This window comes from Zootoca vivipara, chromosome 6, assembly GCF_963506605.1.
Source record: "Zootoca vivipara chromosome 6, rZooViv1.1, whole genome shotgun sequence".
In the NCBI taxonomy this organism is placed as follows: Eukaryota; Metazoa; Chordata; class Lepidosauria; order Squamata; family Lacertidae; genus Zootoca; species Zootoca vivipara.
In genome coordinates, this window is record NC_083281.1 from 64,036,979 (window position 1) to 65,190,411 (window position 1,153,433).

Here is a 1,153,433-nt window from a genome sequence, read left to right on the forward strand (position 1 = left end):
AACTGGGTTGATGAATGCAAATACAGTACTAGAAATAAAAATTGTATCTGTATAGGAATGTGGCTTTTATTGTGAGGTGCATTCAGGAATTGTTACTGGTTTTTGTATTCAAATACCTCCAGTTGGGAGGGGTGCCCCTGCCCTGATCCCCATTCTGAGTGGGAAAATCTGTAGGGGGTGTTATTTGTGCACCTGGCAGAATGTACTTAGAAGAAGCTTCCTCATGATGGGAACCCCTGCGTCTCCACTGCTTTCTCCATGAGATATTTGAGCACATTAATCATAATGCCTGAATCAGTCTTCTGTCTGTGAAGCACCTGCAAAATCAATGCAGAAATTCATATACATGAAGTTCCATTCAGCCAAGGAGCTGAGAAAGGAGGTACACTGAATTATTCCATTGCTGACTTTGGCTCAATAGCACATTGGGAGCATAGCTGGGTGCTGCTGCTGCACCCAGCCATTGATGATCCAGAGAGGTGCTTGCATGCTTGATCCAAAGCAGGTCACTGGGCCACTACTCCCATTGGCCATGCTGTCAGAGATGGAGTCCAACACCTTCTGATGGAGTGGGATGTAGTCCTCAGTGTACAAGCTGCTTCCAATGGGATTTTAATGTAATAGCATACTGAATTGTGGCAAGGGGAGATTTACACAGACACTTCTGTAAAACTACCCTTCACTTTCACTAGACTTGAATGTCAGGATGTCTCTAAGACATAAATGCCAGGAATAATCTGATCGATGCCCTACCTCATTAAGGGAACCAGCTCAATTAACTTGGCAGTCACTTCTTCAGATGAATTTAACATTTGGACATCTGATATGCACATTATTGGGCCATGGAGGGATATCAGGTGTGGTGGGGCAGTCCTAAATTTTCTAACAAATCAAGCCCCCTTGGGAGAAGTGTGTATTGCAACAAATCCAGCTGGAGGGGGATTATCTACTAAGCAAATATATGCTAATGTTTGCATATTTTCAGCTTTCTTTGACATATATTTGGAATGGCCTTAGTATATAAAGCTGGAAAGAAAGTACGGTTCAATATGACATGGAAGAAATAAAATAAAATTGTGAAGATTCTTGAAAACCTACTGAATAATACAAAACACAATTCTGCTTTCTTGGACTTGCCTGGCAGGCAGAGCAGAATGTGTGTCCCTAAGAACAGATGGGCCTCTTCTCAGAAATAAGACTTCCTTCCAAGTAACAGCAAACATTCTGTACTGTAGGCTTCCAGGAGGCATCTGTCACCATTGGAAGCAGGATTCTGGGCTAGATGGACCTTTGGTTGGATCCAGCAGTGCTGTCCCATCCAGCAGGATGCCAAAAGAACTTCTCAAAATGGTTTGAAGAATGATAGTAGCTCAGCGGTAGAGCAGCTGCTCTCCATTTAGAAGGTCCTGGGGTATCTCCAGGCAAGGATGAGAGAGACCTCCCACCTGAAACCCTGGAGAACAACTTCCACTCAGTGCAGACAATACTGAGCTAGATGGATCAATAACTGAGGCAGCTGCTACTGTGCTACTATGGTGATGCAACAAAATGGCAGCACAGTTGAATGGGAGAGATTGAATGTCATGTTGAGGCAATTATTCTGTCAAGACAAGTATTTTGGTTTGTGAGATGGTGTGATTCCCCCATCTCCTTCCCACTGTCCCAGGGTTTCTTCCAGCCCCCTCCCCAACCAATTTCAGAAAAGACACAAGGAGGAAGAAGAGAGGAGAAAGCCCTCTTGCACAAACACAAGTCCCTGCACAAAGGCTTCTACTGATCGGACTCATTATTTAAATCACACAGTGCGATACATGTACTCCTTGGAGAGGAAGGGTGGCACATAAATTCAATTATTAATTCATTAATAGGGGCAGATTGAGGAGTGAGCAATCCTAATTTCATGTTGACACTGATAGGGTAATGGAACCTAGCTTTGTTCCTCTGGCTTCCTAAGGAGGTAAATAGTATATACAGGATTGTAGCCAACTTTTACTCAGAGTAGACCCAGTGGGTTGTAACCAATGATAGTCGTACTCTCAGTATAAAGCTAAATATCAGTGATACTAGCTCCACCTGTTAGCATTACAAATCTTATAAAGGAATACAGCCAATTTTTGAGAAAAGGGTGTAAATGACTATGCTTCTCAACGAAATTTACTGTACTCTTCCTGGCCACTACCCTTGAAAATATTAAGTCATTGTAGCATGACGAAATCCTAATCTATCATGCTTTGAAGAATGCAACAATTTTTCATCTTGGATGTTTTCCTCAAGTATTCATCGATGTCATGGTGGCATAAAAAAAATGGGTGTATAGAAATTTTGGTTGGTGGATGATAAGAATATTTTCAAAGTCTACAACTTGGACTAGGATACCTAGAAGATAACCTTCCTTAGTACAGACCATATTGTTCTTTAAGACCTGCTGGTCATTCCAGAAGTGGGCCTTCTCTGTTTTAGCACTCACCCTCTGGATTGCCGTTCCTTGTGTAACTTGTGAGGTAGACATAGTAATGCTATTTAAATGCCTCTTAAATCAATGGATTTTTACTCTTCATTTCCCGCCCCCTTTCTTCTACACTGCTCAGTTTTATTTCTTGTATGCATGCAGTTGTGCTTTCTTCTCTTTTTCATTTATTGAATGTGGTGTTTTTCTTTTTTTTGATGTATTTTTATGTAAACCTCTTAGAGGTTTTTAAACAGCACAAAATCTAGTAAAGGAATAACTTTGCAACATGTTAACTCTTTGGAACCACCGCAATCATCATGGTTTTGCATTATTTTTATTTTTGCTGCATTCGGCAATCTGCAATCTCATCAAGGCTTTGTCATATTCAAGGTGACATATATTGAAATGCATGTGATATTTGTACACTTTTGAGCACTACAAATACAATGATTCCATGTCACCAAGAGCAAAATAAGCAGGTGGTCAATATTGAATTTCACAAGTCATCAACTGGCCCAGTAACTATCAGATACTAAGACCACTGGACATAACATTACATCACATATTGAAATCAAATTCACACATATCCAAAGCAGAGCCAGAGACTTAAGTTAAGCATGTGCATTGATACCAGTGGACTCTGAGTGTGCCTTCACCAACCTAATGCCCTCCAGATATTTTGGACTACCACTCTCTGTGCTGCCTTCTACGATGGCCAAATTGCTTAGGGCTGCTGACAGTTTTAGTTCAAAACATCTGGTGGGCACCAGGTTGAGAAAGGCTGGCTTAGTTGGATAAACCCCACAGAATACTCTGACCAGCTCCTCCGTTCAAGACCCATAGAATTTAACAGGGTTTTCAATGAGAACATGCTTTGAGCATCATTGCTTCTCAATTTAAAGGCTTCTGGTTCTCCAAACTTCACACCCCACAACATTTAAAATATTAATGGCAGTTCTTTGGCATGTTGTTCCCTGTTTGGAACTGAAGCTATTGCTCTTTAGCTGACAGTCTGGAGCCAACATGATTAACAATCAGGAACAGACATCATGGCTCATACCAGTCTGTTGTTTGTTTCAGAGCTTTGAGAGCACATGCTCAAATGCAAGACTCTTTGTTGGAGGATAATGGAAGTTGGGTGCAATCAATATAACATTTCTGTTATTACAAATGAAATCTCTCCCCCAGTTTCTTGAAAGCTTTCATCCTCTTTGAAAGAACCTTACATTTTTCAACCTCATTCTTGCAGCACTTCATAATTTCTTCAAAGCTTTGGTCAGTGTGGGGTTGAGCTTAGCATCTCCTTGCAAGCATCTCCATCTACCTGTGCTTCCCAAATTGAAAAATCCCCATGGAAAAAGTAAGCCTATGCTCTTTGCCTCTGAGCTTTGATGAAAGCACGGGAAGACACGGAAATCAAGCACCTGAGATTGGTGGGCTTGTGCATTTTGTGTTCAAGGGAAGTTCTACCATTTATCTTTTAAGTCTCCCCACACTAATTCCTTTAAAGGAAATTGACTTAATTTATTTATTTTTAAATAAATGTCATGTGTACAGAAGACACTCTCCCCAGCCCCCTATGATTACAGGGAAGCCTAGCTGAGGTTCTCACAGTTTTTTCAAGAATTATGGATACCAAGGAATGCTACAGAGTATATACAAGGGAGATATGATTTGCAGATTGAAAGAAACAACATTCACAAACATATATTGATCACCTGGAGAATACGGCAAGCACAACACAAAACATGCACCCTACACGAGATTTTTTTACAAGGAATGGGTGAATTCCAATTTCAGTTTCTCATTTTTCCAACCATGAATTCAGTTTACCACATTTTTAGATCAGTTTGCATTTTTAAAAATAAATAAATAACCCTCATGAAAAGTTTAGTGCAGATTCCTCGTAATATACACATTTTTGTGTGCACTTTTGCCTAATGTATACGTTTATGCACAGCAATTCTCCAAAGATCTGTGTATGTTATTTTCATTAATGCATACATTCTTATGTACACCTAACAAAAATGCATGCATTTTTGTACATATTGCTTGGCTGGATAATTTAGAGCTGCAAAATTTGGAGAAATGTACACTTTGAAGGATGGTTGTCTTTTGGTTTGCATATTGTTTTGGAAAGTGAAACTTCAGTAAGTTTGCCTTTAAATGTGAATTGAATCAAATTTCTCCCTCAACTTGAGGTTTCACCAAATTCGTTCTCTCTACTTTGATAATTTTGGACGTGATGTTGTTTCTTCTGAATGCAGTTGGCATGGGTGGGCATTGCCATGGATCCACCCTCTTTGCAGCAGGCACCCCTGCCTCTTACCTGGAAAGGGTGGGGTGGCTGTGCAGGATGGAAGAGGAGGGCAGTTGTGCTACTGGGGCTGAGAGGGTGCACCAATTGGCTTTCCTGTTATTGGCAGGATGTCTTTGCGGAATCATCCCACCATACCCATGAAAATTTCACCCCAACATTTTCTGCCAGTTTGAAGTGGCAGTTCCAAACCTCACACCCCACAACATGCAATTTCTTTTCTCATTAACTGATGGAGAATAATCAAAAGGTTTTATCGCAACATCTCTCTCTCTATATATAATAAAAAAGGAAGAATGTCATCACGCAGCCCCCATTGGAGAATATGTAGTGCTGCATCACCGTCTTGGATTCATATGAAGTCAGAGTACAGGATCTATCGCAAGACTCTTCATCTTCACGCTCACTCTCTCAAACACTTTTTTTTCTGCAACAGACTAACATAGCTACCCACCTGAAAGTCAACTTTCCAAGATAACTAAACAAGTGACACCTGCAACAAAATGTTGCTGTGCAGTGATCCTGTTCAGATTTCCAGCAAATCAGCAATCACCTTTTACAGCACACTCCTCCACTCCTCACCCCCACCCAGTGTTCCACCTCACCACCAAACAAGCACTGAGTATGCCCAGCCCTCTTTTTTTTATGTAGTCAATCTTATTTATACCAAGAACATGAACGTCCTGGGGCAGCAACGCTGAAGAGAAGTACAGCCAGTGGATGATGAGCCACTAGGAGGCTTCACCCTCTGCCTTCCAGGAAGAAGGTTGTGACAAGCGTAGAACAACCCAGTCTTGTTCAGAAACCAAAGAGGAAGCAACTGCAGGCAGCTTGCTTCACCATTCCCTGGATTTGTTTCCCCCCTCCTCCCTCTCAGTCCCTTTTCCTTTTGTGCCATGTCTTCAAAGCCCGATGCCAAGCATCGTCTTATTTATTATCACAGTACACTGCTCTGGGGACCCTTTTTAACTGAAGAGCAGAGTAAGAACCATTCAAACAAATTTAAACAAACTAAGCAGGATTTTCCCTTTCTCCCCCTCCCTGCCCCAGCCCCCCCTTTCCGTCTTTGGAAAATGGAAGCCACAAGTACATGCAAATGCACTCACCGTTCTTTCCAATAATGAACATGAAAAGCTCTTAAATATTACAGAATCTCCCCGCCCTCCTCCCCTCATTTCAGGTTTATGCCTCTTTTCTGTATGTGCACGGTGGCGACATTAATGGACCTTCGCAAGATTGGAAAGCTTATCTATTTGCTCAGCTCCCTTAATGCTCATTGTTTGTCCGCTGCTGCCCACATAATGTTTACTTATAGAATACCCTAATTAAACTGATGTAAGAGCGTGTGGGAGAGTGCTGTTAAAGTTAATGGGCCAGTGCTTTAAAACTCAAGGCGCTTTTAGGGTCATACATATAGTATATTGAAATGTGTTTTAAGTTCACCGGGTGTGTGTTTACAAGCATGTTGGTGTTAGGCATGTTTTGAGCAAGAAATCTATTGACTAAGAAACCTGTAACAGGGTGCCAGGCATACTTTATGGATGTATTTTTTTAAAAAACCCCACAAAAAACCTGGAATCCACTTGTATAAAATTGTCTTTGATAATCCTGCTTTAATTCCACAGGCAATTGCCTGTAATTCTAGCTATCCATAGCTCCCCCAAAGTGATAGTGCCGTAATTAAGCACCATTAAAATTTAATGCCTGGGCTTTAACTGCTGCTTTCCTGAATTGCTACCTCATAACCCTAATGATGTGGGAGGGCGTGACACTAAATAAACTATTATTAAGTCCCTGATGTGGAAACTAACTCACCAACTATCTCTATCATTCTGTTGTTCAGGAATAATTGCTGAGAAAGTTATACTGTGACGTCGTGTGGAGCACTGGAATGGTTCTTTGGTTCACATACTGAGGTCAGGTGGTTCCTGCAGAAGAGAAAGGGGAAAACTGGGACGTGGCAGCCCCAGATTGTGGTGAGGTGGTAGCACTCACCCCTTGCCGCCAGATTCAGCTTGCATTGGGGTGCATTTCAAAACCAAACCAAATCCACACAGCAATAAGCTTGCTTAGCATCAACATCAGCATGTGGCCACTTTGGACAGCTTGCTAGGACTCTTGGTGCAGAACCCAGCACTGACACCAGGCCCTCCACCTTTCCCAGTGCTCCAGTCTGCTTTGCTCACCAGCATGAAGCTGACTGATGGCATGCAGTTCCCATTTGCCTTAATGGACCTCCACTGCTGCAGAGCTTCTTCTGAAAAGGCAAAGCATTTTGGGCATAATGGTTCAAGTCACAAAGCTAACCTTGGGCCAGTCACCGTCTCTCAGTCTAACCTACTTCACAGGGTTGTTGTGAAGATTAAATGGGGGAGGAGAACCCCATTTTGAGCTCCATAGCGGGAAAAGGTGGTATATAAATGTAATTGTTGTTTAGTCGTTTAGTCGTGTCCGACTCTTTGTGACCCCATGGACCATAGCATGCCAGGCACTCCTGTCTTCCACTGCCTCCTGCAGTTTGGTCAGACTCATGTTCGTAGCTTCAAGAACACTGTCCAGCCATCTCGTCCTCTGTTGTCCCCTTCTCCTTGTGCCCTCCATCTTTCACAACATCAGGGTCTTTATAAATATAATAAATTAAATTAAATACTTTTTTTGTAAAGGGGGGGCAGGTTTTTTCCCCTCTTTAATATTCATTGCTCAGTCAAATACCTCAATATATCTTTGGCCATTCCTTTCCCACCCCCAGTATGTCTTCTGAGGCTTGTTTTATTTTTGATTTGCCATTAAGATCTTTGTTCTAAAGGGAAACCACCTGCTTAAACTTGCTCAATTCATCTCCACCAAGAAAAAAATATATAAATCAATATGAAGAATAGGACTCTGTGGCTGCCTAGCTGATGTAGCTTCTTAGCATATGCTAACGTGCGTGTCACTGTTGCTTAAACAGTCACTCTGTGTTGAACATTTTCACCAAACGCACACTAGACATCCTTGCAATGACTAACACTGTGTACAAATCAAGACATGCTCAACAGATGAAGACAGAACTTGAATTTTGGAGTGCTGTTATGGGCCCAAGTCAAATGTGTTACTGATATGGAACAAGGCTAGATTGAAGTAAAATAAAAAAATTCCTTCAGTAGCACCTTAAAGACCAACTAAGTTTTTATTTTGGTATGAGCTTTCGTGTGCATGCACACTTCTTCAGAAAGCTGTAACCAAGGCTAGATTGGAATAAGTAAAAAGATGTGCCAACGAGTTGCTCATGGAGTAAGGAATAATGATTTTGCTGCTATAGCCCATCATTCCTTACTCCATGAGCAACTCATTTTTATTTATATAAAGAGAAAGAGAGGTAATTATCATTCATTAAATTTATAATCTCTTATTCAGCTGGAAGCTTCCCATAGACAGACAGACAGACAGACAGACAGACAGACAGACAGACAGACAGACAGACAGACAGACAAACAGATATCTAGTAGCCTCATACATTACCATAGCTGCCAAGTTATCCCTTTTTTTAAGGGAAATTCCATTATGCTGAATAGGCTTCCTCGCGAGAAAAGGGAAAACTTGGCAGCTATGTACATTACGTTGCTCCAGAATTCTAAGAATTTCCCCAAAAAGTTTGGTTACAATATCTTCAGAGGTGTCCAAATGCATAACAAATCCCCCCCCCCAATATATAGTAGATACTGTAAGAAAAACACTGGGGCCTAATTTGATTAGTAGAATGTCTGGCATCTGGTGGGCGGGTTTTTTGTGTTGTGCTCTAGAATTGCCCCCTCCCTTCAGGTGTTCAGTTAAATTCAGCCTCTTTATTGCCTCATGATGTTGTTTTAATTTCTCCCAGATAGTATACTATTGTGTTACAATTTTATTTATTGTTGAAGCTTTGTTTCACATATATGTAGGCACTGAAAAAAACTCTGCTGAAGAATGGTGGAATATTTTAAACTTGGTGAGTGAGGGGGACATTCTCAGTCTGACGGAAGGATTAAAAAATAAATAAATCACCTCATCCTCCACAACAGATACAGCTCTCAAATATTCTCTCTGCTTATTCATATTAGGCAGGTGCTTTCTTTGTACTGTTTTTCATGACTGTTAAAACTTCTAAGAGGAGTCCTCTTGTGGCTCAGCAATTGGTTGAGCAGCAGGAAGCAGAGAGTAGGAATAAATGGACAGCTCTATGAATGGAAAGATGTAGAAACTATGTCCCCCAGGGATCAGTACTGTGACCTCTGCTTTTTAACCTGGCGTTAGCATTGAGGTGATCAAGCTTGCTGATGATACTAAACTGTTCAGGGTTATTAAAACAAAAAGGGATCACGAAGAACTCCAAAAGGACCTCTCCAAATGGAGTAAATGGGAAGAAAATTGGCAAATGTGAAGAAGTCTAACGTGATATATGTTTGGGATTTAAAAAAAATCATTAATTTCACATAAATTCTCACATAAATTTGAATTGATGGTGACTGACGAGGAGTGAGCCTTATGCTTCTAGTGGATAACTTGATGAAGATGCTGTCCCAGTGTGTGGCAGCTGTGAAAAACATGAATTTCATTCGAGGTATCATTAGGAAAGGAATTGAAAATAAAGCTGCCAATATTGCAATGCTGTTGTACAAATCGATGCTGCAACTGCATTTAGAGTATTGTGTACAAAAATTCCTTCAGTACGGTAGCACCTTAAAGACCAACTAAGTTTTTATTTTGGTATGAGCTTTCGTGTGCATGCACACTTCTTCAGATACACTGAAACAGAAGTAACCAGACTCTTATGTATATTCAGAGGGTGGGTGGTGGGTGGGAATGGGTGATGGGCTGATAGGAGTGGTGAACCTGTTGATGACTGTTAACGACTGTTAATGGCTGCAATTGGTCTTGCAGGAAGAAGCAAGGGCTGAGGTGCTAAGGAAAGCTTGATCATGATCAAGGAAAGCTTGATCATGTATAATGAGATAAGAATCCTATGTCTCTGTTCATACCAGAGTCATAGGATTCTTATCTAATTATACACAATCAAGCTTTCCTTAGCACCTCACCCCTTGCTTCTTCCTGCAAGACCAATTGCAGTCATTAACAGCTCATACCAAAATAAAAACTTAGTTGGTCTTTAAGGTGCTACTGAAGGAATTTTTTTTATTTTGTTTCGACTCAGACCAACACGGCTACCTACCTGTAACTAGTATTGTGTACAGTTTTGGATGCATCTTCTCTATTTAACTTACTAGCCCAAAGTAGGAAGCCCATCATGAAAACTCTCTCATTTCCTCTGTGCTTATTTGTCAAACAACAAACTTGAAAGCCTTATTATTATATGCAAAAGCAAGGAGGGTCTGTCTATAAAATGATTTCATGACTCCTTTTCTGAAAAAATCTTGGAACTGGCTACCCCTTTTCTAATGACTCATTTCTATTATAAAACTAAACCAACAGCCTAAAGATACTATATAACCCACCTCAGAAAATCAGATTAAACAATTAAATACGCAATCAGCAGCTTTACTAAAAGCATATTATTTTGGGTTTTTTTTTATGTTTTCAGATTGATATCACACCAGTGAATGTGAGATGTCAAATGAAAGTTGAAGCTAAGGCGGTGAGAAAATGGGTTTCCCCAGTTTCATAGCCATAGCCAGTTTATTTATGTATCACATTTTTCACAAACACATCTGTGCTTGAAGTGGTTCACATAAAAAAGTCTAAATACAGCAGTGCAATAATTACATGGTTCTAGTTACAGGTACCGGTAGGTAGCTGTGTTGGTCTGCCGTAGTCAAAACAAAATAAAAAAAATCCTTGCAATAGCACCTTAGAGACCAAACTTAGTTGGTCTCTAAGGTGCTACTGGAAGGAATTTTTTAAATAATTACATAGTGAAGTATAATATCACTGCAATATTACACCAGAAAAATAACTCAGTTCATTTGAGATGAAGATTCAATTGGAGAAAGTGGATAGAGAAAATTATTTTCCCCTCTCCCATAATCTATGGGTGGATCTACACACAGGAACAAAACATGCTATTAATAGGTCATAAATTCAATCGTTATAAGGAAAGGGGGGGAAAGCTATGTAAAATCGCATAGAAAAGTTTTGTGCTCTACAGTGCCATCTGGTGTTGCATGTTCATAATGCATTCAAAACACTGTTTATTTGACTAATGTAGCAGAGTCCTAGGACTCTTGAACATCCAATGAAGTGGAATGTTAGAAGATTCAGGACAGATAAAAGAAAGCACTTACTCATGCAGTGCATAGTTAAACAATGGAACTTGCTCCCAGAGGAGGCTCTTCCTAGGTCATTAACACAGGCCACAATTTAAGTGAGCACAAAACTGATCAATAGAATCCATCCAGTCCAGCATGCTGCTTCCCATAGTGGCCAATCAGAAGCTTCCAGGAAATCTGCAAACAGGGCATGAAGGCAATAGCCACCTCCCATCGGGGTTCCCTAGCAACTGCTATTTAGGGAAATACTGCCTCCATATATATGGCGTGGTGCAACATTAATGCTTGTGCCATTGCAGCAAGTAGCTCCCCAACACATATTTAGCCAAGGCCAGGGTGAGTGAAATTTTGGGGGCCTTCAGATATTTACTGATGAATACCAGTGAATATTTTACCACTTATTATGGTGCCATGAACCCATCATAACCACTTTGACACTCCACTGCTGATGTTAATTCTATCCAAAGAAACTTTGGGAAGGGGGGGGGATGTGTCTCACCCATTGATGGATTATCCCAAGAGGTAGAGGTGGTTTCCAACGCTGCTTAGCAAGCTCTGGATTCCACATTACACAGGAGAACATACAGCTGTCGTGTATCTCATTTCCCCCAAATTCACTGTAGCATTCAGAGGGGACTGCCTTTGGGACTAGCACAGAATGAATATTACCTTATGCAAAGTGAAACACAGCTATCCTTCAAAATTCACAAGGCTCCAAAGTTGTGATGCACTTCTCCAAACCCCCCAAAATGTGCATGTTACAGGAAATTATATATTAGTTAAAATAAAAATCACTTTTACAGAAGAGAGAGAAACTTCCTGGGACTTATCCTAAGGTAATGTTGGGGGGGGGGCAATTAAATTTCATTGCCGGGCCTGTTTCTGGTGATGCTGTGTGCTTCTTGCCAGAGAATATCTCTGAAATACAGACTGGGCTTATGGCACAGGGTCCATTGCACTTCTGATTTCAAGAGACGATGGAAACATCCCACTCGCACACAGCATAAATCTGGTAGGCTGAAATGGTTCCCAAAGGAAATCCTTTGCACAGCCTTTTTTTAAAAAAACTGTTCCTCAAATGAAAATGCTTGGCTCTGTTCCTTGCTGATTGACCTCCCAAGGGCAATTATGCATTATGGAAGGCGCTTTTTATCACATTTGTAACAGGCAAGCACTTTGCAATCCTTATCTCATTTAAGAACACAATAATGTTGTGGGCTAGGTCAACAACATTAACATTTATTATTATTTTTGTTGTTATTAGTATTAGTGTAACCTGGGATGTGGGTGGCGCTGTGGTCTAAACCACTGAGCCTCTTGGGCTTGCCAATCAGAAGGTCGGCGGTTCAAATCCCCGTGGCAGGGTGAGCTCCCGTTGCTTGGTCCCAGCTCCGGCCAACCTAGCAGTTCGAAAGCACACCCCAAAATGCAAGTAGATAAATAGGTACCACTCCAGCAGGAAGGTAAACAGTGTTTCCGTGCGCTGCTCTGGTTTCGCCAGAAGCGGCTTAGTCACATGCTGGCCACATGACCCGGAAGCTGTACGCCGGCTCCCTCGGCCAGTAAAGCCAGATGAGCACTGCAACCCCAGAGTCGTTTGTGACTGGACTTAACTGTCAGGGTGTCCTTTACCTTCACCTTTTTTAGTATTAGTATGAGTATGAGTATTAGTGCTGGGACTACAGTGCTAAAGAGAAGCAAACTCAGGCCTCTGTGAAGGCCTTCTATATTTTACGAGTGTGTTTATGATAATATAACTCTGGGTGGGGAGCCTGTGGTTGAGGAATGGACCACATATTCAGTCACCCGTCTGTTCCATCCTGTGTACCATTCTGTGCTATTGTGGACGAATCTACAATGCTGATACACTCTTAACTTTTTCCTTCCTCAGCTGCTGTAAGAACTCTCATTACAATCACCAGACCCAGCAACACCTGTTCTGAGGTCATTTGGGACCTTACCTTTAGAAGGGTTTCTTCTCAAATGAAGCCTGCCTATGCAGAGTGTGAGTCCTCTGGAGTGATATGCATGAATCCAACGAGCACGTTGCTAAATCAGTGGACAAAGGTGAAGTGGCTGATGTAAATATTATGCAAATGTGAGCAGCACACCACACAAAAGGTTAATTTCCAAAGTCACTGTGTGCAATGTGCGCAGGAAAGGGACATTCATTTCCAGCCACACGTGGCATTGAGAAGTGGAAGATATTTGGATCAAGAAATGGATCAAGGAGGTAAACAAGGTGAAAGCTTTGCTTCCAATTGAGGTAGGTTTGCATTTACTTGTTTGTCCCAGTTTTTGTGTGTTTGTTTGCATTTTATTTTTAAAGCCGTGTAAGTTAGAGAGAGAGAGAGAATATTGAACACAGGTATATCTGGAAACCAAGACAATGGGACAGGAAATGTGATGGAGGGAAGCCAATTTTATATATATATAGGGAAAAAAATACCCTATTTGAAGAGATTAATTAGGTGGTTTATCTGCAGGCAAGCATCTAATGCACTTTTGTGGAGCAAAGCTTATGGTCACATCTCTGGAGATAAAAATAATTCTGGGGCTATATATACTCTTAATACAAGCAAGTTTTGACAAGGAAGTTTGGAGATTATGGGTACTGTCAGACATTTTTGGAACAATAGTATTGTTTATGAAAATAATTATGGAAACTGGGGAACAATTGCCTCCCCCCTCTTATACTTGTTTAGCTTGTCCTTACCTCAAAAGTATATGCAGCAATTTCCATGTTTATCCTAACAACAACCTCGTGAGGTAAATTTACTCTAACAGGTGGTGATGAGTATAATGCCATCCTTGTGGCCAAGCAGAAACTTAATTATTTATGAGGATGTTTGAAGAACCAACAGCTCATAATAACATGTGGTGGTAAACACCAAATAACAATATCAGTTCATTAAAACACCAAAAACTCCTTTCTAGGAGCTGGGTTTTGTAGGGACATGTTGTACTTTGAACAAAGATGGTGTAGGAATCAATAGAGGATTGTGCAAGAAGTATGTGTTTGTGCCAGAAGATTTGACTAGGTAGAATGATGTCTTTACCCTCCAACTCTGCTGATCCAAAATGGCAGCATTGGTGTGAGACTGACAGTGGCATCAAATCAGGAGAGTTCATAGGGGCTGCCCTGGCTATTCCTCTGCACTTCTTTGAGCCTTCATTTCCCTCCTCCACCTCACCTACCCATGCTGTGGTGATAGCCCAGCAGTTATCTTGCTGTTGTCATGCTGTAGTTCACAGCTCCATCTGTCAGCAGCTAAGCAAACTGCTGCACGATGACAGTCTTACTTTTTATTACCGTATATATTAAGATATAAGGGTCAGTTTCAGCTTATTCTTTTCTGGAGCAACTTTAGAGCTCTGTGTTCTGCAGAGCAGTGCTCCCCAACCTTTTTATCGCCGCGGACCAGTCAATGTTTGATAATTTTACTGCGGCCCGCTGGGGGGGGGCGTTGATTGCTTATATTTTATTTAGATTGTTTTGATTTAATAATTTTAATTTAATTGTATTTAATGTTCCTCGGGTGACCCGGTACCAATTGATCCATGGACCGGTACTGGTCCGTGGCCCGGGGGTTGAAGACCACTGCTGCAGAGCATAGCTTGAACCCTTGCTTCCAGGCTGAACCTTGTCCCTTCTTGCCTTGTCTTTCAGCCTGGTTGGGTTTTGCCTTTCCACACTACAGAGCATAGCACCCCCATTCCTTCTACTCTAACATAAAATGGGTAAGTAGTAGACACCCATTGTCTGAGTTTCTAAGGAAGACAATGACCACATTTAATGAGTATGTTAAAGCCTGTTTTGGATGTTGGTGCATAACTGTGAGAGTGGGGAAAGGTAGAATTAGAAGCAGTGCTCAAAACCAGTAGAACACCAGGCCAGAACAAAATGTATCTATCCCTCTGTGCTCAGCTATTGTTCCTTTCCATGTACTAAATAAAGCACTGTAACAGCATCTCTTTCTGGAGCACAGGGAGCACAGAGGAAGAAGCCAAGAGCTCACCAGGGTAGCTAAGACATTCCCTTCTTTCCTTGCTGAAATAGTCTCCTGGCTGTGGGAGGCTTGTTATGTCTGTGTTTCTCAGTGAAGGAATTTTAGACATCCCAGTTTACACGTGGGTCCTTGAACCACTTTGAAGTCAGTAGCATAGCAGTTGGGGGTTGTCCAATCTATCAGTCTTGGTTTCTCTCAATTTATCATTTTTCAAATCATGAGTTCAGTTCTCCATATTGCCACATCATTGTAAAAATTGCTTCTTTTAAAGTCACCACAAGAAAGTTATCAAAATTTTAGTGTGCTTTTCTCCTAATCATATTTTTTTGCTTGCCATACACTTTATACAAGTAATTTATCCTAATAGAATGCATTTTTGTTTTTCATTACAATACATACTTTTATGCACACTTTTCTCTAACATATGCCTTTCCATACAGAGATTATGAGGGAAGTGGACTGCAAAATTTGGCGAAGTGTGAACGTCAAATTATAGCTGGGTTTCAGTCCACATCTTGTTTCAGGAAGTGGGAATTGTGTAGATCTATAGGGTGTGTGCTTTTGTGTATGTGTGCTTTATATGGAGTCAGATAGTCGGTCCATTATTATTGTATTATTGTATCCTCAGTATTATTGACATTGAATGGCAGTAAACTCTCTGGGATTTCAGAGAGTGATTTCCCCCAGCCCTGCCTGGAGATGCGAGGCATTGAATTTGGGACCTTCTGTGTGCAAAGTATGTGCTCTTCCTCTGAGCTACATGGGACTTACTTTCAGTGGCAGTTGTGTGTAACAAAGAAATCAGACTTTGAAATGTCTTCTAACGCAGATCTCCAGTTTAATAATAGTCTGTTTGTTTATACTCAGTGGGTCTATTGAGTATGGCTTAGTTGGACAACACCCAGAGTCCCTACATTAGAGCATAAGAAGAGCCCTGCTGTGTCAGGTCAATGGCCCACCTACTCCAGCATCCTGTTCTCACAGTGGCCACCCAGATGTCCATGGGAAGCCTGCAATCAGGACCTGAGCACAAGAGCACTTATCCCTCCTGTGGCTTCCAGAAACTGGAATTCAGAGGTATTACTGCCTCCAACCATGGAGGCAAAGCTATCATGGCTAAGTAAAATAAAAAAATTCCTTCAGTAGCACCTTAAAGACCAACTAAGTTTTTATTTTGGTATGAGCTTTCGTGTGCATGCACACTTCTTCAGATACAGTGAAATGGAAGTTTCCAGGCACTTATGTAGAGAAGGGGTGGGGAGGGGTGGGGATGGGGAGGGGGGATCACTCAGAAGGGTGGTGGAAATGGGTGATTGACTGACTGATAGCTGTTGATGACCGCAAACGACTGCAAAAGGTTTTGCATGAAAAAGCAAGGGTTGAGATGGCTGAAGATCGCTTATCATGTATAATGAGATAAGAACCCGATATCTCTGTTCAAACCAGGTCCCTCCATGGTTTTGAGCTTGGTGATAAGTTGCAATTCAGCAACTTCTCTTTCCAGTCTATTTCTGAAATTCTTTTGTAGTAAGACAGCTACTTTGAGATCTTGTATAGAATGTCCTGGGAGATTGAAGTGTTCTCCTACTGGTTTTTCTGTCTTCTGGTTCCTGATGTCAGATTTATGTCCATTTATCCTTTGGCGTAGGGTTTGGCCTGTTTGTCCAATATAGGGAGCTGAAGGGCACTGTTGGCATTTGATGGCATACACAATGTTAGAGGATGAGCAATTAAATAGTCCTGAGATGGTATGTTGGATGTTGTTGGGGCCAGTAATGGTGTTGTCTGGGTGTATGTGGCAGCAAAGTTGGCATCTGGGTTTATTGCAGGCTCTGGTACCAGTGTCCATGTTAAGTCTGGTGGTTGTATTATTGTGGGTGAGGAGTTGTTTAAGATTGGGTGGCTGTCTGTAGGCAATGAAAGGTCTTCCTCCCAGAGCTTGAGAAAGGGAGCGGTCATTGTCCAGGAGAGGCTGTAGATCTCTGATGATGCGTTGTACTGTTTTAGCTTGGGAGCTGTATGTGATGACTAGTGGTGTTCTGTTATTTTCTTTTTTGGGTCTGTCTTGCAGCAGGTTCTCTCTAGGTATCTGTCTGGCTCTGTTGATCTGTTGTTTAACTTCATCAGGTGGATATTTTAGTTCTAAAAAGGTTTGCTGTAGATCTCTTAGGTGAGATTCTCTGTCTGTAGAGTTGGAACAGATGCGGTTGTAACGTAAGGCCTGGCTGTATACGATGGATTGTTTGGTATGTTTGGGATGGTAGCTAGAAGCATGTAGATATGTTTGTCGGTCAGTTGGTAAGTAGTCATGGCTAAGTAGTCATTGATAGCCTCATCCTCTATGAATTGATAGTGTTATTCTCTTGAGCCATCTTCAAGTGGGTGAACTTCCCCATGTAACAAAAATTTGCTTCCTTATTTCATTGTGACACCCCCCATTTATCATAAATCACCTCATATAGACCAGGCTCACTTGTCTGCTGATCGACAGCAAAGGAGTGACCTTTGAGCATCTAAGTTCAGGAGAAAGTGGACTTTTTGCTGCTAAAGCACTTTAGCAGCCATGGCTTCCCCCAAAGAGTTCTGGGAGCTGTAGTTTGTTAGGAGTGTTGAAAGTTGTTAGGAGGCTCCGATTCCCCTCATAGAGCTACATTTTCTAGGGTGGTTTAACAATTGAGCCCTCTTCCCAGAGAACTCTAGGAACTGTAGTCTTGTGAGGGGAATGGGAGTCTCTTAACAATTCTCTGCACCCTTAACAATTGTAGCTTGTAGGATTCTTTGGGGGGAAGCCATGCTTGTTTAGAGTAGTATAATACTGCTTTAAATGTATAGTGCAGATGGGGCATAAATCTGGAATGGGGGGAAATGCATGCTGCCATTTTGATGACATTGACATTATGTGAATGCTGCAGATGAACTGGCATGAATGAGAAGCACCAACCCCACAATAAACACTCATCTAGTGGCACCCTTTGCTTCCCTTTCCTAGTAAATAGAATATTGCACTTTATGCAATACAGCTTCGTGGATATTTCATGTTTTCCTGGGGATTGCAGAGATATTTATAATGCAGCTGTTTTTAGGAGTGCACACAGAGAAATCCTGCAAGTCTTATTGAAAGCCTTTTATTGCCTATTTATTACCTATTTATTATGTTGTTCTTCCTCCAAGGAGCTAAGAGTGGCACATGAGGTTCTATCCCCCTAGGCATAGTGAAGACATAGTAGCTAGAAGATTGTAATCTGATCAAGTAGATCAGAATTTATTTTTTCTCACATCAATACCACATAGGACTTTTTGCATTCTCCATGCCCCACAGCAGTCAATTTGTGATCAGAAACCACAACACTTCCTCTCAGAGTTCCACATGGGGCCATGACCCCCCCCCAAATGTTGATGGATGCCCCCATCCCCCAATGTAGAAGGTTCTGGCCCAGACAAACCAATGATTTGATACAAGGTGGCTTTAAAAGACCAGCATTAGCCCCCAGAATACCTGGGAGGCTGGAGAAGAAGACTAACCATTTCACTTTCCTCTTTCAACACATGCCATTGTTCTAACTGTTTTATATGATGCAATGCTTTTTGCAAACATACAGCACATTATTTAGTTATTTCAGGTATTTATATACTGCTTCATATTCTGAATTTGTGGTGTACCTAAAATGTGTAAAACGCCTAAGGAATGAGAACAATTGAAATCTACCCCAGAAACAGAAGCTGCCCTACAAACTGCTGTTGAAATAGGAAAGTCTTTCCCAAGTGCCTGAAGTTCAGCAGGAGAAGGTCTATCACAACTCAGCAGACATAAAGAGAGCTCTGTCTTCCAACATCTCACTCCCTGTGTCACCTCAGGCAGATTCCTTACTTTGCCCAATGGCAGGATCGGCCCTGAGTGTCACCAGCAGAGTTTTCCTTTAAAATCAAATAGCAGATCTGGATAGGTAGTTTCTGTTTTGACTGTGACTGGGGTAGGGTAGGAGACTTGAACTCTCCCTCCTCACCCCACTGGTCTGAAGACCACTCACACTTTCCTTTGGGTGTTTTCTGACCCACACATCAGATGCCTTCATGCAATTAAGCTCATGTGTAGTTTGGCCCAGAGATCCCAATGGTGCCCATATAGGTTGAAGTACTCAGCAGTCTCTTCTCATGGTCTCCCCTCTACTCGTGGATTTGAAAGCATCAGTCTTTGTTCTTGCTTTTCTTCCTGTAGCTTGTTGTCTGCACTGCTTTTGTCTCATTCTGATCCATCATATGGGGGCTGCCTTATTGTGTCTTTGATCAGTATCATAATGTTCTCTTTCCTTCTGCTCGTCTAATGCATCCTATTTGGCGATCTCACTTCTCCATAGCCTCCACAGGCCCAAGTCTGGACTGTAATTGTTTTGATATTATTTTAAAAATCTAAGCAGCTCACCAAAGAGTGAGCTGTAAATCTCCTGGTATGTTTTGTAGCACAAAGGACGATACTAACTCCACTAAGAAAATGGTGCAAAAAAGGAAAGCCAGGCTGATCTCGGACAGACATAGGAAATTGGTTGCAGACAGCAGGATGATTAGTACCTTCCCCACTTTTGGAAGCAGAGTAAAACATTTTGGAACTGCAGTTCTTGGGGACTCCAGTTCTTGGGAGGCCAAAGTGTCATGCACTTTGTACTCTGCTTTCCTTTTGTTGGTAAGCAAAGAATTTTTTTTGTTCCAACAGACCTTTGGCCACTAAATGGCTGTTGTGACAAGCTCTTCTGAGTGTGGGTGTTGCGCTTGTGTGCACACACACTTTTAAATTGCTTTAAGTGTTCTCAGTGCTGTTTTAATAGGATTGCTTATTTAACTGGGTTTCAAAAATATTTATATTTATGATGTGTTTTTAGTTGGATCTGTTTTAGTTTATGCTGTGAGCTGCCTTGACTCCTACAATGGGAGAAATGCAGGTTATGAATAAAATAGATTAATAACAACAAGTCACATTCCTGACCTTTTTGCTATACCCCTAAGTCCAGCTTTGAAATGCCTGCTAAAAACACTTCTATTTCACCATGCCTATGCAGGCAATTAAGAACATAACTGTCTCCTATAGTTAACTGGTTTGATTTCAACTTTTTAATATGTTTTTTATTGTGAGCATTTAAGTACTACAGTATTGTTGTAAACTGTTCTGTGTTTTTTTTAAAAAATTATTGAAGAATATTTTTTAACAATACAAATTACCAATAACATAGCCAATTACAATTATCCCCTTTCCCCCTCCCATGCCTCCCTCTCCCACCCTCTAAGGACTTCCCTCAGCCCCCCCCCTCTGATTTGTTTGTACATATTGTTTTCTGCATGTTATAAAATTGTACATATCATTACCTTAACTATCATATGTTCAACTAATAAATTGTGGGTGTTTATTTAAAACCTGCCAAGGAGTCCAAATCCTTTTGTTGTCTTTTTAAATAGTTTGTAAAAAGTTCCCATTCTTCTTTGAAGTCACGGTTGTCCTTCTCACTTAGTTTGTTTCTCATCTTTGCCAACTTCGCATAACTGATCAGTTTTTCTTGCCATTGTTCTTTCGTTGAGATTTTCTTATTTTTCCATCTTTGTGCTAACAAGACTCTTGCCGCTGTTGTAGCATACATAAATAAGTTCTTTATTTTCCTTGGCAGGTCTTGTCCTAGAATCCCTAACAAAAATGCTTCTGGTTGTTGTTGTTTTTTGTTTGTTTTTTAAATGTCATTTTAAACACCTTTTTCAATTCATTATATATCATCTCCTTTTTTTTACTTCTCTACATTCCAACCACATATGATATAAAGTACCTTCTTTTTCTTTACATTTCCAACATATGTTTGACCTGGTTTTATACAATTTATACATTTTTGCATGTTCTGTGTTTTTTTAAATGAAATAGCAGTGTGTGTGTGTGTGTGTGTGTGTGTGTGTGTGTGTGTGTGTGTATTCTTATAAATAAATAAATCCACAACCCCTTTTCATGCCCCCTTATCATGTTAGACCTAGGGACTGGGTAAAGGAAATCCTCTATCAGCAATGCTCTACTGTGACCTTTGATGGGGAAAATCTTGCCTTCCTAAGTGAGGAGTGAGGGAAAGAATTGCTGATACTGAAGGAGGAAGTTGGACAAACAATTTCAGGAAAGAGTTAATGGCATGGCAGAGTTTATTTGTCGGACTTTCTCTGATCCCATCATTGCTGGGGGAATTGGCTTCTCATTGGGCCAGTGAGCTCAGCTGCAAGCATTTGGCTCAGGGTACTGTACCTCAACATTTTAATGCTTGAGGTCCCAGCTCACAGCAGAGCTAATTTGGAAAACTGTCCTTTTAGAACTCAGCCAGCTCTCCTAGACCTCTGGCAATTTCCTGGGAAAGAAGAGATTTGCTGCTGAAGTTCTCCCCTTCAGTAGAGACCTACTGGTCTGGCTCTCTGTGAGCAGTGAGAGGGGTTTCCAGAAGCAAAGGAGAAGAAAGGTCTGGCACATACAGCTGTGCCCCACAACAGATTGGAGTGGTTATGGGGGATCAGGAGAAGCTACAGCCCCCAGCATCACCCTCAAAGTAGTGGCCGCACTCTGCTTAATGGTAGCTGTGCTTCTGGACACCTTGAAGCTGTGGATTTACTTTCTAAACATAAAAATCCCTCCCTCCCAACTGACCACTTCATATTTAAAATTGTAAGTACAAATGCCCATTCACCTGACTTTGTTCCCAACCTGGAAATATCTACCCCTCCCAAAATTTTGGAAGGTTTCCTCCCCCATGACCCCTGCCCCAAAGTTGTAACAGTTGTGGAGGGAGTGTGATATATTGGATCAGCCATCCTTTTTAAAAAAACAAAACAAAAAAAACTGCCATACAAAATACACATGGGCAACTCCTTGTAGCATGGGAAAAAAATATAAATTATTCTGTGGATTACTCAATGGTTTCTTGTACAACACAACTATAGCAAATATTCCCCAGGGAGGAATTAAGTTGTCTTGCCTGTCATTCCAGCGTAATTGAATTTCCTTCTTTGGTCTAGCTCTAAGTTACGTCTCATCATCCTCTGAAGGAAGATTGTTTCTCCCATTGGAGTTATAGGAAACTAAGCAAGTAGTTGTAACTTTCTTTAAAAAATGATGTGTGCATATATGAAACTTGTTTTAAAGCTGCTGTAAATTGTATGGTGATGAAGCTTGCTTTAGAGAACCTTGGTTAGTGTCTCACTGTATTTTGCACAGAGCAGTATACGAATGTAGGGCCAACTGATTCACTGACCAGTCCCTAAACAAGCCTCACACACAGGACTGGCCCTAACATTAGGTGAAGTGAAGTGACTGTCTCAGGTGCCAATTGCTAGCACTTCTGTCACATTGTCTAACCTTCCTTTTACACTTCAGTATCTGTTGAATTGGGAACACTGCCATTTGTGACCAATATATTGCTCTAAATTTCATTCACACCAGTGGACATGGTGTGACACAACAATGAACACGATTGGACAATGTTTCTGCTACCGTTACTGCACCTATGTGCTTCTGCTTCCCATGGTTTGCCCATGAGAAGAGCGGGGAAGAAGTGTATGCTAGTATAGCACCCAAATTTCATCACTTTACTGCCACAATTTTCTGCATTTAAGGGGGCTGCAAATGGATTTTTTTCTGGAATCAAATAACACAGAAATGAGTGCTAAGCATGCGCTATATTCCATTAGTTTTCTGGAAGTGGCTTTTATGCGATGTGAAAGCTGAAATCTAATGCATAAATTCACAGGGAAACATCAGGGAAATGGACTAAACTGTCATTGAATGTAGCCTACGATTCAACTTCTAGGTCAAGCTGTGACTGTTTAAGTCACCTTATGCAGTGTCTGTAAGATAGCTGATCAACTTCTGAGTCCCTTGTAGGCCAACAGGCCACATGACCACATCATACACAGAATCATGATGAAGATAACAAAGAAAGAAGCACTTATGTTTCGAGCTAGGCACAAAGCCAAGAATTTAGGAATGTCCTTCAAAAACAAAAGCAATAAAGAGCAAAACTCAAATGTTCAATGAAGTTTTCTTTCCCCATGAATAATCAGTGGTGGAAGGGCAAACACCAACAGATGATCTGATAGTTCTCTGCTTCCCAAATCTTAGCATATCTTGACATTGGTGAAAAGGATGGAGCTGACCCAGGAGTTTAGGTGATGTTGTCTAGCATCCATCCATTCCTGAAGGATTATTTTAATGGCTAAGGTTAATGGTGTTTCTAATAGGTTTTATCCACAAATAAATGCTTGCCTTGGTGAAATCTGCATACTTGGCTGATTTGAAATTATTAATGGCATGCCTTAGACTAGCTACTCAGAGAGAAATGTCAATAACGTGCGCTCAAAATAACTGACGTGAGGCGTTTCACAGCGGGTTTTTTTTGACTTGGACACTTGCTTCTGACACATATAACCATTTATTGATCTGAATGGGGCCAGTTTTGATGTGCATGGTTTTTTTTTATTTCCTTTTTTTATTTCCTTTTTTTCAAACAAGAAAAATGAAACAAATAAAATAAAAATACTTCTGTGTCTATGTGGGTCTGCAAACTCAGCCTCTTATAAACCCAAAAACACTTCTCAAAATACAAAGTATGCATTTTATTATTTAGTAGTATATTGCATATTTCAAATGAGCATATTCTCTCAAAATACTTATTTTAAAAGTGTGTTTTGATGCCTGTGGACTGCCAGACTGCCTTGGAACATTCAAAGCAATCAGATGTATGGAGAATAGCTAAGTTCCGATCTGAACAGAAGCCAGAAGCAGGCGCTGAAATGTGTCTTTCAATTTCTGTTTTCTTCCCTGACAAAGAGGCTCCCATTCCCTTTCAGGCCCAGTGGAAGCTGTCCCTTTGGGGCACATGTGGCCCTGGCCGCCCCATCAATCCCAATATGACATCAGCCAGCTTCCACCTACCTGCCTTCTTACTTACAACTAGTCCAGGGCATGGAACTGTCAGCCAGCTTCCTCCTTCTCCTCAGTCTCAGTGTTGCCTTGGGTTGCCATATGTCTGGGATTTCCCAGACATATCCAGTTTTGAGGTGCCAGCACCCCCTCTGGGCATTTTCCCCCCATTTTGGATTAAATGTCCCGGTTTGGGTGGTTTTTTTTTTTTTTTGCATGCTGAGAAGGCGCCGTGCCCCAGAACAGGAAGCAGGCATTGGGTGGCCTGGAGCAGCCTGTTGGGGGTCGTGCTAGGCCTGCTGTTGTTCCTGGCCACCACCAGGCCTTGTATGCCCTTCCTGGGGCTGCAATAGGCCCCATGCCAGTTGCCTGGCCTTGGTCACCTCCCTGGGGCCATCATGAGCAGGAGCTTGAAAACAGGCAAAGGGAAGAGAGGGGGGGAAGAAGGGGGAAGCAGGTGGGCGAGGAAGGAGTTAGCAGCAGGGAGGGGGCAAATGTGGGATATACAGAATGGCGGGGGGGGGGGGTGTCCTGAAGGTGGTAATTTCTGTGGTTTTGATCCCTGGAATTCCTGCCCTTGTAGAACTCAGCAGTTAGGAGGGGAATAGGAACAAAACTAGAATTAGTTTGGCGTTTGACTTCTCCCCCAGGAGGCACTGATGGCCACCAACTTGAAAGGCTTTAAAAGAGGATTAGAAAACTTCATGGAGGACAAGGCTACCAGTGGCTGCTAGCCACAATGGCTATGTTCTGCCTCCACTGTCAGCGGAATCATGCCTCTGAATACCAGTTGCTGGGAATCGCTGGAGGGCAGAATGCTGCTGAGCTCACGTTCTGCTTGATGGTTTCCCACAGGCTTGATCAGCCACTGTCAGAACAGAATGCTGGACTAGATGGGCCATTGGCATGATTTGTCAGGCTCATCTAATGAACTTACCAAAATTCTCTTTTGTTTCCCTGAAAATAACTTGTAAGTTTCCTCCAAGCAAGAGCATCTGCTCTCATGATACACCAACTTCTGCAACAATGTTGAGATATGTTGACCAAATAGTAAAATGTTGCCATTTTACTTTGGATTGAAATAATTCAGACATCTCCTTTGCGCACAGAAGGTCCCAGGTTCATTCCTTGATGTCTCCAGGTAGTTTTGGGAATGGGTGTTAGAAACTGAGATATGAAAGCTAGGAGGTAAATGGCACCTTAAACCTTGGTTGTGGGCGCAACAACGGAATGTCAAAGTGCACATTTTTTATAACAAGAATACAAAGCTAAAAATGAATGAATTGCAGCTAAAGTATTATGTTCATTTTTCACATGGTCTAGTCCTTCCCCTGCCCACCCCCCTAATATTCTTAAAAGGGTCTCTTCTCCAGTCTTCAGAGAGTAGCTGGAGATGGGGAGGCAGAAAAAGGTCCTCCTTTCCTTCCATTCTGCAGTTTTACTCTGAAATCTTAGGTGCAGTATTGTGCCCAAAACTCAGAAACTACTCGCGCTAATGAAATGCCCTGTCGCAAAATGCGCCTAGAACAATTGGAGTTTCAAATACTGTTGGGATGTTCCATGTCTGAAATCCTGTAGAGCCTTTGCTGGTAAATATAGACAGTACTGAGCTAGATGGAAGCTATTCAGTATAAGGTTGCCTCCTATTTCCCCTTTTCTGGATTTTCCACCTGGGCACAGTTTCCAGATTTGCCTCAAAGTGTAACTTGAGGCAATGGACCGTGATTGCAATCCTAAGCATGATCTTAGGATAATAAGTCCTTTTTGAGGAAAAATCAATCTTTTTGGTAACCATTTTCTCTTTCAAAGTTTATTATTTCCCTTGATATTATGCCCATTAATTTCCCAAACACTTTACAGTCATGAAAATTGGCTATGGCAACTCTTCTCTTTCTCTTTTGATGTATATTTTTATTAAATTGTTTTCCCCCCTGTTAAAGTCCCCAGGAATTTTATGGAATTAGAAAACCCTGAAATGAGAGGCAAAATACTTAATTTGCTCCACACGTAATTCATAATTTCTAGGTATTTGGGGAATCTGATTGCTGTGGAAAGCATAATTAATCAGAAGAGCCTCTGAGGATAAAGTGTTGTGTCATTAAATTAAGTTTCCTTGAGGTATCCTGCCCTATGAGTGACATGTGGAAGCAATTTCCAGTCCCTGGAAAGGGTCAGTAGAATCAGCCTCTGGCATCTCCTTAGTGAAGGCTTCGTTTATCATCAACAGCTTTGAAGTAACAGATATACTGCTGAAGGCCAAGATCAGATAGCTCAGGAAATCATTGGACTCCATTTCTGAATGTTGTTGGGTCTGCTTGCATAGACAATATTCTCACCAGCATAGCCTTATGTTCTATCTGATTTTATCCCAAAACCTTATAATGCAGCAAAATGGAATTGAAGTTGCAATGAAGCTGACAACATTGTGCATGCCTTTGTTGATATTGTTATAAGCCACCCCAATCTCCACAGCCACGCTGAGATTCCAGAGGTTACCCAGGGTTTGTGTTTCCTATGGAATGAGGCAAATGGAGTCTGTGGTATCTTTCTGATATATGGTTTATTTACACTTATATACAACCTGAGCCTCCTGTGGAAGGGTTCAAAGCATGACACTCAAAATGGGTTCTGTCTCTTTCCTGGCTGCAACGTTGGATCCAAAACTGGAGGCAGCCCCCATGGTGCTCTTATCCCCACTTTCTCCAGCTTGCAAACTGCTTGTAAAACACAACTGTTTTTCCAAAGGCCAGCTGGAGAGGCCTGGAGGGTGACATTTGTCACCTGACCTGAGGTTCCCCACTCCTGACAAGTAGTGTTGTGGCAAATTCAGAAGATAAGGGTCCCTTCATGGTAATCACAGCAGTGGACCCTCACAGTAATGCCCCGCTAACAATACACTACTTTCTAAGATTATACAACAATATTACAATTATACAATAATATTTATTATTAGGGATGCATCTCTATGATCACTGCAGATCTGCTAAATCTACATTCTGTGCATGTACATCGGCAAATGATTTGGAGTACTCCAATATCATATTTCAGAATGACTTAAAGTTGTATTTTTCCTTGGATTTCCATTGCACGTAATAGAACTTGTACTCCATTCTCTTGAAACTGAAGCACACTGAACTGCTTTCAGTGTTCCTAAATGTCTAGCTTTGGAGCATTGAGAAGAACCCGTCAGTTTTCTTCCTGGCCGCCTTCTCCGGAGGGACCCCTGGAACTAATCCTCAGTTCCTAATTCTGATTCTAATTCACCTCCTTTCTCTCAGAGTGTATTTGAATTGCTTGTATTATGTGGAATTATTTTTAACAGTGTTTTTACTGTGAAAACACTTCAATATTATTTTATGGGAAGTAATTCACAAATGGGAGCAAATAAATAATAAACAAACACCACTGAATTATCAATTGCAGTTACACTGACTGGACATTCCTGAAGTCCAAACGCTTGCAGCTATTCTGGTCTTGCACATCAGCTGCTCTTGCCAACTACACCCAGGTGCACCTCTGCCTCTTCTGTTAATAAAATGGTTGTGTTTATGATGCCCATGACAGAGTGTGGGCCCATATTAAAAGGAAAGGGTTATTAGATGTGCTGCACCTGTCAGAGTCAGGCTGCGGGCAGCTGTTGACTGGAAATGGTGAGGTCACAACCAGAGAACAAAGGAAGGCTTGTATTGAATGGGAAACCTTTATAGCTCTTCCTGCTGAAGAGAGCCAGTTGCCAGCTTGGTGGGTGGAGTCACCCCAGGACCTAGCAATGCTTAGCTTGTTGCTTAGGTAGACTCTGCATTTTGTGTGCTCATCGCACTGCCACATAGGGCAGCTGTGGGTTCTTGGCTCCTGCACCAGAAGCTCCTGAGAACATATTGTAGGGGAGGGATGTGAGAGTCCACACCTGAGGGCAGAACATGGTGCTTTGCACCTCTCTGGGCCCCTCCCTTTGGCACTCTCACCAGCTCTTACTGTCCCTGCTTTGTGCTTTGCCTGCCTGGAAAGTGTCCTTGACCTCTGACCATGCCTCATCCTTCCCATGATGGAGAGAAGTGTGTGCAGAAACAGGCTTAGTGTAAAGAAAATTACATTCATTGTTCCACCCACTTTGTCTCTGGCCCCACCCACCATTGGCACATGGCTCCCTGAGAGGTTGCCCCGATGAGAATGCTGAAAAGGGTTGCTTGCCCCTAGTGAGTATATTTGAGGTTGCTTGCCCCTAGTGTATATCATCTGATTGGAAGGGCATATATTTATTGCTGGAGCTTGCCTACCTATGGCTATGACACAGCCAATATGCGGTTGGTTCAATGTAGTGGCAGAGGCAGTGATCCTGAGCATGTTTATGAGGGAGCAAGTCAACTTTTTACACTCTGAGACTTGCTTCTGAGTAAAGATGCCTCAGGGTTGCAGTGTATATGATTCGAAAACTCATGACACAGGAGGGGGGGAGAAATTGGATTTGGCTGGATTTTAATGAGATTTTAATTATTTTAAACCAAAGCCCAATTATCCTTCGAAATTTGCACTTCTCTGACTTCTATAATGCAGTTTTGAGGCAAAAGCAATGAATACATTAGGGAGAAAGCACATATAAAATACATACAACTGTGAAAACAACATACAAAAGTGCATTGTATTAGGGGAAATTGCTTGCAGAAATGTGTATATTCAAATAAATTCACACTAAAATGCTAACAAACTTTCATGATACTTAAAAAAATGCTGCAGAAATGTGAAGAATTAAATTTAAGATAGGAAAAAAATGAGAAGCTGGAATTGACAGATTCATCCACCCCATGTCTCAACTAAAGCAGCAGTCCTAACCCTGCCTACCTGCGCTTAGGCCTAATTGCATTAAATACAGCATATTTCGAAATAAACTTGGTTATGATTGTGGCAGGGTGGTCTCAAGCCGGTTGGGCGCCCTGGCGCTGAGGCGCGGAGATCACTCCGGCGCCCCTGCCCTCGCAGCACGGCTTTGCCGTGCAGCGCCCCCCCCCCCCCCCGCCCGGCGCCCTGGCGCCCCCGCCACCGGCACCACACCTAGAGCTGGACCTGGATTGTGGCATGAAATAGCATATTGGATGGGCAGGGGAGGTAAGGGGAAAGGGTTGAACCTCACCCACTGTCATGGCCACAATTCAATGGGTGGGTGGGGGGCTTTGTGAAAATTAAAACTTTTACAAGAATGCTTAAATCATGGATCATCAATGCCTTGTCAATACCGCTTCCACTCTAGAGCGGGAGCAAATTGCCATATTCCCAATCACCCAAAAAGAGCCAAGTTCATTTAGCCCTTGGGAGGAGCTAGGGGGTGGTCATTATTGGCTTCAGACCGATGCCCACCCAAGATGGATCAATTTATCAGTCAGTTCCTCTCCAAACTCTTCCTCCTCTTCTTTATGGCACCCTTCCTTCCTCTCTTTTAGAGTGTGAGCTGTGCTAGACCTGTAAAAAGGTCTGAGTAGGAGTTTTGGGGGAGCCCCTAATTGACTCAGGATAAATTTCTGTTAAATTCCTGAGGCATTGTGGGTAGGCATACTCTTTGGTTGCCTTATGCTGCATTGCTTTGTGGGCGATTGGGGGTGCTCTGTGGCCTGGGCATGTGTGCCAGGGAAAACACTGAACTGGTGGGGCCATGGTGTGCTTGTTTGATTCACAGCCCATGCCCCCGTTAACAAGGAGGAAGAGGTCATTTCAATTCTTGTTGCTGGAACACAGGTGGCTCCTGATGATATGTCCAGGAGCAGGGAGAGAGAGGATTGCTCCTCCTATCAGGAACTGCCCTCCTCATACTATTTGGATTCAGTTGATTGGTTCAGTCTAGTTATTTGTTTATGTGGAGCCTCCTTATTCCTGTCACTGTATTTCAATAAATGCAACCTTCCCCCCCACCTTTTTAAATTGAGTCTTGAATCTTCTTACGGGTGTGATGGCAATTCCCTCCTCATTAGTGGGCATGTTGGATACTTCACATTTTTTTTCCTGCCTCATCCCTGTCCTGCAATATGGTGGTGAGAAGAGTCTACCTCTCAGGCTTGTTGTTGGCATGATGGAGGCAATGCATGCAGAGTGCAGTGAGCACTGCATCATGCAATATTTAAACACTGCATGTGGTTTTTTTCCTGCAAGGAAAAAAAAGTTTCTGCTTTCGAAGGACATGGACTTTTGCGAACTTTGCCCCGGATGACTGCTCAGTGAGTTTCAAAGCCAAAGCCCCACTGTAACCTGAGCAGTTAATAAAATCTATTGCCCCATGATGGATTTTTTCGTCAAGTAGAATTGATCTGTCCTCCTTGTGATTTGCGAGATGGAGGGGGAAACAGCAAATGCAATCAGGATTTCTGGTGCCCCTGAAAGAGCACTGTTCTGTCAGTCTTTTAAAGCCTGGGAGTAACTGAAGGCTGTGGTGGTCATTCCTTTGATTTATTGAAAATAAAACACTCTTGATTAACATTTTAATAAAGAAGGTCTTTCTTTTGGCACGCAGGGTCTGAGGAGCTATTCTCCCCTACCGTGCTAATCTATTCCTTCTCCGGTGAAGGGAAGAATTACCCCTTTCCAGAAATCCATAAAAGAAGAAGTGATTTCTTAAGCTGTTACTTGTACACACCGAAGTGAGAGCTTTCTTGGGGTGCTGTCTCTCTCTCTCTCTCTCTCTCTCTCTCTCTCTCTCTCTCTCTCTCTGTGTGTGTGTGTGTGTGTGTGTGTGTGTGTTTGCTTGCGAGGGGTGCGCTCCCGATATGTGTTATGCAAAAATGAGGATGATTTGTGAAGAAATCATCCTTGTAAAGCTATTGGTTCTGGTCATCAGCCTTTATCCAATGCTTTGGTGATGCTGCTGCTGATCTATTTGGGAAGTTGGCTGGCTCTCAAGGCAGTCTCTCTCCCTCTCCCTCTCCTCTCTCTCTCCTCAAAGGCTGTTCCACAGTGAAAATATGCTCAGTGCAGTTGAGTGCATGAATGAAAAAGCCTCCAGTATCTTCTAGGCTAGCAAAATGCAGCACAAGGCTCAACTTACCCTGGCTTTCCTCCTGTCCCAGGTAAGGAATCTGATGCTTTGATCTGGTCCTAGGGGTTATGTGTTTGTGTGTATCTATCTGTGTTTCTTTCTGGGATTTTTTTTTGGGGGGGAATGTTTTGCATTTCGCTGTCTAGAAGTGTCTTGATTTCTCAACGATCGCATGCCGGCTTGAAAAACACATAGATACGCACGATGAAGTGTGGATGTGAGAAGCAATTCTCCGATGTGAAAAATGCCTCTGTGTGCTTTCCAGTGACAGGAAATTAGCGACATAATACGTGTGTGTGCATGCAAATTGTATCTCCTTCACATGAAAGAGAGTACGGATTGCTGGTTCTGTGGTGCCAGCAACAAGATATTCTATCACCTTCAATGCTTGAATGCTTCAACTTTGATTTATTTATTTTTTTGCTTCTCCTTCCTATGCCAGGACAAGATTATTACATTCCTTACCCCCATCTGTTAAAAAGAAAAGAGGAAGGGGGGAAAACATGATAAAGATTTTTTAAAAAAAATAAAAATAAAAATGTGGAAGAATAAGGGCTTTCCCCTACCTCTCCTTCTCTGCCCTACCGCTTTGGTGGATTTGTAAAATCGAGTATTAATGAGCAGCTCGGCAGCCTTACCTCCCGCCCTCTTCTCAACTGTAACAGATCCCACCACCCCCCTTGCAGAAAGGCAGCAAAAAAAAGCACATAGACACCCAGCCTTTAAAAAGCCAAGAGGCTGTGGAGCCCTGCTGTTGCTGTCAGTCAACAGCGGAGGAACTAGCTGCTCTCCAACTTCTGCACTCCTCCCTTGCCTTCCCCTCTGTGAATATGATACGGATTTCATTTTGGGAAGCAGCGTGTGATGTTTAAGGCTCCTTTGTTGTCATTCGGTGTGATGCTCCTCCATCCCCTTGTTCATCCCCCTCTCCTCTCGCTTGTCTTAGGGAGCTTAATCTCTCATTCAGCTACAAGTCTCTGTCTCTTGGATCCCTGGGATGGTACTCCATGGTGACAAAAAGTTAATTCCCTATTGGCTTGGAGACTTGACTCGTTTTTGCTTTTAACCCTTGAGGGTGCACGGGAGACCAATGCCTCGGGCGAGAGCAACTTAACGTGCACGACGTCTTCCACATGAGAGGAAGGTCTGTAGCTCGCTGGTAGAGCATCTACTCTGCAGGAAGAAGGTCCCAGGTCCAATCCTCAATGCTCTTGAACCTCTAGATAGGTCTGGGAAGGACTCCTGCCTGGAACCCTGGGGAACTGCTGCCAGCCAATGTAGAAAATGCTGAGCTATGATTTGACTTCCTAAGGCAACTTCTTAAGTTCCTTAAATCTGGCTGCCTTCTACTAGGTCACAATGTTTGTCTGTCCAGGCCACTGCTGTCTGCTCTGACTGGCAGCAGCTCTCCAGGGTCTCAGGCAGAGGTCAGTCTTAGCAACTGCTACCTAGCCATTTTAGCTGGAGTTGCCAGGGATGGGATTTAGAACTTTCTGCATGCGGAACATGTTCTCCAGCGCTGAGCTATATGGCCCCTCAGCACTTCGACAGCCCTCTCTATTTATGGCATATAAGTTGCAAGTATTTCTCTCTCCTCTTACTGTAATTTTTTTCTATCGCATCTGGAAAAATGGGACCTCCATGTGTATTTTAGAGACAAAACTGTGAAGATACTAGTACAGTACAGAAACAAGTAATAAGTCACTGTTTCCCTCTGTTCAGGAAGGCAACCGCAGCAGGGTAGTGTCACATGCGTGCTCATAACTTAGAGCGGGGGCACTACAAATTGTGTCATTGGGCTTGGTGATTACTTGGGTAGTGATTTAAGGACAAGACCTGCCATTTATTGAGTTAACTCATTCTTTGAAAGTTTTCTAGCATGTAGCAAGCTGGGATCTTGGCCAATGCTGCCGTAACTCCCACTACCAGTAGCTCCACCAAAAATGTTAGCTTTACTACAGGGTCCCCATGTTGTTTGAATCTGGCTCCTAGTTGTGTACACTGGTGTTAGAGCAGCAAGAGTTATGGCTCTCTTGTCTCCTAATACAGCTTGATTAAGGCTGCAGTATCATACGCTGGATGGCTTTGAGATCTTCAGTGTCAAATGAGAATCAACTATGGTTGACCACGTGAAAGCCATGGAGAGGCGGTTCACTAACTGAAATGTATTGAAGTGGTCTTGAAGCAGCAAAATCTAGGGAGCTGTGGCATGGGTGCAATTTACATGGCAACCGGATGTGCTGAGGTCATTTGAAATATGTGCAAGTGCTGTATGGAGGAAAGGGAACTGTGTGCATGTAATAAAAAATGGATGGGACAGGATGTGAAGAGAAAACCAAAACAACTGGTCAGTGGTTTAACTGGTTGCAACTAGCAAATATATACATACACTTTGGAGTGTGAGAGGGTTGTGGTATTTGTGATGTTGCTACTGGTGACAAAATAAGGTGTCAGATGTGCCTTTCCCCCAGTGTGTGACTTGGCTTACTTGCTTGAGTTATCTGCTTTGCAGTCCTCTTGTGCGATGCACCTTGCTGTCTCTCCTGCCCTTTGTTGTAGCAGCACACTATGATTTGGAAGATTTTCCCTTTAAGGTTTCTGTAGTTGGGCACACAGAGATAGACTTCCTGAGGTCAAGGAGAAAGAAAAGATGAAATGTAAAAGGAGAAGAGGAAGGAGGAAGGTGGAGAAAAGGAAAAGAGCAAAGGCTGGTAGAAAAGAGGATGATGAGTTAAATGTTGTGACTCAAATCCAAATGATTGTGTCCTCCTTGCAAGGAATCATATATATATATATATATATATATATATATATATATATATATATATATATATACACACACATATATATATTCCAAAACCTGCTCCTCTGTCAAGCTATTCAGATGCCCTTGGACAAATGACTATGTCTCAGCTTAACAGACTTTACAGGGATGTTGTGAGTTGCAAATGCAAGCCTGAGCTCTTTAGAATAAGGGCATTCAAGACACACATGTATAACACTGCTTTTTTGGGGGGGGTGACAACAATCTTGCAGGAGCTGACCTGTTTCCAGTCACATGCTGGTCTGTTCAAATGTTAGTTTTCTGCTCTAACAAGTCTTCTTTTATCAGCATGGCTGGAATGTGTGAAAGTCAGTCTCCTTCTCCTCCTCACCTGTATTTCATGACTCATACAAAAGATGGCCCACATTCTATCATGTCTAAAATGTCCTTTGTTAAAGATCAGATGGTATCAGTTGATAGGGCTTGTCCTCAGAAGCTGCTTCAGTGCCAAAACTCATTGTCAAAATACACAGAGCAAAGCAAATGAAGAAAAGATTAACTCTGGGTTTGTACAAAGTGCTCCACCCTGGTGACAAAGTTGAAATGGAAAGGAGCAAGGTATGCAAACTGGAACAGGTAATTCACTCTTCTTCTTCTTCTTTGGGAAAGCAATGACTCTCTGATTGAAATACCACACCTTTGTGGTGGAAATATTGGGAGAAAGAGGCATTGATGAGAAGCCCTGCGACAGCTGGTGAGATGATGAGGAAAAGGCTGCTGTTAAAGGGGCTACTCAGATGGATTGCTTGACTTGGATAGCTTCCGTGCAGCAGCAGAACTAAATGGTACAAAATGAGAGAAGTTACCTGCATGCCATCTGGCAAGGCTCATAGGCACAGTGATATTTTTCTCTTCCTCAGCAGCAGCTACAACTCATTATTCCTTGATATCCGGCAAGTGGAAATGGGCAACATTGATCTTGATCAACTGATTTATAAGCGATGCAAATCTGTTGCTGTAGTGCCTTCCAGGGAAGAGTATAATTCAGGTTTGAGTTAACGATCTAAGTTTGGATCACAGTGATTAGGGAGAGAAAGTACCTTCTGAGCAGTGTGTTGTGGGCCCATCAACAATCTAAACATGCATAAATTACTCAATAGGTGAAAATGTTTTTTTTTTTTAAAAAAAGGGGGGGGACAAAGATCATGCACTCCCAACAGAACTTTGTGAGACAATCCTCTGCTGTTCTGGGGGACAGTTGGGGCTCAGATGTGTTCAAGAGTCTTCTTACATATCATAGGAATAATAGCAAACTGGGTGTGAGGAACTGAGCTGTAATTCCTCTTTCTGTGCTTTTGGAATAGTGTCAGGAGCAGGGGAGTTATGGCCACATCTGGAATGTGTACATCTTTCCAGAAGAAAGATGCAGAATTCCTCCTACATACATTTCCACTGATGCATTGAAAGAAAAAGTGCATCTTGGTTACCCACAAGTTGGCCATAGTACATCAACACACGACCAGATCAGTGATGGGGATAGGGTGTGGAACTCCAGCCCCCATCAGTCTCAGCCAGCATGGCCACATTGTGAGGGACGATGGGCTTGTAACCTAGCAACATCTGGAAGGACATTGGTTCTCCACTCCTGCCCTAAAGCAATTTCCCTATGTTACATAAATGAGCCCATAGCTGTGCCTTGGGCCTATTATAACAAAGGGTTGGGTGTGGGTGTTAAGCACTCCATGAAGCTCATATGTCCCTTTGGTATTTACTATGGATTGCACACCCTAACAGGGGTCCTGTCTTTCTGGTGTACAGAGGAGGACTCTCAACTGCAGGCAGCGTTCTGTGCGTGCTGGAGCCACTCCAGCCTCTTCTGTGACTTCATGAATCATGCAAAATGGTGTAGTTTTGATACAGATGGTGCCTGTACACTTTTCTTCAGTGGGTGTACAGAAATCCCTGCCATCTTCCCAGTACCAATGGAACAGAAAAGTATCACAATGGAGAGCATTCAAAAGCCAATATCAAGTGGTAGGCTAGATGGTTATGGCTGGCCACTTATAGAACTAGACAGATCAGTCTAATTCATTTCCACATGCCTTTAATGCTAAATTGACTGTGCCCCATTTTCTGTGAATTCTTTTAAACTGCTGAAAGATTCACATTTAAAATGCATGTGTTTGTAAGCACTTTCTTTGCAATACATTTTGTCCCTGAAATATACTTTTCTCTCTTTTTTTGCACCCAAACTGCATTTCACATAACTGGTAGTGCATGTGTACATTGATACCAGTACTTACATTCTGCTCTGTATAGAAGCTTGTGAAGTCTGGGATCTGTGCATTTGTTTTAGAATTTGAGACCAAATGAACTTTGCGCTTATCCACTCTTACCTTTGCACCTCTCTTTTCAGGCATGGTCTGCACTTAAGATTTGTGTCTTAGCACACACACACACACACACCCTTTTTTTTTTGCACCAAAGCTTTCCCCATGAAAACACACTCTTCAAAGCTCAATCAGAGCAAATGACAATCCACTGAGAACTTGATGTTTGCTCTGGTTAAATGCTAAGGAGCAGGGGCCAAAAAAATCCCACTTGGACATGGAGCTTTTAAGCATGGAGCTAGCTGTGCGTGGGAAGAGTGGAATGAAAGGTCCTACATGCATCTCTGCTGGTTCCTAAAAGGGGGGAGAAAGATATATAGACTGTCGAGGCTGTCTAGAATTGACACTGGAAGGGGGTGTCCAGGTCCTACTCATTATAGAAGTTCACCTTATGATTAATCTAGCCATTGGCTTCATGCTTTATAGCAGGCATCCCCAAATTCAGCCCTCCAGATGTTTTGGGACTACAATTCCCATTATCCCTAGCCACTGGTCCTGTTAGCTAGGGATGATGAGAGTTGTAGTCCCAAAACATCTGGAGGGCCGAGTTTGGGGATGCCTGCTTTATAGCATTTTTTTCCCCACATGATGATGTTGGGCCATGGGGTGTTCATTTGCTAAGATGGGCTAGAAATAATGGGCATAATTGTTTAGCTAATGTGTGCCTTAAAGAGGTCTATGGGAATCCAGCACACAAATGGAAACAATAATTTGAGCTGTAATTGCAAACGGAAAAGTCTCATAAGCATGATCTACTCAGAAAGCTTGTTTTTTAAGTACATAGTGAATTATAGAAAACACAGAAACCACCAACTTTTTCATATTTCTCCAGAAGAGGGCTCCCTGCACAGCATGAAAACCAGTGATAAGATTCAAATGGAGGGATGGGTCACAGCTGTAAAAGAGGGAAAGATGTTTTGCAGGGGGGGAAATCACATTCTATACAGAAGTCGTGTCAAAATAACTTTAAGAATTGAATTTTGAGTTTCTCACTCAACTTGATCTCTTGTTCATACCGATCTAGTGCAGTACTTGATCATTAATTGTTTTCAATGAGATGGGTTTTCCTGTGGTGGGGTGGAAATGAATAATTGATACAGAAATGCCCTTTAATTTTCTTTTTTTCTAAGGAATGAAAACAAGAACCTTGGCAAATGACCCTTATGACTATGGACTCTGTGTGTAGTTGTGGCTTTTCATTTCCGATGTGAAAGCAAAAAATAAACATTGTCCTTTGCTATTGTGGAGAAGCATCTTGGACAGGCAGCAGATTTGAAAGGTTGTTGCTGGATCTGGAGGAAAGAAAAGTCAGATGGGTGCACAAGATGATACACTGTTAAGTCAGTTGTGCATAGGATGCCACAAAAATAATTTAGATGTGCAGTACAATGCTTAAACTTTACACTTTGCCCCAGTGGAAACAGCAGCAGAGAAGGTCGGGCGAAAGCTGCCAACTCATAATAAAGCTGTTTGGTCCAAATCCTGGCCTAACAGAAAGCTATATGCACATCCAACACAGACCAAAAGAAAAAACACAAAAAACACCCTGTTGTGGGGAGCCTGCAGCCAAATGGACTTGTTCCATCAGTTGAAAATAAGCAACATATGAGTGGGAAAGAGTCCTGACAGCTTTGGAAGCTGCCAAGGAGGAACAGGGTGGGTTAATGGTTCAGAACACACACTGTATGCCTTGTGTAGAGTTGAGCCTGGTACGGGTGGTCTCCAGTATTCCAGAATTCATAGAGGGAACTTGGTGCTATGTTTAATAAATGAAGGATTCATAGGACAACAGGGGGAAATACAAATTAAAAAACCATTTCATTCAGCTGGCAATTTCGCATTAATTGCCTCTGCTTCTGTTAATTTCAGGGTTGAGCAATAGCTGCAGTGCAAGCCATATATACAATCTGAGCATAGGTTGGAGGGGGTTCCAGCATTAACACCCCAACAGATCTTGCTTCTCCATTAGTTTCCAAAGGTGGAGGGTCCCAAAGTCCAGCACAAAGCAAACAGTCTTTGTGTCTCTATATTCCAACTCATGCATACATGTAACTCTGGATATTGTTCTTCTTCAGACCAGCCTGATGTGAAGATAAGGAAAGGCCCACCCATTTGTCCACCCATTTGTTTCTATGGGAGCCTCTTTGGACTTGTAAATCACAATCCTTAACTAGCCAGCCAAAGCCATTACCTTGACAAAGGAAGTGTCTTGGGAAGCTTTCCCTTATGCATTCTACATAGGATTGCAGGTTCGGGAAGGGGAGCCAGGGTTCCGCCCAGATGTCCCCCCCCCAACTCATTATCAGTATGGTGTGAATGTGGCCTCAGTCAAAGCTGGGTTTTGACAGCCAGCCTTCCCTATTTGCTGCTTTGTGGGATTGACATATTTTAACATTATTTTATTAAAACTTTTTTGAGTGCAATACCAACACTGCAATGCAGTCATCATCCTGCCATTCTTGAATGTGCGCCCTCTGAACTCCTGAACTGCAGTCATTTTGCTGCTGCTTTAGGAGACTTTCGATTCTCATTCTCCCAGTATAATGACAAACTTCTGAAATGCAATTGTCTCATTTTCTCTCTCTCCCAGTGCCTGTAACTTCTTCCCAGGGGAGAGTGAAGCTGTGGAAAACAGCTTTGCCAAGCCCCTTTGAAGCTCTGGATGCTTTGGCCTTGAGGCATCTAGGCAGGCAGGTTTGCAGCTTCTAAGTGCTTACTCACTCCTACCTTGTAAGGCTTATTTTACTAATTTCCCTAGAGATGGGCCCTGTTCTTTCTTTCTTTTCCCTTGGAGGCCCAGGACAGTCAGAAAACCATAGAATTAGCATCCCTTAGAATTGAGGTAAATACAAATAATACTTAAGAGTCATGGAAGTTGAAGGCATCCTGCTCTGAAGATGATAAAAGAGTTAGCATGCCTAGTCTAAACTTGAAGTATAATAAACACAATAGGATTTGGATGGAAATCTAGCATTCTTGAAAAATTGGAATTGTTTCCTTGGATGAGATGACCCCTGCTCCTATTGAATAAGTGGAGTCCTTATGTTCTTATCCATACCCTTGGAAATCAATATCCCTATATCTGTGTCATGGGGTGGCTGCATTTAAATTTTGCTAGCATTAATAAACATATCTGCATTTCTTCCAAATTTTGCACCTACTCCAGGCTCTGCAGAATCACCTCCTCCTCCTCCTCCTGATTTCCTACCCACCTTTCACCATGAGGTCCCAGGGTGGCTTACAACAATGGAAAAATACAATATGAAAAACAATTAAATCTTACCTGTAATCCTATGCATGCCTTATTTACATCCCATTTGGATTACAGTGACACACTCTACATGACTACCTTTGGAAAGTGCTCAGAGACTTCAGTGGGTCCAAGACACAATGGCCAAGTTGCTGGTTACTTTGGGGGGGGGGCAGGAACTCCTTGTCACAGTAGCTCTGCTGGTTAATCCTGTCCTCCCTAAAAGAGGGCACGTGTTGCGGTGAGACCTGGAGACTGACCTCCTGTGTTGTGGATGGGTATGCTGTGAGCCACCTTGGGTCCTGTACTGTGAGAAATGTGGGATATATATGTATATAAAGCAAATAAGCTAATAAATGGGGACACAGCTGGTGCTGTGGGTTAAACCACAGAGCCTAGGGCTTGCTGATCAGAAGGTCGGCGGTTCGAATCTCCGCGACAGGGTGAGCTCCCGTTGCACGGTCCCAGCTCCTGCCAACCTAGCAGTTCAAAAGCATGTCAAAATGCAAGTAGATAAATAGGTACCGCTACAGCAGGAAGGTAAACGGCGTTTCCGCATGCTGCTCTGGTTCGCCAGAAGCGGCTTTGTCATGCTGGCCACATGACCTGGAAGCTGTATGCCGGCTCTCTCTGCCAATAATGCAAGATGAGCGCCGCAATCCCAGAGTCGGTCACGACTGGACCTAATGGTCAGGGTTACCTTTACATTTACCTTTAAGCTAATAAATAGCCAGTCCTTGTCCAGACATACAGAACGAGTGACCACCCAGAAGGTGCTGGGTTCTCATCAACTCCAGCTGCCATGGAGTTGTGGTACTGGAAGTGAGGTGAGCAGACCTGTTGAGTCAGCAAGTAGAAACCTCGCAGCTCAGCCAGAGGCCCAGCTCTCACTGGCCTCTGCTGACTGGCAGCACCTCTCCAGGCTATCATCTTTCCCAGCCCTACATGAACTGAATGCCTATGAGTGTGTGTACTTTGCTGCCAGAGACACAATTGGAACAATTTGGCGTTGTTCCTATTGTAGGCAACGTATCATTTTCTCTCTTGAAATTGGGCTGCAAGTGGGCTTTGGAAAGGGAGAAGAAAAGAGAAAGCTGTGGATAAAAAGTCAGGCTGAGCTGAAAGTGCGATCACAATGTGAATGGGAAATGGTTGTCAAGCCTGGCATTTATATCCCTGAGGTACTTGACAGCTGGATATGGTGTTTAGGCCAGGTGGTATTTCTGTCTCTGTAAAGCACGGACCATAATTGATGAACTGATTTGAACTGGCTGGTGATGCTTTGAACTCCATAAATTGTGCCTTGTGCATAGGAAGCACCTCATTAACCTACAGCGGACACGGCTGGTGTCCTGAATACCAACTTTCTCTTGGTTCCTGTGGTTGGCGAGTGTTACTAGACTTCAGCAAAGAGACAAAGGGAGTTGGTGGAAATAGGTCACCTATCGTGCAAACTAGGCTCTTACGAGCATTGGATTATGACAGGCTGTGCTTTTCTTCAAATGCTCTTTTATATATATAAAAGGGGGACAAGGGTTTACTTGCTTGCAAACTGAAGTCTGTAGACTGCTCAGTCAATTCTTTTTTCATGAAAGAGGAAAATGTTGAAGGAATTTGATATCTTCCTCTTCATCCATTCTAATGGATTGATGGAGGAACCTCTAGCCATCCAGGTGTCAATGAACTACAAGTCCCATCATCCCTGACCACTGGCTATCCTGGTGAGGGCTGATAGAGCCCAACCACCTCTGGAGGGCCACCTCTGTTTTATTGCAATAGTTTTCAGCCTATTCAGACCCATCTTTTAACCCAAACATGAAGTTGGGAACTGCCATCATTTACCAATTGAACCCTGGACTATATCAGAAAGTGGGATTTGACAAACAGTGTCCCCTTCTGTCTACCTTCCCTCCCTATTAGTGTTCCACTGCCATTAGGTGAGAGATGTAATTTTTTTCCAGGCCACCTTCCACCAAACAGCCCCAAACTCTCTTGTGTCTTCTTGACAACACCTCTTGGTGCCCTTGGCTTTGACTCTTGGTTGTAGGTTGAATATATTCACAGAAACCACAAAGATTTGATGAATTAAGATTAAGTGTTTACTAACAGGTTGTTCTTGGGGAGGGGGAGATTTTAACATGTGAATGGTTACATTTACACAAAACATTCCCCCAAATAAGCAAAGTGTATGGAACATAATAGAGCATAAACTCACCTGGCTATACCTTAGCTAAATGGGTTCTCAACTGCTGAAGTCTTACATAGAATCTTGTTACAGGTAGGTAGCTGTGTTGGTCTGCCGTAGTCAAAACAAAATAAAAAAAATCCTTCCAGTAGCACTTTAGAGACCAACTAAGTTTATCATTGGTATGAGCTTTCGTGTGCATGCACCCGAAAGGTATCTGAAGAAGTGTGCATGCACACGAAAGCTCATATCAATGACAAACTTAGTTGGTCTCTAAGGTGCTACTGGAAAGAATTTTTTTTATTTTGTATAGAATGTTGTGTTAATGCTGCTCACCTTATGCCCTCTAGCACTGTGTGTGTTCATTTGTATTCTGAGACCCACCTTGATCTGCCTTTCACTATATATACCCTTAGGCTAAGTGGTCTCTCAAAACTCCATCTACAAACATTTCAGAACATCAAAAGAAAATACACTTGTCCTGATCCTACAGCAGAAATGATTGACTTGCAACAAACTGCCCTAATTTGTAACACAACACTTTCCAGTTTGTTTATGAGACAGGCAGGGTTCAATAACAGGAAGCAAATTAACCCCTTAAAGGCCAAACAAACTATATATTGGACTTTTAAGTTCTGTTTAAGCGGTCTAATTCCTTCACAATGACCACATTCTTTTCTTTTCATTTTTTTAAAAACCATATAATGAGAGTAATGCTCCTATTAAAACACACCATGGTCCGGTGGTAGGTCCCAATCCACCAGTTGGAGGCCAGCATAATAATGCATCTCTTGGGTCTTAGTGTGTATTAAACAGCTGGAAAACTGAGCTACAGGAGACCCTTCCCCTGAATGGTCATTTATTCAACTTTCTCAAGCAACCCATTCAGACAGTTACTTGGCCTTTCCATGCTGCAATAGCCTTTATACCATTCTTTCTTTATACCATACAGATAATGCGATTATCTGTCCCTACACACTTGTATTCGCACATGCAGAAACTCCAATAGAGGCTAGCTTTCAATATGTTGGCCTCTCTTCAACTCAAACCCATGTCCTGCTCCCAGAAAACATTTTATTGTCATGGTCAGGGAGGAAAGTGGGAAGAGAAACAAATATTCCTTGTATCAATTGCTGACACCTTTTGTTGGAACTAGGTAGTCAGCTTGTAACACGTTTGCTATAACATTTTGTAAGGAAAGAATATTGATTCTCATACAATGTTAAAAAGATATTCTTTGAAATATTACTCTGTGTTTGTATACGCCTGCATCTTTAGCTGTGCACAGCTAAGAAACTGCGACCCGAGAACACAGTGAAAGCTCCCTCTCATCACAATAAAACGTAGCAGAAATATGTCACTGATGTGAATGTACAACTGGGGGTGCTTCATGAGGAACTACCAGTAGTTCCTTGAAGAAATCCCATGCATCTGTTCTCTTGGACTAATGTGCAGTGAAAAACTGGATGTCTACTCAGAAGGAAAAACCACTGAGGTTAATGAGACTTGCTCCTGGGAAAATGTGTGCAGCATTGCAGCCTTAACCACCTATTGCTGCTGCTGTTTCACTTCCAAAGTATTCAGGCAGTTTTTGGCTCAAAAATAAATTAAATTTGTTTTGATCCGGGTATTTTATTTTAAGAGGAAATACATTTCAAGAATGCATATTTAATTACAAATTATTTTTGTAGATATTTTTAAAATTTAAAAATGCCGATTAATGTCGAAATGAGCCAAACTGAACTTATGAACTAACAATGAACACATGAGAAACTGATGTGATTTGTAAATAGACTTATTCACTCCTACCTAAACATCACTCTGTTGCAGGGGTATTTTGTGGTGGATTCTTCTTCACTGGAGGTTTTTAAACACAGGTTGCAAGTCAGGTATTCTTTAGCTGTCATTCCTGCATTACAGGGGCTTGGACTAGATGGCCCTTGGTGTTCCCTTCAGACTCTACAATTCTATGATGTTCTTGTTTTGGAATTCTTTTTACCCAAAGGAAGTATTTTAGTCTGGTTTTCAGCCAATCCAAATTATTATCTGGATTCTGGAAGTTAATCAATGACAAATTGTCACTACTGGGTTAACAGCCAGCTGTTTTTAAAATAAACAACATGCCATGGGAAACTGCTACTGACATCATTTCCCAGCTTAACAATAACACTAATAATAAGAGGCTGTGGCAGTAGCAACAGGAAGATGTGGCAGATTAGATTTTCTTTTGCGATAATGCTGACTGTCGCCTCTTAGAATTTCCTAAGAGGAAGTGGGAGCTTGCAATGTACTTCAGATATTTGGGCATCATGTTAAGCAGCTGTCCCACATTCACTCCTGTGTGATGAACTGAACATCTGCTTCAACCACCCCTCTCTCATGGTAGTCTGCTGCAGTGCTGAAGTCAACACAGGGAGAGAGGAAGCTGCCTTATAATGAGACAGGCCATTGGTCTATCTAGATCAGTACAGTCTGTTGGTGTTCATGGAACCTGAGTGCAACCACAATCTCCCCACCACCTCATGGGCGTACCCAGGATCAAAACTAGGGGGAGGGCAAGGGGAGGGGCCAAGGCACGGAAGGGGAGGGTCCACAAAGTGGGCGGGAACGGTGAACTCACGCTCCACCGGGCTGTGCCCCTCCCTAGAAGCAGGGCTGGTGGGCGGAGGCGGAGCCCAGCCCAGCGGAGCGCGAGTTCAGCGTTTCCGCCCGCCGCGCTCTTTGGTTCCCCGCCGCGCTCGGCCTTGCCAGAGGGCGCGACGGGGAGCTGGAGGGAGGGCGCAGCGCGGCGGGCGGGAACGGCGAACTCACGCTCCGCCGGGCTGTGCCCCTCCCTAGAAGCAGGGCTGGTGGGCGGAGGCGGAGCCCAGCCCAGCGGAGCGCGAGTTCGGCGTTCCCGCCCGCCGCGCCGCACTCCCTGGTTCTCCACCACGCTTGGCCTTGCCTGAGGGCGCGCCGGGGAGCTGGAGGGAGGGTGCGGCGCGGCGCGGCGGGAATGGCGAACTCGCGCTCCGCCAGGCTGTGCTCCACCTCTGCCCACCAGCCCTGCTTCTAGAGTAGGGCAGCTGCCCTAACTTGCCCCGTGGTGGGTACGCCCTTGCACCACCTCATGAGTCTGTTATACTGAGGCATACTGTCTCTGATTGGAAGGTCAGCAGTTCAAATCCACTCGATGGTGGTGAGCTCCTGTTGCCCTGTCCCAGCTTCTGCCAACCTAGGACACCAATGCAAAAGCACACCAATGCAAGGTAAACAGCATTTCTGAGCGCTCTGGCACTTGTCACAGTGTTCCGTTGCACCAGAAGGGGTTTAGTCTGGAAAAGCTGTCTGCAGACAAACGCCAGCTCCCTTGGCCTGAAAGTGGAAATGAGCCCCACACCCCATAGTCAAACTCCACTGCACCTAACCATCCAGGGGTCCTTTACCTTTACCTTTGTGAGAAGAAATCTTAGGTTCATGATAGGGTTTTTAGGTGGGGGGAAGGCGGTCATTCTGGATGATGCCGTGAGTTGCTTTAAATTCTTTCTCTCTTTTTTTTTGGGGGGGGGCTCCTGAGCCAAGGGCGGATTAGAATCTAATGGAAGAAGTTGCCAAACTGATCAAACAAGTTTCTTTGTAACTGTAGCTGGTCACTTAAGTGCCCTCATCAGCATCCCAAAAATTGAGCTAGGTTGCAGAAGCTACAGCTATGTGATGGTGTGATGGTGCCCTCCAGGTGGGCCTATCCTCCACCCCACCCCACCCCCACCTAGCTGCTAGGTAGAAGAACAATAGCCAGAGCGGGTGTGAGAGAGGTCAACTGGAAACAGGCTGGAAGTTGTAGAAACAGAGGCATGCTTGTTCTGTGCCAGATCCAAAGCTATAACTAATGAAGAAACAAGATCTGTTGGTGTTAATGCTGTGAGCCCTTCCATCTTATGCTTAGGTTGTATATATGTGCAAATAAAACCCTGTATCCTAATGGCACCACAGTCTCCACTAATCTTCCTTCCAAGGAAACAGAACCTGGGAAAGTTCAAAGACACCTCTGGAGTCTCTCAACACTCTGAGATTGAGGTGGTGTGTAACAATATAGAGAGTGGCTGTTTGTTAAGATTAAAGATTTCGAATTTTAGAATTTTCTTTGTCTTAATCACTGCACGGGCACCCGGGGTTTTATTGACTTGACCCTTCTTTCTTGTCCATATCTGTTGCATTATGGCTGAGGTGTTCTTGTGCTGCTAAACTCTTAAACCCTGGCTCCAATCACGGCTGGACCTTGCATTTAGCTTTTCTGTATCTCAGTAATATTTGCGCCATGGAGAGTTTTTTAAGATGCTGAAAAGCCAGCCGTATCAACGCAGTGATATATGGTGCTGGTTTCTTGCTGATGTAGCTGCTGAACTTAGTATCCCTTCTCATGTGCTGACAGAGGAGTCTGAGCAAGTAGATAAAAATTGAATATATTGAAAAGTGCAAAACAAATTGAAGAATGAAAGTTTTTAAAAAATCAGTTTGGTCTACTTTTTGTTGTTGACTCGATGCTTAGAGGCAGAAAAATATCATCTTGCAGTAGCTGATGTATGAAGAAGAACGTTTAACCCTCTGAGTTCTAAATAAAGGCATGAGCTCACGTCTTATAGTGTTATGATATCTTTCTTTAAGGGAAAGGCTTTTAGATTCCATGAAACTTCCCTGAGGTGACTGGAGCATCCAGGATAAGCACATGGGGCCTCTCCAGACTGGGTTTTCTGGTTGTAGTAGCAGTAGTTTTTACCAGGTGAATTCTGCTACATTCTCTGCAAGTGTTTGCATAGGAACTAGCCCAGTGTACGAAGGTAGAATTTATGTTCTTTACTTCACCCCTGTGAGCTTCTGGCTCCACCCAGCACTGATATGCAGCTCCTAGAAGGTTGTCCAGAATGGAATGTGGCCCTTGGGCTGAAGAGGGATGGGATAGCTCAGTTGGTAGAGCACGAGGCTCTTAACCTCAGGGTTGCAGGTTTGAGCCCTACATTTGATAAAAGATCCCTGCATTGCAGAGGGTTGGACTAAATGACCCCCATGGTCCTTTCTGGCTATGCAATTCTATGATTCTATGAAGGTTCTCAGTGCTTATTTTAAAACTAAAAACATCATGCAGAATTGTATTCTTAAAGTCAACAAAGGTTGCCTGCAGAATCACAATCACATACTATATTTTTCTATGCCTGGTCAGCAGAGATGTAATCAGTCTTCATATGAACACTCATGCCAATACAGTACTACTTTAGCATTTAGAATTGAGGGATTGATCCTTGTTGTATCTGTAGGGAAATAAGTAGGCCTTCAAAAATAAATAAAAAATAAGCAAGGTAAGAATATATCTCTCCTGGTTCACTGTAGGACTGAAGATGGAAGATGGAAGCCAAGGGAGATCAGTAAGAGACTGATGAGAATTATTTTGCACTGCAGCTGTCTGCTTGCCAGACTTCTGAAGCTGCTTGTCCATCTGTTGGCAGTTTTCTGTGGTGCCCTCTCACCTAACCAGCTGCAGAGTTGAGGTTCATTGGGAGGCTGCCGCATAGCCACTCTGTGAAGCAGCCAGCATTTGTCTCAGACTTTGCTGCAGATGCTGTCACTTAAATGGGTAATGGTAATAATAGTGTAATCATTTGTAGGAGCAAATAAAAGATAAGTCTGTCACAGTTTTTGGAGAGTGGGGGAAGAAGAGGAAGGAGGTGGTATCATGTTTTGATGGTGGACAGATGTTGGGGTTGTCTATAGCTACATTCTATTCAGAGCAGATTCCACATGAGCCACATCCAATACTGTCAATGGGTCTACTCTGAGTAGATCTGCCATTAGCTCACAACTATTGTAATCCAGGGGAAGCTGACTGTCAGTGATACCTACAGGAGACACAGCAGGTGAGGACCATGTTTTGTAGGCAGGTATAGTATCAATCCCATTTTGGGGGGATATTGCCTATGTGCAAGATGGAGCTGATGGAGTACAACAAGAGGGATTAACCATCCCTGTAAACATAAGAACCCAACAAGAGCCTGCTGGATCAGGCCAATGGTCCATCTAGTCCAACATCCTGGCCACACAGTGGCCAGCCAAATGCCTGTGGGAAACCGACAAGTAGGACCTGAGGACTTACCTCCTGTAGTTTCCAGAAGAGCAACCAGATCATGACATTGCCAGTCAAATTTGGTTACATGGCAGCAATATCATGGAAGGTAATCTCAAAGCCTCCTTTCCATCAACCTTTTGCACTAAATTGGAATGGAAGGAACACTTCCCTATTGCCAGGGCAACTATCTTGCCATCCTGCTCTAATGGTGATATTGCCCACTAGTCAAGGCGTGTTGATGACAGGGTGAAGACAATGGGAACACTCTTCCCTTGAATCAATCCTTGAAGACGAATCCCTTGTTGTACCAAATGCAATGGATTCCACTTTGATTCTGGGCACAATTGAAAATGCTGGTGATGACTGTGGTTTAACACTTGAGTATTTATTTATTCATTCATTTTCTTGGATCCGTATTCTATCCGTCTTCCACCATGGAACCCAAAGTGACACAGATGTGATTCCCAGGCAGGTTGGTCATCAGGCACTGATCAGAGCCAGACATGCTTAAGCTTCAGCAAGGTGGTGATCTCATTTGCCTTCAGACCATATCCTGGAATATCTGAAGGACCGCCTTTTCCCATATAAGTTTAATGACCTGCACATGGGTGGTACCGTGGTCTAAACCACGGAGCCTCTTGGGATTGCTGATCGGAAGGTCGGCAGTTCAAATTAGCTTGGCGGCGGTGAGCTCCCAATGCTCTGTCCCAGCTTCTGCCAACCTAGCAGTTTGAAAGCACACCAGTGCAAGTAGATAAATAGATACCGCTGTGGCAGGAAGATAAACAGCATTTCTGTGTGCTCTGGCACTCATCACAGTGTTCCGTTGCACCAGAAGCGGTTTAGTCACATGACCTGGAAAGCTGTTTGTGGACAAACGCTGGCTCCCTTGGCCTGAAGCAAGATGAGCGCTGCATGCCATAGTCGACTTTGATTTGAATTAACTGTCCAGGGGTCATTTACCTTTACCTTACCTGGCTGCATGTTGACATCATCTTTGGAGGTATTCCTAGATGTGTGTGAATGTTCCGTGAAATATTTTGTGTTGGGACAAGGAAGAAGACCTTCTTGATGGTTGCACTTCATCTTTGAAACTCCCTTTCAGTGGAATCTGGTTTACAACCCTTCTTTAATGACTTCTCGTAAGCTGGCAAAAATACCTCTACCCTTAATTTTTAAGAAGACATTTTGATTTTAACGGGTTCTTTTAAAGGGCTCTCTGGTTTTAACTGTCTGTGGATTTTGAATATTTTTATTGCTGCTGCGCTGTGCTAGGTCTTGTTATTATTTTAGTGTTTAATAATGTTCTAAACTGTTAACTTGTGCTTTGTTAGCTATCTTGAGATATGCTGGGGAAAAGGTGGGGCATAAAAGTTTTAAATATATAAGAATAATAGAGTACAAAGAGCTATGTTTAGAATCAGGGAAACTACTCCACAGATGAATGGATCAGTGCATGTCAATTTCACATGTGACCATTTTAAAATCTATTATCGATTTCACGTGTGCTCATTAGCAAGTCTATTCCATCCTGTCTCCCCCCCATTAATTTGTGATTTTGTTTGAAGTAAACATCAAGATCCATGTTTGAGCGCACATTTAATCACAAAATACTTTATGCATTTCTAAATATATTTAGTTGCATTCAAGTAAGTTTGACTTGGAGTAGACCTATTGGAATTAAATTATTTCCATTCACTGCAATGATTTGACTTTTAGCATGTCCGATGTTAGAGAGAACCTTTTATCCTAAAATAGTTTTACACCTTTTGCTACATCTTTTGAGCCAAGACATGTGTCGCAAACTTCAGAGAAGTGTGACATCTGAAGGACTGAACCATGGATTAGACCGAAAGGTGTAAATTTGGTTGGCTCACTTAAAAAATAAAAAATAAAATAAAAAGGTGCATAGAATGAAATTCTCCTCCATCCTTATACCAGGTAAATCAAATTGAAACTCATTGCATGGGCTTCCAGTGTGCATAAAAATACCCTGAACTACTTAGACAAACTGAACAGCAAAATGCCTTGTTTGTTGAAACTTCATGGCCTTTCTTTTCCTTCCTCGGGCTTGTGAGCTGTGTCCAACACAGGCTGCCTTAAATAAGCTATTACCATCAAATCCTGTGACTTATGAACAATTAATTTACTGTTGCAGCATCACCACGGGTTTCTGCATTATTTACTTGTGACTTGCATGATTCATCTAGCGCTGCTGGAGTTTAAGTGCCAGTAAAGGAGCGAGGACACAGATGAGTTCAAATATATTCAATCCCTTGTAATATTGCCAAGAAATATTGAAATATTGTTTAGCTACACTAATTGTCAGTTGGTCAGCATGTAGGGTTGAACAACAGAGCAGCCATTTCATAGAATCATAAGGGTTGGAAGGGTCTCTTTTGGGAACTGTAGTGATGAAATCCTAAGAATTATGTTAGGGAATCCCCTACTTACCCTTCTTGGAACAAGGTTGATTGGTTTCACTGTAGAAATGGAATTATGCTAGAGTAGTTTAAGACTTTGATGCAGATATGCCCAGTGGTGTATTTTTTTGATTTTGACATTGTTTGCAGTTTGATCATCCATCTAGGGATGACCAAATTCATCAATGCCAGTTTCTCACTTTTACTTTCCTAAGCTCAGTTCACCCCTTTTCTTCAGCATTTCACAACATGCATGCTTGTATGCATTCCTTCTAATATATGCATTTTTTTGCAAGCATTGTCCCCTAATTGTTATGCATTATATGTGTCTCTGTGGGTGGGTGTGTAGTTTGTGCACATGTACCCCTACCACAGGATTATTATTTTTTGTACACCATTTTTTGTTTGTTTGTGGGGTTGGCATTGCAAAATTTTGAGTTGTGTATTGGTCTGGGAATTGGGAATTAGGTAATTTCCCATTACAAGGCAAATTGAATGGATTTCTCCCCTGCTCTTACATCCCTCTCCTGCATAATACAAGAAAAATCAGCTGCTACAAGACCGTTTCTGCATCTTGCCAATTTTTCAACTGACATAGTTGTGTTTAAGCATTTATATTCCTCTTAGAACCTAAAAATAATGAAAGTACATTAAGTTCTTTCCTTTTGACTCAGTGTCTTTCTATGCAGGGCGTTCCCCTCTAGCCTACAGAAATCATGAGTAAGCTGACCATGTACCAGAGCCAAATAGAGTTGCAATGAAACTTAGCTCCCTTTAGAATTGCTGTACTTCTTGGTTTACTGTTAGATCTTTTATTCTCATCCCCTCTTGACAGCCCCCTTTAAAAACTCCCGAGAGGCCCAGGGTCAGAATGTTCATTTGAGGCCCTCCTCCTTCTCGCTGCACCCAGGGTCAATAGCAATCCAGCCCCAAACTAAAAGTGGGGGGACCCTAAAAACTCACAAAATCCCTTTTAAGAATATATATATATATATATTCTATAGATTTTATGTCCCTAAAATGCAAATATAGCAATTATATTGGGTTCACTAGAAATATATAAAGTAGTGTATCCAGAAAAATCTATCTTGTTGGGGCCCAAGATCAGAGATTCTGCTGGGGCGCATTGTGATTTGCATGTGTTGCTGAACTACATTTGTGCATGTTGTGTGTTCGTGTGCATGTGCACAAGCTTAGAAGTCACATTTCATGACATTTACACTCCTTGCACAGAGTAACATAACATCCTCAGACCTGGGGATTTGACAGCAAAATGCAGAGGTGTGGTGTAATGAAAGCTCCATATCAGAGCCATCAGAAAACCTAACAAGTTTCAGTTTTTATTTGGAATGATGCACACACGCACACACACACACACCAAGGGGGAAACAGATACACAAAGCATACCAGCTCTTGTTAAACGTATCCTATTATGCTGCTGCATGTTTTCTGGCATAATCACCCATATCACCACATTGGCACGTGGCTTCTCAGTGAAGGTGTCCCACATTCTAGAAGGATTTTGAACATCCTGGGAACATTGGTTCAACACTCTATGGCAGGAGTGGCTAACCCGTGGTCCTCCACATGTTGCTCCACTCTGACTCCAAAGTCTCCAACTGCCCTGAAAATGCCAGGACCATCACGAAAATCCGTAACCTATCATGGCTTCTCACTTTCTCATGCAGAGTCCTGAATTCCCATCTTTGTTGAGGCACACTAACAGGAAATAACTTCACATTGGGGGGGAGCGAAGGGAAGGAAGAGTTGCTGGCTGAGACCTCCTCCTCTGCTACTCCCTTGGCTGCTGCTCCTGGGAGTTGGAGAAGGCGGGGTGAGGGGAAGAGGGAAGAGTTATGCCAGGTCTAAGGGAGGGAGCCACGCAGGCCGACTGGCCAGCTGGCTGATGGAGTAGTAGCAGCAGTGGGAAGAGGAGAAGGAGGAAGGGGTGAGGCAATGGCGCCACTTCTGTCACCACCAGTAGTTCCGCCATGGGACATTGTGACTCTCTGGCCTGGTGGGCCCCCAGCCACACCAAATAAAAACAAGAAGGAGAAAGTGGAACGAGGTCAGGCCTAAAGAGAAGGCTGCAGCTGGAGGAGACCCTGGGCAGGAGCAGGCTGTGGGGGGTGGGGAAGGTGGGGGTGCAAACAGGTCTGTGGAGGGCTAAAGTTTGAGGGGGGTGGGCAAGGAGATTATGGGAATTTGGAGTGAGCGCTGGAGCTAGCTGGACTTCAGGGTGGTTGTCTATCATGAAAAACTTTGATAAAAATATTAACATGAATGCCACCTACTCTGGCAGTGATACTAATGTAGAATAGAATGGCCCTATTTCATCTGAAGAATGTTGGAGGCTGTGTGACTCCCAACAACCTGAACCTGCATGGTTAATGGTCAAAGATTATGGGAGTTGTAGTTCAGCAAGATCTGGAAGGTCACAGGCACCAGGGGAAGAATGTGTTTTCTCCTTCGCAACTGGATGCTATCTTCAGTGAGGAGATATACCTGTAGAACAGCTTCAATTGACCCACCTGTTATAGTAGACCTTGAGGCTTGGGGGAGACCAGTCATATCTTGGCATACGCTAGCTGGATACATTTCTCTAACACCGGCAAAGTCAAGCAAACAAACCACTTGTAGTTTCAAAGCAGTCCCTGCAGTCATGTTGAATCCATTTTAAATGCATACTGTTAATGGACATATCTTAAAAAAAAAAGTTTCAAAATACACATTACTTCAATGCATGTTGAATATGTTTTTGTGAGCTGTGAACTATGTCACAATATGTAGAGAAGTGTGAAATCTGATGGATCACTACAGTCCGAACCAAGCACCTGGGAGTCGGGTCAAATCAGAATGGCAAAGATCATATTCTCGAAGCATCTCTAATCTTTATGCAGACCCCACACCTTCCATTGCTATTACATGCTTGCTTGAAGGTTCATCCTTGCTGGCTGTGTGCTGCATTCCTTTCCTTTAGAACGACCTGTCTGCTTTGTTTTAAAAGCCAAGACAATGTTTTGTTTTCTGGGTTAGGAGGGAAGGAGAAAATAGCAACAGCACGTTTGCCCTACAGGATGCTGGCACTTTGAGATAGACCTCAGCAGCCTCAGTGTGTGAAATGGCTGGTGGTGCACAGCTCTTTAGAGTTCATATATATGCATTTTATAACTCTACAAACTAGAGGCAAAATCCCTCTATTCACCCACTCAGATGTAAGTTCTCAAGGCCCTCGGGAGGCAGCTGAATCTTAAAGAAGAACAACTCCTAACAACTTGCATTAAACATTTGAATATGCATCCCCAAAATGAAAAAGCATACAGACAAAAATGAAGAACAGAAATGAGATGGTTATTCACCAGTGGCAGCTAACAAAACAAGCACAGGGTCTATTATTGCTCAATCCTGCTGAAGATTTTCCAGAGGCATCTGGTTGACCGTATACTTCTGCTTATGGTCTGTACTTCATGAGGTTTTGGTACAGTGGAGGCTGTTCTAAATCAGGGGTAGGCAACCTAAAGCCCGGGGGCCGGATGCGGCCCAATCGACTTCTCAATCCGGCCCCCAGACGGTCTGGGAATCAGCATGTTTTTACATGAGTAGAATGTGTCCTTTAATTTAAAATGCATCTTTGGGTTATTTGTGGGGCCTGCCTGGTGTTTTTACATGAGTAGAATGTGTGCATCCTCTGGGGAATAGGAATTCATTCCTTTCCCCCTTCAAAATATAGTCCAGCCCCCCACATGGTCTGAGGGACAGTAGACCGGTCCGCGGCTGAAAAAGGCTGCTGACCCCTGTTCTAAATGGTCAAATGGGACACTGCCCAACTTCAGTTGACTCCAACTGTCATTGGCTCTGGCGTCACCTACTGTTTGTTTCCCTATCTTTCCTACCAGTCCCAATGGGCACTAACAGCCACAGCATTGGTATGATCCAGTAAGGTAAGAATTCCTCCATGCTGAAGTGGATTAAGTTCTACTTCGGCTTGAACTGGGTGAAGAGCTTGGTTCTAATCCAAAGTGGTTCAGGAGGCAGCCTCTAGAAAACTTGTCTGTACCTTCCTACTTTTGGATTTCACACCACCACAGTTGTTTTATTGGGATATTATTTTCAGTAAGATATACATTTCCTAGAGAACTGTAGTGCAAAATTCAGAGAAATGCAAACTTTGAAGGATGGCTGTGTTTCTGTTTGTGTATTGTGCCAATTGGGTAGACCTGTGATCTGAATCTTGTTTCTCCCACCTCCACAGTGGCGTGCCCCAGTTTGGTTCACATTGATTATATTCTGTCTCCCTGTTCTAAAAGACAAAATGCAGCCTAATGATGAAGAAAGGTGGAGTTTCATCCCACATAGTTTACTCTTGCTATAGCAGTCTTGGTTTTGAACATTTTGATCCCAACCATTGCACTGTATAAACACACTTTCTTCAAAACAGAACGATCTGCTTCCATGTGGTGCCGGCTGCTTTGAAACACCAAGCGTTTTGTTGCTTTCTTCTTTCCCTTACCTCCAAGACTCAAGCAAACAAACAATATTATTATTACTTTTCCAGAGGGGTTGCTTGGTGCAGCACAGGATATTTTGAGACTGGGTGTGTAAGGTTTAGGGAATGTACTAGGACGTCTGTTTCTCATAACTTGGCAGTGAAACCTCCCAAAGCATGCCAGCTCAATGATGTTCTGAATGTCTGTTCTAAGGGTGGTGGCTTGCAATGTTCAGATATATAAGCTAAAAATAGGATGCATTGGAACCTGGAATAAAATAATGCTTTATTTTTATTTTATTTTAGTGAGAGGATGTGTGCTTTAAAAGAGTGAGCCTCTAGGCACCAAGAAGTGTGTGGTGGGGAGGTCACTTAAATCCTTGATATGATTTGATTAGATGGAACCTAACCCCAGAGTCGGTCACGACTGGACCTAATAGTCAGGGGTCCCTTTACCTTTACCTTTAATCCATATAAAATGAGTAGTAGTAGTAGTAGTAGTAGTAGTAGTAGTAGTTTTTGAGTTTTACAGAGAGGTAGTGTACAGCTGTAGCTAAGAAAATGAGCCGGGAACTAGCAAGAGCTAGTTAAAATCTTTCCTCCTGTTATTTTATGGTGGGATGGGGGAGGCACATATAAGTGGTTGGTGGGACCAGAAGCAAAGTGGGTGAGGCAATGGAGAATAATGTAAAAAAAATATTTAAAAAAAACGTAAGAAGAGCTTGTTGAATCAGGCCAATGGCCCATCTGGTACAGCATCCTGTTCTCACAGTGGTCAACCAGAGGCCTGTGGGAACTCCCCAAAATAACTGGAGCAAAAGAGCACTCTCCCCACCTGCATCTTCCAGCAACTGGTAATCAGAAGCATTTACTGCCTCCAACTATTAAGGCACATAGTGATCATGGCTAGTAGCCTTTAATAGACCACCAATTTGTCCAATCCTTGTTTGTCCAATACTATGGAGAAGTACTTTCTTTTCTCTCTCCTGAATGGATGACTCCTCCCTTTGGACGGTAGGCAACAGCCACGCAGAAGCCAAAAGTGTCTGTATCTCTTCACATCTCTCCATCCTGGCTAGAAAAAAGCAGTCCATGAGCTGAAGATTCCCCACTGCAGGCTTAATGAAAAACATCCACAAAGTCACAGATTCACTCCGTGGTGCTTCTGGAATTGGAGTGAGGGATGAACCCTGTCTGTGGTGGCAGAAAGCGGCTCCTTGGGAGGAAATAGTTCAAGATTAAATGGACAAATAGCCTGGCTTAGGCTGCAATCCTGACACTACTTACCTGGAGATAAACCCTCTTGGATTCAATAGAACTTATATTAGAGTAGACATTGTTTATGAGAGAGTCAGTGTCATGTAATGACCAGAATTTTGGACAAGGACCTGGGATAGTGGGATTTAAATTCCTGCTTGGCCATGATCTTACTGGGCCTGTCATTGTCTTTCAGCCCAACCTACCTCACAGGGTTGTTGCTGCATTGTACACAACCTTGATCTCTTTGGAGAAAAGGTGTAATATAAATGTAAAAGTAACTTTTTTTAAAAAAAATTGATTGCAATGTTAGCAAGTCAATAGTAAGGCAGGTTTAATGGAAGGTACATACCTGACTGGTAAGGCAAAAGCTCTATATGCAGAGATCCCATGTTCAGCTGCTGGCATCTCCAGAACTCTGGGAATAGGTTCCACCTGATAATCTGGATAGCTGCTGCCAGCCAGAGTAGACACTACTAGCTAGATCAGGAATAGTAAACCTGCTACTCCAGCTCCAATCATCTCTGTGCTGGCTAGGGCTGATGGGAGTTGGAGTCCAACGACATCTAGAGGAAAATAAGCTGCATATGTCCATAGCCTAGTGCAGAAGTATAAATGGGTATCTTTGTAAAGATCCAATCATACAAATCACCTGAATTATGAAGGGGAGGAAAGTCAATCCCCATGTGCTTTATTATTATTTTTTACAGCGTTCATTTTTCTTAATGCCAAGGTTTATTTCCACTCTCTCCTAGCCTCCTGTACAAGGTGCGTCACTGCTGTCTCGAGACAGCAAAGATATATCTCCAGTGTGTTTGGGGAATAGCAGTTAGCGGAATGTCATCACCTGTAAGGGAATCTTTAATATTAACATTTTGTTCTTGCTCAATAAACGGGGAATGTATTGATGACTGGCACATTAACAAATGTAAAATAAAGTGGGAGTAGATGGTATTCAAATCCTTTCCTTGTGCTTGATTTACTTCAGATTACAGCTCTTAAACCCCAGGTTCATTATTCTGAGAAGGTACTGGAAATGGTGTCTGTGCAAGAGAAAATGCAAAAGGAAATTAATTGATTTCAGAATGTATTTTTCTGACAATGGGGTAAGAGGCAGCAATTGGACCTGAACATTAAGGATTCCAAATTTATGGCTTTTGCAGTGGTCTCCGAGTAGTTTTCTGCCACCTCTTGTTTCCGCTCCCCCTTTCGTTGATGCATTTGTCGAAGAAGAAGAAGAAGAAGAAAGAAGAAGAAGAAGAAGAAGAAGAAGAAGAAGAAGAAGAAGAAGAAGAAGAAGAAGAGCAGGGGGGCGGGCTGCAGAGACCTGAATCATGTGCTGCTCTACCCCAATAGTTACACTGTGAGCTAGCATAGGCCCATTTTGCACATAATGCTCATCCAGGGGTGGGCCCACTTCAGTCTGGCAGCCCATTTACCTCAAACCCAAACTGCCCCCAATTGTCCTACCTAGAGGCAGGTAAAGGCACGACTGTCATAATGCTGAAGACGGTTTTTAATTTTTTTAAATTAAAGCCACTTGCAAATCATTTGCAATGGTGAGCCCCTTTCAAGTTGTTATAGATCATCATCATTTCTTACCCTTTCTTCACCCTAACACAATATTAAAAACAGTTAAAAACAATCCCATGGGAGCAGAGGGATCTGGACCACTAGCCGGATTCAGTTCTGCCCCCCCCCCAATGGTAAGCCAAGCCATGAATGCATGAGAGTGTGGGCTTCCAGAGAGAAGAGTTCTGCTCCTGTGTTGCAGAATGAAACCATAGTTTAGCTAAGCATGTCATCCAGGTCAGGAACTCTAAATCAAGTTTACAGCAGATGCATTTTTGTAGGAGATTGCAGGGTTGTTGTTGTGTTGTTGTTTTTTAAAAAAGTTTATAACAATCACTATCTCATGTGGAAATGTGGTGAACTGAACTTAAAGGTTGGGAAAAACATAGGACAGGCTGAGTTTTGTCCTTTTCTGGAAGCATCACAACTAGCAGCAGCAAGAATGGAGCTTAGCTTCCCACCCTGCACTCCAAAATCTACTTTAATGACCCTAAATATGTTGGGCAAATCCACTCCATAGATTTAGAGCATATCTGACCCACCTTTAAAACACACGATTTTCCCCAAAGAATAATAGAGCCTCTTGTTTTTTTTAAGGGTGCTGGGAATTATAACTCTGTGAAAGAGAAATGATAGTTCCTAGGATTCTTTGAGGGGTGTCATGTGATTTTAATGTGGCTTGGATGTGTTTTAAATATACGTCTGCTCCCCACAGGATGTGATGATGCCTTAGTTGTACAATATACTGGTCAGAGGACACTTGCAAAGCTCACCTTGCTTACATATCTTTCTGGAACCTTTCCTGGGAGATGAGACTGAGGCTCTCTACTCATAGTACTCTATAATGATACCCCTTTATAGTGACACACCTTGCAAATTGTATTAGGTATTTTCCCTGACTTAAGACTGTAAGTACTTAATATAGCTCCAAAAAGCTCTGGGTTTATTTTTTTTTTAAAAAAAAAGCAAAGTGACACCTCTTAATTTAAACCTAATTTTAATTCCTGTAATACCACTTGTAATAATGTCTAAAGTCCTCAATATTAATTTGACTGGAAAAAATCCAGAAGGACTTTCAATTTTTTCTCATTAAAAACCATTATAGATGTCTTAATTAAGCACTGTTATTAATGGTAATATTACTCAATTTAAACCTACACACTTTAAGATGCCATTACCTCCAGCATGATTAGTCAGATGAGCATCGCCACGCAAGGGTGCACACCACAGTTGTGAATGCCTCCAGATCCTCAGTTGTCCTAAATCGATGTAGGTCATTCGGGAAGCCCTTCCAGACATCATAATGTTAAGTCAGTTGAGGATGAAGTTGCCATTCTTGCTATTTATTACTAGGGCTGCTGGTTGACTCTTTGCTAAAAGCTGTGTGTGTTGCTCAGTGATATACAGTACTCAGTGCAGTGACATATTACTATTATCTCAGGTGTTGAGATCCACAGAGGAGACCCTCTTGGTAGTTCCACTGCTCTCAGGAGCTCAGGGTGTGTGGCTTGCATAGGTGCTGGCTCCCTGGGGCCCCGGGTGCCTGAGCACCCACAAATTTCCCCAGGGGCATGGAGCTCCCACAGTCCTGGGCATCCACGGTTGCAGGGCCAAGCTGGCACTCCTGGTGGCCTGGGAAAAGGCCTGTGATAGTTGCCCTCCTCACAGAGATGCAACTGGCGCCTTCACTCTACAGTTTTCACCATATGCTGGAAGACAATCCTCTTGACCTTGGTCTTTGACACATGAGGGGTGGGTGTGTTTGTAGGAGCCACCCTGTTATTTTGATTTTTTTTACAAGTGTTTTTCTATACAGTGGTACCTCGTACAGTGGTACAAACGACTCGGCAACCGAATTTTTCGACTTACGAGTGGGGCAAATGGTCACACGCTTACAAATTTCTCAACATCCGAACGGAAACCGCGGCAGTTTTAGATAGGGTTTTTTTGACTTATGAATTTTTAGATGGGGTTTGCTTCGACTTATGAATTTTTCCGTTTCCAATGCATTCCTATGGGAAATCGTGTTTCCAATAGCGCTTTTTGACTTACGAATTTTTTGACCTACGAAGATGCCTTCGGAATGGATTAAATTCGTAAGTCGAGGCACCACTGTAGTATTTTAAATTGTTGTGATGCACCCTGGGTGAAGGGTGGTTAAACAACAGCAGCAGCAGCAGCAGCAACAACAACAACATTATTTATTTGCCTCTTTTCCCATGAGAAGTGACTCACACTTTTTACGACTTACAATATAGGAGGAGGAGGAGGAGGAGGAGGAGGAGGAGGAGTTTGGATTTGATATCCCACCTTTCCCTCCCCTTAAGGAGTCTCAAAGTGGCTAACAATCTCCTTTCCCTTCCTCCACCACAACAAACACTCTGTGAGGTGAGTGAGGATGAGAGACTTCAGAGAAGTGTGACTAGCCCAAGGTCACCCAGCAGCTGCAAGAGAACCTGGTTCACCAGATTACGAGTCCACTGCTCTTAACCACTACACCAGTGTTTCTCAACCAGTGTGCCTCCAGATGTTTTGGGACTACAACTCCCATCATTCCTGACCACTGGTCTTGCTAGCTAGGGATGATGGGAGTTGTAGTCCCAAAACATCTGGAGGCACACTGGTTGAGAAACACTGCACTACACCACGCTGGCTCCCAAGAAGCACTGAAACCAAACAAATGAATAAGAGTAAAACAATAGCCTACAATGCCTCTAAAAATATGGTCCCACCTGCACTATGCATTCAAAGCAGTATCATACCACTTTAAAAATTCATAACTTTCCCCAAAGAATCCTGAGAAGACTAGTTTAAAAAATGAAAATACAGGAGGGGGAACCCCCACACATGTTCCTGCACCTTAACTTTGGTCTTTCCTGTTCAGCGCTGTTTACACTTAGTATAGGTCTTTACAGGCAAAAGCTTTGCGTTGCTGCTGCATCAGCTGCTGTGCGATGCTCAGCAGCTTTAATTGGGCAGCTCAAGTGGCTTAAAATGAGTGGTTTATGACTTGCCATCGGGGTATACGGCTTCATTTTAAATAGCAAATGCTTCAGTGTTTTGAAATGATTAGGGGAAAGCCAATGGCCTAAGTGGGACTGAATGAAACCCAGCGAGGTATTTTGATACATTTTATCATCCTTTCCATTGAAATTCAAGGCAGTGATTCCATGAGAATGAAAGATGAGATGTCTTTATAGCAGTCTTTGTACATGCTGACTAGGAGGAAAAGGATACCAGAGCAACAATAAATGATTACAGTACCCCCCTTTTTGGGGGGGGGGTGTAGGTAGTGAACAGTCATGACTCTACCTACGTTAAAATGTACAGGTGTGCGGGAAGCTGTTTTCCAAGGGGAAAAGTCAGATGGGTGTCTAACAATTGGCATATCAGCTAGCAAGGAGTTCTCGGATTGTTACAGACATTTTCCTACGTTTGCTGATGTGCATAATAGCATGTTCTGGAGGGTCCCAGAGTTTGAAAAGTAAAAGGCACTTAATAGCTTTTGCTTTAATAAATCATTGATTTAAAAGAGGCATCATCCTGCTATTAGAATGCAATTTTGGAGGGAGGAAAAACTTCTTTAAAAATGAGCATAATGTTGTGTATCATTGTGGAACATCTGGCTGCCATTTCTGGCAACAGCTGTTTAGTACCTGAGATCTAAACTAAACAAGATTTTATCTGTTGATGGTGGTGTTAATTTTCCTGAAAGTATTATGTTCTTACTGAAATATGACAGTCAGTATGTCTCTTTACATGAAGGGTTTCAAATAAACAGATTGATATCAGCGCCACAGTGAAATGGACACCATCAGAAGGTGATGAACTCTCCTTCATTGGAGGTTTTTAAGGAAAGGTTGGATGGCCATCTATCAGGGATGCTTTAGCAAAGATTTCTGCATTTCAGGGGGTTGGACTTGAAGTCCCTTCCAACCCTATGCTTCTATGATGAGACATCTACTAATTTATTAACAGTGTCTAAACAAAAGAATACGAATAGCAAACCTCAAGGATCAAGAAGGCTCTCTTCAGAATCCCAGACCCAACTGCACTATCCCATGCATGTCTATTCAGATTTAATTCAATGGGTTTTTATCCCAGCTTAGCAGATCATGGGTGGCAAGCAACTGTGGCCCTTCAGTCCTCTCCCTCTGGTCCTCAGAACTCTCTCCAGACCCACACACTCACTGACCCTGCTTTTTACAAACGTTTTTGCTTGGCTGGTATCTGTCCTTGAAATTTCTCAATCTCTCTTGCTACCCTGGATGTTGGTTAGAGAGGACTGTGTGTAAAAACTAGCCTACTGTACAATGGTAGAATTTACACATTTGTTGCTCCACTCCTTTTTGCCTCCACCACTGGCCTGAGGCCCTGGAAGACTGCCCACAGTGGAATGTGGCACTCAGGCTGGAAAAGGTTCCCTGTCTCTGGAGTATAGTATTGCAGCCTGAATTAATTTGGCACTGGCTTAGAACCCCTCCCCCCCTACTCCAAATAAAATAATTTCATCTGATTTGCAATTGATTTGATTCACACCTGTGTCCCCTTCCTGAAAATCAGTGTGTGGATCACACCACAATGTTTTTTAAAATATATATATATATTATTTTTATTATTTTTTAAATACAAGCGGCACATTATGTTCCAAAGGTGCACTCTATGTTTTATTGCTCTATTAAAGTTCAAGTGAGATATAAATAACTTCTAGGAAAAAGCTGAACAACTGAGTTAAGACCATATTTGTTTATTGAACTTGCAAAGGATTTGGATATATTTTCCGACTGAATTAAAGAACTAAATGGCATGAGATGATATGAGGCTGATCCAGTCCTTGTGTGATGGGAAGAAACCATGTGAGGGAAAGGCCTTGTGCCAGGTCTGGGACTGGTGTTAAACTGATGTGGGCATGGCCTGGTGCAATATAGGATATTTTGTGTGTGTTCCCTTCCTGCACCAACTGTGATTCAGCCCCATCATTATGGTTCTGCCTTCATGGCTGCATTCAGACAGCACTTTATTCCACTTTCCTGACATTTCTTTACAGGATAATCTCCACATTTTATGTGATATTTCACATGGCTTAAAATCCAGTTCTGGGAATCTGGTGGAATCTAGTAGAAGTTTAGCACTCATTTCAAGGCTAATTGCTTGCATCAAGCAATCAATCAATCAAATCAACTGGAGCACAGGATGAAATTTGGGGTGGTATCCCAACATACAGATCTTTCCTGCCATTTTCATGGGTAAATCATGAAGGAACAGAAGTGTGCATGTAAAGCAGTGGTTCCCTGATGGAGTGGTACCACCCCCTGGGGAACAGTGGGACTTCCAGGGCAGGGGGTAGTGCACTAAGAGTCAAGGGAATGGCTGGGGGGCGGGGCAGCACTGGAGGTATAAATGACTGTCAGATTTTGAAAATCTAGCACCACTGGATCAAGTTCACTAATTTTGTTGAGTTATTTAATTAAACTAAATAGTTTTAATTGGATTTTGAATAAATGTGCAATTAATTGCTACTGTCTTGAATTTTATTGCGTTACTATCTTGGTGTGTCTTGCAAACCACCGTTCTGAATGATGCTTTTTAATAGCATTGGGTAGGGGGCACTGGGGATGAGTTTACAGAACCAAGGGAGCCGTGGCATAGAAAAGTTTGGGAACCACTTGCATAAAGGGTGGTGGTGTGTGTGATCACATCTCCTGATGTCCAATGGTGTAAATGCAATTCAGTGTGACATGACTAGATTTTGATTTTAAAAGCCGCAGATCCCAAACACAACAGGTAATGCACAACACAACAGGTGTAACAGGAAGATTAGCATATAGGGCAGAAGCATTTTAAGCAGGAAAAATAACACAATCATCCCCACACCTGAATGCTCTTAAAATCTTCACCAGTGGTGATGGAATGTTTCGCAGGGGTCTTCCACTGCTAAATCTGACATGGTCTTATTATCCTATGCCCCCTCACCTGACAGATCTTGAACATTTATTTTTCTATTGAATTTCCAAGTTTCCTTCCTCCCAAAAGAAGTGCAGAATTTCTCTGGTGGTAGGGAGGGCTGGTCCACTAGGGCAAATGGGTCACTGTCCCTTAACCTGCCCTCAGCCACCCCTCAACTGCTTTCCTATTTATTCACTCCAGGGGGTGGAAGCACTGCCTGTTAGCTTCATCCCCCTTGGTCTCAAGTGTTGCCCTCATATAACTCACCACAAAAGAGGATGTGGACAATACTAGAATAGTATTGCCTGCCTGGCATTGGGTCTCTGGCTCCACCTACTGTTGAACTCCTTAATTTCTGCCCCATCAGTCTCAAAGGGCACAACACACCATTGACTGGGAGTAAATATTTTGAGAGAAGTCCCTTTTGTTGCTGCAACAAAATCTCTGATCTGGAACTTCTGCAGAATAGAAATGAATGCTCCTTGCCACAAGAATGAGTTTCAGAGCTTTACTGGAAACACTCATAAAATAGTTACAAATGAACATTACAAAATTACTCTTTAACAAACACATTGCAGTCTCATCTTCATTTTAGTCCTTTATTCAGCCCAATAACTTTCCTCTTTCTGATCCCAGAGGGAGAGATACTGTGCAAACATCTTGCTTGATCACCATTGTGGAGCTCAGCTTCTACTGCTGTTGCTCCTGGCTCCATCAAGATGCTGAATTCTCAAATTTCATCTCATGCTGAGAAAGATATGTTCAGGTTTCCAAAGATGAGTCATCAATTAGCCTTAAGCACTCTCCTTGTCACATTTTCTAGAGACAAACCTCTTGTGCCCAATGCAAACTGCTCTGCAAAGCATTTTAAATACAATGCATTCAAACAGAACATTTTATGCATATTAAACTTACATCATTAAAACCTTTCTGTCACCCATTCTGCATGAGAATGTAGGAAAAGTCTGCTGGATCAGGCCAATAGCTCAACTGGTCCAGCATCCTGTTCTCACAGTGGCTGGTGAAAAGCCTACAAGCAGGACCTACAAGCAATACTCTCCCCACTTGTGATTCCCAGCAACCCATGCTTCCGCCACACCCTCCAAGTTCCCCAATTTTCCAGGGACAGTCCTGGAATTATGATTTGATCCTGGAATGTCCCTCTTTCCCCTGCCAGCACCAGTGCCACCAAGCTTGGGGAGGCGATGAGCTGGCACTTCTCTGGGGCAAGGGCAGAGGCAACAGCGGTGGCTTTGAGGAGACATCCTGTTGCCTTTCCATGGCCACCGCTGCCAGCCTCCTCCCTTGGGCAGCTCATAGCAGCTGCTGGAGAGCAGGTGTGGAAGAGGAAAGGCTGCTGGCTCTGAGTGCTAGGCAAGGGACATGGCTGCCCTGGGCAGGAAGAAAGGAGGAACAGAGCTCAAGGAGTCTTGATTTTTTTTCAATGCTTTGTGTGTCTGTGTCTAATCTTTCCCCTTTCTAAAATTTATTTGTTGGTGTGTATTTTCATTTTGTGAATCTACTAAAGAATAAAATAAAATAAAATCAGGGTTTTCTCAGGATGGTGGTGGGGTGTGTCCCATTGGTGTAGAGTTGGTGGCCCTCACTCTTCTTCTGATAGGAAGTGCTATGCAGGGGACACAAAAATGGGGGGGGGGGTTGAGGAGGGTCCATTGCAGGGGAGTGAGAAATGTCCCTATTTTCTTCTGAGGAATGTTGCAGGGTGTGGCTTCCTCTTACTGCCAAAGGAGAGCATAGCTACCGTGGCTAGTAGCCGTATCATTTTCTCTGCCACACGGCTTAATTCAAATGGTCTCTTTTGCATTCAGTCTGTGTTAGGGCAGCAGCCCTTTTGCAAGCGCTAAGCAATGTCTGACTTGGAAGATGGATTAAGGTTTACCTTGCTTGACGCACAAATCAAGTTCCTTTTGTATTGCTATAAGTGGTGCTGTGGAAAGGCAGGCTGTGAACTGTGACTCTGTCTTGTTTCAGCTTTGGGACAGGGTGAGAAGAGGCTGGCTTTGAAAGCCTGTGCCCGAAGAAGCCAATTTGGGGGTGTAGGATCCTTTCCTTTTGATGTTTCCTCTCCACAATGATTAAAAAGTCTCCCTCCTGGCTTTCTAATCCAAGCACACCATGCATCTAAATATATTTGTCACAGTGAAAGGAGATCCATGGCTCCACAGATGCTGTTTCTGATTTATCTCAGGCATGCTTAACGAGAAACGCTCCTTTTACTCTCTCTCTCCCAGTTTGAATTACTGTGAAATGACATGTATATATATATATATATATATATATACATAGAGAGAGAGAGACGTGTGACTGTGTGTGTACACAAAAGCCCCAGCACTCTACCCATACATTGATTTAAATGTTTTGCGCTACATACTTTGAAGTGACAATATTTCATGTGGGTGACGGATGATGGAAGGAATATGTTCAGAGAGGAAAAATGAGCAACATTAATTTCACATTTAATGCACTTAATGTTTGTTTTATATTAAGAAAGTGGAGGACAAGAATGGCATATTGGCCCTTGGACCTGATTAGTTATAAATGGAGGTTGCATTTCACTTCTGTGTGTAACGTTGGGTTTCCCCCAGCATGTATCAGCACCTTGTTTCTCTGTTACAGTGTGGTAGAGTGGTTAGAGTGTGGGAATTAGGACCTTGACAACCAGGGTTCAAATCCTCACTTGGCTATGAAGCTCACTGGGTCACATTGGGCCAGCCACTGCCTCTCAGCCTAATCTGCCTTACAGGATTTATTGTGGGGATTAGAGGGGGGGGGGAGAACCATGCATATCACCTTGAGCTCCTTTGAGACTGCCAGCCCCACCCAGAGAATTTGCTGCACCCCAACTTCCCTTTCCAAGAAGGCTCAGTTGGTTTTGTCCAGAGGTGGAGCTGGTGGAGCCACCTGTCCTAAGTGAGAACTAGTCGGGGGAGGAGGAGACCTGGTTTTATAGGCTTGCATCTCCTCCAAATGGTGCGGTCCTTTCTTTGTAGTGTCTCCCATCTCAATGCAATATGGGCTTTGTTAGTCACCTCTTTAGAGAATGAGTAGGAATTTTGAGGGGAGCCCCTAAATGTTCTCAGGACCAGAGGCAGATTTAGGGGTGCACAACTAGTTTGGTCACACTGGGCACAGAGCCTCAGGGGCACTGCAACTATGATGTAGAATGGAAGGTGGGGGTGCCAAATTTGGTGTTTCACAGGGCGCTACTGAAATTTGAGACCCCAAGGTCCGCCACTGTCAGGACTCTCCTTTTGTACCTACTTCATACTGCTGGGAGTCTTGTTTTAGGAGTGTCATAATTTGGTTTGGTTTAATTGCCTGTTAGTCTGGTTGGGAAAGACAGGTTAAGAGGGGTGAGATAGCCATTATTGGGTTAATGATATGCTTGGTCACTCTACGCTTTGCAGGAGCCATGTAGGGTGCTTTCTGTTCTTGGCATGCATGCTTGTGGTGGGATGCTGAGCCTGCAGGGCCACGGTGTATCTTATAAATCAGGTGTTTAGAGCAAGGAGGAAGGATCCCTTCCAGTCCCTTTCTCTGAGGCCATGCCTGCAAATGTGCTCAGCTGTAGGGAGGAACTTTTTCCCTCATAACTTAGGGAACTCCCCTACTCCAGCAGCGATACAATTGCATTTTACCGGGGGGGGGGGGATTCCAAGGGTTCCACGTATTTGCAAAAGCATGTATACTCAAACTGCCCCCGTGCAAGTATGGCTAGCCTTCTGGAGCTTGTGTGCTGAGCAGGCCTTGCCCACCAAGCAAGACTGAGTGCTTACCATAAAAGCTCTTTTTGTGCCTGGAAAACCCAGCAGGAAAAGGGCTTTTAAGCTCTCCTGCCTTGCTTGCTGAATCTCCACCAGCCGACCTTCAACCAGTTATGATTGAAATCACGCAAGTTGAATGTGTGTAAGATGTGATCATATTGTATATTCCTATTTAATTAACCTGGTGGTTGTTGTTGTTTTACATATACTCAGAGTTGTGTTTTACATTAATATAATCTTTGTCCAAAGTTTGTGTCCTATATCGTCTTTTGGGGTGCGGTGGTCAAAAGGTGGGGTATAAATGCAATTGATCCATAAGTCAGGAAGTGAACTTATTTGTAATGCTATTTGTTAATATTTTGCTTGGAACAAGCTAGAAATTAAATTAAAATAAATCCATTTAAGAAAATGGCACACCGTCCCACCATCCTCACTGGCCTCACCAGCCCTCACCTGCTTGCCTTCCCACTTTCAGTAAGTCCAGAGGGTGGCGCTGTCTGTTAGTCTCCTCCTCCCCCTTCTTCTTTGTATTGCCCTTGTAGAACTCAGCAGGGAGGAGGATGGGGGCTAATCCAGAATCAGCTGGCTCTGCCTGCCATTGGCTCTGGTGCCACCTGCAGTTGGTCTCCCTGCCTTCCCCCCTACCAGTTTCGATGGACACCATCTGCCACTGGCACATATCAATACAGATCCAGAGGATTTCTTTCCCCCAGCCGTAGCAATCAGTGTCTGAAACTGATGAAGACATCCCTTTTTTAGCCTCATACATTTCATGAGAAGAGAACAAGCTGAAAGCGGTGATTTAGCCTCACCTGCAGTAATTCTCCTTCACCTTTATTTTCCATCTGTGGCAAGTAAAATTAGGTCTGCTGAGTGACCACAAATTTACTATCTTGCATGGGCAGATCCATTCACCCCCGGTGGCAAGCATTCAGTCAGTCTGATAGATGGCCAATTTTGTGGTAGCAAGATCAAAAAGCCAAATGTGCAAGGGCATTGCTTGTTTTGGCACCTTAACAAGTGCTTAACAAATGGATGCCAGGAGGCGACTGAGATTAAATTGTAAAATCAGCAGTTAGTCAAAAGGTAGGAGGAAGCACATTTTCTCTCTTGAAAGGTAAGTGAGGAAAGTCAGCATATGGATTTTTTTTTAGAGGGTCGGAAAAATGTTTTAAGTGCAAGAGATGAAGGATTGGTGTACAGGTACATGAAATGGTGTGCATTGCAGAGGGGGAGAGCACAGTTGCACAAAGACTCTGCCTTCAGGCTTTCTATGGGCATCTGGCTGGCCACTGTGAGAAGAAACTGGTGGAATAGATCAGTGGCTACTGGCCATTATGGCTGTGCTCTGCCTCCATTGCTGGAGGCAGAAAGCCTCTGAATACCAGTTGCTGATAAATTACAAATGGGGAAACGCTGTTGCACTCAGGTTCTGCATTGCATTTACATTCGCCATCACCTGTTTGTTTTATCATCACAAAGGGTCAATGCAGAAACTATTGGGAGCTCTGAATGTGCACAGCTTTCAAAGATGCTGTGCTTATTAAATCATTTTTGGGAGACAGGCATGCCTTGTAAAAAAAAAAGAAAGAAAAAAAGTGTATGTATTTATTCATGAGAAGGTTGTTCCATCCCAGCCCGTGCTAGACGACACCTTTTAAATGTTTTATTAGTGGCAGATTAATTTTCAACACAGAGCACTGAGAGGAACCAGTCAGGATGTGTTTAATGCGAGCCGAACAAGTGTATGAAAATGCGTGAAACTTGCTAAAGGATTATGCAATGAATAATTTAAAGGCTAAATATGAGACAAGTAAAGGAAAAAGCTCAACAAAGAGAATCCCTCACCAAATAAGCCATTGGAGATGGACAGAAATGCAAAAAGGGAAAGGGGAAAAAAGGAAAAGGAAAAAAAAAAGAATAAAATAAAAAGAAACCCAAGTCTTCAAGTGTAATGTGAGGAAGCAGTGGTGGCAGGGGAGTTGCCAAGTGGCAATGGTAAAAATAAAGATTGCATCATTTATTATCTTTCACCCAATAATACAAATAAAAGTTAAAGGAGAGTGGAAATTCATCCCATATAAACAGTGCTGCTTTGTAATGAAAGATTGGGCTGTGTCTAAGACACAACTTGGAAACATTTCACCTTCCGAATGCCTTTGAATGACAAGTCCTATCAACTCTGGCCATTGGCCTTGCTGACTGGGACTGATGGGAGTTAGAGCCCAACAACATTTGGATGGCTGTGTGTTCCCCATACCCCCCCCCTCTCTCTCTCTCTCTCTCTGTGTGTGTGTGTGTGTGTGTGTGTGTGTGCACGCATACAGATATGTGTACCTTGGGTGCCTTCTCTCCTTTTTTTTTTTTGGCTTAGGGCCGTGTATATTGCCTTTTCTGTGTGAGTGCTTCCCCTCCTCCTTTAATTTATGTGCTCATTAATTCTGGGACTGCATCTTATAGAGATGTAGGGAAGAGTTAGAGTATGCGGTAATTCTGAGCTGGGGACCTGACATTCTCTGCTCTTGATTTAATTAGAGGGACAATAAGATGGAATTAATTAATTGTTTCCCTCCCATTCCTCGTATCTTCCAGGCCCCGTAAGGCACTCTCTACCGAAATGCTTTGATCTTGAAAGAGTTTGAAGTCTTTGAAGGACTTGATTTGAGCAAGGGCTCACCAGTGTCCAGCCCCAGATGCTGCTTGGGAGGCTCCGATTGGGCAATCCCAGGGAAAGAGGAGTGCTAATTAAAGAGGGCTGTCTGAGCATGTGCACTGCATGCCATTCCCTCACAACTGAATCTGAACAGTGCCTGCCCCCACCACAAAAGGGAACAGCAAAGGCTGGTCCGTTGGGGCAAATGGGGCACTGCCTCGCCAATCTCAAACTGCCCTCAGCCAGCCCCTACCACTTTCTTATTTACCACCTGTCCAAGGGACAGCACTGGCTCCCAATTTCCTCCTTCAATCTCCTTCTTCTGAGGTCTCAGTTTTGACTTTTGTAGCAGCTCTGCTTATCACTGACTCTGGCTTCACTCACTGTCTCCTAGCTCCCCGCCTCACCAGTCCAAATGACCACCAGCCATTACTGGTTTGGGGCTTCTAGGCAAATGTGAATGCTATCTCCTCTATTTTTATAATCCTGTAATTTAATGACCAAGGTGGGACTATAAATTTAAGTCCAGCCTCTACAAGCTATTTTTTGCATCAATCCTGACTGCAATGTATGCGGTTTCCGTGTGAACCAACAGACCCACTACCTTACAGAACTATTGTAAGGAACAAGAAAATGTATGCAAAGAACTCTTAGCACAAGGTCACTTCACTACATGCTTATATCACTTTGCTTTTTTTAAAAAAAGTTCTATTGAAAAGTCACCAACATTTTATTGCAAATTTCTTAGTGCAAATATACACAGTTGTATGTGATTTTTGCCCAGCACACACACATTTTGTCAAATAAATTTCCCATAATATAATGCATTTCAGTCCACACCTTACTCTGGTATTTTTATACTCATGACTTTGCTGGAGACACACACTGCAAAATTCAGAAAAATGCACATTTTTGAGCAATATTTGCATTGGGCTTATGCAATATTTCAAAAAGCATGGCATTTATAAGTTCACCTTCAAATGAGAACTGAATAAAATCTTCCCCCATCCCTAGTTGTGAGGCAACACTCCCTAGCCACACCCACTGCAGCCACCATCTGTATGCAAAAGATCTCTACTCACATAGAGTTCTTCTATGCAAGGGGAAAATCTGTCTCATTCAAGGTCTCCCACCCACCTCATGTGCAGGTTCTATAATGCATGTAAACCACCACCCTTTCCCAAATTAGCCATACGTGTAGATCAGGGGTCGGCAAACTAAGGTCCGCTGGCCAAATCAGGCCCAATTGTCTTCAGGATCTGGCCCGCAGACTGTCCATGGATTGCCATGGGGACTCTGTTAGTTTGGGCTGCACCATTCCCCCCCCCCCGCACCATTCCATTTCCCCCCTCTACCTCACACACACCGCAGCGGCACCTCCTCCCTCCCTCCTCTTGGCTTCTCCCTGCCCTGCCTAAAGGAGGAAGGGGACTGGGCTAAGCTGGCTGAGTGCCATTTTAAGCAGCCCCTCTCTGGAGCCAAACCTTTCATGCCCCTCATTCCCGCCCCTGTTGCCGCCCTGGTGCTCCTGTGGACCAGAGTAGAGCGGACAAGCTCGCTCTGACTACCCACAAGAAGCAGCAGCGGTGGCGGTGGCGGCAGCCCCTGGGAAGGTAAGCGGAGTGGCTGGGGCTGGGGGGGGGGACTACTTGCCCCCCTCACCTCTTCTTCCAGCTCCCCCCCCCGTGCTGTTTCTCCGGCCCGCCACAAGGTCTGAGGGACAGTGGACCGGCTTGTGGCTAAAAAAAATTGCCGCCCCCTGGTGCAGATGAAGAAAAAGCACTTGTGCTGTGGGTGATGGTGGGGTTGTGGTTGCCACATGCATTGACAGCCAGGACAATGCATTTTTGGGACAAGCACAAGACTGCTCACCCATCACTGATAAAGGTGAAGATGAGGCATGCTCATGCAGTGCAATCAAATGGATGATGTGCATTGGCATCTCATTTCCCACAAGATGATGCAAACTGTTTGGGATGTCATTCATTAGTATGTTGAGGATTGGCAGGTTGTTTATCATAGCACACTTCACTCCAAAGTGCACTTTAGCTGTTTTTCCAGCAGCTCTGGATTTATTCAGAGTGTGAACTTGCTGATGGAGAGCAAAAAGAGAGGAGAGTGAGTATGAGATGGCAGGGAGAAAAGTATGGGATCTCAGTGATGATAGATAATATTCCATTAGTTGCCTCTAATGGGAGCTGGTGAAGGTTTTAAAGGAACCCGCCAAATTAGAGCAGCTGCTGGTAAACTTTCAAGTACATTTTAGACAGAGGGAGAGAAAGCTGTTATTTTGTTTGTGGGTGCATATTGTACAAATAATTAATTTGCTGGTGTTCAAAATAGAGTGTGTGTTTTGCAGGGGGTACACAATTTCAAAGTTTTTATCTCAAGTAGGGGTGGGATAGAAATTCTTTGCATTTTAATGAGAAACTACTTAATTTGCCCTTCTTGAACTAATAGGTGAACTGAAACACAGTGCTCTTTCAAAATTTGCATTTGTCTGAATTTTGTGATGTAGCTTTCCAACCATGCAATGTGTAGAAAAATGCACATATTGGGTGAAAGTTCATAAAGATGCATCTATTTGTGAAAATAGTGTAGAGCGATACATTATGTATGGGCAAATGGTTTTGTTTTGTTTTTTAAAGAGTGTATATTAGTCCAAACTAAATGCAAAAAAATGTGTTTATGAGAAGAAAAAATGCCCTAAAATGCTGGAAAATTGTCCTGGGTGCAGATAGCTTTGGAAGCTCAAATCAGAAAATGAGAGAAGCCAAACTGAGAGAAAGCAAAATTGATGGACTTGCCCATCCTTAAGCTCAAGCTAAATTTGGTATAGATAAAGAAATAGGGTGATGAGAAATCTGCTCCATTGTTGAGCCTCAAGATTGTTGAGCCTCCAGGCTGGGGCCAGAAAACAATCCTTTTCAGATGTGCTGGCTGTGTATAAAGGCTAGGTGAGAGTGAGGTGGGTGGGGATGAGTGTGCTAAGCCAGGCTCCCGCCACATCACTATTTCCATCACTCTCCATGAAGTGGAGTCTGAAGAGGTTACCTCCTCTGCTTGTAGAGGCTCCTCACATAACTTAGCATCCCAATAATGACATCATCAATGTCTTTGCAACAAGCAATTTTTATTGGATATTTCTGAGCTAAGATCTAGAGATCTTAAGTCTTGTAGCTTTGTATGGTGAGTGAGCAAGGACCTCTCTGCTTGCAGCAGCACCCAAAGTTACTTTGAACCATAGGCAATGTAGTGTTTGTTGCTTGCAGCATCCCTAGGAACTGCTACCAGTATGTTCAGAAATATCTAGGGCCTTCTTCTCTTTTGTGGTATGCCTGCAAAGAACAGAGCCCTTCCAGATGTTTCCACCTCTCATCTGCCCACATTCTTCAGTAATTGACAATGAGGTGGGCTAACTCAAATGTAGTCCTACTCTAATGGTTGTGTATTCTGACTCTCATCAACATGGATCCATTTCTGTTTGGGATGGGTCCTCATCTAGCCTGCCCATTCTATCTAAAATCCAGTGCCCAGTATCTCTCCATACCCAATCCATATGCATACACATTTTGAGCGAACTCTAGCGAAGGATCACATACTTTAGAGTTAATAGCAGTGACCTTTGGAGTAGCTGCTTAAGGCTGAAGATTAATTAGGGATGAAACTGAATTTTGAGCCATTAGAGCAGGCATGTCAAACCTGCGGCCCTCCAGATGTTTTGGACTACAATTCCCATCTTCCCCAACCAGTGGTCCTGCTAGCTAGGGATCATGGGAGTTGTAGGCCAAAACATCTGGAGGGCCGCAGGTTTGACATGCCTGCATTAGAGAAACTTTGCTTAGAATGAAATCATCTTGTGGGGGTGGGGTGGGGAAAACGAGAATAGAGGTATTTGAGCTAAAAGAAATGAGATTTTCAGGTAATTTAGCTGTGGTGGGTTTAATTTCAGCTCTTGCTCCCCATACCTTGAAAGACGGATGGTTTGTGGTGATCTTGGTGCTTTAGGCATGGATGGAAGATATTTGTTTTGTGTTGCAGCCCATTTAAAATGACACCGTCAGGGCCCTGAAGCCATAAAACCTGACCATCCCTGACAGAAGAGCCCTACCTAGACACACTTGCCCAGTAAAGTCCTAAGGATAAATGTGTCCTTTCCATCTCTCTCTCCTCCCTAGTAAGTTTCATCTGTAAATTAACTAAAGTGAAAGGAAAGGTACTTAACTTTGTGAACTTGATGGGCAAAAACCTGAGAGACCATTTATACTAACACTGGCCTGTAGATAGATGGAAGGATAATACTTGGTGCAACTGAGGGGACAGAGATAAAGAAAGACAAAGAGATTCTTGTTTTCTGCAAGGTGAGATTTTCCAGATGAGTGACCTGCTGTCAGGATACATTAATTTTTGCTGCAAAAATACATTGACAGCAGCATCTCTTTTGCAGTGGTGGGAATTAAAGTTGACATGGTACACCTCTCTCTGATTGGGCAAGTTTAGTATTTGTTGTACAGTGGTACCTCTAGTTAAGAACTTAATTCATTCCGGAGGTCCATTCTTAACCTCAAACTGTTCTTAACCTGAAGCACCACTTTAGCTAATGGGGCCTCCTGCTGCAGCTGCGCCGCCAGAGCACAATTTATGTTCTCATCCTGAAGCAAAGTTCTTAACCCGAGGTACTATTTCTGGGTTAGCGGAGTTTGTAACCTGAAGCGTTTGTAACCTGAAGCATTTGTAACCCGAGGTACCACTGTACCTGTACTTTGTGGTTCTAGGTATAGTGGTAATTGGTCGTTTTTATCCATGTCTTGTTGGCTCTTCATAGCAAAGGGGTAACAGGACAAGTCTCTTCTCTTTCTGTCCTCCTTTAAGTACAGCTCCATTTAGGCTATCTTCCAGTGAAGTGGTGGACCTGTACTTGAACTTCAGACCAGAGGTGGAGACTCAAACAATGGAGTGTTCCTCCATAGAAAAATAGAAAACGAGCCTAGAGAACTCACATGTCAGGAAGAAGGCAAGGCTAGAATACTGATCCCTGACATCTAGTTTATGTAACTATTTGTATGGTGGAGCATCCAAGTGCATAAGGCCAATAACCCATCTAGCCCAGCATCCTCTTCTCTCCAAGGTCATCCAGATTTCTTTAGCAATCCCCCCAAAAAGGAGCTAAGTGCAGCAGTGTTCTCCCCACTTGTGATTCCTAGCAACTGGCATTCTTTTGCCTGTGCTGAATCTTCCAACATTCAGCTTCATTTGAAGTCCAAGGGTTCTAGAGTTACAGGGGCAGGAAGAAAACCTTTATCTATGCATTTTCTCCTCAGGAAGCCCAACCCATAGTCTGGAGTGGTACAGGGTGGTCACAGTTTTACCAACTGAGTTAGGGCTAGACCCATCTCAACTTTTAATCTTGTGAACCACCCTAAGATCTTCGCATGAAGGGTGGTATATAAATTTAATAAATAATGACAATGATTTCCAATGTGATTGTATTGGGCTCCAATGCATTTACTGCTCTTCAGTTCCTCATTGGTGACTTGCTCATAAAAGGAATGGATTTTCTTTAACAACTCTCATGAGCCACCTTTTGGCAACAACTCAAGGCATTGCAGTAGTAGATGACAGTGAGTACTGAGCAACTCCAGACGTGCCTCCATCCCCCTGCCCCCATGGAAGCAAATTCAGAGGATTGCCCCTAAACTGAATTTTTTTTTGGGGGGGGGTGTTTTGCCAGAAGCTGAAAGTGCTTTGATAAAATTGCCAGATTCTTTTCTGGGCAAATTTTGCACTCATCCTTTTATTCACCAAGGCTCTCCTAAACCAGAGGTGGGGAACTCTGTACAGATTTAATATGGTCCTCCATGCCTCTCAATGTGACCCTGTGATTCTCCTGGGCATCTCCCATCTCCAGGCCACACCTCTCAGAGGCCCAGCTTGGCACTTTCTTTGAGTCCTTTTGCCTAGGTGGAATGTGTCCATGAACTGTGACAATGTCTCTTTCTTGCTGGCTGGAAGATAGAGATGGGTGTGTGGAAATCCCTGATTTTTGCATGGCTGGTAAGATTCCCATCCATTGGTTTATCCACTTTTGACTACACACCACTCAGCATATGTGTCCACCCAGGTTTCTCATGAGGGAAAGTTTCCCTCAAGGTGACAACTCTTTCCCACCCCCACCCTTATTATATCAATGTATAACATGAAAATAAATCCCAATACATAGAAGACATATTTTGTTCGGTTGGTTTGGTTATACAATACCAACAGCAGTACTACATTTTCTGTCATTATTCTCATTTCCATAATATGTAAGGAGTATGTGAAGAACAATGCATTGTTTCATTTCAAGTCTCTCCAGGAAAGTTCTTGTGAAGTTGCTGCTGAGGTCCTAGTTTCATGAGTCCCCGACCACAGAATGAACCCACGCTCTGCAAAATCATCTCCCATGTTTGTTTCTCTTATTGCTTGCACTTGCTTTGCCCATCTTTCCATTACAGCATATTGCCATCTTGAAATTTCTGTTCTTGAAATGTTCTTCTATCTTCATTTTTTTCCAGTTCCTTGCTGTTACCTGTCTGGATTCAGCTTACAGCACTGTTAACACCTCTTTATATGGTGTACCTGAATTTTGGTCATCAAACATTTTCGATATATTTCTATCACTCTGCTTTGGTACAGATATCCAGTGATGTTTTCCTCTCCCTGTTCTTAAAAAAATAAAATAAAACCACTGTTTTCAGAGAGCCCATAAAAAACACATTCATCTGGGCAGTCCTCACAGTAATTCAGCTAATATTGCTTTGGTTTTCACCTGCTTACTTCTTCCCTTTTCCCCTCCAGTGGACTATCTTGCAGTCCTCACTATATTTTGTGTGTGTTCGCCAGACAAGGCAGGTGTAATGCTCTCTATTCCTTATCGACATAACAAGGAGTGTGACTTTGCTGTTTCTGCACTTGACTTGGCAGCCGAACCAGGTTTTTTGAAACTCGAGGGGCAATGATGGTCTCGGTGAACTCTCTCACCCCAATCCCTGGTGTGTCTTACGGCTGCATACTATTTCATCATTTACTTTTATTGTGCCTTCCAGTAAAACACAAACATGAAGCATATGCCTGTATGTGCTTGTTTTATACAAGCAAGGATGCCCTGAGCCTTAGAGCAAATGCCCCCAGCCTTAGAGCAAATGATAGAACAGGCAAACCTAAGACAGCTCACGGGAAGCTGCCTTATACCAACTGAGATTGCTGGTCCAACTATTGCAGTATTGTCAACACTGACTGGCAGCAGCAGATCTCCGGGGTTTCAGATAGGAGACATTCCCAGCCCTTCTTGAATGTTCTGGGTATTGAACCTAGGATTTTGCATGTAAAGCAGATGGTCTATGGCTGACCTATGACCCATTATAGGAGATAAGACTTCTTTTGCAATAAAATGGATTTTACTTCTGCTTATTCTAGGGATGCAGGAAGAATCTGTCCGGTCTGCCTTTTGCAGTGGAGTGCCCAGATTCAACATTCCTGTAATTGCTTGTGGACCAGAACATAAGTTTCAGTTAGGATCATAGGAAGAGCCTTATGGAAAGTCAAGAAGTCAAGCCATTGGCTTATTTAACTTAGTATTGTGGACACTGAGTGACAGTGACTCTCTAGGGCTCCAGGCAGGGATCTCTTCTAGCCCTAACGAGTTGCCAGTGTTTGAACTATGGTGTTCCCCCCCCAGCCTGAACTTGCTGTAACTCAGTTTCAGCACCTCTCAGGTGGGCACCATGAACAAGGGAGATGTTCATTGTGAGTTCCTGCACCTATTTTTCTAGAAAAATAGTTCTGGTTTGAACCTCCATTTTTTGCATGAAAAGTATGCATTCTGGGAAACAAAATGATCAGAGACATCCCCAACAAGAATCAGAATCAGAAACGGAATAAAACCACCACCGGGCCCCTTTGTTCAAGCTGTGTTTGTTTCTGACAAAATGCCACTGCCTGCAGCTCACCTAAGTGAACAGTATAATGATACATACAATTCTCTAGGTATTCATCCTATGATTAGTCGGTGTGTGTGAGGCACTTGCATGGCACTTAAGCAACCAACAGCTCTCTGCAAACACAACTCGATTGCCACCCCCTCCCCCGCCACTGAAAGGTTATCCCTGACATTACATCAGGCTGAGCAAGATGTTTGGGGCACGTTCGATCAGATGATTAATAGATACATGTGCCTGCATGCACTATGATTTATTGCAATGCCCCTGTTGCTTTGGCTCAGAGTTGCTTACTGCCAATGCAAGAGTGCACAGCTATTTAAAAAATGACACTCTTCTGTACCTCTGGATCCAGTGCCATAAGCATCTAATAGCCCAGGATTCCATGAAGTGAGCCTTTGCTCATGAGAAAAGGTGGAGGGATTGCAAGACTTAACCATTCATCTGCCAAGTTGGAAGGAACTTACGATTCCATCTATAGTCCAACCTCCTGCAATGCAGGAATCACTTGTACACACATTTGACAGTGTTATCATAAGTTGATCATTATACAGAGCAGGGACGAGCTCCTTGTTTAAGCAATTGGTCCACAAATGAGATGAATTTGTCAACACTCAGAACCAAGTCATGTCCACACCAGTCATATAAAGCACGAGACTTTCCCCAAAGAACCTTGGGAACTGCAGTTTAAGGGTACTGTGAATTGAAGCTCTGTGGAGAGGAAGCTGCTGTTTCCAGGATTCCTTAGGTGAAGCCACATTCTTTTTTCCTTTTTTTAAAAAAATGTTATTGGTTTTTAAACAAATACAAATACAAGAACCATTAAACAATTACCCAGCAGTACATCTAGTTGTATTTGCTCTATCCATTGACTTTGGACATAAACTTACACATTCGGTGTTCAAACATATTACTTAACGTAACATCTCCACTGAGAATATTGAGCTGTTGGTATAACAAGGTCTTAATCTGGGTCGTTAACACAGTTAAAGAGGGGTCCACATTCCTTGGAAGGTATCTCTATTCGTTATTCCTTTAATTGCCCTCCTGTGTCTGGTGAGATACTCATACATTGTTGTATCCTAGATACAGTCATACCTCGGGAATGAGTACGTGGCGGGTTGTGTACTTTCAGGTTGTGTACTCGGCAGACCTGGAAGTGTTTACTTCCGGGTTCTGCCGTGCGTGCATGTGCAGAAGCATTCTGTGCACTTCACGCATGCGCAGAAGCGCTCTATCGGCACTTTGTGCACGTGCGCTATCGCTGCTCGGGTTGAGTACTTTTCGGGGTGCGAATGGCACCCCGGAACAGATTGGGTACTCAAACCGAGGTACCACTGTATTATTTTCCCATATGTATTTCAGTCTGGTTCTTCTATTGTTGAGCTATTGCTAATCATGCTGTGGTCAGTAAGAAGCCTACTAGTTCTATGTGGTGCAGGGTGGAGCCCAAGTCTATGTCCAAAAATAGAAGGGCTAAGGCAGGATTTGGAGAAAGGAGTTGGCTTCTAATAGTGGATATAATGAGGAATACTCTGTTCCAAATGTTTTTGACATTGGGGCATTCCTGCCAAACATGAATAAATGAAAGTTTCCCACAACGCTTCCAGCATAAAAGGGGCAGAGAGGGATTCAATTTTGCCAACCTGACTGGGGCCCAGTGCCAGCAGAGGATGACCTTGAGGAAGGCCTCCTGTAAGGGAGAAGACCACCCTCCCGTTTGTGATGTCCAATTGGGTGACCTAATTCTAATTCTAATTCGCATATAATTCGATTTGAAGCCACCTTCTTTAAAAGCGTGTTGAATGTGGTTTAAATGCATAGTGCGGATGTGATGGGAGTATATTCTTAAAGGAAAAATGAAACTTCTGAAGAAAGTTTTACACTGTCAGATGCGCTTGCATTTGACAGCACACAATTTCTGACATTTAAGCATAATGTTGGGAGAAGTGGGTGAGCAGGGGGGCTCTAGAGCCCAACAGAGAGAAGCACACAGTGCTGACTCGCTCTCCCTTACCAAAAGGGTTTAAATGGCATTTTGTGATATGGGGAATTAAAAGCAGAGAGCCATCTGACAGGAAAGCTTAACTCTTAGGGAAAACTTATGCTGTAGTTTGTTTATAAAGCCATAATAATAAAGATAACTGATCCCCGAGGAAAGGGATAAAATTGGATTATATTCCGCAGTGCCTGCTGTGCCTGGCTGCCCCACAATAGAAATTCTATACTTATCTGTGGGTGATGCACTTTCCCCCCATTTTTTTTAACACGATGCTTGCAAAACAACAATTATATACATTAACTGTAGTCGGTGCAAGGCGAGAAGTTATATGAAATGCACAAATATAATCCTCTTAGACAACCTAATCAAGCATTAAGGCTGTTGCATTTGTGTTTAGAACAAAGCCCATTTGATTGATTGTTTTCCTGACTTGGAGAAGATTTTTTAAAAATACATGTTTCATATTTCTTTTGCTGAAAGCAAGCCACTTGCTGGCACATTCTTTGAGTTCATTGCCTAATTATGAACCCCATTGATTGCATGCTCTCAGACACCCACAGCCTAACCCCAGTCGACAGCCTTGATAGGAAGAATCTGTGGGTGTGTCATTGACAATCAAGTCTCAGGGCTTTCCCTCCTGCTGCTTTCCACAAGTCTCTGGTAATAGCATCGATTTCATGTGTTTAAAAAGTCCCCCTGCCCACCCCCACATCTCCATCTCTCTCTCTCTCTCTCTCTCTCTCTCTCTCTCTCTCTCTCTCTCACACACACACACACACACACACACACACACACACACACACACACACACAAAATTGACCTGACTCACTCTTCATTTCATTGGGGGGTTGCTCTCATGTTGTGAGTGGGCCAGTTCTTATTAATGTTAATGAGACCTAGTGTGTAAATTCAATTAGCACTAATGAGAGTTACTCCTATAAACTTTGCATGGATCAATGGGGTGCTCAGGGCAGGCTCCAGCATAACATTACCTATTGAGTTCTTTAAAAAAAAATCCAAAAAATCTCTGTGGTATAATTAAGTACCTGCATTGGAATATATGAATCCAGTTTTTGAAATGCATCAAACTCTTATTTTTCTCCCACCTGAATTTATATGAATGTGGTGGTGGGTGACCATGCATCGAAGAAGAAGAAGAAGAAGAAGAAGAAGAAGAAGAAGAAGAAGAAGAAGAAGAAGAAGAAGAAGTTTGGATTTGATATCCTGCTTTATCACTACCCGAAGGAGTCTCAAAGCAGCTAACATTCTCCTTTCCCTTCCTCCCCCACAACAAACACTCTGTGAGGTGGGTGGGGCTGAGAGACTTCAAAGAAGTGTGACTAGCTCAAGGTCACCCAGCAGCTGCATGTGGAAGAGTGGAGACGCGAACTGGGTTCCCCAGATTGTGAATCTACCACTCTTAACCACTACATCACACCGAGATGTATGGAAAGCTCCTTTAAGAAAATTGACTGGTTAGTAGCCTAGTTCTCGTGGAAAAGATAAACTTGAATCTGGTCCAATGACAGCTGCCTATTGTCCTATGATTCTAGTGGGTTGATCTGTGGCTTTAGTATGGGCTCTGGCCACACTAGAAACCCAATTTTCAAAGCTGGTTAGAAGAGAAATGTGGAACCTCAGGCTTGGGAGCTGAATATCAGGACTCTTTATGGGGCCTTCAGGACTTGCCATAGCCACATCCCCTCCCCAGCCACACCCCTTCTCCTCAGTCTCCTCCTCAGGCCCTAAACAGTTCAAATCATAATTGTTCAATCTAGAGTTTAACTTGTTTTTTTTAAGGGTTCTAGCTCTCTTCAGGTGTGTGGTTGACAAAAATGATACATGTTACCTCCAGTTATATCCTACTGTGCCAGACAAGTGGACCTTTCCACACAGCCATACTAAGATTAGTGCAGGTAACCAGAGGTCAATCAGTTTCCCATGCAGAGCCAACACCCAACCATTTAAATGGGAGAATCCGATGGAATCGAGAGAGGAGATAACAGAATTCTTCCCTTCACTTGGAAGGCCCAAAGGGAACAGGTTATTGTTTTATTAATCAAAAAGCGATTCAACATTCATAGCCCATCTTCTCTTGCCATTTCAATCAATGTTCTTTATCTCTGTGAAAGAAACTCAAAGAATGAATCTTGCTTGAAATAGTATCTTTTGTAACTGACATATCTTGAAACACTTTACCTGAAAAGATAGTGGAATAGAATAGTTTCACTGGGATGAAACAACAAGGTTTCGGGAGCCGGGATGTATGTGTGACTTGATTCTATCATCTATCATTGTTGTAAAGTTCAGGGGGAGATGAGGGACTCTAGAGCAAGGGCAGCAATCATGGAAGCCAGGGTCATCGAATGAAGCTGCTTCAACTCATCTATGGCCTTTGGCCATGCTGTCTGGGGGAAAGAGCACCGTATTGGCTATCATGTTCCATCCTATAATATGGTAGTATTTCCCTTGAGCACTCATTTTTAATTATTTCTTACACTCATATTCAGCCTTTTCTTCCAATGAACTCAAAGTGGTGTACATCGGTCTACTCTCCCCATTTAATCTTCATGGCAACCCTGTGAGGTCGGTTAGGCTGAGAGGCAAGGACTATCCAAGGTCACCTACACTGAGTTTTATGGCTGAGTCAAATCCTGGTCTCCCAGGTCCTAGTCCCAAACCCTAAGCATTACTCCATGCTGGCTCTCATATTGACAATCGTCTTAATGAGTGCTTTTATTATTTTTAGAAAAAAAGGTGCCAGTACTCACCATGAAGTTGTTACAGTAAGTGCCACACTTTTAAAATGTGTGTGTGTGTGTGTGTGTGTGTGTGTGTGTGTGTGTGTGTAGGTACTGCATAGCCAGGGGCGAACGGTGCCACTTGGCTGCCCAGGGTGCCACCCCCTGGGGGCAGGGTGTCGCTTCGCAGCGCCGCGTGCGTCATGATGCACGACGTGTGCGCCAGGACGAACTGCGCATGTCCGGGTTGCACAGTCCGTCCGGGTTGGCGCTGCGGTGCTGCTGCTCTCCTTGGCCGGTGTGCTCTGAAGCAGAGCGTGCTACGGAGCGGTTTGCCGCTGCCACTTCTTCCTGCTCGTGTGGAGGAGGCATGGGGTGGGCCAGGGGCGCTGCCCCCATGCTGCCCCCGCCAGACTGGAGCTAGGGGCAACCTGCCCCCTACGCCCCTCCCTTGCTACGCGCCTGTGTGTACCCTTGAGTACCCCCAGGAAAACACACACACCGATCTTTACACTTCCCCCAAGCTGCCATCCACCAACTACATACCCTGTGGGCCTTTCACAGGGAAATGCATATGTAGTGAGATTATTATTTCATTCATCTAAGGAGGCAGCTCAACTTCACATCCCCTCCCCCTCCCAAAAAATGTTCAGTATGGCTGTCTTGGTATTGTCAGTGTCTAATAAGCTTTGGAACCTGACTACCTCACTAAGGGGGGAGGGAACCTGTAATCCAGTCCCCATCCCATTTCCCCAATTAACTCACACAACACTACTTTCCAGGTGCATTTCACACCACAATGATCTGTCATAGAACAGTGTGGCTCGACAGTGTAACAGAGACAGTCTCAATGGACTGCCCATTGCATCCAGAAATGAATAGGCTTACATTTCTTTCTGTTAATCATTTTCAAAGCAGGCCCATGCGAATGTGTGGACCTAAATTGGGTATGTCCATTGAGTGCAGTAGGTCTACTCTGAGGAAGACACATGTTGGAAGCAACCCACCACCTTTCCAGAGTTCAATTTTTCTACTGCTAGCTCCACAAGGAGAGTAGACATGGGAAAGTGAAACTGGTGGTCATTCAGATGTTGTTGGACTCCGGCTCCCAAAAGTTCCCAGCCATCATGGTCAATAGTCGGGAATTGTAGTCCAACAAGGTCTAGAAGGCCACATTTTTCTTATCCCTAAATCACACCTTCTTCTGTAACTATGCCTGTATTTATGAAACAGTGTATTCTGTTTTCCTGATATTTCTGTTAATTTCTGCATTACAGTTGCACTTTCACGCACAATGAAAAATCCACTTCCATAAATACTGTGGAATATAGCACAAGTTTCATACTTCTGTGTCATTTGCAAACATTTTTTTTCTGGAAGCAAATAACACAGAAATGAGCTCTAAACTTGCACTATATTCCATTATATTTCCAGAAGTGAAAGCTAAAACAAGAGCCTCAATTGCAGACAGTCCCAAGGGCCAAATCGAGAAGCCCAGAAAGCCATGTTTAATACCCACTCCCAGGGCAGTTTTCCCCTGCCTGATTTTGTCCTATTTCAGCATTCTGCTAAATGCACAGACTGTGTATTTAATTTAACGAAAATGATTTCTTCGCATAAGGTCCCAGTGTGGGTTAGAACAGTATAGTAAGGAGATATTAACAGTGCTTAAAACAATGTACAATGGAGTATTAACTACTGAAATCAGTTAAATCCATTTACATCAGATGAACTGGATGAGTCTTAAGAACATAAAAAACCTGCTGGATTAGACCAATAGCCAATCTAGTCCAGCAGCCTGTTCCCACAAAGACCAGTCAGATCCCTGTGGGAAACCTGCAAGCAGGATTTGACCAGAAGAGCACTCTCCTCTCCTGTGGTTTCCAGCAACTGGGGCATTGTTCCTGTTGCTGGTACTGCTTATCCACTTTCCACCACTGCTGCTGCTCTGAATAGAGGAAGGCCTCCCCACTGCACTGGAGTTTAAATTCCCTGTGGACATGCCCCCTGTGGCACTGATTGGTTGGCGAGCCCTGCCGCTTGAGAGCCCCCCCCCCAGTGTCGACAGCACAGGGATGCAATGGCGGGGAGCATCCCAGTCTCCAACCCTTGGCCGGATCATGCAGGGCCCAGGGCCCACCACCACTGTTGCTCTGTATAAAGGTAAAGGGACCCCTGACCATTAGGTCCAGTCGTGACCGACTCTGGGGTTGCGCGCTCATCTCGCATTATTGGCCGAGGGAGCCGGCGTATAGCTTCCAGGTCATGTGGCCAGCATGACAAAGCTGCTTCTGGCAAACCAGAGCAGCACATGGAAACGCCGTTTACCTTCCCGCTGTAGCGGTTCCTATTTATCTACTTGCATTTTGACGTGCTTTCGAACTGCTAGGTTGGCAGGAGCTGGGACCAAGCAACGGGAGCTCACCCCGTCACAGGGATTCGAACCGCCGACCTTCTGATCAGCAAGCCCTAGGCTCAGTGGTTTAACCACAGCGCCACCTGGGTCCCTCTGTATAGCTGACCCCAAAACTTCCAGCACCAAGATGCAGCAGAGTGCCCGATCCACCCCAGCCTGCTCTCAGCCAGCCCCTGTCTTTCCGCCTACTTACTTGAATCAATTCCAGGGGGTAGTAGCATTGCCTGACAGCTTCCTCCTCTCCTCTTCCTCCTCCTTAGTCTCGCATTGCCTTTGTAGAACTCAACAAGGAGGAGGACAGGGACAGCATGAGAAGTTATTGGCTACGCCTATCATTGCCTCTGGAACTACTTACTGTTGGGGTTCCAAATTCCTGCCCCATCAGTCCCTCCTCCCTTTTAAATTCTGAAAGGGCAGCACTTTGTCTTCCTGGACCCCTCTGTGTCTTGCTTCCATGCAACTTTCTCCCCCATTTTCCAGGAGACCCTCAGAGGTGTAACAATAACAAGGTGACACCACGGATGACATTCTGCCAAGAAGGCTCCTTGTGTGATAAAAATAAAACGAAACCTTTAAGGCAGCATTCCAAGAGCAGCTGGTCTCAGGAGACCTCCACAGTAGGTCCTTGGAAATTAAAATGGTCCATTAGAGCTTCGATTCTCTACCTGAGATGAAATCATGGCATTTACTTAATGTACAATTAAGGCAGCACTGTTTTGGAGAGGAGAGCCTCCTTGTTTTCAAGGTAATAGTATCTCATTCCATTCTAAGGCAGAGAGAATGCCCCCCCCCCCAGCTATCATAGCCAATGCAAAAGGTTGTGGCGTGTTTTTGACTTCAGAGTATGTGTGGGGCCCGCAAGGTGTCCCCCACTTCAGAAATGTGCCCACAGGCCCAAAAGTGTTGGCAACTTCCATTCTGTAGGTTCATTCTGCCTTGTGTTCTGCTCCTGATGAGCTCTAGTTCGAAAATTAAAATTTGTAAGATGGATAATGCAAGTGGAACATATTGGGGCTGGCCCTACCATTAGGCAGAGTGAGCCCCCCAATGGCGGATGGAGGTGGGATGTGGAGTGAACCCCAGAGTCAGAATAATAAAATTGTAGATCTGGAAGGGACCATGAGGGTCATCTCACCCAACCCCTGCAATGCAATAAAGTTTTTGTCGAGTATGGGGCTCAAACCATTGATCCTAAGATTAAGAGTCAGGTGCTCTACCCACTGTGTGTTGTGTGAAGAAGCACTTTTCCTTTGTCTCTCCTGAATGTGGTTAGTTGACTTGTATTGGTTTCCTCAATATTCTATGGATTTTGCATTTGTTGATATTATGATTTATAATTGTGTCAAATGTTCATATTTATGTTTTATTGCATGTGTTGTGAGCCATCTTGGGCACAAGCTTGTGGGAAAGTGACATACCAATAAACAACTGGTGATGTAATGTCATTTAGACTCAATGGAGGAAGAACTTGGCCTTTGGCTGACAAGTGAAAAAATAGAAATAAACAAACACTGTTGCCATGTTCTTGGCTCATCGCTAGCCTTTGGTGACAAGGCTAATGAAGTGCCCAACATTTCATCAAATTTTGAGTAACACATTTTAATAACCTACTACCTGAATGAACGTGCTTCCCCCGATTTCCCCAAGAAGCAAGAGTAGCCATGGCAACCTCTGCAATTAATTTTCTCCTGCAGGGCACCCTTGAAATCTAGAATCAAAGAGCAGAGATGCCCACCGCAAATGGTAGGAGAGAGTGACAGGGGTGGTGTTGCAGCATTGTGCAGGTGGGGGAGGGAACTGCAATAGGGAAAATCTCGATGATCAGTTGCAAAAGAGAGAGAGATGGACAGAAAGATTTGAATGAATGAATAGATTTGAAGGTTCTCTTATTCAAAAAGAAAGAAAAAGAAACAGCAAGCGACCTTCATTCATTCCTCTCCAGGGATCAAATGAAGCGGCTACAATCTTAAAGCTCCTTTTGCTCTTCTGAATGTGGACTCAGGAGAATGGAACACTTGATCATTGTGCTTTGATATAATCTGTCCTATGTGCTGGCACTCTCTAAAGCTCTTTCGTTATCATGTATGCCCTACAAAAGAGGGTTATGAGCACCAAGTGTCAAGAAATTAAAAAGAGGGAGTAGATCTGAGTGGATGCTTCAAAAGAAAATCCCAAGCAAAACTGCCTGGCAAATGGAAGACAGGAAATGCACAGTAACTCAAATGTTTATCATCAAGAAAACACACACATATGAGTATTTTTCCCCCTTTCAGGTTACTTGTACAGCTCTATGAGTCTTAAGAGAGAAGGTATAAACCTATATTTCCTTTTTAAAAGTAACCTTTTGTTTTGTTTTACAATGTTGTATAAAGTCGCGTAAATGTACAAGTGGGGAACTTCAGGGCTTTGATTCCTTTAGACTATATGGGTTTATTTACACATATATACAACCTGATCATAGGATGGAAGGTCTCACTGCATTAGCACTCCAATAGATTTTGTTGAATGTTGTGTTGCTTGTCTTTTGTTCTCATACATTTTACATTGCTATTTTACACTTTTCTAATTGAACAAAGATTGCAAGCAGATTTTCTTTGTATGATGCTTCACCAGTGCATAGGAGAACATCAACAAAACATTGCCAAAATAATAACAGCTGCTGGAGACCACAGGAAGTTGGGTCTTGTTCAGGGTTTTCTACAGGCATTTGGGTGGACACTGTGAGAACAGGATGCTGGACTAGATGGGCCACTGGTACGATCCAGTAGGCTCTTCTTTTGTTTTTATGATTGAGACAAAATCATACCATTCATATGATGTCATCAGGTTAACTTATTTGATTGCAATGTTTTATCAACATGGATGTCAACAGCAGGAAGGAAGGAGAAATAGACAAAATAAATGAAGGAGCAGGAGCCTTAAATTTTGGAGCTATGAAATCATATTTTGGAACAATTCTAAAACCCACAATTAGGGCAATATCTTTATTAGGCCAACGCACATTTTGCAAAAAAATTCTTTGTGAACTTTTGAGATTTTTAGAAAGCTAGGAGACCAGAATCAAACCAGAATTCAGTAAGAGTGGAAAGCTGGGCAGAGCAAATCACATAACTATAATGCAAATTGAACTCTCGAATCCCTAATCAAACCAACACATCTGCTCTCTTTGTCTCTTGTGCCTTTCCTATCTGGAAACCACCCAAGCCAATGCTGCTGTATGCTTTCTCACCAAGCTATAGTAAGCCAGCACTCATTTTCGTCTCCGTCTCTCTCTCTCTCTTTCTCTCTCTGCTCCACTCATATGGTGGTATTAGACTTTTGAAGGATTAAGTGGATGGACAAACAAGAAACCCCAAGATGTTTATTTGTGGGGAGATTAGCAAGTACAAAAGACTTCCACTCAGCCACCATCATTTTCAAGGGGAAAAGCCCACCAACCAAGCATGGCATAAAAACTGCTTTTCCTTAGGTCTTCTTAATGGAGTCGCTTTATTTTAGAATGGGGTGGGGAGCGAAGTGATGTCACTTTGGTATGCTTGCAGTAGCCCAGCACTTAGTCATGGTCTGCAGACCCAAAAGGCAAAATTCATTTTAAAACAATACTTGTCTGAGCAGCGAACACAGAGGCTGCTTGGCTCATGGAACTGTACACTGCGCTCTGACTAAAGTGTTTAACATCACCTGCAAAATCCAGCAGCTTCAGCCTGAAATCCATGTTTCCATAGAAGAAAGACCCAATGCATTCAGTGGAGCTTACTCCCAGGAAAGTGTGTGACGTAGCGAAGTCCTAATGCATAGCTTTTGCTGTATAACACTATCTTTTCATTTGTGGATCCATTTGTCTGTCGACCTGGGAAAATGGAATTGATTATCACAAGATGTGGTGATGGTTTTAAAAGTAGGATTATACAAAGCCATGGAGTTGCATTCAGTGTTAGTCCTACCCAGAAGAAACCCATTGACATTAATGGGCATGACTAACTTGGGTCCATTAATTTCAGCGGGTTTGCTCTGCATGGGACTAGCATTGAGTGCAACACATGGAAGGTAGGACTATCAATAGCTACTAGTCATGATGTCTATAAACTGCCTCCAGTCTCAGAGGCAGTATACTTGGCAGAAATCAGTTGCTGGTAATTATGAGTGGGAAGAATGCCCTTCTACTCGGTCTCTGCTTGTTGGTTTCCCATAGGCATCCAACTGGCTGCTTTAAGAATACAATGCTGGACTAGATGGGTCTTTACTCAGGGTTCTTCCAATGTTCTGTTATTGAATCAGGAGAAACTGTTTCAAATTAGAGCTACCACATATCTATCAACTTTCCCAACAACTGAGCAATAATATTCTATGTCACTGTCATGACTAGCAGCCATTGATAGACTCTTCCTCCATGCATTTGTCTAATCTCCTTTTAAAGCCATCAGAGCTACTGTCCATCAGCACGTCTTCCTCCTAATCTGATCCCAAGAATGCCAATCATTCCAGACTGACTGCAAGGGACTTCTGTGGATTTTAAAATAATATCCCAAGCACAGAAGCCTGGCAAGCAGAGGGCAACAAATGCACAGCACCTCAACTGTGTTTCATCAAGAAAGAAAGAAACAGCTCTATGGGACCTAATAGAGAAAGTGTCTATCTGTATATTTTAAACAGGGATGCTCGCTAGTTATGTGAAAGCAGGGTTGGGGAACCTTAGGGGCAGGGCTCAAATGAGGCCCCACAAGCCTCTTCATCTGGCCCCTGTGAGTCTGCCCAGGTCTCACTTACAAGCCCTACCTTAAAACCTCCTTGAGTGTTTCTGCCTGGCTGGAATATATCCATGAGCTCTGATAATGCCTCTTGTTCATCTGGATAGGAGAAAGAAAGGGGTGTGTGGATGTGTGTAGAAGCTAGCCTACTGCTTCTGGCCCTGCCCACCACTGGAATGTGGCCCATGGAAGGCTGCCCAGAAGGCAATGTGGCCCTCCAGCTGGAAAACTGTTTTCCCTGGTCTATTGCCTCTGTACGGAATGCCAGAGGTCCATCAACAATGATATCTTAGACTCTAGGCTTCTAGTAAACTAACTGCTACAAAGTATATCAGAAGATAATGTGTGTAAAGCCTCTGAAATGATTCCCCTCCCCAAACATATATATTCTTTTCTCCTTTTTTGTGCTGCTTATGATTGTTTTACTGGCATAATGCTTCATCTTTGCAATATCAATTTGCTGCAATCCCTTTCTCAGTAATCACGTATATCAGAGCGGTACTTTAAGCATCCGGCTGAAGTAGAGATCCCTACATCTGTGTTTTCAGTTTATTACCCCAAAAAATCTTGTAAAATGCAAGATCTGTCTCACTTAATTAGATGTCACTGGCATCCTCTCTTGAAAATGTGCATTGAATGGGTTCTGAATATTAAAATACTGTGGTAGTGATGGGGCAGGCTGGTAGCAGCAGAGAGGCAGTCCATGAGCTTGACAGGTGAAGCAGGGATAGACACTCAGAACATCCGTGTCTAAGTAGGTCTGACAGGGACTGTCGGGAAAGTCTCTTTCTCTGCTGCAGAAGTAAGAATCCATCTGAGGAAAGAAGATAATGCCTTTAATTAGATAATTTTAAAGCTAGATTGTCAGCTAAGTAATTTGAAACTTTAAGCATGAACCCAAAGAACAGATCATGGTTCTTCTCATAAAGCACTCCAGGATAAAATGTAGACATTGAAAGATGGGGACACACACACACACACACACACACACCTCAAAAAGCAACATTAATAGGTCTAGTTTTAAAAAGGTGTGTCTACTATAGTCTGTAGCTTTTTTGTGGGTTAGTCACGCCACATGTTGTGAGATTTTGACAAGGAATTTGATTTTCTAAATGGTAAGATTTTGCTGCACCCAAATATCAAAGGGGAAAGCCGGACCTAGTCAGATCTTGGCAAGGTTTAGCCTCCAGGGCTTAACTCTGACTCACAGGTGCTCTCTTCAGACATTTATTTGAACATATATACGGGTGGAATCACAGACAAACTACATTCCGAGATATATAGTAGATTTGTTTTAAAATACACATTTAGTACAGATCAATGCAGAATTGGGACAGAATGGTCTAAGAAATGAACTGATTTGAAACTGACATGGACTGGTGGTGGTAGTAGTAGTAACAACAACAACAACAACAACAACAACCACACACACACACACACACACCTGCCTATCTGGTTGGGTTTCCCCAGCCACTCTGGGCAGCTTCCATCAGTAGACTGATCCATCAATTTCTATTCCTTTCTACTGCGGTGGGGTCTAACGTCTTTCCAAATTAGGTGCCACCTTGAAAACCTCTTTTACTGCTTGCCCCTCAAGCTCATCATAGTCAATAGGCTCCTCCCTACAATCCAAGAGTAATAAGGCCCCATATTTGGAGAATGATAGAGTATGAGCTTCCTTTTGTGCAGCTATATACAGGTCACCATTGAGGGTGTGCATTAACCTTTTTTCCCCAACAGTTCTCCTTCTTTTCCATCATCTACTTTCGGTATCATTAGACCTCAACTTTCAAGACATTTCTTTAGAAGAAAAATCCATTTGGTGAAATACAGGTTGAAAAAACACACTTGACTTCTTTGTCACTTACACAGAGAAATCTGGATTTTTCCGACACAAAGACTTGCTCATGTGAATCCATTTTAAAACATTTCCTGCCCCTCCCCTTTAAACAAATATATTCAGCCCTAAATGAGGTACCTTTCAGAATCTAATGTTTGCAATATAATGTAAGAAAAGTATTCCAAAAGAATAGTTTAGAGGGGGAATTACATGGCCTGCAAAAATAAGTGCTCTTAATGTGTTTCCCAGGTTACTCTTTTATCAAGTGCCTAGACAGATTTTTCACTGCTAAAACATGCTGCTTATTTTTTTAGCAGTCCTGGCTGATAAGTGCATCAAGGAAATTGGTGATTAAGCTACAGTATCTGTTTAAGGTGCTTTTAGAGCCATTTCTAGCCCTGAAGCGCAATTTCTAAATCAGTACTTCTAAGATTGTAGGTGCATTGGTAGATACTATATAGGAAAAATAACACACACTTTTCTCCGATGAACCTGCAAAGAATGATTATTATATGCATTTCATATGAACATAAGAAGAACCCTATGGCATCTGACTAGAGGTCTACCTAGTCCAACATGCTTCTTCCGTCCAGCTTTCTGCAGCACCTCCTTGAGAACCAGCAACAGGGCATGATGGCAACCACCAGAGATGGTTGCTTGACCTTGCCGCCAGCAACTGGTACCTGGAGGTTCAATTTAACTGTCACTCCCTCTTAATACTGGACTCGGGCAGAATGTGGCAACAAATTTGTAGCCCACTCACAAATAAGAGAGAGGTATGTCGTGGGGACTGTGGGTTAAACCACAGAGCCTAGGGCTTGCCATTCAGAAGATTGGTCCAAGCTCCTGCCAACCTAGCAGCTTGAAAGCATGTCAAAGTGCAAGTAGATAAATAGGTACCACTCTGGCAAGAAGGTAAATGGCATTTTCGTGAGCTGCTCTGGTTTGCCAGAAGCGGCTTTGTCATGCTGGCCACATGACCTGGAAGATGTACACTGGCTCCCTCGGTCAATAAAGCGAGATGAGCGGCGCAACCCCAGAGTCATCCATGACTGGACCTAATGGTCAGGGGTCCCTTTAACTTTACTTTATGTCTACCTATTTACTTGGTGCAATATGGATGACAGGCTTTAAAAAAGCAATCAGCCTGTGAGCAACTTGCTTTTCCAACATTGCAAGTTGGAGGCTGGTGCTGAGGCTTCTCTAGTTTCTAGTTCTTACAAGGGCAGGGCTGTTAAAACCTGGGTCCTGGTATGATGATGGGTAGTTGGAGTCCAGGGCTCAGAAAATGGTTGCTTCTGGGAAGGTGTGTGTGTAGCTACAAGCAAGCTGACAATCGTTGGAGGGGAGGGGCATATTTATCTGAATGTCTACAAAAAGATCTTCTGTTACCTTGTTTGCTTATTTTAAAAAGTACTCTTTTGTTTTTTTAAAAAGGTACTTGACTTGCGTTGCTGAACACAAACAAAAAATATGCTTCTTTCTCTTCAGAAATACAAATCTAATTAAGTGTCCATTTGCATTTCAAAGGGGATTGCAACTAATGAAAGAGTACTCTGCCAAGTAGGCATCTGTCTTAAGAAGCAAGAGATGAAAACTTATTACCAGTTGATGTAAAATATCTCTCATCTGTGTATTTCTCCACTGAGTTGCTTTGTGTGGTTTGAAAAGAACATAGGAAGCTGCCTTATTTATTTATTGCATTTATGCTTCACCTTTTTCTCCCATGAACTCAAAAGTGGTGTACATTGTTTTCCCCCTCCTCATTTAATCTCCACAACAACCCTGTGAGGTAAGTTAGGCCGAGAGGCAGTGTCTGGCCCAAGGTCACCCAGTGAGCTTCATGGCTGAGTGGGGATTTGAACCCTGGTCTCTGAGCTCCTAGTCCAACACCCTAACCACTTCAACACACTGGCCTTATCCTGAGGCCATTAGTCCATCCAGCTCAAGACTGTTGACATGGACTCATAGCGACTGCCCAAGATTTCAAACGAGATATTCCCAGCCCTACCTGGAGATATTAGGGATTGAACCTGTGACCTTCTGTATGTAACACACATGTTCCACTACTGACCCAAGTCCCTAACCCCAGTATACATGTTCAGTAAGCTCACAGGGCTTATATTCCAGGCCTGAGGCAAAAATCATGTATGGTCAGAATATATTGGGTACGATGCCGGGTGGGATTGCCAAAGACTCCCCCCCCCGACCTGCCCCCATTTTATTTTGTTTACATTATTTTGCCGAGCACATAAAGCTGAATGTGCATAAGTTAAATGTGTGTAAGTTGCGGGCTTATTGTTTACCATGTTTGATTGTCTTGCTCACATCAACTGATATGCAAGAGCCAATGTGGTATAAAGGAAAGGATTTGAGACCAAGCGAGTGCTCAACAGTGAAGATCCCTGAGGGATGTTGGGCCAATCACTATCTCTCAGTCTAATCAACCTCACAAGTTTGTTGTGAGTATAAAATAAGATCGCCCATCTTAGAAGAAGGAGCACTTACATGATAAATAATATTCTAATTTCTAACTTTGATGTTAGTGCTCATTTGTCTATATTAATATGTGTGGTACTTTGCTGTTGCCGGGAGGCAACAGCATTCAGCATGCTAATTGAAATCCAAATTAAAATATCTAGCACACAACTACCTGGTTTATTGGAGAGTAGGGTTCCCCACTCCTTCAAAATTTATTAATGTTGTGATCCTATACTATACATATTTACCTGAACCATACAGATGGAAATCAGTAGGACTTACTTCTGAGTAGACATGCATGGGATTCCATTGTTAGGTATCACTAGCAAAATGCTCAGGATGAGAAAGGCCTTGTGCACTGCTGTTGTCTTGGTGAGGACAAATAGCAATGGCATGGTGGCAGGACAAGATGATACAGCTCGAGTCAGGCACCATAACCTGAAAAACCAGGACAGCTGCTGGTGTCCTCATGCCTCTACAGGGTCCACAGGTGCTGATGTTTGGTCTAGGCCAGGAGTGATGAACATGTGGTCCTCCAGATGTTGCTGGAGTACAACTCCCTGACCATTAACACACTGGCTGGGTTTGCTGGGAAATGTAGTTCAGCAACACCTGGAGGGCCAATGATTCCTCACTCCTAGCCTCTAGGGCAGGCATAGGCAACCTTGGCTCTCCAGATGTTTTGGAACTACAACTCCCATGATCCCTGACCACTGGCCTTGTTAGCTAAGGATCATGGGAGTTATAGTTCCAAAACATTTGGAGAGCCCATGCCTGCTCTAGGCTCACCTAGCCTCCAATCTCTCCAGGGCCTCGTCTTACTATGGCAACTTGGGATCTACCATTTTAAATTGCCCACAATGCACTGGGACACAAAGCCAGCTGCTTTAGATCACGTTGTTGACCAGTGCTGCCAGGAGGATATATATAGAGAGATATATATCCATCATATCATCTATCTATCTATCTATCTATCTATCTATCTATCTATCTATCTATCGAATCCCACATACACTTAACCAAAAAGCTTTTGCATGGCTGCAAATGTATAATGAACTACGATTATGACAAATTTCCTGTAAATACTTTGTCATAAGTCAGGTGTGTGTGCTTGCATGTGTGTTTGGCAAATGTGTCTATTTGTGAAATCTGTTCCACTCAATTATAAAGCCCATTCCAGCTGTCTCATCTTGGCTCTCCATTTTGCTGATTAACCCAACTACTTGAATAAATTTAACAAATAGGGTTGTTCTTAACTACAAAATCAGGAGGTTTCTTGCTCCCATCCCCCTTGCCGCCTTCACGTAATGTCACCTGAATGAATGCTAACTGTAACGTGAGCTATAACAGGAGATAAAGGAGCAACATAATGTACAATTTCCGACCACATAATGGTAATTCTGAATAACACATGCTCCAGGAAGAAAAGTAATTCAAGCTATATTATAACAAATGCCATATTTCAAAATGGAAACTATCCATCACGGGCTAGAAGGAAGTGTTAGTGTACTACAATAAGTCTAAGGAATGTACTTAGAAATTCTTGTAAGGAGTCCATTAAAAATAAATTGATTGACTTAATTTTGGGACAAATTGTAATAAATTGTAAGTGACAGTTACATATGATTCTCTCTCTCCTCTTTCTTTCTTTCAGTGCAAAGGAATCATAATTACAGACAGTCAATGGGCAGAATGCAATATAATAAGAAGTAGCTGCTGTCCATAACATTTTTTTCATTCTTTTTAAAAAGAGAGCTGTCAAATGTGAAAAACCCACAAAACTTTAAATTAGATATTTGGATATTTATTTTTACCTCAGTTGATTTACAGCTCCCCTCCTTTACAAATTTTACTTTTGAAAATCAAAGCATATAAAGTGGCAGTAAATAATAAAAGGAAGGACTCATTTACACCTGTTGTTCATGCTGGCATCAGAAAATTGGAAATCTGCTAGGCAAGTTATTAAACTCTCTCTCTCTCTCCATGGATAATTCATTTCTACATGTATATTTCATGCTTTCAAATGAAGACTTACTAAAAGGTGGAGTAACTTTTCTCTCAGTGTGGCTTTTATTAACAAGGAAGGACACAAAGCAGGTGGTATCTATCAAACTAATTTTAAACTGGGGAGGTGAATTTCAATGGGAGCATTCTGTGTTTGGTGGCTTTGCGATCCTCTGTGTCTGAATGTCTTTGCGAACAGGTTGTGGAACTTATGCATCCTGCTGTAGATTTTCAGGTGGACATGACTGTGCAAGGATACATCTTCCATTGATTCAAGTGGTGGAACCCAAACCCATATGCCCCAGTGAACCACAGAGTGGGCATTAATCAAGTTGATTTGGAAGATCTGTGTCTGAATAACTGCCTAGCCATGAAGCCCATTGAGTTATCATGGGAAAATAACTCTAGGTGGTATCCAATGCTAGTTCTACCTAGAGCTGACCTATTGAAGTTAATGGATGTGGCTAGCTTAGGTTAATTAATTTCAGCGGGACTGCTCTGAGTAGGACTTAGTTGAATGCAATCCCATCTCCTAGCCTGCCCTACTTCATAGTCTTGTCATAATGCCAAGCAAGTACCATCAGAGTTGTGACTTAATACAAAGTGGATGGCAGCTCAGCTTTTATCAGATTTCTTTTGGTTATTAAAAGGGAACATCATCTTTATGGTAGGAAGTCTCTGCTAGAAACCTGGTAAGCCCACCAGCCTCCCATCTGCTCCCCATACTGGGAATATCTCATCCTTTGAAAGAGCCTCCAGATCTGCACCCACAATTTTCTTCTTCTTCTTCTTCTTCTTCTTCTTCTTCTTCTTCTTCTTCTTCTTCTTCTTCTTCTTCTTCTTCTTCTTCTTCTTTTCTCTCTCTCTCTCTCTCTCTCTCTCTCTCTCTCTCTCTCTCTCTCTCTCTCCAATTTTGAACCATTTCCAAGCTGAGATGTTCAACATTGGGAACTTGGGACTCACACCTGTGTCTTTTGGATATACATCACCATTTTCGAAGTGCGTGGATAAAGCACTCCAGAATCATCGCCGTCATATCAATCTTGACTTCATCCAGTCTAACCTGTCATTCAGTGCTGTGTCTACATTGCCGGAGTCTTGTAACTATAGCACCCAAGATAAGAGTTCCAGAAAATGGTGCACTAACTGCTGACGGAGATGGCTTGTAGGATGCATAGAGATCGGTTGCAAAAGGAGTTACATGCATTTCCCCTGGAGATGGAGCTAACAGCATCCAGTTCTAAGGGCATGAGACTTCTATGCAAGTTAGACCCAGTCCCTCTTATCTTGAATAAAGTGCCGGGAGATAATGGACATAGCAGTCTTTCCCCACCACCACACACACACCACACATCTTCCGGTGAAAATTTAGCAGAGCAAATTCTTCTCTCTCTCTCTCTCTCTCTCTCTCTCTCTCTCTCTTTCAGAACCTCTAGCACTGTGCTTAACCAGAGCTTTGCAATTTGCTTCATTATTATGTATGAGGAAGCAAATGGGCTCTCTGGCGTGTCAAACCTTCCTTTTCGAAATATCCCATTCAATTATCGCCTATTGTAGGCCCCTTTTTTACTTATGGAATCATTCAGAACAGAAGTAGATAGAAGGGCTGTAGATTAACTGATGCAATTTTATAAATAGCCTCTTCAGTGGGTGCTGAATTGCGGCTCTCCATCTCTGCATTGGTTTGGTCCCATTTGCTCTCGTGTTTGATAGACAGATAAGAGAACAATGATAGCATAAATAAATCAGTCATATTAAGCAGATCAAAGAGGCCATTAAAACCCCTGTTTGGAGGGCACCTCAAGACTGGCAAATGGGGGGTATCTTGCTGAAGCCCAATCCAAACAAAAGTTGATCTAGGGACTGCATCACATGATGAACTATTTTGCCATGTGGATCAGCTGCTACAGGGGTAGTCAATATAGTAGTCTCCAGATACTGGACAACTCCCACCCTTAAAACATAAAAAGAGCCTGCTGAATTAGGCCAAAGGCCCATCTAGTCCAGCATCTTGTTCTCACAGTAGACAACCAGGTGCCTTTGGGAAAACCCACAAGCAGGACCTGAACACAAGAGTGCTGTCCTCTCCTGCCATTTCCAGCGACTGATATTCAGAAGCATACTGATCATTGTCCATACTGATTGAGGCCAATAGGAGATGCAATCCAGCAGCATCTGGAGGCCACTGTGCTGGCTTGACTACCCACCAGATACTATCAACTCACCTGTATCTTACTGGTGGTTTGTAGTAGTGTGAAGAACACCGCAGGGGCTGCATCCACACCTTACATTTATAGCACTATTGTACCACTTTAACAGTGATGGCTTCCCCCAAAGAATCCTGGGAACTGTAGTTTGAAAGGATTCCCAGTGTGATTTAACTATTTCTCTTCCCAGGAAACTCTGGGATTTGCATCTCTTTGAGTGAAGCAGATGTCTCTGAACAACTTCCTGCACCCTTAACTAACTACTGTTCCCAGGATGCTTTGGGAAAAGTCATGGTTGTTTAAAGTGGTCTAATGCTGCTTTAAATGTATTGTGTTCATGTGGCCACAATGAAAAATCAAATTTGTGGTGTTTCTATATCAGGCATCCTCAAACTTCGGCTCTCCAGATGTTTTGGACTACAATTCCCATCTTCCCCGGCCACTGGTCCTCTTAGCTAGGGATCATGGGAGTTGTAGGCCAAAACATCTGGAGGGCCGCAGTTTGGGGATGCCTGTTCTATATACTAGTCATTACAGATTGGATTGACTACCACCATAGCAGTATTGAGAATTTCAGACAGGGGACATTCCAAGACCTACCTGGAGGTTCTGAGAATTGAACATGGGACCTTCTGGATGCAAATATGATGCTCTTCCACTGAGCTAAATGGGTTTCATAAGTATTTGTCAGCTCCCTAGAAAAAGTAACATTCAATGTGAAGATCAAACCCCATTTAAAATAGTTTTTACTTCTGCTGCCAAATCACATGTGTGAAATTAATAGATTTCTTTCCCTCACATTTTTCTGGGTTGTAAAGTTGTTCTGTGATTTTAGAACACTGCAAACTAGACTTTTTTCCCTTTCCCTTTAGCTGTACTCTCCAGATGCACATAGCAAAGGTCACTTGGCACACATAACTGGCAGTGAGAGGCATGCTAATCTTGACTGTCTTTTTAGAAAGCCACCACAACACATAGCTTATCCCCTAGAGTGCTGTCTTGAAAGTGATATTTGTTTGTATAAGATTTTCAGAGAAGAGTAAATGGAGATTCGTCAAGGTGTTACATGGATTAATGTTAATGCTGAACTTTCTGTTCTGACTCTATTAGCATGTGAAAATATAACAATGCCAGCTTTCGAGAGCTGTTTCACACAATCATTTGAGCCTAGCAGAGTTGGGCTTGAAGCTGATGGGGTCAAGAGGCATAATAAATGATGTACAGACCTGAATTTCAGGCTCCTCAATTACACAGAGGGACCCAGGTGGCGCTGTGGGCTAAACCACTGAGCCTAGGGCTTGCTGACCAGAAGGTCGGCGGTTCGAATCCCTGTGACGGGGTGAGCTCCCGTTGCTTGGTCCCAGCTCCTGCCAACCTAGCAGTTCGAAAGCACATCAAAGTGCAAGTAGATAAATAGGAACCGCTACAGCGGGAAGGTAAACGGCGTTTCCATGTGCTGCTCTGGTTTGCCAGAAGCGGCTTTGTCATGCTGGCCACATGACCTGGAAGCTATACGCCGGCTCCCTCGGCCAATAATGCGAGATGAGCGCGCAACCCCAGAGTCGGTCACGACTGGACCTAATGGTCAGGGGTCCCTTTACCTTTACCTTTTACAATTACACAGATAGTGATATGCCCTTACTATGTTGGTGAGACTAGTGGGTGTAATCTTGGTCCCCCATATGAGGCACACTTATGTAATGATCATATTTGGAAACCAGTTGCAACACTAATCTGTTGGTATTTGAGTGGAAGCACTAGGGCTGAATCCTGCACTGCAGGTCCTGTGGCACAATGGACTTCCATAAACTCAGTGGAGCTTACTCTTTTGTCCCTTCCAGCCCCCCATCACACCCTCAAAATCAGCTCTGGGTGGTTAGGGGATCCTCTAGATCATATCTGGTGGTCATGCAGGAAGGGGATGAGATGAAATGGAAGTTTCATTGTGCCAGTAAAACTATGCACATAGAGCACTGGATACAACCGTAATTTTACAAAGTAAGTTATTATGCTTTAGGAGTCCACAGAGTACTGGTAAACTGTTTTGTTACATTTGCATTCCCAGGAGAATTTCAGCTCAGCCCATGTGGTTTCCAAGCACTTACCACTTGTCGTAATCCATGGGGCTAGCCCAAACCGGGGGGGGGGGGTCACTGTTTCCAAGGAGACAAAAAGGCAAAACAAGTTTGATTTCAGCACCATGGAGAGGGACTTGTTGGGTGGGTGTCAGCTAAGGCAGAACATGAAAGTTGTCTCAGCAGTGCTTCCCAAAATGCTACATCTGGCCAATTAAGGGACTAGTGCCTTCTTCTGCAGCCATTGGCTTCTTCTAGGTTTCAAATGGTAGGGTTATTTCTACAGAGCTCTCTTGATCCTCCAATGAGTCTATGGGCCAGTTATGAGAATCTAGTGGCAGCAGAGTCTCCTTGGGTCTCAAGGGAGGAGATATGGGCTTCAATGGTCTGGACTGTGAAACTGCAGAGTGGCAAACGAAGCCTATCAGTAACAACAGGCTCATTCCTCCTCCTTATTAGCATTCATAGAACCACAACAAAGCTTGATGCCAAGTGGCAATCGGGATTGAGTGCATAAACAGGGCAATTGTGCAAACAGCTGGCCAGCTGTGCATCTGCAATTATCCAAAATGCGCACCATGCAATTGCTGCAGTAATAAGGCCTTCGCTTGCATTCCTCCAGCTTAAAAATATCCCCCTCCCATTATATACATCAGGGTGACATTTCAGAGAATAATGGATGTAATGGGCCGAAGCAGAGTTGTAGGGGGGCTTGCGTTAGTTTGAGATGCTATAGATGGTTCTGTATCCTGTGTGGATAATGACTAAGATTGTTAGTCTTCTTGGAGTGATTCATATGGTGTTCTGGTGGCACAATCCTCAGGCAGGAGTAAATTTCAAAGTTTGCTTCTGGCATGTTTAAGTTGAAGTAGAGGGGATCCAGGAACTACAGATAGAATTCAACAGGAATCTTAGTGCTTGGTCCACATACTGCTGAATCAGAGCAAACGACAGTCAGGTTTTCCACTGATTGCTCTTTGCTCTGATTCAGTGGTAAAGCACTGGTTTTCCCAGGGAAAGCGCTGGGACAAAATAAAAATAAAAAATGCTTGTACACAGTCCTAGAAAGCTCAGACCTGTGCATAGAAAGTGCAGAGAAAAGGTAAGCGTAGATGAGCTCTACGTGCTGTACATGTTTTAAGCTGGTTACTATTTTCCCAGGAAAAGAAAACTATGTTCTTTATTTTTACATTTAAACCCCACCTTTCATTCAAGGAGCTCACCCTTCCCATCGTAAACCCAGAACAACCCACTGATGTGGGATAGGCTGAGTTTGAAGCAACTGGGGCTAGGTCACCCAGTGACTTTTTGGGAAGCAGGGAAAGTGCAGAAACCCCCTAGGCTGCAGGCCCATAGGTGCCCTGCCTGCCCCACCACCTCCACCAGCGGCTGAGAAGCAATGCCTCTGTTAGCACCAATTTTGGGCAAGATTGCATCCATTTTGGGTGAGATCTCACCTGACATCAGTGCGATTTTGCCCCAAATCAGCACTGATGGTGGTGCTGCTTCTCTGCCAGCTGTGGATGTGGCAGGCAGTGGTGGAGCAAGCCAATTGGATGCTTAGGGTGTCGCGCATGCCCTGCACCCAGGGCCAGGGCCAGCTGCTCATGGGGACGGGCCCAGCTGGGTCAGGACACTCCGCGGGGCCTCTGTGGAGTCTGCCTGCCTCCTCCCACTCAGCCACCCTATAGCCTATAGGTGGTGGGCAAATTGTTTGGCAGACGCGTGGCTCGGGCGAGCTGCAGGCCCTGCAGTGAGTGCTGTCCGCATTTTGTCACCACCCTCAGTGGTGACACCTGGGGTGACCCACCCCCACCGAACCCCCTTCCTACATCCCTGGTGGCAGGTGGATGGTGGTGGCAGAGTAGATGGTGGCAGGAGCAGGTAGGTGGGAGTTGGAGCTGTGGCAGGGCAAAGTGGGACCTCAAGCAGCGAAACGGGATGTGCCACCCTGCCCTTAGCAAACTGCAGTTCCCAGAAATCTTTGGGAGAATCCACATCTGTTTAAAGAGGCAAAAGAGTGCTTTAAATGTATGATGTAAATGTGACTAAAGTTTCCATATGCACCCCAGCACCACACACACACACACACACACACACACACACACACACACACACCATATGGTGTCACAGAAGCAGATACTTGTTTTAGTTTAGTGGACTTGACATATATCCACTTCTGTAGTTGCTGGTTCGTCTTTCCGTCTGCCTTTCTTGGTTAGATGGAGAGGTCGTGTTTGGAAGCAGCCATCTTCCTTGGCTTCCAATTGGCCCTTCACACTTAGAAAGAAAAATCGCTTGATAAGGAACTCTTGAGAAAATAAAGTATTGGACTTGTGGCAGGAAGATACGAGTCTAAAATAGGATGAAGTGAGGCAAACAAAGAGGACAAATGCTTGCTATCTGAAAAGATTAGATAATTCCTTAGCAGATTGCTTTGGAGCCTGTCAGGCTGCTGAGCTGTGGGATGTCTCTTACCTGAACTGAAGCTGAGCAGAGCTGAGGTTCTGAAGGGCTCGTACGGAAGTGGAGTCAATTGTTTTAGAAAGTCATTATCTTCTGTTCATAAGGAGGACATTGCTAATGCTTATGGGGTTCCTTGTCTTGGCTCTGTAGCTGACCTTGCTCCACCCTTTTGATGCTCTTTTCTTTTTTAAGAAAGTAAGGAAGTGATGGCAGCTATGGGTGGATGAAAAAAAAAAACCCCAGCTTAGTCCGCATCATAATGCAAACCCATCTAGGCAGCATTCATACGACACTCTATTCCATTTCCCTGACATTACCCTAACTGTTACTTTCCATGTTATAGTCGAATTTTCACATAACATGGAAAGTCACTTCTGGAAACCCAGTGGAAGTGAAGTGCTCATTTGCGTGTTAATTGCTTCTGAGAAAACCCCGTTTGCAACTCCATTAACTCAGAAAACTTGTAAAGCGACAAAATTTGGGGTGGCACACCAGCATGCAGTTCTTTCCTGCTGTTTTCATGGGTGGGGGAATAATGGGGGAACAAAATAGCACATGTGTAAAAAGGGTGAGGGAGTAGTGATCCAATGATATTTGCCCACTTGTGTGAGTGAGATTGTGGGAAACATGCTGGTAAAAAAAAAATACTGTTTTGCAATATGAAGAAATAATTTACAGATGTGTGAGTGCATATGCATGCATGATCAGGGACTCTGATGAAGCAGGGTTAAACCCCCCCCCCCCGCCCCCAGTGCGTAGAGGGATGTACTTGCACTCAAGCAAATTATTGTTATTTATTCATTTATATACTGCTCCATGCCAAAATAGGCTTCTAAGTGGTTTACAAAACAAAAACAGCAGTTTGACAAACATTAAAATATAAACATCAGTACAGTGTTAGCTTGAGTTACAAACACCTCAGGTTACAAACACTTCAGGTTACAAACTCCGCTAACCGGGAAGAGTTACCTCGAGTTGAGAACATTGCCCCAGGATGAGAACACAAATCGTGTGCCAGCGGTGCAGCGGCAGCAAGAGGCCCCATTAGCGAAAGCACTCCTCTAGTTAACCTCTTCCATCCTGTGGAGGCGAGCATCCTTTGCAGCAGGTGATACCAGCAACAAGCCAAGGTTAGCCAGGATAAGTGGGTTGCTAGACAACACGGAAGGCTGGGTGGGAGCTATCAAACACACACACCCTTTGCAGTTCCTGTTCTTGTCATCCATGTTAGGGTCAGACAACAGTGAAATATTCAGCGGCAGAGTGGCTGGGGAAAGCTCTGTCACATCATGACTAAGTAAGTCCATAAACTATCCCAACCGGCCCCCTTCTGCAATGAGACTTCTCTCTTTGAATAATTCATTGCAAATGTCCCATTGCATTAATGCGGTCCTGGAGCAGGGATGTGGAATTTTTTGTAAGGCTTATGCAAAAGAGTTGCTTGGGCATGAGCTTGCATTTCAGTGAAGTGGGGCCTTTGGATTTTTTGCCTGCCTTGTAAAGGTTGGGGAAGGGCAGGGGGAGAGAAATCTGTAAACATGGCGGGAGCACAACTTGAGAAAACAACCACCAAATACCCACTAAAGACCTTATCAGTTAGGCTGCAACAGCAGCAAAGAGAGACATACAAGGAACAGCATCCACTTCTTCAGGGTTTATCAGTGTGGCACAGGTGGTGTTTCAAAGTGACAGCAGGTACCTACTAGTACTGCTATATCCCGCAGCCGCCACCATCCACTCCTCCAAACCCCAGTGGGATGTTCAATTTTAAAGTAATTTCAAACACCATCCAGAAAGTTAATAGAATTCCATCCCAGCTCCCTTTTTAAAGGGAAAAAAATTAGTCTGTTTTGGTACTTTTTTGTCAGAGCCCATAGAGTCCCTTAACAAATCCAGTTCACTTTTGAAAGGCCCTTTACAAGCACAATGGCAGAATTATCACACCGCTGCCAAAAGCATTTGCTCTTGGTTAATTCTAATATCTCTGCATACATATGCTTAGGCTGAATGAAGGGACCTTCCCTAGTTAAATCCCACCATCTGCTTTGCTCCCTGCACTCTCGCTTTCATTTGCTTGCCTTCTGCAGCAGAGTGGGAGCCGTCACAGTTGCACAAAACTGAGACCTCGTGCACACCTTACATTCAAAGCAGTATTGTACCACTTTGACTGCCATAGCTTCTCACAAAGAATCTCGGAAACTGTAGTGGGTTAAGGGTGCTGAAAGTCAGTAGGAGACCCCTGTTCCAGTCACAGAGCTACATTTCCCCTGAGTGATTTAGCAAGCAGTCCCTCTTTCCAGGAAGCTCTGGTCTGTGAGGGAACAGGGGCTTGCCAACAACTCTCAGCACCCTTAACAAACTACAGTTTTCAGGATTCTTTGGGGTAAAGCCATAACTGTTCAAAGTGCTTTAAATGTGAGATGCAGATGTGATGTAATGAGAGGGGTATTCATAGGATCAGAGCACCTGTGAGGTTCTAGGTTGGAACATGAGCATGTAGAATCGTAGCAGATGGGTATTTTGAGGACTGAAAACTTTTTACGCCACCTGGAAAGTTCTTGCTTATTCATATCCTGAACCGAGCCATTCCTCTGTCACATTGTAAGTTGGTGTGAGGGATATCCGATAGGTTTGCATGCCTAAAATTCTTCCACATCTTGTGATTGTAAAGGGTGGTCGGGTAGTGATTCTGATTAGGGGCTGAATCTGTAAGCCACCTTCTGGCAAGCATCAGTGCTGGGCTGTAGGACCAGTGGACCATCTGTCTCAGACATCTTGACACTGACCTGCAGCAGCTGTCCAAGATTTCAGACAGGGAACTTTTTCCCAATCCCTACTTGGAGACCCCAGGGATCAAACCTGGGGCCTTCGGCATGAAAAGCAGCTGCTATGGCACAAGACCTTCTCTCCAGGATCCTGTAAATTAGGGGTGGCTAACCCACAGCCAGTGGGCCACATCCCACCTCCATCAGTAATTGTAGCCCCCCAAGATCACCCAAAATTTCTCATTTAAAAACCATCGTATATTTCCAGATTTCTTCAAAGGTCTCTTGCTGTGATGCCAAATGAGTTGTTTTGTCATCCCCCCTCCCCCGCTCCTCCAAATTTATCTCATGTATATGAAAATATTACTTTCATTCTCCATTTGTCACCATCAAATAGTTCAAAGTGAGGGTAAAGCCTGTGGTCTCCTTGCCTGGTTGTTGTGAGACGGTACTGAACTGCAAGTTTAGTCTCTTGAAACAGTGACATTCCACTAATTCAATATTAAAGAGAAGTGCTTTTCTTTCTTTCTTTTTAAAGAAAGGTTCTATTGCACATCTCTCTGCAATAAGCTTCTCCCTCCACAAGGAAATTAATATAATGTAACCATTTTGAAATGCCATATAATAAAAATGAACATGGGTTATCACAACCTGAAAGAAGTGATTAAAAGATCCTGCTTCACTTTCCGTTGTTACGGTGAAAGGGAAGAAGTTCTTTCATAACACAATCTGAGTAATTATCCCCGTAATTCTGGGAGAAATAGAACAAGGCGGGTGATGTAATCTTGTGAAGACGCAAGTGACCTGTTTTGGTTTCTTTGGCAGCAAGTGACCGTTCTTCCCATACCTTTTTTTCTTTTTCTTTTTTGGTTACCGGATTCAGTTGACTTAAGAAACGACCTCTGTTTCACTTAGGCCCAAAGCGATTTCCTAACATTTTATCTTTGTATATTGCTTGACTGGGGGAAACTGAACTGGATTGCCAGAGGTCCCAATGTAATATTAATTTATTAATGAAATGCAAATGAGGTCATGCTAAAAAAGACATAGACAGATGGTTTCTTCTCTTTCCTTTGCCGTCAAGTCAGGAAATGTGATCGGAAGGCAGGATGTGAAATGGCCTTTAAGTGGCGGCAGGCTTGGAACTAGCTTAAGGGGTGTCAAAATTGTCATAGGCATTTGGACACTGGCAAAATTAATGACTGATGAAGAGTGGCATGCAAATTATGAGTGAATGGCACCTGCCTCCATTGTCGAACATGCAGTTATTTATCTGCATCTCCCCGGACACACCTGGCATGCCAAGTGACGTGAATGAGAGTCCGTTGACCAGATTGTGTTGTATCTAACATAGTTTTATTCAAAGCAAAGATGTACTGTAGCTGCAGAGTAGATTCTTCCTTTTCATGTTTTGTTCTTCCTGCTCACACTTCCCTCATCTTCCTGCTTGACACTTTGGGCCATGCAACCTGACCTGTAGAGATCAGGTTCAATCTGAGTCAGCCATTGCCCAGAACCTTCTGAATATGCCCAATTTGGCTCAGGCTTCAACCAAATATGCTGTACAGCCTTAACTAAAACAACAATGAAGGGCCAAAGCTCAGTGGTAGAGCATCTGAGTTGCAAGCAGAAGGTCCCAGATTCATTCCCCAGCATCTCCAGATAGGAGATGCCTGAAATTCTGGAGAGCCACTGCTAGTTCACATAGACAGTACTGAGCTAAATGGACCGATGGTATGACTCAGTATAAAGCAGCTTGCTATGATCCTATGAACTGCAGATAGAATTACCAAATCAGAGATAGGGCAGAAGGGCACAGTGCAAGTGGTCAGCAAAAGTCAAAGCAAGCAAATGATGGAAGCAGCCAATGTCCATGCCTCCTGAATAACAGAAGGGGTAGAGCATTCCAAATAGTAGGTGCTACCACAGAGAAGGCCCTGTGTCCATGCTTTTACAAGAGCAAGTGATGACCACCAACTTGGATAGCTTTAAACAAGGATTAGACAGTTTAAAGGAAGAAAAGGCTACCAATGGCTACAAGCCAAGGCGGTTATACCTCTGAAAACTATTGATTCACAGGTGGAGAGAGTGCTGTTGCTCTTGGGTCATGCTCGTGGGTTTCCATACAGAATTGGTTGGCCACTGTGAGAACAGGATGGTGGACTAGATCAGTGGATCCCAAAGTGGTGGTGGGATTACCTAGAGGATTCTAAGAGGCAAGGAGTCAGCAGGGGGTGTGTGTGTGTGAAAATGAAAATGACTTCCAAATTTTGACCAAGTTCATAAGTTTTGCTGAATGAATTAAACTAAATAGTTTTAGTTGTATTTTGAATAACTGTGCAATTAATTGTTGCTGTTCTGAATTTTATTGTGTTGTTATCTTCCTTAGTGGATTGTGTAAACTGCTATTCCGAATAATGCTTTTTATGGGAATGGGGCACAGGGGATGTGTTTATGGGACCAAGGGGATCGTGGCCTGAAAAGGTTTGGGAACTGTTGGACTAGATTTTTCTTTGGCTCCATCCAGCAGGGCTAATCTTATGTATGTTCTCACAGAAGGAGTGCAAGGATATCGTAAGACTCCAGCCCTCTCCTCAGAAGGAAACTGGGGGATAGGGTTGTGTGGCAATGTCCCTCCTTCCCATGTAATCAAGACTCGTGACACAGTGATTGCGATTTAATTGGGTGGTTAAGGCCACAACTTTATTAATTAAGCATGTTGAGCGGAATTGGCTTAGGCGTTGGAACCTAACGGACTATATCCGACTCCAACCCGTGTGTTGGAGTCCTTGAGAAGTTAACCACCAGAAAGGAGCCCCGCGATGTAGATCTACTAGAGCTCCTCCTGTGGCCACCGAAGGGGCGTGTCCTACGGCCCAGGCAACTCCAGGCTCAGGACCAAGCGACGCCCCCGGAATCCTTTAACGGAATTACTTCTCCAATTTTGGGCAGCTGGTGACATAATCAGCCCCTCCTCCATCTATTGTTATGCAAATTTCATAACAACCTAACCGCCACTCAAGGCCCCCCAGCTCCGGCGAACAAGGAAGTAAAGAGGGCTGCTTCCCGCCTGCGGGGAGCTTTAAACTTGGCGGCTCCGCCCCGACCACTCTCATTGGCCGGTCGGGGATGACGCAGGCGGGAAGCCACCATCGCGTAGGGGCTGAACTCGCAGCCCCTACGCGGTGGTGCAGTCGGTCGGCCCACAACCCCACCTCCGTCGCAGGCGCGGAAGTGGCTATGCTATGAAACCATCTGGTGGGAACCTACCCTCCCTCCCTTCCCAGTGGGATTCCTCTGCGCTTGGTCCTTTGTTGTTTCTTCTTCTTCTTCTTTCATTTTGTAAAATGGTTTGGAAAGAATGCTTCTGTCAATACACCAGTCTCCCTTTCTGATTAAATCTCACCTCCTTTACTCAAACAAGAAGTTCTTCATTTCCTGCCTGTGCCCGGAGAATTAGTATCTGAAGGCATAAGGCTTTTACCAGTAGATCACTGTCTCTAGGCTAGTAGCAATCAATACAAACTGCATTGTTCACACACACACACACACACACACCAATAGGGGTCCACATCAGCAGGGTGACTTGTGTCTGCTTAACTTGAGCCCCTGGACCTGGGTTTTTCTAGATGGTATTTCTCTTTTAAACAAGAAGGTTTCCCAGTCTGCTAAACAGAACAGTCAACAATCCATTACATTGGACTGTGCAGGTCACCATAAAGCAAAGTGCTTCTTTGCAGAGAAATTAGCTGCACGGTTGCACACCTTTTGGCTATGCATACCATCCTAGCCAGCATGTATGAACCACTGAACTGATGTGTCCGGAAGCTTGTTTTTGTTCAGATAGATAACCAGCTAAAGGGGCAGTCAGCAATTCTTTGGGACTTATGGGATAAAACAGGATGGGGAATATATTTATTTATTTTTCACTGAGCCAGCATCTGCTTGTTTCGGCTTGGGAACACATAGGCTCCAGAATTCCACAGAATGAACAGAAAGAAAGCTAATTCTTCAGCTGTATACTGAGGGAGTGAAGGTATATTTGTAACTGACTTCATTGTGTGTCCCTTGCCAACTCTTTAATACATGAAGTGGCCATTATATGGACTGAAATCATTGATTCATCCACCTCAGTATTGCCTACACTGACTGCCAATCACTGTCAGTCGGAATAGATAATACTGTACTAGCCTAGGTGAACAATTGCTTCCCATGTTTCTTATGTCACTCAGCCTCAGATACCTGTCTGCTATATGGGAATAGTAGCAGTGACCTACCTTAAAGAGTTGTATGTAAAGACTGAATAGGTAAGTGGTGAAGTTTTCAATGTTAAGATGTTAAGTGGTAGTAAGTTGATCAACAGGATGAGACAAGTCATACAAAGGAAAGAAAGGGAGATGGGGCTTATCAATTCCACCTTTTACAACTCCTAAATGAGAAACATCTCAGCAGTCCATTCTTCGTTGCACGTTCTGTCCAAACATGTTCTGTGAATAGGTGTTTGTGTGCTCTGATTCTCCGTATTGATCTGCCTTGTGTACTTGGTTCCTTCCTCACTTTGTATTTAATGGCTGTGATTTTTCAAAAGCTGTTCCCCCACCCCCACCTCATTTCTGTTGGGGCCTGCAAGAAAGAAGGTTGTCTTATTTCTATAGGGCAAAATTCTAAAATCCACAATGCCCTTGTTGTCAAACTTGAGTTGAGCTTTGCCACAGAGCAATTCAGAAGCTGTTGTTGTGCCTATAGCTCATATGCATTGTTTTGGCAGTGATCGTGTGCAGTGCTGCTTTGTTAAGTGGCTTTCCTACCAGAAACCTGCTTACAAAGCAGCTACTGCACCCTGCAGGGTTGATGCTTCCACTCAATAGCTGTTGAGCAGAGGCATTGATCCTGTGAGGTCAGTCAGGTAGGACAATCAGCCAGCCAGCATTGGGCTCCTACCTTCTCCTGGGAAGATGCAGCCAAGCCAAAGCTCAGGTAGCACTTAGTCATTTCATGGGTTTCTCCACCTGCCCATCTATCTTTCCTGCCTGTCTGATGTGTCACTCCCTGACAGACCCAGATTGCTCTTGACCTTACACTGTGAACCATGTCTCAACCCAACTTTGAATTCCTCCAAATAGTCCTGTTTTGGCTCAGTGTACAACCCTAGCATTCAGAAGTATATTATCACCAGCAGTGGAAATATAACTGTCCCTCATGCCTTGTAGCCACTGGCAGACTTAACCTCTTTGAATTTGTCCAATCCACTTTTAAAACCATCCAAGTTGATAATCAGATAATTATGACAACCCAAATACAGGCATCATGCTATTCTTGCACAGATAATATAAGCACCTCATGATGTGTGGTACATCCCTTTGTGAGTCTTACCCTGGATGAATCGCTTTGAGAACTGCATTCTCTATTTCTTCCCAATTGGCATTGCCTAGTGTTTTCCTATGTGCTTCTTTTCAAGGGCAATAAAAACAATAGATAAACCTCCTCCTAAATCTTCCCTCTCTGCTTTATTCTTCTTCTCCTTTCCAAATAGCTGCCTTTAAGTAAGAGATATTAGTATTATCACTGGCTCTGAGTAGGGATGGCTCCAGTTACAACATGAACATTGTTTAAAAACAGCTTTCTCCCCTTTCTAAATTGGAGAGGTTCTCTTTTAATTCCAAGCACCAAGAGACAAATCAAGAGGTTTGGCAATGCTAGGGAACTAACACCGCTAATTTGAGAGTCAGATATATACATTTTAGCTGCCAAGAGTATGCAATACAGGCGTCTCATTACATTTTATTTCCTTCACATCGACTTGTAGAGCAGTTAGTCTTCTTCCAGCAATTTCACCTCTGGGTTCGTGCAGCGAGAAAGGGGCAGAAGGCAACCAGCATGCGTCTACTCTGTCTCTTCTCTTCATTGTCATTCCGTCTCCGTAACAGGGACGTGGGGGTATTTGCAGTTCTCCCTTTTGTTAGCTTTCCATTCAAATTTTGTCAATCAAAGTGAACACATGGTGGTCATTTAGAAGTCACAAGGAAGCTCAGCAATGGAAAGAAATGGCAATCAAGAAGCAAACTTCAGGGTTGGATCCTGCATTTTACTTACACCTTATACCTCTGCTGCAAGGATGGGAGAGGAATGTGATTCAGTTCACATTTAAAGGCAAATCTACCTAATTTTCACTTTTGGGAGCAATGTGAGAACTGGAACAGTGCAAATGCTACCAAATTCACGCTTCTGCCATTTTTGCAGTGCAGTTCTCCAGGCAAGTAAGGTGTACAAAAAAGCATATACTAGCTAGGGCAATATGCACAGACAGACATATGGAGAAAAGCAGGGCTGTCTTAAGGGTATCCAGTGCCGTGGTGCAAAATCCCTCTGGCGCCCACCCCCGCTTGCTAGGCACCATTGGAACGGCGGCTAGCAAGCCTGCTGTTGGAGGGGGCGTGGTGGGAACAGTGCACCGAAAGGAGCCCTTTCGGGCACTGCTCCCGCCACGTCCCCTCGCTTGGGCAGGCTTGCTAGGTGCCGTTGGAACAGTGGCTGTTGCAAGGAGACGTGGCAGGAACAGCACACCAAAAGGAGTCCTTTTGGGCACTGCTCCCGCTGCCCCCCTTGCCTGGGCGGGCTTGCTAGGCACTGTTGGAACGGCGGCTAGCAAGCCTGCTGTTGTGAGGGGACATGGCAGGAACAGCACACCGAAAGGAGCCATTTTGGGCGCTGCTCCCGCCGCCCCCCTCGCCTGGGCGGGCTTGCTAGGCGCCGTTGGACCGGCAGTTAGCAAGCCTGTTATTGCGAGGGGACGTGGCGGGAACAGCGCACCGAAAGGAGCCCTTTCAGGCACTGCTCCTGCCGCCCCGAACATGAGCAGCGCGCGGGGCTGCTGGGCGCCCCAGCCCAGTGCCCCTGATGGGGAGGCGCCCTGGCCCGCCGCATCACTAAGCCAAATGGAAAGGACGGCCCTGGAGAAGAGAAGAATAGGATGTGGGACACTGTGTAAAGCAGGCTTCCTCAAACTCGGCCCTTCAGAGGTTTTTGGTCTACAACTCCCATGATCCCTAGCTAGCAGGACCAGTGGTCAGGGATGATGGGAATTGTAGCCTCAAAACATCTGGAGGGCCGAGTTTGAGGAAGCCTGGTCTAAATCTACCCCCTTCATTAATGTACTTAAAAATACCTGAATATATGTCAATATATATTAGGCTTTTTGACATCTATTGGACTTGATACTTTTAGCTGCATTATTGATGCATTATATTGTATCATCTGTTGTGCCAATTTTATGTTATGTAGAAATTATGCCCCCCCCCTTTATTTTCTTCTGCTTCTTTGGTCTTTATTAATGGGGAAAGAATGATTAAAATGCATATATTAGTGAAAATAACATGCAAAATGCATTACGTCAGAGGAAACTGCTTTGCAAACATATATATTGGGCAACAAAAATGTGTATATTGGGAGAAATTCAGATGCATTTTCATGAGGACCTTTTTTTAAAAAAAGCAACAACACAAATTGATGTAAAAATGTGAAGAACAAAACTTAAAACTAGAAAAATGAGAAACTAAGAAAACAAGAAACTAAACTATACTGATAGACATTCCAAGCTCTCCCAAGGAGACAGCAAGGGAAAGCTGTCTCCCAAGGAGACAGCAAGGGAAAGCAAAAGTTAGTCTGAAGTCTCTCACTGCAAACTCTCACTTTTCAATGCATTCACCAGTAAAATACCTATTTTATATGCATCTTTTATGTAACATTTTGTGAGCACTCCCCTCCCCCCACTGAAAAAGCACTGCAAAATCCAGAGATGAGCATAATCTGACTGGGAACTGCATGTTGATCTGTAAGAAAGGCCATGTGTGTTGGGATGAGAAAAAAGGACCAAATAATTTCTTCCAGTACTTCTATCTGTCAATTTCAATTTCTCTCGGTTTCCATTCCCCCCCCCCCCCCAGTCTTCAGTTCACCACAGCTCTGCACCAGCTTTGGCTTTTTAAAAAAATCCTCATGAAAATTCATCAGTATTTTTCATTCACACATCCCCTAGTATGCATATTTTTGTGTGCAACATCGTATGGAAATCACATACAGTGGAACCTCGGTTTATGAACACCTCGGTTTACAAATTTTCGGTTTACGAATGCCGCGGACCCATCTGGAATGGATTGATTCACTTTCCATTACTTTCATTGGGAAAGTTCGCTTCAGTTTATGAACGCTTCAGTTTATGAACAGACGTTCGGAACCAATTACACCCATGCTTCGGGTTAAGTACGCTTCAGGTTGAGTACTCCACAGACCCGTCTGGAATGGATTAATCCACTTTCCATTACTTTCAATGGGAAAGTTTGCTTCAGTTTATGAACGCTTCAGTTTATGAACAGACTTCCGGAACCAATTGTGTTCATAAACCGAGGTACCACTGTACTTTATCTTTTTTCCTCCTGTAGTACAACAATATTGTTTAAATTCAGTGGTCTGATTCACACACAACACTAAATTGTGGTTTATTAAAGGATGGTTTATTAAACCTTGATTTAGAATTATGCATGACTGCAGAACCAGCAGCTTAACTGTGGTTTGGTTAATGCCAGCAAGCCACAATCCAAAACCATGGTTTGTTGTTGGCTTATGAACTTTATTTTGTTTTGTCTGAGGCTTGGTGTTACGTGTGAACTGCACACCCATCCTTAACCATGGTCTGTTTTGCCAGCCCAGATGCTCACCAACATGTGTTAAGATGAGTTAGAAAATAACTCAAACTTCGGAGGAATCAATCATGAAGGGATGATACATGGTTGACTAATGGTTTCTTAAACAAAGCATGGGTTAGCATTTTGTGCAAACCAGGCCAATGCCTGTGCTTGCATAGTATAAATTACAGAGTACAGAGAACTCTGATTGTTTGTGGAGGGGAGGGGCTACTAGCAATAGGATGGCTTTAATCATTTTCAAATACTGCTTTGGAAGCAATCAGCTGCCTTTTCAGTAAGGAGTGGGAATAGCAAAAATCCTGACTCTTCTTTTTTCCACTACTCTTCAGTCAACAGACAATGAAAGATGGTGCCTATTGCACAGGGTCTGTTTAGCCAGAGGCTTTGCTGTTTCTTTTCAAGCAGCAGAGGACAGGAATCCTAACCTGCGGAGCTGCAGGAGGTAGGGGCAGTGGAAAAAAGGGGGAATGAATTTTGAGATACAATACTTTGACCGCTCTGTTGCTTGCACTTAAGTATGCCGAATCCTGCTGGTTTGCAACTGTTACAAGGACTGCACAGCTTCTCACCATGTACTCTTTATTTTGTGGAGCTGTGCCTGGGGCTTTCTATGAGCTGAAGCTGGCTTAAAACATGCGGATTTTTTCTTTGCCTGAGAAGAAAGAGTAGGTCTGGTAATGAGGAAGTTCTACAGGTATTCTGTGTCTCTCTATTTCCACTGACTGACTGATTTGAGGCACGGGTCTAGCTCACATATAATGTGCATTTACTGTGTGTATGTGTAAAGGAAACTTCCAGACTGTCACAATTTAAAGGAAGAATTCAAGGACAGAGCAGCAAATTCAGCTTGCACAATTAGAGTTGATTAGGTGGTCTTGTGCAACAAACCCACAGTGCGGGACTTTGGGTTCCAACTCTGCCCTGAGCGGCACTCTTGGAGTTTTCAAGTTGATGACATTTTGGTGCTGCTGTGATTTCTATTGTACTGAGTTAGTTTGCTGCTGGTGACTTTCAGTTGTATTCATTTTTGTTTTTATGATCTTGCTTTGGATACACTTGTGTCATGAAACTCTTATCTAAACAGATGTGTTTTGAATAGATGCTTAAAGTCAAATGCAGTTGCCTGAGAACATACCCTCACATCCCATTTTTGTGTGTGAGAAAGCATGGTGGCCATTTTGGGCACAGCGATCTTGCCCCCCCCCCACTTTTGTGGTGCCCCAAATAACACACATTTTGTGTGCCATGCTCTCATGCAAGAGCATGGCCCCAAGAAAGCGTGACTTTTGTGGCTGTGGTCTTGCATGGGTCACATGCAAGGAAGACATGTGTCCCAATTTTCCGCACATCCCAGTTGGAGGGTATGTGAGAGTAAGTGTTCCAGAGTATCCCAGATGGCCAGTGCAACAACAGAGAAGGCCCTGCTTCTGTGATGATACAATATGAGGATGGTCATGGTACATCTGGCGGGGCCTCTTCTGAATACCATAGGGATTGACTGAGTCTATGAAGGTGTTTCTCCAGTCCTGGTCCCAAGCTGTTCAGGGCTTTATATGTCAACAAAAGTTTGAACACAACCTCAAATTTGAACTCTCCTTCCTCTTCTTAACCCACCAAAACTTATCAGACCTGTGTTGCCCCACTGTAAACCCAAAGAGTATTATGCAATATGCTCTCCTCCTCGTTTCCTAGGTGGGCACAATCTCTGGAGATTAGGTTATTTAACTGCACTGGCTCAGCAGGAACAGGTCTGCTTTGTGGATTCTTAACTGAGCAGAAGGTCTCTGTTTCTGAGCCTGCCCTGCCTGCAAGCTCATGTAAGTACCTTGATTTTGAGGAGAGGGTTTCTCCCAAACTCTACTTCATGTCACAGTTTTGCTTTGCTGTGTGCTGGGTAAAGTCAAGAGGAAGCATGTGAACCCTAGTTCATAGGAGTTATTTGCAATATGAGGAAGAAGGAAGGCCATAGTTCAGTGGTGGAACATCTGCCTTGCATGCAGGAAGTCCCAAGGTCCAGTTCCCTGACATCTTCGGGTAGGGCTGTGAAAGACAATGGCATGAAACCCTGGAGAGCTGCTACCAGTCAGTGCAGACAGTACTAAACTAGATGGACCAAAGAGTCTGACTCACATGCTAAAACCCAAAGAGTATGAGCTATGTTGCTACATAACTGGAAATGGGTATTTTGCAACTGGTCACCTTGGCTGCAGCTAGTGCTCTAGTTCTTCGGGTGCATGTTGAAGAGCTATTGGTCCCTTTGGGTTGCCTAGTAACGGAATGAGATGTTTCCAGCTTCAAAATCTGATATTTTATTTTTTAAAAATTATTTGGGGAAAAGAGAGTTTTTCAACCTAAGGTGATTCAGTAATAGATCTCCTGCACTGCAAGCAGGGATGAGGGAATTAGAACACAATATATTCCAATTAGGAATCCTATTTATACCCTGATTTTTCCCTCTTCCTCCAAGGAATTTTGAGTGGAACAACTGATGCAGGTGGAACAATTGATGTGACGCTTGTCTCTATAAAGTTGGAGAAAATCCAGTGCACAAAGCAAGAGGTTTCTGTATCCTCAGCCTTTACACAAATGCGTATCAAACATTCACCCACCCACCCATCCAAGCAAAATGCATTATCACAGTTCTCACACAAATTCCAGCCATGGTAAAGCATGAAAGGAGTGGGGAGAGCAGGACCAGTGAAGGGTATGGCCTGGGGAGACACTTGAGAGCAAAATAGAAAAGCCCGGAGGACCACGTTTGTCCTCTGAGTCTGAGGACATTAGTGTCTAAATGGAAGTCCCCAAGCTTTTCAACAATTAGTGGGGGGGGGGGCTCAATGTGATAGGGTCCACATGGGGGAGGGGGCAATTTAGCAACATTCCTCAACTTTCATCTTTGTTCTTGTGTTTTCCCATATCCAGACTCTGCATTCAGCTATTGCATCACTGTCTATTCCCATTTTGACTTTCCTGTGTCTAGAAGTTGATGAACTGGCAACAACAGCCTTCTTTTGAATTTCTTCACTGTGTGCAAATGCCTAGGAGTGTTGACAATGCTTAAATCCACAAGTCTCTAAACGCAATCCGTCTCCAAATCCAGCCACTCATTATGCTATTGTTTTGCCGAGGTAGCGGCTGGCTGGCTTGAAGCCGTGTGCTGTAAACAAGCTTTATTCATATCAGTCGTATGTCTGTGACACGCAACAAGCCATTTGCTTATGAGCCCAAGACCCCCCAAACAGAGCAAAATTAGCAGCATTGTCTGTGCTGATGGGCAGCATCTTCTCATATTTCCCAAGACTTAAATGGCAACGCAGAACCATAATTAGTGAATGCAAAAAAATTACTCTAAATCAGGCAGATTGGTTGATTGTTTAGATCTCATTTAGATGCCAGTCTGGGGTGCGGAAGGGTTGCCAGTGTGGCAATGGACTGCTGAGCTTGGTTTGGGAACCAAACCAAGTAATTGTCCTTTTACACTCCACAACACAATATACTATTCTCCAGACAATATATTTCCATTCTGCAAGCTGAATTATCATCTGATACATGGATCTGGGAGACAATGTATTCTAGATTTAGAGTGTTTACCTGGGATCAGGGAGACCCAGGTTCAAATCCATATTAATCCATGAAGCTCATTGGATGACCTTGGAATATTGCCTCAGTTTTCCTGATTATCATACTAGCACTTCTCTGCTGTTTTCTAACACAACGTTCCTTTCACACTGCAGTACCTGTAGTGTTTTGGAATTGTTGGCTTTTTGACAGATAAACCAGCATATTGTGCTAAATTTCATTCACACCAGTGGGTGTGGTGTTACACAACAAAGAATGTCACTGAATAACATTGCTACTCTGTGAAAAGAGATTGGTTGCTAAATCTATGGGTTTTAATATTTGGCTAAAAGGGAAAAATAATATATACAGTAAAAGAAAGAGAATTCCCTGGATGCCTGCATCCATGTTTCTGGCAAGTACTCTTTGGTGAGAGAGCCCCAGCAGAAATTTAAAATGAAAAACCATGCAGCAAAGGAAAGCATGGAAATATAGGCTGTTAGACCTTTTTTTTTTTTAAAAAAATATTTTTATTAATTTTCCAATTAAAACCAATTATATCACATTCAATATTTCAAATTATACACATATATATATCAATCAAACCGAATGTTATGCCAAATCATCTGAATAATTTATTTTTGGGTTCCCATGCTTCAAGAAATTGGGAATTCCTCGCAACTGTCCACTGCCGTCTTATTTCTAAAGTTCAAATCGTCCTCCAAGCTCATAATATTCCAAATCTTCCCCTTACAGTCACATAGGTGTTTTCCACTTTCATCCGATTGTTCCAGCTGCTGAGATAAATATCAAACGAAGTTTCACAGATGTTCTTTCTCCTGTGTGAGTTAATCAGTCCAGCCTCCCCATAAATCTTCTTAGTGGAGCTCCCTGTTGCGACGAAGTAGCAGCGCCATCTTGAAAGGCTCAAATCACTTTCATTTTCTCTCATAGCCATGAAGATTTACGATTTATTTATCTTTATAGAATTTACAGCTTTTTCAGGCAGGAGACCCAAACATCCAACCATGAACTCTTGGTAAATTAATGGATCTCCTTGCCCTATAGCTGAACTTAGCTTCAGGTCGCTGCTCCAATTTAAAGTGCGTCACAGCTCATAAATCCTCCGAACGCGTCCAGAGCTCCTTCCGTCTGACTAGGGGGGGGCTTTTCTCATCGGCAACTTCACATCTTTAAGAAATATGCTCAGTAACAACAGCTATGAAGTTCAACTCACACAGTCTTTTGCTTCTCTTTCACTCCAAACAAGCCAGGACATCGCGTCCGGGAAGGTACGAGGCAACAATATGAAGAAAAAATAAAAACTTGCTTCCCTTATCGCTCCGTCCCCATCAATCCTTCTTCCAGATGCCGTACATTCTTTAACTCCTCTCACTCAGCAGCTTAAAATTCTCAGCAGTAAACAGCGCTTCTTCCCCTCCTTCTGAAGTATGTCCATAGATTTAAGCCTAATTATCTTCTTTAACCATGGAAATCCCCGCCATGCAGATTAGCGTCCGGGAGTCCTGGCCGTCGTAAGTGCTCAGCCCAAGCTCCCCCCACTCCAAAAACAGTCGGAGTGGGTCTGGGGGCATCGCGGGCCAGCGGCCCCTCTCCGTAACCCCCGGAGAGGGTAGGGGGTTGCCATTTACTCCCCTAGCAACCGCCAAATTCCTTACGAAGGTCAGAGAGATGGAAAACAGGTCCGCCATTCCTGCAGGCGGAAACCGGAACCTTTAAAATATCCCATTCTAAGTTTCTTCCAAAGCTCCCCTTAGCATAGAAAAAGACCATACATTTGGCAAGTTAAAAATGGTTTACTTACGAACCCTTCAAATGTTCGATTCACATGCTTTCCCACACAGCAGCAAGAAAAGTTGAGCAGTTTAACTTAGTCTCACAATGGTAAATGTTTCTAAATTATTTGTATAGAAACATGATGATGATAAATTATTCATACCCCGCCCATCTGGCTGGGTTTCCCGAGCCACTCTGGGTGGCTTCCAACAAAGATTAGAAATACATTAAAATGTCACACATTAAAAACTTCCCTAAAGGCTTCCGGTTGACCACGCCATCTTGCTCAGACGGGGGTCCGCTCAGCGGAACGGACCTCGGCGCTTCAGAGGTGGAGGGAATCGTTCCAGCGAAGCGAAACCTCCTTAAAAGCCCCAAATCGAGCTTTTTGGGGACGGATTTTGCCTGGCGGCGCCAAAAGCGGGCTCTCTCCTCCCCGGATCGGCTTTGTTTAAGCCCCCGAGAGCGAGGAGGTGAACCGCGGCGGACAGGCTGACACTGCTGCTCTGAGAGCGCGAAGCTGCGAGTCTGGGAAGTGGAGGTGGCCAATTCTTCCAAGAACATTCAGCAAATGAATAGACTGTGAGTAATTTGGATTCTTTGGAATGTAAATTAAGGCAACAATTTGGACCTGGGAGAGAGGGGAAAAGAGGAAGCCACCCCCCCCCCTACGGTAACATAAGAGACAGTAAACAGAAACCCAAAGCCGTAAACAGAAGATTTTAACTTAAAAGGATTCCTCAAAGGCATCAAAGAGAATCTCCCCTAAATGCAGGGTAAAAGGGGAGAGAGACTGTGGTTGTGAATGCCCTGCAGAAAGAGGTTAAGACTAAGAAAGACCTTTCTTTTCCTCGGGAGCCGGCAGCCCAGACAACCCAGTGAGCTGATCAGGATTTATAGTTAAATTTTATTTCTATCTTTATCTCTGGACTTTTTGGAAATTCTTTTTTGGTCTATATGCTTTTGAAATGTGAGTTCGAAATTTATTTTTAAGAATGCAGCCAGCTTGTTAAAATGGAGTCGAGAAAATAGACTGCGATCATATTCCACCCCATGTGACAAGTTTTGACCTTGACAGGACTGAACTATGTCAACAAAAAGGTACCCGCCTGAGTTCCAGCGGACTGTTTTGACCTTAATGTGGGAAGCAAGAATAGAACTATGTCAAGAGGAGACACAACGGCAAGAGTTACAGCAACAATTCCAGATGGTGATGGCAGAATATGATTTCTTAGAAGATGAAGCTTTTGAAACTGAAGAAGACGAATGTGAGAATGACAATGATGGTGATTGTGATTTGGAAGGAAAAGATGAAGATGAGGACTGTGATGATTTAACACAAAATGAAGCTCACCATGAAAAAAATGATGATTTTACTCTACAAAAAGTTGGATGGAGTGCCTCCCCTTCGAGGGGGGCACGATTGGATTTACTGGAACTCCAGAATGACCACAGGGAAGAAGGAAGAATTAAGCAGAGAAGAGAAGAAGCTCAGGGGTCTTGTATGGAGGCCTGGATGGCAAAAGACTGTAAACAGGGGGTGGGGTGAAGGGAAAGTGAAGTTGTGATTGTAAGGATGGGTTAATAGGATTATAACTGGACTGCTGACTATGGAACTTGCTGGATTGGTGGGGTGGAGCCGGTACTCGGGGGGTGTAAGGTTAGTTTGGGAATAGTTATAGGTTTAAAAAGTGAATTGATTCTGGAAAAAGGTGAAAATATGGAGGCCTATAGAGGGGGTAAAAATTAGGCACGGGAAGAAAAAATGGGAGTTTGATTTTTCAGTGATTGGACATTAGGCGAAAATGATAATAGTTAGTTTAAAAGTGGTATAAGATATAAAGGTGTATGTTATAAAATATGAACTATGAAACTGTTGAAGATGATAAATAAGGGAGGAAAACCGGGGAAGGGGGGAGGGTGGGGAAGCCCACAAAATATGGTTTAACAATTATGAATTTAACAATTATGATGAATTTTTTTGTTTGTTTTTGTCTTTTTTCCTTTTTGTCTTTTTTTTCTTCTCTTTTTTCTCTTTTTCTCTTTTTGTATTTTTTTTTTTTTGGTATGACAATAGATGGTTGGATGGATGAACTCCTGCGTACTGCCCTGGTTCACTGGAGCTCCCTGGTGGCAGGGGGGGGGCTTCGGGGGCAGGGGAGGGGGAGGAGGACAGAAACCCAATCATAAAATGGACCACTTCTGACTGTTCACCTGCGTGGGATACTTCTGTGGCAGGGGAGGACCCATGGAGGGGGGTGGGAAGAAGGTGGAAAAGGTGTTTATGTATGCACCATCTTTTGTAATTTGTAAAATCAATAAAAATTATGTTTAAAAAAAAAAACTTCCCTAAAAATGGCTTGCTAAAGTCATACAGTCTAAGTTTGGAGCATCCTTACTGGAAGGGTTCACATGATGCAAGTGAGAGAACAAAGAGTTTAGTAACCCTTCCTCTCAAAATGAGGGGGTGTGACCTAGCTAAGCCTGGCATGACAGCTTATTCTATGGTCTTAACCCCGCCATGCGTTAGTTAGAGTTAAACTTGTTGGTTATATGAGGCTGCCATATCCCACAAAACAATTCTGGACCCAAATCTCCACACCCAGCTTCCAGGATTCAGGGGGCGGGGGCGAGCATGATTGTCAAAAGTGATATCTAGTGCTCATATGAGTACATTTGGCCTAGGTGAAAGAATGTCCACTTGTGAAGGTGTATAGTTCAGCTGTGGTGCACACAGATATACAGACTGTGCACGTGTTGATTGCTACATTTGAATAATTGTATGAGAGCTCAGTTCAACTTCATGTATCAAAGATTGTACAATCATTTAATACAGTATGCGAATACCCAAATGCCTGAACAGAGTGGACTGTGATGTTGACTCTGATCATGCCACTTGCCTGCCGGTCTAAATGCAGACCAGAAAGGGGTGTGGAATAACTAACCTCCAGTACAAAAGTAATATTTACTTTAACTGCCCTACCACTTTTGCCATGCCCACCACCTGAAGGTGACCCACAGCAGACTGCCTAGAAGGGAAAGTGGGTCTTGGTTTGAAAATGCTGCTGTTCCCCAGTTTAAAAGAAAAAAAGCATGTGAGTCATCATAATTTAGAGGACAGTGTTTTATCTCTGTGCTTTGATTACCTTCTTGGTTGACTTTGTGCCGGATCATATAGAATGATTACTCTTACTTTTTTTTAAAAAAAGAAATGGATTAAATACAATGTTGCTTATACATTGTGGCTTGCACAAATTCAGGTCCCTCAATTGTTATTTTCAAGGTTAAACAGCTTTCACAGCAACAATGGAATCGCTTTTGCATACTTGAGGGTGACGGAAGGAAATTCCTCATGTTGTGTCAGCGAGCCAGCTTTGCCAGCAATGAGCTTCTTCTCACTCCTTCAGGGCAATCCCAGATCACTGACACCAATTGCAGAACTGAAAATAGCAACCTTTGAAATACTACTGCAGGGGAATGAATTGCAAACAGCTCATATTTTATTGTACAGTGGAACCTCGGTTTATGAACACCTCGGTTTATGAATTTTCAGTTTATGAACACCGTGGACCCATCTGGAACGGATTAATTCATTTTCCATTACTTTCAATGGGAAAGTTCGCTTCAGTTTATGAACGCTTCAGTTTATGAACAGACTTCCGGAACCAATTACACCCATGCTTCGGGTTAAGTAAGTACGCTTCAGGTTGAGTACTCCGCGGACCCGTCTGGAACGGATTAATCCACTTTCCATTACTTTCAATGGGAAAGTTCGCTTCAGTTTATGAACGCTTCAGTTTAAGTACTCTGCGGACCGTCTGGAACGAATTAATCCACTTTCCATTACTTTCAATGGAAAAGTTCGCTTCAGTTTATGAACGCTTCAGTTTATGAACAGACTTCCGGAACCAATTGTGTTCATAAACCGAGGTACCACTGTATTTGTAGATTATTCCTCAACTTTGATGTACAATTTTGCAAGTGCGATTTATCCCTTTTAAATAAGACAATACATTTGCACATCTGGCTCTTTTCACCATTCCTTAAACCAGGGATGGGGAACCCATGGCCCTCCAGATCCAGATGTTTGAACTCCAGCTCCCATTAGCTCCAGCCAGCATGGCTTATGGTCAGGGATGATGGGTGCTGAAGCCAACAACTTCTGAGTGGATGTGGATGTTGAATAGTTTGTTTAAATGTTAGGGTTCATTATTGTTCCACTTTAAAAGCCAGGGTGCATATCCTGACCTAGTTTTTACAGCTGTGTAGCAGTGTGCTGAGAAGTCACTGTAATTAGCTGTGTCAGCAATTGTGAATGGTATATAACATGGGTAGGCAAACTAAGGCCCAGGGGCTGGATCCAGTCCAATCGCCTTCTAAATCCAGCTCACGGACAGTCTGGGAACCAGCATGTTTTTACATGAGTAGAATGTGTCCTTTTATTTAAAGTGCATCTCTGAGTTATTTGTGGAGCATAATAATTCATTCTCCCCCCCTTCAAAATATAGTCTGGCCCCCCACAAGGTCTGAGGGACAGTGGACTGGTCCGCAGCTGAAAAAGTTTGCTGACCCCTGGTATATAATGTGTTGTACGTTCCTTACTCTGCCCCCTGGTAGATGGATGGGAGACGATTATAGACACTATGTAATATATATGTTAGAGGAGTTTTGTTATTAAACCATGGAAAGATATTTTTGCGTCTCTTCAGTGTTTCCATCTGTGTGGTCTACTCTGCATGCACTCTGTGGCATGTTTCAAATGCCTAATACGTATTGGAAATTCCCCATTCCCAGCTGTAAGGCAGCTTCTGCTCGGGGAATATTGGACCTAATCCCTTCCAAAATCAGGACCCCCCAACCCTATTCCTCAAAAGGGGTTAACACACACAATTCCTGGATATAAACTAAATCTGCAGCCTCAAGCTAATGGTGCTGTCAACTTCAACATTTCTACCTGTAGCCATTTTGGCTAAATCCCTTGCTCAACTTACAGGGGAGTGAATCCAGTTCCCATCTCTTCCAAAAACAGTTGGATCTGCACTGCTAAAGTTAATATCAATGAGTCAACAATTCCAAATACCTCCTGGTGTGTTGGACTCCAGCTCCCATCACCCCAAGCCTTCATGGCCAATAGTCAGGGATGATGGGAGCTGGAGCTCAACAATATCTGTAGGCCCATATGTTACAGACCCCTGCAGTAGAGATTGAGCAGATATGCCTTCTAAACTCACTACTGTACAACATTGAAAATGAATGCAGAACATATCTTTACAGTAGTGCTTTCCTGAACATTTCAAATTAAGGAACTATCGCCCCTATTCCTAAAACTGGAAGTTCATCTTCATCTGCTTTGTGGCCTTCTACTTCTGTGAAAGTTTCCAGGAAGGCTTGTGTGGTCCTGTAGCTTGAGAATTGGTGTCTTCAGGCTGCAGATTCTGAAGTCTGGGGTTCCCTTTCCCAAGTTTGTAACTTCCTTCAGAATGAGCCTGTCTGACATCATGAGGCATTTGATGGAAACTCAAGTTCCCTTGCTTTCAGTTTATGAGCCATTATATTCCAATGCACTGGCAGCTTTTTAGCAACCTATTGTTTCAATTCCCTATTTAGTATGCATAATGCAACCACACACCTGATGTCCTCAGCAGGCTATGGCAACACCAGTGGAGAAAGGAACAGGGTAAATCACTCAGAATAAGTGACTAATTAATCATAATCTTGATTCTAATAACATACTGTCTCCGTCGGCAGATTTGTTTGTCTTCAATCTCACAGTCTGAGAAATTCTAGTAGCCAGCCAGCCCCCCATGGTTTGCAAATTGACTTTATGGAAGGGAAAGTGAGAGGAAAAGTTTCTGTCTTGTTAGGAAACTTGATTATGGAGGTAATTGCTATGGTTTTCTAAGCAAGACTCAGATTAAGGGAGAAAGGGCATGATAACTGGCCATGTTTCCGACTCCAAAAAAATGTTCTTGCCTCTTGGTGAATAATGAGAGCTTGTGTTTTCCATCCAGCAAATCATTCCCCCTCTTGTGACTCAGTCTCTATTATGACCTCAGGCTTAAATGATGAAAGACTTATAAATTCAGGTACCTCCTCGGATGAAATAAGGATGTGAAATGCAAGATAGGTGTGAGATGCAGAACAATGCAACTGAAAAATTGTTTTGAAATTACTTTAGACACATTATCAGATTTAAGTACATAAGGCAAGCCCTGCTGGATCAGGCCAATGACCCATCTGGTCCAGCATTCTGTTCTCACAGTGGCCAACCAGATGCTTGTTGGAAACCCTCAAGTGAAACATGACACAAGAGCACTCCTCTCCTGCGGCTCCCAGCAACTGGTATTCAGAAGCATTACTGCCTGCAACCATGGGGGAAGAGTGCAGCCACCATGGCTAGTAGCCATTTATATCCTCCTTGTCCATGAATTTATGCAATCCTTCTTCAAAGCCATTTAAGTTGATGGCCATCTCAGCATCCTGAGGGAGTGGGTTTCATAGTTTAACTATGCACCGTGTTAAAAAGTACTTTCTTTTATCTGTCCTGAATCTTCCCAAATTGTCTTTATCTCCATCTCTATTCAGTTAGAGAAGACTGCTTTGTAGGTGGTGGTGGGCAGATCCTGTAAAAAAAAATGCATTCCAGAAACTAGGGGTGCATTTTGACTTTGCTTAGCCTCTCACACAAGCTTATGCTTTACTGCATTGGGGAAATATGTTCTCTCCCTCTCTGCTTTCAAACACAAGCCCATTAGCTAGTCTACCAGGGAGTAAAAATAAGTTAAGTGAATGGCACTCACAGTTAAAGTCATAACTTTACAATTAGCATCCCACTTTTGCAGGGAAAGAACTACAGAGCACTCTGGCAAAATACACTTTTTGCAGGCTGTGCTTAAGGGAGCTGTTCCGGGAGGTAGGTGGGAGGGGTGAAAATGACTAACACAGCCATTTCAGAAAACCTTATGTACAGTAAGTAATAATTAGTTCTCCATATTATTAACCAGAAGGAGCACTTAAAGTTTTTTGACATACCTAATCTCTGTGCCTGGGGAGCAGTGTGGAACATTTGCATTAAATTATTCCCTTGTTTCCCAAGCCCTGCTTGCCCCTTTCATATGAGACTTTTGCTGCCAGAATTCTTGAGTCTGGCACCAGCCTGCATATCTTACTGCTAATATAGCTGTCTCCTGCCAGGCACATCAATGTAGGGTGCATTATAGTACTGCATGACAATAAGGAGAGGAGGAGGAGAACGAGGCCATATGGATCTGGCACCGCTTCCTTCAAATTAATGGAGTGACATCAAAGGGCAAAGTGGCTGATGCGTTCCAGGCATGGGCTCTGCCAGGGCACTTGGAGGAAGACAAGGGCAGGAAGGTACAGTCTTGAGGAGGAGGAAGAGCAGCGACAAGGATAATGGAGATATTTCCTCCCCTTGCCGCTCATGGTACAGAGTGTATAGCAGCTTAGTTCACAGGGTTTTAGGCTGCCTGGTATGATTGCACTGATGCAACCATTGGTCTAGGATACTATTGGGTGGATTTTCCAATAACTGACTATGTTTTATCCTTGGTTGAGAGAGTGGGGGGGGGAATGGGAGAGGGAAAGAGAAGCTTTGCAAAGCTCCTCCATCTTCTTCAAATCAGTAATGGCTGGACTTGTAAATGAAACAAGCTCCATACAGGAAGACATAAGAGGAAAATAAAAGATGAGGAATCTCCTTTGGAGAAACATGGTTGGAGGCAAGGAGAACACAAGGATTTCCATTTGAGCCTAGGCAGAAGAAATTTTTCTTCTTGTGCACTCCTGCATGGAAAAGCAGAGAGCCTGCTGGATCAGGCCAAAGGCCCACCTAGTTCTGCATCCTGCTCTCTCTGTGGCCAACCATGGAAAGCCCACAAGCAGGGCCTGAATGCAATAGCACCCTGCTCAGCAACTGCTTTTCAGAGGATGCCGTCTCAACAGTAGAGGTAAGACTTAGCCATCATGGCCAATAACAATTATAAAATTATAATTATGAGGCATTATTATTATTATTAAATTTGTTTGATGCTGAACACAGGGTGGCGTTTAGGTGACTTACAATAAGTTTTAAAGACATGCACAGTTATTAAAAAATGAACACAGGAGAGTAGGAAACTGCCTTATACTGAGTCAGGCCATTGGCCCCCCTTAATTAGTATTGCATACACAGCACAGCAGTGCCTCTCTGGGGTTTCAGGCAGGGTCTCTCTAAGCCCTACCTGGACATGCCAGAGATTGAACTTGGGACCACCTGCATGCAAAGCAGGTGCTCTACCACTGAGCTATGGCCTAAATTTAACAAATCAATCCACAAGTCAACACCAGATTCCACAGGGTGGGGAACAGGATTTTTTTTCAGCACCCAAGGGTGACAAAGTCTTCACACACCTAGATCATATCCCATCAAATGCCCAGGAGAAGATGAAAGGCTTGACACAAAAAATATGTCAGTTTCAGAAACAGGCAGCAAACATTTTTATTTCTAGTTTAAGATTTATAAATCCACCTTACTATGTTGCAGTTTTTGTCACAATTAGAATTTATTTTTATTTTTATTTTTACAAATAAAAAACTTTTTTAAAAAAAGCCACCATTCATGTGAGGTGGGATTTTAAAGGCCCCTGAATTGACATCTGAGCTAGGCTTGAGAGAACTTTGCCAGTAAGTAAACCTAGTTTTGAATTGACTGTCCAAGTTGAGACACCTTTTCCTCCTGGACTAGACACATCTAACAGATTACACAGCCTGGAAGCAAACTCCTGGCTCAAAGTGTTTAGCTATGGATAAGTCGTGAGCTTGCAAACTAAACACATCCTTACCCTTGACTGTCCATAATAAGTGTGTTTCTTCTATGCAAAGGATATGTAAACCAAATAACCTTTTAAGCAAAAGCCAGTTCAGCTCAGGCTTATGATTCATTCTATGGCACTTCACCTCTGAAATCATACAATGCATTAATATTCAACCCCCAAAGCTTCCTGTACTCGATCCTTTAAGCTCATTAATCCTCCTGCCCTCTTCTAACTTTCAACAAAGAGCAGCACAGAGAATCCATATACATATATGCCCATGGGGGTAGAAATGTATAAACCTTTTCCTTCATGTATGAAATTAAATCCCATAATGAAAGCCATAGTGTAATCAGCAATGTATGCTTATTAGTGCTGTGCACCCAGTCCAGACAAATTCCAGATCCAAACTGAATTGGGCCAATTATCCAGTGTGGGTTGAGGCAGCCCCAGATTGCCCTGGGTCTGACAGGGTCTATCTGTGGGTGTCAAAGGGTGGGGGAGTGGTCAGGCAGTGAGCAGGGTAGGGTAGGAAACAGTGGAGGCAGAGTCTTGCTTCTATCATATGCTTTCCTCACTCTTCTTATTACCAACTGCACGTTTAATTAGAGTTTAAAATGCTATTTTCAACTTAGGGGCTGTGGAAAGTAATCAATTAGTCGCAGGCCCTGGATCGGGCCTTGGGTTGGGCCCAGATTGGTCCGGGTCAGATCAGGACCCAATCAAGCTCACCAAATCATGTTTGCCACCTTAAAAAGCCAATCACATGTAAGGTTTTCCCTTACGAGCTCCCCAAAAGCAAGGTTCCTGTTTGTTATGTAATGCAACCAAGTGGAACACAGCTTAGTGGTAGAGCATCTGCTTCGTATGTAGAAGTCTCTGTTAGTCAGTGCAGACAATACTAAGCTAGATGGAGCAATAGTCCCACCCAGTATAAGTGCAGGCTTTTAAAAATTGCAGTCAAGAAAGCTCACAGGTTTTATAAGAGAATTCTTCTCTCTATTGGTCTAAGCAAAGCCACTTCCTCAGGTGCCTGCAGTTCCTACCCTGCCCCTCCATCCAATACATCATCATCATCATCACTGGAGCATGGGGTTATTGGCCTTAGCTTAAACAGGGAGTTCAGAGGTGTGCAGAGTGGATTTTAGAGAGATGGCAAAGTCTGATGTGCAGTTCCAGACATCCTCCTACAATCCTTTGCAGATGTTCTGCCAGGGCTAATGTCCCATGTGCATTATGAGATCTGTGGCATTGTGAGGGCACCCCAGACAGAACAATTGTAATGGGGCTCATAAACATAAATTGCCTGAGATTGTTCAATGCCAACTTGCTTGGAGCAAGTTGCTGAAGATGTACTGTAATTGTCAATTAAAAGCATTTAATTTCGGTAAAAAGCTACTTTAATAAAAGAGCATTGTCTCATTCCAGATAATTATAGCTTGCATCCAAACTGCGTAGAGGGAGGGCAGAGAATATTTGACCAGATGCAACTTATGAGAAGTGACACAAAATAGACGCAAAGTACTAAATCGTAGATTCAATTTTTGTTGATTACTAGTTCATATATAATTATGGACTCCAGTGGCAATTTGCTGCTTGTTGTTGGCCTAACATTAATCATTCTCCTTTTCTGGATCAATTGTGAAAAGTGTTTTTATGAATGGTTATTTGAGGATTATTTAATAATTTAATCTATTAAAATGGGTACAAGTGTTTCTATTTCCCCCATAATTTAACAAATGAAGGCTGCAATCCTTAAAAAAAGAAGAAGAGAGGCTGCTACCCTAGCCATGTCTACCCAGAAGCAAGTCCAAAGCATGCTGATCCTTTCTTCTTATATCTCAGTGGACCCATTTTGACTCTAAACCTCATCACTAGAGATTGCTGTTTGGAGGTGAACATGTGTTTAGGATGATACCTGGTGATAGCCATGAACCTGCAACCCAGAAGGCCAAGTGCCTATGACAAATTCTAATGCTAGCAGAGGGTTTCTGCCTTGGCCATATATTTTAATAAAATGAGCAAAACATTTCTTAGGGTGGATGGAAGCAGACTTCTTCTTCTTCTTCTTCTTCTTCTTCTTCTTCTTCTTCTTCTTCTTCTTCTTCTTCTTCTTCTTCTTCTTCTTCTCCCGCTCCCGCTCCCTCTCCCTCTCCCTCTCCCTCTCCCTCTCCCTCTCCCTCTCCCCCCTTTTCCTCTTTATCCGTATATGTGGGATATGACATTCCCCCCTGCAAACTAATTCTGGGGAGAAATGTGATTTAGGTTCCAGATAAAATGCGCATATAAATTTATTATTGATCACATACATGGATGAAGCACAGGGTCCATCCCCACCCCTGCATCACAATTGTGACACAAGCTGTAAATGAAGTACCAGGATACACTAACTACAGATCAAGTTCACTATGCGAAGTTTGGGCCAAACTAGCTTGCTGACTTTCAAAAGCCATCAATATGCCTAGCTTCAACAGATTTGTCCAATGCCTTAAAAAAAAACAAAAAAAAAAACATCGCTTGAAGAGCTGAACAGTGCTTTCAACAGCTGTGTAATTGTGCCTCTTGTCAAGTCCAACCAGTTCATTCAGAAGCGAAGTCTTTAAAAGCCAAGGATGCACCATTTAGATCGTACCCTTAAAGCACAACCTGCCAGCACAGATCTGTGCGAGATGAATGGTGCCAGGCTGACTCCTGGATGTTTCCATTGTGCCGTCCCCCAACAAGATGTGGATATGGACAGAGGGGGTGGGGGTGGAAAGTACAGATGGAGTATAAATCTCTAATCGATAACTTTCTTCCTGGAGAGGGTTTTGCATTTTGGTTTGTGGTGCCCATCATTTTAGTCTGCTATAATGCCAGACTAAAATGATACTACCTCATAGAGTGCCATTCACCAAAAAACGGCAGCTATTACAGAATTGCTGTTTTTTAAAGAGGTGGAAATACAGAAGAGCACGAACCAATGCATCAAATCAGGAAGAAAATTGTAGGCTATTTTCAGTTTCAGGGCTCCATCCCTCAATTTGCAGTGTCATCAGCTTGGCCTTACTTATGGTGTTTAGAGTTACAGTAGGAAGGGGAGAGAAAGAGCAGCAGGAAACCTGGCTGAAAAAGCCAGAGAGATCATTAGTTCAATTGGGAGGGGGAAAGCACAGAAAATGAACTGTGGCAGAGAACGGTGGGGTGCCCAACGACACACAACTTCTGAAGCCTGCAGAAAGTAGGATATGGTGAGACATTTTCCTAACCCTGCTAACTAAGAGGTTAGAATTATGGAAAATAGGAAGTTGCTTTTATTCTGAGTCAAGCTCTTTGGTCTTTCTAGCTCAGCTCTGTCTACACTGACAGGCAGCAGCAGCTATCCAGTGTTTTCTTCCCCTACCTGGAGATGATGGGGCTTGAACTTCTGCATGTCAAGCAGATGCTCAGCCCTTGAGCTATGTCCCTTCTGGTATGGAAGAGAGAGAAAGGGAAAGAGAAAATTTTGCTTGCTTATAGTCATCTCCATCCTTCTTCCAGTGGATAACGGTGAAACAGAGAGTGCAACTGGAGCCTACTGGAGGTCACAAGAACATAAGGAGAGCCCCGCTGGATCAGACCAAAGGCCCATTGAGTCAGGGATCCTGTTCCCAAAGTGGTCAACCAGTCGCCCATGGAAAGCCCACAAATAGGTCCATCTGCTCTCCAAAGCAACTGAAAATCTGAGACACACTGCCTTCAATACTGGAGGCAAACATAGCCATCAAATCTTGTAGCCACTTATCCCCCATAAATCCTCTTTTGAAGCCATTCAAATTGGTTGCTATCACCACATCTTGCAGGAATGAATTCCATAGCTTAGCTCTACACCGTTATTGTGCTCGATCTGAGATCGAGGTCCCAGAACATTCTGTTCTGTTACTGTTACTGGCAAAATGTTTGTGTATGACAGAAGGGGGGGGCATTGCTTTATTCCCAATGACAAAAAGTGAATGATGGAGGCTCTGTGCTCTGCTTCGTGGTTTTCCCTTGGAAAACATGTGCTTTCCTTTCTGAACCTTTGCTCTTCATTTACTTGTTGATCCTCTCTGAATATTAGTTTCTTCTTCTCCCTCCCTCAGTGTTTTAGTGCTGTGCTACCTCAGGGTTATTGGGTTGACTGTTTATTTCATGGTCCCTCCTTAGAAGATGAGACTGATTTCAATTATTCAGTCTGGAGAAATTTTCTCCCTGACATAGTTTTCCCTTGGCACTTGTAAGCAAAGCATAGACATGAAAAGGAAGAACTTAGCCGACATTGATTCTATCAGTATTCTATGTGGTTTGCATTTCAGCTATTGAGACCTGACTAATATTCTAATGGATATAATAATTTCCAGCTCTTTTGGAGAGTGTTTTGCCTCTCTGCAGAAATGGCAGCATGCACAAGTTGTGCATCATTTCCTGATCTACCCTTTGCTTGTTACATGCGGCACTGTTTCTGGAGGAAGGTTGTTTTCTCCAGCTCTGGAAGCTAGGACCTGAATCAATGAATTCAAGTTACAAGAAAGTAGATTCAAGTTACAAGAAAGTAGATTCAGGAATAACTTTCTGACAGCAAGAGGTGGTGGACTCTCCTTCCTTGGAGGTTTCTAAGCAGAAGTTGGCTGGTCATCTGTCATGTATGATAAAGCTGAGGCTCCTTCATTGAAGAGGGCTGGTCTAGATGGCCTTCAGGGTCTATGATTCTATGATTCATTTGCCATAATCTCACTGTCTGCTGTGGTGAAATTACATAACTTGTGTAATTTATGCAATTAGTTGCCTAAATTGCATCATTAATTAATTATGTATGTTACATTATTATTATTATGTTAGTCTACCCCATTCAGTTCGGCGCAAAGGAAACATAATGCAAATAAGGTAAAAACACACACAAAACACCTCATAGTGAATTACACCTGCAAACCAAAAACAAGGGTTAATACCAATTATATTCCACTAGATTGATTTCCATTTCAGGCATGGGACAAATAAGTGAACATAGGCAATTTCTGAACAGAACAGTTTCCCCTAGTGTAATGCATTTCTGTATGTTGTTTTAACAAATACATAATTTGCATGCACACTTTGCTCCTAATAAATGCAATTTTTGTACATGTTGCTTGGGTGGAGAGTCACATTGCAAAATTCAGAGAAGGGTAAATTTTGAAGGATGCCTTTGAAATTTCAGAATTGTTTCAGAAAGCGCAGATTAGGTAGGTTCACCTACAAATGCAAAATTAATTGAATCTCTTCCCTGACCCAAGTGAAGAATGAAAGGGCCAAACAGTGTTCAAAGAGCAAGCCACCTCTCCCACCTGTTGTTCTTTGTACCGCCATTCATTCTCTGCTCCTTCCCCTTACATGTTATTCTCATTGCTTCTTTGTTTCCCTCCACTACACCACTCTTTGCTTCTGGTTGAGGCCAGATTTTTTTGGGAAAGAACAGTTTGTAGAAGTTTTGCCAGCATCTGCAAATCAGGACTGCTAAGTTGGTGTGGTTTAGATAGCATTTTGCATAAGATAGCATTTGGTGCAAGCTTTACTGATAGCTCTCATTAGCTCTCCGGGGGTTGCACACATGGTTTTTGAAACCAGTCATCACATTATTAATTTGCATAAAACTGACCATCTTCTGCTGCTGTTCTCCTTCACATATTTGGGGTGGGAAACTTGGAACAATGTGCTTTCAAATTTCTGCAACAGAAATGTGTGAACCACTGGGAAGCTATAATTTTTTTCTTTAAGCTCTATGTCTGTCTGCCGTCTTCCCCCTCTATTACCACCAAGAGTTAAGCTATACCCGATGAAATTATAGCTTTTTGTCTTGAAAAGCACCCCCCTTACAACATAGCTACCAGATCTGTGATTTAGCATTTCATTAACCAAAAATAAAATAATAATAATAGTCCTTTCTGGACAGCAAAAGAGGGCTGGATTATTGCAATTTACAGCTTTGTCTTTAAATCTTTACAAGGTAAGTCCTCAGCAGGAGAGGCAGGTTTTTATTTTATTTTGTATTCACCTGACCTGCCAGCTATTTTTTTTAAAGCCCGCCCCTGTTCATTTCCAAGAAGCCATACTGCCAAACTCCAAAGAAGAAAACTTTGCAACAGCCTCATGTTTCATAATGTCCAAAGTAGGTATTCACCATGGCTAGATAATAAATGCCTTGAGGAAGCTCTGGTGCAGCTGCCTATTAAAAGTTTCTTCTTAGACAATAGGAATGTCAAGGGCAGCTCCTACAAAGGCATAGCTGCCAAGTTTTCCCTTTTCTCGCGAGGAAGCCTATTCAGCATAAGGGAAAATCCCTGTAAAAAAGGGATAACTTGGCAGCTATGTACAAAGGTGGGGTGGTGGAGAATAAGGTGAAGGCTGGGCAGGGCAGGGCAGGGCAGAAGCAAACCATCACAGGGGCATGATTGCCTTATTTGAGGAGAAGGGCTGTACCTCAGTGATCTTGACAGAGCCACAACTTTACATATGAAAGGTCCTGGGTTCAATCCCCATCCACAGGTGAGGCTGTGAAATGCTCATTTGTGAAACATGAAGAGTGCTTCCAGTCTTTGTTGATACTATGGAGCTAGATGGATGGTGCTATAAATGGCACCTCTGTTCCTATGCTTAGAATGGTAAAGAAGCTCAGTCTGAAAGCTTTTGTAGCAATTTGGCAATATAGGTGATCCAACTTCTTGGTGTTAAGAGATACTCTTGCTGGTCATACTCATTTCTTTGCAGTTTTCTCCATCAGCAAAAAGCTGATAGATTCCCTGTCTTGTATATCTCCGATTCAAGGACCATCTGCAGATGACAAAATCCACTATGTGACTCCACTATTTGCCCATTAATATTTGGCAAAGAAAAATAATAATAATTCTCATCTTGTTTTGGTTTTAAGTGGCAGTGAATAAGCTGTCACCTCTTGATTAAGATTTGTTGGCAATCAGTATGAGACCTACTGGTCTTCAGTGAAACTCTGGAAAGGAATCTAAGTCATAGGACCCAGGGCATGGGATGAAGGCACATGAGTCCTTGGCAAAGCTAAGCAGGTCTGAATCAGTGCCTGGGATTCCCCATCTGAGAACCCTGTTCTTGCTGCTTTGAGTTCCATCATGGAAGAAACAATGAATACATGAAACCAGTGGCTACCTAGATTTAGAAACACTGCCCCTGAGAAATTCACTAGTCCCATAAAACTGTTCTTATCTTCCTTTGAAACACACACCCATGTGCAGGACCTCCAAATTCTGTTTGAAATTTGCTTTAAGGGATAATGACTCGTTTGTCTGGATGTGTCAGTGTGTGTAGACAATGGTACAGAGATCAAATTTGCATTTGTTGCCCCAAATTTGCCTGTGACCCTGCTCCCCCCCCCGGCAAGTGGCATCCCCATGGGTTGTCCTAAGAATGTGACCCCGGACTGAAAAAGTCCCCCACACTTGCATTACAGGCTGAGTTGCCTTATCAGAAACTTGTCAGAAACTTGCATATTCTCCGAGTCTTCTGTCCCCTGTCACAATAGCCACGAGGACAAAAGAACTCGTGTCTGAGCAGCTTGTGGGCACTTATAGTGGCCTTGGCTGCCATTCATTTTAAACCCTTTATTTCATGAGGTGCGCCTGCTGTGTTCATCATAATAGGCTAATGCTTTCCTGGTTTTAATTTCGGTCAGTCCCTTGGTCTAATTGAGGTCCTTTGCACTTTCTTTGATTGTAATAATGCAAAGCTTTGCTTAAGCTCAGTTATTCCGGTGATGCCTTGCGACTCAAATTGTGCTCTGCAAGCGTGGCGCGCGTGACTGTGGGGAAGAGACAAAAGCGGAATCTTTCCCAAACCCAAGACACATGTTTTTGAATGATAAGCCATGTCCGTACTTTTGTTTCTGAATCAAATGGTATATTTTGCAGAGAAAGAAAGAAAGAAAAAGGGATTTGCAACAACTGAAAACTCTAAGACCTTCATCCTGGGGGAGTGATTGCAGTGAGCACAATTAACTCTGGATAAAGGGTGGCTTTGTACGGCGCATCTCAGATGTGAATATTTTTTCCCCATAATTGAAATTGGAACAGGGGGACTTTTTACAGCCCTTGATGGGAAGGCAGAGCAGTAAGAACAAGACACTATTGTTTCAATTTATTGTACCCTACAAGTGACTTTTTGACTTTGGTGTATGCAAAAGTCATGAAAATCTACCCCCCCCAACTGTATGAAATTCCACTGCTCCCTTAAATGATTCTGCCTTAAAGTGGCTTAAGGCTGCATGAATAGAATCATCGTTTTTGTGTGACAAGAAATAATGATGCCACTTTGTGCTATGCTAGTCACTCCTCATCTGGAATACTCTGGTCAGTTTGGGGCACTGCACTTTAAGAATGATATAGACCAGATATTAGGACCTTCTGGCCCTCCAGGTGTTGTCTGACTCCATCATCAGCCCCACCTAGCACAGCCAGTGTTCAGGAACACTGAAAGCTGTCCAGTAACATCTGGATGCATCCCCTCACATGGTGCCTTCCAGATGTTTTAGACTCCAACTCACATCAATCCTGATCATTTTACATGTTGGCTGAGGCTGATGGGAATTGGAATCTGAAACACCTGGCCCTCACTGCCATCAGTCTCGTCCAGTATCTCCAATTCTTAAGGGTGATGGGATATTTAGCTCTGAAACATCAGGAAGTTCCCACTGCAATGTAGAGGGGAAATCCCTGGGGAGGAAAAGACACAGGCGACTGTGGGGAGGCAGGGACTGATCCATGGGGGAAGACATACCTGGGATGAGTTCCTGTACATATTGGGTCTGGGGTTTGGTCAGCAGCTTTCCCCAGCCCTACCTGGAGATTCTGGGGATTGGACCTGAGACGACCTGCATGCTCTACGGTCCTCCCCCCAGCATCAAGAGGATGGATTGAATTCAGAGCCATTTGGCCACAAACACCTTCTGTAGCCTAGGCACTGACTTCAATCCCTGGTGTTTGAGGTTCCGTTTCAATCTGTGGCCTTTTTTTAAATTGAGGTTAGGAATTCAACATAGTGCTAGCAATTAAAAGTAGCTTCCTGCTTCAGGAAGTGGGAAGCACTGAGGGAGCAAATGTGTGTTTTAAATAATTCGAAATTGCAGAGTGTGGCACAAAACCAACCCCCTTCCACTTTCAAATGGAAGCTTTTTGTTAAAGGGAGGCAGAAAGGAGGCCTTTAAAAAAAACAACACCAAATTATTTCATGCCCAGCCACCACAGCTCCCCTCCTCAAACAATTTCTAGGCTGAGCACAGTTGGAGGGACAAAAATGAAAAGAGTGCTTCAGTAATTTTAAATTGCTATGTGTGATTTTTTTTTAAAAAAAAGTCTTGAAATTACTGGATGTCAGTATGTTTCTCACACATTGCTATTTGTTCTTGTTTACAAGTGAAGATGAGTAGATTTTCTCTGTGGTACAGTTTTGAATGTGTCAAATCTACCTACATTGGCCAGGAAATTTCTCACTTCTGCACAATAAAAAATAATGGCTGCGCTTGCACTACCCCTTGTTTAGTCGTTTAGTTGTGTCCGACTCTTCGTGACCCCATGGGGCAGAGCACGCCAGATAAGCCTGTCTTCCACTGACTCCCACAGTTTGGTCAGACTCATGTTGGTAGCTTCAAGAACACTGTCCAACCATCTCGTCCTCTGTCGTCCAACCATCTCGCCCCCTGTAGTCTACATAACACCAAAGCTTGTCTTACAGGAGTTGGTCCCACCATCACCATGTAAAGACTCTTCCCTTCCCCGATCCCCCCAGAAACCGCAAAGGAACCTGAATTGTTGTATTAGAGAGACAAAAATGTAAGAAGAGCCTGCTGGATCAAGTCAATGAGCCATCTAGCCCGGCATCCTGGTTCTCTCAGGTGCTAACCAGATGCTCATGGGAAACCCACAAGAGCACTCTCCCCTCCTGTAGTTCCCAGCACATGGTTTACAGAACCATTTCTGTCTCTGACCATGGAAGAAGAACATGATTAGCATGGCTAGTAGCCATTGATAGCCTTTAGCTATTGATAGCCATGTTTTTAACATCTTCCTTTTAAAGCCATGCAAGTTGGTGGCCATATTTTCCTCCTGTAGGACAAAGTTCCATAGTTGCATGAAGAAATGCTTTTATTTTTTATCTGGCCTGAATCTACCAACATTCATCTTCAATGGATGTCCATGAGTCCTAGTGTTAGGAGAGAGATAGACAAACTTTTCTCCATCTACTTTCTCCATGCCATGAATAATTTTATAAGCTTCAGTCATGTCACCTCTTTCTTGCTTCTTCTCTAAACTAAAAAGTTCCAAATCTGCAACCTTTCCTCATAGGGGAGTCACTCCACCCCCTTGATCATTTTTGGTTGCCTTTTTCTTAATCTCATTCAGGTGTTTCTCATTCATCGTATGTGAACACTGAGCTTGTTAGATTCAAGCTTTATCTGACCAACGCAGGGGTGACAAACCTGTGGTCCTCTGTATGTTGTTGAACTCCAACCCCCATAAGCAACAGCCAGTATGGCCAATGGTCAAGGATGATGGGCGCTGTCATTCAGCCACATCTGGAAGCCCACAGCTTCTTCTCGCATGCCTTAGGTTAGTGATATTGTAGACTACCCTTCAATTTAGGGTTTGAACAGGGATGAGGAATTGGAGGCTCTCCAGATGTCTCTGGACTTCAGCTCCCATCATCCCTGACCACTGGCCATACTGTCTGGGCCTGAGGGGAGTTGCAGTTCACACATTTTTACATTTCCTTAATGCCATCCTGAGTTATACAGGTGTAACAGGTACCACAGAACAGTAAGACAAGTGGAATAAAAAGCTGGAAAAGAGTCATGGGTTGTTGGTTTCCCCTAACAGATATATATTAGGTGACACTTTTAAGTGGTGGCTTTTTCTTCCTTGAGAAGTAGTTTATTTGGCAGTATATGCCTTTGTGGAGAGAAAGAAAAAAGAATAACAATTTTTGTCCCTAGCAAATATATATTTATAGAAGGTAGCATAATTCCAGCAGAATGTATGCTAAGAGTTTACGGATCATTAGGGATCCTTTTGTGGCTTTGGGAGCATTTCAACAAACATATAATGAATGGCTGGATGGTGGGAGGCACCAGCTGAGGACTCCTTAGGAAAGAAGATTCAGAGCCAGGGGATTGGTGGTGGGATGACAATGAGTGATCAGAGGGAGAAGACTGGGAGAAGGAAGTGTCAGAAGCAGAAGAGGTGACAGGATTTAGTGATCAGGATTTAGTGATGAGGAAAAACTGAGGGTTGGGGAGGAGTGGGGCCAGGTGGCAGAAAGGCTGACTATGGAAGAAGACCATGGAAGAAGTCTTCCTCTCCTACTTGCAACTGGCTCACCTCCCCCCTGTCTCCTACAACACATAGTGAAATGAAACGGGCAGAGCAGAGGGGGGCTGTGTGCACACACAGCCTGAGACTGCATGTGCAAGACCCTGGAGAGGAGGAGTTGCAGTGGGCACTGGGAAGAGTTGCTGAGGCCATGAGGCCGGAGCTGTGGATTATTTCCTTGAATAAAGAGCTAACTTCACTCCAGCCCTGACACATAAGGTATTTTGGAAGGTAAAATGCTTTTATTTTTGGGAGGCGTTTCCAAAAATACAAGATGGACCAGTATCTGTCGATGATCAAGTATGTCTACTTTCCTCTTATTTGTTTGGGAAATCATATACTATCCACACATTTCCTTATACATGTGGTTATTTGTCTCACTGTGTATATAGAATTCTATGAACACTTACATGGAAGTATGCACCATTGGACCTGATCAAACTTTTTTATAAAAAAAAATTAAGATGTTTGCGGCACACGGTCTGGGACACAGCGGGGTTCACTTTTAAGAGGTTCCTTTTGGAGGTCCTTCTATGTTGGCAGACCCTGATGTGCTCTAAGTTATGCTGGGTTCTGGTGCTATAATTTTATTTCCCACATTGTTCCAGAGTGATACTACATTAGCAGGATAGGGAGATAGCATCTAAACCTAGTCTCCTGGTACTGCTCAATGTATCAGACCAATTTTTAATTGGGGGGGATAGTCATAGGTGGGCCCTGTAAGGATGTGGGGACCTGGCAGTGCCCATGGATGTGACCTGAACAGGGCCGTCTCAAGCATGTCGGGCACCCTGGTGCCATGGTGCGGAGATCACTCCGGTGCCCCCGCCCCGCTTCTTGATGTGGCAGGTGGGCGGGCGCAGCGCAGCTCCGCCACGCTGCACACCCCCTGCCAGCCCGGCACCCTGGTTCCCCACGCCACCCAGCCTACCCCTAGAGCCGGGCCTGGACCTGAACATACATCCATACTATAAGCTGGCATCTAAGAGAGAAGATACCAGAGAAACCAGTAAGTTTAAATCTAGCTTGATTTCAGATTAAACATCTGAATCACCAAAACAATTTGTAGAAATTTTTATCTAATCCTTCCCCCTCCCCCCCCAAGCCGGTACATAGAAATTCCATGTAGATATATAGTTTTGCCAAACTACTGATGTGTGGAAAAGCCAAAGCCGATTTTCTGATATGGTGGGGATTCTTGTTGCTCCAGGAGGAGGGGGAGTTTTCATTGAAAGCACTGCTAAAAATGAGTTTATCCCACTACACGTTAATAGTGCTTTTAATGCAATCTGTTCCCCTATGAGCTGGAGAAAGATGCACCCCCCTCCCAATCTTCCAGCTATGTCAATCATTCACTGGTCTTTATCCCTGAGTAAAGCAATCGAGGATAATCAGAACTCCCCCCCCTCCATTAGAATGTTGACTCTTACAGAGCAAGATTTCAATTTTCCACATGCAAAAACTTTCTTGGGGACTCTTAATGCATTTGAGGTCAACAGTAGCCCCTTTGTACATAAAAATATTGTGTTTTGCTTCTTCTTCTTACTCCCCCCCTTTTTTAAAAAGAAAAGGCAAGTAATTACAACAGAGGGCTATGGACCAAGGTCTTGGTTGCATATTTGTGAACTAATTAATTTATGACAGGTATTGTTCTCTTCCCCCCCCTTTTTTTGGTTTGCCTATTAAGTGTTTATCTTTAATGGTTTGCTTCTACTTCTAATGGGTTTTGCTCCTGCAAAAAGGTCATTCCTGATGCAATGTTATAGTTGCCACTAGGAGGTAGTAAGCATTAGAGCTTTTGCTTTATTATAATGTACACACAAAATGTTCAGCTGTTGTGCTGAATGACTTCCCACGTTCTTTCTGAAGAACAGCTGGGGCGAAGGGATGAGGATGATGGTGATGATGCTTAATGGTATGCAAATATTAATAAAAACAAATTTAATTTAATGTTTAAAAATGAGGAAGAGCTGTAGCTCTGTGGCAGAGCATCTGTTTTGCTTGCCGAAAGGTCCCAGGTTGAATCCCTGACCTCTCCAGGTAGGGTTGGGAGAGATCCCAGCCTGAAACCCTGGAAAGCAACTGCCAGCCATAGAATCATAGAATTATAGAGTTGGAAGGCTACTCCGAAAGTCATTCTAGTCCAATCCCTGAAATGCAGTTTTAGCAGTATAAGGTGGCTTCCTTTGCTCCAAAGGACCTAGGTGTTGTGAGTTACTCCAGTATATTTGCAGTGATTTAGCCAGAAAATTGGGTGACAGAAAGAAGCACACACACAAACACCAGTCTTAGTGAGTTATTGCCTAGAATAATGCCTGCATACTCTTCTATGTAGCACAAATTAAAGAGGTCTGGAAGCTGGGAGTATCAGCCTTAGAGAATCCACATGGGACGTAGATTCCCAAAGTTTCTCCAGTGGTTACAGTCCTGCTCTGCCCACAACAAAGAGGAGAATAGAGAATTTTTGGGTATCTTCATGTAAAGGGCTGCATTTCATAACAACAACAACAACAACAACAACAACAACAACAACAACAACTATGGGTGAAGAGTGCAGGGCTAAGCCTAAGCCATGTTCCTTGCATTGCAAAAGGCACTGACCTGATCTTCAGCCTTAGTGACAGCAGCCAAGAATAGGGCATCCTAGTACCGTAGCCCTCTAACTTGAAAGGATGTGTAGTCCAAACTTGTTTGAAGGATGTGTAGTCCAAATCTGGTTTAGAGAGAAGGAATGATGGGGGGGGGTTGAAGTTGTGTACCAATAGTTCACTTCTGCAAAGGAGATCAGTGCACATCCCACTATGGAGATATGGACTAAATTTCTATTTAATTTTCAGGTATCATTTCCAAATTTCCTCCTATACATATAAATTTGCATATGCAAATTTTATGAAAATATACCTGTTTTGATGCATTCCCCTTTTTTTGCTGAAGTGTAAAGAGTTAAAACATGTTAAAGGCTGTAAAATTGAGTCTTAGTTGAGTCTATACTAGCTACTTTGTGAAATTTTTTGTAGATGGGAAACGATGCTTTGGTGTTGGGAAATGTACTTTCTGGGTTCCCTACAAGACTGCAATTATAGGAAAGGGGATAAAAAAACTGTTAATGTCCCTTTGTGCCATAAAATCCAAAGAGAGTAGTTAGATAGGCCTCATAAAAAAATGTGTGTGCGTGTGCGCGTGTATTGTAAATGTGAGATGCATAATAAATGGTTGGATAAATTCCACTTTCTCTCTTCCAGTTAGGCAGGGTAATATTAAACAATTAAAATCCTTCAGATGTCCATTAGTACTTTAGTCTATTTTTTGTCATTTCAAATAAGTTTTTAATGGTAATAGATGCCTACAGTATTCTCTTCATTCTGCATAGATTTCCAGAAAGGTAATACCGGTAATTTTCATCTAAACGTTTTGTGATGGAGCGCAAATTAACTTCTGAGCCAACACAGTTATTTTCAAAGATTGTTGGGTATGATTTTTTAAATTCCTCTGCAGATTTTGAAAGACCTGCTGGTATGATCTAAAGTTAGTAATATCTCTCTAATACAGTGGCTTTGATTTCAGTGAGATACCTTGGATATATGTGGTTTCAGGGTTATTTTATCAAGTCTTGAATGCATGGTATAAACCAGGCATCCCCAAACTGCAGCCCTCCAGATGTTTTGGCCTACAACTCCCACAATCCCTAGCTAAGAGGACCAGTGGTCAGGGATGATGGGAATTGTAGTCCAAAACATCTGGAGGGCCGAAGTTTGGGGATGCCTGGTATAAACTAATGGTATGCCACTGGATGTTAATACTTGCAGAACAGTGCACAGAAGAATGTTATTTCTGTTGCTGAAATGTGATGAATGTTTCTCAGGAAGTATACCTGGTCATCGTCTTCTGCTGCTGTGCTATGTTATTCCAACTGCATTGTTTTGGGTGTGCATTTCACATTGACTTTTTGTTTTATGTACACTGCTGTGATATTTGTGTGAGCAGTTTATTTTAAATGATGCTAAATAAAATAAATAATACATATGTGTTCCCATTTCATGCATAGGAAACAGGAGCTACTAACTGGCTATGTAGTCTTACGACTACAAAACCAATGATGCAGCCAGCTAAATAGGCAAAGAAAAGCATTGAAGGGCCTCCAAATGAAATTCCCTGTAGCAAAGGCACTGTCAGTTGACATAGATCTACACAAAATCCAAAATGGCAGGACAAACATCCCGCAAATCTGTCATAATGGGTCTTGAGTTCCAGATGGAGCTCTTTGGGGAATTTTACACATGTAGTGCAGACACCTGCTTAAAAGTGTGATCCTCACAATGTGCTTCTTATAACTGACTTAAGTTTTAGATGGCTCCTCAAGCATATCTGTCTGCAGCTAAATCACCTTCTTAATGGTCCACTGTCAGGTTTTCCTGTCTTTGACTATCCTATGTGTGATAAAACAAGATTATAATAAACACATCATTTCTTTTATGAGTCCTTTTTCTTATAAAATTTTCCCTGGCGCTATATGGCTCGTCTAAAGAGATTGTCATGTTCCAATTCCAGTTAATGGAAGCCTATTGCTGCCATACCTTTTTAGTGGGAAGAGCTTGGAATTCATATGAGCCAATAAAGTTCCCATAATTTGCATTTTCATAACCCACCTTTCAGTGTTCCAAGTGTGACTTTCACTCTTAGGACAGAGCCTGGCTGTAAAAAGGAAAGGAAAGGCCCTTTAAAGGGATATTTGTCATCTCAGAAGGATCTTGCTGCCAAATCTTAATAGCATTTCTCACAAAAATGACTTCAATTCACTATCTGATGTGGAGGCAACACCGTAGAGGTTATGAAGAGAAGTTTCTTGAATGATCACTGTGTTGTTGGGTGTCTTCTTCTCTTCTCTCTCTCTCTCTCTCTCTCTCTCTCTCTCTCTCTCTCTCTCTCTCTCTCTCTCTCTCTCTCTCTCTCTGGCTTTTAAAAAGGAATTGCAGAAGAGGATTAAATTCTGTGCACACAAATCCAACAGCCCACCACAACTCAATGCACACACAGCATTGCAAGGAACTGTTGACTGGTAAAATATGATCACTGCAGCTTTCGTAGGCTGGCATGGCCAGACCTTTAATGCTTTATCACTCAACAGCTGTCCATCAAAACTGGCATAAAAAATGTGGGCAGGTGGAACAGCAGTTGCAGCAAGGCAGATCTATGACTTCTGAGCACGTCCCTCTGGGGTTGCCAGTCATGTGGGGAGGAGGGACGAATCCATCTATTTCCATGACAGGGAAGGATGTGTGAGTGTGATGAAACTGCAAGGTAAAACTCACATTCATTGTCAAGTTTTGCATCTGGACTTGACCACCACTTGAATGTGGCCCCAGAAGGCTGCTGAGATGATGTCAGGGACTGGCAGAGCTCTGAGGAGTGGGTGGAAGAGGTACGAGGGCCAGAGGTGGATTCATGGGAAGTGGGTAGAAATTTATGGGGTTTCGTGACTCTGGCGAGGCAGGAGCCAGAACTGGGGGACAGGGAGGGGTCTGAGCAATTGGAGAAGGGGAAGGAAGGACACGGCATGGCAGAAGTGGAGGGGGAGACGGTGCCTGAAGGGAGAGAGCTGGCAGAATCCCCCCATCCTCTCCCACACTGTCCCCCAGGACCAGAAGAACCTTGAAGAGGAAGGCACAGCAACAACTTCCGTGTTAGAGAAGTCACAAGTTGCTTGCACTCTCACTGTCAGACAAAGGTACTTAAATTTGTGTGTGGGAATAGTTCAACCATTATTCCAGCAGTCTACCTCAGAGTGCAAGCCCAGGGAGGGGCACCAGCTACCAAGCCACCAGAAGCGTGTGTGTGCATGCTTGGTGCACCTCAGAAAGTCAATGCTTTGTCAGTAAAGAATTAAAACTGCTGGCCATTTGCCCTCTTTGTGTGCTCAGGACAGACAGCAATGTAGCCCTCAGGTTTAAACAGGCTCCCCAACCATGGAGAAGACAATGTTTGTCTACAGTGGAGGCTGTTCCATTTTGGTGAATGGGGCACTGCCCAACCAAGCTCCAGTTCACCCTCAGCAAGTCCCCACAGGCCTACCTTCTTACTTACAACCAATCGGGGGTTGAGCACTGTTGGTCAGCTTCCTCCTTCTGAATGTTGCCTTTGGAAAACTCAACAGGAAGGAGGATGGGGACAAAGCTAGAATTAGTTTGCACTGCCTATCATTGGCTTCCTGGCTCCACCTACTTTTGGCCTTTCTGCTTTCTGCATCATGAGTCCTTATGGGGAACAAGACACTGCTGGTTGGTTAGCTGGGCCAATGACCTATCTCAGCATAGGGCATTTCCTACATTCCTGGCATTGAGGACAGAAAGTTACATAACTTTCTCCACTGACTGTGGCTGTGCTCAGGTGTTCGGGTTTTTTGAACAGTTTCTTCGTACAATGATCCCTGTGTTGCATTAATAATCCCAGCCAAAACTTCCTGCTGGCAGATGGCTGGGTGCACCACTGGAGCCCCGCTTAAGATTATTTTGAGGGCTGAACTGGTGCTTAAGTTATGGACGGCCATCTAATTGCCACCCGGATGTGCTGAGACACTTTCAGCTTTCGAAATGAAATTAGCAGTCTGGAGCTTATGGCTTTATGATCTAATGCCCCTGAAGGTGATAAATAATGGAGAAGAGTTACAGTGGAACAAGTTGAGAAAATGATTTCTAAACCTGAAATTGCCCAATCTATTTTGATGACATTGAGACCAGCTAGTTGGAAATTAATTTTATGTTCTGTGCAGCAGCTTGTTTCAGAGGCTATCTCCCTGCTGTTAAGAAACTCTCTGTAATGCCTCTGGAGGCGAAAAGAAAGGAATAAGGAAAGGAAAGAGAGGAGGAGAAATGAGTCTCTATACTGATTTTTTGATGGACAGTAATTGCTAGCTTTTTCCAGCAGGAGTCTGTCCCTACTTAATACTTGCAGGATCAGAAGAAGTTCAACAAGTGCAGCATGTTTTGTCAACATGATTTTCCTGTGATAGAAGGAAGTCTCGCTTCCTGAATTTTTGCCACCATTAGATCAACAGTTGCTAGTTATGGTGAGTTATTTCTTCACTTAAAAGCTTAAGAAGAGCTGGTGCAGCAATAAAATGGTTAGCACATTTGCAAATATAAGCAGGGTCTGGCATGGATTCAAATTGGATGGGGAACTGTGTTGAGACCCCTGCATTGCAGAGGTTGGACTAAATGACCCTTTGGGTCCATAAGTTTATGATTCTATGAAGTCCAGCATCCTATTCTCACAGTAGCCAGCCATCTGCCTGTGGGAAACCTGCAAACAAGATTTGAGCACTCCTGTATTTTCCTAGCAACTGATATTCAGAAGCATTACTGCCACCAACCATGGAAGCAGAGCATAGCCATTGATAGCCTTGTCCTCCATGTATTTCATCAATCCTCTTTTAAAGTCATCCATATTGGTGACCTTTATTGCCTCCTATGGGGGTGAGTTCCATCATTTACTTGTGTGCTGTGTGAAGAAGTACTTTTTAATATCTGTCCTGGATCTAGCATTCAGCTTCATTGGATGTCCATGAGTTCTAGTGTTATGGGAGAGGGAGAAAGCACATCTCTATTGCAAGACGTAGTGATGGTCTCCAACTTGGATGAATTTAGAAGAGGCTCAGACTGGGTGCTAGCCAGTGTTGGAGGCACAAGACTTTTCCTTTGATTGATAAACTGTTTGCAGCGGGGGGGGGGGTGTTGTTGTTAACACATTCAACTGTACTTTGCATTCTGAGTTAATGAAATGCATGTTGTAGGTTAAACAGAGTATGTGTCCTCACCCCCTTCAATGTTTTCATAGTAGGTTGTTTTCTGAGTTTGTATTTATTCTTTTCTGGGGACTGTGAATTTTTCAAAGCAAAGACTTTTAGCAGACAAGACAGCCATTTAATTTTAATAAAGGAATTTTTCACGGTGTATGTGGGTAAGGAACGCGGAAGCAGGCCTGTGCTTTTAAAAGATAATTAATTGAAAACCTTCTGTGTGCAGGTGGATTTTGCACCTTGCCAAACATCTAGGAGAGAAGAACTTGATGGAAATTGTGCGGCTAGAATGATCTCGTTTTGCAAGAGGGGTGGGCCAGCATCTTGTAATTATTCCCAGGAGAAAGCAGGGCACTTTGGGTCACGAAGATGATCTCACACATATCCCTTGCAGGATAATTTCTGAAGCCATTCAGGGTACTCATTTTTTAGTTTGATCTCCACAGTAAGCCAATAACACCTATCTGTTTCTTTGCTGAGAGGTTTGGATAAGAGGTTTTCACTGCAGCTCTCTCCAGATGCTTTCGTTTTCTGTCCCTTTACCATCTCCAGCTCAAGATTCCATTGATAAGAAATACTGAGAAAAGCAATCTTGATGCGACTGGATGTATATGAATGTAAGAACATCGGAAGAGCTCTGCTGAATTTTGGCTTCTCTGTCCCTCTCAAACTTAAGTCCAGTGCTCCATATTTCCACATCAGCTTATGATTTATTTATTTTAAAAAATATTCCCATGAAGATTCATCAGCATTGTAGTTGAATTTCTCCAAATGTACACATTTTTGTATGCAGTTTTGAATATACAAAAAAAATCCTCAAATTATAATGCACAACCTAATGTTCTTTTATATGCCTGTTGTCTTTGTCCATGGAGTTTTCTTGGCAGGGATACTGGAGTGGCTTGCCAGTTCCTTCTCCAGGTGGATCACGTTTAGTCAAAACTCTCCACTATGACCTGTCCATCTTGGGTGGCCCTGCATGGCATAGCTCATAGCTTCTCTGAGTTATTCAAGCCCCTTCGCCACGACAAGGCATTGATCCATGAAGGGGATCAATTTAAAATATTTAAAATTTTAAAATATTTAAATATTTAAATATTTAAAATATTTAAAATTTTAAAAGATGATGCTGTTAAGGTGCTACACCCAATATGCCAGCAAGTTTGGAAAACTCAGCAATGGCCAGAGGATTGGAGAAGATCAGTCTACATCCCAATTCCAAAGAAGGGCAGTGCCAAAGAATGCTCCAACTACCGCACAATTGCGCTCATTTCACACGCTAGCAAGGTTATGCTTAAAATTCTACAAGGCAGGCTTAGGCAGTATGTGGACCGAGAACTCCCAGAAGTGCAAGCTGGATTTCGAAAGGGCAGAGGAACCAGAGACCAAATAGCAAACATGCGCTGGATTATGGAGAAAGCTAGAGAGTTCCAGAAAAACGTCTACTTCTGCTTCATTGACTATGCAAAAGCCTTTGACTGTGTCGACCACAGCAAACTATGGCAAGTTCTTAAAGAAATGGGAGTGCCTGATCACCTCATCTGTCTCCTGAGAAATCTCTATGTGGGACAAGAAGCTACAGTTAGAACTGGATATGGAACAACTGAGTGGTTCAAAATTGGGAAAGGAGTACGACAAGGTTGTATATTGTCTCCCTGCTTATTTAACTTATATGCAGAATTCATCATGCGAAAGGCTGGACTAGATGAATCCCAAGCCGGAATTAAGATTGCCGGAAGAAATATCAACAACCTCAGATATGCAGATGACACAACCTTGATGGCAGAAAGCGAGGAGGAATTAAAGAACCTTTTAATGAGGGTGAAAGAGGAGAGCGCAAAATATGGTCTGAAGCTCAACATCAAAAAAACCAAGATCATGGCCACTGGTCCCATCACCTCCTGGCAAATAGAAGGGGAAGAAATGGAGGCAGTGAGAGATTTTACCTTCTTGGGCTCCTTGATCACTGCAGATGGTGACAGCAGTCACGAAATTAAAAGACGCCTGCTTCTTGGGAGAAAAGCAATGACAAACCTAGACAGCATCTTAAAAAGCAGAGACATCACCTTGCCGACAAAGGTCCGTATAGTTAAAGCTATGGTTTTCCCAGTAGTGATGTATGGAAGTGAGAGTTGGACCATAAAGAAGGCTGATCGCCGAAGAATTGATGCTTTTGAATTATGGTGCTGGAGGAGACTCTTGAGAGTCCCATGGACTGCAAGAAGATCAAACCTATCCATTCTTAAGGAAATCAGCCCTGAGTGCTCCCTGGAAGGACAGATCGTGAAGCTGAGGCTCCAATACTTTGGCCACCTCATGAGAAGAGAAGAATCCTTGGAAAAGACCCTGATGTTGGGAAAGATTGAGGGCACTAGGAGAAGGGGACGTCAGAGGACGAGATGGTTGGACAGTGTTCTCGAAGCTACCAACATGAGTTTGACCAAACTGCGGGAGGCAGTGGAAGACAGGAGTGCCTGGCGTGCTATGGTCCATGGGGTCACGAAGAGTCGGACACGACTAAACGACTAAACAACAACAATGTTCTTTACCTTAGGATTGGGGGGGGGGGGGTTTAGGGGGCTTGCAAACTGCATAGCAAAACTCTGGGAAAAGTGAATTTGAGTGATTACAATGTTTCAGTTGGTGCATTATTTCAGAAATTGGATATATTGTAAGTACACCTTTACATGTGAACTGAATCAGATTTCTTCATTCACACCCAGAGAATAAGCTGAGCTACAAACTACTGCTGTCTGAGCACTGTAGAGTAGACCATGGCTTGTTCTTTCTGTCCCACTCCTGGCTCCTTCCAATCTTCTAGTTTATCACTTGAACAAAAGGGCAAAGTTGTTGCACACCATTTAGGATGAGGAATATATCCATCTGCTCTGCCTGAGCTCTGCCAACTTGTCTTGGCATCAAGCTCTCAGGCTACCGGCTCTTCTTTTACATCCCTACTTAGCTAGTCTCATTTCATTTTCAGCGAGAGTTGTTGTTGATGCTGCTGTGCAATGATACATTTTAGTGAGAGGAATGTTGTTCAAATGCCAGGTGTGTTAAAAAGCACCCACAACAACAACCAAATAAGTCATTGGGTTGTATGCAGTAGTGGCAAATTCAGAAGTTCAGGGCTCCTTCATGACAGTCACTCTGTCTCAAAACCATGGTCCCTCGCAGCCACACACCCTTCTAAGGTTACACTACCTTTTAAGATTACACTATAAACATATAATTATACAATAATAATAATAATAATAATTTGTGGTGCATTGCAAAGATCAATGCAGACCTCCATGAGCTGCCTTTCAACTAGATATATCTATTTTCTGTGAATGTAGACAGGTAAATGATTTAGTGTGCTCCAATATGTTCTTTCGGTGTAACTTAAGATCAGTTTTCCTTGAAGTTCTATTGTATGTAACAGAACTTGCAAACCAATCTCTTGAAACTGAAGCACCTTGTGTTTTCAGTGTTAATGCTTAGCTTTCCAGCATGCAGAATGACTCCTCCTCGGTGCTCTTCCTCACCTGTATTACTCACCTCCTTGCACATTGATTGGCTCCAAAAAGCACATAGAAAAATACTTTTCAGTTGCTTAAAGGCTCCACTTTCAAGCTGATTGGGTGGCTCTAAGGTGCTGACACCTCTGGGCCAATAATGAGTAACCTGTGACGCTCCAGCAGTCATTGTCCCAGACAGCATGGTCAGTAGTCATGGTCAGTTAGTCACCCGAGCTCTATGTTTCCTGATGGTTTTTCAGAGCCATGTGCATGCTCCACTGATCCTTTCAAAATATTGGGCAGTATGTGTTTGGGTTGTTTTGTCTCTAGTTTTCCATCATCGCAAGCTTGTTCTTTATTTAAGATTACCCAGGAAAATAGCCTTATGACATTTCAGCTGCACTCAGAGGAATCACTTTGGAAGTGGACTTTGACAAATTCCTTTCTTTTTACCTTTCTCCCCCCTTTCCTTGGCCAAGCGCTCATACAGTGACAAGGCAGATCAGTGATCTCATACAAACACTGACAGAAACTGTACTTAACTTTCACCTTCAGACTCACCTTCCAGCATGCTGCAAACATTTCATTTCAAGTCTTCCTCCAGGTAAACATCTTTTGAATGATAGCCCAAACTGGGCAAATTGTGGCTTATGCCGAAGATGGGAAGTAGTGTTTCTCCCGCCTCCTGCAGGCTATGTTTTTGTCTTGCTCCGAAAGACTGAACAATGAAGCTGTGTCCAGCTGAAAACTTTGTTGTCTGCAGGGCTGGAGTAGTTGTTCTCCACAGTACCCCATAGAATAGAGGCTCAGTGGTGTTTAGTGTTTTTGCTGTGATGCATTATTCAAGAGTACCACTGTGTTGGAAATGTTCCTATCCTTCCTATGCTGTGCAGTGCAATATATTTGGGGAAGCAATGTCTCCATGCCAGACTGCATCATTTTAAATGTGTGTGTGTTTATTAATTTTTTTTTAATTATTAATTTTTGAGAATGCAACTGCAAAAATAAAAATAAAAATCAATAGGATGTACAAATCAAATCAAAGGGACACCATGTAACCAAGACTGCGACTGAGTGAAGTACAGACATTGTTTACATCATCTTATTCATCCTTTGCATGCAGGTGGTCCCAGGGTTGACTCATGGGAGCTCCAGTTAAAACGATCTCAGGTAGCCATGTTGGATAAAAATAAATAAATCAAACATAATAATAATAATAATTTATTTTTATACCCCGCCCATCTGGCTGGGTTTCCCCAGCCACTCTGGGCGGCTTCCAACAGAAGAATAAAATAATCGATTAAAGATTAAAAGCCTCCCTAAACAGGGCTGCCTTCATATGTCTTCTAAAAATCTGGTAGCTGTTTTTCTATTTGACATCTGATGGGAGGGCATTCCACAGGGTGGGCGCCAACTGACTAGCAGTGGCTCTCAAGCAGACAGAGTTTCAGACAAGAATCTTTCTTGCTCCTGCCAGGGACTGAACCTGGGACCTCTTGCAGGCAAAATATGTCCTCTACCATTGAGCATCATTAAACTCCTTGTTCCCCGTATGCAACATTGGTGGCTGCTTGTGGGGAAGGAAATTGTAAGCTCAATGGTGTCATGGTTGGTAGGTAGCAGACCATAATGTCCCTGATAATGGCTACTTTGGGCCTTAATTAACAGATTTGCACCATGTACAATTAGTCCCATGGACTCCGCATTGCCTTTCTAAAAGTTTTCTTCCCCCCAGTGCCCACAGATGTTAACATTTCAAAGACATTTAACAGCTTGCTTCTCAGAGACTGCTTCTGCACACACTGAACTTTCATGTCCTGGGAGATTACTGGCACTCAAACACTGAAATCAATGGGCAACCCAATAGGAGACACACACACACACAGACACACACACACACCAAAGATGAGTGTCCTAAACTACCTGTTTGATGTGCTTTGTTAACTGCATTAGCTTGATTGCATGGGAAATGTATTTATGTCACTTCCTCTTACAGTTTGCATGAAAGCTCAGCAGTACACCCTCAAGGCAAGAACTAGCAAACTTAAAGGGAATTTTTTAAAAGTAACTAGCAAACTTAAAGGGAAGGTGTGATGTAAGGGAGCATTTTTTAATCTCGTGGAAAGTTGAATCCAGACCTGCTATCATTTGCAGAAGCCAGCATGAGCAGTGAACAAGCAGATATGAAAAGTCATTTTCCCCTTTGTTTTCTCAGGTGCTGCTGCATGTGTTCACGGAAGATTTAGAATGCATCCCTGGATTCCAACAAAAGGTTTTTCATATTGAACACCCGTCTGCATTCATGGCGGACCAGCCGATTCTGAATTGTAAGGAAGCTTATTTTCATATGTCATTTCTGCACACGCACACAAATTGTATTAACCACAGCCTGTGTGTTCCTATCATTTTTGGAATATATCAGAAAATTCATTGTCCTTGTGACAGGCTCCCCTCTGTGGTTTCTACAGGAGTGTGATTACTTCTATTTATTTTATTATTATTATTATGAAAGCCGGAGAGGCTTTTTCTAAACACATATTAATGCAGACTTTTCTTTGTATTATGGCTCTGTGTTGAGTAGTTCCTGTCCATTAATTAATGGTTGGCTTGAATATTGATGTGGACACTGGGAATAATCACTGTACCTTTTCTCCTGAATTATTTGGTTCTTGGATTAATTTGTTGGTTTTGTGCTGATAACGAGAGACTATAATAGAGAACCTTGAGTTGCAAATGAGTGTGTGTCTTGCAACTTGTCCACAAGATGTTCCTTTTATGTGTTGAACCTCAGAATGTGCTACTCAAACCTTTCCAGACATTTTATTATCCTCTGCATCTGAACCTCTGGTGACCAACTGCTACTGCCAGTTGGGAGTATGAATGAACTGCATGGCCAAATTCCATTTCCAGTAGACAGGTGTTGCATTAAAGTGCTGGCACTGATGGGAAGAGGCTTTGTGTGCTTGGCAAAGCAGATAGCACAAGGCTAAATGGTCCATGAAGTCTTAACTGTGCTTTCTGCACTTGAGTTGTTTGATCAAGGTACTAAGGGGGAACTGGAGAACATGTAGTGGTGTTACCATTCATGTTTCTGGAGGTTTCATGACCGATGGATGAAGTGTTCCATCCACAAATGTCTTGGATTTGAGCCAAAGTTGTCCAAATATAGTGTTGATGGTATTTCTCATAGAGGAACTGCAGAGAGCCTCAACTGCATAGGACTCTTGATACGTGGTTTAGAAGAGGTTTTTTCACTTTTCTCTGTGGTGACAAAAGTTAATGGTTCCTGATGCCTGGGTGGAGTGGATGAAAGCCAGGAAGCTGAGCTTGAACGCTGAGAAGATGGAGATGCTGTGGGTTGGTGGTTCCCATGTGCAGAAGATGGGCCAGTTGCCTGTGCTAGATAGGATTGCACTCTCTCTGAAAGAACAGATTCAGAGTTTGTGGGTGCTCCTGCACCAATATTGGTGGCTCAGGTAGCCTCAGTGAACTAGGGATGACTTTTACCAGCTACAGCTGCTATACCAGCTATGGCCATTTTTGGACAGAGATAGTCTGGGCACCATGATTCATGTTAAGTTAAAGGCTCAATCACTGCAATGCACGCTGTGTGGGGCTACCCTTGAGCTGCCCAGAGTGACTGGGGAAACCCAGCTGGACGGGCAGGGTATAAAAAAGTTGTTGTTGTTGTTGTTGTTGTTGTTGTTGTTGTTGTTGTTGTTGTGGTACAGAGGCTCCTGGTGGTACAAAATGCCTCAGCTAGATTTTTTTATGGGAACAGACTATCACCAGCATGGAACTCCAGTGTGAAAAGCTTGCACTGGATGCCTATACCTGACCAGGCCAGGTTCAAGGTTCTTATATCAATTAACAAATCCCTTCATAACTTGGGTCCAGGAAACCTCAGGGACTGCCTGTTCTATTATATCCCTGCTTGGTCACGAGGGTTTTTGAGGAAGACCCTGTTAGTGGTCCCCCATGGCTGGGTTGCATGGCTTGTATCCACAGAGGGTCCATGTGTTCAGTATTGTGCCACTTGAAATCAGAAAGGCCCTTTCTGTGTTGAACTTTTGGCACTTACTGATCACCTCTTTATCCTTCAACTCTCTTTTAATTGAATTCTGTTTTTATTGTTTTAATTCATTTTTAACTATTTTTAGAATTGCTTTTTTAGTCTCTCTCCTGTGCAGTGCTTAGAGACAACTATGATTAAGTGGCATACAAATCACTGTAATAAACAAATAGATGCCTGATGACTACCGTTCTCAAGGTGAAGCAAACCTTGTGCATTCATAGCAGTTTGCTGGGGAATGACCTGACTTGTTCTCTGCCTGTTTTCCATATGTGCCATCCTTGGACATGTTTCCCAGTTAGTGTGACATAGACATATCTCAGCTATGCATGCTCTCAGTGATACTGGATCTGCGTATTGTAGGGGATCTTGAATTCCCAAATAATTCTCCCTGTAAAAGATTAAAGTGAGTCAAAAATGCTCTCAGTGATTTGCAGAGTCCACTTCCTTTGAGCAAAAGGGAGCTTTAGCTGTCTAGTTGTCATTACTATTGCACATCTTGTTTTGATGTTCAAGAGGCTCTTGTGGATATTCAATCCTTCTAGGTTGTGTGTGTAAAAGGATTCTGCCTGTGTTTTACTGTGCTTGTTTCAAGGATAGTGCACATGTTGTTCCAGAAGAACATGATCGAACATCATATCCCCCAGGATCCTTTCTTTCTAAGGGCACATATGCTTGATTTTTGGACATCATTCATTCAAAAGGGCTGTGGCTCGGTGACATAGCACATGTTTTGTATAGAGAACCCAGATATAATCCCTGGCATCTCCATGTAGGGACCGGGATGACTCCTGTCTAAAAACTCTGGAGAACAGGTGCTGATTGTCAGTATAGTCAGTAATGAGCCAGATGAACAAATGGTCTGACTTGGTATAAGGCAGTTCCTTGTGTTCTAATACCCTACCCCACCCCATGCTCAATAGGCTCTAGGGCTTAATATGACTTACCAAGAATAATTTTGGTCAGGCAAATCTTAATGCCAAGCTAATAAATGTACACTCCACCATATTTAATACTACTCGAAGGCAAGTGCTGATAAATTCACTGGAATGTTTCAAAAAATGATGTAGACCCCATAGTTCTGCCAAGCTTTTGAAATTATGGAAACAAGACAAGGATATGCTACAGTGTGAGTTTCCATCATACACTGAAGATGTACCTTTTTACCATGATTTTTGACAGTTAAGGTTTTCTTGTAGAACTTCCTCTTCTCTTTTGGTTAATATATATCATGTTGTTTCTGCTTGGGATTTTTTTTTAAATGATCATTCTATATCTACACTATTTTACTTCTCCTGCTCCTCCTTGTCCTCTTCCTGCCTTCCCTTCTTTAATTGTATGGTTGTTTTGCTGTAACCAGTCCTGGAAGCTTATAGTGAAGGGTGGGAAAGCACTATGATACCACTTTAAAAAGTTATGACTTCTCCCCAAAGAATTCTGGGGTCAGTAGTATGTTAAGAGTGCTGAGAGTTGTTAGGAGTTCCCTGTTCCCCTCCCAGAGCTCCAGTTCCCAAGATGGTTTAACAACCAAGCCCTCTTCACTGAGAACTTTGGGAATTAAAACTCTTCAAGGAGAATATCCTAATAGGTTTCAGCACCCTTTATAAACTACAGCTCGCATAATTATTGGAAGGATGCCATGGCTGATTAGAATGTATGTGCTTTAAATGTGTCTTAAGTCAGTGGTATGGAACCTCCAGATCCAAGGTTGGTGTGTCTTTCATAGCAAGTGTCTCAGAGTCCCTACCAGGAGCAACATCTTCCCTTTCATCCCAACATCTACTGGGCTCAGCTATGGCCACCCATTCCTCTCCCAATTAGGAGAGGCATGTGTGCAGCTGGAAGGTTGGGAAAATAACAGGTCAATTATATTAGCCTCTCCTCAAAATCTTTGAAGCTCTGGGAATTTGATCCACATATTTTCAGTGCAGGAAGATAGCAGGAGTCCTACTTGAGGGGATTACTTAGCAGAATGAGATAAGAGATAAGGGCAAGTGGGTATAATCAAACCCCAAGATGGATCAGTGCGGAAGAATTGCCCCTAAACTGGAGGCTTTCCAGCCGACTCATCAATATTTTTTATTGCCTGTTTGACTAGGCTGAGCACTTTTTTTAATGTTGCCATTACTCAAGAACAATGTAATTTAGTCGTTGCATCTGCATGTGCAGCCCACCATGAGTATGTAAATTAATAGAGCAAATATGCAAAGCAAGTCTAACGGTGATTGCTTTTGTAGTCTTCAATAAACAGAGTACTTTTAATTCTCAGCTGAAGATTGAAAAGAACAGTCATATTTTGTTGTAGGGGAACATCTATCTCCCCCTCCCCATGCTCTGCAAATCTCCTTGATATTTTTAATTTAAACAGAAACATGCCACATATACCATTGCCACTGTTTCCGTCAGTAATTAAGAACAGGGTTTTTTTTTTACTTCCTTCTTATGTATTTACTACTTAGTTGTAAATGCCCTTGTGTTCATTATTCGTGAAAGTTACGAGGGGAAATAAAGAGTCTCTCTCTCTCTCTCTCTCTCTCTCTCTCTCTCTCTCTCTCTCTCTCTCTCTCTCTCTCTCTTATTTGCATGCAGGCTGAAGCAATAAAAAAAGTTTGCTCCCGACATTCAATAACCTTTTAAAATGCCTTGTAGTGAGATACAAAACAAAGTGCAATAAATAAAGTTTGAAACAGGGTGAGGAGATGAATCTTTTGCCTATTAATCTATGAAGGAGAAGGCATCACGAGAATGTAGGGAGAGCCTACTGGATCAAGCCAGTGTCCCATCTAGTCCAGCATTTTGTTCTCACAATGGCTGTCCAGATACCTCTGGGAAACCTACAAGCAGGACCTGAGCACAAAAGTGCTGCTGGATTTTCCAGCAGTTGGTATTCAGAAGCATTCAGAAGCATTCAGAAGGAAGTATCTTTTCCTGCTGGATACTAGGATTGGAACAAGCACCAGACCCTGGTGGGAAAAGAGGCTTTTCCAAGACTCAGTTATGCCTTCCCCTGCTCTGCCTCAAGACTTCCTGATCGTTTGGTTTACAGAATTTATATGTTGCCCTGCCTCTGGGAATGATATCTTCTTGCTTATACATACACGTCAATGCTGCTTTAGTCTCTAACAATGACTTCAGAAGCAGCTCATCTTTGTATTATGAGCAGGACTGTTATAATAACAATGATAACAATCTTTAAAATATTTTTAACAGAATGAATGCTTGCATCCTGATCCTTTCCATGATTCCTCAAAAGTGGAATCCTTTCCATGATTCCTCTCCCTTTCTTTCTTCCTCCTCCATTCAAAAATAATAGGAGGAGAATATAAGATAAAGAAACTGGGATAAAGTCTCCCTGCATTCTCTCCAGGAGGAGTGGAGGAAGTGAAAAGTACAGACACACTTTTGCCAACCAGAACTCTCAAGTGGAGGGGTGGAAAATTTAGATTTTGGAAATAATTTACATATATTTAGCCTATTTTCACCCCTCCCTTTCTTTAATTCCTTTATTTCGGTTTTGAAGTTTGTAAATTTGCTCCCCATTTTATTTTTATTCAATTGGAACGGATTTAAATAAAGCAATGGATTTAAGTATTATATCTTGGAACGTGAATGGTTTAAATAATAAATTGAAAAGAAACAAAATAGAACATATAATAAAAAAAGGCAACTGGGATGTTGCATGTTTCCAGGAATCTCATGTATCACAAAATCATGAAAGGGTATTGATAAACAAGAGAATGGGAAATGAATTGATATCATCAAACAAAAAGAAGAAGAAGGGAGTAATAATTTACGTTAAACAAAAAATTAAGGCAGAAAAGTTATTTCAGGACGAAGAGGGGAGAATGGTTGGGGTGCGTCTGTACTTACCAAAAGGAAATGTATGTATTGTAAATATCTATGCACCTAATGGATGCAAAAAGGAATTCTTTAGGAAATTGGGAGAGAAAATGGGGGACTGTATAACAGATGAAGAAATAGTACTCTTAGGAGACTTTAATGGGGTTATGCAAGGGGAGGTGGACAGAACAGGGGGGAGGAGGGGGAACGGGGGAAGATTGCCAGAGGTTTTTCGAAATTTGGTACAGAATTACAATCTAGAAGATGTATGGAGAAAAGAAAATCCAAATGAGAAAAAGTTTACTTATTATTCTGGGGCAAAAAAATCAGCCTCTAGGATTGACATGATATGGCTCTCACTGAAATTGGTACAGATGATGGGGAAAACCGAAATCCTGACCAAATCAATCACAGACCACAATCCAACAATGGTGAAAATCAAAGGGAAAGATATAAAAAACAGTAGGTGGAGAATGGATGAAAGGATATTAAATGATGAAGATTTTATAAAGAAAGTCAATAAATTATTAAAGGAATTTTATGAGAAAAATATATCGGAGGAAGTAGAGCTAAAGACAACTTGGGATGCGGGTAAAGCCTTCATAAGGGGATTATATATACAGCAAAAAAGCAGAGTAAAAAAAGAAAGGGAACATAATATGGAAAAATTACAAAGGGAAATTAAGGAAAAGGAAAGGGAATTGGCGGATAATCCAAAAAATGAGAATTTGAAAATGAGAGTGAAGGTATTACAAAAGGAATTGTCTACATTGGTTGGACAAGAAATTGAGAATAAAATAAGATGGCTTAAACAAAAAACATTTGAATGGGGAGATAAAGTAGGAAAATTATTAGCATGGAAATTAAGGGAAAATCAAAAAGAGAGATTAATTACGGAAATAAGATATAGAGGGAAAAAATTGAGAAGACAAGAGGAAATACAGAAATGCTTCAATCATTTTTATAAGAATTTATATGAGGAAAAGAAAATAGACAAGGGGAAATTAGAGGAATATTTTTCAAAAAGGAGGAAAGATAAAATAACAGAAGAAGAGAGAGAAATGTTAAATAAATCAGTGTCAAAGCAAGAGATATATGAGGCCATAAATAAATTAAAAGTGGGGAAGTCACCCGGAACAGATGGCTTGTCGAGCCGACATTATAAAGTGTTCAGAGAAGAATTAGGAGAAATTTTACAAAAAGTGATGAATGACATTTTAGAGAAGGGAACCATACCTAAGTCATGGCAAGAAGGTTATATAGTATTAATCCCGAAAGGAGAGCAAGAGGAAAGACAGGTAGGGGATTTTAGGCCAATTTCGTTACTTAATGTTGATTATAAAATATTTACGGATATTTTAGCGGCTAGATTGAAAAAAAATATTAATTAGGATTATAGGGCAAGACCAACAAGGATTCCTACCGGGAAGAAAATTGGCAAAAAATGTGAGAGTGGTACTGGATCTATTGGAATATCTGGATTGGTTTCCGGGGAAAAAGGCAGCCTTTGTCTTTCTAGATATAGAAAAAGCCTTTGATTCTTTATCTTGGAAATTTATGAAAAGATCATTAAAAGAAATTGGAATCGAAGATAAATTTATGAGAGGAATTAATTCAATATATGATAACCAAACGGCTAAATTGATTTTGAATGGAGAGGTATTAGAGGATTTTGCAATAAGGAGGGGAACAAGACAGGGCTGCCCTTTATCCCCGTTGTTATTCATATTGTCAATAGAATTTTTATTGGTGGATATCAAAAATGAGGAGGAAATTGAAGGAATTAGTGTGAAAGATAAAAATTTGAAGACAAAAGCTTTCGCGGATGATATGATTGTAATGTTAGAAAAACCAGAGATTTCAATCAAAAAATTAGAGGAGATATTAAATCTTTTTGAAGAAATATCAGGATTAAAGATTAATGAAAAAAAGACAAAAATGATGCTGAAAAATATGGGACAATTGGACAAGAGCAAATTACAACAAATTTCAAATTGGGAAATTGTGAATAAATTTAAATATTTGGGTATTACAATTAGCACAGATAATATAGATTTATATGAGAATAATTATGGAAAATTATGGAGGGAGATAAAGAAAGATTTGGCGAGATGGAGGGGTTTAAATCTCTCCTTCTCAGGTAGGATAGCAACAATAAAGATGGCAATTCTACCAAAAATTCTATTTTTATTCCAAATGTTACCTATATTAGGGGAAAAGAAGATTTTTGAAGAATGGAGGAGAGATTTAAGTAAGTTTATATGGTTGGATAAGAAACCAAGGATTCAGTACAAACTACTCACGGATGTTAAAGATAGAGGGGGGTGGGGGGTCCCAGATTTGAGACTTTATTACGCATTGTCGTGTATGTGCTGGCTCAAAGATTGGCTAATATTAGAAGATGAAGAGTTATTAGAGGTGGAAGGATTTAGAAATGTTGGGGGTTGGCATACATATTTATTAGAAACAGAGAAAGGGAAAAATAAACAATTTAGTAATCATGTGATTAAAAAATCAGTATTCAAGATTTGGAAAGAATTTAAAAATTTAATGGAACCCAAGATACCGTGGTGGGCCTCACCTTTCGAGATGACAGCCCTAGGGAGAAGGTGGAAAAAAGGAAGATGGTTGACGTACCAAGAGATTTTGGTGAGTGAAGAGGGACAATGGAAACTAAAACCATACGAAGAGATAAAGCAATACTGCAACAGTTGGTTGCAGTACATGCAGATTCAAAGTCTTTTTCAGGAACATAAAAAAATAGGATTCACAATTGGAAAGTCAAAATTACAAGAATTATTAATAGAAAATAAGGAGAAGCCATTATCAAAAATATATAATTTTTTGTTAGAATGGGAGCTAAAAGATGAGGTAGTTAAAGAGGTAATGACGAAGTGGGCACAAGGTTTAGGGAGGCCGATCTATGCGGCACAATGGGAGAGCATATGGAAAGTTTCAATGCGATTCACAGCTAGTACGAATATAAAAGAAAATATATTAAAACTCGTCTATAGATGGCATTTGACCCCCAGTAAATTAGCCAAAATTTATAGGAATGATTTAGATAATTGCTGGAAATGTGGTGAAAAAGGAGAAAATTTTTTCCATTGTTGGTGGGCCTGTGGAAAAATGCGTAAATGGTGGGACGAAATCTATGAAGAAATGAAAAAAATGTTGAGGTTGACTTTTAGAAAAAAAACCAGAGCATTTATTATTGAGCATTATCCCAGATAATATTCCTGAGAATAAGAGAAATATATTCTTATATGCGAGTGTAGCAGCAAGATTAGTGATTGCTCGGAAATGGAGGAAAGAAGATCTACCCACAATCCAAGAATGGCAATTAAAGCTAATTGAATTCATGAACCTAGAGAGAATGACAGCAGCAATTCGAAATACCTCTAAACAGAAATCTAAATTGGAATGGGGAGTGGTAGAGGAATATTTTAAAAGAATTGGTGTTAAAACAGAGTTGATGATCTGTTTAAATTAGATTGTCATGAGGAAAATTAGAATTTGGAAAACAATAATATGATAAAATAAAATTAATCAAAGTTGAGACAGTTATAACAAATGAAAGTAACACAATTTTAAAATATATTCAGAAGGTAAGCGGTGGGAAATGACTCGGAAGGTAATTCTTTTATCCTTCCTTTTTTCTTTTTCCTGTTTATTCTTTTTTTTTTTTTGATTAGGAATATGTGTATATAGTATTATATGATTCATATTCAATATTATGGCTTTATGATTTTAAATTGTTATGTTTTATGAAACCTAATAAAGATGCTTTTTACAACCAAAAAAAAAAAAGTGTGGGAAATTTGGAACATGTGTGCCCTCAACCTCTGGTTCTGAGTGTGAAAAATTGTCTTCTTGGTTTGAGTTGATTTGAGTAAGTGTGTGTGTGTCTGTTATTATGCAAACACAGACACAATAAATGACTCAGGTCAACTTGAAACAAGAACACCATTTTCTACTGAAGTTTCTGAACATGTTTCATCTGCCACCCCCCAAAAGCAAAGAAAATATGCCTGAGAGCTCAAGAGAATTTCAGATGACAAGTAAAAATGGAACACAGCAGGCAAACTCAGGGTAGCAGCAGTAGAAACATTTCTGTCGGTGCACCTAATTTCTCATTGTTGCTTTCCTCTCTCATTTTTTTTTTTAAACTTTAGCTTTTAACTAACCTACGAAAAGATAGCTAAAATGTTCTGCCCCACCCCCCCAGCTTCCAGTGTTTCTAAGGAAATCAGCATGACTTCATCTTAGATCTTCTTGGGTCCCAGAGACACTGGAAAATGTTTCATCGCTATAATCTTTGAAGCCATCCTCTAGATAGTTAGCCACCGCTGACATATTTATCTGGCAAATGACACCTTTCTTCATCTAGTTTACTGCAGAATTATGGTGTTTGCATCCTGCTCACCTTATTCATAAAAATATATATATACCACCAACTTGTGTGAAGTAACAAGACAGTATACAACAGTATATACTACAGACACGCACGAGTCTTAAGGTCAGCAGAAGGGACATTCTTGGAAGTTCCACCTCTCTCAGAAGTTCAGAGGGGAAAGGAATTCTCCATGGCAGCCCCTAAGTTGTGGATTTCCACCCACACAAGATGCTGCTCATTGTTCATATTAAAGGGTTTCAAAAGGTAATTAACCCTGTTCTCTCACTAGGTACCACCTATGGGAAATTTCCATTGACTCCATCATCATGCTGCTCCTGGCTGCATGCAGCTCTTTAGCTTCAGTAACCACCCAGGCCGGCAGATTTCTAGCAGTGGCAGTCATTGCTGAATGCAGGGATGATAGAACATCACCAAGCAACCCTGCTACATGCATAAAAGTAATCATGTTGCATTAATCATGTTTTTTTTTTCTTTTTAACATACATGAGTTGTGGCTTTTCCAGGGGGAGGGTCCTTTTTTTAAAATGACAATAAATGAAATGGCATACATGAAAAATGAAGGCAATTAACAAAAAGCATTGGGGATGGCGTGCCATGAATGCAAAGCCAGGAAGAGCATTGCCAATGATTTAAATGTCAAAACAAAGGCAGTTGTGACCCTCACTTGAAAAGCTTTAATTTGGATGTTAATTAATGGCTGACCTCTTCTGTCACTTACGTGATGGATTGCATTTTCTGGGTGTGCAATCCTTCAGATCGGGGTGGGTGGTTGTCTGTCCATCGGCAGGTTCTTGCGTCTGCTGGATTTTAATGAAGAATTTCCTTCCCAACCCCATTCATTTCGCCCTGGTGCTGTTAGCTTAATTTACTTCCACTGTGTGGGATTTATTAACTGATTAATCACGGTGCTTTAAGGTGTCTCTGCTGTGTTCTTTGATGAAAGTTGCACTTTTGTTGAGCCTAACAGCAGGGTTCTCTGAAGAGCATCCAATACTAGAGCAACTCATCGTAGGGGGTGCAGATTGTGTAAATTCACAACACAACACGCCAATATACCAAAGCATATTCCCTAATGCTTTCCTATTAGTGCATGAAAAACATGCATAAGAGAAAGGCATAACTCATTCCTTCTCCAACGGTACCTCCCAGACCACATCGGAAGTCCTGCCACTTCTGGTAGAAACCTAACGCAACATGACGTCATGATGTCACAACATCACATTACACATTACATCACAGGCACCATCAGGCACCCATAACCTGGGACCAAAGTCAGCATCCCTGGTGCCAAGTGTCCTGTAAAAAGGCACAACCTGGATTTTTTTGCACGAGGTCATGTTTTGGTTACTGGGTGAGATTGTGGTACTCACCTGGGGACAGCCATTCCATTAGACTGATTCTGTGTGAGATGTAGGAAACAGGGCTTATTTTATCAGCTTTGCTGGAAGCCTAGCTTCATCAGGGACCTTCTGTCCCTGAACTGTGCCAACTGATCATTATAGGGACAACTATGGAGTTTTGATTTTCCTCTTCCCTCCCTGCCCCGTTCCCTTGGTTTGTTTGTTTGTTTGGACTGTAAGCCTGTTGGTACAGACTGTCTTGCTTTGATTGTATGTAAATCACTATAGGAGTCAACAGTTGGTCTTTATTAATTTATACACCGCTTATATGCCAATATATCAATTTATACACACTTATATATGTGGTTTACAACTAGCAAATCAATACATAATGAAAATACAGAATAATAATTCCATTGGGAACTAAAACATCCCAAATTAAAATATACAATGAAACGAGCCATGAAAAGAAAGGCAATTACAACAGCTTTAAAAACAGTTAAAACAATAAAGTCAGAAGTTGTGTTCTGGGGAATGTATGCCTAAGCAAGTGTGTTATCAGGAGATGTCAGAATGCCAACACTGATAGGACTTCAGGTAATATTTCAGAGAGTGTGGATTATGTTGGCCCACACTGTATTGTGAACCAAGCTGAATTTCTTTCGCATCCCTGCCCTTGTGTGTATTTTGTGCACTTTAAACCACCCCTCATTAAAGGACGTAAAAGACGTGTGCGTAGGGGGGTATGTATTTGAAACCTCATTGCATATACTGGTAGGAGGGTGTTGTGCTTGCAAACATCTTCACAGCATGTCTTTCTGAGCCCATCACTGCATTGCACAATTTGTGATGCTTCTTCTTCTTCTTTTTACACATGATCAAAGCTTGCAAAGAGCACAGTTGAGAGCTGCCAGGTGGCCAAAACAGTTGCCTCTTTCCAGCCATCCGTGTCAGCTTTTTAATAGGGCCTGAGGGGGGAAATGGATTCTGAAAGAGCCTTTGATCTTTATGCATATACTTTTAATTTTAACTTTTAAAAGACATTTCAGATCAGAGCAAGGCTATTATGCTGAACGGTGTGTGAGGGAATTAATTGGTGGCTGAACTACAGTGCCAGGGCCGAGTCCAAGTGGGAGCCAGGCGGAGACGCTAATATTTGCATTTCATTATTTCTACTGCCAGGATTAAAAAAAAGAAAATCCACAGAATGAGCTCCACCTATGCTAGAGTGCCCACATATGCAAGAGAGTCTTGGGTGTCTGTTTGCCATGCGTGTTTTCCATGTGGCAAACCACTTTTGAAAATGCATTTATTAACATTAGTAACAACCCAAAAGTGCAGTAACGGAGCATTACATCACACCATATACAGTGGTACCTCGGTTTATGAACACAATTAGTTCCGGAAGTCTGTTCATAAACTGAAGCGTTCATAAACTGAAGCGAACTTTCCCATTGAAAGTAATGGAAAGTGGATTAATCGTTCCAGATGGGTCCGTGGCATCCGAAAATTTGTAAACCGAGGTGTTCATAAACTGAGGTTCCACTGTACAAAGCAAACAAACTAAAGTAAGAGAAAGAAATGGTGACACACCAATACAAATCAATACATCCATATTTCACAACATAGGCACTGACTCCTAGGGGCTGAGGCAGTTTCAGTCCCCCGAATATGTTTTTGAGGGGGCTGGGCCCCTTCAATAATCAGAAGATGTCGCTATAAATTGTTGTGGTGATTCAGAGATTTAATATGAAATCAAGCTGGATTTGAGTTTGTTGATGTAGCAACAGTAAAAGTAAAAATACAGAAACAACGACGACTAGATATAAAATCAGTTAAAATCCTGGGCAATTATTATTATTATTTTAATTTGGAAAATGTCTAAAACGCGGCTCTCTGGGCAACCCAGTCAACCCATAATTGCTTTTGTTTCTGATGTTTTTTATCTGTTTCATATTTGTTCTCTTTTGCAGGCTATCCTGAAAATCTAGATTAATAATAATAATAATAATAATAATAATAATAATAAAGAGTTTGTTGGTGTCTCTGGTAACTTCTCTCTCTTACATCTTGAATGTTGACAAGTTGGATTTTTAAAAGGCAAAAAAAAAAATTAGGATTGGAGCTGTCAGAGAAGCACAAGGAAAACTGTGTTTTAATGCTCGGGAACTTGGCAAAGTTTTTTATATTATGGATTTTTATATTATGGATGTATGTTCAGTATTATTTTATTAATACCATTGCCTAATACAAATTTGTCATGGCCTTTGGCTAGAACAATAAACTTATGAACTTGAAGGTTTTCCATTGCAGGCTACTGAAATCCTAGCTGCAGCTAACGTCCATGTGTCAAACCACATTTGATATTGGGGGAAGTTACACCAGAGGCAGATTTAAGGGAGTGCAACCGCTTTGCCTGCACTGGGCAAAGAGGGAGCCCAAGGGGGCACTGCAATCATTACTTAGAACAGAAAGTGAGAGGTGGGGGCGGGCAACAGATTTTGGCATTCTACTAGGGGCTGCTTAAATTTTAAACCCCAAAGTCTGCCACTGGTTGCAGCAGCACTTTGATAAAGCTAGGAAAGTTTGATAGCTTTCCAGCCATTTTCTACTCTTACTGTCTTCTACATGAAAATGGCTTTTGTTGAATTGCAGTGTCTGTCTGTCTGATGGATAGTGAAGTTCCAGGCTGCAGATTAGTATGAGAAATGCGGAGATACAATTATGCTAGAAATGAATTTATAAACATATAATTTGTGTTGCTTGTTTGCCCCCCTCTTATTTGCTATCTTTGAACCTATTGCTATGGTTCCCAAGATGAGAGGTACTGCCACCTGGGAGGCAATGGAATTACCTAGGGGATGATAAGAGGCAGGGGACTGGCAGGGGGTGCTAGAGATGTAAATGATCAGACTTTGAAAAACTGGTTTCACTGAACCAAGATCATCAGTTTTGCTGGCCTTCTTATATACAACCTGTTGAGAGTTTCCTCCTCCTTAATCTCAGCATTGCCAATGTAGAACTTTGCAAAGAGGATGGGGCAAAGCTAGAAATAAGTGGTTTTGCCTGTCCTTGACTCTGGTTCCATCTACTGTTGACCTCCTCTGCCTTCCATCCTACTAGTCAAGGTTGACTTGAACTGGCCCAACTCCGTTTGAGATTCAGCAGAATAAGATGCACAGCCCTAGTGTATATGTAGGTACTTGTACACGTTGCTTATCACGGTGCACATCTTATAGGATACAGTGAATAATGCTTCTAACCATGTCTGATTGGTGATTGGTGAACCTCAGTGCCTTTTTTTTTTGAGGGGGAGGAGCAAATTATACCACTGTGAGCCCAAGAACTTTAGACCAGAGATCCTGGACAGGAGTAGGGGTGGTAATACAAACTGCAAAGTTTCACTTCTTGACAACTTTTGGCATAAAATTGTTTTGTCAAGCATCATTTATTCAAGGAACATTCATGGAAATAGTGGATGCAAAGAATTTTTACAGCATCCGTTGCTACCAAATGAGAGAGTGCTAGCATAAATAAAAAGGAAAGGTTTTTCATTTCCTCATCAGGTTTCATAATTGTTCAGAGGTTGGGGGAATCAAAATATAAAGCAAGTGTGTCAGCATCATCTGTTACTGTTTTCGTTTTTTTAAAGCCAAACACGCCTTTCCAGTGTAACTTGCACATAAATAAAGGTGATGTGATGAAGACAACATGCTCCATTAACCTCTTGGTTGTGAATGGAGGTGATTGAACTGCGGCAACTGAGCTCGATTTGAGATTAGATCTGTTCCTGGAGCCATGCCAGGGACCAGCCTAGTTTACAAATCACACTTTTTTGAAATATGTCTCAGCTTTGGTTTGGTGATGCCAGACAGCTGTTCATCTAATAGCCTAAATCAATGGCCAACTGCTCACAATTAGGAGGTATGTCAGTTGCTCAGTACAGTGAGAAAACCTTACATTAATTATGTTTTCAGAAGAAACTCTTGGTGAAAGAAGGAGCAAAGCCAAACTCTTTCCCCCACCTTTTATTTCCTATGCCCAGTTGGCACTTCCAATATTAATCAAAATTTCAGTTAGATAATATTTTCAGATATAACTCAAATTGACTAGCACTGTTAGGTTAAAAAAAACTTTTTTAAAATGACCTTATCAGTATCCTCTTTCTCGTTTATCAGGTAACAAGGATGCTTTTTGATGCCCCTTTGAAGGACAAGACTAGGGTGTCTCACCATTCATGATAGTGTCCTGATCACAAGAACTAGCCATTTTATTCTGCAGTGGTTAAGCCATATTTTGAATACTGTGTTGAGTTCTTGATACCACATTTTAAGGAGGACATTGGCAAACTGTTACATGTCCATAGGAGAGCATCTAGGATGATGTGGGTCTGGAAACGGAGTCCTGTGGGGAATCCTAGAGAGAGATGGTTATTTTTAGCTTGGAGAAGAGAAGGGAAGACAAGATAGCTGCCTCTGAATATCTGAAGGGTTGTCATGCAGTGGATAGTTGATTGTCACTGATAGCCTTATCTCCAATGGATTGGTCCAATCTTTCAAAGTCATCCAAGTTTTTGGCTAACATCACACTTCTGAAAGCAAAACTATGCCCCATTTAAATAAGTCATTTCTTTCGTAAGCCCTGGATCTTTCAACACTGCAGCTATGCAAAGGCCCTCTTTTTGGCATGGTATATATAAATGTATGGGGTTGTGTACATTGCTAGTCCCACTCAAAGTTGACCTGTTAGAGTGTGGCAGACATAGTTTCATTAATTTCAAGGGTCTACTCTGAGATTAAATTGGTTGGAGATACCCCATTATATGGCACAAATTTAGACTCTTCAGAAGCTCAGCTGTGAATGCATAAGAAATGCATAGATCTACAGCCATCTCCTCTGGAGATCCTTTTACCCATAAGAAATAAAGACAACAGTCGAGTGAGCAGTCATGGGGTACTTGATATATGCACGTGCTATATCATGGAATGCAATACAATAGGTTTGTGGGGGTTTTTAATGCTCCTTTTAATGTATGCATGCATTTGTTTATTGTCAGTCACTTTGAGTTCCTGTGGCAAAGAAAGCAACTAGTTAATATAGAATACTAATAAAATACACAAGCTAGAACCTTGCTGGATCATGCCAAAGGCTCATTCTGTTTCCAAAGTGGTTAGTCAGATGCCTCTGGGAAGCCTGCAAGCAGGACTTGAGTGCAAGAGCACTCTCCCCACTTGTGATTTCCAGGAACTGGTATTCCACTCTGACAGTGGAAGTATAACATAGCCACAGTAGCGGGTAGCATGCTGAGGCTGCAGTGCTCACCTACCCCCAACCAACCACATTGGGAAGTTGAGGGGTGAGATGGTGGATAGGTCTGTGTGGGGCAAATGCACCAGCAGGAGCACAAATTAGCTCTGCAAGTCCATCTGAACTGCTGCCTTGTCTAATGCTAAGAGTATAGCACTCCTTTCTGGACACCCAGAGGATCAGGCTCTTAAGAACTGTCAAAACATAAGAGGCCATTCAAGTTGAATTATTCTCTCTCTCTCTCTCTCTCTCTCTCTCTCTCTCTCACACACACACACACACACACACACACAGCAAGCAAGAGCAAGAGAGAGCAGTAAGATAAAGTTGTAAACAAATGGCTTTTATATGGACATAATTTTTATATCTTTATACCTGCCATAAAAACACAATTTGAATGAGACATTTCCTGAATGACAAGAAGATGGGGTTTATAAAAAAAGCTCAAAAGGTGGATATTTATTGTTCAATTAAAAGTTAAAGGTCACAATCCAGTCCAGAGTTAACTGTGCTTAAACCTATTGATTTCAATGGGCTGAAGTGCCCTGTCATAAATCTAGGTTGAATTCTGCCCAAATTGCATGCATTTCAAAACTTTCATCATCAGAAAGAGGTGCAATCTATAGTATATGCATATACAGTGGTACCTCGGGTTACAAACACTTTGGGTTACAGACTCTGCTAACCCGGAAGTACAGTAGTACCTCAGGTTAAGAACTTTACCTCAGGATGAGAACAGAAATTGTGCAGTGGCAGCGGGAGGCCCCATTAGCTAAAGTGGTACCTGGGGTTAAGAACAGTTTCAGGTTAAGAACGGACCTCCAGAACAAATTAAGTTTGTAACCAGAAGTACCACTGTATACTTATAGAGAACATCAGTTACTATGAGATACAGAGGGGTCAAAATTAGGGCTGTGCACTGTAATTAAATGATAGAGTCTTTTCCTGGTTGCATGGATATTGTGGGGCCTCAAAACATTAAACCAATGAGCAGTGGTGCTCCCCCTCCAAACAACAACAAAATAAAGTAAAAAGAATATTGAATGCTAAGGGCATATAAGATAAGAAGAATCTTTTTCAATGAGTTATTTTTCAATCATCTCCCACTGGAACTGGCAGGAAGAGAAAAACCCCCACATACTTTTATGTTCTCTGGAAATCCCAAGAGACTAAATTATAGCATGACAAATAAACAAGTTGCTGAATTCTGTTAGAGGGGAAAGAAGTTTTGTAAAACAACAGGCATTTGAATAAACTATGTATGCATTTCCTGTTAATGGCAGCAGCAGGTGAGACACCTAAGCAATGGTAAATTATTAGAAAGCTCTGTGGAGTTTTAGAAGATTAATTGTCTCCTTCTAGGACCAGCAGCAATGAAAAATTAGTGCTCATTGTGAGAAACAATGGCTAACGTAGCCATTGTCACAACCTGGGCTAACAGGCTAGCATTATGCTCTGGTCCAAAGCATGCCATTACTGCCATGTTGGCAAACATGGTCATTGTTAGATGTGACATGAAACACAACATTGGGTTGGATCCAGAGCAAATCCATTGAATTTATGTCTCACTGAAATCAACTGGACAAGTTAGTCATAGCTTGCTTCAGTGGAAGGCTGTAGAAAGAGGAGTCTCCTAAGGATAAGCATTGAGACTTGTGCTGAATACTATTGCTTTGTTGCCTCATAGCAGATATGGTAGCAGACATATGGTGCCTCTGGGGAGCCAGACTCATAGGACAATATCTGTGAAGGTCCATGCTCAGGCTCTTCAAGCTCTGGACCACAAGATTACTGTAGACTACAATTCTCTATCTGGAGGCACAGCAAAGAAACCCTATATTTGGCCAACTCTTCCTCCTCTGACTCTGAACATAACGCTATGCAGGATGCTTCCACCTGATTTTCCCAAATCCACTTACTGAGTTTTATAGCTGAGTATGGAATTGAACTAGAATCAAACACAGACATTAGGGCCATCGTACCAGAATATTTGTGCTTATTTTTGTAGGACACTATTGCCTACCTCACTTGGAAACTTGCTCACATGCAGAGACTCTTGAAATGTTAATGGTCTAATAATGCCAAACACTTGGTTTGGAGAAAAGAAGCAATCTCCTTTTGTCTAATCTTCTTTAAAGCCATACAAATTAGGGGCCAACACTGGCTATCATGAGAGTGAGCTCCAAAATTTCACTATGCACTCTGTCAGATTGCAAAAAAAAAAAGCCTTTCCATCTGTTGTCTGACACTGTAAGCAGAACCAGGGACACTGGCCCCTCTTCCCCCATATTTATAACTCCCTCCTTGCATTTTCCCGCCGCAACTCAGCTTTTCTTAATTGTTCTAGCCTTTTCTCCACCCTTTGTTCCTGTGCTGAGAGTGGGGGAGGGGAAAGAGCCGAATCAGGGCTGTATTGCAGACACAGCCCCTGCTCCTTCTCTGTCAGCACCTGAGGCTACCTCAAGTGTCTCCTTTTCACCTTCACTCTCTGCTGATGATTCCTCCCTCTCCCACCAGTCTGAACCTGGTTCAGTGTCCCCTTCCCCCTCAGGTGCGTCCTGGATCATTGGCTGCCACCACTTTTGAGTGCCCAGCCAGTCCCTGACACACTTCATGAATAAATTCTTTCTCTTTATCTGACCTGAATCTCCCAACGTTCTGCTTCATTGGAGGTCCACAGGTTCTGGTGTTGTGAGAGATGGAGAAAAACATTTCTTTATCCACCTTCTCCATGCTGCACATAATTTTATAAACATTAGGATTGCCCTGTAGTTCTCACAATTTTCAAGATGCAAGAGAAATACAGAACATAGGAAGCTGCCTTAGACTGAGTCAGACCGTTGGTCCATTTATATCAATATTTTCTACATTGACTGGCTGCAGATCTCCAGAATATCCCATCTCTACCTGCAGGGGCGTAGGAAGGGAGGACGATAGGGGCACTCCACCCCAGGCAGCTTGATCCCGAGGGCGCCCCCAGAATGTGCACCCCACCCCTACGGGCAGCGGTCCCCGCCCCCAGAACCACGGCCCCAGAGTGGCCCTTACGAGTGGCGCACCATGGCCCCAGAATGTGTGCCAAGCCCCTATGGGCAGCACACCATGCCCTCAGAATGTGTGCCAGCCCCACCCCCGCCTGCTCTCCGCCCCTGGTGCCGGAGCATGAAGCTCCACCACTGCCTACCTGGAGATGTCAGGGATTGCACATAGGTCCTCCTTCATGCCGGGCAGATACTCTCTCGCCAAGATATGGCTCTTCCTCAGATGCATCACTTTGCCCCCCAACATGCATTGCAATACCTTTAGGATGGTAATAATATTCCAGGTTGTTAAGAGCTAGCAATATGCATAAAATTGTCAGGTGACCTATAGATATATTCTCATTATTACTTACTCAGCAGAGAAATTAGAGGTATGCCTTACTCAAGTTGGTGTAATGGTATTTATTATCTCTCGCTGCTCTAGAAATGATTCCTTGCAGCTTAATTGCTCTCCTGCTCTCCACCTCCTCATTATTTATATTTCGTGGGGGAGGGAGAGGGGAAGAGATTAAATATAAGGAGTGAACGAAAAGGTTTTTTTTCCCCTTGCTTTATAAGATAAATAAAAATCAATTTCTGTATTTTTTTTTATAAAAAAACATGGTAAATGTGTCAGGGTGAAAAATGACCTCAGGAGGTACTAGGATTATCTTAATAGGATAGACAATTAAAATGATTCCTATGCACCGATCTAGGCAGATGTCATGGCTCAAAACCTTTGTGATTAATTCTAATCTTAATGCCATTTCTCAGCATTTGTTATTCATATGGAACATGTGAGCTTTTTTGTGTGACTCCCCCCGCCCCAAGAATGTGCCCTAGACTGATACTCCACAAAATTACTCACCACCAAGCTAAAGATCATCCAATGAAGCTGAATGCTGAAAGCTTCCAGACCGACAATACATAGTTACTGTGGAACTTGCTCCTACAGGAGGCAGTGCTCGTCGTCAATTTGAATGACTTTTAAATAGTTTTAAAGTCTGAAGCTTGTCTCTCCCAGGCAGTAAAGTTTTCCCCTGCAGCTGTAAGTATATGTAGCATGTATATATACAGCATTTCCACACACACACGGCATTTCCATGCGCTCTGGCTCCTGTCACAGTCCTCCATGCACCAGAAGTGTTTTAGTCATGCTGGCCACATGACCCAGAAAGCTGTCTGTGGACAAATGCCAGCTCCCTCAGCCTGGAAAGCATGATGAGTGCTGCATCCCATAGTCGCCTTTGACTGGACTTAACCATCCAGGAGTCCTTTTCCTTTTTCCTTTTATATGTAGCACTGGAGGTGAGCAAGGAACCAATTATTAACAGGTCATCCTAGCTGAATGAGGGGAACTTGTCAGAAACTGCTGGATCTAGCACTGACAAAGCACAACTTTGTGTACAGTGCCCCATGCAGACATCCAGTGTATGTGCAACTTGGAACATCTTCCTAGACAATAAAGTGTTCTGGATATACAGTAGAGTGTCTCTGCAACAGAGAGTTCTGCATCTTAGGTGCCACCACTGAGAAGGTCCTGTCTGACACATCGGGACTCTCTCTAAATATTGTGGGCAGTTTCATATGGCTGGAGGTGGCCTTTTAGATTCCCAAGCTCCATATATAGTGTTGGCTGTTTTTAAAACTTTTGTTTTTTAAGGGACCACTCGGCTCCCTGAAGACGCCAAAAATAAAAATAACAAAAATCACAAGATAGCACATGGGGACTACTTCTCCACCCATCTAGGCTGGCCATAGCTTCTCCCCAAATACAATCCAAACTTCATGTTCAGGCTGAGACTTTGCCTGGACAATGGTAGCCTTTATTTACTCTGAGCTTGGTTCAAACTCCCAGTTCTGAACTCTGTCTTGACTTGTGGTTCCCACTCAATGGCTGACATTTTCTACGCACTGACACTTTGGCCAATAAGAAACATCCATCCTTCACACTTATGAGGATTGAGCTTGGTTATTCCACACTTTTCCTGCTGACAAATGTAGGTAGCATTTGAACTGGCAATTGCAAGAAAGCTTAGAATTTCCATCTGATTCCAGCTCAGTGGGAACTTGGGGAATTGTTGGGACTAGTTTGGGATGCTTATCAGGCACTAGGAAGACAGATGTTCTGGTTTACAGACTTCATGTTTTGATTTTTAAAAGCTGGGTTTCTACAGATAAAAATAGGTTTTGCTTTGTTTTCCTGGCTGTCATCACCGTGCTTTTCAATCTCATTGCTTTTATTACCTGGTTTTATTATTGCCATATAACCCTTATTTTGCATTGTGTCTTTAATGGATCCCCTGCTTTTTGTGAGAGTTCCAAAACTAATAAAAGTTCAAATTAAACTTTGTGGGAACAGTGTTGGCATCAAGGGATCTATTCCTTGATATTCCCTCAAATGATTCTTCAGTACTCTTAAAATATCAATTAAAACATGATTTAAAAATTTACTATAATACAAGATTGTTGCAGTACATCCAAAGGAGGCAGTCAAATCTCCAGAGCATTTATCCACCTCCAAAGGCCTTGACAAAAAGGTGTTTCTTGACCCATTAATGAAAGCATACAGTGATGGGGCCAGTTGCACCTCAGATTGGAGAGAACACCATAAGCTGGGGAGCACCAGGGAATATGCCTTCTCATGCACCACTTCTCCAAGATGAGAACCTCAGAGGGCATTGGCACCATCAATAAGGTCTCCATCACTCTTTTCTTTCCAGGCTTAATGGAGGGAGAGGAGGGGATTATATGTGTTTTCCTCACTTAAAGGATAACCTGTGAATCAGCCATAAGATACATTTATGAGCTGTCCAGGTGCTGTCAGCAGGTTGCCTGAATGGCTACAGAAACTGGACTATTTCAGAAGCAAGAGAGAGAGAGAGAGCGCAAAATTAACTGCTGGGCTCCTTAATGTTGGCCAATTACAATGATATGCGCGGTCTTAACTCGAATAAATATCCTGTGGTTACAACGCACCAAATCCTGTTAATAACGCGGTGACCTTTTAAAAAGAGAGTGAGCACGTTGTGTTATATTACTCTATTAATGGTGTAATTGCTGGAAGTTGTTCTTGGCCAGTCAACCCATTCTGGCACGCTGAAGCAGCTAACAAGAAATGATTTTCTTCTTCTTAGTCTTTCAGTTTTAGCATGGCACAGGGGTGCTCAAAATCCATGTGGCAGCATTGGTGGGGAATCTAACAGCATCTGGAGGGCTACAGGTTCCCCATTCCTGGTATGTAGGGCATTGAAAGTGCAGGATGTTAAAGATTTAATCCCTGACACCTGCAGATAAAAGGATCTTCAGTTTGGAGGCCGGGAAAGAACTCTGCACAAGACTTTGGAGGGCTACTACCATTTGGGAGTGGACTCGATGGATCAATGGTTCTTGTTTTTGTGTAACACACAGCCTTATTTATTCAGCCTTCTGACCTATAAAAGAGAAAGGAAGTCTTGTGCTGCGTTCTTCCTCCCTTTAATAACTGCTGGTCTACTGTAGGAGAAACAGTGTGATTCAGATTTTCCTGGGTTCTTGGGAGCAGTTGGCTGCGTTCAAAGAATCTCTGACTATTGGTCAGCCACACCCTTGCCCTGGTACTGCTGATTACCTTCTAGCGTGATTTTTAGATTTCAGCTGACAGATGCTCAGTTATTTGTCCTTTTCATTCCTTCACTGTGATCTGCTGACTACAGTCTTGTAGGATTTCCCTCTGGAGAAGAGAGAAAGTATGTTTGTGGCCACTTCCTTTCGTGTGTGGGTGGATGCTTATGATTAAAACTTCCCTGGGCAATGATCCAAGTCTTCTTGCAGTGGAAAAACGGACCTATCCACATCCCTTGGTCAGTGTGGTTTCTCTCCAAGTAAAGATGCAAGATCTCCTTTGAAGGAATCACCTGGGTGATAGCTGGGTGTTTAGTTCAGCTCTAGATATGGGACATTGTTGATTGTCTCTGCTGCAGTTTTGAAATGCGAACAAGAGTTACTTGTGGTATTTAATATGTGCATATTTTTGGTCCCTCTTTTTATTTTTTATTTTTAACCAGGACAGCTTGACTTGTTTTCCTTTGACAAGCTACATACAGATGCTTCAATAAATTAGAATTTGGCATGGGTGACACATGGCATGCTTAGCTGGTGCTGCTCATTTTCCTGTTATAATCAAAGAACTACCCTCTATCCTTTTGCTTGCAAATTGAGTAGCAGAACACAGACCCTCTTTCATCTTAGCTTCAAGTTTACAACAGTTTTCTAAGCTGCATGTCAAAGTGTTTCCCTTTATTATTATGAATTATCTTAGACATGTGACGGCTGTACTACCAGGCCTTATTGTAACTCTAAAAGTTAACTAGTTCAAGGTCAGCAAAACAGAAGTCAAGAATTTCAGCAAGTCCCTTTTCCTTTGTAATGTGTGGCTTTATTTTAAAATATATATAGGGCAGAACTGCTGACATTGGAAGTCAAGGCATGGGGTATAAAATCAAAGTCTTCCAGAACGTTCTTATCCATCTTTCTTATTTTATTTTTTTCAAGACAGTGTGATTGTTATGCATCTGGTTGAAGCTAATGCTAAAATGATTAGAGTACCATGACATTTCAAAACACAGAGAGAGAAACAATGTAAGTTGTATTTTTATGTAGGTGTTTTTTAAACCCACAGTCTAGCATTTTTCTGCCTATGTCACTACTGGTGATTTTTGAATTTTCTTTTCTGTTCAAGTATTTCTTTACTGTAGAGCAGGGGTGGCCAACTTCCAAGAGACAGAGTTCAAAACTGGCAGTGATCTACCCCCTTTTGGGGGATTCAGGTCAAAGTTGATGAGCTCTTTTTAGGAAGGAGGAAGACCCATTTGGGGGGGGGGTTCAGGTTGAAGTTGTTGAGCTTTTTTAGGGGAGAAGCCATGTTTTTTAGGGGTCCATGAAAAAAATGTTGAGCTTTTTTTTTGGGGGGGAAGTGATCTACCACTGATCTACCACAGACATCCAGTGATCTACCAGTAGATTACAATCTACTTGTTGGACATGCCTGCTGTATAGAATATAGTTGTTCTGAACGTTATTCCACCCATTTTATATGGCCTAGTGATATCATGCATGATCAGGTGCACCAAACTCTAGGGTGTTTGTAGAAAGGGGGCTAGCCCCCCTCAATGTTGAAGGAGCCCTGCATGCACCGTGTGTGCAAGATGTCATACGTTGGGCATCACACAGCTTCAGTGGCTGTCTCCTCCAAAAGTCATGACAATGTGCGCTGGGCCCCCTCAATTTTGGGGGCAACCTGGTGCCCCTTATGCATGATAAAATGCAGATTGTTTTATGCAGGATTAAGAGTACAACAACCATGACACAATGCACCAAGAACTATGGCAGCAGCAAGATATCACTAATGTAGAGTTTATGGTTGTGTGGACATGGCTTCCTAAATATCTGAAGCAGATCTCTTAAATAAAAAGGTATGAGAAGTGCGAGTGAGCCCCCTTATCCATCTATGGCTTCACCTTACGCTTTTCCAGCTGCTGTTTGTGCACTCAAAGATGCATCCATATGTGTTTAAATGGAGAAAAGAGATTTGTATGTTCAGTATTATATTGGTAAATTACATTGGTAAATTACCATTGGCAAATGGTAAATCTACCTCTGTTTGAGTGAACTAAAGCTTACTCATAGAGTCATTCTCCATTTTTTTTATGCATTTACATAAAGTACTTTTGCATGGTGTAGGTGTTGAGTAACAGTTGGGTGGTTTCTTAGTCTAATTATGTTCCATTAGCCTTGTCAATGTACGGTATAACACTAAACCATGGTTTGGCAGTGTAAGAACAGGCTGCAGTGAGTCTTGGGCTTACACACTCTCCTCTCTAATGGATTTGGCTTATTTTAAGTAGGCCAATAATGTCTTGATCACAATTTGTCATGACAGAAAACATACTGACTCACAGCTAACAGCAAAAGGAAAAAGAGTGGAGGTGGCAATATGAGACTTTCTGTGACTCATGTAAGGTAAAGGTAAAGGGACCCCTGACCAGTCATGGACACCTCTGGGGTTGTGGTGCTCATCTCGCTTTACTGGCCGAGGAGCCGGTGTACAGCTTCTGGGTCATGTGGCCAGCATGACTAAGCTGCTTCTGGCGAAACCAGAGCAGCGCACAGAAATGCCGTTTACCTTCCTGCTGGAGCGGTACCTATTTATCTACTTGCACTTTGACGTGCTTTCGAATTGCTAGGTGGACAGGAGCTGGGACTGAGCAATGGGAGCTGACCCCATTGCGGGGATTCAAACCGCCGACTTTCTGATCGGCAAGCCCTAGGTTCAGTGGTTTATACCACAGCACCACCCGCGCCCCCCGTGGCTCATGTACATCACACTAAATTGTGATTTAGCATGATGTATGAACTTGGTCAACAAAGGTCCATATAGTTAAAGCTATAGTTTTCACAGTAATGATGTATGGAAGTGAGAGCTGGACCATAAAGAAGGCTGATCGCCGAAGAATGGATGCTTTTGAATTATGGTGCTGGAGGAGACTCTTGAGAATCCCATGGACTGCAAGAAGATCAAACCTATCCATTCTTAAGGAAATCAGCCCTGAGTGCTCACTGGAAGGACAGATCCTGAAGTTGAGGCTCCAATACTTTAGCCACCTCATTAGAAGAGATTACTCCCTGGAAAAGACCCTGATGTTGGGAAAGATTGAGGGCACTAGGAGAAGGGGACGACAGAGGACGAGATGGTTGGACATTGTTCTAGAAGCCACCAACATGAGTCTGACCAAACTGCAGGAGGCAGTGGAAGACAGGAGTGCCTGGCATGCTATGGTCCATGGGGTCACGAAGAGTCGGACACGACTAAACGACTAAACAACAACAACAATGAACTTGGCCATTGACTTAGCAATAGGCCAGATGAAAATTTAATGCTCATGCCCCCCCATGATGTCAGTTAGAAAAAGTAGTTCCTTTAATCATAGCTAAATGCGGAAAAGATAGACTAAACAATGCCACTCTGATTATTTATTCCAAACATCTCATTTACAGGAAGCTCCCCGCTCCTCATTTGGCTTGACTAATCTAAGGCATAGCAGAGGAGAGTAATAAAACAAGCACTTGCAAACACTTGCTAATTAACTTTGACACAGCATGCTTGTGAAATGCCCTTATATAACAATTGCAAGCTGTTTAACTGAGGTTAAAACATGCCGCTGGACAAATTTGAGCTTAAAGTTGCCTCTATACACAGTGGATATTGACCCGTGTGTGTGTGTGTTTGGTGTGTTTGCAGAGTCTTTTACGGAAATCCTCAAAACAACACAAGGAAACCACTCACATATATAAACATCTTCTAAAAAGTTGGTCTCAGGCAGAAGGTGTAATGCTGGCTGGAACCTCCCTATAATAACTTGTAATTCCAAAACTAAAATATAAATTAGACATCAGACTAGAGGTGGGTGTCAATTTCATTTTCTCATTTTTTCCCATTTTGAGTTCCATTGGCCAAATCTCCATGTCAGGGTTTTTTTGAGTGTTTATTTCTCCTCAAAGGTACATTTTGAAACATTTTCCATTACTTGTTTTCTCCCTTTTCTACTGAATTTTGGTGCAATTTTTGTAAAATTAGAGTTTATGTTGAGTTAATTTTTCTGATAGAATGCATGTATAAAAACCTCTATATATGCCAATTTGATGTTCAGTTACACACACACACACACACACACACACACACACTCTGCTGCCAGCCATCATAGACTGGGCTAATCCCCACTTCTGCTTGTCCAAGCTGTTTTCTAGTCATAGATCTGAGCGTTAAATTGGAACAAACAGCAATCCATGGAATAACTGAATTACTCTTTTCTCCGATTAAACTCTAAAGAGTGGTTTTCCCAGGGGGAAAGCAGCAGGATAGGAGGAAGTTGGGCAATGTGAGAAACAGCCCAGGCATGGGGAATGTATGGCACTTCAGATATTCTTAAACTACAACTCCCATCATCCCATTGGGCATGCTGGTTAGGGCTGATGGGTATTATAGTTCAGCAACATCTGGTGAGCCACTTCCTTTTAGTCTGATTCAGAAGAGCTGTTCTATATTCTTTATGGCATGAAACAGTTTCATATATGGCCTGCTTGAGTCATCTGTAATTCAATGCTGTTTGTATTGCCTTCATCAGTAATGAAACTTCTGCAGATGGAATAGAGCTAAGCAATTATGTTGGCAAGACACCCACCAACAAAGGTTCCATCTGCCTCTTGTTTTCATGGAGATTTTGTCTGCTCAGTATCAAATTGGAGGTTTCAAACAGAAATTGGATGACCATCTGTCATGTATGACCCAGTTGAGATTCCTGCATTGCAGGGGGTTGGACTAGATAACCCTCAGGGTCCTTTCCAACTCTACAATTATATGCTTCTATGATAATTAGAATAATCAAAAAATGCCAGCTTGAGGTGAATAAAAAAGTCTCAGCATCAAACTGATATGAACAGCTAAGACTCTTCCAGTTGGTCCATTGACATGGTGGGAGGCACCAGCTGGGGAACCCCCAAAGAAACCCCCGAGGGAAGAAAGCTCAAAGCCAGGGGCATAGGTGCCACCTCCTTGGGGCCCTGGGTGCCTGAGCACCCACAGAATTCCCCATGAAGGGTCCAGGCACCCACAAATTTCAGTGCAAGAGCCATGGCCCTGGGCACCCACAGTCGCAGGGCTAAGCTGGCACTCCTGGCCATGGGATTGGTGGTGGAATGATGATGCATGGTCAAAGGGAGAAGATGTGTCAAAAGCTGAAGAGGCAACAGGATTTAGTGAGCAGGAAGAGGCTGTGTCAGTGTCAGAGCCCAGACTCAGAGGCAGGAAAGGAGGTGGGCCAGAAAACAGAGTTGAGACAAGATGCTGAAGAAGCCAGGGAGTCTCCCCCTCCTGCTGCTACCAGCACCCCTCCACCAGGTCTCCCAGAACATGCAGATAAGTGAAAAGGGTGGAACAATGAGAGACAAGATGACGGTGCCTTAGGCTGCTGGAGAAGGAACCACGGGTTCCTCACAACTGCTTGCCTCACTCCAATCCCCCAGTGGCCTTCACAATCTAATATTGGAATTGCTTCATTTATGGCCCCATCTGCACTATACATTTAAAGGTTCCCTTAAAGAATCTGGGGACTTTCTGTATTTGTGGATATATATTTTGCCCTCCTTGATACACTTCCTTGTTTTATTCTCGTGGTGTACCCATCCTTACCTTTTCTTCTTTTCTTCTTTTTTATATTATGCAGATATATCTTCTGCCTGTTTATATACGGTTCAAAGCAGATCTGTATGTTCTAAATTGTCTTCGAGCTTGTGAAGCAATTATAAATGTTTCTATAGAAGACATTTCTTTCAATTTGATATGAAAGCAATACGTTTTCACAAAGCTACAAGTAAAAGCTATTGTGTAATTATTTCCTGACAAACATAGCAGTAAACACACAAAAAACCCAAAGGAGAGGGAGGAATCACTACCAGAAGGCCCCCCCTTTAAATTTATTGAATGCCACAAAACAAATACTGAGAAATGTGCCTTTCAAATTCCTGAACAACTCCTCCTAAACAAACATTTGATACCTTGGGAAGATTCATGCATGAAAAGGAAGGTAAGTTTGTGGCAGATAAAACCAACTCAAGATATTTTACCATCTGAAGCAGAGAACAAGTTAATACCTCTTTCTCTCATCCCCATTTCATGTACCTCTAGGTGGTATCATATTTCAGCACTGGCAGTGGGACAGTATCTTCCACCATATTTGAGTGTGTCAGGTGTGTTGTGGTGACTGGCATTTTCAATATTTTCCATAAAAGTCATAGCTCATATATATTGAGATATCCAAGAATTTTACACCAGTTAAACGTGAGCAGGCACCAGGGCTGCATTTGTTCCATCAGACAGTGAGCATGTAACCAGGCAGAATGGCGAGAAAGTGGCGACAAGGAAATGAAGATCGGAGACAGGCATTCTCCATTGCTTGCACTGTGCCCCATAACTTTTCTATATAATACAGGCAGTCATTTTTTTCTATACGGAGGATGTGTGCAAAAGTTTGTGTGAGTGCCAAACTCTTAACACTGGATGGAACTGAACAATCCATGGCTGGAACTGAATAATTCTGGAACTGTAGTCCTCTAAAAACATACAACGAGCTCTTCTGGATCAGACCAAAGGTCCATCTAGTGTAGTATCTTTATTCCCACCATGGCAACTAAATGCCTGTGAAAAGAATCTAATTGAAGGGCAGGGTTAGCAATGGTTGCTAGCTATGGTGGCTGTGTTCTACCTCTACTGTTTGAGGAAGTATTACTCTGAATACCAATTGATGCAAATCACAAGTTGGAAATAGCACGTTTTCACTCAGGTCATGCTTATGGGCTTTCCATAAGTTTCTGCTTAGAAACAGCAATGCTTGTAGGTTTCCCACAAGAATCTGTTTGGCCACTGTGAGAAAACGATGCTGGACTAGATAGGCTTTTGGCCTAATCTAGCAGGACTCTTCTTATGTTCTTAGTTCACAAACAGGGCTTGAAGAAATCATCGTGTTGCCCTCTCCCTACCCCCACCCCAACACATCTGAGGCTATTAGGATGGTATTTATTCATTGATTTATTCATCCATGATTACCGGTATTAAAAATAAAGCAAGACACCATTGCGATGTTCTTGTCATTTTTTAAAAAATAATAATCCAGAAATTAACTTGGGCATGTACATGATCTCCACATCACAGATCACTCCACACAGCCATTTCAGCACCCAACCCTTTTCAATATCTGACGTTTGATCCTCAGAAAATTAAGTAAAGCTATGAGAGCAAAATAATGAGCTCAATGAGGGGTACTTGACTACATTGACCAGGTAAAATCTATCAATGGATTTTCCTGAACTTCAAGCCTTCCCACCCGTTCTGAAACACTGCACTATTCTGGGAGGTATAGATTTTCTTTAGAAATCCTTGTACTTCCATGTAGAAAAAAAACTGTGTTGTGTTTTGAAGAGGAGGAAAGAAGCTATCTAGGATGAGACATCAACTTTTGTGTTAATATCCCTGGGTGTATTGTGTGAACAGAAGCTCATTAGGACTGTGCAAATATACCTCCTTTGTTGGATTTTTTCTTCCAGTGATGCAGGGGGGCAGGAAGAGAAATTCATCAACTTGTATTGGGCTGTAGGAGTGGGCAACAATCATTAGATTTTTGGACCAGTGAGGAATTAGTAAACTGACTATTATAAGCTACTCCAAGGAACCCTTTTCCTCCACGACCACCCTTTTAAATGCTTTTTTAAATAAAAAAAATTAAGGTAAAGGCTACCTTAAGTAGCTAGGACATATGAGTCCCACTGTGATTATTTAAAATGGAAATACTGGGACAAATGAAGAAGTAGTAATTATCAAAATACAAGAAAAGAGATGCAATAGGTTATGTAATAAATCAGGCATGAATTTATTGTGATTTAATTAAATCTAATTGGTATAGCAGTGGAAGTACCAATTATAACTGGCTGTTGTTTAATTGGTGTGTAAATCTTGAGTGTGCTAATTGTTGACTGTCATACTTAACAATGGCTTTGTCAGCTGCCCGAGGGAATGGGATATGGACTTCATATATTTCTCTCTCTCTCTCTCTTTCTCTCTCTCTCTCTCTCTCTCTCTCTCTCTCTCTCTCTCTCTTTGGTATATTGCCAAACTAAAATGGGGTTCAGAAATCTGCCTGGGAATGAAACTCAGTGGTGACAAACTCTTGTTAGCAGGTATATCATATAAGTGGTGGGGTGTGTGTGTGTATCTGCCCACACACATTGATCTAGGAAATACCTCCTGGCTTGCCATGTAGCAGCTAGAGATTGGGTGGAGAACTTGACTCATTTTGCACTTAAAGGAGAACCCTCCTAACTGTCTCCTTCCAAAACAATAGGTAAAGGTTAAGGTACCCCTGACCGTAAGGTCCAGTCGTGGACGACTCTGGGGTTGCGGCACTCATCTCGCGTTATTGGCCGAGAGAGCCGGCTTACAGCTTCCAGGTCATGTAGCCAGCATAACTAAGCTGCTTCTGGTGAACCAGAGCAGTGCACGGAAACGCCGTTTACCTTCCCACTGTATTGGTACCTATTTATCTACTTGCACTTGACCTGCTTTTGAACTTCTAGGTGGGCAGGAGCAGGGACCGAGCAACAGGAGCTCACCCCGTCATGGGGATTCGAACTGCCAACCTTCTGATCAGCAAACTCTAGGCTCTGTGGTTTAGACCACAGCGCCACCCACGTCCCTTCTGAAACAATAGGTAGAAGAACCAAAATTCAGACATCCTTCGAAATCCACACTTCTCCATATTTTGTAGTGCAGTTATCCAGCCAAGCAACATGTACAAAAAAGCATATGCAAGGATAAAGTGTGAATAACAATGGATATATGAGTTAAAATAGCACACAAAAATGCATTGCATTAGGAGAAATTGCTTTGCAAAAATGTGTAGGCCAAAGTACATACAAGGCTGTGTATATTAGTAGAAAAATCACACTAAAGATTGGACTAAACTGAGGATATTGGAAGAGTATGTGTGTGTGGAGTGGACCCCAGCAAGACATACCGTATTTCTCCCCCCTTTTCTGTCGCTGCTGCCACCTTTTCCACTACCCAGGCACATTGCCTCCATAGGAACATGGGGGCAGCCATCTTGTTCTCCATGGGTCTGAGAGAGTTGAAAGGGGCAAGTTCACTCCAAAGCTCAGAGTGAACCAGAATCTTCACTGCCCTGAACTGTGAGTAAATATTTGCCAGTTATCAGGAGCCACAGGTTGCAGGAAAAGCAACAGTTAAGTTAAGAATGGAAGAAAACGAGAAGTGAAAAGAACACGAACAAATGGATAACAAAGTTAATGTGCTCTTTAAAAATGAGACTTGAACAGAAAGAAACAAAACTAATGCACACATTATGGTAGCTATAAATAAATGGGCTCAATAGCTAGTTCTCTTCTTTTTGCCCCCTTCCCTGCACATGCTTTTCTCTTCCAAACCTGGAATTGAGCCATAGGTTGGCAGCTAGAGGGAGGGGCAGGGGGCTGAAGGGATCACAGTGAGCCCTCAGGCAGCCACTCGCTGATGTCTGTGATTAAGTGGTGTTTATAGTATTGAGATTCAGAGTATATTATCTTATTGTGGCTTTTGATAGCAAGGAAATCCAGGGTGTTTCGGGTTGCATTAATATCAAACATTTAAAGTGCTATGATGCCATTTTTAAAAGTCATGTGCCTGTTGTTATGCCACTCACAGAGCTATATTTGCCAGAATGGTCTAACAGCCCATCCCTGTCCACAGGGAACTCTGGGAATCATACCTCTCCTAACAACTCTCAGCACACTTAACAAACTACAGCCTTCGTTTTTTGGGGGGGGAGAAAGCCATGACTGCTTAAAATGGTATCATAGTGCTTTAAATGTATGGTGTGAACCACATAGCTTCTGCTCCTGAGTCCTTCACAAGTGTCCGTGGGTTGTTTACACTCCACTGTTTTGTACAAGTGAGCTGTCCAGGCTGTCTTTGCACATTCAGGAAGCAGTTGCATGCTATGCTGGGGGGCTGTTTTAACATACTTTCCATCTCGTACCTGTATCTTGTTGCATTTATAAAATCATGGTTGCCATTGGCACCAGGACTATGATGACCTGCAGATGACTGCCATGGGCACCACAGCACAGTGGCAGAGCCTATTATTTTCCTGCCAATGGTCTTGGGTTCAAACCCTTCAGCTCATAAGAAGCTGAATCAAACCATTTCTCCATCTGGTATTGTCCACAGTGAGTGGCAGCTGCTCTCCAGGGTTTCTGGTTGCAGCCGCACCTCAAGATGCTGGGGAATGAACTTGAGGCCGTCTGCATGCAAAGCAGATGCTCTACCATCAGGTTCAGCATGTTCGGTTATAGGGAACCAGTGATGGGAAAGAACTATGTACGATATCATGGAGAAGACAGGCAGTACTGGACAAAATGGACAAATAGTTCTGGTTTAAGGTCTTAGAATTAAACTTCCCTGGGCCTGGGATTAAGCACATGACCTGGGGCAAGAGAAGTAGTTTGTGGGCTTTTCAGTTGAGCTGCAGGTTTTCCCCCAAAGGAAAATGATATACACCCATCAAGCCACATTAATCCTTCTATATACAATTGGGGCCCGCAACAAAATTTAGGGATGTATCCTTACCTCCTAACTATTCTGTTTGAGCAATGAACTCAGCAATGAACTGTTCTGTTTGAGCGATGAACTCAGCAGCATGGAGTCAAGGCAAGGCTTCTGACACCCTGGACAGCTTCAGGCAGGGTTCAGGCTAGAGAATCATATACCGTAAGAGCCCAGATGTTGTTACAGTAGCAGTCATCCTCCAACTGAGTCTCACATAGGAACTGCAGCTGCATCTTGGCTGCTAGCTCTGTCTTCTGTGACAAGAGCCACAGTCCAAAACTTTTACACTTGTCTGTGAGTATATTTATTTTTTTATTTTTTAAATTAAGCATAAAGATCTTGTAGTGCTGGTGGATCACAGCTGTGCTGGAGGCACTGCTAAAATAAAAAAAAAAGAGCCACCAAGCCACCAATCTTTATTCATTTAGTGCTGATGAAAAATCCCCTTGAAAGCAAAACAATTTTTAACAGGATCATTATCATATGAAATATTGCTCTTGTTCTGCAATGTGTGTGTTTCCATTTATTTATTTTGAAATGGATTGCTTGAGACATATTCTGTCTTTCATTTCCAGCTGCCTTTTCAGGGTCTTTTTGACCAAGCCTATCTGATGTCCTTTGCAACGCTCACACCACTTCATTATATTTATGCACTGACACTTTGCAAATGTCTGCCCACAAGATTCAATTCCAAGTATCCAAATTAAACGCAGCTTGGAGGAAATATTAGCAAGATGGCTCTTTCTCCCCACCCCTTCTATATTTTATTGCCCTATATTTTAACCAGCACAGATAAGATGAAAAGGTATATTTTATTCAATGTGTAGTCACACATTTCCCCCTATCTTTTTGTTTTATCTACAAATGCTGAAATTAAATACATCAGAAATGTGTGCTTGCTTTTGCTGTGCCGGTATTCAGATCACCCCCCCCCCCTTTACCTTAAAAATATATTTTAAAATATCTGATTAAAGGCCTTTGATAAACATGATTGTGCAAGATTCATTAATAGCAAAGCCATGCTGCCACAGATGTTTTCATCTCCATCTCCCACTGAGATCTTATGATACCAAGGGTTTCATTCTGGAATGATTTCTTGTGGCACTTTTTAACAGCTTAATTGTAGCTTTGTGTTCACCATATTTATTTTAAAGACTCACAATTGTGGATGTTGATATCGTAAGTTTGCCTTTTTGATGGTGGTACTATCTACTGGGAGGCACAATGCACAGCAGAAATGCTTGATTAAACTGCTCGGTCATAGCTGCATCAGCACAACCGGATGCCTTCATCTGCCCCAGCTGCAACAAAACATCTCTTCCATATCGGTCTCTACAGCCACAGCTGTAACTCTCCAATGGTTTAACTTCACCCCCAAAGGTGCACTCTTCCATTGTCTCCCAAGGCAGACAGATGCCAACCTCTCATTTAGATGTTCTACGCCATAGGTGCCAACTCCCTGGGACCCTGGGTGCCCGAGCACTCACAAAATTCTCCATGAAGGGGCTGGGCATGCACAGATTTTGGTGCCAGGGCCATGCACGCTGCCTGGCACCCACGGCCCTGGGCACCCATGGTCACTGGCACTGCTGTTCCACTCTATGTGAGTGTAAAGATATGGGAGGGTGAGAGTGGAGCTGTGCTTGCTAATTGCCAGTAGTGGCTGCTAGCTCGGATGGCTATGCTCTATCTCTACAGTCAGAAGCAGTAGTGCTGGGGAGGCCAGTTGTGAGGGGAAATAGCAGTTTCTGGTACTTATGTAAGTAGTGTACTAAAAGGCATAGGAGAAAACACCAATATGAGATAGTTGCACTTTTTCTCTTCTCCTGAGCCACAAGAGAGGATGTAAATGCATGGCCATGCTTCCCCTTTAATAAATAACAATGGGCACCATTTCTTTGCTCCCCAAATATTATTTCCAACAAAGGTCAAGAAGGGTTGTGTGTGTTGTGCTTTTCATGCTCATGAATCGAAATTTGCAGAAATGACTTTCAATCATTTCCAAATGGATTTCAGAAGGAGGGGGAATAGATGGGTTCTCTGCAGTGACGCAAATGGGAAAAAAACAACCCAACAACTTAGACGATTTCCAATCTATCGTAAATCTTGCATCTGTTTGCATGCGTTACATGCTGCCTCTGGGAGTTCTTTGGCAGAACGTTATCCATTTCTGTGAGTGGATGTGAGAGAAGGGTCACCATCACCTGGCCTTGAAGATACCTTTGTACTATTTTAATAGCTTCACAGCATAGGACGCATGGTGCTGGGTGATGCTTTGCACACTGAACTTACAATAAGTATTGGAACACTTACAATAAGTATTGGGTCAGAAGCAGGGATGTAAGAAGGCAGTGATTTCCAATGTGATCTGTATTTGGCATAATCGGTGCTGTTTAAATTGTACTGCAGTTTGGTTTATTGTGTGCAAGTTACATAAGTTGTGCAACTGTGTAATTGTCAGGGCTCCTAGTGGCTTCACGCGAGTAAAAGGCTTCAAACTCCGTTTTTGGTTTTTACAGAGTTTCATTATATACATATGTACAAGTCAAAGCTGAAAAGTCCATGACCGTTCAGTCCAAGTCAGAATCCAGAAGTGGCGTGCGTCAGGACTGCCTCCAACATAGGAACTTTGGAGCCCTCAGTTTCTGCCTCTGCTCCTGGGGTGAAGGGGCAGGAACGTTCCCTTTGCCCGCTGAGCTGCTTAGCTGTTGAGCAGGATCCCTGGTCTCTGACACCTCCCCTTCCACAGCGCTCAGGTCCAACACTTCAGACCTTCCCCGGTGAAACTGTGAGCTGTCAGCATCCCCAGACCCTCTCTCCGCTTCGGGAGCCTCAACAGCACCTTCGGAATGGCCAGCCTCCTGGAGACCTGGCACTGCTCTGCTGGGCTCCCCGCTGACCCCTAGTAGTCCCCTGACAGTAATATACATAACTGACATCCACTTCATTGTAAAGGGAACGTGAAACCAATGTTAAAAAGTGGGGGAACTCATTCATTACATATCTATTCCCAATGGGAACATGGGAACATAGGAAGCTGCCTTATTTTGAATTAGACAATTGGCCCATCCAGCTCAGTATTTTCTGCACTGACTGTCAGCAGCTCGCTGGGATTTCAGGTAGAGGGCATACCTAACTTTACCTGGGGATGCCAGAAACTGAAGCTGGGGCTATCTGCATGGAAAACAGAAGCTCTGCTGCTGAGCTATGCCCCCCCCCCTTTGTTCAAAGAAAGGCCATTTGTTAGTTACATTCTAAGCAGGTGCACCAAATTCTCCATCACAAAAAAGGACACTGTTAAGAAGGGTCCTAAATCACTAGTTGCTGGAGTCACTAGGGATTCACTTCTTCCACAGTGTAGTCCCTAAATGGACCTGTTACATTTCTTCTATGGTTCTATCACTGCCAGGTTATTCTATGAGAAAAAGTCAAGAGATGCTGCATTTATGGGGTGCTGCTATGTTGATGGCATGTCCTGCCTGGCCAGGCCTATTGCACAGTAGCCATTGATTGACTTAGCCTCCATGAATTTATCCAAAATTCTTTTTAAAGCCATCCAAGTTTGTGGCCTATATAAGGCAGTGAAAGCATGATGGACCAGAGTTTCAATATGCAGTTTGGTTTGACCATTTTGCAATGAAGTATCTCTCCCCCTTCTCTCCCCCTCCTCTGCTAGTCTTCCAGAATCCCTTTGCCCTTTGCATTCATTCCTTAACCAGTGTTTAATTCATTACTGTCATTAGGGTAGAGAATAATACGCTTAGTATCTCAGCACAGGCAATGACAAGTCCTTGCCTCCTCTTCCTTCCCCTCCCATACAATGTAGCAACACAGAAACTCTTTGCCGCAATTTCACTTTATCTTAATGCACAGTATCTGGCTACTGCTGCTGCATGAGATATCCTTCTGTATAGCTTTTCAGTGATGAATAGGGGATTATGGTACAACATGCCAGTCGACACTCTATTTCATTCTGAGTTTGAAAAACTGTGCCTCCTCTCTTGGAATCTCTAAAAAGAGAGAGAACAAGAAAGCTGGAAACAAAGAGAATAACCTATTCAGCTATGTATGGTCTACAGGTAATTTTGAGATAAATGGCTGAGTCAGCTTAGCTTCTAGCTAAGCAGCTCCAGATATTTGCAGTGCTGGTGTCCACTCTTTTTCTCTCTCCTTGTACCTCAATGCAAATTCTAGTTGCCCCTTGTTCAGCAATTGCTGATGGGCGCACAAGTGTAGGAAGCTAAGAAGCAATAGCTGCTTTTTCTCAGATTAAACACTGAAATGACATGTTGCCTCCTTCCCTGCTCAGCTGCATATTTTTGCATTCATCCAGTGAGATACTTCTATCCTACTCTTCACCAAAAGTGGTCACATGACAGCCTGAAACAAAAGAAAGCACCAAGGCCATGCAAAATGTAAGAAGACAGGACATTAAAATTAATTCTTATAAAACAGCAATAAGGGAGCAATCCTAATCCAAGATCTGTCAAGATGAGCTGGGCTAGGATCTAGAGCAGGCACCCCCAAACTTCGGCCCTCCAGATGTTTTGGACTACAATTCCCGTCATCCCTGACCACTGGTCCTGTTAGCTAGGGATCATGGGAGTTGTAAGCCAAAACATCTGGAGGGCCGCAGTTTGGGGATGCCTGATCTAGAGGAACTCTGGCTGAGCCAAGAGGTTCCAGTCACAGTTGGGAAATGTTGATGTCTTAGCAGGAGGACCCAGCATGCTGAGCAGAGCCCAGTGGATCTTAAAACAGCATAAACCCTGAAAATTGGGTGTGACAGCTGTGTGACTTGGCCAGGACCAGAGAGAGGGGACTAGGCAAGGTGATACAATGTAAGCCAGCAAAAAGGATGGTGTGACTCAAACACTATATTAAAAACTTGCTTTCCTTCTGCTAGGCTGAGGCCAACTCAGCCAGCAGTAGCCCCACTTTTGAATGGAGTTTGGCTCTAAGAACACAAGAAGACCCATCTAGTCCAGCATCCTGTTCTCACAGTGGCCAACCAGATGCCTGTGGGAAACCTACAAGCAGGACTTGAGTGCAAGAACCCTCTCCCCTCCGGCAGTTTCCAGCACATAGTCACAAGCTGTTTGTTTGCAGACTGAAAAGAACAACAACAACAACAACAACAACAACAACAACAACAACAACAACAACAACAACAACAACAGTAAATACTACTCATATTACCTGGATTGATTTCCATTTGAGACATGGGAGAAATCAGTGGATCTTTGCAGTTTTCATTCTTGTTTCCAATGAGATACTCTGAAATCACTAGGCCCTGGTTAATTCACCTCTTTATATCTTGCCCCTTTCTTCCTCATGTGGGCAAAAAAATCCTGTAAAAACCCAGGGCAGATGACCTTTTTTGTCTTTGTTCTGATGCAGAAATTAGACTTGTCAGCCATGGATTTAGGGGATTAGCTGGCTGAGTTGCCACATGTTAAAAGGCAACAATTTCACCAGTGCCTTCTATTAAAACTTTGGCACAGTATAGCAGATTCAATGAAGTGTCTGCTTAGAAAGAAAAAGACTGAAGAATGGATTTGTTGCCTGGAGGAAGAAAAGAAAGAAAGAAAGCAGAGTAGGGCAGTCTGGTTTGCTAGTGCTTGCTTGAAATTTTCCTCTTGGTGTTTAATTAGAATCACAAGTTATTTGCTTTCCTTTATAAAATTCCAAGTAAATATGTTTTTCAAGCTAGTGCACAAAGGATCAAATTCATTATAGAAAATAAATCCTTCAAAACCAGAGGAAAGCTTCACCATGACTATGGGGATGACGTTGTAAGAAAAGCTGAAAGGACAGGGCAGGTTCTGCTGAATGAACAAAAGTTAAGGAAGATCTGAAAACTTCAAAATGCTTAAGAGAAAGAAGAATAGGAACAGCTGCCCACTCTATCCATTGTCCCTGTAAGACAAGAAACAAATGGCTGGATCCAATGTTTGTCATACTCAGAGTAGATCCACTGAAATTAATGGGCATGCATAACTCAAACCCATTAATTTCAATATGTCTACTTCAGACATATTGAGGAATCCAAAGGTGCAGTGCAAGCCAATGTGCATTTACTCTGAAATAAGTCCAACTCTACTGAATGGGCTTACTCTGAGGGAAGTGTTTATAGCCTTTGATAAATGGGCTACTGAATGGGCTTACTCTCAGGGAAGTGTTTGTAGCCTTAGATACTTGATTAAGAGGCTCATTATAATGGGGAGATGTTGTAATGAGGTTGGGGTAAAAAATAATAATTAGGGTTTAGAGTTTGATCCCTCTCTCCAGCCATGTGACTGTGGTATTAAAAAAAAGAGGCTGCTAAAGAGGTCAGGCAGAGTGAACAATCTTAGCTTGGCAGATTCCCTTTCATTGGGTCAAAGGGAATTTGTGTAACTAAAAAGCTGACAAAGTACAGGTGATGTGTTGCCACAGAAACTAAAGAGCTGCACAGCCTTCTAGAAGAGAACATTTATCTCTCTTCTCATCACTAGCAAGATATGATGCTATCAAGGTGTCAGGGGATGAAAGAGAATAATAGTCTTGAAATGGGTCTGAAGTAGGCACAAATATTTGGCTGTTTCTCTATTATGAATCCAATGCCATGGCATTGTGGATTTCCCTGGAAACCTAATGGAGCATCTGCTGGAGTGTTAATGCTGTGAACCTTCCATCTCATGAACACCATGTGTGTAAATGAAACTGCATTTCACAGAAATGCCTTTAGTCACCAGTTACCTTCAGTTGGGTTTCCTTTGAATGAAGGTATGTGCCAGGACTCCTGAACCACTTGGAAATTAGGGTTTGCATAACACTGGTGTTAGAAGTGGGATTGTGGTACCTGGAAGAGAAATTGTAAACCGAGGTTGCTTGAGCTAGAATAAGGGGAGAAACAACAACACTTCAGGAGCAAAATGAAGCTGCCATCCCAGCAGCAGAAGGAGGCCACACAACAGAACTCAGCAACTTATTGAGGGCCTCATGGCTATTTTGGACATGCAGCTGAAGCAGAATCTGGATTCCTCACAGCTGCCAGGAGATAAGGTGGATACAGAAGCCCAGTTCCAGGGCTCCCAGTCAAAACTGTCAAGGACCATCCATACAACAGATGATTGGATGACTAGCTTAGACTTGATAAATTATTTAAGTCTGTAGCTAAATCCCAAATAACTTTGGTCAGCTTCATACTGGTCAATGGCATAGCTGCCAAGTTTTCCCTTTTCTCGTGAGGAAGCCTATTCAGCATAAGAGAAAATCCCTTTAAAAAAGGGGTAACTTGGCAGCTATGGTCAATGGAGGTAAAAATGAAAGGCTGAACAAAGATTGGTGGAGACTGGAAAGAAGACTACCCTGGGAGGGAGTGGCCCAGCAGTCTGTAGTGTTGGGTAAGGAATCCCCAGTTATAGACTCTTCTACTCCATACATTCCCCATAAGGGTCTTTAGAGCAGCAGGCAGGTCCCTCCAGCTGGAATAGTCTAGAACAGGCACCCCCAAACTGCGGCCCTCCAGATGTTTTGGCCTACAACTCCCATGATCCCTAGCTAACAGGACCAGTGGTCAGGGATGATGGGAATTGTAGGCCAAAATATCTCACTCTTATGATGGCAAGAGAGTTTTGGAAATTAGAAATAATCTCCCAAATAAATGGTAGGGGGTATACAAGAGAGAAGAATTCTGGCAGCTAGCCTTCCCAGCCAGCTGTGATAGTTTTGCCGAAATTACCATCCAGATTTAGTAAACATATTACACCTGCAGTTTGGAGTACTACAGTCCCAGCTAACCAGAACGTGGTTTGGGAGTCACCAACTAAATTTTACTCAGAGTAGTTCTATTGAAATTAATGGACCTAGGTGAGTCATATTCATTTTAATGGGTCTACTTAGGGTAGGACTGCCATGCAACTCACATAGGTGGAGGGAAACCTGCAAAGCCATTAAATTTAATCTGAATCTCATTATGATACATTCTGAAATGATACAAGTTGTCTTGAGGTGTTGTGTAATCTTGTTCTTTGTAGGCTAAATCAATGGACCAGCATCTCTTGCCAATGTTGCTGTTATAGAATAGCCAATTTCTGAGAACCAGGAGATTTCCCACATGGGGCCACATGGTCCAGCTGTCATCCTTCTGTGAGCTTATGTTGACTGATGGAAGGATATTGTAGAAGCAAAATGCAGAAGGGTCTGTTCTGATCTTAGATATTGGAAACTGCCTATCCTATACAGTGGTACCTCAAGTTACAAACGCCTCAGGTTACAAACGCTTCAGGTTACAAACTCCGCTAACCTGGAAGAGTTACCTCGAGTTGAGAACTTTGCCCCAGGTTGAGAACGGAAATCGTGTGCTAGTGGCGCAGCGGCACCAAGAGGCCCCATTAGTGAAACCACACCTCTAGTTAAGGACAGTTTCAGGTTAAGAACGGACCTCCGGAACGAATTAAATTCGTAACTAGAGGTACCACTGTACCCAAGTGCCCTGCATCCTATTCATCAACCTAATTTCATGCAGGTATAGAAGAGCATGCTTAGCTGCTTTTGAAATGGGTGGAGGTAGTCAGAGGTAGTTTATCAAATGGCAAGGGAATGCAAAGATTCACACTGGGCATATGCAAAGCTATTCTGGCAAATATTGACACTCTAGATCAAGGTCATAAATGTTGCTTGAATATATTTAAACATAATGCAATACAGAAAAATGGATTGTGAGTTATCTGTTCAGTGAAGCATGTGGTGATAGTGGTGTCAGCGAATGACATCCAAGATAGTGGGGTTCATTTTTTCTTCTCTTGCTTTGTTCTGTCTTTTAAATATAATTTCCAATTTCTACATAGTTGAAAGACTGCATAGGTTTTGTCATGATATATGGCATTATTCTTAATCAAATTTAGTTGTGGGTTTTTTGGTTGGGTTTGTGTGTATGTGTTTCATTAATCACCTACAGACATAGTCACTGAGTTCTGTCAAAACAACTGTGCGATTGTAGCTATTTTGGTGGAGAATCTTGCTAGCTAATTGTGAGATCACATGAGGGAGGGAGAATGTCAAGTTAGACCAAAATACTTCAGTTCTAAAACTTAGAATTTATTTGTGGAATTTATATCCTGCCTTTCAAACTTCAAGGCTTACAACAACAAAACAACAACTCCCAGTAAACAGTAAGATTAAAAAATAAAAAATAAAAATCTGTCATACATGACTAACAGATAAACAATTAAGGCTGCAATCCTGCACCCAGTTTCTTTGGAGTATGCCTTACAGATCTCCAATGATATTTCAAAGTAGACTTGCATAGGACTGCACTGTAAGGCTGTGATCCTTTGTATCTTACATCCACTCCACTTAACTATGGGGTGGGGTTGCGGTCGGCCACGTGGCCACCCACTCTCCTCCAGGGGGCGGGGACATTGTTTGCATTGACGGGGCTCCCCCTACCGGTGGTTCACCCTTACCAGACTTCCTGAACATTGGGCAGGAGTCAGATATAGTCTGGTCTATCCAATGCCTAAGCCAATTACTGCTCACATTCTGTAACCAATAAAGTTGTGCCCAAAATTTGCCCAATAACATTAACCATATATTCTGTGTCCTTGTGTCTTTACTCATCCTCGAGGGGGTGGGTGCGGGGTCTCGACACGCGAATGGGAGTATGTCCAGTTGAGGTCTGTGGCATTTAGTTCAGAGTTAAAATAAATAAGATTGCACTGTTGTTGTTAAAAAACAACAACAGCAGCTAAATGGCATTTAAAAGGATCAGAACTACTACTAAAATATATATATACTTGAGTGACCAAAAGATAAGATGGTGCCAGAAGAACATTTCTTAGGAGAGACTTCCACCGTTTGGACAGCAAACTCCAGTATCCAAAATCAGGGGGCATTATAACCAAGGAAGCTGCTCGATACAGAGTCTCGCCATTGGTCCATATCACTCAAAATTATCTTCCTGAGTTTTCCTAGCTTGGTGCCCTCCAAATGCTGTTGGGCTCCAGCTCTCATCATCATTGACCATTGACCAATCTCCCTTGGGCTGTTGGGAGCTGGGATTCAAAACATTGGAAGGCACTAGGTTGGGGGACTACCACTTAGCTGTGTCTCTAGGGTGTCACATAGTGTTGGATCTTTCATAATGCTGCGATTCCTTTGTAACAGAGGAATTGAACCTGGAGTTCTTAGTGTAAAGCTACTTTGAAATGGAAATGCAATTTCTTTAAGTGATGTTTAAAGTATGTTTCCTTGTTTTAATCTATACACAACAATATGACCTTGATGTGTCTTATATTTATTTGAATATCTTTAATGTATTTATCTTTTTACGGACATATTTATAATCTCCATGTGCATAAAAGCATAGTAAGGTGTGTACATAACATACAAATGATATATATATTTTAAAGATAAGTAAAAGCTGCAGTAAAAGCATAATTTAGAACATCAATCAAATGTCAGTAAGCACTGGTTGGTTAGAAAGAAAAATCGCATTGCCCAAGCAGGCACATATCTATTGCTTGTGTATGTGGGTGGGTGCAACTAAGACTGGAAGACAGTGTTGGAAGTATGGATTAAACAATAGACCCCCAAACCTTGGGGTTGAGGCTTTTTAAATCCTTTGGTCCCTCCCCTCTTGCAAGATCCTGCGGGGTGATTCTCATCCTGCAGCATCTCACAAGAGCACAGCAGGGTGATGTAATCCTGTCTCCCCCACCGCTCTGGCAGCTCCTGTGCTGCAAGGCAAAGTTGCCACACTACAAGGCATGCTTGGAGTGGGACCCATAGCTGCCAAGTTTTCCCTTTTCTTGCGAGGAAGCCTATTCAGCATAAGGGAAAATCCCTTTTAAAAAGGGATAACTTGGCAGCTATGGTGGGACCTCCAAAGGTCTGTCTAAACAATATGGTTTTCAGATGATGTTTAAAGGAAGGCAGGGGCAATTCCTACCAAACCTCTAATAGTAGGGAATTCCACAGGGCAGGGCCTGCCATTCTGAAAATTCGGTCCCTGGTGGAGTTCAACCAAACTTCAGGGACGAGGGGAAATGCCAAAAGTGCCAGATCAGAGGATCTCAGTGATTGAGGTGGAACATAAGGGATTAGACAGACCTTTGGGTACTTTGGGTCCAGGTTGTTTCAGGCTTTGTGAATTAACACAAGTACCTTGAACATTGTTGAACATCTTTCCATGGTGAGCTGTGCATTGGCATCCAAAGTTTTTCAGAACCCCCTGAATGCTTAATCAGTTCAACTTCAGCTTTTAAAAAAGAAGAACAAGCTCTGAATGTTTGCTTCCTTGAGGACAATTGTGCTACAAAACCACCACAACTAAATATCATGGGAAATGTATCTCTGTCCTTGTCAGCACATATGTTATGTTCGTAATCACCACTGGGAAAATTTCCAGAGATAACAAATTGACTGGTTGCCAAAATGACATGAGCACCAGCTGTTATCCCATATATATATCACAAAATATTTATCTGATCCTCAAGAAAGTCAGATTATATTGACCAACAATGGATATTTCACTTTCCATGGGGAAAGGTCCTCAAATACTGGGAGGCTCATGGAGAGACATTGTTTCTTCTAGAGAACCCACTAATGATGTCAATTGCTCATACTCCAGTTTAGTCTGAAGGGCAAGAATAGCCAGTATAGTTGTTGCTGGGCTACTACTCCCATCGGGCCCCAACCACCATGGCCAATGGTCAAGGATAAGGGCGTTGTAGTCCTACAACATCTACAGGGTAACCACATTGCCTATCCCAGCTCTAATCTATTCAGTACACTGTCCTACTTTTAAGCTGTGTTTCTTATTACTTTTGCAAATGATGGAAACATTCCAGTATTGGCAGCATTCTCTGCCATGGGTTCCCAGATATTGTCTCACATCACAACAAAGAACAAGTTCCAGTTGTCTGCATGTTAGACCAGATAACGGTAAACACATGTTCTGACTGAAAAGGCAGGGCTCAGGAAGAACTCCAGGGGTATGTTACACTATCTTCCCTTCCCCAGGATCAATCCCTGGCATAACCAGGTAGGAGAACTGGGAGAGTCACTGCCATTCAGTGTAGACAATACTGAGGCAGATGGACCAATGGTTTGTCTCAGAATAAGGCAGCCTTGTACGTTCCTATGGGATACGAGAAGAGAAATTCTTGGAACATATTATACTGAGTCAGATAACTGCTCCATCTGCTTCAGTATTGTCTAAACCCAGGTTGCCAATGTTAAGAAGTTATTGGGCACTAACTCCCATATCCAAAACCATAGACCATTCTGGCAGGAGTTGATGGGATGTGGAGCCTAATAACTTTTGGAGGGCAGCAGGTTGCTTATTCTTCTCTAGATGTTGGTTAATTCTCTCAGCACTGACCACTAGCAGCTTTACAGAATTGCAAAGATTGTTTCCTAACCATTCCTATAGATGCCAGAGAATGAGGCTGAGACTTTTTGTGTGCCACATAGTAAGCTAGAGTTTACCCCCCTACAATTTGTTTGCTGTCTTGAGTACCAAGCTTCTTATTTAGGGATGCCTCAGTTTGATTTTCAGACTAAGTATTGCTGATCAGCATGGGAAATTAATGATACTGAACTCTCCCCATGATTGATTCTATCCAAGCTACTTTTCTTCAGATAAAATAAATTATTGATTTATGATTATACCATTTCTCAGGTAAGCTGGCTGAGGGGGGCGGACGACGACGACGATGAGTTGTGCAAACTAAATGAGGAATTAAGAATGATTTTAGAATGTGCATAACAATGGACTGTTGAAAGCAAGTGAGTACCTACTAGATATCATCCACATTCCAAAATACATTCAGTATACTAAAGATCCCTTTGAAGGTTTCTGGGCTCAGGCTGGCTTTGAGTTTCAGGACTTACAATACTCCAAGGTGAGGTGAGTTTTACAAGCCCCATCACTTCCTCCCTGGCTCATATTTTAGAACTCTTGGCCTGCCTACTACCTGCAATTATAGGAGCCCCTGGGAAAAACTACATTCCCCATGGGCTGTGCAGGACTTTATTTCTGGTACTCTACATGTACGTTAGGGATGCGGGTGGCACTGTGGTCTAAACCACAGAGCCTAGGGCTTGCCAATCAAAAGGTTAAGGTTTGAATCCCCATGACGGGGTGAGCTCCCATTGCTCGGTCCCTGCTCCTGCCAACCTAGCAGTTTGAAAGCATGTCAAAGTGCAAGTAGATAAATAGGTACCGCTCTGGGGGGAGGTAAAAGGCATTTCCGTGCACTGCTCTGTTCACCAGAAGCGGCTTAGTCATGCTGGCCACATGACCTAGAAAGCTGTCTGCGGACAAAACTCCAGCTCCCTCGGCCAGTAATGCAAGATGAGCGCTGCAACCCCAGAGTCATCCGTGACTGGACTTAACAGTCAGGGGTCTCTTTACCTTTTTACCTGTATGTTGGAAAGGGAAGAGAGGCAGAGATCAAATCTCCCCTCTTCTCTGTAACTGCAGTTGGATCAGAGCTACCGCTGCTGCCCCAGCTGGGTAAGTCTTGATTAAAGGGAAGGAGGCTAAGATCTGGGGGTCTGGGTGGGAAAGAGAAGTTGGGAGACTTCTGAAGTCAAATTGGTTTAAGAAAACAGGAGTGCTTAGGCATTCCCTTGAACACTCAGTATGGACAAGGCAGGGTCACAACCCCAACATCCCCATATTTGTCACTCCCCCTTCAGACCTTCTGTGTATTGTACAGAGAAGATCAGGATGTGAGAAGGTACTACACATGCAAGAATATTGGGTTTGGGCTTGTGTGTGCATGTGTGCCCCTGCCCTGCCTAAATTTATGAGTGTTCATATGTTTCACCAAGTCCCCGTTCTGATGAAAGCATCTAGATATTGTCCAAATAGGGGGCTGCAGGTGGTTAGTTGTCTAAACTACTGAGCCTCTTGGGCTTGCTGATTGTAAGGTCAGCAGTTTGAATCCATGTGACAGGGTGAGTTCCTGTTGCTTTGCCTCAGCTCCTGCCAACCTAGCAGTTCAAAAGCATACCAGAGCAAGTAGATAAATAGGTACTGCTGCAGTGGGAAGGTAAACAGTGTTTCCATGAGCTCTGGCACTCATCACAGTGTTCTGTTGTCCCAGAAGGAGTTTAGTCATGCTGGCCACATGACCCGGAAAAGCTGTCTGCAGACAAATGGCAGCTCCCTTGGGCTGAAAGCGGAGATTATACAGAATCATCAATCTGTATAATTTTCCACAGTTGCTTGCAAAAAAAAAAGGATATCAGAAACATTGCATGAAATTTTCTTAAATATCAAGAACATAAAGCAGAAAGAAGCAAACCACAGTATAAATAAAGGATCAAGACTTTCTGTATTCCTCTCTTCTTTTTGCAAAGGCTCACAGTATTTGCTAGCAGAACTATTTCTTTAAAAGAGTGTCATTCACTTGCAAATCATTTGAGAGCACATTGAAATTATGCTGTGTTTGAAGAAGAATTTGTAAACTTACAAGAAGCCTGTTAAAACTTTCTCCATCAAATGGTCTGGAAGTCTGTTGCAAATATATTCTCCATGGTCAATTAGAAAGCTAATGTCGGTGCCATATCCCCCCTCCCCTCCAGCATTGTATTGATTTCTTTTTAAAAACAAAGAAACCCCTGTCCATTTGCTGAAACATTGAATTATGTTTTGTTTGGCTTCCAAGTCCAATTCCTGCAGGGTTTTTTTTTGGGGGGGGGGATCAACACCAGGTGCTGGGTTTATACTCTGGGGAGAAAAGTCAGATACAGATTAAATGTTTGGTATTGGTTATATCTCATTTTCTCTGAGATGCCTGTCTGTTCACAGTTCAGAGATTTTCTTGGAGATAAATCCTCTGGGACAGAATAGGTATTATTTGTATGCAGTTCAATAGTATATGAGATTGTATTTCTTTCTTCTGGGAGGGGGATCTTCTTTGAGGGAACATGGAACCTTGATAGCATTTACTCAAGCAAGAACTGAACAGCCCAGTGTGTGTGTGGATTTGACTCATTTGCTGAATCCATTTTGGAGGACAAGATCAAGCTATCTGTTTTTGATAGAAGAAATCTTGTTTCCCTCCTTCAGTGAGAAGTGTTATATTATTATCATTCCTCAAACTTTGGGGATAGTTGGGGGAGGTGTATCTCCATGCTCTGTATTCAGGATTGCACCCTCTTCAGTTATTCTCAGAGAAGACCCATATCTATTAACTTCAGTAGGGTTTCTTTGGGTAGGACAACCTCAGTGATTTGAGGTGCATAACCCTCCACCTACCCTCGTGAACATTGACAAATAACATTGATGAAGAGTCTTGTGGGATTTATTCCCAGTAAGTAGGTATAGCAGTGGTGGGGAACCTCAGGATCTGGTCCTCCAAGCCTCGTTATCTGGCCCTCAGAACTGTCTCCAGACCACACCCCTCACTGGACCCTCTGAAGTGTTTTTTTTTTTTTTGGGCCTGGCTGGAGTTTTCCCTTGAACTCCAGTATTTTTCTTGTTTGTCTGGATGAAAATGAGTGTGTGTTGAAATGAGCCTACTGTAAAAACAAAAAAAGCTAACATTTATATCCAGAAATCTACTGTTGCCCCACACACCATTGTCGTTCCCCCCCCCCCCGAAAGTTGTCCAGATGGGTATGCACCTCTCGGTCTGAAAAGGGTTCCCCCTCCCTGGGGTGGATGATTGCAACCTGAGTGTAGCAATGCATGAGGAATGGACAGTATTTCACAGGCTTGTTTTGCTGTTCTCGAGAAGATTAAATTTTCCAAGGTATCGGGATTTCAGCTCTTAAAAACAACAACAATGCAGATAATGAGATTTTTCACCCTTGCATGCTGCACGCAGATGTCGAAGTGAAAGAAGAAATCAATTTTGCTTGCATGTGAGCATACTCAAGAGGATGGTAATTCAATTTTAACTATGGAATACTCTTTGATTTATTAGCATTTTTGATTATTCCATAAGTTTCACAGATCTTGCAGCCTGTTGTCGTGCACAGACTGAACAACACTCACAGCACCTTTATGGAGAACTCAAGGAGCTGTCAACAATACCCAGACAGCTCATGTGGAGGTAAAATAATGAACTGGCCCAATAGTGCACTTAGGTTCAGTCAACGATAAAGCATGAACCCTCATTGAGTGAAGGGAGGTGGGTAGATGCCCTCATTTTGCATGATCCAGAATGGCCAATCATTTGACCTGATTGAGATGAAGACCCCAAGGTCCAATGAAGACTCTGAAGTCATGAATTCTGGAGGCCTTATAAGGGGGCAGGTGACTTCAGTGCCACCCATGCAGCATTCCAGTAGCAGTGATGGCTGGCCCACTGGCAGCAGAGGCCCGGAGAGACCTGTGACTGTCATGTGAAAGCACCTTCATCTGTGGAACCAGCAGGCAAGACCAAGCTCCCTCTCAGACCCTGGGAATATCAACATCAGAAGGGGCAAGTGTAGCTACCCAGTGATGGAGCTGGTGCCTCAAGCCCTAAAAGACTAGACTCCCCAGGAGTAAAGGGTACCTAAGAAGCAAATGATTCTTTAGAACCAAGGAACCTGGATGGGTGAGCTAACCAGTGGCAGCTGGGGCTGGACAGTGTCTACTAAATAAGTTCTCAAAGTTTGCTGGGCAAAATATGAGAATGCAAAGCAAAGCTACAAGAGCTAATGGAAGGGTGGAGAAGTGTATAAAAATTAATTCTGCCTTGGAGACCTGTCATATCATCACTATTTTTTGGCCACCAACTATCTTAATTTCCCTTAGTGAGTCCCACAAAGGAACTATAGTGCTCTCCCTTATGACTGGGCACTTAGGAATTATTCCCTGACCCTGCACTAATGGGTCCTATGTTAACAATCTTCACCCAATGCAGACTTCTATCAGTGCTAGACAACTTTAATACACTTTAGGCAAGCCCCCCCCCCCAATTTCGTATGATAATTTGGAAGCCTGTGAGTCCATTTTAAACAAATGATGCTTGAATACACCAGACATGCTGGAGAAATGTGTAATTTGGCGAAAAGATCCTTGGTGGGGATGCTTGCTTTGAAAAGCACACTTGAAGTTCTGTCATACCTGCTAGTGATTTCTATTAGTGGGAGATTAAAAAAAAACAGTAATAGAAAACCCCACAATAAATAGCAGGCTCTTATTTAAAGGGATGTCAAAAAAGATTTGTTCAGTTGTGTGTCACAAATGTATAGGGTAAATAATCTTGCAGTAAAGCATCTGCCAACAGCTGCATTTAATCCCCCCCCCTTTTCTGGAAAAAAGCCTGCTTTGCTAAGCAAATAAGAAATGCTACTTTCAGTTCTTCCTAATTAAGCTTAAGAGCATGCCGGCTCTCAGCCTGACAGCATCTCAGCTAACATTTTTTAATAGCTCACTCTCTCAATGCATTCCCAATTCACAGCAATCTGTAGTAAAATATGTTCATTCCATGACTTCATAAATTGGTTTAAAGTATAGGAGCTCCATGGAGTAGCTGAGTTTCATTGCTATGTCCCTGGTCATACTGCCTTGTTAACTGCAAGATGGGGAGGAGATCAGGGACAGAACACATGCTTTGCACAGGAAAACACACACGTGCACACACCCAACTGGTGGGCTTGTCTGTCTGTGTGTCTGTCTGTGTGTTAGCCTGTCTGTCATTGGGTGCATTCAAATATGGGGCATATTGCATTAACTATTCTGATTATAATGTGAGCACTTCCACCCCATTTTCTACTGTTCTTTCCATGTTGCAGCCCTGTTGTGTTCTGAAACAGCAGCTTTTTGATCAATACAATAATTTTAAACCAGGATGAGAAATCTTTCCCCAGGCTCAGCTTTGGCATTCCTATCCTTGGAGTGTGGGATCAACTCACCTATCATGCATAAATCTCTTATGCTCATGCTGCTTGCAGCAGCCAGATAGCCATTGGCTGCCCATTGGAAGACCAAATCACCTCCTTCTCAGGAGGAGTGGCTAGAGAAAGGATGGGACATTGCATTGTCAGAACACCTGACATATTAATGGTTCATCAAAAATAGATCCTATTTACTTGATATGGTATTGTTGTTGTAATTGTTATTATTATTTTATTTATACCCCACCCATCTGGCTTGGTTTCCTCAGCCACTCTGGGCGGCTTCCAGCAAAATATATATTAAAAAATTATAAAATGTCAAACATAAAAAACTTCCCAATACAGTGGTACCTCGGGTTACAAACTTAATTCATTCTGGAGGTCCATTCTTAACCTGAAACTGTTCTTAACCTGAGACGCACTTTCACTAATGGGGGCTCCTGCTGCCGCCGTGTCACTACCATCATGCGATTTCTGTTCTCATCCTGGGGCAAAGTTCGCAACCCAAGGTACTACTTCCGGGTTACTGGAGTTTGTAACCCGAAGTGTTTGTAACCTGAAGTGTTTGTAACCCGAGGTACCACTGTACAGGGCTGCCTTCAGGTGTATTCTAAAAATGGCATAGTTCTTTATCTCCTTGATATCTGATGGGAGGGTGTTCCACAGGGAAGCCCTCTGGTCCTGGAAGCAAAATGTATGGGTTCAAAATTTTGGATGTAGAAATCCCAGGACCTTTAAGGTACCTTTCTTTGAAATGCTGCAATTTCCACACAGAACAACAAGAGCTGAGTAGTCTCGATGTGTGAATGAGATGGTGGTGCTGGGAGCAGTGGTAAGGATTTGCATTAAAATGTGAAGCTGAAGCAAACATGTTTCTCCCCCTTCCCTGCAAACCCATTCAGCTTAAAGTTGTATATATGGCACAAACAGTGGATGCTGTTAGGATGTTTGCTCTGTGAGTTACTGCATTGTATTTTTTCATTTGATTATTTGCAAGCTTCCTGAAGGCTCGTTGAAGTCAGATTGGGAGAGTAAGAAAGGAAAGGGAAATAAGTAAATGCTGTTGTAAACCAGGAGTTATCTACCTTTGTAGGTAAAAGCACAACAGCAATATTTTCAGAACTGAGTGCAAACAGAGTGGCGGTGGGGCTTGTAGCATTTTAGGTGGTAAAATCGAATGCTGTGCGATTGTACTTAGTTTAAATGCGTTTGTTATTTACTTGCCTTCCCAAATGTAAAATTATCAGAATTTAAATCAGCTAATAAATATTTCAGCACAAAACACAGACATTAAAATTACCATTCATTAGTGGTCAGTGCCTTTTTCTTTTTACAAAGGGATCACAAAGCTAGAAAGTAATACTAAAATGTGTACTAAACTATCAATCCAGGAGAGTATAAAATTAATTTTGTCCCATCCTCCTTTTTAAAAGCTCACCATAAAAATCTTTATGCACCCAGCTGTCTACAAAACATGATCAAAATGATAAATTTGATTAATTTTGTGTGTGTGTGTCTGTGTGTCTGTGTGTCTGTGTGTCTGTGTGTCTGTGTGCGTGTGTGTTTTCAACATGGCATGATAACAGGCAAATGTTGGTGATGACAACCTAGAGAAATTGTGAGTCTTTCAGAGACGGTGAAGAAACAATCCAGTTCATTTGCATGAATCCAAATCCATCTCTGAGAGCATTTCTGAAGCAATAGTAACTTTCAGTATACTAATTGTGCAGGTATTTTGCCATTACTTTCCAAAATACACTCACTTATGTCAATTTTATGGTAAAGACATTGTTCATGGAGATCTTTCTGTGTTGTTGTCCAGGGCCGTCTTAAACGCCCCTGCCGCTGTGGTGCACCGGATCTCTCCGGCGCCCTCCCGCCCCGTTTCCCAGCGCAGTGGGCGGGTGGGCGCAGCGGCGGGCGGGCGGGCAGGCACAGTGCGATCTCTTTGGCGCCCTCCCGCCCCGTTTCCCAGAGCGGTGGGCGGGTGGGCGCCGCGCGCAGCGCGGCTCCCACAGGCGCAGCTGCGCGGCGGACCGGCGGATCGGCCGGCCAGCGGGCGGGCGCAGCTCGCGGCGCCATGGTGCCCTGCGCCACCAGGGGTCTACCTAGAGCCGGGCCTGTTGTTGTCCTTGACTCTTAAGTTTTGATGCAATAAACAAGAATTGCAGAAACCAAGCCAAAAAAGACTTTATATCCAAAATGAAAGGGCAACCTCCATAGACTGTTAGGCTGCAGTTTTCATAATCCCTGACCATTAGCCATGATGGCTTGGGTTGATGGGAACTGGCAACATCTAGAGGTACATGAGACCATATTGTCTGTGAATCCTGTGAGACCAGCTCCCTGCTTTGCTGGCCTATTTCCACCTGGCTTGGGAGGGTGGGGTCCTTACTGATTCTAGGTACAGAAGCTGCTTCTGAAGGCACCACCTTCACCTTTGTCATACCTTCTGGATCCAATGAAAGTGGATTATGTGAGCGCTTATGGTTGCAAAGGGGCATATACTTGGAGGCTAAAAAGGTTATTAATGGTCTGAAAAGTTGTTCGATGGTCTGCCCTTACTGCCCTTTCTACATTTGAATTCATATTGCTCAATTCTTAGTTTCATTTAGTACTTGAGTTAATCTTGATGGGAGTATCAGATCAGAATTGTTTTGAAATCTTTGACTCCCCCAATAGTTTTCATCCAGATAAAAGCACTTCTTTCAGAACGGAACGTGTGATGACCCCACCCTTTCTTTTCAAAATTTACAGAGGTCAGTTAAGCTTGACCTGGAATGAGAGGGCTGTGGAGTTGCATTATCGTCTTGAGGCTCAAATTACATTGTCATCTTGATTTATGAATGCAATTTGTCTATGCTTATGGAGGTTGTATGCTTAAACCTTTGAACATTTAATTGATGAAGATACATTGAATCACCAGTATTCTTTTTTTTATGCAGCTGCTCCCATGGTTACAACTGGGTGATTTCTTAAAGCCACTATCTATAATGTACTTTATGCCTGCTGTATATTCTCCCTCTAGACCTGTCATAGGCAAACTCAGCCCTCCAGATGTTTGGGACTACAGCTCCCATCATCCCTAGCTAACAGGACCAGTGGTCAGGGGCGATGGGAATTGTAGTCCCAAAACATCTGAGGGGCTGAGTTTGCCTATGCTCTAGAGACCATAACAGGCATTATTATTTGGCATGTGAGGTGTGTGTGTGGGGTGTGTGTGTGAAAATTCATGCAGGTGAGATGAGGAACCTTGGCTGCTTCTAGGGCTGGCAGAATATGTCACTCCTCTTCCTCCTCTTGCTTTCTGTCCCTCTTCCTGCTTACTTTAAAAGGATTTTGCTGACGCCAGCATGACAAGAGCACCATTGATCTCTCTGGGTTACTCTGAGGATGGTTTTTTTTTGGGGGGGGGTCCTTCCTCAGAATGAGGCATTCTGGGTGAGGTGGCCCAGGAGAGTGCCTAGACCATTGCTGCTTTTCCACAGTGCCTAGAAATTATCCTTAAAATTTAGTTGAGAGTTGAAAGACACACCTTAAAGTTTAATTTCAGAAGAGGGTTTCTAGCCACCATGGAAAAGTGGTGGTGGCCTAGGTACTCTTTTGGACCACCTCAAATAGAATGCCTTGCAAGGTATAAGCTTGAGGTGGGTGCTCTGTGGAGTCCCAAAGGAGCTGGGTGTGTACCGCCAACATCAGCAACATGATGGCACCATCACAGCTTGGGTAAAACTCAGTCCCAGAGCAGATATTTTGCATGTAGAAGGCCCCATCTTTAGTTCCATCAACTTCAGGTAAAGTTGTCAAAGAGAGCTATTGCCAGTAAGTGGAGACAAACCAGAGTGGATGGACCAATGAGCTGACTGTATAAAACAGCTTGGGAAGGTCCATAGTTTTGTTGTAGAATATTTTCTTTTACATGTGACAGGTCCCAGTGCACTTTTTTGTGGCTGCTCCCATTTTGTGGCTGCTCCCAATTTCCTCCCAGGAGAATATAGACTGACTCATTATTTGTTATGCTTCCTCTGACAGAAAGCTTTTGAAAACTAAGGGGCCGATGATGCTAATCACTGGGTTGCTGGCAGGGCAAACTGTTTTTAATTGCTGGTTTAAAATGCATTATCATTATTGTTTTTAACTAGTTTGCCATATTACTCTGTCTTCTAAAAATGTTGTTTTCTAAATGTTTTACACCATCTTGAATCCCCAAATGGGAGAAACGTGGGATACAAATATAATAATAATAATAATAATAATAATAATAATAATAATAATAATAATACCAAGGGTGGGGGGACACTCATCTGAATCTCTGGAGAGGGTTGGTGTATGGAGGGGCAATACTCAACTTGCATGTCCATCCTAGACTAGGTGGACCAGTGCTCTGATAAGGCAGCTTCCTCTTTCCTGAGACAGTCCTGCAAGGCTGTCCCTCAAAAGCCTGCTTTGTTCATTTGGTCTTTATTATTTTGCACGCTGCAGCCGGCTTTGAACTCTGTGGCTCTCGTGGAAGGAACGTGCTGCAGAAATTCCACTGCTCCACTGCTTTTGACAAATAAACGCCTTGAGAATTCCAAGGACTGCAGACGGCCACAGAAAAGAGAGAGGCGCACACACATTCAGGCATACACACATTCACACACTGGGAGCTTTGCCCATTTTTCATTTCCAGCCAGGCAACTCTTGTGTAAAAGACAATGACATATGGGGTGGCATGGCACAGTGTCTGAGAAAATTACATTTTCTCTGAAGGGGGAGGGGGGTTGCATAGGAAGAAGCCAGCACTTTTCTGCAACTCGCGGTTGCTTCTCACAATATGGCTACCTTGGGAGGAAGAGAGACAGGCTGCTGGAAACTGCTTAGGTTGGGACGGCTGCTCACAAGGATTGTGCTGACATTACCAAGGTTAATGAACAGGGACATGGGGAGGAGTGGGAGTGCTGGTCCCTCCTCTCCCCTACCGTGTTCAGTGCTATGCCTACATGCCTGTACAAGCAGCTGTAGGCTCCATGTAGAGTTTTTGTATGTTTTTCAGGAGTTGGACTGAACATAGACTGTTGGGACCAGCAAGTGTAATCCTTCTTTGTATAGTCTATGACAAGGAGCATAGGAAGTGGCTTTATACCAAGCTAGACCAATGGTCCATCCAGACATTATCTGCATTGGCTGACAGTGACTCTCTAGGACTTCTGGCAGGAGATGCCACAAATTGAACCTGAGATCTTCTGTGTACTGAGCTATGACCTAACCCATATTTTACCAACACAGGATTCTCCCTATGTAGATAATACTGAGTTAAATGGATCAATGGACTGACTTGGTATAACTTGGCATTGTTTACACCAGGGGTGGGGAACCTGTAGCCCTCTAGATGTTGTTAGACTACAATTCCCATCACCCCTGACCATTAGCTTTGCTGGGTGGGACTCATGGGAGCTGGTGTAAAGCAGCATCTGGTTTCCCAGTTCCCCATCTCTGCCCTAGCTATGCACAATGCCCACTTGTGTCCTTTCCCAGAATCCTTCTAAGAACAATCACTGAAGGGCTGGGGCTCATCTCACCTGCCTCCCTATTGCAATTCACGCATTGCTTCACTCTTTCTACTGGATCAAGTTCTGAAATGCTCCACATCCCTCGTCTTGTTTTTCAAAATGTGTGTACTGTATTACAAAAAACAACGACAACAACAAAACAAACCAGAATGCATACAGACAGGTGAATATTAGGAGAAATTCATACTAAATACTGATGAATGTCCATGAAGACTTTAGTAAACAAATGTGGAAATGTGGAAAACTGGGTTAAGATAGGTAAAAAGAGAAATGGAGAGAAACAGAAATTGACAAATTTGCCCATCCCTAGTCTTTTCAGCACTACAGAAGCTGTTTTGTTTGTTTGTTTTTTGTTTGTTTTTGTTTGTTTGTTTTTGTTTTGTTTTTGTTTAACCATGCCTGCCTGCAATGCTTGATGGTAACATGGAGACAAACTGTGTGAAAGAAACTTATCTGCATTGCAATAAAACCTTGGAAACTAAGTTCAACATTTGGACAATTTGGCTTGGCAATCAGCCACATAGAAACAACTGCTCCATGAAGGTTATTCCGTTCATTCATATGTGCTGGCCATATTGCTGGTAGGAGCACTTCGTGTCATATATATATATATATATATATATATATATATATATATATTCTGTATTTACAGTATTGTAGGGGTGTGATGAAGACCATCCCCACTGGAAATTTCACTAGAATTTTTCAAAACTTAGTTCACTTCCTTCAGAGCTAGAGGAACCCCACAGACTGAACTTCTCCATAGGTGGCAACTCTAGTGAATAAAGAAGAAGTCATGGATTCAGCTACAAGGCACACATTTGTCTTTCTTTTCCTTTAAATGTGTGCTAGCTTGAGTGGATTGTAGAGTAGAGGCCTTTAATTTGCAAGCTCTCCAGCATAAATCTTGTTTTACATAACACTCCCATCCAGACCTTGCCAAATTGACATGGCCCTTCCAAAATAATTCACCATGTAATTAAGTTTAACATAAAGTTTATTTTGTACGACGACGCCTTCTAGCCCAAAAACACTTAACTGAATTAAATGGTACAAAACCAGCTTTTGATGAATGGAAAGAAGTGGTGCTCTGGAGGCACTGAAATGGTGAAGAAATTAAAGCATTCAGTGTTGCAGGTGGGAGAGAGTAATCAAATTGAGAGTAATCAACAAAATACGGGGACTGTGGAAATAGGGGAGGGTGAGTGAAATATTGGCTCAAGGGGAAAGGATGTAGATTGGAATCTTCTTCCAGTTGCAAAACAGAGGACACCTAGGGCACACTCACACCTTACATTGAAAGTGCTATGATACCACTTTAAAGAGGAATTATGGAAGGTGTAGTTTGTTCAAAGTGCTGAGAGTTGCTAGGAGACCCCTATTCCCCTTACAGAGCTACCTCCCAGAGTTCCCAATGAAGGGGATTGATTGTCAAACCTTTTTGGAAACTGAAGCTCGGGGGGGGGGGTTAGGGAATCCCCTAACAACTCTCAGCACCCTGAACAAACTACAGCTTCCAGAAATCTTTGGAGGAAGCTATGACAGCTAAGTTTAAAGTGGTATTATAATGAATGGTGTGAATGTGACCCTAATGTGTTTTTACACATTCGGTGAATATGTGGGTGGTTTGAATTGGTGCCTGCTGTCTTTGCTTCTGACCTCCATCTATTCATGTGAAGGTCTGAAAAGTATCTACACATGTAGCATACATTCTCTGTGTGCTCCTGAGTCACGAGAATCAGGGGCCTGATTGCACAAAACACCTTGATTGTTCACCACCTCAAGCTCCTTGGAGAAAAAATAGGTGGTCAATAAATGCAAGCAACAACAGCAACACAACAAGAAGAAAGACAAGGAATTTGAAGGCTGTCAGGTGGCATTCCTTAGGTTTCTAGACCTTATATGCAGGTCATGCCCAGTGCAAAGATGCATGGAAAATGTAGTTGGTCATGACTTCTGGGACCTTAGAAACTGAAAGGCTGGAAATAGAAAGTGTCTGGGAGGACACTTTATTGGCAATGGGCCAGTAAAGTAGGAAAAATCCAGTTCCCAAGCTGCCCAAGACTATCCCAGGCATTGGGCAATCCTATCAGCTGTTCACAGTGAGTGCACAGTTTGATATACAATGAAATCTTTGTCTCACGAGCTCACTAATTTTGCATGCATGGAAGCATGAAAATAAGCTACGGTGTGTGTGTGTGTGAGAGAGAGAGAGAGAGGGGGGGGGGAACACTGAGTCATAGTGGCTCATGATTTAGGACACTTCCTGGAGAAAGCTCTCTCTCTCATTCTCCATTGCCTCCCTGAAGGCAGCATCTAAATGACTTTGTCAAGAAACATTAGAGGAGTTTCACTGAATGGATTCTGCATAGACGATGTCTATACCTATTCTCAGCAGTGTTCCCTGGAACCTTCCCAATGGTTACTAAGAGCATAAACCATTTTCTATTTTTTAGTCTTGCAAAATTTCAAATGCTTGCATGAATAAGCTCACCAGTAAACTGTTGTCAAACTCACCAAGATCCATTCATACGTCAGTAAATATAATAAATAAATATTAGAGAAGAACAGGGGACAGGCTTACATGTTCTTCAGATTTGACCTTCCTTCATTGAGCTTTGGGGAAAGGAATTAAATCAGAGTTTCTCTCTAGTCACTGTCCAACTATGTTTGTCTTCATGATCTAATTGCTCTCTTTTTCTGCTATTGATTGCTCTTGCCTAATTGCTTTTGAACACCTTTTAAGTAAAAGGTGTGAACGGATGCAATAGTTGTAACTTGGCCAACAAACTGCTCAAGATTGCTTGGAGGCTTTTTATGCAGAGCAAGCAATCAGAAGACTTCGCAACCTGATTTTCCAGGGCAAGAAAGATCCTTGTGTCTGTCAATGATATTTCAGATATTAATAATGCACGGCTGAAAGTGACTGGATGCATAAAAAACTTACTCCTTTAGGAATGAAACATTGTCCAGACCCATTAGATACCATTCAAAAAATTTACTTGCAGATCTTTCTTCAAAACAGAACAAAAACATCCAAAATAATTCCATGCAATATCTTGTACTGTTCAGCACAGGCTCGGCATCTTAGAAATAAAATATAATTCCAATACACAGGCATAACCATTTCACTGTGAATTAAATAATTATACTTAACAAATGACACACAACAGCTAGCAAGAATGTGTGACTAAAACATTCTGCACTTCCTATGGGCAGACTCAGGTTGGTCATGGTGTTGGCCAAGAACCACCTGAATTTTGCAGTAACAAAAGAATGGGAAAACCACTGCTATTTGTCTCTGATTCCCATCAGTTCCTGCCAACATGGTCAGTGTTCAGGGATGATGGAGACTGGAGGTCAGTGGTATCTGGAGAGCCACAGATTCCCCATCCTTGTAAATGTAATCAACAAATGCATTCAATATTACCTACCTTGTTGCCATCTGTCTGTCTCGAGAGACAATGGAGTGTTCCTCCAGGGGTACTGATTTTTCCTCAGGGTTTTTTCCTGAAGCCTTTCTCATGAATGAGTGTAGCCACAAGACAGCATTGGTTTAGAATGAAAGTTTTGCTTCTACTAGATGGGCTGCCTTCTCAGGTTAACAAGTCCCATCTGTCCCTCATTTCCCTCTACATGCAGTAACTGTCTTCTTGACTGTTGCATCCACTTGCCTAGGAGCAAGCTGGGCTGCATTCTCAGCAAACATGCATCAGACTGTGCTGGTAGATGATGCTCTGTGAAGTTATCTCTTTGATGTAAGTGGTCCTTCCCTATGACACTGATGACTGAAATTTGTTGTCATGTCACAGACTGCAGTGTAGTAAAAGGCCACTTGTTCAATTTACCTGGCACTTCGAAATAATTTTATCACAAGCTCAAAAGTAATTCTTATTTCTTATGCCTTATAGCTATTCCCCCTTTTTTCTCTCAGATCATATTTCTACCTGTTTCTTCCTCTCAAAGCAAGTTCGGCTGAGTGTCAGAAGTTAAAAAGTAAAGGGTATTGTCATTTACAGTGCATTAACTAGTTGTGACAAGTGAAATAGCTTCAGGGTTGGACAGAGTTGGAACAAGGCGGGGGAGAGACAAACTTACTCTTTGGAACAAGGTGGGGAACAAAGGCAGGGGAAACATTGCCATTCACACTCTCCCACCATATTATGAAAATAAGAATAATGACACAAATGGGAACATTGTATACCACCAAACCAAATATTGCTTTTATGTATTGTAATTATTTACATGCTATTGCTGTATTTGGAAAGTTGGTGCTTTAAATGTATCTCTAACCTGGAGACATTTCTTCAAAATAAACCAGATAACCATTTTCATACAGGAGAAGAGAAGATTGCAGTAAGGAGGTGTCATTACCAATGACCCAAGGGCTTTGTAGGATGCAGGAAAGGACTCTGGTGAGAATAAGGTTGGGCTGCTTCCTCAGGGGAAGGACTCTCTGTACCTTTTGTAGGCTCTGACAGCCATTCCACTGGCTCAAAATGTGAGTTTATTGCAGTATTGCTATCTCCCCTGCCACACCTGAGATCTGCCAAAAGGCTTCAGTTGGTTCTACCTCCCTGCTGAGACAACATCTTCCTGTAAATGCCCTAGGTTGGGACACCTTCAACTAGCTACTAGCAGGACCCATTGGAACTGTCCAAGTTCCTTTTCTTATCGCTTTATTCTTTGTCCTGATTTCCTTCACCAAACTACCTGCTTCCCCTGCAAGTCTCAAGCTCTCCACACAACTGGACAGAGCCACCATTAACCTGCTGGTTGGTAGTGTCTCCACATGTGCATTCACTGTGCCAAATTTGGTGTTCCTTCACTACCTAACAGTTCTGATGGGCCTAACAAAACCCACTATAGTTTTGAGGATCATATACACAATTCCTTCAACTGTTCTTCATCAGGCTGGGTTTCCAGACCCTTGATCATCTTAATTGCCCTCCTCTGCACATGTTACAGCTTGTCCATACTCTTCTTAAATTGTGGTGCACAGAACTGGACACAGGACTCCAGGTGCTGTCTGACTAAGGCAGTAAAGGTAAAGGGACCCCTGACCATTAGGTCCAGTCGTGACCAACTCTGGGGTTGCGGCGCTCATCTCGCATTATTGGCTGAGGGAGCCAGCGTACAGCTTCCAGGTCATGTGGCCAGCATGACAAAGCCGCTTCTGGCGAACCAGAGCAACACATGGAAACGCCATTTACCTTCCCGCTGTAGCAGTACCTATTTATCTACTTGCACTTTGACGTGTTTTCGAACTGCTAGGTTGGCAGGAGCAGGGACCGAGCAACGGGAGCTCACCCCGTTGCGGGGATTCGAACCGCCGACCTTCTAATCGGCAAGACCTAGGCTCTGTGGTATGCTAATTTGTCAATAGGAATTCATATTAGGTTGGGTTGAATAAAATAAGCCATACCATATATGTGCATGAACCTAGCACAGGAGTCTGCTTTAAAACACCTTGTGATTCTGTACAGAAGTGTGATTACAGTTTCTTCTGGAGTGGCATAAAAATAATATAGAGTGCATGTCCATGTGTATGCAAATAAATTGTAACCCAACTTCCTTTTTGCATAGCTCTTATTCTGTTTAACGTGTGTTTGCAGTAATTTGCAAAAAACAAAAAGGTTTTGTGTAGGTATTACTTTATTCCCTTCCAGATATTTACAGCACAAAAGATATTTGTTTTCCTATTGATATAAAGTGCATCTACCATGGGTAAGTGCTTTTTGGAGACCATTTCCCAGCATTGTATAATAGTGTGACACCCCCCCCACTCATATATATATATATATATATATATATATATATATATATATATATATATATATACACACCAGGAAAGCTTTTTCCATTCTCCAACCAGCAGTGTTGTTCTTTGACCAAGCCAGGAAAAACAATACTCACATTCCAAACTATGCTCCTTACAGGGTGTGGAACTGGGATTGGTCTCCCTAAGTAGAAGGAACATTTATTAGCTGAACGAAACAAAAGATTAGGGCAAACAAATAGCTATTTCTTCTTTCTACATTGCAAGCAATTTTATAAGAATCAAAGACTGCTTCTTGCTTTTTTTTGTTCCCATCCAATTTAACCAGTGAAAGCGAAAGACTTATTATACAAAATGGGGGGAAAGAGATACAGTGGTACCTCGGTTTAAGTACACAATTGGTTCCGGAAGTCTGTACTTAACCTGAAGCGAACTTTCCCATTGAAAGTAATGGAAAGTGGTTTCATCCGTTCCAGACGGTCCGCGAAGTACTTAAACTGAAAGTACTCAAACCGAAGCGTACCTAAGCCGAGGTATGACTGTATTTGAAACAGTACAAAATTGGGATGGTGAATCCTTCTCTGCATGAGGGCCGGATTCCCTTCTAGGGGCCACATGCTGATGGAAGGTGGAGCCACAGGCAAAAGTGGGTGGAACCATGAATGTTTATTTTTCCTTGGGACAATAGACTTGTTTCTACAGACAAGCAGACATCACTCTCTATCCTCCCTGCAGCCAAGCAAGAAGTGTTATCAGAGTCCAAGGACACATCTGAATATTTTTTAGGTGCTCATAATTCTTTGTAATTGTTTTAATGTGTTTTGGTTTTAATTGTTTTTACTATATGGGGAGGAAAGGGAGGATAGAAATATAATTGTTGTTCCAGGCAGCAAAAAAACACTCAAGGGGATGGGAAGGTGGGCCAAATGAACATCCAAAAGACCTCTTGTCTTTTGTAATGCCCTAGTTGCCTTTAGGTTCCCATCTACTGCTACCAGTGGCTAGTTCAAATGGCCTTGTTTATTTCTGCAACTGCCTGGAGGTGTAATGCTTGTGGGATTTGCACTGGCTACCAAAGTGCTGGTACTAACCTCTAAGTCCCTAAAAAGCTCAATACCAGGTTACTTGAGAGACCACCTTATTCCTTATGCACCCAACAGATTTCTGAGGTCTGTAAGGGTTTCTCCTGTAATTTCAAAAGATCTCAGAATCCTGCTCTGTAGTAACTTGGAGCAGGGATTTTAGTGTGGCTGCCCCTAATTCTGTTGAAAAAAGACAGGTGCCCCCTATCTGTCTTTAAGCAGAGGCTTGACAGGCATATGTCAAGAATGCTTTGATGGTGTTTCCTGCTTGGCAGGGGGTTGAACTGGATGGCCCTTGTGGTCTCTTCCAACTCTATGATTCTATGATTCTACCTGCACTACCCAGAAACAACTGGAGTTGTTTTTGTTCTGATAGGCTTTTCCAGCTGGATAAATGGGTAAATCATAGAATTGTAGAGTTTGAAGGTACCTCTAGGGTCATCTAGTCCAACCCTTTGCAATGCAGGAATTCTCCTCACAACCATCCCTGGGTGGACTCAAGCCACCAACCTTTTGGTTAACAACTGGGTGCTAGGACTTGGCGGTATATATCAATATATCGCCCAGGACTGGTATGAGGGGCAGACCACGATGACAGTTTCACTCAGCGGTATATCGCTGGTGAAACCGCTGCCTTCTGAGTCCTTCTGCTATCAGCACCAAGGGATAAACAAGATGCAGCTAGGTGCTGGAGGCAGAGGGACTCAGTGGCGGTTTCACCAGCGATATACCACTGAGTGAAACCACCATCGTCTGCCCAATAAAGCTTGTTTCTCCCCCTGCCTCTTTAAACTGCTTGGCTGAGGAGTCTGCCATTGCCCTCGCCTCAGCCAAGCAGTTTTACAGAGATCCTGACCCACCACCAGCTTGCACAAGCCAACAGCACAGTAAGGGCTCCATTAAGGTGCTCCCCCTCTGCAGCTGAGAGAGGCCTGATCCGGCTCCTGCTTGCACACCAGCAGGATCAGGATGGGGCTGCTCAGATGGGGAGGGGCGGGATCATTCGTCTTCCCTGGCAGGGGGTTGGCTTCCATTCCCCCTCAAGGGAGAAGCTTAAAGGATCCCCCACTTCACCTCTGGTTTGCCAAGGCAGCTGCAGCTGAGACAGGCCCATGCACTTGCGTCTGCCACAGGAGCCTTGGCATGTGGTTCGGCTTAGCCAGGCAGTGTAAGGGCTCTCTGACGCTGCTGCACCTGTGGCATCAGTCAGCCCTGCCTTGTGGACTTCACCCTGGGAGGGTGGGCTGCATCTTTGCTCCTGGGTGAACAACCAGCCCAGGAAGAAAGAGGCAGAGCGCCTGCACAGATGAAGGCGTTGTCTGATCTGTGCTGCCAGCACATGACTGGCAGGGACACTGGGGCTGGCTCTGCTGGGGGGAAGCCCTCCTGTCCCCCAGCAGAGCTTTGCCAAAGAGCCCCAGCCTTCCTGTTTCTCATGTGAGTGGCAGGGACACCGGGGCTCACTCAGCTGGGGGCAGGCAGGAGCCTTTCTGCCACACAGTTGAGCAGCAGCTGGCTAGGGCCAGCTGCATTGACCCCAGCCTCTGAGACACTGAGGTGAAAATGCCTCAACTCCGGCAGTGAGAGCTGAGACAGTTTGACACTATGCCTTGCCAGCAGGTGCCAATGCAGTTTGTTCCAACATTGTGGTTTATCGCCATGTTTTGTCGGTGATAAATTGTGATGTTGAAAACCCAACATCACCCAGCCCTACTGGATGCACTGACCCATTGTGCCACAGGAGGTCTTTAATAACAACAATAATAACCAACCATTGACCCTAAGGTCTCAGGGTGAGTTACAAAATTGAAACACAATATTAAAAACAACAACAATTTGAAACAACTTTCAATCACAAAAATAAGGTGGGTCCTAAACATCTACACCTCAAGTGTCAAAAGCCAGGGTATAGAGGTGTGTCTTCAGCATTTGCCAGAAGGTGTACCATGAAGGTATCCGATGCACCTGTGTGATGAGTCCCGCAATTTAGGGGCCACCACAGAGAATGCCCTTCTTCTGAGCCACTGCTCCCAAGCCCTTGGGTGTGAAGGAACTACCAAGAAGTCACTCTCTGCCAATCTCAGCATCTGAGAGGGTATGCAGAGAAGGAGGTAGTCTTTCCATGAATATCCACTTGTTAGAGTTTTGGTCTTGTTTTAAGTGTCACCCTTGCAGGCTTTGTGGGAGAAATTTCCCTCAGTGGTTCAAGATGGAGGCTCACACCAAATTCCTAATTGGTCAGACTTTATTCAGTAATGAACTACAGGACAGAGTCCACAGGAGATTTCTATTATGACACCCTCTATACAGGAGAAAGATAGGGGAAAACATATCTGCCATCCCATTTCTTCACCATCTCTTCATCCAGCCACAATCCTCGAAATGCAACTTGCTCAACTCATTTTCACTGCAGCTATCAGATCCCTCCTTGTGAAGTTGTTTTTCACCCTTAACAGTCAGCATTAGGTTCCCCATTAACTGGTTCTTGGCTGTTTTGTGACCAGGCCATAGCTGCCAAGTCTCCCATTTTTTGCAGGAAACCCCTGGATTTTAATTCATTTCCCACTGTTATCCCGAATAGAAAAAAATCCCGGAAATCCCCCAATTTCCTACCTGCCAGGGAGGCTCCTTCTGCGCATGTCTGGACATGCACAGAACCAATTTCGGGTGCTGCTCTGCCCATGTCTGGGCCCCGGAAATCAGCCAGCGCTGGCACCAAAAGTTGTCCAGACATGCGTAGAAGTGACTTCCGGTGCCGCGTCACTGCTGATCCCGGATTTTTCAACAGGAGACTTGGCAGCTATGCATCTTATGTATCGACTCTGGCCTCACTGATAATTTGGTTTCACAGAAATTCTGTGTCGGTTTCAAACTGAGTACTGTATTTTTCTGTGTATTGGACACCCCCATGTATAGGATGCCCCCTATTTTAGGGACCCCAAATTAAGAAAATGTGGGGAAATTGCCCTGACTTGTTGAATTTTTTAGGGGAAGGATTGCCCAGAGGCTAACAGCCCCATGCGTCTAACAGGCCGCCTATCAGCTGTTCCCTCGGCGGCAATCACTGAGCTTTTGTGTGGGGGCAGAGTTGAGCTTTTTTTTGGGGGGGGGAAGAGTAGTGAAGCTTTTTTTTCAATTACTTTTAGCACTTTTCACCTTTCCCGCAGAGCCTCCAGTCCGTACATGGGAAAGGCACAGGGGGGGGGAGAGATACCTTTGATCGCCATGGCCAACTGGAGAAGCAGCGCCTTTTCCGTGGGGCATTCTCAGTCTGCTTGCCTCCTGCCACTCTGCCCACCCTACAGGCAAAGGCTGCATGGGGGGGTGCATGTGTGACCTGTTTTTTCTGCGTGGCATCTTATGTGCAACGTTACACAGGAGGAGCGCAAGGCTTGATGTTTTGCTGATGTTAAAGGTGCAGAGGGGGGTATTACTTCAATTGCCATGGTCTTCCTGTGTAACACTGCACAGCCCGCGCACAAATGGAGCAGCGCAAAGACACTGCAAGGCAAAAACGGACTGCCTACAGCCTCCTTCCCCACTGCAGGGTGGGCAGAGTGGGAGGGGAGGCAAGCAATCTATGGAGCCAGGAGCTGCGACTGCTAGAGCAAGTTCTGTATTTATTTATATATTTAATTTCTATATTCCATGGATAAGACGACCAATGTTTTTAGACCTAAAAAATTGGGTAAAAAAACCTCATCCTATAGAGGAAAAAATACGGTAAGTGTGCTTGCAACCATGGGCAAAAGTAGATGGGGAGAAAGAAAGATGCAGTGCAACTCCCCCCCCCCAAAAAAAATCTCCTGCCATCCTTAGCCAAATGCAAATTTTTATATAAAACTATTGGTTGTCGCCTGCACATATTGGTTAGTGTCCTGAAGGGGATTGAACATTTGTTGGAGAATCTGATGTAGGGCTTAATCGTGAAGGCAATGTGTGGGGGGGGGGAGGCAAAGTCTGGTTGATTAAATGGGAACTGAAACAGGCCCATTATCTGTTTATAGCTTTCTTTGAAAGGTGAGTCAGTCTCCAAGGCCCCAATTTTCCAAAGCTAATAAGCAGCTTTTCTCTACTAAAAAAAAAAGTGACTAGAAATGGTACTTTTTATGTTCCTCACTGTTCTCTTCTGTGTTTGGCAGCAACTTGCTCTGATCAATGCTCTTAAAACTTTAAGCATCAGCACTAAAAATAAGAAGAGGTTCCTGGGGTTGGAGGCAGGGAAAGAAAGGTGGACAATAGTGCTTACCAGATTGTTTATGAGGGTTTGGTACCTGCTCCCCCCGCCCCGCTTCATTTTCAAGATCTGGATGACATTTTACACTTTCCTACAGCAATATCTTTTATGTGATAATTGCTGTAGGCAGAACATAATGTACTGCTAAACTTTTCTCTGTTTAAAAAATCTTATTTCTCTCTGCAGTGCAGAGTTCTTTCTGCTGTTTGTTTGTCAAAGCACATGCCAAGGCTCAAAGACATGGGAAAGGTGGAGTGTTTGCTTCGAGCTCTCGAAATTGTGCTTGAGTGCAGGGGGTGGAAGTGGGCTTGCAGGGATCAATTTAAAATAACTTGATCCGTGGCTTTTAAAAAGCCATAGGCCAAAGAGGGGAAGCTTGGCTCTGCATCCTCGATCAGTATAAAGAAGAAGAGGGCCGTCTGCACGGAGACTGGACTCAAAGCTTTTACTTACGCAATAAAAGTTTATTTTATTTCCTATTCTCCTTCCTAATGGCTGCTATTACCCTGAAACTATCCGGCTGTTTTGTAGTCAATAAAAAAGGCCAGAGAAGAGTCTTTCTCTTCCTGAAAATGGTGTAAAAACTAAAGCGCTTGCGAAGACACTTCCTGAAATGGAATGCCCAGGTGTCCTCTCCCTGGGGAAACCGTTGCAACCCATTAATGCACATGCATTAGCGAAGAGGCAGAAAGGCAAGCATGGCCACATTATGAATGTACAATTTGTTGGGACATTTCTCTCTTGGGAGCTTGTGGGAAGGGGTTGGTGACCCATCACTTCCTTTCAGTTTCTCATCTCTTCTAACTATATGACTGGCTCCTTCCTTGTCCTGCCAGCAACAGGCTTGTTCCAAAAGGTTTTTGGGAACTGGCTGCTTTTAATGTGCTGTTTGTATTGTATTGTATTGTATCAGCAGTGGAGCTAGCCGCTCGGGCACCTGGAGCGATGCACATGCCATGCCCCTGGGTGCGGGGCAAGCTGCCACGGGGGCAGGGCGATTGGCGTGGCAGTGATCCGCCCTGGGGGGGGGGATTTTTTCACCCCTTCCTGGGTTCACACCTAGGGTGTGCCGCCCCCACCTCCCCCCTTCCTATGCCCCTGATTGTAATTATATATTTAAATTTATTTATTTTTATTTTGTGTGTGTGTGTGTGTGTGTGTAATTCTTTTAAAGTTTTATTGTTTTTAATGGATTTCCCCCCCACCCTATTCTTTTAGCTGTTCCTATTCCCCCCACTCCTGTAAGTCACTTTGAGTTCTGTCAGGTGGGGTATTAATAAATATATATTAATAATCATTTGCTCACAATATTGACTAATATTTGTATTTTGCATGCAAATTTCCCTTAAAATGGTATATGTTGTTTTCACTGTGACAACAGAAAGTATCAAATTCAAAAAGTTCTGAATGCAGTCAGGAAAGTATGCCTCTGAGCACACTTAACGGGTACTCTTGAGTCTTCCATTGCAGCCACAGTCTGTAGTTTAGATCATATGCCACCATGTGATTGACAGGTGGGCAGCCCCTAACCTTCTGGCTGAATCTATTTTCTCCATCCCTGATTTTAGAAGTACAAACACATTTATCTCCTATTTTTTAGTGTGGGATCTGTGGGCAAACATTCCTAAGTGCAGTTATTTTTAGGTTTTAGTATGTAAATGTTCACATTACCAAAGTTTGTTTTCTTTTTCATGCTGGCAATTCCCCTGATGTAGAAAATAATAATAATAATAATTTATTATTTATACCCCGCCCATCTGGCCGGGTTCCCCCAGCCACTCTGGGCAGCTTCCAACAAAACAGAAATTCTAAAATACAGAAATCCATCAAACATTAAAATACAGAAATCCATCAAACATTAAAAGCTTCCCTAAACAGGGCTGCCTTGAGATGCCTTCTAAAGGTCTGGTAATTGTTGTTCTCTTTGACCTCTGGTGGGAGGGCATTCCACAGGGTGGGTGCCACTACCGAGTAGGCCCTCTGCCTGGTTCCCTGTAACTTGGCTTCTCGTAGTGAGGGAACCGCCAGAAGGCCCTCGGAGCTGGACCTCAGTGTCCGGGCAGAACAATGGGGGTGGAGACGCTCCTTCAGGTATACCGGACCGAGGCCGTTTAGGGCTTTAAAGGTCAACACCAACACTTTGAATTGTGCTCGGAAACGTACATAAGTCTGACATAAGTGCAGTGGATTGCTTAGGATCTGGTCTAGAGCCATGGGGACATAGGAACCATAGCTGCCAAGTTTTCCTTTTTCTCACAAGGAAGCCTATTCAGCATAGGGAATTTCCCTTTAAAAAAGGGAGAACTTGACAGCTACTGTACGATAGGAACACTTAAGGGCATTCAGGTTGAAAACCTGAGTGTAAAAGAACAGCTATTTAAGGAATTCCTATTTTCTAGCTCATGAATGTTTGAAACCACATGCTGGCATTTGCTGGAGCCAAAGCCATTCTGTGCACACTAGCTTTGTCTTATAAGCCATCAGGGCTATGCCATCTCTCTAGGCCATCCTTTTCCAACCTCATGCCCTCCAGATGTTGGTAACAACAACTCCCATCACCCCTGACCATTGGTCATGCAGGATGGGGTTTATGGGAATTGTAGTCCAAAATGTCTAGAAGGCATGAGATTGGGAAAAGTCAGTTTAATGCCTTGGAGCAACCTTTCCAACCCAGTGCCCTCCATATGTTTTGGACTACAATTCCCTTCATCCTTGAGAATTGTCAGTGTTGGCCCAGGGCTGAAAGGAGTTGCAGTCCAAAAACACCTGGAGGCTACTAGGTTTGGGGAAGGCTGCCCTAGGCAATAAAACTTTTCCAGGTAGTGGCCACAGACCATTGGTGGAACACATGTCTGGCATGCAGAATGTCCCCAACTCAAACCCTATAGCATCTCTTGTTTAAAAAAGACTAGGTAGCAGAGAGGAATGTGAGAAGGCAGTGATTTCTGTCCCGTCACAGGCTCATTTCCATTCTGCTGCAGTTTTGCTTAAATCTATGTTATTCATTTTGCTATCTGCTATGCCCAAAATATACTTAATTAATGATGTCAATAATATCAATGCATTTCAATAGAAGAATGACATCAAAACAATGAAGAAAATAACAAATATGTAACACTTCTGGACTAAAAGAAGCAGCTTGCATCTTTTCCATCCATGACCTCAGATGTGCATGTGACTCAGTGGAATTCCCACTCCTGTTTCCCTTTGTGATAAAATTCTCCAATTCCATCAGACACTGGGTTGGACAGACAAATATACATACCTGGTACCTGATAGTTTATCTCCTGAGTTTGCTGATTCTTTATGCTACCCTTAGTTAGGTTTTGGTGACAAATGTGGCAACATGTTGTGTTGTTCACCTTTCTATATAATCTGAGATTGAAATCAGCGAGAGACATTTGTTCCTTTCAGTTGCCATTAATTAGCAGGATTTATGGGGCTGCTTCAGGAACTCCCCCCCCCCTTCTCCTCTTCTGGCTTATCCCTAACATTGTTGATAGAATTATATATGGGGAGAAGACTGTTGCCATCCATTTCCCCCAAGTGCCTGCTAATTAACACAGTGAAACAATATTGCTGTGAGCTCTAATGTCCTTGGTTTTATTGCCTCAGTGGTCTGATATGCAAATCATCAGAATTTCAAAATAGCAAATGTGCAAGGGGGGAAATAAATAAAACCCATATTACAGCTCTATGGCATGCTTTTGTCTGCAGCCATTTCTCTCAAAGACCCCTTCCTTCCAAATAAATATTTGGGAAGGCTCTGGTGGGATATGCTTGAAAAAAGATGCAGAGAGCTTGGAAATGTATGCAAATAGGCTTGGAGCCATTGTTTCCAGGTCAACCACAGTTGTCAGGTCACAGGAAGTAATGTTTCCACTTTATGCTGCACCAGTTGGAGCTCTACTAGAGTAATATGTTCAGTTACATAGCTTTCTAGTCTCCAACACTTTCCCTTTGGACTGCTCCACACCTTAGAGGAAGGCCTTGAGCAGTTTCTTCTAAGAGATCTTGGTGATGAAATGTCTGTCAAAGTGTTTTGATGCACACACCCAGAGGAAAAGCCCAGGGGATTCATACATCTTCAAACCTTGGCAATCCTCATACTTAGCTGGAATCAGTCACTCACAGCTATTCCTTTTCATTCAGGCTCAGATTCTGTCTCTGGCCCAAGTTGCACATACCCCAACCCCAAACCATGGCTTGCCATGAACGAGCAAAGGTGTGGGCTCCCACAGTGAAGATTATGGCCACTGTATTCCTTCTCTAGTAATCTCTAGTTTAGGAGTTAGATTCCTAAGAGTTTTCCACTTGGTTAATAATAATAATAATATAATTTGCAAGTCTGCCAGGGATAAGATGTGTGTAGGGCCCAGCTTTGTAAAAATAATAATCAAACCTGTAGCCACTCCCACCTTACTTTGATGGGAGTCGGTGTAATGATGCTGGTTGCTTTCTCATGAGTAAGATGCTCCAAACTTTGTGCCTGGTTTTTACAAAGTTTTATTATATACATATGTACAAGACAGAGCATCAAAATCCATGATTGTCCTAGTCCGATTCAGAATCCAGAAGCACCCCCCATCAGGACTTTCACCAACAGAACACCCTTGGCACCTTGAATGTCCTCCTCTGCTCCCTCCTCTTCCCCCCCCTTCACTGTTGGGGTGATGGGGGTGGTGGAGCGCCCTCTCCACCAGAGCTGCTCAGCTGAGGGGCTGGTGCTGTCTCCTCTGGAGCCTCCCCCTCTTGAGTGCTGTGGTCTGACTTCTCCAGCCTTCCCTATGGAAACCTAGCACTCTCAGCATCCCCAAGGGTCTGCACCACTGTCTGAGCCCCAGTACCACCCTCCGAAGGATCCTGCGAGACACTAGCATCCTGGGCTCCACTCCATCGAAGAGCCCTTGTCCCGACTTCCTGGACTCTCCGCTGACCCCTGGTGGTCCCCTGACATCCGGACTATGTTCTGAAGTTGAAGAAACCTACATTCACGTTTTTTAAAAAATAATAAAACCACAAAGAGCTTCCAACTAGTCCCCCTTTAAATTATTCCATTGAAAACCATGTCAGAATCTAAGTGAAGAGACTTGTCAGCTTTAGCTGGTCGTAACTAGAGCAGGCTGTCACTTGGTCACTGATAACCAAAATACATGCTCTGAATCATGTTTAGACAGACATACATTGTCTTAATTGATGTGTTTCACAGCCTGTGACAAGGAATAGCTGTGATTGCCAGTTTATCTGACAAACAACTTGTGGGAAGATCTCTTTTGCTGCAATTTCTCTCACTTTCAAAGAGTGTTAACTGTTCAGCAAGCATGGGAATTTTTTTTTTGGGGGGGGGGGGTTACAAGCTCTTTTTGATCATACCAGTGGACCTCCACTTGTCAAAAAGGGACTCTATCAAAACATCAGATGTGCCGAGTTTTCCCACCAAAATTGGGGGTGGGGTTTTGCACTTGCATGATGTCACACATGTGCCACCGCCCCCAACTCAACCAGGCCAACTCGACCCGCCACCCCCACTGCCAACCACCTTACCTTTTGTTCATTGCCATGAGGCTGAGGCCACCTTTGGCGAGACCACCCCTTCCCTCCATGAGGATCATTGAGATCACCAGGGTACCTTCCCGGTGGTGATCCTGAAAGGGATGTGCCAATGTGAAGAAGCTTTGCCATGGCACATCCATGGAATTTTGTGGATGGCCTGTCCCCTCTTTGAAAATATGGGGGGCTATCCCCCAGATGGCAACCACTGCAGAACACAGTGCAGTTAGCTGTTGCACCTATGTAAAGGAGCAGCTCCCCAACATCCTCCCTTACCAACAGATTCTTCCTATGCAGTGAGAGAGATGAAGTAACTTCCTCCTTGCATGGTTGTGCCTCAACCCGTTCCCCCATCTTTCTTTGCTATGGATGAACATTAGTCACCTAACAGGAATGGGAATGAATTTTACTCGCATTTGAGACAAGCTTAGTGAATCAAGTTACTTTCCTCCTTCTTCATAGCAATCACCATAGTTTTTTTTTTTTTTTTTCAATCATGATGCCCTACATTTCATAGCAACGGTTTTAGCAGGAGCTGAGGGCATTGAGCTGGGTTGACAGCAGGGATGAGTGGAAGTGGACTCCCTGCACCCCTTAAGTAAAGGTAAAGCGACCCCTGACCATTAGGTTCAGTCATGACCGACTCTGGGGTTGCGCGCTCATCTCGCATTATTGGCCGAGGGAGCCGGCGTACAGCTTCCAGGTCATATGGCCAGCATGACTAAACTGCTTCTGGCGAACCAGAGCAGTGCACGGAAATGTCGTTTACCTTCCCGCTTGGAGCGGTACCTATTTATCTACTTGCACATTGACGTGCTTTTGAACTGCTAGGTTGGCAGGAGCTGGGACCAAGCAACAGGAGCTCACCCCATCGTGGGGATTCGAACCGCCGACCTTCTGTGGTTTAACCCACAGCATCACCCGCGTCCCCACACCCCTTAAAGGGAACCCTATAAAGGATTTTGGGGTTGTCTGGCCCTGCTTGGGGGTTGGCATGTCAGCCCCAAAGGTATGGCTGTAATGCTATAATATCAGTCCACACCATGGTGGGCCTGAGCTTGGATTCCCCCATGGAGGATGATGGCAGGGAGTTGGAGAAAATTTGGTTCATCTCAGATTTTAATGTGAATCTAACAAATCTGCACTTCCTGAAGCAACATGTGAACCAAAACACAGCTGTAGAATGGGGAGATCATGCCATCAGTGTCAACAAAACTGAGCAAGATGGACCAATGGTCTGATTGGTTATACTGTAAATCAGTTTCCTAGGTTCCTATGACCCGACAAATTTCTGTGTCTCTGACAGCTCTTGAAAGCACAGAAGCAAGCTCAGGTTGTTGTTTTTTTAAAGAAAGAAGAAGACAGGAATGACATGATGTGAGAAGATGGTGGTGGTGGTGTCTCTTTGCCGGCAGACACCATGATAGTGAAATGTTTTAAGGGATATACAAATGTCCTGTCAACACAAATGATATTTGTGGATTAAATCCATGGGATTGGGGGATTGCTCTAACCTGGTGCAGTGAAGCAATGGGGGGAAATGGGAAGGAAAGGGCTTCTCTCTCTCTCTCTCTCTCTCTCTCTCTCACACACACACACACACACACACACACAATTTCTGCATACATCATGCAGAGATGCCTACAAGCACAAAATGCAGTTGTCATAATTTTACTTGAAATAACTGAGAAAGACATTTGATGGATTCTCCAAAACTGTGGAACAGGGTAAACCAATATGATGCCTTCTAGATATTTGTGTACAGGCATGGTCCTCACAATAAATGGTTTTGTTGTTGTAGATATTGTTGGACTACAACGCCCATCATTGAAGGCCTTTGGGTTAAAAACCAGTAAATGAATAGACCATATCATGCCATCATCCCTGACTCTTGGTCATGGTCATGGTGTCTGGGGCTGATGGGATTTGGAGTCTCACAGCCATTGGAGGACACCATGTTGCCTAGCCCTACTGTAGAGACTATTAAAAAAACAACCCATAAAATATCTAATTAATGTGTACAATTATTTTCCTGTTCTATTAAGGTGTCCACAGCATTATCCTAACCATGTCTACTGAGCAGTAATATTTACTGACTTCAGTGGTGCTTGCTCCCAGAACAGGGAAGAGTTCAAGTCTTTTTAAATAGCTGACAATGTTGTCAACAGGAAATCCTGCAAATAATACAAATGATGGTTTCCCACATCCCTATAATAATTCATGCACTTCCAAGCACAAAAGAATCAAGAAAACACACACGCAAATGCAGCACAAAATGAAAGGAACATTAATTTGCAAGAGCAAAAGTTCCCCTTCGTATATTGCCTTTTGGAATCTCTGAATAGAACATTAATTGGCTTCATGGAAGTGGTATGGGACCCAGAGAACTTGACTTGACTTAGCATGAGGCATGTAGTTTCTGCTCTTCAGAAGGCAGCACAAAGCACAAGAGCCTCGGCGGGTAGGAGAAATCAATTTTCAGCAATTGCACAGATTTCCAGCTTTGTGCTTTAATTCTCTCTCTCTCTCTCTCTCTCTCTCTCTCTCTCTCTCTCTCTCTCTCTCTCTCTCTCTCTCTCTCTCTCTCTCTTTCCCCCTCTGTGATAAAAAAACAACAACAACCCCGGTGTTGGGCAGGTTCCCCCCCCCATGTTCCAGATTATCTTTCTTCAGTATCACAGAGCTGAAAAGTTGTACAGAGTTAGAAAAATCTGGAAATACGTCCCATTCCCAAACTCCGAATGAGAATTTATTTAGGGCATCAATCCTCAGTTTCCACTCTATGGCTGCTTCTGTTTTGGATTGGTTGTTTCCAGCAGAGTGGAAGAGTACTGAAACACTGGTTTGAGCAATACGGTCGATCCACTTCTGCTGTTGACTCCAGCATCATTGTTCAGAGAGTTTACAAAATCTTCACTTGTACCAGGAATCTTACTTCACATAAAAGAATCCAACCCATGAGATAGTCCATGCAAATGCTAGGAGTGTTGAAAGTGTTTCAGGGCTTTTTTGGGTGGGGAACCATACTAAACATCAATGAACCAATGCAAGGGAGACTCTATATGAATTCGCTGCTAAAAGCTTTTGTCATATATCAAACTTTAGCAGCAGCCAGGTGCAACAGGGAGTTACGAACCAGCTACGGTAATGCATGCAATCGCCTCTGTTCCTACTTGAAATAGCTATGTTTTATGAAGCAGCAGTGGCCTTGATGTAGCTTTAGTTAAATTGGCAGATTATACTAATGCTGCTCTGACAGCATTTGTCTTCATGCTCTTCAGCAGCACAATGACTGTTACAAAGCCTTAATTCCAGAAATAAACATGCTTTGCATCATACATAATCTTGCAGCTTTCATGTCTGGTGATGAATTTTATTTTGGGACTCTTTTCCTTTTCCCACTTCAAGGATGTGGCAAGCTTAGTGCATAGGGTGCTCCTTAGGAGTCCAGCTAAGATACTGTGAATGGATTTGCAGGGGTATAAGCTGTTTAACCTCATTGCACCATTTTCTCACCTGGCCATTATTGAATTTTGCTTCTCAGGTGGAGTCCATGGAAAGCCTGAGATTACTGCAGCCACCTATCCTTATCTTTTGCTCTTACACTTTTTCTTTCCTTGTTTCTCTGCAGTTAAAAAAGGTCAACTTAAAGGAGGAAAATTCTTCCTTTACTTCCACCCTTTCCTGTGCATGCAACAACAAAAAAGCAACCATATCCCAAGTATAAGAATTTCACTCAAATTTTCTTTCACCTATGACAATTACCAGTTGTGATTTCTTTCTTGTTAATTTCTTTTTTTTCTTGTTAAAGAAAAGAAAAACAAGAATTTTTTTGGCACATCACTGATATTTTACCAATGCACAAGAGTCCATTTGCACATTAGTAAACACACACGCACGCACACACACACACACACAGAGCATCTTGATGAAATCATATGTGAAATCAAGATTGTGGTGTTTGTGTGTGTGGTGCATTTTATTGATGGAGAAGATGCAAATGAATGGAAGCTACTGAAAGCAGCAGCAAACTGTAAAGGCCAAAATTCCAGCATTCACACTGGAAATTCTGATGAATAACATAGAGTTCAGAAGCAGCAGGTCATGCACCGAAGGAAATCTTTTCATCCTTACACCATGCACGATTTCCTTCTGTTTCATCCTCAGATTTACTCCATGGGTGGTGGTGAACCAGAGGAGTTCCTTGTTCTGTGCAGGATTCTCTGCTCTCTCTTTTCTCCTGAAAGCTCCTCTGAGTTGCTTAGAGCTCAAAAAGAATTGTGAGGTAGAACAGGATTGTTCCCATTTTACAGGTTCAAAAGGGAGCCTGAAGGCTAGTGACCTGCCTGTACTAAGACGTCTCTTCCTTCCTGCTAAGCAATGGCGAGGACAGTGGATTCCCACATCATCAAACAGGGGAACTTGTAACCAAGGCTGTCGACAAAGCAAAAATGTTGTATTGTGAATATTTCGAAACACAACTGTTAAAAAGAGAAAAAAGAAAACATTGACAGACATTCATAAATAATTGAAAGCAAACTGATGCCTCTTAAATAGAAAAGAAAAGCCTCATGAACAAACAGTCAGCTTGTTATTGGAAGAAAACCGTAAAACCAAATTAACTAACTGAATGGTTATAAATTATTCACCCAGGCCTGCTGTTTACTAACAAATGTATTTAGGATGACTTGTTCAAGTAACTGTGGAAACTATCAGAACATTGCTTAGGTTTCTGGAATATCAGCACTACAAATTGGGGGTGGGGAAACTAATTCTATTAAGGAAGGGTTTGTTTCAGAAAAAAAAGTGTCACTTGGCAAATCCAATTCAACAAGAAATAAAGTGGTAGCTTTAATGAAAAGTGTTCATTAAAGCACGATGTTTGGTGCAACATTGAGTTTTGCATAATTATTTTCTTCTAAGCTTTTGGTAAAGCTGTAAGATGTACAGGAGAAGTAACATTTGAAAAAAAGTCTCTGATTCCCTGAGGTGCCCTTGGGGAATGTGATGTGCTTTTAGTATGCAAGGAGCAAACATGGGAAGGCAAAGGCTTTTATGTTCTACATAATGCCAGTATCAAGTTGACTAAACAGTATTTCACACTATGAAACACAGAAGTTGCAGGGCTTTGGTGTGTGTATATGTGAGGTTCAATGAGAGAGAGTGAGAGAGAGTTTGGTAGTTTGGTATCCTTTGGATTTGTTTAAATCCTACCTTGTTTATTAACCCATCCATACTCAGGCAGCAAATAGTTAAAACTATGGAACTCGCTTCCATAGGAGGCAGTGATGGTGGCGAACTTGGATGGTTATAAAAGAGGATTGGACAAATTCATGAAGGAGAAGGTTATCAATGGCTACTTGCCACAATGGCTATGTTCTGCTTCCACAACTGGAAACAATAGTTCTTCTAAATACTAGTTGCTAGAAACCACATAAGGTTTCCGCCTTCTCTTCTTCTCAGGTCCCACTTGTGGGTTTCCTACAGAAATCTGATTGTTTTCTTTGAGAAGAGGATGTCAGACTAGAAGGGCCACTGGCCTGATCCAAGCAGCTCTTCTTACCTGCTTTAGCCCTTTTAAGTGATTGGGTCTCATGTGATTTCGAATCTAGCAGCATCTGCAAAGCTACAGGTTTGCCTCTCATGCTGTATACATACAACTATATGTATGTGTATGTAGACTCTGTATGTGTAACAGAGACATCTACTTTTTGCAGTGTTCCTGACTGTGCACAGGTGCTCATGCAATGGCCACATGCCAATGTTCTATCCACAAGCCCTATCCAGACATTATGCTCACATTCAATGCATGCATGCAAGTAGGGAGATGGTGAATTGTGTTGTGATTGCATACTCTGCTTCCAGATCTCTGTGTTGCTTTGTGAGGTCTGCACCTAAAAAAGGACCATAGCTCAGTAGTAGAGCATCTGTTTTGCATGTGAAAGGTCTTGGATTAAATCTATGGCATCTCCAGGTAGGGTGGGGAGAGACCCAAATTGGAAATTAGAAAGCCACTGCCAGTGAGTATAGACAATACCAAACTACATGGACCAGTGGTCCGACTCCTGTATGTAAAACACATAAAGAGGAGCCATCCCCAGGAATGACATCTGCAGCTCCATGTTGGGTGTACAGAGGTTGGGTGGAAGAATACCATGTCTGGTCTCAACTCCCCTCTTCTGCATGATGTGGAACTAGCAAATGGCTCAATCATAGCACCCACACCTACCCCTAATTCAGCCCTTATAATGAGGTTCAAAAATAGAGGTCTTGATTGCTGGTTATCAAGATGTGTTTTCATTTTAAATAGTTGTAAGATACATTCTTGTTCAAAGGAGAGTCACGCAGCCTGTATTAATATTGCATGGCTATTGCTCTATAGGCAATGTGCTAATGAGGCTAGGCCAGCAGGATGCCATTTCTGGTTTATTTAAACACAAATTGGAATTGGCCATAAGGCATTTATGCAAAATTATAGATTGCTTGTTGCCTTTTTTCCCCCTCTAGGAGAATTTTTTTGGCAATTAAGTTGAACCGTTGTTAGGTAACTGGAAAACTAATCTTAGGAGGATGTCAGAGAACATTTTGCCGATGGGCATGTACAACGTTTTGGGATACACAATGGAGGAAGCTCCCTAGCTGGGACTGAGTGGAGTTGGGCTATCTTTCATCTGCCTCTGACAAATTAACAAAAGTGCTGTGTCAGGTTTGTTCACTTGAGGGTTTTTTTCACCCAACTTTCCCAAAGCAAATTGGAAAGCGCATCCTGAGCATTTCAGTGAGACTGATTGTCAGACTCTTTGGGGCCTATAAAAGGGGGAAAGGACACATTGTGTGTAGGGGTGTACTTAGGGTTTTGGCAGGTTGCCCCCTTGCCAAGGGTGCAGGCCCAACGGGGCGCAAAAATCATACCTTTCCACTCCATCTCAGAGTGGCTAGCAGAGAAGGCAGTGAATGGAGGGAGGGAGGAAGTCAGGTGAACCAATTGAGGAGGAAGAGGGGAGAGGAGGCAGGGGAGGCAGAGCATACCTGACCCCAATGGCCATGGAAGAAGCCACTGGTGAAGCACAAAAGGTGACAAAAAGCAACCTACAGTGGTACCTCTACTTACGAATTTAATGCGTTCCGAACACACATTTGTAAGTCGAAAAAAATTGTAAGTCGAATCCCATAGGAATGCATTGGGAGAAAAAATTCGTAAGTCGAAGCAACCCTATCTAAAAATTCGTAAGTAGAAAAAATTCTATCTAAACCACATCCAAGATGGCGGACGGAGCTCCATTTGTAAGTAGAAAAATTCGTAAGTAGAGTTATTTGTAAGTAGAGGTACCACTGTATTTGAGTTTCTGGTACATGGTCTCTCCCAGCTTTGGAAGCACTGATACATCCCCTTGCCAAGGGCACAAGGGATGGCAGGTGGGGTGGCACCAACACAACTCCTTACCAAAGGTGCAAGGGCAGGGCCGTCTTAAGCATGCCCGGCGCCCTGGCACCGTGGTGTGACGGATACCTCCGACGCCCCCTCCCCCTCCCTGTTTCCCGGCGGGTGGGCGGCACTGCCCGCCCCCTGTTGCGATGCCCCTGCGTACGGCAGAGGCGGCCCCAGGCCCGTGCGCCTCCAGAGAGCGGCCTGAAGCCACTGAACAGCTGAGAGGCGCGCCTGGGGCCGCCTCAGCCGCGCCTCTCAGCGGGCACAGCAGCGCCCCTGGTGGCCTGGCACCGTGGCACCCCGCACCACCGGACCCGGGCCTAGAGACGGCCCTGCGCAAGGGAGCCTTGATATGGCTATGACCATGTGAAATTAAGGATGCAATCCTAATCCCAGTTAATTGGGATGCATTGGGGCTTGCTTCTGAGTAAATCTGCATAGCATTCCACCGTGCCTTATGGAATTTTCTGGCAGGAGATGCAGATTTGGCTTGGATGCCTTTGAAAAAGATGCTGTGATGCCTGTGTGGAACGTTCAGAGGCAGTAGGTCTTCAAGTGCCTGTTGCTGAGGAACCATGGGAGAGGACTATTGCCTGCCAGAGACATGTGGCAGAGGCATGTGGTTGGACACTGTGTGTTGTTTTTGTCTCATACAACAGGGCTCTTAGAAAAGGTTTGTCAGCAACCCTTAGTTGCAATACCGTAGCTAAATTGGACCCTGCACGGTCAGAGGCCATATACTCTTGAAAACCAGATGCTGTAGACAAACAAACAAATTCTTTGTTGTGTGCTGTTTTTCCATGTTTGTCAAATTATACAAGCAAAGAAACTAGCCGCTGCAACTGCATCCCACCATGATCTTGCTTCATAAAGCTGTTGGAGAAAGCCTAACAGCACACCCAAATTACTTTTTAAAACCTCAGAATAGCCACTGTCAGTTATTTTTAACAAAAGGTTAAAATGTTCCCGTGGATAATTGATGCTTCACCATTGTGTAGAATAATAAACAGTTAGTGTGTGTATGCACACACTGAATTGGAGTTCTTAATTGAAGCAAGGATGTAAAAAAAACCACAGATGCGGTACATGACACATTGAGAGTGGATGTTTACATGGCCGTTGTCATGGAGCAAGAACCTTTCTGGTAAATTCAGCTCTTTGTAGACTGAGCAGCAATGATTTCCCCCACCCCCAGGAACAGGAATGAAGTCTGCACTTCACTCCCTTGGATTGTTTTAGGGGTTCTTTGGTTCTTTTTGAGCGTGATCCACCTGCCATTAGCTGAAGAGTGAAAAGCACCTGATTTTTCACAAGAGGTTTGCTGCAACCAAGCTTTGAGGTCTCCAAATCTTTGTGCAAAGCCTGAGCAGCATCAGTGTTGCTACCATGTTGTTGGTGCAACACTTGGGTCCTGGGTTTTGCTTCCTGATGTGGCTTTACTTGGCTTTGGCTTCGTGACAGCACATTGCCATCATTTTGCATTGGTTATGTGATGATTCCTGAAGCCTACACAGAGATGGGATACATGGATGTGTGGTGGATCCTACCACAATTCTCATATCTTCTGTATTGTAAGTAGATGTGTTTGTGTCTGGCCCCAAGTAGGAAAGGCAAATGATGCCCCGATAAATAGGTCAAACATTTTTTTCTTGTCTGCATTCCCTCCCCCCTGCCCAAAAAAAAGTTCTAAAGTGCAGGGTAGAAGGCTGTTTGTTGCCTGTAAATTGGGACATATACTTGGGGGGGGGGGATTTCAGCCCAGTCCTACTGTTGCTACAACATGGACATCACTCTTCCAAAGAGCTCACATGGTGCATCTGTTGATGGGACATCTCCCTTTCTGATACAAATGCTCTGACCCTATTTTAGCATCTCTGCAATTCCCAAGAAAACTAAACATCTCCCAGGCTCTACCTTGACTTAGGAAATGCTGACCCATCACAGAGGCCAAAGCTTTCACTCTGCCCATTCCCCAGCTCAGTAAATCTGCCTTCTAGCTTCATAACACACACACACACACACACACACACACACACACACACACACACACTGCCACCAGGGGCAAATCTGCTATAAAACTATTGCAGTTTAGGTTTCAGGGTGCCTAAACCTGGAGGGGCCCCAAAATCTACTTTAGTTCACATTGCTTAAACATTTTTGGTCTAATAGACCCAATTAGAGTCACACAACTCAAACTGATTAATTTTTGTTATAAATATTTCAACAATCTCAGAGTTTGAGTCAGTAGCACAGGTGCTGTAAAGGTTGTTGTAAACAACCCCATTGAAGGAGCCTCCATAACAGTTCAAGCTTCAGGGCCCCCAAAATGTAGGTTCGCCATTGCCCACAACAGTTCAAGCTTCAGTTCCCAAAAATGTAGGTTCGCCATTGCCCACACCCCACCCATCACTCACCCAACAATCTTGTGATTTCTCTCAAAGTTACTCCTTGTTTATCTGCCATGTTAAGTTGTGCTCCATATGATGGGTAGGAGGAAAGGTCATTGTGAAACTGTGTCTTGAATAAATCCCAGCCTAAAAGGTTGACAGAGTTGCTTTGAGGACGCAGATATGCATCAATTAAACATCCCTTCTCAAAAAGAAACTGCTTGCAAGTCCTTATTTACTGTGTGGATGTCACTATCATATCTTTAGCTAGTAGCAAAGTGTAACCTGGATGGAGCAAGGCAACAGTATGTAGCAACACCATCACTAATGCTGTAAGAGACTAGTGCTTTAGGGAAACAAGAGAAGCTGGTGAAGGGCGGAGGAGTAGGAAGGGGGAGAGTTCATTCTTTATGTGATTCATTCTTTATAATAGGTTTATAACCATGAGCAATGACAAGCCAAGTCGGACTGATTAGTATCTTATCTCTGTAAGCTTCCTTAGCATGATAATCATTAAGATTTTTCTAATGCAGAAGAATAAGAAGCTATTAGTCAAGCAGTTGTCTCTGATAAGGGGGGCTAAATCTTGTTCCTCAATGAGGTCAGAGGAGCAGCTTTGAAGGACTGGTCATGAAATGTGGGCTCTAGCTTCAGTGGGCGCCTGAGCTAAGTTTCCCCATTGGGCCTCTTTCACCTAGAAGAGGCAAAGAGTGCAGAGTGAAAACTCTGGTCTCCCTGGATGCTTTATGATGCCACTGGGACATTTGCCAATGGGGGGAGGGGGGGGCTTCGCCTTGTCAGTCACTGAACTGTAGCATTTCCAGTCAGTCCCATTTGAAACCCTAAAGAGCCTCTGCCAATCAAAGGAGACAATACTAAGCTAGAGGAACCAATGGTCTTACTTGGTATAAGACACCTTTCTATGTTGCTATGAGTATCCTCCATTGAGTAAGGGTTGTAGGTCAGTGGCAGAGGATCAGCGTTGTGTGCAGAAATTGCCTGATTCAATTCCCGGCATCTCCATATAGGGCTGGTAAATACTGAAACCCTGGAGAGCCACTGCCAGTCCATGTAGACAACACTGAGCTGGATGGACCAATGGTTTGACCCAGTAGAAGGCACTTCCTATGCTGTTCCTTTTACTACTGCATTCTGGAGGCATCTCTGTGCTCACATGTAGTCTGATTTTAACTTCTAGTGGCTCTGTTCATTCTAGATGAGCCATTGAGAAGCCCTGACTGAGCACGGGATCAGGTGGGCTTTATATCTCATGGGTGCCATTGCCAACATACCCATAAAGAAGACTCAGTAAACAAAGCTTGGTTGGGGGAAATGTTCTTAAAATATAACAAACTGAAGGATCTGCAAACAATAAATCAACATGTTTACCCAATCAAAATATAGTGTAGACAAGGATGTCCTTTGGTAGGAAAAATCAACTTCCTCCCTTTCAACTGGGCATGTTTACAGGCACATCCTATGGTCCCATTGTAAAGGATTGGAAGGAATTCTTCCTCCTTTCTATAAGAACCTTGAGAATGTGAACTCGAAGAGTGAATATGGTGATTGTTGGGAAGGAAACACTACCTGGCAATCATGTGTTGGGTATAGGATGGGGGGGGAGAGTCAATTTCTTTTTGATGGTTCTGACTGGTGAGGTTCCCTTGCCCCCTGGTGGCTCATTTTCTGGATAAGCAGAAGTGGTTCTTTGTGTGAGGTGTATCAAAGGCAAATTTTGATGTGAATAGAAGCCATGTTGGGAATGGCTGTGAAAAGCAAGACAACATGGCAAAGTTTTAATGAAATTGTTCTCAGCAGCTGCACTTGTCTGAGCCTAAGATGGGAGTCAATGTTAAAAGATAAGTTATGTCACTTTGGCTTAGCTCTGATGGAATCAAATGTAGTTTGCTGCAATGCATGGAACACCCCCTCCTGAAAAAGCTAACAGCTCTGTTTTGATGAGCATTCTCAAGAAAGTCCTGGGGTTCAGCAGGTTTTAAATCAGTCAGTTACTGGCCATTTTTTAGTTGATTAAGGGTGGGTGTGGATCTCTCTCACACCTTCAAGACCAGTGGATCCCAATGTGTGGGACATCAAGAATGAAGAAAGCTGATTCTCATGGCAGATAATTCACAAATCATACCAAAATAGTTCACACACACATCAATTAAAATGAAAGAACATGTGCAATTTCTTGAAACAAATATTTTCTAAAGTCAGACACATTTCAACTAACAAGTCTTCTTCAGTGGTAGAACAATAATAAAGGTAAAGGTAAAGGGACCCCTGACCATTAGGTCCAGTCGTGACCGACTCTGGGGTTGCACGCTCATCTCGCATTATTGGCCGAGGGAGCTGGCGTATAGCTTCCAGGTCATGTGGTCAGCATGACAAAGCCGCTTCTGGTGAACCAGAGCAGCACATGGAAATGCCGTTTACCTTCCTGCTGTAGCGGTTCCTATTTATCTACTTGCATTTTGACGTGCTTTCGAACTGCTAGGTTGGCAGGAGCTGGGACCAAGCAACGGGAGCTCACCCCGTCACAGGGATTTGAACCGCTGACCTTCTGATGAGCAAACCCTAGGCTCAGTAATTTAACCCACAGCGCCACCTCCAATATGAGCATATTTTCAGAAAAAAATTATTTTTTTATGATATGCTGCAACAATTTTTTTTTGAAATGGACATTAATGTGTATTCAATTTTGTCAATGTCATTACATATAGAGAGGATTTATTTATTTATCGTACCACCCTTCATCCGAAGATCTCAGGGCAGTTCACAGCATATAAATACAAAAATAAAATATAATAACAAAATAAAAGCACAAGTTGTTACATCATAAAAACAAAAACAAAACAAAAAAGCCCCTAACTATGCTATTTTTCAATAAAATTTATCATTTTAAAGTTGTTTTATGTATGTAATAGATTCATATTTAACTCATAAGCTACCTTTTCTTTTTCTTTTGTATCCATCCATCCATCCACGCCCAAAAAAGATATTGTAGAACTAGCAAAGGTTCAGAAAAGATGTTCCAAGGAGTTGCAGCAACTCCCCTAAGGGAAAAAGTTGGGATTCGGGAGTATGTAATTTTTGTCCCAACTTTTAGTGTGAACGTAAGTTGAGGAGATAGCAACAGAAGTTAGAGTGCTGCTGTTACCCACAAATTTTTCATTGTATATTTCCTTGGGTGCTCTCTGCTGTATTTTGGATCTACTAGTGCAGGGGTAGGGAACCTAAGGCCCGTGGGCCGGATGCGGCCGAATCGCCTTCTCAATCCGGCCCGCGGACGGTCCAGGAATCAGTGTGTTTTTTACATGAGTAGAATGTGTCATTTTATTTAAAATGCATCTCTGGGTTATTTGTGGGGCATAGGAATTCGTTCATTTTCTTTTTTCAAAATATAGTCTGGCCCACAACAAGGTCTGAGGGATGGTGGACCGGTCCAGGGCTGAAAAAGGTTGCTGATCCCTGTACTAGTGGTTACCATGGCCACCATATGCTAACTATTTCAGAATATATGGATTTTTAAGAGGATTCCTATCTGTTCTGCTCTAAAATGTGAATGTTTAACTGTATTGGAGGGGTTGTGTTTAATTTGTGATATTTTAGGAAGCTTAGAGATTTTCTTTGAAATACGAAGTGGTGTAAAAATTGCCTAAATAAATCAATTACCAGTGACTGCTATGTGGAGTGTTGACACCATCAGCAAGAATAAGACTTTTAAAAGAGAGAGACGGAGAGGAACAAACTAAGGAGAAGCCTGTCAATAGCTACTAGTCATTCTGGCCATGCTCTACTTCCACAGTTGAAAGCAGTGGTTGCTTCTAACTACCATAGAATCATGGAATTGTAGAGCTGGAAGCCACCATCTGGTCTACCCCCTGAAATTCAAGAATCATTCACCCAACTTGGGCCTCGAACCCACGACCCTGGGATTAAGAGTCTCATGCTCTGCCAGCTAAACTATCCAGCCTGGAGTTGTTGGAAACCACAGGAGTGGAGAGTGTTCTTGTGTTCAGGTTCTGCCTGAGGGTTTCCCACAGGCATCTGGTTGGCCACTGTGAGAGCTGGGTGCTGGACTAAAGGGGCCACTGGCTTGATCCAGCAGGCTCTTTTTATATTCTTATTTCCATTGTTCCATCAGTACAACCTTCTGAAACCTATAACATTTTGCCTACTGTAACAATCCTCCACTCCATTTTGGGTGCCCCCGCCGAACTAAAAGTTCAGAGCTATTGTACCCGAAACAAAATAATAATAATAATAATAATAATAATAATAATAATAATAATAATAATTTATACCCCGCCCAGAAAAGATGTTCCAAGGAGTTGCAGCAACTCCCCTAAGGGAAAAAGTTGGGATTCGGGAGTATGTAATTTTTGTCCCAACTTTTAGTGTGAACGTAAGTTGAGGAGATAGCAACAGAAGTTAGAGTGCTGCTGTTACCCACAAATTTTTCATTGTATATTTCCTTGGGTGCTCTCTGCTGTATTTTGGATCTACTAGTGCAGGGGTAGGGAACCTAAGGCCCGTGGGCCGGATGCGGCCGAATCGCCTTCTCAATCCGGCCCGCGGACGGTCCAGGAATCAGTGTGTTTTTTACATGAGTAGAATGTGTCATTTTATTTAAAATGCATCTCTGGGTTATTTGTGGGGCATAGGAATTCGTTCATTTTCTTTTTTCAAAATATAGTCTGGCCCACAACAAGGTCTGAGGGATGGTGGACCGGTCCAGGGCTGAAAAAGGTTGCTGATCCCTGTACTAGTGGTTACCATGGCCACCATATGCTAACTATTTCAGAATATATGGATTTTTAAGAGGATTCCTATCTGTTCTGCTCTAAAATGTGAATGTTTAACTGTATTGGAGGGGTTGTGTTTAATTTGTGATATTTTAGGAAGCTTAGAGATTTTCTTTGAAATACGAAGTGGTGTAAAAATTGCCTAAATAAATCAATTACCAGTGACTGCTATGTGGAGTGTTGACACCATCAGCAAGAATAAGACTTTTAAAAGAGAGAGACGGAGAGGAACAAACTAAGGAGAAGCCTGTCAATAGCTACTAGTCATTCTGGCCATGCTCTACTTCCACAGTTGAAAGCAGTGGTTGCTTCTAACTACCATAGAATCATGGAATTGTAGAGCTGGAAGCCACCATCTGGTCTACCCCCTGAAATTCAAGAATCATTCACCCAACTTGGGCCTCGAACCCACGACCCTGGGATTAAGAGTCTCATGCTCTGCCAGCTAAACTATCCAGCCTGGAGTTGTTGGAAACCACAGGAGTGGAGAGTGTTCTTGTGTTCAGGTTCTGCCTGAGGGTTTCCCACAGGCATCTGGTTGGCCACTGTGAGAGCTGGGTGCTGGACTAAAGGGGCCACTGGCTTGATCCAGCAGGCTCTTTTTATATTCTTATTTCCATTGTTCCATCAGTACAACCTTCTGAAACCTATAACATTTTGCCTACTGTAACAATCCTCCACTCCATTTTGGGTGCCCCCGCCGAACTAAAAGTTCAGAGCTATTGTACCCGAAACAAAATAATAATAATAATAATAATAATAATAATAATAATAATAATAATTTATACCCCGCCCATCTGGCTGGGTTTCCCCAGCCACTCTGGGCGGCTTCCAACAGAAAAATGAAATAAAATAATCTATTAAACATTAAAAGCCTCCCTAAACAGGGCTGCCTTCATATGTATCTGGTAAAAATCTGGTAGCTGTTTTTCTCTTTGACATCTGATGGGAGGGTGTTCCACAGGGCGGGCGCCACCACCGAGAAGGCCCTCTGCTGGTTCCCTGCAACTTGGCTTCTCGCGATGAGGGAACCGCCAGAAGGCCCTTGGTACTGGACCTCAGTGTCCGGGCAGAACAATGGGGGTGGAGACACTCCTTCAGGTATACTGGACCGAGGCCATTTAGGGCTTTAAAGGTCAGCACCAACACTTTGAACTGTGCTCGGAAACATACTGGGAGCCAATGTAGATCTTTCAAGACCGGTGTTATGTGGTAGAGCTGGGTATCATCTGCATACTGATGAACACCCAGCCCAAATCCCCTGATGATCTCTCCCAGAGGCTGCTTGCAGATGTTAAAAAGCATGGGGGAGAGGACAGAGCCCTGAGGCACCCCACAAGTGAGAGCCCATGGGTCCGAACACTCATCCCCCACACTTTCTGAACACGGCCCAGGAGGAAGGAGTGGAACCACTGTATGACAGTGCCCCCAGCTCCCAACCCCTCTAGACGGTCCAGAAGGATGTTATGGTTGATGGTGTCAAAAGCCGCTGAGAGATCCAGCAGAACTAGGAAACAACTCTCACCTTTGTCCCGGACTCCCTAGCCCGCCAGAGATCATCAACCAGTGTGACCAAGGCAGTTTCAGTCCCATGATGAGGCCTGAATCCCGACTGGAAGGGATCCAAATGGTCCACTTCTTCCAGGCGGAAGGGACACATAAGAAAGTTGGGGAGAATGGGGCCAAATTAAAAGGGAGGAACGCTTATGATCAGAACCAGATAAATGTATCATTCCTTTGTATTTACTAAGACTTTATTTATTTATGTGCTTCCCCCAATTCAGTACAGTTTAAGTTTCTGCAGAGCTGTGGAAATGCAGGTTTATCTACTCAGGGCTTCTGTTGTCACAGGTCTTTAAATATCTTTATCCCCCCCCCCTCCTGTTTTGAAAGAGAAGGAAAATATTGCAGACCAGGCTCCGATTATTACTCACTTTCATTTTGCTTTGCTACATAAACGATGAATCATGTACTATCGCCAAAACAAGCAAGCACTTTGGAAATAATGCTCTGGTATCGCTTACGCCGCAGGTGGTGAGAGACAAAGGCTTTCATTTTTGGTGATGCTTCTTAAGATAAATCTCTTACCCTTTGGAATAAATAGTGTTCCCATTCATTTTGTGCAATTTTTAAAGAATGCTTCCCACCAAGTGCCAGCTAATGTTTCTCTGGCTGGTTTGAGTAGTAATGGCAGAGTCAGGCATAAGGAGTTCTTCAGGGAGAGCGAGGAGAAATTATTTCACCCACATGATGCCATTGTGAAGCATCACTAATAGCAGCACTCGCAATTGCACATGAATGGGTTAGTCAATTTCATCTTCTCTCGAGTTCTTCTTTTTCAATCTTAATTTCAGATCACCACACCAGTGTGCATCAAAATTACTCAGCATTTTAATGTGCATTTCTATAAATATATACATTTTGTGTGCAATTTTGTCAAATGTACACATTTTACAAGCCATTTCCCCATATATAATGCATTTTGCATATTATTTTTGCAAACGTTTGCAGTTCTGTGCATATTTTTGCCTAACAAGACTCCTTACTGAACACTTTAAAAAATTGAATTTTTTTACCACAACTTCTGTAGAAGTGTCAATTTTGAAGGTTAGTTGCACTGCAGTTCACTGTTGATGCAGAATGTGTGAATTAGGTATTGTATTAAAATGCAAATTGAACCAACATCCCCGCCATACCTCATGCCAATGTACATGGTGATGATCCATGGTTGTATCACTGGTTGCACAAAGAAACACCGGCAAGAATGATGATTTACCAGGGATGGATGCAAGAAAACAGATGATCTCCTTTGCCTCTAAGGACTTTGAGTACTACTTTAGTTTCATTTTTGGATGAGGTCTATACGGTTAAGTTCAAAGCTTCAAGGAAAAATAAGTTTTGTAGAGGGGTGTGAAAAATATTGAAAGCCCCCTTCCCAATTTACATAACGGGACACGGGGCCATATAATTGGTCTTGCATCCAACATCATGTGCCTACCCATTTTCATACTCCAATATCTGTGCGTTAAGCATTGATGTTTGACGACGGAGAGCCTACAAATAACACATAGAATCATAGAGTTGGAAGAGACCACAAGGGTCATCCAGTCCAACCCCCTGCCAAGCAGGAAACACCATCAAAACATTCCTGGCATATGCCTGTCAAGCCTCTGCTTAAAGACCTCCAAAGAAGGAGACTCCACCACACTCCTTGGTAGCAAATTCCACTGCCGAACAGCTCTTATTGTCAGGAAGTTCTTCCTAATGTTTAGGTGGAATCTTCTTTCTTGTAGTTTGAATCCATTGCTCCGTGTCCGCTTCTCTGGAGCAGCAGAAAACAACCTTTCTCCCTCCTCTATATGGCATCCTTTTATATATTTGAACATGGCTATCATATCACCCCTTAACCTTCTCTTCTCCAGGCTAAACATACCCAGCACCCTAAGACGTTCCTCATAAGGCATCGTTTCTAGGCCTTTGACCATTTTGGTTGCCCTCTTCTGGACATGTTCCAGCTTGTCTGTATCCTTCTTGAACTGTGGTGCCCAGAACTGGACACAGTACTCCAGGTGAGGTCTGACCAGAGCAGAATACAGTGGTACTATTACTTCCCTTGATCTAGATGCTATACTCCTATTGATGCAGCCCAGAATTGCATTGGCTTTTTTAGCTGCTGCATCACACTGTTGACTCATGTCAAGTTTGTGGTCTACCAAGACTCCTAGATCCCTTTCACATGTACTGCTCTCAAGCCAGGTGTCTCTCATCCTGTATTTGTGCCTTTCATTTTTTATTTTATTTTTGCCCAAGTGTAGTACTTTACATTTCTCCTTGTTAAAATTCATCTGGTTTGTTTTGGCCCAGTTGTCTAATCTGTTAAGGTCATTTTGAAGTCCTCTGGGGTATTGGCCACCCCTCCCAATTTTGTGTCATCTGCAAACTTGCTCAGGATGCCCTCAAGCCCATCATCCAAGTCATTGATAAAGATGTTGAATAAGACTGGGCCCAAGACAGAACCCTGTGGCACCCCACTAGTCACTACTCTCCAGGATAAGGAGGAGCCATTGATTGGAGCACATGATGGAGCACATGATCTGGAACCCTGCACAATCAGGGTTTCATGTTTTATGGAGAAACATGGTATAGGTCCCCCTAACAGCTTGGGACCAGTTTACTTCTGAGATCACCTTACCCCCATCTTTGCCTACTTGACTGCTTCAACTGTTTTACTCTGCAGAGCTGACACTCACTGAACATTATATGTAAATAACCATATGAGGTATGGCTCAACTGTTTGTGAACACAGATTACACACTCATTGAATGTAATGTGCAAATTACTCAAGGGTTGAGTAATTGAATGATGCACATTAATTAGCTCTCTAATATGGTGACCTTGACAGTGACTTAAACCACATACCAAAGTTTATGGGTGTAAATTAACCCAGTTGATTTTTGTTCTCAGAAAGCTTGGGAAGCATATTAAAAGCTACACAAAGTGACAGTTTTCTGCAGTGTTGTTTGCAGGTATTGCCCAGGTATGCCTGTCCTTACATTTTGGTGATAGGCTGCAGGTGCTAGACTGAGAGGTTCTGGTTCCTTCTGCTGATCTAGTTTTAAATTTCTTTTAAGAGAAGGTAGATGTAAAATATATAAATAATGAAAAAGAAGCAGATGAGATGATGGGCTCCAGTTTGTTTGCTATGAACCAGTTGCTTCTGCTTTTGCAACACATCCAGCACAATTGGAAGTAAGATTTCCAAAATAAAGTGGAATTGATACCCATAAATTTGGAATAGATGAAGCTGCCTTATACTGAGTTCTAGGCCCATTCTAGGCCAAGGGTGCTGGCTGCTGGAGTCTTGGACACTGTGAAGGCCTCTCTTTTTTTGAAGGGGCCAGAGCCCCTCAATGTTCAGAGGACCCCCCCACATGACATCAGGACATTGCACAGAGTTGCACATGGGCCCCCTCATTCCTCCAGAGAAGGTGGCACCTCTGATATCGGCCGATATAGTTCACAATGCCAGGCAGCTGCCATGAGATTGATGGGATGTAGAGGCCTTCCCAGCATTAGGGGAGAGGCTGGGGATTTAAGCTAGTGCTTCTGCCTACAAACCATGTTTTTCTACTGCTGAGCTACACCCCTTCCCCAAGTTTGCTGTGCATCACAGCCTTAATCCTTAGGGAGTTGAATCAAAGAGCAAATATCCACTGCTACAAACACAAATCAGTGTTAAAGTGTTCTAACTGTCAGGGGCATAGAGTCTTTGAGAATGTTAAGGTTTTATTTTTGCTTGCTTGAATATTCATTAGAAGCTCTAAAGAAGACTCAGGGTGGTGGAACCAAAACTTTGCAGTATGTCAGACAAAGTTTCTGACCACCACTTCCTTAGCTCATGGCTGACAGTAGCCCATATTTCAAGTCCTTTCCATGAATTGCTGAACAGTGATAAGAAAACAAACTTCAATGTTTGTGTATCAGCTCTCTGGACCCGGAGAATTGACCTGTATTTGATTTCAACATATCTGTATGTTGTTGTTGCTGCTGCTGTCATGTTTTGTTTTGTTTTTTAATGATTATTTGGGTCAGACGTGGGAAGACTTAGAATTCCCTTTTCTTTTGAGTTTTTCAGCTCCATGGGAGAGCTGTGATTAAATCTGTAGTACACATAAGGTCAACTGGCAGACAAAAACACATATTACACACACATTACACACACATTACACACACACACACACACACACACACACACACACACACACACACACTAGAATACAGATATACAAAGTTTCTTGAAGGACCTAACACCAAATATAATGCCAACAGACTGGTAAAGGAGCAACAGGATGAATGAAATATAGCTTGTTTTTCATTGGAAGATGCTTGGCACAGACTCTGTTCTCCACATGCTGAGTTTTGGAGCCTATTCTGAGCCATACGGCATATTAAACATAATAAAGATGTTCACTTGGCAGAGGCAGCATGACTAGGGGTATCAGAAGAGCCATACAGAAGATATCAATAAATAAATAACTTTGTCTGCACAGAAATAAAAGTTTGAGCATATATACATCAGAGTGTTTTATGGAAGTGAAAAATGAGTGGGTGAAGTGATGTGATGGGTGTTGAGATGGTTGAGCGATTTTGTTTTTGGAGACTGTGGTTTTCGTGCTTCATAGTTGTTTTACTTAGTGCATTATTTTAGAGGCATTTATAAAATTGTATTACTTAAACTGTATTACTTAAAATGTGGAATTATCATGATGAGTAGTAGTTGTAGGGGGGGAGCATTGAAGGCAGCCCTGTTTAGGGAAGCTTTTAATGTTTAATAGATTATTGTATTTTAATATCCTTCTGGAAGCCACCCAGAGTGGCTGGGGAAACCCGGCCAGATGGGCGGGGTATAAATAATAAGTTGTTGTTGTTGCTGTTTGGTTCTGAAAACTGTGCATTATATCCCTTACATTATTTCCTTTTCATTGGGATTTATAATCTCACTTAGAGGTTTTGGTGTTGAAATAGAAATATAACATGGTATATACATGAACTAAACAGATAGATTCATCTGGATATGACTGGTAGGTTTTTTTAAATATGTATTTTCATTGGGGATAATGATGGGAATTGGTAAGAGGATGTATTAATTATATTTAATTTTCCAAAGACCCATGTATGTGGGTTAACAGCAAAGGGGAAATGGCTAGGTGCCTGGATTCAAAACGTAGGGCTAGCACACAGATAGCCCCAGTAGCAGAGTTTTGAGTCCCATCATTAGGCAGATTCATGAAACGTATAAATAGGCTATTGAACCTTATTTATTCCATTCAGCTGTGTGAAGCAGCTGACCCCCTTTTACCTCTTATTCAATTAATGCAAAGTAATTTTAAAATATTATACTTACAGTTTCTAGGTCTCAGGCATGCATTTTCCTTATGCAACAGCAATGAAATAATACAAGTAAAATTTTCTGGTTGTTAACTTAAGCAAAGTAGCTTCAGATATGCATAGCTGCCAAGTTTTCCCTTTTCTCGCGAGGAAGCCTATTCAGCATAAGGGAATTTCCCTTTTAAAAAGGGAGAACTTGGAACTTGGTGAAGCTGGGAGCTTATGTTTAGGCATGTCCAACTCCTTGGCTTGCACCGAAGAGAGAGACGGAAGGAGAGAGGAAAGAACAGGAAACAGTCTTTACTTATTCTATTTAAGGAGAAGAGGAGGTGTGATGTTACTGAGCCTATTCTAGCAATTAAAACTCTGTGATCCTTAACCCCTTCAAATACTATGCACAGTGTAATTGTTAAGATTCATAAAGTCAGCAGTTGACATAAGTGAGCATGGCCATACCTGTTGATACTGCTATTAAAAGTCCATTTAGCTGTGCTTTTTTTTCTTTAAAAATGTTTGGGTAATATCCTTTTCCTCCTCAGATTGAAATGCTGTTCCCCCAATGAGGCCAAACTTAGATTCACAAAATGTTTAGGGGTATCTGTATCCCTGCCCGCCCCCCCCCCAGAAAAAAACACTGCTGTTTAGCACCAAAAATGGGGAAGGGTCAAAGCTCAGTGGCAGATCATCTGCTTTACATGCAGCAGAACCCAGGTAGGGTTGAGAGCTTCCTCCATCTGAAATCCTTTAGGGTTGCTGCCCATCAGTATAAACAATACTGGGCTAGATAGATCAGTTGTCTGATCAATAAGGCACTTTCCTTTGTTCCCAAGACTTTCTTAAATATTCTATTGTGGTAGATGAGCTCCCATTGACCAAACCCAGCTATTTCCACCACTAAAGGATAAGGAAGAAGCTTGCTATTGTTTCCACTAATTGTGTTCTTAGTGTTCTCATCAGTACTGTGATGGGGCCCAAGCCCTCCTTTATATTCCTTTGAACTCTGCTGTGTTTCCACCCCCAAATTCCCTGGTAGGTCATCAGCAACATGATTTTTTCTGATGTTCTCAGTATAAGGTCTTTCTCGCAGGGGACTAGAATGCTGCAACAGCAGCAGCTCTCTGGCATGAGTGAGGCCCAAGAACTCTCCAGTACTAGTGTAGGATGTGGACCCAGCATTGGGCCAGGAGGCCAAATATTTATCTCTGGTGGCAGAACTGAGAAGTCCCCCCCCCCGGGAAGCTGTGCCTTGCTGCCTCTGCACCACCCTGAATGGTGAATTGGTCCTCTGCACTGTGAGTGTATATATACGTATATAATGGGTGTCCATTTATATTTTTTATTTGCATTATTGATTTTTTTCCAGAATAATATCAGTTCAGTAAAAAAGACACTGAATTACAAGGTGTGGAGAAATAGCAAATCCTACTTTATCTAATCAATATCTCCTCATCTCCCTGAATAGCGAATTTTCCTCACGGGCATTACATTTCCGGCATGCCATTGTTAAGGCTTGTCAAATTACAAAAAAAAAAGAAAAGAATTAATTGCATTGTCTTACTTAAATGTGTGTATTGTTGCTATTTTGACATTTAAATAATTGCTGGTGATACAGATCCAATCGCTAATGGGAGAGGATATTGATGGCTGTTTGAAAGCCTCATTGAAAGCCTTCCTTCTAGGCAAAAACAGAAAGGGGAGCAAAAGACCAGTTCTTATTCTTCCAGAAAAGTACCTGTGCATAACACTCCAATTCCATGACTGCTTCATAACTTCTATGCTGCTGCCAGCCTTTCAATCTGTCAAGGGGCATATGAATGGCATCCCCAAACTTTACAGCTGAATTCCTCCACAGAACCAGTGCATGTAGGGGTCTCTCTCTGTCACTCTCTCTGGCTAATATGGTACACTCCCAAAGTTTTTGGATTACATCTCCCACCATCCCTAACAATTCCTGTTGGGGCTGATGGAAGTTGGAGTTCCCGTGATCTAGAGGGGCACCAGGTTGAGGAATGGCTGGTTTTGCAGGAAGCGGGTCTTTTTATTTTATTTCAATAAATGCCCTGAGCTCATAACTTCTGCATTAAAAAGATATATGGTGCATTTGCATCTAATGAAAGAGAGAGCTTCAAAGATCAGCAGCCTATTAGAGATGGATCTCAATTCCATAAATATGAAAAGCTTTCCATAAGAAAAAGCCCATGCTGAACATAATTACAGTGGTCTACACAATAACAATTATGGCACTGTTGAAGTGTGGAAATTCATATATTCAGGGAGGCGCTTTGATAGTCAAACCAATCATCCTACAGTAATTTCCATCAAACAAACAGAATTGGTTCTTAATATGAAACAAAATTATTACCCAGCACTGTGTTGTTAGCCTTAAGGATTTTAGATGCCCAGGCCAAGCCCGGGATGATTACTATATCATTATTAACTGAAAACATTTTGTTCTTGCCTGCTGTTTCTCACATTATAAACCTGGGGTAACTGCTCCCAAAGTAGATGCTTATATTTCAAGTTTGTTTAACTCTGATTTTGATTATATTTTGTTGAATAAATTTCACTCTGGACACATGCTAGAAAAGAGTTCACTTCTTTGGACTTCACTATGTGAAAGATACCTAGTATTTTTGTCCTAGAGTGTCAAGAGGGCTCATTTGGGAATCTTGTAAACCATTAGGGTGACCACTTATGCATCACTCAAAGAGAGGACAAACAAGGGCATAAATATGCATACATTTTGCATATGCTAATAGATGCAACTTGAGAAAAAATATTATAATTTAAATATAAATACTGAGCTTACTCATTCTACCATTTAGGTGCCAACTGTTGATGGGTAATTTCAAGGCCCCTACACTCAATTCTTAGGATCCTTTATCTTTAAACTGGACTTGCATTCAACCACCCTTCAAATATAGGACTTTTTCAGATAGCAGATTGTCCTCTGTAAAGTCTGAAAAGTACCCACCCTATAAGATTGCCCTCTCTCCAACAGGATTTTGTAGTCCTGGAAAAAGGTATAGAACCAATCATCCTGCAAAGAAAAGTGACTGACATCTGGGTTGTTGTTTTTTCATTCAGGGAAATAAAGATGGCTGTAGGTGCTGGTGAGCATGAGGATAGAAGTTTATCAAATGATGTGTATAATGTGGCATATATAACAATGCAGGAATTGATATTGTTTAGCAAAATGAGTGCTGTTGGGGAACTTGCTTCTCACTGAAATTAAGGAGCAAGGTGGGAGTTAGAAGAAATCTGTGTGGATAAACTTGAGATTGAGATTTTCAGAAAATTCTATCCTTTTGTGCAGAGTTCTTTGGATCCTGAAAAAAAAGTCCACAGTCACTTTGACTCCCACAGCCACCCTGCATGAATTATTGGGAAGCTGTTAAGACCTAGCTACCCCAATGCTCAGAACTTAAGCCCTCACTGCCATGGTCCTTTTGACAGATACTCATAAACTTTGTAAATTTATATTGGATTTCAGTGCCAAAAGTTCCATCAATTCCCCCCCCCCCCATTCTGCTCACTGACACCAGGTACGATAAACAACCAAGTATTATACCGGTATACCCATTAGGTCACTGCAGTGCACTAAAGAGTCTCTCCTTCAAGTTCCAAAGAGCTTGTAACCTGGAGCAGGGCTTTTAAATGTGGCTGCTGCTTTTCTGTGAAATAGCTGTCCTATTGAGATAGCTGTGCTTCCCAGAAACAAATGAAGACATTTTGTTTCTTACAAGCTTTCACTGAAAACAGGTCTCTGCCAGGGTGATATTGTGCAGGGGTCTTGCTTGAGAGTTCCCACAGGCCACTGTGAGAACGGAATGTTGGACTGAATGAGCCTTTTCCAGATCCAGCAGGCTCTCCTTATATTCTTATGTTCCTCTTGCTTTAAATTTATCTGCTTCTATTATTTGTGTAGTTTTGAACTGTTTATTTACTGATTTATTGCATTCTGTACATAGCCTTGAGATATGTGTGGAAGGAATAATAATAATAATAATAATAATAATAATATATTTAATGGATACTTATGCTCTTGTTTCTATCTCTTTCCCCCCCTTTTGCCTCTCTCTAGTGGTATTTGATGATTGTCAAGGAAACCACAAATTGAACTTTGAAGTTTCAAACCCAGGCTTCAAGGTGGAACCAAATGGGGTTTTAGTTGCACTGAGAAATTTATCGGACACTGGCAGAGCCTTATTCATTCATGCCCGGTCAGCTCAGGCTGAAGATACAGCAGAAGTATTGCTTGTCAACAGAAAAGAGAAACAAGGTTCTTTAAAGGTAAGACTCAAACAAATGTAGATCAAAGGTTTTCCTGCCGCTAGGGCAGATTCCTTGAGACTAGCAGTTAGATGGGGATGTCCTTTAGCCATTTTAACAGAGGATAACCCTGATGTTATTTCCCAAAGACTATTAATAATATTTTATGCTCTGCATTGGGAAAGAACATTTGAAAGGGAAACCGTATGGTTCATATTGCGTCCAAGCACTATGAACTCAGAAGTGTTACAAGAGCAGCTGACCCTTGAAAATCAAATAATTGATTTTGGCGTCTGCCCTGTAATGTGTTGAATGTTTCACTGATTTGAGAGGCTGGGTGTTTGCTTGTTTATTTGTTTGTTACTAATTGTGTTTTTATATGTTGTAACCCATCCTGCAAAAAACAACAATAATTGCTAGATCACATGCATTTTTCTGAACTACGTAGTCATGAATCTTGTCAAAGGCATCAATCCAGGTCCACTCTCCACACTTAACTACTCCAAAGTGGTCTGACTGAATGCACTGAGATTGCCCCAGCGGGTACATGTCATTTGGGAATATTCCATGCTTGTGTTGCTTCCAATTTATCCCTTTCAGGACAGACAAAAGGAACTACTTCAAAGAGTATATAGTCAAGCCATGCCATTTGCTTCCTTGAGATGCTGTGATAGTCATTGACCTAGATGGCTTGTAAAGAAGAAAAAGAAAAAGAATTAGACAATCCCTGGCTACTACCGTAGTCAGGATGGCTATAGAAGCCTTGTTGCTTGTTGCTGGGGAACAAGAGTAGAGAAGGGTCATTGTCATCATGTCCTGCTGCTCTTCCCTGAGGCAGTTGGTTGTCCATGTCAGGAAACAGGGTTCTGGAATTGATCAGCCTTTGGTCTGATCCAGCCAGGCTCTTACGTCCTTTCATATTCAACTCCTTTCATTTTTTTTATTTTTTTTGCAATTTCAATCTAAATCCAGCCTTGACATACAATGAAGGAGGTGGCAGAGAATCGAGGTCCTTTTGCAAACTGATCGAAATGTTTACAGCACATGCAACCACATAACAAAGGAATATCTAAGATAGCCTTCATTTCTGCACCATGACATTTAGCAAAGAGGCAGTCATGACAATGACTTACAAGACAATTACGCCAGGTACCCTTTTTTACAGACCTATAATTTTGGACGACAAAGAAGCCATAATGAGGAGGTTATAAAGAATGACTGATCCATTGTCTCTCTCCACTATTTAGCTCATCAGGCAGGCGGTAGTTTCATCACATTTCCTGCAGACTTGGTAGTTTGACGTAAATCTTCCATTTAAGAGAAATGTTGGCTTGGAAGAGAAGGCTAAGCCAACTTTTCAAACTCTTTTCTCTGCCCAATGTGTTTTGATCTCAACTTTGATCTGTAGAGTGTCTCATGCAGACTGTGTGGGCAGATACTGTACGTGTTTTCTCTTTTGTTATGTGTGAACCTCCGTTGAGGCTATACAGGGGTTGGAATGAAGGGATTGCTCTTTCCAGTGCATGGCAATTTCACATGTTCTGTTTCCCACATTAATAAGAACTTAAGAAGTGCCGTGTTTGATCAGGCCAATGGCCCATCTAGCCCAGCATCCTGTTCTTACAGTGACCCAACAGATGATTTGGGGAAACCCACAAGCAGCACCCGAGTCCAAGGCCACTCTTATCTCCTGCGGTTTCTATTAACTGGTATACGAAAGCCTACTGCCTCTGGCCATGTGATATGCAGTGGTATATCTCCATGGAGATGGAATGGAAATGGGATGGAAAACAGAGAGCCCAACAGTAGGTGAAGCTACAGACAATGAGAGATAGTGCCAAATAATTATAGTTTTGTCATCATCCTCCTCCCTGCTGAAAACTGAGATGGAGGAGGAGGAGGAAGCTTACAGGCAGTGCCACCTCCAGGAATGAATGTAAGAAAGAAGGCAGGCAGGTGAGGACTGGTTTAAGGCAAACTGAGGTTCGTGAGGCAGTGCCCCATTTACTCTAATGGCCCAGTTTTATGTGTCTATCTGGAAAATTGTATTTAAGTACATATAAAGCCATTGCCATAATATTGTTTTCACTTATCTGCATAGAATAGTTTTCCATTTGACACCTAAGGCCCTCTTATCTATTAAGGTATAGTGGGTGGGCTCAAGGAACAGGGTGTTTTCAGATGTGGTGCCAATGCACTCAAAAGTTCTCCTCAGAGAGGCCAAATGGCCCATTTCCTGACTTAAAAAAGGGGGCCTTTGAGTGAGGCCAAACCAATGTAGGGGTTTGTAGTTGGGGTTGTTGTTGTTGTTGTTGTTGTTGTTGTTGTTGTTGTTGTTGTTTTTGGAGGAGGGTTGTTTGTTTGTTTTTGTTTTGCTGCTACTGAGTTTGCTGCTAAGTTTGCTATCGGCTCTAACTGCTGATTTCTTATTGCTACTGTTTTTATTATTGCTGATATTGTCACCATTGCTATTGTTGGTGCTTTTATTGTACTGCAAGCATTATGATTAATTTAGCTTTCTATGATTCACTGATTTGAGTTTTCTAGTGGAAGATAAATGATGTCTAGGCATCAGGCCAAAATGTTTCTCTATAACCAGGCCCTTGCACTGATTAAACAATCCATGGTCTTTTAAATGTGTTGGGGGGGGGGTTGTCCGTTTGTTTTTTGATATCTATTTTGTGTTCCCATTTTGTATTTTTATGCCCTGTGATCTTTTGATAAAGGGTGGTATACTAATTTAACAGCATATCACCCTGGATCACTTTACTGGGGTACCCCACTTCCTTTGAGGGGCTTAGGGCTAGGGATCCAACCCACTGCCTTATCCACCTACAAGTTGTGACAATTGCTCAGAAGGTAGACATAACCCGCAGACAGGGCCAATTTGGCTGGAGGAAAAATTCCTGCCAAGTCCCAAATACCATGACTGAGTATTTCCATAGCAAGGGCTAAGCATGACCTGCCCGCTCACCTTCGGAGAAGGTTGAATAAACTGTGGAGGGTGGGAGGTTTGGAGATCCAGCTCCAACTGAGCTATAGGGTTCAGACATAGCCTCTTTGAATGTCCAGGGAGCACACCACACTGGAGGCAGTGGCGGGGGGAGGTTTCCCCTCCAGTCCTCTCTTCAGGCCATGCAAAGGAATTAGCTGGTGCCAGGGCAAGCCACAGTAACCACACGGCCAGAGGAGGAGGAAATTACATCCTCTGCTGGGTGCAAAAGTCCTCCCCAGCCTGACACTAAGCTGTGCCACGCTGCAGCCACCACTCCACATGAAAGATAAGCAGTATTTGTTGAGCTTTGCTATCATCATGTGTGCAGTGTGCACTTTTTTCTTTCTTTGCTTTAAACATTTATCCAGCACCTTGCAGCCTCCCCAGTTGCCCACTCTTCCTGATTTTTTTTTTTGGGGGGGGGAGTTCATTGAGAGGCATTATCTCATTATGTTCTCCAGCTGGCTTAATTTGAAGCACAGGAACTTAGCAAGGCTGCAGTGTGCAGACCACTAATGCGATGGGGGGGGGGATGCTCAAAAACACCACCTCAAAAGTAAGGAAAATATGGCAGAAACCCTGCACCCTACCCATGAGAATTTCACCCAAATGTTATCTCCCATGTGATCATTTTCAAATGCAATTCATTTTCTCATTAACTGATGGAGATTGGTTTGTGGGGGCATGACAGTAAAAAAATCCCTAATTTTAAGACAGATGTCTCCAGTTGCTGGCACTCTAGCTTCTACATCCACATAGTGTTTTCTCTCTAGGCTAAAAGCTTTGCCAGACACACATTCTCGATATGGTCTGTTCCCAGCCTCTCAAACTTCAATCCGGTGTGATTTTACAAGAAGCTTGGCTGCTTTTATTTATGCTTTGTAGCCAGAACATGTCAGCCGGCAAACAGCGGCACATCTCCATCTGTGGGCAAGATGAATCTTGGCTAAGAATAGCTCTGCTTGGAACCTTAGCTTGTTAGTAAAATTGTGTAGGGTTAAGAATAGGCATATGCTGGTTTGCTGCTTAGTGTTTCAATCAGCAGATGTCGTGGAACCTCATTTAACAAGAGCGTAAGTACACTTTAAAATCTTTCCCCACTGACTATGACTCTTGCTCCTGTTTGGAATCCTGTAGCTGACACCTGTGAAATCCTGTTGTTAAATTGCCCTATTTGCAGGAAACCTGACATATCTGGGAATGACTGATGGCTCAATGGTCTCTTAATACGTGGGCTGCCATCTGGGGGAAACTTTGCTCTGGAGAACAACACATCAAATGGTCCTGAGACTAGAAACATTGTCACACTACCCCCACCCCCTTCCCTTATCTACCGCTCTCCCCCTTTTCCTCCCCAATGTCTCAACAATTGAAACTGATCTGTAAAAATGCTATGAGAGACACTGCCCATGTCTTTGTAAACTGAGAAAACCTTTAATAAAAATAAATTTAAAAAAAATGGTCCTGAGACACATGGTGCAGGTTTTTTTGGCTGGAGCTAAGTGGACTTGATCCTGGCAATTGTTTGCATAGCAGATTATTTGAAAGCCATGGACACAATTGGGTGCAGAGTTAAGCACATGAGCAGTGCAATTCCATCTTTAAATTGGCAGTGTGTGAATCCACTACAGATCAACCACTACTGATGCAATGTGCTTTACGTGGGTCTTGTATCTGATCTTTATCAGGAACAGTTATATTGCCATGGTAAATATAATGCTTGACTCTTGAGCATCTTGGCAGACTGTAAAAGTGGTGTGCAGTAGCCAGACCATTCACAGGAGTAGATGGCTGTCATCAAGATGCCCCCTCTGCTGAGAGATCTTCACAGGTTGCCAATTAATGCCCAGCCAGTTTGTAGGTTCTTGTGTTAATTCGCAAGGCCCTAAACAACTGACCCCAAAGAACCTCAAGGGCCACCTAGTTCCTTATGCTCCACCTAGATCACTGAGATCCTCTGATGGAGCACTTCTGCTGGTTTTCCATGCCCTTAAGGTTTGGCTGGCCTTTCCTAGGGATTGAGCTTTTAATGCACCTGGCCCAGCCCTGTGTAACTCCCTTCCAGTAGGTATCATCCCTGTTTTACCCCAACAGCAACCATGCTTGGGAGAGAGAGTTCATAACTGATCTAACTATAGGAATGAAGTAGGGCTTGTCCCTCCTTGTAGGGGATTGTCATTCCATCAGGACAGAGGAGAGAAGGGAAGCAGGACTGTCCCATCTGAGTGACCACCTGCCTTGGTCTCTCCTGAACCAACTCCTAGAGGCCACTTTAATGAACTGGTGCCAGATCTTGCTCCCCCCCCTTCTTCTTCCCTCTCCCTCACTTTTTCCTTGTGTGCCGTTTCTTGTACGATTGTAAGCCTGAGGCCAGGAACTGTTTTCCTGCTGATCTTTACAAGCCTTTTAGGCTAAAAAGTGGGGCAAATCCTGTTTAAATATATACATGAAACCAATTCAGATCCAGGTCTTACAAATCACAGCCCAAACAACAACCGCAAACTTCTAACCAATACATCACACTCTCATGATTTCCACTCTGCGTACAACAAATGTAAACTTTGCAATAATCAAACCATAATAAATCAAACCTCAGCACACAATTTGCTATTATTCCATTTAGCTTTCGTGCTTTTGTATAATGTTTTCCCTTATGAAGCAGTCCAAATGCAGAGCTCTGTAATTTATTGGGGCAGTGGAGACATAGCACCCTAGCATGGGGTTTTTCTCATCAGCATAGCTTCGCCATATTTGGATCTCACTGAGCTCCACTTTGAAAGCTCCACTTTGTTCTGAGTCACAACCTTGGGTGAATAAATCATCACCTCTAAGCAAGGAGGGAAATATGTTTAATCAACAATTAGGCTTATGCAACTAGAGAGCTACCTCAGTTGCATCTATAAAGCTTAAATATATCCCTCTGTCAATATACAATTGAGGCAAAGTTGCTTAGTGTTTTTTGAACAGTGAGACAATACAGCAGGGATACGGAACTCTTTCCAACTTGAGGGCCAAATTCCTTTCTGGACAACCTTTCAGTGCCTGCATGCTAGGGATGAATGGAGCAATAGATATAATTTTTACCTGTGTATAGTAGACTGGTCAGGTGGCAACACATTGGATGGGATTAATCATTGACATTAATGAACTTAAATACCACAATACTCCTCTCTGACCTCCATCTAGGTAAGCAAGAGTTGTTATCAAAGCTCAGTCATTTTCCAGCCAGGCAAATGTGAAAGGTGGGGTTGGTGAGGGGTGTGGCCGGTGTGGGGCTGGGGCCTGAAGGGAGTACTAAGGGCTCAGCTGAAGCAAACAAAAATTTGGGTTTTCTTTGAATTGACAATTGTTCCGATTTAGCACAAAAGAGCAGGTTTTCCCTGAGAAAGGAGAAGGGCAAGGGGGAAATTCTCAGACCCATGCTTTCTAGGCATGGGACAAGTGACATTACTGACAAGTCCACAGTGTCCTTAGGAACACAGGAAGCTGCTTTATACTGAGACAATCCATTGATTGGTCCATCCAGTGCAGCATTGTTGACGCAAACTGTGCCACGGCTCACTGATAGGGCATCTGCCTTGTGTACAGCAGGTCCCTGGTTCAATCCTCAGGTGGGAATGGAAGATAACCCTCTTTGATATGCTGTAAAGCATCTGCCAGTCAGTATGGGCAGCATTGAGCTAGGTCAGCCATAGGCAAACTCCGGCCCTCCAGATGTTTGGGACTACAATTCCCATCATCCTTGACCACTGGTCCTGTTATCTAGGAATGATAGGAATTGTAGTCCCAAACATCTGGAGGGCTGGAGTTTGCCTATGCCTGAGCGAGATGAACCGATGGTCTGATTCAGTAGGAAGAAGCTCCTAATATTCCCATTACTGGCAGCACCTCTACTGTCCTTGATCTGCAGCCCTAATCTGGAGATGCTGGGGACTGCATGAAAAGCAGCCACTTTTCCCTGGGCATGCACTTGGCAACCCCATAACTGTTGCATTTCCACATTCATAATGATACCACTTGTGGGTTGCTTGGCTCAACTTATTTGCATCTTTTGCCCAACAGGGCTGTATTTATAGGAGCATGGTTTTTTGATTGACTAGTCCCTCATACGTTCCTGTAATCTGTTGGTGAAGGACATGCTTTCTGCTAGTTCTACGTAAGTGCTCCTTGTCAAGGGGTCAAGATTAATAGCTCCTTTCTTCTCCATTCTGAGTGCTTTGAGAAAAGACTTAATTACAACACTTACACCAACTCATAATCATCCTGAAATGTGTTTTTCAATTAATAAACCAATCTTCAAATGCAGTGAACACACTGTGTGATGAATAATACTTGATAACAACAAACTGAGCTACCGGTAGAATATATATATTCTATAGAGATATCTATATATATTTGTACATTTTACAGGACAATGAAATGAGAATAGCTTGATTCTCCATGAAGACTGGTCAATAAGAGTGAATGGAGCAGTGATCCACCAACCTCAGTCTGCCCCCAGCTAGCATGCCTGCCTTTTTACTTACAAATAGTCAGAGGGTGGCTCTGCCTATTATTGTCTCTGGCTCCACCTACTATTGATCTCCCTGCCTTCTGCCCTACCAGTCCCAGTGGGCACCAGCCACCACTGTTGACTTTTGATGTGACCCTCCCACTCTATTTCAACTAGCACCTCTGCTTTCTAAGGCAGCTTTGTGCTTCAAATCAGCAACCACACTCTAGCACACCTATCCTAACCTGGCACCCTCCCAAGGTAATTTGACACCAATTCCCATCACCCCTGACCATGGGTCATGATGACTGGGGTTGATGGGAATTCCAGTTATGCAGTATAGAATCATACCATAGGATCATTTCATGGAATCCCACCTGGAGAACACCTGGCTGAGAGAGCTGTTCTAACAAACAGTTTTGTCATCCTTTGATACCTACAAGCAGGAGCCATTGGGAACTGCTGAAAGGCCAACAGGGAAAACACAAGAGGAAAAGCTCTTCCTAATGCCTTAGTTTTCTTTATGTGGGGGTGATTTTGGTGTGTGTAGATGTGTGTGCATGTTTGTGCACATGCTTTCAAAAGAGCCACATACCCAGGAGAACTTTTTATCATCTTTAATAAGTATGATCAAGACACATGTGGGTGGAATTATGCTGTCCATTTTTGGATAATTATAGATTCTGATAGATTACACTTCTGGGGGAGGCTTGCATCAGGGGTAGGGAATCTGTGGCCTCAATCCAGATCAGGCATCCCCAAACTTTGGCCCTCCAGATGTTTTGGACTACAATTCCCATCTTCCCCGACCACTGGTCCTGTTAGCTAGGGATCATGGGAGTTGTAGGCCAAAACATCTGGAGGGCTGCAGTTTGGGGATGCCTGCTCCAGATGTTGTCAGCCAGCTCCTCTCAGGTATGGGTAATAATGCATTTTTGTAGGGAAGAGACAGCAGTAGTTGATGCAAAATACAAAATGCTGCCAATATGAGATTTTTCAAAACCTATTTAAAACAACAACAACCTCTGACCAGCCAAGTTTTAAAATATTGGAGAACCAAACTTGGCTGTTTAGATGGTCGCCTACATAATTTGGTTCCAGCGTTTGCAAAACAGCAACTAATGAAGTCCCAGCACTCTCTTGATTCTCAGGTCATGACACAACTAGGCACCAATCAGTCATGCATTGTATGACAAGCCCTATTAAATATTCAGCTGTTCTCCGTGGTGATTAGGAACCATTGTTTAAAATGCTTCTGCTGCAATGAAGTAAAGCATCCAAGCTCAGTTTGATTGGTGATGCAAACACACAATCCTTTTTAAGCACCTTGGAGAACTGTATTATGCTAGGATTGCATGATGTCAATCCAAAAGAAGGCAAAATACACCTCAGACAAGATCCGTGAATTTATGAGAGAGAGAGAGAGAGAGAGAGAGAGAGAGAGAGAGAGAGAGAGAGAGAGAGAGAGAGAGAGAGAGAGTTTTTGCCAAGTTATTTCCTTCAGCAAATGCAAGCACAGAATCCAAGGCTTATTCCCAATGAACCATAATGTTTAGTAGGAGAAAATATCTGATTTGTTATATTTCTATGCTGCTTTTCATTCAAAGTGGCTTACAAACAATAGGAATAGCATGATAGAGCATCACAGAACATCAAAACTATATGACATATCATATAGAATAATTAACAAATCATCAGTGAAGCAATTATAATCTATAAAACAGTTGACAAAGCAACAACTAAAAAACATCACAATTAAAAGCAAATGTCATGTTATATGGTTAACAAATCAATACATCATTTATAATCTATAAAACAATATTAACAACATTTACAAAATAGCAGCCAAAAATAAACTAAGCGACTACGGAGGAGGTGGAAATGAGGGCAATTCAAAATTTCTGCCAAGGCTATTGTTGGCAGCACATTCTAGAATTGTTGGGTCCATTCACTGAACTGTAGAGGAAAAATCATGTTTATCATCTATTTATTTTATGAAATCAGAATCTATAGAAGTGGCTGAACTCTCAAACAGGCTGTGACAGGGTCAAGATTGCTGCACAAGACCTGTAGTCTAGGTCAGTGTAGATGGTGAGATGGTTCACTAAGCAAAACTGCTAGCTGCCTTGGGGAAGAGCCCTGTAGCTCAGTGGTATAGCATCTGGTTTGCATGCAGAAGGTCTTAGGTTCAACCTCCTACATCTCCTGGTATGGTTTGAAAAAACACCTATCTGAAACCCTGGAGAGCCACTACCAGTTAATGTAGTGCTGAGCTAGATGGACCAATGGTCTGACTCAATTGAAGGCAACTTCCTCCTTTTTTATATATGTGGCAGTAGAACACAGGGAGGAACCCTCTCAACCATTGCCTTTCCTAATCAGATGGTGGTATAGGTGGGGAGGGGTATAAAAAGCAGAACTGTGCAAGCAGACAGTTGTCATTTGAATGGTTGCCTCTGCTGATGTCAGTGACCTGAATCTAGTTCCCAGAATGGTTTAACAACTCATCCCTCTTTCCAATGAACTTTGAGAAGCTGGGGCTTAAAAAGAAGAAGAAGCAAAAAACACTCACTCGAGCTTTCTTCCTTACCTGCTATTCAACTTGTTTGGTCAGGTTTTAGTTTCTGGATCACAGCTGTGTTCAGCTATAACCCCCAAGGCATAACCACAGTGATGCGGGAAGCTCTGAGCCACTCAGGAGCCCCTGGGCGGGGGAATCTGAGAGGTCTCCAACTGCTTTATGCCATATCAAGCTGCCACAGGGGGTGGGATAGGATCTGACAGCTATGTTCCACATAAAGCGATATGCAGCATGGAGGAAGAATGGGGGTGGGGGGGTGGGGAGAGAACATTTCCGAGGTGAATCAGCAACTGTATTTGTTTCTCATTTGTAGAAAAGTTGCAGAAAATAGCTCTCAGACATGTGCCAGGACTTTCTTGAGGTCAAATCTAGCTGGGAGCTTCATGGGGGTGAATAGGAAAGAAAGTTCAGAGTAATATAAGCGGTGTAAACAGTGTGTGCAGCCATCCAAGAAGGTTTGCTAGAGTAATTGACATGACCTAAGGTGACTTCCTCTCTGTCTCTTTTTCTTTCATCTACAACATAATGTGACAGTACTTTTTTCTCCACCAACAATATTTATCTCTGTGTGTGCATGTTGCGGCTGTGTGCATCTGGGGTAGTTAACAATGTGCCCTTCAGATGTTATGAGCCCTAGCCAGCATGGCCTATGGTAATAAGAACATAAGAAGTGTGTGCTAGATTGTGACTAGTGGCCATTGGTAGCTTTCTCCCCCATGAATTTATCAAGTCTTCTTTTAAAGCCACCCAAGTTGGTGGCCATCAGTGCATCATGTGGGAGTGAGTTCCATGGTTTAACCGTGTGGTCTGTGGTGATAGAAATTGTAGTTTGGTTGGCACCGAGTTGGCTGCTATTACTATTTATTAAATTTGTATACCACCCATCATCCCCAGATCTCAGGGTAGTCCGCAACATAAAAATACAAGATAAAACCACAAAATACATAATAAAAAACAAAAACAAACCAATAATCCCTCCCCTCCCCTCCCACAAACACATTTAAAAGGGTATTGGATATTAATCAGCCAAAGGCCTGGTTTAAGATACTGGGGGCATGCTATGAGGTTGGAATCAATGTGGCTAATGGCTTTCTAGCTACCTCCACATGTGACTGCTCTTGTATGTTTGTGGAAAATGTGCTGTGTGGAGTCCAGATTAACTGCCTGCTGAGACTGGTGATGTGCAAACTCCCCTTAGATGAATTTGAAAATGGCTCAAGAGCTACATTAATTTTTGGAGAGCTATCAGAAGAAGGAAAAACAATTCATTCATCTCCTTCGAGTTCAAAAAAAGATATGTAATAAGGACTGATGTCAGAAGTCACCACCCTCTGGCACAGGCATAGGCAAACTCGGCCCTCCAGATGTTTTGGGACTACAACCTCCATCATCCCTAGCTAACAGGACCAGTGGTCATGGATGATGGGAATTGTAGTCTCAAAATCTGGAGGGCCAAGTTTGCCTATGCCTGCTCTGGCATACACATATTCTAGTGCCTGGGCAACTGTTCCCCGGGTTGGTACCCTACGGATAAGGTGCAGCAGCATGGGAGGCCACACTCCTCCACCAACTTATATACCCTCCCCCTACAGGTTGTGTTCATGCAACTGGAAATTTCTCTGCGGAAGTAATCACTGCTCTTCCCACTTCAAAGCTCCTCCCGGTTCTAGGAGACACCAGGGCAGGGGATGGAGGGCATTCTCCCAATCCTGCCCTGATGAGCCTTTTTCCTCCTCCTCCTCTGTTGTGTTCTGTGCCCCCTTCCATCCCTGATAGCTCCAACCCCTCCTCTTGCCCTGGCTCCTGCCTCTGACGTGGCACAGAACCCCCCCCCAAAAAAAAGCACTGCCTCCCTCTCCCAAGTCTGTCTGCAGCCTCCCTTGCCTGCAGCACACTCTGACATGGGGCCTACTGTTGTTGTTGTTTAGTCGTTTAGTCGTGTCCGACTCTTCGTGACCCCATGGACCATAGCACGCCAGGCACTCCTGTCTCCACTGCCTCCCGCAGTTTGGTCAAACTCATGTTCGTAGCTCCGAGAACACTGTCCAAACCATCTCGTCCTCTGTCGCCCCCTTCTCCTTGTGCCCTCCATCTTTCCAACATCAAGGTCTTTTCCAAGGATTCTTCTCTTCTCATGAGGTGGCCAAAGTATTGGAGCCTCAGCTTCACGATCTGTCCTTCCAGTGAGCACTCAGGGCTGATTTCCTTAAGAATGGATAGGTTTGATCTTCTTGCAGTCCATGGGACTCTCAAGAGTCTCCTCCAGCACCATAATTCAAAAGCATCAATTCTTCGGCGATCAGCCTTCTTTATGGTCCAGATCTCACTTCCATACATCACTACTGGGAAAAACCATAGCTTTAACTATATGGACCTTTGTAGGCAAGGTGATGTCTCTGCTTTTTAAGATGCTGTCTAGGTTTGTCATTGCTTTTCTCCCAAGAAGCAGGCGTCTTTTAATTTCATGACTGCTGTCACCATCTGCAGTGATCAAGGAGCCCAAGAAAGTAAAATCTCTCACTGCCTCCATTTCTTCCCCTTCTATTTGCCAGGAGGTGATGGGACCAGTGGTCATGATCTTGGTTTTTTTGATGTTGAGCTTCAGACCATATTTTGCGCTCTCCTCTTTCACCCTCATTAAAAGGTTCTTTAATTCCTTCTCGCTTTCTGCCATCAAGGTTGTGTCATCTGCATATCTGAGGTTGTTGATATTTCTTCCGGCAATCTTAATTCCGGTTTGGGATTCATCTAGTCCAGCCTTTCGCATGATGAATTCTGCATATAAGTTAAATAAGCAGGGAGACAATATACAACCTTGTCGTACTCCTTTCCCAATTTTGAACCAATCAGTTGTTCCATATCCAGTTCTAACTGTAGCTTCTTGTCCCACATAGAGATTTCTCAGGAGGCAGATGAAGTGATCAGGCACTCCCATTTCTTTAAGAACTTGCCATAGTTTGCTGTGGTCGACACAGTCAAAGGCTTTTGCATAGTCAATGAAGCAGAAGTAGACGTTTTTCTGGAACTCTCTAGCTTTCTCCATAATCCAGCGCATGTTTGCTATTTGGTCTCTGGTTCCTCTGCCCCTTCGAAATCCAGCTTGCACTTATGGGAGTTCTCGGTCCACATACTGCCTAAGCCTGTCTTGAAGAATTTTAAGCATAACCTTGCTAGCGTGTGAAATGAGCACAATTGTGCGGTAGTTGGAGCATTCTTTGGCACTGGCCCTCTTTGGAATTGGGATGTAGACTGATCTTCTCCAATCCTCTGGCCATTGCTGAGTTTTCCAAACTCGCTGGCATATTGGGTGTAGCACCTTAACAGCATCATCTTTTAAAATGGCCTACTACCAATCACTAAAGCCTCCTTGACATGCTGCTGGTCCTCCATGCTGATGTTATCTGCTTATCTGTCTTCATCCAGCGATCAAGCAATGACAGGGGGAGCAGCAGCTGCCCTTGCTCTCCTCGACCTTGACCCTCTTGGGTGTGGATTGGGTCCAGTGAGGAAAGCAACTGGATAGGCAGCAGCAACAGTGGCAAAGGGGAGGAGGAGGAGACTTTATTCAAGGAGGGAGATCCACTGGAAGCACTGCTAAATAAAAAAAGATGAAACAACAACCCTGGAACTTGCACTGTGCATGATGTTCTTATACTATATTAGATGGTTTATTATTTCATCTATTGCTTTTTCTGAATTAGTGCTTACACAGAGCTAGACAAGTGACTGAAAGGAAGGATTTGTAAGACCCACTGGTCTCTGGGGCCTTAGAAATCCTCTTTTGGACAGAGGGTCTTTGTTTAGCTCCACAGAAACACTAATTAGTGTCCAATATTATGACTAAAAATGGATTTAATCATGTGCAGGAACTCATTTGTTTTTATTCCAGACTGCAAAAGAGCTTTTGGGACTGCCATGTTTCAGTGGTTGTTTTGTCTTGCCATGTTCAAGACAGATATTTTGCTTAATATCATCTGGCCTTTCTGGTTACAACTGCAGCAAAGAGGAAAGTGAAAAAAGAACAGTAATAGGCAGCTCAGGAAGATCACATAGGGAAAATGTCACCTGTTCCTAGGCACCATTTAGTTGCTTTTACAAAGAGTTATTTAAAACAAAGCTATGGTTTTCCCAGTAGTGATGTATGGAAGTGAGAGCTAGACTATAAAGAAGGCTGATCACCGAAGAATTGATGCTTTTGAATTATGGTGCTGGAGGAAACTCTTGAGAGTCCCATGGACTGCAAGAAGATCAAGCCTATCCATACTGAAGGAAATCAGCCCCGAGTGCTCACTAGAAGGACAGATCCTGAAGTTGAGGCTCCAATACCACCTCATTGGCCACCTCATGAGAAGAGAAGACTTCCTGGAAAAGACCCTGATGCTGGGAAAGATTGAGGGCACAAGGAGAAGGGGATGACAGAGGATGAGATGGTTGGACAGTGTTCTTGAAGCTATGAACATGAGTTTGACCAAACTGCGAGAGGCAGTGGAAGACAGGAGTGCCTGGCGTGCTCTGGTCTATGGGGTCACGAAGAGTCGGACATGACTGAATGACTAAACAACAATTTAAAACAACATACAGTGGATATTAATTAGGATTGGCAAATCTGTTAATTCTGGATCCTCTCTGTTTCTTATTTTTCAAATCTTCAATTCTTCAAATTTCTACATCAGTTTGTGATGTTTTTCACTTTAAGTCCTCGTGAAAATTTATCAGCATATTTCCTCTAATATACCATTCAATAATTAATTTAACTTACTAGATTTTTATTTCGTTCTTCTTCTTTTTTTACAAAAAGTAACTCCAAATGACTTATAACAATACCTGTGTTATTTGTCTAATATACACATTTTCTCAAAGCATTTTCCCCTAATATAATTCATTTTTTTCCCTTTTCACTAATGTGTATGTGTGTGTGTGCGTGCGTGCGTGCGTGCGTGCATCACATTAGTTGGATGGAAGAATGCATTGCAAAATTCAGAGAAGTGCATATTTTGAAGGCTGGCTCTGTTTCCAATTATGTATTAGTTCAGAAAGTGTGAGTTGTGTGAGTTCAGCTTTAAATGCAGAGGGAATGGAATTTATCCCCCATCCCTCAGATGCATGGTATAAGGAATGCTGAGAAAGAACCTGGTGAATTTGACTAAACTCAATGAAAGACTGTTAACATTGGCTTGCACGTTCCTAGCAGTTGCAAGTTAGACTTCTAAAGTTTTGCTGTCAATGTTAAATCATCAAGAAAGATTACTCCAGGTAACTCTTCCACAGCTCCCATCAATAATGCCTGGTCGAGCTCCGTCCTTTAGAGACTTAAAATTTACAGTGAGCCTAACATGCTTTTGTGGCCACATAATTATTTTTATTATGCTCTGTGGCGGTGTTGGCTGCCAAAAGAGGTTGTCCTAAAATCCCAATGTGACAAAAATCAATTTTCAAATGCAAATTAGGGTGCCATAGGTGACATTTTTCATACCCAATAAATTGCTTGTCTGTGGCTTTGAACTAATGGCCACATAAACAAGAGAGATTGGTGGTGAGGCGTTGCATTATAATATCTACCTATGTGACTTGTGCTACACCAAACTACAAAGGACCTGAGAAAAACTCACGAGGGTTGCTGTATTCTTTCCTACATTCCCCCTCTAAATTTAGCCTGCATGTGAATTGAATCATCTCTCCTGTCTGTCCAGAACAGCCTAACACAACCTTGGCTAGATGCTGTTGGACTGTAACCATCATCATCCTCAGCCATCATGGCCAATGGTCAAGGACAATGGCAGCAGTAGTCCAACAAAATCCCCCAGGGTTGGAGAAAAACTCAGGTTGAATGCAGCCTTCCATGCTTTGATATATGTTCCTCTTAGCCATACCCAGTGCTTTTTTTCTTTAAAAAAAATGTTTAGGGGTACTCTCATTTTCTTACTTATATTGAAATATTTCCCCTCAATGAGGCCAAACTTAGATTCACAAAATGTGTAGGGATATGCGTAGCCTTGCGTTCCCCCCAGGGGAAAAAAGCACTGGCCACACCCATCCTCGGAAGACCACACCCTTCACTGGTCTGGATTCATACCCCCCCCTGGAGTGTTTTTGCCTGGCTGGAATGTGCCCTTGTACTCTGGTAATGCTCCTTGCTTCCCTGGAATGATGAGCACAGAAGTGTGTGTGTGGGAACCAGCCTACTGTACAAAGGCAAATCTGCACATTTATCACTCCACACGTCATTAGAATTCAAATACTATGATCCAACTCCCTGCTATGTTCGCTTGTGTTTCGTCCAGAAGCTGCAGGTAACACAGAATCCAGTAGCCTGGCTCTTGATGGAGCATCCCATGGAACCTCTGCTTAATGACCTGAACTGGGTGCACACAGCCAACTTCCATGTCTCATTGTCAAATCTGACCCTCCTAACCTCCCACACCTTGCACGTCTTTGCTTTAACTCTGATAATGCCTCCTGCTTGTCTGAATGAAGGATAGAGAGGTGTGTGTAGGAACCAGCCCACTGTACATAAGTAAAATTCACGTTAATTCCTCCATCTACATTTGCCTCTGGCCCTGCCCATGACTGGCATGTGCCCCTAGATGGCTGCCCTGAAGGAACTGCAGCCCCAGGGTCTGAAAAAAAGGTTCCCCCACCTTTGCTACAGAGCCTTGCTTACCCCTGATCCTCAATCTTTCTTTCCCTGTTAACTGTCGTACTCTCAGTGACACCCTCTGTCTGGCACAGTTTTTTGCTTCTTTGTTCAATGCTGCTCTCCGTGCCTCTCGCTGGAAAGCTGTCTTCAAAGAAAAAAAGAAACTTGTCTTTGTTACATTCCAGGAGATTTCACTGAGAGAAGCCTGAAAAGGTACGTCGTGACAAAATATCTTTTGAAGCCCCCTTGAGGATGGCTGATGTGATGAGCCAGCTTGGTCTGAGTAACTTTGGATTCAAATGTGTAATATAGAGAACAGAAGTGGCAGTATGAAGGAGGGCTTGGTGATGGTGTTTCTTTGGAATCCAATATTGTCGGAGGCCTGCCTCGGATATAAAGATCTAAATGCCTTTGAAACTCAAAAGGAGGTAAAAAAAAAGGAAGGGAAAGAAGAGTGCCTGAAATTTTAAAACAGAATCTCTTTTATTACATTCATCTGTTAGGAGATGAACCAGAAATACTGGATGCTGCAAAGTAACTTTAGTCTTTACTGTATTCATTATCTGCCCACGAGTGACAGGACTACTTCTCCTTCTCTCTGCCACCATGCACACTCCTGGTTTAAACCTCTTTCTAATTAAGAGGCCATAATAAGCACAAAGGGATAACTCTTGATTAGTTATCACAGCTGTGTTTCCCTGAATTGCAAACACAACAGCTTGGATACTAGGCTACAGGGGAAACGTCTGCTTTTGTGGAGCCGCAACAACATAACTCATCTTCTTGTGGGTGAAACACACTCTACAGCATGTGCACCAAAAGAACCGAGTCCAATCTGGGAGGGGTGCTACTTCTACCTATGATTTTGTCTTAAAACAAGAGCAGGAAGAGCAAAACAGAAGCAAAATTCTAAATAAGCTCATTTAAATAAAGAGGGAGAAAGATGGATGTTCAGGTATTGTTGGAACAAAGGAAGCTGCCTTATGCTGAGTCAGACCTATGCTTCATCTAGTGTAGTATTACCTACACTGACTTGCAGCAACTCTCCAGGATTTCAGAGAAGTTTGTCTCCCAACCCTACCTGGAGGTACTGGAGATTGAACCTGGTCTGCAAGGCAGATGCTTCACCGCTGATATATGGGGCTTCCCCCTGTAGATATCCATCCTGGGCTATTTACTTCTCTGAGTGGCAACTGAGTTTTACTAGTCGCTGCTTTGAAATGGGGATTGGGAGGAGTGAGGCCAATTTCCCTTTCAGCTATTTGGGGAATTCCATCCAAGGCTCCCTCCATTCTGCAATGTAAAGCAGATGTAGAGGTGGAGAAGGACATAGAAAAGGTACATAAAAAAAAAGTGCTGTTCCACCATCTATTGCTTACATACTCCCTTCTTGACCTATCCAATCATTTCTTACTTGGAGAAGGGAAAAGGTACTAGAGATTGAGCACACCAGAGCAAGAATAGTTTCTCATTGGTCAACAAACCAACAATGACTGACCGAGCTAGTAATTGATGAATGAGAACTTTTTTTTGGGGGGGGGGATGCCAGTTGTGGCTACATCAACAGACATGACTTTCATCTCTGAGCAGCAGCCTGCCGTTGAGCCATGCAGAGCTTCCTACAAGCACATGTTTCCATCTGAGCAAGTTTGAGACAGGAATCATTACTGTTTGCCAGCCAGGAATAGAAACTGGAGCAGAGCCAGTGAAAGGTGTGACCTGAGAAGGAGGAAGTGTGGCCTGGGGAGTGTCTGGACTCTGGAGGGCCAAATTTACTCTCTAGGTCTGAGGTTTACAATCTCAGGAGCAATATGAAGAAGGTGGCTGCTATGAGTTGAGAGCAGTCACTACAACAAATATTTTTATGGGCAAATGGTTCCAGGCAATGTCAGGTGAATCAAGTGATACATATAATGTTCTAGTGTACACATGCCCTATACGGTGGAGAGAGCACCACTGTTAAAAAAAGGAAGGAAGGAAGGATTTAATTCAAAGACTGCAACTCGCATCTTCCCTGCTGGTTGGGACTGATGAGAGCTATAGTCCAAAACAGCTAACAATCACTTATTATGATCAACAGACCTGGAAGAATAGCAAAAAGAAAATCATATAAAGCAACATAATCTTAAGTACAGAGGAAAATACAAAAGAAAATGTATATAGTATGCATATACACAAGATAGCAAATGGTCTAAGTTGCCCCCTCCAGTTTTGCATGGTTAATTATCCCCTTGTTCTCACTGTCACTGATAAAATTTGGCCACTACTGATCACACCTAATGTATCCTCCTAGTTTGAAAACATAAGAAAAGTCAGAAAAACAAATCTGTCCATCCATCTAGCCAGTCTTCCTATCTAATCTTTGCTCACTGGGTTGCCTAATTTGCATTCTGCCCTATTCAGTTATGAATGTTTCTGCTGCCAACATCAACCATTTTTAATTGTGAGGGGGGTATTTGATGCATGCTTTCCTTTCTTGAAACATCCTGAACAGTTGTCGGGTTCCAAACCATCCAGTGTCTGCCTTTTAAGCTGATGAAATACAGACCAACAAATCTTGTTATCTTGGCTTTTCCACTGCAATAATGAAGTATCACAGTCTCTTGACATCATAAAAGCAAACCATTTCATGTTTTGCTTATGCCACTCCAATGGGCGAGTTGCATGGGATGGTCCAGCTTTTCCTCTTTCCCACAGCAGCTCCTTGATGTAGATCAGCAGACAGAATTTTGGGCTGTGAACCAATGTGTACTCCACCCTGTTCTCTTGGCAAGAGGTGCAGAGATGGAAAATATGGAGAGTGTTGTTCCCTTTCCTTTAAAGGGCATGGCAAAACATTCCCCAAGCTACCGTAGCTGTGCAGTCCAGCAATCTGTATGCCCAAATAACCTTTGGCTCATTTGTTGGAAATATTTTGCAAATAGCTATGTGGCAAGCACTCAGGCTGAGAAACAGAGTTATGCAGTCCAAGATCTCTCTCTCCATCTGCAAATCAATTGTTTATATGCTCAGTTTACATGTGATTATATCTGGAAAGGTTGAAAGTTGAAAGTAGCTTTACAAATTGTGCATGTTTCCTAGACCACAGTTCCAACAGAGGGACCAGTGTCAGTTGCACGATACATTTTAACTCATAGTTACTTAAATGTTTGTGCACTTTTGGCTCCGTCTAAACTAACTTTGTCCCCTGAGCCTATCATTGCCCGGGTAGCTCTCTCTTCAGCAAGCAAAATGTGCAGATTCCTCTCATGTACATGCATGCTGTTCACACCTACCTGTGTAAAGCAAGGGTCACCATGGTGGTGCCCTCCCGATGTTGTATTACAGGTCTCATCTGGCATGGTCAGTGTTTGGGGATGTTGTGAGCTGTGGTCATGTGGAGAGTTCCACCTTGTCTATCCTGTCTATGTATTATGGTGCTAAACTTGTCTTACACTGGCATTAGAAGAATAGAGTATCTCTGACCTCTTCCTAGGCCTAGCCAGCCAGACAGTGGAAGGGGTAGATACAGTTCCATAAATTCTCCTTTCCATGGTGCTGGCATGGAGGCTTTGGTGACTACAATGCTAAACCTCTGTGACTGGAATGAATGTGCCCCTCTGCGGCAGGTCTTTGTACACACAGTGGTCCATTGGTTTAGCTTGGCCAATAGATAGCTGGTTAATGATAGGCAGTATGGAAAGTGTCACATGAACATCATTATTGTTCCTCTTATGTTTCTGAAATGTCTATATCAGTTGGGGCTGTCATAATACATTTCTCAGTGGAGCACTGCTCATAGTACTGTGCTGGGAGAACCTAGTTTGTTTTCTACCAACACACGGTTTTGTGGTAAATTATAGTGGAACGTAGTAGCTTGTACTTCAAAGGTTTCAGAAGAAGTCACATGCCCCACCCAGGCAACCTCCATCCAGGCAGAGCTTAGAACTGCAGCCAGACTGTAGCCTGTGCTTTCAGAACAAACTAGGCCAAATCCATCATCTTGCTTACCTTCACAAATCCTTAAAAGCAGCCAGTCTCTGAGCCCATCTGCAGCTCCTTGGGCTTCCTCTGAATGGAAGAACCTACAATCTTAAACTGCATTCAGATTCCCCTTTACTGTGCCCTCCCTGGATTTCCAGGGCTGGGCTTTTAATCCATTTTCACACACCATTATCCTAAATGCATATGTATCATGTATTTTGTGATAAGGTAGCACTGTTTGTGATGTGTCCTTTCTCACAACAGCTTCAGCCACTTGGAGTTCATGATAAGCCATTCCTAATTTGTTTCTAGCCAAGGTGTAAACACCTCTGCATAAGGTTAACGATATCCCCATCCCATCATTGCCCCCAGATCTGACACTAATTAAGCCCTGATGATAGGAACATTTGGGGGGGGGAGAGCTGTGAAACACACCGTGGGGATGGACAGGAGTGCCACTGTGCCTAAGGCAGTAATGTGAACACACTCTTAGTCACCAACTGCCCATGGGAAGAAGAAACAGCAACTTCACCTTGTGTTTGTGTACATAAACACCAACATATTCCTAATCATACTATACATTTCTCTCCCCCTCCCAGTTCATAAGGACCCAAAAACCATGCTGTTTACTGCTATCTGTTTAGAGATCTCCTCCCATTGGAAATACCTCAAAGGTTCTGATGGGATGGCAAAGGGAAAGTTTGGGATCTGGCTCTTTCTCAGCATCTAACACAACACAGAAAGGTTGTTAGAGATCAAACTAAACATGATCATTTTGACAAGGTATGGCTCCCATACATCAGCTATGTAAATAGAAGTGAAGTCAATGTCAGACCTCCAGCCACTCCTGCTTATTTATGGAGAGGCTATGTCATGGCCAGTTGAAGCTTTAGCAATGCATTTATTGATTTAGTTACTTGCTGCCCCTGCTCAGTTTTCCTTCTTATGTGTGACTGATGTACACACTCTACGGGTTTTGCTGAAGTTGATCAATGCCATTTTATTATTATTTCTTAAAAACCTACTCCCTAAAATTCATAATGTACATTTGTGTGGATTTTATTTCTAAGACACTTAGGGAGTCAATCTTGGTTGAAAAGCTGGGTCTAAATAAATACATTTAGCCTGCATATCACATTCTCAACACTTTGAGAAGCAGGTTGTGTCTGAGGATCCTCCATGGAGCAGTTTGGTTGCCCACATTTGTTCCTTCTTTGGCAGAACAAGTGCATAGCAGAGAGAGAGAGAGAGAGAGAGAGAGAGAGAGAGAGAGAGAGAGAGAGAGAGAGAGAGAGAGAGAGAGAAAACATTTTAAAAATGCAGTCAGGATAGCGGAGAGAATTCTGAGTCAGGAAATATATTCAATGATACACCATTAGGCATTTTAGCACTGTAAGAAATGTTAATGCATAGTAGGCACATGGGATTTGATGCTCTGGCTGGGGCTTAGCATTGCTCATGGCAAAAGACCAGTCTTTTTTTAAAAAAAAAGAACTTAGAAAATGACATAGTTACATAAACTGCCCTAAAATAACTCCACGAGTTAGAGAAATTCCGTCTGCATTGCAGTCCATGTTTAAATCCAAGAAACTGTGGGTTATAAATTAGTTTAGCATAGTTACAATCTTGGAAGCAGGAGATACTGTCCCATTCTGTCTCGTTCACACATCACTAATATAAAACGCAGATCCCATTGATGAAGAAAAGATGTCAGTTACTCACAGCTTCTTCATATTTAGAAGAATGGCTTTAGATTCTAAGCTCACATGGTAGGAATCAGTTTTGTTAGGAACCATCTTAGGAACCATGAAGGGGAGGAGTCTATAGGGTTCCGTAAACAGCAATTGGCAAGGTGGTAAGCATTCTGTTTGCAGACAGTAATATGGAGAGGAGACTTTCCAGGTTCCTTCCCTCCCTTCACCACCTCTTGTAGCGATCAAGAAACATTCACCTAAGCAAGACCTTAAGTGATTAGAACACAGCAGGTGCTAAACCCATCCCTGAGCTTATCTTTGTGTTTTGTAGCTGGAGTTCATTAACTTGTCAGCACTGATTCCTTTTGAGCAATGTGGAGAAATGAAAGCAGTGGGTGGGTATGGAGGAAAAAGATGATGAAGCAAATCAATACTGGCTCTTAAGCAAGTGCCCTGCTTTGAGTCTGGAGCCATGCAGATGCAAGCTCAAAATGGGCTTCCATAAGGCAGCATAGTTGCATCATGACATTATAGCATAGGTCAGTGGTTTTCAGAGTCTGGTCATAAGAAGTTTGATATGCTTGTGTTTCCTCCTGAGCAGGGGTGGGGGGAGGTAATTGTTTCCCTGAAAGGCAGCTTCACATGTGCTAGCTATTTATGAGAGACGGTTCGTGTTTTCTATTAAGTTGAACCATTCTCGAATGATGAGGGTGAAGTTTTCTCATGCCTGAGAATTGCATCCAATTCTGAGAAAAGAATTAAATAAAAAATTGTCCAGTAGCACCTTAGAGACCACCTAAGTTTGTTCTGGGTATAAGCCAGGCATGTCAAACCTGCGGCCCTCCAGATGTTTTGGACTACAATTCCCATCTTCCCCAACCACTGGTCCTGCTAGCTAGGGATCATGGGAGTTGTAGGCCAAAACATCTGGAGGGCCGCAGGTTTGACATGCCTGGTATAAGCATTCGTGTGCATGCACACTTCTTCAGATACACTGAAACAGAAGTCACCAGACCCTTATATATAGTGGGAGGGTGGGGTGGAGTTTTTCTCAGAAGGGTAGTAGGAGATGGGTGATTGACTCTATGGGTATGGTAAACCTGTTAACGACTTAACGACTGCAATTAGTTCTACAGTAAAAAGTTTTAGCATATGTAATGAGACAAGAATCCAATATCTCCATTCAAGACCAGGTCTCTCCATAGTATTCAGTTTAGTAATAAGTTGTAATTCAGCAACTTCTCTTTCAAGTCTATTTCTGAAATTCTTTTGTAATAAGACAGCGGCTTTGAGATCCTGTATTGAATGTCCTGGGAGACTGACGTGTTCTCCTACTGGTTTCTCTGTCTTGTGATTCCTGATGTCAGATTTATGTCCATTTATCCTTTGGCATAGGGTTTGGCCTGTTTGTCCAATATAGCCTACCTGAAATCAGAGAAAAGAATTAGTATTTTCTTTTCTTTCTTTCTTTTTTAAAGTGTAGTTTTGTTGTAGATCTGCAAAATTGCCCAAAGAGTAGTCTGCAGTACATATGGAAGATCCTTCTCATGCATATGTTCTAAGAAAATATTTAAGAAAGCCCAATGAATCTTTGGGTGCATTCTAATATGGGAGATATTGCATTATTTTTCCTTATTATAATGCTAGTGGTTTGGTGCCATTTTCTAAGGTTCCTTTCACACTGCAGCTCCTGTTGCATCATATAACTGTGGCCTTTTGACAGATGGACTGGCATGTCACATAAAATTTAATTCACACTAGTGGACATGCTGTGACACAACAATGAATGTCATTGGACAATGTCATCCCTCCTCCACCCTTTCTGCACATGTGTGCTCCTGTTTCCTCATAATGCTCCCGTGAAAACAACAAATGCGTATTCAGCCCCGAATTTATTCACTTTGCTCCCACATTTTCTGGGTTAAGGGGGCTGGAAATTGATTGTTTTCTGGAATCAAATCATGTGGACATGAATTCTAAACATGCACTACCTTCCATTAGCTTACTGGAAGTGGCTTTCGCATCATGTGGAAGTTCAAATGTAATGCAGAAATTAATAGTTAGTCAAACATCAGGTAAATGGAATAAACTGTGTAAATGAAGCATTCTAGGAAAATAAAAGCAAGAGTCTTCTTTGCACATCCCTGTTGGAGTAAGTCTGCAGTGAAGCATCTATCTCTCTGGCCAAGACTTTGCATCTGGCCAGCGTGTTATCCAGACTGTGTGATGCAAAGTTGCACACAATCTCTTTGCCAACATTTGCCCTTATTTGTATCCCCAAGCATAATTGCTAAGCTCTTAGCACCAAGCAGTTAATGTCCATTAATTAATTTGGATAGAGGAGTAAATGTGTGAAGTGTGAAGTGGATTGATGCACTTACGTTTCCTAGCTCTTTGGACTCTGTTTCAGAGTTTAGCTTGTTTCAAAATGAGCAGTTTGGCCTTGGCCTCCTTCTATGTGAGCATTTTGTCTTCATCACGGAACACCACTTCATCTGTCAGCCATGGCAGGCTTGGCTTAGAGTGGGAATACAGGAGTACTGCGATGAGCATTCGTTCCTTACCACCCTATTCTCAAAGGCTGTTTTTTGCAGATGCCAGTGGCTAAAGTAGAGAAGGTCAGGGTCCTCTCTCGATTACTAGACCTCTTTTACAACTCAACATTCAGACTGCAGCATGGAGGAGTGTGAACAAGAGCTCTTCCACTCAGGGCCCTTTTCAGAGAATGTCTGTGCTCTCATGAACTCTGACAAAATGTGCCTTTCACATAAAATTTGACATTTGTATGCATTGCAGTGAGCATGCTAAAAAGAAACAGCATTAACTTTGTGGCTGGGATGAAACGAACTTCAGGGTGCAATGAGGACCAGTAGTGATGGTATCCTACTTGAACACACACACAGAGAGAGAGAGAGAGAGAGAGAGAGAGAGAGAGAGGATTGGTTCAGAAGACCCTTATTTGAATCAATGATTTAGTCCGCAATCTGAAACACACTTACAAGGGAGCAAACACGATTGAATACGGCAATACTTAATTGCCAAGTATCCATATATCAGAATGAGTTTTTATTTAGCAGTGCTGCCAGATTTTGCATTTGCTGGCTCAGAAACAGCCATCTCAGTGGTTTGAAATATTTACCCCAAATATGAGACACAGGCTCTATGAGGCTGTTTCATGCCAAATCGGTCCATTGGTCCATCTAGTCCAGATTGGTTTGCTTGGACTAGCAAAGTCTCTCAGGCAGAAGTAGGTCTTTCTCAACTGTACTACATGGAATCTTTTTAACTGAGGGGGATGGATACTGAACCTGAAATCTGATGAGGCCAAAGAGTTGCCACAAGAGTTTCCACAAGAGTTGTGAGAAAGCACCAACCCCATCTTCCCTGCCCTTTCCACCATCTGTACAAATAAGCTGTGTGTCTCATCCCTTTTGTCAATTCCTGGGCTTAATACTGTGCAAAAACAGATTCTGCCAAATAAGTGAGAGAGAAACTGAAGGGCAGGGGGCATAAATCACTGCTATTACTGGTTGAGTTTTAGGGTACTAAAACCAATTTTTCACCAAAGGCAGGGAGCTGGGTGCACCACTGTGACTTCAGGGATACAATCGTTCACTTCACCTCACCCATCTAACCTGCAAGTTGATGCCACTTGTTATATCTTGCTGTGTTCCTTTGTTTAGAGATGGGGATATTTCTGGTCGCAAGTTATCCATCGAACACCAGAAGGAATTTGCAAAGTGCACCCGCTGTGTCCATGAACTTCTCTTCTCATTATATTTGTTTAAAGTGGCTTCCCTGTGCACAGATGCCAGCAGTGCATCAATAGACCTAGATGGATCATTTTTATTTCAGCACAGACCTAGAGTCCCAGGGCCCTGTGTGGCAGAGGCAATAAAATATCTAAAGGTAATCTTTACATGCTGCACTATTGCTTAAGGGAAACGAGAAATTGCTTTTGTGCTTCATTCTCATAATAGAATGAGATCCATATTGGACAATGCACACACATTTATATTTGCTGTGTGTGTGTGTGTGTGTGTGTGTGTGTGTGTGTGTGTGTGTGTGCATTGTCCAATATGGATCCCATTCCATTATGAGAATGAAGTACAATAAATATATATATATGGGTGGTGGTGGTAGGCACAGTCAGTTTATTTATATATGACATTTTACACATATACAGGTGTGCTCAAAGTGGTTTGCAAAACACACATACTGTATACAATAGGACACACCTTACTTTGTAATTTTGTTTTAAAGTTTTTAAATATTGTGTAATATTGCATTTTAATATGAATGTTGTGTTTTAATTATTCTACCCCAACCTGGGACTTTGAGGTGGAGAGTGGGAAATTAATTGCAAGGAGGAGGAGGAGGAGGAGGAGGAGGAGTTCAGTTAAAATATATTCAAAGGAAATTCATTAGCATAAAGCAGGCATCCCCAAACTTCGACCCTCCAGATGTTTTGGACTACAGTTCCCATCTTCCCCGACCACTGGTCCTGTTAGCTAGGGATCATGGGAGTTGTAGGTCAAAACATCTGGAGGGCCGCAGTTTGGGGAGGCCTGGCATAAAGCTTACCATGAAGTCAGTTAACAGTCTCCCAAAGTTGGCCTAAAGGAGGGGTGTCAATAACAATTATTAGATCCCCCATTATAGTGAATGGGGTCTAGAGGACTTCATTGTCTACATAGTAATGCAGTAACAGATTGAATTTTTTTAAACACTGCCCAGGAGGTGGGGGTGGCTTGAGAAGAGTCACAAGGGACCTGGAGGGCTACATTTGTCCCGCTGGCCAGAGCTCCTCACCACTACCCTGCATTTCATTTCATTTCATTTCATTTCATTTCATTTCATTTCATTTCATTTCTTTTATATAACCCACCTTTCAGCAATCATGGAGCCAAAGGCATCATACATGTGCTTCCCAGGAGGCCACCCATTCAAGCACTGTCCCAGACCAAATACAAACCCAGACCTGCTTAGCATCATTAAAGTAGCAGTCTCATGCACTTTCAAACCATACCCTGTGGCTATCTCCCTACCTTCTAATCTATTAGAATTTCCAAGAAAAGTTTCTAAATAATCTCTAAACTTCTGGTTCTGGGAGATACTTCACTGAGACATATGGAATCAAGAAGTAAAGAGAATTTATCTGAAAGCCAGTGCTAACATTCCCAGTGAGGAAATTAATTGTTGCAGTATATTTTTTCAGGGAAATAACCTATATCGACAGTTTAAGGAAAGAATATGAGAGCAATAGGAGGCGTGAAACTGATTGACTGATCACATTTCTTTCTCCAAAGCTTCAGACAATGAAGCTGCTTGGAAACTAATGAATTTGAGCTGAAACTGCATTCTATTGAGATCTATGCGGCCATGGCATTATGACTAATGGCATGAGACTGACAAGATGTAAATCATTTACTGTGCTGTGTAATGCTCAAGTCTCATTCAGCTTGCCTTACGGATATGAATCATTTTTAACTAGACTGGGGAATGCCCCCACAAAACATTGATTAAGGGTAGAAAGATCTGAGATCCTGACCTACGTTTTATACCAAAGTGTGCAAACATCTGGAGTGATTTCAGTTGACATTTTGGTTGGTGAGATTCCATGACAGAATCCTGAGAAATAAGCTGGGTTTTACTGCTCTGTGACCATTGGACCACTAGAACCATTGGACATGAGAACCTTAGAACATTCATAAACGGGTGGAGGATTGTTGTGCCATAGAAAGAATCATTAGAGACTTCACTCTCTTAAGCATCCTGTGAAGGGAGATGAACCATCTTACTAACTTGTGTGTCTGGTCTGCATGTGCGTGTTTGTTTATATGTGTCTCCAAGACTTCTGTGTATCTCTTTTGGGTCTCAACTTCAGACTGCTTATTGTACTATCTGGAGTATCAAAGTAACAGAATGTTTGGATGCCATCTTTCCATCTTTTATGACAGGTGGCTAATGGTAGTGCTCTGGAAATACACTCATCAGATCCAGACACCATGGCCCTTGGGAATTGGATTCTAACATATGGAGGATGATAGGTTAACCACCCCTGCTTTATGGCTAGCCTTCTCCTATATCTGTTGGGAGTTGTAATTCAGCAACATATGGAGGGCTGAAGCTTCCCCAGACCTGTTTTGGAGGATGGTCCAGAGTCCTTCAACTAGTTCTAAAAGTGCAGAATCTTTCAAATCTAATTAATTATCAAGTTTATTTTGTTATGGGGGGTTATGATGAGGGCTGGGAGTGTGAGGTGATTGTACTTGAGTAAGATTTCTGTATATAGGTCTGGATTTATTTATTTATTTATTTTAAAAACTATACCTTTATTCATTGATCTGTGATTTATTTGAACAGCTGTTCTTTTTGCTCAGTTATGAAGCCTGGAGCACTGCAGAGTCTTTGAGAGGGCTGTTAATAAGAACAAAGATTTTTAATGATTTGGCAAACATTTTTGAAAGTATTAACTGCCAATATAGAGTCTATGATAACTATCAAGTGGTGCTTGGGATAATTTGTACTTGGCACACTTGACAGATATTAATTATGTCCAACAGGATCCGTGTGAACTCCTGGCAGGCAGGGAAGGTATTGTGACACAGACAAAATGATTTCCCAGTTATCCAATACAAAATCCTCCTCTGGAGCTGCAGTAATAGAATGTGTGTGTGTGTGTGTGTGTGTGTGTGTGTGTGTGAGAGAGAGAGAGAGAGAGAGAGAGAGAGAGAGAGAGAGAGCTTTCAAGTTGGTACAGAGAAGAAGCAGGTGCTGAAAAGTCATCCAGAAGTAATTTATTCAAATCTTAGTCTTCCTTGTGGTGACCAGAAGCAGGGGAAATGACAAATATTGTCTACACTGACTGGCAATGGTCTTCTAGGGTTTCTTGCCTCTCTCCCTCCACATCACTAGTCTCCCAGTCTCCCCCCTCCTGCCAGTGGGCCCCACAACCTGCTGGGCCCTTCCCTGGGATTGTCTTCACCCCATTCTGTACTCCCCGGACTCATCCTGCTCCTGGCTCTGCCAGCCCCTGACATCCCACACATGATGTCAGCTGTAGAGCAGGTGGGCATGGCTTGGTTGAAATGGCATTGTGGGTCAAATGAGGAGGCCTTGAATGATTAATTAAGCTCCCTAGCCCTGCTGTAGATGCTTCAACTAACATCATGAAAGTTAGTTTCCACTTTGCAATTTCAGTGGGTTTTTTGCTTGCAGCAATTTAATAAACTTATGGGGAAGGAGCCACATTCCTGCCTCAGATCTACACAATCAAACCTAATATATAGCTAATCAACATGGAACACAGCTTCCTGGTCAACCATAATAGGTTACCGATTGCCACGCCAATGATGATTCCAACTCTTATTGTGACAAATGGGCAATGACCCAGCTATCTGACTCATACCCTTCTAATGAAGTTTTCCTTGCTAAGACTAATGGTGTCTGATACCAGGAAGTGGCCAAGTCATTCATTCAAATTTTGAAGAAGTGTTAGGATCCCAAAGGGACTTTTCTCAGCAAAAAATAAAGAAACAAACAGAATGGAGAATTCCACAGCAACAGAAAAAAAACATTATGTCCAAGCAGATGGACCTTAAATCTGTTTAGTTGGGGTCCACAAAAACAATTTCTGTGTCACTGTGAGCACAAGCCATGATGACAGATAATATATTGCTCATTTTCAGTAGGAAATAAAACACCTTGATACTATGGTGTTGGAGCAAAACTGTTTCTTCTTTTGAAAAGTGCTATGTGATTCGAATGATAATCAAAGGATATGTGTTTATAGTATGTGCAAGATGTATGGAGATACATTGAACCATTAATCTGTCTAGTCCAGAGCTGCATCACTCCAAGATATTAAAGGGACCTTTTTCAGCCCTCTTGATTGAGACTTTTCCCCCTGCTAAATTTGGAGTGCTAGGAATTGAATGTATGTACTCCTCCACTGAGCTATGGCCCTTGACTTTTGATAAGATTTGTGTGGGACACAGGTCCTTGGTATCCAGAAGGACTTCTTTTGTTAAAAGGTGTTTTTTTTGGTAATTTTTTGTCATCACTTATGCTGGTGCTGCAATCTTGTTTAGGTAATTAGTATTGCATACATGTAAGTGGTCCTGGATTGACTCCCAGGAATCCACAAGAGTGGATGTTGTTGTTGTTCCTGCTCTTTTTTGTTGATGTGGAGGGCAACTTTACAGCTCCAATAATACAGAAGTCTGATTCATGTAAGTCTTCTAACCTCTGCCACAGATACATGGCCACTGGGCCCCCCTGTCTGTCTTCACTTTCAAAGTAGATTTGAAAGCTTACTTCTGCTGCATCACACATTTTGCCTTTTGGACAGACTTCAGTTTTCCTTGACACATCAACTGTGTGTCTTTGCATGTGTGTGGACTATCTTTCTCTCTCTCTTACACACACACACTTCCTCGAAGAGAGCGAAATTAAAAGGCAAAGCAATGCAGTGCTCAGGATCCTCAATATTCCATATAATGAAAGGCTAGAGAACCAAGGCAACTGTCTGAGGATGGAGGCAAATTCAGTATTAGCATGAATCTTTCATAAATAATGGAAGGTGATATACGATGGCAAGAGAAGTTTGTGCCTGTGCAGTTCTCCTGACCAGTGATGCAGCTAAGGTTGGACTTGGGGGCCAAAACCCAGCACCAGGATCTAGGCTAAAATAGATATGCTGGGGCCTACACTGGTTATTACTAGAAGTTGTCAAATATGCCAATTTTGGTTCTCTCTGTTTCTCTTTTTCTAGTCATAAATTTAGTTCTTCAGTTTTCTAGAGCACTTTGTGATTATTATTTAAAAATAAACCTCATAGAAATTTGTCAGTGTTTTGGCAGAAACATCTGTTAATAAATACATTTCTGTATGCATATTTGACTAATATACACATTTTTGCAAGCAGTTTCACCTAATATAATGCATTTTTGTACGTTTTTCTCACTTACATATGCATTCATACGCACACTTTCTCATAACATATGCATTTTATGTACACATTGTTTTGACTGGAGAAGCACATCTATTCTGAGTAGAATTAGCATTGGATCCAACCCTTGCTTCAGAAAGTAATGGCAAGTTCCAACATACAATGTGGGACATCATTAGACATCCTCTTCTGAGACATCCTGATACAAGAACACCCATCCAGGATGCAGCCAACACCAACATTCTGTGTTCCCGCAAGCACAGTTTTACTCTTACTTCAAAATTGTGACACACACACTTCTGCAATCAGATCAAACAGGCTGACAGTCTCAGTCACTTATGCTGGCATTTCTCTTCCCATTCCTTCCTTCAGCGGAAATGGAGAGCTGCTAATATAATCACTACTGCTTTCTTGACACAATGTGGTTATAGGGATGCAAGGTGAAGCATGAATTATCTGTCGTTATTGACATTCTCATAAATAGGACGATCCTGAAGATTTCACTTGAAGAAGCTTAATAATGATCTTCATTAATCAGGAGCCTGATCCTGTATCTTGAACTAACAATACTTCTACAGCTAATGAAGGTTGAGAAAGTCTATTAGTAGGAGTCTGGCTCATGGATGCTTTTATTCAGAAGTAAAAAAAATATGTGCAAGAAGGATAATAAATTATGCTGTCCTAAGAAGCCTTGGGCTAATTAATCTCATTATTCTTTCCTTCTTTCTTTAGGAAATCTTTAAGGCAGAAGGCAGCCTTGGAATTGTAAGGCAAAGAAGGTCCATTGTGGCAACTCCAATCTTAATTCCTGAAAACCAGAGATCTCCATTTCCAAGGCCCGTGGGAAAGGTGAGTGATAAAATGTACTGGTCTTAACCTGAGTTGATTGTTACCATTTGCCTTTGCAGAGTTTTCCATGGCCACTACCAATGTGATTGAGTAGATCTTTCTTTCTTTTTTAGTGTACAGTATTTGGATTAGTGGTGCTTCTGAAAATCCTCCAGCCCAATTTCTCTCTGAATTTTAAAGTACTGAATGACCCAGTCTTACTTTCAGAGTGAAATCAGTGCATTAGAATCCTCTATCTCATACTTATATCAAAATGTTGGGAAGAACATGTGCAAGAATAGTTTGCTGCAGATTTTATTTCCTTCAATTTATTCATAACTTCCCCTACTTTCCCTGCTTTTCTGGTTCTGGTTCAGCGGTAGAGTATATGTCTTGCATGCATAAGATACTAAGCTCAATTTCTGGAATCTAGGACTAAGAAGTATCCCAGTGTGAGTTACTGGAGAGCCACCAGCATCCATAGTGGTCTAATTAGTACAGTGGAGTTCCTTGTGTTAACACGTAAACCACCACCACCACCCAAAAAAAACCCCCAACCCACCACTACAAAAAAGAAGAAGCAATATCAATGTAACTACATACATGCTGAATTCTTTTTGTGTGCTGGTTTTCCATTGTCCACTTGTTGTGCATCATGATGAAAAACACAAAAAAGCCCTATTCATGTGGTTGTCTAGCTGGTTGTGTTAAATTATTTTTGAATTTTGTTTTACTGGTCATAGGAGCTCATGTGAACATCAGTAAAGCACCATACAGAGAGAATATTGATCATTCTAGTCCTAAATATTGGCTCACCAAAATGGGGGGTTTTTTTGGAAGCATTTTATATGCGGGCATCAGTAATGTGGAAGATTAAAAAAAAAGGTGAGGTGAAGGAAAACTGCAATTAACTGCATGTGTTTCAGTACCAAAATTGATTTTAGAAATTCTTTCATCAAACTGAAATCAAGGAGAAGGGAAAACATTGGCAAAAGTGAGTCTACAGAATAATAAATAAATGGAATGCGATAAATTGACTCTTGCCTTATTTTGGAGAGAAAAGCCTGGTGTTTGTTTGTGGAATGGATAGATTTTTTCATTGGAACATCTAATTTGGCACAGAAAGTATTTTCCACTAATTGATATGGGTTCCACTTGCCGTATCTAAAGCCACACTAGCACACCTACCTCTAAAATTCCTGTATGCGGTTGCAATGGTTTGTGTTTTCAAGATGTGGGGGCAGAGGTCTTGTATTCACTAGAGCACTTAACAGATTTGTAAGAAGCAACTAATATATATATATATATATATATATATATATATATATATATATATATATATATATATATATATATAAATGTATATGCATGCACACACCTGGTAGTAAATATAGGAAGGTGCCTCATTTGACTTTTTCACGGTTGCATTACATTTGAGGGGGAAAGCACTTATGAGTTGTTTATCAGCAGCTCTATATTCATCCACCACAAACCCCACCCCACCCCCTCTTTTTTTGTCAAATTCAGGAAAAGGTTGCTTGGAAGACGCTTAACATTTCAAGTGGCAAACTCAGCCCTTGAATCATAATGCTTATTGTTGGATCAACTGAATCAGCTGCTGGCAAGAATGACATTGCAACATTGCCATACTTAAATAGCTGAATGTAATAGGGGAGAGTTTTAGACTTGGTTATTTCTGTATTCAGTAGCATTTTAACCCTGATGTGTGTTACATTGCTGTGAGAGCTGGTGGACTTTTTGAACATATGAAGTCCTCTGCTAGATCATAAAGTATTGGATCCAATAAGAGCTGAAGACAAGAGGTCTTCCCCCTTGTTGCTCTACCCCAGCCACTGGTTCTCACCAACATTCCTCTTGATGTAGGTCTCACTCGGCAATTGGTTTAAACCAGGGTTTACCTAACTTGGGTCTCCAGCTGTTTTTGGACTACATCCGTAGCTAGCAGGACCAGCGGTCAGGGATGATGAGAATTGTAGTCCCAAAACAGCTGGAGACCCAGGTTTGGGAAACACTGGTTTAAACTGTCTTTGTACATAAAAAAGACCATGAGCCCTGCTCGATCAGGTCAAAGGACCCTTTTATTTGGTATCCTGTTTCCCATAGAGGCCAACCAGATGCTGCTGGGAGTAATCTGCAAGCAGGATATGAAGGCTTAATGAGAACACGGACCATATGAGAACCCAGGAGGAAGTGCTTTGCTTTAAATTGGTTTTAAAGAAAGCAGAGGGGAAAGTGTGATAATATCAGTGTCCTGGTCTTTGAGAGGCCAAGGCTCAGAGGAAGCCTAGCCAGATGCCATCAAGAGGTCAAGTCAATTGACTGTGTCAGGAATCCAGATCACCTGCAGCTCCTTGGGGGAGATCCCAGGGTAGCTATACCAAATCGTTCAGTAGCACCTTAAAGACCAACTAAGTTTTTATTTTGGTATGAGCTTTCGTGTGCATGCACACTTCTTCAGATACCGTATCTGAAGAAGTGTGCATGCACACGAAAGCTCATACCAAAATAAAAACTTAGTTGGTCTTTAAGGTGCTACTGAAGGAATTTTTTTATTTTACTTCGATCCAGACCAACACGGCTACCTACCTGTAACCATACCAAATCGTGTCTCTGTAAACACCTGAATCCAACTGGTTTTATATGTGTTGATTGAGCTTTAGTTTAGTAATCCCCACCTCCCCAGGGATGCTCACTGGCTGGCTTTTAAAATAGGCATCACCTGAGTTTGCAATCTTTGGCTCCTGTGAGTGTGGGGAGATTGGGTACTGTGGGAGACAGCTGCACTGAATCAGTTGATGGCAGCAAGGGTTTGATTTGTCTTCTGGCTGGAAGGAGCCTAAAGAAAGTGCTTTGGTCAGATACCGAAGTGGTATTGAATTATCTTCTGCAGGGAAAAAGAAAACCCATGTGGGGGATGAAACAGTCCCAGGGTGCATGATACCACAACTTTGCTGAACTTACCTGAAGTTATGCAGGTATTGGGACAGGGATATGCACTTGTGAAGTGTTAGTTTTGTTTTTTGCTTTCCTTTCTAGCAGGCCCATTTGCTTCATTTTCCACTTGATATTGTGGAAATTATTTTCTTTTGTTACTGTTTCATAAATGTTTAATTTGTTTTGCTTTGGCACTGATTACAGTGGAGACCTGGCCAATCTCTACAACTTTGGAATTTACCATCCAGATGGCATGTAGCTTGCAGCACTCCCTAAAGGAGTGTTGCACTGCTCCTGAAGGAATCAGACTCGCCAAATGCAAATAATTCATATTATATAAGCAGTTGAAAAGGGTGGGGTGGGGTGGCGGTGAGGGTATCCTCTAAGTTTCATATAACTGCCAGGGACTGCTGGGGATACAAGGAATGTGTAGTAGAGGCAGGAGGGCCAAGGCCATAGCTGCCAAGTTTTCCCTTTTCTCGCGAGGAAGCCTATTCAGCATAAGGGAAAATCCCTTTAAAAAAGGGATAACTTGGCAGCTATGGCCAAGGCTGATCAAGAGGAAGGGGAAACAAAAAAAAAATTTAAAAAAATTCCTTCCAGTAGCACCTTAGAGACCAACTAAGTTTGTCATAGGTATGAGCTTTCGTGTGCATGCACACTTCTTCAGATACACTGAAAAAGAAGTCACCAGACCCTTATGTATAGTCAGAGGGTGGGGAGGGGTATTACTCCGAAGGGTGGTGGGAATGGGTGATTGACTGATAGGAGTGGTAAACCTGTTAACAACTGTTAACGACTGCAATTGGTCTTGCAGGAAAAAGCAATGGGTGAGATGGCTAAAGAAAGCTTTATCATGTATAATGAGATAAGAATCCAATGTCCTTATTCAGACCAGGTCTCTCCATGGTTTTAAGCTTGGTAATGAGTTGCAATTCAGCAACTTCTATTTCCAGTCTGTTTCTGAATTTTTCTGTAATAAGACAGCTACTTTGATATCTTGTATAGAATGCCCCGAGAGATTGAAGTGTTCTCCTACTGGTTTCTCTGTCGTGTGATTCCTGATGTCAGATTTATGTCCATTTATCCTTTGGCGTAGGGTTTGGCCTGTTTGGCCAATATAGAGAGCTGAAGGGCACTGTTGGCATTTGATGGCATACACAATGTTAGAATATGAGCAATTAAATAGTCCTGAGATGGTATGTTTGATGTTGTTGGGGTCGGTAATGGTGTTGTCCGGGTGTATGTGGCAGCAAAGTTGGCATCTGGGTTTATTGCAGGCTCTGGTACCAGTGTACATGTTAAGTCTGGTGGTGGTATTATTGTGGGTGAGGAGTTGTTTAAGATTGGGTGGCTGTCTTGTTGGGGCTGATGGGCAAAGAGATTTTAAAATCAGATCATAGATTGTTCATGTACGCCACTGTGCTGGCAAGAATCTTGATACCCCAAAAGTGGAAATCACATGAAATACCTTCCATAATGCAGTGGGAAATGAAACTACTAGAACAGGCATCCCCAAACTGTGGCCCTCCAGATTGTTTGGCCTACAACTCCCATGATCCCTAGCTAATAGGACCAGTGGTCAGGGAAGATGGGAATTGTAGTCCAAAACATCTGGAGGGCCGAAGTTTGGGGATGCCTTTTCTAGAATATATGGAAATGGCAAAACTGACCTGCAGAATACGTGATCAGGACAATGTGAGATTTCAAAAAGAGTGGAGTAAATATGTTGAATATGTAAAAGAAAATTATAAAGGTATGAAAACATTAGCGGGATTGAGATAAATCCTACATCTTTGATGTTGTGAAGAATCTAGAAAATACGGGAGTGGATGAGGAAATATTTACCTGCTTGGGGGGGGGGGCGATGGAGGAAAGTCAGAGCTTGGCAAAGCTATTTGTTGTATAGATGTTAATTATATTTTGTATAAAGTTGGAAAGTATATATATAAAAAGAAAACAATAAAAAAGTATTGTTAAAAAAAAAAAAGATTGGGTGGCTGTCTGTAGGCAATGAAAGGTCTTCCTCCCAGAGCTTGAGAAAGAGAACTGTCATTGTCTAGGAGAGGTTGTAGATCTCTGATGATGTGCTGTACTCTTTTAACTTGGGAGCTGTATGTAATCACTAGTGGTGTTCTGTTATTTTCTTTTTTGGGTCTGTCTTTGCAGCAAGTTCTCTCTGGGTATCAGTCTGGCTCTGTTGATCTGTTGTTTAACTTCTTCGGGTGGTTATTTTAGTTCTAAAAAGGTTTGCTGTAGATCTCTTAGGTGAGAGTCTCTGTCTTTATAGTTGGAACAGTTGCGGCTGTAACGTAGGGCCTGGCTGTATACAATGGATTGATTGGTATGTTTGGGATGGTAGCTAGAAGCATGTAGATATGTTTGTCGGTCAGTTGGTTTTCGGTATAGGGTGGTGTCTATACGCCCATCCTGTATTTTTATAGTAGTGTCCAAAAGATGTATTTCTTGCATAGATTTGTTCATTGTTAGGTTGATGGTGGGGTGGAATTCATTGAATGTCTGGTGGGAGGTGTCCAGGGTCTGTTGACCATGTGTCCAGGTAATAAAAATATCGTCAATGTATCGCAGGTACAAGAGAGGTTTGAGTGGGTAGGAGTTTAGGAAACGTTCTAAATCTGCCATGATTTAGAAGGAATTGTTTAGGAAACGTTGTTCTAAATCCATCCATGGTTTAGAAGAGGAAGGGGGTTAACAATTTTGGGGGATTTGTGCCACTGGCAAGGAAGGAGCCAGGGCTGGTGGAAGGGAAAGAGTCTGAGAAGTTGGAGATTGGGGAGGTGTAGGATGTGTCAGGAGCCAGGTACTTAGTTAACAGAAAGGTGTGTTTGTGTGTGTTCAGTGCACCTTAGGAGCCACTGTGTGTGCTCTGTCAATAAAGAATTAAACTACCAACCATTTGTCCTCCTTAGACTGAGTGTACTCAGAACAAAAACCTTGTAACTGGAGAGCTGGAAGGGATAGTGGAGGTCATATAATGAAACCCTCTGTTCAACAATGGACCTACATTGCAGCATGAAACAGCATTATGTCTGTCAGATGGCTGGTCAGCCGCTGTTTAAATACATCCAGGAAAGGCGACCCCATCTCCCCTCTTGACAATTTGAAGCTACTGTCAAACAGTTCTTACAGTTCAAAATTCCAACTACTGCTTAGTTGTAATCTACTTCTATATGATTTCCACTCCCTGGATGGGAGGAGAAACAGGGAACAAATCTGCCCCATCTTCTGAAATGTAATTCATGAGAGAAACAGCTACCATGTCCCCGCTTAATCTTAAGAACAGAGGAACTGCCTTGTACCAAGTGAAATCATTGGGCCATCTAGCTCAGTATTGTCTACACTGACTGGCAGCAGCTCTGGGGTTTTAGACAGGGAGTCTCTCTCCCAACCCTACCTGGAACCTCCTGCATGCAAAGCACATGCTGTGCTGCTGAACCACAGGCCACCACCACATTCTTCTGAGCAACCTGTATTGGCAGGCTTGGTAAACTACCCACCTGCAGAGACTTTGCATTTTGAGGATAGTATAGGAACAAATGAAGCTGTCTTATACTGAGTTAGACCATTTGTTGTTCTAGCACTGAATGGAAGCAGCTCTCCAAGGTTTCAGGTAGGGAGTCATAGAATCATAGAGTTGGAAGAGACCACAAGGGCCATCCAGTCCAACCCCCTGCCAAGCAGGAAACACCATCAAAGCATTCTTGACATATGGCTGTCAAGCCTCTGCTTAAAGACCTCCAAAGAAGGAGACTCCGTCACACTCCTTGGTAGCAAATTTCCACTGCCAAACAGCTCTCTGAGTCTCTCTCAGCTCTACCTAGACATGTTGAGGATTGAAGCTGAGAGCTTCTGCATGCAAAACAGAAGCTCTAACTACTGAGCTATGGTCCTTCTTAGCTGCCTAAGATAGAGTTTGAACAGTTAAACCTGCCTTATGCTGAGTGAGACCCATGGTTTATTAAGCACAGTGTGGTCTGCAGTAGCAGTAGCTTACTAAGGTTTCTAGCAGCGGTCTTTCATGGACATATTTGGAGATGCTGGGGATTGAATCTGGGGCCTTCTGCACACAAATCAGATGTTCTGCTATTGTCCTTGTTGTTGTTGTTTTCTTGTCTAAACAAACCTATTTCTTCAAACCATTCCTCAAAGGACTTGGTATCAGAACTCTCACCATTGTGGTTGCCCCACTATGGACCTGATCTAGTATGTCAGTGCCCTTTTAACACAATGCCCAGAAGTGGACTTAATACTCCAGTTGCGACCTCAACCATTGCTTCATGCTTCATACTGGAGAATGTTCATGCCTTACCACATTCAGAACACTCGAAGATCCCCCCCCCGCCTCCTATAGAATTTTCTTGGAATGTATCAACCTTTGTTCCTAATCAACATAATGCTGCGCCTCTTGGCAGTTTCAGGAAATAATGGAAAAAACAAAAATGAAATGACTTTTGCTTCTACCATTCATGTCTTAATTTCCATTCACTTGTCATAAAAAGACATCAGGAAGGAATGGGGATTCATGCAGTCATTATTAATTTGCTTTACAAGTAAATAAATATCAATGGTGTGCCCAGGCCACAAGTGTTTACTTGTACCTGTGAATATAGCTTTGGGAAGCAGCTCAATCTGTTTCAGAACCACACCATTTCTTTACAATTGGACTTGTTATTTGGGACCAAATTACATGTGTTAAAAATGAAACTCTGCCTCCCCATTCACTATAATGGGGAAACTACAAATGGCTATAGCTTTAAAAAAATTCGCTTTCACGGAAGTGAATGAAATTTGCAGGCACACCAGACCCTCCACATTCAACTGACCCTGCTAAATTGGCAGGTAGATACAGCAATTTTATTACAGGGCATCTTTAATGTTCTATACTATATATTATTCTCAAATGCAGAAACTGGGGTGGAGTGGGGCATTCCACTAATTATATTTCGATCAGGAAGACTGAAATTCTCCAACCGTTCAGTCAAGTCCTGAAAAAGCAAACTCTCAAATTTTCAACCAAAATTATTTCCATAGCAAATTCAGTCCAGCTTTAATTTGCTTTTCTTTGCATTTCTGGACTGCTTCAGTGTAGCTGATAGTTGAAAGTTTCTGGACAGGCAAAAGAAAGTACTTCTTCACACAGTAGATAAACTATGGAAGCAGTATAACTCTGAATGCCAATTGCTGGGAATCACAAGTTTTGAGAGGTAGTAGTGCTCAGGTTATGTTTGCAAGCTTCCCATGGGCACCTAGTTGACCACTTTGTGAACAGGATGCTGAACTTGATAGGTCTTTGGCCTGGTCCAGCAGGGTTCTCCTCCGCATCTTGTGTTCTTAGACTGCAGGCAGCTGATTGAGTGAACACTAGACTGCAAAAGATTGTCTTTGGTATAGTGATGTGTTGTGAGTTTCAATTTGAGAATGGGAGCATTTGCTTTTGTTTTGTTTTCTGCACTGGCAGAATCTAACCAAAGAAGAAAAAAATGTGCAGGCGAGCCAAGCAGCTTGGGTGTAATAAAAATGTAATATTGAGTGTTATTGAGCTTGCTCCCTATAAGGACATACACAGCTGAGCTGATCAATAAAATGTTATAATGAGTTATAGTCATCAGATTGGAGTGGGGAAAATGAATTAGCTATAACTTCATACGGTCATTTTCAGAGAAGTTACTTGTCTGGAAAAGCTACTTGCTGGCAATCTGTGCTCCTCCGGCAGGAATGCAGTTACAAACCACTTCTGTGTCAACAAGGAATAAAGACAGAGCATCTCTTGTTCCTGAGCATGTGGCAATGTGACAGAAAGCTACGGCCCGTGTCCTCGTGTAACTGGAGACTGATTTGAGCTGCCAGTGGCTGAAGGTCTCTTCCTCTAGGGAGTTGGACACGAAGCTGCCTTTGCTAGCGCCGTGACTATGAATACAAATTGCACAGTCGAGCTACCTAGTGTTGTAATAAGAAATGCATTGCACAGTGGGCTAATGGCAAGTCATTGGCTGGATTCAGACATATCAATATCAGTCTGACAAACCATGGTTTATTGCATGGATGGAAAAGAAGTGTTGTGTATTGGTGTGTCAGCCTCTTGTTAACACAGGCGTAGGCAAACTTGGCCTGCCAGATGTTTTGGGACTATAACTCCCATCATCCCTGACCACTGGTCCTGTTAGCTAGGGATGATGGGAGTTGTAGTCCCAAAACATCTGGAGGGCCAAGTTTGCCTGTGCCTGCCTTAAAACATTGCTTCTGCATATTGCTAGATGCTGGAACTCCGAAATTGTGGCTTAAGCCTTTGGTTGGTATGTAGATTACTCAGAGTAGACACATTAGAATTAATGAGCATGATTAAGCAGCTTTCTGATTAGGAAAGGCTGCAGCATTTGGAGCTTTTTAGTTTGCAGAAAAGGTAAATTAAGAGGTGACATGATAGAAGTTTATAAAATTATGCATGGCATGGAGACGGTGGATAGCTTCCTATGTTCCTATAGCTAAATGGGCAAATAGTCTGACAGGATAGAAGGCAGTTTCCTTTGTTCCTGTAGCAAAACAACGTATTCTTTGGCATATCTACTCTTCTGAGTTTTCAGGTGTTTTGACTTGCATGTTGATGTACAGCTCTGGGCTCAAACCTATAATGTTCTGAAGCCTGGGTCCAGGATATGCTTATTACTGATGAATCGCATCCCTATAGCTTCTTCCAACATTAGCCATATGTGTGTGGATGATACACAAGCCTAAGGCATGTGCTTCTGCTAAAAACTGGAGAGCTGTGCCTTAAAAGCTGACATGCTTGAGTGCTCTGCTAGATGAGGCTAGAGCGTGCAATACCTTGCATGACTGAATCTTACATGAGTACAACTTGATTTGTGCTTGCAATTTCCTCACTAATAAACATACAACATGTCCAAACTTAGCTAGGACTAATTTACGACTGTTTTGATGAACTGAACCACTGCATCAAATCCCACTGACGATACAATGTTTGGGAATGGCCTTTCTTCCTTTAAATAATTCAGCCTAGAGACTATGGATGGGAGGAGAAATTCAATTTAGTTTGCATTTAAAGACACTTTTGCACTTTCTGAAACAATGTGAGAATGGAAGCACAACTGTCCTTTGAAATTTGCACTTATCTGAATTTTGTGATGGGGTTCTCTGACCTACCAGCGTTTACAGAAATGCACTCTATCGCTTGTGAAATGTATACAAAATACAAACATGTCTTTACTAGGAGAAGCTCACAGAAATGCTGAATAATTTTCATTATAATTTTCATTATATATATATGTGCAAATTACTGCAGAAATGCGGAGAACTGAGTAACTTGGAAAACTGAGAGAAGATAAAATTGAGGGATAATAATAAAATTAATAATACCATTTAATGCCAAAATAGGCTTCTAAGCAGTTTACAAGTAAAAAATCAAATTCTATTAAAATATAAACCACAATTTAAATACACAATTAATGTATGCAATTAATGTATGCAAAAAAATCAGTTAAAACAGTAGTAATTAAAACAGGACACACAGCTCCAAAGATCAAGAGAATACATATGTAAACAAGTGCAACTTCAAAAGTCGGTGGAATACCAATAGGAGTAGGGCCTCTTATAATTGAACAGGGTGCATTCTATAACTCTGGTGCCACCATAGAAAAGGTCCACCTCTGCATTGCCACACACCGATAATAATTGTGGTGGATATTTTTTAGGAGCTTGAAAGTTGCAATATTGGACTGTGTGTTTCTGCATAACGCTTCTGCACTTGAACTCTTTCAGTTCTTCTTCACTCCCGGAAGCTGTTCTTTAGTTCTGCCATGTTTCCTGTGGCAAAATGAAGGAGATGTTTCCTTACACCAGGAGTAGTCAAAATGGTCCCCCCAGATGTTGTTGCCTACAGCTCCCATCACATCTCACTTGGCCATGCTGGCTGGAGCTGACAAGAATGGGTGTCCAACAATATCAGGGCCTCACGTTTCCCCAGACCTGATCTAGACATTCTGAAGAACAGCCTGATTTCTTATCCAAACGCAAGTTCACAACAAGCAACATTCTTGTTGCATCATTCTTGGCTGGTCACATTTGCTTTGGGAGTTTTCCAACCCTCCGTTAATCACAGTAAATGGGAATACTGTAACTAAGCATCTGCCTTTTTGAAAACACAGAGGCAACACTTTCATAAGCAAGATGGACATTTGTGTTCTTTAATTATTAAAAAAGAAAACTTCTAATTAGGCAGCACAACAAAGACACAATGCAGAGATCCATTTCCTTCTTTATCTTATTGGCGGCCTCTTCTGTCCACCTGGGAGCCTGCTTATTGCCTTGTAACTGACTACCCCCTACCTCAGTATCTCTTAATTAAATAGCTATCAGACACCAAGCACGAGCCTGTGTTGATGGGCCTGGCCGTTTAGCAGACCTTACACTTCTGCATGTGAGGCAGCATTCTTGTGGGAAAACAATGAGATTAAAATATTTTAATACACTCTTGGCAGCGCTTCCGCTCGACATCCAGATGGCCTGGGTTACCAATGCTGACGGGTATTATTGATGCGTTTCCTCACGTTCTCTTGCTGATACAAGCAGAGGGATGTCATATTTGGGGGGGCTGGCAATTTTTTTGGTCTCCATCCACATGCTACTGTTACAATTTATTTGTCCGCATCAAGTAGGATGAAGTATGGAATAATGTGATGCACCGTACCCTTTAATTACAGGGATTGTTTGTCAGTTGCCCATGAAGAATGACAGATATTTATCCTATGACAAATTGAAGGACGGTGGTTTTAACAGCTTACCTGGTAGAATTGTGTTTTGCCCATTTCTTTTTATATTCTATCACTTGCAGTTAGAATCAGACAGTGACAGTTATGTCACTCAGGAGCTGTATGTCTCAACTTGATGCTGGAGTCATTTGAGAATAGGGATAGTCCTATGTTGGACTGCATCTCCCATCATGCATGTGTGACATCATGCATGCAATGTGCACACATCACATCGTCGGGTGGAGGCCAAATGGGGAGCCCAGCGTGGCATGGTTCAATGGCTGGCTCCTCCTGTGAGAGAGGAAGCTGCACTACGCTGGGCTCCCCGCTCCTGATGATGCAATGTTGCGTGTGCATAGCAGATCGTGCATATGACATCACACACATGCAATGCACATCATCGGGAGGAGGCTGAGTGGGGAACCCAGTGCAGCGCAGCTTCCTTTCTCATGCTCAGGAGGAGCCAACCATTCAAACTCCTCCACCCCCTCAACATTGAGGGGGCCAAAGACCCATCTGCTGCTATACCATATTCAGTTTTCTCTGTGCCCTAGCATGGTTTGGGACACTGGCAGGACCCGCCAGGACTGGATCCAAGAACCTTTGGCTTTGTTTGTTGAGACACCAGAGCTATTACCTTGGGCAATGCATCATTGTTAGGCTGCCATGAGATAGATTAGTCGGAGACATGGGCTTGAATCAAATGCTGGTTCTACTCAGAGTAGACTGACATTAACAGACATGATCAACGGGCCAATTGATTTCAGTAGGTCTATTCTGAGTAGAACGGACATCGGATGCAATCTATTGTGACTGAGATGGATTTTGAACCCAGGACCAGTCTAAATTCAACACTCTTGCCTCTACACCTCCATGCTTCTCTCAAAAGGCAGTGTAATAAAATACAATAATTTGCATTTGCTCTTTCCTGTTCAGGGTTTCTAGAAATTACTACACATGGGCCAAAGCTACTCATTACTTGGCTATACTGAAAAAGACCCTCCTCATTTAGCTATTGGGGGATACTTGGGGTGGGTTTTTTGGGGGGGAGGGGCAGTGAAGTCTGTTTTGTTTAATAGACACCAGTTGACATGGAAAATGAATTGGTTCTTTTCTAACTGTGGCACAAATGTGCCACCTTCCTTCCCCCCATTTGCATGAGTGACACGGGCATGCCATGCGGGCTGCAGAATCAAGGTGAGCATGTTATGCAGCATACTCACAGGGCCACTGTGTATTTTTGAGGGGACTGACCCCCTCCTTGAAAATTTTGGGGGTGCCCTCCTCCCCCCCGGATGGTGCCTATGCTGTGGTACCATTTACACTATACATGTAAAGCAGTATTGTGCCACACTGAAGAGAATTCTGCAGTTCCCAGAGTGGCTGAACAATTAAAGCCCTATTCTCAGGGAACTCTGGGAACTGTCGCTCTAGGAGGGGAATAGGGGTCTCCTATCGACTCTCATCACCCTTGGCAAACTACAGCCTCCAGAATTCTTTTGGGGAAGACATGGCTGCTTAAAGTGGTGTCATAGTGCTTTAAATGTATGGTGTGAATGTGGCCTGTATGATTCTTTGATGCCTTCATCACAGAGAGTGGCTGCAGTTCAAAAGACTACTTTAAAGGAGTGTTGAAAGACCGGCATGCATGGAATTTTAGATTCCACCCCTTTAACTGTTGCCCTTTAGCAAATACTGTAAACTGAATTCCGCCCTCCCCAAAAATTCTCCATAGTTTCAAAAGCAATTTGGGTGGGACTGGACTTCAAGAAAAAAACAGGATTATCCCAGACTGTGTGTGTATGGAAATTGCTGTGTGGTCCTAGAGGGCTGTGTGTGTGTGTGTGTGTGTGAACAGAGTTCCCCCTTATGTGTATAGAAGTCAGTGTGTGGTCCTTTGGATTCTGTATAATAATCCTAGAATTGCTGTTTATCCCTGGAAAATATTTCACAACTCTTTCATGTTAACAAATGATGGATTAAGCTGACATTCTTATTTCCAAGTGTCATAAATATGTTATGTCCTTTGTATCATTAAGTAGCCACCTTTATTTAGAGGTAATAGGTCTGTTCATATTTCATTCCTGTTTAAAATGTTGGAGGTGGCATAAATAAGTTTAAAAAATATTTGATAATTTATTGTTTTAAAATAAATCTTGTTTAAACCATTGCTGCGTTAGAAGCAACATTTCCTTGAGTTTCTTTCTTTGTAAAATACATTTCTGCTTTTCTGCCTTATTTAATACATTCATAATTTTGATGAGTGGAAAGTGGAGCTTACATTTTCATTTTAAGATGGTGGAAGGTTGAGCATGTGTTTCTTTTCATATACCAGTATTTTCCCCCCAATTCTCTCCATCATCCCGGGCTGCCCACACTTCCTGATCTGAAAAATCCCATAGGAGGACATGACACTTTCCCCTGCTTTAGCTGAAGATTGGGATACTGGGGAGGCTGACTACCAAGCTCTCCTTTTAGATTGGTGCGCTTGCTGCCTTTGTTAAGGGACACATCTCATTAAAAGAAAAATCACACTAATTTCTTTAAAAGTAAAAAAGATTTCATTTAAAAGGAGGAAGAAAGGTCAGAAAATTCTGCCAGAAGCCGAAGCAGGAGTGAAAAGTGCCAATAAACAGGAGTTTTCATATGTATATATTTAAGAAGGTTGTTTAAAACTTTTTGGGTGGGGAGAAGTTGTTTTTAACCTTTTTTAAAAAGGGAAGATTGTTTTAAATTGTTTTAGAAGTTATAACTGTATTAGGATTGACATTTTTGCTGCTCTGAGCTCCTTTGGAGAAAGGTGTGGGGTAGAAATCAAATTAATAAAAAAAAATAAAAAAAAATTGGAGCAGAAATCAATCCAGCCAATATTATCAGTATTCACTGTTGTTGCTTTCAGTCTGTAAATGATACCTAATTGATCATGTTCCCCATTTGCATTGCATTTCTTTTATATTGAAATGAATTGGGTGTGTTGACAATATGACATGCTCGGTTTGTGTAGCTTTTTGCAATTACGTGAAATACGCAGGTTACATAATTTTGCCACAGCAGAGAGTGAGACGATGTATTTTTGTAGGTGGAAGACTAATTTCAGTTGAATGGGAATGGTGCTGTGTGTGACAAATGTGGGGCAGAAAATTATGCCTTGGAATTAGTGTTGGAAGGGACCCAAAGGGTCATTCTAGTCCAATGCTCTGCAGTGCAGGAATCACAACTAAAGATCACATCCTTCTCAAATCCCTAAAGAATGGTACTTAGGAGCACAGTAGGCAGCCCTTCTGTGCTCACAGTGAAGCCTAGCTAAGGACATTATGAGGTTTTCAGGAAGCGTGGGCTCCTGGGAATGCACCAGAGCAAGGTCCACCTGAGAGAATGAATGGAAAAGACACTTTGTGCATCACGGCCACCGGCTGACCAATCCGGTTGGCTGATGGGCGTGGCTTGGGCTATTTAAACAGCCATGTGGCTGGGGGGCTCTCCCTTCTTACCTACTTGTGCTTTGGATCTCCCGCCCTCTCACCATATTTTCATGCGTTCGCCAACTTGGCTTTGCTATGGAACACAGTTGGTCGCCTGTTGAGGGGGCCAGGTAGGAATTTTCCCACTTGGCAAATTGGCACCAGCCATGTGGTTTTTGCCTGCCTCATAGCAATTGTCACAACTTTGTAAGGTTTGGCGGTTGGGCAATGGAAAAACCTGGTTTATGGGAGGGGAGGTAATGGCCTTCACCTGCCCCTCCTCTTTAAGGGTATCCCGTTAAAGGGATCTGGGGGTGTGGATCTTGTCCAAAGCCCGGGTAAGGGCTAGGGCCATGCTACGACCCCATCAGGGACTCTGGGGGAGCTTGCAGTTGATGTACATCAACAGGTGGTTGACCATTTCTAGACTACCTGCATGGTGGGCAGGAGTCAGATACAGTCTGTTCAAGTCCAGTGCCTAAGCCAATACCGCTCACATCTGTAACCAATAAAGTTGTGGCCTTATTTAGCCCATTAACCCAAAATTCTGGTGTCCGTATGAGTTATTATCCAGAAATGGGGTGTGTGAGAGAGGGAGCTCTGGGCCTTGACATCCAAAAAGACACTGCAAACACCTCTTGGCCATCTCAAAATTAAGGCAAATGCAACACACACAGAGAGACACAATGATATCATCAAAATCTTCTGTCCTTTGTGATCATTTTTGAATGCAAATTCTCATGTCTTTAACTAGGGGTGAATGGTCTTAAACTGAAGGGGGGGAAATGGGCATAAGACTACTTTAAATGCACACAGCCCTGATAAAATATTCATGTGCAAATAGTTCTGCTTGCATAAAACATTTTCAGAAGTATTGTTGTTGGCTAAACTGGAGACCTCACACATGTTGACAAAGTAATTATAAACTGAAATATAAATATGGTACCACCCTCTTTTTTAAGCAGTTGTTTTGGATTGAACAAGGAAAAAGCATGTGCAATCTTTTTTGTTTTTTTAAAAAGAGGGAATGTCCTTATATAGTTGCTACGGTGACAAGTTGATGGGAGATACATTAGCTCTATAGCAACAGTGGAATTAAATTTTCTGCCCAATATTGAAATATCAGTACCTAATTTCCTGTATCTTCGTAATAAATCACACTAATGACCTTGGATATATAATCTGGTCTATGCTCAAGAGTTTACTTAGCAAAGGATAATATGAAGGGATTAACTCCTGTGCTGTGACTGTTGACCTAAGCCTTGGGATTTAAAGAAATCTTGATTTCTTTGTAATGAAAAAGTAGAGATGTAAGTGTACAATGTCCAGTAGATGTGTTTGGGTCTCTTGCTACAATGTGGCATAATGAACAAATAGATTCTTAAAAGAAAAAACCAGTTAAGTATCTGTGCACCATGGATATTCAGTGTCAAGTAATAGATTTGGATCTCTATTAGCAATGTCATTCCTCAAGAGAACGACTTTGAGGTTGCAGTCCAAAACATTCTTACTAGGAAGAGAGCCCCACAGAAGACAGTGGGTCTTACTTTCAGTATACCTATTTCCCACTGAAAAGACATGGAGGGCAGGTTGGTGGCTGTTGGTAGGAAGTTGAGGACCACTGGTTTGTGTGTGATAGAAGAGTCTGCTGGATCAGGCCAGAGGCCCACCTAGTCCAACATCACAGTAGCCAACCAGATGCCTATGGGAAAACATAAAGCCAAGACCCCAGCACAAGAACACTTCTCCCTCCTGTAGTTTCCAGCAACTAGTGTTCAGAAGCATTTCTGTCTCCAGCTATGTAAATCACCATGATAGTAGCCACTGGTAGCCACCTCCTCTATGAATTTGTCTAATCCTAAAGCCATTCAAGCTAGTGGCCATCACTGTCTCCTTTGGGAGCAAATTCTGTAGTGAAGAACTGTTTCGACTGTTCTGAATCTCCCAACATTGTTTCACGTTATGTTCCCGAGTTCTAGTGTTATGAGGGAGGATACAAACATTTATCTATCCACTTTTCTTCATGTCACACATAATTCTAAATACTTCTATCATGTCACCCCCTTGTCCCAAATGCTGCAACCTTTTATCATAGTGGAGTTGCTTGATCCTCTTGATAATTTTGGTTGCCCCTTACTTAATATTTTCCAACTCCCTGAACCTCAAAGACACAGTGGTTCAGGCAGCTGCATGTATATAAGCAAAGGTCGGAGTCTGTGTTTCTAACCAATCCAAAACATAGAATTCCTCCCTGGAGAGCAGGGAGCAGGCTAAAGCTGAAATACTATACACACATAGCCCAGCTGAACTGAGATTTAGTCCTTAATAAACATGCGTAAAATTGGGTTCACAGGAGTCTGAGGCAGGTGGTCCAGGACACCTGAGAGTGATAGGAGGTCATCAATTCAGATATTAACCTAAATCCAAGCAGAGCCACCTCTGAGATCTATGGCTCCTGCAGACATCCATAAACCAATGATCATTGTAGCAAAAAGATGTGTTAGAGCAGGCATCCCCAAACTGCGGCCCTCCAGATGTTTTGGCCTACAACTCCCATGATCCCAAGCTAACAGGACCAGTGGTCTCCTTTCATCTCTTCTCCCCCCTGCCCCCAGTCAAGAAGCTGAGCACTTAATTTAGTGGCAGTTTCTATTAAGGCAAGGGCAGCCTGAGGTTCCACAAAGCAGAGCTGGCTATAAATTATGAAAAGGTTAAGGAAAGCAGCCAGACAGATGATTCCCAAAGAAGGTAATGTGTGTTTTATATGGATCTCATATGCCGTCACATGTAATTAGCTGGGAATTTGAGGAGGGGCAGATATTTGACGCTCTTTCCCCTGCCTTTGTGCTGCTAGCACTATTTAATCATTAGTGATTAATGGGGAGCTTTTGATAACAGTAAATTAAAGAGGGGAAAGTGCTACCATCATTTTAGCAAAGCTGAGTACATCACTAGCTCATGGGCTAAACCCCATGGCAGCTTGTTGTTGTTTTTTTAAAAAAAGATATGTGACACTGAACCAATCCACATATAAAAGATATGATGCATTATATAGTAATTGCATTTATTACCCCAGGCACAGTTATGCTATTTGGGGAGCCAGGGAACACATTGACCTGGATCCAATGATAATTGCTATGTAGAACTACGTGACTCTCATGATTTTGCAGCTGGTGAGAGCAATCCAGCTGTGTCTATGTTTGAACCTGGAATCTCCTGCATGCAAAGCAGATGCTCTACCACTGAACTGCGGTCAATGATTTTCAGGTCAACATGGATTGATTCAAAAGGTACAGCAGCCATGGGTTCAAACACTTTATTTTTTCTTTAAACCTGATTCTATGATCTTCTTTGAACCTGTCTGTCCTCTACAGACCTGGTGCTAGATCCCAGCTGTTGTTTTGCCAATGGTGAGCTATATTGCATTGCTTTGTAAGCCTCTGAGGATGTGAGTATAAACCACTAGTAAATAGCAAATACTTTTGCTTTGACATGTTCATAGAGCTGCAACTATTGATGTTTCTCACTCCGAGGACTAGTAAAATCATTCAGAAAGAGAGAGAGAGAGAGAGAGAGAGAGAGAGAGAGAGAGAGAGAGAGAGAGAGAGAGAGAGAGAGAGAAAAGGGTGCTGTCAGAAAATCAACTACCAAACCACTAATAGTGCTAGTCTGGGGACCACAAACAGATAAGGAAAAAGACCACTTGGAATTGATTTCTCATTTCCCCATTCTTGTTCATCTCTCATTGGCAGGACTGACCCCAAATCTTCTTCCCCTTTTACCACTTCATTCTCAGTGAGTTAAATGGAGGGGATTTCATTGATTTGGGGGCAGCAGTGTGAAGGGGATGGAATATATGAGCCTTCCAAATGACCTCAGATCCACCATTTTTATCTTCAATAAGTCCTGTGCCTAAAGAACAGCCTGCTGGATCAGGCCAGTAGCCCATCTTGTCCAGCACACTGTTCCACTAGGCGTGGGGGAGAAATTCAACTTATTTCACATCCAAAGGCAAACTGACCTAATTCACACTTTCCAAGAAAATGTGTGAACCAAAACACAGTCCTACTTTGAAATTCACACATCTCTAGATTTTTCAGTATGGTTCTCTGGTCAGGCAATTTGCATGTGGAGGTCCCCAAAACCACCCCTCAAATAACTCAGACCACAGACAGAATTTTTGTTTAATGGTTTTTGGCATGAATTTGGCCACAACTTTTATTGAAATACAAATATAAAATAAGTGAGTGGTTGCGTAGGCATTGGTTCTCCAACTGTCACCTAAGGACAGAAATAAACTCGCCTTGTCAACAAGGGGAAACCCTACAGGCAGAGACAGGGAGTCGGGTCCAATAGGCTCTCTCCTCTCCCCTCAGGCTCCCAGGGGCTCATGTGTGTTGCTGTTCCCCTACTGGGGTTATGGACACTGCATAGAGCCCCTGTATTCCTGACCGGAATCTCCCCTAACTCAGGCATTAACACAAGGGGCCAATGCAGTCAACAGACCCTATATACAACCAATAACCAATGCCTAACCGCCAACCTTACAAGTTGTGACTATTTGCTATGCAGTAGGCAAAAACCAGATGGCACCAGCCAATCAGCCAAATGGAAAAATTCCTACCAGGCCCCTGAATACAGGCAGCCCCATGAGAGGCACAGCAATGTCAACACAGAGGCCTAAAAACAGCGGAGGGAGGGTGGGCTTATGTACCCGGGAGGCTGACCCTTCAACTTGCAACATATAAATTTGCTTGCCCAACAACAGCCAGGGACCTATCAAATGGTGACCACTCATGCCCCCACCTTTGCAACTCAAAGGAAGTGAGAAGGCATTCTTCTATTTCTTGATGCATCTCATCATGATCCTCTCAATCTCTTTCCTTATAGCTAGCAATGTGCTGTATAGTCTTGCCAACAAGCTTTGCCTCCTAGTTTATCAAAGTGTATTAGTAAAATTATGTTTGGAACATAGGAGTCTTCCTTGTACCAAGGGCTCATCCACACTTACACTTATCATGCTGCTTCAACCGGGGAAACCCATTGTTTACTTCTGATTCAGCATAAATGTGGATTGAGGGTTTTTTTTTTCTGATTCAGCAGTAGATTGTGTTTTTTCCCCTAGAAAGCATGGGACAAGTGGAAAACCTTTCACACCTGTACTTTTTACGCACAGGTGAAGTGGAAGTATGCATGAGCCCTAAGGGTGTAAGTGTAGAACTTGATGTGGTATATTGACTGTAAGTATAGGACTGGCAAATAATTAAATGTTTCCTGTTGTGTCTTAGAATTAAGGCCTTAAAATATTATTATAATTATTACTATTGATTTATTCATCATCTTCCAAACCACCATTTGAAGGCAATTCACACACAAGATAAAAACACAAAAACAACAAATCCATTTAAAACAAGTGTAAAACCCTACCAAGTGGAAACTCATGGTAAAGACCCATTTATTCAGCTGGAAAATCTTGCCAGAACAAAATTGTCTTCAGTTGTTTCTGTAAAGTGCAGCTAGTGAGTGCCAGTCATATCGCAACAGGAATGCTATTCCACAGAATAGGGGCATCCACACTAAAAGCCCTGTTCTGAGTTCCTGCAGAGCAGGCTTCAGAGATCTTTAGAACTTGCAGGAGAAACTCTGCAGTTGTGGAAGGATGTTCCCTCTCTGCACCTCAAACTAAGTTCAGCCTCAACCTTTGAACACAGGACCAAACTGAAGTTAGAATAAGGGATTTTTTGCTGTGTCCGAAGGACGAGAATAAGAAAGCCTATCCAGGCAAGGCACACCGTGTGTTGGATAATTCAGCCAACTAGGATACCATATCAATAATTGCAAACACCTACTTGTTGTTTTTAAATGGGTATGTGAATCCACTGATTGTCAGGTTGCAATTTACAGGCTCATGTTATACCTTTAAGGTCATAGTTGGAGCAATAGGTGAGGAGCTGTGTCTTCCCTCTGTGGTTCTTCTGCCCACACCTCCTTCACTTGCAGGAATCATAGGTGATGGGATGACTGAAGAGAGGAGGAAAAATGGAAACAGAACCCACAATGATTTTATCTTTTGCTTAGAGGTATAATGTTCTCTGGCTTGCTCTGGGAAACCCATTTTTCTGGCATAAGCCAAATAGGCTGTTTTCTTGCTTTCTTTTTATCTATGATGGATCTGAGTGCTTTAAATATCAATTTGCACACTTCGGAACTTCCCATATTCCTTGATAATCTAGGAAATTTCTCTGCATCTTCTAGTAAGCACAATCAATCTTGCCCAGAATACACAGACTCCTAAAATGATTTTAATATTTAATAAAGTTTAATAAACCTACTGAATAATTTTCATACAAAGTTCAAGATGTGTTATTGTCTCATTACCATGAACTAAGCAGTGTTGCTAATGCCATTAAATCATTTGTTCTTTTGATTTGCCGGAAGCATTCACATTTCAGGGAAAATTAGACAACAAAGCATGATCCTGGGAAAGGAGCTTGCTTCATTAAGCGAAAAGTTTGATTTACTCCAGTGTTTATCCCTAGAGTCTGTTTGCCAGTGAATGTGCCATTATCTTGAATTATATATAAAAGAATCTGTGATCTGTTTTAATGTGTCTCTGAATTCATGAATCTTGGCATATGTGAGTGGGTGTTGTGGATTTTAGTTTGGTTTCCCATCCTGTTCTTTAACAAACTAATTATGGACACAAAGTTGTTGGGGATAGCTTTCTTGAAGGAGGCAGTCCCTGCACTGTAATGACTGTGAACCTAATGGTGTGTGGAATTCAGGAGATGTTATTCTTAGCAGCAGCTTGCATTACCTTGTCTTAGCATTTCCTTATATACTCCCCCTCCTCCTCCTCCTCTTCTTCTTCTTCTTCTTCTTCTTCTTCTTCTTCTTCTTCTTCTTCTTCTTCTTCTTCTATCACTCATAGCCAAGTAAGATTGTCTTCCATAAACACGGTTTTAACAATGGGTCCGTAGGTGACTGTGGAGGCCAATTCTGGATCCACACAACCTTCCGCAGTGGGGACATTGGTTTCCAGGCGGGAGTTGATCACGGTGTGGATTTGCCAAGCGTGCCTTCCTCTTAGCATGTTTCTCCCTTGCGTCCTGAGATCGAGTTTCTTCAAAGCCCATGACACCTTTGGTAAAGGCTGTTCTCCAACTGGAGTGCTCGCATGCCAGTGTTTCCCAGTTGTCAGTGTTTATACTACATTTTTAAATATTTGCCTTGAGACAGTCTTTATTTTTTTTTTTAAATACATTTTATTCCGATTTTCCAAATTCAACAAATTAACAAAACCAATCTTTTATACAAAATCTTATATTCACATCTTTTACCTTGCTCCGCCGAGCTATGACTTCCCCCCCTCCCTTCATGCGGTTTTCTTGTTAATTCCCTTTTTTTGCAGTTCCTTTTTTAACATATTGATCAATTCGTAAGGTTTATTTTAATCCTGCGAGAGTTTTTAATGATCTACAGTTTTTCTCCATATAGTCCACATATTTACTCCAGTCCTTTTGAAACCTTGTCTCCCCCTGGTCACGAATCTTGCATGTCAATCTAGCAAGTTCAGCATAGTCCATCATTTTTATCTGCCACTCCACAATTGTAGGTAATTCCTGTAGTTTCCATTTTTGGGCTAACAAAGTCCTAGCCGCGGTTGTTGCATACATAAACAGTGTTTGATCTTCTTTTCTAATCTCTCCTCCTATTATTCCTAACAAAAATGCTTCTGGTTTTTTTGGGAAGGTATATCTAAACATCTTTTTCAATTCATTATATAAACTTTCCCAAAATCTTTTAACTTTTTCGCATGTCCACCACATATGATAAAATTCACCATCTTTCTCTTTACATTTCCAGCAACTTTTATCACTCATTCTATACATTTTAGCTAACTTAACTGGAGTTAAATACCATCTGTACATCATCTTATATACATTTTCTTTCAAGGCAGTACATGCTGTAAATCTTAAAGTTTGATTCCATAGTTTCAACCACGCATCATATTCAATATTATGCCCCAAATCTTTTGCCCATTTAATCATCACTTCTTTTGTCAACTCATCTTTTGTATACCACTCCAACAACAGATCATACATCTTTGTCAAAAGCTTTGTTTTGCCTTCTAGCACTTCTATTTGAAATTTGGATCTTTTATCCTCAAAACCTATTTTTCTATCTTCTTTAAGCACATCATTTATTTGATGGTATTCTATCCATCCTGTTAACACTCCTTTAATGTCCTCAAAAGGTTTTAAACTCCATCCTTTTTCAGTTTTCGTCAAGATTTCCTCATACGTGGCCCGCCTCTTTTCCATATTTACTTTCTTAACTGTTAATACCTCTGCTGGTGAGACCCACCAGGGTGTTTTAGTCTCTAACAGCCTTTTATTTCTTTCCCACACCTCGTACAGAGATCTTCTTATCACATGATTCGTAAACCCGGTATGTGATTTCTTTTTGTCATAACATAAATATGCATGCCATCCAAATCTATTGTTAAAACCTTCCAAATCTAACAAGTCCGTATTCTCTAGAGTTATCCATTCTTTTATCCAACAGATACAGGACGCTTCGTAATAAAGTCTCAAGTCTGGCAGGGCGAATCCACCTCTTTCTTTCTTATCTACCAAAATCTTATGTTTTATTCTAGGTTTTCTCCCCTGCCAGACAAATCTTGATAAAATCTTTTGCCACTCTTGGAATTGCCTCGTACCTTTAACCACAGGTATAGTTTGAAATAGGAATAACATCTTAGGTAATACATTCATTTTTATTGTTGCAATTCTTCCTAAGAATGACATTTTCATATTAGTCCATCTTTCCAGGTCTTTCTTTATTTCCTTCCATACTTGTTCGTAATTATCACTGTAAAGATTAATATTCTTTGCTGTCATCCATATTCCCAAATATTTTACCTTTTTAGCCACGTCGAGTCCATGTTTTAACTGTAATTCCTGTTTTTCTTCTTTCGACATATTCATTGCCATAACCTTGGTTTTTTGTCTATTTAATTTGAATCCTGCCAATTGACCAAATTTCTCCATTACTTCTATAGCTTCTGCAACACTTTCCTTTGGATTTTCCAATGTTAAAACTAAATCATCTGCGAAGGCTTTCACTTTAAATTGCTTTGCACCTACCTTAATACCTCTAATTGTAGATAGGTCTCTTAATCTGATCAATAATATTTCCAGGACCATGATGAACAATAACGGTGATAAAGGGCAACCCTGTCTAGTTCCTTTTGTGATTTCAAAATATTCTGTTAGGGTGTTATTAATTATCAATCTTGCCTTTTGCTCTGAATAGATCGCCTCGATCCCATTCACGAATGTATTCTTCCCAACCATTGATTCCAAATTCCTCTTCATGAATTGCCAAGATATATTGTCAAAAGCTTTCTCAGCATCTACAAACATCAAGACAGCTGGTTTATCTATCTTGGTCTCCAGATATTCTATTACATCTATTATGTGTCTTACATTATCCTTTAGCTGTCTACCAGGAAGAAAACCAGCCTGATCCTTATGTATTATTTGATTTAAAACTTCTTTCAATCTCTTGGACATTATATCTGCAAAGAGTTTGTAATCATTATTCAATAATGAGATTGGTCTATAATTTTTGACTTCTAAGCCATCCGTATCCGGCTTTGGGATCAATGTTATGTATGCCTCTTTCCATGTATTTGGGATCTTTCCCCCCAACAGAATATCATTCATCATTTCCTCTAAAACTGGAACCAACAGTTCATTCAGTACTTTATAATATTTCGCCGTTAAACCATCTGGTCCTGGTGCTTTACCTTGTTTCATTCTCCCTATTGCTTGTTGTAATTCTTGTGTCGTTATCCTGTTATTTAGCTTTTTCCTCTCTTCTTCTGGAATTGGTTTCAATCCATATTTTCCTAGATACTCACTGATCTTCTTCTCATCTTCTTTCTTTTTGCAATACAAATCCTTATAGAATTTTTGAAAGGTTTTCTTAATCTCCTTTGAATCTTCCGTCGTTCCTGCCTTGAGACAGTCTTTAAACCTCTTTTGTTGACCACCAGCATTACGCTTTCCATTTTTAAGTTCGGAATAGAGTAGTTGCTTTGGAAGACGATCATCAGGCATCCGTACAACATGACCAGTCCAACGAAGTTAATGTTGAAGAATCATTGCTTCAACACTGGTGATCTTTGCTTCTTCCAGTACACTGATATTAGTTCACCTGTCTAGGGAGGTGGAGATACCCCAACTGTCCCATTTATTGGGAACAATGCAGGGATGTTGTGGTTGCAAGGTCCTGCATTCTTGATCCTGCATTGAAAATTAATTTGGACTAGATGACCTCTGAAGTTCAGCTCTAACTTTGACTTCCTATTTACTCAGGGGAAGGGCATTCCATTTCAAACCCTGCTAAATCAGAGACAATGTGGGCAAGTGATTCCCAGGTATGAGAACTGCGGTCTTTGCACTCTCTATAGATGGGGTTGCACTCCCTCTGAAGGAGCAATTATGCAGTTTAGGTTGCCTCCATGGCAAAGACCAGCTACCACCAACTTTGCCTGGTGGATCAACTGCACCCTTTCCCTGCCTCAAGGATAACTTGGACACCATGATCCATGCACTGGGAGCCTCATCTTAGACTACTGTAATGTGCCATGTGAGGGGCTTCCCTTCAGAGTGGTTCAGAGGCCTCAGATTGTGCAAATGTCATGACAGGGTGTGGTGTCATGTTCCTTACTGCACACAGAGCTGAAGATCTGTACTAGTTGCCTATTAGCACATGAGCCAGTTTTAAGATATTGCTCATTATATATAAAGCCCTAAACAACCCTGGGTCAGGTTACTTGAAAGGCCAAGTTCTTCTTCATTGCCCAGTGAAGCTTGTTAGCTGCAAATCTCTCTGTCTTTCTGTATCATATATAATAAGGCCCTCCCATAAACGAAGAACTATGCTTGCATTATTCAAAGTGCAGAATACAAAGCCATTATCCACAAAAGTTACACTTCTTAAAGTTTAATAATTTAATAGCTCAGACTTTTCACATAATCTTACCATTGGGCGTAAAAAAAAACAAAAACACTGCATAATATTATGGTAAACAGTTGTGTGTGTCTTGAAATTATCTCATTTTTCAAAGCTGTGTGAGGAAATACGCTATTACATTAGGCTGATTCTTATATCCATTTTCCAGTGTAATAGAGAGTATTTTTGTGAGATATATTTATATATTTCACATATGATTTATGGTCCCACAGTCCAGGAGTGACCAAGACACTGACTCAGAGGCATAGACGCCAACTCCTAGGGGCCAAAGCAGATATATTCTGGAGTGGATTGGGCCCTCCTCTATTTTTAGAGTGTTCAGCACTACTCCCTGGCTCTTCGTTACATTGTGTGTCGTCACGTTGTGTCCCCCCCCCCAAACCTCTGGTGCTGCTCAGAGGCTACAGTGTTGCAGGGTGGGGAGCCAGATTGGGTATTCAATCTCTGAGCCTGAAGGTGGTGATGAGGAGAGCACTAGGCAGAAGCCTTCTGAACAAACTCCCACAGGTACAGGGTTCACAGAACCACAACCAGGACTCCCACAAGCACCATCCCATGGCCTGAAATACTTCATGCCTCTTGCAGTATCTCTCCAGTCTGGTGGTACAGGGAGTGCACAAAGTGGGGAGCCAGGGAATGCAGGGCAGGCGCCTGTCTTGAGGGCAGAGGGTTGGCCCTTTAAGACACTCCAGTTCTCCAAAAGGGGACACAGCCTGGGAGACATGAAATGGAAGCAGAGGCAAGTAGCTCACTTGGAGCTCTCCTTGGTCCTGAAGCAGCTGATTGCCTTGCCACATGGGCTCCCCCATGGGACCAGAAAATATTTGCATTTTGCTCTGTCTGTACCAGGGTACAATGTGAATTTGGGTTGATTTGGTGAAGGTTCACATGTTTTCCTTTGTTGTTGTTTTCAATCAATTTTAAAGATGCACTTCTGGGTGTACTAACTACGATTTAGCACTCTGAAGAGGCTCATATGCCTATAAATTTTATAATTTTTTGCCTGAAGGAGAACCTGCTCTGGGCATTTTAGATTGCTCGTTATAGCAAATGGAGGAAATTCTTTCATTAGAGCAGCTTGAAGAGGGGAGTACAGATCGAAACAGAAAGATCACCAGGCAACTTAGAAACAGATCACCCCCCTCCCCAATTGCACATATACAATGTGAATCTTTGGGGCTCTGCACACCTCTATTAATTTTCACTATTCATTTTAAGTTGAATTGTTTGAATTATTTGAATTCAATATTGATTATTAGCAAAGTTGCATACCTTGAGACTCATTTGGTAGCTTTGAACCAGGGGCGGGAAATCTTATGTAACTCAAGTGGTTACTGGACTTCAATTCCCATCCTATCTGTGTGTTGATAATTACTTCTGGGGCTGATTGGATTTGGGGTCCAGCAACTTCTGGAGTGCCATAGGTTCCCCGTATTTGTTTTAAGCCATTTAAAATGTAATTGGAAGGGAAATGAAGCCACCTAAATATCTTCTTTCCCCTCTTTTATGGTGTCAGAATATTATAAAAGCAACTGCATTTTTCAGCTCATCAAACCTTCAGCCTCATTTTGAGCCTTCATCTGCTTCCTCCTGATCCCAAAGATGAAGCATAGAGAGCATATTTTATGCTGCATTATTATTTCTGTATATCAAATGCTTCACTAATATATAGGGCGCTAATGCAGAACTTGGAATCCAAAGGGCTTTTGATAGGCATTTTCAGTTCCAAAAGTTTCAGAGAATGGTTATTTGGGAAATACATATCCACAGCACCACATATATGGATGTAACTAATGTGATCAGTGTTGAAATTAATCTTTTTGGATAGGAAGCATGGGGTCAAATTCTACTGTGGGTATATGTATGTGTGTGTGTGGGGGGGGGTGGATTCAGAAATAGGTGACCCTGATGACTACATGGGGCTCTGATGAGGAGTGGTTTGTGTCTGGCCACACCCATTAGTGGTATGTGCCCCCCACCCCCAGAAAAGGTTTTCTATGGGGGAGTGTGGCCCTCAGGCTGAAAAAGATTCCCCACCCTATAGGATTCCTAACATTCCACAGTGGTGAGCCCAGATCCATCCCTTCCAATTGCTCTGGGAATCTTTAAAGCCACCCAACTTTTTTGCTAAGTAAGCATTAAAAATAACCTGTAACTTGATACTGATTGTTCAGCCCACTATTTTATATCACAAATCGTATTAAAAAAAATCAATGACATATTTCAAAATGCAGGCAGCTCTCACTTACACATGTTCATTACGTGTGTTACCATTGCGCTGAACTTGGAAGTGAGCTGGAAACATCATAAAGATGTCACTGAAACATCACTAAAAGAGCAGAATGGGGTGAATTTGCAGGCTTTTTCAATGGACTTCAATTATACATGATTTCACTGACGCACACAGTGCCTCAGAACGTAACCCTGCGTAAACGGGGTGGCTGCCTGTATGAAAGTCAAAAGGCATATGAACACTCCAGCTTCTTTGTCAGAAGACACTTCAGTTTTACTTGGTCCTGATTCCAATTGATTTTTTTTTATGTGTGAGCTTAAATACAATGCAATATCATCATCAGCACCCCCACTCCAAGGGTGTTTTATTGGAAAAAAAAGATGCATAAATAATGCATCAATGGAATGAGCTACTTAGCAGATCGAAAATGCTGATGGACACACGTGACATAAGGATAAATGAGCATTTTTTGAATTGTTTGAATCAAATGAATTGTGTTTCTTTTATGGTGATGGTGAGAAATGAGGTGTCAATGCTATTATTGACTGGGTACTTAGGACAGTTACTTTCCCAATCAATAAAAAGGCTTATTTTGATAGTTTTAGAAGACTAGTGCAAACAAACACGAGACACAACACTTGGCATCTGGGCTTCACTTCTGATAATGCTGATGATTCCATTGGATTATGTATCTTTTTGCCAATTGCATCTATTCATCATTAAGCATGGTGATGTCATGCCTTCCATGGCACCACTCTGGATGGAGCAGCTATGAATGGTTTGGGTTTTTTTCCAACCAACCCAGCATAAAAAGGCTAAAACAAACAGAAAACAGCCACCAAGGCACATCAAGTCTAGCTTAGGGATGGCTAACCTATGACTTTCCAAATGTTGTTGGACTTCAGCTCCAATCAACCCTTACTATTGGCCATATTGGCTGGGGCTGATGGGAGTTGTAGTTATACAGCATGAATTGGGCCACTGGTTAGCCTCTCCTCCTCTAACCTGTGCCATCCAACAATCTACAACATAGGGATAAGCCTTGCGTCTTTGGATGATAGCTCGGGTTTCTTTTCAACAGGGACCAGTCAGGTGCCTCTGGCAAGCCGCAAGTGAGACATGAAGGCAATAGCCACTTCCTGCTGTTGCTCCCCAGCAATTGCTATCCAGCGGTGTACCAGAGGTGGCATATAGCCATCAGGACTAATAGCCATTCATAACTCAAACCACCACAAATTTGTTCAATCCACTTTTAAATCAATTACAGCTCATGATCACCAGCATGTCTTGAAGGAGTGAATTCCATAAATCAATCATGCAGTTATTTTTTTTTTTTAAAAAAGCACTTCCTTTTGTCTGTGCTGAATGTACTGTCAACCAATTACAATGAAAGAAATCCTTTGAAAGCCCATGATGCTTGATGATCGAAAGTCAATGGCAGGACATTCCAGATAGTGGCAAGTAGGGTTGTCAGAGAATTCTGACAAAAACAGAAACGAAATGGGAACTTGACAGTGTTCACTTATTCATCCAATGTTTGGGAAATAATTCAACCCAGCAAATGCTATTGATATTCATTATTTCAGTCCACAAATGATATGTAGTGATAAGGAAGGCTCCCCCCACAATTTGTGTTGTGTTTCCTTCACCTTGAAATGAACGATGTAAACTAAAGTAATGACAACAAAATTAATTACACAAAATTTTGCCATAGCAGACAGTGAAACCGATAAAATAGGACAGAAGCTGAACTGCAGCGCAATGGAAACTATGTGGTGTATGATGAATACAGGGCAGAATGGAAATATTGTATCCCTAGTGGCTGGTTTAAATAACCACCTATTTTATTTTCCATGATTCTTGCATGTAGCAAGAAACTCAGCCAAGTTAACATCCCACCACAGCAGGAGGAGACTTTATCAGTTCTCCCAACAAATGCCTTTCCAAATGACTTCAGGACTGTAGTGAGAATTCTGTCAAAATCACTGAAGCACATCTTGACTTCTGGAGTCAAATAGTCCATCATTCCACAGGGGTGCTCATTTGGGGAACTCATTAATGGCTCATCAGTTGCCACTGCTGAAAGACTTGAAAAGTAAACAGATTCCTATTTTTGAATTCTATTTTTGCATTTAATTTTTAATGAGGCAGTTTGCATATACAAGTGTATATGCACCACCATCAACCGTAAATATTATTTTAGGAAACTTTTCATCCCCCTTAGCAGTTGCAAAGCAAAGTTGATTGGCTTTTTAATGAACTCTTGCATCAGTTAGAGAAAGAACATTATCTATCAAAGTGAGTGGGTGGGGATGAATATTTTTAAAATAAATATGGTGATGATTTTGTTTTTGTTTAGATTAGACCTGAAACAAGTTACGCCCAACAACAAGCCCTCATCAGGTATCTATTGTATCCCAACTATTCACTAGTCAAATAACCCACTTTACAAAAGACAGACCCTTATCAGCACTTGTCTCAAGCCTCAATCATTAGTCATGGTTCAACAGACCACATATTTCATTTTCATTTTATGGGTAATGCAGGCTACCTCAGCACAGAATTTTGATCTCTCTTTTGGCAGCAGGGCATAGATGCCTTCCCACTCTGCTATGCTAAAATCCTGATTGGTTGAGGCTGCTCCAAATCTGTCTGGGGAGTGATGGCAATATTGTGGTTGATTTCAGATCAGAGCTGATCTAGTCCTGCTCCTTTATGAAGTGCTGGGTTAAGAGAGGATGGCTTGGAATTTTGCAGATTGAAGAACACACAGACTGCTACTTACTGATCTGTTTCCTCCAATATTTGATGCTGTTTCTGCACAGAGCATTGCAAGAAAGCGCAAGCTCCCTTGGTTGTCCAGAGCTTATATGATCAGTGAGTTTGCACAAACAGGAAGAGGGACACTTCTTTTCTGAGGTCGATTTTCAGCAAAGAAGCACAAAACATAAAAACTTATGGTCTTAGTCGCCCATAGCAAAGCAGTAATGCTCTCTAAAATTCATATTGAACACTCAGATATGGGAGGAGGATTAGGAAAGGATTATCCTGGGGCTTTTGTTCCAGCCTTTTATTTCTACTTCTTTCTTTCTTTTACTTTTGCAGACTCATGGCTTCTTTTATATATAGCTTTTTATAGCCCTTTAAACCTCCTATTTATTGTTATCATATCTCACTATAATAATAAAGTCTCGCCAGCTCCAGTATTTCATACGAGTTTAGTCAGAATGTTTCATAGTTCATTGTACCAACTGAGAAAGCAGCAGTGCCCCAATGAAGGATGTTTTTCCTACATGCACACTGATGCAGTTTGGGCATTTGTTCAAAACCCAGTTATTTTGTGATGCCTTTGTTGGTCACTAATAGTCCACTAAGGGCATTAAGATCAGCACATTGAACCTGGCTAGCCTTAGCATTTCCTATCTGGTTGTGATGATGCAGAATCAGATTCAAAGTGTTGGTGCTGACCTTTAAAGCCCTAAATGGCCTCGGTCCAGTATACCGGAAGGAGCGTCTCCACCCCCATCGTTCTGCCTGGACACTGAGGTCCAGTACCGAGGGCCTTCTGGTGGTTCCCTCATTGTGAGAAGCCAAGTTGCAGGGAACTAGGCAGAGGGCCTTCTCGGTGGTGGCGCCTGCCCTGTGGAATGACCTCCCAACAGATGTCAAAGAGAAAAACAGCTACCAGATTTTTAGAAGATATCTGAAGGCAGCCCTGTTTAGGGAGGCTTTTAATGTTTAATCGATTATTTTATTTCATTTTTCTGTTGGAAGCCGCCCAGAGTGGCTGGGGAAACCCAGCTAGATGGGCAGGGTATAAATAAATTATTATTATTATTATTATTATTATTATTATTATTATTATTATTATTTATTTTCACTGCTGACCAGTGTTGTATTTCAGCAGGGATAGCATTCCACAAGAGGCCCTATCTTTATTGGCATCATGCTGACTTTTGAAAATGCCCCTCTTTACACTGGCTTTCCCTTGGTCTCTTCATGTGCGTCTGGTGTTTTAATTTGTGTGTGGATTTATTGCACATTTTAATCATGGGCACTTCTGCTTTAATGTTTTAACGGAATTGATTTTATTTGGTGAAAGACTGAATATTAATATTAGTATTATTAATAAAAGCATAATTTAATTATGACATATTTTTATATCAACAATTGTATACTTCTTATGTATGTGGACCACTTGGAAGTCATTTTGGCATTAAGGGGGTCAGACATGCTCCTTACCGTTTCTTAGCCTGCCTAGACTAATGTGATCCAGCTTTTTATACTAAGTGGGCTGCAAGAGAACTTTGACATGGAACTCATGGACTGTACACTGCCTTGTCACGTGGAGGTGGGGAGGAGCAAAGGCAAAATTTTACACCCCTCTCCAGCCTTCACACTCACTTCCCAAAGCTGGCTAAATGAAGCACTGGGCTTTGGGAAGGAGGCATGAGGCACTGGCAGAACCCCCAAGCTGGGGAAGTGCTAGCTTGGCTTTGGGAATGTTAAGTATAATTGATATATAGTGGTACCTTGGTTCTCAAACTTAATCCGTTCCGAGAGTCTGTTCGACTCCCGAAACTGTTCAAAAACCAAAGCATGGCTTCCGATTGGCTGCCTTGGGCTGGCATTTTTCTAATGAAATTATTTGGATGCATCTTTGATGTTTCTGTTTCATTTTGAAGAAAGTTCTGCAAGTAAAGTCTGCCACAACAATGCCCCCCCCCCCCGCCGAAAGAAGTCAGTTTGCATGCATCCCAGGAGTGCAAGCTTGGCCCCAAGATCGTGGGTACCTGGGGCCATGGGGATCATGCAGCATGCATGGCCCTGGCACCAAACTTTGTGGGTGCTCAGCCCCTTCATGGGGAATTTTGTGGCTGCTTGGGCACCCAGGGCCCCAGGGAGAAGGCACCTATGGTGCATCCAGTCCATGTGTTTTATACAATGGTGGGAGCAGGGACATCAGGGGCTAAATGAGGAGACTTAGAGAGTGCAATCAGGCTTGCAGGCCAGTGGTTCCCTACCTCTGGTTTATCTGAAAGTGGCTTTTATTGGTATGGTCATTTGAACCCATTGTCTAGAAGACCACTGTATTGTGTGTGTTTAAAAAAGAATGGAGCCTTAATTAAGGTTAAATGTTGATCTTTCCCAAGTGTGAAAGTGAAAAAGAAAAAGGGGGGGAGAGCCATAGTAAAGAGCAGGGGGTTTTTTTTGCCATAACATTAGAGAGGCTAATAATCTTGAGATTTATTGTGGATTTTGAGCCTTTATCTCTGGAGAAATGAGCATAGAAGAATTAAGAGCAAGAAAGTGCTGTCCATTGTAGTGAGCAATTATTCCGAGCCCTCATGTTAGGGCATTATAGGGCTTCAGAAGTTCTCATTAATTCAGAACCAGTTTAAATAAAAAGGTTTATTTAAAAGGGGAAGGGGAAGGCAGAAAACAATTGAAAATACATTGCCTATATTTATTCCATGTGGTAGGAAGTTCCGAGAGAACTTAAAAGATTGCTAGGGATAGGAAGGAGTTTAAATGAGAACCTACCCACTTCCTGAAACAACATGTGATCCAAAGCTCAGCTCTCCTTCAAAATGTTCACTTCTCCAAATTTTGTGATGCAGTTCCCAAATGATGTACACAGTAATGCATATATTAGGTAAACTGTGCATGAATGTGCATATATTGATGAAAATGACAAAAAAATATTTCTAGCAAAATTGAATACAAAAGGGAGTATATTAGGAGAAATATGCTCTAAAATGCTGATGGGTTTAATAATAATAATAATAATAATAATAATAATAATAATAATAATAACAACAACAACAACTACTACTACTACTACTACAAAGTGATACAGAGATGTGGAGAATTAAATGTAGGACATTGAAATAGAGTAGATACCAGGAGGGTGTTGTAAGACTGTGAATAAATGTGTGTGTATTTGTTGATGTGTAAGAAGGGAAGTGTGTGTGTGTGTGTGTTTATGCATGCATATGTAGAATGGTAGGGATGAAAAAAGGCATCATTTTCCGTTTCACCCTGCATTTGTCACATGCAGCACTGTTTCCACTCCACTGCAGTTCATTTTCTGCCATTTTTTTAAAACATTAAATACAAAATGGGGGTTGGGAACCACATGCAATTATATACGTTTTTGGGGGAACAGAAAGCCACAACAACAGTGAATACTAATCACATTCCCTGGATTTCTGTTCCAGACACGGGAGTACTAAGTAGTAAGGAAAGTTTCCACTCCCATTTCCAGTTCTGTCTGAATTCCCTGACATACCTAATGAATATGTAGGACATTAGCATGTAGGAGAGCACCTTGCTCACTTTTGCATTACATCACACCCACCCCTGGCCTGCAAACCTCATGAAGGTTTGCCGAGCTCATGTTGAAAATGCCCCCGCTCCTTGATCTAGAGATTTCAATAGATGTACGCTGCCACAAACTGTTTGGGTCCAATGTTGGATGTTGAACAGGTAGACAGCATCCCTGAAGGGATGATGAGGATGATAATCCAATAGGTTGCAACATTAAAGCGCAATATTAAAAACAGTTTGAAACAACTTACAATCACAAAAATGAAGTGGGTCCTAAAAATATTCATTTCAGGTATCAAAATAGCTGCATGTTCACCATTCATCAAGCGCTGCATAACGAAGATGCCAGACACACCTCTCAAGCCACACCACCTCCAAGCTTCTAAGGCTGGTGGAACACCCAAGGGGGGTCTGCAGGGAATGAAGTGGTCTTTCAAATATTTGGGGCCTTAGTTGTTTAGGGCTTTGAACACCTTGAATTGGGCCTGGTGACAAACCAGCAACCAAGGCAGGTGTTTTAAATGTGAAAACTTCAGCCAGTAATGTGGTCACAGCATTATGGACCATTTCAAGTTTCCAAGTCATCTTCAAGGGCAGCCCCATGTAGAGTACAATGAAATAATCCAACCTGGAAGAGCATGGAGTACAGGGCCAAGTTATTTCTGTCCTAAAGGGTCTGTAAATGGTGAACCAGTTAAGTGCAGACAGTGCTGTTGTACTTGGTTCCTGTTTGTGGGCTTCCCATAGGCACCTGATTGGCTACTGTGAGGCTAGGATTCTGGACTGGATGTGCCTTTGACCTTATGCAGCAAACATCTGAGGTTCTTATGATATGATTCCAGTGCTTTAAGATCAGGCCCGGCTCTAGGTGGAGTTCCGGTGGTGCAGGGCGCCAGGGCACCGGGCCAGCAGGGGGGACGCTGCGTGGCAAAGCCACACGGAAGCCGTGCTGCGCGCTGCGAGGGCGGGGGGCACCGGAGCGATCTCCACGCCTCAGCACCAGGGCGCCCGATCTGCTCGAGACGGCCCTGTTTAAGATACCAGAACTAGACTCTTGTAAGATCTGAAGGACCACAGTTTCCCCAGCCCTGTTGCTGGAATTAATAACTAGATGTACTTACAGATAAAATATAGAACTCCACCTTTTGCTTCATCAAAGACTTGCGGTTTCTTGCATGCTTAATATTCAGTATTACAACCCTTCCTATTACTGATTGTAAATAATAGCATTAAAAACCAGGCAGCATATTTCTAACATCGTATCAACATAAAGTGCCTTTTAATATTCACTAAAACCAATTTAATGTGAATGAGTTTACTGATTTAATGTTTTTTTAGCTAGCAAATGTTTATTTAGTACGACTCTCTGATGTGAATTAAATAGTGTTTTAGAGCAGCAAAAGTGAGCATTTATTTATATTACAAATGATTTGAAAATGAGAAGGGGTATGATGTATAAAGGGGTGAAAATTTTTATGATACAGAGTTGACCTAATTTGGGCTCTTAAACTTGCTTTTTGCTACCAAGTCACTTCACATAGGGATGCGGTCTTGTGGCACCATGCCGCTTGGGTGAAGATTAATCAGGTTTGCAGCAGCGAATTGAAAATGGTCATTGCTTTCTTGGATGCAGACAGTCCAGGGGTTCAAATGTCACTGACAACTGCATATACCCATAAGGGTCATGTATTGTTGCCATGACCACTGCTTCAAAATTCTGCCTTACTGGTGAGACAAGGAAGCTGTTCAGTAAGTCAAGGATTAAGGTGTCATCCAGCAAAGGTTTCAGAGGAAGTTCAATGGGATAAGGTGTTGCTTCAGCACTGTGGTGTAGGTGAGCCAGTGTGGTGTAGTGGTTAGAATGTCAGACTATGACCTGTGAGACCAGGGTTCAAATTACTACTCAGCCACGAAGCATGGGCCAGTCACTGCCTCTCAGCATATCCTACCTCACAGAGTTGTTTGGGAGATGAAATGAAGAGGGGGGGCAGCCATGTACGCCACTTGAAGCTCATTAAAGAAAAAGGTGAGGTAGAAATGGCATAAATAAATAACGAATTGAACTGCTTGGCTCTGCTGCCAACCTTTCATTGGCATGTCAGTATCCTTGCCCTCATAGCCAGATGAAGAATGTGAACTCGGGTTTCTGTTTCTGCCAAATTCTTTGAAGCTTAAATCAGAGCAATACAGTGGTCCCCCGACTTACGAATTTAATGCGTTCCGAACGCATGTTCGTAAGTCGAAAAAAAATCGGAAGTCAAATCCCATAGGAATGCATTGGCGAAAAAATGGTAAGTCGAAAATATCCTATCTAAACATTCGTAAGTCGAAAAAATCCTATTCGCACCGCATCCAAAATGGCGGGTGGAGCTCCGTTCGTAACTCGAAACCTTTGTAAGTCGAGTCATTCATAAGTCGAGGTGCCACTGTACATAGGTAAGGCAAGAGGTAAAAGTACAGCAGGTGAATTGCATGTCTAAGCTCCATTAGAAATGCTGACTCAACAAGCTTCATGCCCCCTACCTCTTCCTTTTGAAGAGCAGGGTGGACACAAGCCTTAGTGTGGCAAATGACAGGCATCTCTGGTCTGGGAAAGCACTTCTGGGCATGCACTCTGCAAATGGGTTGGGCCTGTGAAATTCATTTGCACCAGCACTGGCAACTCCATGTCCTTGACGATGGAGGTGCTGGCACAGTATCTGACTTACTCTCAGGTGCCTCCCCAGGAGGCTGCTGTTAGCTGACAGGAGTGATAGGAGGGACTGGGAGTGGCCCTTTCGGTGGTGTCTGACTAAAGGTGTCGCATATCACAGGGGTGGGACATCTCCATGACAACCCACCTGAACCTTCCTCAGGAACGAGCTCCTGACACTTTGGACCACTGGCCCCCTTCTCTAGCTCAGACATGATTTTGACTCCCTCATCCCTCTCAGACCCTACCCTTGGTCTAACTCCCTCATATCTTCCTCCTCCTCTGAATCTACCCATCCCTTCCATGACATCTCCACTGGGCATAGCTGCCAAGTTATCCCTTTTTTACAGGGATTTTCCCTTATGCTGAATAGGCTTCCTCGCGAGAAAAGCGAAAACTTGGCAGCTATGCCACTGGGCTCATGACAGTCAGGAAGGCTCTGGTCTACAGTGAGTCATCTGGCTTCCTCCTCATGAGAAGGGGTGGAAGGTGATGTGCTAAAAACAGGCACCATCTCTCTGATATTGGTCTTCTACTCAGGCACTACCACTGTCTTTACTTCTGAAATAGGACCCATTTGAAGGTCCTGGAGGGTTTGGAACTGGTAGTGGCACCAGTAAGGGCATATGGATTCCCTCCCCCCCCCCTGCACACTTCAAGCAGGGTATCTTCCCAGGTGGTGTTATTAGGGGGTGGGGTCTGTATCTGCTGACTCCCCTTGAACTCTATGTGTACTAGAACAGGTGATACCGGTAGGATTATTTTCCTCCTCAAAGGTCTCATCTGGTTATAGGCTGTTACTGACAGAAAGCTGGTGGAACATGCCAGGATAGTGGCAAGACCCCACTTCTGCTCTCCATGCATCAATCTATTCTGTAACTCACCAACCTATGTATGCATATGCACCCTGAATATTGGCAGGCTATAGATTTCATACAGTGAGGGCATTAATATGGGTGCATGTTATATAGATGAGCTGGTCAACATGTGAATATCAGGATCAGAACCAACATCAACACCTCTTCCACACACTTTCACAGTTGGGCCTGATTTACTGTAGAAAGCCATCTAATTAGATTTTAATTTGATCCTGATTTGTTTTTAGGAGGAAATTTAATGTTTGATTTTATACCAATGTTATATATTTGATGTTAGCCGCCCTGATCCCTGTTTTGGTCAGGGATGGCAGGATACAAATAAAAGATTATTAGTAGTAGTATTAGTATTAGTATTATTATGGATTCAGATGAGGATAATATTGTCTTAGTTTTCCTGATTCTAATGCTAGTAGTTATAATGCTTCTGCCAGTTTTCTAACATTCCTTTCACACTGCAGTAGTTGTTGTGTTGTGGAACTGCGAGGTTTTTTAAAATGATGTACCACCATGTCATGCGAAATTTCATTCACCCCAGTCGGCATGGTATGCTACAACCATGAACATCGCTGGACAACATTGCTGCTGTAGCTGCATCCTTCTGTTTCCCCATAAAAATGGCAGAAAAGATCTGCCTCAGATTTCATCACTTTACTCCCCCCATTTTCTGGGTCCATGGGGTTACAAACAGAAGATTCCTGGAATCAATTGCACATGGAAATGAGTTTTAAAAATTCCTTCCAGTAGCAGCTTAGAGACCAACTAAGTTTGTCATTGGTATGAACTTTCATGTGCATGCACACTCATGGAAATGAGTGTTAAACTTCCCCCATGTGCTGCTAGGTTTCCAGAACTGTTTTTTGCACATGTGAAAGCCCAAATATAATGAATAAATTACCAGTTACAGGTAGGTAGCCATGTTGGTCTGACGTAGTCAAAACAAATAATAATAATAATAATAACAATTAATAATAATAATAATAATGGAATAAATTACCAGTTAGGGAAACAGAATAAATCGCCCTGTCAGTGGTGTTTTGGTTCCAGATTCCAACTCTCCAGGCATCCTATTTTGCCTGCTGCTTGTTTTATAATTCAGTCTTCCATTGGCCACTGTGTGCCTCTTGGTGTTATAATGCAATCACCTTAAGAGCAGTGCAGAATAAATTTCAAGCACCACACCTGTTTATCCATCTTTCCCATTCTGGAAGAGCAGCTACCACAAAGCCTATTGATTAAAATGCTTGGATCGGTTTCTGTGCTGCCGGTTTAAGCTGAAGTGCAGGGACAATTTCTGAAAGGATATCACATGATAACCTACCTATCAGGCATGCCATCCCTTCCTGTTTTTTTAGATATTCACATTGGTTTCTCCTTGTTCCTTACTTTGTAACCAGAAAAATGTGCAACCCCCCCCCCAAAAAAAAACCCTCATTGGATTCCTCTCTTTACTGCAAGAAAAAAGTGGGTGTTTTAATTAATAATTGAAGTATTAAGGCTTACAATATTTAAAAGTTCAAGGTGTTAAATTGGTCCAGTGGACCAGCTGTCTGTCCTTGACAATAGTGTCATTATCTTGTCACCATCCAGACCTGTGACCTCTAGATAAGTTACTTATACATGGGGGTGGGGGAAAATCTTCCTCCCATGACCTTCAGTACATGAGCCATGGATTTGTTTCCTAGGGAACTAGTAACTGAGAAAAATCTATAATTAGATCTGTGGGTTATAAGCTACATATGGGAACCGGGTGCTAAGTGTTTCCCTGCAAAAAGTAAAGCATCTAGATGTAATAAGCTAGATCCAAGATGATTTCAATTATGAGGGATTCATTTGAGAAATTATACATCTGGATTTTCTTCTCACCTTTCTCCCAACCCCAACCCCACCTCTCTCTGCCGCATGAAGTTTTGTGTGGGATGATGTTATTAGGAGTCATATCTTGTCGGAAACAGTTGGAGTCAGGACCTGATTGCCCATAGTGAGTCATTGGGAGAGGATGAATTCTGTCATTTACACACACACACACACACACACACACACACACACAGAGAGAGAGAGAGAGAGAGAGAGAGAGAGAGAGAGAGCTGTGATCCTTCAGGTTTCTAATTTTGTGGTCCTCATTCGACAAACCTGTCTGACTTGGAGATGCAAGATTAGGAATGTGAAGGCAAAATAAGGCACTGTTATGCATGTTAATACCTCCAAAGTATTTCTGTCCTCCATCTATCCTACATCAAGGACTTATCCTCATCTCAGTGTATTTATCCTCATGACAATTTTGTTAAAGTAGGTTTATAATGTGGCATAGAGATAACAACATGCCCAATCCTACCTGAGATTTGAACCTGGGTCTTAACATTATGTCAGAAGCAGCTTTCCAAGGCTTATATTTTCAAAATACTATGGTCTGTTGTAGAGATTTTCTGATTCCCCCCTCCCTTTTGGGTTTTGAGCTATATGATTAGATAAATGCATTGTTAGCCTCGCTAGTTTATAAATGCTAGGTTTAACTCCCCACCAAAATACCCATGCAAGCTGTACAGTGGGATGGTTAGTGCATTAGACTAGGACCTGGGAGACCAGGGTTCAAATCACCACTTGGGCATTTTAAGCTCATTGTGTACCCTTGGTCCAATCATTGTCTCCTAGCCTAGCCAACTCAGATGACTGTTGTGAGAATAAAATGGGGGTGGTGGTGGCACATGTAAGCTGCTATGAACTCCTTGGAGGAAAGGTGAAATATAAATCAAATATTGAAGGTCTTGTGAAATTTAATTTTGCGTTGCAAAAGGGGTTGCCCTTTATGTTGTTTTTATGTAATTTATTTGAACCACAAACTTTGCAAACCCTAATAGTGCAACAACAACAAAGTGTTTGGCATGTGTGTGGATTAGTACAGTATTTTGTTTTTCCATTACAAAACTGGAGAGAGAAAAATATCAATTCAAAATATAGAAGCAGGTGAAAAAAAGAAAATATCATGGGTTTCAAACAGGGTGGGGATGAGAGGGAAATCTGATGTCTCTCTAGAGCAGTGGTAGACAACATAGAGCTCTCCAAATGTTGGACTGCATCCAGGGATTTGGGGGCAGAGTTCCAGGAATAAGTGTGAACCAGCGTGAACCAATGTGTGAACCAAAACACAGCTGTCCTTTGAAATTCCCAGTTCTCCAAATTTTATAGTATGGATGTCTAGCCAAGACATGTGCAGAAACATGTGTCTACTAGGACAAATTGGGAATAAAATTGCATGTATCAGTGAAAATAGCATACAAAAAAATGCATTATATCAGGATAAACCACTTTGCAAAAATGTGTGTATTAGACAAAATTGCATATAAAATGTGTGTATTGAGAGAAAGTCATACTAAAATGCTGGTGAATTTTCAGGGGGACTTTAAAAAACAAAAACAAAGTTTGTGTATAAATGTTGAGATGAATTTAAGATATGGAAAAAAGGAGAACTGAAGGAAACCAAAATTGCCAGATTTGCTCACCACCTAACTACAACTGCCTCAGGAAACATGGAACATCTGGAAGCAGCTTGCTTGTTGCTCTGTTTGCAGCACAAAAAAAGGTAGAACTTCCAGGAACTCAACCAGGGCCGTCTTGAGCAGATCGCGCGCCCTGGTGCTGAGGGGCGGAGATCGCTCCGCCGCTCACCCCGCCCTCGCAGGGCGCAATTGGTTTCCGCACGGATTCGCCGCGCGGCGCCCTCCTTACCAGGCCGGCGCCCAGCTTACCAGCCCCCCGCCCTGGTGCACTGCGCCACCGGGGGTCTACATAGAGGCGGGCCTGAACTCAACCTGGAAGCAGCCACCAAGCAAAATCCTTATAATGGGTGGTAACAACTCACTTTAATCCCACAACTGCCAGTAATTTTTGAATGAAAATTTGGAGCCTGTCCTTTTATTTCTTAGCACTATCCCATATTTTTCTACTCCATGGCCTTGGATATCTGTGCAGATTCTGCAGAGGGTCTTGAGCATTGCTGCAAATGAGGCAATGGAAATCCACATGTGGGTATGGCTACTGTTTTGATTTTAATTGGATTGTAAAGGTAAAGGCAAAGGACCCTTGACAGTTAAGCCCAGTTATAGACGACTCTGGAGTTACAGCGCTCATTTCGCTTTACAGGCCGAGGGAGCCGGCATTTGTCCGCAGACAGCGGCAGAGCTTCATGCTCCATCACCGGGGGCGGAGAACAGGCGCACTGCCCCCAGTGATGTGGCGCACGTAATGGGGGCGGGGCGGGGCGTGCGCAGTGGCAGGGCGCACGTTTTGGGGGCAGGGCGGCCAGCGGCGATGGCGCCCCTGGGATCGTGTCACTCGGAGCACACCACCCTGACCGCCCCTATCTTCCTACACCCCTGTCCGCAGACAGCTTCCGGATCATGTGGCCAGCATGACTCAGCTGCTTCTGGTGAACCAGAGCAGCACACAGAAACACTGTTTACCTTCACACCAGAGCGGTACCTATTTATCTACTTGCACTTTTTTGTCTGCTTTCGAGCTGCTAGGTTGGCAGGAGCTGAGACTGAGCAACGGGAGCTCATGCCGTCGCGGGGATTCAAACTGCTGACCTTCTGATCGGCAGGCCCAAGAGGCTCAGTGGTTTTGACCACAGCGCCACCTGCGTTGGATTGTATTCTCATTCAAATCCAAATGAGCATTACTTAGCACAGATACACATGCAGTAGATTTAGAACAGGAAGGTCAGATTGTCAATCTATACTCGGGCATGAAACTCACTGAATGAATTTTGACCAATCACTCTCTCAGGTATCATCCACATTCTCCTTCGACTGAACAGTTTTCCCTTTGCCCCACTCCTTTCCCAGGGAAAGCCTACTCCTTATCTCTAAAATCAATCTGGAGAACACATGAATTGCTGTTTGCTTTGATTGAACACTAAAGGATGATTTTCCTCGGGGGGAATACAGAGGGACAAGAGGAAGTATTCACAGAATCATAGAATCTTAGAGTTGGAAGGGGCCCAAGGGTCATAGTCCAACCCACTGCAATTCATATTCATAAGCTGTCACTCAATCTAACCTGCCGTGCAGGGTTGCTATGAGGATAACTTTGGGGAAGTTGGAAGGGAGAACCATATATTCTGTTTTGAACTTCTTGGAGAAAATTCTGCTGCATTTGCAACAAGACTAACAATGTGATGCATTAAGGCCTATCTGCAGCTGTGCTGTAAACTTCAAAATACCTCTAGGGAAGCTGGAGAATTTTTGTTCAATCTGCATTTAAAAACGAGCTGACCTGATTTGCACTTACTTCCTGAACTAATATGGAGACTGGAATGCAGTTTTCCTATGAATTGAGCTGTTCACTGAGTTTTGCAACTCCCCATTTACGTGCATTACCAAGGCATGCACATCACACCACCTGTCCATCCCCCAAACTTAAGAATGGGATATAAATGCAATAAATAAGTGACACATGTCTTCATTCAGCCACCATTTCTGCACCCTAAAATGCAAAGCTTTAGCCCAGGCATCCCCAAACTGTGGCCCTCCAGATGTTTTGGCCTACAACTCCCATGATCCCTAGCTAGCAGGACCAGTAGTTGGGGAAGATGGGAATTGTAGTCCAAAATATCTGGAGGGCCGAAGTTTGGGGATGCCTGCTTTAGCCCAACAGCTCAGAGTCCTACTCATAAATAACTTATCATTCAGATAACTCCCCAGAGTCTTTTTTATTCATCTCCGTTGGTATAAGTAAGGTAAAGGTAAAGGGACCCCTGACCATTAGGTCCTGTCATGACCGACTCTGGGGTTGTGGCGCTCATCTCGTGTTATTGGCCGAGGGAGCTGGCGTACAGCTTCCAGGTCATGTGGCCAGCATGACAAAGCCGCTTCTGGCGAACCAGAACAGCACACGAAACGGCGTTTACCTTCCTGCTGTAGCGATACCTATTTATCTACTTGTACTTTTGACGTGCTTTCGAACTGCTAGGTTGGCAGGAGCTGGGACCGAGCAATGGGAGCTTACCCTGTCATGGGGGTTTGAACCACCAACCTTCTGATCGGCAAGCCCTAGGCTCTGTGGTTTAACCCACAGCGCAACCCGCATCCCTGTTGGTATAAGTAGAACTGAAAAATGACAGGTCTATCTAGGTATTTGATGCCGGCCCCTAGAAATACAAAATCCTAGGTTCCCTCTGGTGCTTTTATCCGATAACTGTTCAAGTGCTTCCTGTATTCCTCACAAGGGAGGAGGATGGGAAGAAAGCCAGAATAAGTTGACTCTGCTTGCCATTAGCTGTTCTGTCCAACCAGCTTTGGTGGTTACCAGCCACCACGGTTATGGGGTGCTGTGAAAAAGCAGCAGCTTCTCAATAATTTTGTTTATTACCACTGTGGGTACGCCATTTTGATTTTCTGCCTGAGGCATCAATGTGTCTTGGCCCATCTCTGTTGGATATATAGCCCCAAAGCCTGCAGGAAACCACAGCAACGCTTTGAGGAGCTGCATTGCCCAGCAGATATTCATTTTATTATTATTATTCTGCACTTAAAATAGTAAAATTAGAGCAGCATCTCTAGTCACATGCATCTCCCAATTAAAATTGACCCTTGGGGATTTGACATCGAATAGAGGCTGGGGGAAAAAAAACTAATTAAACCTACAAAAGGAAATATAGCAAAAAGTTAAGAGCCAGACTTACAGTTTTCTTTGCTGAATTAAATTGTCCCTGTTTATTTGCTAGCGTGCAACTTTTCTGCCTGTCAGAAAAAGGGAAATATTTACTACATTAAAACACACACAAATACACACACACACACACACACACACACACACACACACACAACCAAAACCAAAAAAGTGCACTGCAAATACACACACACACACAATTTATACTGCTGGATTCCTGAAAAAAAATATGTTAAAGAGAAAGGAGGTGTACATGATTATCGTTGTTCTGTATCTATTTATCTCTCTCTGAATATTCCCAAAAGGAGACACGTGGTTTGGTTACATCCACGCCAGAATACTGTAATGTGACTTAAATATGTTTTGGACACTTCATATAGGGCAGAATGCACATGTTGGCATTGGAATTGCATTACACTTCTTCTGTGGTGGTACCACTGACTGCCATTCCCCCCCCCCAGACCCCATTTAAGGTGCTGGAACTGACCTTTATGTCCCTAAATTGTTGGGGACCAGGTTATCTGAAGGATACCTATATAATACCCGCATGAAGGATTCCTTTGAGCTGAGCTTCTTAGGTCCTGATCTTTGACTCGTCACACAAGTTGTCTGGTTGGAGCACACCATAGACAGGACCCTTTTTGTATTGACCCCACCCTGTTGGAGTGCCCTCCCAAGGAAATGGACATTGCTCCTTTGCTGTTGATTCTTAGAAGATGCTTAAAGGCTTTCCCCCCTCTCTTTTGGATTTGGATAATTTTATTGAGCTCTGTTTATGCTGATATTTTAAACACCTTTTTAGCACTGATGTTTTGTGCTATTTGATTTTTTCCCCAATCATCTGGGATTTTTGATACATTTAATATTTTCAATGATAATGTTATTATTTGTACCCCACCCATCTGGCTGGGTCTCCCCAGCCACTCTTTGTTATTATACATATTTTATAATATTTGTCATTGTAATTATAATACTTGTTATAGTTTGCTATTGCAAATGTAAGGTGCCTTGTGGGGGTACAGATACACTGGGAACAGGGATATAAATCTCCAGAATAAATAAATAAATAAACCCTGTCAAGTAGGCAGATATTGTTTTTAATTTATACTGTGTAGACTTAATGACACACCCCTAGCATGCATCTAAAACACTCTTACAGCATTGTATCACTATAAGAGACATGGCTTCTCCCAAAGAAGTCTGGGAACTGTAGAGTGTTAAGGGGGCTGAGAATTTTTTTAAGGCCCTTAACTAACCATAGTTCCCAGGATTCTTTGAGGGAGTTGTGAGTCTTAAAATTGAACGAGATGCTTTAAATGCATGATGTGGGTGCCTGGAACGTGTAGAGCAGGTGTAATCAATGTTGTACCTGGTCTACAATCCCCATCATCCCTGACCATGCTGCCTAAGGTTGATAGGACTTATAGTGGGCACATGTGGAGAAAACCATCTTGGCTACCCTTGGTATAGATTTTCTATTAAAATGCAGGTCCTTTTTATGTTGGGAAATGGAAAATCATTTTTGAGTGCAACCAGATACCTGCCTCTGAGACTCAAAGATGTGCAGGAATACTTGGAGTTACTTGGGGGGGGGGAGAGTTATTAAGTAACATCACCCCTGTGGTTGCTAAGGTGGAATAATATTGTCAAAAGCAAAATTGTTATGGTTATAAAACTACACACACACACATCCTCTCCTGGGGATATTTGTGGGCTGATGTTCCCTCCGCCTAGCTCCACTTATCTATTTTTTTTCTCACTCCTTGGAAAACACTCTGTGATTTACTTCTGTGATAAGATCAGAACAGCTGAGGGATCATACTGTTGAAATGAGCTTAGCTGGAAGGGACATGGTAACACCAGTTGAAAAATGGTGTTGGTAAATTTCTTCTGGCCAGAATTCAGTGAGTGTAAGTAAGGGACTTCTAAGTATAGTTGCCCATTTGTTTTATACTGCTTGTAGGAGTTTATCAGCCTTCGAATGCCATTTGCCTTAGCTTTGATTCCTCTTATGGAGAAACCTCAAGGGATGCAGTCTTTTCCTGCTTCAGAAGTGCTCCTTTTCTTGTTCAGAAGATTTGAATTAGGCCTGACTCTCACAAGAACATTTATTCACAGGGGGTGTTGGAGAGGGCAAAATGGGCAAGGAGCCAAAATCAACCCCGGCCCAGATTTTTCATAATGTATTTTGTGGAAGCAATGTAACTTCTCTTGGCTGGGGGGACACACCATATAATCCCCCTGTAAGTCTCTTTGGAGCAATGCCACATCATGGCACAGAACAGCCACCCGCAAACCGGTGCCCTCCAGATATTTTGGCTTATAATTCCCATCTTCCCAAGAGAAGATGGTCAGTGGTCCAGGGTGAAGGGAATTCTTGTCCAAAACATATGGAAGGCAGAAAATAAGGGAGTGGAGGAACAGAATCATTGCAATGGGAATTATGAGAAGAATTGGTGTGGGTTTGTTTTCCAAAAATAGATATTAGAAGATAGATAGATGCTGCTGTTTGTCTCTCAGCAGGTGTTGTCTTAAAAGTGTTGTCCTGTGTGAGTGAAGGGGTAGTGCCACTTCTAATATGCTAGCTACTATCTGCATCACACACACACACCTAATAGTAATTAATTAGTAATGAACTCTTTTATTAATTTATTTTTAAAAAACCAGTTGACTGGTTAAATGAGGAATTACACTTTAGTTGTTTAATTAAAGTTTTAGTTTATGGTTGCAGCCCTCATTTGCCCTCTGGTCTTCTCTGACACAGTGACAGTAATGATTGTGAGAAGAAATGAGAATGTGGTTACTGCTTCACATAAAATGATTTGAGGCCAGTGGTATTGCTCGTGCTTGTTATACACCAGGATAATGATGAAGAAGAAACAGGGATGGACTGTGGCCAACTAAGCCCTACTTTCCAGCTAATGCCCTTTAACTTCAATATGTCTACTCTGTGTAGGCCCAGCATTGGATACCACTTGATGGAATGTTCTAAAGATGCCAGAATGGTGTTGCTCTCTTATTTATTTCATTTATATCCCACCTTTCCTCAAAGGAGCTCAAGGTGATGTACATACCTCTCCATACTATCCTCACAACAACCTTGTGTGGTGGGCTAGTCCGAGAGCTGGTGCCCAAGGTCCCCCAGTGAGCATCATGGCCAAGTAGGAATGTGAAACCTAGTCCCTCAGGACTTAGCTTGACACCTTACCCACTATGCCACACTGGTTACTATTATCTTGACCCTCAAAAACATGGCATTTTGATTTCTGCCAATCCCCCATAACTCTGCATTCTTCAGTGTTATCAAAACAGTGATGCCAACACTATGGGAGCAGATAAACCCCATTCCACATAATTGATCACATGATGTGGTGCACACACAGACACCATTTGAATGGCAAGGCCCATCAGCTTCGGGTGTGTGTGTCCCCCTCAAATATTTTATTGGGGGTGGGTGAAGGGACCTCAACCAAAGGAGCCCACATTTTAAATTGTCTGAACATTATATAGGCATCATGCTTTCCCCCAAAGGATTCTGGGAGTTGTCGTTTATTAAGGGTGCTGAGAGTTGTTAGGAGGCCCCTATTCCCTTGCCGGAGTTAAAATTCCCAGAGCAGTTTGACAATCACTCCATGTTCACAGGGGATTCTGAGAACTGTAGCTTTCTGAGAGGAGTGGGGGCCTCCTAACAACTCTCACCACCTTTAACAAATTGCAACTCCCAGAATTCTTTGGGGGCAAGTCCTGACTGTTTAATGTGGAATCATAGCACATTATATGTGAATGTCGCCTCAATTAGAAGAGGTCATATTTCTGTCATTTTTGGGAGTACGTAGCTCCCTCTTGTGGCTAATTAAACTTTAAACAAAGTATCAACTTAGAAAGACCTTCTTCTGGGTAATTGTCAGTGCCGTCATTCCAGACTTTAAAAGAGCAGGTGCAAGGATAGAAACTCAGGCATGGGGAGACATAATTGGATCTTGACTCTTGTGCTTAGTTTTCATTGCAGATGTTTTGTTCTGAACCACATCTAGGAGTTTTTTTTAATGTTAACTTTATTTGCAAAATTTGGAGAGAGAAAGACTAGAGAGGCAACAGCAAGCTTTTCAGGGGGATCTGAATGACTGTCCTTCAGAGCAAGAGAATGACTTCCTGGAAAACAAAGTCCCCTGTCTTCTGAAGCACTAATTTTGGCCACATTCACACCATACATTTAAAGCACTATGATACCACTTAAATAAAAATAATGGCTTCGTCCAAATAATTTTGTGAACTGTAGTATATAAAGGGTGCTGAGCATTTTGAGTGACCTGTATTCCCCTCACAGAGCTACGGTTCTCAGAATGGTTTATCAATCATTCTTTCTTCACAAGAATTATACTTCTGTGAGGGGAATAGTGTTCTCTTAACAAATCTCAGTGCCCATAAAAAAACTTCAGCTCCCAGAAGTGTTTGGGGAAACCATAGCAGTATCATAGTTCCTTAAATGTATAGTGTAGACGAGGCCTTGAAATGTTGAGAAGGTGCTGTGGACAGCAGTCAGAACCTGGACTTCCTGAAAACAAACTCCTTCGTTATCTGAAGTGATTGCAGATCTCTCGTGTGGAAGAGCTTTCTCACCATGTGTAGAATTCCCTCTTTGTTTTAGTGAATTGAACAACTCTCCAGTTTCCAGTGAGAACCACTGGCATTGCTTGGCCCAAAATGCAGCAACTGTACACTTTGCACTATTTCCTTCCCCCCTCAGGTGGCAGAGGGAGCCCTCTTGGCGGTACCTCTACCACCCTCAGAAATTAAGGGGATAGTGGTCCAGCAGAGGACATTATCTGTAGCAGCTGTAGAATTCCCTCTCCCCAGAGGTGCATCTGGGACCTTTATGATGTAGCCTCATTGGATGCTGCACACACACCTTTTTACCCTCACATGGGTGGGTAAGAAATACCATCCTATATAATAAAGTGCAAGTGTCTCTGCATCCAGTCCCTGTGTCTGTGGGATTGCGCTACTGCGCATGTGCCCCACAGACAGCCATTGGGACTTGGAGTGCAGAGACTTCGGACAGGATAAACCAGGACTGTGAGAGAGATTACATGCTTGCATATACACAACCATGCAAAAAGAAAAGAAAAGTGTGCAGCTTCCCCTTGCCTCTGCTGTGCTATCGAAGGATCTCTCTCTTTCCTCCTGGTTTCTTCTCCATTAGAGGGGAAGGAGAGGAGGCAGGCGTGTGCCAGCGAAAGGGAGGGTAGGTGGGTGGGTGTGGATAGAGAGCGCGAGAGAGCCGCAAGTGATGTGGCTGCTGGGCTGAAGGATCGTTTAGCCGTTACTGAGGGGTGAAAGCAGGAGAGCGGGCGGGTGGGCGGACCCGTGGAGGAAGGGGGAATTAGTCCCTGGAAGTGTGTGTGGATTTTTTGTGGGGGCGGGGTGGAAGGGCTGCTGCAACTGGGGCCAGCAAGGGGGGAGAGAGAGAGAGAGAGAGAGAGAGAGAGAGAGAGAGAGAGAGAGAGAGAGAGAGAGAGAGAGAAGAGAAGAGAAGAGTAGAGTAGAAAAAAGAGGGTGGGAAATGGGGAGGGAGAGATGAAGCTGAGGAGGCAGCTGGCTGGGGCGGGGGCGGGGAAGGGACTGAGTGAGGGGCTGAGGTGGTGGCGGTGGGTGAGTCACTGGGGGGAGGGAAACCCCGCTAATTAATTCTAGCACCCGTTAATTTAACGGGCTTCATGATACTAGTGAATAATAATAGCCAGCACCACCATTGTATACATAGAGGAAATGATATTTCTTGCATCATGAATGTTGCCTCATATTATGGATAGATGAACTGTATTGTTTTATTGCTACTGTTGTTGCAGGGTTGTCATGGCCATTGGCTAGAACAATAAACTTACATAGAATTGAACATCTTTAATGAGACATGGCAAGAGTCATTATTATTGTTTAACTGGCAGCTAACATGAATGACAAATCTCTCTCTCACACTCACACACACACTCCCAAAACAGGGAAGGGGGCACATTGAATTAGTCTCTGCTAGGTTCTGTTGGCATCAGGTTACACCTAGGATTCTGGGCGATGGCAGGGAGAGCAATGTCCTGATCTCCATTGCTGGGGAAAAACAACAACAACCAGTTGTTACCTAGATCTGCCTCTTGCCTTACGTGAGGCCCCATCTGCACTATACATTTAAAGCAGTATCATGCCACTTTAAAAAGTCATGGATTCTCCAAGTTTGTTAAGAGTGCTGAGAGTTGTTAGGAAACCCCTATTTCCCTCACAGAACTACAGTTCCCATACTTCCCTAGGAAGAGGGATTGATTACTTTGACTACTTCGGGAATTGTAGCTCTGTGAGGTGTAGGAATCATAATATAGGCATGCTACAAGATGATAAATTGTTCCTAATTCTTTTTTGCTGCCTCCTTCGCTTGTATCCTCACAACTGTGTTTGCCTCATACAGGTGGTAGACAATGACAGACCAGAGGGCTCCAAATTTCGGATTTTTGGGAAAGGTGTGGACCAGGAGCCAAAGGGATTTTTCAAAATTGGTGAGAGCACAGGAGAGGTCCTTGTGACACGGTCCCTGGACAGAGAAGCAATGGCCACATACCAGGTAAGTCACCATGTAATGAGGTGTGTGTGTGTGTGTGTGTGTGTTTTCCTCTCTCTCTCTCCCCCTCCCTCCCTCCCTCCCTTTTAACTTGTGTTTGCCTCCAGACTGTCATATTTTTCTGAGTGATTCAATCACATACCAGACCTTTAGGTTTGTGCATTTGAAGTAGATTTAAAAACTTTGTCATCCTAGCACTTTTTTAAAAAAAAAAGAAATGAAAGACATTTTGTGGTTTGGAAAGTGATGGGGAAATGCTTTTGAAATTGTGAGATGAATGTATGGGAAGATTTATAAACCCTTACAACCAAATCAGGATGAATGCAGGACAAATGCTATAACTACCCTGCCAGCAAATCAGGATGCATGCTCAGTAAATACTGGATATAATGCAACTTCTGTGTGATCTTTGTGCAAGAAAATCAGGATGAATGATCAATAAACAAGTAAACTGAAGGGGCTCTTTATCTTCATGGGATGTTGCAAAAGTTATGCTTTATGTTTCTTGGCTTCAATTTGCTGCTTCTTCATATGGTTGTAGATAGTGATGTAGAAAATTCATAACAAGTGAAGTGATGAGGCTGGCCAGAATATGTGAATCTTGTAGGGCTTGGGGAGAAATTTGTCCCCTTTCTGTTGCTTTCCAAGCACTCACTATGCAAGAATTCATTTATCAGAACACAAGAAATTAGTACCCAAACTTCACTATATGCACTGCAGAGTCAGTCAAAATGAAAAGCTGGACTTTGTCCACTTCCTTATTGGTGTTTTGGTTGTCAGTGCCAAACATTTTAGGATAGAAACCATGCAGGGAGGGAGAGATCAGAAATATATATATTTTTCTTTTGTCTCTCTTCTGCTGGTTGACTGCTGCCATTTCAGGAAGGGTGGTGAGAGATGGGACAAATCACAGATTAGAGATTTAGGAAACAATGGTAATTGTCAGCTTGTTGTGCAAACACTCCCCTAACAAACAATTTCCTGGGTACACTTTATGTTCAGAAAGCAGGACCTGTGGATATTTACCAAATTTCAAACCAAGCAAGATACAGCTCCTTCAAAACGCCTCTGAATTCTGTGGTTTGGACAGGAATTGGAACATTATCAAAGGTTCCAGCGTGTCCACACAAATGCCACTTTGTTGACCTCTGTTCTAAAGGCAGTAGCACTGCCTGTAGAACCAAGGCTGCAGTATCCGTAGTAGCAGGATCAGACCATATATAACAAGGCTGTATGGGCCAGAAAATAGACAAGAACGGAAGAATGTATTGTCAGAAAGTAGGAAAGCAAGTTACAATTTAATGGTTCATCTCACCAACAAATTGTATAGGCTATGAATCAGATGGTTGCAGAGGTTGGGTCTCTTGATACTCATGGTACATGGGGTAGGAAGTTAGTGATGCCTGTGATTCAGGGCTCCAAATTCAAGAGTGTTGGCATGTAACACTCTTTTTAGGTGTCAAATCCTGTGTGGCCAAATAGTTGATCAAATGGCAGCCTTCTCTCATAGTAAACCAAAGCATTCCCCATGCTGGAAGGATTACAGCACATCTTCAAATATAACCTCAATTTATTTCCTTTAGAATAGTCTCCTCCTGCCCTTAAGCCATGCAAATCACATAAAACAATATATATTGCAGCATGCTAGATGAGCCAGAAAGGAGATGCAAAAGCATCTTTTAATGGGCTGCAACTCTTTCTGTGTGACCCGTGATATAATTCTGGTGCTCAGCAGGCCAGCCAGAGTCCTGTTGAGCAAGCTGCAGTCAAGAAGATCTGCAGAAGGAGAATGCTCAACTTGATTAGTCAGTCTTTGGAAAAACAATGAACTGGAATCAATGAAGATGTATTGTGAAGTCAAGAAAGCGGCAGGGGTTCCCCCCCCCTTTGATTTTTCTTGATACATGAAAGTATTTGAGTCTCTTGCAAAGTGTTGGGAAAGTTTCTTTTTTTAAGAATTGCTTTCCTTCATTTGGTGCTTATGAATTATTTTAAAAGCTCAAATGGAGATGAAAAATAGGAGGAGATGACTCTCTGTGGAAAGATATAAATATTTTCTGAGTTGTCAGTGCAGCAGAATAGAATCCTGGTATTCTGCAAAGCTGGAAGTGATAAGTGGGTCATCTGGTTCAATGCAATAGGCTTGAGAGATGGGCCCAGCTCATTCAAATTACAATTGCGACAGACAACTTCCTGCGGTACATTTTTTCTCTCCAGCAGAAGAATGATTTGCCACTTGTCTGGAGCAAGGAGCCATTGTTGTTGTTTAGTCGTTTAGTCGTGTCCGACTCTTCGTGACCCCATGGACCATAGCACGCCAGGCACTCCTGTCTTGCACTGCCTCCCGCAGTTTGGTCAAACTCATGTTCGTAGCTTCGAGAACACTGTCCAACCATCTCGTCCTCTGTCGTCCCCTTCTCCTAGTGCCCTCAATCTTTCCCAACATCAGGGTCTTTTCCAAGGATTCTTCTCTTCTCATGAGGTGGCCAAAGTATTGGAGCCTCAGCTTCACGATCTGTCCTTCCAGGGAGCACTCAGGGCTGATTTCCTTAAGAATGGATAGGTTTGATCTTCTAGCAGTCCATGGGACTCTCAAGAGTCTCCTCCAGCACCATAATTCAAAAGCATCAATTCTTCGGTGATCAGCCTTCTTTATGGTCCAGCTCTCACTTCCATACATCACTACTGGGAAAACCATAGCTTTAACTATACGGACCTTTGTCGGCAAGGTGATGTCTCTGCTTTTTAAGATGCTGTCTAGGTTTGTCATTGCTTTTCTCCCAAGAAGCAGGCGTCTTTTAATTTCGTGACTGCTGTCACCATCTGCAGTGATCAAGGAGCCCAAGAAAGTAAAATCTCTCACTGCCTCCATTTCTTCCCCTTCTCTTTGCCAGGAGGTGATGGGACCGGTGGCCATGATCTTGGTTTTTTTGATGTTTAGCTTCAGACCATATTTTGCGCTCTCCTCTTTCACCCTCATTAAAAGGTTCTTTAATTCCTCCTCGCTTTCTGCCATCAAGGTTGTGTCATCTGCATATCTGAGGTTGTTGATATTTCTTCCGGCAATCTTAATTCCGGCTTGGGATTCATCTAGTCCAGCCTTTCGCATGATGAATTCTGCATATAAGTTAAATAAGCAGGGAGACAATATACAACCTTGTCGTACTCCTTTCCCAATTTTGAACCAATCAGTTGTTCCATATCCAGTTCTAACTGTAGCTTCTTGTCCCACATAGAGATTTCTCAGGAGACAGATGAGGTGATCAGGCACTCCCATTTCTTTAAGAACTTGCCATAGTTTGCTGTGGTCGACACAGTCAAAGGCTTTTGCATAGTCAATGAAGCAGAAGTAGACGTTTTTCTGGAACTCTCTAGCTTTCTCCATAATCCAGCGCATGTTTGCTATTTGGTCTCTGGTTCCTCTGCCCTTTCGAAATCCAGCTTGCACTTCTGGGAGTTCTCGGTCCACATACTGCCTAAGCCTGCCTTGTAGAATTTTGAGCATAACCTTGCTAACGTGTGAAATGAGTGCAATTGTGCGGTAGTTGGAGCATTCTTTGGCACTGCCCTTCTTTGAAATTGGGATGTAGACTGATCTTCTCCAATCCTCTGGCCATTGCTGAGTTTTCCAAACTTGCTGGCATATTGGGTGTAGCACCTTAACAGCATCATCTTTTAAAATTTTAAATAGTTCAGCTGGAATATCATCACTTCCACTGGCCTTGTTATTAGCAGTGCTTTCTAAGGCCCATTTGACTTCACTCTCCAAGATGTCTGGCTCAAGGTCAGCAACCACACTACCTGGGGTGTACGAGACCTCCATATCTTTCTGGTATAATTCCTCTGTGTATTCTTGCCACCTCTTCTTGATGTCTTCTGCTTCTGTTAGGTCCTTACCACTTTTGTCCTTGATTATGGTAATCTTTGTACGAAATGTTCCTTTCATATCTCCAATTTTCTTGAACAGATCTCTGGTTTTCCCCATTCTATTGTTTTCCTCTATTTCTTTGCATTGCTCATTTAAGAAGACCCTCTTGTCTCTCCTTGCTGCTTTTTGGAAATCTGCATTCAGTTTCCTGTATCTTTCCCTATCTCCCTTGCATTTTGCTTGCCTCCTCTCCTCCGCTATTTGTAAGGCCTCGTTGGACAGCCATTTTGCTTTCTTGCATTTCCTTTTCCTTGGGATGGTTTTCGTTGCTGCCTCCTGTATAATGTTACGAGCCTCCATCCATAGTTCTTCAGGCACTCTGTCCACCAAATCTAAATCCTTAAACCTGTTCCTCACTTCCACTGTGTATTCATAAGGGATTTGATTCAGATTGTATCTTACTGGCCCAGTGGTTTTTCCTACTTTCTTCAGTTTAAGCTGGAATTTTGCTATAAGAAGCTGATGATCTGAGTTACAGTCAGCTCCAGGTCTTGTTTTTGCTGACTGTATAGAGCTTCTCCATCTTTGGCTGCAGAGAATATAATCAATCTGATTTCGATGCTGCCCATTTGGTGATATCCATGTGTAGAGTCGTCTCTTGTGTTGTTGGAAGAGAGTGTTTGTGATGACCAGCTTGTTCTCTTGACAGAACTCTATTAGCCTTTGCCCTGCTTCATTTTGAACTCCAAGGCCAAACTTGCCAGTTATTCCTTTTATCTCTTGATTCCCTACTTTAGCATTCCAATCCCCTGTAATGAGAAGAACATCCTTCTTTGGTGTCATTTCTAGAAGGTGTTGTAGGTCTTCATAGAATTGGTCAATTTCACTTTCTTCAGCACCGGTAGTTGGTGCATAAACTTGGATTACTGTGATGTTAAAAGGTCTGCCTTGGATTCGTATCGAGATCATTCTGTCATTTTTGAGATTGCATCCCATTACAGCTTTTGCCACTCTTTTGTTGACTATGAGGGCCACTCCATTTCTTCTACAGGATTCTTGCCCACAGTAGTAGATATGATAGTCACCCGAACTGAATTCGCCCATTCCCTTCCATTTTAGTTCACTGATGCCCAGGATGTCGATATTTATTCTTGTCATCTCATTTTTGACCACATCCAGCTTACCTCCATCCATGGTTCTTACATTCCAGGTTCCTATGCAATATTTTTCTTTACAGCATCGGACTTTCCTTTCGCTTCCAGGCATATCCGCAACTGAGCGTCCTTTCGGCTTTGGCCCAGCCGCTTCATCAGCTCTGAATCTACTTGTACTTGTCCTCCGCTCTTCCTCAGTAGCATGTTGGACGCCTTCCGACCTGAGGGGCTCATCTTCCAGCGTCATAACTTTTATATGCCTGTTGTCTTTGTCCATGGAGTTTTCTTGGCAGGGATACTGGAGTGGCTTGCCAGTTCCTTCTCCAGGTGGATCACGTTTAGTCAAAACTCTCCACTATGACCTGTCCATCTTGGGTGGCCCTGCATGGCATAGCTCATAGCTTCTCCGAGTTATTCAAGCCCCTTCGCCACGACAAGGCATTGATCCATGAAGGGGAAGGAGCCATTAACCTCAAGTAAATAGATGAGCTGGAAGCCTTCTAGGTAGAGTCACCATTAACTTTTTCCTAAAACAAAATTTGATGTGAACTTGGAAGTTCTTGCTTGAGCAAGGCACTTTGATTTGACTACAAATCCCATCAGACCAGCCAGCATGACCTAGTATCAAGGGTGATGGGAGTTGTAATTCAAAACATCTGGCAGGCACCAAATTGGGGAAGAGGGAATTAATGTGTAGATGTTGCAGTTTTATCTTTTAAAAATAAAAACAGAGACAATTGCATTTAGAAAGAAAGAAAGAGAAAGAAAAGGAAGGAAGTCACAGATCAACTAATGGAATTAGTTCCCACCTTTTCATATAGACTCTCACAGACTTGGTCATTCACAAATTATTCTGCTAGTCTGAGTAAACAGCTTGCAAATCAATTCAATAAACAGGAATACTAAATCCAATTCTGTAGATGGAAGGCTATTAATACATTAACCACCCAATGTCTGTGACAGATAATTTATGGCTAACAATCAGGCTCTAAAGTCATTTTATTTTCCCCAAATTGAAAATGTGTTTTCGTTTCACGGAGTGTGCTCAGCTTAAGCGGGGGCTGAGGAAATCCCTTAATTACTACAAAATATTGTTCCACATAATATTGTACAAAATATTGAAAACAGTTTTGTCTGGTACTTTCCAAAGCATAGTGAAAGTCACATCTGTCTGTGTGGGAACCAATATTTATTTTACTTACTTGTTTGCTTATTTTGTATATTTATATGTCACTTTATAACTGAGATGCTTTCAAAGTGGCTTACAACAACTAAATGTTGTTGTTGTTGTTTAGTCGTGTCCGACTCTTCGTGACCCCATGGACCAGAGCACGCCAGGCACTCCTGTCTTGCACTGCCTCCCGCAGTTTGGTCAAACTCATGTTCGTAGCTTCGAGAACACTGTCCAACCATCTCGTCCTCTGTCGTCCCCTTCTCCTAGTGCCCTCCATCTTTCCCAACATCAGGGTCTTTTCCAGGGAGTCTTCTCTTCTCATGAGGTGGCCAAAGTATTGGAGCCTCAGCTTCACGATCTGTCCTTCCAGTGAGCACTCAGGGCTGATTTCCTTCAGAATGGATAGGTTTGATCTTCTTGCAGTCCATGCAAGAAGAGACTCTCAAGAGTCTCCTCAAGCACCATAATTCAAAAGCATCAATTCTTCAGTGATCAGCCTTCTTTATGGTCCAGCTCTCACTTCCATACATCACTACTGGGAAAACCATAGCTTTAACTATACGGACCTTTGTCGGCAAGGTGATGTCTCTGCTTTTTAAGATGCTGTCTAGGTTTGTCATTGCTTTTCTCCCAAGAAGCAGGCGTCTTTTAATTTCGTGACTGCTGTCACCATCTGCAGTGATCAAGGAGCCCAAGAAAGTAAAATCTCTCACTGCCTCCATTTCTTCCCCTTCTATTTGCCAGGAGGTGATGGGGACAGTGGCCATGATCTTGGCTTTTTTGATGTTGAGCTTCAGGCCATATTTTGCACTCTCCTCTTTCACATCTAGTCCAGCCTTTTGCATGATGAATTCTGCATATAAGTTAAATAAGATGTTTTTTCTGGAATGTAGATGTTTTTCTGGAACTCTCTCGCTTTCTCCATAATCCAGCACATGTTTGCTATTTGGTCTCTGGTTCCTCTGCCCCTTCAAAATCCAGCTTGCACTTCTGGGAGTTCTCGGTCCACATACTGCCTAAGCCTGCCTTGTAGAATTTTGAGCATAACCTTGCTAGCGTGTGAAATGAGCGCAATTGTGCGGTAGTTGGAGCATTCTTTGGCACTGCCCTTCTTTGGGTTTGGGATGTAGACTGATCTTCTCCAATCCTCTGGCCATTGCTGAGTTTTCCAAACTTGCTGGCATACTGGGTGTAGCACCTTACTTAACAGCATCATCTTTTAAAATTTTAAATAGTTCAGCTGGAATATCATCACTTCCACTGGCCTTGTTATTAGCAGTGCTTTCTAAGGCCCATTTGACTTCACTCTCCAATATGTCTGGCTCAAGGTCAGCAACCACACTACCTGGGGTGTACGAGACCTCCATATCTTTCTGGTATAATTCCTCTGTGTATTCTTGCCACCTCTTCTTGATGTCTTCTGCTTCTGTTAGGTTCTTACCACTTTTGTCCTTTATTATGGCAATCTTTGTACGAAATGTTCCTTTCATATCTCCAATTTTCTTGAACAGATCTCTGGTTTTCCCCATTCTATTGTTTTCATTAAAAAGTCTTTAAGCAACCATAGCAATGGTTGGAACCTTTTTCAGGCCAAGGGTCTGCTCAACCTTCTGGGTACCACATGCCAGGAATGTTGGAGTTTTCTGAGTCCTGGACCCTTGCAATATATGAGAAAATGTGATAGCTCAGTGGCAGAGTACATGTTTTGCATCCACAAGGTCGGTCCTAGGTCCAACTCTCAGCATCACTAGGTAAAACTGGGAAAGTCTCCCTGTGGAGAGATGCTGTCAGTCAGTATAAACAACACTGAACTAGATGGACTGTTGGTCTGATTCAGTATAAGGCAGCTTCCTGTTTTCCCACTTTCCAAGACTTTCCTGGGTGTTATTCATCTGTCACATAAAGTAGGCTCCCACTACCATCATTATTTGATTTTTATTCTCTCCCCTCCCCCCCAACCTGATTTTAATAATCATGTTCAGTATCCAAATTAATCTCTCCCAGAGAAACAGGGGTGCTTTCTGGCTTCTTAGACGGAGCTGCGGGCTTAATTGGTCTGAACGCTTCCTCTTATGTGTCACTATCTAAAGCTTGGGATCCTTGTCTAGGAAGACAGCCTGTCACCGCAAGAGAAGGAAATAAAATGAAACGTGGAGAATGAAAGCTTCTTAACAATTGATTTCACATCCGGCACTTGTTAAACATTTTTCTTAGACAAATTTAAAAAAGAAAAAGAAACCTTTCATAATCTCTGTTTTGTTTCCCTTTTTATAAAGGGGGAATTGCCTAAGTAAATTTTGTCAGGATTCCAATTTTCATGATGCTGGCTGAGTGGCATTATCAAACTTCTCCCCACCCACCTACCTTGCCCCGGCGTCTTATGCCTGCAAAGTGTCAGTTTCCGATTGTGTTTGGTTTCAAAGTATTTGTGCTCTGAAAGCAGCTACATAAAAGATTTGTGACTGGCTGCTATTATCTCCTCAAAAGCTGGAGTGCTCCAAAAGGCTGGCTCCCCACCGCCTAATTCTGACTCTGGAGGTTTTAGAGCTGACAAGTCTCAAGCTTCTGATCAGGGTATATTGTTGTCATATAGGCCCCACAAATTTGTGTGTTTCAGGAGAAGCTTGGGATCCCTTTGGTTGGGGTAACAGTAAATGCATGCCAGTTTTAAGAGGGTCAAAGTGGGAGAGCACTATTGCCTTCATAAGAGAATGTAAGAATAGCTCTGCTGAATCAGTCCAAAGGCCCCTCTAGTCTAGGATCTTGTTCTCTGAGCTTCAAGCCTTTTGCATGCATGCAAAGTATATATTCTGTCACTGAGCTCTGGCATTATTCTGAACCAGTATTTGGGGTCTGATAATAATATAAACACATAGGAAGAGCCTTGCTGGATCAGGTCAATGGCCCATCCAAGCCAACATAGGACAGCCTCAAGCAGAACCCAAGCACAGGAGCCCTCTCTTCTCCTGTGGCTTCCAGAAACTGGTATTCAGAAGCATTACTAGTCATGATGCAGAGCACATCATCCTTATCATCCATGAATTTGTGCAGTCCTCTTTTAAAGCCATCTGGGTTGCTGACACAGTCTCCTGTGGGAGCAAGTTCCATAGCTAAATGCACTGTACAGTGGAACCTCGGTTTATGAACACCTCGGTTTATGAATTTTCGGTTTATGAACGCCGCGGACCCATCTGGAACGGATTAATTCACTTTCCATTACTTTTAATGGGAAAGTTCGCTTCAGTTTATGAACGCTTCAGTTTATGAACAGACTTCCGGAACCAATTACACCCATGTTTCAGTTTATGAACGCTTCAGTTTAAGTACTTTGCGGACCCGTCTGGAACGGATTAATCCACTTTCCATTACTTTCAATGGAAAAGTTCGCTTCAGTTTATGAACGGTTACTCCACAGACCGTCTGGAACGGATTAATCCACTTTCCATTACTTTCAATGGGAAAGTTCTCTTCAGTTTATGAACAGACTTCCGGAACCAATTGTGTTCATAAACCGAGGTACCACTGTATGAAGAAGTAAACAGCAATTCCGTGCTCTCTGTTCCACTGTGCCAGAAGTGGGTTAATCATGCTGGCCACATGACCTGGAAAGCTGTCTGTGGACAAACACCGGCTCCCTCGGCCTGAAAGCAAGATGAGCACCACACCTCATAGTTACATTTGACCGGACTTAACCATCCAGGGGTCCTTTACCTTTACCTATGAAGAAGCACTTTCTTTTTTGCTGTATTGAATCTTCCAACATCCAGCTTTGTTTATATTACTCTTACCTCTTCTCTAAACAAAAACACCCCAAACATTGCAACCTTTCTTCAAAGGAAACTCACTCCATCCCCTTGATGATTTGGGTTATCCTTTTCTGAAACTTTTCTGGCACTACAATATCCTTTCTGAGGCGAGTTGGCAAGAGCTGTGCACAGTATATGCAATGTGGCTGCTCCATAGATTTATAAAATGGCATTATGATGTCAGCAGTTTCATTTTCATTTTCATTTCATTTCCTAATGATCCCTAGGGTGGATTTTGCCTTTATACATCTCCTGCACACTGATCCAGCAGAATGTTCATTCCGCATAACAATTAAATGGGACCGTAGGGTTCAAAGAAAACAGTATGCTTAGGGAGGTTTTTAATATTTAATGCTGTATTGTTTTTAACACTCGATTGGGAGCCGCCCAGAATGGCCAGATGGACAGGGTATAAATAATGTAGTAGTAGTAGTAGTAGTAGTAGTAGTAGTAGTAGTATACTGTACATACCTCTGAACACCAGTCCCTGGGGGACATATAAAGGTGTAAATGGTTTTTATCTTTGTGACATTCTTTTGGGCTTTCTGGATATAAGTGGTTGTCTACTGGGTTAAGCTGGATGCTGGACTTGATGTATGTTTGGTCTAATCCCCAAAATATCTGCCTATGTGGAACAGCATCAATTTTGAAATTGGACAGGCACCCACACTACCTGCACTTTCCAGAATATATTCTTGTTGCAATAGGCTTTCCCAGCTGAAATAATACGACCTAGGCGTAAGTGTCTATTTTGTATTGTTTTAGTTTTAAACTTATCTGCAGTTTTCATATTTGTGTGTTTAACTTTTTTCAATTTACATCATACATCACCTTGAGACATGCCCATTATTGTGTTTTAGGTGGGAGGCAGGACACCCAGTTCTTCACATGTGCATCTTGACAACATGTGATTTCCATGTACATCCGCTTACTTTTGTGGTGTGGGGTCTTGTTAAATCATTTTACCTACAGGCATCAAAATATGTAATCCAGTAAATGTCACAGAAGAATACTTTTGCATGGCAAAAAGGATTATTTAAGCAAAAGCTGGGTTTTAGCAAAACAGCCACCTAAATTATTATTGTAAGGTATTAGACTCAGACCACACTTTTCCTTCTGAAAAGCTACCATCCAGATCAGAGGAGGTCCAGTCCCATTTAACTTCAAAAATGCATCAGATGTTTCTACATTATTAAATGGGCCTTGGTGTGCTTTCATGTTCTCTGTCACATTTGGTTATGTAATATAATAAATCCTCCTGCTGTTTTCTCATCTGTTGCAAGGAGAAAGAGGTATTTTACTTTCTACCTGCAAAAGAAATATCCCTCTGAGGCTTAAAAGCCCATGCATGCAAGTGTTCAATTTCCATGCTCCATTTCCACATCTGTTAAACAAAAATTTCTTTTGAAAAATCTGCACAAAAAATGTGACGTTTTGTGTTAATTTCTCCCAATATGTAGTCTTTTTTAGTTTTTATTCACATCTCTGGTTTAATATTTGCATCTCTGCTAGCAATTTCCCAATATGTTGTAGTTTTATACAACATTGTCACTAACCTGTTCAATTTTGTGTACATGGTTTGGTTGGAGAACTGAGTCACATAATTTGATGTGTGAATTTCAAAGAATAGAGGTAATCTGGTTTACTTATTAGAACAGAATGTGTGAATTGGGTAGGTCTGCATGAAAATGTGAACTGAGCACATTTTTACCCATTCTTTGTGCCAACAGAAAAAAGCATATTCTCCCCTATTTTCTCACTGCATATGAGTTCCACCAGGAAGCTGGGTTTTGCTGAAGTGAGACAGAAAAAAAGGGGGAAAGGGGGAAAAGAGCCCTGGATATGGCTTTAACAGCTAATGCATTTAGATCAGTGGTTGAGTCTTAAAATGATCATCACAGGATGCAAACAACCAGAGTAAAATACATAGCAGTCACTGAAGAAAATGGTTTGAGTACATAAAGAGAATGGGTAAATGTGAAGGTTAAATGGTGGCTGGCAACTCTTCTGTACAATATGTTGCAGAAATTGAAATGTAACTATATTCGAGGGAAAGTAGAGCTCCAACTTTATATGGACAGCCACAGAGACAGCCCACAGGCCCGTGTGGAAGAACATTGTTAAAATCCAGTGCACCCTGTTCTGCCATCCTTGTTTATTAAGGGAGAAGCAGTTCCCAACAGTTGTGGCTTTAACACACACATATTAAGGATGTAATCTGGGTGTTTCTTAAATTGTGATTTCTGACATTAGGATTGGTTTATATTCAGATCTTTGTGCAAAACCACCTTCTCTCTGAGAAGTGTTGTCAAGTCACACATGTTACAGAGGGATCTTTATTGAAGCAAAGTAACAACACAGATTCAGCTTCAGGCACAAAGTTGTAACAGCCCCAGCAGCCAGGTTGTACATCAGGGCAAGATGCTCTGAACATATTACACCTATCTTGGCCTGACTGCACTGGCTGCCAATTAGTTTCCAGATCCAATGCAAAGTGCTGGTTTTTGACATATAAAGCCCTAAATGGCTCAGGACTGCAATTCCTCAAAAACTGCCTCTTTCCATACTAACATGTGAGGAGGCCCTTCATACACCTCCTCCAAGAGAGGTCTGGAGGGTGGCAACAGGAGAATGGGCCTTTTCTGCAGTGGCTCCCTGTTTGCAGAATGCTTTCCTCAGTGAGGCTCGCCTGGCACCTTCATTATATATAGGCACCAGGTGAAAATGTTTCTCTTCAACCTGATTAACATTCAATGGCTTTTTAAATTTGTTTGCGGGATGGAGGTTTATTGGTTTCTCTTTGTTTTATTATTTATTTTGAATTTTTATATTGTGAACTGACTGATGGCAACTCATTAGAATTCCAGGCAGTGTTCTCTCCCAGCCCTACCTGGAGATGATGGGGATTCAACCTGGTCCCTTCTGTAGGCCTTCCTAATATGACTAATGTACATTCTCAAAATGCTTTCTAATACAGTGAGGTGGTGCAACAAAATACAGATTCCAGCTTATGGAATCTGAATTGCTCCCTTCCATGCTGGAATACCTTGGGAGGTGTATGGTAGGGGCCATGCCTTGCATGCTGCAAGATCTGCAGGTCAGAAAGGGGAATGCCAGAACACCTTGCACAGGAGACCCCTGTTTATATCTGTCCAGAGCTGGCCTGGAGTTTATTTGAAAGTAGTGACTAGCTGAGCCTGCATCCCTCTTTCTGTAAATACACATGTTTGAGAAGCTAGGCTTGGCAACTTACATAGTGACACGGTGAGCTTATTGATGCATGGAACTACTAGCAGAACATTAAACTGCAATCTGTTCTGTACAGAGACTTCTTCACTCTGCAAACTGATTATCCAGTCATTTAATTCCTGGGCACTCTTCTTTGAACAATGGAGTAAATTGCAGTAACATCTAAGCAGAGAGAAAAAACACGTGTGCCCACTTAATAGCCTAAACAATGTGTCAATATGCTGAGGGGTGAAGGGAGAGCAGTGATAGATGTGCCATTGTTTTCACAGTTAACATGTTTTTAATAGCAAGCATTAATTTGGGTATTGAAATATGATGGGTCCCTACAAAACTGTGGGAGGGTGTGGGAGGAATGCAGTAAGTTTAGGAGAAAACATGCGACTAAGGGAGTTGAGAAATTCAAGGGCATGCCTCTGGGCCTCATTGTTTTTCTTGAGCAGTAGCTATTGATCAATACAGTGCTTACTATGTGTAGAACATGCTTTGAAGTTCTGGATGCAAGCGTCTATGTAATTTCCCCAGCCTCTCATTGACTGAGCTACCTGAACTGAAATCTAAGAGGCAACTTAACTCCTAAATCCAGGTTGGCAAGGTTAGGAAATTGATCAGTTGAATTCTGAATAATAATAAAAATACCACTAACAGGGTAAGCAGGGAATATTTCCTAGGAATCTTGGAATTAACATCAACCCCAAAGGGGGTGAAATGCAGCCAGGCTTCTGAAGAAAATGTTCATTCAGTCAACAACATAGTTGGCAAAAAAGAAGACGATGGAGAAAACTTTTTCATGTCCCCTGGTAATGTTATGCATTTTAGCGAAGATGTAAAAAATGGAAATAAGCTGTGAATGTTTCCTCCCCGCCTCCGCCCCACCCCCGCACCTAATTCTGTTCCATATATACAGAAAAAAATGTAATTTATTTTAGAAGACAGGAGATGCATTTCAAGGGGGGAGAATGTACTACTAACCACCGCCATTGGCATTATTTAACTTTGCAAATGTTTTACACTGGAAAAGGGCATTAATTGTGTCGATGTGCTTTGTGCAAGGCAAAGTCAACAGAATATATGCAGTTCAAGGATGCAGCAGTGGTGAGAACACAGCCAGAGCCAAGATTCATGCCTTTGACAGAGATTAGATCACAGGCATCTAAATTGTTTAGCTGGTCTTCCACTTCCCCATTTTCAGAGGGAATTAAACTATGTCTTTCTTTTAAATAACCATAGATCAATGAGAATAATGAAACAGGCTGCTGCCATCATTTATCTCTTGCAGAAGCTTTGGATGAACTACAGGGGGTGGTGGGTGGGTGTTTGCATACACATGCATCACATTATTATAAAAAAAAAAACAATTTCTACACTGCATTTCATTTTGCAGCACCCTCCTTCCCCCCTATATAGTGTGGGCTTCAGCTAGTTGCATTTTGGGGGGCTGAGTAGGAATCCCCTGGCTGGCTCTTGGGACTTCCTGTTTGTGCCAACAGGCAGAGTCCCCCAAACCCCCAGGTGACCCCCTGAGCGGAATAAAGACACAAGACAACGTGCTATGGGATTCAAATTAGCCACAACTTTATTAAGATTCAGATGTAGGGAGACCTTGGCTCAGGCATTGGGCGTTATCCTTCCCAGTCCCCATCCGGGGTTCTGGGAGGCTTCGGGGTTATCCACATGTATGGGGGTTGGGGCTGGCTCTGGAGAATGTATGCCGCCACTGGAAGGGGGAAGCGATGACACCTATTGGTATGGTCAACACTTCCCCCAATACCCCAATCTTGTCGCCGCAAAGGGGTGAGGTCTCCACCTCATGCCCCTCCCTCTAGGAAAATCGCTAAAGAATTCCGCCCAAGGCCTGAAACCGCCAAAGTTGTGATGTATTGCTACGGGAAAGGCAAAACCTGCCAATGCAGGAAAATTCATTTCTGGCCCTTCAACAGCGACCTTGACGTAGCAGCGCCTGTGTACCTGTGGGGAAAAAGGTTAACCTGTGTGGAGCGGTCATTCTGTCTACTTCACACTGTAGAGCATATTCTCTTGAGTTGGCTTTATTTGGCTGACTGGCATTCAGTTTGGGCTGGTATGGAAATGTAAGATCCGAATTTACTGCAATCTTGGGGCATTCTGGGCGTGATCTATCACTCAGAGCCAGAGACTAGGTGGTAAGTTGGAGTTCCCTTGGGACCTGGCCTGTGCATCATGTTGAACATTGGACAGCGGCTTCTTAGCAAGGAGAGAGGCTTTCTCCCCATCCTTGGCTGGGGAACACATAATCTGCTAGTTTCCATGTCTAGGGAGTGAAGGATGTTTCCCTTGTTATGTAAGCAATTTCCCCCCCCCACACCCCTATCTATAATACGGCAGATCCTCTAATTTGTTACTTTTTAATAAACATAACCTTTTTTAAACATTGAATACAGTGTCTTGAGTCTTCTTCGTGGGTGTGAGGGGAAACATTTTGTCTTTCCCCCTATCATATCACTTGATCAGTGTATGTTTTTAAAAAGATTTTTGGCACTGATTAGAAGGGATCGATGTAGGTCACAGATAAAATAACAAGGAATCAATGAAGTTCATGCATGCATGATGCGCCCTGTAGCTCCAGTTAAAAGGATCTCTGGTTGCTGGTGTCTGCCCGAGTTCCCTGGAGAAGCCACTGCCAGGTGTAGCAGTTAATGATGGACTAGCTAGATGGGCCAGTCATCTGTTTCAGTAGAAACAGCTTCATATGTCCATTCAAATTCCCCTTCAGGAAATGAAACGAAACATAGAGACACAGGAAGCTGCCTTATCTGAGTCAGACCATTGCTCCATCTAGTTCAATTTTTTTTGTAAAAGTTTTTTTTTTTAAAAAAAGATTTTATTGAAGTAAAGCAAATCTATACAATAAAAATAACTGAAAAACAAGATTTTGTTTACTAAATCTCTGGGACCATCAACTGAAAGCTCTCAGCTATCAGGAACTCTTGACATGGATGCCCCACAATGGAAAACCTTATAGTACTTGTGATGTTCACTATTGTATAAAAGTATATGGGAATATAAAAGTATATTCTAGCATTAGCTAGAAAAATGACTCATAAATTTCATGTTGTCAAAGGCCTGGAGGACCCTGAAAAGGTCTATATAACAAATACAGATAGATACACAGTACTCCTTCTCCAAAGTACAACATGAATTTTGGTTGTCCTAATGGTCTTAAGTACCTTACTCAACTGATATCAAGTCTCTCAGGGATACACAGCTGCTTTATTTTATTTTGCTTTTAATTCAGTATTTCCTACACTCACTGGCAGTAGGTCTTTAGGTTTTCAGTCAGGGAATTGAACCCAGGACTTTCTGCATGCAAATCAGTTACTTTGTCACTGAGCAATGGCTCTACAACGTCACACTGGGTGCCCCAAATTGGGGTCCTTGAAAGCACTTCCATTTTGCTGGAGGAGAAGATATTTGTAGTTCACAATTAAATCAACCAATATTCAGTATTTTTGAATCCACTGTTTTATACAACACATTGGGGGGGGGATGTTGTTGCTTTATGGGACATGCACTCCTTCCAAACCTTTGCTCAGTTCTGAGGAAGTGGGGAAATGAGGTGCCCCTCCCCCTTTCAGAATTGCCGTTATCTCAGGCAACATTTTTCATTAATCTCGTTACTAAACTAACCCAGCTTCCCTGTGGAAATTAATTACTAGGGTAGCATCAGGAATTTAAATTTCCATAATATACCAGTGAGATATACTGCTGTTTCTTTATATATGATCACACAGCGGGGCAATAATCTATTGTAATGAGCTTTATTACAGAGAGAAGGGTACAACAACATTTAATTAAAACCAGTATAACACGTTCTGAGAAGTTGCCTTTGAGTTCCCCGTTGCCTTTGGCGGGCCCAGATTTGGCAGTCTTAATTTGCAGCATCAACCTGATGACTCGGGCTGCAATCCTAACTGCCCCTGCTGCGTGGTGGCAGGGGAGGAAGAGGAGGCAGATTACTGAGCTGGTGCAGGAATGAGGCCCAGATTGGGTCCAATGTTGGGCCTCGTGATGGCTGCAGGGGTGGCTTGTTCCCTCCCTAGCCTCAGAATGCCCAGCTTCACAGCTCTCTGCCAGCAGCAAATTCACTTGCCCCTAGCTTGCCCATAGAGGTCTATGCTTGTGGGATGATGTAGAGAGGCTGGTAGGACTGGATAGAGGGACCCCTCTGCCTAGAGCTGGAAAAAACCTGTTGATTTCAGTTTCTCTCTGTTTCTATTCCACCTCGCTGCGTCCCATCTTAAGATAAATTATTTACATTTCTGCACCAGTTTACAATTACAGTCATACCTCATACTAGTTACAGGTAGGTAGCCCTGTTGGTCTGACGTAGTCAAAACCAAAAAAATAAAAATTCCTTCCAGTAGCACCTTAGAGAGCAACTGAGTTTGTCATAGTATGAGCTTTCGTGTGCATGCACACTTCTTCAGATACACTGAAACAGAAGCCACCAGACCCTTATGTAGAGTCAGAGGGTGGGGGGGCATTACTCAAAAGGGTGGTGGGAATGGGTGATTGGCTGATAGGAGTGGTAAACCTGTTGACGACTGTTAACAACTGTTAACGACTGCAATTGGTCTTGCAGGAAAAAACAAGTCCACTACGGGTTGCATCTTTTCAGGTTATGGATGGGCCGAACCCGGAAGTCCTGGAATGGGTTACTTCCGGGTTCGGTGTATCTGTAACCTGCGTGCATGCACAGAAGCGATAAATTGCACTTTGCACATGTGCAGAAGTGCTGCATTGCGTGTCATGCGTGTGCAGATGCGGCACTTCAGGATGCGGCCTTTTCATGTTGCAAACAGGCCTCTGGAACGGATTCCATTTGCAACAAGAGGTACCATTGTATTATTATTTTAAGTCTGGCTGAAAATTCATCAGATTTCATCCCTAAAATATATATTTTTTTAAATGAAGCTCTGCCTAGGATAAACATTTTTGCCAGTTTCCTCTTGTAATGCATTTTAATGATATCTTCACTGAAATATTCACACGTCTCAGAATTCCACAATGCAGTTATTCAACCAAGTAATGTGTACAAAAATATATGTATTCAGGCAAAGTGTGTATAAAACTGCATAATATTAGTGAAAAGAACAAACAGATATTATGCATTATAGTAGGGAACATTGCTTTGCAAAATAAAAAATAAAAAATGGGTATAATATACAAAATTGCATACAGACGTGTATATAAGGAGAAATTTGTACCAAAATGGTGGTGAACTGCCATGAGGATTTTTATTTTTTTAAAGAGCAAACTGATGTGGACATGTAGAGAACTGAATTTAAGACTGAGAAACTGAAGTTGACAGATAAACCCTTTGCTACTTATGAAAGAGGGCAGACCATCTAGGCAGATCCATACCTTGATTTTTTCTATGAGTTAAGTACTGTAAAGTCTTCAGGACTGGGATGAAAAATAAAGAAGGAAATGTACATTTCTCAGGTTCTTCCTGTTTCCTGCATGGGAGCTTATTAATGCCCATTTTAAAAATGCAAGAAATGGAAGTAACTGTCAGGGAGATGACATAAGTTGCCACCAAAGACCATAAATGCCATGAAGTCCATTATTTCTTATTTCTAAATGAAAATGGGGAAATAATTTATGAGTTCTGGGGTGGAAAATTGCTATCAACCAGCATGCTGCATAGGGTGTGCTCCCTTGAATTCTACTCTCATGGTTATCTTTTGCTCTCCAAATTCTTTGACTACTATTGTTCCCGCCAGATAATTGTAAAGAAATCCTCTAATAAATTATTGGTGAAAATTAACTGTCAGTTAGTACTACCAAGAATAATAGTCTTTTATTAGAAGCATGACTATTATGTGGTGTACGGTAATTTATAATATCATGTTTTACCAACCCCTGTAGGATTTTTCTTCGGTTTTTGCAGCTGTTTCCAGAATATATTGGTTACTGTAATATTATGGCTTTGGGTAATAAATGTCATATACTTTCCCCCTTACTACCTTCCCTTTTATTTTCTCTAAGAATTCGGGTCTAATTTCAAAGGGTTTCAAAGGGTAAAAATGTCCCTGCTTTCAATTTGTTATGATTTATGTTTCCCCCCTTTATACTTTTACATAAGGGTGTTCCATTATGGTGGAACACTTGGATTTCCATCTTTCTCTAATGCAATGAGTCTGGGACACACAGGTCCACAAAGGATAGCTTTGCTGATAGTTTCCCAACTTTCATTGAGTGAACATGTTATGTTGTCGTGATTCATTTCCTCTGTTGTTTTATTTGGCTTCACATATTGGGGGAGATAATTTCTCTCAGGTTTTGCAGTACTAGATGTTACTGGAAAGAACTGTAGTATATAATGTACCCCCACCCCCCAGCTCACCAGCTACAACCTGATGTGATGCTCTCAAGGACAGGACAGCTAGAAATAATGGATGGAAATTTCAGGGAAGCAGATTTTGGCTAAATATTAGTTGATTCTTCCTTGTGGTAAGAGCTGTTTGGCAGAATGCCCGGTGTGTGTTTGTGTTAATAGTCTGTTCTGATCTCCTTTCTTTCTTTCTTTCTTTCTTTCTTTCTTTCTTTCTTTCTTTCTTTCTTTCTTTCTTTCTTTCTGTTTGTTTAAAGCATTGATGTCCTAGAATCCATTTTCAAGCCATTGGCTCCTTAACTCCAATTCCCTGTTACATTGATCAGACGACCTGGAGTGAAGCCCTGAGAATTCTGCATAGAGACAGTGGTGTGGAAGGGAGCAAACGTTGCCCTAAAACCCATCAGGCCCAGCCAGTATGGCCAATGGCCAGGGATGACAGGGGTTGTCCTCCAGCTAAATTAGTTCCCAGTCAGTTTCTGGGCTAAATCCATGGTTTTAGAACTGATCTACAAGACCATTGGAAACTTGGTGTCTAGGTATCTGAAATAATTCACCTCCCTGCATTAGTTTACCTGTGCCCTCATATTGTGAGAGGCACCACATCATTCCACTACCATCTGAAATATATTGTGTGGTGATACAAGATAGGGTTGTATTTTTATTGGATCTACTGCTGTTTCTCATTGTTGACTGTTTTAATTGTTTTATTAGTTGCGTGTGTAGACCCTTTAACCTTCCCCAAATAAATTCAGACAAGACTCAATTTTTTGGTTTAGTTTTTGGCAGAATTTAGGCCACAACTTTATTGATTACAATCAAGTGAGTGGTTGCATAGGCTCTGGTTCGACTAGGTCCCTGCACCCTTGCAGGCAGCACTGACCCAGGGCACATCATAGGTCAGCCTTGGGTATACACCCAACATAGTGGAAGGCGGGGTCAAACCAATCCACCAGCCAGATGCCCCCCTGGACTCTGACTCTGGGCACAACCCCTCTCAGGGAAGACCAACCAAGAGTCCCAGGATTCCTTTAATGGAATACCCATCACATAGGGATGGCCAGACCACTCTGCCACCCCTATCACCTGAACCAGAGCCTATCCGCAACCTTACAAGTTGTGACGATTTGCTACACTAACCTCCAATGGCACCAGCCAATCAGCCAAGTGGGGAAAATTCCTTCTGTGCCCATTCCAATGACAGACGACACATGACGGCATAGCAAGGTCATGCGTGCAAGCCCTAAATATAGGGAGAGGTGGGCAGGTGTTCCGATGCACTGGCCCCAAAGAAGAAGCTCAGGGACACGTGCATGGGCTTAAATAGAGGTCCCTCAATACAAATTTTCTGGCCTCCCATCGGTCTGATTGCACCCAGCATCGAGGTGCAATAGGGTGTTGTGGCCATCCAAACGTTCCTACCCACAACACAGGGTCTGGTTGCCAGGTCACAACACAACACAACACATGCCCTCTGGTTAGGGAGGACCTGATATACTGATTCCTTGCATTATATTTTATTGTTGTCTTAGTACTGTTGTTACTCATCCTGGGATTTATATGAAGGGTGACTTTCAAATATATGTAACTAACCAAACATCTGCAGGCCCTAATCCCTGGTCTAAACCATACAAAGATGTACATGTGGCACATGAGAATATAAGAAAAAGAGTTGAAATATGTTCATTTTGCATCATAAATATAATGTGAACCATTATTTTTGCAGTTGAGGCATAGAAACATATGAGGTTGTCTTACGTAGAATCAGACTGTCGGTCCCCCCCCCCCCCAATATTGCATGTAACTCAGTGTTGTCTACTTTACCTGGCAGTGATTCTCCGGAGTTTCAGAGAGGAATCTTTCCCAGCTGTACCGAGAGCTATGACCCTTCCACATTATCCTTTCTTTGGGTCAAACCACTAGTACCTCATGATACATCTAGCTTCAATGTCTAGCGTAATCCAAGTTAGATGTATCAGAGTAACAGAGTCTCCCTGAATATTGGTGTCAATGAACAAACTCAGTATTGTTCTGAAAATCCATTTTGCAATCCAGGCTTAAAATTAGTGGGGCGAAGGGAAGGGTGCTTTGCTTACAGTGCTTTGCTCACAGAATGTCCCAAGTTTCAATATCTGATATAGGGCTATTGTAAGTTGTCTGATACTGAGTCGGGTTGCATGTCCATCTAGCTCAATATGGTCTACCCTTGTCAGTACTGGCTTTCCGGACTTTCAGACAGAGGTCTCTCCTAGCCCAGCTTGGAAATGCCAGGGATTGAACCTGAGGCCTGTGTGCTGTGTCGCTGCCCCTTAGATCTCTGTAATATCTGGGCAGGTACACCCAGTCAGTGTAGACAATACTGAGCTAGGTGGACCAACAATCTGGATCAGCTTAAAGCAGCTTCCTGTGTTCTTATGTAAACCATTGCCACAGGAGTAAGCTACCACCAGCTCATAGTATTCTGTGACACAGAAGGGCTTAAACCTAGTGCTCTCTCTTTCTCTTCTCTCTCTCTCTTCCTCCCCCACAATTTCAGATCAGACGAACAGAGCCCATTTTCTTTTGTCTTGTAACACAATAGTAATTCTCAGTGGTTTCTCCACTCTGCTCAGCTTGTCCCGTTGAATTGTCTTTTGTCTACTGATCTACAGTATCCCTTTCCCCTCCACTGAAATTGAACTTTTATGCCCACGTGAAGTTGCTTACTGAAGAAGGGCTCAGTGAAATGCCCCAGTCCAATCCTTCCTTTTATATCAAAGCTAACAGCATTAAGCTTTGTAAGTTAACCTCATTAATATGCTGTGCTCTTGCTGAACCTGCACGTGGGACACGAGGCACGAGGTGGGGAATTCAGTTCCGACACTAAAGAGAATGACTAAATAAACTTTGATCTTCATGTTTTATGCAGAAGAAAAGGAAAGAAGGAGAAGTGGGGTTTCTTGAGAGATGGATTGAAAGCTTGGCTCCAATGGAGCAATATCTGTAACAAATCAGAACTGTAGATTCATGTATTCAGGGAGCAGCATGCCAGTGATCCTGTTGGGAAGATATAACCTGCAGGCTTCAACTAGGAAGATACTATCCTTGACCCTTCCTCAGATGTCTAAGTTAAGTGTGAATGTGTGGTAACCTTAGTTTTAAGAATGAGTTCAAAGGCTGCCGATAGTTCATAAGAACATAAAAAGAGCCGTGCTGGATCAGGCCAATGGCCCATCCATAATTCTCTTCTCACAGTAGCCAACCAGATGCCTACTGGCAGCCTATAAGCAGAACCTTAACACAGCAACCCTCTCCCCACATGAGATTCTCAGCAACTAGTATTCAGAGGCATGCTTCCTCTGACAGTACAGGTGAAACTTGGAAAATTAGAATATCATCGAAAAGTGCATTCATTTCAGTAATGCAACTTTTTTTTTTAATTTTTACAAATGCTTTCTTTTGGAAATTCCACAGGAATTAAACAAATAGTTATAATAATACAAAAATAAACATCGCTATTACATTTCATTAATTACATTCCATTTATAATTGACCCGCCTAACAACAAATAATTACAATTAAAACAAATAAAGGCTTGACATATCTTGCTTTGCATGTCATGCATCTATCTCATATATTGGTTTCACCTTTCAAGTTGCATTACTGAAATAAATGCACTTCTCGACAATATTCTAATTTTCCGAGTTTCACCTGTAGGTGGAGAACATGGCCATCATGGCTAGTAGACATATTTTACAGCCATATGAGTTGGGGGCCCTTGCTAACAATTGTGGTGGTTAATTCCACAGTTTATCTTGCTAGTATTGTTATTATTTGATGTATTTATTTCCTGCCTTTCTCTCAAGTTGGGGTTCAAAACTAAGCTGTAGTACTGGCTATATTCTGAATGTCTGATATCCACTAGAAAGGCTGCAATGCTGTTCCTATTTGCCTTGGAGTAAGTCTTGTTGAACTGAATGGGGCTCACTTCTGAATACACACAGGGCTGTAGTGGAAGTCAGACACCATGCCTGCTTTCGTGACATGTAAATAGGGCAAACAGCATCCAGGTAATGGAATGGTATATAAGTTCAAGTTAAAATTTAACTACTCATCCATCTCTTCAATGTTGTTATCCATTTTCCTCTATTCAATTTCCTCCTTTGAGGCTCCTGTGCTGAATCGGGTCCTTCTAATCATGGAAAGTGTCCCAATTTCTCTCTTTAAGTACTGTTTCTTTTGTCTACCCTCAGTGCTTTGTCAGCGGTAGAATTTTTTTTAAAGTTTTACTCAGTTACGGTATTGATGAATGCCTAAACCTGTTCTCTGCTCAATCAGAAATAAAGCTCTCATTGATTTACAATGAGAAGAACTGGCCGACAGCAGCAATAAAATGATTTTTTAAAAAAACAATTTACTACTGTGCCAGCTCTCTCCTCCTGAGTGTTGCTTACGGTGATACTTGAGTCCTCCTATACTTGGAGGTAGAGCATGACTGCTAATGCCCAGAGAAATTGCTCTCAACACAAGTTTTACTAGATTCATAATGCTGTATCTTTCTTGAAGACCCCAATCAAGAGATGTTGAAATGTATTGCTTAGCCTGCAACTTGTTTTTAAACTTGAGGGTTCATAGGAGTAAAACACGATAACATTATGAAAATACTTACAGAGTATGAAGATGTAAAAGTGAGAACATGTGCATTAAATATTTGCCATGTGCTTTATGTTTAGAATGACCTATTTTGCTCATAATGCTAAGCCATGGTTAATGTTAATCAACTATAGTTAAAGTCGAAGTGTCTGTTGGACAGTCACTTAAGCCTTGGTTTATAACATTGCACAACAGCTGAGCTTTGAGAACAGTTTGAATTTTTCACTGCTCTTTAGACACAGTTCTGTAGGATTGGGTCAGCAATGGCTCCCTAAATATAGTTAAGGAGGAGGTCCAGGTTCACATGTAATACTAAACTATGGTTAACATTAACCATAGCTTATAAACTAGCTACAAACCTTGAATAATTAGTAAACTTTAACCATAGTTCATAGCTGTAAGTAAGGCGCTAGGCTGGTTTCATGCATAATATTACAACATGATTTAATAAACCCTGGTTTAGCATCAGGTGCAAACAAGGCTAATGAAAGCTATGGAAGGGTAGTGGTGTTTAATGAGGAGTTAAACTAATTCAGTCTTAATCCAAGACTGACCAAACCATTTGTATTCATGATAAGTAGCTCATCAATTCTACATGATCTCTAGCTGAAGCCAATTCAAAAGATGAAATGTATGCAGCCCTCCCACAGATCTAAACAAATTGTCATCATCGTGGCTTACCTGCTGTGAATGGAGAATTGATTCACAACTGCTTTAGGTATACAAGCACAATACTATGCTTGGCATAATAGGGTCTTGCAGTTATCATATCTCTCAATTAACTGAAGACACCAGAAACTGACTATTCAGTTCCAGTGATTAGAGGCAATACCCTGCAGACAGCTTTCATGAAAAGAGTTTCTTCTTAAATGATAGTAGTTAAGGAAATGTCGCAATATGGGCAAATTGTGACTCGGTCAAAGGACCAGAATTTCACACTCTGCAGGGAGGTTGGATACACTTAACATCAATTGTATAAAGTTGTAAATGTGTTATTTCTCAACAATGTTTAATGAAATGTGTTTTATATATATACTGTACAGCAGAAAATCAAATTGTGACACACACTCTCCTGAAAGCAACTGAGTTCTTTCATTGAGGATATTAAGTCTTCCCAACAGGCAGTACTAACCAGGGGAGAAAGGGTATAGTGGTCTTTACAAATATTTGTTTGGGAAGTTCAAAGATGGTAATTTCAGAATCTGAGCAGAAAATCAAGGGCATTTGGGCAGTTTCCTCCCAAAACTTCCATAAAACCAAAACACACACGCATAAGTTCTCTGACAATGCAGCTACCCTTTTGCAATTATACCTTTCTGTGTTGAATGCTACCATTGTGTGGCAATGTCCCTCCCTCCCCATGAGAATAAAGACACTCGACACATCAGATAGATTTAAATGGGCGAAAAGGCCACAACTTTATTAGTTACGGATGTTGAGTGGTATTGGCTTAGGCATTGGACCCTAACCGTCTATGTCCGACTACAACCTGTGTGTTGGACGTCCGGGAAGAGTTAACCACCAGTAAGGAGCCCAGTTATGTACATCAACCAGAACTCCTCCTGTGATCACAGTTAGGGGTGTGCCTTACGGCCCTAACCTCCCCAGGCTTCGGACCAGGCCATGCCCCCGGAATCCTTTAATGGAATATTCCTCCATTTGCAGGGCAGGTGATGGCGCTACCTACCCATCTCAGCTCTAGCGCAATTTTCCAATGCCTAACCGCCAAATCCAATAGTTGTGACGAATTGCTACGAGGTAGGCGGAAAAAAACCCTTGGCTAGCCCAAGTGGAAAAAGTCCTACCAGGCCCCCTGGCCAACCAAGATGACCAACTGAAGTCTATAGCAAGGTCAAAGCTAGCCTAAAGGGTGGGCGGACGGGTGAACTGATGCAGCTGGTGAGCGGGGTGAAAGAGGGTGGGTTACTGCCCTTCACCAGCTTAAAGGAAGCAGGACATGCCCCCCAGCCAACAGAATTGGTCGGCCCTTGAATGATGCGGGCGGGAACCACCCAATCGCTCAGGGGCTGAGCTCTCAGCCACTACGTGCGTGATCGGGTCGTGATGCCCACAACTCCACCTCTGATGCAGGCGCGGAAGTGGTTTTTCGAAACTATCACTTGCAAAAGCAGAAGCAGAGGACATATCTCCCCCTATTGCAAATACTGGAAGAATTAATTGCTCCCTTGATTCACTTTGCATCTGCAGAAGCACTCTTACTTGTTTTGTGCCTCAGATACACTTTGTGAGTAAATTTCACTGAATTCAGAAGCACTTCTGAACAAGCACCTCTATAAGGGAAGTGCATATATCACACATGCTACTTTGTTCTGATGGGGTGGGTCTAGAGCAGGTCTAACATCAGGGTGGTGTGGGAACATCTGTGGTTTCATGGGAGAAAGGGTATGGCCATAGCTCAGTGGCTGGGCATGTGCTATGCATGTAGAAGGTCCCAGATTAACATCTTTACATCTCCACTTAAAATGATAGAGTTGGAAAGTCATCCAGCCCAATATAGGATCTACAAACACCTCTGCTTGCGTTTTTGAAGAACCACTGGCAGTCAGTGTTTAACTTGTTTATTTGTAAGATTTCTAACCTGCTCTTCATTTAAATAATTCACAATCAGGATATATAATAATAAACATAAATAGATGTAGATTATACTGTACAATATGAACCAGTATTCTAAGACCATCTAAGGCTGATTCATTGGTAGGATTCTTTTCCAAAGGGCAAAGTCCTTTTCTGTTTATTTCCTAGCTGTTGCAAGTGGCATATTGGAATGAAGCACCCAATTCCTTCATACCTATAAGATATAGTTGATTTTTTTTATTGTGGAGTAAAATATTCCTGCATTGCACAGGGTTGGACCAGATGGCCTTCAGGACAGCTTCCAACTCTACAATCTTATGATTCTATGATTCCTTTGGGACCAAACTGTTGTGCCTCTCTTTTCAGAGCAGCAAGTATATTAAGCCCTGTGGGCAACAGCTTCATTTGTAGAAAGTATGGGGTGGGGGTGGGGGCTTTTTAAAGAAATGATAATAAAAGAATCTTGGAATTCATAGTCTTTCAAGCCTAACATAGTCGCACTTCTTAGTAGCAAAAGAAAAGCAGCCGATGACCCAGAGATGAGACCCCAGAGCAGAGGTGAGTTGATACCAGGTGTTTGCAGACAAGAGGACTTCATTAACAGGCATCTTACATCTTGCAAACCAAAGAGAAGTAAGATGTTTTGACAATGGTGTGGCATCCTTGTTATCTCAACTGAGACCAAAGGGCAACGGCAGGCATGCTCCACTCTTTACATGTGGGTCTGCTGGGGAAAGCAAATAATAAAATCATGTTTTAGAAAGAAAGAAAGAAAGAAAGAAAGAAAGAAAGAAAGAAAGAAAGAGGAAATCCGACATCATGTTTTGCAAATGCAATGAATCTTGTGGAAATGTGGGGGGGAGGGAGGAGTGTGAATGAAATTCCACTTAACTGCATAAAACAGGGAGCTCAGCTCAGATTATATTTATTTATTGGATTTATATCCTGCCCTTTGTCCCGAAGGAACCCATGGTGGCAAACACATTCACCTTTCTTTTTTAAGCAGCATTCTAAAACAGTTCATACATTCTATGAATAGCTTCAGTTAAAACATTACAAAAAAAACACTTTCAGTTTAAAAAAGTATTATATACCATCAACAAGTAATGATTTCTTTTTATCTATTAAACAAACTTTAGGAACCTCTTGATTTTAATAAAATCTCTTTAAGTGGTTTTCAATAAATTTCATGTAGCTTCATGCCTATTGATAATATCTGCTTCTGTTCCACTGTAAATGGTTGTAGGAACAACACAGAAACATAGGAAGCTACTTTATCCTGAGTCAGACCCTTGGTCCATCTAGCTCAGTATTGTCTAAGCAGCTCCCCAGGGTTTCAGAGGGGAGCTGCAATCCTCATAAGGGGACTAAAGAAGACCGATGGGAGTAATCTAGAGGGCACTTCTACAGCAGCTATGGCAGTTGCCATTCACACCTATCTTCACTGGCATAAGGGCAAACACTATTTTGACCAGATAGTGATGAGTTGAGATCTGGTTCTCTGTAACTTGGTATTGACTTGCCAGCATAATCCAGGAGAATGGAATTGGGCTCCTAACTGGAAGTTGCCAAGGATTTGGACTGTGCTGTCTGACAAGCGTATTGTGTTCAGTTGTATACCTCCTTGTGATGTTTTATATGAAAGTGGGGTCTATTTATTTAAATAAATAAATGACAGTGGCCCACTTAAGCTCATTATGTAGGAGTGTCTTATTGTCTACTGCAAACAGTGCTCTCTCTCTCTCTCTCTCTCTCTCTCTCTCATCTGTCAGAGGAAAACATGGGAGTGGAAATAATTTTTTTCATTATTATTACTCTATCCTATTAAAATATATTGTGAAGGTGCAGCTGGCTGCATATAGGGTCAATGACTGTGCACTGAAATTATTGTGTGTTATTAGTAATTATAAAGCACTCCAGCACAGTATAGTATAATGCATCACATATAATAGATCACCCATGCTGTGAATAGAAAATTGATTCAGGTCTGCCTCAGGGCATTGTGATTATTAATGATAATTCACCATTTGCGTGCCCTGTGATTTTTTTTATAATCATTTACATAGAATTTTAATCTGCAAAAGGGCAGATTTATCCTGGCTTTCTTTAAAATGTGATTGATTGCTGATGGTTCCCATTTATGGTTGTGCGAGCTAAGGCCCCTCCAGACTGCGGCTTGTGTGTGTATATTCTGTGTCATGTCATTGATGTAGTAATAGTGTATTAGTGGTGATTTTATACTGAACCATCCACACACCATTCCAATATATTAGTTTTCCTGTGATGCTTCCCCAATGTTGTGACATTTTTGCTGTCCCCAGGGCATTTTACTGCTGTAGTGCAACAAAACAGTACAAATAGAAAGACCAGCATGTTTTGGGTATGAAAAGTTTCAGGGGTTTAGCAAAAAACTATGGGAAATGCACTAATTAGGAAAAAGGCAGGATGTCCACCTTAAAACCTTTGAAGGCACAAACAGTATTGAATGTGAGATCACTTATAACTGTCCTGAAATCACTGTGAGCACAAATAATAATGAAGGCATAATGGAAAGCATATATGGAAGTGCCCTTGGTAACCAAAATAGGAACAAGTAAAATGATATAATGTAACCATGATGGGGTACCATGTAAAAATGCTTTCTCTCTCTGAAATATGGTGGGCCCACATTGCATATACATTGTACACAGTGTCCCCTTCAATGTAGGTTTTAGTTTACTGAGCAAACATTTGCATCTTCCCTGTTTACCTTGTAAAGTGCCGAAGCTATTCCATCAGTGTGTCTCTCTTTCAGTCATATTTGATTAATCAGGTAATCATACTGGATGCCGTAGTTATTACTGTCAGATAATGGATAGCATTTGTAATTAACCATTCCCAAAGGACCAGGAGAGCTAAACAAACAGGAGGGTCGATTACCTAGAAGGAGCAAGTGGTACGTTAGAGATTATAGTTATTATAGCAATAATCATCGCACAATAAGACAATTTTAATTTGAGGAGCCATCTGCACAAGTGTGTATATATATATGCAGGGTGTGGAGTATTGATTCCTGTTTCCATCTTATCAAACTCTGGTGAGGGGGCAGGGATTACAATAATTATTTACATAGACAAGTGATGAAGAAGTCAGCATGTTTGGGTTTTTTTGCCTCTGGTGACAAGTTTGCCTCTGTAATATTAGATTGCAAACAAAATGTTTCCTTGCATGTTTTTGTAGGCTTCTTACAAATGTTACATGCCGCCCCCACCGCCCCCACTCCCCCACAAATATCATTGTAAGATATGCACACACAAGCCAACAATAAAGTCTCTTTAATGTTTCAACAGGATACATAAGGTTTTAAATAGAGATGGTAAATGTCTGAAACGATGTTCTCCATCCTTTGGACACCTGCTTCTTTGGTCTATGCTCAATTATTTTATTCAGTTCACTTTTTAAAGTGATCTGATGTTATTGACCAGGCATAGGCAAACTCAGCCCCCCAGATGTCTTGGGACTACAACTCCCATCATCCCTGACCACTGGTCCTGTTGGGAGTTGTAGTCCCAAAACATCTGGGGGGGCGAGTTTGCCTATGCCTGTTATTGACAGTTCATGGACTAATGTGCAGATCAGAAAACTCCCTTCTATTTTCACACAACTTGAAATTCTGGGATAATTCTCGGCTCAAAAACAACAACACATAAATGAGTATGTAAGAAAACATACTTCATTTTTTTATATAGTCATCTGAAAAAAAAAACATATTTATAGATCATCCCCATATAAAATATCAAGACAGTGTGCAATAAATATACTGTGGTTAGTCTGGGTAGGGATTCAGTTTGGTTAACTTTTTAATATGAATCTGCCTAACTGGTGCTTTCCAAAACAATGTATGAACTGAAAGACAGATGTTCTTCAAACATACATTTCTCTTGTTTTTGTGATGTACAGTTTCCCACTCCATCCCCCCAAAAAGTGCTAATATGTGCACAAAAAATAAATAGATTATTCATATTTATTTAATAAAAATTATAGATCACAGCCTCATACAAAATGTCACGGTTGTATCAAGGAAAATATGCAAGTAGAATAAAACAAAAAATAGGAAAATTTAATGAAACATAAAATAATCATTAAAAAAATGGCTAGGTAATCTAGAAAAAGTTTAAACAACTGAATAGATAGCCATCATAAAAAGGTATTCAAGAGACACCTGAAAATTGCCAGTGAAGATACCTATCAAATCACTGCTGAAAGAATATTCCACAGCATGGGACCAGAGACACTGATAAGGCCACATCCATACCATACATTTAAATAGCTAAAGTGTTATTAAAATCAGTCATGGCTTCCCCCCAAAGAATTATGGGAGCTGCAGTTGCTTAAGGATACAAAGAGTTGCTAGGTGGCCCACATTTGATTGTATCACATTCTGCTGTTGTTGTTGTTACATTAATGTATCTGAGAATCTCTATTGAGATCAATGAAAGTCTGGCAACTACATATTTTTTACCTAAGCTCCACAGTTAACTGGAAATGTGATGTTCCTTCATCTCTTCATCTAGGCTCAAACACTCAATATAGTTATCAGTAGAGTCCAGGAGAACCTCTTTCCTAACCTACTTCCTACTAAAGGCTAAATCCAGTCACCTGAAGTAAAAAGTAAAAGTAAAAAAATGTAACAGTAGCTGTGGTGTGCAATTGTGACTGGGGCAGTACTGGGACAGGGGGAGCATACAGAGTTCTAAGGGTGGAGGAGATTCCCCCCCCCCAGTTATACCTCCCTTAGTTTATTTCCCTGGAGATCCGGCAGTATATTAGGGCTGGGTGGAGTGTCAACCAATCAGGAGGAAGCAAAAAATCAATAAGTTAGAACCTGACAGTGCAATGTCCAATAAGGCTTGGTTACAGCCTGGATAGGACTTGGATAGGGGTTTGATAGGCAGGGCAACCTAGAATATTTCCCAGAGGGCAGTGGCGAACGGTGCTGCTTGGCTGCCTGGGGTGGCACCCCCTGGGGGGCGGGGCAGCGCTCCACAGCACGCATGCGTCCTGACATCTTGATGCATGATGCATGCTCCAGGACGAGCCAGGACGGACTGTGCAAGTCCGCACATGCGCAGTACGTCCGGGTTGGCACTGCTGCTCTGGTCAGGCGGCGCACTCTGAAGCAGAGCACGCTATGGAGCGGGTTGCTGCCAGGTGGCAGCAATGGCAAACCACGAGCAAGCCACAGCTCACAGTTTGCCGGCGCCGCCCAGCGGCAACCCACTCCGTAGCATGCTCTCTGCTTCTTCCTGCTCAGGCGGAGGAGGCCGGGGCAGGCCAGGGGCCAGGGGCGCTGCCCCTGCCAGAGCGGAGCTAGGGGTGGCCCGCCCCCTTTACCCCTCCCTTGCTATGCGCCTGCCAGAGGGGGGGAGGAAAAAAATCCTAGAAAGGGCTGGAAGTGTTTTACTGGCTTAGCGGAAGAAATAGCCATTATAAGAGGAATCAATTTAATTAGAAACAGGTTTAAAGTGGAAGTTTTATGTAAACTTCTTAATCTCTTCTGTAAAGTGATTTTGACTGAAACAAAGTATTGTAGTCATTAAGCTTTAACCCTCATTGAATGTGTTTAAATAAAATTTCAGGGTTTTCTTTCCCCTCAATGTTCCTCATCCTTACTTTGATCCTCTGGCTGAGGGATAAGTGGTCACCCTTTCACATTATTAAGGGTCCTTGCTGTTGGATATTAGTAAATGCTACCATATACAGATAATCTGTGTTACAGATATGAAGTGTCTGAGTTTCAAAGCACCAAAAAGCTGGTCATGTTACTTATATCCCATCTTTATTGAGGGAATTTCCCACATAGGGCAGTGGTCAGAATTTCCTGCACAGCAGGACATAATTTTTTGTTATGTGGATAAACGTACTTTGCATGCTACTCTGGTAACTTCTACTTCAGATGTAAGGGCACTTGTTGACTTGAACATATGACCTCCATTGTTGAGGTGGCTAGTTTTTGTCGAGATTGATAGGGCAGAAAGCAGGGAGACCAAAGGTAGGCAGAGACAGAACCAGTTGGAGACAACTAGGTTTAGCCATAATCTCATCCCTGCTGAGTTCTACAAGGGAGAAAACAGAGACTAAGTAGTAGGAAGAGGACAGCCAGGACCTCCCCTTTGGACTAGTTGTAGTGTCCAATTCCACCTAATGGACCAGCCTCCACTGTGATGCATTCCGCATCACAGTAGACAGATTCTAACAGCCGTGACATCAATCCTCCCTCTCTCTTGGAGTAGGCAAGGTGGGGTTGTCAATTAGAGTCAAAGTTCAAGAAATCACCAACGGCACCACAGTGGGAAATAATAATAAAAAGGCACACCACATTAGAAGCAGACTTTTGAATGCAACTTCAGAACCACTGAGTTATGAATATGAGATCATATTCACAACTATGCTCTGAGTGGCATGCGCTTCAAACATTGCTTTACATTTGTATACACATGATTGACACTAATGATTCTAGAAGAGATGCTGCTTTCTATTAGATGCATAATTTGTTTTTGGTTGCTTATAACACAGAAACACAGTGCCACCTCAGTCAATAGGCTATGTGTTTTCCCTGGGAAGACAGTGATGGAAAATGACTAGTGAAGGAGGTTTGCATGGGGTGGCAGCAGCTAAACTCCATGTGCTTAATAAGTAAGGAAAAGAACTAGTGAGCTATTTGTGATGCAACATATCAAACTCTAGATGTAATTAGGAGATGGGAAGTGATTGGCAATCCTACACTAGTCCTCATCCTTCCTGTTATCAACTTAAATGTTCTTTTGTTAGGGTTGATAGATCTCTTGGGACTCAGCAAAACTACATATTACTATATTTTTCTGTCTATAAGAGGCCCCCATATATAAGACACCCCCTATTTTGGGGGACTCAGATTTAAGAAAATGGGGGAAGATGTATCCATGTATAAGACACCACCTAATTTTTGTCATTATTTTAAAGGGGGAAAACCTAGTCTTATACATGGAAAAATACGATATGTTAGCAGCAAAGCTATGCCATTAAATATGGAATTATTTTAAAACAAAATTACAAGCATGGGAGCCCAGATCCAAATTGAAACCATAGCTCGGGGCTGGGGCAGGCTATAGTTTCTTGTTCACACTGTGGTCTTGATCTGAAATTGTTTCCTTGCATCAGTGTTTTGCATGGGGCGGGACTCTTAGTGCAGTGAATGGGAGTTCAAATAGTGTTTGGAGAGAGAGGTGGAAGCTTACAACTGTGGCAGGGAGGGGCTTATCCTTCCCCCTTTTATCTTTGGCAGTGGGTTTGGCAAAACAGCAGCAGCTGTAGCAGGCCTAGGCCACCATCTTGATTGAGGGCAGGGTTATTGTGTGAGCAGACCTGCAGGTATAATGTGTAAGCCAGAGGAGATGTTGTGTTGCCTGGGGTAAACAACAAGATGGTGCCACCTCTTCATTCCACATACATAAGCCAAATGGATGCTTAGCTGAATCTTACTTCAATGTGGGTGATGAGATAGAGTCCTCTACTGCACCAGAGACAGCATGACAGATTGAGGGTGGGAGGCCAGCAGAAGCTATGTGGCAACAGAGAGGGAAATTGATAGGGTACTCAGAATGAACAGCTGAGGGATTCTGCTGTTGCACCCACAACGCCTGCCTCTTCAAGTGGTCGTCTCACTTTGCCTAATGGTTGTAACAGCCCTGCTAGATTCCTTCCTTCCATTGAAAACATCAGCATTTCTTCATACAGTGTTACGTTTTACTGATTTTGCCTCCCCTCCACATACACACTTTCTTTCTCCCAGGCCAGTTAGTAGGCAGATGGGAGTCTGATCCTTTAAAGTCCACAAAACTGAATTAAGCCCATGCCTTATGAGGTTTCTATTCTTCTCTTTGCTGCAGTTAACCTTTTATGTAAATGACCCTAGCTCGTCAATAAGTGCTCAGACTCCTTAATCTGTTTGTATGGCAAACTGGGCTTTGACAGTAGGAGGCCAATTGCAGACAAGGAGAAAGTAATTCCACCACAGAAGCTCAGAAATCAGTGCTTTCCCCACATTACTTTTAACTGTTCTCAAAGGTTTAGTTAATGAGGGAAGCAAACAACATCATAATGGGTAAACAGGTGCTGATGTGATTCTCTACTGGCATTTTCAGATCACCATTATTATTTTAAATACATACATTAACTTTGTTTTGACTGAGGTTGCCCACTTTCAGCAAATCTTCTGAAGGGCAAAGGAGTTTTGAAATGCCAGATTTCTGAGCATGGAAAGCTGATTGTATTTCATGCTCAAAATAATACTCCTCTCCTCTCCTGACGCATTGTGAGTGGATTAAATTTCCTCCACTATTAAAGAAACCTTTCATCTGTAAATGTAATATGAACTAAGAGTGCTGTTGACAAGCCTTTGTAAGCCTCCAGAATCGTTCAGCAGCCTGAAATACACTCCTCCAAAAAGTGGCTAAGATTTTAGAGTCAAATAACTGTGACATCAGCATCCACAGTTGGGCAATGTCTTGATGAAGGCCATGAATATGAGCATTGAGGGTTCCAATGGGCATTTAACACTTCTGTTGTGGTTCTGCCCTATCCTGGGGCTTTACTACATGCCTGGAAGTAGATGATGTTCTTCAGCTTCTCAAGAGAGGGAGGGACATCCAGCTCTTCCAAGACAGGCAGAGTTTGGATGTTGTCAACTGTTGTGTCGGTGATCATGTTTCATGAAAGGTACAGCTTTTGGAAGGGCTCTACCCCTTGCTTCATCTCCTTGCTACAGTCTTGTGATCATCTCTCCAGACAAGGTTTTCAGCAGTGCATTTTCCCCGATTGTTGGTTCAAAGGCTTTCTTTATGCTTTCACACATTTTTCAAGTGTTGCTGGTGGCAGTAGCAAGTAGCTAATGCCACAGAAGGCAGAATTGGGATTCAAGATGACCTTAACAGTTGGGAGAACTGGGCTAAAACTAACAATATGAATTTTAATAGGGACAAACATAAGGTTCTATGCTTATGCAGGAATAACCAGCTGCAACACTATAAGATGGGGGACACCTGACTTACCAAATAGTACATGTGAAAATGATCTAGGGGTCCTAGTGTAACACAAGCTTAACAAGAGTCAACAGTGTGATGCAGCAGCAAAAAAAAAGCTAATGCTATTCTAAGCTGCATCAACAGAAATATAGTGTTCAGGTCAATGGGAGGAATAGTACCACTCTATTCTGCCTTTGTCTGATCACACCTGGAGTATTGTGACTAGTTCTGGGTGTCACAATTTAAGAAGAATATTGTCCTGGAATGTGTGCAGAGGAGGGCAACAAAGATTATCAAGGGTCTGGAAACCAAGACTTATGAGGAATGGTTGAGGGAGTTGAGTATATTTATCTTGGAAAACAGTGAGAAGAGATGTGATAGCCATCTTCAAATATCTGAAGGGCTGCCCCATGAAAGATGGAGCAAGTTTGTTTTCTGCTGCTTCAGAGGGTAGGACTCATACCAATGGATTCAAATGGCAAGGAAGATGATTCCAACTAAGGTGGTGAACTCTCTTTCATTGGAGGTTTTTTAAAAAATAAAATAAAAGTGGGCTGACCATCTGTGAGGGATTCTTTAGCTGTGATCCCTGCATTGCAGGGGAGTGGACCAGATGACTCTTGGGAATCCCTTCCAACTTTACACTTCTATGATTCACACACTCATGTTGCCCACCACCACCCCGGATTTATGAAAAGTTTAAGGTACTACAAGACTGTTGTTTATGAAAGGCAAAGGACTTTTAGGAGACTCCATAAAGGACAGTGGTGTGTTCGACCATGATCTCAAGTGTGGAAAGGAAGGAATATGCATATTAATTGGAGGGGCAGGGGAATGCAGTTCTTCATTTCGTTAGCAAGACTCCTTGAAAAGGCAAATTATTTTATACATCAGCTATGTGTTGGAACTGACAGATGAGATTAATATGCTTCTTAAATTACCATTACTAGGGGTCAATTAATAAGTGAACCAACCTTGTGAATGTCATTCCAAGAGACCAGTTACGGGTCCATAATGGTCCCTGTCAAATTACGTAAATTTGAGAAAATGAGAAAGCTGTCAAATAAATGGCGAGCCAGGATATACCTACTAATTGCATTCTACATAAGGTAAATGAGGTTTTTTGTGTGCTTGTTGGTAGGAGGTTCATGGAGGATGAATCCATTTAAAATGGATTTATACACTGAATTTGGCGGTTCCAAACCAATCAAGCTTTGCCAACATTAGTCCGTTCCTTGCATCAAGCACCTACTCATGTCTGAGCTGTACATGCAGTGTCTTAAAAAAAAGTAAACAGCAGCCTGACTAATAACCTTGAAAATTATATGCAACCCAACCTCAAGCATTATATGCAAAATATGAATAAAAGAATTAAGCCATATACATTCCTGAAGTTTGTAAATATGTTTGCTGATAAAATCAATTATTTTGTCTTTTCATGTGCTCGTTACTTTATGGAACAGAGTGTATATGGGTGTCATATACATAATATACACACACAAACATGTTAGTAATGCATATAATATGCATTTCATATTTTTATGGGGGGAAATAGCTTGCTTCTCGTTAAGATCAAGGGGTGAGATGGGAATGAGGAAAAAATATGTGTGAATAAATTCTGCATCAAGATATTTTGGAAAATTTAATCTCCAGGCATATTCCCCTCAAATTGAGAGTTTTGTTTGCAGGGGGCCTGGTGTGTTGGAAGCCTGCGGTGCCATGCACATCACAATTTCAGCATCCAGTTCCACAGAATTGGCCGAAAGTGAAATTTTGAAGTCATTTGGGATATTTCTGCTTGTTAATATCTGGCAATTTTCCACTATACTTATCAAAACTTTTGTTGTTGCTGTTGTTGCTTAATATGTTTGTGTTTTGGGAGGGGGTGTTTGGTGTTTGGTGTATGGAAGAATCTCAAAATTCTTCTTCAAATGAAAAATGGGTAGCCATTCAGAGATGTTACTTATTCATAGCAATTCAGATATGAGGAAGACATTTGATTCAGTTCACATTTAAAAGTGAACTTCCCTGATTTGTACTTTCCAAAGCACAGCCAGCCTTAAAAAACATGTGCTTCTTTGGATTTTACAATGTAATTCTCCATGTATTTTTCTTTTGCACCCCAGCACTCATCCTAGGGAAGGGCTGCAGCTCAGCCTGAAGAACATCTGCTTTGAATGCAGAAGGTCCCTGACTCGGTTTCTCTCCATCTCCAGGGCTAGGAGAAAACCCTGTCTGAAATCCAGGAGAGCCACTGCCAGTCATCGTAAATGAAATTGAGCTAGAATTACCAATGGTGTGACTCTGTGTAAGGCAACTTCCATGCTCATCTCATGGATAAGTAAAACAAAAACAAAAACCCAACAACAACAACAACATTGGACAAGAAAGTACGTCAGAACCTTTGCACAAGTTCTGCTTTTTAATCTCATGCAGCTAGTTTTTTTTACTCTCACTTGTTGCTTGAGCTGCAGACTCAAATCTGAACTCTTCTCACTTCAAGTTAACTTATTTTCCTAGTTAACGTTTCTCCTCACAACCTGCCTTTGTGTTCATTCACACCTCAAATCACCTCTGATCCTGTGGCCAATTTTCTTCTCTTATTTTGGTGAGGTGCTTTGGAGGCCTCTGCCAATTTTCCCTCAAAAATTCACAGCCACAGGGATGAGTGCAATAACAAATATCGTGTTCTTTTTATTGTATGAACCAAAGAGTAATGATACTATCTCTTCGGTTCTCTTGCCAGCTCCCTCCTGAGAATAAACTGTCACCCTGAATTTCCCTTATGTTCACTCTCTTCAAAGCTAATTACATGGTTGCTCCAGAGAGCCTCAAAGACCTAGCTTTGTGTCCCCACTTCCATTTTGTGTAAACGTTGAGCTTAGTTCACCACTATGGCCAATTATTTTATCTTTGTACTTAAAAGAAGCATTGAAAGCAACACGTGATTTTTTTAATGTGTTCAATAGATGGAAGATTACAATGGCTATTATAGCTGACCAAATGTGGCCTACCCAATTAATATCAGGAAGAGATCGATAAAGAGTTTGTTCAGTCTACTTTTTGTAGCAGACCAACTCAGTTTGATGACCCCAAACTTGCTTTCATATTGGAGCACAAAGCTTGATAGGATTTCACACTTCTACAGATTTGGCACAAAGGTTTGCACAAAAATATGTACCATATGGTTAAAAAATGCTTTGGGTGAGTTTTTTAAAATATGCATTTTAGAGAAGATGGGTGCAAAAATACACATAACAAGGCATATAATACAATATAAATGCACACTTTCCCCACAATCTTTTGAAAGATCCAAGCAAAACTTTGACTTAAAAAAAAATACAAAGACAATTACAGACAATACATTAAAACAAACATATAGAACAATCTAAAATGCATCGAGAGAAAAGAAACCAGGGGTACTTATATTCTTCCTAAGTATGTAGTATCTGTACAAACAAACTATGACTGAATGCCAGTGAAGCAGGATCTGGACAAACTATGTTACACCTGAATCTTTAATGATGCTGATTCACCACTTCAGTTATTCAGAAGTTTCACTCATCTTTGCACTTGTTTTGTGAGTGTGAGACTTAACTTCACGTAGAGGTTTTAATGAACCCAAGCTTCCCTGTTTACTACTGTAATGTTTAAAACAGGTTTTAGGCACCCATGCTTCCACAATTTTTGACTGCCAGCAATTCACTGAGAAAACTTCCTTTGAAAAGTGTGTGTAGTAATTGCCTTCTGTACAGTGTTCTCAAGGTGATGTACAATCAAAACAATTAAAAACACAAATAACACCAAATGCATGTAAAACAATAGTAACACAATGCTAAATAGAGACTCATATGAAATATCCATTTACCCAGGCAGGAAAGCCAGTTGGACCAAGAATTCCTTCTGTCATTCCAGAAAGTGCAGATCATGGGGATCTGTCATAACTTGACAGGAATGCTATTCCAGAGAACAGGGAATACGTTGTTTTTTTTTTAAATGACAAATACGGTAGTAAAGTCATTCTGAATGTTTCATTCAAAGAAATTTTGGTTTTGAATAAGTGAGAGATGTTGTCAGAGGACTGTTGTGGTTCTTAGCAAACTTAAAAGAATACAGAGTTATCTGTTTTCTTCCTTCTTAAGTGTAACTTACTTAAACCTTAAAGCCTCTCCAAGAGGCTATGAAATGATACACACTTCCATAGCAAGGCCGGACATGTTCATATATCATTATTTTCAGAGGCTGTTTGCAGAGGGGAGGAAGAAATGATTTCCTTCAACAACTTTCAATATTAAATTGAGTAGTGAAAGCAAACAATTGAACTATGATGAGCAAGGAAGGAGGAACTCTCAAAAAAGAAGAAACTTTTATTACCTGGGGGAGACAAGATTTGTACAGCCTTCAGAAACCGCTCCAGGGAACTTGGTTCTGCCTTCTTTTTGCTCAGCCTTGGGCAAGGCATTAAGAATGGTTGGATACAGGCAAGGGAGGACTGAGCTGAAGGCTGTGTATGCCTTGACTCCATCAGGAAATCTAAGCTCATTGCCTTGGCCTCAGGCAGTTGGGTGGAACTGAATAAGAGATACCGGTAGCTGAGTCATCTAGGGCTGGGAGGTTGTATGCCGTGTTAGAAACTGAGATATGAAAGCTAGGAGCTAAATGGCACCTTAAACCTAGGTTATGGGCGCAACAACAGCATGTCTAGGTGCGCTTTTTATAACAAGAATACAAAGCTGAAAATGAATGAACTGTAGCTAAAATATTATGTTCATTTTTCACATGGTCTAGTCCTTCCCCTGCTCACCCCCTAATATTCTTAAGAGGGTCTCTTCTCCAGTCTTCAGAGAGTAGCTGGAGATGGGGAGGCAGAAAAAGGTCTCCCTTTCCTTCCACTCTGCAGTTTTAATCTGAAATCTCAGAGCTCAGAAACTGCTCACGCTAATTAAATTCCTGTTCACAAAATGTGGCTAGAACAATGGGAGTTTTGAACATTGGTTGTATGACTTCAAATGTTGTGTTGCAATGAGCAATGAATTGTTTTCCACCTTGATGACCCTGTTTCCCACTCTAGATGGGTTTTGTTGTTGCTGTTGCATTTATTGCCTTAAATGAGCTTTCTCTGTTAAGTTAATTCCTTGCATTGTGTAGTTTACCTGCTGTCAAATCCCATTTGAAGGAGCATCATCTAGCAATGTGATCACCAGGAATATGTCACAGTTTAAATAGTTATGAATCTGTAGTCTTTAATGAAATTTGTAAAGGTTTCCTCATGTTTTCATAGCAGCAGAACTAAATAGAGGTGACTGATTTCATGACAGTTTTTATTGTACACGTGTTGTGCAAACATTGTACTTCCAGTTTGCTTCTGTGGCTGTAGTTTCTGCAGGAATGTTAACACAATTGATTTTAAAATCATCTGTGACTGCTGGGTACCAAAGAGAGAAATATACAATGGGTACATTTAAAATAATAGTTGTTTGAGGACCATGATTGTGTTGGTCACCATAGATCAAAGGTAGGGAACTCAGAATTTTGATAAAACAGTAAAGGAACCAGAAATTGCCAAAGTTCACTTATTCATCCGCATCTGGAATTGAAATCACTCTAGTGAATAGTGAATACAATCTGCATTCACTATTGCTGTTGCTCTTTGCCATCCTACCCATAAAGAAGACTCAAGAATGGTGAAAAATATTTCTATTGATTCTAAATAGAACAATATAGAGGATCTGCAATAAGCAAATTATATCTGATTAAACAAGAATAGCTGAATCAATGTATAGTCCAAGCATGGAAGCTTTCTTTCTTTTTTTTAATTTTATTTTTATTAAAGGTTTTCTTAGTTTACAAAGATATGTGCAATGTCTCTCATAACATATTTACAGATCAGTTTCAATTGTTGAGACATTGGGGAGGAAAGGGGAATAGAGATAGATGGGGGAGGGTGTGGGGGTGGGGTCATGTGACAATGTTTCTATTTTACTTAACCACACACACATTAAGCATGGAAGCTTTCTAATGAGAAAGGGATCAGCTCCTGCTAATCTCCTGGGCATGTTTTTAGGTACCAATTATGGCCCTGCAGCAAATAATTAGAATGAATTTTTCCTGCTTGCTATGAGAGTGCTGGGTATGTGAACCTGACAACTACACTATGACCCCACTGACTCAGTGTTAACCCCATTGTGCATGTGAAGCCTAAAAGGCATATTAAGGTGAAATTCATAACAACAACAACAACAACAACAACAACATTTATTATTTATACCTCAGCCATCTGGCTGGGCTTCCCCAGCCACTCTGGCGGCTTCCAACAGAAAAATGAAATAAAATAATCAATTAAACATTAAAAGCCTCCCTAAACAGGGCTGCCTTCAGATGTCTTCTAAAAATCTGGTAGCTGTTTTCCTTTTTGACATCTGATGGGAGGGCGTTCCACAGGGTGGGCGCCACTACCGAGAAGGCCCTCTGCCTGGTCCCCTGCAACTTGGCTTCTCGCAATGAGGGAACCGCCAGAAGGCCCTCGGTACTGGACCTCAGCGTCCGGGCAGAACGATGGGGGGGTGGAGACACTCCTTCTAGTGAATTCATGAGGATTTCTATTTAAAAAATCACAAACTGATGTGGAAGTGTGGAGAACTGAACTTAAGATAACCCAGAATTGACAAACTCACCCAACCATAGTGGTAATTCCATGACCACTAAAAAGATGTTCAAGTATTGTTTTCTAGACTTTGCAACAAGACTCGTGCTGCTACATATGCTGGCTATGCATAGTGTCCCGTCCGTCCGTCCCCCCCTTCACAGTGTGCTCCTGCACTGTCTGCCAACCTTTTATCAGTAGCCTGGCCTAATTTTATCACTAAAAAGGCACTTGTTATTTGCAAATGAGGTACTGAAGAGCTCTAAACTATTGCATTTGTCAAGGAAGTAATATAATGTACATACATACATTGCTTTGTTCAAATTGAACTAAAATATGACTTGCTCAGTCTGCCTGTTTTATTTGTTACTACAGCACCTATTTGGAATATAGATATTAGTATAGATATATATTTTAAAAATGAAGAGAGTATGTTGCGTATATATGATATATATTCACACACACATATATGGGATTTATTCCTAAACCATTTACCTGCTAGATGGTGAATCTATTTACTGTCAACTGTAATGAGTGCTCGTTTATATCAGCCTTTTACCCAAGTGGCATTTCTGCATGCTACTGGTCTGCTTTGTCAAATAATGGTTATAGAGTTGATGTGGTGGGGCTGATTTTGATGCTTGGAGATTAAGATGTAGCTACTGACTTTCGCTAGTGGATTTCCCAACTTCAGTGGGTGTTGAAAATGAAATTGCTAGTTCAGGCTTCACCAGCCCGGTTAATGTCCCCCACATGTTGCTGAACTGCAAGATGTTTTTGGATTAGCAGAGTGATGCCCAAACCTGATTGATAGAAATGTTTGTGGAGTTTTTCTGGGTTCAAATAGAAATATGAAATGGGGGTGGGCAGGGCAGGAAAGAGTGTATAGTTTTGGGGATTTTTTTCTTCAGGGGGTGGGTTTAAAAATTGTTTGACATTCTTATTGGGAACACTGCATAAGTGGACCAAGCTCCATGGGATAGAAGTGTGTAAAATTATACATGGCATGGGGAAAGTGGATAAAGGAACCCCCCCTCCCTCTTTCAAAGGGGGTACATTCTGGGATCAAATCAGAAACTGGGATGGCTTCTGTAAATTTGGGACTGTCTCTGGAATCAGACACTTGGAGGGTCTGATTCTGAACTCTACATTTTCTGTGTGCTGATATGCAGGGGAACTAACTCTTCTCTTAAAGTGGTAATTGTTCCATAGAGGTAAAGCAAAGTAAAGGGACCCCTGACCATTAAGCCCAGTCAGGGACAACTCTGGAGTTGTGGCGCTCATCTCGCTTTACTGGCTGAGGGAGCCGGCGTTTGTCCACAGACAGCTTCCATGTTATGTGGCCAGCATGACTAAGCCGCTTCTGGCAAAACCAGAGCAGTGCACAGAAATGCCGCTTACCTCCCCACCAGAGTGGTACCTATTTATCTACAGTGGTACCTTGGTTTAAAAACACAATTGGATCCGGAAGTCTGTACTTAACCTGAAGCGTACTTAACCTGAAGCGAACTTTCCCATTGAAAGTAATGGAAAGTGGATTAATCCGTTCCAGATGGGTCCGCGGAGTACTCAACCTGAAGCGTACTTAATTTGAGGTATGAGTGTAATTGGTTACGGAAGTCCGTACTTAACCTGAAGCGTACTTAACCTGAAGCGAACTTTCCCATTGAAAGTAATGGAAAGTGGATTAATCCGTTCCAGACAGGTCCGCGGAGTACTTAAACTGAAAATGCTCAAACCGAGGCGTACTTAAACCGAGGTATGACTGTACTTGCACTTTGACGTGCTTTCAAACTGCTAGGTTGGCAGGAGCAGGGACCGAACAACAGGAGCTCACTCCGTTGCGGGGATTCGAACTGCCAACCTTCTGATTGACAAGCCCAAGAGGCTCAGTGGTTTAGACCACAGCGCCACCCACGTCCCTGTTCCATAGACGTAGCTAAGTTTAAAGACATAACAGTCAGAGTCAGTGTCTGCTGCATAGCAATCACACTTCCCCCTCTGAATGCAGCAGAATTGTCTCAGGCAAAACTAGAACTTATTTGCTATGTCTGTCATTGTCTCTGACTCCACCTACTGTTGACCTCCCTGCGTATTGTTCTGCCAGTCCAGTGGGCACCAGTCAACCCTACAATGCAGGTCACCAAAGCTGAATCTATGAACCTGCATGTGAGCATACTGTGATGGTCAATACATTATGAAGAGCATTTCCAGGTGAGCTGCTCATTTGAGCAGTGCATTTGGAAGCAAATGTGCCCTCTCTTTCCCCCTTGGGAGGAACATTGATCAAAGGAGGAGGGAGTAACAGCATCATTTGAAGCTTTACTACATAGGCGTGCACTGAGAGCCTTCTGAGAACTCTGGGGTGAAAAAGTCATTGAAATCTCCCAGGCAGCAACCAGTTAGCCATCCATTCAGCTAATTTGGGGCTCATTGGCAAAAGCATTATTTCTTTGCCAATTAATGCAGAAAGGTGTCCTGTGTTTCCTAGATTATTATTTTTTGAGGCAGAAAACAGATAATGAGAAAAACAGGAGCCTGATAGCTGTCCTGCTTTGCTTTGAAACCATCTGCAAAGGCTACCCACCTTGAAATCTATGCACTTCTCTCCCTGCCCCTGGCTCACCATTATCAAAAAATCAAATCAACTGTAGGAATCAATGTACAACCTGCTCTGAATCCTAACTGCTAAAATACTATTCTCACCCCACATCATTCTCAAATTTGCCCCTATAAAGGGAAAGGAGAAAAGTTAAATTAACTATACTTGGTATTCTGCCTTAATCTCATTAGAGATCCTGGTAACAATAAGTTCTGTTGATAGAATTATAAAAATATGTCGCTGAGCATTGTATCGGCAATAGAGCTGAACATAATAGGGAATTCAATAGAGCTGACTGTAGACTGAATCAGTAGAAACTCATTTAAAAGTAACAAGCAAAGGGAGCGGGGGATGGTCTGCTACCCAAACTTCCTTCACAAGCATTGAGACCAGGCAGAGAGGGCAAAGAGAAAAACTAGAATTAGAATTGGCATTCTATAGCCTTTTCATGATTATGTTGATAACAGCAAAGATTGAGTGTTGGGACAGGGTTGGCAACATTCCTAGTTAAAATGTGTCCATTTAAAACACGTTTCTGGTTGCTGGTTGGACTGGGATATTTCAGCTACAGTATAGCTGTAATGGATGCATTAGCAACAAAACATCTGGCTTATGGCCCCTTTAAGAGAAACAGCTATGACCCAGGAGAACAGCTCCTAGATTGCTGATTCAAATGGCCAGACTCAATAAGTTGAGTCACATTCACACCATGTATTTAAAGCACCACTTTAAACCATCATGACTTCCTCCCAAAGAATTATGGGAGCTCTAGATTGTTAAGGGTGCTGAGAATTGTTAGCCCCCCCCCCAATTTATTCTCTTCTCAGAGCTACAGTTCCCAGAATGGTTTAATATTCAATTCCACTACACCACGTGATTTGTAGCTATGTGAGGGAAACAGGAGTTTCCTAACAACTCTCACCTTCCTACAGTTCCCGGAATTCTTTGAGGGATTAAACCTTATTGAACACATTGCAATTTATTACTGAGAAAGCATGCAGAGGATTGTCCGTAATCAGTTAAAACTCATACAATTAATCACCCAATATTAATTTGTGTGATAGTCCAAGCATTGAGTTTCTGTGCTCTACCAACAGTGTGGGTGAATCCATCAGTTTTGACTTCCCTCTGTTTCTCATTTTTGCAAAGTTAAATTCAGTTCTCCATATTTCCACATCACTTTGAATATTCAAAGTCTTTTTTGCATATTCATTATCTCTCATTTCCCGTAACATACACAATGTTTACAAATATTTTCCTCAACATCTGTATTTTCTTGAATACATTTTTGTATGTTATTTTTACTAATACATCCATTTTTTGCACACATTACCCTAGTAAATGCATTTCTTACAAACATCACATGGCTGGAAAATTCATAGAAGTGTGAATTTCAAAGTACGCCTGTGTTTCAGTTTACACATTGTTTTGGAAAGTATGAAATTGGTAGGTTTTTCTTTAAATGGGGACAGGATCAAATATTACCCTATTATGCACAGCAACTTTGTTTGGAGGAAAACACTCAAATAATTATATATTACATATATTGCTCTCTGTGTATTATGCCACTGCTCCCAAGAAAGCATGGTTATTATTGTTGTTGTTTTTAATAAGCTGACTTTTCTTCCAGTTCGTCTTTGCTTCTTTTGTTAGTAGTGATCAAAACATTTTGGTAGGGATAAGAGATAAGCAATAATATGGATAATGAATTTGGAACCCATTTTTACTTACAATGCCTTATGTAAAATCTTCATTTTGTAGATTGCAAGTTGAATTTGTAGCAGCTCCAAAACCAATAGCTAAGCCAGAGCCATCATTTACAGCTGATTCAATGTTTTGTTGTTTTAATGAGTTTTTCATAATTCTGTAAAATCGCTGAGGTTTTGAAACTCCCTGAAGGGTTTTCTTCCCAAAATAAATATAAAGATCTCTTAAACATTTGTACTGTAGATTGTGGAATGCAAATAACTGGTGTTTGTTTATTAATGGAAAAGCATAGTTAAGCAAAAGAAACAGAACAGACACAGTGCATAAAACGTACATATTGCAACATTTGAATATTTCTCTAGGAAACTGTATTTCATACGTCTGTAGCAGGATAGAGCAACTCCCCTATGAATAAAGGTTACAGAGTTTGAGACTTTTTTTTTTTTTTGCTTTAGAGAAAATATGAATAAGAGGCAAAAATGGCAAAAATCATGCATGGCATCAAGTGAATAGGGAATAGAGAAATTTTCCTCCCTCTCTAGATATTGTAGACATCTGGTGAAGCTGAATGTTGGAAGAATCAGGACAGATGACAGAAAGTGTTTCTTTACACAGTAGAATTCATTCCCATAAGATGCAGTGATAGCCACCAATTTAGGTGACTTTAAAAGAGGATTAGTGAAATTCATAGAGGAGGAGGTTATTGAAGGATACTAGCCATGGTGACTCTGCCCTGCCTGCACAGTCAGAAGCAGTGATGCTTCTGAACAACAGTTGCTGGGAATCACATATGGAGAGAGTGCTCTTCAGCATCCATTTTGCTCGAGGGCTTGCATCTGGGTGTCCACTGTGAGAACAGGATGCTGGAATAGATGGGCCATTGGCCTGATGCTGCAGGCTCTTATCATGTTCTTATGTTCCTTTCTAGTTATACTAAGAAATGATACATATTAACTTTCAGCATTGTTCATGAGGTCCAGAAAATGCCCCTTTAAAGGCCAAAATGAATGTTAATTTTTTTTTTGGATTCCCAAAGCACTGTGAGACTCTTAACCAGGTGGTAAACATTATAAGATGTTTCTATCTAAAAATAAGACACTTGTTCAGTCTCTTCTGCCTTTGTGCATTATGGAATAGAGGGAAAGGAAGGGGAATTTCTAATAGTCTCTTTAATCTCAGTGCAAGCACCTCGCAGCACCAATTTATGAAATGCTGAGTTCTCTCTCTCTCTCTCTCTCTCTCTCTCTCTCTCTCTCTCTCTCTCTCTCTCTCTCTCTCTCTCTCTCATACACCCTCTCTCACACAGGATTCAGCTACATTAGTAAAGAAAATGAGTTTTAAATGTGTTCTAACACTGTGACACCAGATGGCGCTGTGGGGTTCCATCTTTTAGCAATGTGATTTCCCATTATTAGGATTACAAAACGTTTTCCTGAAACACATTTTTTATGTGTCTAGATCCAGCCACAATCATCTGTTACATTCTTCTTCTTCTTTGGCGATCACTCATAGCTGAGTAAGATTGTCTACCATAAACATGGTTTTAACAATGGGTCCATAAGTGACTGTGGAGTCCAATTCTGGATCCACATGTCCTTTCACAGTGGGAGGACAGGCGGGAGTTGATCACGGTGTGGATTTGCCAAGCATGCCTTCCTCTTAGCATGTTTCTCCCTTGCATCCTGAGATCGAGTTTCTTCAAAGCCCATGACACCATTGGTAAAGGCTGTTCTCCAACTGGAGCGCTCACAGACCAGTGTTTCCCAGTTGTCAGTGTTTATACAGTACTACATTTTTAAAGATTTGCCTTGAGACAATTTTTAAACCTCTTTTGTTGACCCCCAGCATTACGCTTTCCATTTTAAAGTTCAGAATAGAGTAGTTGCTTTGGAAGAAGATCATCAGGCATCCGCACAACATGACCAGTCCAACAAAGTTGATGTTGAAGAATCATTGCGTCAACACTTGTGATCTTTGCTTCTTCCAGTACACTGATATTAGTTCGCCTTTCTTCCCAAGTGATGTGTAATTTTTTTTTTTTGAGACACCGTTGATGGAATCTTTCGAGGTGTTGGAAATGGCGTTTATAAGTGGTCCATGTTTCACAAGCATATAGTAAGGTTGGTAGTACAGTAGCTTTGTAAACAAGCATTTTGGTTTCCCTGCGAATGTCCTGGTCCTCATACACTCTGCACTTCAATCGGGAGAAAGCTGCACTCACAGAGCTCAGGCAATGCTGGATTTCGGCATCAATGTTAGCCCATGTGGAAAGGTAACTGCCTAGGTAGGAGAAGTGATCAACATTTTTCAATGTTACACCACTGAGTTGGATTTGTGGCACCGGATTTGTACTTGTTGGTGCAGCACTTTGGTTTTTTGGATGTTGAGTGATAGCCCAAGCTTTTTGTGTTACATGTGCATTACTTGAAACACAGTTGATACAAACATAGGAAACGACCGTATTCCCATTTAGACCATTGGTCCGTCTAGTTCAGTACTGTAAGCACTGACTGGCATCAGCACTCCAGACTTTCAGGCAGGAATCATTTCCAGCCCTACCTGGCAACACCAAAGGTTGAACCTGAGAGCTTCTGCATGTGAGCTACGACCATTCCCCTCTGAAATCTGCAGATTTGTGCTCCTCAGTTCAGGACATGGGAAGCTACTTTATCTTAAGTCAGGCATCCCCAAACTCGGCCCTCCAGATGTTTTGGGACTACAATTCCCATCATCCCTGACCACTGGTCCTGTTACCTATGGATGATGGGAGTTGTAGGCCAAAAACATATGGAGGGCTGAGTTTGGGGATGCCTGTCTTAAGTTAAGGTAATTGGTCCAGTTGACATTGACTGTTAGCAACTTGCCAGGGTCTCAAGCAGAGCAAGGCCTTTCCCACCACCTCTAGCTAAGCATCGTGGCTTGTGGTCATTGATAGCCTTATCCATAGAAGGGAGAGGAGGGGATTCAAGTATCAGCAGCTACTAGTCATGATGGCTTTGCTTTAATGCCAGCTGCTCAGGATCCACAAGTAGGTAGACTGCTGTTGCACTTAGGTCCCCTTTACAGGCTTCCCATTGGGACATCTGGTTGGCCACTGTGAAAACAGGATGCTGGACTAGATGGGCCATTGGCCTCATCTGGAATGCTTTTCTTACATTTTTTAATGCATACTGGGCACTAGGGGAGATGGTGAACAAGATGAATAAATAAGTGTTACTGGGGCCAGAAACAGATCTCTCATACAAGGGGCTACCAGTCTCATCTGTGAGAGCAACCCAGGGCAATTGATATTTGGGAAATAGAGCTTGCTATCCCACTGCATCCTTCCCAGGAAATAGAATAATCCACAGGGGGTCTTGAAAGTGTTCCGACTCATTTGTTTATGCAATTAATCCATTCCTTTCTCAGTGTGCATGATATTTATGAGTTATTTATAGGTTCACAGTGAACCCAACTGGGAGAGAATTAGGTCAGAATTCTAATTCCTTTGTTAAGAGGAATGGCTTATTATCTCATTCTGGTCTGGTACATTGTGTCTGTGTAGGGGCTTGGCTGTGCAAGGTTGGAGAGCTCAATATTTATTTTTTTGGAAGGGACTATCTGATCCCATATGTTGCTACCAGAACACTTAGCCCAAACACAGTTCATGTGTGTGTGTGTGTGTGTGTGTGACCTTGAATTGAATCCTTATCCTGCAGTGCAGGTCAGACGGCCTATAAGTTAACTCAATACAGTTTTGTATTTGGAACTGGTTCACTTCTAATTGGCTCAATACACAGTTTTGCTTTTTTCCTTCTTTGTACTTGTTAGCTGCATTTTAGGGGGTTGGTATTGGCTTTGTAGTATTAAGGATGGGGGAGGAATTCAATTCAGTTCATGCTTAAAGGTGAACCTACCCAATTTGCACTTTCTGAAACAATACATGGACTAAAAATCTGCACTTCTCAGAATTTTGCAGTGCTGTTTTCCAGCCAGGTGTAAGGTATGCATATAACTGTACATATTCATGGAGAAATTCACACAAAAATATGGATGAATTTTTATGAAGACCTTAAAAAGCATGCAAACTGATGGCAATGTGAAAAACAAAGGAGAAACCGAAATTGACATATTCACCTATCACTATGTAGCACAGGGTGGGACATTGTTTTATATGATAACTCTAGTGGGCAGTAAAGCATTGTGTTATGGCTTCTCCCAAAGAATTCTGGGAGTTGTGGTTTGTTAAGGATGCTAAGAATTGTTAGTGGGCCCCTATTCCCCTCACAGAGCTACAATTTTCAGAGTGGTTTCACAATAAATGCCTCTTCACAGGGAACTCTAGGAATTGTAGCTCCGGTTGTGGAATATGGGTTTCCTAACTACTCTCAGCACCCTTAACTACAATTCCCAGGATTATTAAAGGGAACCCATGAGTGACTGTCTCACTCTACCTAACAGTATTGTCACTACATAGCTAAGACAATCTCCAAACCCCAATGTGGACACCTGCATACTGGCCATGGAGAAGCTGTGCAACATCAGTGGGGTGGGGGTAGGGACTTTGACTCAATGGGACATCTGTGTATGGTGAATGCATGAAGGGTGCTTTAGACTCTCTTGCTTCCAGGAAAGCAATATTCTACTGCTGTATGTAGGATTCCCCCCACTGTTTTATTTGGCTCTCTGTGTGTACACAGCCATGCAAATGTGTGTGTGTGAGTGCATTAGGAAGTCCATTGCAGGCCACTAAGCCAGTGCTTTTCATGTCACTAATCAGGTCCTCCCTGCAGGCTTTTTGTGCAACTCTGGGTACATTTAGATTCAGGGAGTATTACATTAGTTTTCCTGATTATAATGCAAGTGCTTCCATCACATATTTGAATGTTCCTCTCAAATGGCCATATCTTGTTGCATCATGGAATTGTGGCTTTTTGATAGAAATACCACCTTCTTGCAATGAATTTCATTCACACCAGTGGGTGTGGGCAAGATAACAGCAAGCGTCATTGGTCAACATTGCTACTCCCTCACCCTTTCCACACATGCCTGCTTTTGCTCCCCCATGACCCCCCCCCCCATAAAGGCAGTGGGGGTGTGTGTGCCACCCTTACAATTCATCACTTTATTCAATTTCTTTAACACAGAAAATCGGAGTGATCTTCCATGTGAATACAGCCTAAGTCTTGATGCAGTTGTGTGGAGTGATTTTGAAGTCTTTGGCTGCAAAGAGACATGTGGCATTTTCTACCATCTAAAGTAAAATCCTGGATACAACTAATGAAAGGGGCTTTGAGTTCTTTCTGTCTAGAATAGGGCAGAGCTGATAATGATAGCAGATGGAAGTGGCAAAGCTACACCTCTCTACTCTGTTGGTTGCTTTGGATTTGATCTGTGAGCCACTAGATTTGGTCTGTGAGCCACTATTTTTGTCCAAATACTTGTCTTCATACCACATCTATAGGAGAAGCAGTCTATTTGAACAATAGCTTCATGAGAACAGGAAGGATATTCCTGAAAGCCCACAGATACAGCAATTCTTTGCTTGCTTTTAAAGATTGCTGTAGCTGTGAAAGGTGGTCAAGGGTGTGTGGGGGGGAGGGGGGATCTGAACGTGCTTTTTGAATCGGAGATGCAATGAGGAAGGGTGATTTTCTCAGGAATGTTTATTAGCCAAGAGTGAGACCTTTCGGGAGGGAGTGATTGATTCTCGTGCAGTATATAGCATGAGCTACATCAAATTCTCAGCAAGTGCAAGACATAAATTCTGGATGCCTGGTGAAAGGGAGCCATTAATGGGCATATATCTGAACCAATCATGTTATACCACTTGCACCGGGAGAACTTCATTGGCTCCCATTGTGCATCTGGGATCAATTCAAGGTGCGGGGTACAGTCTAGGTATGAGTGGGGTAGAGAATTGATGCAGTTTGTATTTAAAGGAGAACATATACAATCGACACTTTCTGAAGCAGTATGAAAATGGAAACTCGTCTTTCCGTTGAAACTCACTCTCCTCTGAATTTTTCAGTCTAGTTCTCCTGCCAAGTACAGTGTACAAAAAACACTTATAACTGAGCATATAATAGAGAGCATACCATATACAAATGCATTATATTAGGAGAAATGATTTTGCAAAAAGTTGCAAATTAGGCAAACATACATACCAAAACATGTATACTGTGAGAAATTCACATCAAAGTGTTGATGAATTTTCATAAGGATTTTAAAAAATGCATACCGATATGGAAATGTGGGAATATGAACTTAAGAAAAATGAGAAACTGAACTGACAGATTCACCCATCCCTAGCCCAATTCCTGAAGTCCTAAATGATTTGGAACCTGGATGTATGGAGAAGGACCTTGTCCTCTATAAGACCTGGGGAACTGTCATCCTATGTGTCCTGAACCCCTGGCCTACCTGGCAGCAAATCGGTATGTCAAATCCAAAGTTCCAAGTCTGAGGGATAATCCATACAAGCAATGTGCAAAGGTCAGGAAATACAATCCAGGGTCAATTGAAGTAGCCACGTCTGAAGACCAGCAGTGAGGATACAGTCTAGAATCAAACCCAAAGTACAGCCCCATAGAGGTTCAGGGGCATCCAAGTCAAATCCCATCAACATGGGCAGCTGAGCAGACACAGCACCTCAGCTCTGCTGCCCTTTTGTAATTTGCATGCTGATTGCAACATCTGGGCTTGATGACGCTTGTGACCCCCACCTGTGCCAAGCCTACTTCAGCTGAGGAATCACAGGCTTCCTCTCAGAGCTAGCGAGCTTCACCTGGCCAGCTAGGAAGCCCTTTGCCTGCCTCAACCTCCTAGAGTGCCACTCCCACTGCTCCCTACACCTCAACGACTGCCTTGTTCGTGGAGACAGGGCCCTGTCTGGCTCTGTTGATGCGTCCTGCTGCTCTGGTTCCTGTGCACTGACCTCCATCCCCTCCATTACCCTGTGAGTACTTTCTTTCCCATGGCCTGCTTGCCCCAGTGTGCCCTAGTCCTAGCTACACCTCTCGCCAGAATCCTCTTCCTCCTCCCTGTCGTCCTGCCAGTGCATGACATGATGAATTGGATGCAGCCCATGAGTTCTCCCCATCTGATTTACATCTTCCCCTTCTCACTTTTTGTCACCAACCACCACAATTAGGCTTAAAGGGGGGAAACCTCCTTTTGAAGACGATCAGTAATTGTTGTTTTCCCAAGCCTAGACACAGGGCCCAGAGCCATTAAGCATTGCACTGTGTGAAAGAGAACCTCTTTCACATAAAAATATGCTGCCTGTGACATTTAGGCTTGAGGTAAGGCTTGAGGCTGAGGCTGTAATATGAAGCACTTTAAAAAGAAACAACAGCTAAATCGCACAGGGTTAGAGAGATTGCTGTTTGATGTGTGGTCCTGTATTAAGTATATCTTTGTATTATATAAGTAGATGTTTGTATTAAGTGTGTGTGTAAATACAGTAAATGGGCAAAGTATAAAGATTCACAAAATGTTTAGGGGTACGCATACTCTGTGTACCCCCAGAAAAAACACTAATAACATCTGTGTGTAGGACTCATCTCTGGGACTTCCCATCTTCAAAGATGGAGTGAGTTGTGACTGCCAATAAGGCCTTTTCAAAGCCCTCTTTATGGATCTGCCCTGCATCAAATTCAGCAGGAACAAAATCCCACAGTATTTTTCCTTGTTGCAGTGGGTGATCTCCTTGAATTTACTTTGTTTTGTACTAGAATAGAACCCCAAGATCTACTAACCAGAGCCAAAGGTGAAAGACATGTAATTAGAATTAAAGAACTGGGTGTCTCTGAGCACAGACTCAATTTGTTTTCAGTTTTATAACCAACACTGCTTTCACACAGAAGTCTACTCCTGATTACTCCAAACTTTATTCATTTCAGCAGCCTGATCTGCCTTAGAAAAGTCATGTTGTTTTTGCTATTATTAAATAATTGGGCATCATCCACTGATGCTGATCTACTACAAATGTTCCAGAGGTACAGTATGATCCCACTCTACCCATCCCTAGCTTAGGAGCTTGATCCACTGTGTTAGATTGAGCCATACTTGGTGTGGTGACTTCTGAAATCATTACAAGGGACAGAACAGAATGCTCTGGATAGACGCAGAGTATGGTTGCAACAATTCCCCCCTTCTTCTAAGAGTCTATTTGTGCATCTCCAGCTACAACCTATCTTTCAATTTATTTTGTGGTTCAGTATGTTCCCCTTAAGTGTAATTATGCTTGAAGGAGAGAGAGGAGGAGAAAAAAAGACTTATTCTAAGCAAATATTCACTTCATTAGCATCAAATTGTGTTCCCCCTTTTTCCTTCTTTCGTTGCTTCCTCCAGCAAATTTGGCAATTCAATTGTAAAGTGCCCAATGGGGATCTCAGCGTGAACTCTTTCATTTTTCTTTCGAATGCTTATGCTCACAACCATCCTGCCTTTAGCACAGAGCTCAGCCATCCCAAGTGCTAACCTTGCCTGCGGCCTTGTTATGGCGAAAATGCTGATGTCAACCTTTCATTTTTATCTTCCTCCTCCTTTGATGCCCAATAGCAATCTGATTCCTGTTAACTTTCTCTTTCCCTTTACTTATACAGTTCCAGGTGGAGATCACTGATGCCAGTGGCAAAACCATAGAAGGCCCAGTCCCTCTAGATATCATCATTATTGACCAGAATGACAACAGGCCTCTCTTCCGGGAAGGACCTTACATTGGGCATGTCATGGAGGGGTCTCCAACAGGTAAACTAACTGCAGACATACTGCAATTGCTTATAGGATTTGTTTCTCTGCAAACTTTATGCATGTTTATCCACTTGAACGCAATGTATGCTGGTTGACCATGATTGACAGGGTTCATTTGACACGGACTGTGAAGCTGTGGCTCTCTGCAGATTGATAGACCAGTGACTCTCCACAGATGTCACAGGACCATTGGCCATGCTCACTGGGGTTGATGGGGATTAAGAGTACACCACCACCTGGAGGGACAGATGTTCCCCATCCCTAATTTATATCATCCTAAGCACAAGGGACGATGGAAGGGTGGATAACAGATATAAAATGAATAAAAGGAAAAGGCAGTATATAGAATGCAATCAGTAACATGCTAAAATGAGCTAAGTGTTGCCAGTGTCACATGGAAAACATTTTTGTCCCCTGAGCTCACTTTATCCAAAAAAATAATAATTAAAAATGTGGTTGAGAATGGTTTCTTGTGCAGGAGTTATTTTTATTTTGTTTAAAAAAATCCAGATGTTCCATTTGAAAAGTGTGGCTATTTGATTTCGAATTACTTGGTGGATATGTTGTGTGTTTATTTGTTGTAAACTGACGTAGGCATAGAAATGTAAAAACTAGCTCATTGCCATTTTGGCAACATATCTGGGCTCTCCCACCGAAAGTGTGACCACTCCTAAATGAAAAATGTCTGCTGTATTATTATTTGGGGACTGGCTTGATGTAAGGTAGTGCGACAATATCCTAGAGATGCAGTAAATTGTTTTCACAGATTGTAATGCACTTCTTGCAAAGCAAGACAAAGGCTTGCACTGTAAGAAGGGACATAAAACAGTGAGATTGTGATGTTGACTACAAATGTAGTAGAAGTGGGAGAAATCTGGGGAAGCACAACAAGACTGCACCACTTTAGATTGTAAGTTGGAGTTGCCTTGTTCAAAAGTTTTCCCAACTAACACACATACATATACACGCATGCACACAGTATTCCTGAAAATTTTGTCAACGTATCACTCACAAACATAGTGGCCTAACTCATGTCTTGCTGGCATTTTTTTTTACCGGTATTTTTTATTTTGGTATAGAATGGGTGCATAAAAAATGGCACCTGCTACCCCTAGGAAGCTTTCCTTTAGCACAAATGTGCCTTTGAATCCAAACCACTATTGTCAGGCATGGGAAAAATGTGGCCTGCTGGCCATATTAGGCCCAGCAGAGTTCCTAAATTAGCCTGCAGACCTGTTCTCCTGAAAATACTCCCACCTGCCCTACACTAGATGTAATGTATGGCTGGGCAGGTAAAGATGCAAATGCAGAGTGCACTCCATATTGTTCCTTGAAACAATCAGGCCTCACTGACAGCAGCATTCAGCACATCAATGCTAACATTGCTGTGATCAATACCTTTGGCCACTTCTGCGCATGCATGAAGCATGATTTAGCACTTCTGCGCATGCATGAGTGGTGAAACCCGGAAGTAACCCATTCTGATACTTCGGGGTTTCCCCGCAGTCCGCAACCCAAAAAACATGTAACCTGAAGCGTCCGTAACATGAGGTATGGCTGTACTTTCTTTCTTACCTTTTTAAAATTCTTTTTATTTATTTTCCAAAAACCAAAAAAATACAAAAGAAATGAAAAATAAAAAAGAATACAAGTAAAAATACAGAAATATCAAAAAATCAAAAAATTCGCAGACCAAACCAAACATTCTCCCCTTTCCCACCCTTGCCATATACTTATAACATATTTTAAACTAAAATATGGCTTCCTTCCATCGATGCTTGACCTTATTTTACATTCTTATCTTTATTGTTGTGTTATGTTTTATAGATATATTTTATTTTTATTTATTTTATTCCTTTTCCCCTTACAAACTTTGTCATATGCATATCATGATTTCTGTATTGGAACAGTGTTTCATTGTACTGTATATTCCTTCACACATTTCCAGTTCTTTGTCGACTGTATTTTCTTTTCTCCAACTTTGTCGACTGTATTTTCTTTTATTTGTCCTGAATCTTCCAACATTCAACTTCATTGGATGTTCATGAATTCTAGGTTTATTGGGGGGGGGGGAACCATTCCTCTACCCACTTTCTCCATGCCATGCATGGTTTTATAAACTTCTTCCATGTCACCATTTACTTGCCTTTTCTCTAAGCGAAAAGTCTCAGTTGCTGTAGGGGAGTTGCTCCATCCTTTTGAATCCCCTTCCCTGAACCTTTTCCCAACTCGGCATCACTATATAATTTTGGACGATCAGCCATATTGCCATTTTAAAATCCCATTCTTCCCAACCACCCTGTTCCCCCCCTTTCTTTCTATTTTTCATAGCAAGAGGGTTTAATAGGAAATAAATTTCTTCACAGGACAGATGTTTTAGTTCTTTTGTTGTGTTGCAAAATGACTCTGGGTCCCCAGTGATCAAATGTCTGGATTCCTTAATTAGGGGAGAAACTATAAAAGCTGGAGTGATATTAAACTTTATCTTTAAGCAAAGATAAAAATTGCTGAAGCCTGCAATGGAAAGCAAAGCAAATTCCCATTAGTCAATGTGACACCAACATTATTTTTTTAATGAATGCGCTAGTGCAGGGGAAACCAATGTGGTACCCTGCAAATGTTAGTGGATGCAAAGGGTGGCAGTAAATGCTAGTCCTACTCAAGAGTAACTATGGAAGTTAATGGGCATGATTAACTTAGTTTCATTAATTTCACTCGGTCTATTCTGAGTGGGATTTAGTTCATATACTTTACATGTCTGTCCCGTATATGAGCCAAAGGTGGCATACACGGTTCTCCCCACCTCTGTTTTATCCTCACAACAACCTGTGAGATAGGTTAGGCTGAAAAACAGTGACTGATCCAAGGTCACCACAATGAGCTTTGTGACTGAGTGGGGCAGTAGTAATGGTCACCAACTTGGGTGGCTTTAAAAGAGGACTGGAGAAATTCATAGATGATAAGGTTACTAGCCTCAAAGGATATGCTCTGCCTCCACAGCTGGAGGCAGTGATGCCTCTGAATACCACCTGCTGGAAACCATAGAAACAGAGAGTGCTCTTGTGCTTGGTCCTGCTTGAAGGTCTCCTACATGCATCTGGGTGGCTAGTGTGAAAACAGGATTAGCAGGCTTTTATTGGTTGACATCCATCTTTCTCAGGAGAGAATGAAAGGCTATAGAGAATGGCATGGGAAATACATGTTTTGTTCCAGCAGGGGCAAATTAAGATGTCCAATTGTGCTAATGCAAGTGTACGCTGGTGTTTCTTCTGGTGGTCATTCCTCCTCTGTGGCTACAGAACCTGATTGATTGTCTCCAGGCGCTGTGGTCATCTGCAAGGGATTCCTACACGACAGGGTTAATGTTGCCAGCTTTCATGTCATGTTTGCAAGACATCTTTGTAATGCAGATTTAGCCTGCTAATAGGGCATGTGCCGGAAACCAGCTCCCCGTGGAGCATTTCATTGGCAATTCTGCTATCTTCCATTATATGGACATGACCCAGCCAGTGTGGATGTTGCTGAGACAGGAGTGCAAACATGCTGGGAATGTGGGTTTGGGAAAGCACATCTATGTTTGAGACTGTCCTGCCATGTGATGCCCCTTCCTGATTCAGTTAATGTGGATTGAAGCATCGCTCCTGGTGAGTGTAAGTTGCCCACGGCACACTACCATAAAGCAGCATGCTCAACATGCAATCTTGGTAGACCTTCATCTTGGTATTGGTTGTTAGCATCACATTTTCCCATACCCTTTTGGAGAGGTGAGCCATTGTCATAGTTGCCTTGCCAATATGCTTGTCCAGCTCAGCATCAATGGAAAGATTGCTGGTCATAGTGGAGCCCAGGTAAACAAAATTGTCTACCACCTCAAGCATGTGGTCACCAATGCTAATGCTGATGATGTCCTGACTGAGGATGTTGGTCTTTGCCAGGCTGATGATAAGGCTGAACTCCATGCAGGCTTGGACAAAATGGTTGATGAGTCCCTGTAGGGCTTCCTTGGAGTGCACTGTCAAGGCTGCATCATCTGCAAATGAAGCATTTCAGATAAGGACCCACCACACTTTTGTCTTGACCTGGAGACATGCCAGGTAGAACAGACCCCCGTCACTCCTTGAGTGGATGTACATAACATCTTCAGTCAAGTTGAAGGCTCTTCTTACATTTTTAGAATTTTTCACTGCTCTAGAAGATGCTCCAGACTGCATCTGTGGTGGTTGGCTATTCAAGACAGCTTCAGATGGAGCCAAGCATTCCTAGCTCTCCCCTTGGTGGTTCCTGATGCAAACTGATGCAATTTCTTTTGTGTGAATGAGATCTCCATTGTAACCTGACTTCTTTGCGATTGCCACAGGCATACATTTTCACTAATAGCACCATTAAAAAAACTCTGAATTGTGTCCATGAGCAAGGACAAACCCCCAATTTCCTTTCTTCTTTACCGGAGAAACAAAATTATAGATAACTAACTCTCTAGAAGGACACTTTGTTGTGCCTAAGGACTGTATTCATAATGATCTAGTGAGGATGTTATCATATCACAGGTGAATGCGAGAGGCAATTACTGGCTGCAGTTCACAAGCAGAAGCCACCCACTGTCTACAAATGAGCTTAGCAAGGGGACAGCTATCCAGACACTTAACAGGCGTGCTGGCCTTTTGGAAATTTCAAAGCTGATGAAAGCTGCTGTTTTCTCCCTCCCTCCCTGGGATCCTATTTCATTTGCTTGAGTCAGTTTCCCCCAGTGATTCCTCATATGTTTTGACTTCTATCTGCAGCTTGGAGCAAATCCTCCTAAGCCCAAAATGTGGTGTTTGGGTTTTTTTTTAATATAGAAAAAAAGAGTGGCTGGTTAAAATTGCTTTTGAATCACATTTAGAAAAGAAAAGAAACGTTGGCAACTTGTTTTTCCATTAAGCCATAATAACCCATGTATATTGCATTCCAGCTGAGGAACCCCCAAAGCAGAAATGATGGAAAGTGCCTGTAAAGAATTAGCAGGAACAAAGGGGCATTGAGAACAGCACATGGCATGGAATTAAGAACAGTAGCCTTGAGGAACATTTAGTATCATAAAACCATCGTTTGCAGAACTGGATGCAAAAACAGGGAAGGGGCTTGTCTAACGCAGGACATACATTATGGATGACCACATGCTATGAGGTTGTAAGCGGCTGTCACTCATGGAATATGGTTTCACAGTAGCAGCCTCCTCATCAGTGGTGGCTGGTGTTCATCTGGACTGGTAAGGCAGAAGGAAGAAAGGCCATCAGCAGGTGGAGGTGGAGCCAATAACAGGCAGAACTAGAGCCAATGACAGGCAGAAGCAACCAATTCTAGTTTTGTCCCCATTTTCCTCCCTGCTGAGTTCTGCAAAGGGTAACACTGAGGCCAAGGAGGAGGAGCAGTCTGACAGCCAGTGCTGCCACCCCTGGACTGGATGCAAGTAAGAAGGCATGCAGTGGGGGGCTGGCAGAGGGCAGACTGGGCACTGCCCATTGGCCCTAACGGACCACTTTGCACTGTTCCTCTAGCATAGAAGGCTGCCCTCTTTCAGTTAATTTGATGCTAGCAGCAGTAGCAGCAAAATCAAGGTTAGTGTGGAGATGCATAGAAATGAGAGCTTCATCAGCAGGGTGCAGGAATCGAAAGGCATTAGGCAAAGTCATCAATACCCAAGTTCACCTGGGGAAATGGGCAAAGCTAGAGTTAATTCTTCCCCATTGTCCATTCTGCAGCAATTATTGTTTGATGTTTATGGCTCCAGGATTATAATGAGAGTTGGTCTGCTGTTGTGTTGTTTGTTTGTGTGTGTGTGTGTTTGCATGCCCAATTCAGTTTTGCTTGTGATCGTGCCTGGTGCATAGGCAGGGGAAAAATAGGGCCACTTAAGCTTCCAAATGACTAAAATTGCATTCAATTTGCTGAGCACGGCAGGATCTCTTATTGGCTATGACCTGTGATTCTAACAACCTCAGGGAAACTACGGGGGGTTCTCTTAAGAGCTTTCTGTAGTCAGCAGATAGAATAGACATGCGTTTTTCTTCCCTTACATATACAAAGCACTTCTAGCAGAAGAACCCATTCACAGACAATTTTGTTTCCTTACTGCTAAGTACATCCATAAGTGTGTCCTTGAATAAAATCCAAGGTGTTCCAATTATTAATCCACTACAGCCAATACTGATCTTCTCCCACCTCCTGGGCCTTTGCATTTACTGTGCATACACAGACAATTGTCTTCCATACCTGGTTTTGTTTTTTAGGACAGAACATGAACATAAATCAGGAGCCAGCATGGTGTAGTGCAGGCATCCCCAAACTGCGGCCCTCCAGATGTTTTGGCCTACAACTTCCATGATCCCTAGCTAACAGGACCAGTGGTCAGGGATGATGGGAATTGTAGTCCAAAACATCTGGAGGGCCGAAGTTTGGGGGGTGCCTGGTGTAGTGGTTAGAGTGCTGCTTTGGGCAGCAGCTACTGAGGGTATGGAGCCATTGTGAGCTGTTTGGAGGACAAGAGTTGAGTATACCATGTGGCCTCCCCTGAGCACCTTTAACTAGTTAGCTACCCCCAGGTGCTTTGATGCTGTCCAGTCCCTGGTGCTGAAGTAAGATTCACATGTTGGGCTGGTTGATATCTGCATGTGGAATGGGGTTTGTGTTTACCACATGCGTCAAAATGTATTGACCTGGAATACAGGAAGCTGCCTTATTCTGATTCAAATCCTTGGCCCTTCTAGCTCAGTATAGTCAATACTGGTTCTCTTCAAAGTTTTAGGCAGGGGACACTCCCAACCCTACTTGGAGGTGCTGGGGGTTGAACCTTGGCCCATCTGCATGCAAAACAGATGATTCATACTTGGCCCTGGCACTGCCTGACCTACTTCTGCAAATACCTTCATGCTAAATGTTACATGTTCAACACTCAAAGCAATAGTATTATTTATAGCATTCTGCCTACAGAGTTTTGTGAAAATAAGCAACACCCTGATTGATCAGTGGAGAAAACCTTGTAATGATAGTTACAAGTAAATTACAGACATGCAATTAGACTATTGCTAGCTCTAATGATCTTAAATTAAAACTGTGAATAAAAACATTCAGGGCAACATCAAAAGCAATTTTGTGTTTGTGTGTTACATACTTCACAGTGAGAAACAAATCAGTATAAACTCCTTTTGATGTTGCTTTCTTTTAAAGACCGGAGGGGGTGAACTTGCTGTGCAGTTTGGGTATGAACTCAAGAATTACTTTTGATACTAAAGGTCCAAAGGGAAAACCCCAAAGTATGTCTTGTCTGGTTCTTGACTTGCCACTAGATTCAACTTGTTCATGTAGTTCAGAGGTGGCCAACATGGTGCCTTCACAATCTTGTGGAATGCAATTTCCATCACCTCTGACCTTTGGTCAGATTAGTTGGGGCTGGTGAGAATTGAAATCCAATAGCATTTGGAGGGCACCATGAAGGGTATTCTTGATATAGAATCATAGAATTATAAAACTGGAAGGTACCCCAAGGATCATCCACTCCAATTTCCTTCAATGCAGGAATCCCAACTAAAGTATCCATGATAAGACATCCAACCTGTGCTTTAAAATCTCCAATGAAGGAGAATTCACTAACTTCTGAGGGCATCTGTTCCACTGTTGAATATCTCTTACCATCAGAAAATTATTCCTGATGTTTAGTGGGAATCTCCTTTTTTTGTAACTTGGTTACAAAGCCGTTGGTACGGGTCCTACCCTCTGGAGCAGAAGAAAATAAGCTTGCTCCATCTTCCATGTCACATAGCATTTCTCTTTCTTCTCCATACAGAGGATTTACCACATGCTTGTTCTTCCTCTTGCTTCAAACATAGCCAAATAAACATTTTTGATTATTTTCAACCTCTCTTGCAAGCCTCATTCTAAGCTTTGGCCTGCCTGACCTTTTCCCCGCAACTGTTGACTGCTCATGTATACTCTCCTTTCATGATTTGCCATTTTTATACATGCCTTCTTAAATCTCAACTCATCTGTGAGCTCCTTATGCAGATACACGGGTTTATTTAGATGCCTCTCACTTTTCATTCATTTATAGCTTTCATTTGTCCAGCTTTTTTTGTATATTGATCATATTTCTTTTGAGATGTTGATCCATCCAGCTGTGATTGGCACAAGCTCTCCCAGTACTACTTTCTTAGATCCTGTTACCCAGAGATAACAGGAATTGAACCCAGGACCTTCTGTGTGAAAAGCATGTGCTCTTCCACTGAAGTATGTCATCATCCCCTTATTTGAATATGTCTTATACAGCATCAGAGCAATGATCCATCTAGCCTATTCTGACTGGCAGCAGATCATCCATGCCTTGGTTTTCTATCTCCATTGCCTTTTTAATTGGACATTGCAGTGATTGAATTCAGAATTCTGTGTCCAGGGCAGCAGTCTATCAGCTCCATCTGGTACGCAGGCTGAGTCCCTACCTGCCCAGTGACTGTCTCACCAGAGTGGTGCATGCTCTAGTTATCTCCCGCTTGGACTACTGCAATGCACTCTACATGGGGCTACCTTTGAAGGTGACCCAGAAACTACAACTAATCCAGAATGCAGCAGCTAGACTGGTGATTGGAAGCGGCCGCAAAGACCATGTAACACTGGTCCTGAAAATCCTACATTGGCTCCCAGTAGGTTTCCGAGCACAATTCAAAGTGTTGGTGCTGACCTTTAAAGCCCTAAATGTCCTCGGCCCAGTATACCTGAAGGAGCTTCTCCACCCCCCTCATTCAGCCCGGACACTGAGGTCCAGCGCCAAGGGCTCCCTCACTGTGAGAAGTGAGGTTACAAGGAACCAGTCAGAGGGCCTTCTCGGTCTGTGGAATGCCTTCCCATCAGATGTGAAGGAAAGAAACAACTATCTGACTTTCTGAAGACATCTGAAGGCAGCCCTGTTTAGGGAAGTTTTTAATGTTTGAAATTTTATTCTGTTTTTGATGTTCTGTTGAAAGTTGCCCAGAGTGGTGGGGTAGAAATAATAAATATTATTATTATTATTATTATTATTATTGAGCCCTGCATTCATTTTCTACTGTACTTCCTGCATTTCATGTCCCTTTGACCTCACTGCTTATACTTCCCCCACCATACATTGCAACATATCTGTAACTCAGGACAATACTTGTGGCAATAGAGAGGAATGTACCACTTCAGGATGCAGGTGGTCCTTAAAAAAGAAAAGGTTTTAATGTCCTTCTGCTGTTGGAGGAAGTATGCTTCTGAGTACCAGTTGGTGGTGATCACAAGTGGTGAAAGTGCTGTTGTGCTCAGGTCCTGATTGGGGGCTTATCTGGTTGTCTGCTCTGAGGACTGGACGGACCTTTGGCCTGATCCAGCAGGGCTCTTATTATGTTCTTGTATTCTTTGTGCATTTGTGATACTATCTAGCAAGCCAACAAACCTCTCTGCATGGAAAACAGAGAAAGGTTCTTTCCTAGCGGTGTCTTTGCATAGTGTCATTTTCAGGGTATAATCTTTTGGGTGGGGGACGGAATGACAGGTGGTAGCCATCAATACTTAGAAGGACCACTGCAGCACCAAAACTGATGGCAGAAAAAGGCGGGGATAGAGCTAGTACTGGTACTACTACTATGTTTTATCCCAACTTCTGAGGAGCTCTGTGTGACATTTTACCCTCACAACAATGAATGTGAGATAGGTTAGGCTGAGAGATGGTGAATGGTCTGAAGGGCACCCAGTGAGCTTCATGGCTTAGTAGGGATTTGAACTCTGGTCTCCAAAGCCCTAAACCAACACTCTAACCACTATGCAACACTGGTTCTACACACACAGAGTACACACAAACATACTGGCACCTCAAGAATTCTAAATAAAACTTTAACCTTACCTGTAATCAAAATTGCAGTCTGTGAGTCCTGAACAGAAAAGATAACAATATCTCAACCGTTTTTTCATCATTGCTTCTTCTGCATTAAAATGCTGCTTTTGCAACCTATTTCCCAGGCCTGGAACAATCAAAGCAACCATGTTTGGGGATCTATTTATATTAGACTGTTGGTTTGTTAATTAGGGAGGGAGAAAAGCATGTTCCTTAATTAAAGAACAAATGAATTTTTTAAGGAAGCATTGAGGATCCCCTCTGGGTACTAAAGATTGTGGGCTTCAACAAGCTAGCATAATTCTGCAATGCTTTGCCGGGAGAAACTCATTTGTGCCGCGGCATGCTGAAAGAGGCTTTATTGTCTCTCTTTAAGCATCTATTTGTGTGGCCTCCGAGGGACCAAAGGGAGGGGTATGTGCTTAGAAGTAACAGGGGAAGGGTCAAGGAGATAAAATCAATTCATCTAAGCAGCTAATTGGTAGATAATGCCACATGCTTTGGAGTCAAGGTGATGAACTGGAAAGTGAACAGATACTCCATATGTGCTATACTTGCATGCAATGCTGGGTGCTCGCCCCACATGTAACTCAGAGTTTATTGTCTTGAGGATGACATGCTTGTTTTCCAGCTGGTGTATTAATGTATTAATTCTGTCAGAAGTACAACAGGGATCATTGTTTGTAACTGAAGGGCTAATTCTGTTATCAGTAAATCAGCTAACCAAGAGGTAGGAGGTGTTGCTTAGCAATCAGGCAGAATGGGCATGATGTTTGCTGAGGTAGTACATGCCCTGATTGCCTGCAGTTCTGAGGGAATTTTCCCTCTGTATGTTTGTTTGACTGTCTCACTGCTGTGTAAAAGGTCTGATGTGAGAAAGGCCTCTTCCTTTCTCCTTAAGTTGTACACTGTTTTTGTTCAGTTTCCACAGTAAAGTGTTACCAGGATTTATTTTCTGTCTGGACTCTGCCTGTGTTATATAAGTGACTTCATGTGGAGCTTTAAATGGATAGTTCCAGAAAGCTGAGAAGTCTGCAGGGCCTAGTTCTAAGGAGCAGAACAAAACCATTCAATTTAATTAGAATTTTGGATTGCCATGTGCTATACTTTCCCGTGTTCTGCTGTTACATTTTTTTGTACTGCTGTTTATTACTACTCTTTCTTGTGGTATTTCAAATGCTTTGTGATTTGTAATATTTTCAACTGAGATGCAGTGAAGACTCTCTGACTGGAAAAGCCTCATATATACAGTATTAGGCCTGTGCACTAAATTTGAACCTCAAGCCAAATTGGGCCTATTTGGAGAGACTTGGGCACTGTATGAGTCTGGTTCAGAGAACCACATAGTTATGGGTCGGGCTGGATGGCCCATGGTCTCCTGCCTGCCTGCATAATACTTCCCACTTCCAGATCATCCCTTCCATGCAACAGTGTATGTATGGGGGAAATACTCCAAAGTATGAATGATGCAAGTGGCTTTTCTCTCTGTGCTGATCAGAGGGGTTGATTAGGTGTACGGAGGGGCAAGTCCAGTTTCAGTAGGTTGGGGGGAAAGAGATGCAAGTTTTCCTTCCCCCTCCCTCTCTCCTGGCTATATGTTTAATCAGGGTATTTAAATGATACTAAAATATTAGCACATGGGTCAATCCATATAAACATTTGAATTTTTAATTTTAGTTAGGGGAAGAGTACTTGTGCAAATGATCCTAACGTTCAATTCAATCTAAAATTGCATGGCATCTTAGGAGAGGTTTTATGGTCCCTATTCACATAGAATTACTGATGGCAGGAGCCGAGTAGTGGGGTGCCTAGTCCCATTCCTGTTTTAAAATGTGAATCATCCATTTTAGACACCTGCCTTGTTTCTTCTCTGACAGCCTCCATAGGTAGTTCAGGGGCTAGTATCTTAAAGTGGTAGCACTGTTTTGCCTTTGGCCCAATGCTTATTTCATTTTTGAGCTCTTTCACATTCATGTAGGAGGTCATAAAATTCTCTCTCTCTCTCTCGCACACACACCTTGCAATCATGGACCATATATTTTAGGTGTCAGGTTTAGAGACTGATGATCTCAGCTGCATTATTTCAAGTCCTGGCTTTCCTGCCTTCTTTCCACACAAGCGGACGTAAATCCCACTGCCCCAGCTACACGGGTCTTATAACAATGGAGAGTCATTTCAGATGACAGCTATACATCTGATGCCGCATGATGCTGAATGTTCAGCAGAGGGCGACGTATAAATTATTGACGCAGGTGACATAAGTCTGCTATCTGAAGAGCTGCCAGTATCAATCAATAGAGAGATTTGCTCCACCTTTCTCACCCCGAAAAAAGGGAAGGAAGGAAAATCTAGCTACCATACAGATTTCCTGCTCTTCTTTTATTTTTATTTTTAAGAGTGCTGCAGTTTAAAGTGATTTCTACCCTGTTTGAAAGGAAACCTCTGGTTTGGAATTACAGTCAATGACCATTACACGTGTGGGTTTCATTCTTGGCCCACGCATGCATTGACAGAGCACGTATAAGTGCACCTCATCTCATGTGCACGATCGCATGTCATTCAGATGCTTGTTAATCATTTGTTGCCTGTACTTTATATTGAGAAACCTTACATGCAAGGAGTATGGTGGTGATCGTGGATGCTTGAGGAATTTGATATTTGATCGTTCAAAGAAGGATGTTGCTTTAGCAATGGGTTTGGTATCTGGAATCTTCATTGCATTATCCTTGAGATCTTGTGTCTGAGTCTGTGCATTAGTGCACTTCCTACTGCAACAGCACATAAGGTCATTCTGTTGGTCTCCAAAAGGATGTAAATTTGACTCAGCTCCAAGTACTGCTGTCTAAGCCATTTGGAGATTTAACTGTCAGATAGCTAGATTGCAGGACAAAAAAGTGAGCACATAGAAGATTTCTTCCTAAAATTACAAGGACATTTATTTTCATAATAGTCTGCATTAAAAAGAATGCTTGTTCAACAGAATTTTGAAACCTAATACTGCAAAATTCACAGTATTAAAAATATATGTGACCTCCAGCAACTCTTCCACAGCTTCTGGGAGATGTTTGGCATGATAGATGATAGATTACTTCTTGATGTAGCAAATCAATACATCTTTATTTGAGAGAAAAGTTTAAAAATGTAATCAAGAAGCTTTGGCAAATTGGATTTAATGTTTTCTCCGCTCTGTAAATATCAGCCTCTCTCCCTGTGGTTAAGCATTATCTGGCCTTCAAAAAACTAAATTGGTGAACCCACAAAAAACACTCCTCACTGGTGTGTCTGATAGAGCATTATCCCCATGTATACCTTGGTAGATAATACATAATGTATGTCCAATGAAAGGGCAAACAGCAGACCCTATGGACAATCTGCTGGATCCATTTAATTAGCTCATTTGTTATAATAGCTTGGTCTTTATAAAGATAGGGCTTCCTGCTTGAAAATCTCATAAATAACAAAAACACATTGAAAAATGGCCCTGGAAGAAACATCGCAATGTGACTCTCCCAATTTGAGGCAACATTTGCATTCTAGACTCCCTTGGGTTTAGATGGATGGCAGCAGTTTTGATTTTAAGCTGAGATACTGTAAAACCCCAGAGGGGTTAGACCAGGAACCCCCAAACTCGGCCCTCCAGCTGTTTTGGGACTACAATTCCCACCATCCCTGACCACTGGTCCTGTTAGCTAGGGATGGTGGGAGCTGTAGTCCCAAAACAGCTGGAAGGCCGAGTTTGGGGATGCCTGGGTTTGGGCTAATGGTTCTTTAGATACTTCCTCATTATCAATAACACAATGTAACATCTTAGTCCAGGATCTTGTTTTCCATGGTGACCACCCAAATGCCTCCTGGGAGAAGAGAAGCCTGACTTAAAGACAGTCTTCCACACTTTCCTCCACTTACCATCTGGAGGCTTCACGTAGTCCTCCTTAGTAGCCATTGATAGACTTAGACTTAGTAGCCATTGATAGATAACATTGCTTATTCCCTGTTTAAAGCCACCTCCACTGAAAGGGCTGGGAACCATGATGGAAAACTATATTCCTTACCATCCTTCTCCCTTCATCACACATTCTTGCTTTTTGCATTGGCAGCTTCTGGCCATTGTAGGTGCCTGCGCTGAAATGCACAGAACGAAGCCATTTACAGCTACCAGTGGTGGCTGGTTCTCATCGGAACTGGTAAGGCAGAAGGTGGGGAGGCCAACAGGACATGAAGGCTCAGCCAATGACAGGTAGAGGCAGGTTATTCAAGTTTTGTCGCCATCCTCCTCCTCCCTGCTCATTTCTGCAAGGGACAACCTTGAGACTAAGGAGAAGGAGGAAGAGGCAGATAAGAAGGTGAGGGCTGACTGAGGGCAGGCTGAAGTTGGTGGGACAGTACACCATTCACTCTCATTGGCCATTCATCCTAATAGGCCAACATCCACTGAGGATAAAAAAAGCTAAAACCAAAATATGGAATCATCCATCCACTCACACCAATCTCCAAGCTGTGGGGGGGCATAGCTGCCAAGTTATCCCTTTTTTAAAGGGATTTTCCCTTATGCTGAATAGGCTTCCTCGCGAGTAAAGGGAAAACTTGGCAGCTATGGTGGGGGGCTTCAAGGGCCCTTCTAGCATATATCTTGGGTTTGGTTTCCTTGGAATGAAGGTCACTGGAGACTTACAGCATTTCTGTGACATAGGTTTTATACATGCATACCGGCTTGGCAGAAGATTAACACTCTCAACAGATCTTTCTTCCCCATTGGCTTTCTAGGGTGGCTCCAAAGCAACAGCTTTGGATTGTTCACAAAGAGCAAATCAGACGTCTCCCATGTTGCAGGACTGCAACCTGAACTGAAGGCTAGCTTGACATCTCCCCTGACCAGGAAAATGGATGTATCAACCCAACTCCTCTCTTTCGTGCCTATTCACTAATATGGCAGCTTTGCTGGGTCCTCAGGGACCTGTCTGGATGTGCCTGGGCCAAGCTCTATCTATATTCTTGCTAATGCTGGGTCCTTTTATGGATAGGGTTACTGAGCTGGGGTGGATGGGAATTGCACCCAGAAGAAACACCCTTCCTTCTTGCGATTTCCCACATATTGTAGAATGTGAATGATCACCTTGATCAGTTGCAGACAACATGGTGCTCTCCAGATACTGGTGAAGTCCAACTCCCATCAGCCCCACCCAGCAGTGATGACAGGAACTGTAGGAGTCTAGCAATATATGGAGGGCACCATGTTGGTTATCACTGGTCCAGATTATTGGAATGTGATCAGTGAGCAGGGATCCTGATTTCTCCCATTCTGTGCACCTTACATCAGCAAGGATTGCCTCTTGGACAGTCAGTAGCCTGAGCTGTAAGCATGTCTGGCTGCAACTGTACCAGCCGCGCCTGCAGATGAGCTCATTTCACGGTCTTTGCTCTCTGGCTTTGGCCCAGAGCATTTTCTGCCTGCAATTGGACTTCCTTAATTTGTCTTTTCCACACCCTGTAAAATAGCATGAAGATCACGGCAATGTTTCACATTGTTCTAATTGCATTTTAATTGTCCTGTGTCCACCCTGTTTTTACAGGGGTTGTGGATTTACAAATGAAATGATTGCTGCGTTGTGTTACTCCAACGATCACACTACTCTATCTGGAATGCACACTTTTCCTCTGTCTTATGTATCATTGTTCTAAATAACAAATCCAGTTCAATATCAGAAGTCCACCAAAACACTCCTATTTAATTGTCCCTGGGTCCAAATCTATCAGTGCTTTGCCTTTTAATCTGCTGGTTTACAGACTGCATCCTGGCTGCTGAGCACATAATGTTGCATTTATGAGATAACCTGCTGTTGTGATAACTGCACACTCTCAGATATAACTCCAAACCATGATTTGATAGGGTGTCCCAGGAACTTTGTTTCAAGGACACCACTCACACTTTCTCATATCTGTGCATCACCAAAGAAAAGAGAAGATAACTTCCAAAAAGAGTATCTGAAGAAGTGTGCATGCACACAAAAGCTCATACCAATGACAAACTTAGTTGGTCTCTAAGGTGCTGCTGGAAGGAATTTTTCAAAAAGAAGAGGACCTGGATTTGCATAAAAATTACAGCTAACCTGAAGAAGTACCTCTTGTCCACCCAACCTGCCTAGTAGCTAAGACTGTTGGATGAGGCTAGTTTTGGTTTCTCTCCCTTTCTTATTTTTTCCAGTCTTAAATTCAGTTCTCCACATTCTCATATTAGTTTGTGAAGTCTTTTTCTTTAAAAACCCTCATAAAAATTCAGCATTTTAGTACTAATTTCTCCACATTTTTGTATGCAATTCTGCTCAATATGCACATTTATTCAAGCAATTCCCCACATTTGTGTATGTTATTGTCACCAATGTATGCACTCAATACACACTTTGCCCCCAGTTTATGTACTTCTGTGCACATTACTGTGCACATTACTTGTCTGGAGAACCACATTGCAAAATTCAGAGAAAACACATATTTTAGCTGTGTTTTGGTTATCAAATTGCTATGAATTGCTTTAAATGGGAGCTGAATCAAAAATTTCCTAGCTGATACCTTCGTGGTCATGCTCTAACCTCAGAAGTTTGCTCAGCAACAACCAGAAAGGGGCCTCCCCCCCAAAAAAAAGCAGCACCCTCTCCATGAGAACTGAACTGAGGCAAGCACCTCCATTAACCCAATCTCTGCAGTTTCTGAAAACGTATTTGTTTTTATACACCTTTGTTGGCCATTCATACCATCTGTTTTCTTCTCACTGTCTGCTGCAGCAACCATCACAGCTGCTGTTTTTTTCTGAAATTTGCAATGTTTTCCTGGTGTTTTTCTGAACCACCTTGTTATTATACACAAAAGGTGGCATAGTGAGCAAAACAGAGATGCACATTTAGAAGTTGCTTAATAGTTAGAATATTCTTAGTGGTAATTAGGGTATGTCAGGCATCTTCGCTGTTCAGCTTTTGGTGAATGCTGAACCTTCCTTATGCTGGCCTTTCTATTCCTATTCCCTATAGATTCCTTTGTTTTTAATTCTGAATTTTAGATCGTTGCAACCCACTCTGGGACCTGCTGGTGAAGCATGGGTAATACATTTAGTAGTAGTAATTGTAATAATAATAATTTCGGCCAGTCTTCCAGGGGCCACATGTCAGTGGTGATTGTGCCCCCGTCCACATATATGCAATGCTCTTCCTAAACTAATCTGTATATATCTATGGTGAAGAGGATTATTTATTCATCTTCACTCATCAAGTAACAGAAGGGATAGTGATTTGCAGCTCCAGTAATCGGTCTACATCATGCCCGATCCCCTTTTCCATTATCACTAAAGTCAGTAGGGTGCTTGGGAGGGCATAAAAATCTGGGGGTTTATGGGAGGAGAAAATCAGGCTCCCTGAACTAGGGTCTAGACATAGACACTCCTGCTGTGGATGCTACAGTAATGCAGATCTTGGTTGTGCCCCCCTTGCTCTATAGCTCTGGCAGCTACTTTACTGCTCAGTCCTTTCTTATTTATGATGGTCCCATTGCTCTTAGTACATATTTGTGCCTCTCTCTCTCTCTCTCTCTCTCTCTCTCTCTCTCTCTCTCTCTCTCTCTCTCTGGGTTCCCCCCCTCCAACTATGGTGTGGCTTGTATTGGATGTGTGTGTATTGGATGTGTGTTGGTTTAAGGTCTTCAGGATTAACAAGCGTGGCTGTTGTTTTTCTACAGTGACACTTTTTATTGAATGCCTTTTGATTTTAATAAGTTCTTGCTTAATTAATTGTATTGTTGGTTTTATTGTTGCATGCCAGTGGTAGGGGCCTTCAGGCAGAGAGGTGGTGTGCATATTATAAATAAGTAACTGCTATTATTAATAAATAAGTGTGCTGTTGAATTGAATCTGGGCTGGGGCTTATGAGGTTCATGCACTAGAGCATAAGTTTACTTATTCTCTCCTTAGATTAGCTTAGAATAGCTCAGCATGCAATCCCTGGAGCTGAATCTAGTTCTCACATAGCCCTCTTTGTAAATGTTCCAAGAACCAAAGAAGTCATGAAGGTTGCCAGTGATGAGGGCAGCTTTGTGTAGGGGGGGGGGGTCATTGCCTGCTACCTTTGCAGGGCCATTTGCCCCCTGAGATAGTAGTGAGGAGGAATTGGTGACCTTTGTTGGGATAGCACACTTTTAAGTGAGGGCTTTCATTCTTATAGAGAGAAAAGCTAAGCTACTGTACCAATACAAGAGGCAGGTCATTCCTTTCCCAATGTGGGCCAGAATGTCCTATGGGAATAATGCTGATGGAGTGTCATTTCCAGGGGCATTTGCAGAGTGTGTGTGCCCCAAAAGTGCTGTGACATTCCCACCTATTAAAATAAGATCAGTACCATCTTCAGAGAGGGCTTAGAATTGTTGGAAGGCTGGCTGCAACTCAGATTGCAGATGAGGAATTTGCAAGGGATTCGGACAGACAGAGTGAGGGACAACCACGTGCCCAGACTATCCTCATATCTTTAACCTCTCAGCTTTCATCTCTATTTCCTTGTTGTTCAGAGTGATACTTCTTAAGTTGCATCTTGTTTAGAACTTCCTCCTCCTCCTCACACTTCTCTCTTGGATCTCAAAATGGGAGTTATATTCAACCATCCTCTGAGAGAACTAGTTAGATTACAAGTGGGCATTTTTCTGTTACGTATTTTCTGCAGTCAGTAAACAAGTTTATTACTTTTTTACCTGCAAGCATCTCTCTCTGTGTGAATGAAACAGGTAAACCCTACTCTCTAACCAAGAACCATGAGCTAAATGCTGCATATTAAAGGGTTTCAGTAGGTAGTTCGCCCATATGAACTTGTCTGGCCTCTTGAGATCTTTGATGGAGGCCACCCCCACAGGCATGCTTGGCAGAAACACTGAAAGGGGCCTTCTCAACGACTGCTCCTAGACTCTGGAATTCCATTCGTAGACTAGCCTTGTCCTTCCACCAACAAACTGTTTTGTTCCAGCAGGTTTTCGGGAACCAACTGTTTTAAGGAAGTGGCTTTGAATAGTGCAGTATTGTTGTTACAATCTGCTTTTAATAGAATTGTTTTAATATTGTTATACTTTAATTCCTTTTTAACTATTATCTTTTATACGGTTTTAGCTTTCTGTATTTCTTGTGTTGTTTTAATTTGTGTAAACTGCCTTGAGTCCCAGTCTGGGGAAAATATGGGATATTACTACTATTACTACTGCAACAACTGGACCCTATTATCCCAATTAGAATCCACTGAAAACAACTGGGCTAAATGATATGGCCAGCACTATGCAAATATAGAGGAATGTGTAAGAACATCAGACTAGATGGCTAATGTCTTGATCCAGCAGGCTCATCTTATGTTCTAACTGTGAGGAATGAAGTCCTTTATTTGGATCTGGAAACTACAAGAGGGGAGAGAGCTGCTGTGCTCATGCCTGGCTTGTGACATCTAGATGGTCACTGTGAGAACAGGATGCGGGACTGGAGGAGCCATTCGCCTGATCTAGCAGTCTCTTCTTAAGTCCTTATTTCCATACATTTGTATTGTTTTGCTATCCATACCTACTATTGCACTAGACACTAAGGGAATCACCATATAGGCATGTGAAATCATTAAATATTGCATGCTTGGCAGTGGAAATACTGGGGGTACTGCCTAGAGTCTTCATTAAAGGATTTTTAATCACTCAAAGTGTATTTGTGAAGTAAAGGAGGGGGGGGGAAGGAGATAATGCTACTGGTGGATTATTAAGCTTCCATCGCAGACACCAAAGGGCTGGAAAATGTATAAAAAGGGATTAATTAAAAAACAGGGAAAATTGGGTTGTTTTGTTTGTATATTGTCCTATAGAGAGAGACCTGGTAATTCATAGCTTGTGGGCTTTCATTCTTGATATCCTCACACAGGTTGTGTGGCCTATGGAATGTTAAATTGACTGACCTGACCTGGGTCACGAAGTTCTGCTGGGAGTTCTCCCCAATCTCATTGGAACACAGGGAAGGAGAAAAAAAGAGGACATCAGATGCTCTTGCTTTGCCCAGGGACTTTGCAAAATTTGCATATAGCCTAAAACTGCTGATCAGAGCTGATCTCCACCACCATCATTATAGCTTAAAGAAAAGTCTGAATATTCAAGACTCTCTCTCCCCCCCCCCAATACTTCTCTCCCCATCCTCCCAAACTTTAATAGTCTGAAGGGGAAGGGGATGTAGGAATGAAAGTGGGTCACTGATGAGCCATGAGCTGTGCCTGGTGCCAAGAGTTTCAATGGACTGGTTCTACAGTGATAGGCCACTATGGACCAAGCTGTACTCTTGCCTTGCCTCTGATCGTCTCCTCCTTTTGTCTTTGCTGTCTGCAATTTACAATTTCCTATAGGGAAAAAAAAGTGATGTTATGCAACCATTCCTAGAAGACACAGGGCAGTCATACATATTCAACTATCTATTGAGTGGCTATGTGTCCTTCTTCACCCTGGACATTTCTCTGTTCTAAGGAGGAAGGACTACAGAAGCCTTGAAGTTGTCTACCAATCTTTAGCATCCAAGCAACAGACTGAAGTGGCATAGCAGTCACCTGGACTGCCTTCTGTCCCACTCTGGTGATATATAGTGTATTTCTTTTTAAATTTATACTCACCATTAATATGCATCTGTGCATCTCAATTAGCATATGCAAAATTATACAGAGTTTATCCTCTTTTTGATGCATTTCATCTTTTTTAAGTGATGCATCAGTGGCTGCTCTAACTCCGTAGGATGGGCATGAGAGTATGGCAGCAAGATAGCCCATGATGCTGTGCTATTCGACTGAATTCTTCCAGATGCCGAAATGATTTTGTCATTGGGATGTCTGTCTTCCTTCTTTCCTTCAAAAAAATTAGCAGAGGTTCAGGCTCTGTCCTTTCCGACTTTACAAACACTGTTATGTTTTTTTGGAATTAGGCTGTTAATATTATTGGCCTCATAAAAGTTATTGCTCTGCATTGCCGGGGATTTTGAAGGTCACTTGTTATGCGTTTGCCACTCAAGATGATAACGTGAATGAAAGATAAACGGAAGGAAAATGGTGAAGTGTGTAAGCTAAATGGGAAGCAGGCCAGGGGATGCTCAGGCCCCATATAAATTAGAGGTTGCATCCTGTCCAATAGCATTTTAAATCTGCTGTACTCTTTTGGTGTTTATGCATACATACTCTTGGGCTCTTGCTGAGCCAGTGGTTAGGTTTATTATTCACTTCATGTCTTCAGGTAAGCTGAATTTCTGATATTATCACTAAATAAAAAGCAGAGCGCAGAATGGAAGGAGAAAAGACCAGTGCTTTGGTGCTTATGATAGATGAACATGAGAAGAGCCTGCTAGATCAGGCCAGTGGCCCATCTAGTTCAGCACCCTGTTCTCAAAGTAGCCACCAAGATGCCTGTGGGAAACCTGAAAGCAGAACCTAAGCACAAGAATACTCCATCCTCCTGTGGCTTCCAGCAACTGGTATGCAGAAACATTGCAGAAGGACAAGGCAACAGTGAGCATTGGATTGGCTCCACTTCTGCAGCCCACTATCTTGCCCCTGACCTGCTCAGTGACCAGCAGCAAGGCACAGCATTGGAAAGACCAGAGAGCAATGCAGCCCCACTTATATCACTCCAATGGCCGCTACTTCCCATTTATTGCTCCCTCTTGATATGCCTTGTTTCCCCCAGTTTCAGAAAGCTCCCACTGTGCCCTGAGCTAGTTTGGAGGCTGGTATGTAAATGATTGCCCAGGTAAGGCAATGGATCTCTCTGGTGCCTGAGCACTTTCCTTGCCCTGTTGAATAACACAGCTGCTCCTCGGGAGCATGTGAACATTGCACCAACACTGCTGAAAGGGGATTTTTCGAGAATGCAGACTAAAGCCGGTGTGAAATAGAATAAAGTTACTCCCCCTGAAGCACAGCAAGGAAGACAAATGTGATGAGGAATTCGGGATGTGATAACAAAAAAATCTACTGTTAATCCCTCACAAGGGATTAAAGTTCTTTATCAAATTTCCCCCGAAAAGGCTAGCAGAGCTGGTTACCAATTAAGGAAGAGAAGAAAATATCTAGGATTTCTGCCTTTGTCTTTGGAAGCATGGAATCTGTGGTCCTACACCTCCCATCATTCCCTGATCATTGGGGGTGGTGGCAATTGATCAGTATTTAGAGGACTACAGGTTCCTTGTCAAAGTTCAAAAGGGTGGTGCTTCTATCTCAGTTTGAAGACTTCATTTAACTGCAGTTTCCTCCTCTCAAACAATATTCAGAACACAAACACTACACCAAGCCTTTCTCAGATGTGTCTGTTGGTTTCCAGGCAAAATTCAGGACGCTCACATTAGCGTTTGAAGCCCTAAACTACCTGGGCCCCACATATCTGATGGACAGCTCTTTCCCTACAGACCCCCCTTGGGTGTTAAGATTAAGAGGCAGCCCTCTTGACCATTTCACTGTCCAGTGCCCTCAGACATTCAAGGGGTGGCAGCCCGGGAGAGAGCATTATCTGTGGCAGCTCCCAAGTTGTGCAGCAACCTCCCTTCAGACCCATAGTTGTGCCTGGCATTGTGCAGTTTCCATCATATGCTGAAGACACAACTCTTTACTCTGGCCTTTGACACCATAGACAGACAGATGGATAATACACATCATCCTTGTAACTCTAATTTGTTTTTAACCATTTTCAGCATTGCATTTTAAATTGCCACAATCTACCCTCAAACATAATGGTGAAGGATGAGTAATTAACTAAAATGATGATGACAAGGTCCAACTCAAATTGACTGAAGTGGTGGAAGGTAACTGGAGGCAGGGGTTGGTGAGGCACCTGATCAAAAGTCTGAAATCATGCAGTGGCTCCCTGTAGGAGATGTCTCCATCATTATTAACTCTCAGGAGGAACTTTAAAACATTCTTGTAAAACAACCCTGAAAGTATCAGCCGTGGCAGTTTTACATGTTTTTAGGTGTGTTCAATTGCTTTAAAATGTTGTTAGGTGTTTTTAATTGGTTTACCTAGATTTTTACATACTATTTTATTTTATTGCTTTATGGCAACAAATATAATGATGGAAGAGATAGCTAGATTTCTCCCAAAGGCTACCAATTTCTGACCCCTGTCCATTATTTCCCATAACTCATCACTTATATATCAGGAATGCCATTACAAATTTTCTGACTGGCCAATTCAAGACAGATTGCAGCTCTTCACATTTTCATATTGCAAATGAATGAGTGAATTATTCAGAGTAATAAACTGCTGAACGCTCAAACTCCTCTCCTAATAAAAAGTGAAGGGCCTAATGGCTATTTACCGTATATAATTTATATTTATATTGTTAAATGCTGAATATCCTTGAGCCAAATCCTCCCTCCGAAATTCTTGCTAGAATAATTCATGCTGCATTCTGCAAGCAAAGACAAAGAAACAACAGCTCTCGCGCGCACACACATTGTAACCCCCCCAAAAAAAAGTTATTGAAAATTGCTGGGTTTGCCTAAATATTTTGCCATTGGCATTTGTTGTGTGTGTGGATTGCAGGGATGGGAAAGGGAGATCAAGCAACACAAGGGTGGAAACCAAAATTATGTGAAGAGAACTATTAGAGGGAGGGGGCCATTGTGCTCACACCCTGCTTGTAGGCGTCTCATAGGGGTCTGGCTGGGCACTATGAGAACAGAATACTGGACAGAGAATTGTAGCTCTGGGAGGGAAATGCACAACTCATGCACAACTCATGCACCCTTAAGAAACTCCATCATCCTTGATGACTGACCATGTTGAGTGGGACTGATAGGAGTTAGAACCCAACAACAACAACTGAAGGGCACTGTGTTAACTACCCTTGGTTTTGTTGTTGTTGTTGTCTCGTTGGTATCTCCGGTCTAATAGATTTCTAGGCAGAGCGTGGGCATGGGTCCCATGCATCCCATGGCCCCACGATTGTAGTGTGTGAATGCAGTTACTGGGGTTTGGAATTTACTGCCTGAAGAACCTTGCTTTTCACTTTTCGACCCAACCTGTTGATCCTGCATCCTGCAAAGGTAGATCTGGGACTGTTTGGCTGCTGCTGGGAGAAATTTCAGTGGTGATAAAGAAAATTGATCTGACTTTCCTATTTCAGGATAAAGTTCAAAGTTGCATTTTATTCCACTTTCATCTGAAAATATAAATGAATCTTGCATCCTATTTCTGACAGTAGAAAGCCAGTTACCTCCAGAAAGCCTACAATCAGGCTGTGAAATCTGTGTAGTATGGTGAGACTAAAATGTGGATATAGACAAGCAAAGGATTAATTTATTGTTATTTTCATTAGTCAACATGATTTTCATTAATTAAATGGTACTTTGTCAAATCAGAAATTGAATTTAAAGTAGCCACTATATATTACTCCTGGCTTTTCATCTTAACCAATAATTCTTCGGGAGCATGATACGTGGAACGTAAGCATAACCAAATATATTTCACTGGCTTCATCCCTGAACATTAAAGTTACATAAAAAAGTCCCAATGATGTGGAACTCTTTTCCTAGAGATGTCTGTTAACAAGCCCTTTGCGGAGCTCATATTGGGAGAGTTATGAGTGAATGTGTTTTATGGAGTAGAATTATTTAATGCCTGGATTGTAATTGTCCAGGTATCGCTACTTTGCTTGTTGTGTTTCATGGAGGAGCTCTGAAACAAAATTACCGTTCAAAGGGAAATTAAATCATTGCAGTCATATACCCCCGCTGAAAGTAATATTTTCAATCTTGGAAACAAAAGCAGTGCTTTGATTTTTGGATCACAATGTAGCAGCGTTTGAGACTTTAGTTGAGAGAAAAGGCATGTAAGAGGTGGCATTACATGAGAGAGGCTTATAAAATTATGCACGGCAAAGAGAAAGCAGATAAACATATTTCTCCCCTCTTATATGAACATGCAATGAAGCCTGAATATGCATAGCTGAATATGCAGCACATACTTAAACTATGGAACTCGCTCCCACAGAATTCAGTGAACTTGAATGCCTTTAAAAGAGACATAGACAGATTCACGTAGGAGAAAGCTATCAATGGCAACTCGTCATGATGGCTATACAGTACTCGGTTGGAGGCAGTAATGCTTCTGAATACCAGCTGCAGGAAACTGCAGGAAGGCAGAGTGCTCCTGTGTTTGGGTCCTGTCTGCATGTTTCCACAGGCATCTGATTGGCCACTGTGAGAAGAGGATGCTGGACTAGGTGAGCCATTGCCCTGATCTAGTAGGCTCTGATGTTCTTATGTACTGAATATACCATACAAGTCTTTGTTGAATGACTTAAGGAGTACCTTGTCTTATTCAATACAACTGGACTTACTTTTATTAGGCAGTTGTCACTTAGATGTGTCCCTCTACTAGTCATTAATTTCATATTAAGGGTAGGCAACCTGTCACTGTCCAGATGTTGTAGAATGAGAAATGGAACAATGGGAGTTGTAATCCAGCAGCATTCAAAAGGCCTTATGCTATTTTTAGCAGCACACATGGAGGCAAGAGCTTTCATTCTCTCCTCTCAGCCTAGCACTATGTTGAGGGTGAGTATAGCTTGTCTACATATACACTATCTAGCGTGCATTTGAGTTGATGTGTGGGGCATGCATGGAGAGTGTGTATGAGCAGTTTCTGCAGATATATATGGAAAGTGCAGTGACAAATGTGACCACCCCTGGCACGCAGACCTCAATGGATTGCCCAGCTGTGAGAATGTTAGCCATCCCCCACTACTTTGAGAGGCTGTGAATACATTTCTGAAATAGATTCTCGGCACAGGGAGGTAGGGATCAATGAGACAGCATTGTCCATTAGCTTTGGAATAATCAGGCTTGAGCCCATAGCCAACAATTGCAACTGGCTCTTTTTGAATGGGAAAGCACACTTTAAAGAAATATACCAATGACCAATCTGTAGAACACTCCAATTTTAAATGCTCCCTTAACTCTTGCTTTAATTGAATTCTAGGCACTATTATTTAGCAGCTTTTCCTATTTCTTTGTATCTTTTAACACAGGTTTTTTTTAAAAAAACACACATAAAAAACCACCAAAAAAAAACCAAACAGGCCTACAGATGGTCCACTTTTTTACAGTCACAAACACATTGTATGTAATTTTTCAGACTCCATACAAATGGATCTCTTTTATTTCTTCCACCGGCTTTTCATTGCTTTGAAGTGCTAATTCTTTTCAAAAAGAATGGTTTAGAATGATTAAAACATCTTGTTGTAACCTATTTCTCCAGTTGGAAGGAGAAGGGAGAAACCTAGGAGTGATATTGAGAAACTACTGAAGGTGAGATTTTGCTGATACAAATACACAGGGTGGGGAGCAAAAACGGGAATGTGAGATTACAAAATTGGGGAGAGACATTATAGTTTTAGAATAGGTGGACTGCTTAGCTTATAAGGTGGGGAAAAGAAGTGGCGAGCCCTAAGTTTGTTGGAAATCTGGGAGTGAACATAGAAGCCATTCCTTTTTCATCTTTTGATTTATATACTCGGTTAATACTGTCCTAACATTGCATGCCAAGCATATTGTCTGGCTTGCTCTGACTGGCAGTAGCTCAGGCAGAGATTAACCATCCCCACCATGTTAACTGAGAAGCTTTTAAGATGCCAAAAATTGAACCTAGGACATTCCCCATGCAAAGCATCCTCTGTGTCACAAAGGCCCATTATTCACCTGCTTATTGTATGGACACCTCATATGAATGCATTATACTGAGTTATAGCATTAATCTATATACTGTTGATTCCAAACGGAGGTGGTGCAGCTAGGTGGTGGTTTTATATATATATATATAATAATTTTTATTGATTTTAATATAAACAAAACAAGGCAAAACATAATATATAAACTCCGTCCCTCCATCCTCCCTCCCCCCACAAGTCCACTTCTGCCACCAGTAGGACCCGTAGGCGTTGAGAGTCAAAGGCGGTCCATTTTAAGACTGAGTTTGTCCTCCCCCCTCCTCTCCCCCCGCCCCCCCCTGCCACCAGGAGGCATGGGGTGGAAGAGCACTGAGGTTTGGATTTCCCCCAGCTGATCCTTCAACACAGACATACAAACAAACAAATAATTTAAAAATTTTCCAATTCTTATTTTCTTAACATTGTATTTGTGACTTCCTCGATTCTCTTCTTCCTGGTTTTCTTAGTTTTTTAAATATAATTATGGCGGATTTTCTATTCTTAATGCAAAATCTTTTCCTTAAAATATTCACTTTATCCTCCTCCTTCTTCGTGCCGCCTCCCCACGGGTCCCCTCCTGCCACAAGAGGAACCCGTGAGGTGCGGCCTTCCAAAGGAGATCCATTTTTGTGTCTGGGTTTCCCTCCACCCCCTCCTCCCCCCTCAGAGCACCCCCTGCCACCAGGTGCTTCTGAGCAAAGAGAGGAAGAAAGGCAGCTCTCTGCCCAGACACCTATCTAAACACAAAAATATTTAATTCTTTCCCCAGCCATTCTTCTTTCTCCCTCCAGAAAATTCAATTATTATATACAATCATTTCTCTAATCAAAATCTTAACATTATACTTTTAGACACTCTCCTCCCCCTCCCCCGGTGTCTTCCCCCCAATTGGACCAACATTTCCTTTAACAAGCCAAGATGTCAGAAACCGTTATTCAACCAACCTGAGTACCTCTTAACTAGAATTCTCACCCCACACCACATCTTTCCCATTTCCAAATCCAGGCCTCTGTCCCCCCCCCTCCTTCTGCATTTCCCACCCCTCAATCACACGTCTCCAAATTTCAGTCCCTCCAGGCTCCTCCTTTTCTTGAATCTTCATTTCACTTTGTTGCTCATTAGCCTCATCTTCTTTCTTTCCAAGTCCTTGTTGTGCATCATCCAGAACATGTTCTTTATGATCCAACTCAATTTCAACATTGTCCTCTAATTCTTGCTCCTTAATCTTGGTCTCACATTCAAAATTGTCCTCTAAGTCCTGATCTTGAACCACAGTCTCTGTACATGGTGAACTGGAATGTTGTAGTCCCTTGTGGATGTCTTTCAGTATTTGCAGATAGTTCAGCACAGCCTCCTGGAAGGCTGGAGAATAAGATGTTTTCATTCTTTCTCTTAACCACAAGCAGACAGGAGATTAGGAGAGAAAAGGCACTGGAAATTTCCTTCCTGCTACACGATCGCCTCCATCTTGGCTGGCCTTTTCCTTTGTCTTTAACTTCTCCATACATCAAATCATAATTCAGATTGACTTAACTTTAACTTCTTCTTATAGCAAATTATACCATTCAACAGCAATTTAGTAGATTTTTCTAGTCTTTTGACAGCTTTGACAGCTTTTGACAGCTGTCAAAGCACTTTCCCCCTTAATAATCTTGCTGAACCTCAAGGGGTGCCGGCTCTGGGGGCCGAGAAGGGTTGGCAAAGTCTTTCTTTCTCTCGGGTTCCACAATCAGACAATTTCCCTTTCGGCTTAGGAATATTTAATGTGCCTCCTGATTGTCCATTAGGAAGAGATCGACTTCCGTTTTTTGAATCTCTTCCTATTTTTCCGATTTATTTTCCGGATTTATTTCAAAGTTCCAATTAAAGATTCCACTTACTTTTTTTTTCAATCTTGGGTTTTCTTTGGAAAAATCCGCCGCTGACAGGCAGAAGACTCGAGGCTTTGCTTCTCGGAGGCAATGCTGTCGTCCAAAATGGCTCCCACGACTCTTCACTCCGCTGGCTCTCAGGGGCTCTACTGAGTCCCTGGGCAGCGGAGGAATCGCGAACCGGAGCTCTGCTGGACCTGCGCCCCCGGGACGCTCTTCCCGGAGTTCTTTCGGGGAATCCACTCGCCCTGCGGGATTCCCCCCCCTTTCCGCGATGCCAGGGACTTCGGAGCTCGAGGTCCCTGCGTCCTCTAACTGGCGCGATGGACCGGAAGTCCGGTGGTGGTTGTTTTTAGACTCTGGCTTTAATGGTCTTTTGCCTTGGGGAACTCTTTAGATCACCATGGTTTATTACTTCACTTCCCTTTCCCACTCTGCTGTTCTTGGCTTAAAAGTGCTCCGATTTTCAGCCAGTGGTGGGCAACCTCAGGTCCTGGGACTGAATGTGGTCCTCAGCACTGTCTCTAGGATGCACCTCCACATGCTCTGTCTAAGAGGCCACATTCCACACCCGCCCTGCTTCACACCCTCCTTGAATGTTTTCTGCCTGTTAAGAATGTATCCTTGAACTCTGATGGTGTCTTTGCTTTCCTTGCTAGAAGATAATAATAATAATAATAATAATAATAATAATAATAATAATAATAATAATAATAATTTATTTATACCCCGCCCGTCTGGCTGGGTTTCCCCAGCCACTCTGGGTGGATTCCAACAGAAGTATTAAAATACAATAATTTATTAAACACTAGCTGGCTGTGGGTTTTTGTGTTAAATGGACCTTTTTCTGTTAAATGGACTTTCAGAGTCTCCCTTTAGAGTCCCCTCACCTGCCCTGTCACAACCCTGACTCCCCTACTGTAAGTTTCAAAAATAAGACTCCCCCACCCACGCGTGTTCCTGAAAATGTCCCCACCCCCCACTGCTTTGGCTGACTCAGGGTCCTACCTCTCCTCATGGCTATGTATTTTCCCCCTCCCTTTGTTGTGCCTTATCCCTGTGCCCTCCCCCCCCCCCGGTTGTGAAAAGCCCTATTCTGTTCGTTTTTGCCTGTGGCCTACTGAATGGTGTGGCCTACTCAGTTTTCCCTGCTTGGCAATGCTGTGGCCTACTGAAAAAGCTGGGCCTTGTTGCTGCAGAAGGACTGTTTTCAGTTGGTTGCTGTGGGATTTTGTGATGTCATCTGGCTGCGCAGCTTTTGAGGCGGCAGGGTGCGATCTGCCTTTCTATTGGATGCTGCTGGAGTTTTCAAAGCTTCTGGTGGTGACGTCTGATTTGGGCACCACTGTTTTGTGTTTAATCATTATTTTGGGCATGAAAGGTGTGGTTTTTTGAATTTTTTTTAATGCCAGATCCCTCCCTGATGGGCATGGAACGTTGTGGCCGAATTTGTTACATTACGGTTCAGCAGTTACGGAGAAAGGCTGTGACCTCCGCGCGTGCAATGCCTACATAGATAGATAAATAGATAGATAGATAGATTAAAAGCTTCCCTAAACAGGGCTGCCTTCAGATGTCCTCTAAAAGTCTGGTAGTTGTTTTTCTCTTTGACATCTGGTGGGAGGGCGTTCCACAGGGTGGGTGCCACTACCGAGAAGGCCCTCTGCCTGGTTCCCTATAACTTGGCTTCTCGCAGATAGAGAGGGTATGGGTATAGAAACTCAACTACTGTAGAAATGCAGTATTTCTATTTGTTGTTCCATCCATTTTTGCCTCTGGTCCTGTCTCCTGGTGGCATGTGCCCCCTCCCTCAAAGGGCATATGGTACATGGGCTGAGAAGGACTGTATACCACTGTGCTATATAGACCTTTGTTCCATCATCACTTTAGCCATTTATGGCCACCTGAAATCAACCTCAGGTATTTGGAAATTCTGAAGAAAACAGCCTAACCCCAACTGAAACAGAATAGTTACAGTTAGGTAGCCGTGTTGGTCTGAGTCGAAGCAAAATAAAAAAATTCCTTCAGTAGCACCTTAAAGACCAACTAAGTTTTTATTTTGGTATGAGCTTTCGTGTGCATGCACACTTCTTCAGATACACGTGTATCTGAAGAAGTGTGCATGCACACGAAAGCTCATACCAAAATAAAAACTTAGTTGGTCTTTAAGGTGCTACTGAAGGAATTTTTTTATTTTGAAACAGATTAAAAGAGACATCCAGAACAATTGCACTTACGGGCTCCACTATTTACTTATCTGAACACTTTTTGTAGTATCAAAACTAAATGTAGGGGTGATAGCTAAGCAGATTTTGTTCAGCAGGTCATTGGTTTCAGATAGCCATCAACATTTACTTCAGAGTCACCAATAAAAATGGTTGTGCATGCTGATCCAAGCCTAATGCTACACTTAGCTCTAATTATATAAGAACTGTATTCTGAATGAGTTTGATAGTTGAATCCCACCATGCTTTTGTCCCCTTCAGGCAGTTTTGGTTTCCATTGGTTCATGATGCTTGGGCCAAACCAGGTCGCGTGGGTGTTCTCATTGACTCAATTTTCAAAAGACATTTTCTGAAGCCCATCCCAAAAAACAAAGAGCTCTGCTTAATAACTCTGGTTTTCTTTTGGGAATCAGTCGCATGGAAAATAATTGGAAAGCATCTCAAAAGAAGTGACAAATCATGCTCATTACAGCTACATTTTAATGAAGTCCTTAATGACACTTTGAATGTACGCTGTGCAGGCTTTGAAAGTAGCAGTCATGAATTAATTGCAAAGCATTATGTGGTTCACAATATGTAGGGCTGAGCAAATTTCATCTTCCAAAGAATCTCATTCCCAGTCTTCAGCAATTGTTGGTGGGCCTGCAAAATGGGGAGATGCTCACCCACTTAGAGCAAGGACTGGAAGCAATCCCTACTCCTCTAGTTAGCTTGGAGACATTTCTAAGAGCCTACAGTGGTACCTCTGGTTAAGAACATAATTCATTCCGGAGGTCCGTTCTTAACCTGAAACTGTTCTTAACCTGAAGCACCCCTTTAGTTAATGGGTTGCCACCATGCCGCCGGAGCACAATTTCTGTTCTCATCCTGAAGCAAAGTTCTTAATCCAAGGTACTATTTCTGGGTTAGTGGAGTCTGTAACCTGAAGCGTTTGTAACATGAAGCATTTGTAACCCGAGGTACCGCTGTATTCTGAGTGAGGGTGATGGTAACTGACTTCTTTTGGATTTTGAGTTTATAATCTTATCACATAGCCAAATCTAGCTGGCCGTATGAGTGTGTGAAGACAGAATACTGCCTATGTGTGATCCCTGATTGGCTGTGATAGTTTCGTTAGGAAGCCCCTTTGCAGAAGATAAATTATAGATGTTGATTTGCTCAGGCTTTCTAGGAGGGATAAAGTTTAATCTTCTAACAAGAGAGATATGGCAGGCATTTCCATATCCACCTCTATATAGATAGACGCCTTTGATGTATGTGTGTGTGTGTAGTCAGGCAAAACTGTTAGTTTCTACCGCTGTTTTCACCTCAGTGGATATTTGCTAGAATGCCCAAGTTTCACCTTTGTTGTTTACACAGAGACAGAAGACTTTCATTTATTTCCTTCTGCACTCCTGCACAACATGCAGCAGTGCTCACACTGAGGCTGGTTTTTGGGGGAGGCGGGGTTGCTGCATAAATTTAAATATCAGTTCATTGCTTTTGCAAACCTCTAGGGTTTTTTTGATGCATCTAAATGATATGGCAGAGGTACAAAAGTGGGGAGAATATTTGTTTAGATTCTTTTAGAATCAGGGGAGGGTACTTTTTTATTTTCCTTGATGGAAATAAGCTTATACCCCCCCCCCCCCCCGACTAGCACACACACAAACCCCCTTGCATGAGTCACAACTTCTCCCTTTGCAAATGATTCCTGTGCAAATCTCCGAACAAAAACTTGTTAACGCCAAATGGGATTTGTGGACTTAATTCCAGCATGCATGAATGTTCTGCTTTCTGACCCCTCCCTCCCTCCCTCCACCCTGGGGCTGAAAGGAAACCTCAAACTGCCAAGTTGTTAATGGAATTTAGTATGTCTGTCTTTCAGGGATTTATAAACAGACAAAGTTCACCAATATCCAAATTATCATCAAAGTCTGAAGCTGAGTGACATTTCATTCCTTGCTTTTACTACCGAGAAGCCTTGATGGCTCCTAAATCTATTGGAATGCCTTTCACGATGTCCCTCCCCCCCTCCTTGCTTTTTACAAGCAGGTGGGAATCTGTGTGGGACTCAGCATTGAAACAAACAAATAGTAAAAACTTCAAGTTATTTCAATGTATTGAAATGGAGAGGGTGGAGAGTGCCTCACTTTGTAGAGTAGGGGGCAAGTATAAAGGCCATATAGGTTTATCATTGTCTGAAATATCTGGCCTCGGGTATTATATTTCTCTGACTGTCTAGGGTCATGCCCACACCATGTTTTTCAGGCACATTTCAAGTGCATGGCTTCCCTGAAAAATCCTGGAAACTGTAGTTCACCCTTAGTTCAGCTCTTAAGAACCCTAAACAAAACCAGTTTTCAGGATTCCTTGCTGGGGGGGGGGGGGTTGATACTTTTAATGCTCTTTAAATGAATGGTGTGGAGGTGACCTAGCTCTTAAACTATTAGTTTGGTGCACTCAACTTTTCTTTTTGCAAAATGTATGTATTGGAGATTATGTAGGTGCATTGCTTGGGGTCTGATTGAAAGTAGCTGGAGGTTGGTGAGCTCCCCCCCCCCTTCCTAGTATGTAGGATCAGGTCCCTAATTGCATCTGAAGTTCATTTGAGAAAACCACAGGACTGAAAATAGATGTTTCATTTCATGCTGTTTCCAAACAATTTCTCTCTATCACTTCAAAAGATGTTTTACAGCTGAGTAAAGCTGAACAAGATTCCCTGTGTTTATGGTCTTAAAGGAAAATAACAGTCATTACTTTTGCTGACTAAGTGATCTTCCATCATTAATAAGCCCTGATAACAAAATTAGTTCATCATAAGAACATACAGTAGGAATTGAGTCTGACTATTGTTCCATCTAGAGCAGCATTGTCTGCACTGACTGGCAGCAGCCCTCCATGATTTCTCTCTGGGAAAATTCCCACCCATACCTGGAGATGCTGCTGGGAATTGGACCCGGGACTTCCTGCATGCTCCAACACTGAGCGACAACCCTTCTCAACACTTTTTTTTTTAATTGAGAAAGAGGAAACTCTTGTACATAGTGGCAAAAACTTGAAACTTATTTTAAAAATCACTGCTGTTGACATTAAGTAATTCCATATGTCCAAAGGGCAGATTAACATCCTAGTGTGATAAAATGCTGAGAATGCCATAAAAAGGTAAAGGGACCCCTGACCATTAGGTCCAGTCGTGACCGACTCTGGGGTTGCGGCACTCCTCTCGCATTATTGGCCGAGGGAGCCGACGTACAGCTTCCAGGTCATGTGGCCAGTATGACAAAGCCACTTCTGGCAAACCAGAGCAGTGCATGGAAACGCCGTTTACCAGACATCAAATAGGTAAGAGAGTGTTTAAGGGTGTCAGATCAGCATCCAACAAACCTGTTCAGATTGTGGACAGCAGAGGAGAGAGAGATACAACCAGGAGGTCTATCCTGACAATGGAGTAGTAAGTCTGAACCACTTTCTGACAGATTTTGCAGCCTGTTCAGAAAGTGCAAGCAGTTTAACTGCTTACTTGTTTGCAAAAGGAATATAGTCTCTCTCCCTCCCTCTCTCCCTCTCTCTCTCTCTCTCTCTCTGTGTGTGTGGTGTGTGTAAGAGAGAGAGAGAGAGAATATACATAAATAATTATGTATCATTTGCAAACTGAAAGCAATGACAGTGAATACCAATCACATCCATACTGGATCAATTTCTGTCCCAGACATGAAACGAATAAGTGATCATCATTTTCCGTTCCTGTGTATATATATATCTGACATTTCTATCTGCAATGTAGCCTACTGTCTGTAAAATTCATCCATTGATCCACTCATGTTGTCCCATAGCCTCCAGAAGGCTACCTTTGAGATAATACCTGGTGTAGGACAAGGGAGACAGCAGGAACAATCAAAGTGCATGAAGATTTACTGATGGAGACTGGGTAGGCTGCAAAATATCTGTGAACTTACCTCTACTCTTTTAGGCAAACCTGCCCCCCCCCCACTGTATTTTCCATAGTTATCCACGCCAGATGTGATGTGATGTAGCATTTGTATGATTCCACCAGCAGCACCGTTTAGAAACTTTTAATATCCTCTTCCCTCCGCTCTACCCCTCCCCTGCAACAGTAATTTGTTTCATCAAGGTTTTTATGACAAAGGAGATGGTTTTTCTTATTACTCTGTATGATGAAAATGTGTCTCCAGGAGCTCAATAGCCTTTCCCCCACTAAATAAATAAAGCAGGTGGATACGAATGCCAGTTCTAAATAATTGGGTAGTTTATATTCTAATTCTATTGTTTGTTTCTGAAAAAGGTTTGAGAATTATGATTCACAAGGGACGGGTACGTGTTAGCTTTCTTTCTGTTTTTTAAGCTCACTTTAGAATGCGGGTTGTTTTTTTTTTGTCTTTGCTTCCACCACCACCCTGCCCAGCCAACTACTAGTGTGCTATTAGTTATTCCATTAAGCCACATCCAATTTGTTCCCTTTTGTTTATTCAAGGTTTTTAAATACTCTGACATTTTCAGGGTAGTTTTTTATTGAAGAAAAATGTTTTGTGGAGCTCACCCCCTTTTTGTGTTTGGGTAAGTGTGGGGGAGCATATTAATGATTGCTGAGGTCTTTGTGCAAAGTGAAGCTGGTTAAATTTTGTGGTTTTGACTGTTTATTTTTCCAGATTAGCTGGAAAACTTGATGCCATCTAGCAATAGGATTGAGGTGGAAAGAATCGGTTCAGGCAAGGGGTGACATAACTGGGCTCCTGAACCCCACAGGGGTGCCAGAGAAAGAAGGTAGTTGGTCAAGGGAGCCGCAAACTCAAAAAGTTTGCAAGTTTGCAAATAAAACGTGTAGTTCATTTCTGAGCTTGGCTTGGATGAACTTTGCTGACAGCTCTATTTTTAACAGGTGTCCATGGTTATTCCTAGTGACTTCAGACCTCCCAGGTTTTGCAGCTCCGTAGCTCAGCCTTCCCCAGTCTGGTGTCCACCAAATGTGTTGAATTGCAACATGCTGGCTGGGGCTGATGGAACTTGTAGGGCAGAACATCTGAGGAACAGCTGGTTGGGGTGGCTACTCTTGATCCTTGCGCAATGGCTCTAAATACCGGTCACAGAAAAGGTTGTTAGCATGTGTTTGTATCTAATTTCACTGAGTTTTCTTGCTGCCCCACTCTTTACCTTGAGGTCAGACTCACAGCTGTCAAGTTCTCCCCTTTTTTAAGGGAAATTCCCTTATGCTGAATAGGCTTCATCGTGAGAAAAGGGAAAACTTGACAGCTATGGTCAGACTACATGTGACATTAGTAACACAACTGCACCCTTCTGTGCAGGGTTTTTTGGTGTGTGTGTGTGTGTGTGTGTGTGTGTGTGTGTGTGTATACACACATACACAACACACACACACACACCACTGGATTTGGATGCTAATGTGGAATTTAGAGAGAATACAGCCCTTGAACTCTTAACTGATCCAGATTTCCACTGCCAAGAAACAAAATAAATAAATAAATTGATGGCATATTTTTTGCCAAGCAAACTTTATGAGTGGAGACCTGATGTGGATTGGACTTAAAGCAATTGGGTAAAGGGTTAACCCCAACACACCCACATACCAAATGCTTGGGCCCCTGTCTGGATTTAGGGACACCCTGTCTCTTTGGAAGAAAAACTGTGTTAAGGCTGGAGCTTTGTGATTAATGTAACAGGGTTTGACCCTTAGCTGCAACCAGCTGTTCACTTCCTTCCTCACCTTTTTGATCTGCAGCTTACAGGTTTTCCCCATCCCACTTGCATTTGATAGTCCCACCCTGCTTTGCTGTTCCTGGCCTTCACTTTGCAACTACTACCTTTCTCCTTTGCTTCTCTTCTCCGATTTAATTGTCAATGTCCTCAGTTCAAGGGAGCAGAGCCCACTGAGCTACTTAGGGCTTTCATGTCCACAATATGTAGCTTGATCCTTTTTTAGGTCCTTTTTTAGGCTGCTGGCATTACCCTCTTTTGCTCCCAAATCTTCATATGTTGCAATTGAAACTTGTGCTATACATTCATGAAAACACCACTCGGAGCCTTCAGCCTGTATTGCAAAAGGAGCTCTCCCTTTTTGCTGGCTAGCTAGCTACATCATTCACAGTTGTCATGGAAATCACCCTCTCCATGACAGTATCTGTTCTCTCCAAGATCCACTGAGGACAAAGCAGAAATGGTGGTGGTGGTGGTGGCGGCAGCAGCACAAAAGGCTGGTTTCTCTGGCTTCTTTCTCTTGTTTGGAACCCAGCTCTCCATTATGGGAGCTCATTTGGGAAGTAACTAGATCTGACTTCTTAGAATCTAGAAGGCCTCTTTCCCACAACTGGGAGAGGCTGTAGTCTAGTGATAGAGCTGGTAGGCAGGTGAGTCCACTGCTTCAGGTGGCAGAAACCCCCCAAGGCAGCATCCCCATGGGTGCCCCAGCTGTCCCACCAGCTCTGCCAGTGACGAAACGCAGCTAACATTGGTGATGATTTGGGGCAAGGTTGTGGCCAATTTGGGTCAGATCTCGCCCAAAATGGCCACAATCTTTTTAACAATTGATGCTGCTTCTCCACCAGTGGTGGATATGACAGGGCATGTTTCAGAAGCAAAAAGGTGGTGGCAGTGATGATAGCAGGGCAAAGTGGTCATCCCCAAGCATTAAAATGGGACATGCTGTCCCTGCTAACCTTTTCATGTCAAAAGTCCCCCATTCAATCCCTAGTATCTCCAGGCAAAGCTGTGGAAATCCCTGTTTGCAACACTGGAGAACAGTTAGATGAATCAGTGGTCTGACTCAGTATGAAGCAGATTCCTATGTTTCGCTGTGGATTAGCCAGATGACAGATAGGTATACAAGGGATTGGGACATACCCCGTGGACTCTGCTCAGTAGATGGCCCACACATCTCCCAAGCAGCCAGAAGAAGACTGATTATGAAGATACTTTTTGTTAGAATGTATTCCTTGCAACACCGTAAATGGGAAAAGGTTGGGGTGGAGTGAAACATCTCTGTGTTGTCACTCCTGTGCTGAGAGTCACGGCTGAGCCAGACACTTATATCAGAGGTAATGAGAATAGACACAGATGTGCACAGACAGCACAAGGACAGAGGCATATGTAGGCTTAAACCCAGCCGGGAGCCTAAGATCATGTTCAATAAAGCCATGAATTTGCCGTATTCTCAGGGAGGGTTGAAGTGTTGGCTTTTTGCTCTGCATAAATTGCAAGGGATTGGCTGGCGGCACAAGGCATGCTGGTCCAGAGTCCCAGAATTTAACAATTAATCATATACTAACAGTCCCCCTCTTGTTTCTGGTGATGTAGGTGACCCAAAAGGGGTGGTGGCAGCAGCAACTACTGTAGAATGAGACTCCACTTGCAGCAGTTGGGAAAGGAAGGGTGGTGAGAGGCTCTCCTAAGCTTTCCCCATTCTTCACATGGAATAGTCCTTTATGAGCAGCAGTAACACATAGATGTAAATCAGCCTTCCCCAAGCTCTCCAGATGTTACTGAACTACAACTCCCATCATCCAAATCCAGCTGTTGTCCAAAAACATCTGCCAGGTTGAGGAAGGCTGCTTTAAAATCTTCATACCTGACTGCCAAACCAACCTCCTTTAATTTGTTCGTGAATGATTGTGACATTGTTCCACCATGCCTTCTCACAAGACCATTATTTTCTCCAGTATTGGAGAATGGAAAGCATTGACACTGAAGAGTAACAGACCTTGAGCTTTGAATTCATGTTTCTAAAATGCATCACTTGATGGTTTCTGGTCCCCAAAGAGGTGCTTAGAATTCCAGTGTGTTGTGCCACAGGGAAGCTGAAGGCATCAGTAAGAAACTGAGAAGGAAGGTTTGGAAGGACATGACAATCATCAAGCTTTTCCCCAGGACTAGAATCCCAAAGGCAACATAAGAATCTGCTTTATACTGACCATTTGTGCATCCACATTAGTACTGCCTGTGCTGACATTAAGGATTGCTATCCTTACCTAGCTGCTAGAATTTTATTTCCTGGGGGATGCCAGGAATGGAAACTGGATCCGTCTGCATTCAAATCATGTGCTCTAAAACTGAACTATTGATTACCCTTGTTCGAAACATAGGGAGTTGCCTTGTTCCAAGGGAGGCCATTGGTCCATCGAGCTCAATATTGGTTACACTGACTGTTAGCAGCACTCTAGGGTTTCATACAAGGATCTCTGCCAGCTATGCCCAGAGAGTGAATCTGGATCCTCCTTCATGCAAAGCATGTCCTTTGTCACTTTGCTATTGCCCCTCTCCAATAATATATAAAGTTGTCTTCTGTTGAATTGGAGGAATGGGTCCCTCCAAAAGCCCAGTGCTGCCACCTCTGGCTGATGCTCTCAAAGGTCACAGGCAGATTGACATTTCACAGTCCCTTGATCCAAAACTACAGCATTCAGTTCCAAAGATTCCATTGGAGGTTGATGCAATTAACTTCAAGGCAGAAATGAATAGGTTTATTTGGTCCCTTTCCTTAGTTACTTCCTTGTTTTCCACTCCTTTTGAAATGAGATTTAACCGGGACTAAAAGAGTTATAATCTTGATTTTTATTTATTTATTGTTTTGGAGAAAGATATCTGTGAGGGCCATCTTATCTCTCTCACACACATAAATACATGCAGCATCACAATCACTGAATATGCACACTTCAAAAGATCAATACTGCAAAAGAGTGAAATAAGCAATTAGAGCTCTGGTGATTATATAGTTGGCCCCCAACCATCTTAAAGATTGCTACATTTCTAAACATAGAATAATTGCCTCTAGTTAAAAAAATCCCCAGTGATATTAAAATTGCCCTGCAAGTTTGAAGGGCCTAGGTAAAATAAGTGGCCTGAATTATCAACAACCCCTTGCCATGCTGGATGTAAAGTTAAAAAACAAAAACAAAACACCACTCCTAAGTTAATGTGGGGCAGCTGTGATGCCAAATAAGCCTATCCAGTGTCCCACATAAACACATATACTGTATCCATTCTAGGAATGGGGCAGGGGTGAAATAATTCACTGTGCATTTAAAGGTGAATCCAAACTTTCTGAAGCAATATGCAAACTGAAACAGCCATACTACAAAAAAATTTCACATGTCTGAATTTTTCATTCCAGTTTTCTAACCAAACAATGTGTGAAAAAATCCCAATACTGGTGAAAGTGTGGATGAAAATCCCTACATTAATGAAAATGGCCTAAAAATGTGCATAATATTAGGGGAAATGGCTTGCAAAAGAAGGTCAAAACTCCATACAAAAATGTGTTTATTTGAATAAATCCATGCTAAAATGCTTAGAAAATCTCATGAGGCTTTTTTTATTTTTATGTTATTTAAATGCAAATTGCTACAGAAATGTGGTTAACTGGATTTAGGACTGTAAAAATGAGAAACAGAGTAAAAACTAAAGTGACAAAATCATCCTGAAGGAGCGTCTCCACCTCCATCGCTCTGCCCAGACACTGAGGTCCAGTGCCGAGGGCCTTCTGGTGGTTCCCTCGCTGCGAGAAGCCAAGTTACAGGGAACCAGGCAGAGGGCCTTCTTGGTAGTGGCACCCGCCCTGTGGAACACCCTCCCACCAGATGTCAAAAAGAAAAATAACTACCAGACTTTTAGAGGACATCTGAAGGCAGCCCTGTTTAGGGAGGCTTTTAATGCTTAATCGATTATTTTATTTTTCTGTTGGAAGCCTCCCAGAGTGGCTGTGGAAACCACTTAAGACTTAGTAGATGGGCACAAAAGTGCCAAGATAAACTAAGGATTTACAATAGCCCAATAGGGAAACATCTGTCTCTCAGTCCACATGCTTCCAGGAACTGGATTTTTTAGCACAGAGCTAATCAAGATAAGAGTATCCATTGTTGATGTTTGTTTTTCCACTTGCTGCCCCCAAATCATGATGAATTCAAGGCCCCTTAAATTTGAGATACTGAACTGTTGTAGCTTCACAAGGCTTTCACAGAACTTAGGTTTCAGCGTATTTTGTTTTATTTTTCATTTAATGCATTTTTACCATTGTTATCCAAGGAGTTCAAGGTGGAGTACATGGTTATCCCCCTCTTCATTCAATCCCAGCAACAGCCCTGTGAAGTAGGTTAGGCTGAAAGAGGTCATGGCTGGCTCAAAGTCATCAGTGAGCTTTATGGCTGAGTTGGGATTTGAACCCTGGTCTCACAGATTCTAGTCCAGCACCCCAACCACTACACCACAGTGGCTCTCCAGTGTGCTCTCAAAATATCTGGATGGGAGATACCTTGGAATCTCAGTTGTAGATCGGAAATGTTCACTCGGTTCCCATCAGATTGAACGTGTTATGCACTGTTTGTTGTTCTGTCCTTTGCATTTGGGGCAGGGGGCAGGGTTTTGTCACCTGTTCCTTGGTTGTAATCAGATCAGCTGCCTCAGGAAGTGGTAATCAAAACTTCTAGCTGATCAGCAGTTATGTATTTGGTAGATAAATTTGCACTGGAGGTGAAAAAAGTGCTGTGTTCTAGTCATAGCAAGAATTACAATGTATTATAAATTTCATTTCATGCTTTGTTACCCCCTAAAGAATGGCCCATGTGGCTGTTTCTATGCCCTTCCATAACATGGTTCTCCTTTAATTCCTGTATTGCTTTGGAAATTTAATATTGTAAAGACCAGGGATCTCCAAACTGTGGCCCCTCAGATGTTTTGGCCTACAACTCCCATGATCCCTAGCTAACAGGACCAGTGGTCAGGGATGGTGGGAATTGTAGTCCAAAACATCTGGAGGGCCAAAGTTTGAGGGTGCCTGGCCTTTGGCTGTGGATAATAAAGTTGACTAACCACCTGACAGATTTGAACATGCTTAATCCTTGCACAAGGATCCCACAGTAGAGATGTAGACAAGGTCCATGGTAGACAAGTGAACACATCCAAAGGTTCTCTAAAGTTAGGGTAAGCATAAGAACATCAGAAGAGTCCTGCTGGCTAGGTCCATCTACCCCACTGTTTCCAACCAGATGTGTAGGAACTTAGGAACCTGCCTTATATAGACTCAGATGTTTGGTCCATCTACTGTCTACTGTATTATTTCATCCCAGTCATACCAGATGATTCCAGGGATCAAACTTGGGACTTTATGTAAAACACATGTTTTACCACAGAGATATGAGATGTTTTAATCCTGCTTCTCTGAAAGCAAGTCCCAACTGACACAGTGGGACTTGTTTGTGACTACACATAGCATATTACTGAGATGCACATCAGTCTGCTAAATCTGAAGGGTCAAACACAAATCTTTGGGGACATAAATGCATGAGAATTGTATGATTCAAAAACTTCCAGATTATTCTTATTTTTTTATATGAACTCAATGAAAAGAGATGTCTGTCTGATCTATATCAGGCAGTTTTTTTTTAAAGGATTTTTGTTTAAATGATTTTTAATGCATCTATCATATCTTTTTTACATGAGGCATTTCTGAGAAATACATTATAAATCGGCTGACTTTATGCTGATTTGTGTCAGTAGAAGATCTGAGTGTCAAACAACACTTGTGAATGCCGGTCTGAAATTTCAAAAAGCATAACATATCAGGGGAATTAATAATAATAATCATTCATTTGCTTTTGAAGCTTTGAAGCTTTAGGGTCTCCCCCTGTATAGCAGACAGTTCCAACATTTTTAATAATTTGATTTTTCAAACTCGAGCAGAGATTCTTGTAGTTGGTTTGGTTTTTTTTTTTTAATTAGGCAAATTGTCTGGCAAATCTCTGTCAGGAGCTAAATGGGGCACTATGTATCTCTGAATACTACGTATCAACAAACCAATACTATCAACAAACTTCCTGGTAGGTTTCTTGTAGGCTTCTTGTCTGCTGCAGCATGTTTCTGAATAGAGTACAAGTTGTTGTAAACCACAGGAGGGGACAGAGCTGTTGTACTCAGGTCCCGCTTGCAGGCTTCCCATTGGGGCATCTGGTTGGCCACTGTGAGAAGAGGATGCTTGACTAGGTGGGCCATTAGCCTGAACCAGCAGGCCCTGCATATATTCTTATGGGTAAAAAATATCTCACCTCACATTTGTGGTGTAAAGGTACCTGAGTAACATTACAAAAGGAGGTTCCAAAAGGAAAAGAGGTGGAAGCAAATGCCTTAAGAAAGGCATCACCATGCCCACAAAATATCTCAGCAAATGTCCCCTTAAAAATCTGCCGTAGGTGGAAGACTGCTTATTCTTCCTTCTCAGTTCTGTTTTCATTGGGCCAGCCTCTCCTACACCAAGCACTCCCACATTTCATTAGTTTCCCTGTACACTTCCTCTTCCCATTTTGAACAGTGATGAAGATGCAAAGAGCTTTTCTTTGTTAGCCAGCACAGCAATGGATGATAGAGTTACCTTTTCTCCCATTGATTGGGGAGGGGAAACATGCCCACATCATTTTGTGGCTCTGACTCTTTCTCTGCATTTTTAGATGTGAAGCAGCTATTTTGAGTTATTCTATGACCTCATGTTATCCACTTTGTGTTGCACCATAGCTTCATGTCAGCCATCGTGTGAGTGGTGCCCACAACAACACATCAAAATTCCAAAGATGCCCATTAGTCCAGAAAGGTTGGTAACCCCTGCTATACGGGGAAGTCAGGATTCATTGGAATAGCTGAAGGACTGGACTTTAATAGCAACCCATGAATAAGTACTAGAGACCCATGTCACAACCATGGACACATTTTGATAAACTATCCTGCTGTCCCTGGGGGTTTCAGAGTGTCTGACACATACTATGCAAACTGAGTACTCCAGAGTAGTTGCCCTTAACTGCTCACTGGGTTTATTGCAATTTAACAATTACAATTTTGAAAATGAGTCTCTACAGGACCTCTGTAGAGCCATGCTGGTTTAAGCTCATTGTAATCAACCGAGTTTTGGCTTGGTACGAACTTACAGCAACAGCAATAAATCAGTCCCTGTTCCTTTGGCATTCAGACTGCCCCTTGGAGATTCTCTCTGCAAAGTTTAAGAGAATTTAGAAGCATCGCCTCTAGCACGGTTGCATTTTTTAAACACAATCACACTTCTGGGTCCATAGAATATTGATTCCCCCCCCCCCTTTCTGCAAGTTATTAGTGGTTTTATTTTTATTCTTTTTAGGGAGAGAAAGGAACTATGTGGATCCGTGATCAGAATGCTTTAGCAGGCTGTTTTCCTCTTCAGGATTTAGGGTGTATCCATGATTGGAGGCAGTAATGCTTTTGAATAGCAGGTGCTGGAAACCTCAGGAGAGGAGAGAGCTCTTGAATTCAGGTCCCGTTTGTTGCCGAAGCATGTGGCTAGACATTGTGGGAACAGGATCCTAGACTAGATTTGCCACTGGCCTGATCCAGCAGGCTTTTGTGCATCCAAAAGTTGCTTCTGACATTTTTTTAAAAAAAATGAACCAGAAATTCAGCTTCTTTCTGTAGAGAGACAGAGAGGTGCCTGCTTTTGCAAAATACCCTTCCCTCCACCTGCGGCCAAGGACGAAGCATCTCCCATCTTGCGTTAGATACAAATTGAAAAGGCCTTCCAGCAAGTGCTCAAAAGTACTAGAGACAGAACTGCTGTGACGAGATGCATGGCAGCATCTGAAGCAAGCCAAAGCCTTTATTTACTTTAGAGGGAAGGAAGGAGGCGACCACCAGAGAGGATGCCCAGAATAAAGAATGATCTGTCTGAAGCGGCAGCGGTTGTCACATGTGAAGGACTGGTGTCCTTTTCCACCTGCCACACTAAGTGTTTGAGGGCTGATTAAATGCACCTTTTGCTATCGCTTTGCTGCTGTAGCATCCTTTTAAGCCACTTGGCTCACTCAAGGGGATGACACAATATTGAACTCAGTGCACAGATTCATTCCTCTTCCTCCTCCTCAGTACGTTTCTGTAGCAGTTTGAAGTTTGCGAAAAACAGGTTCCATCCATTATAATGGCAAGGCCTCCTAATTGCATGCCCTTGTGCCCATTTTAAGGAAAGGGAACTGAGATTGATAAAGAGAAATTTAATGTAATATATCTCTAGGCCAAGGGTGAAGAACCTTCCCCAGTCTGAGGGCAACGTTCTCAGTTTGGCTTGATTTGGCCTCGGACAAATTTGATGCACATTTGTGGTACCATGTACTTTATTTGAATATTTGGATGGTTTGAAGAATAGATGCTATGGTATGTGTTTTCTTGCACCTTTAGTCCACTTCTTTTATAAGCACAATCTAGGTGAATTGGCAAACCAATAAGCAGAAAACAATAGTCAAGTAACGTAACTGCTTTTCTTGTCCCAAAGGAGCTGAGCACTGGTACACATTTAAAATCCTTAACATGTCTGACTGGAAGGTGGCAAAGCCTAATACATCTCCAGTTTGAACTCCAGGTAGCAAGCATAAAGAAAGCAAAATAGTTTGCATGCCTCCCCTAGTCCTTAGATGTCCCACTTTCTACTCTGCTTCTGAATCCAGATTAGACAACACTGGACCAAATGGATCAGTGGCCTGATTCAGCATGAGGCTGTTTAATATGAGATTGCCTCATGCTTCTCTTTTCTTGGGAAATAACCCTTCTTAAGGCCCTGAAGAGCAGGCACGGGCCCTCTGCACCACTTAGCCTAATTTTGAATGTGTTTGGAATGCAAGCAATTCACCCCCCTGGCAAGAGAGATCTGCCTCTCTCACAGCATCCTATTGTTTTGAGAGGTAGAGACAGATGCCCTGCCTACTGGGGAGGGGGTTCTGGCCCCACCCACTGCTGGCTTCAGCCCTGCCCACCACTAACATGTGGGGACAGCAACATAGCAGGTGACTGGTTCCCCACACCCAGGGCAAGAGGGATCTAAGTCTTGAGTCAATATAAGCCAAGTTCATAATTCCATGTGGCTCCCGCAATGGACATCTGAAGCGTTCTTCATGAGATACCTCTAGCCTTTCTTTCTGAGTGCCAGGATGCAAGAAGTGACCTTGAGGAAGCAGGTTTTCCTCCAGCACAGAGTGAACATCATGAGGTTATTTATATGAGCCTGCCTGGGCAGTGTAATCAAGGCATTGGTATGAGAAACTGAATTCCCATTTTAAGAGAGCAGGAGAGACAAATTAAATTAGGCATTTGAGGGAGGGACCCCTAACATCTTTAGTGCAGCTCAAGTACTCTTAGCACATTATTAAGTAATTTCTTTGTGGCTTCCTCTTCAATTATAGCTATTTCATGCATGTGTTAGATGGGGCCATTGTAGCAGTCAGAGACCAATTTTCATCACAAGGCTGATTAGACATTTAGCTTCATTCTGCTTCTGAAATGTCATCATTTTCTCTCTCTCTCTGGCTTTGTTTTTGCCACTCTCTTCATCCCCTTTTATTGATTCATGCACATCAGTCTCTCTTCCCCCCTTAAGTCATCAACTTATTGTCTTAATGAAAACTTGTTTGCGTTTAAACTCCTGGTCCAAAAGAGAACCCCTGTTTGCTGTTGCAATGCTTTGCCTGAACATTTCAGCATTTTCCTCTTGACACACTGCAGACACACTGCAGACACACTGCAGAAACCACTGGGGCTCAATATTGCTGCTACAAACAGCTCTGACAACCTGCTTTCTTGCCCACCCATGACCACCAGCAATTGAGGTGAGGCAATGATGAGAGCCCCAGGCCATGCATCCTTCACTTCACAAATTAAAAATTTCACAGAACAATCAGGGATGGGAGAGAAATTTTATTTCGTTTGACTTTAAAAGTGAAACTACCTAATACACAGTACTGTACATGAACCAATACAGAGAGAGTCTTCGAAATGGTGACTTCCCCAAATTTCGAAATGCAGTTCCCAATCCAAGTAATCCATATACTGGGATAAAGTGTATATAATAATGCACATATAACAAGAATAAAGCATGCTACATTATGAAAATGGCTTTGCAAAAAAGAAGTGCATTTTAGGCAAAAGTGCATGCAAAAAAGACTATTAGGAAAGATTTGCATTCAGATGCTGATTTTTTTTTCATGAGGACTTTTGAACACTGATGCAGAAATGTAGGGGTCTGAACTTCAGAATGAAAGAACAAGAAACAGAGATGAGCTTAAAATGGACAGATTTGCTCATCCCTTATGATAACCAGCAAATCTATGACAATGGATGCACAAAGCTTTTAGGGATGCTAGCACAGTAGTAGAAGAAAGCTTGAAGCATTGCCTCTCTATGCATACCATGATGGTTTCCTGCTGGTGAATGCATAATCACAGTCTTCCATTTCCTGCCTCTCTTTGCTTCCTTACACTCCAAAATGTTCTCTTAATGAAGTGGCCACCTTTTCATTTTGTGCAACTCTAGTAGTTCTAGACAATAACCATTTGCGGAGCACATTTGAGGGCAGTGATTCATGGTGCTCTATGATGCCCACATGCCTCCTGGATTGATCATGTCAACAATGCTTCAGTTCATTCATTCCAATTTTTTTTTATTTTTTTTAATGAGATAAAGTGGCCCATAAAAACTAACTGAGGGGAAATGAGCTCTGCTTCCAGAATTGGCAGGACCATTTTGGATCAGTTTCAGTAGCTCCAGAGCTAAGTCCATTCAACTTGCATGTGGCTTTCCAGTCATTCTGTTCTCCAAGCCTGACTCCTATAGACTTCTGGAGCTTCTCCCTTGGTTGTTTCACACCCACCACCCCCTCCTGTTGCCACAGTAAGGTGTGTGTGTTTTAGTCACCCAAAGCAGAGATAATGAAGGGTAGCCCATCTAGGGGAATTAAAACTCTGTTTCTAATCCTCTGCTGCTTTGTGGGATATCTTCGGGAGAAGGAAAGGCTAAGGAGCAAACCTTACACAAATCCGGAGTGGATGGTCGGATGGCAATTTGTATGCCGCCTCCTAGCATCTCCTGCAGCAAAGCTGTTGCCAAATGTATGACTCTGCTTTCTTTGGACCCATATCAGCAAGGTCAAGAGGGGGTCTTGTTGTCTGGGCAGTCCAGAACCTCCATGCACAATGCTGAGGTCACTTTGATGTTGCTGATGCAGCGGTTTGACTTCACTCCTGGAGGCACACTCATTCAGTCAGCCTTTATTGGCATAATTTATACAATAAAATCATAAGGAGGGGACTGTGACTATCCCACCGCTGCCACCAAAAATGTGATGGATCCCCCACCTCACTGCTTTAACCTCAGAGGCTCTCCCTGTGCTTCTCCACAAACAGGAGAAAAAACCCTCCAGAGTCCAAATTGGACTTGTCTCCAGAGTACCTCAGGCTCTGCGTTCGAAACCTATGGCCACCAGTGGGGTCTCCCTCCCTGGGATCCCTACTGCTACAGTGTGCCTCTCCCTTAGGCAACTATGTAGCTCCTTCGGCTTCGCTAACCAGCCCTTTGTATGACAGGAGAAACAGCAAACAGTTTCCTCTTCCCCAGGAAAGCTTTGTTCTCCCCTCTTTGTCACACCTCTGAAGGTACTGAGACACTGCCGAGTCAGTGAACGTTTGAGCACATTTAACTTTATTATTTAACTTATAAACATGAGTTTCTTTGGTTCTTAAAAGCACATATCTTCTTTTTTATTTAACACAGTTTTCTTCATACAGCTCCTGCATCCCTCTTTAACACTCTACTCTCTACCAACTCCCTAACTCCCAACTGTCAACTGCCAACCACCTAACTGACCAAACCGCTCCTCTCTCCTTTTAAACTGGGAACAGTCCCGCCCCCATCAGAATGTTATGTCAGTCAGACTGGAGGTGGATTAACTCTTTTCCAGCCAGGTAGGAATAACTATTTCAAAACTGTGTCAATCCGTTACAGGGACATCCAAAAAACATTGGTAATCCAGACATATTGAACACATAAAACATATAAAAGACTCAGTAGCCACCATTGAGTAAAATTAAGTACTTTTAAATTTGAGTTTAAAAAGGGACCCAGGTGGCGCTGTGGTTAAACCACTGAGCCTAGGGCTTGCCGATCAGAAGGTCGGCGGTTCGAATCCCTGTGACGGGGTGAGCTCCCGTTGCTTGGTCCCAGCTCCTGCCAACCTAGCAGTTCAAAAGCACGTCAAAATGCAAGTAGATAAATAGGAACCGCTACAGCGGGAAGGTAAACGGCGTTTCCATGTGCTGCTCTGGTTTGCCAGAAGCGGCTTTGTCATGATGGCCACATGACCTGGAAGCTATATGCCGGCTCCCTCGGCCAATAATGTGAGATGAGCACGCAACTCCAGAGTCGGTCATGACTGGACCTAATGGTCAGGGGTCCCTTTACCTTTACCTTAAATTTGAGTTTAAAAATCTCGCCTGAATATCCTGAAACCATTTCAGAGATTGGGAGGCACACTCCATTGTCTCTCGAGACAGACAGATGCCTACCATTTCCTCTGAAGTTTGCTGCTTGCGCAAAATGGTTGGAGGAGACTCTCTGGAGACATGCTGTGTTGGAGCATGACATGGGCAATCCATGCAAAAGAGCAAACAGCAGGGTGGGAGTGGTCATCTCTGCCACTTTTGGGGTGTGTGTGTGTCATTAAAGTAGCAGCACGGATGGGTGGATCTGTCAGTTTCTCTCAGTTTCTCATTTTTCCCAGTCTTAAATTCAGTTCTCCACATTTCCACATCTGTTTGCAGTTCTTCCTCACGAAACTTTTTGAGAAAACTATTTGATGGATAAAAAGGCAAAGAGACACCAGTGGGGCAGACAAGCCCTGGAGGGTAGGCTGATATGATTTGCAGTACCCAATCATGTCTTTAGTTCCTGGAAACCTCTTTTGTCTTGCTTATCAAGTTGCCTGTGGGCCCAGTTATGGGAGCTTGGTGTTATGGCTGAGATTGTGAGTAGTATGTATGTCAGAGAGAAGAAAGGAGCGAGAGAGGGAAGGAGGGAGGTGAGAAACTAATTCATGTGGCAGCAGCAGACGTTCATGTAAAATTTCAAGCAGGTTGCCTCTCTAGCTATTTTTAGTTCAACATTTCAACCAGGCAGCATAAACAGCATCTTAAGGTGGTAAAGAGTGTCACAGTCATAAATCTTTCCCTCTTAGGAGTTTGCACTTGTGCTATTACAGAAGCATAAACCTATTACTTATGGAGTGAGTGACACGAATCCGGGGCTGAAGCTCTTGGAAGCACAGACAAAGCAGATTAACCCACAGAACGCAACACCAGACCAATGTAGAACCCATCCTTCCTGATCTGCTGAAAGGGCCGTTTCATCACTGAGACTTATCCAATTACTCTCTCCCCCGCCCCCCTGATTGTATAGCCACAAGAGAGGAGTGTAAGAAGGCATTGTTTTCCATTCTGCCCTCTATTCCTTGCATGCAGCACCATTACAGGTTCAAGGGGGACAGCAGAGCTCTAAAATACATGGCTAGGTACAAGCTCATAAGTTGTTCCAACACTTGACATGCCCCCTAAGTTCCTCTTTTGAAGAGTGGGGTGGGCACAGTCATTCATGTGGGTGTTTTCCCGAGTCTTGGAACTGGACAAGAAAGAAGGCACCCTTCCAAGTGGGCATAGTGTATATATAGAACGAGAGGAACAGGAGACAGTTCCAAGGGATACAAAAAAAGTGTATGCTGCAGAGGCAGATACCATCTTCCATAGCAGGTTTGGGAGTCACAGGTGCAAGCTGAAAGAATGTATTGAAAGGGCAGGTCTTCCTGAGACACACCAGCCCCAGCCTTGTAGTCTTCCATAAAGCAGCCTTCCATAGCTAGAGGGAAAGCTATGTTTTCCTCAGTATAAATCATGCAAGGGTCTTTCCAAATGATTGTGCATGACTCTGCGACTTTGATGTTCAGTCCTCCAGGTCTTTAAGTCCTCACATAGTTGTGGTAGTAGTGACCATTTGCTGCAAAGTCCATGAGGCAAGCAAAAGGTGATATCCAATGCTACTCTTATTCATAACAAACTTTCCTGGCGCCTGCAATTTCCCCAAATGCGGGAAACTCGACTGCATAATTTGTGACAGCAATACCTCAAGGAGTACCTCTCCCCATATGAACTGACCCAGACCCTGTAATCATAATCAGAGGCCTTTCTTCATGTGCCTCCTCCATGAGAGGTCTGGAGGATGGCAACATGAGAACAGGCCTTTTCTGTGGTGGCTCCCTGTTTCTGGAATGCTCTCCCCAGGGAGGCTCACCAGGCACCTTCACTACATATCTTTTGATGCCGGGTGACAATGTTTCTCTTTAACCAGGCCTTGGGCTGATTAACATTCTATGTCCTTTTAAATGTGTTTGTGGGAAGATGGTTATTGGTTTATTCTTTTCATGTCTTTATTATGTATTCTGTGTTCTTATTTTGTATTTTTATGTTGTGAACCACCCTGTTACCTTTGTATGAAGGGCAGTATACAAATTTAATAAACCCAAGGGTTCCCATCTTGCCGCTGAAAGTTGGGGAAATTACCCTTTTGTGCTTTCCAAACCAAACATTATATTATCTCAGCTCGAATTAAGCCATGTCTTGGAGATTATGCAAATTATATTTCTTTAAATTATCAACAGTATTTCCCATTAGGAAGAAGGGGAAGTGGGGGAACTGTGTGTTTTGGTATTCTTGTTGTTCTTAATGCAATATGAAACTTGTTTGCTGAACCTGTAAATAGTTGTGAATCCCAGCCTTTGTTTTCTGTAAATATATATTTCCATGTTAGCATGTTTGAAAATGGAAAGCATTTGTGAAACCACTGCTTTGAATCACAGCAATGCAGAGATATCAGATTTCTTAACTATGGTTGCTATGGGCATTAGTGGTATGCATTTGGATGCCTGTGTGCTGTAACACACACACACACACACACACACACACACACATCCCTCTCTGATAACACACACAGACACATTCACACATCTGGGAAATTGCTCCAATTTAGCTTAACAATCTTCAGTCTTTGTGACAATCATATATATCATCCACCAATATTTTGCAATTCTGTTTGTTTTATGTTATCACAACGGCAGTAGAAAGAATGATATTTTCCTCTCTTTCCTTTATTTCGTTTAGTAATTATGGTGCAGCTTTCAAGAGGATCAGTTACACCGCCCTCACATTCCTAATTGCTTTTCAGTGCATTATAACAGGAACAATGCGATTGCTGAATCTGCACTGAATATTGCTTAGAATGGTTAATGGTTGTTTCTCTCACCCACTTTCTCTTCTGTGCTGTTAAGGGTCCATGGATGTGAATGCAGGGAGCATGTAAAATAGAGAATTTCCAGCTGGAATCAGGTTTTAAGGACAACATTAAAGGTCAGCTTGGGGACATACAGGTGAAACTCGAAAAATTAGAATATCGTTGAAAAGTGCATTTATTTCAGTAATGCAACTTTTTTCTTTTTTCTTTTTGTTTTACTTTTTACAAATGCTTTCTTTTGGAAATTCCACAGTAATAAAACAGATAGTTACAATAATACAAAAATAAACATCACTATTACATTTCATTAATTACACTCCATTTATAATTGATCCGCCTAATGACAAATAATTACAATTACAACAAATAAAGGCTTGACATATCTTGCTTTGCATGTCATGCATCTATCTCATATATTGGTTTCACCTTTTAAGTTGCATTACTGAAATAAATGTACTTTTCGACGATATTCTAATTTTCCAAGTTTCACCTGTATAACAGAGGAAGTCCATAGCCTTTATGAGTATCCCAGATCCATTATCCATCTGCTACTGAAAGCAAAACACAAGACTAGATGGATCTTCAAGTCATTCTTTCATATATCATTCCTACACATGGTAGCTCATAGATAAACTATGGAACCTGTTCCTACAAGAAGCAGGGATGGTCAACAACTTGGATGGCTTTAAAAGAATTTGGCAAATCCTTGGATGATAAGGCTATCAATGGCTACTACCTCTGATGGTTATGCTCTGCCTTCACTGCTGGAAGCAGTAATGCTTCTGGAAACCGTTTGCTGGAAGCCACAGGGAGCAGGGGATGGGGAGTGCTCTTGTTTCTCAGGTCCCGCTTGCCAGTTTCCCACAGGCATCTGGTTGACCACTGCAATATTAACTAGAAGCTAGAAGCAAAGCAACGAGCGAGGAAGTGAGAGAGAGCGAAGTTTGATTTCTCTTTGAAACCAGGGCTCTCGCTATGGGGGAAGTAAGACCTTCTTAGGCTGTTAATGCTGTGAACCCCTGCATCGTAGCCTCAGGTTGTACATAATGTGTAAATAAACCATATAAAGACACCACAGTATCTACTGTGCCTCATTCCAAATGGAACATGAATCCTGGGTAAGCACCAGGAACCCCTGAATTCTCTCTCTACTCAGAGATTGTGGTAGCATGCAGCAATAATATCTATATCTGTATGTTTGTCTGTATCAGCACAGAACAATGGAATTCCTAATGGATCAGCTGCACTTCCAGCACTCCAAAATCCAGGAAGATGTTTGGATAAAGAGAATTTTGGAAGATTCTCCCAAGTATATAATATAAATGTACAAACAACTTCATTTGACTTTGACTCACATAGCTAGAGTGTGTCCTAGTTGGTTTTCCAAGGGCTGAAAGATTTAAACCATAATTTTTCAAATCTGACACATAATCCATAGGTATAAATCATGTGGCTCAGTATTAGATCACAAACTGTCATTGGCATTTCTTTGTGGATAAACAGACGTAAAATAATAATGTTTAAAAGTCTATCAAAGTCAGTAAGTTATTTATTGTATACTCATTCCCCCCCTCCTGTAAAAAGAAAAGCCCTATAGGAAGCAAGAGGAAAGTTTGAAGGGTAATGAATTCTCTATCTCCTCTTGAGATATAGGATCTAAGCTGGGGGTGGGAGTGGAATTATAAATGCAAGTCGGCAGTTCTGAAGAGCATTCCTAATGCCTTCGAAAGAAGCATGAACTGAGCAGATGTCTTAAAGAGAGCCTTGCACATTGACTTTCAGCTGTTCGGGTGACTAATCTGAAGGTTTACAGTTCAAATTCACAGAGAGTAAGATTTCAAATAAGCCAGTGGAAAAGGATACTAATAAATCTCAGAAGTGAATAAGGCCCCAAGCAAGAGATCTGTCCACTTGTTGTTCTTGTTTTTAATCACTCTGAGGGTTTTTTGGGTGAAGAAATCCCTTTATGCAGTTACGGATTTGATCCTGTAATATGAAATATCTTATAAAACCAGATGAGAGTATTTCGTATGGTTGTTTTTGACATAGAGAAGCATTGCAAGCCAATGTGGTTTATTGATCAGAGTGTTGGATGCCCGGAATTGCAGCTCTGTGAGAGGATCCTCTCACCATCCTTATCAAACTACAGTTCCCAGAATTCTTTGAGGGAAGCCAGGTGTCTTTAAAATGGTATCATAGTGCTTCAAATGTATGGCCTGTGTTGGTGACATTCTGTAGAATATGCACACTTTTTATTAAAAAAAAAGGCCCAGCCTGGAAAAGACACAAGAATGAATGTTAATTAAACAAAATCGTATTTCTATTTGTCAAACACTGAAGGCTTACAAAGTTGCCCATAGACTAACAGCATGATTCTAACCATGTCTACCTTAAAGGTCAGTCCTGTTGAATGCACTGGGTCTTACTCCCAGGTAAGTAGGGTCAAGTTTGCAACCTAATGCACTCCCATTATCACTGGTGTCAACCTAAGCTGAATGGCAGTAACAAACACTGAAAGCCTTGAAGGTGCGCTAAAAACCAGTCCGATCGCCAAAAGGAAAGGAAGAAGAAAAATGCAGGTTAATCACCTATAATGGAATTGCGTATGAAAAAAATCAGTGCTGTAGGAGGAAGAAAATATGGAATAGGCAACATGTTGTTTTTAATCATTTGTATTAATTTGAAGAGGGTTACTTTTGGGAAAATCAATAAACAGGTATATAATACTTCATCCATATAAAAAGAGTCATGTCAAGCCTTAATTATCAGTTGTGCTTGGACTTTGAGATCTTTAGTGGATCAATTTAACAAGAGCTGACTCTGAAATCAATATTAGGATGAAATGATAAATTGCAATGCTGTGGTGCACTGATGCTCTAGTCTAGATCATCAGTGGTGAATGAGGAGACCGGTGTGCCCAACCTCCAAATGTTCAGCAGCAGCCAACATAATGTACATGTATGACTAGAACCATAGTCTCCATTCAGAGTTTCCAATTAAAATGTGGAGGCTGAGAGCAAAGCAAGACCCCTGTCTACATCCCTCCTCACCCTTTGGGTTGGGTCCAGACACTGAAAACAGGAGCATTCCTTCCACGTGGAGAAGGCTTTGGATCCAGCAGAAGTACCCCACAGATTTAGTGGGTGGGAGGCAGGGTCGTCTTGAGCCTATCTGGCACCGTGGTGCAGGGATCCCTCGGGCGCCCCCCCACCCTTCCCTCCCGTCCGCCACATCGATGGAGCGCAACAGGAGGTCCCCACTGTGCTATTGACAGAGCTCCATTGGCGGAGCAGGAGGCTCTTAATCTCAGGGTCACGGGTTCGAGCCCCATGCGGAGCAAAAGATTCCTGCATTGCAGGGGGTTGGACTAGATCAGTGCTTCCCAACCTTGTGCCTCCAGATGTTTTGGGACTACAACTCCCATCATCCCTAGATAGCAAGACCAGTGGTCAGGAATGATGGGAATTGTAGTCCGAAAACAGCTGGAGGCACAAGGTTGGGAAACACTGGACTAGATCAGCGTTTCTCAACCGCTGTTCCGCGGCACACTAGTGCGACGACGAGAAGGGCGATTTGCATTGTCACGTGCCTGGCGGCCGCCAATAAGCAACACTGACCCGCCGGAAAGCAATATTTCTCCTCCTCTTTCCCAAAGCTCAGTGCAAACGACTGGAGGGTGGTTTTAGACAAACTTAAAGAAGCTGGCTGGATGAGCTCAACCTGAAACTTGCTGAGCAAAGGATTGTGCTGGCAGAGAAATCAGCGGCTTGTGAAGCCTTATTACAGGAGATTGCAACCAACACAGCAATTGGCAAGTGTTTCTTACAGTCATAATTATATAGTCAATATAGGGCGGCACAGAGTTAAATTTTTTAACTTTTTTAATGGTGGTGTGCCTCGTGATTTTTTTCATGGAACAAGTGTGCCGTGGCCCAAAAAAGGTTGAGAAACACTGGACTAGATGACCCGCTGCCCGAGAAGAAGGCAACTCACTCAACTTTCGCTACTGCTTGGAGCTGCTGGAGCCTCTTTGTCAAGGTCCTCTCCTCTTCTTGCAGAATCAGCGAGACTCCTGCCTAGAGGATCCTCTCTAAGCAGGAGTCTTGCTGGTTCTGCAACTCGCTGGTACTGCCGTCGCTTCAGCCACCTCACATGGAGCTCCTGGCTACCGCGCTCAGCCGGACACCAGCCGTTCGGCGCCCCTGGTGGCCAGGCGCCCTGGCGCATCACACCACCTAGCCCGGGCCTAGAGACGGCCCTGGTGCGAGGGCTGCTGTAGAAAGAGAAAATTGGCAAAAAAATGTCTCCACCCTATCTACTGTGGAAGTGTCATACAAACATAATAACAATAGACAATCCTGCTGGATCAGACCAATGGCTAATCTTCTCCAGCATGTATCTTGATTGGCTGCTCTGTAAGCATTGGCTCACATGCAGACTGGAGTTAGAATGTGAGCAACTGTGTGAAGAAGGCTACCCTTTGCTTTGATGCCAGACTTACCAGTAATAGCAGAGGATTAGCACGCAGCCAATTAAACTTGCCACTCAAAAGAGGAGCCACAGAGTGCAAAGAAGAAGAGATGAAGTCATGAAATATTTAAGAGTTCATCAATTCATCACCCCCAAAATATAATGCATGATGTGCAGTTGGAAATGGATGATGATAAATAATAGCATCGGACAGAGGGTAATTAGTCTTTTTCAGCACAGAATTTAGGAGCCAGGAATTAAAAGGCAGTGCTGATGACCTCATGTTTTAGAAAACTGGAACATGACATTATTCTGGAAGTGAAAAATACAGCACTTCAGCCAAAGTGATTCTTGCCCGAGAGGGACAGAGATTTCTTTGGTGTCTGGAGGTGATGCTCTAACTTTTGAAAACAAAACAAAAAACTGCATAGAAAGTAGCCACAGGCAAGCTTCCTTCTACTCCTGGTTCAGAAAGAAGCTGAACTATCAGAAAGAAGCTGAACTATCACATCACCATCAAACTGCAAAGTGGTTGGCTTAATTTCTGCATGGTTTTGTTGGCAGGAGGAGTGTGATAAAAACTATCACCTTGGTTTTGTTTACTTTTGCAAACTTGGAGGTTCTACTGGGTCTGCTGATACCTCCCATTTGAACACTGATGGTGGTGTTTTGGTGGTACTCAAGACTCTGAATTTGCTCTTAGCATACGGCATGTTAGCCTTCATTGAGATGACACTTTATTCCATCATCCTGAGGTTTCCTTGCCTGTTAACTCTTCATTTTTTTATGTGATCCTAAATCACATAACATAAAGGCCAGAAATCTAGGAGAATCTAGTGGAAACTTATGTTCGTGTTAATTGTTACCGGGGGATAGGGTGGGATGGAGTTTGCAACCCAGTTAATTTCAAAAATTGTTGGCATTGTGCTTTCCAATTGCCTCACAGTTGTTATGATCATGCCACTTGCACTCACATGATGAAGGCTAAAATATAATGGAATAACTGATTATAATGGAATAACTGATTGTGTGCTATGTTGTGAAGAAGCATTCTGGGGGTGGCACTGTTGCATACATGGTTGGGGGTGTATTTTGTTCCCATTATAGTAGAAAATAAAGACTATGTGACATTTTCTGTCAAAGCTGGAACAGAAAAGAGGCTGGTGGCTCTGATCAAGTAATGCAGTTATCAGCAAGGAGAGAGAGAGAAAGGAATATATCTCACTGTAATACAAATTGAGACTTCTCCAAAATAATTCTTTAACATTGTTATTTTTCTTTTCTCCATTGGCTTTAATTAAGATAGCTCCTGGCTTACAAACTTGAGTGGAAGTGCAGAACGTTTACATATATCTATTTAGAGCAAATTAACTAATCAATTTCATTTTGCTCAGTTTATTTTCTTCCTTCTAATATATTACCGAGGGTGCGTGGGTAGAAGAATAGTACAGAATTTGGGCTGCCCCTGTTCTGTGGAGTAGCATTCCTGTCAAGGTATGACAGCTGCCCACTATCTGCACTTTCTGGAAACAATTGAAAACATTTTTGTTCTGACAGGCTTTCCCAGATCGAGAAATGAGTCTTTGCCAGGAGTGTCTAGTCTGTCTTGTTTAAGTTTTGTTTTAAATGTACCAGTTTTTGATGTGTGTTTTTCACTGCTTTTCGCCGTTTTTATTGTACATTGCCTTGAGATGATTGTGAATAACAACAACAACTCATGTGATAACAACCCTTTGGGCTCAGTTTCTGCGCACCAAAACTGCTTTTATACAATCTGGAGAAGTGCATAATATGCCTGGGACTTGCACTTCCATCCTCAAGCAAGTTTAGTTGCCATCACATTGGGTTGGCCCACTTCAGAAAGTGAACCAAACTGATTATTTCTCCTAGTCTAGGCTGACTCTCTAACTACTATTCTTTACCTATAAATGGGGAAATGCTAGGAGAGAATAAGAAAGAAAGCAGAGAAGCTAAAGTGGGGAGGGGCGAACACCCCACCAACATTTGGATATGGAAAGCAAGATAAGGCAAAAGTCTTTCAGGATTTATTTCTGTTCGTAAGCTCTGTGCTTAGCCGTTCTAGACTATAAAGTTCGCATCTGCATTTAAACAGCCTGTAAACGTCTGGAATCAAATTTGAATTATGGCAAGCAATCCCGGCTCGCTTTGGGGGGAAACGAGGAAACTGGCACGGCAAATCCAGCAATAAGTGCACATCTATGATGGTATACGGTAACAATAAAAATGGCTTGGATTGAAAGCTGACAAGTGAAGTGTTGAGGCTAGGAGGAGATGGGTGAGAGATCAGCATCTAGCTGTGAGACATATCCTGCCTGCTCAGCCTGTGAAGGTGCTATAAAGGACAGGAAGCTTAAATGGCTTGTTCTGAGGGCTTTCCTAGCCCTGCAGCCAAAGTTCCTATAATTAAGGATCCAGCTTGCAGTTCCCAAGCTGATACACAAATAGGATTGCACATTCCCCACTCCATTTTGTAATGCAGTTTGGGGTTTGTTAGTTTGTAATGCATACACAAATGTGTGTTTTCTGGGGGAAATGTGTATAAAATGGTAATTTTAGGAAGAGAATGCATACAAGATGCACATTTAAGGGATAGGTAAAGGTGTGGCTCTCTGCCAAAATCAGGCACCCTTGATGGGCAGCACCTGCAAAACCCTGTGCCCTTGCCCACATGGTGTGATTTGAAACTGTGAGGGACAAAGCAAAATGTGCCACTTGACAACATTGTGACATAAGACTATTAACCGGTGGGCAAGCCCTGCTCAGCTGTCGAAATGGTCTGTGAGGATTGGAGGAGCCCCCTAGATGGAAATAGTTTCCGACTTGGGGTGTCAGAGAATTCCAAAGGATACAGAAATGGGCACGGAAGTTGTCAGTGTTTGGTTATTCATTCCATTCATTCCATTCAGTCCAGAATTCAATCCAGCCAATACAATCTCTCTCTTTTTTTCCCATCCCACAAACAATACATAATTGATGGCTTCCCTGCTGTTGCACTGTATTTCACAGAATCATAGAACTGTACAGTTGGAAGGTACCCCAGGGGTCCTCTAAACCAACCCCCTGTAGTGCAGGAATCACAGCTAAAGAATTCCTGATTTTCAAAACCTTAAGTGAAGGAGAGGCCACCACTTTCCAAGGTAGTCCATTCCATTGTCAAATAGCTATTACCACCAGAAAGTTCCTCCTGCTCTTAATCAGAATCTCCTTTCTTGTACAGTGGGTCTGCTACTTACCTGAGGGTTTGGCTTCAGGAGTCTGTGCACAAAGGCAAAATTGTGTGGCCAGGAACCCCTGGAATCACTCCCATGTGAGGCAGATGGCTGCTTACTAAGATCTGGGTAGGGCGTGGGATACCCCCAGAGCCCCCCCCCCTCTTTCCCAGAGGCTAGAAAAGAAGGCATTGCCATGCTTACTGAGCTCTGGAAAGGCAATGTAAGGGCTCCAGGATGCTGCTGAAGCCTTCATGCCACCTTCTCAAAGCCCAGTAAGAAAGTAATGGCTCTCCATTTATTTGTTCCCCCACCACCCATGTAAGATTGTGATCGAGGAAGTAAAGCAAGCACAAGTTGTGAAAGTTCCTGGATTTTGAATCCATTGGATTCAATGCTGCCCTCAGGAGCTGCAGATAACAAGCGTTCTCCATCTTCCAAGTCACAGCCCTTCAGTTATTTGGAGATGGCTATCATGTCAATTCTCAGTTTTCTCTTTTCTTGGCTAAACATTGCCAACACCCTCAATTATTCCTCATAAGGCTTGGTTTCCACACCTTTCACCATCCCAGTTGCCCTTTGCACATGCTCCAGCTTGTCAATATCCTTCTTCAGCGGCATAGGAAGCTGCTGCGTCACTCGGGGTGGCAAACTGCCATGCACCCAGGGGCCGGGGTGTCGCTATGTAACGACACATGCGTCGCTATGGAATGATGCACGCGCATGCACACTACGTAGAGGGTAGCGTCGCCCCCCCCCCGTGACTCCAAAGCTGAGCCTCCAGCCTCCTGGTAGAAAGCCCGCTCGGCGTGGTGGGTGCACCGTGCCAAGCGAGCCTTTCTACTGGGAGGCTGGAGCTGGAGATGTGCGCTCCTGCAATGGCAGTCGCGGCGCAGCAGCAGCAGCGGCTGTCATTGGTGGAGGTGGGGAGGGGGCGCTGCACCACCCCTATCGCCCCCCCATTGCCCCTGTCCTTCTTAAACTGTGGTGCCCAGAACTGAACACAGCACTACAGGTGGGCTCTGACTAAGCCTGTACAGAGTGGTACTATTCCTTCCCTTTATCTGGTCTGTTGATTATTCTGTTGATTTAGCCTAGAATTGTATGAGGATATTTTTTTGCTGCTGATACACACAGTTGACTGGTGTTAAGCTTGTGGTCTACCCCTAGATCCTTTTTACGTGCACTGCTGCCAAGCCAGATGCCCCCCATCTGATTTTCTTCACATTGAAATGAATGGTGCAGAATAATATATGTTGTTGTTGTTGTTGTTTAGTCATCTAGTCGTGTCTGACTCTTTGTGACCCCATGGACCAGAGCACACCAGGCACTCCTGTCTTCCACTGCCTCCCGCAGTTTGGTCAAATTCCTGTTGGTAGCTTCAAGAACACTGTCCAACCATCTCGTCCTCTGTCGTCCCCTTCTCCTTGTGCCCTTAATCTTTCCCAACATCAGGGTCTTTTCCAGGGAGTCTTCTCTTCTCATGAGGTGGCCAAAGTATTGGAGCCTCAGCTTCAGGATCTGTCCTTCCAGTGAGCACTCAGGGGTGATTTCCTTCATGGATCACTGCCTTGTCATGGCAAAGGGGCTTGAATAACTCATATGAATTAACATATGAGCTATGCCGTGCAGGGCTACCCAAGACGGGCAGATCATAGACAATAGTGGAGAGTTTTGACTAATCGTGGTCCACCTGGAGCAGGAACCGGCAAGCCACTCCTGCCAAGAAAACTCCATGGACAAAGACAACAGAATAATATATCAATAGCATAATTAGTTACACAAGTAAGTAAGTAATTAGGTAATATTCTACCACAGAGGACAGTGAGATGAATAACCCTATCTCCCATCTCTGCTATAGGGGGAACGTAACATATAACATTTTCTGACCCTTCCTTCCTCTCTCCAGCTATCTTTGGATTTAGTAGTTTGCTTCCATCTCTGTAAGGGAGCTCAACAGCAGCACATCAGTATCGGAAATGGTCCCTTCCCAACAATGCACCTTCACATCCTTATTCCTGGATGCGCCATATTTCACAATCCCTCCAAGAGCGCCAGGCTCTTCATGAATGCTTTTTAACATATGCTGGCGCTCAACGGCGAGGTATATTTCTACCAACAAGAGTGGACATAACTCATTTCCAAGTAACCTTAGCACAGGAATAATTTCTCCTACCCAAACACCTATAAAGTTTCCTGGGGTAGAGGAGAGGGTGGAGGGAGTAGGAGAGGTTAAGCACTGGAATTACTAAAGTCTGACCTGGCTGTAAATCTCCACTTGGCTGATGTTTTATGAGAGCATTCAATGGAAAAGTAATTCCCACTTACTACTGTTGCCTTGCCTTTATAAGTCATTTCTGACTGATTGCTGTCATACTGGAGGTTTCAGCACCAATCCCCCTCCCCAAGGGCTTCAGTGGTATTTTAAATCTCATCCAGTTACAACAAAAATACTGGGTGGGAATAAAAAAAAACCCTAATGGAATAGCGTTGTTGGGTATATACAGTGGAGACAATCAAGAGTTATTGTATAAACATTTAATTGGTTACTTCTTAATAGCTGCAAGAATATCGATAGCTAGAAATTGGAAAGCAGCAAAGGGTTTAAATGTGCAAAAACAGTATAATGTAATGTAGCTTGCACTTTCTGAATAACTGATGCGAAACTGTTGTGTGTCTAGGGGGGGAAAGAGAGATACTTTGATGACAGATGGTTGGCCATTTATCCAGCACATGAACAAAGGCTCTACGGGGCATACTGTACCTGCCGCATTCCATAATATATGGTTGCGTTAACATTTTTCCTTCATGTTCATATTAGCAACTTTCAGTCTCTCTCCACTTCATTGCTTGTATGAACTTTGCTACTATTGTTTACGCCTGAACTATGCCTTCGGGTTAGGGAAAACCGAGGAAGGGGGTGTTCAGTTTGCTTTTTATTTTCCAGTAGAAAATTAAATAAATTATAAGACTGATTGCTGTCATATTGGATGTTTTAGTGGCTCCCCCGTCCCCCAAGTGTTCCTGTGGTGATTTAAATCTCATCCAGACAGTAATTGATCTGAAAGAGGAATGCTCCAAAAGTCTGTATCTCCAAAAGTCTGTATCTGTCAGCTCCTCCTGTTCAACTTCACATGGGAAAAGAACCCTTCGCAACAGACAGGGTGTAATATGCATAAAATAGATCATGGATAGCGATAGTATCCATATAAGATTGTATGTATGTGATGCTTGCGTTTGCCTGAGCTTGGGTTGGAAACACTTGCGTGTGGCTGCCTCATGTGGTGAACATGCAGAACTTCATCTTGGAACATCTTCCTGATTCAGAACTATTTTTAGCCTGCACAAAAACACGAGAGCTTTCTGGATCAGGACAGTGGCCCATCAAGTCTTCTCACAATGGCCATCTAGATGCCTATGGGAAGCCCAAAAGCAGGACTTGGGGATAACAGCACTATGCCTACTTGTTATTCCCAGCAACTGGTATTCAGAGGCATACTGCCTTCAGCAGTGGATGCAGATCATAGCCAACAGGGTTCACAGCCACAGATAGCTCTCTTCACCATGCATTTGTCCAATCCTCTTTTAAAGCCATCCAAGTTTGTGGCCATCACTGCCTCTGGGAGCATGAAGGGGGGCTGTCTCTGCATCAGGGAGTTTCCTATACTTATGGAAGTTACTCATGAAAAGTAGAAATCTGATTTTTCTACATTGCATGGAAAGTCTACACAAGCAGAGCAGGATCTTGCTGTAGTAGAAAGTCAGCCTCCAATTCATGGATCACAGCAGGGATGACTACAGGTACAGAACTTGCATGCTTGTTGCCAAGATCTTTGCTTGCACGTGCTACTTCTTCATGAGCATAATGAGAATAAATGGACACAGCCTTCCTGGTTCTGGTACAGTTCTGTGCATCCATCAACTTGCGACTCCTGATTCAATCCCTGGCTTCTGAATCAATCCCAGTGATGTCTGGTGCTCTTTGGGGACCAGTAAGGTGGAAGGCGGGGAGACCAACAGTAGGTGAAGGCACAGTCAAGAATAGTCAGTGCTAACTAGTTCTAGTTTTGTTCCCATCCTCCTCCCTGTTGAATTCTGCAAGGGGCAACACTGAGACCAAGGAGGAGGAGGTTGTCAGGCAGTGCAGTCCCCTGGACTAGTTGTAAGTAACAAGGCAGGCAGGTAGGGACCACTTGAGTGTAGACTGGGGCTGGTGGGGCAGTGTCTCTCAGCTGCCTACAGCTCAGCCTTGATTGTGAGAATGGGTCTTCATCGCATGGACCCATTGGGGGGACGTGTCCTTGCATCCATTGCCCCAGTGAATTAATGTCAGGACAATCCCAGCCAGCTTGTTACACTGAGTTTTCCGCCACAACAACAGTGGCCTGCAAGTGTAGAGTATGGAATATCTTATCTGCACATATGAAACTGTCTGAAACCAGGTCAGACAAATGCAAACTTACCTGATCTGCACAGCCTGGAGCAATCAATTTGTGAACTGGGATGTTGTTATCCCTTGAACTCTGCTGTGGCATCCTTCTCATTTAAAAAAGAGAAATGTGTTTGAGGATGCATTATTTTGAGAGAAACTACTTTTAGATATGCTTATTTTAAAAGAAATGAAGTATAGAAATGTGTATTTTGAAAAGTGAAAGAAGTTCTTATTTTAACACTCCTCAATTTCTATGGATAAATGGGACAGGACAGATTTAACGAGTGAACACATGGGACACAGAGAGATCAAACATTTCTAGTACACTTCTTGGGCTGTCAATATGGAGGCTCCATTAGTAAGCAGGGCTCTCCTGACCTCTCCATATTAGCCAGGTGAGATGTTTACTGTGATGAATGCTGAAAGGGCGACTTGAATCTTTAAAGTCACTTGCATTAGGCAACCATGTAAATATGCATTGGACAAAACAATAGTTCCTGAGGTTAGGAAATTTTTGGCTCTGCAAAATGCTCAAGTATTCTAAGAGACTGAACTCATTAATTCTCACTAAACATCCTTCTATTGAGCGAGGCCTCCAAGTTTAATAACAGCCATAAGTTAATATTTGAGACTGCAATTCAAATGTACTTGATTGGAGACATAATAGATCGTTCTTCTTATATTTGTTTTTGCTTCCCCGGGGCTTGTTTTTCTTTAAAGTGCAAATTGACAGTCAAACATGTAATTAGTTATGATGAGCATCACAGCCAGTCGTCTACCCTCCACCATTCCACTTTCCAAAAAGTTGATTTATTTCAATCACAATGAATTAGGCAGGGCTTTCATAATCTAGGCTTGCTTGCTTCCCTCACAGCAGCTTCTCAAATGAAAGAGGCAACCATTATGTGTAACTACTCTGCTCAAAAGGTGAAATGGGATACAGGACTGACATGAGAAGATGGGCTCTCACCAGCAAGTTTCGTTCTTATTCGTTATTATTTATTCATCACATTTATATACCATCTTTTCCTCTAGGAAGCTCAAGGTTGTGTAGATGGTTTTTCCTTCCCCATTTTATTCTCAGAACAACCCTGCGCAGTAGGTTAAGCTGAGAGTGAGTGAGTGGCCCGAGGTCATTGAGTGGAGATTTGAACCTGGCTCTCCCACACAACAGTCCACACATTACATCACACTGGTTCTATTGACCAGGCATTGCCAGTCTGTCAATGTTGGTTTCTCTCAGTTCCTCATTTTTCCAGTCTCCAGTACCATTCTCTGCATTTCCACATCAGTTTGACCTTTCTTTTTTCTTTCTTTTTCTTTTTAAAAGAATTCCTTAGGGGAATTCATCAACGTTTGAGTTTAAATTTCTCTGAATATGCATATTTTGTTATAAAGCCACCCCCAATATAATGGACACTTTACCTCAGTATCTGTCTTTTTTTGTACCTATTAATTGGATAGACTGCACTACAAAATTCAAAGAAGTAATTTTTTAAAAAAAGATTTGTGTGTTTCAAATTCTGTCTTCCTCCTCCTCCTCCTCCTCCTCCTCCTCCTCCTCCTCCTCCTCCTCCTCTTCCTCTTCCTCTTCCTCTTCCTCTTCTTCCTCTTCTTCTTCCAGAAAGTGTAAATTAGGTAAGATTTCCTTTAAACACAAACTGGGTGGGAAACTTTGCAAAATGAATGGGGCTACTTCCTCAGATGCCTAGCTTGAAGTTATGACAAAAAAAAAGCCAGTGTGCATGAAAAACTGATTTTTCCCTAACAGTGAGCACAAAAGCATTGTTTGCAAGTATGTGAAAGAACTTTGACAATTTTGCTGATTGTACATATATTAATTAACTTGTTCCACATTTTGATTATATAATGCACACAAGCACAAGTACACGTTTGCAATGCAAGAGACATATTGGTTCAACACAATAATTTTGCAAACTGTTGTTTGGGGCCGCAGAACCCAGCTGCATTTATGATTGATGCCCAGAATGGAAGCATTTATAAAATGACACCAAATTAGAAATAGTCAGTTTATGAGTCTTGGGAAATGAATCTTTTATGAAGAATAAAACTTTATGATGGAGTAATGCCAGGGAGGTGTGCATCTTCAATTTAATACATTTGGGTGATTACTGAGCTATAGATTCTTTTGAAATATGAACCCAGCTACATGAGCACAGACCAAAACCAATTGATCTTCATGTTATTACCTTTTAAAGAAATGCACAGTGCTTTTTTAAAAAAAACACAGAAAAATCTTGTTGCAACAATAGTGAAGAACACACAAACACACACACACAATCTAATTAATGCATTAGTATTAGTTCAAAAATGTGTATCATTTGGGTGAATTGGGATATATTTGTGGAGGGAAACAACCGTATCAGTGAGGTGTTGAGGAGCAAAATTGTGTGCCACATGGTCTGTCTTACACCCCCTAAATAAAACTTCAGCCCTTTGGATATGGTGGGTTGAAAGATATTACCCTTAAATGAGGTGTAAACATCAAGGGGCATGAAGCCCCCTGTGGTCCCATAGCCGGACCCTATCATTGGGCAGAATGAGGAAGTTGCCTTAGGTGGCAGATATTGAGGGGCACATAACAGCTGTAGTTAGGTGCTGAGGAGAGTTCTGTGTGCTTGTTTGTAGCCCCTCAGCCTCCTGCTAGAGGATGCTGTCCCATCACTAGTGCTGAAGTAAGATTTAACTAGGAGTCTATGTAGCTTTAGGGGGTGGAATTGGGGGTGAAGGGATCTCTTCCTTCTCCTCAGGCAGAAAGGTGTATTGAACAGACCCAAAGCAAGACCCTACCTTTCCTCAAATGAGTGAACAGCAACACTCATTCTTACAGGGTGTGGGTGAGGGAAGGGCTGTTACTCACATACAATGTTAGCGTAGCCGCCTGCTCTCTCTGTCCTTGGTGACTCCAAATATTAAGACTCACTCTCCTCTCAACTGAAGTCTCTTGGGATCTCTATGACTGAGCCATGTTAGGTATATGCCACTGATCTACTAAAAAAAGGTGCTCCTCTTCTTTTACATACCATAGAGGATGCCTCTTCCCACATGATACTTGCTATGGCACATTAGTCGTTCCTCTAGAAACAAACTATATTTCTTGTTTCAGAACACTTGTCTCACTCATATGCAAATTTAATTAACAAATTGATTGGTTAAGTGACTAAAACTCACCTCACTAATCAACAAAGATTTCTTGAATTAGGTGGCAGCCAGAATCACAATTATGTGACAGACCTAATCATTATTATTCATTATTACTATTTCTCCTGCAACAACAGGATGAATAAATACGCATATATGCCTTTGCCATAGTATATTTCCCAAGTTGAACATCTAAGATGCCAGGGGAGTGAAGCCAATGTGGTAGCCATCGCTGTATCCCAATCTACCATGATGTTCTTGAGCAACTCCTAATTCATTTTTGTGCAACAGATGAGAACCTCATAGTAGATTATGACCAATCTCTCTAGGGAATCTGTCTGAAATCCTGGGGAGCCATGGCCAGTCTGCATTGAAAATGTTGGGGTAGGTGGACCACTGGCATGATTCTGGAACTTGAATTAGACTTTCTCACTCAAAATCATTTCACACTTCTTGGAACTGAGTGTAAAAGGGAATTTTGTGGGTAAAGCAAGGTTGTTTTCCCCTCACTTCAAAATAAATACCCATTGTTCCTGCTCTTTCTGCAGTGGTGGCGAACCAAAGGGGTGAATGTTCTGGGGGACTGTTGCAGGGTGTGTGTACCATGTGGGGTGGCACATCAAATTGCACTCCACAAGCACTGCTCTCCATTTCGAGCTGCCCGACTTTTAATCACTCATGTACAAGCCCTGGATGCTGTCAGTTCTCAGTTACATTTCTCAAGGGTGTAACTGTGCCTGAGGTGGCAATGAAGCAAAGCCTTAGAAATCTTCTTTTCAAGGTCGCTATAACAAGAAGAAAGAACCTGGAAAGGGTGGGTGGCACTGAACAAAAACAATGTTCCTGGGTGAGGGAGGAAGCAGCAGCAGCAGCAATATATTGGCTTCTTTGCAGTTCATGAGCTTGAACAAAATTTGATGCCCCTAATTATCCTAAGAATTAGGGTGTCCTAAGAGTGCTTCTTTCTTTCTTATTTTTAAACAAACCATTTCTTTGCACCATACCTGTGATTTAAGGAGGAAGGAACACTTGATTCCAATGAACCTATCAGATTGGTGCAAGAAAGCCCAGGAAGACCTTCTTTGCAGATCTCTAGTCAGAACTTGGTTGGGGGAGTTGTGCTGTGTATTTAGGAGACAGGCATTTAAGTGATTGAAAAGGCAAGTGCGAGGAACCAGCTCATGTAAATTGGGATGCTAGATTTGGAGAGGAAGGAGCGGTCTTAGGCCTCCGGGGTTAATAATCCCCTGCCTTCTTTTAATTACAACTTGATCACAGCAGGGGATTCTTTAGGCTGCTGAACAATATGCCTAATGAGGTGGGTATGGAAAAATTCATTAAAGACTTTTAATTGATTTTGCAGCATACCCTGGTTGATTGAGGATGAAGTTCTCCATCAGTGTACTTTGGGTGTTAAGTCCTGTTTGGAACTGCAGGGGGTGAACACCATTAATGCCTCTTTGTATGCATTCTTTGTCACATAGACGGGATACGTTGAACACATCTTTGGTTGGTTTTGGAGTTTGTAATGAAGCACATGGATAGACATTAATCTCTTTGGCATGTAGGGCCCGTATCATTGCCATGTTTATATTGTTGTGTATTTGCTTAAAATGTTGGTGGGGGTAGCCTGCTCTTCAACTGAAAAAGGCTCCAGAATTGGCTTGCAAATTCACTTAGCTTATTGGGTGGCTGGCATTGCGGCCAGGTCTAAGGGCCTCCAGTGATCTGGCCGGGGGCCTGAGATGGATACCCGCCTCGCCGGGGCTTGGGCTTGGCCATGACAACGGCACTAGGCAGGCCCCCACCAAGGAGGGTGGGCCCCACTGACCAATCAGCGTTGGTGGGGTGTGTCTCTATGGTAGATTTAAACATGGCATGGCCAGGAGACCACCCTTTCCTGGCTCTCCCACCCACCCACCTTCTTTTTTCATTTTTACTACGATATGACCTTGCTATAGAATAATGTTGACCGCATATTTATGGGACCAGCAGGGAATTTTTTCCACTTGGCAAATTGGCTCCAGCCATTGGGTTTTCGCTTACTTCATAGCAATTGTCACAACTTTGTGAGGTTAAGCATTGGGTAAGTCTTTGTTTGGATGGAGTACAGTATTCTGTTAAAGGGATCCACGGGTGTGGATTCTGTCCCAGGCCCAGACATGGGCGAGGACCATACCAACAGAGACCTCTCAGGGTGCCCCTATTTGATGTAAGTTATCGGGCTACCTGGAGAAGGAACTGGCAAGCCACTCCAGTATCCCTGCCAAGAAAACTCCATGGACAAAGACAACAGGCATATAAAAGTTATGACGCTGGAAGATGAGCCCCTCAGGTCGGAAGGCGTCCAACATGCTACTGAGGAAGAGCGGAGGACAAGTACAAGTAGATTCAGAGCTGATGAAGCGGCTGGGCCAAAGCCGAAAGGACGCTCAGTTGCGGATATGCCTGGAAGCGAAAGGAAAGTCCGATGCTGTAAAGAAAAATATTGCATAGGAACCTGGAATGTAAGAACCATGAATAGAGGTAAGCTGGATGTGGTCAAAAATGAGATGACAAGAATCGACATCCTGGGCATCAGTGAACTAAAATGGAAGGGAATGGGTGAATTCAGTTCGGGTGACTATCATATCTACTACTGTGGGCAAGAATCCTGTGGAAGAAATGGAGTGGCCCTCATAGTCAACAAAAGAGTGGCAAAAGCTGTGATGGGATGCAATCTCAAAAATGACAGAATGATCTCGATACGAATCCAAGGCAGACCTTTTAACATCACAGTAATCCAAGTTTATGCACCAACTACCGGTGCTGAAGAAAGTGAAATTGACCAATTCTATGAAGACCTACAACACCTTCTAGAAATGACACCAAAGAAGGATGTTCTTCTCATTACAGGGGATTGGAATGCTAAAGTAGGGAATCAAGAGATAAAAGGAACAACTGGCAAGTTTGGCCTTGGAGTTCAAAATGAAGCAGGGCAAAGGCTAATAGAGTTCTGTCAAGAGAACAAGCTGGTCATCACAAACACTCTCTTCCAACAACACAAGAGACGACTCTACACATGGATATCACCAAATGGGCAGCATCGAAATCAGATTGATTATATTCTCTGCAGCCAAAGATGGAGAAGCTCTATACAGTCAGCAAAAACAAGACCTGGAGCTGACTGTAACTCAGATCATCAGCTTCTTATAGCAAAATTCCAGCTTAAACTGAAGAAAGTAGGAAAAACCACTGGGCCAGTAAGATACAATCTGAATCAAATCCCTTATGAATACACAGTGGAAGTGAGGAACAGGTTTAAGGATTTAGATTTGGTGGACAGAGTGGCTGAAGAACTATGGATGGAGGCTCGTAACATTATACAGGAGGCAGCAACGAAAACCATCCCAAGGAAAAGGAAATGCAAGAAAGCAAAATGGCTGTCCAACGAGGCCTTACAAATAGCGGAGGAGAGGAGGCAAGCAAAATGCAAGGGAGATAGGGAAAGATACAGGAAACTGAATGCAGATTTCCAAAAAACAGCAAGGAGAGACAAGAGGGTCTTCTTAAATGAGCAATGCAAAGAAATAGAGGAAAACAATAGAATGGGGAAAACCAGAGATCTGTTCAATAAAATTGGAGATATGAAAGGAACATTTCGTACAAAGATTACCATAATCAAGGACAAAAGTGGTAAGGACCTAACAGAAGCAGAAGACATCAAGAAGAGGTGGCAAGAATACACAGAGGAATTATACCAGAAAGATATGGAGGTCTCGTACACCCCAGGTAGTGTGGTTGCTGACCTTGAGCCAGACATCTTGGAGAGTGAAGTCAAATGGGCCTTAGAAAGCACTGCTAATAACAAGGCCAGTGGAAGTGATGATATTCCAGCTGAACTATTTAAAATTTTAAAAGATGATGCTGTTAAGGTGCTACACCCAATATGCCAGCAAGTTTGGAAAACTCAGCAATGGCCAGAGGATTGGAGAAGATCAGTCTACATCCCAATTCCAAAGAAGGGCAGTGCCAAAGAATGCTCCAACTACCGCACAATTGCCCTCATTTCACACGCTAGCAAGGTTATGCTTAAAATTCTACAAGGCAGGCTTAGGCAGTATGTGGACCGAGAACTCCCAGAAGTGCAAGCTGGATTTCGAAAGGGCAGAGGAACCAGAGACCAAATAGCAAACATGCGCTGGATTATGGAGAAAGCTAGAGAGTTCCAGAAAAACGTCTACTTCTGCTTCATTGACTATGCAAAAGCCTTTGACTGTGTCGACCACAGCAAACTATGGCAAGTTCTTAAAGAAATGGGAGTGCCTGATCACCTCATCTGTCTCCTGAGAAATCTCTATGTGGGACAAGAAGCTACAGTTAGAACTGGATATGGAACAACGGATTGGTTCAAAATTGGGAAAGGAGTACGACAAGGTTGTATATTGTCTCCCTGCTTATTTAACTTATATGCAGAATTCATCATGCGAAAGGCTGGACTAGATGAATCCCAAGCAGGAATTAAGATTGCCGGAAGAAATATCAACAACCTCAGATATGCAGATGACACAACCTTGATGGCAGAAAGTGAGGAGGAATTAAAGAACCTTTTAATGAGGGTGAAAGAGGAGAGCGCAAAATATGGTCTGAAGCTCAACATCAAAAAAACCAAGATCATGGCCACTGGTCCCATCACCTCCTGGCAAATAGAAGGGGAAGAAATGGAGGCAGTGAGAGATTTTACTTTCTTGGGCTCCTTGATCACTGCAGATGGTGACAGCAGTCACGAAATTAAAAGACGCCTGCTTCTTGGGAGAAAAGCAATGACAAACCTAGACAGCATCTTAAAAAGCAGAGACATCACCTTGCCGACAAAGGTCCGTATAGTTAAAGCTATGGTTTTCCCAGTAGTGATGTATGGAAGTGAGAGCTGGACCATAAAGAAGGCTGATCGCCGAAGAATTGATGCTTTTGAATTATGGTGCTGGAGGAGACTCTTGAGAGTCCCATGGACTGCTAGAAGATCAAACCTATCCATTCTTAAGGAAATCAGCCCTGAGTGCTCCCTGGAAGGACAGATCGTGAAGCTGAGGCTCCAATACTTTGGCCACCTCATGAGAAGAGAAGAATCCTTGGAAAAGACCCTGATGTTGGGAAAGATTGAGGGCACTAGGAGAAGGGGACGACAGAGGACAAGATGGTTGGACAGTGTTCTCGAAGCTACGAACATGAGTTTGACCAAACTACGGGAGGCAGTGGAAGACAGGAGTGCCTGGCGTGCTATGGTCCATGGGGTCATGAAGAGTCGGACACGACTAAACGACTAAACAACAACAACAACAATCGGGCTACCCCTATTGGTGGCTTACCCTTAGTTGGACTCCCTGCAGACAGGGATATAGTCCAGCTTCACCCAGTGCCTAAGCCAAACCACTCACATTTGTAACCAATAAAGTTGTGGCCTATTTTAAACCATAAACCAGAATCCACTCGTTCATGTGTTTATGGGGCCTTGGCATGCAATGAATATCAGAATGTAAGAGTCCAGATAGATCAATGGCCCTATCTAATCTATCATGGTGTTCTCACAGTGGCCAACCAGATACCACTGGGAAGGCAACAAGTAGGAGCACAAGAGTACTTTATCCCCACTTCTCTGCTCTTCTTATGTTCATATTATCTGTATTGCTACATGCCAAATATGAAGTTTTCATATTAGTGTTATTTTTGTTCTTTTCAGGAAGTACTGTGATGCGTGTGACTGCCTTTGATGCTGATGATCCAGCTACAGACAATGCTCTGCTGAGGTATAATATCCTTAAGCAGACCCCGGACAAGCCTTCCCCAAACATGTTCTACATTGACCCGGAGAAAGGAGACATTGTCACTGTTGTGTCGCCAGGGCTGTTGGACCGTGAAGTAAGTGGCAATTTTGTCAGTTTTTTTATGGGTGGATGCAATGTGCAAAAAGAGGTACAGGTGGTGTACTGGTTGTGTGTCTACTGTCTCTGCATTTTCATATGGAATATAGTAGGCCATGGTTGGGGAAACTTTGTCATGGGGGGGTATGGTGCTCCAGGACTCTCACTCTCTCTCTCTGGCCCTCGGGACTCTGTCCAGGCCACAACCCTCTTCCTAGGCCACACCTTCCACAAGTCCTCATCCACAGTCTCATTGAGGGCTTTTGAGTGGCTGAAATGTGAAATTAAACTGTGATAATGCCTCTTGCTTCCTGAAGGATGGATGGAGATTTGTGTTCGTAGATAACTTTGACTTCTGTATAGAATGCAGCTCAGAGTTGCATCCATTGCTCTGTATTGTGCTCCACCAACCACTGGTATGTGCCCCCCCCCCTGGGGGTTTCCCAAGAGGGAGTGCAGTCGTTAGGCTAAATAAGTTTCCCTGCCTGTGTTGCCAGCCATTCATTGAACATATTTTCTGGAATACTTTAGGAAAGCATTGAGCAGGGCAGGGCCGTCTCAAGCCGGTCGGGCACCCTGGCGCTGTGGCGCAGAGATCGCTCCGGCGCCCCCGCCCTGGTGGGCAGGAGCAGCGCACAGCACAGCTTCTGTGTGGCTTCGTCACACAGTGCCCTCCTGCCGGCCCGGCGCCCTGGCGCCCCGCGCCACCGAGACTACCCCTAGAGCCGGGCCTGGAGCAGGGAAATATTCATACAGTTGAAGGCCTTCTTGGTGACCAGCTGAGCCTGTGGAATCCCAGCTTTGTCCTTCATTTTCAGCACCTGCTGAAGGTCTCTTCAACGTTCAGCCAAGATTTTGACTAGTGAATATATCTGTGCACTCTCTGTTATTTTCTGAAGTCTTAACTGCCATCCCTCTCTTTCATATGTTGCAAATTTCAGTATGTTTTGCCATTGGTGGTTTGTGATTGTTAGCAGGAGCTCCGGAAAAATATCATGTAGTGGAAAAAGAATTCAGTAGCAATCCAGGCTTCCAAAAACCTATCAGTCTGTTTACTTTTCTAACTATTTTTATTTTGCCGTGTTCTTCAGGCAGTGAGATAAGTTTGGTAGTGAAGATGTTTGTGAGAATCTTAGGAAGCAAAGATCCAAATGGAAGGGCTTCATTTGGGGAATGGCTGTAGCTCATTGACAAAGCATGTGTTTTTCCTTCAGACGGTCCCAAGTTCATTACCTGGCATTTCCATGTAGGGCTAGGAAAATCCCTACCTGAAACCCCGAAGAACTGCTGCCAGTTAGTAGAGACAATACTGAACTTGATAGCTCAATGTAAGGCAGCTTCCTTTGTTTCAGGTTCTTAGAACATGGGAAGCTGCCTTATACTGTCTTGTCGCCAGTCCATCTAGCTTGAAGCTGTCTGTACTGACTGGCAGGAAGTTTCCAAGGTTACAGACAAGGAGTCTCTCCCAGCCCTGCCTGCAGATGCTGGGGATTGAGCCTGGGACCTTTTTCATGCAATGCAGATGCTCTGCCCCTGAGCTATGGCTCTTCCCCTGGTTCAAGACATGTCAAAGTTGCTACGCCTGACAACTGTAAAGTTCAACAATGCTGAGAGATGGAATCAGAGAATTTACTAATATGATTTAGGAGCTTTAATCTGCCATCTGTTTGTTTGCTGCATTCAAACCAAGACATTGCTGATATGGAATTTCATAAAACAGATAAAGGTCTTACATACAGGATAAGCTTTGTAAATTCCTCCAGTTCTTTTGAGGGTTCCTCCTTTGCATAAAGTAAGGGGGGAGGGCAGAAATCTTTAGAGCATCACGAGATCTCTGTGCAAAAACAAAACAAAGGAACAGCCTTTGGAGAGTCTGAGGCTGTGATGTATGTAACAGGGCTGGTCCAGCATGATGCTGAGACAAGGTGGAAATTGATAGCTCTCCCACACTTTTACTGACTCCCCCCTCCCGCTGATTATGACCACTCTACTGCCCCCCTTACCAATGACACTGATGCCACCAAAGGGAAGGGAGAAAAAGGAGGCCCCAAAGGAGGCCAGTGGGGGGAAGGAGGAGATGTTGGTGAAGGGTGCAGTGGACAAGGCACAGGTGGTGGTGAGACAGGGAGAAGACACTATGGTGAGAAGGAGGAAGAAGTGGCAGTGGCTTACTGGGTAGTCATGTGCCACAGTTCTCCTTGCTCTGAGGAAGGCTTAGGTAAGAGTTGAAAATTTCTTTGGGTGCCTTAGTTGTTTTGGAAACTCTAGTAATAAAGTGAAGTTTAATATAGAGCATCTTGACTCTCATTCTCACTGAGAATAGTGATGGGGTAAACTTCCTCAGTCCGACATGGAATTGGGATCATCCCCCCCCCCACTGAACACCAGGAAAAAGCCCACTCACCTCCCTGCAAATTCCTTCAGACTAAAATCTGACATGTAGAAGAATGTAGAAGAAGGGACATTAAAGCCACCAAGAATTGTATCTCAGGAAATGCGAAACCTGCTAACATCACTACTGAAAAGAGTTTATCAGTGATCCATTTTGTAACTTAGTTTAGGGACACTAATTCTGTGATGTGAATGCTTGAGCAATTACATGTTCGTGAGCTGCTAAATAAAACAACATCATCTGCAATTCGTTGACAAATGTACAGATCAAAACTGGTGCTACCCGTTTAAATGTAGCCCTGGTGGTAAGTGTGCATAGGGAATTGCAGCCTAACTGTGATGACTCATTTGCCATGTAGTGTGTCATCAAAATAAGGGCAAGGCAAATGACTTGGAAGATTTCCAAGGGTGGCATCTGCAAAACTCACAACTTGTAAATGGATTTAAGAAGAGGGGTCATGCCTGTTCAGCTGGAACTACTATATGATGTTATGTTATGTTATGTTATGTTATGAAAATGACTTGGGTAAAGGTAAACCCAGCCAGATAAATAAATAAATTTAAGGTACCCCTGACCATTAGGTCCAGTCACAGATGACTCTGGGGTTGCAGTGCTCATGTCGCTCTATAGGCTGAGGGAGCCGGCGTTTGTCCGCAGACAGCTTCCGGGTCATGTGGCCAGTATGACTAAGCCGCTTCTGGCGAAGCAGAGCAGCGCACAGAAAAGCTGTTTACCTTCCCGCCGGAGCGGTACCTATTTATCTACTTGCACTTGACGTGCTTTCAAACTGCTAGGTGGGCAGGAGCTGGGACCGAGCAATGGGAGATCACCCCATCACGGGGATTTGAGCCGCCAACCTTCCGATTGGCAAGCCCTAGGCTCTGTGGTTTAGAACACAGCGCCACCCGCATCCCTATGAAAATGACTTGCATACATAAAATTGTAAGTAGCTGGCAACACGCTGCACCCCCACCCCCCAGGTATCTGATGTTATTCATTTCCTATAAATTTAAATACAGATTTAAGATCTGTAGGGTCATAATAACTGGCTGCCACATTCGACAGATGGTCTATGATTTTTCAAGTTAGGTTGGACATTTTCCCCCTCCCTAAAATATAAACAATCTTAGGATAAAACCAATTTCCTGAAAATTGAAAAATCAATAGGAGGGAATGAACAAGACTAGCTTCTCAGCTGTGTTGTAAAGATCACTAGTGATAGATGAAATAATGATGCTGTATTTACATAGAAAGAATGTCTCAAAGACTGAACAGGTATTACTACTGGAGAGTTTGTGACAGTGAAAGAACTGAGGTACTTGTGATTTCCTTTTAATAGCTCATATCCCATCCCCATTTCTTTATCAGGGTTACCTTATGGTGAAGGGTGGGTAAAAACAAACAAACAAACAAAATATCTTAAAGAAAATAAGAAATACAGAATGATTGGGAGGTGAGGTTGTTACCTATCATAAACCTCCAATTGAGATACTACTCAGGATTCATCTCATCCTGGATATAGTCTTTTTGCACCATTGCCTTCGGGCAAAAGATACAGAACAATTAAATCAAGAAAGAATAGATTAAAAAACAGTTTCTATCCAAGAGCTATAACCATCTTAAATGCTGTAACTAAAAAAATATGATCTTGAGGAGTTGTCATGGGTGTGTGTGTGTGTGTGTGTGTGTGTGTGTGTGTTTGTAATTGTGTTTTTGTTTCGTTTTTATGGGATGACATTCGATTTCGTTGTACTATGTACAATGACAATAAAGTGTCTATCTAAAGTTATGGAGGGAAAAACAAAATAAATTTAGGAATTAGCATGATCCAGTTTAGGAACTGGGATTCCATACTGTACTGTATGTGAAATATCCAGAAACATTGAAGCTATGTGGGGAGAATGTGGGATTCAGTCTATTTTTCCAGAAGGGAATTAAAATTTGGACAAAGACTGATAATGCATGCAATATTAATTTGCTTGTTAATTATTAACTCACTTTACTACTTTACTACTTCAGAGTGGATATTGCAATATATAAATGGTGGCAGATAGATGATAGATTATAGATAGATAGATAGATAGATAGATAGATAGATAGATAGATAGATAGATTTGAAATAGCCAGGAAAACAAGGTGGGAACCCTTCAACAACAACAACAACAACAACAACAACAACACTCTTAAAGTATCATGTACACTGTATCTCACATACTGTGTTTGTGTGTGTGTGTGTGTGTGTGTGTGTGTGTGTGTGTGTGTGTGTGTTATCTTAAGAGTATTAACATGCGTAGACAAATAGTTTGATAAAATGTGTCTTTTTGGATGGGCTGTTGCTGTTTTGAATTACCACTCCACCACCCCCCTCAAAAATAAAAATAAAGAAGAAGGGAAGGGAAGGAAGGTTTATTATTAAGCTCATTCCATTGTTCCATTGAGTTGGAAACTCAAGGGTGCTATGTGCACCCAAGGTCTGTTTCCTGGAATGAAGTCAGTGTACTTGTTGCATGTTTGTGACAAACATCCATTGTTGTGCTGTAGTTTGCGTGGCTGCCAGCAGATGGCACTATGAACTGCCATCCCCAAGCTCTGCTCACTCCTGCCAACCATGGCTCCCTGGAATCCAGGTCCCTGGGCTGGTGGGGCTACTCTCTTCCATCTTCTGGTGTCAGCTGTGTATGGCCTGGCCTAAATGACCTAACAGGCCAAATGTGGAGGTCTAGTGGGCCAGATTAGGCCCAAAGGCCAGACATTCCCCACCTCTGCTTTAAATGAATTTGCCCAGTTGTCATGCACTCGGCAATAGGTATTAAAGCTTTGATTTTAGATCTATGTCAGTTCCCATTCCAAATAGAGAGATTTTTGTGCTGATTTATTTATTTTTTAATTATTGCATCAAGCATAAATGCCAGAGCCACTATAATACAAGCCAAACCTGTTGAAACTGACCTTAGTGATTTTTATCTGTGGTTGTGATGGCTCAAATGTGGTGCTTTTATTATTCTTATTTGTGGCTTCCATCAAAGAAACTGGCTGAGCGGAAAGATAAAAAATAGTGTAAGTTGAGAGAGTGAAAGTACTCTTGTTCTCCAAGCGTAAGCACAGCTATAAAGTAACTGCATTCATTCAGTGATCAAAGCTATTCATGTTTTCATGTTCTTTTTATTAATTTTTGGCCATTGCTTAGATGAAGATGCTTACGGGTAATGTTCCACTTAATTTAAGCCAAATTGTCAAGGATGCAAAATTCTACTTTATATATATATATAAATATAGTTCAAGTTCTTTCATGTTTGCATGTTGTACAGAACGGAAACCTGGAGATAAGTGCTGGAGGTAGAATATTGAAATGGAGATTGCATCGTATCTGGGGCTTTTTGATTTCCGTTTTGAACAAGCTATAACCAAGTTACTATTAAAAAAGAAGACGTTTTCCACTTATTAAGAGGAGCTCTTGTAAGACATCGTTGAGATTTATTTCTCAGCAGCAATTTGAAAAGCGCTTTCTATCAAGCTTTTATCATCAAGTCATATTTCAATGCCCACAGGCCTGTTCAGTTGATTGAAGCTTTTCTGACTGGTCAGTTCTTTTAATTATTGTTTTGTACTTTTAAAATTATGTGTTATGTTTTATTGTTGTACACCACCTTGATATTGCAGTATTTAAATTGTGTCATATAGCTCTCTGTTTGTGTGATAGTTTTAAAATAGCCAGGAAGACACAAAAGAGGGAGGAGAAAACTCTACCCCTTAACAACAACAACAACAACAAAAACCTTATAGTATCACAGTGTTTCACATACAGTTGAAGTCTCTCTCTCTCTCTCTCTCTCTCTCTCTCTCTCTCTCTCTCTCTCTCTCTCTCTCTCTCTCTCTGTGTGTGTGTGTGTGTGTGTGTGTGTGTGATGAACATAAAAGTTTTTAAAATGAGTAGACAAACAGATAGAAGATCGCTTCTCGGCCTTTTGGCTAAGATCAAGTGTGTAGATAGAAGATGGCCTTTTGGATGGGCTGCTTTTTGAATTATTTCTCCCCAACCCCACCCCCCTGCAAACAAGAAGGAAACAAAATGAAGTTTTATTATTTAGCTCATTCAAACTCTCCAGGTGTTGAAAACTAAAGAGCATTGTGTGCACCGAGAGTCTTTCCTGGGACAAAGTCACCCTACTTGCTGCATTTTAGTGAAACATTGTATACATATACAGTATCTATATATCAGCCTGGATAGCTCAGTTGGCTAGAGCATGGTGCTGATAATGCTCAAGGTTGCAAGTTATTCCTGCATTGCAGGGGGTTCAGCTAAGTGATCCTCAGGACCCCTTCTAACTCTACAATTCTATAAATCTATATCTGTATCTGTATAGATATGCACACTTACCCATTGCCATGCTGTTTGTCTGGCTATCAACAGATCACACTGGAAACTACAGGGTGACAAGAGGCAGTGGGGGGGGGACATGAGGGGCAGCCAGAACATGTAGGAGCCCCTGAGCTCTGCTTACTCTTTTTCCTGACACCTGTGGGCCCACTGTCCCTGGAATTCAGGCCAATCAAGGGCTCCCCCCCAAAAGTCCTATTGAGACCCACAACAGGTATGTAGTGAAGTCCACACTTCAAAGGGAGGGAGGGAGGGAGGGAGGGAGGGAGGGAGGGAGGGAGGGAGGGAGGGAGGGATGTGAGGTACCCCAGTGATGAAGAGTTGAGTTTGGGGTGGAGCAGGCTTATAAAGCCTGAATGCCCACCACTTCCTGATTGGCCATTCAACCTCCACATGCCTCCCCCAGCTTCTCCCCCAGGAAAGACTTTCTTTCCTACGAGAAGGAGGGTGTGGCAAATTCATTCCCTGCTTGAGGGTGGGAGTAGTGTTGCCACTTCTGGACTGTATAGTACTTTCAGAAGACCAGTTCTTCACTGTAGGATTTCTGCAGTTGGTGGTTTTTACTGCTTTTGCAATTCACACCTCGTTGCAGGTGTTTGCTCCTGACCTGCATTGCGTTCTCTATCAAAGTTCTGTTTTATTTATGGGTTTTCTGCTGGAATATTATTTTGAAAAGTGCACGCTCTTCGGAGTTTGTGGCGCACTCCAGTAATTGCAGAACAACATCCATTTTCATTTTAACAAGGTACATAAGGATATGTTTTGTGAAGCTTTATGTGCATTTCTCCTATGCCTTGGGAAATCTCAGCATCTTTGAATGTGTCAGAAATAAAGATTGAGGAGAGATGGGGGCAAATCATACCTGCAGACTTCCATTGGCAAAACTCCCCCCTCTTTTTGTGATTCACAAATTTTACACAAAGGCATTTCTTGCAAAAGTATGTGATGTATAGGCCTGCAAGTTAGAAATAGTAAATCCACAGTGGAAGGTTGAAAAATCCCCACCACCCTGGGTGGGTGAGTGGGCTTGCTTTGTTTCATTTGTTAAGATAAAAATAACATTCATTTAAAAGCATTTATAAACCACTTAATATTTTGAAGATCTCTAAGTGGTCAATTGAAGCAAATAGGAAATTATGCAAGTTTTGCATTTAGAATGGCTTTCCCTAACATTCAAGACATTTGTTGGACTATTACACCCATCAGCCCTGACCATTGGCCATGCTGCCAGGGGATGATGAGAATCGGAGTCCAGCAAGATCTGGAGGACACCAGGTTTGGGAAGGCTGGCATTCAAGTGGATGCAAAATACACTCGAGCTCAGATATTCCATTATCTTACCTGCCCCTCTAGAAGAGCACTAATTGGGAGAACAGATTCCTTTTATGTCAATGATATCTCTTATAGTGGTTTGCTGGAGGGCCCTCCTGCATCTGCTTTTGAGGACCACTCCATGGGGACAAAGCCAGACACCCTGACCAGGTGGTATTGTGAAGTGGGAGCATGGGGGGAGCTACTTCAGCGAAATGCAAATGGATGGTGGTTATCCAGGTTAAGGGTGTTTGTATCAGCCACTTCCACACTGGTGCTTAGAGTGTCACCCCACACTTTCCAGTCCATTTACCCATCACTTTCCTGATCACAAGAAGTCCAGTCTTTTGGGGAAGTGGGCTTGTTGTTGAAGACCTCCCAATCAACTATAATTGTGCAACCTGAATTTGCCAGTCTGTGATTGTACTTACAGCCAAAATTAGCAATAGCCTTGAAGTGCCTGTGGTTTTCTAGCTCTGAATTTGACAGCACATCAAATTACACCAGTGCTGTAAGTGGCAACGGCACTGAACATCATAAAATTCACACAAATTCCTCAGCTTACTATCACTACATCTGTGAGAGGACAGGGACATCTTTTTCTGCATCCTTCCTCTCCCTGTTTTTGGTAACATGAATCTGTAAGCAGTCAATACACTTGCCACCTACTCTATCTAAATGCAAATTTTGAGCCCACCGTTGCTCTCTTCTCTTTTTAATGAAAATATATTAATCTTTTGAGTGAATGCATTTTGGTGTGATCTCTGCATTACCTTCCCAGGTACCTGTGTTTACATTAGCTTTTACCAACAAACTCTTTTCTCTCTTAAAGTTTTGTCCTCTGTAAATTAGAACACTAACCCTGTTTAGGGCTGCTGTTTAGAAGCTATCTGCTTTGTCTTTCAGATGCTAAAACATAAAGGGTGTAATCTAGGGGGAAAGACAAGTTACAGGCTTCATGATTCTTCCTTCATGGGAGGAAATAGTTCCTTCCAAATAAAGTAGGGGAAATAAAATACACTCTCACTTCAATGGCTGTCTGTTGATATTAATTTGTTAGAGGAAAGGAACAGGGCTGCTGGCTCAAACTAGTTCATTGCCTTAGGCAAAAAAATAATGTTGTCCTCTCTTTGAATATGGTTGCATGTATCAGATGAGTTTGGATGTCATACTAAACCGTAGTTTAGCATGATGAATATGCGATCTAGTGAACCTTAGGCTTATGAGCTTTCCCCACAGCCATCACTTCTTCTCCTCTGGCACAGCCTTGAAGAATTCAGAAGCATCCTCTTCCATTTTTGTTTAATCACCAGCAACTGCGGTTAGCATTAGCTGTGGTTTGCATGAATCAAAATGGCTTCCCACCAAAGTTTATGTAGCTGCTATGCTTAAGCATGCCAGTGTTAATATTAACCACAGTTTAAGGTTTGGTATAAATGAGAAGCCACAGTTGTGGGAAATGGAAATGACAACATCTGAACTCTTCCTTTGGATAAAGGATAGAGGGAATGTGCATGTCTGAGGTTCACTGGGGTCTTGTTCTCATCATATTAAACCAGGGATAGCCAGCAAAGTGCTCCATGTATGCTGTTTGGACTCCAGCTCCCATCATCCCCAGCCAATATGACCAATGTTTAGGAGAAATTGGATTTTAAGTCCCCACATCATCCAGAGAGCACCATATGGGCTACCTCTGCACTAAACTGTGGTTTGGCTTAGAAGTGCCTTAGGATCTGACTTGTGGCATCCCCTCCTTAACCCCTTTCCCCTCGTGCAGCCATTAGGCTTAGGAAAAATCTCCCGTTTGCATGAATTGAATTTTTTTTTAAATTCTAAGTCTGTTTGCTGTGTAAAGGGCAGCAGGGAGGAGAGAAGAGAAAAAGAGAAGGAAGGAGAAAGGAGGGAAGAAAGAAATGGAGATACAGTGGTACCTCTGGTTAAGAACTTAATTGGTTTTGGAGGTCCGTTCTTAACCTGAAACTGTTCTTAAACTGAGGTACCACTTTAGCTAATGGGGCCTCCCGCTGCTGCCGCACCACCACCGTGCAATTTCTGTTCTCATCCTGAAGCAAAGTTCTTAACCTGAGGTTTTATTTCTGGGTTAGTGGAGTCTGTAACCTGAAGCGTCTGTAACCCCAGGTACCACTGTAAATGCATACAGAAAGAGAGATGGGGTGTGGCACAAACAAACTGAATGAACCACCACTAGCTCTGAACTTTGCATCTGGCACAGTTCAAGAGTGGGAGTTGAAACCCAGGGACTTTATGCTTTCAAGACTTTCTCAAGGTCACACATCTCCACATACCTCACATTCTCTCCCTGGGCCACACCTACTTACCCTAGGCCAGCCACCCATTACATCACCTTCTTTCCCCAACTAAACTTTACTTTCACCTCCTCACCAGTCTTGCTTCACACACTCTTTAGTGTTCTTGCCTTGTCAACATGTGTCCTAGAACTCTGATAAATTCCTCTTCCTTGAGTGGATGGAGGATAGATAGAGGTGTGTGTGCACAGATATGTAGGACAAACATTGGCTACCCATTATGGTTAAGAAGGAGAGAGCTTAAGTACTATTTTGGGTTTGTACGACACGCTAAACCAAATATTGGTTTAGCTGCTGCTCCGTGCTGACCTAAAAAGTCTAGGGAGGAACAAAATAACTGTGTTCTTCTCCTCAGGAACCAGAATTTTCATGCATTTGTGCTAAGCTTAGTGTGCCATGTGAACAGGACCATAGGCCAGGATCTATAAAAAGGGATTGGGAACCCCATTTTTTCAGCTTGAAGGTAGCTCAAAGCCTAATGACATTTAGTCTGGTATGCCTTTTATTGGTGATGGCAGTGTGTACCATTGAAACAGGGAAGGAAGGAAGGAAGGGGCTGACTAGATAGGAGAGCAGAAGGAATAATATTCCTCTCCAGTTCAGATTAATATCCAAGCTGGATAATAATTGGGAGGTTGTAATACTCACTTTGGGATTGAGGCAGGCATTACAAGACCCCCAAGTTTGTATTCCCAAATCCAGAAGTAAGAGCTTCAGAAAATCTCTACATAATCCAGCATGGGAAACACAAACAAAACAAAATCCCTTTGCAAGTATCTTCATGCCAACACTCCTAATTTGCATAAATATTAGCTGGCAAAACTCCTCCAAACCTTTCATTATGTTATTATCATTACCTTTTCACTTTCACATACTTCAACAGGTAGTTTAATAGTCAGATTGTTTTTTGTTTTTGTTTTTTAAGAAGACTGACATTAATAAGGAGTGCATTTTCTTTTCCATTACAGTCTTTGATGGATGAACAATATAACACATCAGGAGCATCATAAATGAGTGTTAAATCTCAAGGACACCCCATGGTTTTGGATGTGGAATAAAGCATCTTGTAGAACAGGCCAGCATGTAGGTTTTATTCACGCTTTGAATGGATAACTTTACTGTTTGTCTTTTGCTTGTATCCCTGTCAGAGCCCAAGCATAATTTCTCTGTGATTGATACGAACTTTTTCCCACAAATCTCCTCCTAGGGATGGAGGATCGTTTTGTTCAGTCTGTGTTTTAAATAGAACTTATCTTATTTGTACTTCGCATAGTGAAGGCTAGGCTGAGAGACAGTAACTGGTCCAAGGTCACCCAGTGAGCTTCATGGCTGAATGGGGATTTGAACCTGGGACTTCCAGGTCCAAGTCCAACACTCTAACCACTGCACCACACTGACACACTTGACTAGGCATCGCCAAACCTGTGAATTTTGGTCTCTCTCTGTTTCTCATTTTTCCAGTCTAAAATTCTGTTGAAATTTCCACATCAGTTTGATATTTATTTGTAGAAGTCCACATGAAAAATCCCCAGCATTTGAGTGAGACCTTCTCAAAATATACTTATTTTTGTTTGCAATTTTGTCTAATATGTGTTTTATATGCATCTTTTACTAATGTAATATATTTTTGTTAGTTGCTTTCACTAAGACATGCATGCTTTATCCTTATGTAACTATTTTTGTGAACTTTATGTGGCTGGATTGCAAAATTTGGAGAAGTGCAATTTTCAGAGGGTGGCAGTTTGACATGGCACAGTCCATTCTATCATTTCAGGACTTTACTATCACATTCTGTTGCACCTGTAGATTGAACATAGGCAGATCCAGATTAACAGAAATAGGAGGTTCTATACCGAAAATGAGGAAGGCTGTTCATGTGCATGTAATACCACAAGAAAGAATGAAAAACTGAAGGCTCTACAAAGGAGTCTGTTCTGTGCCTTAACATCATACAAATATGAGCCTGCTAGATCAGGCCAACAGCCTATCTAGTGCGGCATCATGTTCTCATAGTGGCCAACCACATGCTTGTGGGAAACTGGCAGAACTGGATCACCACATCACTCTCCGTTTCTGTTGTCCCCGGCAATTGGTATTCTGCCTTTGATAGTGGAGTAAGATCATAGTCATTGCAGCTTAATTGTTCAAGGAACCGACTTGTGGTACTTTCTATGTTTGATTTTTTTCTCCACCCCATTCTGACGCAGCAATGCCTCTTCCTTCAGACAGCACAATATGTACAGGTCCTCAAAGAATAAAGAATTGTGAACGTGGCTAACAGAGCAGTTTCATGACACCCACCCACATGTTGTTTCTTTCCAGGAAAGTGAAAGGTGTAATTTGTACTGTGATTTCCTCCAGGAACTGATTTCCCCCCTTGTAAACAGTAGGGCTAAATCTTGTGTCTCACCTTTCTTCTTAATCAGCACTCACAGTAGGAGAGCTTATACTGAGCCTAGCACAGTGTTGTCAATATTGACTGGCAGCAGCTCTCTGGGATTACGGAAGGAGTCTCTCCGAGCCCTTCCTGGTGATGCCAGACATTGAACCTGGCATCTGCTAGGGATGAAAGAAGGCATCGTTTTTCATCCCTCCCTGTATTTCTTACACGCAACACTGTTTCTGTTCCACTCTGTTCCATCTTCTGCAGTTTCATTGCAGCAGCGATGTTTGTGCAGAGAAAGGGATTTGGAAAAGAAAAGGTGGGGGGATAGCACTCAAATGCACACAATGGGCTGAAAAAGCGACTCAGCAAGCGAGCCCCCCATCACTTTTTCGGTGGCACCGGAGGAAGAGGTGGACTGGGACTGGACCTCCCTCCTTCCCAAGGGAGCCAGGACACTTTCCAAGGCAGCCCTCGGTCGCCAAGGAAAAGCCTTGCTCCGCTCCCTTGTCCACCTCTGCTGAAACCAGGGGGGCTCCTGCACTTTTCCACGAGCAAAGCATTCACCTTCCTCTGGAGTTCTGCTGTGTAGAAAAGTTAAAACACAGCAGCCATTCTGTTTTATGGCAACATATTCAGCAAAACTCGGTTGAACTTTGACTTAGGCATATTTGCAGGATCCTGGCGCTGGAGCACCGCCCCGGGAACCCGCTCCGTAGTGTGCTTGCACAGCGCCACTACGGAGCAACGCATGCATCATTACGTAGTGATGTTATGTGTGCACGCACTACAGAGCGAGTTGCCGCCCCGGGTGACTGAGAAGCTCCATACGCTGCTGTCCCCATGATAAAAATAGGGTCATTGCTAGTTGATCTAGGGGAGGCATCTCCTTACAAGTGGCATTTAGGCATATTGAGATCAAAGTACATAGCCCTCCTTTCAGCCTCCCTGGACCTCTGCCTGGAACCACTTTTACTGCATATGAATAAAATCCTTCCAATGCTATATTTTCTGCCATCCATGTCTCTTGGAGGGCAGCGATATTAAAATTTTGGTGATAGAAAGGAACGTCTGTATAATGTGAAAGACATCTGGACCAGCCGGCCACATTCCAAGAGAAGATATTTAAGGTGTTAATTGATTCTTGGATTTTTGAGTATGGAGCGCCCTCAGAGGTTTTCAGCCGCTGATTCTTTGAGGTGGAAGATTATGGTATAATTATGGGAGAGTGGGGTGGGATGGAGACTCCTTTCGAGGGAGGAACACCAGCAATTTCTGCTCCCATTTCCATTTTTAATAGAATTGTCTGACATCCTTGAACACTCCCCCCCCCCGACTCTCCCCCAAACATGCAACTGTGTACTACAGAACACATCCTGTTCTTCAATGGCAGGGCATAGATATGAGTTCCTAAACACTGGGGAAACACCACGCATAGTGAGCAATGAGGACAGCCATCTCCCCCACTCCCCAAAAAAATCCTCAAATATTAGATAGAACATCTGAACCCCACAGCAATGGTTGTGGAATCAGGACACACACACACCCGCCGCTGCCACCAAATTCAAATTTTCCTGTTAGGGATCTGTTCACGCAGTGATAACCCCATTAAAAGATGCTGCTCTTAGGAGATCAAAACATTATCTCATGCTGAGATGACTAGGCTATCAAGCAAAAAATGATCACGATGACGATAAAACCATTATCTGAATCTACCATATATGTATTTCCCATCAAATAAATGTTATCTGTATCAAGCACAAAACCAGTTAGTTCTTCTGGGAAATTACACTTCCCTTATAAAATATACTTTAACCTAGTGGTCTCTCTCTCTCCCTCTTCCTCTCTGTGTGTTTATCTTCACATATATGAATAATGAACTCAACAAGACTAATGAACTTGTGAGTTTTCTATGTGTGATAAACTTTTTTCATATGTGTCCTAAGTATATTACAAATGTAATACTTATTAATTAGCAGCCATCCTGCCACTGCCACCATTTGCCCGCCTACCTGCTCACACCTTTTCGCCTCCTGCTCTGTCCTCTGGCACTGCCACTGCTTCCTCCCAGAGGCACTTTGGTGCAACTCTTTTACAATCACCTAAGTGCCTTCCAGGATCATAAATGGGTCGCACATTGGCTGGTGCCTCCCACCACTCCTCTGCATCTAGCCAGTCCATGACATCTCTTGCCTGAAGCCGGCTCCTTGTACACTAAGCCAGTGTAGACATTGCTGAGACAAGAATGTAAACATGCTGGGAATATGGGCTTGGGAGAGCACATCTTTGTTTGAGACTCTGTCCATCATATGATACCCAAAATCTTCCTGACACAGCACATGCGGAAGGCGAGTGTAAGTTGTCCACCACTCACTACCATAAAGCACCATGCTCATCTTGGTATTTGCTGTTAGCATCACATTCTCCCATACTCTTTTAAAGAGGCAAGCCATTGCTATAGCTGCCTTGCCAATACCTAAATAAAGAATAAAGTGACTCACCAAGTCATCTCTACAAAACTGCATAGACATGGGCTATTGCTTAGGACAAATCATTATTAGATGAAAACACCAACCAGTTCTGAAAAATGCTCTTCTGATTGCCACCTCATTCATTTTAAAGCAGCAGCAGTATGGGACCCATAAGTGAGTTGCGGATTCACATGTGTTCAATCATGCGTATGCCCTATCATATTTTTTCCCCACCAAAAAGTAAAGTACTAAACATTTACAAATTAAATTGTGCATGCTTTCCCCTAAAGTAGGCATTTCGTATGCATTTTGCACACGTTCCTCCCCCAACATATACATTTTTCTATTTATTTATTTTCTATAAAATACACATTTTGTGAGCATTTTTCTTAACCAGAACAACATCACAAAATTCAGAGAAGTGTATAATAGGCTTGAGATGTCCATTGTGCTAGGTCTGGAATTGGTGACTTAAGTTGGTTTGCTTTAAATTGATGTCCACACCAGTGAACTGCATGCATTGGGAACACATCCACCTTCCCATGGGGCAGATCGGTGAGTGGCCACTTTGCATGATGCTTAAGAGCACTGAAGGAGGAAACACATTATTCACACAACATCTTTTGCCATTTACTTCTATTAGGAACATAGGAATGGTGATTTGTAGAGTCCTCTCATGTCCCCTCATTCAAGACTGCCAATTGCTAACGATCAAGATGACTATATGCTCCCTCCAGGATCAGAATCAGCATGTTTCTGAATAGCAGTTTCAGGACAGACAAGTGATTCTGCACATAGTGCATAGTTAAACAATGAGATGGCCACCAACTTTGATGACCATAAAAGAGGATAGGAGAAATCCATGGAGGATAAGGCTATTGATGGTTACTAACCACATCCACTGAAGGAGACAGCATGTTCCGGAATGCCAGTTGCTGGGAATCACAAATGGTGAGAGTGTTTCTTTGCACTCAGGTCCTGCTTCCCATAGGTAACTGGTTAGGTAGAGGTAAAGGGACCCCTGACCATTAGGTCCAGTCATGGTCGACTCTGGGGTTGCAGTGCTCATCTCGCATTATTGGCCGAGGGAGCCGGCGTACAGCTTCCAGATCATGTGGCCAGCATGACAAAGCCACTTCTGGCAAACCAGAGCAGCACACGGAAACACCGTTTACCTTCCCGCTACTTGCACTTTGACGTGCTTTTGAACTGCTAGGTTGGCAGGAGCTGGGACTGAGCAAGGGGAACTCACCCCATCCTGGGGATTCGAACCACCAATCTTCTAATCGGCAAGCCCTAGGCTCAGTGGTTTAACCCACAGCGCCACCCACGACCCATATAACTGTTATAACTCGTTACCCACTGTTATAACAAGATGCTGAACTAAACAGCCTTTGTTCTGATTCAGCAGTGCTTTCCTTGTGTTCTTATGTTCCTAGTTGCAGGGGAAGAGGGTGAATGTCTTTGTGCCCTGCTTGTGGGCTTTTTTTTTTTGGTCTGCCATTGTAGGAAATATGATGCTGGACTAGATAGGCCATTGGGCTGGTCTAGAAATGCTCTTCTTATGTTCTTCTGAACATAAGTACAAGCCCCTTCTGACCATGGTCTTCAGGAAGTCTTAGAGAGTTGTTGGAAAGATAGATGATGATGTCAGAATTGCAGAGCCTTTAAGTTCAATGTATATATTGTTAGAAAATGTATCTTAGAGTGGTGGTGTAGCATAGCGTCTAAAAGCATAAGCCACCATCCAGAAAGCTGTTATTTATTGCATTTATCCATCACTTTATACAACAAAAATTCTCAAAGTGGCCTTACAAGATGAAATAAAACACATTAAAGCAATTGAAGGACATTTTAAGGAAATGAATGATACAAAGTACACCAAATGCTCATTCAGCAATTTCTTAATGAGGATAAGTCCTACCCCAACCCACCAAAAGATGAGCACCTCATGGGAGACAAGTTTAATTAACCAAAGACCTGGCTAAACAGAAGACTGACAAGGATGATGTCAGGTGTGTCTCCCTGGGGAGAGCATTCCATATCAGTTCTCATCTCGGTCACATACTCACTTGCTTTCCAGATGTTGTTGAACTACACCCATCACTCTAAGGGCAATGCTGGCTGGGGCTGGTTGGAGTTGGAGTCCAGTCATGTCTAGAGGGCCACAGGTTAGCAGCCTATGTTCTTGGTTCATTACTCTATCTGCTCTATATATATTCTACTGCCCATATTACAGTACAGTTGAAAGGATCACTGAGATAATGTCTGTGAAGTAGTTTGAACACTGAAGTGCTATATAAATGCTACACTACTCAGCTTTGCAAAGTGTATAGCTTCATGAGAGCTTTGCACACTTAATGTTGCATAAAATCTAGTTTTATTCCTCTGAGATGCCCCCCTCCTCATTGCTTAATTTTTTCCTCGTCTTTCAGGGGAGAGAGAGGTTAGGCTCTTATTTTTCTTATTATTCAGAAGGTTCCCACTGTGCTCTGAAGAGACATGAACCATTCTGGCTACTGCTGACTCGATACGCTATCACAAAGTCATCTGAGGTGAAATGCAGGATGAAATTATGGATTTCTCTGCTCTCAATATTTTTTGTTTGACCTGAATACAGACTGGAAGTAAAACAACTTCCAAACAGTTGGTTCTTTCATTCAGTCAGGCTCCTGGTGAACATCCACTGACCCCGAACTCCTTCAAGGGGCATGGAAACAAACAGATATAAAAATATCCAAAACCTGCTCCAAACCATACCTTTACAGAGTTCTATTGACTTCTACAAAACTTCAAATTGAACCCTTGGTTAACTACTACTGTTTCATGTCTTGAAATTTTTTAATGGTGCTTGCAGAGCAATCCAAATCCACTGTCACAAACAGAGTCCCATTGCTCATGCCAGCCAGGGTGGAAGATACCAAATCAGTATTTTTGCTGTGCTAGCTCCAAGCTGACATGGCAGAAGGGCTTCAGTTGAATCCACTGCCAATACCTGGATGGTTTATCATTTATCTGATCCTTGGCTGACCCAGATTCTTCCCCAGCCCCTTAAACTCCTCATTTCAGTGGTATAAACTGGCTACCACCCACCTATAATTTAGGTCAGGACAACTGGGAGCTCCATAATGGTAGAGAGCTTCTCCACCACACTGGCAGAGCCCAGGGTAACCATGCACAGTTTGGTATAGGGATGCCTTGGTCTCATCCAAACCCTCCCCAGTGTGGCAGCTCTGCTAATTTCTAAAACTAGATGCAGTGATGATCTCTGAAGCAAACCAATGAAGCTCATCTCCCTCTTTGTTGACATATGTGTGGGTTTATTGTTGAGACTGGCAGATCACTCTAAAAAACAGTATGTCAGTTTTCCAACTGTTGATTCATAATTCTATGTCTACGTCAATATACTTTTTAAATAAAATAATAAATAATAATACTTTTTTCCATTATTTTGTTTTGCCAAATACATGTTTGTATGCATTTTATACCCAAATGCACGTGTTCCAATTCATGTGTTACTCAGCATAGTTGAGCTCAATCATTTATCTCTCCCACCATGGGCCAGGTTTGACAGGTTGGTGGAGTTGGCCACTTGTCCATCACCCGATATCACTATGATGTCAGGCACCTTGATTTTGCAAACAACTGACCTTCAGCACTTGCACAGACTTGCACAAGCTTGAGGTTCCACGTTACTCTTAAAGGAAGTTAACTTAAAAATGCAGACTGAACAAAGTCCTTGAGCATTCCTACTTGGCACAAAGGCCTCTTCTCATCATTGGCTAGCTCAGTACTGTATGCTATGCTGGATCAGGCCAATGGCTCATCTAGCCCACCCCCCTGTATTCACAGTGGCCAAAAGATGCTTTTGAGAACCCTGTGAGGAGGACATGAGTGCAACAATTCTCTTTCTCCACCTGGGGTTCCCAGCAACTGGTATTCGAAAGCATACTGCCTCTGGCTGTGGTCTTCAAGTCTATTGCAGATGTAGCTGGTCATTGGGCCAAGCTTTAAATCCATCCCACATTCTTATAGCAACCGAGGGATGTATGTTTCATGTCTTTGATGCTTCTATAAAAGTTGGTTTGAGGAAGCTATGTATGACTAATAAGGCAGCTATGCATTGTGCCTAATTACGTTCTTTAAAGTTATAAGTTGGTGCAATTAAAACAGAGAGAAATATTGACAGACATTTGTGACATAAATGCCATCCCCTTGAAAAGAGCTAGATATATATAAATTGTTGAATTATACCCTAAAGAATTGTGCTGGTGCTGGGGAAATCTCCAGGATGTCAATCAAAGCTTCCTTTTGATTTTTCTCTTGGATCAGAGAACTTTTCTCCCCCCTTCAAAACACATTGAATCAGCTGGAGAATCATTTATAAAACATGAATACGTGCGAGATTTTGCCGACTTGAGTGCTTTTCATCATTATGAGCAAGAACAAATAAATAGCTTTGGAATCTTGATTAAAATGTAGCTGTGGAATTTTGAAGGAACTAGCAAAAAAACAGAAGTGTTTGCAATTGCTTCAGCACTTTGAAGCATTGGGCTTACATGCAGGCAAAGTGTTTAAAACTTTAACAATGCTGAAGGAAAAGTGTACATATACTAGGCCAAACTAGACACAACTTCAGAGGATTATTGATGCCATTTTGACAAGGCAAATACCAGCATCAATGGATGGATCTCACTTGTCAGATCATCACCTTGTCGTGGTGAGTGGGCTTGCATATTCCTATGACCCTTGTGAGCGAAGCCATCGGGAATCTCGGACTCCCAGCAAGGTCACCCAGCAAGGTCAAAGGGAAGGAGCTAGACAAAGAATGATCCAAGAAGTCCTCAATGGCAGAACAGGTGGATGATAACAAGCGGTATGTTACAACGGCTGTGAAGGCGGACGAAGGCTGCAGCAGACAGGAATCTACCGGTTTGTCGTGACTACTTCATGCCATCGGAACAGAGCCCTACTACAAAGACTGTGCGTTGGTCAGCGTGCACTGATCTACACACACAAAACAAATTCACAGACAGGCGTCTTCCAAAAACCCAGCCTAAACCCCCAAAGTCCCATGGCGATTGGCAAATGGTAATGGGAGCAGGATCGTGAAATCTGGAAGCCCCTAGTCATGAACCGGCACACGGGCGGTGGATACAGTTTCAGTCGTTCTGACTCAAGGAACGAGGCAGTTGAGCAGCTCGGCAGCTGTATCCATGACTGAGCAGCCCTTTTTAGGATCCACTCTGCTCACCCCGAAAAGGGGGAGGGGCTAGAAAAGACTGGATTACCGCACCCAGTGGGGTCACCACCTAGTGGTCGTAAAAGACAAAAATGTAGTATAAACACCGACAACTGGGAAACACTGGCCTCCGAGCACTCCAGTTGGAGAACAGCCTTTACCAAAGGTGTCATGGGCTTTGAAGATACTCGATCTCAGGATGCAAGGGAGAAACATGCTAAGAGGAAGGCATGCTTGGCAAATCCACACCGTGATCGACTCCCATCTGGAAACCAATGTCCCCACTGTGGAAGGACATGCGGATCCAGAATTGACCTCCACAGTCACTTACGGAGACCGTGTTTATGGAGGACAATCTTACTCGGCTACGAATGATCACAGAAGAGGAAGAGGAAGAGGAAGAGGAAGAGGAAGAGGAAGAAGAAGAAGAAGAAGAAGAAGAAGAAGAAGAAAGAATTCCTCAGAACCGCAGGGTGCTAATTCAAGGGGGCTCTGACTCAGGTGGATCTAGGCAACTACGTCCTAGGATCTATTTTATGGTCTCCACAGCCTACACCATGAGACTCCAGGACCTTTGGGTACCCTGCTCCTGAAGCAGTGACTCAGAGATCATGGAAAAAATACATACAAATGATTTCAAAAGGGGTGGCCTGCTGAATGTGTTTCCACTTATAAACACTTAGCATGCAACAGAATACGGGAAATTGATTTTCGATGGAATTGTGGTATGAAACAAGAACCTTGCCTGGGGAAAGTCAGCCTCAGGAGATGTTTATTCACATTTCTAAGACCAAGATGGTGGATGAACTTCAATGGAATCTTCCTTTTTAGAATCTGGGTTTTGCTTTGTGGCACATTTTACTGATTTGTTATTCATTCAGCCAGAGATCTCCAGTTGGTCCAAGGCAGTGACATTAATAGCAGAAGAGATTTCCACCAGATGCTGTTTTACTAGCCATTTAAAAATGATGAGATACATCATGCTAGTGTAGACTGCTTAAGTAGTGTTCCAGAATGTACCATACTTTAGTCCAGAAAGAAGGTGGGAATTTTTTCCTTTCCTTTCTGCCTGGTTGTATATCAGTATAATAAACAACTTTCATGTATATTTAAAACTGCCATTCCAGGATTTTAATTATGTCATCTCCAAATAACTTCTCCTCAGAAGAAAGCTGTAGTGACAGCTTGTGGACTGAAGAAAATGAAACATGACGTGGCTCGTTTTCTTTTCCTCCTAGAGCTAAAATTTAATTTTCTTCTTCTTGACAAGAAAGTATTTTAATTAGAAATTATTTCTAAATGTGCTCTCATCCTCCTCCCCCCATAACAATCCAGAGAGGATTTAGATGGTTCCAGATGGTTTGCAAAGCATGCATCTATCTACAAATGTGTCTTTGCCTGTGCAATATTGTATTAAAGCAGGAATCTGCTGATAGGAAATAGAAATCCAAGTTCTGCAGAACATTGCAAAAAGAGAGAGATGGTGGGTAAAGTTCAATGGTAGAAAACCTAATTTGTACATAAAAGACCACAGGTTCAGCCATCAGGTATGGCTGGAAGAGATGCTTGCCTGAAATGCTGGATAATGCTTCATCAGTCGTGTTGATCTAGAATCTAGATGGACCAATGGTCTAACATGGTATAAAGCATCTTCTGATGTTCCTAAGGGTATGAAATTTCACCCCTGCCCTCCAGTTTAATTCAGGACAACAACATTACCACCCATGCTCCACGGTAGGAAATGACAGTTCTGAACATACTTCATTTCCAGTAAAGTATGAGGCCTGCAAGCAGGATTTTACTGCTTCTAACAAGCTACAGTAGTTATCCTCCCTTTCTAAAGCTGGGAGACACAACAAAATAAGGAGAGTGTCAAAGGCCCAGCATCCTATCCTCATAGTGGCCAACCAGATGCCAAGTTGGTGCCTATGTTTGGCAGCCGTAGTTTAACTATGGTGCTTGGGAAGAGTCACAGCTCAGTGGCAGAGCATATGCACTGTATTCAAAATGAACATAAGAACTTAAGAGGAACCCCACTTCATCGGGCCAATGGCCCATCGAGCACCATGTTCTCACAGTGACCAAGTAGGTGCCGGTAAATAGAACCCAAGTGTAGCAGTACTTGCTACACCTATGATTCCCAACAACCGGTGCTCAGGGCCACACTGCCTTTGACAGTGGAGGTAGAAATTAGAATTCATGGAGGCAGACAATGGAGGTAGAATGTATCAGTTTACCAGACAGTGTAGTCAATATTAAAAGGTAAAGGTAAAGGAACCCTGACAGTTAAGGCCAGTCACAGGCGACTCTGGGGTTGCAGCGCTCATAAGCCCATTTCCTAATTTTCTATGTGAATATGCTGTAGTTATTTTATTTTTGTTTGGGATGGGGAGGTGTTGTGCCTGTTGAGTTATTTCAAAGAAGAAGCATTAAAAAGAGACAGCCTAGTGGCTGCTTTTAGACAAATAGAAATTAACCCACTCATCTGAAACAAGCATCCCCTAGCAAGCCATCTAGACAAAGGTATAACTACCAGGGCGGGAGCGGTGGCGGGGGGCAGCCCTAGATTTGCAGGACGCTTTGATTCAGAGGGATGCTCTCAACCTTCTGCATTTGACCTTCGTAGATGGAGGCCAGTTCTCATCGAGAAAATACTGGATATAACTTTACCAAAAAGAAATATCACCAATAGTTTCCTCATAATGAAACATTTCAGCCCTTTACAGCCTCCAGATTTTTTTCTTGATTCCCCCCCCCCCCGGCCTATTGATCTCAGGTTTATCCTTTGAGACGACCTTCAAAATATAAGAATCCTCCCGTCCAGATTTAATTCTCATCTGTACAAAGGAAGCTACTTTTCAGGAAGCACACGTCACAATTCTGAACTCTTTGTATTAATATGTATATTTAATTGTCTGCGGAGGATTTTGCTAAAATATTTTCTTCTTCTTTTTTGTCAACAAAGGAGCAGTGTCCTTCTAATTCAAAATGACATAACACAGGGAGCAGAGCATGATTGTCTTATGGAGTGGTTGTCAGAAATTCTATAAGCACCTTAGTGCCGAAAGGGCAATTACATCTGAGTGGAAAGCTGTAGATTCAATTAAAGCCAGCTTTCAGCAAGGCAGTTACAAAGGAGGGAGAGCGTGTACAACTTAATTTAGGATGGGTCATAATTGTTTTAAAACAAAGTAAACATTTACAGCTTTCTAAATCAGCAGGATTCCATTTTTCCCAATCTGTCAGATGAGGGCATCTGCCTCCCAGCCAGAAGCCACAGCAGTAGCAGAATGTTAAGCAGAATGTCGCAGACATTTAAGGGGAAGCTTCCCTGATATGCAGTTGGAAACCTTGTCCTGTCGTCCTGCTCTTCTCAATTAGCATATGGTAGTGACCAGATCAGGGATGGAGAATCTGCAGCCCTGCAACTCCAACTCCCATCAGCCCTGGTCATCGCCCATACTTACCAAGATTAAGGGGAGCTGGAGTCCAACAATGGCTGGAGGGCCAGAGGTTCTCCATCTATGGTCTATATAATGCAAGAGATGGCAACAATGCACTCTGTGTGGTGTCTTAGTGTTCATGTGCATGGACTATCCATGTGCAATATTTATGTGCAAAGGGTTATAGCTTGATTGTAAAGCATCTGCCCTGCACATGGAACACCTCAGCTTCAACCCCCAGGGTCAGGACCCTGCCTGAAACTCTCCAGAGTTGCTGCCAGTTGATGTAGACAATACTGTGCTGGTCTGAGTCTGTATAAGACAGCCTCCTGTGTTTCCTATGTTTCATCTTATATTTACATTTTCCACTAGAGACAGACACATCCACCTGTCATTCTGAGATTTAAGGTATTTCCCAGGATGGGGGACTTGTAGGACTCCTGCTTCCACCTTTCATGACCTTTGGCCAACGTGAGCCAAAGTCTTTCAAACCAAACCAAATCAAATTTATCCCTTATGGACCATCTGCATATAATGCACCTTAATGGCATAGGCTCCAAATGCATATACTTTCTTCTGCAAAACCAAGTTTACCAAGGGGATGGAGCAGCTCCCCAATTAAGAAAGGATTCCGCATTTGAGGCTTTTTTAGTTTAGAGAAAAGGCAAGTGAGCTGTCACAGAAAGAAGTGTATAAAATTACAGTATGCATGGCAAAGAGAAAGTGAAACAAAAAAAAATCCTTCCAGCAGCACCTTAGAGACCAACTAAGTTTGTCATTGGTAGGAGCTCATACCAATGACAAACTTAGTTGGTCTCTAAGGTGCTGCTGGAAGGATTTTTTTATTATTTTGTTTCGACTACGTCAGACCAACATGACTACCTACCTGTAAAGAGAAAGTGGTTATTAATGGCTACTAGCTATGATGACTAGGCTCTGTTTTCACAGTCAGAAGCAGCAATGCTTCTGAATACCAGTTGGTGGAAAGCACCGGAGGGGAGAGGGCTCTGGTGCTCAGGTCTTCAGTCCCTGTCAGAGGGGAAAGTGGAATATAAATAATTTTATTATAATAATAATAATAATATTTGGTGTGCCGTGTGCTGGACTATGATGAGCCATTGATCTGACCCCCAGCAGTCTCTTTCTATGTTTTAATTTAAAACTAGAGCATTATGCTTTCACAGGCTATGCACATTGAAACGTTTTTGTATCATCTATGCATATGTTTTCTTGAACGCATGGTGGTTTGGGGATTGGCCCTGCTGATACAGTCTCTCCCCACTTTTTTGTTTGTTTGTTCAAGCAACTGCTTACCTAACACAACATGTGAGTTGCATAGGAACTTGTTTGATCTGCAACACCTAGCTAAGTCACCTATTTAAACACAATAGGATTTGCATTTCATTGGGGTGGGGGGTCATTAGCTTCCAGAGGACAGAGGAGAGAAAAAAGACTTCTGGGTTGTTGTTGTTGTTGTTGTTGTTGTTGTTGTTGTTGTTATCTTTGTGGAAATAGAGAGATGTGTGTATTATTATTTTTCTGGCTGCTTATTCCAGAGACAGGAAGCCAGCATGAATGTAGAAATACAAATTTGGAATGTAGATGATGTTTGTCGAGAAGAGATAAGCTTGGTTGCTTCCATCTTCATAGCAATGCTGCCTGTTCCCCCCCCCCCTTTCTTCTTCAAATCCTTTCAGGACAGAGAAATTAAATTTCTGGATATTATACTGCAGCAGATAAACCTAATGGATCCAATATTTACTGTAAATATTGCAGCACAGAGTGATGATAGAGGCAACTTTATAAATACTTGAGCCGTTTTACTATCAAATACCTCTGGAAAAAACTGACACTATCTGGAAGAGGTATCATGCAATGCATTATGAAAAGCATACTAGGGTATTTTGTATATCTATTTTATTAGCAAAGTGGCATTGGCACTAGGCCCCCTCCCTCCCTCCCTCCCTCACAGTGGTAAGTTAGAACATATAGAGGGGGGGAAGGGAAGGAGGGGAAGTAAGGAAAATATATTGAATCACTTTACATGTAAATATGAATGCTATTCAAATATTGACAGAGTCGGGGATCTGATAGTAGCTTTGAAATGAACAAGGAGAAACAGCTGGCATTGAAGAAGGAGAAAAGGGGAAAATGTAGGTGTGTGCTGAAGCGCAGTGACAAAAACATTAAGAGTTAGGGGGGGGGGAATAAGAACGACAATCCAAGTAACATGATTATATTTTGGGCACCATTATTGAACATTCACCCTAATTTGTTTCCAGGGAGATTAGACCATGTTGGCTGTTTAATTCATTCTGATTTCTTTGTGGGGAGGCTAAGAACATGTTGCATTAAGGCAAGTGTTGCCCTGCACTGTCCATTATTGCATCTTTCTGTCACTTTCCTTATTGCAAAATGTCTGATATTTGGGGGTGGGGGAGTGGGTTTGTTGCAGAAGTCCTCCTGATCAACTATAACGACAGAACCTGAATTTGCAGGCAATGGAATCCCACCTGAAAGTGAGGACAGTCTAGAATCTCACATAGCAAATTCAGTTCTTCAACTCAGGCCTCTTTCAGCGCATAGTTAAACTGTGGAATTCACATCCAAAAGAGTTAGTGGTGGCAACATTTCCCAGAATTCACTGGGAAGAGGGATTGATGGTTAAACCATAAACTATACACCCCAAGATTCTTTGGGGAAAGCCCTTAGTGCTTGAAGTGTCTTAAATATACAGTGAAGATATTATGATATTAAGCTAGTAATAGGAGAAGGGCTCTAAATAGAGCTAATTATATATATTTTCATGAGTTTAACTGAATAATGTTTTCATATCTATTTGCAGTTTTATTTTAAGCTGCTTGGAGAGTGCCATATGGTGGGAACAGCAGCGTTTAGATTTAAATAAATTCACTGGTATATCTCAAGGGGAGGGAGAGAGAGAGAGATCCCTGCAAGCAGAATCTTCCCAGCAATATCTGATGATTTGTGCTCTTAATGATGTGTTGCCCATTTCCATTGCACTTCTACCTTGTTCCAAAAAGCAGCAGAAGGCAAACCAAACATTAATTTGTCAATGTCGGGGAAGGGCAGGAATCCCACTTTGGACAACACTGAGTAGGGATGTCGGGGAATTCCAACAGGTAGATAAAACCAATCCAGTGAATAGAATATGTTTGGTATTCACTGTTGTTGCTTTCAGTCCACAAACAATATACAATCAATTATGCTTTCCCCTACCCCAATTTGAATGGGATGGAGTAAAGTAATGGCAACTTAACTTAACTTAACTTAATTAATTATGTTACTTTTGTAAGTTACATAATTTCACCACAGCAGACAGCAAGATGAATTGTGTGGGTTTTTTAAAGGCAGAACTGCAGCAGAATGGAAACAGTGTTGTGTGTGTTGGACAGAGGGCGGAATGCAAAATGCTTAGGATAACTCAGTTGGTAGAACATGCGTTCAAGCCCCACATTGGGCAAAAGATCCCTGCATTGCAGGGAGTTGGACTAGAAGACCCACCATTGTCCCTTCGCGTGCTAAAATTCTATGATTCTATGATGCTGGATGCTGATTGACTATGACTTATGGGATTTCCCAGCATCCAGTGTTGACCACAAGGGGCGGGAAACTACCCAGTCTGGTATGTTGAGGTTGGGAGCTGGCTGCACACATACCCACCATGCCAAGCCACAAACACCATTCCTGATGAATTGAGGAAATGGGACTACTAATAGGATTGCCTGTTACATGACATTTACGGGTCACAGCTTTAACACATTTGAAGAAAAGTAAAGAGAAACCATTGACAACAGATTAATGTGAGGAAAGTAAATGCTGAACAGTGTGTTCATTTTGATTTCAACAAAAAAAATGCAATTTGTCATGTTTTATAGTTAAATAATCCCATCCATTTAGTTCAGCATGTCCCAGATGTTCAGATAAAGCCACATTATTTTAAGAATGGTGCTGTCATAGCAAACCTTTCTCTGTAAAGCTTTTCTGCATACTTTATTTATCTGCCTTTTCTTCTGCCTTAAAAAAATACATTCATTATCTCCTACAGGCTGTGGGGATGGGGAACGCAAACAGCAAAACAAATGGCCAGGCCAGGAAAAAGAAAAAGAAAAAACCAGAAAAATTCAGAGGGGAAATGGGAAGGAAAGGAAGTGTTGGCAACATGTTTTTGTGTGTGTTTTCTATTTTGTGACTTGTGCAACTTTTCCGCTTCACGGTAGAAAATTGCTTTACAAATTGCTCCGGGCATTAAACTCAAGAAACATGTTTCCAAATTTGTTCCCCAGTCTAATACTCTCCCCACACCCCACATCTCCTCACTTTGAAGGGGCTTAAACAAGTAGTTTAAATGTTGCCATTCTGCCCCCACCCCTTGCTTAGAAATTCATGGGAAAGAACTGGTATGTGGGGGGTGTTTTCTGCATTTTATTTTGTTCATTTTTTATTTTTTATATATAAAGAAATCACACCACACCAAACATGTATAATATCACAAGTAATTTCTTTAGGGGCTTAGTCAATTCCCTCTCAGATCCCAAACCCCTTGAATAAATTCAGAATCTGGATACAGCTCTAATAGGGAGGGTCATTTTCCTTTGGGGGCTACCCCCCTTGCAGAGCAATAGCCCCAAGGCTGACCTAATTTGATGCTTCTGGACATGTTAAAAGAGAGAAAAACAAATCATTCCAGGTTGCTAGGCAACAGCCTGAAGAATCTCTCCAACCAAGACCAGGTGGGAACCTGCATCCCATGGTTGTTTGCCAACCACAAATGAACTCCTTTTTAAAAAATAAAAAACAAAACTTAAATTATGGGGCACCAGAAGAGGAAGCGCAAGATAAGCCTCTTGGGGGAGTAATATTCAGTGGGTATGATAGTGAAATGGTAGCTCTACCTCTAATTACCAGTTTCCAAGACACATATAGGGTTCATTCCTTTGCTTGTGGGGATTCCTGGAAGGAAGAACAGAGCTCTCCTTGCCTCCATAACTTCCAGATAGTCAAATTCCAATCAATCTGGATCACAATTCTTCAATACGCCTTCCATCTTTATCATCACCTTTATTAACAAATTTATATACTGCTTAATTCCATAACAGGCTTCAAGGCAGTTTGCAAATATAAAAAAACCAGTTACACACAAATTAAAATAGGGAATAAAATGACGCAATAATTAAAACAGGGGAGTTGGTCATGAGGTCAATGGAATGCCTGTGCAATCTTCAAAAGCCAGAGAAATACCCTTATACAGGGGTTGCTCATATTTCAGCAGGGAGTCATTCCATAACACTGGTGTTACCAGTGCAAAAGCCCACCTCAGGAACACCACAAGCTGGTAATCATTAGGCTGTGGCAAAACGAACTGGCTTCTATTTGTGGCTGGAACCTGGAAGACTCGGGGGGGGGAGGCTAACCTGGATGAATAAAGTCCAGTTGTTTAATTTGGGTTAGAACAAAGGAAGGGGCATGAGAACTTGCTGTCCATAGGAACAAAGGAAACTGCCATCAGCACAGGGACATTTCACTGCAACATGCAAGGGCTGGTTCCACATTTGCAAGTCCTGGCTTCTGTTCTCCCTTAGCTGCAATTGCACCCTCAAAAGAGGAGAGCCCATCTGTCATCTGTATGACAACGTGTTTGGAAGATATCTCAGCATTTTTCAACCCAGGAGTCTTCAGATTAATTTATAGAATGTGGGAGTCAGCCCATTTTTTAATAGATTCCTCTTAAATCACAGTAAAAACCCATTTACAGTACATCAGCCCTTTGATCTGTGGAGTGATAGGCTATTGTGAATTGACAGGGATGTTCCTTCTTCCAAGGTGTTTGAGTGAAGAATTCACACCCGCATTTTCTGGTTTCTGCATATTCCACAATATGGATCTATTGGGGAGGTTAGCAATATTGCTGAACCTGACAATGATCTTCTATTGGAAATCGTACTGAATATTGCCTGATGTTGTGATGGACAGGTTCACGAAGACAAGAAGATAGGAAATGGTCATAATCTCTATCCGTCTAGTCCAGTATAATCCACTCTGACTGGCAGACACACTACAGGCTCTCAGTCAGGTGTGCTTCATATCACCTATTAGTCTCTACTGATTAGGAATGCTTTAGAATTCTGATGAAAGCGAAAACAGGAGCAGAAATTGGTGGTGCTTGCTTATTCATCCCATGTCTTGAATCCAGTGCATATGATCAGTACTCATTGCTGCTGCTTGCAGCCCAGAAACAATACTTAATTGATTAGCCTCCTGTCCCATTTGCATTGTGCTTCTTTGCTCGGGTGAAGGCAAAGGCAATTTGAGCTGGCAATACATCACAGCATCATGGCTGCCGCCAACATAGCACAGGCAGGCAGGGAAAAGGGAGTGAGGTGCAGTGAGCTGGCAGCGGCTGGTGAGCCATGATATACTGACGGCTCAAAAAGTCTGAAACCCGTATCACAATGTGAACACCATATGGGTTTCAGACAGTGAATCAGAGTATTGCCCAGGGCTATTGTTGAGCTGTACAAATCAACAAGTGTACAGTGTTTCACACGGACATTTGTGTGTAGCAGCAGTGGCAGTGTAGTTATATAGAACAAGCCCTATATAAAGTGGGGGTAGGGAACCCACTTCCCTCCATATGTTGTTGGAGTCGAAGAATATATGGAGACCTACACAGCTCCCACCCCTGATATAAATGAATTACCACCATCATCCCCACTTCAATAGCCTTCAGCGTTTCGTTGAAGCCCTTGATGTGCGAGTTTCTCTTTCAAAGTTGCTATGACACCATGCAACAAATTTGAAAACTTCCTCCCTGAATTCCTAAATGATCTGACGCCACCCACCCCACCTCTGCTGTAAGTATCTTTGCCAGACACCAGCTGCCGTTAGACTGTCTGGCAAATTATTCTCCATTGTCGAGGGAAGAAAAGGTCATATATCAGTGGTTCTGATAATGAGTTTGATAACACAAGAGCAGGGTATGCATTTGCTATAGACAGAGTGCGGGAAAGCTGGGATGAGTGAGAAATGCCATCACCACCTACAGATAAATGGTAGAGCTGTGATTGAGGACTCACCTGATTCATGAAACACTGTCAATATAATCTTCCCCAGGCAGTGAACAAACTCTCTGACTGCATTAGGTGCCTCTGTAATTGTGTTTCCCTTGCTTCGTTTTATGCTCTGCGCTTGGCACTGCTTTTGATTCTCATTATTTTAACACGCTTTTTTTGTCTCTGTTTTTGTGAAGCTTGCCCCTGAGATCTGTTGGCTGGCAAGCTTCAATCGAGAACGGCCTCTGAACAGCAGCCCGATTACAGTGCTCTTATCTCCCTCCCTCTCTCTGGAATTACTCCCTGCAAAGCTGTTTTTGCACAGAAATATTTCCCATACCTCCTCCATGCCTGGTCCAGCCCTGCCCCATTGATGGCATCCAAAATTTCCCTGCTTGATTGGATGCCCATGTGGCCTGCTTTCCTTTCATTTACTGGAAAAGCTGTCAAGACAGTTCTGCACTCGAAAGTGCCCTTGATTTGAAGTAGGGATGCAAGAAGGCATCATTTTCCGCTCCACCTTATATTAATCACATGCATCACTGTTTCCACTCCACTGCAGTCCATCCCTCAGCTGAAAGCCACATTATCTATCTCATTATCAGCTGTGGTGAAATTCTTATAATCATTTTACTATTTATTAGACGCCTTCTATCACCGCAGAGAACTATGACTTGAACAGCTCACAACTTTAGAAAGTTCCTCCTAATGGTTTGCTGAGCAGGCTTTCTTGTAATTTGAACTCATTGCTTTGGGCCCTATCCTATAGATAAATAAGGATTTTTGGCTGGAAATTTGAACCAGCCACAACCCCACTTCTGTTCGAGAGTGAAACAGGCTGCTGTGGAATGTGGTGGACTCTGCTTTGCTGGAGGTTTTCAAACAGAGGTTGGATGGTCATCTATCAGGGATTCTTTAACTGTGATTCCTGCATTGCAAAGGGTTGAGCTAGATCAGGGGCCGACAACCTGTGGCCCATGGGCCACAAACAGCCCACGGGGGTCGTTTAACTGGACAATGAGCCGGCCCCGAACCGAGCCACCCACTCGACAAGTCCCCGCGAGCTGCGCTAAACTGGCTCCGCGCTGAGCAGGGACTTGCTTCCGCGGCACCGGAAATCGCGTCTGCGCAGATGCAGAGGCCAGAAATCATGTCTGTGCAGATGCAGTCCGGCCCATGGAGCGATCGCCATGGGAGTGAACCGGCCCAGGCGAGGTAAACCTTGCCGACCCCTGAGATAGATCATCCATGGGGTCTTTTCCCACTCTGAAATCCTATTGTTCTGTATTAATAGAACATTGATAGATATGTTGCAGGGCTTTTGTAAGCTATAATGCATCAGAAACACCACTTGAACAAACAAACAAAAAACTGTATATGGGAATATACAGATTCTGATTCTGAATGCTTTTCAAGGGTATCCGGATGTATGGAGTGTTACAGTAGTCCAGCCAGGATGCAATGAAAGCATGCATCACCATGGCCAAATCCAACATACCATGCAATTGTATCACCCCTAAAGAAACATGGAAGCTGTAGTTCAAGAGTCTCTGTGTTAAGCGTTCTGAGAATTGTAGTTCAGTTCCCTGGATTCTTTGAAGTTAAACTGTCCTTTAAATGTATGGTGTGCCCACATCCTAAGAGTCTTAGCACTGGAATTCCATATTCAAATCATAGCAAATTTAGCCTCTGGATTGGTGTGAATATTTAAGCCATTGCATTGCTATGATTTTAGAAGGATTTAGAAAGGTTTTAGTAGAATTTAGTTTGTGCTGAGGATCCTTGCCTTTAACAGCTGCGAAAGAGAGGGAAAAAGAGAACTCAGGTTTTTGCATAAAATGTGCAGATGCCAATTTAAAAGCATAGATCCACATTTAGAAATAATTACTATAATTTAAATATAAATGCACCTCCACATAGTGAAGGGAAACTGAGGCCAGGTGACCTGCATGCCTACTCAGTTTGCTGTTGATGGGCAACTTCAAGGCTCTCCCTCCATAGGGTTCTTTATCTTTACACTGTACCTATAACAGCACTTCAAATAAAGGATGCCTTCAGGTAGCAGGAAGGTTTTCCTGGGGAAAAGTGACAGGGGGCAAGGAACCACTCAAACACAGAGCTTGAAAGCATGGATCTGTGCCTGGAAAGGGTGGAGCAAAAGGTACATGTGGATGAGCCCTCACTATAAGGCACTGGGGAAGACACTCCTTTAAGTATAGTATTGTTTATGCTAGCAACAAAAACTTGAATGAGGACCAGTGCAGTGCTTTAAGCACCAGAGTGATATTTATTTATTGCATTTATAGCTCACCTTCCCCCCCCCCCCCCAAGGAGCTCAGTGTGGTGTACATGGTTCTCCCCCTCCACATTTAATCCCCACAACAACCCTGTGAGGTAGGGTTAGGCTGAGAAGCACTGACTATCCCAGGGTCACCCAATGAGTATTATGACCTAACAAGGATTTGAACCCTGGTCTACCAAGTCCTAGTCTGACACGCTGACCATCACACTGGGTCTCATTAGATTATCCCTCCCTGCACATCTTGACAACAGTGAGGCTGCAGCATTCTGTACCAGCTGCAGCTCCCTGACCATCTTCAAGAATAACCCCACATAGATATTTGCATGAAAGGGGCTACTTCAGCTTCAGTCTGGGCTGGGTTGTTGTCTTTCTTTAATTGAAGATCTCTCTGAAGCCTGGGACACAGGTGACACTGTGGGTTAAACCACAGAGCCTAGGGCTTGCTGATCAGGAGGTCAGTGGTTCGAATCCCTGTGATGGGGTGAGCTCCCGTTGCTCGGTCCCAGCTCCTGCCAACCTAGCAGTTCTAAAGCACGTCAAAGTGCAAGTAGATAAATAGGTACCGCTCCAAGCGGGAAGGTAAACGGCATTTCTGTGCGCTGCTCTGGTTCGCCAGAAGCTGCTTTATCATGCTGGCCACATGACCTGGAAGCTGTACGCCGGCTCCCTTGGCCAATAACGCGAGATGAGCGCCGCAACCCCAGAGTTGGTCACGACTAGACCTAATGGTCAGGGGTCCCTTTACCTTTACCTTACTGAAGCCTGTAAAAAATCCTTAAGATATTTTACACTCTTATATATATATATCTTGAGACAAACATACTTTCTTTACTGAAGGGACCAAGCCAGGGTCTTCCTACTCATCCATGTCAGGAGATTTAAACAGGAATTATAAGATGTTCTCCCTGTGCACAGTGATTTTAAAAAAAGCAACAGTAGATTAGCTGTATTTGCATGCTGAGAAGGGGCCCCCGGGGACAAGTCTAAATGATAAACTGGAAGCCTGTAAAATCATTCATGAAATATAAATTATTTGGGAGTTAAGAAAAAAACTAAGCACACCAAAAATCTTTTCTTCTTTCCATTAAATGCTTGCTTTATTAGAGAGTGAAGAGGTCCTATGGCTGGTTCACAGAATGCTCTCCACTGTCCTTCAGCATAAACGTCTCGTCGTTGCTTGATTTGTAGGCTATCATTCCATTAAATAATAAAACATAATAATGGGGCTTACAATTATGAGAATGGCAATACACCACAAAATCAACAATTGCAAGAACAATGTTATAACAACAGCAATATGAAAAGTGTGTATATGTAACAACATACCCCACAAAAATATCACAGTGCTATAAATTTAACATTAAATCTCCTGACAAAGGCCAAACAAACAAACACAAACACCAAAGGGAGTGTGAACAGTTTTGCCTTAGTCACAGGAACATATGAAACACTCTCATAGGGAGTCAGACCAATGGCCCATCTTTCCAGGGTTTCAGGAAAGGAGTCTCTCACAGCCCTGCCAGGAGAAGCCAGAGATTGAACCTGGGGTCTATCTGCATGCAAAGCAGTTGCTCTACCGCTGAGCTACAGTCCTTCCCACTAGATCTTCTAACCACGGGGGTTGTGTTCACTACAAATTAAGGGAATACGTTCACGAAAAACAGCATACAACAATGCATCACAATAGGGGAAAATTCCAAAATGGGAATATTTTGAGAAAAAAAGTTGCACTTAAATACACATTCATTCTTCATTCATTAAAGTGGAAAGCTGAATTTAAGACTGGGGGAAATTACAATCTGAGATCAACTGAAACCGACAGATTTCCTCATTCCTAGCTGGGGTTGCTGGCATGCTCTGGTCCATGGAGCCACAAAGAGTCGGACACGACTAAACGACTAAACAACAGTTGGGGTTCCTTAGGAGACAGCCAGATTCAACACACGAATGATGAAGGAGATGTCTCGTCAAGGGCAAGATTAAAAGTGCACGCCACTCCTACTTCAACACCAAAATGAGTAATGTGTGATTTAGGCTAAAGTTTAGCTCCAGCTTGATATGCACCTCATGTCAAACATCTGTGGTCCTGCACTCAGCTGGCGACCCGGAACGCCATACTTTTCCAGCCTGGATTCCACACCAATGAAAGAATGTCCTACCTCCCACAAGGTTTGGTTTGGAAGAATATGTTCAGAATTTGGGGGAAGCGGAGGATGTACACACAAAATTCACCTAAAGCATACTGGGGATGTTGTTGTTGTTTAGTCGTGTAGTCGTGTCCGACTCTTCGTGACCCCATGGACCAGAGCACGCCAGGCACTCCTGTCTTCCACTGCCTCCCGCAGTTTGGTCAAACTCGTGTTGGTAGCCTCGAGAACACTGTCCAACCATCTCATCCTCTGTCATCCCCTTCTCCTAGTGTCCTCAATCTTTCCCAACATCAGGGTCTTTTCCAGGGAGTCTTCTCTTCTCATGAGGTGGCCAAAGTATTGGAGCCTCAGCTTCAGGATCTGTCCTTCCAGTGAGCACTCAGGGCTGATTTCCTTCAGAATGGATAGGTTGATCTTCTTGCAGTCCATGGGATGTTAGAAACTCTTCTCCATCTTCTCATCTCTGGCGTTGACCTCCTCTTTGCTTTCTTCCTGGGACTCAGTGGGCAAGGACGTTGTTCTCATTTTCCATTGCCCCACCTGCGGCTTGGAACTTTACTATCGTCCTTGCTTTGAACTGCTTGGTCACTGGAGATGTTAGAAAGCTAAAAAAGAATTCTGCACATACGCCATTATCCTCATATTTGCAGCTGGCTTTAAAACAACCACAGTTTCTGAAGATCAAGTAGTCACAACCCTTCCACTCTGTTCAACAATTCCTCTAAGCTGTTTGACTGAATGTGATTTGGAATGGGACATCAGGCTTCAGAGACTCCCCGAGGAACTTCTCCAAAAATTTCTTACCTCTCTTCTCTCTCTCTCTCTCTCTCTCTCTCTCCCTCCCTTCCCCTTCTCCATCTTCTCATCTCTGGCGTTGACCTCCTCTTTGCTTTCTTCCTGGGACTCAGTGGGCAAGGACGTTGTTCTCATTTTCCATTGCCCCACCTGCGGCTTGGAACTTTACTACCGTCCTCACTTTGAACCGCTTGGTCACTTGCTGCCTTTGTGGCGCCCTTTAACCTTCCTTTGAATTTAGCTGGCGGCTTGGCCGACCTCCACATGCTCCTTTCCTATCTTTTCTTGCAACAAACTTGAGTGTGCCTGCTAAAATGTGAATGGGATTGGCGCAGTATCAAGAACAGGTAGTTCAAGGAGGGATTTCAAAGGAGTACATGGATAAAAGAAGGGAAAATGTGTCTTAATACTAACTTGCAATTATTACTATGTTGCTTTTATCAGTTGGTGACCTCATGTGATGAGTTTCTAGACCGGGGTGGGGGGAACCTCCCAAGTCTGTCTTTCTGATTCTTGAAATTCTCCCCACACCACATACACTCCTCCCAGATCAAGGCCTTGCTTTGTACACTCACTGAGTGTTTCTGCCTGGCTGGGATGTGCCATTGAAGTCCGAGGACGCTTCTCGCTAGCCTGGATGGAGGACGGAGAGGTGTGTGTGAATGTATCATCATTCTTAATTTGTATGCCACATTCCCATAGTTAAAACCATACTCAAGGCTTTGCAAGCAACATGAAAAGATCTACATAATTACAAAAATATAACTAAAGTAGTCATAAGCAATAAATAAAAACATATCAAAAAGTACACAGCAAAATTAAACCATCTCCACATAAGTCCTAATAAGATCTAAAAATCAATATACAAAAAATCAATATCAATAACAGCAAAATTAACATCTCCCAAATTAAATCTTGACCCCCAACAAAAAAACCCTTAACAATACCCTATGGCAAGAGTCTGGAGACATCTTGAGAAGCAGGTCTTGAAGAACTCACAGTGAATATGTTCTCTTCTGGCCTCTTCCGCAACCTCAGCTTTGTGGCTGGAGTCAGGGCTCTGTTTTCCCCAGCCAGGTGGAGAGAGCCTAGCAAGGCAGGGAGCAGGTATTACAGTACTCACAGAGGTATATTTTACACTCCTTGCTTTGCCCACTTCTACTTCTGCCTCTATCCACCACTGACATGCAGCCACTGGAAGGTTTCCCAGGAAAGGAGCTTGGTCCTTGGGGTGAAAAAGGTTCCCCACTTGAACTCTAGACAATGGCAAACAACATAGGTAAAGGTAAAGGGACCCCTGACCATTAGGTCCAGTCGTGACCGACTCCGGGGTTGCACACTCATCTCGCATTATTGGCCGAGGGAGCCGACGTATAGCTTCCAGGTCATGTGGCCAGCATGACAAAGCCGCTTCTGGCAAACCAGAGCAGCAAACAACATAGAAAACATTAAAACATGCAATTCAAAGTAATGCAGCCAATCAACATGGGAGAAAAAGCACTGTCTCAGTCTTACAAAAACTTAAGTCCCAAATGCAAGCTGAAACTAATCTCCATCAAATTAAACCGAGAGACACTTCCAGATAACCTACATTTACCATTCGTTATGATTTGTTTGCAGGGAGGTTAGATTATGTCAGCCATTTATTGAGCATTGGTTCTGGGTTTTTTTTACGAGAAGTTGAATCCCACTGGAATATAGTGGCAGCCTGGAAATGTCCAGAGACTAAAATCAGAATCAAAAGCCTGGAGGGCACAAGGAGGTCTTCTCCTGGTATTAAAAGACATTGAAATAGGCCCTGGGCAAACCTCGTTGGGGAGTGCACTCTATGCAAGGAGGACCACTACCAAGAAGGCCCCCTTCTCTCTGATTGCCATTTTCTAGGTAAATGGATATTGTTATTCTCCTGCCTCCCTTCCCATACCTCAGAAAAACAAGGCATACCAATTTATATGCCACATACTTAGCTTCGGTTCATGGAAGTACCAGTATTAGAAATTGGTTTGAATGAAGAGAAAACCAATAAAATCTTCATCTAAGTGCATATGCTTTGAGTTAGATCTCCACATTTTCCCTCCAAGTGGGGATATCTGCTGATGTTTATTTTACCTCTTGAAGGAGGGCTACAGATGCTTAATGGTTCAATTAACAAACAAATAATTTGGTACACTTCCAACCTTCTGACTGCTATACCAATCTTCTGACATCTTGCTCTTCTTTAATTGATCTCAGGCTCTGTAAGCAAACTGTAGTAATCACAGTGCAATAGTTTAAAGAAACATCTATGAACCTGCCCGGTTGTGTAAGGAAAAAAGACACCTGTAGCCATTTATGAAAACTCCCTCTCAGTTTTATGGCTCCCTTGGTGTTGTTGGGACTTATTCCAGAGATGGCAGATGCTCCAGGAAGGAAAGAGACTGAAACAGATAGAAGCCCTTTCCTCTTCCCACTTTCACACTAAAGCCAAAGATAGAACATTCAGTTCTCTTGCAAGGGGGAGAGAGTACTGCTGGAATCTGAGGATGGCTCTGAGCCACAGCCTGAGCAGGATTCGGAGGGATAAGCATCTCCATCATTCTCTCCCAGGATTAGTTTCTATCCCAGGAGAAGAGACCAGTTGCCCCTGCCTAGATTCAGTGCATGTTTGAAGATTAGGTGTACTCACTCATGAATAGAGATTCTAATGAATGTATCCGTCTCTGCTTTAAAGCTGGATGGGTGGGTGTGGAATTCTTGTTGGAACAACTTTTCAGGTCTTGCGCAGTCTTGAACCTCTTGCAACTGCCCCTGGACTCATGAATCTTTGCCTTTGTTTCTAGACCAAGCCCATCCTAGCAAACCCATTGCCTTGTGAGAGCTCTGACGCTGGGATAACTCATTCCCTCCTGCTGAGGCCATACTTTAATTGTGTGTTATTCTGCCTTAATAAGGAACATTTCATTGCTTATAAGGAATAGCATATGCTGTCCTGTTTTAGAACAGGAGCCAAGGGCAATCAGGCATTTTCAAATGGAAACAGGTAGACCTGTAGTTAGCCAGGTTCTAAGCTGTACAGGGCTTCATAAACCAAAGCCAACTTGTTGAATTGTGCCTGGAAGTATCTTGGAACCCATTTTTTTCCAGCACTGGCGAGATATGTGTACCCTGCTAGCCAACTGCTGCTAAGGGTCTTGTTCTACCATATGCTAAACCAGATCAGGATTATGAATTGTTTTCAAGGGCAGCCCCATGCAAAATACATTGCAGTAATCAAAGCTGAACTAATATTTATAGGAGTCACTGGAGAATAACTTCCCTGGGAAGCTGTTGTAGAATCTGACAATTTGCACATTTGGCAAGTTGAAAGTCTGGCTCAAAGAGCAGCCAGGGAGTGTTTGTCACTCATAAATCCTTCACTGGTGCAGCAGAGTTTCAGCTCGAGGACCTTGGAGATCATGGACTGGTCCAATGAGTCCATAAAAGAAAAACTAAACCATCCATTCAAGAAATATGCAGAGATGCTGGCCTAATGAAAACTTGATGACCTGTTTCGGAAACCAAATTGGGAGCGACCACAGCTAAATGACATCTGGCAGTTCGCAACACACAGGGGATCAGCAGGCGCTATTATTTTTAGATTAAAGGCAGAAAATGCAATAAATATTAAACCGAACCATGCCTCACACTTATGCAAGTGAGTTGCTGGATTTGAGTTGCTTGCTTTAACAGTTCATTATGTTCCTGTTAAATATAATGAGTTTTACTTTGAGTACCGTGGACTTCTGGATTTCAGCAAAGCCTATATACATGCACATATATCTTTTTTGTATTTAATGCACCACTTCATTTAGAAATAGAAAGTGAAATGTTGGAATGCGTGCCTGCATGCTTCAAATATTTATTTGTCGTCCCCACTGCTGTTTAGTTTAAACATTTGGAAGTCTCTCCCCACACCCCCTTTTCTCTTTCTCTCTCTCTCTCATCCCACGAGACACCCCATGAAAGAGTTTTGCCTCTGGGTATCAATATCTCCATGCAACACAGCTGTTAGACTTGGGAGCGTGATAGATTCGGCTTTTATGAACGTAATGAAATGGAATTTTTAAATGCAGTAAAAGGGGGGGGGAAACAGACATAAGCTGGCACATCAAAGGGAATAGTGTATTTCTGCTTTGGTTCCTTCAGGAGCGCTCCACGCTTTTGTGCCACTTTTTTGAAGCGGGAGGTGTGCAAAAGATTCAGCCTCCGACTCTCCAAACTCCAAATGAGGCCAAGCCCCATGTTCACAAATCAGAACGGATTGAACTGCATATTAATCAAGATCTGTTTAAACTGCTCTCGCCACTCAGGGTGGTGATGGCAGGCAGGGAGGGGGAGTTTCTAATGCTTTTCTTACAGAGAAGGGCATTGTCATCACTGGTTTGGGTTATACACGGGAAACATCTTGCAATGAGTGACCCGTGTAATGAATCAGATGCTATGTGCTATCAAACAGGAGGACTTTGTCTTCTGGGCACCATATGAATAGGTTCCATCTGCCCACACGGTGTGATTGAAATCAGAGGTTGTGTGCCTTCTAAAGGACTGCAAAATTACACTGTAAAATGGAGAGTCTGCGCACAAACACAATGCAGGGATCCTACTTTTGAGCAGACAGCATATTGGAGACAGTATTCCCATGTTACCAGCAATACGAGCTGGTGATTGGTGGTAGACCAGAACTATAGTCTATAGCAGGGGAAGCCAATGTGGTGCCCTCCAGTTGTTGTGAACATCAACTCCCATCATCAGTGGCCAGTGGCCATTCCTGCTGGGGATGATGGGAGCTGTAATCCAATCTGGGATGCACCAGATCAGTGACTCTGGTCTATATTCACCTATGTGAATGGCTTTAAAAGAAGATCGGACAAATTCGTGGATGGCAAAGCTATCAACGGGTACTAGCCTCAGTGGCTATGCTCTGCTTCTACAGTTGCTTCTGAATACCAGTTGCTGGAAGCTACAGGAGGGAAGAGTGCTCTTGTGCTCAGTTTTACCATAGGCATCTGATCAGCCAATATGAGAACAGGATGCTAGACTAGATGGATAACTGTCTTGGTCCAGCAGGATCTTGTGATCTTATATGAAACAATTTGAAGGTCCTAAGTGGTTTGAAATCCAAATGCCTGAAGAAGCAGGCATAAAAGTTTGCCCATGTCTTGAGAACTTATTCTGAAGCTCTTCTTGAAGTTCCTTCTATATTGGAAGTGCACTTTGTGACAACTATAAACAATGTAAAACTAATGCTTCTGTGTGATAACGTTTTGCATGGATAAATTGCTTTTTCGTGAGTTTCCTTATCTCAGTAGCTTCTTCTATATATTGCTATTTCATACAACTTTGCCTCATTTAAGAGGACATTCATTGAAGAATGCAGCTGATTTCCATCCCACATCTGCTTAGTGTCCCAAAGCACTTTGTGAAATTCTTTCCTTGCTTCACCATGTCACCAAAAACATGGCTTACCTATTGGAGTTAGAAGCATCATTAGGTGCCCAGATGCCTTGATTATTAAATAAATAAATAAAGTTTGTCATTTTGTACCTTACTAGGTTGTCTTTTTTAGCTACTGCCAGTAAGCCTTTTTAAAGCATCACCATTGGAAAACATAAATTACCTGTCTGGAATCCTTTTTTCCCCCTATTTCAAGACCTGTCATTGAACTAAATTTGATCCACCTACTGTACCTTCTCTGCACAGCGAGGGGGAAACAGAGTGTGATTTGAAGAGCTTCTGGATGATGATGATGATGGTGATGATGGTGATGATTGAAGGTAGTGAAAAATGTTGGTGGTTCAAAGCAATGGAGAGTGAGAGCACTGCCCCACCCATGTAGTTTTAGCAGGATCTGATTTAGAGCTGGATGGATCTGTTTGTTTCAGTGTCTCTCTGCTTGCTCAGGTGTTCTCCTCAACACATAAGTGCATGAAGTGTGGGCAGGGACACAAATGCAAGCCCTAACCCCAGTGCCATGGATGGATCATGTCCCTTTCAATTTGAACATGAGTAGAACACCTCATGTGATCAGGATCCCTGATTGTGTGAACATGAGATCAGCCCTGCCAGTTCAGTCCTAAGGCCCCTCTAGTCTTGCATCCTGTTCCAAAAGTGACCAACCAGATGTTCCAATGGGAAACCTGCAGGTAAAATCTGAGCACAGCAGCCCTCTCCCCTCCTGTTGTTTCCAGCAACTGGTATTCAGGCTCATACCACCTCCAACTGTGGAAGTAAAACATATACATTAGGGTTAGTAGCTATTTAGAACCTTATACTCCATCTGAGTAGCGGAGTAGAAGCTGTCCCCCATAGGTGTTCCTTGCTCAGTGTAGGGACAGTGTGGGGTTGAACCTGAAGGACAGTGTGCACAGGGGCATTGGTGGGGATGGGCTTGCAGGAGCATGTTGACCAATTCCCCATTCTACTTCTTCAGTTTTCATTTTTTTTCAATTTTCACATACATTTGTGTTTTTAAAAAGTCTACATGAAAATTCAAGCTCATCCTCATGCAGATGTCTCCTAAAATATGCATTTTTTTCTGCATAGTTTTGCCTAGTCACCTGCATTTTTCCAAACATTTTCCCCTAGTGCAATGCCCTTTTTGTACATTTTATGAATACGTATCTTTTTGCATGCACTTTTCACCATTGTTTTTCTATGGAAGAATGGCACCACAACATTTGGAGAAGTGTGCTTTTCGAAGCAAGGCTCTTGTATATATTCACAAGGTGTGAATTTCATAAATTAATATAATAATGTGAACCAAATTAATTTCTTCTCAATTCCCAAAGAAATGGCACAGCCTTTAATGACATTTCTGGTCAGTGCTTGAATGAATGGGTGGCCATCTGGGAACCAGATGTACCTTGTCTTCCATGAGAGAAGAAATGTTGGATCTAAATGTAAGAAAATTAAATAAATGTAGCTAAGCAATATCAGTGTGCAAAAGGTCTGAAGTTCAGTTCTTGGCATCTCCAAGTAGGGCCAGGTAAGACTCCTGTCTGAAAGCTGGAGAGCCACTTCTAGCCAGTGTAGACAATCATGATAGTTTAATACTGGATGGTTCAATGCTCTGACCTGGCAGTTTCCTATGTTCCAAGGATGGTGGAGACAGTCCCAAGGCTGTACATATTTGAAAACATTTGGTCAGCATGAGTCATCCACTGGACAATGTAATGAATGGCACCTCCAGCATTCAAGTACCAGTATATTGCAGAAATGACGTAATATGTTCCCATTGCAATGACTTTGAGAATCATAGATGTAAGACAGTGTACCTGCTCAAAGTGTGCCCAAGTGAACTGTGGACAGAAATCCAACAGAGAAGATGGAATATGAATGTCATCCTGTGACAATAAGCCCTTTTTTTTGAAATGTCAACATACATGCATACAGTAGTCAAAACAAAATAAAAAAATTCCTTCCAGTAGCACCTTAGAGACCAACTAAGTTTGTCATTGGTATGAGCTTTCATGTGCATGCACACTTCTTCAGATACACAAGCTCATACCAATGACAAACTTAGTTGGTTTCTAAGGTGCTACTGGAAGGATTTTTTTTATTTTGTTTTGACTACGTCAGACCAACATGGCTACTTACCTGTAACTAGAACTATGGAATGCATACAGTAGTATAATTAGTTAGTTGACTGAATTTCTGAATCACTCCCCACAACAGGCAGTCCTGATTTACGACTATAAAATTCAATAATAACAGTAGAAAAACAATAGAAAATATATCAACATATTTAATACATAGAGTAAAACATTTCAATCATTGATGCTGCCCAAATGCCTGGAAAAACAAAGATCAAAAGCATCAGAATGATGACACGGGTGCTCTGACACTGAACTGGGGCCCCTCCCCAATCTTCACCCAAAAATTATGAGAGCACAAGAATTACTATTTTTTCTGAAAAGTGACCTGACATGCAATGGATGTTCCTTTATGTCAGCAAACAAAGTCATTTGTTTTCCACTGGTGAAAACATATACTCTACCTTTGTCAACTGTGATTATTGCTTGGTACTGATTTTTCTTGCTACTTCTATCAGCAAATGCTATTCTCTGATGTAGCCAACTTAATTGAACAGCTCCTTGAGAGGAATTAAAACCTGTTTTACAAATTAGTATCTTCTTTCTTTCTTTCTTTCTTTCTTTCTTTCTTTCTTTCTTTCTTTCTTTGCGTTCTTGCTTTCATCCCCCCTCTTTTACTCCCCTCCCTCCACACCCCAGTTCTTCTAAACAAGGCAGTTTCATTCTGAATATATCCTAGGTGGCAGAAATAAATAAATAAGTAAGTAAATTGCTTGCGGTGGCATTGAAATTCTCCCTGAAAAAAAAAAAGAAAACACCAAAAAAGCGCATTATGCTTTCCACCTATTTCTCAGAGATAGCTGCAGCCCGCGGAAAGTTGCCCGCTGTGCCTATACATATTCAGAGGACCATAATAGAGATTTGCGACTGAAATACACAGCGGCATGTCTTCCAAATGGAGGAAAAGATAAGAGCATGAAGTTTAGAGAGTACATTTTTTTTGGGGGGGGGGGTATTAAAAAAATATTCCAAGGGTCACTTTGAACATGACAAAATTCTCACAGGGATATATGATGATAATATGAGTGCATAATGATTAGCACCCAGGTTTAGCATAACATATAGACTGGTGGACAATCCTAGATCAGAAGGCTTTACTTTCTGACAGATAAATGACCACCCGGAACTGCTCTTTCATGTATACATGTATATATATACTTGACTTGATTGTACACATGTGATTTTCTTGTTTTGTTTTGTTTTACCAGTGTCTTTTGCCAGCATTTGTTTTGTTTTACCAGCATGTTTTGCCAGCGTGGTATAGTGGTTAAGAATGGTGGACTCGTAATCTGGTGAGCCGGGTTCGCGTCCCTGCTCCTCCACATGCAGCTGCTGGGTGACCTTGGGCTAGTCACACTTCTCTGAAGTCTCTCAGCCCCACTCACTTCACAGAGTGTTTGTTGTGAGGGAGGAAGGGAAAGGAGAATGTTAGCCGCTTTGAGACTCCTTAGGGCAGTGATAAAGCGGGATATCAAATCCAAACTCTTATTCTTCTTACAATCATCATGCAGATGGCAGGATGTTTCCTACATAGTTGCCTTTCTTTACTTTTTCATCCTGCAGGAATGTTGTTCCCATGTCCTGAGACCGTGATCCTAAACAGCACTAGCCTTCCCTGCTTGCACTTTGAGCAATGGGGGTGGAATGGAGATCTCTATGCTGGTGGAGTGAAATCAGCATCACTCTATAGGCGGGTGTTGGTAGAGCTGTTCTGAGCTGGGCTGTGGAGGTTGGTCCATCAGGGCAAGTGGGGCAAAGCCCCACCAACCTCATTCTGCCTTAAGCCAGCCCTCATCTGCCTATCCCCTTACTTGCAATCAGTCCAAAGGGTGGCACTGTCTGCCAGCCGCCTCCTCCTCCTCTTTCTTAGTGTTGCCTTCATAGAACTCAACAGTGAGAAGGATGGCAGGAAAAGCAGAATTTGTTGACTCCCCCTATTGTTGGTTTTGGATCTGCAAGACATTGACTCTGGCACCACCCACTGGTGGCCTCCCTAATAAGCCCCAGGCTCCACTGGAGGGAGAACTCCACCCTGTATAAACCCCAGCATGGCGGGCTTGGGACTTGGAGTTTACCATCCATGTATCTAAAGAATAGTCACTTATCCGACATGTGCTGGATTTAACAAATACATCTCTTGGTCTGCACCCAACATTTTTTTGCCTGATAGTGTAAGAAGAGAAGAAGAAGAGTTTGGATTTGATATCCCGCTTTATCACTACCCGAAGGAGTCTCAAAGCGGCTAACATTCTCCTTTCCCTTCCTCCCCCACAACAAACACTCTGTGAGGTGAGTGGGGCTGAGAGACTTCAGAGAAGTGTGACTAGCCCAAGGTCACCCAGCAGCTGCATGTGGAGGAGCGGGGAAGCAAACCCGGTTCACCAGATTACGAGTCTACCGCTCTTAACCACTACACCACACTGGCTCTCACTGGGCAAGTATTAATGTTGTGCAAAAGAAGAATCCAGTGCTGTCATTGTGCTAGAGGAAAATAGTAGGGCAGCACATGGCATAATCTACAGCACTTTACTTAAGCATTCTCTTGCACAATCTCCTGCTGGTGCCAAATGTTTCCTCATCAGAGCAGTATCCTACCAAGTGACTTTAACATAGCAAGGGGTGGCTTATACTTTAAAAAATACTAAATACAAACGCCAACGATAAGTAATTCATAACGCAAAATGAAAGAGAGCATTTAAGCCCTTAATTCCAGGCATTAATGTAAAGATCATAATATTTCTAATTTAATTAGAAAAATCATGTTCATTAGTAGATCTTCAGAGATTATCTACGGATAAAGCCTTTTACCGGCTATTATACTTCCAGAGTTTTATTCTTCTCAGACTCCAATTTTCAATAGGCTGTCAATTTCACCAAAGCTGTTAAAAACAGTTTTCACACTGAACTCCTTTCACTTTACGTCTTTATTTGTTTCCCATTTTTGTGTATATGTTAGACTGTGATCCTACCCACATTTTGATAATGCTGGGGGGGAAAGGATAATTTGTGGGCCCCTCTGCACCAGCCTCCATTGATGGAGAGCAGTAGTGTTGATAGGGGGAGGTCTTTGTTGTGGAAATGGCCAGCCTTCGCTGGAGTGGAAGGCGACCTTGGGCCAGTCACACTCTCTCAGCCTTACCTAACTCACAGGGTTGCTGTGGGGACTGAACAAGGGGAGGGAGAGCTATGCAACACCACCTTGAATGGAAAAGGTGTGGGGGGTAATAATAAAATAAGGTTAACATTGGCAGTTGTCAGTGGATTACCCCTTAAAAGGGCGTTGTGGCTGTTAGGATCTCCTACTCATGACAGCAGTCAAGAAATTAAAAGAAGCCTGCTTCTTGGGAGAAAAGCAATGACAAACATAGACAGCATCTTAAAAAGCAGAGACATCACCTTGCCGACAAAGGTCCCTATAGTTAAAGCTATGGTTTTCCCAGTAGTGATGTATGGAAGTGAGAGCTGGACCATAAAGAAGGCTTATTGCCAAAGAATTGATGCTTTTGAATTATGGTGCTGGAGGAGACTCTTGAGAGTCCCATGGACTGCAAGAAGATCAAACCTATCCATTCTGAAGGAAATCAGCCCTGAGTGCTCACTGGAAGGGCAGATCATGAAGCTGAGGCTCCAATACTTTGGCCACCTCATAAGAAGAGAAGACTCCCTGGGAAAGACCCTGATGTTGGGAAAGATTGAGGGCACAAGGAGAAGGGGACGACAGAGGATGAGATGGTTGGACAGTGTTCTCGAAGCTACGAACATGAGTTTGACCAAACTGCGGGAGGCAGTGGAAGACAGGAGTGCCTGGCGTGCTCTGGTCCATGGGGTCACGAAGAGGCGGACACGACTAAACGACTAAACAACAACAACAACAACAACTCATGAGTAGGACCCTGGCAGAGTCCTGTGGAATGAAAAACATACACCGTCATGTGATAGACAACAATCCCATGACTGCAGACACTGGCAACAGTGGCAACAGTGGCAATTAGACCAAAGAGGTAACAAAGCACATCCAGATCTTAGTGTGGGGCCTCATTATGCCTGGATCTAGTGCCAAGGGGGTGGGACCAGGAAAAAACACACCCACTTTCTGCCAATCAGGGCTCCAGCTGTGGCTTTACCCTTCCAGTCATCCCCTGGGGCAAGGTTAGGATTGCTGTGTCTGACTGATGATTTACTAGTCTTGCCACTTAGAACTTGTTTCCTTAAGGTCTCCAAAACACATTTGGAAACATAAGTACAATGGGTAATATTCCAATGCTAATGCTATCCATTGAAATTAATGGACATGATGATCCTTGGTCTATTATTTTCAATTGGTTTACTCTGAGTAGAAATTACTTGGATACAACCTCTTATGCTTTCAAATGAACCCATGCAAAACCTCTACAATTATTTATAACACCCTTATTTGTTTAAAAGAAACACTTAAAAAACACCATTCAGTTCACCACTGGGTTTGGTCTCCAGTGCTTTGTATTTCCCTTCCATTCACATGTTTGGAGCAAGCAAACAAGTGGCCAGTCACTCTGGGCAATTTAGAGGTGCTTGTGAAGCAGTAAATAAGCCAAAGAGTGTACTTTGAGTATGCCTTACATTACAATAACAGAGAGGACAACTGAGTGCAGCATACGCCAAGGGACCATCTTGACTTTACAAGTATGTCTGCACTGTAAATACAGCTTTGGTCAAGCATCTTTTGTTTATTTTTTTAATAAGGAAAAAGAAGAAGATGTGGCTGTTCAGCTCAGCTGGCTAGCCATTCAGAGATTCTAAGGATACAGTAACATAAAATGTGCACAGTTCTAAACCATTTCCAGACTGCTACTATTTTGCGGGCATGATTAAATCATATATTGGCAAATTCTGGATGCACAATTAAAGGGGGGTTTGAGCTCTTGCACAACAAAACCATCTCCATCCCACCACAACTTTTGTGCGAAGGAAAGAAAGGGCTCATCCACATTGATGTGTATTTTGATTGTGTTGAGTACCGATTAATTCTCCTGGGTCCGAGAGCTTTTCTTGTAGTTCTGTAGCTGTGCCTTGCGAAAATCCAATCTTATCCACTGAATCAGTCTTATCAGATGTTAAGAAAATACAAAAGGTGGGAATCTGACCTGGGGGAAAATCTTCTAAATTTCAGGGTGCAGGAAATGTACATTTGTAGTAGTTAGAAGCAGAGCCAGTGTGGTGTAGTGGTTAGAGTGTTGATTACGACCTCAGAGAGCAGTTCCCGATTCCCCACTTGGCCAAGAAGTTCACTATATGCAAAGTTCACATATACTGTATGCAAATACAGTAATAAATAGACGAAAATTAAAGCGGACTCTCCTATCCACCCATTTTTTTAAAAAAAAACTGTTTCTGTGGTGTTTCTATTCCGATCTTGACCTATTTCGCTGACCAGGTAGGGGAGAGGAGGAATCCCCCTCCCCACTCCTGCAGTGTTCTACTTATCTTCCTGAGAGAAAAAACCTGGAGATGGGGATATTTCATCAGGTCATTCAGGGTTGCAACTTTGGAGGCCCCAGGCGTTTTGAATAGACGAGGAAGACTCTTAAGATCATGTTGTTGACACTCTGCTTTGGGTCTTAATTGGTGACTTTCTTTGTCACCTGCAACAAGGGGTCTCATTCCCAACTGTGCTGGACCTTAAACTTTGCACCTTCTCTACACACAGCTGTGTACTTTTAAAAGTTAATGGCCAAAATATTGACCATTTCTCCAGACACAAGGGAAGCTTTTTTGTGATTTCTACGTGATCAGCACATAATTTCTACTGTTATGGCTATCAGATAAGGGGGTGATTTTTTTTTAAGGCTTTCATTTAGCTAATAGCTTTTAAAAATATTATTATTAACAACAATGATTTATTCATTGCCTTCTAAACTGCCATTATATATGAGGTAATTAAAAGCAGTTAAACAAAAACAACTAATACATTTTAAACAAAACTAAAACACTAACAAATGAACACTTATGATAAAGACCTGTTTATCCATTTGGGAAAGCCTGTTGGAAGAAATGGTTTCTGGAAAAGGCAGATAGTGGCCACCTGTCACACAGCAATGGAAATGCTATTCCACTGTCCAGGGGCAGATCTTAGATGGGTTGCATACAACTAACTTTTACTTAGAGTAGACACATCATACTCAATGGACCTAAGTTGGTCTTGGTCATTAATTTCAAAGGGCCAGAGTAGACGTTAAAGGAATACAACCTACTGAGTTTTGCAAGGCTTTTCAGTTTAGGCATGAATTCACTGGTTCCTTTTTATTGTCATTTTGGATAAGGAGTGTATCACCCCAGGTTTCAGTAGCCCTCCTCTCTTGCAACTCAGCTTAATGGTTGAATGGCTTTTGTTTAAAATATGTGTGTGTGTATTTGTGTGCATGTGTGTCTATGTGTGATATCTCACTTGTGGACCTAGAAAGCACTTCTGGTCTCTTCCTCATCCCGTTTTGTTATTAAGCTCTCTCTCTCACACACACACACACTTTGTTGTGAGAGGCAAGATTGAGGAGCATAATTTAAAATTCTGCAAAGCAAATGAATACTATTAATCCCAGATCCTTCTAGGCAGGATGTGTGTACACAGGTTATAGCACTTCCAGACAGTCTCAGTTTCGAGGTGGGGTACAATCATGTACCAGCAAATTAACTTTGCAGATTCACAGTTGTTTGGGAGATCTTGTCCAATACTTCTCCCCAAAGACCAGATCTTTTGCAATAAGTGACAAGGAAATTCACCAGAAATTGTAGAATAACATTTGCTTTGACAGTGTCATCTAGCTTCCCTGCAAACAATTCAGAACAAATGCCCATTAAATAGCTAATGTCAGCTACTCTTTCTGCAAAACAATTCAGGTTAAATGCTCAATAAGCTGGTCATCTGGAAGTACCTTGAGTGAGTGAGATCTTCATGCCTTTGCCTTTATGTTTATGCTCATGGGAAAATCTCCCTTTTATTTCAGGCAGGGAGCAATGCAGCACTTCTATTTCCATCAAGATGTTTCTTGATGAGCCAACCCTGGTACAAAATGATATATTCTATTATTATATTTTCACTGTAGTACCGTTAAGCCTCTGTAGAGAAATGCATCTTTCTGTAATGATCTGTTTAATGAAAAATATTCCACTTTCCCAGGTGAAGCTCCATTATTTTGGTACCTGCAGCCAGGTGTTTGCATTCCTCTCATGTCCCCCATGCCTACAGCCACAGCACAGACAAATAGGCCAGTGTCCAATCCCATTATGGAATACACACTTAGAGCCCATATGGTGTTAGTTTTCTCATAAATAAGTCACGCTGAGAATGACTGGATGCATAGAGGACCCCTGTTCCTGTTCCTCTATATTAGAAAGTATTGTTGGTGTGTGTGTATATATATATTCCAACCCTACAGCAATTTCAGGTCAGCGGTCTTTGTATACTTTATTGGAATTACATGAAACAAATGAGATTGTGGTGGATGAGGATCAACAAAATTAATAAAATTAAATTGTAATTGCCGTTTAGCAGCCGCATGTTGTGTGATTTGGTGGCTAATTTGAATCCAAAATGATGTTAATTAAGTGCAACTATTGCAGAGCTAGATAGTTTCCATCGACAAGCAAATATATTTTGCAAGCATAGCTTGGGATCTGGCAGACAGGAGGGGGGGAAAATAAACACGTCCAGAGCAAAAGTTGTCACTGCACTAATGACCTTTCCAATATGTATAATACATGCATGCAGATATTTTATCACTGGTTTTGGAAAATTGGGAATGACAGCAGAGTTTGACTTGTGATAAGCTGCACTAGACTGGACCTATAGGGCAGCAGACCCTCCTTCTGAAGCTGCTCGCGCTGTGTGCTTTAGCTCTTTGTAAGGTTTCTCCAAGTCCTATCCATTAGAAGTGTGCACAGGCTGAAATATTCCGTTCAGACTTCACTTTGGTACTATGGAAAATACCAACATTCAGCTTGAAGTACTGTGCAGCCTGTCTGATTTGGTTCAGGTTCTGAATCCCTGATTTGGAAAAAAAATACAGTTTTGTTCCTCCCTTATTCACTATTGGTGGGGACATTTAAAAATGGCTATTACTTTCTCCTTTTGACAGAGTTGGTAAAATTTGCAGGAATGTAGATCTTTCAATACCGGTGTTATGTGGTCTCGGCGGCCGCTCCCAGTCACAAGTCTAGCTGCTGCATTCTGGATTAGTTGTAGTTTCCGAGTCACCTTCAAAGGTAGCCCCATGTAGAGCGCATTGCAATAGTCCAAGCGGGAGATAACTAGAGCATGCACCACTCTGGCTAGACAATCTGCAGGCAGGTAGGGTTTCAGCCTGCGTACCATCACACTGACTGGCAGTGGCTCTTCAGGCTTTGAGACTGGGGCTTTCTGTGTATTCCTGGATGTGCTTAGGATTGAATCTGGGGCCTCCTGTGTAGACTGCAGCTGCTCTCTCTTCCCCATAGTGCTGCCCTTCCATGTAGGAAGAAATGAAAAGAAGGGGAAAATTAAGGTGCTGTGGTGCCAGGACAACACAGGGAGTGACACTCTTATTTTCTTGCTTCTGTCTGTTGAATGTTTGGTGGCTTCTCCTTTGTTACTAGACATTCTCAAATAAGCAAGGAGGTCACTAGACAGTGGGGATCTGCTGAGGGCAGCTTTTCCAGAGCCCCCTCAAACCCGGAACCGGCCTGCCTGCTTCTTATAAAGAAAAAGATTTCAAAAGCCTTTTTCTTGTGCCTGGATTTCTGTTAGAAATTGCTGCTCTTACTGAAGGGTTTTGAAATGCACTTTTACTTTGTCTCTGGCTGCACTTCTAACCAGAAACCTGGGATGCCTTTGCTCCAGCAGGCCCACAGAACATAAAAATAATCCCAAGTCGATCTAACCTCTTTCCCCCTTCTGTCATTCTTCCAAGCAGAAGTTGGGGGAAAACATAAAATTGAAAATTGAAAAGTATATATTGGGTTGGATTCTCCTCCTCCTGGCAGTGTTTTATTTGAGGATCAGGCAGTTTGGCATCCAGCGGTCAGATGAATGACCTGATATAGTGACACTGAAGATGAGAGAGGACTTGGCATCCTTCAGGGCTTGACAATGAAGGAACAAGAGGCAGGGTTGTTGTTTTTTCCAGTTGACTGATTGCTTGGACATCAATATCACAGGTGGCCAATGTGGTGCTCTCCAGTTGTTGCTGAACTACAACTCTCAACCACCCTGACCTCTGGCCATGCTGTATGTGGCTGATATGAACTGGAATCCAACAAGATCTGGGGAGCATCACTCTGACCACCTCTAATCTGTATATATGTGATTGCCTTCCAAAGCTTCCATGCTAATACCAATAAATGTAAAATATTTTTCTAGTGCTGTGAAGAGAACAGATTGCTTTAAAAGCCTGAGTTCTCATAGTGGCCGACCAGCTTCTAGTGGGGAGTTTGCAAGCTGGACATGAGCACAATGGCACTCTGGCTACCTGTGATTCCCAGCAATACAATTTACAATATACTTTATTCGACTGATAGAAAGAAAAAACATTCCTCAATACAAATATAAAAATATAAAACTGAAGGCATCAGAGGGATACATAAATGAAGTATGTCTGCGCTACTGAACCTCCTACAGGTAACCCACATCAAGGCATTCACTGCCTCTGGGAAGGTACCCCATCTAAGGAGAATAAAAACTGATCCTAAACCTCTCCTGCCTTGTGGGATATCTTTGGGAGAAGAAAAGGCTAAGGAGTTAACCCTACAGAAATCCAGAGTGGAGTCCCCAAGACAGTTGGATGGCAGATATCCCAGTCTATGCAATAATTTGCAACCTGTTCCAGGCTGAATCTTACAAGATGCATGCACAGTCTTCTTCTTCTTCTTCTTCTTCTTCTTCTTCTTCTTCTTCTTCTTCTTCTTCTTCTTCTTCTTCTTCTTCTTCTTCTTCTCTTTTGTCCACCTAGAGATTCAAAAACTCCCCTTGCCACCTGGTGGTGGGCATGCAAACCTATAGATTTCAGGGCAGCCCTGGCCATCTGTCACCCCTGTTTAAATCACTCTTTAAATTCAGTGCTTTTTTTTTCTAGGAAAAGAGGTGCCAGAATTCACCATCAGTACCTCCCTCATGCTCTTAGAATGGCCAGTGGTGCCCACTTGAGAGGTGCAGGAACTGAGTTCTGATGAGTTCCGACTGAAAAAGCCATGTTTAAAATAATCTCTTTAGCAGTAGGAGGGTTATTTTCTGTCCACATTCTAAGTGTAACTAATTTTGTAGTAAAGGTTTTTAGGAGCAGGGTTCTAGAGAAGATTTTCAACATTCATTTGCTATTTATAGTAGCAATGCAATTGCAACTCATGCCTCAAAAAATGAGGCCTCTGGCATTCAGGATGAGTCTTGATGAATCTCCCCACCACCAACACAGCCATATATCTACATAGCAAATCCCTGTCTACTATTGGCTATTAACGTATCTGTCAGAATGTCCAAACCAAAGAGCTTGGTTAATATCTGTTTCTCTCTTTTCTTTTCTTTTCTTTTCTTTTCTCCCCCCACCCCATTCTTATCTTACTACAGGGTCATTTGGGGTTAGAGGAGCTCAGATCATACAATAGTGCAAAAGCAGAACAAAGCGGGACAAAGAGAGTGGGAGATGGGGGTGGGTGGGCAGGAAATAAATAAATAAGCCCAGTATCTGATGCAAAAATCTATCTGCATTTCAGGAGATGTCAGAATGAAAAATTATGCTGCAATTTTGGCCTTTGAAAATATTAATTCATTTTAAAGAACTGCATGCACACAAACACACACGATGTGGAAAAGGAGAGTCGCCTTATCTTCAAGAATGAGCGTGGAAGGCTAAACCCTTATTGCTTTATCCAGATCTTGAATGTCACTTCTACGATGCCCTTAAATCTTGAAAGAACAGCAAATATGTGCTTGTCATTTTCTTAAATGGCATAAATCCATGAGGCAGGGCCACTTGGTTATTAGTGAAAATATATTAACCAGGGTTTTATGGTGTTATGTTCTCGAGAGATGTTGTTTGTCATTTTTGCTGAACAAAGCTGCTTCTACCATCCTCTTTTCACTCTGGCCAGCATTTCTGAATGGCTTGGATAGATTGACAAAGCTTTGGCGATGGGTATGCCAGAATAGTGATAGGTTGAAAACAAATTTTAATAGTGAAAATTTGGCTGATGGCCCTTACAGCATCAAAATTTGGCTTCCACTCCCTCCAACATTTCCATAAGCAAAAACAAGACTGTGCTTGTAAGAATACTTCTTACCCAATATTACTAGGAGAATGTTGTGTTGCTTTTGTCTCTCTATGAAATGTTTTGATCCTTAAACTGTAGAGTAGAAAGCAGTCAATGGCAGCTTACCATGATGGCTATGCTTCACCTCCACAGTTCATAGCTGCCAAGTTTTCCCTTTTCACGCGAGGAAGCCTATTCAGCATAAGGGAATTTCCCTTAAAAAGGGGGAGAACTTGGCAGCTATGCCACAGTTGGATGCAGTGATGCTTCTTAAAACAACATGACAATAAAACATGAAAAGCAGTAGAGACCAGAAAAGTGCCATAGGCCCATCCCTAACTATTGCTCTCTGAACCCTCTCTTCATTACTGCAAGGAATGAACAAATCAGTCATTTTTTGTTTTTCACAGTTTTTCATTTTTCTATTCTTAAATTCAGTTCTCCACATTTTTAAGTTCTCATGAAAATTCATAGGCAAATATTACATATTTTTTTGCAGAGCAATTTCACCAAATAAAACAAATATATCACAATGTATATATATTCGCTGCAAATCTAGAGGCAGAGCATACCCTTCATGGCAATAGCCATCCATAGCCTTTTCCTCTATGAATTTGCCTAATTCTCTTATAAAGCCATTCAAATTAGTGGCCATCACTGCTTCCTGTGGGAAGGAGTTTCATGGTTTAAATATGCACTGGGTGAAGAAATACTTTCTTTTACCTATCCTGATTTCAACATTCAGCTTTATTGGATGTCCATGGGTTCCAGTATTGCAGTATACTTAGGGATGATAACTTTTCTCTATTCACTTTTCCCATCCACACATAAGTTTATAAATTTGTATCATGTCACCTCTTAAACTGAGCCTTGCATTGGAAACGGGCATCCCTATTTAACATTGGTAGTCATATCACGTCATGTGCTCAGCCAGCCCTTAGTCCTTGATCCAGGTGTGCTTAACTCCTTGCTGATAGAAATATGCCATATGTGCGCGCACACACACACGTGGATTCATTGAAATAATTAAGGACAAGTCACTGGTTGATCTAGTTCAGTAGTGTCTCCTGCATGAGTAGGGAGCCTCTAGCATGCCATATGTTGCTGGATTACTGCTCCCACAGCCACTCTACTCTTTTCTTTTAATCAGACTAAGTTGGATGAGCTGGCTTGGGATGGGGGAGGGAGAAAAATTATATTCTTTAGCAGCATAACAAATCTCTCCAGTTGTCATTTTCATTTGCCTTCGTGTCGCGGGTGCTCTTCTGTACTAACTCCAATAGAATTTAAAGTCATCGTATCAGCATAATAAGCCTCTGCCTTTGTTCCTTTTATTTCTTGGAGATTAGCTCTTTAGACAGTGTATATTGAACTTACAAATTATTAATGATCCGAAATTTGCCAACACTGCCAGTTGGGCTGAAGTTAAACTAATCAGAAAAGTGATTTTGAGCAGTAAAACATAGCAGTTGTATGATTTAGTGCTGTGAGATTATATGTAGAAAATCAACTGCTCGACATCATTCTCTTGTATCCTGGAAATTAAAGAAAATGTTTTAATGATTCCGTTAGCAGAGTGTGCTGAGCAAGCGAAGCCCACCAGGGGTGTCCATTACAAACCAAAACTTGTTACTATATTGCCACCTAATGGCAAAGACAAACAGGAAGTGGTTGCATTTTGATGGAGTTTCTCAGTTGATGACATAGTGAAATGAATTGGCCATTCAATGAAAGGGCCTTTGCTCCCTTTTCAGGTAAATCAGGAAGCCATAGAGCCCACAAAAAAAGATGAGTGTATCTCAAGGAAGTGAGTTAAGTGCCATAGCAGAAAGGCAGGAAATCTTCCAGGGCAACTGTCAAGAATTGGACTTGCAGAAGCATGCCCACTCCTGGTAGATGCTGAATTGCACCCAACAGCTGGAATACAGTTGCAGGGAGGCAGTTGCAATGTATCAATTGCAAGCACATTCAGAAAATGTTTGCAGTTTGGATGTAGATCTGATTTAAAGAGCCAAGGGAGAGGGGAACAAGCATATCAGTGCTGTCCAAAGATTCACATGCTTTGCGCACTTACTTGGAGGGTAGTCCCAGTGAACTCAGCGGGATGTCCTTCTATGTAGAGTTGCTATTCATCTCTTATTTCTGGGAATTCCAGTGTGAACCTGATCTGCACCTCCTGGTGGGGAGGTGACTACCAGCCATGATGGCTATGCTGTGTCCACAGCTGGAAACATTAATGTTGCGGGAAACCATGGGAAGGGATACTGCTCTTGCGCTTGGGTCCTGCTTGCTGGTTGGTCATTGTGAGAACAAGATGGTTGACTAGATGGTTGATCCAGAAGGTTCTTATTGTGTTCTTACAGGATGTCAGAGAATTTTGACAAAAATGGAACTGCGAGTAGAATTTTCCATGTCCAGAATAGCATTCAGTTGAGTGCATTTGCTTGGTATTCTCTGTTTGTTGATTTCAGTCTCCAAATGATCTGTAATTGGTTAAGATTTCCTTTGTGTCGAAATGAATGCAATGTAATGACAATGTAATTTACTCAGCTTAAATAATAAGTGACATAAAGTTACATAATTTCACCACAGCAGACAGTGAGACAAAGTGGTTTGGGGGGCAGAAGATGAAGTGCAGCAGAATAAAAACAGAGTTGCATGTGATGTATCACAATTTAATGTGGAAATGATAGGACATTCCTATTAATGAGTGCATGTGAAACAAACATAGACTGGGAATCGACTGATCCATCCAACCCTGCTTTTGATTAGTCATGCTTTTGAATGGGGATCCTGTAATCAAATTCTGATTCTCCCTGTCACCCACACTGATGTCCAGAATACTAAACAGCAAGGAAATCAAGTTGGGACCCTTGTGCCACACTGGTGCTGTCACCCATTTAAAGAAACCTTGCTTGATTAATTTTATGAGATTCCACCAACCAATCAATTCATCAATTAAATCAGCATATCTTTGCATTTGAATGAAACAGAAGAGACAGACTTCTATTTATTTTCTTCATTATTATATGATTGACCCAGTCTAACCCAATATTGTCTACCCTGATTATCAGCAGCGTTCTCGGGTTCAGGCAGAAAAAAGGCATTTTACATCACCTTCTCCCTGATCTTTTAAACTTGAAAACCTCTTAAACTTGGTTTGAATCTGGAACCTTCTGTGTACAAAGCATGTGCCCAACAATTAAGCCAGGTCCCCCTCCTCTGAGACTATTCATTCCCTTCTCTACCACTAACAAAACATTGCTTTTCTAATATGTTGCTTGTATAATATAAGACATAAGAATACAAGAAGAGCCGGCTGGATTAGGTCAATGACCCATCTAGTCCAGTATCCTCTTCTGGCAATGGCCAACCAGATGCAAACTGGACATGAGTGCAACACACTCTGGTGATTCCCAGCAACTGGTGTTGAGAGGTAGGGTGCCTCTGATAGTGGAGGCAGAATATAGCCTCCATGGGTAGCATCCACTGAGAGCCATGTCTTCCATGTATTTGTCCAACCCTCTTTTAAAGCCCTCCAAATTGGTGGATATCGCTGCCTTTATAGTTCAACTGGGCACTGCATGAATAACTCCTTTCTCTTATCTGTCCTGAATCTTCCAACATTCAGCTTCAATGAATACCCACAAGTTCTAATGCAGGCACCCCCAAACTGCGGCCCTCCAGATGTTTTGGGCTACAACTCCCATGATCCTAGCTAACAGGACCAGTGGTCAGGGAAGATGGGAATTGTAGTCCAAAACATCTGGAGGGCCGAAGTTTGGGGATGCCTGTTCTAGTGTTATGAGAGAGGGAGAAAAACGCTCCTCTAGCTACATTCTCCATGCTGTGCATATTTTTAAAATAAACTTTTATAAAAAGAATTTACTCGCATTATTGTTATCAACTACCACCACCACCACCACCTGGAAAAACCTTTATTATCCCACCCTGTGTCCCAAAGGAGCCCAAGGTGCCAAAATCACTAACAGTCAAACAAAACATCTTTTTTAAAAATATATATATAAATATCTAAGTTTCAAGTTTAGATACAGACTAGGGAAAGATCTGTATCTAAAAGGCTTCTTGGGAGCTTCTCAGCATGCCCTCTGTACTCCATCGCCCTCCCACAATCAAATACATTGACACTGTGGTTTGTTCATTGTCACCAACAGATATCAGAGGTGCAATGAAATGATAAGCTAGGCAGGCTAAAACTGAGATAGCAACACGGAATCTGCCATTTGCCTGCAATGCTCGGCATATATAGATCCGCTGCCCTTTACATTTTCAGTAAGGATTCCTCTGACGTTGATGTTAATGCATCACTGACTTGCAAATTTAAATACAGGAATGTTTTATAACCAATGCTTTCCATTGTATTATTTTCTAGTACCATGACCAATGAGGCAAATAATCCACGGCCATTAAGTTTTCTTTATGAAGAATTGAAATGTATACGCTACTTACAAGGCCATGAATAATAGAGTTCTTTTTTTAGGCCTTGGAAGGCTTGACACACATTTATTTCTCCTTCTTTCAAGAATGCATGGTGGCCCTCTGCACTCAATATGCTTGTCATTGTTACAAGTTTTATGGCTGCTTTCACAAACCATCATGCATCACTCGGTGACTGACTTAAACCATTGACTTGCATGCAAAACTGTGAAAAGAGCTGTTTAGTTCTCCATTTGTATTAGCTAAACCAGAGCCATCACTTTCCCTACTGTTGCTAGATCTAAATCACTAGGATAAGTGACTAGTTGCCACCACCACTGACAGAAGAACTCTGTATGCTAGTTGCTGGGAATCCTAAGTGGGGATATTACTATCACATTCAAGTCCTGGTTGCAGGTTTCACCTAGGCATCTGGTTGGCCACTCTGAGAACAAGGATGCTGAACTGGATGAGCCCTTGGCCTGATCCAGCAGGGCTCTTTTGTGCTTTTATTTGCCCGATTGTGTCTCCATGCTCTTAGATCCATTTGAAGCTTAAGATGTGGTGACTGGATCTGTATTATAGTAATCTTGACCTCTCCAGAGGAGCAGGCTAGCTATTAAAGGACCTTCATCATATTCTGCAGCCTTTGGCTCCTATATAGATGGGGAGAGAAGGGCAGTGAAACACTCATAGAATCATAGAGTTGGAAGAGACCACAAGGGCCATCCAGTCCAACCCCCTGCCAAGCAGGAAACACCATCAAAGCATTCTTGACATATGGCTGTCAAGCCTCTGCTTAAAGACCTCCAAAGAAGGAGACTCCACCACACTCCTTGGTAGCAATTTTTCATTTGAATCAGAGGAGAATGACAGGGAAGGTCCTGAAGAAAACCATAGTGGTTCTTTCTCCAAGGATGATGGCAAAACCTGATCTTATTCTGTGTTCTCTACCACACAATTCTCAGTCCCCAGGCCATGGGTCATGGCAGAGGGGATGGAGGTTGAAAGAAGAATGTCTGAAGAGGGCTTATTTTGTATCTGGTACTCACAGTTCCAAATAAAACTTTAAATAGATCCCACCAGCCAAAGGTCTGCTTGCCCCCATGGTGTCTTGCAGTAAGTTTTTTTTGTCAGATTTACAGTTTGGAAATAAATGATAGGCACAACAATTAAATGGTGCAGAACAGAGCATTGCAGACATTCTGAACCCCAAAGGGATGGTAGTCCTTCCCCAGACTGAGTATACACAACTAGCTTTCTCCTTCAAGCTTCATCTTGTAGTATTTCCGTGTATGCAAACTGACTAGCTCCCTGTAGGGCTGCAGCTCTGCTTCCACACTCCTGTGGCTGAGCAGAGAAATTAAATGGATTCTTGCTCATTGAGAATTATCTACTTAACCCACATGGCTGACAGCAGTTATGAGCTTTTACCAGCTCAAGAGAGAGGGTAGTATATTGGTCCTTTCCCCCAAAATATGTGCAGCATTTGCTACAGCAGGAAGGTAAATGGTGTTTCAGTGTGCTGCTCTGGTTCGCCAGAAGTGGCTTTGTCATGCTGGCCACATGACCTGGAAGCTGTACGCCGGCTCCCTCAGCCAATAACGTGAGATGAGCGCCACAACCCCAGAGTTGGTCATGACTGGACCTAATGGTCAGGGTTCTCTTTACCTTGACTTGCAGCATCTTTGCTAAACATGGGCCTTATATGAAAGCAAAGCAGACAGGAGTATCCTGTGATACCCAGAGAAATTTAGTGATCATGTGCAAAAAATTGAGAGGAGCTTCGTCTAATTCAATAGGCACTGATGGAATGCAAACACAGGGCATTCTGGATCCCAGATTTATGAGCAGATTTCACTCTCTCCAACCAATTTCCCATGCCACCCCAAGCAGATGGTATATCTCATCTAGACTCCCAGTAACTAACTCCTCAATTAATCTATTAAATGGGTATAATCACATTGATCTGTGCTGCAGGGTGCTGCCCAGTTCAATTAATTAATTTTCCCAACAGGCTTGGAGATCAGAAGATGAAAGCCACTGGATAACAAAAATAAAGAAATAATAATATTAATATCCCAGAGAGCCACATCAAAGCACCATATTTTCAGCTTCAAATTGCACTCGTATCCTTGAGCAGATGGCACATCCGGAGCCTTTATGGTGGCTTACTAGGGAAAAGTCTATAACCGGGGAGATTCAAACTTGTAGGCTCCAAAGTAATTTATTGGCCATTGAAGAATGGACTTGAAAGAAAGAAGGAAGCCCAGGAAACAGGGCCAGCCCACAACATGGCACCCTCTCTACATAGGCAGAAGCCAATCTTGTCCAGCTTCTACTGAAGGTGAGACATTGTCCTCCACTGTGAAAGAAGCAGGCTAGCTTAGGAAGCCAAGGGCAACCTGTATGTAGCAGTTGGGGAGAAATTCACATTTAAAGGGAAACTTAGCAGATTTGCACGTCCCAAAACAATACGCAAACCAAAACACAAAATTCATAATTCTCTGAATTTTGCAGTGGAGTTCTCCACCCACATAATGTGTACAAATATGCACATACTGGGAATAAAGTATGAACATGCATGCATATATTAGTGAAAATAACATAAAAAATACCTTGCCTCAGGAGTTGTTTGCAAAAATGTGTATATTAGATAAAATTGCATATAAAAAAGAAATTTGCCCTAAAATACCGAAGGATTTTAATGTAGTACTTTAAAGGAGAGAGAGAAAAAGAGCTGGTGTGGAAAAGTGGAGAAACTGAACCGAAGATTGGGAAAATGAGAATCTGAGAGAAACCGACATATACATTTGTTCATCCCTACCTGCGTGCTACGCATAGTTCTGTCTGGCTATGGCTCTTATAGTCATTGCCAGCATTACTTTTTGAACCCAAACTTTAAGTTAGTTTGGCTAATGGAATGACAGGGAAGGACCATAGCTCACTGGTTTACAGCATCTGTTTGGATGCAGAAGGCCCCAGATTCAATTCCCAGCACCTCTTGGCAAAGCTGAGAAAGACACCCTGTCTGAAACCACGGAAAGCCGCTTTGTAAATAGTACCAAGCTGCATAGACTAATGGTCTGACTAGATATAAGGCAGATTCCTGTTTTCCTGCGAGTTTGGTGCAGAAAATATCGGTGTGCACAAAGAAAGAAGGTACAGTAGAAAGAACTCCCGAAGACCTTCAAAGCTGACCCCCCCCCCAATCACTGAACCCCTTGGCTTCACTTTGATTTGTGCCCCATAGTTTTATTTCAATACACACATATTCTCATCAATAATTATATTCTGACATTGACAAGCAGGACTGAATGGTGTGAACATTTCATGAAAGGCACTCATTTTCTGCAGTGCTCTCGGTGTATTGATTAAACTAATTGTTTCACCAAATGCCTCCCAGTGCCTCTTTTCTTTGAGCTCAAGTTTAGCATGTAAACTCAGCAATTATGTTTTGCTCCAGAAGTTTGCTTTTCTTGAAGTGACCTAGATAGCGGGGCCTTCAAGCTGCTTCAATATGGAATGCCATTTTAAGTTTAAGCGAGTTTATCTTTCTTCCCCTCCCCTTTCTTCTTTGTCTCTTGATACAGTTTCAGCAAATAAAATTAACATTTTGTCTAATAGGTCCTGTTTTTAATCCCCATTGAAAAGATGAATTTTGCAGCTAAAGGACACATCCGCAATTCCGCACAGCTCTGTTGTGGAAGGGCTGGGTAGAGAAGTGACGCAGCTTGCATTGTGTTTCCCACATTAGTTTTTGTGCCATTAAAAGAAAAGATAATCTTGAATTGTCATGATAATTTAATATCCTAGTTTTTGGTGCTCAATATTAATTGCATTCAAATCTCATTAGGGGGCAAAAAAAAGTTCTTAAGGAATTATAACTTCTCCTGGCAGTATGCTTTACGTGGTTCCAACCAAGTTCAGAGCCAATCTAAGATATCTTGCTGTCCACAGGAAAAGGCAAAATGGTGCCCCTCATCAATAGATTTATCCAACCCACATTGACAGCTGAATCTTATTTTCAGCATTCCAGGTATGGAGACTGGTTTTAGGGACAAGCTACATATAAAATATGATCAGTGGCTGGGTAGCATGACATGAATGTGTCCACCACAGATCTCATAGCATACAAAACTATATTTGAAGATATTGATCCTTGCCCTACTGCCATTCCAACACTGTGTGTCTCCTGCAGTCAACAAAGATTTGACCTGAATTTTGCCCAACGCCTGGTGCCCTGTTCCAACTATTTCACCACTCTCATGGGCTACATACTGTGTCTGCCAGGGACACAGATTCTCAGCATGTTCTACTTCATGTATGTTTTAAAAGAAGCCAGTTGCAGGATTGTTGACTAAGGCAAGATATTTCAGGTGCTTCCTGGTGCCATTTTATGAGAGAACCATTGTTAAGTCCAGTCTTTGCATGTGAACGCTCATCAGGCTTTAGGTTTTTCATTTAATATATCAGAAAAAAATAGAAGTTTATTCCCTCTAATCTTCCAGGGATTTCCCTATTTAGCAGTTGGCCATGCTTTTCTAACTCCTTGCAACTTCCTTGTCTCTCTTTCCCCTTTGTCAATTGCCTTTCTTTTAATCTACAAAGAATTGTCAGTAAATGAAGTTCTTACAAACCCTGCAAGATACCCTGCCTAGTCACAGACCTACTTATCTACCAACTTCCTCTCCTTCCATTAAACTCCTTCCTTCGATGAACTGGCATCCCTCTGTTCCATTTCCCTTTAGGGAGTCTTTCTTCTTGCTTGTGTTCCTTTGCCTGCCCATAGTTCTCATCTTGCTCCTTCCATGGCTCTCACACTTTTTGAAGTCTTCAACTTGTGTCTTTAGCCCTATCCTTTTATCTGTGTCTTATAAGAAGGTATATCCACATGAAATGCTTTTGGCCTTCAAGGAAGATATCAAATTAATATGTGCACTGTAAAATAAAATAAAAATGCCACCAAAAATTAATACCTGGGGTGTTAGGGGTGTGTGAGGTAGGAATGGGGAGAAATATATTTGGTCCATTTCCACCATCTGGAATCCTGGAGAGCCCCTGCCAGACAGTGTAGACAATGCTGAGTTAGATGGAGCAACTGGATGGTATTGAACTAACTGTTACTCATAGTAGACAGATTGAAATTAATGGACCTATGTTCATCACCACCTGTAATTTCAAAGAGATTATTCTGACTATTGGATACAACTCACAGGCTGACTCTTTATAATGCACCTTGCTATGTTCCTATATTTTCTATGGAAGGGTTGTAGCTCAGTGATAGAGCATTTCATTCTTGCTGTACTCAAAATTCTTCCTCTTCTATTCCTTAGCTTCCTCATGTGAAAGAGTAAATGTCTGTGGAGCCTTCAAATATCCCACAGTACCTTCACACAATGTATTTCACTCTTGCTACCGTGTGTTGTCTTCAACATTAAGTTCCAGATTAAATGTAGTGAGTTAGAACAGATTTTTATTAACAAGCAAACACCCATATATGCACACCTGTCAACTGAACTTAACCTTCCTTAACTGGACAAAGCAACTTAAGGCTTCCTCATAAGATTATATTCATCCTAAAGATACAGTAACACACATAATCACAGGGTGTGTGTGCAAAGGGGGCTAAAGTACAGGAAAGAAGAGGAGGCGTGGATATGTGAATTGTCTATGTGCAAGGGAGAGCTTTAAAAAGGAGAAAGTAGGTAAAATAAGTTGAAGGCGAGAGCAAAGTGTGTGCAAAGGAGACTGTAGAGTAGAAGAAGAGATGGGACAGAAATGGGGATGATCTGTATGCAATAAAGAGTAGGGTTGGGAAAGCAGGCTGAAGATGAAAATGTGAAAAGGGGGTTGCAAAAAAGCAGGAAGTATGAGGCATGAAATGGGGGCATGGAAGGGTTTGCAGAATAGGAGGAGATGCTGGTTTCATAACTGTGTGGAATGTGAAAATGGGTGAAAAGCAGGGCTGCAGAGGAGCAAGAAGTGGCTTCAGAAGTAGGTTTGGAAAGATGAAAAAGTGAATTTAGTTGCTTGGGTCAGGAAAGGAAAGCTCTGATTGACATGGGGGAAATCAAGGGGGGTGTTGAAATGAGCAATCAGGGGTGCACACCCCCCCCCCAGTAAAGATAGATATGGAAAATTAAACTGATGTTCTCATCAGTGTGTGTGGGAGACATATTCCTATAAAGATGATAATTTTACCCGCCCATTGTAAGGTAGGCATCTTCTTTTATATCGGGCTAAAACATCAATGATATAATTGAAATCCAATTTATGTGATATATGATCTTTCCTCTGATCATTTAGAATCAGATGAATTTATATTCCTTAGGAACTATCCTACTGGCACAAAAATGCAGGCACTAGGCAAGGCTGATATCATGTGTTGATTCATTACACTCTCTGCAGGGTGCTTAGTTTTTGAAAGCTACCTGGAATTACTGCTGGCAATAGAACACTAAACTAAGATAAGCTTTCCATTTTTAATTTTTTTTTTAAAAGGAAGCAGAAAAAGAGGAAGAGGAGGAGGAGGAAGAAGAGGAGGCAAGGTGGGGCCACACATAAAGGGATAATAAAAATATTTATTGCAACTAATATTAGATACCCTGCTTTGATTAAAGCATCAGGCACCAAACTGTAAATATCACTGATGTTTCAAATAGGCCTTAGCTATGCGGAAGGATCTGCTGGGTTGTGTATGTGTTATTTATGATTTCTCGTTACTTTTGTTTATATCCTTGCCAATCTACACTGATGCAAGTGAAGGTGTGATGCAATTATGAATGGCACAGGTGGGGTTGCCAAGCAGGTAACCCATCCAAGTACTGAGCAGCCCCAGATCTAATGGAAGGGTAGCCAACATGGTCAAGGGGATGGAGTGACTCTCCTATGAAGAAATGTTTCATGATAGACGTGTGTACAAATATGCAGAGCATGGAGAAAGTGGATAGAAAACAGTTTTCCTCCTTCTCTCATAAGACTAGAACTTGTGGACATCCAACAATGCTGAGTTTTGGAGAATTCGGGACAGATAAAAGGAAATACTTCTTCACACAGTGCACAGTTGGAACTCACTCCTGCAGGAGGCAATGATGGCTACCGACTTGGATGGCTTTAAAAGAGGATTGGACAGATTCATTGAGGAGAAGGCTGTTGATGGCTATTGGGACGCTGGTGGCTCTGTGGGTTAAAACACAGAGCCTAGGGCTTGGTTCGCCAGAAGCGGCTTTGTCATGCTGGTCACATGACCTGGAAGCTGTATGCCGGCTCCTTTGGCCAATAACGCGAGATGAGAGCTGCAACCCCAGAGTCGGTCACGACTGGACCTAATGGTCAGGGGTCCCTTTACCTTTACCTAACCATGACGGTTATACTCTGCCTCCATAGCTGGAGGCAGTAATGCTTCTCAATTCCCACTGCTCTGGTGCTTGGGTCCTGCTTGTGGGTTTTCCATGGGCATTGGAGTGGCCACTGTGAGAACAGAATGCTGGACTAGATGGTCACTGACCTGATCCAGCAGGCTCTTTTATATTCTGAGTCTATGTATGTGAAACTGCTTAACATGAAGGTTCCCTTTTGCTTCTGTCAAAACATTGTGGGAAGGTTCCACTCCCCCTCCCCATATTTAGACTGAATGCAGCTGCATTAATAAGGCAAGGGTTGACCAGCTATTGAAACTTGCCTTGTTTTTCACCGCTTTGTGCCAGTATGAGTGGGGAAAGTGAGAGATGTGAAATAGCACACCACTTTCCCTTTAATATTTGAGAACATTAACATCATGCCAAAGATGTAAAATTGGAATTGTGGGATGTTTTGCACATCACAGCACTAATTTCCAAACTAACCTCTATGATTTCATCCAGTTGAGGTAGGCTTGACAGGAAACTCCAGTAATTGAGTTCTCTTGGACATTCTGACCATCGGCACTAATTTGCAAAGCAGATTAGACAGAGGAATACATTTTCCACCTTGACCTTTATCACATTACTTTCTTGTGGGGGAATAAGGAGGTGTATTGAGGGGGATGTGGCCTTTGGTGCACCTAATTTGTAGCAATGTGGTGTGTCTGCAGTTCCTGCTCCCCCCTCCCCACCAATGTTAACAGAGTAAGGTTCATTTTGATTCTCTTAATAAGAGATTATGTTCAATTTGGCATAAGGGAGCTGTCACAAAACATGTTATCTTTTATTACCCTGGTGGAAGATATTTTTCTAGCGAATCATAAACGGCACACTTAAGGAAAACTTTAATTTGCACCTTTATGCAGGAAAGTTGTATGTGTGGTTTAATGTCACATTCCCCAATCTAGACCCACATATTTCATATTGAGCTGAAGGCATATTGAGGTGCATTTTTTTCTTCCTAAATAAAATAAAATAAAATCTACCTGAACTCATAGAGTGAATTGCAGTGCTTTAAGGATCATTTCCACACATAGCAGCAGCTGATCAGAATTCTTTGCAGATTATAGGAGACAAATCACCTGCCTAAATGGTATGGAGAGCAGCCAATATCCAGGCATTGCTGATCTCAGTGATAAACGCACATTATCTTCAATGTTAGACTTGGAGAGGGGCAAAGGGAGAGAGAGAGAGAAACTCATTATGGAGTAAAGCTGTATCTGGGTCAAATATTGAATTTGCTCCTAAGGACACCAGTTTGAAAAGTATGTTTGAGGAGGATTTACAAACTATCCCACCTTGTCTGGTACTTAACCAGTGGCTATCATGATCAAAGTTCAAAGCGTTGTACAAATGTGTCCTCATCCGAAGACCCTATATGTGTGGAGCTCCTACAAGTGGAGACTTCTCCTCTATACTACCCCCAGCAAGTGGGCCTGTGCAATGGATTTGGCACAAGCCTGAATCCCAAACTGAATTAGGCCAATTCGGGAGGGATGCAGACTTTGGACAAGTTGGGTATAGAAAGCCTTGGATCACCCGAAGTCTGGTTGGCCATTCAATGGCAATCTGGGGATGGCACCAGCGCCAGGCAGGAAGAAGGTGCTTTGGCTACTAGGGAACACATAAATGGAGCAGGGTTGAACCCTCCACTGACAAGATGGTGAGCAGAGGATCAAATGCTGGGGTTTACTGTGCCAATATGTTCCCCATCAGAAATGCACTGGAGAAACAGGTCCCAAGAGGTTTCACCCTTTTGCTCTCTGCAGTGTGGTCAGGGGAGGGGGGGGAGACACAGTATCTCCTTCTGCCATTCCTTCCCAACGTTATGCTTAATTCGTGTTTAAGAAACCCTAATTAATCATTACTCCCTGCCCCACCCCAATCGATTCAGGGCCAAATTCAATCCAGGTCAGGGGTGATCTGGGCTCTGGAATAGGGCCAGGTGACAAACTGTGAACATAAATTATTTGAGAATAACTAAGCAGGAATGAGCCTGAGACCTGGATAAAAAACATATGCTCTCCAAGTGAAAAATGGTCTCTCTCCACATATACTTCTATAGGTGCTTCCACACACCTGGATCTTCTCCTCCCCACTGAAATCAATGAGATGCACTAGAATTTGGCTCCAGAGCCTCTGCATGTTTGCACAAGATAGCTGGGATTATTTTAAGCATCCCTTATGGGATATGATGTACAAGCAAGTGAATCATGTGAATTGGCAATAGGCAGGCAAATGTACTCAGAAGGACAATTTTTGTCTTTCCCATTCTATCCATTTCTTACATTAAAATTATGCCTCTCCTGCAGATACTAAATAGACACTGGTTTTCATCATAGCAGAAATATCACATTGCTTTGATTAAATGGTAGAACTTCCTTTGAAGCATCGTAATTGGAAAATGGGGAATTAAAAGAGAGTTACAATAATGTTATTGTGAGGTTTTGTTTGTGACAAACCATAATTCAAGCTCTGGAAGCGCAGCTGGTCTCGTGTTTCCTCTTTGCCCTGCAAACACAATGGGCACTTTAGAGTAAATGTTAATATTATGATAATCTGAATAGCTGCATTCCTTCAATTCCAATTCCTCATTTGTCAGGGTTATAACACTTGTTTGCATTGGCTGCTCTATATGATTATTTTATTTCAGGTAAATTGAATAGGTACTGATAGCAGGTGGATTTGGGGTGGTGGGGAGTGAGGAATGATCCTGTTGTTTTAAATAAACATCAGCTGTTATTTCCTGCAAGTGTACATTATCTTGCTTATTTGCATAGTTTATGTGAAAGAAGAACAGCAACATGTCTAATCATTAGATGTGGGATAGTCAGCATTGTGCCATTAAGATGTTGTGGAGTGTAAGTCCCATTGCGTGACCAGGTGGCGACAGCCCCAGCCCCCAGGGATCATAAGGAAGGAATAAAGACTCTGACAATGTTATATGGAATTAAAATTAGGCTACAACTTTAGTAAACTTCTGAATGTAGGAAGACCTTGGCTTAGGTCCTGGGCGTGTATCCCTCCCAGCCCCACAGCCAGGGGGAACTGGGGCTCATCAGGGTAAATGGAGTATGGGGTGCTCTGCGAGACATAAGTGTAGCAGGCAGCCAAGCCCATATTCCCACACGCAGGGTAGTTCACTGACGACCTTTCAGTGTATGGCCAGTAACCCCCATTTATATATAACCCCTTTAAGAGGGGGACCCTGGGATTGCCGCTGCAGGGGGGGCAAGTCACCACTTCACGCCCACCCCCATAGGGAAGAAAAGACTAAAGGATTCCACCCAAGGCCATAACTGCCAAAGTTGTGATGAATTGCTACAAGGAAACAAAACCTGCCAGTGCAATAAAATTTCTTCCCAGTCCTTCAACAGCAACCAGTCAAAGACTGTAGCAGCGCCCACTAAATAGGAAGAAAAAGTTAACCTGCATACAAGAAAACATTAAACTAAGAAAGGGTAGGGAGGGTGGGTGAATCTCCAGAGCCGACTGCCTGGCTATTGTCGGCCCCACCCCTATTTATAAATGGGGCTGGCCCCACCTCCCAGCAAGAAACTTGATTACTGAGGCTGGGCGTAAACCTCCAAAAATTAACACTGAGAGGCAAGCCAGTTCCTGTTTGCCAGTAAGCTCCCTGGGAACTGTAGCACCACGTGCAATCCCGCAAAGAGCACCCACAATGTAAAGTGTGAGTGCTCATTATCTTCAGCCTTTGGCAAAGCTGGCGGGGGTAGAAGGGAGTTGTAGTGCAATGACACCTGGAAGGAGGCACCACAATGAACATCCCTGCATTATGTCTGAACTACTGCTACACCGAAAACTCTTACCCAGTTTCTCAAAGCTTATTTTCATCTATGAGAGAGCATTTCACCACCACTGCCACTTCTTAGGACACTATAACTTATTTATAAATTTAGTAGGTGCTGGGTAGAACTTGTAACATTGTGAGGTGGCTGTCTGTCATATCTTAGCCAGCACCACCTGGAAGCCCTGGCATTCCACCAAGTCCTGTATCTGGCTCAATACTGGGGTTAGGAGCCAGGATCCTTAGATCAGGCATCCCCAAACTGTGGCCCTCCAGATGTTTTGGCCTACAACTCCCATGATCCCTAGCTAACAGGACCAGTGGCCGGGGAAGATGGGAATTGTAGTCCAAAACATCTGGAGGGCCGATGTTTGGGGATGCCTGCCTTAGATGAAGCTGAGGAGTGGCCATCAACAACACAGGTGAGTTCAGCCTCACAATATTGGAATTGAATGAGTATTGAGGTTGACTCATTGAGTCACCTTGTATGCCAGACAGAAACCTGGCCCATCAGGAGATGTGCCTGTCTACAGGCAAGGACTCACCAGGAGCCAAAATTGGGGAGTAAGATCCTCCTCTTGAGGAGACCTCTGGGTGAAGACAACTGATAGGAGTCAGCTTCATTTAAGGTGTGGTTCCAGCAGCTCCAACCCAGTACTAGGCTGGAAGAATTGCAGGAGCAATGCATTTGTACCAGCACTGTGTTTTGATGAGTTTGGCCACTTGGTTATTGTGAATCTGATAATGGACTCCCCTGGGGCTGTCTCTTGTCTATACCCTTGTCTGCCCAGTGATCAACTTGAACATAACCTCAGACTGCCCTGATCTTGCCTCTTGCATAATCCCTTGTTATGGAGCTGGGCCTTGGCCTTGGACACTACTTCTGTTTTTGCTTATTGTTGATTTTGCTGCATCAGCAAAGCTGCCAAGTCTCCCGTATTCCCCGGGAAACCCCCATTTTTCCAGCTGTTCCCAGCCGAAAAAACCCCTGATTTTTTTGTTTCCCCCCGGTTTATTCTGGTGCGGCGGCCATTTTGGAACTGGGCGGAGCATGCTCAGAAGTGACTTTGGATGCTGCTTTACCCAGTTCCAAAATGGCTGCAGCGCGACTTCTGGTGCGGCGGCCATTTTGGAACAGGGCAGAGCAGCATCAAAAGTAGCTTCTGAGCATGCTCCGCCCAGTTCCAAAATGGCGGCAGCGCTACATCCGGTCTGCTACTTCCGGTCCAGTCCCTTATTTCTCAGGCCGGAACTTGGCAGCTATGTGCATCAGATGCAGAGCAGGTAGGTATGGTGGGGGGGAAATGGCCTCAAGGGCCAAATTTTAACACCTGCTGGGCCTGATTAAGTCTATGGGCTGGAGGTACCCCACCAGTGTTTTCAATAATAACTCACATATTGTAGTATGCATGAGGTTCTGTCCCAGAAGCCAATTTACTTCCTTTGCAATGATTAATTATTTTTTTTCCTCTGCTCTCTGCCTTTCATGGTCTGTTCCGAATATTGGGAGTTTAGGGATATTCATCTGTCCTTGGCTGAAACAAATTTCTTTTGCTTTTGAAGCCTCAGAAATGTCATGAAGCCACAGCACTCTTAGAGATTGCATAGCTTCACCTACAGAGAAAACTCTCTAGATTTCAGCTTGGTGTTTGGTGTGGTGGGGGCAAGGGAAGGAACGATGGATTGCTTGGTTTAGGGGGGAGTTTTAATTCTCATTGTTGGTGATATTCATAGATGGACTAGATGAAAGACTTCTTAATATTCAGTAAGGGCAATAATACAGTTGTGTGGAGGTGGACAAGGTTATTATTAACACTGTGGGTGGTGGTGTTTTTTTTTTCCTCCTTGCTGCTGTAAATGGTTTCAGAGATATGACAGCTGTGATTGATTTCTGAAAGGAACTTTTTGAAATGCTTTTCAAATATTTCTTTCCACACCCTTTCATTTCTACCTCTTGCATTTGGAGATTCTGAATATAGTGGATTCTCTGGTCCCTATAGGTTCTGCTTATTGTGGCTGACTGTATCTGAATCAGTAATGCATATTCCTATAGAATCAGGATAGTACAACCAGCTATGTTGGCTCACTTGCTATACCTCTCAGGTATTCAGTAAGCTATTGGTGTATCAGGACATCAGATTCCATCTCTGAGCAACCTAGGTCATTTTGGAGAGCAGGCTTTCAAAACGTTCTAATAGGCTTATAGGTGAAGTTTTTTGATACCAAATTCTTTTTTTCGGGGGGGGGGGGAGGCCTGAAAGTCTATTATGCCACCCAATTAACTTTTCTATGTCAGTATAGGGATTCTCCGCAACCCCAATTGAAAGACAAATAGGCACTGAAGCAGCAGCTAAAGAAGATTCCCAAAGATTATTCCCAAAGGCAAAGAGATTTCTCCATATAATGACACTGATGAGGGATAATTAAGCCAATTCAGAGTGAGGGCAATATTAATTGAATGGGCATTATTCTTACTCAGGTTTGACTTATTTTTGCCACCAGTGATGTCATCACATAATCAAACCTGATTGGATCTGTAACAATGTCCCTTGTTTCATGGGAAATAGCCCATTTTAAACAGAGCCTAGTCAAAGTTAAAAAGAGGTATAATGATCTTAATGGGTGGGCATTAAATCATGGCTCATATGGTGTCTCATTTATCAACTGTAGCTAGATGTTGGGAGAATTGATACAATTACAGCAGGGAACCCCTTCATTATCCCATAAATTTGCACTTTAGTCATTTAGCCTGCTGCAAAATGACTAAGGCTTGCAAAATTTGTGGTCTGCCAAAGAGAATGAAGTCAAAAAAGAGGTGGATAGCACCATTTCTCTTTGATTTTCTCTCTTGCTCCACAAAAGTTCTGACTCTGGCAATTTTGAAGTCTCCGTGGCTGCATTTGAATGGTTGGAAAACTACTCTGTGTGCAGTATGCCTTCTAGTGCTATCTATGCTACCTCCTTGTAAGTTAAACAAAAGTAATGGAGGGCATTGATGGCTATAAGTCATGGTGGGTTAAGGATGTCAGAATTGGTCAATTTTGGTTTCTCATTCTTCCCAGTCTTAAAAAAAACCATTTAATTCACTACATTTCAATATCAGTTTGCACTTTTGTTTTGTTTTTTAATATTGGGGGTGAGGGAAATCTCTTGAAAATTCACCAGCATTTCACCGTTGATTTCTCCTACTATATGCAATTTGTATTCAGGATTCCATAATATACACATAATATATGCTCCCCACTATACATCTTCATTTGTTTTTATTAATATCTCCACACTTCACTCAAATATATGCATTTTTCTACAGATTACTTGGCTAGAGAACTGCATTACCAAAATTCTGTAGAGTGCAAATTTCAAAAGGTGGCAGTGTTTTGGCATGTGCAAATAGAATCACAGAATTATGGAACTGTAGAGTTGAAGATACCATATAGTCCTACACCCTGAAATGCATAAATCTTTTGCCCAATGTAGGCCTCAAACTCACAACCCTGAGATTAGCACTGAATACAGCCAGATATTATATGGAATACCAGCAGCCCTAAACTCCCAATATTCAAAACACCATAAAGTCCCAGAGCTGGTTACAACAATTGAAGCACAATGTCAAAAGCAGCTTAAAGCAACTTACAATCACAGAAATAAGGTGGGTCCTCACATTCTACATCTCAGGTGACAAAAGCCAGGGCAAGGGGTACATCTTCAGCATCTGCCAAAAGCTGTGTAATGAAGATGCCAGAAACATATCCTCCAACATCCTGCTGATCAAAATCAGGACATTCATTTTTTGGTCACGAGCTCTTGTGGGAGCCAGCTGATTCACGCAAGAGTATGAAACCCAAACCTGAGTGTCTTTTGGTCCAGCATTCTGGCATGAACCAGCTGGAGTGCCGGACCAAAAAATGGGACATTCAGGGATCCAATCAGAAGCTGGGATGGCGTCTGTAATTCCAGGATGTCTCGCTTAAAATGGCACGGTTGGGTATGCAGACACACCTCTGTGGGCAAGGAGTTCTACAACTTAGGAGCTGTGCACAGAGAATTTCCTGCCCAGGGTCATCCCACCCAGCTTATAAGGGCAGTAGAACAACCAATAAGGGTCCCCTCCACTAGTCCTAATGCTGAGGGGTCTGTAGGGAAAGAGGTGGTCTTTCAGGAATTTGGGTCCTGAGTCATTTATGGCATTAAACACTAACATGAGTTCTTTAAGTTGAGCCCTTAAAAGAACTGGCAATTGCAACCAATGTAGGGCTGCTACTTCTAACATGTCTTGTTTGTATATCACTAGGTTTGCAAGATCTGGAGCATCCCAGAACCTGAGATTTCAGGGTCCAAACCTGTGACTTGGGGCAGCCCCCAGTGATGACATAAAGGGCAGACCCTGGTGATGGCATGAAACATTATCAGATGACATATCATCAGCTGCTTTTTCAATAATCAAGCCTCAAAGTGATGGCAATAGCAATTCTGTTTAAAACCAGGGGTAATAATTAAAACAATGACAATGAAAAGACTTCTACACTTGCCCAGGAACCAGGATCCTTCAGGGGAAGTCCTGTGTTTTCACTGTGCTTTTAGTGTTTAGTGTGTACGCAGTTTAAGAGGTCTTAAGCTGCGTGCACACTAAACACTGAAAGCACAGTGGCTGCCCCTGGACTTTTCACTATTCGGGGAAATGGGGAGCGTCTAGCAATGAAAGTCTCCAGTCCTATGTACACTTACTAGGAAGCAAGTCACATTGAACATAGTGCTATTTACTCAGTGGCGTAGTAATAGGGGGCAGGGGGCGCGCTGCCCCGGGTAGCAGGCTAGACAGGGCTGACCACCTCCGACGGCCGCCGTGCGATGTTGCCGCTGCCATGCAGGAGAAGCCCCAATGCAAGCGAGACTGCCTCACTCCACGACTTGCTCGCGGGCGTTGCCGCGTCGCTGCGTCACATGCCTCCTGTGTGTGTATGTGTCGCACGTCATGACGTGTGTGTTGTGCATCATGACGCATGCTCACGACGGACACCCCCCCCTTGGGGGGGGGCCTTCAGGTTTGCCGCCCCGGGCAGCCAGGCGGCTAGCTACGTCACTGTACTGTATTTACTTCTGAGTAAGCATGAGTAAGATTGCACTATAAGCCTTGTTAGATTTGTAACAGATCTGTTGGAGGAGATTTTAAAAAAAACATTTTAATTTGACTCTTTAGCATTTTCTGAGCACTTTCTTGCTTTGTGGTGTGTTCAACGGCTATAGGAGTTTGGACTGCAGAAAGAATGTATAATTGGGTCCTAGAATTTGATAGTCACTCATCTCTGAGGATGTTACATCATGTCAGCTCGCCTTTTGATTATTGGACGTGGTGGGACTCTGCAGGAGCTCATCATTGCCACTCAATAATTGTCACCAGCTTCTCTCCAAAGAACAAGTTGCTCAGTCTCTCTCTCCTCTTCCCCACCCTGTGTGTGTCATATGCAACTTTTCATCAGCATTCTCTCTGTATCTCCCTCTCGCATTCCTTTTACCAACATGTGGTCCCCTCTCCCATCCAACTCCATCCCTGTTGCTTTTGAAGAGCAGTCAACTATCACCGTTCTTAGCTGACTGGTCCCCTCATACCTTACTGATGCTGAAAAAGCACCTTGTCGGCAAATATGGATAAAGCTGCGATGGATCCACATTACCTTTTGGAATAATAAAGGGAAGCGTTTCGTTATCCCATCCCACAAGATTTTCACCCACTACAAAGCTATATAAGAATAATAATAGGCAAACAAGCAAATGTTGAAAGCTCAGGTTGTTGTTTGAGTGAATGGAGTAGAGCATCTACGCAGCTGATAATTAGTTGCTGTTGGTGCAATTAAAATGGCATTTGGATGAAGCAGGAGACAGTTTCAGAACCCAGATTGGTACTTAACTAAATTCTACTCAGAATAAACCCATTGAAATCAAAAGACCTAGCTTGCTCATGTTTGTTAATTTCAATAGGTCTGCTCTCAGGGAAGCTTAGTTGAATACCACACCCAGCTTCTAAACAGGAAGCACACACAGTTCCCAGTGGTTCACATACATATATGTTCAGTGGATATAGCACAGTGCCCTGTGTCTCTGAAAAGCAGAGGGAAAGAAGTGAATTGACTTTATAATGATTCTTTCTGTGGTCACACTCACACCATAGATTTAAAGCAACAGCTGTAGCTTCTCCCAAAGAATTCTGGGAGCTGTAGTTGGTCAAGGGTGCTGAGAGTTGTTAGGAAACCATTATTCCTCTCCCAGGGCTACAATTCCCAGAGTTCCCTGTGAAGAAGGATTTATTGTTAAAGCACTCTTTCCCAGCCTTTTCCCAAATGTATTCAGTTGGAAATCTGTTCTAGAGTGGAGTCATTTGTCTCTTTTTCTCAAAGGCTAAATCTCTTCCTGTCCTTTTAAAGTTTTTCTCCTATATCACTGTTGTGAATCACAGAATAATAGCTTTTGAGATTGCATGAGTGAAGTAGCTCATGACTTTAAAAGAAGATGACCACCACCTGCTCCTTCCCATCTGCATTCCCCATCAGTGATGTGGCCCTTGAGGTTTCCCAGCAGATGGGCCCATGCAAGACAGCCATACAAATCAAGGAAATGTCACCTTTAATAAGTTTTAATACCATTTCCATACAGTTAATCTCCATTCCTGGTAGAGCTTGAAATAGAGTAGGTCACTTGAAATACACTGGGCATGGCTATGCCCCTCTCTCCTCTCCTCTCCTCTCCTCTCCTCTCCTCTCCTCTCCTCTCCTCTCCTCTCCTCTCCTCCTGTGGAGGTAGGATTGAAATAACAGGAAGCAAAGGAACAAGAGACTTCTCTTCAAAAGACACAATTAAAGAGAATGGGTGAACTGGAACAGTTATGGCAGGAGGCAGAACAACCCCGGAATTAAAACAGAGCTGCTAGGAACATACTGTTCTTATTTTCCACCATTTTACATGCTTTTCAGACAAAAATAAGAGGTGTCATGCTTGCTAGTCCAAGAAAATGTACCCTGTACTGATGCCCTCCAAATGCTTTGGATTACAGCTGATCAGAGTCAGTCGGAGTTGTAGTCCAAAAAATTCTGGAGGACACAAGGTTGGAGAAGGCTGGAAGAGATGTTTTGGGCTACGGCTCCCATCAGACCCAGCTAGGGTGACCAATAGTCAAGAATGGCAAGCACCAGGTTGGGGCACTTCAACATATCTGAAAGTAACTAGGTTGGTGAAGACTGGCATAGATAGTTTCTATCGAGCGTTAGGTAAAATTCTCAGCGCATCTATTTGTCAGGGTTTCCTGGCTTTTGTAATAAGCCAGTTGCCTTCTTTCTTTTAATAGAAAAACACCCTGCAGATCAGTTTTACCTAAGGGTGCCTCTGATACCATAATGGATATTTCTAAAATGAGATCAATGCATTGCACATTGGGTAATGTATTATTCTTTTTTCATCTCTGCAGACAATGGAGAATCCGAAATACGAGCTCATCATAGAAGCAAAAGACATGGGGGGCATGGATGTTGGGTTAACTGGCACTGCCACAGCAACCATTGTCGTTGATGACAAAAATGACCATGCACCGGAATTCACCAGAAAAGAGGTAAAAATTTACTTTAAGATGCAAAAAAGTTGAGCATTACTTGTTCAGTCGCGCCAGTTCCTGGAAACTGCAGGAGAAGAGAGTGCTATTGCGCTTGCATCCTGCTTGTGGGTTTCCTACGGGCATCTGGTTGCCCACTGTGAGAACAGGATGTTGGAGTGGATGGGCCGTTGGCCTGATCCAGCAGGGCTCTTCTTAACCTGATCTTGGATCTAATAGAAGTTGATGGGCACCCTCTGTGCTTCAGGCAGGGGCGGAGGTTTCTGCAGGGAAGTTGTGGATGGTTTCACCATGACACACAGCAAATGCTTTTAAAATATGCTTGGGGGTGTTGTGTTTGTTTAAGAGTGAGTCAGTTCAATGTTGAGTATTTCCAATAGCAGGCCTTTAAAACTTTGCTGACAGTCTTCCTCAAATAGAGCATCTTTGCCATTTAACCCTACTGAAATCCAAACATGGTACATTGCTTGTGTTGAATTGTGTGTGGTGTAGAGAAAGGATTGAAATAATAGGAAGCAAAAGGTTTGTGCTGATGTAACTTTTTAAATAATACTCTTTTTAGAAAACCGATTAATTGGCAATGATGCAAATCAGTGCCAGATTCTGTCTCCAGTTTCCCATCTTCCTGGGGCTGACTGGGATTATTTCACATGAGTATACTGTATCACTTTTCACCTGGAGTTTACTACCATTTGAACCAAAAGCTGTGACATGGAACTTGGATGTGAGTCATTGTCTTTTGTTGGGAAACATGCAAACAGTTCCCTTTCAGAGTAGTTTAACAGTGCTGTAATGAATTTTCCAGTGTTTGAACCTTTAAGTTTAGTTGCTTCCAGAAGGGTAACCATGTTAGTCTGTTGCAGCAAAAACAAAAGCCTTCTATGCTGTAAGAACTAGTGCAATGAAAATCATTTTAACAACCAGTCTTGTGCAGTTTAAAGACTAAAACATGTATTGTGGCATAAACATTCTTGGATAGCAGTCTACTTCATCAGATACATAGAACAAGGTGGTGGGCACTGCAGGGCATGTCACAACTCTTGATTTAGAATAAAGCGTGAGAAGCTGGGGGTGCTGAATTTTGGCATCGTACAGGGTGCCACAAAATTTTCAGACCCCAGGGTCATCCACTGCAGGCACCTCCATTGCCCTACCAAAATTCCTCTCCATTTCAAAAAAACAGTTGGGTAGAAGGCAAATGGACCCATTGTCCCAGAAACAGAAGTCCCAAACCACTTTTGATGCACAGAACCAGTTGTGTGAGACTCTTTGGATCCAGACCTCAATATACACATGAATAAGCCTATGTCGCCTCCAGGTACGTTGACTATTATAACCAGGTAGTACTTAACACACAGTGCCGATTAGTGTGGCACTACATTTAGCATTAGTCAATGAATTAATTAGCAAAAAGAAATGTAAATTATACTGGTAAAGTGTATGCGGTGTCGACCATTAATTGAATCCGCCTGCAGGTGTGGCTACTCTCTTCAGCTGGAGTAGGAGGAGTGAGAAAAGAATGAAAGACTCAAAATAGCCTTTAAAAGAAAATTAGACTCATTAACTAAAGAAACAGAGGCATAACCTTTTAGATTGTAATTACAGCTGCTATGAAATAAGACCCTTGAATTTTAGCACATTTTACAGCTACATGTGGGGCTTCTTCCTCTCATTACATTTTCTTTGCAATATGCACTGGGATGCAGCATATATATTTCCCAACCCCCTCTTTTATTATTGATCTTGAAATTGCAGCCAACTAAGTCCTACTCAGAGCAGACCCATTGAAATTAGTGGGCCCATAAACTTAAATCCATTAATTTCAGTGGCTCTACTCAGAGTCAAATTTAGCTGGATGCTAAATTAAAATGACCTCCCCACAAAAGCACCAACTGGATAAAATTCCCATTAAACTGTAACAACTGTTTGCAACCAGTGTTCCAGGACAACATGGGGAAATGTAGGAGGGTTTCAGTAGTTGGGGGATCATTAAATGCAGAAATGTTTCCCAGTAAAACATCTTGTGAGTTCCTGGTCAGGTGGAAGTTCTCTGAAGTGTATGACAGTTGTACTTATGTGTACCAGTGAAACAGTTATGGAACTTTGACTTTTTCACCAATCTACTGGCATGTCACACAAAGTTTCCTTCACACCAGTGTGCATAATCATTGGACAACAGGGCTATTCTCCAAACTTTATGCACATGCATCTTTCTGTTCCTCCATGAAAACAAAAGGAAAGGCCTGCAAGCTGGTTTGATGCTCCAAGTTTTGACACTTCACTGTGGGTTTTTTATGGAATCAAATAGCACAGAAATGTGTGCTAAACATGTGTTATAGTTCATTCATTTTCCAAAGGTGGTATTTGCCATACCTGCCAAGTCTCCCACTGAAGAATGCGGGATCAGCAGCGGCGCGGCACCGGAGGTTGCGTAGAAGCAATTTCCGGGGCCTCTCTGACCACGTGTGGGCACCAGAAATAGGGCAGAGCAGCACCGGAAGTCGCTTCTACGCATGCCCGGTGGCCATCTTGGTGGTGGCCGCATGGCAGCGGCCGGCCGCCGCCATGCGGCCACCACCAAGATGGCCGCCGGGCATTCATAGAATGACTTCCGGTGCCGCTCTGTCCTATTTCTGGTGCCCACACATGGGCAGAGAAGCACCTGAAATGGAGCCTCTCTGGCAGGTAGGAAATCCAGGGTATTTCCGGGATTTTTCTCTTCTCCATTTGGGAGAACAGCAGGAAACGGATTAAAATCCGGGGGGTTCCTGTGAAAAAACGGGATACTTGGCAGCTATGGGTATTTGCACCATGCGAAGGCTCAATTATAATGTGGGAATTAACAGGGGAATATTAGGGAAATGGAATAAACTGTCATGTGAATGCAGGCATACACACACACACAAATAACTTTCTTTACTTTTCTCCAAATATATATTTCAACGGTTCTTTTTTTCTTTTTAAAATGGCCTATGTTATCGACTGACAGAATAATTTCTGGCTGAAAGTAGCTTTGGCTTCTATTTTTCATTCATTCTGGGAGTTGCTTTGGGTAGCTTAGAGTATATCTGTTCTCAAGGTCCATTTGTCAATTTTGAATGAATGGAGACCAAGATTGTCCCAATGAAAGTCAATTAAGCTACACCAGGGATGCAGCTGGCTCAGAAAACTCTGGGCAATACATTATTCCAGGATTGCACTTTCTTCTGAATGTGAGCAAAGGAATTTTGAAGTACTCTCAAGTCTCTTGTGGCAGCACTGATTTGTGCACTCTCATCCATCTAAATGAAGCATGAATAGGAGAGCTTCCCTGTGTCTTTTGTCCAAAGGTATTTGTAAAACCTACACAGCTTCTTCTGATTTCCCCTGTTTCTTATGTCAGCACCTTCTGTGTCCTTTATCAACGCTGAAAGAAGATTGTCAGTCTATATGTGAAGACAAATGTAAGATGAAAGAAGATTTCCATCAAATTATCCAGTTGCCATACTAATCTATACATAAAGATTAGTATATGTATATAGTATATAGAGAGAGGGGGGGGTAAAGGGACCCCTAACCATTAGGTCCAGTCATGGATGACTCTGGGGTTGCGGCGCTCATCTCACTTTACTGGTGAAGGGAGCCGGTGTACAACTTCCAGGTCATGTGGCCAGCATGAGTAAGCCGCTTCTGGCAAACCAGAGCAGCACACAGAAACACTGTTTACCTTCCTGCCGGAGCGGTACCTGTTTATCTATGACATGCTTTCGAACTGCTAGGTTGGCAGGAACTGGGACCGAGCAACGGGAGCTCGCCCCGTTCACCCTGTTGCGGGGATTCAAACCGCCGACCTTTCAATCATTACATGACTCAGACACTGTTCAGTTTTGTAAAACAAGTTTTAATTGTTATCTCCAGCAGAGGGAATGATCTCTGGGGAAAGTGGAGTGGAGTGGTATTCATGCTTCTGCTTTGCATGCACAAGGTTCCAGGTTCAATCCCCAAATCTCAGGGTAGTTATTGGAGAGACTCCTATCTGAAACACAGGAGGGCTGCTGCAATCAGTGTATGAGTTACGTGGACCAATGGTCAGTATGAGGCAGATTCCTGCGTTTTTTTCTGTCTTTATAGCACATATTGAAACACTCCATGAGGGACCTGCCAGTTTAGCCTCCTACAGGAAGTCTACAAGCAGGAATGGAGCAAAACAATGCTCTTCCCTTCTGTGGTTTCCTGCAACTGGTGTTCAGAAGCATTGCTGCCTCCAATTGTGGACGCAAAGCATGGTCATGAGGGTTAGTGGCCACTGGTAGCCTTATCTTTCACGGTTTTGTCCTCTTTTAAAGTGATCCAACTTCACAGGACAAGCGGAACTATTTCTACTCAGGATTGCTATTTCTACTCAGGATTGCAACCTTTCTGCTAGTTTGATATGCAGTTCAAAACTGCCTCATGTGGCAAATGCACACACATACGGTCCCATAATTAATTGGTTTCCTTTCACCCGGAAGCCTGGGTCATAACTACAGAGCACATGTGCTGTAGCCAGAATCCATTTACAAAGTGCCTAATTAACTGCACATACAAAATGTCTATTACTCACATTGACAGCTATTAATGACAGGGTGCCATAAGGAAGTTCGCATCCAAAGTGGAATTAACAATGCCCCCCCCCCAATAAGTATGCATGCATTTCTCAGAGGACTGGATATTTTTTTTAAAAAAAAGAAAAGCTGACTTAATGTATATTATTTGAAACAGATGCTTCCACCACCACCCCCTCAGGCTTAATTATCATCCACATCTACTTGGTTAAATGTGAACGCCTAAATATTTAGTGGACCTGCTCATTTGCATAATAGCTTGAATTGCAATTGAAAAGGCAATGATCAATAGTCACATTCTGTTCATTTAATAATGTGCTGTTCAGTAAAATTGATTTTTTTGTGGGGGGGGGCAGTTCCTATTGAGAAGCCTGGAGCCAGCACCTTACATCCTTGGGAAGCTGCTAGGGCCCCAGGGCCTCGCCGTTGATGTATTTTCTGGGGCCTCCTTCAAGCAATTTCCTTCTGCCGTGCACAAATTTAATTTCTGCACAATGCCCCCAACTTAGTATCACTCCAAGATGCGGCGGGAGGTTTAAACGGTGACCACTCATCCATGTGGCGATGCTAAGAACCCTGCCACTGCTGGCACTGTTACTGCCATGGAATGCTGCCAAGATTCACTGGTGGAGGAGAGGAGATCATCAGTGAGCCCCTTGCCCATGGCCCCTTGCCCAGAGTCCTCTCAAAACCAGAACTGACACTTCCTATTGATTTCATGTTAGCAATGCAAACTTGCTTTAATTTCCACCTTATGATTCAATTAATGTTTACACGGAAAGAAAAGTGCCTTTCTTTCAAGCAGCCACGGGAATCCAGGAGTTTGGGGGGGGGGGGAGAGAAGCTACTTGTCTGGTGGGCACTCCCCCCCCCAGCAATCATCCCACCTCTGGCTCCACCTATGAAGTCAATCCTGAATATGTATTGGGGGGTGGGGGTGGGAATCCTTAGCATCTAAACTATCCAGTTGAATGATTGACAGTCACCTTTAGAGGAGGAGAAACTTATCCCCAAAGGAGAGAAACAAGATTACTACTCATTTTTAAAATAACAAAATAGAGTGCCAATACAATCTCTTCATAAGAAGAAAGAAAATGAATGTTAACAATAGGATATGAAAAGGGCTCTCCTAGCCCACTTTAACATCTTCAGATACACACTGCCTGCATATTAATTTGATTTCCTCAGATATCTGCTTATGCCTTTCTCAAGAACACCTTATTGCAAAAGCAGCGTCCGTTTGCCACCACCTCCTTCCACTTATCACATAATTAGACCTGGATATGCAGCATCGCAGTGTTTTGCGTTTATCTCTTTCCCTGGTGAAGGTCGGCTGCAGTGCTTTTGTTCCACTCTCTGCCAAGGTCACCAAATGCATGCTGTTGTCTCTGTAATCTCCTGATAAACACATTTCAGTGGGCTGGAAAGTGACAGGGCACCTGCCTTTTACAATAGAAAGCAGCAAACCCTTGTAAAAACACGAAGAAGTTGCAACGGTCAGGAAGGAGCATTCAAACAGTGCAAAATTGGCCATGATACTTATAAGGCCGTTCGGAGTTCTCTGCTCCTCTCCACCGCCCCCACAAGAAAACTGATTCTTATTTGTGATTTGTGTTTTCTCAGTTTGCACACCCACTTTCTCCATGTCATGCATAGTTTTATGCCCTTTTACCATGTCATCTCTTACCTAGTTGTTCCATCCCCTTGATCATTTTGGTTGCTCTTTTCCAAAAAAAGCCCAGTCAGCAGCCATGTATCCATTCCAGGAATATTTCCATAAAAAACTGGGAGAGTCTACTGCTTATGGGTAAAGCACATACTTTTCATGCAGAAGGTCTCAGATGTCATCCCTGACCCTTCTTAAGGGATCTTAGTTACTAGGACAGACTTCTGCTCAAGTCAAGACCTTGGAGAGCTGCTGTCAATCAGAGTAGATGATGTCTGGCTAGATGAACTCATGGTCTGACTCAGTTGAGGGCAGCTTCATACATGTAGCTCGACCGACTTAGAGCACAAGGGGAAATCTTTACAGCTTGTCTTCTCCTCGACCTAGTGAGGAAGTTGCAGGGAAGCAGATGTCTGGATTTGCATCATGCAACGTTCTTGGCAACCGAAGTTCCTTTCGAGCAAAATAGTCCAGGCCAAGTGAGTTATCTGGAGTCTTGTCTGTTCCACTTTTGGCTTGCTTCCCTGCCTTGTTTTGCTTTCCAGCCCAGATGCTCACTGGCTCACTTGCTTAAAGGGTAGCTGTATCTCAAGCTCACTGTCTGACAGTCACTTAATATTTATTTGTTGGCACAAATGCTTTTTCCACAGTTCCCAGCCATATGCTACTGGGACAAGGAGGAACAGCTTTGTACAGTGCATAGCACTAAATATATAATGAAGTGGTTTATATATTAACAGCAACAGGCTTTTGCAAGTGTTCAGGGACATCATGCTTAAAGCACCTTGCATACATAACCACAGTCGTTTTAGAACAGTCCTGTAGGGTAGGCCAATATTATCACCCCACATATTTATTTATTTATTTATTTATTTATTTATTTATTTATTGGGGGGATGTGACCATCTAAAGAGGCCGTGGCTGGGGTTTCTGTTCACAGCTTACACCAGTTCCGTGTCACCCATGATTCTCAAGGGAATGTCTGCACTACCTGATAACCACAATTGTTGAGTAATTTGATTTCTTTGAACTGGATTGAACAGCATCTCCCAGCCTAATTTGTGAGTTGGAACACAATTCTCATTTAGATTTTTGCTAGGAAGAGGGAAGAAATTCAATTCACCTTCTAATGCCAACCTAAGTAATTTACATTTTTCAAAACAGTTTGCAAACTGAAGTGCAGCTAACCTTTGAAATTCACACATTTTCAAATGTGGTGGTGCAGTTCTCCAAGCAAACAATGCATTAAAAAATGTGTGAGAAAGTGGGCATAAAATGCATATATTAGGGGAAATAAAATAAGAGGACTTATGCACAATAAAATGTTGATAAATTTTCATGTGGATAAAAAGATAAATAACATAACATAACATATAACATAACATAACATAAACAAATGCAGAAACATGAAGAATGGAACTTAAGAACAGAACAAAATGAGAGGGGGGGAATTACAGGTTCCTCCATCCCTAAATTTCACACTTCATCAAATTTTGAGGAGGGGTGGCAAAACTTGCCTATCCTATGATAAAATAGGTTTTGAAATGTGCACATTGAGATATAAAATGTATTTTTAAATACACATTTTGTGATGAGAAGAAGTACTATTTAACATTAAGAGGTTCTGCCTTGGTTTGCTTCTTCTCTTTCCTACCCATCCTTTTTTCCTCCTTTTGTTTTAATCTAAGCCTTTCGGTAGCTACTGTTTCATTATAATTAATTGTATGCAGATACATATTTAAATACAGATTTCTATGCAGCTTCTTTCATATATGTGTGTGTGTGCAGATAAATGTGGAAACAAGGTGAACCTGTGCTGATAAGTGAACACATCTGAAATGGTTACAGACTGGCAGTAGGCTGAACTGTCCATCCCTACTGCCAGTGAAAGATAATTTGGATGTTACATATGAGAGATATCTCCAACAAGAGCTTCTTGCTGTCAGCCTCTGGCAATCTTCACTTCCTCTCCACCAGTGCTCTGTTTTGACAGCAAACTGAACTCTGTGCTCCGAGGTGCAGTTTGAAGAATAACAAGATTCTTCCTTATCCGCTCGAAAGGCCTTGTAGATCCTCTCTAGCCTGAAAACCTTTTTTTGTGCTAAGTGTTTTCACCTTCTACAACCATTAAAAATATAACTTGCTTTTTGTAGTGGGGGGAGCAAACTGGTGTTATCATGAATCCATCTAGATGCAATGAGATCCTCCTAGTATTGAAGTTTTCTTTCACTTGCCGTTCCATAAACTAGTGTCCCTGGGGAAATTGTAAAATTCTCTGAGCTCCTGATAGCTTCCCTGAATCTTTCCATATGTTGCAAGTCTCTAATTTTTCAGAACCCTTCTGAAATGTACAATTTAGTCCTATTACCTAAGCTGCCTGCAGCTTACTTTTGACTCACTCTATCCTACTTCTTTCTCTCCGTTACTTGCAACTGGCCTCACCCAAAAAAATAAATTACAACCTGCTGCCTTGCTGGCCCAGAGATACCTTTGATCTTTCTCTTCTTCTATTGCTGTCCGGTGTTATCACCTTAAATTTGCTCCCAGGAACAACTTGATTGCTTTCACCAACTTAAATTTCACTGCTGCGCTCTTCCCTTTCACATCAACACTTGCCTTTCCACAGAAGGTGCCGCTTCTTTCAGCGTAGCCATGGATGTGATCAAACAAGATGGATTTGTTCACAAGCCACCTCTCCTCCTTTTGCTAGGTGCATGTTGGATACTCCTGTTTGAAGCCCAAAACTCACACATCATCAATCTGCAGACTGGCTTCATCAATCAATAAATCCTTCTGTGCTTCCTCAGAGCCCCTCTGCTTTTCACAGTTGGTAACAAACTCACAATAATAAAAGCATGAGATATGTTAGAAAAATACTGAGTTGGTTAGAAAAGCTCACATGCCTCTCTGGTATATGAGTCTTAAGTCACTGTGAGCATTATGAGATGTTTGAAGCTCCCCCCCAAAAAACTTTGCCACCACCTCCTCTGTTATAAATAGGAGGGGAAGCCTGACAATGCCCATAAGAAAACTCCAGAGTGATCTACGGTAGTAAGTAAATTTCCATGTGGTAACTACAGGTGAGGGAGAAAGACATTCAGCTCTCATTTTAACAGAAACCTACTGCACCTCCTCAACCAATATGCCAGCCAAAATACTTCTCTCCTTTGAAATTTGCACTTCTCTGGTTTCGCAATGCAATTCTTCATCCAAAGAATGCATTGATTTTCTTCAATTCATTATATATCATTGACCAATACAGTTTTACATTTTTACATTCCCACCACATATGATAAAAAGTACTTTCAGTCTCATACCTCCAACACTCTTTCTTTTCATTTTTATAGATTTTTGCCAGTTTGACCGGTGATACATAATATCTATACATCATCTGGGTATGTTTAGCCTGGAGAAGAGAAGGTTAAGGGGTGATATGATAGCCATGTTCAAATATATGAAAGGATGTCATATAGAGGAGGGAGAAAGATTGTTTTCTGCTGCTCCAGAGAAGCGGACACGGAACAATGGATTCAAACTACAAGAAATAAGATTCCACCTAAACATTAGGAAGAACTTCCTGACAGTAAGAGCTGTTCGGCAGTGGAATTTGCTACCAAGGAGTGTGGTGGAGTCTCCTTCTTTGGAGGTCTTTAAGCAGAGGCTTGACAGGCATATGTCAAGAATGCTTTGATTGTGTTTCCTGCTTGGCAGGGGGTTGGACTGGATGGCCCTTGTGGTCTCTTCCAACTCTATGATTCTATTATTCTATCTTCATGTAATTCTCTCTCAACAATATACAGTCCGTAAATTTCAAATTTATTTTCCACAATTTTATCCAATCTTCAGATTGTTTATTGTGATCTATATCTTGTGCCCATTTAATCATTACCGATTTTACTTCCTCATCATTAGTTTCCCACTCCAAAAGGATATTATATGCCTTTTTAAATAGTTCTGAATTTTCTCCTATCACTTCCTTTTGGAATTTGGAAACTGAATATGAAAAACCCTTCTTGTTGTCCTCTTTAAAGCTATCCTTTAGCTGTCTATGGTGCAACCAACTTTGAAGATGTTCCTTTATTTCTTCATATTCTTTAAGTTTTGATTTTCCTTATTGTTCTACCAGCAGCAGACTAGTCTGAAGTGTTTTGCACCAGCAGGGCATTGTTGCTCAAGAGAATGCATAAGCAGGTTGCTGGTATCTTTGTTGTTCAATAGCTTGCTCAATCTGTTACACAATGAAACAAAAATTTAAAAAATTCCTTCCAGTAGCACCTTATAGTCTCTAAGGTGCTACTGGAATGTGGGTTTTTTTGTTTGTTTCGACTACGGCAGACCAACACGGCTATCTACCTGTAACTGTTACACAATGAGTTACTGCTTGAACAGCTATTGCATTGGGTTTCTTCACTGCAGAACTTTAAAACTCACCCATTCACTAAGAGCCCTTGTGCCAGGTGACAGAGAGCTTTGGGTGCAGCCCCATGAATTGTGTCTAAAGTTAGTAATACCCATAAGGAGAACCCCTGAAATTAGTTCGAAAGCACGTCAAAATGCAAGTAGATAAATAGGAACCGCTATAGCGGGAACGTAAACGGTGTTTCCGTGCGCTGCTCTGGTTTGCCAGAAGCGGCTTTGTCATGCTGGCCACATGACCTGGAAGCTATACGCCGGCTCCCTTGGCCAATAATGCGAGATGAGCACGCAACCCCAGAGTCGGTCACGGCTGGACCTAATGGTCAGGGGTCCCTTTACCCTTTACCTTTTTAACTTAATTCTATTAATTCCAATGGGTCTACACCAAGTAGGAGTTGGTTGGATACATACAACCATTAATGTGCCAGTTGAATTAGGTTGTTTTCTGCTGGGTTTTCCTTGCTGGTTTCTATGTAGCCACAAACCTTGAAGCATCTGACTAATTGATTCAATATTATAGCTCACAGCTGGAGGGGAAATATATATTAGAAGACACAGGAAAGGACATATTTTCCTCACTTAGCAGTTTTGACCTTCTCAAGGTCTCTGCCTTAAATAATAACTGAAGTTGTAAGTAAGTAAGGCTCAGGATCCTTTGGGCACCTTGAACTCTCACTGCCTTCTTGTTTAATAGGCTCTCTGTCTCCTATAAGCGCCTCTTTCAGACTACCACCAGGACTGCTTAGAAATATCTGGGGTGCAACACACAGTTTAACCTCCGATTAAAAAGGATCTTGGGGCTTATTCTGTAAAGCACAAAAAGAACCTGCTTTGCTACTTCTGCAAGTCAAGCAGGTGCTAAGGATCAATGCTCAATCATTGTTCCTGAATAAAAGAGCAAAATAAGTCAACAAAATATCTGTATCTTTGCAGCAAACACACAACTTAAGAAGAGCCCACAGAAGAAGCATCTCTGTTCCTCGAGTTTTCCTGGATGTCTGCAAGTAGTAGTCCTCCCTACTGTTGCTCTATAGCAACTGGCATTGCTATGGGAAACAGCCCCTGCACATAGAGATTCAATTCATGGTGTGCAGCAGCAGTGAGGAACCTATGATCTGGGGCTTAGTGGTGGGAAGGGAACACAGAGAAAGAACTGTGATGGTGCCATAGGGGGATGTGCCCCGACAGAATCACTGGGGACTACCCCTAGATCTCAGGTTTGGGCTCTGAAAACTCAGGGTCTGGCAACCCTACCATCAGCTAATACATAGTAGGATCATGCCCCAAGGACCAACTCTCCCCATATGAACCAACCCAGAGGCAGCAATTATCATCTGATAATTTGTGTGCTTCACCATGAGAGGCCCAGAGGACGGCAACATTTTCTCCCCATTTATGGAACGGTCTACCCAGCAGTTACATAACTTTAGGTGCCAGGTGAAATTGTTTCTCTATAACCAGACCTTTGTCTGAGTAAATATTCCATGGCCTTTTAAATCTGTCTGTGGGATGGGGACTATTGCTTTATTTTTGTTTAGGTATGTATTTTGTGTATTTAGCATCTCATTTTGTATTTTTGTGTTGTGAACTGCCCTGTAACCAATGTCCCCACTGTGGATCCAGAATTGGCTTCCACAGTCACTTATGGACCCATTGTTAAAACCGTGTTTATGGAAGACTATCTTACTCGGATATGAGTGATCGCCAAAGAGAAATCTTTGGATAAAAGGCAGTGTATGAATTTAATTGGGACGCGGGTGGCGCTGTGGGTTAAACCACAGAGCCTAGGGCTTGCCGATCAGAAGGTCGGCGGTTCGAATCCCCGCGACAGGGTGAGCTCCCATTGCTCGGTCCCAGCTCCTGCCAACCTAACAGTTCGAAAGCACGTCAAAGTGTAAGTAGATAAATAGGGAAGGTAAACGGCGTTTCCATGCGCTGCTCTGGTTCACCAGAAGCGGCTTTGTCATGCTGGCCACATGACCCAGAAGCTGTACGCCAGCTCCCTCGGCCAATAAAGCGAGATGAGCGCCACAACCCCAGAGTCGGTCACGACTGGACCTAATGGTCAGGGACCCCTTTACCTTTACCTTTATTAATTAAATTAATTAATTAATTGATGCCATCCCCAAGGAGGTGGACATGGTTTCCATTCAATGGAAACTGCTTCTCCCCCTCAGCACTGCTCTTTGAAGCTATCCCATATGGATCAGCAGGGTGTGGGCTTTGCAAGCTTCCCCATGCTCACCCTGCTGCTGCTGCTGTGAGTGGGGGAATAAAAGGGAGAAAGAAGCTTCTTTTTCACCTTCATTCCCCCACCACTGCTTTGGGAAGGAGAAAAGAAAAGGGTGAGTTAACTTCCCTTTATGTGCTCCAAATTCCATTCTCTCCCTTTGCCACATACACAATTCTTCCTTTCCATTTTTGCAAACAGGGAAAGAAACAAGAGATGCTGTCGCAGAGCTCTGTCACCTCCTCTAGTGTAATATATGACAGCCCCTAGGGACTATATCCTCTTTTAGTCTTATGATTAAAACCATGGATGTGGCCAGTGCATCCATAGAGTTCCTATCAACGGTAAACATTCACCTAGGGGGCTTCTTTGCCCTGGAAGATGTTTTTTCCCCACCTTGTATCCACTTGGGAAACAAATTCCTTTATGTCTTGTTTACACAAGCTGTCTGCCAACATTTCTCAGAATACCAGCTGGAATTGTACTCTGTTGTGGAGATGAAACATTTAGTGATAGACTCAGGCCAAATGAGAACACGTTCTCCCCTCACAGAGCTACAATTCTCAGAGTTCCCCGTGAAGAAAGATTGACCATTAAACCACTCTGAGAATTGTAGCTCTGTGAAAGGAATAGGGGATCTCCTGACAACTCTCAGCATCCTTAGCAAACAACAGTGCCTGTGATTCTTTGCTGGAAGCTTTGGCTATTGAAAGTGGTCTAATATTGCTTTAAATGTATAGTGCTGATGTGGGGCCTAAGTATGGATCCAGGCAACAGACATACACCGCATGGAGTAGAATAGCTGGAATATGATTTGTGTGGATGCTTTGAATAGATATTAAATATGTAGATTCCGACCCAGGTGGCGCTGTGGTTAAACCACTGAGCATAGGGCTTGCTGATCAGAAGGTCGGCGGTTCGAATCCCTGTGACGGGGTGAGCTCCCGTTGCTTGGTCCCAGCTCCTGCCAACCTAGCAGTTCGAAAGCACGTCAAAATGCAAGTAGATAAATAGGAACCACTACAGTGGGAAGGTAAACGGCGTTTCCATGTGCTACTCTGGTTTGCCAGAAGCAGCTTTGTCATGCTGGCCACATGACCTGGAAGCTATACGCCGGCTCCCTCGGCCAATAATGCGAGATGAGCACGCAACCCCAGAGTCGGTTATGACTGGACCTAATGGTCAGGGGTCCCTTTACCTTTACCTATGTAGATTCCAACACTACATTCCAGAAAATACCTGATACTGTCTTTCAACGACTATGGGCGGCTTATTAGCACAGCATGAAAATTCTTATTCAAAATGTAGTTCTCAACACTCTTTTGGGAAGAAACTCCTGTGCCCTTGACATGCAGGAGAAATTCCACTTTTCCTATCATCGGAGACCCATACCAGGAAAAGTAGCATGGGCAAAACGTCTCCCCTCCAGCACAAAAATATCTGTCAAACAAAGAGTTGGCCAAGAGTTCAGGATGTGTTTATCTCTGTGCTAGTAAGTGAGTGTTTCATTCCCTTTCTCCTGTTCAGGACATGATCAAGTGGCTAATTGAAGACTAGACATTCAGTGCATTAGCAGAGCTGCATGGAGGATATTTCAACAGGCCTCCTTCAAGTGTATCCATCTAGCCTGTGTTGATAATAGCCTGTTCACATCCAACAGAAAAGCACAAAAATCAAACATAAAAAAACAGGCAGGGTCATCTGACCCATGTAATTGGAGGCCAGCCTCCCACATGCACATTTTAAGTCAGGCATCCCCAAACTGCGGCCCTCCAGGTGTTTTGGCCTACAACTCCCATGATCCCTAGCTAACAGGACCAGTGGTTGGGGATGATGGGAATTGTAGTCCAAAACATCTGGAGGGCTGAAGTTTGAGGATGCCTGTTTTAAGTCATTCATTACCAGGGTGGCCTTTTCCCAAGTGCCAACTGGTGCATCTTGCAGCAGGGTTGTCTGGCAGAAGGAAAAGAGATTGTTCAGGCCACCCAGGGTGAAAATCTTCACCACTGAGCAGGAGGAAGAGGCAAAAGAACAGGTCAAATCTAATTTTGCCCTAAGCAGATTCCAGCATTTCATATCCACATACACCCCTTCTGCAGATAAATACAGGTGCAAAAAGTTCAGTGAAAATGTAAGATCCACAAGGGTGGCTTCCAATGGACTTTCAAGATCTGGAGGACACTACTCCACCCTGCCTGCAGAGGCAGCATGGAGCCAATGCATTGTTTTGTTCCTTCCCACCTTCTTGTATACTGTTTGTACGCTTGTTTACTGTGACACACCTGCAACGATTAAGCCAAGCATTATGACAGACGTAGCTTTTTTTTTAAAAGGAAAAAACGGGGGGGGGGGGACACCAGCATTGGTAGCAGCTTATGTGTTTGTTTTTTATCCATCCTTCACCATAAGGTGCCAGAACATATAGCAACAATAGAAAATATAATTCTGAAATAGATAAAACATCACAATTATTTAAAAAAACACACATAGAATGTTCCTAATGGAAGAGAACAATGTGCAAAGCATCTTAAGATTCAACAGTGCATCCCAAGCATCAACAGTGCTTGTCTGAAAGGGATCTGAATGAAGATGTATAAACTGGAATCCCAAGGGATTCTGTTCACCTTGACAACCATGAGATGGGAGGAGGGTTTTCCAGTTGGATCAACAGCAACAGGGGGTAGGGAACCTATTCCAGTGCTTTGTTTTTGCTGAACAGGATTGAAGTGATGGCAGTGTAAATGGTGCTGAGGTTATTAATTTAAAGTGAACTACTGTGTCCTTCTTGGTTATATCCCAAAAATGATAAATGGGAGACAGTATTTCCCCCATTAGTTTCTTTTTTTTAAAAAAGATGCAAGAGGAAGAAAAAAATTGGGATAGACACATGGATTTAAGATACATGAGAAATAGCTTATGAATTTAGATTATGCTTTGACACGGGAAAAAATTGTACATTGACTCATTCATTTTAATATAGCAAAGAAAAATGGTATGTAGTGCCAGCTTTTAGAGAACACAGTGGGGTTTTGTGTGTGTGTGTGTGTGTGTGTGTGTGTGTGTGTGTGTGTGTAAAAATGATTATATAATAGCATCATTAGCACCTGTAATGCAGCTCATACTATGAAAATGTACAGAATCAATCAATCTCATCCCGTAACATTGGCCTTTTAATAGAGACAGTTGTTGCTGTGCTGAGCAAGAGAATTAGATTAGAAGATAGAGTGATACCTTCTGTCAAATCAATCTGTTGGTCTTAGTGTGCACCAATGCTGGAACGATGCAATATTATTCAACAACCAGAATTCTATAATACCTAAGAGCCAGCTCATGCTTCCACAAGGAGGTGGTGTGGGCATCATACAAGGGACTGTCTGCTGCAAGTTGTATAGACACTTGAAAGTGGCCCGACATCAGCAATCAATCATGATAACGAAGCCACATTCACACCATACATTTAAAGCACTATAATTCCACTTTAAACAATCATGGCATCCCCCGAAGAATTTTGGGAACCATAGTTTGTTAAGGGTGCTGAGAATTGTTAGAAGACCCCACAGAACTACGATTCTAATCATTTCCTGTGAAGAGGGATTGATTGTTAATCTACTCTGCAAACTGGAATTCTGTGAAGGGAATACGGACCAGGGGTGTCAACTTGAATAAAATATTGGTGGGGTAGTTAAGCCCCACCTCCCATTATCAATCACAAGACACGGTGCACACACACCATTTGAATAGCAATGAGAAAGTCCAAAGTGGTTTCTTAGCACTTTGAAAGTATGGTGTGAATGTGGCTGTGTTCTCTAAGGTTGCATTCAGACACGGAATCACTTCCTCCCTCATGGAGTTGAGGGAGCATGATGTAGCTGAGTCTAGGAACAGAACTCTCTGGTCTTAACAACTTTATGCACAAACCAGCACTCAGAGGGTGGCGGTGTGGGTTAAACCACAGAGCCTAGGGCTTGCCGATCAGAAGGTTGGCGGTTCAAATCCCCATGATGGGGTGAGCTCCCGGTCCTAGCTCCTGCCAACTTAGCAGTTCGAAAGCACGTGAAAGTGCAAGTAGATAAATAGGTACCACTACAGCGGGAAGGTAAACGGCATTTCCATGTGCTGCTCTGGTTCGCCAGAAGCAGCTTTGTCATGCTGGCCACATGACCTGGAAGCTGTATGCTGGCTCCCTTGGCCAATAACGCGAGATGAGTGCCGCAATCCCAGATTTGGTCACAACTGGACTTAATGGTCAGGGGTCCCTTTACTTTACCTAGCACTCAAGCACACTGCATGGGAATTGAACTGACTATATCTGACTCCTGCCCGCCATGCGCCAGAGAGAATTCCAGAGTTTAACTCCACACTACATGATTTTCCACAGTACTTTCTTCTATCTGCCCTGGAACTTCCAAACTTTGTTTTCATAATTTCTAGTGCTTTGGGAGATGGAGAAAAAAACATCCATCCGTTTTCTCCATTCATATAGAAACCCCGGACATTTGCATGACTAGAATATAGTCTCCTGTAGCAAGACAGAAGTTGTATCCTTTCCTCTGTGCACTTTTGCCACTGGACCCACCCACCACTAGCATATGGCCCCCCCAGGGCCGGTGCGTCCATTTAGGCGAACTAGGCAGCTGCCTAGAGCGCCAAAATGGAGGGAGCACTGCTGGCCAGCCTGCCCGCCGCCTGCCGCCACCCCTAGGGCTGCCTGGGGCTGCCTCCACTGCACCTGTCACCTGCTGAGCAGCTTCAGGCCACTATCCTGAGGTGCGTGCGTGCCTCCGGAGAGCGGCCTGAAGCCACTCAACAGCTGACAGATGCAGTGGAGGCGGCCCCAGGCTCACGCTCCCAGTGCAAAGCTCCCTCGCTGCGCCTCTCTGTTCCGTGCCCGGCCGGAGCTCCGCAGATGGGGAAGAGGAGGAAGGCGCCGCGTCCATGGCGGTGGGTCTCTTTGCCCGGGGAAGTGCGCTGAGCCTCCGGCCGCCGCTTCGCCCCCGCACTTCCCCGGGCAAAGAGACCCGTGAGAGCTGGACCATAAAGAAGGCTGATCGCCGAAGAATTGATGCTTTTGAATTATGGTGCTGGAGGAGACTCTTGAGAGTCCCATGGACTGCAAGAAGATCAAACCTATCCATTCTGAAGGAAATCAGCCCTGAGTGCTCAGTGGAAGGACAGATCATGAAGCTGAGGCTCCAATACTTTGGCCACCTCATGAGAAGAGAAGACTCCCTGGAAAAGACCCTGATGCTGGGAAAGATTGAGGGCAGTAGGAGAAGGGGACGACAGAGGACGAGATGGTTGGACAGTGTTCTTGAAGCTACGAACATGAGTTTGACCAAACTGCGGGAGGCAGTGGAAGACAGGAGTACCTGGCATGCTATGGTCCATGGGGTCACGAAGAGTCGGACACGACTAAACCACTAAACAACAAAACCCCTCTCTGCATATGGATGATTCTGTTCCCTCTTGATCCCCCCCCCTTTTCCTGGAGATTGCAGGAAATAATTGTGTGCCGATGTCCAACCCCAAATTTCTTCACTTTACTCCCACAATTTTCCAGGTTAAGGGGGCTGCAAATTGTTTTATTTATTTTGAATCAAGTAACACAAAATGAGTGGTTCCATTAGTTTTCCAGAAGTGGTTTTTTTTCATTGTGAGAAACCTCAAATATTATGTGGAAATTAAAAGTTATGGAAATGTAAGGGAAATGGAATAAGCTGCCATGTGAATGCAGGCTTAGAAAGGATTGTGTCCCTGTGCTGTGGGGTGTGTGTATTAAGGTTGGAGGCTGTGTTGGAAATAGAATGTCAGGTCTCTGTGTTGCCTTTCATCTTCAACCCACGCTGTGTCAATAGGCCAGGCAGGGAGGCCACCAGGGATAAAATGAGTGGGTAGGTCCTCTCCACTGAAATAGAGCCTTTTTTCAAACCAGTGGAAGAAGGGAGGCATTAGGTGGTCTGTGTGTGTGTGTGTGTGTGTGTGTGTGTGTGTGTGTGTGTGGTTTCATTGCTCAAAAGAAATCTTTCCAGGACGTATCGCTAAGGGGCACAGAATACAACTTTGCCATTAAGCTGATTAATTTTTATTTTATTTTTATTTCTGTCTTCCAGCATGAAACAACTCTCCTCCTTCTCTCCCCCACCCCCACCCGCCCAAGTCCTTGAGCTCCTGAGTGAAAGCATCACAAGTAATTAAGCAGAATACCCCGGTTGAATATTAAATTAGAAATTAAGCTAAAATGCTCATCCACCGCAGCTCAGGAATTTTGAGCAGATCGCCTTAAATTTGATGGCAGCGGTGCCTGCATATATTTCTTGAACTGCATTGCTAGCTAAATTGATTGAATTAAACATGCTTCGTGATGCTCGCTAACCTTTGACCCCTCCAGTTACTCAGAATAATCAGGAGGCTAATTATCCTGGCAGGAGCTGAGCTTTGAAGAATCAGGGGCATGGCTGAGTTCAGAGAATCTACACTAGTATTAATCAGGATGTCATGACTGAGGTTCGCTGAGAAACCCAAAGTGTCGCAGGACCATCATGGTGGAGTTTTATTAGTGAGATGTTGTGACTGTGATTCCAATGGGGCGGTGGACGAGGCTTGTTTGCATGAAGACAGTGATCTGTTTAATTGTGGGTTATCCATTTTCATGGAAAGAGGTGGGAATGTTTTTGTTCAACAGCGGAAACAGTGTTATACACCTCCAAGCATGCAAAACAGGTTGGGCTGTCACTGTTTTTAAAGCGGTGGTACAACATGCTTAGTGGCTGTGTGACAGGCATAAATCCAACAGGTGATCTTTCCTCATCACAAGTGATGTTGCCTGAAAGTATGAAACTCAGTGGCTCAATATGCTCACTTCAAATACGATCTTTAAGCATTATTGCCCTAAAACATAAAAATATAAGATCTTGCTGGATCAGGCCAATGGCACTTACCAGGAGCCTGTGGGAAAGCAGCAAGCAGGACCTAAGCAAAACACTCTCCCTTCCTATGGTTTCCAGCCACTGGTGTTCAAAATCATTACTGCTTCTGTCTGTGTAGACAGAGCATATAGCCATTGTGATTAATAGCTGTGGCTGGAAGTTCTTCTCCAAGTCTGTTTTCAATCTGAGATGGAAAAAAGTCATCTCAAGATGGCCACTTCACCTCACAAGGGAGGTGAAAGCTTGACAGCTGCATTTATATACATACATGCTGGAGACAATATGCATCCATTCTCCTTCCCCCAGTTCAGACATGTGAATGCAATGTGCAAGATGGATAATCTTAGACAGGTACTATAGTTGCTAACGCGTGGCTTTCCCAGTGTTGTTGGACTCCAACTCCCATCAGCCCCAGGCAGCATGGCCAGTGGTCAAGGATGATGGGAGCTGTAGTCTCACAACAACTAGACAGCCACAGGTAGCTGTTTCAAAGCCAATATGCTATCAATACCCATTGCATGAAGAGTGCTCCAAAGAACTTATGCTTCTCTGTGTTGGCCATGAACCATCTAAAACCTTTATAACACTTTACCCAAATCACTTGGAGACTTTTTACACCAGCCCCACCCATTGCTGGAGGTGCCTTGTGCTGGCCTAGAAACAAAGGACTCAGCTAGACTGGTAAAGAAAAAGCGATTTACATGCATTGTATGTGCGATATAACATTGTGCCACCAGATGGCGATGTAAAGGTCTGTTTTTCTCTACCTGTTTTCCCTTTTTAAATTTACAATGCTTTAAACTGAAACACTTCTTTCTGCCAAACCCCACAATGACAGCTCTCAATAGTATGGCACTCTCCCTTTTTTTGAAAGTGCATACTAGCTAGGTTCACCTTTAAATGTGAAATGTACTGAATGCCTCCCCCTTCTCTATACTGCATCAATGCTTCTGCTAGTTAGTTGTGCCCTGATATGTGCAGAGGTGTAGTGGTCCGGGGTTGGTGGAGTATCAGAGACCCATTATTATTTCTGCAGCAAAGTCCCAAAATCCAGTGTTCCTAATAGAACCACCCAATATGCTTGAAATTTGAGCTTTATAGTCACTGAGATGAGTGAAATGAGGTGAGCCAACCACTAAGGATTGGATCCTTGGGTCACTCTGGAGACAGTGTTTGGGAAGAACACTAAGCAGGAGTTGTGCTGTATGATCCCAAACTGAGCGTTTAGGAACACTGAAAATACTTCAGTGCTTGAGAATGGAGTCTAGGTTATATTATGTACAATGGAACTTTAAGAGAAAAACACAACTTAAGTCATTCTCAAAAAAGATGTCTAAGCACCCCCAAACATTTGCCCGTGTACGTGCACAGGAGGGGGGGGGAGATCTAGTTGAAATGCAGCACATAGACATCTGCCTTGATCATTGCAAGCCATTCCCAATTATTTTTACTGGATAATTTTAGAAGGTTGCATAATCTTAAAGGGCTGTGACTATCTTGAAAGGACCTTGCACTTCTGGATTCATAACTAAACTTCTGCATATGTGCAACAGCAATATTCTGTATGACTCTGAGCCTCTGTTGCTCATGAGCCTTGCCATTTGGTTGGTGATGCAGAGGCATTCAAGCTGGCTTGGGACTTTCCTCTGCATCCCCAAAGCAAACTGAGACCAAAGCAGGTGCTGGAGAGGGAGCCTGATTGCATACCGTGACTCACCTTAAATCCCCGCTAATGGAAAGCCACATGTTTTTCCATGCCCTTATTTATATTAGCAAGTAAGCATCAATAGCTCAGCCAAGTATGTCAACTTTGCAACAGCTCAAAAGATTAAAGAAACACTCTGTCCATAAATGCCGAGCACTAGAAAGAACTGCAAACATTTAAAAGCTGGAGGAGGGGGGTGGGCATTTGCTTTTCCTTGCATAAGAGCAGCTTCCATTAATGTCAAAGAGCTGTGCTTGCTTGTGCCTGAGAGCATGGAATAAGAAATATTGTTGAAAATAGCAACAAAATTGAAGCCTCCACTTTAGTGGCACCCACCCCCTCATTTGAAGGAAAGCACTCAGGTTCTCCAAAGCCCAAGGAGAGCAAAAGAAGGCTCAGGTGTTCTTGACCAGTGAAAGACAGCAGTACATTTTGAGCGGTATAAATCTGCCCTGAGGAATACAAAGCAGACCAAAAGTACACACACACACACACACACACACACACACACACACGAGAGAGAGAGAGCAAAAAAAAAAAATCCTTCAGTAGCACCTTAAAGACCAACTAAGTTTTTATTTTGGTATGAGCTTTCATGTGCATGCACACTTCTTCAGATACACTTGAAACAGAAGAGTCAGACCCTTATGTATATACAGAGGGTGGGGGGGTGGGATGGGAATGGGTGATGGGCTGATGGGAGTGGTAAACCTGTAGATGGCTGTTAACACGGCTACCTACCTGTAACGAGAGAGAGAGAGAGAGAGAGAGAGATCAGGGTAATGTTTGTTTATTAAATTTATACCCTTGTCTTTCCTCCCCAAGAAGTGCTGGGCAGCAAACAGATACACAATTTAAAAACAAAAACACGGCAAAAACATTCTAACAACAGATACAATTAAAAACATCTGAATGCAGTTTTGGTTTAAAAACATTCTAAAAGTACTTACAGTTAAAATATTCTTCTATCCTGGTGCTTTCAAGAACAGGTAGGTAGCCGTGTTGGTCTGAGGCGAGGCAAAATAAAAAAATTCCTTCAGTAGCACCTTAAAGACCAACTAAGTTTTTATTTTGGTATGAGCTTTCAGATACACTGTTTCAAGTGTATCTGAAGAAGAGTGCATGCACACGAAAGCTCATACCAAAATAAAAACTTAGTTGGTCTTTAAGGTGCTACTGAAGGAATGTTTTTTTATTTTGCTTTCAAGAACAGTATTCTTCAGCCAATAAATGCCTGGGCAAACAGAGATTTATTTATTTTTTTAATTCCTGCTGATAGTTAAAAATGATGAAAACAGGCACAACCCACTAGGAAGTGCATTCTGCAACTGAGGAACTACCACTGAAAGTCCCTGCCATGGGTCTGGGTCAACCAGGCATTCTTCAAGTTTCACAGGAATCTTCATGGGGCAGAATGGAAAGGGAGGAGAGACTTTGAGGGTCTATCTCTACAGCAGCCTTTGCTAACCTGGTGCCCTCAGGATGTATTTTTGGCTATGTCCTGTTCCATTGCCAGTGTTTCAGTGCAATACAACTGGCATTCCAGTTCATTTCTATAGGAGGAATAGGAGAGCTCTACTTTGTCCTTTGCCTCAGGTAGCGCAGCAAAATGCTTTAGGCTGGCTGGCCCCAAGTGCAATCTCATTTTCCTGCTTGCATAGAGGCTGGAGCTGTCATTGGTTGATGACTGGCCCCCCTGTCTCTGGCACTGGTTGGGACCAGCAGCCATTTTAACTTCTCCTCAAGACCTGTAATGTTGCTCTGAGTCATTGTGAAGGATTAAAACCAGAAAAGCTCTTTACTCACAGTTCTCGATGCATCAACTGGCCTTGACCTGTGGTTTCTCTGAAACACTTATGCCATTTAAGAGACAAAGGTCACATTCACACCATCCATTTAAAGCACTATGAAACCACTGTCAAGGTTTGTTCTAAGGAATCCTGTGAGCTGTAGTTTGTTAAGGATGCTGAGAGTTTCTTAAATGCCCCTATTCCCGCCCCCCAGAGCTACTGTTCTCAGAGTGGTTTAACAGTCAATCCTTCTTCACAGGGAACTCTGGGAATTGTAGTTCTGTGAGGGGAATAGGAGTCATCTAACAACTCTCAGTACCCTTAACAAACTATGGCTTCCAGCTATGATCTGAGGGAAGGTTAAAGTGCTATCATAAGAGTGTGAATGTGGCTTAAGTGACCCATGATATTTGGGTGGCAGTGGGGGCGGGATCTGTACATTTCTTCTGTGGTGCCTGAACAACAAACCGGCTGTGGCACAAACAGTCCAAGCTGTGTCCACTTATATATTGTTGACATGTTGGGAGCACATTAAACTGAGCAAAATAAGCAATAAGCTGCAGCACATGGCAACAGTAAAACATCCTTGACGCTGCTTGACACTGCATTATACAGTAGCTCAGTGGGAGAGCATCTGCAAGAAAGTTCCAGTTTCAGTTCCCAGTACTTCCAGCTACAGCTGGGAGAGACTCCTGCCCGAAACCCTGTAGAGCTGCTGCCAGTCAGTGTAGGCAATACTGAGCTAGATGGACCAATGGCCTGACTCTGTAAAATGCAACTTCCTGTGTTCCCGGTGTACATCCTCTGATCCAGTTTCAAACAAATGTTTCTTTTCTTGGAGGCAAATCTCAAAGGAGGGAATGACATTTCTTGGCTCTCTAGCCTTTCTCTTCTGGAGCTGATGAATCTCCTGTCATTTTTCATCATTTGTGAGCTCTACGAGGGAAAACAAACACAGAGATAGGATGCACCAAGCACCTTCAGCCAAGGAACGATTCCCAGATTAATGTAAAGCGACTTGCACTTTTAATTTGGTTATTCTCAACTGGTGCTCCCAGCGGGTGGAATCCTAATGACTCATTGGGTTTGATGCTCATCAATCCAGACCATGTTTTCTCTTTCGTTACATTTGCTGCTCTCCGGGGCTCTTTAATTCAAACTGTGTTGGCACCACAGTCTGTGACAGAAATCTGTACCTTTGGCAAAGCCACAGAGTCTAGTTACTTATTCTTCTACTGAGTACTTTGCCCAATATTTGTATGGGGATACAAAGTGACTATCCCATTACAAGAAGGTTTTATGTGCATGGATGACTGAGAAGTTCAGCTTTTCAGCTGACTGAGAGGTCCCACATGGAACAACCTCACCTGCATATTTCCTGCTGCATTCTGCAGTGACTGAAATGAGCAGTGGCATATTAAATTTAGGAGCAAATAAGCTGGGATGGTAGGAGATCTGTGATCAGATCTCCCTTATAAACACAAAAAAAACCTATAAGTTGAGAGTAAGTGGGGTTATACTATAGAGTTTGCTACTGCATACTGTAGTGATACCACATACTGTAGTGTAGGTGGTGCTGTGGGTTAAACCACAGAGCCTAGGGCTTGCCAATCAGAAGGTCGGCGGTTCGAATCCCCGTGACGGGGTGAGCTCCCGTTGACCTTTATTATTATTATTATTATTCAGACACGGAATCACTTCCTCCCTCATGGAGTTGAGGGAGCATGCTGTAGCTGAGTCTAGGAACAGAACTCTCTGGTCTTAACAACTTTATGCACTAACTAGCACTCAAGGGGTGGTGCTGTGGGTTAAACCACAGAGCCTAGGGCTTGCTGATCAGAAGGTTGGTGGTTCGAATCCCCATGATGGGGTGAGCTCCCGTTACTCAGTCCCAGCTCCTGCCAACCTAGCAGTTCGAAAGCACGTCACAGTGCAAGTACATAAATAGGTACCGCTACAGCGGGAAGGTAAACGGTGTTTCCGTGTGCTGCTCTGGTTCACCAGAAGCGGCTTAGTCATGCTGGCCACATGACCTGGAAGCTGTATGCCACCTCCCTCGGCCAATAAAGTGAGATGAGCGCCGCAACCCCAGAGTCATCTGCGACTGGACCTAATGGTCAGGGGTCCCTTTACCTTTACTGTAGTGATGGCCTCCAAGTTGAATGGCTTTAAAAGGGGGAGTTAGACAAATTAGTGGTGCTGACCTTTAAAGCCCTAAACGGCCTCGGTCCAGTATACCTGAAGGAGCGTCTCCACCCCCATTGTTCTACCCGGACACTGAGGTCCAGCGCTGAGGGCCTTCTGGCGGTTCCCTCAGTACGAGAAGCCAAGTTACAGGGAACCAGGCAGAGGGCCTTCTCGGTAGTGGCACCCACCCTGTGGAATGCCCTCCCACCAGAGGTCAAAGAGAACAACAATTACCAGACCTTTAGAAGGCATCTCAAGGCAGCCCTGTTTAGGGAAGCTTTTAATGTTTGGTGGATTTCTGTATTTTAATGTTTTGGTGGGGATCACAGGCTGGGGATCACAGGTGGGGAGAATGCCGCTGAGTTCAGGTCGGGCTTGTGGGCTTCCCTTTCAGACATCTGGTTAGCCACTGTGAGAGCAGGATGCTAAACTTGCATGGGCTTTGGCCTGATCCAGCAGGGCTGTGACCCATGAAGGCTGAAGTGCGTCATTTGTGTGGGATGCAAATGGCGGTAAACAGATAAGCCATGTGGCCATTTCAGCACATGTCTATCTCAGCAGAGGCCTTTTTCATCCATGTTCTCAAGGTGTGCAGATCTGGACATGTAAATCAATGCTAAGTTGCACTTGAGGATTTGAAGTTTCTGCTTGCGGCCAGTTGCTTGCAATGAGATGAATAAATCTTTTTACGAGGTGAAACTTGCCAGGGAGAATGTCTCAGCTGGCATGTGAACAAGTATAAATCTGCTGACCCAGTTTAAACCAATTGGGGATTTGGCCCAAGGTATGCCATTACTAAGTGATGGTTTTTAGATGGATGCTGATGGCAACAGCTTAAATACACATCTGGACTCATCTATTTTGTTCTCAATTGACTGTGGTGCTTCAGGGATGTGTAGATATTAAAGACGAAGAAAATCAATTAATGCATAATCTAATCATATCTAACAGTCACTGGAGGTTTGGCTACCAGCGCAACTTCTCCCAGTCTAACTAATTTTTCCAACTTTAAAGGGGGTTGCTATGTTCATGTTATTTTCAGTGTTAGTGATGTATGATCTAATGCTCCCATGTGGGTATTTCTGTTACGTTGTGTGCTGAAATCTGTCCTCTAATTTTTCCAAAAAAATGTTTTTTCCCCCTCCTCTATAAAATCAGCTTGCATTTGGGGGGCTCATTCTCAGGGCATTTGAGAATTCCTTTATTATGGGGATGCAGCGTTTTGAGCTTCTGTTATTTTCGTGAGGTGTCCAAGGGTGGTGTATGTGTTTTCCTTCCCAGTAAACATTTCCCCAACACCCTGAAATTCCTCCTGTTTATCTGCTATTCCTGATCTTAAAAAAAAAAAAAAACACCTGATGGGAGGAGCTACCTCCTGACACCCCCATCATTCTGCCCAGACTATAGCTGCCAAGTCTCCCGTATTCCCCGGGAACCCCTGTTTTTCCAGCCGTTTCCCGCTGGCAGCCTGGATTTTAAAAACCCCGTAAATCCCTCGGATTCTTACCAGCCCAGGGAGGCTCCTTCTGCACATGTCTGGAGTCTCTGGACATGCGCAGAAGCGATTTCTGGCGCTGTGGCCATTTTGGAAATGGGCAGAGCATGCATAGAAGCAACGTCCGGTGCCACTCTGCCCAGTTCCAAAATGGCCACAGTGCGACTTTCGGTGTCGTGCCGCACCAATCCCGGATTTTTCAATCTGGGAGTTGGCAACTATGGCCCGGACACTGAGGTCCAGTGCCGAGGGCCTTCTGGCAGTTCCCTCGTTGCGAGAAGCCAAGTTGCAGGGAACCAGGCAGAGGGCCTTCTCGGTAGTGGCACCCGCCCTGTGGAACACCCTCCCAACAGATGTCAAAGAGAAAAACAACTACTAGATTTTTAGAAGACATCTGAAGGCAGCCCTGTTTAGAGAGGCTTTTAATCTTTAATCGATTATTTTATTCTTCTGTTGGAAGCTGCCCAGAGTGGCTGGGAAACCCAGCCAGATGGACAGGGTGTAAATAATAAATTATTATTATTATTATTATTAGTAGTAGTAGTAGTAGTGTTACCCTGGACTTAAACTAAAGTGCAGAAATCTAAGGAAGCTGCAAAGTACAAAACACACTTTGATAAATTTAGGTGCTGTTTCTTTTCCCATTAATTGATGGGGAAATGCAACATAATTTTTTGGCACTGCACTATAAGAATATAAGGTGAGCCTGACCAATTGGATCAATGGCCCACCGTGTCCAGCCTCCTGTTCTCACAGTGGCCAACCAGATGCCTGTGGGAAACCTGCAGGAAGGGACCTGAGAACAAAAGCACACTCTCTTTCTGCAGTTTCCAAGAACTGGTATTCAGAAGCAACACTGCCTCCCACGAGGAGCAGTACTGCCACCCATAGAAGCCAACTCCTAGGAGCTGAGATCCCTTTGCCAATAAAATATTTGAGGGGGCTGCTCCCCAAAAAAAGTTGAGAGGAAATCCTATTCAAATAGTGTGTGTGTTCCATGTTATGCAAGTTGGCACCCCTGCTGCCACCAGTTTATATGTGCACATGAGATTCTAAATGCACAGGTCCTTGTTTCAAACTGATGTTGGGGCATACTCAGGTGTTCCTGAGGATACAGGAAGAGATAATAGTTCAGTGGTAGACCCTTGCATTACATTCCTAAGGTATAGTCCCTCAAATCTCTAATTTAAAAATGTATCAGGCAGTGGGTGATGTGAAAGCCCTCTGTCTGAGCCCCTAGAGAGCAACTGTTCAGAGTAGGCAACACAAGGCTTGAGGACCAACAACCTGGCTTGGTAAAAGGCAGCTTCCTGTGTTTCCTGTGGGTTTGAGCTCCAGAGACACATGCATGAGCACAAAGAGATGGATAAGAGAGAAAAATTGCATGGCTTCTTTGAGCAGTGTTGTTACCTACCCAAAAAGGAATGCAGCAAAATGTTTGGGTAGTTGGCACTGGCTAATTAGAACATAAGAAGTGCCCAGCTGGATCAGACCAAACACCCTTCTAGCTCAGTATCCTGCTCTCACAGCAGCCAACCTATGGGAGCCCACAAGCAGGACCTGAGTGGAACAACACTATTCCAACTTGTGGTTCCTAGCAACTGGTAGAAGAACATAAGAAGGACCCTGCTGGTTCAGCCCATAGCCCCATCTAGTTCACTATCCTGCTTTCTCAGTGGCCAGCCAGACAGCTATGGAAAGCCAACAAACAGGTCCTGAGTGATTCCCAGCAACTGGTCTGGTACTTAGAAGCACACTGGCTCCAACAGCCATCCTGGGTAGTAGTCAAGGAAGCTTCATTAAAATTAGGGCGTTGTCACCTGCTCATCACCAGTTTGGATTCTCTTTGCCCCTTTGCTCTTTGTCCATAAGCATCAGGCATTGAACAAAACCAGGTCAAGTTGACTCCCTGCTGGGCTACTTCAAAGTTGACTTGGACCATGTAAAAGTCTTTCCACCTAGCCTGTAAATGGTTACAATGCTGTCACCATCAATGTTTCCTCCAGCTCTGTGGAAAATTTTAAATGGAAAGAACACTTAAAGGGGAACTGGATAGCTTGGGGAATAAGCTTTGGGAGATCCTCCAGTTATTTTATTACAAAGAAAACCATTGTCCATACAGTCTGGAAAGGACAACGAAATATTATGGTTCAAGTAGAGAGGGAAAATAATCAAGATGAGTAAAAAATCACCTTTAAAGCACTCTGTTCTTAAAAGCATTCTTAATGCATTTCCTTCGCTAAGCATTGTATTCCAAACCACCTTTATGTATTGTATATTGAATCTCTTTATATTAAGAGGAGTTAACAAAAGATTTCATCTTCTTTATTATTCTGGAGAGTTTTCAAAGCCTGTCTCAACAATCATGTGGTTCTTTATCTTTAATCTTTCAAGAATCGGAGCAGAGAAATTGTAATACCGTTTCTTATACTTTACGCTCTCTGACTGCATTATTTATGGCCTGTAAAATTTCAGTTTCACTCAAGGATTACATTTTCCCTTTGGTTGTGGTGAATAATTAATAACACCTTAAACAAATTTGTTGTGTCGACTGTGGTCATTTGTTTGATGGTAGTAACATTTATGGCTTTCTTTATTAATTTTGAGTTCCAAGCCACGGTGAAGGAAGGCAGCACGGGCGTGATTGTCAATCTGACTGTGGAGGATCGGGATGACCCAGCAACAGGAGCATGGAGAGCGGTTTATACCATCATCAATGGCAACCCAGGGCAGAGCTTTGAAATCCATACAAACCCCAAGAACAATGAAGGGATGCTGTCAGTTGTCAAGGTGAGCAGAAGGATTAGCTGTGCCTCTTAGGCATCTAAAGAATGGACATAATGTCTTATGTTGCCCCTTGAAATGCTTTTAAATTTTCAGAGGTTTCTGTTGTCAGAGGTGCGGAAGCTTAGGCTTATGAATCAGCTGTGGCCCTCCAGAGCTCTCTATCAGGCCCTCAGAAATCTCCACAGGCCACATCCCTCAGTGCTCATGTTTCACACCCTGAGTGTTTTGGCTTGGCTGGAATTTGCCCCTGACCCTTGTTTGGAGGATAGAGGGTGAGTGTAGAAACCAGCCTGCTTTTCAGAAAGTTGCCCAGAAGGGAATGTGACCCTGGGGCTGAAAAAGGTTCACCACCTCTGCCCTTTGTCATTTCTAATGATATGATGCTTCTTGCCAAGCTAGCCATGAAATGCCCAGCAGGAATTTTCTGAGGGGAGTGATTGATTACTGTGAGAAACGTGGGAAGTTTAGACTGCGTGTTTCAAGCAGTTGTGTCTCCCTCTTGAAGCGAACTATGAGCAATTTGGCTGTGATTTTTTAAAAAACAAAAGGACAGAATCACATAGAAAGAAGACGGAACTAGTGATTGGCTACGGGCCACATTTGGCTCATAGTCTGCAAGCTGCCTACCTCTTCTTTAAAATTATCTTCAACTATGAGAAGCAAACCTGGATTTCTTCTGGGCCTTCTTTGACTTACCACAGGAGGATTCAGGAGCTGCAAGTAACTTAATGGTCTGAAGGACCTTGTGTTGTGAGCAGCATCAACATGTGTCAACACAGGCTGTGTTATGTGCATCATGGCTACCAACGCTGGTGGCTATATTGTATCCTCACTGTTGGATGCAGTGTGCTTCTGAATACCACTTGTTGGGGACTGCAGGAGGGTAGAGTGCTGTTGCGCTCAGGTACAGCTTGTGTGCTTCCCATAAGCATCTAGCTGGCCACTGTGAGACTAGGATGCCAAACTAGATAGGCCACATCCAGCAGGGCTTTTTCTGCATTCATACATAGGATCAGTCCAGAATAGGAAACACTGAAAGAAGTGCCTGCAAGTTTCTAGACCTCGTGGTTGTACAGAGAGGGAGAAATCTGTTTACCACTGATGAGAGACTAGCAATGGTTTAACCCAATAATCGACAGTGCGTAGTAAAGGTATGGAATTCGCTCCCACAAGAGGTAGCAAAGGCCACCAATTTGGATAAGATTAGGCAAAGTTATGGACAATAAGGCTATCAGTGACTATTAAACCTGGATGATGCATTCTATCTGGCTGGCCACTGTGAGAACATTTGGACTAGGATGGCATTTGGCCTGATCCATCACAGCTCTTTTTATGTTCTTATGTTCTTGCTTTTCAGCCTTTGGACTGTGAGATTTCAGCTTTCCACACACTCCTGATCAAAGTAGAAAATGAAGATCCATTAGTTCCAGACATAGCATATGACACCAGTTCCACAGCAACTGTTCAGATCACGGTTCTGGATGTCAATGAAGCCCCTGTTTTCCACCCAGACCCAATGACTATCACCAAACAAGAAAACATCCCCATTGGCAGTGTTGTGTTAACGGTCAATGCCACAGATCCAGACACATTGCAACATCAGACTATAAGGTGAGTAGAATATTCCTGAATCCCAGCTTACTGTTACTAGTAACTTCTCATGAACTTGATTTTTTTTTAAATGAAATGCTAATATTGAGGTTTGCGAATATTTCAAATTAACAACCATATGGCTTTTTATATTTGATTGATTGATTGCTGGGGTGCCTGTCCTAACACATGTCCTGATCTGAGCACTGTCAAATAATTTAGAAACAAAGACTGAAAATTGGATAAAGTTCACATTGAAAAGACCAATTTGAAAATCTGGATCTTGATTTTCAGAACAAAAAATGTGTATCTGAAGACGTGTGCACGCACACGAAAGCTCATACCTATGACAAACTTAGTTGGTCTCTAAGGTGCTACTGGAAGGATTTTTTACTTATTTATTTTCAGAAACTGTATTGGGAGGATTGATGCTTCTATGCTTCAGGTACACAAAGAAACGTATAAAAGTTGGTGCATCTATTCAAGTTCTCTTGCATTAAATTATGTGAATATGTAATTTATTCTGCAAATAATGTTGGACAAAATAGTTAAGGCAGGTAACAGGGTGGGGTGGGGGAATTCCTCCTTTGTTTAATAGGCAGAATGACATTCATGCTTAGTTCTCACACTCACTGGTGAAATGATAGCTATTTGCCCCAATTTTTCAGTGCTACTGGGAAATAAATGTCCTTCAGTTGAAGCATTGACATTAAACAAAGCTCCAACTTTTAGAAGGGGGAAAGACCACCCAGGATCAATTCTACAGAATGATGTCTCTGGTAATATCAACATGATATTCCACATGTAGTCCACGTCTCCAAGGAAGTGTGTGGACTATTAAATGCTGCCATTGTCTCATGTTTAAAGGATGGAGAATCAATTACAATACTATTTTATGACATATGAATGTGGTTTCCTGTTCTGAACCTCCTGCGGCCACAGTATGTGCAAATATATCAGATTATTCTCATCTACCGGCACTTTTGCACACCCCTGTGGAGAGAGAAACTATATATTTTTCACTCTAAAATTGACTGGCTGTTTGGAGTAGGGATGGCTTGGGAATATAGAAACAGGAAATCCTATGATAGCCAGCTGACATCCAAACTGTCTGCAACTGGCATCATTGTTAATGACGTGTAAGCATGAAGATGATTGCCACTCCAATCCACAGCCCCATGCATTTGCCAGTGTACATTTGGAGTCTCTGCTTGCACAGGTGTGGCCTTCACCATCGCTTTTAATGCATGAGGAAGCAGCCCACAATGTTTCCTCAAAGGGGTTGTGTCTTTCACCGATATCAGCTAGAATTGTCTTTTGCAGCAAGTGCAAATTGGGGTGGCTTATGCTTTCCAGAAGCCCCAGAAGCGAGGAGCTTGGAGGTGACTCAGGGCTTTTGCCACGATGTCTCCTAACTCAGTGTTTCTCAACCAGTGTGCCTCCAGATGTTTTGGGACTACAACTCCCATCATCCCTAGCTAGCAAGACCAGTGGTCAGGAATGATGGGAGTTGTAGTCCCAAAACATCTGGAGGCACACTGGTTGAGAAACACTGCCCTAACTTACTTGTTTGGGGGCTCTTGTTTCTTCCTGACTGGTGCTTCCTTTTCTTTGAGCATTCTTCCATCTCTGAAATCCAGTCTCTGCCTTAACATTTCTGGACCCACTTTAGAGCAATCCTGCAGAACTATAGCTTTGACACTGCAAAATCCCTACCTTCTCTCAGTCTTGGGCATTCCCCTTCCACATATCTGTTTCCACCCACCTCTCTATTATTTTTGAAAATGGAACAGAGATGTCCTTCTGCGTGCCTGGTATTCCTTGATTGTTTGCATGACACACAAGCCACAAAAGTCCTTAACGGGGTCAACAGCACTTCTTTGCTATACATACATGACAAGAAGACCAAACCTGGGTGGAACCTCTTAGATGTCCCTGGGAGTGATATAGGAGCAGTCATCTTTGAACTGGGTACTTACTCTCTCACATTTTACAGGGTTTATAATTGTAACAGGAGGCCATAGCTGTTGCATTCCTCCAGCATTGGTGCATGTGATGAGGGTGGCTCCAGTTGGCAGCATGCACAGCTGCTACATTCTTTCTGCCAATCTGTTCCTGTTCTGGAGGAATCAGTGCTAACTCCTGTGCTTAGCAATACCTTGAGCTAGGGAAGGATGGATAAAGCTGCCCATTTTCGTTTCTCTCTGTTTCTAATTATTGCACATTGTCCGGAGTGCTCATTTCTCTTAATGCACACATTCTGTATGCAAATCTAGCAACATTCTTCACAGAGCTATTGTTCCTAATATAATGCAATTTTGTATGCTATATTCACAGATATATGTAACTTTATGCACACTTTCTCCTAATATACATATTTTTGTATACATGTTTTGGTTGGAGAACTGTATTCCAAAATCCTGAGAAGTGCAAATTTTGAAGGATGGCTGAACTTCACTTTATGTATCACTTCATGAAGTACATATTAGGTAGGTGACCTCCAGAGGGCATAGGGTGGAAGATGGAGCTCTGCATTCTCATCTTGTAGGCATTTGAGTCTTAGATGGCTTGCTACCCAGAGAGCAGTCAAGCTCTGAAAGGTGCTGGCTCAGAGAGCAGAGAGTTGGCTCAGCCCAGAAGCACATAACTCATTCTGCTAAGAAAACATTTATGCTGATCATTGCACTCGTGGTGTATACAAACAAGCAGTGAAGTCATTTGGGTGCATGTGGCTTGAGTGAAGCAGAAGTGGAAACAATGCAAATGAGAATTTAAGCAGATATGAGCGTTGCAAATTGCAATGTTAGGTGAGAAAAGTTAGGGTAGATAATTAGAGGGTTCAATTCCCCATGTCGTTAAAACACCTAGTTAAAGCAGAGTATGAATATTTCATGCTCCTGTGTCAGAAATAACCATGAGCTCTGCCCTTAACAGGTGTCATCTCCCCTGTTTATTTTTTGGGGGGAAATTTATTTATTAAATTCAGGTTTACCCACTTCATTTTGTTTTAGTCTTTGCTCCAGGGATTCCTGGTGTCATTTGCTGTTCTCAGGGGTGGCTGGTGATGGATGGGCTAGTGCAAAGGAATTTCTATTATGTGTCAGAGCATCAATATATGACTACCATCACCACCGCCAGCTACCTCCCAGGTGCATCACTTAAAACCTAGCTTGTATTGAAGAAGTCCTGTATTCCTGACGGGGTTTGGCCTTTTTGATTAGCAAATATGGCGCTCAAGTTATTGACAGGTGTAACTATTTCCAAGGGAGCTATTTTGACAAGAACAGGCTCATTAATTATTTGCAGTGTTTGATCTTTCACAGTGGAAGGGATGCTGTCTCCAGAGACCAAAGGTGTGAGACAGACTGTGGGCTGCTATTATCCTCAATCTGCCTTGAATACCAGATCTCTCCATTGCTCACCTCACCTCACCCCTCAACCAGGCCCAGCGATTTTTGGCAATTCCTTTAATGATTATGTTGCAAATGCAAATCACAGCTGGTATTAATGGCTCGTGGGGTGTGTGTGCGTGTGCTCGTTTGCTTTGCAAATAGCATAAGCTAGCCAGACAGAACGGCAGAAATCTCCTTGGCCATGTACCGCCAGTCGCAATCTCCTGCTGAGGAGTTAGCAATCTTGAATAACAATGGCACAGAACCTAAACCGAAGAGGCTCCCAGAGCTCATGACATTGCTTAGACCATTGCTTGCATTGCCAAACCGCAGGATCTTTCTCTCTGTTCCCCGTAGGAAAGCTTTGCTTTCCTCAGGCTGAACATCTCAAAAAGAGCAGCAATAACAACATGAAAAGCAAAGCCATGAGGTTGGAGGCAAGGCAAAGATTCCACATGAACAAGGATGTTACAAGGTGAACAAGGTGCAGGAACCAGTGGAAATATGGGAGAGGGTGAGAAAACTGAGTGGCTTCACAAGATCATACGGTTGTACTGAGGGATATTTCAGCTAGTGTTGATTTTAATCATCTTTTGAATGTTTTTACATATCTGTTTTTAACTGTTTTCACTGGGATTTTTTAAATGTTTTATTATATAATTGTATAAGCCACTTAGAGATTTTCTTACAGTGAAGTGGTATATAATTTTTGTTAAGTAAATGAAAATGAAAATCTAACTACTGTAATTCAGTTCCCATACCAATGTGAACCCAAACATAGCTGCCCTTCTAAATTTGCATTATTTAAAATTTTGCAATGCACTTCTCCAAACCCAACCCACCACCAAAACTGTGTCCCAAACAGCATGCATTAGGGGAAAATGAGCACAAAAATGCACATATTGAATGGAAATAATGCATGAAAATGCATTATGTAAATTGAATATTAAAAGTACTATGTATTTATTACATTTTAATACTACCTTTTCCTCCAAGGAGCTCAAGTAGGTGTATATGGTTTTCCCCCTACCCATTTTATCCTCAAAACAACCTCATGATGCTTCATGGCTGAGTGGGGATTCAAACCTTGTTCTCTCAGGTCAAAATCCAACATTCAAACCATCACATCACATGGTAAACGTGACTTCCTTTCTTTTTCTTTTTTGAGGGGATGGATTTGTGAACTGGTGTGAAATACTGGTGTGAAAAATGTTGCAAACTGAACTTAAAGCAAGAAAAATGAGCCACTGGAGGAAAGTGAAGTTGATAGTCACACACACACACAGCCTAATTGTGCAAGACGTGGAAAATGGTGCAAACTGAACACTTGGAAAATGAGACCTGGGGGATGGGGATCACATGGGCTGATTTGGTCCGGTTCTCTGACTGCTATCACTGAATTACCTTTTCACAACTGACTGCTGAAATTTGAAAATCAGCAGTTGTCTGTATAATGTTCCCTGTTATTAACAGAGGCCTAATGGAAACATGTGCTTGTGTACTTATTTAGCTGTGGTGGGTGAAAATGTTCCTGGAAAGCATTATTCCTGAGCTGCACAGCTATTTAATGCAAAGGGAGCACCTTCAGGTTGCTTGATGAATAACTCGGAGATTCTCCAGACTTCTGGTAATGAGCAACATAAGCTAGCCTGATATGTGCAATTTTCAGAATGCCAGAAAAATAGTGTACTCAAACACTTGGGAACATTGGCTTGGCTGAGATTAAAATTAAACTCTCCCTAGTTTGGAAGAAGAAATGTCACTGGGCAGAGGACATCACCATCCCTACTGGGTTTCTTTTTCCGTTTTTAATTTTGCTAGTGCTTGCTTTGTCCATCTTTCAGTTAAAGGATATTGCCATATTAAAATTTCCCATTCCTTGAATGTTCTTCCATCCTAAGTTTTCTATTTTCTTGCTGGATGACAAATCTTTATATGGTACACCTGAATGCTGGTCATTAGACACAGCCCCATCTCTACTATTTAGTTAACCTCAAGTTAAGTTTTCTATTAATTGTTTCATTTTTGTTAGAAGTCGGGGGAAGCAGGACCCCATACCATTTATTATCCAACAGTTAAGTCAAGCCAATGATTAATAGATTCCAAATAACAATACCGAACTTTGATTTCTTAATCAGGGATTCCTGTCAGTTTCATAACAGATTTAAGAGTTTAATTTTGAGTCCCTCTTCCCCATCTCAGAATTGTTAATCAGAACATTCGTGTGTGTGTGTGTGTGTGTGTGTGTGTGTGTGTGTCAAAGAGATGTTAAAGGCCAAACTTAATAATGTTCCCTACCATGGGAAATTAAAAGAAGAACCTCATTCTCAGGAATCCATTATTAACAGTAGATCTTAATTAAACATATTTACCAGCTTCAGTAATATGTCTTTATGGAAAGATCCTTCAAGGTATGTCTTTCCACCATGGGCTCAACAAGTCCAGAGCCTTTCAAGAGTTAAGGCTTCACACTAAGTATAAATATGTTGTTTACTGCACTGTAGTAGTAATTTTTAATTAAAGCAATGCTCTCTGCTTTCATATTTTATTGTGGCAATATATTTTTATTACCTACTGTGCGTCTGGAGTTTTAATTATTTATGTAAATATATTACTGCAACTTTCATTCTCGGGAAATGATGTGAGTTGATCTTTCTCTTGCAAAGGCGGGAGCATGGTTGATTATGGTTTTGCAGCACATCTAATTGATTAAATAGCTATATTTAATTGGCACACATATTATCTGAAAATATGGGTATGTGATTATATATATATATATATATATATATATATATATATATATATATATATAGACATCATACTATTACAAATCAGAACCCCCTCTCCCATTCACTGTTCTTGGCGTTCTCCTGAACCCCCACATCCCTGGCCCTGAGCCAATTTGTAGATGGTTTCTACACACACCTCTCTTTTCTTCATCCAGACAAGCAAAAAGCATTGCCATAGTTCAGGGACTCAGCAAAAACATAGAGGATGCAAAGCAGGAGCATTACAGGATATGGCCTGGGTAGTATTCTGAGGGCTAGATTTGGTGCCATGCCTAAGGTTCCCCACCTAGATATGATGCTAGGTACCGTCTGATTCCAGGTGAGAAACGAGTAGCTACATTTATCCATGGTAGCAAAAAGAAGAAAGTTCTGTGGCATCTAAAAATCCTTGCATGACTTGAGTTTTATTTGGCAAAAGTCTACTTCATCCAGTGCATGTACTGGAGAAAAGTAATGCTATTTCATGGCTGGTGATCTGAAGAAAAGCCATGAAGCTGCTTGAGGTGGTCTCTTTGGTATGGTTGTGTGAGGAGATGCTCACATTGAGGCACCCTTCCAAATTTATTCTACGTTCATTGAACGAATTCCTGGATCAATGTTCTAGAGCAAATTTTTTACTGATTCCGTTTTCAAAATATACACCAAAATAGGAACAACATTTATACCATCATTTTAAAAGCATTTTCATTTAGAGAGTCGGTGGGGAGAGAGAAAAACCCTACCAAAACCAGCACTAACAATAATTCAGCATAACTTGATCATTTGGTATCTATGATTTGATGTAGCACAGCTGGCAATTATCAGCTGCAAGATGCGGGAAATGTCAAGGGGAAGCTTCTTGGAAAAGTGGAAACAAATCAGATATGGATATTTAATTTATGTATGTAAAGAGATGGAGTCTGCCTAAAACCATTTACAGGGGACACTGATCTGCTGAAGTTCTGTTTGCGAAGTGGCTCTTCAACCCAACTCCCAAGCATTGCAGAAACTAAGCAGAGCAAGAAGTAACTTACTTCTGTTGTCCCTACTTATGCTGCCAATCACCAGCCCTCTGTGAGCAATGAAAGCATAAGCTATGAGTCATGAAACTAATTCTAGAAATGTATTTCATACTCTGCTGCTGGCTTCATCAAGCAGAGCTGAGCACTCTCTGTCAAAACGTGATGGGAGCTGAGAACTATCATTCCTTGCCGTAATGGCGTGGGGATTAATTTTTCACTCTCTTTATTGTAGGCATGGACCAATAAGCTTACTGTTGGATTACTCAGCAATCTCGTTTCAAAAAGCACCCCCCCACACACACACGTCTAGAGAGTCTTGAGCAAAAAGTGTCTGCATGCAGCTAGGCACTCATTCATTGCTAAAAATGCCTTCCAGAGTTTGAAAAGCTTGCCTCCAGACTCTTAAGTCAGACAATTTCTTTTCTTGTGTAGACAAAATATATAATAAATCTATAGGCCTAAATTAATAGCCTCGCTTCCACCTCCTCAGTACTCTGAGAATTTTCATCTTCTTAGCTGAATGTTGGAAGACTCAGAACAGATAAAAGGAAGTACTTATTCACACAGCACATAGTTACCTTAACGAACTTGCTCTCACAGCAGAGTTGGATTTAGGGCAGTGCAACTGGTTCTGCTGAGCTGGGCACCTAGCCTAGGGGGCACTTCAAGGCATCACAACTGATGTCCTGAACTGAGCAGGGCACCGCTGAAATCTGAAAGACCAGAGTCTGTCCTCACTCACAGGAGGCAATGATGGCCACCAACTTGAGAATCAACAAGAGAATCAGACAAATTCATGGAGGAGAAGGCAATCAACGACTTCTGGCCACAGTGGCTATGTTGTGCCTCCATAGTCAGAGGCAGTAATTGCTTCCGAATACCTGTTGGTAGAAACTACAGGAGGGGAGAGTGCTGTTGTGCTTGGGTCTTGTGTGAGGGCTCCTGTTGCTGCGGATTCTACAAAATTATGCAAAAGGAAGTTAAAAGGGTGGACTAAACATATATTACCTAACACTGTGCAGCTCTTGCCACAAGTTGAAGTGGCTGCTGTTCCTGAGTGTCCTGCAAAACAACCTCCCTCTGTTCATCCACTCTCAGAACACTTTTGTCCCTGCTGCTCTTACGGTGCAGGCAAACACACGAAAAATCCTCAAGAAAGCCCAGAGCCTTTCCATAGCACTAGCATTTTCCCCCAGAGTCCTGCCTCTATAATTTCCCAATGAGATGGCATTTTATGACAAGATTGCCTCCAGTAAAATGAGACACCCTTAAAAAACACCCACCCTCCTCCCTCCCATTTTTCTTTCAATAACCTCATGCAGCATTTGCTATTAGAATTGCACTTAGGTTCATTTAGGAAATGGTTGGAACATATGAGCACTCATTTTTCACCCAATAGCTTTCTGTAATATTACAGTAATAGGAAAAATACCTCATGGAGTTCAACTAGTGTTTTTTCTATTAACTTTGTAATAAGAGGTCCAATTTCTGTAAAATAGCTTCTGAGTGTAAGTGAAATTATGCACTTTGTTAGGCATCAGAGAGACCATAAGTCACCCACGAACTGAAGTTCTTCAGAGCTTATAACCAGCAGTAGGTTGTGTGCCCATAATGTAAAGCTTGATCATTACATATGAAAATCCAGCGTAAGGAGCAGAACGCAGGTTTCATCACTTGAGAGAAGCCAGAACTTTGGAGTCCTTGGAGAAATGATAAGCCCAATCTTAATCATGTAGCCAAGCCAATTGTTTGCCAGCGGAGACTATTTATGTATTTATTTAATATTTCCAAAATCGACAGACCACTTTTCACCGCAGAAGGTCACAAAGCAGTTTTACAGAACAGCCAATAAAACAATTCACCCATCAAATAACTTGGTGTTTAAAAGAATTAAAAATATGACATAGACATAATATTTATTTGTTTGTTTGTTTATTTTATTCATTTCATTTCCTCCAATGATTTCAAAGAGGCAGACATTGGTTAGTAGCCAATGCTAGTCATACTCAGAGTTAATGAACATGAGTAACTTGGTTCAATTATTTCAATGGGTAAACCCCACCCCAATGTTATGTAGGTTATACTCAATGGCAGTGATGGCTCCAGGTGAGACTGATGGCTGAGTCCCATCCCAGTACTCTAACCACTACACCACTCTGTAATATGGCACAGTCATGTCTTGGGTGACAATCAAAATGACACTTAACAGACTGGCAAAAAAGAAATAGTTAGTCCTGAAGTATATGGCCTATGAAATAACTGTGTTATTTTCTGGAGTAAGACAAAATCTGTCAGTTTGGGGAGACAAGTGAATCATTGTTACTATGCAAGAAGGTGGAGGGGGCTCCATTTGCTTGCATTTAGCTGAAAAGCTTTGCTACTCCTTCAGTTGGGGCTGCGGGCAACTGGCTGATGGCTTTGCAGTGCTGTCCTACAACTAGATCCAGAGGGAATTACACCACAGCAGAGGCTGATTATGCAGATTCATCCTGGCTGGAGCCAATGGGGTTTGGAGTTCAACAACATCTGGAGGACAACAGTTTCCCTACCCCTGGACCACAGAAAGCCATGAAGGGAATGATGCTGCTAGTTCAGCATCCTGTTCTCACCTGGGCCACCCTGATGCCTGTGGGAAACCCGCAGCTACGACCCAAACACAAGAGCTCTCTCCCCTCCTGCAGTTTCTAGCAACTGGTATTCAGAAACATTACTGACTCCAACCATGGAAGTACAGCATAGTCCTTGTGGCTAGTAGATGTCGAAAGCCATAACTTTGCCTAATCCTCTTTCAAAGCCACTCGACTCAATGGCCACCACACTTAATCCATGTGCTGTGTAAAGAAGAGGCAGACTATGGAGCCATCTAGCTCACCATTGCCTTCAATGACCTCCAAGGCATCAACCCTACCTGCAGTTGCCAGTGATCGAACCTGGGACCTTTGGCTAGCGAAGTAGATGCTCCACCGCTCAGCCACATTCCCTTCCAGGTAGCTCACCAGTCAAAGTCCCAGTGGGGCTTCAGCACAGCAGGCAAAAGGGAGGGTGCATAATTTCCGCCAGCAGAATTGTACGTCTTCATCATTTCTTTCTTTCTTTCTGGTTGCCTTCTTTTTGTTCTGCTTAGCTCCCAAGCAGCAGCAGCATTTCATCTTCCCTCAGCTTTGAGAGGCAGCGAGAGAGAATAAATAAAATAAATAAAAAATAAAGTACCCAAAGTGTTTTCACACAGTGTGTAATAACATGTGTAAGAAACTCAACTTGATGTGTGATACATGAAATGCCTAAAACATAATCTGGCGTTCTCTTGAGAGCAAAAGAATAAAATGAAACGAAATGAAAATGAAAATAAGCAAGTCTCCTTCTTCCCCTGCTAAGGCAAGATGTAAGCAGATCTCTCAGTGGAATTTAGACCACCAAATGACACTGCATTTTTCCTGCAAGCCTTTGGCCACAATTGTAGTATACATTGAAAGTGCTACGATACCACTTGGCTTCCCCCTCTCCCCCCCAAAAAAGAGTTGCCCATTCTTTGGGGATAAGTTTGCATTGGGGGGGAGAGAAAGGGTTAATAGGTTGACCAGGGAGAAAGCCCGGGGGTGGAGCCTACCTGATTTTTAGGCTCAGCCCAGAGTTTTTGACAGTTTGGTTGGTTTTTTTGGGAGGGGAGATAGAGGAGTCAGAGTGAGTTAGAGACAGGGACAGGATTGAGAAGGAATAGAGTGACAGCGTTTCGAATATATTTTAAAACTTTAATCTTCATTGTTAACTCTACCTGACTGAGACTCAATACTTCACTGGGGAACCCTGCCACCCCCCACAAAATTGGAGGCAGTGGAAGAATAACGTAGTGGTGTACAGGTCAATAGTCTGTGAAACGACCGGGGGCTCTGTACGAACACCACAGTTAAGGGTGCTGAGAGTTGTTAGGAGGCCTCTATTTTCCCCTGAGAGCTACACTGCCCAGAGTTTCCTAGGAAGAGGGATTGATTGATAAGCCACTCAGAATTGTAGCTCTGGGAGAGGAATAGGGAGGGCTGGCTCAGAATGAGATTGGTGGAGCAGTCCCCCATTTGCCCTAATGTGCCGACCTCCATTGCTTGCTTCCATGGGTGGTAAGTGAGTGTAGCAACCCCTTTCTTTCGCTGGGCTGGATTGTCACCTGCAGTACAAGGATATAAGTAGCATCCGTTGCCTCACCCACCACTGCCATGTGCTCTCCCCCTCCCCCCCAAAGGGAAAGCGGCCCCCAAGCTGCTGTGTTAGAATGCGGGGAACCAGCTTATATGTATAGATAACTCACAATAAAGCATGCTGTTCAGTTTTTCAGACTCATCACATCCTTGGATTGTCACATGTCCTGTGGGATAACTCACTTATCTGTTCCTTCTCAGTTCTTTGTCACGTATGAGGTTTTAATTCATTCCTCCAAGCCAGATGAATCATGGCAATGTTTCCCCATCACCACCCCTCCCCCCTCCATTCCTGCTTCTTTCAAGAAGAGCAAATTAGAGAGACAAGGTACTCTCTCAAGCATGTCTTTGCAGGCTGTTAAGAGCCTGACACTGCCTTCAGCAAATTTGGAAAGAGGGTTGTTGTTGTTGTTGTTTTAAGGGCCTTTTAAATATAAGCATACACAAAACCAAACCGAGCTTTCTCTAATTGCTAGTGTGTAACATAATGCTCCTGTTTGCCTCATTGTAAGTGCGCTCTGCTTTCTATATAATGTTTTTTAACGCTGTATGCAGGCCTAGGGATGGATGAGTCTGTCCAACTTGGTTTTTCTCCATTCATCTTCCCACCAACACCTTAAGTTCAGTTTGCCTCATATTTCCACATCTATTTGGGGTGGTTGTTTTTCTTTACTTTAAAAAAGTCTGCAGAAAATATCTAAGATTCATTTGCATGCAAATTTCTCCTGATGTACACATTTCCCAAAGCACTTTCTTCTAATATAATGTTGTTTTGTACAGTCTATTTACTCATATATGTGTTTTCTGATCCTGCTTTTCGGTCAAAGATCTGCATCACAAAATTCAGTAAGGTCCAAGTTCCGAAGCACAGTTGTGTTTCAGTTTGCCTGTTGGTTCAGGAAATGCAAGTTAGGCAGGATTGCATAAAAAAGTGAATTATTATTCTGCTTCTCACAGTGAGGGAACCGCCAGAAGGCCCTCGGCACTGGATCTCAGTGTCCGGGCTAAACGATGGGGGTGGAGACGCTCCTTCAGGTATACAGGACCGAGGCTGTTTAGGGCTTTTAAGGTCAGCACCAACACTTTGAATTGTGCTCGGAAACGTACTGGGAGCCAATGTAGGTCTCTTAGGACCGGTGTTATGTGATCTCGGTGGCCACTCCCAGTCTAGCTGCCACATTCTGGATTAATTGCAGTTTCCGGGTCACCTTCAAAGGTAGCCCCACGTAGAGCGCATTGCAGTAGTCCAAGCTTTCTTCCCCCAACCTTTGTCATTGAGTGCACAAGTAGTCTGATTTTCACAGTATCTGTTAAATGGAAGAAGCATGGCTTAGCAGTCTCCACAAATGTAAATACCCATGCATGTGCAGTAGGGGGAATTTCTTACTGCTGGATCTTCCAGTGTTAATTTAACACCGAATGACTGCATGGCAATCCCAAACCCCACGGCAGTAGGGGACACATCTGCGGAGGCACCTGTTAGTTAGAACACTCAAACACTCCAGTTAGCTACACCTCACTTAACTCATCCAGCAATCAGCTTATAGTATCTGGGGCTTTCATGGTTGTTCTGCCCACTTCAATCTACTAAAATACCAGGCCCCCCTTGCACCTGTTTGTAATCAAGCACCAATCACTGCTGATACTTCAGGCATCCTTTATCTTCAAACAGTAGATGTGCTTTCTGCCTTTCAAAGTGAACATGAAATCTCTTCCCTTCTGGGGCCGTCCTTGGCAAGTGGAACCACCACCTCCCTTCTCTTTTTCTTGTGTGTGTTTTTATTTGATGGAAGAGGGGAGGCAGGATATTGGATGATTTTCTGTGAAGCCTTTCGCACAGTCCTGTGATCCTTACACCGTACCATTAGGAATCCAAAGAAGATGTAGGTCCAGTAATCACACATTCTCTTCATTTGCCCTTGCCTCCATTTTTTCCTGTTGCCTCCCTTATGTTGTTTTCTAGATTTCAGATCTCTTTAGGGTACTATTTATATATTACCTAAAGTGGGAGGTGTATCTCCAATTAAAGGATGGCAGAGGGGCTAGTTTTGCATAAAAATGGCATATGCTAATGTGTGTTTATTGTGTTTCCACACACACACACACTACTGTGATTTAAATAATGATACTCTGCATCTTTCCTTGCTCGGCCTTCTGTCCAGGTGTGAAGAGTTCATGGGCTCTTCAACTCCCTTGCTCAGTTTTTTATCTTTATGGGGAAGGGCCACAACTCACTGGTAGAGCATTTGCTTTGCATGCAGAAGGTCCCAGCTTCAGCTCCTAGCATCTCCAGGTAGGGCTGGGAATGCTCCCTGTGTGAAACCCTGGGGACCATCAGTGTAGACAATACTGAGCAATGGGCTAATTCAGTAGAAGGCAGATTCCTGTGTTTTAAAGTGAATTTCAACCAGAGAGCTCAATAGCTATGAAAGTATTTTCAACACTGGTCCCAACCTGATTTCTGGCAGTGAGAACTGCTGACCTCTTGCAACATTGTTGATCTAAATGGCAACAACGCTTCACAGGAGTGAGCTACTTTTTGATGCCTTCCCCTTATCCGCCCCTGTGCCGCCTCCTGGGGTGGAAAAAAGCCACTCTCTCTGAGAACTGTGCCAGTTAATAGGCTTATTTTGTCCTGGCACTTCAGACGTTTCATCTGCCGGCCTCTCCGTCTTTGAAGACTGCGTGGCAACTAACAAGGCAGGGAGATGCTGTGGATTACTGTAGCACTAGTAACGCTGATTATACTGGGAACAGGAACAAGCTAAGCGTGTGTAAGAATAGTGGGCTAAAAGTCCCCCTTATCTGTTAGCAAGCAAAATCTCCATGGTGGGAGTACATTTAAAAACATGAGAGGAGCCTTGCTGGGTCAGGCCAAGGGCCTGTTCAGCATCCTGCACCACATTCACACCATGCAATTGAAGTGCTATGGTGCCACTTCAAAACTATGGGAGCTGTGGGTTAAGGGTGGTGGCACTCATTGGGAGTGTCCTGTTTCCCCCCACCAAGTTACAGTTCTCAGAGTGATTTAATCATCAATCTCTCTTCACGGGGAACTATGGGAATTGTAGATCTGGGGGGGGGGGGATAACCCCCCTCCCAGCAGTGCCAGATTACCAAATAGGCAGAGTAGGCACCAGCCTATGGGTCCCATGCCTTTGGGGGCCCCGCGACAACGGATCAAAATAATATTGATTTGATCTTGAATCAATCAAGCTTTCTCAGATCAATGTTATCCCACTAGAGTCCAGACACTGCCCCCCCCCTTGAGATTTCAACTGCCTAGGGGCTTCATTCAGCACTGCCACCAAACAACTCAACACCTGAAACTACAGTCCCCTGAATTCTTTGGGGGAAGCCATGACTCTTTGAAACCGCTGTTCTTTAAGGGTCCATTCAGATGTGGGGAATACTGTATTAGTTTTCCTGATCATAATCTAGCACTTGTATCTCATTTTCTAATGTTCCTTTCACACTGTGGCGCCTGTGGTGGTTTTGAAACTGCGGCTTTTTGACTGATATTCCGACATGTTCTGGCTAAATTTAATTCACAACAGTGGGCATGGTGTGACACAACAACGAACACCCCTGGGCTGAATCTCTGCTCTCCCCTCCCCCCCCACCGCCCCGGTTCCCCCATGAAACAGCAAGAAATAACTATATGTTGGTACCCTGCCCCAGTTTTCATCATTTTACTCCCATGATTTTTCAGGTTAAGGGGGTTGCAAACATATTTTTCCCCTGTAGAAACACAGAAATGGGCTCTAAAAATGTGGTGTACTCCATTAGTTTTCCAGAAGTGACCTTCATGACATGTGAAAGCTCAAATGTAATGTGAAAATTAACACTTAAGGGAATGTTAGGGGAATGGAATAAATGGCTGTGTGAATGCAGCTCAAGTGGCCAACCAGATGCTTATGGGGAGCCCACAAACAGGAGTGCTCTCCCCATTTGCAGTTTTCAGCAATACCTGAAGTATGTTCTGTGTGTTCCCTCTTCTCCATGACTTGTGGGATAACGGGATTCTTCATTTCTAGGGTGGAAGAAGCATATCTTTCAATGCATGTTGGCACAGCTTACTTCGTAAAATAGCCTCTCATTTTTCTGAAGTACATTCCCAAGCGTGATCACTGTATACAGATATTTCTTTTAAAATATTTCAACAGTTCTATGATTCTTTATGATTATTCAAAGCTGCACATTTTATCTCAAGGGAAAATAATAATAATAACAATAACAACAACAACAACAACAACAACAATAATAATAATAATAATAATAAATAATGCAACTTGATATCTAGAAGTATTTGGAAGGGGTTTTGGGAGTAGACAGATGAAGGAAATATTTTCATTTAATTTCAAATTGTATTTAACAGCCCTATGATCACCACTTTATGGCTTTAATTTGATGAGGGAATATTTACATTCCATTTTAAAGCTCTCGTTGTAACAATTCTGCAGGTTTTAGATTCATTTCCCCCCCTCATTCCTTTCAATTTTTTCCAAATGTAATTAATTACTTGGACATTTTTCCAGATTCTATCATCCAGTGGCAAAGAACTTGCCAATTGCCTGATCTATTTAAAATTCCCTCTGTTTAAAAAATCATTCCAGAAAATGATTATTAAGGTTAGTTTGCTAAATCTCCAGGCTGACATAAATGATAAATCAGAAGTGAATTTCAGGTATGGCTTTCCAGTGATGGAGTGGTGTCAGAAATAATAAGATCTATTTGCAGAAATAATCCTCAACCTTACCCAGGATTTCCAACTAACTACAAAAAGCTATGTGGCCCACTCTAATATCTTTATATGCAACTAGTGAGGAACAGTAGAAAGAGCTCAGTGTTTAGCTTGGAGAAGACAACATTAAGAGGACATGTGGTAGCTGTGTCAAAACTGTGTTTGGTTTCTTTTAGGGCAGTGGTTCCCAATTAGTGGTCCACAGACCCCATGGGGTCTGCATAATCCATCCAGTGGCACCATTCACAAAACAAAAACTACCAAAGAAATATCCAAAATTCCAAAAGTACAGTCATACCTTGGGTTGTGTTCGCTGCGGGTGTTTACTTCCTGGTTCCGCCGCACACGCATGTGCAGAAGTGCTGCTCAGGTTGAATACTTTTTGGGGTGCAAATGGCACCCCAGAACGGATTGTGTACTCAACCCGAGGTACCACTGTAGGAGGTCCATGGCTCAGCTTTTGAAAAGCAGGGAGTCTGCTTTACTTAGCTAATTGGGAGCCACTGTTTTAGGGGAATTGTTTGGGAGTGACACAGCGAGAGGCCTAAGATAAGGGGATATATTTTTCTGTAACTCCCACTGAGTATTATGAAAAAGTAAAATAACTAGGTTTTCCTGCTCATTCTTCCTTTTCTTCATAGTTTGCAAAATCAGACTTTAGTTTCTTATAAGCAGTTGGTAAAAGTTTGTTAATAACTGGAATTATTGTTAAAGAAGCTAAGCTTCACAGAACCGACATTCCTGTTGAGAAGGTTTTAGGAGTTGCAATAAGCTGTCTTCAAAGCCTGTAATGTAGAAGATGGATCAGGTTTACCCTCTGTTGCTCAAGATGCCTAGAACAGATGGGTGGGAAATGCAGGTGAGAAGATTACATCTAAACTTTAAGATAAACTTTCTAACAGTACAAGCTGCTGAGCAGTAGAACAGATTGCTTCTGCAGGTGGTGTACTCTCCTTCACAAGAAGTGTCTGAGCAGAGTCTAGGAACCATGCTGTAGTTTTATTGTACATTGCATATTCTGCACTGAACTCGTACAGAGGTTCAACATAAATTTGGAGAGAATAACATTTTCCTCTTCTATGTTTTCAAGCTGGTGCTTGAGTTGTTCAGACTGGAATGAAGTAGTATCTCTGAATTTTAAAAACATGCAAGCTTTTCAAAATTTTGAAGGAGTGTTCCACTCTGAAACTCATAGACCTACAATCATTGTTGCTGGCTGGATAACTACTTGCACACACACACCCCAAAAAAGCTAACTTAATTTTTTTTTAAAAAAAACAAATGTCTCGTGGGAAAAATGAAAAGCACAATCTTGAAACTACCAAATTTATTTTAAATTGAAAGAATAAGTAATACAGCCATCTTTGATTCTCTTTCTCAAATACAAAAGAAAATGTTTTAGCAACCAAATCATTTCGAATAACCTTGTGTTGTTGACATTTCTCAAAAGTTTCAGTTTCAGGCACATCAAAATCTCACTTTGCGTGCCTTTTCCTTTGCAAATTCTGTCACTGGCTCCTCCAGCTCAAGAGCTGATGCTTTGACATGTTCCATTGATGTAGTTGCCAAGCCAACTAGTCTCTTTTGCAACATTGTTGAGCATATGAAGTCTTTATAGGTTTAAGCTTCGAGAAACTGTGCTCACCACTTGCCACTGACACTGGAACTGTGAGAAGGATCCTTCTGGCAACAGAAACATTGGACACATTATCCAGGAGTTTTTGTTGTAGTATGAAGAGATGTTCTCCTTGTGGCAGCATGGACTTTGGAAGTCTTCAAGCTATTGCTATAAGTTCACAGCACAAATAAAACTGCACCCCTCAAAGGTCAGAACTGTGTCTGTCTGAGGTCCATGTCCTACGCAGCTGCTAAGCTGCCCTAATGATAACACCACTCCGTCCTTCAATAAATATGCTAGTGGCTTCTTGGAGCATATTCCTCATTTATATAATGCATGCAGACAGGGTGAAGGCAGGCTTCTGGTGATGGGACCCTGTCTATAATGGACACCAAACCCATCAGACTCTCTAGAGATGTAGCAAGCCCTTTTTCTTTGCAGGTTTAGTTGGTCACTGAAGATGCACAACTTCTCCTTTGAGTGTTGAGCTGCTATTGTTGAGTGTCCCGCTATATACCATCTGACTTGTTGATATGTAGGTCTTATACAGTATGATATACCAGGGTGGGGTCATGCTACTATTTTTTTATCTTTTTAAAAGTGTAGTCCCACCCCTCTCAAGTATTTTATTTGGGGGGGGGAATTAAAGGACCTTGGAACCTAGGCGTTTGCTCCTATGGATGGTGGTGGTGATTATTGTGATTATGATAAAAGTGGAGTAAGAAAAAGGAGAGGGGGGGCAGAGAGCAAAATCCTGCAAGTTGTCAACACAAAATCTGATTCTGCAATTGGGCAGAAAAATGACTTGGGCAGGAAAAATGAACTGCACAGGTATAAATAAGGGACACCTGGTTTGCCAGTAGTACATGTGAAAAGGGTCTAAGGGTCTTAGTAGACCACAAGCTTAATATGAGTCAACTGTGTGAAGTAGCTAGTGCTATTGTAAGCTGCGTCCAAAGAACTCTAGTGTCCCACTCAAGGGAAGTAATAGTACCACTCTATTCTGCCTTGGTCAGTCCACACTTGGAGTCCTGTGTCCGGTTCTGGGCACCACAATTTAAGAAGGGTATTGGCAAGCTGGAATGTGTGCAGAGGAATCAGAGAACTGTAGAATTGGAAAGGATCCCGAGAGTCATCTAGTCCAACGCTCTGCAATCCTGCTCACATCTGTTTCAGTGTGGGCTTGAACCTGCAGGCTTGTGGTAAACAACCCATTGTGCAACAGAGAAGTCTGCAACTTACTTAATCAGTCATCATTAACTGTTTAATGGGCTCGGTCCAGCAGGAAGGGGTTGCAGTTAGCAGAGGTGAAACAGGCCGCTTTTGTGTGTGCTTGCAGGTTAGGAGTGTGCTTTGGATGAGAGTGATCAAGATGATAAAGGGTCTGGAAACCAAGCCTTATATGCAACAGTTGAGGGAATTGGTTAAATTTTGCCTGGTAAAGAGGAGACTGAGAGGAGATATGATAGCCATCTTCAAACATCTAACTGGCTGTCACATGGAGGATGGAGCAAGCTTGTTTTTTCCTGCTCCAGAGGATTATGTGATTCTATGAAAGTTGGCTGATGGTTGCTCATTCTTTGTTTCAATTCACACAACATCCAAAGTGCAACAGGGCAGAGCTGGGAGGGATAGAGAGTGGCAGAAGAAAGTCGAGACAGGGAGCAAGTGAGAACTTGAGGAGGAGGAGGAGGAGGAGGAGGAGGAGGAGGAGGAGGAGGAGGAGGAGGAGGAGGAATCAGAATAATATATTCCTCGCCCTCCAGTTTTTTACTGATTAAAATGGGGACACTCTTACATCACTCCAGTTTTAATACCAAGTATCACTGCCAGACACACATCCCACACTCCCTATTACACATTACAGACAGTTCCACACCACCTGCTGTATCGGTTTACTCTTCAATTGCCTATTATCCTTTTATTCAAAAGCCAAAAAGGGGGGAAATGGGAAAAAATATTCATCGGACAAAATGACATGCTGTTCACTATAGCTGATCGGAAAAGAGTAAATGTGTGAGTAAGGATGAGCCAGCTGGATTTTTTTTTGGGGGGGGGGTATGCACAATTCAATTGGATTTCAACTTTAAAATTCTGATAATATTATGCATGGTGGGGAGAAAACATAAATAATATGTTTTATGGGGCCACCCAATATTGGAAGATTCAGGTCAGGCTAAGGACAGTACTTCTTCATACAGTGCTGATTCACTGTCTTAATGGCCATCAATTTTGGATTAGACAATTTCATAGAAGATAAAGCTATCAATGGCTACAAGCCATGAAGACTATGTTTCTCCCTCCACTATCAGAGGCAGTACATTTCTCAAGGCCAGATTCTGGGAATTGCAACTGGGGAGGGTGCTATTGCATTCAGGTCCTGTTTGTGAACTTCCCATAAGCATCTGGTTGGCCACTGTGATAAACTGGATTGAACTTTTTGCCCTTATTATGTTCTTAAACTGTGCGCTTGGCCTAACTGAGCACCTCCAGTTGAATGTTCACAGCACACTTGTGTTGCAGGCAGAACTACAGTGTCCGGTTCAAAGGTTAGCAGCCCAAATTGTTGCCTGAAAGGGGGATCTAAATCCTATTCTTTATTCTTCTTTATTATATACCAAGTCTTAGCACAAAATCCAGAGAGAGAGAGAGAGAGAGAGAGAGAGAGATGGAAGGAAAAAAACTCATTTGGTATCTTTTGAAATCTCTCTGCACTCCAGGAAGTGTTTTTATGGCCCGCTGCACATTTCACATATTATCATGGCTTTGCTAACACATGCAGACTTCTGCATTTTGTATCATCAAATATTTAATGGAAAAAACTAGCCAGCTGGTTATGGTTTCCCATTTGAACAGCCAAATGCGGGCAGAAGATTAGGTGGAGGGCAAACAGAGCAAAGCTAAGAATTCGGGGACCCTTCATTTTTCTTTCTGAAGCACGAATGTGTAATTTCATTTATTGGTGCACTTGGCCCTGATTCAAAGAACTGGTTTTCATTATTTATTATCTTCTCATTAAAAGAAAAAGCAAACAAGCAAAAGGTTTTGTAGGTCACTGGCACTTTGGATTCTGAACTTTGCTGTCCACTTGTTTAAGGTACATAAATCAAAGGGATATTCCCAATGTGGCAAAATCTAAAGATGATAAATCAGACATTAAGGGTGGTTGGAAATCAAATGGTGAGGAAGAAGGTGATCAGACTGTGGCTGAAGTTGCCCCACAAAATATTAAGATATCCATTCATCTACTCATACTGGATGGTGGCTAACAGATTGAGGTTGAATCCTGACAAGAGACAAGTACTGTTCTTGGGGGACAGGGGGCGGGTGGGTGTGGGGGACTCCTTGGTTCTGAATGGGATAAAACCAGGTGTGCAGCCTGGAAGTCATTTTGGACTCACAACTGCCCATGGAGGTGCAGGTCAATTCTGTGTCCAGGGCAGATATTTACCAGCTCCATCTGGTTACACAGACTGAGACCCTACTGCAGACTGTCTCACCAGAGTGGTGCATGCCCTGGTTATCTCCCGCTTGGACTACTGCAATGTGCTCTATGTGGGGCTACCTTTGAAGGTGACTCAGAAACTACAACTAATCCAGAATGCGGCAGCTAGACTGGTGACTGGGAGTGGCCACCAAGACCATAAAGGATCTTCACTGGCTCCCAGTACATTTCCGAGCATAATTCAAAGCATTGGTGCTGACATTTAAAGCCCTAAACTGTCTCAGCCCAGTGTACCTGAAGGAGCGTCTCTACCCCCATCAGTCAGCCCAAACACTGAGGTCCAGCTCCAAGGGCCTTCTGGTTCCCTTCCTGTGAAAAGTGAGGCTGCAGGGAACCAGGCAAAGGGCCTTCTCTGTAGTGGTGCCCTCCTGTGGAAAACCCTCCCTTCAGATGTCAAGGAAATAAATATTTGACTTTTAGAAGACATCTGAAGGTAGCCCTGTTTAGGGAAGTTTTTAAGCATTGATTTTAGATATGTTGTAAGCTAGAGCTGCCATATGTCTGGAAAATCCCAGACATCACCGAGATTTGTCACCCAAAAATGGTGTCTGGGTGGAATTTTTAATTCCCGTTGTCCGGAGAAACCCGAACATATGGTAACCCATGTGGAAAGGTTTTGTGGTTTTTTGCCAATTTTGTTTGGGTGGTTGGTTTTGAGGGGAAGCAGCCACTGTACCTCCATCTCGGTGGCCTTTTCCCAGAGAACCGTTGGTTGATTTATCTCCCTCCCTCCCTAATCTGGAAGCAGTGCTAAGCCAAGCCATATTGAAAGCCAAGGCACAAGGCAGGAGGGTATGTGTGAGAGGGAGCTTTGGTCTGGCTGGAAACTTTGTGAATTCTCCCTGTGCCCCTCAGTTCCCAGTCAAGTGGATCCTCTGATCATGCAGGATCCAGCCAAGGGGGCGCCTTGTGCATGCCAGCCTGTGAGTTTGTGTGCTGTTTGTGTGTGTGCATGTGAGAGTGAAAGTGTAGGAGAGGGAGAGAGGGAAAGAGTAGGAGGGAGGGGGACCAAGGGACAGGCAGCTCAACTGCCATCACTGCCCAATCTAAGCCCCCCAGGGCAAAATCAGTAGCAGCCCCTCCTCCTTTGCAACAATTGGGAGGGTGGAGATTAAGTGTTTAATGAATTTTTTCAAGCAGCAGATGAGTATAAATTATCCTTCCCTGACCACCCCCTAAAATGTTTGCAGTATGCAGCCAGAGTGCATAATGTGCAATTGGATAGGTCTGACAACACCACAGCTCTTTCTCTGTGTGTTCATTCACAGAATGAGACAAAGGAAATGTGGAACATGTGTGCAGGACCAAACAAGTTGTAATAAACCTCAGCATGTTCTGTGGCCACCACCTTTAATTCTTTTATCTGCCCATGGGGTCTTCGTTGATCATCAAAACAGGTGCATGGCAGACTCTAAAGTCAGCACAGTGGTCAGCTACTGATGTCTGTCCAAACACTCACATTTGAATGGTGGCCTGTTATGCTGAGCTTGTTGAATTGGATACACACAAAAACGAGAGACTGCAAATGTCTGGCTTTGATATAAAGCAGGAAGGGGAGGGGCGCAAGCAAAAGGGAAAGTAGCTGTGTGTAGCCCCTTTATTTCCTTGATTTGATATGTCTTTCTAAAAATAGCAACAGGGTGACATTGCAGGCAACACTTCTAAAAGGCAACATTTGTAAAGGCCCCTCCTTATATTTTACTGCTTTTACATGGAGCTGTTTAGTAGCAATGGGCTTCCAGAAAACAAAGTTATAATGCATGCCTTATCAGCAGCTCCCATGTTTTGTCTACCGAAACTAATAATTTTGAATTGTGTCACCTTTATTGACTCAACACATCCTCTGCCTAGCAGTAAACACAAGGAATAAGGAACACATGGTAGAAGATTACATGTAAGTCATTGGATCTGTTCAAGAAACCGCAAGGCAGAATTGGATTAAACACTGTCTTTATAGATTTGAGTGTTGCTATCTTGCAGTCAATAATCAACCCACCCTGCTCAAGAAGCTAATGTTACTGCTCCGACTGTTGATGCTGAATTGTATCAGTAAATGAAGTGGAAAAACTCTGAAGGAACTGTGAAGAAGCAACTTCTAAGTGATTTCAAAATATTAGGAGACACGATTACTCCATGGACCGTGTGCTTTGTAAAACAAAGAAGCAAAAACCATGCAGTGCATAGTTAAACTATGGAACTTGCTCCCACAAAAGGCAATGATGGCCACCAACTTGGTTTGGCCACTGTGAGAACAGGATGCTGGTCATTGGCCTGATCCAGCAGGGCTCTTATGTTCTGATGGAGGCATGTGGAGAAAGGATAGGAAAATCCAGCTGGCCACTAATGATCCTTTGATCCAGCAAAGTTATTGTTGATTTTTTGAAAATTGTCACATTCTATAAGCAAACACTTCCAAAACTGGAAGGTTTTCCTGACTGACCGATTGTAGGAATCAAATAATGATCTCAGCAGGAAGACCTGGCCATGCCCCATGGTTTATCAGCACTGATTTGGCACCTGCCCTGTTGTGTTGCTGGTGGAACTCATTTATGCTTCATTTTTGCTATCGTTCTCTGTTGACTCCCAGTGCTAAGACCACTCCTTCCCATTGATTGGCAGCTCCCCAGATCTGCCTTCTTCGGCCAGCATGTCATAGGGGCATGAGCCAATACACCTGTCCTCCTTCCCACAAACCTCTTTATGACTTCACTGCCACTGGCTCTGAACATTTCTTGTCTGTGTCGCTGGCACATGTGGTGGTGCTGATTAGATCTCTGTGTTCTTATTGTTCCTGCTTGGAGCAAAGCATCATCTGCCCATATGGCCGAGGTGTCAGCAACTGCCATGAGGTATAGATGGCAAACAGCCTTGTGGCTATGGCCTTTTAAACAGTTTGCATCCTCTGCCAGCAAGCAGAAATGGCTTTGGTTGCCATGATGATTTATTTCTTACTTGTAATGAGCAAAACTAGTTATTATTGGGGCGCAAGCAGCATCTGATAAAACACAAGACATACCCAGAACTGTATCTTAAAGCTTCACAAGCATGCTCATACCAAGAATTGTGCAGCTATGAAATTTCTGAGCCAGGACTTCATTTGGATGGTAATATATATTACGTCCATCCATCTGGGCAGCACCAATGATTGACTGTTTCCCTGTTTTTTATGTCCATCACAGATTGGCACTAGTGGTTCTGATGAGGATGATCCCTTATAAGATACTTTATTCTGGCTTAAGTTTTTAACATTTTCCTGTGATTTTTTTATTATTGTACTTTCACTCTGGTTGCAAATTGTTTTAACAGTTTTTTGCAGTGCAAGGAATATATAAACTTAACAAATCTAATAAGTAGATCACTGTGATCATCTGGAGAAGGCCTCTTTATTGCCCCACAATCATTTCATGCTCATTTGGTTCATACATGAACCAGAGCTTATAGCAGGCATCCCCAAACTTCGGCCCTCCAGACATTTTGGACTACAATTCCCATCTTCCCCGACCACTGGTTCTGTTAGCTAGGGATCATGGGAGTTGTAGGCCAAAACATCTGGAGGGCCGCAGTTTGGGGGTGCCTGGCTTATAGCATGGTGGCACCACTCATTTGGATGACTGTTCCTATTGAAATCAAGCAGGTACCGACCATCCTGGTAGTTCATCACCTACAGAAAATTTATCTCTTTGGCCTAGCATTTTTAGATTTTTTTTATTCAATGCCAGTCATTCATTGTGCACTTTATGTTTTCCTCCCTAACTTTATGATATTTTAATTATGTTATTGTACACCACCTTTCTAGATCTAGGTATGAGTTGGAGGTCTATAAATATTCCTGTCAATAGAATATAAACAAAAACTGTTCATACTTTTAAGGCTATTTTGTTCAAAAAGCAATAATTCTACTCTGAGACACCTGTTGTAAACAACCATCTGAAATGCATCCTGCCTACTCTTGATTAAGAACTTTTATTCTTTGTTGTTGCATAAAGGTGTCTTAAACTTTAATAAGAAACCGCAAGAGATTGACAGAACCCCTGTTCAATCACACAAAGAAGATTAAACAAGATAGCAGTGACAGGTGGAACAGAAGTCAGTGGTGATAGTGTGAGCAACTATATTACAATAAAAGAGGTGCCTATCCATCAACAGCAAGGAAGAGGGGAATATGTACACTGCTCTCCCCCTTTTTCCTGGGGTGCTGAAATTATTATGCAGCATTAATGCAACACGTTTACTGTTCACGGGGCTTTTGTCTAGCATTTGCAGAAATCCCCTCAGGTGGAAACATGTTATTGCTGTTTTATGGACAAGGAACTGAGGTCAAGGGCTGTTTCTCATTATGCATTCTATATCTGAAAGTGGAAAGCACATTGCAAAGTATACATCAGAAGCAGCTTGCTTGATGGGGCAAAGCCACTATCCTAGTTTCCTGGCAGGCAGGCAACTGTACAGGTGAGCAGGAAAGGGAGGTCAGTGTGGTGCAAAGGTACCAGCAGGAGTAGGAGCTACTAGCCACAATGGCTATAGGTTCTACCTTCACTGTTAGATGCATTGTGACTCAGATACCAGTTGTTGGGGATCACAGTTGGGCAGAGTGCTGTTGTGCTCTTGTCCAGTTTGCAGGCTTCCCACAGGAATTTGACCAACCACTGTGCGAACAAGATGTTGGACTAGATGTGGCATTGGCCTGATCCAGCAATCTTGTCTTATGTTCTACATCCACTGTCAGAGCCAATATGCCTCTGAGTACCAGTGCTGGGAATCACAAGTGGGGAGAGTGCGAAAGCACCCAGGCCCTGCTTTTATGCTTCCAAGAGGCATCCTGTATAATTACAGGATGCTGGATCAAGTGAGACATTGGTCTGATCAAGCAGGGCTCTTTTTAAAGCTATACTTCATGAGTGGAAAGCCACACTGTACATGCATGTGCATTTTCCACTTCACAGATTAAGTGTGAATTTTGTAGGCAGGCATCTGGATCTCTGTACAAATTATGTCACAAGAAGTGGTCCTGAAAGCAGGATAACTTGCCCAGAGGAGGGGGCAATTTAGCTCAGCTAGCATTTTATGAGAACCAAAATACAGCCATCCTTTAAAATTCATACTTCCCTGAATTTTGCAGGGCCATTCTCCAGACAAAATATGTGTAAAAAAGATATGTAGGCTAGCACAAAGCATACATAAAGATGCATATATTAATGAAAACAACATGCAAAAATGGATTGGATTAGGGGAAAGCGCTTTGCAAAAAATGAGTATATTGGGCAAAATTGCATGCAGAATGTGCTAAGTAGGAAAAATTTGCACTGATGAGGCCTTTTTCATTGCTTTAAAAAAGGAGTCCCAAACTTGTGGAAATGTCAAGAACTGAACTTATGATTGTAAAGTAATGAGAAACTCAGAAAGAAACTAAGAGTTTGACAGGTTTAAGCACCCCTTATTTGAGGACCCACTCCTGGAAACTTCCTTCCATCACAAGTAAGGAAGGACATCCTGATCCCCCCCCCAAAAAAAGTGGCTTTGTGATGTTTGTCTCCTGCTAAACTAGTTATGCTGAGCAAGATTTTCATGTAGTTCTTGCCTCCAAAGTTGCTGCTGATTACATGTAAGCCCTGCAGGGTATTCTGTTGCTGTCAGTGGAAGCTGAATATACATTACGAAACATAGGAGTGTGAACTGGGGCATCTGCATGTCTGAGGGGCGGGGGGAGTGGTTGTTTTAGTCCCAGTTTCATTATTTTATGTGATTTTCTCTACCATGAGCCCTTCTCCCCACATTGTTTCACTAGCGGAACTCTCATTTACATTTATAAAAAAAAGAAACCAAGAACAATTGTCTTACTTAAGCAGCATTATTCACTTACAATAGGTAATATTTCCTGTAAAATATATATAATACATAATTTCCAGTAAAATATATCTAATAACAACAATATGCTCTGTCAAATTGTGCCTTACGTGCTTCAGCTTTGAAGTGCAATCCTCCGCAGTACAGTTGGGAAATGTATTGTGATCTGTTAGAACCTCTTGTTCCTCTGATGTCATAAACTCGAAGAGCTTATTTTTATTTTTATTTTAATCAAATTGTTTTAGGGTTAATTGAACATTTTCTGCCTGGGACTTGATTCACCTAGCCTTTTTCTGTTTTGATTTCTTTCCTTCTCATTTCAACACTATCTTGCTTACTTTTTTTTAAGGAGCAAATGAATAGTAATGAATAGTATGCACTAATTAAGAGCATTGTTATTATTCTAATAACTTATTTTCATGGGAGATAAACTCTTTAAATGGTTATTAACCCAGCAGTATAGGCAGAGTTGATGGACTGCATCATTCACTATTCGTTAGCAGTTGCATCTATGGTGTTCTTTGCCCTTTCCCAATGGGGCCAACTTGTTCCTGGGATGCTGATAACGACAGCCTTATATGTAGCAATGAGATGTTAACAGACCGGGTAGGGTTGCTATAGATGACACTGTCTTGATGGCATCAGAACTGCTGTGCCTTTGTTCATCAACCATAAATATTGTGCCTATAATGTTCCACTTGCATTGATGTCGAGGCCCAGGTTAGACTCGATCTTCACCCTACATTTAAAGCACTGTTACTCTGCTTTGAACAATCATGGTTTCCTCCAAAGATTACTTGAAATAAGGGTGCTGAAAGTGTATTTATTTGCTGTTGTCACCTGTAAGTAAGGTTTACCATTTTGTTTTGTTTTTTAAAAACCAAGCAGTGTATGAATTTTACAAAAATAAATGGATATACCCCACCTTTCTTCCAAAGAGCTCAAGGTGGCATACATGGTTGTCCCCATCTCAGTTCATCCCCACAACAACCCTGCAAGGTAGGTTAGGCTGAGGGGCAATGACTGTCCCAATGAGTTTCATAAGTGTATGGGGATTCAAACCCTAGTCTCCCAGTTCACTTTCAGGCACTCTAACTACTACACCACACTGCTCTTGTTAGGTGGCCCCTATTCCCCCACAAAGCCACAGTTCCCAGAGTGGATGTCTTACACACCACATTGTTTTGGGGTTGTTGTTGTTGTTGTTTTTTTAAAAAAATGAGAGTACAGTTTGTGAATGTATATACAGTTTGTGAATGTTTGTGAATAAATAAATTGCAATGCATTTATTTTAGCCTTAGATTAGCTTCAGGGCTCTTTCAGCTTGAGTTCATGCTGGTCTGCAGAGGAACATTTCCCCTTGAATTCAGCTTGATTTCCCTGCAAAGGGAAACAGCTGCAAAGGACAAAGCTTCCTTTGCCTGCATAGCTTGAAGAAATCATATTATGTGGGCAAAGGGACTTCTTTCCTACAGAGCCTGGCTGCCTTTGCCCATAAGGTTTGAAAACCAGCTGGTCTGCAAAAGGAAATGCTTCACCTGATTGATGTCATGTGACTGACAATTGGATGGCCCTGGCAACCTGTCAATGTGTCCCATGGGGAGAGGCAGGCATCAGGATCCAGCCCCCTACCCTTAATTCATGGTGTGTATGCAACTTAACATAGTATTTTAATGTCTTTGTGTATATGTGTGTATGTGCACACACTAACACACATGTATATAAAAAACAGTATCAGGAAGATGCCAACTTATTCCAGAAAGATAAACTTTCTCCTGGGATGACAAGTGGGGACTCCAGATTGTATCTGACATATTGAGCCAGTGGTTTGATTTCTTTTGTTTAATACAGAAAGATCAAAATTTGGACATTTAAGGCTGGTGTCAGGAACCCAGTTAATGCAAAGTGTGTGGCTGTGGTTGTATAGTGGAGGAGGAATCTCTGATGAAAGGATTAACAATTCCACCTGTTGACTACATGCATATTCCAAACCACCTAGCCAACTGCTTTCATTCAATCAATAGGTAGTTCATGTTTGCATCAGTTCCGTAACTGGTTGGGATTTTCTTCGTGGACCAAAGGCTCCAGGAATTGTCATAGCTCAGTGGGACAGCATCTACGTTGCAGCCAGAAGACCCCACCTCAGTTCCCAGCATATTCAAGTAGAGAAACCCTAGCCTAGAACCCTGGAGAGCTGCTGCCATGCAGTGAAGACCAGGGTTTCCCAAACTCGGATCTCCAGCTGTCTTTGGACTACAATTCCCATCATCCCTGATCACTGGTCCTGCTAGCTAGAAGCGATGGGAGTTGTAGTCCAAAAACAGCTGGAGACCCAAGTTTGGGAAACCCTGGTGCAGCTTCCAATGACCCCATTGTACTCAAAAAGAGCCTAAAAGAACTAATTTCATGATACAGACCATCTTTCCATCAACACAGACCTCTCAGCAGTTAGTCTTCCACATTATGGAAATCAGCCAGTTATGAGGACAATGAGAGACAGACAAGTGTGTGAAATTATACAAAATGATGTCAAAAATGGCAGGTAACAAGGGACACAGATGCCCTTTAATGCAAACAGTACAAGTGTCATGTGGCACACGTCCATCATTAATGCTCCCAGCCCTTGATATGTATAACTTCCCCATTCTAGACAATAGATGTCTGTTTGATGGATAGATGGATTGTCCACATGTCATACAAGATCACAATTTGTGTCTGAACGGACCCTCCCTTGACTTCATTCTTATGACTTGTTTGCCACATCACATCCCTCATTAAGTGCCTGTTGACTGATCTTTAATTTCTGCCTTGCTTAATGGCTAGGTAATGGGGGTTGCCTGTGTCATTTTCTTGTAAACTCAAATTCTTCTATGGTCAGTGGTGATTGCACATTTCAGAAAAGTTTCTGATAAACAGCTGGAGTGGTATGCATTTTTCTCCTCGCTTTGTGAAACTGGGAACTGCAATTCAAAGTGTGAAGCCTCTAAATTAAGCCCTGTGGTGTCTGTACTCAAGGTAAGTTCTGTATTAATTGAACTCAATTCACATCTGATTATTGGGTTTTTTCCTCTCCCCCCCCCCAGGTACTCCATTAACAAAGATCCAGCTGAATGGTTGGAAATTGACCCTACGAATGGTACAATTCGCACCCGGGGTGTCCTTGATCGTGAATCATCATTTGTTATCAACAATGTGTACACTGCACACTTACTGGCAATAGATAATGGTGAGTAATGGCAATTGATTAAAGTGGTTGGTTAACATGCTTTTCATCCCATTCATTGTATGTCACATTTTCCTGAAGAATCATTAAAAACAGCCCTGTTGAATCAGGCCAGTGGCCCATCTAGTCTAGCATACTGTTCTCACAGTGGCCAACTAGATGCCCCAATGGGAAGCTTTCAAACTAGATGAGTGCAGCAGCTCAACAAAAGCATCATTGGTGGTCATTGACCATGCTTGCTGGGGCTGATGGGAGTTGTAGTTCAGCAATATCTAGGAAGTCCAAGGCCCCCCACTCCTACTGTAAACAATACTGAGCTAGATGGACTAACGGTCTGATTTGGTATGAGTTAGTTTCCCATGTTTTCATACCCATTCATGCACATCCATTCACATACAAGCACCCACTGCCTCTCCCCTTCTTTCATTCTTCTATTATACATTTGCAAAGCAGCCGTCTTTTTCTAGCAAAAGAAAAATCTCAGAAATGTTCTCAAAAAGACTGTCATCTGAGAGATTGCTTTTCAGCTTTGACTCTGTTAGAAAGGACCATCCCCATTGTGAGGATATATTTCTTGAAGAAAATAAAAGTCTACAGCCCAGTCCTCAGGAGGTTGGATATATTAGTATTAACAGATTTAATTTTGCCCCCCCCCCAAGAAATGATATCAAACCCCTAGCACCACAGTTCCAATAACTAGCTCGACACACCAGAGACTATCCCATTTAACGTATAATAGCAATTACATTGAAAAGACAATTAAAAACCCCTTGTTAAAATGCAATATTTTAAACATATTTTGTGGATTAAGGTTCCTTCTGTCGCACATAATCTAAATTGGAAGGATGTTATGAAAACTCATTGCAAGTTACTTTTGTCGAACATTAAAGCCCGAGATGGGAGGGAGAGATGCTGCCTTTTCCTGCACAGCTGAAAGGCACAAAATAAATAAGGGCTTTGTGTGTAATGTTAGAAAAGCTAATATGCTTAACACTTCTCAGGGATGCAGCTGGTTTTTAGCTGCAGCGATGAATTGTGAAATGCTCTTTTTAAGAGGGTAATTTTACCATCTTTTTTCATATTGCACGAGTCAGTACAAGGGAACATTTGCAAGGTTTTGACAAGAATGTGGCTTTAAAATGCAAAACGGAGAGCAGGAAGAAGGTCCCCTTTGCCATGGTGATTTACTCGGATATTCATAAACGTACGTCTCTCACAGAGCCATTTCTGTGGGAGACATGTTTTTTTTTTAAAAAAATGCTATTGAAATTATTCCGCATTCCGCATTTGTTGGTTTTGTATAATGCATCTTTTGTCGAGTGTTTGTGTTAGCTGTAATGTGATTAGAACCATAAGTTGCTGTTTGCAAAGCAATGCGTAGGAAGCTGGTATTAGGAGGAGATGAATGTTCAGACACTTGGAGCAATCGCTGCAGCAGGGAGGGGAAACCCTTTTCAGACCCAGGGCTGCATTCACTTCTGGATGACCTGCCAGCAGCCACATGCCACCTGTGGGTAGGGTGCGGAGCAAAAGTGGATGGTGTTGGAAATGCCAGTGTTAACCTTTGTAGAGTGGGCTAGTTTCTACCCATGCTCTAGTAGCCCACACACCTGTCTCTGTCCTCCTTGCTGACCAGCAAGAGGCATTATCAGAGTTCAAGGACTCAATCATAGCTGGGCAAAGACACTCAAGGAGTATGTAGAGCAGGGCTGGAGTCCTGGGTTGAGTTCTGGGAGCCAGGCAGATGTGGTGAGCTCATTTGGCCACAGGTCTAATGTTCCCCGCCTCTCGGCTACAGCAGAAAGGCAGCCTTCAGAGGAGATGCATCCCTCTAGACATAGCACCCAACTTTAGTCCAGGAGTTCAAATGAATTCTCATGAGTAGGTGGACATTCTCTGCCACTGCTTAAAAGCTCGTCAGGTAGGCTGGGGAACTTGCTGGAACAACGTCAGAGATTCTGTGCAGCCCTGAAACTCAGGTTACTAATCTGGGACATGTGAACCTTGCCCCTGGACCAGCATTACAGAAGGCTATCCTTCACCTTCTAAGGGCTCCTGGGCTACATCTGGCTCCTTCCTTGCCGCTGAGTGTGTACTATTAATCTGCTTTAATAATGCCTCACTTTGATACATCTAAGAAAGTACACGTAGTGCCATGGGGGGGGGGGGTGAGCCAGACCAAAGTGGGTCTTTGGTCCCATCTAGCATAGCTCCTGTTATGTGTACAATTAGATCCACAATTCCATCCAGAGCCTTTTTGGCTTCTGAGAAGTGCCTTTGCTGTTCTCCTTCACAGAGAACTTGAAGGACCACACATTTCCACAGTTTGACTGACTGTGTGCAAGCCAGTAACTTAAACACTGTGATGAATGGATGATCCAATGTTCAGCTGCTTGAGCTCAAGCTGCAGCTAGTGCCATATTGACTATTAATAGCAGGGTAGCTTAACCTACAGTTCACTGAAACCAGCTGCAAGCTGTTCAGGGTTCACTAAGTGACTAGCCCAAGATTTGTGATGGTGTGCTTTAGCATCCACTTAGGTCAATTCCCTCCACTGGGTTTGGTTCCTTGAAGGAATATTGTTGATCTATGTCATTCTGTGACCAAACTTAAGGCACGAATGGAATGAAATTATTTCTCCATAATTTTCCTAGCCAACCAACACTAATGCCTAATTTTCTCAAGATTATTATGTTACCAATGAGCTACATAATGCATGTAGGCTGGTGCTTGAATAATCCAAAGCAAGTATGAAATGATTCCTACATCTTTCAAAGAAGGTTAAATTAACTGAAAGAGTATCAAATGGAAATACTTTCCTCTCTCAGGGAGAGCAGTGGCATCTATAAATGTCAGTGCTAACAAACCGTATTTTTTTTTGTCCTTTTAATATTACTAGGAAGTCGGGATGGGAGGGAGATTAGATCCAGGTCACATTCAAACAAAACATGAACCTACCTAATTCAGACTTTCTGAAACAATATGCAAACCAAAACACAGCCACCCTTTGAAATCCTTGCTTCTCCGAATTTTTCAGTGCAATTTTCCAGCAAAGTATTGTATGCAAAAATGCACATACTAGGGTAACTTGTGCATAGAAATGCATTGTGTTAGTCAACATGACATACAAACTTGTGTATTTAGCAGGAAGCTGCTGAATTTTCAAGAAGAGCTTTCTTTTCCTAAATCAATGTGGAAATTCCAAGAACTGACGATAGGAGCAGTGAGAAACTGAAATTAACAGATAGACCCATCCCCTCTGGGGAGGAGCCCTGACTTAATGGCAGAGCCTGTTTTCAGAACGTGGAATGCCCCGAGTTCAAATTCAGCGAAGAAAGAGTTTCAGATAGTGGGACTAAGAAAGCTCCCTGACTGTGGGTCCTGCTAGGCAATGGTATAGTAGTAAATTTTGAAGGGCAAGAGGTCATAATGACAGCCTCCACAGCCACACTCCCAAAATCAGTCTCATAGGAGTCCTCAAGGAGAGTCTAAAATTGCAGTTAGCTGTGTTGATTCATCATAATCGTCATCATCATTATTGTTTTCAGGCTGTATCCAACTAAATAATTTCCCTAGTGCAACAGGTTTTAGCTGCACAATGGAACTTTCCCACTCTAACCTCTGACTGTGTGCCATGTAAGCCTGTCCCAGTGGTTCCTCCAAACCTCCAGAGAAGATTTATGGAGCATGAGGAGAGAGGGTGGAGAAGTTCCATTGTGCAGGTAAAATGTCTTGTGCTGGTGGAACTATCTACTTGGATAGTTAGTAATATTTGTATTAACTAAAGATCTTCAGTCAGCTGAAATGCAACCTTACTAATCATGAAATGCAAAAAAAAAAAAAAATCCTGGAAATAAGTCAATCGGGAGGAATTTTCAGTTCACTCATAGAACATTTGGAATCAAGAGGTGAGCAGGGAGGTGGCTAGGTTTGCTGGTGACACCAAACGGTTCTGGGTGATTAAAACAAAGACAGATAATGTGGTGCTCCAAAGAGATTGCTCCAAACTAAGCGAAGTAAAGGGTCAAACACAATGTAATGTAAGCAAGTGGACACTAAGTGTACACTAAGCTAGTTGTTGGGGAATGTGAGTGGAAGACGGCTGTTATCTTCATATCCTGCTTGTGGGTTTCCCAGTAGTACAGTGGTGCCTCGCAAGACGAAATTAATTCGTGCCGTGAGCCGCTTTGTCTAGCGATAATTTCGTCTTGCGAAGTGTGGGTCGTCGTGTGAAGCACGGCCATTGAAAACTTTGTCTTGCGAGTCACCAAAAACATTGCAAGACGCTTTCGTCTAGCGAGTTTTTTGTTGTGCAAGGCATTCGTCTTGCAAGGTACTACTGTATTTGGTTGGTCCTTGTTGGTCCTTCTTATGTTGCCAGAACTGAGCTCCACTGAATCTAATGGGACTTACTCCTGGGTAAGTGTGCACAGACTTGCTTCCTTAAACTCTTACTGGAAAAATCTTTGCTATTGAATAGTTGATGGAGCACAGTATTTAATTTCATAGATTATAAAATGTGACCTTTTCTGTGGATGGGATCTCCCTTTTATAACCCTCTCCTCAATGAATGTCCTAATTTGCTTTGTAGCCTCTTGCTTTCTGTAAAGGTCAAGTCACTATCTGTAGTGTATGTACTCTTATCTCCCCCTTTTTTATTAAAGGCTTATGTGGACAGAGAAGCTCTAATCTATTAAGAAAGAAATTAAATTCTGAAGGAACTTCTACGAAGCAGAGTTAGCACATTAAAGTGGATCAAACCATGTTTAATCTGGGAGTGGATTGAAAATGGAACAGCCAAAGGCAACACTCAGAAAACATTAGAGGTTTCAGGCTACTGAGAGAAAACAAATTTCAATACATATTCACATGTGCTTAAAAGCAATTTGCTTCCTTGTTGGTGGGAGCTGTAGCAGCAGAAAACATCAAAGGAAATCCATGGTTGTTATGGATAGCTTTAGATCTACTTACATATATTGTGCTTTGGAGATTACCGCATTGGCCCGGATATAAGCCGCACCCGAATATAAGCCACACCTTCAAAATTCAAGGAGGGGAGAGAGAAAAAGGCAATATCCAAATATAAGCTGCTCTCTTAAAATTCTGCAGGCACTCACATCCATTCTGTTTTACCATATATCTGTTTCATCAGCGATATCGTAAAAGCCAATTTTTGTAAGGTCGCAAATTTAAACCACACTTTTCATGGTCGGAATTTGGAGAAAAAGTGTGGCTTATATTCAGGCCAACACGGTATATACAGGCAGAGGAATACAAAGATGGGGAGGTGTTTGAACAAAAAAAGAGCCCAGTTGGATGGGGCCATTGGCCCATCTAGTCCCGTATCCTGTTTTCACAGTGTCCAAGTGGATGCCTGTGAGAAACCTGCAAGCAGGACCTGAGCACAAGAGCCCTCTCCCCTCCTGCAGTTTCCAGCAACTGGTATTCAGAGGCATACGGCTGCCAACAGAGGAAGTAGAACCCAAGCTGGATCTATACAGATTTTTAAAAATGCTATAGAAAAAAAGCTATAAAAGCTCTTAATGAAAAATTCTATTCACAACGAATCACTTCTCTATAGCACCATCTGGTGTGGCATGTTTATAATGATATATATCGACAAGTGTAGCATGTTTATAATGATTTAATCGACAAGTGTAGCCGAGTCCCTAGTCATCGTGGCTCGTAGCCACTGAGAGCCTTATCCCTCATGAATTTGTCTAAACTTCTTTTAACGTCATCCAAGTTAGTGGCCATCACCAAGGTGAATGCAGTGGTGGCCTTTCTTTCTTTTTTCAGTCCCCAATATGATTTTATGATTCCCCTCTCCCTCTAAAATCACCATACTTCTCTTCCCCCACACTCCATTCTGGTGGCATGTTTGGAACGAGCAAATCAAAAACCTCCACTGTTCTGCCCTGGTGTGCCCCAGACTTGCCTCATTTTGTCCTCTCCATCATCAGTGCACTGAAAGTGGAGCAGGGACACCACGGGTGCAAGGGGGACAACCTGCTCCATCTATGAAGGACAAGATCCTATGGACCCAGGCATGTCCTCCTGGGAACCATAGGATTGCAGCCTGAGCACAACTGCAGGTGAGATAGATAGATGATAGATGATAGATAGATAGATAGATAGATAGATAGATAGATAGATAGATAGAGACAGACAGACAGACAGACAGACAGACAGACAGACAGACAGACAGATGATAGATAGCAAAGCAAAATATCAGAAGAATATAGGATTCTGCCTTATATTGAGTCAATTCATTGGTTCATCTAGGTTAGTGTTGTCTGCACACTGACTGGAAACAGCCCTCCAAAATTTCAGGTAGGGGTTAGTTTTTCAGTCCTACCTGGGGATTTTAAGGACCTTGTGCATGCAAAGCAGATGTTCTACCACTGAGCTATGACCCTTTTCACTTTTTTGTATTATTTTTTTAAAGACACTGCTTTGAACTTAAATGAGATTCCAAATTTCACACTGCTGGAGCAGTTTATCAGTTAAAGGCTTTTAATTTACTTAAAACGTGTTTGAAGTTATCAGGCAGCAGATTTATATTTATTTATTTATTTATTGCAAGTTATTTGTCACACTGCAGGTATTCTCTCCCCATCCACCCCCACTTTCTGTCACACAGGATGGAATGCCTCTTCCAAGATGGTGCTTGCTGTGACACACGCATGCATCACCCACAAACAAAGATGCTATGCATCTTACTCCAGAAGTATGCTTACCCATTTGCAAATATATGCAAGTGTCACTGATAAGACGAATTGACTAGAACTCATATGATAAATCAACTGAAGGCTTGTTTAAAGAGGAGAAAAGTTGTGCAAACTTCCCAATTTACCAATGTGGGCTGGAGGAATAGGAACATAGGAAGCTGCCTTGTACTGAGTGTTGGACTACTGATCTATCCAGCTCTGTATTATCCACATCAGCAGCTCTCCAGCGTCTCGGACTCAAACGACTCTCCCAGTCCTACCTGGGGATGCCTGAGACCAGGGACCTTCTGCATGCAAAGCACATGCTCTACCACTGAGCTACAACCCTTCTCTTTTAAGATTACATCTGTGCAGAGTGTGGCTGCAAACTAAAGCGGGTTTGCATTTAAGTGCCTATAGTAGCCATAGGCAACTAGGAATTCTGTGCAGGTGGGTGTGAAGAACACTCCTTCCTTTGCATGCATTAGAGAAGTACAGAGGGCTACTTTTGGAAGGGCAGAGCTTTCTGTCCCTGCCCTGCCAGCAGGCTAATGATATTTGTGGGCTTGTATAAATCTCCATTTGCAGAGAATACGCAGGCACACACTTTCCCATTGACCACAGCATTGGGGGCTATTTGGTTTATGGCAGGGTTAGAGAGCCTCAGGCCTGGGGGCCAAATGTGGCCATCCAGGACTCCACATCTGGCTCTCAGATCTCTCCCTAGGCCACACCTCTCACCAGCCCCACCCGACACCCTTCTCACGTGCATTTGCCTAGCTGGAATGTTCCCTTGAACTCTGATACTGCCCCTTGCTTGTCGGGATGGAGGGGCATAGAGGGCTGAGTGAGTGTCCAGCCTATTGTACAATTTTCTCTGTCCGCTTCTGCCTCTGGCCCACCCACTAGTGGCATGTGGCCCCAGAATGTTGCTCAGAGGAGAATGTGGCCCTCAGGCTGAAAAAGGTCCCTCACCTTGGTGTATGCCAAAGGGGCAGGGGGAGGCTATTTAAACTGACATGGAAGCCCACTCTCTCATGAGAACATGAATTGGCTTCTTCACCTTATCTTCTTGAAGGTCAGAAATCAGCTAAGAAGATAATGCTATCTATCATCTATCTTATCTTATCTATCTATGCTACAGATAAACAAATAGAGGTGAGCTTAATTACCCTCCTGGACCTCTGTGAATCTTCATTTCCAGTCTCCATGTTTAATGCAGAGAAAATGACAGGTGATATGAGGAAGATGCAAGGAAAATAACTAAAAAGTGCTGCCTAATAATTCAGTTAGGAGTTGTCTTTCCATCTGCTGTAACCTGTTTATATACATCATGATGCCTGAAATTAAATTACTGCAGATTGATTCCACCTAAAACACACTATTTGGAAAGAAATCAGGCAATTAGTGGCCATGGCAACCCAATTAAGCTGCATTTACACCCTTTATTTTAATTGCTCTATTAATTGAAGAGGGAAAATAAATGGAATGCTCAGCCTTTACTTGTCATTGTAAGTTTTAGCAAAATATGAATTGCAGAGAAAATATCATTGAAATTAGTCACTATGAACTGCAGGTTTGGGGAAAGAGAAAAATTAATTTGCAGCAAACCGGTTTTAAGATGGATGGCGCATGCTAGTAGCTATTTGATAAGAGCTTTGCTTTTTGAAGTATAATTACTCAAATGTAGAAACTGAACACATTATTGAAATATATGAGTGATTGTAGTTTTAAAGGGCAGTTTGTTTTATTATGAAATTTTGAGTGAAATATATGTTAGCGAGCATGGAGTGGGCTGGGGAGACACTGAGATTCAGCTCTGCATTATGGATCTGCTTCTTTCCAAAAGTGAGAAGAATGCATTTAAATTGGAGCATTTTATATCAGCTGAAGATGCACAGAAATGATTGATTTTAAGTCAAGTGCAGAGATATTAACAGGATCACATGAAGTGAAATCAACTAGTAAGGCAGAGAAGTCAAAAAGATTGGAAGACTGAGGACTGATTAACACTTGCGTGCCTGTTAAACGTTGGCACATTGTCTTGTTCATGCCTGTGGTTGTTAAGATCTTCCAGAGCAGCAACCCCACTAATTTCTTCCCTCTCCCCTTCCCTCTTCATTTTACTTTAAAAATATAGCAACAGGGGGGAAAGAATTCACTGCATAACAATACAATAAGACCACTAATTAAATTGGGGTATATAACCTGGTGTGCTCTTGATGTTGCTGAACTCCATCTCCCCTCAACCTTAGTTAGCATGATCAGTCATCTGGTATTAGGGAAGTTGTAGCCCAGTGGTGTCTGTAAGGCCATTCTTAGCTAGTGTGTGCATAATAACTATTGGCAGACCTGTCGTCCATGATTGGTCTAATTATTTCACAACATGCTGTGGCCCTGAGTCACATGAGTTCATTCTTCTGTGTTGAACAGCAGAGCTCCCTATTTGTTTGTCTTGTACTCATAGCTGATCAGTTCCTTTGGATGGCTTCAATTCCTGGTTCAGATGCTAGGAAGCTGTAGCCCTCCTTATGTTAGTAGACTCCAACTCCTATAGGCCCCAGACAGCATAGCCAATGGTCAGAGATGAAGAGAGCCAGAGTCCAACAACAACTAGATCCATCAAATCCACAGGTGAACCATCCCTGGATTTGAACCAGGAAATACCCTCAAGTATCTCTCAGGTGGAAGACTGTGGCCCTGCAGATGTTGTTGAACTCCAACTTTCATCAGCTCCAGTCAAGGATCAGGGATGAAGGGACTTTTAATCCAACAATATCTGGAGGGCCACATGTTCGCCCCACCAGGTTCACCAGAAATGTTGATCTGTAGAAATGTTCACCAACAATAGACAGCTGACATACAAAGCAGAAGATGGTAAAGATCTAACATTTTGCACACGACTCTATTCTTTTAATCTAGAATTGTGGGCACTGGCACATATTTATTCTAGGTTAATAAACTTGATAAACGAGTATGACCTTGCAAAGGGCCCCCTTTTTGCATATAGATAGTTTGCAACTCCATTCCCCACCATTTCAACTTTCTAGTCCTTTTACGCAAGCATTTAGATTCCTCCCCTGTCACCAACTATGCAGCATGTTGTTTTTAATAAAAGCATTTTTTTTAAAAAGAGGAATGCCATCTTTTCAATCCACCTAGGGATTTGGTTGGATGGCCACATGTCAAGTTTGGAACCATCTTTGAGTATTTTCTGAAGCACTTCTTTCTCTTTCTTTTCGCGACAGTATTAAATACATACACAAAGCAACCCACAGAGTGTGCCAGCCACCACATCCATTAAAAGCAAAGGCAAGGAAAAGGCTGACATGAGAGCACTGGGGCAGGAAAATCCAAGTTTAAGCTCAAGGTCACTGAGGTCATCACAGGCCTAAATTGTGCTCTTTGATACATAGCAGTGAATTCAGAATAAATTCAACTGTTTCCTAAGAAAGAGCTGCCTACGTGAACTGGGTTGAAATTTAAAGCAATGAAAGCATTGGAAAGAAAGAAGAAGAAAGGTGTTTAAATGTTGAGCAACTTTTTTTTTCAACCAACATACACAGAAGTGCTTCCTGAATCTGAGAATTTTAATTGGAGTCCTGTACAATGGGTGTTGCATGTGCTTTTTCCAATGCAACTTTTTTTCCAGAAGGAGGAGGATGGAATGACTTGCCAGGCCAATAGCTGACTTCTGGGGACTACATTAAAGCTGACGGGTTTGAATCAGGGATAGTGTGAGGTTTCAGAATGGGGGAAGGGCAGCTCATGATGTGAAATTAATCTGGAACACTGAAGCACAACAATTTTTGAATATGGGTGGGATGAAAATAGAATTTATCAAAAGCCAATCAGGCTCCCCCCCCCAATTCCTTCTTAACTCTGAATGGCATCTGGATAAGCCCCCACTGCACAAGGATGGGAGAGCAAGATGCCACTACAAAGAAAGAGGATGAGTCAGAAGAGGGACTAACCTTCTACCCTGATCCAGTTAGCCAAAACAGGCCACATGGTGAAGAGCAAATGCCCCCCACTCTTGGAGGAAAGCAACATGAGACTTCCTCCTTCACTGGGTTGGAACAAAACCACCCCCAAATAAAGTTGTGAGTGATGCTATTACACCTATCCAGGCCATAAGAAGACATGCTTAGCTTTAACAATGTGGTGGCCTTGTGTACCTTCAGACCATACCCTGTGACCTTACACTACAGCAGGCAGGGATGTTGCTCTCATTAGGCTGGCTAGGCAGCCGCCTTGGGTGGAAACCTTAGAGGGGTGCAGTACTGACCTTTGAGGGGCACAGATTTATATAGATTTATTTTTGTTACATATTATAAATTCCTGATAATATTTTACTTTTGAAGAATTTAATCATTTCTATGAGACATCTGTTTTTTTTTAAAAAAAATCGAAGTTAGAAAAACATTGGGGAGGTGCAAAGAGTTAACCTTGCCTAGGGTGCAAAATAGCTTTGCACTAGTACTGACAAGGTAGCTTGGGAACCTCAGACCTGAAGGCCAAACATGGACCCCCATATCTGGTCCTCTGGGTTCTCTCGACGCCACCCACCCACTGGAGTTGCACTCATCACCACCCTTGTTTCAGATCCTTCTTAACTGTTCCTGCCCGACCTGCAAAGTCCTTAAACTCTGAAAATGCTTTTTGTTTGTCTAAATGTCAGCAAGTGTAGACTTTGGTCTTTCGAATTTCAGCGGCTCCCTGTGTGAGCCCAAAATTCAGTGCCCCCCCTGCCCACTTCTCACCTTCTGTTCTGCATGTGCACTATGCCATAATTGTGATGCCCTGTGGCATGTCTCCCCCCTCAGCTCAGTGCCCAGTGCAGGGGAACCAGTCTCACTGCCCTAAATCCACCTCTGATGTCCACCCTCTTTAGCCACTGGCCCCACCCATCACTGGCATGTGGGCCCTGGATGGTTGTCCAGAAAAAAATAACCCCCCATCTGTGCACTCCATCTACCCTGTACTTTGCAAAATGTTTGCAAGCTTTCCAGAGAAGATAATTGTCACCTTAGATTTGTTACTGTTCCCTCCCCCTCCCATTACTAGCAATTTTGCGAGAGTGAGATCAGCCGCTTATACTTCTTAAGATTATGTTCACTTCCAGCTATACCACAGCTTTAAGAAGTGTTCTGTTAATACAATTCATTAGCATGGTTCTTTCTTTCTTTTCCCCCTTCTGTGAGATGACAATAACTTTGTCTCTAAGAAGGGCTTCCAGAATAATTTAGAAATTCTGATTAAAGTTCCTTTAAAGTTCCTTTCTCCTAATTGCCACTGATAATAAATTCTCATAGAAAAGGGATTTAGATAAATGTTCTATGGTATTGCCAGACACAAAGAACTAGCAGTTTGAAGCTACCCCCTGATCTAATCAAAAATATTCAATCTCATTAATAATACCGTCTCTCTGTATTCACAAATGGCTGCTTTTGACTCTACTGTGTTCTTATTAATTGCACACATTTTTACTGTCATTTTAGCATTTTGTTTCTTGGTCGTCCTATGATCACAGATTACATTCTACACATGTACAATCTGTGTACACAAAAGGGGTGTTTGCACATTGCATTCAATGAGTGTTCAGCCTGTAGTATCCGTGAAGACGAACAGTTAAGCTGTACATTTGTAAAGTCAGTCAAATGTAATGTTCAACAAGTGTAGCATGTATATCCAATGTACACAATAGTTGAGCTGGGCAAATTAACAAATGCACTCTCTTTCACGCAAACACCTATACCTCTTTAGAGACAGCTTATACCTGTGATTAACATAACATGTGAATGAGCCTAAATAGTTGAACTGTACAGCCATACAGTAATTCAAATGCAACATTCAGTGTGTACAGTCTGTGTACACAGTAGATAAGCTGGAGAAATCAATCAATACTCACCATTTCACACAGGGTGTGTGTGTGTGTGTGTGTGTGTGTGTGTGTGTGTCACATATTCCATTCAATGAGTATACAGTCTGTGAGCTGTACGCTTGTACAATTATTCAAGTGACTTCCAATGAACGTAAAGCCACTGTACCAGTGCACAGCAGGTGAACCATACAAATCAGCAAGTGCACATCCTTTCACACCAACACTTGTACCTGTATCAAGACAACTTGCACCTGTGTTCAGTTTAACATGTAAACGGATCTATTGTTAAGCTACAGTTGGCTACTGTGTTGAGCGAAATTGCTCAAAATAGCTGTCTAGGATAAGAACCCCGAGACCATCTGCAGAAGCATCTCTGGTCATTCTCCAAGTTGGTGAGCCACATTTGACTTTCTGAGGGCCAGAGACCAGTGGTGGGTGGAGCGAGAGGCACAAGTGGGCAAAGGAATGGATGTGACACTTTAGCTTTGTATGGTAGGCTAGTTTCTACATGCATTCTCACACCCCTTTCTATCCTGCATCCAAGCAACCAAGAGGCATTGTTAAGAGTTCAGGGACACACTCAAAGAGGCTGGTATTTTATTGAAGTGTTATATATCCTGGTTGCTGTTTACTTTTGTTAGCATCCTGCTAACTTTTGCTAGAACCCCCCCCCCCGGCTTGAAAGTGGGGTATAAATGACTGGAAATTTGTTTATTATTTATGCGGAGCATTTATAGCATTCAACAACATTGTAGCATTGTACAACACACACACACACACACACACACACACACGTGGTGGTGGGGTGCAGCATTTAAGTGCTAAGAAACATTTTGATTAATTATAATAATTCAATAATTCAATGAGCTGATTAAATAACAATATATTTTTAATTTAAGTACTTAAAATACTGCAGATTACATCTTAAAAGAGGTGTTCCCTTTCACATGGGAAAAGCAGGAAAGAAGCATTTTTTTAAAGATTCTGTTTTCTGTGACGTGTTCACGCCATATAAAAATAAAATGGGCTGGTGTTGGACTGACTTAACTACACTCCAATTGCCACTGAAATCATTGGGACTCAAGTTAATGGGTGTAAATATTGATTTCAGAGGACCTAAATGCAATACTTTATGCTGCAATACTGTACACACTTAGTTGGAAGCAAGTGTCATTGAACTCAGTATGACTTACTTCTGAGTAATTGCTCATTTTTGCAATCTAAAGTGCATTTCTGTATCAGTTTGCATTAAAAATATATTGAAAATTCATATGCATGGAAATGCCCATGTATCCTCATATGCACAATTTTGTACGCCCATTCCCTAAAATATGCATTTTTTCAAGCCATTTCTCCAAATATATTGCTCATATATAAATTTTCCTGCACACTTCCCCACCCCCCTCCCAAACACACACAGGCACACATTTTCACATTTTGAAACCTCACACCATCCCTGTTTCAAACACAACAACTTTAATGCCGCCTCTTTTGGTGGGCAAACTGCAGTGAAAAATTCCAAGAAGTCTGCATTTCAAAGGATATCTGCATTTCAGTTCACATCTTGTTTCAGGAATTGCAAGTTAGATGGCAAATGCACCTGCATCCTTACTTCTGAGTAGTTATGTATAGGATTGCACTGTTAATCCAGCCTCAGTGGAGTAAGCATGCCCCACACATTTCAAGCAACTTTTTTTTTAAGATGCCAATTTATGCAGATTAAATTGGTTAGTTGATTAAGAATTTTTTTAAAATTGGCTGATACGGTACTCCTAAGTACTGTTATTACAAAAACGTTGTGTCACCCTTAAGATGATGTCAGACTTACTCTTGATAATTCCTTCTCTTTGTTGACTTGATGCAACTGTCTCATATATATAGATATTTAACGTATCTTCTTATATATAGAAAAGCTATTTAGGTAGTTCCTAAATACACTTTTATAACTGCAATAGAATGAATAACGAGGCTATAGCATAGTTAACCTAGTGGTAAACTCAGCCCTGGATGTGTCTATTTATCTCTAGCTTGTCTTTTGATGTATTTCTTGCTGCAAAGTTGCTAACCAGTTACAGTTTATGACCTTGACATTTGCTTGTTTTCCTTTTGGAATTCTGGTGTATTTCATGTAATTGGTTATAAATAATACACATGGATGATAAGTCACCAGAGCACACAAGAGGCAATTTTCTGCTCCTTGTATTGTACATATTAGCCAAGGGATCCTTAAAACATTTAGGGGGTGAAGATGACATGTAAACAAGATAGAGCAAATGAAAATGGTATCTGCAGATGGAGAAACAGGGCCAGATTTGCAATGCTATTGGGTTCTAAATTTTTTAAAAAAGAATGCGACATTTTGTTAATATAAGATAAAAAAGAGGGCATAGCAGAAAATAGTATCAGCCCAGTGGAAATAATATACACTGAATTAAAGATAGTGTTTTAATTAAGTGCATGAAAGACTGTCTTTTATGATCATATTCCAAATATTCAAATGCCTGTTTTTTCATCCATTCTCCTCTGACGTGGCTTAATAATATATCAAGAACAAAAAGGGGGGGGGGGTGTATAGGAGCCTTTTTGAAAATTCAATTAGTCCAGCACTAAGGGGGAGAAATAATTTCTTTTTCATTAAAAGGAATTCAACCCTTTACTGCTTGTGATGAGAGAGAGAAAAAGAGTCTTGAATTCTGACAATTCTGCCTTTGTTATGCATGTATGTATCTGTAACAGATGAGGTGTCATCCTTGGGATAATTTATCATCCTAACAACTAATATTTTATTACAGTTAGTGATTTCTTCAGATCTAAAGAAAGAAAGCATTCTTTCCCCCCTTTCCTGCCAAACTTGTCAGGAGCCATTTCATAGGCATGGCTGTTTCCCCAGCAGGGTTCTTGGGACTTTGTGACTTAGGGGGCATTCAGATGTGGGGGACACATCCAGCCCCCACCTCCCTGCCTTCATACTTACAACCAATCAGCAGGTGGCTCTGTCTGGTATTAGCTCCGGATCAAAAGTTCGTCTCTGTACTTTTACCCTCCCAGTCCCAAAGGACACCAGTAACCACTGTTTCAGAGCAAGCCAGCAGCCTGTTTGTTGGATTCAATGCACCAATAGTACCCCAGAACATTGTCTGTGTCTTCTGGATTTATATGGTCATTTGTAGCTGAGAAATGTGAGGATCCCTTACTGTCTGAGAATGTTTTGTCTTTGTGGCAGCACAGGAGAAGTCATTTCATTCTCCATTCACATACGTACCTATGTATCACATGGAAAAAGAATTATGTGAACCATGAACTGCATGGAGACAGTTATAAGATGAAATGGAAAGGATTGTCTGTGCTTGCCCTCCCCACCCACACTTCCAGTCTATTGCATGAAGGAGCCCATTGCACTTGCTCCCCACCCCCAATATGGTGTGAATGCTTTGCTATTTGTATTATTTTTTATTGAAGTGGAGGAAATATTCCAATAGCGCATAGAAGATACCTGCAAGTGCATGTGTTTACTTTTGAAAGCAGTTGTTTCAAAAGTGTGTGTGTGTGGCAAAAGTGAGTAGTAATGAGAAATCACACTTTCCACCTTTATATAAGGCCCTTGGATCAACTTTGGAAACTGATGGAAAGTTATTAACACCTGTCAGCCCTTTGTTGGCCTAGGTAGAATGAGGTGCTAGTCTTAATTCTGCTCCCAGAAGACAAGTGTCTATATGGTTCTCACAGTACCTCCTGGGGATCTCTTTCAGACACTGAGTGACAGATTGCATGGACTGCATGGTGTATAAACTACCCTCTCAACCTCGGTGTCTGGTTACTTCCAGCATAGGTGTAAAGTGCATTGGCTGTCAGTTGCATGAACCCTGTTCTCCACACACACACACACACACACACACACACACACACACACACACACACATTTCAATAGGAGGAGCTCATTCGCCACTGTTTTGCTGCTGTCCTTACCTCTCTAAATAAAACTGAGAAGAAACAATCTTGCTGTGGGTGTAGGTGGATGTCAGGAGCTACCAAGACAGTAGCATCCCAGGCCCTCTGAAAGCTTCAAGTTCCACTCCAATAAAGAGCTGGGTTGGGTGGATAGGCTCACACTGGAGAAAACAGGAATGTACAATCACCAGCAATATTTTTTAAGGCACCTGTTGGTGTGTCTGATGCAGGTTCCCCGGGAGGGAGAGTGAAGAAAGAGACTGGGAGAGAGCAAGATGTCAGCAGCAAGGGCATCTATGTCCCAGCAATGTCTGTCCCTGGAAAACTGGTGGGAAATATTGTTAAAGATAAAATAACCAAGCGTATAGAAGAATAAGCCTTGTTGAAGCTAAGTCAGCATGGCTTCTGCAAGGGCAAGTCCTGCCTCACTAAGCTATCAGCATTCTTTGAGAATGTCAATAAGCATATAGTTAGAGATGATTCAGGTGACACAGTGTACTTTGGTTTTCAAAAAGCTGTTGAGAAGGTACCTAAGCACAAACCCAGTCATTGGAGCCTCCAAGTAAGGCTAGTCTAAGGTCAGTTCCAGGATTTATGCAATTACTTTTAGTTTGAAACTGCCCTTAGCTGCAGGCTTACCTGTGATTAAACCCCATTTACTTCGGTTTGAGTAAACATTCATAAGATTGCACTGTGTAATATGGCTTTTTTCATTTCTCTTATATTTACTGATTTAGTGATGGAATGTTGTTGTTGTTGTTGTTGTTGTTGTTTGTTGTTGCAGTGGGGATGAAAATAGTGTCTGCATATAGAAGGGCCAATACACACCAGAAGAAAACACATCATTTAACATGTATAGCATTGGCTGAGGGATGTCTTGATAATGCAATACAGTGGTACCTTGGTTTAAGAACACCTTAGTTTATGAATAACTTGGATTACGGACGCTGCAAACCCGGAAGTAGGTGTTTCGGTTTGTGATCTTTGCCTTGGAATAAGAACATGTTTTGCTTCCTGTTGCGTGTGTTCCATTTGTAAATTGAGTCCTCCGCTGATTGAGTCCTCCACTGCTATGGGAAAGCACGCCTTGGTTTAAGAACGCTTTGGTTTAAGAACGGACTTTCAGAGCGGATTAAACCGTAAACCAAGGTACCACTGTACAGTGTACATAAATGTCCAATTCACAAAACTCTGCTACTTTTTCCATAGGTAGCCCTCCTGCAACAGGGACAGGGACACTGCAGATTACTTTGGAAGATGATAACGACAACGCCCCCTCTCTTTATCAAGTGGTTTCATCTGTCTGTGAAGATGCAAAAGATGTGAAGGTCATCTTTGGAGCCTTAGACAAGGATATTCATCCTAATGCCGAACCATTTAAATTTGAGTTGAGCAAGCAGTCTGGACAAGATAAAGTATGGAAAATCACAAGAATCAACAGTAAGTATATTAGAAATAGTAGTCCCTTCCATTATTCAATCTGTTAAGTTCTCTCTCCTCCCCACACCTTTTATCCATCCCCAACTGTTATCCGCAAAATGAGTCATTGTTAAATTTCTCAACCATTCTGTCAGTTATTTCCATTATATCTAAGGCTACTTTCTTGTTCATCTGTACTCAACTGTTATATATAAAACTGGTCAACCTTAAAAAATTATCAGTACTTATGTCTGAGATTCCAATTCAATATATTATACCAAGTTCCCCAAACTTGGGTCTCCAGCTGTTTTTGGACTACAACTCACATCATCCCTAGCTAGCAATATCAGTAGTACCAAACAGCATCAAACTTTGTTACTAAGCATTTTCTTCCTATTTTCCTCTTCTTCCTCCTGGGATTTGTGTTTTGCTTCCAAGTCTGCCTCCGCCTCACAAAAAAAAAAAAAACTTTGATCACACATACACACCATACAGTATATGTAAAGCACAATTTTTGCATGGTTGAAGCATACCATTTTCCCCAGAGCTACATTTCCCAGCACCATTAAACCTACATTTCCCAGGATTTTTGTGGGGAGCAATTTGTGTTATTTGCATGGTGTGGCAGATGTGCAGCTTCCCGCTTCATTCAAGTGCCTCTGTTTTGTTTGAAAAGCAACAAAGCACCTTAAGCTCATTTGAAAGTAGGACCAATGTGCTGAAATACAACCTGAAGATAGTCCAACTAAATCTTGGTCGTGAGAAAGGGCCAAGCAGTAAGAATTTTCTGGTGCTATTGTTGAAAGCACTGCCTTTGGCCACAATTCACAAATCCTGGCCAAAGTCTCCCTGATAGGCTCTGAGGTTGACTCAGACTGTTATAAAAGCTGTCCAAAAATTCAGTGGCACAAAGGAAGTCAAGAGGCTGACAGATTTCTGCTGAGGGAGCCCTTAAGTTTTGCTGCGCTTCTGAAGTGGATTGGATTATCTTCTGTTACAGTGTGTGGGAAATTTTGCTGCTTCCTTAGTGGAAAATGAACACCCTGGGAGTCTGAACCAGCTCAGTGCATTAGAAGGCATCCCATGCAATGCAAAGACTAGCACACCTGGTGGGTTTCTATTCTCATGAAATTGTAGGTGTGGGGAGAAGTGTTTCACTGTCATATGTTTTCTCCTGCTGAAGCCATTCCTCAGTAAATGCCTTTCTACCTGCTCAATTATGATTGCAAATAGACACATTCTGGCCCTCACTGAGCTTTAGGAATGGTTTGAGATCTATCAGCATACAGAGCCAGATGTTTAGCTTTGTTAAACATTTTCTCAGATAGCAAGACAAACTTGAGAGGTGTTGATACATTAGGTCATCATGGAAGCAGAATTAATGATTACCCATTTTTGGAAGGAGCTATGAAAGAGCATTAATATAGAAAGGCTTGGGATATGGCTTTAGTTGAAATGTTGACAAATAAAATCACACTGGATAGGTGGAGTCAAAAGAGGAATAATTTTGGATCAGAATGGTTTGCTTTTGCAATGCGTGTGAATAAGAAAATTAATGATGTAATGCTGCCATCTCTTTATGCTGCTTGGTGGAATCCTAGCTCTTTATATTTGCTGTAGTAACATTAATAATAATAGCATTTGTTATCTTTCTACTTATGTAATTCTTGTGTGATTTTTTTCTGTGCCTATTAGTCTCTGGAACTGAGTTTTATTCGCAATTTAAATTATGTTTTGAGTTACATTCTTTGCAGCAGTTCAGGAACTGCCTTTGCTACACTGGTTTCAAAACTTATTTTTCTTCCTTTCTTTACAAAAGAATGGGTGATGGAGGTAATGCTTAAGGAATTTGATATTTGTGGATTTCTCAAAGGAATTTGTCTTTCTATTTGAAAGAATTTCTAAACTTCTTAATGCTTTAAAAGTTCAAAGCGGTATATGCAACATTCATAGAAACAATAAGGCAGTATAAAAATAGATACAACATTTATAAAAAGCAGTAAAACAATGCTATAAATGCAGGTTACGGTAGGAATTCAATAATCTTTTAAATCAGGAAGAACCTTTGCAGAGAAAGATATCTTTACAAGACGTCTAAGTTTTTGTTGTGTTTTTAATGCCCCCTAATTGTTATTTCCTCTTTCCTTTCAGACACCCACGCCCAGCTCACTCTGCCACAAAACTTGAAGAAGGCGAACTACAACATCCCCATCTTGGTGACCGACTCGGGAAAACCGCCTCTAATTAACAATACAGAACTGAAAGTCCAAGTGTGCTCCTGCACAAAATACAAAATGGACTGCAGCGCATCTTCAACCCTTCACCTCAGCATGGTCCTCTTCTTCACTTCACTCTTCAGTTTATATTGTAAGTTTCCTGAAAATGTCTAACACTAGAGTTAGTTCACACTTAACCTGGTTTTATGGATTGATGTGTTCATGCCATGGATGGGGATGGAGAAGCAGGGAAAAGTTCATTCAGAATGGGACTTCTTTCATCGTATCCCTCCCTCCCCTGCCCCCATCATCCAGCCATGATCCTATCTAGCTGAAGTAGAAGCCAACCATGGGCTGCCATTTTCCCAGAATACTGCAGGGCACCTGCTGTGGGGATGTTTAGGGAGGCAAGAGAGGATATGTTATTTGATTATATCCTTCCTAACTTGCGTTAGCAACTTCTCTATCTTAGCAGAGTTCCAAAGATTCCCCCTTTTTAAATCTGCACAGCCGTTAGCTTGTTGCAGGCTCATCTGAGCCTTACTATATAAGATTCCCGATAAGATTCCTTCTTACCCCTCTTTAATAAGATTGCCATGTCTACTCTTTTTAAGTCAATATAAAAGTAGTTTATTCACAGTATCATCAGTTCACAATTGGATCCCTGAAGGCAGGCTTAGGTTACAAAATATATATAAATGTAGAACTATCCCATAAGAGAGTTAGTACCAAGTGACTGTGAACAGGCAGTCACTTCTGCCCACACGTAGAAAAACAAAATGGAGAAGAGGAGCAAAAGAAGGAGGTGTGCTCCTCTTGGCCAGATTAGGCCGTGTCCACATCTAGTCATGTGCAGATGAGGTTTGTCCCAGCTCAGGAGGAAACAGGAAGTTTACTCCTGGCTGGTACAAAGCATGTTGTACTTGACTGCTGTATCACATCCTGCCACAGTGTCACTCTCGATCTGTGTGGGAAGTTAGCTTCTAGCTGCCTTATGCTCAGCAGAGGCAACAGTGCTGAGGAGCCTTGCCAGGATGCAGTGGCCTCAAAAGTTGCCCAAAGGGTGCTGGGTGTTGACTCTAGGCCTGCCTCTGATGGATGACAGCTCTTAATTTCAGAGGGAATTTAATTTCAAGCAACAGGGGAATGAATGAGGCTCATTCAGAGAAGGCATAAAGCAGTTTATCAACAGAAAAATAACAGTTTTAGACTACAGTGTGCAGTGGTGCCTCGACTTACGAATTTAATCTGTTCCAAAGGCACCTTCATAGGTCGAAAAATTCGTAAGTCGAAAAGCGCCATTGGAAACGCGATTTCTCATAGGAATGCATTGGAAACGGAAAAATTCATAAGTTGAAAAAACCGCCGCGGTTTCCGTTTGGATGTTGAGACATCCGTAATCGTGCGGCCATTTGCCCCATTCGTAAGTCGAGGTACCACTGTATATATAAGGCAGCCCTATGCAGCATGAGCAAGTCTGGAGAATAATGAAAGGCATCAGATCCCCCCCCCCCATTCCTAGAATTACATAATTTTTTTCAGGGCACCACCCTCTTGGGTCCAAGTGCCCTCCTCTCACCCTACCCTATAAAAAGCATCAGTCAGAATAGCAGTTTGCACAACCCACTAGGGAAGAAAAGAACACAGACAAAGTCAAAATAGTAACAATTTATTTCACAATTATTCAAAATCCAAGTAAAGCAATTAATTCAACAAAATTGATGAGCTTGATCCAGTGATATGAGTTGGATAGTCTTTACACCCTCAGTGCCCTCCTCTTGCTTCTTAGTGCCCCCGCTGCACCCCAAGAGGCAGAACCATCCCACTTTGGGAACCACAGATCTAAGACACACAATGGACAGTGCATTAGCCATGCCTTCTCACCCCTGACCTACTGAATTTGATCTGCTTGAATGTGCATAGCTGCCAGGTCTCCCGCTGAAAAATGCGGGATCAGCAGCGGCACGGCACCGGAAGTTGCTTCTACGCATGTCCGGACATGTGTAGAAGCAACTTCCGGTGCCGTGCTACCCATGTATGGGCACCGGAAATCGGGCGGTGCCAGGACCCAAAATGGAGCCTCCCTGGCAGGTAGGAAATACAGGGGAATTACGGGATTTTTTCCAATCCGGGCTGCCCACGGGAAACATTTTAAAATACAGGGGTTTCCCGCAAAAAAACGGGAGACTATGTTGAATGTGAGCAGAACACTCTGCTCAGTGGGGGACTCTGCTGGTCATGCTGATATTTCTACTCTTGTACAATAGAACATAAGTACAACAATAACTGCAGGCCTTCTGTAAACAACATAGGATAAGGGGCTGGCATGCATGGGGGCATGAGTGTACAGGAGCTGGGAGCATGTGCACCCCTGGCCCACCTCTTCCTTGAAATGTTGTGTGTTCACATGAGCACAGTTAATCAGTTAATCAGGACTCTGGTCAACCTGATACAACAATACAGTGGTACCTCGCAAGACGAATGCCCTGCAAGACGAATTTTTCTCTAGATGAATGTGTTTTGCAATCTGAGGTTGACTCGCAAGACGAAGCTGTTGTCAAGCTGTCTATGGCCGCGCTTCGCAAGAGGAAGCTGCCCAACAGCTTACCCACGCTACAGCTGGTTCCCCTTTGTGTTCTACTCGTCTCTGCTGGTTGCCGCTCGCCACCACTGTGCTTGGGCTCCGGCAGAGACGAGCAGAACACAAAGGGGAACCAGCTGTAGCGTGGGATGAAGGCAAAGGAAGATCAGCTGTCAGCTTCCCACGCTGACAGCTGATCTTCCTTTGCTTTCTTCCCGAGCAAGCGCCGCTGCACTTCGGCTCGGGGGACTGGCAGCGGAAGCAGTGCTTGCTCAGGGAAGGCAAGCGTCGCTGCCATCAGTCCCCCGAGCTGAAGCGCAGCGGGCGCAGCGCTTGACTTGGGGGACTGGCAGCAGCAGCGGTCCTTGCTCTCTTGGCTCGGGGAAGGCCTGCCTGCCTGCCTGAAGGAAGTGCCTGCCTGCCTTCCCCAAGCCAAAGCGCCTGCTGCACTTCAGCTTGGGGGACTGGCGGTGGCAGCAGCTCTTGCTCAGGGAAGGCAAGCATCGCTGCCGCCGCCAGTCCCCCGAGCCAAAGCGCCGTGGGCATAGCGCTTGGCTCAGGGGACTGGCAGCGGCAGTGGCGCTTGCTCTCTTGGCTCGGGGAAAGCAGGCAGGCAGACGGCAGCAGCCCCAGAGCCAAAGCGCAGCGGGTGCTGCTTGCCAGGGCTGTTGCCGGCTAACTGCCTGCCTTCCCCCAAGCCAAGCGAGCAAGTGCTGCCACCGCTGCCAGTCCCCCGGAGCCCATAGGAATGCATTGATTAAGTTTCAATGCATTCCTATGGGAAACCGTGACTCACAAGATGAATTTTCCGTAGGATGAATAGACTCCTGGAACAAAATAAATTTGTCTTGTGAGGTACCACTGTAATGGCTACAGATGAAAGCAGCTTTCTGCAGCATTTCCACATGCTTAACAATTCAGGATTATATCCAACTAGATTCTACTCAGAATAGATCCTTTGAAATTAATGGACTTAAGTTAGTCATTTGATGCCACTGTTACCCTCTGAAAGTAACAGAGAAATCAGGTCAAAGAGCCATCTAACCACATCTACTCAGAAATACCATATATTTTTTTGCTCCATAAGGCACACCTATTTTTTAAAGGAGGAAAACGAAAACAAAAATATTCTGCCTCAAACCTGGTGGTGGCGGCTGCAGAGGAGGAGAAAGAAGCTTCTGGGCTGCACGTTCCTCCTCTGCAGCCGCGGCCGCCAGCCTCCTTCCTCCCCCGCCCCTTTGCCGCTGGCTTTAAAGCCAGCTGGGGAGAAGGGGAGGACGCTATGGTCTGCCCCTTCTCCTTGGTTGGCTTTAAAGCAAGCAGGGGAGAATCGCCCTGGCACTGTGCACGAAGCTAGTGGTTCTCCCCCCGCTTACCCTGTTTCTCATATTTTAAGACATACCCATAAAATAAGCCATAGCAGGATTTTTAAGCATTCAAGGAATATAAGACATACCCCAAAAATAGGACATAGTGATAGGCGCAGCAGCAATGCCGGCCGCGGCAGGAGGAGAAGGAAAAAAATAAGACATCCCTTGAAAATAAGCCATAGTGTGTTTTTTTGAGGAAAAAATAAATATAAGACATGTCTTATAATATGAGAAACACGGTACTTTAAAGCCAGCTGGGGAGAATGGACAGACCATAGCGTCCTCTCCTTCTCCCCAGCTGGCTTTAAAGCAAGCAAAGGGGGAGAACTGCTAGCGCCGTGCAGCTCTCCCCTTCCAGGCCGCTAGGTCCTGCCCCCCGCCACCCCCACCTCTCGCTGTGTTCAGTGAGAGGCGGCGGAGGAGATGCTGCTGGCTCCTCCCCACCACCTCCGTTCGCAAAAGCAGGCTTGTTTTTGCGGGACGGAGGTGGTGGGGAAGAACCAGCAGCACCTCCCCCCCCCCCGCTTCTCGCCGCTTGCTTGACAGGGAGCCTCTGCTCCATAAGGCGCACCAGCATTTTCCCTTCGTTTCTGGGAGGGAAAAAGTGCGTCTTATGGAGCAAAAAATACGGCAAGTCCCACTGAATTGAATTAGGCTTACTCTCAGGTAGGTGAGGTTAAGAATTGCAGCACCAGGATTTACTTTATGTTATGGTTTTGGATTTCTTACCCACCTTTCGCCACTTTGTTACATTGCCAAACATTTCTCTTTCTTTCTTTCTTTCTTTCTTTCTTTCTTTCTTTCTTTCTTTCTTTCTTTCTTTCTTTCTTTCTCCCCAATTCCACATACGGAGGTGGCTCATTTTAGAACCGCCATTAACTCTGGCACGAGTTCTCCCACAATCCAAATATTTATCAGAATAATCAAAGATTACGGTGCTGTAAAAAAGGGGGGGGGGAACGTGAGAGACCCTTAATGTGTATTGAGCAGATGAAGTATCCCCATCACTGGTGGCAAAATTATGGGCTTAATTTTTTGCACACACATCCAGAAAGAGGGAGAGAAAAAACCTGCTTACTTGCTTGGCTTCGTTCTTGGTGCTTATACTTTATGAGCCACTTCTGCCTGGGAGGTAAATCCCTCTGTCAAGTGAGGATTTTGCTTCCCACGCCAAATTTTGTGCCTGCGTGCATACGTTTGACAATCTGGAATGGAGGATAGATAGCACAATGTGTGAGCCATTCAGTACGACTATGAGCCCTCTGTGAATCTCTTGCCAGAACAAAACATCTTGGTATTATCATTTAAATGAAGCAATTATTATCTAAGCTTGGGATATGTTCAGGAATGATATGTGGTTGAGGTTTTTATTTTATTTGGGTTGGGGGGCATTGAATGAGTTTAAATGCTCTGAAAAACTGCAGGATGGCAAATAATCTCAGAACAGCATATGCAGTGACTGCCCCTAGCAGTAGATGGGATGGATTCCAGCTGCATCAACCATGTGAAGGGAGAAAGCTAGTATTCTACAACTGAGTTCTACTCAAAATAGATTCATCAAACATAATGGACTAAAGTTAAGCCAGAACTGCACCATACATTTAAAGCACATCCACTGTATATTTATTTATTTATTTCATAAATAAATCAAACAAAACTCAATTTACAAATCATAAAATAAAATTATCAATGAAAAGAATTGACAGTAATAATTGAAGTCTTTTGGAGAGTTACTGTAAATAACAATAGACTAGTTACAGATGGAAACTCACATCAACATTCTAAACACCTGGGTAAAAGGTAAAGGTAAAGGGGCCCCTGACCATCAGGACCAGTCGTGTCCGACTCTGGGGTTGCGGCGCTCATCTCGCTCTATAGGCCGAGGGAGCCGGCGTTTGTCCGCAGACAGCTGGTCATGTGGCCAGCATGACAAAGCTGCTTCTGGCGAACCAGAGCAGCACACGGAAACGCCGTTTACCTTCCCGCCGGAGCGGTCCCTATTTATCTACTTGCACTTTGATGTGCTTTCGAACTGCTAGGTGGGCAGGAGCTGGGACCGAGCAACGGGAGCTCACCCCGTTGCAGGGATTCGAACCGCCAACCTTCTGATCAGCAAGCCCTAGACTCTGTGGTTTAACCCACAGCGCCACCTGGGTAGGCTTATCTAAAAAAAGAGTTTTTAGCAGGCACCAAAAAAGAGTACAGTGAAGGCGCCTGACTGATATCAATAGGCAGGAAGTTCCAAAGTATAGATGTTGCCATATTAAAAGAGTGTGTACAAATGAGGAACAGGTCTAATTTTTATGCCACCTGTAGCCGATTGCAATGGTTGAGCGGGCATACAGTGGTACCACGGGTTAGCAGCTTTAGGTTACAGACTCCGCTAACCCAGAAATAGTACCTCGGGTTAAGAACTTTGCTTCAGGATGAGAACAGAAATTGCATGGCGGCGGCACAGGGGCAGCAGGACGCCCCATTAGCTAAAGTGGTACCTCAGGTTAAGAACAGTTTCAGGTTAAGAAGGGACCTCCAGAACGAATTAAGTTCTTAATCCGAGGTACCACTGTATATGGGGTAAGGCTCTCTTGTAGGTAAACACAGATTTCAAGCTAACTTTCCCCCAAAGAATCCTGGGAGAGGTCAGTTGCTAAGGATTCTGGAGACTGAAGTTTTGTGAGGAAGAAACTGCTGTTCCCAGGATTCTTTGGGGGAAGTCATGTGCTTTAAATGTGAGTTGGGTGTGCTTTAAATGTATGGTGTGGATCTGCCCTTAGTCATGTCCATTAATTTCAGTGGGTCTACCCTGAGTAGATCTAACACTGGATACAGACCAGGCTTCCTCAAATTCGGCCCTCCGGGTGTTTTTGGCCTACAACTCCCATGATCCCTAGCTAGCAGGCCCAGTAGTCAGGGAATTGTAGTCTCAAAACATCTGGAGGGCCAAGTTTGAGGAAGCCTGATACAGACCCTATTTTTGTTGTTTTATTGCATTTATATCCTACTTCCCCCCCCCCAAAGAGCTTAAGGGGTAGTCCTCCTCCTCCCCATTTTATTCTCAGAACAACCCTGTGAAGTAACTTAGGCTAAGAGATAGTGACTGGCCCAAGGCCACCCAGTGAGCTTCATGGCCAAATGGGGATTTGAACCCTGGTCTCCCAAGTCCAAGTAAAACACTCACCACTACACCATACTGGCTCTCAGGATCAAAATGTGCTCTGGAATTTCTGGGTAGGCAAACCTAGATCTCTGCAGGGTGGCTAGGCTTGTTCAATGTGTATATCAGTTCCTACAACAAAGCCGAAAAGCAATTAATGACCAAAGTAAATGTTAAAAAATACATAAACATTATTTAAAACAACTTATTTTACCTGTGGAATATCACATTATTGACACTTTCAAATTCCCAGAGAAACAAAAATAAATAAATCTTTGACTGGCATTAAAACAATGAACTTTTAACATAGACCAGTTGCTGTACAAGGGTAGCTTCAAACTGCATTGGTGGCTCCTCTACTCAGTATGCTGCACATTACTCATGGGCACGGCAATTAATTGCATGCTGATTTAGGAGCAGAGTCATGCTTTCCACCCCACCCTAAAGAGCCACTCCCTGTATGAAGGATGTCGTTCATCATTGTCTGTAAAGAGTTCCCAATTTGTGAACTCCAGCTCACATGCTGGGATTCTGTGCCATCAGGACACCCACAGAACGGGTGTATCCAGAGTGCACACAGTCATTACAGGTGCATGGGACAGCTAAGCTATGGCCCCTCATATCTCATTGGCCATCAGGCCCAGCCCGCCCATTGGGGCAGGGTGAAGCAGCCACCTCAGGCACCCCATGGGCACCCTGCCTGCCCCACCACCTCTGATGGAGAAGAGGCGCTGGGGTCGGTGCTGCTTTCCGGTGACATCTCAGGAGATTTCACTGAACTTTCATGAGATCTCATGGAGCGTGCCAGATTTCATGAGATTTTGGCAAGATCTCACTGGAAATCAGTGGCAATACCAGTGCCACTTCTCCACTGGTGGTGACAGGGCACAGAGAGGTGGCATTTTGCCTCAAGTGGCAAAATGCAAAGTGCCAGGCCTGTTGAACACCAACACCCATCAGCTTCTTCTGGCACACCCAACAGCCAGGGATGATGGGGTCCAGCAGCAGCTTATGGGTCACATGTTAGCTACTCTTGGAGTCTTTCCCAACCTGGTGCCATTCAGATTTTTGGAAACACAACTCCTGCAAGCCCCAGCCAGCATGGAAAAATTAAGCCACAGATAATAGTGAATACCTTTAGAAATCTATCTTGCCCTAGAAAAATTGGGTGAAATGTTCCTTCCAGACTCTAGAAATAAGAGTACAGGATTTCAAGAGCCCATTTGCACATAGTTCTACCACACACAAAAGTTGGTGCCCCACATTTCCTGTCCATTCTAGAATAGATACGAGCGAGCACTACAGTGCTACTTTGAAATGAGCTATAGAAGCAAAGAATTGTTCAGTCATTTCGAAGTCAGTCTAAGCAACCTTTAGTGCTCTCCCTTTTCCAAGCTTCCTTGGGGTCTAGCCAGGTCTGCAAACAGCAAAGTTTGACTTTGGCAGCGATAAGTAAAACACTCCATTACCCTGCCGGAAAGTGAGGAGGCAAAGACTGAACTCGATGTGAAGAGATTAAATGAGTTTTGTGGAGTCTGCATTGAAATTAATTTGTCAAACTAAGTGTGAAAGGCCTCAGGTGTGCTGGGGAATGGCGCATCACACAGATGCCAGGACTCTGATTGCAAATAAACCTCAAATATATCCTTGTATTTAACTATCTATTAATTTCCTCAAGCCTTCCAGTTGAAATGGCAATTCCTGGTAAGACTTCACCCCTAGTGAGTCCTCTGCATCCATCCACCCCCTACTTATGATGATGCCACCCTTTCCCATTTCAGCAATGAACCAGAAGACCTAAGATGCAATATAGTCTCATTTCCCCCTCCAGTCTACAAATCCGGAAGACATAAACCATTAAACATTTCAGTAATTGGATTATTTAAATCTATTTGAGTCTCAAGCCAGCAGAATTTGGAGAAACAGTAAATGGAGCAAAGCAGCCTTCTCCAACCTGACAGTCTCCAGATGTCAGATTGCAAATGGCATCATCACATGGGCCACACACTGACTAGGGCTGATGGGACTTGGAGCCTAATAGCTTCTGGAGGGCACTGCGTTGGCTATCCCTGCACAAGAAGTTTCTTAGCAGCCACGTGAAGCTTGCTGATCTTATATATTTACACTCCATTGAAATGAATGGATGAAGCCAGGGACTTGTGGATGATTTCACACAAGAAATACATATAGGAAATACAGTGGAACCTCGGTTTATGAACACCTCTGTTTATGAATTTTCGGTTTACGAACGCCGCGGACCCATCTGGAACGAATTAATTCACTTTCCATTACTTTCAATGGGAAAGTTCGCTTCAGTTTATGAACGCTTCAGTTTATGAACAGACTTCCGGATCCAATTACACCCATGCTTTGGGTTAAGTACGCTTCAGGTTGAGTACTCCGTGGACCCGTCTGGAACGGATTAATCCACTTTCCATTACTTTCAATGGGAAAGTTCACTTCAGTTTATGAACGCATCAGTTTATGAACAGACTTCCGGAACCAATTGTGTTCATAAACCGAGGTACCACTGTATGTATTCTATGCATACACTTCCACATAAAGAGGAAAAGAAGCAATGAATAAATGTAAAAGAAAAGTGTGTCCATAAGGCATAAATACTTGATCATTCGGAAATATTCCTACTATGTGATCCAGTTGTTGTTGTTTTATCAGCTTTTCCTCAGAAGTGAAAGCAGCACTTGAGAAGATTAAACCTTGATGCCTTATGTGGTGTATCTTGAGGAGGAGAGGGGGGAAATGTTTAATATTCCCTGGTTTTGACAGAGCTAAATTACTGGTTTGTAATAGACTGTTTCTTTTCTGGGTGGTTTATTAATGTCAGGCGTATGACTGCCGAGTCATTTTCTGAATTGTTTTAAAACAGTCTATAGCTAAAACCAGCCAATAATTCACAGAAGATAATTTACTTGACAAATTTTGGCTGCTGCTCTGCTGGCAGGGAGGCCACAGAAAATCACAATTTCAGTCTGCTCAAGTTTATCCATTTTTTATCTAACCCAATTTATCTCCTTGTCTTCCATGGGATTCAGTATTCAGTGTGTGATATTCCAAACCACAGCAGTGTTGGGGGACTTTCAGCATTCCAAATTAAAGCTACACCAGCTGATTTTTTTATTTGCTGCCAAGGCCACGTGGTGCTCTCTTTTCTTTCAACTTCCCACCTTCAGTTGCATTCCCTGATTGGGTGATATTGTTTCTACAAAGTAGCATTTTCATGATTAGCCACTGGTGACATTGCCAACTCTAGATATATGTGAGAGCTCCCACTATGGATGTCAAGGATCTTCAAAGTCCTAAGGGTTCTCTTGCTGTCAGAAAATACCTGCTGAGCTCTTCACTCAAAGGAGTTTAGTGCCTTTCATATCCTCAGAGTCCTTCTGAGATCTACTTGTTTAAACAGTCTTCCTCCCCCCATTAATCACTATATCACCAAGGGTATAGCCTCTCCTTTTCTTCAGCTAACCCTTTCCCTCCTCGACTCACCACTGGGTGGCTAGCCCCCAAATCACTGCCTTTTCTTTCACAAGAACATACAAAGAGCCTGCTGCATCAGGCAAGTGGCCCATTGAGCCCCGCTTCCTTCTCACAGTGGCCAACCAGAGACCTGTGGGAAACTTGCAAGCAAGACATGAGCACAAGAGCCTTCTCTCCTCCTGCGGTTTCCAGCAACTGGAATTCTCCATTATATTTGCATAGTAGGCTTGTTGCTACACATATTCAAACATCCCTTTCTCAGGCACAGAAAAATGATCAGAGTTCAAGGGCGCTGAGTTCAAGACACACAAAGAGGGTGTAAGGCAGGGTTTGGAAGGGGGGGTGTCCTGAGGAGAGTCCCGAGGGCCAGATTGGGCCTGAGGTTCTCCATCGCTGGTATAGAAGAAAGCACTCTGGCATGAAAAAAAGCAGTCATGAATTTCCTCCTCCCATCCTCCTTTAGGAAGGGAATGTGGGTAAATTAGAACACCATTGACTGTCTTGTTAGTGCTTTGATTCTGATCAGCTTCGCATCTCCCTGTTCAGTAGCGGTCAGGTTTCATTGAACCTTATGCTGAAAGTGTGTGTTTTTAATCATCTGAAGATTAATTCAATAAATACCTGGAGAGAGGGTAATTGTGCTTCTCCCCCCTGAAGAAATTGAGTGATCAGCTAGCAAACTTGAAACATCCATCCTTATCAACCAAATGACTGTATATTACTAGAGCCAACTTGAATGGCTTTAAAAGAGAATTAGACAAATTCATGGATGGCTGATTTGATGGCTGATAGCCATGGTGGCTGTGCTCTGCGCCTCCACGGTCATTGGCAGAATTGCTTATGAATGCCAGCTGCTGGAAGCCACAGGTGAGGAGAGTGCTTTTCTACTCAGGTTCTGCCTTTAGACTTCACATTAAGGAATCTGGTTGGACACTGTGAGGACATATTGCTGAACTAGACGACCATTGGCCTCATTCAGTTCTTAACATTTTCTGAATGAAATTGATCATTTAGAATTGATCATCTTAAGACCTGGTTTTGCAATAGAAACTGCCTCAGTTACTCTGGGGGATGGCCTGACCTACGCTGTGAAAAGAACAGCGGAAGTGCTATCACATTGATTCATTTTCATTATCACCCAATAGCACTTGATACCATCAGCCATGGTATCCTTCTGGATATACAAGCTGTCACTCTTCAGTGGCTGGATCCAGAGGCTGGAAGGCTGGATCCAGAAGGTGGTGCTAGGAGACTGCTCTTCTACTCCACCACCTTTGGTCACCACAAGGTTCTGGTTTTTTTCTATGCTTGTTAACAAATACATTAAACCTTTGGGTGAGGTCATCCAGAGGTTTGGACTGAGATAGCCGCAGTGTGCAGCTGACATACAAAGCTGCTTATTTTGTTCAAGTTCAGGGAGGCACAGAATTGATACACCAATGTCTGGAGCTAGTTCAGGAATTGATGGAGTTTAACAAAGTACAAACTTAATCCTTACAATGGGGATGAGGAATCTGTAGCCCTCCAGCTGTTGTCCCATCCCCCTGAACCCCAGCCAGAATCACCAGTGATCAGAGTTTATGGGACTTGCAGCAACTTACAGTGGAATATGCATTCCCTACCACTGATTTACAAGAGGGAGGTACTATTAGTAAAGAATTCTGGTGAACTAGGTAGGGTAGTTGAACCTCTTCTGGATGAGGTCGCATTCACCCCAAAGGTGCAGGGTACCTAGCTTGGGGTTAGTATGAAATCTATTGCTTTCCTTGAAGCAGAAGTTATGGTGGTTACCAGGAGAACTTGGATGACCTTTGATTATCTCCATTTTGGATCTTCCTCTTGAAGAAATGCTATGTTTAACATAGCATAGTTTCATGGTCAAATGATGGACCCCTAATCACATAATTCCCGAGCTAGAGAAACTCAGCATAAAATTTGATTTGAGTAACAGACCAGTGATATTAACAAACAAATCTTTTAGTAGTATTATAGCATTCCACACAAAGCCCAATGTGCCTGTATCAGAGATACAGAAACAAATTATTCAAAACAAACAGCAATAACTATCTAGCAAACAAGTAACAACCATTGAGGCTTTGCTTAGTCAGTGTATGTTTAGTGGAATATGCAGTGGAAATGGAGGCCACAACTGTGAATATATTTGCATGCTAATAAGCCCCCTTCTCTTTGGGACTGTCATTACTGTGTGGCTGTTAAGAACAGTTTAACAATATTTGGATTTTTAAATAATCTTCCAGCATCTTTGTTCCTTTGTGCTTTAAGCATAGAGGTCCATTGCAAGCCAATGAGGAAGGCAGCTAAACAAAGACATTGTGTTACAGCCAACCAAGTAATCACAGAAATAATCACAGAGTGACTTCCCCTTGTGCAACAGAACTTCCCCTCCCTTTCTCCCCACAAACACTTCCCTAGCCCTCCAGAAATGATGTGGAGCACATGGGACACATGGGGGTAGAAGTGAGGGAGGGGAGAGTTCGTTGCACGAGCAGAAATCATTGGTTGGCTTCAACTCAACATCTTTGAATTAATGATGGTAAAACATTTCAGAAAAGTAAATAGAGCATTACTAGTATTTTTTAAAAGATAGACACTGCTTACCGTATTTTTCCATGTATAACACGCCCCCATGTATAAGATGACCCCTATTTCACCACGGCCACCAAATGTCTGCACGCTCACCCCCAAAAGCCCACCTGCCCACTAGACGCAACCACAGCCAATTGCACGCACACCTTACCGCTGGGCCGTAAATCGCCCGCCCAATTGCTGCAGCTGCAGCTAATTGTCAGCAGGCCTTGCCGCAGCAATGACACGCCCAATTGCAATTTCTTTCTACTGGAAGTCTATTTGTTCCCAAAGTGGTTGTGTGTGCTTGGTCATGGTCTTAGAGACAATGTCCCATAAAACAACATAGACATGCATTGCATAAGGGATGGGAAGGTTTTGAGCAGGCATCCCCAAACTTCAGCCCTCCAGATGTTTTGGACTACAATTCCCATCTTCCCCAACCATGGGTCCTGTTAGCTAGGGATCATGGGAGTTGTAGGCCAAAACATCTGGAGGGTGTTTGGGGATGCCTGGTTTTGAGCCTTCAAGTGTTCTTGAACTCCATTTCCCATCAGTCTGCATGACCAACATTCAGGGATGGTGGGAGGTGGAGTCCTGCAACTTCTAGAGAGCTGCAGGTTCCCCCCACCCACCCCTACCTTATACCAAATCAGATCAGATCATTTCCCTTTCTAGCTCACTGTGTTTGGTATCAGCTCTCTTTCTGCATTGCAACCCTTTGCTCAGGCACAGAGCTGTGGCCCCATAAGCATGGCAGCTTGCTAAATTGAAATGTGGACCTACTACATAATGGTCTTATGATCATTCTCCCTCCTAGAGCTGAAAGGGCGGGAGGGCTCAACCGCTCACTCTTGGAGTAACTAGCACAGATTAAAATCTCCATTTCACTCATAAAAATGCATTAAGCATTTGAAACAAATCCATGCAGTTATTACTGTGATTATGAGTATGCCCAGATAGTTAAAGCTGTGTTAACTCTATATTAAATGATCTTGAATATGTACTCAAGGGTGAGTTTATATAAGAACATAAGGAACTTACCATTCTTAATAAAAGAAGAAAAGCTCTGCTGGATCTGACCCAAACAGATGCCTCTGTGGGAAGCCTGCAAGCAGGACCCAAGTGCAACAGGAACTCTCCTCACTTGTGATGTCCGGAAGTTGATGTTCATGGTAGAGCATCTCCATTGTTGCTAGAACCATTGGCAGCCTCCTCTTCCAGGAATTTGTCTAATCCATTTTTAAAACCGGTGACCTCCTGCAGGAGTGAATTTCATAGTTTAAGCATGTGACATGTGGAGAGATACTTTCATTTACCTACAGTCAGGGACGTAGGAAGATAGGGGTGGTGGGGGTGGGCCGCCCCGAGCGGCGGGCTCCAAGGGGCGCCATTGTGGGTTCCCGCCCCGCCCCGGAACACGTGTTACTCCCCTCCAGGAGGTGCTCCGTGCCCCCAGGAGGCACGCCATGGCCCTGGAACATGCGCCCCACCCCTCCAGGAGGCATGCCCTGCCCCTCCGGGAGGTGCACCCCACCCCCAGAACGGGCGCCAGCCCCGCCCCCGGTGCTGGAGCATGAAGCTCCGCCACTGTCTACAGTATCCTGAATCTTCCAACATTCCGTTTCAGTGGAAGACCCCAAGTTCTGGTATTATGATAGTATTAAATGACTGTATTAAAGGAACACTTGTTCCTATATTATTCTGAATGGACGTTAAACATTTTGGAAGACATTTCTCCATGTCCCACCACTGTTTTAATTAAAGCTGGTAGGGGTAGGCTCTTCTAGGTGGTAGCACCCGGGCTCGAGAACACTCTCTCAAAGGCCATTAATAGCACCTTCCCTTTCTGTTCTTGATGCCTTGTAAACTTCTCATTTTTATAAGTGAAGTATATAACATGTAAGCACACAGAAATCTACTGATGAATTATGGATCCTCTTGCAATTTCCTGAATGTCTCCCCCTCCCTCCGCTTTGTTTCTCATTTTGCATCTCAGCTTCCTAGACTGGATTTCTGAAGATATATTACTCAAGGGCTGCAATTGACCAATGTAACATTTTGAACTTTTATCCTCCAGCTGTAAATTGTCATAAATAATTGCTTCTGAACATGGGTAATTTAATGTGCATTGCTTAATCATGTGCAAGCAATCAAGTCAGCAAAACCTTCAGATTAAAAGGGATATATATAGTATATATATATATATATATATATATATATATGGTGTCACCTGCTTGCTAATAACCACACATTATTGCCCATTGCTTAGGTCTGTAAGAACCCCTGACTGACATCTGAAGATGACATTATTGAGTTGCCATGGTGACAAGCAAGCAAAGGATATGCCATCCCAGTCCGAAGATCACCTTTGACTCTTACGATTCCTTCACTCCTAAGCCTCAGTCGTGCCAAATGTGGCATTTTGCAACTTCACTCTGTCTGTCCTCCCAGCTGCACGATAAGTTTCTGACAAAAAAACCTCCTGCCTCAGTCTGGCTTTACCAATGGGTTTCTCACCCAAGAAGATGGACGTTTGATGTAGTTGCTCACCGAACGGTTACAAAATAAAAACAGAAACACCACATAAATCTGATCTCCTGGGAGCAGAATTACAGAAGGACTCCACTTCCCCCCTCTCTTTGTTGACTTGTTGCTATTCAACTGTTTTAAAAAAAATTGTCTGTGGGTTAGTATTTGTATATGTATGAGTGTATGTATATGTATATATATTTATATAGAGAGAAGAGATATACAATAGGGTTAGCTTTTGTATGGCATTTGCCTTAGGCTCACGGTCAATGGAGCAGAGCAGCACAAAGGCTCGGTAACAGATCAACATAACCAATCATAGCTCAACATGTTGTGTAAGCTGCATATAGAAGGGGAGATCCAATATTAGTCATACTCAGAGTAGACACGTTGAATCAATGCACCTGAGTTACTTAGGTTCCACAGGTCACAGTGGGTCTACTCTGAAGTACGACCAAAAGAGAACAAAACGTGGTGGCACCATGAGAAATTACCACCTTGGTGGCACTTCCTTAAGAAGCCTGGTACCACTCTCCAAAAGGTAAGGTACCTTTTGTTTATTCATCTTTCCTGTTCACATCCAAGAATATTTTACTCTTTCAGCTTACTTTGGAAGGTGAGGGGAAAGTAACACTTAACTGTGTTCTAGGGAAAGGAAAGTAGCTCTTGGTGATGGATCATCTATTTAGATATTTCTGGTTTTTAAAAAATCTATTTTATATCCTGCCCCTCCTTCCCAAAGAGAGCACTGGGCAGAAAATTACTAAAAGAAAACACCTGTTTTAATAAAACATCAATGACATTTTGATAGAGAATCAAATGATATCTCCTTAACACCAATCCTCTCCTCAAAGCCCTGAACAAATAGGTGAGTTTTAAATTTGTGCCTGAACATAGGTAGAGTGGGGACAACCCAATTTCATCTGGAAGGGAGTTCCACAGGCAGAGTGCCAACACTGAGAACGCCTTTAGTGAAGTAGCCAACCTCTTGTGACTGTACCATTTCAGATGGTAGGTTCACATGATGGAAAATTCCAATGTAGAAAAAGGATACTTCCATATAGAATAATAACACAACAGGGAGAAAGAGTTCCAGTTCAGCCTTTCCTCCTTGACATGGGTTGTTTTTTGGATGTGAGAATATTCCCTGCATTGAGTACCATTCCATCATGTGAAACACGCCCCCCCAAAAAAAATCCAGTGTGAAGTAGTATTCACCATACACATGTTCTCCATCTCACTGAGAATGAAGTATCCATGTTTGTACATGACAAGAGGCCACACCTTCCCACACCACTTATTTGGAACAAGCAACATTGCCCAGTCACCCCTGGAGCAAGCAGGATAATCAGGAAGGCTTGATTTCTCTATAACTATAACAAGGGGTTATAGTTTGTTGCTTCCTAACAATCTGCAATCCATAAACCAGCAGCAAACCATGGCTTAAATGTCAGCTAGTGGTCATGGTTCAAAGGAGGGGGGGGGCACAATCCCAGGTTCAGAAGTAATGGGATGCCAAGGCTTACAGATTTGCTTCTTCCTCTCAGCAATGCAGGAATGATCATTCTCAATAAACAACAAGAAGCCACAGATGCTGGCTTATCATTACAACTGAACACAGCCTATGTGCCAATTATAAATAAGAGATCAGAAGGTGTGCCCTTTGACTTTGCTATAGGCAAAAAACTGATGCTATCATCTAGCATTTCCACCTTCAGATAATTTACAATGAAAACACTTGAGAATTCAGTGGTTGGGCACCAGGCGGTCATCAGCTTCTTGGTTGGGGGAGTCTGTAGTGTCATTCAAACTCATCCATATGACAACACCTATCAAGATTTCCCATTGGTGGCCCTTTTTTTAAAAAAAAAAAAGAGTTCCTCAACAGCTTATTAATAACCGGTTCTCTCAATGCCTTTGGAAGCTAGCTCTCATTAAAGTGACACTTGAGCACACCTAGTGGGGTGGGGGGAAAGTTGTTATATAAATATATACATATATATAAAATTTGTTTTGAATATAGTATATATACATACATACACAGGTACACACACAGTTTAAATGAAAACTAACAATGAAAACTCCCTCTCTTTTTCCCCTCTTTCTTTTGGTCCGTGCAAAATAACCACACTTGTTTGCAAACTGTAGGAATAAAGGGTGCTCATTATGTATGAATATGAATACTTTTTTTAAGGGGGGAAAAGTATTATTTGGTGAGCATGTAAGGAAATGACAAAGTTTGAATTGTACCAAGACGTCCATCTTGTTAATAAATTGTAAATGATCCACAAAGCTCACACCAAATTTTTTTTATAACAAAGGAAATATCAGCAAAAAAAGGAAGAAGTATATTAAATTGACAGACTGTGGCTTTTAATAGAATTTGACAGTAACTAGGGGTAAGGTAAGTGTCTTAGACTCTTTTAATAAAGTTGCTTATTTAAAGTTTGAATTGCAGAGCTTTCTTATGCAAGAGAATGTTGCAGCTGTATATTTTGGGTTGGATTTGAACAAAAACCTACACACCATGCTGTATGTTTAAGCGTTACCTTCTATATCATACCTCTGTTCCTACAGTAGCTTTTTATGAATCATTAAAGAAATCCAACCGTACATTTAGTTTTTCATACTCTTACACCAACAAGTGTGTTTTGAAAGGAAACCACTCTCTCAAGCTTCTTTGTTGTACCAACCATGATTGCACATTCACTTTAAGACCAGATGTTAACCCTTTTTAAAAGAAACATGCTCCCCCACTCCAAACATTTACAATGGCCAAACGATACACAGATGTTGCTACACCATCTGCAATGATTTCCCTGTTCAGTCCAGTGGGGAGGGGGTACAGTTCTGCCTTCTTAGCCCTTTGAGTTGGGAAGCTGGCCTCTCTATTAAGACACCTGATTCCATGTTCATAAGGAGCTCCAGTCATGCACCAGAGCATATTAAAAAACCATGACTTGGACCAATGCAGGTAAGCATTAGTTGGGTTTTATCCTTTGTGTGGGGAAAATGCTTTGACAACACATAAGGGACAGGCCGCAATCCTGAAAAAGTCATTGCACATTGTCTACAGAAGCATGTATTCAGTGTCAGTCATACTCGGAGCTGGCAGACTGAAAATATTGGATATAGATCTACTCTAAGTAGTATTTAGATGCAAACCTGAGTATCCCAACTGTTGAGAGACTGGAGGGATCGAAAGGTGCCAGAAAACAGGGAGTTGGAGATCTTATTATAGTGCAGCAATCTGAGAAATTTTTTTGGTCCCCCTGTTGCTGTATATTTATTTATGGAACAGCAAAAAATGCAAATATTTTATTTAGCTCACTGTTGTTTTCATTTCACCCAGCTATCGAGAACCTATAAAAACTTTGCTGTTGCATGAAAAAACATTTTTTTTGCCTTATTTACACTGAATTAAGTGCAATATTTATTAAGTGTTAAGGCACATTGTGTTGCTTTTATCATCTAGCAGCATTTTCTTTCTTAAAGCTAGTTGTTTGAGTTGTTCTGATACATAATTCACTAAAAATCAGGATATATGTGCAAAATCATCTACATTGAGAGAAAGGCCCGTGTAAAAGCAGCCCTGGCATTAAATAATTTTGTTCCTTAAACAGAATTTTTGTTAAAAGCACAACTTTAATATAACTGTTATTAAGCTAATCAAAAAATGTGCTGATTAGCAGGGCAAATGCCATTTTCAATAGCAGTCACAAATGGATAAATTGCCAGAGTGCCTTGGGAGCCTGTTCATATCTTGCTCATGTGCATATATTAATGTACATTTTTGTTCGGCATTTGCAAAAGCTGAAAGATCAAAGCAAAACAATGCCAACGGAACTTCCTCTGGGTGCCAAAGCAAAATTCTAGATTGGAGAAAGCACATAGCTACTCAGCCAGATTCCCACTTGACACTGAGGAGTAATTCAAATGACTGTTTTTCTTATGGATTTAGACTGATGCTCAATGGAAGACATTTTGGCTTGTCATTTCTATGCCATTCTTTCTTTTGTTATTCAACCCAATATTCACCTATACCATTTGTATGCATCTCTCTCTCTCTTCCATGAATCTTCTGAGCTAAACAGCAAAGTTGTGACCCAAAGTCTTTAGAAGCTGCAATGCTTAAGTGATAGGACATGTTACACCCACACCCAGAAAGAAGACTACCAGACTAACTAAGGAACCAGGTGCAGACAGGGGAAATCCATACTTATGTGTAACAGAATGCTCCCTCTCCCTGGGGTGTGCAAACTAGCAGATTATATGTTCCACAGCCAAGGATGGGGAAGAAAGTCTCCCTCCTTGCTAAGTAAGACTTGGTTAATGGAAGCCCAAACTGTGCATTCTGGCCCCATTGACCAACATTCATCATAATGTGCATGCCAGGCCCAAAGGGAACCCTCTCAAATATCAATTTCTGGGTGATACTCAAGAGTACCTTTCACCTTTCGCTCCCACAATGCCACAAGGTGGCAATAGTTTCAGATCTTATCTTTTCTTAGCTGCCAGCACTGTATGTCAAACAGAGCAGGCATCCCCAAACTTTGGCCCTCCAGATGTTTTGGACTACAATTCCCATCTTCCCCGACACTGGTCCTGTTAGCTAGGGATCATGGGAGTTGTAGGCCAAAACATCTGGAGGGCTGCAGTTTGGAGATGCCTGGCCAAGAGCCACATGCAACCATAGATCAGAAGGTTGCCTTTCTGTACACAGAAGTTGCTTACAGAGGTCGCACCCAGAAAAAAAATGACCATAAAGACCAAAAGCCAATACCCACCAGTGGGCTATTGCAGCAAGAAGGTTCCCTGTAGGTGATAGTTGCTTTTCCGCCAGTTTCAACCTTTCAAAGCAGGGATATAGCAAGGGATTTTTCTCCAGCTTGGATTTCAATCTAAACAGGATAATAATTCAACTGTTCTTTAAGCTTGTTTCTAACCCTAAGTTTGGCAAACTTAGAAACCATCTCTGCTGGAAACTTCGGTCAAAAAACAAGCAGCAGCAGCAGATTAGCTCAGAAAGCAACAGTAGATTTGCAACTCAGAAGGAACATACTTCAGGAAAGTTCTCTTAACAAACAGTAGAATTGGGGTTATGGCTTCCCACCTTGGGGAAGAGCAGTAGCTCAATGATAAAGCATAAAGTTTGCATGCAGGAGGCCCCTGGTGCAATCCCCAGTATTCCCCAGGGAATCCCCCTGCCTGAAGACAATACTGAGCAAGATTGACCAATAGCCTGCCGTTGTATAAGGTGGCTCCCTATGTTCCTGTAAGTATCCTTTCTTGGAAAGGGTGTGCGTTTGTTGGGTGGGAGGATGTTTAGGAGAAGGACCATAGCTCAGTGATAGAACATAACCTTTGCATGCAGAAGGTCTCATTTTCCATCCCCAACATCTCCAGGTAGGGCTGGAGGACTGGAGAGCCACTGTGAACAAAGCTCTCACTTAATACAAGGGAGCTTTTGATATTCTTATGTAAATTCACCAATGTGCCTTCTTCTTTTTTTTTGGGGGGGGGGATACATTTTCACATTTTGCAAATGAATGCACTGAAAGGTGTGCAATTGGAGTGCAGACTTTTCATGTACAGTCATACCTTGGAAGTCGGAAGTCCGTTCAACTTCCAAAGCATTCAAAAATCAAAGCGCGGCATCTGATTGGAAGCAGCAGAAGCCCCGTCAGGCGTTTGGCTTCCAAAAGAATGTTTGAAAACCAGAACAGTCACTTCTGGGTTTCGATCATTTGGGAGCCAAACCATTCCAGAATTAGGCTGTTCAAAAACCAAGGTATGACTGTACTCTTAAAAAAGAAAATCTGCAGGAAAATGATGGTGAAATGGGATGGGATTAGGCTATACAGTCCCTCCATCAGTTTTTGCTTGCTATTGTGTTTTTGATTTTTTTTAAGGTGGGATTACCTATCCTCTACCAAGACAGTTCAGAACTCTTGGTTTTTCTGAAGACGCCTCTTCTAGGGACAGGAGACAAGGGCCATTGCTCTTGCTGCTGTGCTAAGATGATGTGCTTTCCATTACTGCCGGGAGCTGGATGAAAACTCAAAATCTCTCCTCTAGCTTGTTGCCTCTGTTCTGTAACTTACAGAGGGGCCATCTAATTATAGCAAGGAAGGAGTCTCCATGGCCCAAAGGACTTCACATTACACTAAAGCTGTGTTTTATTATTTAGCGGTTTGCAAGACTATCACAGCTGCTGCAGGCTTTTGTAATGCGCCTGTTATCACAGTAGGAAGGTTTGCTTTTCAGGGCATGAATTTTGAATTGCAGTAGGGAGCACACCCAATCTATCCTGGCATCTCAGAGACTAGAAGAGATTCTCTTGCTTTCCTTTGGGCCATAAAAGAAAGATTATGTTTTTTTTTAAAAAAAAAAACCCAGAAAGAACAAGCACCCTGATGAATCAAAGCTCAGCATTTAATAATGTATCCTATGCAGCAATGCTGGTGGTCGTGGGTGGGTGTAATTTCTTGCTGTCTGCCAAAGTGGATAAATAGGTGTGCCATAAATGTGGCAGAGGCAACTGACAAGCTGCTACAATAGTAAGAATGATCATCCTCATTATTATTATGACTCTTTAAAATTTATGCCCCGCTATGCCGCTGAGAAAAACCTCCAAAGTTGCTTGCAATAAAAGGACCAAATACATACAGGATAATAAACCAGAAGTCATAAACTAAAAAGTCATGAAAACGAAGCAGAAACAACAAGAATTCTAATGCAGTGGTGCCTCGCTTAACGAATGCCCTACTTAACGAAATTTCCGCTTAACGAAAGGATTTTTTGAGCAGAGGTTGCCTCGTTAGACGAATTCGTTTTATGAAAAATTCGTCTAGCGATTCGCGGTTTCCCATAGGAATGCATTGAAATTCAATTAATGCGTTCCTATGGGCAAAAAAAATTTCAAAAAAAATTCAATGCATTCCTATGGGATTTGCTAGATGAATTTTTCGTTATAAGAAAAGACCCGTTGAATGAATTAAATTCGTCTAGTGAGGCACCACTGTACTGGGAAAATAAAAAAAAATCCAGGGATGGAGGGCCACTGTTGCTGCTGCTACTACTACTACTATTATTTTGTTTAATTGTATCTCATCTTTTCCCTGAAACAGAGGCTCAAAATGGCACACAAAAAGTAAAACAAACATAGTTAAAATGCAGAAAGCTAAAGGCATATAAAAGATAATAGCTACAAAGGAATTTAACTACTGTTGCACACCCCACCCCAATCTCAAAGCAGTGAGAGATTCCAGGGGTTCTGGGTGCTTACCCAGCATTCATGTTTCCTTTGGGATGGGGCACAGTGGAGACTGTGGTGTCTTTAGGACATATGGTTTATTTACACATATATACAACCTGAGCCTATGATGGAGGGGATCACAGCATTATCACGTCAAGGGGGCCTTGCTTCCTGTCCCCTGCACCCCATAGCCCCAGCCTGGGATTCAAACAGAAATAAAACATCACTCTGACTCTCTTTTGTTTCCAGCTTCTAGCTAACATAACTCCAACTCTCAACTCTGGCCTTTGGCCTTTGGCTTTCTATCAGCGAGTTAAGGTGCCAAGCCACTTCCTTTGTTTCCTTAGACAAATTAGAAATTGTGACAATACTTTCTATAACAGCTGATCTCTGATTTTAAAATTTTATGTGTTTTTTTAATTGTATGGTTTATCTACCACCATTGTAAACTGATTATTTTATAAATGAATAGTGAAATATAATAGCTGCAGTGATGTACAGCTCAATGCTCTGCGTGCTTACCTTGGATAGCTCAGTTGGTTGAGTATGAGACTTTTAATCTCAAGGTCATGGGTTTGAGCCCCATGTTGGGCAAAAAGATACCTGCATTGCAGGAGGTTGGACTAAGTGACCTTCGAGGTCCCTCCCAACTCTATAATTCTACCCTTCTAAATCATACAGAGTTCAATGGGGCTTACTCTTAAGTGTATATGAGTGCAGACTAATACAGTGGCAGGTGTGTGTGTGAGAGAGAGGGGGGGGGGAGAGAGAGAACCAAAATAATGTCTTGAAAGTGGAATACATCTTCAGTGACAAAGCCTTTCTAAAATGAATGCAGCTATCATATGGCTGCTGTCATTCCCAGTGCATGTTCCAGAGAAGCCTTGCTTGTTTTAATTTCGCTATGGCTGTTGCTACTTTTGTCACATGATCGGGGAAAGAAAAGAAAGAAAGAAACCCAACTTGCACTGCTATCAAACCGACAATGAAAATGCAAGCTTTCAAGTTTTTAAGCACAGCCAGCGCTCACTTGGTTTTACTTTAATGGCAGAAAACTAATGGAATAATTCCATAACATAAAGCTTGATTAAAGCGGTAATTAAAAAGGAATTGATCTGACGCATCCGATTCTTAAAATCACAAGACTATGTAAAATTTAAATCTTTATCTCTGTTGCAGAAGCCTTGAAGATTCCTGGGTTGATGGGGAAAATATTTGAGAACAATAAGCATTTTCCACCAAAGTGAGCCTTTAACATGGAGTAAAAACTGGGGGTGGGGGTGGAGAGAGAAGAATCCGCACTGTGATTATTTCCCACAGAACAGTGCCTTGCGCATTACATTAGTGTTTGCTATTAGCGTATTTCATGTCACTCCATCATACTGTCTTTCAGTCAAAACCTTGCACTTGTCAGAGCAGATGGAAAGTTAGTTTAAATTAATTGATAGCATGCTGTGCACAGCTTGTGGTTTCAAGAACACGCAAAGAGAGAAGATACACCAATTCCCTCTTCTAAAATACCTATAAATTCAAGGCAAAATCTCTTTAAAAACCATCAGGAAATTACACTCCACCACAACAACTGCTGTTCCTTTTTTTCTGAAAAAAAGAAAAGAAAAAGCGACGTAGCTTTGATTTTGACACGAGGCGGCAGTGGTAATAAAATTGGTTGAATGCACATCATTTGGTGGGGGGAATGCAGATCAGATAAGCCTTGTTGCGATGACACAGCTCTTACTGTCTTTTCCCTGGTGTTTTCTTTTCCCACAAACACTTCTAGCCCAATTGATCAGCTATTCTGATTAGGGATCTAATCGCCTGTTTATCAGAATGTTTCCTGTAAATAGAAAGAGGCCAAGCCAAGTCTGCAAAGTGGACATGTCACTCTCCCTCTGTGATGGCCATTCTTTCCTTCTGACAGACACCCTGACTTTCTAAACTTGCTTTTTAGTCCATCTTTTCAATTGACTTCCATGAAAAAGTCTCTATGGTAAATCATGTTGCTCTGAGTTAAAAGAATCTGCCCATTTCTCAATCCCTTTGTTGTTGCTTTGGTGCCCCGCCAGAATTCTGAACCATGTTAACCTTTGGGAATTTCCTGTGGATTGAAGTAAGAGTTGCCACTTAGGGCCTGGAACCAGAGCTCCACCCTGATAGGGGAAAAGGGCTGATGAAGCCAAGGGTTTACAGCCTAAGAGAGTGTTTTTGTAGCATTATTTGGTATGCACAGGGAAGCCTTTAGAAGTGATCCTGTGACTGGATGTGATTTCAAGGGCCAAACTGGGAAGCCTATTGGGCCCCTGAGTTAAAGAGACACACTTAACAGCATGCGGAGTTTGTCCCTAAGAAATCAGTGTGATGTGATACAAAACTAAGGTCTAGCCAGACAGCAAGCAAACAACAACTGAGATGAAAATGCTGCCTGTAAAGATCGGACAACAGAGAGAATGTTCAGATGTTCAGATATTAAAGAGAACCCACTTCCTTCCTAAATGAGCCTTCTCAGATTGCTTTAGCTAAACAGACATGCGCTCTTAACAAGTATATTCATCATGATGACCTGCTAACTTCACAGGTCTTGGATGCGATCCTGCCAGTCATCGGAGGGGAAATGGATGCATTTAGGCCTCCCTCAGTCAGTTTGATAGACACATATTTCTTTGAAGCTGTGACAGGCGGCCTCCCAACTGTCAAGTTTGATTTAGCATTTCTAAACACTTGGTTTAGAACATCCTAGATTGGGATGGCTTCCAGGGCTCCTTTCCCTGCAAACTCCTCTGAAGAAGCATGAAACATCACTTAAGAAGGATGTATTCATGTCTATTTCGTTTCCATGAGGTGCGTTCAAACAAACCAGCTTCTAGGACTTTGACAAATGGCTAATTAGATGCGCATAACTCCTCTTAGGTATTCTCCATGAATCTTCAATTCAGAAATGAAATGGGGAAAGGGAGAAATCACTGAATCAGCTCCAGGATGAGTAACAAGAAATAAAGCTAGTCTTCACAGGGATGAAATTATCACCCCCCCCCCAATTACAAAGTTACCAGCAGGGACTTAAAAGCAGAAATGGACACATTCAGTGTATTTCTGGTTTGTGTCATTTCCCCATAAGTCCCATTGCATTGATCTGCAATTAAAAGAAAACCCACAGGGAAAAAATACATTTCAAAGCATGTTTAAAACTGTATTTTCTCTCCAAATACATATTTTAAGCACACCATGTTACTTTTTTGGAGCCAAGAACTGCATGATGTTTAGGTGGTGCCAGTGGAATAATTGAGTTCCAATCTGCACAGTAGTTGGGAAGATGAGAATCAAGTGGTTTCATTTTGGTTTGAGGCCCACTTCCTTTCAATACCTGCTGATTCATGCCATAAGATCTGCTGGGGGAGGCCCAATCCACAGTCTCACCAGTGGATGTGACCTGTTCAGTGGTGACATGGTGGCACTCTAGTCATAGAACATCCTCCCTGTAGATTTGCACCTGCCCCGCTCCTCTTTCTCTGCTGTATCATTGGGAGTGCTTCATATGAGGTTCTGAGCAGATATGGGGCTCTGGACATGAGGACATGAGATTATGCCTTATTATAGAGGTATGTGAATGAAGAAAATTAAACAAGATCCAAATGTGCTGTATGCGACAAAAACTAACGGCACAACAAAAGAACAATTTTGTCCTGAGCCACAGACTCTGCAGTAACTTTTTAAAACTTGGAGGTCAAGGTAGGATTTGACAAAGAGTTGACGGATCTATTTTTCTGCAATTGCAAAAGAAAAAGGGAATGCTGTAAGACAGAGGTGGGGAATCTTTGACCCTCATTAAAGGTAAGGGGACCCCTGACCATTAGGTCCAGTCACGGATGACTCTGGGGTTGCGGCGCTCATCTCGCTTTATTGGCCGTGGGAGCTGGCATACAGCTTCCGAGTCATGTGGCCAGCATGACTAAGCCGCTTCTGGCAAACCAGAGCTGCGCACGGAAATGCCGTTTACCTTCCTGCTGGAGTGGTACGGCCAAACCACGCCCACCCATCCTATATCTGGCATCGAGCACAGTGGCCTAATCCAATTTCACACCCTAGCTCTAGGAATTGCAAAGTTCTAAGAATTCTGAGGGAACCGTAGAAGTTAAGTGCTACATAATCATAACAATATGCCAGCATTGGTGACTGGTGGCTTGTGGCTGGATCTGAATGAAGACGAAAGCTAAGCCCATTAAAACTTTCCTAGTTCTGAGAACGTAACGAGAGAAACCTCATTCTCTGAAGGCATTCAGAGAAAACATTATCCAGGCAAATGTGGCCACCTTCTCACAACTTATTACTTCAAATAAAAGTGCGAGTATCATAATTCAGCTCAGAATCTATCAAGTTTGCAAAGCCTTTGACCTCTTTTACTCCCCCCCTTCCAGAACCACCCCTCCTTCCAAACTGCTGAGATGAAGTGCTGGAAAAAAGGCCCTCATAAAATGCTCATGAATAATTTGATAGTCATAAAGAAACAGGGAATGAGAGAAAATTAACTTCTCACCTCCTAGTGTTACTTCAAGATTAATTTGCCTTAAAAAAAAACCTAATTAGTTGGCACTCCTCGGGTAAGGAAGGGAGAACAAAATAAATTAGGGTGTTCTAGGGGATGAGGAAGAAATGTTGGTGTAAACGTACCGGGATCTGTAAGCAAACAGGTTTGATGCAATCCTTTTGAAAATAGCTAGATTAAACCTTTAAAGAGAAAGCTTCCAGGGAATAAATGGAAATGCTACACAGTTGGGGGAACACGCTTCTTTCTCCCCCATTCCACTTGTTTAAAAATAAACCATACGTCTAAATTAAACTATCTTGCTGAAGTGGAAAGAGTATGCTTAATGGTCCCAAGTTCTCAGAGGCTTGCTTTGAAGTCTAACTTCTGAACTGTTGGCTTGGGGAGGCAGGCAATAATAGCTTAAGGTCCATCTACCTGACCAGCTGAAAGCATAGTTAGGTTAGCCAACAAAATGTTTGTAGGGTTGCATCCATAAATGTGTCCTCCATTCTCCAACAAAGGTGCTGTCCATGGTACTTGACCTGCTATCATTCCCCCCCCTCACTACTAAGATTTGCTGAAATTATGCACCCAAACGTGTGTGTCTGTGTGTGTGTGTCTGTGTGTGTGTGTTAGACATTTGCTCTCATATATTTTGGACCTATAATTCCTACTAGTAGCACTGTCTTCTACTATTGATGGGATCAATGATTCTGATGTTAATGAGGCTTTGGTCCTCCCATCACCTTTCTTCCTTGTGCACAAGGAACTCTGAGACGGGTAGCTATTGAGAGGGCAGGTTGCATATGAAAGTACAAGTCTCTACGCTTCTCAGACTACAAGTTTAACTGTACATTCACTCTCGGCCAGTGTTTCAGCAAGCAACTCACAAGCCACAAATAATGTGGCTTGTTGACTTTAACACTCATGATTGCTTCTAGAAAAATTCACAAAAATCTCCATCTTGGCCAGCTCAGCAGGGCTTTGGAACTGGTGGCTCCACCACTACAGACTCTCTCCCCTCATGTTACTCTGTCCATGAGTCAGATGGGCTCCCAATGAAAGGAGTGGGAGAACAGAGGATACTGTCTTTATAAGCATTTGCCTTTAGCAGAGAGAGACAGAGAAAAGAGAAATCCCTCTGGCAAACTTTTCTTCAAAACGAAAGAGGAAAAAGTGAGGCAGTTCAAGCCTGGCATGATCTAACACCATCACTGATGATTTAAGACAACTGATCCAACTTCCTCCAGCTCCTTGACACATCAGGTCTTACTCTACCTTTGTTCTCTCTCCCTTTGTTCTCTTTTAATTATAATCCCTCTAAGCCTGGACATATCTGCTCGCCCTAGCCAACTCACTACTTGAATGTTAACTGTGGAAATGAGTCTGGGTAGGGGAGTGGGGGTGAGTTATTTGTTCTTCACAGGCTCCAGTGCTCACAGAAGAGTGCTGAACCCACAGCTAGAATACAGCAGCTTTGACCTTGATCAAACAATACAGATGGTTTTGAAGTGCGTGCACACACACACACACGCACACACACACACACACAAGGTTGACAGCAGCACAGGCTCCACACAAGTTGTGGGCTGGGCAAAAGAAGAAAAGGGGGTGGATCCAGAAGCAAACAGGGGTGGAGAGAGGGATGAGATTCCAGGCACAGGTCCAAACACCCACACAAAGACTTCTGTTTAGGGAGGCTTTTAATCTTTAATCGATTATTTTATTCTTCAGTTGGAAGCCACCAAGAGTGGCTGGGGAAACCCAGCCAGATGGGCGGGGTATGTGTGTGTGTGTGTATATATATATATATATATATATATATATATATATATATAGTATATATATTATTATCTCCATCCAGAAAGAGGTATTTTCAGATGTCCAGGTGTTCGACAGAACCCGCTTCCCACCAAAATAAGCTGTCTAAGCTTGCTTCAGCTAAACAGGCATGTGCTCTTAACAATAATATTCATCATGGTAAAGTCCAGTTTGTCCAGAATTCAGCTTCTAAGTAAATTGACTCAGTTGTATTGCAGTCACTGAGATTGCTGCAAAACAGTTGTTTATTGGTTTGGATAGTACAGTGGTACCTCTGGATGCGAATGGGATCCATTCCGGAGCCCCATACGCATCCAGAGCAGTATGGAACCTGAAGCACCGAATCTATGCATGCTCGCTGCGCTATTCAGCGCTTCTGCACATGTGTGTGAGACATCATTTGCCGCTGCTGCGCATGCGCAAATCGCGAACCTGGAAGTAACCCATTCCGGCACTTCCGGGTTTGGCGAGTTCATAACCCATGATGTATGCAGCCCACAGCGAACGTAACTAGAGGTATGACTGTATTCTAGTGAGGGCAATTTAAGCATGCAAAGCCTTGATTTTATTAATTTATATTCAAAGTGTAAGTAGCTTAATGATTACAGAGCTCTTTCTATCCCACAAAGAGTCGATTCAACGTGCAGAAGAACTTGTTTTGCCTAACTTGGGCTAAAATAGCCCAAAGTGTGGCATACTTTCCCATTTTTCATTTGGTTTCCTTGTGTTTCCCCAAGCATTTAGCAAAAGGTTCTTTTAGTACATGCAAATCACATTCTTCCCAAAGAGAGAGGGAACCTTTTAATAAAGCTGCCAGCTCTCTCTTTTTTAAAAAAAGTCGTACACTTTGTATTATTAATGTGTCAGATTTCATTGCATGTTTTCATCCTTCCACGAGCAGAGGGACGAGGCAGTGAAATATAACAGATATGTCAAACATAATATATGGAAGGATGATTAGGAGGAAACTTTCAGCGTTTGTTGCAGATTAATATGTTAATTACAGCACGCATTGTGTGTGTGTTTGGTGGTGGAGGGAGAAGATTAAGTATCTCCAAAGTAAATTTATTTTTTAACCAGCTTTTATTCCTCACACTTCATAAATTAACCAACAGAATGGGTAATGGAGTGCGATTCCAGCGCGTTAGAAACGGCAAACCCCAACACGAACAACATGAATGTTGGTACAGATAATGCCTTGGTTCCTAAATAAGCTGTCCATCACTATGGTGATGCTTTGTCTTCAAGCCACTTGTTTTCACAAACCCTCCATATGGGTGTCCTGGAAGAAAAGTGGGTGGGTGGGGAAAGAGCTCTAGGTGCTTTGTGCCAAACCCTTGACTTCTGGACGAGCTATTCAGTCTAGAGATTGGTAGCATCCTTAGTTCAGCCCATTTTTACAAAGTCTTCCAATGAGATTTGCTATATATATGAGATGCATTCCTCTCTCCCGCTCGCGATGTGTTTCTGTGTGCTAATGCTGTCCACCAGATCTGGCCAAAGCCCACATCCTGCACCAAAACAGGCTGATTTGGGTTGACCTGGGATTTGGACACTTTGGGTTGAGGCAGTTCCGGATCACCCTGGGATAGATTGGGTTCACCCATAGTGATCTGGGGCTGCCAAAGGTTGTCGGGGAAAGTCTGCTAGCAAGGAGAAGCAGCTGTTCAGGCAGTCTGAATATGTCTCCTGCTTTCCCCCTTCCAGCCATATGTTTAACTGAGGTTTAAAGGTCCAAATAAATAAATAAATTTAGATCCCACCTATGTAGCCTCACATCCTTTGAGTCGGCTAGGGAGAGAGACAGTGACTGGTCCAAGTTTGAGCATCAAAGCTGAGTGGGGATTTGAACCTTAGTCCTCAGTTTCCTGGTCCAACCTGTCAAGGTTGTTGTGACTACTCTTGAGTAATAACCTTCCACATGCTTGTCTTTCAGAAGCTTTTATTAGTGCACATTATTTACAGTGTAACGAACTGCTGGATTCATGTCTACTCGCTCGAGTCAGATTCCTGCACTGCCCCCCTCCACGTTCTAGACCAACATAAAAGCCTCGGAACTGAGAAGCGCCTCCCTTTCCTCCTCCTCCTCAATTCCGGCATCGGGGGGGGGGGAAGGGTCTCCGGTCTGACTGATTCCTGTCCTCTCTTTCCCCCTCCCTCTCTCCCTGCCTATGGAGCAGGGGCTCTTGGATGTTGCCAGAGCCCTGGCACTCCCTTTCCGTTTCCTGACTCCCTCCATCAGACCCTTCGCTCTCATGACTGATGGGAGACGAGCTGCTTCGAATGAGGGGGGGGCTGTTCTCTGTAAGCCCTCCCCCTTACACAACCCTTTAATCACAGCACCACTTCTCTCTCTGCCCCCCCCCCTCTGTGTGGGTGAGAGAGCTTCCAGATTGTTTCTATTTACTATTTTTGAGTGGTATTCAATCCCATACCAGCAAATTCAAGTTTCACAATTACACTTGATTGGGAGGACTTGCACAACCAAAGGGAGTTGTTAAAAGACCCATCTTTTCCTCACAATTCCAGAGTGTTTGAACAGCCAAGCCCTCTTCCCAGGGAACTCTTTTCACCCTTAACAAACTACAGCACAGAGAATTCTTTGAAGGAAACCGTGACTGTTTAAAGTGGTTTTACAGTGTTTCAAATGTATGGTGTGAATGTGGTTGAAATGTCCACAGGTTCTCCCTGCGCAGCCATTCACTGGGCTCTTAGTACCACAAAGAAAACTTTTCCACACATCAATCTGCCTTGCTGGATCAGGGCAGAAAACGTTTTGCCAGTTCAACAGCTGCAGAAGCACTTCCACACACACAAAAAGGTCCTATTATTTCCCACAAGCTAAACACAGATTCTTGCCCCAACCCTTCTAAATCCGTAATTTAATACCATAAAGCATCTTGGTTTTCTACCTTAGGCCGCCACAGTTTGTCACCACTTGAGAAAGATCAAAGCCAGCTGCTGGCCTGCTTTTTAACTAACGTAAAACCAACCCAGACTAAAATTACTTTGTGGAACAACTTTGTTCAGTGAGGGAGCCTTGAAGTTTCAATTAACACCAGTGTCTTCACGGAGACAACAGCTACCATGAGATCACACTTTATTAAAACGCCATTGACAAATCACTTAGCAAAGGGATGGTAATTAATTGGTGCTTTGCTGCATGATTACTGGCAGGTTGGTGTGTTTGAGTGGAGTGGATGGTTAGAATTGTTACTACTGTACCATATCAGTGAGGTGTTTGCTATGGCTCGGGGGGGGGCACTGGTTCACTGGGGTAACTACATGTCCAGAGTTTTCACATAGGCCAAGAGCAGGGAAGACTTTCTTCAGCCTGAGGGTCACATTCTCTTCTGGTTACAAAATCCCAAAGCAGAGAGCAGATACTATCCTCCCCTCCCCTCCCCGCCTCCACAGGCTACAGAATTGGCTTTCAAAATAACAAAAGCAACAACAGACCTCTGTAATACATTTTAGGTCAAACTGTCAAGGATAATCCCATGCAAAATTGGCATGTCTGGGCATTAAGGTTGACACACACAAAAATCGCAATAAATGATTCCGGCTTGATAATGCTTTGATTGCTAAATTCAGCATGAAAAGCATTTCCTCTCCTGGTAATAACAGAATTAAAAAGGAGAGACATCTATGCATTCCTTGATGCTGCAAGATCTTCTTCCCAGCAAGGGATGAACTTGCTTGTTATTGTAAGGACAGGCACAGAACATGTAATTCACATCAATTTCTGATTTGTGGAGGGGAGCTTAATCAGCAGTGACATTTTGATGAAGCAGGTGGGAAAGCATTAATGCCGCAGAAAATATAGTATGTTCCAATAAATAACAAAAAAATTGAGAGAAGTTGTTTGGAGATTCTTGGCACTGCCTTAAGATCTACAAGGGAATGACTGTAGGGGTGGTCTGAAAAGAAGGTCTCCTGCCAAAATCTAAGGTAAAAGTTACACTTCACAAAAAGTCTCTGACAAGAGAGACTGAGTGTTAAGCAGCTCTGGGTATTGTAGCTCTGTGACGGGAACAGGGGGTCTCCTAACTACTCTCAGCACAATTTCCCAGGATTCTTTGGGGAAACCCATTATTGTTTGAAGTGGTATGATACTGCTTTAACTGTACAGTGCAGATGGTCCCTAAACATTAGCCACAATTCAGGGTTGAGCTAAGTAGTGAAATCTTCTGATCTCATTGAGGCCACACCAATAGAGGGGTGCTGGGAAATTTGTGAGCTGAAGGCTCTCTGCAGTTTGCTCTAAACACACTAAAATATGGTTTAGCACAGCGATAGGAACCTCTGGCCCTACAGATGTTGTTGGACTCCACTTCCCAATATCCCCAGCCGGCATTGTCAATAGTCAGGGATGATGGCAGGTGCAGCCCAGCAACACCTGGGGGGTCATGGGTTCTTCTCAGTCCCCCTGGACCTCTGTCTCCACACAGTGCTGACCACAAGCGAAGCTTGGGAACTTGCAGTCATCCAGCTTTATCAGGAATCACTCTTTCCCAGTTCTACCTTGGCGTTCACTCAGAGCTTCCCAGTTTTCATTATCTCCAGCCTCTCATCAGCAGGGTTTCAGGTAAGGAAGGGTTTCAGGATGACTGGGCAGTAGTTCTTGGCTTGGCTACCTGCTTTACAACCCCCTTCTCCACAAAATTCTGGTTCTAGGTCTGTTTTCCAAGCTGGCATCCAAGGATTGTCTGAGGAGATCCAGGCCAAGTATTAAAACACAAATACAACATGGTCCACCACTATCACTTAGCTCAAAATAGAAAAACTCTCACCACATTCCTTCAATTACTTCTTCTGCATAATATGCTTTAGCTTCGTAAGTCTCACTCTCGTATATCATATATCATAATATCATATCATATCTCAATCTCTATCATCTCTATCTCTATCTATTCACACAATCAATTCCAACTGCTGATCTACAAAGGAATGTCTCAGAATAGGAGCCCACCTCATTGTGAGCCAAATGTTTCCCCAGCAAATCTTGATTGAAATAAAAAAAAAATTGACTGACACTGGCAAGACATATTGCAACCCCACCACCACCACACACCCTTTAAAAAATCTATTGTCATCTCAACTCTGATTGGAATTTGGGGGAAAATATGATGGGTTTCAGAAAGATGAAGAAGAAATAAAATGTTTGGCCAGCTGCTGCCTCCATAACTCAAACTGTAATTGCAGTGACAAAGCCTGAGATACAAACCCCTACCCTACTCAAAGATGTGCAATAGCTGGCTAGTTTGCAATTGTGGAGCCTGACAACCTGCTGCTTTAATTGTTTTTTTCTGGATGGCTGAGGTGAACAATAGTTATTCGCAAAATGTAATGAACTGAAGCCTGCAAAATAGAAATTTTATAAATGGAGTCAGACCATGACAAATGTTGCCGGTAGGGGGGGGGTATCTATATCTATATCTCTATGATAGATATAGATAGATAGATAGATAGATAGATAGATAGATAGATAGATAGATAGATAGATATAGATAACAGCAAACCTCAAAACTGTTTTTGTTAAATGGGTAGCTGAAAGTGAAGACCCTATCATCAGACCCTATCTAGTGCATGAGACCATATCCAACGTTACTGAGTCTAATCATGAGTTGTGAAGCTGACGTGTTTCAACAAATAGTTAAGATTAACTACAGTTTAAAGTTTCAGCATGGGCCACTAAATCTTTTCTTTGACGCACTGTAACAACCCACAGGTTGTTTTAATGTTTTCCTTATTGTCTTACATTATGTGGCCCATGAAAGAGGTGAAACGACTGAACAGAATAAGGGAGTTGGGTGAAAATCAGGTCAAATTTTTATTGACTTCGAGCAAATAAGCAGGGTTGGCATGACAGTAGGGCAAAGACCATTGTTGATTCCACTCAGCCATTGCCGATGGAATGTCTCTCTGACAGGGTCTGGAAGCACCCAACCTCTCTCTGTGCAAGGCATCCAGTGTTGAACCCTGTTGTGGTGCAAACCAAGCATCCAGAGTCTCACTAGGTGACTAGGGTGTGAGATTCCAGCCAGACAGAAGCCTTCACCTGAGCTTAGGCCATTTCTTAGCCAATCCAAATATTATGTGTTTGAAATTCACAGACCCAAGAGGTTGGAAAACGGCCTGTTCTGCACGGGGTTGCACTCACCTGGAAGGATCAGGTATTTAACCTATTTAACCTAGGGATCCTCTTGGACCCAACAATGGAGATTCAAGTTTCCTTGATAGCAAGAAGCGCCTACTTCCTGCTCCAGCTGGTTTGCTACAGCAACCATTTTTATGAAAACAGGCCAGAAACCCAGTGCTAGATTTGCTCACAAAGCAGTGTCTGCAGTTAAAACTCTCCAAGTGAATAAATTTGTTTAATGAAATATCAGTGTGGAAAGGGGGGGGGAATCATGCAATCCCTGCAGATGTTTCTTGGCCTGCGATGAACTGTGAGCCTACCTGAGGGCAGATAATTAAGAGTCTAAATTAGAATTTTATATCTGGCAGTCTATTCCGCTTCAAAATGACAGAGAACATGCCATGGGTGTGATCTTTGGGCAAGGAGCACACACTCAAGGAAAGTTTAAACTAAGTAATTTTAACATGATTGGTTGGAAAGCACCTAATGTTTTCCTGGTCACCTCCATCTACTTTCACTGCAACATATCCAGTTTTAAAATAGCACAGTGACCAGATATCCCTATGACTTGCATGCATGGTATTCATTCACCCGCTGTTTTTTATGACATAGAAATGTACGACACTGCCTTACACCGAGTCAGACCATTGGTCCATCTAGCTTAGTATTGCCTGCTCTAGTGGTTCCCAAAGTGGGTGGTACCACCCCCCGGAGGGCAGTGGGGTTACCTGGCAAGAGGGTGGAAGGGGGAATTAGACATGTAAATGATAATCAGGCTTTGCAAAGCTGATACCACTGGATCAAGTTCATCAGTTTTGTTGAATTAATTAAACTAACAAGTTCTAATTGGATTTTGAATAAATGTGCAATTAATTGCTACTGTTTGAATTTTATTGTGTTATTATCTTCCCTGGTGGGTAATGAAAACTACTATTCTGAATAATGCTTTTTCTAGGGTAGGGTAGGGTAAAGTAGGGTAGGGGACACAGGGGATGAGTTTATGGAACCAAGCAGAAAGTGGCCCAAAAGTATTTGGGAACCACCATTCTCTCCCAGCCCTACCTGGAGTTGTTGGAGATTGAACATGGATTCTTCTGCATGCAAAGCAGATGCTCTACCACTGAAATACAGCCCCTTCCCCAAAAGTGAGGAAGTGGCACTGAGGCTACAATCTTGGCATGCCGGATATAATCTGATATTCTTCCTCACCCCCTATTGTCTAGAGCAGGGATAGTTAGCCTATGGTCCTCCAGATGTTTCATCAGCCCCAGCATAGCCAAAGGATGAGGAGGATGAAAGTTAAAGGACCATAGCTAGTCCACTAGGGTGAATGGGGCACTGCCCCTCTGCCAGCCTTCACCCAGCCCCCACTTGTCTGCCTTCTGCCTTTCAACCAGTCCAGCAGTTGCACTGACTGTCAGCTTCTTCCTCCTTCCTCCGTCTCAGTGCTGCCCTTGTAGAACTCAGCATACTGTTTGGGCTTCCTGTCTTCTGCCCTGTGAGTCTCAATGAACACCAGCCAGCACTGATCACCACCTCCTCTTCCTGATGCTGTTTTGCCAGCTGCAACTTAGTCTACCCACCCTTCACTGAGTCACCCCCCAAAAAACAACAACTGTGGTTTGTGAGAAGGAGAAGACATGGCTGGGGTGAAATGTCATCCTTGCCATTTCTTTAAAAAGCCTGTATAAAGATCACCTTCACTCATTACCCTTTGAATGATTTGCTACTGCTTGTATTGACTATCCATAAGTTACCCTGCGAGCCTTATTGGCTGAAGGGTGTGAAGAAAACCTTGCAGCCATTAATAAATACTGTTAAATTTGTGGCACACAGAAAAAGGCAAAAGGCCACCAACTCTGGCATCAGCGTAGTCACTTCTCAACAGAGAAGTCCCAGGATGTGCTCATCGGCAATACACCGTCAAGAGCATCTGAATACAATTAAACTCTTCGCTTGACACATGATCTCCCTTGGACTTTTACCACCAGAAATGTAATTCAGTTAATAGCTGATTAATTTATTTTTAATCAAAATGTTTTCGCTTTGGCATAGATTCCCTAAAGGTTAATGGTTCCAGTGAATTTCTATAAAGCCCAAGAGTGTCCGTACCGAAGCCTACAGAGATTCAACTTTGCATATTGATGATGCCCTTAACTTTCCCCTGTTGAATATTCATCCATACTGAATTGGAGACCTTGTTGCCAATTTGTTGCAAAGCCGTGGTAGGAAAGGGATCAAAAATAAAACTGCCAATATGGTAATTTCTTTTATACAGATCTGTTGAAGCACCACATACAGTTGAAGCACCACATACAGTTCTTGTTGCCGCATATCAAAAGCATAAAAATATAAGAATATCTTGTCTAGCATGCTGCTCTTAGTGGCCAACCAGATGCCTGCAGGAAACCCACAAGCAGGATCTGAGCACAAAAGCTGGTATTCAGGGGGGTACTGCCTCCCATGGTGGATGAAAGAACGCAGTCATTGTGGTTAGCAGCTTTTGATAGCTTTATTTTCCATGCATTTGGCTAACCCTCTAACCCACCCTATCATTCCGGTTATAAATAGTTATAACAGGTTTTAATAGTGTGTTTTTGCATTGTTGTAATCTACCCTGGAACCCTGGAAACAACCCAAGATAAAGGGAAGGAATGGGTCCCTTCAGAAGTTATTGGATGTTATCTCCCATCATACCTTATCATTGGCTGTGCTGGTTGGGGCCAATAGCAGTTGATTCCAACAACATCTGGAGAGCCAAAGGTTCCCCCCATCTCTGCTATGGGGTTTCTGTCCTGTGACAAGTCCTGTGGTAGCATCTTTTCATAGTAGGATGGGGTAACCATAGGAAGCAGAGTCAGACTGTTGGTTCACCTAGCTCAGCATTGTCTACACTCATTGGCAGAGGCTCTCCAGGGATTCTCAGTGCTACCTGAGGATGCTGTGGATTGAATCTCAGAGCTTCTACATGCAAAGCAGATGCTCCTCCACTGAGCTATGGCCCTTTCCTACAGAAGTAAATTCGTAGAGTGTAAATCTATGTGAGGAGCTCCCTCTGGGCATATTGATTTTGTACTACAGAGTTTATTTTATTTAATTAATCCATCAATTAATTAACGAGTCACTTTTAAAGCATCAGAGGAACTTTGCTTGAAAAGCCGTGTGTTCACAGCTTAAGGGAATGGAAGAAAATGAGCAAAGTATGGAAAAGGTGAAGGGGGATGAGCAACAGTTTTGCAACTTGCTTTTAGCAGCCATTTGGTGAAAACTAGCAAAACAGCAACCTCAGTGGCATGTGTCAGATACATCTTGAGTGTCCACTTCTTAAACATGAATGTCTCTATCTGCTTTTGAATTTGAGCACTTAAATCCACTTTTTTAAAATAAAAAAAGAGTTCGCTCTGCGATCAAACTAGGGGTGGGGGTGGGGAATTCAATTCAGTTCACACTGAAAGGCGAATGTAACAAATTTGCACTCTTGAAAACATTATGTAAACCAAAGCACAGCCATCGTTCAAATGTGTACTTCCCCAAATCTGGCAATGCCGTTGCAAAGTGATGTGTACAAAAAAGGAATGCACTAATGTGAAATGTGCACAAAAGTGAATATATTTGTTAAAAATAACAAACAGAAAAGCATTCTATTAGGGAGAATATAAATATTAGGGGAAACAACGCTTTGAAAACATCTGCTTATTAGGCAACATGGCATACAAAATCATGTATATTAGGAGCAATTCACACAAAAATGCTGATGAATTTTCATGAGGTCTTTAAAAATGAATCACAAACCGAAGTGGAAATGTGGAGAAATGAATTCAGGACTGGGGGGGGGGGTGTCAGACAATGAAATTGATAAATTCATCCATCCCCAGCCACCACCCTTTGTGTATTTAAAGGAGGGTTGGGGTTGCTAATAAATTATTGCTTATTATTAAACAAAACACAGGCTTCATCAATAACCCTTTCCTTTTTCATTCAATTATCATGACATTGTCAATTCATGGAGGGTACACACACTGGCTGATATTTCTCTGCAACTAATGGAAACATTTACTTCTAAGAGCACCTGCTAAGGAGAGAAATGCTTTGCAAATGAAATTATGAATGAATGGAAATGTCATGTATATTTCATGTGCATGTGGCACCAAAGAGGCAGACGTTTCTCCTCAATCCATGTGGAGGGCCCATCATAATGCACCTGTTTTGCATGTCAAATATCCAAACTTCATGCCTGGCATTTCCATTTAAAGGGTAGCAGGACTTGGGGAGATCTGGCTCCCTCTAGCTGCAGATGTTTTGGACTACAATTCCCATCTTCCCCAACCACTGGTCCTGCTAGCTAGGGATCATGGGAGTTGTAGGCCAAAACATCTGGAGGGCCGCAGGTTTGACATGCCTGTTAGATAGCCCAAGTGTTCTAGATGGTTCAATAATCAGTACATCAGCTTCATATGTAGCCATGATCCTGCTCCAGGGAGCTTGCATGATAAAATGGGAAATCTATATATCATTGGTAGAGCACCTGCTTTGCATGTAGAAGGCCCTAGGTTTGGTGTTCAACATCTCCAGATAGGGATGGGAAAGATATCAGCCTTAACCCTTGACAGTGGAAGTAGCATTGGCTCACCTCTGATCTTCTGAATCCTGTAAGCCAACTCCATTTTAGATTTTAAATGATACAGCTATTTACTATAATTGTCACTAAACTAAGCAGTGAAGGTGTATGAGACTGATTTTATTATCTGTGTTGTAGATTTTGTTTCCTACTTATTCTATTCCATGCATTTTTTTTCAACTAACCACATCTATGTTATGCTATGTACATTTACTCTAAAATATTTTATGTGGAAAAATATTTGAAAATACAATTATCATTATTTTAATTAAAAAGGAAAATTAATGAATGAAGAGAAGATTATTTTTCCCAGTTACTTTTTTAAATGCTCTACCTATCAACACAACTGCCAAACACTTTTTATGTTGGTGTTTTGAGACTGGATTGAGTCAAACTGGGGATCTTGCAAGGAAATCCCTCTCCCAAGACGTTCATGGGAATCTAGCTCAGCCAGGTTGTTCAAACAAATGCCTCAAAGCTAGGATGCTTTTCTGAAGCTTATCTGGACCCAGCAGAACCTTCAGCTGTTTTGAGATGTGATTTGAATGGACTCAATATCAGCCACTTCTGCATCACATTCTGATTTCGCCTTCTTATCCATGTGACATTGGCCAACAGAGTAAGAGGATTGGGCTCCTTTGCAGTATTAACTGAGCTCATAATGTTCCTATTTTCTACCCCCCCCCCCTTTGTAATCTCGTGCAACAGATCCTGCAACCAACGTCATATGCGAGATGCGACACCAGGGAATGTGGTCAGAGAGAACGGAGCCCACAAGACATATTACTACAAGAACATAAGTGATGGGATTTCACTGAGAAAGGCTAAGTAATGTTAATTTCCTGGAAGCAGATCCAACCTTTGGACCCAGTGGCTCAGCCCTGCAGGCGACACATCTGTTAGCCCTGTGAAGGACTGGGTTGGGGAAAGGAGCTGGCAGAGCTACTCAGAAACTCAGCTGGAGCCCTGGAAACTGATGTTTCACTTGATGTGGCAAACGACAGGGCTTCCAGAATAATAATGTCTGAAACATCATTTTTTATTATTCGATGAAAATAAAATAAATACCACTCACATTCACTGCACTTTCCTTCCTCCTTAAAAGCACAGAATTAACATATTTCAGGACTGATCAGTCCGGTTTTAAAGGATTTTCTTTAAAAGTGAGCCGAACTTTGCAAACAGCCGAGATTTTGAATGGCAGCCCATGAATGCAAATTGGAGAAGATTGGCAACACCACCATTAGCAAATTAACATCATCCTGCCTTTGAAGGAACAGTCAATTTTATTAGCAGAATACTAATGGGCAGTTAAAATTAGGATCGGTTATCCAAGAGGCTAGACAAGAGCTGCTGGCATAAGCAGCAGAGAAGTATGGGTTGTATTGCAGTGAGCATGGGTGGGAATATGTAATGACCACAGCTCAAGTGAAATGACGATTGCTCAGTGGCAGAGCATATGCTTGGATGGAGATGGTCCTATGTTCAATTCCTCACGTCTCCAGCTATGGCTAGGAAAGGCTCCCTGTCTGAGATTCTGGAAAGCCACTGCCAGTTAGTGTAGCCCAAGGATAACCAATATGCCTTACAAATGTTGCTTGACTCCATCTCCCATCAGTCCCAGACAACATGGCCAATGGCAGATGTTGTGCAGCAACATCTGGAGGTCCTGCAACTTCCAGCTTCACTGAATGACCCCATTGGGTTTCAATATATTGAGAGAGGGGGGAAAAAACTTCTCTCTATCCACTTTCTCTACATCATGTATATGTTTATGCACCTATTATGGCCAGTGAAATCCGACACTAAAAAGGAACATAAGGCAAGCCCTCTTGGAATAGACCAAAGGCCCATATAGTTCAACACCGTTCTCACAGTGGCCAACCGGATGCACATGGGGAATCTGCAAACAGAACCTGAGTGCAATAATACTCTCCCCACCAGTGATTCTGCTGCTCCAGAGAAGCGGACATTTCTGCTGCTCCAGAGAAGCAGACATGGAGCAATGGATTCAAACTTCAAGAAAGAAGATTCCACCTAAACATTAGGAAGAACTTCCTGACAGTAAGAGCTGTTCGGCAGTGGAATTTGCTACCAAGGAGTGTGGTGGAGTCTCCTTCTTTGGAGGTCTTTAAGCAGAGGCTTGACAGGCATATGTCAAGAATGCTTTGATGGTGTTTCCTGCTTGGCAGGGGGTTGGACTGGATGGCCCTTGTGGTCTCTTCCAACTCTATGATTCTATGATTCCTAGCAACTGGTATTCAGAGGCATACTGCCTCTGGCGTAGGTCACTAGCTATTGTGGCTCCAAAAGTCAGTAGCTGGAATTAGTAGCTGCTATGGAGCACCACACATAATACAACCTGGAGGAACTTTTGAGGGCAATAGGAAGCGCCACACATGACCCATAGGTGAAAGCTCTTCCACACTCTGCCCTGCCTTCTCTCTGACAATAAAGTCACATGCAAACATATCTCCTTGGCAGCCACAACTTCCAGCACTGAAATCGGCTATCTCCCTGACACTTTAGGTCTTTGAATGTTGTCATTAGAGCTGCTAGAAATTCCTTAAACAAGGTTTGATTTTTGGAATACTCCAACTCAGGAGCCAGCTCCTTGATAAACAATAATTTGTATTTACCCTATATTTCTATTACTCCTCCTCCCTCCCATCCTCCCAAAACTAATTAAAGTCCACTTAAGTCAACACCAACAACGGACAATGGGGGCCTTCTAACATCTGACTTGTCATCAAAAACCATTAACCCAGCACTCCCAAACCACACTGCAATGAGGGCTCAGGTGTGGGAGAGACTTGTATTAGTTCTTATTATATCCAAATTGGCTGGCTGATTCTCAGCCCCAGCAAAGTGGATTTTGTATCTGTGACTGATTGATTAACACACAGCGAGCTCTTCTGTTCCACGGGGAACATGTTTCCTCTTTGTGTGCATTTGCAAGAGCATGCAGAATTGAAAGGGCACTGCAGAGGTACTCTCTGAGAAAACAAAGTGTTTGCCACCTTCTGGCACTGGCCCATTTTCCTCACCAGAAGACGCCAGATGTTTCAGGACTTTTCTGTTTTCACCATTGGAATTTCCAGGCTAGACCTCTTATTTTCCTTATTTAGACCATTTATGTACTGCTTAATATATAATATAGGTAAGCAGTGCAACTGTGTAGAAAACTAAGTCAATAAGAGGCAGCTTAAGCAACAACTGTTCCAAAAATGCATGGTGTTAGGTATACAAATGTTCCATTAAAATATAAACAGATATACCACCTCCGACAGCCAGACTAGAACATAGCCATTAGGGCTAGTAGCCACTGAAAGCCTTATCCTCTGTGAATTTGTCTAATCCTCTTTTAAAGCGACTCAAGTTATTGCTCATCACTACACCTTGTGGGAACAAGTTCAATAGCTAAGCTATGCTCTATGAAGAAGTGCTTCCTTCTCTTTGTCCTGAATCTTTCATTGGATGACCCCGAATTTTCATAATATGAGAGGAAGAGAAATGTGCCCCCCTATCCACACAGGAAATCTGGACACAGTATTCACCATGACTAGAAGCTGTATTGTATTTCTAGTTAAATTAATACAGCCATTTCCACAACTGCAGCTAGGCATTTAAAAAAACCCACCTTATACGTTTCTAATTTGTTTTGACGTTTTGCAAATCTGTGTCCATTTTTGTCCTTTTATGGGGTAGTGATGCATTTTCTCTTTCTTTGGTGATGCATTAAGTGGCCACCCTAGTGAAGAAGGCATTCCTTTGGTCTGTACCCTCCTGCCAGTCTTTTTTCTTTGGATTACACCGGGCGATGGACTCAAAGACTCAGGAATCTCTTGTAACGAGAAGGAATGCTTACAGCTCAAGGGACATTTCATTGCAGAAGGCAAGGGCTGACAGAGCATGCTAAAGTGCCTTCCAGGACTCAGCAGCTGGTGCAGAGAATCACAGCTGGCTTCAGAGCAGCGGTGGCAGTGATTTGAGCAGCAACATGGCATAAAGGGCACCTTTGCACCCCGTATCCACTGCCACATACAGAGTCCCATTCAAAGCCCATGGTGGGACATGACTGAAAGCAGAACGGCCAAATGCTGTTCCAGTGCTTGGTAGCTGCAAAGTAGCTCACAGCGTGCTACTCAGAAATCCCAAACTAGTCATAAATACCAGATGCCCTGAGCAGAATATCTCAATCAGCTCTGTTTCTCTTGGAGCCGAGTCAAAGGATAAAGAGAACAGCACAAAAGGCATCCCTTACGTTTGAATGGATGGTGGAAAACAAGAAAAAACAAAGCATGTGCCCCCAAATAAGGGTGCAGAGTGAGTGCATCATGGAGAACGTTTAGATTTGCATGACCCAATGACCCTTGTCAGACTCTCCTATGGGTAAAACAAACATGCATGAAAAGGAGTGACCTTGTGTGTCAGGCACTGAGGGGGAGGGCTCAACTCAACCGGGGCCTCCAGTGGCTTTTCTCCAGTGCTGCCATCACTCTGCTTCCTTAGCCAGTTGCACTAGGCTCTGTGGCTCTAGGTTGCAGCTAAGGATGGGCAAATCTGTCACCTTTGGTATGTCTGAGTTTCCCATTTGTCAGTCTTGCATTCAGTTCCCTACATCTCCACATGAGTTTACAATTTTTTTTATTAAAGGGAGGTTGTGTTTTGGTTCACAAGTTTCAGAAGGTTCAAATTAGGTAGGTTCGCCTTTAAATGCACACTGATCTTCCCATGGAGGGGGCACACAAAGAAGGGTCTCAGATTATGGTCACAGGGCCCAGGTTGATTCAAGGGGGAGAGGCTGTCCTTGAGGTATTATGGTCCTGAGCCATTTAAGGCTTTGTAGGTCAACCAGCACTCTGAACTGGGCCCAGAAACTGATTGGAAGCTAGTGCAGTTGAGGCAGGATTGATGTTATATGCTCAAACTATCTTGCCCCAGTGAACAACCTTATTTAATTTACATACTGGTTATATGCCACCATGGCTTACAAGCAGTTTACAATTATGAAATCAATAGATAATTAAAATGTACAATAGCAATTCCATTAGGCCAATAAAGCATCCTTAATTAAAATATACAATAAAGCAAAGAAACAATAGGCATAACAATCAAAATAATAAAATCACCACTAAAGAGGAATGTTTGCCTTAATAGGTTAGTCTTCAGGAGCCAGAATAATGTCACCACTGTCAGGGACTCTCACATTACAACAGGGAAAGCATTCCACAATATGGACTCTGCCACTTAAAAAGCCCACCTCTGTGTTATTGTTGTTTAGTCGTTTAGTTGTGTCCGACTCTTCATGACCCCATGGACCAGAGCACGCCAGGCACTCCTGTCTTCCACTGCCTCCCGCAGCTTGGCCAAACTCATGTTCGTAGCTTCGAGAACACTGTCCAACCATCTCATCCTCTGTCGTCCCCTTCTCCTTGTGCCCTCCATCTTTCCCAACATCAGGGTCTTTTCCAGGGAGTCTTCTCTTCTCATGAGGTGGCCAAAGTATTGGAGCCTCAGCTTCAGGATCTGTCCTTCCAGTGAGCACTCAGGGCTGATTTCCTTCAGAATGGATAGGTTTGATCTTCTTGCAGTCCATGGGACTCTCAAGAGTCTCCTCCAGCACCATAATTCAAAATTAGTGGAGAGTTTTGACCAAACGTGATCCACCTGGAGCTGGAACCAGCAAGCCACTCCAGGATCCCTGCCAAGAAAACTCCATGGACAAAGACAACAGGCACCTCTGTGTTACCACAGTCCAATAATCATCATGCTGTGGCAAAACTAACTGGGTTCCATTAATCAATCATAATGCCCTCACCAGGCATATTGGTAAAGATGTTCTATCTCCACTGACAGAGGCAGGAGCACTGTTGCACTCAGGTCCTGCTTGTAGGCTTTCCATTTGAATCTGGTTTGTTGTGAGAACAGGATGCTGGACTAAGATGACACTGAAGCAGCCTTATTTCATGTTCTTCATTTGCACAGAATGCTTTCCAGACCACCAGGAAACACACTGGGGCTCTCTTTACATGTTCTAGTGAATGTGCTTAAGTTAGGGGTGAGGAAGCCCGTTTCTGCTGCAATGCTACTTCCGCCCCCCAATGTGTTCCTTTTGTTAATTCTTTCTTAAATTTACAGCCCACTATTCCATCAGATTAACTAAAAAAATTCCTTCAGTAGCACCTTAAAGACCAACTAAGTTTTTATTTTGGTATGAGCTTTCGTGTGCATGCACACTTCTTCAGATACAGTGAAATAGAAGTACCCAGGCACTTATGTAGAGAAGGGGTGGGGATGGGGAGGGGAGGGGGGATCACTCAGAAGGGTGGTGGAAGTGGGTGATTGACTGACTGATAGCTGTTGATGACCGAAAACGACTGCAAATGGTTTTGCATGAAAAAGCAAGGGTTGAGATGGCTGAAGATCGCTTATCATGTATAATGAGATAAGAATCCGATATCTCTGTTCAAACCAGGTCCCTCCATGGTTTTGAGCTTGGTGATAAGTTGTAATTCAGCAACTTCTCTTTCCAGTCTATTTCTGAAATTCTTTTGTAGTAAGACAGCTACTTTGAGATCTTGTATAGAATGTCCTGGGAGATTGAAGTGTTCTCCTACTGGTTTTTCTGTCTTCTGGTTCCTGATGTCAGATTTATGTCCATTTATCCTTTGGCATAGGGTTTGGCCTGTTTGTCCAATATAGAGAGCTGAAGGGCACAGTCAATCACCCACTTCCACCACCCTTCTGAGTGATCCCCCCCTCCCCTCCCCCTCCCCACCCCTCCCCACCCCTTCTCTACATAAGTGCCTGGGGACTTCTATTTCACTGTATCTGAAGAAGTGTGCATGCACACGAAAGCTCATACCAAAATAAAAACTTAGTTGGTCTTTAAGGTGCTACTGAAGGAATTTTTTTATTTTACTTCGACCCAGACCAACACGGCTACCTACCTGTAATCAGATTAACTGGCATCTAAAAGGAGCTCTGGTAGTAGGAAGCCTGTTCTGACAACTCACCGGAGCAAAGGCCAGACTGCTTAATCAAAGATGGAGAATAGATTGGCTTGGCAGGGGAGGGTTTTAGCCAAAATTTGGGGAACATTTGCTGGGGGGGGGGAGAATACAAAACAGTAATCTGAGTACAGTCACCCTTATAGAAGTCATGGGACTAAGTAGGGTTCAATGAATCATTTTTATCAAAGTCAAACTGTTGAGATTGCTTTGAACCTTTCCAGGGCATTGCACATATATCTTCTCTGAAATCTTTGTTATTTTGTATTTTTTTATCCAAATCATCTTCCTGGGATTTCAACAAGGGGGATACTTGCTTAAATTACTGGTGGCAGTGGTGGCCATCTAGGATTTTTCATCTACCAAATTTTAATGAATTGAACCTGGTCAAATGCTTTCTCCATCCTTCCAATCCGCAAAAAAACAGCAGTCAAGCCTGTGTTCCAGTAGGCCATGGATATGAGCTCTTGGAATCTGTGCTGAAAGAGTCGTCTGTGGAGTTCAACATTCTTGTTAGCTTGTCCAGAAGCAGCCAATCGGAACCTGTCATGAAGTGCCTCATTACAGCAATTTCCCGAAACTCTACATTCCATCAATTGATGAAGGAAGACAGGCATTTGCATGTCATTCCACTGAAGATTTTAATGCAGAACATATCACATGGGTCACAGTAAGAAAAATAAGTTTTCTTTATTTGCATGCTCAACATTCCTCAGTTCAGGAAGAAAAATACTGAAAGCCCTGGATTTGGGGTAGATTTGATTTTCAAGAAGAGACTCCAAGAGAACCTTTATCTTTCTTTTTTTCTTTCTTTTTTTCAAATCCTACCAAGGCATTTACAAAGGCACAGATCACGCTGGAAGCAGGAATATTCATTCCAAAGCTCAAAACTGCAGAAGTTTAAATGTGAGCAGCTTTGTGGAAGGGGAAAAGCACCATTTCCCCCATCTTCTTCAGAAAATGGCAAGTGTCATTCACAAAGCCCAAATTTAATGAGTGATGGCATCCCACCTATTTTATAGCTGTAAAGGAAAAGAAGAAGAAAAAGACCCACCTCGGTCCATTCTGAGGGCTTTGCAGAACAAAGTGTACCAAAACGGACAAGGACAAACCAGTCAATAGAGCAACTGTGAGGCTTTCAAAAAGCTTTTGATGAGGTCACTCAAAATGCTAGTCACAGGATAAGAGGAAAGTCCTTTTTTCCCTCTGTGGGTTAGCAACACATTAAAAACACAGGAAGCAGAACATAAAAAAGCAGATTGTCACAAAGCAGAGAACTGTGGAACTGCAAAGGATTATGTTGGGCCAGCAAGCAAAAACTTGTCCTTGTGGTGTTCAATACACCCAATTTTCCATTTAAAATGGGTCACCTTGCCTGTGTATTGACAGCACAATAGGGAGCTGTAACCCAGGTAGCTCTTGACTTGTGTGCTAACACTGCACAGATAGTGAACAGGGGTGTGCAAGAATTACTGTTCATTTCATTATTCCATTTGTTTTTGTTGTAAATCACTTGTTTAACTTTGGGCACATCCACACCATACTGTTTCAAGTAATCATAGTTCCCCCCCCCCAAAAAAATAATAATAATTATGGGGGCTGTAGTTTGTTAAGGGTGCTGAGATTTGTTAGGAGGCCCCTATTCCCCTCACAAAGTGACAGTTCCCAGAGTTCCCTGCAAAAATGGGTTGTCGATTATCTTCCCTCCCAAAGGAACTCAGTCCAATTGCTAATTGGCAGCCATTGCCAACACATACTTTATGTGGTGTACTTTTAGACGCTCTTGGGCTTCAACTCCCATCAGGCCCAGCCAGCACAGCTGACATGACAGCAGTTGTAGAACCATAGAGTTAGAAGAGACCACAAGGGCCATCCAGTCCAACCCCCTGCCAAGCAGGAAACACCATCAAAGCATTCCTGACAGATGGCTGTCAAGCCGCCGCTTAAAGACCTCCAAAGAAGGAGACTCCACCACACTCCTTGGCAGCAAATTCCACTGTCGAACAACTCTTACTGTCAGGAAGTTCTTCCTAATGTTTAGGTGGAATCTTCTTTCTTGTAGTTTGAATCCATTGCTTCTGGAGCAGCAGAAAACAACCTTTCTCCCTCCTCTATATGGCATCCTTTTATATATTTGAACATGGCTATAATATCACCCCTTAACCTTCTCTTCTCCAGGCTAAACATACCCAGCTCCCTAAGCCGTTCCTCATAAGGCATCGTTTCGACATCTAGAGTCCAGCATCTGAACCTAAGAAGCTACATGATACTCAAAACATTGGTTCATCTAGCTCACCACTGTCTGCACTGAGTGGCAGGGTTTCAAAGAGGGAGCCTTCCTTGGAGATGCTGGGGATTGAACCTGGAACCTTCTGCACACAACACTGAGCTGCAGTTCTTCCCCAGCTCACCACGTTGGTTACCCCAGTCTGGTTCTATGGTGCCTGAGTATAGGATCTTCTGTATACCAGCACACATGTCAACACCTCCCATCATACAGGTAGGCGACTCCAGATAACTCTTTGAAAGGCTGCTGGTGCCATTTGCAAGCACATTAAAACAATAACAAGTCAGCATATGAACTGCTGGAGAAGGTCATTTCCATAAAACAATGTCAAAGTCAGGCCGCATCAAATCCGAGCTAATATTCAGGGGCTGGTTGCAAAGTCATTTGTGAGCGACTCCATTATTTTCACTAACAAGCACTTGCTCCCATAAGTAATCCCAGTGAAACTGCAGTGGCATTATTAGGAAAGCTATTAGACAGCTGAAATAATTTATGCTCCTCATCCCCGCAAATCATTTCACCTCTCCAAGTCTCTGCACTCACCCCTACTGGCTTTTGCGCTCTCCTCAAACCCCTAGTCCTTATAGTAAATCTTTCCAACTCTCTTTGTCTGACTCTCATCTGTCCCCATCCCTCTCTTGCTACTTAATATTTCAGATTTATACAGTGCTTAAGAGCAAGGGTGGGTGCAATGGAATGATGTTCTGACTTGGTATAAGCCAGCTTCCCATGTTCAACAAGAAAACTTCCAATCAGATTTGCATCAGAAGGTCCCAGGCTCAATCTCCAGGTAGGACTGGGAAGGTCCCCTGCCTAAAACCTTGGAAAGCCACTGCCCATCAGTGTAGAAAGTGCTGTACTAGATGGACAAGTGATTTGACTCAATAGGAAAGAAACTGAAATAAAACTTCTGCTATCACAATATATAGTGCAACACCATTTGGAATATTATGTATAGTTCCGGCCACCTCATCTCAAAACCTATATTGTAGAGTTGCAAAGGTTCAGAAAAGGGCAACCCAAATGATCAATGGGATGGAGTGGCTTCCCTATGAAGAAAGGATGCAGCATTTGGGGGTTTTTTTAGTTCAGAGAAAAGGTGGGTAAGAGGTGACATGATAGAAGCTTATAAAATTATGCATGGCATGGAGAGTGTGGATAGAGGCAAGCTTTTCTCCTTCTCTCCCTTTATTTAAAAAAATATTTTTATTAATTTTCCAATTAAAACCAATTATATCACATTTCAATATTTCAAATTATACACATATATATATCAATCAAACCGAATGTTATGCCAAATCATCTAAATAATTTATTTTTGGGTTCCCATGCTTCAAGAAATTGGGAATTCCTCGCAACTGTCCACTGCCGTCTTATTTCTAAAGTTCAAATCGTCCTCCAAGCTCATAATATTCCAAATCTTCCCCTTACAGTCACCTAGATGTTTTCCACTTTCATCCGATTGTTCCAGCTGCTGAGATAAATGTCAAACGAAGTTTCACAGATGTTCTTTCTCCTGTGTGAGTTAATCAGTCCAGCCTCCCCATAAATCTTCTTAGTGGAGCTCCCTGTTGCGACGGAGTAGCAGCGCCATCTTAAAAGGCTCAAATCACTTTCATTTTCTCTCATAGCCATGAAGATTTACGATTTATTTATCTTTATAGAATTTACAGCTTTTTCAGGCAGGAGACCCAAACATCCAACCATGAACTCTTGGTAAATTAATGGATCTCCTTGCCCTATAGCTGAACTTAGCTTCAGGTCGCTGCTCCAATTTAAAGTGCGTCACAGCTCATAAATCCTCCGAACGCGTCCAGAACTCCTTCCGTCTGACTAGGGGGGGGCTTTTCTCATCGGCAACTTCACATCTTTAAGAAATATGCTCAGTAACAACAGCTATAGAGTTCAACTCACACAGTCTTTTGCTTCTCTTTCACTCCAAACAAGCCAGGACATCGCGTCCGGGAAGATACGAGGCAACAATATGAAGAAAAAATAAAAACTTGCTTCCCTTATCGCTCCGTCCCCATCAATCCTTCTTCCAGATGCCGTACATTCTTTGACTCCTCTCGCTCAGCAGCATAAAATTCTCAGCAGTAAACAGCGCTTCTTCCCCTCCTTCTGAAGTATGTCCATAGATTTAAGCCTAATTATCTTCTTTAACCATGGAAATCCCCGCCATGCAGATTAGCGTCCGGGAGTCCTGGCCGTCGTAAGTGCTCAGCCCAAGCTCCCCCCACTCCAAAAACAGTCGGAGTGGGTCTGGGGGCATCGCGGGCCAGCGGCCCCTCTCCGTAACCCCCGGAGAGGGTAGGGGGTTGCCATTTACTCCCCTAGCAACCGCCAAATTCCTTACGAAGGTCAGAGAGATGGAAAACAGGTCCGCCATTCCTGCAGGCGGAAACCGGAACCCTGCTTTTCTCCTTCTCTCCCAATGAATGAAGTTGAATGTTGGAAAACTCAGGACTTCATGCAGTGCGTAGTTATGGAACTCACTCCCACAGGAGGCAGGGATGACCACCAACTTGGGTGGCTTTAAAAGACAATTTGAACAATTCATGGAGGAGAAAGCTACCAAGGGTTACTAGCTATGATGGCTAGGCTCTGCCCCCACAGTTGGAGCCAGCAATGCTTCTGAACACCAGTTGCTGGAAATCACAGGAGGGGCGAGGTCTCTTTCGCTTGAAGCCCAATTGTTGGCCACTGGACACTGGACTAGATGGGCTATTGCCCTGATCCAGCAGGACTCTTCTTGCATTCTTAGTATAAAGTAGCTTCCAATGTTATGAAACTGTGGGGGTTTTGTTTTCGTTTTGCACGGAATTCAATCACCTACCCCTACCTTCCCTCCCAGCTGTGTGTGTTTTATAAAAGGGTATGGCCACAAAATCCTTGTCAGAACTTGGTCATGTGAAGCCCTTTGAGCTTGTCAACAGAGTTTGGTGTTTTCTGCTCCCCCCCCTTTTGCATCCTCATCAATAGAAGCCAAGACAGTGTTCCATGTTAGAGAGAGAGGAAATTAGTGTGACTCAGAGCTGGTGCCAGCTCTGTAATGACTGTACACAGATGTTTGTGGAGTAAACTTCAGAAAATATGATTAAGACTGAACAATCAGCCATTCGCTGTCAGGCAAAAAATACTCTAAGTAGCTGCTTGAGTGGAAACATGTGCAAGATGAATGAATCGTGGACGGGCCCCAGATGCATAGCAACAACATCTGTGGCAATGAAGTCGGCAACAAGGATTTGCATATTCATAGTGTCATTATTCTGCCTGTTTCTATAGATCTCTGTGTTGAACTAAAAAGGCATGAAGCTTGCCTGCATTCACCAGCGGTGGATCTGAGCACCATCAGGGGCCACTGACTTAATCAGCAGAGAAGTCTTGTTATGCAGTTGGAGATATATATATATATATATATATATATATATATATATATATATATGAAAAATGGTTACCTTGTTATCTGATGGCAACAGAACAACTTGGGAGAGCTATAAATGGCAACTTAATGCAAACACCTGAACCTCCTGGCTCTCCTGTGCTGAAGGCTGCTATAAATAATGCAAAAGATTAGCTGCTTCTTGTAGTTCTAATTTCGTCTGAGCTGTAGCACAGAGGAAGGTGAAGTTACTGAAATGAAAACACACCCTAAAAAAATCTAGTGGATCTCTGGGCCTCACGTTCAAATCCAAAGGCAACCAGCATTCCTTTTTTTAGCAAGTTTTCTAGATCTCATGGTGATGGAGATCAATCTTGGCTTTCATGTGAAATAAGCCAAGGAGAAAAGTACAGAGGAAGAAAAGGAAACAATGCCAGTGCAGGATGCAGCTCAACGAGAGACCAACTGCCAGCTGGCAGAGGAAAGTAGGATGCTGCCTTATACAGAGTCAGTCCATTGCTCCATCCAGCTCTGTATTGTTTACACTGAGTGGCAGTGGCTCTCCAAGGTGTCAGGCAGGGAATATTCCCCAGCCCTACCTGGAGATGCCAGGGACTGAGACAGTGACATTTTCCTTCTCCATTTCATCCCTGTTGCTTTGCTACATTTCCCTTCCTTTCTGAACTTCTGTGAAACCACTAACCTACAGAGTCCCACTCGAGTACTGCAGTGTGTGTGCAGCTGTCTCCTGATGGGCAAGCTCCCAGCTTTGCAAGAGAGCAAATCCAGTCTCCAACTAGTTAGCCATTGTGCAAAAGCATGGGGAGGGGGGTGTCAGTGGAATGGAAAGAGGTGGTGTGTTGGGAGGGGGGCAAGGAAGAGGGCATAATAAACACTGTCCTGCCACCACAGTACCTTCTCTGCATCCAAAGGAGGATGCAAAGAAGGACTGGAGAGTGGGTGTAGCCATAATAACAACCCCAAAAGCAGAACCAGTCCTACCCTGCTGCCTCAGGGAGCATATTATGTGAATAGACACAGCAGTGAAGCATTGAAGAGCAGAGCCATGTATTACACAGCCTGTTCTGCAACTTTCAGCTTGTCTTCGGCCCTCAGGTGTGGTAGATGGTGATACAAGATTCAACCCTTAGTCCTGTTGGCTTCAGAACACACAGTAAACAAGGTTAGGTGTCTTCTTGTCTCCATCCTGCAGTGCAATGTCTTGGGCCAGCCCTGAAATAAAGGTTAATCCCTGCACTTGGGAGAATTGCACTTTGTGATACAATCGCACACCCACCCTCACTGGAATTGTATCCTCTTTAGAAAGAGGGACACTCAAGTTGAAACAGCGAAACACAGTGGTGTGCTTATCACATTCCCTCTGCAACAACAGAAGTGAACCTCTGCAATCCGCAGAATCGTGCCTTGCATTAAATCTCCTCCTTTAGAAAAAGGAAAACAACCCAAAGCCCACCTGTATATTTTGTGGGTAGTGAAGGGTGACTGTTCCCTTATGAAAGAGCCTAACTTGCAAGGGTTCTGCAGGGAAATCAAAGCTTTCTGCAAGCATTACAAATCCCTCCTTTCACCACAAGGGAGTCATGTTGAATTCACGTTGCAGGAGAGAGCAGGGTACCCATGCTGACATGATGGATCTTCCTTCCTCCTGAACCCATTTCTCATTAATTTGAAATGATTAAAGGGTCATCAAAATTTAATACATCAAGAGAGCAGCTTCTTCACAGGAGCCAAGGATGAAGTCACTGTCAAGGATGAGCAAGATACAAGCATACCTTCTGCCAGTCAGCTTGCACAAGCAGAGACTAGACATTTATTTATCCTGCAAACCTCTCCCCTCCCACATGCACACACAGCTACATCTCCTTCCCCTTGGATGTGCCACCACTGTTCCTATGGAGGAGAGAAAGTCAAACTGGGGCTACCAAGAAAATAAAAAGGCCCTCTAAATGATTCTGCATCTACCAGGTGCCCTTGTCATTAGACCTCATTTGCAGTGGGAGGAGATTGAAAGGATGATCTACCATCCCTTCCCATGTTAAGTTATATGCATAAGTCAGAATCATATCACAATTATCTGGAATATGTTGGGTGACTTGAAGCTTTGGAAAGGCAGCAAATTAGCTGTCATTAGTCAGTTGTTCTGGAGAGAGATAGTCCCACCATCCACCCATCCACTTCGCCATTTTTAACTGCGTGGGGATGAACTGGGGATGAACAGGGACATGGGAAGCTGCCTTATACTGAGTCAGTCCACTGGTCCAATTAGTTCAGTATTGTCTGCACTGGCTGCCAGTGGTTCTCCAGGGTTTGGGAAAAGCGCGTTCTCCTATCAGGGAGAGTGCGGGTTGCAGAAGGGTTAAAAAGACATCTCCCTGGGTTGGGGGTGGTGTCAATGGAGAGGGAGTGCATGTGATAGGACTCCTCTGGGTTGCTGGGGAAATAAGCATGTAGCAAATTTTGATTGACAGGAAGGGCTCCTTAAAACCTCAGCATCCAGCAGTTAGTTTCACTTTGCAAAGTGCTTTGGATCTCCCGCCCACCCACCGCCTTTTTCTAATGGTTTAGCCTGACATTGTTTTGCCTTTCATGGGGTTGCTTGCTTTGCAAGGGCCCAGTAGGAATTTTGCCATTTGGCTGATTGGCTGTTGCCATTGGTTTTTGCCTACTGCTTAGCAAATCGTCACAACTTGTTAGGTTGGCAGTTAGGCATTGGTTAATAATCCTGGTTGGTGGAGGGGTTTGTCATGGAGGTGCCTACTCCTCATTAAAATGCTGCTCCACATAGAAGTATTCCGTTAAAGGAATCTTGGGGCTCTGGTCCATACACCCCTGCAACGGGCGGGGCTGGGGCCATTACAGAGCACGAGCCTTGGGGAGCATTTCTGGTCGAGGGGAGAGTGCCTAGACACAGCTACCTCCTCTGCCATGGGGTGTTTACTTGACTTCCCTATACGGCTAGGGAAGTCGGAACTGATCTGCCCCAGGCGGGAGACAGATGGATTAACCAATGCCTAAGCCAACACTCACATTTAATTGTATTTAAATAAAGTTGTGGCCAAATTATTGCCAAAACCCAAACTAAAATTCTGAGTGTGGTGTGAGTTATTTTGCGGGGGGTGTCTGGTAACCTCGTCATGCAACTGAGTCCTCCCCAGCACTCCCTGGAGATACCAGGGATTGACCCTGTAACCTTGTACCACTGAGTGATGCCCCTTACTCTATACATTTATACCATCAATGCAGTTGATGGTGTGGTTTGCGGGAATTAACAAGGCCAAATAAAATTAAAATGACTTTGTAAATGTATCCCAGAAGTATAGATGAGCTAATCTGTCACAATATAGTAGAGCGTCTTGCGACCCCTTTGAGATTAACAAATGAGCTCTCGGGGACTACAGCCCACTTCATTAGACACATGAAGTGCTATCCCAAATTGAAGTATATCTAGAAATAATTTGGAGGGCATAGAGTTATAAACATTGAAGTGAGAAAGAAAGGAAATGCAGGAAAGTGCAAGTGGCGATGATCACAGTCGCTCCTCAAAAACAACAACCACTTGTTGATAGCACCGACATCCTGGCAAGGGTAAACCAATTGGTGTGTGTGTGTGTGTTTAATAAAAAAAAAAACCTTTATGATTCAATCCACAACTGCAAATACAACATTTAAACGAACAAACCAACAATATTTTCACCATAAATAATGTGTCAAAGAATGGCAGTGCCTATTTGTTAAAGAAATGCTGCAGAGTGGCCTAGGCAGAGTCCAGACCCAGGCATGGGGCTGATGGGGTCTTTGGAGTTCTGCCATTATGTGGTAGATGGATCTCCAGTCTCAGGACCTGGAATGGTCCTCCTTTCCACTCCAGCAGCAACCCCAACTAAAGGAGTTACATTTCAGTTTGGAAACTGAATTCGCTTTTGTTCTAAAAAGTGCTAATCATTTTTAGGGGTGCCTGAGAGTATGTGGGCAAATAATAAGGCATTGTTTTTTTTTTTTTTTTTTTTTTTTTAGTTAGACAAGTTCATATTCCTATATAGATTTCTTTTTTTTTTTTTTTCCAATTTAAAAAGTAAACTTTATTGAATCATTTTTAAAAGCATGTACAATAAAATTATATGTTCACAAAATCCAAACAACAAATATGAAAATAAAACCACTTCCCAACTCTTAACGTGTCGCTTATTTCTCCTATTCACTATATTCTTGCGTTGTCATTTCTCCATTTATATCATATTAATATAAATCCCTTTCCTTTTCACTTGATTCTTTTAACAAAAAACCCCTATTCTCTTCTAACCTAAACAGACCCTTAACTCCGTTTGGATATTCTTCTTCCTAAAATATTCTTCCACATATTCCCACTTTTTAATCAATTTCTGTTTCGATACATTTCTAATTACGGCAGTCATTTTGTCAAGATTCATAAATTCAACTAGCTTTATCTGCCAATCTGCTACCCCTGGTGCCTCTTCCTTTTTCCAATTCTGACCTATCAATAATCGTGCTGCTGCACATCCATAAAGAAAAATGTCTCTTCTATCCTTAGGGAGGTTTTCTGGAAGCAAACTTAATAAAAAATATTCCGGTTTTCTTTTAAAAGTGACTTTCACTATTTTTTTTAATTCCTCATAGACCTCCCCCCAAAATTTTTTAATTTTTATGCAACCCCACCAGCAATGCATATAATCCCCTATCCTGTTACTGCACTTCCAACAATTTTTATCGGTATTTTTATATATTTTGGCAATCTTATCCGGAGTGAGGTGCCAACGATAAAGCATTTTCAGCATATTTTCTTTGATTCCTTCGCAGGCCGTGAATTTCATTGTTCTCTTAAACAAATTTTCCCATTGTACTTTATAGATTGGTTTGCCCAGATCCTGTGCCCATTTAATCATAACACACTTTATTTCCTCATCTTTTAATTCCCATTCCAAAAGATATTTATAAATTTTGGATAATAATTTGGTCTTATTGTCAATTATTAATTCCTGAATCTTGGATTTCCCTTTAGGGAACCCTTTGACTTTATGCTCCTTAAAAAGGCTTTGAACTTGGATATATTGCAGCCAACTAGCACAATTTGACCTAATCTGCTCATATGATTTCAATATTAATTGGTCTCCTTTCTTTTCTAATACGTCTTGATAAGTTAGACAATTTCTCTTTTGGATTTTCCCTCCCACTGCTGTCATTTCTAGTGGGGAAGCCCACCACGGGATTTGAGGTTCCAATAGATTCCTGAACTCCAACCAATTTTTAAATAAAGTTTTCTTTAAAACATGATCTGAAAATTGTTTAAATTTATTTCCCTCTCCCTGAACCAGGTAAGTATGCCAACCAGATGTATTTCTAAATCCCTCCACCGTCAATATTTCCTCATCTTCCAATACAAACCATTCCTTGAGCCAGCAAAGGCAGGCGGATGCATGGTAAAGCCTAAGATCTGGAACCCCCCAACCCCCTCTTTCTTTAATATCCGTAAGCAATTTGTACTGTATCCTTGGTTTTTTCCCCATCCAAATGAAATTACTTAAATCCCTCCTCCAATTATCGAAAATTTCCTTTTTACCTACTATAGGCAGCATCTGAAATAAGAACAGCATCTTTGGGAGTATTGACATTTTAATTGCCGCAATTCTTCCTGAAAATGAGAGTTTCAAATCTTTCCATCGGTCAATATCCTTTTTAATCTCCTTCCAAACTCTTCCATAATTATTTTCAAATAAATTTATATTATTTATGCCAATTACAATGCCCAAATATTTGAATTTTTTTACTATCTCCCATCCTAAAGATTTCTCCAAATTATCCAATTCATTTCCCTTTATATTTTTGACCATCACCTTAGTTTTTTTCCCATTGATTCTAAGCCCCGATATCTCCTCAAAATTTTTTAGAACTTCCCTCAAGCCTTTAATCGTTTCCTCTGGATCTTCTACCATTACCAACATATCATCCGCGAAAGCGCTGATCTTATATTCTTTCCCCTTAACTTTAATTCCTTTAATTTCTTTGTCTTCCTTGATATCAATTAACAGGAATTCAATTGACAGGACAAACAGCAACGGGGAGAGGGGGCACCCCTGCCTCGTTCCTCTTCCTATCTCAAATTCCTCCAACACCTCCCCGTTTAAAATTAACTTTGCAAATTGTTTACTATATATCGAATTGATTCCTTCAAAAAATCTCCCATTTATGCCATATGTCTCTAGCGATTTCTTCATAAACGTCCAACATAATGAATCAAAGGCTTTTTCGATATCAAGGAAGACAAAGCCCGCTTTTTTCCCCGGGGTCCAGTCTAGGTATTCTATCAGATCCAAAAGGATTCTTATATTTCTAGACATCATTCTTCCTGGTAAAAATCCTTGCTGATTCTTCCCTATGATTCTGACCAAAATCTTTTTTAATCTACTAGCCAAGATATCCGCATAAATTTTGTAATCTGTATTAAGAAGAGAAATCGGCCTGAAATTTCCTACCTGCTTAAATTCCTCCTCATCTTTCGGAATCAAAGTCACATATGCCTCCTGCCACGTCCTTGGCACCGAGCCTCCTTCTAAGATACCATTCACCAATTTTTGATATACCCCTCCTAATTCTTCTTTAAAAATTTTATAATGCTGGCTTGAAATGCCATCTGTCCCAGGGGACTTGCCTGATTTAGCTTTATTAATAGCATCATGTATTTCCTGTAATGTCACAGGGTTATTAAGTGCTTCTCTTTCTTCCTCCGTGATTATTTCTCTCCTCCTTTCCCTGAAATAATTATTTAATTTTTCTTCATTTATCCTGCCTTTATCATATAATTTTTTATAATATTTAATAAAGCATTTTTGAATATCTTCTATTTTTGTTAACCTTACCTCACCATCCTTAATCCCACTAACTATCCTTTCCTTTTGGATCTTTCTTAATTTCCATCCTAATAGTTTCCCCGTCTTATCTCCCCACTCAAAATTTCTTTGTTTAGCCCATTTAATCTTGTTTTCTATTTCCTGGCCTATCAATGCAGAGAGCTCCTTCTGTAATATTTTAATTCTCACCCCCAACTCTTTATTATTTGGATCGTCAACTAATTCTTCCTCTTTCTTACCAATTTCTTTCTTTATCTCTTCTATGTTTTTCTCTCTTTCTCTTTTTATTCTGCTCTTTTGTTGGATATACAGTCCCCTAACAAAGGCCTTCCCCGCATCCCATACTGTTGTTATATCTACTTCTTCTGAAATATTATTTTTATAGAATTCTTTTAACAGTTCTTTCATTTTTTTTACAAATGCCTCATCGTTTAAAATCCTCTCATCCATCCTCCACCTATTAAATTTCATATTTTTCCCTTTAATTTTTGTCATAATTGGGTTATGATCAGTTATTGATTTAATCATTATTGCGCATTTATTTGCTTTCTGAATTAAGCCAGGTGTTAGCCAAATCATATCAATTCTAGATGCTGATCTTTTAGCATGGGAAAAATAAGTAAATTTCTTCTCAGTCGGGTTATCCCTTCTCCAGATATCTACAAATTCATAATTCTTAATCAGATTTAGAAAATTTTCTGGTAACTTCCCTCTATCCTTTTTCCTTTCCCTTCTATTTGATCTATCTAGTTCTGGTTGTGTTACCCCGTTAAAATCTCCTAATAAGATTATTTCCTCATCCATAATATACTCTCCCATCTTTTCTCCCAATTTTTTAAAGAAATCTTTTTTACAACCGTTTGGCGCGTAGATATTTATCACTACTACATTCTTATCTGGGATAGTTAGTCTCACTCCCACCATCCTACCCTCCTCATCCTGAAATAATTTCTCCGATTTGATATTTTGTCTGACATAGATTACTACCCCCTTTTTCTTTTTCTTATTGCATGAAAAAAATTCCGTTCCTAATCTTTTATTGACTAATATTCTCTCGTGTTTTTTAGAAATATGGGTTTCTTGGAGCGCAATAACATTCCAATTATTCTTTTTCAATATGCGTTCTATCTTGTTACGTTTACACTTATTATTTAACCCGTTGGTATTCCAAGAAACAATATTAAGATCCATTACTTTATTAAATTTCACACAAAAAAAGATTTCTAAAAAATATTTCTACATAGGCAGATTATTCTCTCGAAACAGCTTTAATACAAAGTAGAATGAATTTTTCTAAAGAAGAGGTTATGATCCAGTTTGGCACTTCTGCTATTACTCTCAGGGTTACTTGTACACCTAAACTTACAAAGAAGAAAATTCAACAGATCAGATTATCAGTTCAGACTATTTTTGCTAATCTCCCATTCAATCATTCAAGTTCGTCTCCCCCTTCCTCCCCTTCCTTAAAGAGCTCTTTCCTGTTTCTATTACAGAATCTCTCCGCTTCTTCCACCGATCGGAATGTTCTTTTTCTACCTTTAAATACAAAGGTGAGCCCCTCGGGATACTCCCAAGCAAACCAAATACCCTGTTTTGTTAGGGCCTCTGTCAAGTCTTTGTAAGCCTGTCTTTTCATTCTGAACCTTCTGGGTATCTCCCTAAATATAGCTATTGTCCTTCCTTCTATAGTTAGATTTTCCTGTTTTTTCTTTTGGAAGATTTTATCTTTCAGAAATATGGAATTCAAAATTAACATGCAGTCTCCTGGCCCCTTAATATTCTTTGCTCTATCAATTCTTATTCTGTACACTTTCTCAATATCCATTGCTAAGTCCTCCTCCTTCACTTGCAGCCATTCAGCCAGTCCTTTAATTATCTTCTCTTCTACTTGTTCACCCGCAGTCTCCGGTACGCCTCTCATCCTCAGATGCAGTTCTTTTTGCTTCATCTCCAGAAGCGCAATTTGGTCCGCTAAGTCCTCCTGTATCTTCTTTCTCTTTTTTTCCTCTTCTTCGTCTTTTTCTCTTGCGGCCTTCATTTCTTTGTTTTCCATTGTCACTTTCTTTATGGCTTCCTCCTGTTTGTTCATTTTAACACTTAAGTCCTTAACCGCTTTATCCAGCTCTTTGTTTTTCCCATGCAGTTCCTTTATTTGGCCAGACAGATCTGCGATCATTTTAGAATTTCCTTCAATTTTAGATTGGAGATTGTATTCCACAGCGTCTAATTTCTCATTTATAGACTTATTCATTTCTGTTATAAGCTCCTTTATGTCCGACAGAGCATCGTTGTCACCTGGTGTAGTCATAGATTGTCTCCTTTGTTGACTTCCTGCCATTGTTGTCGCAGACCCTTGCTGTTCTTTATATTTTTTCAAAGGCATGCTCTGCTGTACAATCTCCTTCCTTTAAGTCTATCTCTCAAATGCTTTCTGCTAGTTTAAGTCCCTTAGTTTGACAGATTCCCCTTTATTCTCTTCCTTGGGAGTCCCCTCTCCCACCTTTAGAAAATCATTCTCTTTGCTTCAGTCTGCTTCAGAAGGGATCAGCGACAAGAGTGGGGGGGGGAGCTCTCCAGCGACACAGATCTTTTTTCTTTTATGGCAGCTTGCCAACAGTTCAGGTCACAGCGTTCCCTCCCACACCTCTCAGCTGTAATCCTAGCTGTGCAAGCCGTGTGAGTTGTCACGTCGCCTTCGCTTTCCCCCCTCTCCTCCTCCTCTTTCTCTCCGTTCTTCCCCCTCCTCTTCTCTGCTCAATGAGAGTCTTTTTAGCAGAGCCTGGCACTCCTCCAAGTCTCCATTTTGAAACAAGTTAAAACAAAGATCTTGGCTCAGTTATTTGGGGGTTATTCCTTTTATATTATATATTTCCTCGCTCTTCTGTTACCCCCCGTAATCAGTCCGTGGTCTGAAGCACAATTTTACTAACGATCCGCAGGGCTATCGATCGCAAGTCTCTAGCGACACATTAAAAAAGTTCCTTCGACTCTTCCCCCCGACCCGTGCAGTAATTATAGCCCTTTTAAAATGTTCTCCTCCAACTCACGGGACGGAATTTCCTATTTTTCCTTCAGCCGAAGAGCTCTGGTGCTTGCTAGGTGGATCTCTGGGGCGCCGCGTCTGCAGTTACTTTGTAGCGATCGCTGCTCTTACCGCCGCTACCGCCGAAGTCGCGTCTGGCTCCTCTCCGCCGCTTTCACCTTTTAGGGGTGCCGCGACAGAGTTCCGCCACTCTACGCCGCTTTTGTTATCTCGGCAGGGGCCCCGTACCTCTGCCTTTCTATGTGGGGGGTTTTCGGGCGCCAAACGCCCCCCGTTCTCCCACTAACTGCAGTTTTTCGCTCCGCTATTGTCGGAGCTCTTTCAACCCGATCCACTCACTAGCGCACCTTCACCGGAAGTCCATAATAAGGCATTGTGTATTCAAAAGAAATGTGGGAAAGTTGCTCTGTATGGAAGAGCAGACTTCTACTTCTCCTTTCCAAAACCAGAAAACTGTAAAATGTGGTGAGATGCATCACTGAGCAGCAGATTAAATATGCAATGAACTGTTATGAGATACAAGTTAATAGTATTTATACCTTTATCTTGGGATCTTGCATACCTTTTTTTTAAAAAGCATTTAAAATGCTTCAGTGTTAGAGGACTGAATTCCTTCTGTGGGATTTTATTTTCGCTTCAGATACCAGTCTAAAGTAACTTCATTAAAAAAAAAATATCAGTGGTTTGTTTTGCCTTATCTCGGTCATGTCAGCATCACGGAGTTGTCCATTTTAACAAAAAGTTGCAAAGGTGAGGATCTTTGTTTTGGAAAGCTGTGACCCATATTAAAGATCAAAGTGGGTGCCATTGGATGGTGGACCCAAAGTTCTTAAGGTTTCTTAAGGTTGAGAGAAAGTTTCATGCTTACTTCTCTATGGGCATGCCTTGTATTGAATTGGATGGGGCCTTGCAATCTAGGGCACATGAAATCTGATCCAATACAGTTTACTCAGAAGTGAGTCCCAACTGAGATCCATGGAGTTTGCTTCTAAGTAACTCTCAAGTAAGCTGTGCATAGGATTGCAGCCTTGATGAGGTAGCATGCAGAAGCATAACTGGGAATTGTACTCACAAATCCCACGATGCAATGCAACTAGGAGTGAACCAACCTTTGTGCATATGGCACTTTTTGGGGTCCCTTCCAGCTCTATAATTCTATAAACACATGGCCAGCAAGTTATGAGCAAATAAAGTTAAAGTAGGCAGATTCATGTATGCTAAGGGAGCAAGGGGTAATTGGTATGACAGCTCTCTCTCTCTCTCTCTCTCTCTCTCTCTCTCTCTCTCTCTTTTGCTGTGTCTGTCACGAAGAAGGAAGACTACTGCTGTGGCTCTTTTTATTATTATTTTCTGATTTATTAAAGTAGACTATGCAACTGCTTTCTTGCTGAAAAGAAGATTTGTCCTCATTAACCCTCATTATCATATGCCAAGCTACTCACATGAGGAAGGCCAAATGACAGCTCCAGCAGTGGGGATGGGACCTGGAGTGGATCTCCCCCCCCCCCGGTTATCTACTAGGAACGTGCAGTGAAATGTTTCACTGGTAAATATTTGGAATTCAGAACTGTGCATATGAACTCATTCCTTCCAGACGCACAACCCCCCCTCCAAATCCTAGGCCCCAAGTAAAATGAACATTTGTTCTATTTATGTCTAAGTATTTATATTTAAGTACCTCGCTATTCCTTTCCTGTCATCTTCATCAATTTGTCTCTTCAAACTTCCACCCCCATTTCTGAAGCTCCCCATCTCCTTAGCTCCCTGGAAATTCACAGATCCTCCTATATCTGGGCATTCCAGCTACAAATGATCTTCAATATCAGATACTGGATAGGTGCACTGGTTTTCAGTATTCTATGACTGACCCTTCCCATCCTGCCCAAAGTTAGAATGCTTTGTGATCATAGGAGTTAATTCGAAGTGATGACTGTGAACAGTTGTTGTGTAAAGAAGTCTTCCTTAACATCTCCCACCTCCAAGAGACAGAAAAGAGAGAGAATATGTGTGCTCACACATACCCTTTGTTTCCCCCAAAGGATCCAAGTGAAATCATTAACCCAAGTCTTCAAAAAGCAGATAGAGATGGAAGAGGAAGTGGGCAAGATTGTCACCTTTCCAACTTTGTCCTTCAGCTCTATGTACTTTCCATAGGTGAAAAGCCAACAACCCTGACTCCTTAATCACCAATGGGCAGTGAGAAGGTGGGGGAGCTAAGAGGCCTTCACCAGGGAACATGTCAAGAGTTCAGTTGTGCCCTGCTTTAGACCAGGCATCTCCAGGTAGGGCTGGGAAAGACTCCTTCCTAAAACCCTGGAAAGCTGCAGTGTAGAGGATGCTGCGCTAGATGGTATGATGACCCAACAGCAGCTTCTGAAGGAAACAGAAGGAAGTAAGGTTCTTTTCAAAAACTTGAATGACTGCAGAGTGGGACTTTGCTACTCAGCATAGACCCACTCAAATTAACGAACCTAAGTTAGTCATGTCCCTTAACTTCAATGGGTCTACCCTGAGTGGGCCTGCTTGCCACTCAAGACTCTCAAAATCATGGCTGCCCCCCAATCAACCTGGAGCAATTGGTGTGGTAAGCAGGACACTCTATTCCCCCCCACATTGCAAACTGCCTCAGCCTTAATAAACCAGTCAGCTGTTCTGCAACACAAGCGTGTCCCGAAGCCCCACCCCACCCCCTCTCCACTTTCTTTTGACCTGCTTTTTATTCCCTCTTTCTCTGGTGAAACTGACTTGCGGTGTGTAAGACTGTGCAGTGTGTAAGACTGACCCCATCCTTTCTTGAGGTCTGCCAAACTAGCCACATTTGCCTGTCTTCTCTCACTTTGCATGCAGCATCCCTTCCAGCTAGCTCTAAAAGCAATTAGAAACCCAGATGCATCATAGGCAATCCAGGGATGCCAAGAACACCGAGAGACAAAGGCTCCAATCTGAACACTAATGACCTTTGCAGGGGGCAGGGGAGCAGTAGATGTATCAATTATACCACAAATGCTTGCTTGCCTTTATTTATTTTTATTCTTTTGCCCAGGAACAGCTCCAAAGATGGACAAAACCCTCTTGGGTTCTCAGGGAACAATTGTTGCTTTGATGTTTCTTCCTGCTTCCTTGCTTAATAGAGGACAGGTTGATACAGTTTTTAATTCACCCTCCCACCAACCCAGCCCTTTATACTAAGGGCAGTGAGTTCTGCTTCAGAACAGCCAAGCTTTTATCTCTCCTGCTCTTAACGGTGCCCTTTCCCTCTTTTTATGTATTTCTCAAAATTACTGGCCCTGCACACAATATGTCACCTTTATACCCCTCCACAAATTGAATTCCACAGTTTCAAAAGCCTTGGCAATGTTTTGCACTACAGGATTTGAGAAGTGGTATGTATGTGTGTGGCAACACTTCTTTCTTTATATATGACACACTTGTTTGGCCAAATCACTTCATGTTTCAGTTGAAATGTGGATTTTTTTGTAAAGTGGTGGTGGTGAAGGGGAGAATTAACAAGCTTATGTTAATTAAAAACAAAGGCTGTCCATAGCTCAAAAAGATATGAAACTGGACAGTTTCACAAAGACACAACAAAATTTATGCATTTTTAATTTTAAAAATAAAGAATCCCTTAAAAATCAAAAGTTTGAGATTTCAAATACCTGACATGTTGCAAAGCAAACTTAGATTTGGTTTTAGCTCATTTGGTTGTACTATCTGATGAAGCCACAACAAGCTGGAATTCAATGAGGATTCCAAGGGCTCCACATTACGTCACTCTTCCCATTGCTGGTGAACAAATCAGGATCAAAGGGTAGCACAAAACTCCCTACCTCCAACACCAGCAAAAGGCAAAGACAATACTATTTCCACTGCTTCTGTACAATCTCCCTCTTGAAGTTACAGGATGTTCTGGGGCTGTACAGTAAGCCTGCAAATTACACACATTTAACTTCTGCACATTCAGCTTTATGTGGTTGGCATTAAACAGACAGACAGACAGACAGCGATAGATAGGTAGGTAGGTAGGTAGGTAGGTAGGTAGGTAGGGGGCAGGCATCCAGGAAAAAAAGACTTTGGCAATCCCACCAACCATTAAACCTAGTGTGTTTTGACTGTACACAACTTCAGCTTTAGACACAATCCCCAGAACCCCCACATACGTTGTGCGCTTCCCATATATGTGTTGTTATTAATGGTGTGGTGTCATACATATAGGTAAAGGTAAAGGGACCCAGATGGTGCTTAACAAGAGTGAGAGTGGATTCCTGTGCCAAGGACAATTCAGGCATAGTGATTCAACCCAGATGGTGCTGGACTTCAACGTCCATCAGCTCTCAACCAGCATGGCCAATAGTCAGAGATAATGGGAGTTGTAGTTCAAAACACCTAGAGCAGGGGGTTCCACATTCTGCATTCTGTGACTCCCACACTTTCCCTCCCAGCAAATAGAGCCTTGGGGATGTAAACCCAACATGGCCCCAGCTGTTCAGCATTCATGAAGGTGTGCATGCCAGGCCTAAAGGGCACCCACAAGAACCAGGAAAAGCCTAAAGCTGTGGAAGATAATTGAATAGTGCCCTTAGCCCAATAATGCCTCAGGGTGCTTATCCATTAAGGTCCCAAGGCAGGTTACAACTGTAAAACACAGTATGAAAAACATTTTAAAACAACTTCCAATCACAAAAGTAAGGTGGGTCCTAAAAACATTCACCTCAAGTGTCAAAAGTCAAGGTAAAGAGTTGCATATCCCTCAACTGCCTTGACTAAATCAGGGCATCGGGGGGGGGGGAGGCAAAACATGTGAGATTGTGGAGCCCCAAAATGTGTAAGATTGCAACCTCTTGCAAAGGCAGGTGACTCAGATGGGAGCATGAATAGGAAGACACACATCCCCGTTTCTGGCCTCAACATGTTGGGGGATATGGCAGTGTGGCTTCAGCATTGACCCAAAGCTGTATAATGAAGGTGCCAGATGTACCTCTGTGCTGCAGAAGTCCCAAAATTTAAGGGCTGCCACTGAGAATGCCCTCTCACAGTGGCAGAGGTTCATGCTCTGCCACCAGGGGCGGAGAGTAGGCATGCTGCCCCCAGTGATGTGGCGCATGTTCTGGGGGCGGGGCACGCCGTGTGCAATGACGTGGCGCACGTTTTGGGGCGGAGCGTGCCTTTGGGGGCGGGGCGGGCAGCAGCGATGGCGCCCATAGCTGCCAAGTTCTCCCTTTTTTAAAGGGAAATTCCATTATGCTGAATAGGCTTCCTCGCGAGAAAAGGGAAAACTTGGCAGCTATGATGGCGCCCCTGGGATCGCGTCGCTCATGGCGATCTGCCCCTACCGCCCCTATCTTCCTACGCCTCTGCCCTCTCCCAGGCTGGAATCACTACCTGATTTATTCCATTTCATTAATTATAATTCTCTGCCACTTTTCACTCACAAGTCACAAAGTTGCTGACATACAGTATGTAGCAACATAGTAGAATATAACAATTGCAACATAAATTATATAAAAAATTAACAAATCATCAATAAAACAACCACCTTCTATAAAACACTATTATAAGACAACTTTAAAAAATAGGTTAAACAGCACAACCACAAGAAAAGTCATTATAAAATTCGCAAAGCATTACAGTAGTAGTAGTAGTTTGGATTTGATATCCCGCTTTATCACTACCCGAAGGAGTCTCAAAGCGGCTAACAATCTCCTTTCCCCTCCTCCCCCACAACAGACACCCTGTGAGGTGGGTGGGGCTGAGAGACTTCAAAGAAGTGTGACTAGCCCAAGGTCACCCAGCAGCTGCATGTGGAGGAGCGGAGACGCGAACCCGGTCCCCCAGATTATGAGTCTACCGCTCTTAACCACTACACCACACTGGCTCTCAGCATTCATAATCCACAAAATATTAACTAACAACCAAAAACAAACTAAGCACTGTTGAATTCACACAAGCTCCCTCCCCACCCCCATGACTCAGTTCATCCAAAAATACATTCACAGGATTTTCCGAGGACGGAGGAACTACCAAGAGGGCCCCCCTCTACCAATCTTAGCACCTGAAGGAGTCTGTATGGGAGGCGGCAGTCTTTCAGATGCTTGGGACACAAGCCATTTAGGGCTTTAAATACCCCTTACCTGTCCACACAAAATGCCAAACAAACCAGACAGTCATACAAAAAACTCCCCGAACAAATCATATAAAGGTCAATGAGGATCACCCAACAGTGTGGAATAAGACAAAAAGAGGAGTCCCAGGGGCCAATAAGGGGCTCCCAAAAATACTCAGTCCCAAATGTGCAACTAGAAAAGCCTACTTTTTTTAAGAAGAGATGGATGGCACTGCAAGGAAGGACAAAGGACAAACTGGGAGTGGAGCTAGCTGGCCAGATGCCCCTTTCCATTGGGTTCTTGAGCCCTCGTGATCCCCCAGGCCCCCACCCCTTGAGAGACACCAACCAGAGGCTTCTCCAGGAAATGGATGTGTTTGGCAAACTCACCCTTCCTACAGAGTGGGAATAGCCTTGCCTTAGCTCTGTTGCCTATCCATGTGTGTGTGTGCACGTATGTCTGAAGTAAATTTCTTTTAGGTATTTCACACAGGTGATAGTATTTTTGAATGTATGTAATTGCCTCAGCTGTTGGATACTGAAAAGCTCTTTCCCCTAGTTAATTGCTCTCTGAAAGGCAGTCCCAAATAGAAAATGAAATTTTTTAAGGTCAGCACCAATGGGTAGGCTTAAGTAGTTCTAAAAATGATCACACTTTTCTAGATAACCTTCAAGAAAATTGTAGTTCAGGAAGGCTATTTCCTTCTCATCTCTGGCCTTGGATGGGTGGCCTATCGACACAGGTTCCTATGAGCTTGCTGGGGTAGGCTGGAGGGAGGCACAGGAAAAAGGATGAGGGCCCATTTTGACATCTCCGCTAAGAAGCTAAGTATTCCCCCCTCTTTCCATCTTTAAGCGTTGTTCGCTTGGAGATAATCAGAGAAATTTTAAAGTCATCTGCTTGGGGCTCTTATCAGAATTATACACTTGGTGTTGATCACTTTTTGGAAAAGTTATTCTAAGGCAACCTTCTCCTTTTATCTCTTTTTTTTTTTTTTTTAAATATTTTTATTAATTTTCCAATTAAAACCAATTATATCACATTTCAATATTTCAAATTATACACATATATATATCAATCAAACCGAATGTTATGCCAAATCATCTAAATAATTTATTTTTGGGTTCCCATGCTTCAAGAAATTGGGAATTCCTCGCAACTGTCCACTGCCGTCTTATTTCTAAAGTTCAAATCGTCCTCCAAGCTCATAATATTCCAAATCTTCCCCTTACAGTCACCTAGATGTTTTCCACTTTCATCCGATTGTTCCAGCTGCTGAGATAAATGTCAAACGAAGTTTCACAGATGTTCTTTCTCCTGTGTGAGTTAATCAGTCCAGCCTCCCCATAAATCTTCTTAGTGGAGCTCCCTGTTGCGACGGAGTAGCAGCGCCATCTTAAAAGGCTCAAATCACTTTCATTTTCTCTCATAGCCATGAAGATTTACGATTTATTTATCTTTATAGAATTTACAGCTTTTTCAGGCAGGAGACCCAAACATCCAACCATGAACTCTTGGTAAATTAATGGATCTCCTTGCCCTATAGCTGAACTTAGCTTCAGGTCGCTGCTCCAATTTAAAGTGCGTCACAGCTCATAAATCCTCCGAACGCGTCCAGAACTCCTTCCGTCTGACTAGGGGGGGGCTTTTCTCATCGGCAACTTCACGTCTTTAAGAAATATGCTCAGTAACAACAGCTATAGAGTTCAACTCACACAGTCTTTTGCTTCTCTTTCACTCCAAACAAGCCAGGACATCGCGTCCGGGAAGATACGAGGCAACAATATGAAGAAAAAATAAAAACTTGCTTCCCTTATCGCTCCGTCCCCATCAATCCTTCTTCCAGATGCCGTACATTCTTTGACTCCTCTCGCTCAGCAGCATAAAATTCTCAGCAGTAAACAGCGCTTCTTCCCCTCCTTCTGAAGTATGTCCATAGATTTAAGCCTAATTATCTTCTTTAACCATGGAAATCCCCGCCATGCAGATTAGCGTCCGGGAGTCCTGGCCGTCGTAAGTGCTCAGCCCAAGCTCCCCCCACTCCAAAAACAGTCGGAGTGGGTCTGGGGGCATCGCGGGCCAGCGGCCCCTCTCCGTAACCCCCGGAGAGGGTAGGGGGTTGCCATTTACTCCCCTAGCAACCGCCAAATTCCTTACGAAGGTCAGAGAGATGGAAAACAGGTCCGCCATTCCTGCAGGCGGAAACCGGAACGCAGGCGGAAACCGGAACCTTCTCCTTTTATCTCTTATTGCGTTCGGCAAAAAAAAAACCCCTTATCGCCTCTTTTAGCTAAAGGTATGATAATTGGAGCTTCGCAATTATAGGTGCAGCATACAAAGATTTAATGGGCCAATTTGACAAGGCAAACAAGGAAGTGGAAGGAATTGCTGCTGCTTTATCTGTTAACGCTTTAATAGTATAGGGTTGTGTTTTCCCCTTAATTAATCCATAGTTATCAAAGTAATTGCTGGTAGCTATAATTATAAATAAGAGATCTATGTCTGCATAGCAATCTCAGGGTGAGGAATGGAGGACTTGCCAAGTGGAATAATCGAAAGCAATCACTCTTAGGACACTTCCCTCACAAGATGCTCCCAAGCCTGAGAGGCCTAGTTTTCTCTGAATCGGTGGCCATTACTGCCATCTGTGGGAGCAAGTTCCATAGCTTAGCTATGTTTAGTACAGTTTAACCAATCCATTTGGCTGAAATTAGGTCTTCTGATTGATTAGCAGTGGGATCTATAATCCAATTGCAGAGATCCACTCTGATTCCCTCAGTTTGGCTACTCTGGGGTAATACATGCATTACATTTTACATGGTGTAAAAGCTGCCCTGGGAATTAGGCATTGAAGGGCAGGGAATATATTTTAGAGATAAATTAAGAGAGCAGCCTCCCTCCCTACATTGTGTCGTAGTCTCATGGTTGAGCAACAACGTGCAAAGCTCAGTAAAGAGTGGGATGCCAGTTAACCAGAAGAGACTTTGAGGTGTACTTGCCTGGAGGCAGAGTCAGCATCTGAAGTCAGGTCCAGTCCTAGGGTTGGGCAAACAGCAATCTATGCGCTCAGACAGTCCAGAAGTCAGGGAATCCAATGATCATGGGGTCAAGGGCCAAGAAGTGCAGGAAGCAACAAGGTAGGGCCAGGAACTACAAGCATTGTTACCAGAATCTTCACAGCTGCTGGAAGCTCTGCTGAAGAAGGCTGAAGCCAGCTGGTTCTCATCAGTGACTTCTCCTCTGTGTCCTTGAAGGCTGATTGGCTGCAGGTGATGTGACTTGACCTTCTCCCTCCTCAGGCTGCTGTTCAGCAGGCAAAGCTGATTCCTGGGCCATGGACACGCTGTTACAATTCCCCACCTAAAGTCTGAAATGGCAGAATCCAGAATTGTTTCCCCTTGATGTGTCATCTCATTCTGCATATAAAATGTGGGATGGCTCCCCATTCAAACCTACCCTGATGGCAGAATAAGCAAGAGAAGATATACACATAACACCCCCCAAAAAAAATTAGGTTTAGTGCACAGCAGAAGAAACAACTGCCTGAGCTTATGCAGTCACTAATGATCTCCCCAGTGAAAGAAAATCCATGACATGGAGCCAGACCAAAGGAGAGGTATTGGGTTTTGTTTTGTTTTTGTTCTTGTGTCTTTGCCTGTGAAGAAGGGAGAATGATTCCGTATGTGTCCTCTTTGGGGACAGGCGTTTTGATGCTCAAACTCAAATTGTTCGTGACATATACAAGGTTGTTTTGTGTAAAACAAGTTTTCACAAAATGAAAAGAAGAAGAAGAAGAAAAAGCCCACTCATGGGCCACTGTGGACATGGGCACCTCAAGGGTGTCTTCCAGCCCACAGCATGCTGAGCGCTGGAAGATTCTGGAGAGACAAAAAGGAACTGATTCTCCACACAGTGCACATTTAAACAGTGAAATTCACTCCCACAGGAGGCAGTGGCGGCCCCCAACTTGGGTGGTTTTAAAAAAAGGACTGGACAAATTTGTGGCTACCAGCAATGATGGCTATGCTGTACCTCCACAATTAGAAGCAGTATGCCTTTGAATACTAGTTGTTGGGAATCACAAGTGTGGGTGTGCATTGAGGTCCTGCTTGTGAACCTCCCAAAGGCATCTGGTTGGCGATTGTGAGAACATGCTGGACTAGATGAGCCAGCAGCCAGGCTCTACTTATGTTCTAATCAAATGACATTAAAGCATCTTTATGTAGAAAGACTCGAGTTTTACAGACCCTAAGGATAACCTGTTGTCTAAACGGAATCAGTCTGTTGAAAAAGAAATCAGATTCCTACTTGTACAGCAAGTGTATAAACAGATACAGTGGTACCTCGGTTTAAAAACACAATTGGTTCCGGAAGTCTGTACGTAACCTGAAGCATACTTAACTTGAAGCGAACTTTCCCATTGAAAGTAATGGAAAGTGGTTTAATCCATTCCAGACGGTCCAGGGAGTACTTAAACTGAAGCGTACTTAACCTGAAGCGAATTTTCCCATTGAAAGTAATGGAAAGTGGATTAATCTGTTCCAGACGGGGTCCACGGAGTACTTAAACTGAAAATACTCAAACTGAGGCGTAATTAAACCGAGGTATGACTGTATGCCATGGTGTCAACCCGGGGTGAACAAGGGATTTGCCTTTTCATAGCCTGGTTTCCCTGCAACAAACACCAGAGCGGTAGAGTAATTCTTTCCTCATCACTGCTTCCATGTTTAATTCAGGGAACTCCAGGCATTTAACCACCTGCAGGTAACCACCATTCACAGCTGTCTTCACTGTGTATGTGTTTTGCCATTTATACTTGGTTACAACTTGTGCCTGAGTTTACAAAGAAGAGTATGCCTTGACATAATGGTTGTTAAAAATGGTGCACATGAAAAACAATGAGAGTAATCATGTACAAACAACTGTGGCAAGAAAATGCCAACACAAGGTGACAATTCCTCCATCATTATATAACTAGTTATTAATGGGTATTAATGCATACATGCAATGCAATGAGTAAGGATGGACAAATCTATCAATTTCAATTTATCTCCATTTTTCATTTTTTCCCAGTTTCAAGTTCAGTTAACGACATCTCAGTGTCCGATGGGGCTCATAAACCTGAGATGGTAGCCCAACTAGGAGAGAGAAAACTCTGATCCTAAACCTCCACTGCCTAGCGACTATACCCATTTGTGATCAAAGCTTTGGGAGTAAACCCTGAGGAAAGATCTGTAGCCACTGCCTTACAGGACCTCTTCAGAAGAAGAAAAGGTCAAAGAGTAAACCCTACACAAATCTGGACTGGAGTCTCTAAGGAGGTTGGGTGACATATTATATGCCTCCTTCCAGCAACTCCTGCAGCCAAGCTGGTTCCAAATGTCTTGCTCTGCTTTCCTTTGGACCACATCGGTGAGGCTGAGACGGAGGTTTGTCTGGACAGCTGAAGACCACCATACACACTGCCCAGGCTTGCACCCCGGAGAGGTCATTTCAGTGCTGGTAGTACAGCAAAATCATGGGAAGCAGCAGTTATGATGTCTCCACCCCCATCGTTCTGCCCGGACACTGAGGTCCAGCGCCGAGGGCCTTTTGACGGTTCCCTCCTTGCGAGAAGCCAAGTTGCAGGGAATCAGGCAGAGGGCCTTCTCAGTAGTGGCACCCACCCTATGGCACGCCCTCCCATCAGATGTCAGAGAAAAACAACTACCAGACTTTTAGAGGACATCTGAAGGCAGCCCTGTTTAGGGAAGCTTTTAATGTTTAATAGATTATTGTATTTTAATATTCTGTTGGCAGACGCCTAGAGTGGCTGGGGAAACCCAGCCAGATGGGTGGGGTATAAATATTATTATTATTATTATTATTATTATTATTATTATTATTATTATTATTATTATTATACCAGCCTCTGCAGCCACAGGAGGCACTGATTCTCCAGTGGTTTGACTTCACACCCCAAGGTGCCCTCTATTGTCTCTTGAGACAGACTGATGACAACAACTTCCAGGTAAGTAGGGCTAGGATTGCAGCCTTAGTGTTGCATTAAAATCAGGACTGATTTTAATGCAACACTACAAAGCAAGTTCCTGAGTTTTGATCACAACAAGGTGGCGAGATTGGCTTTGATTGGAAGGGGCCAGCTTTACAGTTGGGAGTCCCCAGCCCTCATTGAGAGATTTTGCAGATCTGGTGGTCATGCCCTTAGTGCCAAAGGGTATTGGTTGGGGAAAGTGTAGAGAGGGGAGGTTATTTCCAGAGACTTGAGTTGCTTTCAGACTCCAAACTGTTGCTCACTTTGTTTATTGCCCCCACTGACCTTTCCAAATGCCAGCAGTCCATCAGACATGGTTAGACACATAAGAAGCATTAGAAAATGCAATGGAGTGTAACCAAAGTCACCCATCTTTGCAGGCTGCCTGAGAATGGTTTCGGGAGCTAAATAACAGCACCTCTGAAGTGATGCCTCTTCCTCGCTTTTGTCACAGCCGGCTTAATCTCAGCAGAGAGAGTCAGCTTTGCTTTTTATTTCAAGCAGCACCGGCAGAAATGGGATTTGGCTTGCGCAAAAAGTTTCTGATGGCCAGGACTGGCCGCACCATTAGGGCAACAGACACAATTGTCACAGGTGGAGGGTGCATACTGGTGGATTTGACTGGACTTCAGTGTCCTGTCCTGGCTGTTCCTGCTAGTGATCAGCATCCTGGCAAGGCCTTCCACCCTTCCTCTCCTTTTCTCATCCTGCTTGCAGACCTCCCAGAGGCACCTGGTTGGCCACTGTGAGAACACAATGCTGGATTAGATGGGCCAACTCTTTTCATGCTCTCATCATATGATATCAAAGCATCTTTATTTAGAAATACATGAGCTCTACAGATCCTAAGGATAACCTGACACTTGTTGTCTAAGTGGAAGAAATCAAGTTTGTGGGGAAAGAAATCAGATTCCTACTTGTACAGCAAGTGCCCAAGTTTAAAGGGTAAAAAATAGGCCATGGTGTCAACCTTGCATGAACAATGTATTAGCATTTTCATAGCCAGGCTTCCCTGCAACAAACACCAGAGCAGCTGTCTGCTACTGTTTACTGGTTTACGTTGTTCTTTTTTGGGGGAGGGGGGTTGTAATCTATTCAGGGTGCCAACCAGCCAGCTATGTCCTCCTTGAGATTACTCCATTCCATTCCACTGATAATGTTCAACCCTCAGGGGTCTCTTTCGACCTTCTTCTTCCCCTGCTCCCTTCAGGGTTTTTTCTTCAGATGTTTGTCTACAGAGCTTGCAATTCCTTCCAACCTGCTGATTCCTCCATCTTTTGTGTGGTTGGTGCTGTTTCACCTATACATAAGGATACACTCAGAGAATGAGTTTAATATAAGCATACAGCAGGGGTAGGGAAACAGATATAGCCAAATCCAGCATTGCTGCATTACCTGCCCCAACCCCATTTATTTATTTATTTAAGTTTTATACCAACCTTCATCAAAAGATCTCAGGGTGGTTCACAAAATAAAATACAAGATAAAACAGAAGTAAATAATTAAACCGAAACATAAAACAATAATACCCCCCCCCAAAAAAAATGGCATCAGGTGATGTGCAGGTCGGCATGGCTTAAGCCAAATCATGCCACGGGCCAATTGGGGACGCTTGATGGACCTAATCAGACCTTCAGGCTAGAGATTCCCCAAAGTTGGTATATAGGATATATTGTATCCCCAAGTATAGCCAACCCTAAATGTAACACTTCTTGCTGGGAAGCAGCCATGCAGTCTGTTTGCACCTCTAAATAATTCTTCTACATCGCAAGGCGATAAGGACTGCATTAATCACCCCACAGGGTAGCCTCTTCCCTCCCTCCACCTGTTTTAGCTCAGTCCATCTTGCAATTACCGCATGCAACATAAAATATAGCTCCCTATTCATAAACGAGGGGCTCGCTGGTGATTCCGGAATGACTCTGACAGCACTGATATTTCAGGCTGGCGCATAATGATTGGCTAGCTTTATCAAAGCTGACACGGTTCCTGCATGCTTCACTGGGTCCCCCACCTGCCAAAACATTATCTGAGCCAAGCCATTCCACGCCAATGGAACCCTCCTTATTACATGCACCGCAGCCCTGGAAACAACCAAAGTTTACTTCGCAGTCCCCACAACTGCCTTTCTTGTCTGTTTTCCTAAGAAAAGGTGGCATCTTCAGCAGAGCTGATTTTCCAGGTGTATCAAAATCATTGGCTGAACAGAACTTTTAACTTTCAAGTTTGGCATTCACGTTTGGAAGTTTGTTCCTGTCAGATGGCTGTAGGAAACCCGCAAGCAGGATCTGAGCACAAGAGCACCCCCACTTCTATGGTTTCCAGAAACTGGTTTTCAGAACCATTACTGCTTCTGACCATGGAGGCAGAGCCTTGCACAGGATGCAGATAACAAACTGATTCTGAGTTGATGTCACCGCATGGTTCCTTTTCATCTCACCCAGGAGAAAAGCCGGCCCAAAATTTCTCAGAAAAGAATTTCCCAAGAAATTCTCTTCAGATGCCAATCAGTGGGAGAGGGAAACTGTACATGATCTTAATATGGACATAGTAATCCCTGTGGAACATTGTCACAATGGGGAAAGAATAACACATCAATAAGACTCATCCAAGGAGTTGGGCACACCAGATGATATTACATAGTTTGATTGCACATACATCACAATGAACAATTACAAAGAGTGCAGCATTCCAGGTCTGGAGTGTTTGTTTATTCTATGTAGAGCATGCTCTTGAGTTTAATGTGATCTGGAATGAAGGGGAAGGGGGAAAAATAATTTCATATTTATATGCCATGGCATATGCCTAAGTTATTGTTCTTTTTCTTGTTGTTGTTGTTGTCGTCGTCATCATTATCATCACCAATATCATTATTGCTGTGTTGTGCTTCTGAGCATGCAAGTCTGTTATCCCTAAACTGAAAAATCTCAATCTCTCCCTGTCCCTCTCTCTGTAATAGAAATTATTTCATAATTTTCTTTTGGGGGAGATTCCATGGCTGTCTGCATTTTTTACTCTCCTTTGTGGTGTGGTTACCGGGGCTGTTGTTATGAGCTCCTGCACTACAAAATATACCATCCACAGCAGTCATAGGCAGAAGATTAGATGATCAACTATTTCTACTCCCATCTCAGGCTACAGCCCTTGACATAAGAGTACATTTGAGTTCAATCCTCCATCAACCCTATATGTGCTCTTCCTTCTCTCTTCCCAACAGGGGAAGTGTCTTGCTACCATGTACTTTTCACCGCTCAAGTTTCTAAAAATACTCAAATATGCCAAGCAAAACTGCCTATTTAGTCGGTCACTCAGCAGCAGCTCAGATCAGTTAAATTAAAAGTTCACACTGTGTAATTTTAACTGCCCAAAACTTAACTTTGGCACTATGGCACTAAATTGGCAGGTGAGGTCCTAAAAAGGTCGCAGTGCACTTAATGTTCACCTTTTCCAGTCACATCTCACTCTGCGAGAGACAAGGGTTTGGGAAAACCGTCGTGGCTGAAACAGAACAAGGGTATAATGGAAAGGAGATGAACTTAGACTTGGGTTCAAATTATTGCTTGTCAATCACATTTCAGCCTATCCTGCCTCACTAAGCTGTTGAGCCTAAAATGCCACCTTCTGCTCTGTGTTTTCTAGTACATTTCAGGTCCAAGTTCAAGCTGTTAGTGGTGACATAAATAGCAGTTAACAGCTTCAGAATAAGGTATCTGAAAGAGCAGTAGTGTAGGCTTCTTCATGTGCTATGCTCAGGGCCGGATTTAGGTTTGATGAGGCCCTAAACTACTGAAGGTAATGGGGCCCTTTATATGTCCAGCTGTCCTTTGTCAACAACAAATTGTCACTGGTTTTTGTTTTTGTTGTTGTTCTTTAATATATGCTATATGGTAATTTATGGACCTAATAAGTATCTAAAGCCATTTGCACATAACAAAATATGTATTTTATCGAAGTAATTGTTGAAAATGCAGTCCATGCAGAATGTAGGCACCCTATATATAAAAATGAGCAAACCAGTGATAGTTTAAGGAGCGGGCTAGCAGGCGGGGCCCATTACTTACATCATAGGAGCCTACACAACACACAACACTGTTGCTGTATGTAGGTTTTATTTTATTTGTTTTTTATCTTATGTTCTGGAAATGTGCATCTAGTTTTTTCCCTTAATTTTTTTGGGTGGCCCCTAAGAAAGTGGGGCCCTAAGCTATAGCTTGTTTAGCTTATACGTAAATCCGGCACTGGCTATGCTGAATACCTGTGAAACACAGGTTTGAGTCTGAGTATCTGTGTTCACAACAGCTGCACAAATCAACAAGTGCACACTCCTTCACAAAACACTTGCACATGTGTAGAGGCAGCTTGTACTTGGACACAATGGAACACGTGAACAAGTCTCATTATTGTTTTAAGATTAGTGTGGGTTATTTATTATTTTAAGTTTGTTACCATATACAATGGTTGCTTTAAATGAACTGTGTATTCCACCAAAATGGTAAGTGGTCAAATTATATTTAAAAAGTATCAGTCAATCAATCTAATTCTTCCATAGCAGCTTACTAATATTAAAAGGCATCCAACCTTTTTCCAACTTCCTCTCCCTTGTTCTTATTTTTGGTTACCGAGCACCTTCTAAACCCTTCCATCAGATTTTAGGTTCAGCCAGTTTCTGTCAATTGGGAATTTTCTCAGAAGCTTCACAGACCTATTGATGATCTCCTGTGGTGATCTCCCCAGGGAGACACCAATACATTCCTCTTTGTGGTGCATTTCTTTGACTTGGGGAGCAGAAATGCATTTTCTATACAGGGAACTTGCAATTTATGCACAGTTCACTTGTGTTCATTCAACTTTACATGCTTGGCAAAAAAATAAAAAGGTGTCAAAACCAGGGCTCAGATTCTGCTTGTAGGCTTCTCATAGTTGGCCATAGTGAAAACAAGATGCTGACCTAGATGGGTCTTATCCTGATATTCTTAATCCTGGGCAAAATGGACAGATCATCTCACCAGATATAGGTCTGTTTGCACCCACAGCTCAAAGGCAGAGAACACACCTTCCATGCAGAACATCTTAGAATCAGATAGCATTTAATGGGGAAGACGTCTTCTGCAACCCCTGCAACCCCTATCAATCATAACAGTGTACCAAATGGATGAAGAGTCAGACCTGGTATACATCTTCATGTTCTTCCTGTTCATATTGCAACCCCAGGTTGTACTGTAAAAGACTGTGGATGGAGCTCAGCCTGAGTTTCTTCTAGCCCTTGCCTTCTGTGACTAGCATTTAAAATAATAATAAAAGAAACTGGAACCCATCTGGTGACTGATAGCTGAGTGAAACTTCACCTCACTCGAATCAATTTCCCCCCCTGCTAATCTCCTCGCAATGCAGCAATTACATGATATCTCCGACCAGACAGCCACTAAACGCTGTCCTCCAAGGGAATTAGGCCTTCTTCATCTCCTTTCCTTTCTGCACTGGCTAATCATAGGAGGATGGTAATGTGCTGTAGCCGCCGTTCTCGAAGGGGTGAGAAAGTAATCGCAGAGACGCTTGGAGAAATCGGCTGCGAGCAGAAAGAAAAGAAGCTGCTCTGGATATTCACTCTGTCATTATTGCCATTAGTTGCTCAGCAGGATGTTTTAAAAAGTCTTTCTTTGCCTGCATAGATTTTTTTTCCTCCTTTCTTTTTGCAAAGTTGAAGACAGAAATGCAAGGCCAGTTTTGCCTCAATATTTAGCTCATGTAAGGAGATACCCGGTATTCAATGATGCTCAAGGTCCAAAAGCAGAGGTGGGAAGCTCAGGCTTGGGGGAGCCCTCCAGGCTTCTCCATCTGGTCCTTGGCATCTTCCACAAACCACACACCCTCCTCAGCCACATGCACTCTCTCCAGGAAGCTCCTCTCACCAGCCCCACTTCATACACTGCTTGAGGATTTTTGTGTGGCTGGAATGTGCCTTCTTGCTGGCCTCGGTAGAGGAGCTTTTGGCAGTAGATTGACTACTTGGCCACAGTCTTCCCCACTATTATAAAATTATAGCAACTATTTCCAAATTTGCATCTGTATATATAAATTAGCACATGCAAATCTATGCAGTCTTTATGTCCTATATTTTTGGGGGATGCATTAAATGGCCACCATATGCTGGAGACATATCAGAATCCCCTTCCTCTGAAAAAGCAGCACACATTTTAAGTGAGGTAAGCTAGAGCACAGTCTCTTGTGGAGGGCTGGCTCTTAAGTCGCCGAAATGCTTCTCTCAAAATGCATATTTTTAGTGCTCAAACGGGACCTGGTCAAGGTGAAATGGAAAATTAGCCTTCCCTTGCAAGTTTCAGAGTTCCAATCTATATATTTCAGGGCCTGCATGGCACAGAGAGTCAGAAAGATGTGCCAAGCAGTCACCCAGCCCGCTAGACAGCAATATAACATTATAGCAGCTGGACTATCAATCCAAGTCTCTCTGGGCCAACTCCCTGGCAATCAATCAGGTGCTGGTTGTCAAGAGCGATGCAGAACAAGATTAAGGCAGAATCTTAGACTTTCGACTCCAGATGTTGGCAAGATACCGGGGTGCCTGCAGACATCAAAGGTAGAAGGGGAAGGCGAATACAGCCTGGCACAGACAAACAGACAAAACTTATTGACTGAGCATCTGTTTGGTGCCCCTATTTCCATCCTCATACCACCCCAAGGGTGTTACAAGATAGCCACGAAAGTTATGCAGTGCCAACTGCTGCCTACTGAATTGGTGTATCAACATTACAACCTTAAGCATTCTAAGTCTAGGTTTTAGGCCACATTCACACCATATGTTTAAAGCACTATGATGCCACTTTAAACAGTCATGACTTCTCCCAAATAATTATGGGAGCTGTAGTTTGTTAAGGGTGCTGAGAGTTGTTAGGAGGAGCCAGAACAACAATTCCCTGAGTCCCCTGTGAAGAGGGATTGACATCTAGTGTGGTGTAGTGGTTAAGAGCGGTAGACTCATAATCTGGTGAACCCGGTTCGCGTCTCCGCTCCTCCACATGCAGCTGCTGAGTGACCTTGGGCTAGTCACACTTCTTTGAAGTCTCTCAGCCTCACTCACCTCACAGAGTGTTTGTTGTGGGGGAGGAAGGGAAAGGAGAATGTTAGCCGCTTTGAGACTCCTTCGGGTAGTGCGGGATATCAAATCCAAACTCTTCTTCTGCTCCACCAGTTCCTATGGGCCCAATCCACCACTGGGGGCTGCAAAAGTGGAATTGAACCTTTCTTTGAGTTCTGGCTCACAGTATCTTCTATTCAGACCAGGTGACAATTCTAATTTGTCCACTCTCTTTGCACGGCTCTGCCTCCTGTTCCAAAGCCACACTCTCCCGACAGACATGTATTCAATCAAAAGTATGTGTTTACTTCTTCCCAGCTGGAATCTGCTCCTGGATTTGATCTGGCTATTTTCTGTTTGCAATACAATATTTCTGCTGCACAGATTCCCTTGCGCAAAAGTCCTGCTCATCCTCAGCTTTGGCTTCCGGTGTTAGATAACATAATATTAAATCCCTTCCTGACTTTAACACACTTCCCCAACCCCTTTCCAATTTTCTATGAAGCCTGAAGGTTCTCCCAAAAACTAAACTGGCTGTTGTTTTCTCTGCACCCAACTCCCAAGAGCCAGAGCTGAAGTTTTGCTTGGGTGCTGATAACTCTGAACCTTCCATCTTAAGGATTTCAAAATTAGCATCATTATACCTTGGGAATTTTGTGTGTTCTACATTGAAATGCATATCCAGTTGGGAGGGGGCATTTTGCAAAATATATTCTCTGGGTGGAGGATGTGAAATTCTTCAACAGGTGAAGGTGACGTAATTTCTCTTCAGGAAATTTTCAGCTTTTTCAAGTTTTAGTCTGATGCAAGTTTAGTTTTGTGAAAAGCTCTCCAAAAGTGTGAAAGTACCAAAGTTTCCCTTCCAGGAAGCCTAATGGGGAAGCATAATGGAGTTTTAATGCTGTGATCTAGGGATGGGGAACATTTCACCTTCTAGATGTTGTTGGACAGATTATACATCATCCTTAGTTATTGGCCTACCTGGGTAGCAGGCATGCCAACTCCAGGGGACTGTGGGTGCCCGGCCACCCACATATTTTTTTCTGTGGGTGCCCGGCCTCTGGCCTCTGCCCCCACCCACACAGCAGCCTCCACAGCCACCTCTGCACACTGCCACCTGCCACACATCACCTCCATGCTTCTTTGCCTCTGCAGAGGTGCAGACCCCAGTCGTGGAGGTGGAGGGTAGCACCTGGAGGCCACAGCAGGCAGCACACAGAGGCAGCGGGTAGAGTGCTCCGGTTACAGCTGTGGTGACTGGACTGGATCCTGTGCCTCCGCCACGAGGCCCCCGAGTGGAGGCGCAGGCCCCAATTCAGTTGCTGCTGGTGCGCCAGAACACCTGCCCCATGACCTAATTACAGTGTGACATGACATAATGACCTCACACTGCGATGTACGTGCACTTATGTTGTAGGTGCCCCTGCTGTGTAGGGTGGAAGGAGTTGGGAGTCCAGCAACATTTGCTTATGCTCAGTTGTTATATATATATGTAGATAAACTTACTATAATCAAAGCAATGAATGAATGAATGAATCCATGTCATATGCCTCCAGTGACCTCTTTTCAAAGGAAATTGAACCTTGCATTGCATCCTTGAAACATCTTACTGCTTGGATGTGGGGTGCATGGAGATAATGGTATTTTAATATTGGTAATGGAAGGCATAGGTTTGCTTGCAACTCCTTCCTATCCTCCTCTCTTAGCCCATTGCTTCCTACATCCACTAAGATGCTCTGACAAAAGATATCAACAGAGGGACATGTTTGCTCCATGCTGGACTTTGGTGCTCCCCCCAGAAACTTAAAGGGGGGAAAGGTATATGTGGGTGCATTCTCCGCTCAGGTTGTAGGTATAAAAAAACAACCCAAACCCATATATGCTAAGGACACCACAGTCTCCACTGACCTTCATTCCGAGGATGCTGAACCTGAAGAAGTGCTTGGTACCCCTGGAGTCTCTCAACACTCCAAGTTAGGGGTAGTACATAACAATATTTATTAGCTGCCATTCAAAATATAATTTCCCCCCAAATAAGTATTTAAAACAATTTAAACTGTATGAAACATTTCAGTATATCATAGCCAGCCATACCAGAATAAGACTAAAAGCAGAGCCTATTGCTATCCCCACTCTTACCTGCCCAGTAGACCAAATATGCAAGATAATAAAAATACATATATTGCTTGATATGCATCATTTATGCAGATCACAAATCATGCTATTCACTCTTCAGAAAGGGAAAATTAGTATTAAGACGTTAGATAATGACTGCCAACAACATTCCCCTTAACATAAAGGCTGCTCAAAGGAGACGGAGACTCCTTCCTATTTAATGACATTTTTCAAATAAATTTTGAAATCCTTATTGGTATATTGACTTCCATTCTCTGCTATTGACTCTCCTCAGGCTACAAAATGCATATTTCCATGACAAAGCTAAAAAAGATCTCTGCTAGTCCACACCCCTGCATGCACACATGATCCTACTCAAAGTAGACCCATTGATGTTAATGAAGATGGCTAACAGGTTTATTAATTTCAATGTTTTTTTCTCTTTGTAGGACTTAGTTGAATACCACTCACTGGTTTTCAGAGTAGACCCATTGGAATTAACTTCTGCTCAAGGACATGGCTAACTTGGGTTCATTCATGTCAGTGGGTCTACTCTAAGTAGGACTTAGTGGGGGACAGTCCATAGGCATCACCTTCTCCTCATCTGCTGAGGTGGAGAGGTTATTCCCCATTCCTATTTATCGAGCAGGAGTACGGGGTAAATTGCAACTCTGCCAGGGCACTGGGCTGGGCAGAAATAGTTTAAATATCTCTACTCACCCCAGTGCAGTGTCATTTTAATTCCAGCCTCCCTTTTTGTCACCACTGCCAAGATCAGTGCAGTCAGAAAAAGAGCCAGAACATCAGAAGAAACTGCTGGACCAGGCCAATGGCCCACCTAGTCATCCATCCTGTTCCTACACTGGCCAACTGGCCAATTAGATGCCTGTGGGAAACCTGCCCATGACCTGAGATTAACAATGCTTTCCCCTACCACCGTTTCCCTCAACTGGTAATCGGAAGAATTATTGGCTCCAGCTGTAGAGGCAGAGCATAGCCATTGTGGTTAACAGCCATCAAAAGCCCTCTCCTCCATGCATTTGTCCAATCCTCTTTTAAAGCCATTGAAGGTGGTGGCCATTACTGCCTCCTGTGGGGATGTGTTCCATAGTTTAACTATGCACTATCTGTTTCCAAAAGTTTTTTGGGAGAACCACAGCAGGCCCAAGCAGGCCCTTGGACCAAGAGTTAGTCATCTTCACCTTAGGAAATGGCTGTTCCTCTGCAACTAACTTACTCTCCTACTCGACCTGATAGCTATGTTCTAGCTCCACTGTTGATGGAAACTGCAGGAGGAGAGAGTGTGGTTCTTCCCAGGTCCTGTTGGTGGGCTTCCAACTGAGGCATTTGGTTGACCACTATGAAAACAGCCCACTGGCCTGTTGCAGCAGGTTCCACTTATGACCTCCATTGGATTGTTCTGGCAAACATATTAAGGTTTACTTATTTATTTATTACATTTATAACCCACCTTTTTCTCCAATGAGCTCAAGGTGGAGTATATGGCTCTCCCCTACCTCATTTAATCCCCACAACAACCCTGTGAGGTAGGTTCAACTGAGAGGCAGTAACTATCCCAAGGTCACCCAGTAAACCTCATGGCTTCATGGGTATTTAAACCCCAGATGTAGCTTCCAGATGTTCTGTATGCAAAACATCTATCTACAGGCCAGCAATCATCAGCTGGGAAACAAAAATCCCCAGAATATATTATTGGCACTCCCTCCCTCCCTCTGCCATCATCCCTTACTAATAGTCTGTTTTTTAAATGGGAAACACTGACAGTAAAGAAATCTGAAATATGATGAGTAAAAATACACCATATATATTCCCTGATGTCATTTTAACAACAGCTGATATATTGCAATTGTATGCACTTTTTAACTGCAAGTAAAATAGCCATTACACTTGTAAAAATTTTATGTGCAGTGTTATTGGAGAGAAAATGGTTTGACAATACATATTTGAAAAAATGTTACTCCTATTTGGAATTCACGGGCGAAACCTCCTTGCAGTATATCAACCGTACAGCCAGGCTTCCATCATTATATTTCCTTTTCTAAGGTAACCATTAAACTGATACTCTGAAAAACCCGATAAACTGGTGTGTTGTGTGTTAAGGGGAGTGGAAGATTCTTTAGTTTCCTGTGGGGGGTATGGATGAGATATAACGATATTCAAGGATTAAGGAAATTGAAAAGTTGACACTGATTAAGTGTTTATCACTGTTAAAGCAAGTGTTCTGGAAAGTAAAAGTAGATATTAATTATATAGCTTGGTGGGGGGAGGGAACTGAGTATAATAGCATATGCCATAGCTGATTTTTTTTTCAGTGCGCCAAGGTTTCATAGGCATTTAGTAAAAGTCAATACGCAAATGCCATTATCTCTGTGTCTATCAAGTCAGTAGGGGGAAATAGGTAAAATCATCATAAAAAAATAAGGAGAGCCTATCTGTCACATCAGAGCAAATTCCACCCAGTCCAGTCTTATCCAACCTGGTGCCCTTCAGTTCTTTTGCAACGCAACTCTCATCAGCTCCAGCCAGCACGACCATGATGAACCCAATATTAGCCATCCAGATTCTTTATTTTATCCTCTGTTCCTACAAATTCAGAAATATACTACTTCTGGAATTGGGAAGTTCCGTTTCCATGACAGGTAATGGCTGTTGATATGGTGGTGGTGGTGGTGGTTGTTGTTGTTGTTGTTGGCATCTGAGTCTTGGGAGAATATGGAGTATGTCTCCAGGGGTGAAGTCAAACCACTGCATTAGCAGCAACCAAGTGACCTCTTCAGGGCACAAACATGGGCAATGTATGGAGGTCCTGGGCTGTCTAGATGACAAGACCCCCCCCCTTGGGCCAAAGGAAAGCAGAGCAATACGTTTGACGTCATCTTGGTGCAGAGGTTTCCGGAAGGTGGCATATAAGGCACCACCCAACCATCTTAGGCACACCACTCTGGATTTGTATAGGGTTTACTCCTTAGCCTTACGTTCTTCCAAAGATATCCCACAAAGCAGCGGAGGTTTAGGATTAGAGTTTTCCTTCAACATGGGCTATCTTCCCAGGTTGACGAGACCCATCTGCCCCTCACTTCCCTCTACAGCACCTGCAGAACCACTTTCTTGACTCGTGAGAGCTGAGTATAGAGTGGGAACAAAAAGATGTGCCCCCTAACACCCCATACAGTTAATGGAAATATCATCCATTAATTGGTATACTCCTTAATTGGTATCTGCAATCAACAGATCCTATCCTGGAGAAGAGAAGTCATCTTCAAATAGTCCTCTTCAAATACCCAAAAGGCTGTCATACTGCAAAGTTTGGGAAAGGGCAAATTTCAAACAATAGCTGAGGTTTGCTTTGCAAATTGTTTCAGAAAGTGCAGATTTGGTAGGTTTGCTTTTAAATGTGAACTGACTTTAATTCCTCCCCCACCCCTAGCTGCCATTACAAATATCACACAGAGTCAGGGGCCAGAGTAGATGGCCATGCAGCTCAGCAATTCTACATTTCTAACAACTGGTGAAAAGACAGCGTTGTGGATGAAAAGAAGGGGCAAAGGCAGAAAGAAGCTTAGAGAACAAAATTCACATGATCAGCCAATGCGATCAAACTTGGTCTTCCATGGGATAAACTGCAATAATCACATGGCAATTTCTTTGAATCTTATCACAGTCTGACAATCACAGATTGTGTCAGTTCATCACCTAACTTCAGAGAGTGAAAATGGCCTATCTAAGATAACACTGGGGGGGGGGGGAGGTGATGGGTACAAAATGGAAAACTGTTACAATCCACCGAGCTACTGTGTAAAGTCCTGCCATGAGAATGGTGTGACATCAAAAGAAACATAGATTTTGAGCATTGCCTCAAAACAATACCCATGTATGCTATGACTGGGTGGCGCTGTGGTCTAAACCACAGAGCCTAGGGTTTGCCAATCAGAAGGTCGGTGGTTCGAATCCCCACGACGGGGTGAGCTCCTGTTGTTCAGTCCCAGCTCCTGCCAACCCAGCAGTTTGAAAGCATGTCAAAGTGCAAGTAGATAAATAGGTACCGCTCTGGCGGGAAGGTAAACGGCGTTTCTGTACACTGCTCTGATTCGCCAGAAGTGGCTTAGTCATGCTGGCCACATGACCCAGTAGCTGTCTACAGACAAACGCCAGCTCCCTCAGCCTATAGAGCAAGATGAGCGCTGCAACCCCAGAGTCGTCTGCGACTGGACCTAACAGTCAGGGGTACCTTTACCTTTTATGCTATGACTAGGAGCTGTGCCCCTGCTTTGTTGTTGTTTAGTTGTTTAGTCGTGTCCAACTCTTCGTGACCCCATGGACCAGAGCAAGCCAGGCACTCCTGTCTTCCACTGCCTCCCACAGTTTGGTCAGACTCCTGTTGGTAGCTTCGAAAGCACTGTCCAACCATCTTGTCCTCAGTTGTCCCCTTCTCCTTGTGCCCTCAATCTTTCCCAGCGTCAGGGTCTTTTCCAGGGAGTCTTCTCTTCTCATGAGGTGGCCAAAGTATTGGAGCCTCAGCTTCAGGATCTGTCCTTCCAGTGAGCACTCAGCGCTGATTTCCTTAAGAATGGATAGGTTTGATCTTCTTGCAGTCCATGGGACTCTCAAGAGTCTCCTCCAGCACCATAATTCAAAAGCATCAATGCCCCTGCTAGCATCGCTTAACTTCCCAACACACCTCAGTACAGTTTAACAATCAGTCCCTCTACCAAGCCTGAGGACTGTTATCTCTGAGGGAGGAACAGGGGTCCCCAACAGCTCTCAGCACCTTTCCAAACTACAGTTCCTGGGATTCTTTGGGGGGCAATCCATGACAGTTTAAAGTAGCATGGTACTGTTTAAATGTATAGTGCAAATGGAGGTGTGATATTGGATACAGCCCATACTTTCAAGGAAATAAGGGGTGTGGCATGGACAAATAACCTTCCATGTCTGGGTTGACTTCTCAATGAGATTCTAGGATTGCTGGCTCCCCCTCCCCCAAATAGAAGGGTTCCTGTGCCATTAACAGGCAATTTAGCACATGCATGTTTTATTGTCAAGGAAATGAAGTGATAAGTGTCACCGTCTAAATTTATGCACCTCAGGTAGCAGATCAGCGACAGGGATTAAGAAACTACAGTGGCAAACTACAGTTCCCAGGATTGTTTGGGGGACATCAAGGCTGTTAAAGTAGCATAAGACTACTTTAAATACATAGTGTGGATTGGAGCCTAGAGTGTTAGCTGAACAATGCCATGGGGTCACTTGCTTGCCTTAGGTAAGCCCCTAGTGTAAGCAGGACCAAGGAGTGTTAATCTGTAGCTCTTGGCCTAATTTAGTGTCATTGACATGGAGAGGGGAAATGGTCAGTCAAGAGGTAAGGGAATGAGACAGAAAAGACAGAGGTTTCTGCGCAGGCTAGTGTGCACATTTAGCTGATCACAAGTTAGTGTGGCTAGCATGCATTTTTGAAGAGGAGGACTATTGCCAAGATACCCCTTCTCTTCTGCATTCTGAAAGCTTGCACTTGCAGGTTCTTATCAGGCAATTTTTGTTTTTATTTTTATTTATTTATTTATTTTTAAAAAATCATTTTAAATTCAAAAACATATGTAGTTCTATAGCACTATAGGCATATACATGTGGAAACCATTCCTTTAGTTTTCAGTAGGCCCGTTTCATTTCCAAAGTGCAAAAGCAGAGGCACTCAAGCACCTGAGTTCACTCTTAGTGATAGCTACGTGACCCAACTCAACATACCAGCTATCAGCATCATCCCTCCAGGACCACTGCTCGGGACAATGGTCTCCCATGCCCAATGGCCAGGCCCATCACTCTTCCTCCAAAATGAAAACAGAGCCTTCTTTGCACAAACGTACACCTGGAATCTATTCTTACCCACAATATTGGTTTTTGTTTCAGTAAACAACAAACTATCTAGAGGGTTTAAATCAAACGTGGTGGTGACAATAAATCCTCTCCTCTCTCTTTTTCTTCTTCTTCAAAGTTTCAATATACGTGTTCCATAAATAAAATATACAAGGGGAAACTGTGAGTGCAGTATTGATCCCAGTTGTAAGTTAAGACGTAGAGAATTGCAGTGCTGGCATTCACAATCCTGTGAATCGACAATAAATCCCCCACATCCGTGGCTCGCTAGGACCCAAATTACTATTCTGTGCATCGCCAGTTGAAGGGAAGTCATTAATTAGTTCGCCTTCCTTCCACAGGAGGTAAAGGTAGAATTATCCCTCTATGTGTTTTCTTTTGTTGCAGCTTTTCCAGGACCTTCAGCAAATGGAGGGATAAAAATAAGCTCCCAGAGAATCCACAGTGGTCATTTGAAAGCGCAGCTGGAGAAGGTGGAGCGAGACAGCAGACATTCCAAAATTGCAGAGAAGAAAACAGGGACACACTTGTAACGTTCTCATGCCAAGGATCACTACCCAAACCATCCTAGCCCCAAGAACATGCTGCTGAAAGTTCAAATCTGCCTCCTTTGTTCATTTACTGTCATGGCCTCTTCTGTGCTCTTTTCAGAATCAAAAAAGGCATGTGCTCCATGAGCTCCATTTGTAAGTAGAAACATTCGTAAGTAGAGTTATTCGTAAGTAGAGGTACCACTGTATGTGACTTTTAGAAGACGTTTTTAAGGCAGCCCTGTATAGGGAAGTTTGAGGTTTTTGGTATTTTTATATTTTGCTGGAAGCCACTCAGAGTGGCTGGGGCAACACAGTCAGATGGGGGGAAATGATGAGCAAATGGAGGGATAAAAATAAGCTCCCAGAGAATCCACAGTGGTCATTTGAAAGCGCAGCTGGAGAAGGTGGAGCGAGACAGCAGACATTCCAAAATTGCAGAGAAGAAAACAGGGACACACTTGTAATGTTCTCATGCCAAGGATCACTACCCAAACCATCCTAGCCCCAAGAACATGCTGCTGAAAGTTCAAATCTGCCTCCTTTGTTCATTTACTGTCATGGCCTCTTCTGTGCTCTTTTCAGAATCAAAAAAGGCATGTGCTCCATGAGCTCCATTTGTAAGTAGAAACATTCGTAAGTAGAGTTATTCGTAAGTAGAGGTACCACTGTATGTGACTTTTAGAAGACGTTTTTAAGGCAGCCCTGTATAGGGAAGTTTGAGGTTTTTGGTATTTTTATATTTTGCTGGAAGCCACTCAGAGTGGCTGGGGCAACACAGTCAGATGGGGGGAAATAATGATGATGATGATGATGATGATGACTTGGGCATGGCTGGAGGGGAAATGGCCTCATGGGTCAAATCGGACCCCCTGGTGGCCTGGAGGTTCCCCCACCCTGCTGCAGGTGGTGCCAGGGGTCAGAAGTCCCTAAGGACCCCCAGGTATGACACAGACACAACTCTAGAGAGTTATGGCCCTACAGGAGTGTCTGCTGAAGTCCCTACGCCTATGGTTGATACCCAGCCAGAAAGTGGTTAAAGCATGCATATTATAAGGCAAGTGGGAAGGGGAAAAAAGCAAACCTGTGTCTTAAGTTCATTAAATCATTAGCAAAATATGCACCTTTAACCTGCACATTCTGTAGTTGGCATTCATTTATGAATTAATCATGATTTTCTAACTATCTATCTTCCTCACTAGAAAAAGAAATCTGGAAAGCATGGAACAGCAGTTTAATTTCTTGATGAAGTGCCTGGATAAATAGCTGTGCAATCCCATGCATGTTTACTCAGAAGGAAGTCCAACTCAGTTAAACAGGACCATAGGAGCCAACTCTTAGGGGCCAAGATCCCTTTGCCCCCTCCCAGTAAACTATTTGAAGGGATCAGCCCCGCCCTCCGCCCCCCCTCTCCCCCGTTGATGGGCATTGCCATTCAAATTATATGTGTGTGCCACATCTTGTGATTGATTATGTGGGGCAGGGCTTACTTTACCCCTCCCCATATTTAATTCAAGTTGGCACCCCTGAACGGAACTTACTCCCTAGACAGTAAGTTTGGGGTTGCAGTCTAATAGTACAACCAAGACACACTTACTTCATTCAGAGTAATCTCAGCTGAAAGCAGCGAAACTTACTTCTGCTTAGGAGTGATGCTGTTCCAGGCCCTCATTTTCATGAATGCAAAACTCAGCAGTTTTGCATCCTTAAATGAAGCTTTATTGAAGTATTTTAATAACACCCTCCAGGCTACCGAAGTGTAGATTCCACTCCCTTGACAATTTCGCTTGAAGAGGTTGTTCTGCCCAAGGGACTTTGCTTCAGAACACATAATAAACTCCTCTGCGCTTCTGCAGAACACAGCAAGCAATTTGTAAGTAAAGTCTGGAGTCCAGGAAAAGATTTTTTTTCATTAAAAAAAACAAAACACGAAACAGTCTGGAGCTGCAGTGACAGCATCACCCAGCGCAATCCCCTGGATTCCATGGGACCTTCTGACTTTTGCCCCAGAAACATGCTGTATAATTTTAAAGTCCTTATTAAGGCAATATTTTTCTTAGACCAACCAAAGTGTCACAAAATAAAGGTATTGCCATAATATGTATTTGAAATTTATTTTTTCTTGTAGATCACCACAACCACTTTCACTTTCTGTAGTAGTAGTAGCAGTAGTAGTAATATTACCAGTATAGTATTATCAATAATGGATCTCCAAGGCAGTTGCTGATTTAACTTGAAAAGTACAATATAGATTTTTAAAAAGCAGATGGACAAGAAACAATCAGATGATATCAAAGCAAGTGGCTTCCCATTCAAAGAATCAACCAGGGTGTCCTGAAGATTATTAGGCAGAGTGAATATATATATATATATATATATATATATATATATATATATATATATATAGGGACCCCTGACCATTAGGTCCAGTTGTGACCGACTCTGGGGTTGCGCGCTCATCTCGCATTATTGGCCGAGGGAGCCGGCGTATAGCTTCCAGGTCATGTGGCCAGCATGACAAAGCCGCTTCTGGCAAACCAGAGCAGCACATGGAAACGCCATTTACCTTCCCGCTGTAGCGGTTCCTATTTATCTACTTGCATTTTGACGTGCTTTCGAACTGCTAGGTTGGCAGGAGCTGGGACCAAGCAACGGGAGCTCACCCCGTCACAGGGATTCGAACCGCCAACCTTCTGATCAGCAAGCCCTAGGCTTAGTGGTTTAACCACAGCGCCACCTGGGTCCCATATATATATATATATATATATATATATATATATATATATATATATATGCACGCTCTTTCTCCCTCACTGGAACAGGGTACCTTAGGTATCACCTGAACCTCATACCGCAGGTGGCTCACCGAGATCATCTGTTGCATACCCTCCAACATTTCTCCAATGAAAATAGGGACGTCCTATTCAATAACAACAAACACAACAACGTCAATGCCAGCAGCAGCAGCAGCAACAACAACAATACCCTTCCCAGCTGGACTGGGTTGTGCCAGCCACTCTGAGCGGCTTCCAACATATATAAAAACATAATAAAACATTAAAAACTTCCCTATACAGGCTTGCCTTCAGATGTCTTCTAAAGGTTGTATAGTTACTTTTCTCCTTGGCTCGGGGGGGTCTTATAACTCCATACCCTCCAACATTTTGCCATCGAAAATAGAGGCATCCTAAGGAAAAGCTGGGAATTCTGGAATGAAATCAGAAACCGGGATGACTTCCATAAATCCAGAACTGTCCCTGGAAAATAGGGACACTTGGAAGGTCTGCTGTTGGTGAGGCTCATTTGCTAACAAGAAATAAAGTGCATAGTGTCATCAGCGTAGTATGGTGGGATACTCTGCCAATAGAGGTTCAGCAGGTGCTGTCTGTCTCAGCATTTTGAACACCTTTTGAAAACTTTTCTATTCCACCAGACCATTGCGGGCAATTAAGAATACAACCTTTAGAAGACACAACAGTTAATTGATGTCTGAAGATCTCAGAGCCTGGGCAGGTTTATATAGGAGAATACAGTCCTTCAGATAGCCTAGACCTATGGCCATATAGCATTCAGCTGTGCTTTTAGAATAACATCCATGCCAACAAGCTTTTCCTTTCTCAAACAAATCTTAAGAGCATGATTTTGGACTCCATAAGTCCACATCTAAATACAGAGCATCTAAGAGTATTTAGTATTGAACAGCAGGCCGATTCCTTTTACGGATCAGTCTGGCTACACAGCTCAGTGATACTTTAATTCCTGTGCCTTAAATTTTATTTAAAGTACCAGATAAGTCTAACTAAAGCAGGGTGCTTTTATATTCGAACTGAGGCAAAAGAAACCTTCACCATATTCTTTCTCCATTGATAAGATCCCCAAATCCTTTGCAGCTGGGGGGAAAAATTACATGGGATTTTTAAAAAAAGGATTCATGCTCTGACTTATAAACTGTCATATGAGCCAGTCACTGTAAGGAGTTCTCTCTCGCAGAGACATTCAACCGCTGCGACTTCAAGCATTTTAAATTCTCCCTAAACCCAATCCCTGACAGATGACAGCAAAGAGAAGTAAATGCGTGTCACCCTTCACCTTCCCTCCCCACACAACTGCTATTACAGTTTTACTTATTTATCTAGGTATATTGTGCACTTCCCCTCTGGAGGAAATCAAGGAGAGGAACAGTCTCAAAGAGATATCTCTCGGAAACTTTGTGTGATCAGACTTGACCAAACACAGAACCCTCCCGGAGGGTATAGTTCTTCCTGTGTCATATGGGGCCTGTATTGAAAGCTGCTTCTGCATTTTATTTCCAACCATTCCCCCACAACTAATGAGAAGAAATTTTGTTGGAGAATTATGGAAAAGGACAGAGAAATGTAGATGAAACTCTCAAAGGGTGGGGAGCAAGCTTTTTTGTGCTTACTTCGTTTTTCAAAGGAGTGTTGTGAGTGTCCTTTCTCCCATTTTAAAAATAATGGCTACTGCAGCGGCTCCAAAACTGTGCTCCACAGGCCAGAAGTGCTCCGTGAGCTTCATTCTAGTGAACCATGGTGTGTTTTGAAGAACGGCAAAAGCAGTGGTTGTGTACAGTGAGCACCGTGGCTGCTCCATCGTTCTAAGGACACAGCAGTCCTCTCATAAGTGGTCCCAGGTTTGATCCCTGTCATCTCCAGATAAGTCTTGGAGAGACCACTGTCTGCAATCCTGGAGAGCTGCTGCCAGCCAGTGGAGACAATACTGAGTTAGATGGATGAGTTTCTTAAGGCAGATTCTTCACTGTGCTTTAGCTGTGCCAAAAAATGTTGCATGCTGTCAGAGCAAGCTCCCAGTCGATGTTCTTAAGTCTTATTCCCTTGACCAACTAAAAGGATTGCTTTGCTGAAACTTGTAGCCATGTTTACCAATTCACTGTCTGGCCCGCTGAGTAATAACTGGCTTTGCTGCTAAAAATGCTTTGCTACCAAGACCCGCAAGCACATTTCTCAACCCCTCATCAACGGAAATAAAGACTGCTGCCTGCAAGAGCCTAGAGAGGCCCAGCCAGGCACAATGCATAACCTTCAGAAAGCTCGGCGTCTTAACCTCCAGACACAGAGACGAATCAAATGCTAAGCACATCTCACCAAGGGGGGTGGAAAGGTTATTATTAAATGTTTTCAATATATTTAATCTGGGACTGGATTGAAAGTATTAATCAAAGCTATATATTTTGCAAGCCTCCTTGCTCTCCTAGCTGCCGCAATTTTTATCCTCTCTACGCATGCCGGGAGAACACAAAAGGTCTTGGCATTTCAGAGCCTGATAAAGTTTAATTTGTCTGTTTGTCTGATAAACAACTTGGATGCATCAAATATGTAGGGAAATATTAAATCCCACAAAACATGACTGAGGTGTGCTGAGCAGCATCGGGAGACAGGAGATGCATAGCAGAAGGGGAAGACAACATAAGCCAGAGTCGGTGTAAAAAAAAAAAGTGGTTGGAATCCACAGAAGCTGATGTCATAACATAAGCAAACCATCCCCACTATTTGCCAGGATGGCAAGAAGGACTGGATTTCATGGAGATATTCCTCTCCCCAGTCCTGACAGCCTCCATTGGTCTCCCATGAGCTGCTGCCTGCAAAGTGGGGTTTCCAGACTCCTCTGGGCCAACCTAAAGTACCCAGGTTTGCCTGCCTATCGCCAGATGGCAAGGAGAGGGCTTTCATCTCCAGCTGGTTGAGATGGCCTTCCCTCACTATGCTGGTGAGACAGAATGATCCTCTTGCTTCAGCTGGACCTGGGAACACCGCCTTTAGCCAGAGTTCCTATCTTAATTTCCAACCAGTGGCATATATGCTCCTTTATTAGACCCTGAGCTTTTTTATTTGAATGACATGCTCTCAGCAACTGTGGTTTATTCTCAATGCATCATGCTTAATGACATCACCAGGGGCTGTCCCTGTGACATCACCACGTCCTTTCCCCATGACATCACCAGGGACTGCCCCTAGGTCTCAGGTTTGGGCCCTGGAATCACAGTGTCTGGGGTGCTCCTGAGCTGGCAATGCTACTGAGAAGCAAAGCAGGCATGGAGTTCCCCTTCTGCCCCTCCGATGGGCATGCTGCCCGCACAAGCACTCTCCAGGGAATAGAATAGAATAAAATCGGGATTAGAGGTTTTTCTCAGGATGGTGGAGGGGGTTTGTGCTGTGTCTCCTTGGTGAAGGGGTAGTGGCACTTGCCCTTCTTCTGATAGGAAATGCTCTGTGGGGGGACGGGGACAAAAATGGGGGGGTTGAGGAGGGTCAATGTACCTATTTTCATCTGAGGAATGTTGGAGGGTATGAACAGATCGATGACCCATTTGAAAAAAAGGCAAAACAATACTCTGCTATCAAGGGGTATAACATACAGTAACTGACACTTATAAGCAGCTTGCAAGTAGAGGTGGAAAGCCCCTAATTTCCTTGGTCAGAGAGAGCCCAGATTGCAGAGTATGTGTGAATGTACGCGTGTATTTACTCATTTCTTTATATCCCATCTTTTTCTCCAAGGAGCTCAAGGTGGCATACAAGGTTCATCCCTCCTTATTTAATCTCTATAACAACCCTGTGAGGTTGGTTAGGCTGAGAAGGCAATGACCGGTCCAAGGTCATACAGTGAGCTTCACAGCTGCTGGGATTTGAACTCTGGTCTTCCTAGGTCCTAGTGCTTAGAGTCCAACACTCTAACCACTGCACCACAATGGCTCTGAGTCAAGGCGTCCATGAGGGGAGACACAAAATGGAGGCAGAATGCTGCTCTTTGGAAATGCAGCTGCTTGCTCCCATTTTGATTCCCTAAACGAAAGGATGCCTCAACTTTTCAAAAAGCCGAAGAGGAAAAACGCAGCATAGTATTAATGACAGTCTAATTACTCCAGCTAATTAGGAAGTCTGCATTGTAGTTATTTAAGAAACACCAGCAAATGCAGCATTATTAACCGTGTGTAATTGACAAACAGCTGTTGGTTTGATGGAAACAGGAGATGGAAAAATGCAACTCGTCACCGGAACACAAAAGGAAGAGAACCACATCTCTCTCTTTTGGGGGAGATTATTTCAAAGAGAATGAAATCCATTCATTCCCAAAAGATCTTTATTCAGCAGAGGATCTGAAAATATTGCTTCGATGAAGTCAGACTTTTAAAAAGCACTGCAATTTTAATGGGCCATTGGAAGATAAAAATCATGGTCAAGTTCCTTGCAAGAGATTGCCAAAGTTGAACCAAATTGTCCCCCCCCCTACAATTGGACTCAGATTCTGTCCATGTGTTTAAGTGTTTAATGTGTATATTTCATTCACACACTGGGCTTCCATTCACTTGAACTAGGTTTGCAGACTGGGTTTTGCCAATAAATTTTAGCGTTGTATGAAAACAGATTCAGCCTTTGTACAAGAGCTTCAAAATGGCATTAAGATCCCATTATCACCAACATAGGGCATTTTCTCACATGCAACAAATGACTTAGGAACTAAAAAGACTTTATTACATGTCATATTTTATCCCAACACTTTCTACAGATGTATGTGCCACCTGTAGACATATTTTTCCAAAAGAAATGGACCCACATTGACAGAAAAATATATTTTGAAGAAAAACGAGCCCATTGAAAATGCATTACCATGCTGTAAAGGTAAAGAAGGTAATTGTTTTTTTCAAAAAAAAAATACCTTACATTTTTGAAAGATAAATTCTACATTGGACAGGCTCTTTAAAAATCAATTTGTGCTTGCTTCCGCCTGTAAAGATTTATTCCTAGGGGGGAGAAGCCATTAGTATTAAAGTGCTTAAAAAGTTGGCAGACTATCTCCAAAGGCATCAATTTCTAGTGCTAATTACAACTAATTATTCACTCAGCAGTTGTAAGTCGCATTTGGTCCCTGCGGGTGAAGGCGAGAGATTTGTCACTCTCCAGCATAGTGGGTTCCGCGTGTTTGTTTTGAGGAATTTTTTTCCAGGACAAACATAGAAGCAGAGAGAGGATCAAGTTGGCATCTCTCAATGTTTCTCCCATAGTTGTTGTTGTTTAGTCGTTTAGTCGTGTCCGACTCTTCGTGACCCCATGGACCATAGAACGCCAGGCACTCCTGTCTTGCACTGCCCCCCGCAGTTTGGTCAAACTCATGTTCGTAGCTTCGAGAACACTGTCCAACCATCTTGTCCTCTGACGTCCCCTTCTCCTAGTGCCCTCAATCTTTCCCAACATCAGGGTCTTTTCCAACGATTCTTCTCATGAGGTGGCCAAAGTATTGGAGTCTCAGCTTCACGATCTGTCCTTCCAGGGAGCACTCAGGGCTGATTTCCTTAAGAATGGATAGGTTTGATCTTCTTGCAGTCCATGGGACTCTCAAGAGTCTCCTCCAGCACCATAATTCAAAAGCATCAATTCTTCGGCGATCAGCCTTCTTTATGGTCCAGCTCTCACTTCCATACATCACTACTGGGAAAACCATAGCTTTAACTATACGGACCTTTGTCGGCAAGGTGATGTCTCTGCTTTTTAAGATGCTGTCTATGTTTGTCATTGCTTTTCTCCCAAGAAGCAGGCGTCTTTTAATTTCGTGACTGCTGTCACCATCTGCAGTGATCAAGGAGCCCAAGAAAGTAAAATCTCTCACTGCCTCCATTTCTTCCCCTTCTATTTGCCAGGAGGTGATGGGACCAGTGGCCATGATCTTGGTTTTTTTGATGTTGAGCTTCAGACCATATTTTGCGCTCTCCTCTTTCACCCTCATTAAAAGGTTCTTTAATTCCTCCTCGCTTTCTGCCATCAAGGTTGTGTCATCTGCATATCTGAGGTTGTTGATATTTCTTCCGGCAATCTTAATTCCGGCTTGGGATTCATCTAGTCCAGCCTTTCGCATGATGAATTCTGCATATAAGTTAAATAAGCAGGGAGACAATATACAACCTTGTCGTACTCCTTTCCCAATTTTGAACCACTCAGTTGTTCCATATCCAGTTCTAACTGTAGCTTCTTGTCCCACATAGAGATTTCTCAGGAGACAGATGAGGTGATCAGGCACTCCCATTTCTTTAAGAACTTGCCATAGTTTGCTGTGGTCGACACAGTCAAAGGCTTTTGCATAGTCAATGAAGCAGAAGTAGACGTTTTTCTGGAACTCTCTAGCTTTCTCCATAATCCAGCGCATGTTTGCTATTTGGTCTCTGGTTCCTCTGCCCTTTCGAAATCCAGCTTGCACTTCTGGGAGTTCTCGGTCCACATACTGCCTAAGCCTGCCTTGTAGAATTTTAAGCATAACCTTGCTAGTGTGTGAAATGAGCGCAATTGTGCGGTAGTTGGAGCATTCTTTGGCACTGCCCTTCTTTGGAATTGGGATGTAGACTGATCTTCTCCAATCCTCTGGCCATTGCTGAGTTTTCCAAACTTGCTGGCATATTGGGTGTAGCACCTTAACAGCATCAACTTTTAAAATTTTAAATAGTTCAGCTGGAATATCATCACTTCCACTGGCCTTGTTATTAGCAGTGCTTTCTAAGGCCCATTTGACTTCACTCTCCAAGATGTTTGGCTCAAGGTCAGCAACAACACTACCTGGGGTGTACGAAACCTCCATGTCTTTCTGGTATAATTCCTCTGTGTATTCTTGCCACCTCTTCTTGATGTCTTCTGCTTCTGTTAGGTCCTTACCACTTTTGTCCTTGATTATGGTAATCTTTGTACGAAATGTTCCTTTCATATCTCCAATTTTCTTGAACAGATCTCTGGTTTTCCCCATAGACACCAGGATAAAGTCTGAGGACTCTCCAGGTGGTATAATGAGACTGAGCAAAATCCAATGACCCTTCTCTCTCTCTCCACCCACCCTCATTTGGGAATTTAATCTATTCTCTGGTGGAAGATTGTGGTTGATTTCCCTGGGAGGGTCCTGCCACTTTAACAGCTATGTGTTGTTGTTGCTGCTGCTGCTGCTGCTGCTGCTATTTTAACTTGCATTTGAGTCTCCATTTGGCTTTATGTGTTTTAACTTTTTTAAAAAAAAATAATCCAGGGATAAGGATCAGTTCCCAACTGGTGGGTTGGATGATTTGATCCCTTCAACCCCCATGGGCTATTTCGACAGGTGAGTGGTGCTGGTCAACTGTAGGGATGGGTGAATCTGCCCATTTCAGCTTCTCATCCCCCCCCCCCGCATTCTTAAGTTCAGTTCTCCATATTTCTACATTGGTTTGCAATAATAAAAAAGAGTCTTCATGAAAATTCAGCAGCAGATTTCTCATTATATACCTGTGCAATGTTGCCCAACGTACTCATTTTTTGCAAAGCAATTCCCCTAATATAATGCATTTTTGTATGCTATTTTCATAAACGTATGCATTCTTGTGCACACTTAACCCCAGTATACGCAGTTTTGTACAAGTTAATTGGCTGGAGATACTGCATTACAAAATTCAGAGCATTGCAAATTGTAGAAATTGTTTTGGAAAGTGCAAATTGAATAAGTTCACCTTTAAACATGAGCTCAATCAAACATGATCCTGCATCCCTAACTAGCTGTCAATCATCTGATGTCACCATAGTGTCAGCAGAAGTGTTTCTCTTTGTCCACATGGTTTGAAAATCAAACTGTATAAGCAAAGGCATAGTGCTTTGCAAACATATTGTCAATCAGCTGTTTGTTGGAACTTGCAAAGGCACATGGATTTGCTGGCACTTCTCATCAGTTCTGGGCTTGGTTGGTGCCTAGATGGGTAATCGCCTAGAAATAACATGCACACCACATTAAGTTCCATTATAGAAAATAACAGGGCATACATGGAAGAATTCTTTTTATGTTGCCACTCTTAGGCCTATCTACTACCAGAATGATTTAGCAAGAAAATACTGAGTCAGCCCATAGGTCCATCTTGCTCAGGATTATCTTCACCGGCTGGCAGCGTCTCTCCAGCATTTCAAGCAGGGGTTTTTCCCCCAGCACTTACTTGGAGATGTGAGGGATTGAACCTGGGACCTTCTGCATGCAAAGCCGATGCTGTGCCACTGAGCTACAGCCCCTCCCAAAGGCACTTTGCTCATGGCACCTTGAAACTTGAGCCAATCTTACTAGAACATAGGGCATGAACTTGTGCACGCCTCTGCCCAGACAGAGTCCTGGCTACCTGTTCTGTGTGACAGCTTCAGGACCCGCAATTCTTTTTGGAAGGCAGAATGCGATCCAAAAGTACCCTTGTCTATTCTGTAGAGTAAGCGAAAGTCCACAGTGCACATTAATACAATGCTGTGGAAAACCTTCTCTCTCATACTACTAATAATAAAAAGTTGTGTGTCCATGCCAGAGAGAGGCAATAAAAGGTCAGTAATGAAAGAAATATATCATTTGTACAACCAGCTGGGCTTGATCTGAGATTTATAATCCGTTCTGAGTGAAGTAATGTGAGAGGCTTGAAGATAAATTGGCTCTTTAGCTATGATTTCTGTAGGGTACCACCCAGGAATAAAATATGAGGGATTGTATATAACTGAGAACAAGACCTAGTCCATTTCTCAGCATTTCATGTTCCTTATAAATAGCCATTTCCTCCTCCAACAGGATGCTCGGCATCCAGAGTTTTCCAGAAAAGGGTATTATTAAAGCCCAGTTCAGAAGTTGTGCCTGAATAGGAAATATTAGCATCAGTAGGACCCATAGGGCTGTGCATGCCAGCCACACCACCAGGACCATGCATGGAACACCTTTTCACCCACCACTGATTTACAGCAGCTGCTGTTGATGCTGGACTTTTTGAACTTTTTTTAGAGGGAACTTTTTTTAGAGGGGGCTGCCAAAATAGATTTGGGACTAGGGAAGTGGTCAATGCTGGGATTTTATTTCTATCTGCTAGTTAGTGGGTGGGAGTATTGTTGTATTCTCTGCGTGCTGAGAATGTTTTCCCAGTATATTGCATGGAATGTAAATGTGGTATATTATCTCCCTTTTTTTCCTATGGTAAAGGATTCATAAAAACAAAGAATTGTAGAATTGGAAGTGACCCTGAGAGTCATCTAGTCCAAATGCAGGAATTTATGCATATATATTTTTTACTATGTAAATTACGTGGAGTCCCCTTGGGTGATAAGCAACTAAGTTTAATGAATAAACAAACAAACCAGTTGACATTCTGTGAAGTTCAGTTGCAACTTGGAGCCTGGTAACCAGAGCAAAATGCTTTGGGTCAGGGCTAGCAGGATAACAATGTAAAGATGCAAGAGGCATTCATCAGAAGCGACAGTCCAAGTGCCACCAGCACTTCCATGAGGACTGATGATCAACCAGGATGTGTGTGATGGAGTGTCATGGGAAGCCGGCAGAAGCTGATTAGCTGAAACCATCATTCAGCATCCCCAAAAAAGTCATTCCCTTCTCTTCCCCCCCCCTCCCCGCCAAATATGTTTTATGAACAAATTGTAGTGAATTATTTATTTTCAGCTATTTAGTGAGCATGGGGAGCTAACGTTTCTTTTGCTAGGCTGCTAAATTTTTCAGGAACCCCGCAGAAGGGCTTGGAAGATGTTTCAAAATGCAGAAACAGAGAAGCCCTCTTCCTCCTCCAGCCAGGCCATGGCGTGTTGGAGAACCGCAATCAGTGATGCCGTCATGGAGATCACAACAAAAGTGCCAAAGTCAAGCAAAAGAGGCCTTTGCCCAGTTGAAGGACTTTGGTCCCTTCTCAATCCGGCTTTCCAGGTTGTGTCCTTTTGCTGTAAGGAACCAAGCATCTGTCAGCATTTGCAGTGCAGGTTGAGCTTCTCTGCGTACTAAGAGCTCATCCATATTAATAGCGTGTTTCAACAGTGCTGAAACTAGGAGCTTCTTGGATATGCCCTTGGTGTCTTCACCTCCAAAACCCTGCCAGGTAGTTCGTTCCAAAACACTTATTACTTTTAGACAGAAGAGGATGCTCCCTTGTGTCTTTATTTTAATTTGAATTCCATTTGTGCTCTTTTGTCAATTTTTCCCCTGCAAAGAGTTATGAATAATGCTGACATTCGCTCTACCATTATAGAGTTTGAGCCCTTTAATTAGATCTGCTTATTCCCTTTTTCCCCGCTAAGGTTAAAGTTTTCCCCTCCTCCAGCTTGTCCTCATAATTCATTCCTGTAAAAGTTACGAGGCAACATGTTGCTGCTTCCCTCGGTAGATATGCTCAGTCTCCCTTCGAGCGTCAGGCATTGGCTGGTGATGTGGCTGAAACTTTCCACTCTGAGGCTACATCTGCATCATACATTTAAAGTTTGGTGATGTAGCCTCAGAGCAGAAAGTTTCAACCATAGCTGCATCGTATATTTAAAACCCAACTACACCACTTTAATTTTCATGACTCCCACCCCCAAACCCCGCAAAAGAATCCTGGAAATCCTGAGCTTTGTTGAGGGTGCTAAGAGTTGTTAGGAAACCCCTGTTCTTCTCCTGGGGCTTCAATTCCCAGGGTGGCTTAACCATCAATCTCTATTCCCAGGGAATTCTGGGAATTGTAGCTCTATGATGGGAATATGGGTCTCCTAACAACTCTTAGCACCTTCGACAAACTGATGTAGAAATGTGATGAACTAAACTTAAGGCAGGAAGAAATGAGAAGTTGATAGATTTGTACAACCCAACACCCAAGTGGGTAAGGCTTTTTGTTACCTTGAAAGCAATATGAATTCCATAGAGAAGCTGTTCTATCCCACAGTTAGATTACTTTCTCACCTACTCTCAGGTGCGGTCATTTATATTACAGTTTTCTGCAGTGTTTTCCCACCTGCACACACCCCAGGCACTACCTGGTTGCACCAGCAAATTTGTCAAGGACACTTCCTGACATAAACTAGGAAGTGCAGCCAAAGCTCATTAAATTCTTGAAATTTTCTTTTAACTAGGTATTGCCACTACTCTATCCCAAACCACACAATAAGAGACAGACAGAGAAAATCAAGCTTACACTAGGCAAGATTTTCTCCAATGCTATTAACCCCCTAGTGGTTTATATCTTTTTAAGTGGTGCTAAGGCAGAATAATGTCCATTATTTTTCCATACTTTGCAAAAGATGCAATCATAATAGACCCCTTTAATGGTGGGTCAGGAGAACTGAATCCCCAAGCTGTTTCTGACTTTTGGCAGACTTGAGAAGCAAGGAGAAGGAAAAACTCCACCCTCTTATTATTTAACCCACTCTACTGCTTTGTAACGCTGTGAAATATCATTTAAAAAATCTAATTTTAAATCCTTCAAATCGCACTGTCCTCTTTAGATCTATTTCCCAATTACTATGTTTTTGTTCAATATCTGCTGAGCGATGAAATTTTAAGAAAAAGAAACAATGCTGCAAGTACATTCTTGCAAGGACTATTTTTCCACACTTTCATTATTTCCTTATCATGAACAAACGAAACTGCCACACACAGAGTCAAACCATTGCTCTGAACAACCCACTTTGGTTTTGAGGACCTCTGTGAGGAATCAGGTCAAGTATCTTTCCTAGGGAGTGCTGAGCAACTGAACTTGGACCCCCACCCAGTGGCTAAAAAGCTCCTTTTTCACGTTGATTGGGCAGTTATAGGATGCTGGAGATACAGAACTTGCAAGGAGCCTGCTGCAGGAGTAGTAATGGGTCTTTGACACCTCTGCCATCCCAGCTGCAACCTGCCATCACAACTGCAGGGTCTGTGGGTCAAACTTGACATAGTGATAGCAAACATTTGCTATCACAGACCCCAGCAACTTTGAACTTTGCGGCAACTTCATAGCACATGGTATGCATCTGCACCCATCATTCCACTTGTCAAATGTACAGATACGTTCATACTATAGTGTATTCATTTTTCAGGGTATCATATACCATTTATGGGACGCGGGTGGCATGTGGTCTAAACCACTGAGCCTCTTGGTCTTGCTGAGCAGAAGGTCGGTGGTTCGAATCTGCACAACGGGGTGGGTTCCCATTGCTCTGTCCCAGCTTCTGCCAACCTAGCAGTTTGAAAGCACACTAGTGCAAGTAAACAAATCGGTACCACTGCGACGGGAAGGTAAACGGCATTTCCGTGTGCTCTGGCTTCCGTCGCAGTGTTCCGTTGCACCAGAAGTGGTTAAGTCGTGCTGGCCACATGACCCAGAAAGCTGTCTGTGGACAAAAAACCAGCGCCCTCAGCCTGAAGTCGACTTAACCGTCCAGGGGTCCTTTACCTTACCTTATACCATTTACAGAGGAACTTACATTAGGCATCATTTTCAATGATGTACTGACAGAAAAATGCTTCTTTGTCTTATATTTCTGCCATGCAGAAATGCCAAGATCTCTTTCTAAAAGGATCCTACACTTGGTTTTCTTAAAATATCAGTTTGATGGATTACATAAGAATATCCTCATTTAACCTCTAATCACTCTGCCAAAATGGCCACACAAGGAGCTGACTACCCAAGTTTTCATATTTCCAACTGTTGTGTTATATATAAGATGTTCTGAAACCATTGATAAGATGGAGGTACCCACCCACTTAAATTTTAAACAGACCTCTCTCTTTCTACATGGTTGAGCCATAGTTATTTTTTATTTATTTCAACTATTTATATGCTACTTGACACCTTGGTTTTGAAGCAGTCTACAGTAAGATTGCAAAAGGTATAATAAAGAGAAAACCAGTTAAAATGAGCTATAAAATCAGAAAGCTTGCTAAAAATGGCTGCTGAAATAAAAAGGTCTTCAGCAGAAGATGGAAGTTCGGTGTCTGATCTCAGCTGGAAAGGAATTCCACAGAATTATGCCCATAATACTGAACCCTTGGAAGATGCGAGCTCCGTGTCTGAATGATGGAGAACCACTAACAGTGATTCCACCAAAGATCTCTGGGATGTAAGGGGTCAGGCAAAACTTAAGGTATCCTGCCCCCAAGTTCTTATAAATTAATATAATCCTATAACACTTACCAGGGGGTAGGTCCCACTAAATGCAGTGTGTCTTATTTCTGAGTAGGTATATATATACCGCTAGTGATTACACTATCAAACAGATGGATCTGTTGCTATCATGTCTTGTTTGAGCCTTGAACATTAACTCTATTATACAGAACCACAGATAATCCTTTTCTACAAACTCTCTACATTTGACAGAAAGTAGAGTTTAGATTGATCAACCATTGTTGGCTTGGGGTGGGGATCATCTTGTGCTGATGAAAATCTGACACAAGCTGACACTTGCGTGATCCAGAAAGGTAAGGCCTGGTGGTAACAGAACAGGCAAATGCATTCCAGAAAAGGGCAGCAGCTCAGTGGTAGAGCATCTGCTTTGCATGCGGAAGGTCCCAAATTCAATTCCTGGAATCTCCAGGAAGGGCTGGGAGAGACTCCTCTTTGAAACTCTGGAGAGCTGTTGTCAATCGGTGTAGACAATACTGAGCTAGATGGACCAATAGTCTGACTCAGTATAAGGCAGCTTACTATATCTGCTCACCTTGATCCAGGAGAGCTGTGAGTGCTTTAGTCACATTTCTTTGTAAGAGATATAATTTTTCACACAAGATCTCAGCAAATAATTTGTATCTGCAAAGGACAAGCAGCATCTTCTCAGGAGTCAGGGAACTTTTCCTCTGCTGGAGCATTATAGAAACATTTTTTTCCACCACTGACATTTGCTTGCAACCCACCTACAAGCTGAAGGTGAGCTTGTTCTCTGGGTTCTGCCATCTGTCAATTATGCTAAAACCTTTTGGACTCTTCCTTGTTGGAAGCATAATTGCCACAAGGGGACCAGGCCAAACAGAGACATTTATCAGATTAATTCAGCTCTGCTCCTTCAGATCTGCTTCTGTTTCATGTGGAACTGTTCATGATATTTTGATCATCATCATCAAATTAAATTTCCATACCACTCTTCATCCAAAGATCACTGGGCAGTTTACAATATATATTAAAAAAACATATACCATAATAACAAACAAAAACAGTAACAGACAGTTTAAAAGGCCATAGATTTTCTAATTAGCCAAAGACCTGGGAGAAGAGAAATGGTTTTTTCCTTGTGCCTCAAGATATGTAATGAAGGCACCAGGTGGGCCTCCCTGGGAACAGTGTTCCACAAATGGGGTGCCACCACAGAAAAGGCCCTTTCTTGTGTTGCTACCCTCTGCACCTCTCATGGAAGAGGTGCATGAAGAAGGACCTGATATTATGATTGCATGTTCATATGGGGAAAGTCTGCCCTGGATGGTAGCTTTACTACCATCTGCAAGCCAAGCCTTTCAGTGAGCAGAAAGTTCAGCAGGTCTGCATTCATTCATTCATTCTTCAGGTAAATAGAACATCAAGGTCTAGGGTCAGGTTGTATTCTCCCCAGTAGCTACCCACCTAAACTTCATAGGTGAGGATGCCTGGGAATAGTCTCCAACTGCTATCTCAGCTGCCAAGTAGGCTCATATGGCTGTGGGTGGTCTGTGTTGCCTGTGAAACTCTTCAAGGGTCCATATACAAGCATTGTGCAGCATTAATAAATATAGCAGGTCATAGTCAACACTGCATGAGCAGACTTCTCTCATGCAATGGGGCTTTCCATTCCCACCCTCTCCCGGCAGCCCCCTATGTCTGCCCCAGATGGTTCTGTTCTGTTCTGCTCACACTATGGCAGCCATAAGTGTCACACTCAGAGCTGACCTATTGAAACCAATTGGTATGACTAACTTAAACCCATCATTTTCAAGGGGTCAACTCTGAGGATAATAATGGGTTGTCTCAGATGTTAGTTCTACTCGAAGTGAACCAATGGAAATGCATGCACATGCCTAACTTAGACCCATTAATTTCAGTGGGTCTACTCTGGTTAGGACTTAGGCCACCTTCACAGTCATAGCTTCCCCTGAATAATTCTAGGAGCTGTTGTTTATTAAGGGTGCTGATAGTTGCTTGGAGACCCCTATTCCCCACCCCCAAGCTTCAGTTTCAAGAGTGGTTTAACAGCCCATCCCTCTTCCCTGGGGATCTCAGCACCCTTAACCAAAATCTTGAGCAATCTCTCACTCCTGCAATCTTTTGCAATAGCAAAGTTTTGTTTTGTTTTCTGAATTCCTGACATTGCCAGTGTTGCTTTCCTACAAAGGCCTCTGCATTTCAGCTTCCCCTGCAAGATGAGTTTTGACCTTGATAGGAAATGACTTGGTCTAAGCATAAATCATTTATGGGCTTTACATTAAAAAAAAAAAGAATTGGTGGGGGAAGGCAATGACACCCCCTTCCTCAAATCATGACTAAAAGCACACATCAAAAATGAATATGTTATGCATGCACAAAATACAAATTCCTTGACTTCTAAGTGAACTTGGAGGGTACCTGGGAAGCTATGCCCTTGATTTTAGCTATCGATTAACAGTGGGAAGCTGTTGACTCGCAGAGTGAAAATATCACGGTTAACATATATCATGTGAAATCAATGCTTTTGGAGATGGTAACATAAAACCAGATTGGGGAAAGAATAGGCTAAGACTGTTTCCAGTAATGAAAATATGAGTCTCCTTGATATTCCCAAAATTAACGGTATTGACATGTGCAAGATGATATTGAAGAAATCCATCCTGAACCAGGCTTTATAACATAACAATTATCCACAAATAGCTCAAAGGGCTTCAGATTTTCCTTATTTATGATGTGGTACACACATATCCATTCATACAATGGAATATTAATACTATTATTTGTTTCTCTTCTATAAGCCTGATCTTAGAGCAAAAAAATAATAATGTATCACATGCAAGGATTCTTATGATAGTTTAATGGTATAAACCAGAAATGGTCAATGTGGTGCCCTTCAGATGTTGTGAGACTCCACTTCCCATCAGCCCCAGGCAACATGTCCAATGTTGAGCATTACTGGGTATTGAGGCCTAGCACACTCTGCAGGGCATCACCTTAAACCCCCAGTGTAAGCTGTAGCTCTGCAACAAGATACTGAGGGTCACCAGTTTGGCAGATGCAAATCATGAAATTAGTTTTGACGCCATGGTCAATTCTTGTAATTAACTAATTATGGTGAGCCAAGCAAAAGAGACTAGTAATGTAATAGCCTTACATTTTGCATGCAAGTGATAAATGTTCCATTTCTGAATGGTCAGCATTCTAAAGAGTCAATTCATGAACGACAAATATTTGTTTTAATGCCCAACCACTTTCAATAGATTCAAGGTTGATAATATCCAGCCAATTCAAATGAGGGACCTTTAAAATAAAACTAGATATTTTAAATATATATATATATATATATATATATATATATATATATATGTGTGTGTGTGTGTGTGTGTGTGTGTGTGCGCGCGCGCGTGTATACATACATACATACACACACACACACACACACACACACACACACACACACACTTGATAAAGTTTATAGCTTACTGATTACTCTGAAAAGGCACCACACTTAGTTTCAGAGAAGCACTCTTTACAAAGATAATTAAGAATGTTCTCAAAATTCACACTTTAACATGTTCCTAATTAAACCAATTCCTCCTAGAATAGCTATTGGCACTAAACTACAAAAATACTCCCAGCCCCTTCTAGGTTGTCTGCTTTCCCCTCAGGAAAACAGAATTGCCCTGCTTAGGTAACCCATATTTCTGCTCTTCCTAGGCTCTGAGTTCATCCCTATCTAGCCACATTCTGAGCACTAACTCTTACTGACAGACAAGCCCTATCTGAGCTCTCACAGGCAGTCAACTCCTATCTTAAATGTCAGGTTCTAACTTCTAACATCCTGCTCTCTCCTGATTGGATGACACTCCATCCAGCTTTGATTGGTTTCTGGGTCAACTGGAGGCCGGTCCAGGGTCTTTTTACTGTTCTAAAAACGAAGCACAAACACCTTGTTCCACTTGACTGGGACAGATGGCCATTTAAATCAAGCCTCCATCATGGGCTAGTTTGGCCCTGAGTGATGTCAGGCAGATGCACCCAAGTGATGCTTACGAGCTGTTGTGCTGCTTTTTGGAACAACCACTTTGGTGGACTTCGTTTTCATCGAGCTTTGGGTTTTGCTTTGTTTTGTAATAAATATCAAAAGCAAAGTAAAAAACAAACAGGGGCAATTATAGGCAGCCAAAGAGGGGAAAAGAGATTACATTTAGCTCTCTCCCTTATTAAAGCAATACATTATTCAACCTAATGATTCTTTCCTAGGGAGATAGGAAGTTGCCTTTATAGGGAATGAGCCCATTGTGAGCTGGCTGCAATTTCACTGGTTTTCAGATGAAAAGTCTCCCCCAGACACACCTGAAGATGCTGGGGATTGAACCATCGACACTCTAGGCTTGCTATTCTACCACTTATGTAGTTACAGCTCTTCTCTTTTCCAGTGTAGGACAAGGGTGGGGAACCTGTGGCCCTCAAGATGGATGCGACGTAAGAAGTCCCCACCTTACGCCTTTTGTTTTCAAACCTCTCAAATTATAAAAAGCACTAATAGGGATTTCTGAGGTAAGACTAAACCTCTCTACTCTTCCCTATAACTAATTTTTTTAACAAAAGAATTCATACTATAAATATCCATTTGTCTCTTGGGCCTCACATTCAAACGCAAAGGAATGGCTGGAAATTGGAAGTTGACAAAAACTCTTTTGAAATTCTGTTGCTTGCAAATCAAAGCCTGAAGCAGATATGGGATGTGAAAGGTGGCATGCTCTCTGAACCCCTCTGTGTCAAATTATTCTTCTGGTTTTTTTTACAGGGTGATGAGAGGCTGGAACAGAGCTTCCTCATTTCTGGAAAGACATGGTTTCCTGCAACAATGTTCCTCAGTGAGAACAATAGACTTCTTCTGTTATATATATATATATAAATTATCTGGCTTCCACACATCCATCCTCTTCCTCTCCCCCCCCCCTCTCTCTCCCTCCCCCCCCTCTCTCTCTGCTTTGGAGATGTTTAGTGAGATACCTGTCAGAGTTTGAAGAAGTTGACACCTCTTCAACTGAGGTTTGGAAGAGAGAAAGACAAGAGTCTTTATCTGGAGTTAGCCAGTAACTAGGGGTAGGGGGTGAGCTGCTGTAGGGACATAAGAACATAGTTCTGCTGGAACAGGCCAATGGTCCATCTGGCCCAGCATTCTGTTCTCATAGTGGTCAACCAGATGTCTGTGGGAAACATCCAAGCAGGACCCAAGTACAAGAGCCCTCTCCCCTCATGTGGTTTCCAGCAACTGGTATTCAAAAGCATTACTGCCTCTGACTATGTAAACAGTGCGTGGCCATCAAGACTAGGAGCCATTGATAGTCTTATCATCCATGAATTTGCCTAATCATCTTTTAAAGCCATCCAAGTTGGTGGCCATTACTACCTCCTGTGGGAGTGAGTTCCATAGTTAAACTATGTGCCATGTGCATAAGTACATTCTTATCTCTGTCCTGACCTTCATTGCATGTCCATGAGTTCTAGTGCTATGAAAGAAAAAAATCCTTACAGGAATGCTTCTTATCTTTTTCTACATTTCTAAATTACGCAAATAGTATAAAGTCTGCAGTGCTTTGTCATCCAAAGGGAAGCAAACCGGGTAAGGTTATCCCAGTAACTTGTCACCACCAGAGAAACTAGGAGCACCTAGGTGTGTTCACACAGTATTACATTCCATGAGTGTACAACCTGGGTACTTGTGTACATAAATAGCTGAGCTTTGCACACATAGTTATTTACATGTAATGTTCAACAAGTGTGCAGATTTGCAAGTGGACACTCTTTCACGTAAACAACTGTAGGTGTGTTGAGGCAACTTAGACCTCTGAGTTCAGTGAAACACGTGAACAAACCTCATAATGACATAGGTGACTCCAAGTTTTTTACCCTGTTCAGATCTAATTGGCATCTATCGTCCTAAGGACAAGGAACAGCCATTTTCATGTCAGATGGAATATTCCCTTCCCTTCCCTTTTTAAAATTATTAGCATGTCACCATGCAAAGTGTCTTTCAAATCTCAGCCGCAGCATAGCAAAGTTCTTGGGGTCTGAGAGAACCTGCCTGTGGAGAGATGTGCCACAGCGCAGCATGTGTGCGCTCTATCTGTCATCATGCAGCCTTGGACTTCCGGTGAGGGTGCGCTAGAGAGCGGATCGCTGTAAGAAGAGCTCCTGCAATACCGGAGCGGAAAAACAGCAGACAGCGATATAAATTAGAAGGGTGAGGCGCCTTAACCCTTCTAAAGAAAGGTGGGGGTACGGGTCCCTCATTGAGATTAAAAAAAGCAGCGAAAACTCGGCAGAACTCGGCAGCGGCACCTCATTGAACGGTGAGAGCTGCAGAGAGGAGCCGTTCGCGAACGCTACTTGGTGGCTACTGGGCGGCGATTACAAAGTGTCTGCTGCAGCGGCGCCCGGAAAATCCGCCTAGCGAGCACCGAAGCTCTTCGACAAAGAGTATCAAGACAATATACCGACCGTGAGTGTGACAGAATTCTTTTAAAAGCTTTTAAAACCGGACCACGGTCGGGAGGCTAAGTCGAAGGGATCACTAAACGCATCGCTGATTTTTTGCGAAAGACATTCCCAGACACGAAAGCAACTTTATTACGGGGAACAGACCAAACTCCCGAAGTGATAGGGGAAGGCAGAGAGGAGGAGGGAGACGGGAGAGCGGACGTAATAACGAAATAAAGAACTAAGAACTAAACTTGGATCTCCATTACAAGATGGAGTCTGTGAGCTGTGTAAAATCATTTTGAAAGCTTCTCTTCCGGTTCCAAGAACAAAGAATAAAGACAACGGAGAGGGGGCGAAAGGCGAAGGGAGAGAGAGAGGAGGAGGAGGAGACGGAGGAAAGGCAAGATAAGATCAAAGAGCTCACTGCAACAGCTGCAAGGATCTAGCTGTGAGAGGAGGAAAGTTACAAGCTGGAACTCTGCCAAGATACACTGTCTCATTAAATGTGTGACTTTGTTAAAACCTCACTCCCCCCCCCCCGAACTTTCTTTAAATCACACCCCTTCTGAAGCTATTGCTACAGAGGAAAGAGATGTCTGGTTAGAGTTTTAAAAAAAAGGGTACTCTCTAAGAAAAGAGAATCTTAGGACTCTGTTTTGGGTAACTGGAAAGCGGTAAAAAAAAAAAAAAAAAAAAGGAAAATGCCCTTAAGGAAATACAAAGAAAATACAGTAAATTCCACAGCAGCGACAGGGAGCACAACAAGGAGACAGTCAATCACAATGGCAAATCCAAATGCAGGGGAAAATGAAGCTTTATCGGATATAAAAGAACTGATAATAGAAATGAATAAAACCTTAAATGAGAAACTAGATTCATTGGAGACCAAAGTAGAAGGAAACTCTAGAATGATAGCAGAACTGACTGGTCAGATGAAAGATTTACATAGTAAGAATAAAGAGCTGGATAAAGCAGTGAAGGACATAAACACAAAGGTAGAGAAACAAGATGAAGCAATTAAGAAAATAGCTGCAGAAAATAAAGACCTGAGGGCAGAGAGAGAGAAAGAGGATGAAATGACACAAAAGCTGAGAAAGAGACAAGAAGACCTGGAGGATCAAATAGCTCTTCTGGAGATGAGGCAGAAAGAGCTGGTTTTGAGAGTAAGAGGCGTCCCGGAATCGTCAAACGAACAGATAGAGGAGAAAATGATAAAAGGCCTAGCAGAATGGCTACAAGTAAGAGAAGAAGATCTGAGCCTGGACATAGATAAAATCTACAGAGTAAAAGTGGACAAAGCGAAAAACTTTAAAGGTCCGGGAGACGTTATGATATTCCTGAACTCGATGCTGCTCAAGGATAAGATCTTACAGAAGAAAAAGCAAAATAATTTGCAATTTGAAGGAAGAACGGTGGCCATATTTAAAGAGATTCCGAGGAGGCTCAGGCTCAAGAGGCAGGGGTACAAAGCAGTGACAGATGCCCTAAGGAAACAAGGGATTTGGTTTACATGGGAGTACCCTGAAGGAATCACTTTTACTTTCAGAGGAAGGAAAAGAACTTTCAGAACGGTGGACGGGGCGGAGAAGTTCTGCAACAGAAACAAGAAAGAATTATTTAAAGAACTGGAAGAAGACGAGGAAGACGAAAATTAAATTCAGCAAAGTGACTAATTTTCTTAAAGACTACTGCATCTCTCCTATAACAAAGTAAAATTAAAATAAGTAATATTAAAAGCGTAATTCTCTCAAAGGAGGGGGGGTGGCTTCTCCCACTTTGGAAGGGGGGGGAGCACTCATTGTTTAAAGAACAGCTTTCCTGTCTCTTCTCTTCTCTTCTTTCTCGCTTTCCCCCCTCTGCTTCTATCTTGGGGAATTTAATTATAAAAGGGTAACCCATAGAATAAGAGATTGTGAAAATAACCTCAGAAATTTTTTTTCTTGGTAGGACTCGGAAGAAGTACAGACACACTCCTCTAAACCAGATCCCGGGCGGGAAATCTGGGAAATTGTCGAATTTGAATTTCAATATTTTTTTTCCTTTCGAAATTTGAAAATTTGGTGATTTTTATTTTAATAAAATTAATAAAGAAATGGATCTTAATATCATCTCCTGGAATGTTAATGGTTTAAATGATAAATTGAAAAGAAATAAAGTAGAACATATAATTAAAAAAGGTACATGGGATATTATGTGTTTCCAGGAAACCCACGTATCCCAGAAACATGAAAGAGTATTGATAAATAAAAGATTAGGTGAGGAATTTGTTTCATCACATAAAAAGAAGAAAAGAGGAGTAGTCATCTATGTCAAACCAAAGATTAAAGCAGAAAAATTATTCCAAGACGACGAAGGGAGAATGGTTGGGGTGCGTCTGTACTTGCCAAAAGGAAAGGTTTGTGTAGTGAATATTTATGCTCCAAATGGGTGTAAAAAGGAATTTTTCAAGAAATTGGGAAAGAAGATGGGGGAGCACATATCAGATGAGGAGATAATTTTTCTAGGAGATTTTAACGGAGTTATACAAAATGATTTAGATAGATCGGGGAAGAGGAGAGGAGACAGAGGAAGGTTGCCAGAGGTTTTCTTAAATTTAATTCATAATTATAATTTAGAAGATGTTTGGAGGAGGGAAAACCCCAAAGAGAGAAAATTTACTTATTTTTCAGGAGCAAAAAAGACTGCCTCCAGAATTGACATGATATGGCTCTCACCTGGGTTGGCACAGAACGTAGCTAAAAGTGAGATATTAGCTAAGTCAATAACCGACCACAATCAAATAATGGTGAAAATAAAAAAGAAAGGTACGAGAAATTATAGATGGAGGATGGATGAAAGGATATTAAATGATGAAGATTTTATCAAAAAAGTTAAAAAATTATTAGAGGAATTTTACAAAGTTAATGTGTCAGAGGAGGTGGAGCTAGCGACAACATGGGACGCAGGTAAGGCCTTCGTGAGGGGATTATATATTCAGCAAAAAAGCAAAGTGAAAAGAGAAAGGGAAAAAAATATGGGGAAAATTAAAGAGGAAATTAAAGAAATGGAAAAAGAATTGGTAAAAGATCCAAGGGATGAAAAAAAGTTGATGAGATTAAAGGTGTTGCAAAAGGAACTCTCAATATTGGTAAGTCAAGAAATTGAAAACAAAATAAGGTGGTCTAAACAAAGAAATTTTGAATGGGGAGATAAGGTAGGGAAATTATTAGCATGGAAATTAAGGAAAAACCAAAAAGAAAGATTAATTACAGAGATAATGTATAAAGGAGGGAAGTTGAGGAAGTTTGAGGAAATACAAAAATGTTTTAATTCTTATTATAGGAAATTATATGAGGAAAAGAAAATAGGGGGGGGAAATTTGGACAACTATTTTGCGAAGAGGAAGGAATTTCAGATTATAGAAAAGGAAGAAGAATTGCTTAATAAACCGGTAACAAAACAAGAGATATATGAAGCAATAAAAAAATTGAAACTAGGAAAATCACCGGGGACGGATGGCTTATCAAGTAGACATTACAAAATATTTAAGGAAGAATTAGGCGAAACCCTCCAAAAGGTAATAAATGATATTATGGATAAAGGATCTATACCTAAATCGTGGCAAGAGGCGTATGTGATATTAATTCCTAAAGGCGAAGATGAAGGCAGACAGGTAGGGGATTTTAGACCGATTTCATTACTCAATGTAGATTATAAAATTTTTACAGATATATTGGCAAATAGATTAAAGAAAATATTGAATAGGATCATTGGGCAAGATCAACAAGGGTTCCTCCCGGGGAGAAAAATGTCAAAGAATGTCAGGATTTTAATTGATTTATTGGAATATCTAGATTGGTCACCAGGGAAGAAAGCAGCCCTGGTTTTCTTGGATATAGAGAAAGCATTCGATTCTCTATCATGGGATTTTATGAAAAGGTCATTGAAAGAAATTGGACTTGGAGGAAGATTCATGAGAGGAATTAATTCAATTTATAATAAACAATCAGCTAAATTAATCCTAAATGGGGAGGTGTTAGAGGAATTTAAGATAGAGAAAGGAACGCGACAGGGCTGCCCCTTATCACCATTATTATTTATATTATCAATAGAATTTCTATTGAGGGATATTAAAAAGGATACCAAAATTGAGGGAATAAAAGTAAGAGATAAAAAATTCAAGATAAAGGCATTCGCAGACGATATGATTGTTATGTTGGAGGAACCGAAGGAGTCAATTGGAAATTTGAAAAAAGTATTAAAAGTTTTTGAGGGAGTATCAGGGTTAAAAATAAATGGGAATAAAACAAAGGTAATGCTCAAAAACATAAGACAAGTAGAAATGACCAAATTGAAATCGGAATTGGATTGGGAGGTGGTGAAGAAATTTAAATATTTAGGCATAGTAATTAGTATAAACAACATTGAGTTATATGAGAATAACTATGGGAAAGTTTGGAGGGAAATTAGAAAGGATTTGGAAAGATGGAAAGATTTGAATTTATCATTTTCAGGTAGAATTGCTACAATTAAGATGTCAATCTTACCTAGAATTCTATTCCTATTCCAGATGTTACCCATTTTGGGGAAAAAAGATATTTTTGAAGGTTGGAGGAAGGAGTTAAGTAAATTTATCTGGCTGGGGAAAAAACCACGAATACAATATAAATTACTTACAGACATCAAAGAAAGAGGAGGATGGGGGGTCCCCGATTTAAGGCTATATTATGCGTCCGCATGTATGTGCTGGCTTAAGGACTGGATAGTTATGGAGGACGAGGAACTCCTAGAACTGGAGGGATTTAGAAATGTGGCCGGATGGCACACCTATTTACTCCAGGAAGAAAAAGAGAAATATAGACAATTTGCTAATCATGTGACGAAAAAATCATTATTTAAAATTTGGCAAGAATTTAGACCATTACTAGAACCCCAAACACCATGGTGGGCATCCCCCCTTGAGATGACATCAATTGGAGGGAAAGGTACAAACAAGAGATGGCTGACGTATCAGAATTTATTAATTAGAGAAGATGAGCAATGGAAGTTACGACCTTATGAAGAGATTAAACCGTATTGCAATAGCTGGCTGCAGTACCACCAAATACAAAGCCTTTTTAAAAAACATCAGCAAATAGGATTCGGGAAAGGGAAGTCAAAATTACAAGAATTATTATTGGAGAATAATACGAAACCATTATCAAAAATTTATAAATTTCTCCTCGAATGGGAATTAAAAGACGAAGAAATAAAAGAGACAATGACAAAGTGGGCCCAGGATTTGGGGAGACCAATTTACAAAATACAATGGGATAATTTGTGGAAAAACTCAATGAGATTCACAGCCTGTATGGGCATAAAAGAGAATATGCTCAAATTGGTATATAGATGGCATCTGACCCCACAAAAATTAGCAATAATATATAAGAATGAAAATGATAATTGTTGGAAATGTGATGCCAAAGGAGGGAACTATTTTCATTGCTGGTGGGGATGCAAAGAAATATTTAAATTCTGGGGAAATATATATGATGAATTAAAAAAAATGTTGAAAATCACTTTTGGGAAGAAGCCAGAATATTTTTTATTAAGCATATTACCAGATAATATGCCAAATGACAGGAAAAATATTTTCTTATATGCGTGTGCGGCAGCTAGATTATTGGTAGCTCAGAAATGGAGAAAAAAAGAAGTACCCACAATTCAGGAGTGGCAGTTAAAATTAATAGAATTTATGAATATGGAGAAGATGACAGCAGCGATCAGAAATATTCCAAAACAAAAATCTAAAGGGGAATGGGAGAGGGTGGAAGAATATTTTAAAAAAAGAGATATAAAAACGGAACTGATGGTCTGTTTAAATTAGATAGCCTTGGGAAATAACATAGAGAATAAGAAGAGTAATTAAAATAAAGTTTCTAATATAGAGGCATATATTACTTTGAAGTAAGGAATCGCAAGTGAAGGGAAAGGGAAAGTTAAGCGATGTGTTGTGATCTGGAAGTAATTTTTATTCAGTTCTCTTTTTTGTTCTTTCTTTTCTTTTCTTTTTCTTATGCTTTATTAGTAGATGTAAATTGTGAAGTTTGATATTATTACTATTATTAAGGATTATTATTATTATTATTTTTTGTTGTGTTGTTGTTTTTTTGATGTATTGTATTTTAAAGGATTGAAATAAAGATGACTTTTAAAATTAAAAAAAAAAAAATCATGCAGCCTTTTGACCTGTGATTATTATCCCCCTTTATTACCCCTCTCTTGCAGAGGCATCAGCTTTCGAGAGTCAGACTCCACAATGTCAAGCACATAATGCTTCTCCCATAGAGGATCCCTCAAAGCGATGATGGGCGGAACAATGAGGAGGCACCCCTAAACACACCAATGTGAACCAGCTGCAGCAGTCATTTCTGACACCCTTTCATGCCACCCGCCTCACCTCTGCCCCCCCTCCCCACTATATTTTAAAAAATTAAATAACTATTCACCTGGAGGCAGATGCAGACAAAGAGTGGGGTTTATCTCTGTGAGGCTGGAGATTAAATTCTATAGTTCTTCTGCCATTCCAGTAATGAGCTCATGTGGAGAGATGAGTATGATCGGCATGTGTGAAATCCCAGCACAATAGTGTGGAGGCCAAGTCTGTCATCACACTGAGCAGTATTACAGAGAGGAAAATACATTTTTCATTTCTGCGCTGTTTTAGGCCACTTCGGAAATTCATTCGTTCCTATCCACCCCCATTAACGGAGCTATTGTGCATGTCCATTTCTGGAAATGGGTAACACAGTGTGTTAGGATTAAAGGCATTGTAGAACAGATGACTCACAGGTGGGGGTGGTTTAGCTCTAGATTGAGGACCACTGAAGGAGGGTAATAAACCAGGCGGGCCTACAATCCTTGAGTAATAGCTCAGAAAATAAACACAGACAGCCGATGCTTATGTCACCTCGGTTTTTTTTATTATTCTTATTAAAGGCACTCTCACTCACCTGGAGATTCAAGCCCTCTACCTGCCATGGTGCCAACTGGATGGGGGCAAGTAAACCTGAGGACTTCAAATCAGGCTTGGAGGTTTTGCTAAACCCAAGATAAAACAAATGCATAGGCCAGGGATGGAGAATCTATGGCCCGCCAGACGTTGTTGGACCCCAAATGCCATTGTCCTTGACCACTAATCATGCTAGCTGAGGCTGTTGAGAATTAAGAGTCCAACAGCATCTACAGAACCCCAAGCTCCTGATTCCTGCACAGGCCGAATTAACTTGCAGTTTCAAGTCTGCAATATAGATGGATTATATCAGTGCCAACTCATTACCTTGGGCCCTCGGTGGACTCTCTCCTAAGTGAGTGGGCCTCCCTTAAGCCCCCAGGGGAGCTTGCCTTGTAGCACAGCAGACATGTGGGCCCTCTTTCTTTCTTTTTTCCCATTTTACTATAAGGAGTGGCAAATCTCATGCTTTGATGCTGGCCATTGGCGGGTCGAGTGAGGATGGCACCAATAACAGCTCAATGCTAGGGCATGGAGCAGTATGATGGGACCTGACAGCATGCAAGGTCCCCAAACATTGCCTTCTGTTGCCACATGCTGACTCCAGGCCTGGATGATATGTAATTTCCCCAAAGCTTATACTTTCTGTTAAGGATTCCTTCAGCTTGACCATTACCATCAAAATGCTGGCCAGGCACGCGGGGTGAAAATTCACAGGAAATAGAAACAAATAGCTACAGATGATCAAATGCAATTGTTCAGGGGGAGGTTGCCCATTGTCCCAGTTCTGGAGGGGCTTACATACACATGGGACGCGGGTGACACTGTGGTCTAAACTGCTGAGCCTCTAGGGCTTGCTGATCAGAAGGTTGGCAGTTTGAATCCCAGCGTCAGGGTGAGCGCCCATTGCTCTGTCCCAGTTCTTGCCAACCTAGCAGTTCGAAAGCACACCAGTGGAAGTAGATAAATAGGTACTGCTGCGGTGGGAAGGTAAATGGCGTTTCCATGCGCTCTGGTTTCTGTCACGGTGTTCCATTGTGCCAGAAGAGGTTAAATCATGCTGGGCGCATGGCTCGGAAAACTGTCTGCGGACCATCGCTGGCTCCCTCAGCCTGAAAGCCAGATGAGCGCCACACCCCAAAGTCGCCTTTGACTGGACTTAACCGTCCAGGGGTCTTTTACCTTTACCTACATACAGTATACAGATATATATGTATATGTACATATACAGGAGTCTTTCAGGAAGCCCCAGTGGAGCTGTTGCTTCAGCAGTGGTCAAGATGAGATGTTATATAGGAGCTGGAGGCTCAACCCCTTCCTGGTTCTCAGCCAGGTTCCGTCCCAGGCAGATGCCTGCATGTGAATATTTCTGATTAGTCCTGCATGAAAGGTAAAGGTAACGGTAAAGGGACCCCTGACCATTAGGTCCAGTCATGACCGACTCTGGGGTTGCGCGCTCATCTCGCATTATTGGCCGAGCGAGCCGCCGTACAGCTTCCAGGTCATGTGGCCAGCATGACAAAGCCGCTTCTGGCGAACCAGAGCAGCACACGGAAACGCCGTTTACCTTCCCGCCGGAGCGGTACCTATTTATCTACTTGCACTTTTATGTGCTTTCGAACTGCTAGGTTGGCAGGAGCTGGGACCGAGCAACAGGAGCTCACCCCGTCGCAGGGATTCGAACCGCCGACATTCTGATCAGCAAGCCCTAGGCTCTGTGGTTTAACCCACAGCGCCACCTGCGTCCCTGCATGAAAGGCATGGGCATGCACATTGTCACCAGCCCTGGAGCTCCAGTGTCAGTTGCTGTCTCCTCTGGTGATGAAGGGAGGGGACAAGAGGCAACTGGTGTGGAGACCACTGGTCCAGCAGCTGGAGTGCTGGAGGTTTGCAGCAACAGTGAATTCCTCAGGGTCATTGGCCATGCAAGGATTTTGCTGGGGGATACTGATCCTCCTCCAAGGAATCCCTTGTGCTGGGTTTGAGCAGGTCTGAACCCTGACCTTTAAAAGAAAACGACTCTTGTACCACCAAAGACTGAGAATGTCCTTTAAATGTAGCCTTGTCTCCTCATCTGGAAACGTGTCCAATAAAAGCCATTCTTCTCTCAATATTGCAGCATTCCTCTATGTAATGAATTCTCCCTAACAGGCTAAAATGTCTTTATTAGGAAGGAACAACCTTTTCTGCCTCATTATGCACCAAGTCCCATTCCAGACACAGTGGCAAAACATTCATATGTTAATATCCGCACAGGATGTTGCGCTGTGTGAAATTTGACACCCATTCAAATAATAATAATAAAAGTAGAATATTTCTGGCTACTGATCAGGACAGATGAAATAATGACCTGGAGTTTTAATGCATCCAACTATTCTTCTCAGAGCTGGAAGAAGAAATAATCTAAGAGGGGTTTGCTTTTTTTTTCCCACTTGGGAGATGATACACCACCTTGTGCTATTCACTGGAAGTTCAGAACTGACAAAACACTCTGCCATTTCACCCAGGGCCACAATCCCACCATATATTTAAAGCACTATGACGCCATTTTAAACAGCCACGGCTCCCCATAAAAAATTCTGGGAGCTGTAGTTTGCTAAGGGTGCTGAGAGTTGTTAGGAGACCCTTCAGAACAGTTTAGCAATCAATCCTTCTCAAAGAGAACTCTGGGAATTTTAGTTCTGTCACCTCTAGCAAACTAAAGCTCCCAGAATTGTTTTGGGGAAGCCATGCCTATTTAAAGTAGTACAATAGTGCTTTAAATGTATGGTGCAAATGTGGCAATATGGAAATTCTATTTTATTTCCCTTCCCAAGCATAATGGAATGAAAGCAAACTTTCTGATATATGTTTCCTCTTTGTTTATTAATTCATGATAAAATAATGCATTTCAAAATCTAAAAAAAAAGCTGTACTCTCAGTCTTTTGATCTATATTTTATGAATTCTCTCCAGACATGGCATTTGATAGAAATGGGTGTGTGGTGGCAGCGGCAAGGGCGGAGGGAATGATAGAAAATTAATGATAGAAAATTAATAGGTTGGGGAGGAGAGGAGATTTGTAATCTGTATGTTTGATAGTGCACGTGTGATGTTGTATTTAAGGCACTTAGCCAGAGAAAGTGTAATCTCGGAATCCAGGGGAGTGAAAGCCTGCTTGGAGACAAACGACAGCAAAGCTACTGAATGGACTTTAGGTGTCTTAAACTGGAGAATAAGCAGCTTTTCAGGTCAGCTGCTCAAGCCATTCCAGCTTATGGTGTTGGCCTTGTCACATTTCCGAAGATGAAAGGAAGATACTTGCTTTTTAAAAATAAAACTGCTCTCGGTAATCTCAGCAAAGGATTGTCCTTTGGTTTCACTAAAACAGGCTAGCAGAGAAAAGAGCTGCATCTTGAAAGAGCAGGGCTGGCAGGCTGACCCATCACCATTTAACAGATGAAAATATGGACACAGCTTGTAACAACGCTATTCTTATACCAAAAGATCACTATGCGAACCCTGTCCTTTCTACTATCACAGGCTCTTTATCACCGAGGCATGTTTGGTATTCATTTATTCTGCACAGAATTCAAAGCCAAGAACATGAGGATGTAAGGAAAACCTGCTGGATCAGGCCAATGACCCATCTAGTCCAGCACCTTGTTCCCATAGTGGCCAATCAGATGCACATGGGAAGCTTACAAGCATGACCTGAGCTCAGCAGCCCTCTCCCCCCCCCCCACTTACGATCCTTAGCAACTGTCACTGGCCATCTCTCTGACAGCGGAGGAAGGACATAGCCACCAAGATAAGTAACGAATGGCAGGAGCAAATTGTATGCATTCTGTGAGCAAGCACTGCCTGTTGTCTGTTGTAAATCGGGTCCTCCCTAAACAGAGGGCACGTGTTGCGGTGGGACCCGGCAATCAGGCCTGGTGTTGGGGTGGGATCATTGGAGCAGCCACAACACCCTATTGGTGGTCCCTCTGACATGGGAGCAATTGGGCTAGCGGGATGCCAGTCAAAGTAGTCAGAGGGACCACTACTTAACTGATGCACATGGCCCTGAGCTTCTCTTTCGGGCTTCAGTGCACCAGAACATATCATACCAAGGGCCACTTTCTCGTCTCCAGCACGAGACTTCAAGGCCCCAGTAACCCCTAGAAGAAGTAGTTTTCCCTAGGGCTACTACAATGTGAAAGTAAAGGTTTCTGACCAAATTCAGCAAAGGGCCAGAGACAAGCAGAGGGTGGTATCCAATGTTGGTCCTACTCAGAGTAGATCCACTGGCCAACTTAGGTTCATTTTACTCTGAGTAGGACTTAGTTGGCTAAAACCGATATGACTATTTTCAACTAAATTCTATTCGGAGGAGACCCATTGAAACAGATGGACCTATGTTAGCCATACCTATTATTTTCAGTGTTCCTACTCTGAGTAGGACTAGCATTGGATACAACCCTCTATGGTTTATTTCCATATTTGTGGGGGAAATTACTCCATTTGTTTCTGATCCCAATCCAATGGTGAGGCCAGAGAGGCTTGACATTCATGAACATTCGAGCTGCTGAGAATTAGCCCCTTTCATTCCCATTCAGTAATTACTGTGTTTTGCCACTTTATAAAAGGAGATGGATTAAAATAGCTAACTCACATCTGAACTGCTTTAAAACAACATAAGCAGAGTGGGGGGGGGGAAGCCTGTTACGCAAATATAGGATGCTGGTTCTAAGAGAGGTCTCGGAATGAATGACCCGATTTTAGAAAAGACAAGATGAAGAAATCTGCAATGACCCTCACTTTTCAGAACAAATGACATCTCTCGCCAATTGGTTTCATTAGCTCTCTCCACTACCGCTGCGAGACATAACTCCAACGGAGCTTGATTGTTTCTAAGTTGCGTTCAAGAGCGATTTGCTTTCTTAAAGGAGCTTCTCTCAGCTGTAAAAATTAACAGGATATGGGTTACAGGACAATATTTTCTGTTAAACTCTGATTGGAGCATGCAAAGTTAATAATCCGTATGGCTATGAGCAACCTTACAAATCTCTGACTTTCAGTGAGCTCAGAAGTGAACATTTGAGCTTAGGCTCTTTCGGTGAATTAATCTAATTGAATTAGAGAGAATCCGTTCACCTAGAATAACTAGTCACTATGAAAGCAGCAGGGCCAATGATCTTGTAAGCATCAATGTTCTGAAGTAACATGGGAGGTGGTGGCCCATGGCTATGAAATGTTCTGCATATACCCTCTTGGTGCCACACTAAGCCTTATGTTGTTGTTGTTCCTATGGACCTTCTAAGCAGTGGAGGCTGGCCCATTAGGACAAAAGGGACAACCAGTCAGAAGGTGGTTCTAAGAGTCATTGGCTCTGGTTCCACCTACTTGAGACTTTGTGAGATTTTTCAGTTTAGAGAAAAGTCAGGTAAGGGCTGCCTTCCTTTTGCACCATGATTTTCAAGCACTGGTCCAGGCTTTAAATCTAGGATCAAGTTGTGGGTTTTTTTTGTTTTTTTTGTGTGTGTTTTTTGTTGCGGCTGTTGTTATTGTTTTTGCCCTAAAGCCGGCATGGCCAAACTCGGCCCTCCATCTGTTTTGGGACTACAACTCCCATCATCCCTAGCTAACAGGACCAGTGGTCAGGGGTGATGGGAATTGTAGTCCCAAAACAGCTGGAGGGCCAAGTTTGGTCATGTCTGTGCCAAGAGCTTTCCCCAGGGAAACACACATTTTACAGCTGAATCAGAGCAAACAGCAATCTGCAGAAAACTTGACTACCATTTGCTCTGATTCAATAGTAAAACACAGGTTTTGCTGGGGCAACAAACTAACTAACTTGGATAGTGAGCCTTAAAGCATCGTTTCTCAACCGCTGTTCCGCGGCACACTAGTGTGCCGCGAGACGCTGGCTGGTGTGCCGCGACGTGCGGCGACGAGAAGAGCGATTTGCATTGTCACGTGCCTGGCGGCCGCCAATAAACAACACTGCCCTGCCGGAAAGCAATATTTCTCCTCCTCTTTCCCAAAGCTCAGTGCAAACGAGCCTGGCGGCCGCCAATACACAACACTGACCCGCCGGAAAGCAATATTTGGCAAGTGTTTCTTACAGTCATAATTATAATATAGGGCGGCACAGAGTTAAATTTTTTAACTTTTTTAATGGTGGTGTGCCTCGTGATTTTTTTCACGGAACAAGTGTGCCGTGGCCCAAAAAAGGTTGAGAAACACTGTCTTAAAGCCCAGACCTGTGCTTAGAAACACAGCACAAAAGGAAGTATAGTGGTACCTCTGGTTAAGAACTTAATTCGTTCTGGAGGTCCGTTCTTAATCTGAAACTGTTCTCAACCTGAAGCACCACCTTAGCTAATGGGGTCTCCTGCTGCTGCTGCACTGCTGGAGCACGATTGCTGTTCTCATCCTGAAGCAAAGTTCTTAACCTGAGGTACTATTTCTGGGTTAGCAGAGTTTGTAACCTGAAGCATTTGTAACCTGAAGTGTTTGTAACCCGAGGTACCATTGTAAGGATACAGTGGTTATACAGTGGTTCCGCTCCTTCCTCCTGGGCTGTGTTCAGAAAGTGATGTTGGGGCATGAGTGTTTAGACCCCTGGGCTCTCACTTGTGGGGTGCCTCAGGGTTCCATCCTCTCCCCCATGCTTTTCAACATCTACATGAAACCGCTGGGAGAGATCATCAGGGGGTTTGGGCTGGGTGTTCATCAGTATGCAGGTGATACCCAGCTCCACCTCTCTTTCAAATCAGAACCAGTGAAGGTGGTAAAGGTCCTGTGTGAGTGTCTGGAGGCAGTTGGAGGATGGATGGTGGCTAACAGATTGAGGTTGAATCCTGACAAGACAGAAGTACTGTTGGGGGGGGCAGGAGGCGGGAAGGTGTGGGGGACTCCCTGGTACTGAATCGGGTAACTGTGCCCCTGAAGGAATAGGTGCACAGCCTGGGAGTCATTTTGGACTCGCAGCTGTCCATGGAGGTGCAAGTCAATTCTGTGTCCAGGGCAGCTGTTTACTAGCTCCATCTGGTACACAGGATGAGACCCTACCTGTCTGCAGACTGTCTCGCCAGAGTGGTGCATGCTCTAGTTATCTCCCACTTGGACTACTGCAATGCACTCTACGTGGGGCTACCTTTGAAGGTGACCCAGAAACTACAACTAATCCAGAATGTGGCAGCTAGACTGGTGACTGGGAGCAACTGCTGAGACCACATAACAATGGTCTTGAAAGACCTACATTGGCTCCCAGTACGTTTCTGAGCACATTTCAAAGTGTTGGTGCTGACCTTCAAAGCCCTAAATGGCCTTGGTCCCGTATACCTGAAGGAGCGTCTCCATCCCCATTGTTCTGTCTGGACACTGAGGTCCAGCGCCAAGGGCCCTCTAGTGGTTCCCTCACTGCGAGAAGTAAAGTTACAAGGAACCAGGCAGAGGGCCTTCTTGGTAGTGGTGCCTGCGCTGTGGAACACCCTCCCACCAGATGTCAAAGGAAAAAACAACTACCAGACTTTTAGGAGACATCTGAAGGCAGCCCTGTTTAGGGACGCTTTTAATATCTGAAGGACTATTGTATTTTAATATTTTGTTGGAAGCCGCCCAGAGTGGCTGGGGAAACCCAGCCAGATGGGCGGGGTATAAATAATAAATAATAAATTATTATTATCATTATGGATGAGCCCTCTAAGAGATATGATGGCATGATGTAAGTTCATTTAACATTTTGCATGACACAGAGAAAGTGAATAGAGAAAAGATTTTCTCCTTCTCTCATAACAATAAAACTTGTAGACATCCAAGGAAACTGAATGTTGGAAGATTCAAGACAGGAAAGAATGTACTTCTTCATGCAGCACATAGCTCAGCGACCAAACTCGTTACCACAGGAGGCATTGATAGCCCCAACTTGGATGGCTTTAAAAGATGATCAGAGGAATTCATGAAAGGGAGCCTCTCAGAGGCTACCAGCTGTAATGGCTATGCTGTGGCTCCATGGTTGGATCCTGGAGCCTGCTGGATCATGGCAAAATCAGCAATGAATTGGAATCAATTTGGTACCCAGCACCACTCCCGGAATCCCAGGTAGAAGATGTGGCCTGAAGTGCCTTCTATCAGCTTCAGTTCTACTATTGGACAATGAAAGGCCTAGCCGTTGTCATTCATGCTAGATTATTGCAGTGCAGGATCACTCCTGAAGACTGTCCAGCTAGCACAGAACAGTGCTGGTCAAGTGTTTAGCAGGTATGAGTTGTACATCTTTGACTGCCCAAAAATATTTCCAAGAATTGAGCTTCCATGGACACATTTTGGCCACTGGCAAGAACATGATACTACTGGTATGATCCTGCAGGCTCTTCTCATGTGCTTACTTTTGAAGTGTACATTTCAGGGGGGGGGGGAATCCTTAGAAACATCACAAGTTTCACAGACAAACTAACACCTGGGTACTATTTTGAGAATATTGAAAGGATTAAGAAATAACTTCCTTCTTAATATACAGCTACCAACTCATTAGGGGAAGGAAGAACCACGCTTTAATATCCCTCTTCTCCGAGCACATTAGGGTAAACTGTGGCAAGCTGAGCAAAACATCACTGAAGGTTCCTAGAAACAGCCATAGAAACAGTGATCTTTGCTGGGTTTTTAAGAGTCCAGCCAGAAGCAGCTGCATTAATTCTCTTACGTGCTTTGACCAATGCAGTGGTGGCTTAATTGGGTTGATTTTCTAATTAAGAAACTACTTAGGACTTGTCAGTTGTAGCCCACTCAGTTTGTTCTTGGTTTAAGCTTATGGCTACACAGATAGTAATCTCCGAATGACACAACATAACCCATTAATATAATTGCACATATTCCTACATGGTTCTGCAACACACACACACACATCACTTATTCAGCCAAGACAGAAGTGCATCAGAAGTCCATTTTATTCAAATTTAAACAGCCTTAAATGAAGAAATATTATTAGGCAAGGGGCGGGGGATGAAAGAAGGAGCAAGAAAACCGAGAAACTGTTTGTAAAACATAACGCTTGTGCCCAAAGGGACTTATCATTTTCATATTTTAAATCTAAATGCATTTGAGTTATTTTGTGTTTTTGTAGCAATCAGTTCACATTATGAGAATAGGGGAGCATAATTATGGAAATTAAGTACAGATTTCATTTGAATGAACTCATCAGATGGAATTACAGCCTTTCTAGATTGGTCGTCTGGCTTTATGTCAGCTGATTTGCATAAAACATTTAGCTTAATGAGAAGTAAACAACAAGACTGTGGAATGCATTAACCCAGGGGGGGCAGAGCTGACATGTAAGAAATATTACCAATGTAGATCTTTCTTTCTTTCTCTTTTTGTGGTGGTGGTTGGGGGCACAGAAGGCCACGACTCGGAGCAAATTAGAGACATAAAGGCAACTTTGACCCGGATCATTATTCTTCATGAACAGCATTTCCCTCTCTCACCACCTACAGTCAAAGACTAAGCCATTTTTCAGGTTTATTCACCTGTGGTTGCCTGGAAGCAAAATGTATCATAACCTTGTTGCAATAGTAAAACAGATTCAAGCTCAATCCTTGTGTCTCTAGGCTTGGATCCCCTTTGGCTAGCTTTCTAAAACCAGGCTTGTTTATATTCCCTGGGAAACTAGACATTTATCCAAACTCCCCAGGGGGCCCGATTCTCAAAAGAAGCATGTGTGCATGTACACACTGTCTTTCTGGTATCTTCATTCATTATGTTTCAAGAAAGCAGTTGTTCTAAAAATGTGATGATTAATTGCTCCAGCTTAAAAAGCAGCTCACTTTTTAACCAGGATTCAGCACCTATATTTAATGCCAGAGTCCAACCAGTGGGGCCATCTCTTTTTTTGTAATGGCTACCAATTATTCCTCTAGCACTACCAAGAACAGGGCATTTTGAGGGAAAGGTGACAGCCACAAACCAATCAGAGCTCCAACAACTTCTACTCTGTTCTCTCCTGACCACATGTGAGAGCCCCTAAGGGTGTAACAGATGCCTAAGAGCAGGCATAGGCAAACTCGCCCCCCCCAGATGTTTTGGGACTACAACTCCCATCATCCCTAGCTAATTCTGTGCAGAATTATTAAAACAGCAGAGAGCATTATTGGCTGCTCACTCTGCACCTTAGAACATATCTACACCACCAGGTGCCATAGAAAAACACTAGACATATCACGAGACCCAACGCACCCTGGTCACCGTTTCTTTGAGCTCCTGCCATCGGGACGGAGATATAGAACAATGCAGGCAAGAACGAGCCGTCTCAGGAACAGTTTCTTCTCTAGAGCAATTTTGGCCTTAAATGGAAAGTCTGGACTTTGAAGTCATCTTATTTTACTTGTTATTTTGTATCGTATTTACTGTTTTTAATTAGGTTTTGTAGTAATTTTGGATTATGCAGAATGCTTTATCTGAGTGGATGTAGCAACTGAGTAATTTTGTTGTTCCCGCAAGGGGACAATGACAATAAAGGTATCTTATCTTAACAGGACCAGTGGTCAGGGATGATGGGAATTGAAGTCCCAAAACATCTGGAGGGCCAAGTTTGCCTATGCCTGCCTAAGAGTGATTTAGTTAGTCAGAGAGGGTCAGGCTGGAATTGCCAGACCTTGGATAGCTCCAAGCAGACAACTTAGGGCACTTCCAGACTTCCTAAAAGTCCACTGTACACCTGGTAGAGAGTACTACTGCCATAAGTTTAGTCCAGAATTCTGGGTCCTCATAGCCACACTTTACTCAGATCTTTCAAGGGGGGTGGTCCTGGAAATGTGTGGTATCCTATCCATCCAGTTGCTCTACTTTTCTTATTATCCCCGTCCTTTTCTCCACCCACACGTCACAGTGGAGCTGCACAGGCCCTCTTTTCTTGTTGTTTCTAGGGGCTCCTCACTGTTTATTCTTACTTCCAAAGTTGCACACAAGTGTACAAAGGCTTGCAACCTTTTTTTTTGGTCTGAGATAAACCAGGAATCTCGGTTGAATCTAAGCATGAATCAAGCCAGTCAAACTAATGAGCAAGGCAGGACCACAGGACAAGCCAGAAGGCAGGATCAAGGAACAAGTGAGAAGTTATAACCAAACAGCACATCAGGACCAGAGGCAAACTAGGAAGCAGAGTCAAAGAACAAGTCAGCAGTCAGGACTGACAAGCAAGCCAGATCACACTAGAGTTCAGCCATACCTTGTTACTCAAACATGGCTCAGTTGAAACAGGGAGTCTTCCTGCCCAGAAGACTCCACTGGCCAATATGGATGGGTAGAGTCAGTCTGGAATCTTCTTCAAGTAAGAAGATACCGGTTGCAGTTCCCTGATTCGCTACAGGGGACAGATGCATGCTGATCAGGCAGTTACTGACATCATAGAATCATAGAGTTGGAAGAGACCACAAGGGCCATCCAGTCCAACCCCCTGCCAAGCAGGAAACACCATCAAAGCATTCCTGACATATGCCTGTCAAGCCTCCGCTTAAAGACCACCAAAGAAGAAGACTCCACCACACTCCTTGGTAGCAAATTCCACTGCCGAGCCCCTATTTCTCAATTCAAATGAAGTGGCTCTCTCTCACCACTGTGGCCACCCATAATTAATACAGATGCACTAAGGGGTCAGGAAGCAAGGCATCAGGCAGATATCATAGGTTTGGACCCTTTTATCAGAACTTTATCAGAACTACGGCTCGATTCGTGAAGAACCGGATGGGAAAAGGAAACTTCGTCTGCTAATATGTAGCTTAGAAAATGACTGTTGAGGAGCTAGGAGAAGATAAATGGCAAAGTATTTTTTGGTAAAGAAAAGAGATATTCAGTTTCAAGTAGTTTAAGAGAAAACCACTTTAAAGTTTCTTTAAAGTGATATCTCATGGCAGCTCGAGTGAATAAGTGTAATTGAGGTATACCAGCAAATATATGTCAGCGCTCTTTGCAAGCTAATGGTAATGATATGTGCATGAAGCGGAGCTGTGGGGAAGTTCAGATACAGTATGTTGAAAAGATAGGAGTATAACGGGAACATTTCCTTTCATACTTTTGCAAAGTCCATGCACACATATGGTGCTACAGAAACATGCATAAGCAAGTGATGAGAGCCCTCCACCGCTTATTACTCACCCCTTCCTATAACTTTCCGGGGGGCTAAATCTTGGGCTGCTGCATGTAAAACTCACCATGTATTAATGTCAACAAAGTCACAATTTTGTTTTCGATGCTTTGTGTTCTATAATACAATGCAGCAATTAGTAATTTCATTGCTATAGTTCTCTATCTGATTTTGCTTGGTATTGTTTCATTTATTTGTACAAAGTTTCTTTGTGATTATCTGTCATCGACCATCATAATAAAGAGAGGAGAGAGAGAGAGAGAGAGAGAGAGAGAGAGAGAGAGAGAGAGAGAGAGAGAGAGAGAGAGAGAGAAAATGACACCCCACTTCCCCAAAGTTAGGACTATGTTTTTGGAACGCGGAAACTAGTGGGGAAAGGAAATCTGTGGCCAAATTGTGTTTTCCAAGTGTTTATATTGAACACTCTAAATTCCTCTCGGCAATTTTCAAGTGTTAAAGCACAATTTCATTGTGGGGAAAGAGGGGGGGGCTCACACGTCTCTAGTCCTCAGTTAAACCTGGAGAGATGTAACCCTCCTCTTTTCTTGCAAATAATTCTATAGATGCATATCACTATACAACACAGTTTGAGAACATCTGGCTGAAAGACTTCCTCTGAGGGAGACCCATCATTATTATAACAGGGTCGCTTAATGCATTCCTGATCTACCAGAAGAATTGAGTAAACGGAACTGTGTTTCTAGACAAGCACCTTGTGATGCAAATTTGACTGCCTCCTTAATTCCCCAAGGGAAATCCTGGTATCAGATTGACAGAGAACAAATAAAGTATGCGAGCTCCTTTTTCATCTAAGCAATGAGGTTTATTACTACTGCCTGGCCTGTTACTGGGAAAGAGAAACATTCTGCCTGGCTGTCCCTTGAATTGCCAACGACAAGAGAGTGAAATGCCTGTTGCCAATTCAGTGAGTTGGAAAAGCAATGGGCAAATGAAGAAATACAAATTCATGCGGAAACTCCAAACGGGTGGCGTGCCTTAACTGCCAATGCTGCCTCACTGGCTCTTCCTGCCCAGGATGCTGTGAGGTGCGTGGGTGGGGAAAACATCCCAAGGACACACATATGTACACAGGCACACAAAAGGGTAAAAGTTGAGGTGAGCAAAGTGGGAAGCTGTTGCCCTTGAAAACTTGCTGAGCTAGCATGCAGGTGGCGAATTCTTTGCATTTGCAAAGTGCAAAATACCTGCATTATTATAAAAAAACAAATGAAGCTGTGTATTATTAGCATTATCCATCAGATATATAGCCCTCGAAGGATGTAATATCCGTTACAGCCATTAACCTTGGAGATAGTCAAATCCACCCCAGAGAACAAACAAGTCTTTGCTCAATTAAGAGCTGGAAGGTAACGAGGGAATGACCACTGGCAGCCTTTTGTAGGAAGGTCAGATAACAGTCCAGAGAAGAATCCAAGCATACACAGCTTTGCTCTGACAACAATGGCATAGCAAGGGTTGCCAGGTCCCGGAGCTTCACAGAGAGGGAGGGAGGGAGGGAGGGAACCAGACATAGACAGGTCTTCTGACAACTCTCAGCACCATTAACAAACTACAGCTCCCGGCCTTTCAGATCTGGCAAAGAGATAGAAACTGCGCCACTAAGAAAAAAAACCTGAGGTTCAAAGAAGAACCAAAGAACTAAAGAACACCTGGTGGATAAAAGCACTTAGCCAACACTCATAATGCACAGAGTTTCTTTAAAGTCACAAATACCATCTATGGACCCATAAATCATGGCATATGCCCCCTACACAGATGGTACCACACTTCTAAAAGATAAAGAAGCTATTGCATTGCACTGGAAAGAACATTACCAGCATCTCCTTAACCGCAACTCCCCCGTAGCTGCTGAGGTCCTCTCACAAATTCCACAAAAAACAAATTAGAGATGATCTTGCAGTATCCCCAAATATGGGAGAGTTGTGCACAGCTTTTAACCAAATGAAAGACAACAAAGCCACTGGACCTGATAGGAAACCTGCCAAAGTCTTCAAAGTGGGCGGAACTGAACTTCACAAGCTCATCTAAAAAAAGGTGTGTATCTGAAGAAGTGTGCATGCACACGAAAGCTCATACCAAAATATAAACTTAGTTGGTCTTTAAGGTGCTACTGAAGGAATTTTCTTATTTTGCTAAAAAAAGCTGTGAGAGAAAGGGGATCCCAGCAGACTTTAGGGATGCCAAAATGATCAACCTTTAAAAAAAAAGGTGATAGAATGGATTGTAGAAACTATTGTGTGCACCTTGATAAGCCTGACCAATAAAAAATACAAGAACAAAAAACATATTTCGATTTTGAACTTGCAATGTCAGGTGTTGGGCAGCCCTTTATCATCACAGATGAGAGGTTTCTCTCCAGTTTCCTCTATGCTGCACATAGCTCCAGGTGAGAAAGGGTAATAGCTGCAACCCCTCGTTACTTCCTTTTCCAAGACTGAAAGTTGGCTCTCTTAAGATAAAATGGAGGCTCAACAGATAGACCCTTGGCACGGCAGGATTCTGTCCTTCTCGGCAAGTCCCGGGACTGGCTTTGCTCCGCTTTAAGCACTTAATTGGCTGCCAAGCTCCTTAGGTAGCTAAGCTCTGAGCTAGCTCGGGGAGCCTGTGGAAGCTCAGAAAAGACCAGCTGCAACATGGGCTAATCAGGAGGGAGCGGTGAGGAGCGAAAAGGTAGTTTTTCGCCAGGCAGTGAGAGAATACAAGGGCTTTCATTTGAGCCAGGGATGAGGCCCAGACCAGTAGACCTGACACTGACATCTCCTTTCAATATTAGATCTGTCCTGAAATACGTCAAAGCATAATTTTAAAAGATTGCTTCCAATTACGTGCAAAAAGCATTTCCAGCTTCAGTAATTGCAGCCTGCCCTTTGTGTCTACTATCGGGAGAGGGTGTAACTTGAGAGACATTAGTCAGATTCAGACACGCAGCCCCTTAGGGAACCATAAGGAGAAACCAAGGATGAGATGAACAAGGCAACTCTCAATCAAGGAAGTACCCTTTTACGTTCACATAGCCAATCAACAAATTTTAAAATAACCATGGGATGCAGCCCTTCCGGGATTGCACCCTTTCATATTGCTGTTGGGTGGCTGCAGCTGTTGACCATCCAGACAGAAAGCAGGGAGACCAACTGTAAGTGGAACCAAAGAGCCAATGGCACATGCAGCCATCAGATTCTAGTTCTGGCCTCCTCCTACTTTATGAGTCCTGCAAGGGAACACTAAGAATAAAGAAGAGGAGGAAGCTGACAGGCAGAACTGAACTGGTTATACATAAGAAGGAAGGCTGGTGGAGGCTGGTGGAGGGCACACTGAGTTTGATGGGGCAAAACCCCATTTGTCTTAATAAGCCAGCCTCCACTGCTGATGTGGGATTGCATGCTAAAATGCTCCCTTATAAATACATATGGTAAATAGGACTCCCTGAAATAAATAAATAGGGCTCCCAACATATGAAAAACTAGCTCATCAGAGTTTGCGCTGGGAACATCTCTTTCCAAGTAGAATCAGAGAATTGGAGGGGGTATTTGGTGATCTAGACTGCATCACCAACTAATAGCCTCACCTTGAAGACTTCCACTAATAGCCTCACCTTGAAGACTTCCACCAGCAATGAGTCTATCACTCTCAGTAGGGCAGTGACAAATCCCTTTATATCAGTCACATACATGCACCCTTCTAAAATTATACAATTTAATAATAATAATAATAATAATAATATGCATTGCAACAATTATTGCAGATCTGTTTGTGCTACCTGCAGCTATAATCTACTATTTTCTCTGCACTTAAATTGTTCCATTCTACAATAAAAAAAAAACTTGCACACCATGTTCTTGAAAGTGAAGCATCTTGTGCTTTCAGTGTTCCTAAATTCTTAACTTTGGAGAATACGGAACAGCTCTTCCTGGGTATTATTCCACACACCTTCTCCAGGGTGACCCCAGGAGCCAATCTTTATGGCTGACTCACCTCCCTTCACTCTGATTGGCTCCAAGCAGCACAAAGGGTAAGAAGACCTAAAAAGCTCCAATTTCATGCTGATTGGGTGGCTCTAGGATGCTAGAAAAAGGGACCCTGTGGCAACATGTCTTCAACACCCTGTAACCTCAGACAACTACACCCCTGACAACTCCTTTAGGTAATTAGTTCCCTGGGTGGAGAGGCTCTTACCGTGCTCTGTTGAAAAAAGTAGGGCTTCTACCTGTAATATGCAACTGAACTTTGAAGTGGTGCAATCACAATGGAGTCATTCCACAAGGCTATTTTGAGCATGAAGCTGAACTCATAGCTATTTACTAGCCTTACCCTGCATGAATTTGTCTAGCCATAATGGCTATGTACCGGCACTTTCTCCACTGTCTGAGGCAGTATGCCTTGGAAAAGTAGTAGTTAAGAATCACACATGGGGAGAGTAAACTTGAGCCCACGTTCTGCTTGTACGCTTCCCAAAGGCATCTGTTTTTTCATGCATGCAAACAAGACATGAAGGCTGGCAACATCAACCCAGCCATGTTGGAATCCTGTGCAGATGACTACAGTGCTTGGAGACAGACAGACAGGTTGTGTATTCACAGCAGTGACCAGAGGAGGAATGACCACAGGGAAGAGTGCAGAGAGAAGAAACACCTTGGTGCACCTGCAGTAGCACAACTTTCATCTGCCCCAGCTGCAACAAAACGTATCTCCCCCATATTGGACTCTATAGCCAAAGGAGGCATTGTAACATTCCAATGATTAGACTTCACCCACAAAGGCACACTCCTCCATTGTCTCCCAAGACAGACGGATACCAACAATGCTTTTAAAATCCTATCATGGAGGTACATATCCAACTATTTTTGGCCAAGTGATGATAATGACATCATCACTGAGAGCCAATCAAAGCTGAAACACTCAGCCTGATGCTCAGTGTTCTCTGCAAGTTTATTGTAGCAGATTGGTTGTCGCTGTGCAGCAAAAAAAAAAAACCTGGTTGCCCTGGCAATGGGGATACCCTTGTGAATATATATACACACAAACACACACTCCCTCCTTTAACAATCACTCAAAAGAGAAACAGGACACTTTCTAGGTGCACAAGAATGTTTTAAAAAGACCTCTTTCCTATTGCAGCCCAGCTTTAATTTGATTTTCTTCGGCACACACAAAACCACACCCGATTGCTAGCGATTTAAAGCCTCTCTGATCCTCATCTTATTGTTAAGAATTAGTAAGAGTTCTCACAGGGCATTTATTTATTTAACTATTTTATCCAGTCCTCTTGTGACTACGGTACCTTCTTTTCTAAGAGAATAATAACCACAACTCCTTAAATCTCTCCTTACGTGCAAATGCACCTTGTCGTACATTCTTCTGGTTATTCCTGTTGCCATGTCTAGACCATTTCCATTTCAGCTCTTTGCAGGGGGCAGGGGGAGGGGTGGAACAGTAATCATAAGGGAACTTAATCTGAGAAGTGAGGGGTATGTGGGTGTACCTTTGAATTAGTTTGCATCCGAAGTCCTTATGCTGTTTATGGAGATGTTGAAAGGGGCCTGCTGATTGCTCCTCGTGGTAACTACCACTTGTGGAAATGGCAGGTGCAGCCTGCATTTATTGAATTATAAAAACACTGAATATAGTGTTTCTAAATATAGAATGGCAGAGGTATGTTGCCCGTTGGAAGCACACACAGAAAGCTGTGGAGGGTAGTCTATTCGAGTCAATGGGCCCCACCAACATCCCACCTGCTTTGCTTCCTACTTAACAGCTAGAGATGCCAATTCCGGCTGAGGAAATGCCTGGATATTTTTTCCCCCAACTGATATTGAATTTCTGCATGTTGCTTTGCTCCTGAACCTGCTGTTTACAATTCACAGACTGAGTCTGACTTCGATTCATCTTTAAACAATAAACCCCAGGGAGAGTGGCAGATTTCCCCAGAAAACCACTCAGGCCTTATTTACACCATACATTTAAAACACTATGAAACCACTTTAAACAGCCATGGCTTCTTCCCTCTAATAATTCTGGGAGCCCTAGTTTGTTAAGGAGTTTTTAGGAGACTCCCATTCCCTTCACAGAGCTACAATTCCCATAGTTCCCTTTGAAGAGGGGTTGATTAAACCACTCTGATAATTGTAGCTCTAGGATGGAAACAGGGAGTCTCCTAACAACTGTCTGCACCCTTAACAATCTACAGCTCCCATGATTCTTTGTGGGAAGCCATGGCTATTTAAAGTTGTATCATCATGCTTTAAAATGTGGTGTAAATGTGGCCTCACTCTCTGAGGCCATTTCTGTCAGCCTTCTAGGCTTTTTGTATTCTCCCTCACTGCAGCTTGGACTAATGGGCATGACACTTGCGTACTGAAATGCTTTAAATTTAACATAATGTTTTCACCTTAAAGCTGTGTTGATTTCCCTCTGCTTCCTTCTTTTAACTTATTATTTGAGCTGGCCTCTTTCCATTTTCAGCAGATCCAGGTTCTTTTTTAAGAAGCCATAATAATAATAATAATAATAATAATAATAATAATAATAATAATAATAATAATTAATAATAATAAAGAAGAAGAAGAAGAAATTCTGCACCAGTCAAGTTAATGTTTATTTGCACCTATGGTTTGGCCTTCACAACTCCTATCACTCAGCTGCTTTAGGTCCTTGGTCCACAGTAGTGCTATCAAACTGAAAACTCTCTTTACCGTAGATACAGAATGGAAAATGTGAAAGAGACCATTTTCTTCACTTGGTTGCCATTACCCTTTGGCAATTGTCTGAAAACCTCCGCCCATCTCTGATCTATATTCTGCTCCTTTGAGAAAATATCTTCCTTTTGTAGGAATGGATTTAGACACTAGGAAGAGGATATGTTATTTAGTTATAATGTTTCCTTGCTCACGCTAGTGAGATCAACATAGCACCATCCTTTGCAGCTTAAACTTGCAGCTAGGACAAGGTTGATATAACCTTCTAGAAACAATCCAGGATGCTTTAAGGCAGCCTGGATTTTCATTTGTGTTACCCCTTTTCTCCTCCTCAAAAACAACAATCACACACATTCTGTTTTGTGAAGAAGTAATAGAATTATTTACTTACATAATCTAGGTCTTGAAGCAGCAATGACAGCAGCAAAATGAAAGCAGGTTTGTAACTACTATCTAAATTACAAAAGTACAAAGTTTAAATTCAAAAATGGTGGGTCTGAGCTGCAGAGCTCAGACACGCACATGCAGTCAGCTTGGAGGCATGATGAAGAAAGAGGAGGCTGCACAGTAAGGCAGGAAGTACTGTATGTGGTGCTACAGTTTCCTCCTGAGGAGGCAGACAAAGGAAGTGAACTCATGGAGTTCTCTCTAGCAAATTTTACAGGAAAGCTCTGTGAGCCTCAGCCCCTTCATGTACCCATCTGGCCATACAGTACAGTCCTTGTCAATGTCCAAACCTCTAGCAAGAGTCTCTAAATTACCCATTTCGGAGTACAGTACTAATATTTGTTTTGTTTTTTTAAGAGATGTCTCAGCATCATATAATTTCTCCAGGTATTCAAAGCAACCTGCTTCCTGTGACTGTCTCTCAGATTTTTCTGCTGTCAGCTGGGAAGCAATTGCCCAAACGATCTTCCATAGAATTTGTCTTCTCTCCTTCTGTGGCACCATAGCGTTCTGTGCAGCTGACATTAGTTACAACCCAGGTTTCCTGAACGTCTCTCTTCAGATTGTGCTGAAAGCAAACTCAACAAGGAGGGAGAGATTTGTGTTCTCCCTCACTGAATGCTCCGCACACATTCTTCTTCAGAAGACATCTGAAGGCAGTCCTGTTTAGGGAGGCTTTTAATGTTTAATTGATTATTTTATTTCATTTTTCTGTTGGAAGGCGCCCAGAGTGGCTGGGGAAACCCAGCCAGATGGGCGGGGTATAAATAATAAATCATTATTATTATTATTATTATTCCATCACTGAAAAGGAAGGAAGCCATCCATGCTAGCCAGCAGTGTGATAGGCATTCAACAGTGGGTAGAAGTGACAAATACCTTGTTGGTATGTGCCAAACCACATGTTTGTATTCCATTTCTACAAACTGAGAAAGCAAAAAGGACGTAAAAAGATTCTCTCTTATTGGCAGAAGAGGGAAAAATCACTGTATACTCTGAGGGAAAGTGCTTCTACATCAAAATTCAAAGTCTTCATCCCACCATGTCTGACCCACCCATTAGCCTCTGTGGAGCAGTTGCTTCAGGCAGCAGGCTGAGGACAGCTGAGAGGGGCCCTTGTTGCCTGCGGTCGCCACCAGTGGCATACCTTGGTAATATGGCGTCCTGTGGGAGGCCAAAATTTCACACACACACCACCAGCCCTTGCTATGCCTTTCCAAAGCCAGCTAAATGAGGTGGTGGGCTTTGGGGAGCAGGTACAAGGCTCTGGCATAGTCCTAGACCCCTCCCGTCTCTTTCGCCCAACTGGGCAAGTGCTAACTAGGATTTGGGGAGCAGGCAGGAAGGCGCCCTCTTGGCCTGGTGCCCTGTGCCAATGATGCTGCCCTAAATCCGCCTCTGTCGCCACCTCAGAAGAGTGGGGCTGTCGCTGCAGTTACTTACTCTTCTCCAGCCTCCTTTTTTCTCCCCTGCCACCTCCAGCACACCGGGGCTTCCCTGGGCTGCCTCCATTCACTTCAGGCTGTGGCAGTGAGGAGGAGGTGTCCGTGGCAGCCCCGCACCCCATGTTTGAGGCAATGGTAAATCATATGGCATTCGCATCCCACTGGTGGTTATTCAGCTGCTTTAATAATAACATAAGATACACTGACCTGTGTTTTGCAACATTTACAGAGGCATTGTCAACACATAAGATGACACGGTGTTAATGCTGATAGCATTCTCCTGTAGAACGTCGGAAATCTGTGTCGCAATTGCCTCACTTGTCTTGTCATTGTCATTGTAAAAATGAAGCAAGCCATGCTTAATTCCCTCTCTGTCACTCATAACAGTCACACAGTTATTGGGACAATTTCCCTGTGTCCCTTGTTGGTGGCAACAGATCCAGCTGGGATAAGGGAACAACATCTGCATACCATCCGAGTCCTTAGTTATTTTTGTCCCAAAATGTTTTCTGCTATGCTAGTTGTTTTTGTTCATCCACAGGAATTTTATTTCTTTTCTTGCTTGTAATTTCTTGGAAGCATTTTGTTTGTACGCCATTGACTTGCACCATTTAATGGTGAGAAATACCGTGGTAAACCTATACCGCTTCAGCTATTATCACTAGAATTTCTGGGGACAAATCTTTTTCAGTTAAAAAAGAAAAGATGAGATTTGTGGCATCCTTTTGTTGTTGGTTTCTCATTTGTTATGCTTTCTGCTTTCTGCATGGCTTCTTACGGCTTCTCTTCTCTCCTATTTAACCAAATACCCTCGGTAGCATAAAGTGCATTCTGCTGTAACTATGTCGACTTTGTGAAGCCAATTTTTGAATGCATCTTCCTTGCACTATTTTTGTAGACAGAAACACAGCTCCCCTTTGGAATTCCACAACAACACATTTTATGAAATGATTTGAGAGCTGTTTTCTTTCTCTTTTTACAGCCACAATCAGTAGCTAGAAATCATTGCTTTTAGATTTTTTAAAATGCATTCAGCTGTCTCCAGCCGAGAACAGACCCACCGAAATGGAAAGGTTATGTCCATTAATTTCAGTAGGTCTACTCTAAATAGGATGAACATTGGCTACAAACCATAGTTTTACCCATTTTGGTGTATCCTGCCCTGGGCTCTACTGGAATAAAAGGTGGAATCGGAATTTAATCAGCAATCCTATACAGTATGTTGAAAAGGGAATCCAAAACACACTTGGAAACAACAAGGCAAGATGATATGCCATGACATATAAAATGGTAGGACACTTTCATTTTATTTTTCACAACTACATGTGGATTATATCTATAACTATACAGTGGTACCTCGACTTACGAAGATGATCCGTTCCGCGGCCGTCTTTATAAGTCGAAGTCTTTGGTTGTCGAAGCGCCCGTTCTGCGTATGCACGAAGCACAATTTTGCGCTTCTGCGCATGCGCCTACTGCACACACCACTTCTGCGCAGGCGCAGAATGCGCACAGCGCAAAGACCTCCAGGTTTGTCAACTTCGGAAGTCGCAACCTTCGGAATCTAGTCATTCGGATGTCAAGGTACCACTGTATCTATATCTATACCTACCGTATATCAATATCCAGTGCTTTTTTCCCCTAGAAAAAAAGGTTTAGGGGTACTCTCATTTTGACTCAAAAGAATCACCATTTTATATTTCAAATCGGGAAAAATAAATACAGTAAATGGACAAAAGTACAAAGATTCACAAAATGTTTAAGGGTATGCGTACCCCCAGAAAAAAAAACACTGCCTATATCTATATCTCCATGGCATGAATTAGGTGAATAAGGTGACCTGTGCTCATGGTTGTACTGTATGTGGTTGCAGATGGAACCATGCCGGAGAAAGCATTAGAGGCCTTTCCCTTTAGTCCAACCTAGAAGCCAGGGGCAGATTATAAGCAATCATTTCACACAATGGCCAGACAGATGTTCTTGCTTCTCAGTAAAAAAAAAAAACAGCTAAGAAAAGCATGTTCCAAGGGCCATCTGAGAATCATTGTTTCCCCAGAAGGACTGTGACAACCTGGCAGAGATGTCCATCTGGCTAGGCTCAGTAGACTTCAAGGGCATAGCTGCCAAGTTATCCCTTTTTTTAAGGGATTTTCCCTTATGCTGAATAGGATTCCTCACGAGAAAAGGGAAAACTTGGCAGCTATGTTCAAGGGGCACCTGTCTGCTCGTAGATAATGTAAGGCACTGGCAAGTTTACCAGAGCCTTTGGAGAACACCTCTCAAATTATATACTTCAAAACCAACACCCCCCTTGCCAAGCAGTCTGGTGGAGTTCCCAACCATAACATGATCATTCTGAGTCCCTGTTAACCATAATTGCCTTGACGTGTATTTTTTTCGCTTCAGCAATTCATCTCAGCAGCATTTAAGTCATTTGCCTTCGGTCTGCTTTGCTTTCTTCCCATCCTTTGCTTGGTAGCCTTTGGTGTTGGCTACATCTGTGTTTTCCAATCCTCTTAAGGCGGCTTGCCCAAGCTGGATTTTTTACTTTTTATTTTTTTGAAAAAGAAATAAATGAATGCAGAGATGCTTTTTCTCCTGTTCTTTCAACCTCTACTTGCTCTTCAAACATCAGCTCCAATGGGCAACGGCTGAGAACTGCTAAAAATGGAAAGAAGTGGGTAAGAATTGGAGCCGTAGTTTGTAAAAATTGGTGGAAGGAAGGTTGTGCTGGTGGGACTCGGTTCCATTGCATGGACCTCTCGCATAAACACTAAAGCTTGTGGGCATCTAATGAAAATGAATGTTGGAAGATGAAAAAAAGGACTTCTTCGTGCAGTGCTATGGAACATCACCAGTGATGGCCACCAACTTGGGTGGCTTTAAAAGAGGAATAGACAAATTCATGGAGGATAAGGCTATTGGTGGCTACTAGCCATGATGGCTATGCTCTGCAGTAATGCTTCTGAATACCAGTTTTTGGAAACTGCAGGAGAGGGAGAGGGCTCTTGTGCTTGGGTCCTCCTTGTGGGTTTCACACAGGCACTTTTGTGCTCACTGTGAGAACAGGATGCTGGACTAGATGGATCTCGGGCTAGATCCAGCAGACTCTTCTTCTATCCTTATTCAGCTCTAGGGTACGGGGGGGTCATCGTGATCCCTGTCTCCACCTCCCACCTCTTGCCTCATCCCTAGTGCAATTGTATACCCCTTGATCACTTCCCAAGCCTATGGATAGTGATTTCCTCATGCCCACCTGATGCCAATGCCGTTCTCCTCTGGGCATCAGCAAAGCCCACCTCTTAGGTTTTTACAGTGCATTTCTGTGCATTGGCAATGGGGAACATCGGGTCTGCAGTGATGGATGTGGCCTTTCCACATCCTGGCCTGGCCCTCAAGACTCTCATCAGAGCAACATCCCTCAATGGCTCTGCCTTGCACCCTTCTTGGTGTTTTGGCTTGGCTGGAACATGTTCTTTAACTCTGATAGCGCTCCCTGAGTGTCTGAATGGAGGACAGAGAAGAGTCTGTGAGTGTGCATAGAACTATCCTACTGTAAAGGTAAAATTCACATTTGTTGCTCTGCATACTTTTCCATTTGGACCTGCCCACCACTGGCATGTAGCCCGCAGAAGGTAATGTGGCCCCCTTTCTGACAAAGGTTCCCCACACTTGCTATGCATGTCTACTCAGAAGTAAGACCCACTGAGTTCACTTTAAGTTTGGGAGACAGGGAAGAATTCCCTCAAACTGCACCACCCACCCACCCACATTTATATCTGCCACTGGTTGTTTGTGTGCTTCTGATGCTGTCAAGAAATTACTCCTCCTGTTGCCCTTGTATGCCATCCTTATAGTTCTTTCTGATCCTTTCCCAATTGGCTTCAGAGCCAATTCAGGGTGAAGGCAGTATAGGGAAGCAATGTTTTGGAAGAAACTTAGTTAAACTTAGTTTAAAAATATGAGGATCACAAAATAGTGCTCAGCATCAGCAGGGAAAGGGAATAACCCAACTGCATTGTCCTCCCATCCCAAATAATGGCAGAGTGCCTCTTCCAACCCCACAGCCTGAAAATATGATAGTGAAGTTGCAGGAAGCTTTTCAGCGCAGCTTTTTCTAAAGACTTGCACCTCAGATAGCATTGTTGTGAGCACCCTACTATTCCCAATCTACAAGTCAATAAAATGTCTTAAGAGACTCTTCCCTCCCTTAAATGTATTCCTGTCAAATCAAATAACTTGTTCTTTTAATCCCTCTCTGCCTTACAGTAAAATTAATGAATTTTCCTTACAAAATACTTGAATGGGGGGGGGGGGTTGCAATGCAAAACTCCGTTGCTTATCTAGTTATATCTAAATTAACAGCATCTCTTGCTAGCAGGTGCTATATTTGGAAAGCAACATACTGTAAGCAATTAGAGAATTGTATGTAAATATATAATTTGTCTGACGAAAGAAGCTCTTTAGTGTGATTAACTCTCATTTAAAACTTCACTGTCGAAGGTAAACATTTTTCCCAAAACTACTGAGTCAGGCTCAGAAATCTATCAAAAAATGTGTTGGCATTAGGGTGGGTGTGAGGTGCCCATTATATATATATATAAAGCTAATGTGTTTATTTATAGCTGGGGGCTTCAGGGTAGGGGGGGGAAACCCTTATATAAAAGCATTACTGCAACACTTTGAAAAGATGCAGCCAATATCTTCCCTTTGGAGGACGTTGCCAGCAATATGCTGAGGACATACAGCTCTACTTCTCCTTTACATCTGCAGGTGAGGCAGTGGAAGTGCTGGACTGAGCTGGACTGCCTTGGTAATGGACTGGATGAGAGCCAACAATTTGAAGCTCAATCCAGTTAAGACTGAGGCACTGTTAGTGGGTGGTTCCCTAGACTATGCAGGTGGATGGGAGGTTGCCTGCTATTGATGTGGTTACACCCCCTCTGAAGGAGTGGCTATATAGCTTGGGGGCACCTTTGGATCATATGCTGTCACTTGAGGTTCAGGCGGCCCCAGTGGCATGGAATGCCTTCCATCAGCTTCAGCAGGTGTCCCATCTATGCCCCTATCTGGACAGGGATAGTTGAACTTTTGTTGTCTATGCTCTGGTAACCTTTAGGTTAGATGACTACAATGCATTACACATAGGGCTGCCTCTGTAGATGGTTTGGAAACTTCAGACGGTGCAGAATTTGGCAGCCAGGTTGCGTACTGGCAAGACGGTTTGAGCATACTGTATTATACTGATCGTGGCCCAACTGTACTAGCTGCCAATTAATTTCCAGGCCCAATTCAAAATGCTGGGTTTGACCTATAAAGCCTTAAACAGCTCAGGACCGCAATATCTCAAGGACCGTCTCTCCCCATATGAACTTACCCAATCATCACCTGAGGCCCTTCTTTATGTTCCTCTTTCACAAGAGGTTTGGAGAGTGGTAAGTTAATGGGCTTTTTCTGTGGTGGCTCCCCTTTTATGAGATGCCCTCCCCAAAGAAGCTTGCTTGGGGCCTTCATTACATATCTTTAGGCACCATGCAAAATGTTTCTCTATAACCAGGCCTTGGGTTGATTAAGATTCTGTGGCCTTTTAGATGCATTTGGGGGAAAGGAGTCGTGGGTTGTTTTTGTTTTATTATCTATTTTGTGTCCCATTTTGTATTTTTCTGTTGTGAACTGCCCTGTGATATTTGGATGTTAAATGTTCAGAAAAAGTCAGAAGCCCAAGGCAGTATAAGTTCCTCAGCTATGTTTATTCAACATTTGTCAGTGACAACAGCTCACTCATAGTGTTGTAAGCCAAAAAGACGCACACACTAAAAGCCCAGCAAGAACTGCCAGTTGACAGTTGACAGTGCCTGCACTTACTTGCCATTAGAACATTTGTCTGCCAACGCTTATATGATTGGTTGGAACGCGCCTGGCAACCAAAAATTACAGATAAGAACGTGCTCTGGACTGGGATCTTAAAGAGACGTTGTAGTGCTAACATGATTTCAACTAAAATAAAAAAAATTCCTTCAGTAGCACCTTAAAGACCAACTATGTTTTTATTTTGATATGAGCTTTTGTGTGCATGCACATTTCTTCAGATACTTTCTGAGAATGCAAAAGATACAAAGATGCTCACACAAATCCCCATCTCCATCAACATTTTACCATGTTGCAACAGGGGCCTATTTTGAAGTTGATGATGTTTATTCTGCTGTGCCAAATCCAATTTGGAAGGTGCTCTTTCTGTGAAAACTTGAGAAAAGCTTGACAAATCAGCAGTGCTGGGAACTATAAGCATTTATTACCCAACCTACCAAGGCATAATCTTGGGCTAATGTGGTTGTGCAAGGTTCCTAACCACTTGCCACAGCTACTTGGAATTTCTTTAGGCATGATGGCAAGATATGGGGAGGGGGCTATCCCTCCCTTTTAAGAAAAAAAACCCACAACACATGTTATTCGTGCTCAGTTCCTATTTACACTGGCTTGGCTTGCCTGGCAGCCATTTTGTGTTATTCCACAACCCCACAGCAGCCATTCTGGGGCTGCAGCCTATGACACATTCTCAAAACTCCAAAAAGCTTTGGTGATCCCTGTTCTCGACTGCCATTGTTCAGTGGCCATGGTTACTAGAAACACTGCATGTGTGTAGAGGCCTTTTTATTATTTCTACACACTTTTCAGCTCTAAAACTGAAAACATTCCTGAGCTAGATGTTGTGTGCTGTGAATAAAAGGTGAGAGGACCATCTATGTCACTGCAAACACTTTGGAGGACGGATGGGATTATAATGTTAATAATTACAACAATAAAACCTTGTTTGTTAACAAATTCATTTTCAAAACAGTGTTCTGGTTGGGCTCCTAATGTCTTGCTGCAAACAGCAAAACAAATAGGTCGTCATTATGCCTGGGAATAGTCTGTTAATTTTATCTCAGGCCATGTCCTCCTCCTGTTACACAGAAAAACACTCATTCCTGTATGAATGAATGCCTTCCTCATCACAATAATTTCCTAATGATGTTTCATGGTTGAGGGTTGCAGGTGGGGGAAGCCTTGCCTAGCATTGGCCGTAAAGTCCAAAATGAAATATAAAACTTCCTTGCAAAAACTTCAGTCAGGGACAGAATGCAGCTGGGGGAAGGACGCAAGACTGGATTATGTGTCTCTGTATCAAACAGAGACATCTGCTGGTCAGTCCCAAAATGGCCCCAACATTTTGTTCTCTCAGGCTGGAAATGCCCTTATTTCCAGCCCAAATCGATCCCTCTCAATAACAACACAAAAGAGTTTGCCATAACAGGAAGGCACCGTGTTCAGGCTGCTACCAGCTCCTGTGCATTTGCAAGGGGTTATGCATCTGTTCTGTGCAAACCCCAAATCATGAGCAGAAGTGGAGGTGGTATGTGGTGGAATTATGCCTCAGTGTGGTGGGAGCAACTTCTATAGACCTCCAGCAACCTCTGTAGGCCATTGCATTGGCTACCCCTGCTGTAGCATGACCCAGAAACTGATACCATCATGGAGTGATATATACATTTATACAGTAATCCCTCATTTTAACCAGTGCAATCTCAACCACATGCAGTCGAAGGCAGGCTGGTTGACATTGCACAAGTCAAGTCCCACGCAAGGCGGAGAGTTTAAACCTATTTTCGTTCCAGTTCCACTCCGGCTACTCAAGACAAAAAGAGCTTTAAACTCTCTGCCTTGCTTACTGGACAAGGTCCACTTGGTGCACCAGTTTGGGGAGTGCTGAGGATGCTATAGGGCATGGGTCGGCAAACTATGGCCCGGGGGCTGGCTCCAGCCCAATTGCCTTCTGGATCCGGCCCGCAGACGGTATGGGAATTGCCGCGTGGATCGGTGTGGGGATTCTGATCATTTGGTGCCTCCTCAATCCCTCCACCTGGCTTTTCCCCGCCCTGGCTAGGGGAGGAACAGGGCTAGGCTTTGTTGAGCCACGGTTGGTTGAGTGTCATTTTAAGCAGCCCCTCTCCAGAGCCAGCCCTTTCACGCCGCTCATTGTCCCTCCACCACCGCCAGCCCCTGCCGCTCGCAAGGCATAGGAGCTGCCGTTGGCTGGGCGACATTTAAAGCAGAGCAGCCCCTCTCTGGAGCCAGCCCTTTCGCACCGCTCATCATCATCCCCCCCCCAACCGCCAGCCGCTGTGGCTCGCAAAGCACAGGTAAGCAGCCACCGGGGCTTGTCCGGTGCTGTGGAGAAGGGAGGGGAGAGTCGTGGGGGAAATTTTTAATTTTTTCAAAATATAGTCCAGCCCCCCTGTGGAAAAAGTTTGCTGACCCCTACTCTAGGCACTCAGCTACACAGCTGCAAATAAAATGCTTTAAATGTGTTGTAAAGTGCAATATACAAATGGGACACTAGATGGTGACAGTGAACTATGCAAAATTCAATGTATTTTTTCAAAACTTTTTTTAAAAGCATTTTCACAGCGTTTTTAAAATATGTGTGTAGATTCCACCTCACTATCCCCGTCACTTACTACCTGTGGGGCATCTCCAAAGGTTTGGCTATGAAGGCATGTCACATATATGTGTAACCCTTGGAGTCAAACCCACACATAAAATGAGGAGTTATTGGTGTGTATTCCTAAACACATCTCCTCAGTCATGAGCCCCACTGAGAAGAATTGCTTCAATGAGACTTAGGCTGTGTATACACCATACATATAAAACACAATCCACCCCCCTGCCCAAGAATCATGGGAACTATAGTTTACTCCCCAGAGCTACACTTCCCAGCACCCATAACAAACTACAGTTCCCATGATTGTTTGGGGGACCTCATGTGCTTTAAATGTGTGGTGTGAATTCAACTCAATCCCCATCAAGGGCTTATAGCAAGGACATGGAATATGTGGCCCTCCAGATAGTTTTGAACTACAACTCCCATAATCCCCAAACATTGTCCATGCTGATTGGGGCTGATGGGTGTTGGAGGTCACTAACATCTGGGTGGGCTGAAGGTTCCTCATCCCTGATATAAATGAGCCATCTTAGTTCTCAATGGCTCTCATTAAGATCCGTGGGACAAAGTAAAGGGGTTACAATCTGAGATGCAATAAGTAGGGAGTGAAGTATGTTCCCTGTTGCAGATATTGGAATATCTGGGGGGGGGTTTCTCCAGTAAATTACTTTGCGAGGGGAGATGTCATTCATTCATATGGACAGTAATAGAATACATAAGAATAGTCCTGCTGGATCAGATCAGTGGTCCATCTGGTGCACCATCCTGATCTCACAGTGGCCAACCAGATGCCCATGGGATGCCCACAATCAGGACCAGAGCAGAACAGCACTCTCCCATCTACTATGATGGGGGCAAAACTTACCCAATACCCACAACCACAACTCCAATGAAATACATTTCCAGGAAGGAAAGGTTATAATGCAGATGTTTTGTGTTTGCACACAGATGTTCTTCATTCAGTTGCATGGCATAATAGATTTGATATTCTTAATTCAGTACAAACAAAAATTTATAGGGATGCACACGTATTCATTCCAAAGATTGAGAGATGTGTGATACAAAGAATTGTGTTATGTAAAAGATTGTGCTGCTCATACTCCCACCATATAATTCCCCCCCTCCACGTTCTCTCTCTCTCTCACACACACACACACCACACCCCAAAGCCATAAATATAACACATTGTCCCCCTTAAAATATAAAAAATGAATTGCAACGTATACCTACATCTCTAGCAATACTCAGATCTCACCGATCCCTTGGAAGTCAAGGAGAGAAAGGTTGTACTCAATCAAAGCCAAATTGAACAGTAAATGGTAAATTAGCATCCAAATTACAGCAGTACATGAATCATAAAAAATAACCTGGAAATATCAAGAAATTTCCAGCTTTGTATTCAGCCAGTGATGTTTATAGCTGCAGCTCTCTCATAAACGGGTAGGAATAAAGAAACTGAGATGTTCCTAAGAACAGCCTGGCCAATAAAGAGAAAATTTGCTAAACTGCCATAATAAAGCATTAATTTCTACAGGGAAGGGGAACTTCCTTGTAAAGATGTTTACTATACATTAGAAGACGTCCATAACAGTTTGGTTTAATATAGTCTCTTTCTCTTGTTTCTACGGTTCTCATCCTGTAATGTGGCGTCAAGACCACATAGAGAGAGACAATGATTATCATCCGTTCTGGGTTAACTCAAGTCAAGTTACTCATGGGAGTTGCTCTCAATCTCTTTGCCAACCCTTAATGCGTCTTAGTAATTAGAATTGACAGTCAGATATTAGATTAAAATAGAGGCTGGTCGTTGCTATGTTAAAGAACTGCAACAAGATCCCTTATTTGCATGTGTCTCCTTAATAAAGTGTTTGCTAAGTGGAGACGATACTCCCAAAATGAAACTGGGGTGGTTGTTGTTGTTTTTTGCCTTTCATGTACTGCAAACATCACTTGGATAGGCAACAAATGAGCAAATCTTCTCCGAGGCACTTTGATGGTGTCTAAATTTAATTTCGGAGCTTACCATTGCATCAGCCACTCCTCATAATCATTTGGCATTTTACGGAACGGAGAGAGATATTTAATTGGAGGCAGGGTGTACACCCCAATCCTATGCCTCTTTCTTTGGAAGTAAGTCTCACAATTGGGTTCATTCCAAGGCAAGGCCAGCAGTAGGCCCTTTGTCAAGCTTTGGCCTCAGCAAGTGCCCAAAGATGCCTTCCACTAGTGGCCAGTCCTGCCTTGTTATGCTGTCAATTGAGTTCTTTTTGTTGCCTGGGCAACAAAATAAACATTGATTGATTTCTGGCCTGAGCTTTATGGGCTTTGTGATTGTTGGTGGTTTTGATGGTCTATTTTGCTTTAAAAAAACAAAAAACAACTATTAGTTTTACATTAGGGATCCTCATAGCTGCCAAGTACCCCGTTTTCCCCGGGAAAGCCCTGTATTTTCTTACCGTTTCCCGCAGGTGTCCCGAATGGCAAAATACCCCGTATTCCCCTGGATTACGGAGCTCCTGCCAGTGGCCATGTTCTTCTGGTGCCGCGCCGGCACCGGAAGTCGCTTCTATGCACTCCATTTGCAAAATGTCCGCAGCGCCAGAGGTGGCTTCTACGCATGTCCGGAAGTGTGTAGAAGAGACTTCCGGTGCTGCGGCGCTGCTGATCCCGGATTTTTCAGTCTGGAACTTGGGACCTATGGGGATCCTGTGAATCAAAGCACAATGTATATTATATATAGTGGGATATTTTGTAATAAGAATATCAAGTGCCTGTACTCATACCTTTATAAAATGTTGTAGGTGCCAGTACAAGTTGGGTGCCATGGGCAGCAAAAAAAAGGGGGGGTGACATACTTTGTAGTTTTTTGCCGCTGCCAACCCCCCCCCCACATTTTGTACTATCTTAGCCATTTTTTTAAAAATGCAGTTGATTGGTAGCACAACCTAGCTGAAATTCAAAGAAATTTGTTTTGAGCATTCTTCTGGGTCTCACAGGTCAAATAACATGAAGGAAAATATTTACAGCCCAAAAGTGGATGGAGAGGGGGAGAGAAGCAGCTGTCAGTTTCTGTGATCAAACTGAGGCCCATGGATGTTTATTAAAAAGCAAAATATAGTTGTTTTCTGAGAGGGGGTGGAGAAAGAAAGAGAGTTAGAGAGATTCCACTGACATAAACCTTGAAGCCTGAGAAGGTCATTAAGTTGTAGATAGCGTTGCAAGAGGTGCAGGCAGGGCAAAGTGAGGAAAGAACAAATAATGGGGAAACCAGATTAAAGTTGCTGGTTTAGACATGGAATTCCACTGGCGGAATTCCTCTTATGCAGTTCAATTACATTTTTTTAAAAAGCATTAATTCCATTTTAAAGGTTCGTTCTCTACAAAACAGCCAAGCTGTTTAAGTTAAAAGTGAATAAGTACCTAACGAGTCATTAAAATCTATAAGACTGTGCAGCCCGCAGGCAGCTCCATTATCTAGACTCAGTCAATTGTTGCGCCATGTGATAAGATGAAGACGTTGGGTTGTTATTGGGAAATATAAAAGGTTGAACGGAGCTACTAATAAGTCACTTCAGGATGTGTTAAACTTGGTTACACTGTTTGGAAAAGCTTGGCGTGTTTTCCCAGACAGTTTTATACTATTAGAGAGTTTGTTTCTTGGAACTGTTGTTTCAAAGAGCAATCTGCTCACAACAATTCACATCTGTCAGAATATTATGCCGGTTCCAAGATGCAATTGGTGCCTGAAGATTTTTAAAATGTCCTTAGCATGTCCACTTGGGAGGGTTGATGAAATGTTAATGGTAGCTGTTCTTCACTCCATCTTAGTGAGAAAGACAGAATTTACAGGAAAAGATGAATGGTATTGAAGTGTAGGTGGGTTCCCACAAGGCAAGACACAATGATAACAGCAAGAACTTTTATTGATCTTACAGAACCAGACAACAGGGGCAAGGCAACTGCTTATATACATTTCTGAAGGCCTGGGCCACTCCCACTCCCAACGTGATTGGCTATCTAAACTCCCAAGCTGCAAATCATAACTCAAAGTTTAAGGGCCAATGGCAGAAGCCCAAATCCTGCATTGTTCTGTGATGAATCAAATCAGAACACAGGGGCTCAGAATCCTTAGTCCAGACTCAAGCTCAGGCAAACAGAGGCCACTGAATACATAACAGGTATCACAACCTGGAGAAGTGAAGAATTCAAGAGGAGCCCTACCAAAACAGAGCAAAGGCCCATCTAGTCCAATGTCCTGTTCTCATGGCGGCCATCTAGTTGCCCCAATGGGAAGCCTGTGAACAGAACCTGAGTACAACAGTGCTCTCGCCACTTGTGATTCCAGCAACTAGTATTCAGAAGCATAGTAGCCATTCATAGCCTCATCCTCCATGAATTTGTCTAATCCTCTTTAAAAGCCACCCAAGTTGGTGACCATCACCACATCTTGTGGAAGTGAGTTCCACAGATCTCAAATCTTCCAATTTCCAGCTTCACTGGATGATCCTGAGTTCCAGTATCATGAGAGGGGAAAATATGTCTCCCTAGCCACTTGTGCCATGCCCTGCATCAATGGAGGTAGTATGCTTCTGAGTACCTGTTGCTAAAAAGCATTGTGGGACGTTTTTAAATGGCAGCTTGTCGCTTCCTGAATCCTGAGATGGAGATTACATTTCAGATGCCAGCATGGCTATGGGTGTCAATTCCAAGGTGCTGTGCAGCTGCTTAAGGGTGCTGCATGCTGCTATCAGATGCTTCCCAGTGCAAAAATAGACACCATACGGTAGGGATGGAGAACTTCAGGTGCACTGGCCCAATGAGGTCCTCTGCATCTGATGCTCAGGGCTTTCCCCAGGCCCCCAATTCACCTAGGCTGCACACCTTCTCCCCAGGCTACATCCCTCAGTGAAGAAAGGCTGTAGCTCTGTGGTAGAACACCTGCTTTGCACGGAGAAGGTCTGAAGTTCAACCCCCAGCATCTCCATGTAGAGATGGGAGAGACTATGCATCCAAAGTCCTGGAGAACCATTGCCAGTCCCTGAGCTAGTTGGATGGTCTGAGTTAGATGGATCAATAAGTCAGCTTCCTGTGGTCCCAACTTGGAAGCCTCATTGAGTGTTTGTGTCCTTGAACCCTGAGAGTGAATCTTGCTTGCCTGAAAGGAGGAGAGAGAGGACTGTGTGCAGAAACTAGCATACTGTGCAAAGGAAAAAAGTCCAGGGAGGTGGACTATGAGAGGTAAACCTACTCAAAGATGGATTCGAATTTAGCACAGATTAATTCTCTGCTAAGGAATCCACCCCCTTGTGGTTTAATCCTGGTAAGTAGCAATCTCCTGATTATTGGGGATTAACCTGGAAAAGTTAAATGAACCTTTTACAGCAAGTTGCTTTTGGAGAGAGAATTAAACAGAACCATCTTTCTCTCCCCACCCCATTGCCTGATTACCAAAAAGGGAAATGTGGTGGAAATTTTTTAAAGAGTGGAAAAACTCATTACCTTCCTGCATTCAGCATCTAAAAATATACTTAAATGGACATGATGAACTAATGTGATCTTTAAAACACAAGGGAAAAATGGTTTTGTATCTTTTAACAGGAAAATAAACTTTTCTCCTGCTGTTTCCACAGAGACTATGGGTGCTATTCTACTCAAAGCAGACCCCTTGAAATTCATAGGCACAATTCACTTAGGCTCATTAATTTCAGTGGGTCTGCTCTTGACGTGGGTGGCGCTGTGGTCTAAACCACTGAGCCTAGGACTTGCCGATCAGAAGGTCGGCGGTTCGAATCCCCGCAACAGGGTGAGCTCCCGTTGCTCAGTCCCAGCTCCTGCCCACCTAGCAGTTCAAAAGCACATCAAAGTACAAGTAGATAAATAGGTACTGCTACAGTGGGAAGGTAAACGGCGTTTCCGTGTGCTGCTCTGGTTCGCCAGAAGCGGCTTAGTCATGCTGGCCACATGACCTGGAAGCTGTACTCTGGCCAATAACACGAGATGAGCAACCCCAGAGTCGGTCACGACTGGACCTAATGGTCAGGGGTCCCTTTACCTTTACCTTTACCTTTACCTTTACCATGATGTTACTCTCCAGGAAGTATGCCTAGGATTGCAGTCTTTTTCTTTTTTCAATATATTTTTTTTATTAAATTTGTCAAACAATTTCACAATAATCTCCATATCAAATAATTACGTTGTTTCATAAATTGACTTCTCACCCCCAGCTCCACAGTGTTTTTACTCGAACCTTTTCTACTGCATTGTATCTTCAGTTATTACAAAAAGTGTATCCATCACCATTATTTTATCATTTTTCTTCCGCTGCTTTTATCTCAAATCCTGCCTGCAATTTCATTTGACTATAGCAGGGCTGTCCAACAGGTTGATTGTGATCTACTGGTCGATCTCAGGGTGTCCATGGTTGATGCTGGTCGATCTTTGAACCATCAGTTACCCCCCCCCCAAAAAAGCGCAACAACTTTGGCTCCCTAAACAAAGCTCAACAAGTAGATCACTACAGGAACAGTTTTTTATAGTGGGAGTAGATCGCAGTCTCTTGGTAGCTGGACAGCCCTGGACTATAGTGTTTAGGATTACAGTCTTAAGATTTGCTTTGTTCTCTCCTACCAGTGATTGGAAAGAAAGCTCATCAGAACTTAACAGAACTTAAGAAAAAACAAAATATGTTTTGCCCTCCCAAAAAAAGCCGCTATTTGTTGTTTGCAATTTTAAACCCAGCAAGCGGATATCCACATCAATACAGGAAAACATATGTTGAATTCTTCCCAAAGAATAAGAGGAGGAAGGAAGGAAGAAATAGATGATCAAAAGCTGCATGGAGACGCATTTAAGCAATAAAAGACGTACAGAGCATCATAATGATCATACATTATTAATTATAAACAGTATTCACTTTGCAGTGTACAGCTGTCAATGTATAAATAGAAAGAACTCAGCAAAACTATTACATGGAAGAGAATCCAAAATTAGGGGCGGAGTGGTTTTATGGGTGTTTTTTTTAATGTGTTTGCACTTTGTGAATTATTCAGCATGCAAGTTGCCTTTGCAAATAGTCTGTGGAGAAATTGTCCTGCACAACTCCCATGGGATTTAAGTGGTGTTCATTCAGGAGAAGTTGTGCTCTTTATCAAAAGCATTTAACTTCTAAATAAAATCTGAGCTTCTTGAAGAACTGCCTCCTCACCCCTACCCCCTAAAGCCACTGCATGCATTAAAAAGTCCCTTCCGCAGTAGGAGGAGGGGAGATTGTGGGCACCACGAAGCCTACACGTGTTGGGGAAATGGTTGCCATTCCCCCCCCCCCAGCCCATTGGCCGGCTCCCGGCTGCGGCGCTCCCTTGGCGCATCCACTCTGGATGCACCAAGGGGGTGCGGCTTGCTGATTTAAGTGAACGCGCGACAGGGAATTGGTCTCTTTCTTTTACAGGACCCCCAGCTGCTGCGTTTTCCCACCCAACCTCCCATTAGGTAGGTCTCTCCTTCTGACATTGCTATGGACCTCGGTTGGTCGCCGTTGAGGGACCTGGTAGGAATTTTCCCACTTGGCAAATTGGCTCTGGCCTGGTGGTTTTCGCCTACCTCGTAGCAACTTGTCACAACTTCGGTTTTAGCAGTAGGCATTGGATTATCTCTGAAAGGTTTCAGGTGGGGGGGGGGAGGCTGCTGCCATCACCTCCCCCAAAATGCTAAAGGGTACTCCCTTAAGGAGTCCGGGGCGTGGCCATGTCCGAAGCCGTGGTAGGTGAGGGCCTAAGGCATGCCCCTAGTGGTGGCCCCGGGGTGAGTTCTTAGTTGATCTGCATCGCAGGGCTCACCCAATGATGGTTAACCCTTCACAGACTGCCAGCTGTTTTATTTATTCCAGGGAGGGCTCAGGGTATCGCCACACAATGTCTTAAACAGATAACACTGGGAAGGCCCAGCATCAACACCTGATGCACGGCTGCCATCACGTAAAAGCATTTTATTATAGAAAAATATTAGTTTTGCTAGTTTGCTTGGCATTCAGCAGCCAGCATCCTTATTCCTGCAGAATGCCTCTGGTTCCCCGCCTAAAGGCATTCAGAGCACATCTAGAGATGGAGCAGGGACTGCAGGGACTTCATTTCTGCACCTCTTGCTGCTGAGCGGAGCACCACTTCCTTTCCCAGTGTGGTCTGATAAGCTTATGGTGGGTGGGTATGATGCAAAGCTCAACCTGATGCTCAACAGATTGATTGCAGGTGGAGGTGGGCAGCCTGTCCAGGGCTCCCTCCAACCTGGACCTGGAGAGTGAACATGAGACCATTCTGCACAAATCACATGTCTTCAGCCTCTAAATGTGAGTCAAAACCTTGGCATTTCATTCATTCATTCAATCTGTATGCCACTTTTCCACCAAAAAAGAAATCATGCTCAAAGCAGCCTACAAGAAAGAAAACAAAGCCATTTCAAAAGGAAACAGTGTGGGCCCAGGATTTTGGGTATAATATAGAATTGAAAGAGTAGGGAAAATTACGGAAACTGGAAATTTACAAAGTGATACACTCTGAGGGAAAAACTTTCAAAAAATGCAATATTGTTGATATTTGACTCCAGGGAAGCTTTCAAAAATGTATAAAAATATATCTAGTACTGTATAGATGTGGAGAGAAAATTGGTACAATGTTTCATATGTGGTGGCTTTGTAAAAAAAAAGAGGATTTTCTGGGATGATATTTATTCAGAACTTTAAAAAATGTTCAGGGTGTCTTTTGGGGAAAACAACAACAACCAGAACCTTTCCTACTTGGAATTACAGGACCAGACATTCCAAGGAACGTAAGAGAAATTTTTCTGTACGCCACTGTCGCAGCAAGAATCCTAACAGAATCCTAATTGGCAAAGTGATAAAAACCCCTTCCAGATCAGAATGGTTACTAAAATTGGTTGAATATGCAGAACTAGCCCAATTATCCGAAAAAATGAAAGCTAAGTGAAAACAAACATTCATTGTAAAATGGGAAGTTTGCAAAATATATCTTAAGAATAACTGTTGCAGTATGAACTCGGTTGCTGCCTTCAAATAACTTCTGTAGCTGTACTAAGTAAAAAAAAACAATGACTGAGGAGAAATAATATTTTATTATAAATTGAATGGATAGGTTTATGCAATAATTTTGTTAATATCAAATGAAATATAGAGATGACGGGAAGTTAGATGTACTTAAAGAAGATTTGCAGTCAGAACATTAATTTATTTTTGTTAACTTTGTATTTCGCATACCAGGTGACATAAATGTATGGTTTTCTTTTGTTGAAACTCTTTTTGTTTAAGCACAATAAAGCATAAAAAAGGAAACAGTGCAAAAACAATTTCATAATAACATAGCAAAACAACACAATAGCAAATACAAAAAAACTGCATTTCAGTAATATAAATATAACAAGGTTACATAGGCAACATCCAGTGGCCAGTGGCAAAAACAAGGGAGCTTTACAGTTTCATCTTGGTTCTAGAAACAGTTCCTCTTCTGCAGCAGCTTCTTATAGGGCTTCCAAGGACAAGGGGTGGGGTAGCTGGAAATAACCCTCCATGGGATGTTGCTACCAGGGATGCTGCCGGACAGGGGAAGGCAACGCAGTACCCGCTATAATGCTGTGAACTCCAACTCCCATAAGCCCCCGTCATTTGGGCCAACGATCAGGGATGATGGGAGCTTTAGTTCAACAGCTTCCAGAGATTCATCCCACGGGGGCTACTCTTGCTGCTGAAAGTCAGTGCAGACAGTGGGTGCCATCAGTTGTGACTTTGCACTAGTAGAAGCCCTCTAATGGCTGGCATTTGGCACACTACCAGACGTCTGTAGAAAGATTCCTTGCATTTTCCCACTCCAGTCACCATTTCCTCACCTCCCTTGCTTTCCAGTTAGCAATTTTATTCAACTTTTTGTTAGAAGGGGTGCAACCTCCCCCCCCCAGCCTGACATCAGTTAATCTGCATGCCATTCCCGATATAAAAGTGAACTGTCAAGGACGCCGCAAGAAAAGGTCTACAATTATAATGCCGCATAATCAAGAAACACCACCTGTCTCAGAATTCATTACCTCTGTCAAGCAGGCAGCTGTATATTCTCCACCACCTGACAGAGAGGGTGCAGAAACTCCGCAGAGTGACAGGTGATGCTTCCCGTTTAAATCTAAAGGGACACCAACAAAATTATTTTAAACAAATATTTTAATGCCCGCTTGTTATTGACTCTCCAGGGTTTCCAAAACAGACTCTGAAGAACACTGAGTAGCTTTTATCTCCCTGCCAGTTCTGTTTTCTTTTCACTCGGAGAATTAAATATCCCCTGCCCCCGCTGGCAGGCTGTGTAAAGATGGGCAGCATTCTCCCTTGCCGATACTCTTATCTTGAAAAGAGTGTGTCGTGAAGTGGTCGTGTCCATTTGGGAATAGACCATCACGCGTCAAGCATGATGGAGAGAACTTTTCTAGACAGTTCCGAGGCTAACCTTCCTAGACACAGTGCGGTTTGAGGTTAGGAGCAGCCTTCCCCAACCTACTGCTCCCTAGGTGGTTTGAACTCCACTTCCCATCACCTCAGGAGTCTTTGTCTTTGAGCTCAGGGAAAGGTGCCCCGGTGGTCTGGGTGAATCCTCTGGGGGTTCTTGTCCTACTGTCAGGGCCGGCGTGCTAATAAAGGCAAACTAGGCCACTGCCTAGAGCGCCAAAATTGAGGGGCGCTGCGCTGGCCAGCCCTCCCGCCACTGCCTGCAGGGCCGTCCCTAGGCTCAGGTGTCCCTAGGGCACCTGGCGAACAGGGGCACTGTGGGGAGGAGGACGCAGGAGGCGATCCTCCTCTGAGGCCGCCGCCGCTGTGCGTGCCTTCTGGAGGCTGGCCTGGGCGGCGGACACTGTCTCCGTGCCGCTGCCGGCGCCGCTTCTTTCCTGCTCTCGGCCGCTTCTGGCCGCTTCCTCCCACTCGGCCCAGAGGTGCCCGAAGAGCAGCCAATCAGAAGCTGCGGGCACCTCTGGGCCGAGCGGGAGGAAGCGGCCAGAAGCGGCCGAGAGCAGGAAGGAAGCGGTGTCGGCAGCGGCACGGAGACAGCGTCCACTGCCCAGGCCAGCAACATGGGCTCTGTGCCCCTTTTCATCCCTCCTGCCATTCACACTGGGGGGCGTGCCAGAAGGTGACCTCGCCTAGGGCGCCAAAAACCCTAGCACCGGCCCTGCCTACTGTCTCAGGTGCAAGGGTCTCTTCATCTTCTGCAGTCAGTTCTGAGCCCTGGCCTGACTCTCCATCTGGTGCCCCTACAGCCTCCACCTCTATGCCCAGATCACTGCTGGATGCAGGAGGCATCATAGGACTCCTATCAGCTCAGCTGTGACAGGCCAGCTCCCTCAGGCCTCCTCTCCCTCCACTGTCACCTGAGGGTGGCCATTACATCAGAATGCCCTCTGTGGGAGAGATGGGAAGCAGAAGTCTTGTTTTGTCAGCAGAAGTCTTGTTTTGTCACCTCCTGACCCTGAATTGTGCCAGCTAATTAATATAGGGACAACTGTTTAGAAACCGATGTTCGAGTTTGTGCTTTTATTTTCCTCTTCCCTCCCTGTCCCTTTTACATTATGGGTTTTTGTTTGGTTTTTGCTTTTGCTTTAGATTGTAAGCTTGCTATTAGAGACTGTCCTGTTTTGATTTTATATAAGCCACTCTGGGAGGCTGTTGGGCTGAGGAGCAGGGTACAAATGCTCTAAATAAAGAGATAGAACATTATTATAAAGTTCCCATTCACAAACCAAGTGGCAATTCACCTCCTCAACTATAGCACATGGTGGGAAACTCCTCTCTGCTTACAGTATGCCATTCCTGCCCCCCCCCAAATTGCTCTGTAATGGGTCGTCCTCCACTCCACTGATTTAAAAGCCAGGAGACTATTTTGTTGTTTTGACTAAAGGTTGACTTGTTAAAGAGGTCCTACAATATATTGTTGTCACGAACTGGCAGGACAATGGGGAAGAGGAAGAGGGTCCCAGTGAAGGATGTAGCCAGGACTGGGATACACCTGTGCAAACTGGGGATTTGGAGAGGTTGGTGTAAGAAGTACTCATGGGGTGACAGAGAACGGTGAGGTCAGTGCCCAGGAATCAGAGCAGCAGGACCCATCACCGGGGCCCTAGCTCTGTAGAAGAACACAGGTTGGCATGCAAAACCTGGCATCTCAATATAGGAGTGGCAAAGGCAGCACTGGAATAAGATGCTAATAGGAAGCTTTCTTGTACCAAGTCAGACCATTGGTCCACCTAGCTCAGTATTGCCTACACTGATTGGCAGCAGATCTCCAGGGTTTGGGAAGTGAAAATTCTTACCCCCACTTGGAGGGACTAGGAAATTGAACCTGGGGCATTCTGCATGCAAAACAGATGCTGTACCACTGAGCTGCAGCCTTTCTCAATGTCTTGGGCTACAATTCCCACCATCCCTAAACATTGTCAATGCTGGCTGGGGGTAATGGACACCATACTCCAGAAACACGAGGAAGGCACTGGACTGAGGAAGGCTATTGTAATAGACAATACTTGGTTAGATGTAGCAGTGGTCTGGCCCAATATAAGGCAGCTTTTTGTTTTTCTGATAGCACCATCTTCTACATCTTTACTCAAAGTCCTATGACTCTCAAGGAAGTGGGGTTTTTCCAGAAGTAAAAATATGGATGCAGTTTGGCTGAATGAGCCATTTCAAAGAGAAGAGCTGGGGGCCACAGGTTTCCACGTTTAATTTCTCTGTTGTGCAGGGTTTGGGGTGGGGGGTTTGGGGGAGAAGCCAACTTCATTTTGAACGCATCACAGAAAGCCTGGAAAGGATCACTAAATGGAAGACAAACAGCTAAGCCGGGAAGACAAATTAGCATCCTTAAAATAAGTTAAATATGGCAACAAATAAGAAAACACCAAAAGGCATTTTGCTGCCTTCCGCAGGCCTTGCAAGATGTGTTGGCCATTACTCCTTATTATTGCCCTGGGAAAGAAATGTGCGCTGAAGACGGAAAATGAAGTTAGCAATGATTTTTCAGTCATGAACCTTTCTCCAGGGATGAGTTATAAAGGAAGAAATGTAGCCTGCAAAAAGGGAGGTGGAAGGCAAGAATGGTCTAATTTTATCTGTTGTTGAAAGATAACTCACACACACACACACACACACACACACACACACACTGGGGAGGAAAGCTTATGACAAAAGGAGCATTGAAAGCACACAGTTGTTAAGCCAAGTGCATGGCATGTTTGGATCCTGAGGGTTGTGTTTTACTCTCACTAAGTTTTACTCAGAGTAGACCCATTGAAATGGACAAGAATAACTACGGTCCATTTGTTTCAATGGGCTGCATCAGAGGTAGCAGTATGTTAAAGTCAGTTAGTGGTATGTTCTGCTTGCAAAACATTTTGCCTCAGTGGAATTTTGTTGTGCAACTGATTGGACAATCTGTTGCACAGTGAGCTTCCGTGCAAATGGCAAGCTTTGCTTCTTTGTTCCATGTCTAGAACAATGGGCAGGGTACAAATAATAAAATTGTTATTATTGTTATTAAATGGATATAGTGAAAAGGACTGAAGGTAGTTGTTTTCAGTCTGCAGAACAATATGTGATGGGTTAAACTTTGTATTGTGTTTCCTTTGCATTAAAATGATTGGGGTGAAATAACATAACCATGTAGTTTGTGCAACTAATTCCACGGATTTCATAATTTTGCCACACAGAAAGTGAGACAAATCATACCTTTGGGTGGAAAATGAACTGCAGTGGAATGGAAATAGTGCTGCGCCTGCATGTGACAAACACAGGGCGGAACAAAAAACAATGCCTTATGACATTCCCAAAGAAATCTTCTGCCTTCTTTTGGCCATGATCTAGGCAAAGCTAGAACAGTTTGAAGCTCCATTTTATTTGAATGGGAGACATGTGTTTGCTGCTTCCATGAGTCAATGGATCTTAAAAGTGGTTACCTTTGCCCTGATTGGTGCATATTTTAATTCATTTATATGTGCAGATATTTGCAGGCCCTTTATGGAGTATTCAATTCCTTATCCCACTGCATTCTTCTGCTGACTCTTCACGGTGACTTTGGAGGACAGAAAACGCTGCCTTCTTCCATCCCTAGCTCTGCCCAACCACATGCTCATTACTAGGGCTATCCAATGAAAATTGTAATCACCAAGTGAAATACATATCTAGAAACTGCCGCTTAGGCAAGAGAGAAGAGCCATGTCTGCGTTTGGTATTTGCCCATATAGCACAGGCAATGTGATGAGGAGGAAAGGGCCAAGATGCAGAATGTGACTTCGAGCTTTTAAATGGCGGAGCAATGCACATGAAAGAATGGAAAAGGAGTCATGTAATGATTAAGAATGCAGAGCATTATTAGCAAGGGTCCAGGAAGAAAAGGTTACAGTTTTCATTTTGTTTTTATAAAAGGCAACTTTTAAGTGATGAAGAAATGTCATGAAGTTAAAAGGGGCGAGAAACAATAAAGCTTAGGCTGGACCAAGCTATTTATTCAGAGAGAGAACTAGATTAAGGAATGCATTTAACAATCACGGAGCCACACTGTGAAGCCTGCTGGAAATTGAGAAGGTAAATAAGTAATGGAAAGGTCAGGGGAAATGGGAAAAATCTGAAATAAGGACAGGTTGGGGGTATGCATTCACTACTTGGAAGATGAAAGGTAAGAGGAAGGAAGCCTAACAGACAACTGCGCTGAGTGGAGAGAGACAGCCAGCCATCCTTGCCAAGCATTTACCAACTTCCTCTTCTCTGTCCTCCAAATTTAGGGGAGACTAATCCCCTGTAATCCAATTAGAAAGGATCAGCAAAGTACTCTGAGCTTATGAGTGCAGCTGTTGAAAACAATAAGATGGCACTCTTGTTTTTTAAGTTGGGCACTAATTTATGATGAGTCATTTATCTAACACTTTCCAATACACCTGATTCAGATTAAGTCTCCACAAGTCTCTTTGCTCTGCAGAGTAAAGAGATGTTATGTTAAGAAGTGAACACTGCTGTGACTCCCACCTGCAATTTCCTAACTGCTGTTGTGGGTTCCAGAAACACACCACAAATCTGGGCAGAAGCCAGAGGTGGTGAAAAAGCCAGCAAAAGGCAGGCCTTCTGGAGTTCTTGAGGTCAAGGTGAACTCTATGATGACACTGCAGTGTCCGTTACTGGCTGCAAAAGCAGGTGGGAAACATTCTATATGGGGCTATCCCTTGGAGTTGGTCTGGAGGCTGCAGCTGGTGCCGAACATGTCAGCTAGGGTCCTTGTGCAGACAAACAGATGGTGGTTTAGAATGTGATTAATAGGTTAATTATAATAATAAGTAGAGCTTTGTAGCCAAAATGCCTTTGGTTGGAATCTTGCAGTTGGTGAGGTCCATGAGCTTCCATCAAGCTCTGGATAGTCTGCAATTTGTTGCCAACTAGGTTTGACTCGGAACAGACCCATTGAAGTTGATGGACCTAAGTTAATCATGCCATTAATTTCAATGAGTCTGCGTATGACTAGTACTGGGTACAAGCCACAGGAAATGGAAACCTCGCTTGGTACTAGATCAGGAACACTGCTCGAAATATTTGGTCTGGTAATGTTACACAGCTGGTTCCAACACATGGTCCAGTAATATCACAAAGAAACTGTTCCAATATACATGCAATATAACCACAAGTGAGGAACAGAATCCCGGGGCCAAATGACTACTAATTCACCGCCCTGCCTTGATGCCAGAAATCCCCAATGGCAACATCCCCAAATGTTGGCTCTCCATTCTCTGCCTGAAGACCTTTACTACCCTTCCTGGTAATTGGTTCCATTTTCAAACTACTCATATTGTCAAGATGCTTCCCTTAATGTTCAGCCAAAAATTGCCCACCAGTCACTTAAGCCCATTTGCATTCAGACATGGACAATATTTCATTAGTTTTCCTGATTATAATGCTAGCACTTCTTTTTTTAAAAAAAATAATTTTTATTAGTTTTATACAAACAAGACAAACAAAACATACATTATAACACTGTCCCTTCATTTTCCCTCCACCCACCAGTCCACTTCTGCCACCAGTGGTACCCGTGGGCGTTAAGAATCAAAGGGGTCCATTATAAGTTGGGTTTGGCCTCCCCCCTCCCTCCTCCCCCCACATCCCCTCCCTGCCACTGAAAGGACAGGAATGGAGGAGCTCTGAGGGTTGGTTTCCCCCCAGCTCTTTCATAAACATAGTTAAACAAATACAAACAACACAACAACAATAGGGAAGAAATATAAATTCCCAATTCTTATTATCTTAACATTATAATTGTGACTTCCTCGATACTCTTCCTCCTGGTTTTCCTGACATTCTCTAATTAATTATGGCGGGTTTTCTATTCCAATTCAAAATCCTATTCTTATAATATTAACTTAATCCTCCTCCTTTTCCATGCTGTCCTCCCATAGGCCCCCTCCTGCCACAAGAGGAACCCGCAGGGCACAGCACTTCCAAGGTTCCATTATTGTGTCTGGGTTTCCTTCCACCCCCTCCTCGCCCCTCTGAGCACCCTATAATGCTAGCACTTCTGTGCCATTTTCTAAAGTTCTTTTCACACTCCAGCACCTGTTGGGCTATAGAACTGTGGCTTTTTGACCAATACACTGGCATGTCACGCTAAATTTCATTCACACCAATGGGTCTGGTGTGACACAACAATGCACATCATTATACTGTGCCCCCTACACCCCTACTTTTTCCACACATGCATGCTTCTGTTCCCCTGCAAGTGTGCCATAAAAACAGCAGGGGGAAACTATGCTGGGATACCGCCCCAAATTTTGTCACTTCGCTCCTGCAAAAGGTATTTTGTGTGGAATGAAATAACACAAACATGCACTATATTATATTAGTTCTCCAAAAGTGGCTTTTACGTCATGTGAAAGCTTTAATATAATGAAGAAACTAACAATTAAGGAAACTTGGGGGGAAACGGAGTAAGCTGCTTTGTGAATGCAGTGCTAGTCTGATTCCTCCCCTTCTGAAGCAGCAGAAAACAAATCTTTGCCCTCTACTCATCCCTGAAGAGTGTCATCATGCTCCCCATCTCATCAGTCTCCAGGCTAAACATACACAGTTCCTTCAACTTCTCATCATATAACTTGTCTCCCATCCCCCTGTCCGAATTTGTTACCACTTTTGTTACCACTGACCTATACCAGTGAGGTCAAGAGTTGTTGGGAGGAACTTGGTATAGACTCTCTTCGAAGCATAACCTTGAGATTCTTATAAGCCCTATGGCAGGGGAAATGAGCTGGATCCATCATATATTACCTCAGGTGCAGGGCAGGTGGGTGTACAATGGCTAGGCCAAAAAAGGTGACACAAGCCTTTAATTAGCCAAAGGCCTGGGAGAAGAGTTTTTGGCACCAGGCGAGCCTCCCTGGGGAGAGCATTTCACACGTGGGGAGCCACCTCAGAAAAGGTCCGCTCTTGTTTTGCCTCCTTCTGGATCTCTCGCAAAAAAGACACATGAAGAAGGTCCACAGGTGGTCATTGCAAGGTCTTGGTCCGTTAAAACAGTTAAAGCAAGGCTTGGTAGGCTTAATCTGGTTCATGGGCCAGAGGTGCTGCCCTAGGGAATGAAAGCAACCTTGCTAAAGGTAAATTGTATCAAAGATGAATAAAGAGAAGGCCGTAGCTCAGTGATAAAGCATTTGCTTTGCATACAGAAGGTCCCTAGTTCAATCTGCAGCATTCCCAGGTAGGGTTCCCCTGTCTGAAATGCTGTAGAGTTGATGCCAGTCAGCTAAATTGACCAATGGCCAGACTCGGCATAAGGCAATTTCCTATGTTTCTATAGTAAACTCCCCCACCCCCACCCCCAAAAAGATAAGGCTTGAACAAGAAATAAGAGAATAACAAAACCAGATTTAGGTAGTGAAAGTTGATGACCTTCATTTACTCTCCTGCCTTAAGAGTTTGTTGGTAGCCAGAGAGCCAAAGATGGCTGCATTAAATCGCCTTATATTTTATACATTCCACGATGGCATAGCGTCATCAGCCTGAAGGGATAATGTTAATGTACCATTTAAATCCTTTAAGTAGATTAAGAAGAATTATGTCCCCCCACTGAGAAAACAAAACAGGAACAGGTGGTGGAAACCAGTTTTCTACATGCAGGTACAAATTAAAACACAAATGAAAGGAACCTGGGAAGGATTGGGGGGTGGGGGAAAAGAAACCGCAAACATATGCTGATCGGTGTGAAAGTATGAAAACAAAATCAGCGATAAGAGGGAAATAAGGACTTTGCAAATTCCCCTTCGTTATTTATGTTTTGCATCCACTCTTCTGCTGCATTCTGTACATTTTAGTTAACTTTCAGTTAACTTTTATTAACTAAATGAAAATGCAACTCTCAAGCTTCTGGGTATACTTGGAAGAGGCTTTGAGAAGGACAGGACTTCTTCATAAAGCTAAGGAATTTGCTCCCACAAGATGTAATGGTGGCCACAACTTGGATGGCTCTAAAGGAGGATTAGAGAAATTAATAGACAACAAGGCTTTCAGTGGCTACTAGACATGATGGCTTGGTTCTACCACGCTGTCAGAGGTTGCATGCCTCTCAATAACCATTGCTTGGAATCACATGTGGGGTGAGCGCTCTTGCACTCAGGTCCTGTTTGCAAGCTTCCCAAAGGTATCTGGTTGGCCATGGTAAAAAGAGGATGCTGGACTAGCTTAGGGCTGCCATACGACCAGATTTTCCCAGACATTACTGGGATTTCAAAGGCAGAAATCCTTTTCATTTTCCAGGCGCTTTTGTCTTTTCCAAGAACTGGAAAAAAATGTCATCATACAATACCCCCATATGGTTCCACACTGCAATACCACGGATTCCCGCTATGAACCTGTGGTCTTCATCAAAGGGTCTTTTTCTTGGGCCCCACCTGAGAGAGGGATCCACAGAAGAAAAAGACCTTTTCAGTGGTGGCCCCCTGTCTGTGAGATGTTCTTGCTAGGGAGGTACACCCAACATTGTTACTCTTTACATGCAAAGCTAAGGCACTTTAGTTCACTCAGGCCTTGGGTAGTTAAGTTGTCTCCTACGAAAGAGCTCATCTTTTAGTAGAGTGGGTAGAGCTAGGTCTCATCATACTGGAAGACGATTTTATGCCATTTTGTGCCATTCATTGATTATTTTTTTTTCCAGATTTAAACTGCTTTTATTTATTCAACTTTATATTACTGAATTGCACGGAAATGATTTTCTTTTGTATAAAATGACTGCCAGATGTAATAGATGAATAACAACCACAATCGTGCCATTTTAAAAGAGAGAGATGAAAATGTGGCTAAGAAAAAGCCTATGGTGCTCTCTGAGATATGGAATGGCATCAGAATAGTGTCATTAGGAGGGAGGAAGAATGTATCAAGCCCAAAACACCTCGATCAAATAATGGCTGTGTCAGGAATCAACACAAAGGGGGCACAAAATAACCACAAATACCTAACTTGCTTAGGAGAAGTCTCCTAGGAATCATAACCTGCACCAGCTAATTTCCTGAGGAGGGGAATGGCACTTCAAAGCATTATGTTGGAATAATTGAATATGTAAAGTGCTATATAAAATAATTATCTAAAGTGAAGCAGATTCAGGGGCAATTTAATACTTTAGTGTGCACAGCAGAAAATTACAGGTATTATAAGAGACTAAAAGCTGCCATAATAATGCCTCAGCAGCATATTGCAGTGTGGTCAACACCTGCTAAAGTGTTTAGAATGCCGCTGCAATGTCAAGACAATCCTGCATTTTTGTCAAACAGCTACAAGTCTTCTGCAAGAAAATCTCACTTCGAAAGAAAAATGTGTACAGTGGTTCCTTAATAAGTAAATCTGACCTGTCTGTTAATAGGATTCGATTTTTAAAAATAATAATAAAGAAACCCTGAAGCATCAAAGGGATCTAGAATTGCATTATTCATAGAAATTCTTTCCTTTGCACCTGCCTTGATTCCTAGCCAGGAACCTGCCAAGACTTTTCTATAAGTGTGTGTATTTGGCAGTATTCCCTCTACCCTTTTATTTGACAAAAGGATACCCTGTGACTCAGTAAATGTTCATTACTTTTCGGAATGTTTTCTAGCCAAAGAATTTTGAGCTCCGGACCGAGAATGATGATTTGGGTCTGAGCAAACAAATGCCCTCTTTGAAGGTGTGCAGCGCGTGGGACTCCTTCATTTAGAGAAAAGGTGAGTAAGAAGCGCCATAGCAGACATTTATAAGATTATGCGTGGCATGGAGAGAGTGGAGAGAGATAGGTTTTCCTCCCTCTCTCATAGCACTGGAACTCATGGACATCCAACGAAGCTGCATGTTGGAAAATTCAGGATGAAGGAAAGGAAGAACTTCTATAGGCCACCAACATGGATGCCTTTAAAAGAGGACAGAACAAATTCATGGGGGGGGGGGAACGCTATCAGTGGCTACCAGCTTGAGCATAGCCATATATATTTTTGGGGGGGGGAGCCTTTTGTTGGGGGGGGGGCAAGAACTGTCAGTATTTTCACTGCCACTAATGCAGAGGGTCACATGATTGGATGTTTCCATTCCTTATCACTGTTTTGTGCATAAGGCTGATGAACATCTGCTCTTTGTTCCCCCTCTCTCTCCAGACAGAGAGGATGTGTGAGAAGGAGCTCACACAGCACACCATGTTTCTTTTGTTTTCTTTGCTGTAAATAATAAATGCTTGATGCCACAATTCCTGCGCAATCTTGCTTCTGCTGATTCTGCTAGTCTGCTGATAGTGTGCACATCTTCCAGATGTGTGTCAATGTTTACTACAGGACTCCGGCAAGGGGATCGTCCTGTTAAGAACCTCGGTTTGCTATGTATTTTAATTGATGGGGGGGGCAGCTGCCCCTCCCTGCTGCCCCTTGGCCACGCCCCTGGCTACCAATCATGATGGCTGTGCTCTGTCTCTGGTTAGAGACAGTCATGTTTCTGAATGCCAGTTGCTGGAAAGCACAGGAGGGGAGAGGGCTCTTGTGCTCAGGTCCTGCTTTGTCATTTCCCATAGGCATTTGGTTGGCCACTGCGAGAACAGGATGCTAGACTAGATGTGCCATTGGCCCGGTCCTTCTTATGTTAAAGGCAGATCAATAAGCGTTTTCCAAGCAGCAATTTAGGTCCCAGCCGGAATCCTTATTTCAAGTGCTTGCTGGTAACTTAATTTCTGACTCCTGCCACCTCTAGTGCCTTCCAATGTGTCCTCACCAGGGAAGAGCTATAGCTCAGTGACAGTGGACCTGGTTTGCATGCAAACAGTCCCGGGTTCAATGTCTAGCATCTCCTAATAGGTCTGGGAACGACTCCTACCTGAAACCCTGGAGAGATGCTGCCAGTCAGTGCCAACCACACTAAACTCTCTGGATCAATGGTCTTACTTGGTGTAAGAAAACCTTCTGTGTTGCACTGTGACATTGTGGAGAGAAGTTTTCAACCCCAAATTTCTGATATTCGGTTGTAGTATAGAGAATGAGCCTACCAAGAGCAGGGTAACCATGACTAGTTTTTGTAGGCAGGTCCCTGGAAATCTGCAGTCAAATGGCATGTGAAGGGCATTCACTCATAGATAGAATAGGAATGTAAATGTCACCCACACAACAGGCTGTGAAACAAGTGTGAAAGATCTTGTTTTAGTGAAGCAGCTGAGAAGCAACTGCATTATACAAAGTTGACCTAAAAGCTCATAATCTGAGAAAAATCTAGCCAATTCTCTCTCTCTCTCTCTTTTGTATGTGAAACTGCCTGACGAGAGCTAAGAAATGGGTTGGGCTTTCTTTTTCATGCACACTTCCACCTTGTTTATCAGGAATCACGTGACACAGGGTGTCTCTTGGCACTTAGCAATGTGAATCATTCATTTGTAGCTCTGAGTTAAATTACTAATAGTTTTGTGATAACAATGTGCTTTATTGATATTCTCCCATGCTTAATCACTCCTGATGGAATTCTACTGTCTCTAGTAACCCTGAAAAGGATCTGAGGAGCTAAACTATTTTCAGCCATGGTAAGGAATTTTCTAAGTGACAAAAGCCACATAGGGGTGGGGGGATAATACACACTAGAGCAGGACTGGGTGATTTGTGGCTCTCCAGATGTTGCTGGATTACAAATCCCATCATCCCTGATCATTGGTCATGCTGGCCAGATCATCTGCATACATCAAAATAAATATATTTCTATCCCCGATTACTGGGAAAGAAGAGTTTCCTGAAGCCAATTGGAGCACCAAGTCCTTAATATAAAAGTTAAAAGGGGAGGGAACCAATTTTACATCCTTGTTCCACTCCTCTTGATGTTTTAAAGGCTTCAATCATTCCTCCATTTGGACCAACTCTGACCCTCATTTCCATATCGCTATCTAGTTCTTGAATCAATAGCAAAAGTTTGCGGTCTGTGTTGGATCTTGATCATTTCTCCCACAGTCTGCTTCAATTTATAGAATCAAAAGCAGCGGAAAGATCAAGAAAGGCTGCATACAGAGTATCCTTGCAATTCTTAGTGTATTTCCTTACAATGTGGTTCAGAGTATAGCATTGATCAATAGTGCCATATCCTCCTCTGAACCCTGCTTGTTCTTCACAAATGATGTGGTTAGTTTGCAACTAGTCTAATAGTTTTTTTATGCTGAGCATAAAGCTTGGAGGAAATATCTGGCACACTAATTGGTTGATAGTTATGAGGGTTGTTCCAGTCCCCCTTCTTAAAAATCAGAAATATTATGCTCATTTTTCAACAAGGATGCAATTTTCCTGTACTATTTATGGTAGTAAATAAGGCTGCCACGATGGGCGTCCACCAATCTATGTTCTTTATATCTTCTCCAGGAACCTTATTTATTTTCATATTGGAGATAAGGGTCTTTACTGCACTGCAAGAGCCACTGAGAAACATTGAAAAGTCCTTAAACTCTAGTGTAGGGCCATGTCGGTCTCCAAATATGCTTGAGAAGTAATTAACCCATCTGGTGGCAGGAATTGAGGCTTCCTGTGTTGATCTCGCTTAGTTTAAGCCCCAGGCAACAATTTCCTAGAATTTAACTTCTTTTCTGTTACTGCAAGGCCCAGTTCCTGCCACTGAGTTTTCATATGCTCAGTTTTCTTGTGTTTCAGTAGCCTTTTGCAATCCAACCTGCTTTTAATCAGCATCCCATGGTCCCCCCCCCAAGCCAGTTCTTTACCTGCATTAATGTCCAGAGATAAATGCTTCCCAACTGGTCTGTGAGAGCAAAAAGACCCAGGGAATAGCAAATTTCTCTCTGTGAGTCCATGTGGATCTGTGCTCTACCAGCTCATCTGATTCTCTTTTTAAAGGCATCTAAGCTAGTGGCCTTGGCAGTAGTCACTAAACTACATCTGTTCCCATCCTATGAAACTTTAAATTGAATCTCATTATTGTCTTATTAGAATTCAAAAACCTTGGTTAGGTTAGTAAATGGGGTGGAAACTTAAGTCGTAATAAATAATAAGATGCCAAGCTATTTCCCGGCTCAGCCTTCCCAGTGGGAATTTGTGTGTGTGTTTTTCAGGATTGTTGTTTTGTGGGTAGGGAGAGGAAAAGGGAATTACCAGCCTTTAGAGAAGAGAATGGAAATGTTTTTCACTAATTTCCGGGGACGCTGAAGTGAAACTTTCAGCCGAGGAGAGATAATGTTCTGCAGCAGCCTAGCAAATAGGTTCTGCAGAAATGCTCCACTTGGGCCGACCCTGAGCAAAATGCAAATGGCCTCGGTTTGCGTCCTCTTCTTTGTCTGTGCCCTAAACAGAGCAGCTTTTGGCAAAGCAGATTTACATATAAATCGCTATGTAAATCTGTAATAAAATGACCAGGTTTCTGAAGTGCCAGAATACTTCCATTTATAAGGTTTGCATGAAAAAAAAATCATCTTAGGTTCTATGAGTAACACAATTTGGGAACCCCCCCCCCCTCAACAGTGGAATAAATAGCTCCCCACCCCTCAGTAGACCAGCAAACATCCCTGAAATTGTTTTGAAACACAGTGACTTGCAAGCCAAGGAAGAGAGGGACCACCACTGAGGCTGCATCCACACCATACATTTAAAGCACGTGGCATCCCCCAGAAGAATCATGGGATCTGTAGTTTACCCCTCTTGGAGCTCTAGTTCCCATTATCTTTAATAACCTACACTCCCCTGGATTCTTTGAGGGAAGTGATGTGTTCTTAATGTGTACACATCCTTAGTGCAATGAGGTTTACTCCTCAATACACATGCTTCCAACTGCAACCTCATAGCAGTCCTATACATGTCTACTCAGATGTACACAGGAGTATTGGCAGCTTGGCCCTGAGACTGTGGGTGCCCAGGGCCATGGGTGCCATGCAGTATGCATGGCCCTGGCACCAAAATTTGTGGGTGCCCACGTAGCTCTTTCATGGAGAATTTTGTCGTGTGCTGTGATCCTGTGATGTCAAAAGCTTTTGACACCCCACCCATTTTACACTTTGGCAACACCTAATTGATATGCACCACCTCAGTGGATCAGTGTGGGTCTCAATCCACTCCAGGTGTTCAAATTGTATTTGCTGGGGTGTATACTCAGAAAATAAGGTAAACGTAAAGGGAGCCCTGACCATTAGGTCCAGTTGTGACCGACTCTGGGGTTGCGGAGCTCATCTCGCGTTATTTGTCAAGGAATCCGGCGTACAGCTTCCAGGTCATGTGGCCAGCATGACAAAGCCGCTTCTGGTGAACCAGAGCAGCACACTGAAATGAATGGGCCTATTATGTCTGTTAATTCCACTGGGTCAAATTTAATGGATACATCTCTGGATGCATCCCATTGGGATGTTTTCAAACAAGTTCTACTCAAGAGTAAAGGTAAAGGTAAAGGACCCCTGACAGTTGAGTCCAGTCACAGACGACTCTGGGGCATAGCTGCCAAGTTATCCCTTTTTTAAGGGAAATTCCCTTATGCTGAATAGGCTTCCTCGTGAGAAAAGGGAAAACTTGGCAGCTATGCTCTGGGGTTGCAATGCTCATCTCGCTTTACTGACCGAGGGAGCCAACATTTGTCCGCAGACAGTTTTTCTGGGTCATGTGGCCAGCATGACTAAGCCGCTTCTGGCGAACCAGAGCAGCGCATGGAAACACCGTTTACCTTCTCGCTGTAGCGGTACCTATTTATCTACTTGGACTTTGACGTGCTTTCGAACTGCTAGGTTGGCAGGAGCTGGGACCGAGCAATGGGAGCTCACCCCGTGCAGGGATTCGAACCACTGACCTTCCGATCAGCAAACCCTAGACTCAGTGGTTTAGACCACAGCGCCACCCACGTCAAGAGTAGACCCACTGAAATTGAGCCTAAGTGAATTGTGCCTATGAATTTCAAGGGGTCTGCTTTGAGTAAAATAGCACCCATAGTCTCTGTGGAAACAGCAGGAGAAAAGTTCATTTTCCTGTTAAACGATACAAAACCATTTTTCCCTTGTGTTTTAAAGATCACACTAGTTCACCATGTCCATTTAAGTATATTTTTAGATGCTGAATGCAGGAAGGTAATGAGTTTTTCCACTCTTTAAAAAATTTCCACCACATTTCCCTTTTTGGTAATTAGGCAATGGGGTGGGGAGAGAAAGATGGTTCTGTTTAATTCTCTCTCTCCAAAAGCAACTTGCTCTAAAAGGTTCATTTAGCTTTTCCAGACTGTTGTTGTTGTTGTTGTTTAGTCGTTTAGTCGTGTCCGACTCTTCGTGACCCCATGGACCATAGCACGCCAGGCACTCCTGTCTTGCACTGCCTCCCGCAGTTTGGTCAAACTCATGTTCGTAGCTTCGAGAACACTGTCCAACCATCTCGTCCTCTGTCGTCCCCTTCTCCTAGTGCCCTCCATCTTTCCCAACATCAGGGTCTTTTCCAAGGATTCTTCTCTTCTCATGAGGTGGCCAAAGTATTGGAGCCTCAGCTTCACGATCTGTCCTTCCAGGGAGCACTCAGGGCTGATTTCCTTAAGAATGGACTAATCCAGACTAATCCCCAATAATCAGGAGATTGCTACTTACCAGGATTAAACCACAAGGGGGTGGATTCCTTGGCAGAGATTCTTTAGCAGAGAATTAATCTGTGCTAAATTCTTCATATGGTCCCAGAGGACTGAATATCTTTTGTCCTAGACTTGACAGTTCAAACATGTCCAGTAATCTTGACAACTCAAACTTTCAGAAAGGCAATAAATATGAACCAGTGCTTTTTTTCTGGGGCTACGCAGGGGTATGCATAGCCCTAAACATTTTGTGACTCTAAGTTTAGCCTCATTGAGGGGCAGTGTTTCAATATGAGTAGGAGAATAAGAGTGCCCCTAAACATTTTTTTTTTAGAAAAAAAAGGACTGGCACCAACTTCAGGGACAACAGTCTCAAAGCTATTTTGCTACTGCATGCATAGATGATGAGTTTGTATCCAACACTGTGCAAGACCAATGAGATTTCATCCTCCTTTCCCTGTGCACCCCTAAAACCTGCTCTACCAACCCTCTGAAGCAGATTTTGAGGGTGTGCCCAGGTCCGGAGAAAAGAGGGTAGTTCCACCACATGAGTGAACACAAGCAGAACTGCAGATTTCAGTGAGTAGGACTATCAGCCTGGGTTGCACTGATGCAATACCTGACCAGTCTGATAAGAACATAAGCAGAGCTCTGTTGGATCAGACCAAAGGCATCCTGGAATGGGGAATCTTGATCCCCCAGCTGTTTTTGGACTCCCAACTCCCATCAGCTCTACTCATTATAGCCAATGGCTGAGGATGCTTGAAGTTGTGGTCCAACATCTGGAGGTCCACAGGTCCCCTTCCCATCCCTGTTAAGTCCACCCCCTGAGCCATCTTTGCATATATGGCCCCACCCACATCGCTCCCCTGTACCCTAACTCTGGCTGGTCAAGTAGCTTCCACAAGTATGAAGTCTGCCCTCTGCTGCTATTGAAGATCTTGGCCCCATTTCTTGGGTGTGGACAGTGGAGCGAGGGATGCTAAAGCAGAATCTTTTGTAGGATCTCCCACCTAATGCTCAGAGATGGTTACGGATCCTCAATGAGGCATGAAAGGGCACTCCCTCCCTCCTGCCTGCCAGCTCAACTGCATATTTCTCTATTTTTCTCTCTAAGCTCCAGCTCTGAACGTTGACAGTGGGAAGATTACTAGGTTAAGCCCAGGTTCATAATGCATTGTGAAAATTTGGCAGGCACCTGTAGAACCAAAGTAAGTCAGGGGCACATGAAGGTCCCAAGTCATACCTTGGCAGCAATTAAAAGTAGAATTGCTCCATGTTTCTGCACCAATACATAGCAGATGCCCCCTGCACACACACATTTTATTCACGCTATAGGTTCAGACATTGGGAAAGGCTGCTTTAAACAAGTCTCAATGCAATACATGATAGAGGAGAGTGCTAAGGAGCAACGATTTGCTGCTTATGAGATCTTGAGTACACACACAGGACTGCCGGGAGGATAAGAGATAAAGATTGCATAAAGCATTTGGCTTAGCCAGGGAAGAAATATTAATACAGCATCATATCCTCTGACAAATAATTTTCTGTTGGAAACACCTGGCACCAATTATCAGAAAAACAGATGAGGTTAACAATCTAGCTGACTACTGGTCAAAGGAAGAAGTCTGTAGGTGCACTGAGGTTGGAGAACAGACAGCAAAGTGTGTAGCCTATAGTGGAGATGCACTGGCAATACACACACAATTTGTGCTAACTCGAGTCAATATACTTTGTGACCCAGTTGGAAGGCCATAGATGGTGGGGGAACAGGCCAGGCTTCTGTAAACCAGCTGTGTGTTTAACACTTTATGCAAGATTCAAAAGTGGTTTGCATGAGGGATGCTCAGTGACAGAGCATCTGCTACACATTCAGAAGGTACCAGGTTCAAGACCCAGCATCTCCAGGTAGGACAGGGAGATACCTCTGTCTGAAACCCAGAAGAGCTGCTGCCGGTCTTTGTAGCAATGCTGAGCTAGATGGGCAAATTGTTTGACTCAGTATAAAGCAGCTGCTTATGTTCCTAGCCTATAATTCTCTTGTACAGCCAGCTCCTCATCTTTTGCTTTGCTGGAATTTATTTATGTGTACCTTTCTAGTACAAGGAAGAGAACTGCTGCTACATAGAGCTGAGCTAACCTAGAGAGGGAGTTCTTTCCAAAGCATAAAAAAACAGAAGGCTGGCAAAAAAAGGGGCAGGGGGGAGGGGGGGAATAGAAGGATTGGAGGGCAAAGCTGGCATAAGAAGGGCAGAGGATTCCTGTAAGATACAGGTGCACTATTCATTTCTACCCAGTTGAGCTAAACCTCACTTTTATGCTGGTTTGGGGTCGTGATTGACAAATATTCAATTTACAAGCTGCTTTTCCATTTTCTTTACACTGGAAGCTCACCTTTCACAAACTCAAGCTTAGCCCAGGCATCAGAAGGAATACTTTATAAACCCATAATGCAACTTTTTTTTATTAAAAAAAATAGAGTATACCTTGGCTTTCAAGGTGGGGAGGAGTGTTTTACTTCAAGCAGAACAACCTCTCAAACGTGAAGAATTTTTGCACCGCGAATAAAAGCTCTTTGTTCACAGCAACAGTCACAGTGCTACAATTCACCTTGAAAGCTAAAGAGTGTTGTTTTACCTTGGCAGGAAGGCCATGGGACCAGCGTGGGAAAGAAAAAGAGAGAGCGAACAAAGAAAGGTGCACATTTACAGACAGATGTGTCATGTCCTACAGCCATGTCCAATGTAATTTTACTCCTCGATGAGCAGCAGCATTTTAGGGACACCCATCTAAAAACATTATTTTGACAGCGACAGTTACAAGGCCAGCATGTAAATGTTACTGCCATATGCAACCTTGGTAGGTGCAGATAATGAATCGGAACAGACTAAAAGTGGACGGGGGGGCACCTCCTATTTTACACAGCGCATAAACTACAGAATTTTGCAACCATGAGACACGATGGCTGCCAACATTAGATGGCCTTAAGAGGGATTTTTAAAAATCATTGGAGGGTAAGGGTATCAATGGTTACTAGTCATGCTTCTGAATACCAGTTGCTAAGGAAATGTGAGTGGACTGTTCTGCTCATGTCCTGTTGGTGGACATCCCACAGGCAACCAGTTGGCCACTCTGAGAACAGAACACTCAATTAAGATGGGTGTTTGGCCTGATCCAGCATGAGTCTTACGATGATTTAACATGGATAAACAACTCTTATAACCAGTTGCTGGGAATTGGGAGGTGGAGAGTACTGATTTACTCAAATTCTGTTTGTGGGCTTCCCACTGTCTTCTGGTTGGCAACTGTGAGAAAGAAAGCTGGACTAGAGGGCCCTTTTGCATGATCCAGCGGTACCCTTCTTATAGGATTCTCTTGTAAAGGTGCATTGAGGCAATCCAATCCCTCATAGGATGAGGGAAAGCAGGGATGAGTGTACCAGTTTCACCCATCCACTGTCACCATCTTTATCCCCCTCCATAAATTAGAAGAATAACTTCTGAAGCAGGGAGCCTATTTTACTCATAGAGGCTCTCTACCAAATTTAGAATTCTGCTCTTCCAAGGTTTGAAATCAGTTGGGGAACCTATGTAAGTACAATAAACTCCAAGCTGAAGACTACTGCCCTCAGGTTGGGGAAGGAAATGAGGGCGGGCAAAGCTCCTGCATTCTATTCACCTGGGGGATTAGAGCACCCAAACACAGTGAATGCTTCATTCAGTGTTTAGTTTGCCATCACCAGTTTGTAAAATCCCTTCTTTAACTACTTTTAGTTAACAATCAATAGATATCTCAGTGGTAAAGTATATACTTTGTCTGTAGAAAGCTCAAACTTTGATCTCCAAATTTTATAAAGGATATCAGGTATCTGGTGTAGAGAAGGCCATTCTCTGCGATTTTGAATCATCTCAGGGGCAGATGTGAGTTGTACTTCATCAACACCTGATTCTACACACATGTTCAAAGTACACACACAGTGAGAGGTTCATTTGATACATGGCTCATTCCCCCCCCCATTGCCTTATAATATGAGAATTGAAACAATAATAGGTAGGGAATTTGATGTTGCAGAATTCTGTAAGTGGGTCCAGAGAATGGACTTACATTATTAAAACTAAGCTTTCAGATAGGTCAGTTCTTGGATAGAAGATTATGTCAGTCAAATAATTACAGATTTAGTTTGCATTCATGTTGGAGAAAACGTAGTTGAGAACTTCAGCTTGTAAAGCCTATAATTTCATTTGAAGCTCTGAATAGATTTTTTAAAAACCTTTTCAAATACAAGTATTGATCTTGTAAAAATCCATCTATTTGCAACCTGAGCACTTTGTAACATATCAAAAATCTGTAAAGCAGCTGTTAAACTGAGGTTTAAAGACAAGGAATTTTCCTCCATGGCAATTACTGTATATATCATACATAACACTGGGAGCAGATATTCTACGCTGGGGTGGGGGAAGCCATGCCCCTTGAGATGTTGCTGGACTTCCAAGTAGGGCTGCCAGACTCAATAGAGGACAGGACTTCTGTGCCTTTAATTGCCCTGCTCTCTTTTGAGTCTGGAAACCTTAAAGAGTCTGTTGGTTTCTCTTTAAGGTTTCCAGACTCAGAAGAGAGCAGGGCAATTAAAGGCACAGAAGTCCTGTCCTCTATTGAGTCTGGCAACCCTACTTCCAAGTCCAGCCTCAACCAGTACGACCAATGGTCAGAAATTTCTGCCCTCCAGATGTTGCTGCATTAGTTTTTCCACTTTGGCTCCACTTACGGCAAAGACATGAGATCACTTACAATGAAGGGTGGGTTATAAACATTTTAAATGAATAAATTCAACCACCAGACAATCTCTACACATGTAGACAACCCAGCAGGAACACAGCAACCTGCATTTTACAAAGTTTGCAAGGAATTTAATTCAGCAACCATCCACTGCAAAGACATATTTAATAAGACCCAGAGAGAGTATGTTGATTTTGTCAAGTAACTATTCTACAACAGTGAAGTGCAATGAAGCAGCTCCATTGGTGATTACAAGGACAGTAGGAAGCAAGATCTAAAGGCTCGGTGCGGGTCATTTATGGTAGCTGTTACCCACTGCAAATATTTTAACCGAATCATGATATTGAAGGAAACAGATACACATGCTAGCTAAGCAGCTATTCCTACCCGCGTCCATTGATGTCAGCATGAAGGAATTACATTCTTGTGCTCTCTTGATAATGGTTTGTGTCAGAAAAATGAAAAGAAAGTTATCTGCGGCCCCCTTCCTTCAAAAGATTAGTACTGCAGTACTGTTTACTACTTATTTTCTTTTCTCAAAAAGGCAACTATATTGAGGCTCTACAATTTTATTCAAGTCAAGAGGCAGGCGTTCAGACAACTAAGTTATTTAACTGGTCAACAGCCCTAAGTATTAATTGGAAGCTTCAGGTCTTCCATTGCTTCCAACGCTTCTGATCAAGGAGTTTAAAAACAAGGAAGGGGAGGGGGAGCTACAGTTCTGTTTTGAAACTTTGCATTATTTTCTTTTTATCCAGTGGCTGAGAGACAAGAGAGAAGAAGAAGAAGAAGAAGAAGAAGAAGAAGAAGAAGAAGAAGAAGAAGAAGAAGAAGAAGAAGAAGAAGAAGAAGAAGAAGAAGAAGAAGATGATGTTGGCACGTAAAATACTGTCTTCTGGCATAGCCTTCAAGATTACTCTCCAAGTTGAGCAAAGGGACTCACGTAATTTCCCTATAACAATTCTCCTCAGATACACTTTCATTCTCCATCAGGAGCTGCTGGTAAGGGTTTAACTGGTATCTGGATAGTTTCTTTTGATTTGTTGATGGAATGCTGCATGCCTGCTAGCTATGTGACATAGCTCTGGATTGTAATTATGTAGGAGGAAAAGAAAGGAGGTTTACAGCAAAGGTTCCTTGCCACTCTCAGGCCAGATGCTGGGTAAAACTGACTTTGTGCTATGGGTAATATATACAGAATGCAAACTCTTTGAGGGAGCCAGCATGGTTTAGTGGTTAAGAGCGGTGGACTCGTAATCTGGTGAACCAGGTTTGCTTCCCCGTTCCTCCACATGCAGCTGCTGGGTGACCTTGGGTAGTCATACTTCTCTGAAATCTCTCAGCCTCACTCATCTCACAGAGTGTTTGTTATGTTGGAGGAAGGGAAAGGAGATTGTTAGCCGCTTTGAGACTCCTTAACGGGCGTGAAAGGCAGGATATCAACTCCTCCTCCTCTTCTTTGAACCATTCCATTGAGATGCTCACTAGAAGGTTCTGAAGAGCAGCTGTTTTTTTATCAACACACAGAAGAAATGAGGCAACTGACCTAGTATACCAATATCTAGCTCAATTCTCCAAGTGTGGATTGTTATGCTACCAAAATGCCATTATCCATGCATAGGAGGCAGGCATCAGAAGACTTGGGGAAGCATAAGGTTCAAAGAATAACAAAAAATATTTTAGGGAAAGGAACAAAAAAGATTTAATGGGGGGGGGGCTACAAAATACATCGGTGAATCCTGAGCATTCTCAGTAGGCATGTCATGGTGACTTAATTGAAGCGGTGAATAGAAAGAGCAGGGAGACAAGCAGAATAGAAAAGAGCAGAGCCCTGCAGAGCAGCACTGCACAAGGAGACGTTTTCCTCCCAGGTTGTAATTGTATTCTCTTAGAGCAGGGGGCTAAAAAGTTCCCAATCAACACGGTCAGTGATCAGGGGTGGTGGGAGTTGCCATCTGAAGGGCCACAGGTTAACCACTTGCCTTGGAGATTCAGTCAGCAGGCATTTATCTATTGTGGCATGTCAATGATAATGGATGTTAAGGTCAAACTGCTCAGAGACTAGAAGACCTCATTGGCCTTCTCCCCATATAAAGCAAAGGGGCATAAAGGGGTTGAAATTGTTATCAGTGACAAGCAGCAACTGGTTGATTTTGGCATGATTGCCAAAAATAAGGGGAAAAGAAGGGGGGGGGTTGTCCAAGGTGTTGCAACTAGATGAGCCTTGGGGATCGTCACCAGCTTTATGAACATGCGTGTCCTGTGGTTTGGACCTAGAACTCACTGGTGGGGTAAAATCAGTCTGAACAGCTTTGTGTCACTACATAACTAGGTTTAAACAGAAACCTCCTGGATGTAATCGAAGAGGGTGGACGAAGAATGTTTCTTTTCTTTTTTTTCATAATCATTTTTATTGTTTTCTCTATACATACATCTACAGGAATCGGAAGGAAACTTTACAATATAAGAAAAGAAAATAATAATAAAAAAATATTAAATAAAAAGCATACAAATTCCAAAACGTGTCATGTCATTTTTTAAATAAACTAAGAATTGTTGCAATTTATCAGCTTCATTTTATAACTTATTTGTTTTGGTTCCATTTCCCATTCGATAATTATTTTTATACAGCTCCTCTTGTGATCGACTTCCACTTCTTTCTCTTTCAGACTTGTTCTTCCATTTATTCAGTTTTGCGCTCTCTAAAATTATACCCGTCACAAATTGTCTTACGAATTAAACATAGGTTTTTGACTTAGGTTACTTTTAACTGTTGCATTTTGTAATACTAAACCTACCGGCGTTTCATGTCTTACCATGCTCCTTCAAATACTCTATAAATTTGTTCCATTCCTTTTGGAACTTTTGCTCCTTTTGGTCCCTTATTCTTCCCGTTAGCCTAGCCAACTGCAAGTATTGTAACATTTTCTCTCTCCAGTCCTCTATGGTCGGTACTTCGGACGTTCTCCACCTCTGGGCCAAGATGATTCTCGCGGCAGTGGTGGCGTACATGAAGAGTTTATGATCCTCTTTTTTTATGTTTCTACTCAGTATCCCTAATAACATCTCCTCCGGTTTTTTTTGGGAAAGTGTATCTTAATAATCTTTTCAATTCATTATATATTTGTTCCCAATAAACTTTAACCTTTTCACAAAGCCACCACTGATGGTAATAGTCTCCCTCTTTGACATTACACTTCCAGCATTTTTTGTTGTTGGATTTGTTAATTTTAGCTAATTTAACAGGCGTTAAATGCCATCTAAACATCATTTTCATGATGTTCTCCTTTAAGAGAGTACAGGCCGTAAATTTAATCTGGTGTTTCCATAGATTTTGCCATTGATCGATGTTAATATTATGGCCCAAATCTATTGCCCATTTAATCATACATTCTTTGGTAACTTCGTCTTTTGTATTCCATTCCAAAAGGAGGTCGTACATCTTTGTTAATAGTTTTTCTTTACCTTCCACGATTTCCAATTGAAATTTAGATTTGTTAGTCTCGAATCCGTGATTTTTGTTATCATTTTTGAATAGGTCCTGAATCTGGTAATACTGGAGCCATCCTATACCCCTCTCTTTCAATTGCTCGTATGTTTTGATCTTCCACCCCTCTTTCGATTCCACGAGGATATCCTCGTAACTTAGCCAATTCGACTCCATGTTCGTTTTTTTTATAGTCAAAACTTCTGTTGGTGACAGCCACCTTGGGGTTTTTCTTTCAAGTATGCTTTTATTTCTGGTCCACACTTCGTACAGTGGTTTCCTAATCACGTGGGATAGGAAGCCTCTGTGCGATTTAACTTTGTCATGCCACAAGTAGCTATGCCAGGTAAATCTGTTGTTAAATCCTTCAAGATCTAGGAGGTCAGAATCTTTTAACGAGATCCACTCTTTTAACCACACCATACAGGAGGCCTCATAGTACAGTTTAAGGTCTGGCAACACAAAGCCGTCTCTTTCCTTTTTATCAGTTAGAATCTTGAACCTGATCCGTGGTGTTTTTCTCTGCCATATATATCTCGAAATTTCCTTCCTCCACTCCTCAAATATACCAACACCCTTTAATACTGGTATCATTTGGAACAGAAATAGGAATCTAGGAAGTATATTCAGTTTCACTGTGGCTATCCTCCCCCACAGTGAAAGATATAATTTTTTCCATGTTTCTAGGTCTTTTCTTATGTCATTCCAAATTTTGATGTAGTTATCATTATATAGATTTATATTCCTTTCTGACAGCCAAATTCCGAGATACTTTACCCTCTTTACCATTTCAATCCCATATTTCTCCTGAAGTTCTTCCCTTTCCTTTTTTGTCATGTTTTTAATAATCATTTTAGTCTTTTTCTTATTCAACCTAAATCCTGCTAGAGTTCCAAATTTATTCATTTCTTGCAATAGTTCCTCTAGACTAGTATCGGGATCTTCAAGTGTTAAAACTAGATCGTCGGCGAAGGCCTTCTGCTTATATTCCCTTCGACCAACCCTTATCCCCTTTATCTCTTCGTTATTCCTAATCTTGTCCAGCAGGACTTCCAAAACCAAAATAAACAACAGGGGTGATAAAGGACACCCCTGCCTTGTTCCTTTGGAGATATTTAACTCTTCTGTTAGGCTGTTGTTTATTATTAGTTTGGCCCTCTGCCTTGTATATATCGCCTCGATACACTTTCTAAATCTTCCCCCCATACCTCTTTTTTCTATTAGTCTTTTCATAAATTCCCATGATATATTGTCAAACGCCTTTTCGGCGTCGGCAAATATCAATGCTGCTTTTTTGTCTATTTTCCACTCCAGCAATTCGATAATATCGACCACATTTCTGATGTTGTTTCTCATCTGATGAAGAATGTTTCAGTGGGTCTTGCATAATCACCACCCAGACGGCACAGACACAGGAAGAAGACCTGTCCTCCAGATTACTAACAGGTTTTGCCATGAAGCTTCATCAGTTTGTGGCTGTGTAATACAAATAATACCTGAATTACAATGCTCCACATTACATAAATTGTACTAAAATATAAACATAATACCATGTAACACCTTACCAGATTAAGCAGCACAATTAGCACAACATGAGAATTACTTCACTGACAAGAAAGTGAGAAGGCACACCTAGCAAAAGAGGAAGAGAAGGATCTGTGCATATATAAAGTTAAGCCATGGCAACTACCGTTTAATAAACTATGAATTGTGTCGGTCCCCCCCCCCCCAAATCAAACTATAGCTTTTTTCTCCATAGTCTGGTTTGCTTCATAGCTATTCCTGCCTCATTCTTTCAAAGCCTGGCGAGTGTTTGGTGTGGCTAGCAAACCATGGTTAAGGGTGTTGTTTTCATTCACAGCACTAAGCTTTGGTTAAAGCAAACCAATATTTGTGAGCCAACAATAAACCATGGGTTCAGATGATTAAACAAAACATGGTTTAAAAAACCACAGTTCAATACACAGTAAGCTCAGCATTATGTGGAAACCAGACCTCTGTGTGTCTAAAGTAAGTGAGAAGGCAGTGGCTTAAAAAGTGAAGGTAACGGTGACTGCCCAGAACTGGGGAAAGAGGGGTGAAGTGCAAGGCAGGTGTGCGTTGTTAAAAAGACTGTAGTAAAGCAAGGGGGTCTGAGCCCTGGATGTCATGGGAAATATGGAGGCCCAGCATGACCTGAAAAATTTCAGAATTTCAGAAGCTGGTTTGTATGTCAGCTAAATCAAAGGTCACACATTTCCAAATATAACGTGCCCATTTTAAAATGAAAGCTTCATGTTCTGAGACACAGATTCTAGGCTCTCCCTTCTCCATCACCTTCATGTCTTCTAAATTGCAGGGTAGCGAGGATCCGTACAACAGAATCAACTTCTGTTAAAGACTTAGCTAAAGTAGCTGCACCACATGAAAAACAGAGAGGGCCTGTTTTCACGGCAAAATCTTATTTTAATATGGAACATTTCAGATTAATAAATATATAATTCTGCAAGTAAAAAAAAATCATTTATATTCAAAACAAGTCTGTAAACGTCATAAAACACATTACAACTTACTTTTCTCTCTTCAATATTTGAAGTCTTGATTTCACTTCTGAAATCATAACTAGTTACTGCAAAGCTGCAGACACTTCATTCCATACACTTGTTATCTGGAGAGTACTTGAGTAGAGGAGCCAAAATCACAAACAAACACACACCAAGGTGTTTCCACACTCCGACCTAGCAAAGCTATAACTCAAGTGGTGGCATTCTGTGCCATGCCAACATGGATGGCCTGATCAAAGAGTTTAGCACAGAACAGAAGGCAAGGGTGTGTAAAACAAACATCTTATTGGAGTGGTGCTCTGAGATGCTGTTTTGTTTGTGCACTTGGACAAAAAGTCTTCCCTTACTTGTCCCTTTTATCTAGTAACTCTGGTATTGATCTCCCTCTCCCTTTAATGTGTCAGAGCATTCAGGTGTTCAGCGACTCTTTTGAAGATGTGGATTAAACAAGGCTATTGATTTGGTGAGCAAGGCTAGGGACAACACACAGTTCATAGGAGTCAGCACTGGCTTGCCATTTCACTAAGTATAGTTTACCCAGCTCTTTCAGTTTGCAGGAAGTATCATCCAGAACATAAATGTGCTCTTCCTCTCTGGCAAAGCATGTCAATGCAACAAGAATGGCCTGGCAGTTCAATACTGAATCTTTGATGAGATTAGGGACAATGTCTGCTGGGTTTATATACAAACACCACAAGACTCTCATTTAATTAAATAGGCATTTGTTGTTTTTTAAGCTGCCTCATTTATTTAAAGTTTGCTGTTCTGCTGAAACTGAGTTACTAAGGATAGAACCTGCTCTGAGGCTTTAATCTGTTTAGTTCCAAGATATGCAGCACTGTTACTCATAGTGTCCTCCAAAAAATAGCGATAGTTGACCATCATTCCGCAAGAGGCAGTGATGCCACGGGGGCTTGTGTCGGCCATCCAGTTCAAACGCCATAACATTGCACCGTTCTGAAGATGGAAGTTTGCCACAGGGTTAAGGGCATAGCCACGGTGCTTCTCTCCATACAGATACCAGGCACACAGTCTCATAAGTGGCTGCTGTAAAGCTCGGACCAGTCTTTCTGACCTCACCCATTCATTGTTTGCTAAGAGGCGTTTTAGAATTTCAACAGCAGGGTCTCCTGTGATCTCAGATATTTCTTGATATTCAGGATCTGTGAAAGGATCACATCTGCCCGTCTCCTTGGACTGTGAAGAAAGAAGGCCCAGGAACCATTTGGTAAATCCCGGAATGGGAGACAGAGTAGAGAAGACTTTGATCTGAGGAAATTCCACCTGCAGTTTTTCAGTTTATAAAGAAAGGCATTTATTATTATTATTATTATTATTATTATTATTATTATTATTATTTTATTAGCTCAGTAGTATAAGGACTCTAATAGCAAGAACACATACCATGTTTTCCCAGAAATTGACCAAATCAATTCTTAGAATCAGCAAAGGAAACAGATCTGAGACCAGATCACCTTCATAAATGAGCAGAATGGGACCTTAAGAGCATGCTGGTTATGTGAGTTTAATATCCTTTTAGAACCATTTCAGAACACAGTTGAAAAACATACCTACCGAGGTGGGAAAACATTTAAGATACGAATCCCTCATCTCTCATTTCTGTCTAATGAAATAAATATCCTCTGCCCAACATATCAAGTTCTCAAGATCCCAAGACTGAGGTAGTAAATTAAGCTCCCAGCAGGGTAGTTTCCATACCATAAAGGCTTGATCAGCCATTCTCTAACAACTAATAGATGCCGCTCCAAGTATGTGAGATAAGCAACCACTTCTCAGGCTCTTGAAAAACTCAGATGCTGCCAAACTGCTTGGTGAACAAAAATATTTATCTTATCCACAGTTTAAATCTGTTTAGCAACAGGACAGCTAAGACAGTACACCCCCAAACACACCATGCTCTGCAAAGACAAAATGTCTCCATTCATCAGACTAAGTTTAACTGTGGGGAATTCAGAGCAGCAGTCACCCTGGAAAAGAATCTTCAATTTGAGGGAACTGCAGAAATATGCCTCCCTCCCCTCTGTCTCTCTCACACACAAAATAATAGTTAAATAAACAAACTCTTGAGTTTAACATATACCAAGTGACTGGTAGTTAGAGGTAGGAGTTAAAAGACTTGAAGCCATCTTTTAGAATAAAGAGTCTGGACAAGGAAGTAAGGCATTCCTATTTCCATAACAACAAAGCTTGTAGCTAAAAATTCAGGTGCCCCTAACCTGAACAGAGTATTTATTTGAACAGCATAGTCCACATGGGTGAAATGGGAAAGCTCTGGATCAACTGTACAATTCTATGATTCTGTTATTGTAAGAGCACTGCTGGGTCAGACCAATCTACAGTGGTACCTCGACTTACGAATGACTCGACTTACGAATGTTTCGAGTTACGAACAGAGTTCCGTCCGCCATTTTGGATGCGGTTTAGATAGGATTTTTTCGACTTATGATTTTTTTTAAAAAAAAATTCCCCATTGGCTTCAACTTACGAATTCTTCGACTTACAAAGGTCCATTCAGAACGGATTAAATTCGTAAGTTGAGGTACCACTGTAGTTCAGCATTTTGCCTCCACAGTGGCTGTAGGAAGCCCACAAGCAGGATGTAAGTGCAACAGCACTCTCCTATATGTAGAACTTGATGTATTTTTTAATAGCATTTCTTTTGTTTACAAAAAAAAGAGTAAACCTCAGCATAATTTATTAAGGCAGAGTCTGTTTGGAATGGGGGGAGGTATAAGAAAAGCAACCATGTGCTTCTTTTATTTTAAGAAATAACAAGACAAACTGGCAAAACAACCCAGTTTTTGTAGTATCTCATATCTGATGAATGGCTGAGTTTAGAAGCTTATCTTATGTGGCCAGTTCCTGAAGAAAATAATAAATAGATGCAGTAAAGCATGGCCATTTATGCTGCTGCTAAATTGATGTGCTACTTTCCAGGGTTGCTGGTAGAGATCCATTAATGTTTATTTCCTTGTCAGAAACCCACACTCCATTAAGAAGTAGATGCTGGGTTTATTTTGTTGCTGCTTCTGTAGAAGGTTGCAGATTCCTTTCTATTATCAGTGACTCATCTAAAACAACACTGAACTGCATTAGCCAAGGCAAGGGGGAAAAGAAAGCAATGCCACCATCTTTATCCTGACTATTACAGATTAAAGTAGTCATTGCCAACAGCCTCACCCGACAGAATAACTCCTCTTTAAAATAAGCTTGGTTTGTTGGTCCTATCTTGCACATTGCAAAGATTTAACACATAGAGTCTTGTGACACGCTTACAGCCTAAAATTTATTGCAGCATAAGCTTTTATCCGATAGAACCCACTTTATCAGATGCATTGCAAAGTTTTAAAGCTAATTCCTGCTGATACCTGGGAAAGGAAACAGAAATCAAAATCTGTGGCCTGCTGTCACACACAAAAATGTTTACTAGAATGACTGCACACTCCCAATCCTGGGCACTGTTTGTAATCTAGTAGCATGACATGTTAATAGGTGATGTTTGCAGCTACCTTTATGAAGAGTGGCAGCTGAGATGCAGTTTCTGAGGCTACAGTGGCATTTACAGACAGAAGTGTCACACTGGGTTAAAGTGAAGGCAAACATGGATAAAGGACTGAATAATTTTTACTGGAGAATGGCCTAGTTTTTTAAAAGTGCAGCATCTTAGGTAACCCTGTTCCTTTTGCAACTTAGATAGATGCCCGATGTGGTTTATTCTTGTTTATCCTCTTAAACCAGGCATCCCCAAACTTCGGCCCTCCAGATGTTTTGGACTACAATTCCCATCATCCCTGACCACTGGTCCTCTTAGCTAGGGATCATGGGAGTTGTAGGCCAAAACATCTGGAGGGCCGCAGTTTGGGGAGGACTGTCTTAAACTAACCCACAGTTACTGAAGTTCACAAACATCTCAGGGCTCAAATGGTTAAAATTTCCACCACTCCAGTTCAAACTTCAAAGTATGTCACTTCACATTCTGACATAGCCATGATGGCAATAATTTAACATGTTTTTTCTTGGGAAATTAAAAGTTACAGAAGCTTGAAATTAAGTGATTTGGAATTAATCAAATAGATGAGAGAAAACAAAGCAAATAATGATATATCTTATTTTCCCTGCATTGTTTATTCCCCAAAGGATATTTCACATCCAGCCATGAGAAATGTATTATAACACATTAGTACTATGGGAATGAACCCCAGCAAATGGAGCAGTACCAAGTAATTTAGTTTGGTATTTAAATGGGTAGGCTGCACTCTTAAGACAAATTCCAAAGCATCTGCCTTAAACTAAGTTTAAAGCATACAGTGCTCACAAAACACACACACAAAAAAAAAAACCCCGTGGACTTTAACCCAAGTAAACAATCCCAAACCCACTAGGAGTGGTAATTTCCAGGAACCTAAATTAACAGATGAGGTGAAAGTATTATAGTAAGATTTTCACATTCATTAGATATGACATAAATGATTCTCTGTGACAGGACACCTGGGTAACAAGTTAACAAACGTTACTTTATCATAATAAAAATCTTTTCCAGGAGATGATCTTCACAATCCTACCATGTTGGGGCTCTTTCAGAATGCTTCATTTCACATACTTGATGAAGGGAAAGTCACACTCTGGCTCTTCCAATATGTGAATTTGACCTAGGCAGTCTCTGAACACAGGAATCCCATTATCAAGAAGTCTGGAAAAGTAGGGTGAACACTACACACTGCTAATTTGCGAATTTCCAACAGGGCTCTTTGAAGAGGTGGGCATGGTTTATTCCCAAACAGCCTGGTGAGCCCTCTTTGAAGAGGTGGGCATGGTTTATTCCCAAACAGCCTGGTGAGCCAAACTCTTAAGGTCCAGTGGCTTGTGGTCCCTGGCTTGCATTCCAGAGTTTCTCCACCACTACCTTGGGGGAAGGGTGGTCAGTGGTCGAGCACATGATTTGCACACAAGGTTCAATCCCTGGTATTTCTAGGTGAGGCTGCAAAGGTTTTCTTCCTGGAACCTTGGAACATTGTTGCCATTCTATGCAGACAATACTGAGCAAGGTGGATCAATGATTTGACTCTGCATAAGGAGTTTCCTGTGTTCCTATACGCTGCATTTCAAGTACAAGTGCACCAGAAGAAATGAAGATAAATGCAAATTAGATTCTAGTACTATAACCAGATGGCAATTTTTCACACATACCTGCAGTTCCTTAACAACTCGCTTGATGAGGTACGTCCCCAGCTCCACACCCTGCAGGCCCTGCTGAGTCAAACTGATTGAATAGAAAATTGCAGTGGTGATTTTGTTCAGATCCTCAACTTCTAAGGGGGGAATCTCCTTCACTATGGCCTAGAGAAAAATTAACCATAAGTAACATTGGTAACTGCAATCACCATCAAAATTCAACAATTTCACATTCTATAACCCACTGAATCCTGTGACCCAGATGACTTGCTTTGCATACTCAGCTGTCATGTTGAGAGTTTAACAAGCAGCTCATGGTGCAGCATTAGGGCTTGATAATAGGAAAACACAAGATGTCAGTACTCAACTGGGCATGTGCAAGCCCTCCTGTTTGCCTAAAGAAAGTCTCAGGACAGTGGCCAAAGTTTGCTTAAGTCTCCTATTTTCATCAACAGAGTGTAATATTGCTGTGAAGTATGAGCAGTAGCCTAACGCCTAACATTTTACAGGGCTAAAATGACAACTATTTAATTCTCTGCTACACTGGATGAATTTGAACATCACACCAAACCACTGCTTGCACTAACCATAGTTCAGAGCTGCTTGTTTGTTTGTTTTTTGCTTCTACTCAGCCCTCTCAACCTTGTGTTCAAGCGGCTTCCAGAAGGCAGAGCAACAGCCTCAACTATGGTTTGCCAATTCAGATTTCATACACTGCTCTGAAACCCAACAGGACAAAGAGAAATATATAAAATGCTTTAACAAATAAACCTTAATTCAAATCAGTTTACAAATCTACATTAAGCTTGCTTTTGTAATTCTGGTTCAGATGATCTGGACACCACATGTAACTATGAATCATTCTTAATTCTAGTTATTACCCCTATGGACAGTTCCAAGAAATTTCACAAGAAAATCTTACTTCTAAAGATAACATGCATAAAAGCACTTGCTGCTGTTTGACGACTTTCAAAAATATTAGTAAACAAAGAAATAAGAGACATCTAAGAAATAGTATTAAGACAGGCTAATCACTTCCTTAGTCATCAATAGAAAGCAACAACACACTCTAGGCAACTAAGCATGGAAGTTGCATGAACAATTATTATTAATTATATATTTTTCTTCTTCTTGACCACAAATGATTAACAGAGGTTAGTATAGACAAATGAGCTACTTAACATGCTCACAAAAGCATTTTTTTCATGGAATTGCTTGAAATGTTATATTAAGACATTTGTTTCAATCACAAGTTTCCACTTAGAAAATACTGCTTGATTATGTTTAGGTACTTTATTTCCAAGAATCTGCTTGCAAGTGTTCCATAGTCACATGCTCAAGACCTGATGATTAATGTGCAACAAAATTTTTCACAAATTAAGTCAAGCAACTATACCTGGATACTGCTAGATATCTCGTCTGTAAGTGCAACATGCAGAACAACCAACGGCTCGCCAGGTATTGCACAGTGGGCAAAGTAATAGCACCTTCTGTAAGATCCAACACGGCGTTTCATGTCCATCCAGTTTCTAACAGGATGTACAGCTTCACTACTGGGGGGAAATAACAATTACATTTTAACACAGAGAGAAAACACTCACAAAGGTCTGCTCTCTCCCCTAGATTTATTTTGTCATGCAACCTTGAATCTGCATGTGTACATGACTTCCTGAACTTTTAAAAAAGAAGACACCAGCAATTCTTGGCACTTACTCGCTAATCTTTTGAAGAATCTCACAAGGTGACTGCCATGTAACTCGCTCTAAATTTAGGAATCCTGTGGAAAACCATTCTGAAAGCATATTCTTTAACACTCCATTCATTTCCTAAAAATAAGAGAGGGAAAACCATTTCATCAATTCAGCAGTAGAAGCAGCATAACAACATAGGTTCATGGCAACCAAGAGGGTTGCTTACAGCACTAAACTATAGGCATCTATTCAAAATGAAACCCCCACTGAATTCAATGAGATTTGCTCCCAGGTAAATGCCTACAGGACTAGAGTCTTAGTCTTCCATTATATTTAATATAAATGATAATGACTAGTCTTCACTAAAATAAGTATTATTTCATTATTATGTTTAAGAATTTCTATGCAGTAAAGAGAACAGTAAAGTCACACGTCAATATTTTAAAAATCCAACAATAACCAACAGATTTTTAAAGTAACAGATTAAAGGGGGCCAAAGCTCAAGATTTAAGAACAGAGAGGTCTTTGCCTGGTGCCTGAAACTGTGGGTGCTGTGCAAGGTTTGCTGGAAGCTTGGGGGGGGGGAGGTCCATAAATTGAGTGTTATAATTGAGCAGGTCCTTTCTCTGGACACTATCCACCTCACCTCAGATGACAGGAACACTGCTTGCATGTTTTGGCAATCACTTTTTTTCAACTGAATTAAATTGAATGGTATTTCACAGCCTACTCTATATATACTTCCCGGAGAATTCTGGCAGAAGGACATGATAGAAGAAAGATAATTAAATGTGATGCAATCACCAGCTTATGTGTTAACTTTAGATAACAGCTTTTCCAAAAACAGAAAAAGGAGGCAAGGAGTTATATTTTTTAAAAACTTTTTATTTATGTATGTACAAATAAAGCAAGGAGCTATGTTTGATCCCTGCAGTAGTATTTCTCAAGTGCAGCTTAGGTAATCTGTCTGCTAGCCCATCCTAGCCAATGGCCGATAATGAGCTCTGCTGTACCGTTTAAGGTCAATGTATGGAGGATCAGGCAAAACTATGCCTCCTACTGTCACACATTTGTGGACTAGGAGGTTGGTGGAAAGGCGATGAAGAGACCCTGCAGCTGTGGCCCTGTTCACACTGATGAAATCATGTCAAACCGTGAGGGACCTTGGCAGACATCCTTGCAAGTCCTCTGGCATAGTAAGATGTTTTTCAACTGGTGTGCAGAATGTAAACTGAATAAAACATTTAAAAACCCATACAAAAATGTCTGTTTATAGAAATAAAGGCACCACCAATGCACAGTGTAGTAAGTGACAGCTGCCACAAGTTATCACCCCTTGCAATGTCAGCTGGAGCATCATTGCTCCAAAGGGACATCAGCTGCTGAGGGTTTAGCATCAAGGCAACTCAACCTCTTGGGAAGCATAGTAAAAAAAAGCTTTCCTGCCTGTCTTGGTACTTGAATTTGCTGCAATTTATGGCTAGACTCAGAATGACCTTGGGAGCATTTTCTAGTGCAGACAGTTACTGGCTTTCCAAAGAATCCCCCAGAGTTTCATTCCCAACACTGCATTGTTGTATGAAGTATATGCTTAAAAACAAGTTTACTGGGGACGGGGTGGGGGAACAGACTAAGTAATTTTAAACTAAACACAAAATAGTGGAGACTGACCTGAGGCTGGTAATGAATAGAGAACAGCTAACAATCCATCTTGAAATATTTTACAGCTAGCAATTCCCTTTTTTTGGAATGGTAAAATTGCTATTATACAGAGCAAATGTTTAACATCCTCTGAAACCATATATGAGGGTGCATTTGTTAAGTGTCTGCAAATTGTTGAAGGGGGTAATCCATAAAAATACTGTTTAGATTCCTCTGCCATAGACCTCAGTATAAGCAAATAAATATAGTGGGACATGTTACAGAAAATAACAATTCAACCAGCAGGAGACATTAGGTTGATGAGGTAGTTTGCTGCTACAAAATACTCAGGACATCCTCATCTACCTGACAATTTATTGAAAAATGCACAACACAGTTTCATGAACTGAGATCTCAGAACAATCTCAGCAAAGCACAGACATCTGCCATAATGCTCTTACAAGAATAAAAAATGAAGTACTTAAAGGAATACATCAGAGAGTTTTCACTTGACCAAGGTAATTACTTCCAAAACCCCAAAATGAAAGCTTTTCTATCAAAAACAACAGATTATCCTTTTATACACTATATTTGCTACTGGATTAGTATACTAGCTCTGAGTAGTATACACCATAGACACTTCATTCTACAGTAATCCATCGATGGCATTAAGTTAAATTAATTATTGTCTCCCAAAAGACACCAGAGCAGCAAAAGTCAATCTTATATCCTGGCTCTAAATGCTTCATTCACAGATACACACATTTTGTTTAAACTTTAATTTATTACTCTGTTCCACATTAAGACAGATGCAGTGGTACCTCGGGTTAAGAACTTAATTCATTCCGGAGGTCCGTTCTTAACATGAGGTACCACTTTAGCTAATGGGGCCTCCCGCTGTCACCGCCGCGCGATTTCTGTTCTCATCCTGAAGTAAAGTTCTCAACCTGAGGTACTACCGGTACTTCCAGGTTAGCGGAGTCTGTAACCTGAAGCGTTTGTAACCCGAGGTACCACTGTACTTCATTTAATTATATCTATTAACTCTCTCTTTTCAGAATTGGCAATATCAAGTTTGGTGCTTTCCTTTCTGTATGCAAATTATGTTCCGTGTGTCCTAAATATCACATAAATTTAACATCACAGTCCCAATGGTGGTGCCCTCAGAATCCTATCAGACCATCCACCAAGCTTTTTAATTACATCCAGGCCAAATTATAAATTATAATGGCGACAGTCAAATTTCTGCTACATTTCCCTCCCCCTCCCCCAATCCACAAATTGTTTGCTTTGCCCTCCTACCATTCTGATTGGCCAGAAGACTTGAAAAAGAAGGGGGATAATAGTTATATCTGTTGGTAGTATGTAGTCAGTTAGAAAGAACTGTTCTTTCTCCTAATTGGATGCCATCAGCAAAGAGAACAGTTCTAATTGGAAGCTACCAGAAACAGGACACGTTGATGCCAAAGAGAAGAAGTACAATGAAGCAGCTATGCCTCAGTGCAAGGCAAATAGCTAATGGGGGAAAGGAAGAGCATCTAGGAGCAAAAGAGTTCATGTATGGATAGATGACTGTGGAGAAAGAAACAAATGAGAAAGGATAAGTTGGTTGGCAAAGGGAGAATTTGCTTTTTGTAAAACAGCTGGTTTGCCTGGGAAAGGGAGAGAAAGAAATGCATTCTGTGAGATAGGTGTTTTGCATGGGAGAGAGAAGCCACATCAGTCACTTTGTGAGGGTGCCCACTATGCTCTCTCAAAATTCCAAATGTGCCCACAAGCTCAAAAGGCCTGTGGATTCCTATTCTAATCCAACAGAAGTGTTCTCTTTGCCTTTCAATGAAAAAGTCAAAGCAACAATCCCCAAAATATTCCACAGAAAGCAGAAAAGCTTCAGCAGCATGTCTGCTATAGACAAAATGAACTCATGATAATCAGGAAGAACCTCGTACAGTTCTGAGTCTACTAACTCCAAATCAGTAAGAGAAACTGAAAAACCCAATGCCTCCAGAATTAACATTCTTGTCCTTCTCAAGAAGTCTAGCTCAGGTGGCAAGACATGAATCCAGATAGAATTTCTACAGCATCACATGTGAGGCAGAAAATTATTGTTCTTTCCAGAAAACTAAGAAACATATTTAATGAGTATGGCCAATATATTTCTTATCTAAGCTCATTATTGGGGAAGAAAGTCTGAAATACTTTTTGCTTTATGCTGCTTCTACTTCCTAATACACAATTTAATATTTTCTGGGTTACCTAATCCTGGACCAATGCAAGTGATTCTTGCACAGTCAAATGCAGACAGCCTTCTGCATATGAGGATCATATTTCTAATGTAATATCATTTGCCAACTCCTAAAACCAACCACAAGGAAGCTTCATTAGAACAAAAGGGTAGCCCTCCTTCCCAATTTAGGTTGGGGATGATGGGGTAATGGAGAATGGGGATGATGGAGAAACAATCAGTTGTGAACCATTGACTTAATGCATAAAAATTAAAGCAGTTCTTCTAACTTCCATTAAGAAAAGCTCAGAATATTGTAATGCAGGTTGTCATTAATTTGAGTTACTTGGAGTTAACTACCTTTTCTCTAAATTAACGTTTGCAAGACTACTAGTGAAGTTGCAGTTGTGGATCTGGATGTTCCTGTGGTAAAGGGAGATAATAGCAGCAGAATTGAGAGTACATGCAAACTTCTATATTTGGTGCAGGGCTGCTTGCTTCTGTTATATTTCTGTATTTTGGATCTACTAGTGGCTAATATGGTCTCCATATGTTTTGTGCTGCTTTAAAATGTTGATTTTTATTGTAGCTTGTGTGTTTATTTCTGATGTTTTTTATTATGTAAACAATTTTGCAATTTCTTTGAAATATTGAGCAGTATATAAATTACCTAAATAAATAAATGTCAGCTTCTATAATGGATATGTAATAGCACACAAGGGTTGCCATGATGCATGTAAACCTAAATGAGCAATTTATAAAATCAGGATTTCAAGCTGTTAGCTCCTTGCAAAGGGCACTTTGAAAGTTATTGTCCTCATTGAAATATATATAACAGCAAAATCTCCTTGACTGTTTGCCTTATTTAAATATTGAGCTAGAATTTCTAAAATCCCTGCTTCACTTGCAAAGGTCTGACTGCTTAGTCAGATACTGGTGTCAAGACCATTTTTAGAAACAATATTATTGCGCTGTCCACATGGTTTACTATTGTTTTGACTACAGAGATGTGTAAAACTTTATAGGCGATGAGACTTAAAGAGGAGCTCTGGGGCACATCATGCCTTGAAAGAAAAGCAAAATCTCCTTGGTGCTTAAAAATAGATGGGTCTTCCATGCTGCCAAAGAACATTTTTTATACTCTCAGGGAAATTCTTTTTACCATAAAATGTACAGTTGAACTTTTGCTGGCAGATATGCCTGAATAGAAGCGCTGTACCTAGGTCACAAGAATCTATCATCTTCCACAAATTCAGCAGGAAGACATTTACTGTTTCTTAGCAACTAGTCACTAAGGAGTAGAGTCTTTTTCTCTGGGCCATTGCTCTTGATCCTGGTGACTGTTTAACCTTAGAATACTACCCTTGAATACAAATCTATCCATATTTTGAGGGATGTGCATTCTCTCTCGATTTAAACTCCACTATTCATTGTTCACATAATGCAACATCCAACTTTTCTGCTTATATGCTCCGAGCTATAGGAACAGGCTACAGTTCTACTGCTGCCGAGGACCATTTGTTCATCATGAGTAGTAGGGATCCAATGACCTCAGCCTCGGTCACACTAGCAAGACCAGCAAGATGAGGACTACAAATCATGTCTAAAAACATATAATTCAGTCATATTCCAACAGCACTTGTATCTTGATGACCAAACAATCTTATTTATGACTGCAATATACTCAGTCATGCATTGGATAGAAGTAGTGTCATTAAGGGAGAGAATAAATAAATGCTGTGAACGTGTGGTGACTATTGCTGGTGATGGCCTCATCCTACAAGATGCTGTAGCAGCTCTGGGGATTATGTATGAAATTTCCAGAACTCACAATAGGCTACATCAGCAGTCACTGACTCTACTACACCAGTATTTGTTGCCATGCCCTGGCTGCAGCACACTAATGCAGCACAAGAGGACTCACTTGATCAGTGTTTGGGCATGTAAGAAGCTAAACAAGATATGTTAAAATGCCATTTGATGGCTCAAAAGCAGGATCTTCAACAAGGATTAACTGTTCTCCTGACACATGTGGTAGAACTGCTACTCTACAGGAAGCTATTTAAACTGAAGTTACTAAAGCAGGTTTATAGGATAAGGCTTCTGGAGCTTCCAATTTGTAGTGCTGAATTAACCAGATATAAAACCCCATATAACTAGTGCACAGTGTGTCATTTTAAAATGACGTTTTCGGAACATTCTGTTTGCTCCTGCTAAACTGTATCTATGTGGATGGGGAAAAATATTTAACCGCTGATGCTGCCATCTTTTAGAAAGGCTACTAGTTAGCTGAGAGGAGCTGCAGCCAAAAAAGATAGGTCCAGGAAAAGGGTACCAATTTCTTGGCAGAAGTAGAAAGCTCTTAGAAAGCAGCAGCATCTGTACAATAATGGAACTAAACAGTAGTGTTATTCAATGTCTCTGCCCAGGGGGCTGGGGATCAGCATTCGCTGCCAGCCTACCACTGCCAAAGGACACTGATGGAACAAACCAGTGAAGAAGGAAGGACTTGCGTTCTTACCATTATTCCTACACTCTGAACTAGATATGTAATACTTGTAATTATAAACAGCTTGTTTCTTACAAGTATGAGCTGTACAATATGCAGCAGAATCTTAAAAAATATAGACACTGGTCCAGGTGTATGAAGTGGCATGTATAAAAGTATTATGAAAACATTTTTTCTCAACTGACTCTCTGGTCAAACTTTTAAAATCTAGAGTATATGTCATGTATCTTGCCTAACATCAAGGCTAGTGGAGAAATAGTTGGACTGCACCTCTTGTGTTTCGTTCAGCATTCGTTGCCAAGGCCAAGCATATTATTAGCACATCATGTGCTGATCTGAAGCAGCGGAAAACAGAACCTTGGCACTGACACACAAACTTTGCCCTAGTAAGCATGTCTGCCAGTGCTGTATATGAGTATCAGACATTGTACACACACAACTGTGTGACCATTCCACCCCCACCCCACTTATTGCATGAGTGAACCTGCCCCCATTTACCCCATCTCACCCTGGTCTAACATCCCATACATATGAGGAACAAATATGTCAAATTCTCACCTTCCTGAATTTTTAAAAAAACTTTTCCCACTATAGTTCTCTTCAGTCTTGCCACCCCACTCCCGCAGTGATTTCAACTGTGGGACTGTGAACTTGTTGGCTTCATCCCCCTTCACCTCTGCCATCAGTTTCATTACCTCCTATGTGTTGGGAAGGGAACTTCTGTGGCCTGCTGTACTCATGTAGACTTCCCACAAGATTTAGAACCCTGATCTTCAGTGCAGGAGTAGGCACTGAGGTAGGACTGAGGAGTTTGGGAAGTGTGAAATAGAACATAGTTTATATTTTGTGGTAGGATAAGTTTGTAGTAATAGTCCTCTTCAGGTGTTGAAACCTTATGGGATGAAGGGGACTGTGGGGATGAGCCTTTTGACCCTGATGCTGGCTTCATCAACTTCAACATTTTGGGAAGGAAACTTCTGTCACAGGGAGCCTTCTCTCCACTACCTGCATTTATTTGCATTGGCAACCCACTCCAGTATTTTGCCATAAAAACTCCATGGACATAAGAAAGGAGAAGCTTTGAGAAGGAAGTGAGTGTTTCCAAGGCATGCTCTGGTTCATGGGGTCACGGAGAGCTGAACATGACTAAGACGACTAAACAACAAAGAATGCCCCTTCAGATCTACGGTAGTTAAAAACAACAACACCCAAGCAGAATAAAACGCAATTTCATCATGGATTCTGAACTTCACTCAAATGGAGAGCAAAGACTCCAGGGCAATGAAGTAAAGAGTGGGGTGAAAAACACTTATACCCAACTCTCTCCAAAGTTAGATGAAACTGGTAGGTTTCATGACATTTCCAAAGCTTGTCAGTCTGTTCACTCTTCCTGCAGGCCTTACTTCCATACTTTTAACAGCAGGCTGACACAAAAGCAAACCAGGCGATGTTCTTGGCATGAAGTTCCAGGAAGGTCATCACCTGCTTAATTTTAGTGTATCAGATAGCAGCAGCACAGAAATAGAGCTATAAAACCTGGGGAATGTGCAATCTAGAAAGATATGCAGTTTTGGACTACACTGAGTGTTCAGTCAGAGGAAAACTGACTGGAGATGTAAGATGTCATGAACACCTCCCTTTGCACCATTGATTCCTTCACCTCCTACCTCAAAGTTATGCTGTTCAATTTAATCCTGACCGTTGTTAAGAATGCAAGGAAAACCCTGCTGGATCAGACCAAAGGCCCATATAGATCCTGTTCTCACAGTGGCCTGTGGGAAGCCTGCAAGGAGGACCTGAGCAAAACAGGACTCTCCCCACTTGATTTCCAAGGCATAATGATATCAACAGTTTTTACCTCTACAGCACTAAAATTTGGGGTTGCCCAAAAAGACTGACTTAAAGGAGCACAGATGAGACAAGAGTCCTTCACACAATTTACCATTAACTTATGGCTTTGACACAAGATTATGTTGACGGCTGCTGGTTGAGATGAGTTTTAAAAATTAAGACAGCCTTACCAACCTCACAGGACTGTTGTATACATTCGCCATCCCAATAGCTAAAAGTTCTCTGGCTTGCTTATAAAAAACAAGTTTATGAAGCAATTTAAATAAAAATAAGACACATATTCAAAAATAACAAATACAAGCCCCAAAGTTAAAACACTGGAGAACTATGGGTGCAAGAATATAAAAAAGTGATTTATGCCATTTAAATAAGAATAATTACGATAAACTTCAATGAATTTCTGCCTGCAAGGCTGTTTTTAAAGGAGAAGAGTTGGAGCTGCGGAGGATGTCTACCTTCCCCATTACTAAAAATAAAAAAATCCTTCCAGTAGCACCTTAGAGACCAACTATGTTTGTCATTGGTATGAGCTTTCGTGTGCATGCGCACTTTTTCAGATACCCGAATGCACACAAAAGCTCATACCAATGACAAACTTAGTTGGTCTCTAAGGAGCTACTGGAAGGAATTTTTTAATTTTTTGTTTCAACTAAGTCAGACCAACACAGCTACCTCCCTGTAACTTCCCCATTACTGTACATGCAAACAAACCTCCTTCAGACCACATATTACTAATATATGTGTGTTGCTGTTGTTTTAAATAAAAATTGCTTTAACTTAATCTGTTTAAAATTAATGTTGGGAGGCGCCTTGGGTCTTGCACTGGGAGAAAGGCGGGGTGTAAATAAAGCAATTAATGAATAAATTGTAAGCCACTTCCGATATTTTTAACAGCAGCCGGCTGCAACCAACTAAGCCTTATTCAAGAGTAGACACATTAAATTAATAGACACTGCGAACTTGCGTCCCTGAGTTTTCCACTGGTCTCCTCTGAGTTACACACACTTATTTGAAGGAAAGAAAAGAAAAACCCTCCCGGGGCTCACCCTAACATGCGGCCCTTCGGCCTCCCTGGCCGCCAGGGCTTCAAGCAGGTCCCTGCGGAGCTCCACCAGGAAGCGGAGGCCGCCCTCCTGCCTGCCGAGGTGCTGGAAGAGGCCCCGGTAGCGCGGCGTGAGGTAGTGGCGGAGCCGGTCCTCGGCCTGCAGGAGGGCGCCGGGTTCGTGATCCCCTTTCCCCCCAGCCGCCTCCTGTTGCTGCTGCTGTTGTTGCTGCTGCAGCAGCCGGGCCACCTTCCCGCTCACTTCGGCCACCCGGCCGTGCTCGACGCCGAAGTCGCGGGCCAGACGGCTCAGCAGCTCGGCCCTCGGCCTGCCGCTCTCCAGGGCGCAGTAGTAGCGCATGAACTCCGCGCCGCGCTGCTCCAGGGCGGCCCCGGCTGGCGCCGCCACTTTCTCCCGGGTCTCGTAAGGCGGCAGCGGCGGGACGGCGCGGCTCAGAGCTTCCTCCATGGCCGTCGGGCCTGGGAAGGCTGCGGTTGCCATGGCGACGGCGCTAGGCCTCGGCCTGCCGGAAGAGCGAAGAACGAGGTGGCGGAAGAGCTGGTGCTGCGCCGAGGCTACGCACGGCCCCGCGCGGCGCATTATAAAGCCCAGCGAACCGTTTCCCTCGTTTGTCGGAATCCCAAATTCGGTATACACTCGAGCAAGTCAATGGGGCGGGAGGCCTTCCTTTTAGCTATCTCAGGGGGCGGAAGAAAAACAAAGAAGGAGATTGGACCACTGCGGTCGCCATGTCTTGTCGCGGCCAATAGCAACAGACTAGGGGCGGAGGAAACATGTAAGCCGTCCTGAGTGTGGCGGAACTTGCCTCAGCAAAAAGGTCTCTGCCATGTTGAGAGTGCCAAAGGTGGGGCGGGTGTGTGGAACCGCCTAGTGTAATTGTATCCCTAGCTCTCAACTCCAAAGGGGATATAGATCTAGAAAATCAAGACAATATTCAGAAAGTACAAAAGAGGCTTTCCCAATTTAGTGCCTCGGCCTCCCTAGGAAATTTGGACACCAGCTCCTATCAGCCCCAGCTGTTATATAAAAGAAAGATCAGCAACTCTGTTCAAGAAGACCCCGTGTGCAGCAACTGTGAAAAAAAGATGAAGTCCATTCCAAGAGGTCATTAGGTAAGGAATTGAAAATGAAACTGTAAAGAGGATGTCATCACACAGACAACTGGATCTGGCTGTGGAGCAGCATCACTAAGAATGAACAAAGCTGATTCTGAGTGCGGGCAATGCTTCCTCAATAGGCTTGACCTGAACTAGCTTTGAAATTTATCAAAGACTTTTTCGTTTGCAGAAAAGGAGAGAGAGAAATGTCGTGGCAGAAGTTTGCAAAAGTATGCTTGGCATGGAGAAAGTGGTGAGAGAACAGTTTTTCTCCCTCTCACTTAACACCAGGGCATCCAATGAAGGACATACAAAATAAAACACTTCTTCATGCAGCATGATGGGCTTGAGGGCATCCTGATCAAGTTTGCAGATGACACCAAATTGGGAGGGGTGGCTAATACCCCAGAGGACAGGATCACACTTCAAAATGACCTTAACAGATTAGACAACTGGACCAAAACAAACAAGATGAATTTTAACAGGGAGAAATGTAAAGTACTACACTTGGGCAAAAAAATAAAATGAAAATGAAAGGCACAAATACAGGATGGGAGACACCTGGCTTGAGAGCAGTACATGTGAAAAGGATCTAGGAGTCTTGGTAGACCACAAACTTGACGTGAGTCAACAGTGTAATGCAACAGCTAAAAAAGCCAATGCAATTCTGGGCTGCATCAATAGTTGTATAGCATCTAGATCAAGGGAAGTAATAGTACCACTGTATTCTGCTCTGGTCAGACCTCACCTGGAGTACTGTGTCCAGTTCTGGGCACCACAGTTCAAGAAGGATACAGACAAGCTGGAACGTGTCCAGAGGAGGGCAACCAAAATGGTCAAAGGCCTGGAAACGATACCTTATGAGGAACGGGTTAGGAAGCTGGGTATGTTTAGCCTGGAGAAGAGAAGGTTAAGGGGTGATATGATAGCCATGTTCAAATATATAAAAGGATGTCATATAGAGGAGGGAGAAAGGTTGTTTTCTGCTGCTCCAGAGAAGCGGACACGGAGCAATGGATTCAAACTACAAGAAAGAAGATTCCACCTAAACATTAGGAAGAACTTCCTGACAGTAAGAGCTGTTCGGCAGTGGAATTTTCTACCAAGGAGTGTGGTGGAGTCTCCTTCTTTGGAGGTCTTTAAGCATAGGCTTGACAGCCATATGTCAGGAATGCTTTGATGGTGTTTCCTCCTTGGCAGGGGGTTGGACTGCATGGCCCTTGTGGTCTCTTCCAACTCTATGATTCTGTGATTCACTGTGAGAACAGGCAATGGTGGTCTGGGAGGTTCTTCTGGAGGCTTCCATCTGACAGACCTAGGCACTGTAGTCTCCTGATCTCCAGCAGTCAGCTCAGGACCCTGAACTTGGCCTGTCTCTCTGAATTGGTGCTGGATTTATGGGCCATGACAGGTTTACAGCAAACACTTGAGGAGGGCTATCATCAGATGGTAATGGGCAGCTTACAGAAAGAAATAAGCTCCTACACACTTCCTGCCCTTAGGTTCACAATCTAAAAAGATACGAGGCAAGGAATGAGAGGTAGGAGGGGAAAGCAATCTCAAGCACATGTTCTTAAATCTATAACCAATGTCAGTGGTGATTCTGGCTGTCCTGCCCTTAAGAATATAAGAAGAGGCATGCTGGATCAGGACATTGGCCCATTGAGTTCAGCATCCCCACAGTGGCCCAACAGATGTCTATGGGAAACCCAAAGCAGGACCTGAACACAACAACAACTCTACCCACTTGCGATTCCCGGCAATTGGCATTATCTGACAGTGAAGGTAGAACATAACTATCATGACCTTAAATAAAGAGCAGCCTCTCCTCTGAAGCACTCATCCCCTGAGACCAAATCCAGTAGCAGAAGTAGTGACACTGCCCAGCTTCTGCCACACAATTGTTCCCCAGATAGCTTCTGAGCACAGGAGCATGTCAGGCTGGTTTTTGTTCCAGGTCAGTTGGCAACTTTGTTAAGAGGACTGTATTAGGAAACTTTGACACACAGCTTCCAGGTCATGTGGCCAGCATGAAAAAGCCACTTCTGGACAACCAGAGCAGCACATGGAAACGCTGTTTACCTTCCTGCTCTAGCGGTACCTATTTATCTACCGTACTTGCACTTTTTTTTACGTGCTTTTGAACTGCTAGGTTGGCAGGAGCTGGGACTGAGCAACGGGAGCTCACCCCGTTGCGGGGATTCGAACCGCCAACCTTCTGATCGGCAAGCCCTAGGCTCTGTGGTTTAACCCACAGCACCACCCACGTCCCTGCCAAAAGTATACATGGGGCTAATTTTGTGACTTGAAAATGTGATCGACAACAGCAAGCATAGCTGGTCTGGATCCATGAAAGGGGCTGCACATTCCAGGGCTATTGCAGTTGTTGGTCAAGCATTTGAACCTGGGTCTACCCAGCTGCAGAATTACAATCTTGAAAGGTCTGAGGTGGATGGGTGGAAAGCTTGATGGCATTCAGTCTTTGATTGCTGGGTGACATTTCCTTCTCTCTTTCCCCACTTCCCCTTCCAAAGGTTCTCCAACTTTCCAAAGGTTAAAGTTCTGTTTGCAGATTCTGGACCAAATTAATTTCCACTGGAACACAGGTCACAGGAGTCAGATTTCAGAATACTTCGGTAATTTGGCACAGTCATCTGCAATTTCCCTGCCTCTGAACATAACAGCAGAGCGGTTAAATTAACAGCTCGATACAATGCGGGTGAAGTTCTGCCTGAACGTTAGCCTTCTCAGAGGATAAATGACCTGGAGCCCCTTGGAAATCAAAGTCCTTTATTACAAAGGACCTGACAAGAAGTAATCGTTTTCAGGATGGAGGCTGTTACATTGTCTACCAATGACCTTAATTTCAACCTTTTGGGACCAATCTTTCCTTCCTCTTGACTCCTTGAAATTGAATGGCTATAACTAAATTAGGCCACTTTGAAGAGTTCTGTAAGGCACACAACGAAAGCATCCCAACATAGATGGGTTTGTTTTGTTTTGTTTTGTTTTGTTTTGTTTTGTTTTGTTTTGGAGAGCAATTTGATCAGATGCTGGCATTTAGGAGAAACTGTTATGGTTGTAGACCAGGAGTTCTTAAACCACAGAGATTTGGTCTGTTGGAGAAGGGACAGGTATAGGTATGGTGTAAAAGCTGAGAGATTGAGCTATGAATTAGAATAAGAAGGGAGAGCCTTTTGAGGGCCACATCCTTTCATTGACAACCTTTTGGGGACCACATGCCCATGTTGGGTGAAGTCAGATGCAAAAGTGGACAGAGCAATGGATGTGACTTATACCTTTGTATGAAAGGCTGCATTCCTGCTGTGCAAAAGCCAGTGGTTTCTAAGCACGCACTCCAACTATCTCTCCATCCTTCCCAGCAAGCAAGAGGTATTATCACAGTTGAAGGACACATTTCTAGCCACACAAAAGCACTTTGAAGGCAAGCCTATCTACCGGTAACTTGCACTTTCAGAAACAGTATACAAACAGGGATGCACCATCCTTCGAAACATTCCCTTCTGAGAATTTTAGCGAGTGCAATTCTCCAGCCAAGTCATATGTGCATAAAGTGTGCATGAAAATGCATATATATAAATGAAAATAATTGCAAAAATGTGTGATATTAATAGAAGCTGCTTTTATATTGGGCAAAATTGCATCTAAGGAGTAAGTCTTAGGATAAATCTACACCGCAATGCTTATTATTTTCATGAGAATTATATAATTGTAAGTTGTTTTTAAACTGTTTTTAATATTGTGTTTCAATGTCGTGATCCGCCCTGGGACTTTAGGCTGAAGGGTGGGTGATAAATTGAATGATTGTCATCATCATCAACTGATGTGGGAATGTAGAGAACTGAACTTGAAACTGGGAGAAACTGAGAAGCTGAAATTGATGGATTCACCTAGGGCTAAATGCAACTCAGATATCTATTGTCTTCAAGCAACTGTACACTTCTAAACTGAAACTAGTTTGGGTCCCCCCCCCCCCCGCTCTGTGCCCATGGGTATTCAAAAATAAGACAACATTATTATTACAAAGGAAGACAAACGGAGGCTGTGTTAGAGGCTCAAGCAATTAAAGAATCTTGTTTTTCTTTTAAAAAAAAAACACCTAATTGCTGTTCGGCTTCATTCTCAATAATCAAAGGCTTTTGTTCTCCGACACCATTTCTCCTTTGTTTCTGCGCGTGGATTCATGAAGACATCTCTGAGCGAGTCAAACAAATGGAATTGTCGGGCAGACGTACTGCTCTCTGCTCCTCCCTTTCATCCGGGATGGCAAAGTGTTTTATAAAGATGATTTAAATATGCAGAAATGCTTGTGAGCTAGGTAAGCACCACAATTAATACTAATAGGCTCATTTTGATGTGCTTCTCAAACTGCTGCCTGTTTTGCAGATGGATATCAAGGGAGAGGAGGTTGCAGTTGCTCTTTCAGAAACTATTGGCAACATGCTGGGCCGAATCACAGAATTCAAGGGTCCACAGTTCCCAGGGGAATTCAGCTGGGCTTGCTTCTGAGTGACACAGAAATCTGCCACTAGGAATTGTGACAGCGGGGACCTTTTCTGAACCAAGGAAGCCAGTTAGGTGCTAAGTATTGATACACTCCACCCCAGTCTCCAAGCAATGAGATACTGTGGGGTTCCAAGCACTTATTGAGGCTTATATACTGTATTGCATCTCTTTATTGCATTTTTATATCCCACCTTTTTATTCAAGGGATTACAGATGGCATACATGGTTCTCCCCCCTTTCCTGTAGTCCTATCTGCTCATCTGCTGGTTTTTAATACTGGAAGAAAATAGTACATACAGAAAAAAGCATACTTGTTATGTATGTTGCGTATAGAAGAAATAATATGGCTGGATGTTTTCTAGTATTCTGGTAGTTATTTTATAGTCTAATGGTTGTTGTTGTTATTATTATTACAATCCAGCTAAGATGCTGCAAAATGGAAAGAGATCCAGGATTTCCCTAATCTGTCTTAATAAGGATTCTATTCACTATTAAAATACAAGCAACTCTTATGAAATCCTCAGCTAAACTTGCATCCCCCCGAATAGCAGAATTGTATGGTAATAACATATCAGACTTATTTTCCCTCCTTGCAATTCTTATAACAAAGTCACCATGCTAACTTATTTAGCAAGTGATCTGTAGTTTCCCTTATTTTACAGCCTGTGCTTGAGGAAAATAAATCTTAATAGCAGTCATTTCCCCATGAAACGTCACCCCAACCTCCTAAAACTCCTAGATGTTTCCTGGGGTGGCAGCAGTCAGCAGAAACTTGCTTTGTGCACTAAAATAGAGGAGACTGTACATTCATCAAGACCTAGACATGTCGTTTTGCTTATGTTACTAGATTCAGGTAGACAGTCATGTTGGTTCGAAATATAAAATTGTCCAGTAGCACCTTAGAGACCAAGTTTGTTCTGGGTATAAGCTTTCATGTGTGTATCTGAAGAAGTGTGCATGCACACGAAAGCTTATACCCCAAACAAACATAGTTGGTCTCTAAGGTGCTACTGGACAATTTTTTTTAATTTTTTGCTTATGTTAGTTACTGCATACACAGCACATATAAGATTGAACCATAGTTTAGCATTACTGTATAGGGATGAGCTGTACCTCAGGCTACCCTTCCCCGCCCCCTTCTCTAGGATGGCCATGAGGAGATTGGGAGCTTCCACTACTGTTGTAGATTAACCACAGTTTGGGGGTTCTGGCAGGGGAGCACTGCCATCCTATGCTCTTGACTGAGGAGTGGCACGGTCCTATCTGGGATGGTCATCTTCCACCGAGCATGCCACTTCAAGAGGGATGCACATGGAGGAATGAGAAGGGAATGCCCAACTACTAGCCAGGTCTGTGGTGTGTAGTAGATGACTTATGGCCTTTTGCATAGCAACCAGCTCAACTCTTCTCAGCCAATCAGAAGATGTTGAAGCTGTAACTCTCTAGAACTGAGAGTCTACGGTTTTCTTGTGACTAGAGCTGAATAATGTTTCCCCAATTAATGAACTGGCCATCTTGACCTTGAAGACCTCTTAAAAGATTATCAGATGCAAGTAATTGTGAGTGCTTGCAACTAGAAGGGGGGAGGGACACCTGCTTTCTTTTAATTTCAACTATTACCTGGAAGTTTCTTACTGAACCAAATGCATGAGCTCAGTATCTTGACACACAACAGTCTAGTTTAGGGTGGTGCAGAACAGACATGGGGGGGGGGACACACAGCTTTGACCTCCCAGCATGGGCGTACCCAGCATGGGGCAGGGGGGCAGCTGCCCCCCCAAGAAGCAAAAGAGTGAAAATGGTATAAAACAGCTCGTGGCACGCACTGTTGTCAAGGCAGTTCACCTTCTTGGTCGGGTACACAATCTTGCAGCGGGCAGGGCCGTCTTAACTATACCAGCCGCCATGGTCCGGCACCCTGTCAGGCAGGGCCAGGCACGGCGGGCAGCTGGAGAGCACGGCACGGCAGGCAGGGACGCTGCCAGCTGTGCTCCGCCTCGGCCTGCTCGGCTGAAGTGAAACAGCAGCAGCGGCAGCAAAGCTGCCTCCGTCGAGGGAAACCTGGACCTGGACCTGGGCTAACTTCAGCCCACACTCCTCCAAGTCACAGCGAGCACAGCACAGAAAGTGCTGCCCCACAATGCTCCACAGCACTGCAAATGAGGTGCCGCGGAGCATTGTGGGGCAGCACTTTCTGTGCTGTGCTCACTGTGACTTGAAGGAGTGTGGGCTGAAGTTAGCCCAGGTCCAGGTCCAGGTTTCCCTCGACGGAGGCAGCTTCGCTGCTGCTGCCTCGTTTTAGTCACCACTGCCATTAAAGGAGCGGGCGAGGAAGAAGCGCAAGCGCAGGTGGCTCCGTGTGCCGCCTCGGCAACGGCTGGAAATGGTCCCCTCCCCTCTGGGGGGCGTGGACATTGACCACGCCTCCTGGGGGGATCCCGACCACATCATCGCCAGCCAGCGGTGGGGGGCATGGCTGGCGTGCCCCCCTAGTTTTGATCCTGGGTATGCCCATGCCTCCCAGCATCTCACTGCCGCCTCCACCCACAACTAATGGCCACCTAAAGTTTCCACCTTACTCTGCCTAACAAGGACATAAAAAGAACCCTAATGGTCAGACCAAATGGCCACCCAGTCCTGAATCCTGTTCTCACAGTGGCCAGCCAGGTGCCCCTATGGGAAGCCCGTAAACAGGACCTGAGCATGACATCCTTCTCCCTAGCTGTGGTTCTCAGAAACTGGCATTCAGAGCTTGTAACCATTGGTAGCTTTCTCCTCCATGAATGTACCTAATCCTCTTTTAAAGCTGTCTAAATGGATGGCCACTATGATATTGTGTAGAATATAATGGTAGGGCTGGCCCTGATCCCTATACCTGGAACTTCCCAGTTTTTGTAGAATTAGGGATCTGAAATAACCGTATGTGTCTTCTGCTGTTTTCCCTGGAAATGTGAGAACTATTGGAAACACTTTGCATTCGATTTACGTCCGCTCTGTGTCAGCTGTCTGTTTCCCATTCCTGTGGGTTTGCTTTTTTCACCTCCCGCCTCCTCCTTTTTAAAGCTTATTCTGTTTGCTTGCCTTTTAATTGTTCCATCAATTAAGATGTTTTAAATGGGCTCACATTCATGTCTCAAATTAAGCTGGTTTTGTTTCCAGCTTTTCTTTCAATTACTCCTGTAATTAAAGCTTCCTGGAAGCATAGTGGGAAGTAGAAATGGCATCCAATTATTTCTCTCCTTTTGGTCACCTGAATATTCAAACGGCTCCACTCATCTCGGAAACAGCAGGTACAGAGGGAATGGCAACTTCTGTGTACTTTTGAACAGAATGGAGCATTTCTTTCTTTTTCTTTTTTTCAGAACAACAGCCTCGTCATCCCGGAGGGGGAGGGGATGCTTCAGAGGCTGTCTGGAGAGCCTTCATTTAATTATGCAAATCTGGTCTTAGAAGAAACTTTTTAAAAATGCAAAGCCCGCATTTCCCATTTGAAGCAAATGTTTTAATCAAGTCAGCCTGCTTTGTTGTTCCCCTCTCGCCAGCCAGCGTCAATTTAGGTTTTTAAATATTTGATTAGTGTCGATGTTCATCCCGGCTACATTGTGGGAGCTGAAGTTTGAAGTAGTAGATCTTTCACATGGAAGGCTTCAAGACAATGAGAGCTAATTTTCCCTGACACTTAACAACTTGCCGGAGATATTGCCCTGGAGGTGAGCTGTGCTTGAGACAGGAAGATGTGCCAATGGGCGGAAATATGTGCTAATAAAGTCTAAAACATGTGAAGCGAACACTAGGCATAGGAGCACGGGCTGAATGCAAGGTTGGCAGCAGGGCAGGGCTCTAATTTTGCTCCAGCAAGCATCTGGCATGGGCAGGCCCACTCATGAGACTCAGTGAGGTAGTTGCCTCAAGCGACAGGCAGGGAACAGCCAGGAGGGGCAGCAGACCTGGCCCCCAAGGAGCACACTGCTCAATGCCACCTGAGCTTTTTGCCTGCCTCCTCCTCCCCCCTCAACACGTAAAATCTATTTCATGGAGTATGAGGAAAGCCACAAGCGACACACAGCAATGCCACTCCCTGCCCTATAGCACCTGCCACCTGAGGCTGCTGCCTCATGGTAGAGCAGGCCCCACCAAGCCACAGCCGTTCTGGTGATTCTTGAGTAACTCTAAAAGATAAAGGGACCCCTGACCATTAGGTCCAGTCGTGACCGACTCTGGGGTTGCGCGCTCATCTCGCATTATTGGCCAAGGGAGCCGGCGTATAGCTTCCAGGTCATGTGGCCAGCATGACAAAGCCGCTTCTGGAAAACCAGAGCAGCACATGGAAACGGCGTTTACCTTCCCGCTGTAGCGGTTCCTATTTATCTACTTGCATTTTGACGTGCTTTCGAACTGCTAGGTTGGCAGGAGCTGGGACCAAGCAACGGGAGCTCACCCCGTCACAGGGATTCGAACCGCTGACCTTCTGATCAGCAAGCTCTAGGCTCAGTGGTTTAACCACAGCGCCACCTGGGTAACTCTACTCTTGAGTAACTCTACTCTTGTATAAAGCTCCTAGCTCTTCCCACCTCTTTACAATAGGGGTAAGTAGGGTTGCCAGACTCAACAGAGGACAGGATTTCTCTGCCTTTAATTGCCCTGCTCTCTTTTGAGTCTGGAAACCTTCAAGAGAAACCAGCAGACCCTTTGCTTGGAAATTAAACAAAGGGTCTGCTGGTTTCTCTTTAAGGTTTCCAGACTCAAAAGAGAGCAGGGCAATTAAAGGCACAGAAGTCCTGTCCTCTATTGAGTCTGGCAACCCTAGGGGTAAGAAATATGCAACTGTTTTATATTATATATACTATCTGCTTGTGTGTGTACCTGTGTTGGATTTTCCAAAGCAAAACCGTAGCAAAAACCGTGCTTTGTTTGAAAGCCCAGAGTGGAAGCAAACATTCATCATCCAAGCAAATGAATGCAGCATCTAATACAGCTGAAGCCATGAAGTTAGTTTCTGACAAGTCAGTTTTGGCATCTGTCACGAGAAAACTGTTAGTTGTGTTGGGGCTTCTGAGTGAGGTGTCATATTTCTGCCCTTCTTTGTACCGTGATGGGTCAGAGAATAAAGTCAACAGCCGGCACAAGCTAATGAAAACGGAATCCAGATCTAATGAGGAGCTGGATGAATAACTGTTAACGGTGGCTCCGGGAAAGATGACAGCTTAATTAAAGCCCTCGTTGGGAATATAAGATGACATATGTTATTTTCTGGGGAGGAATGGATGCATACCAAAATATGCATACTTCAAAGGTACAAAAGACCTGGATTAAAGTTACTTAAAAGGTACAAGATGCCAGGCCTTTTGAACTCCACCTTCTGGCTTTGCTAGTCAGTCAGGTGTTGTGGGAGCTGCAAAAGGGCACAGTTTATCCCTCTGGCTGTTAATCCCTCAACATCTGGAAGCTGGACTGCCGTCCATTGACTAGCTCCATTGCCTTTAACATCATCTTCCTTTGCAGACAAGTACAGGTGACAGGTGGGAATAGCTTTACTTGCTGATTTGGGGCAGTTCAGTTTCCTCATAGGAGACCTATAGAATTGGTTTGGGTGTTTTGGCAACCCTTGGTTTATTATTGTGACGGGTGAGTGACAGCGAGCCTGAGGCTGCTGTTTCTCCCCTCCCCCCTCCCCCTGGTATATTTGTAAGGAGCGTATTGGAAACATTTACATTTGAGTTTTCTTAACCCCTGTTTCGTTTTACATCTAACTACTAGGGATATTGGGGTGTCAGAGAATTCTGATGAAAAGAAACAGGAGCAGAAATTGCCAGTTTGCTCATTCATCCCATGTGCAGAGCGGAAATCAATCCAGCAAATAAAATTGGTCTTCACTGCTGCTGTTGCTCTCAGTGTTGTTGTTGTTTTGTTGTTGTTGTTGTTGTTGTTGTTGTTGTTGTTGTTGTTGTTGTTGTTAATAATTACCTGCAAGGTCCCAGGGCAGGTTACAACATTAAAGCCCAATCTTAAAAACAGTTTAAAACAAGATGGTTCCTAAAAATATACTCTTCAAGGAATGCAAACGATATGAAATTGGTTATGTTTCAACCCCCTGCCACTTTGCATTGTGTTTCCTTTGCAATGGAACACAATGGGGTGGAATAATGTAGTGATAACGTAACTCACATAGCTTTCGCAAGTTGCGTGATGAATTACATAAATCACAACATTTCACCACTGCAGATGGTAAGACCTCAGGGTGAAGGGCAGGTAGTAAATATAATAACACTGGTGGTGGTGGTGATAATGTAGGTCTTAGCAGAAGACAATGTACAGCAGAATGGAAACCGTACTGCATGCAATGATAGCCCATGGTTCAGCATGGCATCCTAACCGTCCTCTGCTGATGTTTTTTGCAACATCAGCTTTTACAATAAGGCTCAGATGGCATTTCTGTGCCAGGCAAAGGCCTTTTTTATTTTCCCAGGCCTTTAAATCAGATTCACTGATGGATTTTATGCTGCTTTGTATCTGCTTTATCTCTGCTAATTGCCTCCCCCTCCCCAATTCTTTAAAGTTGTAATGTCTTAATGTTTTAATTTGGTTTTAAGCAGTTTTTACTGCAATTTCTGTTCTTTGTAAGCTATTGCAAACTTGTAGAAGGACATGTATTTAAATAAATAGATTCAAGCACGCAAGTAGGACATAACCAGAGGCAAACGCCAGGCTCTCCGATGCAGCAGCAGAACCAACACCTGATGTCAGATTCCTTAGAAAGAGGCTCCACTACCCCAAGGTGCTTTCAACCATTGACTCTCTCTCTTCCCTCTGCCATCTGCCAGAGGACAACCGGTTTACTGTATTCTCTTTTCTCTGGCCAGTGAATGAGGTGCTAATGAGGCTTTCAAGTTTTACTGCTGTTTGCGACAGATTAACAATGGGAACCTGTGACTCTCCCAATGCTACAGCTCCCATCTTCTCTGCCCATTGGCCATGCTGCCTAAGGCTGATGAATGATTTAGTTCAACCAGAGGCAGTAAAAAAAAAAAAAGCCACCAGCCTGGATAGCTTCAGATTAGACAAATGCACGGGGGATAAGGCTGTCAGTGGCTTCTCGCCACAAGGGCAATGCTGTATATCCACTGCCAGAGGTAGTGATGCTTCTGAATTCTAGTTGCTGGAAACCACAGGAAGGGAGAATGCTGTTGTGCTCAGGTCCTGCTTGCATGCTTTTCATAGGCATCTGCCTGATTTCAAGCGGGTGGGAGTTCAATAAAATTGGGTCTGCTCCACTGGTGGCAAGACTCCTCACTGGCATTAGTTGTGCTTCTGGTCCCTGGCAGGCTGCTAATGATGCCCCCACCCCCACCCCGATTATATCAGCGAGAGACTTGTGGCATAAGGCCAAGGTCTCTAAAATTCCTTGGGCCTAAGTTGTTCATAGCTTTGTACACTAGTACAATAGCCCTGAACCTGACCCAGTAGCAGATGGGAACCCAGTTTGGGTCTTTAAACACTGGTGTCATGTGTTGGCGCTGGCCTGTTCCCATCACTAGCCTAGCCGCAGCATTTTTGCAGTAGCTGACAGTTTCAGACCAGACCAAGGGCAGCCTTGCATGGAGTGTGTTGCATTATGGGCTATTAACCTGCAACACACCTAATAAAGGAATCCATAACACCACGATTGGGCATGGAACAGAAGGCATTCTTCCTAGTGTGATGGCAATATCTTATTGCCTGGATTTCTGCAAAACTCTAATCTTGCTCAATATGTGACACACTAGTGTACAGTATAAATTTGTCAGACCCTCTGTCATTTGTAAATCCCTGCCCCCCAAACTGAAATATGCTCCAGACTGCCCCATCATCTTTCTTTCAGCAATTATCGAAATTACCCCGCAATGGGGGTACTTTGGGCTATCTGTAGCATGAACCACAGGAGAAACTCCTGGTCTCTTTCCACCGCTGGTTAGAGTTATAATTGTGTGGGCGCTTGGGGATGGGGGTAAACCCTATTAGCTTGCAAGTGTAATTGGATCAGTGAAGCTTGATGATACCAATGACTTCCTAGGGATTCTGCTGCAACAATTCAATTAAAGGGGAAGAGATCTGTGGATCTGGAGAAAGCCACAGCGGTGTGAAAGAGGGGAGATAGTTTGCAAACAGTGTACACTATTGGGAATGACTAGATTGCTTTGTAAAGAGTAGAAGTTTTTAGGTTCTTTAGGAGTGTGTATCAGAGATCTGCAGCTAAAGAAAAAGCAACTGAGTTGTGGAGTGTGTGTGTATTTATGAATAGTGGATTTCAGCTAATGGGGCAGATAGCTGATTTGCTTCAGAACAAGACCACATTTACAGCATACATTTAAAGTGCTATGATACCACTTTAAACAGTCATGGCTTCACTCAAATAATACTGGGAACGGTAGTTTATGGTGCTGAGAATCATTAAAAAGGTAAAGGTAAAGGGACCCCTGACCATTAGGTCCAGTCGTGACCCACTCTGGGGTTGCGCGCTCATCTCGCATTATTGGCCGAGGGAGCCGGCGTATAGCTTCCAGGTCATGTGGCTAGCATGACAAAGCCGCTTCTGGCAAACCAGAGCAGCACATGGAAACGGCGTTTACCTTCCCGCTGTAGCGGTTCCTATTTATCTACTTGCATTTTGACGTGCTTTCGAACTGCTAGGTTGGCAGGAGCTGGGACCAAGCAACGGGAGCTCACCCTGTCACAGGGATTCGAACCACTGACCTTCTGATCAGCAAGCCCTAGGCTCAGTGGTTTAACCACAGCGCCACCTGGGTCCCTAATGAGAATCATTAGGAGGCCCCTATTCCTCTCACAGAACTACAGTTCCCAGAGGGATTTAACAGGCAGTTCCTCTTCCCAGGGAACTCTTAGAATTGTAGCTCTGTGAAGGGAATGGGGGGTTTCCTAACAACTCTCACTGCCCTTAGCAAAGAACCGCTCCCAGAATTTCCTGGGAGGAGCCATGGCTATTTAAAGAGGCATCATGGTGCTTTAAGTGTATGCTGACGATACATGTCTTGGTCTGGAGCAGCTCATCCACCTGCCCTGTTACCTGAAGTCCACTATTCACAAACACGCCTCTCCTGGCAAGATCACTCCAGAATTGTAGAATTGTAAGGGGCCCAGAGGGTCATTGAGTCCAACCCCTTAAAATGCAGAAATCACAGCTGAAGAATCCATGACTGATGACCATCCAACCTCTGTATAAAAACCTCCAGTGAAGGAGAGTCCACCACCTTCCGAGGTAGTCTGCTCCACTGTCAAACAGCTCTTACACATGAGTGAATACTTCCCTATACAAAAAAAGGAAAATCAAAATGAAGATCTCTTCTCCTGTTCAAAAAGGTCTCTGTGAGAAAGCTGTAGCTTCGTCTATAGTAGCTTTCTATGTGAAAGCAGGTTTGTTTGTTTTTTCCATGTGACAGCATTCAGTAGCATGGGTCTTTACCTACAGCCTGGAGGGGCTCAGCTCAGGCGCTGGTTTACCATGCCACTGAGAACCTTCATCTCACTGCGACTGAGCCTTTGGGATGCCTGTCAAGCTGTACGCTGGAAACAAGTTCCTTACTTCTTTGTGTTCTTGTTCCAGCAACATGGTAAAAGCTAACAGAGAGACCTTTCAGCCTGTCTACGAGAAGTGAAAGGACAACACCGGGGCAGTGAAGCAACGGAATGTGAACTCTCTTGGAACACGCGGCACTGAAAACCATCAAGAACCCTCAAGGTAGCAAAGCCCATCAGCTAATTTGCCCATGACAGGGATGAAATCCATGTAATTTACGAATATAGTATCATCTGTCACTTGTGCTTAAGGAACGGAACAAAGTAAGATCTAATACAACATAGAATGGAAATGAATCTGTAAGGTGAGTGACAGAGATGTTCATTACATCTCTCTCTGGGCTCTCTTCTCTCGTCCACAGTCGTAAGAATAGATATATGCATGCAGGTATGTGTGTGTGTGTGCCCAACTAAGTTTAACTGAAGGTAGTAAACATCAGTAATGTGTATTAATTCCGGTGGGACTACTCTGATTATGCTAATTTATGGATACAACCCTACTATTACATGGAGCAGCAATAGGCAACATGGTGTCTTCTAGATGTAATTTTATTTTTAAAAATTTATAAACCACACTTTCACAAAAATATAACAACGGTTGGCGTAAAAGCACAACACTACCAAAACTTCAGTAAAAACACCAGTAGTTTATCAATAAAAACTGGTGGAAATTCAACTCCCATTAGCTCTAGCCAGTGTATCCTACTCTACTCAACCCTGCAAAAAAAAAAAAAGGTTCAAGGAGTAGTTTAGAAATAATCAGTCACTATGTTCTAAAATAAAATTTTAAAAAAGGAAGAGGACTTGGAGGGAGAGAAGATGAAAAAGACAAATTCATATTCCTAGAGGAGAGAGAGAGAGAGAGAGAGAGAGAGAGAGAGAGAGAGAGAGAGAGAGAGAGAGGAACCATAGAGAAGGAAATTGCTGAAGCAAACCCAGAATATGGCTGAGCAGTCTATAATGGATATAACCCATCAGTACAGCAAAGGGATGGATCATCTGCAGCTGGTGAAAATGTACAGCTATTATATTAAGTTTTAAAAGTAGGGTTTTGTTGAGGTATGGAAAAAGAAAACCTAAAACTGAAGAAGGAAAAATGATGGGGGTGTTTTCTTAATGACATCATGCAGATGCCCTGTAAAAAAGCATGTAAACAGAATGTGGCTATTCCACAATAAGGGACCAGTGTGGAAATATTCCTGTTCTGTGTGGAAATGAATGTATAATTTAAGGGGCAGTCCATACATCCATTGATATGACCCAATGCAGACAACACACCCATGATCTGCAAAAGTGCTTTGCTTTTGTTGGGGAAAGAGTTTTCTCATTCTGAAAGCAATGGTTCAGAGACTTTGCTTTCATTGTAAGGGAAATTAGAAACCAAGTGGGGTTTTTTTGTGTTTTTTTTTTTAAAAAAAATCCTCCATTGGGATGGAGAAGTGGAAATCAAGTGAGTTAAAAGCTTTCCCCCTCTGGATTGCTGTAAATTTGCAGTAAATGCCATATCTGGTGCTAAAACCACTCTGAACTCAATTTAAAGCAAAATGTGTTCATCTCAGACCAAGAGGGTTATAATTTTCTCCAGAAGATAACGTTCTAGCTACAAAAAGGAGGCATAATGAATGGAAACATTAAGGTGGGGAAGTGAATACAAAATCCATGATTACATTTGGTTTGGGTAATAAAACGGCAAATAACCTGCCAGAAAAGAAGGGGGGGAGAAATATTTAAAGAAAACTTGCCAAGTTACATCCTCCTCTTTCATTGTCCTACATCCCTTTCCCAACAGAATTAATTTTAAAATATCTGAGAACTATAGAAGGGCTCAAAGTTGTTTGCCTTGGATGTTTTGTCGACAGGCTGTGAAAAGAAAGATTTTAAAAACACTCGTGAGCACCATCTATTTTTTTGCCCTGAATAGATCTACGAGTATATAGAAAACAATTTGCAATTATGCTGCGGAGAGAGAGAGGGGGGAAGAGAGAGAGAGATTTTTGCCCTTTTTGGTGCACAGAAAGGAGAAAATGCTTGGTTACAAAACTGGTAGTCAATAACTGCTGGGTCTAAAGCAGGAGACACCATTTTATTAAGCCCTTTGTCTTTTGACTCCTTTGTTTTCTTAAAAATTCTGTACCTAAAACGAGCCTGCTGGATCAGTCCATTGGCTATCTAGTCCAGCATCCTGCTTTCACAATAGTCAAACAGATGCGTGCGAGGAACCCACAAGCAGAGCCCAAGCACAAGACCCCCTCCCATCCCATGGTTTCCAGCAACTGATATTCAGAAGCATCAGTGGCATAGCGTGGGATGCTGGAGCCCGGGGTGGGGTAAGAGAGCTGCTGTGGTGTAAGCGTGCCTTGCTTCTAGCTTCTACCTTACACACACACACACACAACTCTCAACACTGGCCTTTGTCTTTCTAACTACCAGTGAATTGAGGGAGGGGAGGTGGACCAACCCATCTGTCCTCTGGCACAGAGCCACTTCCTTCGTTATTTTAATGACCCATACTCAGACCATCACCTCACCAAGAAGCTAGCCTGGCTGTCCCAGGAATTTGAATCCTTGTTTAGATTTCAACACTTGCTGGATCCAGGAATTAGAAGTGTCTCGGCATACGGCCTACCTCACATCAAACTTCTAACAATTTAAATGCACTCTGAGCAGGTTTTGCCACTCCAAAAGAAGCCACATTTAAGACCCTTCTGGGGGAGAAATTAGGATATATATATAGACGCGCCCCCCCCATATCATTAAATAACTATTGGGTGGTTGAGCTGCAAGGGCCACCCTAGAGATCCATAAAGGAAGATAAGATGCAAATTATAAGATAAGCAGGTGAGCTGTGCCTAAGCCTACAACTGCTTCGGAAGAAAGTAGTGTGTCTCGTCACACAAGCCAAGAGCAAGCAGCCCTTTGTCCTGCCCTAAAATGATAAGAGAACTAACAGTGGAGTCTGGTAGCAAAAAAATCTTCTCGTTAACCTCTGTTTCCTGCTGATCGATTTGTGGTTATGGATATCTCTGGAGGCAGGAGCTGATAATTGAAGCAAGGTCAAGAGTTGGCAGAGAACATGGATAGCTGAAGAAAGGGAGGCTCCATGCCAGTGTCTTGAAATAAGCTCCAAAGATGGAGGTGCCTTGCTATCGCCAGTCAACAAGGAGAGGGGAGAAATAAAGACAAGAAGGCATCGAAGATACAGTTCAGAAGACTTACATTGCTGCTTTCGTCAGCATTGGTGATGCACTAATAGAAATTAGATTTCTATTTCTGCTTTTCATACTGCTGGATTTGGGCTGATGTTATTCAATGTTTAGCGCAGGGATACCGGCCAATGTGGCCTCCTCCAGATGTTGTTGGAAAGCAAATTTGTGTATTTAAAAAAGCCTATGAGGTATAACTCCAGCCATTCCTCTCTGTCTCCTTGGACTCTGGTTCATGAAGTGGGCACTTCCCTCCTTGACTTTATGAGGCAAAGAGCAAGGGATAGTTTGCCCCTGTTTGCTCATCAGTTTGAGAATTTTACTTGTCAGCTTTTTTAGTGTGCAATTTCTCCTAATATGCCTATGTTTGTTTGCAGTTTTGCCTAGTATAGTACATTTTGGCAAACATTTTCCCCTAATATAATACGTTTGTATATCTTGTTTTTGCAAATATTTACCCTTTTATGTACACTTTCCCCTAATATGCACATTTTTGTACAGTTTTTTTGTTGGAGAATTGCATAATAGAATCCAGAGAAAGACGAGTGTCAAAGCAGAGCTAGATTTTAGTTCACATATTGCTTAGGAAAGTGCAAACCAAATTTCTCCCCCCACCATAATTAACAGGTTTACAAAATGCGGATGAGTGTGTGCACTTAAGCCTTTCCCTTCTGTTGCACACATAGGTCCATCCCTTAGGTCTTTCCCTTCAGTTACTGCTGGAACCTTTTAACAGGAGGTGCCAAGCACCTGGGACCTTCTGCACACAAAGTATGTACTCAACTACCAGACAAGGGTCCCTTGCTATTAGTAACACTAGTTGCTGGGAATTTCAGGTGGGCAGAGTGTTCTTGCAGACTTCCCACAGGCATCTGGTCAGCCACCATGCTCATCTGAGTGACTAGACAGTGTGCATATGCTCTGCCACTGAGCTATGTCACTCTACAAGGTGTTATGTTCACTGATAACATGTCTATTAGCAGTAGTGGACAGCATGGTGGAGCTGCAACCTGCACCTGACCTCCTGTCACTGCTGATTACTGGGAAGAAGAGGGGGAGTGTCAGGCATGGGCCAGCAGCTGGCTTGATAACAGCACACAAAACATAATAACTGGTAGATTTATTGCAAACAGCAATTAGTCTCTGACCACTCTATCAGAGCATCCATTCATCACAGTCAAATTGACCCTTCTGAAGAGTCCTTCCGGTTTCTGCAGAATATCCTGAACTTCTGACCCTTACTTTTTCGGGCTTGTTTTCTTTCCAGGACTTTCCCTATTCGCCTAATTTTGGGACTAATGGTGTTAGTTGCCTCCTCTTCCTGTGAGGAACTGCTCACTCTCCTTTGTGCTGGGCATGGCTGTGCTTCTTGCAAGAACTGGCTGCTCTCCAGCCCGCTCTGCCGAAGCAGATAAGCTGCATTCCTGCCAACTCCCCAAAGAGGAGGGGTTGAACGGGGGTGAAACACACACCCGTTTCAACTGTCTGAGAAGTATGCAAGCCGCTCTGCTCTCTCTGTGTCTGACTGCTTTCTATTTCAGGCAGTAGGTCTTGGCTTTGGGCTGGCGTGTTCACAACAGGGAGAAATAAAGCAACAGGGGAGTCAGTGTGGTGCAAGTCAACTCAGTGCTCTTGCCTGTGTGTTTGCACCGCACTGACCTCCCCACCACCTCCCTCTCTCCTCTCCAGTAAACAGTAGCAAAAGTTGCTGGGAAGTCAAGTGAGCACCACCATCTGCTTCCGGTTATTATTCTTAATGACATCTCACATGGCGAAACCAGCAATCTTGAGAATGAAGGTTGCATGGATATATGGTGGAATGAATGGCTGTGCTGTGTCAAGAGCAGGATCGCTGCTGAATATGTCCCATGTCATTGTTTCAGTACATCTTTTGAAAAGCAGTATCCTATTATGGGAGAAGCCTTACCATGATGCCACCAGCTAAGCCACAAATATAAACAAGGCCACATGCTAAAGGTCACCTTTAACAAATCCTTGCTAGGAAAGGGAGGATCTGGTTATATGGACACTGCCTTGACAATTCAATTTTATTCCCCCTTCCCCAAAACAGTAGGGGGGAAAACTACTTCTGAACTGCGCTTAAAATTAATTTGCTGTCGCTCCATTTGTCTTTGCCGCCAAAGCTTAAATCAATTGTACAGTAGCATCATTTGTACATACTTCCTGCAAACCTTGACAGTAATGGCCACAGCGGGATGTCAAAGAATAGATCATTCCCCAGTAGATTCAAAGTACATACCTTGATGTAATTTGGACACATGAGTAAGATGAAGTAAGATCCAGAATCATTGCTTGCTTATCTGTTTCTAAAAGTAAAGCAGATTAATAAAACAATTTCAGTTTTTGGATGGGGGTCAAGAATGATGTGTTTGTGTGAATGTTAAACCTCAGCGCTGCTGAATGAATGCAACTTTTCTCTGACTTCTCATCTACTGATGTCTCTTAGGACATTACCCATTTCTCATTCTATTTTCTTAATGATTTCCCATTGCACGTCACTCTTTTGGACTTGCTTCATGTGGCCTAATAATTTTTTGAAGAAGCAGCTCTGAAGAATCAGACTTCATTTGACTGATGAACTGTCCCCTGTGTTCCCGAAATTTCTTATTTTCTCTTCCCAGTCCTGAATTGTCTTTTAACACTGTTAAAATAATGTTGCAGAGTCAAGCACTCTGGAGTCTGCAGAACATAAGAATGAAAGTTCTCCTGCTCCTCCACATGCAGCTGCTGGGTGACCTTGGGCTAGTCATACTCCTCTGAAGTCTCTCAGCCTCACTTACCCCACAGAGTGTTTGTTGTGGGGGAGTAAGGGAAAGGTGATTGTTAGCCATCTTGAGACTCCTTAAGGGGAGTGAAAGGCGGGATATCAAGTCCAAACTCTTCTTATTCTTATTCTTCCATACCTGTCTACCAAGAAGTAAGTTCCATTGAGTTAATCAGCATCCAAGATAGAATGGTTGACTTCAGGCTCTGTTTATGGACCTCTTGGGAGCAATTGGCTCGCCACTGTAGAAAAGAGGATGTTGGTCTAAATGGACCTTTGGTCTGATCCAGCACAACTAAGAACAGATAACAGCATAGCTTCTTATTATCATACTCTCTAGACATAAGAATGTTCTGCTTCTAGACCCAAGAAGGTTCCTACTCTGAACTCAAGGAAGTTCCTATTCTAGACCCAAACATGATTTCTTCTTCTTCTTCTTCTTCTTCTTCTTCTTCTTCTTCTTCTTCTTCTTCTTCTTCTTCTTCTTCTTCTTCTTCTTCTTCTTCTTCACCAAAGCAGGATTCTTATTTTCTTTTAGCTGCATAACCAATTACTTGAAACAGAGCACAAAGAAATGCAAAAACCAAGTGACTTCCAAATGGAAAGTTGTATGTAGATATTTGCAAACAGGTTACACACACAGAGGGAGAGATTCCCCCCCTTGATCTCATGATATTAAGGATTAAAGTGCACTCAAAAGCCATCACTGTTCTCTTCTGATGGTTGCCCTCATTCATCTGTTTCCAGTGAAATGGACTGAGATCTTCATCTTCCCAATTAATTGCTGCAGTTACCACTTGAAAATGATTACCCTTCTTCATGGGGCACTGCAATCCATCAAAGGGTGCTTTGATTGCATGAATCAATTGCTCGTGTATAAATACCAGGGTTGTTGGCTGGGTTAGTAGTTATTGTACTTGCACTGCAAAATTACCGATTCCCCCCTGTAAATGTTGCTGGTGTGCATTAATTAGAGTCAACTTCGAAACCTCATGCAGTTGTGTGTTTTGCTTTTGCACTGTGTACATATCACTAGTTGAACTGTGCTGTGTTGCAAGAGTGGGCTGTGACTTCTTTCTTGGGTGGTCTGCTGTATTTTTCACTCAAATCCACCTGGTCCCCCAATGTGTTGTATATTTGCAAGGCAAGTATGTATACCCAGCATCTCTGGACAGCAAGCTGTGTTGATCTAATTTCAAGAGGGGTTTTCACTATGCCACTCTACATTCTACACAGGATGAACAGGCCAGTCTCAGTGAATGGTATCACAAATCTGACCTCAGAAATGGCAATATCCAGAAGCCAGTAGGAAAACATTTCAGCCTACCAGGACACTGTTGTTTACCATAAGATGAGCAAAGGAATTTGTCCCACCACAGCTGGGTGCCACCACAAAAGGTTTCCTGTCACACCACAGCAGATAACTTAATAATCAGTATTGCTGAATAGTTTATCACCAATGACTACTGCTGTGAAGAAGGGTGACTGTTTACTTTGCAAACATGTTAAGCTCTAATTGAATTGTCATGGACAATGCTGTTTGCATTTCATTTACAAACATGTAAAACTGTTGTCATACTCTGCAGTTCACATGCCAACCCCATGTGTGTGTACAGTGGTACCTCTACTTACGAATTTAATGTGTTCTGAACGCACATTCATAAATCGAAAAAATTGTAAGTTGAATCCCATAGGAATGCATTGGGAGAAAAAAATTGTAAGTAGAAGCAACCCTATCTAAAAATTCGTAAGTAGAAAAAATCCTATCTAAACTGCATCCAAGATGGCGGAAGGAGCTCCATTCGTAAGTAGAAACATTCGTAAGTAGAGGTACCACTGTATAGATATATACCTCCTCTACACACATCTTGACATATGCCAAATTAGGATTATACTCCATTATGCCTCTGATGAAACTGACACTAGTCTATAACAGTAAGGTGCCACCCGACTCCTTGGTGTAGCTTAATCTGCAGTGTAGGGATCTTGAAGGAGTGTGAATGCATTGCATTCATAAGTGCCAACTCCTAGGGGCCCAGCTCTTTAGGGGGCCCCAATAATTTGGGGGAGGCCCCCATCAGGGGACAGGGGAGGCCAAGCATGGAGCCGAGTGCAGGACAACTTCAGGGGCTGGCTCTTCCTCCTCCTGCTGCCACGAGGGGAAGCAGCTCCTGGCCAGTGGCTGCTGCAGAAGGAGGAACAGGAGGCTGATCGGGGAGCTGAGTGCGGCGTGGCTTCAGAGGCCTGTGCCTCCTCCTCCTCCTTCCACATAAGGGAATGACGGGAAAAGCAGCCCCCAGCCAGTAACAGCAGCAGGAGGAGGAGGAAGAAGAAGAAGCCAAGTGCCAAAGAGGAGGAGCTGCAGGCCATTAAAGCTGGGCTGCCGCTATGTTTGGCCTCTGCCGCCTGGCTCCTCCCTGATGTCACGTGCATGTCATTACCCCCCCCCAATCTCCCTCGCAAGGTGGTGCCTCTGATTGCATCCTTTGGATCCAAGCTTTCCCCTAGTCCTTCAGAGACACACATCCTTTCAGCTCTGCTGATATCAAAAGGGCAAGGAAGCTTTCTGTGGTGGTAGGGGGTGATTTGATATCAGATCTCCCTACCTAAGAAGAGCTGTCTCTTAATACCGAAGAGACCTGATGCCAGGACCCATAGAATCACAGGCTGAAAGTCTTAAATTATCTTTCTTGGAGGTAGCAGTGTGAAAGCAGTAGTGCTTTTATGTCAGGTGTCGGGAACCCTTTATCTGGCCCTCAGAACTCTCTCCAGGCCCCCCACACCCTTCCTGGCCCTGCTTTATACCCCAAGTGTTTTTGCCAGTCTGTAATGTGACATTGAAAGCGGATAATACCTCTTACTAGAATAGAATGGATGGAGGATAGGGATGGTTTGTGTGGGTGCTTGTGGGTTCATAGACACTAGCCTGCTGTACAATGGGAACATTCACAATCCTAGCCCCACCCACTTTTGAGTCTGGCCCTGCAAACCACTGGCATGTGGCCCCTGGAAGGGAATGTGGCCCTTGCATGTATGCCTACAGGTAACTCCTTCATGAGAGTGTTTGGTTGTGGAAGAAAAGGTTGGAGAAGGTGATCGGAGGAGGCCAGAAATATATGTGGAGGGTTTGGAGAGACAACAGGGGTTTGGTGTGTGGAGGAGGTAGTTGGCAGAGCTTCGGAGTACAGATTTCCCCCCTAGTTTTCTAGATTTTTTTTTCTAATTTTCTAGGTTTGGTTTTTTTAATGTTTTTCTGGGGGGTGTTCTGGCTTTACGCCATTTTACTTATATGTGCAATTACTGGGAACATAACCCCTGTTTAAGTTGTGAGCTACCTGTATTCAAAATTATGCAGGTGGGGTTCACAAGAACATTCATGCATGAACAGAAATAGGGGGGAGGCTGTCTTCAGAATTGCGATTTTCTTATCATCTTTTCCTTGTGCCCCAAGAGAATGTCCAGATTCTGGAATCTTATTTCTGAAAGCAAAGGAGCGTCTGTTTGCTTACTGGCAAAGGGCAATTGTCCTTTGCTTTTATAGATAAGAAGAGATGTGTGTTTAAACGAAGCGACTGCAGACTTCTCTCTTCAACATCTAGACTTTCCATTTCTTTTCCCCCCTTTTTTAAGGGGGAAAGAACTGAAGTGACGTTTACACAGCTTTATGAAAAACCCAAGTGTCAGTAGAATTGGGGGAGATAAGCTGCTGTTCCCTTAACTTCTCTAAGCCGGAGACTTCGGAGAGAGGAACTCCTTGGGAATGCTAATGGGCAACACAAAAAGCTTTTTTTATTGCCTGAAAAGAAAATGACCATTCCTAAAAGCTAAAATTACTCCTTTGCTGCAAACCTGCTTTCAAAAGCACAGATTATACTTAGAGGTCACAATTGGCAAGGAGGAGGCAGGCACCGTTTGTGGGGTATAATATCACAGCTTTATTTGGCGTTTTACGAGGGTTATGACATTTGTCTAAGCTAAACCTTGTAGGGGCGGGGGGGTTAAGGCCATCCAGTCCCCATTTTCCCATGCTGCCTTGTCCCTCAGGCAATCAGCTCAAGCCTGAGGCTTTTGCTCAGCATTAGTTCCAGGTTTTAGAGAAACCTTGGGCAAGCCACCCTCCGTACTGTCACCCCTCTTCCAGCTTGATGTGCAGCAGCAGAGATCATTCAGTGTGTAGCTTAAGAGTTAATTCTGTTATCAGTACTTCAGATAATCAAGAGGGTGGTGGTGGTGCTTAGCAACCAGGCAGTGTGGCATGATCCGTAGTGAGGGAGAACATGGTCTGATTGGTTGTGTAGTTCTGAGGGAGTTTTTACTTTGTATGTTTTAGTTGACTATCATTCAGCTCTGTACAAAGTCTGAACTGAAAAACAGTTCTTCTCAGGAAACATAGAGAACTTAATTTAAGACTGGGAAAATGAGAAACTGAAATTGAGGGTTTCATCCATCCCTACTTCAAAGGGATGACATCCAGTTTTCTATGCCCATTGAATGTGGTTGATTGGTGACTTTTCAGCCTAAAAGAATATGCATTAATATGATCACCCCCCAAATCTCCTATCATGGTCCAGTCCAGAAATAGGGTTATTGTCTTACCCTCTGCTGCTTGGAAGAGCTAGAACTATATGCTCAGCCTATATTTTCTTAAAGGGCAATTTTCTATATACCTACCCAATCCGTGGTTCCATTTGATCTCCCCTGGAGTGAGCTGGCATGCAGTTGCTATTGTAGTATCTGAGGAGGATAATTCCATACAGTGGAGGCCAAAAGGATTTCCTTTATGCATTATTTCAGAGTTGCAAAAGAAGTGGTTTTGCTATATAAATAAATAAATAAGGAGAGAGAGATAAAGGCCCTTCTACCAAATCAATAACAAATCTTACAGACCTGAGGCAGATTGGTTCAGGGAAATTAAATACAGATGACACTGGTTTTACTTCAGCAGAGTCCTTTTCATCTGGGAGATGTAATAAGGCCAGGGCTGGTAAGCTGAGCTGCTTTGCTCCTTGATTCACTTTGTGGTCATATGCAATAACTGCTGCTTGGGGCAGGCAGTGTTTGGAGGATGGCGAGTAAGCTAATACTTCACAGCCTAACATGCACACGCACACGCACGCACGGGCACCAACACACACATGCGCGCGCACACACAATCTTGAGATGCCACCTTGCAGGGGCAGCCCTATCATTAGGTAAAGCAAGTCAGTGGGCTCAGGTGGCAGATGCTGGCTCTGCCATTCCTCCTCAGGGTGTCACCCCCCATTGCACACACTTGCTGATTGCAGCAAATGTGGTTGGCCTGGTCTCAGCCTCCTAGTTCACGCAAACAGTATTTTTGAGCAATAGCTTAAGGAAACCCTACTGTTGGTACTGGAGGACTATCTGTTACTTTGAGAATCAGGCAGTGTGTGTGTGTATATAAATTTAAGAAGACCTCTGCTGGTCAACATAAAGCATCGTCCAGTTTGGTATCCTAGTTCCCATAGTGCCTCCAGTAAGCCCACAAGGAAGGGATGAAGGGGCATGGAACAGCTAGGCAGGTTTCAGCACCATGGACAGGTCCTAGCAAGGCACTTGCGGCCAGGGTTTGAAGTGAACTGAGGACAGTGGTACTGGAACACTGGTGTCAAACCACAGATCCATCTCGTTCAGTCCTGTCTAAACAAGGGGTGGGTGACTTCATCCCCAAGGGACTGAATGTGGCCCTCCAGGACTCTCTATCTGGCCTTTGGAACTCTCCGAAGCCCACATCCCTCACTGGCCCTGCTGTGCACCCAGTCTTTTTTTTTTTTTTTGCTTAGTTGGAATGTGCCCTTGAAAATAGCTCTTGCTTGTCTGGATGGAGAAACGTTTGTGTGTGTGTGTGTGTAAATTAGCTTACTGTGCAAATGGAAAATTACACCAAATACGCTTGCCTCTTGCCCCACCCAACACTGCCATGTGGTCACCAGAAGGTTAGTCAGCTGGAAATGTAACCCTTGAGCTGAAAAGGTTTTGCTACCCCTGATTCATACAGTCTGGCAGAAGGTTTCAGACAGGAGTCTCTATCCCAGTTGTATGTAGATCAAACCTAGGACCTTTTGCATGCAAAGCAAGTGCTCTACCAGTGAGCCGCATCTCTTCCCTGACTGTAGCGCCTGAGTTAGTGTCCTGCTCACTGCTGGATGCTAAGTTAATGGCAAGCATCCTATAAGCAGAAATAAATACATGGCATTTTCCGAATGGTTAGTTGACATATTAGTTTGCATCCCAGGCTAAGTTGTTCTTTATTGTTGCTGTTGTTTATCTCGCTTTTCTGTTAGAAGCCGTCAAAGCAGCTTGTGAAGGGGAAAAACAATACAATCAAAAAGATAGAAGAAAAACCAGACAGCCAATAAATAAATAGGTGAATAACAGAACCACAGGAAAATCACATCTCAAGCTAAAAGCGGCTGTCTATAAAAGCAGCACAATGGTAAACATTAATGCATAAATCCAGTGCAGAATTAAGGGTGATGAAGGTTTCAAGTATATGTGGCATTTGCAATCACATCTTTGGGTTTCCTTTATCCGATTGCTTTATAAATGTGTCTGTCATAGTTGTTGTTGGTGGGGTGATTGCAGCAGGGGAGGGTTAAACCTCCCCACATACCACGACCCATATATAAAAAAACCCCACCCCACACATCTGTGATTAAATGAAGCAAAACTGATGACAGGCTTGCAAGCAGAACAGTCACTAAAGCTCATAGGCCAGGTACCCATTGAGACTTTTCAAGTTATTTATTACATTTATATGTCAACTTCTTCCACAGAAAGCAAGGTGGCATACAAAGCTTTCTCCTCTACCCCAGCTCTCACTTTTACCCTCACAATACTCATGACTTGGCCATGGTAGTTCATGCTCTGGTAACTTCCAGATGGGCTTACTGCATTGCATTCCACATGGGGCTGCCCTCAAAGACAACTTGGAAACTTCAGCTGATCCAAAATGCAGAGGCCAGATTATTGACTGGGGTTCCATTTAGCTCTCACGTAACCTCTGTTTTTAAAACAGCTGCATTGGTTGCCTGTTCATTTATGGGCGCAATTCAAAGTTCTCATGCTCGCGTTTAAAGCCCTAATCCAGGCATGGCCAAACTCAGCCCTCCAAATGTTTTGGGACTACAACTCCCATCATCCCTAGCTAACAGGACCAGTGGTCAGGGATGATGGGAATTGTAGTCCCAAAACATCTGGAGGGCCGAGTTTGACCATGCCTGCCCTAATCAAATTAGGGCCCAAATATCTGAAAGGCTTCCTCCTTCTCTACTGACACTTCTCTACTGGGTGTTAAGGTTAGCAGGGGAGAACTTCTTGGTAGTCCCTCGTCCTTCAAAAGCTTAAGGCCCCCTGGAGAGGGCCTTAAGTTGTGTAATTCCCTCCCCACAGAGCTGCATCTGACAACTTCCTTATACAGTTTTCATCATATACTGAAGATGCACTGAATAGCTAAAGATCATTTGCTGACGTTTATGACTGTGTGGAGATTTTAACCTTCATTCCCAAGCCCTAGTGTCTGACACTCTATCCACTACAACATGTTGCCTTTCGATTTTTCCTTCTCTCACCAGACTATCCAAATAACATGTTACCTACAACCATCACCTTGAATTGCCTTGACCTTCTTATCTTCCTTTTCCTGCCCTGCCATTCATTCCAATCCCTTGCTTAGTGAATAAATTATAGAGACATATGCTTGCATTACCATAAAGCCAGGAGCTGGGGGGAAATGTGGTGGATTCCCCCACCACCGCTCAACTCTCTAGAGTGATACATACATAGAAATTCTTGATTAAAGAAGATAAGATAGAGTGAAGGAGCGATGGGAGCGATTGTTGAGTCTAAAATTAGGAGCAGAGCTAAACCATCAGCTGAACATCAAATTGAAATCCATATCTCTTTGGAGCCTTCAGAAGTCTGAATTCCTCTTACATTTCCTCTCCTCTCTGCTTTCATCTCAAGCTTTCTGTCACATCATTTTCCAGGTCTTGTCTTGAGCTGAAACAAACATGTACAATTCCATCAAATACTTTCCTTGTGGACCTCTGCAGGCTCCTCAGAACCAAGGGGATCGATATAAAGATGCGACCAAGGAGAAAGCTGTCAATCCTTTTGGGAGGAGGAGGGGAATAGTTTTGGATTAAAAATATATAAATGGGTCCACCTCCACAAGATGCTTTCTGCTTCCATTCTTCTGTTCAGAATCTGATTGAAATTGTATAGCTCATGAGAGGATGGACCTTTTTCTTCTATTGAGAGCCACACATCTTCAGGAGTAATCTTTGTGGGGGACACATTCCATCAGAAGGTGGGTTTGGAACCAGAGGGGTTGGGGCCAGAGCCAAAAGGTGGCATGTCACCTTACTTTTGCTCCCTTTCCTCTCTCAGATCCTCAGGACTCTCCCTAAGCCACACTCCTTCCCTGGCCTATTGGAGCTAGGAAAGCCAATGTTATGCCCTCTAGATTGTTGGACTCCCAACTTCCATCAGCCCCAGTTGCGATGGCCAATGGCTCCAAGTTGATAGGAGGATGCAGACCAACAATCTGGAGGGTACCACATTGGCTGCCCCTGCTTTGGAACAGCAGGGCACAAATTTTATTCTGTCATTCATGTGGCAGAATTCTTAATAATCTATTGCCCAGGCTAAGCATACTCAATTTCTTCAACATCTTCTCATAAGACTTGGTCTCCAGGGTCCTCGCCATCATTGACGCCCTGTTTTGGGCTAATAGAAGCTTGTCAATAACCTTCTCAAACTGTAGTATCTAGAACTGGTCCCAGGGCCATACCCAGTGCTTTTTTCTTTAAAAAAATGTTTAGGTTTACTCTAATTTTCCTACTCATATTGAAATACTGGCCCTCAATGAGGCCAAACTTAGATTCACAAAATGTTTAGGGGTATGCATACCCCTGCGCGCCCCCCAGAAAAAAGCACTGGCCATATCAATCCAGGGATGAAGAGTTTAATAAACCATGTGATAGGCAGAAACTCAGCAGGTATAGTTGCGTGTCGAGACCCCGCAACCACCCCCTCAGGGAGGAATAAAAACACTAGGACACGTGATATAAGGTTAATTTTATTGGGAAAATTTAGGCCACAACTTTATTGGTTACAGAATGTGAGCAGTATGGGCTTAGGCATTGAGTAGACCAGGCTATACCTGACTCCTGCCCACTGTGTATGAAGTCTGGTGGGGTAAACCACTGGTAGGAGGAGCCCCGTCGATGCAAACCAACTCGAGCTCCCCCCTGGGTTCCCGGAAGGGCTGTGGCATGGCCCTAGCCCCGCACCGGACTTCGGATGAGATCCACTCCCCCAGATTCCTTTAACGGAATACACCTAAGCATGGAGGGGCAGGCCTCCCCTCCCCCATCAGAAGGTCACCCAATGCCTAACCGCCACAAGAGCCCTAAAGACTCGCCGCCACATACCCTCACAACTGCAACCAATACTTCACACCCTCAATTATGTCGGCCAACCAGATGTCATTTCTCCAATCTGAGAGGTGGACGCCATCATCTCGAAACAACGCCATCTTGCTGTAAACTCTAGCGGGATGCGGCATCACCCGGCCACCAAGCATGTGCACCTTCTGTGCCACTGAGCAATTCAAACTCTTTCGTGTATGATCTGTTGATCACGTGGTCCACCGCAACCCCACCCCACTGGGAAGTGGAGCGGCATTTTCACAGCACAGGTGCACCATGGTGGGTAAAGTTGGAACATTTTGTGCAAATTGGTTATTTTTTTTAAGCTAGCTTCATCAGCAAAAGGCACGAAAGGGTGAAAAGTATTTACTTGAACATCTTTGGCATTTCTGCACAGCGGGGGGTTGGGGAGGGAGCCATGGAAATTAATGCTTTGCTACATTCCTTCACATGTTAAATAATAAGGGACACTCAGCAGAAAATGAAATGTAACTAGCTGTTCCAGTGTTGAGGAATTGCCTAGGTGGGGATTTAAAATATGTCAGGCCTCTGCTAGAGACTGTAATAAGGTGAACAAAATGCTGTTCACTCAGCCTCTAGGAACGCATTTGTCTTGTGAATTATTCCCCACGGGCACCTGCAAAAAGTTTACCACCCCTATTATGATTTGCAAGGGAGAGTGAACGAAATATGAAGATAACACAGGCCAAAGAAGGTTCCAGGACACTGAGGCCTGCTCTCTGCCCTGGTCGCTGATTCCCTTGGTGTTGAGGTGTTTCAATCATGATGGCAATCGCTCACCTGTCAAAAGTATTGATCGGTGGCGGCTTAAGGTCCCGCGTAATGAGCTTGTATGCTTTAATTGTTTCAATATGGATCTTTTCCCTTCACTTCCTAGAGTTATTAAGGCCATAGGTGTAACAAATATGGTAATTGAATGTATAACGCTAGACAACAAGTCACCACGTTGTACTTAAAAGCAGGGCGGAAATGGATAAAGCAGAAATATCACTTTTCGTTCTAAGGTTAGAATCATAGAATCATAGAGTTGGAAGAGACCACAAGGGCCATCCAGTCCAACCCCCTGCCAAGCAGGAAACACCATCAAAGAATTCTTGACATACGCCTGTCAAGCCACTGCTTAAAGACCTCCAAAGAAGGAGACTCCACCACACTCCTTGGTAGCAAATTCCACTGCTGAACAGCTCTTACTGTTAGGAAGTTCTTCCTAATATTTAGGTGGAATCTTCTTTCTTGTAGTTTGAATCTATTGCTCCGTGTCCGCTTCTCTGGAGCAGCAGAAAACAACCTTTCTCCCTCCTCTATATGACATCCTTTTATATATTTGAACATGGCTATCATATCACCCTTTAACCTTCTCTTCTCCAGGCTAAACATACCCAGCTGCCTAAGCCGTTCCTCATAAGGCATCATTTCCAGGCCTTTGACCATTTTTGTTGCCCTCTTCTGGACACGTTCCAGCTTGTCTGTATCCTTCTTGAACTGTGGTGCCCAGAACTGGACACAGTACTCCAGGTGAGGTCTGACCAGAGCAAAATACAGTGGTACTATTACTTCCCTGGATCTAGTTGTTGGATTGAGTTATTGTTGGGTTGTTGGACTGAGTTATTGGTGTATGGCTACATATGGTGCAGAAGTACTCTGTACAGCTGTGGTTCCCCAAGTGGGTGGTTCTGTCCCCTGGGAAGCAGTAGGCTTACCTGGGGGGGCACTAAGAAGCAAGGGAGGAGGCAGGGGGACACTGGAGATGTAAACGATCACCAGATTTTGCTAAGCTGGCATCACTGGATCCAGTTCATCAGTTTTGTTGAATTAATTAAACTACATAGTTTTAATTGGATTTTGAATAAATGCACAAGTCATTGTTAGTGTTTTGAATTTTATTGCATTATAATCTTCCTTAGTGGATTGTGCAAACCGATATTCTGAATAATGCTATGTATAGGATTGTGAGGAGGGAACTGGGGATGAGTTTATGGAACCAAGGGGCTGTGACCCTCCAAAAGTTTTGGAGTCACAGCACTTGACATTTCCCTCTGGTAGCATCTTTCTTCCATCAGGAATGCAATCCACAACATCAGAGGTTTGCTGACCTGCTCATCTTCAAAGGGGATACATGCTGTCATCTGCCTGCAATACCCTTTTGCATGCTGTGTAGGGTAAACAGACCAGTATCTGCAGGGGGAAGAATAAATGGTCACAAATCTGGCACCAGAAATGGCCAATATCCAGAATCTGAGGGTGTGGAGAGGGACATTTCAGCCTTCCAGGAGGCTCTGTAACTAATCTTTAAGTGGCCTTCCTTGAACAAGGGGACTGCAAAAGGAGACTGAAACCAAGAATTTCAATTTGTCACAAGGCTCAATGCCGTAGTTGATAGTCAGTGTGTTGGACTAGGACACAGGAAACACAGGTTCAAATCCCCACTGTGCCATAAAACTCACTTGGGCCTGTCACTTTCTCTCTCTCAGACTAAGCTACCTCACAGAGTTGTTGTGAGGATAAAATGGAGTTGTAGTGGCCTTGTTTTGTTTTATTGACCACGTTTATGGACAACTTCAAAGCATAAGGCCATCAAAGCTTATACAGTGGTACTTCGGTTTAAGAACAGTCCGGTTTAAGAATGATTCGGTTTACAAACTCCACAAAACCGGAAGTGTCCTGGTTTGAGAACTTTACCTCGGTCTAAGAACGGAATCCAAACAGTGGAAGGGCCACCGGTGGCGGAAGGCCTCATTAGGGAAAGCATGCCTCAGTTTAAGAGTGGTTTCGGTTTAAGAACGGACTTCTGGAATGGATTAAGTTAGTAAACCAAGGTACCACTTCAGGTGCTATTGTGAAGGGACGGTAGAAACTTGTTACTTTATTATTTTCACTGCAAACTGCTGAAAACAAGTCTATTCCTCTCTGCCAATTTTGGCATATTAACTTCTTTACATTCCACAAGCAGTAATTTATATGGATTACGGGGAGTCACATCCAAACCCTGCGCTGCAATTTACATTGTTGACATCCGCAGGTCACCTTTTCCTGTTAACTCATCTGAGCCCAGGGATATATTTTTCCATTTGAATTACAAAATTAAATGAGTGCCGAGATAAGTAAATAAATGAAATCCATGTATTTCGTAATTTCCCATGAAAAGAAAAAGTGAGGGAAATATTACACTTGGCACAGTTGGATCTAATGCAACATTAATCTGATCTTACAAAATACATCTCTTTTATTATTATTATTTAATCTTTGAGGAGATTGTCGAGACCTTGGAAATCATGTTTTTTGGATGTGGGGAAGGAGGAGGAGGAGGAGAGAGAGGGGATGATGTGGAAATATGTACATTAAAAGCTGTGCTGAATAATCTCAGTAAATCTCAACACACCAGTCTCTCCTGGCCTAACCTGCCTCACAGGGATGTTGTATGAGTTTAAAATGCAATTTCCCCCTGCTCAACAATTTACAGCCACATTTCATTATATGATACCATGATATTATAGGCTTAAAGTTCATACTGTTCATTTGGTACTGTAGCACTTTATCATAAACACACTTTATCATTTGTGTGTTTTATCTTTTTATGAACAAGGATGATCCAGTTGTTGTTGTTTTTTTTAGAAAGTGTGCACATGGGAGAGAAAATGAGAGGGAGGAAGGGAGAGGGAGACAGACAGACAGACATGTACCCTGTTTCTCTGAAAATAAGACATACCCATAAAATAAGCCATAGCAGGATTTCTAAGCATTTGTGCAATATAAGCCATACCCCGAAAATAAGACATAGTGATAGGGGCAGTTCTGAAGGGCACCAAGGAAGAGGCTAGGCTGGACATGTAATTTAAAAAAATAAGACATCCCCTGAAAATAAGCCACCATGTGGTTGTTGTTTTTTCAGGAAAAATAAATATAAGACGGTGTCTTATTTTCGGAGAAACACGGTATGTCACCTTGAGCTCCTTGAGGAAAAGAATATAAATGAATCTTTAAAATTGGGGAGAGGCTAGTGGCTTTTATGAGCTACTGTGGATGGGGAGAAATTTAATTCAGCAGCATTTAAAGGCAAACCTAAGAATTCTGAAACAACATGTGAATTGAGGCAAAGTGATCCTTTGACATTCACACTTCCGCCCATTTTAAAATGCTGTTCTCCAGCCAAGCAAATGCAAATATCAGAGTGAAATCTGCCTGAAAATGAATGTACTGTAATACTGAAACTGACATACAAAAATGCATTCTATGAGAGAAAATTCCTTTGCAAAATAAAAATAAAAATGCACATAGTAGGTTAATTTGGATATACAAAAGTGTGTATTAGGAGAAATTTGCACTAAAATGCTGGTGGGTTTTCATAAGGCCTTTTTTTAAAAGAAAAAAGAAAAATAATAAGGAACTGGTATGTAAATGTTTAGAACTGAACTTATGACTTGGACAATCAGAAACTGAGAGCAGCTGAAATCAACAGATTCTCCTGACCCTGTGACCTATGCACAAAGAAGTTGCCCACTCCCAATACACATTTACTCAGAAGTCATTTCCATCGTGTTCAGTGGTGCTTGCTTCCTAAAAAGTAACAGGAAATGTCTGTGAGTCTTATGGAGCGAATGCATGGTCCCTGGAGCATAGCTGCCAAGTTTTCCCTTTTCTCGCGAGGAAGCCTATTCAGCATAAGGGAAAACACCTGTAAAAAAGGGATAACTTGGCAGCTATGCCCTGGAGCCGAATTGCCCAGGGGCGAAAAACAGATTGTGTTTGTTTGTTTGTTTGTTTTTAGAAAGAGCTAAAGGCTAGCATGAGGGAAGGAGGGTGTTTCAGGCATTCCCAAACTTTGCCCCCCCCCCAGATGTTTTGGACTACAATTCCCATCATCCCTGACCATTGGTCCTGTTAGCTAGGGATCTGGAGGGTCCAGTTTGGGGATGTCTGGTTTAAAGGAACCTGCTCAGCAGCTGATTGCAAGGGATCGGGGAGGGAGATAAAGAGATGCTATCTCCCTTTCCGCCCTGCCCCCTTGCCCAGGCCTCCATTGTTGTGTTTCCCCAGATGACATGTGACTGGCTGATTAGATTATCTGTCTGGAAACTGTAGAAATGGCTCCCTTTCCTTTCCTAAAGAAGCTGCAGAACTGTGAGTTGAACCCCATTTTTTTCCCTTTGCAAAGTAAGCTCTACAACTTTGAGCTGATCCTCAAAAATGGAGCTTTCCCCTTTGCAAAAAAGCTGCACAACTGTGAGCTGATCCAAAAAAAACCCCAGAGCTTTCCCCCTTTCATCCTCTAAAAATTTGGTGCATCTTTTGGTCAGGTGCGTCTTAAGGAGCGAAAAATACAGTACATCTGACTGTAGTCCTAAGTATGGCCAACCTTTTGCCAGACTAGGTCCCTGTTTAAAATGACCTTTTAGTCACCTCGGTGTATATGACTCCTCTGATTCACTCTCCCTCTTCTTAATCTCTTTGGATGCAGTCTGAAGAAAGCTAAGCACCCATCCACCCCATTAGAGCCAAAGGAAATTCTACGCGCAGTTAAACATTCCTAGCGATTTCACACCGATGACGCATCTGACTTTCTCAAGAGTGAACCCCAGCCTTTACATTTACATGTCCTGGCGACAGACTATAACTAGGCTCTGTGCACATATATTTAAAGCAGACGACTTCCTACAGATGGTCCTGGGAACTGTAGTTCATCACTCACAGTGCTACGATTCCCAGCATACTTAAGAAACTACAGTTCCTGGATTCTTTGTGGGGAGGGGAAGTCATGTACATTAAATGTGCTTCAAATGTATGATGTGTACCCAGCTTAAGAATTAGATTCTGGGGTTTTCTTAGGGCGGGGGGGGGGAGAGGAAATTACTTCTTGTCCCATGGGATGAACAGCCCTCTGGAAGTATTTCTCAGAATGGCACTTAGGAATAAGCCTGATGCTTGTCTGTTTGAACAGAGCTTCAGTATCTGTTCTCACTGGATAATCTGGGCAGACAAAGCAAAGCCTCAAAATAGCCCCCTCTTCCCTGGGGAGTCAGTCTCCCTAAGGGCTCCCCTCCCTTCCAGACCTTTAGAAAACAAAAAAGTGTTAGCATCCCATTACACATGGCACTAGGACATCTTGTCAATGTGTAAAGCGCATTTCAGAAGCCCAGCTCACATTGTAGACCATAGTGTGAAGAGGTGGGTGAAGTAAAATGCCAACCATCTCTCAATTCAGAGTCTCTTTCTTAAGGTGCGCGCGCGCGCACACACACACACACACACACACACACACATTCATTCATTATTTTGGGGAGAGATAAATTAACTTTGCAGTTATGGCTTCCCTCAGCTACCAACCTGCCTAATCGTGATCTCTGAGATCTGCAGAAACTGAAAGCAGCCACTTATTCACCCTCCCACCCACCCACCCCATCCATTGAGCTACTCACATGTCCATCAGACACATCAGAAACTTGATTGGTGAGGGTGCATGGTGTCACCCAGCTGCAGTCGAGGAGTCTAGGGGGCTGCTCAGGCAAGTCAAACTGTTTGTCCATCTAGCTCTGTCTTGTCTACACTAACTGGCAGTGGCTTTCCAGGCTTTCAGAAAGGAGTCTCTGCTCGCCCTACCTGGAGATCCCGGAGATTGACCCTGGGACCATCTACATGCAAAGCAAATTCTCTGCCAGCTAAGCTACGGCTCTTCCCCATTCTCCCTGCAATTTCTACCATATTTCCACCTCCCCCTATTGCATGTGCAGATCCAGCTGTGATTATTTACATATTTATTACATTCATGCCCCACCTTTTCCTCCAAGGAGCTCAAGGTGGCATACATGGTTTCCTACCTCTACATTTATTTTCTTTCTTTTTTAAAAATAATTTTTATTTGGTTTTACAAATATAAAATTATAATAATATCAGAGCACACATCCACAATTAAAAGATTCCTCCAAATCTCTGGACTTCCCACCTTCCCCTCCATGGGTTCTGTTGATAAACCTTTTCTACGGCATCTTTTTCAGTAATCCATGTTTTTTTTTAATAACTCCATTATCTCCATAGTACTCGTTACATTTCAAGTGTTATTACAATCTCCCTAATGTTTACATCTGCTTACAGTGGTCTCCAATATAAATTATATATTTCCCCCATTCCTTATTGAGGTTTTGGTCTTGGTTCCTGAGCTTTCCAGTCAATTTTGCCATTTCAGCATAGTCCAACTGTTTAATTTGCCATTCCTCTCTGGCAGGGGCTTTATCTTTTTCCATCTCTCCTACCTCTGCATTTCATCCCCACAGCAACCTTGTAAGGTAGATTAGGCTGAAAGGCACACCGACTGGCCCAACGTCACTCAGTGAGTTTTCTGGCTACAGGATACAGAAGGGTGTGTGAGTGTGTATTGAAATGATCCTCCCATACAAAGGTAACATTTGCACTTGATGCTCTGCCTACTTTTCCCTCTGGCCCCACCCAACACTGGCTTGTGCCCCGGAAGGGAATATGGACCCCAGGCTGAGAAATGTTCTCCACCCCTGCTCTGGTGCTTCCAGCCCCGCTGCTTCCTGTATTGGCTTCTGGGCATCAGAGCATATTTTGCAACAAGACTAAACACAAGCGTGACTCCTCTGCTGGCTATGGAGCCAGTGCCGAGTTCACGTTGGTGCCAGCGATGAGCATCCAGCAAATCTGTTGATTTCTCCCTCTGGCGGAAATGCTGCCCAGCCTTCCTTCCAAGCCAGGCTCCAAGCTGTTCAGTAAGATGTTCCATCCTGAAAATGCCGGTTGAGAAGCAGAGAGGAAAAGTCCTGTGATTAACAGGAGAGGCTTAAGGCTTCCAAAGAGGGTTGGCTGAACACACACAAATTATGCACACTCATGCATGCTCAGGGCTTTCCTTCTTACAGAAATGTTAAAAGGATCTCTCCTCTTGAATTTCTGATTCCTCCTCCCCTTTCCTGAACTCAGGGGGACAGTAATTGTTTTGTTGTTGTTTTTCCTGAGAGGCTTAATTCTTATCAATAAATTATGGGATTCCTTCCCCTCTCTGGCTGTTTCGGTCTTAAATTCCTTTCTTGTAACTTCTTGGGATGAGCTTACAAGTGTTTCCCTTTGGCTAGATAACACACAAACACTGCTCCTTCTTCAGCAAAGGTTGAAAGTTTATCGTCAGCTTTCCTCCGCATTATAAGAGGTCTGAATCACAGGCCTCTGCTGCAAAGCCACAGTTGTGACTGGAGCAAACAGGAGCTTTCCTCTCCATGCAAACATCAGGCATGGAGGAGGAAGTGTTCTGGACTGGCACCAGAGCAGGGGGCAAAGGGTTAAATCGCCTTCCCTATTTCCCATGCAGGGGTCCACTCTGCAACTGCTCCCCAATGTACTACTGTATTTCTGAAATAAAAACCATGCACTCACTGGCAAACAGTATGATTTGCATTGCATGCAGTTTGACCCTTAAGCTGAGGTCTTTCCAAACACTGGCTGCTACCAGAGGTCTTTTAAACTCAAGAGATGGGGAATCTGCAGCCTTTCCAGATGTTGTTGGCTGGCAACTCCCATCAGCCCTGCCCATTGGCCATGCTGGCTGAGACTGATGGCAGTTGGATTACTACTGGGGGGAGGGGCAGAATCTGTTTGTAGCCCACTTGGCCTGGAAAATTGTGAGCATAAAGAGACACATTTGGGGGCAGCATAGAGTTCTTTCCTGCAGTTATCACGGGCAGAAAAGAAGCCCACATGTGTGGAAAGGGCAAGGAGTAGTGATGTGGTCCGATGAAATTTGTTGCTCTGTCACACCACACCCACAGGTGTGATGAAATGTAGTGCAGCATGCAGCTATATCGGTCAAAAAGCCACAGTTCCATGATACAACAGGTACTGTGGTGTGAAAGGAAGATTAGAAAATGGGACAGCGAGACTAGCATGAAGTTCCCTTTGTCTGAATGCACCCAAAGCAAAAAGCAGCCAACCTAGAACTTGGTCGCCAGAGCTATTTGAAATGTGCAACCTCTGCTCAGAATGCACCAGACATTATACTGAACATACCAAGGTGGGTCCCTGCAATCCCACTTCCCAAATACATTCATATTCAAATAACGTGTGACCAAAGATTCCATCCATTGCTTAATACAGGGGTTCCCAAACTACAGCCCGGGGGCCGGATGCGGCCCAATCGTCCGGGAATCAGCATGTTTTTACATGAGTAGAATGTGTGCTTTTATTTAAAATGCATCTCTGGGTTATTTGTGGGGCATAGGAATTTGTTCATATTTTCCCCCAAAATATAGTCTGCCCCACCCCACAAGGTCTGAGGCACAGTGGACTGACCCCCTGCTGAAAAAGTTTGCTGACCCCTGGCTTAATATATGTATGTATACGGGTTTTTTCTCGCCTTTTAAAACTCCTGTATTGCAGATATCTGCTCTTAAGCAACAAATATTCTCAAGCTGTACACTTCTCATTCCCGCTTGTGTGACCAAGTATTTTTTGTATTTTTTATAGGATTTTTATAGGATCTTCCCCCTTGGCAATTCAGCCAAAGGTAGTCTGTTACCTGACATGCAGCAACCTGCTTCTGGCCAAGCTAACACATCGAATTTCACACGGCTGATTATGCTTTTGTCAAAGCTGCAAAAACCAATCTCCCCTCCTGTCATAGGTCAGGCGGCTTTGCTTTGTCCTAGGGAGAGGAGCGGATGGGAAAAGCTTCCGGATGACCACAAAAGGTTTGCACAGCAACAAGTGGGTTGCATCCCTTGAAAGCTGCTTCTCTGTGTCAGGACAGTGAAGCTCCAGGTTTGAGGTTTCTGCCCCACATCAGTAGACCTCCACCCCACGACCGTTCACGTACCTGTGATGTGCTTGCCCTCACAGCATAAGTGGGCCAGGTCAGCAGCTCTTTCATGAAGCTGCCATGTTAATTTCCCACAATGCCCTTGACACATGACATCAATCTAAGGCATTGTGGGAAATTAACTTGGTAATTCCAAGACCCATCTGACTTGCACAAAAACATTGCTTAATGGAGGGGGAAATAGGAAGCAGCCTGCACCAAGCCAGCCCATCAGCCCATCTAGCAATGCCTCTCCAGAGCTTCAAAGAGAAAGAAGTCTTTCCCAGCCCTACTTTGAAATGCCAGATTTACTTAACATTTTGTATATGATGGAAATTGGATCAGTTAGCAGTGGTTTCTGACATATTTTATTTTATTTTATTGCTGGAAAACACACACACACACACACACACACACACACACACACACACACACACACGTGACTTGCAAGAAGCTTTCTTCTTAATCTTTTATCCTTGCATATTCTATGCATTTCTATGCAATATCAATTCTTCCTAGCTTTCTGCTTTTCCAAGAATCCCAGCAGAGGCAGGGTCTGGAATTTGGGAGTCCTCCAGTGCCAGACTCATAAGCATGACCCTTTTCACAATCCACTCTTGGCACAAATTAAGAAACCCTCCAAACTGGATTGCTCTGTCATTTAGGGTGACTGCCTATCTAAAGCCCTACCTTAAGAGAGGATTCCTTAAGAATTCAGTCTATTTCCAGAGTCTGTAACTTTCATTTGACCAGGAAGGCTGTAGTTCTCTGCTAAGCTTGAGTTTACCTCTTTTTTGTTGTTTAGTCGTTTAGCCGTGTCCAACTCTTCGTGACCCCATGGACCATAGCATGCCAGGCACTCCTGCCTTCCACTGCCTCCCGCAGTTTGGTCTACGTAGACCCCCGGTGGCGCAGTGCACCAGGGCGGGGGTCTGGTAAGCTGGGCGCTGGCCTGGTAAGGAGGGCGCCGCACAGCAAAGCCGTGCGGAAACCAATTGCACTCTGCGAGGGCGGGGCAGGCGGCGGAGCGATCTCCGCCCCTCAGCACCAGGGCATGCGATCTGCTCAAGACGGCCCTGTTCGTAGCTTCGAGAACACTGTCCAACCATCTCGTCCTCTGTCGCCCCCTTCTCCTAGTGCCCTCAATCTTTCCCAACATCAGGGTCTTTTCCAGGGAGTCTTCTCTTCTCATGAGGTGGCCAAAGTATTGGAGCCTCAGCTTCACGATCTGTCCTTCCAGTGAGCACTCAGGGCTGATTTCCTTCAGAATGGATAGGTTTGATCTTCTTGCAGTCCATGGGACTCTCAAGAGTCTCCTCCAGCACCATAATTCAGAAGCATCAATTCTTCGGCGATCAGCCTTCTTTATGGTCCAGCTCTCACTTCCATACATCACTACTGGGAAAACCATAGCTTTAACTATACGGACCTTTGTCAGCAAGGTGATGTCTCTGCTTTTTAAGATGCTGTCTAGGTTTGTCATTGCTTTTCTCCCAAGAAGCAGGCGTCTTTTAATTTCATGACTGCTGTCGTCATCTGCAGTGATCAAGGAGCCCAAGAAAGTAAAATCTCTCACTGGCTCCATTTCTTCCCCTTCTATTTGCCAGGAGGTGGTGGGACCAGTGGCCATGATCTTGGGTTTTTTTGATGTTGAGTTTCAGACCATATTTTGCACTCTCCTCTTTCACCCTCATTAAAAGGTTCTTTAATTCCTCCTCACTTTCTGCCAACAAGGTTTTGTCATCTGCATATCTGAGGTTGTTGATATTTCTTCCGGCAATCTTAATTCCGGTTTGGGATTCATCTAGTCCAGCCTTTTGCATGATGAATTCTGCATATAAGTTAAATAAGCAAGGAGACAATATACAACCTTGTCGTACTCCTTTCCCAATTTTGAACCAATCAGTTGTTCCATATCCAGTTCTAACTGTAGCTTCTTGTCCCACATAGAGATTTCTCAGGAGACAGATGAGGTGATCAGGCACTCCCATTTCTTTAAGAACTTGCCATAGTTTGCTGTGGTCGACACAGTCAAAGGCTTTTGCATAGTCAATGAAGTCTTTTTACCTATAGTTAATCAAAATTTCATTAATATGTATTGTGCAAATATGCACATATTGTTCTAGCCCTACACTGTTTCACAGGCTAAGGACCACAGTTGAAATGAACGTCCCCTGTGCAGGGTGGGATAGTGGTTAGCGTGTTGGTTTCTGATTTCCCCACAGTTATGAAGTTCCCTGGGTGACTTTAGGACACTTGGCCATCTTTCAGCATAACTACTTCACAGAGGTGTTGTGAGGATAAAATGGGGAGGGTGCAGATGTAGCCATCTTTAGCCTCTTGGAGGAAATGTGCGCGTACACACCTAATGAGAAACTTTCCGTTTGTGGGGTTTTCCCATAAGGATATAGGAAGGTGCCTTAATACCAGGTGAGATGATCTGCCCATCTGACCCAGTATTGGTTTTCCCCATTGCTACCTGAACTCAACCCATCAGCTTGCAAAGGCTGCACTGTACCACTGGGTGATGATGGTCCCTTCCCTGACAGTTCCTAGCAGACCATGCAATATATTAAATAAATCCTTCCTATGGTTTTCTTTGTTACATTGCCAAGATCTTGCAGGAGCAGCAGCTAAATGCAAAACAGGTTAGGAAGTATAATATTTAATCTGTTACTGTACATTATGCTTCATCTATCAAACAGTGCGAACGAACCTAGCTATCTGTTTAATGAATGCATTCTGAAAGAATTCAGATCCTGCAGAAGTGCATATTTTGTAAAGCTGTCTGGCTATGATGAATCGGAACGATGCAGCTTATTATTAATTAAACCCAAAGATCAGCGAGGCTGGTGATGGCTCTTTGCATACACTCTTCACTTCAGTGAATCCTACTGTTTATTTCCCAGCCCTTCTAATGAAATGCCAGAATTGCCGGCATATTATTATTTTTCCCCCATTAACAAATAAATTTGAATGGATCCATCCTAAATATTCAGGGGGGGGGGGGAGTATCTTCATTACAGAAGAAAAACATCAGGCAATTAGCCTGGAGGATGCTGCAGGTGAAACAGTTGTGACATTAACCAACACACGTGTATAAGATTTGCAAAAACAAATTTCTCTGCTTCCCACCTTCCTAAAGAATTTTTAAGGTGGTTTTTTTTTTGAGTGAATATAGATGTATTATTTTAAAGAGCATTATTCATGGTGAGATTTTTAACTGCAGCATGAAGCCAACTTAACTATGGCCTTGGAGCTTCCAACGTACGTAGCACAGGGTCAAATGCTGCTGCAGCCACTGATGTTCCACTGGTGAGTCAGACAGGCAGCCCATGTTTAAAATATATATTTAACAGCACAGGCTACCAACTAGAGTAAAATATTGGAGGAGCGAGCAGGTAAGCCCCATCCCGCAATATTGATCACCTGACAGTGCACACACACCATTTGAATGGCAATGCCCATCAACTTGGGGAGGGGTGACCCCCTCAAATATTTTATTGGAGGGGGCAAAGACCCCTCGGGCCCCTAGGAGTTGGCTCCTATATAACAGCACATCCTAGGATCATGCCATCGCTCTCTGCTGGTGTGGAATAATGAGGCAAATTTTACTCCTCCTCAAGTTAAACTAAGATGTCGGAAAAACTCTACCCCTCCACCACGTCAGATATCCCCCCCCCGCCCCCACAAAGCCTCGAGTCACTCTGCTCTTCTGTGCTGATGAAGAATTTACCTCTGCCCATCTCAAAATGCTCCACTTCTACACACTGCAAGGAAGCATCAAAAGTGGCTGACTTTTAATACAGGGTGACCACGAACGTTTCTTCTCTGTGCTCATTCAGTGCCATTATTCTGATTGTTATCATCACCACCATATTTATTAAGGGCATGTGGGCTTCACCCTTTAGCCAAACAATGCTCTAATATGGTTCCTGCCTTCAGGCTCTAAAAAAGACACAAGGACAGGCTAGCTCCTGCCACACAGCTGACTTGACTGCAGTTACGATCCTCTTCCCTCCCTCATATCAGTGGCTGTTCTTGCCATCTCAACATCCCACTACCACCACATCCAGGAGCAGAGACGGTAACAGTGTCCAAACCAGGAGGTTAAGACACCAAAGTGTAGGTGAAAAACGGGGGCGTGGGGATTCAAATCAGTTAATAATGGCTCCATGGTCAACAGCTGATTTGTTCTACCAGGTGTAAATTTTGACTCAGCTTTTAAAATGCCTTTTATTTTTCTCTTTCTTCCTTGGTGGCACTCTTCTCCCTCCCCCCTCCCCCAAAATTCCCTTGTTTCCAGAAGGTCATTTCATTTTTCATTCTCTTTCTCTGAGCAGATCTCTTTTCTTTAATTTTATTTAATTGATGATAACTAATTGGCTCCCACTTTGGGGGAAAGTGCCATCAGAGCCTGCTGGGTTTTTAATTTTTCCGCCTTCCTAAGTGGCATCTCAGGTGGAGGTCTGGAAATTAAAACCTCTTTCCTTTTCTTTCCTTTTTTTTTAAAAAAAGGTAATATTACAGTGAAGGTTATTAACTTGTGAGCTCTGTATTTTCCTTCTCAGGTACTCCTCTCTTTCACTTTGAGTACTAGCTGCTGCTATGAGCCCCTTTCGTGTAAGAACCTGTCCCTATCTAGGGAGGTTCCAGAGTCAAGCTCCTGGACTGCAGTTCAGCAGGAGGCTGACCTCCATTCATTTGGGTCTAAACAGAGACAACATTTAGACAAATGCCTCTGAATACCAGTTGGTGGGAATCACAGGTGGGCCGAGTGCTGCTGAGTTCAACTCCTGCTTGAGTGCTTCCTACAGGCATGTGGTTGGCCACTGTGAGGACAGAATGCTAGATTAGATGGGACATCAGCCTGATCCAGCAAGCTCACCTTATCTTCTTATGCTTGGATCAAGAAGAGCTATTCTGAACAAGACACAAGCAGGAATGCAACCTGAACTGGGCAGTGCTGGTGGGAAGGGGTGCCTGAATGTGTGTCGGAGAAGACCTTCTTTCTGCTCAAAAAAGGTGCTCAAAAATAGATTGGGCAAGGGTCCTACTTTATAGAAGACAGTCCTCTGTTTGAAGGAATCCTTAACTTGAAGAGTTGTCCTGTCCATGTCCGGTTTAAAGATAAGGAACCACAAGAAGGAAGAGGTGGGGCGGGCGGGCCTTGAACTTTCCCAGTTTGGGGGGTGGCTTGCAGATGGGGGCAGGGGCTTATCCTTCTATTCTATTGCAGACATGCTTCTCAGTAAGCCTGCATCTTTTGTCATTGTGAATTACGAGAACAGTACTGCTGAAGATGGGAAAAATTTCCCCACTTTCATTTTCAAAGGGGGGAAAAAGAGGCCTTTTGGTGCGGGTGAGTTTCTGTCCGAGAATGAAGCTTTTGTGTTGCCCTCCAGCGCCACCTTGCTGCCCATCGCAGTATCGTTTATTGCTTTTCAAAGGGCTCCTTCAACTCTTCGGTTTCTGCTCCCCGCCACCAGGAACTCTCCCACGACAGGAAACCCTTGGACCACCCTCTCCTTCCTCAAACTGGCCCTGCGAGACAAGCAATCCCACTTGCTCCCATTTGCATCTTCCTCCTCTTGCATCTCCTGTGACGGTTCTCCCCGTGTCTCTTTATTGCAACCTCCCTTACAACACCCCTTTGAGGTAGGAAAGGCTCAGGTAGTAACTGGTCCAGTGAGACTCACAGCAGCGAGATCTGTACCTGGTTCTCCCTAGTGATGGGCCAATGCTGTAACCGCCATCTCTCTCTCTCTCTCTCTCCTCTTTATAACCCAACCAGAGCCATGGAGATTGAGGGTGCTGTATGCAATCATGGTGAGAAATGTATTCAGAATAAATCCAGGTCAAGCTTGAGGCAAGGATGGTGTTTGGCTGTTGAATATTAGGCACTCTTGGAGTGCAGAGACCTGAGTTCAAACCCATGCCAAGTTATGACACTCACTAGGTGTCCTTTGGCCCAGTCTCTATCTCTGAGCATAAACTGCCAATGACCTGCAGTCCTGCCTCTAAATCAGGGCTTCCCCAAGTTGGGTCTCCAGCTGTTTCTTCGAACTACACCTCCCATCACCCCTAGCTAGCAGGATCAGTGGTAAAGGATGATGGGGATTGTAGTCCAAAAACAGCTGGAGACCCAAGTTTGGGGAAACCCTGCTCTAAAGGATGGATTCCTCCTTTACTCAACATGCAAATGGGCCTTCTCATAGCCCCATTGTAAAGTCTGTCCACCCTGCACCCTTCCTGGGGTCCTGGATCATGCTCTACTCCCTGCTACATTTTTGGAGAGAGGCAGGTAACATTCAGCAACGTCTAAGTGAATTACTAGAATCAGACAGGAGCTAAATCACAACATTTTCCCAACAGGATCCCCATCAGTCCTTGCTGGAAGATGGTATTTACGTCCTCAGTAAAATGTTCCTTTGCAGATGAGCAATTGTTACCCTAACCACTGCAAAGTGGTCTCTGGATCTATTTTAAGCTGCATAATGTACTATTCAATATCCTTTTGATTATGGCAGAGATTTGAGCCTTTACTTGAAGAGCACGTCCCTGTGTGTAAGTTTTGTTGATGTGAGTACTGCAAATGTATTATTTACGACAGAGAAAAGTCCCCCCCAAGCCTGCTGCCTCCTTTTGCTGTTTAAGGCAGCGCAGGTGCTTTTTGCAAGACCCTTTGCTGTGTCTCAGGAATGACTATAGCTCCATCTAGTGGGAAAGCATATGGGCATTTTCCTGCATCCTGTTACAGTGGTACCTCGGTTTACAAACACAATTGGTTCCGGAAGTCTGTACTTAACCTGAAGCGAACTTAACCTGAAGCGAACTTTCCCATTGAAAGTAAGGGAAAGTGGATTAATCTGTTCCAGACGGGTCTGCGGAGTACTCAACCTGAAGCGTACTTAACCCGAAGTATGAGTGTAATTTGTTCTGGAAGTCCGTACTTAACCTGAAGCGAACTTCCCCACTGAAAGTAATGGAAAGTGGATTAATCCATTCCAGACAGGTCCACAGAGTACTTAAACTGAAAATACTCAAACCGAGGTGTACTTAAATCGAGGTATGACTGTATTGCCAATCTCTTACAGCAAAGGTTCCCCATGTTTTAAAATGGGTCTTGTTTGTGCATATTTAAGGCTTGCACTTTTTAGGAAGCAGAAAATGGAGGGTGCTATATTTTTTTGAGTGAGCTCAAGGAGATTTAACAACAGCTCTGAAAGGTTCCCGCTGCCTGATATCATTTATTAGAAGAAGCAAAAATAACCCACACCTCAGTGGGACTCCAAATCCTTGCAGGCATCCCCTGACTCTGAAAAAGGAATCTTCTGTATCTAGGGCAGATTCCAAACTCATCAAAAGCCTTAGCGCACAGCAGAATAGACTTGATAATAACAGAAAGTGGGATGGTCCCAGTGCAGATAGAAGAATAGAATTGTAGATTTGGAAGGAGATCTCTGCTTGAAAATCTCTAATGAAGGAGAGCCCACAATCTCCTGAGGGAGTCTCTTCCACTGTTGAACAGCTCTTACCATCAGAAAGTTATTCCTGATGTTTAGTGGGAATCTCCTTTCTTGTAACTTGAAGCCATGGTTCGAGTCCTACCTTCCAGAGCAGGAGAAAACAAGCTTGCTCCATCCTCCATGTGACAGCCCTTGAGGTATTTAAAGATGGCTATCAAATCTCCTCTCAGTCTCCTCTTTAACAGGCTAAACATACTCAATGCCTTCAAACTTGCCTCATAAGGCTTGGTTTTCAGACAGCTGTTGCAGCAAAAGACAACCACCACAATGCAGTGGTGTGGCTAACTTCTTGCCCTTCAGATGTTGCTGGACTAGAGCTACCATCATCCCTGACTAGTAGTCATGACAACCAGGGCTGATAGGATCTGGAATCCAACACCATCTCGAAGACCACAGGTTCCCCATCTCTACTCCAGAGGAAGAGTGGGCACCACAGCCTTCGCTCTTATTGGTTCCAGGGCAAGGCTTCCAATGAAGGAGAATGTATGATGTTGGCACAAGCTATGGCAACTTGTAGGAGTGCTGTGTTAAGTTTGCTACCAGCCTTACGCCCTTTCACAACCCCCTCCCCCAACGTACCAAAGTGCTCTTGGGTTTCTTTGCTTTAATTGAAGTTATAGCAGAGTTTAAAGCTTGGAAGCTGGAACTATCCAGTCCCACCACCAGCTGTTCTGTCTCATTCACAGGACAGCAACATTGCTTTAAAAAGGTTAATGAAACACACAAAGGTCCCACTGGTAAAAGGGAGAAAATGTTCTTTAACTGCTTCTTCTTCATATTTACAAGAATGGCTTTGGATTCTAAACTCACATGGTGGGAACTAGTTCCATGGATGCCTCATTCAGGAGAGATTGAGTGATAGATAGGTAAAGGTAAAGGGACAGCCCTGACAGATAGGTCCAGTTGTGACTGATTCTGGGGTTGCGGCACTCATCTTGCTTTATTGGCTGAGGGAGCCAGCGTACAGCTTCCAGGTCATGTGGCCAGCATGACTTAGCCACTTCTGGTGAACCAGAGCAGCGCACGGAAAGGCCGTTTACCTTCCAGCCAGAGCGGTCCCTATTTGTCTACTTGCACTTTGACATGCTTTCGAACTGCTAGGTGGGCAGGAGCAGGGACTGAGCACCCCGTCATGGGAATAGATAGATAGATAGATAGATAGATATAATAGATAGATGATAGATAGATAGATAGATGAGAGAGAGAGAGAGTTAGTTGTGCAAGGAACCACAAAGTGTATTTATCCCTATCCGTTGGTTTCAGCCCTGCCCTCTGCTGAATGGAGGCATGCATGTTTGCTTAAAATCAACAAATGTCACCTTCAACTTTGCTGCATGCTAAAGTTTTTTCTTTGCGGGGCATTTAGCTCAGCTCTTGTTTATTAACAATACACCCACGACCTAAGCATGTTGACTCTTGCTCTTGTTGTTACCCCCCCCCCCATTTAAGTTTTGCAGATTGAGGGTTAAAAACAAAAACTTCACAAGTCATTGCATTCATAGGAGGATCCCTCTCACATGCACAGACACCATCCTTTAAATCTCCTTCTCTTTTTGTGGCAAAATGCAAAAGAGGAGATAATCTGTTGGGGAGCCGGAATCTGAGAATTGGCCTCCTGGGGTTTGATCATGGTGCTGGAGATGAATGGAGATGTATCAACTCTGGCATCTCAAAGCTATGCAATTTGCTGCTGGAGAGAGGAAGGACTGGTGGATTCAGAGGAGGATGGGACAGAGACCTTTCAGTTTCTATTAGGGATGGGGATTTAGCCAAGCAGGCAGGAATAACTCCCCAAGTCCAAGGAACGAAAACAAGGACTGCAGTTTCTTCTTCTGTTATAAAGACTGAAAGAGCCAGTTGCCATCAGCTTTGGGATACAGTCCTGTTAAAAACAAGGATTCTCAGGAGGAAACTTTCCAGGTGAAGAGAGACAGGCATGCACTAACACCTTTGCTGCATAATTTTTTTTTTACGTACCACCCTGCAAGGTAGGGGAAACACCGACCGCCATTGCCAGTGTACAGTAAAACTTGTCAGTGCCCATGGTGCCTTACCAATTCTCCCATTGCAGATGCTATTCGCAGTCTCCCCCTCTTTTTTAAAAAAAGTTTTTAAATTAACATTTAAATTATTTTTAATCCTTTCAGTGACTGCATTTCCCTAATAATCATTTCTTTCATGATTGCATCCCTCTCCTTAGAATTGTAGCATTCCTCCCACTTTCTTTTGATTTCTTTTGATGCTCATTTCTCCCTCCATTCTTTCTTCAGTGAAGTTTAGCCCTCCTCTTGCCCTCTGGATCTAACTCCCTTCCACAGGTTAGTAGCCATTGATCTATCCATTCTTTTTAATCTTACTTCAGAAATTATTAAAGACTCTGCTGCTTTTCACTATCAAAATCCTCTTGGACTTCGGTTTTGTCCTATTCCTAGGTTAATTGTTTAACTCACTTTTCTTCTCGTGCTTTCCCATCTTATCCTTTTCTCTCTAACTCATTCCTCCTTCTGTGAGGGCAGGAAGCAGCTACTCATGACTGTCATATGATCTCTCATTTGAGAGCCAGTGTTCTCTAGTGGTTAAAGCATTGAACTAGTACCCAGGAGACCAGGGTTCAAATCCCCACTCATCCATGAAGCTCACTGGGTGACCTTAGGCCAGTCACCGTGTCTTTCAGCCTAACCCACCTCACAGGGTTGTTGTGGGGATTAAACAAGGAGCGGTAGAACCATGTGTGCCACTTGGAGCTCCTTGGAGAAAAAAGTGGGCTATAAATACATAAAATAAAATAAATAAGATGGCATCCTTCTTGCACCTGAACAAATCGCAAACATGGGAGGGCCAGAGGGTGAATGCTGAGGTGAAGGCTAGGAAAGGGAAACATTCTGGCCCATATCATAGATGCAAAAAAGGGCAGAAGGCCACAATGGTTGTCCCAGACTGAGACAGGATTTTGGATCTAAGGAAGGAAAAAAGGAATGGGAGTATAAGAGCAAGAGAATCTTGTTTGGATGAAGCTATAGAACAGAGAGGAAGCAAGAGGGAATTGCTATGAGCTCCTCAGCTACTTCAGGATCCAGCATGATTTGGCAGCCCCAAATAGACCAGGAAGAAGAGGAAGGCCCATTGCTCATCTAGCTCAGTGCTGTCTACACTGGGTGGCAGCAGCAGTCCAGAAGGTGCCCCCCCCCCCGGCAGTCTGCAGAAACCAGACTCTGAATACCCATTCAGTACAGATCATTTTGAGTGGAGTCGTATTCTCCTGCCAGGGAAAAGAGCGCTGGTGGCCGTGGTCCAATCCGCAACAAATTGCTTTTGTTCTTCCAATTAATTTCGCCTTCCGCTTAGTGTGCAGCACATGTATAATTAGCTCTCCGAAATGAGAGGGAAATGTTGTTCTGGGAAAAAGCGTATGAAATACCCCAAAGAGACCGTCCAGCCGGCTCTCCCCAGTGTTCTCCATCATATCTGTTACCACTTTAATTACCAGTGAGCTGCCTTGTTTAAACTTATTTTATGGATGAGGCCTTCCCCACTTATTAGGAAAGCAGCAATGTAGAAAAGTGGTGGGAAGTGTCACAGAAACTGCATTTTTTGTATGGATCTGACATTGTGCACATGCTCCCTTTAGCTGGGTCAGAAAACCCTGAGGTGTGAATGTCTGGATATAACATCCTTGCAGTGGGCGGGCATGGGGAAAGAAATAAAAACATAAAACGTTTCTATTTGGAAAACCTTGGCTGGCGTTTCCAAGTGTTTTACTTGAAAACTCAAGCAGACCAGTTATTCCCTACCTTTTAACATGCAGAATGTCTGCTATATAGACACTGTGGTGTAGTAGTTGGACTAGGATCTGGGAGAACAGGGTTCGAATCCTCACTCAGTCATGAAGCTCATTCAGTGACCTTGGGTCAGTCACTGTCCTTCAGTCTAACCTGCCTCATGGGATTTATGTGAGGGTAAAATGAGGATAAGGAGAACCATGTACACCACCTTGAGTTTGTCCTCCTCTCTCCTCCCCATCAGAATGCCAAGTTAACCCAGTTTCTGCACCAATGAAAGCTGCATTCTAACAGCCACAGACTTTGCCTGTAATTCTGGGAGATATGTGCTGCTCATGTCTCCTAATCTGAGACTCCAACTGTTTCAGTTTCCTTGATTCAATTTTCTCAGTTGCAGCAAGCTCTAGAGAACATTTCAGAAACATCAATTCTTCCCCCACTTCTGCTCTCATTGTCAATTGTCAGTCTAGCAACTGTTTTAAACACAAACACACTCCCCCATATCCAACTGGTACAAATTTATGGGAATTTAGAACTAATGTTAGCTTTTTCTCATATTCCTTTTTGTCCTCTTATGTAAAAGTTTTCAGAATTTTCAGCACTGGACAGTTCCCTCTCGACTACATCTTTGTTAATAACCTCACTTCTGATTTTATCCTGCCTGCTTTTAAGCTGGCTGGATACATATTTACTACAGCCGTCCTCAACCTGGTGCACTCCATATATTTAAGGGTAGCACTCTCATCAGCCTGGGACAGCTCAGCTTAGGTGACTGGGACTGATGGGAGTTGGAATGGGGGTTACCAATGTTGTGACTTCCAGATGCTGTTGAACTACAGCTCTCATGTTCGCTGGGGCTGATGGGAGCTGGAGTCCAGCATCTGGAGGGCATCACATTGTCTACCTCCAACTAGAAGATGACAAATTAGATGAGGTTTCGTTTGCTACATATATATTTCGCCTTCATCCAATGCCATTCAGAGTTACTAAAGCAAACACAATTTTTAAAGAGTAGATTGCTGGCCTCTTTAGATATAGATGTTGTGGGACTCCAACTTGTATCAGCTCCAGCTACCATGGCCAATGATCAGGAATGATGAGAACTAGGGGTTCAACAATGTCTGGAGGGCACAGCGTTGGATACCCTAGTTTTAGATACTGATGCAGCCTACTCTAGTGATTCCCTCTCGCAATGGAACACCCACAAGTTCTTTTTAAGCTCCTGATCATTCCTGTACCACCACATCCTTACCTCCCCCATGTCACATGTGATGTCAGATATGGGGTGGGTAGATGTGATTGTGGGGAAACAGCTACAGATCAGGATCCGTGCCAGGCCTGATTAGGTCCACTGTCTGGAGGCTCCCCATCTTTATCCTAGAGCTCTATGGCCTGGCTCCTATTTGAAGATTATTGACTTACAGCACAATTGTTGCCAAGGTGTTTATTCCAGAATCCATTACAATGCCCACATGTAGATCAGACTGCAGGTTACACAATTCAGAAGTTCATAGCAGAGCTCTAGGACACATGGCTAGTGTTAGACATTGTCTCAGCATTTGACATGCCCCCTGAGCTCCCCCTTTGGAGAGTGGGGTGGGCTCAGTAATTCACATTATTATCATCCCAAGCCTTGGAAGTCCCAAGCACTCCTGCAAGTAGGCTAGACTTGCTCATGCTGGCACAGCCAGCACTGCATTGTTGGATATGAAGGAAAAGTTGATAAAATTGGTTCACTGTCTGATCCAACCTCAGAGCCTCCTCAGAGGTGTGGAGCACTTCTATGATGAGAGGCAGTGCCAAAGACAAGTCAGGTGGCTGCTCCTCAGTTCTCAGGATGTCTGATGGTATGGGGCCAGGACCTTTATTTGACAACTGGTTCAGTCCCTCCCTGGTGTACAGATCAATATCTCCCAAACCACTGGGCCCCACTTCAGGATCCACTTCCATGGCCTCATTGTTCTGCTCACCGCTATGAAGTTATTTCCATGGGACTAATGACACCCAAATCTTTGAGTTACCCCTGGAAAATTGGTTGCCATGACAGTATTTTCTGTCCTTTGGTGGGCTTATCGGGAGCTGATAGCATAAGCTAAGTTGATGTACATCGATACCTTCCTGATTTTTCCTACTAAAATTAGGTTCACGTGCCATTATTATTGTTTTGCCACTTTGCAGAATTCATTCTGCTTCTGTAAGCTGCTGAAGAGCATAACAATTTATGCAAAATAACAACAGCCCCAAAGCAAAGCAAAGCAACAACAAAGAGAATCCACCTCTCCATGCCATTATAATATGAGTATCCTTGGACTAGTTTTTTTATGACAGCACAGACCACAAAATGGAAAGGAAGAGTGGAAGAGACATAATTACGCACTATCATTACTGAGCGCTAAATGAGCCCCATGGAGCATAATGCAGAGGAGCATGCTTCCTCATGGTGCCTTTAGTTCCCCAGGGGGGTCTGTTAAGTACTTTGTAGTTTCTCTCCGCCAGCCTGAAAAGCAGCCACCACTGGGAGTAGAGCTTAATGTCCAAATTCCCAAATCATTTAGAGCAAGAAATATGTTCATGCTTGACTCATGGGGAAGCAGAAATGTACATATCAGAATTCAGGATGGGATGCCTGATAAACAGATAACAACTAAAGAGTCTCCAGTGCCTTTTATCAACCAGGCTGCACATATGATTTATGGATAACTAGTGATAAAACGTTAAGGGAGTTTTGCTCTGGAAGCAAAGGTATGTTGGCCAAGGAGGAGCTGTCCAGTGCTGAAATTCAGGCAATTGTTTATAGCCTAAACTAAAGCAGGTGGCGCAGGACGCAGTAAACCACAGAGCCTGGGGCTTGCCGATCAGAAGATTGGCGGTTCAAATCCCCATGACGGGGTGAGCTCCCATTGTTTGATCGCAGCTCCTGCCCACCTAGCAGTTCAAAAGCACGTCAAAGTGCAAGTAGATAAATAGGTACTGCTACAGCGGGAAGGTAAACGGCGTTTCCGTGTGCTGCTCTGGTTCACCAGAAGTGGCTTTGTCATGCTGGCCACATGACCTGGAAGCTGTACGACGGCTCCCTTGGCCAATAACGTGAGATGAGCGCTGCAACCCCAGAGTCTGTCACGACTGGACCTAATGGTCAGGGGTCCTTTTACCCTTTACCTAAAGCAACCTCACTCTGCTTGTGGCCCTCCACGTTTTGTGGGACTACAACACTCATCAGCCCCAGGCAGCATAGCTAATGGCAATATATTATGGGAGGTGTAGCCCAACATCATATGGAAGAAATCTGACCTAGAGCATTGGCACTGAAGAAAAAGGGCCAGTTTAAAGGCAATGGCTGTGTGCTCCTCTTCTGCCTCCTATTGTATACACGGCTTAGTGGAGAGGGGAGGTAGGAGACAATGCAGCTCTGAGACTTTTTCATCTGCCAGAGCTCCAGGATAATTGATGAGCCCCTTTTCTTGTGGCAAATGATCCATGACCCATTATCACCCCCACAAAGAGCAGCAGTGTGTGTGTGTGTGTGTGTGTGTGTGTGTGATGATATGAAATGTATTAGGATCTGTGTAACTGCTATCCAATGCCTACTGTGAGTCAGCTCAACTGAACTCAGTGATGTTTATGTCTGATAGGTCATAGTTTGAACGAGAGATCTGTGGCTTGCCCAGATCCAATATAATCTATCTCGTAAACACGTTACCATTTACATGGTTAGGGTGAAAGCAGGGACCCCATTAAAAAAAAGGAAAGAAACAACCAGCCTATGTTTGATTTCTCCCCTCATTCTTTGACAGCTCTGCTTTCCTATGCCTTACCCTGCTGCCCATCCGCAGTATCTGCTGCCTTTGGCAGCTGCCTCACTCTTCCTAATGGTTGGGTCGGCTCTGCTCTGCTCTGCTCAGAGTTCAGGCAAATTGTTTCAAGTTCAGAGGCTAGTAGCCCATCCGCTGCTCCTTGGAAAGCTTTGCACAGAGGCCTTTCTCATTTTGCCTGGAGGGAGGGTTTCATCACAGCTGTGCAAGGCCCACTCATGGTTGCTGCAGGAAACATCTAAGAGGTAGGGTTATAATCTCGTCCTGAGTGTCTGCTGTTGCCTCCTTTGAATCGCAGCCCAGATATGGCGGCTGCTTCGTTTTCAGTCCTCTTCTTCCCCTGTCCTTCATCTTTCACATGATTTAATTTCAAAAGAGCCACAGAAAGAGAGAGAGAGATCACAGCAAGCCCCGAGCCCCTTCGGAGCAAAGCAGAGGTTCAAACGGTGGTGTACAGAAGAATTTGTTGAGCCCTGTTCACTTCCTTAATGGTAAACACACTGCCTAGTTTAATGATCACATTTCAAATCCACATGTGGCCCATTAAAGTGGTAACATCAAAGCTTCAGAGTAAGAAGGCAACAAGATAAATAATTGGAACAGACTCTGGTTTTTTTTATTAAAAACAAAAAAAAAACAGGGACATTGTGCACTAGAGGGCAGTATCTGCCATAAAACTGCAATCTGGATTTATGCTTCTAGAGAGGATGAGAGACATAAAATCAGCTATGGCCAAACTCCAAGGAGAGGAAAACAGGTGTCCCTTTGTGCCAGGAACCAGAACTGTCATAGGAAGATAGGAAACTGCCTCAGCCCAAGTCACCTGGCTTGTATTGTCTACATCAGGGGTGGCCAACTCCCAAGAGACTCTGATCTACTCACAGAGTTAGAAACTGGGAGTGATCTACCCCCTTTGGGGGGTTCAGGTCAAAGCTGTTGAGGTTTTTTAAGGAATGGAAGCCCTGTTTTGGGAGGTTTAGGTCAAACTTGTTGAGCTTCTTTTAGGAAGGAGGGAGGCCCATTTTTGTTTAGGGCTTCAGGTCATAGTTCAGCTTTTTTTTAGGGAGGAGGAAAATTTTGGGTGAGCTTTTTTTAGGGGTGCCAGTGATCTAGCAGTGATCTACCACAGACATCCAGTGATCTACTGGTAGATCACAATCTACCTGTTGGATGTGCCTGGTCTACATTGACTCACAATGGTCCTCCAGGATTTTGGGCAGGGATCTCTCCAAGCCCTACTTGGAGATCACAAAGGGTAGATCAGGTCACTATGTCAACAGAGCTGGATCACCCATCAGGGATTACTTGGGTGAGCAGGTGAGTTTTAAGCAGGTAACTAAATGTCAGTCCTGAAGGCTTCTGCCTGCTGTTCATTGGAAACACATTCCAGGAACGGGTGCTGCCACACTAAAGGTCCTACTCTTAGTGGAGCATACAAATTTGCTAATGAGAAAGGATGGCAACCAGTCATGAAAGAACAAGGCCAAGGGATTTTGAGTGCAATTAAAAAACAAACGAACAAAATAAAATCTATCTATGCTTTCCAAATCAAGGGTTTAGAAGACTCTCTCTCCCCCCCCCAGTTGTACTTGCTTTCCAATGTAGGAATGTTAAAACAAAAGCTGCCAGTGTGGTGTAGTGGCTAGAGTGTTGGACTAGGACCAGGGATGCCAGGATTCAAATTCTTACTCAACCATGCAGCTCATTTGGTGAGCCAGATTCTTAAGTTTAACCTCCCATGGTTCTTGTGAGCATAAAATGGGGGTGGAGAAAGCAAAGCATACCACCTTGAGCTCCTTGAACGAAAAGTGGGATATAAATACAGTAAAACAAAAACAACTCCGCTTTAGAAGTCCAAATTACTCAGATTCACAAACGAGTTTTGTATTTTCAGTTGTAGCTCAGTGGGATTTCATTGCAAAGAGCTGGTGCACCCAGCTGGGTGTCATGGAGCGCTGAGTAATCAGAGATCAAGTGGTGTGTTTGTGTTTGTGGATCAGGGCTGACTGTAATCATGGAGTACATTGTTTTTGGTGTGGGCTGATTACCATCAGTTCTGTGCAATCACTTTTTTACTTCAACTGATGAACTGCAAAAGAAAGAAACATCAATTGCAAACTTGATCTTTCCAGGCACAATTCAAAGTGTTGGTGCTGACCTTTAAAGTCCTAAACAGCCTCAGCCCAGTATACCTGAAGGAGCTTCTCCACCATCGTTCTGCCCACCCCACTCTGCCCCACTTTAGCTAAGGAATGAGGAACCTGTGCTCCTACAGATGCTGTTTGGACTCCAAGTCCCATCATTCCCAGCCAGCATGTTAAAAGATTTGGGGTGATGTGAGATGTCATCAGTAGCAGGCAGTGTAGTGATAGTGGTGCTCACCTGACCCGGCAGTCACATCTGCTTACTGGGGAGGTGGAGGGAGGTCATTGCAGTGCAAACACATTGGCAGAATCAATCTGGCACTCCTACTGATGTGTTTGCACTGCATGAAATTCCACACTACCTTACCCTTCCTTCTCTAGTTCCTGGTAACCATCAGAGGCTCAACTGTCAGGAGGTCAGGTGAGCACCGTTGCCCCACCATGCCATCTGCTATTGGGTATGGAATCCTTCAGGCAAACCAAGAGCAAACATTGGTTAGTTTATGGTTTGTCTCCAGTGAGACAAACCATGGGCCTAACTTTGGACAGCACAATAAGCCAAACCCTGATTTAGCTCACAGTAGCACTGGAGGAGCAATGTGGCCACAATCTCCTCTCCAGAAATCAGTGTGCTCACATAAAGCTGGCTTACTGCTATTTGTGAACTGGGGCACTGTCACAGCATTCCTGCCTCACATAAGCATTTAAGAGTAATCAATCCCTTTTGTCTCAGACCAAAGGCCTATCCAGCTCAGCACTCTGGTCAACAGTGGCCAGCAAGATGCTCCTGAAATGCTCAGAATCAGAATGACAAAGCAACAGCCCTTCCCTGCTGTTTGCCGCCAGCAACAGGTTAAGAGGTATAGCGCCTCTAAACATTGAGTTTCCATTTAGCTATTATAGCTAATAATATAACGCAGGAGCATTGCTGGATCAGAAAAAGGGCCTATCTTGTCCAGCATCCTGCAGCCCATACTGGCTGACCAGATCCCCCTGGCCACCCCAGACCCCATGGCAGAATAATTATTCACTCTGCAAAGACTTCCAACCAAATGTTATTCACTAAAGACACAAGATCCGCAGCGTGCATGTCCTACACACAGATCTAGCCTTATTTTAGAGGAATTTCAGCATTTTTATTAGACAGTTCTAACAACAGGACTGGAAAGTCTAAGGCTGGTGGTACACGATGCATTTTCTCCTATCTCCTTTTGTTTTGTTAATACAGCTTAAGAGGAGTTCCTTGGCACCTTGAGTAATAATAGTGTCCACCTTATCACCAAAACAGACATGAGATGTTTTATGAGTGGCACAAACAGATGATGAACAACGGCTGATGTTGAGGGGTGGAGAAGTATCTTGCATGTTTTAGACAAGGTGGGGGTTATTACAACTTCCAGCTATTTACCCCAAAGAATCCTATCTTCATCTCTTTATTTTTTGGTGCCTATTAAGAAATGTTCAACTCCTAATGAAATGTTCAACCCCTAAAGGGGTTCTACTGCTGGGAAAAATATATAAATGAAAAGGTTCACAATGTATTTTAGAGCCCTCTACAGCTATTACCTTGAGTGGATAAAGAAGACCTCTTACGGACCATATTTTCAGTTACACTATGTAGATGGAAACCCACCTGGTTCTCATCAGGCTTGCTGAGCCATTTCACAAGCAAGCAGTTAAATGGAGAGGGGCTAACCAGCAAGAACAATTGACATATAACCTGACCTGTCATGGGAGGGGTCCTCTCTGTGCTATCAGCAGCTAAGATTCAAAGCAAGCAAGCATAGGAGCTTATCATATGCCCCATCTGCACAAATATGTTTAAAGCAGAATCATGCCACTTTAAACAGTCAGGGATCCCCCCAAAGAATCCAGGGGATCACAGCATTCCAGTTGTTATGAGACCCCTTTTCCCCTCCCAGAGCTGCAATTCCCAGCATGGTTTATCAATCAATCTCTCTTCCCATGGAACTCTGAGGCTATACTGTGTAAGTAGGTTGCCACAAAGTGTCCCAGGAAGTGGATTCTTAGGCTGCAATTCTAATACACTTGTTTAGTAGCAAGCCCCACTAAACAGCGGGATTTTCTTCTGAGTAAATATGTATAGGATTACACTGTTTAAGAGTTATAGTCTTCCAGCTGTTGTTGGGAACTCCAGCCAGCATGACCAATGGTCAGGGACAATGCAAGTATGTGGTGAGGCCAGAGCTTCCCAATCTCTAGCATAAGCAAATGTTATATTTGCATTTACGTTTACCCTGGTGCAAATGACATTTGCTTTGTAGAATGCTGGATTGGGGTTGCGGCTATCTTGTGCTAGAGCACCTACCTGCAGCAATAGGCCCCGTCTCCTTTGCTGCACTCTGCTGGGATATAAAATCAATCAACAGCAAGATCCTTGACTAGATTAAGTGTGACTGGTGAAATTCCCTTGGAGGGCACAAGACACATGGAAAAGAGGGGGTAGTGATTGAAGGTGCATGAAAGGATAGAATCCTGAAGCAGGCGGGGCTATTTTTCAGTCACCAAGCCAGGAACAAGGTAGGCCCATTAAGCACAGGATCTTCACTGATTCACATTGGATTTGGGATGGTCTTCACATCCTGCACCCTAATTAAGGAAGAAGGGAGCCCAAGATGAGCTGCTGGGATGTCCCAGTAATACTTCCCTTTTATTTTATGAGGAAGGCAGAACCACCCACCCCCAAGTTAATAACAGGTCTAAACAGGTAATCTCCATACCTGGGAATAAACTAGAAGCCCATTTCCAGGGCAGCAATGCCTGCAGCTTACTGAAATATGACCTTAATATATCATTTGCCCCAAACCACAAGCTGGTATCATGAAGAACACTGACTGATAATAAGAAAACTAAAAAGAAGAGTTATGGTTCATGCAGCCCAATTCCCCCAGAGCAGATTGCTTGTTGTATTAAATCCATTACTAACAGGGCAACATACTGGCACAATGACAGATTTTAGAACACGGTGTTTTCATTCTTGTACTCCACTCCACAAAAGTGCCTCACATGACAAATTTGTTGTGCAAGCTGATGGAAAGGACCACAGTCTTTAGCCACATCATTGAAAATAATTACAAAAAGGCCACAAGTAAAAATGTTTTCTTTTTCTTTTTAAAAGTGCAACCTCACAAAAGCCCACTCACAATGTTAGTATTTTCAATTCAGCTCTTATCAAATTCTGCAATGCCATCAAATTCTGCTTAAATTACTGAAGTTTATAGAACGTGTTACATTGAAAAACTGTGTGAAACCCACAAATACACAAGAAACCAGAATAGAAATTGTTCCAAATCTAGCTATACAAGGTACATTAAGAATGCAAGTTCTACAGCAGTAGAAAAATGCGTTTACATATTAGCAGTTGAAAGAAAAGGAAACAAAACAAAAAGGCTGTCTTCAAATCCCTGTAGGCTTGTAAAACGCTTCCTTCCAGCACCCATCGTAGATTATTGGCAAGCTGTTGAGGGGATTAAAAAGTAAGACACATTTATTAACAAGAATGCTACCAGAGAAAACTATCAATGTTCATAAGCAGTGTTAACAATGTCTGCATCTAAAAATACTTTTAACTGAAAAAATAATGTAACAAGTAGAGTCCAAGATTAGGAACGAGGATCAAAAACACCACTCAGCTATGAAGTTGCCAGTCCTTGACCTTGTCCCAGTCACTTCCTCCCAACCCATCCTATCTCTTAGGGCTGTAATGAAAACAAAAAATAGGCAGAGAACTACATATGCGACCTTGGGGTTATTGGAGGAAAGAACACAAGGAGAGCCTGGCTGCTGACGCAGGCCCAAATCCCATGAGCTCCCACATTCTGTTCTCCCAGTGGCCAACCAGATGCCCCAATGGGAAACCCACAAGCAGCACCTGAGAGCAAGACAACTCTCCCTGGCTGCAATTCCCAGCAACTGGCATATAAAAAGCAGGATAAACACTATAAAAAAGCAAGCAAGCAAATGTTCTGACCATGCAGCCCTTAATGTGGGAGGCAGGCAGGCAGTGTTAAATCTGAAAGGAAGTGTGGTTACGTGCTAGCAGTAAACACATTTTCTGAATGTGGATTATTCTTGTGTAGCCAAAACAGAGCCATCCAAAATAATCCAGAGGCAGGGGGGAATTCTCAAGAAAACCTTGGGGGAGGGAAGAAATATGGAAGGAAGGAGAGGCTCCCAAAACAGCCCAGAAAGGACTAAGTATGCTCAGTAGTCATGGAATGCCAGCTGATTTTGTGGATGGTGAGGGGAGAAAATCAGGGAGAGAAATGTAATGGAATATCCTGGAGGTGGCCATGGGTGGCTGGCACACTGCAACAGTTTGTGGTAGGTTACGCTTGTTTAAGAACCTTATTAACTAACTTGTTGGACCACTAAGACAGGCCCAACACTGGCCAGTGTGATTTCTCTGTAGCTTGCAAGCAGGGCATGAGGTGACAGCTGTATTCTGCCAGCTGGTATTCAAAGAAATATAGCTCTATGGGCTGTATAGCGCACAAGTGACTACTGTTACTATCAGCTGTTGCTATCCACAAGACTCTTCTCCACGCAGCCACAGCTACACCTGGTGGCAAGAAGTGTTATCCATTTATTTCTTCTATTTACAACCTACTGCCAATAATACTCCAGGAAGTATTATTCTATTAAACTTAAGATACTCTGGAAAACTGGGGCATGGCACCCGTCCAGATGTTTAGCAAGCCAAGGCCTATTTAGCTTTAGTACTGTATGCATCTGGTCTGTGAATCAGCTCCTGTTCAGAGGGGTAAAATATTCCAACCTTTGAAAACAGACATTCCAAGCCTAGCACTTTGATACTTTCAGACCCAATTCAAATACAGGACTACTTTTAGTCCTTTCTGGTAAAGAGGTGGTGAATTAGTAGCTCACCAGATGCTGTTGGGTGCCAACTCAACCCCAGCATCATGGCCAATCATCAGGGACAATGAGAGTTGGGAGTCCAGCAACATCTGGAGGTTCATGGGTTCCCTATCCATTTTAGCAGGTATTTCCCCTCTCTCTTACAAGAAGAAGAAAACAAAGCAATATAAGATTGTGGTGTTGGTGCAACCCATCTTGTCCCCTTCATCTGGGTTCCCAATCCACCAGCTGAAAGCCACTCTGCTTAGCCTGCCTGCTTCCACAATCCCAAAAGATAGTCTCAGCTCTCAACATGCAGCCCTGCTTAACTTGTTCTGCAGACACTGAACTCATTTGAACATGATTCTCACTTGATGTTTTGGTAGCAGGCGCCTTGTTCTCGCCTTCCAGCTCCTCCACTCCAGCTTGCGTCATGAGATCTGCGATGTTCTTCTCCAGGTCGTCGATACGGCAGCTCATGTCATCAAGTGAATCCGAGTTAAAGAAAACAGACTGGAGAAATGCAAAAGTGGAGAGACACCACCTGACCCTCAGAAAGCATAGTCCCTGGTGTTTTTATAACTAAGTAAATTGAGCCTCAATATAAAAATCAATAATGAAGGTTTCAATGTTATGTGTAACTGGCACTGGTACAGTGGCCACATATAACACATCCCACACTTGGAAGAAATTGGTATTTTAGCGTGGCAGCACCTATGCTTTGGAAGTCTTGCTTATTGAGATCAGGCAGACGCCTTCACAGTACTCTTTTCGGTCCCTGCAAAAAATGTCTTTGTTTAGATGTGCCTACCCAGATATTTAAAATGTGGTGCGTTTTTAGTCTATTGCTTGTTTTTTTTAAAAAAACCATGTTTTTAATTGTTTTTACTAATAATTTTATTGTTTTATTCTCTTGTAAACTGCTTTGAGGGTTGTTGTTTTACAATCAAGCAGTATATAAAAGTAAGAACTGCTCAGCACCTGCTGAAGCGCTAACAGCTTTAGAATACAGCCCACAAGCAGGACATGAGGCGTCTTCTAGTTGCTCCCAGATGACTGGTACTCATCAAGTTGTTATGACTAGTAGCTATATGCCAAGAATTCATCATTCACTTCCTGCAATCCTGCCAGAAAAGACAATCCTGGGCTAGGGGGAGAAATAATATATTATCTGGTATATGGCAGCCCTCTACCTTCCCTTCCTTTGTCTTCAGAACTTAGGCTCCATCACATAGTGGTTTAACCATCACTCACTCTTCCCAGGGAACTCTGGAAAATGTAGCTCTGTGAGGAGAGATGGTGTAGTGCAAGAGGAATTCTGGAAAAAAGTTTAACTTTGGGTCCCTGTTCTGTTCAGCTTGGGGAGAGAAGCCAAGGTTGGTATTTTGGGAAGGTGCCTGGCTTTCGTGTCTGGCGCTCCTTTAAGATAAGCTTTTCTCCTCTTCCCTTAATTGCCTTGGGAAGGTAGGGAGTGACCTAAACTCCTCGGATGGTTGCTAATCAGCTGTTGCCCAGCTGCAGTGAATAGTTGACAATTGATTTATAGTTTTGGTCTTTAATCATTGGGTCTTTACTGATTAAAGTATCCCTTCAATTGGTTTAAAATCACACTACCTTGTGGGGTTAAGAGGGATATATACTCAGCGTCTAGAGGTGCAAGGGGCCCTCCTTTGGCCACCTTTGTCGATGTAAATGCCTGCCATTGAGAAGATTGCTGGAAGTCTGCCAGAGTGTTCGTCATGCCCTTGTTGGAGTGCAGGGACCTGATGGAGAGACTTTGTACTTTAATCTTAAGATTGAACTTTTATGCGTAAGTACATTAGAAAGTAATGCCAATTTAGGTTTTGTTTTATTTGTATGCTTATAAGAAATGTGCACCCTGTTTATAAGTATTTTAGTTACAATAAATACTGAAAAGTAATTCTTGGTTGGTCTTACTTGCCTTTGAATGAGTGAAGCTGAATCCAGAGCCAGACCATTCGACCGCTACTAGGTATTTTGTGAGCTAAACCGTGCAACCCATATAAGGGGCAGAAGGAGTCTCCCTAAACCTTCTAAGTAATAGCACAACTGGGAGTGGTGACAGCCTACTGTAACTGTATTGCTAAGCTCTAAACCAGCCCCTGGCTTTATTTAAGTTCCCGCTGGGGTAGAAGGGGCGGCTAAGGAGTTCTACAGATGGAGTCTCCGAATACTTCTCAGCACTTTTAACAAACTACAGTTCCCAGGATTATTTGGGAGAAGCCATGACTGTTGAAAGTGGTATGATACTGCTTTAAATATACAGCCTTTGGAGGGGCCAAGTCATTTGGGGGATTTATAGAATTCATCCATTTTGTACATCACACAAAGAGCTCCATTTAAAAGATGGAAAACCCAAAGGATATTCCGGCCAATAATCTGGTCAGACATGGTTTGAAACTTGTCCTGCATTTGCTGCAGCAGTGTCTGCACCTGATGAGGGAGAAAAAATAGTTTTGTTTTAAACAGGAAATATCTGGGTCCACAGGATTTTAATTTCTTAGCCCCCACGTGCAGTATTTAACCCAAGGGAGGCCCAATACTAAGCTCTACATGTGAAATGTTTCCATCACAATGTCTGAAAGTGAACACTGGGTTCGGACAAAGGTCCCAAGCATACTTGAGCTATTAAAGTTTTGAAGCGTTAGTTATGTGAAAATATCTCTTCTCATGGAAACTGCCAGGCTGGTAAATAGCAAATTATTATTTGGGGGGTGCTGGCTTGTCAATCCAACAAACATAAAATTGCAAAGAGCGTCACCACTGATAAAATATTATATATGGATGTTTCAATTTATCTTGCTAGGGTGGGATCCCAATGATTAATGATACAAAATGCATCCTGAATAATGCTTCTATAATGCTCTGGGCCCAATTCAACGTTTTGTAGCCTGAGGTGGCCGAGCCTACTCCACATACAAAAGCTGACTGGACTACTGGACTGCAGCTGAATCCATCACTGGTGACAAGACAGCAATGCTAACACTGGTATGAGGGCAGAGCACCAACTTAGCAAGCCAAGGGGTAGGGCATGCAGCATACACCCAGCCTTGCCCTCAAAAATCCTACACTGTAAAGGCTTCCTGCCCCTCAGCATCTGCCCCTACCAACTGCACTGTAGGAAGTACCCTAATGGATTGTTGTATTCTAAATATTGGTATTAGTGAATCTTTGTTACTTCCAAACTGCCTGAGAAGGATCTGCTTTCTGAAAGGCAGGATGTAAATAAATTTGTTGTGTACATGGTGTATACAGTATAAAAGAAAGGGGGGGCGGGCAGAATGTGTGTATGTCTTAGGGCATTTCACAACAACTAAAACAGAATATTAAGATATATACATTATATAATATCCATCACATATACATTTCTCTCTGGAGTAGTCATGAAAATAAACTACACAGCGCAGCCCCCACCCCAAATATCCATAGTAACCCCATCCCACCCCATTGCTACCCCAATCTCTATAACAGGCATCCCCAAACTGCGGCCTTCCAGATGTTTTGGAGTACAACTCCCATGATCCTTAGCTAACAGTGGTCAGAGAAGATGGGAATTGTAGTCCAAAACATCTGGAGGGCCGAATTTTGGGGATGTCTGCTCTATAACAAGCAGAGCCCCCCTCGGTTTCCATGGCAATCAGACCCACCCTGAACACCCCTGCCCTCGTCTCCATGGCAACCCCCCACTGCTAGGTAGGCCCCGCTTCTCTCTTCTCCATGACAACCCTCGGCCCCACTTGAGTGGCCCCAGTCGGTCTCCATAGCAACCGAGATCCTTGCCCGCCCGCTCCCGGCATTCCCCTTTCTCTGCCTTTCTTGCCGCCTCACCACGGCGGTGAGGTCTTGCACGGTCTTGGGGTCCGTCTCGGCCATGTCGGTCCTCTCCGGTTCCAGCCTCTTTTCCCTCTCCAGGCAACGACTCCAGAAGGCGCTTCCGGCCTCGCCTACGAGATTTCTCCGCCCTCTTTCGCTGCTCCGAATCCGGCTTCCCTGCCCCAGGCCTCGCGAGACAAAACGGACAGGACGAGGTCGAGAGATTACAATGCATTGTGGGAGACGTAGTTCACCCCGTTGGATGCCCTGACAGGTTTGTTTGCGTGTCTTTTGTTAATATAAATTATTTTCTTGTATGTGGTTGTGCTTAATTATTATTTTAGAATTGGGTTTTGGAACCCGTTCTGGCCAAGAAGAAGGATTAAAAACCACAACAACCTTTCATAAGCAGGAAGGGGGGGAGAGAGGCAGAGCCTTATGGGAACTGGAGTGTTTTTAAACATCCAACGGAGTGGCATCATAAGGGGAGAATAGCATTGTGGGGAATGTAGTCTCTCTGATTCCTAGAGGAAGGAACGTTTAGGGCACTCACAGTCTCAACATAGGAAACACTTGAAAGGTCGCGCCGCTCTAAACCTTTCATTTCGTTGTTGACCTATCTTTATCTTTTGCATTAGGAATCTAGAAAGTCTTTAGAGTTGAGATCAGAAACGATCAGAGGGACTCCAGCCATGTGTGACTCTACACTTTTCGCTATCTCTGTGGGACCAAGAGCTACCATAGGATATGAGCACTGTGGGAAATGGAGTCATGGGTGTACTGAAGGTATTATCAGGTGCAGGCAGGTGTTAACTCAGAAGTGATATTTATATTCATAGATGCAGATTTTAAAATAAGTTCTACAATTGCTAGAGAAATAAAATATGTTTTAAATAGAAATGCAATCATTTAACTTTAAACTAGACTTGGACCAGAAAGCCCTTGAAATAGTGGACACCACCACACAGAGAAATGTCTGTAAAGCAGGGTTGCCAAATTAGAAACATCCCAGCTGCAAATAAAACATTTTGAATGTGTTGTAAAGTGCAATATACAATTGTGACACTAGTTGGCGACTGTGAGCTATAGCAAATCTGATGCATTTTTCAAAACGATTTTTTTAAAAAAGCATTTTCACAATGTTTTAACGTGTGTAGATTCCACCCCAGACTGAGATTTCAGGACCCAAACCTGAGACTTAAGGGTACCCCCTCATGAAGTCATGGGGTGGTATCTGGAGATAGAGGTTAATTGAGAGATGGGGACAGAGGATAGGAGACCCCCACCCCACCCCCACCCTTGGAGTACCTGTGCTATAATTTGCAGCCAGCTCCTGTAACTTTCCACCCATAACTCAAATGCTGGGTATAAGTTTCCAGTCGGTTGAGATTGTTTTTCCTTTATCGTTTCCACCATCATTTTATTTTCGCCTTCTCTATTAGATCATATGTCACAGATGCAGAACCTGTGACCCTCCAGATGTTGTTGGACTGCAACTCCCATCAGCTCCGGCAAGCATGGCCAAAGGTCAGAGAATGATGAGAGTGGTAGTGCAACAGCATTTGGAAGGCCATGGGATCCCTGTCCTTGGTATATGACATTGTTACAGGAAATTGCCTTGATGCCATCCTGGCGCTGATTAGAATAGGTGCTCCCTCTTCATCCTTACACAGATGGCACCAGCTGGCAGAAGTATGTGCACCATCTAAAAGCAAGCAAGTACTGTCCTAGACGGATATGCAGAGCAATCAATTTATTTGATTGAAATTATAGAGATAGGAGGTACACCTGAGATCATCTAATCCAATCCCATGCTGATAACGTTAATCAGCTGCTATGACATCCCTCAATGGTAGCCATCCAGCCTCTGTTTAAACATCTCTGACAATGAATCTGTTTTAGATTTATTTTCCTTGGGGAATCTTCTCACGCTTGGTTAGTCAAAGAAGCATTGTCAGTCCATTCTTATTTGACTGCAGCACATGAAAGTTTGGAAATGTAATCCTGCTGCTTATTTTGATGCTTTGAGCATAGTCTTTCATGCTGTGCAGGTAATCTGGAATCAAAAGGGGAAGCCATCTGTACAAACAGTAGATTCTGCGGTGAAAGATTATCTGAGTAAGGTTATGCAGAGGTTGGGCACTCAAAACAATATATGTGATTAATGTGCAGTAGGGACTTTCCTTCAGTGTTATCTTTTATTATTTCTAATGCAAAGAGGCCAGTTGATTAAAGAGTTTCTGTTTTTAATAGAACTGCTACCTGCGTAAAAAAAAAAGTTGTGTTGCAATTGCTTTGGAAGGCAATCTGCTGAATCCATTGATTCCTTTGAACTCATCTGCTGATATCATGTAGTCAATTGCCAACTAAGGCTACCACACATTTGTTGGAGGCTGTACATGTTTTTCCATAGCTCATCGAAGCAGCCTCTTTCATTGGGTTGCTTACTAAGCCCCTTTGTCTCTCCTACTTTATATCCTTTTAGTTAAAACTTAATTGCCACTTGCCTTGTATTGATCTTTCTTAATACAGTTTGCTGCTTTGGGGATGCTGTTGTGCTCAACAAACCTATTCTGCACATTAACCTATAATCTATTGTCTTCACTTAATTGCACCCCTGCAATAACGGGCTGGAGAAACAACTGTTAGCATTCACTGCAGAGATGCGAGTAGTCTAGATTTACACCCACTATAATCAATGCATACCATCCAATATTTCTCCAATGAAAGTAGGGACGTCCCATTCCATAATGATAATTTTACTACAGTATTTATACCCCACACATCTTACTGGGTTGCCCCAGCCACTCTGGGCAGCTTCCAACATATATAAAAACATAATAAAACATTAAACATTAAAAAACTTCCCTATACAGGTTACAGGTAGGTAGCCGTGTTGGTCTGGATCGAAGTAAAATAAAAAAAATTCCTTCAGTAGCACCTTAAAAACCAACTAAGTTTTTATTTTGGTATGAGCTTTCGTGTGCATGCACACTTCTTCAGATACCTGAAGTGTGTATCTTCAGATACCAGAAGTGTGTATCTGAAGAAGTGTGCATGCACACGAAAGCTCATACCAAAATAAAAACTTAGTTGGTCTTTAAGGTGCTACTGAAGGAATTTTTTTTATTTCCCTATACAGGATTGCCTTCAGATGGCTTGGGGCTCAAATAATTCCATACCTTCCAACATTTCTCCAATGAAAATAGAGACATCCTAAGGAAAAGTGGGACATTCCAGGATCAAATAAGAAATTGTGACGGCTTTCCTAAATCAGGGACGCCCCTGGAAAATAGGAACACTTGGAGGGACTGTCAATGGAGTTATATTTCTTGCATGTGGAGGAGCAAATAGTAATCAGAACTCAATTTGGCTACTATCTATTCCAGAAGCATCACCACCTTTGTCATCTTTCTTATAATGTGCCTTATCTGCTTAAGTGTGCACAGGACACAATTCAATGTGGCCTACAAATCCAGAATCCGATATGGCTAACTCATTCTGTGTGTGTGGACCCTTTTGTAGCCAAAACAGCACACTCTTTGCACAAAAGAAAGGTATCAGTGGGTTTGTGGGAACCCCTAGTATAGCACAGGTTTAAAAAGAAATTGGAGAAGAAACTTTGCAGAGGGGAATCTGAAGAGCTCAATAAGAACCAAACATGCTCATTAGGCACAGAATGCTGACTGGCAGTGGTGGGTGGTATGGAAATCACAGGAGAAGGGAAATGGAATGGAGTATCTTGGCAGGGGGGCTGGCTGGCTAACAGACAGGCTGGCACACTGATCTGGAGCACTGCACATTGCAGCTTTTTGTTGCAGGCCCCACTTATAAACCATTAACAATCAATTCCCCAAAGTCAGACTGAGACCCAGAGAACTAGGTAAATCCAGGAAAGGGAAACAGGAAAAAATAACATCCCTGGAATGCTCTAGAAATAAGGCAAATTTTGACTTGATGTGTGCATAAGAAGAAATGTGCAGAAGCCAGATGAATATTTTTGAGGAGGTGTCATACTGTACTCCAGGTGATGCCCCCAGGGGCTCAGTTACAGCATTTTTAATACTTTACCAAACTACTCACCAATGAGGACAGGGTTGCTGGTGCAGCACAGTCCAAACCGCAATGCTGAGCGGCAAATAAGGTAGCTCCTGGTTCAAATCTCATATCCGCTGTAAGTAGGCTTAAGCAAGCTTCTCTCTCTCATCCTCCCATCTGCAATATATTACAGTACTTTATAGCAGGGGTAGCCAATGTGGTGCCCTCCAGATGTTGTTGGATTCCAACTCCCATCAGCTCTGAGCTAATGGGAGCTGTAGTCCAACGACATCTGGAGGGCACAATGTTGATTACTCCCATGTGTAAGGCTTATAAGCAGATGAGGTGTGTGCTTGGAACACTTGAAAATGCAATGTAGATTGTAAGCATCACCATTATCACCATCTATGCTGAAGGTGGGCAAAAGGATATACACGAACCTTGGCTAATACTGACATTCACGAACCTAAATGCTGTCCAGGTTTGCTCTGTATTCATCTAAGAAGGTCTCTGAGAAAAGCAGAGCATCCATAAATGTAATTTAGGATAGTGTTGAGCTGGGGAGGGGGAAGGAGAGATCATCGGCTGAATGTTACCCTGTTCCTGAGCTCTTAAAACCCTGTCCCAGATGGAATTAACCTGGGTCGACATGACATTTGAGCAATGCCGCATTCTTTATCACTTCAGTTAGTTTCCTATATGTTGCTGCTGCTGCTGCTGCAGTAGCAGCTGTCCTCAGATGGGCACCTGGGAATTTGCCGTCTCCTGATGCCCAAAGGCACCCTGAAGGAAAGAGAGAGAGATAAAAAGCAGCAGCAGCAGCATATATGCATATATTTATTTTGTAAAAATTAGCACCATCAATATCATTTCCACCAGTGATCATATGCGGGAGGTAGGGGTGGGGGCAAGGACTACTATCCACAATGGCTATGTTTTGCCTTCACTGCCATATGCGTCTGAATACCAGCTGCTGGGAACCACAAGTGGGGAAAGCGTTGTTGATTTGTGGACCTGTTTTCAGGCTTCCTATTGGAGTATCTGACTGGCCACTATGGGAACAGAACACTGGACTAGATGGGCTCTTGATCATGATCCAGAAGGGCTCTTCTTATGTTGTTATGACCCAACAGGATTCATTCTGTGTCTAGAGGACTGCTTTAATCACTCTAAACAGAAAATAGATTTGCACACCACCAAAAAGTGCACGTTCTTTCAAAATGTAGTTATCTTAAGGGTATGTGGGAGGCGGGCAGAGATGTTAGTGATTTGAGTTTGCAGGATTGCATGGCTCACTCTGTGCTATCTCTCTCCCTACCTACCACACTTTTTATTCCCCACCACCACCACAGTATGATTTCCCCCTTCAGGGCTTACCATGGACCACAAGGTTGGGGGAATCTTTGACCCACAAGCCCAATTGGGCCCAGCACAGGTCCGGGTTTGGCCCACAGATCCATTTCCCCCAAACCATAAAAACCTAAAACCTGCAGTGTTGCAAGTCACCACCCATCAGCTCTCTTGTTCTAAGGCAGGCTTCCTCAACCTCAGCCCTCCAGATGTTTTTGGCCTACACCTCCCATGATCCCTAGCTAGCAGGACCAGTGGACAGGGATGATGGGAATTGTAGTCTCAAAACATCTGGAGGGCCAAGGTTGAGGAAGCCTGTTCTAAGGGATGCTAATTGGAATGCTCTTATTGCCAGAGAAATGTTTATATTAAGAGTCATGCGGCACAGTTCTAAAGCCGGACAGTTTGTTCGATACTAGCATCTCAAAAGGGAAATTACATTACTGCATTTTGTGCAAGAGAAGCAGCATTTTGGTGATTACTTTTAGATCTGCTAGATGCCATTGGCACGTAATTTATCTGTGCTTTGTGTAGTTGGTGCTGCGTGTCTTGTGTAGCAACTAAACTGCAGAGTCTGTGAGCTGCTGTTTATGATTCCTGCATAAGAGTAAGATCTAGCAATTCAGAAGGTTTCTTTAAAACAAGAATCCTGCTGTGAAACTGTGTTTTACATAAGAACCTCTCCAGGGAGGCGCATTGGTGCACAAGGAGATTGGAACCAGAGGAAAAAGTTCTGCAAGGTCATTCCTTTCCTAGAAGCCTTGATTCCCAACATTGTGCCAGCGGGTTCAGTGGTGCCTTAGAAGTCATCCTTGGGAGACTTAGAATACTCTAACCCAGGCATAGGCAACCTTGGCTCTCCAGATGTTTTGGAACTACAACTCCCATGATCCCTAGTTAACAGGGCCAGTGGTCAGTGATCATGGGAGTTGTAATTCCAAAATATCTGGAGAGCCAAGGTTGCCTATGCCTGCTCTAACCTCTTCTACTCGCTGCCCCCTTGGTCATGAGGTGGTGAATGTGGTTACGTTTTTCTTCCTTGAATAGTACATAGAATTGAAGGAGAAAGTTGGAAGAGTGGTGTCCACTTCCAGCTCTATGTGCTTTTCATGACCCAGATAAATGGTGCTGGATCTGACTTTTGCCCATAACTCTTGGGAAAGCTGAATGGGGTGCTGTGTGTGTGTGTGTGTGTGTGTGTGTGCGCGCGCTTTCTCTCTTAGTGTCTCATGGCATGAAGGCTGATCTGAGGTAGTGGGGGGTAAGTGAGCAGAGCTAGCTAGGGCTGGGAATGTCCCTAGCTAGGGCTGGGAAACCCTGGAGACCTACTTCTAGTCAATGTGGACAATACTGAGCTACATGAACTAATGGTCTGATTCAGAGTAAGCCAGCTTCCTGTGTCTTGGTGGTGGTTTCTTGGGGTTTTGTTTTTTGCCACTTCAGGTATTTCTATCAACATTTTTTTTGGTACCTTTGCAAGCATCAAGGTTGTCCCAGTACCTTCCTTCATATCCCAGTGGTCACATTTTAGCTCCATTTCTGAGTTTGCTGTTAGAGAAGGTGATCTCCTATTCTATCATGAAAAAGCTGAGAAAGGTCAAGGTGTCTGAAGGTGCACAAAGCTTGTGGCAGGGGAGATATTTGGAAGTGGCGCTTGCAAATATTTCAAGTTCTGTTTTAACTGCAGGACATGCCATCAAACCCTGGGAAGGCATTTTAAGATCACACTCACAATTTTCTTTGTTTCGCCTTGGCGACTTGAATCAAAGGAATCCAAAACTTCTTGGAAGCATGAAAATGAATTTTTAATACATCAATTACGATGTGGGTAGTCAAGGGTGCAAAGTATTAAGGAGAAAGCATGTAGAACGCATCCATAAGCCTAGAAGGAAGGAGGGGTGTTCCTTGAGGGCTTTCAAATATAAATGAAGTTGTCAGAGTAATATTAACGAAAAGGATATAATTAGAAATCAACAGGCACAGAGGAGAAGGGGAAACAACAAGCTAGACGCAGCCTTTTCATGAATCACATAGCGCTGAAATGAAAAGCTCAGGGGCAGGAGATGGCACACAAGACTAAGGCCAAAATAAATGGTGATGTCTAGGGGAAAAAGAAACACTACTCTTATTTTTTTCTTCAAATCCTACAAATATTTCAAGCTTTACAGTTGGTTTTCAGTAGGGATGGGTGAATTGGTCAATTTTAGTTTCTCTCTGTCTCTCATTTTCCCCATCTTATTTATTTACGAACACAATTTCTATACCACTTAGTATATTTAAAAAATAAATATCTAAGCAGTGTATAGAAAACCAATGCAACAACTGACAACATAAACAACTACCGGTACCAATGTACACAGATATAAAACTGTTACATTACAAATTTAGTAATAAATATAAGCCAATATCAATTCATTTACATTCTGACACATCCTCGCCTCTCAGCCTCCTGGCTCTCACTCAGGACTCCACCCACCTAACTTGGCTCTCACCCAAGAACCAATCAAACTCTTAGCTCACTCACAAAAGTCTTGCAAAGAGGAAGGATCCTGGAAACTGCTGGTGTCACCCTTGTCTCTCACTCTAGGTTTGCTAGAGTGGATGGAGGTTTCTTAGTCTGCCCACAATTGTATCCCATTCAGCAGTCAACTGCACTCTCTAAAGTCCCCTACATGCGAAGACAGCCTCCAGTAGTAACCAATAGTGGGTCGAACGGTCAAGAAGGCAGTTAATGCACATGCTGCAGAGGGAAATGAGGGGCAGATGGGGCTCATCAACCTGGGAATGTAGCCCATCTAAAAGAAGGAAATCTCTTATCCTAAACCTCCACTGTCTTGCAGGACAACTTTGGGAGAAGGAAAGGCTAAGGAGTAAAGCCTCCACAAATCTGGAGTGCAGTCCCTAAGATGGTTGGATGGCTCCTTGTGTGCCTCCTTTCGGGAACTCTTGCTGGTGCCAAATGTATTGCTCAGTTTTCCTTTGGAGGGGTCCCTCTCAGCAAGGCCCAGGACCTCCATACACATTGCCCAGGCTTGTGCCCTGAGAGGTCACTACTGCTAATGCAGCAAAAACAACACAGAAGGCAGCAGTTATGAACTCAGCCACAGCAGGCACTGTAATTCTCCAACAGTTTGACTCACCCCCAGAGGTACATTCCATTGTCTCTTGAGACAGATGGATGCCAACAAGGATGATACAAATGAACGTGAACTTCTTCCCCATCATTAATTTTCAAGTTATGTTCTTGGAAGCTGAAGCTGATGTATTTTTCTGCTGGGGCTTGTTAGCATAACAATGCTAACGAACGATGGAATTATACTCGATTTATTATCATCTCCTCTCTACATCCATGCATTGTGATATCCATGGTAAGGTTACAATGTGTCATTAAAAGTGATGGGAGCGATGCAAGCTTTCAGCATGCCTAATGATATCAAGGGGAATTTCAGGTATAAATGCAGACTAATTAAAGGCAGGAAAGGGGTTTGACTGTGAATCACAGGCCAGCAATTCTAGGCTCAGGGATGGGTAACCTCATACCTGGGGGCTAAAGGTGGCCATCCAGACTTTTCTTTGTGGTTCTCAGGACTCTCCCCAGACCTTACTGTCTGCTTAAGGGCTTTTACCTGGCCAGAATGTGTCCTTGAGCTGTGATAATGCTTCTTGACTGCCTGGATGGATAAATGTGTGTGTTTGACCATTGACTTGTACATGGCTGGAAGGCAGCCTACCATACGAAGGTAAGAGTCACAAGCATTGCTCCAAATAGTTTTTTGCCTCTGGCCCCACCTACCACTGGCCTTTGGTCCCTGCAAGGTTACCTACAGAAGGAGAAGTTCATCATCCCTGCTGTGGCCCCGGCAGAGAGAGATCCCTGGTCTTAGAAAGGGAGATGTGATGACAGCGTCTCCTTCTCTGCTGCTGCCACAGTCTCTGTTCTCCTGGCCCTACCAGTGACAGAGCTTTGATGTCCAAAATGGCAGCATACGGGGCAGATTATGGAAAATAGAAGATTGAGGGATCACTGAAAGTCTGCCATACAGAATATGGAGCAAGCTTGTTCTCTCTTGCTCCGCAGAGGAGGACTGGAACTAATAGGACTGGAAATGATAGGGATCCTGATTTCAGTAAACCATCGGGGAACATTCCCAGAGTTGTTTACCAGTGGAACAGGCTGCCTCTGGAAGGCTGTGCTGTCATTCACTAGAAACCATTTGTAAGGGGTGCTGTAGTTGCATCCTAGATGGGGAAATTGCACCCACTGGGGGAAATGGCAGGAGATGCAAAGCCAAAAGATATATAGCTGGGATATTTTTTTAAAACAACTCACATCATTCCTGACCATTCGCCATGCCATCTGGGGCTGATGGGACTTGGAGCCTCCCATCCCTGGTATGAGCGCAGTGATGAGCACAATGACTGTTTGCTACAATGGCAATGAGTGATAAAACAATCTTCCTGGCTTTGCTCTGCTAATTTAACACCGGTAGGAGGGCATGATAAAACCCTGGTCCCAATTATTCCTAAATGAACAGGAGAAAGTTATCAATAAATTCTAGTGCTGCAATTTCACGCTGCAGTCCCCCTTTGATATTTCTTTCTTTTTTATTTTTAAACTGTTTAATAACATTGACCTTCATTCAACTGAAAGTCATCATCTAGTCCTGGAGGTGTCACAACATCTTTTGTCAATCTTCTTGAAGCAGGTGAAATATATGGAGAAAGTGTATAGACAGAAGGTGTCCTGTTGCTCTCATAATATAGAATCCTTGGGATAATCCAAAGCATCTGAACAGATTCAAGACAGACTAAAGGAAGGACACCTCCAATGGCACATATTTAAACTATGGAATTCTCTTGTACAAGGCGTACTGATGGCCTCTAGCTTGGGTGGCTTTAAAAGATGATTAGACAAAACGCAGGATGAGGCTATCGGTGGCTACTATCCACAGTGACTAGGTTCTACCTCCACTGTCAGAGGCAATATGTTTCTGAATACAGTACCAGTTACTGGGAATTGCAGGTGGAGAGAGGGCTATTGTGCTCCAGTTTTGCTTTAGGGCTTCCCATAGGCATCTGGTTGCCCACCATGGGTGGCATTCCACTACGTTTTACTCAGAGTAGAGCTACTGAAACTAATGGGCCTAACTTAGTTGTGCTCATTAATTTAAGTGGGCCTACTTTGAGTAAAATTCCACCCTGTGGAAACAGGATGTTGGACTAGATGGGCCTTTGACCTGACTCAGCAGCCAAACTTGTCTTATGTAACAGGAGGAATCAGCCTGCAAAGATAGGACTCATGATGCTAAACTTCCTCACAGGAGCTGGTCTTTGACATATCTGTCAGCTTTGTGTAATGAACGTCCCACTCTGGGGTTAAGAGATTTTATGGTGCTGATGGTGGTTTTGGAAATAGCAGGTGTTTTGGAAATTAGATTTCTGATAACAAAAAAGGTGCAAATGAGTGGATCCTACAGATTGCATCACCCCCCCCCCCTTTTAAAAAAACATAGGACCTCAGTGGTTTCTTGGTCTAAAACCCGCAGGGTATAAAATAATGCAACTTTGCCTTCCTGAATGTGTCGAAGTAATTCTGAGGCCCGAACATGTTGTCCCCTTTCTCTCCCGACAGCAATTAGCTCTTGTAAAATCTCTCACATGTGCTCAGAATTTGTAAGGGGATTTAATTCTTGCGTTCCTGCTGTGAGACCTACTGCGAGTTCTTCCCTCAGCCACTCTGAAGACTCTCAAGGTCAGCCGAACCTAGAATTGCTGTGCTGAGGCAAAATGTCCACTCTACTCTGTTTACAGAGGCTGCAAAAATTGGGGAGGTTTGGATTTCAGCAATGATGGGGGAGGGAGTGAACAGGCATAAAACATGGAGACTGGACCATTAGGGCAAATGGGGCACTGCCCCTCCAACCTGAGTCTGCATTTAGCCAGCACTCATTTGCCTTGCCTTCTTGCTTACAGCCTGTCCATAGGGTAACCCTGCCTATCAGTTTCTGCCGCCTCCTCCTCAGTCTCAGTGTTGCCCAGTGTTGTAGAGCTCAGCAAGGAGGACAATGGAGGCAAAGCTACAATAGAGGAAGATTTAGGGGAGCGAGACCAGTTCACCTGCACAGGGCACTGATCGGAAAAGGCACTGCAGGAGGCACCACTACAATGACTTAGAACAGAAGACAAGAGGTGGGGGGCAAATGTTGGCATCACACATGGCACCACTGAAATTTGAAAGCCCAAGGACTGCCACTGCCACCTGTCTGTCCCCTCCCACCACCTGGTGGTCAGGTGGACCAGTGTTGGAAGTTTGAATGCAACTCAGCTTGCAGAAGAGGGGTTTGCATGGGTTAAAACAATAGGGTTTGGGACTGCCAGATTCCCAGGCAATCTCTTGCTCCTCCTTAGACTGATACTCTCAGATTGCATCCTGTTTTACAACTTCCTCCTCTTCCTCCTCACACTTCTCTCTCAGATCTCAGGATCCAAAAATCCAATCTTGCCCACCGGAAACTTTCTGAAAAGAGGTTGTATTAAAAGGACTCGTGATTTCTAGTGGTGGCAGTGGAAAGTGTAAGTAGTTGTCTTGTAAGTGGAGGAAGGGCAAGAAGAGTACAGTGGTACCTCGAATTACAAACACCTCGGGTTACAAACGCTTCAGGTTATAAACTCCGCTAATCTGGAAGAGTTACCTCGAGTTGAGAATAGAAATCGTGTGCCGGCGGCACAGCGGCAGCAAGAGGCCCCATTAGCGAAAGCACGCCTGTAGTTAAGAACAGTTTCAGGTTAAGAATGGACCTCTGGAGGGGGAGGCTCAGGAGTCACAAGCGAGCAGTCCACTGTTGCCCAGTTTTTAAAAACTCAGAGCATTTATGTTTCACAGGGTGCGAAAGAAGGGCTTTGCACCTTTATACAATATGCACGTGTGCTTGGGCCCAGGGTCTTTTGCCTCACCATCCCCACTACTAGCTCCCTGTTGCTACTCAGCTTCAAAAAGAAAAGAAAAGAAAAGAAAAAAGTGTCCCCGGATTCATTGGAAAAAAATCTGGTAACCATAGTCTATATACAACTAGGTTTTACTCAGAGTAGACCCATTGAAATTAACGGGCCTAATTAATTTCAGTGGCCTATTCTTGCATAGCAGGGGTTGGACTAGATGACTCTTGGTCCTCCCAACTCTACAATTCTCTATGATTCTATTCTGAGAAGCTTTGTGTTAATCTGACATTAGGAAAATGATCTCACCTTTACTGATCTCCGTATGGAGGTACTGATAAGGTTTTGAACCCCAGAATTTCAGAGTACGCTGTGAACTATAAATTTGTCGAAGCATAAATCTCCATGGAATCATTACTGTTAAAGTCACAAAACTTCAGTTTGGTCCAAAGGGGAAACTTAGAGACAGCTGAAAAAATTCTGCTGTTATTTCCATTGGATATTCAGCCTACAGGGAGATTTTCTAGGTGCCATCTGTGCCGTGCTATGCAAAGGATCAGGAGGCATTGATCAAATGCTATAGGAGCATCAGGCACAAAGCTCATTTGCTAGCATTCTGTTCGATGCGATAATTGCTTTTCAAACTTCATTAACAGGAAAGGGCAAATTACCAAAAAGTTCCTTACAAACTCAAGGGAAAGAATTTTCTGCTTGCGGTTTAGTCTTCAATGGCAATCCAAAATTGCCAAAGACAGATTACTGCTAGGTAGTGTGTTGGGGTGGGTGTTGGAAAGAGTAAGAAGGAACTAATGGAGCTACCGTATCAATTGGTGATCCCTCAAAGCAGCCTTCCCCAACCTGGTGCCCTCGAGACCATTGGTTCCCAAACCATCCCCCCACCCCTCATCTCCCACTTGAACATTTCTGAGGGTCTTGGTGGAGCACTTAATGATTTTTCCACCTGTTGCAGTAGTTCTAATTCCATAGTAGTAATGCAATAAAATGTAAAATAAGAAATAAAAGGAGCAAATTAAATACAATTAAAAATCAATATGAATTTTCAATGTGATGGATGTGCCATTGTTCATCTTCAACGACAAATCCGCAGACGTAGACCACAGATTGGAAACTCTGCTGTAGATATTGTTGGGCTACAACTCCCATCAACCTGACTACTGGCCTCCTGTTTCCCTGGATGGTGAATAGAGAATAGTGTGTGTTGAAACGAGGCTTCTGTACAAAAAAATAAAATTTGCATTCATTGATTTGCCACTTTTGCTTCCGGCCCCAGGGAGCTTACATTCTCTGATCTAATATTTTTCCTCTTTCTTAATCATCATAATAATTATTAGCATTTGTATGGCTGTTTCAAGTATACAAAGCACTTCCTGTGCACTATCTGGTTGCAATCCTTACAATTTTATAAGTCTGTACTATTATTCCCATATTTCAGATGGGAGGGGGACACAACTGAGGCTGAGAGCAAGGGGCTTGTGGAAGGGAGTGCATGGCAGAGATGAAATATGAGCCGTCTCTGGTTCTTCACGATTCATAACTCAGCCAATATGCTGCCCCATATCCTGCTGTTGTTTTGAGTAACAATAATGTGGCTTTTTAGAAATGTACCTTGGTCCCCCATCTCCCAGCTAGGAAATCTAAGAAAGGAGGTGGGGAAGAGAGAAAAGAGTTTGCTACAATACCATACAAATAAGTCACCACATAAATCTGTTATATGATGCAGACCAGTGTGATAGCAGGGCATAACTTTTTAAAGCTGAGAGCCTTTCCTAATTAATTATTTCCTTTCCAGAGGGCATCTCATTGAAGTTGCAAGAAAGTCACAATTTGGCAGGTTTAATTAAAAGCTTCTGCTCTCCCTTCCCCCTTCCCCCTCCCCTCCCCTCTCTTTCCCTCTCTCCACCTCCCCAACTAGAGTAATGAGTGAAAATTTTATCCTGCAAGCTTAAAGCAGACAATGATCAGGATTCCTGGGCAATGTGTAAGTCCAGAATTCTGAATCTGAATCATCCACAGTTCAAGATCACAAGCCTGGTTGGGGGGGGCACATCTGGTGTGTGTGTGTGTGTGTGTGTGTGTGTGTGTGTGTGTGTTGTGTGTTGCAAGTGAAAAGACAGGACTACATTGGGTGAATACATGGAGGGAGGGTGAAATGAAGCTCCTACTATGGTTTTGTTTTATATTTTAGGTAAGCAATGGAGAACCTTCGTCTCTCCAGTTGTCATCAAACTCCAGCTCCTATCCGCCCCAGCCAATGATCAGGGCTGATGGTATTTGTAGTCCAACAATGGGCTCATCGATAGTTCCACTTGTCCCGAGCCTAGAATACATGGGTCTGAACAGTTTTGCATTTATCCTGTGCTTTCTTGGCACAGGTCCACGTGGTTTTCTGTTTGCCCCACTGCTTTCCCCAGGAAAGTGCTGAATTGGCTCAAACATCTGTTTGTGGAAAAGCCAATTGACATTTGCTCCAATTCAGCTGTAAATATTGGGTTTTCCTGGTGGAAAGTAGCAGGACAAGTGGAAGTCTGAATGAGCCCAATGTCTAGAGGGCACTTCATTGGCTACCTCTATGTCAGGAAATGGATTGTAGGAAACTGATTCAATGCCACAAAGCAGCCTTCTCCAAACTGGTGCCTTCCAAGTGTTACTAAACTTATCAGCTAAACTTATCAGCTCCAGCCAGCACAGACAATGTTTGGAGATGATGGGTTGTAGTTCTGTAACATCTGGAGGGCTACAGGTTCCTCATCCCTGTTTCAGATGAACACATATATTCTTTCTAAAGTGCAATGAAGTCATTCTAAATTGGCATTAACCTTCCCAGAAATATTTGTGGGAAGTATATACTATTAAAACTTGCAGTTCTGTGTTAATATACAGATGATAAGCTGTCGTGATTGATGAGTATGTGGAGCAATCAACCCCCCCTCTCCCTCCCCCCTCTTTCTTTGCAGTCCTTGCATTTGGGGTTTAATAAGTCACACCAGGAGAAAAGACCCATATCCCAGAATGTGGATACAATGATGTTATTAGGCCCTGACTGATAAAGCTAAGAAGATTCAACCTTATCTCATTAATTAGCTGAGTGTCCTTAGCCCCAACGTTTGGCACATGTAAGGGCCTCAATCCTGAGAGATGCTGAATGCCCTTGATTTCCATGTTGCTTCAGATTTCCAGGAACCGACATTGCTCAGGTTTTCCAGGAATTGTTCAGGAGTAGACCCACACCTGCATTTAAACACCATTGAAATGAAGATATGAGTAAGAATATATAGTAGCTCTATATAAAATAATCTTGATCTCCTTTGTGGATTTTTTTTCTTTCTGTTGCTGGGGGTTGTAGGTTCCATACTCTGCTGCATACTAATTAAGTACCCAAGTTGCAAATTCTAAATGCTGTTCGGCAGTGACCGAAACAGCTCCAGGATGTTCTGGGGACAAAGTGAGAAAATAATGTGTCCAAATAAGAAGAATTACAAGGTGAAGGACATCACTTTAAAGGTAGTCTGTAGTAAACTAGCCCTTTCTTTAGAAGCTCAGTCATTTCACTCATTCTCTTTCTATGGATCATTCTAACATTATTTTGAGCATCAATGAAAGGCAAAAATGAAATTGCCAAACTCGTACCAACACTGACCAGAGTGGCACTCTAGTGTAGGCCATTTCCAGAAGGTGTTTTTATGGTGGACACTGATCTTTACTACGGAAATATTCTTATACATCACCCACAACCATTACCAGTAGAAATAAATTATTGCACCAAGTTATGATGCAGTTACCCGTCTTCCTATCCTTACATAAACTCTTAATCTTTTTATTTTAAAAAATGTTATTCTGGTCCAGTCCTTGAGAATACAGAATGTCACAGTCATTTTGCTTGAAATAATCCTGCTTTTCAATAACAAAAAAAATTCCTAAACTTTTCTTGCTCATTTGCTAATTGCAGGTGCCCACTGGAAGAATCTGGGTTGAGTATTTCATCTGATATGAGTGATAAAAATAGAATACATGAATCATTCCAGTACTTTAAATTCACAGGAGCATCGGGTTTTTTTTTTCCTTCCTTGAAGAGCTCTGAAAGGATTCATTGGCATTTCCGTTGCTCCTGACAGACAAAGCTGAATGCATTTAATTATAAGAAATAATTTGTCTTTGTGTGTGGAGGCGAATAGCTATTTCCCCCCCCCCAAAAAAAATTGCTACTCTTGTCAATGTGGGCCCTCTTCAATAATGTTTCCGTGAAAGAACTTGCAAATAAAAAGGTATTTATTTGTGGCATTCAAAATATGTATTTGTATTTAAAAATAATAAAAGCCAAATGGTAAAGCTGTGCTGCAACAAACAAACAAACAAACCATAATCAGTTTAGGTTCAGAAAATAGTGGCGAAAATGATCAAGGGAGTGGAGCAACTCCCCTACGAGGAAAGATTGCAGCATTTGGGACATTTAGTTTAGAGAAAAGGCAAATTTGTGCATTTCTCTTAATATGTGCATTTTTGCAAGCAATCCCCCCCCCATAATTCATCTTTGGTATATTAGTTTCACTAATGTGTGTTTTTGTTCCCAGTCTCCCCTAATAAAGTCTTCTCCTGCACCTTCTCCTTCATTGCTAAGTTTGGAGAAGTGAGAAATTTCCAAGGATAGCTGTGCTTCCATTTGCGTATTAGTTCAAGAACCGTAATTTAGATTCATGTTAAAATGTAAATTGAGCCTCATCCCTGACAGGCAAGTTGTCCAGAACCCAGAAAAGCAAGGAGGTGGCTGCACAGGAAGAGGGAGGGCAAAGACATCTGGAAGACCCTGTCCTGCTCTGCAGAAGTGCAGCTACCCCCACTGTAGGGGTTGTGACATTGCAGGAACAATTTACGGAGGGAAGATCAATATTGTGTGCAAGTCAAAAATTAACTCACAAACCTATTCCCCCCTGGGGAATTGCATCCCCACTCAACACCACTCTGAAGGCCTTTTGGTCTCAGTGGGAAAGTATGGTTCTTACGAACTACATATCGTACAGATGTTGGGTAGAGCCCACTGGGACTGAGTATAGGTGGCAGCTGAACGTGCCTACAGAAGGAAGTGAGGATGCTACCGTATGCCATGCTTGAACTGCTGGGATGGCCCATATCCTGAAACTTTTGAGACCAAAAACATCATCAACTTGGTCTTTGCTGGCCTTACCATCATTTATTTAACTGCATTTATACCCCATCTCTCCTCCAATGAACTCATTCCTCCTCCCCAATTTGTCCTCACAACAACCCTGCGGGTAGATTAGTCTGAGAGGCAGTGACTGGCCTAAGGCCACCCAGTGAGTTCCATGGCTGAGTGTGGATTTCGATCCTGGTCTCCCAGGTCCTAGTCCCACACTCTATAACCAGTACACGAAACTGGCTCTGCCCAATCTTCCTAGTCTGCATTTCCAAGGGCACTGCTTTTGTCCTTTCGCTCGCATACAATGTTTGATTTAGATGCAGATGCCACTCTCTCCTGAGTTGGGCTGTCTGCAAGGCCCAGGCCCAAAGCAGCCATATCCATTAAGAGCCTTACTGAAGAGTCATGATTGTTGGCTCACATTGCCAGTTGGAGGGAAACTGTTGTTCCTTGGAAGAACAACGAAAGTAGTTTGCCTTTCCACCTTCCTCCATTAAAAAAAAATCACTATTTACAATCACCAGGGGTGTTGTTACAGGGATAACTACCAGTGAAGAATGCTAGTAAATGTTAGATTAACACCTGCAGGAAGCAGCTGGAATGCATGCCGTGTACCAAGCGGTCTTAGAGTATTAAATCTCCCACCTATGTTCTGAAAAATCAAGACTGAAAAAACTTGTCAGAAATGTACAGAGTATCTCATTTTATCTAGAAAAACAAATTAGTTCCTGCTTCTTCATTTGGGATTTACCCATGGGCCCAGCTTGTATTTGGATAAAACTACCCAAACTCTGCTAGGATTTCATAAACCCAGCAATGGAAAACCTTGGAAAAATCTAAATTTGTCATTGTGGCATAAGAATAGTAGCTTTCTTGTGGTTAGGTGAATGGGGGCCCTTCCAATGGTACAGCCACAATATAGAAATGTACATCAAAAAGTTGATTGCACACCAATGGATTGGAGGAGAGAACAGCAGCAAGAATTTAATATTGGTTTTAAACCCTTGCTATACAACCTGGGAAATGTTTTGTTTGTTTGTTTGTTTGTTTTGTTCCTGGCTGAATGACTATGCTTTCCATAGAGATTAGCTTATGTGCTGTTATTAGGAATGCACTGATTCAGTTTTTCAGATGACTGGAAGATTAAAATCGGCATAATCTGCACAAAAAAGTAGGACACTGTTCTTTGCTTCTCATTAAGAGAGAAATAGTAAAAGGGAAAAATCAGTAAAGTCTTGGTTTTGCAATCTAGCTAAATGGGAAAGATCCTCAAGTTCACAGTCCTGCTCAGGTGCCCCCCACTAAGTATATGTCATTTTCATATTGCAGATGTACCATTGGAAGGGCAGATATCAGCCATGTTTTTATAGATGTTGAATGGGCAGGGTAGGCATAGGGTAAGATATATTCAGAAGGCAAGTCAATTTTCACCAGTGCAGCCAGTGTCAAGCTCCTTGGTTGGGGGGGGTCACTCTGGATGATTCTCTGAGTCCCTTCCAATTCTTTAGATCCTATGCCCAATAGGGGTTGAAAGCTGATGGAGAATTATTAAGTGCCTTCATCAGTATCCTAAAAGAACGGGCTAGGCTGCAAGAGCCTACAACTAAATGATGTTGCTCTCCGGACAAATGTGTAGGCCTTCCCCCCTCACCTAACAGCCACGGGGTGAGAACAATAGGAACTTAGTTGTTGTGAATTGAATAGAAAACAAGCTGAGAATTTGTGGACATCCATTGTTGGAAGATTCAGGACTGATACTTCTTCATGCAGTGCATAAAGTAGTTAAAGCTATGAAACTCTCTCCCACAGGAGGCAATGATGGCCACCAACTGGGTTGGCTTTAAAAGAGAATTAGACAACTTCATGGAGGAGAGGACTATCAGTGGCTACCAGCAATGACTGACATGCTCTGCCTCCACAGTTGGAGGAAGCAATGCTTCTGATCCCAGTTGCCAGAAACCACAAGAGGGGAGAGGGACCTTGTGCTCAGGTCCTGCTTATGAGGCTCCCACATGCATCTCAATGGCTACTTCAAGAACAGAATGCTGAAGTTGATGGGCCATTGGCCTGATCCAGTAGGCTCCTATTATGTTCCTATGTGGAGCTGGACACAAAGACATGCATTGCTCTGTGCTGGATCCAAGGCTGTGACTCGCGGAGAAGCATGATCTTTCAGCGTGTTAATGCTGTGAGCCCCTCCATTCTGCGTTCAGGTTATATATCGGTGTAAATAAAAACCACATATCCTAAAGAGAGCACAGCCTCTGCTGACCTCCATTCCAAGAAAATCAAACTCTGAGTAAGCACCTGGAACCTCTGGAGTCCTTCGCTGCTCAGAGTTTGGGGCAGCATGTAGCAATATTTTCATGGTATTAATTCAAAGCATTCTTGTGTGTACACAGCACTTTTGTAGCAGTAAGATATTACACCTATCCTTTAAGGCAGGGGGGATTTTCTTTTGAGTTTTGTATCTGGAGGGTGCCAGGTTGGGGGAGGCTGGATTGGGCGGGCCATGGGAATTCCTACACAATAATTTCATCCCAATCAGGCTCTGCCAGGCTGCACTAACTGAACTTTTGAGTCAGAACAAAGGCAAACAGTTTACCATCAGGGAAATATAAAATACCAAGATAAAAATCAAAAGCTCAATTGATTTCATTATCTAGGATTTCAGGCTACTTTAAAACTCATGAATTTGGGGGATTAAATTCTGACCTTCCCCTTTACTTCTCCTGAGGCTTAGATTGGCAGCAGCGTGCATGAATTTACTCCTGACCCACTTCTCTAGGAGTTTTGCAGGATATGGTTTTGTTTAATTTTCCTACTTTCAAAGACATATTTCCCCCCTACTGAAAAAAACCACAGTATCTCATCTATTGTACAGGACATAGTTGTGTATTTTGTGTTCTCATTTTGTATATTTATGTTGTGAACTGCTCTGTGATCTTCGGATGAAGGGTGAGATGCAAATTCAATATGAATAAAAATAAATAAATAAACTTAATACTGCATTTATGAACATAAGAATCTGCCCTATACTGAGTCAGATTGGTGATCCATTCTAGCTCAGTGTTGCCTACACTGACTGGCAGCTGTTCTCCATGGTTTCAGACAGGGAGTCTTTCCTAGCCCTACCTGGAGGTGCCGGGGATTAAACCTGGGACCTTCTGGCATGCAAAGCAGATGCTCTACCACCGAGTCACAGGGTTCCCCCACATTCTACTCCCCCACATTCTACTAAGAACCTATCTTGGCAGGTCGGGTAAACTATCGTAGTAAACAGTAAACTAACCACCTGAAAATAGACTTTGCATTTTGAGGGTTGCATAGGAACAAAGGACCTGAGTGTAAGTCACTTGTTTTTCCCAGCAGCTGGCTTTCTGCCTCCAACAGAAGAGGTAAAACATAGTCATTGTGACTAGTAATTTCTCATTGACTGTGCCTTGTTAGGGTGGAACAAGCTACATTTCCTGGTACAGATTCTGGTTTCTCTATGCTGTTTGCACTAGGGAAGAGCAAAGTATAACAAGGAGGAGGGGCAGGTTGGGGAGAATGCAGCAAATTACATGCAAATACAGCCACAGGGCTCTAGAAATCCCCCCCCCCGGGGGGTACAGAATAAAAAGATACCATAGGGTATACAGCACTAGTAGCACGCTACCAGCCTGATAGCTGCTACTGTAAAAATGCTATTGCTGTGAAACCTCCATGATTCAAGGCAGGTACGCTTAATAGCAAGCCCGGGTGATGCTTTGGTTCCTTTGGGAGACAATTTAAAGCTGATCTACCTTTTGTTCTTCCTTCCCCAACTTTAAATGAGGTAGCTCAATCCAGCACTATATATTGGCCAGTTTTACAACTTGGCAATGCTTCGCTGCGCCTTTCAAGAGGCTGGATTTTGCTACATTAGTCACAGGATAACAATCCTGTTCAGAAATGCAGTCAAAAGTTTTTACCCTGTCATCAAGGACGTTTCATTCAGTCTCGCACCTCCCCCTCTTCACTCAATCTCCTCTAGTCTGCAGTTTCCTATCAACTGCACCTTATCTAGCTCTGAAATTAGATGTCATCCTTTTAATTTCAGTACTTATACTTGTGAAGTAGGTATCATAATTTAACCATATTAGAATCTCTGCATCGATTGTATTCAGTTGGCCATAGATTTGCCTACTATTAAAGAGTCTTGGTAGAGAGTTGGGTCAAATAATTGGTTCCAAGGTCTGAGCAGATGTTATAAAATAATCAATGAGATCTCTTCAGTGTCCTCAATGTTCAAGCATGAAAGATGTCTACACTGCTCCTAACATGTGTAGGTGGAAATTGTAAGATTCGTGCACCCCAAAATCTGTGGTAAATGGATTATGCAATCCCACTCTTCATTTATTGGAACGGACATCCATAGGTTCCACTCCTATATAGATATTATAATCAATTTGCATTCAGGTAGGTGGCCGTGTTGGTCTGACGCAGTCGAAATGAATAAAAAAATTGTCCAGTAGCACCTTAGAGACCAACTAAGTTTGTTCTGGGTATATCTGAAGAAATGTGCATGCACACAGAAGCTTATACCCAGAACAACTTAGTTGGTCTCTAAGGTGCTACTGGACAATCAATTTGCAGATACTGGACATGCCAAAGGGGTGGGGAGCACAGTCAGATGATGACCCCCCCCCATACACACATTGATTATAGCAACTGCACAGGGCTAAAGTAAAGCTTTATTGAATTGAGTATCATGTTGTACTAGGACTTTGCTGGGGAAGGGGTAGCAGTTGCAAGAGTCTCTTAAGGCAAGAATAGGCAAATCAAAACCATGGTCAGCTCCCAGTGGTTCCTGGTGCCTGAGATATTGACCATACCTATTGGCTGTATTGGGACGTGGGTGCCGCTGTGGGTTAAACCACAGAGGCTAGGGCTTGTCGATCAGAAGGTAGGCAGTTCGAATCCCTGCAACAGGGCGAGCTCCCATTGTTCAGTCCCAGCTCCTGCCAACCTAGCAGTTCAAAATCACGTCAAAGTGCAAGTAGATAAATAGGTACTGCTACAGCAGGAAGGTAAACGTTGTTTCCGTGTGCTGCTCTGGTTCGCCAGAAGTGACTTTGTCATGCTGGCCAGATAACCTGGAAGCTATACGCCGGCTCCCTCAGCCAATAAAGCGAGATGAGTGCCGCAACCCCAGAGTCGGTCACAACTGGACCTAATGGTCAGGGGTCCCTTTACCTTTTTATTGGCTGTACACCCTGGGACTGCTGCCTTTAAAGAGGCTGTAGCCAGTTCTGCATATGTGTGTTCCTCTGTGGTTGTAGAGCAGGAGAAGCTGCAGGGGACTCACCCACAGAGACTGAGGATGATCTAAGAGCCACTCCCTCAGACTGAGATGGTGCAGGAGGGGCAGGCAAAGGCTAAGGAATGTGCAGGCACAATCAGCAAATGATGGCTCCCTTCCAAAAGCAGGGTTTGCAGGTGCCACTGAACAGCTGATCAGTCCTGCTATCGATCACCCCTGCCACCACCAATCAGTCCTGCTACCATTATGCATACAGTTAAAATCAAACTGCACAGGCAAAAACCAGACACTGCCAATCAACTGATCAACAGCACCTGAAAACCCTACTTTTGGACAGGGAGTTGTGTCTTTACCTGCATTGCACTTGGCATCATATATTACATCAAATACGCAGCAGGTGGGTGTGGTTTGGAGGAAATGACATTATGGGCCAAATTAGGTCTAATTACACCCTCAGGCCACAACTTTCCAACCACTACATTGCATTGGCATTTTGTCAGTGATTTCAGGTCAAACTCAGGATATAAGGTAGACTTTGAGGCATGCAGGATCAAAGTAGTTTAAGTCAACTCTATTCCCACTCTCCAAATTAAGATGTTGTAGAAACTTTTGGGAGGCCTTCATTGGCTTAAAAAATATGGGGAAAGCATCCCTGAAGTTGATGCAACAAAGAGTGCCTTTAAGCTAAGTGAGGCCGCTTGCCAGGCACCTAAACTGCTCTTTTAATTAAAAATGGTCATGAAATTATGTGAGCAGTGGTACTTGGCCGATCCAATATCTGCCAACGATAACTGCCTGTACCAGGCAGAATTAAATTACACATGAAGAACTAAATGTTCCTTTCAACATATTGCTTCTTTCTGGAAGAAGAAAAGGGAAACAGCATGAAAGAGGGAATCTAAGAAAAGAAGCACCAGAGCACAGTCTGAACTCACCAAATGGAGGCTGATGGAATCAACATATTGTAAAGAAGCCAGAAACTCTTGTACAATGCTTTTAGCCCCATTGAGATGTTTTCCTTCTGACACCATTCATGCTTATTTCTTGTTGGGGGCAAACTACATGCCATATTGATTGCATGTGTGCAATTAACTTGCACATTTTCTTTAATTTACATAACTGCTGCACATTTTCAGTAAGTGATAAGAACAGAAGAAGAGCCCAGCTGGATCAGGGCAGTGTCCCGTCTACTCCAGCATCCTGTTCTTAAAGTGGCCAGCTGGATGCCTGTGGGAAACTCACAAGCAGGACTTGAGCCCAAGAGCACTCTCCCCTCCTGTGATTTCCAGCAACTAGTATTCAGAAGCATTACTGCCTCCAAATGTGAAAGGCAGAGCATAGTCATTATGGCTAGTAGCCATAGACAGACTTCTTCTCCATGAATTCATCTAATCCATTTTCAAAGTCATCCAAGTTGGTGGCCTTCACAGCCTCCTGTGACCCACTCACCATTATCTCCCCCAGTGCTTCTCAGCTGACAGAAGAAGGCTGGATTGCAGGGGGGGGGGAGAGACATTTGGAGAGTGAGTATCTTCTTCATCATGAGATGGGACTGCATTACTATGAGCGAGTCAACAGCCTCCAACACACCACAGATGAAAATAGAGACCCACTTGTGTAACACTCCTGTTTCCATGCCAAGGAGACTGGCTGAAACCCCCACACCCTTACTCATTGCTGAAGTCGCTGTGTTCATTTCCTCTGCAATAGCCTGCTCTCTTTGCTAGCTTAAAAGCCAAGAGGCTGTTTGTTCTTTTGATTAAAGATATGCCAGAAAAACAAAATGGCTCAACAATCTGTTATCAAAAAAGAAAGAAAGAAAGAAAGAAAGAAAGAAAGAAAGAAAGAAAGAAAGAAAGAAAGAAGAGATTCAAACAACATGTGAAATGGCAGACTGTGTGCTGTCTACCACCTTGATGTTCATGCACTGTACATGAGTGTGCTTTGGAGAAAAGATGCATCATTTCCCAGGAAAGAAGTCTTAGATAAGTCACTCTCTGCCTTATTCCCCCATCTGCAGTATGGTGACACTTACTTTACAGCAGAGCTGGGAAACCTGTGCCTCTCCAGAAATTGTTGTACTAGAACTCCCATCATCTCTGGCCATTAGCCACACTGGCAGAGGCTGATGGGAGTTGGAGTCCAATAACATGTGGAGGGCAGCAGTTTCCCCAAACATATGTTATGGAGTTGCTGTAAAGATTCTAAGAAGAAAATGCAAGCGATTGAAAGCATGGTACTAAATGTTAATATTATTGAAAAGCCTTAATCTGGGACATTTATTTTCTTTACAAAATACTTCCTTTACCATGCAAGATGTTATCACAGTTCAGATAAACAAGACATTTCTTTCTAAAATTCTTTCTTCATTATCTCAACAAATTATATGTAAGAAAAATTGTTTGCTAGTGTGAAAAGTTGATGGAGGGCAGGCGGCATGTCAAAGCGCTCCCTATTATTTTCTTCCTTGAACCCGAGTGCTAAGCAAGTCATTTGTAGTGCAGTCCTTGTACAGATACAGATCAGTAGACTGCAGGAGGTTTAAAAGCTTCCGCAGATGGGTGTTTTTTGCCTTTGGCTTCTAGGATGCAGAAATGCATCATCGAAAGCTCTTTGATATGCTCAGCGCTCAGCATTTTATAAATGGCCAAGATATATAAGTTCTATGTGAACCTGTTCCAGTGCTTTGATGTCACGGATGGCTGTAAAGGGCACTGGAAAGTCAGAGGCAACTACAAAGAGCCTGTACAGCTGAAATAAGCAAAAGTGTCCTCCTGCTGCCCCTTTCTGTCTTTCCCAGAATGGGGGCCTTGTTGTAGTTTGTCACTCATTTAATCAACATGATGTGAAAGTTGGCGGAGGGCTTAGGGTGCCATCCGCCAAATACTCCTGCTGCATGCATGCTCTTCATTGGGTTTGGGCAGGACTCTTGTGCCATCGACAATGGAACTGGAATCAACTGAGATGTCAACTGCCAACTATCAGAGAAGAGTCAAGAGCTGAGGAACTGTAAAGTCAGGAAGGGGAGCCTGTGGTCTCCCAGGGGCTGTTGGGCAACAACATGCATGCCCATTGGCCATGCTGGCTGGGGTGAGTGAGAGTTGGAGTTCAACAATATCTGCTTAGGAAGATATACCTAGGAAGTTGCCATATCCCAAGTCAGTCCAATGGCCCATCTTAGCTCAGTTTTGTCTATACTGAGTGGCAGAGGATTTCAGGCTTAGAGGTCTTCCCTAGCCCTACTTGGAGATGCCAGGGACTAAACCTGGCACCTTCTGTATATGTCAAGATATTTGCCCTTGAACTGTGACCACTTTCCCAGGGCCATGGATATCCCTATTCCTGCTGTAAAAGATTTCCTGCCTTCTCCTCCTGGGCTTTCTGGGGCTTTGTAGATGACATAAGATCTGTAGAACACAAGCTTTGCATTCAGCTTCAGTCTCTAGTATCATTAGTTAAAGCAGGGGTTGTCAACCTGGTCCCTGGTAGGGGGTTCTACAGCACAAGCTGAATCCTTCCATCGAGCACTGGTGGGCAGTAAGGAAATTTTACCATCAAGAAAGATGCATTAGTGGGTGGTAGGTATAAAAAGGTTGACTACCGCTGAGTTAAAGGATGGTAGGAAGCTGAGCTGACCTTGGAAATCCTCTGCCAGTCAGAGCCAGGGCTGACCCAATACATTTTGCCATCTGAGATGAATGGCAAGAAAGCAGTCCTCCACTGCTGAAGTCCATGTTACAAAGCCAACTAGACTGGTAGTTAAATCCTATTTCAGCACTGATGACCGGACAGCACCCACCACAGCAGTAGGCTAGCTGTGAACTGCAGTGCAAGACATGTAGCACACAACATTTATGCCACCTGAGCAGCTACCCCCTTCAGCCTAATGGTAGGGATGCCTCTATCAATGAAGACATGACTGGACTAGATGGAACAATGATTTGACTTGCAATAAGGCAGGCATCATTGTATGATTGGTGTCTGATCTAGCTCTTGGATAGAAGTTCTGTGTAAAGCCTTCTTAACCAGAGTGACTGCTGGTAAAATTTACAAATTGGTGCCTGGTGCAGTGTAAATTTTTCTCCCTCTCCCCAGGACTGGCTCCAGACATTAAGTCAAGGCGCATAGTACCCAAGGCTAGCCAAGTTATTTTGGCATTTGGGGCAGGAAATCCTACAAGCTCATCTCCCTTTCCTGGCACTAATAAAACAAATGAAACAACTAATCATTTGCTGCCCTTCCCTGACAGCCAAAACCAGCTGCTTCAGGTGGCCGCCTCATTCTGCCTAATGGAAGGACTGGCCTTCCATAAAAAATGGAATTTTGGTTCAGCCAATGATGTTGATTGGCAGCAGGTTCAGGACAGGATGAAGAAAGGACTTCTTTACATGGCATGGCATTAATTTATGGGCAATTGGACAAATTATTCGAGACTAAGCTATCAATCAAAGGGTGTTAGCCACGATAGACTCTCTAGTTAGTATGCCACTGAATAACAATTGGGGTGTGAGAGCAGAAAAAGGAGATGGCTTCTGGGCTTCTCAGAGCCTCTGGTGGTCCACACTGGGCAACAGAATGCAAGACTGGATAGACCTTTGGTATGATCCAACAGGACCCGTCTTGCATTCTTATGTAACCTCTCTCTGACTCACGGATGGAAAATCTCAGGCCTGGGAGTCAAATGCATCACCCCTCTCTGTCTAGCACTTGGTATTCTTCCCAGGTCACACACCCCTCCCTAACAACAACTCCCTACAGCAGGCATCCCCAAACTTCGGCCCTCCAGATGTTTTGGACTACAGTTCCCATCTGTGTTTGCCTGACCAGAATGTATCCTTGAATTCTGAACATGCTTCCCACTTGCCTGGATGGAGGGGTGCACATGTGTGTGTAAAAATTAGCCTGCTATACCAAGTCAAAATTTCCATTTATGCTTATGCCTTCTTTTGCACCTGGCCCCACCCACCTATGGCATGGTTGCCCACCAGAGAATGTGGCTTCTGGGCTATGTTCACCACTCCAATTCTAACTGCACATGTTTAGCCTCTTTACAGTGCTATCCTGCATGTGTCCACTCAGGAGTAAGTCCCATTCAGTTAAATGGGGCTTACTCCCAGGAAAGTGGGTCAGGATAGCTTACTTTTACTGCTCTGTGGGCTGCCTATCCTGTGATACAAATGGTACCTCGTGTACTAACCTAGCAATGGAGTGTCTTTCCCTCCATGTCTATTTGGTTGGCATGATGTTTCCACTTGCCTTGATTACTGGACTTTGCAACTCTTGAGACTGGAAACTCTGATAATGTGCATACATATTTTTGGGAAAGTGAGATCTGTGTGATTCTGTGCACTCATTTTAAACATGAAACACAATCTCTGGTGTGCAGGGAAAGGTCAAAAGTCAATATCCAAAAAGTCTTTCAAGGTATTCCAGGGTCTTGTTCATTTGGTTTGCTCATTATCATCCTCCCTTAATGTAAGGAAGCCTTTCATGAAGAGTGCCTTCTTGCTCAGCTAGCCTTCATAATGGGTTAAGTTATCTCACTCTTATACCTGGTAAAAAGATGCATCACCACCTATCCTTCGGGTAGGGGATACCTCTCTATCTGATCCTCAAAATTCTCCCCTCTCTGTCCCTAACACACCCCACACCAGCCCTGCTCCACACACCCCTGAAGTGCTTTTACCTGGCCAAAATATGCCCTTTAACTTTGATAATGCCTCTAGTTTCTCCTGGTAGAGATGGGCACATGTAGAAACCTTTGGCTTTTGCATGATTGGAACATGGCCTGTTGTTCCATCCACTATTGCACCCGGCCCTGTTCGCCTTTGTCTCTGTCTCCACCCACTTTTTGCCCTGGCCCCGCCCACCCCTGGCACATAGCTTCCAGGAGGTCTCCTATGAAGGAACATGACCCCTGGGATGAAAAAATGGTTTTCCACCCCTGATCTAGTCTAGAGTCACAGCTTGGTGTATGTCTCACTCAGCCTATAAGCCAGACTCCTACGTGGGGCTCCTAACACCATCAGCACTCTTTAGTACCCCAGACCCTCCCTGCTATTGCTGGCACTGCCTGAGCATTGTTTGTTACTGTTCTCAGCAATGTGCTTTAAGCTTCACCCGGGCAGACTTTTGCAGAAGCAATTGCATTTGAAAATGGCGAATTGCAAGCCTTGGGCTAACTGCTTTGCTTTGTGCATTACAGTACACAGGTTATTATTATTTTGCAGCAGGTTGTTCATTATCCTTTGTAGATGTACTTGATGGGTGAGCCAGTTGCATCCGTAGTGAAGCTTTCGCTCTCGTTCAGTGTGTCACTCTCACCAGAAGTGTTGGCGTTCTTTAGCCTCATGATTCGGGACTGTAGCCGCTCATGCTCCCTCCTCAGCTCGGAGTAGGAGTGGGAGAATGTGTGGAATATGGAAGTGGCTGGGAAAGCCATAATGAGTATCCCACTCAGGATGCTGCTTAGGGCAACCATCTGGCCCGGGACGCTCCTGGGTACCATGTCCCCGTAGCCCACTGTTGTCATGGAGATAATAGCCCACCAGTAAGAGGCAGGGATGCTGGTAAACTCCAGGATCTTCCCAGATTCGTTCTCTGCAAGGTAGACCAGGGGGGCAAAGAGGGTGACAGCCACACACAGGAAGAGCAAGAGCAGGCCAAACTCTCTTGCGCTCCTTCGGACGGTGAGGCCCAAAGTCTGCAATCCCAAAGAGTGCCTAGCAAGGCGCATGACATACAGTATCCTCAAGGCACGTAAGACCCGTAGCACCAAGCCCACCTTCTCGAGGTACGAGCTCCCGCTCGGCCTGCTGTCCTTCTCAGTGGGCTCGTCATCTAGCACAATGAGGGATGCATAATATGGGGAGATGGCCAAGAAGTCAATGATGTTCAAAGGACCTTTGAAAAACTGACATTTGCTCTTGGCCTGGATGAATCGGAGGCAGAACTCCAGGGAGAACCAAGCCACGCAGATGGTCTCAATGATGAAGATGTAATAGCACTTTTGGGAACATTCACCCTGCATATGGAAGGGGGAAAGAAAGAGGTCAGAATGAATGGACGTCACTCTCAGTTAAAAAATATAAATCAGAGAAATGCAACAGAGGCTGTAATGTATACCTTGTGTGTTACCCAGTCCTAGTGATGAGGGAGAAGTTTTGTTTGCATCTTAATGAGAAGCTATCTCATTCACATTTCTTGAACCACAAGAACATAGATATCCTTTGAAATTCACACTTCTCAGAATATTATGGCACAGTTCTTCAACACAACAATGTGTGCAAAAATACATTATATTAGAGGGGAATGTGTATAATGTCAGTTCCTAGGGCTCCCCAATTCCTAGGGATAATAAACATCTCTTGATCTCATGACTCACCCTCCTACCAGCCATCTGCTACATTTGGATCTTTACATAACTCTCCTTCTGGGAAAACGCTTGCATATAAAAGGGATATAGGAACCACCCATTTTACCTTGTTATTATTTATTATAGATTTATTAGGCCACCAGTTCAGCAGCTTCCCATGTGCTGTGATCCCTGCCACTTCCTATGAGTCTCAGTAGCCACCATTGCTCATACAACCCACAATCTGACAGCGCTTTTTGTTGGTATATATTGGATGTTTTATTTCTATTAGTTGTGGATGTTGATGTGGCCCTTGTCTTTAAGGCAATGAAGTTGTGTGCATGCACATAATACAGAAATAATTTTCAAAAGGTGCAAGTGGTTGGATGATTTATGGAAGGCACTTTGTGACTAACCAATGTTTGTAACTGACCAGCTACAACTTTGGTGAAGTTGCAAACCCATTGAATCCAGCTTCCAACAAGAGGTGACTTGTGATAATTCCTTGCCTAGAAGAAAAGGCGGCGGGGGGGGGGGAGGAACCTTCTACCATTTAGGCATTTTGTATCTGCCTTGTACTCAACCCTCTTACAAGCTGGAGCTTTTCAAATCCCCCGACTGCACTGCTACCACGAGGATTGCTGAGTCACTTTTCCTGCATTGCTGCTTTTGTTTGAATACTTAAACCAGGCTCCAGTTAAATCAAACTGTCCAAGGTGAGAACTTGAGAATAGAAATGGAAAAAATTAAGTACCTCCAATAGGTCACTTTGGCCTTGGAATATGTGGTCGTAAGGCAATATCAATAAACCACAAAGGCTTTTGTGGGCAACCCTGAATCCCTCCTCTTCATTGAATAATGAATCTGTATATGCTCAGAGAGAATTCCAACATTTCCTTATGGATCACTGAGAAGGTATTGTTCAGCCATACCATTTAAAAGCAAAGGTTATTCAGTAGCGCTGTGGCAAAAATGCCTCCTGCAGTTTTTGGTTGTCCCCAACCCCCCCCCCCAAAAAAAATCTCCATCAGGTTAATGAGAAAAGAAATTGCATTCAGAAATTATCAATGGGGAGAGAACATTTTGGTGAAATTCTCAAGGGTGGGGGGTTCTCTTTGTGTGTGTGTGCATTCGTGTTCGTGTGCATGTGCACTGACCTTACTTTTGAGGTGGCCAGGTGGTGCCTGTGAGCATCCTCTCTCTTTTGTTCTACAAATCATGGCACCAGGGGTTTTTGCTCTGCAACCTTCCCTGCTTCCTTCACTTTCAATCAAAGCCCACAAGAAGGCATCGTAAAGGAGCTCACAGGGCTTTTTCAGATCAGGAAATGTGGGAAGCTGGGGAGGGTGCAGAGCACTGGGGAAATGGGTAGAAATGGGAGGAAAGAAAACACACTCACACATACCACCCTTGCTCATCTTGAGGTTCTAAAGAAACTCTTAAGAGAATGAGGCAGAAAAATGGAAACCTCTTTTAGAGATGAAAATCTCTGAGAAATGGGTGTTACAGATTTCAGCATATATATACAGTCATACCTCGGGTTACAGACGCTTCAGGTTGTGCGGTTTCGGGTTGCACACCGTGTTGAACCTGGAAGTACTGGAACGGGTTACTGTACTTCTGGGTTTCGGCGCTTGCGCATGCACAGAAGCACTAAATCACGCTTTGCACATGCGCAGAAGCACCAAACCATGACCCGTGCATGTGCAGACGCAGCGCTGCAGGTTGTGAATGCTGCGGGTTGTGAACGTGCCTCCTGCACTGATCACGTTCACAACCTGAGTGTCCACTGTGTACACACACAGAGACACAAAAGATTCACTTAGGAAAAACAATATTATGAGCACTCTTCAGTGGGCATTTTTGGGTGGTGGCAGTGATAGAGATATGAGTTAGTAGGTAAGGCCAGAAGGGCAGATATTTCAAAGATACATGAGAGACCTTGTTGTGTAGCAACTAGCATGCTTGACTAGATAAACTTGGCTTCAAATCCCCACACTACCAGGACACCTGCTAGACGATCGTGGACCAGTCAATGTCTCTCTAAGACTAGTAACAAGTCCACCTTACAGGACTGTTGGCTAAAGTCCAAAGGACTGTGTGGGTTGGCCTGAGATCCTTGGAGAAAGAGTAGGATGAAACTTCAGCTCAAGGTTCTGCAATGAGAGGGTCAGCAGTGCTACACATCACTGACAGCAAGCCCCCAATGATGCTCACCTGGAATGCAATCCCTGAGCAATACAGTAGTCACCTCAGCAGTCTCAATACAGATGTGTTCCTGACCTTCATAACTACCCTCTGAACATAAAGCAAATGTCTTTTGTAAGCAAGGAAGAAAGGGTTTGGTTTTGAAACTTAACAAGTATCTTCCTCCCCAACCCCCGGTCACCAAGACTGTTTTGGAAGGCTCTTCCAGAATTTCACAGGTTTTGTAATAGCAGCACATGCTAAGATCCAAAAAAAATTATTTTAAAAAATGCCTGATGGAGATTTGGCATAGCACCAGACAATATGTTACTAAACGGTGATTACAAGAGCAGGATGAGACTGGATGGTTTAACCATCTGTGACCAAAGATAGTAGAGAGGCAAAATCAACTTTCCATTCATTTTATGGTCTCATCCTCATGTACAAGCTGGAATGTGTGCAGAGAAGGGCGACCAAAATGATCAAGGGTCTGGAAATCAAGCCTTATGAGGAACGGTTGAAGGCATTTTGTTTAGCCTATTAGGAGACTGAGAGGAGATTTGATAGCCATCTTCAAATATCTAAGGAGCTGTCACATGGAGGATGGAGAAAACTTATTTTCTCCTGCTCTAGAGGCTAGGACCTGCACCAATCCCACCAAAAGATCCAATTCCCTCAACCATTCCTGAAACAGAATAAAATAGAGAAACCATGACAATAAAACCATTAGTAACTGTGTCATGCTATAAAATGCCAGGCATAGAAAGCACAATTATAACTTTGCTTAAATTAGTCCCCAGTGCAGCATCACAATATTTAGCCACCCTGGAAGAGGTGGAAGCTTTCTGATCTGAAAGGAGTAAAAAGGCATAAAATGCATCCAATCGTCCTGGGACTTCCGTAAAAGGGATTCAGAAAAATCTTACGTACGTTGCAATAAAAGGAACAGTACATAAGAACCAGATATATTAATTCTCCCTCTTCAGATTCACAGGGGCATTTACATTGACAAGAGGTTATTTTTTGGAACCTCCCCTCCAGAACTACTGATGGAAGAACATTTAAATGCATCAAAGTAAACGCATGCTGGAGAGCCACTGCCAGTCAATGTAGATCAGGGGTAGGCAACCTAAGGCCCATGGGCCACAAGTGACCCATGGGGGTCGTTTAAGTGGTCCACGAGCTGCCCCCGAACCGAGCTGCCCGCTCGGTGAGTCCCCGCGCTAAACCGGCATAGCGCAGCGGCACGGGGACTCGCTTCCGCAGTGCTGAAAATCCTGTCCTGCACAGACGCAGATGCCAGGAATTGTGGGACTCTTCTTATGTTCTTAAAACCTCACTGTGGCAAATTTCAACTCCCAATAAGCAGTGAAATTGGGTCTTTGGTTGTTTCATTTGGGATGCATTCCAGTCAGAGGACCCAGGGAAGGTGCTAAACCATTTCCTCTGTGCTATTTTCCCCTTTCCCTTGTTTGTTAGTTGCCCCATTAAGGGAAACTTATGTGTACTACGCTTAATCCAACTATGGTCTCAGTTTAAACAATCAAAGATAAGCGTTTCAATCTTAAAAGTAATGTGCTGTTTCTGATTATTTTGCTATGGTGGTGGTGGTGATGATGATGATGAATCATTCCTCTTCTCTCTCATTTTAAAATTACCCTGTGCATTTGGGATAACAATCCAGAAATATTATGTGTGGGTGGGAATGCTGGGGGAGACGCAAAGCATGGTGCTAAAGCCCCTGGATTAAAAGGATTCTGACCTGCTCAACAAATTGACCCATGGCACTGCACAAATATCCTGGGTGCTTGTTTGCACTTTTCCCTTTTGTAAAAGGAAGTTATTCACTTCTTCCACAGCAGAAGACATGTTGCAGATGGCTTGCTCAGTTTTAAACACTTCCCCCAACCACCCCAGAAAAAAAATCAGACCCAAGACATATGTGTTTGCATTGAAAAACAGCCTTATTACAACCTAATTTTTTGTGGGGAGAGAATTAAAAGACTGAATAGTGGGTGGTGGGGATTTACAGTTCAGGAGCTCTGGGTCTTCCTTCCCTCAGTCTGAAAAGAAAAGCTGCACACCCAATGAAATTTGTGCTTCTGTGCAAACTTAATCTGATGGTGCAAGTTGTTATGCAGCATGGAAATTTGATTGCTTAGTCACCATATGATTAACCAACTTTTTTAATAAAACAAAAACAGAAGCAAACAAACAATCAGTTCATAGCCCTAAAGTGAAGTGTATTAACATCTCATTTGACACATTCTGGGGTTAAGGCCTGACATTTGAAATAAATTCCATCCCAATGCTCTAGGGAAGTCTGGCACAAGTGAAGCCATTTTCCTAGCTCTTACCACTGAACTTAATTCATGTAAGAATATAAGAGCCCTGATAGATCAGAGCAGAAGCCCATCTAGTCCAGCACTGTCCTTCCTGCAGCTGGCAACCACATAATTTGCATAAGCCCTTCAACAGAACATGAAGGTAAAAGCCACTCCCTAGGTCAGAGGTTTTCAACCTTTGGGGTCCCCGGCTCCCTTGACCAGCAACAGTTGTTCTGCAGCACCCCTGTGGGGCTCAGGAGCCCAGTTATGTCACCCCTTGCCTGCAGAGCTGGCAGCCTCTCATCCCTTTTCGAACACCCTCCCTCGTTTCCTCAGCCTCCTTTCCTCTTCCCTCTCCTTGGGTGTGCTCTGGGCAGCTGCTGCTGCCATCCCAGGTCTCTGAGCTCCCCCCCCCCCCGCCCCCAAGACAGGTGCTACCTCACACTCCCCCACAAGGGCCTGGAAAGCACCCCCTGGCTAGCCCCAGAGACACCCAACGCCTGGGGAGCTTGTAGCCAGGGCTGTTGCAATGAACAGCTATGCAAGCCTTTAGGAAGTAGAGATGCAAGAGGGCATCAGAGGAGGGAGGAAAGGAAAGAGGGACAGAGACCAATGTTGCCCATGGCACCCCTGACCACTATTCAAGGCACCCCAGGGTGCCACAACATACTAGTTGAAAACCACTTCCCTAGGTTGTTTCCCAGCCTCTGCTATTCAGAGATATACCATTCCAAGTAACAGACAGAGAATTGTCACCCAGTTCTTTGAAAGCCAGCCTGCCTCTGGTCCGCAGTTTTCACTGAGAGATGCCAAACTCCATTGCAGGCCATTGGTGCAGTTACATCCAGCATCCCTTTGAATGACTTGTCAGGCAATCAAGTGGCCTTTTTTTTTCACACCTCCCACAGTGTGCTAAAATGTGGAAACAGTTGTACCGGTTGTACCGCATGATGCATAGTAAAAGCGGGGAGAAGTAAATTAATCACATATACAGTGAGGCTATGTTCTCCGTTATTTTGTTTCTGCTAACACAGTCATCCCACACACGTTTAGTCTGCTTGAGTTCCACGAGGCTTTCCACCTCTTGGGCTGATCCGACATGGGCTACAAAACAGCATACATTGGCCATAAACTGACATGCCCCATTTGTCCTTAGGATGTCACAAGCAGGCTAGGCATCTAGCTGATCTGAATCATATGCTAGGAAAAAGCTTTGCAAAGGATTTTTGTGCCTCTTTGGTGTTATAATTCATCTTTAGAGCAGTGCACAGATTTCAGCCTCATTGGGTTCACGATTAGTTGCTTTACTGAGACAGACCTCCGCAAAGCTCAGCATTTTACAGCCTAAGGGCCACATTTCCTTCTGAGCAGCCTTCCAGGGGCCACATGCCAGGAGTGGGGCTACCCACCTTTTTGCCTTGGCTCTCCTCTGCAGGATGCTCCCCCCACCAGGTTGCCCAGGTTTCAGGAATGCAACTGAAAAATCTTCCCCACTCCAGCTTTAGAGGGTGGGGACTTCCTGACAGTATGAGCTATTTGACAGTGGAATAAACTGTCTCAAAAGGTGATGGACTCTGCTTCATTTGAGGTTTTTTAACCAGGGGCTGGAAGGCCACCCAGCAGGATTGTTGTAGCAAGGGACTCCCTGCATCAGCACGGGATAGACGATGACCTTGAGGTTCTTTTATGATTCTCCGATTCAAACACACAAAGCGACAGAAGGCTGGCAAAAAGAAGCATGATATTTTTAAACCAGCTTTCTAGAGTTCTTTGTGAAGTACAGTTTCTAGATTTTGAATCTTAGCTCAGTGGTTGAGCATCTGCTTTGCATGTAGGAGGTTCCGGGTTCAATCCCCGGTGGCATATCCTGCTAGAGCTGGGGGAGTTTCCTATCTGAAACCCTGGAGAGTCACTGCCAGTCAGTGTGGGCTCTGCTGTGCTAGAGGGAACAGTGGTGTAAGGCAGCTTCCAAGGTGCCTATGAACCAGCTGCTACAGCTCTGCCTTCAACCATTGTTTGATCTGAGGACATTAGGATGTGATGATGCTTTCCCCAAAATTTGCATCTTAGGCTGATCTTAACCAGCCCTGGTCTTGTGCTTTTGTGGGGTTGGGGAGGGTTTGTGATCAGCTGGCTACCTTAGGAAGGTGATTCTGATTTGCTTGTCTGTGGTTTTAAGTACAGGTTGGTGCAATGGGAGTGGGATATTAACTGTTCTGTATTAATTCACATGATGCAGCAATAGTGTGATCTCGCATAGGTGGCAGCTCATTTTCTCCTCTCTCTTTATCACCAATTTTGTGCATTTGACACAGGTATTATTATGCATGCCTTGTAGGAAGAAGGTGTAGATATCTTTATGTGCACATCTTTATAGACACTGTTTTGGTGGTAGTGGTGGTGTCAATGTGGTTATTTTGATACATATTGCACCAATGTATTCGCACATTAATGATGACTTCAGTGTATCTCATAAGATTGCTCTCTCCAGGTACCTTAAAGGCAGATGGTGAGGGTCAGAATTGTTCTTCTTATTAATGCTACTCCTCTGCTGCTGTTACTACCACTAAAGTCTATTTCAAAATACTCAAGTGATAAAGAGAGAGACCAGATTCTCTGTTGGAAACAGAGTGGCCTTCCAGATGTTGTTGGACTACATCTCTCATCAACCCTGCCCCTTGGGACATGCTGGTTGCAGGCTGATGGGAGCTGGAGCCCAACAACTGCTGGATTTTCACAGATTCTCCATGGTGGAGGTTTGTTTGCCAAAGCTAAACCACTGCACCACATAGGTATGTTAGAGAACCTTGTGGGCATTCTTTGCTCAGCCTCCCAGAAAGTCTCCATAATACTAACTTCTCAGCAAATGTGCTTTGGATCAAACTGAAAAAACAACACTGATTGAACTACAAAAGAAAATTCTGGCACTTTAACAGGCAAAGCTTGCATTCCTAAATATGCTTTACTGAGAGTAGGTGCATTGAACTAGGATTGCCATATTTTGGGCAAAGTTATTGAGCTTTTTTTTTTAGTTTTGCCCAAAGTTGTTTCCAACAGCCAATTGCTGGCTATGTCTGGGCCTGGCAACCCTAACTGAACAGAAAGGGACTTACGTCTGAGTAAACATGTGCTGTTCTGTAAGAAAGAAAGAACGTTTGTGCCAAAACTTTAATTGACTTACTTTAGTTTTTTATTTATTTTAAAAATACATTTTTGCAGAAAAGATTAGTGAATACTACTGGCTTTAAAAGAATCAATGTAACATTAAATACAATCAAAGGGAAAGACAGTCAACTGTAGCCTTTTTCATTCCTTTTAATACAAAGAACATGCATTATTATTTTTTGAAATTGTTTTCTAAAAATATATATTGGCAATATAGCCAGTAGTGAATGGACTGGCTTCCTTTCCATTTAACATTTATTTGCAAACAATCAATCAAATGCAAAACCAATAATTGCTTAAGGCATCCACAAGCCCTGTCTAAGGAATCTTGCCCAATTTCAGTGGCTTGACGGATTCATTGGTGATGAAAGGGCACCCTATACATACTCAGAGGCACTTTTGTGTGAATATAGATTTGTTCTCCAAGGAGTGGTTTATAGGTTTGGTAGTTCTATTCTGTGTTCCTGTACAATTAAAATGGTGTCTGTGAAAAGGTGTTTAGCAGAGGCAGGAATGATTTCCTTCCACACCAGCCAGTTAGAATATGCAAAAGTGTTACTCTCTCATTTCACAGTTTCTGAGCTTGCTCTAAACTGAGTTTATTGGCAACCTTCATTTCAAATTAAACCCTGTTGCTAATCTGGGAAAGTTGAACCACTCATTCTAACATACATTGATGAACCATTTGATTATTTTCTCCCTGGACCACCTTATTCCCCCACCCCCTAAAAAAACTAGATTTGTCTTCATGCTGGACATAATTCTGCCTACACACACACACACACACACACACACACACACACACACACACTTAGGAGCCACTCTTGACAGATAGGGCAGTTTCCCAATAAGTACCTTACCACAACAAACACATAAAATTAGCAGAGAACCAGCCTGGTGCAGTGGCTAGAGTATTGAACCAGGACCAAGAAACCTGTGTTTGTTCATTTGCTTGTTTTTGTATTTATACCCCACCTTCTCACAGCCCTTTAAGGCAGGTTAGAGTGAGAGTTGGTGAGTGGCTCAAGGTGACTCAGTGAAAAAAGGAGCCGGGAACCCAATCATCTAGAGAAATCCCCTACCCCCATATATGTAGCTATATGCAAGTGGAGCGTGCTAACACAATACCCCTCCACATCCATATGCATATTCATTAGACACAGCATTGTGTTCACATGGGGACAGGTGAACCTGTGTGCATAGGGATCAAGCGTACAACATTCAAAAACAAAAGAGAGGAAAATACATGAGTGAATTAGTCCAAACGTAGGCATGCAGTGCAGAATATCATGGTGCAACTAGTGATGTTGATGGCAATAGGAACAGAAGAAGAGCCCTGCTGGATCAGGCCAAAGGCATCCTGCTTTCACAGTGGCCAGACAGATGCCTGCAGGAAACCCGCAAGCAGGACCTGAACACAAGAGCACACTCTCAGCCTGTGGTTTCCAGCAACCGGCACACAGACGCATTACTCCCTCTGACCATGGAGGCATAATAGAGGCTAGTGGCCATTGATAGCTTCATTCCTCCATTAACTTATCCAGTCCTCTTTAAAAAACCATCCAAGTTGGTGGGCATCATTCCCTTCTGTGGGAGGGAGTTCTATGCATGGAACCGGCTTTGGTCCATATAGCTCAGTACTGCCTATCACTGGCCAGAAACAGCTCTTGTGGTTCCAAGCAGAGGCCTCTTCCTGCCATACCTGGAAATGGAAAGAATTGAAACTGCAAGCAAAACCGATACTCTACCACTGGGCTACCGTATGATCCTTCTGAGTGGAACAACACTTTCCCCACTTATGAAACCCAAGAACTCCCAGCATCTGCCTGTGACAGTGGAGAGAGAGCATGAATACAAAACAGGGGCTTACTCACCCTGTCTTCTTCTTCCCTTAAGTCCGGCATGGTGCTGACACAAAGGCTTATTGCTGTGGTGGCCACAAAGAGGATGGAGAGGCAAGCAAAGATTTTCCCCGGGAGGCCCGACCGGGGGTTTTCCACCATGTCCCTCAGCTTGCTCATAAACTGGCCGGATTTGGTCTCCTCTTCCAGGACGCAGGCCGTCACTTTGGTCATCTGCATTTCCTCCTCTCTGCGCACCTCGGCCAGCTCCTCAGCCTTCTGGAAGAGCTTCCGGAAGCAGCAGTTCTCCAAGTTGGACTCCTCGATCCCCCAGTACTTCAGCTCCTCCTGGAAGGACAAGGCACAGGTGTCATGGAGGAGCATCAGTTTCCCTGCTGTGAGGAAGCTGACAATCACCCCAAAAGCATTGGGGTTCCGGTCAAAGAAAAACTCTTGCGTGTCTTCATCATAGTCATCACACAGCTGGATTATCTCTTCGTAGCTGCTGCAGAACTTCAGCTTGCTCAGCCGGGATGCGGGGAACTCGTCCAAGGTGCTCCAGGGCAACAGGTACTTGATGCCGCCAACGTTGACCATGATCTCCCTCTTCAGATCGACTGTCCGGAGCTGATCTGGGTGGTAAATCCTCTGGGCCCGTTGGTAGTGAACCCCTTTGGCGGGGGGAGTCTCAACCACTGAGATGGGAAACAGGTGGTTCAAGGAAGTGCAGGAATTGTAGCTGTAGTCATGGTCACTGCCTCCAGAGAGAATAGGCATCTCTGAGGGTTGTCACTGGAGCTCCAGCACAGAAGCAGCATCAGAGCCAAGCTGGCTAGGGAGGTGGAAGTGGGAGGGAAAACAGAGACAGGATCATGACCATTGTGAGATGAGGAACATAGTAACATAAGAAGACCCCTGCAGGATCAGGCTAATGGCCCATCTAGTCCAGCATCCTGTTCACCCAGGTCTCTGTGGACAACCTATAAGCAGGACCCAAGCACAAGAGCACTCTCCACTCCTGTGATTTCCAGCAACTTGTATTCAGAGGCATACCACCTCTGACAACAGAAGCACAACATAGCCCTAGTAGCTAGCAGCCCAAATTTGTCGAATCTTCTGTTAAAACTACCCTAGCTGGTGGCCATCTTTTCTTCCTGTGGAAGTGAGTTCCACAGTTCGGCTATGTGCTGCATGAGCAAAAGCATCTGTCTCTCCCAACCAGTTGTTGTTGTTAGAATGTTAATACTGTACCAGCTTTCTTTTCAACAAGAAATGCCAGGACAGTTTGCAAACAAATAAAATCCAACAACAAAACATCCCTTTACAGTGGTACCTTGGGTTACAGACGCTTCAGGTTACAGATGCTTCAGGTTACAGACTCCGCTAACCTGGAAGTAGTACCTCGGGTTAAGAACTTTACTTTACAGGATGAGAACAGAAATTGCACAGCGGTGCAGCGGCAGCGGGAGGCCCCATTAGCTAAATTGGTACCTCAGACTAAGAACAGTTTCAGGTTAAGAATGGACCTCCAGAACAAATTAAGTTCTTAACCTGAGGTACCACTGTATTTGCAAGGAGCGATTGGGGCTCTCAGGCCCTCCTGGGCCTCTCTATCAGGCTCTCGGGACTCTCCACAGACCACACATGAGCCATACCCTCTCACTGGCCTGGTTTTACATCCTCAAGTGCTTTTGTCTGGCTGGAGTGTGTCCTCTGGCAAATTTTCTTACCTGCCTGGACGGAGAATAGAGAGGGATGTGTGGGTGTGTCCAGAAACTAGCCTTCTGCACTGAGGTAAATTTCACCTCCATTGCTCCGCCCACTTTTGCCTTTGGCCCCACCCACCACTGGCAAGTGGCCCTTAGGAGGTTGCCCAGAAGCTACCTTCAGAATGCAGGGAATGCATCCCTCAGGCTGAAAAAGGTCCCACACCCTTTGTTTGTGGCACACCTTAGCTGTTTCTGCTGACACATTATATTATTATTTTGTTTTTGTTTTCTAAAAAGAGGGGTAGCCGCTGGATTCAATCAAAGCTCATTCCTGGGAAAACTTGGTGTATAACCTTCAAATCTGCTTATATATTGAAGTCCTCCTCAGTGACACCCTGGTGGAGAAGCCACTCCTGTAGTGTGAACAGAAATGTCACAGTGAAAACAATGCTGGGGTCAAGCCCAAAGTCTTGTTTGGGTCCAGGATATAGACAAGCTGGAATGTATGCAGTGGAGGAGAACCAAGATGGCAAAGGGTCTGGAAACCAAGGCTTATGAGGAATGGCTGAGGGAGCTGGGGATGTTTAACCTGGAGGAGAGAAGGCTGACAGGTGATATGATAGCCATTTGAAGGGCTGTCCCATGGAAGATGGAGCAAGCTTGTCTTCTGCTACTCTAGAGGGAAGGACCCGAACCAAAGGGTTCAAATTACAAGAAAGGGTGACCTTTTTAATGGTATGAGCTATTTGACAATGGAATAGACTACCTTAGGAGGTGGTAGACTCTCCTTCAATGGAAGGCCATCTGCTAGGAATTCTTTAGTTGTGATTCCTGTATTGCAAGGGATTGGACTAAATGACCCCTGGGGTACCTTCCAACGTTACAATCCTGTACTTTCCAGCAGAGACCAGCCAGATGCCTCCAGCAGGACATGAAGGTGATGTCTTCTTCTTTGGCTTCATGCTTTCATATTCAGAGACATGGTGTCTCTGGATGTGAAAGTTCTATTTAACTATCAAGCTCAAAAGCTTTTGGCAGACCAACTCAGCCTGAGTTTGTCTAATCCTAATAAAATAAAATAAATCCAAGCACTTTCCCCCCCACCTCACTAGACCCCAATTCCATAAGTTAATCATGTTTATATGGGCAGGATTTATTTTTGCCTGCCCTGAATCTGCTGCAAATCAACTTCATTGAGTGATGGCATTTCAGCAAGAAATCCTTCTAGGTAGTACAGCGGTACCTAGGATACTCTCAGGGATTAATTAACACGATGGCATTTTGTCTGTCCTAAGAGAACAGGTGACAGGGCTTACAAAGGCTGCCCATCTTAGCTGGAAGTTCTAAATGTTGCCCTTCTGTTGGTGATGTTTTAAAGTTATACACATTTGCACACCCCGAAAAGAGAGAGAAGCAGAAATGGCAATAACATATAAGTGAATAACTTCTCAAGGGTTTGACAAGTGTCTAACAGGATTCTCTTGAGCATCCACAGACTGGTTCCATTTTACATTCACAGGGAGACAGGAAGCTTCCTTTATACTGAGTCAGCCCATTTGTCCATCTAGCTCAGTATTGTTGACACTGACTGGCAGCTGCTCTCCAGGATTTCAGTCCAGAAGGTCCCTACCACAGCTCTACCTGGAGATGCCCGAGATTGAACCTGGGACCTTCTGCATGCAAAGCAGATGCTCTGTCATTGAGCTACAACATGCCCCTTCCACATTTTACCATGGATGGAACAAAAGCAAATAGAAAATCAGGGAAGCCTGAAGTTTTACCGTTTCTGAGCTGCTGTGAATCATGAAAAGCATAGGAGGAAGCTGAAAGTTAGCTTATGTTCCCCACCATAAGCTGAAACAGCAACGATGTATGGTAGGGCTTTCTGAGCATTTGATTTCTTCACACAAAGTATCTTATAACCTTTACAACAGCCCTGTAAGGTAGGCCAAATATCAATATCCCCATATTGCAGACAGTGAGGCTGAGGTTGGTGTTCATCCTCTCCTTTACACAGACACCGTGTGCAGCTGGAATTCTGTCTCATTATTGCTAAATACATACACATCCCCCCTCCCCTTCGAGTAGACATTGCACAAAAGCAATTACACATACAATGCTGAGAAGCAAACCCCCTTGTTGGGGAGTAAGCACAAAACCCCTCCAGTCTTATTCCTCTCTGCCTCTGGCTTGCCATCCCTCCCGGCGCAGGCTGACAGCATTCCAGAACGAAGTTTCGCAAAGTTACTTACTGCGCTAAACACAGGCTGCGTCCAGGTCAACTGTCTCCCCAGCAGCAAGAGCAGAACACATTGCAAGGACTTATTGCCATTCCTGGGTGATGGAGAAGCATCAAAGCACATTTGTTGCCCTGATTCCATAGATGTAATAAAATTGCTCTTTGCCAGCATCTGCTTCTTGATATTCTCTGTCTCCTTTATAGACTGACCCCCTCACTCAAAGACCCTTTCAAAAACTTGGAAGGCATGCCTGAATCTTCTTCGGGAACTGAAAAGAGAGACAAAGTCTGTATTCTCCCTCTCTCCGCTTTTCCTCCCTGGAGGGCTGTCAGTGTGGTCCTCCTGACAGAAGGAGGAGGGAGGGAAGAGGGAAGGGCTTAGACATAATCTCTCCCTTGTTCTCGCTATCCAGCATCCTCCAGCCCTTCATCCTTAGAGCAGACTGCAGGGCATACCAGCAATTCAGCAGCAGTCTGGAGTGGAAGCGGAGAGACCCAACACATGCTCAATAATAAATTGATGCTGACAAAGACAGTTTCCAGCTCTGTAACACTCGCCAGTGTTTTTATTCTCTATATCCTGTCTTCCTTTCACCATGGAACTCAAGCTGGCCTACATAGATTCATAGAATTGGAAGGGACCCTCAAGGGTCATCTTATCCAACCCCCTACAACTGAAGAATCACAGCTAAATAATCCCTGACATCCAACTTCTGTTTAAAAACCTCCACTGATGGAGAGCCCACCATCTTCTGAGTAGTCAATTCCACTATCAAACAGCTCTTATCACCCGAAAGTTATTCCTAATGGTTAGTCAGAATCAACTAGAGAGTTCACACAAGCAGTTGTTCACATCATCAGTGTACATCCAAGATGACTAAATTGTGCAAGATTGTCCCTTCTTTTCAATAATAGCCGCTAATACGTAGAAGATGGTTAGGTTTATGAGCAATGATGACTGGTGGCTACAAACCATTGAACACACACACAAGGTCTCTAATTTGGCGAGGGCTGGAGAAATACAATTTGATTGTAAGTAGAAAAGGAGACATTGATGATGATGATGATGATGTCAATCTGACTGGGTTGCCCCAGTCACTCTGGATGGCTTCCAGCAAAATATATGTGTGTGTTTGAGTTCAGCCTGTTGGAAATCCCAAGACTCTAGACACTACATTATACCATGTTTCAAAATAGCCAGCACATAGGCTGTATCATATCTACATTTGCCTGTCTGATTATGTGATATGGCTCAATAGTAATTTGATTTCCTTTGAAAAAGGAATCCTTCTGAAAGGGATGTTGTGAAATCTGCACAATTAACATTCTTTGGAGCTTGCACCCCTTAGGCAAAAACAGTTGCAAAATTTCATAAAGAGACATTATTTATCAAATACAACACTCTCTCATGCCTACCACCTAACCAACATCCTCACCAGTTACATTTGTACAGTAAATGATTTAACAATAATACATGTGTAATTGGTTTCCCCGTTCTCCATGGCAAGCAGAGACATTTTTCAAGCTTATGTCATCACAGAGAAGGCTAAGTGTGAATGAAATTAAATTTGGGAAGGCTAAGGGGCAGGCATGGTCTCAGGCAAGACAGAAAACCTGACTTGGTTAAAAATCCAATCTTCTCTATGATCACCTCCAGGCCCTCAGTGTTTTGCAGAAGGGATTCTTCAAGCACATACCAGAACAGTGTTTGGGACTTTTTACTTTAGAGAAAAGGTAAGTCAGAGATGGCATGATAGAACTTTATAAAATTATGCATGGCATGGAGAAAGTGAATAGGAAAAAAAGGTTTTCTCCCTCTCTCATAATACAAGAACTCATGGAAATCCAATGAAACAATGAAATGTTGGGAGATGAAAGAAAGCAATTCTTTATGCAGTACATAGTTAAAATAAGAAGCTTGCTCCCACAGGAGGCCATGATGGTCATCAACCTAGATGGAAGAATAGAAAAATTAATGAAGAAGAAGTCTATCAATGACAATGGCTATATTCTGCCCCGACAGTTGGAAAGAGCAATGTTTCTGAATACCATTACTAGAAACCACAGGAGGGGGAAGTGCTCAAATTCTGCTTCCAGGTTTCCCACAGGCATTTGGTTGGCCACTGGAAGAACCAGATGCTGGGCTAGATGGGTCATTGGCTCTTCTTGTCTTCCTAATTCCCAAAGCAGTTTAACAGTCCCCCTTCCCAGGGAACTCTGGGAATTGTAGTTCTGTGAGGCGAATGGGGTTTCCTAACAGCTCTCAGTACCATTAACAAGCTACAGTTCCCAGGATTCTCAGGGGAAAGTGATGACTGTTGAAAGAGGTATGATACTGCTTTAAATGTATGGTGCAGATATGGGTCTAATTTTCTATAGTCTTCCCACCACCACCACAATCACCAAGGCAATTCACTTGAAGTTCCCCTCTCTACCTATTTGAATACCAAGTAGTTTTGTTCATAGTCAATAAGAAAAACATCAAGAGGGTTGATAGCAAGTATACATTGGCTGCTTGCTTTTTCTTCTTCTCAGCATGCACATCCAAACTTTCATTTACTCTTAATAGCATTAGTATAGATTTTGCACTCTATATGCTTTGACCTGCTCGTTGATGCAGGAGATGTTTCCGAGCTATAAATCTTTAGCGTGGACACAGCCCCCCCTTTTCCAAATCAAGTGTAAAGCACACTGCGGCTGCCAACATGCCATACATTTAAAGCACATTTTCCCTCTACACACACACACACACACACACAGAATACTGGGAACTGTAGCTGGTTATAAGGGTGCTGGGAATCGTAACTCATGTGGCTAAACTATAGTTTGCAGGATTCTCTTTTGTAGGGAAAATATGCTTTTGATGTGCTTCAAATTTACGGTGTGTGCACAGCCTGTGATTGCAGGGCTTAACTTGTAGGATTTGCAACTAAATGTTGCAGTGTGGAGCCTTCCCTGGTCAGGATTCCAGCTACTCCATTTAAACTCCCCTCCTCCCCAATTCTTAACCCTTCCCAAACATTCCATCAGCATTCCCTGACTACTGAGGATGCTCAGACCTCAGTCAACACTTTATGGATTTCCCCTTTTTTGATTGGGGCTTTATTTCTCATTTTTTTTAAAAATGGGGGAGCTCTGCTAGCAGACAACATGGAATATTTAAAAGGTTTAATAGCCTATATTCCCATGCTATACTGCTGCTTGCTTTTGTGACTTTAAAACTCTGCGGCAGAGTGTGCTTTAGCCATTCACTTCTGATTTAGGGATCCAGCCAAGTCTTTTATTAAGTACCCCACATGGGTGAGCTATACATCTGTTTCCTCACACATTTCTGATATCATGAAATCTTCTGAAACACTACCTGAGGAATAGATTCCTAGAGTTTTTATTGGAGGAAAATTGATTGCTTTTGTCTACTTGCTCCTAATACTGGACTGTAAAATTCAATTACTATACAAATTCAGCTCTGTGTTTATGATGCATTAAATGTCAGGCAAAGAGTTATTCTAATCCTTAGAGAATTCAGAGGTGATCTGTTTGAAAGGAGCACTAATAAAAGAGAGGCCTGGTTAACAAGAGGTGCATCACAAAATTCAGGGAAGTGTGAATTATAAAGGTATTCCTTTAAAAGTTTTTGTTTAGGGAAGTGGATTCAGCCTAGTGGTCCATTAATTGAATGGGGAACTGCCCCACCAAACTCAGTCTGCCTTCAGTCAACCCTTGCCCTTCCTTCCTTCCTTCCTTCCTTCCTTCCTTCCTTCCTTCCTTCCTTCCTTCCTTCCTTCCTTCCTTCCTTCCTTCCTTCTTTCTTACAACTAGTCCAGGAGGTGACAGTGACTAACCACACTGAGGCCTGTGGATATAGGGCAGTATACAAATTTAATAAATAAAAATATTCAGTGCCTTCCCCCCCCCCAGGGGGTACTCAAGGCTATGCAATACCGACACCTCTTTTGTTTTTGGTGTTGTTGTTGTTTTGTTAAAAAGTGTGGTACTTACTGTAACAACTTCATGGTGACTACTGGCATCTATTTTTCTAGAAAAAAGAGCACTGAAAAAATAATAAAAATAAAGCTGCCTTCTCCTTAGTCTCAGCGTTGCCCCTTGTAGAACTCATCAGGGAGGAGGATGGGGACAAAACTAGAATTTGTTGGCTCTGCCTCCTCCTTCTGTGATTCTCTCTGCCTTTTGCCCCCATCAGTCACAAGGGGCACCAGCACCAACCCTCTCACCACCTTGCTTCGCCCCACTGTAGAACAAATCAAGTGATGATGCTGATTCCCAGGTCTTAAGAATAAGGGTTTGTCCACACTTCCACTTGCTATCTAGACATGTATCCAAGCAGTTTTGATCCACTGCTTTCCCCTGGAAAATCCACTCTTTAGTGATAAATTGGAGCAAACGTAAGTCTGGAGAAAAGCTGATTGATGTTTGCTTCAATATTCCATGCTAAAGATTGGGTTTTCCTGGGGGAAAGTACCAGGACAATGACAAGTCTGGATAAGCCCTAAGAACAATGATGCCGATGATGATAGATGATTCTGTTGGTTTTGGTCAGCTGAGTTGTCCTGAGCTTGTTCCTGAAAATATGGGTTTATGGTTCTGTAATTTCAAGGCTGAGAATGTGTGCATGGTTTGTGTTTCACATCGGTACATCTCATCATATTTTGACAATTTTAACACCCATTGTGGTGCTATTAGGGAAGGAATTTGGGGCCGATACCTAGGGCCCACTCAGTAGAATGAGCAGAACAGCTTCCAAATGCAGCAGAGGTAGCTCACTCAATTGTGGAGTGATGCAATACACATTATCCTCTATAGAGGGGGGTTTCATAAGACCAATGAATTATCTCATTATCTACTATCTCCTCGAAACTAGAGATGCCAGGGACTGAACTTTGAACCTTCTGCAAGCAAAGCATGTGTGATGCCACTGAGCTGAAGGTCCCTGAGATCAGCAGAAGCTTTGGAAACCAGCGCCTGAATGTACAGGAAGTAAAAGGCACCTCTCCATTGATTCTTCTTGGCCGAAGAATCCTCGGGAAAGCACTATTAACATAGAAAATAACTCTCCAGTTACAGCAGCTTGCTTTGGGGTGACAGATGTGGCTAATTCCCTTTCCTCCCAACTGAGAAATCAAAACAAGTCATTCCACATTTAGGAAACATTGCATCTGCAAGGATGGACTGCAGCCAGCCAAATCGACCTTTGTGGTCCCTCCATTGATTTCACAGTCTACAAGTTCTCTGAGTTGTCTCTGAGATCAGTAAGTCGCAACCTAGGTAAGGCTCTCGCAACCTCTCGCACCATCAGCCAAGGTCTCTAAACTCTGGGTCCTTAACTTCTCCTCCTAGCTACAAAAGAGAATCAGTTTCTTAAGTCTCCATGCTATGCTCAAGGCTGCCCTGTGAGCTTCAGGGCTGAGCTTCAACCCCAGAGCCATCTGACTCTCTGGGGCAGAGTTACCCATGCAGTTTGCAACTGACCTAGAAAATTACTTGATCTGAAAGCATCCTCATTGCAGGGGGTCCTCCTTTCATGATTCATCTGGCTCAGTCATTCCTGCTCAGTTGAAAAGGATTCCCCCTTTGCCCGCTTCTGAGAGGCCTGTTTTTGAGGAATCCCTTATGAGTAGCAAGCAGTTTGTGAAGACAGCTAGACCAACAGCAGAGCCTTAGAAGCCTGTTTTCAAAGACCCCCTCTCCTCAAGGATATCATGTTTGTTTTGAAAATCAATCCGCTTGGCTCTATCTGCCTGGTAGGGAAGCTGTTAGGAGCTCTAGTTACATCCAATTCATTTCTCTTACTCTGAATCCACCTTAATGATACCTGCAGCCAAGTTGTCTGCAGTTCTAGCACCCATTAAGTGGTTCATCTCCACCTTATTCTGTTATCCATCCCCAGGAGTTCACAATGGCCAGCAGTTCCTGCTGAAAGCTGCTTTACTGCTTTGAATGTGTAGTGCAGCTGGGGCCTCAATATTTACAAACCCCCTACTTGCTCCATGTGTACATAGATCTGCAACTCAGGATAAAACTTTGTGAATCTGATTAAGTGCGCTGCAGTCCATGAAAACTATGGTCACAATAAACGTGTTTATCTGTGAAGAGCAATAAGACTCTGTTGTTGTTGGTGGTGCAATGGATTAACACCAAAAACCTCTGATGGGACATCTCAGGCCATCTCACAGCTGAGAAGAGCAGAGTTCTCCCTCAATCACCAGCTTACTGGGTACTCACCCAGATGCTTAGGGTTTGAATTTAAATGTGACTATTCATTTTTCTGCCCCATAATTATCTTACGAAACTAGAAGATTAAGCAATCATATGAATGCACAGATGCAGTTGCTTGTTGTGCTCAGTGAGGCAAACATATTGGACTCTTGCAGAGAGTTATCCATAGGGGGGAGTGGGGACCTCCCTAGTTTCATGATTTGACAACAGAGCACAGAGCAAGTTGTGGGGAGTACAATAAAGCAAAATAAAATATATACCCAAGGTTGGAAAAATAGGCCAAGACATATGACCCATTTTACAGAAAGAGAAGTAAGAGACTCAGACTCGGCATTTAGTGCAGAGGTGTTGTTGCTTTCAAAAAATGTATATAGCTTCAGCTTGTGTGTGTGAGGGGGGGGAGGGAGAGGGAGGGAGAGAGATTTATCAAGATTACATCAGGTACTAAGGGAAGAGGTAACTCCTTTCCTTTGCCACAGACTTCAGAACAGGCAAATGTGTCAGTTTCAATTTTTCTCAATTTCTCACTTTTCTACTCTTCAGGTAACATCCCCTCATCAGTTTGTGATGATGATTATTATTATTCCTATTAAAATGTCCTCATGAAATTTCATCAGCGTTTCAGTAGGAACCTCAACTGATATGCCCATTTCTGTATACAATTGTGCCAAATATAACTTTTGACCAGAAGATAATGTTATTTCTTTCTGAACAGCTGTCCTAGTGGTGTACATAACTTCTCTGCTATCTTTCTTAAGGTTTCCTGGTTCTAGTCCTCATGGTGCCCGAGTCCATTGTGCACATTGCTATAAAGCCATCCATAGGAAAGGAAAAGCCAGCTTCCTCATCCTATCTTCCCAGTTGCTGTTTTTCATTCCCAGCCTCCTGATGCATGGACCTGGAATGTGGTGAGTTTTGATAAGCTGACTCTGAAAGTTGATTTACAAGTTCCTTCCAGCAGCACCTTAGAGACCAACTAAGTTTGTCATAGGTATGAGCTTTCATGTGCATGCACACTTCTTCTGATACCTGAAGAAGTGTGCATGCACACGAAAGCTCATACCAAAATAAAAACTTAGTTGGTCTTTAAGATGCTGCTGGAAGGAATTTTTTTATTTTGTTTCGACTATGTCAGACCAACACGGCTACCTACCTGTAGCTTGATTTACAAGGAATTGGTTGTTGTCTGCACTTTTGCTAAGAAATTATATATGCAATAAAATTATATATGCAAGCACACAAAGAATGTAAAACTCCAATTTGTCAACATCTGCAGGGCTAATAATTAAGTCAACATCTGCAGGGCTAATAATTAAGATCTTTCTAATAGCTCTGGGGCTTTGGAGCAAAAAACAAAACAAAACAAGTGTTCTTCACCTCACTTGCTCTGGAGCACTGCTGTTGATGTGTTTTAATCAAGTTCAGAGAGTTGAAAACAAGGTGGCATGCCAAGGTTTGAAGAACGGGTATTTGAGCTAATCCTTGTCAGCTTTTTCAAACATAAATCTGCCCTTTGACAAAAGCTAGCTTTCCTGCTTGCCTCTCATTGCCCCCAGCCTTTGTGCCCAGGCGCATGAGATACTGAGCAATGCAAATCAGAAAGCAGCAGGGGCAAAATTTTGAATTGGGAGCCTTGTTGAATCGATGTGGACTTTTAGAAGACATCTGAACACAGCCCTGTTTAGGGAAGTTTTTAATGTTTGAAGTTTTATTCTGTTTTTAATGTTCTGTTGAAAGTCGCCCAGAGTGGCTGGGGAAACCCAGCCAGATGGGTGAGGTATAAATAAATTATTACTATTATTATTATGGCCATATCTCCTGCTTTGCATAGTGCAGTCCTCTGTTTCAATGTATCCTCTATCTGAAGGGTTGACTGGTCCAAGTCCAGTTTAAAGGCAAAGAACCCTAAGGAGAACCTCAAAGCTGCCCATCCACAACTGACACCTGCAGATTGTGCAGGCAGACAAGTCACCTGGTTAGAGGTTCCCTAATGTAGTGAATGGGACCCAGGTGGCGCTGTGGGTTAAACCACAGAGTCTAGGGCTTGCTGATCAGAAGGTCGGCGGTTCAAATCCCTGCAATAGGGTGAGCTCCCATTGCTCAGTCCCAGCTCCTGCCCACCTAGCAGTTCGAAAGCACATCAAAGTGCAAGTAGATAAATAGGGACCGCTCCGGTGGGAAGGTAAATGGCATTCCGTGCGCTGCTCTGGTTCGCCAGAAGCGGCTTAGTCATGCTGGCCACATGACCCAGAAGCTGTCTGCGGACAAACGCTGGCTCCCTCGGCCTAAAGATCGAGATGAGCGCCGCAACCCCAGAGTCGGACACGACTGGACCTGATGGTCAGGGGGCCCTTTACCTTTACCTTTTAATGTAGTGATATGTATTGCATTTAAATTTATAGCAGTTATTTCTAAATTTACTGGAAACCACAGGAAGGGAGATTACTGTTGCACTCAGGTTCCTGCTTGCAGGGTTCCCACAGGCATCTGTTTGGCCGATGTGAGAATAGGCTGAAAGACTAGATGGGCCATTGGCCTGATATAGCAGGTTCTCCTTGTGTTTGCATGTTCTTAAGACTTCCTGCAAACACCATGCACTTCAAGGTGTGAGTTACGTGGAGGTACATCAGTTACATAGGGTGCAATCCTGTATACTAGGGATGAGGAACCTGTGGCCTTCCAAATGTTGCTGGACTCCAGTTCCCACCACCCCTGACTACTGGCCATGCTGGCTGGGGCTGATGGGAGTTGAAGTCCAACAGCAGGTTCCTGCTTGGATATACACTTATCTGGCAGGAAGTCCCAAGGGAGTAGAAAGCAGAGCCATCCAAAGGATTGTACTGTAAATCAGAGGTGTAGTGGTCCGGATTTGTGGGGGAATTGAAGACTCATTACTCCCTCTACAGCATGGCCCAGAGCTGCCCAATCAGCATGAAAGGGGAGCTTTTTAGCCATTCTAAAAAGCCATCCCTTTGTGCTGATTGGAGCTAGTCAGGGTGAAAAGAGGTTATAGTCAACCACTGATGATTGGCTCCTAGCATCACTCTGGAGAAGGTGCATGGGAGCAACAATGAGAAGGAGTTGTTCTCTGTGCTCCAAAGCTAAACATTTAGGAGCACCAGAAACACTTGGTGCTTCGGTTTCAAGAGAATGGTGCGCAAGTTCTGTTATGTACAATGCAGCTTCAAGGAAAACACAAATTAAGTCACTCTGAAAAGAATATATTGGAGCACTCCAAATCATTTGTTCGTGTTCGTGAACAGAAAACAGAAGATCTGGTTGGAAGGCAGCACATGGAGATCGGCATTGATCATTGCAATGCATCCCTAATTGTTATTATTATTGTATAAGTATAAGATTGTTATATGCTCTTTGAAGGAGGTATGGCTGTGAAGGGACGGCTGTGAGGGGGCATAGCTTTGCTTACCATGAAGGCACCCTGCACTTCTGAATTTGCCACTACACTGCTGCCATTAATGAACAAGACATCCATGTGTTAGAGACCTGAAGAAGGCTAAGCCTCAAATACCTCACCACAACAGATATGGTGTATGACCTTGAAATGTTTTTTGGATGACTGTAATTCTACCGAGTTCACAGTTCTGTAAACTTTGAAGATGAATGAGAAGGGGAAAGGCGCACATCAGCTCAAATGAGGGGAAAAATGGAAACGATAATTGAAAATTAAATGAGTTGGAAAAGAAGAACAGATGACTAGTTGGGGAGGGGGCAGAAAATAAAAGCAATACAGAAACTCGGGGGTTAAAATGCCAAAGGATCAAAGCATACAGAACAAAAGAAATATGGAAAATAACATAAAAAACCAGTAGAACCAAGGGGGAAAATATCCGCTTAAGAGGAGGGGGAAATCAAAACCAATTCTGCTGTAATTATATCTATTGATAGAAAGTTATAGCGAATCATGATAGGATGCATTAACATGGCAATTTATTCAATTTCCCTGACATTTCTCTAACTGTTAGTTTCCACAGTATATCTGGGCTTTCACATGATGTAAAGGCCACTTCTGGATAACTAATGAAACATAGTTCGTGTTTAGTGCTCATTTCCATGTTATTTGATTCCGGGGGGGGGGGGGAATCTTTTTGCAGCCCCCTTAACCTGGAAAATTGGAGGATTGAAGTGAAGAAATTTGGGGTGATATTCTTTTCAGTTCTTCATGTGGTTGTCAGGGGAAAACAGAGGCACACATGTAAAAAAAAGGGGTGGGGGAATTGTCCAATGGCATTTGTTGTGTCACACCACACCCACTGTTGTAAATGAAATTGCACATGACATGCCAGTATTGGTCAAAAACCCACAGCAGATAGTGCAGTGTGGAAGGAACGTAAGGAAATGGGATAGAAGTACCAGGGCTACATTCATGCCATACATTTAATAAACTATCACACCACATTAAACAGTCATGGCTTCCCCCCAAAGAATTCTGGGAGCTGCAGTTTGTGTTGTGCTGAGAGTTGTTAAGAGGCCTATTTCCCTACAATTTGCAGAGTGGTTTAAAAACCAATCCCTTTTTACCGGAAACTCAAGAGATTTATGGCTCTGGCAGGGGAAGAGGGGCCTCCTAACAACTCCCAGCACCCTTAGCAAACTACAGTTTGTTAATCAGAAAATGAGCTTTCGGAAGGGAGAACCCTCATCGCTGCAGATTGTACATTCATTCCAGGAGCCCGATTCAAAACTATGCCCATTGCAGCTTTGTACGTGGCAAAAACTGAAGGGAGGTTGCAGCTACGGGTTGTTGTTTATAAAAATGCAATTGGCCCTACATGTAAGGAAGATCTCTTTCTTCACTAACAAGAGTAAAGCTCTCCAGAGCAGAGCGGTGCAGGACATCTAAATATTTTATACAATGAATATTTAATACTTGGAAGATTACCCCTGAATTTAAGATGGCTAAAAAAAGAAGTCATCTGTTTTTTTGCTGCCACCCCTTAAACTGTGGAGGCATCAGGATTCCACGATAACAGATTACTTGAGAAAATCATTTGTGTTGATGGAGGGTGTGTTTTTTTAATTGGGAAATTAAAATAATGTTGTTTTTAATACATGTTTCAGTTGACACTAAAGACCAGTTGTTTTAGAACTCTAGATACTGAAACTCCCTGTGGTTTTATCAGGAGTTCCGGCATAAGAAATTCAGAGCGGCAAACAAATTTCCCTGAAAGACAGATTGCTCAGCACTGCCATAGAAAGTAGCCTTATACGGAGAACGATCATTGGTTCATCTGGTCAAGCCTGGACGTGAAATGGCATTGAAACAACTCTCAACCAGCTTACCTGAAAGACCAGTTTCCCCTCCATTTCCTGGTAAGGGCACTGAAATAAACAAATGGAATATGGTTAGCCTTACCACAGCCCAATGATTATCAGCTTGTGGTGATATGGAGATGGTCTTTTCCACTGGTGACACCAGTGTTATGGAATACGCTCCCTGCTGAAATATGAGAAGCTTCATCTGTGTTGACATGCCATCGGCTTTCAATGGTTCACCTGTTTTCATTGGCCCTTCCTCAACCTGGGTCTCCTGTTTTAACTGCTGTGCTGCCTTGATGGGATTGTTTTATTCTATAGTTTAATCATGTATGTTTATATCTTGTAATGCTGCATAATTGGTTTCTAGACTTTGTAAACCACTTAGAAGCCTATACTGGCATTAGGTGGTATGTAAATTAAGAAATGATCATAAAATAAACCATGTCTCAGATTCCACAACGCAAGAAAGGTAGGCTATAAATATACCAAAATACAAATATAAAACAGTACTTCCTCCTCCAGCAGACTTCTAGTACTCTGAATTATAACCTCCATTACTTATTGAAGTTAGCTTTCTAGACATACTATGCTGGCATAGCTGCCAAGTTATCCCTTTTTTTAAGGGATTTTCCCTCATGCTGAATAGGCTTCCACGCGAGAAAAGGGAAAACTCGGCAGCTATGTATGCTGGGCAGATCACTGTTGCATTTGATAAAATGAAGAAAACTAACCCTTCCTAACTCATCTTCATTTCCAGTACAAGCATCTCACAGTTCTCTGCCATCCATAATTAAAATGCAAGAGTCTTCCTTTCATTAATAGCTAGGAAAAAGACACAGAGTGCCTTTGTACCTGCCTGTAATGTAATCAGTCCAAAGTCTTGAGTAGATAGCATTGGTTTCTGGGCTGTTACTGGGCCCAATTTGCAACACTGGTTTTAAAGAAAGCCAGTGTGGTATATTGTAGTGGCTAGACTGTGGGACTAGGACTTGAGTGACTGCCCTGTGTATATCACATAGAAGGAAGGAAGGAAGGAAGGAAGGAAGGAAGGAAGGAAGGAAGGAAGGAAGGAAGGATACTTTGTGGAGTGTCATGTGTTGTGTTGCTGTTGACTTTACATAGCTTTTGGTCTTATGGTTTAATGACTTATTTTGTTTTTGTTTTTCTTATTGTAAGCAACCTGGAAAACTATGTTATGGGGTGGCATAGATAGAGATAGATAGATAGATAGATAGATAGATAGATAGATAGAGATAGACAGTATCTAAGAATCACAGGTAAATCCAATATGGTGCCTGATTTCACCTGCCAACCTGCTTTTTCATACACTTCCTTAGAGTATGGTCTGCTAATGTTTCCTCATTGCGAAATACTTGGTGTAACCTGTCTGTTTTATAGGAGGGAGGAGCAAAGCAACATATACCTCTAGCCTTTGCAATAGCACTTCCTCTCCTCTGATCAAAGTCACGGATCCTTTTCATGGGTGGCATCATTTTCCCCAACTTTCCCAAGTTCCACTTGAAATTTCAGTTCAGAGATCTGAGAAAGTGACACCTGCTTTACTTCCCTGCTGTCCTGGATGGCTTTTATTTCTTGGCCATTTTCTCCCTTCCAATAGAGGTGACAAACAACAGCCCAGAAATAGCCTGACCTCCTTTCCAATGAAATGCCAGTTGCCTGATCAGGCTAATAGGCCCCAGGGGTCCTACCACTGGCACTTTCTATTGCAGACCTAAAGGAGATATATAGCAGGAGCATTAAGAACAGCCATCTGTTCCCTGTACACAGTGGTGGTGATTTGGTACCTAAGCCAACTTTGCTTAAGGAAGACATGGAACAAGTAGCTCATCAATAAGAGATGGGGCTGAGTAAAGAGAAGGGACTTGGTAGGGTGCTTGAATCGCTCAGGTGGTTTGTGATACACCGATGTATCAAATTGTTGCTCTCTTTTATTGCTCTCTGACAATGTTGATGATTGCTGCTGCTTACTATGATTTCTTTGTTGCTATTACTGCTGCTACTAGCACTATTATTATTATTATTATTAGATTAGATTAGATTTGTAAAGAAACCAGAGTTGGTGCTGGTGGTTGTTATATTGAATGAATACCCTCCCCTCCCAAACGAGTCCAAGGTGACAAACACATTAAGAACAAAACAATATTTTTCAAAGCATTCTAAAAGCAATTTTAGTTAAAACTTTCTAAAAACAGTGAAAAGCATTCTCTCATCCCGTGATCTCAGAGTTGCCAGGAACACTGTCCTTAAGCCGTCAAGCAATTGGCAGACAAGAACACAACTTCCATCACCCTTGACCAATTGCCATGCTGGCTGGGGCTCATGGGAGCTGAAGTCCAAAAATGTCTGGAGCACCACAGGTTCACCACCCTCTGCTATTAGCTATAAAACAGGAATGGGGAACCTGGTGCCTTTCAGATCGCTTGAACTACAACTCCCGTCATTCCTGACCATTGGCCAAGTTGGCTGGGGTTGATGGGATTTGGAGTTCAACAACATTTAGAGGGCCATAGGCTCTCCACATGACATGACAATGTCCACTGACCCAATCAGGGGTGGGCAGCAGTTGCGGTCCATCGCATGAGGCCCCAAGACCCTGGGAGCAACGTTTATTCAGGCACCTGGTGGTTGGGGAAATCCCTGGGCCAGCTGCATGGCGCATTGGAAGTTCCCGCTGGTCAGCAATTTGAATTCTCACCAATCCAGGCTGTCCTAGGGGGCGGGACCTGGTTAAAAACTGCCACAGTAAGCTTTGCTCCCTGGGGTGGGGTCACCGTGATTGGGATTGCAACCAGCTAACGGAGATCCATTTAAGGCATACCCAAAGTGATGCATGTGTTCTGGTGGAATTTCCCAAGGCTCTTACTTGAGAAATACATCTGCCTGCTTCTAGAGTGAAGGGAAGGACTCAGTGGCAGAGCATCTGCTTGGCATTCATAAGGGCTTGGGTTCATTTCCTGGCATCTCCAGGTAGGGCTTGGAATCTCCCCTGCGAAATCCTGGAGAGCCACAGTGCTGAGCCTGGTGGATCAAGGGATCTAACTTGGTATAAGGCATGCGGTTCTTTTGGTGCTAGTCAAAAGTGCAATTAACAGGCACCACCATCCATGCCGAAGCCCCAATGTCTGTATGCTTGATAGACAAAAGTTTTTGCTGCTGTCCTGTGCTCAGGGCTCTCTCTCTCTCTTTTATGTAACTTTTTCTCAGTGGTGAGCAGAGCATCTGTTATGGGGACACATGGCTGCCCCTGGCAGTGCTTTGCATCCACATATTAGCAGCAGCATAAAACATTTATGGTCAACACTTTGCTTTTTCAGATGGCTCTTAGCAGAGCCGCCACATTGCCATTAATTTTTCTGCTCCCTCCCCACTGCCCCAACTCTGCTTTCATTTGTCTTGATGAAATGTGAAGCTGTTGCTATGCTTTGCTGTAATCCTCTTACACTCTGTGTTTGTGTGTGTGTGTGTGTGTGTGTGAGAGAGAGAGAGAGAGAGAGAGAGAGAGAGAGAGAGAGAGAGAGAGAGAGAGAGAGACCGAGACCGCAATGGGGAAATTCCGTGTGTGTGTGTGTGTATCCACACCCAATATGCTTCTGCAGTGAAGGAAAAGATTTTCAGCCTTACAGCTTTGGCACCTCAAGGCTCTTGGGTGTTCTTGAGGCTAAGAAGTGCTGAGAAATCTCAACCCATCCTCTGGAACAGACTCAGCCACGCAAAATGCATCTGTGAAACATTATTTATTTGCTGGTGTGTTCTCTCGGTTCATACCCCTTCCCTTTCGGACACAACAGGGCCCTTATGGCTGGTGGCTTATAGCACTCTTCGCAAGCAGCCTCTCCAGATGTCCTTGTAATTGCGTGTTCCTGTGGATTTGTGCTCGCGGTGATATCAGGGCAGTTATTTGTGATCCTGCATTCAATACTGTTTGTGCCTGCAAAAGTTTTGTGGTGACCATACCGCTTCATTTCTGACCAGTGCTCATGCCAAAGCTTCCTGTAGAAGTTCTGTCACTTTTCATACCCCAAATGTTCTGGTGTGTTTGTGTGTGCTTGTTCTGTTTTGGCAAGAGGGCCCTTCCAGACAGCAAAAATGCTATAATGTTGGGGAAGCATTGCAGAACTGCTAATAAAGTGGAATGATGTACAGTATTGATTGTCCAGTATAGCTCTACCACTGATGCTTTATTATTGCATCAATGACATGTTGCGGAATATACACCCCTCCCCACAAAAAACCTCAGCAACCTGGAGAGTCTGTAAATCATTAAAATCCTGCTCAACAGCTCCCTTTAAATTCAACAGGTATGGTCACACAGACAGTGCAATGAAAATAAATCCCCATCACAGTAATTAAAAGCAGGTTGGGGGAGGGGGGGAGAGAGGGAGAGAGGTGGCAACCTCAAAAAGTCTCCAGGGAAAGAAAAACAGGGCAAGCAAAATGTTCTAGCTTCTAATCTTGCAAATCAAACCCAATAATCTTCTTAGCTGTTCAGCAGATCTATTTTAAATGAGCCCCCACTCCTCCCAGCTGCCCCAGCCACCTGATCTCTGACTCCAGATGTGAAGCTATTGGCTAATACAGCACTTCCAGGAAGGTTTTATAATCCAGATCTAGGCACGATGTAGTTCCCTCTCATTATTACATAAATGAGATGGGAACAACCTCCTTTGGCCACTTTGCACCGCATCCGGCAAAGAAAACTGCTGTTTTCCCAATCATCAACATTTAGTCAAACTTTATAAAACATTTGTGGGGCTGAATCTTGTCCGAAGAGCATCTCTATCTTGAGCTATGAGCCTTGTATCATGACTGCTTAGTGTGTTGGCATCCTGCTGTACCGTAGTTACCCAGTGGCAGCAAACACAATCTTTGCCTGCTCAGAGTTATTCTCATATTTATTTTTCACACTAGATAAATAGCTCAGTTGTGAGACGAGCCCTAACCTCAGTAAATATACTGTTGAAATCAAGGTTGCTAAGGATCAGTGCTTTGAGCTGTTTTGGAGATATATTCTCTGAGAGATATACAGTGGTACCTCGGGTTAAGAACTTAATTGATTCTGGAGGTTCGTTCTTAACCTGAAACTGTTCTTAACCTGAGGTACCACTTTAGCTAATGGGGCCTCCTGCTGCCGCTACACGATTTCTGTTCTCATCCTGAGGTAAAGTTCTTAACCCGAGGTACTATTTCTGGGTTAGCGGAGTCTGTAACCTGAAGCGTCTGTAACCCAAGGTACCACTGTATTTTCAAACCTAATTGGAAAGGATTTTCTTCCATACCTTTGAAATGAACTGTGAGATTTATTGTTTCAACTGAGACCACACCATTTCTGCTACCGTATTTTCCAGCATATAAGATGACTGGGTGTATAAGACGACCCCCAACTTTTCCAGTTAAAATATAGAGTTTGGGATATACTCGCCGTATAAGAAATACGACCCGGTGTATAAGATGACTCCCGACTCGAGAAGATTTTCCTGGGTTAAAAAGTAGTCTTATACGCAGGAAAATACATTTATAGGTAAAGGTTGGAATCCTATACAGTGGTACCTCGGGTTACTGACGCTTCAGGTTACAGACTCCGCTAACCCAGAAATAGTACCTCAGGTTAAGAACTTTATTTATTTTATTTTAAAAACCCATTTTATTGATTTTTTTTTCAAATGTACAGAATTCCATGCTCTCCTATGTTGGGTTGATGCCTCTTCTAGATTGTATTAATCCCACGTGAATAACTGTCAGAATAAACAATTATGAAACGCAGTGAGAGATTACAGCTGGCTTGGGAAGTGTGGACAGCAGACGCTACAACACCTGTTGTTGTGGTGGTGCGGTCTGAACATGAGATTCTTGGCAAGAGCATCCATCCCTAATGGACCAGTTCATTCCATTGCCAGGTAATCTGCTTTTTTCTTTCTTTCAGAGAGGGGAGATTAGGAAAAAGGTTGCAAACAGCTGTTGCAGCACCAGCTGGGGTGGCTTTTCCAAATTACTACACACTCACCAGGATGGAGGGCAGCAGCCCACACACCCATCTGTCTGGAGTGATGTCACAAGTTCCCACCCACACAGGCGAAGAAGAAAATCTCTGTCATTTTGCGCTAGGCGTATATTCCCTTCCACGGGACTGCCAGTCCTGCTTAGGCTGATCCCTTAATTATTGCTATTCTTCCTTCCTTCCTTCCTTCCTTTTTTATTAAAGTTTTCTTGTTTTTCTTGGTATGCACAATGTCTCTTTTTTCAAGTTACATTTTCCATTCTTGAGACATTGGGGTTACATTAGGAAGAAAAAAGGGGGAGAGGTGGAGGGAGCCATGGTGGGTGGGGGTGGGGTCAGGAGGTGATGTTTCTATTTTACTTAATGTATGTGTGGAGTTTTGTGTCAGCGTCGCTTGTGCGGGTTCTCTTTACTATTCACTTGTTTTCCTTTGGTGGTGAGAGAAGTTGGGGTTGGCCTAGGGTGGTTGCTTGTTTGTGATGGGCTGTGGTGAAATTTGTTTTTGTGTGTGAGTGGGGTGGGTGGGTGTTTTTGGATCAGGTTAGCCATATTGATTTGTATGCTGTTGATGGATTCTTGTCGTTGTCTTGTTGGGCTCTGCATGTGATAAAGGGGAGCCATACCGAGGTGAAGGCATCTTCTTTTCTTTGTCCCCATGAGTTTGACCAAACTGCGGGAGGCAGTGGAAGACAGGAGTGCCTGCTGTGCTCTGGTCCATGGGGTCATGAAGAGTCGGACACGACTAAACAGCTAAACAACAACAACAACAACAACAACAACAGTTTCAGTTTATTGGTTAATTTTTCTAGTAGGGCTATTTTCCATACTATTTGGTACCATTGGTCCATGCTTACTCCTGACAGGTCTCTTCGGTGTCTGGTGATGTTTCGGGTTGCTGAGAGTAGGTGGGTTATGAGTTATTTGTGATGTGAGTAGGCATTATTGTCTTGGAAGATGTTTAGTAAGGCCAATTCTGGGGTGATTTCTAATACGGTACTTGCTTAGTTATTTTACATATTTCTCATATGGCTGTTGTCAAGAATAGTTGGGTTTTGGGGCATTCCCACCACATGTGGAGGTATGTGCCTGTGGAGGTACCCCCTCTCCAGCATTTTGGTAAGGTTCCGGGCGTATTAGCGCTAATTTCCTTGGTGTTAGGTACTACCTATAGGTGAGTTTCAGAGTGAGTTCTTTCCTTTTTGTTAATATGGATTTAAAGTGGGGTTTAGACCACATTCTGGTCCATTGAGTGGGGTTAATCTTATAGCCTGGTCCATTGGTCCAATCTGGTCCATTGAGTGGGGTTAATCTTATCCCATAGTTGTTGTTTTTACTACGTCTAGGGGGTTCATGGGATTTTTGAATAGTATTTTGTATATTGCGGATACCATCCCTTTGCCATGTCCCTTTGTTGTTAGGAGGAGGTTTTCAAAGGTTCTCAGGGGCCTAGTTGCTGCTGATTTTACTACTGGATTGTTTAAGAGGGCATGTAATTGGTGGAATTATTGCTAGTCTTGATTTTCACTGTGAAAAGTTATCGTGACAAAGCCCATGGAAATGTTCACGACAACAAACACCTCTGTTTTCATGCATTCTGTCACTACTGGTTTGCAGCAATACTTCTTCCCACTTTGTCATTGTGGCAGGGAAAGGAAATTCATCCCCACTGCGAGGCCACTGACACAGTGCTTCCTCATATTGGAAAATACTGCAGACTCTCTTATATTGTCTGAGCCAATGGCTGCTGAAGAGAACAAGTTCCTTTTAACTGTAAAAGGCTGTTCCCAGAGGAAGCACATGTCACCGTCCAGACTGAGCTAAAGTCCTATTTGTATCTCAGTATAGGGTTGTCTGTTGCTGAAGCAACACTTGAAGATACTTACTGTACATGAATCTCCAGTCATAGCTCAACAGGGAGCTCTCCACAGGGCTACCTGGAACTTGATTTTTGCCTTGTTTTGCCTTGCCTTGCCTGAGACTGGACTTTGCCTGCCTTTACATGGCAGGGGGTAAAACTCTTTATGAAAGGTACCCACCTCAGTTTTGTTCCAGCACACTCACTCCACCTTTTGAGATGGCAGTTCTACGTCACACCTGCTTGTTCAGAAACAATCTTACTCAGAACTTCTCCTAACAGTTGCCAACATTTTTACTATTTTACCTTACCTGCGCCTACGTCTCTGAAATGATCTTGATCTATAGAAGTTAACAGGTGGTGAATGCTTCTTTCTCTTTGCCATGGAAAACTTTGCTTGCTCATTTCTGCAGAGCCAACTGCTGTGAAAGGCAGAGCAGGCCTGGCCGATCGTTTTCTGGTCAGTTGGCAATCCCAACTCCTGCCAATAAGAAGACACCAGCCATAGATCTGAAAGCAGCAATGTCACTGCTGCAAATCTGGGGCAATCTTCATTTAGGGAGCTTGTAGTCTAGAGGAATTTCTTTTGTTACATAACATGATTTGTAAGCCAGGCTTTGCTTTGCGGCCTCAGGCTTTCTCCCATATTACTCTAATAACATTTGTATTCCTGGTATGAATACAAAGTTAGGGCATCTTGGGACAGTATGCCTCAGAGGCCCTATCTGCACTATACATTTAAAGCATGATCATAACACTTTAAACCGCCTTGGCTTCCCTTGTAGTATTCTGGGAAGTGCAGCTTGTTAAGGATGATCAGTTGTTAGGAGGCCACTGTTCATGCCATAAGGCTACAATTCCCAGTGTGGCTCAGCAACCAGTGCCTCTTCCCAATGAACTCTGGGAATTGAAGGGTGGTCTAAAAGTCTAACAAATTGATTAAAAATAATTGTGTCACCCACAGCCCCACTTCCCATTTGAAAATGGCAGTGTTTATGGCAAGGCTATAATACATATTGAAGGGAGGAAATACTTTCTATAGAGCAAGCTCCTTCTAGCTGTCATTGTTGATCATCACCCCATCAGCTTCGTTCCACTGGAAACAGGAAGTGTCAATCCAATTGTACTGCGATAGAGACTCCTTTGCAAAAGGTGGACTCCCCAAAACCACCAGGTACTCTGTATTTTAAAACTTGAACTTTTCCCAGAAGGTAACCGTTTGTCACCAATGATCATGCTTTGTCTTTTTGTACTGGGATCTAGTGCACTTAGCACGATGCAGAGCTGTTTAATAATGAATCTCCTTAATTCCCATATGTTCAGAGGCAAATGCTTTGACAACAGCAAGGCCAGTTCCTCAAATGACCCCCAGCTAGGGGTGTGGGTGCAACATCTAACCCTGAAAAAGTAATAGCCTTCAAAATTCTCTGTTCTCCAAGATTTTGTGGTGCCCTTTTCAAAAAGAAAAGGGGTACACGAATGCATGTATTAGAGGAAAGTGTGTATATACTGAGGGGAAAAAGGTGCAAAAATAATGAAAGTGGGCAGAGTGCTTGCAAAATTATATGCTAGGAAAGCTACGTATGCAAAATGTAAATAATAGGGGAATGTAAGAAGAGCCTTGCTGGATCAGGCCAATGCCTTGTCTAGCCTAGCATCCTGTTCTCACAAGATGCCTGTGGGAAAGCAGCAAGCAGGATTAAAGAACAAGAGCACTCTCCCCTAATGTGGTCTCCAGTGGTTTGTCTGCAGAAGCATTACTGCCTCTGACTGTGGAGACAGAACAAAGCCATCATGGCTAGTAGCCATTGGTTGCCCTCTCCTCCGTGAATTTGTCCAGTTCTCTTTTAAACCCATCCATGTTGGTGGCCATCGCTCCTCCTGTGGATGTGAGTTCAACAGTTTAACTATGTACTGCATGAAGAAGTCCTTTCGTTTATCTGTCCTGAATCTTCCAAAATTCAGCTTCATTGGATTCTTTTGTTATGAGAGAGGAGGAGGAACCATTTCTCCATGAGAAAAAATGAGAAACATAGAGAAACCAAAATAGACATATTCATCCCTTCTTAAATCCCCACCATCACTCCAAGGGTGAATCACAACACAACCTTCTCCTTCAAGTGGCTGTACCAGATCTGGCCAGACTCTGCAGCTTCCTGCACATAGGATCACCTGGTCAAGGCTGCCTGTGAGCCATGCTGTGAAATCAGTGTAAAAGAGTCCCACAGCCGGAATATGCATGGCTCAATCCCTGCTATTCTTGCTAAAGGAGTTGGAGAGCTGATGAGTAGATGCCACCGGTGGCTAGATGGACCTATGATCTACAAGGTAGCTTTCTACGTCATTGGAGCTTCATGCCAGCTTCTTGTGTTCATTTTAAATTAAGTGTAGCTCAGTAGACCCAGAAGGTCCTGGGTTCAATCCCTGGCTGGTGGATACCTGTGTCTGAAACCCTGGAAAGCTGGAGCCAGTCAGTGTGGACAATACTGAGCTCGATGGATCAATGGCCTGACTTGTTACCAGGCAGCTTCTTATGCTCCTAACCTCCCTTCCCCAGGCTTCTTTCTCAACTGTGGAGAGAGGGGGATCAGATAGGGGTGTATCTTTTCCCCTGTGGGTTGAAAAGCATCTGGGTGTGGGTGACTTTGAGCAAAGAGCAGGAAGCCCCTCCTGTTGCCGATCTTCCTACTTGCAACTGCAAAGTCCAAAAAAACATATAAACAAGTGGTGGGAAGGAACTCGGTGCTGAGTGTCATATTACAAAGCTGCATCTATGAAGATTTACACCCACATAGGGCTGAAGTTATTTTCCAGCCCCCAAATTATTATTATTATTATTATTATTATTATTATTATTATTATTATTATTATTATTGGTTTCAAAAATTGGAGCTCAAAACAGCCCCCCCCCCCTTTTGGGGAAAATGATACATTTTTTAAAAAAAAATCAGTGTGAACATTAAGTAGTTCCCAAATCACTATTGACAGCTTCTACTTTCTTTGATTCAAGTGTGCAGAAGTGTCAAAACAAGACCCTTGGATTTTGATTCTCCAAAGTAAGCATTTGGTCATTTACAAATAGGGAAAAAGAAGAAATTTGATTTCTCATTTAAAGCTGTACTAGGTCTGTGCACCGGCTGCGGTTGAATCCCCACTTCCCAGCCCAGTTGAGCCAATTTGGGTCAGCCCAGAACTCAGAGTGGGTAAAGGCAGCTCCTAGGTGCTGGTAAGTTTAGGTTATCCAGACCTTTCCACCACTGTGTGATGTTAAAAAGGTAAAGGACCCCAGACAGTGAGGTCCAGTCACGAACGACTCTGGGGTTGCAGCGCTCATCTCGCTTTACTGGCCGAGGGAGCCGGCGTTTGTCTGCAGACAGTTTTTCCGGGTCATGTGGCCAGCATGACTAAGCCACTTCTGGTGAACCAGAGCAGCGCACGGAAACGCCGTTTACCTTCCCGCCGGAGCGGTACCTACTTATCTACTTGCACTTTGATGTGCTTTCAAACTGCTAGGTTGGCAGAAGCTGGGACCGAGCAACGGGAGCTCACCCCGTCGTGGGGATTCAAACCGCCAACCAATTGGCAAGCCCTAGGCTCAGTGGTTTAGACCACAGCGCCACCCGCATCCCCTTGTGTGATGTTAGCAATTTTGAAAGTCTTTAATCTTGATATCCTTATTGTGTCTTGTACAGTGGCGGAGAAAGGGGGTGCAGTGGGGGTGGTCCGCCCTCAGTTTCATCGGGGGGGGGGACGACGACGACAAAATCTCCCCTTAGTGGATTGCCACCACACTGATAGGGTCGCCCATAGGGACACAGCACGACATGGGGCCTCAGCTGTCCATCCACAGGGGATCAATATCTGTTGGAATTCTTCATACAATGGGATAGTGCTTCTGCAACCAGGACAGATTCAGGTCACCTACACATACTCTCAGTTGTTCAGTGGTGACCCTAAGTTCACCTTTTTATAGGGCTTTTAAAGGAAAGAAGCAGTGAATAATTTGTTATTTGCCACTGTATTTCCAATGAAATCAGTTACGGTTATATCCAAGTCTGATGGAGGAGAGCCATTGGGTGGTATTCACTGCTAGATTAGTCCTGCTTAAGTTCAGTGACATGACAAATTTAGGGCCATTCATTTCAATGGGTCTGCTTTGAGCATGACTTAGTTTGATAGAATACACTAAATTCAAATTTAAAACTAGCCAAGGAAAGAAGAGCAGCACATACAAAACAGTTTGGTTCTGTTTTTATACAAGTAACTCAAAACACATTTATATACTCTCTGCCTCTCTTTTTCTTGCTGCCCTCATTGATATCTGGGGACCAATTTTTTCCCATTTTGTCAAATTGTTTTCTAATGCTTCTTATGGCTCCTGAGTAGATTATGGCTTTGAGCTTGGGAAATCTCTTTCAGAGCTTTCTGCGTGCCTGACATGGACTCAGTCAATTTAATCAGAATCTGTTTTCTTCTCTCCCCCCCCCCCCCGGGCAACTTTGTCCGTTCACAGACTCTTCTCCCATATTTGGTTTGCTGCCCCCTTGCCCTGTACTGTATGTTTAAGGAGAGTAATTATGTGATTTATCCTTGGAAGGTGGCAGGTGGTGAGGGTGGCTCTGTGGTCTAAACCACTGAGCCTCTTGGGCTTGCTGATCAGAAGGTTGGCAGTTCGAATCCACACAACGGGGTGTGCTCCTGTTGTTCTGTCCCAGCTCCTGCCAACCTAGCAGTTTGAAAGCATACCAGTGCAAGTAGATGAATAGGTACCGCTGCGGCGGGAAGGTAAATGGCATTTCCGTGTGCTCTGGTTTCAGTCATGGTGTTCTGTTGCACCAAAAGTGCTTTAGTCATGCTAGCCACATGACCTGGAAAGCTGTCTGCAGACAAATGCCAGCTCCCTTGGCCTGAAAGCGAGATGAGCCCCACACCCATAGTTGAATTCGACTGGATTTAACCGTCCAGGGGTCCTCTCCCTTTACCTTTTGCCTTTACCTTGGAAGGTTATCAACAAAGTGACAAAATTCCCACTAGTCTGGAAAAGGAACAAGGAAGAATTTCAATTCAGTTCACACTGAAAGCAAGCCTCCCTAATTGACTCTTTCTGAAAGAATGCACTAACCAGAATACAGCCTTTTTCCAAAATTTGCTCTTCTTTTAATTTTGCTATGCAATTCTCCCACCAAGTAAAATGGGCATACAAGTTCATTGTTCCAGGGAAAATAAGGGGAACTCAGATCAACTGAAAAACTGTTAGATGAATTAAGAAAAATGAAATTCGGATCTAATCAATCATTCGTAGCTTTAACTAATTAAATTAGACAGAATATTATTTACCCTTCATGAATGAGCAGGGATTTGAACCTGGATCTCCCAGGTCTGCTCTAGCCACTACACCATGCTGGCTCATGCTGGAAAAAATATGTTCAGCAGCTGCCCAAAAGAGGACAGTGTTAAAAGTGGGTGCCGCCACACTAAAAGACTGATGTCTTACAAATGCGGAAAGTAGTTGACATTTAGTGTGCTACATAAAGGTTAGCCTTGAAACCACTCTCCAGAGCAGTGGTTCCCAACAGGTGGTCCGCGGACCCCCAGGGGTCCGCGAGCTATGCCAGAGGGGTCCGCAAGATGCTATTAGAATAAAAAATATATTAAATATATTTCGTATGATAACAGATTTTTTGTTTTGACTGCTTCCTGCATGAGCAGAGTCTAGCGCAAAACTTGAATTAGATAGAGGCAGTAGTTCTGCTGTATGCCGTTAGGTGGCGCTTTACAAACACTACATTCTACTAACGCTCACCTCCCCAAGATGCTTTGCGCGCGTCGGCTTCATTTGTGCGCTACTGCGCAGGTACCCTGTCTTCTCCATTCCCCTCCCTCCTCCCTGGCGCGCGCTGCCTTTTTGCAAAACAGTAGTGTTTGTAAACAAACCTAATATTACAGAAATAATGGACTCAAAGGACAGATTTAACTCATCTCATTAAGAACTGAAAATTAAAACTAACTGTATACTGATGGAGTACTCTGTTGTAACTGTAAAAAACGTATAAATATAAAATATAAAAAGACTCTTAATTTGGCTCTCACTTTTTAATTTTAGGATTAGGAATTAATGGGGGTCCTTGTCACAATAGCGGCTCGATGAGGGGTCCTCGAGAAAATTTTGTTCGGAACCCCTGCTCCAGAGTATTTCAGCCTAAGCATAATAAAAACACTGCCTCTGCATACTTTTAAAAATGGAAAGGGGCATATCTTACATTTCAAATGTGTATTTTATGTTTTAAAAACCATGTAGAATTCATGCAATTTTGATGCGCCTCTTTCAAAAATAAAAATAAAAACCAGTACCAAACAGCACAGATTAGAGCTATGAATGAGGGCCAGCAAGATTGAAATGGCACTGAATTAAGCCACACAGAGCATCCTTATTTCCCTGTAACCTACAAAAATGCAGATCCTGAGCAAATGTTCTCCTCCCACCTCATCAAGCCTTCTTACAAACTCTTGTCTACCGCTTTCAATCTGGCACCTCCAAAATTAGAATGCGTGTTCTTTCAGAAATGGGACCAGATCTTCTTTTCCATACTGCAGAAGCCTCTCTCACACTTTTTGGAAAAGGAGATCTGAAATGAAATACCTCTCCCTCTTTCCTATCAGATATACATTTGCTTCCATCCGAATGCTTTATTGATTTCAGCCTAGTGCTTTCCGTTCAATGTATCAATGCTGGTCAAGAACTCCAAAAGACAGGACTTCTGTCTACACAGCCACCTTTTATATGGCACAATTCTAAAATAAAATAAGCATCTCATGTGAATGTGCAATGATGGATATTAAAAGCTACATGCCAGGATGCTCATTCTTTTTTTAAGGACCAAATGTGTTTTACTGTAATGTAATTTTACATTACTTTTAAAGTTTTCTCCTGGTCCACAGCTATGCTTATTTAGAGAAATAATGAAAATTGAAAAGTTTGGTTTGATTGCCGCTGTTGAAACACTTTGAGGAAAACTTGTTGGAGTCACAGGAGTGACCTGGGGTGACCTGTAGATGGCAACAGACCAAGAAAAAATGGTATAGCTGGTTTTAAAATGACCTATCCTGCAGGAATTAGCTGGTGAAGCTTTTTACAAGGATGAATGCTGTCGGCTGCTAATTGCTACAGAAGCTAAGAGAAAAGTTGACAAGCCTAGCCAGGCAGTGGGTGGTGAGTAGCAAGCTGGAAATGCATTCATTAGGAGAGAAAGGGTGGTCAGCAGCGAGAACAAGAGAGGGGAAGAGAGAGAGAAAAATTAGCTTTAAACAAATAGAACCTGCAACGAAATGTTGCAGAATGGAACGTGCCCATTGTCAGAACACTCCACTGCCCAGGAGTGCCAACTTGGCCCCGGGACCATGAGTGCCCAGGGCCATGGGTGCTATGCAGCATGCATGGCCCTGTAACCAAAATTTGTGGGTGCCCAGTCACTTCATAGGGAATTTTCTGGGTGCTCGAGCACCCAGGGCCCCAGGGAGTTGGCACCTATGCCATTGCCCCTCCCTTGGTTTTCCAGTCCTATACTCTCAACAAGGTCCCCTTTGCTTCTACTGAAGGATGGTTTTTTGGGGGGGGGCAGGGGCTTGATTTCTAAACACCTCCCTGTTGCATACTGATGTTGACATTTCAGCTACACCAGCAGCAGCACTCAAAGCCTGCACATTGGGGGCAGAGGAAATGCTTCCAAAACTTTTGCAGTTGTATATGGGAAAAGGCTGTGGCCAATTAAGACTCAAAGACTTAATTCTCACTGAGGTAGGAAGCATATCTCTTTAAAATGTACCACTTTGGATTGCAAGGCTTGGGGGGGGGGGCAGGAGCGGGCAGCCCCACATAATAAAAGATTCTAGGAGCTGTAGTAAAAACCTGTGGAGAGAACCATATTGGCCACTCATGGCCTATCTCAGAAGAGCCTATCTACTGGATTAGGCCAAAGGCCCATCTAGTCCTATTTTTCACAGTGTCCAACCAGATGCCCATGGGGAGCCTGCAAGCAGGACCTGAGCATAACAGCACTCTCCCCACTTGCAACTCGTATTCAGAGGCATATTGCCTCCAACAGTGGAGGTGGATCCTAGTCATCGTGGGTAGTAAAAGTAAAGGGTAAAGGGGCCCTTGACCATTAGGTCCAGCCGTGACCGACTCTGGGGTTGCGGCGCTCATCATTGTTGCTAGTAGCCAACAATACCCTTATTCTCTTTCAAAGCCATCCAAGTTGGTGGCTGAAACTACAATATGCCTTTTTAAGGTGAGATGACCAGGACTGTACACAGTATTCCAAGTGTGGTTGCACCATAGATTTGTATAACAGCATTATGCCGCTGACAGTTTTGTTCTGAATTCTAGCATGGAACTGACCTTTTACACAGCTGCTGCACACTGGGTTTTCAGGGCATGAGATCCAATGCAGGTAGCCTGCATTTCACCAGATAAATCTCGCAATTCCCTGTGCATACCCATATTTGAAGGTTAGGGGGGGGCATGTGTGGTGTCACTGCCCTCCACGCATGGATCAGGCTGAAGAACCGTTCAAGTTATCTGTAAAAACTGAACCAATTGAATCAAGAAAGACTTCTCTTGCTAGATCAATGGTTTTCAATCCTTGAGATTGAACTCAGATGCTGATTATAGGAACTGGTGCCCTCTTGTGGGATTCCCACAGGAAATCACCAGGTTTAAATGTGCTGAATGGGATTGGACTAGAGATTAAATGAAGGCTGCCTCTTGTCCTGATAGTATTCATTTGCTAGTCTAAGCAATGCTGACACTCAGCAGACAAGGACACACTACCCACAATGGAACTTCCTAAAATGCAATTCTAATCTGTCAACAGCAGAAGGGGCACATTTTCTCCAGTACTATCCCAGGTGTCTACAGTTCAGAAAGGCCGCAACGAAAAGGCAAACCTAGTGCCCTCAGGATATTTAAGACTGCAACTTCAGTCAGCCTGGTAAGCATGGCCAATGGTCAGGGATGATGAGAGTTGTAGTCCGACAACAACTGGAAGACACTAGGTTGGGTAGCAGTAGCGGCTGCAGTTGAGATTAAATCTATTTCATCATTCCAGATTAGGGTTGAAGAAGGCCAATGGTTGTACTCTAAGTCCTCCTCAGAGTAGACCCATTGAAATAAATGGATCTAAGTTAGTCATGTAACTAACTTGAATACAACCCAATATTTTTTCATGTGGTGCTGTTTATTTGTGGCCCCTCCATATTTAGTGCTGAGAAACCAAATAATTTTTCTAAGGTACTGATCTCTCTTGGAGGGCAATGATTTTACTTGGGTCCTGCTTCTGGCCTTCCTGTTGGGGCACCTGGTTCTCCACCGTGAGGACAGCCTGCTGGGCTGAATGGGCCTTTGGTCTGATCCAACAGGGCATTTTTTACGTTCTTATCGTTTTCAGCTGGGGACCCCAAGTGAGTTTGACATGCATTTGCTCTTGATAACTAGCCCTGCTGTGTTTATGCCTCCACTCATTTCCCTTTGATTACATTTCTCATTGCCTTGTGTAAGGCCTGTTGTTAATTTGTAATCTTATGTAAAGTGCCATATGTGAAGTGATTTAACTTCCAACTCAATCAGAAATGAGAAGCCTAAGTCTGGTTTCTGTTTCACTCGTCTGCAAATCAGTATCGCAGGCATGCTCGCATGGCATAGCTGCCAAGTTTTCCCTTTTCTCGCGAGGAAGCCTATTCATCATAAGGGAATTTCCCTTAAAAAAAGGGAGAACTTGGCAGCTATGTGCCATGGCCTCCTCAAATTGTTCATGACCCTGGCAACTATTTGAGGGGTTGGATTTAAATGCACTGTAGTGGGTCAGACAGACAACTATCTTGGATCAATAGACCAAGGAGAACCTGTAGGCTAGAGTCTAGCTGTGTTGTGAATCTTTATACAAGAATAGGGTTGCCAGGTGAGGAACATCCCAGACCCTGAGCTTTCCAAACCTGAGACCTAGGGGCAGTCCCTGGTGATGTCATAGGGTTGCCCTAACTCATAACTTTCCAAACTGTTTGTTGCAACATGTTAGTGTGTCAGCTACGGTGTGTAGGTGTGTCGCGCAAACTCTCCCTGCACTCCTCTCGGAGCTGGAAAGGGACTAATTCAACCTCTGCTTTGCTAGTAAAACTGAATTACTGTGTCGCAAAATGATGCATGTCTAAAAAGTGTGTCACCAACATGAAAAGCTTGTAAAACTCTCCCTAGCTTATGGCCCACGTGCTGGCCCCAGAGACAGAGGTTAATTGGGAGAGGGGGACATAGGAAGGCAGACTCCCACCAAAGATCTGTGCTATTTTTTGCAGCCAATTCCTATTGGGTTGAAGCTTGCACAATATTCTTAATATGTATTATTATTATTATTATTATTATTATTTATTAATTAGCACTCTCACCTAATAATAATAATATTTATACCCCACCCATCTAGCTGGGTTTCCCCAGCCACTCTGGGTTTCCCCAGCCAATAATTTATTAAACATTAAAAGCTTCCCTAAACAGGGCTGCCTAGAGAGTCAAGCCCTCTGCCTGCCACTTGGATGTATAAGACTGTGGTCTAACATTCTTCTTTCCAACAGTCTCTAGGTCAGGCATCCCCAAACTTCGGCCCTCCAGATGTTTTGGACTACAATTCCCATCATCCCTGACCACTGGCCCTCTTAGCTAGGGATCATGGGAGCTGTAGGCCAAAACATCTGGAGGGCCGCAGTTTGGGGGTGCCTGCTCTAGGTCTTGTGCGATCTCATCCACAGTTTTGCTGTTCCTCCATTCAACTGGTGCCTTTCTCACATACTACACAATCTTCTTTTGCTGGGCATCCATCTCTCTCGGGAGACTATGGAGGAGTGCACCTTCGGGGATGAAATCAAGTCACTGGACAGTTACAGCGCTTGCTGTGGCTGTAGAGGCCAATATAGGAGAGACCTGTTTTGTTGCAACTGGGGCAGATGAATGCATCTGGTTGTGCTGATGCACTGTGCATCTGAGCAGTCATTCCTCCTCTACTCATTGCTACATGACCTGACTGATTGTCTCCAGGTACTGTGGTCATCTGCAAGGGATTCCCACACGTCGGGTTTAATGTTGCCAACCTTTATGTCACGTTTGCAAACATATTTGTAGCACAGAATTGGTCTCTTATACAGATACATACACAGTATTTTCCTCAGACAAAAGGCTGCCTCCTGCAGAGAATGAGCACCGCTCTGGATAGAATTTGCTGATGCTCAGCAAAATGTACGTAATCACTCTGGTGGGAACTGGAAATACAAAAGCACATCATTGTCATTCCTGCCAGCAAGGAAGTCCTTCCGCGCACTGTTCCTCACCTTTATTAGGACTGATTCGTAAAATATTAATGGTTTCATCAGAACAAAAAAAAAAATCTCCTGGGGAAAATGAGTCAATTAGTACTCTATGTATCATTTCCACCATGAGGTAGAAATATTTCATCCTGAGCACCCAGGCACTGTGAATTAACTATGAGCTGTCCCCTTCAATGCAACCCAGATTCTCTTCTCCCTCTTTTCCTTTAGCCTACCAGAAGAAGATGGGAGGACATAACTGCTGCAGGTTCATGTTAAGAAGCCTGCCAGGGAATTGTATAAGCCAGGCATCCCCAAACTGCGGCCCTCCAGATGTTTTAGCCTACAACTCCCATGATCCGTAGCTAAGAGGACCAGTGGTCAGGGATGATGGGAATTGTAGTCCAAAACATATGGAGGGCTGAAGTTTGGGGATGCCTAGTATAAGCCCTGTTCATAATTAACCAGCTCCTGGTAGAGCTTGAATTAATTTTACAGATAACACACTGCATAGCACCAGTTCACTGCTGTAAAGTTCTCCCTTTCTTTCTTTTTTTTACCATTCTCCTTTAATAGGTGAGAAAAGAAATTGAAAATATGAAAATTAGCAAAGGGAAAAGAACATTGGCAACAGAATTTGGAGGCTGTTGGTTTTTTTTTGTTTTTTGGTTTTTTTTAAGCATAGAGTATAACATATGCAGCTGTTTGGCCTAGTTCCTGGGACCAGCTGCTGAGATGCTTGTTTGAAGGTCAGGGCTATCCCAAATTCCTGAAGTGTTTATAAGTGAGGGCTGAAGTCCGGCTCCAGCCAAGAAGGCTGAAATGCTGTGACAAAAGGCCATTGGTTCCAGATGCCTTCTCTGAGTCAGATACACTAAGAGGAACAGTACTGTACCTTCCTTCAAAACTGGATTATTACAACCATGGACTGATTTGCTGCCTCACAGAGTTTATGTGCTAGTATGCTGCAGTGCGATGAAGAACACTTTCAGTATGCTAGATAAATATGCTAACTATACTTGCAACTATACAAGTATGCATTCCTTTGCATTGTTAAACTGTTAAAGCACATCTAAATGGTGCTGCTTCCACAAGAGGGAGCTACAATCTAATTTTATTTATCATAAAAAATGAGTTTTCAGAAGAAACACTGTGCTTAATTTCTAACAGAAGACATTTCATGGCTCAAATGCATTTAGAAGCCATGGATTAAACCTAAAGACTTTTGTTTTAGTTAGTGGTAAGAGGATGGTTCACTGTACATGCTCAGATGCACTCTTCTGAATCATATTCTGCATCACTACAGAAAAGAGGTTGTGGCTCTAATAGTAGTTTAGTTTAGAACGGCGCCTAAACCTCTCCAAGGAGAATTTCGGTCTGAATTTGGGAAGGAGTGGGGAAAGAGAACAAGGGTGAAGGGAAGGGAATTTCTTAATTTTTTTTCTGGCAAGTGGTTGATACAAGAAGAATATTTATGGTCTGCCTTTTCTGGACAAAATCTTCTCAAGACCCTTTGAGATGATTCAAATTTAACTTGGTACTGTAGACTGGTTTCCTACCTTCCAGAGTTGCCAGAGCTCAGGGACACATCATGCAATGCATAGTGAAGCTATGGAACTCACTCCCACAGGAGGTACTAATAGCCAGCAACCTGGATAGTTTTAAAAGACTATTAGAAAAATTCAGAGAGGACTATTGTTGTAAGCCAAAAATAGCTTATCTCCTGAGTTTATGCCAATAAAAACTCAGAAAAGCGAGAAGTTGGGATTCCCACGTTTATTGCAAAGCAACAGGTTACAGTCGGATAGTTCTGCGAAACTGCAACCCCACCCAGTGGTCCAGGCGGTGGTATTTATAACATTTCAAACAAAGCATTTCAATTTTCACCATTCATATACTTCATTACCTCATTTCATGTTTTACACGTGCACAATAAGCTCTGGCAATTTGTGCTGATTCAGGTTTGATTCTCACCGTGTTTTGTTACATTGTACATCTGAAGGAGTGTGCAGGCACACGAAAGCTCATACCAATGACAAACTTAGTTGGTCTCTAAGGTGCTACTGGAAGGAATTTTTATTATTATTTTGTTTCGACTACGGCAGACCAACACGGCTACCTACCTGTAACTTGTTACAGTGTGTTACTGTGCAAGTTGGGAACCTGTGTTACTTGTAGCCATTTGCACCATGTAGCAACTTAAGTTCTATCTTTGAGCTGTATCTTTGTGATTCACATATTAGCTGTATTTCTGCCCCAATTTGGGGGCGGGACAGCAAGTTGCAAAATAATCAGTTTCATAAAGCAACAGGTTACCATAACGTCTCTATTAGAAGTGCACTCAGGGATTTCCAGGGGTACACATTATCACATTTATTGTGGCCCTTTGGTTTGTTATGTAGGCATACTCGTGCCTAAGTTCTTTTTCCTCCCCAGTGAAGTAGGAGGTCAGCTGGCTGTCCTGCTGTACGATGACCGATTGCTTGAAATCATCTCAGTCTGCAGCCTAGGAAAAGAAGAGGACATTCTTCTGAGTGTCCCAGCACCACTGGGTGCTGCTGAGCCCGGTGGCATTTTGGTGGAGGGCTTCAGCCAGGAAGAACTCCAGGTCCAGCTAGCTTCTGTCCTGGCTGGCCTGCAGAGCTGGAAGAAAGTGGTCCGCACCAAGGCTCTTCAGAAGTTTTCAGGCCTCCTGTTGGAAGCTAATAAACACCCTTCTGTGGAGCTTCTGGAATCCATCCTGGGCAAGATGGTGGCAGTCCTGGGTCTCTGTATGCTAGATCCAGACGCCGGCTGTAATCGTGAAGCAGCAGAGACACTCTGCAACCTCCTGCCTGTCATGCGGCGCAAGGAAGCCATGCTGAAGGAAACAACCTGGGGCCGGGAGGCAATCCTTAGGGCTCGGTGGATCCTCAAGCCAACTGGAGGACTTTCCCAGAGTTATTCCTGCATAATGGCTATGCTCTTGCCATAGTCTTTGGTGCCTACCTGCCTCCAGAGCAGCTCCTGGAGGCAGTGTGTTACCTGGCCACTGAAAATGCCACTGAAAATCCATGCCCTGCTCCACCAATTTTTGGATGAATTCAGTGGGAAAGCTGTGCAGGTTGAGCTGCTGCTGGAGGCCTTTCTCCAAAACACCAAGGGGCCCTCCATGGAGCAGCGGAAAGTGGCACTCTTTGCCTTTTCTGTGTTGGCAAAGCAGTGCCTGGAGAGCATGCTGGGATACCTGCTGCAGTTCCCTTTGAGTGACAGTGGCAAGATCTGGAAGGTGGTCCTTAGCTCTGCGGATCGCCCTCACTTGATCCATCTGCTGATCCGATGAAGGGCCACCTTCAAGGAATCCACCACCACACTATCAATGGCTATTTAGCCAGGGTGAATATGCTGTGCCTCCAGTAAATGCTGCTGAATGTTGCTGGAAACCACAGGAGGGGAGAGTGCTTGGATCCTGCTAGAGGGTTTCCCACAGGTGCTTGGTTGACCACTGTGAGAACAAGATGCTGGTTTGAGGGACCTTTGGCCTGATCCGGCAGGCTCTTCTTATGTCCTTACATTCCAGGAGGGTGTTGAGCAGGTCTGATGGTGTGTGAATTAGACTCTAGATTCCATTTGCTAGGGAATGCGGAAGATGGCCCTGGGTCGTTTGACCCTTAAATTAGTTCTCTTTTCCCCTCCTATAAAAACTATGCAAGACACTCTCTTTGGAAGTTTATAGAACCAATAACTTGTACTTGCAGATGCGGATTAAAAACACAAAGCAGGTGGATGTTTCTTAATGTCAGGAATGCTTTGATGGTGTTTCCTGCTTGGCAGGGGGTTGGACTGGATGGCCCTTGTGGTCTCTTCTAACTCTATGATTCTATGATTCTAAATATGTCTTACATAGGATAAGCTGTTACAGACTTACTCTCTCTGAGGCAGACAGCGGCACAACACAGTGTACCTGCTGCTCTAACTGTTAACACTGTTCTGCTAACTGCCATAACTGCCTCAGATATATGACATCGCAGAGTTCTGTAGTTCTTGCAATTGACATAGCTGTCAAGTTTTCCCTTTTCTCACAAGGGAGCCTATTCAACATAAGGGAATTTCCCTTTTAAAAAGGGAGAACTTGACAGCTATGGCAATTGGCCCTTTACTTATGGATTTTGGATGCTAGCATCCTACAGCTGAGGAATGAGGAGGGGTGGCTGTCAGAGTGCCAAGGGCCAAATGGATAGGACTTGAGGGTCACATCTGGCCCATTGCTCTGTGGGGCCACAACCATGTATTAAAGCCTCCATTTGTTCACCAGCGAGTTCTTTAGACCTGGTTCCCGTTAGCATTTCAGCCGGAGCCTGCCAAGGATCTGGCAGCTCCTCACTTGAAGCCTGGCCTGTGTTTTCTTACCACCTGGCCAATCTAACCCTGCTCAGTCATGCAGAGTGGCAGTGCACAGGGCGGACCGGAGCCTTCCAGTTTACATCTTGTTTAGTCTGTTCCTTCAGCTCTGCTGCTTAGCCTTCCTTGATGGATGCCTCGTTCCCAGGCAGACTCCGCTGTGCCTAATTGGAAGATCTCGCAACAGGCACGCAACAGAGGAAGAAACTGACAAGGCAGCCGAGCATCAGAGTAATGAGCATACGGGACTGCGGGCTGCTGAGCCAGCTCATGAGAAGTTGGGATAAGGAACGAGTGCAAGCGAGTTTTGGAAAATTATGTGGGGAAATATAACAGAGATTTTGAAAAATCACATCCCTATCTCAAAGCCATATACCAAAGGACTGCATATTTTAAACAATCAAATGGTGTGTTGTGTTTGTTTGTTTTTTTAAAAAGACCCTATTACACATATAAAAGCAATTGCATACACAGTATAAAACAATTTAAAATTCACATATATGTTTTAAAAATCTCCACTTCAAAAGCTTGTTGAAATAGGAAAGTCACTGAGTGAGTGCTGGAAAGACAATAGTTTGTAGGTTCCTTTGACTTATTTTATGAGTAAAGTGATGTAGTAGTAGTAGTAGTAGTAGTAATGTCTGATCAAAGGGTTGATGCCTACATGATGTGGAATGGACCTCTTAAAGAGACAATATCTGCAGGATGCCCTCTTCTGCAGAGGTTTGAGTGTACAAGGGATGAGAATATCTTTCAGGTATCTTTGTCCCAAGCTGTGTAGTCCTTTGCATGCCAGTACCACCAGCTAGAACCTAGCCCAGTGACGTAGCCTCCTGTGAATAAACAACACTGTGTTTACTAAATGTATTTCGACCACATGAGAAATAACAATAGGGAGATTAGTTGCTTCAAAGTGGATCCAGATTTCAGTGTTTCAGGCTTCTTTATACCACGGCTTCTGCTTATATAATCTTTAATTAAAGAAAACAGCGTAAGAAAACCCTCAAACTACCAGACTCTGTGGGTCAGAATGAAAAATGCCCTGATTAAGACCGTTTCATGGTGAAACATCCACCAAGAGCCCCACCTGGTACCTTCCAGATGTTTTAGACTCCAGCACCCATCAGTCCCATCCAACATGGCCAATGGTCAGACCTGATGGGCGTTATAAACCAGCCACATCTGCAGAAGGCTGTTCCAAGGCAGCCAAACATAATCGTCAATGTAGCCTGTGCTAAGTTCTTTGTGGATAAATAAATGCAATCTATACTACTGAACATTAGAAACAACAAACCCCCGCTTTGGTTTCACTTTAGAGAAACAACATTCTCATTGGTTTGTCCCTTAATCACATTTCCAAAGCAGAAAGAGGAAGAGAAGGAAGTTTAGGAATGCTTTTTCGTGGTCAGCCAATACATTCCCCCAGTGTCCTTCCCTCTCTTTTCCTAATGCACAGGCTCTGTTCCTTAAAAGGTACAGTGGAACCTTGGTTTTCGAACATAATCCATTCCGGAAGACCGTTCGACTTCTGAAACGTTCGAAAACCAAGGCGCAAAGGGCGGTCAGCAAATTTACAGAGAAAATTGAGAAAAATATTTACAGTGGTACCTTGGCAGAAGCCATTTGGCTTCTGAGACACATTGAAAAATGGAAGCATTTATTTCTGGGTTTTTGGTGTTTGAGTTCCGAAACGTTCGTCAACAAAGGCATTCGAAAGCCGAGGTAGTACTGTATATTTATAGTGTTTGGGTGTAACTCAGTTTCTTGAGAGGGGCTTGCATGGAGGAGAGGACTGTTGATGGTTACTAGCCATCATGGCACAGTCAGAGGCAGGGGTGATTCTTAATGCCTCTGAATGCCAGTTGCTGGGAACCACAGGGGAGGAGAGAACTGCTTGCAAACTTCTCATAGGTATCTGGTTGGCCACTGCAAGAACAGCACTCTGAGCTAGACGAGTCTTTGGCCGGATCACACAAAATTTCCGTATGTTACTTATTGGCATAGATATTGAAAATCTAGCAAGCAGGTTCTTTATCACTCTTCTCTTTAAAAAAAAAAAAGCAACAACCAACATATATCAAGCTGGGTTGGAAACCTCAATTATGATAGGAAATCTTGCAATGATACAGTTCAGACATTTACTGACCTCCTGGCCCCTGAGCTGCTGTAAGGTCCTGTCTGAGATGTTTTCTTGTTGATTGATGCATTTCCCCACAAAAGCTGAGGTTACAGGGAGGGCAATGGAAAGAGAGGCCTCCACACACACAACCTTCTACTCCACCCCTTGTGCTGAAAACAGATGACATTTGGTTGCAGCTTTCTAATTCGTCACCTTGACGTGTGGAAGCATTTCCCTGACTGCTCTTCCCTCTCTTCCTTTAAATTCCTTCTTGAGCCCCACTTCTCTTTTAGAGAAGTCTTCTCTGGCCCCACCTTCCATTCCTCTCCTTTCCAGGTTCTCTACACACAGTGCAACCTGTGCAAATCTACTCCAGAAGCCATATTATGATGAACGGGAGGGTGAGCTAAGTGTGATACGAGATTGCAGTCTAACTTGCTCTCCTCTTCAGATTTCTACTATTAATATTCCCTCAGTTCTGAACTCAGCTGCTTTGTATTTGCTAGTGACTGTTAAACATTAAATGCTGCATTAGCCTATAGAAGCATTAACATAAACCCACTTCCTACTTTCTAGAAAGGAAATGATATTACTTTGTCCACAGTTTTAAATGTGGAAGCGGGGGTCGGGTGGCAGCTATTGGTTTGTTTTGTTCTGTAATTTTTATTACATATTTTGTGTCTTTTGTCTCATATTTTTAATGCTGTGAACCACCCTAAGATATTTGGAGGATGAAGGTATACAAAATTTAAAAAATAAATATCGGTCTAAGCATGGAGATCAAGTGATGGAAGTCTGCTGCACCTGTTGTACTTCTGACTGCCAGGCATACTGGAGCTCTGCTGCACATGGGTTAAAGAGATGTTTGTGTGAACCAGTCTTATTTGCCAGTCCTGGGTTTATACATTAATTGAAATGCACTTCTCAATGGATCGCACACATCTCCAAACTCTGCAATATAGTTTCAGGGTGTTGTGTATTTTATGTATTGAAAAGCATTTCCGGTATTTGAAAATGCCAAGTATTTGAGGCAAATAATGCATGAAAAATGAAAAACAAAATGGATACAATTTAAATGTGCATTTTTCATGTATTCCCCCCCCCCAAAAATAGGAACAGAACAGTCCTATGATTGAGCACATGAGAAACTAACATGGAAATGGGCTGATCTACCAATTATTGCTACTGGGAGGTAGTGGGTTGGAGTGGCAAATATACCACCACTCAATTACATACGTAAAATAAAAACATAATATTTGCTGCCATTAACAGCATTGCTGGAATGTCCTTGGCTTTTTAAACAGTTCTACACATTTGCTCCCTCCTCTGTTTTCCAACCACAACCATGAAAGGGTTGCTTCCTAAATTATACATACTGTGGGTGCAGTCAGGAGTGATTAAGGGCACTGGGCAACCTCCCCCACCCCCTTCCTGTCTTTTTTTAAAAAAAGGAGGGGGAAGCTTTCCTGGGGAATCAACGCTTGCTAATCTTTAGAAAATTACTCTAACAAGCTCCAGGCCTGAACAGCTGGAGTCTAGCTCACTGGCTTCTGAAAGCACGCACAGGCCATTAGTAGAACAGGACTTTAATGAACAAAAAAATCTGTCCCAAGCCATGGCTTTCAGGCCTCTGCATCTGACATTCTGATTAAATGTCAAGCAGCCAAAGAGGAAAAGATAAGCAATGCTCTGGGTTCAGGCAAGAGGCGGTGCAGCAGACTTCAGAAATCAACAGGTGCTACCGTGTTTCCCCCTTTTTAAGGCGTAGTCATAAAGTAAGCCGTAGCAGGCTTTTAAAGTATTTGTTAAATAGAAGACACCCCCTGAAAATAAGCCATACCTCCGCGCTGCGCGGAGTGAGACCACGAGCACCCGGCAAGCCAGTGGGACACAGCACGCTGGCCGCAGCAGGAGGAGGAGGACATCTGCCTCTTTTCGGGAGGAGGAGGCAGACGCCCAGAACTGGCTGCTGCAGCTCGGCCCGGCAGAGGCGATCCCACTGCTCGCCCCTGGGGGCTGCGGAGGCAGCTGGGCAGGGACAACCGGAGCACAGCCGGGCAGCAGCAGTGGGAGGACGAGGACGGTGCTGCTGCTGGCCGCGGCAAGGAAGCAGGCGCCCGAAGGTGGCGGCTACTGCAGCCCTGACAGAGCACGCAGCAGTGCCGCTCCTCCTGAGGCAGCGGGACCCAGCAGCAGCACCGTCCTCGTCCTTCCGCTGCTGCTACTGCCTGGCTGGGCTTCGGCTGTCCCCGCCCAGCCTCCTCTGCGACCCCCAGGGGGCGAGGCAAGCAGCGGCTCACCTCTACCTGGCCGGGCAACAGCAGCAGGAGGATGAGGACGGCGCTGCTGCTGGGTCCTGCTGCCTCGGGACGAGCGGCGCTGCTGCGCGCTCTGTCAGGGCTGCAGCCGCCGCCGCTTTCGGGCACCTGCTTCCTCCTGCCGTGGCCAGCAGCAGCATCGTACTCGTCCTCCCGCTGCTGCTGCTACCCGGCTGGGCTCCGGCTGTCCCCGCCAAGCCGCCTCCACAGCCCCCAGGGGGAAGCAGCGGCCTCACCTCCGCCTGGCCCAGCTACAGCAGCCGGTTCTGGGCGTCTGCCTCCTCCTCCTCCTGAAAAGAGGCATAGAATCATACGATTCTATGAAAAGAAATGCCCCACAGCATTGGCGGCAACGAGGGGAGGGTCTCTGGGTTGGCTGGGCATGGGAGTTGAGCATGACGGCCCCAGGAGGAGCGCGGGCAGTGCTGGGCACGCTCCTGGCTCTGACCACACTCGCCGGTGAAAAAGTATGACGCGCGCCCAGCTCCAAAGGTCAAAATGTAGATTGCTTAATTTAAAAAAATAAGACACCCCACCGAAAATAAGCCATAGGCTTATTTTCTAGAGTAAAATAAATATAAGACGGTGTCTTAAAATGTGGGAAACACGGTAGACTATCTCTAACCCCAAACCCAACAGTCAACAAGGGAGGGATGGGGGACAACAGAATTGCTTTCTGGGATAGGGACCCTCCGTACTATGTGTTGTATGTGGGAGCTCATGGGACATCTTCACCTGACCCTCAGCCTCCCTTCCTCACACTTTAGTGGTTTCTTGCACATTATATAGATAAAAAAATTTCTTACATTTATATTCTACCTTTTCTCCGAGGAGTGCAAGGTGGTGTATGTGATTCTCCCCCATCTTTTTCCTCACAACAACCCTGTGAGGTAGGTTAGGCTGGGAGAGGGCGACTGGCCCAAGGTTACCCAGAGAGCTTCATGGCCAACTGGGGACTAGAACCCCAGACTCTCAGGTTTTAGTTCAGCACTCTAACTCCTACACCTCTTGGGCTTTCTCTAACCCACTACATCACACCGCCAAAGAGAACACATTTTGCTGATGTGCATGTATGGATGCAAATTTAGAAATATTTACTTTAACTTAAATAGAAGTACAGTATAGTGCAGGGGTGGCCAACTCCCAAGTGACTGTGATCTACTCACAAAGTTAAGAACTGGCAGAACCTCCTTTTTAGGGGTTCAGGTCAAAGTTGTTGAACTTTTTTTAGGGAGGGGGAAAGCCACATTTTTAGGGGTGCAGGGCAAAAATGATGAGCTTCTTTTAGGGGAGCCAGTGATCTACCACAGACATCCAGTGATCTACCGGTAGATCACGATCTACCTGTTGGACGTGCCTGGTATAGTGTATATCTCCATGATGACCAGCTGAGCTATTTGGCAGTTCAGCCTGCTTCTCAGCTGCTAGCTGTTTCTTTCTTTGTTTGTTTAACAAAATGTATACACCACTTTATTGCATTCAAGACGCTAAACAAGTTTTACAAAAGTATAAAATAAAACATTACAATTCTTGACTAAATACAACCCCAGTTAGAAACATGTACTTAAGAGATAAAACACACATAACTTCTACATATCTGGAGAAGTGTGCCTAAAGAAAAATGTTTTAAGCAGGTGCTGAAAAGAGTGCAGCAAAGGCACCTGGTCAGAATCAAAAGGCAAGGGGTTCCAAAGTGTAGGTGCTGCCACACTAAAAGATGGATTTCTTACAGGCACAGAATGGGTATTATGTAGTAACTGCAAAAGTGCTAGTTCCTCAGATTGAAACAGTTGAGTGGGCATATATGAAATAAGGTGATCCTGCTAGTAAACTGGATCCAAACCACTTATATACCAACAGTAACCCCCTGGAATTGACCTGGTTAGCAAATGAGTGACCAGTGCAGATCTTTGAGCAGAGTTCTTACATGTAGACAGCGTCTCACTCCTGTCAACAGCATTCTGCACTAACTGCAGTTTCCAGATCAGGTGCAAGGGGAGCCCCACACAGAGTGCATTGCAGCAATCCAGCCTTGAAGTCAGTAACTCCCATGTGGTCAAGCTCTCCTGGTCCAGGAATAGTCGTAGCTTCAGCACCAGGTGCAGCTGGTATAAAGCACTCTCTTGATGAGTGATTTCAAGGCTCCTGCTCTCCGTGCTTTGGGCTGTATCTACCTTCAGTCATGTTTAGAGTAAACTCATTGAAATTAATGGACATGCTGACCAACCTTTGTCATTAAAGCAGGCTTTGATGGGACAGTCCTTCAAATAGAGAGCTCCTATAGAGAACTGTTCTCTGTAAAGCAGGACATTATCAGGAGAGAGAGAGAGAGAGATTTACTTTAAAGCCATATCCGAAAGAATTTGTATTCCTTGGCTTGCACAATTTCCATATGGAGTCTTTTCTCAGAGGACTTTCAGGAATCCTGCCCTCTCAAGCTATGGTCACTCCACAGTCTTTATACTTGGCAGTAGATGGAAAAGAAAGAAACAAAGCACACACACAATCTTGCGTTTGATTTTGGGATGGTGGCGTTACAACGTTTAGTTGTCTAATCTTTCAAGGAAGTTCTGGCAGAAGGTAAGGCCTCCCCCTGTCACTCTGGCAGCCAGCTCAGCTGTCCTAGAGTGAGAATTATGCTTTCATGTTTGGAAGCAACTCCACAGCCATAGCAGCAATGTCAGTTTTGACACGCACACCCCGCCATGCAGACATACAACAAAGAAAAAGGAGGGGGAGGTATTTGAAGAATTTACCAAAAGATATGTCTACTGGCCATAAGCCATGACAGCTAAAACAATGCACATTGTAAAAAAAAGCAAGGTTGCCAAATGATCTGCAGGGAAATGGTCTGGCCTGATCCTGTGCTTTTGACCGTGGTTTGATCTGTCAATATGATGCTTTTCGCAGCACAAACGTCACCTGTATCCTTGACTAACCTCTGGACATTAAGCCGATGTTAAAGGCTCAGCTACAGAGGCTGGCTAGGATGGATGCCAGAAGCAAAAGGTGTATCGTATTCAGGAGCCTTGGCAACCCATCCTCATTCGATCCCCATGTTAGGCTATAAGAAAGTTGTTTCAGGCCTTTGTTGGGAGCCCTGATAGGGAACTGTATAAAGTCTTGCAGATGAAAACCTTCCATAGTTTAACAATGTGCTGTTTGAATATGTGCTTTTGGTATCTGAAGAAGTGTGCATGCACACGAAAGCTCATACCAATGACAAACTCAGTTGGTCTCTAAGGTGTTACTGGACGGAATTTTTCTATTTTATTTTTATTCTGTTTGAATATGTTCTGTCTTTTATCTGCCCTGAATCTACCAACATTCAGCTTTCTTGGATGTCCACAAGCTTTAATGTTCTGAGAGAGGAGAAAAACTTTTCCCTATCCACTTTCTCCATGTCATACATAATTTTATAAGCTTCTATCATGTCTCTTCTTGCTCAACCAGAAGGCATGAGACAGGCCACATTTGACAGGAGAAATTGAACTTGATGGAACTCTTGATCTGAGCCACCAGTGCCCTTGTATTGTTTTGAGGAACCTGCTTGTCTCCAGGATGAGCAGAAGGCTCCACCCAGCACAGACAGCGTTTCATCTGGAGATCTTGGAAATTCCCATCTGCCAGTTTTATGACTTTCCAGACCTGGTCTCCAGCAGTAGCATGACTATAACCAACACTATAAATCAACTAAATACACACAGGGAACTCATTCTTTCAGCAGAAACCATTCTTAAAATAGAGAGTAAATTCAGTTACTGGTTAGAAAATCCCAGAGGCCAAGATCTTCTCTTCCTAACAGTTCAAAACATACCTCAGCAGCTGCAGTGTGTCAAATGTTAGGCTTTGTGCAAGGCACTGAGCTTTAATGCTCATGCATGCAAATTAACATGTATGCACAGGGTCGGATTTAGGTTTGATGAGGCCCAAAGCTACTAAAGGTAATGGGGCCATTATATGTCCAGCTATCCTTTGTCAACGACAAATTGTCGCTGTTTTTTGTGTTGAATATATGCTATATGGTAATTTATGGACCTGATAGGTATCTAAAGCCATTTGCACGTAACAAAATATGTACATCATAAGAGCCTACACAACACAAAACACTGTTGTTGTATGTAGGTTTTATTTTATTTGTTTTTATCTTATATTTTGGAAATGTACATCCAGGTTTTTTTTCCTTTCCTTTTTTGGGGGCCCCCAAGAGAGTAGGGCCCTAAGCTATAGCTTGTTTAGCTTATACGTACGGTAAATCCGGCACTTTTGCATGTTAGAAACAAGATAGTGGGAAGAGATCGTCTCATGTAGTGTAGTGGTCAGAATGCTGGATAAGAACTTGGGAGACCAGGCTCAAATCCACACTCAGCCAGAAAATTCACTGAGTGGGTAACCTTTGGGCCGGTCATCGTCTCCCAGTTCAACCTACCTCACAGGGGGTTGGGATGACAAAATAGGGAGGAGCAGAACCATGTTTTCCTCTATGAGCTCCTTGGAAGATATATCTAATAAATAAGTGGAAACATCTGTCTGTCCACTCACAAATTTTAATTTCTAGAGGTGCCAGAAAGGGAGTTAATTCCTGAAGGATGATGTTTGGAGCTCATGTTAATATTTTTAATAAGGCATCCACAAATGAAGACAAAAAATAAAAGAAGATTCAACAATGCAAGACCTGAACATGGGAAGAAAGGCTATCAATGACCACTAGCCATAATGGCTATGATCTTTCTCCATGGTTAGAGGTGGTATGCATTTGAATAGCAGTTGCTCGGAATCATAGAAGGAAGGGGAGAGAGCTGTTGCACTCAGGGCATTTGTTGACCACTGTGTAAACTAAACAGGCTATTTGCAGTCTTTCCTGACCTTCAGTTTCTAGATGTTGGTGGGCTACAACTCCCAACATCCTTGGCTAGCAGGACCAGTGATCAGGGATGATGGGAGTTATAGTTCAGAAACATCTGGGGACCCAAGGTTGAGAAAGGCTGCCTGGAGGGGGGGGGGAGCTGTGCCTGTTAAATGACCATGAAACTGATGTTAGTTTATATGCAGAAGAAGAAATTAACTTTAGTTAAATGGTGCCTTGCATAGAGCAAGCATCTAGTTGACTTTGTATAAAATAAGAACGCTTATATTTATTAAGGGAAGTACATTATTATCTAATTGGACAAACAAAAATGCCATGCTTGCCTCTTTGTTTTCAAAAGATAGATCCACAGAAAAGTGTGTGAGAGGGAGGAGGAAGTTGAGACAGGATGCAACCTAAGATGTATCAGTCTAAACATCAAAGACACAGAGAGAAATCAGCATAGGGATATGGGATAGTCTGGGAAACTGGCTATCTGTCTTAATCTATCTGTCTTAACCCATGCAAATCTCTCTCAGCAAACTGAGTTGTACTCTGTGGTGTAGATATGCTCTTACTGCCTCAATCTGTCTCCCTTATTCTCAAATAAATTCTGGGTGATTATATTACCCATGCATGGAATAAACAGAAAAATTCCAAAGTTAATTCTAAATTTAGATAAGTTGAAATGTTTGCCTGTAAGCATCTTTAAAAGGAAAAGAATCAGGCATGTGTTGGTGACAAATGTTTAAAAACATGTGCATTGATAAAGCTTGGCTGAGTGCTCCGGAGTGGATGAAATTCACATGGCGTGAGAGGAATGAATGGCTTAATGGAGAGGCTGGAGTTTGCGTTCCTATTGAGGGCTTTTATAAGTGAGGATATGGGGTGCTTCCAGGCCGTCACTATGTTTGGGCAGGATTCAATCACGTGCTGATTTGGAGCTGTTGCGGAACAAACTCTCAAAGATCGTAGAAGCTCCCTGCAGATGCATAAAGAGTGGATAATCATTAAATAGCCAACATTATACAATCTCTCTGTACATGCTCAATAGACAAGTCATCTGCAACAACCCTCAATCACACATTGGCAATTACAAGTTGCACAAATCCCAGAGTGGTTTAACAATCAGTCCCTCTTCCCAAGGGACTTTGGGAGTTGTAGTTCTTGGAGGGGAATATGGGTCTCCTAACAGCTCTCAGCACCCTTAACAAACTACCCTTCCCAGAATTCTTTGAGGGAAGCCATGATTGTTTAAAGGGGCATGTTATGGCTTTGAATGTGCCTACTGTGTGAAGAACTTGCAGCATAGCACACCCATGAGAAAATGCCTGTTTGCAGGGACACTTAGGAAGAACGCTAACAGAACTAAATAAATATGAAACAATACTAAGATTATTCAGTTTTACGGTGGTTATCTTGGTTATTTTTATTGGTTATATTTTATTGGTACTGCCATTCATTCATTGGTTTATTTATATGCTGTTTGGTCCAAAGGCTCCCAAAGCAGTGGACAGATTAACACAATAGTATCACAAGAAAATTACAGCAGATACAAATGCAAGAGTACAATAAATCAATAAAATATGTAAAATAGAAAAGAAAAAACCCTGACAAGCACTATCTATCACACTTAATACATTCATGAGTTTCATATGTGTTCACAAGTGCTGTGTATTTGCTTGTTTGTTACTACTACAATTTCTGTTAAAATATATTTGTTAGTCACCCTGGGCTCCCTCTTTGTGAGGAAAGTTGGGAAATAAATGTGTGGAAATAAATAAGCAAATAAAAAAATATTATGGTAGTAATTACGTGGAATGTTTGAAAATTTCTTCCTGAAGACTCCTTAAGCTTTTTTTTTTTTTTGCTAAGATAGAAATATTAGTGAAACAACAATGTTTTTTTAAAAAATGGGTTGCCTTCAGAGATGCCTTGGCAGGAGTGGAACGTGGCGGTGAGGACACTTTCATAACGCTCTGAGGAAATGTCAGGGCAGGAAGGAAGATGAGAAGATGGATGAGGCAGTTAACTCCAAGGCAGCCTTTGCTCCCATTGAGCAACTCCATGGTCGGACATGACCTCTGGACCCTTGGATGCCCTCGGAGCAAAACCCTCGACAGGTGTCATTGCCAGAACGTTTTTGTCTTCCATTCTGGGTAATCGACTGCAGTGATGTTCCCATTCCTGGCAGGACCAGGCTTCATGTGTGACTTGCTACTGTTGGGTCAGTGGTGTAGTGTACTGTACCACCAATGCCATGTTCCACTTAGGTTATTTGAGGTACAGTATGCGGTTTTTAATGCTTCAGCACAGACGTTTCAGAACATTGGGCTGTATACTTTAGTGGTATCCTTGTTCCACTGGTGAAAACTTTTGTACCAATAGAATAGGGTTGCTCAAGAGCAGGCATCCCCAAGCTGCGGCCCTCCAGATGTTTTGGCCTACAACTCCCATGATCCCTAGCTAACAGGACCAGTGGTCAGGGAAGATGGGAACTGTAGTCCAAAACTTCTGGAGGGCCGAAGTTTGGGGGTGCCTGCTCAAGAGAATGTATAAGCAAGTTGCTGGTAACAGGTGAGTGCTGGCTCACCTGACTAAACGATGAGCATCACAGTAGAGGCTAACTACCAAAGGCCTGGGTGGGTACAAATGTCTTAGCCCGATGCCTAAAAACTGGCAATGATGGCACCAGGCACGTTTCACTGGGGAGGGCATTCCACAAACGGGAGGCCAACACTGAAAAAGCCTGTTCTCCTATGTCGACCCTCTGCACCTCCCTTGGCTGAGGCTCACAGAGAAGGGACTCTGATGAAGACCGCAGGGTCTGGGCTAGTTCATGTGGGGAGAAGTGGGCCTCAGATGGATACGGCTTTGAATAATTGAATAAGCCCAAAGCATCCATTTCCACAAGGCGTCTTTTTACTGCTTGACATCTGTCCTTGCTTCCTTCCTGGCAGCCCAAAGGGAAAACAAGCTCATTGGCTGGCTCTAGTCTGGTGTTCTTGGGTTGTTGGTTTGGGGGGGGGGGCAGCTTGAAATCCTTCCTTCTACTTTTGAGACAGCTTCCTTTTTTTCAGAAGAATAATGCATTGCCCTATTCAACATCTTTGTGCTAATTTAACCCACTAGGCACTTTCTGGGTTTATGAGAATACCTCTTTAATAAGACACATATGGCTTAATTCGTTCACTGCAGGGCTGCATAAGTAGAGACAGGCAAAGGCTCTAAACTTTTCAGTCTGGTCCTACTACGCATTTACTGAGGAGCATCACTGACTTTTCGCCAAGAGTGATGGCGGTGGGGTAACTCTGTGTCTGGGCTGTGCCACATGTGACGGGGTCAAGATGGAGGAGAACTTTTGGAGTCAGATCACATTTGAAGGTGAACCTAGCTAATCGGCACTTTCTGAAACAATGCAGGCACCCTTTGAAATTTGGACTTCTATGAGTTTTTGCAATGCGGTTCTCTCCCACTCCCCCAGCCAAGTGATGTGTTCAAAAATGGTGCATGTAAGAGGGTAAAAATGCATATACATCCATGAGAAACAACATCCAAAAATGCATGATCCTAGAAATTGCTTTGCAAAACAGGTATATTCGAAGAAATTGTGTACGAATATGTGCATATCAGGAGAAAAATGCAGGAAAATGCTTATGAATTTTATTGAGGACTTTTTTTAAAAAAAATCCATTAAAAAACAGATGCAGAGAACCAAATACAAGTTTGGAAAAATGAGAAACTGATCCAAAGAGAAATGGACAGAGTTGCCTCTACACTAGTCATAGCAAGGGGAAGACTTGAGAGATTTTGCTTGCGCTTGCCCTGCCTATTCCTTGGAGACCTTTAAAAAACAAAAAACAAATTCGGCTACCCCCCCCCCTTACAGCAGCTGTCATCTGATCCTCTCGTTCTCTCTGGCTTTGAATGGGCCTCTCTCTCTCTAGGAGTGCCAGATGTTGAAACAAAGGTCTAAAAATAATCTTTCCATCTTTCCAGGGAGGTGGGGGGCACAGCCGTTGGAGCAGCTGCGAGATCGGACAACCTGATCAAACTTGGGAGCACGAAACTTCTCCGACAACGTTCACGACGGTCGTTTAGGACTAATAGCTGTGTGTGTGCTTGCATGCAAGGGGCTGGCTGAGCTGGACTTTTGCCTGACCAAAAACCAACCTCCTCTTTCTGCTCTAAAGAAATCTGAAGCCAGCCTCGTCCTTGCTGAATTTGGAGTCGGGGAGTTTTTAATTGTTTACGGTGTAAGGAGGAGAAGAGACGGGTCTGTGCGTGTGTCAGAATGGGGTGCAGACAACATTTCTTGGTGGTCACCTTGTGCTTGACGCTTCTCCTATCCCCACAATGCTGCTGTGGGAAAAAGCGCTGGAGAAGAGCCTCACACCTGAAGCTGGCAGAGAAATATGATGTAAGTAGATTTGGCTTGGAAGGTGGAGGGCAGGGAAACCAGAGGTGCGGGGTGGGGCGGCATAGTCTAGTGGTAGAATATGCAGAAGGGCCCATGATGTTTAATCCTTGGCTTTTCCGCCTGAAATCCTTGAGAGCCACTGCCGGCCCGTGTAGTACTGAGCTAGATGGATTTAGTGGGCTGACTTAGTGCAAGGCAGCTTCCTGTGTCCTGAAGAAGTGTGTTGGATTTGGGGATGGATAATGCATTGGGTCTTCCTTAAAGGTAAAATCAGAGGTGCACAGGCAAAAGAAAGAGGTTACCCAGTCATATGCAGAGTAGATCAATGGAATTGGGTCTACTCTATGAGTATTATTTGCCAGGAAATCACTCCCCCCCTTTTAAAATCTTGTAAACCACCTCCGCTTCAGTTTCTGCAGCTCTCCTCTATGCAAATAAGTGAATAAAGGGGAGAAATAATCTAAAACACAGGGCTAAATAACCAAGAATCAGAAGTTTGATTGGAAATATGCAGACAGGGGGTAAACTCACACCCTAAAGGTGCCTGTTCAATTCTAAGGGACACATAAGACATAATTGGTCCCTTAGAATTATTCTTTTATAACCTGCCTTTCATAAAGAGGATCCCAGCACAGGGTAGAAGATACAGATTCCACAAAATTACTGGTACTCTCTGCCTCTCAGTGGCAGTAATGCTTTATGCATGACAGTTGCTGGGAACCACAGGAGGGGAGAGGGCTCTTGTGCTCAGATCCTGCCTGTGGGCTTTCCATGGGCATCTGGTTGACCACTGTGAGAACAGGATGCTGGACTAGAGGGGCCAATGGCTCTTATGTTCTTACATAAAAATAGCCACAAATCATTTTTAAAGTCTAAGATTGCAACCTTACCCCTTTTACCTGGGAGTAAACCCCATTGAATTCAATGGGATCTATATACATAGTGCAGCTGATTTCACTTTCAAGGACATTTAAAAACAGCGATAATTAAGAGGGACATATGTTTATAATTTTACTAAAAAGCCAGGAAATTATATGAGCAGAGCAGATTCAATGCAGCCATATAAGTGAAAATAAAGTGTAAGGTTAGATGTTGTCTTGAAATGGAATACACATTTCTTTAAATTTATTAGGGGTTTGCCTTCTCTGATTATTTCTTGTTTGTTTAATTGGGAATGCTTATATGAAGCATTGATTATTTTGTGCCTGCACGTGTGATCAATTGTTTTCAAATTATTGTGATTTACATTATTCGCGGTGACTGCATCCCTAGTATTTCTCCTCTGTGCTTTTGATGTGACACTAATACGGATATCTTGATCATTATATTAACTGAATGAGTATTTATGTATGCTAGGCAGTTCTGACTGCCAGCTAGATGCTGGAATAGATGGGCCCCAGAAGGGCTCATCTTACTTTTGGTCTTGCCTTCTGGTGTATATATATAATTCTTATTTTAAAATTAGAGAGAGGGCTCCTGCAGTGACTCTTTTATTTCCTTTTTTTCTAACCCACCTTTCCTCCAAGGAGCTCAAGGTGGAATCCATGGTTCTTCCAGTGCTTGCTATTTCATCCACAAACAAGCCTGCAAGGCAGGTTAGAGTACTGGACTGTGATTGACCCAAGGCCAACTAGTTTCATGGCCCAGTGGGGATTTGAACCCTGGTCTCCCAGCTTCTGGTCTGACACTCTAACATGCCGTCTTCTCTCTCTTCTCTTGCATTCTGGAGATCTCTCTGGATTGGTGTGGTGTGTGTGTGTGGGTGTGGGTGTGTGTTTAGGAAGCTTGCTGTTACTTGTCTCTTCTCTTCCAAAGATGCCTTCATGATATTTGCACTTTGGGCAAGCTGCCAATCATGTGATATGCTGAGCTGGCAAGGTTCAGGATTCCCCTCCCCTGCCGCCCACCCTCCTGCATGTTGAAGGATCACTGTCTTTGAATATGCCCCAAGGAGAAATGTAGACAGGTCTTCTCCAGAGGGTGGGCTCATCACTGGGACTTGGTTTCAGTGTAGGGGGTAAGCAGGCCCCATAGTATGAAAGATGCAGGGTGGGACATGATGTTTGATTTATATGCCCCTTTTTGACCCAAAGGTCTAGGTCCAGTCGTGACCGACTCTGGGGTTGTGGAGCTCATCTCGTGTTATTGGCCGAGGGAGCCAACGTACAGCTTCCAGGTCATGTGGCCAGCATGACAAAGCCGCTTCTGGCGAACCAGAGCAGCACACGGAAACGGCGTTTACCTTCCCGCTGTAGCGGTACCTATTTATCTACTTGCACTTTCGAACTGCTAGGTTGGCAGGAGCTGGGACGGGAGCTCACCCCATCGCGGGGGTTCGAACCGCCGACCTTCTGATCAGCAAGCCCTAGGCTCTGTGGTTTAACCCACAGCACCACCCACGTCCCTAACTGAGTCTACTTGGAAGTAAATCCTATTGAATTCCATGGGGTTTGCTCCAGGCCAGGAAAGTGAGGCTAGACTTGTAACCTAAAGTCAATTATCAGACTCACATAACAATACATCAGCTCCAAGCACACCCCCACATCCGATTCCCAGAAGTGGGAGGACTCCTAGCCACATCCAGTTGCACCCTTTCTGTCATCCATCAAAGCAGCAAGAACACTGGAGGTTTCTATGCCTGCAACAGAGAGGCTTGAGAAGATGGGCTTAGGGACATCAGAAGTGGTGTTCTATTGAGCATTCATCCATCTAGCTCAGAATTCTGGCCCTGACTAGCCAGGCTTTGATATTGCAGAGAGAGGCGGGATAATGACCACAGAGTTGAAAGAAAGTGGCTGGGTAGAGAGAGCCAATCCTAGGTTAGTCCCCATCTGCAGTGGCAGAGCTTCATGCTCCGGCACCAGGGGGGGCTGAGAGCAGGCGGGGCGGGGCGGGGCTGGCGTGCATCCTGGGGGCAGGGCATGCCACCTGCAGGGGCGGGGCACCCAGCGCGGGGGGGGGGGAGCAGCCACGATGGCACCCCACCGGGATCGTGCTGCGGGGGCTGTGTGCTCCCCCCCACTCCTCTTCCTCCGCCAGTGCCCATCTGCACCACCCCCCCCAAAAAAATCACTCCAGTTTCACAAGTCATGGCTTCCCAGAAAGAATCTTGGGAACCGTTGTTTGTTAAGGGTGCTGAGAGCTGTTAGGAGAACCCAATCTCCCCACCCCCACCCCAAAGTTGCCTTTTTTAGAGTTCCCTGGGACGAGGGAGTGGTTGCTAAACCACTCTGGGAACTGAGGGGAATAGGGATGCTTGGGTTCCGGTTGTGGGTTTCTCTCAGGCACCCGGTTAGCCACTATGAGAACTGATGAACACTGTATTAGATGGGCCACTGGCCTGATCCAGTAGGCTCTTGTGTTCTCATGTGCATGCCTAAATGGCTGGTAAAGAACATATGTGTTGCAATAGAGACAACTGGGTGGTGTGATGCTTTCTTAGGAGATGGGTAGCCCTCCACCCTCCACACTCTCAGCTGGCTGGAAACTAGCTTTTAGTCTGGCTGGAGCTGAAAGCTGGAAAGAGATGCAAAGGTTTGCCTTGCTGTGTGTGTTTAATCCAAAACTATGGCTTTGGGGATCCCAAACTTAATGGGGAAGCATGATATGATGGAGTGTTACAGATTGGGGTGTGTGCAGTGGTATATACTGACAGGAGCAGTGCTTTTTTCCTTAAAAATGTTTAGGGGTACTCTCATTTTGACTCAAGAAAATCACCATTTTATAGTTCAAATCTGGGGGGGGGGATACAGTAAATGGGCAAAAGTACAAAGATTCACAAAATGTTTAGGGGTATGCATACCCCTGCGTCCCCCCAGTAAAAAAAAAAAGCACTGGACAGGAGCTAAGAGGTATTGGGTGGGATTGAGCTTCTTCAGAGAGGAAATCTACTGTAGGTCAGGTGGAAGTCAAAAGGGCCCCCAAGTATTGTTTGAGGTTGAAAAGACAAGGCGTTTTTAATCGCCGTTTCCTTGAAAGCTCATTTCCTATTATTGTTAGCAGGAACTCTCTAGGATTACTAAGAACGGAAAGTGATCAAAAGGCAGCAGAGAGGGCTCTCTTTGAAAAAGGAAAGCGTTAAAAGGGGTGATTTCAGGGGGACTTAGGTCAGGGAATGGATTAGTTTTAAAGTCCACTCATAAATTAGATTGGAAGGGAAGGGGGTTGTTATTAGTAGACAGGTTCTGCACAGTTTCACTTCTATGTGGTCTATTAGGTCAAGAACAGACACACTCAGTTCTGGAACACACTTACTCAGAAGTAGGTGGGAGAATCTGTCAATTTCCGTTTCTCAGGTCTCCTCGCTCACCACCACCCTGGGAAAAATAAAAAACATCTGAATTTCAGTATCCAAATTTCCCTATCATTTTGTGATTTATTTATTTTTAAAAGGTCCTCTCAATTTTAAAAGGTCCTCACATTTTAGTGGTCATTCCATAGGGACCCAGGTGGTGCTGTGGGTTAAACTACAGTCTAGGGCTTGCTGATCAGAAGGTCGGTGGTTCGAATCCCTGCAACGGGGTGAGCTCCCGTTGCTCGGTCCCAGCTCCTGCCCACCTACCGGTAGCAGTTCGAAAGCACATCAAAGTGCAAGTATATAAATAGGTACCGCTCTGGCGGGAAGGTAAACAGCTTTTCTGTGAGTTGCTCTGGTTCGCCAGAAGCAGCTTTGTCATGCTGGCCACATGACCCGGAAACTGTCTGCGGACAAACACCGGCTCCCTCGGCCTATAGAGCGAGATGAGCACCGCAACCCCAGAGCTGGAAATGACTGGACCTGATGGTCAGGGGCCCCTTTACCTTTTACCTCTTAATAGACATGCTTCTGTAAGCAATTTTGTCTAATATGCATGCATTTTGGCAAGTGCTTTTCTCTAATATCCATTTCAGCTGGAGAACTGTGCTGCAAATTCAGAAATGTGCCAATAAAGGATGGCTGTCTTTCAGTTTACATATTGTTTTGGAAGCTGTGAATTAAGTGGGTTCATGCTGAAATGCAAATCAACAGGTCCTAATAATAATAATAATAATAATAATAATAATAATAATAATAATAATAATTTATTATTTATACCCTGCCCATCTGGTGGCTTCCAACAGAAAAATAAATCACAGTAATCTATTAAACATTAAAAGCCTCCCTGAACAGGGCTGCCTTCAGATGTCTTCTAAAAGTCTGGTAGTTGTTTTCCTCTTTGACATCTGTTGGGAGGGCGTTCCACAGGGTGGGCGCCACCACCGAGAAGGCCCTCTGCCTAGTTCCCTGCAACTTGGCTTCTCACAACGAGGGAACCGCCAGAAGGCCCTCGGTGCTGGACCTCAGTGTCTGGGCAGAATGATGGAGGTGGAGACGCTCCTTCAGATATACTGGACCGAGGCCATTTAGGGCTTTAAAGGTCAGTACCAACACTTTGAATTGTGCTCGGAAACGTACTGGGAGCCAATGTAGATCTCTCAGGACTGGTGTTATGTGGTCTCGGCGGCCGCTCCCAGTCACCAGTCTAGCTGCCGCATTCTGGATTAGTTGTAGTTTCCGAGTCACCTTCAAAGGTAGCCCCACGTAGAGCGCATTGCAGTAGTCCAAGCGGGAGATAACTAGAGCATGCACCACTCTGGCTAGACAGTCTGCAGGCAGGTAGGGTCTCAGCCTGCGTACCAGATGGAGCTGATAGACAGCTGCCCTGGACACAGAATTGACCTGTGCCTCCATGGACAGCTGTGAGTCCAAAATGACTCCCAGGCTGCGCACCTGGTCCTTCAGGGGCACAGTTACCCCATTCAGGACCAGGGAGTCCTTCACTGGTTCAATACATTATTACTAAGTATACGGTCGGGTAGCTTTTTTAAATTAATAATCCAACAAGAATGATGTAGAGAGTTGCCATGAATTTAGATACATGCAGATAACATGGATCTGAAAGCATTGCACGAACCAACATCTGTTCTACGGATGTGTTGAAGGGTCCTTTTTTTAGTGCCTCCGCCCTACCTGAAACTGAGAGTTCACAGCTAGAATGTGGCTGGCCACTTCTTCAAATGAATTTTATTGGAACTCGACATCACACTATTATGATCATTATGGTGAAATGATTTCAAAAAATTGTGCATGTAAGGGGCTGTGAACATGTTAGCATGTTTTATAAATGCATGTACATTTCCACTCCATCATATCCTCCCCCAAAACCCCACATTACACACACACACACACACACACACACACACACATTTTATTTGGCGACGAAAGAGTCAGAAGGCCCACTTTCAACTCAGAACTCAACCATGGATTCACACAGAGGCCTCTTTTCTAAAACATGAATTCTGTTTGCATGGGTAAACACATGGGAGTTTCTGGTGCTACCTAGAGCAAAGCATTACTGATCCACGTGTTAACCATAATGAAGCAAAGCAATTTGTCAAACAGCGACCCCCTAGTGGCAGAATGCAACAATAACCTTCTTATGCTGGGAGAAACCATACAGAGTGACACCTAGTGGCAGAACATGGTATTAGCCCTCCTATGATAAAGTCAGAGGTGGAAATGAGGGTGCTTACCTCCAGATTTATTGATGATAAGGAATGCAAGAAACCTAGCTGGTACCGTAAAAACAGACAGATTGAAGATATTCAATACAAAGGAGCAATCCTGGGAGAAACTGAGAAAGGATTAAAGTTGCAACAGAATATTCTGGGAACTGCAGGGACCTACCATAAGATACAAGTGAACAGACAGGCATCTTCTAGAAGTGTTGTTTGCATAGTGGAACAATGAGGCTTTGTCTCATAAACATAATGGCAATCAGATATAGTTTGTCAACATCGTTTATATCATGTACTATGATAAAAATAGAGCTTGGTGTGTCTGTGGATGTTTTTGTGCGTGTAGCTGCATAATCTCAGCCCAGAGGGATGGCACGGTGGAACAGGAACAATGTTAACAGTACGGTAATACATGACAATTAGGCACAGTGCCCAATCCCTCCAGGATATGTTTTTTTCAGTTTACCTGTCATCCAGGTGCTACTGAACTGGCAAAGACCCCAGATGTTCTTAGATTAAAAGGAACTGTGAGCAGAAGCGGGTCTACCAGGAGGTAAAAAATGAAATACCTGCCTCAGGGGTGTGGGGCAAGGAGCTGGTTGCCATTAAGGTGAGGGATGGAGAGGCTAGATGCAAGAGACTCAGTCTAGAGATCATTCTCTCTCTCTCTCTCTCTCTCTCTCTCTCTCTCTCTCTCTCTCTCTCTCTCTCTCACACACACACACACACACACACACACCTTCCCACATAAAAGTGTTGCCTCCCCCCCCCAACCATTATCTGTCCATTAATAGGATAAGAAATTGCATCAGAAAAGTATTAAGAAGAGAAGAAGAAGAGTACGAGTCTACCGCTCTTAACCACTACACCACACTTCCCTTAAAGGGAAGACAACATTGCAAAGGGCCACAGGTCAGTGGAAAGTCTTCTGCCTTGCATGCAGAAGGTCTTAGGTTTAATCCCCAGCACTTCAAGGTAGGGCTGAGACTTGCAGGCACCCCCAAACTTCGGCCCTCCAGTTGTTTTGGACTACAATTCCCATCTTCCCCAACCACTGGTCCTGTTAGCTAGGGATCATGGGAGTTGTAGGCCAAAACATCTGGAGGGCTGCAGTTTGGGGATGCCTGGCTGAGAGAGACCCCTGTTGAAACCCCAGGGGTCAGCAAACTTTTCCAGCAGGGGCTGGTCCACTGTCCCTCAGACCATGTTGGGGGCCGGACTATATTTTGGGGAAAAAAATGAACTAATTCCTATGCCCCACAAATAACCCAGAGATGCATTTTAAATAAAAGGACACATTCTACTCATGTAAAAACACCAGGCAAGCCCCACAAATAACCCAGAGATGCATTTTAAAGAAAAGGATACATTCTACTCATGTAAAAACATGCTGATTCCCGGGCCATCTGCGGGCCGGATTGAGAAGGCGATTGGGCCGCATCCGGCCCCGGGTTTTAGTTTGGGAACCCTGCCCTAGACAACTGTCAGTGTGGAAAATACTGAGCTAAATGGGCAGGTGCTCTGGCTTCCTCCATTCCTGTTTCATTGAAATGTTAATTGGTGGGACTCTGGGGTTTTGTTGCTCTTAAGGCAGCCAAGGGGTGTTTGTGAGTGTGCTTTTTCTAGTGGCATCCAAACAAACAAACAAACAAACAAATGAGCCATGCTATTCTTGGGCAAGATTTTTTCAGGCTCAGTATGGAGTGACCGCTGGTTCATTCTGATCAATGAGCGTATCTCAGGTATGCTTTTTGTATTTGACTAGAACTGGTTGGGGGGAGATAGTGATTGCTGGGCATATGAGACATGGCTGGGGCAGGAGGGGAACAAGGCCTGTCATCACAAAGAAGAGACAATTAAATTCATTTGTGATATAAACTTGCATGGACTTCTTCTAGGCTCAGCATCTGACTCCATTGCCTGCTTTCAGAATCCACGCCACACCAATACTTTTATCCAAAGGGAGATTTTAAAAAGCATGGGGGTGGGGGCGCGTTGCAAAGAGTTTGTGCCCCCTTGCAAAAAGTTTATTAGGACTATTAAATGTTCTTCTTTTTTAAACAAATGCACTTCATTTCCACGAGATGTGGGAATGACTGTTAACTTTGATGACTTAAATAGCATTAGTGTCGACACATTCCTTGAAGATTAGACTATAAATGGCTATGAGCCATGATTGTTACAGAGGCAAAAGATCTAGAAATGTCTTGGCTAATTTTCAAATGAAAGGGTGGCTTCCATAACCACAACCTAAAGAGACTCGAAAAATTCAGGCAGCTGTGCTGATTTCTATCTTTATACCCCACAAAGAAGAACACATCATAGCATAAAATCCAGATTATTACAATCAGTTTACAGTCCCAGATCAGGGGAATGGACTATGTCAGAAGGTAGTGCGCTCTCCTTCATCATTGGATGTTGTTAAACAGATTGTCACCTGTCGGGGATTCCTTAGCTGTGATTCCTGCATTACAGGGGCTTGGGCTGGATGACTCTGGGTGCCCCTTCCATTTCTGAAATTCTATGAGGGGGTGAGAAAACTTTTCTGGCAGGCAGGCCAGATCTTCATCTCTCCACCCTCAGAGGCCCAATTGGACAGGTGGTTGGGGCTGCCCACCTCTCAGTCACCAGGCATCATAGTGATGTCAAGTGATGCAATGAGTACTTGGAAGCCCTGACTTTTGACACATCAGAGCACAGTGTGGGGCTGTTTGAATGCCCTTTTGCAAACAGCCCCATGCTGTTTTTTTGAACTGCCTGTTTTTTAGGTTTAAGGAGCAGCATGGGGTTGATAGGTGGATCTACACTGATCTGTTTAGTGGCGTTGTTAGAACTATATTAGATATATTGTTCTAAAACATCACAGGGCATACTTGTAAAATGAAGAGTTCCTTACCTTTTTTTCCCCATGAAAAAGCTGTTTCCCTGCTGCCGGTTGCTGGTTGCTATGCAGCGCCTTCAGGTGTCATATTTTAATAACACATTATGAAGCTTAAACGTTGGACGCCATGTGTCCATATGGTTATCAAAACCATTCCTTAACGTTAAAAACCATGGGTGTAGGTTCGCCCCAAGGCTGCATGTGCCCTTTCCATTGGGGTAGGCTTTCTCAACCTTGGGTCCCCAAATGTTTTTGGACTACAACTCCCATCGTCCCTAACCTGGCTAGCTAGGGATGATGGGAGTTGTAGTCCAACAACTTTGGGAGAAGTTGAGAAAGGCAGTGATACAAGAGGGAAGCAGCACCCTGTAGGAATGAACTCTGCTCATCAGCTGATGGGTGGGGGCTTCAAACCTGCTGGCTGCACAGGTCTGCTTTGCCAGCCTGTTCCCCACACAGAATGCACAGACAAATCAAATCCTACCAGGATTCAACCCTTCCCTCCGTATCCAGTAGCCGATCTCCACCTGTGACATCAGCTGCATGGCCTTTATGCAGCAATCTGGACTCCCCGATGACCCAAGATTGGCCTAGGAGCTGGATTTCACCACCTCTGGAGTAGATAATCAAGGCATAAAAATAAATACACATTGGAAAAACACATTGAGCTATAACAAAATCTTCAGCCAGCTGACGTGCAACTTTAGCTTTCGACTAGAGGTGCAAACAATCTTTCACTAGAAACAAAATGCATCCCACACCTCCCACATAGAGATTTAAAAGGGTGACCCAAGGTGTGACAAAGGAAGAAGGAAGGAAGTGTCGGTTTAAAATGTAGCAAAGTGTAATGGGAGGATTAAGAAAAGTTTTTGAAAGCATAATACAGTGGATGGTTCCTAAGGGCTCTTCATAGCTGTTATTGCTGCCAGTTAGCGCCATCTGCTGGACCATCTGAGTAATGCAGACAACCCTCAAAACGGTAGCTGAAATTAAAGCTGTATAGTTTATGGGGGGGATTACATTTCTAATTCAAATGTTTAACAACATCCCAGTAATATTCAGTTGGTAGGTTTGGAAGTAGTTGCAGGGGAGTAACATCTAAAATCCTGAACTGGGAAGTTTCTACCTTGGATGATTATCTTAAAAAATTAGGAATTCCTGCCTCTATTTTACAGTCCTCTGAAGCAGTCCTCTGTTTTAAGGGTCGTTTGGTCCAAGTCTGGTTGAAAGATAAAACTTGCCAGGAAGAGAGAACAGGAGCTTACAGCTCACCTAGACAGAGTCGTCTCTACTTTGGAGAGATGTATTATATTTCTGTTTAAATTATAGTCATTATTTTTAAATTTACATGTACCGGTATACCTATACATTAACTAGCACATGCAGTGCAAATCTGTGTCCTCTTTTATCTTTCTTTCTTGGCAATACTTAAGGAGCCACCCTACCCCCCCCCCAAAAAAGTGTCTCTCTTTCAAAGTAAAAAATAAAAAAATTAAGCATGGTATTTGAACATGAGACTCAGTGTGGCTTCCCTGGACTTTCCAGAACTGAAATTATTTTGGAACCAAAAACATATATCAGAATTCCACATGATTATTGATACATTTTGTTCTAAGGCCACCTCCAGACCGCCTGTATTTTGCAGGAGGGATTCAGGAAGATAAGAGGAAAACTGAGTTTGTGAATGAATGTGTTCTGTCATCCAAACACAAGAAATCCACTTAAACAAAAATCAACAATGGGCTTTTGCAGTTGGGAAAGTGATGGGGAAATGGATTGAAAAATGTGGAATGAAAAAACGATGAACAGGAAGCTGTATTGTCGCCCCCACAAGCAAATCAGGATGAGTGCACAATAGATGATGTCCCCATAATAGTGCCCATCAGGACTGGCAGGTTGGAAAGGAGGAAGATCAACAGTAGGTGGCACCAGAGCCAATGCTAGCCAAAGCCAATGAGTAGCAGAGCCAATTGATTCCAGTTTTGAGACTAGGGAGGAGGAAGTTAGCAGGCAGTGCCAACCCCTTGGACTGCTTGTAAGTCTGAAATCACACAAGTGAGGAGTGGCTGGGGGCAGAATGAGACTGGTGGGGCAATGCCCTATTTCCCCCAAGTACTCCCTGCAAATGAATCAAAAGTGTGCATGCACACGAAAGCTCATACCAAAATAAAAACTTAGTTGGGCTTTAAGGTGCTACTGAAGGAATTTTTTTATTTTGAATCAGAATAAATACTCAATAAAGACTGGATATGTTCTAACTCTTTTAGGACTACGAGTACCCCCTTCATTCCCATGGAACGCCTTACCAGAAGAACGACCGCTGCCCCCCTCCACCGCAGACGCTGCCTGACCGAGCGTGCGAGGTGCCCAGCTGTCGCTCAGACTCCGAGTGTGAGAGACACAAGCGCTGCTGCTACAACGGGTGCATCTATGCTTGCCTGGAGTCGGTGCCCCCACCTCCAGGTATGCCAGCCCATAATAGGTCATGCTGGACCAGATGAGGGATGAGAGAGACAAAGGGTGTTATTGATCTCTGGCATAAAATATTCGACCAGAGAAATACATGGAGGTCTGCCTTTGGCAGATCGAAATATGGTAAGTGCTGCTTCCAGGTTCAGCTGCATGGTATCAGGTGTTGAGTGTTAAGGCTGCATTCCCTCAGCAGTTTATTCCATTTCCCCAGTGTTTCCCTAACTGTTAATTTCCACTTTGTATTTAACCCTGGATAGGTAAGTTTCTTAGGGACCCAGGTGGTGCTGTGGTTAAACCACTGAGCCTAGGGCATTTCCATGTGCTGCTCTGGTTTGCCAGAAGTGGCTTTGTCATGCTGGCCACATGACCTGGAAGCTATACGCCGGCTCCCTCAGCCAATAATGCGAGATGAGCGCACAACCCCAGAGTTGGTCACGACTGATCCTAATGGTCAGGGGTCCCTTTACCTTTACCTTAGGTCAGTTTCTTAGCGTGTGGTGCTAATAATGCCAAGGTTGCAGGTTTAATCTCTGTAAGAAGCAGCTGCATATTCCTACATTGCAGGGGGTGGGACTAGAAGATTTTCAGGGTCCCTTCCAACTCTATGATTCTATGATCTATGAGATTTCAAATGACATAAAAGTCACTTCTGGACATAGCTGCCAAGTTATCCCTTTTTTAAAGGGATTTTCCCTTATGCTGAATAGGCTTCCTCGCGAGAAAAGGGAAAACTTGGCAGCTATGCTTCTGGAAAACTAGCAGAACATAGTGGAAGCTTATCGCTCAGTTCTGTGTTGATTGCTTCCAGAAAATATCCATTTGGAAGTTGATTAACCCAGAAAACTTTCCTGCTGTTTTCATGGGGGAATAATGGAGGAACAGAAGCACACATGTGCTGAAAGGGTGTGGGAGAAGCCACGTTGTCCAACAGTGTGTGTCAACATGGTTCGTCACCATGTGAATGACATTTAGCATGACTTCCAGGTATATTGATCAAAAAGCCACAGTTCCCTAATGCTACAGGTACCGCCATGTGAAAGCAACGTTAGAAACCAGAACAGAAGCACTAGCATTAAAATCAGGAAAAGTAGTGCAATGTTCAACATGTCTGAATGCACCCAAGGAGGAAAATGCCACCACCCTGCTTATGAACTTCCCTCGAGTATCTATCTGCCCCAGTCAATTGACATATTACTGAGCGGCATCGGCCACTGATCCATCGTAGCAAAGCAACCCTTGAGTTCTTCTATTCACTTTTCAGTGTTCTCATTCTTCATAACAATGTCTGGTTTTTTCGAACAGTTTTGGATTGGTTGGTTCAGCCCAAGCCACGCTGGCTGGGGGGAAATGGCTGGCTTCTCGACGGACCAGAAGAAGTTTTACAAGGTCAGAAAAATGTGTGCGTCATTTGGAAGGTGTCAGAATATTGATACTGCTCTACAAATATGCTTCCCCATTTGGATATAGCATTGTAGGACGGGCAAGGATGTAGGTGTGGGGCAGAATTGATCTGGATTTCATCTTTTGGTCCCCCTCTGAGCCTGTGCTTTTATATCTGTAAGATCTGTAGAAAGCAAAATTCTGATAAAATGGTCAGACCAGTCTCTTTGTTAAGTTAAGGACTCTAGCTAGGCCTAGTATTTCTTTGCATGCCTAGGCCTTTGCATTTCTTTGCAGTATTTCTTTGCATGTCTAAACAGTACAAATACTACTAGCTAGAGATGCTTCCAGGAGACAGGGCTTCTCCCCTCACCTTTCTGGAGGTGATGCAATAAACAACTCTAAGAGGACAGACCTGAGCTGGTCTTGACTGGAGCTAGGAAGACACAGAGGTCTGGCTTGCTCTCTGTGGCTTTGGGGCACAGACACACACCCCGCAAGAAACCTGATGTAGAAGCAAAATCTGTTAGAGTTTTAATACTATGAGCTCTTCCATCATATGCCCAGCTTGTGCATATGTGTAAACCAATAAAAATACACCACCATCTCTGGTGACCTTCATTCCAAGGAAACCCAAATTGACCTATGTGCTGGAACCCCTGAAATCTCCCTGGAGAGTGGAATGTGTGTAACAATAGGAAGTTGCATCCCATCCAGACCAGTAATGTCTACTCTGACTGGCAGTGGCTTTCCAGAGTCTCAGGCAAAGACTCTGTCTGCTCTCTGGTCCTTTTAAGTGGAGACACTCTGACACTGAGTGAGGGTTCTCTGCTCTGGCTCCCCAGAGAAAGGCAACAAAAGGTAGCTAAACCTGGTCTCTTTTCTAGCAAGATTCTCTCTCTCTCTCTCTCTCTCTCTCTCTCTCTCTCTCTCTCTCTCTCTGTGTGTGTGTGTGTGTGTGTATGTCTCCCTCTCTGATGTTGCCTCGGTCCTGTATACCTGAAGGAGCATCTCCACCCACATTGTTCAGCCCAGTCACTGAGGTCCAGCGCCGAGGGCCTTCTGTCGGTTCCCTCGCTGTGAGAAGCCAAGTTACAGGGAACCAGGCAGAGGGACTTCTTGGTAGTGGCACCCACCCTGTGGAACGCCCTCCCATCAGATGTCAAGGAAATAAGCAACTATCTTACTTTTTAAAAAACCATCTGAATGCTGCCCTGTTTAGGGAAGTTTTTAATGTTTAATGCTGTATTGTGTTTTTAATATTTGATTGGGAGTGGCTGGGGAAACCCAGCCAGATGGGTGGGGTATTAATAATAATGCAAGAGCATGCAAATTCAGTTTTTCATGATTAGCTGGCCATTATTATTATTATTATTATTATTATTATTATTATTATTATTATTGCCAGCTGATCATGCAAAACTGAATTGACATGCTCTTGTGCTTTTAAGCACACTTCAGTTTGCAACTCACAAAACTTTTCACAGCACCGAGAGAAATGTGATCACTGTACACCAAGTAGCTGTTAAAAAGCAGAAGAGGCTGGAGCAGGGTGAAAGCGGGCAACCTTGTACTCTTGGGCCAAGGCTTTGGACTTCTTTTGGAAAAGCTGCTTTAATTCACACAGCCTAATAGAGATGAACAATCAGGGTTATCTAACGCTAAGAAAAATGCACCCCCCTCCCCACAAAGCCGATTGATTTGCAACTGTTCCCAGTAGAGATCTGAGTTCAAGGCCCAAGGGAGGAACATTGAAAGACATAGTGGGCCACTAACTGAGCAGCGAGGTTTTGTGAGCACATAACTGTGTCCATGTCATGTTCTTGTCACCTTTGGGCTGAGAAGGCAACCAGCAAACCAAGCCAGTAGGGAGGATCCTTGAGCATGGCTTGGTCAACTCAGCAACCTCAACATGCTAAGCCAGATGGACCTTTGTCCTGGCTTGGTGCATAGCTGTCAACTTTCGGATTTGTAAATAAGGGATCAGCAGCCTCACCTGTCCCAGGGACAGTCTACGGCAGGCACAGGCAACCTTGGCTCTCCAGATGTTTTGGAACTGCAACTCCCATGATCCCTGACCACTGGCCCTGTTAGCTAGGGATCATGGGAGTTGTAGTTCCAAAACATCTGGAGAGCCAAGGTGCCTATGCCTGGTCTACGGTATATCTAACAATCCAGGATAGCAGTGGGAAACGGCGCTGGGATAAGAGAATTTCCAGCAAAAATAAAGGCTGTGGCTGGGTGGGGGCCTTCTTATGTCTTCCTATGACTTTCCGCAGCTGAAGCATGCAGCACCACAGAAGATGGAGACGAGCCTCTGCACTGCCCAACAGGATATGAATGCCACATCATTAATCCTGGCAATGCTGCTGAGGGCATTCCCAACAGGGGCCAGTGTATCAAGCTTCGTGGGAACTCTGGTAGGTCTACACCTTCTGGGGGCTGCATACCCATGACCTTCTGAGGGTCAAGAGGTGGAACTCTTGTGTACAGCAGGGTACATTTATGCCACACACAAATCAGAGGTTTCTATGCACACACCTCTCCATTTGGGCAAGCAGGATTGAAGACACATTCCAGCAAAAGTGCTTGAGAAGAGCACAAATGGGGGGTGGGGTGGCCTGGGGGCCACATGGCCTGAGGTTCCCCACCTCTGATCCATACACATAATGTGCGAGTCGATGCTGATCTGTTCTGATTCTTCTGCACTTCTGGCTTCCAGACACTAGGTATGACTGTAAGTGTTCTGCAGATCATTGAGAAGGAAAAGCCAACATGGTGCCCTTCAGATTTTTTGGGACTGCAGCTTCCATCATTCCCAGCCAGCATGACCAATATTCAGGGATATTGGGAGTTGTGGTCCACAACTTCTGGAGTCCACTGCATTGGCTACACACTGGTATAGAGGAAACTGGGTAAGCTCCCTATATTGTCTGGAGTTCAGATTTGTTACTGCCTCATTTCCAAAGGGCTGTGCAACATAATGGTTTCAGCAAAGTCAGGAGAACACCCAGCCAGCATGTTGTGGTCAATGCAAGATAGTCATTCCAATTTTACTATCTGGAGCTCATTTTCATTTGTTTTTCTCCCCAGATGGGTGGAATCTAAGGCCTAAATATTACAAGGAATATTTTGGTAAGACTCCACCATTGCGATTTGGATCGTGACAAATTCAGCTTAAATGCATATTGCTGTTTGTTTGTGTTTCAAAATGTATATATATATATTGCTTTTTTGGTCCTGAAAAGTGCCCCCAAAGTCGGTTACAATAGAATAATTAATGCGTAATAAAAGTCACTTTAAACAGAATTATATATATAAAAAAACAAGAGCAGAATGAGATAACCCAATGAGATAACTGCAGAGAGGCCTGGGGCACTGCTGCTGCCTGTGAGTGCCTGGGGGACCGCTCCCTTGTCTTGCCAACTCCACCTGGCCTGGGGGCGGGGCCTGCACCCACCAACACAGCTCATCCGCATACTGATGAACCCCCAGCCCAAACCCCCTGATGATCTCTCCCATTGGCTGCATGTAGATGTTAAAAAGCATGGGGGAGAGGACGGAACCCTGAGGCACCCCACAAGTGAGAGCCCAGGGGTCTGAACACTCATCCCCCACCACCACTTTCTGAACACAGCCCAGGAGGAATGAGCGGAACCACTGTATAACAGTGCCCCCAGCTCTACCTCTCTTTCAAATCAGAACCAGCTCTACCTCTCTTTCAAATCAGAACCAGTGAAGGCGGTGAAGGTTCTGGTGGTTCCCTCGTTGCGAGAAGCCAACTTGCAGGGAACTAGGCAGAGGGCCTTCTCGGTGGTGTAGCCTGCCCTGTGGAATGCCCTCCAAGGGATGTCAAAGATGAAAACAACTACTAGACTTTTAGAAGACATCTGAAGGCAGCCCTGTTCAGGGAGGCTTTTTAATGTTTAATAGATTACTGTGTTTTATTTTTCTGTTGGAAGCCACCCAGAGTGGCTGGGGAAACCCAGCCAGATGAGCGGGGTATAAATATATTATTATTATTATTATTATTATTATTATTATTATTATTATTATTATTATTACCCAGACATATTAACAATCACCCAATGGTCCACTTGAACCACCATGAATTCCTTCCTAGGATTCCAAGCCAGTTGCTGGAAATCACAAGCGGGGAGAGGGCTGCTGCTTATAGAGTTTCCAAAGACTGGGCCCTATGAGAACAGGTTGTTGGACCAGGTGGGCCTTTGGCCTGATCCAGCAGGCTCTTCTTCATGTATTGCATGGTTAAACTATGGAACTCATTCCAGGGTAGGCAGCAATGGCCACTAACTTGGATGGCTTTAAATGAGGATTAGGAATTTATGCAGGAGAGGGCTATCATTGGCTATTAGTCACGGTAGCTATGCTCTGCCTCCACAGGTGGAGGCAGCAATGGTTCTGAATACCAGTTGCTGGAAACCACAGGCAGGTGCTTGAATCCTGCTTGTGGGTTCCCCACAGGCACTTGGATGGCCACTGTGAGAACAGGATGCTGGACTGGATGGGCCATTGGCCTGATCCAACAGGGCTCTACATATGTAAACAGCTGCTATTCTCTTCCTATCCCACTGTCCTGCCCACGAAGCGGGTCTTCACCTTGTAATTCTACAGTATAACCCCATTACACCATGATATTCTTGAATGGATTCGCATTCTTAAATGATCATGTTTAACATCTCTTCTGCCCATTGTTGTTTTACAGGAGGCAGTTCCAATAACGTGGTGGGCTATGTCAAACAACAGCAGAAACACCTTGGTTAATTCCGGCAAAGCCTTTGGGGGGATTCTCCCAATAAATGGAGACACGGCGTGAAAATGTGTGACGATGCCTCTGCTTTCTGCTGCAACTCTCAGGTCTCCCCCACAATCTAAGATCCAGAACAAACAACATGGCACCTTCGAGATGTTGTTGCACTAAAGCTCCCATCAAACCCCAGGTAGCGTGGTCAGTGGCCAAGGACCATGGGAGTCGTATTCCAACAACTTATTGAGGGAACTGCATTAGATACCCCTGTCCTGAATTCCTCGTGGTGCCATAACATTGTTAGACTCCAACTCCCATCAGCCCTGCTGGCCAGCATGGCCAATAGTCAAGGATGATGGCAGCTGTAGTCCAAGTACATCTGGAGGGTCCATCGCTTTGGCTACCGCTGGCCCAGACCAGTGATAAGACTCAGATAGGAAACCATGTCTTAGAGAGAAATGCTGAATAAACACAGACCTTAACTCCCAGTTACCTGGATCACACTTTCACCTGTCACTTTGCATTGCATTCTTAAAAGTCACTGTATTCTTCTCTGTTTTCTGAGCTTGACCCTTTGCTACCATTCATATTTCGATAATAGAGTTTCTGACTGGCAGTAACGTCTTCTCATTTGCACACACAAAATAAATGCATCTTGTCCAGGGGAACTGCCCTGTCTATTTATTTATTTTTGGCGTATTTCAAATGGAGCAGCTCTGTATGATATATGTGAACAGGTTTCCATCCCCCTGCCCTTGCCCAGATACCACCTGCTTTGGAAATACATATGCACATGTCAAGTGCTTTATCACCATTCCTTCTACAGCATTTCCAGTGTCCAGGCTGTGATAGCAATATAGGAACAGGTGGTATGGTGTTATGGACTAGGACTAGAAGAACAGGGTTCAAATTCTGCTCACAGGGTGATTGTGGGCCAGTTGTTGTCTCTCAGCTGAACCTACCTGACAGGGTTGTGAGGATGAGATGGGGAGAGGGAGGACGAGCTCCTTGGGGGGAAAGGTAGGGCAATGAATGTTGAAATAAATGCAAATAAAATCAGCAGCATTTGCACAGAAGAAAGAAGTTATCAGCAAGCTTGCGGAAATTCCAGATTTATGTAAACACACACATAACCCTTAGGAAAGGTTGGGGGTAGGAATAATAGCCCAATGAGGACTGAGCATGCTCAGTAGCCTCCATGCTGATGGACTGTTGGGGCAGGGCAATGAAAAATGGTGGTGAGAATGGAATGGAATGGAAGGATGAAATCCTGAACAGCATCATGCCCCACTGACACATTTTGTGTCGATGACCTGTTTACAAATTCAATCTATTTGTATGCAGATGATTCATATATAAATGAGGTGGATGCATAGCTGCCAAGTTATCCCTTTTTTAAGGGATTTTCCCTTATGCTGAATAGGCTTCCTCGCGAGAAAAGGGAAAACTTGGCAGCTATGGGTGGATGTCAGGCACCCACTTTGCTTTGTCCCAGCACCTGCCAACCTAGCAGTTTGAAAGCATACCAGTGCAAGTAGATAAATAGGTACCACTGTGGTGGGAAGGTAAATGGCATTTCCGTGTGCTCTGGTTTCCATCATGGTGTTCCATTGTGCCAGAAGCAGTTTAGTCATGCTGGTCACATGACCTGGAAAGCTGTCTGTGGACAAACGCCGGCTCCCTCGGCCTGAAAGCAGAGATGAGCGCCGCACCACATAGTCAAACTTTATTGGACTTAACTGTCCAGGGAGCCTTTATCTTTACCTTTTCCCCAACCAAGGACCCTCCAGTGGTGGCTGGTGTCCATTGAGGCTGGTGGGGTGGCAGGCAGGGAGCTGAACAGTAGGTGGCGCCAGAACAAATGAGAGGCAGAACCACTTAATTCTAGTTTTTGTTTCCATTCTCCCTGCTGAGTTCTATGAGGGCAATGCTGAGACTAGGAGGAGGAGGAGGAGGAAGCTGGCAGGTAGTGGTGCCTTCTAGATTGGGTGTAAATAAGAAGGCAGACAGGAGGGGGCTGCCCAAGGACCCACTGCTCACTGATGGCTAGGGTGGCTGTGTGTCCTACTTTGCAGAGGACACTCCTCCATGGGAAGACATCTCTATTTGAAGGGCTGTTTGATGCCCAGTGCGTTTAAAGATAAGCCTAAGAAGGGAGCACAGAGGCCATGAAGCTGGCTATCAAGAGTTAGGAGCTGGATTGGAGACTGATAGCACAAATCTCCTGGTCCCTCTGTCCCATCATGGGGAGAGGCACTACAGTTAAATCCTAGCAATCCATTTTGAATTTGCACATACTGTATAGATATAAATTGGCACTCGCAAATGTCTGTGTCGTCATTTATCCTCTCTTCTGGGGATGCATTTCCTGTTTCTTGGCAATACATGAGCAGACACCATGACCATGCCTGCCATCACTTCCTGTTGCCCACTGAAGGGCTGCAGCTCAGCAGTAGAGCATCTGCTTTGCATGCAGAAATTCCCAGGTTCAATCCACAGCATTTACAGGGAGAACGAAGAGAGATTCTTGGAGACAACATTGAGCTAGATGTACCATAGTTCTGATTCAGTATAAAGGCAGCTTTCTGCTTTTCTTCTAAGGGAAGACAGAAGCTTGGCTGGATCAATGCTGGATAAAGTTTCCCACAGAAACCTTTCAAGAGGATTTTTTATGACCCATTCTGCTGCATGGCTCATCATTTTATGGAATGACTTTCCCTCGTTAGATAATCTTCTCTTCTGTGTCCAGGGGGAAAATGCCTTTGGAGCAGATATAAAGGAAAATGAGGGCAGTGACCTTTCCCGACCCGCTCTGCAGCTCAGAAAACCTGGTGAAGTCTTGTGGCATCTTGTTCGGGTTCTTAACTAGGAATACAACCTAGTTTAGCCAATGAATTGATCAAATATGTTTGTAGTCAACTAAAAATTATGAGGATCATTTATTAAATCTGTTAGTTGATTGATATGCAAAAAGGTCTCCAAGAGTTGTACACAATGAAATACACAATTACCAGAAACACATGCAATTCATAAAAATAAATAAATCCTAAAGCAACCTCCAAATAATGGCTACTAGCCTTGTGGGTTAAACCACAGAGCCTAGGGCTTGCCAATCAGAAGGTTGGTGGTTCGAATCCCTGCGATGGGGTGAGCTCCCGTTGTTCGGTCCCAGCTCCTGCCAACCTAGCAGTTCGAAAGCATGTCAAAGTGCAAGAGATAAATAGGTACTGCTCTGGCGGGAAGGTAAACGGCGTTTCCGTGTGCTGCTCTGGTTCGCCAGAAGCGGCTTAGTCATGCTGGCCACATGACCCGGAAGCTGTACGCCAGCTCCCTCGGCCAGTAAAGTGAGATGAGCACCGCAACCCCAGAGTCATCCAGGACTCGACCTAATGGTCAGGTCAGGGGTCCCTTTACTTTTATCTAGCCTTGCTGGCCATGCTCCACCTCTGCTCATTCCTCAGTCCAATGGACACACAAATTGCTGGAGAAAGGAGAGCTGCTTTAACCTATGTATTGAGAGTGTAAAGGCAGCCCATGCTCCTTGGGTCTCACCCAGAGCCCAGAAGAGCATGCTGGTCTCGAACAACTCTGATCCTAGACTTCCAGCAGTATGAATGCCAAACGTCTAACCCCGAAGTTGGCAATCACACACACTTCAGCGCTTCAATCAGGAAATGTTATTAAAAATAAAAGATACGAGGAAAAGCAGGGAATAGTTCAAAACAGAATGCAAAATAGGCCAAAGAACTGCGGCTCTAAAAATCTACTAATGCTAGCCCATTTTGTTGTTTAGTCGTGTCCGACTCTTCGTGACCCCATGGACCATAGCACGCCAGGCACTCCTGTCTTGCACTGCCTCCCGCAGTTTGGTCAAACTCATGTTCGTAGCTTCGAGAACACTGTCCAACCATCTTTTCCTCTGTCGTCCCCTTCTCCTAGTGCCCTCAATCTTTCCCAACATCAGGGTCTTTTCCAAGGATTCTTCTCTTCTCATGAGGTGGCCAAAGTATTGGAGCCTCAGCTTCATGATCTGTCCTTCCAGGGAGCACTCAGGGCTGATTTCCTTAAGAATTGATAGGTTTGATCTTCTTGCAGTCCATGGGACTCTCAAGAGTCTCCTCCAGCACCATAATTCAAAAGCATCAATTCTTCGGCGATCAGCCTTCTTTATGGTCCAGCTCTCACTAGCCCATCCAGCTAGCCCATTTACCACACCCTAGTTCAGGGGTAGGCAACCTAAGGCCTGGGGGCCAAATGTGGCCCAATCACCTTCTCAATCCGGCCCACGGTCGGTCGATTAATCAGTGTGTTTTTACACAAATAGAATGTGTCCTTTTATTTTAAATGCATCTATGGGTTATTTGTGGGGCATAGGAATTCGTTCATCCCCCCCAAAAAAATAGTCCGGCTCGCCACATGGTCTGAGGGATGGTGGACTGGCCCACGGCTGAAAAAGGTTGCTGACCCCTGTCCTAGTTGGTCTGGTTTACTCTCAAGGAAACAGTGAGGATAGTCAGCTTCTTACAAAGTCCATTCTGGATCCCTGATGGTGGTGGGAAAGGCAGCTATGATATGGGAGAAGTGCCCCTTGGCTATTTCTGACCAATAGGATCCAGACTCGGGTGCTCAGGTCCCTCACGTTTCTCAGGTAGGCATCTTAGGTTCCCTTTTTTCTTTGAAGAGGATGCCTGGAAGATATTTGACAGCTTAACTTGGAGGACAACAAATTCCTGTGTGACAGTAACCACAGCCTTTTCCTCTGACATTTTCCCCCTCTCTCTTTCTGTTAAGTGAGTAAAATACCTGCTTTCTCCTGAAACAACATTCTGCTACCACCTAGTGACAAAATGTTGTAAATGCAGCCTCTTTTTACCTACTGCTGCTGCCCTGTGACCCATTACAGTACAGTACAGTAATGCACAGTATTGCAAAATTGCTTTCTCTGTTTACATACTGCTTCCACCTGGTGGTACAGCCTCTTTTTACCCAGAGCTGCCATCTAGTGGCATAATAGTACAAACTGCAACCTCTGTCTAACATGCTGGTTCCAGTTGGTGCTTGCAGGACAGGTTCCCCCGAAATGAGCAAAATGTGGCCCACCAGCCAGGACTTCAAATAATGAGCAAAAATGTGACCCATGATTTTGTTTGTTTTTCAGCACTCATTTTCCACTTACCCATGAGTCATATTTTTGGATGAGTTTATTGCTGTTTTTATGTTTGATCTCAACACCTTTGCTCTTTCTATTTTTATTGTGTAAGTTGCTTTGAGACACCAAATAAATACTTATTTTTATTATTTGGGTTGGTTTTTTAAATTGTAGCAGTGTGATTGCTAATAATCACTTCCCTGCCCATGAATGGATGGAAGTTTTGCAATCTGCTCACATAACTGCAATGGAAGACCATGGACAGCTAAAACACTTGACTCAGCAAGGATTTCTGCCTGAGAGCCAGTGAAGCACACTTCAATGGTCAAAAAGTGGTATATTTAACTGCTAGTGATTAAGTGTCCAAGCCTGGATTTAAAGTGTCCCCACTAGGGCCGTACTTATCAGTAAATAGGTAGGGGTTTCAAATCTACTCTGCTCTCACCTTGAAAATCAACATGCCTGTAGTTGAACTAAAAAGGTAACGATATCTAGGGTTGCCATACGTCTGGAATTTCCCAGACATAGCCGGTATTCGGCCCTCGTAAATGGCATCCGGGTGGAAAATCAGTGAATGTCCAGTAAAATCCCGACATATGACAGCCCATACATGACGGAAGTGTTGAAAGTCCATGACGGAAGATGAACAACGAAAAGCTCAATAACTTTTGTGTCCAGATTATCACTCTTTCAAATATGGAATAAAACTCATTATCTCAAATTTAAGTTTAAATTTAAGTAGCATTGACCTAGTCTTGCCAGCTGTTCTTCATGTCAAAGATATAAATACTTCAGCCAACATGCTGTCCTATGAGTAAAAATCACAGAACCCAATGGGGCTGCTGTTCTGAGTAAACATGCAGAAGATTGTGCTTCTCATGAATATTTTAAACTGCGATTTAATCAACCTAAAGTAGGGTGGAGGGGAACTTCTGGCCTTGGGGCCTAAGGCAGCCCTTCAGGCCTCTCTAGGTGGCCCTGGGGACTCTTCCCAGGCCACATCCCTCCTATTGCAATGGTCAGCAGGACATAGAGACCTAGGAAACATAGGGAGCCAGACCATTGGTTCATTGAACTGTAGTCCCTTCTAGACAAGCTGTTCATTGAAAGATTGCCCTGATTTGCTTGCACAAAGTTCTCAGGGAAGTTAGGCAGCACCAGCTATTTATTGAGCATTCATCCTGATTTGTTTAGATCACATTTGCATCAAGCAAATGTTATCCTACACTTTGCAGTGCAGTTCCATCACTTTCCTTATTGCAAAAGTCATTTTTAAAACAATAAATAAATAGGGGAAGCAGGTTTGTTGTGCAAGGAGAGCTCAAAATCGACTCCAGTTGCACAATGTGAATTTGCTGGTGTGTGATTGAATGTCATCTGCAGAATAGCAGTAGTCTGGAAATGCCCTCAGTACTGGGACTTGCAGCAGCAGCTTTCTGGGGTTCACCTGGGAATCTTTCCCCAGTCCTACCTGGAGATGCCAAGAACTGATGTTTTATGATGCAAAACATTTATTGGGAGACAGCTGTTCATTTGAACATAGGAAGCTGCCTTATAGTGGGTTCCACCATTGCTCTTCTTCTTTTTATTATTTTTCTGTTACAGAATTGTACACAAATCATAAAACATGACATTGACAGAAAATGGATCCCTGTGTTGGGGATAAAATATTAAACATATTGTTTTGCAATACAGAATAATGAGATGATTACAGTAAACCCACTTCAGTGGATTCTTCAAAAAATCAACCCTGAAAGCATAGCATAATAAGAGTGAACTAAAGAGTATTGCCTACTCATTTACACCATATTGCAATGCCAGTTGTAGGAATTTCTCATCCATGTGTTGTTTCATCTGTATATTTAACCATACCATACAGTGTAAAAATGATATTGTTTTTTCTCTCCCCTTGCCACTTCCAGTTTTTGCAACAACTTTTCCAATATGGCTGTTTGCCGGAACAGTGAACAATATTCATTCATTGCAAGGTTTTCCAAGTTCTGGCTATCCCTATTCTGGCTGAAGTTAATAAATGTGCCTTACTTCTTAAAATGCATTGTTCTCTCCAGCTCAGTACTGTCAGCAGTGACTGGCAGTGGATCTCCTGGGTTTCATTCAGCTACAGCCCTTTGCAGTGTGTCACATTGTCTAGGGTAGAGAGATGGGCTGTGGGGAGGAAACCTGGGCATGTAGAGGCATGACAAACCATTATTATTATTATTATTATTATTAAAAACTCTCATTATTAGGCTGCCTGGCTTGTTCTTTTAAAGTACTGATGTTCAGGTGTAAAGAGTTGTAAAAGCAGTTTTTTTAAATCAATCTCTCTGTTTCTTTCTTTCTTTTTTCTTTTAGAGTTTGGAACTGGAACAAATAAAGAGCAATCCGTTTTCGCACCTGTCCATCAAGAAACCAGCTGTAAGTCCAGCTGGAGAAACGGCACAGACGGAGCTCACCAGCCATGCCCTTTACGTACTGAAAGGCTTTCTATGCCTCCCTATTGCAGCCAATCGCTAGCGGGGGCTAGGCAACATTTTATCCAATGAAAAACCACCCTCGGCTCCCCACTCCCCACCCCCGCCACTCTGACAAAGACTAATGGCAAAGGGACGTAGGCGGGAGCACGGGTGATTCAGCCAATTTAACCTTCGCATCTTTCCGCTTATAGGTGGGAGAGGTGCACCCGCCTTCTTTCCAAACAACCACTGAGCAGGCAAAAACCCGCCGGCTCAGCCAATCCGAGGGGGCTCTTTGGTTTTTTATTTATTTATTTTGCTGCGCCTGCAACCAAGCTTGGCCTTGGAAATTCCCTCCGTCGGCGGAGAGCAGGGGGCGGGGGTTGGCTTGGGCCAGTCAGCCAATAGGCAGGAAGAACCGGCGGCGAGCGGCAGGAGGCGGGAGGGAGAGCTGGAATGGCAGCATCAGCGGCGGCGGCAAGAGCAGGGTAGGGTGCGCGCCTTGAAGCCGCTGCCTGCGCCTCTGAGGGGACGAGGATGGGGAAGGCGAGGAGGTGGAGGAGGCGACGGCGGCGGGTGAGGAGGAGCCTCTGAGGCGGCGGCGGGGAGACGGGAGAGGCGAGGGGCAGCGGCGGCTGCGGCCTGAGCCGCGAGGGAGCAGCAGGAGGATGGTAATGCCGGCAGCGCCGCTGGGCCGGAGGCGGAGCAGTGGTTGGGGTGGCGGCGGCGGCGGGGAGACGATTGCAGCCTCTTCTGGGGTGGGGCTCCGGCGGCGAGTAGGAACGTAATGGAGCGCCCATTGCGGGTCCCGGCAGGGAGGGAATACCTGCGCTCCCTCCCCCTTTATATTTCCTTTCGCTTTCTGTATTATCCTTCTTATTCTTAGTTACGGGCCAATGTTGGTCCTACTCAGCGTAGGCGCATTGGACGCGGCTGGCAGAGAGGCTCACTGGACCAGATTCTGCTCTTGAATTTTAGCCAAGTGCAAATGTTTACCCGTGATGATGCTGCTGCTGATTATAACATTATTATAGGCTTCTTAGACGGTCTTAATCCTACTTGGCCTAGCCTTAGACCATAAATGGCTATGGTTGGCATAGCAGGTTCATTGATTTCAGGGAGTCTTCTCTGGAATAGAGAGTGGTTGGGTACATATACTGTACAGTACTGGCCATTGTTATTTTGTTACCGTATTACCAGTATAAAATCATTATTGGATGTAGACCAGCCTAGTTTTATTACCAGTATAAAATCATTATTGGATGCAGACCAGCCTAGTTTTACTCAGAAGGACGCCCATTGAAGTAAATGGCCATGACTGCTTAGGCTTGTTAATTTCAGTGGGTTCATTCTGAGCTGGAATTGAATAGTTGGGTGTGGATATTATATATTACAATCAAATTATTATTGCTTGTAGACAATTTTAGTCCTGTTCAGACTTGTCCCATTGAAGTAAGTGGACATGGCATAGGTTCATTAATGTCAGTGAGTCTACTCTGAGCTAGAACTTAGTTGGATACAAATACTACCTATCATCCTCACCATCATTGGGTATAGACAATCCTAGTCTTATTCAGACGACAGAGGACGAGATGGTTGGACAGTGTTCTTGAAGCTCCTAACATGAGTTTGACCAAACTGCGGGAGGCAATGGATGACAGGAGTGCCTGGTGTGCTCTGGTCCATGGGGTCACGAAGAGTCGGACACGAATAAATGACTAAACAACAACAACAAAGTCTCATTCAGAGCAGATCCATTGAAGTAAATGGACATGGCTGACAAATTTTATTAATTTCAGTTGATCTGCTCTGAATAAGAACATAGTTGGGTACAAATACTACTCATTATTATGTAATTAATATTGGCTATAGACAATCCTTGTTCTACTCAGCCTAAACCCATGGAAGAAAATGACCACCAGTGGCATAAGAATTTAGTTGGATACCTCAGCTCCCACTTCCCTTCCGTAGTGTTGAATTTTAAAAAATTGTACTGTATTTAGCACATTAGCTGGCCGCCATGTCAACAAAGGCCTCTTAGTGGTTCACACAGGCTTCAGGCAATGTACAATTATAGCATTAAAATGCTAAAAAACACTTTTAAATGGAGGCATCTCAGGGCAGGGACCTGCCCTCTTGCACTTTGTAAAGTGCCATGCACACTGATGTTGCTGCTTCATGATCATTGTAGTAGTCATATTGGCAACAAATATTTGTTGTTTGTGTTCTTATTTGAGTTTTATTTGGGGAAGAAGTTCCTTATTTTTTCTTATGTAGTTTGGCAAATGTGTTCTTATATTCATGTGCTTTTTTGGGGGGAGGGGGTATTTTTCATCTGTCTTCTGCAGTATTTAGTTATCTTACTTTGGCAGCTGATATCAGAATTAAATGAAAAAGAATCACCAAACAGCTTTTTCCATACAGCATGCATAGTTCACTTGTTTGAAGGGGGGTAGCTGTATTTGCGTGTGTTGCAGAAAGCCCACAAAATCGAGTCATTTTTCACTTCAAAAGTCTGACATACCAGTACTTGTTGTGGCAGAAGCTTTTGTGGACTGGTCCAGATCCCTCTTTGTAGGATGTGTGAACTGTTTGTCTGATTTGTTTATTTAGTTTGCATTTATATTCCACCTTTGCTACAAGGAACTCTCCATTCTATCATCACAACAACCCTGTGAGGTAGGTTAAGTCATGGCTGAGTGAGGATTTGAACCCTGGACTTCCAGGTTCTAGTCCAGCACTCTAGAGCATGGTGCCCTTCAGATGTTGTTGGGCTACAACTCCCATCAGCCCCACCAATTTGACTAAGGGTGAGGAATGTTGGGAGTTTTGATTTTGAATATTATAGCCTATGGGGCTGAATGTTTCCATCCTCTCCGAAGGTGTGCGCCTATGTATATGTGCATGCATGTTATACATTCACTGATAATGATACTTCATTGGATACACAAAGTGAGTTATGCTGCTATACCACAGTGGTGCCTTAGTGTTGCAGCTCGGGCTGGGAAGACCTGGGCTCTGATTTTGCCCTCAGCTGAAGAGCTGACCTTGAGACTCAGCATCTTTCATGCCAACCTCCCTCACAGGGGATAAAATGGACAGGTGGCTATGTTTGCTGCCTTGAGTTCTTTGGGGTGAGGAGAAAGAAAGGTTATAAATGTAGCTAAAAAATAAATAGCAAAAGTGTATGCCACACAGCAAATCTTTAAGGAAATAAGACTCTCTGAGGAATTATATCCCACAAGGTGTGGTGATGGCTTGCCTAAATGGTTATTTTTAAAAATTAACAAATAAAAATAGAATTAGGCATATTCATGGAGGAGGAGGAGGGTAGATTTATAACTGGCTGTTAGCTGTAGTAGCTAAATAGAGCTTCCATGTTCAAAGGTTGTGTACCTCTGAATAGCAACTGTAATGCTAATAAATAAAATGAGGTTGGGCTATTGCCTTCATGCTCTGTTTTCAAGTCCTCCTCTGGGTAATGTATGATATAACACAAGAGGGTGATGAAACCACAGTACAATTAAACATGATTCCAAAAATAAATGGAAGAAAAATATTAACGTAAAGCCTGTATAAACATCAAATTGCCAGCAAACAAAAGTTAAAAGGTAACTTTGCTGTACACTCCCAAATGCCCGTTGAAATAAACTTTCACCAGTTTCATAAAACTAACATTATGTCTGGCCTGCTAAACGTATATAAGGGAGAAAAATCTATAGTGAAGGTGCCTCTGGCAAAAAGCCTCATTCATACCCCACCCCCTGTCACTTGTGGTGTTTTCTTTTTAAACTCTTCTAACATACATGACAAGGGGAATAAAGAAAGAGTCTACTGTACTCACTAAACCACTTCATCAGTATGAGCTGCCCATATGTCCCAAATGCTCCCCAAACAAAGAGAGAGAGAAAGTCATAGTTCAGAGGCAGAGCACACACTTTGCATTCAGAAGACCTGAGGTTCGTCACCTGGTGAAGCTGGGGAATATTTCTGTCTTAAACACTGGGTAGCCGTGGCCAGTCAGTTTACAGCACTGATGGGGGACCTTTGGCCCTCCAGATGTTACTGATCTAAACTCCCATAAGCACCAGTAAGCATGACCATGCTTGCTAGGGATGATGAGAGTTGTCGTTCAGCAACATGGGGGGGGGAGAGAGCACAGGTTCCCCATGTTTTGTACAGAAAATATTGAGTTAGATGGAACAGTGGTATAGGGCAGTTTCCTACGTTTAGAAAGAAACACACAGTTGAGTAGTATTTCTGCTCTAGATTTTCTCTGTTTCTTGTGTCAAAAGATTAAGAACTGTCTTGCTGTATCAGGCCATAATTAAGCATCCTCCTTCCAACAGCAGCCCCACCAGATGCTTCTGGGTCACTCAGAAGCACAGTGATGACCTTTCCCCATCATTTGTTCTCATCCTGCAGCCTTCAGTGGCCTCTGTACATTAAACCACCATGGCAAATTGGTGTTAATACGTTTGAGCTAGTGACTATGCACATTTTGTCATGTCCTGAGCTTGTTGGTGGAAGGTTAGGATGCATATGTAACAAATAACAACCAACTTTCCCTCATATAGCTCGCTTTAGGTGCGTACATAAAAAACAACTACCCAGGGACATTTTGGGGGGAAGGAGCAAGTTGAAGGGCCAAATTTGACAGGTGGATGGAGCCACCCACTTGTCAGTCGCCAAATACCATAGTGATAGCAGGTGATGCTGCCCTTTGAAACCTTGACTGTTAGGTCTTCAAAGCAAAGCATGGGGTAATTGAAAGCCCTTTTGCAAACAGCCCCGCACAGCAGGGGAAGAGTCGCACAGACAAACTGAGCAGTTAAATAAGCATGTGTGTATAATTTATGCATGGTAGTGTGTGTTTAACAGTCTTGTAAGTTGGTGGGGGGGGATCCAAACCTCCCTTGATTCTCATCTTAGAGGATCCTTTTACAGCCAGTTTAGCTGGAAGGCACCTAGAAAGAACTTTGGTGCCCTTTTCAATATCAAATCCCAATTCAAATAGTTGAGTATTTCATCTCTGATTTATTTTGTTCTGTGCTTGTTTGGGAAACGTCATACTAAGAACAACTTTTGACCGAATCTGAGGATGACTATTGAGTTCACTGCCGCCAAGCTATTTCTGGAAATGGTTAATCCACTTGCTGCTTGTGTGACACTGTATTGTGAATTGCTTTTGTGTGCAAAAAAATTGAGCTGTACTTCTGTGAACTTGCATTGTAGTCCTCTGTGCGGTGATATATTTCTTGTTGCCTGTCTCTTTCCAGAGCAATAAACAAATGAATCCTGTATATTGGGTTCATTCTTCTTAAAAATGGGGAAACTATTCTAGTCTGCAGTAGCACAGCAGAAACAGGTGTGCACTTGTTCAAGTTTTAAATAAGGATTATATAAACCAGATATCTCCAGTCACAATGAAGGTGAGGCTGCAAATAAAGCATTAGGTCAGTTTTATTATGCAAATGAAATCTTCAGCACGTTGTGGCTACCCAAGTATCTCTCTCTTGCCAGCTGGTTGCTGTCATAGATCTATAAAAACCTGTGTTGTTTCTTTTGAAAGTGGTTTGTTTTCTTTTGCTTTGTTCTTCCTATGACATCCTTCAGCTGCCACTGATACTATCTTTTATTTTTGTGTCCAGGTCATCCGTTCTGGATTTAGCTCATTAGGACATGGATGAAGAATCATTAACTCACGATGGGAAATCGAACAGGGGCCTTTTAGTAGGAGCATCTAATTCCTTTGCAGTTATGTTGGCAACTTGGCTTTCTTGAACGTTTCTTCTTTGTATTCATACAAAGCTTGAACCATATTGAATCTAGGTTTGTGGAATTAAAAAACAAGGCAGCATGTCCTATTGGGAAGAGCGTATATTTTATTTGCTTCTCCAGGAATGCAGCATTGTAGACAAACAGACTCAAAAATTGTTGAAAGTACCCAAGGGAAGCATTGGCCAATTCGTTCAAGACCGTTCTTCAGGAGGACACACCAGAAGCAACCCTGCGTCAAAAAGCAAAAAATTGCAGATAGGAATCAAGATTTTAGAGCAGCCCCATGTGGTCCTCTTGGTGGATGAAAAAGAAGTTGTTGATATAGATGAGAAACGAGCAGAACTGCTGTTGGCAATTACCAATTGTGAGGAGAGATACAGTATATTTAAAAGTAAAGGTAGACTGAGCAAGGGTCTCCACATTGATGTCGGCTCACCGGTGAAAGTACAGCTGCGATTAGGAGATGAGAAATATCCTGGAGTTGTTCGCTTCAGAGGACCATTAATACAAGAAAGATCACTCTCTGGGATATTTTTTGGAGTGGAGCTTCTGGTAAGTTTTCTTATTCTAAGGCTCTATGCATTGGGTCAGACACTGTTGCTGAAAAGGTGCACAGTATAAGTCTTTTTACTTAGTATATTTGTATCCTATTTCTCCTCTGAGGAGCAGAGGCCGAAGTATATTGATCCCCACACCATTTTATCTTCTCAACTAACTTGTGAGGTAGGTTGGGCTCAGAGTGTTGAGCGACCATCCTAAGATCTGGATGAACCTCCTGACCAAGCATAGGTTTTAATCTTGATCTCCCTGAAGACCAACATTTTAATTACTCCTATGACAGTTCTTAATGAGCTATGCTTTTTTCTCCTGAAACCTAGGAAGAAGGCCGTGGTCAGGGTTTTACTGATGGACAGTACCAAGGCAAACAGCTGTTCAGATGTGACGAGGACTGTGGAGTGTTTGTTGCACTAGACAAACTAGAGCTGGTGGAAGATGATGACAATGAGCTGGAGAATGACTATGCAGCTCCAGTTGACTCAATGCAGGTAGAACTTCCTCCTTTGGAGCTCAACTCCAGGGTTTCTGTGAAGATAGGAAAGAATATAGAGTATGGGACAGTTATATTCTGTGATGTCTTACCAGGAAACGAGAGTTTAGGATACGTTGTTGGAGTGGACATGGTAAGAAATTAACCTGATTCTTAACTTTTTGCATGTGTGTTAAATAGAAGTACATGCAATAGTGGTGGGGAGAGGTGGAATATTGGCAAGCTACTTATGGCTCTCGATTGCTATAGATAATTGCCGCCCAGCAGCTTTTTTAAGCATTGGGTAAAAATATATTGAGTTAGGCTTGGGAACAGCCACTTGCCTGATCATGCATGGCAAGAAAGAATCTCCTCCAGAGGATCAAATGGTGCAGCTTTACTAAAGTTTTATTTCTCCCTTGCTGAGCCATAAATGATTGCCCATGTGTATCCACATTAGGCAGGCTAGTAAATTTATTGTATGCACTAGTAACTTATGTGGGCTTATTTACAGGGCCTTACTAAATCTTACCTGACACTAGCCAGGCAAAATACCCATTTTCTTGCTTCTAATGACCAGCCTGCTTTGCTAAATAATGTTCCAGGGTTGGCACTACTGATCTTTTATAGTTTTCTTCTGAAAATACAGCCACGTCAATTTTTGCCTGCAAGGAAAATGCGAGGCTCTGGCGTAATGTAATTCTGTATGTTGAGTGCAATTCTCAAGCACTACAGTAACATATGCTGATCCTCGTCTTTCTCCTACTTGTGTTTTGAAACCAGAAGACTTACTGAGGCTTGAAATAAAGAGAATGAAACTGAACTATTACATCCTTAGAATATTAGTAGGCATTCAACATGAAAAAAATTGCACCTTAATGTACTTGTTCACCCTTGCTCTTTGTTAAGGAAGTAGGCAAGTCTTCCCAGTGCTGGAAGCCGCCTCTTAATGCCAGAGAGATGAAATATATCCTTCAGGCATGAAAGCCATTTATGTACCTGTTGTGAATGGCTTCAGTTGTGAAACTTCTGGCTTCAGTTGTGGAACTTCTGTGCTGCTGACAAAACTTTGCTTGGCTTTTCTCCCACCACTTGGGAGGAGTGTTTTTTGTTTTTGTTTCAATGTTGCCATCATCAGTGTATTAATGTCTGTGGCACATTTGTAACCAAACAACATTGCAGAATGCAATCTGTTTCTCTAAATGTGGAAGACGAAATGACAACACTACAAGTGTGACACTTGAAATGTTGTTGCAGAGCAAGTGTTTGCATTTCTTGTGAAAGCTCGTGCTTCCTGTATGGGCTGCATGTAGCCAAGAACTTTAATTGAACCATGTACAGTACTGTAGATGGTTTCTTGAATATCTTCACTTGGGCAACGTGTAATTGTGTTTTAAAATGATTTTTAGGATAATCCAATTGGAAATTGGGATGGAAGATACAATGGACAACAGCTCTGCAGTTTTGCAAGTGTTGAAAGCACACTTCTCTTGCATATCAATGATGTTATCCCAGGTACAATTTGTTTATTTTGTTTTTTAAAAAGAAAAGTGAGCAAACCCCAGTTCTTAACACACATCCTTGCATCTAATCATAGTTTTAATGTTGCCCAGGATTCAATCATTTTGCTTTAGTCTTAAACATATATGGGGATGGGGGTGAGTCCACTAAACTATTGATTGGTTATATTGTTACTTTGCTGCCTTGTCTTGCTTTATTTCTGGATATGCTCCTGTGACTCCTATATGCTTCTGTATATGCATCTCCCTTCTTTCCCTCTCACTTTGATGTGTCATAGTGCTGTCTTTTGGTATTGGTGGTTCCTTGGTCTTTTCCTGGAGTTAGAATTTAAAGATTGAAGGCTTATGGTCACTGCAATGTGGCACTGGGTTTTCTCAGTTGATGAATTTTACTGCTGTATTGTAGTACAGTCATATCTTGGGTTACAGATGCTTCAGGTTGTGCATTTTCGGGTTGCGCACCGCACTGAAGCTGGAAGTACTGGAACGGGTTACTTCCGGGTTTCGGTGCATGCACAGAAGCGCTAAATCGTGCGGCGCTGCAGGTTGTGAATGCTGCGGGTTGCGAACGTGCCTCCAGCACAGATCACGTTCGCAACCCAAGTGTCCACTGTATTGTATGTGGTAGGGAATAGGCGTAACAGTTCTTATTTGCCACTAGTAACTGAGTCTACATAATTCTGTGTCTGCCTGTCAATATTTTAAAGGCCATATATTGATAGTGAAAAATAGCACATAAATGCCTTTCCAGGTGGTTCTGCATTTTTCATGCAGTAATATTTGCTTAATCAGAAGGGCACTGTGCACTGGATTGTTTTCTTACACTTTCTTCAAAGGAATATGTTCCAGCGATGCCCACATATGCTCCGACAAAAGAATTGGCACTTGTGAGCAGTGCTTGGAGCCACAGGCAATCTGTTCCTTCTTCCCTGTTATTAGAGTGCTGCATTTTCTGTTCAGAAGCTCTTGCTGCATGGTCACTTCTATGCTGCATATGGGGCTACAATATGGAAGCTTTCACTGCTTGGCATTTTTACCATGTGGCAGGGTTAACAAATGCCCTCCGTGAACAGGGAGAGATTTGGTGGTTTGCCCAGTCAGGATCTACTAAGGGACGAATAAGCATAATGCTAGTTTGCTGGACAGGCCTTGTTTTGACCCTTGCACTAAACAGAAGTCATGGCTAGGCTGCCTCTGAGGTTCACCAGGGAAAGGGGAGTTGGGATTTACCGTATTTTTCGGCCCATAAGATGCACCGGACCATAAGACGCACCTATTTTTAAAAGGAGGAAAACAAGAAAAAAAAATCTGCCTCAAACCTGGCGGTGGCGGCTGCAGAAGAGGAGAAAGCAGCTTTTGGGCTGCACGTTCCTCCTCCGCAGCCGCCAGCAGCAAAGGGGCGGGCGGGACGTTCCTCCTTCCTCCCCTGCAAATCGCCCTTATGCTGTGCACGAAGCTAGCGGTTCTCCCCCCACTTACTTTAAAGCCAGCTGGGGAAAATGGACAGACCATAGCGTCCTCTCCTTCTCCCCAGCTGGCTTTAAAGCAAGTGTGTGTGTGGGAGAACCACTAGCGCTGTGCAGTTCTCCCCTTCCGGGCCGCTAGGTCCTGCCTCCCGCCGCCTCCTACCTCTCGCTGCGTTCAGTGAGAGGCGGGAGCGGGGGACGGAGGAGGAGATGTTGCTGGCTCCTCTCTGCTGCCTCTGTTTGCAGAAGCAGGTTTTTGCAAACGGAGGCAGCGGGGAAGAGCCAGCAGCATCTCCGCCGCCGCCCACTTCTCGACACTTGCTTGACAGGGAGACTTCGCTCCATAAGATGCACCAACATTTTCCCTTCGTTTTTCGGAGGGAAAAAGTGTGTCTTATGGAGCAAAAAATACGGTAAAAGGGAGGCCAAGCTGCTGTCTGAGCAGAGTTTCTTTCTTGCAGCAGGAAGTTGCAGGTGCAACTAATGCTGTTATACTTGAGCTAATACCTCTTTGAGTTAACTGAGGTGGATGGGTCACTGTGGTGTATTACTCAAGTGATAGGATGCAGCAGGATCTGTGATGTACATGAACTTTAGAGAACATGAGAGCAAATATTAACTTGGAAGGTTTTTTTTATAAAAAAAATGAAATAGGACTCTTAATTGTAAGGCAGATGCTATAGACGGGTTGCCATTTTAAGCATAATTGTATTGTACAAACTTGAAGCAGTGCTTTGCTCCTGCTACTTCTCTCTTAAAAAAGCCTACTAGGACATTTTTTTTCCTTGAAAGATCAGTCTTTCGAAAAGACTAGAGATGAGCTCCAGCGAAAGTAACTGAAGTGTTTTAATAGAGTTATTCCCCAGGGGCAACTTGGTTAAAATGTAATTGAAGAGCTATATTCTGATTATGAAACATAAGGACCCATTTCATTTGAACTCTTTAATGGATACATGGCATGGTTAAAAATCCTCAGATGTTATGGAGAGGAAATGGCAATCTTCTGTGTGTATGATAACCATACTATTTTGGTGAGGAGTCCAATTTAGCAAAAAGCACAATATTTTCTATTTGAATTAATGCTTTTAATGCATGCCTTTCTTCTCCCACCCGCAATCTTTTTATTATTGTTGCTGTTATTGTTGTTCAATCTCATCTCCAGCAAAAAGGTTTTTTCTAAAAGTTTCAGTATTGGCGGCTTTTTATCTTTTTTAAGTTTGATAAGTATTTGCTTCTTCCAAACCGCACATGAAGCAAATAAACTTAACATGAAGCTAGAGACCACTTTGGAATTTTTCTTTGGCTGCGTTATTTCTCAGTACAGCATTTTACAATGTTCACCATAATTGATTGGGGCGGTGTGGGAGGAAACATATTCTAAAACTCCTGTGAGAGCAAATCCAGCTTTTTTGCTTCAGTGTCAGTAAAATTGAGCTATGCCCTGAGATTTTGGAAGAAGAAAAAGGTTAGGCTAGATGTCCCATTGTGTTTTAAAAAGTATATATTAATAGCCATCCTCATTTAACAGTTTTGTATGTGTCCCAAGAGATGCTATCTTCCATATTATGGTTCCTACTTATGTGAGTGTTCCTGCAACTGATTAGTTTTGTCTAAGTGACTACCTGAAAGAAATTCTGGATTTCACAAGTATTACTGTGACTTGCTTTATATCCTAAAGGTGTGTCTTTTTTTGTACTAAACTGATGCTTTAAAGCTAATGCTATCTATACTATGTGTGGTGGTGTAAGATATCTTAACCTTCTACTCTATTTTAGAGGCCGTGTCTCAAGACAGGAGACCTCCCAAACTTGCCTTTACATCTAGAAGTGGCTGTGACAAAGGATTCAATCACAGTAAGCCAAAGCCTACAGGTACTTTTACTCAACTGCTATTTAGCAAAATGCCAGGTATTTCTACTGTCCTTGTACGTGAGAATTGCGACATGCAGTCCCTTTGAGTTGTGGGTTCAGAGGCGGGTTTCCACAGAACTGATCCCACATGTTTTGTAGAACAGTGGCTCCCCTATAAGTGGAATGTGTAACAAGATACTACATTTGCTTGCATAGTTGGCATATGAAGGAGGTTAGATTGTACATCTTGTGAAACATTTCTGAGGATTTTCCTGTCTTGCACTTGTTTTGTAAAACTGTGGGAGGGATTTCTCTTCCCCCAGACTGAGTGCATGAATAGCCTACACATGGCTATGGAAGTAGAATTTTTTGCTTGGTTTCACTCAGCTCTGACCACAGTGACATATGCCTTAGTTAAATATTGTTTGTATTACTGTAACATGCTACCTGCAACTGCCTTTAAAGAGTGTTCAGAAATCAGCTGATTCAGAATGCTGCAGCTCAGCCTGTTGACCAGGGCTGGGTATAGGGAGCATGGAATTCCCACGCTACAACAATTTTGCTGGCTACTTGACTGTTTTCTGGTCACAATACACAGTGCTCATTGCTACATATAAAGCCCTACTTGACTTGGGGACCAGATACCTGAAAGACCGTATTTTCCTATTCAAGCATGCCTGGTTTTTAAAAGATATTTGGTAGAGGTCCCTCTTCCTGTCTTACCAACATCTTAAGCACATCCGTTGGTAACTCAAGAGAGTGCTACCTTGGTGATTGGTTCTAGACTTTGGAATTCTTTGCCAAGGGAGGCCTGACTAGCCCTTCTCTGGTGACCTTCTGCTGGGAAGCAATACACTTTTATTCAGACATAACATTCAGCCTCATAAGTTGACTGTTATAGCCAAGGTAAAAGTTGCAGTTTGAGCAACTGGCTGTTTGTGTTGGTTTTAAGGGATGTTTTTAAGCTTTGTATTTTTTCTTGTTAGTCACCTTCAGCATCTTTTGATGGAAAGGTGAAATATTAATTTAACAAATAAAGATAATAAATGGATAAAGCACTTTGTTCCATTGCTCTGGAAAGCATTAGAAGTGGTTATTACTGCAATTTGCAGCATGTTAAAGGCTAACAAATGTATTATGGCAGGAGCTTATGTGGGCTAGAGTCCATTTCATCAAATATGTGAACCTTATTCTCACTTAGGAGGTATATGGAGGAATCTACAGAAGCTGATACATTAAGAAATGTGTTCATTCCATCGCAGCAAAAAACCCACAAAACTTTGTAGCATCTTAAAGACAGCTACTTCTCTAAGAGCAGAAAGGCCAAGTAATTCTAACCTAAAGTGGCCAATTTAATTCTCCATGTACCTTCCTTTGGAAGTAAACATTCTGAAGTGAAAGCTCCATATTTTTGAATTGTTCCTGCAAGTAATAAAGGGAACAGAGTTCCACTGAATAGGAGATGGAGGAAGTTAAAAGAGGTACAGTTAATTGTTTGCAACTTGAAAGGTTCTCTCTGTGTAGCTTGAAAATGCAAGCTGAGAACATTAACAATATGGGTGCCAAAGGTTATACCTTTGTTGCAGAGATTGGACCAGATGATTGGCAGGTTTCTTTCTTAAAGTTGTACAAGTTAGACTCTGGTAATGACATTTTTACAGACCCTACTCTTAATAAGCTTAGCAGGAAGACTTGGTTTAAGGACTGTAAGGCTTGTTTTTTCCATAATGCAGCATTTTTTATGTTTTTCCCTCCCCTTTGTCTCCTTTATGACATGGTTTGTGTCTTAGGTGCACTCTCAGACCCTGGAAATAGAAACAGATCAGAAATTTTCTACACTTTAAATGGCTCTTCAGTAGATTCCCAACCACAGATGAAATCAAAAAACACATGGTGTATTGATGAAGGTAATGAGAGACTAGACATTAAGTTTGATCACAGGCGTAATAACAAATTATATAATGATGAAATATACTGCCTTCATATTATTCTGGCCACATTTTGTGTGTACTCCCTAACAAAATACTTTTTAAAGGGCTTACTTCAGTTGAGATGTGTATTATTATCCTGTGTAGTGGCCAGAATCCAAAGAACTACTTAAGCTCACATGAGGGGCTTGGTGCTAGCCCAGGGGAATTTATTTTACTGTCTCATTTGCACAGCTGACCCCTATACAAACTGCTTTTGAAAACTGTCCTCTTTTTCTGAAGCAGTTTGCTCTGGTTGGGGGCTCTGAGAAAAATGAGTGGGCTCATAATGTTAGTTTTCTTTCTTCTTTAGATCCTGGCCTAAGTTTATTGAATAACTCAAGGCATTTTACTTGGCACATCTCACATAGTAACTTGAGCTTTTCAGCCATAATAGATAATTCCTTAGGCTACATTCTGTGCACATTTGAGCCTAGCCTTCTTATTAGACCAGCTGGACTGTAGGCACAGGATGCAAGATGCTTATAAATAGTAACTTACCACTATCACAGCTTGTGACCTCATATGCTGAGCATTGACTCATTATTTATTTACATATCTTCAGGTAGCGTTGGTGACTTTATTATTTGGAACCCCTCTGAGTTGACAGGTCCTGCCTTTGCTAGAATTAGGTTGGGGTGCAAGCTTACGTTTTTGAATTACAGACTTTTCCATTACAGAGTGGCAGCATTCAGTTTTTTCAGACCCAGGACCTAGCTAAGTCTAACATGCATAATGAAATTCAGTTTAAATCTTTCTGTTGTACATGTTTTCCCCAGTTCCTTCATTTTCTTTCTCTGAGAACATTTACACTGGACACATGCTAAGTTTGCTTCTCCCCAGGGAACTTTGGGAATTGTAAATTGGGGATGGAGGAAAGAGAACAGTACTTTCTAAGTGAATTATTGTTGGCTGTGCTGAATTACAATTCCCAATATGTTTTAAGCCACAACAGTTAAGCAGGTGTGTAACCAGTGTAAATTTGTAGTATAAATGCATTGTTTTCCATCTCTTCCCATCTGGGATTGTAGTTAATGAGTTGCCCAATAGTCTAAAATAAATAAATAAATAAATAAATAAATAAATAAATAAATAAATAAATAAATACTGCCAACACAAAATGCAGAATCCACCCTGGAAGTTACATTTTGAAGAATATAGAACAGTGGTCTCCACACTTCCTACGTTCAGGGAACCCTTTCCATGCCAGCTTGTCTTCTGAGGAACCCATCTGCCATAGGAACCCTGTGCACTGGAGAGGAGACTGGAGAGTTTTATAGGGTGTATGTACAGTTCATACAGAGCAAAGGCCAAACTTGTATGGTACTTCTGATGCCTGCATGAACGGAAAGCAAGCAAGAACCCCGACAAACACAAACATTGACGTGCAGGTTGGGATCAACACGGAAGATTGGTAGCAAGAACACCAGTTTCATAGAATGTAGTTCAAAAACCACTCCTTTAGTTATAATTAAAGTAACATCCTTACATTGCAGCTAAACGTTCATCAGTTTTGTTGACTGGCAAATTAAAGAAAAATCTGATTTCCTTCTGATTTTTCTGCTTCCTCTGAAGTTTTCTGTCAGAGCATAGATATTCACTCGGGAGTAGGTTCCATTATATCCAATGGGGCTTACTCACATAAATGGATGTAAAGGGTTGTAGCCTGAGTCTCTTCTTTCTCTCCCCCATCCCTCCCTTGGAAAAATGATTGTCCCTCGTTACCTCATCTCGCTTGGCTTTTTCTGAGCAATTGCCAGAGTATGCTGTTTTAAATATAAGTAGGTCATTCTTTCAGAATAGAATTTGGTGCAAGAGAGAGATGCCATGCATATTTTACTCCTTTTGTGTAGAAAGAACACAACATTAGTTCAGACACTTAGTAAATATTATTCTAATTCATATGCTTATTTACTGTTTTTTTAAAAAACAATCCAACAGTTGCTGAAGATTCTGCAAAGTCCCTTAACGACTCCTCTACTGGGTTTGGGCACTCTTCGCCGCCGCTGCAGCCTCCCCCAACGAACACTTTATCTTCCGAAAACAGATTCCATTCCCTGCCTTTCAGTCTGACTAAGATGTCCAGCGGCAGCAATGCTATTGGACACAGTCCACTCTCTTTATCTGTACAGTCGGTTATTGGAGAGGGGAACGCAGGGGCCACCCAGGAGAGCACACCGCCGATGGTAGCGCCCATCAACATGCATGGGCTAGAAGCAGGTTCCTTGGCGGAAGTAAAGGAGAACCCACCTTTCTACGGAGTAATCCGTTGGATTGGGCAGCCTCCGGGAGTCAACGAAGTGCTAGCGGGGCTTGAACTGGTAAATAACATTCGTTTCAAAAGTTTGCCACTCCTGCCCATTTTATGTCCGGCTACTTCTTCTTTTCTTTTAAGAGACCCCTGAGCCCTATTCAGGTGTTCCTCCCTCTGCGCAGTTACCATCACGTGGCGATTTGGAGAGCAGGGCGTGCTTCTTGTTCCTGCCAACTCTGTCTCGCAGTCACCACTTCCACAGTCCTCCAGATCATAGTTCTAAACTGCATGGAGCCCTCATGAATAGAAACATCTCCCTGCCGCAGAGGCTTGGGGGCTGTTGGCAGAGTGGGGTGGGACACAGAAGCACTCCCCTTAAAAAGGGTGGAATTGTGTGGGGAGGGGGACGACACCTGCAAAGGGCTCTTGTTTCTGCTGAACTTTGTAGTTCAAACTTGTGGCAACAGTAGAATCTGATTCTTAGCAGTGTGAAAAGTTGTAGCGTGGTTCACAGCACAGATTTACCTTGCCACTTCTCTCTTCAGATAGATGCTCAGTTTACCTCTTGCCTTCCTAGTCAAGTAAGGCAAGTAACAATTGTGTTTCCAGGCAAGTAGAAAAGTGGCAGAATTGCATCTCTCCTTTCCGTGCTGCCCCTTTGGCTTTGACTGGAAATAGTAGCATGAAATATCCAGGCCTGTCACAATGATAAAGAGGTGAATGAGCAACTGGAATAGTATGGATCTGGTGTGTGTGTCACTCAGTGATTCCATGACTATTTGAAAAGCTGGGATTCTTGCCTTGCTTAATTGCCTTGATGTTGGAGTTGTCTGACTTTTACTGTTCATGTGGCAAGAAAGTCTAAAGGAAGTGCTTTATGCCAGGAATTCTAGGTTAAAGAACTGCATTTTAAAAACTTTTCTACTTGAGGGATCCCTTTCCACATCAACATTGAACCCCTTGCATGCTGCAGAAGCTTCTGGGAAAAGGCATTCAAGAAGTGTGTGTGCAGGGCACTGGTGAGATCAGTTGGGCCTTGCTGCCATCCTGCATCAACTGGGCATGTTAGAAGGTACACTTGCCAAGCCTCTGCAGCTTCATATTGCTGGGGAAATATAAGCAAGCTGTTTTCCAAAGAAGCTTTTCTGCCATTATTGGATCTTCTCCTTCCTGAAACCGTTTGAAAGCCACTAAGGTACTATTCCAGCAGGATGATAGTATTTTAGATGCTGGATACACTCGCAATGTAAGACTTGTTTAATTATCACAGTTTACATGTACTCAGTATCTGCTTTCTCCCTGTAAAGAAGCAAATTACAACAGGAAATGTAAACTGGTGTTGCAACCTGTTGCTTGTATATGTATTGCTGTATTAGTAAGCTATTTTCTTAGCAAGTGGCCCAAAAACTTGGGCATAATGAATTGATGTTGACATTAGAGAGAGATTACACTGTGCAGCATCCTTAAAATCATTGCACTTTCGAATTAATAGCATGCATGCTTAACTCCCGCATGGCTAAACAAATGTTGGTACCTTTGCATACAGTAATTCCCCATGGAACATGCTGTGGGCTGATGTGTTTTGTGGGAAGGAAGCAGAACAATCCATCACTACACTTGGAAAAAAATGGGGTGGTGAAAAATAGAATGCACTCATATTTAAACCCCCCCATCACCTACAATGGGCTAGCAGACTAAAAATGAAAGTTTTGAGCTACCTATTCAAAAGGTACACAAAGCACTTGGATTTGCTCTCTCCAAATGCCTTATTAAATTTGCATTTTCAGTTCTATGTTGAGCTGTCCATGAGTTTTGAGTGTTTAGATAGGTGGTCTCTTTTTCCGTTGACTTAGCTTTTCCCCACCAAAATAGTTGTACAATTGTAAATAGAATTTTCAGAGAAGATGGCGTTGCTTAATGTGGCTTTTAGCATGATGTTGCTGTGGCTTAATCAGGTCAACCCTTTAGAGCTGATATGGCAGACTCGGCACACACAGTGCAACCTTGTCAAACACGGCTGTTGCTTGACTGTCATTTGTTTTGGCCATGTGTGGGCAGAGGCTCTTGGGGAGACTGGAGAATGCTTACAGGATTGCACCCAGTTCATGGCTTCATAGCCAAAAACTATTAGGTGTTTCAAATATGATATTAAGGAATAGCTTCCAAGGTGCTGCATGTGTTAGTTTTTCCATTAAGGCAGGTAAGTCTGCCTGTTTGCCTTTTCCAGGAAGACGAATGTGCAGGCTGTACTGATGGAACATTTAAAGGAACTCGATACTTTACCTGTGCACCCAAGAAGGCTCTCTTCGTTAAGTTGAAGAGCTGCAGGCCAGATTCCAGATTTGCTTCATTGCAGCCTGTGTCCAACCAGATTGAACGCTGCAACTCCTTAGGTATTGCTCTTTTCTTTCCCTCTGTTTCCTATTTCTATCTAGCCATGTAAAATTAAGTCTCTTGATTAGGAGGAAATTTAATACATTTCCATATCAATTTATTTATAGTTAGCACCTTCAAAAGGCTTTTTCAAAACAAAACCTATTTGAAATGGGTAACAAATGAAAAACTCTTGAACAAGCAGATTATTATTTTATTGTTTACTAAATTCCCATCCTGCCCTTCATCCTGAAGGAGCCCAGGACGGTAACAACAGCTCCAGGATCCGGACAGGTTGATGTGGGAAAAAGTGCTCTGTCAGGTATTTCGGACCCAAGTCAATTAGGGCTTTATATGTCTGTGTTGAACACTGGGCTCAGCAGCAAATTGGCAACCAGTAGACTTTATTAAGTAAGAAAAGACTGCAAAAGAAATGCTAGTTTTCATGCTGTTGCTTCCTATACTTAAGGCATCTGAAGTATATTTGAAATTAGTGTCAGATATAGCTAGTATTTGGAAGGATCAGCACGAAGATGGCCTCTGTGGTTTTAGATACTTGTTTTCTATGGATATTGAAGATGAAAAGTACTACAGGCTTGGGACATTTGAGCTTTTTGACATGTATGAACTGTCTTCTTTAACCTCACCCTAGCATCTTCAGTTATTGCTAGCAGGTTTCCTTTGTTCTGTGTTGGAAGAAGTTATTTTCATGTTGCACAGCCCCCTGCCCTATCCGAAAGCAACAAAAAAAAAAAAGTCTGGCAGGGGGAGGCGCTGGAGAAAATTGCAAGAACGTCCAGGCACAAAGGGAGGCAGGATGATCAGATATTGCTTGGTTGTATGCGTGGGAGAAATTAAACTGCCAAAGCCAAGGGGGTGAGGTGGTGGTGGAGGAGCAGGTAGCTACTTCTATGCAAGCCGTACCAGTCAAAGAACCCCTGAGGCCTCACCATCTTCTTCTCAGTTCCTCCAAGGACAAACTTTGCCACTTCATTCTCCCTTGCTGCTGCAGCTCTTGGAGCCACGAAGGAGTTTGAGTCCCTTTCTTACTCTCACCCTTTTGTCTTTAAGCTTTTGGGGGTTACCTAAGTGAAGTGGTTGAAGAAAACACTCCCCCCAAAATGGAAAAAGAAGGCCTAGAAACAATGATTGGAAAGAAGAAAGGAATTCAGGGTCACTATAACTCCTGCTACCTGGATTCCACCTTGTTCTGGTAAGTATTTAAGGAGCTTTGCCTACATAAGGAGAAAGGACATGAGTGCACAGCAGACAGCGCAAATATTTCAGATGAAAGTTCAGTAGAGTGACATTAGCTGTCTATTGTGCCTTGCTATGCCATGAATGGAGCTCAATTAAAGTAGCTTGACCTGTAAAGCTGAGGAATTCAGTGTGGGTGATTTTCTCAGTGAACCCATTTCCTGATGCTTTAATGTTTCACCTTGGTCTGTGTCAGATTTCTTTTTGGGGAGGCTGCGAAGCACCTCACTGCCTCTCGCATGGCTGGATGAGTGGATGAGGAGGAGGAAGTAGTGGCAGGTGAAGGTCCATGGGGAAGGTTGTGAATGTATCTAATGAGGTGACACCACTGTGGTTCTGCTGTGGCCTTGTCCACAGTATGGGTTGTAACATAGCCAGCCTCTGTATTTATATTGCACTTATAGAATACCTAGCTCTTTGTAATAGACGGCCATTACAGTGGCCAGAATTTGCAAAATCAACTGCTTTGTTGTGCTTCTTTAGCACAGCAAACACACCTGTCTCAATAACGTTGGAGAGCACCTGATCCTTCCCTGTCGTTGTCTCACTGTCTTCTACAGCAAGGATGGGGAACTTGTGGCCCTCCAGAGGTTGTTGGACTACAACAGGCATCCCCAAACTGCGGCCCTCCAGATGTTTTGGCCTACAACTCCCATGATCCCTAGCTAACAGGACCAGTGGTCAGGGATGATGGGAATTGTAGTCCAAAACATCTGGAGGGCCGAAGTTTGGGGATGCCTGGACTAAAACATCCATCAGTCCTTATGGCCAGTGGTCACGGATGATGGGAGTTCATCAGCATCGGGGGGGGGGGGCTGCAGATTCCTCATCCCTGTGCTCCAGGCCTAAATCTTTCCATAGGGTGATGTAAGGGTGACTCCCTACAGGGAGCAAGCCCCCATCATCCTAACATCCACCTCGCCAAGCACAAGGGAGCAGCAGTGGGTCTGAAGCAGCCAGGGGGGAGGGGAAAGACTCAGAGAGAGAAGCCAGTGTGCGGAACCATGGGAAAGCTCAGGGGAGGAGAGATGTAGGCAAGGGCTCAAGGATGCTGGAGAGCCCTTCCACCACCTTGACAGGGAGGAGACTGAGAGGCCATCGCTCCTTCCGGCACAAGAGTTAAGGAGAGCACTGTGATGCAGGTCAAGGGGGAGGCGTTTTGGGGTGCCCAGACTACTTTGCTGGTGTAAGAACAGATGTACGCCACTGACGGATTCTTATTCGGAATGAGAGGTCATGTTTTAAGCTGTCTCTGCACTGTAAATACTTTGCAAAATAAAAGTCTTTAAAGACAAACTGGATTCAAGCAGAGTTACTCTAGAGTAGCCACAACGACCCTCTGACAGATTTAGACTTCTTCCCCTTCACTTTCATGTAGGGTGATGGTAGCAGAGCCACATCTGCTTGCTAGATCGCATAAAATTGTGATGTAGCATCCAGCCCCTTAACCAGCTGTTCTCTCCAGGAAGTAGATGACTGTGAGTTCTCTGTCATAAAGCTGTCAATAAATAAACATAAAAATCAAGGCAAAACCCTCTCTGCAGGCCCTCATTTCATTGTATGACAGTCGTATTGACTATCATAATCACTTGAGAGTGGAATTGCACTTCTGGCTGCTGTTTGACAGCTTTAGCTCAATCTGGTGTCTTGCAATCAAAACTGGCTAACCGTCTCTCCTACTTCTTGTCTGCTCCTTATTCTGCTTGCTGCCCCTCTTAATATTTGATGGTAGAGTTCACATTCTGTATACTATGCAAAATGGCTCAAACTTCCTTTGTAAAATGTAAGGTAGTACACACAGTAGCCTCAGCTTTTGGCAAGACTGGAACAATTCCCTGCCAAACCTCAAATCGTCTTGCTGGCAGTAAGGAATAGTTCTAGTTTCTTCTGTTAGTAGCAGCAGTCCATAGTGGCAATGCAAGAGTGAGATGCCCTTCACAAGCACCTCAGCTTTAGGGTATCCTCTATTGTTGCTGTGTTTCCAGATTGAAATTAGCTTCTCCCCTCTTTCAGCCTGTTTGCATTCAGCTCTGTTTTGGACACAGTCTTGCTTAGACCAAAAGAGAAAAATGATGTAGAATATTACAGTGAAACTCAAGAGCTTCTGCGGACAGAGATAGTGAATCCTCTCAGAATGTAAGTACAGGCAAATGTAATGTTTCAAAATTTTCAACAGTTTTCAAAATGTATTCCTCGCTTACCATTTCCAGTCTTCCCTGTACAATGTATAGCTACCCTGTTTCCCCTATTTTAAGACGTAGTCATAAAATAAGCCATAGCAGGATTTTTAAGCATTCAAGGAATATAAGCCACACCCCAAAAATAAGTCATAGTGATAGGCGCAGCAGCAATGCCGGCCGCGGCAGGAGGAGGAGAAAAAAAACAAGACATCCCCTGAAAATAAGCCATAGTGTGTTTTTTGAGGAAAAATAAATATAAGATGGTGTCTTATTTTCGGAGAAACGCAGTAGGTGGAGAGCTGGGTGTATTATTGACACATATAGGCAGATGGTGAAGGCTTAGATATGTGGCCTGCACCCTAGAGCGTGATCCAGAATCCTATGTAACATGCAGGTATTTGGCAGGTATTCAAGGATTCATTGAAAGCAGAAAGTTTAGAAATGACTGTGCTAAATCAACCTACCCAGCTTCTACCTAGCCCTTTCCACTCTTTTCTTGTTTAACCCATGCTGCTTTTTTAACCCAGCTCCCTGGGTTTTCTCAGCAATGTGTGGCATTTCTGATGAGGAACTCGATATCATTTCTGCTGGGATGAGTGCAATAAGAAGATGAAAGGGCCCTTTGTTTTCATTCCTAGAAGAGTAGTTGGAAGAATGTTGTATATATTCAGAATATGTATAGAAGCTTCAAAACAAGTTGGCTCTGAGTATAGCTGCATTGCCCTCAATTCAGAAAACCGATATACTACTTCAAAATGTGGAGCTCAGAAACTGAGACCCCATTATTAGGTTAAAAGGGTAAAGGGGCCCCTGACCATCAGGTCCAGTCGTGTCCGACTCTGGGGTTGTGGCGCTCATTACCTTAGCATTTTCCTTGTTGCTTGTTCTCATTCTGCTCTACTAATGTGTGAAACAATGAAGTTTTCTAGTTACCCATTCTGCCAGTTCTGTGTATCCCCATGTGCCTTAAAGGTCCGTATCCCTTTGAGGTTCACCATATTTCTCTCTTCTCAGACTCTTCATATTTTTATTCTAGATATGGATATGTGTGTGCAACAAAAATAATGAAGCTGAGGAAAATCCTGGAAAAAGTGGAAGCAGCTTCAGGGTTTACCTCTGAAGAGAAAGGTAACTTGATTTATTTCTTTTTATTTAAGAAATTTATACACTGCTTTTCATTGTATATAACAAAGTGGATTACCAAAAGTAAAATAAAATGCAATTTTATTTGAGCTTTACCAAATTCTGAATTGTGAGTGATATTGAGAGAGATGGTTCTGAGCTGTTGCCGAATTTATTACTGACTGCCAGAATGTTACTATTTATCAGAAAAAAATCTGGAATACCATCCATTTCAGAGTTGATCAGAAAAGTTTGGAACATGATGCTCTTGACTAAATTGATGTATTTTTCCAGGAGCTATTATAGAAAGCAAGCGGATAAGTTTGTGTAAATATGCTTCTACTTATTTATTATGCTTTAGAACAGTCTCCAAGATAAGGAAGCTGTGGATCCAACAAAGTGCAAGGATTTCTATTTGCTCAACAGAACTTCTCATTCCTCTCTTCTCTGCTGTCTGACCCCCACCCCCAATCTGTTCTGGAGGTTCCCCAGTCCTCCAGAGCTGAATTGGGATTGGCGCAGGGGGCATGTGGGGGAGGGAGGGGGAGAGGGAGTTTCCATTGTGCAATCCTTGTGCTTATGGAATGACCTGATTGGATACAACCCAATCTGTTTCTGCCCTCAAAGTTCTGTGCTTACGCTATATTTCTGGCTATATGGCTTTTTAAGAGCATATTTTAGAGACAATCCACTATATGTTTTGGAAAGTTGTTTGTCTGTTAGCTTTGCATTTGGACACGTCTTAAGGTATTGCAACCAAAGTTACTGAAATCATTTGGATACCATTGGGTGCCATTTTGAATCTTTTGAAATGACACTTATTTCAACCGGTGATTTCATGACAGCTGGGGGTTTTTCTGCTTAGAATTTCTGAGTGATGTTGAGTATGAGGTGGCTAATGTTTAATATAGCTAGATTAATATACTATATTCTTTTGTGTGCATAATAATGTCTTTAGAATATTGGAGTTTCAGCTAAATTTGTATTTTTTTTTTTAGAATTAAAACTTTTTGTGTTCAACTGTTTATAAAGTTGAACTTTATAAACTTTGCTGTGTTGGTTAGAATGATTTTTTTATGTGAACATTCATTTTAAAATTATTTGGGTTTTACATGTTAGTCTTTGTTTTGATATACAACTCTTTTTCCCCAGATCCTGAAGAATTCTTGAATATTTTGTTTCATCATATCTTGAGAGTAGAGCCACTGTTAAAAATAAGGTAAAATATTCCTCTGTTTAAGTCACTTTTCAAAGTGAAGTTTAGGACTTCTGGGAACATGAGCTTTCAGAGAATGTTTGGTTGAATTCAAGGCTCTGGATTTTTAGAGGTACAGTGGTACCTCTACTTACGAATTTAATGTGTTCTCAACGCACATTTGTAAGTCGAAAAAAAAAGTAGGTTGAATCCCATAGGAATGCATTGGGAGAAAAAATTCGTAAGTAGAAGCAACCCTATCTAAAAATTCGTATGTAGAAAAAATCCTATCTAAACCACATCCAAGATGGCGGACGGAGCTCCGTTCGTAAGTAGAAACATTCGTAAGTAGAGTTATTCGTAAGTAGAGGTACCACTGTATAAAATTCTCTAAGTCTGACTGCATTCAAGACATCGATTTATGATGGAAATGCTGTGAAAACTGAGTTGAACTTAATCCTTTGCCTGGTGATCATAGGCAACAAGGAACTTTACACAGGCAAGTGGGTTACAGGATGCCCGGGCGGGTGGGGCAGGACTAAGCACTCGGCCCCTCCTTCTGGCAGCCCCCTGCATTTCCATGTCTGCCTAGTCTACACCCCACGTAAAATCACAGCCTACATATTTAGTTTGCTATTAAAAAAATAACAAAACCCACCACCAGCCCCTCGTATCACTAAAAGCAGACAAGTGTTTTGTTTTGTTTTAAAGGCACCTAGTAACTAGTGGTCTTCAGTGTATGGGCCTTTAGTTGTGCATCTCTTTAGATTTTGTACTGCTGTTTATGACATTGAGGTTTTCCCCACCACCATCACCTCTTTTCCAAAAATTGCCATGATTTTGGGAGGGGTGTCTGTGTGTTGTGTTGAATGGCTATACAATCCCCTACAAGCTCTCCTATCCATTCCATCTTCACAGTCGTGCAAACCTTCCGTTCCCTGGCTCTCCCTTGTTAAGTATTAAATATGATTCAGCAGTACATCTGCTTGGGTACAAATAACCCTTGTTAAACAGCAGTTACAATCTGTATAACTGAACATTCATTTCAGAATTATGGGAGTCAACATTACTGTATTCGCTTTGTTATGAATGGTCTTAATTGATACATAATAGTGAAAGGGCTGTCAAAAAAACACTGAAACCCAGGTAATCCAACAAGTATTTCTACATCTCTTAGTTGGTACTTCATAGCTGACAAACTAGTGGTAATCTGTTGAGAGGATGACCCCATATTTAAACACTGTCTTGAACACTCATTTAGGAAAAGAAGGTTGGATCAAGACTAAATTACCGTAATTGAACTTGGATCCCACAATGTGACAAATCATAACTTCAATCCAATTGAAAACAATGGGACTTGAGATCAACCAACATAATCTGGATCCAGCTCTATATTTTTTTAATTGCCTTACAAAATGTTTAATCTTTCCCACTCCTCTCCCAAAGTTTTTTTTTTAGTTTTTATAACAGAAAACATTTGTCCAAATGGATGAAAGAATAGTTAAATGTCCTCTTGTTCATCATTAAGCCTTATCATTTTTTATCAAAATCTGTTTTGAAAATACTCTCTTTTCTTAGATCAGCTGGTCAAAAGGTTCAAGACTGCTATTTCTATCAGATTTTTATGGACAAGAATGAGAAGGTTGGAGTTCCTACAATTCAGCAGCTACTGGAATGGTCTTTTATCAACAGCAACTTGAAATTTGCAGAGGTTTGGAGGATATTATTTGCTTTCACACAAAAAATTACCCATTGGATATATAATTTCACTAAAACAGCTGCATTTTTTTCTTGGCTCTTGCTAGGCACCCTCATGTCTGATTATTCAGATGCCTCGATTTGGAAAGGACTTCAAAATGTTCAACAAAATCTTTCCATCACTGGAATTAAATATCACAGACCTACTGGAAGACAGTGAGCATAAAATATTGTTCATGACACTATGGCTGATCACAGAGTATTTAGAAATAGTTTTATTTCTTCTGGTATTTGGTGGTGTTTGGCTACTGCACAGACAAGTACTGATGGTGCTATGAGCCATGTGTATCATATTTTATTTCTGTTAACAGAAATTTTGTCTAACATTCTGCTCAAAAAATATTAGAAGAACCACATTTTCTCTTTGTCATGATAGATGACGTTTATATACATACAAAACAGGACCCATTTTTTCCAGTCCTTGTTTATTACACTGGTAGTCTTACCTGCCTTCAGGAAACTTTGAACATATACAGCAGGACTGGTGAATCTGTGGTTTTCATGATATTGCTGGCCTCTAAACTCCCATTAACCCCTGGACAGTAAACAGGGACACTGGCTATAATTTATTATCCACTCTTCGCCCTAAGGTTCTGGGTTGCAACAATTAAAGCACAACATGAAAAACAGTTTAAAACAACTTAAAATCACAAAAATACGGTGGGTTCTAAAAACGTTCACCTCAAAAACACATAGAGGTGTTTTTTTTCCTACAGTCAAGCAGTATATGAGGTTTATGAAATAAAACAAGTGTCAAAAGCCAACATAAAGTGGTGTTTATTCCACATTCACCAAAGCTGTATAATGAAGATGCCAGATGCACATTTGTGGGATGGAAGTACCACGACTTAGGAGCAGCCACCGAAAATACATTTTCCTGGGCTGCCACCTTCAAGCTTTTGGGAGTGGTCAAATGACCAATAGGGTCTCTCTGCTGTTCTTAACACCTGAGTGGGTCTGTAGGAAATGGTAGTCCAGCAAATCTAGCGAGTCACAAATACTTGACTCTAGATGTGTATGGAGTTCCCTGGCAGTCTCCCATCCTATCCATTCTACTAAGTTTCAGAGGTAGTTTGGGTGCCTTCAGGTTCTTCTTTCTCTTCATCAGCTTATTAATTGTTAAACAGAGAAAGAACTGAACTTAATTTATTTGTGCAGCCCAATGGAAAAGTCTTTTCTTTTTCTCATCAAAATTATGAATGGAAGCATTCCATCCATTTTCTTCACCTTCCCTCAACCAACCAGTTGGGGTTTTTGGCATGAATTTAAGACTGAAGGAATTCTTTATGGCTTGTGTCTGCAGAGTAGAGATTTATTTCACTGATGCACTCCTTTTACAAACATGCATGAGTGAAATATATGTGCTGTAAACAGGGCTGTTGTTTTTCTTTTTGTTGCAGTGTTGAAGAAATTCTTGCAGGAGTGTCCCCTTGTTCTGTTTCAACAATATATCAAACTTTGTTATGTCTTTCACCCCACTTTTTTGTACACAGAGTCATGATTTGCTATAAAATGCACCCATCCCCCCTGTTTATAGTAAGGCATGCTTATATTTCTCTTAACATGTTCATGCTGACTAACACAGCTTGGACGGGATGGCTGCTTCCACTGTTCATACACAATTTTGATAGTTTCATCTTGCTAAATACAGCTCCTAGGCAGTGCCGTATCTGTGGAGGGCTTGCAATGTATGAATGCCGAGAATGCTACGAGGATACCGACATTTCTGCTGGGAAGATCAAGCAGTTTTGCAAAACCTGCAACACTCAAGTAAGTTACTCTTTCAGAATGTCTTGGGACTGGTGTCTGCTCAGAGCTCAGCGCCAGGAATCTCTCCAGGGGCAGTGGGTGCCTTCTCGGAGAACTGTGAGATTTGGTTTCCTTTGGAAAACAGTAAGGCAGAAGATGACCTTGCAAAAAACTTACTCTAACCCTCCTTGTCAATTACAGGTTCACCTTCATCCCAAAAGGCAGAGTCATAAATTCAATCCAGTGTCTCTCCCTAAAGATCTACCAGACTGGGACTGGAGACACGGCTGCATACCTTGTCAGAAGATGGAGTTATTTGCCGTTCTTTGTATAGAAACAAGCCACTATGTGGCTTTCGTTAAATACGGCAAGGGGGACTCTGCTTGGCTCTTCTTTGACAGCATGGCTGATCGCGATGGTATGTCTGTTCATTTTGCCTCATTTCCTTTCTCTGGTGTTCATGTAGCTTTGAGAAATACGCTTTCTTCAAAAGGTTTCCACAATTTTGGCCACTAGTGTAAATTGAATTAAACGTAACATAGTGAACCTTCTCTGTTTAATAATTTGAATGAGCAGTGTTAATAGAAACCCAAAATATAGTAAAAATAAGCTTGAAAGAGTTGTGAGTGTCAAGACTATAGCTAGGGAGACTCACCTTCAAATCCCACTCTGCCATGGAGCTCAGTGGGTGACCTTGAACATAGCACTCGCCTACCAATCCTACCTCACATAGTTGGCAGTGAATTGTGTGTCCCCCTCCCCCTTGAATTAACCCGTCTGCCCTCTCCTCTTCCTTCTTATCTCAAAAGGAGGACAGAATGGCTTTAATATCCCTCAAGTGACTCCTTGCCCAGAAGTTGGCGAGTACCTGAAAATGTCCCTTGAGGAATTGCATTCACTGGACTCGAGAAGAATTCAAGGCTGTGCACGAAGGCTACTTTGTGACGCTTATATGTGCATGTATCAGAGCCCAACCATGAGCTTGTACAAATGAAAAGTTGTCGACTGGAAGAAGGGAAGCAGCTTCCCAGCAGCTTGACTGTGGCCCAAGAAGATTCAGCAGGACTGTCGGCGCACTTGCTCGTGCATCTGTTGCCGGCAATGGATGCTTCAAAGGGGGTGGAAAGCAAGCGTCTATGGCAAAAGAAGTGCATATTTTAAAGAAGGGGTGGAAAAAACTTCACAATGCAATGTTCTGTTGCTAAAGTACTTAATAAGCATTTTGCACTCTAGGAAGTGTGTGTGTGTGTGCGTGTGTAGGATTTTTCTAAAAAAATAAAAGAAGTCTAAATGTAGCTACTGAAACATTTAGGCTGCATTTTCAGAGGAGTTGTGTACATGGAGTGAAGTTTTATGTGTTTCAAAATTGCCTTGTGGAATTTTCTGCATAGACCTCATCCAGGGAACCACAAAGCCTAAGGGAGAGGACTGTATTAATATGTGTGTTTTCTCCAGCATTGTATAGGTTGTACAATCAAGGCACTTCACCTCTGTAATACACTGGATGCTGGCCTGAATCTTGGCACTGAGGCTTTTGTTTTGCTTATTTTGACCTGGTATAAGTTAAATCACAACAGGAACAAAACATCTTTATTGTGTTGAGTGAGTGTGCAAAACGCATTAGCTGTCTGTTTCCTCCATTGTATTCCCCTGGACCAAGAATGCTCAGTGTTCCCTTTGTAGCTAATGGTTGCCTGCTGGAAAACGGCGAAGATTAAGCTGGTGTAAATGATTTGCAGCTACAAGTTGGTGTTTAGACTAATTCCCATAGCTGGAAGCATTTCGGTGTTTTCCTTCATCCACACAACTCACTCAGTCTATTCTGTGAACTGGATGCTGTTTGCAGGATCATCTCTGAGCAGGTTCTGTGGATGACTCATTCCGATCTCATGCTTCCATATTGGGCGCACCCACATAAATTCTTCTGAATATATTTCCATGCTTGCAAAGTATTACATTGGCACTGTGTTCAAGCTTGACTTTCAGTGGAAGTTTGCTTTTAAAAACTGCTTCTTATACTTCTACGTTTGGAAAACTCCTTAGCAAACTTCCCGCTTGTCTGCTTTTATGGATTTTTTCATCCCCCCCCCCCGACACTGCCTAGTCACTTGGAACTTCTGACTCCAGTGTAGTTTTACTTCTGAGAGTCAAAGACCATAATATGACTTGCAGCTGTGATTGGTAAAAAGAAGGTGGCAAAGTTGATTTAGAAGGGTTCCAAAACAGCAGGGATGTTAAAGAGCTAACCTTTTTAAAGTGTCTTTTTTATAGTGTGTGTGTGTGTGTGTTTGAAAATCAAATCTAGATTACATAAGGAATTCAGCCGTTTAGTATATGTACACCACAGTCTTTCTTTGAGGGAAAACGATGTCTCCACTGCCCGCTAGGCTAAGGCATTACTGGTGAGGACGTTCTGTTGCTGTGGTTTTCCATACGGTTGGTGTGATTGCCAGTCAAGGTAGTACAGAATAATAGGCTGGGGCAGCCAACATGGTGTCCTTCAGATGCTGTTGGACTACAACTTAACATCACCTGTCACCATCGGCCAGGCTGGTTGGGGCTGACGAGAATCCTGATAACAGTTGAAGTCTACCATGTCGGCTACCCCAAAAATAGTCTTTTGTCCTTATTCTGCTTGCCTGTGTGGGACTATCAGGTGCACCTTGCTTGTGAGGTAGATTTGAAAGTATTTGATTTCAGAGTGCAATACATACCTTCAAGTTGTTGGGATGAAATATCCTCTCCAGACACCCATGCCTAATATTAATAGGTTCACGGCACAAGCTTGCACCCTTGACAACATGTTCAGCTTTTTGCCTCAGGGAAGGAACATCTTTGGCTCAGAAGTCTGTAGTCTATAAAATGGAAGCTGGTGCTTATTTATTTTCTTTCTCTTTTTTTGAGATTGCTTACACATTTATCATCTTAAAAGGATTAAGTAAGGTCTGTGTGTAGACAAACCATTTGACTTGCTGCTCAGTACATATGGAGTTACTTGTTGCTTTCAAGTATCAAGTATTTAATATTTTTATGAACAACTGAGTCTAATAGTTCTCTGCAGTGGGAAAAATATCTCCTGTTGTAGTTGCCTTAAGTATTTCGTTTTTAAAAAGAGCAGCTAAATGCACATCCAATACGAACAAAATTTGAATGTGGGTGGAGAAATTGTACTCTTTTTTTCTTTCTTTAAGCTTGGGGTGGTCAAATGGGTAGACATTGTGAGTAGTCTTAGGTCAGGCTGCTGTTTAGAAACGGGAGAGAGTAAGAGACACTTAGGGCTGCTTTGGATGAATTTTGGCTGCAGTGCTTGCACCCACACACCTGGTAGCCTCATAAACATCCAGGCCTGCTAAACACGCATGGGATGCAAAATCTGCATCATCTACATAGGACTAAATTCCACTTGGTTTGGGATGCGAACACTGTATTCATTAAGTCGCATAAAATGAAATCGTCCATCTTCTCCCCACCTCCACCTTGTGTTGGTTCACTTTTAAGTTGCCACTTTGTTTTGCTGCAATATAGCAGAGGTGGCAAAAGCCCCTGGAGCTATGTAGTGAAATGGCTGGGACCCCTACCCAGCCCCCAATACCTGCCACCTGCTTTTTCAACCCCCTCCCTTCTGATTTTCCCATTCTGTCCTGCCATTTATTTTTTCCCCTAGTCCACAACTGTCTCGCAACTTCTTTCCTGCTACTTTGGAAGTGGCTGCTGCTTCCTCATTGGCTGCAACCCTCTGGGTGAGGGCATAAAGGAGGATGAGGCAAGGCTTCATCTTGAATAAGACTTTTTTTAAAAAAAGTTCCATTTTAAATTGCACTCAGTTTGCAGACAGTGGCTCTTAATTTGGAAGTAAAGAACAGACCTTCAGGCAAGTAATGGTACAGGCTCAGCTGCAGACGCAGGGCTCTGGCATCGTGATCCAGGAGTAAGGAAAGAAATTCAGAAGTGACAAAAGTTGCTCCAAGCTTTTGAAGATGAGGCGTGATTTGTTCCCTTGCCTTGTGGAAATGCAGAGTTTGCAAGATCCTGCTCCGTTGGGACGGTCGTCTCTCATCCCATCTGCAAAAGGAGCACCTGGTTCTGACCGGGAAAGGCTGCACCTTCCTGTTCAGGTGTTGTTCAGTCCTCACCACCTCTTGTTCAACTCCCCCCCCCCCCAGGTAATCAGAGCCTTCCTCTGCCTCCACTGAAACTTCATGCACCAGCCAGCATCCCTGCTCCCCCTTCCAAAGCAACTGAAATCTTCCCTCTTCTGGACCAAGTTCCCCAATTCCCCTCCCCACCCCATTTCTTCCATTTCATCCTCTGTCTGATCCCGACAGCATTGCAGGATCACCCAAATTTCTCTATTTAGTACCCAAGCTTTTTGAAAGCTGCTGTATTCTTTTGTTCTGTTTTGGTAGCCCTAATACAGATTTTGGGATATTTCTTATAGGCCAACATTTCTACCTTTTATACTTAAACATTTTCGAGTGTTTTTGTTCTCATTCATTCAGAACGAGATCACACCGTTTCCCCTTTTGCATCTATGCTGCTGTTATCTGAAAACTATTAACTGTGGCCCTAAGGTTTGTGTGTGTGTTTCCCAGCTTTCCTGAAGATACCGAAACAGTTTTCAAAACTACTGTTCCCGATAGAGACATTCATCAGCTTATAAAAATCCAATTTTATACACTTTCCACTGTTTTCACAATGCTCAGGGCAGCTGACAGTAAATAATTTAAAACAGTGCAGCAAAGAAAACCACCTTTGGCAAAATGTTCTCTTGGAGGTCGTTCTTGCAGGCCATTGAGCAGGTAGCAATTTACAAGTCTGTGCTAGAGGAGGCATGTGTGAATAGGGCCTGGCACAACACTGTTCAGATGTAAAATTGAATCATGGTGAGACAATGGTAAAATGTTAACTCTGACAAAAGTGAAGTGGATAGAGCATTTTAGAGCAGAAATGTATTGTGTTGGATACATGCATTTGGCATCTCTTTGATTCATATGTTTGAGGGAGGGAGAACTTTCCACTGCAAAAGTACACAGGGTTTGTTCCTGTGGATGCAACAGGCTACAAATTTAAATGCATGTTACAACTATACAGATCAAACACCTTTCATAAACCTTTGGGAAGGAGATTAAACAATATCTTGGGGTGGTTTTTTTTTGCAGTGGAGGAACTGTGACTTGTGAACTTGTCCAATTTTCTGGAAATGTTTTAAGTTTGATCCTATTTATAAAATCCAGACTACTTATTATACTGCAGCCATACATAATTATTTTCCCGGTTAGCCCCTTGATGCAAAGCAAACAAAACTCCCTTAGGAGGGACTGCTTCCCTTCTCCCCTGTTCTGTTGCAAAGCACCTTCCCAAGTCTGCTTTGCAATGGAGAGGAGATTACCTTGCCAGATATTACCTGTGGCTTGTCATAGTTTGGCTTTTGCAAAATATGTCTGAGCCACTTGCAGGAAACAATCGGGGATTTGGCTGCCCCATTTACCCTCAGCCCACATGGTCTATGAAAGGAGTAGAAAACCCCTTCTCTTGAACCCTCTTCTTCATTTGTAGCATTTTCTGGTTCTGTTGCTCATAATCCTGGTGTTTCGATACTTGTGTTCTGAACGCTGTTGCAGCAATCTTCCCCACTTTGCTTTTGTGGCTTCTGCTACTTGACACTATGAGAAGACTTAAATTTTTAAAATAAGGCCCACGTGGAAATGTGCAAGAGGATCAGAGATGTAGTTGAGGTGGCTAAGTCACTGTTTATGATCATGTAACTTGTGGAGCTTCTGCTTCTGTTCCACTGGCTGGGGAGTAGCAAAATTGAACGTATCTGTACTTTAGGGGCCTTGAATACAATGCCTTTTTTATTTTAAACTCAACAAAGCAACGAGAGCTGGCGTTGTGTACAGTGAGACAGCATGCATCCCAATGCTTGGGCTGCCTCCATTGAAAAGTGCTGTGTGTGTGTGTTGAGGTGTATATAATAAGCCCTGTTTTTTGTGGTGGTTTTTGATCTGTGGTGGTGGTTTTCCCATCTTCAAATCATCATCACTTGCTGTCGCAGTTCCTCCGTAGCATTTATGCATCTGTGAACTCTCCCTTCTGACTGTGATGTGAAATAGAGAAGAAGAAGAAAAAAAACTAGCATCATCTTTTCATATCTCATCCCCTCAAAAACAACCAAACAAAACGCTCACACGCACCCTGGTTTCCTTCCTCTTTTGTATTGCACATTGTAGTTTTGGCATTCTGATACTGTCCTTTTAGTCCTCTCATCTCAACTGTACAAAGGTGAACATTTTAACACTTGCATATACGGAACGAAATGTCTACGGATGTGGAATCATTTTTTTTTCTAGGTCATGTTTCAGGTTTCCCCGCAGACGTTGCAACGTTATCACGGTTCCCAAACCCTGGTGTCGTGCTCCCAGGGCTGAGATGGTTACAGAAGAGCTGCGTTTGTGTGAACGTGAAGGTGGAACTTTTTATTTTTCTTCAGACTGCCTCTCGAGGTTTTGGGTTTTATTTATTCCGCCATTGTAACAAAGCGTGTTTTGCATTGGCCTGCACAATTCCTGGTGTTTTTGTTAAATAAACATCCTGTGCTCGAGTGCAGTCGTCTCCTCGGTAGATTGTCTCCACCAAGAGCTTAGAGAAGTGTTTTATATCGGGTTGCTGTAATTAAGCCTTAATTTCCCAGAGAAGAGACTGTACCATATCCTATTTCTGTATTAATATTTATTAAAACTTATCATTTTTATGGCTGTCTAAATTACTTGGGGGAGCTTTGAAAGGCACCTGATCCTGGAAAGGGGTTTATTCTGTGGCGTTTACATGATCTTCATTGGGTGGTTTATACACGGCAGAGGGGCAAAAATGTGATAATGTGTAGCACAGATGGGGAGCCCTGGGACCTTCCTGAGGTTGTTGGACCACAACCCCCATTCTTCTTTGACTTTCGGCATTGCTCACTTAGGCTTACGGAAGTTGGCACCCAGTAATACTGGAGGACCGCAGGTTCCCTGTCTGATGCATAACTTCATCACTCTTGAGACCCAAATGTTTGCACATGTGACTCTTCCTGTGTGAAGTCCCACGTTTGAAATCTACTCTAGCCTCTGTGCATTGGGTATAGCATGCTCAAAGCCTACCTTGCACTGATGGGGCGGCCCGATCCTTCCCTCAACCCACACCTTGGCTCTAGTATTCTGTAATTTCATTTAAAATACATTTAGGCCTCTTAACAAAACGCAGAAAAGAACAGTTATGCAAAAAAATATTAAAAAGTAAAACTACAGCTCGGCAACTCACACAGAGTAAACGCACGTACTTTCAAGCAGAACATCACCAGGGTTGTGCTATGATGTAAGATTGTGCAGCAGGAGCTCAAAAATGAGGAATGTGTTGTGGGAAAAGAATAACCGGCAAGCCCAGATTTTCTTTAAGCGGGATTGTCTGCCCAGGGTTCTGGCTGTCCTCTAGCTTCTTGTGATGATGAAGCAGCTTGCTTTCTGACATGGAAAAGCTGCTTAGGAAACATGCTATATGCCCTTGTAGTCACTGGCTGCTTTTTTGCAGCCCAACTTTAGGTCCATAGCGGGTACCTATCCTTTCTCCTATGCAGTAAAAGATCTTGGCCTATGTATTGCCTGTTGCATAAAGGTCACCGGTTTCAACTGTTTCAACTGTAAAGTCTCCAGATATTATTCTCCTTTTCCTTAACTGTGGAACCATTGTTTCATTATATATCTTGAACTTGGAATGGCAAAACTTCTGTTTTTCAGTTTTGCCACCAGCTAGCTTGACTGAAATACATGCATCAGGTGCCATCTTGTGGCGAAAAGACACAACTGCTGCCTGCTTCCCCTCTCTGCTGAGATGCTCCATGAAATGCAACTAATTTGCATTAATTTTTCTTAAGTGCCAATTAATTTGTTCACATTATCCCAGTTATTTTACATACTAAAGCTGAACAGTAGTTATAATTGCTTGCATATATATATTTATGCATGTTTAAATAAGGTTTTAATGTGTATGAGTTAACCACATTTTAATCCCATGTTTTCCTACCCGGGAGCATAGGGTGGTATGTTGGGGGGTGGGCGGTGAGGCGTTAGCTTGTATTATCTTCATAACAGTTGTGCAGAGAGACAGAGCGATAGAAGTAGAGTCCCTCTGTAGCAAACCACAGACCTTAAGTAGAGATCCGTGTGTGGTCCACTTCTTGAACCAGGGTTCAGGGGCATAAACTGGATGCATAACTCTAGTGGACCTCTGTAGCACAACCCAGTTTCTCCCTAATGCCTGAAACTTGCTCTAATCACTGAACGATGCTTGCAGCAAGTCTGGCAGGGAAAGGTTGCCACATGGGCCAGTGGGTGCTTCACCTGATGTTCTGATGCTCTCAGGTGATTGACAGGTGGCTGAATCCAAGAGTCAGAGAACAGGAAGATCTGGCCTGTCAGCTGGATCCAGCTCCCCACCTCTTGTTGAAACATGGATGATGTAATATGGGCATGGAGGGAGGGGGGGATGTACTTGGGATTAATCTGGATCACGGTGCTTCCCATACCTTAAATGTGGTTTACAGAGCATTGCAGAGTTTTGCAGTTTTGTGCGGGAGCTTGTGGGAAGCAAAGCTCGCGTCTGCAGAGAGGCATCCTTTGAACTTGACGGTTCCATCTCCATCCAGGGATTTTGTCTATTGCCCACCAACAGATAGATTAATCGGCACAACTGAGAAAATTACCCAAACTCCTCTGGATTTTGAAATGTAGTTCTCAGACCATAACATGGAGGGGGGGAATGTGTATATTTTTGGGGGTGTGTGCAAAAATGTGGTTTTTTTTTAAGAATAACATATATAAATATTTGTTACAGGTAGGTAGCCGTGTTGGTCTGACGTAGTCCAAACAAAAAATAAAAAAAAATTCCTTCCAGTAGCACCTTAGAGACCAACTAAGTTTGTCATAGGTATGAGCTTTTGTGTGCATTCGGGTAGCTGAAAAAGTGTGCATGCACACGAAAGCTCATACCAATGACAAACATAGTTGGTCTCTAAGGTGCTACTGGAAGGAATTATATATATATATATATGCCCTGGAATGGTGCACAAATGCTTAAATGAGCATACAGTATTAGGAGAGACGTGCACAAAAGTGGGTGTGAATTTTTCATGTTGATTTTTAATGTCACGAAAATGGGATGAACTGAAGAGGTTTTGCTTTTGGGGTGTGTGTGTGTAAGGCATTTTCCATCCTGGCTTGTGCAAAACTATCCTGTGAGTTTTGTTGGACCTTGTTTGAGCCTGAAATGGCTTCATCCAGACCTAATGTTCTTTTCACTATTCCACGGACTTCTTACTGCATTTTGGTTAACAACCACTGAACAAAGATAGGAGGACCAACACCCCATAATTTCCACTGGATCTCTTGTATTTCAAAACACAGGGCTGGGAGTCCCAAATATTGCCTGTTTACAACTCTCCCCTACTCCCCCACAAATGCCATTACTTAGCTCAACTTCAGAAATTTCCTGGGTTTTTTGTTTTGTTTCTAAGAGATCCTAGAAAAGCATCAGCTAGCTTTTGAACTCTGTTATTATTTAAAATAGGCCAATTTTGGGTGGGGGTGGGAATCCTTTTGATGTGAGCTACAGTATATTGAAGAGTTGGGCTTCAGGCCAGCTGCAGGTTTCAAACAATTCTTTAAACAGGAGAATAGGGACACTGCTTTTCCTTAACAAGACCTGCAGCGACAAAGCAAAATGTTAAAAAGAGTAGATTTATAGGTACACTCACCCGTTCTCTTCTGCCGTGCGCCAGGGACCCTCAAAGAGTGGGGAAGAGGAGGCTAGAGTCTCCCTAAGGTACTTCTGCATGGTGCGGCAGTGAGTGAAATTTTAACACCCTGTTCAAGCACAGGAACAGTAGGCCAAAGGACCACTGATGGAACTTCCCACACCCAGCAATAGAGAGCGAATTTTGATTTGTGGGGCAGGAGAAGCCTTCCAAACAATGAGCAGCAATCCTGCATGGAAGACCTTCAAACTTGCCACTGCCTTTATGCAAAACTGGCTTATTGTTACCAGCTGTGTTTCTATATAAAATGCAACCTAACCTACCTTAAAATTGGTTTTTGCTCCACAAGCCTCTTCCTTTTTTTTGGGTGGTGGTGGAAATCTTGTGGAGTGATGGCTGACTTTTCAGGCAGCACCATTTGAACAACCCCCTTGGCCAGACTAGAGACAATTATTTTTGGAAGCTGGCACCTGATAGAGCTTTCCCTCAGGAATCAGAACCCAGCCATCAGTTGCATGGACTTGAAAGAGACTCATTGCGGCAACAGACTTGTACCGGCGATCCGTAGCTGGTGGTTTGTAGCATTCATCGCTTGGGATTCTGTATAGGTTTGCTTTAAATAAACAGTATTCCCCCCTCCAAACCAATACAAAATCCCAAATACCACAAATTCTATGAACCACCAACTATTCAGAAACTGGCTGTTTATCAGTAATCCAAAGAGTATCAAGTTCATGCAGCTAATTATGTCCTTAGTGTAATAAATACAGAAGCCGTTTGTGTATATTTGAGTCTCTTTATTGTGGTGGATTTTAATCTGCCTGCGGCAGCAAAGAAAATACTGAGCCCGTCTTGCAGCTTAGCATTTTGGTTTCTGCGGACCCAGTTATGGAACCATTCCGAGGCCCTGCAGTCACTGGCAGGCCCATGCTCACTGGGTGCTCTGCGTCCCCTGCTCAATGGACATTGACAGAAACATTTGCTTGCTCTCCGAGTGTCTGGCAGACAGGAGCACTGGGATGCTGGCCAGCTGGCAGTGATTCTCCTCCTCAAGACTCAAGAAAGTTGGCTAATTAGCCAGAGGAAGGGCTTTGAAGTAGCAAAGGGGAGGGAGGGAGGGAGCTTGCTCAAGATGAGGGTAAGGACATAAAGTCGCTTCATGCTGGATCGGACATTTGCTCCACCGGATGCTCTCGTTTGTGGTTGCTCTCCAGGCAGAGGTTGTCATGAGTCCTGCAGATATGTCCTGGAGAGAATGGTCAGATCCTGAAGAGGAGGGGGAGGAGATTGTGGAATCTGGGACTGGATAGACATGGAGAGGGTCCCAGAAGGTTGGGGAGGTGAAATCAGGGCTTCAGGAAACATCCGAGCTAGACGAGAAAGCCAGTGATCAAGGGGAGAGACCACAAGGTGTTCTGCCCCTGTGTTATTGGACCCCCGGCCCTGGTCAGGCATCTCCTACAGTAGAGGCAGTGCTGGCTCCTAGCTGTGAGGAGCCTTCCCCTTTAGGGGTGGTGACTGGGAGTAAGATACTGAACTGGTACTGAGGACACCAACAAACGTCACAGGCCCTGCCCACTCAAAGGAGTGTTTGACTGCTCGCCTAGTCCTGCAACTCAAGTCGTTTGCTGTGTGAAGAGCTGTGGCCCACCCCATTCTTCAAGAGGAAGAGGAAGAGCTGTATCAAATTGCAGCTGCATCTTCTTTCTTCGGCTTTCTTTCCAAACTTGGATCTGTTTTGGTCATCTCTGACAGAAGAGTCATAGCTCAGTAGTAGAGCATCAGCTCTGGACTCAGAAGGACCCAGGTTCAATTCCTGGCACCTCCAGGTAGGGCTTGGAGAGAACCTAGCCTGAAATCCTGGAGAGCTGCTGGAAGTCAGTGTAGACTATACTGAGCTAGATGGACCAGTGGTCTGATTCTGAATAAGGCTATGTCCTATGTTCACTCAATCCTTTTTTGATGACACATTCCTTCTTTTTTAATGACAGTCGTGCCTGCCCTATTTTTTGTGTTCACTGCTGCACATCTGCGAAGCAAATGGGAAGCTTACAGTGTGTGGATTGGACCTCAGACACAGTCTCCGTAAATGCAAGTGGGGAACCTTTGACCTTCCAAAAGTTGCAGTTGGCCATCCTTGCTGCAGTTGATGGGAGTTGTAGTTCATCAACATCTGGGGGGGGGCTAAAGGTTCCTCACACCTGCTGTCAGGCAAGCTATGAGGGTTGTGTGAGATGATCATTTATGAACCTCTGAGTATAGAAGTAATTAAAACCTAGTGTATATTAATGCGCAGAGCGTGTGTCAATTCAATTCATAGCCAATGACACCAGAGCTGAAAGAGTATTAGCCCAAATTGAAAGGGAAATCATTTTATTGAAACAGAAGGCTGAAGATATGCAGTCTTGGTCATGAAAGCAACAACGGGCCTATAATGAAGTTGCAGCAGTGGTGACTCTCGATGGCCACACATCGAACCTCATTTGTACCTGCTGTGATAATATTGATTTTCCTGCAATTATTTGACAGTCATGCCTTTTTTTGTGTAGTTCTTCCATTATTGCATGCTCCTACTGAGAGGCGTGCCTGTTGAACCTCTGTCTGCGATGCACCTTTTAAAAAGCAGGGGTACTCTGCCAGGAAAATAGGTTTTCTATTTTTGCATGGTTTGTATAACTTAGGTTTTCCATTCTTTTGTGACCTGATGTAATCAGGATTGTATGCCCTTAATGCAGGGATAGCCAAGATGATGCTGTCTAGATCTTCTAGGCCTACAGCTCCCATCATCCTTGACCAGTGGTTGTGTTTGCATAACCTCATGGGAGCTGTAGTTCAGCAACATCTGGAGGGTTCCTAATTGGCTATCCCTGATTTAATCTGTTAGGAAGCAGGAGGAAGGAACTCACTCAAGTGTGCTGCGTGCAGAAAGTCCCAGATTTATTCCCTGGTGGAGCAGGGACAACCCTTTGCTAGAAATCATGGCACACTGCAGTTGCATCTAGCATACCCTCCAACATTTCTCCAGTGAAAATAGGGACGGCCCATTCCATAATGATAATTTTATTATTTATACTCCACACATCTTACTGGATTGCCTCAGCCACTCTGGGCAGCTTCCAACATATAACAGATATAAAAACACAATAAAACATTAAACATAAAAACTTCCCTATACAGGATTGCCTTCAGACAGCTCGGGGGTCAGATAACTCCATACCCTCCAATATTTCTCCAATGAAAATAGGGACATCCTAAGGAAAAGTGGGACATTCCAAGATCAAATCAGAAACCAGGGCGGCTTCTCTAAATCACAGGCATCCCTGGAAAATAGGGACACCTGGAAGGTTTGGTCTAGGCCAGATAGATCAACTTCATGTATTTGTAAATGTCCACATCACACATCTGAAAGGACCACCACCAACTTGGGGGCACCTGGACCTGAACCTTACCCAGACCACCCCACTTTTGTCTGCATAAGAAGACTAACAGCTGAATGGGATAGCCACAGCTTTTGCAATGCATGGGCTCCCGGCTGTATTGTTTATATATAATGAATAACTAAACTCAGGGGTGGAGCACATGCCTTCTAAGTCAGGCATCGGCAAACTCCGGCCCTCCAGATGTTTGGGACTACAATTCCCACCATCCCTGACCACTGGTCCAGTTAGCTAGGGATGATGGGAATTGTAGTCCCAAACATCTGGAGGGCTGGAGTTTGCCTATGCCTGTTCTAAGCAGAAGGAGCAGCATCCAATTAGTCAAGCCTCCTCTAGTGTGGTCTGGAGCTGAAACTGGGACCTTGGGTGATCACGGCACCTCAGGAGAGAGACTGTGCTTAATGAACTGGGTCTCCTTGGTAATGTCCAGCCCCTGACACCTCCAGTTTTTAAAGGATCAAGGATGATGATTATTCTATCTTATTATGAATCTATGGATTACCTTTTTCATAATGCTCAAGGGGATTTGCAGTCATACAATGAAAACCATTTAAAAATGGTTTAGAAGCAATGCAGAAACAACTAAAGGTGGTTTGGAAAACAATACAAATAAGCACCCAGGCCAGAAACTTTAAAAAATAAATAAATCATTGAGCCAGGAAAGTTTGTCAAAACAAGAATGTCCTCCAATTATTTGCTGTAAGCAGAAGTAGTGGGTACCTGTCCTAGCTCAGCAGGGATGCTGAGGCAGGTACACTGAAAGCCCTGCTCTGAGCTGCTGTGAAGTGGCCTTCTGGTATTTGGGGGACTGCAAGGAGACAGACGCCTGCAGGATGCATTGGGTGTGTAAGGGGTGAGGCAGTCTCTCATGTAGCAGATATGATGTCAAGACTGCTGTCAGTCAGAGTGGATCATACCTTGCTAGATCGACCAACGGCTTGGCATCGTGTAAGGTGACTTCTCAAATAAACTAATTTCTGCATGGAAATTAAAGGTGAGTAAATTTAAGAAGGCAGAAACTACATAAACGTAGATTTACATGTGCAAGGTCTTCTTGTAAATGAGCTGGCAGATGGGAGCCTTAACTTACCCAAATGTATTGCAAAAAGCTACCTTGGGGTTGATGCTCTGTGCCATTTTCTGCTGTTATATATTGCTCTTCCTTTCGGGGGAGAGCATCTGCTCTGCATGCATAAACTCTCTGGTTCAATCCCAGGTGCTGTGCTTTAAAAAAAATGGGGGGGGGGAGCCCTGTAGCAAAATTGCATGAGATCACAGCAACCGAAATGGCCACTATGCTCTTGCGATGGAAAAGCAGGAACATAAAATTTAGAATTGGAACCCGTGGAGGGAAGGAAGGAGGTCTCAAGGTTTGAAAGAACATCTTTTTTAATGTGCGAAACTGTTATGTTTATGGTGTATAACCTTTATGCAAAACTAATAAAATTATAGAAGAAGAAGAAGAAGAAGAAGAAGAAGAAGAAGAAGAAGAAGAAGAAGAAGAAGAAGAAGAAGAGGAGGAGGAGGAGGAGGAGGAGGAGCATGGTGTCTCAGATTTTGGCTTCAACGTGTTGGAACATATCCCATTGGACATGATAGCTGGGGGGTGGTGGGAGTTGTAGTTCAAAATATTGGAGGGCTCTAGGTTGGGGAAAGCTGATCCAGTTCATTTCTCTACAGCAGGTATAATGAGCCTTTCTTGCCCCATTCCTTTCTGGGGGCCATGTGCTGGTGGTGGGTGGGACCAGAGGCAACAGTGGGTGGAGCAATGAATGCAAAGCACATCTCTGTGCAATAGTGGAGTGTCTACATACATTTGCATACCCCTCTCAAGGGCCAGCCCACCCAGGAGGCAATGTGGGGTGACTGCCTCAGGCAGCAGGGTCCGCAGGGGCAGCAGATCCTGATGCAGATTGTTATTCTCCCCGTTGTTCCTGAAGTAGATCTTCATTCACCCCTCCTTCCCTGGTGGGAAGGCAGACGCCGTTTTGTGGTTTGCTTCAGGTGCCAAAATGTCCCTTCCTCTCTCCATCCTCCATCCAGGTGAGAAAGAGGCATTAGCAAAGTTGCGAGTGCCTCACAAATGCACTCATGGAGGATGTGAAGTGAGGCCAGTAAGAAGGGGAAGGGGTGGTCCTGAAGTGAATCTCAAAGGCCTAATAGAGAGACCTGAAGAGATTCATTTGGCCCCTGAGCCTGAGATTCTCCATCCCTTGTCTAAAGTAACTAACAGCGACTCTGCACAGTTTCAGACAGCTTTTCTTGGAGATGCTGGGTATTGAACTTGGGATCTTCTGCATGCGAAACAGATGCTCTGCCACTGAGCTACAGCCCCCCCCCCAAAAAAAACCCTGCATTTGGAGCACTGGCTTTAGCTGTATAAAAGACACTTATGCCAGCTATTTGGACTCACCATGCCTATCATCCACTGGATTATCTGTGCTGTTTTGATATCAAGCCTATGGAAGCAATTTGCAAAGGTACTTCTATTCCCAGCTCTCAATTACAATAAATTAGTGAATAAGTGGCGCATAATGCTGCATTTAAATGTATAATGATATGGGCGGCAGCAGCTATTAATCAATGCAGAGCAATATGCCCAAAGGTGGATAAACCCTTCCTCCCTACCCCCTTCTTGCAAGTCAGGTGATGATCTTTCAAGGACGGCGAAGCCAAGCAGCTGTTGGACATGTAAATGAACTTGCATGTCATATGGGTGCTAACCATAATACTCTTCTCCAGGCCACATTATCGCATCCATATCGGTTCTTCCACGCTTTCTTTTCTCCCTGAATAATTAAGATGCACGAATCGGTAATTGATTGCCTTCAAAAGGCAGATCCCTGGGAGTGAGATATTCCCTAGGAGTCTTCCACCCAACTCACGTTAGTAGATTTGCATAACTCCATTCTTGTACAACAGTTGTGGTGAGAGGCTGGACTAGTGAATGGTAGCAAGACTAGGAAAGACCTCAGCAATGGGGTTATTTATTTATTTGCATTTATTAGTTGCTTCCCTGCTCCCCCCCCTTCTAAAAAAAAAGTCACCTAAATTGACTTACAAAACTTTTAAACTAAATATAAAAACCAAAACAAAATGAGAACCCAAAAACAGATCATGATATGCATAAAAATGTGGGACAATATGAATTCAAGTTCTTGAAAGCAATGTTGGAAGGAATTGCTTGAGAATGCAGGTCCAGAAAATGAAAAAAGAAAATAAATGTAGTTACATATTTTTAAATTTATATCCCGCCCTTTTTCAGGAGACCACGGGGCAGTTTACAACATAGACCATAATAAACAATGTGACATAATTATGTAATGTAATGCAATGCAAAAAACAGCAAAACAATTCTATGGATATGATTCAAAAAAATAAGCCATACATAGTAATAGATAATACATAATGGTGCATCATCCATAATGAGCAATACACGCTGAGCCACATATCAAACCATGCACATTGTCAACCCAGCAATAACCTCCACAACTCAAACCCTTCTGAAATACCGAGCCTCATAATGCATTGCCTACCCATCTCAAGCACAGCTATAAAACATAATACATATCTGAAAATAAGAGCCTTCTGAAGAATAAGAGAGGGCAGGAATGGTGTACACAAATCTCTGCACAAAACTAGTTTTTCCTAAGTTTCAGCCAACATCTACCCTTAAACCCATTAGGTCTAATCCTGTTCTGAGGGAGGGGGAGAGGAAAAGTGAAGCTGAAAGTTGTGGCTTCCCTAACAGATATTTGCACTAGAGAAATCCTGGCTCTCACTCATGTTTGCCCAGAGGTTCCGCTGGCTTCAGTGTGTTCTGTCATAAATGTGCTTAGAATTGCAGCCTTGGCCATTGTGCTGTAACTGCTTTCAAGATGCGCGTAAGGATGCTAAGGCGAAAAAATAAGTGAGTTGCTGAGTACAGTTTTAACAGCAGGCCGTAACCTTTCAGACTGCAAGTTGGCAAATACTATTTTTTTTAAATGTTCCATATCAGGTTGGGGTGCGGAGCACTTCAGGAAGGATGTGCTAATCTCTAATGTGCTACTTTTCTACCTCCATTGAGTTGTTGTTGTTGTTGTTGTTGTTGTTTGTTTGTTTTCATGCACCTGCCGTCCTGAAGTGGTACAGCCTCCTCTCCAAGCCCAGCACTCTACCACATTGTTCTGCAGCACATCTAAATCTGGACTGTGATGGAATTTCAAGGCAGAGCGCATCAGGTGCAGAGGAATGAAACCATTACGCGGGGGAAGGGGAGGCGGAAGCCACCCTCGGTTCAAAGTAAAGAGAACTATGATAAATAGATCTGTGCATATTTCTTTACCCTCATTCTTCACTTGCCAAGTCGGATGCTATTTTCATTAGGTCATGTTACCCAGCCGTGTCATTTTATGCCAAGCTGCCGTATATCACGACTGGGAGGTAGAGGTGCTTGTAGTCGGACACGAATGAGCTTGTAATGGTCCATCTGCTTTGATTTTATTTAGTGATCCCTCAAGGGCTGGGAGCTGGAGTGAGAATAACAATGCTGCAGCCCATCTGCTATTGTAGTATCAACCCCAGTTTGAATTATCACATGTTCTGAGTGGCTGGCATATGCTGTCACATAAAGCTACAAGGAAGTGTTGCTCTCCAGCTGTTGTGTTGACATACTTTTGAGCCAGCCATTAACTTCAGCTCAATAACCGGGCTGGTGGGGTGGGGGAGGAACAAACAAAGGGGGAACCACCACTAAAAGTTGGTTATTATTTCTTAAGAATTGCAATCCGAGGCGTGACTGTTTCGAGAACTAACGATTGTGTGGTTTCTCTCGTTTCTAACTGACGGTGTCGAACAGATGAATGAATGAATGAAAAGGATGGGTCACCTGCTTCGACCAGCTGCAGGCATGCTGATCAAGGCAATCACCTTCCTGTGAGTGAGGTGTTTGAAAATGGGCGGTGCTTTCAACAGCCATTGGGTGAAGTCCAAGGTTTGCATCTCCAGTTCCATGTATTTGGTCAAGGTCTAGAGCAGGCATCCCCAAACTTCGGCCCTCCAGATGTTTTGGACTACAATTCCCATCATCCCTGACCACTGGTCCTGTAAGCTAGGGATCATGGGAGTTGTAGGCCAAAACATCTGGGGGGCCGCAGTTTGGGGATGCCTGGTCTAGAGGAAGAGGAGGAGGAGATTGCATTGGCTGGGTCCTGCTCCAAATGCCCTACTCCTCTATTGAATGCTTGGAGCTGAAGGCATGACTTGAGATGGCCTCAGGGCCGGCTCTAGGTAGAGTCCCGGTGGCGCGGGGCGCCAGGTTGGTAGGCGGGGCGCTATGCGGCAAAGCCGCACGGAAGCCATGCTGCATCCTGTGAGGGCGGGGGCGCCGGAGCGATTCTCACCCCTCAGCGCCAGAGCGGCCGACCTGCTCGAGACTGCCCTGCATGGCCTGGTTTGTATTCCATGTTGGGAGCTGTGTGAGTTCATAGTCCCTGATAGTGAGATTGTGCCTGATGCAGAGAGACTGGGAACAGGACCTGTTTGTGTGATCCTACACCTCCTAGTGCAATAGTCTCTAAACTTTGGGGGGCCTATGGACACATTTGCAAACAGAAGAAACTGGCCGCTCACTGCAACCAAGCACACCTGTACAATTGGCTACAATAGAAAACTTCCCTCATACCTGTAACTGGCCACCTATAATTGCCTCTAGGGGAGTTGCTTCTAGGAGAATTTCTTCTAAAGGAAGAGCACATGCTCAACTGATTTTCCTCTTCATTCATATTCTGCCTTTCCAAACTAGGCTCAAAGTAGCTCACAAAAGCATTAAGCAAATCAGCACTCAGGTATATGAGTGTACCCCTGCAAAGTGAATGGACTGGAAAGGGACTGTTCCATCCTCCCCTCCTCACTTTGAAGATGGGCATTTTGCTGGTAAGATGTTGTTATGAGCTTTGGGGCTTAACATCTTTGGGAACCCTACAAAAGGTGCTGAAACATTGAACCAGGTGGCCTTCTGGCCCGCTCCATTCTCCCAACTTTGGGACTACGATCTTCTGGGAGGTTGTCTTGCAACAGTCCAGGAACAAACAAATGTAAGTAAAGATACCAGTTTTGAAACAAATGACTTAAGTCACTTCCAGATAACTATTTAGCACTTACCCTGATTTGCTTGTGAAAAGATTATACAATGTTGCACCCATCAATTGCCACCCCACTCCCACATTGCCCAGTGCATTTCGTCACTACTTTTGTGACGGCAAAAACTCAGATTATTTTTGGAAGTGGGTTTTGCTGCCCTTAATTTCCCAGTTGGGCATTAGATCCCACCTGCAAAAAAGTAACAGTCTGAAAGTGCCCTTAAAGTGGTTTCCTAAACACTGCTACTAGTGATGTGCTTGCTGCTAGCGGCATGCTTTCCCTTCTCTAAGCCCTAGAGTTCTCAGTTGCAGGCCTCGCAGCCAACCAGCCATTTGTTACTTTACTTATTTATCTGCATCTATTGGCATGTCAAGATGCGAGGCTCTTGCTGCATGTGGGCCAAGTCTTTGAATCCTTAAATATGACTTATACTCGCATTTGCGCTGCAAGACAATGGAGATGAGTTCATGTTGACGTGTTGCAATTTGAGAGGTTTATGTTTCTTATTGTGTCCCAAGACCTGCGGGTAGCAGCTGCTTTTGGGGCTGTTCCCGCATTCTGATCCCCTGGCTAGCATATGAATTGTTGATTAGATTCTCTTTGATTCAGTTGATTACCATGAATAATAGGGCAAGAAATGCTGTCAGCATTTTGACTTTAACTATAACTGTTACAATTAATTATGGGTTTAATTAGCATGCATGTCTGGCAGCAGCGAATATAACACTTCATAGTTAACAGATGACCCTGCAGCTGTACCAGCATGTATGATAGGGGGCCCCAGGACAGACAGAAAGAGTTATTAATAAATGGCTCCTATTGTTTGACGTCCTTATTTATACAAATTAGCAGGCACTACATAATCAACTTAAACTGTATAATTTATAATAATTGATTTCATTTTGACTGACCACCGGTCAGTCTCTGGAAGAAAAATGGCCCTATTAGGATAAGTTTAATCCTAAACATAGCTAATGAATCCTATTACTTTAAGGTCATATTTGAAGCTTTTGTTAATTGTCAGAACCATTTTAAATTGATTAGAGTTAAATTAAATCAATGTAATGTTTAGAAAAAACAATATTTCTAATGGATGAGGCCGAGCTGACCTCGAATAAACATATATATCAACCGATTTCAGCGAATGAGAAGGCTAACAGCTGGGCTCATAATTCACAATTGTCTATAATATGGGAAATGTCACTATCTCGGCAATTAATTATGTCAGGTTATAAATCTGTTGCTTACCGTTAACCATTTGCCAGTTGGGAAGGCTGACAGTCCTTGTAGCAAACGGGTGATGTGTTATGACCCACCCCTTGCTCAAACTTTACTCAAGAAAAATTTAAAACACACAGGGAGTTTTGTTTGTTTGTTTTTAGAGCAAAGCCCCGGACTTCACAATCTACTTTCCAGAAACATATTTCCCAAGCCAAAAAGCAGCAGAATAATGTAAGCCTGAGTACCACGTCATCAACTGTGGCCTTCCATGGTCTGAGAACCCAGCAGGTTTCAGAGCATAGGAAGCTGCCTTACGCTGAGCCAGACCATTGCTCCATCTAGCTCAGTATTGTCTATGCTGACCAGCAGTGGCTCTCCAAGATTTCAGATACCTGGCCCTATCTGGAGATGCCAGGGATTGAACCTGGGACCTTCTGAATGCAAAGCAGGTGCTCTACCATTGAGCCATGGCTCTTCTTAAGTGGTGAAGGCGTCAAAGCTTCTCTAAGGGCCAGCCAAAGACATTGTGCCACTGGAGGTGAAGGACAGAGGCGCCATCTGCTCGGGATGATTGAGGGAGCCCAACGCGTTATCCTGATGTTGTGCACGCAATGCTGTGAGGAACCAGGGGGCAGAGCCAAATGCCCTCTGAACATTGAGGGCGCCAGCATGGGGGACGATGACACAAAAGTGCCTCAGTTCCTAGGAGTTGGCACCTATGGTGAAGGATGAGGTGGGTGCACCTCCCTTCTTTCCATGCATAGAAGCTGAGTAGACGAGCAGTTGAACGTAACATCAACACTGTTAATGGGCCAAGGTCCTCCACCATACTTGAGGGCAGCAGACTACTTTATAAGGAGTGAAAGGCAGGTCGTGTGGCCATTCTCAAATTGTGTGGAATGGATTTCCTGAAAATATGGGAATTGCCGGATGCCGTCTCCTGCGGTTGGTCGCGTTATCTAGGGGATGAGGAACTCTGTTAGGTATCCTGGTCCCAAACTGTGTTGAGCTTTGTACACTAATACCAGAACCTTGAACTGAGCCCAGCACAAGGTGATCTTGAAAATACCCTGGTGCTAGCCTCTTTTACACTGAAACTTCCTGCAATGGGCTCCAACTTCTTTAAAATGTCTGTGTCTTCTGAACCCCCGCAGGCCCTTTAATCCCCACAACCCAACCTGCAAAGAATCCACAGGGTTCTTCACCAAACTCATCAAAAGTATTGCTCAAGTTGTATCTATCATAAGTCAAACACATCAGACCCCAGTGACTGATGTATTTTTTTTTTAAACCCACAAATGCCTCTCCTCTTTAAGATCACAGATACATTATTACAGTACTGGCCTCATACACAACAGTCTTGCATGTCAATCCACCCCCACTTTAACCTTACTAGAGTGGTCCTTGTGTTAATTATAGTAACTCCACACCACGATATTAAAGTGTTCGATTCTCAAACATATTCTTATTTATTTTAGGCCTCTTGTTTTTTTCTCCCTCTCCCAGGTAATGAAATGTCAGAACCCTACTTTTTCTGGTTTTGTAGTATGTTGATCAAAGTGACCTTTGCTTGGCAAGCAGACACAAATCAATATCACGCGCCCGCAACGTTTGACAGAGAAAGGTGCAACATATAATAAATGACAATCACTGACGAGGGGAGCAAGAAAATACCTGCCAACTTCAGTTCATACCGGCAATTTTCAGACAATGCCGCATGTTATGTTCAAAGCGAAATTCATTTGTCCATCTAATAACAGAGATGGGGAGATATTAAAGGCCTCGGTTTTGTTAAAGAAATGTTTCATCTCACGGTAATAATTCAGGGACCAGCCAGGGTCTGAGTCACTGACGTGCAGGTAAAGTTATTACGTTTTGAAAAGCAGTTGAGAGTAGCAATTTTCCACCGGGTAAAGGGAAAGCAAACTTTTGTTCAGTGAACCAAATTCAACAGACAGTTCCCAGCCCATTTGTGCCCCTGCTCCCCCATCTGCACAAACAGGCCAGTCAAGTCCTACTAAAATTACAATCCTAACCAAGTCTACTCAGAAGTAAGTCCCACTGAATTAAATTGGGTTTATTACCAGGTAGGTGGGATTAGGATTTCAGGCTAAGTGTATGCCCCACCCCCTCCAGATGTCCATTTTATTATGCATTCATGATTATTTTTGTGCATGGTGGTAAGGGTAATTTTTAAAATGTTTACAAATTCGTAATAGAAATGGCACAACTTATTTATTTTTGCACGCAATTAGAAACTGAGTTGTAAAGATAACGAAGCTCTGCCTCTACTGCGACCCTCTTGTGTTTGGGATGACGTGCTACTCCATTTTCTCTCCTTTTCCTTTCCCCTCTTTTACTTCCCAATCAGCTACAGCTAAATCCAAGGTACCTGAATTATTTTCTGTGGGACAGCAAACATTTATCTACAAGGGTGTAGACCAGGGCTGAGGCATCCTGTGGCCCTCCAGATGTTATTGGACTCAAACTCCCATCAGTCCCCAGCCAGCATGGCCAATAGTCAAGGATGATGGAAGTCGGACTACAAGAGTTGGAGCCAGCTAGAGCTGGACCTGCAATGGTTGCTGCATTAACTTATCTGAAGATCTGTCCACAAACCGGAAGGCATAAGCGTCAATGCAACGAATCATAGAATTACAGAATGGTAAAGCTGGAAGGTACCCTGAGGGTCATCTAGTCCAACCCCCAGCAGTGCAGGAATCCATGACAGATGACCACCCAACCTCTGGTTAGAAACCTCCAGTGAAGGAGAATCCACCACCTTTTGAGGGAGTCTGTTTCATCTTCAATGTGACAGCCCTTTTAGATATTGTGGAGTTGTTTATTTATTTCATAAAAGTTACGCACAGCTTGATTGTAAACAAAAAAAAAACTTGAAGTGGTTTGCAAAGAGAATGAAACAATTATCAATTACCAGTTAAAAACAAATATTTAAAACATTTTTTTACATCACGGGTCGGAGTGGGACAAAATATGCAGAATTAGACAAATTAACAGAAAGAATGAGAGACAGGTCGAATCAAACCTTTATTACAAAATGGGATGGATTTAAGAGATACCTTAAAGAGTGTTGTAACAGTATGAAATCCGTGACAGCTTTTGAATAGCTTCCGTATTACATGGATTAAGTGATGAAGATAAACTATTAATAATATTTTACCAATATGATTGTGCAAAATGTAAATACTTGTTTAAACCATGTATGGAGAAGACGGGAAGTCGATTCGATGCTTAGAAGACCTAGCTTAAAATGTATTAGACAGTGACAAACTTTTACGTTAATTATGTTATTTGATTTTGTGTTTGTCTTTATAGTTTCAATAAAGCATTAAAAAAAACTTTTTTAAAAAATGGGGAAAAAATAAAACCAGCAATAAACTAAAAACAGATGAAATACACATCAACCATCTATATGTCTGGGTAGGCTTGTTTAAAGATGCACCTGTCTGATTTCAATAGGCAGGGAGTTCCAAAGTGTAGATGCTGCCATACTAAAAGACTGATGCCTTACGAATGTGGGATGGATATCATATGTGGTGCCCATGCCAGTTTCACAGATTGAAGTGGTTGAGTAGAGCAAGGTGATCTTAGAGGTAAACTGAGTGAGGGACCAGGTCTGCCTTAGGATGCTCTTGTCACCCGCAGTGAAATGCTCCGGTAGTGCTTGTCAATTTGAGATGTGTTGTTTATGCACAACTGGGAACTTTTTCACATGGTTTATGGGTGTCCAGAATCTACAACTGCTCTACTCTGACCATGTAGGTTAGTTTACCTAAACTCCATTAGGGCCACCTTGATCTAGGGCAGTTTTAAAAACCAAAGCAACACGCCGCCCTGTCTCCTTCTCCCAAACATCTGCTCGACTGAAAGAGTGCGCAGTGCATCTTGTTCTACCTGAGATCACCTGGGGTGTGCACCACAGCTTGCACAGCATATGGCTGTGCTTATGACATCAATAGCAGAAACTGAATAGTGCAATTCTTTTCTGCAGTCATCTTTTATTACTATCATAGGTCCGTCTAGCTCTCTTTGTTTCTCTAGGCCTCCTGTAGATTCCGCCCCTCCCTCCCCCCGCCCTTATTAATTATATTGACAGCATGATTGAATTAGCCAGTGGGCTTTGCCAAGAGATACCAGATTGCTAGAAGTTAAGGGCCTTTTTCACAAGAGATGATAACTTCCTGTTGTTGTTTTTTTTAAAATTTTCCCCATCTCTGTAAATCCAAAGAGCCACATGGTTGCAAAACAATGCACATTTCTTTATGCTGTCCTGTGCTGCAAAACCACAAAGATGTGTCTGGGTAGCCCACATTCTTCTACCTTGTACACATCATGCAAACGAAGGATATCTGCTTCTAACTTCTCTCTTCTCTCTCTCTCTCATTTTGCACAACCTATACTCCAGTTTTGGTTATGCTGCACAATTTTTGACTGATTGTGCTAGCCAAGAAGATTGGTAAGAAGCTATATCCATCACTGAATCCCTGCCCTTTGATCCATTCATATTGCCATTAGCAGGCGTTAACCACATACTTCCAAGTACATCTCTGCAATCATAAGGACTAGGAACTTACCATTTTTAAAAGAAAAGAGAGCTGACATTTTCAGTTAATCCTGCAGCTAATGCCACTACAGCTTTTCTCTGCATGGGTTTTACATTCCAGTTTCCCTCTCCTGATCTAAAGCCAGGGTGGGGAAGCCCGTGGCCTTTCAGATGTTGGAATCCAAGACCCACCAGCCCCTGCCAGCATGGCCAATGGCCAGGGATGATAGGAGTTGTAGTCTAGCAACTTCTACTTCACTGCTCCTGGTCTAAAGCAGGCTCTCTATTCCATTTATGTGCTTGAAAGAACTTCAAAGGCTGTTTCCAAATGAATTTGTTTCCAAGGATCCTGATCTATTCTTTCTGGCGAAGGTGGTTAGACTTGAAAAGAAAATGTCGCTGGGGCTGGAGATGTGTCATCAGGAAAACATGAAAAGAACAGGTGGGCTGCAGGAAGAGGCAGAGAAGCCACTCTTTCTCAGAGTCTCCATTGACCAAGGAACTAGCGGCAAAATGACTCCATGGCTGAGGATGGAACTCATTCCGTCTGTGCACAGGTGTTTTGCTTTATTTCATTAGAGGTAATATTGTCTTTGGAAATATCAGAGCCATTCTGTTAGAAATTATGGAGAGAATTAATTTTGGAAGCCAAGATGGAAAGAATAAAAATAATAAGAGTAATAAAAATAGGGCGGGAAGGGGGGGCAAGAGGATTTGAATTACTGAGCTGGTGCATTAGTAACGTCACTGAGGTTTGCCTCTATTTTGATGCCTCCCGCATCCTGTGCATCTGAATGTCTTTAAAAACAGCTTGCTTGATATCAATTATCCTGATGTCAAATCAATTGTTTATGACACTCTCATGTCCAGAGGGTGGGTTTCATTTCTCCATGCTGGGATGATGGATTGTGACTTTAAAAAAGAAGAAGAAAAGGCTTATTTTAATTGGGACTATGATCATAGATGCCGCTGTCTTGCCACTTTCTCTTATGCACCTAAAAATAATAATGTTTGTTTTAGACTTTTAGATTGCAAACTTCCTGATGGCCGAAAGGTGCTGTGAATTAATGCGGCAAAACATCAGTGAGTCTATAAGAACATAAGAAGATTCTACTGAATCAGGCCAATGGCCCATCTAGTCCAGCATCCTGTTCTCACAATGGCTGACCAGATGCCTTTGGGAAACGCATAAACAGGACCCAGGCACAGGACCCTGAGCTTTCCAGCAACTGGTATTCAGAAGCATTACTGCCTTCAACCATGGAGGCAGAGCATAGCTTTCATCATAGCCTTATGTTCCATGAATTTGGCCTATCCTCTTTAAGTTGCTAACTAATCCTGAATGCAGAGGCATAGCAAGCCCAGGTGGTACCCGGTGCGATTTTTTTTTTTGTCAACCCCCCTCAGCGGCTCTGGCTCTGGTGAAAAGTGAAAAACATGAATTGCAAAAAAACCTAGAGCTTACAGAACAAAACCAACTTCAGATATGAAATCAGCATTGAAAGAACATATAAGAACAGTTGAAAAATCTCATGCAACAGAAAATAAAAAAATGTTCCCCATATTTCCTTGCTTGCTTCCTTAGCCAGTCTGAAGTCAAAGATTCCAAATCTTTTAAAATAGGTGCACTCTCAGCCCACATTTATTTTTTTCTCTGCATGTGACATTAATGCAGCTGGGCCCTGTGTCAATCATATGGTATTGACTCTCCGACTTGTAAACAAAGACACAAGACAATTATACAGGTTCAATAATATCATTGGCTCTGCCAAGGCCTGCCGATTATTCTTTATGGCTCAAGATAAAAAGACTTGCCCCACAATAAAAAGAGGCCGTGCTAAGTAAATGAGTTCTTTTAGAGTCGAAGACGACGATAAGGGGAGAGAAATTAAGGCAAAAGGAAAGGCAGCTTTACGATCAGAATAAATATGTGTTGTTCTCTTTTAAAAGAAAACAAAACTCCCTTCATCTATGCTGCTTTTTGGGTGTTTTAGTGTAAGGTGCTGTCCTTTGCCTTAGCCCTGCCTCACAAGGCCGTTGTGAAGATAAAATAAGTTGATAATTTTTAGATTTTCCCAGTAGTGATGTATGGAAGTGAGAGCTGGACCATAAAGAAGGCTGATCGCCGAAGAATTGATGCTTTTGAATTATGGTGCTGGAGGAGACTCTTGAGAGTCCCATGGACTGCTAGAAGATCAAACCTATCCATTCTTAAGGAAATTAGCCCTGAGTGCTCCCTGGAAGGACAGATCGTGAAGCTGAGGCTCCAATACTTTGGCCACCTCATGAGAAGAGAAGAATCCTTGGAAAAGACCCTGATGTTGGGAAAGATTGAGGGCACTAGGAGAAGGGGACGTCAGAGGACAAGATGGTTGGACAGTGTTCTCGAAGCTACCAACATGAGTTTGACCAAACTGCGGGAGGCAGTGGAAGACAGGAGTGCCTGGCGTGCTATGGTCCATGGGGTCACGAAGAGTCGGACACGACTAAACGACTAAACAACAACAACAATTTTTAGAGGGCTCTTCTAGTCCAAAAGACACTTTTGGAAAGAGGAAGAATAGTGGGTGAAGTAGGACTAACTTCTTCTTTTTTTAAAAAAAATATTCTTTATTTAAACAATAATAATTTTACAAAAAGAAAAAAGAAATTATATCAAATCAAATATGTAAAAATCAAATATGTACAACATATAAAAAGAACAAAGAAGGAAAAATAATAAGAATAATAATCGTAACATAAAAAGAAAAGAAAAAAACCCTCCACCCTGTGGTGACTTCCAACCTTTTCTCTATTTCGGTTTATATATCCAAAATTATCTGTATACCTTTTACATGTTTCCTTCCATTTTTGTTTGAATCACTTGGGCCCTTCACCTGTCTGCTAAGAGGTTAACGTTTTCCACATGGTCTGCCATATAATCGTTAAATTTACTCCAATCTTTATCAATTTTCTGTTCTGATATTCCTTTGCTCTCTCCTATTTTTTTCACCATATTTTGATATCTTAACATAGGCACCCCCAAACTTCGGCCCTCCAGATGTTTTGGACTACAATTCCCATAATCCCTGACCACTGGTCCTGTTAGCTAGGGATCATGGGAGTTGTAAGCCAAAAATCTGGAGGGCCGCAGTTTGGGGATGCCTGCCTTAACAGTTTGATTTGCCAATCCTCTATTTTTGGAATGTATTTTACTTTTCCAATTTTTGGCGATAAGGAGCCTGGCGGATGCGGTTGCATACATTATTACACATCTATCATTTTCCTTAATGTCTTCACTTAGCATTCCTTTTTTATTTTATTTTTTAAATAATATTATTTATTAAAGTTTTCAAAATACAAAAAGAATAAAAAGCACAAAAAAGAAAAAGACAAAACACAACAATAAGAACACTACCAAAAGAAAATGAAGAAAATAAAAACATTAAGTCGAATTACTCATTCCTTAATCCCTTTACATTATCTATAGGGACCCCCTCGGGTTTCCCTCCCTGTGGTCCTTTGTTAAATTTATAATTAGCAAATTCTATATCATTTTAATCACCTTATAAATCTTATTTTTTATCTATCATCTCACATATTAAAAATTTCCACAGCTCATTTACACTTAATTTCTATCTTAATATACCGTGTTTCTCCTAAAATAAGACACGTCTTATATTTATTTTTCCTCCCAAAAAACACAGCACGGCTTATTTTCAGGGGATGTCTTTTTTTTTTTTGCTGTCTTTGCGGAGGGGGGAGAGAGTCACAAGAGCAATAACTTTGGGCGCAACAAGGGCACCGCGAGTCATTTTTCTCTTAGCCAGCACTGTCTGTTCTGCTCTGCTGAGGATGACACAGGGCTCTTTCTCGGCGCTCGTAAGCAATGCCCAAAGAAACGCGGCGGCTGTAAGAAACCCGCTCTCCCTTTGCACAGAAAGGAGTATGGAAAGGCGGCGACAGCAGCTGCCTCTTTCGCAGTACACCTCCATACATCCCCTCTTGCTCCAAACAGCGAAAGGGTTCTCCCCACACATCTCTCCCCTTCCCACCCGCCGCCCTCGCTTTGTGTACAGCGAGCCGAGCTGTCTGTTCTTTTCCCCTAAGGTCTCGCGCCGCTGGCAGGCAACAGCCCTCAGCTCTCGCGCGCAGCACACGGGGCTGACTGATAGGGCGCCAGGAGGCAGGCAGCGATTGTCCATTCGCAGCTAATGTTCTCCGCCGGCACTTGGGCTGGAAAATGCGCAAAAGCTACACTCACGCCCCGCCCGGTGCCTACTCACGCTGTGAAATCCGATCCAAGTCCAAGCGGCTGCACGGTCCCTGCGGCAAGAGGCGGCTGCACGGGAGCCGCTTCGGGGAGCACAGCGCAGCGCGAAGAGCCTGGTGAGAGGCAGCTGTGGCTGCAGGTGAAGCCCGGGATCTGCGTGGGCGACTGGGGGCGAACGCCCTGAACGCTGCGGCGGTGGCGAAGAGGCGCCCCATCAGCCCGCTTCTCAGCTGATCGGGCGCCTCTTCGCTACCGCCGCAGCGCTCAGGGCGCTCGTCCCCAGTCGCCCACGCAGATCCCGGGCTTCACCTGCAGCCGCAGCTGCCTCTCACCAGGCTCTTCGCGCTGCACTGTGCTCCCCGAAGCGGCAGCGCGAAGAGCCTGGTGAGAGGCAGCTGCAGCTGCAGGAGAAGCCCGGGATCTGCGTGAGCGACTGGGGACGAGCGCCCTTCGTGCTGCGGCGGTAGCGAAGAGGCGCCCGATCAGCTGAGAAGCGGGCTGATCGGGCGCCTCTTCGCCACCGCCGCAGTGCTCAGGGTGTTCGCCCCCAGTCGCCCACGCAGATCCCAGGCTTCACCTGCAGCCAAGCGGCTCCCACCCCCGGCTTATTTTCGGGGGATGTCTTATATTTATTCTACTAACGAAAAGCCTGACATGGCTTATTTTTGAGGACCGTCTTATTTTAGGAGAAACACGGTATTACTTTAGCATGTTTTTTAAGATATAATTTAAAATCTTTCCACTCTTCTTCCATCGCTTCTTCTCCCTGGTTGTGGATTCTCCCGGTCATCTCAGCCAGTTCCATAAACTCCATCGTCTTCATCTGCCAGTCATCAATCGTTGGTAATGTTTGTAGTTTCCAGTTCTTAGCGATTAACAGTCTCGCTGCCGTTGTAGCATACATAAAAAAAGGCACATTTTTCTTTGAAATCTCCTTCCCTACAATGCCCACTAGAAATGCTTCTGGTTTTTTAACAAATGTGTTTTTGAACACTTTCTTAAGTCTTGTTCCAGAAGTCACTTACTAGTGGACACGTCCACCACATGTGGTAAAAGGATCCTACTTCTTTCTTACATCTCCAACATTTATTATCATGACTGTGGTAAATCTTTGCTAATTTTACTGGTGTAAGATACCATCTGTACATCATCTTCATTAAATTTTCTTGTAGTAAACTGCACGCAGTAAACTTTATATTCACATTCCACAATTTCTCCCATTCCTCAATCATAATATTATGACCCACATCCTTTGCCCACAAAATCATCACATTTTTTGTTTGTTCATCTTTTGTATGCCACTCTAGCAATAATTTATACATTCTGGAAAGTATTTTCGACTTAGGTTCTAACAATTCTGTTTCCAACTTTGACTTCTCTGGTTGAAAACCAATTAATTTATCAATTTTAAACACTTCATTTATCTGATGGTATTGGATCCAATCATTTAATTTACATTTCAAATTCTGATAGGTCTTTAACTTAAATTGGTCTCCTTCTTGAATCAACAAATCTCTATATTTCGGCCAACTGGTTTCCATGTTTACTCTTTTACGAACCTTGGCCTCTAACGGTGATATCCATTTAGGTGTTTTTCTTTCTAACAAATCTTTATACCTGGACCAACTTAGCATTCCTAATAAGAAGGTTTCGGGATTTCTCTTAAAAGAGTATTTCAATATTTTCTTCATTTAAGTAGGACTAACTTCTAACCATCAGAGCTCACTCCCACAGGAGGCAGTGATGGCTGCCAACATGGATAGTTTTAAAAGGGAACTGGACATTCAGGGAGAATAATGCTATTATTGGCTATTAGCCATGATGGCTATGCTCTGCCTCCATAGACCAAGGCAGTAATGCTTCTGAATTCCACTGGCTAGAAGCCACTCAGGAAGAGCTCTTGCATTGATGTCCTGCTTGTGGGTTTCCAGGTTGGCCACTATGAGAACAGGATGCTGGACTAGATGGGCCATTGGCCTGATCTGGCAGGCTCTTCTCATGTTCTCATTGGCTCTGAAGGAATGTTGGATAGTGCCACAAGCAGCTCTCTACAGCTGCCAATTGCAGACTCCTTGGGGGCAGGGATGTGTGCATTTTTGGTTGTTGCTCACACATGGACAGTGCTGCATCAAACGCCATCATTTTAGCAGGTCCGTTTATGAATTCAAATGCCATGATGGAGCTATCGTAGATCTGCAATGTATGGATATGGTCCCCCCCCTCCTCTCCTCTCCCCTCCCTTCTGGAAAGCATGTGATTTTTTTTTATGTGCAGTTTGCCTCCTCCCTGCATGTATTAAACAAATTGCACAGCTGAATAGCTTTTCTTAAAAACTGGACATTCACCAGAAAGTTTGGCAGCATAGACAATTAAGCTTTCTTCTTTTAACAATGCAGTGACTGACTGGCACATTTGAAATGCAAGCGAAATTTTTCCCCCTCTTTGTTCCTCTCTTCGCCCTTTGAGCTGATAAACAGGAACAATGGGAAACAGCTGGGACAGGGAAGCGTTGGAGTTTTAGATTTCCAAAGCCAGCAAGAAATATGCGTGCCAGATCGCATCTTCTGCCTTGGGGGTAGTCTACAATTGGGTTGCTGTTTTTCTTTGGGGGGGGTGATTGAAGTGGGGGAGGAGGAAGAAATACTATCCATATTTTTTAATCGAACATTACATATTTATTAATGTGCAGCTGTCCCATTGTTGTGTGCAATTGTTACACCCTCCACACCCATCGGATGTGGTGCGTTGTGTCCATCAGGCAAGCACAGCTCTATAGCTGAGATTCGTCTCTAAGAAACAGAGAGCTGGTCCGACTAGAGTATCTGACGGGAAAATGGCTCTTTTGGTATTATTTGAGACACGTGGGAGCCATCTGAAGTCCATGCTATTTTCAAGTCCATTTTGATGCACCTGTGATGTGGCAGACAAAACTGCATCTTCTCTACACCCCAATTTTGCAATCCAGACGGGCACAGAAAAAAATGCATGCAGTTCTTAGGAAAAAATGTCTCTCTCTCTGTGTGTGTGTGTTAAGCAAAGCAAAATGACAAAGATCAGTTAAATTCAATCTCCATCCCTTTTATTCAGATGAAACTTTCAGTAGCGCTTTGCCGGTAGTAGCAAAGGTTTGGCTGTTCATTAGTTGTGGGGTTTGGCCTTGTCAATTTCCATTGACTGTTGACTAAAAGGCTCACTTTATCATCATTTGTCTGCCACAGAGACGCTCTTTTATTCTGCCTTGATTCCTCTCGGGCCGCAGCTGTCATAACTTCATTGGCTTTATAAGGGCGAGTCCTGTTTCACCAGCCCCCTCGGTAATTGCCTAATAGACTTCGTTCGCCTTTTAATATTTGTTATGCTATGCGGAAAGCTGCTGACATGGAAGTGCACAGAGGGGAGGGGTATGCAGACCTTTTTACTTCGTGCATCTCAAGCTTTCCTTCCTAACATGAAGGCAGAGGCAAGGGGGCAGTGCTTTTCAAGGGAGAATCTGTGGGCAGCAGAGGGTTGCTTAATGCCCATGGTGGCTGGGGCCCATTGGAATGCATAATAGGGTGGAAGGCAGGGAGATCAGCAGTTGTGGGAGGCAAAGTTAACAGATTCTAGTGCCCACCCCCTGTCCCTGCTGAGATCGTCATGGGCAACAGAGAGACAGTGCTGCCTCCTCCTGGACTGGATGGAGGTAAGAAGGCAGGCAGGTTGCTGCAGGCTGAGGTGGGTGGGGCTATGCCCCATCCATCATGATGGATCAGTCACTACTGCTTATCACCTTTCCCACCTGTTGCTCCAATACCTGCAATATCTCTTCCTGGGTTGCTCAGTTAGGGATGGGAGCCCTGTTTAGGGAAGCTTTTAATATTTAATGCTGTGTTGTTTTAACATTCGATTGGGAGCCGCCCAGAGCGGCTGGGGAGACTCAGCCAGATGGGTGGGGTATAAATAATAAATTATTATTATTATTATTATTATTATTATTATTATTATTATTAAATCTATTCTGTCCTCACTTAAAGGTAAAATTGCTTATTGTTTCAGAAAATGTGAATTAGGTAAACTGAAATGCAGCCATCCCTTGAAATTCACGCACTTCTGAATTTTGTAATGCTGTTCTCCAGACAGATTAAGTGTACAAATATGTGTATACTATGGTAAAGTGTGCGCAGAAATGCACCTATGTGTGAAAACAACATGCAAAAAAATGCATTTTATTGGGGGGGTATTGCGTTGCAAAAAATATTCGTGTTAGCAAAATTGCGTACAAAAATATGTGTCTTGGGAGAAATTTGCATGATGTGGAAATGCAGAGAACTGAACTCAAAATTGAAAGAAGGGAAACGGGGGAAACCAAAAGGGGAAGATTTGCTCATCCCTAGCTGTTTCCCACCTGTTGGGCTTGCCAGAATCTCAGATCCTGGCTGGGGTTTGTGGGGTGGGGAAGTGGCCAAGTAGAAGCACTTTGAAGCTGGGAAGTTAAGCCTCATTCCTGTTGCCATCTGCTTGTTCCTTGTTAATGCAGGAGCCAAAGGTCAAGGCTGGATCCAGGAGAACCGTGGACAGTTAGAGTCGACAACCTTGTCTCTGAGCACTGCCCTGTCTATGTATGAACCTGTATCTTGCAATTGCCAACCTTCTTTGGATATCTCTTTGGACACATGGACTGCTTATATATCAATATCGATGTTGACATTAGGGCTGATGGGTTCCTCTTATGCTTAACGCCAGCTGCTGTTCTTTCTTTCTGTTAGATCTGCATTTAAAAGAAATCAAAGAAGGAAACAGAGAAAAGCTGAAAATGACACCTACATTTCTGGCTTGTTCCACAACACATAGCTTAAACTATGGAACCTCTTTCCGCAGGAGGTAGTGATAGCCGCCCAGTTTGGTTGGCTTTAAAAGAGGATTGGGCAAATCCATGGAAGAAAAGGCTATCAATGGCTACCAGCCATGGTGGCAGTGTACTGGTAAGAGGCATTTGAAAGCCACTTGCTAGGGATCACAGGTGGGGAGAGTGCTGTTGTACTTGGGTCCTGCTTGTGGGCTTCCAATGGGCATTTATTTGGCTACAGTGAGAACAAAGTGCTGAACTAGATGGGGGTCTTCTCCTGATCCACCAGGGCCCTTCTTTACTTAGTTCCTGCCACGCTTCAGTCTGCTTCCCATGGCCCAGCCAAGCCCAGGTTTCTCAGTGTCAAAGGAACACTGTGATTTCCCGCTCACGCAAACCATCCCCAGGCCTACTGCAGCATCACTTACCGTAAAAACCAGATTATGACATTCCTCCCCAGTCACATTTCATCCCATGTGAAAACAGCTGGAGACTGCATACAATGGAGTCCACATGCCATGTTGTTAGCAGCTTTACCCCGAGACACCTTTGCCATTTATAATCTTTATTTTTTAAAGGATGCTGTATAATGTGCCACTGTAGCCAAAAGGAGTATATCAGGAGGCAGCCCTGAATGGAGAGAGCTTTAAAAATATATAAAAATTATATTGGTCTGCACAGAATCCTCTTTTCAGGGAACTGTTTGAAGGGGGTGGGGGGAACTTTTGCAGACAGATGATGCATTAAAAAAAACACCCCTATTAAATTAAGGTTACGGTCTGAAGGGAAACCCACAATAAAGACATACTTTGTGACTGGATCCCCATATTCATGGAAGGAGCAGGGACTGGGTGTCTAGAGGTGGGTAGTGAGGAGCTTTGGAGAAGAGGTGGCTTGGGGGCAGAAGTTCATTGAATATGGGTCCTAGGGGCAGCTTCCTGAGCTTGTCCGGCAGCTGATCTGGTTTGAGTGTCACTGGAGGAATGGGTACATGCAAATTTCCCCCTCCACCATGGTGGGGGACCTCAGACTCAGAGGCCAAAGACCCTGACATTCTGTCTAACAATTCTGATGACATTTTTTTGTGTGGTGGTGGTGGTGGTGGGGTTTATGGACACACTGCTTTACCTCAAAGCCTTGAAAGAAGCAACAGCAAACATCCTGAGAAGGAAATGCTCCGTATGGTTACAGTCAGACTCCTTTCACTAGTCCATGTGTAGACTTAATATTATTATCAAGAACAAATAGATTAAAAAACAGTTTCTATCCAAGAGCTTGTTGTTGTTGTTTAGTCGTTTAGTCGTGTCCGACTCTTCGTGACCCCATGGACCATAGCACGCCAGGCACTCCTGTCTCGCACTGCCTCCCGCAGTTTGGTCAAACTCATGTTCGTAGCTTCGAGAACACTGTCCAACCATCTTGTCCTCTGTCGTCCCCTTCTCCTAGTGCCCTCAATCTTTCCCAACATCAGGGTCTTTTCCAAGGATTCTTCTCTTCTCATGAGGTGGCCAAAGTATTGGAGCCTCAGCTTCACGATCTGTCCTTCCAGGGAGCACTCAGGGCTGATTTCCTTCAGAATGGATAGGTTTGATCTTCTTGCAGTCCACGGGACTCTCAAGAGTCTCCTCCAGCACCATAATTCAAAAGCATCAATTCTTCGGCGATCAGCCTTCTTTATGGTCCAACTCTCACTTCCATACATCACTACTGGGAAAACCATAGCTTTAACTATACGGACCTTTGTCGGCAAGGTGATGTCTCTGCTTTTTAAGATGCTGTCTAGGTTTGTCATTGCTTTTCTCCCAAGAAGCAGGCGTCTTTTAATTTCGTGACTGCTGTCACCATCTGCAGTGATCAAGGAGCCCAAGAAAGTAAAATCTCTCACTGCCTCCATTTCTTCCCCTTCTATTTGCCAGGAGGTGATGGGACCAGTGGCCATGATCTTGGTTTTTTTGATGTTGAGCTTCAGACCATATTTTGCGCTCTCCTCTTTCACCCTCATTAAAAGGTTCTTTAATTCCTCCTCGCTTTCTGCCATCAAGGTTGTGTCATCTGCATATCTGAGGTTGTTGATATTTCAAGAACCTCAAGGGATCCAAGAGCTATAACCATCTAAAATGCTGCAACTAAATAATATGATCTTGGAGAATTGTGATGGGTGTGTATGTATGTGTGTGTGTGGCTGTAATTGTGTCTTGTTTTTGTTTTTATGGGATGGCATTCAATTTTGTTGTACTATGTACAATGACAATACAGTATCTATCTTTCATCTATCTATCTATCTATATTATTATTATTATTATTATTATTATTATTATTATTAATACCCCAGCCATCTGGCTGGGTTTCCCCAGGTAAATGAGACCACATTGCCAAAACTTGCTTGCCCCAATAGCATCGATGAAAGTATAGCAGCTACAGTGTGTGTGGTGTGTTTGAGATTTTCATTTGGAACGCTGGCACCTGCTTTATACTGAGTCAGATCACTGGTTCATCTAGATTTGCATTGTCTGCACTGACAGGCAAGGGCTCTCTAGGGCTTAAGGCAAGGGTTTCTCCAAAACCTATCTGGAGATGCCGTTCGGGATTGACCCTCTACCATTGAGTTACACCAAGCACACTTGCATGCATGGCTAGAACCAGTAGATGTTGGACCCCAAATTTAACGCTGAGGCTGGTAGATGCTTTCAAGCGGCATAGAATAATATGCTTTTTTCAGCCACTTTTTTTTTTTGCAGCAAAGATAGCCAGAGACTGCCAGGCAGTTTTATGGAGTCCTAAATCTTCATTCAGAACCCCTTTGCATCTCCAAATGAAGATTTAAAGTGCAATAAAAACTTGGTGGCGATGCTTGGCATGACTGTGTGCTAATCAAAGAAGAGACAAGAAGAGAGTTCACCTTACGAGGAACATAATCACCAGTCAAACTTTCATTTTCCACGTCTAGTTAGTTGGCTTTGCATTCACTTTTTAGTGCCAATACTGAAGTAGATTTAGGGCCTTATCCCGGCTTTACGTGCAAACGATTTAAAATTGATGAGAGGGGAGGGTGGGGAAAAGAGGGGGGCAGTTTCATACTTCAGGTTCAGTTGTGGTATGAAATGAAAGAAACTCTACTTCTGTGAAGAAGGGATGCAGAGAGTGTCCATGCATGCTGGCAAAGCATTTTCTGTGCTGATCTCCCTTCTCCAATCGCAGCCAATTTCCAGGTGGGGCTGGGGATGTGCCCCATTTGAAACCCCAGAGAGCTGCTCCCAGTCAATGCTGAGCTAGATGGACCAGTGGTCTGACTCAGTGTAAGGTACCTTGCTGTACGTTTCTAGGCAAGGGCCATAGCTCATGGGTAGAACATCTGCTTTGCATGAAGAAGGTTACAGGGTCTCCTGCTGGTGCTGGGGGTGTTCTCTCTCTCTGAAACTCTGGGGAGCTGCTTCTTGTGATCTGGACATAAAGCCAGGGGCCACAGGGGCACCAGATTTGGATGAGGACTCAGAGGTGACTGCAGAAGATAGGGAGACCCTTGTGCCTGAGGTGGTTGGCTAAGAACTCCAAGAGGAACATCCCAGACCACCAGAGCCTACAGGGCCAGAGCATGGAGCCTCACAGGAACCTCCTCCTGAGCTGGAAGAACCAGCTGCCTCCCACTGCACATCACCAGTCCGGCAGCAGCGGGAGTACACCAGCAAGAGTGCCTATGAAATGAAGGAGGAGCGATCTTCTTCAGGCCAGAGGGTTGGGCCTTTAAAGCTCCAAGGTTCTCTCAAGTGGTTGCACCTGCAGGAGAAAAGGCCTCAGTCTGATCCCAACCTAGTTGGAGCAAGTTGCTCACTTGGAGCTGTCCAATGGTTCACCAGGAGGGTCTCCATCCCTGCCTCTTTCCACAATCAGACCAAAACATGACACTACTACTCAGTGTAGACAGTTTCTGAGGTTGGTGCCCCAATGGTTTGACTCAGCCTAAGTCAGCTTCCTGTGCTCCTGTTTCATCCCCTAAACTTCAGAGTTTCATAACATACAACAGGTGTTTTTATGATCTGTATCGAAAATACACAGAGTGTTCCATACTCCGAAGGAACTTTTGTGCAAAATTAGAACGGCAGCTCTAAGACAGTGGCGGAGAAAGGGGGTTGCGGTGGGGGCGGCCCGCCCCGGGTATCATCCCTGAGGGGGAGGTTACATTGCCACACTGCCCCCCTGGGACGCTCGCTGCGGGTACTTGCCCTACCCATGTGGGTGGATCGCCCCGCTCCCAGGTGCACAGCATGCGCGCCGTTCCCACTGCTGGAGCAGCTAGCTCCACCTCTGCTCTGAGATGCAACTGCCCCAGAGAAAATAGCCTGATGTCAGTGGTGAGGGATCCTTCCGGAACACAGGTGCCCTGGCAGCTTCCCCAAGATGCTGAGTGCCGATGCCAGGCTTGCAGACAGATGCCTGCAGATGAGATCAACAGCCCAGCAAGTTCATGCAGAGAAAACAGTCCGTTAGGTAAGAAGGAGAAGAGGAAGAAAAGGTCCAAAGCAGGGGAGAAGAACCTGTGTCCCTCCTGGTGTTGTTGGACTCCAACTCCCACCAGCCTTAGCTGGCATGGCCCAACAGCCAACAGTATCTCTAGAGAGCTGCAGGTTCCCCAGTCCTGGCCTAAACCTTGGAGGGCCACTCAGCTGGATAGAAGAGTTATCATTTGGAAATAACACCAACATTTTGGGGAAGAGAAGGGGCTCTATATTGTTGGTTACCTAGTCAGAAACCTCTCCCCAAGCAACCTCATAATGAAAAAGCTAACTCTTATACACAGGAATTATGATTATATTCTTATTATGTTTTCAGAGAACTTCTTGAAAAAAACCACCCTTCTTTACAATTTTTTCTGCAATGTTTTTCTTTTTTTCCCTTTTTTGAGTGAGTAAGAGGAACCTATACTTGCACGTCAGCTGTCCCTGGTTTTCAAGGTTATACAGATAGGAATAAGGCGTTTACTCCTAATCTGCATACTGTTGCATTGCAGATGCAAAAGCAGTCCTTTTCGCCGTAGCCTAGATGACGATAAGGTCTTAAGTCTGCTGAGTTTCTTGTGTTCGTGCTTGTATTTATCATACGATTTCCTTAAGTCAAGGATGAATATGTAAATTCCCTTCCCCTTGCCACTGCCTTGCTTCCGACGTAAGTGGACGCCATGCTTGTGCCGCGGCAACCCCGAGCCTCCCAAAATTGATTAATATTTGTTTTCAAAATGACACGGCGGTGATGTATGGATCCTTTTACAACTTAAATTAATACTTTAAAGAGATGAATGGTCTCTACAGAGAATGTGAAAGTTCAAGCTGGGTAAATTTGCATATTTATATTACAGCCAACTGATAATAATTGTTGAAACAGAATGTAATGTGGTTCGTTTTTCATTTTAATCTGGTTGTACTCAAACACAGGACCTCATTAACTTCCCACAACTAATACAGCACTATCAGCCCCGGTAAAACAGGTTTGCCTTGAATTTATGAATTTCAAAGACCGTTTTCCATCAGTGTTAGGACACTTGGGTCGGTCACTGGCCCTTGTGCTTGTCGAGTGCATCTTTGCCACAGGGAAGCTCGAGTTACTGAAATCCAACATTGGGGAATCCTGGGGCCAGAGAACCTGGGATGACTTTTCCACAGCAGTGAACTTGCCAGGATAGCTCCAGCCACTGGCTGAGGCTGATGGGAGTTGTAGTCCAAGACTGGAGGGCACCAGGTTGGCAAACACTAATCTAGCCTTTTTACTTGGGTTGAAAGGAAGAGAAGTGCACAGACAGTATTCTACCCAATTGCTCGGTAAGCAGTAATGTGATCCAGTAACTTTTAAACTTATTCAGCTCTTATAATGTTGATGTTCTGTTGGTTCCCATGACTAGTGAAGCTCCCTGTCCATAAAACATCTGGCTTTCCACAGCAACCACCTGGGAAAGGTTTTAGTACACAGACTTCCTATTCTTGCCTTGTTAAAAGTAGAATATCAACTGCTACCTTCCCTGTTGGAATGCCAGATATTCCTGGATTGCAACTCCCATCATCTTTTGCTGTCTGGAGCAGAAAAGCAGACAGGAGCACAGCATGGTACAGACATGCCTGCCAACAGCGGTCCCATCAATGGCGGTGGGGGCGGGGGGGAGGCACGTATGTACATCAGCCACTGCCACACTCATAGAGATTTTTGGACCTCTCCTCTGCTCAGAATGGGCTGTGAGGGTGGGTGTCCAATCGCAGCATCCCGTGGCACGTGGGCGTGTTTAAGGGGGCATGTTTATGTAGGAGAGGTGGAACCAGTGGAAACTGGAACTGAGCAGGAAGGGCAAGCAGTCTCTTGCACATTATTTAATTTTTCAGGGGGTATTTCCTGAGACCGTTCGCATGCGCCATACTGGTCAGAGTACTGGTAGGTACATAGGTGAATGTGGCTGATTTTAACAAACTTTTGACGGGTTCTTTACCTTTTGTGGGCATCCTTTGAACCAGAGGCATCGGGGAGGCAACTCTTCGAGAAAGGAACACACAGCAAAACACATGTACATATATAATATTTACTCTGAGAAGCTGTCAGAGGGCTGTTCTTCCTTTTCCATAGGCCACTCCACTGTGATACGCTGGGTAGCATCCGCACGCTCCTCCCAGCCCTCTCAATCAATAGGTACACTTAGGTACACTTAGGAAACCTGTTATGGCATGTCGTGGATCATGGATTTTGATCATATCAATCATAATTGGGTTTGATGTAATCCATCTGACTTTCACTACGCCAGGGTCAGCGGGGGATGCAATGCCTCACTTCACATCAATTACCGCGTGGAGCAAGGAGGCTGGCGAGCAATTCCCTTTGATAGTTTCCAGCTATAAATAATTGTGTAGCGCCGGTAGTTAAGCTGGCTCTTGGGCACAATACAGTATCATGAATTTTCATTTACTTTCTCTTGGAAGCTTTTAGGCCCAGTGGTTGGGAATGGGGAAGTTTTATGCTTTTGTATCAATCCTTGCCATTAAAGATGGTTTATTTTCATGCTTGCTCTTCCTGTTGGTGCAGTAGCCCTGGTTAAACTGGCCCTGAGTTGTAGTCTGAGCTGTAAAAGCTCAAAGTATGTCACCATGTGAAGCTGATGGACAGAACGTGCAGAAAGAAAACCTCAAGCAGAAGCCAATGGAGCCCAGAGGAGGGGAATATTAGGGCTCAAACCCAAAGGCCTCTCCCTCTGGCACTTGGAACATTCCTCCAGATCTTGGAGGGCCCCTTAGCAAAGCACCTTCCATGGTCCGTCCCCCCCACCTCAGTGAGACTACCTCCTCATTGCAGTAGCTCCAGGTGGCCCTTGCTGAGCGTGGGCCTTGGCCCATTCCTAACCATGCCAACCCTTAACCCTTGTCCCTGAGAGTCATGGCTGGTTGTTGGCCTGCTGGTAAACATAGTTTCAGATCCTCCCCTAGACACAGCATTCACTGGCTTGGTTTATGCAGCTGCAATGACTTCTGGGAAGAAACAGGAAAGCCTCATCTGAGACTATGCAGTGATGTCTCTACAGTTATACTTCTGGGCTCAGAAACACTGAGTTTTGTAGGGCTTTGTAATACTTGTCCTAACTGTTAAGCAAGTATTAATGCTCCCCACTTCACCCATTTCTTCCCTGGCTCAGATTTTCATCAAAGCTGTGGGGAAATGCCCCTCCATTGATCTTTTGCTTCACTCTGCTCTCTTGCAACTCACCCACTGAGCCCTTTCCCATTCAACCCTACCTACCAATGGCATGTGTATCACAGCAAGCTGCAGAGAGTTGTTTCCTCCCTCCTCTTCTTTCTGGCCAAAGAAGTTGTTGGGAGATGTAATCCCCCACCCCAAAAAGGCTACAGGCATTGAGGTGGCTCAGGGACAGCTGACGTTACGCCCTCCAGATGTTGTTGGACCGGACCACAAATCCTATCATCCCTGACCATTGTTCATGATGGTTGTGGCTGATGGAAGTTGGAGTCCAATGACATCTGGAGTGCACCACGTTAGCTACCCCTAAGGTAGCTATTTGGCAAATTATATCACACCCATACAGAAACAATGCACAAACTGAAATACAGCTGTCATTCGAAATTCACAGTTCTCTGAATTCTGCAATGTAGTTCTCTGGACAAATAATGTACACAAAAGTGCAGAAACTAGGGAGAAGTGGCATGAAAATGCCTATCTTAGTGAAAACAGTGAAAATATGCATAATATTTGGTGCATAACAGTGAAAATATGCATAATATTTGGGAAACAGGTTTTGCAAAATACAAGCGTATTGGACCATTGCATTAAAAAAGTGTTTGTTGGGAGAGATCTGCATTAAAATGTTGATGAATTTTCATGAAGACTTTAAAAAAAAACCTGATGTGGAAATATAAAGAACTGGTGAAATGTAAAGAGTGGAAAGAGGAGAAATGGAGAAGACACATTTGCCCACCCATACCAACCCCAGACCTGCCTGCCTTCCTGCCCCCACTTGACTTGATTCCAAGTATTGATTGATAAGGCATGATCCTAGCCCTTGGAGGTGTCAAGGGCATATGCAGGGGCAACCACACAAAATGGGGATAATGTAGATTGATGAAGTCAGGGCTTCCCGACAACCCTGCCTACATAGCAAGCACCACACCTACCCCATGTCATGTCTCACCCACCCCACAAATAAATCCTTTGGAACACAAGGGGAACCCTGGTGGATCAGGCCAGTGGCCCATCTAGTCCGACATCCTGCTCTCACAGTGGCCAACCAGGTGCCTGTGGAAACCCACAGGCAGGACCCTAGCATTCTCCCCTCATGTGGCTTCCAGCAACTGGTGTTCAAAAGGTTTGCTGCCTTCAACCGTGGAGGCAGAGCATAGCCATCATGGCTAGCAGCCATGGAAGAGGGACAGGGAAGGAGAATCAAGCAAAGTCACAGGGCAACCCCACTGAGGTTAGTCTAGGGCAGGCATCCCCAAACTGCGGCCCTCCAGATGTTTTGGCCTACAACTCCCATGATCCCTAGCTAACAGGACCATTGGTCGGGGAAGATGGGAATTGTAGTCCAAAACATCTGGAGGGCCGAAGTTTGGGGATGCCTGGTCTAGGGTTTTAGCAGGAGATTTTTTTCACTGCACAATTCAGGCTGTGCACTCTTTGAATGTCTTCAGAACCTTCCTTTGCAGAAACACTTGCTTTGCTCTAGATTTGCTTGCCCCACTTTTGCAGTCAGCTTATTTTGCTACTTATAAGTGGGGAGCAGAGCAGAGGGGAGGAGGAAAAATACAGTTACTGTATTTCAATCTTGCCTGCTTATGAAATCTCTCCCCCCCCCACTTTTGGACAGCTTGTCATGTTTATTGAGCTCCACATCTGTGCTTGTGGATAAACACCAACCTAAGGCAATTGTTCCATGCCTCATTTAGCATATAACAGTCACATACCTGTGGTTAAAGCAACACTCATCTGCCAGGCAAAGTGAAGAACCAGCTCCCTAAGCTTTTGCATAGGTACAAATACTTGAGTTAGTGAGTCGTGATGGGCATGTGATGTTCCGAGGACCTGGACCATCAACATGCCCTAGAGATAGCCAACGTGCTGCCCTCCAGATATTAATGGATTACGGCTGCCATCATCCCTGGCCACTGGAAGTTGTAATCTAATACCATCTCGAGGGCACCATATTGACTATATCTCCCCTATCTTGCTAGAGTCAGAGCTAAAACAAGTGCAGCAAGGAGGACTAAAAGAAACTGCCTACATAACTCACTGATGTCCCTTTATAAACAAGGGCCCAGTCACACTATATGTTCTGTAGCTTGTTGAGAGTGCTGAGAGTTGTTAGGAAACCCTCATTTATCCTAAATAATCCCCTTTTCCATAGGAAAAGACCACACATTTAGCAAGTTAAAAATGGTTTACTTGCAAACTCTCCAAAGGTCAGATTCATGTGTGTTTCTATACTGTCAGAAATGTTGCACGTGCAGTAAAACTTAGTTTAGTTCCAAAGTGATGAAAGTTCCAAAGTGGTTGAAAGCGTGGGAACTCAAGAGAGGTTTGTAAGAGCCATGTGGTCTGAGCTGAAGCAACCAGCTCAAACCTCTTTGCATGCTGAACTTATCAGGTGGACTGAGTGAGGGAACAAAGACTTTATGCTGCTTGTGGCTGATGGGAGTTGTACGGTAGTCCAACAACTTCTGGAGGGTCGCAACAAGTTCTTCATCCCTGTTCTAAGGGGAGTGCAGCCCCCTCCAAAACAAGCTGGATATCCCTCAGCTGGGTAGACAAACCCCTAGCTAACTCTACCTCCATTTTGCCTGGATTAAGACACAACCTACTGGTCTCATCTGGTCCATTACCGCACCCAGGTATGGTACAGTCCTGGAACAAGTTTCTCATGTGATCTGCTGCTATTTGTGCAGATCCCAAATGGCTGTCTACCTCTAAGTACCAAGTACAGCCTACTTTTTCATTACGGATGTCCTCCTTTTAGCGATCATGCCCCATGCCATTTCAGTACCTCTTGTGTTTATCTCTTGAATAAATCATAATGGGTGGCCAGTTTGAAGATCTGTCTGGGAGGCCTGGTGCCACCCCCTTCCATATTCATCAGCAATCTCCTCCCCCTCCCCCCGCTATTTTTCTTTTAAAAAAATCTTTTCTTCCGCTACCAGGCAAATCTTGCAAACTGTCATAAGGAACAAATAATCGCTTTTCCTCTCCCCCCCTTGCTTTAAAACGAAACAAAGGGCCCCCCGGGCTGTGCTCTTTGTATAATAGTTAACATTGTCGCTAGTAATCAATTTATTTCACTGGTAGGGATAGTAGCCTCATGGCAAGTCAAAGACCTTTGGAAAACGGTACATCTGTGCCTGTTATTTAAGCATACGCAGACACAAAAGGGTGGAATACATTAGAAAACAAAAAATATGTCAGCTTACAGAATGGATCCATTGTTATCTCTGCCACAGAGGGGTTTGAGACATGGCATATGACACTAGATGTTCTCTCCTTGTTTGCCAGTCTCTGTAATAAAGTATTTGATGAAAACGCTGTAATTGATACCCAGAAGACGCGGGCATTAGCTACCCCTTCTCTCCCTCTCTCTCTCTGGTGACGCCAACCATGTCTGAGTCAAAACATTATTTCTATCAATATCAAGAACCTCAAAGCAGGATCGATAGAATCCTGTTCTAATGCTGCGGCTTTAACGGCAGCTCTTTGATGCGCTGCGAGATCAATGCTTGTTCGCCTGTGATGGGATGGGATCTGGGGGGGGGGGGAATGCAGGCTTGCATTGGAGAGGAAAAGACCCTTGGTGATGGGAGGTGTTAGCGCCCACCATTTTGGGGCAGCTGCTAGAGGGCCACCATCAACTCTTCCCATAGGCTCTCATTTAATTTCCCCTCTCTCAACCCGTGGCTCTAAGCATTGCTGGGTGGCCAACATTTAGATTTCCCACAATGCTCTGGGGCAACTATACATCATAGCAAGCTGCCATATCGAGACAAACCATTAGTCCATCTGGCTCAGACTGGCAGCAACTCTCCAGGGTTTCAAGTTTCTTGGATGAGACCAAAGAATGCATCCTTGAGGGAAGACACCTGGATCTCTCCACAGCCAGTGCATGGTATCTTGTGCGAGAAACAGGCTGTTCAGAAAGACTCCAAGGACATGTCCACACTATTATGGGTTCTATACCAGTTGAACACTCATGGCTTCCCACAGAGGACCCGGGCAATTTCTTTTTGTTTCGGGCGATTAAGATACTGCTTACGTATAGTTAGACAAAACTCTAAGCTGCTAAAGTTCCCTTGTCCATGTTGTTCACTGTTCCCGGAGCCCTCAGGGGTGAGGGCATAATTCTTTGAGCAATCTGTATCTGTTGTGAAGATCAGCAGGTTGAGGTTGCTTGCAACTTCTCTTTACTGCTAATGGAGGTTCCCAACTTCTCTATAGACCCCCTTTGCTTGTAGTTGCTGCACTCGTTGAGTGAGGCCCATCATGTCACCTTCACCTTTCATAGAATCATAGAGTTGGAAGAGACCACAAGGGCCATCCAGTCCAACCCCCTGCCAAGCAGGAAATACCATCAAAGCATTCTTGACATGTGCCTGACAAGCCTCTGCTTAAAGACCTCCAAAGAAGGAGACTCCACCACACTCCTCGGCAGCAAATTCCACTGCCGAACAGCTCTTACTGTCAGGAAGTTCTTCCTAATGTTTAGGTGGAATCTTCTTTCTTGTAGTTTGAATCCATTGCTCCGTGTCCGCTTCTCTGGAGCAGCAGAAAACAACCTTTCTCCCTCCTCTATATGACATCCTTTTATGTATTTGAACATGGCTATCATATCACCCCTTAACCTTCTCTTCTCCAGGCTAAACATACCCAGCTCCCTAAGCCGTTCCTCATAAGGCATCGTTTCCAGGCCTTTGACCATTTTGGTTGCCCTCTTCTGGACACGTTCCAGCTTGTCAGTATCCTTCTTGAACTGTGGTGCCCAGAACTGGACACAGTACTCCAGGTGAGGTCTGACCAGAGTGGACTACAGTGGTACTATTACTTCCCTTGATCTTAGATGCTATACTCCTATTGATGCAGCCCAGAATTGCATTGGCTTTTTTAGCTGCTACATCACACTGTTGACTCATGTCAAGTTTGTGGTCTACCAAGACTCCTAGATCCTTTTCACATGTACTGCTCTCAAGCCAGGTGTCTCCCATCCTATATTTGTGCCTTTCATTTTTTTTGCCCAAGTGTAGTACTTTACATTTCTCCTTGTTAAATTTCTCTTTTAATTACTTTCTACAGCTGGACTTGTTGTTGAAGCTGACATTATGAGAGAGAGGGGGGGGGGAGAGAGAGGGAGAGAGAGTTGGGCGACGCGTGTTTTGAATGCAGCTCCATATGCCCTTGTCAGGTTGTAATAACGTCATTGCTTTTTGCGGGATGTCGGGGCTCTCTGAGGTCTAGGTGGAACCAGTAAAGGGGGTGGGGGAAATGATACAAACCGTGTCTGCTAACACAGTGATGGGTCCAATTTTTCACTGTCAAAGGCAAGTGTGTTTTCTTATTAAGCAGGCATGTTATAAGTGGAAGATTTGCAAGAACATGCTGCACTCCGAGTTGCCATTCGGAAAACTATCTTCATATTGAAAGCAGGCACCGAATCCTATCCTCACGGGGATCTTTAAAGCTCCAGATCTGTGATTAATCTCGCTGGCCAATGCGTGTCATATAAATGTTGTCAAAAGCTCAGCATGGATCTGGCTGTAAAAATGCCTGCCTCTTATTAAAAAAGAATAATAATAATAATATGGGGGAAGAGGAATGGGGTGAAAAGATGACGTTAACGCTGTGTCATTCAACACACTATTCGCTTTTATTTCTTGGTCTCTCTCCCCCGGCCCCTGCAGTTCCACCCCTTAACCTGGTACAGTAATTTAGTTATTTGGTTGTTCTTTATTTCTTCACATGGATTTTCACATCAAGTGAGCTACACTGAAAATTGTCAGAGGAGTATTTTGTGGGATTGTTTACTTACCTTAGGGTTAGAATCAAGAACCAGCATGTTTAGGTATCTGCCTAGGACATAAACCCAGCAGATGGCTCACTGACTAGGGATGGGCATATTTGTCCATTTCGGTTTATCTCAGTTTTTCACCCCCCCCCCCCATTCTTAAACCTTGTTCTTCATGTTTCCACATTTCCACATTTCCACATGTTTCACCAACATTTTATGTTTCTTTGTAGGCAATTCCGCCTCATTTATACATTTCTGCAAAGCAGTGTCTCCTAACATGGGTTCTTGTGGAACAGATCTTGACAAACCTAATCATTTTCCAGGACGAGTTGGAGAATAGTTTAGATCTGCACACACACACACCCCGGCAAACTCCCCTCTCTGTTCTGAAATTACGACTTTTCATGTTTCCAGTGACTCAGCATGGAAGAGGAGGGTGACAAAACTTGAGCTAGCTGACTCTGCTTTTTCTTGTCTCTCCTGCCACTTACCTCTCGTCTCCTTGCCTCCTGCTCCACCAGTCCCAAAGGACACTAACCACCACTGTGCTCTCTGTCTTTGCTTAATGTGTCAGAGAGGTGAGATTTCCTGGTGCAAAAGGAGGGCAAACGGTGGGTTACGAAGGCATACAACTGTCTTATTCTCACTAAATGAAAAGATGGCATCATATGTTTTTGTTGAGTCGTGGAGAGTGGAAAATACCGTATGTGCTTAGCTAATATGTGCCATAAAAGCTATCTGACTTTTAATGTGATCTTTTTATGGCACTCAGGTAATGTTTTACCTGTGTCCCATCACACTTTGTTGGATAGAAAGAGCGAAAAAAATTCCAGCCCTCTGAAGACAAGGAAGTTGAATTGTTTTCTGGATTGTTATATATGTTTTGTTTATTATCTTCTTTTAATTAGTTTTGACCAGAATATTACAGGCATCTCTTTGTGAAGGGGGTGGGGAATGAAGGAGGGGGTGAATAATCTGCAATACAAATACCCATTTTAAAGCAAAAATACAATTCAATTCAATGAGACAATCCCTCCATGGGGTCTGTATTATTAATTCCTCTGTACAATGTGTAGATTGCGATGGGGATAGAGAAGGAATTCTGTTGGGTTCACTTTTTATGTGACCCTAACTAAGGCCCTATACATTTAAAGCAGCATCGTACCATTTTAAAGAGTCACGGCATCTCCCAAAGAATCCTGGGAACTCTAGTTTGTCAAGATATGTTTGGAGACTTCTAGTCTCCTGTGGAAGGTTGTTCAGGTGGGGATGTGGCCCTCAGTTGCTATTCTTTGCTAATACTAACATATTAGTTTATTTTATGACATATTTTCATACTCTATTGGAAGCCACTCAAAGGCATCTGAAAAGGGAAGGTATAAATCTAAATTAGCATATAAACATCCCAATTACATAATGCAAAAAAAAAAACTACATAATTACACAATGCAAAAAGAAAAGAAAGAATAACCACTGGGCATTTCTACCAAATCAAACTGCAATTAGCGTGAAGCAAGCTGGTCTCTCCGTCCATTTGGAGTGTGCCAATCACAGTTCCTACCTGCCTCCCGAAACACTTTCTTTCCGTCTGGAAGCCCTGTGGGTATCATGAGAATTGTAGCAAAACTGACTGGGGCCAGAAGGGAGGGCACCGAGATCAAAGCCAAGGCCACGTCCAGCCTCTTCAGGCTCCAGGCGCTCCCAGAGAGAATGTTAGGGCAAATTTGCAGCAGGCCAAGGAACAGAGGTGACGAGAGGGGAGGTCAGAGGCAGGAGCATGTTCGAAATAGCTCTGGGGAGCAGAGGGTGGCTGTGATGAAAGGCAAAACAAGGGCTTCCTCCAGAAATGAATGAAGGACCTTGGCATAAGCCTGCAGTGAAACAGGCACAAGATTCAGTGGAATGTATCTCCCTTCTGCTTGACTCGGAGCCAATTCTGGCTCAAAACATTTTGCTCCCTAGCGCCCAAATGACACCCTCTTCTCACTAGGAACTCCTACTGCACCATTGAGACACCAATTCCTGCCTTCCTCTGCTCATCTTCACTGTGAATGCTTCAAGACCTGCTTCTCAGGATACCTACATACTCCAGAGGTTGGGTATTGTCTAGGATTTCTTGTCTTAATTGATATCAAATTTGTGTATCTTTATTTTTAGATCTGATTACGACTATTGCGGGGGATCGTTTAATGTTGTTTTGTACATTTTGCTACGTTTCCATTTATTGCTTATGACCACTTTTGCTATATTTTCTGAAATTACGTACATCTCTTTTATTTTATATTCTTTATTGAAAAATTTTAAAAATAAGAAATTACAAGTGCACAGAGCAAGATAAGACACACACAAAAGAAGAAACAAGTAATTATGTAAATCTTTTCATGTTGTAAGCTGCCTTGAACATGGTTTCAACTATTGAGAAGGTGGCATACAAATGAAGAATGAAAATGATGATGACCCCTCTTGGTGTCGCCTGAAACAGGCCACTTCATTGTCCTATGTGGCGGGTCTGTCTCTGCTTAAGAACACAAAAAGAACCCTGCTGGGCCAGGCCAAAGGCCCATCTGGTCCAGCACCCTGTTCTCACAGCAGCAAACGAGTTGCCTAGGGGAAATCGGGAAACAGAACCTGGATGCAAAGAAGCACACCTGCTCCTGCAGTTTCTATCAGTTGGCATTTGGATGCTTGCTGCCTCCCACTCTAAGAATGGAGACTTGGAGGGCTCAGAGATATCACCTGGTTGCTGCTGTTCCCAATGTGGTGCGATGCATCCCCCCCCCTTTATGGTAATCATTTTTAGATCTGTATCTATGCACATGCAAAGTTTATACAACTCTGCACCTTTCTTGTCTGTTTCATTAACAGGATTTCTATACCAGGACCAGGATGAGGTTGGTGGGTTGGTTAACCTCTTCCATTTGTGCCATGGTCCTGATGAAAACCGGCCCCTTCTCAAAGCTACTATTTTCATTCTCCTCCTCAGGAAGTAGTTGGCCAGGACCAATGGTAGGTGTCCTTCTGGGAGAAACGGCATGCTGGTGCCTCTTTGGTGTGGAGGTAGGTTGTTGCTGCTGCAGCAGCGTGTATGTGTGAGGAGATGAGAGTCAGCATGGCATAGTGGTTAGGGTGTTCGAACCCCCCCCCCCCCCACACACACTTTGCTGCAAAGCTTCCATAGGTGACCCTGGGCAAGTCACCAGCTCTCACCCTAGCCTGCTGGGTTGTTGTGAGGGAAATATGGGGGGTGGGGAGAGCCACACATGTCACCTTGAGCTCCAGAGGAGGGCAACCAAAATGGTCAAAGGCCTGGAAACAATGCCTTATGAGGAACGGCTTAGGGAGCTGGGTATGTTTAGCCTGGAGAAGAGAAGATTAAGAGGTGATACGATAGCCACGTTCAAATATATAAAAGGATGTCATATAGAAGAGTGTGAAAGGTTGTTTTCTGCTGCTCCAGAGAAGCAGACACGGAGCAATGGATTCAAACTACAAGAAAGAAGATCCCACCTAAACATTAGGAAGAGCTTCCTGACAGTAAGAGCTGTTCGACAGTGGAATTTGCTGCCAAGGAGTGTGGTGGAGTCTCCTTCTTTGGAGGTCTTTAAGCAGAGGCTTGACAGCCATCTGTCAGGAATGCTTTGATGGTGTTTCCTGCTTGGCAGGGGGTTGGAGTGGATGGCCCTTGTGGTCTCTTCCAACTCTATGATTCTATGTTTCTATGATAAATGGCAATGAATAAATAAATAACACCACTCCATTACATGCCATGGTCCTGATTGTCTGCTATATCAGAATATACATACATACATACATACATACATACATACATACATACATACATACATACATACATATACACAGTAGAGGGGGGTTGGACTAGAGGACCTTTTGGATCTCAACTGTACAATTCTGTGATTCTAGGGTGGTCCTTAGGATTGGCCTACTGCTTGCATCCCTTTGCTGCTCTGCTTTTGTCAGATCTGGTGGAAAGAAAGCAACAAATGCATTATTTTCCTTTTTCTTCCTCTTCTTCCTCTTCTCTGGCCTCTCCGTCTCCCTCCCTTTCTCCTTCCCTCTCAGCTCCTAAGTCAGTGCCTTCCATCTCTCTTTCATGCTGTGACACCATTAGTGGAACCTAATCTCTTCTCTCAAGAAGCAGACAATTAACAACAGTGTAGGGTAGAAGGCACTTATGAGGTCACCCACTCAAACCGCACTTATCTAAAGTAAATGCCTTGTAAATAACCAGGGAGAAGTTTTCACCCCTTTCTGCCATATTTACACCCACTACATCCCTCCCCCCCATTTGTTTACACTGTCACCATGGCCAAAATTCAACCCCCCTTTTTCTTTTTGACCCTTAAATGAATAGCCTGGACTTAGGAGGGAGTAAACAGTGAGGTAGGGGAGGGCTGGTCTGTGGGGAGGGGGAAATCCTCCATTTTTCTTCTTCAGTTGTCACAGCAGGAACAATTCTATCTCCCACTGACACCCATTGTGTTCTCCAATACTTGGTGGGATTTCAGCCTCTCTTTTCTGCTTGAGTTTCCATCCCCCCCCCCGCCCTGCCCACCCAGTAGTAAATGCCTATCAACCTCTTTGCCTTTTGAAGACACAAAGGTGACTTGTTAATACAAATGTTGTTGCAGCTTTAATAACAATGAAAGCCCTGATGTGATCAATGATCTTGCACCTTGGAAGGGAAAGCCATCACTGTTCATGAATTCAGGTGCTGACTTCTCTGCGTGTATTTGAAATCAGGATATAAGCAAGAACCCCTATAGCTATATAATTTAAGGCCATATTCACATCCTTTACACTATGATATCGCCATTTAGTCATTGCTTCCTCCCCCCCCCCCCCCGGAATCCTGAAAAGTAGTTTGTTAAGGGTGCTGAGAGTTCTTAGGAAACCCCTATTCCTCTCACCGAGTTTTGGTTTCCAGAATGGTTTAACAATCAATCCCTCTCCCCAGGGAACTACGGTATGTGAACTGTAGCTCTCTCAGGGACCTCCTTCCTAACAACTCTCAGCACCCTTAACAAACAACAGCTCCCATAATTCTGTAGGGGAAACCATGACTGTTTAAAGTAGTCAGGTATCATTCATGTTTCAAGAGGCAACAAGTGGCTAAAGTATTCCTGGTAAATTCCTGTTTGCCTCTTCTAATATCACTACTTAAGTACAGTCCTATTAGCTTTCTTGGCACTTGCAATCCTTTTACATTTTTATTCTGCCCTTGCTCCAATGGAGAGGGCACTATCACAAACATCTGCCCTTTTATCTTCCCAACAGCCCTATGACATCTGAACCAGGGAGCATGGTTGGTTTCACTCAGGATCTGTAAGCATGTTCTGTAGGCAGCCAAGGTTTGTTCTTGCCTTATTTGATTGTGGGTTTTTTTGTTTTGTTTTTGAGAACTTGACAGCTATGCCCCAATCCCAGTTCAGACACAATGCCAAGCCAAGGACTGTGACTTATTTCCACCCAGCATGTGCGGTTGAGGAAGTTATGTTTCACAGGAAACCATTAACTACGGTTTGCTGTGATGTGAGATGCTTCATAAACTGTGGTTTGAATCCAGATTGGTTCACAAAATCATATAATTGTAGAGTTGGAAGTGGCTCCCAGGGTCATATGGTCCAACCCTTTGCAGTGTAGGAATCTCAATTAAAGCATTCGTGACAGATGGCAATCAAACCTCTGCTTAAAAGCCTACAGTGAAGGAGAGTCCACCACAGTTAATCTTAATCATAGTTAAGATTGACTACAGTTTGTCAGGAGCAGATGACACAACAAACTATGGATTGCTACTACCCACAATGGCTATGCTCTACCTCCACAATGGGAGGCAGCACTAATTCTAAATACCAGTTGCTGGAAACTACAGGAGGGGAGGGTGCTCTTGTGGTCAAATCCTGCTTGTGGGTTTCCCAAATGAGACTTCTGATTGGCTACTGTGAGAATAGAATGCTGGACTAGATGGTCATTGGTCTGATCCAGCAGGCTCTTTTTATGACAGCATTTTAGTGTGAATTTCTCCTAATAAGGTAATTTTTGCATGTTGTTTTGAGTAATAAACATATTTTTGGAAGAATTCCCCCCCCCCAGCATAATGCATGTTTTGCATGTTATTTTTTTTAATGCATTTTAAAGAACATTTCCCCCTAATTTATGCAATTTTGTACCAATTGTTTGACATCGCAAAAATGGGAGAAGTACGAATTTCAACAGATACTTGCATTTTGCTTTGCGCATTGGTTGGAGAAGTGCAAATTAGGCAGTTTCTCATGAAAATGCAAACGAAACTGAATTTCTCCTTGAATTCTATCAAATCAAACAAGCGGATAAGATGAATGCTCATTAAACAGGTCAACTGGAAGCAACCACAGAAAGAGGGGAGGGGGGTTGAGCTTCGGAGACAAGGACAAGTAGTTTTCTCCTGGGTGAGACAGAAAGTGTGCAAAGGGGTTTGAGAAGTGTCACCAGGTCTGAGCGATGAAAACTTCACAGCAGAATTCTAGATAGATGTCAGGGTTAGTGACTGGGAGACAGGTAATCAGACTTCGAAAAGAAGTTTGTGTGAGTGGATTGGACTGAAGAGCTAGGCTAGGACCAGCTTCTTTATAGAGCCCAATGGAACTCTATTGGCTCTTTCTGTCAGTTGGTCTAGGAGCTGCAGTAACACCTTCTGGCCACCTGCAGTGGTGGTGCTGCAGCACAGCTGAGCTCAGACCACCCATTTTCTCCCCTTGCAAAGCCACTCTGGTGTTGGTTCAGGGAGAAAATCCACAGAGGCTCCCATGCCAGAGTCCCAATTCAAGGACCCCCCCCCCCCCAAAGCACCTTACAGAAGCGGCGAGAATGAAAGGCAAATGAGAAGGAAGTTGCAGCAGCAAGAATCTTCTGCACCGAAGTGGCTTCAAGTTGTATGCATTTAACAGACATGCCCAAGGATAAAAAGTCTAGTGATAATAATAATAATAATAATAATAATAATAATAATAATAATAATAATAATATTTATACCCCGCCCTCCCCAGTCAAAACCAGGCTCAGGGCAGCTAACACCAATAAAATTACAATAAAACATAAAAAGCAATGAATTAAAATATAGATTAAAATACAATATTAAAATGTAAAATACAGCCTCATTTTAAGTAGTCCATAAATACAATCCATGAGGGAGGAAAAACACAGGGGTCAGACTAAGTCCAGCCCAAAGGCCACGCAGAACAGCTCTGTCTTGCAGGCCCTGCGGAAAGATGACAAATCCCGCAGGGCCCTGGTTTCCTGTGAAAGAGCGTTCCACCAAGTTGGGGCCAATACTGAAAAGGCCCTGGCCCTAGTTGAGGCCAATCTAGTCACCTTATGGCTCAGGATCTCCAGAATATTGTTGTTTGTGGATGGACCTTAAGGTCCTCCGCGGGGCATACCAGGAGAGGCGGTCCCATAGGTACGAGGGTCCCAAGCCGCATAGGCAGCCCCCAGAGACCAAATTTAAGTTTTGAAACCTCACTCGGCATGCTCCCTGTACCCTGTGGCTCAGTGATGGACTGATTAAAATAAATATGACTGGGGTGGGGGTGGGGAGACAGAGAGATTACAACTACGTGCGAACATTGCATCCTTGAATATTCCTCCCAAAAGCAGGAAATCAGCTGCTGTTGCTGCTGTGAAAGTTTTTACTTGTGTCCTAGCAAATGCAGTTGATTCATTTTCTGCAATGGGACATATTGTACCAAGGCAGCGAGAGCGGACATTGCACCCTTAAATGTTCTGCTTTAAGATGAAAAGAAACATTGGCCTTTTTTCTCTTCTTCTTCTTTTTCTTTTTCATATAAATAAGAGCTGAATCATTCCCAAAGCAAACTGTGCCTCCTTTGTAACTCTAGGCAGCGAGGCTTTTGCACACAGCTGCTATATTCTTTGAAACCCTTTTCCAGTGTCATATTCCCCCCCTCCCCTCTGGATCATTACACCCTTGCACGGAACTAATCAACATTTACAAATTGAAATTAATCTAGCAAACAGGCTTTCTCTTATTAGGTTTCATTACATTGCTTTCTGGCTTTCTTTTTTTTAAAGAGACACACACAGAGGGGTTACTGGAAATTTGACAACATGGTTTTTTTTAATGCTTTGAGTTCTTTTAGGTTTTTTTTTTTAAAAAAAACCTTTATCCTATGAACAATAGACTCCCCTCTTTTTTAAGGGGGAGGTTCTTCTGTGGTTTCTGCTAGGACACGGTGAGTCACTGAATATTTTATAGAATTCAGTGATCTACAATATGAGTCATTCATCCCTTCCAAAGTATTTTTGGTAACTGGACCTTAAAAAAAATGCAGGAAGACCCAAACTGATTTTCAAAATCCTGGTGCTGTGGATTAAAAAGAATAATAAAATATATAAAATATATATTTTTTATAAAAAAACCCACACCATATGACTGGATAAGAGCATAAAGCACAACAGCATGGAGATAATCAGTCCAAAAATTAGTGTGAGGAAGTGGGTACAAGGCGCAACAATGAATTGTTAGGGATGTATTGTCTTCTGCACATGACCCATTTCACTGGAAATGATCAGAAGCTGCCAAAAAAATTTTAATTTCTCCCTGCATGCTTATAATACTTATAGATTCCATAGGACATTGTGGATTTTTTCTTCTTCATTTCTGAAGTGCCACATAATCAAGGCAAGGCTGCTTAGGGGCTTAGCTACATATGCACAGGTGGCTCGATTTGGGGCCTGATCTTCCATCTCTCAGCAGACCATCTCCACTAACGACATCATCTTCTGCTTCACTCAGCATTGCCATATAATCCTACAAAGTCACACCAGACACTGTCCTCTGCTGCCTTCTGCTCCGTCTATTTGTTGATCGAACCTGGTATTGTCTGGCTGGGTTTTGGACAAGGATCTATCCCAGCCCTTCATGGAGATCCCAGGGATTGAATCTGTGGTCTTCGATATACAAAGTGCTCTCTGAACCTCAGCCCTTTCCTGAAAACTTTATGTTCAGCTGGGAAAACCTAGCAGGATTGCAAAGGTACCCACACTTCCCTGCTATTCCAGAGACACTTCATAGGTCCATCTCGCTCAGGCATTCCCAAACTTTGGCCCTCCAGATGTTTTGGACTACAATTCCCATCTTCCCTGACCAATGGTCCTGTTAGCTAGGGATCATGGGAGTTGTAGGCCAAAACATCTGGAGGGCTGCAGTTTGGGGATGCCTGATCTAGCTCCATATTGTCTACAGCAGAAGGCACAGAACCCTTGTTTAAGCAACTTTGTAAATTCTATTCTTGGCAATCTAGGGATCACATGCCTGGGGTAGATGGGGCCTAAAGGGAAGGGGCAATGGAAGGGAATATTTCCTTTGTACAATTGGGTGGATTCCAACCATGCAAAAGTCAGGGGTTTCTACGCACAGGCAGACACCCCTCTCCATCCTCCACCCAGGCAAACAAGCAGCATTATTGTAGTTGAAAGACATGTTCCACTCAAGCAAAAACACTGAAGAAGGGTATGGAGCTGGGAAGGTGAGTGGTGTGGCTCCTTGAGAGTTTCAAGGGCCAGAAAGAGAGGTCTGGAGGGCGAGATTTGTGCCTAAGATTTCCCACTCCTGGTATAGGCTACACTCTTCAAGTTCAGGCACCGTTTCATTTCCCCATACTTCTCCAGGTTGAGTTTATGGCTGATTTAACGTTGTAATTGTTTGGGTTTTTACAGCTGTTGATGTTATTGTTGTATGGATTTTATATTTTTGATGGAAAATTGATTGCAGAGGCAGGCTGTTTATCTATTTAAGTGGTTGCTTGTTGGCTGGCAGCTACACTTACTCAGCAAAACAGTATAAGCGTAGAGTCTGGCAGTAATAAAGATCTTCTCCAGGGGCTGAAGGCCCTGAAGCTCACTATGGTCTCAATCATGAGGGGACCTCAGGCCCAGTAGCCAAATATGACCCCAGCCAAATATGACCCCCATCTGGCCCTCAGAATTCCCCCTAGACCACACCCCTCAGTGCTGCTGCTTCATACCTCAACGATTTTGCCATGCCGGAATGACTCCTTAAAGTCTGAGACTGTCCCTTGATTATCTGAATGGAGGATAGGGAAGAATGCCCTGCATTTGGTCCCTGGGCCTGAGGTTCCTCACCCCAGCTGTAGATGACACCGGATTGGGAGGACAAATAATCAGACTTGGTATAAAGTACCTCCTAGATCCCGGCTATGCAGTTTGAAATGAATCTAAACAGGAGGATTCCTGTTGATATTACTGGCTACAAGGGATTGCTTTTGCATAGCCAGGAGAACCACCTCTAAATACCAAGGCCCGCCAAATAATTTCAAGCTGTGCACATGTGCCGATCAATCATGTGGCAAAGATGTAGCAAGATAATGGCTGGGCGTGAACAGGTGTGGAAAAATGTGGAACAATCACCCACGCTCAGCTAACATCTGATTAACATCTTGATATATGCTTTCTGCATGATTAATGCCTACAGAGGACATCAAATCATCTCTCTGGAGTGGCTACATGTTGGGTTGGTCTGGTAATGCTTTAGACCATGTGAAAATCAAGGAAGAATGTGGGAGAAGCAAAAAAAGCAGTTTTGTTTACATCAGGCATAGAATCCACAGCCCTCCAGATGTTCTCTAGCTCCACCTTCCATCAACCACATCCAGTAGAACCAGTAGCACTGGGTGATGGGAGTTGTAGTCCAGCAACATGTGGAAGGCCACAGGTCCCCCACCCTATTACAGGAGCTCCCAGAGTCCAGTAGGTTCTATGCAAAGACAGCTGAAGAGGCAGCTGATAAAACTAGAGTGGTTACTCCGGTTTGGGACATTTGGAATTAGGCAGTGGCATAGCATGGGTTGTCTTTGTCCATGGAGTTTTCTTGGCAGGGATACTGGAGTGGCTTGCCAGTTCCTTCTCCAGGTGGATCACGTTTAGTCAAAACTCTCCACTATGACCTGTCCATCTTGGGTGGCCCTGCATGGCATAGCTCATAGCTTCTCTGAGTTATTCAAGCCCCTTCGCCACGACAAGGCATTGATCCATGAAGGGGAGTTCCAGAAAAACGTCTACTTCTGCTTCATTGACTATGCAAAAGCCTTTGACTGTGTCGACCACAGCAAACTTTGGCAAGTTCTTAAAGAAATGGGAGTGCCTGATCACCTCATCTGTCTCCTGAGAAATCTCTATGTGGGACAAGAAGCTACAGTTAGAACTGGATATGGAACAACTGATTGGTTCAAAATTGGGAAAGGAGTACGGCAAGGTTGTATATTGTCTCCCTGCTTATTTAACTTATATGCAGAATTCATCATGCGAAAGGCTGGACTAGATGAATCCCAAGCCGGAATTAAGATTGCCGGAAGAAATATCAACAACCTCAGATATGCAGATGACACAACCTTGATGACAGAAAGCGAGGAGGAATTAAAGAACCTTTTAATGAGGGTGAAAGAGGAGAGCGCAACATATGGTCTGAAGCTCAACATCAAAAAAACCAAGATCATGGCCACTGGTCCCATCACCTCCTGGCAAATAGAAGGGGAAGAAATGGAGGCAGTGAGAGATTTTACTTTCTTGGGCTCCTTGATCACTGCAGATGGTGACAGCAGTCACGAAATTAAAAGACGCCTGCTTCTTGGGAGAAAAGCAATGACAAACCTAGACAGCATCTTAAAAAGCAGAGACATCACCTTGCCGACAAAGGTCCGTATAGTTAAAGCTATGGTTTTCCCAGTAGTGATGTATGGAAGTGAGAGCTGGACCATAAAGAAGGCTGATCGCCGAAGAATTGATGCTTTTGAATTATGGTGCTGGAGGAGACTCTTGAGAGTCCCATGGACTGCAAGAAGATCAAACCTATCCATTCTGAAGGAAATCAGCCCGGAGTGCTCCCTGGAAGGACAGTTCCTGAAGCTGAGGCTCCAATACTTTGGCCACCTCATGAGAAGAGAAGAATCCTTGGAAAAGTAATTTAGTTATTTGGTTGTTCTTTTTTTTCTTCACATGGATTTTCATGTGAGCTACACTGAATATTAAGAAGATCAAACCTATCCATTCTTAAGGAAATCAGCCCTGAGTGCTCCCTGGAAGGACAGATCCTGAAGCTGAGGCTCCAATACTTTGGCCACCTCATGAGAAGAGAAGAATCCCTGGAAAAGACCCTGATGTTGGGAAAGATGGAGGGCACTAGGAGAAGGGGACGACAGAGGACAAGATGGTTGGACAGTGTTCTCGAAGCTACGAACATGAGTTTGACCAAACTGCGGGAGGCAGTGGAAGACAGGAGTGCCTGGCGTGCTATGGTCCATGAGGTCACAAAGAGTCGGACACGACTAAATGACTAAACAACAACAACATAGCATGGGTTGCTGGTGCCTGGGGTGCGGCAAGTGTTGCATGCCCTTGATAGACTGGGAAGCTGGGGTGAAAATGGATACGCTAGGGTAAAATGTGTGTGGAAATGCATATGTGTGGAAATGGCATGCAAAAGTGAATTATATTAGGGGAACTTGCTTTGCCGAAATGTCTATATTAAGCAACATTGCATAGAAAGTATGCCTATTAATGAGAAATTTGCACTAAAATGTAGATGAGTACTCATGAGAACTTTTTTTTTTAAAAAAAAAATGCAGGCTGGTGTGGAGAAGTGGAGAATGGAACAAAAGAGTGGAAAAATGAGAAACTGAGAGAATCAGAAATTGACAGATTGGCCCATTCCTGTTTGGATGAAAAAGTCTCCTCATGGAAATTAGCTCACAAAACACTAATTTGTTGGGGTGGGGGATGATATGATATGATATGATATGATAGCAGTTGGCCCAGGCTTGGCCAGAGTTTTCTAGGTGAGTTGTAAATTTTGTCATGGCTCTGTGTTTTAATGGGAAATAAGAGGTTATAAAAATGTCTAAGAAACACTGGATTTCAGGCGCCATGGCATCTATTAACATGGTTATTCCAGCATGTCATATTTCATAGAATACTAGCTTGTTTCAGGCCTGGAATACTTCTCCATTAATTATATTCGAGGCACACGTATCCATATCAGAGCTGTTGGGCTTGTCTCTTTCTATTAGTTTAACAAGCCCTGGTATTAATGAGATTGCTTCATAATTGAACCTTTTCATGGGTCCCTTGGTTAAGAAATTATGCTAATCTGAATTTGCAAACACAAGGCATCCATCATACTTGATGAAACAGTAAACATCAACAGTGATCCACGTGGAGTGCAAATGCACCGTTAATTATTATAGGAACGAACAAGCCTCATTATTTCATCTTTACGTATGTGGGACACATTGCAATGTACAACCAAGACAGGATGCGCTGGACTTCCACTATGTGGCAGCATGGTCCACTTAACAGAGAGCAAGCTTCTGCATGCTAGGACTGTAGTTCTGATACACATCGGTGGGAGAACCGAGCAAACCTTTCCATATGAAGGGCAGTTTTGACGGATCAGGTATGTGCACCTGCAAGAGACAAGAAGGTCTGGGGTTGGGGGCTGTTGGGTTCTTTTGAATCAGAAGTGGGCAGCTTGCTTTGATTTCCAGGTGCTCAATGCCCCATTGCGATGCATGAAACAAGAAGATATTTCTGCAGATAGCAGTGTTCACAAGCTCCACATTTCGACAAACATTTTTGCAGCGCTTGAAACTCGCAGTACGTTTCTCGTCTGATTTGGAGCGTAGTCACAATCACAGGTTTGCAGTCAGTTCAGGGAATCCTTCTCCTCTGTCAGAGAGGTTGCAAAATATTGGGAGTTGTCAATTCTTGGAGCAAAGCCCACACATTTGCTGTTGCAGATAAGGATCCATGACAGGCAGCAGGGTTGTGATATTTCTGTCAGATTCTTTGAAAAGCAGCAGCAGCTTAATTGCGCAAGCTGCTGCACAATTGGACCAATTACACATCCAATGAGCAACTGTGACTCTCTGATCTGCACTGCAGTTCTGCATGTGCTATTCTGAATGAGAAACATGATATGCAATTGCAGATAACAAGGATATGTATGCAATATGAAACAATGACGTTTACTGTTTGCATGATTACAGAATGGTGACATTTGCCCCAGAAGCAAATGATGCTGTTGCATTAAAGGGCAGAAACATCCCAGGAGCAAGCCCTACTGAATTCAACGGAACTTGCTTCTTAGTAGACATGGTTCGGAGTGCAATGTAGGCCTGATCCGGCGCGACTGTTCTTACTATCATGCTCCAAGTTTATTTCATAGCATTTTTATTCCACTCTTTGCCCCCTGCAATGGTTCCAAGAGCAACTTACAAATATCATCAATGAGACAGTTCCCGCCCTCAGGATTACAAATGAAAAAGAAGAAAAGGGGGGGGAAAGCAAACTCAGACACTATTTACAAATTATGGGGTTCTTGCATAGACCTGCTGGATTGGGGAGATTTCAAGGCTAGGACGGGCCCAAATTACTGGTATTTCAGCAGACAGAATAACTCTGCACCCCCCTCTGCACTCACTAAAGTTTCACTGACATTGGGGGGAGGGATGCCTTTCAAAACAGGAAAGTATCAGATGTTTCAGTACAGGATCCAAAAGGCAGACAAATAAGTGATTTCTGCACCCCTCTCCTTCCAGCGACAATTTGGGAATGATACTTCCTACCACCCCCCCAATGCTTCTGGAACATTGCTACATCCCAATTGCTCACAGTTCTAGATTGCAAGAGGGGTTTCCCCTCTTCAGACATGATCCTGAGCAGGACGACACAAGCAGTGAGACAGGAGTAGTTGTGCAACTTTGGGAGTGGGGTAAAATGCTTGGCTCTAGCCACTCGCTGTCTTTCAACATGATTGCCTTCTACCTGCAAGTAACAAAGAGATGAGACTCATTTTAATAAGAAACTCAAACTGCTAGCATGAAGTAGGAACCCCATCAAAGGAAAGAAGTATCCAGCCCGATTTTTTCTCAATTTGCCTCTTTGTTACAAATTTGAATGCCTCATTATCTTCTCACATGCTTGATAGATCAAGGAGGATCCACCTTTTGCCTTGGCACTCTAGCAGATTGTGCCATTTTTGTCCCAAATCTGTCCTCTCTCTCCTCCTTTTCTGCTGCACCACACCATGACTTAGAGTTCTCTCTCAAAACTATAGTCCCTTGGGGAGTATATTTTCACAGAAACAAAAGTGTGATTGTTTCCCGATTCTCCTCTCATTAGGAATTATTGTGGTAGACTGCCTAATCGTGGCTCATGGTTATGGTGAATTGCAGTTTGCCATGTGCTCACTGGGCTTAAAAAAAAGGAGTAGTCAATGGCTGTGTGACCTAACCCTCAGGCACATTTTCAGAAACTGCACATATATATATATTAACTTTTTCTAATTTACATTTCAAAAAATTCATTTAGACAACCTTAAATCAATGGCTTCCCTTCTTCTCTTTTGTGGTTCATTTTGCATACCACACAGTACATCTCTGCATATTTTACATGAACTAAACTGTTCAGTAATCCATTGTTACATCCACCAAAACTTATTTACACTGTTGAATTTAACTTAATTCTACCAGCGTTTTTAAAAGAACACAATTTTCACCCATATGTTCAGTAAACATTTTCCAGTCTTCTTTAAACGTATGTTCTTCTTGTTCTCTTATTCTATATGTTAAATACGCACAGAAACTGTGGCAAGTTTTAAAGCAGAAGACTGCCTCAGAGAATAGAAGCAGGTCACTGGCAAGTCTGTACAAGCTTGCAAGCTATACAAGGTGATCCTATGGAAGAGTGTATATAGGGGGTAGTTAATCTGGTCCTCCTAAATGCTAAATATGTCTGTCAGGATGCTTAAACGTTATGAGTCTAAAAGAGAATTGGAAGCCATATAGTGCATTGTTAAACTTTGGAACTTGCTCCCGCAGGAGGCAGCAATGGTCACCAGTTGGAGGGCTTTGGAAAAGGATTGGCCAAATTCATAGAGGAGAAGGCTGTTGATAGCTACTAGGTATGATTGGCTATGCTCTACCTCCAAGGTTGGAAGCAGTAATGCTTCTGAATACCAGTTGCTGGAACCCGCAGGAGGGGAGAGAGCTCTTGTGCTCAGGTCCTGCTTGCTGGTTTCCCAGGATGCTGGACTGCATGGGCCAATAACTCTTCTTGTTTTCTTATGCCATAGCAGGGGAAGGCTTGAGCCTCATTGGCCACTATAAGAAGCCAGATCCAAAACAAGATGGACCTTTGGTGTCTTCTTACATTTCTAGTTCATGCAGTAGAGCTTACATCCACATTTCTTTGCTAATAATCCACATACTACTTCCATAAGACGTAGCAATGTGTTAGAAATATAAACCGGTTGCTGGACAGGATTTCATTATCTATATTCAGTTTGCTTACTATGGAGGGGTTGTGCGTGTTGGAGGGGGGTTAGAAGGATAAACTGACATCTAATTAGATTTCATTTTAAAGTCTAGATGCAGCAATTATGACTTCTGAATAAACGTGGTTGTTATTTAGCAGGGTAGCCTAAGCAATGCACGTAATTATAATAATTATTGTGTACCTAATGATATCTAATAGGAATCAACATAGCAAATAAAATGCCTGCAAAGTGTTTCGCAGGGTGGCCCCCGCTTTGTGGCAAACAAAATAACAGAAGGTTAATACGCTGGCAGCTGATTGTTTTACAAGAACCCCAGGCACTGTTATAGCTGCTGAGATTAGCAGCATTAGGATTCCGTAGACCAAAAAACCATCCCCATCAACTGTGTTGGTCCTGATGTAAAACGGCTGTGTAGAAATTCAATTCAGTTTGCATTTAAAGGCAAACCGATCTCACTTGCACTTTGCAGAACAAGATGCAAACTGAAGCACAGCAATCCTTGAAATGTGCACTTCTCTGAACTTTGCAAAGCAGTTCTCCAGTGCATAGAACTAGGGTGCATAGAACTAAGAGTGCCTGTAGGTGCATGTAATAGTGAAAACAGCATAAATTGCATTAGGAGAATTTGTTTTGCAAAAATAAAATAAAAAAATAAGCAAAATTGCATGCATAAATGTACATATTAGGAGAAATTTGCACTAAAATGCTGATGGGTTTTCGTGAGGGTTTTTATAATATACAATAAAAATGGTAAACTGACGTGCAAATGTGGAGAAAAAATGGGAAGAATGAGAAACCAAAATGGACGCATTTGCCCATCCCAGCTGAGTATTAATATGGCAAATCTGGATCCTCCTTTAATACTCTTCTCCTCATGGTATACACTAGTGTTTTCACCTAGGAGAACATTTAGCTTTGGAAAATGGGTCCCCTCTTCATAGCAGATACGTAAGTGAAAGCTAGCAAATCTAAGGGGGATATGGTTTAATAAGATTTGGGGGTGCAGGTTGGGTGAAGGCTATAGTTCAGCTGTGGAGTATCTGGTTTGCATGCAGAAGGTCCCCAGTTCAATCCTCAGCATCTCCACATAGGACATTCCATGTAGATACTGACATAATTAGACCAAAGGTCTGACTCAGCTTCCTATGGTATGTTACTATGATATGTATTTTCTTTAAACACAAACAAACAAAAATGTTGTATTTGGTTGTCTGGTAGGATCTCCTCACTAGCCATGTTGCTCTGCCCTATGCTTGCAATAGCTGAAGGGTCGTGTTTTTGTAATTAAAGCACACAGCTGATATAGGTGATGTGCTATAGATTTTAAATAGCATCTGTTTGTTAAGAATGCACCATCTCCTCTCAAAATCCATTGTGTTTTCAATTATCTTTCTCAAAGAGACAAACCAGGGTGAGGCTAATCAAGCATTTTATCCTCAAAATGTTTTTCATCAAGCCACCTTTAGAGAAGTTGAAAGGAAGCAGCAGAAAACTTTCAGCTGATTACAGTACCAAATTACATTATTATTATTATCATTATTATTATTATTATTATTTACAATATACTCCTAGCCTTTGCCAACCTGGACACTGTATCTGAGTTTACTGGGAAAATGGATTAAGTGTTAGACTACAGTGGTACCTCACAAGACGAATGCCCTGCAAGACGAATTTTTCGCAAGACGAGTGCGTCTTGTGATCTGATGGTGACTCGCAAGACGAATTCGTTTTGCGAAAAATTCGTCTTGCAAATCGCGGTTTCTCATAGGAATGCATTGAAATTTAATTCATGCATTCCTATGGGCAAAAAAAAAAATTTCAATGCATTCCTATGGGAAACCATGATTCGCAAGACGAATTTTTCGCAAAACGAATTGACTCACGGAACGAATTAACTGTACTCTGGGAATTGTAGGTCTGTGAAGGGAACAGGGGTCTCCTATCTACTCTTGACATCCTCAACAGACTACAGTTCCCAGGATCCTTTGGGAAAGCCATGTCATGTCTGATTAAAGTGCTGCTTTAAATGTACAGTAGTGCAGGCGGGGCTTTATTCATGGTGGATAAGGCTACTAGTCATGATACAGATCAATAGCTACTGTCCAATGTTACCTGTTGGATCAGAGATACCATGCGCCTGAATGCCATTTGCCGGGTAGCAACAGCAGGCTTTTGTCCTCATACTTGTGGGTTTCCCAGAGGTATCTGTTTAGCTTCTGCGAAAAACACAACACTGGGCAAGATAGGACTTTGGTTTGTTTATTCTAGTGGTAGCTAATGTGGTGCTCTCCGGCTATTGTTGGACTCCAACTCCCATCAGTCCCTGCCAGCTTGGCCAGTTGTCAGGGCTGATGGGAGTTGGAGTCCAACAGCAGGTTGGTATCCCCTGTTCTAGTTCAGCCCCAGGCACTCTGATTACTAGAAATGTTTGAAAATAGAGGATATCTTTACATTAGCTCTTCAAATTTGGGACACAGTTGTTTATTATTATTATTATTATTATTATTAATCATAACTTTCCTTCCAAAGAAGTCCAGGGTAGCAAACACACAAACAATAAAACTATGGAAACATCTTGAAAACAATTCCAGGCAGACTGGGAATGATTGCTACTTGAAAGGTTTGTTAGAAGAGGAAGATCTTCTGTAGGTGCTGAAAAGACAGCAGAGGTGGTGCCTATGTAATATTTTAATGGAAGGGATTTCAAAGGGTAGGTGCTACAACACTACGACCTGATTCATGTACAGTACTGTGTGGAACAGACTTCCTCATAACGATGGTATCCTCAGGACGCCCTCTCTTGTGGAGCACGGTGATCAACTGGGTATATAAAACGTGAGATTATTTTTCAGCTACCCTGATCCCCAGCTGTATCTGTCTTCATATGCCCAAACCAGCACCTTGAACTTAGCCCAATAGTAAACTGACAGCCAAAGCCCAGCATTCAAGCCCAGATCACGCCCAGCTGTACATGGGATGGCAAGGTGGACCGTCAATGTTCTCTTGCCTCTTCAGACTTGTCTCAGGGGAGGAGGGAATTTCAGTTGCAGCCAAGAGTCTGTATCTATGGATGCAGAATGCAAGTTTCATTTGCTAGTAAATAAATATAAAGCTGTTTATTCCACAGAACAGATCCCAGCAACACCTCTCTTCAAAGGAAGCACGCCAACATCTGCGTCAACATATGGTTGTGGAAATGCGGGAGGCAAGCACAGATAACAATCCTGAAATAAATCATGGCCCAGAATAGAGTTGGAGGCTATTAGAATCCCAACTGGAGTTGCAATTGTCATCTTGACAGCCATCAATCAGATGAATATTATTTTATGACCCTTGGAAACGCGGCAATGGCTTTTTGATACCAGAGGCTCTGATGTTTTGCTATTTATTTTACTGAGGTTGGAGGAGGCCTATAAAATTCTGAAGCCACTTCAGCAAAAAGCATGTTTATTTGTTGTTTTTTAAATCACCACAATGACAAATAGAATCCATCTTTTAACAAATTTGAATCGAAAGCACGTGTTTAAATGGAGTCAGATTTTTTCCCCTGCAGAGTGAAGACCTACAATTGACATATGCGTCAATGTATGCCAAATTTCATGTCCATTTTGCCAGCTCTCTCTCCTATCCGTCAATTAGCACATTGCATCTATAAAACAGAGGCGTTTAATGCCCATTTGATATGCAAAGGAGTTGCCTCCATGCCTGTTACAAGATGAATGTTTTGCCTTAAAGTCTATAGTGGTTAATTTTCACACATACAGTAAAAACAAGGGGCATATTTGTGAGTTATGTTATCAGCTGGTCAAAATAAGCTCAACTGGCACTGAATAAAAAAATGTATCCTGAGGGTTCACAACAAAACACACATTATTGTGTTTTTTAAGCTTTGCAGAACACCAGCCTCATTATATTAAGCATTAAGGCCTAGCCTAATGTTACCAAGCCATGGCTTGACCAACGTTTTGGGTTGGGTGTTTTGGGGAAATTATGTTTTGGGTGGGAGAATTTTTAGGCTTGCCATATTTCAAAAACCAAAGCTGTTAAGGTTTTTATTATTAAATATTGTGTGTCTTCCTTCCTTCCTTCATCTTGCAAGTAGCAATATTTGAACGAGTTATGCTTCATCTTTCTGGGGCTGGCTAGGCACTAGACGGCTAGCATATTTCAGTTCTGCACAGTTGGGTTGTTATGGGCTCCTTCCCAAAGGGTGAGATTTTAGATTTAAATTTAGATTTAGATTTTCAGAATTGGAAGGGACCCTTAGGATCATCTCGTCCAACCCCCTGCAATGCAGGAATCTTTCACCCAACACATGGGACTCAAATCCACAACCCTGAGATAGATAGATAGAGAGAGAGAGAGAGAGAGAGCTTAATGCACACCCACACCCACACACCCCTCCCTGCTCAGAATTCCATTCCCAACAGATGTGGAGTATTTCAACCCAACCCCAGAGTGAGATCCCAGCATTCTGTAGAAGGAATAGCAATGGCAAATTCACATTTCCTTCACACAGATGGGAAGAGGTGTTCCTTTTACCCGCCTTGGATCTTCTTCTTCTTCTTCTTCTTCTTCTTCTTCTTCTTCTTCTTCTTCTTCTTCTTCTTCTTCTTCTTCTTCTTCTTCTTCTTCTTCTTCTTCTTCAAACTTAATGCTTAGTGTTGCCATATTCCAAAAAGTGAAAACCAGGAAGACCCCAAAAGTGTTGAGCCTCTTTAAAGAAAACCACCAAAATTATTGAGATACCAGTACTTACGTATTTTTTGCACAATCCCCAGAGCCACCTTAAGCCACCCAAGCCTTGCTTTAGGCCCCTTCTGTGCAGACACCTGTGCCTGTGGATCACCTTCCCTTCCACCTTTCAAAAGCCTGCCTGATTTTGAGAAGGCGGCCTAAGGGCTCTTGCGATAACACAGCTCGGTGCTACAAACCTGGAGAGGCGGTGCCAGGCTCGGAGCAGGCAGTAGTTGTGTCCACACTCCTCACCTCTCTCTAAGTACTAAACTGCACAGCTAGCGAAGGCCTTGCTCTTGGCAGGAGTGGAAGTGACCGCTTGCTTCTGCTTCCAGGGCACAGCTTTTTATGCTCCCAAACCTCTGGATATTCTGGCTTTTTTTTTAAAAAAAATCCCTGTCCCGGACGCTATTTTCATCGTTTGAATCCTGGACATGTCCAGGAAAATCTGGACATAGGGCAACCCTAGAAATGGTGACGCTGTCCAATGACATTCATTGATGTGTCACAACATAGGATATAGGATATTTTGTTTTTAAATGTTTGATGCTTTGTTGTGTTTTTATATATGTTGTAAGCCACACAGAGTAGCTGGGGAAACCCATCAAGATGGGCAGGATATAAATTTAAATGTTGTTGTTGTTGTGATGCTCATTGGCGAGAATGAAATTTAGTGCAAGATGGTGGTGTATCAATCAAAAAGCCACCAGTCCATAAACAGGTATTGCAATGCAAAAGGAACATTAGAAAACAGGACAGAAGCTCTAGCACAGGGGTCAGCAAACATTTTCAGCAGGGGGCCGGTCCACTGTCCCTCAGACCTTGTGGGGGGCCGGACTATTTTTTGGGGGGGGGAGGGGAATGAATTCCTATGCCCCACAAATAACCCAGAGATGAATTTTAAATAAAAGCACACATTCTACTCATGTGAAAACACCAGGCAGGCCCCACAAATAACCCAGAGGTGTGTTTTAAATAAAAGGACACATTCTACTCATGTAAAAACATGCTGATTCCCGGACTGTCTACAGGCCGGATTTAGAAGGCGATTGGGCCGGATCTGGCCCCCGGGCCTTAGTTTGCCTAGCATTATAATCAGGAAAACAGCACAACATTCCCCACATCTGGGTGCCTTCCTTATAAACCAGGAGGTCTAGGAGTGCTGTTGCTGTTACAAAGTGGCCACAAGACACTGTTGCAATTAAGTCATCCTCATTTGCTTTGCCATTGCATCTTCCTTTATGTTGCTGATGTAATCAAGACATGCTGTAGAGTAAACAAAAAGAAGAGATTTCACCGCGTTCCTTGGTAACTTGTTAAGAATCACCGTTTGCTTGAGCACCGTTTATTTCGAGGAGACAGCTTTGACATCTTTACATGACAGAAGACAAGGGACTGAGTGGAATCAAAATTGCCCATGGATATGTTTTCAAACTGCAATTTGGAAACCCGGCAATTGTAACTTACAAATGTAGCAAGTGCTGGAAGACTTGTGCCTCTGATTTCTCAGCAGAATGTATTTTTCCACTGAAAAAGGGTGGTTTGAATGGTGGTGTTTTTAAAAATTTGACTTCAGTCTTGAGGGTCAATTTCATGCTTTTATGCTGATAGGCTGCAATGAAACCCAGCCCAATACAATGGGAATTCTTCTATCCCTGCATCAAATTACAGCAGAAATATTATGGCTGCATGCACATAATATTCCCTACAAAGAATCCCGGGAATTGTCATTTGTCAAGAGTGCTGGGAATTGTAGTCCTGTGAGGGTAAACTACAATTCCCAGGATTATTGTATGTAGTAGGGAAATGAGATTTAAATGGATGGTATGTACTCAGCCTAAATATCTTTCACTGGCAGGAAGAAGTGTTTTGCTTTGTTAAACAGACCATGAAAGACCAAGACTCTGTTTCAGCTACTTTGGTAAAGAATTACACTCTAATTGAAATCAATGAAATTTACTTGCAGCAGAACATATAGCCAAGTAATCATACTTAGGGTGATGGCCTGAAATTTCAAATGCTTAAAAGCACAGGGACTCCATGAGGCGTACACATAGATACCCAAACCACATGAGATCGTTCCATTCATGTTGAAGGAGGTATCTGATCCAAAACTGCGAAGTGGTATTGTGTAGTGTTCCTTGTTTAAATGAAGGAAGTGGTCAAAAGTTCTAGGAGAACAAGTCCCTGTCTCAAATTCCCACCCTACCATGAACTTGGCAAGTCCCTATTTTTGCTGATGACCCAACTCCAACAGATGCACTGTGGCATGCCTTTAATAATGCTGACCCAACTCACAGAGTTGCTGTAAGGCTTACAAAAGGATAATGTTGGGACAGTCTACATGGTGCCCTCTGGATGTTATTGGACTCCAACTCCCATCTGTCCAAATTTGTGTGGTCTATGACCAGGGATGATGGGAGCTGTAGTCCAGCAACATCTGGAGGTACTACGTTAGCTACCCCTGGGGTAATGTAGCCTATGCAAAGCACCTGGGTTACTCTAGAGGCAGCCAGTGTGATGCTTTCTGGATGCTGTTGGACTAGAACAGGCATCCCCAAACTTCGGCCCTCCAGATGTTTTGGACTACAATTCCCATGATCCCTGACCACTGGTCCTGCTAACTAGGGAACATGGGAGTTGTAGGCCAAAACATTTGGAGGGCCGCAGTTTGGGGATGCCTGGACTAGAACTTCCAACGGTTTCATCCAGCCTGGGATGATGGGAGTTGTTGTCCAACAACACCTGAAGGGCACTGTGTTGGTTACCCTTGCTCTAAAATACTATATAACTGCTTAAGCATCAGTACCTGGTGATTATCACTCCACTGGTGCATGGCTCATGGTGTGATACCAGAAGAGAGAAGCCAAATTTAGCATATGAAGTCAAGTACATGAAGGATCTGCTTCCTCTCCTTACAAACATTGACCATGAAACAGAATCAATGCACTATGAATCTGCTGTTGTGTGGCGATGACCCTCCTTCCCATGAAATAAGACACAAGACACAGTGTATAGATTTTAATTGGGCGAAAAGGCCACAACTTTATTGGTTACGGATGTTGAGCGGTATTGGCATAGGCATTGGAACCTAATCACTACATCTGACTGCAACCCGTGTGTTGCAGTCTGTGAGAAGTTAACCACCATTAAGGTGCCCAGTGATGTACATCTACCGGAACCGCCTTCTGTGGCTGCCGTTGGGGCGTGCATTACGGCCCTGACCTCCGCAGGCTCAGGACAAGCTCCGCCCCCAACACCTTATCGGAATATTTCACTACTCTCTGGGCAGATGATGCCGTAATTTATGCTAATTTCCAATGCCCGAACAGCTGAGGGGGAAGCGGGCAAAGAGGCAGAGTTCCCGCCTCCGCTCTGTTTAAAGGGGGGTGAGGCCCCGCTCCCTAGCCGACCTTATTGGTCAGCCCGGGCGTGACGTAGGCGGGAACTCCCTGCACTCGAGGGGCTGGGCTCCCAGCCCCATCACGAGAGTGCAGAAGGGGCCCGCCCACAACACCACTTCCGTTGGAATGTGGAGGTGCTTTTTTCGGAAGAGGTGTGGACAGTCTCTACTACATTCAAACCGTGAGGTCCATATCAAACCTTCATTATGGAGAGTATGCACCGTAAACCGTAGCTCAGGGATCACAGATAAGCTAAGAGCAATGGAAACACCCTTCTTTATTGCTTGGTGCTCACATTACATAGCATCAAGTGCTCAGCAAGTGGTGGATTCCACTATCCAATGGGGATCCAGCTAGTCAATGAATAGATGTGCACATCAGCTGGGGTTTGCATATATAGTTAGATATTGTAACCTGCTATCAAAAAAACAACATCTTCATTGTGTTGTGTTGGTTTCCATTGCTTCCTGTGCAATCCACATGACTGTGCCTCATGAAGACACAGAAATTCATAAAAGGAAGCTATGTGCACATCACATACATTATAATCACAACTGTCAGTAAAACTGAGCGCTCTTTGTTCCGCCTCTTGTAATAATAGCAATCTTAGAAAGAATCCTGTTAGGTGCATTGAGCTTGGAAACACCATCTGATTATTAAGTTATTTGGGGGAAAACGACAGGCAACATATCTGGAAGGGACAGTCAGTGACAGGTAGGAATATTTTTAAGTATTATTTTTTTTAAAAAAACAACAACAACAAACCATGACATTTATATCCAGATTTTTCCCCCCATAATAGAACTCAAAGCTTTACAGGCACTGACCAGACCCAGATTTATTAAGCTTTAGCAAAACGTGTGGGCATCAGACCATGTCCTGGGATGTCTGAGCCTGTTTGAGTATTTTTCTATTGCTCAAAAGCTGTTCTTAAACTTTGGTGCAGGAAAATCAAATATAGGCATATGGACCAAATCCCAAAAGGCACGCCTTTAAGGAAGCAGCATTAGAAATTTCTTTTCTGCCTAGGATTCTCCCAATTTGCCTATGGTTCTCCCAATTGTGTTCAGTGCAGGAGGCTGGGAGCACTTACCTGACATCCCATCAGCAGCATGCTATGCTATATATTTGTGAAAATGCAAACATGCATTGTATCTGTGAAAACAGGTTTGCAAAAGTGTATGTATTAAGCGAAACTGCATACTGTACAGAAATATTAAGCGAAACTGCATACAGGATATTTTTGGTTTCTCTCCATTTCTCATTTTTGCAGTTTTCATATCAGTTCTCCACATCCCCATATCAGTTTGTGAATCCCCCCCCCTTAAAGAGTCGTTGTGCAAATTCGTTAGCAATTTAGTGCCACTTCACTTTGAATTGTGCAGTGAATCAAATTCCCTAGGCGGAAGCTAGATAGGAAGCCCCACCTTCAGGTGGCTGGATTAGGTCCTGGGTCTAGCAACTGAAGACCCATGTTTGCCATTTCGTATCCTTCCCTTCCCTTCTGTCAATATCTACCTCATATGGGAAACAATGTGGTTTTTTTTTTGTTTGTTTGTTTTAAAAAACACAAGATAAGGGATGTGGGTTTTTTTGTTACTATATTGGCAGCTCATCACTGGGTCCATAGAAAGTGCAGGTGGGGGGAAAGGTCAGAGGTCAAGTTTAGCTTGGCGTGTCACTCAGCATCAATTGGACTCTTATCTTTTAACCTACTGAGGCTGGACATCAATGTCACAGAAAGAAAGATCTTGGGATAAACAGAGGAGGTTGCAAGGACAGAAGGAAAGAAGCGGGGATGAGATTAATAGGGTAACATTTAAGGCACAGTCCAGAGAAAGGGAAGCATCCTTACACCCCCCATTGACTTAGATGGGGCCGAAATCTCTCCCAGTGACATTAGTAGGATTTGGAAGTGCTTAACTTTGGCATAAGAGGGACACAGGGTTAAACCACAGAGCCTAGGGCTTGCTGATCAGAAGGTCGGTGGTTCGAATCCCTGAGATGGGGTGAGCTCCCGTTGCTCGGTCCCAGCTCATGCCAACCTAGCAGTTCAAAAGCATGTCAAAGTGCAAGTAGATAAATAGGGACCACCACAGTGAGAAGGTAAACGGTGTTTCCATGCGCTGCTCTGGTTTGCCAGAAGTGGCTTTGTCATGCTGGCCACATGACCTGGAAGCTGTACGCAGGCTCCATCAGCCAATAATGTGAGATGAGCACCACAACCCCAGAGTCGGTCACAACTGGACCTAATGGTCAGGGGTCCCTTTACTTTTACCTTAACTTTGGCATGAAATGGAACCACCTTTATTACAGTTTGCATTTGATTAGTAAACCATTCAAACAATCCAAGTTTGGGGATAGGAACATAGGAATCTACCTTATACTGAGTCACATCTAGCACAGTATGGCCCAGTAGTAGCTCTCCAAGGTTTCAGACAAGGTGCATTCCCAGCCCTACCCTGAGATGCTGGGGGATGAAGCTGGGACTCCTTGGTATGCAAGGCAGATGCTATACCACTGTGCTACTGCCCTTCCCATAGCAGGATATTGCTGCTCTTGCTACACTCAAAAAGCATGCAAAGCCCTTAGTTTTAGATCCATGGCTCTTGTTTCTTTAGACTTGCTTATACAGTGGTACCTCGGTTTATGAACACAATTGGTTCCGGAAGTCTGTTCATAAACTGAAGCGTTCATAAACTGAAGCGAACTTTCCCATTGAAAGTAATGGAAAGTGGATTAATCTGTTCCAGATGGTCCGCAGAGTACTTAAACTGAAGCGTTCATAAACTGAAGCGAACTTTCCCATTGAAAGTAATGGAAAGTGAATTAATCCGTTCCAGATGGGTCCGCAGCATTTGTAAACTGAAAATTCGTAAACCGATGTGTTCATAAACCGAGGTTCCACTGTATAGGCAACTTGCCACTTACACTGGAGTTACGGTCCAGGCCCCGCACACATAAGCAAAGTGCATGTAAGTGGGGAGTCCACCACAACACAGCTTCCCTCCCAATGGGCAGGGTAGAGTGGTGGAAGTAAGAGCTTCTGCACGCTATTTTGGAACCCTTGGAATCTTTTTAAAAAGCCTTTTAAAACTTTATTTCTGGACTTTGGGCTCATTGATGTCCTCTTTAGGTTGTGGGGAGGGTCCCCTTCCAGCTCTCTCCCACCATTTCAGGTTTGAATTTAATTATTTTGTTATTTCCCAGCACTGCGCATATACGAGGTTGCGTGCAAATTGATCATGTGCTAAGTCGGGGTGTGTGTGTGTGCCTGTAACATACAAGGATCACTTCAAAGCAGGGTTGGGGAACCAGTGCAACTCTGATCATGCTTGACCACTGAGAATGTCTTGGGATGATGGAAGTTGGAGTAAAACAACATCAGGAGAGGCGCAGGCTTCCTATCTCTGCACGACAAAGAGATCACCCCTTAACTTTCAATAGCCTTCCTACTAGCCGTACGAGAGGAAGGGGTATTTGTCCCCAGTCTTGATAATATGGAGGGGAGAGGTTCTAATGCATGCTAAAGGTTATGAGGGCAGAACTGTGAGCTTGGATTAATTAATCCAAATAATTAATTGGATTAATTAACCATGAACTAATCTTGTCCTGCTCTTTGTCTGTACAGCAGAAGGACAGTGCTGGTGGAGGAATTTGCTTTGGTTCGCATTTTAATGTGAACTTACCTAATCTGCTGTTCCTGAAACAATATGCCAACTGAAATACCAGTACATCTAGCCTTTGAAATTTGCACTTTGGCAAATGCTGTGATTTGGTTATCCAGCCAAAGATTTGTAGAAAAGGGCACATATTAGGGGAATGTCTGCCTATAAATGCACACATTTTGAAAAGAAATGTTGAAAAATGCATTGCATCGGGGGGGGGGGATATTGCTTATAAACATGTGTGCCTTTCTCTATGCTAGATGTGTATTAGATTGTTGCCACATTAAAGTCTTGTTAGGAGACAAACACGCTAAAATGCTGGTGAATTTTTGTGAAGAAAGTTTTTTTTTAATTAAAAAATTGCTAACTGGTGTGTAAATCTGCCAAACAGAATTTAAGATTGAAAAAAAGAGAGAAACACACAGAGAGAAAAACTGACAGATTTGTGCATCCCTACAAAGAGGTGTGGTGGGTGGACAGAAGCAAAGTAGTGCTTCTCAGTGATGTCCAGGTTAAGAAATTTTCTTCCTCAGGAGAGGAATTTGGTTCTATTTCCTCTTTTCTTGAAATGCTTGGTGTGAACATTATTCTTTCAGAAGCAAATGAGCTTCCTTCCTTCTTGCCTTCCCCGCTCTCATTTATACACTGTCCTTCAGGGGAAAAAAAGGCTCTCAGAATGGCTTAGAAAAAAACAGTTCTAAGATGGGTCCTGCCTTTCCACATACAATCTGAAAAGTCATAAGACACAAGGAAAAACATTTGGGAAGGAGAAGGGCAAAGCAAGTTTAAGCACAAGTGTTTTTAAAGTTGCAGCTGCTGTCAGTGACGCTTCTGGGTGTGTTGTCCTTGAGAAAGAGCACTCTGCCCTGCTGTGGTTTCCAGCAACTGGTATCCAGTCTCATTATTGCCTCCGTCCATAAAGGTAGACCATAGCCCTCATGGCCAGCAGCAACAGATAGCCAGTCCCTCCATGAATTTGTCCAATCCTGTTTTAAAGCCATCTGGCTTGGTGGCTTCCTGTGGGAGCAAGTTCCATAGTTTAACTACACATGAAAAAGTCCTTTCTCTTATCTGTTCCAAATATTTACACATCCAGCTTTCTTGACAAGTATTGATGGCAGTCAGTGCAAAGGATAGTGAGCCAGGTAGATGAATGCCCTGACTCAGTGCAAGGCAGCTTCCTATGCTTAAAAAACAACAGCACAATTTAAATAAGTGAGATATAAACAACCACAATTCTAGCTGTGGTGAGCTGGATTTCATTTCCCTGGATTCAGTGCATCCCTGGGGACCAACCGAGGAAGGAAGTTGCTTTGCACATTTTCAGAGAGGCACTGTACATTCTCAAAGGTGTTTATTTCTTCACCCTTGTCTCTGAATAAAAGTTCTGGAGCAGACGGGTGATAGCAGTTGAAGCGCTGACAGTGTGGTGAGGGTGGGAGTTGTCATCATTCAATGACAGCTCAACTTCTTTCCTCCCCTTCCTCCCCTCCCCAGGGACTCGGGTGTTAATAAAATCAAACAAAATGGAAAATGGGCAAATTGTTGCAAGCTATGAACAGCTATATCATGCCACGCCTCACTAGCTCCCAATACCACCTCATTCTTGCAACAGCTGAATAAAAAGATGCAATTTCATCCTTTAAGCGGGATCGTATAAAGGGAGGAGAAAGGAGACAAGATATTGCAATCCAAAGGTCAGTAACCCTCTTTTCGCGTATAATTATAGCATTTCATTTATATCCTCTGGACGGCTCAGGTTGTGTTTTGGTAAATAAGTCTCCTTAAAAAAAAAAGATTTAAAATAAAATATCTCCCATAGCTAGTAACTCGAGAACTTTCATCTCAATAGCCCCATGCAGAAAATAAAACAAGTTTGCAATGTATTATCTCATGCACATTTTAAAATAATAATAATAATAATTAAGGAACCAGGTAACTTGTGTGTGTGTGTGTTGTTCAGGTCACATCCTCTCTTGTTACTTAAGAATTCCATGGAGCAGTTGCACACCCTTGCTTTAAACAGCCGAGGCATTGTTAGGAGGTACTTGGGTTTCTGCAAGGAAGTTTCTAAAAGCTTAACCCATCCAGTTCAACATTCCACAATGGATTAAATTGAGATCTTTGGGGTTCCCCCCACCACCACTGCCCTCCTTTCCCATGCTTTTGCTCAGCATACAGTTGCAGGGGTGGGGGGGGGATGATGTGAAAGCCTCAAAATTCAGGAAACTAGAAATTTGGGGAACAATAGGGCACTCATCAAATTTAAACTGACAGTCACTTGTCCAAGGCCACCCAGTAAGATTCACGAAATATCTGCAACCCATGCCAAGCTCCTCGCAGCTGCAGAGGGACAGGCTCGTCTCAGACTTCTCCAGGTGGGGATGGAGCTCTTGAGAGTGGCATGAACAAGTTCCTTGTCCATGGTGCCTAGGCAGGTTAGCAGAGTCAGCGTCCACCTAACTACTGGTGGTAGGCCTGAAAGCCCCACCATCTCCAGAATGGCCCACTAACTGAGGACCCGAGCCAGCACAGCATCCGGCTGAGCTGGCTTAAGACTGGGGATTATGTGTATCTTAATGACCTGAGCAGAGCAAAAGATTATGAGTCATGGGGTCGAGGAAAGTGTGTGTATGAATTTAACAGTGCTTAGCTTATTTTTGTTGTTGCTATTAATCTTGTTAATCTTGGTGTTTGTTTGTTTTTGGTTTAATAGCGTTTTATAGGTTGTATCGGTAATTGTTTTCATTGATGATTTGTTAATTATTTTATATGATTTACGCTGTATTGTGTTTTATTGCATTACTGTTGTTTGTTGTTTGCAAGTCATTTGGGGATTTGTATGAGTGAAAAGCGCCATAAAAATACACTAAATTGAATCAATCAAATCAAGCTACATGAGGTTCAGAAAAACAGCAAAATGGATCTCCCAGATTTTTGGTTTGTGTTTTCTTGTTTTGTTTTTGGTTGATGTATAAGTGGCTGCCCTTGCACCTCCCTATCTCATCGTCATAGTCTACCTGCACTTTTTGCACCTCCCTTTTGTCTATAGGGACAGCGGGTGGCGCTGTGGGTTAAACCACAGAGCCTAGGGCTTGCCGATCAGAAGGTGGGCGGTGGTTCGAATCCCCGCGGCGGGGTGAGCTCCCGTTGCTCCGTCCCAGCTCCTGCCAACCTAGCAGTTTGAAAGCACGTCAAAGTGCAAGTAGATAAATAGGTACCACTACAGCGGGAAGGTAAACAGCATTTTCATGTGCTGCTCTGGTTCGCCAGAAGCGGCTTTGTCATGCTGGCCACATGACCTGGAAGCTGTACGCCGGCTCCCTCAGCCAATAGAGCGAGATGAGCTCCGCAACCCCAGAGTCGGTCACAACTGGACCTAATGGTCAGGGGTCCCTTTACCTTTACCTTTGTCTATAGGTTGGCAAAGAGGAGATTAGCTGGTACTCCTCGATGCTCTGGATTTGTCTCTGAGTTTTCCAGTCACTGACCTCAAGGTTAAACCACATTGACTATCAGTATGTTGGGCTGTCCTGCTGTTGATAGGCATATTGTTTGTTCTCACTGAAAGTGATCTTACGCCATTCTTTTAATCTGGATGATTCCTCAGCTGTCACACTACATCCACACTTCCCAGTTCATCATTCTCCCACCCCTCCCCTGAGTCGTATCTACCATATCCAATGCCCAGTCCCAACTTCTGGCTTCCCTAGAATTCAGCTAAATGCTTATCATGTAAAACCTTAAGTGCTAATTGCTTAGTAATGAAAACTTTAATTGCTGGGAAATTAAACCTTTAATTGCTAAGTGGCTGGCAGAATGCCAGTCCATAACAACAAAGATTTTCTTTTTTTCTTTTTAAGGAGAAAAAATGCCCTTTACTCAACATTATCCAGACACCAGAATGTGGAGACTTATAGTGGGAAAGGCATTTTTAGGTTCTTGAAGACTGCAGAAGGAAACTATTCCAAAAAGAACTCTGAAAAGGTTGTGGATTGGTGCTAAAGCTCATGCTTTAGCTCATAGAAGGTTGCAGGTTCTAGCTGAGGCAGGACTAGGAAAGTAGTGGGGTAGGCAAGACAGGTATTTCTTATCACTGCTCACTGTGGACCCCTGATCACAACAAAAGAATGGGCAACATATCTAAATGTTGAGCCTTTATTTCTTTGAATCTCCCCCAAAGGTCTGAAACATGCTGGAATAATAGCTACATGATTGGCCACTGTGAGAACAGCAGGATGCTGGACTAGATGGGCCAATATCCTAATCCATCAGGCTCTTTTTATATCTTCTTTTGTCTACGAATTTTATACCCCCGGAGCCTACATAATTCTGACACCCACCAGTCACAAAATAGGTAGTGCAGCAACAGAACCAGTCATGGTGGCAGAAGGAGGCAAGGTTTGGCTTCATCAGCTGGAAAGCACTGACGCCTCTTTCTACTGATATCTAAACACTTTTGGGAAATGGCCCAGTTCTTTGCCACAAGCAATTGCCTTGTAGCAGAGAGCCCCCAAAGTCAGCTTTTTGTGTGCCCAGGCGGAGACCCGGCCCCAGCCCCGAAAGACCACCAGGAGGAATAATGACTCTTAATGAACTACAGTTCCCAGGATGCTTTGGGGGAAGCCATGACTGTTTAAAGGGATGCAGGTGGCGCTGTGGTCTATACCACTGAGCCTAGGGCTTGCCAATCAGAAGGTTGGCGGTTCGAATCCCTATGACAGGGTGAGCTCCCGTTGTTCGGTCCCTGCTCCTGCCAACCTAGCAGTTCGAAAACACGTCAAAGTGCAAGTAGATAAATAGGTACCCCTCCGGAAGGAAGGTAAACGACGTTTCCGTGCGCTGCTCTGGTTCGCCAGAAGCAGCTTAGTCATGCTGGCCACATGACCCAGAAAAACTGTCTGCGGACAAACGTCGGCTCCCTTGGCCAGTAAAGTGAGATGAGCTCCGCAACCCCAGAGTCCTTCATTACTGGACTTAACCGTCAGGGGTCCTTTACCTTTTATGACTGTTTAAAGTGGTATTGTTGTTGTTGTTGTTGTTGTTTAGTCGTTTAGTCGTGTCCGACTCTTCGTGACCCCATGGACCATAGCACGCCAGGCACTCCTGCCTTGCACTGCCTCCCGCAGTTTGGTCAAACTCATGTTCGTAGCTTCGAGAACACTGTCCAACCATCTTGTCCTCTGTCATCCCCTTCTCCTAGTGCCCTCAATCTTTCCCAACATCAAGGTCTTTTCCAAGGATTCTTCTCTTCTCATGAGGTGGCCAAAGTACTGGAGCCTCAGCTTCACGATCTGTCCTTCCAGGGAGCACTCAGGGCTGATTTCCTTAAGAATGGATAGGTTTGATCTTCTTGCAGTCCATGGGACTCTCAAGAGTCTCCTCCAGCACCATAATTCAAAAGCATCAATTATTCGGCGATCAGCCTTCTTTAAAGTGGTATTATAGTGCTTTAAATGCATGGTATGCAGGCAGCCACAGAGAGAGGGGCAGGGGAGAGAAAACAAGGCATGTGGAGTTTGTAGAACCTCCCTACCTCGTCACTTGCTCAGAGAGGGCAGGTGATCAGGTAGCAGCAACTCCAAGCAGCAAAACCAGAAGGGCCAAGAAAAAGAGATTGATTGTGAAACCCTTGCCTGGGCACAGGTCTCAGCAGATGCCTGTCAAGACTAACCCTTGACATGTGCATTGTGGCAAGTGGCCTATGGGTCTGAGTTTGGATCTTCTTGCTCCAAGCCCGGGAATGCTTTTCGCCACATCTCACTGGTGCCCTGTGAGAGTCCCCCGCTATTCTGATCTGTCAATTTCCCAAGCAGCCTGGGGGGGGGAGGGAAGGGAAGCAAGCCTTCCTCACAATCTGCAGTAGATAAATCACAGTTACCCTGAGCTAGTTGACAGGACTTTAAGCTACTGCAATCATCAGACATCGAGGGAGTTTCTTCTTTTATCTTACTAAATGCACCCCCCCCCAAAAAAAGTGTGCCAGGAACTGGTAATTTTGCCGGCTGGCCGCCCTTTGCTTCTCTTCTCTTCTTCTTTTCTTAAACATAAATACCAGCAAGCAGTAAGTAAATTTGGCTGATAAAATGTAATAAAACAAAGACGGGCTTCAAATATGGTGATTCCCCGATGCATTCCAGAGCTCCATCTCTCCTGCTCCCTGCGTGTTGCTGAGATTATAAGGTTTGCTTTTATCTGTCAGAAATCAATATTTCAAACATCGGATAAAAGAGAAAATTGAACTGGGAATAGGCTGAAGTGCTGTAAAAAAAACTACAAAGCACAATTATCAAAAAGCACTTAAAGTACTTAATAGGACACACATATAAAAATGCTCAAATTAATGACAGGGAGGCATAATGAGAAGTTTCTCCCGCCTCCCTCTCCTCCCCCCCCAACTCTGCTTTTTGATCCAAAGGCACTGTAATTCGAACGCAAGCCCGGGCAGTCGATGGTGCTTTCGATTGATATGAAACCCTAAGGACTTCCGGCAAATCTGTTGTTAAGGGCCGCGCACCATTACATATGATTGGTTAATATTTCAGTTTATTGAAAATACATTATTTTGCGGAAAGTGTTTAAGTTGTCGGGGAGGGTTAAGCATTATAAACAGTTATGATAAAAAATAGATCGCTGGGTACGCAAAGATTTTACAGTCAAGCTTTTAATAAGTGCTACAATAACTGGAAAATTGGATTTCAAGGGATGGGGGAGAAGTCATCATTGGGAAACCGGGCTGTGGATAATAAGGGAACAAGCTTGCCACCAATCTTTATCTGTGGGCCTTACATTGACAAGGAGCCTGCTGGATGGTTTCTTTGTACTGTAAAAGTTAACCCCTTGATAGTTTCAGCTTAAATATGACACATGTTTATCTGGGTCAGCTAAATGTTCAGAAGAATCGAGTGGTAAAACTTTCCTTGGGCCACATCCCTACCGTAGATTTAAAACACTGTGATGCTGCTTTAAATATTCATAGCTTACCCCAAGGCATTTTGGGAACTGTAGTTTGTTAAGGGTGCTGAGCATCTTTGGGAGGCTCCCTTTTTGCTTCATAGAGCTACAATTAGCAGAGCTCCCATTGAAGAAGGGTTAATTGAGACACCACTATTGGAATTGTAGCTCCGTGGGGGGAACGGGGAGGGGGTCTTCTATCAACTCTCGGCACCCTTAACAAACTACAGCTCCCAGGATTCTTTGGGGGAAACATGACTGTTTGTTGCTGCTTTTTAAAATACATAGCGCAGATGGGACTGATGGGACTCCAAATCAGGCTTTTTAATAGCATAACTGGAACTGGGAGAGTCTTTTTGGTGTTTCTATTGGTAAACAGTTGCAAATTAGAAACCCTGATCAACCAGCTGCAGATTGCCACAAGTTGTACCAGTAGATCCACATTAGGAAGAACTTCCTGACAGTAAGAGCTGTTCGACAGTGGAACTTGCTGCCAAGGAGTGTGGTCGAATCTCCTTCTTTGGAGGTCTTTAAGCAGAGGCTTGACAGCCATCTGTCAGGAATGCTTTGTTGGTGTTTCCTGCTTGGCAGGGGGTTGGACTGAATGGCCCTTGTGGTCTCTTCCAACTCTATGATTCTATGATTCTACTTTCTGCCCCGCCTTGAGTGAAAGCAGCAGGTTTCCCACAAGCTTCCTCCAAACCTACTTATTGTATTTTCCCTTGAATTGTTAAAACACAAAAGGCTTCACCTATAACACATATCCACTCCTTTGTAGCTGCCTGAATTGTAGTGGCTGTTTAAAACTAATCAATGTTTTCTTTAGTATTTTAATAGCCTGTTTGCAAAGCACCTCTTTAAGGAAAATTTGCCCTGCATTCAGTCAGGGAGAAAACGTGTTTTTATGGCTCAAGAACAGTTTGCGATAAAATGGGGAAGTTGGAGAGCTCCCCCTGTTTCTGACTTTAGATTGTTAATACCAGGCTTTTAAGAGTTACTCTTGACGTTCCTGTTCTTTCATCCAGCACTATGAATATCCTTACAATATACTGTAGCTACAGGGAACCAGGCAGAGGACCTTCTCAGCAGTGGTGTCCTCTCTGTGGAATGCCCTCCCATCAGATGTCAAGAAGATAAAGAACTACAAAACTTTTAGAAGACATCTGAAGGCAGCCCTGTATCAGGAAGTTTTTAATGTTTGATGCTTTATTATGCTTTTATATGTGCTGGAAGCCACCCAGAGTGGCTGGGGCAGATGTGATGGGTATAAATGTTGTTGTTGTTGTTGCTACTCCTGCTCCTACTACACATTACTGTGCAATCCAGTGACTGCTTCCCCAGGAGGTAAGCTTCATTAAGTGGTGAGTCATAAGCTGCATTCTAATGTATACTTACCAATGAGTAAAATACCACTGAATTCAAGTGAGAATTACTTGAGTAGAGATATCCAGGATTGTGCTGTTTGGTGCCAGTCAAGTGACCATCCATTCCAGCAGGTCCACTCTGTTGGAATAACATTGGATACAAACCATGGTCAGCCTACTCCCAGTGTAGAGCAGAAACCGAACCAGATCTACTCAGAAGCAAATGCTATTTAATTCAATGGGGCTTACTCCTGGGTAAGTAGGATTAGCATTGTCCCTTTTGTTAGGCCTGTATTGATGTTTATGGTTTTGTCTGTGGATTTTTATCCCCCTTACATGGACCTTGTAGCATTGCTTCTATGTTCTGTTTTGACATGAACTACTTTGGGAGGATTTAACTAGAATAGAGTGACCTGATGCAAAAGAGGATGGGACTCTTTCACCTTTAATAGTTGCGTAGAAGAGGCGATTTCAGGAGGCGCAGCTTGCACGGCAAGCTATTAATCAATCCATTAAAATTCACATAAGGAATTGATTCAGATTTCTTTAATCAGGTGTCAAAGTGTTGGGGGCAGTGGCAAAGCAGTGCCTTGATTTTGTGTGTGATTTTTCTTCTCTAGGTTACAAGGAGGCAGAAGTGCTTCTGAATACCAGTTGCTGGAAACCACAGGAGAGGAAAGTGCTCATGAGCTTGAATCCTGCTTGCTGGTTTCCCACAGGCATCTGTTTGGCTGCTGTAAGAACAGGATGCTGGGCTAGATGGGTCATTGGCCTGATCCAGTGGGTCTCTTCTTATGTTTTCATACCCTTATGCAGTAGGTTTAAAGCCCAGCAATCACTTTTATTGCACTTAATAGCAATGTCCTAATCCAGGTCTGATTTTCCCCTTCTTTCTTGGAATAATTTTGAAAAAAATCAATTACAGAATATTCCACCATGTGGCGTGTATGACATTAATTCCATTGAACGGGAGGTACAAATCAGCACCTGCAACATGCATGCTTTAGGGCATCTTTTCCCAACCTGGTGCCCTCCAGATGTTTCGGACGACTCCTTCCATCAGTCCCAGCCAGGATGGTCATACTGGTGGGAAATGATGGAAGTTGCCATACAGAAACATCTGGGTCCGGGCACCCCATGCTTTGCAAGCCATCATATTGGCTTTTCCTTCTTCTGTTTGACAACTAATTGTGTTAGCTAATGAAAACTTGGCTGTGCTTTAAATATGTGTTTTCCCAATTAAATGCTGCGCAGATAGAGAATATGCAATGTTTGGGAGGGGAAAAAAATTAAAAATAAAGACTGTCTGCTTTTCCAGGGTAGGAGCTAAATCAATTTTATGCCAGGCAAAAATTAGCTCTGTTTTCAACATCAAAGCCAAGGAAAAATTGCAACCACCAGCCCAATTTAAAAAGGAGCTTCGGATGAAATATGGTGAAGGCAACGGTTATGTAAATCATCTCTCCGTCATGATCATAGATGCAGATTTGCATGGGAATGGCCATTTCAGTGCAGCACAACCCCTAAAATGTGGGCTGCAGTGCTAAGAAAAGGGGAGAAAATGATATGTGACCTGTGCCTATGATTCTGTGCCTAAAGGGGCAAAACTGAGACTAAGGAAGAGGAAGCTGACAACCAAGGCTACCTCCTGGACTGGTTGTAAGAAAGAAGGCAGGTGGATGGAAACTGGCAGGTTGGTGGGGCAGTGCCCCATTTGCCCTAATGGCCCAGCCTCCACTACTTCCATGCCACCTTTAGGAGAGATCCATGAGCTTCCAACTTTTCCATAGCTGCCAAGTTTTCCCTTTTCTTGCGAGGAAGCCTATTCAGCATAAGGGAAAATCCCTTAAAAAAAGGGATAACTTGGCAGCTATGCTTTGCACGAATCCCCAGAAATATCACAAGAGGATACACAATAGGGATGACTAGAACATGGCAACTGCAGCCATGAATGACTGAAGCTGATGGACGTCAACATTCACATCTGAATGCTGAAACTCCCAGATGCATTGTCTGGGGTGGAGAACCTTTCTGCGGTGGAGGGTCACATTCACTTCTAAGCAGTTTCCTGGGGAGTCCACACCCCAGTGGTGCAGAGCTAGCCTGCCCATGAAGTGAGGTGAAGCCCCCACCTCAGATGGTGGCAGCACCCTGCCTACCCTACCACTTCCATGGCCATCAGAATGCCACCCTCTTGCCAGTGAGAGAGAGGAATTCTGGTGTGGTGTTTCTGCTTGTCTTCCCTGTCCCTGGGGTGGTGGAGGAGGGGGGCATTCAAGCAGTGGCAGAAGTGGTGGGGGGCACATTCCTGTTTTGCCTCAGAGGATGAAACTGAACGGGCTGCCCCTGCAGTGGTGAGTGAGTTCAGAAGCAAAGTGACTGGACCAACTACTTTAGTTTTACCTTTGTAAACATCCCTCCCCAAGCAAGAAATAAGAATGAACAGAGTTTAACGACACATCATAACAATAAAGGCAGGGCCAGTGAAGAGGGGAGGCTAATCCCTGGTCTTAATAATAATAATAATCTGAGGGATATTGTGGCAATTGTTGGTGGACATTTAAGCGCAGGGACCAGAGCTCCTCAGTGTATGTGATATGAGTACCAATGAATGTTGGTGGCTGGCAGTGACAAAACTCATCAGGGAGTGTCAATGTTCATTTTCAAATGTCAACATTCATCGAATCTTAGATATTCACTGTAAAATAATATTATGCGTGTCTTAAACCACAATCCTTGGCACACTTGCCTGGGAATGAGCCCCACAGAAGTCCCCACAGAAGGGGACTTACTTCTGAGTAAACAGGCATAGGATTGCACTGTTGATTAATTAAATTTCCCACACATCACTTCCATAAGCTCTGCACTAGCTAGAATGAACCATCTAGACATTTAACTCTGAAGCTATTTAGATATGCTGAAAGTCACCCTAGAATTAAATTTAATAAAAGCGCATCAAAGAAGCTTAATTACCTCTTGCCTTTTCCCCTTTAGAAGGAGTTGTGAATTCCAGCGGAGTAAAACTTCAGCCCCCACCGTATTAGAATGGTATTTCGTTAGCGTTCCAGTCACTGTTTCCACTTGAGTAAGACATTTCTTTGTCAAAGAAGGTCCGTTTACTTTTCCAAGTATTATTTTACTAATCAATTGAAAAATTACCCCCATGAACGACAGAACTGTAGACCTTTGGAGTATTTCATTAAAAGGAGCAAACATTAATTAGGAAACCAGCCCAACCTTTTGAAGACATAAATTATGGGGATGATCTATTTTCTCCATACTTAATTGGAAGTGGTGGCCAGCTCTTTAAATTATATTTTGCAAGGCATGAGTGGAAATTGGAATGCACTGGGTGGCATTCAGTAGTTTTATTTGAACCCTTAAATAACTTGCTAAAGTTAGGATTGGCCAGGTACAGCCCAGCAATGTGGCAAATCAAGAAGCACAATATGTTTTGGTGACGGTGACCCAGGAAGATGCTATGGTCTGGAGTTAGGACTCCCCAAAGAGTCTGATGCAACTCCAGCTATAGTAATGGCAATATTTACTAGTCCATTCACAGCTCAGTGGTAGAGCATCCTGTTCTCATAGTGACTTATGGGACAGACCAGTAGACTGTCTCTATATGTTCCTTCCTGTTTTCTTGGGTGCTAAGATCTGTAGGGGGGAAGGGGTGTTTCCTTGGTATTTTTCCTAATATTTATTTTTATTTATTAGATTCGTATACTACCCTTCTTCAAAAGATCTCAGGGCGGTTTGAAATTTTGCCTAATATACACATATTTGCAGAGCAATCCCCCCCCCTAACACAAAGCATCTTTGTATGTAATTTTCACTAATATAAGTTCAATTTAACGCACATTTCATTTTCACTAATGTATGTTCATTTTAATGCACATGTAGTATTTGCATTTTTGTACATATTTCTTGGCTGGAGAATTTCACTGCAAAATTTGGAGAATTTCAAATGATGGCTGTGTTTCCAGTTCTACGTTGTTTCAGAAAATGCAAATTAGGTAAGTTCATCTTTAAATCTGAAGTGAACTTAATGTCTCCCTATGATAGTCGGGTGACTATCATATCTACTACTGTGGGCAAGAATCCTGTAGTAGAAATGGAGTGGCCCTCATAGTCAACAAAAGAGTGGCAAAAGCTGTAATGGGATGCAATCTCAAAAATGACAGAATGATCTCGATACGAATCCAAGGCAGACCTTTTAACATCACAGTAATCCAAGTTTATGCACCAACTACCGGAGCTGAAGAAAGTGAAATTGACCAATTCTATGAAGACCTACAACACCTTCTAGAAATGACACCAAAGAAGGAGGTTCTTCTCATTACAGGGGATTGGAATGCTAAAGTAGGGAATCAAGAGATAAAAGGAACAACTGGCAAGTTTGGCCTTGGAGTTCAAAATGAAGCAGGGCAAAGGCTAATAGAGTTCTGTCAAGAGAACAAGCTGGTCATCACAAACACTCTCTTCCAACAACACAAGAGACGACTCTACACATGGATATCACCAAATGGGCAGCATCGAAATCAGATTGATTATATTCTCTGCAGCCAAAGATGGAGAAGCTCTATACAATCAGCAAAAACAAGACCTGGAGCTGACTGTAACTCAGATCATCAGCTTCTTATAGCAAAATTCCAGCTTAAACTGAAGAAAGTAGGAAAAACCACTGGGCCAGTAAGATACAATCTGAATCAAATCCCTTATGAATACACAGTGGAAGTGAGGAACAGGTTTAAGGATTTAGATTTGGTGGACAGAGTGCCTGAAGAACTATGGATGGAGGCTCGTAACATTATACAGGAGGCAGCAACGAAAACCATCCCAAGGAAAAGGAAATGCAAGAAAGCAAAATGGCTGTCCAACGAGGCCTTACAAATAGCGGAGGAGAGGAGGCAAGCAAAATGCAAGGGAGATAGGGAAAGATACAGGAAACTGAATGCAGATTTCCAAAAAACAGCAAGGAGAGACAAGAGGGTCTTCTTAAATGAGCAATGCAAAGAAATAGAGGAAAACAATAGAATGGGGAAAACCAGAGATCTGTTCAAGAAAATTGGAGATATGAAAGGAACATTTCGTACAAAGATTACCATAATCAAGGACAAAAGTGGTAAGGACCTAACAGAAGCAGAAGACATCAAGAAGAGGTGGCAAGAATACACAGAGGAATTATACCAGAAAGACATGGAGGTTTCGTACACCCCAGGTAATGTGGTTGCTGACCTTGAGCCAGACATCTTGGAGAGTGAAGTCAAATGGGCCTTAGAAAGCACTGCTAATAACAAGGCCAGTGGAAGTGATGATATTCCAGCTGAACTATTTAAAATTTTAAAAGATGATGCTGTTAAGGTGCTACACCCAATATGCCAGCAAGTTTGGAAAACTCAGCAATGGCCAGAGGATTGGAGAAGATCAGTCTACATCCCAATTCCAAAGAAGGGCAGTGCCAAAGAATGCTCCAACTACCGCACAATTGCGCTCATTTCACACGCTAGCAAGGTTATGCTTAAAATTCTACAAGGCAGGCTTAGGAAGTATGTGGACCAAGAACTCCCAGAAGTGCAAGCTGGATTTCGAAAGGGCAGAGGAACCAGAGACCAAATAGCAAACATGCGCTGGATTATGGAGAAAGCTAGAGAGTTCCAGAAAAACGTCTACTTCTGCTTCATTGACTATGCAAAAGCCTTTGACTGTGTCGACCACAGCAAACTATGGCAAGTTCTTAAAGAAATGGGAGTGCCTGATCACCTCATCTGTCTCCTGAGAAATCTCTATGTGGGACAAGAAGCTACAGTTAGAACTGGATATGGAACAACTGAGTGGTTCAAAATTGGGAAAGGAGTACGACAAGGCTGTATATTGTCTCCCTGCTTATTTAACTTATATGCAGAATTCATCATGCGAAAGGCTGGACTAGATGAATCCCAAGCCGGAATTAAGATTGCCGGAAGAAATATCAACAACCTCAGATATGCAGATGACACAACCTTGATGGCAGAAAGCGAGGAGGAATTAAAGAACCTTTTAATGAGGGTGAAAGAGGAGAGCGCAAAATATGGTCTGAAGCTCAACATCAAAAAAACCAAGATCATGGCCACTGGTCCCATCACCTCCTGGCAAATAGGAGGCAGTGAGAGATTTTACCTTCTTCGGCTCCTTGATCACTGCAGATGGTGACAGCAGTCACGAAATTAAAAGACGCCTGCTTCTTGGGAGAAAAGCAATGACAAACCTAGACAGCATCTTAAAAAGCAGAGACATCACCTTGCCGACAAAGGTCCGTATAGTTAAAGCTATGGTTTTCCCAGTAGTGATGTATGGAAGTGAGAGCTGGACCATAAAGAAGGCTGATCGCCGAAGAATTGATGCTTTTGAATTATGGTGCTGGAGGAGACTCTTGAGAGTCCCATGGACTGCAAGAAGATCAAACCTATCCATTCTGAAGGAAATCAGCCCTGAGTGCTCCCTGGAAGGACAGATCGTGAAGCTGAGGCTCCAATACTTTGGCCACCTCATGAGAAGAGAAGAATCCTTGGAAAAGACCCTGATGTTGGGAAAGATTGAGGGCACTAGGAGAAGGGGACGTCAGAGGACAAGATGGTTGGACAGTGTTCTCGAAGCTACGAACATGAGTTTGACCAAACTGCGGGAGGCAGCGCAAGACAGGAGTGCCTGGCGTGCTATGGTCCATGGGGTCACAAAGAGTCGGACACGACTAAACGACTAAACAACAACAAAAGTCTGTACAGGGGTTGTTGTTTTTTTAATTGAGGTGCATTTGATCAGCCTGCAGCCTGACATGTTACAGTGCAGAAACAACGTCACCTCCCCATCTATGTCTAAATAAACCTTCCCAATTTCATATTGAAATGACTTTGCTCCTGTTACAGTTGCTCCAAAATAGAGTAATGAGAACTTTGCTACTCTCTCTCTCTCTCCCACCCACCCAACTCGGCTGTAAAGCTTAGCTTTTGCCTGATTCCATTTGTACGGCAAAGGCTCAAAATTAAAAGAAAACGCTGAAGCAATATTTTTCTTTCATCAGATGTATCTTGAGTAATTAAAACAAAGCATATATTTTATATATTGAGAGATAGTGCAGGGTGAAGGCACACCATCAACCGCCTCTGGTGAGAATCACAAGAATGAACCTGAACTTGAAGTTAACAGATTGGGAAGAAACACCTTAACATTGCGTGAATTCGGCAGCAGCAAGTTTATAGAATGGAGGGGGAAACTTCTCCAAGAACAGGGGAGAGGCTTGGTGAATGATAGCCAAGTGGGGGAAGAATCCACAACAGCTTATGTTGGCTGTTTCATGACAGCCAGCATGGCATGGCGGAGTTTTGGACTAGGACCTGGGAGATCAAGGTTCAAATCTCCACCCAGCCATGGAGCTCACTGGGTGACCTTGGGCCAGTCACTGCCTCTCAGTCTAACCTATCTCACAGGGCTGTCATGAGGACAAAATGGGGAAAACTTTGTAAACCACCTTGAGCAACTTGGAGGAAAAGTGGGACACAACTGTTATTGTTGTTGTTGCTGCTGCTGATAGTACAGTATCATAGAATTGTAGAGGACCACCTAGTCCAACTCCCTGCAATGCAGGAATATGCAGCTGCCACACAAGGGGATTGAACCTGCCACCTTTTATTAGCTCATACTCTAGCCAAGTGAGCAATACCAGCATCTTCCAGATAGTGGGATGGTTGTCAGGAGGATTGCATCAGGTAATCATGCCAGTTACTTAAAAGTATAATCATTTCTGAATATTGCCATGTTAATTGTGGCACAGACACTAGTGACAAAGTATTGGAGGCAGCAGAGAGCACTAACACTGGTGAATGGAGAGGAACAGGGAAGACGACTTTCTACAAGAGACTCTGAGTGGTGTGCAGTGCTAGTCCTGCTTAGAGTAGAAAATATGCTGTTAGACTCCAGCTCCCATCAACCCCACAAGCCATAGCCAGTGGTGAAGAGTGATGGGAGTTGTAGTCTACAACATTTGGAGGGCACCACATTGACTACTCCTGTCCTAAGTACTACAGCATTTTTGCTCTGAAAACAGTGGGAATGGAGCAACTCCAGGAGGGGAGAGTGCTGTTGCACCCATGACCTGCTTGTAGGTTTTCCAGAGCTGTCTGGCTGGCCGTTGTAAGAACATACAGACATAAAATGAGCCTTCTGGATCAAGCGAGGGCCTCATCCAGTCCAGCATCCTGTTTTCACAATAGCCAAGCACAAGAGAGCTCGGTGCTGGGTTAGATGGGCCACTGGCCTGATCCAGCAGGCACTTCTTATGATCTAATGTAACCCACAGGGGTCCCACAGCAGAAAAACTCATGATGAAAGCATTGAAAGAAGAAAATTTGAAACCCACTTCAAAATAATATCTGGACTGATTACTACCATGTTTGTGTTACAAAGCTCAAAGGCTTAAGTACCAAGTCATCACTTAAAGAAAAACAACAACCCTTAACTACAAGAGGGTGCAGTGAGTGTTGATGGCCACCTTTGGCCTAAGGCTTGGTTAATATTGCTGCTTTGTGGTATTCTCCCTAGCATGTTTAGGGAACCATTTGTCCTTTGGATAATTAAAGAATAAGTAAATATATTCCTTGGCGTCCATTGCAATGAGGGTATTTAGATCCCAGCTCAGTGTTTGGTTGTTTTAAGGTCTGTACTGTCTGTTCAGACCTTCCATTCACCAAAATTTCACCAGCATAGAAAAGCAAGCCTTGAACATGTTAATCTCATTTTATGTTGATCTGAAACGTTCCCTCCTCACACATTCTTGCAAGTGATATTCTGTCATCACTGCTATGTTGAACACTAAACTATGTTGAACGAAATGTCCAGATAAGGTTTTCACAGCTGTGAGCAATGCTACTATTATTTTCTTAGATATATGTACAGTGTGTATTCCACTTCAGTTATTGCATCATCATCATCATTATCAGTATTATCAGTTTTACTATTTTCATAAAATTTATACGCTGCTTGACCTTTCATTGTTGCGCAGCCAGAAGTAAAGGTAAAGCAGATTACAGTCCTGAGCAGGTAGAGCTCCTGAGCAGTGTCTGCAGGTAGAGTGTTACGCTTGCTAAAGGAGTGAGGGCAACCATGGTTATCTCATTCTTTAAAAAAGTGACTGGGAATGCAAACATCCACTGGCAAACTTGTGAATGATTCCCTGCGGAATTCGCCAACGCTTAACTGCCTTCGCCAGTACTGAAAGGATGACCTCGGTGCAGAACTGCAGGCTTGCGGATTAAATAAAATAAAATAACTTGTCGTTTGCTCCTCTTTAATGGCAATCAAAATGGACTGCCTCAGGCTGCTACTTCCGATTCTCTCAAGGCAAGGCTAGACCTGTGCACCAGCCTGAATGAGCAAAGCAAACAATCTGCGGTGAGAAGATGAGTTTCTCAAAAACAAGAGCAACCTCAGATTCTTGATAGTTTAATGGAACAGTCAGGTCAACTCATGTATAGTTATGCTCCAATTTATCAGGAAACAAATCAAGGCAAATAAGGCCAAAACGAATCCAGACATTCTCAAAAAGGCCAAAGAGTGAAATGCAAAGCCATCAAAGGATACTAAAATGTAAATTGTAATTTGTGGACCACAAAAGGCACAAGGATGCTTCAGCGCTGCAAAAATTGCTGCTAATAAGCGCATGTAATTTCCCAATGTTCATTAACGGCTGGCGGATGAGAGTCATAATGCTCATAGCTTTGAATGAGTTTGTCCAGCTTTTCATGGGTGTTTGAGCCACTGATTATTTATGTACCCAAGTATCAATGTAATTACCAAGTACCATGTGGGAGATGAAGAGAGAGGAGGAGGAGGAGGAGGAGGCAAGGACATCCCACAGTCACTTTGGGCAGTCCATGTCAAATTGTTATCATTACTGAAAATTAAGTTACATAGCGATCATACACATTGCATAATCACAACATGGTACTATACAAATATATGAGCATGCATGCATTTTCTGCCTACGGCAAAAAAGGGACAATTTCCCTTTAATAAGGAGCTCATCTAGTGAGTGCCAATAGGACTGCAGCCAAAAAGGGCCCATTGAGAAATAAATTAATTAATAATGCCCATTCAGTTTCAAAGCTATTACTTAAACTCCACCCCCATCTCTCTCTAATCTTGTGTTTTGTGGTGGTCGGGGTCTTCTAATTCTCATGAAATATTTTATTATTGTCTGCGCTTTAGGGTTGCCATATTTCTTTGCAAAATCACAAAGAAACTGGACGATATTGTGCTGCTTTTGAGGGGAAATGGCAAAAAACACACTGGCGACATGGGGCTGCCGTCTTCCATCACTTTCATAGCAGGGGGTTGTCTCATTAAAGGTGCTCACAGCTCTTTACAAGGAGAAAAAGTAGCTGGAGATAAGGAAGCACCTTTTGGGGGGGACTTTGTGGTATTTAAACATAAACCTAGACAGCATCTTAAAAAGCAGAGACATCACCTTGCCGACAAAGGTCCTTATAGTTAAAGCTATGGTTTTCCCAGTAGTGATGTATGGAAGTGAGAGCTGGACCATAAAGAAGGCTGATCGCCAAAGAATTGATGCTTTTGAATTATGGTGCTGGAAGAGAAGAGAGCCAGTGTGGTGTAGTGGTTAAGAGCGGTAGACTTGTAATCTGGGGGACCGGGTTCGCGTCTCCGCTCCTCCACATGCAGCTGCTGGGTGACCTTGGGCTAGTCAAACTTCTCTGAAGTCTCTCAGCCCCACCTACCTCACAGGGTGTCTGTTGTGGGGGAGGAGGGGAAAGGAGATTGTTAGCCGCTTTGAGACTCCTTCGGGTAGTGGTAAAGCGGAATATCAAATCCAAATTATTCTTCTTCTTCTTCTTCTTCTTCTTCTTCTTCTTCTTCTTCTTCTTCTTCTTCTTCTTCTTCTTCTTCTTCTTCTTCTTCTTCCCTAGAAAAGACCCTGATGCTGGGAAAGATTGAGGGCACACGGAGAAGGGGACGACAGAGGACGAGATGGTTGGACAGTGTTCTCGAAGTTACGAACATGTGTTTGACCAAACTGCGGGAGGCAATGGAAGACAGGAGTGCCTGGCATGCTCTGGTCCATGGGGTCACGAAGAGTCGGGCATGACTAAATGACTAAACAACAACAATATAACATTCTTCCTTAAAGATTAAAAATCACAGTTCAAGGACACATTCTAGAAACGCAAAAGAACTTGAGCAGGGCATGGAGAGGGCTTGGTGAGGAGGAGTGGCCTGGAGAGAGTGGGTGTGGTCTAGTGAGAGTCCCAAAAAAACCATACAGAGTGACCTGGAGGGGACAACATCTGGTCCTCGGATCTGTGCTTCCCCAACCCAGTTTGCTCTTTTAACATTTAGGCCCCAGGTAAAAATAATATTATTCTCCCATGCTTTCAACAAATGGCTTTTACTGCTCACTGTGCTTTCTGTGCTTTTATTACCACTGCCATTTTATTTCTTCTTCTTTTATTGATAGGCTAGCCTTTGTAGTTCCTGTTAACGATGCCCCTGCATTTATCTTTCCCTTTGCTTCTCTCTTTTTCTGTTATTCCAGGTTCATGTTATTGCTTTGCATTAATTGATATTTAAACCTTGCTTTGTTGTCAGCTGTCTCAGAAAGGGTTAAAGTTGAAATGTAGGCCAGCAGATTCCCAACCACCACCAAAGAAATGAAAATAAAGAAAAACTACCCATTTACAATAATCCCAACTCAGGAAACAACTCTTTTAAAACTTGTCCAGTGGCAGAGCACATGCTTTTTTCATAAAAGGAGTCTCAGATTTGATCCCATTCCTTTAAAGGATCTTCAGTATGGAGGGTAGGCTAGATCCTTGGCCAGCCTTACTAACAGGCAGAGTGAGGTAGCCACCTTAGGTGGCTGGATTCGAGGGTCTTGGAAGAGCAGGTCTTGTACATTATTGTTAGTTGTACAATGCCAGGGAATGGGAGAGGTGTTTGTGACAAGATGCTAAATCAATTTGACTGGCCTTGGAGACTTTGCACTTTTACTTTAGGGCACCATTTGCATACCCCGCAAGTGTCTTGGGAAAACCAGGACATCCCATTCTTTATCACAAGACAGCGGTGGCCATTTTGTTTGCCATGATCTCGTGATTCCCCCCCCCAAAAGCACTTTTCAGGGCCACTGTCTCACACGGTGCCCTAAAACACATGTTTTGGGGTGTCGTGCCCCCCTGATTTTTTTTGGGGGGGGAGGAAGGGCTGTGGTGCAAAATCATGTGATATCATGGCAACCAAAATGGCCACCATGCTCTCATGATAAAAAAAAAATGGAAGATGGCACCCAGAGAGATTCCAATAGGAATCTTCCTGGACCTGTAGTTCTACTTCTTTTACAAGGTATTTTTTAAATTAAAGCTTGAAAAACAAAGAATAAACCATATACACAAACCAATTCTCATTTTATCCCCACAACAACCCTTTAAGGTAGATAAGTCTGATGGAGAGAGATTGGTCACCGAGTGAGCTTCATGACTAAGTGGGGGGTTTGGACCCTAATCTCCGAGGCCCTAGGCTGGCACCCCAACCCAGGCATAGGCAAACTTGGCCCTTCAGATGTTTTGGGACTACAACTCCCATGACCCCCTAGCTAACAGGACCAGTGGTCAGAGATGATGGGAATTGTAGTCCTAAAACATCTGGGGGCCCGAGTTTGCCTATGCCTGCTCTAACCACTACCACACTCTGCCTCTTTCAATAAAGGACCCCCTAGAAACCCCAGGGGAGCCCCTGAATTCCACAGTACATGGTTTGAAAGTTCCTGGGTCAGGCTTCTGTTTGTGCCCTTGAAGAATGGCTGCCAGTCAGAGTTGACAGTGCCGGCTTGGATGGGCCATTAGTCTGATTTGGCAAAAGATGGATCCTTCCACTTTGGATTCCTCCAGGAATTACATTACATTTCCCACCCTCTTAACAAAAACGAGGGAAGGGGAACCCAACATAGAGGCTTTTAAAGACTTAAGACCTGCAGGTATCTCATACAACCTTTCTGCTTAGAGGTTGGCTGCCAGTGACATGTGTTTCCTAGATAGTGTAAGGGCAGCATCATAATATCAGATTTAAATGTTAAAAGCAAGAGCGGGTGATTGGAGCACTTAGAACTCTGGTGACCGTGAAGGTATGGCTGTTACTCCGAATGGGCAAAGCCATCTGCTTTGTAATGAAAGCAGCCCCGGCTGTCAGCACCATCCAGGAAAAATTATTTCTTCATTGGAGTGTGTAGCTGTGGAGAGTAGCTTTCTACCCAGTCCCCTCCCCCCTGCACTCCCCATCCCCATATGAGGTAATACCCTGGGATGATGTACGACTTAGATAATAGCATGGGTTAATGATCTTCAGCTGCACTGGGAAGGGAAACAAAGTAATTTCATAATACAGAACATGATGGATTAAATCATGTGAATACTGGGGATATACATTAAAGAAAATGATCTTTTTGGCATACTAAATGGCAAAATAAAAAGCACTTTTAGTAAGTTATATGATTAATTGGCCTGCCCTTTTTATTTATATACCATGATAAAGTAAAACACACTCCTTCGAGTTACCTCCTGGGCAATTATTCTAAAACTTCCTCTGGATGAGCTGGTAGCATTCTGTGATGTCAGGAAGATCTAAGGGTGTTCTTTCTTTTGATAAAAGTCAGGAATTATCTCCTTTCTGTATTTATTACTACCCAAGAGTCACATTTTCCTTAGGTAGTGCCTTCTGTTTGGATTGCTTATTCTTCCATTAATGTGTTTGAATTCCAAGGCATTGTTTCCATAATGCAGGAAGTGGGCTCTGTCCATTGGGATGGGCAGGGTGGAAGGCAGGGAGGCCAACAGTAGGTGGCGCCAGACCCAATCACAGGCAGAGCCAACCAATTCTAGTTTTGACTCCAGCCTCTTGCTGAGTTCTGCAGGGCAAAATGGAGGCAGCACTCAGGGCCACACCGCCTGGAACTGTTTGTAGATAAGAAGACAGACAGTTCAGCCCCCCACCCCCAATTTCCTTCTCCTGCGTCAATAATTTCATAATAATCTGGGGCATTTTAATGGTTTGGTCTGCTGCTTTTATGACCTTGTTATCCATTAATTTTGTGCTTCTATGGTTTTAAACTTTTTTGTTGTTAAGACACCTTAAGGTCATATAATAATGTCAGTGTGTGTGTGTGTGTGTGTGTGTGTGTGTGTATACACATGGTGAGGCTGGGAAAGATCTCGGCCTGGATCCCTGGATAGTTGCTACCAGCCAACTGTAGATCTTCAACTAGGGATGTGAGAAGGCTTCATTTTCCATCCCATGCAGTATTCATCTCATGCTGTGCTGTTTCTGCTCCTCTGCAGTTCACCTCCTGCCCAGAGCTACATTATTCATTCCACTGTCCGCTGTGCTGAAATTATGTAACTTACACGGCATACATACTTAGGCCCATTAATTTCAGTGGGTCTAGTCTGAGTAGAACTTAGGTGGAGACTACCTTCTGAGTGGTGACACCATCAAGTCAAGGCTTTAGGACCCTCACAGCAGAATGACAAGGGAGGAGGAAGAGACACACCAGGACTGGTTTACCACATTTTCGAGTAGCATTATACAGATTACCATCTAAAGAGGAGGCCACCCCATAAGACGTTGAAGTCCAGTGTCTAAAATTACCTAACTGCACTGCTGCTGAGGAGGAATGCTTTTCGGCTTTCTCCTACCTCACCTCCTCCTCCCTCCCACAAAAGAGTGAATTGCAACGACCCCCTCTAGTACATTACTGTTGACAAGCCAGAAATGCAAGATATGTATAAAGTGTAATTTTGTCTCATTAGCCAACAACGCGAGTGGTTCCTCTTCATCTCCTTAATTCATTTCTTATAGTTTTTCTTGTCACATTCCCCTTGTTTTATGGTCTCACAAGTTGCGAGTTATGGTTGTAATTTATGGCGGGGATTGAGTGGTAGCAAATCACAGAATATTTTCATTGATTACCCTAAATTGTCTAATCTCCTGTATGTTTTTAGGACTTGATTGGGTGGTATTTACTGATTGCCTTCATCTAATTTAAAAATCAATCAATAGCCACAATGAGAGGCAATGGATAAATTGCGTCTAATGCAGCATAACCGCTGCAAATATCCATCAGAGGCCCATTTTCAATCAAATTTGGAGGGAGTTTGAATACATAAACCAACATGTCTAACGGCTTTACTTCTGGAGCATATCATTCGGAAATTGAGCTTAGCATTGTGACAGCTCTCTGCTGTTCCGCTGTCTGTTTAGGGTGATTTCCCACTGCTAAAATGAGCATATTTCACTACAATAAAAGTGTAGCAAATGAGGGGGGAAATGTGATAAGCTTTGGTTTAAAGGCACTTTGCCTCATCACCCCCAATATTATCCATGTATAATAATGAAAATTAGCATAACAGCAGCTTTTCTTGTAAACTGTGTGTTATCATTCTAATAAGTCTCTGGATAGGAAGATGTGCTCCTTACATGGGCAAATTAATCTGTTAATGCTCTTATACCCCTATATTGTGAGGGCTTCTATTATTTTATTTTAGGGTGTCTTCATTTAAAACCTTTTTAAGGAAACCTTTTTGATAGTGGAAATCACACATTCAGAGATGGATGTTTTAAAAACCTTTCCTTTTGGGGGGAAGTAGAGGAAAGGGTTGTGTTCTCAAACTCTTAAAAATGTATTAACCAAAGACGTCTGTGTTGTTTTTGTCATTTCTCAGAACTGCTATATAAGAAACATGCACTCTTTTTAACATAGTTCCTTAGTTTCAATCCCCCATTGCAACTGCTTAATGGACCATATTATGTGTACATAATGGTAGCTGAAAGTCTCTTTTTTCTGGTGTGTCCAGAAAACCTCTTCCTGTAAACTTCCTTCAGAATGTATAAACACACAAAAGGCAGCGAGGAGGATTAGGCTTCTAAAAAATGAACAACGTGCGGCCATTTGGGTACTTTCGACTCCAACTCTCATCATCCCTGGCTAGCATGGCCCATCATGAGGGATGATGGGAATTGTAGTCCAGCACCCTCTGGAGAGCTTCAGGTCCCTGACCCCTGGCCAACAGGCTGCTGATCCCGCAACAACCTTTACATGTGCATTGGGGGAGTCTTTTCCTTGCTGCTAATTATTATGGGATATTTTGGGGGGAATCGATTCCTGGCAGAAAGGACAGAGGCTCCCCAAACTTTGTCTGCTATCTTCCCTACTTTCTGAGCTTTCTGGTGATCCCTCTTCTGCTGGGATTGGTAGACACATAAATGCATGCAATGGCAGATCAGGGCTGCGTATACATATACCATTAAAGCACATTTGAAGCATATTATTTCCTTCAATGAATTCTGGGCATCGTAGTTTGCCTTTCACAGAGTCACAGTTCCCAATAACAAACAGTGCCCATAATTCATTTTTCAGGGGGCAGGATGTGCTTTAAGGATACTGTGTGCAGGCATACATAGCTTTTTTTGTACATGGAACTTTTGTACATTAGCATAAATGTGAGAGGAGTCCCCCTCTGAAGGGGGACTTAGAATCAAAATTTTGACAGTGGGGGGAGAGAGAGACAGAGAGAGAGAGAGCGCACATCAATGCAGGGGACGGAAAATGAGTCTGGGAGAGATGACAGAGTTGGACCGGCTGTCAGCTCTCTTCATCCACAACGGAGACCTGGAGATTGCAGAGTCCACCTGCAATCCTTAGCCCACTCAATGGCTGGAAGAAGATTGGTGTTGGTACTTCATGCAGCACCTGGCCAATGTGGAGGGAGGAGGGATGGGGGAGAATTTTTGTTTGGTTTGCATATTCTTCTTCTTCATCATCATCATCATCTCTCTCTCTTAATCACCCTCTGTATAGATGCCTCATGGCAATGTACAAACAAAACAGGAAAAAACATTAAAAACAACAACAGCAAAATAAAAACACAAAAAAATAGAAACTCCTGTCAAAAACACATTTATCCAGCTGGAGAAGTCTGTTGGAACAAAAATGTCTTCAAGTCTTTCCAGAATGTGCCGATAGAGGGCACCTGTCCAGTCTTGGCAGGGATGCCGTTCCACAGAACAAGGGCAACCACACTAAAAACCCTGCTCTGAGTTACCGTGGAGTTATGTAAAATTATGCAAATAGTTATGTAACTTAAATAGCAGACAGCAGGACAAATAACAAAGCAATTGGTGGAAAGCAAACTGCAGTGGAATGGAAACAGAGCAGAGTGTAAATACAGGTCAGCATGGAAACTGCTGCCTCTTTACATCCCTGGTTGTCAAATGAATTATGGGAGTGACTGCAGAGTGGAGAGAGTGTGATGTGAGCTTGTTCTAAAATAGCAACATTATAAGTTCAGAGTATTGATGTGTTTGATGGAGGTGAGTGTGTTGATTGTGTGCTTGAGTGGAACTGAATGGAATGTATTTTTTATCCTTAGTTATAGGGGGCTTGGAATTGAATTGGATTTGTTGGTCTAATTGGATGATTGGTTGGTGTGTGGCAGTTGGGAAGAGTGGGTTCAATTTCTTTTGCCGAACTGTCAATCATGTTCTTCAAAAATGTGGAATTTGAGCCTTTTAGCTGGCTTTCGGTGAAATACTTTTTTCACCCTGATGCTTAGAAGATATTTTATTTAGATGTTTGATGTGAATTTTGTGTGTATTTTTGGAGTTGATCTTTATGCGCAATGTTTATTTTGATACTGAAGGGGATGCTTTGTATTTACTTAACATAAGAACGTAAGAAGAGCCCTGCTGGATGAGGCCAATAGCCAATCCAGTCCATGTCCTGTTCTCACATCCTGTGAGAAGCCTGCAAGCTGGACATGAGCGCAAGAGCCCTCTGCCCACCTGAGATTCCCAGCAACTTGTATTCAGAGGCATAATGCCTCGGACAGTGCAGGTAGCTTGTTTAGTGACATTTAGTCCTGTCCAACTCTTCATGACCCCATGGACCAGAGCACACCACGCACTCCTGTCTTCCACTGCCTCCCGCAGTTTGGTCAGACTCATGTTCGTAGCTTCGAGAACACTGTCCATCCATCTCATCCTCTGTCGTCCCCTTCTCCTTGTGCCCTCAATCTTTCCCAACATCATGGTCTCTTCCAGGGAGTCTTCTCTTCTTATGAGGTGGCCAAAGTATTGGAGCCCTAGCTTCAGGATCTGTCCTTCCAGTGGGACATAGCTGCAATCATAGTCTTCTCCTCCATGAATTTGTCCAGTCCTCTTTTAAAGCCATCAAGCTTGGTGGAGATCTTTGCCAGGAACAGAACCAGGGATTTTCTGAGTGCAAGGCCAGATACTCTTCCACTGAGCTATGTTCTAGTTGGGATGGTGCCTGCTGTCATCCTTTCTATGAAGGCTCTGCACTCTACAGAACAGGTCAGTGGTGAGGTTCTGTCAAAGTTTAAAAATGAGTTATACATTCTGCAGCATTGTAACATCCTTGTCTGTTGATGTTCATTATAAAGGGCTGTAAGTTTCAGATTCCTGAATGCCGAGCCTTTCAAGAAGACTATTGTAATGAGGACAAGAAGGGACCATTTCCCCTCAAGCAGTTGTGGTAAGGAAAGTGATGTGGAAATGCACTGGGAAGTGTGGGCTAATGTTTGCTTGATACAACACCATCTAACCTCCCTGAAAACAAATAAGAACAAATGCTCAATAAATAGCTGCTTTTGTGCAAACAAATCAAAATGCTCTAGGAACAGGTTACCTGGAAGTGACTCAAGACTGCACTCTTTTTTTGGATGGGGCAGTTTTTTATCATGCACTCAGGCACATTGGCAGCACAGATGGCAGTAGGAAATAAAGGAACTATTTCTCTATCCCTCCCCAGTTTTTTGTTTTTTTAAAATGGGGGAGTGAGCAAAAATAACCATCAAGAACAGCAGGAACAAGCCATGCACTCGTTCTGCTGTTTCAGATTTGCCAAGGGCCGTCTTGCGATGACATCTACACACTTGTCATTAATGTTGCAATTCACATTACTTACCTAAACATGCCACAGGGAACCCATGATGGATATAATTTCTGGAAGATTGAAAGGCAGCCCGTTGCAATCATTAAAAGAAGCCAAAAGAGAGCTTTCTTGGATGATGAAATAGACTTTTCCTGTTTTTTCCCTTGCTTCCTCTATGGGTCATTAGTTAAAAAGAGGGAAAGAAAAAGACAGAGAGAGGGAGGAGAGAGAGGGAAAGAATGAGGAGCAGAAAGGCAGGCCTTATACTGCAGGTGTTTCATCCTTTTGTAAGGAAGCCGCTCTGAGACAAATGATTCTGGCTGGCATTTTGTACACACCGGAGATTGCTTATCGATCCAGATCAGAATATTCAGGCTGGCCCAGAGGGAGCAGGCAGAGTATTTTCTGAGGGAGTTAATAACTTGGCAGCTGAGCTGTCTTGTCCAATTCACTGAACCCAAGTCTCTAATCAGGCCTGAGTTTCTTATTTTGAGAACTGTGGCCATATGCGTCTGTTCGTTGCCTTCCACTCTATTGGCCCAATGACAGTGATTGAAATGACAGCCTTATAGATAGAGGCTAATCAAATTGTTTATTATCAGCCTAAATCAATATGTATAGATTGTTGAAACATCACTTGTCCCACTGAAGAAAAGTAATACTAATGTTTCCAGGGCTGCAGATATAATTTGAAACGGGCTCTTTTCTTTCTTCACTCCTGGCCCTCCCTCCCTCCCTCCCTCCCTCCCTCCCTCCTTTGCTCATTTCTTCTGTTTTTCCACCCCCTCGCCTTTTCTCTGAATTACGTCTGAATGCAAAATTAGGGATTAATGAGGAAATGTCACTTGGCACTCAGGTTAAATATGGTATCATAGAACCAGCTGGGAAGGCAAGGCGGTGATGGCTCAGAAGGAGGAGAAAATTTAGAAGCAGTGTTATTCCTTTCCGTGTGTGTGTGTGTGTGTGTGTGTGTCTGTGTGTGTGTGTACACTCCATTCCATGTCATAAAGATATAAAGGCCCCAGAGGGCTGGTGTGTTCTCTCCCCTCCCATCATTGGGGCGTCTCAGGGTGCTGGGAGACTTTGGCTCCATCTGATCTAGAGTTCTCCGTAAGCCACTCTTTCTCCATCTTTGGTGTAGGAGCACCAATGGTGGGGGAGCACCAATGAAAGTTCTTTGTGTGCTCCCCCGGGGGGTGGGATTCTGAGGCGCAGACCTCCTTCATCAAAGGAGAGTGATAGCTGCAAAGTTCTAGCGCCTCTGCTATATCTTCACAAGGATAATGGGATTGTGACATTGATTTTTGTTGTTCTCACCAGGGGTCCTTCTTTCTTAGGCTTCACCCCTAATTCATAAGAATTGCCTGCTGGATCAGGCCAATGGCCCATATGGTCCAGCTCCCTATTTTCACATTGGCCAACCTGCAGGAATCTGGGAAACAAGAGCACTCTCCCCTCCTGCAGTGCCCCCACTTTCCTGAGAGTTAGCCTCATTTAATCCAGTGAGACTTACTTCTGGTTTAGATTGCAGGCTTGAGTGGGCAGATACTGAAGATGGGAGGACTGAGGGAAGGGCAGCAGCTTTTGCTTTGCATACAGAAGGTCCCAGGTTCAATCCCCAGCAGGGAGAGACTTCTGTCTGAGTTCCTGAAGAGCTGCTGACAGTCAGTATAGATGATACTGAGCCAGAGGGACCAGTAGTCTGATTCCAAACAAGGCAGCTTCCTATGTCTTTATGAACAGTAAAACAGTACAACAGTCAGGGATTTTTTGTGGGTGTGGCAGAACTCACCGGTATGGTGAATTCATTACAAGGAGCTCTGGGAATTGGAGCTCTGTGAGGGGAACAGGGGTTTCCTAAAATTTCTGAGCACCCATAACTACATTTCACAGGATTCGTCAGAGAAAGCAATGACTGTTTAAAATGACATGATACTGCTTAAAATGCAGAATGCAGATGAGGCCACAGACTCTCAACCTAACCTACTTCACAGGGTTGGTGTGAGGATGAAATGAGCAGGGGAAGACCTGTGTACACCACCTTGAATTTCTTGAAGGGTACAAATTATCATCATCATCATCATCATCATCATCATCTAGTAGCATCAGGATTTCCACATAGTGGCTAAGTTGTCCCAGCCACCAAATGCTCTAATCCCGCACCTCTCCTCTTTCCTCCTGCACTGCATTGAATAATGCAACACTCATACCACTGTCCGCCTGCCCCTATTCCTTTCCATTGTTTGGCTGACCTTCATGGGGCCTGGGGAAACTCGCCACTTCTCTGTTTCCTGTTCCTAGAGGAAAGAGGTGGAGCTTTGGAGAACAGGCTCTGTCTTCTGCCTCTTCTTAGCTGCACGTAGCATAATTTTGCTTCAATATGTGATTTTAAAACAACCAGTACTTTTGCTGCACAAATCCCCCCTCTGTTCTTGTTGTTGTCCATATATAATGTTCTTATTTTACGAGATCCTTTTTAACCATGGCAGGCCTCTTTTAACCATATGCAGTCCCGGGGGGAGGGGGAGGGGCGGGTGCTCAGAAACACCAGCCTGCAAGCTATTCATAACTGAACCGGTCCCACAAACGGTAGTTCTTTCCAAAATTATATCCTGCATACTGTAAACGGGGACAGCATATGCTCTAATTGTTGGGTTGAAACGTAAAAGCCTATTTTGGGTTCTTTCGACAGTATCCACTGATGCCCTCATTACAGCCCCCCCCCATCCCCGCTGTTCCCCCCCATCCGCATACTCTGACATGAATGCATTACTTTTGTATCACTGGTTTCCTTTTGTTAAATCAGAATGGGAGCCAAATAGCAAAGAACATACCCTGGCTGCACATTTTTAAGTTCAGTTTACCACATTCTTGCATGGTTTGATATATATTTGAATATTAAAAGGCATCATAAGAATTTGACAGCATTTTAAGCATCTTATCAACCAGAATTTATTAGCAACCAGGATAGTAACAGCTAGATATTGGAAATCCTTAAAGGGTGCCACGTTGACCACATGGTGTAAAAAGGGCTAGAAATTGCTGCCGATAGAAAATTTAACCAGTAAACCAAAAATAGCAAGGGGAAGGAAATAAAAAGACACATTTTGGGTGAATGGGGATACATTTATGATATACAGTACAAAAGAAAAGAGAACATAGGATCTCCTTCACATTATAAAACTTTTTGGTTGCTGTGATGGCATGTTGTAACTGGAACTGCCACACAACTGGAATATGACAATATAAGGGATGCAAGCTCTGATGTAATATGAATTAACACCTTCAGAAATGATGGGAGGGTGTGCTTTGTTCTAATACTGGTTTTTGTGGTGCTGTGGGTTAAACCACTGAGCTGAGGGCTTGCTGATCAGAAGGTCGGCAGTTCGAATCCCTGTGACGGGGTGAGCTCCCATTGCTTGGTCCCAGCTCCTACCAACCTACCATAGCAGTTCGAAAGCATGTCAAAATGCAAGTAGATAAATAGGTATCGCTACAGCGGGAAGGTAAACGGCGTTTCCATGTGCTGCTCTGGTTTGCCAGAAGCAGCTTTGTCATGCTGGCCACATGACCCAGAAGCTGTACGCCGGCTCCCTCGGCCAATAATGCGAGATGAGCGCGCAACTTCAGAGTCGGTCACGACTGGACCTAATGGTCAGGGGTCCCTTTACCGTTACCTTTAATATGAGAAAATAATATATAATTTTTTTTTAAAAAAAAAACCAGTAAGAATTTTTGTGCACCTTTCTCCTAATATACAATTTTGGTATGCAGTTTTGCCTACTGCTCACATTTTTGCAAGTACATTTCCCTAATATCATGCATTTTGTATGTTATTTCCCTTAATATTTGCAATTTTTGCGCACACTTTCACTGAATATGTAGAGTTTTGGTGCATTTTCTTTTTTTGGCATTGCAAATTTTGAAGGGCAGCTGCATTTCAGTACCAGGGGGAGGGAGAGTCTGGAAACTGCAAATGAGGTGGGTTTGCCTTAAAATGGGAAGTGAATCTGATGCCTTTCATGTCAGTATCAGGGGAAACGGTCTCTGCAGCATGTTGGAAGTCCCAAGTTCAGTTTCCATCATTTCCAGAAAGTGTTGGGAAAGGCACCTTTCTGAAACCCTGGAAAACGACCAGCAGTGAACATAGACAATATTGAGCTAGATGGGCCAATTTTTTTTACCTAGGAAAAGGTGTAAGGCAACTTCCTATCTGCCTATGACTGTCCATGAAATAATAAGGAATATAAAGAGTTACTGGAGCATTTCCAACCCCAGTTATGAGTTCAGTAAGTTTGTGGAATTTCCTAATGAACCTTGCATTTTTTGGGATTCACCCTATTTAGTCCACCATTTGCATTCCATCTTGTTTCATCTCCCCTCAAAGAACTTCAGAGTGGTTTCACAAGCAATCCCTCTTCCCAGGGAACTCTGGGAATAGCAGATCTGGGGGCTGGGGAAAGGGGTCTCTTCCGAACATTGGATTATATGATATCTATACCATTTAGTATGTATTGAGAATATCTCTAAGCAGTATGCAAAAAAGCAGCAGCAGCAGCAGACAACTTAAACAAAATGTTACAAAAATGCACAGTTACATATAACAATGTCACATTAATACAAAGTTACTGATACGTACAAGTAAATCAGTACAGTATCAATTCATTTTTGACACACTCTCCCTCTCAGCCTTTGAGTTCTCACCCCGGGTCCAAACTTAGCTCACCCACAAAAGTCTCCCAACGAGAAGAGTTCCTGGAAACAGCAGTCATCACCCTAGTCTCTCATGCCAGGCTTGCTTTTTATGGGCAGGCCCAAGGTGAATGGTACTGTGCTTCCTCTGGCTGGCCACAGCTGTGCCCCATTCAGCTGCACTCTCTACATTCAGTTCCAGGTACAGCAAGTTTATTGATGCTCAGCATGCATAACAAACTCTCCTTCTCAGGGTTCTTTGGGAGAAGCCATGACTCTTTAAAGTGGCATGATATTGTTCCGAATGTGCAGACGGGACCTTAGTTGAATAGCTTCCTATCCTATGATTACAACTTCTTTTACCTAGGGTTTGACTTGTTAACGGTAAGTCCTGGGAATCAGAAACCACCATTGATCTACTGCAAAGTGCCCAGAGGTCTAGCAGAAGATCCTGGTCTCCTGTTTGCCTACCGTGACATATTCAGCACCTTTTCCTCATCAGCTAGCACTGCTTCCGACCCGAATATCCACAAGAACCAAGGCAAGTGAAACCAGTTTGGCTAGTTTAAAAGAGGCCAACTGGCAAGTGTGTGTCACTCCAACCACGGGAGATGTAATGGAAACCTCATGCTGGATAGCATAGTATGTCTTGCCGTCCTAGTTTTCCAATGTGCAAGTCATTTGTACATCTTCAGGGAGACAGGATTTGCCCTGCCGATGCTTATCGCACACAAGGAGGTTATGTTACACTGTGTTCCCCATTCCCCATTGGCTTGCCATTGATTTGCTTTTCGTTTCTGACATTTGGGACGCACCGTTTTTCAGGCAGAGCATAAGCGAGGCCTTGTTGTGACTTGGGGGATTTATTTAGCAATGTCATCATCGTGCCTCTGAAGATCTAGAAATAGGGCTCTTGTTTTTTAGGGATGGAAAAATATGGCTAATCAGAGGGACACTGCTTTTCCAGTCCACATCAAAAAGAGTGGAGGGGAAACAGGGAAGTAAGTCAAGGTCGCAAAGGATATAAAAAGGACCCTCAGTGGATCAGACCAAAGGTTGACCTTCATATTCATTTCATAATGAGTGTATTCATTTGATACCATACATGTAATTTAATGCAGGGGCCAGTTGTAGTAATGTGATATACAGTAATTGTAATTTTACTCTTTAAAAAGTTTGCAAACAAAAATAAATAATACAGTATATAGAACATCAAGATCCATAAAACAAGTTCCCACTCATTTGCTCACAGAAAATCCACATATGTGCATGAATACAACCACAGCTCTTTCAACCTACATCTGCACACATTCACTAACATGTGCACACAAACACACTCTTCCCCAGTTACCCTAGCCCAACACTCCCCTGAGTGCATACATAGAAAGTCAGTACAGCAACCCCAGCAGCTTTACACTATGAGGCTAAAGCCAAATTCACACTCGGGACCCCCACCACCGCCAAGCATCAAGCATCAAGACCAGTTCATTCAAACAAATTCAAACTCTATCTCTGTTCTGGTTGTATTTACAAACCTTACCATATACTGAAGGAGGAGTGTATTTGTAGTAATGGCTACTAGCCCTGTGGGCTATGTTCTGCCACTGCGGTCAGAGGCAGGATGTCTCTGAATGCCAGTTCCTGGAAAGCTCAGGAGGGGAGAGAGCTGTTGCACTCAACTCTTGCTTGTGTGCTTCCAACCACCGTCTGTTTGGCCACTGTGAGAACAGGATGCTGGATGAGACAGACCACTGGCCTGATCCAGCAGGACTCCGCTTATATCCTGTGGTGTAGTCTGAAGCTGAAAATGGAGAAATAAGTCAGAACTCCAGGGCAAATCATTTGGAGCTGATACCTTTCCTGCTTTGGCAACGTGTACATTTGCATACTCAAACTTAATGGTTGTTCCAAATTTAGCCAAGCCCTCAGTGGAGGCACGTATTTAGGAGGATCTTAAAGACTGATTTATTCCAGCCTGTATTTAGTCATTCTTAGGGAATTGCACTTTCCCCTCCTTTTTTTTACTGAGGGTCCCTCTACTGCTGCCGTCCTTTTATTTATTTTGAAGCTTTTAATTGAATGTCGTGTATTGTTTTTAATGGTCTGATGACCCAGTCTGTATATTTAAAGTATGCTGTAATCTGCTCTGTGAAAAACAATCAGAAAAAAAATCTATTAAGCAAACAAAGAAGCAAACAAACTTGGGTACAGGGGGCTCATGATGGGAGACAAGGCTGACATCTTGTTCTCTCTGGCAAAGGATGAGCTAGGAAGTTGCCTTGTACTGAGTCAGCCCAAGGGTCCGTGGAACTCAGTATTACCTGCACTCACTGGCTCTCCAGGGCACATTCCCAGTCCTTCCTGGAGATGCCGAGGATTGAACCTGCGACTTTCTGCATGCAAAGCAGATGCTCTACCACTGAGCCTTCTCCAAGATGGCATCCTCTCCCCTTTCCACATACAGAAGCCAGTGATGCTGGAAACTGAACCATATGTCAACACTGCCAATGAAATGGCACCCTATGTCACACCTGAGCAACGAAGCTCCTTCAGGGGGGCATCAAGAGCTTTCTCCTCCAACAGGAATGACGGGGAGCAGGGGGGGGGGGAGCTGAAAAAGAACAGATACATACCTGCCTCCTCCCTCTTCCAAATGGTAGGGCCTGCCCTGATGAAAGACCACACTTGCTTGATACCTTTGCTCCTCCAGCACCACCCTCACCCATCCAAAGGCTTCTTCAAGAAACACCGCCTTGTATTGTATTGTCACGTGTTTTCTTGCTGGGCAGGCAGGCAGTGGCATCTGTTGCTGCTGCTTCTCACCACCACTGCCTGGGCCAGAGAGAGGCATGGGAGAACAAGGAAGCAGGTTGCAGTGGTAAAGAGAAGCAGGTCCACCATGCTTGTGTCAGTGGGTCCTTTGTGTCAGTGGGATATGGGGAAGGGGCTTCCACTCGTGCAGCTAACTCTCTGAATCCAACTTGAGGTTCTCTCTGAAAGTTATGGGCCCATGTCTCGTTTCTCCTCTTCTCCCCCATAAACATGTCATAATGAAGTGTGGGGTATCAATTACACTATTGTCACTGTGTGGAAACCAGTAAGATGGAGAAGGAATGAAGAAATATATGCCATGATGATATATGGCATGACACATTTCATCTTATGAGAGAGAGAGAGAAAAGGAGGAGGAACCAGGAAGGTCTATCTTCTTAGGGTTTTTTAATCTTTAATTTTATGTTGGACTGGACAGTGTTTCAAACAGCACACCTGAATATAGAGGACCACCCTCTGTAAAGTAAGACATATGGCCACCAAAGGCAAGGATCTATCCTCCTCCTCCTCCTCCTCCTCCTCCTCCTCCTCCTCCTCCTCCTCCAGCTGCTTCCAGATGGAACAGAATCACCTTCATTGGAGGTTTTTAAATGACCATCCACCAGGGATTATTTAGCTGTGATTCTAGCACTGCAGGGGGTTGGACTAGATGACCCTTGGGGGGGGGTACCTTCCAACCCAGCCATTCTATGATGCCTCCTTCCCTTCCTTCAGAAGCAAGATCCTGCCAGCTGAAACACCACCACCCTTTTCCAGTTTTGAGCCATCAGAGATTAGAAGTGTCCCCCCTCCCCATCTTCCCAAAGCTAGAATGCAGAACCTTGGACCAAATGCTAACTTTACATTGACAAACATATTCAAAAGCTATACTGAGCTATATTTCTCTGAGCGACTTTTGTTTGATTTGTTTGGAAACCATAAGATTCAGGAGCTGTCTGGTTATTCAGCTATAAATTACCAAAGAGTACACGGCAGGAATGTTAAGGTTCCATTCCTCAATGATTTTAAGTAGAACTGGGGGTCTATCAACGCTACAGCAATACAAATTAATCACTTTTTTTTTTAAAGGCAAGCAATTAAACCAAAGTAGGGAGACTGATAAATGTACAGGTGGAGAAAACTTCAAGCAATGCATATTCAGCAGCAAGGGCCTGATTAAGTAGATATAATGGAAGGAAGATTGTCAATGCATTTATTCCAGTAATTCTGTCTGGAGCGACTGCTTCTTCTGTTCTTTTTTTTAATAAAAAGAAAGAAAGTACCCAGAGAGTAAATATTTTTGATCCTTTGAAGGGCAGTCTTTAACCACCTAAGATTTCACAAATGTAATTTCTATGTTATGCATTGTCCTCATGAAAAAAATTCTTGCTCAGGGAAAAACAAATTTAGCTGAAATCTACCAAGCTGGGGAGGGGAAATGAAGGATAGTTTAAATAGCAATGGATGGAATGTTTCACTTGGACACTTGATAGCCCATATGGTGAGGCAGTTAGAGTGCTGGGCTTGGAGTGTAGAGATCTGGGTTCGGATCCCCAGTAAACTATGAATTGGAATGGGAGAGAAATCTGATTTGTGTTGCATTTGAAAGTCAGTTTGCCTGATCTGTACTTTCTGAAGCAATCTGAGCAGGCCTCCTCCTCCTCTTCCTCCTCCTCCTCCTTCTTCAAGTGTATTTAAATTGTTCTCTCAAAATACCTATTTCAATATGCATTTTGATATTTTCATTTTAAAGGACTGCATCACAACAGTTGGAGAAGTGCAAAATCTCAGTCCGTATCTGCATATCATTTCTGGGCAGAGATTCACAAAATTTTGAATTCCTGAAGCAACCCTATGTAGAAGCCCCTTCTCCCCTCTTTTTTCCAGATGAGGAGGATGGAAGTACACTTCATAAGAGGAAACACCGACCACCAAGAACACACTCGGCTATCACACACAGTATATCTTTAATGCCACTTTGCTTGCCGGGTTGGTAAACAAAGAATATTCATTAGTCAAGTGGCCTCTTTGACAAGGCCTTTGTTTTTACACTGATTGCTAAATTATGTATTCTGCTGATTTATTTATAGCTCTTGAGTCAGATGCTTAAACTGAAGCATACAGGAGAGGTCTCCAAAGATGCCAGCGAGAAAGCCAGCAGGCTGAGAAAGGTCTTAAAGTCAACACTGTTTTTCCTGCCCTATTTCCCCCTCTCTTTTTGCTTCATCCTGCATTTATCACACAGAAAAAGCATCAGGGAATAGGTGCAGTTGATGGCTCACATTTCTGAAGACTGTTCCTTATGAGTTGTGAACGCAATGCAAAGTTTTGAAAGTTTGTTTTCAAAAGGAACAAGTTCTCATTCAAGTTCAACATGCCTTAAAAGGAACGGATCCAATTTCACACTTGTCCCTTCGCAAAATGGACTGGTTCTGTTCACTGGTCAGCTCACAGTTCAATTCAAATTCATCCAATGATCCTCGGCAATCCTGACCCACGCCAGTATTCAGAATGTTACAACCTGAAGTATTGTATGCTGTATTTATTCTGAAGTATAAAATATAGTTAAGAAGACTAAGAAAACCTCAAGACATGGTGGAATGTGCATGGTTCAGTTTATTTCCCCCAACAATTGTGATCTTTAAGCTTAAAGGCCCAAAGATTGTAAAGTGTAAAAAGCACACAGAATCATAGAACAGTAGGAGTGGAAGAGACCTCAAGGATCATCTACTCCAACCCTCTGCAGTGCAGCAATCACATCTAAATAATCCCTGACCAATAGCCATCTAATCTCTGTTTAAAAACCTCCAACAAAGGAGAAGTCCACCACCTTCCAAGATAGTCCATTCCACTGCTGAATAGCTCATACCATCAGAAAGTTATTCCTAATGTTTAGTCAGAATCTCCTTCCTTGTCATTTGAATCCATTGGTTCAGGTCCTATCCTCTAGAGGAGAGGGTCAGAGACTAGTGTTGCCTGCCACACTGCTGAGCATCAGACAAGGCACCTCAGGGTGCCATGGCACACTGA

The 1,153,433-nt window shown here is 43.0% G+C and overlaps 6 protein-coding genes and 1 non-coding gene across 11 annotated transcripts; 4 read left to right on the plus strand and 3 right to left on the minus strand.

Annotated features, from left to right (window-relative positions):
- The first annotated feature begins 30,825 nt into the window (after positions 1-30,825).
- Positions 30,826-643,505, plus strand: CDH13 (cadherin 13). Its single transcript, XM_035119665.2, has 14 exons — positions 30,826-30,993; positions 153,229-153,340; positions 252,829-253,037; positions 285,064-285,180; positions 336,658-336,810; positions 392,240-392,384; positions 465,213-465,391; positions 543,628-543,768; positions 573,374-573,556; positions 574,911-575,164; positions 605,310-605,452; positions 623,201-623,431; positions 625,562-625,777; positions 641,088-643,505. Exons 1-14 carry the CDS (start codon positions 30,949-30,951, stop codon positions 641,093-641,095), a joined length of 2,136 nt encoding a protein of 711 aa, XP_034975556.1. The 5' UTR covers positions 30,826-30,948; the 3' UTR covers positions 641,096-643,505.
- Positions 643,506-649,125: 5,620 nt separating this feature from the next.
- TRNAK-UUU (transfer RNA lysine (anticodon UUU)) lies at positions 649,126-649,199 on the plus strand. Its single transcript has one exon. It is a non-coding gene; the product is annotated as a tRNA-Lys (tRNA).
- Positions 649,200-810,448: 161,249 nt separating this feature from the next.
- Positions 810,449-828,356, minus strand: MLYCD (malonyl-CoA decarboxylase). Its single transcript, XM_035119667.2, has 5 exons — positions 827,673-828,356; positions 818,424-818,536; positions 818,107-818,263; positions 816,726-816,875; positions 810,449-812,801 (listed from the first exon to the last, which is right to left on the minus strand). Exons 1-5 carry the CDS (start codon positions 828,267-828,269, stop codon positions 812,268-812,270), a joined length of 1,551 nt encoding a protein of 516 aa, XP_034975558.2. The 5' UTR covers positions 828,270-828,356; the 3' UTR covers positions 810,449-812,267.
- Positions 828,357-888,512: 60,156 nt separating this feature from the next.
- On the minus strand, positions 888,513-894,273 carry HSBP1 (heat shock factor binding protein 1). Its single transcript, XM_035120574.2, has 4 exons — positions 894,136-894,273; positions 892,674-892,740; positions 890,658-890,774; positions 888,513-888,886 (listed from the first exon to the last, which is right to left on the minus strand). Exons 1-4 carry the CDS (start codon positions 894,178-894,180, stop codon positions 888,876-888,878), a joined length of 240 nt encoding a protein of 79 aa, XP_034976465.1. The 5' UTR covers positions 894,181-894,273; the 3' UTR covers positions 888,513-888,875.
- Positions 894,274-923,145: 28,872 nt separating this feature from the next.
- On the minus strand, positions 923,146-934,555 carry KCNG4 (potassium voltage-gated channel modifier subfamily G member 4). The gene is made up of 2 exons (XM_035120403.2): positions 933,812-934,555; positions 923,146-923,928 (listed from the first exon to the last, which is right to left on the minus strand). Exons 1-2 carry the CDS (start codon positions 934,553-934,555, stop codon positions 923,146-923,148), a joined length of 1,527 nt encoding a protein of 508 aa, XP_034976294.1.
- A 51,539-nt stretch (positions 934,556-986,094) lies between these two features.
- Positions 986,095-1,005,243, plus strand: WFDC1 (WAP four-disulfide core domain 1). Its single transcript, XM_035119172.2, has 6 exons — positions 986,095-986,537; positions 998,223-998,418; positions 999,730-999,813; positions 1,002,087-1,002,227; positions 1,002,901-1,002,942; positions 1,004,534-1,005,243. The coding sequence occupies exons 1-6, from the start codon at positions 986,412-986,414 to the stop codon at positions 1,004,590-1,004,592; spliced, it is 648 nt and encodes a 215-aa protein (XP_034975063.1). The 5' UTR covers positions 986,095-986,411; the 3' UTR covers positions 1,004,593-1,005,243.
- A 7,367-nt stretch (positions 1,005,244-1,012,610) lies between these two features.
- CYLD (CYLD lysine 63 deubiquitinase) lies at positions 1,012,611-1,040,984 on the plus strand. Of its 5 annotated transcripts, none has more exons than XM_035118465.2 (17): positions 1,012,611-1,012,668; positions 1,017,832-1,018,513; positions 1,018,840-1,019,142; positions 1,020,398-1,020,503; positions 1,023,750-1,023,845; positions 1,025,615-1,025,731; positions 1,027,733-1,028,112; positions 1,030,273-1,030,438; positions 1,031,490-1,031,631; positions 1,033,689-1,033,811; positions 1,034,892-1,034,983; positions 1,036,130-1,036,196; positions 1,037,751-1,037,883; positions 1,037,978-1,038,086; positions 1,039,582-1,039,700; positions 1,039,881-1,040,097; positions 1,040,489-1,040,984. In XM_035118465.2, exons 2-17 carry the CDS (start codon positions 1,018,040-1,018,042, stop codon positions 1,040,671-1,040,673), a joined length of 2,829 nt encoding a protein of 942 aa, XP_034974356.1. In that variant the 5' UTR covers positions 1,012,611-1,012,668; positions 1,017,832-1,018,039; the 3' UTR covers positions 1,040,674-1,040,984. The 5 variants fall into 5 exon arrangements, with proteins under 5 accessions (XP_034974356.1, XP_034974357.1, XP_034974354.1 ...); XM_035118466.2 differs by lacking the exon at positions 1,012,611-1,012,668 and adding an exon at positions 1,012,673-1,012,756; XM_035118463.2 differs by lacking the exon at positions 1,012,611-1,012,668 and adding an exon at positions 1,012,761-1,012,851.
- Positions 1,040,985-1,153,433: the final 112,449 nt, after the last annotated feature.

Bases quoted from the DNA above. Each gene is read 5' to 3' on its own strand.
- CDH13 (XM_035119665.2), top strand. From the start codon at position 30,949: ATGCAGCACAAGGCTCAACTTACCCTGGCTTTCCTCCTGTCCCAG. The intron at 392,385-465,212 runs GTAAACTAACTG...TGTTCTTTTCAG, and splicing joins CATGGAGGGGTCTCCAACAG to GAAGTACTGTGATGCGTGTG. The intron at 543,769-573,373 runs GTAAAAATTTAC...ATTAATTTTGAG, and splicing joins CGGAATTCACCAGAAAAGAG to TTCCAAGCCACGGTGAAGGA.
- MLYCD (XM_035119667.2), bottom strand. From the start codon at position 828,269: ATGCGCCGCGCGGGGCCGTGCGTAGCCTCGGCGCAGCACCAGCTCTTC. The intron at 818,264-818,423 runs GTAAGTGCCAAG...ATTTCCCCCCAG, and splicing joins ATTCTTCAAAAGATTAGCGA to TAGTGAAGCTGTACATCCTG. The intron at 812,802-816,725 runs GTATGTGTGAAA...GAAAAACTGCAG, and splicing joins GAGTTGTTAAGGAACTGCAG to GTGGAATTTCCTCAGATCAA.
- HSBP1 (XM_035120574.2), bottom strand. From the start codon at position 894,180: ATGGCCGAGACGGACCCCAAGACCGTGCAAGACCTCACCGCCGTG. The intron at 892,741-894,135 runs GTGAGGCGGCAA...CTCCCTCATCAG, and splicing joins TGCAAGACCTCACCGCCGTG to GTGCAGACACTGCTGCAGCA. The intron at 890,775-892,673 runs ATATCCTTTGGG...ACTCGGATTCAC, and splicing joins TGACCAGATTATTGGCCGGA to TTGATGACATGAGCTGCCGT.
- KCNG4 (XM_035120403.2), bottom strand. From the start codon at position 934,555: ATGCCTATTCTCTCTGGAGGCAGTGACCATGACTACAGCTACAATTCC. The intron at 923,929-933,811 runs GTGAGTAAGCCC...TTCCATATGCAG, and splicing joins TAAGGGAAGAAGAAGACAGG to GGTGAATGTTCCCAAAAGTG.
- WFDC1 (XM_035119172.2), top strand. From the start codon at position 986,412: ATGGGGTGCAGACAACATTTCTTGGTGGTCACCTTGTGCTTGACGCTT. The intron at 986,538-998,222 runs GTAAGTAGATTT...TAACTCTTTTAG, and splicing joins AGCTGGCAGAGAAATATGAT to GACTACGAGTACCCCCTTCA. The intron at 1,002,943-1,004,533 runs GTAAGACTCCAC...GTTGTTTTACAG, and splicing joins ATATTACAAGGAATATTTTG to GAGGCAGTTCCAATAACGTG.
- CYLD (XM_035118465.2), top strand. From the start codon at position 1,018,040: ATGTCCTATTGGGAAGAGCGTATATTTTATTTGCTTCTCCAGGAATGC. The intron at 1,036,197-1,037,750 runs GTAAAATATTCC...CTCTTTTCTTAG, and splicing joins GAGCCACTGTTAAAAATAAG to ATCAGCTGGTCAAAAGGTTC. The intron at 1,037,884-1,037,977 runs GTTTGGAGGATA...GGCTCTTGCTAG, and splicing joins GCAACTTGAAATTTGCAGAG to GCACCCTCATGTCTGATTAT.